The sequence below is a fragment of the Agelaius tricolor genome, unplaced genomic scaffold (genome assembly GCF_023055355.1).
Source record: "Agelaius tricolor isolate 1412-34295 unplaced genomic scaffold, bAgeTri1.0.p SCAF_3, whole genome shotgun sequence".
In the NCBI taxonomy this organism is placed as follows: Eukaryota; Metazoa; Chordata; class Aves; order Passeriformes; family Icteridae; genus Agelaius; species Agelaius tricolor.
The window spans coordinates 68,930,094-69,861,713 of NW_027269263.1; the positions used below are offsets into that span (position 1 = coordinate 68,930,094).

The window sequence follows — 931,620 nt, forward strand, 5'->3', positions numbered from 1 at the left end:
ATGATAAGTGCAATAAAGCCACCCCAAATTACCTCCTTTTATTATCTCTCTGCTCATAAATGTTCAAACCCTTAATGGGATTTATTCCTTCTCCACTGAGCAGCCCCCGGCAGTGGAGAGCTCAGAAAGGACAGAAAGCCCTGCAAGGGAAGGGGAGCCCTGTCTGGGGCTGGGGAGCGATGCCCTGAGTTTCAGCTTTCCTCTTTTCCAGATTCTGCATTAGTGTGTGACTCTGAACTCCATATAAAGTGTCAGCAAGTTCTCCTCACAGCTCAGTCACACAGAACAATCCTTTTCCAGCCCCAGAACCAAGGACAGCTTGGGTTTTGGGCAGCTTCAGGCCCAAAAAAGTGCAAACAGCAGCGAATTGAGGAGAGCAAACCAGGAGGATGGGACTGCATAACCTGGAGCTGGAATTGGACAATTAACCCCAATATGGAAATGGACCAAAACTTATAAAAGTGTGAAAACTCGTGACTCACCATCCATCTTGGGTTCATCCATGGCTGGGCTCTTGCACTGCCCAAGCTGTATCCTGTGAAGATCTTAAATAAATCCCCACTTTATTCCTTTAACTCTCTCTTGGTTTGAACAGACAGGTGTCTGCTAAGGAAGGCAGAAACCTCTTTTGAAATGGAAAATGTAAACCCACTCTCCCTGAATTATTTTAATTTTGAAATTAAGGGGCTCTCAGGCAAAGATATGGGAATGGGAATAACAGTTCTTTACCAGGAAAATTAAAATACAAATGCAATAGTACAAAAAAGAAAACCAACCCAGTGTCAGAGTGAGAGCAGGAGCTGCCCCCTGTGTGTCAGGGGGTGGCACAGCCCCATCCCATGGGGGCTCAGCCCTCCTGCAGTGCCAGCTGTGGCTCTGCTGGAGCAGGGATCCTGCACAAGGGGGGAGTTTTCCTCTGCAGCTCCAGGGCTGCTGCAGATGGGCCTGGGCTCCCTCTGGCAATGCAGGGCAGCAGAAGCTGCTCCTCTGGCAATGCACTGGGCAAAGGCTGCTGGGCTGTCCCAAAGCTCAGATTGGATCCAGGCAGGAATGCTTGGCTCCTCCCCTGGGCAATGCAGCATCTCCCCATGGGATGATGGAATTGGATCAGGGACACTCAATGAACACAAGAGATCTTTTTTGAAAGGAGGATTGGGTGTGGAAGAGATAAAGAAAACTGTCCCACCTGGTTTTAGCAGGTGGCCCCATGAACAGAGAGAACTGCCCCAGCTCTGACAGATGGGGATGGAACACACACACCCCCAGCCACATCCTGCATTTGTAACCTCAGACAAGCTCTGTGTATCCTCTGTTCCAGGCATCAGGAGGCTTTGGGGCTTGCTGTGACCCAGGAGAACAGCTCTGGATCAGCAGAGCGGCAAAGCCCTGCAGGAGCTGCTCGAGGGCAGTGATGTTTTGCTCCCTGTTGTGCTGCTGGGGCTGTTCCAAGCATTTGTGATCTCCAGGATGTTCTCCTTGCCAAACCCCCCTGTTTTGCAGCCCACATCTGTGGGTTTTGCCTTCTGCAAACTGCAGGGTCATCATCCCCTGCTTCCCTCCTGCACACAGGGAATTGGGTCACCCCCACAGGAGATGGGGCTGATGGCAACGCCTTGAGAATCTGAGCTAGAGCAGCGGCTGGGCAGAGTTCCAGAATAAAGCAGGGATTCATTCCAAGGATCTCCTCCATGGATGCACCTTGGGCAGCACCAGAGCCCAGCCAGGGCTGCACCCAAGATGAACCAAAATGGCCCCAAAATGCACCAGCGCTCCCGGGGTCTCTCCCTGGGATCAGTTCTGCTCCATTTGCATCTTGCAGTTCATTGTCCCATTCCAGCTTTAGCCCCTGCAGTCCCACCCTGCTTGTTTTTCTCTCTCCAGCCCACGGGGTTTGTGCTCCTGGGCTGAGATTTGGGTCATTTGTTGTGGTATTTGCTGGGTGCCCAGGATGAAGGAGGAAATGATGAATCTGACTCCATGTTCACAGAAAGCTAATTTATTATTTTATGATACTATATTATATTAAAGAATGCTATAATAAACTATACTAAAGAATACAGAAAGTAATGAAAAACTCGTGACTCCTTCCAGAGTACTGACACAGCCTGACTGTGATTGGTCATTAAGTCAAAACAATTCCCATGAAACCAATGAAACAATCACCTGTTGGATAAACAATCTCCAACCACATTCCAAAGCAGCAAAACACAGGAGAAGCAAATCAGATCATATTGTTTTCCTTTTCCTCTGAGGCTTCTCAGGTACCCAGGAGAAGAAATCCTGGGCAAAGGGATTTTTCAGAAAATATGAATGTGACAATTTGTCCTTGGTGCCCAGCTGGAGCAGGAATTGTTTTGTCTCCCTGCTCTGTGCACAGAGCTCATCATCCCATAATATGAAGCTCAACCCACAGACTAAAGCAGCTCAGAATGTGAAAAATATAAAAGCTGAACTCTGAGGCATCAGTAGGACACAGGTGGGTGAGACGTTTCCCCAAATATTCCATCTTATTTTGAATTCCAAACACTGCTTGGCTCCGGTGTGAAATGTTCCCCAAACTCTCCTGGCTCTGGAACAGCAAACACCAAATGACCATTAAAACAACCCCAAAACCCAGAGCTGGAGCTGTAAATCTGCAGTTGTTGTCCTCATAAAACCTCCCCACTATTGACAGAGGGAGCACTTCCCACTCAGGAGCGCTAACGGCAAACGCTGGCCCTGCTCCCTCGCCCTGACGGTGCCTGGGTGCCGCGGGACGAGCTGAGGCAGCCCCCAAGGGGCTGTGGCTGTGCCAAACCCATTTCATGCTGCAGCTCAGCAGAGGAAATTACAAACACCGAAGGGAAAGGCCCAAACAGGCCAATTTTCTCCCCTGATTGCCGCTGCGCCTCAGCTTAGCAGAGTAAATAATGAACACCGATGCAATGAACTTCCCAGGAAATGGCTCCCGATGAGCTTTGCACAGGTCATCCAAAAGCAAATTTAATGATTAGATGCTGGCTGCAGCCACCTCGGGTTTTTGTTTTGTTCCTGGCTTGGTGGTTAGATCCAATCAGCAAAGGAAGGAATGGAAAATAAAGTAAAACATCTCATTCTGAGCATGCTCCCTGCTCAGTGCAAAAGCCAGAGCTTGATCTGCAGGGCACAGGCAGTTCCAGCTTGGGTTAGGATGGAATCCCAATTTCCCAGCCAGGAATGAAAGAGCAAGGCCAGCCCACCAAGGGTTGTGTCCTGGAGAGTAATGTTTGGGTTCCCTGGATCTCAGCTTCCTTTGGAATTTATCATGTTTGGAGCACAGAGTCCTCAGGGCACCACATTCCCTGTTCTGCACTCAGCCTTGGACATCCAGGCCCGGGTTGCTCCTGGGATACAACTGATGTGGAGCTTTAAAGTGCGGTGGGATGAATCCTTGGGGAATGAATTCCTGGGATTACAGCACAGGCAGCTTTGTGGCCAAGGTCTGCGGGGGTGAGCGGGGTTTGTGTGTCCCGGGGATCCCAGAGCCTCAGGATGGGGGTGCAAGTGGCCATTTGTGGGATTGGCTGTGTCTCAGCTCTGCAAAACGACTCCTTTCCATTCCATTTGTGGGATTGGCTGTGTCTCAGCTCTGTAAAATGACTCCTTTCCATCCCACAGAGCACCAAGCAATAGCAGTGACATTGCTGAAGTGTTAATTTCCTCTTGGGACCTCCTCCCTGTCTGAGGGCCTCCCCTCACTGCCATGTACCACATCCAGAACGAGATCTGCAGTTATGGTTCATGCCAATAAAATAAAACTGCTGCAGCCAGAGACAAAGGAGCCTCAGTGGAAAGGCTCCCCAGCAACCCCCTCCAGGCAGAGCTGTCCGTGAATGGCAGGGGATGAGGCTGGGGGGGATCCACACCTTGGTATCCATGGATGGGCTGTCCATCCATCCATCCATGGATCCATCCATCTGTCCATCCATCCATCCATGGATCCATCCATCCATCATCCATCCATGGATCCATCTGTTCATCCATCATCCATCCATCCATCCATCCATCCATCCATCCGTCCATCCATCCATCCATCCATCATCCATCCATCCATCCATCCATCCATCATCCATCCATCATCCATCCATCCATCCATCCATCCATCCATCCATCAATCCATCATCCATCCATCCATCTATCCATGGATCCATGGATCCATCCATCCATCCATCCATCATCCATCATCCATCCATCCATCATCCATCATCCATCCATCCATCCATCCATCATCCATCCATCCATCCATCCATCATCCATCCATCATCCATCCATCCATCATCCATCCATCCCTCCATCCATCCATCCATCCATCATCCATCCATCCATCCATCCATCCATCCATCATCCATCCATCCATCATCCATCCATCCCTCCATCCATCCATCATCCATCCATCCATCCATCCATCCATCCATCCATCCATCATCCATCCATCCATCATCCATCCATCCATCCATCATCCATCATCCATCCATCCATCCATCCATCCATCCATCCATCCATCCATCATCCATCCCTCTCTCTCCTATCCCTGCCCATGCGTGTACATCCAATAAATGAATTTATATCAGGTTTGTATCATAAGAGGATAAAAAAGGGAAGAAACCCTCAGGAGAGGATGTGCTGGAGGCTGACACTCGAACTATGAAAGGAATCAGAGCAATTTGCTTTTCCATCCACCTTTCCTATTGTGTCTGGCACAGGCTTCAGGACTGTGGCATAATTAAAACCCAGTAAAGATTATGAGGCCGTAAAAAGGAAATTGTGAAACCCTCATGAACGTTTACGGCCCCCATGGAAACATTCCGGGTTTGTGGTCTGGAGAAGTATTTCCTTGTCTCTTTAAGCACCAGGGGAGCACTTCCCTGGAATGGTCCCTGGCAGAGCTGCCAGCATTTCATGGGGCTCTACAAAACAGATTCTCCAGGCTTTGTCTGTGAACTGCTGTGTCCTGCAGGGTCACGTAAGGACAGCAGAATGATTTGTGGGGAAGGACTGGAGCAAGGGAACAGAATCACTGAATGGTTTGGGTGGGAAGGGACCTTACAGCCCACCCAGTGCCACCCCTGCCATGGGCAGGGACACCTCCCACTGTCCCAGGCTGCTCCAGCCCCAGTGTCCAGCCTGGCCTTGGGCACTGCCAGGGATGCAGGGGCAGCCCCAGCTGCTCTGGCAATTCCAGCCCAGGCAGGAATTCCTCATTGCCAAGATCCCATCCATGGCTGCCCTCTGGCACTGGGAGCCATTCCCTGGGTGCTGTCCCTGCAGGCCTTGGCCCCAGTCCCTCTGCAGCTCTCCTGGAGCCCCTTCAGGCCTGCAATGTGCTGGAAGCTCTCCCTGGAGCCTTCTCCCCTCCAGGGGAGGCACCGCCAGCTCTCCCTTTCAATAATAATTATTATTCTGAACAGCGAGGGAATTCTTTGGCACAGCATCCTTAGGAACTGCCTCTAACTGGCGTTTTAGGGTCACTAAATAACCCCAAAAAGTCAACTACGGGCTGCTCCCCGCCACAATCAGCGCCGCAGCCGCGCCTCCTCCTGACGCCACCTCAGCGCCGCCATTACACCCTTCAGACCAGAACTACAACTCCCCTCGTGCCCCGCGGCGGAGCGCCCGCCGGGAGCCGCGCTGAGGCAGCGCAGAGCCTGCCGGGAGTTGTAGTCCCCGAGGCGGCAGGCGGGGAGCGAACTACCGGCGGCCGGAGGAAGCGGGGGCGGCGGGGCCGGGGCCGGGGCCGGGAGCGGGGCAGAGTCCCGGGATCGGGATGCGGCCGCGGCCCGGGACGCCGCCTCGTTGCCCGGAGCGACACCATGCACCCGGCCGTGGCGGTGGGGCTGGTGTTCGGCGGCTGCTGCAGCAACGTGGTGTTCCTGGAGCTGCTGGCCAGGTGCGGGGCCGCGGGGAGGATTTGGGGGACATAAACGCTCAGGGGAGCCCATTCCTGTGGGATTCCTGGGGTGAGGCCTCAGAGTGTGTGAGGGTACGGAGCGGTGCCAGGGTAGGTTTGGGAGACTGGGGGGATTTGGGGTGTGGGGGCACTGAGGGGGTTTCACCCCTCAGGCCTTGGTGCCCCTCATGAAGGAGCCCAGAGCTGGATCATCGCCTCCCGTCCCTGCTGGATGGGGTTTGGGGGGTTTGGGGGTGTTTTGGGGTTGTTCCCTGGCTGTGGGCCGTGTCGGTGACCTGTCCGGGCACCGGGATGTCCCCTCTCCGCTGTCCCCATCCCGGACAGCGCTGAAATCCCCGGGACAAGGCAGGAGCTGGCCCCGGGGACAGCAGGGAATGTTGTACACCTGAGAGTGCGAGCTTGGAATGTTTTCCACCTGGGATCGTCACTCGATTTTCCACCTGCAAAGTCACTGAGTCCCCTTGAGTTCCCAGGCTGGAGGCTTTTGATTTTGGGGATCTCACTTTCCTCACCGTGATGAATTTGGGGATCTCACCGTCCTCATCCTGATGTCTTTGAGGATCTCACCTTCCTCACTCACCCTGGTGTTTTTGGGGATCTCACTTTCCTCACCCTGGTGTTTTTGGGGATCTCACCTTCCTCACTCAGATGATTTTGGGGATCTCACCTTCCTCACCCCAGTGTTTTTGAGGATCTCACCTTCCTCCCCTGATGATTTTGGGATCTCACCTTTCTCACTCACCCTGGTGTTTTTGGGGATCTCACCTTCCTCACTCAGATGATTTTGGGGATCACACCTTCCTCATCCTGATGCTTTTGAGGATGTCACCTTCCTGACCCTGATGATTTTGGGGATCTCACCTTCCTCACCCCAATGTTTTTGGGCATCTCACCTTCCTCATCCTGATGTTTTTGGGGATCTTGCCTTCCTCACTCATCCTGGTGTTTTTGGGCATCTCACCTTCCTCCCCTGATGATTTTGGGATCTCACCTTCCTCCCCTGATGATTTTGGGGATCTCACCTTCCTCACTCACCCTGGTGTTTTTGGGCATCTCACCTTCCTCATCCTGGTGTTTTTGGGGATCTCACCTTCCTCCCCTGAAAAGTTTTTGTGGCTCTCATCTTCCTCACTCACCCTGGTGTTTTTGGGGCTCTCACCTTCCTCACCCTGGTTTTTGTGGCTCTCACCTTCCTCACTCATCCTGGTGTTTTTGGGATCTCACTTTCCACCCCTGATGATTTTGAGGATCTCACCTTCCTCCCCCTGGTGTTTTTGGGGATCTCACCTTCCTCCCCCTGATGTTTTTGGGGATCTCACCTTCCCCCCCGAAAAGTTTTTGTGGCTCTCATCTTCCTCACTCATCCTAGTGTTTTTGGGATCTCACCTTCCTCCCCTGATGATTTTGGGGATCACACCTTCCTCATCCTGATGATTTTGGGGATCTCACCTTCCTCACCCCAATGTTTTTGGGGATCTCACCTTCCTCACTCATCCTGGTGTTTTTGGGGATCTCACTTTCCTCATCCTGGTGTTTTTGGGGATCTCACCTTCCTCCCCTGATGATTTTGGGGATCTCACCTTCCTCCCCTGATGATTTTGGGGATCTCACCTTCCTCACTCCCCCTGGTGTTTTTGGGCATCTCACCTTCCTCACCCCAATGTTTTTGGGGATCTCACCTTCCTCACTCCAATGTTTTTGGGGATCTCACCTTCCTTCCCTGATGATTTTGGGATCTCACCTTCCTCACCCCAATGTTTTTGGGATCTCACCTTCCTTCCCTGATGATTTTGGGATCTCACCTTCCTCACTCATCCTAGTGTTTTTGGGATCTCACTTTCCTTCCCTGATGATTTTGGGGATCTCACCTTCCTTCCCTGATGATTTTGGGGATCTCACCTTCCTCACTCACCCTGGTGTTTTTGGGCATCTCACCTTCCTCATCCTGGTGTTTTTGGGGATCTCACCTTCCTCACCCCAATGTTTTTGGGATCTCACCTTCCTTCCCTGATGATTTTGGGATCTCACCTTCCTCACTCACCCTGGTGTTTTTGTGGCTCTCACCTTCCTCACTCATCCTGGTGTTTTTGGGGATCTCACCTTCCTCATCCTGATGATTTTGGGGATCTCACCTTTCTCACCCCAATGTTTTTGGGGATCTCACCTTCCTCACTCACCCTGGTGTTTTTGGGATCTCACCTTCCTCACCCCAATGTTTTTGGGCATCTCACCTTCTTCCCCCTGAAAAGTTTTTGTGGCTCTCACCTTCCTCACTCATCCTGGTGTTTTTGGGGATCTCACTTTCCTCATCCTGGTGTTTTTGGGGATCTCACCTTCCTCCCCTGATGATTTTGGGATCTCGCCTTCCTCACCCTGGTGTTTTTGGGGATCTCACCTTCCTCACTCACCCTGATGATTTTGGGGATCTCACCTTCCTCACTCACCCTGGTGTTTTTGGAGATCTCACCTTCCTCACCCCAATGTTTTTGGGGATCTCCCCTTCCTCACTCCCCCTGGTGTTTTTGTGGCTCTCCCCTTCCTCACTCCCCCCAATGTTTTTGTGGCTCTCCTTGTCCTCGCCGTGCTGGAGGAAGGCTGGCAGGGTTTGCAGAGGGCTGCTCAGGAGGCTGGGAAAGCCTGACTGGGAGCAGAGCGATGCCTGAGCTGCTTTGGAGTGTGAAATCCCAGTGAGCCAGCGTGGGGCTGCACCCCTGAGCCCTCCTCAGTGCACTCCAGCTTCCAGAAGCAGCCCCTCATCCCTCCCAGCCCATCAGAACCCCAGGGTATAGAGAAAAAGGGGACTGCAAAACCCAGCAGTTGGGATATTTGCTCCAAACTGGGATCCAGGGGCACAATCCCTGGGTAAACCCAGCAGCAGTTCCTGGAAGAAGAGGCCTTGTGGGAGGAGTTGTTTTTCCCCTCAGGGATTGCTCCAATCTCTGCCTTTCCTGCCTGGATGACAGAGGAGAAATGAACCCTTTGGAAGCAAGAAAAAAACCCTTTGGATTTAGCTTTTTTTGCCACTCGTTTCTCCTCCAAGCAAACCTTAAAGCAAAACTTAAACCCTGTTCGAAGACTGAGTTATTCAAAGGTGACTGAGGGCCAGAGGAGCAAATTCCAGAAGTCCCAAGTGCAGGCATCAAGGAAAAGCTGCTTTTCACACAAAACCTTCTTTCAAGCAGCACCTCTCATCCACTTCTAAAATTCCTCCACTCCTAACATCTCAATTCCTGTGCCTTTTACTTGCCCTGCTCACCTTTAGTCCCAAAATTGGGATAACAGCAATTATTTCATTGGGTTTTGGAAGGAAAAGTTCCCCCTGCAGATGAATATTGATATTCCAAATATCCCAGCTCTGATATTCCCATAACAAGCAAAATCCTGGAAAAGGCTGGTGAGGAGTAGCAAAGGTGATTGGGAAGAAATTTGCTCAGGATTTATAAGGAAAGCAAAGGAATGAGAATTGTTTAGTCTGGAAATGCCTGAGGGCACACAAAGAACATTTAAATGTGTGGAGAATGGCTGCAGGGCAGAGGAGAGAAATATTTCTGCTGGGCTGTGGAGGCAGAACAAGGAATCTCCCATTTCTTCATTTGAGGGGCTCAAATTGCTGTGCAAGGGACATAATCAGGCCCCAAAAAATCAGATTTTCTCCCTTTCCATGTGGTGAGGTAGGAGAGAGAGAGAGAGAGCAGGGAAATTTCTTGCTGGGAGGATTCTTTCCAGTTGCCTACAGCTGAAGCAGATACTGAGAGTTGGCAGATCAGGATTTATCTCATTTTTAGGTGCATCTGAGTGAGGGTTATAAGCCAGAAAAGGAGCCCAGAATTCTTATCTGTGTCTTATCAGCCAGCACAAAACCCTGAGTGCCAACAGTGCTGATAAAATGGGGTCATGTCTAGGGCTCTGGGAGGAGGCAAAGCCCAGCCTGGGGTTATCCCAGGTTTCCAGCTCCTTGTGATCCTCTCTGGAGCTGAAAGGCTGCAGATAAGGCTGGAGATAAGATTGGCAATCCTGCTCTGCTTCAAGGTCTCTTCTCTTTCTCCCAGGAGCTTTTGGACCTTCCAGCTTCAGGGCTGAAGTTTTGTGGATGGTGAAGTTTTGTGGATAATGAAGTTTTATGGACAATGAAGTTTTATGGATAATTCTTCCTCTGGGAAGAACATGGGGACTGGCAGGTGGGCAGAGGGAAGTGGCTCAGGGTGGTGCCCATCCCTGGAAAAAGCAGGGAAAAGGGGATTTTTCCAGTAAAAGAAATTCCCCTTTTGCTTCCTCAGCCCAGCATTCCCCAGGTGTTGCTGCTGCTGAGAGCTCTGTGGGGCTGACAGAGGAGGATTTGGAGGAGACAGCTTGGAAATTCCCATTTTCCAGAGCATTTCCCAGCTTGAATCCTGCAAAGCTGCATCCAGGGACAGCGTGTTCCACGAGGAGCAGGACTCTCCCAGGAATGCTTGGCCTCAGTTTCTGCCTTGCAGCAGAAAAGGGAAAAGATTCCCTAAAATCCCTGCATCTCCCACTTCTCATTTTCTGCCCTGTCACAGCCTCCTCTGAGCTTCTGCTTCCCAGGAAATCCTTCCCTGCTCCCTGGAGCTGCTCAGGGAGGCTTTGGTTGAATTCCCTGCTGTGGAATTCCTGTTCCCTCAGGATAAACACTTGGTTTGCTCAGAGGTGGATGAGCAACCATGGATGTCACGTGGGATTTCTGCATCCAGGGCTTTCTGGGCTCCTGTGAGGAGTTTTGGTCCATTCTGGAATTCACAACCAAAAGGGTTTTTTTGCATCCTGAAATCCCAGGGGAGGCTTTGTTTGAATTCCCTGGTGTGGAATTCCTGTTCCCTCAGGATAAACCCTTGGTTTGCTCAGAGGTGGTGGTGGTGGCATTCCTGCACTCCTGGGTCCCTCTAGAGGGGACAAAAAGGGACTGAGAGGGTCCCTGTTGAGCTCTGACAGAATGTGGTGCATTTTGGAGCCTGCTGGAGTTGGTGTCATGTGGGATTTCTGCATCCAGGGCTTTTCTGGGCTCCTGCGAGGAGTTTTGGTCCATTCTGGAATTCACAACCAAAAGGGTTTTTTGCATCCTGGAGTTTTGGTCCATTCTGGAATTCACAACCAAAAGGGTTTTTTGGAAATCCTGGAGTTTTGGTCCGTTCTGGAATTCACAACCAAAAGGGTTTTTTTGCATCCTGAATTCCCAGGGGAGCTGCTCAGGGGAGGCTTTGTTTGAATTCCCTGGTGTGGAATTCCTGTTCCCTCAGGATAAACAAACCCTTGGTTTGCTCAGAGGTGGTGGTGGTGGCATTCCTGCACTCCTGGGTCCCTCTAGAGGGGACAAAAAGGGGACTGAGAGGGTCCCTGTTGAGCTCTGACAGAATGTGGTGCATTTTGAAGCCTGCTGGAGTTGGTGTCATGTGGGATTTCTGCATCCAGGGCTTTTCTGGGCTCCTGCGAGGAGTTTTGGTCCATTCTGGAATTCACAACCAAAAGGGTTTTTCTGCATCCTGGAGTTTTGGTCCGTTCTGGAATTCACAACCAAAAGGGTTTTTCTGCATCCTGAAATCCCAGGGGAGCTGAAGCTTTTTCAGAGGGAACAGAGCAAACCTAAACCAGGCACACTCTGCCAGCACAGAGCTGACCTTGGCACTTCTCTCCTGCAGCAGGAATGAGGAATATTGAATTTCCAGCTGCCTTTTCCCCCTGGAAAAGCAGATTACCTCAGATTACCCAACCTCTGACAAACTCAGCAGCTTTTAGGGAGGGACAGAGTCCTCCTAAAGGCACTTCCCATGGGAAAGAGGGAGATCCAGCGGGTTTTGCTTTCCCTTCCTGACCTGACTGACCTGTTCCTCTTGGGAAATGGTGGAGGGAACACCCTGCAGGAGTTTGCACAAGCTCAGGTGAATAAACCCTGAGTAAAGCTCCTCCAGGGTAGGTCTCCTTCTGGGAAAAGGGATTCTGGCTTCTGGGAATAGGGTCAGGATTGTGGGAAAAGGGTCAGGATTCTGGGAAAAGGAATAGGAGTTTGGAAAAAGGGACAGGAGTTTGGAAAAGGGACAGGAGTTTGGAAAAAGGGTTGGGATTCTGGGGAAAGGGACAGGATTCTGGGAAAAGGGTTGGGATTTTGGAAAAAGGGACAGGATTCTGGAAAAGGGGACAGGATTCTGGGAATAGGAATAGGAGTTTGGAAAAAAGGTTGGGATTTTAGAAAAAGGGACAGGATTCTGGGTATAGGGACAGGATTCTGGGAATAGGGACAGGAGTTTGGAAAAAGGGAAAGGAGTTTGGAAAAAGGGCTGGGATTCTGTGTACAGGGACAGGATTCTGGGAATAGGGTCAGGATTCTGGGAATAGGGACAGGACTCTGTGTACAGGGACAGGATTCTGTGTACAGGGACAGGATTCTGGGAAAAGGGACAGGATTCTGGGTACAGGGACAGGATTCTGGGAATAGGGACAGGATTTGGGGAATAGGGACAGGACTCTGGGAATAAGGATAGGATTCTGTGTACAGGGACAGGATTCTGGGAATAGGGTCAGGATTCTGGGAAAAGGGACAGGATTCTGGGCACAGGGACAGGATTCTGGGAATAGGGTCAGGATTCTGGGAAAAGGGACAGGATTCTGGGAATAGGGACAGGATTCTGGGCAGAGGGATAGGAGTTTGGAAAAAGGGACAGGATTCTGGGAATAGGGACAGGATTCTGGGAAAAGGGACAGGATTCTGGGTACAGGGACAGGACTCTGGGCACAGGGACAGGATTCTGGGTACAGGGACAGCACTCCCAGTCTTTGTGGGTGCCAGTGTTAGTTCCCCATGCCTGGCTCTGATTCCTGTCTCTCCCGGCTGCAGGCGGTTCCCCGGCTGTGGGAACATCGTCACCTTCTCCCAGTTCCTGTTCATCGCTGTGGAAGGTTTCATTTTCGAGGCCAACTTCGGCAGGAAGCGCCCGGCCATCCCCATCAGGTACAGTCCCAGGGTTGGCCCCAGCAGGGGTTGCCTGGATCTTTCTCCTATCTCCAAAAAGCTTTTCATGAAATGGATTTTCCACGTGTCCTCTGGAAATGGCGTCCATCCTCTGCAGAGCCGCCTTGGGAAGCTGTCAGGCCGGGTAAAATCCACACTCTTTTATCAGGAATTTTCAATGGGAAGTTGCCATTCCCTGTCACAGGAACAGGGCAGAGTTTTGCACAGAGTTTGTTGTGCTTCAGGAGCTTTTCACCTCTGGGATTTGGTGTGGTGGGAGTGGGAAGAGAAAGTTTTCCTCAAAAATCACCCAAATTCACTTCACATTTCTCCACTGGGGACAGGCTCGGTGACAGAGCCAAGAGCTCTGCCCTGCTCCAGACCTCTCTGTGCATTCCTGAGGGCTCTCTCAGCATCTCAGGGAGGTTCCTGCACATCTCCCAGGTATTTTTCCCCGTTCCAGGAACTATTTCATCATGGTGGCCATGTTCTTCACCGTCAGCGTGGTCAATAACTACGCCCTGAACCTGAACATCGCCATGCCGCTGCACATGATCTTCCGCTCGGTGAGCCCCCTCCTCATCCTCATCCTCCTCATCCTCCTGGGGCCCCCATTCCATCCTTTCTGCTGGAACTGTTCCTGCTCCATGTGTCCTGAGAGAGCACCAAGCCCCCAGGAGATCCTGAATTCCAGCAGCCTCGCTCCAAAGCTTAGCTCCAAAGCTTTCACTTCATGGTGTTGATCATTAAACTCCAGCTTAATGGACAGGCAGGGAAACAGGCTCAGACAGGCTTTGGAATTCCAGAGCTGAGGGAGAAGTGGCAGCTCCTGGCAGATTCTGACAAAACCAATCCTGAACTCTGGCTGGCCAAAGGGATCCAGCTTTCCCTGCCACCGAGTGGTTCATGTTCTGGTCTTGAACATCATGGTCAGAGAGCATGGATTTGGGATTTGGGATTTGGGATTAATTCCACCTGCACAGGTCTTTGCTTTGGGGAAAAAAAAAAACCATTAAACTGCATCTTAACTTAAGTGTGGATGAGTGCCAGGCTAAAAGATCTTTTAAACCCCAGGGAAATGGAGCCCCAGCTGTTGGGAGTAACAAAATCTCCTGGTGGGAGGTGTGACCGTGTCCACAGGGGTCTGAGGAGGAGGGAAGAGATGAGGATCTGACTCCAGGTTTCAGAAGGCTGAGTTATTATTTTATGAAATATATTATATTAAAACTATACTAAAAGAAGAGAAGAAAGGATTTCATCACAAGGCTGGCTAAGAATAGAAAAGGAAAGAGTCAATACAAAAGTTTGGACAGAGAGTCTGAGCCAGCTGGGCTGTGATTGGCCATTAATTAGAAACAACCACATGAGCCCAATCCCAGACCCACCTGTTGCATTCCACAGCAGCAGATAACCATTGGTTACATTTTGTTCCTGAGGCCTCTCAGCTTCTCAGGAGGAACAATCCTCAGGAAAGGATTTTTCACCAAATATCATGGCTGCAGGGAGGTCTTTTCCCACAGCACGTCCTAGGGGTGGAATATCTGGGATCAGGAGAGGCTCAAAGGGATAAAACCAGCCCACACTGAAGGAGACCAGTCCCACATGGCCTGTGAGGGGTGGTTCTGCTCCTGCAGGCAATCCCTGGAGCCGGGCTCCTGGTCCCAGTTAAACCAGTGGGATTTGCTGCAGGATGGATGGGGTTTCCAGAGGCATTTGGCTTCTGGTCACACACTGAAAAGAAAAGAAAGAGGAGGTCCCCTGGCCAGGAGATCCAGTCCTTGTTCCCAAGGCACCCAGCTCACCTCCTCCTGGGTGAAGGGACTCACACTCATGGAATCATCGAGGCAGGAAAAGAACTTTGAACTCATGGAGTCCAACCATTCCCAGCACTGCCAGGCCACCACTGCCCCCTGTCCCCAAGTGCCACATCCACAGGGCTTGCAAATCCCTCCAGGGCTGGAGTTTTCCCAATATCCAACCTCAAGGGTGCTGTTCCTTCTCCCTGTCAGTTTTCCTGCTCCAAACCTGGAGTTTCTCTTGGTGTTCTTGCAGTGTCCCTTTGGGATGAGCATCCCAAGCTGGGGCATTCTGGCCTGCTGACCTCCTGTTTTGTTTTCTCTTCTTGTTTATTCTCCCAGGGTTCTCTCATAGCAAGCATGGCTCTGGGGATCATCATCCTGAAGAAAAGGTAAATCCCAAACCTCATCTCTTTAGGGAATGCTCCGGATTAAACCCTGCTGGGTGTTTTGTGCCATCACTTCTCCTGTTAAATATTCTGATTTTAATGGTGGGAAACTGGGACAGAGAGCATGGCACAGAGGCTGGAATAGCTCCTTGTGCATTCCCACCTCTCCCTCCTTTCTTGGCTGGAATTTTGGGCTGGGGAGAGATTTTCCACAGCTGTGTTCACTGCTGGCTTTTCTGGATGCTGTGCTTGGGGGGAGCTCAGTGCCTCCCTTCTGCTGGGGATTGTGCCTCCAGCAGTGCTGATAACACATTAATAGCATGCTGATAACACATTAATAACACGCTGATAACATGTTGATAACACATTAATAGCATGCAGATAACACGCTGATAACATGATGACACATTAATAACATGCTGATAACACATTAATAACATGTTGATAACACATTAACAACATGCTGATAACATGTTGATAACACATTAATAACATGCTGATAACATGTTGATAACACATTAATAGCATGCAGATAACACGCTGATAACATGTTGATGACACATTAATAACATGCTGATAACACATTAATAACATGTTGATAACACATTAACAACATGCTGATAACATGTTGATAACACATTAATAACATGCTGATAACACATTAACAACATGCTGATAACATGTTGATAACACATTAACAACATGCTGATAACATGTTGATAACACATTAATAACATGCTGATAACATGCTGATAACACATTAATAACACGCTGATAGCATGTTGATAACACATTAATAACACACTGATAACATGTTGATAACACATTAACAACATGCTGATAGCATGTTGATAACACATTAATAACACGCTGATAACACGTTGATAACACATTAATAACATGCTCATAACATGCTGATAGCATGTTGATAACACATTAATAACACGCTGATAACATGTTGATAACACATTAACAACATGCTGATAGCATGTTGATAACACATTAATAACATGCTGATAACATGTTGATAACACATTAATAGCATGCTGATAACATGCTGATAACATGTTGATAACACACTAATAACATGCTGATAACACATTAATAACACACTGATAACATGTTGATAACACATTAATAACACGCTGATAACATGTTGATAACACATTAATAACATGCTGATAACATGTTGATAATACATTAATAACACACTGATAACATGTTGATAACACATTAATAACATGCTGATAACACGTTGATAACACATTAATAACATGCTGATAACACGCTGATAACACATTAATAACATGTTGATTACACATTAACAACATGCTGATAGCATGTTGATAACACATTAATAACATGCTGATAACACATTAATAACATTGATAACTCTGAGCTGTGCCTGCACAGAGCCAAGGCTGGAGCTGTGGCATAAACTGGGAGAAGTGTTGGGATAAAGTGGGATAAATGTGGGGAGAAAAGCTTCCTGAGGTGCTGAGCTGGAGTCAGCTGGGCCTGCCCGGGTTAGGAGGTGGGAATGTGGGGAATGGGAGTGGGAATGTGGGGAATGGGAATGGTGGAATGGAGGTGGGAATGTGGGGAATGGGAATGGTGGGATGGAGGTGGGAATGTGGGGAATGGGAATGGTGGGATGGAGGTGGGAACGTGGGGAATGGGAATGGTGGGATGGAGGTGGGAATGTGGGGAATGGGAGTGGTGGAATGGAGGTGGGAATGTGGGGAATGGGAGTGGTGGAATGGAGGTGGGAATGTGGGGAATGGGAGTGGTGGGATGGAGGTGGGAACGTGGGGAATGGGAGTGGTGGAATGGAGGTGGGAATGTGGGGAATGGGAGTGGTGGGATGGAGGTGGGAACGTGGGGAATGGGAGTGGTGGAATGGAGGTGGGAATGTGGGGAATGGGAGTGGTGGAATGGAGGTGGGAATGTGGGGAATGGGAGTGGTGGGATGGAGGTGGGAATGTGGGGAATGGGAGTGGTGGAATGGAGGTGGGAATGTGGGGAATGGGAATGGTGGAATGGAGGTGGGAACGTGCCCTCATGCCAGGTTTGGAGCAGAACCCAGGCAGGCAGGGATGGATGTGAGCCAGGTGGGTGGGGCTGGTGACGTGTCCCTTGTCCCCGTGCAGGTACAGCGTGTCCAAGTACAGCTCCATAGCCCTGGTGTCCCTGGGCATCTTCACCTGCACCTTCATGTCTGCAAAGCAAGTGGTAAGGATGGGAGGGGACAAGGAACCTCAGCAATTCCCCTTGCCTGATTTTTCATGGAGGTGTCTCCTACCTCTGCATCTGCTCCCCAAAAGCTTTTCCTCCTGGTTCTATTTTCCTGTGGGATTTCATTTTATTACAGGTGTAATAAAATGAAATCTTCACCTGCTCACGCTGCTTTTTGGGAATAAATTTTTTTTTTTTTTGGCCTCAGAGGTAACAGAAAGAAGCTGCTTTTCCTTGCCTGGTGTGGCAGGCAGGAGCAGGTGAATCCTAAACAAAAATCCATCAGAAATCTTCCCTCCTTCCATCCCACAAAAGATTGTTGCCTTTCAGGCTGGGTTTTTCCTGTTGTCACCCAGCCTGACCTTTAAATAAAGTGCCTGTGCTTGGAGAGCAGGAGGGAGGGAAGCAAATCCACGTGGAGCACACTCAGAGCTTTCTCTGGGTCAGCACCCACGGCCTGACCCCGTCAGCTGATGACAAAAAAATGGCACAAAGTGAAAATTGGCTGCACTTAATCCAGCTCAGAGAGGCTGGAAACCAAAGGGAGCTGTCACAGCTCCAAATTCCCCATCATTTCAGAGCTTTTCACCCTCAGGGTGGCTGGGGGAGGGCTGGGCTCTGCAGCCTTGGCCCTGAGTTAATCCACATCAGCTCCCAGCAGGGCTGGAGCCTGGGGCAGAGCTGACACTGGTGGCAAAGGTGAATAAATCTGATTTTCCCTGGAGCACGGGGAGGGAGCTGAGGCAACTCCAGCTGGAGCTGTGCCCTCAGCCTCATCTCCTCAATTGCTTAACCACAGGCCTGGCTTAGGCCTGGTTTTAGGCCTGGTTTTAGGTCTGGTTTTAGCTCCTGATGGGCTTGGCCAGGGCTCTTATTCCTTCCTAGAGAGTCATCTCTGGGAATAGGGACACAGGAACCTGGGAATGGGGACACAGGAACCTGGGAATGGGATGGGGACACGGGAACCTGGGAATGGGGACACAGGAACCTGGGAATGGGATGGGGACACAGGAATGTGGGAATGGGGACACAGGAGTGTGGGAATGGGGACACAGGAACCTGGGAATGGGATGGGAACACAGGAACGTGGGAATGGGGACACAGGAACCTGGGAATGGGGACACAGGAATGTAGGAATGGGGACACAGGAATGTAGGAATGGGGACACAGGAACCTGGGAATGGGGACACAGGAACCTGGGAATGGGATGGGGACACAGGAATGTGGGAATGGGGACACAGGAACCTGGGAATGGGGACACAGGAATGTGGGGATGGGATGGGGACACAGGAACCTGGGAATGGGATGGGGACACAGGAACATGGGGATGGGGACACAGGAACATGGGAATGGGGACGCAGGAATGTGGGAATGGGGACACAGGAACCTGGGAATGGGGACACAGGAATGTGGGGATGGGATGGGGACACAGGAATGTGGGAATGGAGACACAGGAACATGGGAATGGGATGGGGACACAGGAACCTGGGAATGGGATGGGGACACAGGAACATGGGGATGGGGACACAGGAACATGGGAATGGGGACGCAGGAATGTGGGAATGGGGACACAGGAACCTGGGAATGGGGACACAGGAAACTGGGAATGGGATGGGGACACAGGAACCCGGGAATGGGGACACAGGAACGTGGGAATGGGGACACAGGAACCTGGGGATGGGATGGGGACACAGGAACGTGGAAATGGGGACACAGGAACCTGGAAATAGGGACACAGGAACGTGGGAATGGGATGGAGATACCTCCCCACACAGGGATCTGGGAATGGGCTGACTTTGAGGGCTTGAAAAGCAACACTGATTATTTTTGTAATTAAAAAAGTTTAAAAAGTTAAAAAAGTTAAAAGTTAAAGTTAAAAAAGTTCAGTCTCATCAAACCAGGCCGTTCCTTTCAGGAAAAATCCTGATTTGATCAGACTCTGCCACTTTTTTTGCTGGAATCTGCATTCCCTGGGGCTGCTGCAGGGACCTGGTGGCTCCTGGTGACTCTTGTGTCTCCCTTCAGGCATCTGACTCCAGCTCAAGTCAAGAGGATGGACCCCAGGCTTTCCTCTGGTGGTTGCTGGGTACGTGAGGGCCACATTTCTGGGATACTGCCAGGATTCTTGGAATTCTCTTGGCAAAGGCAGCCCTGCCTGGAGCAGAGAGGGAGAGGGGCTGGGGCTGCTCCAGGTGTTCCTCTGCACAGGATTTCACAGATGAGGCTTTATCTGCGATTCCCTACCTCCACCCTGGGTCTCTTGGTGGCTCTTTGGGAAATCTGGCATTGATTGTTATCAGTAGGGCACAAACTGCATCCCTGGTATTTTTAAGGGATCTCTTGGAGACCTGTAATCAAACCCCAAAACCGTTATCAGTTTTCTTATCAAGCCTGGGCAGTTTGTTTGGGTTTTTTCCCCCTTGAAAGCCAAATTTGGTGAGTTGAAGCTGCAGAGCTGTGCTTCCCTTGCAGGTATTGCTGCCCTCACCTTTGCCCTGCTGATGTCTGCCAGGATGGGGATTTTCCAGGAGACACTGTACAAGAAATTTGGGAAGCACTCCAAGGAAGCCCTGTTCTACAACGTGAGTGCCTGGGGCTCCCCCTGCTCCGAGCTCCCTTCTGTGACCGTGTCCACAGGGGTCCCAGGAGGAGGGAAGAGATGAGGATCTGGCTCCATGGTTCAGAAGGCTGAGTTATTTTATGGTATATATTACATTAAAACCACACTAAAAGAACAGAAGAAAGGATTCCATCAGAAGGCTGGCTAAGAATAGAAAAACAAAGAATGATAACAAAGGTTTGTGTCTGGGACAGAGTCTGAGCCAGCTGGGCTGTGATTGGCCATAAATTAGAAACAACCCCATGAGCCCAATCACAGATGCACCTGTTGCATTCCACAGCAGCAGATAACCATTGGTTACATTTTGTTCCTGAGGCCTCTCAGCTTCTCAGGAGGAACAATCCTCAGGAAAGGATTTTTCAGCAAATGTCATGGCTGCAGGGAGGTCTTTTCCCACTGCACGTCCTAGGGGTGGAATATCTGGGATCAGGAGAGGCTCAAAGGGATAAAACCAGCCCACACTGAAGGAGACCAGTCCCACATGGCCTGTGAGGGGTGGTTCTGCTCCTGCAGGCAATCCCTGGAGCTGGGCTCCTGGTCCCAGTTAAACCAGTGGGATTTGCTGCAGGATGGATGGGGTTTCCAGAGGCATTTGGCTTCTGGTCACACACTGGAAAGAAACCAAGAGGAGGTCCCCTGGCCAGGAGATCCAGTCCTTGTTTTTTCATACAAGATGTCTGTGACACCCTTCCCACTCCTGCACTGGGCACAAAAAGGACCCCACACTGGCAGGAGGGAGCAGTGAGGAGCCTGCTGTGATCCAGCTGCTTTCCAGCAGGGAATTGGGCTGGATTCCCCTCCCCTGATCCCACCCTGGATCTGTTTCTCCCCCCAGCACGCGTTGCCGCTCCCTGGATTCCTGCTCCTGGCTCCCAACATTTACCAGCACGCCGTGCTCTTCAGCCAGTCTGGTGAGTGAGTGCTGGGCTCAGGGATCCCTGCTCCTGGGCCTTCCCATCCTCTGGAAAATCCTCTGGGAAGTTCATTCCTGCACTTGTGCATGCTGGCATCTTGGGGTGTTCCAGGCCTTTTGGATTTTGAGGAATTTCAGGAAGGAACTCCTGCCTGGGCTGGAATTGCCAGAGCAGCTGGGGCTGCCCCTGCATCCCTGCAATGCCCAAGGCCAGGCTGGACACTGGGGCTGGAGCAGCCTGGGACACTGGGAGGTGGCCCTGCCATGGCAGGGGTGGAATTTTAACCATTCCATAATTCCAAGTTTTTTACGAATTCCCACACACCAGCCACATCCAAGAGGGATCCCTGGGAAAAGGAGCGTGGGAGCTCAGAAATGGGAGAACCAGGGCCTGATCCTCAATAAGGGATGTAAACATGGACCCGCTGGGATTTTTTTTTTTTTTTGCTGGTGCTCCCCAGGATTTGCTGTGGGAACAGAGAGGATTCCTCCAGCACCAGACCAAGACAGAGCTTTCCTCCTAATATTTTTCCTCATTTTCCCTTCTTCCCTCTGGAATTGCAGGCTGTGTAAGGCTGCAGGGAATCCTGGGTCATGCTTAGGCCTGGCAAGGAGAGAGGCTCCTCCAGCAGTGACCTCATCCTATTCTTTTTCCCTTTTTCCCATTTTTGTTCCCTTTTTCCCTGCAGAGCTGTTCCAGGTGCCGGTGATCGGCCTGACCCTGCCCATCATGTGGTTCTACCTCCTGATGAACGTCATCACCCAGTATCCTTTATCCCTGATCCCACCTTTTATGGGGCGGCACAGCAGGGCTGGGGCCGCCTTCCTCAATCCTTGGGAGTCTTCCCTGCCCTCGGGAGCTGCTGGTGCTGGAACTCCAAAAACGCAGGGAAAGGGAGCTTCTGGTTTTTAGGCTGGACTCAGTGATCTCCAAGGTCTTTTCCAGCCTGGTTTGTTCTGGGATTTTGGGACTCCTGCTCCATGGAAATGGAGGAGTTTGGAGCTTCCCTTGTCCAACTGAGCCCTGGCTGCTCTACTGGGGACATCTGAGATTTAGGGTTTCCCTGAGTTTGATGTGTCCCATTCCAACCCAGCTGATCCCAGGAGGGAATTTCCCCATCCACAGCGGGCTGCCCATCTCCCTGCTCATTCCCATTCCCAAAGGAAATCCCCAATCTCCATGCCTGCTATCCCTTACCTCCTGCTCCCAGGAGGAGATAAATCCTTGGGAGTCTTCCCTGCCCTCGGGAGCTGCTGGTGGTGGAACTCCAAAAATGCAGGGAAAGGGAATTTTTGTTTTTTAGGCTGGACTCAGTGATCTCAAAGGTCTTTTCCAGCCTGGTTTGTTCTGGGATTCTGGGACTCCTGCTCCATGGAAATGGAGGAGTTTGGAGCTTCTGTGCTCTAGTGGGGACATCTGAGATTTGGGGTTTCCCTGAGTTTGATGTGTCCTGTTCCAACCCAGCTGATCCCAGGAGGGAATTTCCCCCATCCACAGCAGGCTGCCCATTGCCAAAGGGAATCCCAGTTTCCGTGCCTGCCGTCCCTTAGCTCCTGCCCCCAGGTACGTCTGCATCCGCGGCGTTTTCATCCTGACCACGGAGTGCACATCCCTGACGGTCACGCTGGTGGTGACGCTGCGCAAGTTCGTCAGCCTCATCTTCTCCATCCTGTACTTCCAGAACCCCTTCACGGGCTGGCACTGGCTGGGCACTGCCTTTGTCTTTGTGGGCACCCTGATGTACACGGAGCTGTGGAACAGCCTGGGGCCCCTCCTGGCGCGCTGCCGCAGCCGGGGCAGGCCCAAGGAGCAGTGAATCCAGGGAATTCCCGCAGGGAGCTTTTGGGTGTTTTCCAGAACAGCAGAGCAGCAGGGAGCCCCCCCCAATCCAGGGGGTGTTTTTGTACCAGGGGAGGTGTTGGCTGTGCCAAGCTCCTGGGAGAATGGGGAGCTTCCACTGGGAACCTGGGGAAAGGATCATGGAGAAACAATCTGGGCATTTCTGTGAGTTGGCATTTTTTAGGCAACCCCTTTTGCTTCTTTTTTGTTTTTATTTTTTCCTTTCCCATTGGAATAACCCTTTTTAAGGAGAAGCTGATCCAGAGCTTTGTTGGGAACCTGGGAGCCCAACTTCCATGGCTGTTGCCTTGGATCAGCTGGACCCTGAGCCAGTTTGGTGCCGTCCTTTAATCGCCCCGGTGTCTGGAGCTGGTGGCTGAGCCCCATTGCAGTGGGAATCCCTGATCCCTGTGCTGGGAGGATGTGGGATACAGCCCCGGCTGGAGCTCCCAGTCTGCCCAGTGCATCCTGGGCTTCCTCTCCCAGTTCTCCTCCCATCCCTTGGGATCAGCTTCCTAATGGCTTTTGTGCCAGCCTGGCACAGAGGCTCCCTGTCCCTCAGTGCCACCCCTGGCTGCTTTTCCTGGAGCTTCCCTGCAGTTTTCCTGGAGCAGCACCTTGTTCCCGTGGTGATGCTGCTGTCCCTGCTCAGCTGGGACAGTGGAGGGGTGAAGGGGCTTGAACAGCAAAGGAAAAATGATGGAAAAAAAAAATCCCAAAGTGATGGAAAGGCAGCACCTCCCTGCCAGGCATTCCCTGAGCCAAGGCCACCTTTCCAAAACTTCCTCCCTCTGTTTTTATCAGCTGTCTGGGATAATCCCCTTCCCAGCTTTCCATGGCCTCATCCTTGCTGGGAGCAGAGTGGGAAAAGGGAAAGGCTCCATGCCGTGCTGGGAGCACTGGTTTAGCCCCAGCCCCAAATCCCAGTGTGGGAAAAAGGAATTCCATCCCACCCAGAGCCAGCATGGTGCTGCCGGGACCTGCAGCTCCATCCCAACCTCCTGAAGGATTTTTTTTTTCCGTTTCCATTTTTCCTGAGCCTGAAAAAGCTGAATTTCAAGTGCCATGGGATTTTTGCAGGGATTTGTGGATGGGGAGGCTGACCTGGAGTAGGACAGGTGTTGTTCCAGCTGTTTGTGGTGGCTCCAGGAGGGACCCAGAGAGAGGCAGAACCTTTATCCCTGATTTTCCCCTTCACACGGAGCTTCAGCTGGGACTGGGGAGGTGGGGAAGCCGACAGAAATTTGGGATGGAGGATTCTGGGAGCAGGGAGTAACTGGTGAGGTTCTTCAGAGATCAAACACGGCGGGGAAACACCGGATCTGTAACTCCAGGTCCGGGGGTGTTTGATCCAGGGATTGTGGGATCCTGCGGTTGTTTTATCCAGGGATTGTTTTATCCAGAGATTGTTTGATCCAGGGATTGTTGGATCCAGGGATTGTGGGATCCAGGGATTGTTGAATGATCCAGGGATTGTGGGATCCAGGGATTGTAGGATACAGGGATTGCTTTATCCAGGGATTGTAGGATACAGGGGTTGTGGGATCCAGGGATTGCGGGATCCAGGGATTGCAGGATCCAGGGGTTGCTTTATCCAGGGATTGTAGGATACAGGGATTGTGGCATCCAGGGGTTGTTTTATCCAGGGATTGAGGATCCAGGGGCTGAGCAGAGCTGACACGGAGCTGCTCCCAGGTGTCACATCCTGTGCATCCTCTGGGTCCCTCTGCCTCTCCAGGACCTTGCACGTTGTCCCCAGTTCCCGTGGGACACGGGAACATCTGGGGGATTTGGGCACTCCTGTTTTTTGGTTTTTTACCATGTGCTTTTCACTCCCAACACATCAACCTTGGGTTGTTAGTTGCTGTCAGGGGCATTTTTTAACTTCCAGCGTGACGAGTGCGTTTGGGGTATTTATGGAGCCACAGGAGTGGCAGCAATTCCCTCCTGCTGCAGGACAGAGCAGGAAAGGTCCCGGCAGAGGGGCCTTGGTAGCCAAAATGAATTAACCCAGGCTCCCCCTCCAGGCTGGGGCTGCTGATTAGTGTGGGTTTAATGTTTGTGTAGAGACCAGAGCACCTATTTTTTAGCAGAGGCTGGAGAAGGGAAGGAGCCCGGCCGCTTTTGGGGTGGCTGGTTGGGTTTGGGGTGGGGTTTGGGTTGGTTTTTTTAAAGTGAAATAAATCTGTATCCTCTTCAGCGGCTGCTGGGTGTGTGTCTCATTTCCTGCTTTGCTGGTGGCTGGAAAATCCATGGAACCATGGAATCATTTGGGTTGGAAAAGCCCTCTGAGATCACCCAGCAGTGCAAGGGCCACCACTGATGAATGTCCCCAAGTGCCACCTCCACCCCCAGGGATGGGGACTCCACTGCCCTGTCCCAACCCTTCCCATGAAGAAATTTTCCATGAATATCCAAACTAAGTAACAACTCACCATTTTTCTCTAATATAAGAGAAAATAGCAAAGACTCAGCCTGGCTGGGTGAAGTTCTGGAGAAGATCCCACCATCAGATCCAAGCTTCCCTAAATTCTGCACCGATGGGAGCCGGGAGCAGCTGGGAAAGGGGAAATTTGGGATTTGAGGTCTCCCAGCAAGACTCCAATCCTCACTAATGGCCAGATTTGGGGTGCCAGGCAAGATTCAAATTTTCATCAGAATCTGAGGTTCTCCAAAAAGACTCGAAATCTCAAACCATGAGGAACTGAGGTTCTCCAAAAAGACTCAAGTCCTTAAACCGTTAAAATTTGAGGTTCTCCAAAGAGGCACAAATCCTCAAAGCATCAGAATTTGAGGTTCTCCCAAAAAACTCCAATCCTGAAATCAGAATTTGAGGTTCTCCAAAAAGACTCAAGTCCTTAAACCATCAAAATCTGAGATTCTCCAAAAAGACTCAAACCCTCAAAACATCAGACTGTCAGGTTCTCCCAAAAACTCAAAAATCAGAATTTCAGGTTCTCCAAAAAGACCCAAATCCTCAAATTGGAATTTGAGGTTCTCCAGAAAACTTTAAATCCTCAAAACATCAGAATCTGAGGTTCTCCCAAAAAAAATCAAATCCTTAAATCAGAATTTGAGGTTCTCAAAAAAGATTCAAATCCTCAAACCATTAGAATATGAAATTCTCCAAAAAGACTCGAATCCTCAAACCAGAATTTGAGATTCTCCAAAAAAACTCAAGACATCAGACTGTCAGGTTCTCCCAAAAACTCAAATACTTAAATAAGAATTTGAGGTTATCCAAAAAACTTTAAATGCTCAAACCACCGGAATCTGAGGTTCTCCAAAAAGACTCAAATCTTCATCAGAATTTGAGGTTTTCTGAAGAGATTCAAATCAGGGACGGAGGTTCTTCATGAAGACTCAAAATCCCAAATCAGAACTTGATGTTCTCCAAAGACTCAAATCCTCAAACCATCGGAATTTGACGTTCCCCAAAAAGACTCAAATCTTCCTCTGAGGTTCTCCAAAAGGATTCAAATCCCCAAAACATCAGAATCTGAGGTTGTTCCAAAAGCTTTAAATCCTCTGTAAAACTCCAGGCTCAGTTTGACCCTGACCAGTTTAAGGTTGGACTCTGCTGTAATTCACACAAAATTCTGCCTTCAACCTCAGCCAGATGTTCCACACTTCAGGATGCAGGAAAGGGCAGCACAGATGTTTTGGGTTAGGAAATTAAATTTTGGGCTAGGAATTTGAATTTCAGGTTAGAAATTTGATCCGTAGTCTGGGAATGGCAGAAAAGCAGAGGGAGGAAAGGCAATAAATTGATAATTTGTTGAGTCTAGGAACTTCAGCTTCTCCCTGGTGCTTTTAAAATGCCTTTTCCTATTTCCATGCAAGGGCTGCATTCCCTGGCCCCAACACGTGGGATCTCACAGGTGGAAGTTTTGGAAGCTCAGGGCTCAAGAATTGATTCAAAAATAGGAGAATTATGTTCCAATATTATTCTCTGAAACAAATGCAGGCGAGCCCCTGCTCACAGAAAACAAATAATTCCTTTTTCCAGCTGGGAAATAAGATGAATATTTATCATCCACCTGTATCCTCAGCTCTGTAGAATCCAAATGTAGGGGGATACAGCATGGGTAAATGGAGGTGGTACAGAATGTAATCTTATCTCCTAAAGAGCTGCAGCTGAACCAATTACTAAAGATCAGGAGCAGGCCTGATGTTAACAGGCCACAGCTGTAGCCAATAAGAACAGTGGTATAAAAGAGTGGATTGGTGGGAACTGGGATCAGATGGTGACTGCAAGGACCAGGAGCAGTCAGTGCTTGAGGAGATGCCTGCAAGAAACATCGAGGCGGTACAAAACTCTGGCGGTGTGGAATCCTTGCACCATAATGATAAGAGAACAAGTGGTGACCCTGATGTGATTTGGGATTAAACTCTATTTGCCCTGTGGATTCGGGGAACCAGGATTTGACCATATAAGCCCGTGGATTCAGGGAAGCAGGATTTGAGTACTAAACTACTGGCAAAATATATCAGTTACGGCTTTTGGTGTTTGTAAACATGAGTATGAGTGTAAAAGACTCTGAAGATAAGTGCTTTGTAAAGAAAAGCTATAGAACTGAACTAACATGTAGAAATATATATATGTATATATATCTGTGCTGTAATATGCTGTTTGAACATTTGTATAACTCCCAGTTCTAAATGAAATACATGAATGTGTCATAATGTTAATTTATTTGAATATGTAGGTCTGGTAATGCTGCAAGTCTTTAATTAAAAGAAAAAGGAGGTATTTTAGGGGGATACAGTATGGGTAAATGGAGGTGGTACAGAATGCAATCTTATCTCCTAAAGAGTTGCAGCTGCACCAATTACTAAAGATCAGGAGCAGGCCTGATGGTAACAGGCCACAGCTGTAGCCAATAGGAACAGTGGCATAAAAGAGCGGATTGGTGGGAACTGGAGTCAGTTGGCTGCTGTGAGGATGAGGAAGAGTCAGTGCTAGAGGCGCTGCCTGCAAGAAACATTGAGGCGGTACAAAACTCTGGCGGTGTGGAATCCTTGCACCATAATGATAAGAGAACAAGTGGTGATCCCGATGTGATTTGGGACTAAACTCTATTGCCCTGTGGATTCAGGACTAAACCGTATAACCCTGTGGATTCGGGGAAGCAGGATTTGACCATATAACCCCGTGGGTTCAGGGAAGCAGGATTTGAGTACTAAACTACTGGCAAAATATATCAGTTACGGCTCTTGGTGTTTGTTAAATATGAGTGTAAAAGACTCTGAAGATAAGTGCTTTGTGAATTGGGAAAAGCTATAGGACTGAACATTTAGAAATATATATATATGTATATATATCTGTGCTGTAATATGCTGTTTGAACATTTGCATAACTCTCAGTTCTAAATGAAATATATGAATATGTCATAATGGTGATTTATTTGAATATGTACACCTGGTAATGCTGCAAGTCTTTAATTAAAAGAAAAAGGGGGAATTGTAGGGGCATACAGTATGGGTAAATGAAGGTGGTATAGAACGTAATATATAGAATTATTCATTATTACATTCTATAGAATATTGTATAGAATGTAATCTTATCCCCTAAAGATTTGCAGCTGAACCAATTACTAAAGATGAGGAGCAGGCCTGATGTTAACAGGCCACACCTGTAGCCAATAGGAACAGAGGTGTAAAAGAGTGGATTGGTGGGAACTGGAGTTAGATGGTGACTGCAAGGACCAGGAACAGTCAGTGCTGGAGGAGCTGCCTGCAAGAAACATCGAGGAGGTACAAAACTCTGGCGGTGTGGAATCCTTGCACCATAATGATAAGAGAACTCTTGATATATAAGACAACATCCAAATAAAGATACAATTCCTGCACTGGAAAGTTTAAAATTTCCTGGAAGTAGGAGGAGAACGAATCGCTGAGGCCACTCAAGAGGCTCAAGGATTTTGCAGGATTCTGTACCCCAGGATGAGGAAATTCTGGGAAAACTTGGTTGGTTTCATGCAGGAGGGAGCAACTCCCAAGAGTGGGGATGAAGGTGGAAGTGGTCTTGGCTGGGAGAGCTGGGCAGGGATGGAAGCAAAAGGAAAAAGAGACTGACATGGCTGGAATTCTGCATCCAGTGCTGGATCCTACAGCAGCAGCAGCTGGAGAGAATCTGGAGGAACCCATGGAGATGCTCCAGGGCTGGAGCCAGGCTGGGAGAGCTGGGAATGTTCCCCTGGAGAAGGGGAGGCTCCAGGGAGAGCTCAGAGCCCCTGGCAGGGCCTGAAGGGGCTCCAGGAGAGCTGCAGAGGGACTGGGGCCAAGGCCTGCAGGGACAGCACCCAGGGAATGGCTCCCAGTGCCAGAGGGCAGCCAGGGATGGGATCTTGGCAATGAGGAATTCCTGGCTGGGCTGGGATTGCCAGAGCAGCTGGGGCTGCCCCTGCATCCCTGGAGTGTCCAAGGCCAGGCTGGAGCAGCCTGGGATGGTGGGAAGTGTCCAGAGGGTGGAACTGGAGGAGTTTGAGGTCCCTTCCCACCCAAACCATTCCAGGATTCCAGCAGAGCCCAGCTGAGGACACAAACGGAGACTCAGCCCCATCATGAGGGAAAACCAGGGAACAGATCCTGGAATTTGGAATTCTCCCCATTGTTTTTATTGCTGTGGCAGGGGTGAGTATTTATGGGGACAAATGAAATCCTTTTGGGTGCCTGAATCCCAAACTGATCCAACCCTGAGCCCTGCTGGGACAGGCACCTCCTGTCCTAAATCCCTCAGCCCCAAAATGTCCCATCTCAGCTCCTTCACCTTTTTTGGGAATGTGCCCAGCAGGAATTCCAGAGGAATTTCCCACTTCCACCCCTGGAATTATGCAGCTGGAGGAGTTTTTCCTTCCACTCTTGGGAAGATTTTGTGGGTTTTTTTGCTTTAAATTCCCCATTTTTGTGTTCTATCACGTCACTTAAAAATAACCAAAATAAACCCCTGAGATATTTTAGGAGTTTTTGAAGGGCTGAGTCTCCTCTCCTTAAATTGTCCCATTTTTGGGATTATTTATCCCATCAAAAACCTCCAGCTCCCCCAACTCTTCCTGCTGCTCCCTCCTCAGCAGAGAGGGATTTTTCCCAGAGAATTTTTTTCCCAGGAATTCCAATTATTTGCTAAAATGTGTCTCATTTTTGGAGCTTTCCAGAATTATCCCTGTTTCTCTGGATGGAGAGGAGAAATTCCTGCCATCCCGAACATTTCATTTTCCATGAGATACAGGGGATTTTTTTTTTACTCCTGGATTTTTTTCCCTGGTTCAAACTTCCCAGCTCCTTTCTTTTTATCAATTTTTACATTCCCCCAAATTTTTTATTCCTTTTATTTTCCTCTGCCAAGTTGGGTTTTTTGGGTTTTCTTTGGTTTTTTGGGTTTTTTTTTTTTGGAGGGATGAATGCCAATTTTTTTTCTTGCTGCTCCAACTGCCTGTGTGTGTTGGAACTTGTCAAAAATACTAAAACCTAAAAAACTCCAGGCATATTTTGGGGGAAAATTTGAAATAACTCAATTTTTTTTGTTGTTTTAAACCCTCTCCCCCTTCCTTAAGGTTGTTAAATTTGACATCCCTGTAAATGAGCTGGAAAAACTCCAAGCTGAAGTGCTTTTCCCTTTGGAAAACCTCCCTGAATCAGATTTGTCTCTCCATGCTTTAGGCAAGAGACTTTCCAGAGGTGATTGATGGGAATCTTTTCCATTAAAAATGCCTAAAAACGTGCAAAGAGGAGAAAAAGAGATTTTTATAATTTTTAACTGTTTTTTTTTTTTTTTCCTTGTCCAGAAAGCAAATCAGAGCCATCTATATCCAAATATGTTTGGATTTGGAATTTTGGCCTTCAGTGGGATCCAAGGGGACCATCCCTAAAATGTTTTTCTCTGTGCTTTGTGTCTTTTTTTATAAATTTCTCTCCAACTTTTTCTGCTTTTGCCTCCCAAATTTGGGAATTCAAGCTCTTCCCAACCTCATGGAACCAAACTTGAGTTTCAGTTCATTGCAGGATGTGGAGGATTTGGGAAATTTGGGAATTTGAACTCTTTCTGACTTCATGGAAGGTTCAGAAAATTTGGGAGTTTGAGCTCTTCCCGAGCTCATGGAACCAAATTTTTTTTGGAAAATTTGGGAACTCGAGCTCTTCCCAACCTCATGGAAGGTTTGGAAGAGTTGGGAATTCGAGCTCTTCCTGATTTCATGGAACCCAACTTCAGTTTGGAAAATTTGGGAATTTGACTCTTCCTGTCCTCATGGAACCAAACTTTAGTTTCAGTTCACTGCAGGACGTGGTGGGGTTTGGAAAATTTGGGAATTCAAACTTTTCCCGACCTGAGTGCCACACCCAGCAATTCCTTGGACCTTTTCCTTTCCCTTTTCCCTTGGAGCCAGCAGACCCTCACACCTTCATTCTGAAACACTCCTAATTAATAGAATTTTTCCATAAATTACTCAGTTTCTTCATAAATTGTTCCAGTTTTCCATAAATTGTTCCAGTTTTCCATAAATTACTCAATTTTAAATAAATTACACCATTTTCCCATAAATTACTCAATTTTTCCGTAAATTACTCAATTTCTTAATAAATGACTCCGTTTTTCCATTAATTATTCCAGTTGTCCATAAATTACTCCAGTTTTCCATAAATCACTCAATTTCTTCATAAATTACTTCTTTTTCCATAAATTATTCCAGTTGTCCATAAATTGCTCAATTTTTCCATAAATTTCTCAATTTTCCCATAAATTACCTTCTCCCCCTTGGCTCCCAGGGTTTCCCTGCAGCTCAGCCTCCAGGGAATCCCATTTTCCTGTGGGTTTTCCAGGTTTTTCCAGCCCCACAGGCACTGACGGCATTCCCAAGCAATTCTTCCAGATTTTACCAACCCAAACCATGGAATCACGGGGTCGTTTTGGTTGGAAAAGGCCTCCAGGACCATCAAGTCCAACCCTGAATATCCTAAACCACGTTGCCAAGCATCACATCCAATTTTTTTTTTTGGACACTTCCAGGGATGGAGACTCCACAATTTCCCTGGAAAACCTGTCCCAGTTCCTGACCACTCTGTCAGTGAAGGAATTTTTCCCAAAATCCATCCTGAAGGAATTTTTCCTAAAATCCAACCTGAACCTCCTCTGGCACAACTCAAGCCCCTTTCCCCTCATCCCATCCCAAGATTCCTGGGAGAACAGACCTGACCCAAAACCTCCTTCCAGGAATTTTGGGATTTCCCCTCGTGCGAGAATTGAGTGGCAACAAACGAAGCCAAGGATTGCGGCTGGAAACCTCCAGGAGAGGAGATAAAAAGTGGGATAAAAACCTTTGGGAATCATCACCACAGGACCTGGAGAAGGTTAAAAATAAATAAATCAATGGCTAAAAAATTTAAATATTCCCAGAAGTTCCTGCAGGGTGGTGAATGGAAACACACTCCAAGGTGCATCCAGGAAATCCCTGGATTATGGAAGGATGGAGCTTCTCCAGGTGCTTTTCCTGCTCTTCCGCTCCCGTTATCCCTGGAGGAACAAGTCCCGACCTCCTCCCATGGCTTTTCCCAACATCTGCTGCTTTTGCAGGAATATTTCCCTGGAGTGGCAACAATTTAAACCAAGGATTGAGGTTGGAAACCAAGGAGAGGAGATAAAAAGTGGGATAAAAACCTGTGGGAATCATCACCACAGGACCTGGAAAAGGTAAAAAAAAAAATTAATGGCTAAAAAATTTAAATATTCCCAGAAGTTCCTGCAGGGTGGTGAATGGAAACACACTCCAAGGTGCATCCAGGAAATCCCTGGATTATGGGAGGATGGAGCTTCTCCAGGTGCTTTTCCTGCTCTTCCGCTCCCGTTATCCCTGGAGGAACAAGCCCCGACCTCCTCCCATGACTTTTTCTCATCCCTCTCTCCCAACATCTGCTGCTTTTGCAGGAATATTTCCCTGGCACAGCTGCAGCTCCCTGGCAGCACAAGAGGCAGCAGGGCTCGCTCCCAGCTCCTTGATTTTTCCTGGAATCCGCAGGATTTTCGGCGTGTCCCGGGGTGCTCAGCTCCCTTTCCATCTGAGGGTGAAACATCTCAAAAATGCTGAATTCTGGATGCTCCCCTTCTGTCCCCCGCAGAGCAGGTGAGTGAAAAATGGGGAAAATCTCTGGAAAAATGGAGGGGGGGAAACTCTGTTGTAGTCCCTGCCCTCCAAAGCGAGGACAGGAGATGAGGTTGGGATTCTGGGTCTGATTGGAATTGTGCAAAAATAAAAAAAAACACTGCAAAGGGGAAAAAATGAGATTTGTTCTTTTCTTGTCACTGGGTTTTTGCTTCTCGTGAATTTCCAGGCTGGTAAATCCGACTTGGAGCAAAAAATATCTGGAAAGGGACAAAAAAATTAAAAAGAGATCTGTGAGGTTCCTTAAATATTCCTTGGGACACTTGGATTCAGGAGGATGATGGAAATTCAGGGATAATTTGCCTCCCTCCTTGCATTAAATCAAATCCTGCAGTTTAATATTTACAGGGAAGATAAAATCTGAAGGGGAGGATTAAAGCCTCACCCACAGGAGTGGCTCTGGTTATTTTCAGGGACCACTGGCTGGTTTTTCCATTGGATAAATCAGAATTCCAGGCTGGCAGCAGCTGGGGTCCTGTGCCATGGCTGCTGTGTGTCGCTGTCACCATGAGGGGACAGTTTTGTGTGCCCCACTTTTATCCTCCTCCACTTATTTTCATTCCAAATAAAACAGGCTCAGCCTGAGGCTGTTCCATGGCAGAAATTGGGATTTTATCCCTCTGATTGCCACCTCATTCCCTGCGGAACAGCCACAAATTTCATCCCATGGAAAAGCAAAATCCAAACCCCAGGAAGGGCTGGTGAGAGAGGCCACCCTTGGTCTGTTCAGGAAATGCAGGGAAGAATGCCTAAAAAATTATTTATTTTATTTTATTCCCATTATTCTTTTCCCTTTCCAATTCTTTTAATCTCGGCAATATTAACATTATTTAAAATTATGAATATCCTAACAGGAATTCCTGGCTGGGCTGGAATTGCCAGAGCAGCTGGGGCTGCCCCTGCATCCCTGCAATGTCCAAGGAAGGATTGGAGCAGCCTGGGATGGTGGGATTGGAATGGGATTGAACGTCCCTTCCCAACCAAACCATTCCAGGATTCTGGGATCAAGGAGGCTTTTTATGGAAGGACTACTGTGGAAGTTGGGGATGGAAAAGGGAAGGGAGACCCTTCCTGGAGTCCTGAGGTTCCCAGTGAAGCTCCCGGATCCCAAAATCCCTTCCTAGAGAGGAGTCGGGGTGGGGATGGATCCAATCCCAGGCTGGGAGAGCTGGGAATGGAGGGAATTCCCTGGAGAGGGAGCCTGGGCTGGGATTTTGGGAAGGGATTCCCAGAGCAGCTGGGGCTGCCCCTGATCCCTGCAGTGTCCAAGGAAGGATTGGAGCAGCCTGGGATAGGGGAGGTGTCCCTGGAATGAGCTTGGAGGTCCCTTCCCACCCAAACTGCTCTGGGATTCTGGGATTTGGGACACTCAGAGTCCATCCCGAGGGATTTTTATGGGAAATGGGGAGAGAAAAGAGAGGAAAAGGGAAGGGAGACCCTTCATGGTTTGCTGATATTCCAAGTGAAGGCCCTGGGTCCATGAATGTCTTGGAGAGGAGATGGATCCAATGCCAGGCTGGGAGAGCTGGGAATGTTCCCCTGGAGAAGGGAAGGCTCCAGGGAGAGCTTCCAGCACATTGCAGGCCTGCAGGGGCTCCAGGAGAGCTGCAGAGGGACTGGGGCCAAGGCCTGCAGGGACAGCACCCAGGGAATGGCTCCCAGTGCCAGAGGGCAGCCAGGGATGGGATCTTGGCAATGAGGAATTCCTGGCTGGGCTGGGATTCCCAGAGCAGCTGGGGCTGCCCCTGCATCCCTGGCAATGCCCAAGGCCAGGCTGGACACTGGGGCTGGAGCAGCCTGGGACAGGGGAAGATGTCCCTGCCATGGCAGGGGTGGCACTGCAGGGGCTCTGAGGTCCCTTCCCACCCATTCTGGGATTCTAAACCACCTTTGCTGGGGTTTCCATGGAGCACAGTGGGAGAGTCCAGCAAGGAAAACAACTGGGAACACAAATTTGGACCGGAGCAAAAGCCACTCCCTTGTTTTGGGGGCCAAATTTATCAAACAAGAGCCCTCATCTTGAAGTGGGGCTGATAAGAACCATCCCATGAGCTGGGAACCCTCAAAGCTCCACAGGGCTGTGAGACCTCATGGAGCATCTTCACTCCAGCTGTTCTTGGTCCCATCTCTCATCCCAAAAAGTCATTTTTGGATCTCCCCTGCTGTTTTCAGGGCCTCAGGAAGAACAATGGGACAGAAACAGGGCTGGGGGCCCTCCGGGTGTTTTCCCAGAGGTGCTTTGGGATCAGAAAGCGCTGCTGGACCTCTCCCAGCTTTTATCTGATGGGTGAGGAGTGGCTGCCAGGGCTTTTAGCTCAATATGAAACCAGAATTCCCGCAGATGGAAACCCTTCCCTCTCCAGAGGGGCTGGCATTCCCGGAAGTGGTGAGTGCTCCTCATTGTTTGCCTGGCCTTGCTCCCATTGATCGTTCCCAAATATTCCTGATTGCTCCAGGAGCTGAGGAGCCTGGCTTGGAAACCTCCCAGATTTGCTTCAGCACAGTTTATTTTTGTGGTTTGCGTTTGGCCTGAGTTTGGTGTTCCCCCTCCTCTGGGCTTTTTTGGTTTTGACAATTGAAGAACTCGTTTTGTTCTTCGCCCCTGCCCTGGGCATTTGATGGAGCCTGGTTGGCTCCAGGCTTTGGGAATAAGAGCAGGGAATTGTTCAGCTCCAGGTGTTCCCATCACACCTGTCAAGAGCCCAGCATGAAAATTCCACATGGCCTGAGCCCAGATCCATGGGGAAAAGTCACCAATCCCAACATTTATGGGCAGGGACACCTCCCCCGTCCCAGGCTGCTCCAGCCCCAGGGTCCAACCTTGGACATTGCAGGGATCAGGGGCAGCCCCAGCTGCTCTGGGAATCCCTTCCCAAAATCCCAGCCCAGTCTCCCTCTCCAGGGAATTCCCTCCATTCCCAGCTCCCCCAGCCTGGGATTGGATCCATCCCCACCCCGACTCCTCTCTAGGAAGGGATTTTGGGATCCGGGGGCTTCACTGGGAACCTCAGGACTCCAGGAAGGGTCTCCCTTCCCTTTTCCATCCCCAACTTCCATAAAAGTCCTTCCATAAAAACCCTCCTTGATCCCAGAATCCTGGAATGGTTTGGTTGGGAAGGGACCTTCAATCCCATTGCAATCCCACCATCCCAGGCTGCTCCAATCCTTCCTTGGGCATTGCAGGGGTGCAGGGGCAGCCCCAGCTGCTCTGGCAATCCCAGCCCAGCCAGGAATTCCTCATTGCCAAGATCCCATCCCTGGCTGCCCTCTGGCACTGGGAGCCATTCCCTGGGTGCTGTCCCTGCAGGCCTTGGCCCCAGTCCCTCTGCAGCTCTCCTGGAGCCCCTTCAGGCCTGCAATGTGCTGGAAGCTCTCCCTGGATCCTTCCCTTCTCCAGGGGAACATTCCCAGCTCTCCCAGCCTGGCTCCAGCCCTGGAGCAGCTCCATGGGTCCCTCTGGATTCTCTCCAGGTGCTGCTGCTGCTCCTGGGTGTCCCCAGGTCCCACATCTCCACATCCTCCCAACCCCTGCAGGGTTAAACCCCTCTAGACCTGGGTTAAAACCAGAATTCCTCATCCTGCAGCATTTTTGGGAGCCCCAATCCTGTCAGGAACTGCGTTGGAGCTGCACAAAACCTCCTGATTGCCCCACTCCGGGTTTGGGAGTGGAGTCAGCTGCTGAATGCAGCTCCAATTGCAATTAGGCCCATTCAGCTCCCTAACGAGGCATTCAGGGCTCTGGGAGCTCTGCAGGGTTTAATTAGGCTCAGTTGTTAAGCCTGAGTTTATGGAGTGCTCCTCTGAAACCTGGGATCAGCAGCAACCCCTAAAACTGGGGTAATCCTGGAGAGCTTGGAGGCAAAAATGATCTGAAAGGGAGGAAAAATCGTGGGTATTTCTGGGCAGGAATCAGTTAATTCCTGGGATCTTCTGCTGGAGTGGGGGAACGTCGGCTCAAGTGACTTCCCTGCAGGGAAGAGCGAAATTCCACCTCTCCCAAGCTCCAAACCCTGGATGTTTGAACACCTGGGAGCTGATGGGTGATTTAAATCTCTTTTAACAGCTCCTTGAGGCTCTCATTTATTAACGGGGCCCTGCCGGTCCTTCGGCCTCACCTGCAGCCGGGTGGGGCTGGGATTCCCTGGAATTTTTTTCCATCTCAAGCCAACGTTCCCGCTCACCCTGGAGGCTCCCGGTTCTCCCTTTTCCTCTGTCCTTGACCTTTTTGGCCCCTTTAGCTCCTGGCCAGGGGATCTTGAGGGAGGGATGGGACCCACCAGGGTGAGATCTGCTCTTCACCAGCTCTGGAATTCCCAGCACCGCGGGCACGGAAATCCTCCCTGCAGCTCCCCTGCTCTGAGCAGGAAAACTGTGGGATTTCGGGATGGGGGGGGTCTCTAATTCTTCCTGATTTTTATTTATTTTTTAACTAAGCCGAAATCTCCTCTGTTTGTGTGGTGGGAGCTGCAGGGGTGGCTGGAAGCTGCCTTGGGATGCAGCTCTGGATTTGGCTGCAGGAGGTGAGGAGAGAATTCAGATTTATTCCTGAGATCCTGTTTGGAGCTGAGGGGAGAATTCAGATTTATTCCTGAGATCCTGTTTGGAGCTGAGGGGAGAATTCAGATTTATTCCTGAGATCCTGTTTGGAGCTGAGGGAAAAATTCAGATTTATTCCTGGGATCCTGTTTGGAGCTGGGGTTCAGAATTCAGATTTATTCCTGGGATCCTGTTTGATCCCAGGACAGTGAGAATTCCAATTAATTCCTGGGATCCTGTTTGGAGCTGAGGGGAGAATTCAGATTTATTCCTGGGATCCTGTTTGATCCCAGGACAGTGAGAATTCCAATTAATTCCTGGGATCCTGTTTGGAGCTGAGGGGAGAATTCAGATTTATTCCTGAGATCCTGTTTGGAGCTGAGGGAGGAAAATTCAGATTTATTCCTGGGATCCTGTTTGGAGCTGAGGGGTAAAAATTCAGATTTATTCCTGGCATCCTGTTTGGAGCCAGGGGTGAGAACTCAGGTTTATTCCTGGGATCCTGTTTGGAGCTGAGGGGAGAATTCAGATTTATTCCCTTGATCCTGTTTGGAGCTGAGGGGGGAGAATTCAGATTTATTCCTGAGATCCTGTTTGGAGCTGAGGGAAAAATTCAGATTTATTCCTGAGATCCTGTTTGGAGCTGAGGGGAGAATTCAGATTTATTCCTGAGATCCTGTTTGGAGCTGAGGGAAAAATTCAGATTTATTCCTGGGATCCTGTTTGGAGCTGAGGGGTAAAAATTCAGATTTATTCCTGGGATCCTGTTTGGAGCTGGGGTTGAGAATTTAGATTTATTCCTGGGATCCTGTTTGGAGCTGAGGGAAAAATTCAGATTTATTCTCTTGATCCTGTTTGGAGCTGGGGTGAGAATTCAGGTTCATTCCCTTGATCCTGTTTGGGGCTGAGGGAAGAATTCAGATTTATTCCCTTGATCCTGATTGGAGCTGGGGTTCAGAATTCAGATTTATTCCTGGGATCCTGTTTGGAGCTGGGGTTCAGAATTCAGATTTATTCCCGGGATCCTGTTTGGTCCCAGGAGAGTGAGAATTCCAATTAATTCCTGGGATCCTGTTGGGAGCTGCTCTCCCTCCCCCGGAATTTCCATGGAATGTGTCCCACTCCTTCCCTGCCCACCTGGCCCGGAGCTTTGGGGTCGCTGCGCTGTCCCCACCCCACGGAGCCACGTGTGGCGCTCGGGTCCTTTTTGGGGTCATTTCCCAAACGTTTGGACCTGCGCTCCCTTCCCTGCCCAGTTCCTCCAGTTCCCCATCCAGGAGACAATTCCATGGAAATCTCTGCTGTGGGGAGAGGAGATGAATCAGGATTTCATTTGTGCCGCCCCCACTCCAGCCCCCCAGCGACGTCAGGCTCCCACATTTTGCCATAAATCACTTTTTCCCCCCAAGCCCGCTGTTTTCCACCCTCTCCAGGTGCTGATACCTGGAGTTTTTCATCTCCCTGGGAACGAACTCTCCCCCTTTCCCCGCTCCGGCCCCTTCCCTCGCAAACATCCCAGTTATTTTATCATCGTTTTATGCCCACGAGGTAAAAATGTTTTAATTCTTTCCCCCCCCCCCTTTCCCTCCCTTTCTCCCCCCCGTTTCCATTCCCACATTCCTGCCCGGAGCGCGCGGGGTGGCATCCCCTGCCTGCCCCGTTCTCTCCATCCGTCCGTCTGTCCGTCCGTCCGTCTGTCCCAGGTGAGGAAGCGCAGCTGGAAGGGGGAGCCCGCCTGGAGCAGCCCCTCCTCCCGCCTCAGAATTCCTGCTTTCCTGCTTTTCCCCAGCCCCTGGAAGTTTCTGCGCCGCAGGATTCCCGGTGCAGGGAGCTCCGGGACGCTCCTGGGAAGGGGGAGAAACCGGCGCCGGGTGAGCAGCACGGTCCGTCTGTCTGTCTGTCTGCGTCTGTTTGTCCGTCTCCAGGGGTTTGGCTTTGGGTTTGTTTGGGTTTTTTTTTTTGTTTGGTTGGTTTTTTGGGTTTTTCTGCCACTCTTCAGTCTCAGGTTGCAGTTAAAGAACTGCGGAGGGGAAGGAGGGAGAGGGGCCGGGGGAGGAAGAGGAGGAAGAGGAAGCAGCAGCAGCTCCCACAAGGGAGAGGAAGAGGAGGATGAGGAGCGGCGGCTCCGGATGAGAAAACTGAGGAGGATGAGGAGGGAGCAGCTTCCGATGGGGGAGGAAGAGGAGGAGGAGGAGGGAGCAGCTTCCGATGGGAAGGAAGAGGAGGATGAGGAGGGAACAGCTTCCGATGGGGAGGAAGAGGAAGCAGCAGCTCCTGAGGAAGAGGAGGGTGAAGGAGGCAACAGCTTCTGATGGGGAAGATGAAGAGGAGGCAGCAGCTCCTGAGGAAGAGGAGGATGAGGAGGCAAGGTTCTGATGGGGAAGATGAAGAGGATGAGGAGGCAGCAGCTCCCAGTGGGGAGGATGAAGAAGATAAGGAGGCAGGACCTCCCAATGGGGGAGAGGAAGAGGAGGATGAGGAGACAACAGCTTCTGATGGGGAAGATGAAGAGGATGCAGCAGCTCCAGATAAGAACGGTAAGGAGGATGAGGAGGCAGCAGTTTCCAAAGGGATGGGGAAGATGAGGAGGCAGCAATTCCAGATGATGAAGATGAGGAGGCAGCAGCTCCTGTTGGGGGAAGATGAAGATGAGGAGGCAGCAGTTCCGGGTGAGGAGGAAGAGGAGGATGAGGAGCAGCAGCTTCCGAAGGGGAGGAAGAGGAAGATGAGAAGCAACCAGCTCTGGATGAGGAAGCACCACATGGGGAGATGGGGGAGGAAGAAGAGGTTGAGGAGCAGCAGCTCCCAATGGGGAGGATGAGGAGGATGAAGAGAATGAGGAGGCAGAAGCAGCTGCAGATTCCCCCTGCACGGCACAATTTGAGCCCCTTGGTTCAAATTATCAAATCTCAAGGATCTCAATCCCTTGGTGCTGCCCCAGAAGGGCCTGAGGGGCCCCAGACCTGCCTGGGATTGGAGTTTTGGGATGACTTTTCCCCAGCCCGGGTGGGACACGGCTCAGGGAGAGCTGGGAAGGAGATTCCAGAGCATCACGGAGTACCCAGGATTGGAAGGGGGCACCCAAGTGCCACTCAGTCCCAAATCCCAAAATCCCACCAGGTTCCCGAGGGCGTTGCCCCAATGCTCCCTCAGCCTTGTCGGCATTGCCAGAGTTCCATTGTTTTGTTTTGGGGTTTTTTGAGGTGTTTTTGGGCAGAATCCAATTCCTGTTGCTCCTTTGATGCATCCAGGGGGTCTGAGCATGGAGTGGGCAGGATCTGATCCCAGAAAACTTCCACCAGTGGGATGAGGAGATGGATTCTCCCTCTGAGCTCCCTTGTTCTGCGTGAAGCAAGTCCTGCATCAAAGTTGGGACAACAACAATGCAGCGAATCCCCTGGGAATGGCCGTAATTCCAACAAAACGGATATTTTGGTGGGATGTGGGAGAAGCAGCAGGAGGAGTTGGTCTGGGGCCATTCCTGGCTGGGGAACTCCCAAATTCCAGGGTGGAATTCTCCTCTCCTGCTGCAGGTTTGATCATGGAAATGGATTCAGAATCCACACCCAGCCGTGGATTTGCTCCTTTCCCAATCCAGCTTTTCCTGCCCCGGGAGCACCAGTGGTGGTGGGGACTGAGATCCCCTCACAATTCCCTGTGGATTCTGGAATGATGTTCCACAAATTCCATTTTGATTCACAATTTTAATTTTTTTTTTTTTTTTGGCTGCTCTCCATCATGGCCCCAAAATAACGGGAATTCTGCTGCAATCAGGAATTGCCGGGAAATGGTTTTCATTCCTGGGAGAGGAGGAAATCAGCCACCAGGAGAAGATTCCTGGAATGTCTCAGAAGTCTTTGAGGCTCTTTGTGGTTTGGGGTGGAATTTGCAGGAATTGCTTCCTGTGGTCAATGCACCGGGAAGGGGACGGGGGAATGTTGGAGCTTCCCAATTTTCCTGCAGCTCCAAGGATCCTCGGGGAGGGCTGGAGGTTCTGTTTGGAGGGTTGGCACAGGGATATGGGGACATGTCCTGGCCCTTTTGGGTGGCATTTGGTCCTTTTTGGGTGTCACTGGAATTTTGGGATCACTAGGATTTTGGTCCTTAGTGAGTGTTGCTGGAATTTTGGGTTCACTGGACTTTTGGGATCCCTGGATTTTTGGTCGTCATTTGGTCCTTTTGGGGGTGTCACTGGATGTTTGGGATCCCTGGATTTTTGGGTGTCACTTGGTCCTTTTTGGGATCACTGGCATTTTGGGATCATTGGGTTTTTTGGGTATCATTTGGCCCTTTCTGGGGTCACTGGATTTTTGGGTGTCATTTGGTCCTTTCTGTGTGTCATTTGGTCATCTTGGGGATCACTGGAATCTTAGGATCACTGGGGTTTTGGGTGTCATTTGGTCCTTTTTGGGATCACTGGATTTTTGGGTGTCATTTGGTCATTTTTTGGGTGTCATTTGGTCCTTTTGGGTTCACTCAGTTTTCCCAAGCATGGCTTGTCTTGGAGTGGGAAAACCCGGGGAGTAGGGGACAGACGGACGGATGGGTGGATGGAGTGGGACTCTTTGGGATTTGGGATCCGCAGGTGGTGCTGAAGCTGTGGGATGTTCTCACCTCAGGCCTCACCTTCCCGTGGAATTAATAATTAAATTAATGTGAAAAGTCAGAGATTTGGGTTCAGACCCTTGGCTCCAGCTCAGGGCCTGGGGGATCTCCTCCTGACTGGGCAGGGGGTGCCTCTGGATCAGCCTCTCCCATTTCCTGCCCAGAAATCAGGGAATCACTCAGGGGTTTGTGTTGGAAGGGGACTCTAAAGCCCATCCAGTGCCTACCTGGCCATGGGGCGTTGGGTCAGGAGATGGCAATGTGGGAATTCCATGCCCAAACTCTCCCTGCTGCCTCCTTCCATGGCCTTATCCCAGCAAACGCGAATCTGGAGCCAGGGAAACAGCAGCTGGGAGAATTTCCCCTGCCCCAAACCCAGGAGGTTCCCAGGGTGTGGGAACCCAGGAAATTCCTCTGGCTGCCCTGGAGGGATCGAGCCCTGCCCAGACCCCCCTTGTGCCTTTGATTGAGCCCTTGGAAAAAACAATTCCCAACCTTATGTGAAGGATTACAGGCCGTGAAAGTTTGAGTAGAATGATAGTGAATTTATCACAAGGTGAAAAATAGATTTTGGGGTTTTTAGCATGGGGGTTCAGGGGGCAAGATGGAGGCATCTGGGCATGTCCAGCCTTTCTCCTTCTTCTTGGCCTCCATCTTCTGGGTGATGGTTGCACTTCTGGATTGGTTTAAGGCAGAAGCTTGCTGTCTAACATAGGTGATAGGTATTGGGAAGTTATGGTAAATATTGCACACTTGCTGGACAGACCTCAGCAGGCCAGAGAGGGAATTTTATAGATAAGAAACAATGAACAACCTTGAGACTGAAAACAGAAGAGCTCCGACTCCTTCTTCGACTGCCAGAATGGAAAAAGAGACTTTCTAACTGACCTTGGGGTCACTCTGACCAGCTGGAGATCCCGAGAGCAGGGCATGCAGAACCTTCGGGATCTTTGTTCCCTTTGTCCCAGCTCCTGTTCCCCTCAGGAGCACTTGGAAATGTGAATAACCTGGAAAAGTTCCAGCTGGAGGAACCGGAGCGGCGCAGCCCTGGCTGCCAGCCAGGCACTCAATCTCTTCATCCATCACTTTCCCAACCCTTTTTTAACCCCCACCTCCTTCAAATCCAACGATTTTCCCACAAATCCCCCCCCTCCTTGGCCATGGATCCTGCTTCCCTGGAGATATTCCCTTTTTGAGAATATATAATCCCATTCCACCTTTTTTAAGGGAAAACAGACGTACAAACATCCCCCCCGGACGCCCCACGTGACAAAACTGCAGATATCCCATTCTTTATTCCATTAATCTATCTGATGAGCGGTGATTCCCAACAAAATTCCCCTTTGGAGTCACCCACCCCAAACCTTCCCTCCTCTCCTGGGATTTCTTGCAGGAATTTGGAGCTCAGGGCACCAAACCCCTCCCTTGCTGTTTGCAGCAGCTGCATGGGCAAATCCAACATTTTTTTCCCCTCAAATTGTGCTTCTTGGAGAGGGAGGAAGGTTCTGCCTGGAGATGATCTTCCCAAGAAACACCCCGCTGGAATTTTCTGCTTGGAAAAGCCTCTAAATTTAGCTTAAAAAGGTGTTTTCAGTGTGAAAATCTGATTTGTGGGGAGTCACCATGGAGCAGGAAAAAAGAGAGGAGGGTCTGGATGTCATTCCCAGGACTCACCAGGTGTTTCCCTGCTTTTCCCCTGGATGCTTCCAAGCTGAAATCCTCCATCCTAAACTCCTGGGACCTTCATTGTCACAGGAATCTTAGAGGGACTCCTTATTCTCATTAATCCCTGGTGTTAATTGGAATGAAATCCCTGGAAAAGAGTGAAGCTGGATGAAGCTATTGAGATTTTTTTTTTTTTTTTTTTCCTCCCTGAATCCATAATTTCCACCTTGGAAGTTGTCCATGTTTACCTGGGAGCAGGTGAGGCTTGGAGCAGGAGAAGAACATTTGATTGCCCATTAAAAAAGAATAAAATTCCTTTTGGCAGCACCACTTCTGCTCCACAGGGAGAATTCCCTGTTTTCCAGAGGGGGAATTCTGCAGCAGTTCTGGGGAGTCATTAAACCACCAGGAATGACCAAAATTCCAGACTCCTCTGGCATGGTGGGCTGGATCCTCAAGGAAGTTCATCCTGGATTTAGGAGCCTGGAGATCAGGGTTGGATGCTGCTGAAATCTGATTTTCCAGGCTTTTTCTCCCAGATTAATTAAGTGGGAAGTTTCTTCTGCCTTTATCCCACCACCAATATTCCCATTTGGGCTTCATTGCCTCAGGTTGATACTGGGAAAGGAGGGGCAAAGCTGAACTCTCAGCATTAGAGAAGAAATGAAGGAATTCAAGGATTTATGGATTTCAATCCCAATTTTCCAAGCCAGGAGGAGCCTTTTCAGCAGGAGAAAAACTTTTCCCGGCACTGAGGGTGGGTGGGAGCGTCACCCTCAGGTGGCCCCAGCTCCAACCTCTTTCCCTCTGCAGGTGAGGGGCTCTCCAGGCTCTGTGCTGGCTTCCAGGAATTCCCAGGAGCTGCTTCCCAAGGGAAATGTCGTGTGCCCAGATCCAGATCCTTGTCCTGGTGGTGGCCATGGGGCCCTTCCGAGCTGGGGCTGCTCATGAAGGTGAGTGACAAGTGACACCTGGGTCACCATGGGTGCGGCACCTGGGGCGTTTCGGGGAGGAAAATCCCTTTTCCAAGCAGATTTTCCTGGATCCACTCATGGATCTGTCAGGGTGGAGCTGTGGTGCCTTTAATTCCTGCTCAGGATCCTCCTGGGTTGGGATCGTGTGGATAACAGAGCACCTCCAAAGGAATTCAGGGCTTGTAGGGATGAATCCTCTCCCTGTGCTGGCAGGAATTTCCTCCTGGAATTCCTGCCCCAAGCAGACGTGAGACACAAGGGCAGGAGGGCCCTGCAGAGAAGATCCTTGGAGGAATTCAGGGCCTGAATTCCTGCTCGGGGATTGAATTCAGGCCTGAATTCGGGGCCTGAATTCCTGCGCTGGGATTGAATTCGGGGCCTGAATTCCTGCGCTGGCATTGAATTCGGGGCCTGAATTCCTGCGCTGGGATTGAATTCGGGGCCTGAATTCCTGCGCTGGGATTGAATTCGGGGCCTGAATTCCTGCGCTGGGATTGAATTCAGGGCCTGAATTCCTGCGCTGGGATGGAATTCGGGGCCTGAATTCCTGCGCTGGGATTGAATTCAGGGCCTGAATTCCTGCGCTGGCATTGAATTCGGGGCCTGAATTCCTGCGCTGGCATTGAATTCGGGGCCTGAATTCCTGCGCTGGCATTGAATTCGGGGCCTGAATTCCTGCGCTGGCATTGAATTCGGGGCCTGAATTCCTGCCCTGGCATTGAATTCGGGGCCTGAATTCCTGCGCTGGGATTGAATTCAGGGCCTGAATTCCTGCGCTGGCATTGAATTCGGGGCCTGAATTCCTGCGCTGGCATTGAATTCAGGGCCTGAATTCCTGCGCTGGCATTGAATTCAGGGCCTGAATTCAGGGCCTGAATTCCTGCTCCGGGATTCATGGAGAAATCAGGGCTCTGCTCAGCGTCCTGCCTCTGCTCCAGAGGAAAGTGGGGAGAAAGGGAAAACAAATCCCCTCTGAATTCCAAGACTTGGTTCCAGCCACCACATGGGAAATGGGAGAGGGAAAACCTCAAGGAAGCCTTGAATCCTTTTCCTGGTTTTTAGGGAGTTGGGATGGCACAAGGATTCACCTCCCCAGCTCCATGCAGGCCCACAAGGACCTTTTGGGGATGAGGGGCTGGATCCAAAAAGCAGGAGGAAAAGGAATTCCAGGGAAGAGCCTCATGGATGTATTTTTGGTCTCATGGGGGGAGATCCTTGGGAGCATCCCCCAGAGTTCCCAGGATTGTCCCAGGCTGGGTGGGATCTTCCTTTTTCCAACAACCCCCAGGTTTGGAGGTGCAGATCCATCTAGATCCATTAAATTCAACAAGGAGTTAATGGAATCTTCAGCATCAGCTTGGAAATTAGCTTAATTAAGCTGCTGTCCATCAATTAACCAAGGAACTTGACTCTGGCACTGTTTAATTCCGGGCTGGGAGCAGGGTAATAAATCAAAGTTTGGAGATGTCTCTGGCAAAGCCGTGATGGATGGAACGGGATGTTCATGGAAAATTCCCACTCCCACCCTATCCCCCTGTGATTGATAGAGCTGTCCAGGGTGGGATTTCCTCCAGAAGGTACCAATCCAAATATCTTTAACATCCCACATTTCCCATGACAGTTCTGGGTGCCTGATCCAAGCAGGAATTCTGAGGTTTTGGGAAATTTTTGCCCCCCCACAAAAAAAAAAAAAAGGGAAAGCCCCCAGAATGAGCTGGGATTGTCACTCTTATAGGGGAAAGGGCCCCATCCCACCCTTTGGAATCCCTTATTTGTTGTTTTCCTCCTCATTATCCCCGGATGCAAATGAGGGTGGGGTGAGGAAGACTCTCAAAAACCAGGATGGATGGAGGAAGCTCTGCCATGGACAGGGACCTTCCACTGTCCCAGGTCATCCTGGCCTCAGAGACTTCCCAGGATGGGGCATCTCTGGATGAGAAGCTTCTCCTGGGTCCAAACATCCAAATGAAGGATTAGGAGGAAATTAAGGAGAACACAACACTCTGGGAAGCACCTAAGCATGGTCTCTCCATCTCCCTCCCTTGGGTGTCCTGGGAATTCGGGTGGTTCTGGGGGTGTCCCTCACTCCATGGTGTGGGACGAGCCTCCCTGTCTGTCCCTCTTGTCCCCCAGCCTGCAGGACAGCAGAGGTGGCCGAGGTCCTGTTCCTGGTGGGGCACTCGGAGGGAAGCGCAGGGAAGGAGAGCTCCCGGCTGCTCCAGGATTTCATCGGGAGCGTGGCCAGGTCCTTCGAGAGCGCGGGGACGGGGACAGGAGGAGTCCAGCTGGGCCTGGCTCTGTATGGGGAGACACCAAGGTGGGTCTGAGCATCCTCCTCCAGCCACCTCTGGGGTCCAGCTCGTGGGTGAAGAGATTCTGCAGCTCTGGGGAACCTCTGAGCAGGAGCTTGGACCCTCAGCAGAGCCAACCAGAGGTGCTCGGCCACAGGGAATTCTTTCAGGGTAGGAAGGATGGGTTTAACGTTAAAATTCCAAGTTCAGGGCAGCAAGGATGGGTTTAACACCCAAATTCCGAGTTCAGGGCAGGAAGGATGGGTTTAACACCCAAATTCCAAGTTCAGGGCAGGAAGGATGAGTTTAACACCGAAATTCAGAGTTCAGGGCAGGAAGGACGGGTTTAACACCCAGATTCTGAGTTCAGGGCAGGAAGGATGGGTTTAACACCCAAATTCTGAGTTCAGGGCAGGAAGGACGGGTTTAACACCCAAATTCTGAGTTCAGGGCAGGAAGGATGGGTTTAACACCCAAATTCCAAGCTTTAGGTCCTTGGTCGTGGTACCAGGATCTGGGGCTCGTTCCCTGCACTCCCCTGGCCACTGTGAGGAGAACTTTCTGGGATGAGTTAAATCCATGGAATGGTTTCGGTGGGAAGGGACCTTAAAGACCATTTCATTCCAGCTTTCATGGGCAGGGACACCTTCCCCTATCCCAGGCTGCTCCAAGCCCCATCCAGCCTGGCCTGGGACACTTCCAGGGATCCAGAGGCAGCCACAGCTTCTCTCAGCAACTGGAAAAAAAACTAAATTTCAATGTTACTGCTGGTTATGGCCATTTTCCGTGCACCCCCTGCTCTTTATTACCCCGTCTCCCATTCCCAGGATGAGTGTGGAGCTCACGGATTACGCGACCATCAGAGAAAGGCTGGATGCAGCTCAGGATCTCTCCTCCAAAGGCAGCAGCCTCCAAACAGGCTCAGCCCTGGCTTTTGCAGCTCAGGCCTTGGCCCACCAGGACACCCTGAGACAGGAGGCAGCAAAGGTGGGCGAGCTCCTGAGGTGCTGTCCAGGGAGCAGCTGGGTCATCCCAGAATCATGGAATGGGTTGGGTTGGAAGGGAATTCAAAGATCATCCAGTGCCACCCCTGCCATGGGCAGGGACATCTTCCATTATCCCAGGCTGCTCCAAACCCCATCCAGCCTGGCCTTGGGCACTGCCAGGGATCCAGGGACAGCCACAGCTTCTCTGGAAATTCCATCCCAGCCAGGAATTCCTTCCCAAGGTCCCACCCATCCCTGCCCTCTGGCAGTGGGAAGCCATTCCCACTTTGTCCCGCCGCTCCATGATCTTGCAAGGTGTCCCTCTCCACAGGGAGGAATTCTTTCCTAGTGTCCAATCCAAACCTTTTGAGAGCTGCTCACGAGGACTTGTAGGGATGAATCCTCTCCCTGTGCTGGCAGGAATTTCCTCCTGGAGCTCCTGCCCCAAGCAGAGATGAGACACAAGGGCAGGAGGGCCCTGCAGGGAAGGTCCTCAGAGGGGCAGCTCATGGCAACGATTCCATGGGAGCCTCCTCAGAGGTGTGGGGTTTGTGCAGGATTTCATTCCGAGAGAGGGATTTCATGGATGCAAAACCCCACAGCTCCCGTTGTGACCCCCCTGATGTCGCGCCCGTTTTTTCCCTGGCTGTTATCCCAACCCTTGCAGGCGCTGGTTCTGATCACGGATGGGAAATCCAGCGATTCCGTGGAAGAGGGAGCCCGGATCCTGCAGGATGGGGGGGTGACAGTGTTTGCTGTGGGTACGTGTGGCCACCAAGTCCTCTGTGAGACCAGCCCTCCTTCTTCTCCTGTGTGACCGACCCTCGTTCTTCTCCCCAGGAACCATTCTTGATTCACCACACCCTCTTCCTGAAAACTGCTCCCATCCCCAGGCTCAGCCTTTCCCACAAGTCCAGGAAAATGTTGTGTTCTTGGATATTTTTGTTGTTGTTGTTAAAAATTGATTTATTCAGTGAGAATCTGTGGTTTTGTACCTGTCAAAGCCACTTGGGAATTCAGAAGGGGTTTGATAATTGGTTCCATAAAAGTCAAAATGTTTTGATGTCACATTTAGAGAAAAAAAAAAATTGAAAGTGCTTTTGCTTCTGAAGTTTTCTCTTAAAGGGACTCAGAGATTGACTCAAAAATGTGCCTCGGGATAATTCCATGAGTGAGGAAGGATTCCACTGCTCCCCCCATCCCCAAGAGTGAAATTCCACCAGCTAAATCCAAATCCTTCCCTTCCCCAAATATCCCAGGGAATGACAGGAATGGTGGTGGGATTTTGATACAAAGAGCAGCCAGGTTGATTTGAACCAATGTGAGATGGAAATTGGGGAAGGATTGGTTTGTTGGGTGGGTTGTTCCCCCTTTATTTTTTTTTTTCAACCACAGGAAGACCCTGGAATTTTCAAACAGCCCCCCAAAATCCCATTGTCTGCTCAGCACAGGAATGCCTCTGTACCCAATGGGAAGGACAAGGCCAGATCCTGCCCCGTTCCTGTTTTCCCCACCTCTCAGCCCATTACCAGCACTGAGACATCTCTATGGCACCTCTGGAGAAATCCTGACCTCTTTTCCCTGCTGGAAGAGGCTTCCTCTGCTTCCCCCTTCCATCTTGAGGCTCCATTCCTTGTTCCCTCCTCTTCCTTGGCAGCACAACCCAAAATTGGTGTCAAACTCAAGGCCCAGCACGTTTCTCCCCCTTTCCAAAGCCTGGCCTACCCCGTGGATGATGTTTGATGTCCTCTTTCCCTCCCCTAGGGATCAAGGATGCTGACAAGAACGAGCTGGGCAGGATTGCCTCAGATCCCACCGCGGAGCACCTGCTTCACGTGGAGGATTTCCAGCTGCTCCCAGACGTGGCTCCCAAACTCTCTCGGAGGCTCTGCTTCACCGCCTCGGAGCCACCGCGTCCTGTCAAGCACAGGGTGCAAGGTGTGTCCGGCTTCTCCCCTGATCCTGCCTTCCATCTGCCTAAACCAGCCTCTGAGTGTGCTTCCATGGGGATGAACTTCCCACGTCCCTCTGGGGGAGCTGGAGGGGTTGGGTGATCCCAGAGGAGCAACCAGCTCCTGCCTGGGGACAGTGGTCCTGGGTGTTTTCCTTGTGGCTGCCTCTCCATGGTTTGTTTGGGGATATCAGATCCTGGTATCCCTATTTTTTGATTTTTTTTTTTAAGGGATACCAGATCTTGGTATCCCTATTTTTTGATTTCTTTTTAAGGGATACCAGATCCTGGTATCCCTATTTTTTTAGGGGTATCAGATCCTGGTATCCCTATTTTTTTAGGGGTATCAGATCCTGGTATCCCTATTTTTTGGGGTTTTTTTAAGGGATACCAGATCTTGGTATCTCTATTTTTTGATTTTTTTAGGGATACCAGATCCTGGTATCCCTATTTTTTGATTTTTTTTTTTTTTAAGGGATACTAGATCTTGGTATCCCTATTTTTTTTTTTTTATTTTTTAAAGGGATATCAGATTCTTGTATCCCTATTTTTAAATTTTTTTTAAGGGATACCAGATCCTGGTATCCCTATTTTTTTATTTTTTGATTTGGCTGCTGGATCAAACAAAAGGAGCAGCGATGGGATGGAGCAGCATTTCTGCTCCTTGGGGTATTTTGTTGTGGGATTGTCACAGGGAATTCTGGCAGCACAGCTTGGGGTCTGAGGAAGAACTCCATTCCCTGCTGGAGATCCAAAGAGGTCTCCAAAAAGAGGTCTCCAAATATATTTCCAAAGAGATCCTGACAGTGCAGCGAATCCAGAGGTGATGGCACTGAATTCCTGCCCCTTCTTGGCTCAGGAGCTCATGGGAAGCTGAGTTCAAAGCTTGGGGCAGAAATGGGGAGAACTTCACCTGAGGCTTTAAAGGGTCTCTTTTTTTTTTGGGCCTCTTCTGTGGTTCTGCAGCACTTCAGGGCTCCCTGTGACATTCCATGGAAAATCCAGGCTCCCTGTGACATTCCATGGAGAGTCCAAGCTTCCTGGCAGATTTCTCCAGCGTTGGGAAGGAGTAGGGCAGGGAGGAACTGCTGCCCCTTGCATTAACCAGGTGTTCACTGGGGAAGTGTAACCAAAAAAAATTTTGGTTTCTTGCTCTGTGCTGTCAAAAAACTCGCCAAAAAAAAAAAAAATTCCTGCTGGATCATCTCCTGCCTGTAAACAGACCCCAGGTGTCCCTGTGCTCCCAACCTGAGTGACACCCATGGCTTTCTCTTGTGGAATGCGTTGACTCCGTCCATGAACTTCCACACGTGGTGGAATCCAATCCAAACTCTTCCCTTTGTGCCCTTGCAGCTGAGCAGATCCTGGGCCCTCGGGAGCTGCGTGTCAGCGAGCACAGCCACAGCTCCCTGAGGCTCTCGTGGGTGGCAGCCACGGGCAGGGTGACCGGGTACCACATCCACGTCCACCCCTCGCTGCCACCGGGGCAGCCGGAGCACCAGAGACAGGTAGGGTCATGTTCCCGTGTTACAGGGCCCCAGATGGGCTTCAGTTCCCAGTGTTGTGGGGTTATCCCATGCTGAGGGCACAGCCCAGTTAGGAGGTGACACCATGTCCCACAGCCGTCCTGGTGACAGCGGGATTGGTAGGAATTCCTGAGGGTTGAAGTGGAGGTGTGGATCCACCAGTTTCAGTCCCCAATGTTGGGTTTTAGTTCCCCATGTTGTGGGGGTCACCCCATGTTGAGGGCACAGCCCAGTTGGGAGGTGGCACCATGTTCTTCAGACATCCTGAGCACAGGAGGATTGGTGGGAATTCCTGAGGGTTGAAGTGAAGGTGTGGATCCACCATGGGATCCACCAGTTTCAGTTTTCAGTGTTGGGTTTCGGTTCCCAATGTTGGGTTTTGGTTCCCAACGTTGGAGGTTCATCCCATGTTGAGGGCACAGCCCAATTAGGAGGTCACACCACGTCCCTCAGCCATCCTGGACACAACAGGATTGGCAGGAATTCCTGAGGCTTGAAGTGAAGCTGTAGGTCCACCATGGGATCCACCAGTTTCAGTTCCCTATGTTGGGGGTTCATCCCATGTTGAGGGCACAGCCCAGTTGGGCGGTCACTCCACGTCCCACAGCCATTCCGGTGACAGCGGGCTTGGCAGGAATTCCTGAGGGTTGAAGTGAAAGTGTGGATCCACCAATTTCAGTGCCAGTGTTGGGTTTCAGTTCCCAAAGCTGGGTTTCCTTTCCTAATGTTGTGGGGTTTTTCCATGTTGATCCCACAGCCTGGTTAGGAGATGGCACCATGTCCCTCAGCCATCCTGGTCACAATGGAATTGGTGGAAATTCCTGAGGGCTGGAATGAAGGTGGAGATTCACCATGGGTGTAGATCCACCATGGGATCCATAAGTTTCAGTTCCCAGTGTTGTGGGTTCATCCCATGTTGAGGGCACAGCCTGATTAGGAGGTGGCACCACATCCCTCAGCCACCCTGGGCACAGTGGAATTAGCAGGAATTCCTGAGGCTTGACATGAAGCTGTAGATCCACCATGGGATCTGCCAGTTTCAGGTCTCAGTGCTGGGCCTCGGTTCCCAATGTTGGGTTTCCTTTCCCAGTGTTGTGGGGTCATCCCATGCCGAGGGCACAGCCTGGTTAGGAGGTGACACCACATCTCTCAGCCGTCCTGGATCCTTCAGCCTCATCCCTCAGCCATCCTGGGCACAGCGGGATTGGCAGGAATTCCTGAGGATTGATTTGAAGCTGTAGATCCTCCATGGGAGTGGATCCCCCATGGGATTCATCAGTTACAATTCCCAGTGCTGGGTTCCAGCTCCCAATTTTGGGAGGTCATGCTGGGTTAGGGGGTGGCACCCAACCTTCCCGATATCCAATCCTTTCTCTCCTTATCTTATGATGCCACCACTCCATCCCATCCAGCCTCTCTGGCAGCATCTCCTGCTCCTCCTGCTGCCAGGGCTGTTCATTTTGGTGAGATCTCCGTGGATTTTGGGACTTTCCATGTCCTTGTGTGAGGGATGCTGCCGTGTGCTCCAGCTCATCCCACACAGCACAAAGTTTGGGAGTTACACTGAAGGGCAGAAGATACTTGCCCTAAAAGCTTTGATTCCTGATAATAGAACAAAGCTATGAAAGCTTAAATTATTAAGGTGGAGATTATTAATTGTATTAATTATTAAAATTGTATTTAACTGGAAAGATCATCCTTGGCAGCTTCTGTGTTTTCCCTGTTATTATGAGATCCTGAAGTTCTGTTTCCATCTCCTGCCCTCAGGTTACATCAAAAATTCCTTCTCTGAGCTTAAAAAGGAACTTTCTTGGTTGTTTTCCCTTCATTTTCTTCAAAGGAATTTGAGATCACCTTTACCCTTAATGCACTCTCCACGCTCTATTTCCCGGGTTATTCCACAATTTGAGGATCACAACATCGGGGTGAGGGTTTTAAGAGGCTCCCGCCCATGGAAGTCACCTCGAGCAGGTGTGGAGGGCGGCCTGATCTTCTGCTGTGGGCGTGACACCGGTGTCCCTTGTCCCCCCTGTGTGGCAGATGGAGGTGGACGGGGACACCACCACGGTGCTGGTGACAGATCTGAAGCCCAGCACCAAATACGTGCTGACGGTGAGGGCCAGCTACGGAGGGGCCCTCGGGGAGCCAGCAGCCACCAAAGGGAAAACGGGTGAGTGTCCCCTTGGCCAGCCCTGTGGGATGGATGGAGGGATGAGGGATGGATGGAGGGATGAGGGATGGATGGAGGGATGAGGGATGGATGGAGGGATGAGGGATGGATGGATGGATGATGGAGGGATGAGGGATGGATGGAGGGATGAGGGATGGATGGAGGGATGAGGGATGGATGGATGAGGGATGATGGATGGATGAGGGATGGATGGATGGATGATGGATGGATGAGGGAGGGAGGGATGGATGAGGGATGGAGGGATGAGGGATGGAGGGATGAGGGATGGATGGATGGATGAGGGATGGATGGATGTGGATGAGGGATGGATGGATGGATGATGGATGGATGAGGGAGGGATGGATGGATGAGGGAGGGATGGATGGATGAGGGAGGGATGGATGGATGGATGAGGGAGGGATGGATGGATAATGGATGGATGGATGGATAATGGATGGATGGATGAGGGATGGAGGCTTGGAAGGATGGAGGGATGGTGGGAGGAAAGGAGGGTGGGTGGGTGGATGGATGGATTGTGGGATGGATGGATGAGGAAGGGAGAAATGGATGGTGGGATGGATAGCAGGATAGATGGATAGGGGGATGGAGACATGGATGGAAGCATGAGGAATGGATGGATGACAGATGGATGAAGGATGGATGGTGGCATGGGCTTGGAGCTTCAAATTTTATTAGAGAAGCTTCCATTGAGTCCTGAGGTGCAGGAAGCTCCTTGGCTTTCCAAACTCCTCCAAGAGGAGCCTGGATGGGGCTGGATCCAATCCCAGCCCCAGGTTGTCAATGCATTAAATCTAAGGAATTATAGAGGTGTGGTTGAACTTTGTCCAGGGATTAAAGATGGCAAACCAGGTTTATTTAGATTATATAAAATTTATATTAAAAGTAATGATTTCTTATGATAAATGAGTAGATTAAAAGATCTTAATCAAAATTATTTACTGCACAGTAGAGAAACTCAAACTACCAGGATAGGACAGAATCGTGCACTTCATCAAAGTAATTATACTATAGTAATTATATTAAAGTAATTGTAATATAATTAGCAAAAAAAACCCCACCCAATTATTGAGGTAGAGATTGATGTCACTCACCCAGACCAATGTCCAGGGGCAAATCTCTTCTGCTGACCCTCAAGGGGTGACTTTGAGGGGTGTCCCCACCAAAAGCAGGAATCTCCATTCCCAAGAATGGACATGGGGACATGCCAGGAGAAGGTTTGAAAGTGACACTGGACTTTCATCACCTCTGCTTTTAGGGATTTTCACAGTTTAAGGGGTTCACTCCCGGGATGAAGCTCCAATCCTGCTTAGCCCGAGGGGTTTTGTGAAGAATCCCTCCTTCCCCTCCTTCCCCTCCTTCCCCTCCTTCCCCTCCTTCCCCTCCTTCCCCTCCTTCCCCTCCTTCCCCTCCTTCCCCTCCTTCCCCTCCTTCCCCTCCTTCCCCTCCTTCCCCTCCTTCCCCTCCTTCCCCTCCTTCCCCTCCTTCCCCTCCTTCCCCTCCTTCCCCTCCTTCCCCTCCTTCCCCTCCTTCCCCTCCTTCCCCTCCTTCCCCTCCTTCCCCTCCTTCCCCTCCTTCCCCTCCTTCCCCTCCTTCCCCTCCTTCCCCTCCTTCCCCTCCTTCCCCTCCTTCCCCTCCTTCCCCTCCTTCCCCTCCTTCCATGTTTGGAATTGTTTGTCTTCTTGAGGGAAGGTCTCTGACAGGATGAATAAATAAAGGAGTGGCTTTGAGGGGTGTCCCCACCAAAAGCAGGAATCTCCATTCCCAAGAATGGACATGGGGACATGCCAGGAGAACGTTTGAAAGTGGCACTGGACTTTCATCACCTCTGCTTTCAGGGATTTTCAGAGCTCACTAATCCCACTCTGCTCCCGGGATGAAGCTCCAATCCTGCTTAGCCCGAGGGGTTTTGTGAAGAATTCTTCCTTCCTTCCTTCCTTGCCTTTTGTTCCCTCCCCTCACCCCCTGCACCGCCCGGAATTGTTTGTCTTCTCGAGGGAAGGTCTCTGACAGGATGAATAAATAAAGCTCCTCAATGAGGTTTGGCTCATCTGTACTTGCCAGCAAGAAGATGGAATGTCTTTATGGGTGGAAATAAAGCCATTTGATCTCTCCTCTTATTATCCCCAACACGAAGCCAGAGGCAGGAGCCATAAATCCGTCTGCCCTGGCTGGCTGGATCCAAATGGGCTCCTCTCCCTTGGAATTGTGGCCGTGGGAGCAAAGCAGGCTTTGATTCATGGCTTTGATTCCTGCCCAGTCCGCAAGAGCTGCGGAGTGTCCCCTGCCCAGGGGAGATTTCCTCTGCTTGTGAAAGGATAATTCAGATCCCAACAGCATTCCCAGAGAAAACTCCCAAACTTTCTGCCCTGGGATGTTCTGTCCCTATTTTCCAGTGGAAAAAGAGTTGGTAGGGAGGGGGATTGTTGGTTTTAAGGAACCAGAGTTGTTGCTTCTCCTCTTTGTGTCTCTCTGTCCCTGAAGACAAAAGATTTTCCAAGGATCTTTTCCAGCATTCCAGCACTGCCACCTCCATTTCTGCCCTGTTTTTGTGTCCCCAAAGCTCCTGTGCCTCCAGTCACCAATTTCCGTGTGATAGAAGAAGGGCTTTTCAGCCTGAGGGTGGCTTGGACACCTCCCCTGGGCAAGCTGGAGGGCTACAAGATCTACATCCCCAGGGGTGAGTTTTATCATTTTTTTATTAATTTTATTAATTTTAATCCATTTTTAATTGATTCTTCTTATTTTTTCTTGGTGTTTGCTTTATAAGGAGCAATGATCCAAGGGAAGGTGCTGTGAACTCCTGGCATGACTCTGGAAAGAGTTCCAGGATAGACATTTCCAAATATTGTGGTTCTTCCAGCATGGAGGAGAGTCCTTGGAAAGACTTTTCCTTGGAAGAACAAGCTGAAGGATGACACTGTGAATTCCCTGTTTGCCCTGGCACATCCAGATGTTTTTCCCTCCCAAGTGCCTGCTCTGGGGGGGATTTGGGATGAGTTTGGGATGCCTCCCACTCCCCTCCGTGGGATCTGAGGGCTGGCACGGCACAGCCAGAATTCCACCACATGGATTGGGAGGCTCCAACCAGGCCCCTGAGCCGCCTCCATGGTGTGAAGACCTCCCTGGTGGGGTTTATCCTCCTGGGAAGGCTTCACCGTCCCTTTTCTCCTTGATTTTGCAGCCAGCAAGCCCGGGGTGACCTTCGAGCAGATCCTGCGGGGCGATGTCTCTTCCCACCTGCTGGAAAACCTGCAGGAGGACAGGGAATACAGCATCAGCATCTACGCCGTGTATCCAGAGGGCCCGAGCCAGCCCGTGGCTGCTCTGGGCAGGACGTGTAAGAGCTGGGTCATCCCTTTTGTCCCCACCGTGGTTGGTCCCTTTTGTCCCCAGCTGTCCTGTCCCCACCTCGGAGTTGGTGCCCTCACACACCAGGACCTTCCCAATTCCATCCTGACTCTTCCCTCATGGACATGGAAATCCTCAATGCCATCCCAAAGTTTGGGGGAATGTCAGAGATCGTTTTCCCTCCTGTTTTGCACCCACACTTCACAAAAGTTGTTTGGTCCCAAACAGGGGACAGGGACAGATGGGAATGTTCCAGCTCTGGTTTATGAGATGCCTTCAGCCCCTGGGTAGGAGCTCCTGGAAATCCCTCTCAGGGAATCATTAAGGCTGGAAAAACCCTCTAAGATCCCTGAATCCAACCATCCCCACCTCAGAATTGGTGCCCTCACGCACCAGGACCTTCCCAATTCCATCCTGACCCTTCCCTCGTGAACATGGACATCCTCAGTGCCATCCTGAAGTTTGGGAGAATGTGGGAGATTGTTTTCCCTCCTGTTTTGCACCCACACTTCACAAAGTTGGTGCTCAGGGATGTTTTCATCCTGGATAGTCACAGGTTGGGCTGTTCTCCCTCTGGTTTATGAGATGCCCTCAGCCCCTGGGTAGGAGCTCCTGGAAATCCCTCTCAGGGAACCATTAAGGCTGGAAAAACCCTCTAAGATCCCTGAATCCAACTGTCCCCAGCCCCAGGATCTTCCTAATTCCATCCTGACTCTTCCCTCATGGACATGGACATTCTCAGTGCCATCCCAAAATTTGGGGGAATGTGGGAGATCGTTTTCCCTCCTGTTTTGCACCCACACTTCACAAGGTTGGTGCTCAGGGATGTTTTCATCCTGGATAGTCACAGACTGGGCTGTTTTCCCTCTGGTTTATGAGATGCCTTCAGCCCCTGGGCAGGAGCTCCTGGAAATCCCTCTCAGGGAATCATTAAGGCTGGAAAAACCCTCTAAGATCCCTGAATCCAACCATCCCCACCTCAGAGTTGGTGCCCTCACGCACCAGGACCTTCCCAATTCCATCCTGACTCTTCCCTCATGGACATGGACATCCTCAGTGCCATCCTGCAGTTTGGGGGAATGTGGGAGATTGTGAAGTGTGGGTGCAAAACAGGAGGGGAAACAAGGCTGTTTGGTCCCAAACAGGGGACAGGGACAGACTGGGCTGTTCCAACTCTGGTTTATGAGATGCCTTCAGCCCCTGGGCAGGAGCTCCTGGAAATCCCTCTCTTGGCATCGTTAAGGCCGGAAAAGCCCTCTAAGATCCCTGAATCCAACCATCCCCAGCCATGTCCCCAAGTGCCACATCCACGTGGCTTTGAAATCCCTCCAGGACTGTGACTCCACCACTGCCCTGGGCAGCTCTTCCAATGCCTGACCACCCTTTCCATCAAGAGGTTTTCCCCAAAATCCAACCTGAACCTCCCCTGGCAGAGTTTGAGGCCATTCCCGCTTGTCCTGCCCCTCATTCTGCGGGAGCAGAGCCCAGTCCCACCCGGCCACCTCCCTTCAGGTGTTCCCTCCACCCAGGTGAGCCAGGGGAACACTGATGGACAAACAGCGGAGTGGATGCTCTGAAATTTTCTTTCCATCCTCCTTCCAGTGAAGCTCCTGCCTGTGGAGAACCTGGTGCTGCAGAATGAAACCACGGACACGCTCCAGGCCCGGTGGAGCCCTGTCCGGGGAGCAACGGGATACAGGCTCACCTGGACATCAGCAGGTATGGATGGGTGGGATTCAGGCTCACCTGGACATCAGCAGGTATGGATGGGGTGGGATTCAGGCTCACCTGGACATCAGCAGGTATGGATGGGTGGGATTCAGGCTCACCTGGACATCAGCAGGTATGGATGGGTGGGATTCAGGCTCACCTGGACATCAGCAGGTACAGGGTGGGATTCAGGCTCACCTGGACATCAGCAGGTATGGACGGGGTGGGATTCAGGCTCACCTGGACGTCAGCAGGTATGGATGGGTGGGATTCAGGCTCACCTGGACATCAGCAGGTACAGGGTGGGATTCAGGCTCACCTGGACACCAGCAGGAATGGATGGGGTGGGATTCAGGCTCACCTGGACATCAGCAGGAATGGACAGGGTGGGATTCAGGCTCACCTGGACATCAGCAGGTATGGACGGGGTGGGATTCAGGCTCACCTGGACGTCAGCAGGTACAGGGTGGGATTCAGGCTCACCTGGACATCAGCAGGTATGGATGGGGTGGGATTCAGGCTCACCTGGATATCAGCAGGTACAAGGTGGGATTCAGGCTTACCTGGACATCAGCAGGAATGGATGGGTGGGATTCAGGCTCACCTGGACATCAGCAGGTACAGACAGGGCTGGAGGTATGTATCAGTGAGCAGGTCATGGAAAGGTGGGAGCTGTGAAATTCCCAAGGTGTTGGTTGCACTTTGGATTGGATTGGATTCCATCTGTGTCCAGAGGGAACTGGGATTTTTTTGGGGGGGTTTGTAACCGGTGGCGTTTTCTCTGCCATGGAAGCAAAATTTCCTGCTGTGGCCCTGCATGGAGCAGGCTGGTGGATATCCAACCTTGTTGCATGGAATTATTATTCCATGAGGAGCCTTGGAATAGCTGAGAGGAGCTGGGAAAGCCCTCCCTGCAGAGCTGCACAGCCCTGAGTGTATTTGGGGTCACCCCTTTTTTGGGGGGACAACTGAGTATGTGATTTTTGGGGGGACACAGGAAGTGCCTGTGCTCGTGGCTTTTCTCTCTGCAGCATTAAAGCCAGGCTGCATCCCCCAGAATCCTCATTTTTTTGGGCAAATTTGGGAGTTTGGAGACAGATCCACCTTTTCAGCTGGAGCTTTTCCCCTGCCCTGAACCCAAAGACATTTTCTGTGGCGCTGGGAGAGGGAGCAGGAGTGAGAAATTCCAGGTTGATGGCAGATTTTGGCCTTGGGAGATGGATGTTTCTGGGGCTCAGGGGTGTCAGGACACCCAGGCTTTGAACAAAAACCACGTTTTCCTCTCCCTCAGCTCCCCTGGTTATGGTGGAAGGAGACATCTCCACCGGAAAAGGTGGGAGAACAGCTCCAGAGGTCACCAGGAGGGGAAAACCTTCATAGGGAAGACATAAACCAGCTTTTATGGCTTTGTAATGAGCCCAAACCTCAGCAGTTTGCTGTGCCCAATATCCCAGCTAGGAATGCAGCTCTGTCTGGGAATGGGGACACTGCGGGAACAGGGAGACAACCACAACACCTCCACCCCGGATTTCCAGCTGCTTGTGCACCTGGCGCCAGCTCACCCCAATTCCAGGGGTGGAAAATCCCAAGGGCAGCCCCCTCTGGCCGCTGGGTCCGCTTCCCAAACCCCATCCCGGGATTCGGGGCGTGGTGGTGGGATCCGGACCCTGCTGCACGGGAGGGGTTTGGTTTTACTCGTCTGGTTTTTAAAACCGGGATTAGATGAGCACAAACTCTGGGTCCGCTTCCCAAACCTCACCCCATCCCGGGATTAGGGATGTGGTGGTGGGATCCGGACCCTGCTGCCTGTCTCAAGCACGGGATGGGTTTGGTTTTCCTCGTCTGGCTTTTAAAACCGGGATAAAATGAGCCCAAACTCTGGGTCCGCTTCCCAAACCCCACCCCATCCCGGGATTCGGGATGTGGTGACGGGATCCGGACCCTGCTGCACGGGAGGGGTTTGGTTTTACTCGTCCGGCTTTTAAAACCGGGATTAGATGAGTCCAAACTGGAGGTGGGGGATGTGGAGAGCAGGTGGGAAAAGGGGGATGGAGCTCCTGGTGCTGCTGGAACAGAAAATGGGGACGTGGCACCATCCAGTGACCAAAGGGGGAAAGGCGTTTTCCCTCTTTTAGAGGTTTTCCTCCACATCCTGCTGCCTGCCGCTGGAAATCGCGGGTGGATCCGCAGGAATTCGGGTTTAACTCTTCTCCTGCTGGGCCCGTTCAGCTGAGCTGGGTTTAGCCCGCAACAAGGACATTACAACTGGGCTTTGGGGCATCGCTGGCTTCAGCTCCTGCAGGGGAGGCAGGATGGCTCCAGCACGGAGTCACCAGGGCTGGGCAGGCTCTGGAACCTTTATGGGATTGCTCCCAGACCCCAACATGCCCGGTTTGGGGTTTTCCTTGTTTTTGGCAAATCCTGAGTTGCCTCGGTGATCCTTGAGCTCTTCCCAGTGGATGTGGGTTATTTCCACCTGCACCCACCCGGGGTGGTCCCGGTGGGGTGGGCTGGGCCAGGGGACACGAGTGGGGACAGGGGACAGGGGCTGAGCCAGGGGACACAGGCTGGGACAGGGGACACGAGTGGGGACAGGGGCTGAGCCAGGGGAGGACAGGGGCTGAGCCAGGGGACATGAGTAGGGACAGGGGAGGACAGGGACTGAGCCAGGGGAGGACAGGAGCTGGGACAGGGGAGGACAGGGACTGAGCAAGGGATACGAGTGGGGACAGGGGCTGGGACAGGGGAGGTCAGGGGCTGAGCCAGGGGACAGGAGCTGGGGACAGGAGCTGGGACAGGGGACAGGGTCTGAGCCAGGGGACACGGTCTGAGCCAGGGGACACCGTTCCCTTCACAGAGGGCAGCATCCAGGACGTGACCCTGGGCAGCTCCTACAGCTACTACATGATCCAGGGGCTGGAGCCGGGCATGGAGCACACAGTGACCATCAACCCCATCTTTGGGGACATCGAGGGACCGATGGTGACTGGCAAAGCCACCACGGGTGAGTGTCCTGCAGCAGGGGTGGCACTCAGCCCATGCAGACATGGGGGGTGCTGGCGCAGAGTTGGTGTCACTTCGGTCACTTCTCTGCATTGTTGGGTTTGGGGACGTCTTCGGAGCTGTTGGGACCTCGATGGAGCCGGGCATCTCCTCTCTCCTGCAGTGGCATCCAGCACTGTCCAGATGCTGAAAGTGAGCGAGATTTCCATCAACAGCCTCCTGGTGTCCTGGGATTCAGTCATGGGAGCCACCGGGTACCGGCTGGCCTGGGGCCCAACACCAGGTGAGATCCACCTCTGCTTTCCCTGGAACGGGAGAACCTCAGCAGTGCTGGGAGTGGGGCGGGTCCAGCTCATGAACTGCTCCAAGCAGCCTCTCCCACAATTCCAGAGCGTGAGCTGAAGCCAGGGATTATTCCTGGCCCTGAGGTGATGTCGTTATAGAGCACGACACAGCACAAAGTGCCACGGCTCCCTCAGAAGGGTGCAAGAGTGTGACCCTGTTCACAGGGGTTTTCGGATTGGGGAAGAGACGAGGATCTGACTCCATGTTTCAGAAGGCTGAGTTATTATTTTATGATATATATTACATTAAAACTATACTAAAAGAACAGAAGAAAAGATTTCACTAGAAGGCTGGCTAAGAATAGAATAGGAAGGAATGATGACAAAGGTTTGTGGCTTGGCTCTCTCTCCGAGCCAGCTGGGCTGTGATTGGCCATTAATTACAAACATCCAAGATGGGCCAATCCCAGATGCACCTGTTGCATTCCACAGCAGCAGATAACCATTGGTTACATTTTGTTCCTGAGGCCTCTCAGCTTCTCAGGAGGAAAAATCCTAAGGAAAGGATTTTTCATAAAAGATGTCTGTGACACAAGAGAGATTTATTACAGCAACATGTTGCTTTTATACTTTGTCAGGATATTTACATTCACTTAACAGACACATTTACTGCCCATTGGTTATAGGAAGGAAACAAAGTTCTCAGTGGGTGATCAGGGAGTCATTCTGTGAGCCAGCTGGAGTCTGTATCTCTTAACTTTCCCTCCTCCATCACATCTCCATGGTGACAACCCTGGTGTCTTCCCCAGGAGAGATAAGGGGCTTTCCTTATCATCAGGAAGCCTTTGCTGGCTCACAAGAACAGCACAGAATGTCTTTCCTACAAGGAACCAACCTGGCCCCAGCCCCACACAGTGTGAGAGCCCAGGAAGGAGACAGGGAGCATTCCCAGATTCCTGTGCTCTCTGGATGTGAGATGGTTTGGATTCAGTCCCTCTCAACTGGTTTGGATTGTTCAGGTGTTAAAATTCCAAAATAAATAACCACAGGAAAACTCTCCCTTGCCCTGGTGGACGCATGGAATCCCAGCAGCACTGAGGCTGGAAAAGACCTCCAGGTCCAACCTGTGCCCAATCCCAACCTTGTGATGGAAGTGCCACATCCAGGTGTTCCTTGGACACCTTCAGGGATGGGCACTCCAAACCTCCCTGGGCAGCCCCTTCCAATGCCTGACCACCCTTTCCATGAGGAAATTCCTGCTGAATTGTCCTGGAGCAGGTGTCCTCCATGAGGAAATTCCTCCTGAATTGTCCTGGAGCAGGTGTCCTCCATGAGGAAATTCCTCCTGAATTGTCCTCGTGCAGGTGTCCTCCGTGAGGAAATTCCTGCTGAATTGTCCTGGATCTTGTGTCCTCCATGAGGAAATTCCTGCTGAATTGTCCTGGATCTTGTGTCCTCCATGAGGAAATTCCTGCTGAATTGTCCTGGAACTTGTGTCCTCTGTGAGGAAATTCCTGCTGGATTGTCTCGTAACTTGTGTCCTCCGGCCGAGGGAACGCGGTGCATTTCCCAGGATGCCACAGAGCTCCTCCCCAGCCTCTTTCTCCTCTCTTTTCTCTCCCGAAGAGTTCTTTGGCAAGGACCGTCCCCGGCACCTGTCCCTGGGCAGGTCGGTGACGTCCCAGCAGCTCCGCGGCCTGGCCCCCGACACCGAGTACGTCATTTCCCTGTCCGTGCTCTTCGGCCCCGGGGAGGGCCCTGGCGTCACCACCTCGGCCAGGACAGGTGAGTGCAGGGGCAGGATGGAGGAACTGCTACAGGACGTAACCTCTGAGTATCTGGTTTGACCTCGTGTGTCTCTGACTGGGGCTGTCCCTGTGCTCCGGAAGAGCTTCGGGTTTGTAAGGTCCCAGATTGGTTGGGGTTGGAAAGTTTAGAAGGGTCGGAGGAGTGGGAAGGTTTGGAAGAAGTTGGAAGGGCTGGAAGAGTTGGAAGGGTTGGAATGTTTGGAAGAGTTTGGAAAAGTTGGAAGAGTTGAAAGGGTTGGAATGTTTGGAAGAGTTTGGAAAAGTTGGAAGGTTTGAAATGTTTGGAAGGATTGGAAAAGTTTGAAGGGTTGGAAAAGTTGGAAGAGTTTGAAAGGCTAGGAAGGGTTGGAAAGTTTGGGAGGGTTGGAAAGGTTTGGAATGTTTGGAAGGGTTGGAAAAGTTGGAAGGGTTGGAAGGGTTGGAAAAGTTGGAAAGTTTAGAAGGGTTGTAAGAGTGGGAAGGGTTGGAAGTATTGGAAGGGTTGAAAGGTTTGGAAAGTTTGGAAGTGTTGGAAGGGTTTGAAGAGTTGGAAAGTTTGGAAGGGTTGGAAAAGTTGGAAGGTTTGGAAGGGTTAGAAGAGTTGGAAAGTTTGGAAGGGTTGGAAGCCCATCTTGTTCCAACGTTTTCCACTATCCCATGTTGCCCATCCAAACTGGCCTTGGATGCTTGCAGGGATGGAGCAGCCACAGCTTCTCTGGGAAATCTGTGCCAGAGCTTCCCCACCCTCACAGGCAGGAATTCCTTCCCAAAATCCAACCTCCACCTGCTCTGGTTCAGTTTAAAGCCACTCTCCCTCATCCAAAGTCTCTCCCCAGTGGTGAAGTGCCCAATCTGAACTCACTGATCTTCCAAATACCCCAAATTTCACACCAATATTGAGCCCTCAAAATTGTTAGGATCCACCTGAAAAAAAAAAATCTGAAAAATAGGAAATCTGGGTAAAATCTGCTGTAGGAAGCCATAGGAAGATGAAGAGGGTGGGACATCCTAGCGCAGTCCTTTCTGCTTGGTGATAAGGGCTGTCCCCTTCCTAAAGAATTCCATAATTCCAAAGGAATCCTTCCGGGAGATCAGATTCCCTGGGCAAGAGGCAGCAGGTGCAAACCCTTTGTGTCAAATAGGGAAAGGTGATGGACAAACCTTGTCCCTGTCTCTCAAACCTCTGGGCTGCCCTGGGAGCAGGGAAGGGGCAGTGCTGCTGATCCAAAAGCAGAGGGGGAATTCTTGGAAAAGGTTCCGAAGTGGCAGCAGGTGCCTGGAAACCCTGGAATACCACGTGGAGAAAGTGATCTGACCCTTGTGGGGAAGAGAACAGGGAATATTCCACAGCCAGGAGAGCTCTGGGCGGGTGTTTCACCTGGGAAACTGGGATATGGATCTCCTGAACTGACTCCATGGATCCCTGAACCGCCTGGCCTGGCCTCGGTCCCACTGGATCTAAGGCAGAATGTGCTCCTTTATCACCTCAAGGAGCGGTGTTTCTCCAGGTGAGGATGAGGAGACACCAAGGATAAACAAAGAAGCAATTTTTAACCCATCTATACCATTTTTACTAATTAACATGTCAGTGATGAGCCTTTGGGCAGGAATCAGGACACTCCTGATGTTGTCCCCATCACCCCGGCCTGGCCTGGCCTTGGTCCCACTGGATCTAGGGCAGAACGTGCTCCTTGATGACCTCAGGGAGTGGAGTCTCTCCAGGTGAGGATGGGGAGACACCAAGGATAAACAAAGAGGCCATTTTTAACTCTTTTATACAATTTTGACTCATTAACCCTTCAATATAATCTTGACTCATTCATGATGAGCCTTCGGGCAGGAATCAGGACACTCCTGATGTTGTCCCCATCACCCTGGCCAGGCCTGGCCTTGGTCCCACTGGATCTAAGGCAGATCGTGCTCCTTGATGACCTCAGGGAGTGGAGTCTCTCCAGGTGAGGATGAGGAGACACCAAGGATAAACAAAGAACTCGATTATATCGAAAAACTCTTGGATATAATTTTGACTCATTAATGATGAGCCCTTGGGCAGGAGTCAGGGCGCTCCTGATGTTGTCCCCGTCCTGCAGCTCCTCTGGGATCAGTCTCCAACTTCAAGGTGACGTCCCACACCAGCACCAGCCTGTCCTTGGCCTGGAGTGCCACAGCCGCTGCCACCAAATTCAAACTCAGCTGGAGCCCTGTGGGAGCAGGAAAAGGTGAGCAGGGAAAGGACATTCCAGGCACCTTCCCAAATTCCTGACCCCACCTTGGGGGGTAGGAAAGAGATCCCGCAGCTGGGAAACTTGGTCCTGTTGGAGGTCCTTCCTCCTCTTTGTTTTCCTGGTTTTATTTATGGAGATAATCCCCAGAGCTCTGGGCAGTGCAGCAATTTCCTTTGGAGGAAGGAAGAGAGCTCCAGGCTCTGAAATATCCCTGTTTTCTCCAGGAAAACAGGTTGCCAGGACTCGGTACCTGGGCAGCCGAGTGCTGGCCCATCGGATTGAGCAGCTGGTGCCCAACACCCTGTACAGGGTCAGCGTCCGGGCTGTGTTCAGCAGGACCGAGGGGCCCGAGGTGACCCTAACTCACCTCACAGGTGAGTCCTGCTGGGAAAATGGGGAATTTTTCATCACTCGGGGTCACCAAATGTGGTCGTGTTCACATGGGTCCCAGGACGAGGGAAGAGCTGAGAATCTTGAGTCCATGTTTCAGAAGGCTGATTTATTATTTTATTTTATATATTATGTTAAAAGAAAATTATATATTAAAACTACACTAAAAGAATAGAAGAAAGGATTTCATCAGAAGGCTTGAAAGGAAAGGAATGGAATGATAATAAAATCTTGTGACTGACCAGAGAGTCTGAGACAGCTGGGCTGTGATTTGCCATTAATTAAAAACAAGCACATGAGACCAATCCCAGATGCACCTGTTGCATTCCACAGCAGCAGATAATCATTGGTTACATTTCATTTCTGAGGCCTCTCAGCTTCTCAGGAGAATAAGATCCTAGCAAAAGGATTTTTTCATAAAATATCATGGCGACAGCAAAACCCTCCTTCAGTTTGGGAGGCAAAGCTTGGGTCGGTCTTGGGCATGGGATTGGCCCAGTTGGTCAGAGCCTGGTGATAAAAACACCGAAGTTTTGGGTTCAATCCTCGTGTTCATCCATTTAAGAGCTGGACTCCACGGTCCTGGTGGGTCCAGCTCAGGATATCCTGTGGATGGTGGAGGCACGAGCAGCCCTCATTGCTTGGTGGCAACAATCCCTGGCTGTTCCCAGGGGAGGGAGTGGACACATTCTTCTGGCATGTTGGACAATCCTGGATTTATCAACGCAATTCCCAGAGTTTTTTATCCAGAAGCACCTTGGGAATGCAGGAGCATCTCCGCAGGCACCAGCCAGGGTCACTCACCAGCCTGCACTCCTGAGGTTTTGGGAATTCCTTGGATTGTTGTCACTACAGGACATGAAACAACACAAACATGCACACTGCTGCTCTCAAGGTGAAGAAAAGGGAAGTTTATTTCCTGACTCCAACATTTATGGATTTCTAAAAGTGGCAGTGGATTGGAGGGTGACAGTGCCACCTCTCCAATGACACTGGACAAACCAACAGCCCATCAAATTTCTCCTCCTCCATAAAAGAATGCAAAAGAATGAGTTATTTGCAGAAAGTGTGTGAGAAAGTTTGTGACAAGAATGTAAACATCAGAAGGCTTGGAAAATCTTAAAAAATCAGGGCGACAGGTTGTGGCTCAGCCTCTTCCAACACGGAATTCTGGCTCCTTTCCATATCTTCTTCACCTGAGTCCATCTCAATGAGTTTTTCGGGGAATTTGAAGATGTGTCTGGACGATCCACCCTTTCCTGGAATTCTTTTCGTGTCCCTCTGCGTGTCACCAGTTTGGCGTGGGTGGTGAGAGATGTGGATGAGGTTCCTCAGCTTGGATTCCACGGATCCATTAGGAATTTCAGCCTGACATCCTGGATAATGTTCGGAAAGTAGACATTGAATGAATGCCCAAATTTTTCTCCTCCACCACAGCTTGAAGGCATGGTGCTGCTCCGAGACTGAGCTGAAATCTTATCCTGGTTCGTTTTTCCAGCTCCTTCTGGAGATTCCAACCCCATCCCGACCATCCAGGACCTGCGGGTTACCGACACTGGTGTCAGCACTTTGAAGCTGGCTTGGAAAAGGCTTCCTGGGATAAGTCACTACAAGATATCCTGGGAGCCATCCAATGGTAAGAATCCCAATCCTCGGACAGGGAGCACAAGGAACCCACAAAAATGGGGAGTTTGGCTCAGGAAATTCCTTTTTCCATGGGTGGTTGGGGTAGGTTGGGGGCTTCAATGGCTACAGGGACAGGCTGAACTCCTCTAAACCAGCCCTGAGCTAAGCTTTAGGCTCTAACCAAGGATATAAATATAGTTAGGACTTGGGAATTCCAAGAATTAGTTCCTTTCCACATTTGTGACCGTACCTCTCCTCTGCCTGTGCCTCAGTTTCTGTGATGGTGTTCACAGGGGTCCCAGGATGAGGGAAGAAACAAGAATCTGACTCTGTGTTTCAGAAGGCTGATTTATTATTTTATTTTATATATTATATTAAAAGAAAATGATATATTAAAACTACACTAAAAGAATAGAAGAAATGATTTCATCAGAAGGCTTGAAATGAATAGAAAGGAACGGAATGATAACAAAATCTTGTGACTGACCAGAGAGTCCGAGACAGCTGGACTGTGATTGGCCGTTAATTAAAAACAACCACAGATGCACCTGTTGCATTCCATAGCAGCAGATAACCACTGGTTACATTTTGTTCCTGAGGCCTCTCAGCTTCTCAGGAGAAAAGATCCCCCCCAAAGGATTTTTCATAAAATATGTCCGTGCCTCAGTTTCCCCGTGGGCAGAATGAGTCCCTAACTCTCCTCCCTGGCCAGACCCTGTCAGGTGTGTGTGAAGCTGCTGTAACCATGGCTCTCACACTTCCCTTTCCGTGGACACCACGGGTTTTTTGGCACGTCTCCTCTCAGGTGACTCGGAATCCTCCCAGCTGGTCCCAGCAGAGGCCGTTTCCTTCACGATTCCCAGACTGAAGGACAACACCACCTACACCATCTCCGTGTCTGCAGTGGGAAAGGGGCAGGAGGGACACCCCATGGTGCTCACGGCCAAAACCTGTGAGTATGGGACTCATGGGCTGGGATAAGAGCATCTCCATAGGGGAGCGAAAGAAAAAGAAATATCAACCAGTTTTGGTTGACGCACACCTCATTCCTGGAATTCCAGAATGTTTTGGGTTGGAAGAGGCCTTGAAGATCCTCCACTTCCAACACCTTCTGTAGGTTGCTCCAAACCCCATCCAACCCGACCTCGTTTCTTCTCAGATCCCACAAAAAAAACCAGACATTGATCCTTTCTTATTATCAAGGAATATTGGTATTTCCCTGTCTTCCCCTGCCAATAATTTCCATTTTTGTGGCACATTATCTTGGAATTCCCTCTTTATGCAATATCTTGACCTTTTCCAGCAGGTAAAGGCCAACATCCCTCATGAGTTGTGCCAAAACAGGCAGGTTTGAGATCAAACCGAGGAGAAAATCAGGGGTGTGGAGCCAACACTGGGATTTCAGGGAGCATCTGGGAAAAATAAATCACCAGAAAAACTTCATTACCCATCCCAAAACCTCAAGTTTCAGTCAGTTTAAAGTCCAGACTGAAGATCTGGCAAAATTTCCCCCAATTCCCACCAAATGAGGACCTGGTCTGATTCAGCTGCTTGGAAAACCCCTGAAGTGCTGAAGGATCTCCTTCCTCCCACCAGAATCACGGAATCTGGGAGGCAGAAATGCCCCCAAAGCCGTCTCCAGCCCCTAAGCTTTGTCCCTTGCTTTTCCAACAGTGGATTTGCCCAAAGTGATGGAATTCACCGTGCAGGAGGCCACGGATTCCAGCGTTTCGTTGTCCTGGAATTCCGTCCCTGGAGCATCCCTGTATTTGCTGATGTGGGGATTGTCCTCAGGTAACGTTTGGGGCAGGAAGGAAACCCTGATCCATCTCCCGAGCTCCTCTGGATCCTGCTCAGCAGGACAACCCTGGAGGTTTCCATGGCTTCCTTCATCTTGGCTTCTCCATTTGGCTGGAAAAAGAGGGAAAATGGGAGCTGGAGGAGGCTCACAAAATGTCCCATTTGGCCACTCCAAAATCCTCGGGGGGAGGAAAAAAGGGAGAAAAAGGAAAAAGGAATTTTGGCATTTCCTTCCTCAGGAAAAAGGAATTTTGGCATTATCTGTGTCCCTTCCTGTCCATCAAATCCACCAAAAAAAAGGTGGATTTTTGTAATCCATAAAACCTCATGTCCATCAAATCCACCAAAAAAAAGGTGGATTTTTGTCATCCATAAAACCTCATTTTTATCTGTTTCAAATCTCTGCTCTGCTGTGAAGGGCTTTTAACAATTCCTTAATCATTCCTCACCATTCCTTTTCCCAACTGATTTGGCTTTTCAGGATTTGCCCTTTTAAAGCACCGACTCCATGATTTTTTTTCCTGGAATGGACTAAAATCCTCTCTGAATTTGAAGTTGTCCCTGTGGCTTCAACCACAAACTTTTTTCTAAGATGAGTTCATGTCCAAAGTCAATAAAGAAACCAAATCCAGTGGAATTCCCTGTAATCCCTGCAGTGCTTTTGGATCTACCAGGAGCATTAATTTTTTTATATATATATATTTTTTTTTTTTTTTAATTCCAAGGATATTTCAGGATTGGCAGCTCCATAACTTGCAGGTTGTGTCGCTCAGGATGAACCATCCCATGACATCAGCATTTTTTTTTGGGGGGGATAAATATTATGGAAAAGTGATTTGGTAATGGAACCTTTGGGGATCTCTGGAGTGATTTTAGTGATCCAAAGCAACTGTTCCCCTTCCTGTGCTGCGCTGTTCCTGTGCTATTGATCTGTAAGGATGCAGAAATCCCTTAATTCAGAGTTGCCAGGGAATCAGGAGTGGATAATCCCATGTCTGACAGTCCCCCTGTGCCCTCCCTCCATCGATCCAGCTGCAAGGGGTTCATAACCATTGATTTCCCATCACCAGCAGATGAATCCTGACCCCACTCCTCCATAGGATAAAATCTATGCTCCTGAGTGAGGAATTCCAATTTTTCCCAGTTAATTATCCCAACTGCCAACACTGGGATTTAAATTTTGTTTGATTTAAAATTTGGCCCTTTATTTTTTTGTCTTGATTAATTTTCCTTCATACAACTTGATTTTTTTTTTCCCTAAATAAATATTATTTTATTACACATTTTTCTTGCTCCTTTTTAAGCTCATTTAATGCCCTTTTCCCGGCTGATTCCACCCAGCCTGTCCCATAAAAAATTGGATCCCTTTCTATTCCACTTGGGATCATTACACCTGTGGATCAGACTAAATAAACCAATTATGACTATTTTGATTCAGGGAGGGAAGAACAAGAGTTTAAGTCAAATTTCAAGAGGGATTTTACAATTTTATTTAAAGGAGGAAAACCTTCATTCCAAAAATTTTTGTGGGGAATTGAGAACAGCAAACTGGATTTGATCCTTGGAGATCTTTTCCAACCTTAATTCCATGAGCTGATGACAGTGGAACAGATTATTTGCACTGATTTTAATTCTTGACATACAAACTGAGCTTTTTGGGTGATTTTTTTTTCTAAGGAAAATGTTATTTCAGGATAAAAAAGCTACAAATTCCGCTTTGAACAATGTCAAATTCAAAATTTATTATTTCTAAAGTAAAGCACTTATGAAATAGCAATCATTATTATGAGACTTTTTTCCCTATCATTATTTTAAATCAAAACTATGAATTGTGTGCAGCCAAATTTCTCAGTCAAGTTTGATTTTATTTTTCGTCAAACTTTCCATTCATTCCCAGAAAATAATCTTATTTCTATCCATAAGAACCACTGGATAGAAATTGCTCTCTCGGCCTTGAGCACCAAATTCCCTCAATTTTTGCATAAATTGCAAATTTTCAATGCACAAAATCAACCTGATTTCATCTGGTTTAGGACCCGACCACTGCACTTTGTGAATTATTTGCTTTTGCCTCTTCTCCAAATCCTGGGAATCATCCCCAAATTCCTGTTTGCTAACAGTGACACCACCAAAATGGGAATTCCTCTGTTTTCCTGGCTCCCAGTCAGGTTCCTCCTGTTTTCCACAGCTCCTGCTCTTTCCCAGGAATTGTTGCCAGCAGCTTCCCGATCCCATCGAGTTACAGGGCTGAGCTCCAAGGAAATTTATCTGTTTTCCATAAAACCAATGTTTGGAGACTTGGAGGGACCAGAGACAACGCTCCTTGCACAAACAGGTCTGAAGGTTGGGGACCTGGATTTTCCAGGGAAAACTGCTCTTGAGGCTGAATTTTGGGGTTTATACCCTTTTTTTTTCCTTTGCTGGAAAGGCTAAAAGAGGTTTAAAATTCACCTTTTCTGTTCGGGTCCTACAGGAGGAGCTCCCAGGGAGCCACCAACTGCTCCAGCGGCTCCTGCACCGTTGGATGTGAGGAAATCTCCATCAGGATCTCCCAGCAGCATGGGGACCTCTCCTCTCCCAGTGCCCAACAGTACAAAGCTCCCAGAGCCCCCAGTTTGGACCAGCACGGTGTCGGCACCGCTGACAACCCTGCCTGGGCCAAGTGAGTGTGGGGAGGATGATGATGATGATGATGATGATGTAGAAACAGTCAAAGCTCAGAGACCAGGATCTTCTCTGATCCAAAGCTCTCAGAGACCAGGATCTTCTCTGATCCAAAGCTCTCAGAGACCAGGATCTTCTCTGGTGTCCTAAGCTCAGAGACCAGGATCTTCTCTGATCCCAAGCTCTCAGAGACCAGGATCTTCTCTGACCCAAAGCTCTCAGAGACCAGGATCTTGTCTGATCCCAAGCTCCGCGACCATGATCTTCTCTGATTGCAGGAGCTAAAACTTAATTTTTTGAGCTAAAGCTTAACTTAGGTCTTAATTCCCAGAATAACGAGAGTGGACAATGCCAGGGAAGGCCCAAACCCCATAAAGGCAGTGAAGGCCTCAGCACTACCCTGTGGGGTGAAGGTGCTGCTGCTCTCCCAAAAATTGGCATCACAAGAGGTTTGGGGTTTGTTTTGGTGCTCTGAACGTGCAAAACCCCAGGATTTAGGGTGCTTTAGGACCCCTCAGCTTACGGAATTCCTCTCTTCCCTCTGCAGTTTGTGGGAAGCTCAAGGCAGACGTTGGGTTCCTGGTGGATGAATCCTCGAGTATCGGCCAGAGCAACTTCAACAAAGTGAAGGATTTCCTCTTCCGGATCGTCTCCTTTTTCCCCAAAATTGGACCTGGAGGGACGCAGGCAAGATTTTCTTAAGTTTTTTTCCTGGAGAGAGTCTGCTCACCCCCCAGGAGTTGTGGAGCAGAAAGACCAGGGAAAGACCTGTGTGGAAGAAAAACAACAGGAATCAAAGTCTCCTCAATGTCAGCTTTCCCATTTGGAGAGATTTCCATATCTGGGTTATTTTTCCAAGACTGAATCATCAGGAATAAAGCAAATTCCACACCTGAAATGCTGTCTAGGTTAGCCCAGAGGTCTCTTAGGTGCATATTCCCCTCTTGGATCCCATTTCTGGACCAACCCAGAGTGGGGAATGGTTGGGAAACCCAGAGTGGGGAATGGTGGGAAATGGTTGTGAATCTAGGGTGAGGAATGGTTGGAAAACAAGAGTGGGGATGTGGTTGAGAATCCAGTGGGGATATTTGGGAATCCAGAAGGTGGTATTGTTGGGAATCCAGAGTGGGAATGGTTGGGAATCCAGTGGGGAATTGTTGGAAATCCAGAGCAGAGATGGTTGGGACTCCAGAGTGGGGAATTGTTAGGAAACCAGAGTGGGGATGGTTGGGAAACCAGAGTGGGGATGGTTAGAAATCCAGAGGAAGAAAGGTTGGGAATCCAGAGGGGGAATTGTTGGAAATCCAGGGTGGGGATGGTGGGGACCCAGGGTGGGGAATGGTGGGAAATCCAGAGGGGGAATTGTTGGGTATCCAGAGTGACGACAGATGGGAATCCAGAGTGGGAATGGTTGGAAATCCAGGTGTGGATCCAAGTGGGAAATGCAGGATGTCCCAGCAGCTCCTTCCTCCAACAGAGAACCAAAGCCTCAGGTCATGATGGGAATCACCTCCAGGACAAATGAAGCCTGAAGGATTTAATGACAGCAAAGCCAATGGGAAGACTCAGTTCCTCATTTATTTGGGGTCATTTATTTAACTTAAGTTATGAAGGGAGAGTTACGGGGCTCAGTTTAAATTGAGCAGGAAATGGGAATTTCTTGGACTCTGCTTGGAGGTTTTAGGTGAATGATGAAATCACCCTGGGTCAACAAATAACTCTGGGAACATAAAAAAAAATTGATTTAGGTGAGGATCTGAGTCCCTTTTCCCAGAGAATTCAACCTCTTCCCATTCCCGGTGCACCATGCTCTGACTGGAGGCAGTCTGTCCCGATTCCTGGGGATTTGGGGGTTTTAATCCCTGTTTTTGGCAGGTTGCTGTCGCTCAATACAGCGAGGAGCCCAGGGCAGCTTTCCACTTCAACCAACACCGCGACCGCAACGGAGCCCTCGGAGCCATCAGGGGGCTGAGCTACACCGGGGGCAACACCAAAACAGGTCTGGCAGGGGACTGGACACCTGGCGTGGTCCTTCTGGCCCAGGACAGAACCTGGAAGCCAAGGAAAATATTTCCCTGAGTGGTTTGGAGCCGTTTCCTTGGTGGGAGTGTTGTGCTCAAAGTTGTTCTAAATTTAGGAATGGATTAAATTTGATTTTTGGGAGTGGTTTTCCCAACCGCTTGGTGCTTTATCGATGTGCTGGTTTTTCCCCTGGGTTTTCCTCATTATTTTATGATTTTGCCTGCTCCTGAGGGAGGTTTTTACACCGTAAACATGAGGATAGCTGATTTGAAGCATTCCTGCATCCCTGAAACCCAGACATTTTGTCTCGTTTAAAAAACTCAAAGAGAAGGCACTTTCCCTCTGTTCAGTCCCACCTGGACACTGGGAATACCTGGTTCCCTGGAGGAACACAACTAGAAATGGTCAATTAAAGATGGTTAATTTTCATTTAATCGTTTAGCCCACTTGGTTGGAAGCTGGTGCCAGTAACTCCAAGATTTGATGCCCCTATGGACCATTCAGGAATTGGACTCAATGATCCTTGTGGATCCTTTCCAACTTGGAATATTCTGTAGTTTTGTGATTTTTTTTTTCAATGAATTCTTTTCATTTGAGGCACCCAAATCCCTCATCCTGCCTCAGTGGTATTGGACAAGAGCACAAAAAAAACCAAGAAAAGTCAAAATACAGGAATTTTTGTGGGATTGCTCAGGGAAAGAAGGCATGAAATTGGTCAGGCTGGAAATTCCTGACTAGCCGTACTTCTAATCCTTTTTTTATGGAGTTTGTGTCAATAAGGACATTTTACTCCATGCAGGAACCTTTCCATAGTGTTTTGGAGCTTCTTGACCATTTCAATCTGTAGAAGATTTCTTTCTTGGTCATTCCAAAGACATTTGAAATGGGAATTCTGTGGATTTTATTCCAGAAGTGCAAGAAAAGTGCTTCAATTTTCTGAATATTTTGGCTCCCCTTTTCCAAAACTATCTGCTGATTCCACCAGAACCATTCCAGCCAAGCTGATTTCCAGCTGTTATCCTTCAAAAGACGTCCCATACCCAGGGTTTTCCACTTTTGAGGAGTTCCCTTCACCCTCCACCCATGGAAGGAGATCCAGAGTCCAAACCTGTGGAATTAATCCAGACTCCCACCCTGTCTCTCCCTGTCTGCTCAGGCCATGCCATATCCTACGTGCTAAAGGAATTATTCCAGCCCTCCAGAGGGATGAGGCCGGGTTTTCCTCACGTCCTGGTGCTCGTGACCGATGGACAATCCCAGGATGACGTGGTGTCCCCTGCCAGAGCAGCCCATGCCATGGGTAGGAGCTCCCAGTTGGGTTTCCCTCAGTTCTCCATGGATTTCCAGGAGACTGATGTTGCCCTGTTCGATTTCCATGGCTCTCCATGAATTTCCAGGGGGTTGAGGTTACCCTGTTGTGTTTCCCTCAGTTCTCCATGAATTTCCAGGGGGTTGAGATTGCCCCATTTTGTTTCCATGGTTCCCCATGAATTTCCAGAGGGTTGAGATTGCCCCGTTGGGTTTCCCTCAGTTCTCTATGAATTTCCAGGAGTTTGGGGTTGCCCTGTTGGGTTTCCCTCAGTTCTCCATGAATTTCCAGGAGACTGATGTTGCTCTGCTCTATTTCCATGGTTCTCCATGAATTTCCAGGAGTTTGAGGTTACCCTGTTGTGTTTCCCTCAGTTCTCCATGAATTTCCAGGGGGTTGAGGTTGCCCAGTTGTGTTTTCCTCAGTTCTCCATGAATTTCCAGAGGGTTGAGGTTGCCCTATTCTATTTCCATGGTTCTCCATGAATTTCCAGGGGGTTGAGATTACCCTGTTGGGTTTCCCTCAGTTCTCCATGAATTTCCAGGGGTTTGAGGCTGCCCGGTTGGGTTTCGCTTGGCTCTTTGTGAATTTCCAGGAGGTTGATGTTGCCCCATTTTTTTTTCCATGGTTCTCCATGAATTTCCAGGGGGTTGAGATTACCCTGTTGTGTTTCCCTCAGTTCTCCATGAATTTCCAGGGGGTTGATGTTATCCCATTTTTTTCCCTTGGTTCTCCATGAATTTCCAGGGGGTTGAGGTTACCCTGTTGTGTTTTCCTCAGTTCTCTGTGACTTTCCAGGAGTTTGAGGCTGCCCCAAGTGTTTCCCTTGGTTCTCCATGAATTCCCAGGGGTTTGAGGTTGCCCAGTTGGGTTTCCCTCAGTTCTCTATGAAGTTCCAGGGGTTTGAGGCTGCCCCATTTTGTTTCCATGGTTCCCCATGAATTTCCAGAGGGTTGAGGTTGTCCAGTTGGGTTTCCCTTGGTTCTCCATGAATTTCCAGGGGGTTGAGGTCACCCTATTGTGTTTTCCTCAGTTCTCTGTGAATTTCCAGGAGTTTGAGGCTGCCCCAAGTGTTTCCCTTGGTTCTCCATGAATTTCCAGGGGGTTGAGGTCACCCTGTTGTGTTTTCCTCAGTTCTCTGTGAATTTCCAGGAGTTTGAGGCTGCCCAGTTGTGTTTCCCTTGGTTCTCCATGAACTTTCAGGGGGCTGAGGTTGCCCAGTTGGGTTTCCCTTGGTTCTCCATGGATTTCCAGGGGGTTGAGGGAGGTGCCCTGTGTGAGGAGTCACTTTGAGGGCACTCTTGGTTCCTTCCCTCCTTCATCCTTTCTCTTTTCTCTCCCCACCTTGGTTTGCTGTAACTCACACCCAGCTCCAGGTGACTTCTCCGTGGGCTCTACCTGATCCCACCAGAGGTTTTTAGCAGGAAGAGGTTTGGAAACTCTGATCCCAAGGATTGGGAGTGGTGGGATCCATGTCATTCCAGGGCTCCGTGTCATTGCTGTGGGGGTCTCGGGAGCTGACCCCGTGGAGCTCCACAGGATCTTGCTGCAGCAGAACCCCCAGAACGTTTTCTACGTCAGCACCTTCGACGACTTCCCCCAAATCCTCCAAGAGCTGATAGAAGCCATTTGTTCTGATCCTCAGCCTCCAGGAACCCAAATCCCACTGGGAAAGGTGAGTTCCTACTCCTGGGAGTAAATCCAGCTTGGGGTGGGTCAGGCACAAGGAAAATCTTCCCTGTGGGAAGTTTCAAAGCAGAATCAGAGCATGTTTAGGACACTGTGTCCCATCCTGACCTCACTGTCCTGCCCTAAAGAAACCTTTGAAATCCAGGGAGTGGAACTGGGGAAGGCAGGATAGAGCTGGGGATGTTTTGGTGGATAAAGCCACTGCAGAACACTTAGAAATATTAAAAATTCACATTTTAAATTCATAGGAATAGACTTTAAATGCCTGAGAATTCTCCAGGATGGTCACAACTTTGCTTTTCCCTTTTTGGTTTTTTTTTGCCTAAGCCAAGGAATATTTTAGTCTGTGTTTCCTGGTCGCTCTGGTTTATTTGCCATCTTTTGCTGGATATTAATTCCCTGATAATTTGTTTTTTTCTCTTTTCCATTGAAGATCTCCAGGGGCTCAGCTGCTCACAGGGGTTATGACCCCCACACTGCGAAGGGAGAGAAAGGGGAGCGGGTGAGTCACGGGATATTCTCAGTTGGAAGGGACCCACATGGATCATTGAGTACGGCTCTTAAGGGAATGGCCCCACAGCATGGTCCACTTGGATAATTAACATAATGGAATCATGGAATGGTTTGGCTTGGAAGGGACTTGAAAGATCATCCAGTTCCAACCTCCACACCTTCCCCTATCCCAGGTTGCTCTGTCCAGCCTGGTATTGGACGCTTCCAGGGGTGGGACAGCCATAGCTCCTCTAGGAATTCCATTCCAGGGCCTACCCACCCTCCCAGCCAGCATTTCCCTCCCAATATCCCAGCCATCCCTGCCCTCTGGCAGTAAATACAACCAAATTATGACCAAGGAAGAGTTTGAGCAAAGAATCACCCTCAGATCTTTCCAGTTGGTGTTTTGCTCCTCCTGCTCTCTGCTGGCTTTGAAAATCCAGGAAAGGGGACCTGCTCTGGGATTTGGGAATGCTCTCAAGTGTCAGGGTGCTGCCTGAAGCTGTTTGGGTTTGCAGGTCATGCCCCCCACGCTGGTCTTTTCCATGTTTTTAGGGTTTCCCTGGGAAGGACGGCATTCCTGGGCTGCCGGGCAGGCCGGGCCGGCCAGGCCCTCCAGGCCCCCCTGGAATCATGGTATGGATTGGTTCTACCAAACTTTTCCATAACAAGCTTTTCCAAAGGGCCATTCCAGAGAAAAGTGACCGGCATCCCCCTGTCCTGTTTTGCAGGGGCTCCCTGGCAGCCAAGGTGACGTTGTGAGTATTGGAATCCTGGGCTGGTTTGGGTGGGAAGGGACCTTAAAACTCATCCCATTCCATGGGCAGGGACACCTCCCACTACCCCAGGGTGCTCCAAGTCCTGTCCAGCCTGCCCTTGGAAACTGCCAGGGATCAGGACCCATGGTCTTGGGGCTGTTTTTCTCTTTAACGCTGCAGAATTTATTTTTAATTCCAGGGACCTCCGGGCTATCCAGGGCCCACGGGGCCGAAAGGAGACAGGGTGAGTTCCATTCCTGGATTTCACTGGGAAAATTTCATTTCTTTGTGTGTGACATGAAATGAAACGTGTGAAATGAAAATTAATTTCTTTGTTGTGACCTCTCTTTTCCAAGCATTTTCACCGAGATCTTTGGCGAATGTGAATTTTCAAGCTGTGTCTACTTAATCCTACACTGCCAGACTTCATCTTGGGGAGTTTCCCTCAGGAATTTTATGCCTTTATGGAGAAAAGTGCTCAATCATAATCCCAGGTTCTGGGCACAATTAATTAATTAGTTAATTGCAGGAGAAGGTGGGGTCATTCTGCTTTTCTGAGTTTCCATTATCAACAAACCTGGTTTAATCCATTTAGGACATTGAAATATTTCAATATTTACTGGGGGCTTCCTGCTGTTCTCCCAGTCTCCATTCCTCCTCTTTCCTTGCATTCCCCTGAGCTGTCTGTGCAGATGAAGATCAGGAACGGATTCTGCTGAAAGCCAACTTCCATTTTTTCCTTGGGATTCATTTTTTTCCCATGCCAGCAAACAAAACTCAGGTCATGGCCATGCAGTTTTGGGTACCAGGTGCTTTGGGTTGATGGCATTGCCCCTATTACACCCAGTCTGCTCCTGGATCTCCCAAGGTGCCTTTATCCACAGGGAGAGCCAGGCTATGTCCTGGGAGGCGTGGAGGTGATTCCTGGCCGGAATGGGCAGCCTGGCCCCCCTGTGAGTATCAAACCCCAGGTGTGGGGGAGCCTTCAGCTTCCCAAGGGCTGGGAGAGATCCCAAATCCCTCTCTCTCCTGTTTTTCCTTGTTGCAGGGACAGAAGGGGCAGCCGGGGGTTCCTGGGGTTCCAGGACCACCAGGTTCTCCAGGGCCACCAGGAATCTCCATCAAGGTGAGTCTGCAGCACAGTTCTGGGATGTGCCACTGATGGGTTGAGAATCTGACCTAGAGCAGAGGCTGGGCAGAGTCCCAGAATAAAGCAGGGATTCATTCAAGGCATCTCCTCCATGGATGCACCTTGGGCAGCACCAGAGCCCAGCCAGGGCTGCACCCAAGATGAACCAAAATGGCCCCAAAATGCACCAGCGCTCCCGGGGTCTCTCCCTGGGATCAGTTCTGCTCCATTTGCATCTTGCAGTTCATTGTCCCATTCCAGCCTTGGCCCCTGCAGTCCCACCCTGCTTGTTTTTCTCTCTCCAGCCCACGGGGTTTGTGCTCCTGGGCTGAGATTTGGGTCATTTGTCCTTGGTGCCCAGCTGGAGCAGGAATTGTTTTGTCTCCCTGCTCTGTGCAGAGAGTTCTGTGTTGGGAAGGATGAAAGTTTGACAAGAAGGTCTCACAGAGATGTGTGCTTGGCAGAAAGATTTTTAAATGTAGAGTCTGATGAAGGAATAGAGATGAAGGCAAGTTTTGATATAGAAGAAAAGAATTGCTGAGCCAGTCTTACTGGATAACCAAGGAGGCAAAGGCTGTGTTAGTTAGAAGGGGTTTTATGGCTTAGAGCAAAGGACAAACCCACCCCAAACAAGAAGATGTTTTTACCAAGCACAAAGAGAGCACAGGCAAACAAGGCAGCAAATGGTGCAAGTAGAAAAAAAGGTCTCAGAATTTTCCATTGCAAGAAAACTGAAAAACAACTTCTAGCTTAAACTGTAATGTACTAACTTTGAGTGATTGGAGAACAGTGACATGAATATGGTAATTACAGTAGTTATGACAGGCCATAGATAACAGTTCAGGTATAGATGGGTTCTACTGCATGAAGATGCTCAGCAAAGAAAAGTCTATAATGCACTGTAACCAAAACCAAAGGGTCTGCAGGGCTGCCTGCAGCTGGAGCTGACAGCTGTGGGCACAGCTCTGTCACCCACAGCCCTGGGCTGCTGTGACACCTTGGATACAATAAACTGCATTTTGGATACAATAAACTGCATTTTGAAGAGCTGCCTTGAGTCGTGCATATCTCATTCAGGCTCTTACAGCTCACCATCCCATAATATGAAGCTCAGACCTACACACTAAAGCAGCACAGAATGTGAAAAATAGAAAAGCCAAACCCTGAGTTACCAGCACAGGGAAAGGAGACCCAACACCCAATATTGAGGTGGAGGTGTCTGGAGACCTCTCCTAAAGCTCTGCCTTCTGCTGGGAGTGGGAATTTTGCTCTCTTGGATTGTCAGACTGCAGGATTTTTTTTTTCTGGGATGAAGTTTGGTGAGGAGCTCCTAAATGCCCATCCCACGGGAATTCTCCTTGTCCTTTGTGTTTCAGGGTGAACCAGGGGACTCAGGAATCAGGGTGAGTACCTGAGGTCAGCTTTCACTTTGGGACGAAAAGCCTTTTTTCCATCATTATTTCCAAGCTGCCCAGGAAATCCTGGCTTCCAAACTTCCCAAAATTCCGTGGAGATCCATGAAGGGGTCACGGAGTGGGAATTTGCTGTGCTTGATGCAGGGTCCCCGTGGCAGGAGTGGCCTCAAAGGTGACAGAGGAGACACAGGAGAGCCGGTGAGTGGTCCCAGGAAATCAGGGAAACACTGGGGCAGGTCCAGAGGAGGGGAAAATGTGGATCAAGAACAAATGGCCCCAACTGGCAGCAGATCCAAAACCAGGGAGAAGGTGGCTTTTTCCAGAAATCATCCCACAAGGAGGTTTGGGGTGTGGGAAGTTTGAGTTCAAGGGGAGATACGAGAAGAAATCCATGGGGAGGATTACTGGGAATACAAGACGCCAGGATTGGTTTGGGAATTCCCTGTGTTGCAAATGGCTCCATCTGAGGGATAGCACTCATGTGCTGTTCTTCCATCCTTCCTGGATCTGTTTTTGGTTGTTTTTGATATATTGGAGAGCCATATCCGATATCCCAGCCCCTTTCCATGGGTCTGGATTCAGAATTCCAGACCAACGTGGGCTCCCAGCCTCTGTCTCCCATTGTTTCCCCTCCCTGAGTAAAGCCAGGGATTCACAACTCATTTGTGAGGGAAAAGGAAATTTGGGAATGCACAGGCAGCTCTGTAATTCCTCACTTTTAAAGGAACTGCTCAGAGGGACAGATCAGGATAAATATTTCTCCACAGAATTAAAAATAAACCTCACCAGTTTGGAGGGAAAAAAAGAGATTTGATGATGTTCCTTCCTTTCCAGGGAAAGCCTGGTTTGCCAGGCCCTGTGGGGCTCCATGGGGCTCCTGGACTGCCTGGACCTCAGGGAGAAAAGGTTGGATATTTCCTGAATCCCTCAGCCAGGGGGGAAGTGACAGGAAGAGCAGGGCAGACCTGTGGGGAGGCATTTTGGGATGTCCCAACATACCCGGAAATTTCTCTGCTCAGAGCCAAACGTTTCTAGAGGAAATTTCTCCCCTCCTGTTTTGCTAAGAAAGACTCTGGAGCAGAAATCTGGGAAGGAGGGGTGCTCTGGGATCAGCATTCCTGAGGATTCTGTGCTTTCCTTGCAGGGAGTGGCAGGAGTTGGCATTCCTGGCGCTGCTGGCACGAAGGGGGAAGAAGGAGAGCAGGTGGGTTGGGAACCTTGCAGTGAGGTTTGCACTAAAATCCTCTCAGAGCGTTCAGTGTCTCCAAAGTCTCCTCCAGTTTTAAGGTTTTCCTTGGAATCCCATGGTTCCTCATTGGAAAGGGTGAGAAAATTGATGATTTTGGGGTTTAAAATCTGCGTTTTCACTGTTTCCTCTGCTGTTTTCAGGGAATGATGGGACCTCCAGGAGCACCAGGACCAAAGGTGGGTGCTGAAATCCCGAGCCCGAGTTCCCTGGAATTCAGGTTCCAAGGAAATTTTCTGCCCCTAACCAGCATCATAATTAATCATCATAATAATTCCTGTGGGAACCATTGGGATCATGGAATGGTTTGGGTTGGAAGTGACCTTCCAAGGCCACCTGGTCCAAACCCTCTGGACTGAGCAGGGACATCTTTAACCACACCAGCCTGACCTGGAGCCTTCCAGGCTCAAAAGCAAAGAAAGGGAATAATTTTCCACTCCCTGCACTCTGGAATTCCTTGCTGCCAAGGAGAGGCGTGGAATGGCAGCAAGGTGGGATATTTTCAATAATAAATGGCACTTTTGTGGCCAGGGAGACTCCAGAGTCCCAGGCTGGAAGAGCTGTCCCGTAATTAATGGAAAATTGGGTTGAAGAGCTCCATCTTTCCCTCCCTCCCTCTGGATGGCAGCAGGAGCCAAAAATGTTGGATCTGATTTCATTCTGGTGGAAAAATTCCCTTCTGATTTCTTCCAGGGAATTCCAGGACCTCCAGGGCAGAAGGGAGACCAGGTGAGTGGAACAGTAAGAGAACATTTGAGCAGCTCAGGCGCAATTATCCTGTTTTTCCCAGCTTGTTCCCTGTGGGATCCAGCAAGGATATCCTTGATCTCCTCTCTCCCCTCTCCTTGGCCCTTGTGCTTCTGAGATGACTTTTGGGCACTTTCAAGGAATAAATGGTGGGAAAGGGATGAGGAAAAAGTTTTCCCTGCCTCACATTTCTCATTCCATTGGCCACCATTCCTTCCTCTTGCCTTGCAGGGAAATCCAGGATTTCCAGGTGCTCCAGCCTTGGAGGTAACTTGGAGTGGTTGAGAGCCCTTGTTGTCCTTCAGCTGTGCAGCTTCAATCCCAAAATTCCAGGATTCCAAGAGCTGTGTCCCACCGAACCGTGGGAAGAACACCCAGACCTTTTCCCTGACCCTCCTGCCAAATTTGTCCTCTTCTCCCTTTGCTCCACTTCCCGTATTCCCAATATCCCCATTGTCCCCTCAAAGGAGCTCCACTGCTCTCCAGGAAACATAAGGATGAGAATTCCCGGCACTGAATCCGTGTGCTCCAGGCCTGTCCCTGCCCAAGATCCTCATCCACAGGGATGAGCCCTGCTGGACACCCAAAGCCCTCCATGTCCCCCCAAATTCCAGCTTTAAGGATAAAACCTCTGGGGTGGCCACCTCTGTGTCCCATAAAATTTCTTATCACATAATAATTTTTATATATATAATAATTTATGTATAGTGTTATTCTTTTTATCCCATAAAATTCCTTGCTTTGGAAAAGGTATCATGACAAGGAGATTTTAAAATTAAATTAAATTAAATTTTTTAAACAGAAGATTTCTGTGATTTCTTCTTCTCCTCAGATTTTGGGACCTCCAGGCATGAAGGGTGTCAGGGTAAGACTGACATTTAATTAATTAATTAATTAATTAGCACTGCTTGGAAAGACAAGATCTATTCCTGGAAAAGCAGAGGTTGTTCCATGATTCCTGAATTCCATCTCCCTTGTGATGGACAGGAGAGGAGAGCTTGGAAAAGCCTTGTCCTGGGGATATTTCTCTTGCTTTTATTCACATTTGGTACCTGGTATTCCCATTCTAGCCTTAGTCCAGGGGGAAAATTTGGGATTTCAGAAGGGAGACATCACTCAAGTGCAGATCCAGCCCAATCCCAGAAGATACTTCCAGCTGTTCCCTGGCTGAATTATCCATATTTTCCAGCTGCTTTAGAGAATTCCAATCACTTTCTCAGTGACTTTGAGGTGGAACATGACCTGGAATATTTTAAATGGAATTTTTAAACTTTTTTTCTTTTTTTCAGTCTTGCTCTCTCACTGCCATCCTGCCAAGAACCTTCTCTCTGTGAGAAGGATTTAGTGCAGGACTGGTTCCCTGTGGCTTTTCCATGGAAATTCCCTACAGTGCTTCAGACCTCCCTCCTTCCACAGGCACCATGAATTTTGACTTTTTTGCTGGGATTTGACGTTGTCATTACCTCCTTTTATTTGTCTTAATTGCCCAGACCGCCTAACCTCAGCTGGCACAAATCCCTCTTTTCTTTTAGGCTGAGCTTAAGTGGTGTCCTAGGAATTTTGCTGTAGCCTTGTGATGGAATGTGGCCTGGAATATCTGATTTTTTTATTATTATTCGTGATATTTCACTGACAACCTGCAGAGAAATGACAGGCGTTCATTTTATTCACTTTAAACCAGTAAAAATGCATTTATGGCGCTATGTAGCGTGGCAACAACTGTGATGAATTTTGGATGGCAGAAGGCAGGTTGGAAAAAATGGAAAAAATTCCTTATAAATCTAGGATGGATGGATGGATGGATTTGGCAAAGGAATTTTTTCCAGGGTGCATTAAAAGTGCAGAATGCAGCCCTAAGGAGTCATGGGAGCAGGGCTTGGCTTCCTGCAGGATATTCCTGGTTTCAGATGTGCCTTTTATTCCCAGGGAGATCCCGGACCAGCTGGACCACGAGGAGACAAAGGAATGCCAGGAGAAAAAGGGGAGAAGGTGATGACTCGCACTTCCTTCAGGGATAAAAGGATTTATTTTGTTTGTGGCCACCAACGAAACTCTGAGGGAGATGGAATTCCATCCATCCAGGAATCCAGGCGAAGATTTCCATGTGTAGAGAAATCCAAAGCTCCTGGAAAGGAAATCAGGGAGGGAGTAAATGCTCAGCTCCTTGATTATCCATGGGGGTGGAAATATCTTGGATCTGCTCTGCCTTTTTCTGAGCTGGGGAGGTTTCTCCTGAGCTTGGAAGAGCTGCCTTGGCAGGACCCTGAATCCCTTTGTTTTTTCAGGGAAGTCCAGGATTTGGAATTCCTGGCCAGCCTGGGCTGAAGGGAGACGTCGGTGACAGGGTGAGTGGGACAGTGGGGTGGGTGTGGAATGAGAAGAAGGGCCCAGGGCACAAACCAGGAGGTTTGGGGACAAAATCTCTCTGCCACCTCCATGGATTTGTTGGCCCTGAGGAGACGAACACTGGGGAGGTGACAAGGAACCAGGCTGGTGACCCTGTGGAGGCCTGGGGTGATGGGGTCAGGTGCAAAAATGGGATCCCCCAAAATGTGGAGGATTCCTCATGACTGGAGGAAAACACGGATGGTCAACACTCAACCGGTGGCTCTGTGGACAGAATCCAAGGAAGTCCCATTTCCAATTATTTCCCCTCCTGAAAGTCACCTTGATCTTCATCTTCCTGACTTTTGTGTCTAGGAAGGTCTTGGTGGCTCCCGCGATGACTCCAGGGATGTCCAGGAAGGGTTGGGTTGATCCTTGCTGTTCCCTTCTCCAGGGACATCACAGTCCCCTTCATTTTAATCCAGCAAAAACTGGCAAATCCCAATGTGGTGGTGTTCACAGGGGTGCCAGGGCGAGAGAAGAGATGGGAATCTTGACTCCATGTTTCAGAAGGCTGATTTATTGTTTTATGATAGATATTATATTAAAATGATACTAAAAGAACAGAAGAAAGGATTTCATCAGAAGGCTTGAAAGGAATAGAAAGGAATGGAATGATAAAATCTTGTGACTGACCAGAGAGTCCGAGCCAGCTGACTGTGATTGGCCATCAATTAGAAACAACCACATGAGCCCAATCCCAGATGCACCTGTTGCATTCCACAGCAGCAGATAACCATTGGTTACATTTTGTTCCTGAGGCTTCTCAGCTTCTCAGGAGAAAACATCCTAAGGAAAGGATTTTTCAGAAAATATCATGGCTACATCCCAATATTATGGATGAGTATCTTTGGAAGAGGGGTGGGAAGCTCAAAATATTGATAGTTTCAAAGTGGGGGAGACAGGAGACACCTCTGGACAGGGTGCACTGGGCACAGTGTCCCACAGTCTCTCGTGGGACATTCTCTGTTCTCCCCTTCTCTGATTTCACCTGGAATTATCTCACCTGTGTCATTCCTTCTGTGTTTCTGCAGGGAAATGTGGGATTGTCTGGGAAGCCAGGTCAGAAGGTGAGTCCATGGAAAGCTTTGTTCCCTGTGAGGGTGGGGAGGCCCTGGCACAGAATTCCCAGAGCAGCTGGGGCTGCCCCTGGATCCCTGGAATGTCCAAGGCCAGGTTGGACACTGGGGTTTGGAGCACCCAGGGATAATGGAATGTGTCCCTGTCCATGGATGGGGGTGGAACCAAGTGTTCTCAGAGGTCTCCTTCCACCATCTCTGATCAGGCCTTAAAAAACTCCTGCTAATCCTCACCTGCAGGACTTTTCCCAGGAAAAGTTGAAAACCAGTCAAGAATTTTCTGGAAAAGGTCCCACCTGTGGAATTTGTTCAGTGAGTGTCTCACTGTGGGCGTTCCTCAAGCAGGGATCTCCCCAGACTTGGCTGGAGGAGGGTTTGGATTTGGGGATTGTTCCATGGATCAGTGAATGGAATATTTAGACCAGATCAGCTTCCAGGGCATGGAAAAATGGGACTTCACAAAATGGGATGCAGCCAGGCCAGGAGGTGTTAATGAGATGTGTTAATGAGGTGGCAAAGTGGAGGCAAGGAAAGGTGTTTGCATTCGGAGAAGGCCTGGAGAGGTGGTGTCACAAATTCCCCAGATTTCGTGGAATATTCTGAGTTGGGAGGGACCCACAAGGATCATCCAATCCAGCTCTTAAGGAAATGGGATCAAATCCACGACCTTGTGGGACAAACATCAAACAGAGCAGATGAGCACCCATGAGAGCTCTCCCATCCATGTGAGCTCAGCTGATTGAAATGGGAATAAAAATCAAAACATGGCATGGGAACCGATCCTGTGTCCTAAACTGGATCCATCTCGACTCTCTGCTAATCTGAGCTGCTCCTGGAGGTGGAGAACCTCAACAGATTCTGTCCTGAGTGAATTCCAGGATGACTGTGGAGTCTGGATAGATGAGGTTAGAGCTGGATGCTTTCCAGCCTGATAACCCTATAAAAATAATAATGCTACCATTAAATAAACTGAAATGCTATAACCATATATTATTAAATAAATCAAAATAAAATAAATATTAAGAGTAAAAATCCTACAAAAATAATAATACTATAATTCAATGAACTGAAATGCTATAACCATATATTATTAAATAAATCAAAATAAAATAAATATTAACAGTAAAAATCCTATAAAAATAATAGTACTGTAATTAAACTGAAATGCTATAAGCATATATTATTAAATAAATCAAAATAAAATAAATATTAACTGTAAAAATCCTATAAAAATAATAGTACTGTAATTAAATAAACTGAAGTGCTATAAGCATATATTATTAAATAAATCAAAATAAAATAAATATTAACAGTAAAAATCCTACAAAAATAATAATACTGTAATTCAATGAACTGAAATGCTATAAGCATATATTATTAAATAAATCAAAATGAAATAAATATTAACTGTAAAAATCCTATAAAAATAATAGTACTGTAATTAAATAAACTGAAATGCTATAACCATATATTATTAAATAAATCAAAATAAAATAAATATTAATACTAGAAATCCTACAATCCCAGCTCTTCCTAGCACAGGGTAAATGCTCTGAGCTCAAACTCCATCCAGGATTGTGGAAGCAACTCCGTGACCATGGATGTGCTGCTGGAATCTGCCCCTCAGTGTCTGAGGGCTGTGGGATGCAGGACAGCAATGTGACAAGTCTTGTTTCCTTCAGGGGGAGAGAGGTGAACCAGGATTCCCTGGAAAACCAGGAGAGGCCGGGCTGAGAGGAAAAGATGTGAGTAAAAGCAGGATCCAGGGGGATGGTGGAGCTGCTGATCCCTCGGGACCAACCAACAATCCCAGCTCTGAAATGACAAACAAGGGACAACTTTTATTCCCTGTTATTCAACATCGGTGCCCAGAGCAGCTGGGGCTGCCCCTGCATCCCTGGAAGTGTCCAAGGAAAGGTTGGACAGGGCTTGGAGCAGCCTGGGACAGTGGGAGGTGTCCCTGCCATGGCAGGGGTGGCACTGGGTGGAATTTAAGGTCCCTTCCAACCCAAACCATGCTGGGATTCTTTGATGAGGATTTCTGTCACCGAGTCACATCTGCTTGATGTGGATTTAGCTCAAGTGCAGCCACAGCAGCCCTGAGGGGTCACTTCTGGTTCTGAGCCGCAGATGATCGCAACTTGGAAAGGATCCATCAAAATCATGGAGCCCAGCTCCCCACAGAACTGCCCAAATAATTCCCTTTTATGGCCAAACAAGGTGGGCCCTCACAAAAATATCAGAACAAGCTCCTAGAAATTTCTCCTGATCCCAGTGAAGAGCTTCCCTCAGCTCTGAGGGCTGGGTTAGTCTCTGGAAATGGAATAGAAACCCTATTACAAGTTCCCTCTTGGGAGCAAACAAGGTGGGCCCTCACAAAAACGAGGTGGACCCTCACAAAAACGAGGTGGGCCCTCACAAAAGAACATGGACTCAAAATCAAGATGGGCCCCTCACAAAATCAAGATGGGCCCCTCACAAAATCAAGATGGGCCCCTCACAAAATCAAGATGGGCCCCTCACAAAATCAAGATGGGCCCTGACAAAATCAAGATGGCCCCTTACAAAAATCAAGATGGGCCCTCACAAAATCAAGATGGGCCCTTACAAAAACAAGATGGGCCTTCACAAAAACAAAGTGACCCCTCGCAAAAGAAGATGGGCCCTTACAAAAAACAAGGTGGGCCCTCACATAAACAAGATGGCCCCTCAGAAAAACAAGGTCAGCTCTCTCAAAATCAAGATGGGCCCTCACAAAATCAAGATGGGCCCTTACAAAAACAAGGTGACCCCTCACCAAAGAAGATGGCCCCTCACAAAAAACAAGGTGGCCCCTCACAAAAACATCCTGACTGGCTTCTGGAAAAGTGGATTTTTATACATTGAGCTTGATGTCACATGATCTGGAATATTCCCGTGGTCAGTTTGGAATATTTCTGTGGTCAGTTTGGGATATCCCTGTGGTCAGTTTGGGTCACCTGTCCTGCCTCTGTCTCCTCCCAGCCTTTGGAGCCCCTGGAATGTTTGATAGACTCGGTTCTCTCCCTTTAAACCATTTCCTCCAGGTTTAAGTGCAATAAAATCCCTGTCACTTGATGGGAAAACATTTGGAAAGCTGCTCCTCTCTTTTAGGGAGAAGTTGGAGTTCCTGGAGAGCCGGGAGTGAGAGGAATCAGGGTAATAATTCCATTATTATATTATATATTATATATTTTTATATTATATTTTATATTATTTTCCTGCCCTGGAGAGTGGTGGGGCTGCTCTGTTTCCCTTCTCCATCCCAATGGGATCCCTCACTTGGAAATATCCATTTCCAAATATTCCTTTCCTGGGGGGAAAAAAACCTTATATTTTCCTTGCTATTTTCCTTTTTTGAGCTGCTGCTCGGGCTCTGTTTGTGATTTTTTTTTTTCTCTCAATCTCTTCTTGCAGGGTCCTCCTGGACTCCCAGGACGAGCTGGAGAACAAGGACTGAAAGGAGATCCAGGAGAACCTGGAAAGGATGTAAGGAATCCCTGAAGGAGCAGCTGGGAGAGGGTGGATTTTGGGAGAGCTTTTATTTATTTCTTTGGATTGGGGTTGGATGGATCCAATGTGGATAGATCCAGCAGAGATGGATTCGCTCCATCCTTTTTTCATCCCTGTGGAAAAAAAAAAAAAATCAGGGAAAATATTACCAAGTGTCTCATGACTTTACCTAAATCCTATTCAGGAGATTCCCAAAAATATCAAAGCAGCTCCTCCCCTTCTCCCACCATTTTCCCTGTGGCTATTTCAGCAAGAATTGAGAGTTTAAATTTTTTATTTAATTATTTAATTTACTTTATTATTTAATTTACTTTATTCAATTTATTCTATCAAATTATTTAACTTATAATATTTAATTTTTAAATTTATTTTAAATTTTTAAATTATTATTTTATTTATTTTGAATTTTATCTATTCCTGCTGTTTATTTTGTGGGGACAGGGAAGGACGCGAGGTAGAGCAGCCACAGCAGCAAGTCCCAAGAAATTTTGCTGTGCTGGGAGGAAAAACTCATTCCCAGAGGTCCAAAGAGTGTTTTTGGATGGATCCTTTGCAGCCATTCCTGCCAAATTCCTGATTTGCCTGCAAGACTCGTGTCCTGAGTCACAGGAAAAGTGGGACTGGGAGAAAAGCTGCAGGAAATATCCCCATGAATCCAAAACAAATCCAACCCCAGGCTTTCCCAAAGAAATGGTGTTGCTTCCTCAGCTAAGGTGTGGTGGCAGGGAAATAAAAGCAAAATTTGGGTTGCACGAGAGGTAATTCCATTATTCCAGGTGGGATAGCAAAGGAAAAGCCAGGAAAAGCAGGAGAACTGCCAGGAACATGAGCCCTTCTGGAGGTCAAGCTTTGAGTGGAGAGCAGAATTGCTCCTAATTTAACCTAAAAACAGGAATTAGGGAGACACGAGAAAGGGTTGGTTGGTCCCTCTGGAAAAGGTGGTGTTAATTTGGGATCAGCACCCGGGAAATGGGAATTTTAGAGGGGAAATAACACATTCCTGCTGGTTTTCAGGGAGATCCTGGGAAGGACGGCCTGAGAGGTGAAAGAGGCCCCCCAGGCCCAAAGGTAGGTCCTGAGTCCACATTTCTGTGGTGGTGCCACCACCTCGGGCAGGTCAGAGGGGAGGAAAACCCAGCTGAGGTCTCCTCTGACCCCCCAAAAGCATGGGATTTCAAAGCAGAGCTCCTGGGATGGGCTCAGGAACTCGTGGTGGGTCCGGGGCCGTGGTCCCACATCTCCACAGAGCTTCTTTGGGAAGAAGAATGTTCTTCAGGAGCCAAACAGGATAAATTTCTTTGGGAAGAAGAATGTTCTTCAGGAGCCAAACAGGATAAATTTCTGGAATGTTCACAGATTATTCCTTCCTTCCCTCCTCCTGCAAGTTGAAGAAGGGCCCATGGAAAGGGTTGGAAGGAGGAATGGCTTCGGATCCCACACATCCAAGATCTTTAGAGGTGGGAGCAGCTCCTTGCTTAATGGAGAGGAAAATGCTGCAGGAAGCGGCACCAGCGGGGACAGGGAGATTTCCTGGTTGCCACGAGATCCAGACCTTTGGAAAAGCAAAGATTTATCCAGGGAAGAGGCATCCCAAGTTCTCCCTGGCACACCTTGGCTGGAGATGCCCTCAGGGCCTTCCTGGTGCCCTTCATTCCACCGGAATCTGTCAGTGCAGAACTCGGATTTCAGTGAAATGAAGCCCCTCAGAGAGGCAGCTCAGCCCCACCTCAGCCCATGTTCCTCACCCCAGGAGCCTCCAGGCTGGACCTTCCCAAGCCCCTGCAGCTCGTCCATGGTTTTATCCCTGCATGATCCAAGATCTCTGGGCTGGAGATGGAATTCCATCGCCGTGACGTTCTGTGGGAGCCCATCCTGCTGGAGGTGCGGGACCCAGCCACGTGTGGGGCCACCAGCACCATGGCCACCTCCAGAAGGGACCACCAGCTACGGGGACACCTTGGCCATCGTCCTCCTTGGTGTCCTCTGCACTGGTGGCACTGGTGGCACTGAGGGACCTCAACAATCTTTCATTTCCCACACGTTTGTGGCCAAGTGGAGAAGGGGATGGAGCAAAGCTCTGGCCCAAAGCTCACGTGGATGCTGCTCATGGGCCAGGCTGTCCCTACAAAATCCAGCTGTGCCTGTGTCCAGTGGAGGAGGGAGGGAGCAGGGAGGGATTCAAACCCCTAAATGGGATTGATCCAGGATTATGGAGTGGGCTGGTGGCAGGGAGGGACCTCAACAATCTTTCCTTTCCCCCATGGCCAAGAGGTGGAGAAAGGGATGGAGCAAAGCTCTGGCCCAAATCTCACGTGGATGCTCCTCATGCGCCAGGCTTTCCCAAAAATTCCATCTGTGCCTGTGTCCAGTGGAGGAGGGAGGGAGGAGGGTGGGACTCAAACCCCTGAATGGGATTTATCCAGGATTATGGAGTGGGCTGGTGGCAGACGAAGGGTCAGATATGGGATTACCCCCCTTGCTCTTTTGCTCCTCATGGAAATGATGGAATTAATGAGCTGATCTCGTTTGTTCCAAGGGAGAACCTGGCCCACCAGGAAGAGGAGTGGAAATGAAGGTAAATAAATCGAAGTTAAAGACCACATAAATGTTGGAATCACCTCCCCCTCTGGGTTGGGATGGCAGAGGGGACCCAATATGTGTCCCCTTGGCCATCAGCCACCTCCAGGAGAAACCTCCTGGAGAGCAGAGGGGGAGAAGCTGGGACTTTTCTCTCCTCTTGCAGGACCTGGAGAGGCTTTTCGAAGCGTACGGGATCAAGGTAGGAGATCCTTTGTCCTTCCTCCTGACCAGGGACTGTGATTTGGCTTTTCCATCGCTTCCCTCTGGAATCCTGGAGGTGGCATTTGCTCCCCCAGCAATCCCAGGAAGGTTCATTCCGTTTCCTTTTCCAGGTTGTATTTAGGTATTTCTGGGACAGATTTTTTGCTGCCATTTTATGGGGTGGGTGGTGGCTTTGAGGCCCCTGTGACAGCGACACGTGGACCTTAAAGCCCCTCTAGCCCCTCTAATTCCAACCCCAACACCTTCCACTATCCCGGGTTGTTCCAAACCCCATCCAACCTGGCCTTGGAAACTTCCAAGGGCTGGAGAAGTCACAGCTTCTCTGGGAATTCCATTCCAGCTCCTCCCCACCCTCCCAATGAAAAATACCTTCTCAATATCCGACCTAAATCCTCATTGCATTTAAAACCCTGCCCTCTTGCCATATCCCCATATTACCATGGGAAAAGGGGATTTTTCCCACTCTCCCTCTTCTTTAAGTCCTGAAAGGCCACAAATGTGGGGTTTCTATTTAGGATGGGGACAGACCCCACAAAAGCTCCATGGATCATCTCCTTGATCCCAAACCTGTATTTAAACCAGGGCTGTCCCTGTGAGCCCCTGGGAATCCATCACTCCTTGTTTTGGGGTGGCTGCCCTTGGATTGTCACATGCTGGGGACAGGAGGGTGGCACTGGGCTGCCTCACTGGTGTGCACTGGTTCCAGCTTATTGGAATAATACCAATATAGCCAGATGGGACGTGCCTGAGCTCGTCTGGCCTTTGGTGCTGAACCAAAAAGTGGCAGCTGTGGTGTTTCACCCCACAGACACTTTTGGCTGCTGGGTGTGTGGTGTTTCACCCCACAGACACTTTGGGCTGGGTGGGTGTGTGGTGTTTCGCCCCACAGACACTTTTGGCTGCTGGGTGTGTGGTGTTTCACCCCACAGACACTTTTGGCTGCCTGGGTGTGTGGTGTTTCACCCCACAGACACTTTTGGCTGGCTGGGTGTGTGGTGTTTCACCCCACAGACACTTTTGGCTGGCTGGGTGTGTGGTGTTTCACCCCACAGACACTTTTGCCTGGCTGGGTGTGTGGTGTTTCACCCCACAGACACTTTGGGCTGGCTGGGTGCTGCAGTTGGGCACGTGGGGACAAGTCCAGGCCTGCAGGAGCTCTGGTGGTGCTGGGATGGAGCTTCCCCCCATAACAGGGGCTGCTCCTTGGGTTTCCCTCTGCTGGAGAAGCTTTGAGGCGATGGTGAAGGAAAGGAGTCGGTTCTGATGGAGGGTTTGGATCCAGAGCTTTATTCTGGCCCTCAGGCCTCTGAATCCAGCAACAGCTCCAACAGAACTCCCAAACTGTGTGGTTGCTTTCCTTTTAACCCTGGGGAGAGGAGCAGGGAAGGGGTAGGGAGCCACCAGCCAGGCACGAGGGACAAAGGACACCTGGATGGCCCAATGTCCTCCCAGGAGTAGAGGGCATCCTTTGAAACTGCCAATCCCTTCTGGAATGCCAGGATTGACAGACAGGGCTGGGAGGGGAAAGGAGGGATGACTGGCACAGCTGGCAGGGAATTATCAGGGGAGGGGCCTGAGGTTCTGAGGCAAACCCTGAAATCACACCGCAACCCCAGCTGGCGCTGCTGAGGGAGCTCTCGGAGGCGATCCTGCGGGACGGGCTGGACGGGCTCCTGTGGCACCGGGGCGGCTCCAGGACAAGCAGAACTCCCGTGGAAAACCAGGCAGCCGTGCCTGTCACCGTGAGTCACCTCAGCTGCCAGGGGTGGCAGCCCTCCAGGGAGTGAGGGAGGTGGGAACGAGCCACCAAAGCCATCGGGGTCACCTCTGTCGTCATGGTGGCTTGGGAGGGGCTGTGGCTGGCACCAGGATCTGGGATCTTTGGGATGAAGGGATACAAAACATGGGAATGAAGGAATCAGTCGTTGTTGTCCATAGGAACCATTCCCAAAGCCACCAAAGCCATCAGGGTCACCTCTGTCCTCAAGCAGATCATGGTGGCTTGGGAGAGGCTGTGGCTGGCACCGGGATCTTTGGGATAAAGGGATACAAAACACTCATTTTTTTAGTGGGAATGAAGGAATCAGTCATTGTTGTCCATAGGAACCATTCCCAAAGCCATCGGGGTCACCTCTGTCCTCAAGCAGGTCATGGTGGCTTGGGAGAGGCTGTGGCTGGCATCAGGATCTGGGATCTTTGGGATAAAGGGATACAAAACACTCATTTTTTAATGGGAATGAAGGAATCATTCCCAATGTCATGTAGGAAATTCAATCATTCCCATTCAATCATTTGTTGTCCATAGGAGCCATTCCCAAGACCACCAAAGTGTCCTTGTGCCCTCTGGGAGCTTTTGGAGTGGTGGGTGTGGGGCTGGAGGCACCAAAAGGGGTCATGAGTGGGGTCTTGATAGTAAAAAGGATCCCAGGGAGGGAGGAAGATTCCTTGGAAGGGAAGTTTGGATTTGGCCAGCAAGGAATTCCTGCCCACTCGCCCCATCCTGGCTCAGAAATGTCACCAATGGGACAGAGCGTGCTGGAAGGCTGGGAAAGGTTGGGGTGAAGCCACCAGGTCCCAGCTCCTCACGGGTGTGGTTCCTGGGAGCTCGGGCCTGTCACTGTCACACCAATCCCTTGTTGTGGTGTGGCAGGATCCGGGGCTGTCACTGTCACACCAATCCCTTGTTTGTTTTGGTGTGGCAGGATCCAGGCCTGTCACTGTCACACCAATCCCTTGTTGTGGTGTGGCAGGATCTGGGGCTGTCACTGTCACACCAATCCCTTGTTTTGTTTTGGTGTGGCAGGATCCAGGGCTGTCACTGTCACACCAATCCCTTGTTGTTTTGGTGTGGCAGGATCCAGGGCTGTCACTGTCACACCAATCCCTTGTTTTGTTTTGGTGTGGCAGGATCTGGGGCTGTCACTGTCACACCAATCCCTTGTTTTGTTGTGGTGTGGCAGGATCCAGAGCTGTCACTGTCACACCAATCCCTTGTTTTGGTGTGGCAGGATCCAGGGCTGTCACTGTCACACCAATCCCTTGTTGTTTTGGTGTGGCAGGATCCAGGGCTGTCACTGTCACACCAATCCCTTGTTGTTTTGGTGTGGCAGGATCCAGGGCTGTCACTGTCACATCAATCCCTTGTTTTGTTTTGGTGTGGCAGGATCCAGGGCTGTCACTGTCACACCAATCCCTTGTTGTGGTGTGGCAGGATCCAGGCCTGTCACTGTCACACCAATCCCTTGTTTTGTTTTTGTGTGGCAGGATCCAGGGCTGTCACTGTCACACCAATCCCTTGTTGTGGTGTGGCAGGATCCAGGCCTGTCACTGTCACACCAATCCCTTGTTTTGTTTTGGTGTGGCAGGATCCGCTGGTGTCCCACACTTCCCACCGTGTCCCGGCCTGGACTGAGGTGGCAGGAGAAGGACAGAGCCTGGAGCTGGAGACTCCAGAGGTGATGCTGTCTGGAGGAATCCCTGAGGTGAAAATAAACAACAGGAAAGATGAAATTGGGGATTTTACTGTGTCCAGTTTGGGGCTCTTCTAATCAGGAAGGATATGGAGAGCATTCAGGGAAGGGAATGGAGCTGGGGAGGGTCTGGAGAGCCAGGAGGGGCTGAGGGAGCTGGGAAGGGTCTGGAGAACCAGGAGGGGCTGAGGGAGCTGGGAAGGGTCTGGAGAACCAGGAGAGGGGCTGAGGGAGCTGGGAAGGGTCTGGAGAACCAGGAGGGGCTGAGGGAGCTGGGAAGGGTCTGGAGAACCAGGAGGGGCTGAGGGAGCTGGGCAGGGGCTGAGCCTGGAGCAAAGGAGGCTCAGGGGGCCCTTGTGGCTCTGCACAAGTCCCTGCCAGGAGGGCACAGCCGGGGGGGTCGGGCTGTGCTCCAGGGAACAGGGACAGGAGCAGAGGGAACGGCCTCAGGCTGGGCCAGGGCAGCTCAGGGAGGGATCAGCAGGAATTTTTCCATGGAAAGGGGCTCAGGCCTTGGCAGGGGCTGCCCAGGGAGGTTTGGAGTCACCATCCCTGGAAGTGTCCAAGGAATTCCTGGAGGTGGCACTCAGAGCTCTGGGTTGGGGACAGGGAGGGCTCAGTCACAGCTCAGACTCCATGGTCCTGGAATTCTTTTCCATCCTGGAATTCTCTGGAGCGTCTCCTGCCCTGGCAGGGATGGATCCAATCCCGTTGTCAGGATGGATTGGGATTGTCCCTGCTGGGACTGCCAGAGCTCCAGGAGCGTTTGGAGAACACTCCCAGGGACAGGGTGGGATTGTTGGGATGTCCTGGGACTGGGTGATCCCTGTGGGTCACTTCCCACTCAGGACATTCCATGATTCTGTGACTCCAGAGCCCTCATTTGGAGTAACCGGACAAATTCCAGCCATCCCAATTAACAGCTCCTATTTGTGGGAATCAGGAATTTATCCACAATTTTAAGGCTTCTCTCCATGCTGGGCTTCCTGTGGGAGGCATCTCCTGGGGTTTTATCTCCCTCTGTGGCAGGATCAGGATGATCCAATTCCTCAGAGGCCTGGACAAGGTGGGACAGGACATTCCCCCTCAGCCCCAGGCTCCTCCCATGTCCTCAGGTTCTTCCCAGGTTTTTCCAAGCTGGTTCAGGACATTTTAGGAGTTTGAGAGGGGTGGTTTGCTCCAAGAGACACAACCCTGGAGCCAGCAAAAGTTGGGATTTGGGATACAGAGACCCCAAAACTTCCTCTGTTGAGCTTGGGGAGCCCAACCCAAACCAGAAAAAAAGGATTTGGGACCATCAGAGTGTCCCTCAGTCCCTCAGGGAAGGAATTCCCTCAGGGAATCCTGCCTTTTCCATTGGCACTGATTGGATGGGTGCAAAGGAGTTAAAAATTCCCAGAGCCTGACTGGGCAGATCACTGGAATTCTGAGTTTTGCCCCTGTTTTATTGCGATGGAAAATGAAATTAGAGAAAGGATTTCTGCATGGATCAGTGTCAGGGCCTGGGAAAGGGCCCTGCTGTCCATTTTTTCCAGTTTTTCCAGTAATTAATGGAATTTTGTTGGTGTTTATCCATCCCTCTCTGCAGAGCTTGGCTGTGCCCCCACCACATCCAGGAGATCTGGAGGAAAACCATTCCCTGGATCTCCTGCAGCCCTTGGAGGAGAGGCTGCAAGGACAAGCCCAGCAGGACACCAGCCAGGTACGATTTTCCAAGGATTTCAGAGGGACTGGGATGCAAATCTTAATCCTGGGGGAGGCTTCTCCATATCCCTGGAGAACACCAGAACTCCTGGAATGGGCAGGAAAAAAAAAATCCCTTTGGCAGCGACAAAAATCCCTTGGGAAATGTTTTGTTGGTTAATTCCACAATTTTGAGGGGGAAAACCAGGATAATCCCATTTTATCTGATCCCATCCTTGTGTTAGTCCAGCTTGGTTGACTGAAAAGTTGATGGTTCCCAAGACTTTTAAAGCAGGGATAATGCAAATTCCAAAGAGGGAATTTAAAATATGCCTCCTACAGGACCTTCCCTTTTCCTTCCCACTTTCCATGGGTATGGAAATTCCTGGATATGGTCTCAGGATATCCCACAGATATTCCAGGATATTCCTGCGGTGCTCTGGAGCACCTGAATCATTTAAAGAGGAGGATTTTAGGGTCCAGGCAGGAATTTGGGGATTTTCTCTGATCCCTAAAATCCCATTTCCCTCTGTTTTCCTGCCCTCCTGGGCAGAGATTCCTTTCCCAAATCCTGCTCCAAACCCGGCCCTCTCCAGTTTGGACATCCCTATGGAATTCTTGGAAATGCCAAGAGGCAGGACAGCACCAGCTTTAAAAAGCAAAGGGGAAAAATCCCTGGGATATTTCCTTGGAGCTGCAGGAACAGCATCAGCAAGGATATTTTTTATTTTCATATGGCAAGACGGGAGTGACTGCAAGTGGGGAGATGCAGCTCCAGGAAATCCCGCTCTGGTTTATCCACTTCGCCGAGCTCTTCCTTTTGCTCCCTTTATCCCTGCCCTGGCTCGGGAAATGAATTCCAGGGATAATCACGGAGCTGGGGTCGCGATGGCTCCAGCGGCCACGAGAGGGCTCCCGGCTCCAACAGAAAATCCTGGAGCGGGAACCGCGGCTCTGGAGACGCCGCCGGGATGTGCCAAGAGCATCCCGGGCTCTGCTTTTCCTCCTGGGTGCAGCAATTCCCTCTCCTGGGAATGGTCAGGCTGGAGGAACACAGAGGATGGAGCCCAGATCCATCGGGTTTGGAATGAGTTGGGTGGGAAGGGATTTAAGGATCACCCCATTCCATCCCCCTGCCATGGCAGGGAATCTTCCACCATCCCAGCCCCAGGGTCCAGCCTGGCCTTGGACATTGCAGGGATGCAGGGGCAGCCCCAGCTGCTCTGGGAATCCCTTCCCAAAATCCCAGCCCAGTCTCCCTCTCCAGGGAATTCCCTCCATTCCCAGCTCTCCCAGCCTGGGATTGGATCCATCCCCACCCCGACTCCTCTCTAGGAAGGGATTTTGGGATCCGGGGGCTTCACTGGGAACCTCAGGACTCCAGGAAGGGTCTCCCTTCCCTTTTCCATCCCCAACTTCCATAAAAATCCCTCGGGATGGATTCTGAGTGTCCCAAATCCCAGAATCCCAGAGCAGTTTGGGTGGGAAGGGACCTTCAACCCCATCCCATTGCAATCCCACCATCCCAGGCTGCTCCAATCCTTCCTTGGGCACTGCAGGGATGCAGGGGCAGCCCCAGCTGCTCTGGCAATCCCAGCCCAGCCAGGAATTCCTCATTGCCAAGATCCCATCCCTGGCTGCCCTCTGGCACTGGGAGCCATTCCCTGGGTGCTGTCCCTGCAGGCCTTGGCCCCAGTCCCTCTGCAGCTCTCCTGGAGCCCCTGCAGGCCTGCAATGTGCTGGAAGCTCTCCCTGGAGCCTTCCCTTCTCCAGGGGAACATTCCCAGCTCTCCCAGCCTGGCTCCGGCCCTGGAGCAGCTCCATGGATTCCTCTGGATTTCCTCCAGCAGCTCCTGATGATCCCCATTCTATCAGGAGCTTTATCAACACAGAACAACTCCCACAAATACTTTAGGACGCTGCAAACTCCCTCAGCAGGACAGGATCTGCATCCCAAGGATGTTTTCCTTGCTTGCATTTGGAGTAAAATCCCATTTATCCTCATGAGAAGGGAACAGCGGATTCCAAAGGCAGGGAAGGAGCAGCTCCACATCCTGGAGATGCCAAGGAGGGATGGAGCCAGTTTTCCTGCCAGATTTCCCAGTAGCAGCAGCAGGAATCACAAATTTCCACCTGGAAGAGCCCAGGAGCTCCATCCCTGAGGAGCAATTCCTGGCAGGAGTTAACTGGAAGCAAAGGAACCCCTGGGAAGAGCGGGATGAGCCCAAATCCACATGTCCAGAGCAGGGCTGGATACTCACCCATGGATGAGCCTCTGCTTTGGGGTTATCCCAAAACATTCCTGTCCTCCATCCCTGGATTTCAGCTTATTTCTTTCCAGAGTTCATTTGGATAAATCCCCCTCATCTCCATGAGGATAAACTCACAATTGCTTCATTTTCCTCCCTGAAATCCTCTCTTTTTTTTTTCTATTTTTCCCTTTCCTTTTCTGCAGGAATATTTTTTTTTCCTCTCCCTTTTATTTACATTTTCCCTCTTTTTTTTCTTTTTTTCCCTTCCCTCTTTTCCTTCCTTTTTTTTTTTTTTTTCCCTGCCAGCAACAAATCATTCCTCGAGGAAGCAGCAGCCTCCCAGTTTTTCTTGGAAGTGCCTCATTCCTGGAGCAGGAAACTGCCAAAATTACAGAGGAATTATGGAATTAATGGAATCTCATTTACCCAGGGAGATTCCCCAGCAAATGGGATCCATTTCAAACCCCAACCAGGTCTTGGCAACCTCTGGAATCTCTGGAATCGCCTCCACGAGGATCTGTGGAACATTTTAGAGCCATTTCCAGGGAAATGAGCAGTGGTGCCATCCCATGGTGCCACCTCTGGGGGATTTTCCCTCCTTTATCCCAAAAAATCCCACCCTGGATGGGTTCTCCCCGTGCCACCCTATCCTTCATCCCTCTTTTATCCCTTTTCCCCTCATCCTCTTCCAGTAAAGAATTCCAGTTTTAATTGGTTCAAAAATTGGGGTTTTTTTCCCCCTTGTGAGCCAGAAATTTGCTGGGCTCATTATCCATGAGGTGGAATTATCCCTTGGTTTTTTAAAATCCAGGAAAAAAGGATGAACATCCCTGAAAACCTCACCAAGCTGCACTCACCAACATTCCCTGGGAGTTTAGGATTTATTTTCCCTGCTTAAACCATCTAAAAAGCCATTAAATTATTGGGGGGGGGGAAAATAAAAAATAAAATAAAAATAAAAATTTATAAATATAAATATATATATAATATATAGTATATAAAAATAAAATTTAAAAAAAGGAATATCCCTAAATAACTGCACTAAATCCTGATTTTTTCTTCTCCTTCTTGTGCTCCTGGAAGATCTCAGGACATTTATGGCCAATAAATTCAAATTTCTGCTTTCAGATCCAAATATTCCCCAAATATTTGCCTCAGGAAATAATTGCTGGGAATATTCTTGATAGGAATATTCTCATTTTTCCAATGGATCATTGCCTCCTGTTGCCAGGGAAAAGCAGGAACAATTTAGGAACCAGGTCAGGAATTATTTGCTTTACCTTGTGTGCCTTAAGTATTCCAAATTATCACCGAGGGGCTGATTAACATATGGCCCTTAATTGGCATTAATTGATGGTTTATTCCAATTGGATGCCCCAGGTGCAGTAAACATGGAGTTGCCTGGGAATGGCTGGAGCAGGGAGGGATTTTTAGCTCAATTTTGGAATATTTTAGGTTTTATTGCTTCGAAACGGCCGCGGATTTATGGCCTGGCCATAAACTGGAAAACGGAACCATGGAATTCTTAGGGTTGGAAAAGATAATTTTGGTTTTATTGGTGTTAATGTTATTATTTTATAATTAGAAATTCACGGAATCATGGAATGGGGTGGGAGAGATCCTAAAGCCCACCCAGTTCCACGGGCAGGGACACCTTCCACTATCCCAGGTTCTCCCAGGCCCCATCCAACCTCACCTTGGACACTTCCAGGGATGGGGAATCCACAATTTCTCCACGAAACCTTTCCCAGGGCCTCCCCATTCCCTGGGTAAGGAATTTTTTTCCTCCCATCCAATCCAGTTCTCCCCTCTGCTGGTTTTTAAACCATTCCCTGTCCATATATCAGGTGCTGTGTTTCCCTTCCCGCAGGAAAACGGGAATTCCGACAGCGGCTCCGCGATCCCGAGGCACAGATCCAGGAGATCCCGCCCCGTAAGGATCCCATTCCAGAGCCATCCCTGTGATCCAGGAGGAAGCAGTGCCCCTTCCCTGGAGGCTCCACCACCAGCTCATCCCCCTGGTGCTCCAGGAGCTCGGAAATTCCCGTTGGGATCCACGGTGAGCAATGGAAGTGGGCCCTTATTCTCCCACCTGGGTAAAGACGCGATGAATGTGGAAATTTAGGGATAAATATCCATAAATAAAGCAGGAAACAGGTGCTGCAGGAACCATTTTTCATGGACAAACAGATCCTTCTCTGTGAATTTATCCAGGGAAATGAGGGAACAGAATAATCTGGGTTTTGGGGAAAACAGAACAACTGGAATCCCCTTGGAATGTCAAAGGTATTTCCCTGTGAGGGTGGGTGGTGATAAACGTGCCCATTCCTGCCACACCTGAACATTCCAGAGATCTTTAACACAAGATCCCGGAAATGGGGGGGAAAAAAGTTTATTTTTATAAAAAAATATAGGAGCAAAAATTCCTGTTCCCAGGAGGAATGGATGGGAAATTCAGGATGATTTTCCTGTGAATGGATTTCTTTGAAAGCAGGGAGTGACCCTCGCCCTGCATTCCCAGGAGGAATGAGCTGAGCTCATCCACACCTTCTCCAGAAATTCCAGGGCTGAAGTGGGACACCTGTGCCACTGCCAAAAGCCTGGAATTGCTCAGGAATTCCTTGGTCCTGGCAGCTCCCAGATGTCCCATCCAGGCTGGAGCAGATGAGGGGCCTGGAGCCACCCCAAATCCAACCAGGAACTCTCCAAAGGATCCTGGTGATCCCTGGAAACCCCCAGCTTCCCTCTGGGATTTCCCACCTCCTTCCTCACATCCCATTCCTCAGAGGCGTCTTTTCCATGGCTCAAGGAAAAGTTTTTCCAGCTGCTCTCACAATTCCCTCTCCTCTTTTTGAATCCAAGGCATATCCAGGCCCTCATCATCCAAGGAGAATCAAGGTACCGAATTCCTCCTGTCCTGCTCTTATCCCAGGGAGGAGGCAGCTGCTCCTTTCTCCCATCTTATCCCACTCTACCCCACGGATCCCATCCCATCCCATCCCATGGATCCAATGGACCCCATCCCATCCCATCCCATCCCATGGATCCAATGGACCCCATGGATCCCATCCCATCTCATGAATTCCATGGATCCAATCCCATGAATCCTATCCCGTCCCATCCCATCTTGTGGATCCCATGCATCCCATCCCATGGATCCCATCCCACACACCCCATCCCACTGATCCCATTCCATGGATCCCATCCCACAGATCCCATCACATGGATCTCATCCTCTGGATCCCATCCCATTCCATCTCATGGATCCCATCCCATCACATCCCACGGATCCCATCCCATGGATCCCATCCCACAGATCCCATCCCATCCCATGGATCTCATCCTCTGGATCCCATCCCATCCCCTCCCATGGATCCCCTCCCATGGATCCCATCCCATCCCCTCCCATGGATCCCATCTCACAGATCCCATCCCATCCCCTCCCATGGATCCCATCTCACAGATCCCATCCCATCCCATGGATCCCATCACATCCCACGGATCCCATTCCATGGATCCCATCCCACAGATCCCATCCCATCCCATGGATCTCATCCTCTGGATCCCATCCCATCCCCTCCCATGGATCCCATCCCATGGATCCCCTCCCATGGATCCCATCCCATCCCCTCCCATGGATCCCATCCCATCCCATGGATCCCATCCCATCCCATGGATCCCACGGATCCCATCCCATGGATCCCATCCCATCCCAGTGCCTTTTTCCTTGCAGAAGGAGGGAAGTGGCCCAGCAGATCCCTTCTCCCCTGGCCCAAAGGTCAGTGCTTTTATCCCACATTTTAATGTGCATTCCCAGGATAATGATCCCTTTTCCCAGAGCTGCCTCACTTTGGAAACTGAGGAATCACAGGGAAAAAAAAATCAGGAAAATCTGGAGATGAAATCACCGGTTCTGCCATCGGCGATGAGCAGGAATTCCAGGGTGGAATCTTTCACAGCTGATCCAAACATGGTGTTTGTGTTTTGGGAATTCTCAAGCAGTTTGGGATTCCTCCTGTCTCCTTCAAAATCATGGAATTCTTTAACATCCACAGTATCCTCGGATAGGGAAACCCTGGATTTTTCCTTTGCTCCAGGATTTGTGCTTTTCCCTCTGCATTCCCACTGCACAGGAGAATTCCCAATCCGTTGTGGGAATGTGGGTGGTGGAATTCAGGGATTCCTCCATGGATATTTTGCCAAGAACTGCAGCAGGAATAGGGGCAGCACCCACTTGCTGCAAAGAGGGAAGGGAAAATTCCTTGGAATAATGAATTTTTGGGATTGACTATTCTGGGGATTGGTTGTTTTCCAGGGAGACGTGGGAGCTCCTGGATCCCGTGGAGACAAAGGAGAAAAGGTAGGGATGGGGTTTTCCTGATCTTTGAAACCAGAATTCCCTGTGTTGAGAGGGTCTGGAAAGGGAAAGGCGGTTGGGAATACGCTCATGGAGAGGACAATCAATGGAAACTGGGATTGGCACATTCCCACCTTTATCCCCGAATCTTCCTGGTTTGGGTTTTTTTTTCCAAATTCCAGCAGTTTCCCACCTATCTGCCACGCTCAGGAGGAAATCCAAAATTTAAGAGTTGGATTTAGTGATTTTTGAGGAATTTTCCAGCCGAAATGATGGAATTATTCTATCCTACAATTCCAAAAATTCAAGTGGTGCAAAGAGGGAAGGGAAATTCCAAGGAATAATGAATTTTTGGGATTGATTTTTTTTTTTGGGGATTTGTTGTTTTCCAGGGAGAAATGGGAGCTCCTGGAGCCCGTGGAGACAAAGGAGAAAAGGTAGGGGTGGGGTTTTCCAGCCTGATCCTTTGAAATTCCAGCAGTTTCCCACACATATGGCACATCCAGGAGGAAATACAAAAGTTCAAAGTTGGATTTAGTGATTTTTGAGGAATTTTCCAGCCCAAATGATGGAATTATTGTATTTTATGACGCCGAAAATTCAAGGGGGGGTCCCCAACATTCGTTTTCTGCTGGATAAGAGAACTAAAAGATGGGATGGACAAGGAAATTCCAGCCCTGGCATGAGGGCAGGGATGGAAAAAAATGCCACAAAAAAAACCCCCTCATTTCACGGACACTTTGGGCAGTGAAAATTTATAGGGAGCAGGTGGCAGATCCAGGGGGACGGGACACGGAATTCCAGGAGAAAGGGAGGTTTGGAGAAAGGCAGAATCCCATGGGGAATTTTGGATGGAACCCTGGGGGAAAAGGAGGGAAGGGGAGGGGCTGGAAAGGGAATTTTGTCTTGCAGGGACAGCCTGGGGATGGGGGAGAACCTGGAGAGAAGGGGAGTGCTGGAATTGGCTCCAAAGTTTATTTGGGAATCTCCTCCGAGAGCAGCCTGGGTGGGGCTGGATCCAATCCCAGCCCTGGGATATCAATGAATTAAATCCAAGGAATTAAAGAGCTGCTGTCCAGCAGGACTAATGATGGCAAACCAAAAATATTGACATAAAAAAATTATTATTTGTTAATTTTATTTATTTATTTATTTATTTTAATAGTTATTTGTCTGATATTTAATTATTTATTATTTAATTACTAATTATTATTTCTGATGAAGCTCTTTTTGTCTAATTATTTATTACTAATAAATAATTAGATAAAAAGATCTTCATCAGAATTATTTATCATGGAGAAGCTGAAACTCCCAGGACAGGACAGAACAGCGCATGATACCGAAGTAATTAAATTAATTTAAATTAATTATTTTGGTGTTTGAAAAATAATTAATTTATTTTAAAGCAATAATTTTTAAAGCAATTAATTATGCTTTTATAATTATTATTTATATAATTATTTTATATAATATTTATTGTTTTATAATAATTATTTACATAATTTTTTTAAAGCAATTATCTTAAAATTAGCCAAAAACCCAATAATTGAAGTAGAGATTGATGTCACTCATCCAGACACAACCTGAGTGGGCGTTTGATCACCCCTCTCATCCCATCACTGAATTCCTTGGAATTAGGGCATTTTCCCAGCTTTTTCCCACTTTCCAGGCAGAGAATCCCTGGAAATCTCCAGCTCAGGGGTGACAATTCCATGACCTCGGAATCCTCTCTTTATTCCCAGGGCACCAAAGGAGACCAAGGGGAAGAAGGTCAGAAGGTAAAGGACAAAGCTGGTGCCAGCCAGGGGGGACTTTTCCTCCTTTTCCCATATCCCACATTCCCAGCTCAGGATCAGCGTCCAGGTCACCTCCTCAGGTGTGGCTGGGGACCAGGAGGAGATTCCAGGAGGATCACATGGATAGAACACCCTGGGAATGAGTCATGAATGCCAGGGAATGAGTCTGACCCAGAGTCCTGGGATACCATTCCCAGAAATATTCCAGGAGGATCACACAGACAGGGCACCTGGGAGTCGTGAATGCCAGGGAATGTCTCTGACCCAGAGTTCTGGGATACCATTCCTGGGAATATTCCAGGAGGATCACGTGGACAGGACACCTTGGGAATGAGCCATGAATGCCAGGGAATGAGTCTGATCCAGAATCCTGGGATAACGTTCCCAGGAACATTCCAGGAGGATCACATGGACAGAACACCTTGGGAATAATGCCAGGGAATGTGTCTGACCCAGAATCCTGGGATCCCATTCCCAGAAATATTCCAGGAGGATCACACGGACAGGACACCTTGGGAATGAGTCATGAATGCCAGGGAATGTGTCTGACCCAGAATCCTGGGATCCCATTCCCAGGAACATTCCAGCTCCCTCTTTTCCAGAGCTGATTCCCAGCAGCTCTGTCTCATCCAGAGGAGATGAGGGCTCTGCAGGAGCCCTCGGAATGGGATCAGCTCCGTGGGATTTCAGCTGGATCTCCACGGAGCAGCACGAACCACACTCTCCCTGTGCTGGGTTTACACTGGAAGGAGAATTCCTGATTTTTCCTGACTTTCCTTTCACAGGGAGAGCCTGGAATTGGGTTCAGAGGTCCCATTGGCCAGGCTGGAGTACCTGGATTTAAGGTAAGGTTGAATCTCTCTTGGAATTTTTTTTTTTCCTGGGTTTTTCCTCTTTGCCATCCTGGTTTTCCACTGTTGGGTGTGGAGCACGGAAGTGACTGCAAAGAGCAAGCACCAAAATCATCCTGGAAAGGCAGGAGAAGGATTTGGGATAGAGGGAATGCCCTGTGTCCTCCAAAGGGCCATTCCAGAGGGAGATCCTGAGGATAAAAATGGAATTGTGGAAGGGTTTGGGGTGGCCTCTCTGCAATCAGCAGGGACATCTCAGGCTGGGGAAAAAATCCAGGGAATTGTGGGCTCGGCAGGAATGAGCTCCAGGGATCCCTGGGATGTTTGAATTCACCACAGGTCAGGAACCAAAGGCTCTGTCCTTATGTAGGCATGGAAAAGCCCTTTTGTCACCAGAACTTGGGAAGAAAAGACATCCCGAAGTTTGGTGACAATTCCTGCAGCCCTTGGATCTCCTCATGGATCAGGACTGGAATGTCCCAAATTCCACACACTGGTCATGGGAATTCAAGGAGACATCCCAGATTTTCTCCAGGAGCTCCAGCAAATCCCACCCAATATCCCAATTCCAGAGGGAGACCCAGAGGGAGATCCAAAGGATAAATACGGAATCATGGAAGGGTGGGGGCTGACCTCTCTGCAATCAGCAGGGACATCTCAGGCTGGGGAAAAAAATCCAAGGAATTGTGGGCTTGACAGGAATCCCTGGGATGTTTGAATTCACCACAGGTCAGGAGCCAAAGGCTCTGTCCTTATCTAGCCATGGAAAAGCCCTTTTCTTCACCAAAATTTGGGAAGAAAAGACATCCCAAAGTTTGGTGACAATTCCTGCAGCCCTTGCATCCCCTCATGGATCAGGACTGGAATGTCCCAAATTCCATGTGCTGGTCATGGGAATTCAAGGAGACATCCCAGACTTTCTCCAGGAGCTCCAGCAAATCCCACCCAATATCCCAATCCCCTGTGATTCCCTCTCCAGGGCGAGCCAGGGGCCCCGGGACCTCCAGGAGCTCAGGGCATCCAAGGAATCCGCGGCAACGCCGGCACTCCCGGATCCCAGGGGGACAGAGGGGCTCCAGGTCTGCCCGGAATTCCGGGACAGAAGGTGAGGGGACACCATGGGCTGTGTTTGTCACCTCAAGGTGACCGCAGTGAGCAAACTGTCCAGGCCAGGTGGCCCCTGTGGGCCAAAGGCCCACAATTCCAGGTTTTCCTGAGCCTGGAGGCTGTCAGGGAAGTGGGAACAAATCCCAGTTAGGATAGGAAAGGTACTGGGAATGATTAGAACGATGGGATGATCCTCGGGTTCCAAAAGAAAACAGTGGAGCCCCCAGGAAATTGTTCTTCCTGGGAATTCAATGGTGGGACTGGGAAGGAGTGGCCATGGGGATGGCAGCTGGAATTTTGGGGTCATTAATCCCTGGGAACAGAGGGAGGAATCCCAGAATCCCAGGATCACTGAGGTTGGGAAAGCCCTCCAAGATCAAGGAGTCCAAGCTGTGCCAAATCCCCATTGAGTGCCACATCCAGGAATTCCTTGGACACCTCCAGGGATGGGGACTCCAGACCTCCCTGGGCAGCCCCTGCCAAGGCCTGAGCCCCTTTTCCATGAGGAAATTCCTGCCGTGAGGAAATTCCTGCCAGTGCAGGGAACCCTCGCCTCACCAGCTCCCGCTTTTGTCTGGATCAGGGAAACTGGGGCCTTTCCCATCCGTGTGTTCTCCTCTTAAAGGGTTTTGTTTTCCAGGGGGAACGTGGGAGGAGAGGCCGGAGTGGATCTCCTGGGCCCATGGGACCACCAGGATCCCCAGGAAAAGAGGTGGATTTGTACATATTCCCTGTGCCTTTTGGGAGGGAGGGATGGGTGAGGGATCTGGGCTGGATGGGAATTCCATCCAACTTCCATCCTCTGGGAATGTTGGGCTAGGAGAGCACTGAGCACTTCCAAAGCAAATCCTCCCTTTTATTTTGTTCTCCTTCTCCCGCAGGGAATTCCTGGGACACCTGGACCCAAAGGCAACAAGGTCAGTGCCACCCTCCTGGGAAAGCCATGAGCAGAAATCCTGGGATGGGAATGGGACAAATCCCTGCCTTCTCCTGGCTCCTCACCCCTGACCCCATCCTACTTCATCCCATTCCACCCTCACTCCCTTCCTCCCATGGTGGCTGCAGCATCCTCCAGAGAGAACAGCAGAAAATCCATGGATTTGGGTCTCCTGAGTCTTCCTGGGACTTCAATCCTGGCCAAACTAATCAGGAATTGCGTGGTGGGGTTTCCCTGCTCCCGGTGACACCTCTGGAATTCACTGTTTTCCAGGGAGAAGCCGGTGTTGGAGCCGCTGGCCCGAGAGGTCCCCGTGGATTCCCTGGCCCTCGGGTAAATAAATAAATATTCCATAAATATTCCATAAATATTCCAGGCTTGGATTCCTGCAGTCTCCAGCCCCTTTGGAGGCAGCTTCATCCATTACCTCCTTCCCACCCATCCAGAAATTCCTGAAGGGTTTCAGGCAGCAAAATTCACTTTTCATTCCTATCCCTGAATTCCTATCCCAATTCCCTATCCCCGAGGAGTTTTGGTCTTGTTCCAGCAAAGTCGGAATCGGAGCCCATGTTTGAATTTGCTGCTCCTGTGGCTGTCCCACAAAAAAATCGGGATGTTATGGCCCAATCCATTGGGACAAACTCCCCACCTGCTTTGGGATGAGACCCTGAGGCAAAACACTCCCTGAAAATGTCAACAGCTCTGGGTAAACCTCGCTGGAGCTTCATTTTCCAAAGGAAATGATGGAAAAATGTTTCTGCTCTTCCGACTCCGGCATAAATCTAAATCCCAGGATCTCAGGTTGTGTTGGCTTCATATGGGAGACCTGATTTTGGCCTCAGTTATTTGGAATTTGGGCAGTTCCTGAGGCTTAAAGGCAGCTCCTGTAGGGTCAGCTCCTGTAGGTGCACATGGACCCAGTGCAGCTCTTCCATCCCAATCCATAGGAACACCCAGCACCTCATCCTGATGGAGGCATGAGGAGGTTGGACAGGTCCTCTGGAGACAGGGAATTCTGCCTGCCCCATTCCCAGCGGGACGGTTTGTGGGTTTGGGATTCCCCGTGTGCCTCACTCCCCGTTTCTGTCCCTGCCCCTCTGCTGCGTCCCCCAGGGTGACGAGGGCATCGTGGGAATGCGGGGTCCCCCTGGAATGATGGTGAGTGCTCCGATATTCCCGGAAAACCATGGATCCACGGCTGGCAGAGTCCCCAGGAGCCATGAGAGAAATAAAATGGGATTCTTCCAGTGGGAAATAGAGATTTGGGAACCCGAATTCCAGTGGGATGGGGGAGCGGGAATCCTGTGAATTCCTTACTGTCCTTGTCTGTTTGGGTGGCTCATTCCAAGGTTTGGAAGCCCTCCTGGGATATCAATCCCTGCCTGCTGTTGTCAGGTCTGGGGGAATTTCAGGGCAGGAATTTCAGGCTCTTGTTCCACTGGAGGAGGCTGAGTAGGGGGAGACACAAATGGCAGCTGGAATTTGGATAAATTAATTATTATTAATTATTATTTATTAGGCTGTTGTTTTTCATGGAATGAAAAAGGAAGAGGATTTTTTTTATAAGGACACGGAGCAATAGGAAATGAGGGAATGGCTTTAAACTGGAATAGGCCAGGGATAAATGGGATATTGGGAAGAAATTCTTCCCTGTGGGGCTGGGGAGGCCCTGGCAGAGAATTCCCAGAAAAATTGTGGCTGCCCCATCCCTGGAAGTGTCCGAGGCCAAGTTGGACAAGGCTTGGAGCACCCTGGGATAATGGAAGGTGTCCCTGCAGATGGAAATTCCCATCTTCCTGCATGTTCCTGGGAAATTAGCAAACAGGGGTGACCACGATGGCTTTTCCCCTCCCCAAATTTGCCTCCCATCCTGGCTTGGCCTCCACGGGATCTGGAGATCCCCATCAAGGATCCACCTTCACCTTGGAGGAACCTCTTGGAGCAGCCCGGCTTTTCCTTGATGCTGAGGGTCCCAAAAATCCCAGTGGGATTCCCAAAATGAGGGAATTTGGCTGAATTTATCCACCTGCCAGGAGAATCCTGGTGGTGCACAGAGGATTAAAGTAGGAGCTCCTGTGCTGGTTCTTCCAGCAGATTTTCCATGCTGGAGCCCACCCCTGGAAGCAGCTCTGCCTTTGGATGGAGGCTGCTCTCTCCCAGCTTTCCACCTTCCCACTTTCCTCCTGTTTTTGTGGATCCTCACGTGTTTTTTATGTGTTTTTCCAGGGTCCAAAAGGCTTCCCAGGCGTGAAAGGCCAAAGAGTAAGAGCTGATCTTATCTACAACTTTTATCTTATCTGCAGTTCTTATCTACATCTTTTATCTTCTCCACACGGCATCCTGATGTTGTAGGGAGCCGCTGCCCTTTTGAACCAGTGGGAATAATCCTAGGAAATCCTGGGAATGGGCTGGGAGAGCCCCTGCATCTCCTGGGAATGGGCTGGGAGAGCCCCTGCATCTCCTGGGAATGGGCTGGGAGAGCCCCTGGATCAGGCTTTGGGAATTATCCCAGGATCTCCTGGGAACAGGCTGGGAGAGCCCCTGGATCAGGCTTTGGGAATCATCCCAGAATCTCCTGGGAATAGGCTGGGAAAGCCCCTGGATCAAGCTTTGGGAGTCATCCCAGATCTCCTGGGAATAGGCTGGGAGAGCCCCTGGATGTCCTGAGAATGGGCTGGGAAAGCCCCTGGATCAGGCTTTGGGAATCATCCCAGGATCTCCTGGGAACAGACTGGGAGAGCCCCTGGATCTCCTGGGAATAAACTGGGAGAGCCCCTGGATCTCCTGGGAATGGGCTGGGAGAGCCCCTGGATCAGGTTTTGGGAATCATCCCAGATCTCCTGGGAATGGGCTGGGGGAGCCCCTGGATCAGGCTTTGGGAAACATCCCAGGATCTCCTGGGAATAAACTGGGAGAGCCCCTGGATCAGCCTCATGTGCTCTGCACTCCAGCTCCTATTCCATTCAGATTCTATGAAAAGGTTTGAGGGAGAAATTTGGGAAATCCTTCGTTTTCAGGATGCCATCCCACCCCTGCAGGATGGAGGTGCTGAATCCCATTGGGATGGGGAATCCAGCAGCAATCCCACATTGTGCTGAGCATGGAGTCAGGAAAACCCCACCTCAGTCCCTGGGGTTTTATTCATTGTCTAATCCATAAATTTGGGGTTTCCACAACATTTCATGGCGAGCTGAGCGTTTTCCAGAGTGTCCAGAGGATCTGACTTCCAGCTCCAGGGGATTTTAGTGGGCTTGGAGTGGGAATCAATGGCCTGAGCAGCACAGGAGGGAATAAAAAGGGAATAATTCACCTTTTTTTTTTGTTTCTTTTCCTGTTTTTAGGGTGATCGGGGACTTCTGGGACCAAAGGGAGAACGAGTAAGGACATTCCAGATTTTTGGGGGTTTTCCTTTCCCTGTGTGGCTCCCAGAAAAGCCTGGATCCATCCTTTCCTTGCTGTGCCTATGAAATTGAGAGGAGGCAACACCTGGATTCTCCCCTTCCTTTGTGGGGGTCTCCACCACTTTAAATCAAGTTTTTTTTTATTCCATCCTCGCACTGGAAACATCTCTGGGGAGCTGAGTTTGTGGGATGGATTTCATGGGATCCTATAAAGCACAACAACAACCAAAAAAAAAAAAAAATAGAATAAAGAGGAAACTAATTTTGGGAACAATTTGCTGGGGCACAAAAATCCTGAATTAAGAGAGGAAGAAAATTCCCCCTGATTTTTGGAATGAGCAGCTGACCCCAAAGCCAACCTTAATTTCCAGCAGCCCGAGCTGGCTCCTGACAGGTAATGGGAAAATAACTCCTCAAGTGCTCCTGGAAAAATGCTCAGAAACCGCTGAACTCGTGCCCGGTGTTTTGTTAAGTCCCTTCCTGGCCGGAATGGCTGGTTGGAAAATGAGGTTTTGGAAGAGCTCCGTGATGATGCCGCCTTTGAGTCACGCAATATTCCGTGATTAAGGCCCATTTGTCTCTGAGGAAGCTCCTCTGGAAAGGAACTCGCCCCGGAGACCAATCAATTCTTAATTTGCTTCGTGAGGAGGCCTCGGAATTCTTCCCAGGCCGAAGGAATGCGGGATGAGTTTTCCGAAGGATGCCTCTGTAAAAGATGAGGTGGAATCGGAGATAGAACGGGAGCCGGAGGGGAAAATTGGTTTGGGTTTCTTCCACCTGATTCCAGCTTAATTTTCCATCCCATTCTCCCTGGATCAGTGTAGGAATAACCCCATGGATCCCAGGGTTGGATTAAACTGCAGGGTTTTTAGTCTTCCTTCTATTCCCAAAATTTGTTGAGCCCCATCCTGGCTCTGTTAGAGAGCTGGGAAGCAGGAATGTGTATGAAACCAGAATTCAGGCAGGGTCCTGTGGTGAGGGTTGGACAGAGTCCAAAAAATGTCGGATTTTTGGGAATATTGATGGATGTGGAGTTGGTAAAAGCCCAGCAAGGCAGAATCACCCAGATCAGGAATATTTGCACTGAAGGGAGGTGAGTGAAGGGAATTTTTTCCGAAGGAAACCGAGCTGCCCACCTTTGGAGACACAACCATCCCTCCTCGAGAGCAGAGACATTCCTTGGAAAAACAGAATTCCACTCCCTGAGGAGCTCAGCCTGGATGTGTCCATGGGGGCTCCTGTGTCCCTGTGGCTCCCAGGGTGACACTTTGGGGGTGTCACCCCCCAAAACCTCCCTCTGAGGGGTGACCTCAGTGCCATTCCTGAGCTCCGGCTGCATCCATGATCCAGGGCACCATGGACAGCTCCATTCCCTGCTGGCAGATGCTTCTCGCAGCTGGGAAGAGCTGGGAATCCCAACCCTCCGAGTGACAAAGCCATGTGTCACTCATGGAATCTGTCCCAGCACTGGGATCAGGGAATGATCCCAGTGTCCCTTTCCACTGGGGTAACACCAGTGGGCTCCAGTATTTTTAGGGATAGGAGGCCACTGGGAAACCTCAGGATTTGGGTTTTTCCGGGCATCTTCATGACCCAGCTTTTAATGAAAGGTGATTAACCCTAACAATTAACATTTTTGTTAATCACTGCATTCCCAGTGGGATCCTCTGAGTGACAAAGCCATGTGTCACTCACGGAATCTGTCCCAGCACTGGGATCAGGGAATGATCCCATTGTCCCTTTCCATCCAGGAGAAAAATGCTGGGATAACACCCGAAGGCTCCAACGTTTTTAGGGACAGGAGGTCACTGGGAAACCTCAGGATTTGGGGTTTTCCGGGCATCTTCTTGACCCAGCTTTTAATGAAGGGTGATTAACCCTAGCAATTAACATTTTTGTTAATCACTGCATTCCCAGTGGGATCCTTTGAGTGACAAAGCCATGTGTCACTCACGGAATCTGTCCCAGCACTGGGATCAGGGAATGATCCCATTGTCCCTTTCCACTGGGATAACACCAGAGAGCTCCAGCATTTTTAGGGACAGGAGGTCACTGGGAAACCTCAGGATTTGGGGTTTTCTGAGCATGTTCATGACCCAGCTTTTAATTAAAGGTGATTACCCTAACAATTAATGTCATTGTTAATCACTGCATTCCCAGTGGGTTCCTGAGCTCCTGGTGGATCCCTTTCCCTGTCTCTCCTTTCTCCAGGGTGAATCCATGACAATTTTTGGACCCCAGGGCTACAAAGGCACCAAGGGAGATCCCGTAAGTTTGGCTTTCCAAGCTGTCCCTTCCCTGCTCGGGATCAGTGCAGGGAAGCAGCACTTGGATCCAGCTGGATCCTTCCAGGAGAGGCGGAATAATTCAAACCCACCAATTCCTGGTTTTCCTTTCAGGGTGAGCAGGGACTGCCAGGTTTTGATGGAGACAAAGGCGAGAAGGGAGAGGACGGACCCGTAGGAGAAAAGGTGGGAACTTCCCAAAGCCTGTGAGGAAGGGACTGAGGGCGGTGGAAGGAACTCCCAGAAAAATTATGGGTGCCCCTGGATCCCTGGAACAGAATTCCCAGAAAAACTGCTGCTACCCCATCCCTGGAAGTGTCCTAGGCCAGGCTGGATGAGACTTGGAGCAACCTGGATCATGGAGGGAGTTCCGTGGCTGGGATTGGAACTGGGTGATCTTTAAAGTCGCTTCCATCCCAAACCATCCCGGAATTCTCTGGTCTCTGCTGGAAAACACAGCCACACCCAGTTCTGGCACCGACAGGGAGAGGAGAGGGCTGGCCAGGGGCGTGGGGACCCCAAACAGGTCCCATTTCTCAGGCGTCCCATGGGAAGAGCAACCACTCCATTCCCACATCCCCCTCTCCCTCCAGGAGCCGCCCCTGCTCCCGGAGCCTCTGGAATGCCCTTGGGAAGGCTTGGATGGCTCCCGTGTCCCTGTTGTGTCCCCTGGGTGGTGGCATGGCTCCTCCCTCTCCCTCTGCTCCCCAGGAGCTCATCCCAGGTCCCAGCCCAGCCCCGTTTTCCTGGGAGGAATCATGGAATTCTCCCACTCCCAGCTGAGTCACAGCTCCCATCTCCGTGTCCTACTCATCCCAATTTCCATCTCACGGAAATGGCTTTGGCTTCTCTAGCCTGACCCAGGACTGAATAAATTCAAGTTCCCGCAGCAGCAGTGACACATCCAGCTCCTGTCATTTCCCACGGGAAGCTGCATCCAGGTGTAGCCCAGGTGGGAATTGCCTGATCCAAGGTGGGCACGTCCCTTGGGAAGAGGCAGATCCTGCCCTTTTCTGATCCTGCTGCTCAGGTCCCCACAGTGAAGGAAACACTTGGAGACTCTCCCATGTTTTTTAAAGTCGGATAAAATCCCATGTATTTCATTTGTCCGGTTGGACTCTGATGAAAAATCCCCCATAAAAATAAATCCATAAAAAATAACCCATTAAAATACTCCAGAAAAAGTAATCCATGAAAAATAATCCGTGAGATAACCCACAAACCTCTCCCCTTGGATAAATATCTGGATGGCTTTGGAGGGTGGAATCTCCAGCCCCAGTGAGCCCAGCAGGGCCTTCTCCCGGATTTTTGGCAGAGATAGAGCTCATCCCGAGGATCCAAACCCCCTTCCTGCCTGTTTTCCTTCAATCCCCACCACTGGGCAAGGAATCTTCTCCAGAGCAATTCCCAGAGGTTCCTGCTGGGTCCTGGCACTGCTGGCTTTCCTCCCGACCCCTGGGATGGAATTTTGATATGGAAATGGTGCTTTTGGTCATCTTGGTTATCTCCGTGGGTTTTTTCCATGGATAAGTTGCAGAGAGCAGGTGCTCACAATGTGTTTAACAGGGATTTTAACATTCTAGGGAACCAAAGGAGAAGCTGGATCCAAGGGAATGATGGGACTTTTCGGGAGCAGAGGACCCGTGGGACAGAAGGTGAGCGCCAGACTTGAGGCATCTCCTGCCAGGACTGAGGTGGAAAAATCTCATCCCGGTTTTCCCATGGGATATAATCCCTCATTCCCTCCCCAAAATTGCTGATTGGAGTGATTGAAGCTCTGGAAAAGCAGGAGCAGCTGCATTTTCCAGGAAAATCCTGAAGATTTTAAAGGAGCAGAGAGCTCTGGAAGCTTTTCCAGGCTGGAATGGTCAGTAAGGAGCTGCTGGAATGTCAGTATTCCAGCAGGGAGGTGAGAGACGTTCTCCAAGCTCCATTTAGAGCTGGTGGAATCAATTCTTTTCCAGCTGGGATATTTGGGATATCCCACTGCCCTTCCAGCTGCTACTGTAAGGAGCTCCTCAAAGCTCTCCTTGTCCCTTTTCCAGAATTCCTACAGCATTCCCTGTTTCCAGAGGGATCTCAGCTCTTCCCCAGGGTAACTCATCCCTGCTTTCCTTGCAGGGGGAGCCAGGAGAACGGAGCTCGCCGGGATCTTCCGTGAGTCAGAAAAGTTCCCCTGCCTTTCCAAACCCTGGGTGTGGAGAAGGGCCCTGGTCCTCTCCCAGGGCCGGGAATTTGGGAAAGGGTGGGAAGAGGCCATGGGAACTCAGAGCTGCTCCCCAAAGTCCGTGTTCCAGGAGGTTTTGCTGGAAAACCAGCCTGGATATCAGGGATCACAGCCAGAGGTTTGTGGAAGAAATTCCTCTCTGTAAGGTTCAGGATGCCCTGGCACAGAATTCCCATAAAAATTATGGATGGCCCATCCCTGGAAGTGTCCAAGGCTGGGTTGGACAGGGTTTGGAGCAACCTGGGATAGTGGGAGGTGTCCCTGCCCTTGGGATGGGCTTTGAGGTCCTTTCCCACCCAAACCATTCCGTGATTCCATGATTTTGCGTTAAGGAACGCAATGAAAAATACATTTATTTAATGGTTTTAATGTCTTTGGTGTATTCAGCCCAAGTGGAAAAGTCTCCAAGCTCCAAAGACTCTCAGAATCATGGAATCATGGAACATTTGGAGTTGGGAAGGACCCGCCAGGATCACTGAGTCCAGCTCTTAAATTAAGGGCCCAAACTCCAAATTTCCAAGGTTGTTCCCGAGAAATAAATCCCCACTGATTCCTGGTCACAGCCACGGAATTACTGACAGGCCTGGAATCCCGAGTGAGAATTGCTCCCTGAGGAAAAGGCCCTCATCCAATTAGTAATTGTATTAATTATTATTGTTATCAATAATTATTATCAACCTTCTGAGCACTTGGCCAAAGCCTCGAGGCCGGAATGTGCTGCAAGACCTGGGATCAGCGCTGCTAGGTGTGGGATTGAGGACTGAGGATATTTATGGAATTGTTTTGTAGGGAACACCTGACTCCATGGGGTGAATCCATCCAGGAATGGAGCAAAGGCTGCTGAGTGCAAAGGGGTCCCAGCATCCTGGTTTTCCCTGGATTTTGGGGATAATAATTCCCACAGAGTGGTGTCCTGCCATCCACCATCTGAGCAAAGCAAAGGAATTTTCCTTTTGGAAATATCCTGGGATGCTAAGATGGGATTTGATCCCTCACCACATTCCCAAAATTGCAAAAGCCAGATCCGAGCTGGGACGCTGCTGGAGGATCCATGATAAATTCTGGAATTCATCCCACCTGGGGCCACCTCTGCCAGGTTCACTTCCCCCCGGTTTTATTGGAAGATTTAGGGAATTCTCACCCATCATTCCCATCCATTCAGGCGCCTTAGGGAGGATCCTGATGGGAATTAAGCTCCCACTTCACTTCCTAAGTGCTCCCACTTTGATTATTCCTTCCCTGAGTTATTCCTGAGCTGTCCCTCATTCCCAAATCCTCTTTTCCCAAGGACAGAACTCCCATCCTGCCTGGATCCAACACCAAATCTTCCAGGTAGAGCCCTGTGCTCCTCATTTTCCTTCATTTCCCCCTAATCCCATCTTTTATTCCCACAAATTGCCCACAATTGCTGCTCCTGCTGAATTCCCTGGCCGCGATTTCGGCACCCTCATCCATTTACTCTCCCGATTTTTCTGATCCATGGAAGTTCCCAACAGAGCTGACAGCATCTGTGTCTTCTCCCTGCAATTATTCCTCAGAAAATTTCAATGGATCCCCTTGACTTCCCACACAGGTTCAGTTTTAATATTCCAGGCGCCTCCCCCTCCTTCCCCCTCTTTTATAAAAGCTCTGCTCCCTTTTTATTTTGCTGTTCCTGCCTCACTTCCCTCTTTTATGTTCCAATTGCTGCCTTTTATTCCCATTAACTCGTCATTTGGATCATGGACTCAGGCTTCCAGCTCCTCTTCTTTATTCCCTGTGATTGTGCATTAAAATAGCCACGGGTTAACCCGTTATTCTCCCCAAAACTCTGGGTTTTAATGTGCTTTTCCCTCGTTTCTTGCTCCCTGTTTTGGTTTTCCAGGGATTCTGAATCCCTGGAAAAGTTCAGCAGGAGTGGGAATGGTTTATAAGCAGGAATTTGAGTTTATGGTGGATATTAAGTCTCTCAGGAAAACTGGGATCACACAGAATCCTAAAATACTGAAGGTTGGATCATTCCCTTCCAGATCCTCTCATTCCAAACCCCCAGCCAAGGGGAGTTTTCCACCAAACCAGGGAATTTTCCACCAAACCAGGCAATTCCCACCCCAAAACCCAAATTTTTTGGAGGGGGGAAAGTTGCTCAAAACTGCAGCAAATAAACCCAACCAAAACCCAGCAGGGAAGGGCTAAAACCACAACTGGAGCTCCAGGGTGGAGATTCCATTCCCATCATCCCATCAAATACTGAGGAGCGGGAACCCGGGAGGTGGAAACCCTTTTAGGAGAAGTTTGGGAATTCATCCTCCTTTTGATGTGTGCCTTCAAAGGGCTCCATCCTTTCGGGGGGGAGCATCCCGATGGATTCCAGCGCGTCCCTGCTCATTCCCAGCTCCTCCCCGGCTCCTCCCTGCCTCCAGCCCGCAGGAATTCTTGCCCTGGAGCCAGGGAGGATCCAAGGTTCCTCTGCCTGCGTCACAGCGTTGGTGACTCAGCCTCTCTGCGTGGACCCGCAGCGTTGGCAGCGCAGTTCCAGCAAGGTTTGAATCCCAAATCCAAAGAGCCGGGGTCTGTTTCCAGTATTCCCGCAGTAATTGCCTTTAAATTGCCATTTAAATTTTAATTTGCTCCCATTTATTGTCCGGCCTTGACTTCCCTAGCACGACACCGGGATGGAAATCTGAGGGAACGAATTTCCATTTGGCTTCTTTGCATTTTCTTCTTTTTTTTTTTCTTTTCTCCCCCCTTTTATTTTCTCTTTAAATTTCTCCAATCCCATCTTTTCCCTGTCCTAGCAAAGCAACACCTCCATGACCTTCTTCCCTTTCAGGCCACGTTCAATCCCAATTTTACGCTTTCCAATCCGTATTCCAAAATCTCTCCAGCAGGAAACCACTTAGGGAGAGATAAAACCCGGGTCTAAATCTTATTTATGTTGCCTGAACTAAGGAGGCCAGGCTTAGACCCAGCCTTCCAGCACGTCCTTATGATTTTAAATATTCCAATCCACATTCCAAAATCCCTCCAGCCCAGGATGAGCAAGAAACTGCTTATGGAGAGATAAAATCCAGGTCTAAATCTTGTTTGTGTCGCCTGGACTAGGTAGGCCAGGCTTAGCTCCAGCCTTCCAGCACATCCTTATGATTTTAAATATTCCAATCCACATTCCAAAATCTCTCCAGCCCAGGATAAGCAACAAACCAATTATAGAGAGATAAAACCCAGGTCTAAATATTATTTATGTTGCCTGGACTAAGTAGGCCAGACTCAGACCCAGCTTTCCTTCAGCATATCCTTAAGTGAGTTTAACTTTTCCTAAAACCAGCTGGGATTCTCTCAGGACGAGAAGGATCTCATGGAAAGCAGGAAGATGAGTTGGACAGGAAAATGTGGAAAACCTGGCACTGGAGATAATTGGGATAATTAAGAGAAATATTAAAGCTTAAATTAAATTTAAATTGAATTAAATTAGGAGAACTCTAATTAATGTCAGGTTTTTTAGTGCACAAAAAGAAGCTTTTTGAGCCATTCCTGGTCTGATCCCAGCTCCCAGCTCCTTCAAAACTGCAGGCACTTGAAGGTATCCTGGATTTGTGGGATTTAACCACCACACAAATGGTTTATTACCCTCCAATCTGTCCCAGCAAACAGAAATATTCCCATTTTCCCAGGGTTTTATGGTTTATTTACATCCCCAGATGGAATTTTCTATTGATTGTGTCAACAAATTGTTACCAATAAAGAGATATCCGTGCCTGGAATATGGAGGAACATGGATTTCCCCTGATCCAGGGAGTCCCTGGCACACAAATCTGATTTTTGTTTTTTTATCTTAATGAATTTGTTTCCCTCCAACAACCACAGCAAACAAATTCCAAGCAGAGAATTCCACTTGTTCAGCTCCTGATTTGCTCAAGCAGCCAATTCATTCTCCCCTGAGAGGGGCTCAAGTGGGGATAAATCAAATTTTTCCTTCACATCCAGGTGCTGGAAAATGCCATCGAAAATGGCCAGGATGGGATGAGGAGACTGCAGCAAACTTGGGAAAAAATTTAAAATTAAAAAATTTAAAAAAAAAAGAGGATTTTTAGCAGGTTTATTTGCTACCACAACAATGAGAGACTCCATGAAATAAGGTCCCAGTGCCGGATGTGGCTCCAAAAGCCAAAAAATTCCACAACGGGATAAAAATCCTTCAGCCCCCTTAAATCATTCCTCAAATCCTTGTTCCCATTCCCACCCCATCCAAATCTCCCTGCCTGGAATGACCCTTTTGCTGCCACAATTCCCCCAGCTGGAATTACAAATTCATCCCCTCCCGGGTTTCATTTTCCAGGGATTTACAATCCATGGGATTGGGGTGAGGAGTGGGAGTTAAATCCCAGCCTCAGCTCTTGGGGATGGTCCTGGGGGAGCTTCTGCCCTTGGATTGAGGGATCCTACAGTTGGGATTCCATCCTGGACTGTCCTCATCCCTCTTCCCTGAAAAAACACGGCCTCTGGAATGAATTTTTTCCCAACTTTCTGGCAGGGTGCAGCAGGACTGGATGGGAAAAACGGGATTAAGGGAGCCAAAGGGGACAGAGGCCTTCAGGGACAGAAGGGGAAGCCGGTGAGTGGCAGGATTGTTTGGAATGTTTGGATCCCACATTCCTGTCTGTGCTTTCCCAAATCCCACATTCCTGTCTGTGCTTTCCTGGATCCCACATTCCTGTCTGTGCTTTCCTGGATCCCACACTCCTTTAGGGCCTTCCTGGACCCCACATTCCTGTCTGCTCCTTCCCAAATCCCACATTCCTGTCTGTGCTTTCCCACATTCCTGTCTGCACTTTCCCTACATCTCACATTCCTTTTAGTACTTTCCCAGATCCCACATTCCTGTCTGCTCCTTCCCAAATCCCACATTCCTGTCCCCTCCTTCCCAGATCCTACACTCCTTTTGGACCTTCCTGGATCCCACATTCCTGTCTGTGCTTTCCTGGATCCCACATTCCTTTTGGGCCTTCCTGGATCCCACATTCCTGTCTGTGCTTTCCTGGATCCCACATTCCTTTTGGGCCTTCCTGGACCCCACATTCCTGTCTGCTCCTTCCCAAATCCCACATTCCTGTCTGCTCCTTCCCAAATCCTACATTCCTGCCCCCTCCTTCCCAGATCCCACACTCCTTTTGTGCCTTCCTAAATCCCACATTCCTTTTGGACCTTCCCAGATCCCACATTCCTGTCTGTGCTTTCCTGGATCCCACATTCCTTTTGGGCCTTCCCGGATCCCACATTCCTGTCTGCTCCTTCCTTCCCAGATCCCACACTCCTTTTGTGCCTTCCCAAATCCCACATTCCTGTCTATGCTATCCTGGATCCCACATTCCTATCTGCTCCTTCCCAAATCCCACATTCCTGTCTCTGCCATCCTGGATCCCACATTCCTTTCCCTTCCCACCCCCTAAAGGCCTCAGGGCCTTTCCCAAATCCTGGAAAAGTCTCCAATGCACATCCTGGCCTGGTTTTTAGGACTTGTCCTCCTCCAGTTCCCAGCATGTCCATATCCCAAAATTTCTTACTTATCCCATGTTTCCCAGCCTGAGTTTTCCTCTGTTTCTTACCAATGCCCAAATTTCAATTCCCTTCACATCCCAAGTCCCTCCCTGCCTGGTGGAGAGCAGGAAGCCAAGGAATCCTTCACTAAATCCCTCATGGATTTCCTGGGATCAGCTCTCTCACCACAGGGAGGCTTCCAAAAAACTTCCAGCACGTGCTTGGGATTTTGACCCATTATTCCTGAAAATTCACCTCCTTTGTCCTTTTTTCCCATGTAGGGAGGGAAAGGTGACCCTGGGACCACTGGTGACACCGGGCAGAAAGGGACAAAGGTAGGACCTGGATGAGATCCTGGGAAATCCCACTCCTTGGAGAGATGCCCAAAATCCCTGGGAACGTGGTGGAGCAGCTTTGGTTGGCACTGCATGGATCTGGGGCTGGAGAAAGGTTCTCCAGAGCTCCTTCCAACCTCAACCACTCCATGATCCTGGGAAATAAAGGCTGGGATGAGCAGGGATGGGGAAGGAGCTTCCAGCAGCCCCAGAATTCCTCCTCCGCCCTCATTCCCTGTGATCTCCTTAATTCCCAGGGCTTGCGGGGGCTTCCAGGCCGGATCGGCGCTCCCGGAGCCAAAGGTGCCAAGGTGAGCCAAGCCCAGCCAAGCCCAGCTTTCCACCCTGCTCCAGCTGCCCCATTCCCAAAACTGCTTCCCACCCATTCCCAGGAAAGCTTCATGCGTGGAATCCTGAGGAATCCACCCCATTTCTGGGGGAAAACCCCTCCTGGAAGGCCTATGAGGAGCAGGGAATCGTGGATCAGGAAGCTTTAAGGCTTGCAGGGAACTTTGGGATAATCTAGGGTTAAAAACTAAACTAAACCCAGCCCAAATCCCTCCTGATCCGTGGCATGGAATCCTGAGGAATCCACCCCATTTTGGGCAGAAAATCCCTCTTGTAAGGCCTGTGAAGAGCAGGGAATCACGGATCGGGAAGCTTTAAGGATTGCAGGGAACTTTGGGATAATCTAGGGTTAAAAACAAAGCTAAACCCAGCCCAAATCCCTCCTGATCCGTGGCTTAGCAACGGCCTGGGCTCAGGTCTAAATTGGTGCCCGGCTCTTATCATCACCATTAGTTCCTTATCAGTAAACAACATCTAACGAGCCTTAATGGGCTTTTTATGGAGGGATTGGGAAGCTTGATAAGAGAAATGGGAGCTGTTGGTGGCAGAGGCAATGCTGTGGTTATTACTGTGGTTATAATAATTTTTTTAATTAATATTATTTTTATTATTGTTGTTATTAACATTTGGATTCATCAGCCCCGCTCCATTTGGTAACTGAATTTTTATCTGGGGAATTCCCCTCCTACTTCCCTCCAGGAGAGCTTGGAGTTGGGATAATTTCCAGTTTTAAGGATTTCCAGTTTTAAGGATTTCCAGTTTTAAGGATTTCCAGTTTTAAGGATTCCCAATTATCTTGGTTAAGAGTTAAATTAGTGTTAGTTTGTTAATTTGTCTCATTTGTTACTAGTTAAATTTTAGTGATCTGAAATTTCTGGGCTGAGGTGAGACTTCATCTCGGAGTGTCATCCCTGGGTTATCCCTTTCCTTGCTTTTCCAGAGTTTTCCCAATGTTTTTGGGGCTCTTTGTTCTCACAGCCCCTCCACTGCTTTTCCATCCACAGGGAGAAGTTGGTAGTCCTGGAAAAGCAGGAATTCCAGGATTGAACGGACAGCATGGACCAAAGGTGAGGATCTGAACCACTCCAGAATCATGGAATGCTTTGGGAAGGGACATTAAAGGTCATCCCACAAGAGTTTTCCCAGAAGTTTTCCCAAATCCACCTCTGGAAAATGCCCGTTTCTTCCAGAGGGCATAAATTGGGTTTTCCTGGATCTGTTCCCATAAATCAGCCTGGATTGGGTGAGGATTCTTGGATATTGGGATTGGGATCTTTACTCACCTCCTCAGCTGAGTTCATCCATCCCAATCCCAATGCTCCACAGGCTCTTTTCCATTTTAATGGGAAATTTTCCCTCTCCTGGAATACCACCAGCGCCCAGACTGAGGTGACACTCAGCAAATAACTCTAATCCAAGGAAAAACCAGTTAATTCCCAAAATCCCAGCCTTTCCAAGCCCACGTTAGGCCATGATTTTACCTTGGCTCCTTCCAGGGCGAGCCAGGAGCCTCAGGGAGCGACGGCGCCTCGGGAATTCCTGGGGAGAAAGGAGAAAAGGTTGGTGCTGAGCATGCTGCCTTCTCCAAGGAATAAATCCCACATCCATCAGGTGCAGTTAACAAAATTTAACATTTTCCACATCACTGGTGCCCTTTCCAGAGGGGAAATGTCAACTGGCTGGAACGTTAGGGTTCCTGGGAATGCAGTTGGAAAAGGGCAGGAGAGAGAGGTCTCCTTAAATTCCCCTCTGTGCATGGATAAAATCCCAGGAGGAGCCAGTTTGGTGTGAGGAGAAGCCATCCAGAGGGGCTGGGATTCACTGGCAGAGTTATTCCATCACCATTCCCGGGTAAATCCCTGGGATGGAAGTGGATCAGGCTGTGGCCACCTTGGCATGGGAAATGGGAAAGGTCTCCAAGCTGATCCCAAGTTCTGTTCCCATCTCTTTGAGGAATTCCCACCTGGATCACTCCCCACCAATCCTCCTTCTCAGCATTCCTGCTTTATTCTTAAAAAAAAAACCACACCTAAATTTGTGCTTTTCTATAGGGGGGAAAAAACGGGATTTCTGTTAAAACAGTAAATTTTTAAGGAGGGGAAAAAACCAAACGAAATCTCAGCAGCCTCCATCGAATCTCTTGGCATTTTCCAGCCCCTCAGGCCCTTCCCGCATTCCAGTCTCCAATGGATTTGGGATCTTAAGGGATTTTATTGACAACAAATCTGTTTCCCATTCCCTGATGGCCGAGCACCTCTTGAAGTCTCTGGTTGGTGGCCTGGAGATCATTCCCAGGGAATTGTCATTCCCGTCCTCTCCTGGCCTTCTGCTCTCCCACGGATTTGTTTTCCACCACTGCTGGGTGTTGGATTTTTCCTTCTGCTGGGTTTCATGGGAATATTTTCAGTTCCAGCAGCTCTGGGAGAAAGCTCAGTAGTGAAGGTGAAATTTATAGGTTTGGGATCTTCCTCTTTCCTCATTTTTCCCAGGGTTCTGTTTAGGTGAGCTGGGAATTTAGGGATTCCAGGGAGCAGTTGGATGGAAAATCCAAGTCACCAAGCACCTTCTGGACTAGGAAAGGTGGAAAGCAGAGCTCCCACACTAAGGAATGTGGGAGGTGTTTCCATATTCCCAATGCCATGGAAGGGTTTGGCTGAGGTGTGGCTGCCCCATCCCTAAAACCCCTGTGATTCCCAGGGAGCCAAGGGAGTTCCTGGACTGGGAGGATTCAAGGGACAAGCGGGATGGCCTGGGAAGCCTGGAGGGGCCGGAGCAGCTGGACCTCGAGGGCCACAGGGGGAGCCAGGCCCACAGGTGAGCAGCAGATCCCGAATCCCATGGGAATCCCATCAGGTCCCGAATCCCACAGATCCTGAATTCCACAGGTCCTCAATCCCAGCACGTCCTGAATCCCACAGGTCCCGAATCCCAGCAGGTCCCAAATCCCAGCAGGTCCTGAATTCCAGCAGGTCCTGAGTCCCACAGGAATCCCACAGAAATCCCACAGGTCCCGAATTCCAGCAGGTCCTGAATCTCACAGGGCCTCAATCCCAGCAGGTCCTGAATCCCACAGGAGTCCCACAGGTCTTCACAGGAATCCCAGCGGGTCCTGAATCCCAGCAGGTCCCAAATCCCACAAGTCCTGAATCCCACAGATCCTGGATCCCACAGGAATCCCAGCAGGGCCTGAATCCCACAGGATTCACAGATCCTGAACTCCACAGGTCCTGAATCCCACAGGAATCCCAGCAGGTCCCAAATCCCAGTAGGTCCCAAATGCCAGTGATCCTGAATCCCAGCTGGTCCTGAATCCCACAGATCCCAAATCCCATGGGAATCCAAGCAGGTCCTGAATCCCACGGGAATCCCACAGGTCCTGAATCCCACAGGAATCCCAGTGGGTCCTAAATCCCAGCAGATCCTGAATCCCACAGGAATCCCAGCTGGTCCTGAATCCCACAATGCCAGTGATCCTGAATTCCAGCAGGCCCTGAATCCCACAGAAATCCCACAGGTCCTGAATCCCACAGGAATCCCGCAGATCCCAAATCCCACAGGAATCCCGCAGATCCCAAATCCCACAGGGATCCACTCCTGGACACCCTCATGTGCATGAACACCCCTGAAGTGTCCCCGTGTCCCTGCTCTCCCAAGCTCTCCCACATTCCCTTTTCCCACGGGATCCTGATCCATGGATTCCCTCTCCCAGTTCCTTTCCCTCTGGACATTTTCCCTCCCCTCTCCTCCCCTCCTTTCCCTCTCTCCAGGGGAAGATCTGACCTCTCCATGGAGAGATAATTCCAAGTGATCAGGACACCAAGTGGTTCATTATCCCAGGATCAGGATGCCAGGGGTTGGGAAGGAGCCGCTGGCTCTCAGCTCCCGTTTTTAATGAATATTTTTGCATTCCAGCCACGCTGGGCACCTTTAGAAATGCAAGGAAAAAAAATCCTGGGAAATGAGATGTTAATTCCATCGATGAGCAGGATCACCTTGCCCTGGAAGTTTCCTTGAGACAGCTCTGAGAAATAAATAACTTTCCAAAGTGAAAAAAAAGATGGAAATGAAAATTCCCTTTGTGGTTTTGCTGGGAGAGTTTCAGGCTTGGATTAAAGAACACAAAAATTACCTGGATGATCCAAGAATCAAAGAAAAATTGGAATAAAATAACCTGGAAAACCAAATTTTATCCTGCTTGAATCCTGGCAATAATTTGGATTTTAGAGGATGGAAGCTGGGACAATTCCCAATTTTCTGGGAAAATCTAAGTCTGGATCTCATCAGATCCACTCTCCTGGATCTCCAAGTTCTCCTGGTCCTACAGATCTTTGCAGGAATTCTGATGTGGATGGGTCCCTAAAAAATCTCAATTCCATCTCATTCCAGCAGAATTTTCCCACTTTTTTTTCCCAAGCTGATATCCACTGACAACACCACATCAGCTCCATCGGGATCAAATATTAGCAGGATTTTGGCAAATTCCACATGAAAAACAATTTTTAAATTAATTATGTAATTAAAAACTACGATATCAATATCTGGAACAGGAGTTGTTGATCAGAGCATGAGGCTGCTCTTCAGAAAGCCAAAAATATGTGATCCTATGGAATTCCCCCCCAAAAAAGGGGATTTAGGGCAAGGAGAAGGATGCAGGGCAGAAAGGATAAGCAAGGAACTCAACCCACATCCAGAAATTCCCAATAATTATTTTTGTTTGTGGCACCAAATCTCCCTAATAAACTCCTTTATCACAAAATCAACTTTAAAACAACTCCTAAATATTTCTCTTATTTTTCCCCCAAAGACACTTGGATTTTCTCTCTGCTAATTTGCCTTTTTGGAAGCTGAATTTTACCTGGAAAACACCTCTGGAAATTGGCATCTTCCTTAAAGATAAGAGCTTCAAGTCACTGCATAAAGATGCTGGAAGTGTGACAGGGATCTTTAAAAGGAATTTTGAAGGGTGGTTATAGGAAGAAGGTGGGAAAAGGTCCTTCCAGAACAATAAAATATGGATTAAATCCCGCTCCAGCCCATGGAAACAAAATTATTCTTTCTTCTCTTGCTCCCCAGGCTGTGCCTTGCCATGAAAAATAAATCAAAGGAGTCACAGGAGGGAGGAGGGAGCCGAAAGTACAAGATTCCCTCATGGATATTTAAAAAGGCTGGAATTTTTGATGTTATTAGCGAGCCCAGAAAAGCCTGTCTGGGATAATAAATGACTTTTTTTTTTTGGACACTGATTAAAGAGAGGCTGTGAGGTGCCACTCTTTCCACCCACACTGCTCCTTGGCTTCTCCTGGAATTAAAGGAGAAGCTCCAGGAATGGCTTGTGGGGTTGGGAGAGAGGGGAAAAAATTCCAGAGCAGATTCCCCTCCCAGACTGGATTTTAGGGGGAAAATCCCAAAAAAAAAAAAAAAGTGGGATATCTCTGGAAGTGCTGACAGAACCTCTCCTTTTCCTCTCCAGGGTCCACCAGGGAAAAGAGGGAGATCCCAGCTCTGCCTCCAGGGACCCCCGGGCATGGATGGGCCAAAAGGAGAAGCGGTCAGTATGGGAATGATCCAGTGGGGTTCCCAACATTCCAAACTGGGGTTGGATGAACCTTGGACCTTCCAGGTTTCATTTCTCAGCTGTCCAGATTTTCCAACAAGAGCAGAGCCATTGGAATCCCGAATTCCAGGCGCTGGGCATGGGCAGTGCTGCCCAAATTCCTGCCTGGAGGTGTCTCCAGCTGGGGGGAAGATTCCTCTGGGAAAACATCAAACTTTGGATCAGCACATCCCCGAGGCTGAGCAGGAATGAGCCAATAATCACTGCAGGGTAATTAATGCATAATTAACGCTCAGCAGAGAATTCCAATGAGAGCTTTGGATCCCAGCCAGTTTGGGGTCAGTCCCTACACCCTGCAAACCCCAATGTCCCAAGGGATTTTAGGGTCAGGAGTGGCACTGCTGTAACTCCATGTGCTGCTGGTGGATAATGTGATTTTTCCTGGCACTGGAAGTGAGCATGGATTGAGAAAAATGATCCTTCTGGCTTTAATTGGGATCATCCTTCTTGTGCTCCTTGTCCTTTAATATTTTGAAGCACCCTTAATCCACAAATCCAGTTTCCAGCAGTTCTGAGCGGAAAATTTGTCAGGGTGTTTTTATCCCTTGTTGACAAAGCTCAACATCTCCTTCCATCTTTCCAGCACTGGAATTGCAGCTCCAGTTTCAAACCTTCTGCTTGAGCTGATTCCCAAAGATTCTGTGCAGGCCAGACCCTCTCCATGTATCCACCTCTTCCAGATGGAAAACAAACCTGACTTGATCCATGGATTTCATCTCCCAGCTCATTTCCCTCTGGAGATTTTCCATCCCCTTTCCTCCCCTCCTTTCTCATCTCTTCAGGGGAAGATTTGACCTCTCCATGGAGAGATAATTGCAAGTGATCAGGACATCAGGTTGTTAATTATCCCAGGATCAGGATGCCAAGGCTTGGGAAACAGCTGCTGGCTCTCAGCTCCTGTTTTTTAATGAATATTGTTGTGATGGAGCAGAGCTCCCAAAAAATCTGGGATGATCTGACGGGCACGTGGATGAGGCCGTGCCTGTCATCCCACTGAGCCACCCGCAGATATCCCTAAAATTTACAGGAAAACACGCGAGGCTTTTTACCCATCTCCCTTTGGAGCCGTCATCCCTGAGGAGCACTTACCCCCAGAGCATTCCATGGACAATCTCCAGTGATGTGATAATGATCCAAGTGTTTTTAACAGGGGGAAAATGGTCCCGCCGGGCAGAAAGGAGCCAAGGGAGAGCCGGGCCTTTCCGTGAGTGATTTCTCCCGGGATCGTTTCCCATTTCGGGGGGAAAATGGAGAAAATCGGCCAAACAGCCCCAAGAAGAGGCCGAGGGGAGGAGGGAAATGCTGAGAAAGGGATTTGCTCTGGGAATATCTGGGAAATGAGGCTGTGGGTGTTACCCAGGCATGGCAGAGCAGGAGCAGAGCTGGGCTCTACAAAGCCAAGCCCAAAGTGCCAGGCAGATTTTTCCTCCCCCATCTTTGCCAGGACTCCCAGCTCCTGATTGTCCGACAGGGCCGGTGCTCCAGGGCTGATCCAAGCAAAGGAAAAACAGGAAATGTGCCCCATTTTCAAAGCCTTTAGGGAAAAGCTGCTGCCCTGGGCTTCCAAATCCTGAGGAAGAAGGAGGGTTTGAGCCACAGGGATCAGGACGAAATTCCTGTGGCAGCTCCCTCCACCCCGGATTTTGTGCCACTTCATTGACCTGAGACAATATTTCCATTTTCTCAGAGTGTGGATTAATTTTCCAAGCAGGATTAATTTTAGCAGGGAAAGGATCTCCCTAAATTTGGGCTGCTGAAAATTCCAGCTCCCTACATGGGCAAATGCCCCAAAATTTGGAACCCCATGAAGGATGAGAGGTGATGAGCCCAGGAAGTCCAGCAGGACATCGACCATCCCACAGGGAAGATTCCCAAAGGGATCAGTGGCTGTTGGCTGTCCCAGGGATGAAGGATGGGCTCCAAACTCATGAGATTGGATGTCTCGTTCCGTGGGGAACAGTGTTGGCTGGGACAGAAGCAGAGAAAGCAGGAGGAGGTGCAGCTCCAAATGATCAGATGTGGTTCCACTTTCCCAAGGAGCAGTCCTGGAGGATAATTTGGATGCAGGTGGCTCCGTGGCTTTCCAGAGCTTGGGGAAGTTTGGGAGATTGTGGCTTTGGGGACAATGCCAGGAGGGTGGGGACACTCAGCCCAGGCTTGAGGGGTGACCAGGGTTTTTACAGACCCTTCCAGTTTGGGACATGGAATGATCTGGGATGGAAGAGCCCTTAAAAACCTTCCAATTCCAAGGCAGGGATTCCAGCAGAGAGCTGGACTCGATGGTCTTTATTGATCCCTTCCAGTTTGGGACATGCAATGGTTTGGGATGGAAGAGGCCTTAAAAATCACCCACTCCTTGGAAAGCCAGCCTGGGTTTGAGGTGTGACTTGCTTTGGGGTCCCATTCCTCGTGGCCAGAGGAGCTGGCTGCAGGAAAACCAGGAATTCCCAAAGGGAATGAGCCACAAATCTTGGGTGGAGCTTCCCGTGACACCAAATCTCCAATCTCATTGCACCCCAAATGAGGCGGCTCCACATTGATGGGACAGCATCAGGAGGGTGGGGACACTCCTTGGACAGCCAGCCCAGGTTTGAGGGGTGACTTGGGTTGGGATCCCATTCCTCATGGCCAGAGGAGCTGGCTGCAGGAAAACCAGGAATTTCCAGAGGGAATGAGGTGCAAATCTTGAACCAAGCTCCCTTGGTTTGACACCAAACCTCTGCTCTCATTGCACCCCAAACGAGGTGGCTCCAGATCAGTGGGACGATGCCAGAAGGGTGGGGACACTCCTTGGAAAGCCAGCCCAGGTTTGAGGTGTGACTTGGGTCACATTCATGGCCAAAGGAGCTGCAGGAAAACCAGGAATTTCCAGAGAAAATGAGGGGTAAACCTTGAACCATGACACCAAATCTCTGCTCTTGTTGCACCCCAAACGAGGCGGCTCCACCTCGGTGGGACAAGCAGGGAGATGGTGCCAGGGCTGGAATTCATCCCTAAATTCCGTTTTTCCCACTCTGGCACAGGAGGAAGAGGTGAAGGAAGTGCTGAGGAGCGAAATGAGAGGGATTTGTGGTGAGTTGGCCCCGTGGTGACCCTGCCAGCAGCTAAATTGGAGCCATTTCCGCACCAGCACGCGTCCAAATGTCACCCTCAGCAGCAGGTGGAGCTGGGGCCCCTCTCCAGGAGTCTGGAATTCCAGGCCCTGCAGATTCCTGACCTCCTGAAATTCTCCATTTTTATCCCTTAACAACCTCCCCCCTTCCCATTTGGTTTTGTCAGCGAATCTTCGCCCCATTTCCTTGTGGATTGGGAAGGTGCTGGGTCACTTGGAGGTCACTGGACCTTTTAATTCCCAGTTTTTTGTGGCATTCCTTGGCACACAGAATTCTCTGTTCTCACAGGGAATAACTGCCACCAGCACCACCAAAAAAAAAAAAAAAAAACCAAAAAAAAAACCCCTAAAAAATCCCAGAAACACCAAACAACCAAACAAACAAAAAATACCCACCAAAAAAAAAAAAAAAAAAAAAAAGAAAACACCAACCAAAAAAAAAATCCCACCAAATTACCAAATTTGGGTTTTATCCCAGAATCCCAACACTGAAAGGTTTTGGGGATTTGCTTTCCTTGCCCTGAAGAAATCCATTTATTTGAGATCTAGCAGAACCTTCCTGCCCCATTCCCAGGGCTTTCCCCATGGACATGGAAGATTTTTAGGTTCACCACCACTGGAGTTGTTAGGGAGCATTTGGGTCCTTGAAAAAGAGGGGAAAGGGAAGAAAAATAACCCATAAAAATAATTATTTCCTTGGAAAATCTTATTTATGTTGGGGAAAAAAGTAGCAAACAAACTCATCCCTGTCTCTTTGATCTGCAGGTTGTGGAGGTGAGTTGGGAAGGATGTCCATGGAAAAGGGTAAGGCTGGGAATTCATGCAGGAAAGGATCTTCTCCTTGCCCCAGATCACCCCAAAACTGTGAAAAGTTGTTTTTAGGAATAAATGGGGTTTTTTTTCCGGGATTCGGTGCAGAAAATGTTGGATCGCCAACAGCTTTTGGATCCTGGTTCAAGGGAGATGGGTCTTCCTGAGAGGGATCAGAGGGACACCTGGAAGTCTCCTGTTTTCACCCTCTCCTCCAGGACCTGCTCCAATCCCTCCCTGACTCCCAGCTTGCAAAGCTGAGCCCACAGAAATCCCAATCCCTGCCCACAAAATTCCGGGATTGCTCCACCATCCCAAACCATTCCCCAGGATCGACTCCAGGACTCATGGAGTCCTCAGATCCAATGGCCCACGGAGCCTGGAGAGCTGATCTGCCCACCCCAAAGCATCAGATTCATCCTCAGTGACCCTCAACCCACAGGTCTGGAGGTGGCTGAAGTCCACAGGCGACTCCAAGGGTATTCCCAGCCTCAGGAATACGGCGGGAATGGTGGAAATTGGGAAGAAAATCTTGGCACAACTCGCGGCAAGACCACGTGGGAGACTCCAGTGAAGCCCTTCATGGAGCCACCTCCACTCCTTGCAGGTGAGTTCAGCCTCCTCTTTCCCATCTTCCCAACCATGGAATGAATCCCCTGGAGTGTTCCATGATAAATCCTCTTCCCTGGAATTGGGCAGGAATGAGGCAGGGATGGGATTCCCACTGAGGGCTCCCACGCACTTGGAAGTGACATGAGCCCAGGCCCCTGGAAGTGAGGAAAACCTAAATATCCGTGGGATCAGTGGTGATCCCAACCTTCCAAAGGGCTCCTTTTAAAAAGCTGGGAGGAGGCAGCCGTTTCCAGGCTGATTTTGTCCCACTTTTCCCACCACATCCTTGGCAAATTCCATTAAAATTTCCAGCCAGGCAGAAATGGCATCTCTGAGACCAAACATTCATCCCAGACTATTCCTGTCCAGGGCATTGTGAACGTTGTAATAAAGGATAAAACCACAGCTTAAAAACATGGAAAAACGTGTTTTCCATGAGCTTTTCCTCATGGAGAAACAACTGGATCTGTTCCTGTTAGTGTTTTCCAAGAGGGAAGGGCCCTGGGAGAGCCAGATCTGCTCCTAGAGCAGGGCAAGAGCCACCCATGGACCTCCTGGTCTCCTCACCAGGGCTTGGAATTCCATCTGGATTGGTGGGACTGAGGGAAAACAGGACAGGGGGAAACTGAGGGATTGTGGGGGAATTTGTGGCAGGATTCCTCGTACTTGGGGCTCAAAATCCAAACGTCAGGACAGGATTAAAGAGGAGGGAGAGTTTGGGATCATTTCTTGTAATCCAGCAGATAAAGATGCTCAGATTTTGTCGCCAGGAGGAAGAGGAGGAGGAGGAGGGTTGGGTACAATGGATGGCACAGCTGGAGAAATAATTCAAAATAAATTTAAAATTCCATTGCACTGGGCAAGACACCCCAGAGCTGTCACCCTTACACCCCAAAATCAGCTGTGGTGGTGTCCTGCAGTTTACAGGTGTGGGGGTTTGTTATGGGATTCAAGTGTGAAGTTCTTGGGGAATTTCTTCCAAATTAGGGGGATGGAGCAGTGGAATGCTTTTCCAGCCTGGGGGTTTGGGGTTTAATTAAATTTGATCAAGCACTGCCATTAACTCCTCTTGGTCACCCCAAAAATATCCTCTAAGGGATGCTCCAAATTCCAGTCTAAGAGGGAGCTGGACTCCACGATCCTTCCAACACCTTCCAGTTTGGGACATGGAATGGTTTGGGATGGAAGGGACCTTAAAAATCATCCAATTCCAAGGCAGGGAGTCCAAGAGAGATTTGGATTCCAGGGTTTTTACAGGCCCTTCAAATTTAGGACATAGAACGGTTTGGGATAGCCTTAAACATCATCCAGTTCCAGGCCAAGCAGTCCAACAGAGATTTGGATTCCAGGATTTTTACAGCCCCCTTTCCAACTCGAGGCATGGAACAGTTTGGGTTGGAAGGGGCCTTAAAAATCATCCAGTTCCAAGGCAGGCGAGTCCAACAGTGATTTGGGTTCCGGGTTTTTACAGACCCTTCAAATTTAGGACATGGAACAGGTTGGGATGGAAGGGGCCTTAAAAGTCATCCAATTCCAAGGCAGGGATTCCAACAGAAAGTTGGACTCAATGGTCTTTATTGATCCCTTCCAATTTGAGACATGGAATCGTTTGGGATGGAAGAGGCCTTCAAAATCATCCGAGGGGTCCAACAGAGATTTGGATTCCAGGATTTTTACAGCCCCCTTTCCAACTTGAGGCATGGAACAGTTTGGGTTGGAAGGGGCTTTAAGGATCATCCAATTCCAAGCTCGTATTCTACAATTCCACGATTCCCCAGGATAGAGAGCTTTGGGAAGAGCTTTGGGAAGGGTTTTAACTCAAACTCATGGATGGTGGCCCCATGTAAGGGATGAACACATCCCAAAAAATCCAGCCAAGCCTAGAACCAAACCCAACCCCAGCATTCCCCACTCCGGGCTCTCTCCCGACGTCTGTGCCGGACGTCAGAGTCTCCCATCTGGATCTAAACTCGATTTACACCGCGGCAGCGCTGGGATCAGATGGATGGGACGTTCCAGGTGTTATTGAATCACGGCGGCAGCCAACAATCCCATTACAAGCCGGGGCTGGGGCAGGAGGGCTCATAAATCCCTCGGCTAAGTGACGAGGCTCCAGACGCTAACAGGATTCTGCGGCCGGAGCGTTATTGCCGCCAGATTCCAATCGCTCCCGGCTTTTCCCAGCCTCCCCAGCTCCAGCCTGACATTTATCTCCTGCAAACAACCACCAACACCTCCCATCCTCCCTGACGAACGCCCAACCTTTCCCACGGAGCTGTTTAACACCATTAGGGCGGTTTTATTGCCGCCGGTCCCTCGCTGCCCGCGGCCGGTTGCTCCGTGACATTTATTAGGAGGACTCGTTAGCCACGGAAGGCTCCGAGGAGCTTTATTTAAATGAGGGATAATTTGTTTGCGCGCCCTCGTTCCGTGTGATTTCCTTGGTTTTTTTATCCCCCCCGCAGCCCCGGCGCGGCAGACGGCGGGAGCCTCTCGGGGAGAAGCCGACAGCCAATTACCAGGTGAAAAGCTGGGAATTAAGTGGCATTTTGGGAAGTCACTTCCCAGGTGGGAAGGGCTGCTCGGCCTTGGGATCAAGGGATGTGGCACGGAAGGAGTTACACAAAGTTAAAACTCAGTTTGGGCTTGGCTTAAAGCAGCTTGGCTTAAAGCAGGGGTGTTGAGCTGGTGGTGAAGGAACTGGAGGGGGTTTTGATCCAGAAAAACACACTGGGAGGATCCTCCTGGAATCCCCTGAATGCAAACATTCCTGTGAAAATATCCCACCCGGAATCCAGGGTTTAACCATCCCTTTGGAAAGGTCAGGGGCCTCCATGGCGGGAATCACAGGGATGGAGCAACACAGAGTTTATCCCACTCCGGGAATCCAGGGCTGGATGCGCCCTTTGTCCCCTCTGGGAATCCACTCCTGGATATCCCCATTTTTCCATTCTGGGAATCCAGTGCTGGATGTGCCTTTTGTCCCCTTTGGGAATCCAGTGCTGGATTCCCTCCTTTGTTTATTATGGGAATCCACTCCTGGATATTCCCGTTTTTCCATTCCGGGAATCCAGTGCTGGATTCCCTCCTTTGTGCCCTCTGGGATCCAGCCCAGGGGTGGGTGTGGGGTGTTTTCCAGAGCAAATCCAACCCATGGATAGTTATGGGGATATTTTCTGAGGTGTGGCCTTTTCCCACCTGGATCCAGCCTGTGGGGAATGTGGGGCGTTTTCCCAAGTAGATCCAACCCCTGGCAGGGTGTGGGGGTGTTTTCCCATCTGGATCCAGCCCCTGGGTGGGTGTGGGGATGTTTTCCCACATGGATCCAACCCTTGGATGGTTTTGGGGTGTTTCCCAGGGAGAATCCAACCCCTGGCAGGGTGTTGGGGGTGTTTTCCCACCTGGATGCAACCCATGGGGAATGTGGGGTGTTTTCCCACCCAAATCCAACCTGTGGGGTGGGTGTGGTGGTGTTTTCCCACCTGGAGCCAACCCACGGGGAATGTGGGACCAGGCAGGAATGAAGTCCAGATCCAACCCATGGGAATTGTGAGGTGCTTTCCCACCTGGGATCCATCCCATGGGGAATTGTGGGGTGTTTTCCCACTGGGATCCAACCTGTGGGAATTGTGGGGTGCTTTCCCACCGGGATTCAAGCCATAGGGAATGTGAGGTGTTTTCCCACCTGGAGCCAACACACGGGGAATGTGGGACCGGGCAGGAATGAAGCCCAGATCCAACCCATGGGAATTGTGGGGTGTTTTCCCACACAGATACAAACCATGGGGAATTGTGGGGTGTTTCCCAGAGAGAATCCAACCCCTGGCAGGGTACGGGGTATTTTCCAACCTGCATGCAACCCGTGGGGAATTGTGGGGTGTTTTCCCAGTAGGATCCAACCCGTGGGGAATTGTGGGGTGTTTTCCCACTGGGATCCAACTCCTGGGAATTGTGGGGTGTTTTCCCACTGGGATGCAACCCGTGGGGAACTGTGGGGTGTTTTCCCAGTGGGATCCAACTCCTGGAAACTGTGGGGTGTTTTCCCACTGGGATCCAACCTGTGGGAATTGTGGGGTGTTTTCCCAGTGGGATCCAACTCCTGGGAACTGTGGGGTGTTTTCCCATGGGGATCCAACTCCTGGGAACTGTGGGGTGTTTTCCCAGTGGGATCCAACTCCTGGGAACTGTGGGGTGTTTTCCCAGTGGGATCCAACTCCTGGGAACTGTGGGGTGTTTTCCCACTGGGATCCAGCTCCTGGGAACTGTGGGGTGTTTTCCTGCAGCCCGGTGCCTGCAGCCCATGGATGAGGGCTCCTGCCAGCACCATTCCTTGCTCTGGTACTTCCACGTCCCCACCAGCTCCTGCAGGCCCTTCCTGTTCGGGGGCTGCCGAGGGAACAGCAACCGCTTCCCATCCCGGCGGGAATGCCAGCGCCGCTGCCAGGGCCCCCCAGGTGAGCCTGGGCCCTCCAGATTCCCCCCTCCTCCAGCCAGGAGCGAGGCCAGAGCAGGAAAACCCACCCAGGGCCTGCCCACTCCCGCTCCCCGAAGGCGGAAGCGCCAGGAAGCCGCGGGGTTTTCTTCCCTTCCCCATTCCCAGATCATTCCCAGGAACTCCTGGACGTCACCCCTGGGTTAATTCCATGGGTGGGATGGGCATGGATCCACCTGGACACCAGGTCCTGATGTTTTGGACTCCTTTTGTATTTTCCAAGGACTGGAATTTTGCAGGAATTTGGGGATTTGTGCCCTCAGAACCCTTTGGAATGTTCCATCCAAGCTCACTCTGACATCTCCAGCCTCCAGGCAGAACCCAAAGTCTAATCCAGACCAGTTTAGGTCTGGATTAACAGCCAGGGCTGGGGTCTCACCTCATCCAGGAGTTCAATGGGAAAATCCCCTGGAAGCACAGCTTGGCTCCCATTGCCGGATCCAGGGGGTTTGGGGTCCGTTTGTGTGGATTTTCCCTCATTTCCAGGTCATCCCAGGGAAAATGGGGCCTGGCAAGAATGCAAACCCTGCTCCAAGCAGGGCAGGAGCTGGGACTGATCCCAGCTTTCCAAGGAAAATATTCCTCTCTGGGAATTCCTTCTGCCCGGAGACCTTTGGGAAAAAAAATCCATAAATTCTCCACAATCCATTAAAAAAAAAAATCTCTGGTGAGGTTCATCTGCTCTGGGTTTGAGGAAAACTTTAAAAAGAGAGAGGAATTAAAGGCTCAGATCCATAATTTTGGGAATCACTCCAAGGGCTGGAAATCCAGGCCCAGCAGCACCAGGAAATGAATGAAGCTCCTCCTGCCCAATTTTTTTCCAGGGAATTCCCTGGATTTTTTTTTTTTTTCCCATTCCCTGGAAATTTTTTTTCCAGGGAATTTGCTTTAGGAGCCACTGGGAACTTCACGAAGCGGCTGAAAGTATCTCTAGCATGATCTGTGGGAAGAAACAAGCACTGGGAATGGGATTAATCCCAATCCAGGACAGATCCCTGAGTCCTCCACATGCCCGTTTTTCCTGGCTGATCCTAAACAGAGCCAGGATCCAGCCAGGATTGGGACATTTGCTTTTTGTGGATGTGGGATGGGACAATCCCGTGGTGCCAGGGACCTCCCGAGCCGCTGTGAGCCTGGGAATTCCAAGAGGGAGCCCAAACTGCAGCCAGCATTCCCATTGTTTCCCTCCTTTTCCCAAACCAGGCAGAGGGAGATGAGCAGCTCCAAGTGCTTCATTTAAATCCAACGGGATTGGGAGGAGTCACTCCAACACCTCTGGGATGGACAAGGAAAACAAACACCAAAATGTTGGGGAAAAAGAAAAAAACTGGAATTATGGACATTATGGGATGAGGAGAGGGAAACCTCTGGATGCTCAGGAAAAGGAGGATGGGAAGGGCAGAATTCCTGAGCCAAACCAGGTGGAACAAATTCCCAAGTTTTATTTTTGTAAAATAAACGTGTCTCGATGCTGTGGAATTCTGGATCACTCACCTGGAAGAGGGAAACCTTGGGAATGGCAGAGAAAGGTGGGAATATCCATTTTTCCAGCTGGATCAGGTGGAGCCCCATCCCTTTTGGCCTGGCCCTAAATTCCCTGGGGCCTTTAGGAATTTCCACCTCCTCTTCCTCCACTTGGGAATTCCCTGGGCAGGTTAAAAGGAACCATCCAAAATCTCCAAGAAAAAAACCAGGGATCCAAGCCAGGCTTCTCCCTAAAAAATGCCACTTCCAATTCCTTGAGGAGCTTGGAGCTGCAGCGTGTGGAAATCCAGTAAGAGGGATCCCAAATCCCTGGATTTTGGTCCCATGGAGACACGGACACAGCTGAGAGGGGTCCTGCTCTATGGGACAATCCCTGGGAAAGTTTACAGGATTTCCAGTGGGAAAACAGGGATTTATTAAAAGTTTTCCATGTAATTTGGTAAAACTGAGCTCAGATTTCCCAGGTTTCAGCATTCCCAGATTTCAGATTTCCCAGGATTCGGGGCTGGCTCTTTGCTCCTGGTAGCACAGGTAGGAAAAAGATTCTCCTCAATCCCAAAATCCCAGGATTTCCAATGGGAAAACAGGGATTTAGTAAAAGTTTTCCATGTAATTTGGTAAGACTGAGCTCAGATTTCCAAGTTTTCAGCATTCCCAGATTTCAGCATTCCCGGGGTTGGCCCTTTGCTCCTGGAAGCACAGGTAGGAAAAGGATTCTTCTCATTCCCAAAATCCCAGGATTTTCCTCACCCACAATGTCCCAGGCACTGAGGAGGGAGGAGCAGAGATTTGGGGACTTTTCTTCCTTTTCCTCCCCCAAAAAAATGAAAAACGTGGAATTTTGTAAGCCTTAGTAAGGAGCCATTTCCAGAGTGACAATTCCAGCCTCTCCTCCCGGAATCCTGGTCTGTCCTGAGATGTCCTTGGGCAGGAAAAACATTCCAGAAAAATATTTCCTGGGAGAAGAAACAAAACATTCCCAGTGGGAAAAGCGGCGTCGCCCGGAATTGAGGGATTGGGCTTTTCCACAGGGTTTGGGAACAAGTGGAATTCTGGGAAACATTCCCACATTTTCCCATTTTCCTGGTTTCCCTGGGTGAATTTACCCAGGAATGCTGAAGGATGCTGATCTTGGGATGCTGCAGCCTCTGGAATCCAACATCCCAGGGAAAATGGAATGAGTGGAATTCCAGCCCCAAGGGAGCTGAGACCACACAGGGAAATAAAGGATTTGAAATAATCGGGAAATCATCCCATTCCCAAATATTAAATGGGCAAAAATGATCAGGGAAACGGAGGCAGGAGGTTCCCTGGTTGGAAAAGCATGGAATGGTTTGGATTGAAGGGACTTTAAGGATCATCCAATTCCACCCCTGCCATGGCAGGGACACCTCCCACTGTCCCAGGCTGCTCCAGCCCCAGTGTCCAGCCTGGCCTTGGACACTGCAGGGATGCAGGGGCAGCCCCAGCTGCTCTGGCAATCCCAGCCCAGCCAGGAATTCCTCATTGCCAAGATCCCATCCCTGGCTGCCCTCTGGCACTGGGAGCCATTCCCTGGGTGCTGTCCCTGCAGGCCTTGGCCCCAGTCCCTCTGCAGCTCTCCTGGAGCCCCTCCAGGCCTGCAATGTGCTGGAAGCTCTCCCTGGAGCCTTCCCTTCTCCAGGGGAACATTCCCAGCTCTCCCAGCCTGACATTGGATCCATCTCCTCTCCAAGACATTCATGGACCCAGGGCCTTCACTTGGAATCTCAGCAAACCATGAAGGGTCTCCCTTCCCTTCTCCTCTCTTTTCTCTCTCCATTTCCCATAAAAATCCCTCGGGATGGACTCTGAGTGTCCCAAATCCCAGAATCCCAGAGCAGTTTGGGTGGGAAGGGACCTCCAAGCTCATTCCAGGGACACCTCCCCTATCCCAGGCTGCTCCAATCCTTCCTTGGGCACTGCAGGGATGCAGGGGCAGCCCCAGCTGCTCTGGCAATCCCAGCCCAGCCAGGAATTCCCCATTCCCAAGATCCCATCCATCCCTCCCCTATTCCAGTTTAAAGCCATTCCCTGTGTCCTATTGCTCCATATTAAAACCCCTCTTCCCTCCATTCCATTAAGGACAACAGCCTATTCAATCATTAAGTGCTCATTAAGAACTCAAACTGGAATTTTCTCCCAAATCCAAGAGCAAAAATCCCTCATCCCCCCTATGAATCCCTTGGGAGGCTCTTCCCAACTCCTCTGGATGCTCCAGGACCAGGAGGCCAAATCCTTCTCCAGCCTTTAGGATTTGGGATTTGGAGCCAAAAGTTGGGAAGTTCTCACCGAGGCTGAGGAGACCCCAAGCAGTAGAAATTCCATGAAAATCCTTCTTAGGGCTGGGAATCCACAGGGGCGGAGGCAGCAGGAGGGGAGGAATGGACCCGTGGGATTTGGGAGCCTGAGGAAATTCCCTTCCTGTGTTGTTATTCCCAGAATTTTTTGGGACAATCCCTTCATTTTCCCTTTCCAGCCCAGTGCCATCCCTAAAAATCAGACCTCACTTCCCTGGCTTTGGAATTTCTCGGCAGCTTTTGGCTCCAAATCCCAAATCCAAGCAAGATTTGGGCTCCTGGTCCTGGATCATCCAGAGGAGTTGGGAAGAGCCTCCCAAGGGAATGATTTGGCTCAAAACCTTCCACCGAAATCCACATTCCTGAGGGCTCCAAGTGATTTAATCCAGGTTTGGAAGAGCCGGGAAGCGAAAACCGATATTTAGGCAGGCCTAAGGTTGAGTTCAGTGGATTGAACCCAGCTCAAATTCCCATCAGAGCTCGGGGAAGCTGAGAACTGGAATTTTTTTTTTAATCTTCCGTGGATTAATCAAATGTTCCCTATGGATTTGCCATCCAGGTTTTGGCAGGGCCACGGCATTCCGGGAACGGAGCCTGGAGCTTCCCTGGAAATGTCAGGGCAGCCTAATCGAGTTCCTTGAAATTATCCTAGGCCAGGAGAGGGGGGAGAGGCTTCAGGCGTCCTGGTGGCTTTCCAGGCTCCCAAGCAGAAAATTCCTGAACATCCTTTGGAGAAAGGCCTTGGGAAAAGCCAAGCTGAGCAGTGGAAATGTGGGATTCAAAGCGCGCCACGCCAGCTGGGATTCCTCATGGAACCTGGAAATAAGGAGGGATTTTGGACTGGGATTTGTGGCTTGGGGAATGCAGACCCCAATGTGGATTTAGGGGCACTCCAGGAGGGGATTCCTGGGATATTGGGTGTTGGAATACGGACCCCGCATCCAGGCAGGGAATGTCGAAACCCCCCCGGCCGCAGCTCCGGTGTCCGCAGCAGTTCCTAAGCAACCCCGAGGATGGAGAGGGATGGAGAGGGATGGAGAGGGATAATTCCGTAATTGGATAACGAGCCAGGCCTGAGCCTCGCCCAGCACCCTCGGGATGTGCCCAGGGATCGGATCCAGGGAAGGAGCCGACAAAATCCTGCCGGGTGGAAAAGCAGCCCAGGAAATCCCTGCTGGTGTTCCCAGCTGGAATTGGGCTCGTTAATGATGGATTCCTACAGTGGGAGCAATTAAAGATGCTGTTAATGGAGGGCTGGAATTAATCCTGGAATGGCTGGGGTGGAAAGGATCCTAAAGCTCATCTCATGGCCAGGGACACCTCCCACCATCCCAGGGTGTTCCAGGCCTCATCCAACCTGGCCTAAATCTTGGAAAAGCTCCTGTGCCTCCACCATCCTGCCATCCACACCCTTCTGGGGTGAAATCCATGTCCCTGCTCCCAAATCCCAAATCTCCATCCCTGTTCCCACATCCCCAGCCCCACCCCTCTTCCCAAATCCCCATCCCTGTTCCCAAATCTCCATCCCCATCCCTGTTCTCAAATCCTCATCCCTGTTCCCACATCTCCACCCCTGTTCCCAAATCCCACATTCCCATCCCTGTTCCCAAATCCCCATTCCCAAATCCCAGTCCCTGTTCCCAAATCCCCACCCCTGTTCCCACATCTCCATCCCCATTCCCAAATCCCCATCCCCATCCCTGTTCCCAAACTCCCATCCATAATCCATTTTTTTGCCCAGGGAAGGCAAAAAATCCTTGGAAAATCCTGGAAAACCTTCAGTGCCCAGCAGGAAAGGGGGAAAATCAGGATGGGTTTGTCCCAGGAAATCCAAGGAGAAATCCCACCCTGGGCTGTTTGTCCTGCCCTGTTTGGCTCCTGAAACCACCCGGAAAATCCCAAAAAACCTCCTGGAAAGGCACCAAAACCCACCTGGAGGGAATGAAACATTCCCTGAGCTCTTCCAGCCTTTTCCAGCTGTGGGATCAGATCCCAGTTCTGGGTGCAGGAAAAAGCAGGAGCAGCTCCAAGACTCAGATCCTTGGGATAAAAATGGATTTTCCACTGGGACACAGAAAATCAGGGAAAATTCCCAGAACCTGAGTGAGGATCCAGGATCCCTTCACAAATTCCTGGATTTTTTTTTTGTCTGTGCTGCCCACGTGGCCAGGGAGGAGCAAAAATCCCTTTGGAAAAGGGGCAGGAATTGCAAAAGAGGGGAAGAAATGAAAACATTGCAGGAAAATTTGGAGGATTTGGGATTATTTTTCCTCTTCCACCACTTTTTTCCTCCTCTTCCTTTAGAGGGAAAGCAGCAAAAATCCAAGTTTAATTCCACATTTAATTCCAATTTTAATCCCAATTTTAATTCTAATTTTAATCCCAAATTTAATTCCATGCCCAGGAGCTGCTGCTGGAATTGGATTTTTTTCATTTGGCCCAAGTGATTTTTTGGAATTTTCAAATTAGCCTCAAATCCAGTTCATCCCAAGGAGCGTTCCTGACATTCCGTTGGCATCCAAAGCTCCAGGCTTCAATTAATTTAAATAATTAATTCAATTTAATTAATTGAACTAATTTAATTAATTCTCAGGAAGATGAAACACGGAGAGCTCTGTGGAAATCCAGGGATGCAAATCCCCTCGGAAAAGGTGAAAAACAAAAAAGTGCAAAAAGGGCAAAATAATGATTCAAAATTTTGTATTCCCAGCTCTCCTCTTCCCTTTGGATGGAGTCTTCCAATATTTGGGAAAACTTTACGGATTTGAGCTGTTGGAAGGAGCGAAAATCCCCCCCAAAATGGGGCTGGAACAAAGAGAAATCCCACAGAATCCCCTAAATCAGCCTCGTGGCAAAGGAAGGGATTGCTGCAGGATTTTATGGGAATTCCCCTCCTTCCACAGCCCGGAAAATGCAAATTGAGCCCTAAAAATTGGGGGGGAAAAAGGGACAAAGCCAAGCAGAAAGGTCCTTTTTGCCCCTCAATGCATCCATGTCCGACTCCCTCATGGAATTCTGGTGCTGGAAGCACCCAACGGGATCCCCTGGGCCGGGCAAAACTTCTGGGATTTGGGAATTTTTTTTGTGTTTTCGAAGTTCCTGGGGTGGAACGACCCCAAATCCCTGATTGTCCCCGGCCTGTGGGGATGAAACTTTACTGAGCAATGATTCGCTCCGGGAAATTCAGCTCCAGGGAAAGGTGAGGAGAGGTGGGATCCCAGGGATGTGTGTGGGATCGCTCCTCGCTTCCTGCATTTCTCATAAATTCTGGACTTTTTCAGGGAAACTTCTGGGAAGTTTGAGGCCTCCGGGTCCTGTGGGTGCCCTCAGATGTCCCTGGCCCAGCTCTCTCTTTCCCGAGGGATATTTTGATGGAATTTCGGAATTTGATGGAATTTTCCCCTTGGAAACACAATTTTCCTGCAGCAAATTCTCCTCCTCAGGAGTGAGGAATTCCAAACTTTGGCAGCCAAAAAAAGTCAGATTTGCTTTTCAAGGGATGAACCAGGAAATTCCTTCTTTTTTCTGCCTTCTCTTCCCTGCTTTTCCTTAATAAAACCACCCTGAAAAATCCATGTCTGAAACATGGAAAATTCCATGTCTGGAGCGTGGATTTGCCTCCTCCAAGGACATTTTTTCCCTCCCCAACAAAGATTTTGTAGGGAAAATAAATTTGTGGGGGAATAAAACTCAGGAAAACAGCCCAGGATGGGATCCAGAGGTAGGGAAGTCTCTCAGTCCCTTGCCCTGATCCTTTTCCTTGGAAAAATCCCTCATGTGGCTTTTCCCACCCAGCCCCTTGTGCTGGAGTCACCTGGGAGTTTTCATTCCCAGAAACAGCTCCAAAATTCCAAACATTTGGAGGAAAAAAATTCCCTTCCAGGCCTCAGGGAAGGAGGGAAACCAAAACCTCATTCCGGGAGCTGGAATGAGCTGAGGTGGGAAAGGAAGGAATTGCTGGAGAGGGGGATCCCGACTGGGCGGAATTCCCAAGGTTTGGAGGCGCAGGGGAGCTCCCACCATTCCCAGCTCAGATCCCGGATCCTCATCCAGGAATTCCCACAGTTCTGGCTCCTTCTCTCCAGGCCGGGATTGGGAACACCTCCCCAGCCTAAATCAGGGGCCATCCCAGCTCTCTGCTGGCTCCAGGGGTTTCTCCAGGGGTTTTCCCCACTTTCAGCAGGATTTGCCCCATTCTCAGGGATCACTGCTCCCCTCCAGGTCACCAAGGGCTTTTCCAAGGAAGTTCCAGAAGGGAATTTTGGATAGTTTGGTCCTGGTGCCTCCAGGAGAGTCCAGCCCTGCTACAAATCCATGGTGGGACCCTTTGGAGGGACCTGAGACCTTCCTTGGATCGTATGGAAAAATCCCTGTTCCCAGATCTCCATCCCTGTTCCCAAATCCCCATCCCCATTCCCAAATCCCCATCCCCATTCCCAAATCCCCATCCCTAGTCCAAAATCTCCATCCCTGTTCCCAAATCCCCATCCCTGGTCCCAAATATCCATCCCCGGTCCCAAATCTCCATCCCCATTCCCAAATCCCCATCCCCATACCCAAATCTCCATCCCCATACCCAAATCTCCATCCCCATCCCTGTTCCCAAATCTTCATCCTTATTCCCAAATCTCCATCCCTGTTCCCAAATCTCCATCCCTAGTCCAAAATCTCCATCCCTGTTCCCAAATCCCCGTCCCTGGTCCCAAATCTCCATCCCCATTATTGTTCCCAAATCTCCATCCCCATTCCTGTTCCCAAATCTCCATCCTCATTCCCAAATCCCCACCCCTGGTCCCAAACCTCCATCCCCATCCCTGCTCCCAAATCTTCATCCCCATTCCCAAACCCCCATCCCCATCCCTGTTCCCAAATCCCCATCCCCATCTTTGTTCCCAAATCTCCATCCCTGTTCCCAAATCTCCATCCCTGTTCCCAAATCTCCATCCTCATTCCCAAATCTCCATCCTCATTCCCAAATCCCCATCCCAATCCCCTTCTGCTCCCAAACCTTGGGGAATCCCAGGAGTTTCCCGTCTCGGCTCACTGGGACCAGTCTGGTGCTGGGAGCCCAAACTGGGAATTTTCCCCACCTGCTGCTGTTTTGGGATGATCCCAAATCCCAATCCTGCTGCAGTTTCAGGGAATTGCAGCTTTTCCCCCTCATCCCACACCTCGTCCTTCCCATCTGCTCCCAAAGCCTCACCTGGGATTGGTGCAAACAAATCCTGGAAGAACTTTCCCAAAATTCCCATTTCCCAAGGGTTTCCCTGCATGAGTGGGAAGAGAAAATCCCCTGGAAATGGGAAAAACAGGGAAAACCCTTCCAGATCCCCACATGGGGAATAAACGCACATTTTTTGGGATAACCTCAATCCGTGGCATCCTCAGAGCCGGAAAAACCTTCGGAATTACAACATCCCTGCTCCCAAAGCCCCGGGGCCAGGAGTGATCCTACAGATCCCAGCACTGACGCCAGCCCCGTTTTGGGGTGACTCTTCCCAGATTTTGGGATCTGACGTCGTTCCCCCCCCCCCCCCCCCAGCCCAATTCCCGGTTTTTCCTGCGGATGGGGAGCGGCTCCGTGACGTCACCGCCTCCCTCTGACCTCATTGGGATGAAATCATTCCCAAGCAAGGCTGGAATCACGACTCCAACCCCGTGATCCCTGGGATTTTTATAAATACACCAGGGAGGGGGAAAAGGTTTCCAGAGAGAGGGGAAAAAAAATCCCAATCCCTGGGAAATAAAAAAAAAAAACCAAAATAAATCAGGGAGGAGAAGTTTGGGAAAGGCTCCTGATGCCTCTTTCCTGGCAGTGATTCCACGGCAAATCCTTCCCATCCCAAGCATCCAGGAGAAGCAGGTGAGTGCCTGGAATTCATTTATTCCCCCAATTGCAGAAACTTTAAATATTTCAGTGTTTTTCTTGGGATATCAGATTCCAGGGTTTGGGGTTTGGGGCTTTTTTTGGGACTGAGAGACTTTTCCACCTCCAGATCCCATCCTGGGCTGCTTTCCTGAGTTTTATTCCCCCACAAATTTATTTTCCCCACAAAATCTTTGTTGGGAAGGGAAAAAATGTCCTTGGAGGAGGCAAATCCACGCTCCAGACATGGAATTTTCCAGGGGTTCTTTTGGGGGTGGTGTTTTTATAGGGGGAAAAAAATAGGCAAGGTAGGGAAAAGCAATCCAAGATATTTTGATATCAAGGGATTCGTAATTCCCCTCACCCTCCCTCCTAGGAAAAATATTTTTTATTATTAGTAGTAGTAGTAGTAGTATTCCAGCAATTTTGGGAGGCAGATTGGAATAGGCAGCATGGGAAGGATTGGGAAATTTTGGGGGAAAAGCAAAATTAGGGAGATGAATCCCTGCCGTCGGTGCAGGGATGGGGAGGAGAGCGAGGCACGGCCGCGCTCCCGTCCCACCGAGCCCGCCCGGGTTTGGGGAACCCAAATCCGAGCCCCGGGAAAGCAGCGGGGGCAGCCCCGGGCGGAGCTGCGGGAGTCTCCAGGTCCCATTCCCGGGTTTATCCCAGACTCACCGGGGAATCCCGCTCCATCCCGGTGCCCTGCCGCAGGGAGAGGCGGCGATGGTCCCGGTTCTCCCGGCTGGAATGAGGCGATTTTCCGCTTCCCAGCCGAGCTGCGGGAGGCTTCGCAGGGTGGGCAGCATCCCAGTAAAATTCCTGGAAAACGCTCCCGGCTCTCCCAGCAATTCCCAGCGGGAGGAGCGGCCCCGGCAGCGCGGATTAAATTCCCATTTCCTCAGATCCACCGCCGGTGCTTTTCCTCCTTTTCCTGCTCTTTTTTTTTTTTTTTTTTAGCAAAGAGAAAACCCCAATTCCAGCTTTTTTCCTGCTCCATAAAAACTTCCTGGAGCGGCGGGGCACAACCCACCCCCACCCCCGGCGAAAATAAACCCAATCCCAGAAAAAAAAAACCCCAAAAAAATCAGCTTTTCCTAGTTTGTTTTTTCCCTCATTCCTGCTCCTTTTCCAGGATATCCATCCCGGCGAGGAGCAGGAATGGGTGTGGATGGGGATGGCTTCTGCCGCGTTTTCCCCTTGTTCCGCCTTTCCCTCTGCTCAGCTGACATTCCCGGAGTTTTGCTGAGCGGGAAAAGCTGGAAAAATCCCAGGGAAAGGGGCTGGGTTCAGCCCGCGGTGAGGGGGATGAGATTCCAGGCGGGGCAGGAACATCCCAGCTCTGGAAGAGATTTGGGGATATTCCCCTTTCCCTTCCAGGATTTGGGGTGGGAAAATCCCCAATCCCTGAATTCCCTGAATTCCCTGAATCCCCACCCCGAGCATCCCATCCTGCAGGAGCTCAGGGTGGAGGGAGGTGAAACACAGCTGGGAAAAAAGGGGAATTTTGGGGTGGGGGGAATCTTCATCCCATTCAGGATTGCAGCCTTGGATCATATGGAAAAACAAACCCCTGTTCCCAAATCTCCGGAAAACCCTCATTTTATTTTCCAAGAAAAAATGAAATCCCGGGATATGCTCGTGTTTAAATGGCCAAACGTGGGATTTGGGGCTGGAGGAAAGGAGAGTTTGGGGTCCTCAGTGATCCCATGTGGGGGACGAGAGCCTGGGGAGGGTTTTCCTCCCTTGATCCTGCAGGAAAAGCTTTCCCTGGATCATTCCATGGCTGCTCCTCATCCTCTTCCTCTCCCATCCGGATCCAGGGAAAGGTGGAGGGGATTTTGGGGGATTTGGGAATTTTGGATTTGGGGGTTTTGGGAAGGGGTGAAATGGGAGGCAAAGGAGGGGAAAGGGAGCAGCTCCCTGAAATCCTGAGGGGGGATTGGCACGGCCAAATCTCCCTTTGGGAAGGGGGAAAGGGAAGAGTCCAGGGAATGAACCTCCCAAATCTCTCCCCTTTTCCATGGAGAGCAAAGAGCAGAGTCAAGGGAATAAACCTGCCCAAAATTCCAGCTCTGAGGAATTGCAAAGGGCAAATTTAAGGGGAAAGAACGTCCCAAAATTCCCTCTCCAAGGACAGATCTAAGGGCAGATCTAAAGGGAATAAACCTGCCAAAAATTCCCCCTCCAAGTGATCCAAAGAGCAGAGTTAAAGGGAATAAACCTGCCCAAAATTCCCACTCTGAGGAACAGCAGAGGGCAAATTTAAGGGGAAAGAACTTCCCAAAATTCCCTCTCTAAGGGATGGAAAAGGGAAGAGTTAAGGGGATGAAACGTCCCAAATCTCTCCCTCCCTGGACAATAAAGGGCAGAGTTAAAGGGAATAAATCAGCCCAAAATTCCCACTCTGAGGAACAGCAAAGGGCAAATTTAAGGAGGAAAAAAACCTTCCCAAAATTCCTTTTCTAAGGAAGGGCAAAAGGCAGAATTTAGAGGATGAAACTTCCCAAAATTCCCACTCCAAGTGATGGCAAAGGGCAGAACTAAGGGAATGAACCTGCCCAAAATTCCCACTCTGAGGAACAGCAAAGGGCAAATTTAAGGGGAAAGACCTTCCCAAAATTTCCACTCCAAGGGATGGCAAAGGGCAAAATTTAGAGGATAAAAATTCCCAAACTTCCCCCTTCACAGGCAATAAAGGGCAGATTTAAGGGAATAAACCTGCCCAAAATTCCCTCTCCAAGGAAGGGCAAAAGGCAGAATTTGGGGGATGAAACTTCCCAAATCTCTCCCTCTATGAACAATAAAGGACAGAGCTAAAGGGATAAACCTGCCCAAAATTCCCTCTTCAAGGGATGGCAAAGAGCAGAATTAATGGGAATAAAGCTTCCCAAAAATTCCCACACCAAGGGATAGCAAAAGGCAAAATTTAGAGGATGAAACTTCCCAAATCTCTCCCTCCATGGACAATAAAGGGCAGAACTAAGGGAATAAACCTGCCCAAAATTCCCACTCTGAGGAACGGCAAAGGGTAAATTTAAGGGGAAAAGACCTTCCCAAAATTTCCAGAATGGCAAAGGGCAGAACTTAGAGGATGAAACTTCCCAAAATTCCCTCTCCAAGGACAGGCCTAAGGGCGGAGTTAAAGGGAATAAACCTGCCCAAAATTCCCACTCTGAGGAACGGCAAAGGGCAAAATTAAGGGGAAAGAACTTCCCAAAATTCCTTCTCTAAGGAATGGAAAAGGGAAGTATTGAGGGGATAAACCTTCCCAAAATTCAATCTCCAAGGAATGGCAAAAGGCTGAATTTAGAGGATGAAACTTCCCAAAATTCCCACTCCAAGTGATGGCAAAGGGCAGAACTAAGGGAATAAAGCTGCCCAAAATTCCCACTCTGAGGAACAGCAGAGGGCAAATTTAAGGAGGAAAGACCTTCCCAAAATTCCTTCTCTAAGGGATGGAAAAGGGAAGAGTTAAAGGGATGAAACTTCCCAAATCTCTCCCTCCCTGGATAATAAAGGGCAGAGTTAAAGGGAATAAACCTGCCCAAAATTCCTTCTCCAAGGGATCATGAAAGGCAGAATTTAGAGGATAAAAATTCCCAAAATTCCCTCTCCAAGGACAGACCTCAGGGCAGACCTAAAGGGAATAAAGCTGCCCAAAATTCCCTCTCCAAGGGATGGCAAAAGGCAAAATTTAGAGGATGAAACTTCCCAAATCTCCTCCTCCCTGGACAATAAAGGGCAGAATTTTAAAGGGAATGAACCTGCCCAAAATTCCCAGCTGGAGGAACAGCAAAGGGCAAATCTAAGGAAAAAAGACCTTCCCAAAATTCCCTCTCCAAGGGATGGCAAAAGGCAAAATTTAGAGGATGAAACTTCCCAAATCTCCTCCTCCCTAGACAATAAAGTTCCTCCAAGTGGGAATTTTGGGCAGAATTTTAAAGGGAATAAACCTGCCCAAAATTCCCACTCTGAGGAACAGCAAAGGGCAAATCTAAGGAAAAAAGACCTTCCCAAAATTCCCTCTCCAAGGGATGGAAAAGGGAAGAATTAAAGGGATAAAACTTCCCAAATCTCCCCCACCCTGGGCAATAAAGGGCGGATTTAAGGGAATAAACCTGCCCAAAATTCCCACTCTGAGGAACAGCAAAGGGCAAATTTAAGGGGAAAAGACCAAAATTCCCACTCCAAGGGTTGGCAAAGGGCAAAATTTGGGGGATAAAACTTCCCAAAATTCCCCCTCCACGGACAGGGAAGGGCTATTTGGAATGAGCAGGGGACAGATCCCAGACCCTGGGGTGAGTTTGGATGGATCTGAGGAACATCCCCCATTCCCAGGGGCCTTCCCAGCACCTCCCGCTGCTCCACGGGATGGAATCTGCCGCTCCCAACCCCAAAATCGGCGACGGAATTCCAGCCCCAGGCTGAGGTCCCCGCCGCCCCCGGGATGGAATTCCGGCCGGGAATTGCCGTGCGAGCCGCTGGCCACGAGATGGGGCCAGAAGATTGGGAATTCCAGCAGGAGTCCGGGGTTTTGGGAATGCCAGCAGGATTCCAGGAGCTTGGGAATGCCAGAAGGATTTCAGGGTTTTGGGGAATGTCAGAAGGATTCCAGGGGTTTGGGGAATTCCAGCAGGATTCCAGGTTTTTGGGAATTCCAGGTTTTTGGGAATTCCAGTAGGATTCCAGGTTTTTGGGAATTCCAGGTGTTTGGGAATTCCAGTAGGATTCATGGGGTTTGGGAACTCCAGCAGGATTTCAGGAGTTTGGGAACTCCAAAAGGATTCCAGGCTTTTGGGAATGCCAGAAGGATTCCAGGTTTTGGGGGAATGTCAGCAGGATTCCAGGGGTTTGGGGAATTCCAGCAGGAGTCCAGGCTTTTGGGAATGCCAGCAGGATTCCAGGAGCTTGGGAATGCCAGAAGGATTTCAGGGTTTTGGGGAATTCCAGCAGGATTCCAGGCTTTTGGAAATTCCAGTAGGATTCCAGGGGTTTGGGAATTCCATAAGGATTCCAGGGTTTTTGGAATTCCAGCAGGATTCCAGGGGTTTGGGAACTCCATAAGGATTCCAGGTTTTTGGGGAATGCCAGAAGGATTCCAGGGGTTTGGGGAATGTCAGCAGGATTCCAGGTTTTTGGGAATTCCAGGTTTTTGGGAATTCCAGTAGGATTCATGGGGTTTGGGAACTCCATCAGGATTCCAGAAGTTTGGGAACTCCAGAAGGATTCCAGGTTTTTGGGGAATTCCAGAAGGATTCCAGGTTTTTGGGGAATGTCAGAAGGATTCCAGGTTTTTGGGAATTCCAGGGGTTTGGGAATGCCAGCAGGATTCCAGGAGCTCGGAGAGCCTGCGTGGCCTCGGGGCTGCCTGGGGACATTTTTCCATCCTGGAATGGGCAAAAAGCCCCACGGGAGATCCTTGGTGGATTTTTGGGAGAGGTCAGGTGGGGATAAAGGGAGATGGGGAGGGCTTGTGGAGCAGGAGAGTTGTCCAGGGATTTACAGCCCCCAAAAATGGGCCAAAAAGACCCAAAAAGACCCAAAAAGACCCAAAAGTGGCCACGTTTCACGTAGGAGGCTCAGGGGGTGGAGCAAGCCCGGAGCACACGGGGCCATCGCCCGGGATCGGCGTTCCCACATCCCTTTGGGACTGAGGGAGGAGGGACGGGCCCGAGGAACGTCTCCGGTGTCTCCGGGGCGAGCAGGGGACAGGGAACGTCACCCTGGCGGCAGCCGGTGGCACCTAGGGCGCTCCCGGGGGCTGGAGAGGGATCCATGGGATCCCAAACGGGGCCCGCAGCAGCCGTGTGTGCGCCCTGCAAGATTCCCTCCATGGAAAACCCACGGAAGCTCCACGAAGGAAGAGCAAAATGCTCCTCCTTGTCCATGGAAGCTCCGTGGAAATTCCATGGAGGAAAGGCCAAATCCTCTCCTTCATGGAAGTTCCATGGGAAAGGCCAAATCCTCCCTTCCATGGAAGCTCTGAGGAAGCTCCATGGAAGCTCCATGAAGGAAAGGCTAAGTCCTCCTCTCCGTGGAAGTTCCATAGAAATTCCCTGAAGGAAAAGCAAAATCCTCCTCGTCCATGGAAGATCCATGGAAGTTCCACGAAGGAAAGGCCAAATCCTCCTCTCCGTGGAAATTCCATGGCAGTTCCATGGAAGTTCCACGAAGGAAAGGCAAAATCCTCCTCTCCATGCAAGTTTCATGGAAATTCCATGAAGGAAAGGTCAAATCCTCTCATCCATGGAAGCTCTATGGACGTTCCATGAAGGAAAGGCCAAATCCTCCTCTCCATGGAATCTCCATGGAAGTTCCATGAAGGAAGGACCAAATCCTCCTCTCTATGGAATCTCCGTGGAAGTTCCATGGAAATTCTATCAGGGAAAGGTCAAATTCTCCAAACCATGGAAGCTCCATGGAAACTCCACGAAGGAAAGGTCAAACACTCTCATCCATGGAAGCTCCATGAAGGAAAGGCTACATCTTCCTCTCCATGGAAATTCCTTGAAGAAAAGGCAAAATCCTCCAAACCATAGAAATTCCATGAAGGAATGACCAAACCCTCACCTCCATGGAAGCTCTGTGGAAGCTCCATGGAAACTCCACAAAGGAAAGGCTAAGTCCTCCTCTCCACGGAAATTCCGTGAAAGAAACGTCAAATCCTCCCCTCCACGGAAGCTCCATGGAAGCTCCATGAAGGAAAGGCCAAGTCCTCCTCTCCATGGAAGCTCCATGGAAGTTCCATGAAGGAAAGGCCAAATCCTCCTCTCCATGGAAGTTCCATGAAGGAATGGCCAAGTCCTCTCCATGGAAGCTCCATGGAAGCAAAGACCCAACCCTCACCTCCAAGGAAATTCCATGGAAGCTCCTTGGACATCCCGCCTCCCACCAGCACCCCAAAGCCGAGGCCTGGAGCTTGCATCCCCAGGAAGCTCCTTCCCACCTGCCCCAAAATTCGGATGGGACCTGGGAGGTGACTCCAAGAGCGCAGGGAGGAAGGTTCAGGGATGGGGAAGGGATGAGGAGATGAGGATCTCTCTTCCCATGGGAAGCTCACCTCCCTCTCCCGGCCAGGCCAGCGCCATGTCCCACCCCAGGCTGCTGCTGCTCCTCGTCCTGCTGGGAGCCGCTGGCGCCGGCCGCGCCCTGAGCCTCTCCAGCGCCGCCTCCATCCTCAGCTGCCTCCAGGCCGCCCTCGCGGAGCCACGCCGGATCCTTCCCGAGGACAACGCCGTCCTGGAAAAGCGCGGCTCCGCCTCCCCGTCCCTGGAGGAGGCGTCCCAGGAGGACATGGAGGAGGAGGAGGAGCTGGGGAAAAGGACATTCCCGGGGGACGGCCACCACAAATACGTGTCCCAGGCGCAGGGCAAGGGCAAGACCCAGCAGAACCGGGCCAAGAGCGACCGGCGCACCAAGGTGACGCTGTCCCTGGACGTCCCCACCAACATCATGAACATCCTCTTCAACATCGCCAAGGCCAAGAACTTGCGGGCCAAGGCGGCGGCCAACGCACACCTGATGGCCCAGATCGGGCGCAGGAAGTGACTGGGGGCCACCGAGGGGACTGATGGCCGCCTGGGACATCGGCCCTGGCTGGCTGTGACCCATCGAGCCACCCCACATCCGTGTTCCTCCTCCTCCTCCTCCTCCTCCCCGCTCTCCCCCGCCGTTCCTTCCGGACGTTTCCACGCGCAGGGAAGAGGTTCCTGTCCCCAGCAGGGCGCAGGGGACGCGTCACCCGGGAAGGTTCCTGATTAAAGCTGCCATCTCTGGAGTTTCCAAGGCTTTGTTGTCCCATCTCCTGCCCCGGCTGCTCCGTTGGGTCCGTAGGGATTCCCGAACCTCCCCCAGCTGGGCCTGGTGGCCCTGTCCCCACCACAGCCCTCCCAAATCCCGCCATGAGCTGTTCCTGCCACGGCCACCAACACACTGGGAAGGGACAACCTCAGGAGGGATCTCCCTGTTCCTCCTCTGGGACATCTCTGAGTTTGTCACCAGCACCTTCAGCATCAACCTCCCCACCCACACAGCCCCAGTGTCCCCAGAGAGGTCCCAGCCATTGTCACCCACACAGACCCAGTGTCCCCAATGGGTCCCAGCCATTGTCACCCACACAGCCCCGGTGTCCCCAATGGGTCCCAGCCACTGTCACCCACACAGCCCCGGTGTCCCCAGTGGGTCCCAGCCATTGTCACCAACACAGCCCTGGTGTCCCCAAAGAGGCCCTGGCCACTGTCACCCACACAGCCCCGGTGTCCCCAATGGGGCCATTGTCACCCACAAAGCCCCAGTGTCCCCACATGGAGCCATTGTCACCCACACAGCCCCAGTGTCCCAAATGGGTCCCAGCCATTGTCACCCACACAGCCCCAGTGTCCCCACTGGGTCCCAGCCATTGTCACCCACACAGCCCTGGTGTCCCCAGTGGGTCCCAGCCATTGTCACCCACACAGCCCCGGTGTCCCCAACGGGTCCCAGCCATTGTCACCCACAGCCTGAGGTGGGTTTGGATCCCAGGAGCCACCGGTGGCTCCGTGGCTGCTCCAAGCCCACCCTGGGTCCCATCACAAATCCCCCCCCCGTCCCTTCCCACTTTCCCTCTGCTGTTTTCCAGCTGGTCCAGGCTCAGCTCTTCCTCCACCGACCATCCCTGCTCCTTCCCTGCTGCCACCACCCTCCAGCTCGGAATATCCACCCCTTCCTCTGAACCTCCCAGCCCCGCCGAAATCCCACCTCTTCCTGCATCCCTGCACGCAGCAGGTTTGGGAGGTGGGGGAGAAACCTGGGAAAGAAATCTGGGGCAGAAATTTGGGAGAGAAATTTGGCCCTTCTTCCCCAGGAGGTGCTCAGCAAGAGGAGGAAATGAGATCCCACCAGCCCCATCCAGGGCACGGCCACGGGGACATTCCAGGTGGGACACCACGGGACAGCCAGAGGGCTGGAGATGTCCTGGTGGGTGGGAAATGTCCTGGAGAGCCACCAGAGGGACAATGACCCAAATTCCCAGTGTTCTCATCCAGCAGGACACGGACACGGTCCCCATTTCCCATGCAGGGAAACTGAGGCACGGGGAGAACAAGGCCACACCTGCTCTGTGTCCAGTTGGTCACTCACCCCTTTGTGGGCTGCCCAGGTGTCCCAGGTGTCCCAGGCTCAGCCTTCGGGATGCTCAGAGGATCCTTGGAAGGAGGGATTTGCTCAGAGCCCAGGAGAAATCCCAGCTTTGAGCAGGAAGCTGGGAGGGGTTTCCCACCGGGATTCCCAGGAAAGTCCTGCTCCAGGCTGGGAACAGCTTTTCCTCCCACCAGCCCTGCCTGGGAGCCTTTCCCAGCTCCTGGCTGGACAAGAACATCCAGGAGAACATCCCAGCCCTGTGGGACAGACGGGAATTCCAAACGTCACCTGCCTGGAGCTCCCACAGGATCTTCCCCCTTTAGGGAAGGGAATTCCCAGGGAAGTGGAAGGGATGAGCCCAGGGGTCTGTGGGCTCCAGGCAGAGCTGAGGCAGGGACAGCTCTTATCAGCTGATAAGGAGTGGGATCCTCCCTTCCCAGCTGCCTCCCAGGGAGAGGCCATCCACACCTGGCTCCTGGATAAACCCTTCCCAAATGCACCCTCCCCAAATGGATCCTTCCCAAACTCACCCTTCCCAAATTAACCCTCCCCAAACAGACCCTTCCCAAATGGATCCTCCCCAAATGAACCTTTCCCAAATGGACCCTTCCAAAATGGATCCTTCCCAAATAGAACCTTCCCAAATGAATCTTTCCCAAATGGACCCTTCCCAAATTAACCTTTCCCAAAAGGATCCTTCCCACATGGAAGAGCAAACCAGAGGTGCTGCAAGAGCTCCCACATTCCCAAGGACAGCAGGATCCTCAGTTCCATCCTGGGATCGAGGAGGATCCAGCCCCACCTGCTGAGGGACAGATTCCAAAGTACATTCCCAGTGTTTAGGGAACACACCCACGTTCACATCCACGGGGGTTTGGCCGGGAAAACCAAGGCAATTCCCAGCAGGAACGGGACAAGGAATGGGATGGATTTGTAGGGAATTCCGGCAGGAGCTCTGGAGCAGGGGCTGCAGGCCCGCCTGGAGCCATCCCTGGTGGAATGAATCCCCTTCCCAGGATGCCTGCCCTGCTCCTGGAATGTCCTGTCCCACAGCCGGGACATTCCTGGGATTCCAGCCTGGCTCAGGTGGGGCTGGGACCCCTTATCCCGGGATTTGGGGCATTCCCAGCTGCCGGGAGCTCCTCATGGATCCCCCCAGCACACGGACAGGAGATGGAAAATCCAGCGCAGGGTGAGGCCCGGCCCCAGGCCCCAGCTCCATCGGCTGCTGAGTGGGATCTGCTCCCTGCTATTCCCATGTGCTTGTCCTTGGATTCCTCATCCGTTCCCTTCCTGAAGAGTTTTTAAGGATTTTTCCCGGGAACAGCCTCATTTCCTGCTTTCCTCAGATGATCCCAAACTCTCCACTGAAGCCAAGCAAGGTTTGGGACAGACCAGGAATGTCCAAGGGGACCAAACCATGATTCCCATGGAGCTGGATAAAGTTTTAAAATTCCTTTTTCCAGACTCTGGGACACCTCGTGTCCACGAATTCCTTGATTTTGTCTGTTTTGCATGGAAAATAAAACCATTGTCCACCTGCAACGGGATTGGTCTCACTGGTGACTGCATTCCTGGCTTTGTCCCCTCTCCCACAGCTTCTCCAGGACATCCCTAATTCCCCATTTCCTACGGAATTTTTATCCCTGTTTCAGGGAAGGGACACTGAGGGGTGGGAGTGGGATCCAGCTCCGTGGGGAAGCCTTTGGCTTTTCATTATCCGTGGTTTGGGCTCAGGGAGGAAGAGGAGCCAAAATTTGGGTTCAAGGAGGCCAAACTTTCATGGATCCAATGCTGGAAGAACCATCCCAGCCCCACGATCCCAACCCAGGAGCCCCATCCCAGCAATTCCAGCGTTTGAGAATGAGGGTGGAAAGCAGAAATCCCATTCCCAGCCCTGAGGGTTGCAAGGGAAGTTTGGAAAATGAGCTTAATCCTTTAAATATTTTTTTTTTAATTATTCCCTCCTCCAAAAAAATAATTTTCCTAAAAATTAGCTTAATCCTGATAATATTACCTTAATCCTTTAAATAAATCCATTTTTTAAAATTGATTCCCCCACTAAAAAACAATTAAAATACTTTTCCTGAAAATTAGCTTAATTCTTTACAAATGAGCTTAACCCTTTAAATATGAGCTTAATCCTTTAAATAAATTCATTTTTAAAAATTGATTCCCCCACTAAAAAACAATTAAAATAATCTTCCTGAAAATTAGCTTAATCCTGAAAATATTACCTTATTCCTTTAAATAAATTCATTTTTTAATTTATTCTAATTTTCCTGAAAATTAGCTTAATCTTGCAAATATGAGCTTAATCCTTTACATAAATTCATTTTTAAAAATTTATTCCCCCACTAAAAAACAATTAAAATACTTTTCTTGAAAATTAGCTTAATCCTTTACTAATTAGCTTAACCCTTTAAATATGAGCTTAATCCTTTAAATAAATTCATTTTTAAAATTGATTCCCCCACTAAAAAACAATTAACATAAATTTCCTGAAAATTAGCTTAATTCTTTAGAAATTAGCTTAACCCTTTAAATATGAGCTTAATCCTTTAAATAAATACATTTTTTTAAATTGATTCCCCCCTGAAAAAAAAATGAAAACAATTTTCCTGAAAATTAGCTTAATCCTTTACAAATTAGCTTAACCCTTTAAAAACGAGCTTAATCCTTTAAATAAATTAATTTTTTTTAAATTTATTGTCCCACCAAAAAGTAATGAAAATAATTTTCCTGAAAATTAGTTTAATCCTTAAAATATGAGCTTAATCCTTTAAATAAATCCATTTTTTAAATTGATTCCCCCCTGAAAAAATAATGAAATTAATTTTCCGGAAAATTAGCTTAATCCTTTACAAATTAGTTTAATCCTTAAAATATGAGCTCAATCCTTTAAATAAATTCATTTTTTAAATTGATTTTCCCACTAAAAAACAATTAAAATAATTTTCCTGAAAATTACCTTAACCTTGTAAGTATGAGCTTAATCCTTTAAATAAATTCATTTTTTTAATTTATTTCCCCCCCAAAAAACAAAGAAAATAATTTTCCGGAAAATTAGCTTAACCATTTAAATATGAGCTTAATCCTTTAAATAAATTCATTTTTTAAAATTTATTCCCCCACCAAAAAAACAATTAAAATAATTTTCCTGAAAATTAGCTTAACCTTGTAAATATGAGCTCAATCCTTTAAATAAATTCATTTTTTAAAATTGATTTTTTTAATTGATTTTCCCCCCTGAAAAAATAATGAAAATAATTTTCCTGAAAATTAGCTTAATCCTTTACAAATTACCTTAACCCTTTAAATATGAGCTTAATCCTTTAAATAAATTCTTTTTTTAAATTTATTCCCCCCAAAAAAACAAAGAAAATAATTTCCCTGAAAATTAGCTTAATCCTTTACAAATTAGCTTAACCTTGTAAATATGAGCTTAATCCTTTACATAAATTCATTTTTAAAATTGATTCCCCCACTAAAAAACAAAGAAAATAATTTTCCTGAAAATTAGCTTAACCCTTTAAATATGAGCTTAATCCTTTAAATAAATTCATTTTTAAAATTGATTCCCCCACTAAAAAACAATTAACATAAATTTCCTGAAATTAGCTTAATCCTTTAAATACGAGCTCAATCCTTTAAATAAATTCATTTTTTAAATTTGATTTTTTTAATTGATTTTCCCCCCTGAAAAATTAATGAAAATAATTTTCCTGAAAATTAGCTTAACCCTTTAAACATGAGCTTAATCCTTTAAATAAATTCATTTTTAAAATTGATTCCCCTATTAAAAAGCAATGTAAATAATTTTCCTGAATTCATGGGAAGTGCTGATGGACGTTACAGGGAAACCAGCGCTGGGTGAGGCTTTAAAATCCCAGAAAGCTCCGAATTCCATGGATGTGCAGGTGCACATTTCCATTGCCCAGCCTGGCATTCCCAGGACTCCCAGAGCCTTTCCCGCGTTTCCGTGTCCCCCATCTCCGCCCGGGATCACCCAGCGATCCCAGGGGAGCCCCATTCCCACCGGTCCGGGGCGTTTGGGGTCTCCCGGAGCTCCTCAGGCGCGGAGCTCCCAGCCCTGGCCAGGTGAGTCCCGCCTCAGGAGGATGGGGGCAGATCTGGGAGCTCCAGGAACCTCCGGCTCCCAGCCCTGGCCAGGTGAGTCCCGCCTCAGGAGGATGGGGCAGATCTGGGAGCTCCAGGAACCTCCGGTCAGCGCCGCGGTCCTGGCTGGATCCTCCACCCGCGATAGCCACAGCTCCCCGGGCAGGCGGGCGGAGCTGGAATTGTCCCTTCCAAAGCTCCCGGAGCTCTTCTCTGCTCAAAATCCATCACTTTTCACCAATCCGAGCGGCTTTTCCCAGCTCCTCAGCCTGCGGGCCCGGGAGGCTGGAGGGAGGCCTGGAAAACCTCGTTCCTCCTGCTGGGGATGCTCCAAGGGAAAGGGCGGCCAGAGGTGAGGCAGCTCCGGGGCTTTCCCGCCTCGGGGACCGCCCAGCCCCGGAGCTCCGCTCAGGAGAAACTGGGATTCAAATCCAGCTCCATTCCCCCATCTCAGCTCAACACTCCCAAGCCAGCCCTTCTATTCCAGCTTCTGGGGTTTTTTTCCCATGGATTTTTCCTTTTTTCCACCTCGGATTTTTCTTCTTTTTTTTTTTTTTTTTCCCTTGGACTTTTCTTTTTTTTTTTTTTTCCCCTCGGATTTTTCCTTTTTTCCCCTCCCATGGATTTTCCCTTTTTCGCCCCCCCTTGGATTCGCATTTTTCCTTCTTTTTCTTCCCCCTCGTATTTTTCCTTTTTTTTTCCCCTCGGATTTTTCCTTTTTCCCCCCACCTTGGATTTTCCCTTTTTCCCCCCGCCTTGGATTTTCCCTTTTCCCCCCCTCGCATTTTTCCTTTTTCTTCCCCCTCAGATTTTTCCTTCTTTTTCTTCCCCCTCGCATTTCTCCTTTTTTTTTCCCCTCGCATTTTTCCCTTTTTTTTTTCCTTCCCTCGCATTTTTCCCTTTTTTTTCCTTCCCTCGCATTTTTCCCTTTTTTTTCCTTCCCTCGCATTTTTCCCTTTTTTTTTCCTTCCCTCGCATTTTTCCTTCTTTGTTTCCCCCCTCGCATTTTTCCTTCTTTTTTCCCCCCTCGCATTTTTCCTTCTTTTTTCCCCCCTCGCATTTTTCCTTCTTTTTTTCCTCCCTCGCATTTTTCCTTCTTTTTCTCCCCCTCGCATTTCTCCTTTATTTTTCCCCTCGCATTTTTCCTTTTTTTTTTTCCCCCTCGGCTTTTTCCTTTTTTCCCCTCCCTTGGATTTTTCCTTTTTTTTTCCCCCTCCCTCGCATTTTTCCTTCTTTTTCTTCCCCCTCGCATTTTTCCTTCTTTTTCTCCCCCCTCGCATTTTTCCTTCTTTTTCTTCCCCCTCGCATTTTTCCTTCTTTTTCTTCCCCCTCGCATTTTTCCTTTTTTTTTTTCCCTCCCTTGGATTTTTCCTTCTTTTTCTTCCCCCTCGCATTTTTCCTTTTTTTTTCCCCTCGGATTTTCCCTTTTTCCCCCTGCCTTGGATTTTCCCTTTATCCCCCGCCTTGGATTTTTCCTTTTTTTTTTTTCCCCTAGGATTATTCCTTTTTCCCCTGGCCTTGGATTTTTCCTTTTTCCCCTGGCCTTGGATTTTTCCTTTTTTTTCCCCCTTGGCTTTTTCCTTTTTTTTCCCCCTTGGCTTTTTCCTTTTTTTTTCCCCCCTTGGATTTTTCCTTTTTTTTCCCCCTTGCATTTTCCCTTTTTTTTCCCCCTTGGATTTCTCCTTTTTCTTCCTTTCCTTTTTTTCCTGCCCAAGCTGCTTTCCCTGGATCCCTGACAGCAGGGGAGTCCCCAGAGGAGGAGGAATGACCCAGCTGCAATCCCGGGAAAGGCAGAGGTGGGGCTCAATCCCCTTTCCCAGCTCGTTCGCAGCTTCCAGGGATTCTCACATCACGTCTGGGAGCAGCCAGGACAGGGAAGGAATTTTTCCAGGGAGCTTGGACACGGTTTTATAGGAGGCAGACAGAGCCAAAGTGCTGGAATTCCCATCTCAACTCCAATTAAATTTCCAGCCCTGGCAGCAGGACGGGGATTGCTTTAGCAGGAATGAGAGGTTTAAGGATTCCCTAGGGAATCACTGGCAGAAGTGGGGAAAAAAGTGGATTTCATCTAAAAGCGAAAGCGTGACAAAGCTCCTTGGCAAAGCTCAGCCTGCTGCTTTTACTGGATGGGCAAAGCTCAGGGAAAAAACAAAATAAAACCGAAATTTGAGCAATCTGGGAATAAAAAAAATAAACAAAAATGAGCTGTGTGGAGGTTGGGAATGGGAAAGGATAAAAGGAGCAAGGGAGATCTTCCCATGGAATCCTGAGGTTCCTTAATCAAACTGAGCCCCTTCGTCAACAATTAAAAGGTTTTTAACCTTTAAATTAAAAAATGAAATTCAAGTTAAAAGCACTTAATTAATGGCCTAACTAGAACAATTTAACAAAAGGTTCTGTGGAATTTACCATCAGCACAAAGTAATTCACTCAATGGATTAATTGTGAATAAAACAGAGTTAAGAATGGTGGATGGGCTGGAAGAGGGATGGGAACATTCCCACAGGCTGGAATTCTGTAGGAGCAGCTTTGCTATTCCCAGAAGAGAAAACAGAGCTGCAATCACTCTATGGGGATTCACCCCTTGTGGAGAGAATTGGAGGTTCCAGCTCCCCAAAAACTGGGGGATTTTCCCCAAAATCCCCTTCCTCTCCTTTCCAAGGTGACTCCACCCACACAGTTCCCTCCCTTTCCCTCTCTCCATTCCTGGCTGGACCTGGAATCTTCTTGGGGACAATCTGGGATGGGGACTTTGGGGTGACAACCTTGGGGTGACTCAAGGAACCTCAGCCTTCCCAGGGGCCACCTCCAACCCTTTTAGGGCCACCAAAGAGTTTTTGGGATCCTTCCCCTTCCTGTCCCAAATACCAGACAGAGTTCCCCTCTCTTCTCCCCATTCCTGGCTGGATTTCCCTGCTCTGGGAATATTTCCCAAATCCTCAGCACTCCCCCAAACCACCAGGATTTGCTCAGGTAACACCTGAGCTTCACCAAAGGTGGCGAGAACGCCAAAATTTGCTCCCCACCACCCGGAAGTGATTCCCTGATCCCAGACATGGAATTCCCTGAGCGGCAGCCAGCCCCAGACAGAAATTCCCACAGGATATAGGACGCTTCCCCCACAACACTAATTAGGGATGATGACTCTCACAGCACACCCTGATCAGCATTTGCTCTTCTCCTCAGGCCATCTGCGAGCAGGAGCCTCCCCACAAAACCCCCTGGGGGAAATCCAAGGAATTCTGAGCCAAAAAAACCCTCTTTATTCATATACAAAAAGCCATTTGCATAGAAGTTTACAGGTGCATTTCTAATTCCAAAGTGCTTTTACAAGAAAAAGCCAGAGCAAGAGTTTGGCATTCCAGCCAAAGCAGGCAGCCCGCGACATCCCCCGGATTAGGAACCGGGATCTCCTGGCTAGGCGGGATGTCAGGCCTAAGTTAGGCCCGGCTCAGTGTCACTCACCAATAAACAGCAGTGGGATAAAGCTCAAGACACCCAGGCTAGAGAGGAGCTCTATGCAAGCAGGGGAGGTTCAATACATCAAACACGGCCGGTCCGCGGGCACCCCCGGGCCCTCAGGAACTCGGGACACAAGTCTGGATTCCAGCCGAGCTCAAGACCAGGCCGCAGTCTGTCAGTACTCATCCTCCTCACCCTCATCCTCCTCCCCGTCCGCCGAGTCCCTTCCAACCTCCTCATAATCCTTCTCCAGGGCCGCCAGGTCCTCCCTGGCCTCGGAGAACTCGCCCTCCTCCATGCCCTCCCCCACGTACCAGTGCACGAAGGCGCGCTTGGCGTACATCAGGTCGAACTTGTGGTCCAGGCGGGCCCAGGCCTCGGCGATGGCCGTGGTGTTGCTCAGCATGCACACAGCCCTCTGCACCTTGGCCAGGTCGCCCCCGGGCACCACCGTGGGCGGCTGGTAGTTGATGCCCACCTTGAAACCGGTGGGGCACCAGTCCACGAACTGGATGGAGCGGCGCGTCTTGATGGTGGCGATGGCGGCGTTGACGTCCTTGGGCACCACGTCGCCGCGGTACAGCAGGCAGCACGCCATGTACTTGCCGCGGCGAGGGTCGCACTTGACCATCTGGTTGGAGAACTCGAAGCAGGCGTTGGTGATCTCGGGCACGGAGAGCTGCTCGTGGTAGGCCTTCTCTGCCGAGACGATGGGCGCGTAGGTGGTGAGTGGGAAGTGGATGCGCGGGTAGGGCACCAGGTTGGTCTGGAACTCGATGAGGTCCACGTTGAGGGCGCCGTTGAAGCGCAGCGAGGCCGTGACCGAGGAGACGATCTGGCCGATGAGGCGGTTGAGGTTGGTGTAGGTGGGGCGCTCGATGTCCAGGTTGCGGTGGCAGATGTCGTAGATGGCCTCGTTGTCCACCATGAAGGAGCAGTCCGAGTGCTCCAGCGTGGTGTGCGTGGTCAGGATGGAGTTGTAGGGCTCCACCACGGCCGTGGACACCTGCGGGGCCGGGTACACCGAGAACTCCAGCTTGGACTTCTTGCTGTACTCCACGGAGAGCCGCTCCATGAGGAGCGAGGTGAAGCCGGAGCCGGTGCCTCCTCCGAAGCTGTGGAAGACCAGGAAGCCTTGGAGTCCACTGCACTGGTCAGCCTGCAGCAGAACGTCGGATATTTACCCAAGGACCCAAAAAATATCCCAAGAATATCAGATATTTATCCCTTTCAGGACTGGGATCACTATCCCAAGAAAACGGGCATTTTTCCCTGTAAGGACTGAGATAACTATCCCAAGAATACTGGACATTTATCCCTTTCAGGACTGGAATAACTATCCCAAGAATACATATATTTATCCCTGTAAGGACCAGAATAATTATCCCAAGAAAAGGAATCTTTTTCCCTGTTAGGACAGAGATAATTATCCCAAGAAAATGGATATTTATCCCTTTAAGAACTAGAGAAACTATCCCAGGAATACTGGATATTTATCCATGTAAGGACTGGGATAACTATCCCAGAAAAAAAAAAAAAAAAAGAGGATATTTATCCATTTAAAGACTGGGATAACTATCCCAACAAAATGGATATTTAACCATTTAAGGACTGGGATAACTATTCCAATAATAGATATTTATTACTGTAAGAACTGGGATAACTATCCCCAAAAAGTGGATATTTATCCATTTAAGGACCAGGATAACTATCCCAAGTAATACAGCACAAAATTCTGCTTAGAACACTCCCCAAGCATCTTAAATCCAGTTTTAACACAACAATTCTCTGCTTTTAGGACAAACGCACAAACCCAGAGCCTTTCCAAGCCCCAAACCAAATCCCAACAGCTTGGGCCTCAACTGAAGCTATTTTTTAATTCAAGACTTTTTCACTTCAAGACTCCTGCCCCAAACTCCACAATGCTGTCCAGAAGGGCGTTATTTTAGCCCAGGACAAGGGCACTATTTTAGCCCAGGACAAGGGCACTATTTTAGCCCAGGACTCGGCGTTTCCCTCACCATTTTCCGGATGCGGCTGAGCACGGTGTCGATGATCTCCTTGCCGATGGTGTAGTGCCCGCGGGCGTAGTTGTTGGCAGCGTCCTCCTTGCCACTGATGAGCTGCTCCGGGTGGAAGAGCCCGTGGTAGGGCCCTGTCCTGATCTCATCTGCACCAGGAGGAGAAATCAGCCAGAGCAGAGCACAAAGAAAGGTTCTGGGTGAGGCTGACGGAAGCAAAATCCGTGGAATGTCCAGCAGGAGGTCAGGGCACGGCCAGGGAAGGGTTGTGGGAATGATGGAAGGGGGAGGAATGGACTCACACAGGTAAGGTGCTACCAGAACTCCATCTTCACCCTCACCCAGCCTGAAATCCTGAATTAATCTGGCTTAATGAGCTAGGGCACCACAATTCCAGAGCTTTTGTGGGATCAGTTACCACAGGCAGGCTGGAGGAGAAGTCTGGAAGCTCCATCTCCATCCCCTGCTCTCCAGCACGGAAGGGACACAGACAAAACCCCTCCAGTTGACATTCCTGCCTCCTGAGGGGTTTTAAATCCACTCCATCCCAACACTGGGCACATTCCATAATCTCCTGGCTCGCTCATTAAGCTCTCCATTTGATACCTTAATGAGGTGTCTAAAAATTAAGCAGAACCCAAACAAAAGCCTGCAAAGCCTTTAATTAGGACTAATGAGTCACGGCCCAGATGGAAAGATAGGAGGAGAAGCCTGGAAGGCAGGAGCAGGTGGCTGGGTTTGGAGTCATTTCCTAAACAAGTAATTATTATTCTCTAGGGAGACACCTCAAATTGAGGTGCCACACAAACAAACAGCCAGAGATCCCAGAGGGAGCTGGAAGGGGAAGTGGGAATCTTTTGGAAGCCATCAGGCTGGAAAAGATCTCCAAGAAACAGGAGAGCCGGGTCCCACGAAGCCATGGCACGTGTGGCACCCCCCTTTGCGGGTGGCATCCGAGCCAGATGGGCCACACCCGGCCATGGAATGGTGGAATTCCAGCCAGGACCACCAAGGCTGGCAAATCCAGGACACTTCCCACCTGCTGAAGGTCCCAAAATGAGGGAACAAAGACAACTCAGGAACAGCCACGGGTTTGTCCCTCCTGGTCCCTCTAGGAGGGTAAATTCTGTCTGCTGCCAATGGCCAGGGACGTTTAACCAGAGCAGAGGAGGGGGAACATCAGGATCCTATGGAAAAAGGGTTGGGAATTACGGATAAAGATGGGTTTGGGCAAAATCCCAGCTTTACCAATGACAGTGGGCTCCAGGTCTATGAACACTGCCCGGGGCACGTGCTTGCCAGAAGCTGTCTCACAGAAGAAGGTCTCGAAGGAGGAATCCACCTGCTCCGAGTTGGGATCCATGGATTTCACCTGCTTGGAGCTGGGAATGGTCCCATCGGCCTGGATGCCGTGCTCCAGGCAGTAGAGCTCCCAGCAGGCATTGCCCATCTGCACTCCGGCCTGCCCGATGTGGATGGAAATGCACTCCCTCTGGAAAAGGGAAACAACATGGAAACGCATCCCTCTGGAAAAGGGAAACAGGGAAATGTATCCCTCTGGAAAAGGGAAACAACAGGGAAATGCATCCCTCTGGAAAAGGGAAACAACAGGGAAATGCATCCCTCTGGAAAAGGGAAACAACAGGGAAATGCATCCCTCTGGAAAAGGGAAACAACAGGGAAATGCATCCCTCTGGAAAAGGGAAACAACAGGGAAATGCATCCCTCTGGAAAAGGGAAACAACAGGGAAATGCATCCCTCTGGAAAAGGGAAATGTATCCCTCTGGAAAAGGGAAACAACATGGAAATGTATCCCTCTGGAAAAGGGAAATGTATCCCTCTGGAAAAGGGAAACAACATGGAAATGTATCCCTCTGGAAAAGGGAAATGTATCCCTCTGGAAAAGGGAAACAACAGGGAAATGCATCCCTCTGGAAAAGGGAAACAGGGAATTTCACACAGGGATAGGGATGGAAATGCACTCCCTCTGGAAAAGGGAAACATGGAAATGTACCCCTCTGGAAAAGGGAAACAACATGGAAATGCATCCCTCTGGAAAAGGGAAACAACATGGAAACGCATCCCTCTGGAAAAGGGAAACAACATGGAAATGCATCCCTCTGGAAAAAGGGAAACAACAGGGAAATGCATCCCTCTGGAAAAGGGAAACAACAGGGAAATGCATCCCTCTGGAAAAAGGGAAACAACATGGAAATGCATCCCTCTGGAAAAGGGAAACAACATGGAAACGCATCCCTCTGGAAAAGGGAAACAACAGGGAAATGCATCCCTCTGGAAAAAGGGAAACAACAGGGAAATGCATCCCTCTGGAAAAAGGGAAACAACAGGGAAATGCATCCCTCTGGAAATAGGAGAAGGGAAACATGGAAATGCACTCCCTCTGGAAAAGGGAAACAGGGAAATGTATCCCTCTGGAAAAGGGAAACAAAAGGGAAATGTATCCCTCTGGAAAAGGGAAACAAAAGGGAAATGCACTCCCTCTGGAAAAGGGAAACATGGAATTTCACACAGGGATGGGGATGGAAATGCACTCCCTCTGGAAAAGGGAAACAGGGAATTGTATCCTTCTGGAAAAGGGAAACGGGGAATTTCACTCATCCTGTGCAGGGGGATCGGGAGTTCCAGCCCCCAGAGCTCCCCTTGGAGCCATGCCAGGGATGCTGAGGGAAACAGGTGGTGTCCGCCCACCATGGAAGCTGGAGCCAGGATCAAACTGGGATCTGCTGGACACAGCATTCCTGGGAAAGGCTCTCCCAGCCCAGGGAAGGAGGAAGGAAGGAGCTGCTGGCTCCATGCTGGGGCAGGAAGCAGCTGAGCAGCACCAGCTCCCTCCCATCCCGATGGATCAGCACCAGCAGCTCCAGGCTCCTGAGCCAGGGAAAAAGAGCTCAGGGAGAAGCCAAGCTTGGAAAAGCTGAGCCAAGCTGGAGTCACAGAGGCTGGAGAAAGCAGGGAGTGCCCCGGGGCAGAGCAAGGCTCCCAGGAGCAGCTCCAGTCTGGATTTATCCAGGTCACCTCCAGCGGGCTGTGACTCCAGGGAAGCTCCAGGGAGCGGCGTCTCCTGGAGGCTCCCTGGGCGCTGCCCTGGGTAATTGGCACCTGCTGCTGCCACCACGCCACGATCAAAGGCACGGCACAGCCCCAGATCCCAGCCCAGAATCCCAGGTACTGCAGCGCTGCTTCCCAAGGGAGCTGGGGCCCACCTGGGAAGGACAGGCAGGTGTGAGCTCTGGCCTTTGGTCAGCACAGATGCAGATTCCCTCTCTCTCTAGCTCTGGCCTTTGGTCAGCACAGATGCAGATTCCCTCTCTGGCCTTTGGTCAGCACAGATGCAGATTCTCTCTCTGGCCTTTGGTCAGCACAGATGCAGATTCCCTCTCTCTCTCTCTCCTGCAGCACCAAACTGGGACATCATTAACAGGAGGCTGGGGGGAAAAACTCAAACCTTAAAACTTAAAGGGGTCAATCTCATTAATGTCCCTACGCTGCATTTTTATTTTCTCCCCAGTTACACAGGCAGGAGAAATTCCACACCAGAGGGGGCAGAAGTGAGGGATGAAATTCCCAGCTGAACACACACAGGAGTCAGTGACCCTCTCCATACCTCCCCTGCACTTGGAGAAGCTGCCCTGGAACCACAGTAAGTGCTGGCCTCATTAATTATCCAGCCCCACTGTACAACACCGGCAGGGAGCTGATCCCATTATTTGTGGGATCATCCGTGGGCAGCTGGGCTCAGGTCTCACCTCACCAGGCTGGGCCTCCCCAGGTAAGCCTGGCTTAGAGAGGGGTGGTGGGAACAGCAGATCCCAAATCTCCTGGGCACAACCGCCCAAAGTGCCCAGGAGCCTCCAGAAGATCCCAGCTGGACATCCCAGGGCACCATCCACTCACGGCAGGGAGAGGAGGCCATGGAACTTTTCCATCCCGTTCCCCAAGCGTGGATGTGCCAAGGTTTGCCCATCCCTCGAGGAATTCCAGAGGCCACCAGAGCCAGGACAGAGCAAGGCAGGACTGGATCATTCCTGGGACACCGACCCAGAGCTGCCCAAACACCCCCAGATCCCAGGGCGGGACAAGAGCCCCAGTGTGTGCAGGGATTGTTGGGATCCCATTCCTGCTGGGATCAGGGATTGTCAGGATAAGGAGTTGCTGGGATCAGGGACTGTGGTGATCCCATTCCCACTGGGATCCAGGACTGTCAGGAAAAGGAGCTGCTGGGATCCCATCCCTGCTGGGATCAGGGACCGGGGAGATCCCATTCCTGCTGGGATCAGGGATTGGGGTGATCCCATCCCTGCCAGGATCGGGAGGGGCTGGGATCCCATTCCTGCTGGGATCAAGGACTGGGACGATCCCATTCCTGCCAGGATCAGGGCAATCCCATTCCTGCTGGAATCAGGAGCTACTGGGATCCCTTTCACGCTGGGATCAGGGATTGTGGTGATCCCATTCCTGCCAGGATCAGGGACTGGGATGATCCCATCCCTGCTGGGATCAGAGGGATCCCATTCATGCTGGGATCAGGGATCAGGGCGATCCCATTCCTGCCGGGATGAAGGATTGGGATGATCCCATCCCTGCCGGGATCAGGGATCGGGGTGAGCCCATTCCTGCCAGGATCAGGGCAATCCCATTCCTGCTGGAATCAGGAGCTACTGGGATCCCTTTCATGCCGGGATCAGGGATTGTGGTGATCCCACTCCTGCCGGGATCAGGGACCGGGGCGATCCCATTCCTGCTGGGATCAGGAGGGCCTGGGATCCCATTCCTGCCGGGATCAGGGATCATGATGATCCCATTCCTGCTGGAATCAGGAGCTACTGGGATCCCTTTCATGCTGGGATCAGGGATTGTGGTGATCCCATTCCTGTCGGAATCCCATTCCGACTGGGATCAGGGATTGGGGCGATCCCATTCCTGCCGGGATGAAGGATTGGGGATGATCCCATCCCTGCCGAGATCAGAAACTGGGGTGATCCCATTCCTGCTGGGATCAGGGATCGTGATGATCCCATTCTGGCTGGGATCAGGAGCCACTGGTATCAGGGATTGTGGTGATCCCACTCCTGCCGGGATCAGGGACTGGGGCGATCCCGTCCCTGCCGGGATCAGGGATTGTGGTGATCCCACTCCTGCTGGGATCAGGGACTGGGACGATCCCATTCCTGCTGGGACCAGGAGGGCCTGGGATCCCATTCCTGCCGGGATCAGGGATTGTGGCGATCCCACTCCTGCCGGGATCAGGGATCGGGGTGATCTCATTCCTGCCGGGATCAGGGACCGGGGCCATCCCGTCCCCGCTGTCCCAGCTGCCGCCTGCTCTCCGTGGGCAGTGCTGGCTGCCCTGCCCAGCCCTGGCTGCCCTGCCCAGCCCTGGCTGCGGCGTGGTTGGGATTGTTCCCCATCCCAGCTCTTCCCTGGGACAGCTGCTCCGCTCCCAAAGCCCCATTCCCAGCACCTGCTGCACTGGCAGCGCTGGAATTCGCAGCCCAGAGCTCAGGGAACGAGAACAAAGGAAAATAAAAATGAAATATATTAAAAAATGAAATATAAAAAAATAAAGGAAATATATTAAAAAAAAATTTAAAAAAAGAAATATATTTTAAAAAATGAAATATATTTTAAAAAATGAAATATATTTTAAAAAATGAAATATATTTAAAAAATGAAATATATTTAAAAAATGAAATATATTTAAAAAATGAAATATATTTAAAAAATGAAATATATTTAAAAAATGAAATATATTTAAAAAATGAAATATATTTAAAAAATGAAATATATTTAAAAAATGAAATATGTGGGAGCTGCTGGAAGGAAAAAAGTGCAGTGGTTTATTGGAGGTTTTCCCCTCCTCTTAAATATTCCAGAGAAGTTTTTTTTTGGGATCTTCCCAACATTTGCATCCAGCTGAAGTGCCTTTTGCAGACTCTGGCTATAGGCAGCCTATTGTTGTCCAGCTGATTTTCCCTTTGGGAACACCATGTAAATATTTAACACTTTTATAGCCAGGCCAGACCAGAAACCCTCAGACTAAAGGAAAAGTTCAAAGCCAAATCCCTGGGAGCCACTTTGAAGTTTTCTCCCATTTGCAACCAGATTTTTCCCAACAAGTTGCTCCTTTGCATCCACAAAAAAAAAAAAAAAAAAAGAAAAAAAAAGTGCCAGTTGGGATCCTCTTGCCCAAAAAGTTTCAACTGGAGCAGATAGAAATAATCAGAATTCCAGATTTTTTTTTTTATTTTTTAATCCTCAACTCAAGCCACTTCAGTTTCCCAGGCTGCAAAGGTTTTGGAGCAGGGATTCCATGAAAAAACAACATGGAAAAGGGGGATTTTTATCCATTTAATATAATCCCAAGGGTTTAGAGCAGACAAAGGCAACATGGCAGCTCATTCCTAAAGAAAAAAAAAAAAAACCTAAAAGTTGTGCTTGTTGCAGCACATTGGGAGTGTTAAAATTTTAGGAAAAATGGGCAGCAGGATGAAAAATTTTGATTTTAATTCATAACTTAGTAGAGGAAAAATAAGGGGTGGATTTTTTTCCTGCTTCTACACACATACACCAAAAAAAAAATTAAAAAAAAATTTAAAACCTCAACTTTTTAAAAACTTTCCAAGTCTGCAGAGCCCAGCTCAGGAGCTGCAAACTCCGCGGGGAAAAGCACCAAGAGGCCACCGCAACAAATCCCAAGCACATCCCTCATTTTTCCCTTATAAGGAGCAAACCCCGAATCAATAACCCAGAAGGTACCGAGCAATCCCAGCAAAGCTGCTGGAAACGAAAACCCCGGGCAGGAACCAGAAGGGAGAAAAAAAAAAGGGAATTTTCAGCTCAGAAGCCTCAGGGAAAAGTGGGAAAAAATTGGAAATTTAACGCTCTTACCATGGTGAGGCTGGGGAAGATCTGAGCAAAGCAGCTGCAGCCTCTGCCTCTCCCTGCAACTTTATAGCCCAGGAAATCCTGACTCCACCTGAATTTAAAGAAGTTTCCTCCAGCTTAAAGGAGCAGAGCTCCTTTTCCTTCCATCCCAAAAAAAAAACCCCAAAAAAATCGGGATCAAATCCTGCCTAGCTTGCAGGGTTTCTCTGATTAAAGGCAGCTTTTTGTCTTTTTTCTTTTTCTTTTTTTTTATCTTTTTTATTTTTCTTTTTTTTTTTGTCTTTTTTTTTTTTTTAAGGGTTTTGTTTGAAGGGGAATACAAGTTGATTTTTTAAGCCTGGGGTTGGTTAGAAAAAGAAGGAAAAGTTCTGTGTGTTCCCAGATAATTCACTTTATCCAGCAGGAGCAACCTGCCTTTGTCATTGTTCACAGCGCTGCCGACGATATTTTTAATTTTGTCGATTTTTAGACAAAATCCTGCAAATTTTGGGGTGATTTCCCCCCATATCATCCATGATTTCAAGGGGATCTGCTGGGATTTGCACCTCTGGGATGTTCAGGTGGAGGCCCAGCCCCTCTGGATTCCTTTAGGATTCATTCTTCCCTCCTGCCAAGGATTGGGAATCACTTTTGGCCCCATTCCCATGGAATTTCCCAAATCCCATAAATACCTGTGTGGTTCTTCTGCCTTTTCCCTAATTCCTTTATTTACCTCTTCATCTCCCATTAAAAATCCCCAAATTTCCTTTGATCCATCCCAAATCCCAACAGCTCTGGACTGAGGGCAGACAAGAATATCCCAAATGGGATCGGGAGCAGGAATTTCCCCCCTTTTGTTCAGCATTTTTTGGGATTTTCTTTGGGATTCCCAGTATAAAACCCCCACTGGGAAACTGGAGCCAAATCCATGGATTGGGTGGATTTGGGGCAGGGAATGGGATCTGAGCCTTGAGCTTTCAACTCCCAGGAATTTGGGGAGAGTTTGGGGCGGGAATGTGAAGATTTGGGGAATTTTAATCCTTGGATGCGTTCCAAATCTGATTTTAGGGGTTTAACCACTGAATCACCTTTTTGGGAAATGCAAAATTCAGAGTTTTGGGGGTTTTTTTGGAGGGGAAATGGGAAGGGAAAAGGGAATTTCTGGTGGTGGCAGAGAGAACCTGCCTGGGATTTCAACTTTTCTGGAGGAAAAACGAGGAATTTCAGGGGTTTCTTCACTAAATTATGGGGTTTGGGGCAACCCCAAGCCCAAAAGTTCGGATTTTTGGGGAAAAATGTGAAGGAAAAGAAGGAATTTCTGAAATTGGTGGTGTCAGAGAGAACCTGCCTGGGATTTCAGCTTTTCTGGAGAAAAAATGAGAAAAAGAGAAAATTTCAGTGGTTTCTTCACTAAATTATGGGGTTTGGGGCAACCCCAAGCCCAAAACTTGGGATTTTTGGGGAAAAAATGTGAAGGAAAAGAAGAAATTTCCCGAACTGGTGGTGGCAGAGAGACATTTCCTGGGATTTCAGCTTTTCTGGAGAAAAAATGAGGATTTTCTGTGGTTTCTTCACTAAATTATGGCCTTTTTGGGCAGCTCTAATCCCAAAATTTTGGGCCTTTTTGGGGGGGAAATGAGAAGGACAAGAGGGAATTTCTGAAATTGGTGGTGTCAGAGAGAACCTGCCTGGGATTTCAGCTTTTCTGGAGAAAAAACGAGGAATTTCAGTGGTTTCTTCACTAAATTATGGGGTTTGGGGCAACTCCAAGCCCAAAACTTTTGGGTTTTTGGGGAAAAAATGTGAAGGAAAAGAAGGAATTTCCCGAAATTGGTGGTGGCAGAGAGACATTTCCTGGGATTTCAGCTTTTCTGGAGAAAACAGAAAAGAGAAAACAAGGAATTGTCTTTTGGGGCAATACAAAATCCAAAATTTTGGGTTTTTTGGAGGAGACATGGGAAGGAAAAGAGGGAATTTCTGGAGCTGGTGGTGTCAGAGAGAACCTGCCTGGGATTTCAGCTTTTCTGGAGAAAAAACGAGGAATTTCAGTGGTTTCTTCACTAAATTATGGCCTTTTTGGGCAACCCTAATCCCAAAATTTTGGGGTTTTTTTGGGGGAAAATTGTGAAGGACAAGAGGGAATTTCTGAAATTGGTGGTGGCAGAGAGAACCTGCCTGGGATTTCGGCTCCAGGCCGGATTTAGAAGGGAACCAAGCAGAGCCCACCCCCTCCAGAGGATTTTTATAGCCAGGGCTCACAGCTGCTGCTCCTTCCCACATCCCAAATATCCCAAATCCCCCCTGGCTCCCCACTGCTGGCACTGCTTCGATTCCCCGGGGTAAATCCTGACCCCAAACCCTTCTGGAGGTGAATTTTGGCCAGCACTCACCACAAGGCGCTGCTCGGGCTCCTCAATCGGCTTCCAAATCCAAAGATTTCGGCCCTGGGAAGAGAAAATATTGAATTTAATGGTCATTCTTTGGAATTTTTTTGGTTTTGTTTGGTTTGGGGTTTTTGGGTTTTTTTGGTTTTTTGGGGTTTTTTTGGGTTTTTTTGGGTTTTTTTTAGGAATCCTTTTGTTTCAGGGATTTTTCCCTGTGTTGGCCTAATTGGCTGAGCTGAAAAAATGGAAAAATGGGGATTCAGGCACTTCCAAACTCTGCAATTCCAGTAATTTGCTCCCAGATTTCATTGTTCACCTGCTTAAATCTGATCCCATTTTTCCATCCAACCCATCCTTTGGCTATCCACTTATTTTGTTGAATTTTTTTCTGCTGATTTTTTGTGAATTTTTTTTGGGGGGGGGGGCTGATTTTTGCTGATTTTTTTTTTTTTTTGGCTAACATTTTGCCAGGTTTTGCTAATTTTTTCTCCTTTTTTTCTGATTTTTTTCTGATTTTTTTCTGATTTTTTCTGATTTTTTGCCTGATTTTTTTACCTGATTTTTGCTGATATTTGGCTAATTTTTTGCTGGTATTTTGCTGGGTTTTGCTAATTTTTGCTGATTTTTTTTTCTAATTTTTTTTTTTTTGGCTAATTTTTGCTGATTTTTTTTTCTGATTTTTTGCCTGATTTTTGCTGATATTTGGCTAATTTTTTGCTGGTATTTTGCTGGGTTTTGCTAATTTTTTCTGATTTTTTTTCTGATTTTTTTTGCTAATTTTTGCTGATTTTTTTTTCTGATTTTTTGCCTGATTTTTGCTGATATTTGGCTATTTTTTTGCTGATATTTTGCTGGGTTTTGCTAATTTTTGCTGACTTTTTTTGCTGATTTTTTGACGACATTCTGCTGATTTTTTGCCAAATTTTTGCTGATATTTTGCTGAAATTTTTTGCTGATATTTTGCTGGTTTTTGCTAATTTTTGCTGATTTTTTTGCCATTATTTTGCTGATTTTTGCTGATTCTTTGCCAATATTTTTGCTAAGTTTTGCTGACTTTTTTGCTGATTTTTCCACTGATTTTTGCCAATTTTTAAATTATTTTTGCTGATATTTTGCTGATTTTTTCCTCTGATTTCTGCACATTTTCCTTCAGCCAAACTCCACCTGCAAACACATCCAGTAGTGGGGTGATGTGGTCACACTCCCCAAACAAAACCAATTAACCTTGCCACAAAAAAATAATTAATATCATTGTTTTAATCATAATTATTAATTAGTTAAAATATATTTTAAAACAGAGCATTTGGCATCAGCTGGAATTTTGATGTTCTTTATTGTCCTGCAAAAAAAAAAAAAAGCAGCAGCAAAAAATAACGAAAATTATTTTCATTATTTATTTATTTCTCCCCAATAAATGAATAAAAATGGGCACCAGCTCTAGCAACAATGAGGATTTATTTTGGTTTATTCCTAATTTCTGCTCCCCTCCCTTTAATTTAAGAGTAATGAGGGAAATGCTTTAAGGAAAATGTTCCATTTCAAATAATCTGGAGAAAAATGGATTTGAATTCCTTAAGGAGTTTTTCCCGCTGTTTATGGACAGGGTGAGACAAAAATGGGATTGGGAATATTCATGTAAAATTGAATTTGGAAATATCCGAGCAAAAATGGGATTTGGAATATTCATGTGAAAAATGGGATTGAAAATATCCAAAAGATTGAAAAGAGGATTGGGAATATCCAAACAAAAATGGGATTTGGAATATCCAAGCAAAACCAGGATTGGAAAAATCCACATAAAAATGGCATTTGGGATATCCATGTACAAATGGAATTTGGAACATCCAAGCAAAAAATGGGATTTGGAATATTTAAGGAAAAATGGGATTGGGAATATCCAAGCAAAAATGGGATTGGGAATGGCCATGTAAAAATGGGATTGGGAATATCCATGTAAAAATGAGTTTGGGAATATCTAAACAAAAATGGGATTGGGAATATCCATGTAAAAATGGGATTGGGAATGTCCATGTAAAAATGGGATTTGAAAATATCCAAGCAAAAATGGGATTGGAAATATCCACATAAAAATGGGATTGGGAATATCTATGTGAAAACAGGATTTGGAATATTTATGTAAAAATGGGATTGGAAATATCCAAAGAAAAATGGGATTGGGAATATTCATGTAAAAACAGGATTGGAAATATCCATGTAAAAATGAGTTTGGGAATATCCATGTAAAAATGGGATTGGGAATGTCCATGTAAAAATGGGATTTGGAATCTCCATGTAAAAGCAAGATTGGAAATATCCATGTAAAAATGAGTTTGGGAATATCTAAACAAAAATGGGATTGGGAACATCCATGTAAAAATGGGACTGGAAATAGCCATGTGAAAATGGGATTTGGGATATCCAAGCAAAAGTGGGATTTGGGATATCCATGTAGAAATGGGATTGGGAATGTTCATGTGAAAATGGGGTTTGGGATATCCATGTGAAAATGGGGTTTGGGATATCCATGTAGAAATGGGATTTGGGATATCCATGTAGAAATGGGATTGGGATATCCATGTAAAAATGGGGTTTGGGATATCCATGTAGAATCAGGATTGGAAAATCCCGGGGCCGATTGTGAGCAGCTGAGCTTTAGGGGTTGCTGGGAATGCACGGGGCTGTGCGGGGAAGGCTGAGGGGCATTTTAGGGACATTTCCTCCCCCAGAGGATGCAGGCTCCCAGGGAATGGGCACATTCCCAAGGCTGCTCCAGGCCCCGCTCCCAGGGCTGCCAGGCTGGGATTTTGGGCTGTCTGTGCAGGAATTGGGGCGGCTGAGCCCCGTGGGCTCCTTCCAGCTCAGGATTTCCATGGTTCTGTGACCCTTCCCTTGGCCCTGCACGCAAGCCCAGCACCCCACAGCTCGCAGAGGGGAGCAGCAGCCTCACCTTGGCCAGAAGAGGCCAAAAAGCAGCAAAATCCTGGAGGAGAACCAGTTTCTCCTAAAAACCAGCATCCAAGAGAAATGGGATCACCCCTGGAGATCCATGCTGGGATCTGCTCTGAGCTGCCAGAGGAGGAATTCAGCAGGGAAAGGAAAACCTCCCAGTGCCTGTGCTGATGGGAAAGGCATTCCCAAACCCACAATTCCCAAATCCCACAGCTCCAGGGGGGATTCAGGGCTGGGGGTGCAGCTGAAGGCAAAGGACAGGAGGTTTGGAAGGTCTGGAAAACCTGTCCCAGTTTCCAGCAGGACACAGCAATTTGGGAATGGCCATTGCAGAAATCAGGGTGCAGCCAAGGCAGGTCTCAGCTGTGGGGAAGGAATTTGGATGGTGGAAATAAAATGGATTCATGGACATTCATCCCAGCCAACATAAATGAAATGTGGAGTGAGGCAACACAGCTTTGCTGAAGCGTTTGGGTTTGAACCCAAATGGAAACTTCAGTTTGGTCATCTTAAGTCTGCACTGGAATAAAAAAAAAAAAAAGGCAAAATTAATTCCATTTTCTTTGAATAAAAAAAGAGCAAAATTAATTCCCTTTGAATAAAAAAAAAAGAGCAAAATTTATTCCCTTTGAATTAAAAAAAAGAGCAAAATTAATTCCCTTTTCTTTAATAAAAAGAGCAAAATTAATCCCCTTTGAATAAAAAAAAAGAGCAAAATTTATTCCCTTTGAATTAAAAAAAAGAGCAAAATTAATTCCCTTTTCTTTAATAAAAAGAGCAAAATTAATCCCCTTTTCTTTGGCATCATTTCCCTGCCGAGTCTGAGTCCTCTGGCACACCTGGCGCCCCAGGACTGCTCCCTCTCCCATCCCAATGGATGCTTTTTTTCCCCAAAAAAACAGCACAAATTCCTTCCAAAACCTTTAAATCCTCACTCTCACATCTGGTTATGTTTGCAGTTTTTTGGCAGTTTGAAGAGGGGGCATCTCCTTGTCTGAATCAAGGCCCCGCTTGTGGGTTTTGCATCTCTGAAGAATCAATTTGTGATTTTTTTTTGATTTTTTTTTTAATACTTAAATACAGCCAAGAAAGTGAAATGCTTTGTGCACATGTGGGGTTTTTGGTTGTTTTTTTTTAATGGGTTTCAAAAAGAATTTAATAGGTTTCAAAGAATTTCATCCAGGGGCTGCCCAGAAGCTGAGCTCACCCTGGTGAACCTGATGGAGTGTAAAAGGCTGTTCCAGCACTGGGGGGTCAGAGCTGTTAAAAAGAGATTATTTGTTACCAAATCTGTCTGATCCAACAGCAGATTTGCACTCCAGAGGAGATATTCCCAATTCACAAGCAGGGAAAAGCCACCCCTTGTTGCAGGGATGGGTGGGGGTGCCACCCCATGAGGGTCAGACCCCATCCATCCCCTCCTCATCCCTGCCGCTCTGCAGAGGGAAAGGGCTGGAATGGAGCAAAATCCAGGCCCCAGCCAAGTGGGACAGCTTTCCAGATGATCCCCTTCCCTGAGAGTATCCAGAAATCCTCCCAGAGTCTGGCTGGAAGCAGCACTTGCCCGTGCTGTGGGGATGGGAGGAACAGCAGGGGCTCCTGATGGATTTTCAAGGCAGGCTTGGGGGATTTGCTGCAGTGTCTGGCCAAACAGCTGCTCCTTTCCAGCTCCATCTCACTCAAAAACCTCACCACAAAATGGTTCAGGCAGTAGTTTTGTGCCTCAGGATTTAAATCCCCTGGTTTTTGAGAGAGGTGACCGTGAGGCAAATTTTTGGGATTTGAGCTGATTTCTGAGGTGGAATTTTTTCTTTTTTCTTTTTTTTTTTTTCTTTTTTTTTTTTTTTTTTTAGGAAGGAGCTGTTTCTCCTCCAAAATTTTGCTGATTTTTTTGCCTCTTTCAGACTGGGTGAGGCTGTTGCTCCCCTTCCCAGGAAGAACTTTTTTCCTAAAATCCAGGCTGAGCCCACCTGACACAGCTCCAGCTGCTCCCTCCCCGGGATCAGGGATGCAGGTGGGAATGGATGCGTTGGAATTCCAACAAGACCAAGGGCCAAGTTCACCTCATGGAATGCTCCAGAGGGGCTGGAAATGTCCCTGGGGGGGCTGGTGACAGTGGCTGGACATGCCCAGGTGTGCCCAGGTGGGCAGGAGGCCGATGGCACCTGGATTTTAGCAGGAATGGAGTGGCCAGCAGGGTCAGGGAAGGGACTGTCCCTGAGCTGGCACTGCTGAGGGACCCCCTGGAATCTTGGGGTCAGCTCTGAGCTCCTCAGGTCAGGAAGGACCTGCAGGGGCTGGAGAGGGTCCAGGAATGGAGCTGGGAAGGGTCTGGAGAGGCTGAGGGAGCTGGGAAGGGTCTGGAGAGAACCAGGAGAGGCTGAGGGAGCTGGGAAGGGTCTGGAGAACCAGGAGGGGCTGAGGGAGCTGGGAAGGGTCTGGAGAACCAGGAGGGGCTGAGGGAGCTGGGAAGGGTCTGGAGAACCAGGAGGGGCTGAGGGAGCTGGGAAGGGTCTGGAGAACCAGGAGGGGCTGAGGGAGCTGGGCAGGGGCTGAGCCTGGAGCAAAGGAGGCTCAGGGGGCCCTTGTGGCTCTGCACAAGTCCCTGCCAGGAGGGCACAGCCAGGGGGGTCGGGCTGTGCTCCAGGGAACAGGGACAGGAGCAGAGGGAACGGCCTCAGGGTGGGCCAGGGCAGCTCAGGGGGGATTTTGGGGAAATTTCTCCATGGAACTGATGCCTTGAGAATCTGAGCCAGGACAGAGGCTGAGCAGAGTCCCAGAATAAAGCAGGGATTCATTCAAAGCATCTCCTCCATGGATGCACCTTGGGCAGCACCAGAGCCCAGCCAGGGCTGCACCCAAGATGAACCAAAATGGCCCCAAAATGCACCAGCGCTCCCGGGGTCTCTCCCTGGGATCAGTTCTGCTCCATTTGCATCTTGCAGTTCATTGTCCCATTCCAGCTTTAGCCCCTGCAGTCCCACCCTGCTTGTTTTTCTCTCTCCAGCCCACGGGGTTTGTGCTCCTGGGCTGAGATTTGGGGCATTTGTCCTTGGTGCCCAGCTGGAGCAGGAATTGTTTTGTCTCCCTGCTCTGTGCACAGAGCTCACCATCCCATAATATGGAGCTCAAAACTGCACACCAAAGCAGCTCAGAATGTGAAAAATGTAAAAGCTGAACCCTGAGGCATCAGAAAGGGGGATCAAACACTGGAAGGGGCTGCTCAGGGCAGTGCTGGACTCACCATCCCTGGAGATGTTTAAGGAAGAACCAGACGCGGCACTGAGAGCTCAGGTCTGGCAAAGTGGCCAAAGCTCAGCCTCACGTTGGACTCCGTGGTCCCCGAGGTCTCTGCAGCCTCCACAGCGCCGTGATTCCCGGGAATCCTGGGATGCAGAGCATGAAAAATGCGGATTTCATGATTGGCTTTTTGTGAATATTCAAATGAATATTATATGGATGTGTTATGAAGTAATGCTGTGTTAATTCTCTTAAGTAGTGTGTTAAATATAGTTTTAGGTTATAAAAATGTTAAAATAGAAACTATGCTATATAGGATTCTTTTTTTTAAGAAAGGACTTGCAGTGAGATAGCAGCCACAGGACTCCTGAATCTTTCACAGAAAAATATTATTATTATTATTATTATTATTATTATTGCCCTCTTATCAGAAGAAACTAACTTCTTCCCGCCTCAAAGGCACTGTTAGGATTCAGAGGAAGAAGCTGACACTGCCCAGACAGAATCCTGTATTTGAATGGAATTTATGCATCATGTATGAGGTGTATGAATATGCAACAGGCTATTGCTTTTAAGGGTTAATGCTTTGTTAACCTGGGTCCTTTTTCGGGCTTATTTTGCCCAGAAAGAGGTACCCGGACTGTCCATAACACTTTGTTTCTATTGTCTCATATTGTCCTAATCCAAATTGTCCGAATTATCATTACTCTAATTGTATTACTATTTTTATAACCATTTTATTACTATTAAACTTTTAACATTTTAAAAAACCAACAAGTGATTGGAGTTTTCCTCACGGAGGGCGATGCCCCCGCCCCGTGCCTCAGTTTCCCCCATGCGGCCGGGGCGCTCCCTCAGCGCGCTCCGCCAGGGGGCGCTGCGCCCGCCGCCACCCTCTGGCCACGCCCCCCTGGCTCCTGATTGGCCAGCGCCGCCACCGCCGCCATTTTCAAACCGCCGCCGCCGCCGCCGCCATTTCTCCCTAGGCTGAGGTGCCCCTGCCGCTGCCACCGCCGCTGCCGGTCCCTGTCCCCATGGAGGCAGAGCCCCTAGGCCAGAAACCCTCTGCGAGGAGACGGGGCAGGGTCAGCATCTCGCCCCCAGCGGGCGGAACCCCCGGCGTGGCCGCTTCCTGCAGCCGGTAGGAGTCGCGATCCCCCCGCGTCCCCCCGTGAGGGGCTGAGGGTGACCCGCGGGGCGCCCTCAGAGGAGACCCCGCCGGTTCTGCCTTTAACTCTTTACTGCCTTGGGAAGGGACCCCCCCAGCCAGCTGTGAGGGGATTTTCCAGGGAAATTCCCTTCCCATCAAACCCTGTTTTATGTTCAAGGGTCTCCCTTCCCATCTCCTGAGGGGAATTCCTCTCCTGCGGGCTGTGAGGGAATCCTTTGCCTTTCTGCCTCAAGAGATTGGACGCTTCATTCCTCAGGCTATAACAGCTTTGTAACATGTGCCCTGATGAGTCTGTAGCTGCTCCTATCACGGAGTTTTAAAGGGCTGGAATGATCCCTCAGGATCATCCAGTGACACCGTCCCAGGCTGCTTCAGACACTTGCAGGGATGCCGGGAGCAGCCAGAGCTTCTCTGGGCAGGGCTGGCATCATCTCCCTCTCCTGGGCATAAAATCCAGCGCAGCACCAGCTGTGCCTTTATTCTGATGTTTAAACCCCTGTGTGTTACTGTTGCTCTGAGATGTGAAACTTGGGGAGATTTTCCTAACGTCACACCCTGAAAGCAATGTAGGAATTAAATCACCCCGAGGTTCAGTTCATCTTATTTGTGTTGACCCCAAAATGCTACCTGGGTGTGTTTAGAATTTAAGCAGATTTGACAGCCCCAGATAGCAGAGGTTTGGGTTTTCTGTTGCCCTCGAGGTTAGGAAATGACTTCTCCAAGCATGCAGGTGATGTGAAAACGGGATTGGGGAATGTCCGTGTGAAAACGGGATTGGGGAATGTCCGTGTGAAAACGGGATTGGGGAATGTCCGTGTGAAAACGGGATTGGGAATGACCAAGCAAAAATCGGATTTGGGATGGCCACATAAAAATGGGATTGGAAATATCTGTGTGAAAACAGGATTAGGAATATCCATGTGAAAATGGGATTTAGGATATCCATGTGAAAATGGGATCTGGAATAACCATGTGAAAACAGGATTGAGAATATCCATGTACATATGGGATTTGGGAATGTCCACGTGAGAATGGGATTTGGCATATCTATGTAAAAATGGGATCTGGAATAACCACATGAGAATAGGATTTGGGAATACCCATGTGAAAATGAGATTTAGGATATCTGTGAAAATGGCATTTGGAATATCCATGTAAAAATGGCATCTGGAATAACCATGTGAGAACAGGATTTGGGAATATGCGTGTGAAAATGGGATTTGGGAATATCCAAATGTATATGTGTGAAAATGGGATTTGGGGATATCCGTGTGAAAATGGGATTGGGAATACCCATGTGAAAATGGGATTGGGGATATCCGTGTGAAAATGGGATCTGGAATAACCATGTGAGAACAGGATTGAGGATATCCATGTAAAAAATGGGATTTAGGATATCCATGTACATATGGGATTGGGAATATCCAAATGTGTATGTGTGAAAATGGGATTGGGAATATCTGTGTGAAAATGGGATTTGGAATATCCATGTAAAAATGGGATCTGGAATAACCACGTGAGAACAGGATTTGGGAATACCCATGTGAAAATGAGATTTAGGATATCCGTGTGAAAATGGGATTTGGGAATACCCATGTGAAAATGGGATTGGGAATATCCAAATGTGTATGTGTGAAAATGGGATTTGGAAATACCCGTGTGAAAATGGGATTGGGAATATCCAAATGTGTATGTGTGAAAATGGGATTTGGAAATACCCGTGTGAAAATGGGATTAGGAATATCCAAATGTGTATGTGTGAAAATGGGATTTGGGAATACCCATGTGAAAATGGGATTGGGAATACCCATGTGAAAATGGGATTGGGAATATCCAAATGTGTATGTGTGAAAATGGGATTTGGAAATACCCGTGTGAAAATGGGATTAGGAATATCCATGTATGTGACCAAAGTGGCTTTAGTTACCTCAGCACAGAGTTCCCATCTCCAAACGCTGTGTTTGGACAGAAATTTGTTCCTGGCTCTTAGGGCGGGGATCAACCTTTGCATCCCACCTTGGCTGGGAGGGGAGAGAGATGCTCCTGCTTTTCCTCCAGCCTCATTTTTCCACGGAAATGAGCGCGAGGAAGGGGAGTGGAGCAATCCCTTGTTTTGGAAAAGCTTCCCGGGGCCTGGAGTGGACGCTCTGAATCAGGCGATAAAAGCCACATAAACATTGAGGAGCTTGGGCTTTGCAGGCACTGGGCTGGGCGGCAGAAGGGCTCAACAGGCTGTGACAAAGAAACGTTCACATAGAAATGTGCCTTGAGCAACCAACCTGGAGCTGCCTAAGGAGCACTCGGTGAGAAGCAGAGCCTGACTGAAGGCTTTGCTGGTTGGGGACCGTCGGGCATTGCTGGGAGAGGCCAAGGAATTGGGGTAAAACTGGACAGGAGTGAATGCAGGTACAGCTGGGCACCCGAGGTGAGCGAGGGCAGCTCAGCTCCTCCATGGTCTGGCGATGCTCAGCACCTCGAGCTGCTGCTGCTGCTGCTGCTTGAGGCTGGTTTAGAGGAATTAAAAAATCAAACTGGGAGCTCTCCAGCCCAGCTTCAGTTTAGGTCAGCTTGGCACTGCCTGGGTGAGCTCTAAACCCCTCCAAGGACAGGGATTCCCTTACCTCTCCCAGCCTGGTCGCACTCACTGCGGGCCAATCTTCCTTGGGTTACTGGGAATTTTCCATGCTGCAGCTTGTGCATGTGGAAGGGCCTGTTTCTGGTTTGATCTCCTTTGTAGATTGTCTAGGCAGCACTTCAATCCCTCTTTGCCTTCCCTGGGTCCCCTTTTACCTTCCTTAAATCCCTTTTTGCCTTCCCTGGATCCCCTTTTACCTTCCTTAAATCCCTCTTTGCCTTCCCTGGGTCCCCTTTTACCTTCCTTAAATCCCTTTTTGCCTTCCCTGGATCCCCTTTTACCTTCCTTAAATCCCTCTTTGCCTTCCCTGGGTCCCCTTTTACCTTCCTTAAATCCCTTTTTGCCTTCCCTGGATCCCCTTTTACCTTCCTTAAATCCCTTTTTGCCTTCCCTGGATCCCCTTCTACCTTCCTTAAATCCCTTCATTTTCCCCCGCTTGCCTGGATCCCCTTTTTTAATTTTCCCCCTTGCCTGGATCCCCTTCTTTTTAATTTTCCCCCTTGCCCGGATCCCCTTTTTTTAATTTTCCCCCTTGCCTGGATCCCCTTATTTTCCCCCTTTCCCCGAATCCCTTTTCCCCCCCTTTCCCCGAATCCCTTATTTTCCCCCTTTCCCCGAATCCCTTATTTTCCCCCTTTCCCCGAATCCCTTTTCCCCTGCTCCCAGTCCCTTTCTGAATCCCGGCCGTTATTTTGCCCCAGTTGCTGTTCCTTGCCCTGGGAATGCCAGAGCTGCTCCCAGTATCCAGATGGGATCTCCCAAATCCCAACTGGCATCATTTGAGCTCTGAGCTACCCGACAATAGCAGAATTGCAGTCGTTTAATCCTTGCAGCTGTTGGGGACAGAGTGACACGGGGTTTGTTTTCTTAATTTAAAAAAACAAAACCAAAACAGACCAAAATCTGGAAGCAGTCAGATTTTTAACTGTAGCCAAATGTGCCAAATCTGCTCTACGTTCAAGGGTCTGGCTGGGATTTAAGCACGGCCTCCACTGCCTACAAACCATAAATATATTCCATATATTCCATATATTCCATATATGCACGACAAGTGACCTCAGTGCGCGCACACCCATGAAGGCGCTTTTGTCCCCAGCGCCGTAACCTGAGCCCGCCCTTGGGCAGCCGAGTTTGCTCCAATCGCAGTCCAGAGCTCCGGGAGCCTCCGGATTCCCTGAACCCGCCCGGGGGAGTGGCCCCAGCGCTCATTTGGTGGCGCTAATTTGAGGTTTTGCTAATTGCGAGATGTCTTGGTTGGTGTGCTAATGAGCGGGGTGGGTGTCAGTGTTGGTTCATTCGCTGTCTGGGTGCACTTAGGGAACCCCGAGCTCTGGTGCGAGAGGGCTGGGAAGAAATTATCCCTAAAACTGAGTGGAATAAGTCATTAAAAAGAAAAATTATCGTTTTTAAGGGCTAAAACATCACCTGTGTCCTTTGTTCCTTGGGCTTTTCCTCAGCTCTCCTTGGCACAACAATTCCACAATATTCCAGCAACTGGGAGAGGGCTGGGAAGAAATTATCCCTGAGTGCAATCAGTCATTAAAAAGAAAACCAAATAGGAGTTTTTAAGGGCTAAAACATCACCTGTGTCCTTTGTTCCTTGGGCTTTTCCTTGGCACAACAATTCCACAATATTCCAGCAACTGGGCAGAAATTATCCCTAAAACTGATTGCAATCATTCATTTAAAAGAAAAATCCAATAGGAGTTTTTAAGGGACTCGTGAGGTAGGAGTAGAAAGGCAAAGCAGCTTAAAACTTGAAAAGGGTATAGAGAAAAAATTACTAACAGTAAGTAAAAGAAAGTAATAAAAGCAAGAACAAAACTTTTAGAACACTCCTGCCCCCCAACCTTTTTTTCCCACTGACAATGTAAAGGAACAAACCCTAAAACTGCAGTCGCTTTCCCACTTCTGGAATTAGTTTACTGAGGGAGAGCAGTCGCTCTTGTGAATGCTCTGGAGATTTTTCTGTGAGGAAAAAAGCAATTCTCTCGTGGCTTTGTCATGCACAGCACCTGCCTGCTAGAAAAGACAAAATTCCGGCTGTCTTCTCACAGGAGCGTGCACAACCTCCTCGCAGCTAAGAGCTTTCTGTCGCTTCTAGAAATGTGTCAGACTAAGGCAGGGCGAGGTAATTGCCTTTATTAGCCCGGAATTTATTAGCTACAACACTGCCGGGCAGTCTGGAGCTGCTGTTCCTGCGGGGTGTTTTGGAGGATCCGATTTCACTCCTGCCCGAGGGCTCCTGATGCTCCGGGCTGCGTTTGGAGCAGCCTCTCGTTTGTGGTGTCTAAAAAGGGAGGAGAGGGTGCTGGAGACGGTGACTTCACCCAGTTCTGAACGGGCAGTGTTTGAGCTCAGGGTGCTTTTCACATCCTCTCATTTCCCATTTATCTTCCTTCTTTCTTTGTCCCCTCCTGGTTGCCGGGTCCGTCTGTCTGTCTGTCTGTCTGTCTGTGCCCCAACACGGGCAGGGCGGTTCTTGGGTGGCACACGATTCAAAGGACGAGTCTGGACTCTTCACCTTTTCCATCTTCAGATTGTTGATTGTTTCTTATCTACAGAATTTTCTGTCTGCCCAGCAGAGGTCTGACCTGCAAGGCAGCCAAGGGCACTCTGCCCACCCACGGGGCGGTCATGTCTTTTTATATTAAAATCTATGTACATGATATTTACCTTTATTTCCCAATGCTTTTCACCCATGTTGGCAAGTGCACCTTCACCATAAACCAATCCCCAAGTGCCAACAACAGCACAGGAGATGGAGGACAAGAATAAGAAGGAAGAAGGACGAGACACGCCCTGATCCCCCCATCTTGTCTCCATAACCCCCCTGTACCAAAAACCTTAAAGTTTATACTTCACCCTCTAAATGTGTCTCTTTTACACCTTTTACTCTAAAATGATTCTCATGTTTTCAAACTCTTGTCACTTCTGTGGATGGATCAAAATCAAGCCACCAAACACTCTTGGCAACATTCCAGGATTTTCGAGACCCCCAAGGGTTCTCCTGGCATCTCTGGACATCGGGAACGATGTGCTGAGATCCCACACCTGGTAATGCACCTGCAGCTCTTGTGTTGGGTTTCAGGTTCAAAAGTGAGAGGTAATCGCAGAGGAAGCTGCAGAGTGTGCTCAGAAGGACAAATAAAGAATGATTTTACCTCTTCTTCCAGAAGTTTCCCCAGAATTTAGCAGCACAACAAGTGGATGAGTGTTTTTCTCTCAACCTTTCCCCCACCCCAACTCTAGCTGGAAGGAGATAACAAAAAAAACCTGACAAAAACTTTAACCTGGGACAGATAAAACACCATTTATTGTAGGATTTGTTTGTTTACTCTCTAATCTTGCTCCCAGCTTCCCTGTCTCTCTAATCTGGAGGTGAGTCCAGGTGAAGCTTGGAAATAAAGCTGAGGCCTCTCTCCTGCTCCAGACACTTTGTCCTTTCCCTGGAGAATGGCTCTGGAGCAGCTTCTTCAGCTGGAGAAGGAGCCCTCCAAGCCCAGGCAAGCTTGAAAAGTTGGTTTTTATCTCTCTCCAGAGCCAACTGTTCTCTCTGACACCTGGAAACATCAACTCCAATGAGATTAATCCCAATTAATTGGCTGATTGTGGATTAAAAGTGTTGCTCTGAAGGACACCAGAGGGTGGAAGGTGAAAAGATGCTCAGGGCTGAGAGAGCCAGGCCAGGCAGCTCCTCCTGGGATGGACCCTGAGGCTGCCAAAGGAGCAGGAGAAGAGCTCAGTGAGATCCTCAACCTTGAGCTGCTGCCCAAGGCAGGGTCCCAGAGCCTCCAGCCCCGCTGGGGACTTGCTTTGCTTTTGAATCTGTTCAAAACAACTCAGAAATGTGCTGGGTGAGAGTGCTGCCTGCAGCTGGGGCCAGGCCCCAGGGCTGTCCTGTGTGGGGCCAGTTCTGTTCAGTCTTTATTGACCACATGGCTGAGGGGTTCATTCTGTCATTCTCAGGGTCTCTCTGCTCACAGTGACCCCAAGATGTGTCACAGAGTCTCTTTTCCCAGCCTGGCCCTCAAAGGAGGAGTCAGGGCTCTTCAGTTCTTGGTCTCAAGGTTGTTCATTGTTTCTTATCACTAAAATTCTTTCTCCTGTCCAGCTGAGGTTTGCTCAGCAGGTCAGACAGAGGCACTCTGCCTGCCCCTGGGGCTGTGTTATCTTTTATACTAAAAACTACCTGTGCAATGTTTACCATAACTTCCCAGTACCTATCCCCTATGTTAGACACTGAGCTTCTACCCTAAACCAATCCAAAAGTGCCACCATCACAGCAGGAGATGGAGGCCAGGAAGAAGAAGGAGAAAGGCTGGACATGCCCAGATTCCTCCATCTTGCCCCCTGAATCCCCATTCTAAAAACCCCAAAATCTATTTTTTCACCCCATGATAAATTCACTATTATTCTACTTAACTGTCATGGCCTGCAGATCTTCATCTAAGGTTGGTGATTTGCTCTATGGGTCATAATGAAAACCACAGGGGCATCTTGGGCTCTGTGCCAGGGTCTCTGAGCCCCTGGCAGGGTCTGGGCCATCCTGGACAGCCAGGGGCATGTCCTGGGTTCCAACATGTCACCAGTGAACCTGCAGGTGACACTGAGCTGGGAGTGTGTCCATCCACTGGAGGGCTCTGCAGGGATGGGCAGAGTCCCATGGATGGAGTTTAATCAGTCCAAGTGCCCAGTGCTGCACTTTGGCCACAACAACCCCTGCAGTGCCACAGGCTGGGGATGGTGTGGCTGGGGCAGTGCCAGGCACAGAGGGACCTGGTGGGCAGCAGGACAGGAGCCCTGGTGTGCCCTGGTGGCCAAGGAGCCAATGGCACCTGGCAGTGTCAGCAGTGAGGGCAGCACAGCAGGGAGGTCACTGTGCCCTGGCAGTGTCAGCAGTGAGGGGCAGCACAGCAGGGAGGTCACTGTGCCCTGGCAGTGTCAGCAGTGAGGGCAGCACAGCAGGGAGGTCACTGTGCCCTGGCAGTGTCAGCAGTGAGGGCAGCACAGCAGGGAGGTCACTGTGCCCTGGCAGTGTCAGCAGTGAGGGCAGCACAGCAGGGAGGTCACTGTGCCATGGCAGTGTCAGCAGTGAGGGCAGCACAGCAGGGAGGTCACTGTGCCCTGGCAGTGTCAGCAGTGAGGGCAGCACAGCAGGGAGGTCACTGTGCCCTGGCAGTGTCAGCAGTGAGGGCAGCACAGCAGGGAGGTCACTGTGCCCTGGCAGTGTCAGCAGTGAGGGCAGCACAGCAGGGAGGTCACTGTGCCCTGGCAGTGTCAGCAGTGAGGGCAGCACAGCAGGGAGGTCACTGTGCCCTGCCCTGGGCACGGGGAGGGCTCAGCTCCAGGGCTGTGCCCAGCTCTGGCCCCTCAGCCTGGGAAGGGCCTGGGGACACTGAGCGGGGCCAGAGGGGCAGCGAGGCTGGAGAGGGGCTGGGAACACAAAGCCTGAGAGGAGCCCCTGAGGGAGCTGGGGGTGCTCAGCCTGCAGCAAAGGAGACTCAGGGCTGCCCCCATCGCTCTCTGCAGCTCCTGAAAGGTGCCTGGGCTCAGCTGCCCTTGGGCTCTTTCTCCAGCAGCACTGACACAGCCAGAGCACACAGCCTCGAGCTGTGCCAAGGGAAATCCAGGCTGGAGAGCAGGAAAAAGCTTTTCCAGCAAGGGGGATCAAGTTCTGCAATGGCTGCCCGGGGAGGTGGTGCAGTCCCCAGCCCTGGGTGTGTTTGACAGCCTGGATGTGGCACTGGCTGCCAGGGGCTGGGCTGGACTCCATGGCCTTGAAGGTCTCTCCCAAGCCAGGGATTCTGTGAGTTCTGTGAAAGAAGTCAAGTTCTACCCTTCCACCTTTCCCCGTGGCTGTGGCATTGCTGGATTAGGCTTGCAGGGATGAAGAAGGGAGAAAGGTGGAATTTTGTTGGTGGCAGCCTGAGAGGTTTCATGTGAAACAAAACCCTTCCCATCCATGCTGGAATTCTGTCAGGGGGAGCTTTGTCTGCAAGGAATTTGTTGTTCACTCTTCACCAGGATTGGTTTTAACGAGGCATCTCAAGAGAGAGAGTCAGTCCTTCCTGAATTATAGATTTCAAAAATGCTTTTAAAACCCTTCCCTGATCACCTGCACAAGCTGCAATAAATCCAATTGCCTTTGATTTATTCCCTTGCCACGTTTATCCCATTAAAGGCAGTTGTTTGTTGGCCACTGACCTCACTGCCGTGAGGGCCAAGTGCTTTTGATGCCGATGCTTTTCTTGCCTTTCTTCTCCTTAATGATGGCTTTTCTGCCAGCGCTGTTTGTTTGCTCTTGATCTTGGCTGCGATTAAAGCTCTGGTCCAGCAGATTTTCCAGGGCTGCTGAGAGCCTCCCCAAGAGTGCAAACACGCACTTCTCCCTGCCATTATCACATCAAAGTTCACCCCAACTGGAAACCTTTCCTCCCCCGAAGAAGGTGCTGATTAAAATGCAGCATTTGAGCATAATTGGAAGCTCCGAGCTTGCAGAAATTGTCCATAGGCTCCAATTCCCAGTGGGTTGTTGGTTTGTTTTGGTTTTTCTTTCCAAGAGCAGCTTGTGAGTGTCTGCAGTGTGAGGAACCCACAAGCACTGCAGGCAGTTGTCCTTCCAGAGGCCTCAAACAATTCCCAATTATGAATTCTTATTTTGGCCTGAAGTTACTGGAAAAGATTATTGATCCTTTGGGAATCAGTCATTCAAAAAATCTCAGCGTTTTTAAGGGTTAAAACCCAACCTCTGTCCTTTGTTCCTTGGGCTTGGCACAACAATTCCACAATATTCCAGCAACTGGGAGAGGGCTGGGAAGAAATGATCCCTGAGTGCAATCACTCATTGAAAAATCAAATAGGAGTTTGTAAGTGTTTAAACCCCACTCATGTCCTTTGTTCCTTGAACAGCAATTCCACAATATTCCAGCAACTGGGGAAAAATTATCCCTAAAACTGAGTGGAATCATTCATTTTTAAAAATCAAATAGGAGTTTTTAAGTGTTTAAACCCCATTTGTGTCCTTTGTTCCTTGGACAGCAATTCCACAATATTCCAGCAACTGGGGAAAAATTATCCCTAAAACTGAGTGGAATCATTCATTAAAAAAAAATCAAATAGGAGTTTTTAAGTGTTTAAACCCCACTTACTTGTGTCCTTTGTTCCTTGGACAGCAATTCCACAATGTTCCAGCAACTGGGGAAAAATTATCCCTAAAACTGCAATCATTCATTTTAAAAAATCAAATAGGAGTTTTTAAGTGTTTAAACCCCACTTACTTGTGTCCTTTGTTCCTTGGACAGCAATTCCACAATGTTGCAGCAACTGGGGAAAAATTATCCTTAAAACTGAGTGGAATCATTCATTTAAAAAAATCAAATAGGAGTTTTTAAGTGTTTAAACCCCACTCGTGTCCTTTGTTCCTTGGACAGCAATTCCACAATATTCCAGCAACTGGGGAAAAATTATCCCTAAAACTGAGTGGAATCATTCATTTTAAAAAATCAAATAGGAGTTTTTAAGTGTTTAAACCCCACTTGTGTCCTTTGTTCCTTGGACAACAATTCCACAATGTTCCAGCAACTGGGGAAAAATTATCCCTAAAACTGAGTGGAATCATTCATTAAAAAAAAATCAAATAAGATTTTTAAAGTGTTTAAACCCCACTCATCTCCTTTGTTCCTTGGGCTTCTCCTCAGCTGTCTTTAGCACAACAATTCCATAATATTCCAGCAACTGGGGAAAGATTATCCCTAAAACTGAGTGGAATCATTCATTAAAAAAAATCAAATAGGAGTTTTTGAGTGTTTAAACCCCACTCATGTCCTTTGTTCTTTGGGCTTCTCCTCAGCTCTTCTTGGCACAACAATTCCATAATATTCCAGCAACTGGGAAGAAATTATCCCTAAAACTGATTGCAATCATTCATTAAAAAAAAAAAAAAAAAAGAAGAAAAAAACCGAGTTTTTAAGTGTTTAATCCCCACTTGTGTCCTTTGTTCCTTGGACAGCTATTGCACAATCTTCCAGTAACTGGGAGAGGGTTGGGAGGAAATTATCCCTAAAAGGGAGTGGATTTATGATCTTGTGGTTGTGTTTTGGGGTTTTTCTGCTATAGAATGATGGTCAGTGAAATGGTTTAAGGTCACTTTTCTCTTTCCCTACATTTTGAGTGCCAGGGTTTATTAAAATCCTCCTGAAGTGGAATGAAATCCTGATTTCACTGGGCATTTCTCAACTCTTGTGCCTGGTGTGTTCCTCCAAGGGGCAGAGAAGGTGTGAGCAGCTCTGGAAATAATTCCTGAGTTTTCTCTTAGGATGTGTGAGAGGTGTTGGGACACAGGCAGAATAAATAAACCAAGCTGAAGGATAATTCCATCATTCCATGTCCTTTTGGCCTGTGCAATCTCTTCTATTCCCAGTGCAATTTGATGTTTCTCAGTGCTTGGAAATGCTGGAAAAATGAATTTCCTCATAGGAAAGGTGAGGTGAAGAGAGGAGAAAGAAAATACCTGTAAAATCTTATTTTTAAAGCATGCTGCAGTGATGAAAACCCAAGCAAACCCTTCAGCCCTCAGTGTAAATGTTGATTATCTTAACACCAGGCTTTTAATTACCTTGTGCTGATGATAGGCTGCTCATTATTGGATTGCAAAGCCAAGTCAAGCTACACTTAGCAAATAATGATCTTCCTCCCAAATCCTCATCATCATCATCATCATCATCATCATCCTCCAGGGCAGTGCAGTTGTTGGTGCTGCTCTCATGAATGGTGTCAGGGCAGCTCCTGGCAGGTGCTTTGCAGGATGGGAAACCCCAAAAAGGGGGGATTGCAGACCCCAGAAAATGAGAGCAGCTCCTGTAAAAATGTCCTTGGTGACAAGGATGGGCCCCCAGTGCTGCTTGAACCAGTGAACTCAAAACTGCAACACCCAGAGAAGATTCTGCCCCTTCTTCCTTGGGAGGAACTGCAGCAGTTTGGATAAAAATGATTCATTGGTAAAGCAAAAGCACTGCAGCAGAGCAATATCATTGGGATAAAAGGACTGGGTAGGGATGGCCAGGGATGAAAAGGTCACCAAGGAATTATTTCATTAATATTTGGGATATCAGGACTGGGAAGGGATGGTCAGGGATTTTTTGTCACTAAGGAATTATTTCATTAATATTTGGGATAACAGGATTGGGAAGGGATGGTCAGGGATTAAAAGGTCATTATGGAATTCTTTCAGTCACATTTGGGATAAAAACTGGGAAGGGATGGTCAGGGATTAAAAGGTCAATAAGGAATTATTTCCTTAATATTTGGGATAACAGGATTGGGAAGGGATGGTCAGGGATTAAAAGGTCAATAAGGAATTATTTCAGTCACATTTGGGATAACAGGACTGGGTAGGGATGGTCAGGGATTTTTTGGTCATTATGGAATTATTTCAGTCATATTTGGGATAACAGGACTGGGAAGGGATGGTCAGGGATTAAAAGGTCACTAAGGAATTATTTCATTAATATTTGGGATAAAAACTGGGAAGGGATGGTCAGGGATTAAAAGGTCAATAAGGAATTATTTCAGTCATATTTGGGATAAGAGGATGGGAAGGGATGGTCAGGGATTTTTTGGTCATTAAGGAATGATTTCAGTCATACTTGGGATAACAGGACTGGGTAGGGATGGTCAGGTGTTTTTTGGTCATTATGGAATTATTTCAGTCATATTTGGGATAAAAACTGGGAAGGGATGGTCAGGGATTAAAAGGTAAATAAAGAATTATTTCAGTCATATTTGGGATATAGGGATGGTCAGGGATTAAAAGGTCACTAAATTGAACCATTTCCATTCCCATATTTTTATACAAATTTCCTGGAAAGCAGCTGTACTTTAATGGAATATTTACATGTCTAAATCCATTCTTTGTTATTTTAATTTCAATTTTGCAGCTTGCATGGTTCAGCTGAGAGCCAGAAATAATTCCAGGGTTTCTCCTCAGCAGGAAATCTCTCGGGTTGTGGTGGTCCCACACTTCCCACAGCCTGGGGAGGAGGGAACCACCTCATGAAAGGTGCTGCCCTCATTGGAATTAACAAGGAATTATTAATTATTAACGATCTGCCCAGGCCTTCCTCTGCAGCTGGGACTGGACAGGAAGGCAAGGCTTGATCACAGCAATTTTCTTTGGGGTTCCTTGGAAGTGTGCCCAGAAATTCGAGTGAGGTGAGGCTCTCCCAGTCATTTTTAGAGTGAGGAAAAAACTCCACAATTATTCCAGCCCTGACTCTCAGGTGTTTGGATGGAGCCCACATGGACAAGGGGATTTGTTTTTCTCCTTCAGCAGCACCTTGTGCTTGTCAAAAAGTTCTCAAAATAAAAAAAAAAAAAAGAGGATTTATGCTCTGAAAATATATAAAACAGATTTGGTGAAATAAAACACGTTTACAAGTCCCACAAGCTCCCATTTGGGTGCTTCTCTGCTCCCAGGCAAAGAAAACCCAGACTAAACAACAAAAAAAAGGCACGGAGTCAAAAATCTCTGTGGAATTGCAAAGCCAGGTGGGCCCCACCCGGTGTGGAGGCGGAGGAACAGCTGCAGGCCGGGCTTCCTGCAGGTTTGGGCAGGCAGTTCCAAGCATGAACAGTCTCTGATGGCTCTGAGGTGCCACAGTTCCCTCACAGAGGAAAGAAAAGCTTAAAAAACCCCAAAAAGTGGAGATGCAGCGTGGAGGGGAGGTTTGTCAGGAAAGGGTTAAACGGGATTGCTGTGCTGGGCCTGAGTGCAGAGCTCCCGGGGTTTGCAGAGACCTCGGGGAGCCTGGAGAGCCTCGGGATTCTCCCTTTGCCTTTGGTGTTCCCTGGAGTGAACCAAAGGGCTCCAGAGCCACTCCTGCCTCAGGCACAGCTTTACAAAAATTCCCTTGTCATTCCCTTCATTTCCCTCCAGGTGAAATCCTTCCTTTAGGTGAGATCCTTCCTTTAGGTGAAATCCTTCCTTTAGGTGAGATCCTTCCTTTAGGTGAGATCCTTCCTTTAGGTGAGATCCTTCCTTTAGGTGCAATCCTTCCTTTCCCTCCAGGTGAGATCCTTCCTTTAGGTGCAATCCTTCCTTTAGGTGAGATCCTTCCTTTAGGTGCAATCCTTTCTTTCCCTCTAGGTGAGATCCTTCCTCTCCCTCCAGGTGCAATCCTTCCTTTCCCTGAGGTGAAATCCTTCCTGTCCCTGAGGTGAAATCCTTCCTTTAGGTGAAATCCTTCCTTTAGCTGAAATCCTTCCTCTCCCTCGAGGTGCAATCCTTCCTCTCCCTCAAGGTGAAAACCTTCCTTTCCCTGAGGTGAAATCCTTCCTTTAGGTGAAATCCTTCCTTTAGGTGAAATCCTTCCTTTAGGTGCAATCCTTCCTTTCCCAAGGTGAAATCCTTCCTCTCCCTCCAGGTGAAATCCTTCCTGTCCCTGAGGTGCAATCCTTCCCTTCCCTGAGGTGCAATCCTTCCTTTAGGTGAAATCCTTCCTCTCCCTGAGGTGAAATCCTTCCTCTCCCTCCAGGTGCAATCCTTCCTGTCCCTGAGGTGAAATCCTTCCTTTAGGTGCAATCCTTCCTGTCCCTGAGGTGATTTCTTCCTGTCCCTCCAGGTGTCACCACTGGATTGGGAATCCCAGCTTTCCCTTCCAGTTCCAGCCACAGCAGTTGGGATTTCACTCCTGCTTTGGGTGAAATATTAAATATTTCCAATAATTTGGATTGATTTCATTTTACCCAGTCAAATGCAGCAAGGCTTAAAGGAATTCATTCCTTAATACTTCAGTGTTGTTTTGGGTTTTTTTCCCCACTTTCTTGCACTGAATTAATATTTATGGAATTACAGAAATATTTGGGTTGGAAAATCCCAAAGGAGCAATAAATCCCAAAGTACCAATAAAATCCCAAAGGATTTTAAGGACCTTAGAGCTCATCTCATTCCACCCTTGCCATGGGCAGGGACACCTCCACTCCAAGCCCTGTCTAACCTGGTTTTAAATATCCTTAAACACCCACACTGGCCCTTTCCTGAACTTTTACAACTGCAAGCTGACCTGGGGAGGGGAAAAAGAATAAAGAAAAGAATGAGGTGAAGGTGTCCAGGCTGCTGCAGGCCTGGGTGGGTGGGCTGGGAGGCTCCTCTCTCAAAGCTCCTGAGCCAAAGTTGCCTGGGTGCTTTGGGATGTGCTGATCCCCTGCACCAGACAGAGCACAGAGCTGCTTGGTGTAATTTGATTTCATTCAAAAGGTGTTGTTTCATTAAACAGATTTTCCTCCCACACACCCAGAGCTTGGCACTGCCCGTGTCTGGCTGGGGGAGAAGGAGCACTCCCAGAGCTTGGCTCACTTTAGACTCAGCTTTAGGAGGTTTTCCTGTGAATCCAGGTTTAAACCTCTACACATGAACTTTCCCATGAGTCTGAGTGCTTCCATTGCAAAAACAAAGTGACCAAAGCTCCGAGTTTTTCTCCTGTATATTAATTTAGGATGGGGGCATGATAGGAATATGAACACACATTATGGAACATAATCCATGGGCATTTCTGTGGCATTACCTCTGAATGCAATGAAAACACCAAAAACATTTGAGATTGAGAGGCAGAAGAAATTGTTTTCTGAGGTTTGTTAATACAGAAAATCTGCCATGGTGGTGGTTTGGAATTCCAGTTGTGTTCATGAGTCCCTTAAACTCCTCCTGAGGCTGCCCCTGGAATATCCAAAGCCAGCCTTGGAGCAGGCTGGGATAGAAATTCCCTGGCATTGCAGGGTTTCTCCACACCTGGAATTATTTCTGTGTCTCACTGCAAAGGACTGAAGCTCCCCAGCTGCACCAAGCAAGCTGCACAATTGGAATGCAAAGACCAAGGGATGGATATTCCATTAAACAAAACCTCTACACAGGAGCTTTTCCATGAGTCTGAGTGCTTCCATTGCTTGGGGTGGTTTTGGAATTCCAGTTGTGTTCATGAGTCCCTTAAACTCCTCCTGAGGCTGCCCCTGCAATGTCCAAAGCCAGGCTTGGAGCAGGCTGGGATAGAAATTTCCAGGCATTCCAGGTTTCTCCACACCTGGAATTATTTCTGTGTCTCACTGCAAAGGGCTGAGGTTCCCCAGCTGCACAATTGGAATGCAAAGACCAAGGGATGGATTTAGACATGTCAATATTCCATTAAATATCCCATTTTCTGCCCATGGAATTGGAGGGGTTTTTAAAGATCCTTTCCAACCCCAAATCGTTTTATCCTGAACTGCTTGAAAAATATTGCCCAGAGCACTAGAGGCATTAATTAATTAATTCTTTAATTAATGACCTGCACTCAGGTTCCTTCACAGATGACATGTGTGCCATGGGACTTTGTACAGTCCTGGCAGCAGCTGCTTTGGATAGTGCTGAATTCCCTGGATACTGATAGTGCTGAATTCCCTGGATAGTGCTGAATTCCTTGGATATTGCTGATTTCCCTGGCTATTGCTGATTTCCCTGGCTATTGCTGAATTCCCTGGCTATTGCTGATTTCCTTAGATAGTGCTGATTCCCTGGCTATTGCTGATTTCCCTGGCTATTCCTGAATTCCCTGGCTATTGCTGATTTCCCTGGCTATTGCTGATTTCCTTAGATAGTGCTGATTCCCTGGCTATTGCTGAATTCCCTGGCTATTGCTGAATTCCCTGGCTATTGCTGATTTCCCTGGATATTGCAGATTTCCCTGGCTATTGCTGATTTCCCTGGATAGTGCAGATTTCCCTGGCTATTGCTGATTTCCTTAGATATTGCTGAATTCCCTGGATAGTGCTGAATTCCCTGGATAGTGCTGAATTCCCTGGATATTGCTGATTTCCCTGGATAGTGCAGATTTCCTTGGATATTGCTGATTTCCTTGGCTATTGCTGAATTCCCTGGCTATTGCTGATTTCCTTGGATACTGCAGGTTTCCCTGGCTATTGCTGATTTCCCTGGCTATTGCTGATTTCCTGGATATTGCTGAATTCCCTGGCTATTGCTGATTTCCTTGGATATTGCTGATTTCCTTGGCTATTGCTGAATTCCCTGGCTATTGCTGATTTCCTTGGATACTGCAGGTTTCCCTGGCTATTGCTGATTTCCCTGGCTATTGCTGATTTCCTGGATATTGCTGATTTCCCTGGCTATTGCTGATTTCCCTGGCTATTGCTGATTTCCCTGGCTATTGCTGATTTCCCTGGCTATTGCTGATTTCCTTAGATAGTGCTGATTCCCTGGATATTGCTGAATTCCCTGGCTATTGCTGAATTCCCTTGGCTATTGCTGAATTCCCTGGCTATTGCTGATTTCCTTAGATAGTGCTGATTCCCTGGCTATTGCTGAATTCCCTGGCTATTGCTGAATTCCCTGGCTATTGCTGAATTCCCTGGCTATTGCTGATTTCCCTGGCTATTGCTGAATTCCCTGGATATTGCTGATTCCCTGGATATTACTGATTTCCCTGGCTAGTGCTGATTTCCCCCAACCCCTCCGGTTTTCAGCTGATTTTGATTTTTGGCGATCCCTCCTTGCAGCACTGCCGCCCATGCCCATCAGGGGGCAGCTCTGCGCTGGCTCTGCAGCTTGACTGGGATTTCTTGGTGTGTTTGTGACTCATCTCTAGGACAGACAGACTCCTTTTCCTGCTCACTGTCCAGGAATGTTCTCCTGAACGTGAGCTTGAGCCGAGGGAGCTTCAGTCGTGGTTTTCTTGTGGCCATGCCTAGCAGACTTTCTCCTCTCTTTAAAAATCATTTCATAAAAATCTGCTTTCCCCCTGCACTGGGAGATTTCCTTTGTGTGTGGGCAGTTGCTTTGTTTGTTGTAAGAACTGGGAATTACTGTAAGGCTTTAATAAACCTTCTTTATTGCTCTGATTCAAACCTGCAAACACACTTCAGGTGTATTTACATTTCTGCCATGGACAGAGATGAGAGGCTCTGAGCTCTCCTTTTCTGCTTGTGTTTGCTGCCTTGGCCCCTGATCCCTGCCAGGCTCCATAAAACCCTCCCTGGAGGCAGCAGTTCCCTGTCTGCTGCACTGACTGCGTTTTCCTGCAGCTCTGCTTCATCCTTCACTCTTCTTTGGGCTCAGGCTCAAGATCTTTGTTTTTTCTCCTTGCTTGTTGTTCTTCTATTATTTCTAGAGTCCCATATTGTTGTTATTAGATTTCCAAAGTCCATACCTCTTGGGTGTATTCTCATGGCTGCAGCTCTTCACAGGCTCCTTCTGCTGCACGCTGCTCTCTCTCTCAGGTCAGGGCTCCTCCAAGGCTCTCCCTGACTGGCTTACCCGCCCCCTTTTATCCCAGTCATCTTCATCAGTTACAGCTGCAGCCCAATTAAGGACATCGCAGCTGCAGCCCATCAAGGGCAACTGGGACCTCTGGGGCAAAGCCTCTATACAGATATTCCAATACATTTCCTCTACTATACTTGCTGGCCTTTTTTTTTATTTCTTTGTCCTTTATCTGCTCCTGCCTGCAAAACATCCATGGGAAATAACCAAAGGAAATCCAAGACTTTCATCCTCACCAGGAGATTTTGGGGTCAGACCTGATCCCACCCATCCATGTCTAAATTAGGAGTAAAGAAGGGATCTCAGGCTGGAAAATCCACCCAGGACCTGAACCAAATCATTGCAGAGCTGATTTTCCTCTCTTGTTTTCCCATCAGCAAGGAGAGGAGGCTGGTTTTGTTCTCCTTCCAGGCCTATTGTTCTTTGTCCCCTCTCTATTCCTGCCTCCAAAACCTCCATGGGAAATAACCAAAGAAAATCCAAGATTTTCATCCCCTCAAGGGGATTTTGAGTCTGACCTGATCCCACTCATCCATGTGTAGGTTAGAGGAAGAAAAGGGATCTCAGGCTGGAAAATCCATCCAGGACCTGAACCAAAGCATTGCAGAGCTGATTTTCCTCTCTTATTTTCCCATCAGGAAGGAGAGGAGGCTGGTTTTGTTCTCCTTGCAGGCCTGTTGTTCTTTGTCCTTTATCTGCTCCTGGCTCCAAAACCACCATGGACAAATAACCAAAGAAAATCCAAGACTTTCATCCTCACAATTTGACCTTTGGGTCAGACCTGATCCCTGCCACCATCCATGTCTAGGTTATCCAAGATTTTCATCCTCACAAGGAGATTTAATTGCAGAACTGATTTTCCTCTTGTTTTCCCATCAGGAAGGAGAGGAGGCTCTTCTTATCCTTTCTTTTCTTTGTCCTTGATCTGTTCCTGCCTCCAAAACATCCACGGGAAATAACCAAAGAAAATCCAAGATTTTCATCCTCACAAGGAGAATTTGGGGTCAAACCTGATCCCACCCATCCATGTCTAGGTTAGGAGTAAAGAAGGGATCTCAGGCTGGAAAATCCATCCAGGACCTGAACCAAATCATTGCATGTTGGAAATAAAACCCCAACAATTGCAGAGCTGATTTTCCTCTTGTTTTCCCACCAGCAAGGAGAGGAGCCTCTTCTTATCCTTTCTTTGTCCTTTATCTGCTCCTGCCTCCAAAACCACCATGGGCAAATAACCAAAGAAAATCCAAGATTTTCATCCTCACCAGGAGATTTTGGGTCAAACCTGATCCTTGCCACCATCCATGTCCAGGTTATCCAAGATTTTCATTCCCTCAAGGAGATTTGGGGTCAAACCTGATCCCACCCATCCATGTCTAGACTAGCAGAAGAAAGGGGAAGAACTTATCCAGGACCTGAACCAAAGCATTGCAGAGCTGATTTTCCTCTCTTGTTTCCCCACCAGCAAGGAGAGGACGCTCTCATTTTTGCTCCTTGCAGGCCTGTTGTTCTTTGTCCCTTCTCTAAAACCTCCATGGGCAAATTACCAAAGAAAATCCAAGATTTTCATCCTCACAAGGAGATTTTGAGTCTGACCTGATCCCACCCATCCATGTCTAAATTAGGAGTAAAGAAGGGATCTCAGGCTGGAAAATCCACCCAGGACCTGAACCAAATCATTGCAGAGCTGATTTTCCTCTCTTGTTTCCCCATCAGGATGGAGAGGACGCTCTCATTTTTTCTCCTTCCAGGCCTGTTGTTCTTTGTCCCTTCTCCAAAACCTCCATGGGCAAATTACCAAGAAAAATCCATGATTTTCATCCCCTCCAGGGGATTTTGAGTCAGACCTGATCCCTGCCACCATCCATGTCTAGGTTATCCAAGATTTTCATCCTCACAAGGAGATTTGGGGTCAAACCTGATCCCTGCCACCCTCCATGTCTAGACTAGGAGAGGAAAAGGGAAGAACTTATCCAGGACCTGAACCAAAGCATTGCAGAGCTGATTTTCCTCTCTTGTTTTTCCCATCAGGAAGGAGGAGGAGGTCACAGGAAAATCAGGAGGCACCCAAGCACACACAGAGGGCCAGGGAGGGCTGGGAAATGTCATTTTTGGGTTTCCCTTGGGGTTGTGTGAGTGCAGACACAGCTCAGACACAGATCCCAGCACCTCTCCCAGTGTTCCAAATGAAAACACTGCAGGAGAAGGGAATCCAGGATGTCCCAGGCTGCAGAAGGAGGTGGTTCAAGGTTGAACCAGCCTGAGGAAAGGGAATTTATCTTGCCCAAGGGCTTGCAATGGATGAAATGGAGGAGAGCAAACCCTGCTGGGCACAGGAGCTCTCCTGGCTGTGTCCCCTGAGCCCAGGGCATGGCTGCTGCCTCTGCCTGCCCTGCCAGCCCTCACTCAGGGGGTTTGCAAACCCTGCTGGGCACAGGAGCTCTCCTGGCTGTGTCCCCTGAGCCCAGGGCACGCTGCTGCCTCTGCCTGCCCTGCCAGCCCTGACTCAGGGGGTTCACTTTGTGTGCCTTTACTGAGGGGGACTGGGCCTTGAAAAGGGAAAGCACTCAACAAACCCTTTAGGCAGGGCAAAGTATACCTTCAGCCCTTGGAGTGTTTAAATATTTCAAATATGAACTCATTCAGTGCTGCCTTAGCAGCCAGCCAGGCCTGCTTCTCCTCCATGTGCCCTGAAACTGTACAGACATTACAAACCCCAGCTCCACCCTGCAGCCATTTCCTGCCTCCTGCTCTTTCCTGGTTGTTCTTTGCTCCTTTCAGCTCCATTTTCTCCTCCAGGATTTTTCCTGATTGTTCTTTGCTCCTTTCAGCTCCATTTTCTCCTCCAGGATTTTTCCTGATTATTCTTTGCTCCTTTCAGCTCCATTTTCTCCTCCAAGATTTTCCTGCTGATTCTTTGCTCCTTTCAACTCCATCTTCTCCTCCAGGATTTTATCCTGATTATTCTTTTGCTCCTTTCAGCTCCATTTTCTCCTCCAAGAATTTATCCTGATTATTCTTTGCTCCTTTCAGCTCCATTTTCTCCTCCAGGATTTTATCCTGATTATTCTTTTGCTCCTTTCAGCTCCATTTTTTCCTGATTATTCTTTGCTCCTTTCAGCTCCATTTTCTCCTCCAGGATTTTTTCCTGATTATTCTTCAGCTCCATTTTCTCCTCCAGGATTTTCCCCCTGATTATTCTTTGCTCCTTTCAGCTCCATTTTCTCCTCCAGGATTTTTCCTGATTATTCTTTGCTCCTTTCAGCTCCATTTTCTCCTCCAGGATTTTTTCCTGATTATTCTTTGCTCTTTTCAGCTCCATTTTCTCCTCCAGGATTTTTCCTGATTATTCTTTTGCTCCTTTCAGCTCCATTTCTTCCTCCAAGATTTATCCTGATTATTCTTTGCTCCTTTCAGCTCCATTTTATCCTCCAGGATTTTTCCTGATTATTCTTTGCTCTTTTCAGCTCCATTTTCTCCTCCAGGATTTTATCCTGATTATTCTTCTGCTCCTTTCAGCTCCATTTTCTCCTGATTATTCTTTGCTCCTTTCAGCTCCATTTTCTGCTCCAGGATTTTTCCTGATTATTCTTCTGCTCCTTTCAGCTCCATTTTCTCCTCCAGGATTTTTCCTGATTATTCTTTGCTCCTTTCAGCTCCATTTTCTCCTCCAGGATTCCCAGACTGTCCTCCTGCCCAAATCTACTCCTGGCCCCATTTCTTTTTTCTCCTGTGGGATCAATGTTAATCCCCCTCAGCAATGCAGGGCAGCTTTTTATAGCCCTGCTGAGCCAGCAAGGTGAATCTCCCTAAGGACAAGGCTCCCTCTGCTCCAGGGATCCCAGCAATGACTTGGGTGCTAAAGAGGACAAGGCTGATGTTTGTGAGGCTCCTTTTTCTTCACTTTTGGAGTTTTAAGCTTGATCTGACAAATTTATCAGCTGTATTCCCTTTTCCAGTCCTTGTCCAGTCTCATCCACCAGGATAACTTTGGCAGGAGTCCTGCAGCTCAGTTGTTTCTTTGGGGTGTTCCTGATGCCTCAGGGTTCAGCTTTTCTATTTTTCCCATTCTGTGCTGCTTTGGTGTGCAGTTTTGAGCTCCATATTCTGGGATGGTGAGCTCTGTGCACAGAGCAGGGAGACAAAACAATTCCTGCTCCAGCTGGGCACCAAGGACAAATGACCCAAATCTCAGCCCAGGAGCACAAACCCCGTGGGCTGGAGAGAGAAAAACAAGCAGGGTGGGACTGCAGGGGCTAAAGCTGGAATGGGACAATGAACTGCAAGGTGCAAATGGAGCAGAACTGATCCCAGGGAGAGACCCCGGGAGCGCTGGTGCATTTTGGGGCCATTTTGGTTCATCTTGGGTGCAGCCCTGGCTGGGCTCTGGTGCTGCCCAAGGTGCATCCATGGAGGAGATGCTTGGAATAAATCCCTGCTTTATTCTGGGACTCTGCCCAGCCTCTGCTCCAGCTCAGCCTTCTCAAGGCATCATTCCCACCACTGAAACTGGCAGGAAAAAAGGGATTTGACCTCCCCCCGCTCAATCCCACTGAATTTTATGGCTTCTGCAGAACTGGAAAAATGCTGCCTTCACTCATTTGAAATCCCAGCTAAAAAAAGGGAAATTTGTGTCTGTCAGCACTCAGTGTGTGTTTTCCTCTGGGTTCTCTTGTGATAACTCCTGCTATTTATTGGACAAGCTCAGTTCCCACAAGAACTCAAAATAGTTGTGTGCATTTGGAGCAGCGTGGTCCCCCCTGGCTCCCAGGGCTTCTGGGCACTTGGAATTCCTCTGGCCAGACCCCTGTCCCCAGGGAAAGCTCCAAATAGGGATCCCAGGGAGAGGGGCTCACGGGGGTGACACTGAGGGACGTTGAAGTCCCACTGATGCCAGCTGGGCTGGCTGGAAATGTTCACCAGTCTCAGTGTTCTCATGGAGCCCTGGGGAGGCTGACTCTGTGGGAAGGAAGGAAAGGCAGGTAAAGTTAGTTGGGAAGGGTCAGTGTTCATTAAACATCTACAGAGCTCCACTCTGCTCCATACAAACTCCCTGGAAATTCCTGTTCTCCCCATCCAGTCTCTATGGGACACTCATTTCCTGGAGGATTTCTGTGTCCAACATTTGCTTCCTTTCTCTTTCCTTGGATACAGATTCCTCAACCTTCCTTCGTGGCATTTTCTAACATCTCTGCATCGACAAATCCGCTTTTGTTTGGATTTTATATTTATTTCCTTTCTACTGCTGGTGCTTTTTCTAGAGCACAGAACTCCCTGCTGACCTTGGCACTGAAATTGCTGAGGAACTATTTTGAGTAATCTTGAGTCAGGCTTTATTCTGAGCCTTTCCAAGTACCTGCTATCCATGCCCGGCTAGGATGACACGAGCGAGCGAGGCAAAAATGGATTTATGAACGTTATGTCTGGAAATTTCAGGAGCTGGTGCCTCCTCACCGAGATTGATTTCACCTAAAAGCGATTGCTTCAATCTGAGCCTCGCCCGGGGCAGCCTCAGCTGCCTGGCTGGAGGTGTCAGTGCCCTGCAGGAGTGACAGCGGGGCCTGGGCCCGATGAGATCAGCGGGAGCGGGAGCGTGCGCGGGGTTATTGCTGGGCTGGGCTGGAACAGCAGGGATAGCCCAGGCTCCGCCTCCAGCGCCACTGACCGGGGCAATGCAGCCGGGCCGGGCTTGGGGACTTGGGGACGGGGGAGCCGCTGGGGAACGGGGGAGCCACTGGGGAATGGGGGGATCCACTTTGGGAACGGGGGAGCCACTGGGGAATGGGGGGATCCAGCTTGGGGAACAGGGGAGCCACTGGGGAACGGGGGATCCACTTTGGGAATGGGGGATCCACTTTGGGAATGGGGGAGCCACTGGGGAACTGGGGAGCCACTGGGGAATGGGGGGATCCACTTGGGAATGGGGGAGCCACTGGGGAACTGGGGAGCCACTGGGGAATGGGGGGATCCACTTTGGGAACGGGGGAGCCACTGGGGAATGGGGGGATCCAGCTTGGGGAACAGGGGAGCCACTGGGGAACGGGGGAGCCACTGGGGAACGGGGGGATCCAGCTTTGGGAACGGGGGAGCCACTGGGGAACGGGGGATCCACTTTGGGAATGGGGGATCCACTTTGGGAATGGGGGAGCCACTGGGGAACTGGGGAGCCACTGGGGAATGGGGGGATCCACTTGGGAATGGGGGATCCACTTGGGAACGGGGGAGCCACTGGGGAACGGGGGATCCACTTTGGGAATGGGGGAGCCACTGGGGAACGGGGGGGATCCACTTTGGGAGCTTTGGGAGCTGGGGAATCCACTTGGGAGCTTTGGGAACTGGGGGATCCACTTGGGAGCTTTGGGATGCAGCTTTGGGAGCTTTTGGGATCCAGCTTTGGGAGCTTTGGGATCCAGCTTTGGGAGCATTGGGGATCCTGTGCCAGGGCTGCTCCTGCAGCACAAGATTTGTGCTTTGGGAGCTTTGAGGATCCAGCTTTGGGAGCTTTGAGGATCCAGCTTTGGGAACTTTTGGGATCCAGCTTTGGGAGCTTTGAGGATCCAGCTTTGGGAGCTTTTGGGGATCCAGCTTTGGGAGCTTTTGGGGATCCAGCTTTGGGAGCTTTTGGGATCCAGCTTTGGGAGCTTTTGGGATCCTGGGCCAGGGCTGCTCGTACAGCACAAAATTGGTGCTTTGGGAGCTTTTGGGATCCAGCTTTGGGAGCTTTTGGGATCCAGCTTTGGGGATCTCTGCATCTCCTGTGCCAGGGCTGCTCCTGCAGCACCCAGATTTGTGCTTTGGGAGCTTTTGGGATCCAGCTTTGGAGCTTTGGGGATCCACCTTTGAGAGGTTTGGGATCCAGCTTTGAGATCCAGCCTTGGAGCTTTGGGATCCAGGTTTGGGAGCTTTTGGGGATGCAGCTTTGAGAGGTTTGGGATCCAGCTTTGGGAGCTTTTAGGGATCCAGCTTTGGGAGCTTTGGGATCCAGCTTTGGGATCCAGCTTTGAGAGGTTTGGGGATCCAGCTTTGGGAGCTTTTGGGATCCTGTACCAGGGCTGCTCCTGCTTTACCCAAATTTGTGCTTTGGGAATTTGGGGATCACAAGATCTGCACCTCCAGGGCTGCTCCTACAGTACCCAAATTTGTGGTTTGGGAATTGGGGGATCCAGCCGTGGGAGCTTTTGGGATCCAGCTTTGGAGCTTTGGGGATCCAGCTTTGGGAGCTTTGGGATCCACTTTGGAGCTTTTGGGATCCAGCTTTGGGAGCTTTTGGGATCCAGCTTTTGGGATCCAGCTTTGGGAGCTTTTGGGATCCAGCTTTTGGGATCCAGCTTTGGGGATGCAGCTTTGGGGATGCAGCTTTGGGAGCTTTTAGGGATCCAGCTTTGGAGCTTTTGGGATCCAGCTTTGGGAGCTTTTGGGATCCAGCTTTGGAGCTTAGGGGATCCAGCTTTGGGAATTGCGGGATCCAGCTTTGGGAGCTTTTAGGGATCCAGCTTTGAGAGGTTTGGGATCCAGCTTTGAGATCCAGCCTTGGAGCTTTGGGATCCAGCTGTGGGAGCTTTTGGGATCCAGCTTTGAGACATTTTGGGGGATCCAGCTGTGGGAGCTTTTGGGATCCTGGGCTCTCCATCTGCTGTGCCAGGGCTGCTCCTGCAGCAGAGGCAGACATTGTGTGCATGCTGAGGAGCAAAATATTTTGGTAGCAGCTGCATGGCTTCTTGCTCAGCCCTCCCTCCTCCTCCTGCTGCTGCTGGGTTTGCATCCCAGCCTGGAAGGGAGCACGGAGCAGAGGATGCTCCTTCTGTCATCAGCAGCTCTCATTCTCTCCTTCCAGGAAAGCTTTCCTCCTCCCAGTGATGGATTATTGCCAAAATCCTCTCTGGGCCGCTTGGGCAATGGAGCTCTCTGCCTGCCACAGTCCAAAAATCCAAACCATGGGTGCAGGTGGATGTCAGGGGAGGGGAGAGCTGGGGAGGCTCTGAGGCATCGCCAGCAGCAGGAGATTCAGGTGGCTGTGACAGCTGCAGGTTTAGAGGGAATTTAGGATAAATATCAGCAAGGAATTCTTTCCTGTGAGCGTGCTGGCACCTTTTCCCAAGAGGGAAAAAGGACACTCCAGGTTCCTCTTTTCCCCATCCCAGTTGTGGAGAAAAGGACACTTGAAGCTCCTCTTTTCCCACCCTAATAGTGGGGAAAAAAACCCCAAACATTCCAGGCTCCTCTTTTTCCCTATTGGGATGGGAAAAGAGGAGCTTTGAGTGTCCTTTTTCCATTGCTGGGATGGGGAAAAGAGCCTGCAGTTTCTTGGGTTTTTTTCCATTATTGGGTTAGGGAAAAGAGGAGCTTTGAGTGTCCTATTTTCATTATTGAGATGGGAAAAGAGGAGCCTGGAGTTTCTTTTTTTTTCCATTGGGATGGGGAAAGAGGGGCCTGGAGTGTCCTTTTTCCATTATTGGGATAGGAAAAGAGGAGCCTGGAGTTTCTTTTATTTTCCATTGGGATGGGGAAAAGAGCCTGGAGTGTCCTTTTTTCTGCTATTGGGATGGGGAAAAGAGGAGCCTGGAGTTTCTTTTTTTTCCATTATTGGGATGGGAAAAGAGGAACTTTGAGTGTCCTTTTTCCATTATTGGGATGGGGAAAAGAGGAGCCTGGAGTGGGTTTTTTCCATTATTGGGATGGGGAAAGAGGAGCTTTGAGTGTCCTTTTTCCCCCACTGGGATGGGGAAAGAGGAGCCTGGAGTGGTTTTTTTTCCATTATTGGGATAGGATAAGAGGAGCTTTGAGTGTCCTTTTTCCACTATTGGGATAGGAAAAGAGGAACTTTGAGTGTCCTTTTTCCACTATTGGGATGGGAAAAGAGGGGCCTGGAGTGTCCTTTTTCCATCATTGGGATGGGGAAAAGAGGAGCCTGGAGGTTCTTTTATTTTTCCATTATTGGGATGGGAAAAGAGGGGCCTGGAGTGTCCTTTTTCCATTATTGGGATAGGAAAAGAGGAGATTTGAGTGTCCTTTTTCCACTATTGTGATGGGGAAAGAGGAGCTTTGAGTGTCCTATTTTCATTATTGGGATGGGAAAAAAGGAGCCTGGAGTGGGGTTTTTTCCATTGGGATGGTGAAAGAGCAGCCTGGAGTGTCCTTTTTCCATTGCTGGGATGGTGAAAGAGCAGCCTGGAGTGTCCTTTTTCCATTATTGGGATAGGATAAGAGGAGATTTGAGTGTCCTTTTCCCATCACTGGGATAGGAAAAGAGGAGCCTGGAGTGTCCTTTTCCCATCCCTGGGATGGTGAAAGAGCAGCCTGGAGTGTCCTTTTCCCATCCCTGGGATGGTGAAAGAGCAGCCTGGAGTGTCCTTTTCCCATCCCTGGGATAGGAAAAGAGCAGCCTGGAGTGTCTCCTGCAGTACCTTTTCCCTGTGGGAAGCTCAGCCTGTCAGGCCCAGGAGGGAGCCGTGGGTGTGGCTGGAGCAGAGCAGGGAGGGAGGCGTGAGCGAGGGCAGAGTGGGAGGCCAGGCTGGCTCAGAGGGGAGGTGTGTGCTGGGAGGACATCCCTGAGCCCTCACTGGAGCAGCCTGCACTGGGCTGATTATTCTGGGATGGCAGGGCCACTTTAATCTCCCCAGGCCGTGCTGGGACACTGCAGTGCCTGCAAGCCCTGCCTGGAAAATGGCTTTTCCCAGCCAGCCTGTGCTGAACCCCATAAAGCTGACCACAAAGCCAGGGTTCCTCTGCTGGCCCAGCCTGCCCAGGGCCTTGCCAAGAGAACAGAACAGAATAATGGCAATTCCAGAAAAGCACAGGCAGTTCCCAGCTCCACGGCAGCGATGCTCAGTCCCTGCCTGGGCATTCTTCAACTTCTTCTCTCGAGATGATGTTTGGTGTTCAGCCTCAAATGTTTGTTATTTATCTTTATCCTGCAAGTGCTGAGTTCCACAGCATTCTCCTGCAGAATTAGTAATTAGAGTTACTAATTCCAATTTTGTAGTTACAAAAAGGCTCACTGCATTTCTGTACAAAGTCTCTTAAGGATAAACTGTCCAATTAAGAAATGACACCTCAATGATTTTCACCCAATTATAATAAATTATTATATTAATTAATATAAATTATTATTAATATTTTAATAATTAATTAATAATTAATAATAATAAATTTTAATAATGTTTTAATAAAAAATTGTTCCAAATTACCTTTTAATCCAATAACCCCAATAACCAACCACCCGTGCCCAGGGAGTGAGCAGAGTGGACATGTATCTCCAGAATTATTATAAATTATAATAAATAATTATAATAATTATTATAAATTATCTTTTAACCCAATAACCAACCCATGCCTGCAATGGGGACTTTTTAATCCAATGACACAAAACCACCCAAACCCATGGAGGAGAAGGTGAAGAAGAAGGAGCAGCCCTGCCCCAAACCTGCATCTTGCTTTATATCCATTACTGCATTCTAAACCCTCAAACTCTGAGCTTCCCCCCTGTGATCTCACACACTCCTGTCCAAACTGCACCCCCACAATCCCAGTTCCATCATTCCATTCTGGAAGCTTCTCCAGGCCTCAGGTCAGTGCAGGGTTCTCCTGGGGGTCAGTGCCTGGCAGCACAGAAATCTCCAATTCCCAGCAGCCAGGGTTCCAAAGAGTTCATTGCTGATTGCCTTTGGGATAATTAGGAACTGAGGGACAGCAGGTTGGTGAGTTCAGCTTCTTTTTGCCAGGGTTGGGATTCAATGCCTGAGATGATATTTTTTGTTCAGACTCAGATGTTTGTTAGTTCTTATCCGTGTCAGTCTCACAAACCCTGAGTTCTACTGCACCTCACTCTAACAAACTCAAAATGGAGCCCCATCTCTCTCTCTCTCCAAGGCCTTTTAGGGATAAACTGTCCAATTAAGAAATGACACCTGAATTATTTTCACTTTTAACCCAATAACCAACCACCCATGCCTGCAATGGGGACTTTTTAATCCAATGACACAAAACCACCCAAACCCATGGAGAAGAAGGTGAAGAAGAAGGAGCAGCCCTGCCCCAAACCTGCATCTTGCTTTATATCCATTCCTGCATTCTAAACCCTCAAACTCTGAGTTTCCCCCCTGTGATCTCACACACTCCTGTCCAAACTGCACCCCCACAATCCCAGTTCCATCATTCCATTCTGGAAGCTTCTCCAGGCCTCAGGGCAGTGCAGGGTTCTCCTGGGGGTCACAGAAATCTCCAATTCCCAGCACAGGGGTTCCAGCACCCTCCCTGCCTGGGAGTGTTTCCCATCCCTGTTTGGCTCCCCCTGGCAAGCTGAGCCTGCTGGAATTCCCAAATTGGAATTACCCTGCAAATTATTGCAGTTTTCAGACCACATTTCCAGAGAGCCACCCAGCATTGCTGTTTAATCCTCTTTGCTCCCTATTTAATTAGGGCTGCAAGGATCCCACTTGAACTCCAGGCTCAGTTTACCCAATTTTCCTATTCGATGAAATTAAAATCCTGAGTTCCAAAGGTTTGTCAATCGAGTTTCCTTCAAGCAAAGCTTTTCCCCTGGGGCTTTGCAAGATAAGGAACCCTGACAAGCCCAGCCTAAGTGCCTTGAGTCAGGCTTTGTTTGCACACAGCTTGGGAGGCCTCTTCCAGCAGCCAAAGCCTCTGGATATTGTGGAAATATCAACTCTTAACAAGCTGAAAATATTTTCTTTTTTTTTTTTTTCCCTGCAGAAAAGCTTTAAATTAAAATTCAAAACTTTTTTGTGGAGCTTTCTTGTTCTTATCTTTCCAAGCAGGATTCACTGATTGTTTGGGGGGAAAAAAACCGAATTTTAATCTATTCCTGTTCTCTTCACCATCTTAAAACTGGTTTATGTTCAAGAACATCCTGCTCTGAAAACACCAAAAAAAAAAAAAAAGGAGGTTGGAAATCAGAGGGGAAGGAAACACAAAATTGCTGCCCAGCCTGAAGAATTTATTTTGGAACTTCCAAAAAATTCAGAGTCCTGCCAGATCCAAGCATTTCTGCAGTTTCCTGGAGAAGTCCTCAAAAAGAAGGGGGAAAAGGGGGCAGGCTGTCAAATGGTGCTGAGTGAGCAGTGCTGATTTACAGGAACAGGGAGAAAAACGACATTAATGGGAATTTGCTGTGCTGTGCCTCGCCCTCGCACTGATGGAAGCTCTCTGCAGCCCTTTGGGGCTCCTTTGGCATTCTTGTGACCCCAAAATCTCATTTATGGCTTTCCCCCCTCCTTTCTTAAAGCCAACCATCAAAAATCCATGTACAAAACCCCCAGCCTGTATCTGGTGAAGAAAAGCAGTGACAGATTAGGAACAACGTAAGAGTCGATAGAAAAATTTGCTTTTTTTGACAAATAGCTTTAAGATTTGAGGGTGTTTTTGCAGTGCTGCTGGACTCTGGGAGGTAAATCCTTCCCAGGACAAATATGGCCAAGTGCTGAGTGCCTCCATAGGATCCTGGCAGGAGCATCCACTGTTTGTCCAAGGAAGGTGGGGAACAATGAGCGGTTCCTACTCTGCTCCCAAAGCCAAACAATCCAGCTGCCCGCTCTGCTCTATCAATTCCTTATCTATTAATTACCCAAACTTCCTCCATGAAGATTATTGGGGCCACATCTCCTCCTCTGCTATGCTGCCAAACGGGTTTTGCCTCCAGGGCTTCTCTCTCAGCACTGGGGGAGAGTTTTCTAACGTGAAAAGCACTTTTCTGACTTGGGAATCCAACTGGAATTCTCTCCCTGAAGGTTAAAAATATTCCCCGTGCACCATCAGCATGGCAATCTCTGTTTGAACAGAACTCTTTTCTCCTGGCAGTGCCATCATTTGCTGGGGAAAAGCCTGGAACATTTCATTTCTTGAAGCAAACAGAGGGTACCAAAACAGAAATGTTTGTTCTTTTCTCTACGAGGTTGGCCTGGGTTTGGAGGGATTTGTTTTGCCTCGATGTTTTACATCTGCAAACTTTATTTTTGTGCCTTCTCGTGACCCTGAACTCCTCAATCACGCTGAGGTATGAATCAGCCTGCCCTGGTTAACACTTGGTGCTGCTGTTGAGGTGAGGAGAGCGGGGCTGCTCGTGCTGCCCCAAACACACACACACAGAGCAATCCTGCCAGGAACCCGAGTTCCTGACACAGCCTGGGCCTGGCTGGGGCACAGGGACACTGAACAGGGCCACCAGCTCCACCTCACTTTGCTCCCTTCAGATCCTACAATATTCCAGCAACAGGCTCAGTTCAATCCATCACCGAGTGTTTGGAGCAGGGCTCAGCTCTGCTTCTCCTCACGCTGATTTGAGCAGGGAAAACTTCCAGGAGGGTTCCAGGGCAGCATCCGTGACCTTAAACCCACCTGGGCTGGCTTCAAATCCTGCCAGGGATTCAGATCCATCCTGGGCCATCCTGAGTGCAGGAATCCTGGGAAGAATCCAGTGAGGAATCCTGAGAGCAGGAATCCAGTGGGGAATCCTGAGAGCAGGAATCCACAGGGGGAATCCTGAGTGCAGGAATCCTGGGGGGAATCCAGTGGGGAATCCTGAGTGCAGGAATCCTGTGAGGAATCCAGAGTGCAGGAATCCAGGGAGGAATCCAGAGTGCAGGAATCCATGGAGAATCCTGAGTGCAGGAATCCATGGGGGAATCCTGAGTGCAGGAATCCATGGGAGGAATCCTGAGTGCAGGAATCCATGGGGGGAATCCTGAGTGCAGGAATCCTGTGAGGAATCCAGAGTGCAGGAATCCATGGGGGAATCCTGAGTGCAGGAATCCAGGGGGAATCCTGAGTGCAGGAATCCAGGGGGGAATCCTGAGTGCAGGAATCCAGTGAGGAATCCATGGGGGGAATCCTGAGTGCAGGAATCCATGGGAGCAATCCTGAGTGCAGGAATCCTGGGGGGAATCCTGAGTGCAGGAATCCTGAGTGCAGGAATCCAGTGGGGAATCCAGAGTGCAGGAATCCATGGGGGGAATCCTGAGTGCAGGAATCCATGGGGGGAATCCTGAGTGCAGGAATCCATGTGGGAATCCTGAGTGCAGGAATCCATGGGAGGAATCCTGAGTGCAGGAATCCATGGAGGAATCCTGAGTGCAGGAATCCATGGGGGGAATCCTGAGTGCAGGAATCCATGGGGGGAATCCTGAGTGCAAGAATCCTGAGTGCAGGAATCCATGGGGGGAATCCTGAGTGCAGGAATCCATGGGGAATCCTGAGTGCAAGAATCCTGAGTGCAGGAATCCATGGGGGGAATCCTGAGTGCAGGAATCCATGGGAGCAATCCTGAGTGCAGGAATCCATGTGGGAATCCTGAGTGCAGGAATCCATGGGAGCAATCCTGAGTGCAGGAATCCATGGGGAATCCTGAGTGCAGGAATCCATGGGAGCAATCCTGAGTGCAGGAATCCATGGGGGAATCCTGAGTGCAGGAATCCATAGGAGGAATCCTGAGTGCAGGAATCCATGTGGGAATCCTGAGTGCAGGAATCCATGGGGGGAATCCTGAGTGCAGGAATCCATGGGAGGAATCCTGAGTGCAGGAAGTTGTGTGGCCCATTTGGGATCAGACATTCCTTCCCCACAATTTGGGAATGAAGGGATTGAAATCCCTGAAATTCAGAGGATTTGCAGCCCTTGGTTATTCCCAGGTTTTCCACAATCTCACGGGATCTTGGGATGAAGAAGAGGAGGAAAAAAAGACACAAAAGGGGAAATTTCCAAAAAATCAAGTGGGAAAAAAGCTGTGTGGCCCATTTGGGATCTGACACATTCCTTCCCCAGAATCTGGGAATGAAGGGAGTCAAATCCCTGAAATTCAGATTTCCAGCCCTTGGTTATTCCCAGGTTTTCCATAATCCTGTAGGATCTCAGGATGAGGAAGAGGAGGAGTTGCCAGAGAGAAAAGGGGAAATCTCCCCCCAAAAAAGTGGGGAAAAAATGGTGTGGGCCATTTGGGACAAAAATCCCACAAAAAACCCAGCAAGAGACACAAATCCCTCCAACCTCTGGCCAGGAGAAGCTGGGAAAAATCCTGGCTGGAAAAAATTCCTTCAATGCAGCAGAGGGTGAAAGCTGGGAGAGCAGAATTTGTTTGCTCAGGTGGGACTGGTGCAATAAAGGGCTCAGCTTTGTTCAAAATTGGGATTACAAAGGGTCCTTTGTGTGTGCCCCAACTTCCCTGGAGGAAAATTCCCTCCAGGAAATCCCCCAGAGCAATTCCAGCCTGGAATTTCATGGCAAGCTCCAAGGCTGCCTTGGCCAAATGAGAAAATGAGGCTGAAAATTATAATTATTCGTTATTTTCACTGTATATCCTTCCCTTTTTTAAAAATTTGGGATCAAAATGAGCTTTTCCTGCAATCCCCAGTGGGAAGTTTTACACAGAGCCCCTTCTTATTACAGAAAATCAAGATTTTGAATCCAAAATTCCAAATTTGCTGGGGAATGCTGGCAAATCCTTTGGCTTCCTCCTTCCCAAAAAAAAACCTCCACCTTTCCTTGTCTGAGCTACTGGAAAACATGGAATTCATCCATTCTGCAGCAGGAATTCAAGAACAATAGGAAAATAATAACATAAAAATATAATAATAATAATAATAATAATAATAATAATAATAATAATAATAATAATAATAATAATAATAATAATAATAATAATAAACAGTAATAATAATGATAATAACATAGAATATAATAATAATAATAATATAACAGTAGTAATAATAATGATAATAACATAAAGATAATAAAATAATAAAATATAATAATGATGATGATGATAATAATAATATAACAGTAATAATAATAATGATAATAACATAAAATATAATAATAATAATAATAATAATAATAATAATAAACAGTAATAATAATGATAATAACATAAAAATAATAAAATAATAAAATAATAAAATATAATAATAATGATGATGATGATAATAATAATATAACAGTAATAATAATAATGATAATAACATAAAAATAATAAAATAATAAAATAATAAAATATAATAATAATGATGATAATTATAATATAACAGTAGTAATAATAATGATAATAACATAAAATAAAATAATAATAATATAATAATAATAATAATATAACAGTAATAATAATGATAATAACATAAAAATAATAAAATAAAATAATAAAATATAATAATAATGATGATAATATAATAGTGATAATAATAATGATAATAACATAAAAATAATAAAATAATAAAATATAATAATAATGATGATAATAATAATATAACAGTAGTAATAATAATGATAATAACATTAAAATAATAAAATAATAAAATAGAATAATAATAATGATAATAATAATATAACAGTAGTAATAATAATGATAATAACATAAAATATAATAATAATGATAATGATAATGATAATAATAATAATAATAATAATAATAATAATAATAATAATTTCATTTTCTGCTCACAGGTACCCACTGAGACGAGGCAGCTCCTTCACATTCCTGACTCCAGGCCCCCACTGGGATTTCACCCTGGTGAGTGGAACAGCTGGAAAAGCCCAATCCAGAGGTGAAGGAAAAGCAGGAAAACTCCTCTGGAAAAACAGGAAAATCAACATTTTCCTTGGAATAATTCCTGAGTTTTCCAGGTTCCTGAGCTCAGCCAGAATTCAGGGAAATTCTGGATGCTTTTCCTTGCTGAATTCCTGATTTTTGGGATTTGTTTTAGCCCTGGCAAGTGGGGGAATCAAATGCAAGGTTTTTATTCCTTAAATGCAAAAAAATCTGGATTTTATTGGTGTGGAGAAGCTCCTCAGAGGGAACTTTTGGTCTTTTTGTGAACTTTCCTTTTTCCATCCTTTATTTCCCAAGGCCTGGAGCAGGCAGGGAAGGATTTCCCTTGGGAATTTCCCTTTGGGATCATTGGGAGGGTTTGAAGGGATTCCAGCTCCTGCCCCATCCTGGAGCTCATTCCCATATTTGCTGATCCCATCCCCAAACCTAAAAAATTCCCCTTTCCCAACCCAGCCCTGGGATTTTGGGCTGAGCTGATCCAAACCCACAAATTCTCCTAAATTCAAATTTTGCTGAATTTTAGAAACTTTCAGCTCCATTAAACCCAGTTTTTTATTATCACAAAGCCTCGAAAATTCTTCCTTTAAATCTGAAAATTCTGTGCTCTAGCAACACGAATTTAAAGGATTTTTTTTTCCCCCAAATATTCCCATGCCAGTCCCAAAAATCCCCTTTTTCATGGGATAATTGGTGCAGCTGTTTGGCCAAAAGGCTGGAAAATGAACCTGCCTTGGGAAGAAATTTAAAATTCTAAACCAGAATTTTCTAAAAATCCAAAGTGGGAAGGACTTTTAGGGAATGCTCAGTGCTTGTTCTACAGAATTGTAAGAAAAAATGAAATCAGTTTGGGGGCAAAATCCAAATATTTAACACTTCCTCTGAGGGGAAGCAAAATTCCTTATGGGATGTTTCCTTTAATTTAATTTAATTTAATTTCCCTTCATTTAATTTGATTAAATTTCAGTTTTATTTGATTAAATTTCAGTTTCATTTGATTAAATTTCAGTTTAATTTTATTAAATGTCAGTTTAATTTGATTAAATTTCAGTTTCATTTTTGAGGATTTCTTTCTGGGAAATTGGAGCTTTGTGGATTTAATGATCCTGAACCCTCATTGAAGTTCCTGACCTCAGCTGGGCAAAAAGCACCAAAAACTTTTCTGATCCTTCCAAACCAAAACCCCCTGGAAAGAGGCAAAAAAGGAGAATTTTATTGGAATTATTTTCCAGTTCAAACCCCATCATTGCTTCCAAAGAATTCCTGGAGCTTCCCTCACAATCCTGGAAATTCCATTTTCAGCCCTGCTCAGAAATAAAATCCCAAAATATTTTCATTTTCCTTCCTGAGCAAGAATTTTAAATTCTGCTCCATAAAACCCCCTAAACTGGGCCTGAGGGGTTCATAATTTCGGAAAAGGAATTTTTTCCACAGGATTTGAGGGCTGGGAAAAAAGGAATTTTTTACTTTAATCACTTTGGGAAAAGGAATTTTTCCCTCAGGACTTGGGTGCCATGCAAAGGGGAATTTCCTACTTGAATAAATTTTGGAAAAGGAATTTTTCCACTGAATTTGGGGGCCATGAGAAGGGAAATTTAATATTACCCCTTTAATATTTTAATATTAATAAAATTTAATATTACCCCTTTAATATTTTTTTTCTACACAATCTGGGGGCTGGGAAAAGGGGAATTTTCTACCTTAATAATTTTGGGAAAATGAAATTTTCCACAGGATTTGGGTACGGGAGAAGGAAATTTTCCCTCTTAATAATTTTGGAAAAAGGAATTTTTTCCACACAATCTGAGGAGTGGAAGAAGGAGAATTTTCTGCTTTGGTAATTTTGAGAAAAGGAATTTTTGCACAGGACTTGGGGCTGGGAGAAGGGGAATTTCCTACTTCAATAAATTTTGGAAAAGGAATTTTTCCACTGAATTTGGGGACCATGAGAAGGGAAATTTACCCCTTTAATAACTTTATTAAAATAAAGAATTTTTTCTACACAATTTGGGTATGGGAAAAGGGGAATTTTCTACCTTAATAATTTTGGGAAAAGGAATTTTTTTCCACAGGATTTGGGTATGGGAGAAGGGGAATTTTGCCCCTTAACAACTTTGGGAAAAGTAATTTTTTCCACACAATTTGGGGACTGGAAGAAAGAGAATTTTCTACTTTAATCACTTTGGGAAAAGGAATTTTTCCACTGAATCTGGGGGCTATGAGAAATTTGGGAATTTTCTACCTTAATAATTTTGGGAAAAGGAATTTTTTCCACAGGATTTGGGGACTGGAAGAAGGAGAATTTTCTACTTTAATCCCTTTGGGAAAAGGAATTCTTCCCCCAGGACTTGGGTGCCATGCAAAGAGGAATTTCCTACTTTAATAAATTTTGGAAAAGGGATTTTTCCACTGAATCTGGGGACCATAAGAAAGGAAATTTACCGCTTTAATAACTTCATTAAAAAGAATTTTTTCTACACAATTTGTGGGCTGAGAAAAGGGGAATTTCCTACTTTAATAATTTTAGGAAAAGGAATTGTTTTCCACAGGATTTGGGTGTGGGAGAAGGGAAATTTTCCCTCTTAACAATTCTGGAAAAAGGAATTTTTCCACACAATCTGAGGGCTGGAATAAGGAGAATTTTCTGCTTTAGTGATTTTGAGAAAAGGAATTTTTTCCACAGGATTTGGGGACTGGAAGAAGGAGAATTTTCTACTTTAATAACTTTGGGAAAAGGAATTTTTCCACTGAATCTGGGGGCTATGAGAAATTTGGGAATTTTCTACCTTAATAATTTTGGGAAAAGGAATTTTTTCCACAGGATTTGGGGCTGGGAGAAGGGGAATTTTCCACTCTAATAAATTTGTGAAAAATGACATTTTTTCACACAATTTGGGGGCTGGAAGAAGGAGAATTTTCCCCTGTAATAACTTTGGGAAAAGGAATTCTTTCCACTCGATTTGTGGATGGGAGAAGGGGAATTTTCCTCTTTAATAATTTGGGGAAAAGGAATTTTTTCTACTGGATTTGGGGACTGGAAAAAGGAGAATTTTCCACTTTAATAACTTTGGGAAAAAGGGAATTCTTTCCACACAATCTGGGAATGGGAGGAGGAGAATTTTCCACTTTAATAAATGTGTGAAAAATGAAATTTTTTTCACACAATTTGGGGTCTGGAAGAAGGAGAATTTTCTACTTTAATAACTTTGAGAAAAGGAATTCTTTCCACACAATTTGGGGATGGAGAAGGGGAATTTTCCACTCTAATAAATTTGTGAAAAATGAAATTTTTTCACACAATTTGGGGGCTGGAAGAAGGAGAAATTTCCCCTGTAATAACTTTGGGAAAAGGAATTCTTTCCACTCAATTTGGGCATGGGAGAAGGGGAATTTTCCACTTTATTAAATTTGGGGGAAAATGAACTTTTTCCACAGGATTTGGGGACTGTGAGAAGGGGAATTTTCTACTTCAATAATTTTGGGAAAAGGAATTTTTCCACACAATTTGGGGGCTGGGAGAATGGGAATTTTCTAGTTTAATATTCCAGATTTCCTGTGGAAAATAGCAGGGATCTCAGTGCAGATGCCTTTGATCATTATTCCAATGGTTCTGTTCTGGGGAAGGGAGAAGAACTGAGAATTCCCAAGCCAAAATCCTCATTTTTATCCCCCAAAAAATCCTTGGTTTTTTAGTCATTCACATTCCCAGCAGGAATTCTGCACCACAGATCTGTGCTGGCCATGCCCAAAGGAATGGGAGATCCCACAGCTCTCATACACAGGCAGGGACTTCCTAAATGAAATTAAATTAAAATAAAATAATATAATATATAAAATATAATTAAAATTAAATTAAATTAAATTAAAATAAAATAAAATTAAATTAAAATAAAATAAAATTAAAATAAAATAAAATAAAATAAAATATAAATAAAATAAAATAAATAAAATTAAAATAAAATTAAATTAAATAAAAATAAAATAAAAATAAAATAAATAAAATAAATAAAATAAAATAAAAATAAAATAAAATAAAATAAAATTAAAATAAAATTAAAATAAAATTCCTGAACTTCTGGATGCCTGGAGTGTCCAAGGCCAGGTTGGAGCACCCTGGGGTAGTGGAGGTGACAGGTTTGCAACAGGATGATTTTTAGAACTTCTTTCAATCCAAACCATTCCAGGATTTTATGACTTGAAATAAATCCCAAATCATTTCCCAGTGGTTGCTGCTGCTGCCACTTCCTACTTAAAAATTCAATTCCCAACCAGAATTAAGAGATGAGAAGCTTTAAGACAAATAATTTAATTTCCAGGCGACAAACTTCATTAAATAACCAAAAAAAAAGTGTTCAACTTTTAATTTTTGACTTCTTACCCTTAGCTGGAGATGTAAAAAAGGAAACATCTCCAGATTATGTGTTTAAAATTCCATTTCTGACCCCAAACCCACAACTGTGTTTGGTTTCTCACAGAAGAGGAAGCGGCGAGAGAAGGACGACGACGCCGTCAGCCTGAGCAGCCTCGACTTTAAGGTACTGAAAATGAATTTACACCACCTGAAAATCAATTTACAACACCTGAAAATGAATTTACACCACTTCCAATCCCCTCCTTTGGCAATTCCTGTGGAGTTTTCTGTGGTTTGAATTCAGGCTCGTGCCCAGCTGGGTTTGCTCCTCTCCCAACCCTGCCTCAATCCCGAATTCCAGGTTGGATGTGGTGTGAAATAAATGAGTTTTACCCATGAAATTTCATTTTTTGTGCCCTCCCACTGCAGCACTTGGAGCTCCTGGCAGCAGCAAAGGTGCAATTCCTGTTTTCTTGGCATTTCAAAATGCACCCAAATATTTAAAGATGCTTTCCATGATGTCAGAGCTCTGTAAAAGCTGAAATTTGGGACTTATTGAAATAGAAATATTCATTAAAATTCTTTTGAAATGCTGCCCAGCTGAATTTCCAAGTTCCTTTGAAAACCTGAGAGCTCTCAAAAACCCCTTTTTTTGTTTAATGATCCTTTTTTATGGTGTTTTTCTGCCATAAAACACAATTTTTAATATTTTTATTAACATTTTTCAAGGGTCAGGGCCTCTGAGTCCTCCTCTCTCAATGCTGCTGCTCCTGCCCCAATCCCAGCCATTCCAAACCCACCCCAGGTTGGATGCTGGGTGTAATAAATGTGTTTTCCCCACAAAATCAGGAAGGCAAACTCTGCAAAGCCTCTTCAAATGTTGTTTTATTTTCATTTCAGTGCCCTGGGTGGGGGTGAGAACCAGCTGGACTGGCTGGGTGGGAAATTGTCCTTAAAGCTGGGGATTAAAGGGATTTACACAGCTGAGGTGGGGCTGATTTTCTGAGGGAAAAAAATCTTAAATTTTCCTGATTTTCTGAGGGAAAAAAATCTTAAATTTGTCCTGAGGTGAAGCTTTTCTGATTTTCTTGGGGAAAATCTCCTTCATCCCTACTGAGGTGAAACTTTCCTGCTTTTCCCGCCTTTTTTTCCTGAGGTAAAAACTCCATCATCGCTCCTGAGGTGAAGCTTTTCCTGCTTTTCTGAGGGAAAAATTCTTTCCCACCATCCTGAGGTGAAGCTTTTCCTGCTTTTCTGAGGGAAAAAAATCCTTCCCACTGTCCTGAGGTGAGGCTTTTCCTCCTTTTCTGAGGGAAAAAATCCTAAATTTGTCCTGAGGTGAAGCTTTTTCCCATTTTTCTGAGGGAAAAAAATCTTAAAATTTCTGCTGACGTGAAGCTTCTCCTGATTTTCTGAGGGAAAAATTCCTTCCCACTGTCCTGAGGTGAAGCTTTTCCTGATTTTCTTGGGGAAAAATTCCTTCATCCATCCTGAAGTGAGGCTTTTCTGAGGGAAAAATTCCTTCCCACTGTCCTGATGTGAAGCTTTTCCTCATTTTCTGAGGGAAAAAAAACCCTAAATTTGTCCTGAGGTGAAGCTTTTTGTCTTTTCCTGAGGGAAAATCTCCTAAATTTGCCCTGAGGTGAAGCTTTTTCCCGTTTTTCTGAGGCAAAAACTCCATCCCAATCTCCTGAGGTGAAGCTTTTCCTGCTTTTCTGAGGGAAAAATTCGTCCCCACTGTCCTGATGTAAAACTTTGCCTCATTTTCTGAGGGAAAAAATCCTAAATTTGTCCTGAGGTGAAGATTTTTCCCATTTATCTAAAGGTTAAATTCCCTTCCCAATCTCCTGAGATGAAACTTTTCCTGCTTTCTTGTGGAAAAACTCCTTCCCACTGTCCTAAGGTGAAAATTTTCCTGCTTTTCCCACTTTTTATTTGAGGGAAAAATTCCTTCATCCCCCCTGACGTGAAGCTTTTTCTGCTTTTATTGGGGAAAAATTCCTTCATCCATTCTGAGGTGAGATTTTTCTGAGGGAAAAATTCCTCCCCACTGTCCTTGTGAAGCTTTTCCTCCTTTTCTTAAGGAAAAAATCCTAAATGTGTCCTGAGGTGAAGCTTTTTCCTGTTTTTCTGAGGGAAAAACTCCTTCATCCCTCCTAAAGTGAAGCTTTTCCTGATTTTCTGAGGGAAAAATTCCTTCCCAATGTCTTGAGGTGAAACTTTACCTGCTTTCCCACTTTTTATTTGAGGGAAAAATTCCTTCATCCGCCCTGAGGTGAAGCTTTTCCTGCTTTTATTGGGGAAAAATTCCTTCATCCATTCTGAGGTCAGATTTTTCTGAGGGAAAAATTCCTTCCCACTGTCCTGAGGTCAAACATTTCCTCCTTTTCTGAGGGAAAATCTCCTAAATTTGTCCTGAGGTGAAGCTTTTTCCCATTTTTCTGAGGGAAAAACTCCTTCATCCCTCCTGAGGTGAAGCTTTTCCTGCTTTTCTGAGGGGAAAAATTCCTTCCCACTGTCCTGAGGTGAAACATTTCCTTTTTTTCTGAGAGAAAATCTCCTTAACTTGTCCTGAGGTGAAACTTTTTCCCATTTTTCTGAGGGAAAAACGCCATCCCAGTCTCCTGAAGTGAAGCTTTTCCTGATTTTCTGAGGGAAAAATTCCTTCCCACTGTCCTGATGTGAAGCTTTTCCTCATTTTCTGAAGGAAAAAATCCTAAATGTGTCCTGAGGTGAAGCTTTTTCCTGTTTTTCTGAGGGAAAAACTCCTTCATCCCTCCTAAAGTGAAGCTTTTCCTGATTTTCTGAGGGAAAAATTCCTTCCCAATGTCTTGAGGTGAAACTTTACCTGCTTTCCCACTTTTTATTTGAGGGAAAAATTCCTTCATCCGCCCTGAGGTGAAGCTTTTCCTGCTTTTATTGGGGAAAAATTCCTTCATCCATTCTGAGGTCAGATTTTTCTGAGGGAAAAATTCCTTCCCACTGTCCTGAGGTCAAACATTTCCTCCTTTTCTGAGGGAAAATCTCCTAAATTTGTCCTGAGGTGAAGCTTTTTCCCACTTTTCTGAGGCAAAAACTCCATCCCAATCTCCTGAAGTGAAGCTTTTCCTGCTTTTCTTGTGGAAAAATTCCTTCCCACTGTCCTGATGTGAAGCTTTTCCTCATTTTCTGAAGGAAAAATTCCTAAATTTGTCCTGAGGTGAAGCTTTTTCCCATTTATCTAAAGGTTAAATTTCCTTCCCAATCTCCTGAGATGAAACTTTTCCTGCTTTCTTGTGGAAAAACTCCTTCCCACTGTCCTGAGATTAAACTTTACCTGCTTTTCCCACTTTTCTGAGGGAAAAACTCCTTCAACCCTCCTGAGGTTCAACTCTCCTGAAGCTTTTCCTGCTTTTCTGAGGGAAAAATTCCTTCATCCATCTTGAGGTGAGGCTTTTCCGAAGGAAAAACTCCTTCACTCCTCCCGAAGTGAAACTTTTCCCACTTTTCTTGTGGAAAAACTCCTTCATCCATCCTGAGGTGAAGCTTTTCTCCCTTTCTTGTGAAAAAACTGCTTCCCAATGTCCTGAGGTGAGGCTTTTCCTGCTTTTCTGAGAGAAAATCTCCTAAATTTGTCCTGAGGTGCAGCTTTTTCTCGTTTTTCTGAGGCAAAAACTCCATCCCAATCTCCTGAGGTGTAGCTTTTTCTGCTTTTATTGGGGAAAAATTCCTTCATCCATTCTGAGGTCAGATTTTTCTGAGGGAAAAATTCCTCCCCACTGTCCTGATGTGAAGCTTTTCCTCATTTTCTGAAGGAAAAATTCCTAAATTTGTCCTGAGGTGAAGCTTTTTCCCATTTTTCTGAGGGAAAAACTCCTTCATCCCTCCTAAAGTGAAGTTTTTCCTGATTTTCTTGGGGAAAAACTCCTTCCCACTGTCCTGAGGTGAAGCTTTACCTGCTTTTCCCGCTTTTTATTTGAGGGAAAAATTCCTTCAACCCTCCTGAGGTTCAGCCCTTCTGAAGCTTTTTCTGCTTTTCTGAGGGAAAAACTCTCATCTGTCCTGAGGTGAAGCTTTTCCTTTTTTTCTGAGGGAAAAAATCCCACATTTGTCCTGAGGTGAGGCTTTTCTGAGGGAAAAATTCCTTCATCCCTCCTGAGGTTCATCTCTCCTGAAGCTTTTCCTGCTTTTCTGAGGGAAAAATTCCTTCATCCATCTTGAAGTGAGGCTTTTCCTGATTTTCTTGTAGAAAAACTCCTTCATCCATCCTGAAGTGAATCTTTTCCCACTTTTCTTGTGGAAAAACTCCTTCACTCCTCCCAAAGGGAATCTTTTCCCATTTTTCTTGTGGAAAAACTCCTTCATCCATCCTGAGGTGAAGCTTTTCCTGATTTTCCTGAGGAGAAATTCCTCCCCATTTTCTCTCTGTCTGTCCTGATCCCTTTGGAGAGGGGAAGGAAGAGAAAAAGGAATTTTCCTGTGTGACACCTCTTTAGCTGAGGCTTAGCTAAGTGAGGTTTAAGGTTTGTTAGGCTGGGATTAAAGGCAATTTGCTAGTGGGGCATTTCCTGTGTGACCTCATGACCAGGGCATCCTGCTGATGTCATCTCATTTGCATTTCTCAGTTAATTATTTCTTCTGAATTATTGCTTTTGGGTTATTTCTTCTTGATTATTTATCCTGAATTCCTTATTCAGGAGTATTTCTTCTGAATTTTTTATTATGAATATTTTTTTTTCTGGATTATTTATTCTGAATTACTTATTCAGAATTAGTTATTCTGGATTATTTATTCTGATTAGTTATTCTGGATTATTTTTACTGAATTATCTATTCAGAATTAATTATTCTGAATTATTTCTTGTGAATTATTTATTCAGAATTCATTATTCCCCTGACTTTGCTGAATCCTGAATCCAATTATTTCTTGTGAATTATTTATTCAGAATTGATTATTCCCCTGGCATTGCTGAATGCTGCCCAGGCAAATCCTGAGTTTTGACCTCTCCAAATTCCAATTCCAGGATGGGAGGAGAGCAAAAAAAAAGAGGTTTTGACCCTCTGAACCTGATTTTTTAAAATTTGTTTTGTTCCTGAGGGAATTCTGGGCTCCTGATGCAATGGGAGTGTTCAGACAGGGAAATCTGCCCTAAGGGAGGAGAATTTTCTTATTTTCTTTTTTTATTTTATGTTAAAATACATGAATGGTGCTGCTGGAATTAAAATTTCCAGGCTTTTTGATCCCAACTCTCCAGGATTTTTAAAGTTTCAAAATTGTTCTTTCCTCTGTCTCCATTTCACCAAAATGAACCCAAACCATCAAACTTGGCTCCATCCCAGCTGAAATAAAATCTCAAGAGAAAATCACAATAATTCAGTCATGGACTGATCAAACCACATTTATTTTCAGCCCCTGATAAATTGATTTCCCAGGGTTTTTCTGGATTTCAGGGATTTCAGCTCCAGCACATTTAGCTGAAAAATCCCAAATTTGTCACCCTACCCCACATGCTTTTAAAATAAAGCTAAGGGGATATTTAATTTTCAATTAATTGGGATTTTTTATTAATTGAGATTTGATTTTTATTGATTGGAATTTTTTTTCTGAAAAACTTCAGCAATCCTTTAATGCTTTTTAAAGCTCCCATATCCAGATTATTCCACACACTGGGAATGTGGGATGTGGGATGGCCAGGGGGATCATCCAGAGCCATGAAATGCCTTTATTTTTATTTATTTCCTTACTTTTTTACTCAAAACTCAACCAGATCCAGCAAATCTTGGAGAATTCTGTTTTCAAACCTTCCAAATATTCCCAAATCTGAGTCGGATTCCTTCAACCTCTTTGCTTGTGCCTCCTTTGGGGAAAAAAATCAGGAATTTTCTCTTGTGATCATACCTAGAGCTGGTCTAGAATGTCATTTATAATTGACAATAAGAAATGGGAATGGAGGGCAGGAAATGCAGTTTTTCCTGCTTTAAAGCCGAATTATTTCTGCATTTCAGGTGAGTTTGGGGCCTTGGTGATCCCAAATTGCCCCAATAATTGACTGTAACAAATATGGGAATGGAAGGCAGGAAATTCAGTTTTTCCTGCTTTAAATCTGAATTTTTTCTGCATTTCAGGTGAGTTTGGGGCCTTGGTGATCCCCAATCACCCCCATATTTTACTAAAACAAACATTGGACAGAAATGGCAGGAAATTCAGTTTTTCCTGCTTTAAATCCAAATTATTTCTGCATTTCAAGTGAGTTTGGGGCCTAGGTGATCCCCAATCACCCCCATAATTTACTGTAACAAACACTGAACAAAGGGCAGGAAATTCACTTTTTCCTGCTTTAATCCCTGCACTTCAGGTGAGTTTGGGGCTGTTTGTGATTCCAAATTGCCCCCAAAATTATCTACAAAAAAACCGGGCAGGAAATGCAGTTTTTCCTGCTTTAAATCTGAATTATTTCTGCGTTTCAGGTGAGTTTGGGGCCTTGGTGATCCCAAATCACCCCCATAATTTACTATAACAAACACTGGGCACAAGGGGCAGGAAATGCAGTTTTTCCTGCTGTAAATCCGAATTATCTCCGCGTTTCAGGTGAGTTTGGGGCCTTGGTGATCCCAAATTGCCCCAATAATTGACTGTAACAAATATGGGAATGGAAGGCAGGAAATTCAGTTTTTCGTGCTTTAATCCCTGCGTTTCAGGAAAGTTTGGGGCTGTTTGTGATTCCAGATTGCCCCCAAAACTGACCATAAAAAAACCGGGCAGGAAATGCAGTTTTTCTGCTCTAAATCTGAATTATCTCCGCATTTCAGGTGAGTTTGGGGCCTTGGCGATCCCAAATCACCCCCACAATTTACTATAACAAACACTGGACAGAAAGGGCAGGAAATGCAGTTTTTCTGCTCTAAATCCGAATTATCTCCGCATTTCAGGTGAGTTTGGGGCCTTGGCGATCCCAAATCACCCCCACAATTTACTATAACAAACACTGGACAGAAAGGGCAGGAAATGCAGTTTTTCCTGCTCCAAATCCGAATTATTTTGCGTTTCAGGTGAGTTTGGGGCCTTGGTGATCCCAAATTGCCCCAATAATTGACTGTAACAAATATGGGAATGGAAGGCAGGAAATTCAGTTTTTCCTGCTTTAAATCCGAATTATTTCTGCATTTCAGGTGAGTTTGGGGCCACTGGCGATCCCAAATCACCCCCATAATTTACTATAACAAACACTGGACACAAAGGGCAGGAAATGCAGGTTTTCCTGCTCTAAATCCGAATTATCTCCGCGTTTCAGGTGAGTTTGGGGCCTTGGCGATCCCAAATCACCCCCATAATTTACTATAACAAACAGTGGACAGAAAGGGCAGGAAATGCAGTTTTTCCCGCTCTAAATCCGAATTATCTCCGCGTTTCAGGTGAGTTTGGGGCCTTGGCGGTCCCAAATTGCCCCCATAACCGACCATAAAAACTAGGAATGGAGGGCAGGAAATTCAGTTTTTCGTTCTTTAAAGCCGAATTATTTCTGCATTTCAGGTGAGTTTGGGTCCTTGGTGATCCCAAATCACCCCCACAATTTACTATAACAAACACTGGACACAAGGGGCAGGAAATGCAGTTTTTCTGCTCTAAATCCGAATTATCTCCGCGTTTCAGGTGGGTTTGGGGCCTTGCCGATCCCGCAGGCCCGGGCCCTGAGGCGCGGCTGAGTCAGGCAGGAAGCGGCGGGGGCTGTGCCGAGGGCGGGGTGTGGATCGCGGCCGTTGGTAGCAACTAAATAAAATAAACGCTGGCATTGTCTGCCAGGGCACACACTCCATTTACCCCGAGGCTAAACGAGCCAAAAAAGCATTTTTGGGGTGGTGTTTTCTCCTCTTGGGTTGCCCTTGCGAGGATTTAGGGGTTTCTGGAGGGAAATCTCAGTGAGGGGCCTCGTCCTGACCACCCCGAGCTGTGTCCTCTCCAAGTGTCCCTCACGTCTTAGGGGGCGTTTCAGCCCAAATTTCCAGCTTCTCCTGGAGTTGGAGGAGCTTGGGAAGTGGAATTATGGCATGGTTTGGGTTGGAAAGGACCTGAAATCCATCTCATCCCAACGGCCTGGCAGGGAAAAAGGAACAGGCTGGGATGACATCTCCATGAAAGGCACAAAACACTCATTTCATTTTATTTTTGATGTGGAAAAAAAAAAAGGTTTTTCAAAAGAGGAGAGGGAGAGGAAATCCTTGTTTTTCCAGAAAATTCTGTATTCTTGCCAGTGCTGACCCCTTGAAGCCATCCATGAGTGGCATTCCATGGCTGGAGCCCTCCCAAATACCTTGTGTCATTCCTCCCAAAATCCTTCTCAAAATCCTTCTCTTTCCTCCCAAAACGTTATCATTCCTCCCAAAAACCTCCTCATTCTTCTCAAAAACCTTATCTTTTCCTCACAAAAACCTTCATTCCTCCCAAAAACCTTCTCATTCTTCTCAAAAATCTTCTCTTTCCTCACAAAAACTTTCTTTCCTACCAAAACCTTGTCATTCCTCCCCAAAATCTTAATTCCCCCCAAAACCTTGTCATTTCTCCCCAAAATCTTGTAATTCTTCCCAAACATTCTCTTTCCTCCTAAAAACCTTCTCATCCTTCCCAAAAACCTTCTCATTTCTTCTAAGAACCTTCTCATTCTTCCCAAAAGCCTTCTTTCCTCCCCAAGAACCTTCTTTCCTTGTAATTCTCCCCAAAACCTTCTCATTCCTTCCAAAACTTTCGTTCTCCCCAAGAACCTTCTTTCCTCCCAAAAACCTTCTCACTCCTCCCCAAAACCTTCTCATTCTTCTCAAAAACCTTCTCTTTCCTCCCAAAGATCTTGTAATTCCTCCTAAAAACCTTCTCATTCTTCTCAGAAACCTTCTCATTCCTCCCAAAACTTTCATTCTCCCCAGGAACCTTCTTTCCTCCCAAAAACCTTCTCACTCCTCCCCAAAACCTTCTCCTCAAAAACCTCATTCCTCCCAAAGACCTTGTAATTCTCCCCAAAACCTTCTCATTCCTCCCCAAATTTTCTTCCCAAAAATTTCATTCTCCCCAAGAACCTTCTCATTCCTCCTCAAAACCTTCTCATTCCTAAAAACCTTCTCTTTCCTCCCCAAAACCTTCTCATTCCTCCCCAAAACCTTCTCATTCCTCCTCAAAACCTCATTCCTAAAAACCTTCTCTTTCCTCCCCAAAACCTTCTCTTTCTTTCCCAAAACCTTCTCTTTCCTCCCAAAAACCTTCTCTTTCCTCAAAACCTTCTCTTTCCTCAAAACCTTCTCATTCCTCCCCAAGAACCTTCTCATTCCTCCCCAAAACCTTCTCATTCCTCCCCAAAACCTTCTCTTTCCTCCCCAAAACCTTCTCTTTCCTCCCCAAAACCTTCTCTTTCCTAAAAACCTTCTCATTCCTCCTCAGAACCTTCTCCTTCCTCCCCAAAACCTTCTCTTTCCTAAAAACCTTCTCTTTCCTCCTCAAAACCTTCTCTTTCCTCAGAACCTTCTCTTTCCTCCTCAAAACCTTCTCTTTCCTCAAAACCTTCTCATTCCTCCTCAAAACCTTCTCTTTCCTCCTCAGAACCTTCTCATTCCTCCTCAAAACCTTCTCTTTCCTCCCCAAAACCTTCTCATTCCTAAAAACCTTCTCATTCCTAAAAACCTTCTCATTCCTCCCCAAAACCTTCTCTTTCCTCCCCAAAACCTTCTCATTCCTCCCCAAAACCTTCTCATTCCTCCCCAAAACCTTCTCTTTCCTCCCAAAACCCTTGCAATTCTTCCCAAAACCTCATAAATATCCCCAAAACCCTTGCAATTCCTCCCCAACCTCCTTGGCTTCAGGCAGGGATAACCCAGCCTAAAAATCCTCCCCAAACCCCACAAAAACCCCAAACCTCCCTCTCTCCATCCCAACATCCCCCAGCCTCTACAGCAAGAGCCGAGCCTCTCCTTCCCTCCGCGCCGAGGATTTGATGGGAATGTTCTGGACATTTGATGGGAATGTTCTGGCCGTGTCCATCCCTGCAGGAACGTTTGCACCGAGTTACAAATTTGTGTTTGAAAATCGGCTTGGATCCGTCCAGCGGCCCCCAAAAACAACTCCCGGCACGGGAGCCGAAGTGAACCGGAGCTCCCTGCTCCACTCATCCTGGGAAAAAGGGATTTGGGGTTTAATGGGGTCCCCGGATGGGCCCGGCCGCGCTTTCTGCTCTCTCATCCATATTCATGAGATGGAAATTGCCATTCTGCCCCGAGCACAAGGAGCGCTGGGGGAGCTCGTTCCAAAACCTTCAAGGGCGGATTTTACCCTTCCTAAATATTCCCAAATGATCAAGGCTGGATTTTACATTCCCTAAATATTCCCAAAATATTCAAGGGTGGATTTTACCTTCCCTAAATATTCCCAAATGGTCAAGGCTGGATTTTACCTTCCCTAAATATTCCCAAAATATTCAAGGGTGGATTTTACATTCCCTAAATAATCCAAATGGTCAAGGGTGGATTTTACCTTCCCTAAATATTCCCAAATTCTCAAGGCTGGATTTTACCTTCCCTAAATATTCCCAAATGCTCAAGGCTGGATTTTACCTTCCCTAAATATTCCCAAATAGTCAAGGGTTGATTTTACCTTCCCTAAATAATCCAAATGTTCAAGGGTGGATTTTACCTTTCCTAAAGATTTCCAAAATATTCAAGGAGGGATTTTACCTTCCTTAAATATTCCCAAAATATTCAAGGGTGGATTTTACCTTCCCTAAATATTCCAAATGTTCAAGGGTGGATTTTACCTTTCCAAAATGTTCAAGGGTGGATTTAATTTTCCCTAAATAGTCCCAAATATTCAAGGAGGGATTTTATTTTTTCCTAGATATTCCCAAATATTCAAGGGTTGATTTTACCTTCCCTAAATGTCCAAGGATGGATTTTACCTTTCCTAAATATTCCCAAAATATTCAAGAGTGGATTTTACCTTCCCTAAATATTCAAGGGTGGATTTTACTTTTCCTAAATATTCCCCAATGCTCAAGGGTGGATTTTACCTTTCCTAAAGATTTCCAAAATATCAAAGAGAGTTTTACTTTCCCTAAATATTCCCAAATGTTCAAAGGTGGATTTTACTTTCCCTAAATATTCCCAAATGGTCAAGGCTGGATTTTACCTTTCCTAAATAATCCAAACGTTCAAGGGTGGATTTTACCTTCCCTAAATATTCCCAAAATATTCAAGGAGGGATTTTACCTTCCCAAAATATTCCCAAAATGTTCATGGAGGGATTTTATTTTTTCTAAATATTCCCAAATGTTCAAGGGTTGATTTTGTCTTCCCTAAATGTCCAAGGGTGGATTTTACCTTTCCTACATATTCCCAAATGTTCAAGGATAGATTTTATTTTTCCTAAATATTCCCAAAATATTCAAGGAGGGATTTTATTGTTCCTAGATATTCCCAAATCTTCAAAGGTGGATTCTACCTTCCCTAAATATTCCCAAAATATTCAAGGGCTGGTTTTACCTTCCCTAAATATTCCAAATGTTCAAGGGTGGATTTTACCTTTCCAAAATGTTCAAGGGTGGATTTTACCTTCCCTAAATATTCCCAAATGTTCAAGGGTGGATTTTACCTTTCCTAAATATTCCCAAATGTTCAAGGGTGGATTTTACTTTCCCTAAATATTTCCAAATGCTCAAGGGTGGATTTTGCCTTTTCTAAAGATTTCAAAAATATTCAAGGAGGGATTTTACCTTCCTTAAATATTCCCAAAATATTCATGGAGGGATTTTACCTTCCCTAAATATTCCCAAATGTTCAAGGGTGGATTTTACCTTCCCTAAATATTCCCAAATGTTCAAGGCTGGATTTCAGCAAAGTCAGAGTTGATTTTTTTGTGGCTGTTTACAGGGTTTGAGTGGCTGCTAATTATAGTCAGCTCCCAGCATCCCAAAAAAACACTGGATTCCAGAGCAGCTCCTCAAGTTTTTGGATGACCCAATGCTCTCTGGTTGGGTCATCGCCTACTTTTGCTCATTTTCCAGAATCCTGCTCTGAATTTGGCTTGAATATAAATATGCAGGAGTGGAATGTTAAACACAGCTCGTGGCCAGTAAACAGCCTGGGCCTGGGGTCCCGCTGAACAGGGATGGCAAAAGCCAGCCTGGAAAATCCTGTTTATCCCATCCTCCAGTGCTCTGCACCTCCCACTAAAAATATCCCAGCAAAAATAGCTGGGAAGGGATGGTTCAGGGGTTTCAAACTGCCAATGGGCATGGACTGGGTGATTTCCTTTGCCCTGAGACTCGCAACCGCCCGAGGGGTTAAAACATCCCAGCTTCTTGCTTTGAAGGAATGGAATCCTGATGGATTCCACCTTCCAGGATCTGGGAAAACTGGGGGGAACTGCCCACTGAGGAATGCCCACCAGGAAAACTGGGGGGAACTGCCCACTGAGGAATGCCCACCAGGAAAACTGGGGGGAAACTGCCCACTGAGGAATGCCCACCAGGAAAACTGGGGAAAACTGCCCACTGAGGAATGCCCACCAGGAAAACTGGGGGGAACTGCACACCAGGAAAACTGGGGGGAAACTGCCCACTGAGGAATACCCACCAGGAAAACTGGGGGGAACTGCCCACTGAGGAATGCCCACCAGGAAAACTGGGGAAAACTGCCCACTGAGGAATGCCCACCAGGAAAACTGGGGGGAACTGCCCACTGAGGAATGCCCACCAGGCTCTGCAGTGCCACAGCTCCAAACTGCTCCTCTCCAGCTGAGAGTGTTGATTCCTGGCTCTTGGATTGGGATGAAATGGAGCCATCCCAGGGCTGGACACCCTCTGGTCCAGGGGATTCTTGTGTCCCTTCATGGTCACCACAGCTGATGCCTTGAGAATCTGAGCTAGGGCAGAGGCTGGGCAGAGCTCCAGAATAAAGCAGGGATTCATTCCAAGGATCTCCTCCATGGATGCACCTTGGGCAGCACCAGAGCCCAGCCAGGGCTGCACCCAAGATGAACCAAAATGGCCCCAAAATGCACCAGCGCTCCCAGGGTCTCTCCCTGGGATCAGTTCTGCTCCATTTGCATCTTGCAGTTCATTGTCCCATTCCAGCTTTAGCCCCTGCAGTCCCACCCTGCTTGTTTTTCTCTCTCCAGCCCACGGGGTTTGTGCTCCTGGGCTGAGATTTGGGGCATTTGTCCTTGGTGCCCAGCTGGAGCAGGAATTGTTTTGTCTCCCTGCTCTGTGCACAGAGCTCACCATCCCATAATATGGAGCTCAGAACTGCACACCAAAGCAGCACAGAATGGGAAAATAGAAAAGCCAAACCCTGAGGCATCATTTGGGATCGGTGGCATGGCCAGACCTGGGTGCTCTAAGGATTCTCCTGATCATGATGGGCTGAAAATCCCAATCTTGCTGGGATTTTTATGTCTTCCTGCTGCTCCAACACCTCATTTCCTTGAGTTTTTCCAAGAGAAAAGGCAGGATCAGGTTGTGTGTGTCCACCCTGGGGACATTTTCAGCTGCTGGGGACAACATTGCTGCATGTCCACACTTTGGCAACCCCTGGCACGAGCCAGATGCCAGGTGTCACTTCAGCAACCCAGCATTTCTATCCCTAAAAATTTCCATCAGCCTGGAATTGCGTGCTGGAATTTTGGAATTTGAATGTTTGTTTTCTTCAGAGTTCATCCTTTGTTAGTCTCAAATTTACTGGATGATGCTTTGGGGGCTGAAATAACTAACTTGTATGGCAATACCCCAGAGAGGATTTTTATTTGGTGGCAGCTCTTCCAGGAATAAATTCCAGGAATGTCACAGGGATGAGGCTGCCCAGGACTCAAGGAAAACAGCTCTGTGGGAATGAAATCCCAGCCTGAAAATGAGAGGAAAGCTGAGGGCTGGGTGATTCCCTGTCACTCCAGCTCTTCCCAGCTCCCTGATTTGATAACAGGATAGCAATCACGGAGGGATTTTGCTCCTGGAAGTGAAAATCTCCATGACAATCCAGGCCAGGAATGCTGTGGATGCCCCCTGGCAGGAGAGCAGGAAGAACTGGTCTGGTATCCATGGCCCGGCCTGGCTGCGTTCCTGAGGCTCCTGGAAGGGCAGGGAGAGGGGGAAGGGAGCCCTGGGAGATCTCTTGGACTGAAGGATGTGTCCCAAGCTGCAATGGCAGCACAGGGTTTGTAGGGACATCCATCAAGCTGCCTTGTTGCCCCTTCCTTTTCCCATATTTTGCCTTTTATCCGAGCGTTCCCAAGCTGCTCAGCCGTGTTCAGGATGGGTTTGCATCCCAATGGACTCCAGTAAATTTAAGATATTCCCTCTTCCGTGGCAGAGGTGGAGCAGAGGCAGGTGAGGGACCTGGAGGTATCGGAGCACACCTGGAGCCAGGCTGGGCATGCCAGGGACCTGATCCTGGGAAAGGGTTCTTGGACCTGTCCTTGGGCACACCCAGCCTGGCTGTCTGCAGCCTTCTCCAGGTTTGTGGCCTTCCCTGTGAGTTCATCCCATCCATTGGGATGAGTTGATGGATTTGTGGTCATCATCTCCATCCCTTGGATGGGTTTATGGTGCTCATCTCCATCCCTTGGGATGGATTTTTGGTGTTCATCACTTAGGATGGGTTTATGGTCATCATCTCCATCCCTTAGGATGGATTTTTTGTTGGGGTGTGTGTGTTTATCTCCATCCCTTAGGATGGGTTTGTGGTGATCATCACTCAGGATGGGTTTATGGTGCTCATGTCTATCGCCTGGGATGGATTTATGGTTCTTCATACCTTGGGATGGGTTTGTGGTGCTCACGTCTATCCCTTGGGATGGATTTATGGTGCTCATGTCCATCACTTGGATGAGTTTATGGTGATTATCTCCATCCCTCAGGATAGGTTTATGGTGTTCATGTCCGCCCCTTGGGATGGATTTAGGGTGCTCCTCTCCATCCCTCAGGAAGGGTTTATGGTGCTCATGTCCATCTCTTGGGATGGATTTGTGATGATCATCTGTATCCCTCAGGATGGACTTATGATCATGTCATCCCTTGGGATGGATTTAGGGTGCTCATCTCCATCCCTCAGGATGGGTTTATGGTGCTCATGTCCATCACTTGGATGAGTTTATGGTGATAGTCTCCATCCCTCAGGATAGGTTTATGGTGTTCATGTCCGCCCCTTGGGATGGGTTTATGGTGCTCATGTCCACCACTCAGGATGGATTTATGATCATGTCCATCCCTTGGGATGGGTTTGTGGTGTTTATCTCCATCTCTTGGGATGGATTTAGGGTGCTCATCTCCATCCCTCAGGATGGGTTTATGGTGCTCATGTCCACCCCTTGGGATGGGTTTATGATCATGTCCATCCCTTGGATGAATTTAGGGTGCTCATGTCCATCCCTTGGGATGGGTTTATGATCATGTCCATCCCTTGGGATGGGTTAATGGTGCTCATCTCCATCCCTTGGGATGGGTTTATGGTGCTCATGTCCACCCCTTGGGATGGGTTTATGATCATGTCCATCCCTTGGATGAATTTAGGGTGCTCATCTCCACCCCTCAGGATGGGTTTATGGTGCTCATGTCCATCCCTTGGGATGGGTTTCTGATCATGTCCATCCCTTGGATGGCTTTAAGGTTCTCATGTCCACCCCTCAGGGTGGGTTTGCCCCAAAACGCCGTTGATGACCTGTACAGGTCCAGCTGCCACACAGAAACCGTCCCAGCCCAGAGTGGCCAGCTGGGAGCTGCTCCTCTCAGGCCTTTCTGACAGGCAGGGCATGTCCCAGGACACAGATCCTCTGCCTGGCCCAGAGCCAGCCCTGGAGCTCTGTCCCATCAGGCCAGGAGCGTTTCCTCACCGTCACCTCAGCTGGGCCTTGCATCACCGCGAATTCGTCACCTGCCCAGGTGTCACCACAGAGTCAGGGATCACCCGTGGCTGCAGCACGTGGCCCTGCCCCGAGGACAGTGGGACACCCACGTCACCAATGTCCCCAGGAGGAGCTCTGGGACACGGCACACAGCAGGACTGTGTCGGTGTCACCTCGGTGTGACTCTGCCTCACCTCCCCTCGCTCCCGGCTGTTCATCCCCTGCTTGCAGTTGCCCTTTTCCCATCTCCCTGCAAAGAAACGAGCTCCTGAATCTTTAGGTCGGGTTTAACAAGGCTTGGACCTTGGATTTTAGGAGAAGTGGGTTTGATGCTTTCTAAAAAAAGATCGGTTCAAGGGAGGGTTTGTCTGCTCCTCCCCAGAGTCAGCGTCACTTTGGTGTTAAAAATAGCGGATTTCAGTAATTCAGGAAAGCATTTTTGTGTCTGGAAGAGTCACAGTCTGTCCCTCCAGCAAGGGGAGACTGAGTGTGTCCTGAATTTCTGAGAATCCTCAATGTGCTGGCCTTGCATGGCAGAGGTTAAGTGGCTGCAGATTTGCTGAGAGAAGCAAACAAAGCCAAAAATTAAAAATCCAGGGGAGAGCACAGCAGGATTTTCCTTTTTCTCCTCCTCCTGCCTCTGATAAACGCAGTTTGCAAACCTCCTACTGGAACCCACCCCAAATTTCTCCCCTTGAAGCAGCAAGCTTGGCCAGCACAGGTAGGCAGCCCAATCAACTCGAGTTTATTTTTACCAGCACAAGAAAGCTTTTAGTTCAGAGATTTGCAGCAGTGCCAGGAATGAAAGGACTTGAACAAACAAACAGAAAATCCAAACCCTCTGCAGCTCCAGCCGGGCCTGCCGAGACAGGCTCCCCTGGGAGAGCAGGGGGAGAGGCTCAGCCCAGCCCCAGAGCTCTGCCAGCACAACTTTAAAGCTCAGAGCAGACTTAAAAGAACAGGTCTAGACAAGAATCATTATTTTTTTAAAAACATTTTTTATATACTCCAGCGCTGGCAAGGAGAGCGGCTGTTAAAAGGAGGTTGTCCCGCCACGCTGCAAGTGCCAGGAAAAAACACTAAAAATGGGGAAAAAAAGCAAATATACACTTGGCTTTGTGGGATGGGACAGCCTCTTTGCCCTCCTTGCAGCAGAGTCTCTTGGAGGCCCCGTTTTTCTCAGAATCCCAGGATGGGTGAGGTGGGAAAGGACCCCAGTGGGTCACGGGTCCCACTCCCTGCCCCAGCAGGGCCATCTCAGGGCACAGGGCAGTGTCCAGGTGCCCCTGGAATGTCCCCAGGGAGGAGACTCCAGCCCCACTCTGGGCTGGGCCCTGCCCAGGGCAGCAGCTCTGCCCCACATCCAGGGGGAATTCCTGGGCTCAGCCCCTGCCCCTTCCCCTGGTGCCACCACTGGGCCCGGAGCAGAGCCTGCTCCATCCTTTGGGAGCTCCTGTGCCCGTGGATCCCCATGGATGGGCTCCTGTGCCCGTGGATCCCCATGGATGGGTCCCTCAGCCATGGATCCCCATGGATGGGCTCCTGTGCCCATGGATCCCCATGGATGGGTCCCTGTGCCCATGGATCCCCATGGATGGGCTCCTGTGCCCGTGGATCCCCATGGATGGGTCCCTCAGCCATGGATCCCCATGGATGGGCTCCTGTGCCCATGGATCCCCATGGATGGGCTCCTGTGCCCATGGATCCCCATGGATGGGCTCCTGTGCCCGTGGATCCCCATGGATGGGTCCCTCAGCCATGGATCCACATGGATGGGCTCCTGTGCCCATGGATCCCCATGGATGGGTCCCTCAGCCATGGATCCCCATGGATGGGCTCCTGTGCCCGTGGATCCCCATGGATGGGTCCCTCAGCCGTGCCCCCCTGCCCTGAGCAGCCCCAGCTCCCTCAGCCTCCCCTGAGCACGGAAATGCTGCAGGCCCTGAGCCATCCTCACATCCCTCCTGTGGCCCTGCCCCAGCAGCTCCAGGTCGCTCCTGTCCTGAGGAGCCCACGGCTGCACACAGCACTCAGAGGAACGAGCAGGAGCATTTTTTGGGAGAATTTTTTGGGAGAGTTCTGGAAGAATTTGGGGCTCCGGGAGGGTCCGCAGTGCCCTGTGCACGGAAAGGGGCGTGGCTTGTCCTGATGGGGGCGTGGCTTGCGCGCTGCCCACGCCCCCCTGCGGCGAGGTCGGGGGTGCGGCGCGCGCAGGGCGCAGATCGCGATGAGCGCGGGCTGAGGGCGGGTCGGGGGTCCCGCGGCCATGGTGGCGCACGACGAGCTCGGCGGGCTGCTGCCCATCAAAAGGACTATCCGCGTCATCGACGCGCAGAACCAGCACTTCAGGGAGCAGGAGGTGAGCGGAACAGGGGCTGGAGAGGGGAAAAATGGAATTTAGTTGAGGGGAGAGTGGGGAGGGGGATCCACCTCAGCTTCCCGCTCTCCGCGGCTGAGGGGAGGGGGCGAGCTGGGCAGAGCGCAGCGCAGCCAGCGGTTTAAAGTACTCTCTCTATATATATATATATGTATGGTTAAGTTCACCTCTATGTATACGTATATTTTGTGTTTGTGTGTGTGTGTGTGTATATATATATATGCAATATATTTAAGCTCATAGTCCTCAGTGGGACCAGGCAGCCACAACCGATGTCGGTGCCTCACCCAGCGATTTGTAAACTGTATATATGTTTAAGGCCATGTATATGTAGATATCTTTTTTATATGCATTTTATATATATGCATATAGGTTATAGATTCATCTGTATTTAAGATCATAGCCCCAAAGGCTGAGCCAAAACGAATCTCAGTGTCTCACCTGACCCCGCTCCCCCCAGGTGGCTTTTCATTAAAAACTCGCCGGTTCTCATTTAAAAATCGCCTGTTTCCATTATAAAATCGCCCCTCTCTCAGCGCTCCTTCCCCTGACAGGATTTTTCCTAATTAGGTGCTTACTTGCTGCTTAAACCTTAGAGAAGCCCCTCGCGGATTTTGTCGGCTTTTGAGGGCTGGTTTGTTTGCTGGCAGTATTGTTATTTTTATCGCGTGTTGTTATGCAGATGGCAATAATTGCTCTCCTCGGAGGTGTTCCCGAGCCTCCTGCTGCGACAGGAGCAAAAGTTCAGCAGCCAGGTAGGGCCCGGCAGCCTTGGGCTGGGTTTATTGCTCAGATTAGTGACGAGATGAGGTGGAAAAGTTAAAAAAAAAATCAAGGCGTCTCCAGACATGGCTGGGGTTTGAGGGCTCAGCGCCGAGTCACCGACCTCAGCAAATGACGGCTTTGCAACAGCCAAACTTGGGCAATCTCATTGTGCAAAAGGGAAACCAGATGTTGGGGGAGAAATAACAGAAACCAGAGCTCTGGGAGGGGAGTAAATCGCCTCGAATTCTGCATTGTGGAGTGAGCCAGCGCTCCTGTCTGAGCCGGAGTTTGGTGGGGAATATGGGGGCTGTTGGCTTTGGGAAAGCTCTGATTGTTCATCTTGAGGCTCTGCGTGTGAATCTCCCGTGGAGGGGGTCAGGTGGTTGATGATTTCTGGCAGGAATTATTCAGGCTGCTGACTAAAATCCCTTTTTTGCTGAATTGGCTCGGGAGGAAAAGTTTCTGTCACGCGTGGTTTTGCCATTGCTCACCGTGTTTGTGTGGGGCACGTAGGAATCGCACTCGAGCAAGGGATCCTCGTAAAAACCACTAATTATTACCCAGCACAGGGGAAAGGTTGTGGGCGTGCTGCTGAAAAAAAGCCTTGCTCAAAAGTAATGCCTGGTTCTCTTTCCAGCAAGGTGCAATCTTTTCGTGAGTTAACCTGCACTTAGGAGCGCTTGAAGGAATTTCAGGGGTGTGAAATCCCTCCTGGCTCAAAATTACCTTTAGTGGCTGCTCTCGTGATGTGATGTGAGAAATTGCGAAGATTTCTCTGGAAAAACAATATTTCCAAATGGAGCTGTTGACCCCGCTGGGGTTTTAATTATTCCAGAGTGCCGTAACACCCCTGGATTGTTACAGAAACCTCCCAGACTTTATTGTAATCTGGCTCCTGTAAGGAAGACGGCGCGGAGACAGGAGAGTCATTGTTTGCGAGTGCAGAGCTAAAAAAAGCCCGTCCCGAGCCCGAGTTATCCGCAGCATGAAGGGCCCGGAGTCTCGGGGTCTCGGCTTACCCCGCGCCGGGAGCCCGTGACCCCGGCTCTGCCAGCGCTCCTCAGCACAGGGATCTCATTCTCCTGCTCCCTGCCCCGCATCAAACCATCTCCGGCAGGAGAGGAACAGCCAGATGGGGTTTATTTGGCACTCGGAGCGCTCAGACACAAAGTGGGGAATTTCTTTTTTTTTTTTTTTTCCTCTCTCCTGTAAGAGAGGAAAAATGGCTTTTTGCTGAGCTGAGCTCAGGAATCCCTGCTGCCAGCCCTCGGGCACGTGCACGTGTCGCTTCAGGCGGGCACAGATGTGCAGGGACGGCATTCCCACATTCCCCCACGGCCCCGGGCTCCCGGCCCTGTCACTGGATCTGTGCAGCGCTGACCCTCGCCAGTGACCTGCTGGAGCCTCCTCCCCATGGCTCCAGGTTTCTTGCTTTTCGTTTGCAGTGTCACATTTTGCTTTTCCAGGCTATTTTTATCCCTGGCCTTGCCGGAGCCGTGGGTGGCTTTGTGTCTGTATCTTCCCTGATTCATTCCTGCGCTTTCTTAAGCTTCTCCAGGCCCGCGTCCCTTTATTTATCCTCCTGCCCTGATAGATGATTTTGTAGAAGTAAACACCTCCCTCTCCTTCCACTCAGAAACATCTGTGATACATTAAACCTTCCTTGTTGTCTTTGAGCCTGGCCTGACTATCCAACCTTTCCCTGACTGTCCCTGTCTGGAGTCAGTGGAGGAGTTCCTGGTGTCCCACTTGGAGTTCCTGGTGTCCCACTTGAACCCAGCTGAGGATCTCATGATCGAGGACACTTTCACAGCTTTCCTCCATGTTTATGGTACCCTCCTGACTCTGACATTCCCCAACCGCTTATAGCACAGCTTTGTGCCGTGCCAAGAGCTCTTTTCTTCCTGCACGGCTCATAAATTGTTTCTTTTCATGTTCCCCCCCTGCAAGTTTGAAGGCTGAGCTCAGGGTGAGCTCACCTCCTCCTCCTCCTCCTCCTCCTCTATTGCCCAACAGCGCGTGTGGGCAGGGCCGCTGCTGGGGTCGGGTTGCTGAAATCGGATCTTACACACACGTAGCTTTTGTGCTCCTTCATGACTGGAATCCAGCTCTGGGTGTTCCTATTCCCCTTGTTTTTTGTCACTTCTGAGCGAAGGGTTTGGCCGCCGAGCTGGGCTGGGAATGGAAACAGCCCAGAGCTCGTCCTCAGCAGCCTCCACAGCCTTTAGGAAGAGTTCAGATCCAACAATAATTAACCAGTTTTAACCGAGGTGAACCCAAACTGAGGCCGTTCTGCTTCCCTGTCCCGGTGTGAGCTTGGTGCTGAGCAGTCTCCTGAGGATGAGTCACATCCAGAGCCCTGTGCCCGGTGTTTGGCAGCACCAGGACAGTCCTGCAGCCCTTTCCAAGCCTTAACTCAGAGCCCATCTCTTCCCAGCTTCCCCCTGCGCACACCTTTCCTGCCCAGCCCTCACCACACAATATTTTTGATGTCAAACACGTCGAGCTGCCAACAGAATTTTCAAAACTGAAGCAGCAGGAGCTTTCCAGGGGCGTTTCCTCTTTCTTGGCAGCGTTCGGGTCGGGACAGACTTGAGCTCCGGGCAGGGATTAGCGGTGGAGAAAAGCAGAAGCTCCAACTTTCAAATCTAAACAACGTGTGAGAAAAATTGCAGTCATTGCAGGGGTGGGGGAGAGCAGCAGGAGGAGGAAACTGTGCAAAGTGAAGGGTTTCAGCTTTATCTGCCTGCGTGTCCCTCGCAGCAATGTTCAGCTTGTGGTTGTTTGCTGCTTGTTAAAGGAGCTGCCCAGGCTGTGCTGGGCCCCCACTGCTGCCCTGCTCTCCAGAATAAAATGGAAAAACACATTCTTTCTCCAGAGGAAAAGATGAGAAAATGGAGAAGCAGATCCCAGCTCCATCTTTAGCTGCCACATCGTGTCAGAAAACACTTTAATCTATTTCTGTTCAAAGCATAACAGTCCCTGCTGGAGCCCTATTTTGAATTCTCACTGATGTTCTCTCACCTCTTTTAACACTGGGCAAAAACCTCTGCAGTTTAATTGCAGCCTTAAAGTTCAGACAAATATTTATAGCCTTGAAAGATGAATGGCTGCTTCCAAACACTCTCCTTGCTGTGTTTGCCACTCCTTAAGTGGGTTTATGCTTTTGGAAGCTGCCTGAGAAATTTCCGAGGGAGGCACAGCCAGGACAATTTGTTCTCTGCTTGCCTTGCAGGAGCCAAGCACGAAACGGGTCCGGCCTCTAGCACGAGTCACCTCCCTGGCCAACCTGATCTCCCCTGTCAGAAATGGGGCAGTTCGACGCTTCGGGCAGACAATCCAGGTAAAAACAGGGCAAAACCTGCAGGTTTGGGCAAGGGATTGGTGGGATGGGGTTTTGGGGTGTCTCTTGGAGCTCTGTGTGAGCTTTAGCACGAGTCACCTCCCTGGCCAGCCTGATCTCCCCTGTCAGAAATGGGGAAGTTTGACACTTTGGGCCGACAATCCAGGTAAAAACAGGGTAAAACCTGCAGGTTTGGGCAAGGGATTGGTGGGATTGGGTGGAACAGGCACCCCATAGGGTTTTGGGGCGTCTCTTGGAGCTCTGTGTGAGCTTTAGCACGAGTCTCCTCCCTGGCCAGCCTGATCTCCCCTGTCAGAAATGGGGCAGTTCGACGCTTTTAGTGCAGTTAGGAGGATGCTTAGGGTCAGTGATAGGGCCAGTGTGAATAGGATTATGTTTATTACTCTTCTCTGGGCTCAAACCAGATTCTAAGGACTTGAAGTCGATTGTAATTAATATACTAGAAGAGTAGGATCCTCATCACTAGATAGAACTGTAGAGGAATAATCATACAATGTCTACCCAGTGTCAGGAGGCTGCTTCAAATCCAAAGTGGTGATTTGATGTGAGTGGTGCTTAATTAGGTGTACAATCCAGGTAAAAACACAGCAAAACCTGCAGGTTTGGGCAAGGGATTGGTGGGATGGGGTGGAACAGGCACCCCGTGGGGTTTTGGGGCATCTCTTGGAGCTCTGTGTGAGCTCTCTTGGGGCTGGGAAGGGCTCCCTCAGGAGTGCACGGGTATAAAGTGCTGTACAGACAGGTTCAACAGTAAATACAATCAACTGGTGCAGATAAAGAGCTGATAAAGTGCCCTGGGCCCATGTGTGCTGCAGCGTGATGGGAGCTGACCCTGCTGCCCAGCGCTGGCACGGCAGCTGCTGCCAAGGAGCTCTGTGCTCTCACCTGCAGATAACAGCACTTGCAAAACACCAGGGCAAAGTTCAAGTGGCTTCTCATTAACCTCTTCAGAACAAGAGTTATGATCCTTGTTTATTTACTTCCTCATACCTTGGAAATAGAGCCAAGCTTTGCCTTCCCATCTTCCTCGGAGGGAGAGGGGCATGGAGAACCTTGCCAAGCTCTGGGCTTCCTCAGCAGCTTGATTAAAGCTTTCCTTTATCTGAGGAAAAGTGTCTGGGTGTGTTTTCCTGCCCTGGATAACCCAGGGGGATGAAGGATTGGGAATGGGATGGATCATCTAATACTCCTGAAATCTTGGCTCTCCACGTTTGTTTTTAATATTTTTCGTTATTTTTTTAATCCCTGCAGTCGTTCACCCTTCGCAGCGACAGCAAATCCCCTGGCTGTGCCCAGAAGTCATGCAGCAGGTCTGCTGCCCCTACTCCCCCCAAGAGAAGGAACAGTGTCCTTTGGTCTGAAATGCTGGATGTCAACACGAAGGAATCCCTGAGCACCAAGGAAATCAAGCGCCAGGAGGTGACTGCCCACGGAAAACGGGATTGAGAGCAGCAGCCGAGGCCTTCGGTCCCTTCCCTTGCTGGGAAAGGAGTAACAGCCTCTGGGGGGGCTGCATCTTCCTGTGCACCTAAACCTGAGATTTATGTCTGTGTCAGCCATGGGAAAAGGAGGATTCCACTCTGGAATTCACCTCCCCTGTGTGACCCTTGGGAGATGCCAAACTTTCCACAGCATTCCTGAAATCCCAGCCCCGGCCCCGCTGGCTGCTCTGCAGCTGCCCCAGCCTCAGGTTCCTCGCAGAGCCAGCTGCCTTTCTTTCTCCTCCAGCTCCTGACAATTGGTTGGGAGCCAAGCAGCAAGGCCTTGGCTTGCCTTTTTCCTGGAGTTCTTGGACAAATCTTCTGGAGACGGCGCAGGAGCCGCCGGAAGCCGCCTGGGATTTGACCTCTGCGGTTTCGGGGGTTTTGTGTTTGCAGCCTTGCCTGGCTAAAAGCAGTGATTTAAAAGGCTCTGGTATTTAATTTGGCTCGTGCAGGGGCCATCAGGGCTTTCACACACTTGGAAGCAAAGCTGCTCTCTCAGGGCTAGGCAAGCAGATTTACTCAGGGCTGTCATGCCCAGGTGCCAGCGAGGGATCGGGGTGGCCAAAGGCCCATTCAGGGCAGGCTGTACAGCATGGGAGCTGAAAGGCTCTTGCTGAGAGAGACTGGGATTCAGAATAACTCTGGGTGCTTTATCCTTCCTCCAGGCCATCTATGAAATGTCCAGGGGAGAGCAGGACCTGATTGAAGACCTGAAGCTGGCCAGAAAGGTGAGTGGGATTTCTTCCTGCAGTCAGTGATGACATTCCAGGGAATAAAGAGGGATTTTCTGCACCTGCAAACGTGACGTGGGAGCTTTATCAGCCCAGAACCCCCAGTTTGAGAGCTGGCCCAGAAAGCTGACGTGAGCCCTGGGCCAGCACTGCTGTGATTGCAGCAAACCCAGCCATAAAAGGACTGTGCAGAGCTGCCTGGGGACTCCCTCTCCAGTCCAGACAGGAAAATGTTTTTCATTTAAGTCCTCCATACTTCACATTGAGTGAATATTCTAGCATCAAATCAGTGTTACTCTTTCTGTTGCTTTCATTTCTTTCACCTGATAAATCAGTTTAAATCATCAGCTTTGAGGCACATTTAAATCAGTTTAAAGCACCAGCTTTGAGGCACATTTAAATCAGTTTAAAGCATCAGCTTTGAGGCACATTTGAATGTATTTTATTTGACAGGCCTACCACGACCCCATGCTGAAACTCTCCATCATGTCTGAGGAGGAACTCACCCACATTTTTGGGGACTTGGATTCCTACATTCCTCTGCATGAAGGTAAGAGCAGCTGGGTGGTTTGTGCTCGCTAGGATTTAACCTCTCTGCTTTCTCCTGTTACTCATTAGGGCATTGGTGCAATTCCTCTTTCCCTGTTTCCATTCCAGACTTACTGGCAAGCTTGGGAGAAGCAACAAAGCCAGATGGAACAGTGGAGCAGATTGGGCCCATCCTTGTGAAGTGGGTGAGTTCAGAACTTGGAATCAACAGGCTAAAACTGAGCTTAGAGAACGTTTAAAGGCAGAAGCTGCCGAGCTCTGGGGCTTCAGTGGCCCTCAGTGCAAGACTGGAAGGGAAATCCTGGCAATGCTGAAAACAATGGGATTCTGATGGCTGGAATTGGCCCCGATTTCACCCCAGAGACTTGGAATGATTCACTGATTTAGGGTTGAAATGTCTGTGTCTCCTGGACTCTTTGACCCAGTGTGATTCCAGAAGTGTTATCCCTGCTGATCCCAGACATTGAGAGCTTCACAGGCTCCGTGTGCTCACCCAAACATTGGGAGCTTCATGGGCTTTGTGTGCTCACCTAAACATTGGGAGCTTCATGGGTTCCATGTGCTCATCCAGACACTGGGAGCTTCATGGGCTCCATGTGCTCATCCCAAACATTGGGAGCTTCATGGGTTCCATGTGCTCATCCTCCTCACAGGATCCAGACATTGGGAGCTTCATGGGCTTTGTGTGCTCATCCAGACACTGGGAGCTTCATGGGCTTTGTGTGCTCATCCAGACACTGGGAGCTTCATGGGCTCCCTGTGCTCATGCAGACATTGGGAGCTTCATGGGCTCCATGTGCTCATCCAGACACTGGGAGCTTCATGGGCTCCGTGTGCTCATCCAGACACTGGGAGCTTCATGGGCTCCCTGTGCTCATCCAGACATTGGGAGCTTCATGGGCTCCCTGTGCTCATCCAGACATTGGGAGCTTCATGGGCTTTGTGTGCTCATCCAGACATTGGGAGCTTCATGGGCTCCCTGTGCTCATCCAGACATTGGGAGCTTCATGGGCTCCCTGTGCTCATCCAGACATTGGGAGCTTCATGGGCTCCCTGTGCTCATCCAGACATTGGGAGCTTCATGGGCTCCATGTGCTCATCCAGACATTGGGAGCTTCATGGGCTCCATGTGCTCATCCAGACATTGGGAGCTTCATGGGCTCCATGTGCTCATCCAGACATTGGGAGCTTCATGGGCTCCGTGTGTTCATCCAGACACTGGGAGCTTCATGGGCTCCATGTGTTCATCCTCCTCACAGGATCCTCCCTTATCTTTTTATTGGGGAGAACACCCCAGTGAGTGTTGTAGAGCTCCCTGAGTTTGCCACGTGATGACACCTGCTTTTCCCACGGGGAATCTGACTCCTAAATCTCCTGTGTTCCCTGCAGTTACCCCGACTCCACGCCTACAAAGGCTACTGCAGCAACCAGCTGGCAGCCAAAGCGCTCCTGGATCAGAAGAAGCAGGACAGGAGGGTGCAGGATTTCCTGCAGCGCTGCCTGGAGTCTCCCTTCAGCCGTAAGCTGGACCTTTGGAGCTTCCTGGACATCCCTCGGAGCCGCCTGGTCAAATACCCCCTGCTCCTCAAGGAGATCCTGAGGCACACTCCCAAGGACCATCCCGACATCCACATCCTGGAGGAGGCCGTGAGTGATCCTGGTTTGCTTCTTCTGACCCAGGGATGAGATGTGGGAGCTCCAAAAATCTTCCTTAAAACCCTCAGCAGTTGCCAGGGGGGTTTTCCTGAGGGGCACAAATCTGTGACAGAGAAAGTGAGGGATCAGTCCATGTGGATTGCATCCTTGGCAGCTGTGAAGGAGACAAGCAGAGGTCACACAGGGAAGCAGGTAATCCCTCTTAATCGTTTGTTTGGGGTTTTAGATCTCCATAATCCAAGGAGTTCTCTCTGACATCAACCTGAAGAAGGGCGAGTCTGAGTGCCAGTACTACATTGACAAGCTGGAGTACCTGGATGAGAAGCAGAAGGATCCAAGGATTGAAGGCAGCAAAGCTTTACTGTGCCACGGGGAGCTGAAGAATAAAAATGGACACGTAAGTCCCTTGGTTTTTACTAATTAATTCTCAAACCTGGTTTAAACTCAGAGCAGGACTGGGAGCCTTCCATCCTTAGGGGTAGTTTGGATATTGGATAAAAGAGCAGAGGAAAATCTCATCATTGTCAGCCTCATTTCAGGGTGTAAGGGAAAGTTTCCTGCTGACAGCTCCACGATTGCCTTTGGGAAGCTGGAAAATCATTAGCACAGAGTGCCCACAGAAAGTGCTCTCCATCCAGAGGGATTTCCTGCCACTGTTTACTTCCCAGTAATGCTCTGGCATTCCCCATTAGGAGCTCTTCCAAACAAAAGGGTTCCTGCAAAAGCCTGTTTGGTTTGGGCTGGGCTGGGCTGCCTGGAGTTTATCTCCCACCCACTGCACTCTGGGCTTTGCTGCCTTTTGTCCTGATTTCAACCTCAAATCTTCTCATGTTTTCTCTCTTGATTGGAGGAGATTTTTTTGTTGTTGTTTAATTGGCTGTTTACTTATGCACACGAGGCATTCCATGCACACAGCAAAGATATGGCTCCTAATGATCCTATCCCGGGCACCTGGGAATCATCATTCCTTTCCTAGGGATCAATAAAATGATAAAGCCGCTGATGTAATCCTGGCGTGTGCCAGACCTCGGCATTGTCACCGGAGACTCTGAAAGTTATTGTGGGTGAAACTGCAGATAAGGTGGCCTTGAATCCCACAGGATGTGTGAGCTCATGGAGTTCAGAGTGAACACTGGGATGTTTTCCCTTCCAGAAGCTCTACGTCTTCCTCTTCCAAGAAATCCTGGTGCTGACACGGCCGGTGACCCGCAACGAGCGCCAGGCGTTCCAGGTGTACCGCCAGCCCATCCCTGTCCAGGAGCTGCTCCTTGAGGACCTCCAGGATGGAGATGTCAAAATGGGAGGCTCCTTCCGAGGAGCTTTTGGAAATTCTGATAAAGGTACGGATCTCTAGGAGCGTCAAGGGGTAGCACAGTTGGGATGGATGGAGATGAGAGATCTCTGAAACCAGGGGGTGGAATTTGGGGTTTATTGCCCAGGGCCTGGGTGCAGGGGCCTGCTGGGATTTGGGGTTTATTGCACAGGGCCTGGGTGCAGGGGCCTGCTGGGATTTGGGGTTTATTGCACAGGGCCTGGGCGCAGGGGCCTTTTGGGATTTGGGGTTTATTGCAAAGGGCCTGGGCGCAGGGGCCTTTTGGGATTTGGGGTTTATTGCACAGGGCCTGGGTGCAGGGGCCTTTTGGGATTTGGGGTTTATTGCACAGGGCCTGGGTGCAGGGCCCTGCTGGGAGCTGCCAGGCACAGCTCAGAGCAGGCCCGAGAGAAGAGAGGGGCAGAGAGGATGAGAGGGTGAGAGAGTAAGGGAGTAAAAAAGCATCAGAGAGTAAAAGGGTAAGAGAGCGAGGTTCCCGTTCCAATACCATAAATCTTCTTCTGTGTTGAATATTCTGATTCTCACTGACCAATCCAGTACAATACACAAATCCTAGAGCATTTCCATACAGCCTATAACAATCACTACATTACCACACTGTGCTACATTTTAAACCCTAAAAACTCCTCTTTGGGCCCCTTCTGCCAAGCTGTAGGGTCTGCTCTGCCCCTTGGGCCTGTCTGCAAGCAGAGGGTGTTGTTCCATCAAAAGGGGATCACCTTCAGCCGGCCATGCCATTGTTTTCCAGTTGTTCAGTAACTGAGGGATCTCAAAGCTTGCTTTCATTTCAATCTCACTCATAGTTTCTATATTTTCAAAACGTCTTGCCAGATACTCATATTTATAAGGCTTTCCTGTTTCATCTCCCCCAACACGGATCCAATCAGCCCTGAATTCACAGCTGGGGCTTGGATTAGAAAACATCTTTGTCCCCCTGCTGGATTTTTGGGATTTGAGGGGGCTTTGTTGGGATTTCAAACCTACCAATGGAATCTCTACATGTCACCTAGGAGCTGATCAGCTTTTCCCTTTATCCCCAGCCAAAAATATCTTCCGAGTGCGTTTCCAGGACCCCAGCCCGGGCCAGTCGCACACGCTGCAGGCCAACGACGTCTTCCACAAGCAGCAGTGGGTGAACTGCATCCGCACGGCCATCGCCCCGTTCCAGAGGAACATTCCCGCCCCCGAGCTCAAGGGGCTGCCCGAGCTGAGCGAGGAGTGCGAGGAGAACAACCCCTGCGTGCCCAACGTCCCGGCCCAGCAGCGCCTCTCGGCAACATCCCAGATGGAGCTGGACGAGAGCGCGGCCGCGCCGGACTCGGGGGAGGCCAAAGGGCTGAAATCCCACAGAACCTCATCCGGGCACTGGAAATCCAGGGAGAAGCAGCTCAGCGGGAAGCGGAAAGAAACGCTGGTGTAAGGAGGCAAAGGAGCCCCGGTGGCACCCCGGGGGAAAACTGTTAATTTATAAATAATTCCGTGTACATTTTGTGCCGGGAGCGCCTTGGGAGCGCTCTGCGGGTCGGATCCTGGGGTTAAGTTGGAATGGCAGCTACTGGTGTGCAGTTACTGTTGAACTGGGGTCTGTTTTTACTCTCTGAACCCATGAGGGGTTTCCAAAACACTCATGGCACATCTGAAGAGCAAATTTGGGTTCCTGGAGGTTTTCCACAGCCGTGGTAGAGGATGGAAAATAAAGTGGAATTTTGGGCAGCACCGGGGGTTTTGATCAACACTGCAAAAGTCCCTTAAAGGACTCAACACCTGAGGTCACTCTGGTGTGGGGTTATGGTAATTCCTGCAAATTTGTGTGTTCCTAAAGGAAAAATCCTACAAAAACAGACCCCAAGTTCAACAGGTTCTCAATTCACCTACTGGAATCTTTGATCTCTGTGTGTCCTTTGTACATTCCTCTGTCTCACTCTTGTATCCTGCCAACTATTTAATTTTTTTATTAGTTTTGTTTCAAGTTTGGGGGTTGGGATTTTGGGGTGGTTGGGTTGTTTTGGTTTTTTTTGTTTCCTTTGATTGGTTTTTTTTTATTTTTGTATTTTTGTTGCTCAGACTTGGCATTTCCTTTCCAGTACTTGATCCTTCGTGCTCCGAGGGGTGATGTCCCAGCTGTCCCCGACATCGCTCCGGAGCAATCCACAGCTGGGGGGAGACACTACTGAAAGAGAACTGCTTTACTCTAGGGTGTAGGAAGGTTGTAGGCACGTTGTAAAAGGGTTTGGGGAGCAGTGAGTAGAGGGGTAGCAGGGAGTGAAGGTAGATTCCGTGTTTTTGTTGCCTTTGGAAATGAAACACTTCCCTCAGGGAAGCAGGACTTGGAGGCAACCAAGGGGTTCTTGCATGTGGTAGAAAGGTAGAGGAGAGGAAGAGTTGGAGCTGTGAGGAGAGGAGGAGGAGGAGTGGTTGTAAATACTCAGGGTGGCAGCACTGCCATCTTCTAGCACTCCAAAGATCCAGGGAAAATCCAGGGAAAGACCCAGCTTGGGAATGGCGCTGCAGTGTCATGGGAAACAAAGTGTGACAGCTCTGAGCACAGGGAGTGTCCCTGAAATCCAGGAGTGGGATCCTGCAATCCCTGTCACCTGAAATCCAGGAGTGGGATCCTGAAATCCCTGTGACCCCATAATCCAGGAGTGGGATCCTGAAGTCCCTGTGACCCCATAATCCAGGAGTGGGATCCTGCAATCCCTGTGACCCCATAATCCAGGAGTGGGATCCTGCAATCCCTGTGACCCAAAATCCAGGAGTGGGATCCTGCAATCCCTGTGACCCCATAATCCAGGATAGAGGACTGGGATCCTGCAGTCCCTGTCACCTGAAATCCAGGAGTGGGATCCTGCAATCCCTGTGACCCCATAATCCAGGAGTGGGATCCTGCAATCCCTGTGACCCAAAATCCAGGAGTGGGATCCTGAAGTCCCTGTGACCCCATAATCCAGGATTGGGATCCTGCAATCCCTGTCACCTGAAATCCAGGATGGGTGACTGGGATCCTGCAGTCCCTGTCACCCAAAATCCAGGAGTGGGATCCTGCAGTCCCTGTCACCCAAAGTCCAGGACTGGGATCCTGCAATCCCTGTGACCCAAAATCCAGGACTGGGATCCTGCAATCCCTGTCACCTGAAATCCAGGAGTGGAATCCTGCAATCCCTGTCTCCTGAAATCCAGGATGGGGGACTGGGATCCTTCAATCCCTGTGACCCAAAATCCAGGAGTGGGATCCTGCAATCCCTGTCACCTGAAATCCAGGAGTGGGATCCTGTAATCCTGTCACCTGAGATCCAGGACTGGGGCGCCATATCCCAAAATTCAGGCTTGGGGAGCGGTGGCTCCACATCCAGGGATTGTGATTGCCTGTCCCGTGTCCGGCTGGGAGCTCTGGGAATGGGCAGAGGTGTACATAGACACAGTGTGTGGTTCTCTGTAAATGTTGTACAGTTTCCAGTGCCAAGTTCCATTAAATCCTGACAGCCTCTCCTGCCTCATCCGAGTCCTGCCTGGGAGGGAGGGAGGGAGGGATGTGTCCGTGCTCAGGAGCTGGCTCAGGGTAAGGACAGAAGAGGCTCCAGGAGGAGCCCCTGCCCTCCTGCCATGTCCAGGCAGGACAAGCTGGAATTGTACAGCTCCATGTCCTGTTGTTTGCTGTGTCCAGGCAGGACACGAGCAGAGCAGCTGAGTTTATGGACTGTGCTCAGTTTCCCAGGGAAAGGGAGCACTGGGATTCCACCCCATCAGCAGGAGCGTCCTCATTTAGTAAATGTTAAATCCTTGGGAAGGGGATCCTGCTGGCCTGATCCCAAGGAAGCTTCCAGGGAGTTGCTGTACCAGGATAAACCCATCCAGTTTTCCCAGTTTTCCCAAAAACCTCCAGCCTGAACTTGCATGGGGTGTCCAGGCTTGGCTGCAGCTCCAGGAGAGCAATCCTGGCTCCAGGCTGGCCCCACTCTGCTGGGAGTGAAGGAAGGAGCAGCTCGGTTTTAGGGACAGGATTTGCACATTTACGGATGGGATCCATGGGATGGGATCCATGGGATGGGATCCATGGGATGGGAATGATGGACACCAGGATCTCTCCCAGTGGTCCCGGCCCCAGGCTGGCCCCGCTCCCCCAGGAGGAAGGAGCAGCTCGGTTTGCTCGGTTTTAGGGACAGGATTCACAGCCGGGCCCTGACCTCTGAGGCTGATTTGATGCAGAGGGAATTCAGCCCTTGCCGAGCAGGGAGAAGCTGGGATAATGGCTCTTTGCAGAAAGGCAGCAGTGAGCTGCTGGAGCCAGGGAGAGGAAATCCCAGGACTGTCTGCTGGGCTGGGGCTGTGTCTCCTCAGCCCGCAGCCGACAGCAAATCAGCCACAACTCCCTAATTCCCTTTGGAAGCCATTCCCTTTAAACAATTCCCCACAACTCCTGCTGGTTCCTCTCCCTGCTCTGTCCCTCCTGCAGGAATGTGCAGCTGGCTCAGCCCTCCCTTCTCCAGACTAAACAAGCCCTGCTCCCCTGGATTCCTCCCATGCAATTCCACGGGCTCCTGGCTCTCTCCGTGCCTCTGCTGAGCCAGGACCCCCATCCCGTGGCTGTGGAACCCCGGGATACAGCAGGATGAAGTTCGCAAGGGCAGAGGGCAGCCTGCGGTGCCATCCCTGTGCCAGGAAGGGGCCGGGGCCGGGGCCATGCCCGGGGCTGTGGCGCCTCCGCCCTGGGTAAGCAGCTCCCGGATCTGGGCTCACCCTCAGGATCCGCCCAGCTCCGCAGCGTGCCCGGGTGGGACCTTCCCGGAGCCGGGATCACAGCTGGGGTCCCTGGGGGGCAGAGCCCTCTCCAAGAACTCCCACATCCCAGTCCCAGCCTCTTCTCCATGGGGACATCGGGGAGCAGGGTCCCTGCGCTCCAGCTTTGGGAGCTGCCCTTGGATTTGGGAATCTCCATGTGAGCCAAGTCTAACACAACCCGCAAACCACCAAATCCCAAATTTTACTCCAACAGCCCCGAGACCCTCACAGCCATCCTGGGATCAACCCCGAGCCCACCCTCTCCAAAATCCCATTTTCCACGCTAAACCTTGGCATTGTTTCTGCCGGGATTTGTGGAGATCCCTTCCCTCCCCACATCCCGGGATCAGTCTGGGCCCGTGCAGGGACAGGAGGGCCCCACGGAGCTTTCCCTGTCGGAGCCGTTTCCCTCTCCGCCTCCCAACTTTCTCTCTTTCCATGAATTCATCCCCCTCCCGCCCCCCGCCGCGTCTGCAGCTGCAAACCCAGACACATCTGTGCACATCTGGGGAGAATCCAGCTGGAAGCTTTTCACCTCCTGCACTGGGGGAATTTCCCCCCCCATTCCCTGTTTGAGGCCCCTCAAAGCCAGACACCGAGCCTGGAAAGCTCCGTGTGAGGCTTTGCGGGGCCCTCCTTCATCGCAGCTCCAACTGTTCCAGCTCCAGGTGGAGACATCCCGGGAAATTGAGCTGCCACAATCCCGGCAGCGGCGGCTGCGTGCTCCCCACCCCACCATGGTGGTCTCCCCTTCCCTGTGCGACCCCACAGCCCACCCCGGATGCTGTAATTGGGCCATAAATCCCGGGATTTTATGGGCCAGCAGGAACTTTTATTGGGATCGTTATCCTGATAAATGAGGCACACTTAAAGCACAGACAAAATCAAGGGCTGGCTTTGACCTTCTCCTGAAAATTGATGTGAGGATGGGATGGGATCCATGAGATGGGATGGGATGGGATGGGATGGGAGATGGTGAGTGCTGGCAGTGGCTGCTGGTCACAGGGATGTAAAGCAATGGGATGGGATGAGAGGTGATGGGTGCTGGTCATGGGAATGGAATGGGATGAGATGGAATAGGATGGGATGGGAGGTGATGGGTGTTGGTCATGGGGAGATGATGGGTGCTGGTCATGGGGATGGGATGGGATCCATGGGATGGGATGGGAGATGATGGATGCTGGCAGTGGGTGCTGGTCACAGGGATGGGATGAGATAGGATCTGTGGGATGGGAGATGGGAGATGGTGGATGTCAGCACGGGATACCTTTCATGGGAAGGAAGCAGCAGATTCCAGCTTTGATCCACACCAAGGGCCACAGCACAACCCCTCCACCCCAGCCAGGTGACACAGGCACCCCAAACGCCCCCATCTGAGCTCCAGCCCCTCTGCCACGGTTTGAACCAGCACCTGAACCCTCCCAGGGCTCCAAACCCCAGTGATCCGTCGGGATTTGCTTCTCCCAGGTGGATCCGAGCCAGCTCTGCCTGCCCACGGCTCTCCCCGCCAGTTTGGAGTGGATCTCATTAAATCTGGAGCGGAGCAGCGAGTGAGGGCAAGATAATTAGGCAGACAGATAATTAGGGAGCAGCTCTTGCACAGGAGGAGCTGCCAGGGCCTCCCCTCCCCAAAACCTCTCACCAGACAGGTTCCCAGCACGGCTCCCACAATTCCTCCCGGGAACTGCAGCGTTCCACACGCCCAGGGCTTTCTCCATGTGAGGTTTTCCCCAGGAGGGCGATCCCCTCCCAGATTCATCCCACCATTCCTCAGCTGTCCCATGGGCTGGCTATTGGTTTGTGCCCTTCCCTCCAAATCCCACAGCTCAAAATCCTCACTGGGTTAAACTGGGATCAACTGGTGCCCATTTCCCATGGCTGAGAAGGTGAAATTGTCTTCTGCTGTCTGTGGGACTTCCGGCTCCGGCAGCTCCTTGATCCGGCTGGGGAAAGGTCACTGGACTGTTGTGGGCACAGAGGAAAGAGGGATGGATGGAGGGATGGAATCCATGGATGGATGGAATCCATGGATGGATGGAGGGATGGAATCCATGGATGGATGGAGGGATGGAATCCATGGATGGATGGAGGGATAGAATCCATGGATGGATGGATGGATGGAATCCATGGATGGATGGATGGATGGAATCCATGGATGGATGGATGGAATCCATGGATGGATGGAATCCATGGATGAATGATGAATGGATGGGATCCATGGATAGATGGAGAGATGGAATCCATAGATGAAGGATGGGTGGGTGGATGGATGGATGGATGGATGGATGGATGGATGGATGGATGGGATCCATGGATGGATGGATGGATGGGATCCACGGATGGTTGGATGCAGAAACACTTCCTCATTTGTCACTGTCCCCAGCTTTACACCCTGAGTAAGAGATGAGTAAACCCAGCCTGACAATGGGGAGATCCCTCAGCCCAGCCCTGAGTAACAGGGCAGGACCCCACAGCCCTGCCCTGCTCCAGCCCCAGAGGAGGCCCCGGAGGTGACTCAGGGCCCCGGCAGCTCCGGGCGGGAGCGGCAGCTCTGGACAGCCGGGATCTGCCAGGACCTGCACGGGGATCCTCCCTCGGTGCCTTTGATGTGCTGCCAGCACCGCCTGGGGCTGGGGAGACTGGGGGGGACCCCTGCACCTCCTTTGTACAGCCCCAATCCCCTCCAAAATACCCCTGAAACTGGGGAAATTGTGTGTGTCACCCCGAAACCACAGCCCAAACCCCTCATGAGGGCTTTGTTGGGATCTGAAACGCCACCGTGGGAGCAGCGGGACGAGAGCCAGGGTGGCCCAAGGGGGTTGGGTGACTCCTCTTCCCCAGCTCCCAAACCTTCTGGATCCGTTCCCATTCCTGCCTCCTCCGCCTGCTGCGGGGAGAGGCACTGGGAGGGAGGAGGCTCCATCTCCATCTCCTCCTCCTCCTCCTGGCCGCGGCGTGCCGGGGCAGAGCCGCGTGCCGGCGGGGAGCACCATGGCCGAGCGGCTGTCGGAGGAGAAAATCGCGGAATTCAAGGAAGCTTTTTCCCTCTTTGACCGCGACGGCGACGGCTGCATCACCACGCGGGAGCTGGGCACCGTCATGCGCTCGCTGGGCCAGAACCCCACCGAGGCCGAGCTGCAGGACATGGTGGGCGAGGTGGACGCCGACGGCAGCGGCACCATCGACTTCCCCGAGTTCCTGTCGCTGATGGCCAGGAAGATGAGGGACACGGACAGCGAGGAGGAGATCCGGGAGGCGTTCCGGGTGTTCGACAAGGATGGGAACGGCTACATCAGCGCGGCGGAGCTGCGGCACGTCATGACCAACCTGGGCGAGAAGCTGACGGACGAGGAGGTGGACGAGATGATCAAGGAGGCCGACTGCAACAACGACGGGCAGGTCAACTACGAGGAGTTCGTGAGGATGATGACGGAGAAGTGACGGCCCCCGTCGGCCGCCTCCAGCTCCATTCCGCAGGTAACTCCCTGCGTCCATGGAAAATCCCCAAACCTTGGCTCTCCCTCCTCATGTTGGGCATTGGAAAAACCGATTTTTGTGGTGCTTCTTTTTTTAATTTTTCCTTCTTTTTTTTCCCCATAGGGAACAGAGGCTGTGGTGGTTCTCGCCCAGCCCCTCCATCCCCTCCCACCTTCTCCAGGCTGGAAAAATCCTCTTTTATCCCAGTTGGAGCGTCACCAAGCGGCGCCCGCACCGGGTGTGGGGCGCAGATGGATTTGGGGTCCCCATGGGATGTCTCGTGTCTGTAGATATTCCAGAGACCACTGAAAATTCCCTGACATCCCTGAGTCCAATAAAAATGTCCCCCCACATCCTGGTGGCTGCTTCATTCAGCTTCTCCTTGGGATCCCTGCTGAAAATATTCCCTCAAGTCATCCTGGTCAGGCTCAAACCCCTCCTCATCTCCATCCTCTTCCCACTCCATCCCTTTGCCCAAAAAGCTGGCAAGGTGCTGGAGACCAGGATGTGGCCATCCCCATCCCAAATCTCATCTCTTTTGGGATCTGTCTCCACCCCCCAGGATCTCAGGGGTCCTTTTCCCTCTTCCAACCCAGGAAAAACTGGATTTATCCCCAGTCCCCACCCCAAAGCTGAGCAGAGCAGGATTCACCTTTCCCAAACTCGCCATGACTCGGTTTCCCCACAATGAGGGGGAATCCTGGGATGGGATCATTCCCTCCACAGAGGAATCGGGAGAAAAATTCATTTTAATGGCTCTAATTAATGCTCCATTGCTAACGAGCAAACGGGGCCGAGCTGCTCCGTGGGGACCTTTGGCTCCACCAGGGCTCCAGCCCCGCTCCAGCCCATCCCTGGGGCTGGGAACTTTGGCAATCCCAGTTGTTTTCCCGGGAAAACCGGGCGGGTCCTGGCAGAGCCCAGCACGCCCACGCTGGCTCCCAGCTCCTTCTCCCTCACACTCCCAGGATGGGAGCGGGGCAAAGCCCAGCCCCAAAATCCCCAAATCCAGCAAAATCCAGCCGGAAAGAATTCCAGGGTCACGCCGGGCTGTTGCGATGAATGGCTAAAATTAGTCCTCCCCATAAACCTGGATTATTTATTTCATGCCAGGATCCAACTCCAAACCGATCCCGGTATTTTTAGGCCTGACCTTTTCTTTTCTCCTTCTATTTTTGGGTTGTTTAATTCCTGGAGCGTTTTTTTTCCGCTTATCCCAGGATGGTTTGTCCTGATGATGATCCTGGACAGGAGCCTGGATCCCAACCCAGCAGCTCCACCAACAATGGAGGAAGTTCATCCACGTTTTCCCATTTTTCCTGGAATCTGGTGCTTGGGAAAGCAGTGGGAAATTCCCACCAGCATCCCTTGGGATGGACACATGGATGGACAGGATGGTCCTGTTTTATTCAGCAGGAAAAGGAGGGGATTTTGCTTCCCAAATCCAGGTTTTCCTCCCCAAAGTGTCTCCCTAGAGGAGAAGGAGCTGATGGAATTGCAGGATCTGGCCTGGCAGATCCATGACCAGCGGAATTCCATCTGGTGTGGGTTAATAATTAAATTAATCGAGGTCCAGGGGATGCACTTGGAGCCTGGGAAGTTTGGAGGATCCCTGGTTTCTCCCGGATCCCCCCACATCCTGATTTTCCACCCTAAAGCTTGGACAGGTGCAGGGATGGGCATTGAAGGATGGGATGTGGAATAGGGATCACCTGGGATGGGAACTGGGAATCATCTGGGATAGGAATCACCTGGGACTGGACCTGGGGGCTCATCCAGGGTGGGATTTGGGACAGGGATCACCTGGGATGGGTCCTGTGGGATCATCTGAGCCAGGACATGGGGTAGGAATAACCTGGGATGGGTCCTGGGGGATGATCCGGAGTAGGGATAACCTGGAATGGACCCTGAGGATCATCCAGGGTGGGATTTGGGATAGGGGTCACCTGGAATGGGCTCTGTGGGGTCACCCAGTGTGGAATCTGGGATAGGGAATCAGCTGGGATGGATCCTGGAGGGTGATCCAGGGTGGGATTTGGGATAGGGATCATGTGGGATCATCCAGTGCGGGATCCGGAGCAGGGATCACCTGGGATGGGATCTGGGATGGGAGCACATGGAATGGCAGACGAGGGATCCATGGAATGGACCATGAGGAACCCCTGGGATGGGACCTGGGGTGGATTTCGGGTGGGACATGGGATCACCCGGAATGGGATGTGACTGGGGGGATCCCTTGGGATGCGACTGGAGGGGAAATCTCCAGGATCCAGCTGCTCCCACCTCCACCATGGACAATCTCCCACCCCTTTTCCAGGTATTTTCCAACAAAAAAATCCACCAAGGGCTCCAACACCACCCAAAACCACAAATCCAGGTCTGCCCCCATTGCTCCCCTTTCCCTGCTCACCCAGACACTGATTTTGCCCTAAAATTGAACTTTTAAGGTAAAAAAGCAGCTCAGGAACCCCCCCCAGCATCCCCCATCCTAAAGGGCTGGAGATGTTTGCTCCAACCCTGCGGAATCAACCCCAAATCCTCCCCATTCCCTTTAATTTTAGCAACCCGAGATGTTTCCATCCCGTCTCAACAACGAGACTTTAAAACCAGAATTAATTAAACCTGGGAAAACAACACCGAGGCCTCCCAGGGTTTTCCCAAAGGAAAAGCAGGATTTTTTCCCCCTGTTTTTCCCCACTTTTCCCTTTTCCAAGCCCTGTGGATCCGTGGCTCCCTGCCCCCTCCGCAGCAGTGACTCTGCCCCTGAGCAAACAGGACTGGGAATGTGCCTGGGAAATGCCTGCGGGAAGAGGAGGCCCCTCCACCTCCAGCCGCCACAGAAAAGTCTGGAAAAACGGCTCAGGAAATGGGATTGCTCCAGGTTGGTGCGGTGAGGGCAGCTGGGCTGGGAAATCAGGGCAGGTTCTGCACGGGGGGAGGAAAACAAAGCCCAAAAATCCATTTATAAACTCGTTTTTCCAACGTTTGCTTCGGAAAAAAGCAATGGTTCCGTTTCCCTGGGGTGTTTGTGTAACCTGCTTTAAAGGGATTTTTCTCCCTGGTTTTCCACTTTTGGGGTTTTTGTGGAAGGAGAAAATCCTGTCTGCTTCTGGAGAAGTGAAAAAAACACAAAAATCACCCCAAAATCAGGCACGGGGAAATGTGGGAAACATCATCCAGGGATGGCCAAGATGACGGAGAAGGGAAAAAACCTGGTGCCAGGTCCAGCACTGGGGCTGAGGCTGTGCCAGATGGGGAAAGCTTTGGGAGAAAATCCCCGATTTTGGGGCTGGGGGGGTTGGGTTTATCTCCAAATTTGGGTTTTTTGGCATTAATCCCTCATGGAATTCTGGGGATGAGGAGAGGGAATGAGCAGGACAGGGAGATGGGAATGGGGAGAAGGAGAGGGGACAAATGGGATGGGGAGAGGGAAATAAAGGGGAGCAGAGCTGGGGACAAGGGAGGGGACAGGAGGGACCAGGAGAGGGAAAATGTGACCAAAACATGGGAAAAAGAAACGGTTCCCTCTCCCAGGGGTGTTTGCTCAACCTGTTTGTTCAACCAGGATTTTCCTCCCTGAATTTCCACTTTGGGGTAATTTGTGAAAGGAGAAAATCCTGACTGTGGGAGAGATGAAACACCAGGAGATGGGGACAAGAGAGGGGACAAGGATGAGACTTTGGGGTTTGGGATAAAAGGGAACAGGAGGAGAATGGGATGGAAAAAGGGGACCTGAAAAAACAGGAGGTGGGGACCAGTGGCACCAGGAGAGGGGAGCAGGGGAATCAAGGGACAAGGAAAAACAGATGGAGCCAGAGATGGGGAAAAGCTGGATCGGGAGAGGGGACTGGTGGGACCAGGGGATGAGGACAGGTCTTGGGGTTTGGGACAAGTGGGAGCAGGAGAGACCAGGGGACAAGGAAAAGTGTGAGCTGGAGATGGGGACACGCTGGATCGGGAGAAAGGAACAGTGGGACAAGGACAGGAGGGATCAAGAGAAGGAACAAGGGGACAAGGACAGGAGGGATCAGGAGAGGGGACAAGGATGAGAATTTGGGCTGGGGATGAATGGGAACAGGAGGAGAATGGGACAAAAAAGGGGATGTGGAAAACCAGGAGGTGGGGACAAGCGGCACAAGGAGAGGGGAGCAGGGGACAAGGAAAAGTTGGGAGCAAGAGATGGAGAAAAGCTGGATCAGGAGAAGGGAGTAGAGGACGAGGAGATGAGGAGGAGTCTTGGGGCTTGGGAGCAGGAGAGCAGCGGGGCAGGGACAGTGGGACAATGGGACCAGGGGACAATGGGACCAGGGGACAATGGGACCAGGGGACCAGGAAAAGTGGGAGCAGGAGGAACAAACGGGCTCAGGGCCGAGGCTTTGGGATGAGCCAATCCCAGCCCCTCCAGCCCCACTCCCCGGCATTCCCAAGGTAAATCCCGAGGGATTCTGCCAGGCCTTGGGGCTCCCCTTCCCTGCCCAGGGCTTCCCCAAACTCCAGTTCCCAAAATATTCCCCAGGGGATCAATCCCGGGGGAATTGGGAGCCTGAAATGCAGAATTCCAAGCAGGGAATTCATTCCAGCAGCCCGGGATGGGCTCCAGCCCGGCCGGCCGGGAGGGAATGAATTAATCTGGAAAAGGAGTTTGGGGGCGCCTGGAGGGCTTTGGGAACATCGGGAAAGATCCCAAATCCCGCGGGAGCCGCAGATTCCATAGGGCGGCGACCTGCAGGGGGTGAATTCCAACAAAAACCCTCCCCAAATTCCCAAAATTCCTGCGAAAGCCGGGAATCCCTGCAGGGGTTAAGTGCAACCGGAGCCGCTCGGTTTTCCAGCCCCGCTGGAGCTGTCGGGAATTTTCACGAATGGGAATTTATGGGAACAGGAGCTCAGCCAGCCCCGCGTCACCACGGCCCAGCCGGCAGGGATTTGGGGAATCTTTTCCCTCTTTTTTTATTCCTCCGGGATAAGCAGGAGGGATGGGGCTGCTGCTCCAGAAAACATCCCCAGGGACAAACAATTAAAATTCCCACACCCCCCCATTCCCAGCTCCACTTTTTCCTCGATTAAAAACCCACATGGAATTCCCAAACTAATCCCAAATCAGCTCTGGGAAGGAGAATAAAATAAAATAAAGTAAAATAAAATAAAATACAAAATAAAATAAATAAAATAAGATACAATAAGATAAAATAAAATAAAAAATACAATAAAATAAAAGAAAATTTTAAAAAAGATAAAATAAGATTAAAAAGATAAAATATAAAATATATGTATTATATATATCATATATATAAAATATAAAATAAAATATAATATAAAATAAATAAAGTAGCAAAGCTGAAAAGAAGGAATAACAATTTTCCCGTTTTTCCCAATTTTCAGCCCATCCATGGAGGCACAGCCTGCCCCGTGCTCCCCCTTCCCTCCCTATCCAAGTCTTTCCTGAAATTCCTGCTTTTCTCCTTAAAAACGCGCCTGTCCTGAGCCGAGAGCAGAGGGAATTTTATTACAGATCTGGGAATTCCAAGTCTTTTTGGGGCCGGGAGAATTGGAGTCTGGAGGTGGGGACCGAACCCTCTGGAGGTGATCTGCTGTTCCCCAAAAACCAAAAAACAAAACCAAAAAATCCCGAATTCCCAACTCCAGGATTAGCAGGGCCGGTGTTTGGGGATTGGGCGTTGCTGGGATCCGAGGGGGTTTGGGATCTGAGGGGATTTGGGATCTGAGGGGGTTTGGGATCAGAGGGGATTTGGGATCGGAGGGGGTTTGGGATCCGAGGGGGTTTGGGATCCGAGGGGGTTTGGGATCCGAGGGGATTTGGGATCCGAGGGGATTTGGGATCCGCGGTTCCCGTCCAGGGGCGCAGAGCGCGCCGGGGGTGCCGGGTTGGGGCCGAGCGGGGCCGGTGCGGGCGCTGCTGCTCGGGAATTCCCATTCCCGGAGCTTTTCCTGGGGGCAGCAGCTCCGCCAAGCGGCGCCGCGCCGGGAAGCGGCTCCCGCGTCCCAGCCCTGCGGGTCTGAGAGGGGTTTCTGTGGGAATGGTGGGAATTTCACCCAGAATTCCTCCCAGAATTTCCCCCTCCAAAAGCCACGGGCGGCTCTTCCCCATCCCAGCCGGCTCCGGGACAAGGACTGGCTGGAGAGAATTCCTTAGGGGGAAAAATGGGATTATCCTGTTTTTCCCAGCACCGTTTCCCTCCCAGATTCTTTGGGATTTTTCCAGCCTCTGATTCCTTCCAGAGCTCAGGATTTCTCTGGGAAGATTCCCCAGTCCCAGCCTTTCTTCCCAGGTTTTCCATGGAAAACGAGGAATGAAAGGTTTTGGGAAAGGGATGAACATTGTGGGGGTTTTTATGGAATCATGGAATGGGTTGGGTGGGAAGGGACCCTCAGGATCCTCCAATTCCAACCCCATTCCATGGGCAGGGACAATTCCTGATCCCAGGCTGCTCCAGCCTGGCCTTGGACACTGCAGGGATCAGGGGCAGCCCCAGCTGCTCTGGGAATCCCTTCCCAAAATCCCAGCCCAGTCTCCCTCTCCAGGGAATTCCCTCCATTCCCAGCTCTCCCAGCCTGGGATCGGATCCATCCCCACCCCAACTCCTCTCTAGGAAGGGATTTTGGGGTCCGGGGGCTTCACTGGGAATCTCAGGACTCCAGGAAGGGTCTCCCTTCCCTTTTCCATCCCCAACTTCCATAAAAATCCCTCGGGATGGATTCTGAGTGTCCCAAATCCCAGAATCCCAGAATGGTTTGGGTGGGAAGGGACCTCCAACCCCATCCCATTGCAATCCCAGCATCCCAGGCTGCTCCAATCCTTCCTTGGACACTCCAGGGATGCAGGGGCAGCCCCAGCTGCTCTGGCAATCCCAGCCCAGCCAGGAATTCCTCATTGCCAAGATCCCATCCCTGGCTGCCCTCTGGCACTGGGAGCCATTCCCTGGGTGCTGTCCCTGCAGGCCTTGGCCCCAGCCCCTCTGCAGCTCTCCTGGAGCCCCTGCAGGCCCTGCAATGTGCTGGAAGCTCTCCCTGGAGCCTTCCCTTCTCCAGGGGAACATTCCCTGCTCTCCCAGCCCTGGAATTTGGGATGAGGCTGCTGAAGGAAGAGAATTCCAGGGCAGATCCCACAACAGCCGGACATGGGTGAGATTTTCCAAGTGAATTTTAATCAGGAATAACCTCAACCCTCCCCTGGTTCCCTTTGATCAGGAATAAATTCCAGGTGCCCAAATCCCCGGCTCTGAGGAGCTCCTCCCCTTTCCAGCACTGCCCGAGTTCCTGAATCCAGGGAAAATCCAGGATCTCAGTTTCAGGGCACCACCACAAGCTCAGGATCCATCTCAAAGTGAGGGAGTTTGGGGTTTTTCAGGATGCGAGGATTTTGTGACGTGCAGGACAGGTGGGAACAGCCAAAGGGTTCATCCCATTTCCCAGAAATCCCAAGGAATCCGTGGGGTTTGATCCCCCCTGGGCTTTGCTGTGCAATCCCAAAATGTCGATTTTGGGGTTAAAACCACGACCTGGTGCTCCAGGGGTTTTCTCCACATTCCCCAAATCCACCCAAAAAATTGGGATGGGCACCAAAAAGCTCTGCAGGATCACCCTGGATTTTCCTGGGAAAGGGAGGGTATGGAAAACCTCAGGAAAACCCTCCAGATTTGGGTGTTTGGGTGGATTTATTCCCAAAATCCAGAGGTGGGGCAGAATTCCAGCTTTGCTCCTGCCCCATTCCAGAGGATCCGAGGGATGCAAAGCTCTGGAAAACTCCTGGGAATTTTTTTCCCCTCACTCCAAGAGCCCTGAAAGTAAAATCAGGAATCCCAATCCTGGTTTTCCTGGGAGTTGTCCCTTTCTCAGATTTTCCAGGGATTTCCCTCAGCCAGGGCATCCAGGAGTGGAATTTTCCAGCTTCCCAAGGAATTCCACCCTGTTTTCCCAGGATAAACCTCATTTTTGGGAAAAGCTGCCGGGATCCAGCCCCCATTCTCCAGCCCAGATTCCAGCCAGGAGAAATCCCAAAGATTCCCACGGATGGAGGCAAATCCCCGTTCCCAGCTGGAATTGGGAGGGATTCTTCTGGATCGTTCCCTGCCCTGCTGGATGCACAGGAAACCCCCAGGGAAGAGGAATCATCCCAGATTTTCAGCTGGGTTTGGAATTTGGGAAGCCTGGGAAGGGGAGGATCAAGCAGGAATGGCCTGGTGGGATTTGGGAACAAAGGGTGAAGGGATTGTCCCAAAGTGACCCAAAAATCCATGAGGCCCAATCCAGGAGTTTATTCCCATTATTCCAGGGATTCAGCTGCTTCTGGCATTCCCAGAAATCCCAAATCCCACAAATCCCCAGGAAAGACCCCCAGGCCCTGAGATCCAAGAGGGTTTTGGATCCTTGGATTTTCCGAGGTTTTCATCCCAAACCTTGATCCAGAGGAGATCCAGAGGAGATCCAGGTGCTCCTAAAAACCAGGGAAGATCCCCCAAAAATTCCAGCTGGGATCAAAGAAACTGGGATTGGCTTGGAATTGGAATAAATGGGATTAATGGGATAAATGGGATTAATGGGATAAATGGAATAAATTGAATTAATGGGATAAATGGAATAAATGGGATAAATGAGATAAATGGGATAAATGGGATTAATGGGATTAATGGAATAAATGGGATAAATGGAATAAATGGAATAAATGGGATTAATGGGATAAATTGAATAAATGGGATTAATGAGAAAAATTTAATTAATGGGATAAATGAATAAATTGAATATATGGGATAAATGGAATTAATGGGATAAATGGGATAAATTTAATTAATGGGATTAATGGGGAAAATGGGATACATAATGGGATTAATGGGATTATTCCCAGCAATTCATGGATCAGGAGTGGCCACAGCCCAAATGTCATTCCCAGTTTTCCAAGCTGGAATTCCTGAAACTCTCCTAAATCCCAGCAGCAGGAATTCCTCCAATGGGTCTGAAATAAAAAACCCCAAATTTTGGGATTCCCCAGAAAGGCTCCAAAATCAGGGAAAACCAAGATGGAATCTATGGGATTGGGGGAATTTCTTGTTGGTTCTCCAAGGAATCTTTTTGCTTTTCCAAGGGAAACTTGGATTTGGGAATTCCATTGCTGTACCGGTGTGGGCAGGGTTGGAAAATCACCTAAAAAGGGATTCGGGAACCCTAAAATGGGATTTGGATCCTTGAAAAGGGATTTGGGATCCCTCAAAATGGATTTGGGATCCCTAAACTGTCCCACAAAACCTTTTCCTGCCATTCCCAGGGATGAATCCCACAAAAATCCCCTCTGGGGCTTCCCTGAGTTTCCACAGTTTCCCATTTCTGGGAATCCCAGCCCCAAACTCGGGATGGGAGCAGCAGCAGGGTTTGGGATTTCCAGGATGAAAAGGGAGGGGAGGAATAAATAAATAAATGCATAAATAAAATGAGAATTAAACCCAAGCCCCATAAAGTGCATTCGGCATTCCCAGCCTGGATCCCGGTGGATTCCAGGAGTTTGGCAGGGATTTGTTCTTGTAAGGGAAACTCTGGGATTTTCCAGGATTTTGGGGAAAAGCAGGGAAAACTGGAAGGGGAAGGAGATTCCCAGCTCAGACATGCAAGGACAAAGCCCCAGGAATTCCAGGAGTTCCAGCTGGGATTCAGGCCTGGAATCCCAACCCCAATCCCTGGAATCCCAACCCCAACCTGGCACTGGGAAAAGAGCTCCAAAGGGGGGAAATCAATCCCAAAATTCCCAAACTTCCAGGCAGAACCCAGTCCTGATGTACCCCAGGGGATCCCAGGGAGGGGGAAACCAAATCTGGGATCAGGGAACGTCCTGGGATGTGGGAAAGGGGTTGGGAATGGGACTGGGATGGGATTGGGACTGAAGATGGGATTGGGAATGGGATTGGGATGGGATTGGGAATGGGAATGGGATTGGAATGGGATTGGGAATGGGATTGGGAAAGGGATTGGGAATGGGAATGGGATTGGAATGGGATTGGGAATGGGATTGGGAAAGGGATTGGGATGGGATTGGGAAAGGGATTGGGATGGGAATGGGATTGGGATTGGGACTGGAGATGGGATTGGGAATGGGACTGGGAATGGGATTGGGACACAGCCAATCCCAGCCTGGCCTCTCCTCATTCCTGGTGTTGATCCAAAGCCTCTGGATGCTCCTGGAAAACCCTGAACATTCCCTAAATGAACGAGGTGCTGAGCCCCCAGTTAGCCTGGTCTGGTTCCTTTGGGGAATTCCTTTAGGGAATTCCTTTAGGGAATTGTTAATTTGGGGTTAATTTTGGGAATTCCCTAAAGGAACTAACAGGGAATTCATTTGCCCCCAGCAGAGCCCGCAGCTGGCACTGGAGTTATTCCCAAGGGTGGGATCCCGTCCACATCCAAGGATTTGGAAATCCAAGGATTTCCCCTCCCAGCCCCCCTGCAGCCAGCAGGGAAAGGGAGCCTGGGTCATTCCAGGCTGGATCACCCAAAAGGGGATGGATGATCCCTGCGGGGAAAAACGGGATCAAAGTGGGAAAAATGGGATCAAAATGGGAAAAATGGGATGAGAAATGGGAAAATTGGGATCAGAAATGGGATCAGAGGGGTCTGTGCAGGGAAAATTGGGATCAGAAATGGGAAAAATGGGATCAGAAATGGGATCAGAGGGGTCCCTGCAGGGAAAAATGGGATCAGAAATGGGAAAAATGGGATCGGAAATGGGATCAGAGGGGTCTGTGCAGGGAAAATTGGGATCAAAGTGGGATTAGAGCTGCTCCAGAGCACGGCATTCCCGGCTGGAATGGTTCCCACTCCAGTTATCCCATTTCTCTCCCCCCTGACTGGACCCCACGGAGGAAATCCAGGGAAATCAGGGAATGCCGCCTGGGAGAGGCTAAAATTCCACAAATTCCACCCGGGCAGTTCCAAGGAAAGCCCAGGGAAAGGAGGAGCTCCCGACAAATCCCGTTTACAGCAGCGCCTGGAATTCCATCGAAAGGGGGATGTTGGGGTGGGTGGGGAGGTAGAGGAGCAGGAGGAGCCCCCGAGGCCGGGGTTTTTTCCCGGGGTTTTTCCCGGTGTTTTTCCCGGTTTTTCCCGGTTGTTTCCCGGTTGTTTCCCGGTGTTTCCCCGGTCTCTCCCGGCGGTGTCAGTTGTAGCAGAGGTAGCGGATGAGGCGGGGCGGGATCTGGAGGCGGCCGATGCCCTGCAGGCCCCGGCGGCCCGCGGCCCTGCGCACCGAGAGCCGGCACAGCTGCGCCAGGCTCAGCGGCGTCCCTGCGGGGGGAACACAGACACGGGGGGGAAAAAGGGGTCAGGAACGGGCCAGGAACGGGCCAGGAACGGGCCAGGAACGGGACAGGAACGGGACAGGAACGGGACAGGAACGGGACAGGAACGGGAGAGAAACGGGTCAGGAACGGGTCAGGAACGGGAGAGAAACGGGTCAGGAACGGGACAGGAACGGGAGAGAAACGGGTCAGGAACGGGTCAGGAACGGGTCAGGAACGGGACAGGAACGGGACAGGAACGGGCCAGGAACGGGCCAGGAACGGGACAGGAACGGGACAGGAACGGGACAGGAACGGGACAGGAACGGGACAGGAACGGGAGAGAAACGGGTCAGGAACGGGTCAGGAACGGGAGAGAAACGGGTCAGGAACGGGTCAGGAACGGGTCAGGAACGGGACAGGAACGGGTCAGGAACGGGACAGGAACGGGCCAGGAACGGGTCAGGAACGGGTCAGGAACGGGCCAGGAACGGGACAGGAACGGGTCAGGAACAGGACAGGAACGGGTCAGGAACGGGTCAGGAACGGGACAGGAACGGGAGAGAAATGGGGTCAGAAACGGGATAAAAATGGGGGATTGGAAACGGGATAGAAATGGGTCAGAAATGGGAGAGAAATGGGTCAGAAATGGGATAATAGGGAATTGGAAACGGGAATAGGGGATTGGAAATGGGAATGTGGGGTCAGAAAGGGGAAATGGGGTCAGAAACGGGATAGAAATGGGGTCAGAAACAGGAAAATGGGGTCAGAAACAGGATAATGGGGGATTGGAAACGGGAATAGGGGATTGGAAATGGGGTCAGAAATGGGATAAAAATGGGGTCAGAAACGGGATAATGGGGGATTGGAAACAGGAATAGGGGATTGGAAATGGGGTCAGAAATGGATATAGGGGATTGGAAACAGGATAAAAATGGGATCAGAAATGGGAATGTGGGGTCAGAAATGCGAAAGTGGGGTCAGAAACAGGAATAGGGGATTGGAAACGGGAATAGGGGATTGGAAATGGGAATAGGGGATTGAAAATGGGGTTAGAAATGGGAATAGGGGATTGGAAATTGGGTCAAAAATGGGAATGTGGGATCAGAAAAGGGATCAGAAATGGGAATATGGGATCAGAAACAGGAAAAACGGGATCAGAAATGGGATAAAAAATGGGATGAGAAAGGGGATTAGATGTCCCAATTCCCAATAAAAGGAGAGTTTGATGACCCAATTCCCAATAAAAGGGGATTTGATTCCCAATTCCCAATAAAAGGGGGTTTGATTCCCAATTCCCAATAAAGGGGGTTTGATTCCCAATTCCCAGTAAAAGGGGATTTGATTCCCAATACCCAATAAAGGGGGATTGATTCCCAGTTCCCAATGAAAGGGGGATTGATGCCCCAGTTCCCAATAAAAGGGGTTTTGATCACCCAATTCCCAATAAAGGGGATTTGATGTCCCAATTCCCAATAAAGGGGGATTAGATGCCCAATTCCCAATAAAAGGGATTTGATGCCTCAATTCCCAATAAAGGGGGGATTTGATGCCCCAATTCCCAATAAAGGGGATTTCATGACCCAATTCCCAATAAAGGGGGATTGATGGCCCAGTTCCCAGTAAATGGGGGTTTGATTCCCAATTCCCAATTAAAGGGGATTTGATGGCTGAATTCCCAATAAAGGGGGATTTGATCACCCAATTCCCAGGACAAAGAGGATTTCATGACCCAATTCCCAATAAAAGGGGATTTCATGACCCAGTTCCCAATAAAAGGGGATTAGATGTCCCAATTCCCAATAAAAGGGGGTTTGATGGCCCAATTCCCAATAAAGGGGTTTGATTCCCAATTCCCAATAAAGGGGATTTGATTCCCAATTCCCAATAAAGGGGGATTTGATTCCCAATTCCCAATAACAGGGGGTTTGATCACCCAATTCCTAATAAAAGGGGGATTGATGGCTGAATTCCCAATAAAGGGGATTTGATTCCCAATTCCCAATAAAGGGGGTTTGATGTCCCAATTCCCAATAAAAGGGGGATTGATTCCCAGTTCCCAATAAAGGGGGTTTGATGTCCCAATTCCCAATAAAGGGGTTTTGATGTCCCAGTTCCCAATAAAGGGGTTTTCATTCCCAATTCCCAATAAAGGGGGTTTCATTCCCAGTTCCCAATAAAGGGGGATTGATGTCCCAATTCCCAATAAAGGGGTTTCATTCCCAGTTCCCAATAAAGGGGGTTTGATGCCCCAATTCCCAATAAAGGGGGATTGATGTCCCAATTCCCAATAAAGGGGGATTTGATTTCCCAATAAAGGGGGTTTCATTCCCAGTTCCCAATAAAGGGGTTTTGATGTCCCAATTCCCAATAGAAGGGGGTTTGATTCCCAGTTCCCAATAAAGGGGATTTGATGACCCAGTTCCCAATAAAGGGGGTTTGATTCCCAATTCCCAATAAAGGGGGTTTGATCACCCAATTCCCAATAAAGGGGGTTTCATTCCCAGTTCCCAATAAAAGGGGGTTTGATCACCCAATTCCCAGGACAAAGAGGATTTCATGACCCAATTCCCAATAAAGGGGGATTTGATTTCCCAATAAAGGGGGTTTGATTCCCAATTCCCAATACAGGGGGTTTGATTCCCAGTTCCCAATAAAGGGGTTTCATTCCCAATTCCCAATAAAGGGGTTTCATTCCCAGTTCCCAATAAAGGGGTTTCATTCCCAATTCCCAATAAAGGGGTTTCATTCCCAGTTCCCAGTAAAGGGGTTTCATTCCCAGTTCCCAATAAAGGGGGGTTCATTCCCAGTTCCCAATAAAGGGGGGTTCATTCCCAGTTCCCAATAAAGGGGGGTTCATTCCCAGTTCCCAATAAAGGGGTTTCATTCCCAATTCCCAATAAAGGGGTTTCATTCCCAGTTCCCAATGAAGGGGGATTTGATTCCCAGTTCCCAGTTCCCGTGTGTGTCTCCCCGCTCACTCTCGTAGAACTCGAAGCACTTGGCCGTGGGGCTGCTGCTCCAGGTGTAGTCCGAGGGTTTCTTGCCCCGGTTGTCCCGGGCGTAGATGTTGCCCCCAAACTCCACCAGCAGCTGCACCAGGTCCACGTTCCTGACCTTGGCCGCGTGGTGCAGCGCCGTCTCATGCAGCTTGGCCGCGTTCACGTTGGCACCTGGGGAACCCCAGGGAAAATGGGGCATGAATCCAGCAGGGAAGGGAAATCCGGGTGGGAAAATGGGGCATGAATCCAGCAGGGAAGGGAAATCCGGGTGGGAAAATGGGGCATGAATCCAGCAGGGAAGGGAAATCTGGGTGGGAAAATGGGTGAATGCAGCAGGGAAAGGAAATCCGGGTGGGAAAGGGGTGAATGCAGCCAGGGAAAGGAAAGGCAGGCGGGAAAAGGGATGAATCCAGCAGGGAAAGGAAAGGCAGAGAGGAAGAGGGATGAATGCAGCCAGGGAAAGGAAAGCGAGGTGGGAAAAGGGGATTTAGCCTGGGGAAAGGGGATTTATCCAGGGAAAAGGGAATAAATCCAGCCAGGGAAAGGAAAGGCAGGGGGGAAAGGGGTGAATGCAGCAGGGAGAGGAAATCCGGGTAGGAAAAGGAGTAAATGCAGCAGGGAAAGGAAAGGCAGGCGGGAAAAGGGGATTTGGCCAGGGAAAAGGGGATTTATCCAGGGAAAAGGGGATAAATCCAGCAGGGAAAGGAAATCCAGGCAGGGAAAAGGAATAAATCCAGCAGGGAAAGGAAAGGCAGGTGGGAAAAGGGATAAATGCAGCAGGGAAAGGAAAACCAGGTGGGAAAAGGGGTAAATCCAGCAGGGAAAGGAAAGGCAGGGGGGAAAGGGGTGAATGCAGCCAGGGAAAGGAAAACCAGGTGGGAAAAGGAGATTTATCCAGGGAAAAGGGAATCCAGGCAGGGAAAGGGAATAAATCCAGCAGGGAAAGGAAAGGCAGGGGGGAAAAGGAGATTTATCCAGGGAAAAGGGGATCCGGGCAGGGAAAGGGAATTTAACCAGGCAAAAGGGGATTTAGTCAAGGAAAAGTGAATTTATCCAGGGAAAAGGGAATAAATCCAGCCAGGGAAAGGAAGGACAGGTGGGAAAAGGGATGAATCCAGCAGGGAAAGGAAAGGAAAGGCAGGTGGGAAAAGGGTGATTAGAGAGGGAAAAGTGAATTTATCCAGGGAAAAGGGAATAAATCCAGCCAGGGAAAGGAAAGGCAGGTGGGAAAAGGGGATTTACCCAGGGAAAAGGGAATCCAGACAGAGAAAAGGGGATCCAGACAGGGAAAAGGGAATTTATCCAGGCAAAAGGGGATTTGGCCAGGGAAAAGTGAATTTATCCAGGGGAAAGGGAATAAATCCAGCCAGGGAAAGGAAAGGCAGAGGGGAAAAGGGGATTTAGCCTGGGGAAAGGGAATCCAGACAGGAAAAGGGGGATTTAGCCAGGGAAAAGTGAATTAATCCAGGGAAAAGGGAATAAATCCAGCCAGGGAAAGGAAAGGCAGGTGGGAAAAGGGGATTTTGCCTGGGGAAAGGGGATTTGGCCAGGGAAAAGGGGATTTAGCCGGCAGGGAGAGGAAATCCAGGCAGGGAAAAGATTTGGCCAGGGAAAAGGGGATCCAGGCAGGGAAAGGGAATTTATCCAGGCAAAAGGGGATTTAGTCAAGGAAAAGGAAATTTATCCAGGGAAAAGGGAATAAATCCAGCAGGGAAAGGAAATCCAGGCAGGGAAAAGGAATAAATCCAGCCAGGGAAAGGAAAGGCAGGTGGGAAAAGGGGATTTGGCCAGGGAAAAGTGAATTAATCCAGGGAAAAGGGAATAAATCCAGCAGGGAAAGGAAAGACAAGTGGGAAAAGGGAATTTACCCAGGGAAAAGGGAATCTGGGCAGGGAAAAGGGGATCCAGACAGGGAAAAAGGGAATTTATCCAGGGAAAAAGGAATCCAGGCAGGAAAAGGGAATTTTTATCCAGGGAAAAGGGAATATGGCCAGGGAAAAAGAAATTTATCCAAGGAAAAGGGGATTTAGCCAGGGAAATGGAAATTTATCCAGGGAATTGGGAATTTATTCAGGGAACAGGAAATTTAGCTAGGAAAAAGGAAACCCAGGCAGGAAAAGGGAATTTATCTGGGGAAAAGGGAATTTAGCCAGAGACAAGAGGATTCAGGCAGGGAAAAGGGGATCTGGCCAGGGAGAAGGGAATTTGACCAGGGAAAAGGAAATCCAGGCAGGAAAATGGAAATCCAGGCAGGAAAAGGAAATTTATCCAGGGAAAAGGGGATTTATCCAGGGAAGAGGGGATTTATCCAGGGAAGAGGGGATTTATCCAGGGAAAAGGGGATTTAGCCAGGGAAGAGGGGATTTAGCCAGGGAAAAGGGGATCCAGGCTGAGAAAAGGGGATCTGGCCAGGGAAAAGGGAATTTATCTGGGGAAAAGGAAATTTATGCAGAGAAAAGGGATCAGCAATGGGACCAGGAATGGGATCAGAGGGGTCTGTGCAGGGAAAAACAGGATCAGGAATGGGATCAGGACTGGCATCAGGAATGGGATCAGCAATGGGACCAGGAACAGGATCAGGAATGGGACCAGAAATGGGATCAGAGGGTTCTGTGCAGGGAAGAATGGGATCAGGAATGGGACCAGAAATGCGATTAGGAATGGGACCAGGAATGGGATCAGGAATGGGACCAGGAATGGGACCAGAGGGGTGTGTGCAGGGAAGAACGGGATCAGGAACGGGATCAGCAGTGGGATCAGGAATGGGATAAGCAATGGGATCAGGAACGGGATCAGCAGTGGGATCAGCAGTGGGATCAGCAATGGGATCAGGAACAGGATCAGCAGTGGGGTCAGCAATGGGGTCAGGAACGGGATCAGGAATGGGGTCAGCAGTGGGATCAGGAACGGGGATCAGCAGTGGGATCAGCAGTGGGATCAGGAACGGGATCAGCAGTGGGATCAGCAGTGGGATCAGGAACAGGATCAGGAACGGGGTCAGGAACGGGGTCAGGAATGGCACCAGCCCTTGGCCGCGCGCAGCAGCCACTCGGGGCCATTCCCGGATCCATCCCGCTCGGGGCCGTTCCCGGGTCCATCCCGCTCGGGGCCGTTCCCGGGTCCATCCCGCTCGGGGCCGTTCCCGGGTCCATCCCGCTCGGGGCCATTCCCGGGTCCATCCCGCTCGGGGCCGTTCCCGGGTCCATCCCGCTCGGGGCCGTTCCCGGGTCCATCCCGCTCGGGGCCGTTCCCTGGCCCATCCCGCTCGGGGCCATTCCCGGGCCCATCCCGCTCGGGGCCATTCCCGGGTCCATCCCGCTCGGGGCCATTCCCGGGCCCATCCCGCTCGGGGCCATTCCCGGGCCCATCCCGCTCGGGGCCATTTCCGGGCCCATCCCACCGCGGGGCCATTCCCGGATCCATCCCGCTCGGGGCCGTTCCCTGGCCCATCCCGCTCGGGGCCGTTCCCGGGCCCATCCCACTCGGGGCCATTCCCGGATCCATCCCGCCCGGGGCCGTTCCCGGGCCCATCCCGGGTCCATCCCGGGGCCGCACCTGCCTGCAGCAGGAGCTTGGCGCAGTCCAGGTGCTGGCGGGCGCAGGCCACGTGCAGGGGGGTGCCGAAGTGGCAGTCGTGCGCCTCCAGGTTGGCCCCCACCTCGATCAGGAGCTGCACGCACTCCGGGCTGCCTGGGACCGGGACACACGGAACACCCGGTGAAAAACGGGAATTCCCACCGAAAAACGGGAAATCTCAGGGAAAAACGGGAAATCCCAGGGGAAAACGGGAAATCTTAGGGAAAAACGGGAATTCCCAAGGAAAACTGGGAAATCCCACAGAAAACTGGGAAATCCCAAGGAAAACCGGGAATTCCCAAGGAAAACTGGGAAATCCCAGGGGAAACTGGGAAATCCCAGGGAAAACCGGGAATTCCCAGGGAAAAACAGGAATTCCCAAGGAAAAACGGGAAATCCCAAGGAAAACTGGGAATTCCCAATGAACACTGGGAAATCCCAAGGAAAACTGGGAATTCCTGCTGAAAACCAGGAATTCCTAATGAAAACTGGGAAATCCCAAGGAAAACTGGGAAATCCCAAGGAAAACTGGGAAATCCTGATGAAAACCAGGAAAATGCCACTGAAATCTGGGAATTCCCAATGAAAACCAGGGAAATCCTGCTGAAAACCGGGAATTCCTGCTGAAATTTGGGAATTTTGCTGAAAACTGGGAATTCCTGATGAAAACTGGGAATTCCTGATGAAAACCAGGGAAATCTCAGTGAAAATCAGGAATTCCCACTGAAAATCAGGAAATCCCACTGAAAACTGGGAAATCCTGCTGAAAACCAGGAAAATGCCACTGAAATCTGGGAATTCCCAATGAAAACTGGGAATTCCCAACATGTTGGGATGGAATTCCCACTGAAAACCGGGAATTCCTGCTGAAAACTGGGAAATCCCACTGAAATCTGGAAATTCCAAATCAAAACTGGGAATTCCCAATGAAAACTGGGAAATCCCAATGAAAACCAGGAAAACCCCACTGAAATCTGGGAATTCCCAATGAAAACTGGCAATTCCTAATGAAAACTGCGAATTCCCAACATGCTGGGATGGAATTCCCACTGAAAACCAGGAATTCCCAATGAAAACTGGGAATTCCCAATGAAAACCAGAGAAATCCCGGTGAAAATCAGGAATTCCCACTGAAAATCAGGAAATCCCACTGAAAACTGGAAATTCCTGCTGAAAACTGGGAATTCCTGCCTCAATGGAATGGAATTTCCACTGAAAACTGGGAAATCCTGCTGAAAACTGGGAGTTCCTGCTGAAAACCAGGAAAATCCCCCTGAAATCTGAGAATTCCCAATGAAAACTGGGAATCTCTGCTGAAAACCAGGAATTCCCACTACAGCAGGATGGAATTCCCAGTGAAAAACAGGAATTCCCGCTCTGCTGGGAAAAACAGGATCAGCAGTGGGATCAGAGGGGTCTCTGCAGGGAAAAATGGGATCCGAAATGGGAAAATGGGATCAGCAATGGGATCAGACTGGGATCAGACTGGGATCAGCCTGGGATCCCTGCAGGTCCCTCTCCCTTCCCAGCTGCCGACCTCCACAGGGCAGCACAGCCTGGCCAGGGTGTGGCCACACGGTGCCTGCATCCCATTCCAGGCTGCAAACAACCATGGAATGAGCCTGGAATGAGCCTGGAGCTGCCCTGGAATGAGCCTGGAATTGCTCTGGAATGACCCCGAAATTCCCCTGGAATTGCCCTTGAATGACCCTGGGATTTCCCTGTTATGACCCTGGAATTACCCTGGAATGACCTTGGAATGACCCAGGAGTTGCCCTGGAATGATCCAGGAATTGCCCAGGAATTGCCTCGGAATAACCCTGGAATGGCCCTGGAATTTCCCTGGAATGACCCAGGAACTGCCCTGGGATTTCCCTGGAGTGATCCTGGAATTGCCTCAGAATTACCCTGGAATTACCCTGGAATGACCCTGAAACTGCCCTGGAATGACCCAGGAATTCCCTTGGAATGAGCCTGGAATGGTCCTAGAATGACCCTGGAATTAATGACCCTGAGATTGCCCTTGAATTACCCTGAATGACTCCCAGGAATGGCCCTGGAATAACCCTGGAACTGCCCTGGAACAACCCCGGAACTGCTCTGGAATAACCCTGGAAGTGTCCCGGAATGCCCTGGAACTGCTCTGGAATAATCCTGGAACTGCCCTGGAATGACCCTTGAAGTGCCCTGGAAGGGCCGTGGAACTGCCCTGGAATGACCCTGGAACTCCCTTGGAATGAGCCTGGAATGGTCCTAGAATGACCCTGGAATTAACGACCCTGCAATTGCCCTTGAATTACCCTGGAATGACTCCCAGGAATGGCCCTGGAACGACCCTGGAAGTGCCCTGGAAGTGCCCTGGAACTGCCCTGGAATAACCCTGGAAGTGCCTTGGAATAACCCTGGAAGTGCCCTGGAATGACCCTGGAATTGCCCCGGAACGACTCTGGAATTGCCCTGGAAGTACCCTGGAAGTGCCCTGGAATAACTCTGGAACTGCCCTGGAATAACTCTGGAACTGCCCTGGAATGACCCTGGAAGTGCCCTGGAATAACCCTGGAAGTGCCCTGGAATGACCCTGGAACTGCTCTGGAATAACTCTGGAACTGCCCTGGAATAACCCTGGAAGTGCCCTGGAATAACCCTGGAACTGCCCTGGAACGACTCTGGAACTGCTCTGGAATAACCCTGGAATTGCCCTGGAACTGCCCTGGAATAACCCTGGAAGTGCCCTGGGATTCCCCTGGAAGTGCCCTGGAATTCCCCTGGAATTCCCCGGTATTCCCCTGGTATTCCCCTGGAATTCCCCGGTATTCCCTGCCGGATCGCGCGGTGAGTTACCGTTCATGCAGGCCTCGTGCAGGGGCGAGGCCGTGTACAGGGGCGGGTTGACCTTGGCGCCGTGCGACAGCAGCACCCGCACGCACTCGATGCTGCCCGAGGCGCAGGCGTCGCACAGCGGCGTGCTGCCGTCGATGTTCCGCGCGTCCACCTGCCCCACACGCGGGGACACACCGGGAACGGGGAATGCAGGGGAAAAGAGGGAAAAGTGGGGGGAAAGAAGGGAAAAGTAGGGGAAAAGAAGGGAAAAGCAGGTTGAAAGTAGGGAAAAGTACAGGGAAAAGCAGGTTTAAAGTAGGGAAAAGCAGGGGAAAAAGCAGGGAAAAGCAGGTTAAAAGCAGGTTTAAAGTAGGGAAAAGTAGGGGAAAAGCAGGGGGAAAGCAGGGAAAAAGGAGGTCAAAAGTAGGGAAAAGTAGGGGAAAAGCAGGGAAAAGTAGGGAAAATTAGGTTTAAAGTAAGGAAAAGTAGGGGAAAAGCAGGGAAAAGTAGGGAAAAGCAGGTTTAAAGTAGGGAAAAGTGGGGGAAAAGCAGGGAAAAGCAGGTTAAAAGAAGGGAAAAGTAGGGTTAAAAGCAGGTTTAAAGTAGGGAAAAGTAGGGGAAAAGCAGGTTAAAAGTAGGGAAAAGTGGGTTAAAAGCAGGTTACAAGTAGGGAAAAGTGGGGGAAAAGTAGGGAAAAGTGGGGGAAAAGCAGGGAAAAGTAGGGAAAAGTAGGGGGAAAGCAGGTTAAAACAGGTTAAAAGTAGGGAAAAGCAGCAGGAAAGCAGGTTTAAAGTAGGGAAAAGTAGGGGAAAAGTACGGGGAAAAACAGGTTAATACAGGTTGAAAGTAGGGAAAAGTACGGGAAAACAGATAAAAAGTAGGGAAAAGTAGGGGGAAAGCAGGTTGAAAGTAGGGAAAAGTGGGGGAAAAACAGGTTTAAAGTAGGGAAAAACAGGTTTAAAGTAGGGAAAAACAGGTTTAAAGTAGGGAAAAGTGGGGGAAAAGCAGGGAAAAGTAGGGGAAAAGTAGGTTTAAAATAGGGAAAAGCAGATTAAAAGTAGGGAAAAGTAGGGAAAAAGGAGGTCAAAAGTAGGGAAAAGTAGGGGAAAAGCAGGTTTAAAGTAGGGAAAAGTAGGGGAAAAGCAGGGAAAAGTAGGGAAAAGTAGGGGAAAGCAGGTTGAAAGTAGGGAAAAGTGGGGGAAAAGAAGGTTGAAAGTAGGGAAAAACAGGTTTAAAGTAGGGAAAAGCAGGTTTAAAGTAGGGAAAAGTGGGGGAAAAGCAGGGAAAAGTAGGTTTAAAGTAGGGAAAAGTGGGTTAAAAGCAGGTTTAAAGTAGGGAAAATCAGGGAAAAAGCAGGTTTAAAGTAGGGAAAAGTAAAGGAAAAGCAGGTTTAAACAGGTGAAAAGTAGGGAAAAGCAGGTTTAAAATAGGGAAAAGCAGGTTAAAAGTAGGGAAAAGTAGGGAAAAAGGAGGTTAAAAGTAGGGGAAAAGCAGGTGAAAAGTAGGGGAAAGTAGGGGAAAAGTAGGGAAAAGTGGGTTAAAAGCAGGTTAAAAGTAGGGAAAAGTGGGGGAAAAGAAGGTTGAAAGTAGGGAAAAACAGGTTGAAAGTAGGGAAAAGCAGGTTTAAAATAGGGAAAAGCAGGTTAAAAGTAGGGAAAAGTGGGGGAAAATGAGGTTAAAAGTAGGGAAAAGCAGGGGAAAAGCAGGGGAAAAGCAGGGGAAAAGCAGGGGAAAAGGAGGGGAAAAGGAGGGAAAAGTAGGGGAAAAGCAGGGAAAAGTAGGGGAAAGGCAGGTTAAAAGTAGGGAAAAGTGGGTTAAAAGCAGGTTAAAAGTAGGGAAAAGAAGGGGGAAAAGAAGGTTTAAAGTAGGGAAAAGCAGGGGAAAAAGCAGGGAAAAGCAGGTTAAAAGCAGGTTTAAAGTAGGGAAAAGTAGGGGAAAAGCAGGTTAAAAGTAGGGAAAAGTGGGGGAAAAGCAGGTTGAAAGTAGGGAAAAGTAGGGGAAAAGCAGGTTACAAGTAGGGAAAAGTGGGGGAAAAGGAGGTTAAAAGTAGGGAAAAACAGGTTTAAATTAGGGAAAAGCAGGTTTAAAGTAGGGAAAAGTGGGGGAAAAGCAGGGAAAAGTAGGTTTAAAGTAGGGAAAAGTGGGTTAAAAGCAGGTTTAAAGTAGGGAAAATCAGGGAAAAAGCAGGTTTAAAGTAGGGAAAAGTAAGGGAAAAGCAGGTTTAAACAGGTGAAAAGTAGGGAAAAGCAGGTTTAAAATAGGGAAAAGCAGGTTAAAAGTAGGGAAAAGTAGGGAAAAAGGAGGTTAAAAGTAGGGGAAAAGCAGGTGAAAAGTAGGGGAAAGTAGGGGAAAAGTAGGGAAAAGTGGGTTAAAACAGGTTAAAAGTAGGGAAAAGTGGAGGGAAAGCAGGTTAAAAGTAGGGAAAAGTGGGGGAAAAGAAGGTTAAAAGTAGGGAAAAACAGGTTTAAAGTAGGGAAAAGCAGGTTTAAAATAGGGAAAAGCAGGGAAAAAGGAGGTTAAAAGTAGGGAAAAGTAGGGGAAAAGCAGGTTAAAAGTAGGGAAAAGTGGGTTAAAAGCAGGTTGAAAGTAGGGAAAAGTGGGTTAAAAGCAGGTTGAAAGTAGGGAAAAGTAGGGGAAAAGCAGGGAAAAGCAGGTTAAGACAGGTTGAAATTAGGGAAAAGTAGGGGGAAAGCAGGTAAAACAGGTTAAAAGTAGGGAAAAGCAGGTTAAAAGTAGGGAAAAGTAGGGGAAAAGTACGGGGAAAAGCAGGTTAATACAGGTGGAAAGTAGGGAAAAGCAGGGAAAAGTAGGGAGAAACAGATAAAAAGTAGGGAAAAGTAGGGGAAAAGCAGGTTAAAAGTAGGGGAAAGTGGGGGAAAAGCAGAGAAAAGTAGGGAAAAGTGGGGGAAAAGCAGGTTTAAAGTAGGAAAAAGTAGGGAAAATCAGGTTAAAAGTAGGGAAAAGTGGGGGAAAAGCAGGGAAAAGTAGGGAAAAGTAGGGGAAAAGCAGGGAAAAGCAAGTTAAAAGAAGGAAAAGGCAAGTTAAAACCAGGAAAAAACAGGGAAAAGGAGGTTAAAATTAATGAAAGCAGGGAAAAACAGGTTAAAAGTAGGGGGAAAGCAGGTTAAAAGCAGGTTAAAAGGAGGGGAAAAGGAGTGAAAAACAGGTTAAAAACAGGGGAAAAGTGGGGGAAAAGGTTAAAAGTAGGGAAAAGCAGGTTAAAAGCAGGGAAAAGCAGATTAGAAGTAGGGGAAAGCAGGGGAAAAGCAGGGGAAAGCAAGTTAAAAGCAGTTTAAAGGCAGGGAAAAGCAGCAAAGCAGGTTAAAAGTGCATTAAAAGAAGGGGAAAGCAAGTTAAAAGCAGGAAAAACAGGGAAAAACAAGTTAAAAGCAGGGCTGTCCCCTCCTGGCAGGGACTTGTGCAGAGCCACAAGGGCCCCCTGAGCCTCCTTTGCTCCAGGCTCAGCCCCTGCCCAGCTCCCTCAGCCCCTCCTGGTTCTCCAGACCCTTCCCAGCTCCCTCAGCCCTTCCTGGGGCTCCAGACCCTTCCCAGCTCCCTCAGCCTCTCCTGGTTCTCCTGACCCTTCCCAGCTCCCTCAGCCTCTCCTGGTTCTCCAGACCCTTCCCAGCTCCCTCAGCCCCTCCCCAGCTCCCTCAGCCCCTCTAGCCCCTCCCCAGCTCCCTGGGGCCGTTCCCAGCGGGAAGGGCGCGGGTCGCACCTGGGCCCCCGCGTCCAGCAGCAGTTTGACGCACTGGGCCTGGCCCCGCAGGCTGGCCTCGTGCAGCGGCGTGATGGAGTCGTAGGTGACGGCGTTGACGCAGGCCCCGCTCTCGATCAGCTGCTGCAGCCGCCCGATCTCCCCGCGGCGCGCGGCCTCGTGCACCGGCGTGCGGTCCGCCCAGAAACCTGGGGAACGGAGGGAGGGAGGGAGGAACGTCAGGACAGACGGACAGCGAGAGCGTCGCAGACGTTCTTCATTTTCATGAAAAATCCTCTCCTTACGATTTTTTTTTCTCCTGAGAAGCTGAGGGGCCTCGGGAGCAAAATGTAACCAATGGTTATCTGCTGCTGTGGAATGCAACGGGTGCAGCTGGGATTGGGCTCATGGGGTTGTTTCTAATTAATGGCCAATCACGGTCCGGCTGTTTCAGACTCGCTGGTCAGTCACAGGATTTTGTTATCATTCCATTCTTTTTCCTTCTGACGAAATCCTTTCTTCTATTCTTTTAGTATAGTTTTAATATAATATATACCATAAAATAATAAATCAGCCTTCTGAAACATGGAGTCAAGATCCTCATCTCTTCCCTCATCCTTGGACCCCTGTGCACACCAGCACAAGGGAGATCTCTGAAACCAGGGCTTGGAACTTGGGGTTTATTGCACAGGGCCTGGGCGCAGGGGCCTTTTGGGATTTGGGGTTTATTGCACAGGGCCTGGGCGCAGGGGCCTTTTGGGATTTGGGGTTTATTGCACAGGGCCTGGGTGCAGGGGCCTTTTGGGATTTGGGGTTTATTGCACAGGGCCTGGGTGCAGGGCCCTGCTGGGAGCTGCCAGGCACAGCTCAGAGCAGGCCTGAGAGAAGAGAGGGGCAGAGAGGATGAGAGGGTGAGAGAGCAGAAGCATAAGAGAGCGAGGTTCCCGTTCCAATACCATAAATCTTCTTCTGTGCTGAATATTCTGATTCTCACTGACCAATCCAGTACAATATACAAATCCTATAGCATTTCCATACAGCCTATAAGAATCACTACATTACCACACTGTGTTACATTTTAAACCCTACAAACTCCTCTTTGGGCCCCTTCTGCCAAGCTGTAGGGTCTGCTCTGCCCCTTGGGCCTGCCTGCAAGCAGAGGGTGTTGTTCCATCAAAAGGGGATCACCTTCAGCTGGCCATGCCATTGTTTTCCAGTTGTTCAGTAACTGAGGCATCTCAAAGCTTGCTTTCATTTCAGTCTCACTTATAGTTTCTATATTTTCAAAATCTTTTGCCAGACAATCATATTTATAAGGCTTTCCTGTTTCATCTTCCCCAACAAGAGTTTTTAGGGAATTTCTTTTTTTTTTTTGGGGGGGGGGGGGAATCTTTAAAATTCTATTTTTGATCATTTCTGTTCTGCAGCGACTTCAGTTCGTAACATCAAAATCCACCCCGGCCCTGGTCTCTGCGGGGATGGAAAAATCCATGTTTTTCTGCTGGAAATTAACAGTCTGGGAAAAAATACCCATTTGGGAGAAAATACCCATTTGGGAGAAAATACCAGTTCAGAAAAAAATACCAAATTGGGAGAATATACCCATTTGGGAGAATATTATGAATTTGGGACAAAATATCCATTTGGGAGAAAATAGCAATTTTGGAGAAAATACCAATGTGGGAGAAAATAGCAATTTGGGAGAAAATATTCATTTGGGAGAATATATCAATCTGGGAGAAAATACCAGTTTTGGAGAAAATACCAATTTGGGAGAAAATAGCAATTTTGCCCCTGCAGGAGGATGAAATTTCCTAAATCCATTCTGGTGTGAAATGATGGAACTGGAAAATCCATGGCAATAATTCCATTAAAACTGCAATTGTTCCATCCTGCCAAGGGAGAATTGGAGGATTTTTCATATATGGATTTTTCATGTATGTTTTTCTCCTGAGACTACCAATTTGGGAGAAAATATTCATGGAGATGTGGATTCCTGGAGGAGCAGGGAAAAAGATCTGGGATCAAGGAAAAACTCAGCCCAGCTCAGAAAGCCCTTCCCAAACTCTGGATTCCTGTAGGAACATGGAAAAAGAGCTGGGATGAATGAAAAATGCAGCTTAAAAATCCCTTCTCAAGCTCTGGATTCCTGCAGGAAGCTCAAAAATCCCTTCCCAAATTCTGGATTCCTGCAGGAACAAGGAGAGCTGAGATCAAGAAAAAACTCAGCCTAACTCAAAAATCCCCTCCCAAACTCTGGATTCCTGGAGGAGCATGGAAAAAGAGCTGGGATCAAGGAGAAACTCAGCCCAACTCAAAAAATCCCTTCCCAATCTCTGGATTCCTGCAAGAACATGGAAAAAGAGCTGGGATCAAGGGAAAACTCAGCCCAGAAAAACTCAGCCTAACTCAAAAATCCCTTCCCAATCTCTGGATTCCTGCAAGAACATGGAAAAAGAGCTGGGATCAAGGGAAAACTCAGCCCAGAAAAACTCAGCCTAACTCAAAAATCCCTTCCCAATCTCTGGATTCCTGCAAGAACATGGAAAAAGAGCTGGGATCAAGGGAAAACTCAGCCCACCTCAAAAATCCCTCTGGATTCCTGGAGGAACATGGGCTGGCTGGAAGGAGAAAGAGCTGGGATCAAGGAAAAACTCAGCCCAGCTCAAAAATCCCTTCCCAACTCTGGATTCCTGGAGGAACATGGAAAAAGAGCTGGGATCAAGGGAAAACTCAGCCCAGAAAAACTCAGCCCACCTCAGAAATCCCGTCCCAAAGTCTGTGGGGCTTGCAAAAAGCAGTTCCCACCTCCAAGACCTTTTGTCAGCGCCCAGCACGGGGCAATTCTGGTGCCACCCTGAGGGGACAGTGTCACCTCCTCTAGGTGGGCTTTGCTTTGGAGGTGGCCCCGAGTAAAAACAGCTCCAAGTGTTAATGATGCAGCCTCTCCATTAAAAACAAAACAAAACAAAAAAAAAGGAATTCTGAGTCCCAACATTTTCACAGGGATTTTCCTTCCCCCTTGGTTTGGGAGATCCTCATTCCTTTGCCAGTATCCCTGGGTGGTTTTTCCTTGCCTGGAGCTCCTGGTGGTTTTTATGTCAGGAGGAGCAAATCCAGATGAGGATGGAGAGCTGCAGAGGGGCTGGGGCCAAGGCCTGCAGGGACAGCACCCAGGGAATGGCTCCCAGTGCCAGAGGGCAGCCAGGGATGGGATCTTGGCAATGAGGAATTCCTGGCTGGGCTGGAATTGCCAGAGCAGCTGGGGCTGCCCCTGCATCCCTGCAATGTCCAAGGAAGGATTGGAGCAGCCTGGGATGGTGGGATTGCAATGGGATGGGGTTGGAGGTCCCTTCCCACCCAAACTGCTCTGGGATTTGGGACACTCAGAATCCATCCTGAGGGATTTTTATGGAAGTTGGGGATGGAAAAGGGAAGGGAGACCCTTCCTGGAGTCCTGAGGTTCCCAGTGAAGCCCCCGGATCCCAAAATCCCTTCCTAGAGAGGAGTCGGGGTGGGGATGGATCCAATCCCAGGCTGGGAGAGCTGGGAATGGAGGGAATTCCCTGGAGAGGGAGACTGGGCTGGGATTTTGGGCAGGGATTCCCAGAGAGCTGGGGCTGCCCTGATCCCTGCAATGCCCAAGGTTGGACCCTGGGGCTGGAGCAGCCTGGGACAGGGGGAGCTGTCCCTGCCCCGGGAATCGGGACACGAGCCCGGGGGTGACCCGGGAGCAGCCGCTGGGATTTGGGCACCGCGGCTCCAAGGCGGGAACATCCCGATCCCACAGCCCCACAGCACCGCACACGGGGATTTAGCGAGGAACAAGGAGCGTTCCCCGGGAATGAGGGAGGTGTAACAGGGATCGTTCCCCGGGAATGAGGGAGGTGTAACAGGGATCGTTCCCCAGGAATGAGGGAGGTGTAACAGGGATCATACCCCAGGAATTTAGGGAGGTGTAACAGGGATCGGTCCCCGGGAATTTAGGGAGTTGTAACAAGGATCGTTCCCCGGGGATGAGGGAGGAGCAAGGATCGTTGCCGTGTCCTGACGCTGTCCCGAGCATCCTCTTATCCCTTTCCTTGCGAGAGGCCACTCGGTCCCCAAACCGCCCTGCAACCCCCAGAACCCATCCTGTAACCCCCAAACCCCTCTTTAACATCCAAAATCGCACCCTAAACCCCACAACCGTCCTGCAGCCCCCAAACCCGTCCTGCAATCCCCAAACCCCATCCTCAAAGCCGCAGAGCACTCTTTAGCGCCCCAAATCCCACTTTAACCACCAAACCCACCCTGCGAGCCCCAAAGCCCCATCCCGCAACCCCCCGACCCCGCCGCTCCGCGCAGCTCCCGTCTGTTCCCGGCGCGGCCCCGCTCCCAGGCGCTCCCCGAGGTGTGCCCAGCCCGGCCCGGTGCCCACGCACCGATGTCGCCCCGCAAGGAGCCGCTGCCGCCGGGGCTCTCCATGGCCCGGCCCCGCAGAGCCGCCGCTGCGGCCTCGTCCCGAGCCGGGGCCTGCCGGGGCTGGCCGGGCCCGCCGCGGAGCACGCCGGGAGTTGTAGTGCGGGGACGGGCCGCAGTGGGGGCACTGGGATGGGAAACGGGGGGACTGGGATGGGAAACGGGGGGACTGGGATGGGGAACGGGAGGGGACTGGGATAGGGACCGGGGGGACTGGGATGGGGAACGGGAGGACTGGGAGGGGGGGACTGGGGACTGGGATAGGGAACGGGGGGACTGGGATGGGGAAACGGGGGTACTGGGATGGGGAACGAGGGGACTGGGATAGGGAACGGGGGGACTGGGGGTACTGGGATGGGGAACGAGGGGACTGGGATAGGGAACGGGGGGACTGGGGGGACTGGGATGGGGAACGTGAGGACTGGGATGGGAATGGGGGGACTGGGGGGACTGGGATGGGGAAATGGGGTACTGGGATGGGGAAACAGGGGACTGGGGGGACTGGGATGGGGGAACAGCAGAACTGGGATGGGGGGATTGGGTACTAGGGGTACTGGAATGGGGGGACGAGGGGACTGGGATGGGGGAACAGGGGTATTGGGGATACTGGGATTGATGAGTAGGGGGACTGGGATGGGGGGATTGGGTACTGGGGGTACTGGGATGGGGGAACAGGGGTACTGGAGGTACTGGGATGGGGAAAGGAGGGACTGGGATGGGGGACAGGGAGACTGGGGCGACTGGGATGAGGAACAGGGGAACTGGGATGGGGGGACAGGGGTATTGGGGAGACTGGGATGGGGGAACAGGGGGACTGGGATGGGGAACAGGGTACTGGGATGGGGGGACTGGGTACTGGGGGGACTGGGATGGGGGGGACAGGACTATTGGAGGTACTGGAATGTGGGGACTGGGGGCACTGGGATGGGGAACGGGGGGTACTGGACATACTGGGATGGAGAACAGAGTGACTGGTTTGAAATGATAGAGCTGGAAAATCCATGGCAATAATTCCATAGAAACTGCAATTGTTCCATCCTGCCAAGTGAGAATTGGAGGATTTTACATATATGGATTTTTCCTATATGTTTTTATCATGAAAATTCCAATTTTGGAGAAAATATCCATTTTGGAGAATATACCAATTTGGGACAATATACCAATTTGGGAGAATATATACCAATTTTGGCCCTGCAGGAGGATGAAATTCCCTAAATCCATTCTGGTTTGAAATGAGGGAACTGGAAAATCCATGGCAATAATTCCATTAAAACTGCAATTGTTCCATCCTGCCAAGTGAGAAATGGAGGATTTTTCATATATGGATTTTTCATGTATGTTTTTATCCAGAAAATACCAATTTTGGAGGAAATATTCATTTTGGAGAAAACAACAATTTTGCCCCTGCAGGAGGATGAAATTCCCTAAATCCATCCTGGTCAGCACAATGATGGAGCTGGAAAATCTATGGTAATAATTCCATAAAAACTGCAATTGTTCCATCCTGCCAAGTGAGAAATGGAGGATTTTTCATATATGGATTTTTCATATCTGTTTTTCTCATAAAAATTCCAATTTTGGAGAAAATATCCATTTTGGAGACAATACCAGTTTGGGAGAAAATATCCATTTTGGAGACAATACCAATTTTGCCCCTGCAGGAGGATGAAATTCCCTAAATCCATTCTGGTCAGCACAATGATGGAGCTGGAAAATCCATGGCAATAATTCCATAAAAACTGGAATCATTCCATCCTGCCAAGGCAGAATCAGAGGATTTTTCCAGGCTGGCATCTCTCAGTAAAATGAGATTTTTTTTTCCAAGAAATTGTGGCTGCTCCATGCCTGGAATTGTTGGATGGTGCTTGGAGACATTTGGGATGGTGGGAGTGTCCCTGCCCATGGAATTGGAGGAGTTTTAGGTCCCTTCCCACCCAAACCATTCCACGATTCCAAGATTTTTTTCCGGGATCAAACCTTTTGGAAAGAGCTCGTCTCTGCTGGCTCCAGCTGTACCTGGTAAAGAGCAATAATCAATGGCAATAATTCATATTTAAACCCAGTATTTAGAAAGCTTCAGGTTGATATTGCAAAATTATCAGCTAAATAGCAGCAGGAGTTATTTTTTTTAAGAAAGAAGAGATGAAATTGAGAATTTTGGTGAAAAATAGCTGGGGTGGGGGGGGGATGGGGATGACAGAGACTTGAAAAAAATGAGAATTTTTTTTTTTTCTGCCTTCCTTGTCACCTTTGAGTCACTTCCTGAGGATTCTCTGTGGTTTAACAGTTGCACCACTAAATTCAAATAAGCTTGGGTTTAGTTCAAGCCTTTTTTCAGGGCTGGTTTAACTTTAGGTCTGACTTAAAAAGGCACCAGAACGATTTGAAATGTTTGGCATCACCCCTGGAGCAGCACCAGGGGTTCTGAAGGCGCAAGATGCCAAAACTGCTAAGAAAGAAAACCAAAACCAAGAATAAATCAAACCAAAAAGCAAAAAAAATTTAACTGGGTTGTGAGCACTGCATGAAGATCCCATGAAAAAGCACCAAAAATGCTCTTTCATGAGGTATTTTTTCTTATTTTCACAATTTTTTTGGACAGAATTAACAAAATTAAAGGGGAAATAAAATAAAATGCTCTTTCATGGGGTATCTTTGATGGTTTTCACTATTTTTTGACAGATGTGACAAAATTAAAGGGGTAATTAAAAAATGCTCTTTTATGGGATATTTTTGTTGATTTTCACCTTTTTTTTTTGACAGATGTGACAAAATTAAAGGGGAATTTTAAAAAAATGCTCTTTCATGGGGTATTTTTGATGGTTTTCACCACGTTTTGACAGGTGTGACAAAATTAAAGGGGAAATAAAATAAAATTGGGCCTAAAATAAATAAATAAATAAATAAATAAATAAATAAAATAAATAAATAAATAAATAAAATTTTAATATAATGCAATTTTAATAAAATAAAATTTTAATTTAATTTAATTTAATTTAATAAATAAAATAAAATAAAATAAAATAAAATAAAATAAAATAAAATTTGCTGTGAGATCGTAGAGATTAAATGAGTTTTTTTTTTGAGGGAGTAAAGAATGGGGTAAGGGTTGACACCCACCTTGGCACTGGTGTGGAATAAATTAAAAATTTGGGTTAAAAGGTCCAGATTTTGCATTTTATGCCTCTTGTTTTTTGGTTTGACACCCCTTTAGAGAAAGCAAAGCAGAAATGGGAGGAACAAATTTTTCTCCATTTGAGCTGATGAGTAGAAAATCACAAATTATGGAGAAAAGTGGCGAGAAATCAGTGCTTGTTGTCAAAATTGGCTTCAAAAATTGATGGAAGAGACAGAAACGATCAGAAATTTTAGGAAATCAAGGGGAACCAACCCAAATTGTGATGTGACAAATGCCATGGGAGGGTGGTGAGGCCTTGGAACGGAATTCCCAGAGAAGCTGAGGTTGCCTCATCCCTGGAGGAGTCCAAGGATGGGAAAACCTGGGATGGTGGAAGGTGCCCATGGAAGAACTCCTGGAATGTGGAATCAGGAGATGCTTAAGGTCCCTTCCCGCCCAAACCACTCCATGAGCATAAGGAAATAGGAGAAAAAAAATCAGCATTTCCCATGGTAATAAATAAGAGAAAAGCAGAGGAATTCAGCTTTTCCATGAATTTCTGGGATTGAGCCAGGGCAGGAGAAGGATCCTCTCCTGGTTTGCAGGTTGTGTTCTCACCCTGGGCTCCTGGCACTGCCCCACACAGTTAGTTAATTTGTTAATTAGTCAATAATTAACAAATTGATTTGCTTTACCCTGATGTCATCAGGAACCGCTGCTCCCACCTCCCACCTGAGTCATTCCATTGCAACTCTTTTCCTTCATGGAACAACCAACAGAATAACTCAGTTTTTGGTTTTTGTTTTTTGTTTTTTTTTTTTTTTTTTTTCTGAATAAAAGAGGGAAATAAAACTCCAAAGGGCTTCTTTAAGTTCACATTTATTCACATTTAAGCACACCAGAACCTTATGAGTCAGGGTTTCGAAGAAGCCGAAGTGAAGCCGTGCCAGGAACCGGGTCCCCACCACGGTGACATCACGGTCACCACCCAAAAAAGTCATGAGGCACCAAAAAGGGACAGAGAAACTCCAAAACTCCACTTTAAAATGGGCTCTGACCTCCCAAGGCTCCAGTTCCCCTCCTCAGCAAAAGGAACAAAATTCATTAGAATTAAAATAATTGGGAAAGATTTTTAGGATGATCCGGTCCGAACCATCAGAAGTGCTGATGGATAAAATTCCTTGGATTCTTGGTTTTTCTAAGCATTGAAAAAGGAGCTGAAATTCTACATTTCCTCCCCAGAAGTAGCTCCCAACACTAAAACATCTAGATTTCATTGGGACACTGAACTGGATGATCCCACTGGCGGTGGAAACCTGGATGTTGTGACTGCAGATCTGCTCTTGAGATATCCCAAAATCACAGAGACCTCCTCACACCTCTCAGGTCAAGGCTGTGGATTTTTCCCCTTTTAAGGACAACCAGGAACATGTTTTTGTCTCAGCAAGAATTCCAGGTTTTTATCTGCCAGAAGGAGCTAGAAAAACCCATGGATCTGGCAAATTTGCTGTGATAAATGCTATAATATTATTATTATAAATAAATAATAATAAAGAAATAAAAATAAATAAATAAAAATTTTAAAATAAAGAAAAAAGAATAAAATAATTTTATATTTATATTTTTATATATTTATATATTTTATATATTTATAATAATAAAATAAAAGAAAAAAAAATAAATAATGCCATAAAAACTGCTATAAATGGTGTTCTCCCCCCCCCAAAAAAATCCCTTTTGCTTCCTCCTGACTTCATTTTTTTCACTGGGCAGCAGCACTTTGCACTCTACTGCTGCTGTAGCAAATTTTCAGGGTGGGTGAAATACCCACAAGGGCACGTTCCTGACTTATTTGGCGAATAAGTGACTCATAAGTGAGCTGGCCCATTGTTGTTCCTTATGTTTTGTTTGCCAATCTTTGCTGCAGAGATCAGCAGAGCCACAGCAGAGCCTGGGCACTGAGCACAGAGACAGCCCAGCAAGGAGCAGGGCCCAGCCTCTCCATGAATCATTTATTATGGATTCGGCACTGTGGATCCCGCTGCCCAGTGGAATCCCCTCCAAGGCTCCTCGCTCAGCCAAACACAGCCTTTGCCCCAGCGTTCAGGACAGGCTGTTCCTAAATCCCCTTGTGTAAGAGGTTGGGCAATCCAGATCTCCCCGTTCCCTCTCCAAAGTCGATTGCGACATTCGCTGTTGGATGCTGTTTTGGTGTTTCTGCCAAGCCTAAAAATCATCCTCGGCTTCTTCTGCTCCATGCAGGGTTCAATACTGGGGTGAGGCAACTCAGAACCATCAGGAGGGACTTTAATGAGCCCCTTCCTTGATCCCCTCAGAGCCTTTCACCATCACTTTGTATCTGTTCTGGCCCAGCAGTTTTCCTCAGCCCCTCGTTTTGGCTCTTCCCTCAGCCCCTTCCCTCAGGGTCTTTCTCCATCCTTTTTTATCTGTTCTGGCCCAGTGGTTTTCCTCAGTTTCTCATTTTGGATTTCCCTCAGTCCCCTTCCTCTCATTCCTTGTTTCTCATTCCTGTTTCTTGCTCTTTCTTTCCCTCACCCCTCACATGATTCCTTAAACCCCTGCCCTCACCTCAGTCCTTCAGAGCCTTCTCTCAATGCCCTCAAAATCCCTTCCCTGATCTCCTCAGCCCCTCATTTTGGCTCTTCCCTCAGGGCCTTCCCCCATCATTTTTTATCTGTCCTGGCCCAGCATTTTCCTCAGTTTCTCATTTCGGATCTTCCCTCCAGTCCCCTTCCTCTCATTCCTTGTTTCTCATTTGTTGTTTCTTTTCCTTCTTTCCCTCACATGATTCCTTAAACCCCTTCCCTCACCTCAGTCCTTCAGAGCCTTCTCTCAATGCCCTCAAAATCCCTTCCCTGATCCCCTCAGCCCCTCATTTTGGCTCTTCCCTCAGCCCCTTCCCTCAGGGCCTTCCCCCATCTTTCTTCATCCATCCCCTTTCCTCACCTCCTCACCCCATTTCTGTGTTATTCACCCTCATTCTCTGTCTTCTCCTGCTCTGAGCCCATCCCTCACTTCAGTGCCTTCCCCAGAGCTTTGTTTTGGATCTGTCCTCATTCCCTCACCCCTCATATCATTCCTTAAATTCTTTCCTTTACCTCAGTCCTTGCCTCTCAGAGCTTTCCCTCAATCCCCTCAAAACCCCTTCCCTGATCCCCTCAGACACTCATTTTGGCGCTTCCCTCAGGGGCTTCTCCCATGATTTTTTATCTATTCTGGTCCAATGTTTTTCCTCAGTTTCTCATTTTGGATCTTCCCTCAGACCCCTTCCTCTCATTCCTTGTTTTCCTCACCCCTCACACCATTCTCTGAGTCCTTTCTTTCACCTCAGTCCTTGCCCCTCAGAGCCTTCCCTCAATCTCCCCAAAACCCCTTCCCTGATCCCCTCATTTTGGCTCTTCCCTCAGCCCCTCCCCTCAGCACCTTTCCCATCATTTTTTATCTGTTCTGGCCCGGTGTTTTTCCTCAGTTTCTCATTTTGGATCTTCCCTCAGACCCCTTCCTCTTCTTCCCTGTTCTCCTCACCCCTCACATCATTCCCTGAGTCCTTCACCTCATTCCTTCCCCCTCAGCCCCTTCCCTCAATCCCCCCAAAATCCTTTCCTGATCCCCTCAGTCCCTTCCCTCAGGGCCCTTCTCCCATATTTCTTTATCCATTCTGGCCCCTTCCCTCATCTCCTCACCTCATTTCTGTGTTGCTCACCCTCATCCTCTCAGTCTCCTTCCCTCACTTCAGTGCCTTCCCCAGAGCTTTGTTTTGGATCTTTTTCCCCTCATTCCCTCACATCATTCCTTAAACCCCTTCCTTCACCTCACTCCTTGCCCCTCAGTGTTTTTCCTCAGCCCCTCATTTTGGCTCTTCCCTCAGGGCCTTTCCCCGTCATTTTTTATCGGTTCTGGCCCAGGGTTTTTCCTCAGTTTCTCATTTTGGATCTTTTTCACCTCAGTCCTTGCCTCTCAGAGCCTTCCCTCAATCTCCCCAAAATCCCTGCCCTCAATCCCCTTCCTGATCCCCTCAGCCCCTCATTTTGGCTCTTCCCTCAGGGCCTTCCCCCCATATTTCATTATCCCTTCTGTCCCTTTTCCCTCACCCCTCACATCATTCCTTAAACCCCTTCCTTCACCTCAGTCCTTCACCTCAGTCCTTCCCTCAATCCCCCCAAAACCCCTTCCCTGGTCCCCTCAGGACCTTCTCCTCATATTTCTTTATCCCTTCATCCCCTTCCCTCATCTCCTCACCCCTCAGCCCCATCCCTGTTCCCGATGTCCCCTTGTCCCCCATGGATTGGGATACCCCCGAAGTCCCTCATAGGATGGCTCCAGGCCACACAGACACACATGGAAATGGATATCTAAGCAGAAAAAGAAGATAAATAATTCAGTGTTTCTGCACCACCTGGAATCTGCCCAGATCAGCCCAGCAAGGAGAGAGTCTGTCCTTGAGTAGTTGTGGGAAGAGCTGAGGTCAGGTATGGAGGGGCAGAGGGGATCAGGAAGGGGATTGAGATAAAATACTGAGGGAGAAAGACTGAGGGGAGGGAGGGGGCTCCGGCCATCATGCGAATTGTGAGTGATTAAGGAAAGAAATTTTGGGACTGAGGAAAGGCCCGAAACAAGAACACAAAGGGAAAATACTGAGGGGGAAAGACTGAGGTGAGAAAAAGAGCTCTGGCCATGATGTGAGGGGAAAAGGGAAGGAGTTTGGGCACTGAGGGAAGGTCCAAAATATGGCTCTGGGCACTGAGATGAGAGCTCAAAGCAGAAGAATGAGGCAAGGGGCAGTGGGAAGAGCTGAACAAACATTGAATTGGTCAGGAAGGGAATTGAGGGAAACTGAGAGAAGACCCAAAAAAGGGAAAACACTGATGGGGAAGGACTGAGGAGGAGAAAGGGGTGTCTGCCAGTGCTGTGCGGGGATGAGGGAAGGGGCAGCGGGGAGAGCAGAAGTCAGGCATGGAGGGGCTGAGGTGATCGAGGAGGAAGAGAGGGCAAGACTGGGGCAAGATCCCCACCAGCGGCAAACACCGATGGCCGAGCCGGGAGCTGACAACGCGGGAGCAGCAATGAGGGACGGAAGAAGACAGGCCAGCTCCGGCCAGCCAGCGGCCGGTGACCGCGGGAAGAGGAAAACCCGCGGGCGGCCCCTCGCTGTCTTTCCGGTTCAGTTTTCACTTTCTGTTTTTTTCCGCTCCGCTCCCGCCCCACGTCCCCTCCTTCCCTCCCTCCCTCTTTTCCCTCCTCCCCCGCCCGCTCTGTCCTTCCACTTCCTGGGGCCGGCGGATGGCGGCGGCCGCCCCGCGCCGCCTCATGCCGCCGGCCCGGTAGCGGCGCCGCGCCGGGGCCGGGCGGGGCGGCCATGAGGGCGGCCTGAGGGACGGCCCCGAGCGAGCCCCGGCCATGGGCGAGAGGCGGCGCGGGGAGAGCGGCGAGCCGGGCACGGGTAAGCGGGGCCGGGGGGTGAGGGCGGGCGGCTCCATCGCGCCCTTCCCTGCGACTTGGGCGGTGGTTACCGGCTCCATGCCGCTCTTCTTGAGGGAGGGAAAGGCGAGCGGCTCCATCCCGCTCTTCCCTGGGAGAAGGGAAAGCGAGCGGCTTCAATCAGCTCTTCCCTAGGAAGGGGGAAATTACTGACTCCATGCGGCTCTTCCTTTGGAAAAGGGAAGGCGACGGGCTCCATCGTGCCCTTCCTTAAAGAGAGAAGGGTTCCCGGCTCCATCGTGCCCTTCCTTAAAGAGAGAAGGGTTCCCGGCTCCATCGTGCCCTTTCTTAAGGAGAGGAGGGTTCCCGGCTCCATCGTGCCCTTCCTTAAGGAGAAGAGGGTTCCCGGCTCCATCGTGCCCTTCCTTAAGGAGAGGAGGGTTCCCGGCTTCATCCCGCCCTGTCCCTGGCAGAAGTGTGTGTGTGGGAGGGGGGATTACTGCTCCATCCCGCCCTTCTCTGGGAAGCAAAGGGTTACCTCTCCATCGCACTTTTCCCCGGGGCAAAGACGATTTACCGGCTTCATCCCGCCCTTCGGCGGGGAGCGGAGCCTTCGCCGGCTCCATCCTGGGTCAAAGAGGGTTCCCGGCTCCGTCCCGCATTCCCTGGGGGAGCCGAGGAGCGGCCACGCCGCCTTTGCCCCTCTCCCGTGCCCGTTGCTGTCGGTGAGGCCCCGACGCCGAGCTCCTGGAAGCCTGGGACACGTAGGAACCCAGATGGTTTTGAAATTTCTCTGCCTCACCAGCGACACGTTGGCTTTTCCAAGGGCTTGATCCCAAGGCCTGAGCGGCTGGGAAAGCCACGGGGCTTTTTTGGACGTGCTGGGTGATGTGGGCGCCCTTCGGGAGTGCGATTTGGGAATAAAACCAGCGTGGATGGGCGCTCATCCTCTCCTGGAGGGGCTGGGGGTCTCTCGGTCCCCCTTTGGAGCAGCTGCAGGGCTGAAATTTGGCCTTATAAGGGGAGGAAAACACGTTTGTGCTCCGGTCTTGCACAATTCTAATCCCAGATTGTCCTCGAATTATCCCGCGGAGGTTTGGATTGCGGCAGAGTTTGCCCAGCTCTCCTAAAGGGAGGATGATCTGGGATAGATGAAACAAGCAGGAGGCTGGATGGCACGAAAAGAATTGTGAATCATGGCCCTTGCTCCATGGAAACCAAGGTTTTTTCCCTAAAAACCGTGCGTTCTGTGGTGATCCAGAATGATCCAGAATGGTGCAGGAGGTTCTCTGCTTTTTTTGGGTTTCTCAAGTCAGAACATAAAATTAATGGATTTTACCCCGAGTCTTTGATCAAAATGGATATTTCTTAGTGCAACTCCAAGCTCATTTTGGTTTTTATGAAACATTTTATTTTTTATAAACCACGGGGTTTTTGCTGGGGTCGAGTCTGGAAATCGCTGCTCTGCTCTAGAAGGGATTTTTAATAAAAGTTCTGTTGTAACTGAACTGTCAGATTTCACAGAAATTGTTGTTTTCCAGCCAAAAAAAATCGTTATCAGAGCATTTCAGAAACTCTTATCTCCTCTGGTAAGAATTGTGATTAATTACAATTAATTGCCTTGCACCACAGGCTGTTCGGTGGCTCTGATATTGGTTTTCTGCAACATTTGCATAAAATTTATTTCTTTTTACTGTTCCTCTTAAACCTGCAGTTTTTGGCAGCAGCAGAGCCAGCTTGAATATTCCCCATTCCCACATCTTCACCCTTGGTATTCCTTCAAATCCCACCTTGGGATTTTTTTCCCCAAAGTCACCAATTCCTTGTTCTTGCTTAGGATCCCTTTGAGACCAGAAGGTGAAATGTTGATTTTTTGGGGGGGATAAATTCAGTTTTTTGCCCAATCTGGAATATTTTTTTTGATGGTGAGACCCCACTGATTCTGAGGGAATCTTTGGATTTGAGTGCTTGGCACTTTGGTTGTTTCTATTGGGAATTTTCAGGGTGTGATTTCCCCAGCCAGAGGATCCATAGGGAATGTGGTTGGAGGGTTTGGTTTGATTTTTTCCCTTTTCCCAAAGGGAATTTCGATTGTTCCTGACACTGCTGCTCTCTCAGCTCTGTGAAAAATCACTGAACTGGCTGATTTTGCAAACAAAACATTGGATTTTTTGTTGTCCAAGTGCCAAAATTCCTGTGCTGGTGACTTGGGAAGAGTCAGGGGTCACCAGAGTGAAGCCACAGCCCTGGGTGAGGTGACAAAATTGGAGTTTTGGGATGAAAACTCCTGATTTTATCAGTGAATGTGTGAAAGGTGCAAAAAGCACATTTTGAGTTTCCTGAGCAGCTGAAAGGAGCAGGAGGGAGGTTGTAAAATCCAAGGTTTTGCTCTTGGAAGGATTTGAGCCGGAGGATTCCTGCCCTGAGGGGTTTTGTCATCCCAGTGGGGCGGATGTGGCTTTGTCCAGCCGGGAATGGGGACCTGTCCTTTTCCAGGGGGAAAATTCCAACTTCTCATCCAACCCAAGGGAGGTTTGGTTTTTATTTCCCTTGAATTTCTCCATCTGCTGGTGCAGCAGGAGAGGCTCCATCATTTCTCCACCAGGCTGGATTTTTCCAGCTTTTTCCCTCCTGGATGAAACATTTCCTTTGGAATTCTTTTGTTGGAGCCAAACAAAAGAACAGAAGGAGCAAAATTCCGGGTGGGAATTTGGAACCAGCCGGATTTGCTGATGACACAAAGATGACACAAAAAGGGTTTTTTTTTAAAATTTGTTTTGTTTGTTTTGTTTTTAAAGCATAATGCAGGAACATCACTTTCCCTTCCCATGAGGAAACTGCTGAAATTCCCTAAAATTCCCTGCCCACCCAATGGGGTTTGGGTTGTGCTGTGAGATCAAATCTGCAGCTCTCTGGAGGCTGCAGAGTGCCCTGAAAAGATGCCAGGAATTCCCTGCAGCACCAAAAACCCCATCCAAACAAATCCTGTCAGCCCCTTGGAAACATCTGCAGCCTCCACATCCTCCTTCCTTTTCTCCATGGAGAAATGTTCCCTAAAATCCAATCCAGGAATGGGGACCTGTCCTTTTTCAGGGGGAAAATTCCAACTTCTCATCCAACCCAAGGGAGGTTTGGTTTTTATTTCCCTTGAATTTCTCCATCTGCTGGTGCAGCAGGAGAGGCTCCATCATTTCTCCACCAGGCTGGATTTTTCCAGCTTTTTCCCTCCTGGATGAAACATTTCCTTTGGAATTCTTGTGAAGAACAGAGGGAACAAAATTCCGGGTGGGAATTTGGAAACAGCCGGATTTGCTGATGACACAAAGATGACACAAAAAGGGTTTGTTTTTTTTTTAATTTGTTTTGTCGGCCCCTTGGAAACATCTGCAGCCTCCACATCCTCCGTCCTTTTTCCCATGGAGAAATGTTCCCTAAAATCCAATCCAGGAATGGGGACCTGTCCTTTTCCCATGGAGAAACATCTGCAGCCTCCACATCCTCCTTCCTTTTTCCCATGGAGAAATGTTCCCTAAAATCCGACCCAAACCCTCCCTGGCACAGCTGGAGGCCAAAAACGGGATCAGAAATGGGATCAGGGAGTGCTGAGCTGCTCCAGAGCACGGAATTCCCAGCTGGAATCAGCCCTGGGTGATTGGGGAAAAATTGGGAAAAAAAAATAAAAATTGGAAATCCCAATCCAGCCCCTGGGTTTGCTTAGGAACAACCACCCTGGCTCACCGAGTTAGAAACAGGCAAAGAAATGATCCCAGCCCAAACCAGGATCAAATTCCCGAGTTTGGGGCCAAGGAGGATTAATTTAGGAACGTGGAGCTGCATCCTGAAAACTCTGGGAACTCCATTTCCTGAGGAAAAGGGGGGATTCCTGCATTTGTGGGTTGGTTTTTATTCCTGCAGGAATCACATCAGGCCAGCTTGTTCCAGAGGTTTGTTCTGATCCCAAGCCATCCCATTCCCAACGCCCGCCTGGAAAACCATGGAAAATCCCACTGGGATTTGGGTCCTGGGGCGAGGGCGGCTCTGCTCTCCCATGGCAGCTTCAGCCACCAGCACACGCAGGGTTAAAATAATTCCCTGTGTCCTGGGGAGGGCAGAAACTGGGAAAGTGGAATTCCAGGGTTGGAGAAACCCTCGGAGATCCAACCCAGCCACATTCCCAAGGTGGCTGCCAAGGCCACCACTGGTGTCCCCAGGTGTCACTTCCAGCTTTTCAATCCCTCCAGTGCCCTTCCCGTGCTTTTTAGGGGGGGAAATTTTCCCTGATATCCAGTTTTTCCTGGAATTCCTGTTGTTCCCAGTCCTCTCAGCAAACAGCTCCCAGGAATGGCATCAGCTGGAGAAGGAAAATCCCTGGATCTCAGCTGGAGAAGGAAAAAAACCCCTCTGGATCAGCCAGGGAGAGACTCCGGGTTTTCTGGGAGATCCCCCACAGGGAAAGGAGGAAATTGGGATGGGAGGAGTTAAACTCCAAAAGAATTTGGGGAAAGATGATCCCAAGGAACCTCTGGAAGAACACAAACTGGGTTTTTTTTGGGATACTTGTGGCAGGATGAAAAGCTCCTGGATTTATCCCAAATTCTGGTGTAAATCCACAGTGGGATGCGGTGGTGCCAGAGCTGATCCTGCTGGGGATTCCAAATATTCCAGCTCATTCCAGACTTGGGATCAAGGCAGGAAAATTGCTGGATTTTGAGGAAATTTTGAGGAAATTTTGAGGAAATTTTTGAGGATTTGACAGCATCCAAATGGCTGCAGTGAATGCTACTCAAATTTTAAGGTTAAAAATGTAAAAAGAAAAGGAAATTCTGCATTTCCAAGGCCTGGAGCTTTCCTGCTGGGCTGGGAAGCTGCTGAGTGCTGAGGCCACCCAGAGATCCCAGAAAAAAGCAGGAACCAGAGGCAAATCCTGGATTTTGGAAGTCCATGGCCTCAGCTGAGCCAGGGGAGCTCTGGGTTGGATTTTAGGGAACATTTCCCCATGGAAAGGGGGTCAGGCACTGGAGCTGCTCTGGCACAGGGGTGCAGCCCCCATTCCTGCAGGGATTTCAGGCCCTGTGGATGTGGCACTGGGGACATGGGTGACCCTGGCAGTGCTGGGAATGGTTGGATCCCATCCTAGGAATCTTTCCCAGCCCCAAGGATTCCCTGGCTCCAGCAATGCCATCCCAGGGCAGGGCTGGATAAACCATTCCCATCCCAGGGCAGGGCTGGATAAACCATTCCCATCCCAGGGCAGGGCTGGATAAACCATTCCCATCCCAGGGCAGGGCTGGATAAACCATTCCCATCCCAGGGCAGGGCTGGATAAACCATTCCCATCCCAACAATGCATAGCTGGATAAACCATTCCCATCCCAGCAATGCAAGGCTGGATAAACCATTCCCATCCCAAGGCAGGGCTGGATAAACCATTCCCATCCCATCAGGGCTGGATAAACCATTCCCATCCCATCAGGGCTGGATAAACCATTCCCATCCCAGCAGGGCTGGATAAACCATTCCCATCCCAATGCAGGGCTGGATAAACCATTCCCATCCCAGGGCAGGGCTGGATAAACCATTCCCATCCCAATGCAGGGCTGGATAAACCATTCCCATCCCAGGGCAGGGCTGGATAAACCATTCCCATGCCAGCAGGGCTGGATAAACCATTCCCATCCCAATGCAGGGCTGGATAAACCATTCCCATCCCAGCAGGGCTGGATAAACCATTCCCAGCAATGCCATCCCAGCAAGGCAGGGCTGGATAAACCATTCCCATCCCAATGCAGGGCTGGATAAACCATTCCCATCCCAGCAATCCCATCCCAGCAGGGCTGGATAAACCATTCCCATCCCAGCAATGCAGGGCTGGATAAACCATTCCCATCCCAGCAATGCCATCCCAGGGCAGGGCTGGATAAACCATTCCCATGCCAGCAGGGCTGGATAAACCATTCCCATCCCAGCAATCCCATCCCAGCAGGGCTGGATAAACCATTCCTATGGGGCTGAGCCAGGTCAGGGGTGCCCAGGGCTGCTTCCAGCTGGGAATTCCGAGCTCTGGAGCAGCTCAGCATTCCCTGATCCCATTGTTGATCCCATTGTTGATCCCATTGTTGATCCCTCCAGCTGAGCCAGGGGAGCTCTGGGTTGGATTTTAGGGAACGTTTCCCCATGGAAAGGGGGTCAGGCACTGGAGCTGCTCTGGCACAGGGGTGCAGTCCCCGTTCCTGCAGGGATTTCAGGCCCTGTGGATGTGGCACTGGGGACATGGGTGACCCTGGCAGTGCTGGGAATGGTTGGATCCCATCCTAGGAATCTTTCCCAGCCCCAAGGATTCCCCGGCTCTGCTCCTCCTGCCCAGGAGAAGGAGCAGGGAGCAGCAGATCAGCAGAATTCCAAGGATTCCCATGGATTGTGCACAGCAGGGAGGGCAGACCCGGCATTCCCTGGATTGGAGCTGCCTTTGGGAGCTGCAGGAGGGCCTGGCTGGAGTCTGGGCTGGAAGGGTGGGAATTCCCCAGGGCCAGCTGGGAATTCCCAAGGGTTTCAGGGATCATCCATCCCCTCTGGATCTTCCAGCCCGGGGCCATCCCTGCTGTGTGATCCCATTCCTGGACTTTGCCCCATGGATCCAGTGCCATTCCCAAGCTTCTCCTTCCCTCAGTGCCTTCCCAAGTTTCTCATTCCCAAGTTTCTCATTCCCAAGTTTCTCTCCATGGATCCAGCTCCATTCCCAAGTTTCTCATTCCCAAGTTTCTCTCCATGGATCCAGTGCCATTCCCAAGTTTCCCATTCCCAAATTTCTCATTCCCAAGTTTCCCTTTCCCAAGTTCCACTCCATGGATCCAGTGCCATTCCCAAGTTTCCCTTTCCCAGGTTTCCCAGGTGTCCCCAGTGTCCCCGGTGTCATTCCCAAGTTTCCCATTCCCAAGTTTCCCATTCCCAAGTTTCCCAAGTTTCCCATTCCCAAGTTTCCCTTTCCCAAGTTTCCCTTTCCCAAGTTTCCCAAGTGTCCCCAGTGGATCCAGTGCCATTCCCAAGTTTCCCATTCCCAAGTTTCCCAAGTTTCACAGGTGTCCCCGGTGTCCCCGGTGCCATTCCCAAGTTTCCCATTCCCAAGTTTCCCTTTCCCAAGTTTCCCAGGTTTCCCTGGTGCCATTCCCAGGTGTCCCCAGTGTTCCCGGTGCCATTCCCAGGTTTCCCCAGTGTCCCTGGTGCCATTCCCAGGTTTCCCATTCCCAGGTTTCCCCAGTGTTCCCGGTGCCATTCCCAGGTTGGTCACTTTCACTTTCCCTTCTGCCGTGGCCACTTTCACTTTCACCCTCAGCTCCCGCCCTGGTGCCGGGATTTGGGATTTTTATCCTGGGGTTTTTCCCTTTAGGATTGGGACACATCTCCCTAAATCCAGGGGGGAATTCAGGCCTGCGGCCCCCGGGCTCCGTTTCCCCTCGTTAATGAAGGAATTCAGTGATTTCCAAATCGGTTTCCCCCATTTCTGGAATTTCATTGTGAATCTGCCTTTAGGAAAAAATATTGGAGCGATCACCTGCAGAATTCCTGGATTTTTCATCGTATTCCCAACAGGTTTTTGTGGTTTATTTTTTATTTTATCCCTGAAAATATTTGATATTTTTACATAAAATGCTGTGATGATCCAGCAAAAGGAAAAGTAAAAAAAGAGAGGGGTTTAATTGGATCCTTTGAGCCGAGCTGGGATTTAAAATTCCATGAAATTTGACATTGAAAATGTAACATTTTAATTTTTATTTTTATTTAATTTTAAATTTACTGGATTCAGGAAACACATGGGGGGAAAATGCCAGGAAAAGGAGCAGAATGAGCATTTCCTCTCCTCCTTCAGGCCCCACACTCCGGGCTGGCCAGAGCTGGAAAATCCCTTTATTCCCAGGGTGCTGCTCCCTTCCCAATCCCAGAGATTCCAGAGGCAGCGCCTGAAGGCAGGGAGCGGGAAAAGGGAATTCAGAAAGGCACAAAAACCCCAAAAAAAAGGGTTAGAGCAGAAAAATCCCCTGCAAAGGCTCCCTCCACATTTCCATCCCCGCCCGTGGGTCCTGCTAGGATCAGTTTGGGATTCCTGGGTCACTCTGGGATTCCGGGATCACTCTGGGATTCCAGGATCACTCTGGGATTCCGGGATCACTTTGGGATTCCGGGATCACTTTGGGATTCCTGGATCACTTTGGGATTCCGGGATCACTCTGGGATTCTTGGATCACTTTGGGATTCTTGGGTCACTCTGGGATCCCTGGGTCAATTTGGGATTCTTGGATTCTTGGGTCACTTTGGGATTCCGGGATCACTCTGGGATTCCTGGGTCACTTTGGGATTCTTGGGACACTTTGGGATTCTTGGATCACTTTGGGATTCCTGGATCACTTTGGGATTCCTGGATTATTTTGGGATTCTTGGATCACTCTGGGATTCTTGGATCACTTTGGGATTCTTGGATCACTTTGGGATTCCTGGATCACTTTGGGATTCTTGGATTCTTGGATCACTTTGGGATTCCTGGGTCACTCTGGGATTCCTGGATTATTTTGGGATTCTTGGATCACTCTGGGATTCCTGGATCACTCTGGGATTCCGGGATCACTTTGGGATCCCTGGGATCACTTTGGGATTCCTGGGTCACTTTGGGATTCCTGGGTCACTCTGGGATTCCTGGATTATTTTGGGATTCTTGGATCACTCTGGGATTCTTGGATTCCTGGGTCACTTTGGGATTCCGGGATCGCTTTGGGATTCCTGGGTAATTTTGGGATTCTTGGATCACTTTGGGATTCTTGGATCACTTTGGGATTCTTGGATCACTCTGGGATTCCTGGGTCACTTTGCGATTCTGGGATCACTTTGGGATTCCTGGATAATTTTGGGATTCCGGGATCACTTTGGGATTCCTGGATCACTTTGGGATTCCTGGATAATTTTGGGATTCCGGGATCATTTTGGGATTCCGGGATCACTCTGGGATTCCTGGGTCATTTTGGGATTCTTGGATCTCTTTGGGATTCCTGGATCACTTTGGGAATCTTGGATCACTCTGAGATTCCTGGATCATTTCGGGATTCCTGGGTCACTCTGGGATCCTGGGATCACTTTGGGATTCCTGGATCATTTTGGGATTCCGGGATCACTTTGGGATTCCTGGGTCATGCAGCCATTCCCATCAGGAATATTCCCATTTTCCCAGGCTTTCCCGAGGAGCAGGGCTGTTCCCTGCTGCAGCCATGCAGCCATTCCCATCAGGAATATTCCCATTTTTTCCCATCATGAATCCCCACATTGATCTGGCAATTCCCAGCTGGAATATTTCCCCTTTTCCTGAGGGTTTCCCCTGGATCCCGAGGAGCTGATCTGGACATTCCCAACTGGAATTTTCCCATTTTCCCATCCTGAATCCACATTGATCTGGCAATTCCCATCAGGAATATTCCCATTTTTCCAGGTTTTCCCGAGGAGCAGGGCTGTTCCCTGCTGCAGCCATTCCCATCAGGAATATTCCCATTTTTTCCCATCATGAATCCCCACATTGATCTGGCAATTCCCACCTGGAATATTTCCCTTTTCCCTCAGGCTTTCCCCAGGATCTCAAGCAGCCACTCTGGCAATCCCCAGCTGGAATATTCCCTGTTTTCTATCCTGGATCCATCCCCACATTGATCTGGCAATTCCCAGCAGGAATATTCCCATTTTCCCAGGATTTCCCTGGGATCCCGAGGAGCAGGGCTGTTCCCTGCTGCAGCCATGCAGCCATTCCCATCAGGAATATTCCCATTTTTCCCATTTTTCCAGGATTTCCCGAGGAGCAGGGCTGTTCCCTGCTGCAGCCATTCCCATCAGGAATATTCCCATTTTTCCCATTTTTCCAGGCTTTCCCGAGGAGCAGGGCTGTTCCCTGCTGCAGCCATGCAGCCATTCCCATCAGGAACATTCCCATTTTTCCCATTTTTCCCATTTTTCCAGGATTTCCCGAGGAGCAGGGCTGTTCCCTGCTGCAGCCATTCCCATCAGGAATATTCCCATTTTTCCCATTTTTCCAGGCTTTCCCGAGGAGCAGGGCTGTTCCCTGCTGCAGCCATTCCCATCAGGAACATTCCCATTTTTCCCATTTTTCCAGGCTTTCCCGAGGAGCAGGGCTGTTCCCTGCTGCAGCCATGCAGTCATTCCCATCAGGAATATTCCCATTTTTCCAGGCTTTCCCGAGGAGCAGGGCTGTTCCCTGCTGCAGCGCGCCGTGGCCGTGCTCCGGAGCTCATCCCTGCACTCCGGCTCCCAGCAGGGTTTCCAGTACAGCAGAGCCATCCTGGTGGAAAATGAGCTTTTCCTGAGGGAGGTAAGGCTGCAATCCCAGGAAAAACGGGATTTGCTGGGAATGCTGCTGGATTGCCAGCTCTCTTTCCTTTCCCCCTTGAAATTCCCAACTTTTTTGGTTTTTTTCCCCCGTCCTTGCACTTCCATCCCCATCAGGAATAAACAAACCCTGCAGCCAATGGTGCCCAAAATTCCTGGAGCCTTGGGAATTCCAGAATCCCCTGGGAATTGGGGAAACTCCTCTCCCTGGGCTGCGTTCTGTTGAGGGACCTCAGGGTGGATTTTGGGGATGTCTCTGTCTCCACCTTTCTCTTCCTTTCAACTTCATTTTCCCAGCTGGCTGGAGTTTTAAAAATCCTTCATTCCCACTTTTAAAAATCCTTCATTCCCACTTTTAAAAATCCCTTCATTCCCACTTTTGGAATTCCTCCATTCCCACTTTTGGAATCCCTCCATTCCCACTCTTGAAATCCCTCCATTCCCACTTTTGACATCCCTCCATTCCCACTTTTAAAAATCCTTCATTCCCACTTTTGGAATTCTTTCATCCCCACTTTTGGAATCCCTCCATCCCCACTTTTGGAATCCCTCCATCCCATTCCCACTTTTGGAATCCCTCCATTCCCACTTTTAAACTCCTCACATTCCCACTTTTAGAATTCCCATATTCCCACTTTGAGAATCCCTTCATCCCCACATTCCCACTTTCAAAATCCCTACATTCCAAATTTCAAAATTCCCTCATTCCCACTTCTAAAATCCCTTCATCCCCATTTTCAAAATCCCTTTATCCCCACATTTCCACTTTTCAAATCCCCTCATTCCCACTTTCAAATTCCCTTCATCCCCACATTCCAAATCCCCACATTCCAAATCCCCACATTCCCACATTCCAAATCCCCACATTCCCATTATCCCAATCCCCACATTCCCAATTCCAAATCCCCACATTCCAAATCCCCACATTCCCACATTCCAAATCCCCCCATTCCCATTATCCCAATCCCCACATTCCCACATTCCAAATCCCCACATTCTCATTATCCAATCCCCACATTCCCATTTCCAAATCCCCACATTCCCACATTCCAAATCCCCACATTCCCATTATTCAAATTCCCTTCATTCCCATTATCCAAATCCCCACATTCCAAATCCCCACATTCCCATTTCCGAATCCCCACATTCCCATTATCCCAATCCCCCATTCCCATTATTCCAATCCCCACATTCCCATTATCCAAATCCCCACATTCCCATTATCCCAATCCCCCATTCCCATTATCCCAATCCCCACATTCCCATTATCCCAATCCCCCATTCCCATTATTCCAATCCCCACATTCCCATTATCCAAATCCCCACATTCCCATTATCTCAATCCCCACATTCCAAATCCCCACATCCCCACATTCCCATTATCCAAATCTCCACATTCCAAATCCCCATTCCCAATTCCAAATCCCCACATTCCAAATCCCCCATTCCCATTATCCCAATCCCCACATTCCCATTATCCCAATCCCCCCATTCCCATTTCCACATCCCCACATTCCCATTATCCCAATCCCCCATCCCCATTATCCCAATCCCCCATTCCCATTATTCAAATCCCACATTCCAAATCCCCACATTCCCATTCCCACTGCTGATTTTCCCTCCCTGTTGTGTTCCATTTTCCTCTCACCTTTTTGGCATTTTAATGCTCAGGAATTCCACCCCATCCCGGTGCTCCTCCAGCTCCTTTTCCCCCTAATCCTGAAAACCCCAAAAAGTGGGAAAATGCGGATTGGTTTTCCGGGATCGGCATTCCCTGGGATCAACCCTCGGGGTTCCTCTTGCAGCTCCGCGCCTTTGCCCGCGCCAAGGCGGCCGCCGGCTACAGCCCGGAGGAGCTGCGGGAAACCTTCGCCTTCCTGCTCTTCGACAAGGAGGAGGAGGTACCGCCCCATTCCCGGCATTCCCGGAATTCCGGGATCACATCCCTGCTCCTGTGGCCCGTCACGCCCGGCAGATCCGCTGGGGGCGCTTCCCGGAATTCCTGCTGGGAACGGCGCCGGGAGCAGCTCCCGGGGGTTGGGATGGATCTGATGGGAGGAAATGGAATTTCCCTTGGTGCACTGGGATTATTCCTTGGGAATGTTGGGATTGTTTGGGATTCTTTGGGATTATTTGGGATTCTTCTTGGGATTATTTGGAATTCTTCTTGGAATTCTTCTTGGAATTCTTCTTGGAATTATTTGGGATTCTTTGGGGTTCTTTGGGATTCTTAGGCTCCTGGGGGGTTTTAGGGATGGATCTGATGGGAGAGAAGAGAATTTCCCTTGGTGCACTGGGATTATTCCTTGGGAATGTTGGGATTCTTTGGAAATATTTGGGATTATTTGGGATTCTTCTTGGGATTATTTGGAATTCTTCTTGGAATTCTTATTGGAATTCTTCTTGGAATTATTTGGGATTATTTGGGGTTCTCTGGGAGCCTTTGGCTCCTGGGGGGTTTTAGGGATGGCTCTGATGGGAGAAAAAGGAGTTTTCCTTGGTGCCACTGGGATTATTCCTTGGGAATATTTGGGATTCTTTGGGATTTTTTGGAATTCTTTTTGGAATTATTTGGAATTCTTATTGGAATTATTTGGGATTCTTATTGGAATTATTTTGAATTCTTTGGGATTCTTTGACTCCTGGGGGGTTTTAGGGATGGCCCTGATGGGAGAAAAACAAATTTTCCTTGGTGCACTGGGATTACTTGGGATTCTTTAGGATTCTTTGGAAATAGTTGGAATTATTTGGGATTCTTTTTGGAATTATTTGGGATTCTTTGGGATTATTTGGGATTCTTATTGGAATTCTTATTGGAATTATTTGGGATTCTTTGGGAGTCTTTGGCTCCTGGGGGGATTTAGGGATGGCTCTGATTGGAGAAAAAGGAATTTCCCTTGGTGCACTGGGATTCTTTGGGAATATTTGAATTGTTTGGGATTTATTGGAATTCTTATTGGAATTATTTGGGATTATTTGGGGTTCTTTGGGATTCTTAGGCTCCTGGAGGGTTTTAGGGATGGATCTGATGGGAGAAAAAGGAATTTTCTTTGGTTCCACTGAAATGAAATGGAATTTTTTGGGATTCTTTGGAAATATTTGGGATTCTTTGGAAATATTTGGAATTCTTTGACTCCTGTGGGGTTTTAGGGATGGATTAGATTGGAGAAAAAGGAAATTTTCCTTGGTGCCATTGAAATGATTCATAATTATTTGGAATTACTTGGAATTCCTCATTTCCCGGGAACATTTCTGCTTTCCTGGGAATGTTTCTGATTCCCTGGGAACATTCCCACCCTTGATCACCCAGTAACCGATTTCCTGGGAATGTTTCTGATTGCCTGGGAACATTCCCACCCTTTCTCACCCAGTAACCGATTTCCTGGGAATGTTTCTGATTGCCTGGCTGTGATCCTGGAGGCAGGGAGGCAAGGGAGGGTTCCCTGTTTGCTGTTCCCTATTCCCCGTTCCCTGTTCCCTGTTCCCCATTCCCTATTCCCTGTTCCCTGTTCCCTGTTCCCTGTTCCCCGTTCCCCATTCCCTATTCCCTGTTCCCTATTCCCCGTTCCCTGTTCCCCGTTCCCCATTCCCTATTCCCTGTTCCCTGTTCCCTGTTCCCTGTTCCCCGTTCCCCATTCCCTATTCCCTGTTCCCTGTTCCCCGTTCCCCGTTCCCTGTTCCCTGTTCCCTGTTCCCCATTCCCTGTTCCCTGTTCCCCGTTCCCCGTTCCCTGTTCCCCATTCCCCGTTCCCCATTCCCCATTCCCTATTCCCTATTCCCTGTTCCCTATTCCCTGTTCCCTGTTCCCCATTCCCTGTTCCCTATTCCCTATTCCCCATTCCCCATTCCCCATTCCCCATTCCCCATTCCCCATTCCCCATTCCCCATTCCCCGTTCCCCATTCCCCATTCCCTGTTCCCTATTCCCTGTTCCCTATTCCCCGTTCCCTGTTCCCCATTCCCTGTTCCCCATTCCCCATTCCCCGTTCCCCATTCCCCATTCCCCATTCCCCATTCCCCATTCCCCATTCCCTATTCCCCATTCCCCGTTCCCCGTTCCCCGTTCCCCATTCCCCATTCCCCATTCCCCATTCCCCGTTCCCTGTTCCCCATTCCCTGTTCCCCATTCCCCATTCCCCATTCCCCATTCCCCGTTCCCCATTCCCCATTCCCATTCCCTGCAGGCTCAGCGCGTGTGCCAGAGCGGGCTCCGCGTCAACAGCAGCAGCAGCGGCGCCCTGGGGGACCCTGCCAAAGGTAAAACCTGATGGGAGGGGAGCCCCATTCCCTGGGAAGGGAACTCCTGAAATTCCTTCCTAATTCCTTCCTAATTCCCACCCTGGGAAGGGAACTCCTGAAAATTCCTTCCTAATTCCTTCCTAATTCCCACCCTGGGAAGGGAACTCCTGAAAATTCCTTCCTAATTCCTTCCTAATTCCCACCCTGGGAAGGGAACTCCTGCAGGAATTCCTTCCTAATTCCTACCCTGGGAAGGGAACTCCTGCAGGAATTCCTTCCTAATTCCTTCCTAATTCCCACCCTGGGAAGGGAACTCCTGCAGGAATTCCTTCCTAATTCCTACCCTGGGAAGGGAACTCCTGCAGAAATTCCTTCTTAATTCCTTCCTAATTCACACTGTGGGAAGGGAACTACTGCAGATCCTTCCTAATTCACACCCTGGGAAGGGAACTCCTGAAAATCCTTCCTAATTCCTTCCAAATTCCCACCCTGGCAATGGAACTACTGCAGGAATTCCTTCCTAATTCCTTCCTAATTCCTTCCTAATTCCCACCCTGGGAAGGGAACTACTGCAGAAATTCCCACCCTGGGAATGGAACTCCTGAAATTCCTTCCAAATTCCTTCTAAATTCCCATTCTTGGAATGAAACTCCTGCAAATTCCTTCCAAATTCCCACTCTGGGAATGAAACTCCTGCAAATTCCTTCCAAATTCCTTCCAAATTCCCATTCTTGGGAATGAAACTCCTGCAAATTCCCTCCTAATTCCCCCCCTGGGAATGAAACTCCTGCAGAAATTCCTTCCTAATTCCCATTTTGGGAATGAAACTCCTGCAAATTCCTTCCAAATTCCTTCTAAATTCCCACCCTGGCAGTGAAACTCATTCAGAAATTCCTTCTAAATTCCCACTCTGGGAATGAAATTCCTTGCAAATTCCTTCCAAATTCCCACCCTGGCAATGAAACTCCTGAAATTCCTTCCTAATTCCCATCCTGGGAGTGAAACTCCTTCAGAAATTCCTTCTAAATTCCCCCTCTGAGAATGAAACTCCTCCAAATTCCCACTCTGGCAATGAAACTCCTGCAAATTCCTTCCAAATTCCCACTCTGGGTATAAACTCCTTCAGAAATTCCTGCCAAATTCCCATTCTGGGAATAAAACTCCTTCAAATTCTTTCCAAATTCCCACTCTGAGAATGAAATTCCTTCTAATTCCCATTCTGGGAATGAAACTCCTTCAAATTCCTTCCAAATTCCCATTTTGGGAATAAAAACTTCAAATTCCTTCCAAATTCCTTCTAAATCCCCATTCTGGGAATGAAAGTCCCAAATTTCCACTCTGAGGATAAAACTCTCTCAAATTCCTTCCTAATTCCCATTTCAGGAATGAAACTCCTTCAGAAATTCCTTCCTAATTCCCACTCTGGAAATGAAACTCCTTCTAAATTCCCATTTTGGGAATGAAACTCCTTCCAATTCTTTCCAAATTCCCATTCTGGGAATGAAACTCCTTCAGAAATTCCTGCCAAATCCCCATTCTGGGAATGAAACTCCTTCAAATTTCCACTCTGAGGATAAAACTCCCTCAAATTCCTTCCAAATTCCCACTCTTGGAATGAAACTCCTCCAAATTCCTTTCAAATTCCCACTCTGGGAATAAACTCCTTCAAATTCCCTCTAAATTCCCATTTTGGGAATAAAACTCCTTCGAATTCCTTCTCATTTTCTGGGAATATTTCCCATTTTCTTGGAATATTTCCCATTTTCTTGGAATTTTTCCCATTTTCTGGGAATAATTCTAATTTTCTTGGAATAGTTCTCATTTTTCTGGGAATATTTCTCAGATTTCTGGGAATATTTCTCATTTTCTTGGAATTTTTCCCATTTTCTGGGAATAATTCTAATTTTCTTGGAATAGTTCTCATTTTTCTGGGAATATTTCTCAGATTTCTGGGGATATTTCTCATTTTCTGGGAATATTTCCCATTTTCTAGGAATATTTCCCATTTTCTTGGAATTTTTCCCATTTTCTGGGAATAATTCTAATTTTCTTGGAATAGTTCTCATTTTCTGGGAGTATTTCTCATTTTTTCTGGGAACATTTCTCATTTTCTTGTAATATTTCCCATTTTCTGGGAGTATTTCACATTTTCTTGGAATTTTTCCATTTTCTGGGAATAATTCTAATTTTCTTGGAATAATTCTAATTTTCTTGGAATATTTCTCATTTTCTTGGAATATTTCCCATTTTCTGGGAATATTTCCCATTTTCTGGGAATAATTCTAATTTTCTTGGAATAGTTCTCATTTTCTGGGAGTATTTCTAATTTTTCTGGGAATATTTCTCATTTTCTTGGAATATTTCCCATTTTCTGGGAATATTTCCCATTTTTTGGGAATATTTCTATTTTCTGGGAATAACTCTAACTTTCTTGGAATAGTTCTCATTTTCTGGGAGTATTTCTCATTTTTCTGGGAACATTTCTCATTTTCTTGGAATATTTCTCAGATTTCTGGGAATATTTCTCATTTTCTTGGAATATTTTCCCATTTTCTGGGACTATTTCCCATTTTCTTTGAATTTTTCCCATTTTCTGGGAATATTTCTCAGATTTCTGGGAATAATTCTCATTTTCTTGGAATAGGTCTCATTTTCTTGGAATATTTTCCCATTTTCTGGGAATATTTTCTCATTTTCTGGGAATATTTCCAATTTTCTGAGAATATTTTCCATTTTCTTGGAATATTTTCCATTTTCTTGGAATAATTCTCATTTTCTTGGAATATTTTCTCATTTTCTGGGAATATTTCTCATTTTATTGGAACGAAGATCCAAAAAAAAGAAATTGGAAGAGCCAGAATTCCACCTTTTCCTGGCTCTTTACTGGATTTTTTGGGAATATCTTTCCCTGCTGACAAATAATTCCCTTTTTTTGTTGTTTTCCAGGGGTTTATATTTCCAAATATTCCGACTGCCTCCATGCCAGCCCTTGGCACCAGGGAAAATCAGCATTTATTGTCATCTGTAAACTCATCAAGGTAAAGCCCAAATCTTTTATTGCCTGCAAGTCAAACTCCAGAATCCAAATTTTTCCTTGGAAATTTGGGAATTTTAAAGCTTTTTTTTTTTCCCTTCCTTAACTCTGGAGCTGACTCCAACCCCAGACTCTTCCCAAACTGGAAATTTCTCTTTTTATTTCTCTTTTTCTCTTTTTTTTTTTTGGTTTATGCTGCCCATAATTCTGGTGGGATGGAAAATCAAACTCCAATTTTTCCTTGTAATTTCAGGAATTTGGGAAAATTTGAGCATTTTTTCCCCCTTCCTGCTGTCTGGAGCTGATTCCAAACCCAAAGTCTGACATTGAAAATTTCTCTTTGAAATTTTGTGAAATTTTCAAACTTTGAGATTTTGCTGCCCATCATTTTGATGGGATGGAAAATCAAACTCCAGGCTCCAATTTTTCCATGGATTTTTAGGAATTTTGGGAAGTTGGAGGTTTTTTATCTCCCCTTCTGCTCTCTGGAGCTGATTCCAAACCCAAACTCCTGAGACAGGAAATTTCTCTTTGGAGGAGATTTTGCTGCGCACGGTTCTGGTGGGATGGGAACTCAAACTCCAGTTTTTCCTTGGATTCTCAGGAATTTTGGGAGGTTTCATTTGGTTTTTCCCCATTCCCCCTGTCTGGAGCTGATTCCAAACCCCACTCCTGATCCTGACTCCGGCTCTTCCCGCCCCAAACCCACCGGAATTTTTGGAACACCACGACCGCGCCGCCCTCCCCCCGCTCTTCCAGCATGGGGGATAAAAACCACCTTCTTGGGAATATTTCCATCTTTGGATGGATTTTTGGGAAGGATTCCATGGATTCCATGGATTCCATGCTTGGGATGTGTTTTTGGTGCAGGGCAAGGTCAGAGCCATCCCTGAGAGCTCCCCCAGCAGCTCCACCTGCCCCTCGCCCGGCTACGACTGCCACGTGTCCAGCGGGAGCAGCCAGGTATGCCGGGATTGCCCCTTTCCCATGGAGTGCCCTTTTCCCATGGAGTGCCCTTTTCCCATGGATTGCCTTTTTCCCATTCCCACATTCCAGGGATTGCCCCTTTCCCATGGAGTGCCCTTTTCCCATGGAGTGCCCTTTTCCCATGGATTGCCTTTTTCCCATTCCCACATTCCAGGGATTGCCCCTTTCCCATGGAGTGCCCTTTTCCCATGGAGTGCCCTTTTCCCATGGATTGCCTTTTTCCCATTCCCACATTCCAGGGATTGCCCTTTTCCCCATGGAGTGCCCTTTTCCCATTCCCACATTCCATGGAGTGCCCCTTTCCCATGGAGTGCCCTTTTCCCATGGATTGCCCTTTTCCCATGGAGTGCCCTTTTCCCCATGGAGTGCCCTTTTCCCGCTCCCACATTCCAGGGATTGCCCTTTTCCCATGGAGTGCCCTTTTCCCATGGAGTGCCCTTTTCCCATTCCCACATTCCAGGGATTGCCCTTTTCCCCATGGAGTGCCCTTTTCCCATTCCCACATTCCATGGAGTGCCCCTTTCCCATGGAGTGCCCTTTTCCCATGGATTGCCCTTTTCCCATGGAGTGCCCTTTTCCCCATGGAGTGCCCTTTTCCCGCTCCCACATTCCAGGGATTGCCCTTTTCCCATGGAGTGCCCTTTTCCCATGGATTGCCCTTTTCCCACAGAGTGCCCTTTTCCCATGGATTGCCCTTTTCCCATGGAGTGCCCTTTCCCCACTCCCACATTCCAGGGATTGCCCTTTTCCCAGTTTTACATTCCATGGATTTCCCCTTTTCCCATGGAGTGCCCTTTTCCCACTCCCACATTCCATGGATTTCCCCTTTTCCCATGGATTGCCCTTTTCCCGCTCCCACATTCCAGGGATTGCCCCTTTTCCCATGGAGTGCCCTTTTCCCATGGAGTGCCCCTTTTCCCACTCCCACATTCCAGGGATTTCCCTTTTCCCATGGATTGCCCTTTTCCCACTCCCACATTCCAAGGATTTCCCTTTTCCCAGTCTCACATTCCATGGATTTCCCCTTTTCCCACGGATTGCCCTTTCTCCCAGTCCCACATTCCATGGATTTCCCTTTTCCCAGTCTCATATTCCATGGATTTCCCCTTTTCCCATGGATTTCCCTTTTTCCAGTCCCACATTCCATGGATTTCCCTTTTCCGCTCCCACATTCCAGGGATTGCCCCTTTTCCCAGTTTTACATTCCATGGATTTCCCCTTTACCCATGGATTTCCCTTTTCCCACTCCCACATTCCAGGGACTGCCCTTTTCCCCATGGATTGCCCTTTTCCCACTCCCACATTCCATGGATTGCCCTTTCTCCCAGTCCCACATTCCATGGATTTCCCTTTTCCCAGTCTCATATTCCATGGATTTCCCCTTTTCCCATGGATTTCCCTTTTCCCACTCCCACATTCCATGGATTTCCCTTTTCCCAGTTTTACATTCCATGGATTTCCCCTTTACCCATGGATTTCCCTTTTCCCACTCCCACATTCCAGGGATTGCCCTTTCTCCCAGTCCCACATTCCATGGATTTCCCTTTTCCCACTCCCACATTCCATGGGTTGCCCTTTCTCCCAGTCCCACATTCCATAGATTTCCCTTTTCCCAGTCTCACATTCCATGGATTTCCCCTTTTCCCATGGATTTCCCTTTTCCCACTCCCACATTCCATGGGTTGCCCTTTCTCCCAGTCTCACATTCCATGGATTTCCCTTTTTCCAGTCCCACATTCCAGGGATTGCCCTTTCTCCCAGTCCCCCATCCCATGCATTGCCCTTTTCCCCATGGATTTCCCTTTCCCCACTCCCACATTCCATGGATTGCTCTTTCTCTCAGTCCCACATTCCATGATTTCCCTGTTTTTCCCATTCCAGGGATTGTCCTTTTCCCACTCCCACATTCCATGGATTGCCCTTTCTCCCAGTCCCACATTCCATGGATTGCCCTTTTCCCAGTCTCACATTCCATGGATTTCCCCTTTTCCCATGCATTTCCCTTTTCCCACTCCCACATTCCATGGGTTGCCCTTTTCCCAGTCTCACATTCCATGGATTGCCCTTTTCCCCATGGATTTCCCTTTTCTCACTCCTACATTCCATGGGTTGTCCTTTCTCCCAGTCCCAGATTCCATGATTTCCCTGTTTTTCCCATTCCACGAATTTCCATTTTCCCAGTCCCCCATTCCATGGATTTCCCTTTTCCCAGTCCCACATTCCATGGATTTCCCCTTTTCCCATGGATTTCCCTTTTCCCAGTCCCACATTCCAGGGATTGCCCTTTTCCCACTCCCACATTCCACGGGTTGTCCTTTCTCCCAGTCCCAGATTCCATGATTTCCCTGTTTTTCCCATTCCACGAATTTCCATTTTCCCAGTCCCCCATTCCATGGATTTCCCTTTCTCCCATGGATTTCCCAGTCCCCCATTCCATGGATTTCCCCTTTTCCCATTCCCATTCCATGATTCCCTGTTTTTCCCTCATTCCATGATTCCCTGTTCTTTCCCAGTTTCCCATGGATTATTCCCTGTTTTCCCATGGATGAATTCCCTGTGTTTCCCATGAATGAATTCCCAGTATCCCATGGATGACTCCCATTCCCCATGGATGTTTCCCAGTATCCCATGGATTATTCCCAGTATCCCATGGGTTATCCCCATTCCCCATGAATGATTCCCATTCCCCATGGATTATCCCCGTATCCCATGGCCGTTTCCCTGTCTCCCCAGTACTACGTGTACAAGGTGAGCGGGGTGAATCCCCAGTATCCCATGAGTTATCCCATGGGTTATCCCCTATCCCATGGGTTATCCCCATATCCCATAGGTTATCCCAGTATCCCATGGGTTATCCCCAGTATCCCATGGGTTATCCCCATATCCCATAGGTTATCCCAGTATCCCATGGGTTATATCCCCATATCCCATGGCTGTTGCCCAGTATCCCATGGGTTATCCCCAGTATCCCATGGATTATATCCCCATATCCCATGGGTTATCCCCAGTATCCCATGGGTTATCCCCAGTATCCCATGGGTTATATCCCCATATCCCATGGCGGTTTCCCTGTCTCTCCCCAGTACTACGTGTACGAGGTGAGCGGGGTGAATCCCCAGTATCCCATGGGTTATCCCCATATCCCATGGATTATCCCAGTATCCCATGGGTTATCCCCATATCCCATGTGTTATCCCCATATCCCATGGGTTATCCCCAGTATCCCATGGGTTATCCCATATCCCATGGGTTATCCCCAGTATCCCATGGGTTATCCCATATCCCATGGGTTATCCCCAGTATCCCATGGGTTATCCCCATATCCCATGGGTTATATCCCCATATCCCATGGCGGTTTCCCTGTCTCTCCCCAGTACTACGTGTACGAGGTGAGCGGGGTGTATCCCCAGTATCCCATGGGTTATCCCCAGTATCCCATGGGTTATCCTCAGTATCCCATGGATTATCCCCATATCCCATGGATTATCCCCAGTATCCCATGGATCATCCCCAGTATCCCATGGGTTATCCCCAGTATCCCATGGATTATCCCCAGTATCCCATGGGTTATCCCATGGGTTATCCCCAGTATCCCATGGCCGTTTCCCTGTCTCTCCCCAGTACTACGTGTACGAGGTGAGCGGGGTGAATTCCCAGTATCCCATGGCTGTTTCCCAGTATCCCATGGATTATTCCCAGTATCCCATGGGTTATCCCCAGTATCCCATGGGTTATCCCAATATCCCATGGCTGTTTCCCTGTCTCCCCAGTACTACGTGTACGAGGTGAGCGGGGTGAATCCCCAGTATCCCATGGGTTATCCCCATATCCCATGGATTATTCCCAGTATCCCATGGGTTATCCCAGTATCCCATGGCGGTTTCCCTGTCTCCCCAGTACTACGTGTACGAGGTGAGCGGCGCGGGGGCAGCCGAGCGGCCCCGCCAGGTGTGTCCCTACGTGCTGCTGTGCTGCCAGTACCGCCCGCCCCGCGAGATGCCCGCGCCGGCCCCGCCGCGCCCGTAAGGAGCCCCCGCTGCCTCCCCCTTCCCAGCCCCGCAATTCCTTTGGTTCCTTTTGCCCTCTCGGAGCATTTCCCTTTCCTTCCCTTTCCCATCTCTAATGTACCTTTCTTATCCTTTTCCCATCTCTAAATATTCCCTTTTATCCTATTCCCATCTCTGAATATTCATTTTATTCCTTTCCCCATTTAATATTCCCTTTTATCCTTTTCCCATCTCTAAATATTCCTTTTTATTCCTTTCCCCATCTAACATTCCTTTTTATTCCTTTTCCCATTTCTAAATATTCCCTTTTATCCTTTTCCCATCTCTAAATATTCCTTTTTATTCCTTTTCCCATCTCTAAATATTCCTTTTTATTCCTTTTCCCATATCTAATATTCCCTTTTATCCTTTTCCCATCTCTAAATATTCCCTTTTATCCTTTTCCCATATCTTTTATCCTATTCCCATTTCTAAATACTCCTTTTTATTCCTTTTCCCATCTCTAAAATCCCTTTTATTTCTTTTCCCATCTCTAATGTTACTTTTCTTCCCTCTTTTCCCATCTCTAAAATTCATTTTATTTCCTCTTTTCCCACTTCTGAATATTCCTTTTATTCCTTTTCCCATCCCTAATATTCCTTTTTATTCTTTTTCCATCTCTAAAGTTCCTCTTGTTCCTTTTATCTCACATACCTAAATGCTCTTTTTCTTTCCTCTTTTCCCATATCTAAATATTCCTTTTCTTCCCTCTTTTCCCATCTCTAAAATTCATTTTATTCCCTCTTTTCCCACTTCTGAATATTCCTTTTATTCCTTTTCCTATCCCTAATATTCCTTTTTATTCTTTTCCCATCTCTAAAATTCCCTTTTCTGCTTTTCCCATCTCTAATACTCCTTTTATTTCCTCTTTTTCCATCTCTAAAATTCCCTTTTTTCCTTTTCCCATCTCTAAAATTCCCTTTTTTCCTTTTCCCATCTCTGAATATTTTCTTTTTTTATTGATTTCTCTCTCCAGAGTGGAGCAGAACCACCAAGGTAAGAGCTGCTGTGCTTTGGGGTTTTTGGGATTTTGGTTGTGGGTTTTAGGTGTGGGGTTTTGGGTTGTGGCTTTTGGGGTTGTGGTTTTTTGGCTTTGGGGTTTTGGGGGTTATGGTTGTGGTTTTTTGCGGTTGGGTTTGTGGTTTGTGGATTTGGGGGTTTTGGGATTGTGGTTTTTGGATTTGGAGGTTTGGGGTTGGGGTTTGTGGTTTTTGGGTTTGGGGTTTTTTGGGTTTAAGGCTGTGGTTTTTGGGTTTGGGGTGTTTGGGTTTGGGATTGTGGTTTTTGGGGTTGTGGATTTGGGGGTTGTGGGTTGTGGTTTTTGGGGTTGTGTTTTTTGGGGTTTGGGGGTTATGGTTGTGGTTTTTTGGGTTGGGTTTGTGGTTTGTGGATTTGGGGGTTTTGGGGTTGTGGTTTTTGGGTTTGAGGTTGTGGTTTTTGGGGTTGTGGTTGTGGTTTTTGGGGTTGTGGTTTTTGGGGTTGTGGTTGTGGGTTTTGAGTTTGGATTTTGGCTTTGGTTTGTGCCTTTTGGCTTTGGAGTTGTGATTTTTCCGGTGGTGTTGGGGATTTTTGGGGTTTGGCATTTTTGTGTTTGAGCTTGTGGGGTTTGGGTTTTGGGTTTGGGTTTGGGTGTGGGATTTGGGTTTGTGGGTTTTGGGTTTGGGTGTGTGTTTGGGTGTGGGTTTGGGTGTGGGTTTGGGTGTGGGTTTTGGGTTTGGGTGTGGGTTTGGGTGTGGGTTTGGGTTTGGGTGTGGGTGTGGGTTTGGGTGTGGGTGTGGGTTTGGGTGTGGGTTTGGGTGTGGGTGTGGGTTTGGGTGTGGGTTTGGGTGTGGGTGTGGGTGTGTGTTTGGGTGTGGGTTTGGGTGTGGGTTTGGGTGTGGGTTTGGGTGTGGGTGTGGGTTTGGGTGTGGGTTTGGGTGTGGGTGTGGGTTTGGGTGTGTGTTTGGGTGTGGGTTTGGGTTTGGGTGTGGGTTTGGGTATGGGTTTGGGTGTGGGTTTGGGTGTGGGTGTGGGTTTGGGTGTGGGTTTGGGTTTGGGTGTGGGTTTGGGTGTGGGTGTGGGTTTGGGTGTGGGTTTGGGTGTGGGTGTGGGTTTGGGTGTGGGTTTGGGTGTGTGTTTGGGTGTGTGTTTGGGTGTGGGTTTGGGTTTGGGTGTGGGTTTGGGTATGGGTTTGGGTGTGGGTTTGGGTTTGTGTTTTGGGTTTTGGGTTTGTGTTTTGTGTTTGGGTGTGTGTTTGGGTGTGTGTTTGGGTGTGTGTTTGGGTGTGTGTTTGGGTGTGTGTTTGGGTGTGTGTTTGGGTGTGTGTTTGGGTTTGTGTTTTGGGTTTGCCCATGCCCTGTTCTCTCCGTGTCCCGTTCCTGTTCAGAGCCACTCTCGCTGTCGGCGCCGTGCCCGTGGCGGGGCCAGCTCTGCATCGGGGGGCAGCGCCTGTGCACCATCGGCCTGAGGAGCCAGCGCGGCGCGGGCAGCGTGCCTGCACAGCTGTGAGTGCCACATGAGCCGGGCTTAACACCCTGAGCTGGGCTTAGCACAGCACGGGCAGCGTGCCTGCACAGCTGTGAGTGCAGCTTAACACCCTGAGCTGGGCTTAACACCCTGAGCCGGGCTTAACATGGCATGGGCAGCGTGCCCGCCCAGCTGTGAGTGCAGCTCAGCACCCTGAGCCGGGCTTAACACCCTGAGCCGGGCTTAGCACCCTGAATCCGGGGTCACACACTGAGCCTGGCTTAGCACCCTGAGCCTGGCTTCTCAAACCAAACTTGATTCCTTAACCCAAATCTGGTTCCTCAAACTGAACTTGGATTCTCAAACTCTGAACCTGGTTTCTCCAACTCTAAACCTGGTTTCTTAACCCAAACCTGGTTTCTTAAACTAAACCTGGTTTCCTAACCCAAACCTGGTGTCTCAAACTAAACCTGGTTTCTTAAACTAAACCTGGTTTCTTAACCCAAGCCTGGTTTCTCTAACTAAACCTGGTTTCACGCCCCAAGCCTGGTTTCTTAACCCAAACCTGGTGTCTCAAACTAAACTTGGTTTCTTAACCCAAGCCTGGTTTCTTAACCCAAACCTGGTTTCTCTAACTAAACCTGGTTTCTCTAACCCAAGCCTGGTTTCCTAACCCAAGCCTGGTTTCACGACCCAAGCCTGGTTTCCCAAGCCAAGCCTGGTTTCTCAAACTAAACCTGGTTTCCCAAGCCAAGCCTGGTTTCCCGACCCAGGCCTGGTTTCCCAGCCAGGCCCATTTGTGTCCCTCATGCCTGCTCCCAGTGCTGCTGGGCTGGCGCACTCAGCGATGTGGGGTCACAGCTGCCTGAGGAGATGAAAACGCCTCAGAATAATTCAGTTCTGCCACCTCTGACTAAATCAGTGAGATTTAGTGGCTTAAACCTGGCTTGAACCGTCCCAGGATCTGGGCTGGGAGCGTCTCCAGGCTTTGCACACAGATCCTGGGCCAGCTCTCCTCCAGAGCGTTCTTTGGCTCCCCAGAGCTCCCGGCTCTCCCTGATCCCAAATCCCTGTGTTTGTCCCCTCAGGCCCCCCAGCCTGGACATGCAGCACGTCATGGGAGTGGCTGACTTGAAGAGAAAGCTGCCGGCCTTTGGGCCAGGGAACTCCACCAGGAATGCAGGTGGCTGTGGGATCCCCCAGAGCTCCCAGGAATCCCCTCCATCCCCTGCCAAACCCCATCCCAACCCCAACCCCCTGCCCCAGTCTGCTTGCAGGGCGTTCACTGCAGCCTCTACGAGGTGGAAATATCCCACAGGGACCAGGCCAGAATGGAGCTGCTGCTGGAAAAGCTGAGGGACAAGGACCTGGTGAGTGTTGAGGGAGAAAAGTGGCCTTAAATGGCATTTTTGGTGTCATTTTCCACAGCCAGTGCAGAATGGAATGAATTCCCTGCTTTAAATGGCATTGTCCTTCCTTGTTGCTCTCAAATGTTTCTTTTTTTGTGGCTTATCACCTGGGAATGATTTCTGAAGGTTTTTCCTTGGGATATTTTATTTTTATATTCTGTTTTTTCCAGCACACTTAATTCCATTTTATTCCCTTTTATTCCACTTTATTCCCTTATATTCCACTTTATTCCATTTTATTCCACTTTATTCCACTTTATTCCATTTTATTCAATTTTGTTCCATTCTATTCCACTTTATTCCACTTTATTCCACTTTATTCCACTTTATTCCATTTTATTCCACTTTACTCCATTTTATTCCATTTTATTCCATTTTATTCCACTTTATTCCCTTTTATTCCACTTCATTCCCTTTTATTCCCTTTATTCCACTTTATTCCACTTTATTCCCTTTTATTCCACTTTATTCCACGTTATTCCACTTTATTCCATTTTATTCCATTTTATTCCACTTTATTCCCTTTTATTCCATTTTATTCCACTTTATTCCATTTTATTCCATTTAATTCTACTTTATTCCACTTAATTCCATTTTATTCCACTTTATCCCCTTTTATTCCATTTTATTCCACTTTATCCCCTTTTATTCCATTTTATTCCATTTTATTCCATTTTATTCCCATTTATTTCATTTTATTCCATTGTATTCCCTTGTATTCTCTTTTATTCCACTTTATTCCATTTTATTCCCTTTTATTCCCTTTTATTCCCTTTTATTCCACTTTATTCCATTTTATTCCACTTTATTCCCTTTTATTCCCTTTTATTCCATTTTATTCCCTTTTATTCCCTTTTATTCCACTTTATTCCCTTTTATTCCACTTTATTCCACTTTATTCCATTTTATTCCACTTTACTCCATTTTATTCCATTTTATTCCATTTTATTCCACTTTATTCCCTTTTATTCCACTTCATTCCCTTTTATTCCCTTTATTCCACTTTATTCCACTTTATTCCCTTTTATTCCACTTTATTCCACGTTATTCCACTTTATTCCATTTTATTCCATTTTATTCCACTTTATTCCCTTTTATTCCATTTTATTCCACTTTATTCCATTTTATTCCATTTAATTCTACTTTATTCCACTTAATTCCATTTTATTCCACTTTATCCCCTTTTATTCCATTTTATTCCACTTTATCCCCTTTTATTCCATTTTATTCCATTTTATTCCATTTTATTCCCTTTTATTCCCTTTTATTCCACTTTATTCCATTTTATTCCACTTTATTCCCTTTTATTCCCTTTTATTCCCTTTTATTCCCTTTTATTCCACTTTATTCCATTTTATTCCACTTTATTCCCTTTTATTCCCTTTTATTCCATTTTATTCCCTTTTATTCCCTTTTATTCCACTTTATTCCCTTTTATTCCATTTTATTCCACTTTATTCCATATTATTCCACTTTTATTCCCTTTTATTCCATTCTATTCCACTTTATTCCATTTTATTCCACTTTATTCCCTTTTATTCCATTTTATTCCACTTTATTCCACTTTATTCCACTTTATTCCATTGTATTAAATTTTATTCCATTTTAATGCCTTTTATTTCATTTTATTCCATTTTAAAATAGTTGAAGTATGACTTCAACTATTATATAAGTTAAATAATTTAATTTTTTAAAAAAACCTTATAAGAGAAAATATAACCATTAAAAAAATTATTTTTATTTTTATTTTTATAATGGGGTTTATATATATATATTTATAACCATTAAAAAGTAAAATAATAATAATAATAATAACAATAATAATAAAAATAAAAATATTTATTATTATTTTTATTTTTATATATATAATGGGGTTTATATATATTTATAACCGATAATAATAATAATAATAATAATAATAATAATAATAATAATAATAATATTTTTATTTTTATTTTTATTTTTATTTTTATTTTCATATATATTTTATTTATATATAAAGTTTATATATATATAAATTTATATATATTTATAAGCATTAAAAATTATAATAATAATAATATAATAATAATAATAGTAATAATTCTTTATTTTTATCTTTATATATAATGGGGTTTATATATATATATAACCATTAAAAATTAATAATAATAATAATAACAATATTATTTTTAAATTTTTATTTTTATATATATAATCAGGTTTATATATATTTATAACGATTAAAAAATAAAATAATAATAATAAGAATAATTTTTATATTTATCTTTATTTTTATATATATAATGGGGTTTATATATATTTATAACCATTAAAAAATAATAATAATAATAATTATTATTTTTATATATATAATGGGGTTTATATATATTTATACCCATTAAATAATAATAATAATAATAATAATAATAATAATAATAATTTAATTTTATTTTTATTTTTATAATGGCTTTTATATGTATTTAGATGTTGTGTTTTCCCAAGCTGCTGGAATTTGTGTTCCCCAGGATTCAGGGACAAACCTTTCCCTCTGGGCTGCAGTTCCTGGCAGGGATGGGTTATCGATCCTCCTTAATTCCAGCTTGAGCAGGAGATTTCCTTGGTTTAGGGGATTTTAGGCCTGCCCAAGGAAGGTTTGGTCCCAGCGGGCACGGGAGGCAGGGGAGGAGCAGAATTTGATTTTTGTCTCTGTTTCTTGCAGGCAATCATCAAATTCCTGCAGGACCAGGGCGTCCTCATCCTGCTCACGTCCTCAGCCCTGGCACGCGAGGATGGTGAGGCCAGCCTAAACTGGGCTGCATTCCTGAGGGGTTTGGGGCCTAAACTGGGCCTGGGCTGCAATCCTGAGGGGTTTGGGGCCTAAACTGGGCCTGGGCTGCAATCCTGAGGGCTTTGGGAGCCTAAACTGGGCTGCAATCCTGAGGGGTTTGGGAGCCTAAACTGGGCTGCAATCCTGAGGGGTTTGGGGCCTAAACTGGGCCTGGGCTGCAATCCTGAGGGGTTTAGGGCCTAAACTGGGCCTGGGCTGCATTCCTGGGGGGTTTGGGAGCCTAAACTGGGCCTGGGCTGCATTCCTGAGGGGTTCAGGAGCCTAAACTGGGCCTGGGCCGCAATCCTGAGGGGTTTGGGACCTAAACTGGGCCTGGGCTGCATTCCTGAGGGGTTTAGGGCCTAAACTGGGCCTGGGCCGCAATCCTGAGGGTTTAGGGCCTAAACTGGGCCTGGGCTGCAATCCTGAGGGGTTTAGGGGCCTAAACTGGGCCTGGGCTGCAATCCTGAGGGGTTTGGGGCCTACACTGGGCCTGGGCTGCATTCCTGAGGGCTTTGGGAGCCTAAACTGGGCCTGGGCTGCAATCCTGAGGGCTTTAGAGCCTAAACTGGGCCTGGGCTGCATTCCTGAGGGGTTTAGGGGCCTAAAGTGGGCCTGGGCCGCAATCCTGAGGGGTTTGGGGCCTACACTGGGCCTGGGCTGCAATCCTGAGGGCTTTGGGAGCCTAAACTGGGCCTGGGCCGCAATCCTGAGGGGTTTGGGGCCTAAACTGGGCCTGGGCTGCAATCCTGAGGGGTTTGGGGCCTAAACTGGGCCTGGGCTGCAATCCTGAGGGCTTTGGGAGCCTAAACTGGGCCTGGGCTGCAATCCTGAGGGGTTTGGGGCCTAAACTGGGCCTGGGCTGCAATCCTGGGGCTTTGGGAGCCTAAACTGGGCTGCAATCCTGAGGGCTTTAGAGCCTAAACTGGGCCTGGGCTGCATTCCTGAGGGGTTTGGGAGCCTAAACTGGGCCTGGGCTGCAATCCTGAGGGGTTTAGGGCCTAAACTGGGCCTGGGCTGCAATCCTGAGGGGTTTGGGAGCCTAAACTGGGCCTGGGCTGCATTCCTGGGGCTTTGGGGCCTAAACTGGGCCTGGGCTGCATTCCTGAGGGGTTTGGGGCCTAAACTGGGCTGCAATCCTGAGGGGTTTGGGAGCCTAAACTGGGCCTGGGCCGCAATCCTGAGGGGTTTGGGGCCTAAACTGGGCCTGGGCTGCAATCCTGAGGGCTTTGGGAGCCTAAACTGGGCCTGGGCTGCATTCCTGGGGGGTTACGGCCTAAACTGGGCCTGGGCCGCAATCCTGAGGGGTTTGGGGCCTAAACTGGGGCTGGGCCGCAATCCTGAGGGGTTTGGGGCCTAAACTGGGCCTGGGCTGCAATCCTGAGGGGTTTGGGGCCTAAACTGGGCCTGGGCCGCAATCCTGAGGGGTTTGGGGCCTAAACTGGGCCTGGGCTGCAATCCTGAGGGGTTTAGGGCCTAAACTGGGCCTGGGCTGCATTCCTGAGGGGTTTGGAGCCTAAACTGGGCCTGGGCTGCATTCCTGGGGGGTTTGGGGCCTAAACTGGGCCTGGGCTGCAATCCTGAGGGGTTTGGAGCCTAAACTGGGCCTGGGCTGCATTCCTGCTGGGTTTAGGAACCTAAACTGGGCCTGGGCTGCAATCCTGAGGGCTTTGGGAGCCTAAACTGGGGCTGGGCTGCATTCCTGCTGGGTTTAGGAACCTAAACTGAACCTGGTTTCTCAAACTAAACCTGTTCTTTTAAACTAAACCTGGTTTCTTAACCCAAACCTGGATTCTTAACCCAAACCTGATTTTCCAAACTAAACCTAGTTCCTTGACCAAAAATTGGTTTCTCAAACCGAACGTGGTTTCTTAACCAAATCCTGGTTTCTTATTTAAAACCTTCTTCCTTAATCCAAATGTGGTTTCTCACTCTAAGCCTGGTTTCTCAAACTAAACCTGGTTCCTCACGCTGAACCTGTTTTTTTAAACTAAACCTGGTTTCTCAAACTAAACCTGGTTTTCTCAAGCTAAACTTGATTTCTTAACCCAAACCTGGTTTCTTAACCAAATCCTGGTTTCTTATTTAAAACCTGGCTTCTCAATCCAAACCTGGCTTCTCAATCCAAACCTGGATTCTTAAACTAAACCTGGTTTCTCAAACTGAAACTATTTTTTTAAACTAAACCTGGTTTCTGAACCTGAACCTGGTTTCTCAACAAGAATTAGGTTTCTGAAACCAAGGCTGGTTTCTCACGGGGCCTGGTGTGTGCTTTGCAGGCCTGGAGCGCAGGGAGCCCGTGACCCTGCTGGCCCTGTTCCTGTTCCGCTCCCGCCGCGCCCTGGGCCCCCGAGGTAGGAACTGAGCCAGGCCCAGCCTCGGCCTGGACCCCTGGCCTGAGGGGCCCAGGGCTCTGCAGAAGGTGGAGCTGCTGCTCCAAGGGTGGGGAGTGGGGTGGGACACACCGGGAGCAGGTTTGGGATGTTGGGTGGGATTGGGATGTTTGGTGGGATCCATGTGGAGCAGGTTTGGGATGTTTGGTGGGATCCATCCAGAGCAGGTTTGGGATGTTGGGTGGGACCCACCTGGAGCAGGTTTGGGATGTTTGGTGGGATCCACCTGGAACAGGTTTGGGATGTTGGGTGGGATCCATCCAGAGCAGGTTTGGGATGTTGGGTGGGATCCACCTGGAGCAGGTTTGGGATGTTGGGTGGGATCCATCCAGAGCAGGTTTGGGATGTTTGGTGGGATCCATGTGGAGCAGGTTTGGGATGTTTGGTGGGATCCATCCAGAGCAGGTTTGGGGTGTTTGGTGGGATCCACCTGGAGCAGGTTTGGGATGTTGGGTGGGATCCATCCAGAGCAGGTTTGGGATGTTTGGTGGGATCCACCTGGAGCAGGTTTGGGATGTTTGGTGGGATCCATGTGGAGCAGGTTTGGGATGTTGGGTGGGATCCATCCAGAGCAGGTTTGGGATGTTTGGTGGGATCCATGTGGAGCAGGTTTGGGATGTTTGGTGGGATCCATGTGGAGCAGGTTTGGGATGTTTGTGGGATCCACGTGGAGCAGGTTTGGGATGTTGGGTGGGATCCATCCAGAGCAGGTTTGGGGTGTGGGGTGGGATCCATGTGGAGCAGGTTTGGGATGTTTGGTGGATTCCATCCAGAGCAGGTTTGGGATGTTTGGTGGGATCCATCCAGAGCAGGTTTGGGATGTTTGGTGGGATCCACCTGGAGCAGGTTTGGGATGTTTGGTGGGATCCATCCAGAGCAGGTTTGGGATGTTTGTGGGATCCATCCAGAGCAGGTTTGGGATGTTTGTGGGATCCATGTGGAGCAGGTTTGGGATGTTTGGTGGGATCCACCTGGAGCAGGTTTGGGATGTTTGGTGGGATCCACCTGGAGCAGGTTTGGGATGTTTGGTGGGATCCATGTGGAGCAGGTTTGGGATGTTTGGTGGGATCCATGTGGAGCAGGTTTGGGATGTTTAGTGGGATCCATGTGGAGCAGGTTTGGGATGTTTGGTGGGATCCACCTGGAGCAGGTTTGGGATGTTTGGTGGGATCCATGTGGAGCAGGTTTGGGATGTTTGGTGGGATCCATCCAGAGCAGGTTTGGGATGTTTGGTGGGATCCATGTGGAGCAGGTTTGGGATGTTGGGTGGGATCCATCCAGAGCAGGTTTGGGATGTTTGGTGGGATCCACCTGGAGCAGGTTTGGGATGTTTGGTGGGATCCACCTGGAGCAGGTTTGGGATGTTTGGTGGGATCCATGTGGAGCAGGTTTGGGATGTTTGGTGGGATCCATCCAAAGCATTTGGACATTTCTCCAAGGCTGAGCTTTTTGCTTGCTGATATTTGGAGCTTTTGCCTTCAATGTTTCCTTCCCTTCCCTTCCCTTCCCTTCCCTTCCCTTCCCTTCCCTTCCCTTCCCTTCCCTTCCCTTCCCTTCCCTTCCCTTCCCTTCCCTTCCCTTCCCTTCCCTTCCCTTCCTTTCCCTTCCCTTCCTTTTCCCCCTTTCCTCTTTCCTCCTTTCCCCCTTTCCCTTTTTCCCTTTTCCCTTTTTCCCTTTTTCCCTTCTTCCCTTTTTCCCCTTTCCCCTTTCCCCTTTCCCCCTTTCCCCCTTTCCCCTTTCCCCTTTTTCCCCTTTCCCTTTCCCCCTTCCCCTTTCCCCCTTTCCCCTTTCCCCTTTCCCCCTTTCCCTTTCCCCCTTTCCCTTTCCCCCTTTCCCCTTTCCCTTTCTCCCCTTTCCCCTTTCCCTTTTTCCCTTTTCCCCCTTTCCCCTTTCCCCTTTCCCCTTTCCCCCTTTCCCCTTTCCCCTTTTCCCTTTCCCCCTTTCCCCTTTCCCTCCAGCATCTCTCTGCCCCACTGCAATGACTCAGTGAATTCCCCCTTTTCTAAGTGGCCCGATGATCGCTTTTGTTTTGGTTTTCGCAGAGGAGGAGCGGGATGCCCCGGGCAGGAGGGAGGGCAGTCCCCGGAGCTCGCTGTCCCTGCAGATCGCCTCGGTGGTGCCGGGGCTGCGCTACGCCCTGCGCAGAGCGGCCGCCGCCTCCTCCCGCGGGGCCACGGGCAGCCCCCGCATCCAGGAGCACCTCCAGGAGTACGCAGAGCTCCAGGAGAGCTCCCGGGGTGGCATTCCTGGTGTCCCTGTGCCCTCTCCGTGCCGGGACGGGGATGCTGGCATCCAGGAGTACGCAGAGCTCCAGGAGAGCTCCCAGGGTGACATTCCCGGTGTCCCCGTCCCCTCTCTGTGCCGGGACGGGGATGCTGGCCCTTCCCAGAAGCTCTCGGAGCAATCCCTGGCCCGGCTGCGCCGTTACCTCTCCGACCCTGGCAGCTTCACCCTGGGGATCTCAGCGGCCTTGCAGTGTCTCCGTGGGGCTGCCAGGAATGTGGGAGACGATCCTGGCAATTCCTCCTCCTCCTCCTCCTCCTCGGTGCCCCTGGGTGCTGCTCCTTGCACCAGGGCAGCGGGAGCCGCGCGGGATAAGGGAGAGCTGCTGCCCACCTCTGCTCCAGAGACATTCCTCAAAAGCGTCACCTCTCCCACCAAGCCCTGGGGCCGGGAGGCCAGGAGGAAATCCAGCAGGATCCTTGGGAAGAGCATTCCCAAGGCACCGACACCTCCTGGGGAGAGCAGCAGCAGGAGCAGGGAGGCAGCCAAGAAAAAAACCGGCGTCGCTTCCTCTTGTCCCAAAAAATCGGGGTCCGCGGGCAATTCCAACGAGCCCATGCTGAAACTGGCCAATTTGCAGTTGCCACATGGGAGGAAAAGAGGTGAGTGCTGGAAAAATGGGATTGGTTTGCTCCTCCCACCCAGCTGGGATGCTCAGGGTTCACTGGGAACCATCCAGGAACTTTGTGAGTGCCTGGAGCACCCACATAAATCTCAGGAATGATTCCAGGGAAGCTACCTGGAATTGGGTGCTTCCAGGTCAGATTTTACTTATTAAAATAAATTAATTATATTCCCAATTAAATCAGGATAATGAGGAGTAAAATCACCAAAACCCCTTCCCCGCGTCCCTCCCTTTTCCCCATGAATTTTTAACCCAAAGAATTCCCAAATTTAAACCAACCCCTCCTTTTCCCTGTCCCAGGTGCAGAGGTCCTGGCTGCAGAAATTGTCCACAAACCCCAGTGTGAAGGTGCTGAGAAGGAGAAGGAAAGCTCAGCTCCCAATGGTCCTGCTGTGGAGGCAAAGAGGCCAAAAACCCTGGAAAACGTGGACACAAAGAAGGCTCCTGTCACCGAGAGTGGCTCAAAGCCAGGGAAAAGCAAAGTGCAGAAAAACCTGGAAAACAGAGCAGCAAAACCTCCGGAGAAGCAGCAGGAAGGGAGTGGTGAGAAAAAAATTCCCTTGGGGAAAAAATTCCTTTTAAAGCTGAGCCATTCCATGGCAGGGAGGAAATGAATGGGTTTGGATTGAAGCAGGGAAAATGTCAAATACTGGGGAGAAATTCTGGGATGGAATTCCCAAGGAATCCTCCTGGATCCCTGGAAGTGTCCAAGGCCACTGGGATAATGGGATGAGCCATGGGGTTGGAATGGGATGATCCTTGAATTCCCTTCCAGCATTCCATGATCCAACATTCCCTCGTTTCCTTTGGAGCTCCCAGAGTGCATCCAGCACCTCTCCCATGGGGTGGCTCCTGCCAAACCCCAAAAATCCCCAAAAAAAGCCAGTTTGGCTGTAAAAACCCCCAATTTTTGTGTCTCACTCAGTAATGGGATGAGCCAGGGGGTTGGAATGGGATGATCCTTAAATTCCCTTCCAGCATTCCATGATCCAGCATTCCATGATCCAACATTCCCTCCTTTGGAGCTCCCAGAGTGCATCCAGCACCTCTCCCATGGGGTGGCTCCTGCTAAACCCCAAAAAAATCCCAAAAAAAGCCAGTTTGTCTGTACAAAACCCTCAATCCAAAAATGGATTTTTTTCCCCTTTCTAAATGGATTTTTCCCTTTCTAAATGGGTTTTTTCCCCCTTTCTAAATGGGTTTTTCCCCCTTTCTAAATGGATTTTTCCCTAAGTGGATTTTTCCCTTTCTAAATGGATTTTCCCCCCTTTCTAAATGGATTTTCCCCTTTCTAAATGGATTTTTCCCTTTCTAAATGGGTTTTTCCCTTTCTAAATGGGTTTTTCCCCCTTTCTAAATGGATTTTTCCCTTTCTAAATGGATTTTTCCCCTTTCTAAATGGATTTTTCCCTTTCTAAATGGGTTTTTTCCCCCTTTCTAAATGGGTTTTTCCCCCTTTCTAAATGGATTTTTCCCTAAGTGGATTTTTCCCTTTCTAAATGGATTTTCCCCCCTTTCTAAATGGATTTTCCCCTTTCTAAATGGGTTTTCCCCTTTCTAAATGGATTTTCCCCTTTCTAAATGGATTTTTTTCCCCTTTCTAAATGGATTTTCCCCTTTCTAAATGGATTTTCCCCTTTCTAAATGGGTTTTTCCCCCTTTCTAAATGGATTTTCCCCTTTCTAAATGGATTTTTCCCTTTCTAAATGGGTTTTCCCCTTTCTAAATGGATTTTCCCCTTTCTGAGTGGATTTTTCCCTTTCCAAATGGGTTTTTCCCCTTGTTCCCCCAGAGCGGAAGGCGCTGCCCTCGGAGCTCCCCAGCGAGGCCTCATCCCAGCCCCCTGGAGCAGAAATCCCAAGGAATGTTCATCCCATGGCGATTCCCAGCGTTGCCTTTGCCCTGCCCGGGGACAACAGCGACTCCCACGCCCTGAACCTGCTGGCTGACCTGGCCCTGGGCTCCTGCATTCCTGCCTTTATTCCCAAAGACTCTGGGATGGCCCCCGTGGAACCCGGGGATTCCTGGGAGCAGCGGAGCCCCTCCGAGCCCAAATCCCTGCGCGTGGCCTCCGACCACAGATACCACAGGGCAGACAAGCAGGGCAAGAAACCCACCTCCAGCAAGGTGTCCCCGAGCCAGGCGCTGCCTGAGCCAGCGGATCCCAGCCCGCTGGCCTCTCCTCCCAGGGAAAAAACCTCTGGAATTCTCAGCAGGAGCAGCAGCGCCGCGTTCCAGGTGTTCCCTCCCCGCCGAGCTCCGCCGGCCTGCGAGGCCAGCTCCCACTCCATCATCTCAGCTGAGCATTCCTACGCCTCCCCGCTGCCCGAGGATCCCGGGGCAGCCCCGGATCCCAGGGGGAGCCACCCCAGGAGCGCTCCAGCCGCTCCCTTGGTCGGGAAGGTGCTGCCCTTCCGGCACCAGCAGAGCAGCGCGGCCGAGCCTGCCCGGAGCCAGCTCCCTCCCAGGAGGAAGGAGGAGTTCTCCAGGAGCCACACGGTGAATCTCTGCGGGAATTCCATGAAGGTCACCTGCCTCTGGGAAGAGGAGTATCTCTTCCACCTGGACAGCAGGTACACCAACGATTCCCTGGAGAAAACTGTCATCCGTGCCCTGCATGGGTAAGTCAGCCTGGGGGGCTGCAGGAGTCTGGGAATGGGGTTTCTGTGCCTTTAGCCCTTTGTGCTCCACATCTGTGGGGTTTGTGCCCTGGCTCGCTGTGGTTTCCTTGGAAAGGAGGGTCTGGGGGTGGTGGTGGGGTGACAGAGTGGAGGGGACCCAGCCTCGTGTGCTGGACCCAAAATTCCTCCCCGTCCTGGGGTGATCCACAGTGTGGGCAGCAGGAAAAGGGGGAATTGGGGAATTCTGGCCCTCCCAGGTGAGACCCCACCTGCAGAGCTGCCCCAGCCCTGGGGACAACAGCAGCAGCACCTGGAGCTGCTGGAGAGAGCCCAGAGGAACCCATGGAGCTGCTCCAGGGCTGGAGCCAGGCTGGCAGAGCTGGGAATGTTCCCCTGGAGAAGGGAAGGCTCCAGGGAGAGCTTCCAGCACATTGCAGGCCTGAAGGGGCTCCAGGAGAGCTGCAGAGGGGCTGGGGCCAAGGCCTGCAGGGACAGCACCCAGGGAATGGCTCCCAGTGCCAGAGGGCAGCCAGGGATGGGATCTTGGCAATGAGGAATTCCTGGCTGGGCTGGGATTGCCAGAGCAGCTGGGGCTGCCCCTGCATCCCTGGCAGTGCCCCAGGCCAGGCTGGACACTGGGGCTGGAGCAGCCTGGGACACTGGGAGGTGGCCCTGCCATGGCAGGGCTGGCACTGGGTGATCCTTGAGGTCCCTTCCCACCCAAACCATTCCATGATTCTGCAATTCCCATGGCTCTGCAGCTGGAATCGGTCCCTAAAGCCACGACCCCAAGTCCTCCATCCCTCCTTTGGAGCTCAGATTTCCTCTGTTTTTATTTTTTCCTACAAAAAGCTGGAATCTGCATCAAGCAGTGCGTGCCCCTCTGCCTTGGGGCTGAGCCCTGCAGGGAGCCAGGCATGAACTCTCAGGGATGAACTCCAGGATGAATTTTAGGGATGAATTTCGGGGATGATTTTCAGGGATGGATTTTCAGGGATGAACTCCAGGGATGAATTTAAGGGATTAAATCTCAGGGATGGATTCTCAGGGATGAATTCTCAGGGATGAACTCCATGGATGAATTTTAGGGATGAATCTCGGGGATGATTTTCAGGGATGGATTCTCAGGGATGAACTCCAGGATGAATTTTAGGGATGGATTCTCAGGGATGAACTCCAGGGTTGAACTCCAGGGATGAATCTCAGGGATGAATCTCAGGGATGGATTCTCAGGGATGGATTCTCAGGGCTGAACTCCAAGGATGAATTTCAGGGATGGATTCTCAGGGATGAACTCCAGGGATGGATTCTCAGGGATGAGTTCCTGGGGCTGAGCAGGGGAGGATGAGGATGGTTCCAACTCTCTTTGCCTCCCTTGCCAGGCCCTGGGACCCCAATCTTCCCGACGACGTGGAAGGGATGAAGCTGATCCTGCACATGTGGGTGGCTCTGTTCTACCGGAAGCCCAGCAAGCTCCTGAGCAGCTCCAGGAAGGTGGTGGAGCACAGCAACCCCAGCAAATTCGTCTCCATCAGCAGCTCCGGGGGCTTCCTGGAGCTCAGCGATGACAGCCAGGACTGCTTTGGCTTCGAGACGTGTGCTGCGGACTCGGGCTGGGATCCTGACCAGACTCCCAGCAGCTCCCTGGACCCCAGCCGCCCTGCCCAGGGCGCCTGCCAGCCCCAGAGGAGCCGCGCGCATTCGCGGACGGACGCGGACGGAGCCGCGGGAGCCGTGGACAGCACCGTGTCCTCCTCCTCGGGGGAGCTGCCCTGCACGGCAGGGGAGGAGGAGGAGGAGGAGGAGCCTTCCTCCACCAGCTGTCCCGAGAGCCTGTCCCTGCAGGATCCTCCCAGGGAAAGGCTGGAGCTGCCCGAGGGCGTTCCCGAGGAGAGCGCGGTGAGTGCGGCCTTGGGGCTCCGGGAATGCTTTCTGCTAAAGGAGCAGGGGATCCCCTTAGGAGGAGAGCAAGATGCTCCTCCTGAAAGAACAGGGATGGATTCTCAGGGATGAACTCCAGGGGTGAACTTTGGGGATGAATTTCAGGGATGGATTCTCAGAGATGTTCCTCTTAGAGGAGCAGGATTTTCCTCCTGAAAGAACAGGATGTTCCTCTTAGAGGAGCAGGATTTTCCTCTTGGAAGAGCAGGAGTTTCCTCCTAAAGGAGCAGGATCTTCCTCCTAAAATAACAGGATGTTCCTCTTAGAGGAGCAGGATTTTCCTCCTGAAAGAACAGGATGTTCCTCTTAGAGGAGCAGATTTTCCTCTTAGAAGAGCAGGAGTTTCCTCCTAAAAGAACAGGATGCTCCTCTTAGAGGAGCAGGATTTTCCTCTTGGAAGAGCAGGAGTTTCCTCCTAAAGGAGCAGGATCTTCCTCTCAAAAGAACAGGATGTTCCTTTTAGAGGAGCAGGATTTTCCTCTTGGAAGAGCAGGAGTTTCCTCCTAAAGGAGCAGAATTTCCTCTTTAAAAGAGCAGGATTTTCCTCTTAAAAAATCAGGATGTTCCTCTTAGAGGAGCAGGATTTTCCTCTTTAAAAGAGCAGGATTTTCCTCTCAAAAGAACAGAATGTTCCTCTTAGAAGAGCAGGATTTTCCTTTTAAAGGAGCAGAATTTCCTCTTTAAAAGAACAGGATTTTCCTCTTAAAAAATCAGGATGTTTCTTTTCAAGGAGCAGGATTTTGCTCTCAAAAGAACAGGATGTTCCTCTTAGAGGAGCAGGATTTTCCTTTTAAAGGAGCAGAATTTCCTCTTTAAAAGAGCAGGATTTTTCTCCTAAAAGAGCAGGATTTTCCTCCTAGAAGGAGCAGGAGTTTCCTCTTAGGGAAGCAGAATTTTCCTTTGAGGGGAGAAGGATTTTGCTCTTAGGGGAGGAGGATTTTTATCTCTTAAAAGAGCAGAAATTTCCTCCTAGAGGAGCAGAAGTTTCCTCTTAGAGGAGCAGGATTTTCCTCTGAGAGGAGCAGGTTTTTCCAGAAGAATGGAGACGTGCTTGTGGGGTATCCAGGGAAGCAGGGGTGCTCTCCAAGGGGCAGGAATCCCAAATTAAAGTGTCGAGCTCAGCGCCTGTTCCTGATTTAAATTCGGGGTTTGTGTGTCCTCAACTGAGGGATCAGGGCAGCCCCCAGCATCCCAGAGCAGAATTCCAAATCCAGCACAGCCGTTCCCACGTGGGTTTGGAAAGCTGGGATTTGTGGGCTCAGGAGATTTTCCCCCACACGGGTGCCAGTGCAGTGCTTTGCATCATTTCCCTCATCCCTCCAGTGAAATCCATGAAAATTCCATTCTGGATAAAGCTTGACATGAATTCTTACACTTTCTCCCATCTGCACACGTTCAGGAGTGGGGTTTCTTGGGGTAAACACAAAATGTGGGGATCTGCTGAGATATTTCCAAGCCTGGATTCTCAAACTTTGAAACTTGAACAGAGCAGCAGCTTCCATAGGGCTGGAATCGTTTTGCATGAAGGAAAAAATGTTCCAGTGGTTTTTTTTCCTGCATTTTCCTATGAGGAATGCTTTTTTCTTGTTAACCTGTGGATTGTGTTCCAGGAGGAGCCAGCCAAGGAGGCCCTGCTGGGTGCCAGGATCACCCCCAGCCCTCCCGAGGAGCTCGGCTGTCCCAGCAAATCCCCGGAAAACCCCGGGAGCCAGGCCCCAAACTCCAGCACAGCTCCATGGACAGAGCCCCCCCGTGCCCCCCAGGAAACCGGGGAGCAGCAGCAGAAAGAGCAGCAGGAGGAGGGCTCAGGGAGTGGCCCCGGGCCTCCCGAGGATGAGGAGGGAGCGGGAGGCTCTGGGCATTGCCCGGAAGGTGAGGGTGGCGCTGATCCGCAGCCCGCCTGCGATTCCCTGCCCTTGGAAGCAGCTCCTGGAAGTGCAGAGCCTGGGGGAGCCCCTGAGCAAGGGGAGGAATGCCAGGAGCCCTGGGAGCTCTCAGAAAAGGAGGAGAGGGAGATGGAGGAGGAGGAGGAGAAGAAAGAGAGCGAGGAGTTGGAGGATGAAGGCTCCTTCGTGGGCCCCGTGGGTTTGGTGCTGTCCGAGAGCAGCGATGCCGAGATGGAATGTGAGAAGAATCCAGGGAATTCGGCGTCTCCTGAGAAGTTTGGTGTTCCTGAACGGGGCCCCGTGGCCAGCGCCACCTCCCTGGCACCCCCATGCCCTGAGAGATCCTCGCCAGCGCCCTCAGATGGGGCTGGGACTGTCCCTGGAGCCTTCCCTGAGCAGGTGTCACCGAACCTGGAGGAGCTCCCGGATCCCTGGGACGCTCCGGAGGCAGAGACAGACGGGGTTGGAGCGGCCCCTCTGGCCGGGGTGGGCTCAGCCCACAGCGCCAGCAGGGAGCTGCCCGCGGCCCCTGAGCCCAGCCCTGTCCGTGGGGCACAGCCTGACAGCGTCACGGACAGCCCGGGGCCTGCCGGGGCCGCGCTGGGCTCCGGCCACAGCAACCGGCATCGGGCGCCCTCTGGAGAGCGCTGGGAGCCTGCCGGGAGCGCGGGATCCCCCTGCAGGCCGGGAATGAGCCTGGCCCTGTCCCCCGACACCAGCTCCGTGTGCCTGGCCTCTCCCCAGGGCTCCCTGGATCCGTGGGCTGCTCCAGAGGATCAGCCCGTGGAGAGCCTCCAGTCGCCCTCCCAGAGCGACCTGGGACAGGGCAGCTGCTGCTCCCGGCGGGGTGCGGGTGACGCCGATCCCTGCCCCAATTCCCTGGATGCTGAGGAGTCAGACCGAGGTGGGAACGGGGTTTTGGTGGAGGAACAGCTGGGGAGCCCCTCTGCCAACAGCATGGAGGAGCTGGATGATCCCATGGGAGCAGGAGACGGCCGGGACTCCCCCTTGGAGTACACGGACATAGGAGATGAGTGCGGAGCTGAGGAGAGCCAGGACGTGTTCCCTGGCACGGAGGATTCCCCTGGGAACGACACCGCGAACTCGGAGATGGCAGAGATCCCTCTCCACCATCACCTCCCGGAATCAGAGCCCTCCTCCTCCATCAGGGAGGGCATCTCAGCCATACAGGAGCTCCCCAGGCAGCAGCAGAGCCTCCCAAGCATCCACGGGGACTCAGCTCCCACTTCTCCTGGCGCCGGGGACTCCACCCGCGGCGTTCCCGGCGTGCCGGGCCGGCGGGAGTCGGTGCTGTGCCGCCTCTGGAAGCCGTGCCGGGAAGGAGGAGCCGCGCAGGTGAGCGTGGCTGCCTGGAGCCTGGATGGCTCCTTCCATCCCAGCTGCTCCCGAGCGCTGGCGGAGTCCCCGGCTCCCTGCTCACCCGTGGAGGCGTCCGCAGAGCCGGGATCTGCTCCTCCTTCTCCGTGTGAGCCATGGGACAATCTGGAGCCTGCAGAGCCGGGATCACCTCTCCCTGAGGCGCTCCCTGGGATGCTCCCTCCCACTCCAGACAGTGCACGGTGGGCTGGGAGACATGGCAGCCCCAGGAGCAGCCCCAGGAGCTGTGGCAGCCCCAGGAGCAGCCCCAGAAGCCATGGTAGCCCCAGGAGCCATGGTAGCCACAGGAGCTGTGGCAGCGCCAGGAGCCATGGGAGCCCCAGGAGCTGTGGCAGCCTTGGGAGCCATGGCAGCCCCAGGAGCTATGGTACCCCCAGAAGCCATGGTACCCCCAGGAGCTGTGGCAGCCATGGTAGCCCCAGAGGCCATGGTAGCCCCATGTGTGGTGGCAGCCCCAGGAGCTGTGGAAGCCCCAGAAGCTGTGGTAGCCCCAGGAACCATGGTAGCCCCATGAGTGGTGGTAGCCCCAGGAACCATGGTAGCCCCATGTGTGGTGGCAGCCCCAGAAGCTGTGGCAGCCCCAGAAGCTGTGGTAGCCCCAGGAACCATAGCAGCCCCATGAGTGGTGGCAGCCATGGTAGCCCCAGGAGCGGTGGCAGCCCCAGGAGCGGTGGCAGCCCCAGAAGCCCCGGCAGCCCCAGGAGCCCTGGCAGCCCCAGGAGCCCCGGCCGCCCCAGGAGCCCCGGCAGCCCCATGAGCTGTGGCAGCCCCAGGAGCCCTGGCAGCCCCCAGAGCCCGGCAGGGGATGCCGGAGGGAGCCCCAGGGAGGAGCCCTTCCTGCCAGAGGAGCTGGAAGGAGGCAGCATTCCCAGTCCTGCACCGTTCCCAGCCCAGGAGTGTCCCCTGTGCCAGCCCTGGGATGTGTGTGAGCACAACCCTGAGGGGTCCCAGGTGTTCCCTGATCCTGACTGTGCCGGCGCTGAGGTGGGACAGGGAGAAATTCCTGCTTCTCCCATCCCCTGGGATGAGCCCAGGGATCTCTCTGGAGAACACCTGGAGTTCAGTGATGCTGAGGATGTTTTGGATGTGCTCCCAAGGGAAGAGCAGCTCCCAAGCCAAGACACACACGAGGGCTTGGCCTTTGAAGATCCATTGGAGAATTCCTTTGGTGACTCAGACCAGGAATATTTGGAGGGGAATTCTCACTCCCCTCTTCCAAGCAGGAGTTCCTGCATCATGAGATCCATGGATGCTGCAGGAGCAAGGACTACCTGGGACAGCTCCTCCGGGAGCTCCGTGCCCACGGAGGAGCCCGGGGAGGCCTGGGACTGGGATGTGCCCGTGGATCCCGGGAGCCTCGTGGTCACCAGGCAGTGCCAGGAGAGGCTGGAACATTCCCAGCTGCCCCGGGGGCGCGGCCACCGTGCCCGCCAGTCCCACCTGGCCCGGTCCCTGCTGGGGACCTGGAGGGGCCTGGAGGAAATCACCCAGAACACTTTGGACATGGAGTGTCTCCGCTTCCATTATAAGCTAAAAGAAATCCTAAGGAATGGCCAGCCCTCCTTTTCTACCTCCAAAAGCCTCTTCCCGAGGGACTTTGCTCCGCACATGCCGCTGTCCCCGCGCAGCAGGAGCCCCCTGCGGGTGACGATTCCCCCCTCGGACGGGTGGCCCCGCGCCCGCAGGGGCCCTCGGGCCGCCAGGAGGGCCCGGAGCCGGGAGCGCGGGGCCGCGCTGCGCCTGGCCCGGCTGCGGCACCGGCACGGCCCGGGGCCAGAGCCAGAGCCAGAGCCAGAGCCACGCGCGGACGGGAACGGGGCCGGGGCCGTGGCCGGCATCCTGCGCGAGTTCTCCGAGTTCCAGAGGGTGCTGCTGGCCGGGGCCCGGGCCGGGAGCGCCGCCGCGGGGCAGGGGGAGGCCGCGGGCAGCCGGGCGGGGCGGGCCCGGCCCCGCGGGACGGCGGCGTTCCAGGGAATGGTGGCGGAGCTGCGCGGGGCCCTGCGCTGCCACCTGCGCCGCGTGGCCGCCCGCCGGCAGCCGGGAATGTTCTACCTGCTGGAGACCGGGCAGCAGCCCTTCTTCGACAGGGTGAAGGTGCGAGCCGCTCGGGGACCGGGGCGAGTGGGGTGGGTGGGGTGGAGTGGGGTGGGTGGGGATGGATTGGGATGGATTGGGATGGATTGGGATGGTGGGGATGGATTGGGATGGGTGGGGATGGGTGGGGATGGATTGGGGATGGATGGAGATGGATTGGGGTGGATGGGGATGGATGGGGATGGATGGAATGCATTGGGATGGATGGAGATGGATTGGGGTGGATGGGGATGGATGGGGATGGATGGAATGCATTGGGATGGATCGGGATGGGTGGGGATAGATTGCGATGGATGGGGATGGATGGAATCAACTGGAATGGATTAGGGTGGATCAGGATGGACTGGGGTGGATGGAATGGATCAGGATGGATGGGGATGGATTGGGATAGATGGGGATCAATGGAATGGATCAGGATGGATCAAGATGGATGGAATGGATTGGAATGGATTAGGGTGGATCAGGATGGATGGGGATGGATGGAATGGATGGGGATGGATTAGGGTGGATTGGGATGGATGGGGATGGATGGAATGGATCAGGATGGATCAGGATGGATCGAGATGGATGGAATGGATTGGAATGGATTAGGGTGGATCAGGATGGATGGGGATGGATTGGGATAGATCAGGATGGATGGGGATGGATTGGGATAGATCAGGATGGGCAGCTCCAGGGGAGAGCTGAGGGTGGCAGGAGCAGGGAAGCTTGGGCAGCCTGACAGGGATGGTTTGGGAGCCAGGGGCCACCTTGGCTCCCAGTGCCAGGAGTTGGAATCACAGGCACAGGAGCCTTGGGATTGAGTCATTGGAGAATCATGGAATGCTTTGGGTGGGAAGGACCTTAGGGATCATCCAGTTCCAACCCCATGGCAGGGACACCTCCCACTGTCCCAGGCTGCTCCAGCCCCAGTGTCCAGCCTGGCCTTGGGCACTGCCAGGGATGCAGGGGCAGCCCCAGCTGCTCTGGCAATTCCAGCCCAGCCAGGAATTCCTCATTCCCAATATTCCATCTAAATCTGCTCTGGCTGATTTGAAGTCCAAGCCTCTCCCAGCACTGCCAAGGCCCCCATGTCCCCAAGTGCCACATCCATGTTCCTTTTACATCCCCATGTGCCTTTTCCATCCCTGCAGGGCTGGGGGCTCCCCATTGCCCTGGGCAGCTCATTCCCCTTCCCATCCCCGTGCTCCCAGGGAAACATTCCCCACCCAGGCCTGCCCTGTGTGTGTTGCAGGCCCTGCTGACAGCAGAGGGGTTTGTGAGGATGGAGCCCCTGAGCTTCTGCCGAGCCCAGCGCGGGGACAGCGAGCGGCTGCTGGTCATCATCAGGAACGAGGACATCGCCTCCCACATCCACACTGTGAGCCTGAGGGCCCCTGCTCCTTCCCTCAGCACTGGGATTCATTCCCAGGATCCATTAAAAATGTGGGAGCAGCCCAGCTCAAAGCACTGAGGCTGAGCTTCCCTGGCCCAGCCTCCCCTGACTCAGCAGTTCAGGGAATGTTTCATCTCTGCTGGGTTGGGATGTGAGGACAGGAATGTTGGGCTGGGCTGGGCTCCCTGGGCTGAGCTGGGCTGGGCTGGGCTCCCTGGGCTGGGCTGGGCTCCCTGGGCTCCCTGGGCTGGGCTGGGCTGGGCTCCCTGGGCTCCCTGGGCTCCCTGGGCGGGGGCAGTTCCCAACTCGCTGCTCTGGAGCAGGTGCCGTGCCTGCTGGAGCTGAAGCGCTGTCCCAGCGTGGTGTTTGCCGGCGTGGATGAGCCCGAGGAGGTGACGGGTGACACATTCCAGGAGCTCTTCCAGGCCGGAGGGTTCGTGGTGTCTGACGAGGAGCTGCTGGAAAGGGTGACCCTGGGTGAGTCTCACTGACATTCCCAAACCTCCCCCTGCTTCTGTTTCCAGGGGGATTCTGGCCCTCCCTCTGACTCCATCCCTCTCTCGGGGATGGGGTGCCCAGCTCAGGGGTCCCCAGAGCATCCCAGGACAGGGCAGAGCTGTCCCAGGGTGTTTGTTTGGCCTGGAGACTCATGGAGTGCTTTAGGCTGGGAGAGACCTTAAGGATTATCCAATTCCATGGGCAGGGACACCTCCCACCGTCCCAGGCTGCTCCAGCCTGGCCTTGGGCACTGCCAGGGATGCAGGGGCAGCCCCAGCTGCTCTGGCAATCCCAGCCCAGCCAGGAGTTCCTTCCCAGGGAATACTGGGAGTTCCTTCCCAGTATGCAGTGGAACAAGGAGGAGAACTTGCTGCTGCCTTCAGCTCCTTAGTGGGAAGTGGCCCAGCAAACGGAGCCACCTCTTCTGGGAGATGCTCTGTGAGGTGACAGGGAAAGCTGCACTTGTCCCTTCAGATATCAGGGAAAAACTCACGCCAGGAGATGACCCCAGTTCCCCACCCTGTGCAGTTGGAGTCTCCATCCTTGCAGAGGCTCAGAGCTCCCCCAGGTGGCCCCACTTGGAGCAGGGCTGGGCCCAGAGACCCCCAGGTCCCCCCTGCCACCCACGCTGAGCTCTGGTGTCCCCTCAGGCCAGCTGAAGGAGGTGGTGAAGGTGCTGGAGAAGCTGAACGGGAGCGGGAGGTGGAAGTGGCTCCTGCACCACAGGGAGAGCAAGAAGCTCAGAGGAGACCTCAGGTAAGGGCTCTGCCTGGAGGGTGGGGATGGCTGGGATGGAGCAGCCGGGCTCGGGGCCTGGAGAGCAGCAGGTGGCCGGGAACGCTGTCCTGGGTGTGATCCTGGCTGGGGCAGAGCTCTGCCAGCTCTCCTTGCTCCCTGCTGGGCTTCCAAACGGCTCCTCCCTGGCTCCTGGGCAGAGGTGCCCTCAGGGAGTGCTGCAGGCTCCTGCAGAGGCACAGACTTCCCTTGAGGAGCTGCACATTCCCAAAGCTCCCAAAGCAAACCCAAAGAGCTGCACATTCCCAAAGCTCCCAAAGCAAACCCAAAGAGCTGCACATTCCCAAAGCTTCCAAAGCAAACCCAAAGAGCTGCACATTCCCAAAGCTCCCAAAGCAAACCTCCCTCCCTCCCCAGCAGCTCATCCCAGCTCCTGGCACACCCCTGGAGCTCAGGGCACCTTCCTGGGGCTCTGCCCCCTCTGCTCCTTTTCCTGCCCCATCACAGCTGGGATTTGGGGAGGGATGGGGGCCTGAGCTGGGGGTGCAGAGAAGGAATTGCTGCTCCAGTTCCCACCAGGAATGGTTGAAGATGGAACTGCTCTGGCCTGGATTCATCCATGGGTGGGTGAAGTGAGAAAACTCCTGGGTTGGGATAAGGAATTTTAACAGGGAAAGGAAGAGCTGGGAAAACCAAGGGATTCATCCCCATTTCCCATCACAGGCCATCCCCAGGAAGGCCAGGCTCCATCATCAGCCCCTCTTCCTTCTCCTCCTCCCAGCTTTATATCCTGAGCCTGATTCCAGGCTCTGGAGCACCCCTTGGGACAGGGGCACTCACCTGTCCTGGCCTTGTGCCCCCCAGGCCTGTGGGGTGAGTGAGGAGCAGCCTTGGCTTTCCAAACCCTGCTCCAGCAACAACAAAACCTCCCTGACCCACCCACAGCCCCCAGCACAAACCCCAAACCAACCCCTGAGGCAAAAATGAACCGACCCCAGGCAAAACCAGCACAGGCAGCCCTGGAGCGGGGGGAATTTGCCACTTTGGGTCCAGAAATCACCCGTGGGGCTGGAGAATCCACCTGGAAGGGCGGATGGGGCTGGAGAATCCACCTGGAAGGGCGGATCCCACCCTCCCTGCCCATCCCCTGAGCCGTGCCCCTCTCTCAGCAGGGCCGATGGCAGCGCCCAGAGGAAGCAGCTGCTGCTGAGGTGGTGCCAGGGGGCAGAGCTGCTGGAGCTGCTGCCCTTCCACGGCTGCGACTCCGCGGCTGAGCCCCCGCGCGCCCAGTGCCTGCTGGGGCTGCAGGCGCAGCACGTCCGCGCCAGGTTCGCCGTGTACCTCACAGGTGAGGCCATCCCCGGCCCTGCAGCTCTGAAAGTGCCCTGGAAAGGGGTGGGGAGGGATAAAAAATCCCTGTTCTCCTGCGGGAATCGCCTCTTCCCGGTGCGGGTCAGGTGTGGGTGGTGAAAAGGAATTGGGGGTTTTTGGAGGTTGATGAGTTCCGGGGGTTTTTGGAGCCGTGGGTGGCTGAGGCTGTTGGCAGAGCAGCAGAGCAGCCACGGTGGGGTTCAGGGATGTTTCCTCCTTTGTTGGCATTAACGGAGCTGCTGCTCCTCCCCTTGCAGAAAATCCCAGCAGCAGCTGCAGGGAGATGCTGGAAAGCAAAGGAATTCTTGTGGCTGACATCGCCACCTTCCTCGGGACGGTGCAGAAAGTGGCTGCTCCCTTCAGAAGAAGCTACTGGTAAGAGGGGAAAGCTTGGGATTGATCCCAGAAAGCTGGGGACAGCTCAGGGCTGGCTGTGGGGGGGCCAGCAGGGAGCTGGGATCATCCCAAAGTGCTGGATGTGGGATCTGCCAGTCAGCACTCTGATCCCTGCAGCTGGATCCAGGAGAGCCATGCCTGGAAAACGGGAAAAACTCCAGGCCCGGCCCTGGGGCGGCTCTGCAGGAGGCTCAGAGGGTGCCAGGCACTGACCTGGGCCACATCTCTGTGTTGCAGGTGACAAAGTGAAGCCACCAGGACACGGCTCCTCCCCAGGCCCTGTGGCACCAGTTTGGGCACCCCGGTCCTGTGGGGGACATCCCCAGCACCCAACCCAGTGGATCCCCACCGTCCCAATGGATCCCAACCATCCCAGCCAATCCCAGTGCATCCCAGTGATTCCACTGGATCCCCACCACCCAACCCAGTGGATCCCCACCATCCCAATGGATCCCAACCATCCCAGCCAATCCCAGTGCATCCCAATGATTCCACTGGATCCCCACCATCCAACCCATCAATCCCAGTGATCCCAGTGGATCCCCATCATCTATCCCAGTCAATCCCATCAATCCCAGTGGATCCCCACGATCCCAGTGGATCCCCCCCATCCAAATCAGTGGATCCCCACCATCCATCCCAGTCAATCCCATCAACCCCACTGGATCCCAGTGATCCCAGTGGATCCCAGCAGCTGCTGGGTGTGGGGGAAAGTCGGTTTTAGCTCTGTACATAAATCTTATTTAAAGGTGGGAAATGCAAACCCTCAGGGGGTTCATTCCCTGCCATCCAGTCTCACATAGGAAAGGTTCTTTTAAACGGTACAGATAAATTATTGGAGTGGTTTCGAGTCTCTTCCTGCAGCTGCCATTAGAGCAGGCAGATGAATTTCCCAAAGTCTACTTGAAGATGAGGAATGAGAACAAACCCCTTTCCACGTGGTCGTTGCTGTTCAGGCCCACACTACATTTCAGCTCACCCCCGTTGCCTCCTGGTACTGGTTCCCTGCTGGGACTCGTGGATCCCAGCACTGGAACCCCTGTAAATAGCGGGAAGCCGGGCTGCAGAACAGAATAAGCTCTTTTATTTATGGGGGAGAGGAGCAGCCCAGCCCCGTCCCCACCCGGCTCTGCGGGGCAGGGGCCTCCTTCAGCTCGTTTTTAAATGCCAGAGGCCGCTCTGTACAGGATGACTTTGTAAAGAGTTTGATTAATAAAACCTCCGAAATAATGGATGTGCACAGCTCTGCTTTCTGGAGAGGGGACCAGCATCCAGCCTTTCCCAACAGGGAAAGGGAGGGCACGGGATTTTCCAGCTGGGACAGAGGTGGGGAAAGCAGCAAGGAGTGAGCAGGACCGTGGTGGGCTCCTGGATGATGGATCCCATCGTGCTTCCCTGCAGGAAGGATGGAAGAACCAGGGGAATGACCAGGTTACAGCAGGTAGGGATCATGGGATCATTGATTTTCCACCTGGTTTATGGGCATGGCACAGAGGGAGCTGCCCCAGCCCCACTCCCAGCAGCCAAGGGTGGGAATTGCTCCTGCCAGTGGCACCTCAGGAATTCTGCCAGTGGCACAGAGGGAATGGCTCCTGCCAGTGGCACAAAGGGAATGGCTCCTGCCAGTGGCACCTCAGGAATCGCTCCTGCCAGTGGCACCTGGGGAATTGTTCCTGCCAGTGGCACAAAGGGAATGGCTCCTGCCAGTGGCACAAAGGGAATGGCTCCTGCCAGTGGCACAGAGGGAATGGCTCCTGCCAGTGGCACCTGGGGAATCGTTCCTGCCAGTGGCACAAAGGGAATTGCTCCTGCCAGTGGCACCTCAGGAATCGCTCCTGCCAGTGGCACCTGGGGAATCGCTCCTGCCAGTGGCACAAAGGGAATGGCTCCTGCCAGTGGCACAAAGGGAATTGCTCCTGCCAGTGGCACAGAGGGAATGGCTCCTGCCAGTGGCACCTCAGGAATCGCTCCTGCCAGTGGCACAGAGGGAATTGCTCCTGCCAGTGGCACCTCAGGAATCGCTCCTGCCAGTGGCACAAAGGGAATTGTTCCTGCCAGTGGCACAAAGGGAATTGCTCCTGCCAGTGGCACAAAGGGAATTGTTCCTGCCAGTGGCACAAAGGGAATTGCTCCTGCCAGTGGCACCTCAGGAATCGCTCCTGCCAGTGGCACAAAGGGAATTGTTCCTGCCAGTGGCACAGAGGGAATCGCTCCTGCCAGTGGCACCTGGGGAATTGTTCCTGCCAGTGGCACAAAGGGAATTGTTCCTGCCAGTGGCACAGAGGGAATGGCTCCTGCCAGTGGCACAGAGGGAATTGTTCCTGCCAGTGGCACAAAGGGAATGGCTCCTGCCAGTGGCAGCTGGGGAGGAGGAAGTGCCAGGGCCCCGTCTGGGAGGAAGGAGAGGGGAAGCCGCAGGCGGGCTCAGCTCAGCCTCGGGACCGCGATAGGATCAAAGCCCAGTTCCTGTGTGGGAACGGTGCCAGGGGGAGCCCGTGCCACCCTGGAGAGCTGCTCCAAGGCTTTCCCTGGGTTCTCCTGGCACTTGGCACGGCTGTGGCAGCCAGGGAATGGGGAAGGATCACCCGGGATTGAGCAGCTCGTGCTGGGGACGGAGAGCAGCTGAACAGGGATTATTGCTGCTGCTGCTGTTTCCAGCTGTGGCACTGGGTGGCTGCTGCAGGAACAGGGACTGTGCCAGGGCACAGCCTGAGCCACAGCTGCCCCACCAAACGCAGCCAGAGCAGCACAGCCTGGAAAGCAGCACGGAACCAGGAAATGCCTCCTGCAGGAAACGCTCCCGTCTCAGCCTGAGCGGGCAGAGCTGCTGCTGCAGGATCTCAGCCTGGAGCTGCTGCTCCCGGAACTGCAGTGAATCAGACCAGAGGCCAGGAGTGGTTTCCAGAATTTGGCTTTACTTCGCAGTACAGAAATCATTTGGAGCCTTCAGGAGACACGAGAAGCACAGGCTCTGTCATGCCGATACCGCAGCGCCGTTTGGTCCATCCGAGAAGCCACCAGGGGACAGAAAATACTTCCACATCTTGCCTGCTCTGTAATTTGTTCTCTCAATTTTATTAAGATTAAAACACAAAGGAGCCTGAGGCACAGCTGTGTCCCAACCGATGTAAACGGGTTTAGAAGCTTAAGTGGAGGTTAAGTTCTGTGCCCAGAACGAAGCCAACATTTGCTGCTACAATAGGTGTGGGCTTTGTCCATGATACAACTTTGCCACAGAGTTAAGATTGATGGGAGAGACTTTTAGGGATGCTGTCCACAATAATGGAGTGCTCAGTTTCTATTTTCCTTGATATCAGGTTTGAGTGACATCAGCGTCACATCTACGAGCTCACCAGAAGCACAGGATTGTGAAGGATGTTTTACAAATGATTAAAAAGACAAGGTAAGACACAGCTGTCAATGAGTTATTTCAAATCTGCACCCACGTCTACGTCTGCAAAAATAATAATAATAATAATAGTAAGTTCAGTCTGCCTTTTGCTTACGAGGTTAGTCAGGAATATCAGTCAGGAATTTGCCAGATTCTGGACAGCAGCCCTACTAGAATGAAATAATTAACACATGATATCCAAAAAGGGAACATTACCAGTGCAGTACTCTTCAATCTCTCAGAGATGGGATTACAAAAGCAGGCCTTACAATATTGAATTTCGTACAGTGTTCATTAAGTTCCTTATATATTCATATTAGCCGATTTAAACTTCTCCTAATTAGAGACTCTCATTACTGCTGCTCCTCCTCCCCGTAGATGTCGTTCTTCTTGCGTTTCATCTCCTCGAAGTCGAACTCTGATCCCATCATCCTCTTGTAAATATCTTTGATGTCGTCGCACGTCGTCTCGAAGTGGGTGGTGGCGTCGTAGGTGCGCGAGATGAAGATCTGGAAGCAGAAGCAGCGTTGGAGCCCGAGCTGGGGCCCGTCCCCCCCGGCCCGGCTCAGCCCTCACTCACCTGGCTCTCGGTTCCCGGGTCGGTGGGTGCAAACAGGTCACTGATGCTCACAAACCTGCAGAACGGACAAAAGCCCCGGGTTGGTTTGGGCTGCTTTGGAAAAAGGACGGGCTCAGAGTGGGAGCGCTTGGGTGCGAGGGCAGCGCTCGGGTGCTGAGCACGCTCGGCCTCAAGAGCTCTTGGAAGCCTCCAGCTGTCCCAGCAGAGGGGACAGGGGCTGGCTGAGGACTCACTTCTGCTCAATGGGCTCCAGGAGGTCCAAGGCCGGCTTGATCTCCTTCTCCGGGTCTGCGGTCTCCACGGTGGTGCTGGCGATGGCGATGTACTTGCCCTGCGCCGCCACGTTGTGGGCAGAGGAGATCATGCACACGTAGATATCTGGGGGGACAGGGCACAGCTGCAGCCCAAAACCCCCTCCAGCTGCAGCCCAAAACCCCCTCCAGCCTCAGCCCAAAACCCCCTCCAGCCTCAGCCCAAAACCCCCTCCAGCCTCAGCCCAAAACCTCCTCAGCCTCAGCCCAAAACCCCCTCCAGCTGCAGCCCAAAACCCCCTCCAGCCTCAGCCCAAAACCTCCTCAGCCTCAGCCCAAAACCCCCTCCAGCCTCAGCCCAAAAACTCCTCAGCCTCAGCCCAAAAACTCCTCAGCCTCAGCCTAAAACCCCCTCAGCCTCAGCCCAAAACCCCCTCCAGCCTCAGCCCAAAACCCCCTCAGCCTCAGCCCAAAACCCCCTCCAGCCTCAGCCCAAAACCCCCTCAGCCCAAAACCCCCTCCAGCCTCAGCCCAAAACCCCCTCCAGCCTCAGCCTAAAACCCCCTCAGCCCAAAACCCCCTCCAGCCTCAGCCCAAAACCCCCTCAGCCTCAGCCCAAAACCCCCTCAGCCCCATCCCAAAACCCCCTCAGCCCCATCCCAAAACCTTCTCCAGCTGCAGCCCAAAACCTTCTCCAACCTCATCCCAAAACCTCCTCCAGCTGCAGCCCAAAACCTCCTCCAGCCCCATCCCAAAACCCCCTCCAGCTGCAGCCCAAAACCTCCTCCAGCCTCAGCCCAAAACCTTCTCCAACCTCATCCCAAAACCTCCTCAGCCCCATCCCAAAACCTCCTCCAGCCCCATCCCAAAGCCCTGCCCACATCTCTTCCCACTGCCCTGACACCTGGCAGCCCCTGGATGGTTTGGAGAACCTGCAGTGAGTCCCATGCCCTACATGCTCTCATCTCCTGCTTGAGCAGCCTGGACATGGGAGATCCCCAAAATTCAGTTTCCCCAAATCTGGGGGGATTCCCAGTGCTCTGTTCCATGCCGACAGCCCCTCCCCTCAGCCCTCCCCACCTGTCCCAGTCTGGGGCATTTCCTGCCGCAGGTTCCTCACCAGGTTTCCCAACCACAGGCTCGTCCCACCTCCGTCCCCTAAGCGCAGCTCAGCCCTGCTGGGCCCTGGCAGCCCCTGGGGCAGGGCAGGAGCTGTCCCTGGCCCTGTCCCAGGGTGACCCCAGCTGACCCGCCCTGCACACACCTGATTTCCGGTTGACCTGGTTCTGTGGAATGATGATCTGGCACGAGTTGGCATCGTTTGTGTTCTTGATGGGGTGGCTGAGGATGCAGATGACCCGGATCACCTGGCCCACCTTGGTGACACGGTCTGACACGTAGCTGGGGTCGCAGATGAGCTGTTTGCAGCGAGCCACCTGAGCACCAACGTGGAGACATCAGCTCACGTCAGAAACGGTTCCTCCAGTCATAACTCACAGTTTATCAGTCTGAAGCCTCCAGGCTGCACACACTCTGGTCTCTGGCATGCATTGTCACCTCTGTTCCTGGCCAGGACTCGTCATTCCCACCCCAAGGGACGCGTTATCCCAGCAGCAAGTGCTCAGTGTCCCACCGGTGCCCACTCAGCGCTCCCAGCTCTGTCCAGCCAGGTGCTGGGGAGGCTGCAGACAGGCCACGTGCCAGCTGTCAGAGCAGCTGGGAGTGCCAAGGGCAGAGCTGGACACGAGGAGCAGCTCCCTCCCCGAATTACTCCCTGCCAGCCCATGGAGACTTCATCCCAACTCCTGGAGCAGGGATGCCCATCAGACTCTGCCCATCAGGACATTGTGACAAGAGCTCCAGCCCAGCACGTTGGCCCTTGGGCTTAAAAAGAAAGGGTTTTGTGTGTGTTTGTTGTGCTCGAACCCAAAAGATGGGGGTTCTGAGGGGCAGGTGGGGAGGGGAGCAGGGAAGGGGGCAGGGTCCATACCTCCCCCTCAGACTTGACCCCGACCACTTTGCCGTTCTCTATGACGATCTCCTCGATGGGCTTGTTGAGCATGTAGGTGCCTCCATAGATTGCACTGAGCCTGCAACAGGAAAACCCTTCAGCACCTCCAGGGCTGGAGCTCAACAGCCCTTGCAGGGTCTGCTCCCCTTGGATAAAGCCCTCCTCAAAACCCTCTGCTCAAACAAACACAAGGCATAAACACTCTGCCAACAGCATCTCTCAGCAAATCCAGAGGGGAACAAGCCCACAAAGAAAGAACCTCACGTGGAGGAACCACCTCTTAATTAAGTGCAAGAACCATTAAGGACCACAGTATTTTGTGCAGCATCACATTCTGGAAGCTCAGTGACTCCACACACACCCAACTCCAGTGCACACCCCACTGGAGGGAAGCCAGAGTGAAAGCCAGAGTGAAAGCAAGTGAAGCTCACCTTGCAAACCCCTGGGGCAGCTCTCCAAGGCCATAGAGGGGGTACAGGTAGGGGCTCTTCCCGTACCGAGCCAGTGACTCGCTGTACAGCTTGATCCTGTTGATTGTTTCTTGGCAGGGTTGATCTAGATAGCTGCAAGGACAGTTACACCATTTGGGATGCTCCCAAACCAGCACTTCCAGCACAGCACCCCAGGGAGCACAACACTGACTTCCCAGGACGTTTCCTTCCCCACCCTCCAGCTGCTCCTGGCAGTGCTTCCCTGGCTGGTCCCTTTAAGGAGCATTTGGTGGTGGCACAAGTTTTACCCAGGACCCCTCCAAGTTCAAAATAACAATAATCAATCCCATCATAACCCCAAACCCTGGGATTTGGGAGAGCAAATCACTTACTCATCAGTCCTGTAGAGAGCAAGGGCATGGCCTGTGAAGTCAATGACATCCTGGCCCAGGTCAAACTTCTTGTACACATCCCTCATGGTGGTTTTCTTGGGGTCCACGCCCTCGAAGGTCCGCGGGTCGTTCTCGTCAAAGTTGGCCACGTACACCAGGAACTTCCTGAAGCGGCGCTTCTCAAACAGACCCATCAAACCTGAACCAGGGGTTGGGAGAGCTCAGAACAGGGGCTGGGAGAGCTCAGAACCAGGGCCTGGGAGAGCTCAGAACCAGGGCCTGGGAGAGCTCAGAACCAGGGCCTGGGAGAGCTCAGAACCAGGGCTTGGGAGAATTCAGCAGAACCAGGGGTTTGTGAGAGTTCAGCAGAACCAGGGTTTGTGAAAATTCAGAACCAGGGGTTGTGAGAATTCAGAACCAGGGGTTTGTGAGAGTTCAGCAGAACCAGGGTTTGTGAGAATTCAGAACCAGGGGTTTGTGAGAGTTCAGCAGAACCAGGGTTTGTGAGAATTCAGAACCAGGGGTTTGTGAGAATTCAGAACCAGGGGCTGTGAGAGTTCAGCAGAACCAGGGTTTGTGAGAATTCAGAACCAGGGGTTTGTGAGAGTTCAGCAGAACCAGGGTTTGTGAGAATTCAGAAGCAGGGGTTTGTGAGAATTCAGAACCAGGGGCTGTGAGAGTTCAGCAGAACCAGGGTTTGTGAGAATTCAGAACCAGGGGTTTGGCAGAACTCAGACCCTCAGTGACTTTGTGGCTTTCCCATTATCAGCAGTGGGCAAGAACCCCTGAGTGTTGAAACAAGGAATGGTTTGGGTTGGAAGGGACCTTAAAGGGCCTTAGTTCCACCCTATGGCAGGGACACCTCCCCCTGTCCCAGGCTGCTCTAAGCCCCAGTGTCCAGCCTGGCCTTGGATGCTGCAGGGATCCATCCAGGGGCAGCCACAGCCGCTCTGGGAATTCCATCCCAGCTCCTGCCCACCCTCCCAATCAGGAATTCCTTCCCAAGATCGTGTCTAACCCTGCCCTCCTTCAGCCTAAGGCCATTCCCCTTTGTCCTGTCCCTCAAACCCCAAACAGGAGGCTGGACAAGGCACCATTTCTGCGCTTCAATTCTCCACAAATTGCAGAAGCAAGACTGGAAACGTGAGGGCAGAGGCAGCACCTGCACTCATGCCAGGATGAGTGTCCTGGAGAGCACACAGGAGACGTGGCCAGAAGAAGGAATTGCTGATCCCTTCAGCACACAGGAACACCTGCCATGAGGAAGGCTCAGACCACACACTGGGGGCCTTCACTGCAGGAGTCACTTTAGCAGAAGATGTTTCAGAGGTGCTGCTGAACACAGCCCACGTCTGGAGCTCATGGAATGCCCTCTAGATCCTACTGGATTTCACCACACTGTTATTAGCTTTATTTGAGCAGTGAAATCTAAGTAGGCAACAATTAAGGTTTGAGGTGGCACAGGTCAGAATTAGTCATTCCAATTTGCCTGCAATGTTTTTCACACACACAATTCCAACGAGGACATGACATCAAATATTTATGGCAGAGCTGGGAGATGAGCCCCAGATGGAACCTCCTGAGGAAGGAAAACACTGCCAGGTTCTCAGCAGAGTCTCACTGAACAGGCAGCTTGGAAGCTCCAAGAAAACAGGGCTCAGCAAACCCAAGGCTCACAGCAAGGGGTGTTTGCAGAGAAAGAGGTGCAGGAGAACCCTGAGGATGCTCCTTAACGCATGAGGAGCACCAAGAATATCCCAAGGGATGGGTTTGCCTCTGTTTAGGGCATTCAGAGGGAACAGAAAAGGTGCAGCTACTCACTGGAGGCCAAAGCTTCTGCCTCAGTGGAAGGAACTTTGTAGATCTTTCCTCCCTTGTAGACGAAGCTGCCCTCGATCACCTTGAAGTCCAAGTAACGAGTGACTTCTGTGTAGAGCAGCATCTTTACCAACTGACCTGCAAGGGTGGGCACAGTCACACACAGACACAGCAGCTCCCACGCAACAAACCCTTCCCTGTGCTCAGTTCCCACTGCAGGCTGAAGATGGGCTGGGACTAAAGCACCCAAGCCTTGGCCGGCATCGATCAGTTCTTCCATGGCAACAGCCCTGAGCCAGGCACTGCCCCATCCAGGCATCATCCATCCATCCATCCATCCATCCATCCATCATCCATCCATCCATCATCCATCCATCCATCCATCCATCATCATCCATCATCCATCCATCCATCCATCCATCCATCATCCATCCATCATCCATCCATCATCCATCATCCATCCTTCATCCATCATCCATCCATCATCATCCATCCATCATCATCCATCCATCATCATCCATCCATCATCCATCCATCCATCATCCATCCATCCATCATCCATCCATCCATCAATCATCATCCATCCATCATCCATCCATCCATCCATCCATCATCCATCCATCATCCATCCATCCATCAATCATCATCCATCCATCCATCCATCCATCATCCATCCATCCATCCATCATCCATCCATCCATCATCCATCCATCCATCATCCATCCATCCATCATCCATCCATCCATCATCATCCATCCATCCATCCATCATCCATCCATCCATCATCCATCCATCCATCATCATCCATCCATCCATCATCCATCCATCATCCATCCATCCATCATCCATCCTTCATCCATCCATCATCCATCCATCCATCATCCATCCTTCATCCATCCATCATCCATCCATCCATCATCCATCCATCCGTCATCCATCCTTCATCCATCCATCATCCATCCATCCATCATCCATCCATCCGTCATCCATCCATCCGTCATCCATCCATCCGTCATCCATCCATCATCCATCATCCATCCATCATCCATCCATCCATCCATCATCCATCCATCCATCATCCATCCATCATCCATCCATCATCCATCCATCCATCCGTCATCCATCATCCATCCATCCATCATCCATCCTTCATCCATCCATCATCCATCCATCCATCATCCATCCTTCATCCATCCATCATCCATCCATCCGTCATCCATCCATCCGTCATCCATCCATCATCCATCCATCCATCCATCATCCATCATCCATCCATCCATCATCCATCCATCCATCATCCATCCATCCATCATCCATCCATCCTTCATCCATCATCCATCCATCCATCCATCCATCCATCCATCCATCCATCCATCCATCCATCCATCCATCATCCATCATCCATCCATCCATCCATCATCCATCCATCCATCATCCATCCATCCATCCATCCATCCATCATCCATCCATCCATCCATCATCCATCCATCCATCATCCATCCATCCATCATCCATCCATCATCCATCCATCCTTCATCCATCATCCATCCATCCATCCATCCATCCATCCATCCATCCATCATCCATCATCCATCATCCATCCATCATCCATCCATCCATCATCCATCCATCCATCCATCCATCATCCATCATCCATCCATCATCCATCCATCCATCCTCCATCCATCCATCCATCCCTCCCTCCCTCCCTCCCTCCCTCCCTCCCTCCCTCCATCCATCCCTCCATCCCTCCCTCCCTCCATCCATCATCCATCCCTCCCTCCCTGGTGCTCCAGGCTGAGATTCCAGCAGCCAGGGCTCAGTTTTAGGCGAAGGGAGCTGGCCCTGCACTGGGAGCCAGTGCACTGGCAGGGTTTGCTCCAGCCCAGTCCAGCACAGGGATTCCAGGATAAGGATGACTGGGACTGACAGTGCCTGTGCTATTCCAGCACCCAGCAGCAGCCAAGGAATGAATACCTGGGAGCTCAGGGTCACTCACCATTAGCCATAAGGAATTTAGGAATGAGGTCCACGTTCCAGTCTCTTCCCCGCCCCATAGATTCTGGTGGAGTTCCCGGGAGATTAAACCTTTTGTAGAGCTTTGGAGAGAGAACACAGAACTTATTATAGCCCAGGAAATCTGTCTGGGTGTCATTTCTCCCACACATGGACACACTTTCCACACCCACAGCTCCGGGCTGAACACAAGCTCTTCAGAGCCAGCTTCTGGCTGCAGTTTGAGCTCCAAGCTGAGTTGGGAACACACAGACACATCCAGTGAATTGTTACAGGAAGAAGCAGGCAGTGTAGTTCTGCTCCTCCAGGCTTTGGGAATTTATGAACCTGATGGACTGTGTAACATGGCATTTCTCAGTCCAGTTTACAATTTAGCTGAAGAGTTTAACACCCAGCTGTAACGGCTCTGGAACGCTCCGTGCTCAATTTGCTCAGATTCCAACTGGGAATTACAGGAAACAAGCACAACCCACCAACTCCAAACACCCCACAGTGGCATTTCCCCACTGTTACCTGCTGAGGAAGGCCATAAACCTTCCTTACCCATTGAAACCCTCAGAGTGATTCATGTGAAGCCACCCAAGGCTAAGTGGGAACAAATCCCCTTGGTGTGGCAGGAAGGACACAAGGAGGGCTGTCTCTCCACACTTACATCTTCCAGGGGTGTAATGGAAGCACTTTCCCCTCCATAGTACGAGTTCCGATCCATGTGAAGGACTTTCTTTCCGTTCACTGACATAATCCCAGAGAGGATGCATTCCTGCAGGAAGGAAAGGGGGCAAGGTTCAGGTCAGCTGCACTGGAGCCTCCTCCTTGCCATCTTCCCTGAGAGCATGTTCAGACAGCTCCATGGCAGCTGCACAGCGCCCTGCAAACATGCCCAGCAGCTGCCTCATCCCAGAATTCAGGCACCTCCTGGAGGCAGGTTAACCTCTTAATAAATTTAATATCTTCTCTGGGCAAGCCAAGCAAGGGGGCAGAGATTGTGTGCAGGGTGGATCCCTGCACAACCACTGCCTATCAGGGCTTCCCAGAGGAATTTTTTGGGAATTCCATGCACTGGAACCAAAGGATTATGTGTCCTCTAAGGCACCAGTTGTCAGTGTAAGTATGTGCACAGAGAGGCAGCAGGAGAATGAAATCTTACCTGGACTTCAATCAGTCTCCTCAGAACTTCAATTATTAATATTTGCCACACTGGGACACTCAGGATAATCAAGAGCTTCTCTCAGAGAGCAGCATAAAGAATAAATGAAGGCATTTGGGTGTTTTATCAGCTCAGCTTTGCTCTCCTTGCCCTGTGCCCACCGAGGCTCCCTGGAGCAGCAGATGAGCTGCTGTGTGTGACTGCAGAGCACACAGAGCACAGCCAGGCTGCAGGACCAGCTCAGCCCTTGCACAGCTAAATCCCCATTAAAACACGACTTTGCACCGGCGCTGGCATTTCCCAGCCAGAGAGCTCAACAAAAACTTCAATGTCTGTGTGCTTAGCACAGCTTATCTTGGAGGTTTTACTGATCTTGCTCTGCCTCAGCTCCCTGCAGCAGCTGAGCTCCCATTCATCACCAGGATCTCTCTGGTAGGTCCTGCTCACATCTCATGTGATGGGTGGGGCTCCTTGGAGGGGGCTTGGAGCACCTGGCCCAGGAGAAGGTGTCCCAGCCACGGCAGGATGGGTTTTAAGGTCCTCTCCACCCAAAGCTTTCACTCAGTCTGTAACCCTCAGCCAGCTGCTGAGATGCCAGCAGTGCACATCTGCCAGGACTCCTGCAGATCTGTGTCTCCAGGAGATCTTTCCTGTTTACTCCACAAGCACCTCAGGCAGGACTCTCCTGCCGTGGCGCTTCCCCCTCCCGTGGAGCGCGCCGGGTTCATTTCCAACTCCAGACTGAGCAGGGCAGGTGTCAGGCAGGAAAACCACAAACACCAGGAGCTTCCCACTGTGGATTGTTTGTGTAAATTCTGACTCCAGTCAATCCTCGCTGTAGAGGAAGCTGTAAAATCAACCTCCCAGCCACAGCAGCTCTCGGGGGTTGTTTTGTTCTAAGGTCAGACACCTGCAGGTGCAGGGATCGCTGGCTGAGGATTTGCTGTGCTGGTGCTTCCAGGTGGCACTGGAAAAACCTTCTCTGTTGGGACAGCAGGGCACTGCTGGCCAGTCTGTCACCCACCAGGATGTCACCAAAATCCAGCCAAGCACCTGAGGAGCAAAGCTGGAGCTGCCTCACGCACAGCAAGGACGCTCTGAATTCAGTGCCTGAAGTCATGGAAGGTTTCCAGCACAGTGCCCACAAGGCTTCATGATCACCACGTGGACTGTGAGTAGTGAGCCACGGCGCTTCCCACAAAAGCTCCTTCCACTGTACCTCCCTTCCAAGGATCCTGCAAGGTCCCTCCTTTTTCCCCCACAGGCTGGAGCAAGCAGAGATCCTCCCAGAACATCCAGCTGCACCAAACCCCGTGTGAAGTCATTACTCAAAGCCTACACCGCTGAGTAACCACAGGAGTAAGAGTGGCTCCAGCGTTCATGATTAACCACACCCAAGGCAGGAGTGCCACACCAAGGGCCTCATCACCAAGCAGTCACATTCACAGAGCCCTGTGCTTGGACTCCTTGCTCTAGCCTGTGGATTATCCCTGGAACAGCTCCCAGAAGCCTGGCTCACCAGCTCGGCCAGATGGTGGCACAGGACTGCAAGTGTCCACGCTGGAGCTGAGCCACAGGAAGCCAACCAGGGTTTCACCACTAAATAAGCACCAAAAGGAGGGATGGAGATCCAGTAAAAGCTGCACAAGCCACATCCATTGATCTGGATGTCAGCTGATTTCAGTCACCCACTTAACCTCAAAGCATTCCTTGCTCTGTGTTCCCAGAAGAGGGAGTGTGCATCCCTTCTTCACTCCAAGGGATGCTGGTAACCCAAATCAGTGAATTTGGAGTGAGTTTGGGCACCAGCAGAAGACACAAGAGGCCTTAAGCTCCTCTCCACTCACAGCCATTGGACACAGCTGTGGGGACTGGGGTGGAGCTCTTACCCTGCTGTTTAACCCGAGGCTCAGTGAGCACTCTGAAATCCTGCCCAGCCCTTTCAGCCACTTCCCTGTGCAGCCATGATGGCCATGAAGCTGCACAATGGACTGATCCTCCCAGCTCAGCAATTCCTTTGGATGCAGGGCCGGCCATGGGGCCGGGAAGCGCCTGATGTGTGACGCTGTCATCTGGGTCAGGGAGCGAGGAAAACAAACAGCCTGTGCTGATAAGGGGAGGGCTGGGGACAGTTTGGAGTGCAAATAAAAAGGGGAAGTGTCACAGTTCAAATCTGTGCATTTTCTGCTGGTTTATAAACGTCGCCACCACCAAACAGGAACAGGGGGCAGCTGCTGATGGCAGCAGCAGGACAGAGCAGGGAGAGCTCCGGGGATCCAGATCCAACAGAATCCATGCAAATTGCAGTCATGCTGCTACTACAACGCTCTGCCTCGGCCAGTTCAGGTTCCGAGCTCCCAGGAGCTCATTGTGCTGCTGAATGAATGATCTGAGCTGCTGCAGATGGCCAGGGAACCAGGGAGAAACCAGCACTGGCAATGTGGGGACAGCACATCCACTGGGAGTGCGTGGAAATAAAAATAAGGAGGGACTTGGAGGTATCGGTGTTTCCATGCTTGCTTAAGACCATCAGCTCCGCCCTGGAGGGCAGGAGCTGGACACGGCCAGACCCTGTGCATGCAGAGGCCTTGAGGAATGGAGGGGAGCAGGGAGGTTTCTGTGGATCCTCTCCAAGTAGGGCGGCAGCTCAGAAAGGCTCAGACAGCCCGACGGAAACCGGAGCCAGCGCCGCTCCTGTGACGGCGCCCAGGGGAGGATTGGGCACCGAGCAAAATCCTTCAGCTTTGGGAGTGCCGCTGGCACTGCCAGGCTCGTTCTTGGAAAGGCAGGGTGGGCTGGGCCCACAGAGAGGGGCTGGGCTGTGCCCACAGAGAGGGGCTGGGCTGTGCCCACAGAGAGGGGCTGGGCTGGGCTGTGCCCACAGAGAGGGGCTGGGCTGTGCCCACAGAGAGGGGCTGGGCTGGGCCCACAGAGAGGGGCTGGGCTGGGCTGGGCCCTCTGGAGATCCTTGCCCCAACCTAGGCAGGGGCACCTGGAGCAGAGACACAGGCGATTCCAGCTCTCACTGCCTGGCCCATCCTACACCCGCCAAAACAACTCCTGAACCATGCTACACCTGCAAAAACAACTCCTGACCCATCCTACACCTGCAAAAACAACTCCTGCCCATCCTACACCTGCAAAAACAACTCCTGACCCATCCTACACCTGCAAAAACAACTCCTGCCCATCCTACACCTGCAAAAACAACTCCTGCCCATCCTACACCTGCAAAAACAACTCCTGAGCCATCCTACACCTGCCAAAACAACTCCTGACCCATCCTACACCTGCAAAGACAACTCCTGCCCATCCTACACCTGCTAAAACAACTCCTGCTCATCCTACACCTGCAAAATCAACTCCTGCCCATCCTACACCTGCAAAAACAACTCCTGCCCATCCTACACCTGCCAAAACAACTCCTGAACCATCCTACACCTGCAAAAACAACTCCTGAACCATCCTACACCTGCTAAAACAACTCCTGACCCATCCTACACCTGCAAAAACAACTCCTGCTCATCCTACACCTGCAAAATCAACTCCTGACGCATCCTACACCTGCTAAAACAACTCCTGCTCATCCTACACCTGCAAAATCAACTCCTGACGCATCCTACACCTGCCAAAACAACTCCTGCTCCAAAATCAACTCCTGCCCATCCTACACCTGCCAAAACAACTCCTGACCCATCCTACACCCGCCAAAACAACTCCTGCTCATCCTACACCTGCCAAAACAACTCCTGACCCATCCTACACCTGCAAAAACAACTCCTGACCCATCCTACACCCACAAAATCAACTCCTGCTCATGCTACACCTGCAAAACAACTCCTGACCCATCCTACACCTGCTAAAACAACTCCTGCTCATGCTACACCTCCCAAAACAACTCCTGCTCCAAAATCAACTCCTGCTCATCCTACACCCACCAAAACAACTCCTGCCCATCCTACACCTGCAAAGACAACTCCTCACCACACTGCAACAATCCCCTCAGCTACCAGGGGGTGATGCAAAGGACAGACAGACTCCAGCTTTCCCTATTAAAAGGAAGAAGCTTTTCCTCCTAAGCCATTCCTCCTCCTCAAAGGAAGAGCCTTGAAAGGAATGCTGGGTGTCCCCTGCAGCAGACGCTGCCACATGGTCCTCACAGGCACTCTGAGGCTCTTTAGGCCACACAGCCTGGGCCTGTATGAATAAATATATCCTGAAGCAATGAGTGTGGCTCCTGTGCTCCTGCAGAAAGTGAATCTGTATCTTTGTGGTGGATTGGAAGAGCTTTAACATGGGGAGGCAGCTGGCAGGTAAGAAGCTTAGCTCAGCCTGCAAAGAGTGAAACCTCAGCAGGAACAGAGCATTCACCTACTGGGGCTCAACTGGAGGGTTTATCCCCCAAATCCATGGAAAATAACTTTGTAGAAGCAGGGAGGGCAGATAACAGAGCCTGACACCAGGCACAACGTCCCACTCTGAAACACCCAGCGAGGAAGCACCGAGCCACTCCCACAGCAGAGAGGTGGGAATTCTGTGAACTGAAAGAGAGGGGTGAAAATACAGCCATGGGGAGCTCTCCAGTCTGTGCCCACTGCACCAGATCAAAAACGAGTCCGTGCAGTAGGGCTGCAGGGAGATGATCCCTAATCTGCCACACATGATGCACACAGAAAGCCTAAGACAAGGACCTTAAAGCTATTAAAGCTCCAGCACCCTGGAACACCCATTGGCACCAGGAATGAGGCAGCTGGAAGATGTACCAGCTCTCATGCAGCTCTCTCACTTCACACTGCTCCAGGCAGGAGGGAGCAGGAGCAGCCATGGAGCTCACTACAGCTGGTGCAGGTCTGAGGGATTGTAGCAGCAGGAATTCAGGGTTATTTTTCCCCACAGGCTAAGACACATCTCTGTGAGGAGGCACTGCAATGGGGTCTCTGATTAGCACACAGGAGGGAAAAGCTGAAATAGTTTGAGTGCCAGTAATCCCAGTCCTAGAGCTGCCTTCAGTCCTTCATTGCTGCTGAGGAAGAGACTAACACCTGAAATATTCACGCTGCACTCGCAGATCCATCCCGGTGGAATTCACACGTGCACCACTGGCCCCACAGACCCAACCACAATGGCCACTACAATGGCTGCATTTGTGCCCTTTTACAGAGCCTCCAACGGCTCATTCTTCCTCTTTAAACCAACAACTGAACCTTCCCTTTGGAAAAAGAAAGAAAACCCTCCAGAGCAGCAGCAGGGACACAACCTCAGAGCTACAGCAGGGGCCTGATGGGGCTCCACAGCGGAATCCAGGAGCAGCTTGAAGCAAAGGGTGTTGCAAACACCACCAGAGCCTCCGTGACAGCTCCTTTGGAAAAGGAAAGGAACAACTGGATGTGTGTCCAGCTCCTTCTCCTCAGGTACCACAGGTACCACAGTGAGAAAGGATCAACCCTCAATGTGAGAGCAGGAGAGTCCTTCAGGCCAGCCTGATCCAGCTCTGCTCCGACACCACTCTCCAGCCACAATGGGAATGAGCCAACACCAGGAATTCTGGGATGGCTGCACCAGCACCTCTGCTTTCCATTCTTTTCCACATGAGCTGCTCAAGACAAGACGAAGTCCCACCCTAATTGGTATTTCAGAGGCAAAGCCAGCACACCAGAAGCAAAACCCGAGCTCCTGGATATTCCCAGGCTCTGGAGTTTGGTCAGCACACCTTAAAATACGGCCCTAATTTATTCCTTTTAACTGAACCGCTGCTCATTAGCAGGAGCTTGTCTTAAAAGTGATTTCACAAGAGGCCTTTTGTCAAATTTACACTGGCATTTGTCAGTTTGAGATTAAGCCCTGCGTTCACCAACTTGATACCCCGCTCACACTAAAGCATAAATTAACATTTTAATGGAGCTCCGATCTATTGGAGGCCCCTTCACTACAAGCTCATTATATTTCACCTCCCCAAAAGTCCCTTTCCCTGCTCTGCTGAGCCGGGCCAGGCTTTAGGACAGACTCCAGCTTTCCCTACCAAAGGGAAGAAGCTTTTCCTCCTAAGCCATTCCTCCTCCTCAAAGGAACAGCCTTGAAAGGAATGAAAGCAACTGGGACAGTTGGGTGTCCCACAGCTCACACCTTCCTTTGTGCCACATTGCAAGGGTGTCACCCTTCTCCCCGAACCCCAAAGAGGGGCATGATAACCCAGCTGTGCCTTCGGTGGGGCCCTGTGAGCAGCCCCACCAATCACAGCACCCAAAGCACGGGAGGAATCGCCTGGATTTCAGTTTAATCTCCATGCCAGGGGAAGTGGGGGAACCCCACTGGGCCAAGCCCGAAGAGCTCCCATTGTCAGGCCACCTTTCTCCACCAACAGGAGGGAACAAAAGCAGGAAAGGCCAGTTGCACAAGGAGGAAAACCTTTCCACCATATTGGATTTTCTTCCCCCCTTCTCCAAACAATGCCTCCTCGCATTTGGAACCTGCAGTCCGCCCTCCCGTGGCATCCCCCGGCCTCCGGGGATGCAGGAACGGGCAGAAATCCTCCTGCAAACCTCCCGGGCAGCGGCACTGCCATGTTTTGTGTTTTTTGGTTTTTTTTTTTTTTCCCCAGGGCTGCCTGCGGCGCGGGCTGCATCCTCCACAATAGGACAAAGCCCCACCAGGGCTCATCCCCTCCCTCCGCCGCACCCCCATCAGCTGTCAGCTCTCCTCAGGGATCACCGGGATGCAGCGACATCGCAGGAAAGGGGCTTTTTTTTTTTTTTTGGAGGGGGGAATAAGGGAAATTTGACAGGCTCGCCAGCCTCCCATCCCCCTCCTGCTGCAGTCAGGGTTGGATGGAGCCGAAGGCTGCAAAGGCGGAGCGGGAATGGGGATGGAGAGGGGGGGGATAACCACGGCTGCCTCCACCCTGCACGGACCTGCAGCCACGTTAGGGTTGTGGTACGGGGGGGGCGGGGGAAGAGATGCGTGAATGGAAAAAAATAAGGTAATAATTTAAAAAATAAATAAAAGGCAATAAATGCCCGTCGGCGTTTTATTGTCCGAGTCTCCCCACGCCCTCCCTCCGCAAAACAACCGCATTTCCTGGGGCCCTCTGGGAACGGCGGGGATCGGGGACGGGGGTGTATCCAAACACGAGGAGCTGGTATAAAATATATAAATATATAAATATATATATATATATATATATATAAAATATAAAAAGCCCACCCGGGGGTCCAGTTAGAGATGGGGAGAAGGATCCAGGGTGGGGATGGGATTGGGGCTGGGGGGTGCTGTGAGAATTAACGATGGGGAAACGAGCCAGGTGTCCCCCGGGGGGTCACACGCACCAGACCCCCGGGTAATGTTGAGGGGCGGAGGGGGAGGATCCCAGGCTGGGCTGGAGATGAATGGGAAAGAATCCAGGGTGGGGGTGGGACTGAAGCCGAGGGGGTGCTGTGATAATTAATGATAGGGGAAAGCACCCAGGGGGTCCCCCAAGGCTCACATACACCAGACCCCCGGGAATTCTAGAGATGGGGACAGGGGGAAGAATCCAGACAGAGGCGGGGGGGCTACGATGGACAGGTGACAGCTGAAGAAAACGGCCTGAATGGGGCGAGTGGGGTGAGAATCAGGTGAGAGACTGGGGAGGGCACCGCACACCCTGGGGGAGGGGATAAAGCCCCGAGCGCCCCAGGCGGGGGGGGCTCAAACCCAGCCTGGGGGGGATGATCAGGTGATAGACGGGCAAAGGACAGCGGCGCCGGGGGGGGTGAGACATGGGGAAGGGGGTCAGCCGCAGGAGCCGGGGGATGGCGGAGGGGGGGCGGCGGGGCGGGGCAGGGCAGGGCGGCGGCCACCCGCAGCAGGCCCGAGGCGCGAGCGGGCGGCGGCTGCTCCTCACCGTGAGGCCGGTGCCCAGCACGATCACGTCGTACTCCTCATTCATGGCGGCGCGCGGTGTCTCGGGGGTCTCTCGGCCGGGGCTGAGGCGAACCGGGCGCTACGCGGGGGCCGCGGGAGCGCGAGAAAATGGAGCCGCCGCCGTGAGGGGACCGCGCCGGGAGGGGCGGGGCCGGGCCACCTGCGTCCCGCCCACGCGCCTGCCAATCACAGCCCGATACGCCACGCCATTGGCTGGCGGGGCCGTCACTCAAGGGGCGGGAGCGATGCGCGCGCGAGCGGCGCTGCCACCGTGGTGGGGGCGCGGCGCGCATGCGCAGTTCCATGGCCGCCCTGTGGGCTCGGTGTGCGCAGGGGGGGGAGCCTTTATATTGGGGGGGGGGGGGGGGTCCTAAATTTGGGGGTGCTCCTTAATTTATGGGGTTCCCAATTTGGGGGAGACTTCAGTTTAGGGAGCCCTCAATTTGGGAGAGTCCTCAGTTTGGGGAAGTCTCAGTTTAGGGGGGCCCTTCAGTGGGGGGTGGTCCTCAATTTTCATGGATCCTCCATTTGGGGGATTCCTCAGTTTAGGGAATTTCCTCAATTTGGAGAAGGGCCCTTGATTTATGGGGGTTTTCCTTATTTGGGGACAGACCCAGGTTTGGGGGGTCCTCAGTTCTGGTGGGCTCCTTAACCTGGGGGGGTCCTTTATTTAGGGTATTCATCAGTTTGGGGAAGTTCTCAGTCTGAGGGGGGATCCTCCATTTAGGGGGTCCTCAATTTGGGGTTTTTCCCTCAATTTAGGGGGATCCTCTATTGGGGGAGGGGTCTTAATTTTGGGGGACCTCTCATTGGTGGGGGATACAATTGAAAGGGTTTCTCTTTTTGGGGGAGTCCCCTATTTGGGGGATCCTTAATTTCAAGGGGATCCTCAGTTTGGGGATGTTCCTTAGTATTGGAAACGTCCTCAATTTAGGGGGTTCTTTGGGGAGCCTCCTTAATTGAGGGAGGTTCTTAATTAGGGTGGGTTGTCAGTTTAGTGGGGCCTTTAAATGAGGGGTTCCTCATTTTAGGGGGGCTTTAATTGGACCCCCCAATCCCTCCACAGCTGATGCTTTTCCATCCCATCCCAGGCACCCCATGAACCACTTTTGATAGGAAATTTGCCAACTATCCCAACAAACACCCCTAATTAGGCTGCATTCCTATTTCCCAAAATCCTGTTTGAGAAGAAAAACAACAGGAAGGAAAGTTTTTGGAAAAAGCAGAATTCCCTGGAGGAATTTTGCAGGCATAAAGCTGAATCCACATTCCTTTTTTAACCCTCAAAATAATGCACGTTCCACTTTGTGTTTTGAAGGTGCTCCCATGTTTTTAAGGAGTTTCCCCTCTGTGTTTCCATGGATATTTGGGAACATTGCCACTGTTTTTTCTCATCAGCAATATTGGGAGAACACAGCTATTCCATGGCTTATTAAAATGATAAAAAGTGGAAATGAAGCAGCTCCTTACATTTCCTGCTGTAGGGAGGCCAGAGCTGGATTTAGGGTCCATGGATCCTTAAATTTTAAATTTAAGGATTAAATTTAAATTTAATCCTTTAAATTTTTTATTCATTTTGGAGGAATAAAATAATTTCCTCACCCACCCAGGGGCTGATCCAGGGATAGCAAGGTGGGAATTTCCCACTCAAATCCAGCCATGGTTCATGGTGCACACCTTAACTTACTCCCTTCTGGATTTTTAATATTTGCCATCCCCAAAAAAGCAGAATTCCATCTGTTTTTAACTCTTGGCATCACAAACAGACAAGAACACATCAGTTTTTGATGGAATTTATAATTCCAGCTGCACAAACCCAACAGCTGCAGCTGCTCTTACCTTGCTGGGTATTCCAGGCTTCCAAGAGCAGATTGTTGGGATTTAAAGTTCATCAGTGCTGGGAATTCCCAGCATTCCAGTCTGGGATAAAACACCTCCTTACTTTAGTCTGATCCAGAGATCCCTGGTGTCCTCACAAGGCTGAGGTCCCACTACAGATTCCTGCAGGTGTTGGGATCAGCTGTGGGCCACAAAAAGGATTCAAAAGGTTGAAGCAGCTTCAGGAGTCTCTGTCCTACCCAAAGAGGTCAAATTAAAAATCAAATTGCAAATTAAAGCAGTTTAAGGGATTAGTGGAGAGCAGGTCCATGAAGAGCTAGAAAATCCATGATCCAGGTGGATCTTCTGCATGGGGATGTTCAGGGTGGGGAAATTCTCAGGAAAAGCCACGAGGATCCCTGGAAGTGACACTTCCCTTGGATGGTTCTGTTTCAGGGAGCTGCACAGAAGAGGTGAAAGAAGAAAATACAATTTATAACAATGCATCAGAACAGGAAAGTGATAAAAACATGGAAGTGTTTGGGTGGGAAGGGACCTTAAAGATCATCTCATCCCAATGGACAAGGACACCTGCCACTGTCCCAGGTTGCTCCAGCCTGGCCTTGGACACTTCCAGGGCTGGAGCAGCCACAACTTTTTTGGGAAACCTGTGCCAGGGCCTCCCCACCCTCCCAGGGAAGAGCCCAGACCCACCATGTCCATTATCTCTTGAGATAATCCTATTTAAAACATTTCTCCTAAATCTACTCCCAAATGCCAAGCTTGGCTGCTCTGCTCAAATTTGGGTAAAACCCCTCAGTTTATGGGGGGTTCTTTATTTGGGGACACACCTAAACTTGGGGGGATCCTCAGTTTTGGGGGGCTCCTTAACCTGGGGGGTTCCTCTGTTTAGGGTATTTGTCAATTTGAGGGAGTTTTCAGTCTGGGGAGGGGTCTCCAATTTAGGGGGTCTTCAATTTGAGGGGTTTTTTCCTCAATTTAGGGGAGGATCTTCTATTTGAGGGGAGTTCTTAATTTTGGGGGTGCTCTTGTTAGTGGGGGATACAATTGAAGGGAGTTCTCTTTATGGGGCAAGTCCCCTGTGTGGGGGATCCTTCATTTAAAGAGGTTCCTCACTTTGAGGATCAAATTGGGGATTTAAATCAGCTGTTTCCCTAAATCTGGCAAGGAACTGTAGGGGGAGAGAACGTAAGAAAATAAAGATTGTGTGGAAGGTAATCTTACCCCTAAGGAGCTGCAGCTGGGCCAGTTATCAAAGATCAGGAATAGGCCTGACTTTAACAGGCCACAGCTGTACCCAATGAGAAGAGAAGTGCCATAAAAGAGTGGGGTGGTGTTGAGAAGGGAACTGGAGTCAGTTGGGTGTTTTGTGAAGAAGAATCAGAGCTCTGAGGAGCTGCCCGTGAGAAACACCAAGAAGGTGTGGAACTTTTGTGATAGGAGACAACTTTTGTGACATGGAGCCCCTGCAGTAAGATGGCAACAGATCCTCAGTCAGTTCTGGGGTCACCCCAGGCTGGGTGGGATGTGCATCTGCCAGAGGGATCTGGACAGGCTGGATCCATGGGCTGAGGCACAGCAGGACCCTGTGCTGGGCTGTGCCCTTCAGTGACCATCACATCCAGTGCCACAGGCTCCATCCCACAGCTGGACTTGGGATGGGAAAAGCAGTTTATTGTGGGGGGATAGAATGTAAGAAAATAAAGATTGTGTGGAAAGTGATCTTACCCCTAAGGAGCTGCAGCTGGGCCAATTATCAAAGATTAGGAACAGGCCACAGCTGTGTCCAGTGAGGATGAGGGCTATAGAAGAGTGGGTTAGGGAGGTGAGGAGAGAGCTGGAGTTTGTTGGGTGCCTTGTGAAGGAGAAAGAGTCAGAGCTCTGAGGAGCTGCCCACGAGAAACACCAAGGAGGTGTGGAACCCCTGTGATAAGGAATAACCACTGTACCACGTGGAAAAGGAGCAGGCTCCTCCTCTTCAGGTGCTGCCTGGTGTTCCCTGGAGGAGCTGGATGACATCAGGGCTCCTGGCCAGCTGCTGGGCCAGCATTCCCGTGGCGTCAGGAGCATCCTGGAGCCCGGCTCGCAGCAGGATCCCCACAGCCCCCGCGCGCTGCCCGGCGCTGGCCACATGCAGGGCTGGGGACACAACACCAGCCTGGTCACCTCCGGCCCTGCCTCACCCTGCTCTGCAGGCAAACAGCATTCCCATGGGAACAAACAGGGGGAGGGGGAAAAACGAGTTTTGCCACTGTGGGATTGTGGAGGGGGTTGGGTTTTTGGGTTGGGATAGAATGGCAGGATTGAGCTTGGGATCATCCAGTTAAAGATCATCCAGTTCCACCTGGATGGGTTTTGGGTTGGGATAGAATGGCAGGATTGAGTTTGGGATCATCCAGTTCCACCTGGATGGTTTTTGGGTTGGGATAGAATCACAGGATTGAGTTTGGGATGATCCAGTTCCAGCTGGATGGTTTTTGGGTTGGGATACAATCACAGGATTGAGTTTGGGATCATCCATTTCCACCTGGATGGTTTTTGGGTTGGGATACAATCGCAGGATTGAGTTTGGGATCATCCATTTCCACCTGGATGGGTTTTGGGTTGGGATAGAATCACAGGATTGAGTTTGGGATCACCCAGTTCCACCCTCCTGCCATGGCAGGGACGCCTCCCCCTGTCCCAGGCTGCTCCAGCCCCAGTGTCCAGCCTGGCCTTGGGCACTGCAGGGATGCAGGGGCAGCCCCAGCTGCTCTGGCAATTCCAGCCCAGCCCCTCCCCAGCCTCACTGTTAAAAATCTTCCTTCCATCTAATCCAAAGGAGGCATCCTGATCCCTCTGGATAATCCTGATGTGGATGAGAAGCTTCCCAAGGACGCAGTGACCCAAACCCAGCCAAGGAGGAGCCACAGGAAAAAACATCCCAGGGTTGGATGAGCTCAGCAGAGCTGGGATTTAGTCACTGAGGGGGCAGAGGGAGAGATGGCACCACTAAAACATGGCTTTAACCAAACCCCAGGGCTGGGGAATTCGCCAGTTTTGGCAATGGCTGAACCAAATGTGTCTTTTTTAATTGTAATTTTTAATTTTTTTTGGGGAGATGCTGATGTAAGAGCTGCCTGAGCCTTTCCCGCTGGGAATGCCGACTCTCCGGCATCGCTATAGCAACTCCATTTCCGTGCCAGCTCTCTGGGATTATTTGCTCATCAGCCATTTCCAGGCTGTTTGCTGAGGAATTGAGGCTGGAGAGCTCAATCCTTGTGTTTGTCCATCCAACCTGCTTCCAACAGGATCGTTCCAGCCAAATTTGATGGGGAAGAGGCAGCATTGGAGCTCCTCAGGTGAAAAATAGGCAGGAAATCCCCAATTTGGGTCTCTGCTGGGGAAAAGCCCCAGCAGAAATTCCAGCAAATTGAAAGCCAGGGAATGCAAAATGCCCAAAAAACCCCTGGGATGATCCCTCATGCTGCTCCCAGAGCAAATGTATCCATGGATTTGGCATCTCCCTGCATGCTGAGGTTGGGATGTGCCTATGGAAGCTCTTGGTTGTCACATAAAGCTTGGAAAAGCAGCTTGGAATTCTCACCAGAACGGCCCTTCCTGTCCTTGGCCTGGAGATCAGCCCCGAGGGACAGCAGGGTCTGGATGGTGTGGCCGTGTCCTTCCTGCAGAACGTGGGATTTGGGATCAGCTCTGGGCTCGCATCCACCCCTCACCTGGGGCTGCACAGATCTGCCCTGTCCTGGTCACGTCTGGGGGCACCAGGAGGATCTTGGAGCAGGTGGGAATCTGGCTCAGCTGCCTTCAGTCAGATCCATGAGGCAGCAATGGTTGTCCCAAGGGACTCATGTCATCCCATGGGAATTGCCATCCCATGGGAACTGGCCAGAAAGGTGCCACCAGGCAGGTTCCTAAAATCCCAGCATGGTTTGGGTTGGAAAAATCCCTAAAGATCATCAAATTCCAGCCCCAGCAGGGACACCTTCCCTATCCCAGGCTGCTCCAAACCCTGGCCTTGGGCACTGCCAGGGATGCAGGGGCAGCCCCAGCTGCTCTGGCAATTCCAGCCCAGCCAGGAATTCCTCATTGCCAAGATCCCATCCCTGGCTGCCCTCTGGCACTGGGAGCCATTCCCTGGGTGCTGTCCCTCCATCCCTTATCCCAGGTTCTCTCTCCTGGAGCCCCTTTAGGCCCTGGCAGGGGCTCTGAGGTCTCTCCAGTGCTGAGTTCAAATCCCTGCAATTCCCAGGGTTCTGGAGTTGATGTTTCCAAGGTTATTCCAGCTCCAGGAGCAGAACCTGTTGCTGATCTGGGCTGTTGCTCATCTGCCTCCCTCAGGCACTGTCATTTCCCAAAGGATTCCTCCAGGATTTGTGATCCCCTGGGAGGAGACCCAGCCAGCCACAATCCATTGTGTCCTCCCTCCTCTGCCAGGAGCCAATTTCAAACTCCACAGGGAAAAAACCCAGCACAGCCCCCACCTCCTTCTACCCTGCACAGGCCTTTCCAGAAATAAATCCTTTCTCCCTAAATAACATGCCCGATTTTGGAATTACATCCTCAATGCCATGAATTAGTCTTTGTCCTGCAGCCTGGGAATGGAAAGCTCTTCTTTTTATCCCCCCCCTCCCCTCTCTTTTCCCCCTATTCCCACAGGATTCCACAGCATCTTCCCTGATCCCAAGGCTCCCATTTCCCTGCAAACCCAAGTCCAAGGCAAAGCCACTGAGCCAGGAACTGCTGCAGCTTCCACAGGCCTGGAAGCAAATTGAATTGAAAAAATAATTTGATTTTCATGTGTTTATAAATGCAAAAGAGTAAGAAAAGAGGGAGATAAAAACACAACCCACCAGGCAAACAAGTGGTGCTGTAAATACAAAGTGACACCAAGCCTGGGGAGGGAAGGGAGAGAATCCCATCCAGTCATTCCCAAACCAGCCAGGAGCTGGGATTTTCTCCAAGGCACATTATATCCCCCCAGAGCCTTGCTGTTCAACGTACCCTTGGCAACCAGAAGGGCTTGGAACGTGGCTCCTGGGAGCAGGAGGCCAGGAAAATGGGAGAAAGGGCTCCTTTGTGGCAGGGCTGGATGGTGCCAGCATTCCCAGGGAGTGGCACGGATGGTTTTGTAGGAGCAGGGCACTGGGATGGGGTTTAATTCCCACCACAATGCTCAGAGTGATGTTAAAATCCTGGGTTTAACATCCCTGGGTCTGAGCAGGGACATTCCCATGCTCCCAGCTGGATCCCAGGAGGGATCTTGGTCAGCAGGGAAATTTTGGGATCTCTGTATTCCCAGATGTTTCTGTAGGAGCAGGGCACTGGGATGGGGTTTAATTCCCACTAGAAGCCAAAATCCTGGGCTTAACATCCCTGGATGTGAGCAGAGACATTCCCATGCTGCCAGCTGGATCCTAGGAGGGATCCTGCTCAACAGGGAAATTTGGGGATCTGCTCTGCATTCCCAGGGATTATCACAGATGTTTCTGTAGGACCAGGGCACTGGGATGAGGTTTTATTCCCACTAGAAGCCAAAATCCTGGGTTTAACATCCCTGGGTCTGAGCAGGGACATTCCCATGCTGCCAGCTGGATCCCAGGAGGAATCCTGGTCAGCAGGGAAGCTTTGGGAGCTGTTCTGCATTCCCAGATGTTTCTGTAGGAGCAGAGCACTGGGATGAGATTGTATTCCCACTAGAAGCCAAAATCCTGGGTTTAACATCCCTGGGTCAGAGCAGGGACATTCCCATGCTGCCAGCTGGATCCCAGGAGGAATCCTGCTCAACAGGGAAATTTTGGGATCTCTGTATTCCCAGATGTTTTTGTAGGAGCAGAGCACTGGGATGAGGTTTTATTCCCACTAGAATGCAAAATCCTGGGTTTAACATCTCTGGATCTGAGGGAATGTCCCTGCCAGCTGGATCCCAGGAGGGATCCTGGTCAGCAGGGAAGTTTTGGGATCTGCTCTGCATTCCCAGGGAATGCTGCAGGACCCACAGCTCTGCTCCCCACACGGGCTGGGAGGAGGAGAAAGCTCCAATGGTTCTGGAATTCACAACAACTCTGGTGTGAAGGACACTGATAAAATTCTGGGAGCTCCCCCCACCTTCCCAGCTCTCCTTTCCCACTTCTGGACATGTCCTGTCCCTCCTCTGCAGGCAGCTGGAATTCCACAAACATGGAATTCCACGGGTGGGAAGGGACCCCAGAGCCCCTGCAGTGCCACCCCTGCCATCGCAGGGCCACCTCCCACTGTCCCAGGCTGCTCCAGCCCCAGTGTCCAGCCTGGCCTGGGGCACTGCCAGGGATGCAGGGGCAGCCCCAGCTGCTCTGGCAATCCCAGCCCAGCCAGGAATTCCTCATTGCCAAGATCCCATCCCTGGCTGCCCTCTGGCACTGGGAGCCATTCCCTGGGTGCTGTCCCTGCAGGCCTTGGCCCCAGTCCCTCTGCAGCTCTCCTGGAGCCCCTTCAGGCCTGCAATGTGCTGGAAGCTCTCCCTGGATCCCTCCCTTCTCCAGGGGAACATTCCCAGCTCTCCCAGCCTGGCTCCAGCCCTGGAGCAGCTCCATGGATTCCTCTGGACTCTCCCCAGCAGCTCCAGGTCCCCCTGCTATTGGCCCCAGGGCTGGGATCTGGTGCTCCAGGTGGGATCTCACCAGAGCAGAGGAGGAGAATCCCACCCTCACCCTGCTGCCCACATTTCTTCTGATGCTCAGAAAACAGAGAATGGGACTGGTCAGGAATGGGACAGGGAATGGGACAGGGAATGGAACTGGCCAGGAATGGGCCAGGGAATGGGACTGGTCAGGAATGGGACTGGCCAGGAATGGGCCAGGGAATGGGACTGGCCAGGAATGGGCCAGGGAATGGGACTGGCCAGGAATGGGACTGGCCAGGAATGGGACTGGCCAGAAGCAGATGGACAGTAGCAGAGGATGAGCCAGGAAGGCAATTCCTCCATGGTGGCCAACACCTGATCCAGCCTGGTTCAGGTGCCTGCCCAGGCTTTTGCAAGGGGATCTGGGAGCAGGGACAAACCTTGGCTGCGTAGTGCAGGGCTGGCAGCTGCAGGGACGTCGCTGTCCCGTTGACATCCACGCCCAGCTCGGCCACCAGGAACTGGATGGAGCCATCCTGGGCTGTCACAGCTGCCCTGTGCAGGGCCTGGGCACCCAGGGCATCCACAGCTGTGGGACAGGCCTGCAGTGGAGGAATAGCAGGGAAATAACACCAAGTGCACCTATCCCACCCTCTGGAAACCTCCGTGAGGTTTCCCAGCTCTCCCACCCTCAGTGCCTGGAATGTGAGCTTAAAACCACAGCAAACTTCCCCATCCAGAAAACAGGATTTCCTTTTCCTTAGGAAATCCAGGATCTGACCAACACCTCTGGGAGAATCAGCCATGAGAGGGTCCCCAGGCAGCTGGGATCATCCAGCAATCAATCAATCAATCAATCATCAATAAATTATTGATTGCAGTGGTCTGGTTCCTGCTGTGCACAACTGGCTCTAATGGCATTCCCTGGAGGAAATCAGGGATTTTTGGGAGCCAGCACAGGAGAGGAGCTGCCAGGAGAGAGGGAGGGCAGGGAGGAGCTCTGGATAACTCATGGATGGACATTTCCATGTTATCCACAGCCACTGGAGCCTCCATGCCGAGTGCTGGCATTCCAAGAGCTGCTTTTGGCTCTGCCACAGCTGCCCCTGGAGCACTGGCAATGTCCTGTCCCCTCCTGCCACTGCCTGGTGTCACCATCCCACTCCACCAGCTCTGGGGACACATTTACCACCAAAGCTGTGGCTGCCCCTGGATCCTGGAAGTGTCCAAGGCCAGGCTGGACAGGGCTTGGAATCACCTTGGATAAAGGAAGGTGTCCCTGCCTGTGGTAGGGGTGGAATGAGATGATTTTTAAAGTTCTTTAAACTTTGTTAAAGTTCTTCCAACTCAAACCATTCCATGATTCCATTATTCACAATAATTCCATTATTGTGAACAGACCTTTGTGCTCATCCTAATGAATTATTTCCTTACCATTAATAATTTACCTGCATGGCCATGTCTGGGAAGTGTTACCAACCTCAGAGCACAGAGCTGGAGCCCAGGGTCACAAAAGGAGCCTGGGGAAGAGCCAGGAGCTGCTCCTGAATCCCTTGAATTTTTGGCTGGTGCAGTAAAGGCCGATCCCTGACAGCCTCACTCAGCCAAACCCTTCTCATCTCCAGTGGGAATTTGCCTTTTTTACACAATTCCTCTCTTTACAATCTGGCAATTTGCTTCCTGACACTCCAGTCAGGATGAACACGTGGCTCACCTGTCCTGGCAGCCCTGGCTCAGCTCCTGGAGGAGGCAGTGGGGAATCCTGGCACCCACCTGGTGTTTGTCCAGCAGCAGCCGGGCGATGCCGACATGCCCGTTCTGGAGGGCATCCATGAAGGGAGTGACCCCACAGCTGTCCCTGCTGTCAGCTTTGTACTGGCACCTGCAAGGGACAGCAGGAAACACCAGCACTGAGCTGTGGGCAGCTCCAAAATCCTCATGTGAGGAGACTCTCAGCAGCTGGGATTGAAAATGGAATATGCAAAGCTCATCCATACACCATGAAAAACCTGTCCTGGTGTTTTAGGGCCTGGGGAATGATTTGTGGGGCTTTTTTGGGATCAGAGATCTGGTTCAGCTCGTTTGGGCTCTACAGATCATTTATAGTTCCCTTTTTTCTGACCAGAGGGTTTCCAGAAGGGACCAGGAATGCACTGGAAGCAGGGAATAACCAGATCCTCATGGAATGATGTACAAAATCAGAGCCCACCAATGTCATTCAGGTTAAACTCCAGTGAAAAGAGAGAAAACTGAATTAAAGCCTGGCTTAGAGCACAGAGCTGCTCATGCTGGGCCAAGCATGGACAGGTTGGGATGAGCTGTGATGCCCAGGGAAAGCTGCTCCAGCTCTGGGAAGGGAGAACACAGAAAGGGAACAGAGCTGCTTTAAAGCCACTTCCCAGCAATTTCCCAGGAAAACAAGGATAAGCCCAGCCTGGGGAAGCTGCTTTGGTTGTTGTCACACTGGGAATGAATCAGCAGGGAAAACAAAGCCAGGGCTGAGTTACATAACTGGGGTTTGTGTCACAACCAAGAGGGAGCCCATCCCCAGGGAATCCTTGTCCCTTTCCCAGCTGGGAAGAACCTGGAGCACGAGGAGGCAGCCTCGGGAAGGAGGGCAGGGCAGCTGGGCCAGCACAAGCATCCTTTGTGTCCAAACCCTGGCAGGAAATGGCAGCTGGGAGAGGAAAAGCTGGAAGGAGCCTGCTTACCGTTCCAGGAGCAGCTCCACCACCTGGGAACAGCCGTGCATCGCTGGGAAAAGATGGGGAAAGCAGGAAAAACATGGATTGGTTGTGGGTTTGTGGCATTGGGTTCCTACAGTGAGGCATGCTCAGGTTGCTGATCCTTTTGGGGTGAGGGAAGGGGCTCCAAGGGGATTTACTCCCATCAATTTTTTGGTGGATTTAAAATAAAAAGGTTTCCCTTCCTCTGATGCCATTGGGAAATGTGAGGTGAAGCAGGGAAAAGGGATGGATGGAATGGGCACTGCCTGGCTCCATCTGCCACAGAACTCAGCTGGAACAAAGAGGGTTTCTCCCAGTTATTTGTTCGTTCCTGAACTGGGATGTGGGAGAAGCAAAAGGAACACCGAGCAGGGAGCTGGGGAAATGCTGGACAACATTCCCAGCCCTCCTCAGCCACTCCCACCTCATCATCCTCACCCATCTCAGACAGAAAACAACAACAGAGGGGGAGGATGTGAACCCGAGGCAGTGAAATATTCCAGTTTTTTCTTGATTTTTTTTTAAACATTTCACTTCACACAGCTTTGATCCAGCTTTTTTTTGGTTTTGTTTTTGTTTTGTTTTTTTTTTTCCCTGCAGGTCATTTTGCAAAACAAATGAAACACATTCAAGAGAAAAATAATATCAAACCAAGGCTGGAGCTGCTCCATCAGCTGATGGAAAAAGGGCTCCTGGGAAATGTGTGCTCCCAGGAACAGCTTTCAGCTGGAATCCCAGTCAAGGATTCCTGGATTTTGGCTCTTTGCTCCTGCTCCCTGCCTGTTCTTCACCTAAGTTGATGAATCCAAGTCATGGGAAGAAAAACCTCTCACAATTCCATCTTTTATCAGGAACAGAGACTCGGGACAGCTGGTATCCACTGCTGCATTCCACATCCTCTAATTGCCTCTTCCCAGCTTTCTTCCCTCAGGATAGAAGAAACAACAAAGCTGAAGGAATCAACTCTCATTCATATAAAAAATAATTGCAGGAGGGAGAAAATGACCCTTCAGGAAGGCAGCTGGCCTGGTCATGGGTTAATGTGCTCAAATGCACACCCCTGGGATGGAAATCCATGGAAAGCCATGGCAAAGGCACTTGGTCCTGCCATGATTTCCCCCAGCAGCTCCAACACCAGCTCCAGCCCCAGCCCCTGCTCCTGCCTTGGGAACTGGGAATATCCCATGGGAGAAGTGTGGGGATAGCAGGGAGCAGCAGTTTGGGATCAAATTGCACTGGGGGCACTGGGGGGTTAAATCCTAATTCCATCATTCCATCATTCCAGCCCTTCCCCATTCCCTCCCGCTCCAGCTGCTGCTCCAGGGTCTGGCTGGATCAGAAAATTCCAGAAATCCACCCAAATTGTGGATGGGTGGCTTTGCCACAGAACACACAGGTGGAGACACCTCTAGGAAACAGAATCCAGGTGCTGGATCCCAGCTGTATTCCCATACCCCAAGGCAGAGAGAATCCTCAAGGTGAGAATTGCCCCCTTCCCACAGGATAATCCCAAATCCCAGAGCTCACCCTGCTCCTGTCCCAGCCCCTCAGCTCCCAGACCCCAACCCAACACCCACCTCCTGCAGGGAGAGGAGCTGCAAGCTCCATGGAAACAGCACCCAGAACTGGGCAGGGATGGGAGAACATGAAAAACATCGGGATCAGCCACTTCTGGCAACCTGCTGTGATCCCAGCACCAACTCATTCCGTGGCTTTTGCACTCCCAGGTCAAGCACAAGGACTCGGTGGTGCCCAAGGGCTGGAATTGTCACTGCTGATGAGCCAGGAGTGACAGAGCAAGGGCTGGAAAAGGCACGGGAGTGACAGCACAGCAGGGGCTCCTCCCAGCACCTCGGGATTTTCCAGAGAGTCGATCCCAATTAAATTCTTTGGGAAAGGAGTTTGGGCAGGCAGGGCTCATCTCTGCTGCTGAGACCTGGGATACACAGCCTGATTCCCACTCTGGATGTGGCCCTAGCCCTCCTGTGCTTCCCAACAATCCTGAGGATGCCTGGGATTCCTAAACCTGCCCATTCCCTTTAAATCTCCCTTAAAAGCAAGGAGAAGGGAAGGGAAAGGGAACTGGACACGGTGGGCTCCAACAACAGCTCCTGAATATTCCCAGCAGGGATTATCCCTCCCCTTTGCAGAAAGGACCCCTGGAATTCTCACCATGGCATGAGAGCAAGGGCACTTCAAGATTTGGAGTTTATTATTGGAATCATGGAGTCATTTTGGTTGGAAAAGTGCTTGAGCCCAACCATTCCCAGCACTGCCATGGCCACCACTGTCCCATGTCCTCAAGTGCCACATCCACATGGATTTTAAATCCCTCCAGGAATGGGGACTCCACCCTTGCCCTGGGCAGCTCATCCCAATGCTTACAAATTCTTACAATTCCTTTCCAGGAAGGAATTTTCCCAATATCCCACCTGAACCTCTCCAGGCCCAGCTTGAGGCTGTGATAAAGGAATCCATCCCCAGGCAGATCCCAAAAAGTTCCTCTCAGCAGCTCTGCTGCTTCCAGGAATTGCAAATGCCAGGATGTGCTTGGAGCTGGGGAGCTTCTCACACCAGGAAGGAAAATCATATCCCTGTTCCAAGGGAGCAAAAAATCCCTCTGTGCCAGGGAGAGATGGACTTGATCCAGGATCCCAAGAACTCCAAGAGGCCCATTTGGGGATTTCCTGAGGGAAAAATTCCCATTTTTTTGGAAGTAGACACCAGTTTCTGCTTCTCCTGAGGGAAAACCTCATTCTTGCTTATCCCAACACTGCAGACTAACCAGGATATCCCCCAAAATCCCCATTTTTTGGCCCCTTTCCCCTCAGGCCTGGCCCCATGGTAGAACAGGAGAGGCCATGGCAGCTCCTGAGGCTGGTCCAGGAGGGAAACCCGGATGTGCTGCAGGATTTGTGGATTTCCTGAGGGAAAAATTCCCATTTTTCTGAAGTGGGCACCAGGCTCTGCTTCTCCTGAGGGAAAACCTAAGGATTTGTGGATTTTCTGAGGGAAAAATTCCTGGTTTTTTGAAAGTAGACATTAGGCTCTGCTACTCTTGAGGGAAAACCTCATTTCTGCTTAACCCAACGCCCCAAACCACCCACAATATCCCCCCAAATCCTAATTTTTTTGCCTCTTTCCCCTCAGGCCCGGCTCCATGGCAGAGCAGGAGAGGCCACGGCAGCTCCTGAGGCTGGTCCAGGAGGGAAACCCGGATGTGCTGCAGGATTTTCTGAGGTAAAAATTCCCATTTTTCTGGAAGTAGACACTTGGTTCTGCTTCTTCTGAGGGAAAACCTCCTTCCTGCTTATCCCAACCCCCAAACCACCCAGGATATCCCCCAAAATCCTGATTTTTTTTGCCTCTTTCCCCTCAGGCCTGGCCCCATGGCAGAGCAGGAGAGGCCATGGCAGCTCCTGAGGCTGGTCCAGGAGGGAAACCCGGATGTGCTGCAGGATTTGTGGATTTCCTGAGGGAAAAATTCCCATTTTTCTGAAATGGGCACCAGGCTCTGCTTCTCCTGAGGGAAAACCTAAGGATTTGTGGATTTTCTGAGGGAAAAATTCCTGGTTTTTTGAAAGTAGACATTAGGCTCTGCTACTCTTGAGGGAAAACCTCATTTCTGCTTAACCCAACGCCCCAAACCAAGCACAATATCCCCCAAAATCCTGATTTTTTTTGCCTCTTTCCCCTCAGGCCCGGCTCCATGTCAGAGCAGGAGAGGCCACGGCAGCTCCTGAGGCTGGTCCAGGAGGGAAACCCGGATGTCCTGCAGGATTTCCTGAGGTAAAAATTCCCATTTTTCTGGAAGAAGGCACCAGGCTTTTCTTCTTCTGACGGAAAACCTCATTCTTCCTAATCCCAACGCTCCAAACCAGCCACGATATCCCCCAAAATCCTGATTTTTTGGCCCCTTTCCCCTCAGGCCCAGCTTCATGACAGAGCAGGAGAAGCCATGGCAGCTCCTGAGGCTGGTCCAGGGGGAACCCTGGCCCTGCTCCGGGATGAGCTGAGGCTGGATGAGATTCCAGAGGCTTCCCTGGGTCCACCCTGGTGTACCTGCTGTGTGCAGAGGCGTTCTCCCCGTGGTGCTCTCCGTGTCCCAGCAGCTTGGGGACACATGCAGGAGGTAGCGGAGCACCTCGGGATGCCCTTCCCTGCTGGCAATGTGGAAGCAGTTCCAGCCATCCTTGTTCCTCAACAACGGGTTGGCTCCGTGCTCCACCAAGGTTTTGATCACTTCCAAGTTTTTCCTGGTGCAAGCCATCATCAGGGGAGTCCTGGAAGAAGATCCAGGGAAATCAAATAACCTGGCACAACAAATCTCATTCAGGTGCTTTGCCTGAGGATCCAGGAGGTTTTACAGCACTGTTGTTCCAGGTTGGGAATATTCCAAGCTCCTTTTCCACGCAGTCCCTCAGAGCTTTCTGGGTTTTTAAGGCAAATGAGACTTTTCCCAAAGGTTTGGATATGCCTCAGGAAGCACAGAGCTCCCTGGTGTCAATCCATGGGTGGAAGAGCATGGCCACACAAATCCAGGCTCATGGAATCTTGGCCTCAGCTCCAGGCTGGCACAGCCTCAATTCCCAGCTCTGGAATGCTGCCTGTGGACTTGTGGCAGTTCAGCTGTAAAGGACCTTCCCAGGCTTTCATCTGGGAGCAGGGGAAAATCCTTGTTTTCTTTTTCCAGAAATGCCCATCCCTAAGGGAAGAGTGGAGCAGTAATTTACAGCTTTTAGGAGAAACGGGGGGAAAGCAGGGATAAGGCTTGAATTTCTCCCAAAAATCCAACAGGATCCACAGTGTGGGCAGCAGGGGAAGGGAATTCTGCTTTCTCTGCTCCACTCAGGGCATCCCACATGGAGTCCAGCTCTGGGATCCCAATATAAGGACATGGAGCTGCTGGAGCAAATCCAGAGCAATCCATGGAGCTACTCCAGGGCTGGAGCCAGGCTGGGAGAGCTGGGAATGTTCCCCTGGAGAAGGGAGGGATCCAGGGAGAGCTTCCAGCACATTGCAGGGCCTGAAGGGGCTCCAGGAGAGCTGCAGAGGGGCTGGGGCCAAGGCCTGCAGGGACAGCACCCAGGGAATGGCTCCCAGTGCCAGAGGGCAGCCAGGGATGGGATCTTGGCAATGAGGAATTCCTGGCTGGGCTGGAATTGCCAGAGCAGCTGGGGCTGCCCCTGCATCCCTGGCAGTGCCCCAGGCCAGGCTGGACACTGGGGCTGGAGCAGCCTGGGATAGGGGAAGGTGTCCCAGGTGGCCCTGGATGATCCTTAAGCTCCTTCCCATCCATTCCACAATCCCAAACACCACCTCCATTCCCACCTTCCCCACCCAATCCCAAATCCCAGCACCTACCAGTCAGCCTTTTTCAAGCAGTCCACGCTCGCCCCTCTCTCCAGGAGGAAGGACACACATTCCTGATGTCCCATGGAAGCAGCCTCATGTAGGGGTCTCTTGTAGTCTCCATTGGCCACCTCCATGTCCATCCCAACCTCCTGGACCAGGAATTCCAGCACATCCCGGTGTCCCGAGCGAGCTGCGTGGTGCAGGAGGGAATCTCCCAAACGTCCCCAGCGCCAGCTGCGAGCCTCTGGAATCTCATCCAGCCTCAGCTCATCCCGGAGGAGAGACAGCTTCCCCTCCTGGACCAGCCTCAGGAGCCGCCGCAGCCTCTCCTGCTCTGTCATGGAGCCGGGCCTGAGGGGAAAGAGGTCAAAAAATGGGCATTTTGGGAGGATATCCTGGTTGGTTTGGGGGGTTGGGATAAGTAGGAATGAGGCTCTCCCTCAGAAGAAGCAATGCCTGGTGTCTGCTTCCAGAAAAATGGGAATTTTTCCCTCAGGAAATCCACAAATCCACAGGTTTTCCCTCAGGAGAAGAAAAGCCTGGTTTCTACTTTCAGAAAAATGGGAATTTTTCCCTCAGGAAATCCATAAATCCTGCAGCACATCCAGGTTTCCCTACTGGACCAGCCTCAGGAGCCGCTGTGGCCTCTCCTGCTCTGTCATGGAGCCAGGCCTGAGGGAAAAGTGGTAAAAAACCTGGGATTTTGCAGAATATCCTGGTGGGATTGGGGTATTGGGATAAGCAGGAATGAGGTTTTCCCTCAGGAGAAGCAGAGGCAGCTGTCTCCTGCCAGAAAAACAGAAATTTTTCCCTCAGGAAATCCACAAATCCCACAGCACATCCAGGTTTCCCTCCTGGACCAGCCTCAGGAGCTGCCATGGCCTCTCCTGCTCTGCCATGGAGCTGGGCCTGAGGGGAAAAGGGCCAAAAATTGAGGATTTTGGGGGATATCGTGGTTGGTTTGGGGGTTGTGATAAGGAAGATTGAGGTTTCCCCTCAGGAGAAGCAGAAACCTGTGTCTACTGCCAGAAAAACATGAATTTTTCCCTCAGGAAATTCACAAATCCCACAGCACATCCAGGTTTCCCTCCTGGACCAGCCTCAGGAGCTGCCATGGCCTCTCCTGCTCAGCCACGGAGCCAGGCCTGAGGAGAAAGAAGCCAAAAAATTGGGATTTTGGGAGGATATACTGGTTGGTTTGGGGGGGTTGGAATAAGTAGGAATGAGGTTTTCCCTCAGGAGAAGCAGATCCTGGTGTCTACTTCCAGAAAAACAGGAATTTTCCCTCAGAAAATCCACAAATCCTGCAGGACATCCAGGTTTCCCTCCTCAACCAGCCTCAGGAGCTGCCATGGCCTCTCCTGCTCTACCATGGATCCAGGCCTGAGGGAAAAGAGGTAAAAAACCTGGGATTTTGTAGGATACCCTGGTTGGATTGGGGTATTGGGATAAGCAAGAATGAGGTTTTCCCTCAGGAGAAGTAGAAACCAGTGTCTACTTCCAAAAAAATGGGAATTTTTCCCTCAGGAAATCCATGAACTGGCCTCTCCCTCTGGATGGGCAGGAATTTCCTTCTCCCTCAGGATAATTAAAAATTGCCCTTCAGAAAACCAGGATCTGGCCTCTCCTTCAGGAAAAGCAGGAATTTTCCTCTCCCTCTGAAATTCAGGAAGCAGTCACCCCTCAGTAAAAGCAAAAATTCCATTTTTTCCTTGGGAAAATTAGGATCTGGTCTCTCCCTCCAGAAAACAGGATTTTCTTTTCCTTAGGAAATCCAGGATCTGACATTTCCCTTAGGAAAAACAGAAATTCCCTTTTCCCTCAGGAAAACCAAAAGTTTCTTTTTCCACTGAGATGCCCAGGAACCTCTGAAAAAGTAGAAATTCAATTTCCCTCTGGAAAATCAGAAATCAGCCTTTCCCTCAGGAAAACAGGAAAGCAGTCTCTCCTTTAGGCAAAAAGAAATTCCCCTTTTCCCTTAGGAAGAACAGAAACCAGAATCTCCCTCAGCAAATCCTGAAATTCCCTTTTTCCTCAGGAAAAAATGGACAATTTCTTTTTACTTTGGAAAACCAGGACTCCCCAACTCTTCCTCCAGAAAACCCGAAATTCCCTCTTCCCTGAGGAAAACCAGGAACTTCCTTTTTCCTTGAGAAAACAAGGAATTAGCCACTCCATCAGGAAAAACAGAATTTTGCTTTTTCATATGGAAAACTAGGAATGGGTTTCTCCCTCAGGCAAACCAAGAATTTCTGGTTTTCCTCAGGAAAACTAGAAACCAGCCTCTCCCCCTGGTAAAACAGAAATTCCCATTCCCTCTGGGAAAACTCAAGAATTCCTGTCCCTCTTAGGAAAGCCAGAAGCCAGCTGGAAATATATAAATTTTCTCTTTTCACTCAGGAAAACCTGAAATTCCCTTTTTTCTCTGGAAAACGAATAACTTCCTTTTCCCTGCGGACAGCCAGACACCAGCCTCTCCTCCAGGAAAAGCAGCAATTCCCTTTTCCCCCCCAAACGAACGGGAAATTCGCTTTTTCCTCAGGAAAAAACCAAAAAAATTCCTTTTTTCCTCAGGAAAAAAATCAGAAATTCCCGTTCCCTTCAGGGCTCCCGGGAAGGGGCCGCTCCCGCAGTCTGGGATTCCCCCCCTCATTCCCTCCCCATCTTATCCCAGGCCGCGCAATTCCCGCGGGAAAATTCCCGGTTTTTCCAACCCACCCGCGCGCCGCGGAGCGCTCGTGACGTCACACGCGGAGGGACGGACGTCACCGCAATGGGAGAGGTAAATAAACCCCGCCCAACCCGGAAGTGCTGCGCCATTGGACAGTGCTGGGCGCTGATCTGGCTGCTGATTGGGCAGCGGGGAGGGGGCGGGGTCGGTGGAGCGCGCGGGGCTGTGAGCGCCGGGAGCGGGTAAGGCCGCGGGAGGAGGGTGCGACCATTTTTGGGCAACGTGGGGGGGGGAGGGGGGGGCACGGAAGGGGTTTCCTTGGAAATGGGGTTTCTTTGGGAATGCGGAGCCCTTAGGAATGAGGGAATCCTTAGGACTGAGGGATTGGCACTGAGGGGACCCTTGGCAAGACGGGGGATTGGTATTCAAAGGGCTTTTGGCACTGCGGGGGACCTTTGGCTTTGAGGGGAGCCGGGGAATGGAGGCTCCTTTGGCGTTGGGGGCACCATTGGAAATGGGGGAATCCTTGGAATTGAGGGGTTTGGGAATGAGGGTGGACTTGGGATTGAAGGGGGTTTTGGCACTGCGGAGCTGCTTGGACATTGAGAGGACCTTGGGAATGGCGGCTCCTTCGGCGTGAGCAGACCCTTGGGAATGGGGGAATCCTTGGAATCGAGGGATTGGGAATGAGGGGTAACAGGATGGGGGAATGAACAGGGGGCTCTTGGCTGAGAAGGGGTTAAAAAGGGAATTCCTTGGGAACCAGGGAATCCTTGGAATTGGGGGGTTGGCACTGAGGGCACCCTTGGCATTGAGGGTGCCTTGGGAATGGGGGAATCTTTGGGATTTGAGGGGACCCTTGGAAAAGGGGGGATCCTTGGGATCGAGGGATTGGGAATGAGAGGTAACAGGATGGGGGAGTGAACAGGGGGGCTCTTGGCTGAGAAGGGGTTAAAAAGGGAATTCCTTGGGAACCAGGGAATCCTTGGAATCGAGGGATTGGGAATGAGGGCTAACAGGATGGGGGAGTGAACAGGGGGGCTCTTGGCTGAGAAGGGGTTAAAAAGGGAATTCCTTGGGAACCAGGGAATCCTTGGAATTGGGGCGTTGGCTCTGAGGGGGTTTTGGAGTTGCGGGGGCTCGGAAATGAGGGGACCCTCTGGGCGAGGTCGGTGCATCCGTGTGGGAAGAGGGTTTGGAAAGGACATTCTGGGGGAAAACAGGGAGCAGCTCCAACTTCCTCCCAAATATTTCTCATCCCCCTGGAGCTTCTCCCCTCCATCCTCTGACCCTTTGGATTCCCAGCTGGAATGTCGCGTCCTGGCTGGCATTGGAAGCCACATGGGAAATTGGGAAAAAATAGGAGTGCAGGTGAAGCCTGAGAAATTCCATTTTTAAGTAGAATCCTGGGATGATTTAGGTTGGAAAAGATCATCAAATCCAGCCCCAGATTCCCTCACCACATTCCTAAAAGCCTCAGGAGTGTCTTGAATTGGGTTTTTTCCCTTTTATTTCCCTCATTTCCTATATTTTGAGGAAATTGGGATGTTGGGAAACAGCCTTCCCGGGGAGCTGAGTGGTTTTAACTCTGCTGGGCTGCAAAGGAGGGAGCAGCACATCCATAAAATCATTCAGGTCGGGAAAAAACCCTAAAATCATCCCAAGGAATAACCAGGCAGATCCTTGGACCCTGCCCTAAGAGGAAAACGGGGCATTTTTGGGGCTGCTGCAGACGGGTTAAAGAGAAATAAATAAGTTAAAGGAAGCAAAAGTGAAACTGCTGATGCTGGCAGGAGGGAGCTCATCCTGTGGCAGCCACTCCTGCTGGGTTCGGCTTCTTTTGTGGAAAAAATTGCATTTTGTGGGGTTTTTTGGTGGCCAGAAGAGAGGAGTTGGTGCCTGTTCCAAGTAAGGTTTGGTTATTTTATGGGAGTAATTCCCAGGAGGATTTTTTAAACTGCAAATGGGTTAAATTTCCTCTGATGAGGAACGATCCCAGCTTGGAAAGGCTCAGTTTGGGTGGTGGAATGTTGGATCCAGGGTGTGAGGAACAAGGCTGGTTCTTTCCAAGTTTTAAAAGTTTAATAGGGGATAAAAGGATTGCATAAATTCCATGAAAAAGAGTTTTCTTAACCAATGTCCTCTCTGGGAAAGTCAATTTGTGGTTTCACTTCATTTCACTTCATTTTGGTTTTTAAATTTTATTTTGTTTTTTATTATTTTATTTTGGTTTTTTAATTTTGGTTTGTTTTATTTCATCTCTTCTGCTATATATATCTAGTGCAAATTGCCAAAAGCTCACCATTAGATTAAAATAATGTTCTTCTATATTTTTATTACATTGGTTAAATGCATATTCATGAGGATTATATGTATTTCAATATTGTATATATATTATATAATGAATATTTTATATACATATATGAATTCCTACTATATATATATATGAAAAAAAATATATATTTTATATTTATATATATAGTAGGAATTCTTTTCTTGGTGTCTTGGTTCTTGTTTTTGAAATATTATCATTTAGATAAGATACTCCACAGATATATTGAATTAACATAGTTATTTTATGCCATTATCTGAGTTAGTTACATAAATAACAGAATTCAGCATAATTATTTTAATTTAATTTTAATTAAATTTAATTACATAGTTCCTATATTAATATTAGGCAAAGACCTAAGCTATAAAATAATTATTTTATTGCTATTTACGTAAGCTACATGGTGTATATGAAAGCAGACAGATTCTATTACATTTTAAAAGTAGTTAAAAGGGATTATAAATTGTGTTATATTAAAACTGTTGTGATTAAAAATAACTTGTAAAGGCCAATGCATAAATATGAAAGACAATGATTATATTATAATGTTACTGTATTATATATATTTATTATATAATTTATTATATTTGTGATATAATTTATTATATTTGTTATATAAAATGGTATATATACAATTATATTGTTATATATATATATTATAAATTTGATATAATCTGTAATATTATGTTGCATTAATATATTGTTAATATTGTATGATATAATATAATATAATAATAACATAGAAGTATCATACTAATATAAATAATAGAATTACAATACAATAATATTATAAATAAATGATGTAATATTATTATATTATAATATGATTGTATGTATATATATGATGTATTAATAGAGTAATACTATACTTATAATAATTATACAATAATTATACTTAGAATTAAGTATTATAATTATAGAATAATTATATTTATACTAGGGTAACTTATGTTATATTATATATTATATTATATATATATTAATATATAATTAATTTATAATATACATTATGTATTTTATATATATATATTATATATTAATATATTTATAGTTAGAGGCAGCCACAGCTTCTCTAGTAATTCCTGGTTGGGATGGAATTCCTAACTCGATATACCCCAACTAAATCAAACCCTAAATATCCAAACCAAGCCAGCTCTCAGGTCTCACTCTGCTCTTGATGAAACCCTGTGGCCTCTCAGAATTCCAGAGTGAAAGCACAGTTCTGTTTTTTCCCTTTGATTTCTGTTTTTTTTTCCCTTTGTTTTCTGTTTTTTTTTCCCTTTGTTTTCTGTTTTTTTTTCCCTTTGATTTCTGTTTTTTTCCCTTTGATTTCTGGTTTTTTTTCCCTTTGATTTCTGTTTTTTCCCTTTGATTTCTGATTTTTTTTCCCTTTGATTTCTGGTTTTTTTTTCCCTTTGATTTCTGATTTTTTTTCCCCTTTAATTTCTGATTTTTTTTTCCCTTTGATTTCTGATTTTTTTCCCCTTTAATTTCTGATTTTTTTTCCCTTTGATTTCTGATTTTTTTTCCTTTTGATTTCTGGGGTTTTTTTCCCTTTGATTTCTGGTTTTTTTTCCCCTTGATTTCTGTTTTTCCCTTTGATTTCTGGTTTTTTTCCCCTTTGATTTCTGTTTTTTCCCTTTGATTTCTGATTTTTTTTTCCCTTTGATTTCTGATTTTTTTCCCTTTGATTTCTGATTTTTTTTTCCCTTTGATTTCTGATTTTTTTCCCTTTGATTTCTGATTTTTTTTTCCCTTTGATTTCTGGTTTTTTTTTTCCCTTTGATTTCTGATTTTTTTTCCCTTTGATTTCTGGGTTTTTTTCCCTTTGATTTCTGTTTTTTTTTCCCCTTTGATTCCCGTTGTTTCCCTTTGATTGATTCCCGTTGTTCCCTCAGGATGCGGCGCTGCCGGCAGCTCACAGCCCCCGAGTGCGCGGCCCTGGCCCACAGCCCCGAGGGCTCGGCCCCGCTGCGGCAGCCCCTGAGCCTGCCCCGAGGAGGAGGAGGAGGGGGAAACCGGGGCCTTCATCCCATCCACGGCACGCGGAGACATCCCAGAGGTACTGCAGGGAATGCTGTGCTGGGAGAGCTGGGAATGCTCCCCTGGAGAAGGGAAGGATCCAGGGAGAGCTTCCAGCACATTGCAGGCCTGCAGGGGCTCCAGGAGAGCTGCAGAGGGGCTGGGGCCAAGGCCTGCAGGGACAGCACCCAGGGAATGGCTCCCAGTGCCAGAGGGCAGCCAGGGATGGGATCTTGGCAATGAGGAATTCCTGGCTGGGCTGGGATTGCCAGAGCAGCTGGGGCTGCCCCTGCATCCCTGGCAGTGCCCCAGGCCAGGCTGGACACTGGGGCTGGAGCAGCCTGGGACAGTGGGAGGTGTCCCTGCCATGGCAGGGGTGGCACTGGATGGGCTTTGGAATCCCTTCCCACCCAACCCATTCCAGGATTCCATTAAAAAGAGTTTCCTTGACCCATTTCCTCTCTGTGAGATTTTGTGATTTTATTCACTTTATTTTTTAAATTTAATTATTTTCTTTTATTTTATTTATTTGTTGCATTTAATTTAATTTTACTTTTTAAAATTTTACATTTTTTTCATTTAATTATTTTCATTTCAATTCTTTATTTTATGTCGGTTTATATATTTATGTTATTTTAATTTTATTTATTTTTTTATTTTCTTTTTTATTCCCTTTTTTTTTTTTTTGAAATTTCATTTCATTTTATTCCCCAAATCCTGCTGCCTCCACACCTGTGGCTGAGCAGAAACCCCACAAAACCCCCCCTGAATCCCTGGGAGATGTGGGATTCAGCCCCATTTTCCTGGGAATTCTGTCTGTACCTGGCTCCCTTCCCAGTGAACATTCCCTGCCCAGCTGGACGTGCCACCAAAACCCCAAATCCTTCCTCACTCGCTGATTTCCATGGAATTCATTCCCACTTTTCCCCTTCGTGCAGCCGCGGGCCAGCAGAGGAAGATCTCGGATTTCTTTGGGATCCTGAAGTCACCGCAAGTGGGAAGTGCCGGGATGCCGAGCCATGGGATCAAGGAGGAGCCACTGGACCCCTTTGCCCCTGCACCTCCCGCTCCCTTCAGCCACCCCTCCCTTTCCCTGCATCCCCAGGGCCTGGTGCCACCTCCCAGGGCCCATTCCAGGAAGAGAAGAATTCCCAAAGCAGAGCAGGATCTCTGGGAGGAGCCCGAGGAGAAGATTGCAGAGCGCAGCGGGATCAAGCAGGAATGGGAGGAGCTGGAGGTGGAGCCGCTCCCTGATCCGCACTACGGGCTCCTGGGCACTCGCAGCTGGCAGGTTCCTCAGGGATCCATGCATGATCTCCCTCCTGAAATCCTCAGGAACATTTTTGCTTTCCTGCCAGTGCTGGATCTGTACCAGAACCTGAGCCTGGTGTGTCGCTGCTGGAGGGAGATAATCCGGGATCCACGGGTAAGGAATGCTCTGGGACCATCCCATGGGATCTTCCATGTCACTCTTTGGTCCTCTAAATCCCATCATTCATCCCATGGGATCTTCCATGTTACCCTTTGTGCCTCTAAATCCCATCATTCTTCCCATGGGATCATCCATGCCTCCCTTTGTGCCTCTAAATCCCATCATTCTTCCCATGGGATCATCCATGTCACCCTTTGTGCCTCTAAATCCCATCATTCGTCCCATGGCATCATCCATGTCACTCTTTGTGCCTCTAAATCCCATCATTCTTCCCATGGCATCATCCATGCTCTTCCTACCTCTGTCTGTTCCTCTAAATCCCATCATTCTTCCCATGGGATCTTCCATGTCACTCTTTGTGCCTCTAAATCCCATCATTCTTCCCATGGGATCATCCATGCCTCCCTTTGTGCCTCTAAATCCCATCATTCGTCCCATGGGATCATCCATGTCACTCTTTGTGCCTCTAAATCCCATCATTCTTCCCATGAGATCATCCATGTCTCCCTTTGTGCCTCTAAATCCCATCATTCTTCCCATGGGATCTTCCATGTCTCCCTTTGGTCCTCTAAATCCCATCATTCTTCCCATGGCATCATCCATGCCTCCCTTTGTGCCTCTAAATCCCATCATTCTTCCCATGGCATCATCCATGTCACCCTTTGTGCCTCTAAATCCCATCATTCTTCCCATGGGATCATCCATGCTCTGCCTACCTCTCTGTTCCTTCAAATCCCATCATTCTCCCCAAAAATCCGTGAATTTTTAGGTCTCCTGCCATTTTTTTTGACCAAAAGTTGCTGCCCTGTATTCAAAATCTGGGATCCACAGGTAAGGATCACTCTGGGATCATCCCATGGGATCATCCATGCCTCCCTTTGTTCCTCTAAATCCCATCATTCTTCCCATGGCATCATCCATGTCACTCTTTGTTCCTTTAAATCCCATCATTCTTCCCAAAATCCAGGAATTTTTAGATTTCTTGCCTTTTTTTCTTTGCTCTTCTGGACCAAAAGTTGCTGCCCTATATCCGAGATCTGTGGGTAAGGAATGCTCTGGGATCATCCCATGGCATCATCCATGCCTCCCTTTGTTCCTTTAAATCCCATCATTCTTCCCATGGCATCATCCATGCTCTGCCTGCCTCCTTGTTCCTCTAAATCCCATCATTCTTCCCAAAATCCGTGAATTTTTAGGTCTCCTGCCATTTTTTTGGACCAAAAGTTGCTGCCCTATATCCAAAATCCAAGATCCACAGGTAAAGAACGCTCTGGGATCATCCCATGGGATCATCCATGTCTCCCTTTCTTCCTTTAAATCCCATCATTCTTCCCATGGAATCTTCCATGTCACCCTTTGTGCCTCTAAATCCCATCATTCTTCCCAAAATCCAGGAATTTTTAGATTTCTTGCCTTTTTTTTTTGGTCTTCTGGACCAAAAGTTGCTGCCCTATATCCGAGATCTGTGGGTAAGGAACTCTCTGGGATTATTCCATGGGATCATCCATGCCTCCCTCTTTTCCTCCAAATCCCATCATTCTTCCCAAAATCCAGGAATTTTAGATTTCCTGCCCTTTTTCTTTGCTCTTCTGGAATAAAAGATCCGAGATCCATAGGTAGGGAACTCTCTGGGATCATCCCATGGCATCATCCATGTCTCCCTTTGGTCCTGTAAATCCCATCATTCTTCCAAAAACCAGGAATTTTTAGGTCTCCTGCCATTTTTTTTTGGTCTTCTGGACCAAAAGTTGCTGCCCTATATCCGAGACCTGTGGGTAAGGAATGCTCTGGGATCATCCCATGGGATCATCCATGCCTCTCTTTGTTCCTTTAAATCCCATCATTCTTCCCATGGTATCATCCATGCTCTGCCTTTGTTCCTCTAAATCCCATCATTCTTCCCAAAAATCCGTGAATTTTTAGGTCTCCTGCCATTTTTTTTGACCAAAAGTTGCTGCCCTGTATTCAAAATCTGGGATCCACAGGTAAGGAACACTCTGGGATCATCCCATGGGATCATCCATGTCTCCCTTTGTTCCTCTAAATCCCATCATTCTTTCCACAATCCAGGAATTTTTAGATTTCTTGCCTTTCTTTTTGCTCTTCTGGACCAAAAGTTGTTGCCCTATATCTGAGACCTGTGGGTAAGGAACACTCTGGGATCATCCCATGGGATCATCCATGTCTCCCTTTGTTCCTTTAAATCCCATCATTCTTCCCATGGCATCATCCATGCTCTGCCTGCCTCCTTGTTCCTTTAAATCCCATCATTCTTCCCAAAAATCCGTGAATTTTTAGGTTTCCTGCCATTTTTTTGGACCAAAAGTTGCTGCCCTATATTCAAAATCCAAGATCCACAGGTAAAGAACGCTCTGGGATCATCCATGTCTCCCTTTGTTCCTTTAAATCCCATCATTCTTCCCAAAATCCAGGAATTTTAGATTTCCTGCCCTTTTTCTTTGATCTTCTGGACCAAAAAATCCGAGATCCATAGGTAGGAAACACTCTGGGATCATCCCATGGGATCATCCATGTCACCCTTTGTTTCTCTAAATCCCATCATTCTTTCCACAATCCAGGAATTTTTAGATTTCTTGCCTTTCTTTTTGCTCTTCTGGACCAAAAGTTGTTGCCCTATATCCAAGATCTGTGGGTAAGGAATGCTCTGGGATCATCCCATGGGATCATCCATGTCACCCTTTGTTCCTTTAAATCCCATCATTCTTCCCACAATCCATGAATTTTTAGATTTCCTGCCTTTTTTTTTTTTTTGCTCTTCTGGACCAAAAGTTGCCCTGTATCCAAAATCCATGTTGGAGCAACATTCCCTCCCATGCACAGAAAAAAGCCCTGGAGGATTCCATGAAATCCCATGGAATTTCAGTTTTCCCTGCAGCCTTTTCTCCTGGCAGGAAGGATCCAGGGAGTTCCTGCAGTGTCCCCAAGCCCCTGGGTGCTTTTTGTCACCAAATGGATTTGGAGGAGAGCCCTGGAGCTCTGTTTTGGTGGATTTTGGTTCCTCTGGAATCAAGGCAAACAACTGGAAGGAATGATCCCTAAATCCCACAAAAAATGGCTTGGGAACAGCCAGCACCTCTCCAGGCACTCAGCATTCCCAAAAATCCAGCCCTATTTGCAGGCTTGGAGTATTCCCCCCTTTCCTTTTTTTCCCCCTTTCCTTTTTTTCCCCCTTTCCTTTTTTTCCCCCTTTCCTTTTTTTCCCCCTTTCCTTTTTTTCCCCCTTTCCTTTTTTTCCCCCTTTCCTTTTTTTCCCCCTTTCCTTTTTTTCCCCCTTTCCTTTTTTTCCCCCCTTCCTTTTTTTCCCCCCTTCCTTTTTTTCCCCCCTTCCTTTTCCCCCCCTTTCCTTTTCCCCTCTATTTTTTCCACCTTCCTTTTTCCTCCTTCTTTCCCTTTTTTCTCTCTTTTCTCCTCTCTTTTTTCCTCCATCTTCTCCCCCCTTTTTCCTCCTTTTTTCCCCCTTTTTTCTCTATTTTTCCCTCCTTTTCCCCCCCTTCTTTTTTCCCCCTTCTTTTTCCCCCCCTTTCCTTCCCCCTCCCTTTCCTTTCTCTCCTCTATTTTTTCCACCTTCATTTTTCCTCCTTCTTTCCCTTTTTTCTCTGTTTTTCCCTCCTTTTTTTCCTCTCTTTTCCCCTCTTGTTTTCCCCTTCTCTTTTCCCCCTCCTCTTTTTTCCCCTCTTTTTTTCCTCCCTTTCCCCCCTCTTTTTTCCCCCCTCTTTTTTTTCCCCCCCTCTTTTTTTCTCCCCTCTTTTCCCCTCTCTTTTCTTTCCCCCCTTTCCTTTTTTTCCCCCCTTTCCTTTTTTCCCCCTTTCCTTTTTTTCCCCCTTTCCTTTTTTTCCCCCTTTCCTTTTTTCCCCCTTTCCTTTTTTTCCCCCTTTCCTTTTTCCCCCTTTTCCTTTTTTCCCCCTTTCCTTTTTTCCCCCTTTCCTTTTTTTCCCCCTTTCCTTTTTTTCCCCCTTTCCTTTTTTTCCCCCTTTCCTTTTTTTCCCCCTTTCCTTTTTTTCCCCCTTTCCTTTTTTCCCCCTTTCCTTTTTTTCCCCCTTTCCTTTTTTTCCCCCTTTCCTTTTTTTCCCCCTTTCCTTTTTTTCCCCCTTTCCTTTTTTTCCCCCTTTCCTTTTTTTCCCCCTTTCCTTTTTTTCCCCCCTTTCCTTTTTTTCCCCCTTCTTTCCCTTTTTTCTCTCTTTTCCCCTCTCTTTTTTTCCTCCCTCTTCTCCCCCCTTTTTCCTCATTTTTCCCCTTTTTTCTCTATTTTTCCCTCCTTTTTTTCTCCCTTTTTCCCTCCCCTCTTGTTTTCCTTTCCTTTCCCCCCCCTTTCCTTTCCCCCCCTTTCCTTTCCCCCCCCCTATTTTTCCCCCTTCCTTTTTCCTCCTTCTTTCCCTTTTTTCTCCCTTTTTCCCTCTCTTTTTTCTTCCCTCTTCTCTCCCATTTTCCTCCTTTTTTTCCCCTTTTTCTCTATTTTTCCCTCCTTTTTTTTTCCCTCTTTTTCCCTCTTGTTTTCCCCTTCTTTTTTTCCCCCCTTCTTTTTCCCCCCCTTCTTTCCCCCCACCCTTTCCTTCCCCCTCTTTCCTTTTCCCCCTCTATTTTTTCCACCTTCATTTTTCCTCTTTCTTTCCCTTTTTTCTCTATTTTTCCCTCCTTTTTTCCCTCTCTTTTCCCCTCTTGTTTTCCTCTTCTCTTTTCCCCCTCCTCTTTTTTCCCCTCTCTTGTTTTCCTCCCTTCCCCCTCTCTTTTCTTTCCCCCTCTCTTTTCTTTCCCCCTCTCTTTTCTTTCCCCCTCTCTTTTCTTTCCCCCTCTCTTTTCTTTCCCCCTCTCTTTTCTTTCCCCCTCTCTTTTCTTTCCCCCTCTCTTTTCTTTCCCCCTCTCTTTTCTTTCCCCCTCTCTTTTTTCCTCCCTTTCTTTTTCCCCTCTCTTTTCTTTCCCCCTCTCTTTTTTTTTCTCTTTTTTTCCTCTCTTCTTCCCCCCCTTCTTTTCTTCCCCCCCCTTTTTTCCCCCCTCTCTTTTTATTCCCCCCTCTCTTTTTATTCCCCCGTCTCTTTTTTCCCCCCCTTTCCTTTTTTTCCCCCCTTTCCTTTTTTTCCCCCCTTTCCTTTTTTTCCCCCTTTTCCTTTTTTTCCCCCCCTTTCCTTTTTTCCCCCCCTTTCCTTTTTTTCCCCCCTTTCTCTATTTTCCCCTTCTTTCCCTTTTTTCTCTCTTTTCCCCTCTCTTTTTTCCTCCCTCTTCTCCCCCCTTTTTCCTCATTTTTTCCCTTTTTTCTCTATTTTTCCCTCCTTTTTTTCCCTCTTTTTCCCTCTTGTTTTCCCCTTCTTTTTTTCCCCCCTTCTTTTTCCCCCCCTTCTTTCCCCCCACCCTTTCCTTCCCCCTCTTTCCTTTTCCCCCTCTATTTTTTTCCACCTTCATTTTTCCTCTTTCTTTCCCTTTTTTCTCTATTTTCCCCTCCTTTTTTCCCTCTCTTTTCCCCTCTTGTTTTCCTCTTCTCTTTTCCCCCTCCTCTTTTTTCCCTCTCTTGTTTTCCTCCCTTCCCCCTCTCTTTTCTTTTCCCCTCTCTTTTCTTTTCCCCTCTCTTTTTTTCCCCTCTCTTTTTTTCCCCTCTCTTTTTTTTCCCCTCTCTTTTTTTTCCCCTCTCTTTTTTTTCCCCTCTCTTTTTTTTCCCCTCTCTTTTTTTTCCCCTCTCTTTTTTTTCCCCTCTCTTTTTTTTCCCCTCTCTTTTTTTTCCCCTCTCTTTTTTTTCCCCTCTCTTTTTTTTCCCCTCTCTTTTTTTTCCCCTCTCTTTTTTTTCCCCTCTCTTTTTTTTTCCCTCTCTTTTTTTTTCCCTCTCTTTTTTTTTCCCTCTCTTTTTTTTTCCCTCTCTTTTTTTTTCCCTCTCTTTTTTTTTCCCTCTCTTTTTTTTTCCCTCTCTTTTTTTTTCCCTCTCTTTTTTTTTCCCTCTCTTTTTTTTTCCCTCTCTTTTTTTTTCCCTCTCTTTTTTTTTCCCTCTCTTTTTTTTTCCCTCTCTTTTTTTTTCCCTCTCTCTTTTTCCCCCCTTTCCTTTTTTTCCCCCTTTCCTTTTTTTCCCCCTTCATTTTTCCCCCTTTCCCTTTTCCTCTCTTTTTTCCTCCCTCTTCTCCCCCCTTTTTCCTCCTTTTTTCCCCTTTTTCTCTATTTTTCCCTCCTTTTTTTCCTCTTTTCCCCCCCCTTCTTTTCCCCCCCTTTCCTTTTCCCCCTCTATTTTTTTCCTCCTTCTTTCCCTTTTTTCTCTATTTTCCCCTCCTTTTTTTCCTCTCTTTTCCCCTCTCTCTTCTCCCCCCTCTCTTTTTCCCCTTTTCCCCCTTTCCTTCCCCATCTCCCTTTCCCACCCAGCTCCTCTGTGACCCCCATGCCTTTTGGAGCCCCCTGGCTGCTCCCTTTCCCATTTTTGGAGCACCCCGAGGTGCAAGCTGCTGCTCTGTGTTTCCCTCTGCAGTTCATCCCCTGGAAGAAGCTGCACCAGCAGTACCTGAGCAGGGAGCAGTCAGCCCTGCAGAGGGTGGAGCAGCTCCTGCAGCAGTTCAACATAGCCAAGGAGCACCAGGGCTGTGTGCTGGGCTTGGTCAGGTCAGTCCTGCAGATTTTCCTGCCTTTGGGGCTTCTTCCTCTGCATCCTGGCAATTGCCACCTTTGTCTTCTAGATTGGTGGGAGAGGTGCAGGAAAATGGGGAGGGAAAAGTGGTTTTGATAGGGAAAAAAAAACCCACTAAAAAGAGGTACAAAACTTTCCTTTTCTTTTTGTTACCCTGTTTGGACACAAGATGCTGGGACCATGGAATTCCTTAGGTTGGAAAAGGTCTCTAAGACATGGAATCCAACCATTCCCAGCACTGCCACGTGCACAGGTGCTGGAACCTGAAATGCAAAGAACCCTCAGGACTTTGGGGCTGTGAGCCAAAGCTCAGAATTAAACACAAGATTTAATCTCAGACCTTAGAACAAACTTCCAAAGTTAAGAGCTAAAAGTGAGAATGTGGGTTTATCATTTAGAGCAGAGACACATTAAAATAAATAAAGTTTTAGAGGTTAAGATATAGAAAAAATAAAGTAGCAAGGTGGATCCTGGAATCACGGAATCATGGTTTGGATTGGGAAGAGCCTTAAAATTATCCAGTTCCACCCCCTGGGCATGGAATTCCACTGGAGGACACTTGGAGACAGCCAGGAGGAGCTTCCAGGCTGGGAGCTGCATGCAGGAATTTATTCCAGCTCTTGTGGGCCACAAAACTGGGAACTCTTGTCCAAGTGGCTCCTGGCACAGGAATGGGCTGGAAATGCAACTTCCAGCTGCTCAAATTCCATGGAAAACACTGCAGGGATTCCTGGGAGCCTCTGCAGCCACCCTGGGGCTGCTTTGGAGCCAGCAGGGGAAATTCCTGCTGGTAAGGGAGAAATAGTGTGCAGCTCCTGTGATGGCAGGGTGTGCAGGGGGAGAGAGGGTTTGGCAGTAAAATATAACTGTTATTGAGGCATCAGTGTGTGCAGGGGGAGAGAGGGTTCAAAAATAAAGTAAAATTATTATTAATGTGAGTGTGTGCAGGGGGAGAGAGGGTTTAGCAGTAGAATATAACTATTATTGAGGCATCAGTGTGTGCAGGGGGAGAGAGAGTTCAAAAATAAAGTAGAATTATTATTAATGTCAGTGTGTTCAGGTGGAGAGAAGATTTTAGAATAAAGTAGAATTATTATTAATATGAGTGTGTTCAGGTGGAGAGCAGATTTAAGAATGAAGTATAATTATTGTTAATATAAGTGTGTTCAGGTGGAGAGGATTCAAGAATAATTATGATTGGGACATCAGTGTGTTCAAGTGGAGAGCAGATTTAAGAATGAAGTAGAATTATTGTTAATGTAAGTGTGTTCAGGTGGAGAGCAAATTTAAGAGTAATTATGATTGAGATATCAGTGTGTTCAGGTGAAGGGCAGATTTAAGAATGAAGTAGAATTCTTATTAATGAGTGTGTTCAGGTGGAGAGGATTCAAGAATAATTATGATTGAGACATCAGCGTGTTCGGGTGAAGAGAAGATTCAAGAAAAATTGAGGCATCAGTGTGTTCAGGTGAAGAACAGATTTAAGAATAAAGTATAATTATTATTAATATAAGTGTGTTCAGGTGGAGAGAAGATTTAAGAATAAAGTAGAATTATTATTAATGAGTGTGTTCAGGTGGAGAGAAGATTTTAGAATAATTATGATTGAGGCATCAGTGTGTTCAGGTGGAGAGAAGATTTAAAAATAAAGTAGAATTATTATTAATGAGTGTGTTCAGGTGGAGAGCAGATTTAAGAATGAAGTAGAATTATTATTAATGTAAGTGTGTTCAGGTGGAGAGGATTCAAGAATAATTATTGAGGCATCAGTGTGTTCAGGTGAAGGGCAGATTTAAGAATGAAGTAGAATTATTATTAATGTGAGTGTGTTCAGGTGGAGAGCAGATTTTAGAATGAAGTAGAATTATTATTAATGAGTGTGTTCAGGTGGAAAGCAGATTTAAGAATGAAGTAGAATTATTATTAATGTAAGTGTGTTCAGGTGGAGAGCAGATTTAAGAATGAAATAGAATTATTATTAATGAGTGTGTTCAGGTGAAGAGCAGATTTAAGAATGAAGTAGAATTATTATTAATGTAAGTGTGTTCAGGTGGAGAGCAGATTTAAGAATGAAGTAGAATTATTATTAATGTCAGTGTGTTCAGGTGAAGAGCAGATTTAAGAATGAAGTAGAATTCTTATTAATGAGTGTGTTCAGGTGGAGAGCAGATGTAGGCAGTTCATGCACGGTTTGGTTACCAGACCCAAACTCTCTTTTCTTTGCTGCCTTTTCCCCCAAAATTCAGAATGCCAGGAGGGTTTGTACTGCAGGAGGCCTCCAAGTCCCTTCAGTGCCCGCTGCCCTGCAGAGCAGGGACCCTCCCTGCCCAGCCTGCCCAGGCAGCACTGCCGGGTCCCCATGTCCTGGTGTCACCTGGAGCAGGGAGCAGACACCTGAGCCCTGCCCAGCCTGCCCGCGGCAGCGCTCCCAGTCCCCGTGTCCTGGTGACACCTGGAGCAGGGAGCAGACACCCCCGAGCCCTGCCCAGCCTGCCCAGGCAGCACTCCCAGTCCCCCTGTCCTGGTGTCACCTGGAGCAGGGAGCAGACCCCTGAGTCCTGCCCAGCAGCTGAGGCAGCACTCCCAGTCCCCATGTCCTGGTGTCACCTGGAGCAGGGAGCAAACCCCTGAGTCCTGCCCAGCCTGCCCAGGCAGCACTCCCAGTCCCCCTGTCCTGGTGTCACCTGGAGCAGACACCCCCAGCCCTGCCCAGCAGCTGAGGCAGCACTCCCAGTCCCCGTGTCCTGGTGTCACCTGGAGCAGGGAGCAGACACCCCCGAGCCCTGCCCAGCAGCTGAGGCCCAGCTCTCTGCACCAGCACTGCTGGAGCTTCTGAAGCTTCTCCCAGCCCAGGGCTTGTTCATGGCCCTCCCCAGTGTCCCTTTACACTGACAGCAAACAAAGCACAAAGCCAGGGCTGGAGAGGCACCAGGGAGGTGAGGAAATCTCTGTTTGTTGATGGCCTCAGAGCTGTGCATGTGGGCCATGGTTTGGTTTTGCTTCTTGGGCTACATTCAACAAAGAAAAATTTGTAAATAATTCTTATTTGTTAAGATTTTTCGTTTGCTAATTTCAGATTTTTTTTTAATTTTAAGATTTGTTTTGTTAATGTATTAAAGAGTGTGGTGGGTTTTGGTGTTGGTTAATGATTAATGTGTTTATTTTTTGTTCTGAAACAGGTAAAGTAGGTTTATAACTTGAAAAGGGTATAAAGAAAACTTTATTCATAGTTTCCAGGTTTCTTTTCTCTGTGTGTTTCTCACAGAGGCCTGTCCAGTTTTTTAATGGTTGGAAGCTTTGTATCACTTTTTAAAATGTCTCTCATGTAAAACTGTGACAGCAAGTATGATTGGTTGAGTGCAGAAGTCAAAACTGTGCTTGAAGAAGCACCTACAGACACGTGAATGTTTTTAATTTTTCTAAAAGATGGGTGTTTGTTAATTTACCATATACAAAGCTAGGTATACACTGATTAGTGTGCAGTGCTCTTTGTGCAGAGGCAATCCCTTCTGACAATTATTAACATTATTTCTGCTGAGTTCAGTGTCTCTCAAAGGGTCCATGATGCCTAACAATGAGCTGTGGGCATTAGCAGAGGTGCTCTGGAGCAGCCACCAGTTCTGGGACAGTAAATCCTCGTTATTGCTCCTGCACAGGTTGGTGTCATCCACGGGACCCAAGGTGGATCCCAGCAGGCTCCTCCAGGTTTTGGGAAGTCATCCCCTCTTCCCAAAGGCTCAGTTCTGTGTCCTCAGCAAATTCCCAGATCTACACAGCAAGCCTGGGGTGAGTTGCACTCTTGTTTCTGTTTTATTTCTTTTATTTCGCTCTTATTTCTGGGATTTTTTTAACAAATTCCTGCAGTGTCCCCAAACCCTCTGGATGTGCTTGTGGTGCCTCTTGTCACCAAAGGGATTTGGAGGAAAACCCTGGAGCTCTGTTTTGATGGATTTTGGTTCCTCTGGAATCAAGGCAAACAACAGGCAGGAATGATCCCTAAATCCCACAAACAGTGGCTTGGGAGCAGCCAGCACCTCTCCAGGCACTCAGCATCCCCTGGGATCTGACCTCAGCCCACATTTCTGGGGAGATCCAGGCTCTCCTTCCTGCCATTCCCATCAGTTGGATGGATAGGGCTGGACAGGATGCAGATCTGGGATGTGCTCCTCCCTTTTTAACCCATCCTACAACTCTGCTGGATTGGGGCCACTCTGCCTCCTGTACCCCAGACTCCTCCCTCTGTGGGGTTATTTGGGATAATTTGGGCTGACAATGATGCCTCAGGTTTGGCTTTTTTATGTTTCCCATTCTGTGCTGCTTTAGTGTCTGAGCTCCATATTATGGGATGGTGAGCTCTGTGCACAGAGCAGGGAGACAAAACAATTCCTGCTCCAGCTGGGCACCAAGGACAAATGCCCCAAATCTCAGCCCAGGAGCACAAACCCCGTGGGCTGGAGAGAGAAAAACAAGCAGGGTGGGACTGCAGGGGCTAAAGCTGGAATGGGACAATGAACTGCAAGATGCAAATGGAGCAGAACTGATCCCAGGGAGAGACCCCGGGAGCGCTGGTGCATTTTGGGGCCCTTTTGGTTCATCTTGGGTGCAGCCCTGGCTGGGCTCTGGTGCTGCCCAAGGTGCATCCATGGAGGAGATCCTTGGAATGAATCCCTGCTTTATTCTGGAGCTCTGTCCTGCCTCTGCTCTAGCTCAGATTCTCAAGGCATCAATTTAAGATTTAACAGCTCCTCACTGAATTTTTCCACCTCCTAGTGAGATTTTCCTGGAAGCTCCAAGCTTTTTGCTGTGTTTTCCTTGTCCTTCCCCAGGCAGAGAAGGTGTGGGCCACGTTTGCTGTCATGGTGCTGTTCTCTGATGGTGTTGGTGACATCCAGAGGCTCCTGCAGTGTTTCCGGAGCCCCTGCTCGGAGCTGGCCCTGCTGGAGGTCACTGAGGTGCTGCACTGCATGGCCACGCTGCTGCTGGCCATGAGGAACAGGAGCATTCCCATCTCCAACAGGTCAGGAGCTCCCACTCCAGCCCTGGGCACTTCCCACCACCCCAGGGTGCTCCAATCCAGCCTCAGATGTTCCAGGGATGAGGCAGCCCCAGCTGCTCTGGCAATCCCAGCCCAGCCAGGAATTCCTCATTGCCAAGATCCCATCCCTGGCTGCCCTCTGGCACTGGGAGCCATTCCCTGGGTGCTGTCCCTGCAGGCCTTGGCCCCAGCGCCTCTGCAGCTCTCCTGGAGCCCCTGCAGGCCCTGCAAGGAGCTCTGAGTCTCTCCAACTTGGAGTTTCAAATCCCTCTGGTTCCCAGCAGAACAGGAGCATTCCCATCTCCACCAGGTCAGGAGCTTCCCATTCCATCCCTGGGCACTTCCCACCATCCCAGGGTGCTCCAATCCAGCCTTGGATGTTCCAGGGATGAGGCAGCTGCAGCTGCTCTGGGAATTCCAGCCCAGCCCAAGAATTCCTTCCCATGATCCCATCCCAAATCTCCCCTTTTTCCAATCTGAAGCCATTCCCTGTGTGCTGCCCCTCCATCCTTTATCCCAAAGTCTCTTTCTTGGAGCCCCTTTAGGCCCTGCAAGGAGCTCTGAGGTCTCTCCAACTCTGAGTTTCAAATCCCTCTGGTTCCCAGGGGGTTTGGCTCTCCAGCCTGGCCTAGGCAGCTACAGCTCCTCTAGGAGTGTTCATTCCAGTGCTTCTCCCCCTCCCAGCCAGGAATTCCTTCCCAATTTCCCATCTATCCCATCCCTCTGGCATTGCCCCTTATCCTTTCACTCCTTTCAGGATACAATATTCAAAAAACTCCAAATTTTCCCCAAATAAAACCAGGATTTAAAGACTCCTCCTGCTCAGCTATGACAATTTAATGTTTTTAATTCCTCCCCAAAATTGATTTATTTTACTTCATTCCAAGTTGTAGGAGCTCCTTCCCTCATGATCCTTTTGTTTCCCCCCCCCAAAAAAGGGGGATCTGAGCAGAGATTCCTTGAGATTCCTTCAGGATTGCAGTGGGAATAAGGAGGAAGGACACAGGGAAATCCTTCTTGGCAGAAAATCGGGAAGGAACTGGAGTGGAAAATGCAAACAGCCAGGAATTAGATGGCTCTGGAAGCTCTGTGAGCTCTAACCCAGCCTGTGGGACAGGGAAAGGCTCATCCTGAGGGAAACTGGGATGTTTGTTTGGGATGTTAATGATTGATTAACTGCTGGATCAAGTCATTAACCTGCAGGAAATGTGGCAGGTCAAAATCCAGGGATTTTCGAATTTCCATCTCCCTGGACAGGCCAGACCAGAAAAAGTGGGAATTCCTCCTGGGAGTAAGGAGGAAATGTGTCCTGGAGGAATTTCCTGATTGCTCTTTGCAGCAATGAATGAGTCTGAGGGTCCAAATCACGATGGGAGACACAAAACCTGTCCTGGAGGGCTGGAAGAAAGGAACAAAACTGCCCTAAAAGAGGGAAAAGCACAGTGGGAAAGCCCTGCTGGAGAATCCAGGTTAATTTTAAACCAATTGTTGTCAGCAGAGTTAAAACCAAAGAATCCCTTCTCCCTCTGCAGGGAAAAAGCACCAAGAATCAATACCAGAGTTAAAAACCTCCCCTGAAACCATTCTAGACCAAAAACTGCTTCGCCCTAAAGCCCAGATCAGCCCCAGATTCCCTGTGAGGTCCCCAGCCCCAGCCCTGCTGGTAATTGTGGCTCAGGAGTTCAGAATTATCCCCTGCACTCTGATCCCAGGTCAGGCTGGCATGGGAGACCTGGAATACAAACCTGGCAGGGCAGAATTGTTTAAAGATCATTTTCAATTATTCATCACTTCCTGCAGAGCTTGAGGCTTTTGTTTTTAATTATCCAAGGTATTGGTGGTGTTTTAAGTGGCTGCAGAGGTTTAATTTGTTATTAATTATGTATATTATAATATATATATATAAATTATTTTTATGTATATATTATATATATTAACTATATAATATATATTTTATATAATATATATTTCATATAACTATTTTATATTTAATATATATAAATAATATATATCTTTATATATGAATATATGTTATATATTATATATATAAATTATATCTATTTATAAATATAAATATGCATATTAAAATTATTTTTATATTATATATTAACTATAAGATATATTCTATATAATTATTATATATTATATATAAATAATATATATAATATATATATTATAGATTATATATTATATAATACTAATATACTATACTATAATATATACTATATATATTATATATAATTTACATATATGTATATATAAATATATATACATATCTATAAAATTATTTTTATATATATTAACTATATATTATATATATTAATTTATATATATTAACTATATATTATATATTATAATTATTATATATTTTATATATATACAAATAATATATATCTTTATAAATAATAGATATAAATTATATATATGTATATATATGAATATACATATTTTATACATATATATATATAAAATTATTTTTTATATATTAACTATATATATACTATACATATATAGATACATATATATAAAATTATTTTTTATATATTAACTCTATAAGATATATTTTATACAATTATTATATATTTAATATACAAATAATATATATATTTATAAAGAAATAAAATATATACTATATATTATTAATATGAATATTCTAATATATAATTATATTTTATATAATTATTATATATATAATTATTATATATTTCCTATTTCTCAGTAATTCCTGTTTTATCCCTTTTTTTTTCCAGGCTTCACTACAATATTTTCTACTGTCTGTATCTGATGGAAAATGCCTCTGGAATTGTGCAGCCCCTGCAAGAGGGAAGAATGGATTCGAGTCCCAGGTGATCCAAGCAGTGCATGCTGAGCAATTCCATGGAGTGAGGAGCAAATATTCCAAATATTGCACAGCAGGAAAGGGTGGAGCTGGATCAGGGGCACAGCTGATCCTGCTGCTCACCACCTTCCCATGAATTCTCAGAGGAAAATCAGAATTGGGCTTTCCATGTGTAAAATTGGAATTGCTGAGTTTAAATTTGTTCCTGGGTCTATTTTGGAATCATGGCAGGGTTTGGAATCACCCAGTGCCACCCCTGCCATGGCAGGGACAGCTCCCCCTGTCCCAGGCTGCTCCAGCCCCAGGGTCCAACCTTGGGCATTGCAGGGATCAGGGCAGCCCCAGCTGCTCTGGGAATCCCTTCCCAAAATCCCAGCCCAGTCTCCCTCTCCCAGGGAATTCCCTCCATTCCCAGCTCTCCCAGCCTGGGATTGGATCCATCCGCACTCCGACTCCTCTCTAGGAAGGGATTTTGGGATCCGGGGGCTTCACTGGGAATCTCAGGACTCCAGGAAGGGTCTCCCTTCCCTTTTCCATCCCCACCTTCCATAAAAATCCCTCGGGATGGATTCTGAGTGTCCCAAATCCCAGAATCCCAGAGCAGTTTGGGTGGGAAGGGACCTCCAACCCCATCCCATTGCAATCCCACCATCCCAGGCTGCTCCAATCCTTCCTTGGACACTGCAGGGATGCAGGGGCAGCCCCAGCTGCTCTGGCAATCCCAGCCCAGCCAGGAATTCCTCATTGCCAAGATCCCATCCCTGGCTGCCCTCTGGCACTGGGAGCCATTCCCTGGGTGCTGTCCCTGCAGGCCTTGGCCCCAGTCCCTCTGCAGCTCTCCTGGAGCCCCTGCAATGTGCTGGAAGCTCTCCCTGGATCCCTCCCTTCTCCAGGGGAACATTCCTGTTGATTTTTGGGGTTTTCTTTTTTGTTTTTGTTAAGGTTGGGATTTAAGTGTTAGAGATGGTATTTTGTGTTTAGGTTTAGATATTTATTATTTTTACTTATATTATAAGTAAAAATAAGCTTTATTATAAGTAAAAATATAAGCTTTATAGTATTTTACTACTAAGTTATGAGATGGTTAACTCTTTTTTATATAAGGTTTTTTTAAGGTTAAACTATTTAATTAAGAAATGATACTTAAATTATTTTTACTTTTAAAATAATATCTAATTATTTGGCATTTGTAATGTGGTCTTTTGTCTAATTACAAAGTGTTATTTAAACTCATGAAGAAGAAGGTAAAGAAAAAGGATTAGTTACTTCTTAGAACTTTTATTTTAGTTTTATATATATTACTATGTTTTAAAAGTTTAAACTTTTCTATTTAGTGATATTACAGCCTTCTAATTAAACTACACCCTTGTAATCTCAGTGCTATTGATTAATTTTGGAAGTCCTCTCCACACCTGAGGTGAAATGCAGTGTTCTCATGTGAGCCAGAGTCTCTCAGTACAGAAAGTCTCAAATTCTCAGCATCCAGAGCTCCAACACCTTCCCAGCACTCCCAATAAATAAGGAATTTATTAGTGAGGAATTGAGCACTTCCCTGGCCTGTGGAGGTCCAAGCTGTGTTCCTTTTCTGCTGCTGGATTGAGTCATTTCATTCCTTATCCTCCCCTGGAGAAAGGGGATGGGATAAGTTCATCCATCACCAAGGTCTAACAGAGATAAAACTGGTTCTAATGAGCTTAAGGTGCCAAATTCATCCTTAAAGCAGAGCTTGGTCCCTCAAAAATATATTTTCCTTTGTTTATTAGTGATGTTTCCCTTTATTTCCTAAAAATTCTTTCCCAAGACTTCTTATTTTGTCTCCATTATTTTCTTATTCCATGCTTTTCTCCTTTTCCCAGTAACCAAGTTGGGATGGGATCAATCTCTCTGGTTTCCCTGTTGATTTCTTTGAACTGGGATGGTTTATTTTAGGCATTTTTAAAGGATTCATTCCTTCCCCACTTGTTGATTGGAATTTTTTCCCTGTTTTTTAGTGGACGGGCTGATGTCAGACTGACCCATGAACAGCAGAGGATTTTGAGTCACAAAATTGAGCCTGGCCAAACAGTGAAAATAATGGCATTTGCAGGTAAGAGCCCAAAATGTTGGAAAAATGCTTGGGCAATTCCCAATGTGCTTGTTCCTTCCCTGATCCCCCTGTCTGAGGGATTGTGAGATCCCAAGGGGATCAATTTGTGCCTCTGGGATAACAAATTTAAGGGAAAATCTGCCAAAAATGGAGGCAAAATAGAAACAGGGGAAAGAGGAGTGGGAAAATGTTAAAAAGCCCTACAGATCCTGAGTTTGGGACAGGAGGAAGGGGAGATGCTCCAGGTGCTGGAGTAGAGATTTCCCTGGAACCCCTGGAGGAGCAGTTCCTGAAGGATTGACCCCATGGAAAGGGAGCAATTCCTGAAGGATTGACCCCATGGATAAAGGGAGCAGTTCCTGAAGGATTGACCCCATGGATAAAGGGAGCAGTTCCTGAAGGATTGACCCCATGGATAAAGGGAGCAGTTCCTGAAGGATTGACCCCATGGATAAAGGGAGCAGTTCCTGAAGGATTGACCCCATGGATAAAGGGAGCAGTTCCTGAAGGACTGAGCCCATGGGAAAGGGAGCAGTTCCTGAAGGACTGAGCCCATGGGAAAGGGAGCAGTTCCTGAAGGACTGAGCCCATGGATAAAGGGAGCAGTTCCTGAAGGATTGACCCCATGGATAAAGGGAGCAGTTCCTGAAGGACTGAGCCCATGGATAAAGGGAGCAGTTCCTGAAGGACTGAGCCCATGGATAAAGGGAGCAGTTCCTGAAGGATTGACCCCATGGATAAAGGGAGCAGTTCCTGAAGGACTGAGCCCATGGATAAAGGGAGCAGTTCCTGAAGGATTGACCCCATGGATAAAGGGAGCAGTTCCTGAAGGACTGACCCCATGGATAAAGGGAGCAGTTCCTGAAGGATTGACCCCATGGATAAAGGGAGCAGTTCCTGAAGGACTGAGCCCATGGATAAAGGGAGCAGTTCCTGAAGGACTGAGCCCATGGATAAAGGGAGCAGTTCCTGAAGGATTGACCCCATGGATAAAGGGAGCAGTTCCTGAAGGATTGACCCCATGGATAAAGGGAGCAGTTCCTGAAGGATTGACCCCATGGATAAAGGGAGCAGTTCCTGAAGGGCTGGACCCACACTGGAGTGGGCAGTTCCAAAGCTGTGCCGGGAAGGTTTGGGTTGGACTTTGGGACAATCCCTCCATACAAAGGCTTATCCAGCCCTTGCTCAGCTGCCCAGGCAGGGGTGCAGTCCCCATTCCTGCAGGGATTTTAAAACCCTGTGGATGTGGCACCTGGGGTCATGGATGGCCTTGGAAGTGCTGGGAATGGTCGGGCTTGACCCTAAAGAACTTTGCCAACCTAAATAATTCTCTGTTTCTCTGAAATCAGGAGTGAAGTGGAATATTTGAGTTGGGACAGCAGGAGAAGGAGGTGTAAAAAAAAAATTAAAATATATGGAATAATTCATTCCTGACCATGGATATTTTATTCCTTATTTTTATTTTATTCCTTCTTTTCCTCTCCTCCCCAGGCACAGGGAAAACCTCGACCTTGGTGAAGTACGCGGAGAAATTCTCGGAGCTGAAATTCCTTTACCTGACTTTTAACAAAGCTGTGGCAGAGAAGGGGAAAATGGTTTTCCCAAAGAATGTCACCTGCAAGACCTTCCACTCCTTGGCTTTTGGAAGCATTGGGAGGCAGTGAGTGGGGAATTCCAGTTCCTTTGTGGAAGTAGGGAAAGGACGAGGAAGGGGAAGTGACTTTGAGGGGGAAATTTGTCATTTATGGTTTCCAGATGGATGCACTGGGATGCTCCAGGGATTTTAGCATCCATGGGAGCACCCCAAAGGCAAGGAATGGTTTAGGAGATGGAAATCCACTGGGAATGAGGTGTTCCCACTTCCCAGTCCCACTGGAATGCTACAGCTGCTCCAAGTGCTGCTTTTCCTGAGGATCAGTTCCTTTTCCAGAGGATCCATTTCCTTATCCTGAGCTGTTGTCATGATCCAGTTTCTGTCCAGTTCTGGCACATCTAAGCCAGGGGGAGCAAGGAAAATGAGCCATGACCTGGAACCCCAGGAAAATCCCATTCCCTGGCTCTGCAAACACCCTGGAATTCCAGGGATGAGCTCAATTTGCCATTTCTGAAATGTATAAAATCAGCAAATTTGTGCTTCCACCAGGACAAATCTGTGCAGATTTAAAGATATTCCATTATTAGAATGAATTGGGATATAAAGCCAAGCTTTTTCCAGGGATAGTGCACAAAAAAAAAGGGATTTCTGTGGGTTTTAACCTTTTTTTTGTCTTTTTCCTGTCTTTTTTCTTTTTTCTTTTCTGTCTTTTTTCTTTTTCCCCCCCTCTCTTTTTTCCCCCCCTCTCTTTTTTCCCCCCCTCTCTTTTTTCCCCCCCTCTCTTTTTTCCCCCCCTCTCTTTTTTCCCCCCCTCTCTTTTTTCCCCCCTCTCTTTTTTTCCCCCCTCTCTTTTTTTCCCCCCTCTCTTTTTTTCCCCCCTCTCTTTTTTTCCCCCCTCTCTTTTTTTCCCCCCTCTCTTTTTTTCCCCCCTCTCTTTTTTTCCCCCCTCTCTTTTTTTCCCCCCTCTCTTTTTTTCCCCCCTCTCTTTTTTTCCCCTCTCTTTTTTTCCCCTCTTCTTTTTTCCCCTCTTCTTTTTTCTCCTGTGGTTTTTTTTTCCCTTTTTTTTTTTCTGTCTTTTTTTTTCCTTGTATTTTTTTTCCCTCTCTTTTTTCTCTCGGTTTTTTGTCCTTTTTTGTCTTTTTTTTTGTCCCTCTGGCACAGGTACAAAGAGAAAGGCAAGCTGAACTTCTCCAAGATGTCAGTTTATTCCATCAGCTTCCTCCTCCGGAACAGGGAGGGCCAGCCCCTGTTTATAAGAGGGAAAACAGTGTCCCAAACCTTGGGAAACTTCTTCTCCTCCTCAGATGAGGAGATCTGTGAGGAGCACGTGCCCCTGTGGTTCAAAAACACCCATGGAAACATGCAGCAAATGAGCCCACAGGAAAAAAGGGTGAGTTTTTGGGATGGAGCCTCTGGAGTTTTCTGAGGTTGGATGGATGGGGTTTGGAGAAGTCTGGGATAGTGGGAAATGCCCCTGCTCATGGGTGGGGTGGCACTGGATGGGCTTTGAGGTCTCTTCCAACCCAAAGCATTCCATGATTTTATAAAATAATTCATGTTCATCCCCCTTCCCAAAATGTTGAGCGGAAGAGATTTTCCCGTGTTCAACTGAAATTTGGGATTGGGGAATCCTTCAGTCAAGGGCTGGGGTCAGTCCTGAGCTTTGGGAGAAATCAGAGGCAATTCCAAAGGGATTGGGATGAAAATCAAAAGATTGGGAGGAGGAAAGTCAAAAGATTGGGAGAAGGAGGAATCAAAAGGTTGGGAGGAGGAAGAATCAAAGATTGGGAGGAGGAGGAATCAAAGATTGGGAGGAGGAGGAATCAAAAGATTGGGAGGAGGAATCAAAGATTGGGAGGAAGAATCAAAGATGAGATGAAAATCAAAAGATTGGGAAGAAAATCCGAAGGTTGGGAGGAAAATCCAAAGGTTGAGATGAGGAATCAAAAGGTTGGGAGGAGGAATCAAAAGGTTGGGAGGAGGAATCAAAAGGTTGGGAGGAGAATCAAAGATTGGGAGGAGGAATCAAAGATGAGATGAAAATCAAAAGATTGGGAGGAAGAATCCAAAGGTTGGGAAGAAAATCTGAAGCTTGGGAGGAAAATCCAAAGGTTGAGATGAGGAATCAAAGATTGGGAGGAGGAATCAAAAGGTTGGGAGGAGGAGGAATCAAAAGGTTGGGAGGAGGAGGAATCAAAAGGTTGGGAGAAGGAGGAATCAAAAGGTTGGGAGAAGGAGGAATCAAAGGTTGGGAGAAGGAGGAATCAAAAGATTGGGAGAAGGAGGAATCAAAAGATTGGGAGAAGGAGGAATCAAAAGATTGGGAGAAGGAGGAATCAAAGGTTGGGAGGAGGAATCCAAAGGTTGGGAGGAAAATCCAAAGGTTGGGAGGAAAATCCAAAGGTTGAGATGAAGAATCAAAGATTGGGAGGAGGAATCAAAAGGTTGGGAGGAGGAGAAATCAAAGCCTGGGAGAAAGGTGATGCTTGGGGAAAAAAGGCATAATCCCTGTTTTCCCTAAAAAATACTTCCAGCCAATGTCCTCCCCAAATCCTCATGGATCTGAGGAGCTGCTTGGGGTGGGAAAAAAGGGATCTGGGGCTTTTTGGGAATGGCTCCCAGTGCCAGAGGGCAGCCAGGGATGGGATCTTGGCAATGAGGAATTCCTGGCTGGGCTGGGATTGCCAGAGCAGCTGGGGCTGCCCCTGCATCCCTGCAATGTCCAAGGCCAGGCTGGAGCACCCTGGGATAGGGAAAATGTCCCTGTCCATGGATGGGGTGGGACTGGATGGGCTTGGAGGCCCTTTCCAGCCCAAACCATTCCATAATTTTAGTTTTATCCCCTGGTTTTATCCCAATCCTTCTGTTTTCCCATTTTAGATCAACGTGGAAGAGGCCAAAGAGATTTGGCACAACATGAAGAAGCTGGATGGAGATGCAGAGAAGGAATACAAGATGAGTTGTGATGGTAAAAGAGATGGAAAATCCCTTGGGAAAAAGGGATTTGCTGGTGGAAAAAGCAATGGATTTATTATTCCTACTTCTGGCTGAGCATCCAGAAGGAGAAAATCCCTTTTTTCCTGCCAATAGCTCACCAGGGAATATCCCTCTGGCTCAATTTTTCATTTTATATGTATTCATAACATACAGAAAATGAATTTGTGCTCCCACTAGGATAAAAATGTGCAGATTTTAAGGATATTCACGTTTTTTAATGGCTAAAAATAAAGCCCAAAATATGGAAGTTGCTTCCAGCACATCCTTTCCTCTGGATAGTGCTGGCGATAACTGGAAAAAACCTTTTTACTGGAATTTTTTGATGGGTATTAGGAAACTTGAAATCATCAAATTTGGGCTGCCAAGGGAGACAGAGATTTTTTGCAACCCTTCCAAATGTGGAAATTCCAAACAGGAAGCAAAGCCAGAAATGTTACCAAAAAAAAAAAAAAAAACAAAAACCAAAAAAAGGGAAAAAGGGGATTTGTTTTAAAGATCCTGGTGGATCTTCCCTGTCCTTGAAATTCCTGATTTTTCCCCTCAGGATATTTGAAACTTTGGCAGCTCAGCAAGCCCCAGCTCTCAGGATACGATGCCATTTTTGTGGATGAAGCCCAGGACTGCACTCCAGGTGAGTTATTCCAGGAGCTCCAGTCCCACTCCCAGAGGGGATTTCCATGTGCTCAGGAATGGGATGGAAGTATCTCAACCTAAACATTTGGAATTTAAACTCATTTTCCCCTCAGGTTTGACATTTAAACTGAGCTTTCCCTTGGGTTGGGAGCAGGTTCTTCCCTCATGATCCATGCTGAGCTTTCCCTTGGGTTGGGATACTCATGATCCAAGCTGAGCTTTTCCTTGGGTTTGGATTGGAGCAGGTTCTTGCCTCGTGATCCAAACTGAACTTTTCTTTGGATTTGGACCTCATGATCCAAACTGAAATTTTGCTTGGGTTTGGAGCAGGTTCTTCCCTCATGATCCCAACTGATCTTTTCCTTGGATTTGGAGCAGGTTCTTGCCTCATGATCCAATTTTTTTTTCCCTCACAGCCATCATGGATATTGTGTAATCCCAAAAATGTGGGAAAATCCTGGTGGGAGACCCTCAGCAGCAGAGGTTCTTCCCTTGTGATCCACACTGAGCTTTCCCTTAGGTTTGGATTAGGTTCTTCCCTCATGATCCCAACTGAGCTTTTCCTTGGGTTTGGAGCAGGTTCTTCCCTCATGATCCAATTTTTTTTTCCCATCACAGCCATCATGGATATTGTATAATCCCAAAAATGTGGGAAGATCCTGGTGGGAGACCCCCACCAGCAGAGGTTCTTCCCTCATGATCCCAACTGAGCTTTTCCTTGGGTTTGGAGCAGGTTCTTCCTTCATGATCCAATATTTTTTTCCCCTCACAGCCATTGTGGATATTGTTCAATCCCAAAAGTGTGGGAAAATCCTGGTGGGAGATGCTCAGCAACAGAGATTCTTCCCTCATGATCCCAACTGAGCTTTTCTTTGGATTTGGACCCTCATGATCCAAACTGAGCTTTTCCTTGGGTTTGGATTGGAGCAGGTTCTTCCCTCATGGTCCAAACTGAGCTTTTCTTTGGATTTGGACCCTTGTGATCCAAACTGAGCTTTCCCTTGGCTTCGGAGCCGGTTCTTCCTTCATGATCCATTTTTTTTTTCCCGTCACAGCCATCATGGATATTGTATAATCCCAAAAATGTGGAAAGATCCTGGTGGGAGACCCCCACCAGCAGAGGTTCTTCCCTCATGATCCCAACTGAGCTTTTCCTTGGGTTTGGTTTGGATTAGGTTCTTCCCTCATGATCCAAACTGGATTTGGAACAGGTTCTTCTAAATCAAGCTTTTCCTTGGGTTTGGAGCAGGTTCTTGCCTCATGATCCAATTTTTTTTTTCCCTCACGGCCATTGTGGATATTGTGTAATCCCAAAACTGGGGGAAAATCCTGGTGGGAGACCCTCAGCAGCAGAGGTTCTTCCCTTGTGATCCACACTGAGCTTTTCCTTAGGTTTGAAGCAGGTTCTTCCCTCCTGATCCCAACTGAGCTTTCCCTTGAGTTTGGAGCAGGTTCTTCCCTCATGATCCAATTTTTTTTTCCCATCACAGCCATCATGGATATTGTATAATCCCAAAAATGTGGGAAGATCCTGGTGGGAGACCCCCACCAGCAGAGGTTCTTCCCTTGTGATCCACACTGAGCTTTTCCTTGGGTTTGGAGCAGGTTCTTCCCTCATGATCCCAACTGAGCTTTCCCTTGGCTTCGGAGCAGGTTCTTCCTTCATGATCCAATTTTTTTTTCCCTCACAGCCATTGTGGATATTGTTCAATCCCAAAAGTGTGGGAAAATCCGGGTGGGAGATGCTCAGCAACAGAGATTCTTCCCTCATGATCCAAACTGAGCTTTTCTTTGGATTTGGACCCTCATGATCCAAACTGAAATTTTGCTTGGGTTTGGAGCAGGTTCTTCCCTCATGATCCCAACTGATCTTTTCCTTGGATTTGGACCCTCATGATTCCAACTGAGCTTTCCCTTGAGTTTGGAGCAGGTTCTTCCCTCATGATCCCAACTGAGCTTTCCCTTGGCTTTGGAGCAGGTTCTTGCCTCATGATCCAATTTTTTTTTCCCTCACAGCCATCGTGGATATTGTGTAATCCCAAAAATGTGGGAAAATCCTGGTGGGAGACCCTCAGCAGCAGAGGTTCTTCCCTTGTGATCCACACTGAGCTTTCCCTTAGGTTTGGATTAGGTTCTTCCCTCATGATCCCAACTGAGCTTTTCCTTGGGTTTGGATTAGGTTCTTCTCTCATGATCCAAACTGGATTTGGAACAGGTTCTTCCAAATTGAGCTTTCCCTTGAGTTTGGAGCAGGTTCTTCCCTCATGATCCCAACTGAGCTTTTCCTTGGATTTGGACCCTCATGATCCCAACTGAGCTTTCCCTTGGCCTTGGAGCGGGTTCTTCCTTCATGATCCAATTTTTTTTTTCCCCTCACAGCCATTGTGGATATTGTGCAATCCCAAAAGTGTGGGAAGATCCTGGTGGGAGACCCTCACCAGCAGATCTACACCTTCCGGGGGGCTGTCAACACCCTGTACTTACTGCCTCACACCCACGTGTACTACCTGACCCAGGTAAGGGAGCGTTTTCCATGGATAAATCCCATTTCCATGGAAAATTTGGCACCGTGGAGGCTTTGCTTTTCCCTGGATTCATGGGAATCTGGCAGCTGTGGGGCTTTAGTGGAGGGATCCCATCCTGTTGGTGGAGAAGTGGGAGTTGGGATTGAGGCCTTGTTTCAGGGAGATTCCTCTTTTTTGAGGGGATCACATCTGGAATGCTGGATCCAGCTGTGGGATCCACCAGACCTGGGGCTGCTGAGAGCTGGGGGTGCTCCCCTGGAGAAGGGAAGGCTCCAGGGAGAGCTTCCAGCACATTCCAAGGCCTGAAGGGGCTCCAGGAGAGCTGCAGAGGGGCTGGGGCCAAGGCCTGCAGGGACAGCACCCAGGGAATGGCTCCCAGTGCCAGAGGGCAGCCAGGGATGGGATCTTGGCAATGAGAAATTCCTGGCTGGGCTGGGATTGCCAGAGCAGCTGGGGCTGCCCCTGCATCCCTGCAATGTCCAAGGCCAGGCTGGACACTGGGGCTGGAGCAGCCTGGGACACTGGGAGGTGTCCCTGCCCATGGCCAGGATTTCCAGGAATATTCTGAGGATTTTGGTGCCTTTTCCAGGAAAAAAAAAATTATCCAGGAGTTTGGTGGGAATGGCATCATTTGGATTTAAGAATGACCAGGATTTCCAGGAATATTTTGAAGGGATTTTATTGCTTTTTCAAAGAGGAAAGTTCTCCAGAAGGTCTTAAAAATAACCAAGATTCCCAGGAATGTTTTGGAGGGATTTTGATGCTTTTGCCATGTAAAAAACCAGTCCAGAAGATTGCTGGGAATCCCATGATTCCATATAGATAGATAGAATTGTAGAGATTCCAAGAATTACTCTGGTTTTCCTGCTGATCCCGGGATTTTTCCAGAGTTTCAGGTTCGGCCCCGAGATCGCCTACGTGGGAGCCACGATCCTGGATGTGTGCAAAGGGATCCGCAGCAAAACCCTGCTGGGAGGGAACCAAAGGGGTGAGCTGGCAATGGGGATCCCCCAGGAATCATGAATTAATTAATTATAATAAATAACAGTATTAATTAATTTGATCCGAAATAATTAACATATAATTTAATATACTATTATATATAGTATACTATAATATACTATTATTATATATATATATTATATATATATACACTATTATACTATTATATATATATTATACTATATATATATAATATTAATATATTATTATATAATATATATACTATATAGTATATATATTATATATACTATATATGTTTATTTAATATACTATTATAATATACTATTATATATATAATATAATAGTATATATTAAATTATATATATGTATATATTACATTATATATATATATATGTATATATTATATTATATATCTACATATGTATATATTATATATCTATATATTATATATATAATAGCATATATTATATGCTATTATATACTATTATATACTCTTATATTATATACTGTTACAGTATAGTATATTATAGTATATTATAGTATATTTCTATTCTATTATACTATATTATTATATATTATTACATTATATATTACATTCTGTAGTATTATTATAGCATTACTTTTATTAATTTTTATTATAATATTAATATTTTTATTATAGTATTTTATTAATGATATAGTATATTATGCTATACATATTAATATAACGAATATTAATATAACATTCAATATCAATATAATATTGGATACTATTATTATTAAATAATATTACTGAACTATATTAAATAATCTTATATTAATATAATGTATAATAAATATAATTAAATTATAAATTTAATTTATACATTTAATTATGAGTTAGCAATATATTCATTACATTGGGAAGTACTTAATCAATTGTATTAAATAATAATATTAACAATGAGTATTAAATAATGAAATTGATGTAATTTAATTTATTCTAAAATTTGATAATTGTGTGCTTGGAGATGAATATTCAATTCATTTCCCGAAAATAAATATTTAGTTAATTTCCTAAATTCCATTAATAATGGAAAACATTAAATTAATAATAACAGGTAAATATTAACTATTAACAGATTTAAAAATTACCATATTAAGTAGTAGCAGATAATAAATGTAAATATTAAATAAATAATAAAATCTATAATTAACAATGAAATGTAAATATTAACTTAAGAATAAAATATAAAACTAAATTAATATTAAAATAGAAATAATAATTAATTTATTAAATTCAATTAATATTAAAATATAAATGATGCAATAATAATAACAGATGAATATTAAATTAATAGCAACAGATAAAATAATAACAGATAAATATTTAATAAAATATTAAATCAACATAAAATATGTATTAAAAAGTAATAAAGTATTGAATAATATATTACATTTAATAATTACAGACAAAATATTATAAATATTAAATTAAGAATGGGATATTAGATTATATTAATATTTAAATATCAATAATAACTAATTTACCAAAATTAAATTAGTACTAAAATATAAGTAATAATAAATATTAAAAAAAGGTTAAATTAAATTAATAATAAGCTATAAATAATTCATTCCCTAAAATTAAATTTGTAATAAAATGGAAATAATAAATTAATAGCAAAATAGAAAATAATAAAATATAAAATTAAAATAATAATTAAATCTAAATCGTAATTAATTTCCTAAAATAGAATAATAATAAAAGATAACAATACATTTAGTAATAAGATATAATAAATAAAATAACTTAATCATTAAATAATATTAATTATTAATTAACCAGGAATTCCAGCTGGGAATGGCTGTGGGTAACTGGGAATTCCAGCTGGGAATGCTCTGGGTAACTGGGAATGGCTGTGGGTAACTGGGAATTCCAGCTGGGAATGGCTGTGGGTAACTGGGAATGGCTGTGGGTAACTGGGAATGGCTGTGGGTAACTGGGAGTTCCAGCTGGGAATGCTGTGGGTGACTGGGAATTCCAGCTAGGAATTCCAGCAGGTAACTGGGAATGGTGTGGGTAACTGGCAATTCCAGCTGGGAATGGCTGTGGGTAACTGGGAATGCTGTGAGTAACTGGGAATTCCAGCTGGGAATGGCTGTGTTTAACTGGGAATGCTGTGGGTAACTGGAAATTCCTGGCAGGATGGCTGTTGGTAACTGGGAATGGTTGTGGGTGACTGAGAATTCCAACTGGGAATGGCTGTGGGTAACTGGGAATGGCTGTGGTAACTGGGAATGGCTGTGGGTAACTGGGAATTCCAGCTGGGAATGCTCTGGGTAACTGGAAATTCCTGGCAGAATGGCTGTTGGTAACTGGGGATGGCTGTGGGTAACTGGGAGTTCCAGCTGGGAATGCTGTGGGTAACTGGCAATTCCAGCTAGGAATTCCAGCAGGTAACTGGGAATGCTGTGGGTAACTGGGAATTCCAGCTGGGAATGGCTGTGGGTAACTGGGAATTCCAGCTGGGAATGGCTGTGGGTGACTGGGAATTCCTGGCAGGAATGGCTGTGGGTAACCGGGAATTCCAGCTGGGAATGGCTGTGGGTAACTGGGAGTTCCAGCTGGGAATGGCTGTGGGTAACTGGGAATTCCAGCTGGGAATGCTGTGTTTAACTGGAAATTCCAGCTGGGAATGGCTGTGGGTAACTGGGAATGGCTGTGTTTAACTGGGAATTCCAGCTGGGAATGCTCTGGGTAACTGGGAATGCTCTGGGTAACTGGGAATTCCTGGCAGGAATGGCTGTGGGTAACTGGGAGTTCCAGCTGGGAATGCTGTGTTTAACTGGGAATTCCAGCTGGGAGTGCTGTGTTTAACTGGGAATGGCTGTGTTTAACTGGGAATTCCAGCTGGGAATGGCTGTGTTTAACTGGGAATTCCAGCTGGGAGTGCTGTGTTTAACTGGGAATGGCTGTGTTTAACTGGGAATTCCAGCTGGGAGCGCTGTGTTTAACTGGGAGCGCTGTGTTTAACTGGGAATGCTGTGTTTAACTGGGAATTCCAGCTGGGAGTGCTGTGTTTAACTGGGAATGCTGTGTTTAGCTGGGAATTCCAGCTGGGAATGGCTGTGTTTAACTGGGAATTCCAGCTGGGAATGCTGTGTTTCACTGGGAATTCCAGCTGGGAGTGCTCTGGGTAACTGGGAATGGCTGTGGGTAACTGGGAATTCCAGCTGGGAATGGCTGTGGGTAACTGGGAATGGCTGTGGGTAACTGGGAATGGCTGTGGGTAACTGGGAGTTCCAGCTGGGAATGCTGTGGGTGACTGGGAATTCCAGCTAGGAATTCCAGCAGGTAACTGGGAATGGTGTGGGTAACTGGCAATTCCAGCTGGGAATGGCTGTGGGTAACTGGGAATGCTGTGAGTAACTGGGAATTCCAGCTGGGAATGGCTGTGTTTAACTGGGAATGCTGTGGGTAACTGGAAATTCCTGGCAGGATGGCTGTTGGTAACTGGGAATGGTTGTGGGTGACTGAGAATTCCAACTGGGAATGGCTGTGGGTAACTGGGAATGGCTGTGGTAACTGGGAATGGCTGTGGGTAACTGGGAATTCCAGCTGGGAATGCTCTGGGTAACTGGAAATTCCTGGCAGAATGGCTGTTGGTAACTGGGGATGGCTGTGGGTAACTGGGAGTTCCAGCTGGGAATGCTGTGGGTAACTGGCAATTCCAGCTAGGAATTCCAGCAGGTAACTGGGAATGCTGTGGGTAACTGGGAATTCCAGCTGGGAATGGCTGTGGGTAACTGGGAATTCCAGCTGGGAATGGCTGTGGGTGACTGGGAATTCCTGGCAGGAATGGCTGTGGGTAACCGGGAATTCCAGCTGGGAATGGCTGTGGGTAACTGGGAGTTCCAGCTGGGAATGGCTGTGGGTAACTGGGAATTCCAGCTGGGAATGCTGTGTTTAACTGGAAATTCCAGCTGGGAATGGCTGTGGGTAACTGGGAATGGCTGTGTTTAACTGGGAATTCCAGCTGGGAATGCTCTGGGTAACTGGGAATGCTCTGGGTAACTGGGAATTCCTGGCAGGAATGGCTGTGGGTAACTGGGAGTTCCAGCTGGGAATGCTGTGTTTAACTGGGAATTCCAGCTGGGAGTGCTGTGTTTAACTGGGAATGGCTGTGTTTAACTGGGAATTCCAGCTGGGAATGGCTGTGTTTAACTGGGAATTCCAGCTGGGAGTGCTGTGTTTAACTGGGAATGGCTGTGTTTAACTGGGAATTCCAGCTGGGAGCGCTGTGTTTAACTGGGAGCGCTGTGTTTAACTGGGAATGCTGTGTTTAACTGGGAATTCCAGCTGGGAGTGCTGTGTTTAACTGGGAATGCTGTGTTTAACTGGGAATTCCAGCTGGGAATGGCTGTGTTTAACTGGGAATTCCAGCTGGGAATGCTGTGTTTCACTGGGAATTCCAGCTGGGAGTGCTGTGTTTAACTGGGAATTCCAGCTGGGAATGGCTGTGTTTAACTGGGAATTCCAGCTGGGAGTGCTGTGTTTAACTGGGAATTCCAGCTGGGAGTGCTGTGTTTAACTGGGAATGCTGTGTTTAACTGGGAATTCCAGCTGGGAATGCTGTGTTTAACTGGGAATTTCTCCCCCAGGGGACGTGCGGGGGGCCCGGCAGGGGAAGGTGGCGCTGCTGTCCCGCAGCAACAGGAACGTGTTTGAGGACGCTGTGGAATTCTCTGGGAGAGACCCCCCAGCCAAAATCCACGTCATTGGGGTGAGGGGTGTTGCACCCAGTCACATTCCAAGGATTTCAAGGAATATTCCATAAAAAAATAGGAATTTTTTTGTGCCCAGGGGTGCCATTATTCTCCAACCCTCACAGGCCTTGTCCCATTTTGAGGCTTCTTTGTGCAGGCCTAAATCCATTTTTAGGATAATTTGTCTCATTTTTATGAGGGATGGGGCAAGGAAAGAGGGATGGACAGCTGGAATAAAGAATTCCAAGGTTTTCAATGAATATTCCAGGAAAAATTTTTGTGGTCACGGATATTCGGAGCTGTTACTCTCCAACCCTTGCAGGCTCATCCCATTTTGAGGATAATTTGTCTCATTTTTATGAGGGATGGGCAAGGAAAAGAGGGATGGACAGCAGGAATAAAGAATTCCAAGGTTTTCAATTAATATTCTAGGAAAAAGCAGGAATTTTCAGGAAAAAAAAGCAGGAATTTTTTGTGGCCAGGGATGTTATTTGGAGCTGTTCCTCTCCAACCCTTGCGGCCTCATCCCATTTTGAGGCTTCTTTGTGCAGGCCTCAATCCATGTTTAGGATAATTTGTCCCATTTTTATGAGGGATGGGACAGGGAAAGAGGGATAGACACTTGGAACAGGTTATTCCAATGATTTAGGTTAATATTCCAGGAAAAACCAGGAATTTTCAGGAAAAAAAAGCAGGAATTTTTTGTGGCCAGGGATGATATTTAGAGCTGCTATTCCTCAAGCCTTGCAGGCCTCATCCCATTTTGAGGATTATTTTTCCCATTTTTATGAGGGATGGGGCAAGGAAAAGAGGGGTGCATAGCAGGAATAAAGAATTCCAAGGATTTCAATTAATATTCTAGGAAAAAGCAGGAATTTTCAGGAAAAAGCAGGAATTTTTTGTGCCAGGGATGTTATTTGGAGCTGTTCCTCTCCAACCCTTGCAGCCTCGTCCCATTTTGAGGCTTCTTTGTGCAGGCCCAAAAATTTGTCCCATTTTTATGAGGGATGGGGCAGGGAAAGAGGGATAGACAGTTGGAACAAGCCACTCCAAGGATTTCAATGAATATTCCAGGAAAAAGCAAGAATTTCCAGGAAAAAGCAGGAATTTTTTGTGGCCAGGGGTGTTATTCAGAGCTGTTATTCCCCGAGCCTTGCAGGCCTCATCCCATTTTTGGGATAATTTGTCCCGTTTTTATCAGGGATGGGGCAGGAAAAAAGGGATGGACAGTTGGGCCAAGTTATTCTGAGGTTTTCAATGAATATTCCAGGAAAAAGCAGGAATTCTTTTTGGCCAGGGATGTTATTTGGAGCTGTTCCTCTCCAACCCTCGCAGGCCTTGTCCCATTTTGAGGCTTCTTTGTGCAGGCCTCAATCCATGTTTAGGATAATTTGTCCCATTTTTATGAGGGAAGGGGCAGGAAAAAAGGGATGGACACTTGGAACAGGTTATTCCAATGATTTAGATTAATATTCCAGGAAAAAGCAGTAATTTTCAGAAAAAAAAGCAGGAATTTTTTTGTGGCCAGGGATGATATTTAGAGCTGCTATTCCTCAAGCCTTGCAGGCCTCATCCCATTTTTAGGATTATTTTTCCCATTTTTATGAGGGGTGGGGCAAGGAAAGAGGAATGGACAGCTGGAATAAAGAATTCCAAGGTTTTCAATTAATATTCTAGGAAAAAGCAGGAATTTTCAGGAAAAAAAAGCAGGAATTTTTTGTGGCCAGGGATGTTATTTGGAGCTGTTCCTCTCCAACCCTCACAGGCCTCATCCCATTTTGAGGTTTCTTTGTGCAGGCCTCAATCCATGTTTAGGATAATTTGTCCCATTTTTATGAGGGATGGGACAGGGAAAGAGGGATAGACACTTGGAACAGGTTATTCCAATGATTTAGGTTAATATTCCAGGAAAAACCAGGAATTTTCAGGAAAAAAAAGCAGGAATTTTTTGTGGCCAGGGATGATATTTAGAGCTGCTATTCCTCAAGCCTTGCAGGCCTCATCCCATTTTGAGGATTATTTTTCCCATTTTTATGAGGGATGGGGCAAGGAAAAGAGGGGTGCATAGCAGGAATAAAGAATTCCAAGGATTTCAATTAATATTCTAGGAAAAAGCAGGAATTTTCAGGAAAAAGCAGGAATTTTTTGTGCCAGGGATGTTATTTGGAGCTGTTCCTCTCCAACCCTTGCAGCCTCGTCCCATTTTGAGGCTTCTTTGTGCAGGCCCAAAAATTTGTCCCATTTTTATGAGGGATGGGGCAGGGAAAGAGGGATAGACAGTTGGAACAAGCCACTCCAAGGATTTCAATGAATATTCCAGGAAAAAGCAAGAATTTCCAGGAAAAAGCAGGAATTTTTTGTGGCCAGGGGTGTTATTCAGAGCTGTTATTCCCCGAGCCTTGCAGGCCTCATCCCATTTTTGGGATAATTTGTCCCGTTTTTATCAGGGATGGGGCAGGAAAAAAGGGATGGACAGTTGGGCCAAGTTATTCTGAGGTTTTCAATGAATATTCCAGGAAAAAGCAGGAATTCTTTTTGGCCAGGGATGTTATTTGGAGCTGTTCCTCTCCAACCCTCGCAGGCCTTGTCCCATTTTGAGGCTTCTTTGTGCAGGCCTCAATCCATGTTTAGGATAATTTGTCCCATTTTTATGAGGGAAGGGGCAGGAAAAAAGGGATGGACACTTGGAACAGGTTATTCCAATGATTTAGATTAATATTCCAGGAAAAAGCAGTAATTTTCAGAAAAAAAAGCAGGAATTTTTTTGTGGCCAGGGATGATATTTAGAGCTGCTATTCCTCAAGCCTTGCAGGCCTCATCCCATTTTTAGGATTATTTTTCCCATTTTTATGAGGGGTGGGGCAAGGAAAGAGGAATGGACAGCTGGAATAAAGAATTCCAAGGTTTTCAATTAATATTCTAGGAAAAAGCAGGAATTTTCAGGAAAAAAAAGCAGGAATTTTTTGTGGCCAGGGATGTTATTTGGAGCTGTTCCTCTCCAACCCTCACAGGCCTCATCCCATTTTGAGGTTTCTTTGTGCAGGCCTCAATCCATGTTTAGGATAATTTGTCCCATTTTTATGAGGGATGGGACAGGGAAAGAGGGATAGACACTTGGAACAGGTTATTCCAATGATTTAGATTAATATTCCAGGAAAAAACAGTAATTTTCAGGAAAAAAAGCAGGAATTTTTTGTGGCCAGGGATGATATTTAGAGCTGCTATTCCTCAAGCCTTGCAGGCCTCATCCCATTTTGAGGATTATTTTTCCCATTTTTATGAGGGATGGGACAGGGAAGGAGGAATGGACAGCTGGAATAAAGAATTCCAAGGTTTTCAATGAATATTCCAGGAAAAAACAGGAATTTTTTTTTGGCCAGGGATGTTATTCAGAGCTGTTATTTTCCAAGCCTTGCAGGCCTCATCTCTATTTTAGGATTATTTTCCCCATTTTTATCAGGGATGGGGCATGAAAACAAGAAAATTGGTGGAATTTGGAGAGTTTTGCAGCCTGATTTTGGGAATTTTAGCATGTTTGGATCCTGATCCTTGGAAATTTCAGGCTGATATTTCAAAATTTCCATCTTTTTTCCACACAAATTCCAGTTCAAGGAGGGGTTGAAGTGCTCAGGTTTAAAAATCTTCTGCAGTTTGGAATAAATCAAATTTATAAATTCAATTTTTTTCAATTTTATTTTATGTTATTTCATGTTATTTTATTTTAAAATATTTTATATATTTTCTAAATAAATTTTATTTTGTAGATTAAATAAATACATAAATAAAACATACAACACGTATATAAAATAATAAAAATATGAACATAAATACATATAAAAATAATACATAAATAAAATTTGGTTTATAAATCAATTTTATAAATACATTTTTCTTCCTTTTAGGGATTGGGGAAATTTGGCCTGAACAGAATTTATGATATTTGGAAGCTCAGCCTGCCTGCAGATGTCAGGAAAAACTGTGAGTATTCCCTTTTCCTTCTTTTTTCCAGGATTTTTTTAGGTTTTGCTGGAAATCAAAACAACAACAACATCTCTAATAATCACATATAATTTCTATATTATATATAATTTTATATGATCCATTATATATATTATAATTTAGTAATTAACCCTGGTTACTTTTATATTTCCTAATTAATTTTTTAGTTGAAACCTCATTTTTTAATGGTTTTATCACCGGCTGGGCTATTTTGGCTGCTTAATTCCAGAAATCCCAAAATTTGGGAATTTTTGTCAGGCATCTTTTCCCATCTTTCCACGGTGATTCCTTATTTTCAATGTAAGTAAACCCAGAATTTGGGATATTTTCCCCAAAAATTTCCCAAAAAATTCCCAGAAGTTGTTTTTAATTTATTTTCAGTGTTCCCTGGATTGTTTTGGGTGTAAATCTCCATTTTTAAAATTTCCTTTAAAGTATGGAATAAAATTCAGGAAAAATTCAGGCTTTCTTTATAGTATAGAATAAAATTCAGGATAAAATTCAGAATTTCTTTTAAAAATGGAATAAAGTTCAGGATAAAATTCAGGATTTCCTTTATAGTATGGAATCAAATTCAGGATTTCCTTTAAAACATAAAATTCAGGATTTCCTTTACAAAATCAGGATAAAAATTAAGGATTTCCTTTAAAATATGGGATCAATTTCAGGATTTCCTTTAAAATATGGAATAAAAATCAGTAAAAAATTCAGGATAAAATTCAAGATTTCCTTTAAAACGTGGAATAAAATTCAGGATAAAATTCAGGATTTCTTTTCAAATATGGAATAAAGTTCAGGATAAAATTCAGGCTTTCCTTTATAGTATAGAATCAAATTCAGGATTTCCTTTAAAATATGGAATAAAATTCAGGATAAAAATTCGGGATTTCCTTTAAAATACGGAATAAAATTCAGGATTTCCTTTAAAGTATGGAGTAAAAGTCAGGAAAAAATCAGGATAAAATTCAGGATTTCCTTTAAAATATAGAATAAAAATCAGGATAAAATTCAGGATTTCTTTTCAAATATGGAATAAAGTTCAGGGTAAAATTCAGGCTTTCCTTTACAGTATGGAATCAAATTCAGGATTTCCTTTAAAAATTCAGGATAAAAATTAAGGATTTCCTGTAAAATACGCGATAAATATCAGGATTTCCTTTAAAATATGGAATAAAATTCAGGATCAAATTCAGGATTTCCTTTAAAATATGGAATAAAAATCAAGATCAAATTCAGGATTTCCTTTAACATATGGAATAAAAATCAGTAAAAAATTCAGGATCAAATTCAGGATTTCCTTTAAAATATGGAGTAAAATTCAGGATCAAATTCAGGATTTCCTTTAAAATATGGAATAAAAATCAGTAAAAAATTCATGATAAAATTCAGGATTTCCTTTAAAATATGGAATAAAATTCAGGATCAAATTCAGGATTTCCTTTAAAATATGGAATAAAAATCAGTAAAAAATTCAGGATAAAATTCAGGATTTCCTTTAACATATGGAATAAAAATCAGTAAAAATTCAGGATCAAATTCAGGATTTCCTTTAAAATATGGAATAAAAATCAGTAAAAAATTCAAGATCAAATTCAGGATTTCCTTTAAAATATGGAGTAAAATTCAGGATCAAATTCAGGATTTCCTTTAACATATGGAATAAAAATCAGTAAAAAATTCAGGATAAAATTCAGGATTTCCTTTAAAATATGGAGTAAAATTCAGGATCAAATTCAGGATTTCCTTTAAAATATGGAATCAAATTCAGGATTTCCTTTAAAATATGGAATAAAAATCAGTAAAAAATTCAGGATAAAATTCAGGATTTCCTTTAAAATATGGAGTAAAATTCAGGATCAAATTAAGGATTTCCTTTAAAACATGGAATCAAATTCAGGATCAAATTCAGGATTTCCTTTAAAATATGGAATAAAAATCAGTAAAAAATTCAGGATAAAATTCAGGATTTCCTTTCAAATATGGAATAAAATTCAGGATCAAATTCAGGATTTCCTTTAAAATATGGAATAAAAATCAGTAAAAAATTCAGGATTTCCTTTAAAATATGGAGTAAAATTCAGAATCAAATTCAGGATTTCCTTTAAAATATGGAATAAAAATCAGTAAAAATTCAGGATTTCCTTTAAAATATGGAATCAAATTCAGGATCAAATTCAGGATTTCCTTTAAAATATGGACTAAAAATCAGTAAAAAATTCAGGATCAAATTCAGGATTTCCTTTAAAATATGGAGTAAAATTCAGGGGAAAATTCAGGCTAAAAATCATCCCTTTAAAATCTAGGAACAGCAGATGATATCTTTAATGGAGATAACAAAAGATTCCCCAGTTTTCCACAAACATCCGATTCCATGAATATAATTCCCACTTTTTGGCGAGGTGACCTGCCTGGAAAACTTCTCTGAGAGCTGGAGAACGAGGGAGACTGATCCGGGATTGAAAAAAAAATAGAAATAGAAATTAAAATAATAGAAACGGAAATGAAAAAAAAACCCAAAACCAAAACCAAACCATGAAATAAATCATAGAAATGAGAATAGGAATTGCAAGCTGTGAAATAAGTGGCTCGTGCTCCGTGGCAGCAAAGCTGGAGATCGAGGATGCCTTCATCGGGCGGTGGGCGGAGGGCGCGGGGCTGCCGGGGCTGAAGGAATACGCGGCACACGTGGACGACAGGGAGCTGGAGGTGAAGATCGCCCTGGTGGAGAGGTACAGGGACAGGATCCCCGCGCTGGTGAGCAGCATCAGGAGCTGCCACGTGTCCCACGAGGGCCTGGCAGGTCAGTGCAGGGCCCAGGGGAAAACTGGGCTGGGTCTCCATCCTGGGAAAAGGCTCAGCGGGCTGGGTTGGGTTTTTTGGGGAGAACAGGGGTGGGATTGGGAGGGTTTGGGGTTGGAATGGTTCTGCTCTGGAGGCAGCTTGGAGAGCTGGGAATGTTCCCCTGGAGAAGGGAGGGATCCAGGGAGAGCTTCCAGCACATTGCAGGGGCTCCAGGAGAGCTGCAGAGGGACTGGGGCCAAGGCCTGCAGGGACAGCACCCAGGGAATGGCTCCCAGTGCCAGAGGGCAGCCAGGGATGGGATCTTGGCAATGAGGAATTCCTGGCTGGGCTGGGATTGCCAGAGCAGCTGGGGCTGCCCCTGCATCCCTGCAATGTCCAAGGAAGGATTGGAGCAGCCTGGGATGCTGGGATTGCAATGGGATGGGGTTGGAGGTCCCTTCCCACCCAAACCATTCTGGGATTTGGGACACTCAGAATCCATCCCGAGGGATTTTTATGGAAGTTGGGGATGGAAAAGGGAAGGGAGACCCTTCCTGGAGTCCTGAGATTCCCAGTGAAGCCCCCGGATCCCAAAATCCCTTCCTAGAGAGGAGATGGGGTGGGGATGGATCCAATCCCAGGCTGGGAGAGCTGGGAATGGAGGGAATTCCCTGGAGAGGGAGCCTGGGCTGGGATTTTGGGAAGGGATTCCCAGAGCAGCTGGGGCTGCCCCTGATCCCTGCAATGTCCAAGGCCAGGCTGGACATTGGGACAGTGGAATGTGGAGCCCCTGCCCATTTGGGATTCCTGTTGGAATCTGGGGAAAGAAAATTCCTCCAATATTGAGCATTCCTGTTTGGGAATGTGGCTGGAGCTTGGGATGCCAACCAGGAATTTCCCTTGGTACAAATTCCCTTTATCCATCCTGATTCCCCACAGAGAAGCTTGGCTCCTGATTTAGCTCTGGGAGAAGGGGAATGGATGCAGAATGAAATGAAACAAAAATTCCCATTATTGCTGCCAGGATTGGCCATTTTTCCTTGTTTTTCCCAGATGTTCTCATCGGGACCGTGCACCAAGCCAAGGGCCTGGAGTTCGACACCGTTTGTGTCGCCGATGATTTTGTGCAAATCCCTTTTGTCAGTGGGGCCTTCCTGAGGAGAATGAACATTGCTCTTGGTGAGGGACACCAGAAAGGGGGAAAGGAATTGTGGTGAGGGGCTGGAGAGTGGGGCTGGAGCTGGGAAGGGGCTGGAGCCCCAGGAGGGGCTGAGGGAGCTGGGAAGGGTCTGGAGAACCAGGAGGGGCTGAGGGAGCTGGGAAGGGTCTGGAGAACCAGGAGGGGCTGAGGGAGCTGGGCAGGGGCTGAGGCTGGAGCAAAGGAGGCTCAGGGGGCCCTTGTGGCTCTGCACAAGTCCCTGCCAGGAGGGCACAGCCGGGGGGGTCGGGCTGTGCTCCAGGGAACAGGGACAGGAGCAGAGGGAACGGCCTCAGGCTGGGCCAGGGCAGCCTCAGGGGGGATTTTGGGACAATTCCTTCATGGAAAAGGGGGTCAGGCACTGGCACAGCTGCCCAGGGCAGGGGTGCAGTCCCCATTCCTGCAGGGATTTCAGGCCCTGTGGATGGGGCACTGGGGACATGGGTGACCCTGGCAGTGCTGGGAATGGTTGGATCCCATCCTAGGAATCTTTCCCAGCCCCAAGGATTCCCTGGCTCCAGCAATGCCAAGGCAGGGCTGGATAAACCATTCCCATCCCATCAGGGCTGGAATAAACCATTCCCATGGGGCTGAGCCAGGTCAGGGGTGCCCAGGGCTCATTCCAGCTGGGAATTCCGAGCTCTGGAGCAGCTCAGCATTCCCTGATCCCATTGTTGATCCCTCCAGCTGTGCCAGGGGAGCTCTGGGTTGGATTTTAGGGAACATTTCCCCATGGAAAGGGGGCCAGGCACTGGAGCTGCTCTGGCACAGGGGTGCAGTCCCCGTTCCTGCAGGGATTTCAGGCCCTGTGGATGTGGCACTGGGGACATGGGTGACCCTGGCAGTGCTGGGAATGGTTGGACTCCATGTCTTAGAGGCCTTTCCCAACCTGAATAATTCCATGGTTCCCTGATTCCACCATCTTGTCTCCAAACAGAACAAGCAAAGGAAAGGTCAAGGCTTTATTTTTGTTCTGTCCCTATTTTTAGGGCCCTCCCAGTGATTTTTCCCATTAAAACAACTTCTCCCTCCTTATTCTCCTGCACACCTTGTTCCAGCCCTATGGATTCTCCCATTCCATAAATATTCCCACAGCCAAGCTTGGAGCTGTGTAGCAGCAAAGCCCAATCCTGCCTTGGGGAGCCACTGCTGTCCTGAGGCTCCTGTTCTGGAATTTCTCCCTTCCCAGTGAATTCCCAGAGGGAATCCAGGGACTGGGAAGCTCCTCCAGAGCCCAGCCTGGGCTCCAAACAGAAAACAGGAATCTGGGATTGGCTTCTCCAGCCATGCAGAGGGGAGGGAGAAATGTGGGATGAGGCAGGAGCTGCAAACACAAATTCCTGCTTTCCCAGAGAAACCCCCACTGTCCTTCCAGAGCTGGATCCTGGAGTGGTTTTGGCTTGGAAGGGACCTTAGAGCCCATCCAGTTCCATGGGCAGTGACACCTTCCATTGTCCCAGGGTGCTCCAAGCCTCATCCTGGCTGAAGCATTCTTTTCCAGCCTCAGTAATTTGGGAATTCTGTGTTCATACCCCCATGAGAATGCCCAGAGCATCCAGGTTATCCAGGGAATGAGCCCCTGGAGAAGAGGGAACAGCCTCAGCCTGGGCCAGGGCAGGTTTGGATTGGATTTTTGGGAATTTCTCCATGGAAAGGAGCCCCCAGCCATCCCAAATCCCTCCAGGCTTTGTTTTCCTCCTCCTCCAGTCAGGACAAGCAGGAGTGGGAATGTCCCAGGTCTCCTCCCAGCTTTCCATGGAGACAGAGCCTGAAATCCTGAGCAGGAAGAAAATCAGGATCAGATTCCCACCCAAAGCACATCCTGCAGCACAAAATGCCAGAGATCCATCCCAAATGGAATCCTGGAATGGTTGGGCGGGGAAGGAGAAGCATCGGAAGGAGCAGAGAGCTGCTCCCCCCTGTTCCCTACACCCATGGATTCTCTCCTCCCTCCTAGACAGGACCCCTGAGGACGAGTGGAACCTGCTCTACGTGGCCGTGACCAGGGCCAAGAGGTGCCTGCTGCTGTCCAAATCCCTGGAAAACCTTCTCTCTCTGGCTGGAGTGAGTGGAACCTCCCAGGACCAGGGAATCCTGCTGTGGGGTGACTTCAGGCACCAAAGGATTGTCCTGGGATTCATTCCCTGGGCTGCTCCTTGTGCTGGCATGCACCAGAGTAGCAGGAATCACTTTTATTCCTGCATTTTGCTGCTCCATCAGAGGTTCCAGCAGGAAGACACAGGATTGCAGTGGGCTTTTTCCAGAGTTCTTGCATTTGGATGTTGTTTTCCACAGATCCTGGGTTTTTGTCTCTGTGGAAGTGTGGAGGTTCCCTTTTCCCTGCCTGAAGGAACTTCCAGCCCTTTCCTTCATTCCCCCTTTCCTTCATTCCCCCTTTCCTTCATTCCCCCTTTCCTTCATTCCCCCTTTCCTTCATTCCCCCTTTCCTTCATTCCCCCTTTCCTTCATTCCCCCCTTCCTTCATTCCCCCCTTCCTTCATTCCTCCTTCCTTCATTCCCCCCTTCCTTCATTCCCCCTTTCCTTCATTCCCCCTTCCTTCATTCCTCCCTTCCTTCATTCCCCTTTCCTTCATTCCCCCTTTCCTTCATTCCCCCCTTCCTTCATTCCCCCCTTCCTTCATTCCTCCTTCCTTCATTCCCCCCTTCCTTCATTCCCCCTTTCCTTCATTCCCCCCTTCCTTCATTCCTCCTTCCTTCATTCCCCCCTTCCTTCATTCCCCCTTTCCTTCATTCCCCCTTCCTTCATTCCCCCCTTCCTTCATTCCCCTTTCCTTCATTCCCCCTTTCCTTCATTCCCCCCTTCCTTTATTCCTCCCTTCCTTTATTCCCCCCTTCCTTCATTCCCCCCTTCCTTTCCTTCCTGCCATTGCCTTCTGCTGGAGCTCTTTCACCACCAGGAATTTGGGGTTTTGTTCCTTCTTTAAATCCCATCATGTTCCAAGTCTCTTCCTTAGGGGCTAAAGAAATTATGGAGCAACGTTCAGCTTCCCTCAGCTGCCTCTGAGGTTGAAATTCCCTTTTTTCTGTGTTTCCCAGGAGCGTTTCCTCCGGGTGGAGCTGCTGAGTGAGGCTGGCAAGGACAAGGATGGGGCTCCTGTTGCTTGTTGTGTGCCAGGATGTACAAATTCCCTGGAAGTCACCTCTGGGCTGGTGGTGAAGAAGCTCCCGTTGACTCACGTACGTCCCTTCCCTGGGATTTGGGATTTGGGATTTGGGAGCCTTCCCAAGCCATTCCAGTCCCTGTTCTGAGCAGGGATCTCAGCTCCCCATCCACTTCCTTGTGCTCACAACCAGGAGTGAATTCCAAGGGTAATTCCAGGTCGTGTTGCACTTCCCACAAATCCACTCCATCCCAAAGATCCCATCTGAGACCTCAGGAGGGTCCAAGTGTGGGTTTTGCTGGGTCAGATCCCACGTGTGCCCCTTGGAGCCCATGGAATCTCCAGGTGGGGCTGGCCCAGCAGCCCTGGCCCAGGGACAATCCAACCTTTGGGGCCAGGCCTGGCTCTGGGCCCAGCTGGATCCTGCCCAGAGGGGCTGGGAAGGCCGAGCTCCGCAGGGAGCACGAGGTCACTCTGGGGAGCTCCATGGCCAGGACAGGGGCCAGGACAGGAGGGAGCAGCCTCAGGCTGGCCAGGGCAGCTTCAGGGGGGACCCTGGGGACAATTCCCCATGGAAAGGGTTTCCAGGCATGGCACTGGGCTGCCCAAGGCAGGGCTGGAGCTCCCATTCCTGGGGGGGTTCCAGAGCCCTGTGCCTGTGGCACTTGGGGACAGGGGTGTCTGATACCTCAGGTTTGGCTTTTATATTTTCACATTCTGAGCTGCTTTAGTGTCTGGGCTTCATATTATGGGATGGTGAGCTCTGTGCACAGAGCAGGGAGACAAAACAATTCCTGCTCCAGCTGGGCACCAAGGACAAATGACCCAAATCTCAGCCCAGGAGCACAAACCCCGTGGGCTGGAGAGAGAAAAACAAGCAGGGTGGGACTGCTGGGGCTGAAGCTGGAATGGGACAATGAACTGCAAGATGCAAATGGAGCAGAACTGATCCCAGGGAGAGACCCCGGGAGCGCTGGTGCATTTTGGGGCCATTTTGGTTCATCTTGGGTGCAGCCCTGGCTGGGCTCTGGTGCTGCCCAAGGTGCATCCATGGAGGAGATCCTTGGAATGAATCCCTGCTTTATTCTGGGACTCTGCTCAACCTCTCTCCTAGCTCAGATTCTCAGGGCATCAGTTCACCTTGGAATAGCTGGACTCAGTATCCCTAAAGATCTTTTCCAACCATTCCATGATTCTGTGTGGGATTTCCTTGCTTTGGGCACAGCATGGCTCCCTTCCTGGGATCGTGGCAGAGCTGGGAAGCCAAGGTTGTGTTCCTGCAGCTTCCTCTTCCCTGAAATCTCCTCTTTTCCTCCCACAGAGCGACAGCAGCCAGGATCCAGGGGGATTCCTCTGCCAGGCTTGCACCTGGCTCTTCTTCAGCTCCCTGACTCCACTCACCTCTTACCCGATGATCCAGTAGGGGCCCATCCAGCTCTAACAAAGCCCTCCAGCTTCCCAGAGCTATCCTGGATGTGGGACAGATCCTCTTGGCACATTCCAGCTCCAAAATCAAGTGGAAAGTGGAGCAGGATTTCAGCCCAGCTCCAGAATCAAGTGGATTTTGGAGCAGGATTTCAGCCCAGCTCCAAATTCCAGGTGGATTTTTGACAGGATTTCAGCCCAGCTCCAAATTCCAGGTGGATTTTTGACAGGATTTCAGCCCAGCTCCAGATTCCAGGTGGATTTTTGACAGGATTTCAGCCCAGCTCCAGATTCCAGGTGGATGCTGGACAGGATTTCAGCCCAGCTCCAGATTCCAGGTGGATTTTTGACAGGATTTCAGCCCAGCTCCCAGTTCAGGCAGATGTTGGAGCAGGATGGCCCCAGCTCCAGAGGGACTTGCAGGCTCCCTGGGGATGATGTGATGCCTTTCCTCCAGCCCTGCCTCATCCTCCAGGAGCTGGGAATGGGATATCCAGAGGAATCTGCACTTGAGGAGTGGATCAGACAGAGCAGGGTTCGTTCTGGAACATTCCTTCTCTTCCCCCTGTCACCAGTGTCCAAACCTCCTGAATATCCCATCATTCCTGGAAATCCCTCTGACCCACTGGAAAAAGAGGAAACTCAACACTGGAAAGTATCCAAAGTTAATTTCTTTAAAATGAACTATTCCTGCCCAGCCCTGGGAGGAAATCATAAATCTCTCCCAGTTCATTCATTTTCCATCCTTGCAGCCAAGGGGTTTCCCTGCATTCTTTCCCTTCTCCCTGCAGCCAACCAGGAAGGAAGAAATGAGGCAGCAGCAGAAAAATTCCTTTGGATTGGTTCCAGCCAAACTCAGGGACAAACTGGAGAGCGGTTTCCAATCCTAAAATTAAATGTGTAGCCAAGAAAAGCCTCAACACTTCTTTTGTGTCTCTTGCCTGCCCTTAAACAGCCTTTGTTTCCCAGGAATGCTCAGGTGGATCACACTCTGTGCCTTGTGCCACAACTCCAGAGCCTGTGCCACAGGAAATGCAAACTGAAAGTGGTTTCAGGAATGTGTCCTGGAGCCGTGGGCTGTGCCTGCTGCAGGAATCTCAGACATCCTGCTTTGCTCCTTCCATGGAGCTGCTTCCCTCCCTCTCCTTTCACTTTCAAAGCTGCCTCCAGGAGTGCATTCCCAAACCCTTGGATGTGGATGGAAGCACAAAGCCTGGAGCAGGCAGTGGGTCAGGCACCTGCAGTGCTCCCTCCCAGCCTCTCCTTGTGCCCAGTGCCTGGCACCCATCCTGGATCAAAGGCACCAACAGGACAAGAGCAGCCAGGAAAAGCCGTGGAATTTCAGCTGTTGGATCCCTGCAGCTTCCCAAGCTTTTAGAGACCTGGCAGCTCCAGAGGATGGGATTGAACCCTTCATTTCCATGGAATGTCCTTGGTGCTGTGGGCATGGATTCACCCCAACCCAGTCCTTCCCAGCCAGTTAAGAACCCACTGCTGGGTTATTTTTTATATAAAATATATTTATTTATACATAAAAATAAAGAGCTGCTTTTTCCATAGTGTAAGGAAACAAGTGGATAAAACCTGGATAAGGAAACAAGTGGATAAAACTTGCTGATGGATAAAGGGAAAACCCACGAAGGAAAATATTCCTAAATTGTGTTTTTGGTCCTTGATGGTGTCTGTAGAGAGTTTGCTCCAGCTTGGATTCCCCCTGAGCTGCTGGGGTCGGGATCCAGGGCTGGGATCAGGGCTGGGAGTGCTTCCAAAGGATCCCTGAGCTCTCTGTGGGGTGGGATGGTCCCAGCACCTTTGGCTCTGCCTCAGTGGCTGCAAGAGAGCAGGAAAGGGATGAGGATGTGGGGAAATGCTTGGCTGGGTCTCTCCAAGTCTTATTCTGGGATTTGGGGAAAAAGGCAGGAGAAGGATGAGGATGTGGGGAAATGCTTGGCTGGGCCCCTCTCCATCCATTTTCTTGATTTGGGGACAAAGCTGGGAAAGGGATTGGGGAGCTGGAAACAGAGGGCAGGACAAAGCCAGGGCTGCACCCAAGATGAACCAAAATGGTCCCAAAATCTTTCACTTTTCTTGATTTGGGGACAAAGCTGAGGATGTGGGGAAATGCTTGGCTGGGTGCTCTCCATCTGATTTCTGGAATTTGGGGCAATTTGTGGACAAAGCCAGGAGAAGGATGAGGATGTGGGGAAATGCTTGGCTGGGTCCCTCTCCATCCGTTTCTGGGATCTGGGGACAAAGCTGGGCAAGGGATGGGACAGGTGTCCAGGCAATCCAACTCTGTCCATGCTCCTGGACAGGGAATGGGAATTACCTGGGCCAGGGCAACTCAGCCTCATCCCAAACCCCATCCCAACAGCCCAACCCTCTCCCTGCCCACCACCAGCATCCCCAGGGCAAATTCCCCCAAATGCCAGCTCCCAGTGCGGGACAGCCGCCCACCTTTGGGATCATCCATGGGAATCATCCGTGTTCAGGCCGGGAAGAGCAGCCTGGCTGCTCCATGTGCTCTGCCACCCTGGGGGAAGCATCCAGAATTCCAGAATTCCATCCTCCGGCATCCCTCGGCATGCTGGGTGCGCCCAGTGTCCCCGGGGGGGTGCTCAGCCCGTGGGGACAATGACAGGAGGCGCCACCTCCTCATTCCCAGAGGGAATTCCCTCCATGGGAACGTCTGCCTCTGTCACCACGTAGCCCTGCCTGGTGCATCTGTGGGGGGACGAGGAGCATCAGTGGCATTCCAAGGCTTTTCTCTGGAAAGCACAGAAGCCTTGGAACACTCATTGCTGGGGTTTGGCACTTACTTCCTCCTCCTCCTCCTCCTCCAGCAGCAGATGGCCGCAATTCCGATGGCCAGCAGCACCAGGAGTCCTGTGGGGTGGACACTCGGGGTGAGGAGCATCTCCCAACCCAGGGCTGAGGAATTCCACCAAAACAGCTCCAGGAGGAGCCAACACCACTCCAGGCACCATCACAAGATCCCTCCCCACCCCTGGAGGGAGGGAATTGGGAATTCTTCTTTCCAGGAAGAAATTTGGGTGCTGGATCCTTCCCCTGCTCAGTGGCATTCCCATTGGCCATGGAATAAAGCTCCCACAGCCCCCAGAAGGGATTTTAAGCTTAAAAAATTGAAATAAGCCCCTGTTTCCCAAAGAAGTTTGTTGTTTGTTTTTTTCCCAGCTCTTACCAACAGAAGAGGCCACGGACTGGATGGAAACTGGAAAAGAGGAGAGAAAAGGAAATTTTGAGCTGCAAAGGTAGGAAAGGGGTGGATGCTGGGAAGGAGCCTCTCTAGAAAGGAGGTTGGAGAGAAGGAAAATTCCATTGGAAAAGCAAGAGAGCCTTTGTGGATGAAAGAAGGCCCAGGGGAGGTTGGTACTCCCTTGGGAATCAGCCCAACCTGCGGCATACTCCGTGGGTGGGACGGGCAGCGGGGCTGTGCCCTCTCCCAGCGTGGATGTGTCCAGTGTTGGCACCATCTCTGGTGGCCTGGATCCATCAGGTGCTGGTGGCACAGGTGACTGACTGGGAGCTGGAGAAGGGCTGGAATTTGGGCTGGCACTGGTGGTTCCTGCTGGGAGAACAGTGGGAAATGTTTAAATTCCCAAAATCAAAAGGCGGCACCGTTATTCCCGTGCCCTCATCCAGCAGCCAGGAACGCTGGGATTTCACCCCATGGGGAGGATCTGATCCCAGCACGGGAATGTTGTGGTTCCCACACCCTGGGAGCTGTGGCTTTGCCATGGCCATGGCAGCTCCAACCCCAATCCCAATCCTGCTCCTCACCCCTCTGGGTCGTGCTCGCCGCGCCGGGGGATTCCCTGGAAAGAGCCGGATCTCCTTTGGGAAAACACAACAGGGAGACACCATCAGCTGGGAAAGGAACTCTGCAAGTGGTTTGGTAAGTTGGAAAGTCAAAATGATTATATCCAACATTGAGGTCTGGGGGAAATTCCACAAGTTCCAAAAAATGGGTATTCGTTGTCAAATTTTAACAATTTTTATATTTTAGCAAAACAAGGAATTAATGCTCACTGCCTTCAAGTCATTAATTACCATTCTATCTTGTACTGATTAATAATTTGTCCCTTTTTAATTATCCTAATTAGTCCCTATTTTCAGCCTTTTAATTATGTTTTCCCACACTGGGCACCTCTGGTTTATGCAAAGTCTCTTTGCAGTTTATAAATTCCGCGTTCCTCCTGGTGTTCCATCCTCACCAATAAATTCCTCTCCCAGGTTTTACCTTCCTCCCCAGGTCTGCGAGCACTGAAGGATGCAAGGCCCTAAACTTTTCTTTTCCCAAGCCATTATCCATTAGGAATTCCATTAGGAATTCCACTGATTAAATTCCTCTCCATAATTCCCCCATTTCTGATTCTTATGGAAGAAACAGAACTTGGCTGGTGCTCGCGTTTCTTCCCATCCTCCTGTTTGGAGGTGTCCCAGCTCCCCCCGCGGGCTTACGGATGCACTGGAGGGTGGGGTCGGTCCAGCGGGGCTGGGAGCCGTTCCAGAGGATGCACTGGATGAGGCTGGAGGTCCCAGCTTTCCGTTTGTACCCGGGCTTGCAGGAGTAGCGCAGGCGGGAGTTCAGCTCCGTGCGACTCCCGGCGTCGATGTGAGCGTTGGCCACGGCCTTGGGGGGGCTGCAGTGCACTGGGATGGGGACAAAACAGCTGGAATCACAACAGGGACACCAGACAACCTCTGGCTGTGCTGGGGAGCTCCCCACTCCTCATCCCTGCAAGTGCCCGAGGCTGGGCTGGACGGGGCTTGGAGCAGCAGCCTGGGATAGAGGAAGGTGTCCCTGCCTGTGGTACAGCATGGAATGAGGTGAGCCCTAAATTCCCTCCCAACCCAAACCTTTCCATCATGCTATAAAATCCTGCACAGGGGTGAATATAGGGATTTATCCGTCCTGCAAAAGTAAAGGGACCCTGTGCCTGACACAGGGGATGGAGAAAGGGAAAATATTCCCAGCATTTTTGGGATCACTTGTAGCAGCTGCTCCAGAGGCTGGAGAAAGGGAAAACTCCACTTCCGGCATGTTTGTGGTCACTTGGAGCAGCTCCTCCAGCCAGCAAGGAAGTTTTATGGAATTCCATCCCCTTGCAGTGACTGTCCCAGGCCAGCAGCCCCAGCTGCCTCCAGCTGCTGCATTCCAGCTGTGGTCACTGCCCCCGTCCTTCTCCACTCATGTCACAGCTGGACATGAGAAATTCCAGCTGCTGGTGAGTCCTCCAGCCACTGCCCAGGAGCTTTTCCCCTCTGGAAGGTGGCAGCTGAAATCCAAGTATCCCAGACAGAGGGACAACAGTGGCCTTGGAGTTGTGGCTTTGCTTTTCCCCAAACGAGCTCCTGCTTCCCCTTCAGCCTCAGGATGAGCTCGGTTCCATACCAGAGTGATGAAATTTCCCATCTTTTCTGGTGCAAGGGGCAAAATTTCCTGGTTGTTCCAAAGCTGTGCCAGCACCTGGATCCCTGTGGTGGTGTGGGAACAACTTATCCATGATCCTGGCTGCTGGAAGCTCCCTGATCCCAGTGGGAGCCAGCATGGAGAGATGGAGAGATGTACAATGGGAACAACACAAAATGCAGCTGGGATGGAGCCATGGATGGCCTGGGGGGAGCTGTGGATATCTGGGGTGGGATGGATGAGCAGGAGGGAGCAGTGGATATCTGGGATGGGATGGATGAGCAGGATGGAGCAGTGGATATCTGGGATGGGATGGATGAGCAGGAGGGAGCAGTGGATATCTGGGATGGGATGGATGAGCAGGAGGGAGTGATGGATATCTGGGATGGGATGGATGAGCAGGATGGAGCAGTGGATATCTGGGATGGGATGGATGACCTGGGGGGAGTGATGGATGGCTGGGATGGGATGGATGACCTGGGGGGAGCAATGGATATCTGGGATGGGATGGATGACCTGGGGGGAGTAATGGATATCTGGGATGGGATGCACAGATGGGATGGATCCATGCAGGGCTGGGATGTGAAGTATGGAGCAATGGGAAGTATGGATAGGATGGAGCAGTGGATATCTGGGATGGGAAGGAGGGATAGGATGGAATGATGGATATCTGGCATGGGAAGGAGGGATAGGATGGAATGATGGGTATCTGGGATGGGAAGGAGGGATAGGATGGAATGATTGATGGGTATCTGGGATGGGAAGGAGGGATAGGATGGAATGATGGATAGCTGGGATGGGAAGGAGGGATAGGATGGAATGATTGATGGATATCTGGGATGGGAAGGAGGGATAGGATGGAATGATTGATGGGTATCTGGGATGGGAAGGAGGGATAGGATGGAATGATTGATGGGTATCTGGGATGGGAAGGAGGGATAGGATGGAATGATTGATGGGTATCTGGGATGGGAAGGAGGGATAGGAGGGAACGAGGCATGGCCAGGCTGGATGGATGAATTGATGCCTGCCATGGATGGAATGATGCCCAGCTGGGATGGAGCAGTGTCCAGCCAGGAGGAACACACAGCTGGGCTGGGATCATTATGGAATAGAGATGGAAGAACAGTGGGAATGGGAATGCCATGGCAGGGAGGACAGGAGCACGCAGGGATGGGAACGTGCCTGTGACAAGGACAGGAGTGTGATGGCAGCGGGGATGGGAGCACGATGGGAATAGGAGCACAATGGGGATAGAAACAGTGGGCATGGGAACATGATAGAAACAGAGGGGATGGGAGCAGAATGGGGAACTGGAAACAGTGAGAATGGGAACAGAATGGGGAACTGGAAATCGTGGGAGTGGGAACAGGATGGGGAACTGGAAACAGTGAGGATGGGGAACTGGAAATCGTGGGAGTGGGAACAGGATGGGGAACTGGAAATTGTGGGAATGGGAACAGAATGGGGAACTGGAAATCATGGGAATGGGAACAGGATGGGGAACTGGAAACAGTGGGGATGGGAGCAGAATGGGGAACTGGAAATCGTGGGGATGGGAGCAGAATGGGGAACTGGAAACAGTGGGATGGGAGCAGGCTGGGAAGGGAACAGTGGCACAGCAGCAGTGGGGACAGGAACACAAGGTGCACCCGCAGCACCCAAAACATGCAGAGATAAAAATCTCCATCCTGAGAACCTCCTGCCCCAATTTGTGGTGCATCCCCAGAACGTGCCAGGGGGAATCTGCTCCGTGCCCAGGTGGATCTGGTGCAGTCGTGACCAGTGTGGCCAGAGGACACGAGTGACATGGGGACATGCAGGTGCTGAGCGCAGCAGCTCTTGGTCTCCTCTCAGGATGTGGGTGAAATTCCTGGAATCAGCAGTTCTTGGAACTGGGAAATGCCTGCCTGAGGATGTTTCACAACAGTATCACAACTCACCAGACCTGGCACTGTGCCTTGAGCCACTGAAAAACCCTCCCGGTGCCGGCTGCGCCTCCGAAGGGAGCACAGCAGGAAATTCAGCCAGAAACACCAAAAATGTCCAGGAAAATCTGGGATCTGCGAGCTCTGTTTATGCCTTCCAGCTTTTAAACCTCCTCTCCTCATCCCAATCCCTCCAAAGAGGGGTTTTTTAACAGTTGGTTGGAATCTCCTCTTGTAAAAAATGCCCAAGTTGTTCCCACAAGATCCCAGCAGCACCACTCTCCAGGATCACCATGCCATGTTTCACACCATCCGTGGATTTCAGCTTGTTTGATGAGACAAACACATTCCAAGGGGGAAAAGGGGAGGAATCAGCTGGAGATGAAGGATTTAGGCTTTAATCCCTCAGGAATGAGTTGGAATTTCCCATGGATGGATCATCCCAAGTGCTCAAAGACTCATCCCAGGCTTGGCCAACCTCCCGAAGGAGCTGCGGTGCCAGGACTGACCATCCCAGGAAAACACCTCCAGCTGCCTTATTTCCATCTGGATTCCCTGCATCCTGCTGAGATTAAATAGCCAGGTTGGAATGTGCCTGATATCCCTGGGTTTTGCATTTCCATGGATTTTTTCTTCTCTTTTTCTTGTCATTCCCCACCAGTGACCTCCAACGATGGCGGTTGTGGAGGATGAGCCCATTCTGGCACGTTGGGAAGCAGAACAGGGAACACAGCCAGGATGACCCCAGGCATGGAGATGCTGCCATGTGAATCATTCCATGTCCAAATACAGCTTCCCAGGGATGCACAACCACAGCTGGACACTGGAGAATCCACACCAGGAAAAACTTGGCTGTTCTCCTTCAAAAATGATCAGGAAAAGGTCCAGAGAGGTGGAGGTTTTCTGCTCAAAATTTAAAAGCTATGAGCAAAAAAAAAAAAAAAAAAAAGTGGAGAAAAGAGGAATTTCACAAATCTGGATGCAAGAAAAATCCATGAGAAATGCCAAAATCACGGAAATAGATAAAACTTCCACGTTTCAGCTCAAAAATATTTCCAGGATGCCCAGTGGGAACATTGTGGGATGCAACAGCACATCCCAAACTGTCCATCACGTGAACTAGAAGAAATAAATATTGTTCATTTTCTCTAACACCCCCTAAACCCACGGGTTTTGCCCCAGAGAACAATCCTGGTGGCAGCACTGCTGCCTGGAATGCTGTCGGGGTGTCTGGGACCCGTGGTGAGCGAGGAATTTCTTTGGAGAGCTATTTTTAGCTTGTTCCTGAGGCTCAGGGCCCGTGTTTTTCCAGTGCATGGCACTCTTCTGGCTTCTTTTTGTCACCCAAGACTTTGACATTCCTGGCCATTTGTGTCGTTCTGTTATAAATAGGGGTAAATTCATTTTCCAAGGCTTCAGGAGCCCACAGGAACTTGGAGAACAGTGAGCACTGAAGCTGTCCCAAAGCTCTGCATTCCCTTCCAGCCTTATTTCACAGAATCCTTCACAGCTGCCATATGATCAGCAAATTAAGTATTTCCCAATGGTCTTGCTGCTTCCAGGAGCTCCTGGGAAGATGAACCAAGGCGTAGCTCCAAGGCCCAAGCTGTGATGAGAATTTTCCCAAAGCTCCAAGAGCAACAGAGCTGGGGAAGGGTCAGGAGAGCCAGGAGAGGCTGAGGGAGCTGGGAAGGGTCTGGAGAACCAGGAGGGGCTGAGGGAGCTGGGAAGGGTCTGGAGAGCCAGGAGAGGCTGAGGGAGCTGGGAAGGGGCTGAGCCTGGAGCAAAGGAGGCTCAGGGGGCCCTGGTGGCTCTGCACAAGTCCCTGCCAGGAGGGCACAGCCGGGGGGGTCGGGCTGTGCTCCAGGGAACAGGGACAGGAGCAGAGGGAACGGCCTCAGGCTGGGCCAGGGCAGCTCAGGGGGGATTTTGGGACAATTCCTTCCTGGAAAGGGCTGCAAAGCATTGGGATGAGCTGCCCAGGGCAGGGGTGGAGTCCCCATCCCTGGAGGGATTTAAAACCCTGTGGATGTGGCACTGGGGACAGGGTCAGTGGTGGCCCTGGCACAGCTGGGTTAATTGTTACACTCAGTGACCTCGAAGGTGTCTTTAGCTGTCATGACCCAGTAATTCCAGGGTTTGGACTTTTGGAGAGGCAGGACAATGATGTGACATTCCAGGCTCAGCAGCCACTGAGGACAACTCCCAGTGCCATGGGAAAGCCAGGGAGCGCAGCCAGGCTGAGATCCCACCGTGATGCAGCTGCCATGGGCCCAGCACACAGATCCTGGAAAGCAGCCCCAGCCTCCCTGGACACTGCCAGGAGGTGGTGTGGGAATGCCAGGAGCGAGGTGAGCACCCAGGGAACACGGGGCTGCAGCCTGGGGGGCACAGGAGGCACCCAGGGACAGGTTTGGGAATGCAGGGAGCAGTGTGGGCACCCCAGAGATGGCATGGGCACCCCAGGTGTGGCATGGACATCCTGAGGAGCAGCCTGGGCACCTTGAGTGGGGGCTTGGTACCCCAGGGAGCAGCATGGACACCCCAGGGATGGCATGGGCACCCCAGGGATGGCATGGACACCCCAGGTGTGGCATGGATACCCCAAGGAGCAGCAGGGACACCCTCAGGAGCAGCATGGACATCCTGAGGAGCAGCCTGGGCACCTCAAGTGGGGGCTTGGGTACCCCAGGGATGCCATAGGCACCCCAGGGATGTCATGGACACCCTGAGGAGCAGCAGGGACACCCCAGGGAGCAGCATAGATACCCCAGGGAGCAGCCTGGGCACCTGGAGTAGGGGCTTGGGCACTCCAGGGAGCAGAGCAACCACCCAAGGAAGCACAGAAAACATCTTAGGGATGGCACGGCCACCCCAGGGACAGCGTGGCCACCCCAAATGGGAGTTTGGGTACCCCAGGGAATAGCGTGGGTAGCCCGGGCAGGGTAGCGGGCATCCCGGGATTGGCACCGGCATCCCGGGAAAGCGGAGCGAGCACCTTAGGGATGGCACGGGCAGCCCAGGGAGAGTGTGGGCACCTCCGCGGGAGCTTGGCAGCCCCGGGAGTGGCGCGATCCCCTCCGGAAGTCGAGCAGGCTCACCTGGAGCGGAGCGGGGATCCCGGGGAGCGGAGCGGGCACCCCGGGGAGCGGAGCGAGCACCCTCGGGACAGAGCGGGCACCCCGGGGAAGGCGGAGGGTTCCCGGAAACGGAGTGCGCAGCCCGGGGAAGGCGTAGAGCTCCCCGGGAGGGTGTGGACACCCGGGCAGGGCTCGGAGAAGCCGGTGGCGAGCCGGGAGCCCGGGGCAGCCCCGCTTACCGGTGTCGGCGGCGGCGCGGAGCAGCAGGAGCGCGGCGGTGCCGCAGAGCAGCGGCAGCAGCGGCGGTGCCATGGCACCGGCCCGGGGGCAGCTCCGCGGTCCGGGGGCAGCTCCGCGGTCCAGCGGCAGCTCCGCGGCGCTTCCCCGCCGCTGTCGCCGTCCCAGTGCGGCCCGAGCGGTTTCGCTTTCGCTTTCGAGTCGGGCTCACCGGCAGGGACGCGCCGCCCTGAGAGGATGGGCGGCAGGGGCAGGGAGGGGATGGGGATGCGCTCTCCGGGAGGGGCGACGGGAGGCGGCGGTGCCGGGGCCGTTCGGTACCCGGGGACCGACTTACAATACCATACCCGGAAAGGGATGAAACACCGGGATGCAGCATCCAGCGGGTGTGAGATGCCCTGCGAGGAAAAGGACGAATTATTTGTGTTCGGGACCCGCGGGGTGCAGTATCGGCTGGGGGAGAGGGGATGGCATTCCCCTGGAGAAAGCAGCGAGATGCGGGTCACCGCGATAGCCAGGAGGGCCGTGGTTCTCTCGGGATGCAACAGCTCGGGAAGGGAATCTCCTGCAATCCCGGCAGGAGATGAGGCAGCACTCCCTGCCCGGGGAAATGTGGTGTCCAAGGGAATCGAGGTGTCCTGGGGGCATGCAGGGGATTCCATCAATCCCAGTCCCGGAGATGGAACATGCTGGTCCCCACACTAACCTCAGAACTGGGAAACAAGCTGTGATCCACCCTGGGAGTTCTGCAGAGCTCCTGCAGCCAGGCTCTATCCCACAGCATTCCCGGGACTGAGAACCCTCCGGTCCTGCTCACAACAAATCCTCCCCAGCTCAGCTCCTTGCTCGTGGCCTCTTTATTCTCACATGTTTGGGGTTTTTTATTTTATCAGTGAGCATCAGCAAATAGCCCCACATGCCCAGAAAAGGGAAAGCAAAGGGTAACTTGGATAACATTTCATGGCCAAATCTTCATGAGAGGGGAATAAATCCTCCCTCTGCCCCCAAGGAGAGAGAATTAACCTCAATGAACCCTCCCTGAGGCAGAAGAGAGGCTGCACCCGTGAGGAGGCTCTGGACCCTGCCAAGTGTGTTTTAGAGAGAGCATCAGGAGCCTGGAGAACACCAAGGAGGTGCCTGAGGGTGCTGCTCAGGAACATTCCAGATGAAAAGCTGCAGGAACCCTGCTGGAACCCTGGCTGCTGGGAATTGGAGATTTCTGTGCTGCAGGCACTGACCCCCAGGAGAACCCTGCACTGCCCTGAGGCCTGGAGAAGCTTCCAGAATGGAATGATGGAACTGGGATTGTGGGTGGGCAGTTTGGACAGGAGTGTGTGAGATCACAGGGGGGAAACTCAGAGTTTAAGGGTTTAGAATACAGGAATAGATATATAGATATAGATTTTATATATATATACACTATATATCTATATATGTGTATATATATATATATATAGTTAGATAGATAGATAGATAGATAGATAGATAGATAGATAGATAGATAGATAGATATTTAACAAGATAGAGGTTTTAGGGTGGTGACTAGTTCTCCTTCTTCACCTTCTTCTCCATGGGTTTGGGTGGTTTTGTGTAACTGGATAAAAAAGTCCACATTGCAGGCCACAGTCATTAAGTTAAAAGCAAAAATAATTTAAGTATCATTTCTTAATTAAACAGTTTATCCTTAAAAAAACCTTCTAAAGAAAGAGATACAACTCCATTTTTAGTTTGTTCGAGTGAAATACTATAAAACTCACAATTTGTGAGACTGAAATATAAATAAGAACCAGGAAATATCTAAATCCAAACAAGAAATGCCGTCTCACACATTTAATCCTGACCCTAACCCTAAAAAACAAACAAACCCAAAACCACAAAAATCTCAAGAAGAAGATGCTGAGGAAGGAATGAACCGAGGATCCAGTGCAGCTGAGGGTTAGCCCAGGTGCCCAGGCTGTACTCTGGACGGGCTGGGAGCCCACAGGATCCCAGATATGAGGAACAGGCAGCAGGGCAGGGTTCACAGTGCACTCTGAGCACTCTGCCTGCTCCTCTCAGCTTGGGGTAAGGAAAATTCAGTCTGCAGGGGAAGCTTTTGCCTTTCCTCTCAAGGATTCCTCCTTGTAAAGGATGTGAACAATCCAATCCTGTCTGGAATTTCCAGATGAGGGTTTTGGTGCTGCTGATGCCAACGAGCTCTGCAGCTGCTAATCTTGCAGAAGATAAGCACAGCTGGGTGAGAGTTTGCACTGGAGGATTGTGATCCCTCCAGGAGGGAAGGGCACTTCTTTTGCAATACCTTTCCATGAAAATCCTCGAGCTTTCCATGAGAAACCAGAGCTAGGGAACGATTGGCTGTTCAGGAATACACTCAGTGCACGGGGCAGCTCAAGCTCTGCATGGTGACGAGAGAATGTGAGCTGGGGACAAGAGGACACGAGCTGGGGACAAGAGGACACGAGCTGGGACAAGAGGACATGGGCTGGGGATAAGAGGACATGAGCTGGGGACAAGAGGACACAAGCTGGGGACAAGAGGACACGAGCTGGGGACAAGAGGACACGAGCTGGGGACAAGAGGACATGAGCTGGGGATAAGAGGACATGAGCTGGGGACAAGAGGACGTGAACTGGGGACAAGAGAATGTGAGCTGGGTACAAGAGGACACGAGCTGGGACAAGAGGACACGAGCTGGGGACAAGAGGACATGGGCTGGGGACAAGAGGACGTGAGCTGGGGATAAGAGGACATGGGCTGGGGACGAGAGGACACGAGCTGGGGACAAGAGAATGTGAGCTGGGGACAAGAGGACACGGGCTGGGGACAAGAAGACGTGAGCTGGGGACAAGAGGACACGGGCTGGGGACAAGAGAACGTGAGCTGGGGATAAGAGGACACGGGCTGGGGACAAGAGGACACGAGCTGGGGACAAGAGAATGTGAGCTGGGTACAAGAGGACACGAGCTGGGACAAGAGGACACGAGCTGGGGACAAGAGGACACGGGCTGGGACAAGAGGATGTGAGGTGGGGACAAGAGGACACGAGCTGGGGACAAGAGGATGTGAGGTGGGGACAAGAGGACACGAGCTGGGGACAAGAGGACACAAGCTGGGGACAAGAGGACACAGGCTGGGGACAAGAGGACACGGGCTGGGGATAAGAGGACACGGGCTGGGGACAAGAGGACACGGGCTGGGGACAAGGGGACACAAGCTGGGGACAAGAGGACACGGGCTGGGGACAAGAGGACACGGGCTGGGGACAAGAGGACATGAGCTGGCACTGACCAGCAAAGGGACAGGGAACTGTGGTCCAGCCAAGTGACCGCACACTCAGAGCCACGGCAGGAGCTGAGGAATGCAGAATTTTCCATGCTTGGACTGTGAGGGTGTGCAAAGCCAGGGGGTCCTTAGCCTCCTGAGAGGCACCAGCTTGAGCTGTTGTTTTATTATTTATTTATTGCACTGAGATTACAATTATTTAAGGGTTGAGACATCTGCGGCTCTGCCATGGCAAATGTGGAGTGAGTGGTCTGAGCCTGTGAGTGTGGGGTGCAGCTGGGAAGGAATTCCCAGCTCAGGAATTGTGAGTCCCAGAGTGGCTCTGGGGTGCTCAGACAGGGAATTTTCCCTGATTTGTAGGATCATCCCACCAGGCCTTGCCAGGTCCCTGTCTCAGGGAGCCCTTTGTGCACTCCCCGAGCTGCAGCATCAAAGGATCCTTCCCATCCAGCACCAGGACAAGGATGTGATCCCAAAGCATCCCTCCCTTGGGGCAGGGAGAGCAGCAAGGGCTGGACACAGCATCTGCACCTCCAGAGGAATTCATCACCCCACATCCAAGCTCATGCTTTAGGGCTTGTCTGTTTTCAAGGGCTTGGAACATCTGAGGAGCAATTTTTGGGCTGGGTTGTCACCAGTGGCTCACCACCACCACCATCAGTGGAATCGGCAAAATGAGATTTTAATATAAATTTCATAGAATTATGGAAAGGTTTGGGTGGGAAGGGATCTTAAAATCATCTTTTTCCATCCCCTGCCATGGCAGGGACACCTCCCACTGTCCCAGGCTGCTCCAGCCCCAGTGTCCAGCCTGGCCTGGGGCACTGCCAGGGATGCAGGGGCAGCCCCAGCTGCTCTGGCAATCCCAGCCCAGCCAGGAATTCCTCATTGCCAAGATCCCATCCCTGGCTGCCCTCTGGCACTGGGAGCCATTCCCTGGGTGCTGTCCCTGCAGGCCTTGGCCCCAGTCCCTCTGCAGCTCTCCTGGAGCCCCTGCAGGCCTGGAATGTGCTGGAAGCTCTCCCTGGAGCCTTCCCTTCTCCAGGGGAACATTCCCAGCTCTCCCAGCCTTTCCTCCCAGCTGCTCCATCCCTCTGATCATCCTGGTGGCCTCCTCTGGATTCTCTCCAACGTTCCATGTCCTTGGCTCAGTCCATGCTATTATTTATCACATGGATGAAATGAGCACCAGGTCAGAATCAATTCAGAATTATTAATATGGAGACTGGTGGTGGAGAGGGTGCAAAAGGATGAGGGCACAAAAGGTTTTAGCAGCATTGAATCATTGACTGATTGAACATTGACATGGGTAGGGTTTGCTCCAATTCCAACAGCCAGTTAATTACAGATCCCAGATCCCTGGTTAACACCAGGCCCTCTGCACCAGCCCCTTCAGCCTGGAGAAGGGAGGGATCCAGGGAGAGCTTCCAGCACACTGCAGGGGCTCCAGGAGAGCTGCAGAGGGACTGGGGCCAAGGCCTGCAGGGACAGCACCCAGGGAATGGCTCCCAGTGCCAGAGGGCAGCCAGGGATGGGATCTTGGCAATGAGGAATTCCTGGCTGGGCTGGGATTGCCAGAGCAGCTGGGGCTGCCCCTGCATCCCTGGCAGTGCCCCAGGCCAGGCTGGACACTGGGGCTGGAGCAGCCTGGGACACTGGGAGGTGGCTCTGCCAGGGCAGGGGTGGCACTGGGTGATCCTTGGAATCCTTTCCAAGTCATTCTCAGATTCCCTGATTTCCCATAAATCATCAGGAAGTTTCCACCCTGGCACAACCCAAGCTGGGAATTACTGGAAGATTTTTTTTTTTCAGAGCTCTACTAACAATGGTAGCTTTCCACTTGGGATGATTCCAGGCTGTGACACTCCAAGCCTTCAGGGAATAAGGGATTATCCCTTGTTCCTCACCTTGCTCAGGCACCTGGGGCTCTGGATATGGACAATTCTCCCACCTTTTCCATGCACGAGTCCCTGGGGGTCAAGGGGTGCTTCCCTGTCCCCCTGGTTTGGTGAAGGGACACTTCAGCATGCAGGTGGGAATTGCTGAGGCCCCCCAGCACTCCAGGGAAGGGGAAGCTGGGGGATGCAGCAGCACAGGTGGAATGTTGAGGAGTTCCAGGTTCCTCCTTGGATGCAGCTCATGGCAGGGTTGTGTTCTTGGATGTGACTCTTGAACTGCAGATTCCTGGGTAAAAAAAGCTGCATTTTGAGTCAGGACTAGAGATTAGTCCAGAGTCCAAAGGAAGACAAACTCCTTGTTTTAAAGCACCAGGGATGAGGATCCATCTCCTTCCAGGAAAAAAATACTCCTTTGCATTCTTATTCCAGAAACAGAAACCAAAACTCTGCTCCAAGGAGCAGAATGGTCCAAACTGTAGTCATTAATAATTGTTTTTGTTTTTTTTGTTAATGATTAATCATTAATCAGCTTTTGTTTTCCTGGGAGGACTTAAGCAGGATTTACCTAATTTCTTATCAGCTCTCACAGGTTCCTGCACTGAGTACATATAACATGCTCAGGATGTGAGTTCATGCTCCCAGGAATACTTGGGACTGTGATTCATTCCCAATAATTCAATGAGTCAGGGAAAATGGTCCCAAGAAATGGTCTGTGTTGGGCAGCCTGGGATGGTTTCCCATCAGGTTAATTACTCTCATTTTAATTAACCTACTATTAATCCAGCAAGAAGCAGTTGCTGGGCCCAGATTCTGTGCCAAGGCAGCGCTGCCCATTGTACTTGGAGACACCTGGAAAAGTCAAAATATTGCCCTGGAAATGGAGAGGGATGGAGAAAGGAAAAAATTCCAGTGGTAACATTTTGTGTCATGGGAATTATGAATTGGTTTTTTTTTAGTGAGAGAAGGAGGAGGAGGAGAAGGAGAAGGAGAAAAGGATGGAGAAGGAGAAAAGGAAGGAAAAGGAGAAAGAGAAGGTGAAAAGGAAGGAGAACAAGGAGGAGAAGGAGAAAGAGAATGAGAAAAGGAAGGAGAAGAGAAGGAGAAGGAGAAAAGGAAGGAGAATGAGGAGGAGAAGGTGAAAAGGAAGGAGGAGAAGGTGAAGGAGAAGGAGAAGGAGAAAAGGAAGGAGAAGAGAAGGAGAAGGAGAAAAGGAAGGAGAATGAGGAGGAGAAGGAGAAAAGGGAGGAGGAGGAGAAGGAGAAGGAGAAGGAGAAAAGGAAGGAGAAGAGAAGGAGAAGGAGAAAAGGAAGGAGAATGAGGAGGAGAAGGAGAAAAGGGAGGAGGAGGAGAAGGAGAAAGAGAACAAGAAAAGGAAGGAGAAGAAGAAAAGGAAGGAGAAGAAGAAAAGGAAGGAGAAGAGAAGGAGAAGGAGAAGGAGAAAAGGAAGGAGAATGAGGAGGAGAAGGTGAAAAGGAAGGAGGAGAAGGTGAAGGAGAAGGAGAAGGTGAAAAGGAAGGAAAATGGCAAGGAGAAGGTGAAAAGGAAGAAGAAGGAGAAAAGGAAGGAGAATGAGGAGAAGGTGAAAAGGAAGAAGGAGAAGGAGAAGGAGGAGATCCAGTGTTAAGCGTTGCAAGGTCATTTTCTCATAAAAGCTAAAATACAGCACATGTTACACTTGCTACAGTTTTACAAACAAACATTTCCTGTTTTGGCTGGGATTTGGCAGAATTGGTAAAAATAGAGACACCAAGGTGTCTTTGCTGCATGTATGACCTCAGGCTAGGGAGATTCCAGCCTTTCCAGAGCTTCCCAAGGGGAATCTCTCCCTGCTGGAGTGGCAGGGGTGCCCTCAGAGCTGAGGAATGCACCAGGGGGGCTGGCCTGGCCTGGCCTGGGCTGGGCTCAGGGGATCTCCAGGGGATTTTTGGGTTTCGGTTTCCATGTGAGGGAAAAGCACCCGTGAAACCACTGGGCTATTTTGGCCACAGGGTTGCTTCACCTTCTGGTCTGGGAACTTTCAGTTCTCAGATGTGAGGCTGCTTTTGAGACGCAGCCTTTTCCCAAAGAGAATGAGCAGATTTTGGTGCCAAGTTTTATTTAATCCAATCCAATTCAATTATTTGATGCTGCTCTAGGAGGGAAGAGCACTGACAAAACAGGAGGTTGTGAAAATTCCAGCTGCAGGCTTGGAAACATCCTCTCTTCCCTGAAATAACATTCCCAGAGGGTTTCTCCTGCCACAAAATGAATTCATGCATTGTTTTGTTCCCTGAAGGTGAGAAGGAAGAGGGAAGATTTGTATTTTCACCCTCACTTTCTAGGAATGAATAAATGTCCATCACATGGGGTTTGTTTCCTTTTCCCCTTCTATTATTAATTCCAATCAGGTGGGGAAAGCCTTTCCTATTTAAAGTTTATCTTTAAAGTCAATAATTATCAAATTCTACTTGGCTCTGCTGTCAACAGCTGTGAATCCTGATAGCTTGGGAATCTTCAATATAAGCCTGAATATAAATCACTGGAAAAACTTGTACAAAAACCCAAATATTCCCCTTGAGATTAAAGCTGGGATGTTCTCCTTGACCTCTACAAGCACTTGAAGGAGACAATGAGTTAAGAGGAAGAAAAATTACAGGAAAAACTTGCTGGTGACATTTGCTGAAGGATTTGCTTTGGAACAATTCCTCTTCCTGCAGGTGCTGAGATGCCACAGTCTCAGGTTTTAGGTGGAAAGCCCGGAGCTGGGGCGTGGCAGGAACAGCTTTAGCTCCTGGAGGTGGCAGCAGGGCTGGGAGACATCCACAGCTGGCCCTGGGGTTGTTTTCCCTCCTCATCCTGGGAGGATAAATACCCTGGCTGTGGGATAAAGATCCACGGCAAAGCTTTTCCTCAAGGCTCCTGCGGCTGGGGAGGTGCTAAACAGAGGCTGGGGCTCCAAAATTGGGGTTTAGGTGGTTCTGTCCCCATCATGCTTTTGGAGGTGCAGTAGAATGTGAGGAAAGACAGAGTAAGCTCAGTGGGGAGAGTAATTAAAATAGTAAAATAATAGCTTTTAATTAAAGGTTCTTCAGCAGAGGATTAAGGGGATGCTGCTGCTCCTGGAGCTCACCAGGGGTGGCACCACAGCCTCACCCCAGCCACGTTCAGGGTGGGACAACTTCAACCACGAGACAAGAAGGAAATGGGAATTCCAGGAGGGTCCTGAGCAGATCCAGAGAAGCAAACATGAGATTAAAAGTTGCCCTCAGGGTTTATTAAAAGGGTGTAATGTAATATTATATTATATAATGCAATATGGAATACCTATTGTGTGTAATATATAACATATTTAATATGTAACTATGTACATTAAAATAATCTAGAATATACTATACAGTCTATTAAATATTATATTATACTGTAATATATTCTATTATAGCATTATATTATATCATATTATATTCTATATTGTGATGTGTAATACATCTAATGTTATACATATATAACATATAACATATTTAATATATGATACTTTATAATTAAATATAATTTATAATATATGAAAAATATAATAAACATAACATCCTTTAATATATTAAGTACATTAAATAGATTTGTAGATTTATATTTATATATTTATATATTTAATATATATATTAAATCTATTTAATAAAGAATATAATATATATTTTATATATTTAATAATGATACATAAGTGTTATATGTAATATGTAATATAATATATAATACATCTAATATGAACAATAATATATATAATTTAGTATATTATGTAAAATATATGTAATATATATTATATAGTATATAACATATAAAATAAAATTAAAATATAGTATTTTAAAAATAATAGATAATATATTACATAATGTGTATTATATATTAATTATACATTATACATTATATATTATATAATATATAATATATATTATATATATTGCACATAACATATTATATAACATATAAAATATATATTATATATATGCTTAAAAATAATATATTATATATCACAGATGTTCAGTTTGCCCTGCATTTCCCTGTCCCTGGGGTTTGGAATGCAGCACACAATTCCCGTTTGGAAAAACAAGGGAAAAGTGGGGCAGCTTTTAGATGGAAGTTCCTAAATCCCTCAGGTCAGCCCATAAAATCCTGTCTGAGATCTGTCAGCACTGCCAGTCTTCTTTCCCAGAGGGATGGGAAACACTTCTCCAGACTGGAGACCCCAAAAGTGCTGAAGACAGGAAATGGGGAAGGGAAAGCAGAAATGGGAATGGGGAAGGGAAAGCAGAAATTTGAAATAATCCCTGTTGATTTAAAATGAACTCCTATTTCATTCACTGAATGAATTCATTCACCACTCCAGTCTCTTTATCTGGAAGCAATGGAGTTTGTCTGCATTTATTTACTAGGGGGTTATTCAGGAGAAAATAATTCTGCCAGGAGTAGGATGTAGTTCCACTTGAGCAGGATGTGGCAGCAAAGGCCACTCCACTCTTGGTGTCCTGCCCAGAGTTGCTGCCTGGGCTGTTCAGCCTGGCTCAGCAGCACGGGAAAGAACCAGAATTGAACTCATCAATTACCCCAGGTGTTTTCACAACTCCCTGCATCGTGGATTACAAGCAAGACAAGTCAGGAAAATAAGAGGGGATTCAGAAGTTTTTCATTGGCAGGTTCCTAAAATACCATGAAAAATCCAGCTTTGGAAAGAAAATTTAAAAATGGGCTCATGGCTTCGTGCTCCAGCCTCTGCAAGTCGCTGCTGCTGGATTCAACAGGATACAGGCTGGGACTACATTTTAAATAATATATAACATATAATATATAATAAATCTATAGTATGTAATATATAATATGTAGTATGTAATATATAATATATGATAATATATAATATATAATACATAATACATAATATATAATTAATGTATAATATATAGTATAGAATATCGATTGTATTATATTATATTATATATATAAAATATAAAATATAATATATATTATAATATATAATTAATGTATAATATATAGTATAGTATATAAATTGTATTATATTATATATTATATATTATATATTATATATTATATATCATATATCATATATATCTCACATTTTATTTTAGGAAATGAACCCATCCTGCACCCCCCTCATTTCAGAAACCCCTTTGCTGTTGGTGTTTGGAGGAATAAAACAAAATCCTTCCCTTACAGCCTCTGCTCCAAGCCATGAGCACTGGAATTTTTACCCACCCAGGGCAGTTCACTGTCCCATTCCAGCTTTAGCCCCTGCAGTCCCACCCTGCTTGTTTTTCTCTCTCCAGCCCACGGGGTTTGTGCTCCTGGGCTGAGATTTGGGTCATTTGTCCTTGGTGCCCAGCTGGAGCAGGAATTGTTTTGTCTCCCTGCTCTGTGCACAGAGCTCACCATCCCATAATATGGAGCTCAGACCCACACACCAAAGCAGCACAGAATGGGAAACACAGAAAAGCCAAACCCTGAGGCATTACTTCCCCTCTTTATTTATTCTAAATATCTACTAAGAATAGGTAGATATTATACACCTAATAATAGATATTTAATAACAGATAAGTATCAAACAATAGTAAACAACTATCAATAGAAACATCCACTAATAAACATCTAACAACAGATAAATATCTAAGAGGAAATAAGTATCTAACACCAGATAAATATCTAATAACAGTAAATATCCCAATTCCTCACATTTTAGGGAAAATTTATTCATCCCATTCCCAGCACTGCCCATGTCCCCAGGTGCCACATCCACAGGGTGTTTAACCCCTCTGGGAATGGGCACAAACTTTCCCAGGAAAGAATTTTCCCAACATCCAACCTAAACCTGCCCTGGAACAACTTTGAGCAGTTTTTTTGCTTAAGGGGCTCAAATGCTTGGTGTGTTGTGAGAGTTCTGTGTGAGTTACACGTGAGTTACACAGGAATTACATGGGAATTACATGAGGGTTCCTTGCCAGTCACACATGAGTTACATGGGAATTAATTGGGAGTTACCTGTGAGTTAAACATGAATTGCACATGAGTTAAATGGGAGATTAATAGGAATCCTTTTTTTTTTTTGGCAATGGGCTCAAATAGTTGTTTTGTCTGGAGAGTTACATGAGAGTTACTTGTGAGTTCCTTGCAAGATAAGTGGGAATTACTTGGGATTTACATGTGAGTTACTTGCAAGTTACTCATGAGTTACATAGGAGTGACATGGGAGATTCGTGGGAATCCTTTTTTTTTGCCAAAAGCTCAAATGATTGTTTTGTCTGGAGATTACTACTGAGTTCCTTGTGAGTTACATGGGAATTAATTGGGAATTACTTGGGATTTATGTGTGAAATCCTTGTGAGTTACTCATGAGTTACATGGGACATTAATGAGAATACTTTTTTTTGGCAATGGGCTGAAATGGTTGTTTTGTCTGGATAGTAACATGAGAGTTACTTGTGAGTTCCCTGTGAGTTACATGGAAGTTAATTGGGAGATAATGGCAATCCTTTTTTTTGCCAGTGTGCTCAATATTTTTTTGCCTTGAGAGGTAACTGTTAACTTGTTAACATATGAGTTACATGGGAAATTTTTTTTTTTTTTTTTTTTTTTTTTTTTGCTGAGGGCCTCAGTGCGTGATTTGTCATGGGAGCTAAAAGTGAGTTACATAAGAGTTACACAGGAGTTACTTGTGACTTACCCCGGCTGTTGCAAAGGCCCCAGAGGGTTGGATTGTCACGTGTATTCCACGTGAATTCGATGTCACTTCCATGTAAATTCCACGTAAATTCATTGTGAACTCCACAGGAGTTCCCGTTCCTTGGCCAGGAGCGCAGATCGTTGATTTATTTATTTATTTATTTATTTATTTATTTATTTACTTTTCTCTCTGTCCGCCAGCGGAACCTCACTCCCCTCACAAAATAACGACGCGGCTCCTTTAAGAGGCGCCCTCACTCTGGCCCCGCCCCTCAGCGCGTGGTGGGGGCGTGGCTTGGCGAGACGGAAAGAGCCGGGTTGATTGACAGCGCCGCGACCCAATCAGATGTCAGATAGGGGGACGGGGGCGGGCTTTCCGGCAGGGCTGCTGAGGCGGCGGCGCTCGGAGGAAGCGGGAGCGGGGTCGCCATGATCAAGAAGTTCGATAAAAAGGACGAGGAGTCCGGTACGGGGGGGTTGGGAGCGAGGGGAGCGGTGCTGGGGCCGGGAGGGGGCTGAGGAGACAGCGGGGGTTGAGGTGAGAGGGCTGCTGAAGTGAACGCGGGGTGGAGGTGAGGGAGATGCTGAGCTGAGGGAGATGGTGAGGGAGATGCTGAGCGGTGCTGGGGTGAGGGAGGTGCTGAGGTGAGGGAGATGGTGATGAAGGTGCTGAGGTGAGGAAGGTGATGAGCTGAGGGAGATACTGAGCTGAGGGGAGATGCTGAGGGAGATGCTGAGGTGAGGAGGATGCTGAGGTGAGGAGGATGCTGAGCTGAGGGATACTGAGCTGAGGGAGATGCTGAGGGAGGTGCTGAGGTGAGAGAGATGCTGAGGGAGGTGCTGAGGTGAGGGAGATGCTGAGGAAGGTGCTGAGAGGGGTGTGGAGGTGAGGGAGGTGCTGAGCTGAGGGGAGATGCTGAGGAAGATGCTGAGCTGAGGGATACTGAGTTGAGGGAGATGCTGAGGGAGGTGCTGAGGTGAGAGAGATGCTGAGGGAGGTGCTGAGGTGAGGGAGATGCTGAGGGAGGTGCTGAGGTGAGGGAGATGCTGAGGTGAGGGAGATGCTGAGGAAGGTGCTGAGGTGAGGGAGATGCTGAGGAAGGTGCTGAGGTGAGGGAGATGCTGAGCTGAGGAAGGTGCTGAGCTGAGGGAGATGCTGAGCTGAGGGAGGTGCTGAGGTGAGGAAGATGCTGAGCTGAGGGAGGTGCTGAGGTGAGGAAGATGCTGAGCTGAGAGATACTGAGCTGAGGGAGATGCTGAGAGGTGCTGAGGTGAGTGGGATGCTGAGGGGGGTGTGGAGGTGAGGAAGGTGCTGAGGTGAAATAAAATTCCCGGAGCAGCCGTGGCTGCCCCTGGATCCCTGCCAGTGTCCCCGGCCAGGCTGAGCGAGCTGCGGTAGCGGACGGTGTCCCTGCTGCTGCCAGGAGGTGGAAGTGAATGTTCCCTAAACCTCCATCCAGCCCTTCCCGTGGTTCTGTGGTCTCTCACAGCTCATGGGGAATTTCAGTTTTTTAGCTCTAAGGACTGACTGACAAAGTATTTCTCCCCTCTGGTGACAAATCTAAAGGAACTGGGGCCTCGAGCCCTGGAATGGCCGAGGCCAGGCTGGACAGAGCTGGGAGCAGCCTGGGGTTGGTTTTTGGGTTTTTTTCCTATTTTTGTAAAGGTTGGGATCGAAGGGTTAGAGATGGTATTTTGTGTTTAGGCTTAGATGTTCGTTATTTTTTATTTATGTTACAAGTATTTAATTAAAAGTTATAAAATGATCAATTATTTTTAATATAAGGTTTATAAAGGTTAAACTATTTAATTAAGAAATTATATTTAAATTCTTTTACTTTTAATTTAACAACTACTTATTTGGAGTTTGTAATGGGGACTTTTTTAATTACGAAGCCTTATTAAAACTTAGGAGGAAGAAGGTAAAAAAGAAGGATTAGTTACTGTTCTAAAATTTAAAATTTTGTTTTATATATAATTTATATAATTATATGATATCGCTATATGATATCGCTATATGATATCGCTATATGATATCGCTATATGATATCGCTATATGATATCGCTATATGATATCGCTATATGATATCGCTATATGATATCGCTATATGATATCGCTATATGATATCGCTATATGATATCGCTATATGATATCGCTATATGATATCGCTATATGATATCGCTATATGATATCGCTATATGATATCGCTATATGATATCGCTATATGATATCGCTATATGATATCGCTATATGATATCGCTATATGATATCGCTATATGATATCGCTATATGATATCGCTATATGATATCGCTATATGATATCGCTATATGATATCGCTATATGATATCGCTATATGATATCCCTATATGATATCCCTATATGATATCGCTATATGATATCGCTATATGATATCCCTATATGATATCGCTATATGATATCGCTATATGATATCGCTATATGATATCGCTATATTTTATCCCTATATTTTATCCCTATATTTTATCCCTATATTTTATCCCTATATAATATTTATTATATCCCTATATTATAACCCTATATTATATTTATTATATCCCTATATTTATTCTATTATATTTATTATATGTATATTTTTATAACTTATATAATTATATATAATTTTTACTTAGTGGTACTACATACTTCTAATTAAGCTATCCACTTGTACTCTTAGTGTTATTAATGAATTTTGGGAATTTTTGCCATGGTTGTAGGTGAAATGTAGAGCTCTCCTGGGGGACAGAGTTTGTGAGCACAGGAAATATAATTAGTATTTATGTATTTATGACTCCAGCACCCTGGGACAGGGGGAGGTGTCCCTGGGCAGAGCCCTCCAAAGGTCTGCAAGTTAAATCCAGTTTCCTCCAACAACTGGTGCTGCTCTGAATTGGCTGTGCTGCTGCTCTGGGCTCCTGATGAGCCCAGCTGGGCTGGACTTGGTTCCATGTTCAGTTTCCTTCCTTGGGCTGTGAGAACGGGGAGGGAAGGAGCTGGAAATGAGGAGCTCCTGCCTGGGAGGGGAGCAGAAGGGAGCCTGGGGGTTATGGGCTGAGAAATGCCTGCAGTTCTGCCTCATGGCCTGGGCAGCAGCCCTGCTGTTGGGGCCTTCAGGGCTCTTGGTGCCTGCAGGAATAAAAACACCTGGATGGGGAAATGACAGATTTAGAATTATTGTATTTTATTAAATGGTATATAGTATAATGTGGTATAGTAATATATAATATAGTATAATACAGTATAATAAAACCAGCTGGATGGGGAAATGACAGATTTAGAATTATTGTATTTTATTAAATGTTATATAGTATAATATGGTATAGTAATATATAATATGGTATAATACAGTATAATAAAACCAGCTGGATGGGGAAATGGTAGATGCAGAATTATTGTATTTTATTAAATGTTATATAGTATAATATAGTATAATAAAAACAGGTGGATTGGGAAATGACAGATTTAGAATTATAGTATTTTATTAAATATAACATAGTATAGTAAAATATAATATAGTATAATAAAAACAGGTGGATTGGGAAATGACAGATTTAGAATTATAATATTTTATTAAATATAACATAGTAGAGTAAAATATAATATAGTATAATAAAAACAGGTGGATTGGGAAATGACAGATTTAGAATTATAGTATTTTATTAAATATAACATAGTATAGTAAAATATAATATAGTATAATAAAAACAGGTGGATTGGGAAATGACAGATTTAGAATTATAGTATTTTATTAAATATAACATAGTATAATATAGTATAGTAAAATATAATATAGTATAGTAAAAACAGGTGGATTGGGAAATGATAGATTTAGAATTATTGTATTTTATTAAATGTTATATAGTATAATATAGTATAATAAAAACAGGTGGATTGGGAAATGATAGATTTAGAATTATTGTATTTTATTAAATGTTATATAGTATAATATAGTATAGTAAAAACAGGTGGATTGGGAAATGATAGATTTAGAATTATTGTATTTTATTAAATGTTATATAGTATAATATAGTATAGTAAAAACAGGTGGATTGGGAAATGATAGATTTAGAATTATTGTATTTTATTAAATATTATATAGTATAATAGAGTATAATATAGTATTATAAAAACAGGTGGATTGGGAAATGATAGATTTAGAATTATAGTTTTTATTAAATATAATATAGTATAATATAGTATAGTAATATAGAATATAGTATAATACAGTATAATAAAAACAGGTGGATTGGGAAATGATAGATTTAGAATTATAATATTTTATTAAATATTATATAGTATAATATAATGTAGTATAATATAATATAGTATGGTATAGTATAATATAGTACAATACAGGTGGATAATAAAATTATATATTCATAATTATAATATTTTAATAATATAAACAGGTGGATTAGGAAATTATATATTTATAATTATAATAATTTATTAAAAATAACATAGTATAACAGTATAATATAAACAGGTGGATTGGGAAATTATATATTTATAATTATAATATTTTATTATAATAATATATTATAATAAAAACATATATTATAATAAAATAGAATACCTGCATATTATAATTATGAATATATAATTAGGAAATTATATATTCATAATTATAATATTTATTAAAATTTTAGTATATAATATAATAAAAACAGATGGATTAGGCAATTATATATTTATAATTATAATATTTTATTAATATAATATAATACATTATAATAAAACCATATATTACAATAAAAATATAATATTTTCATGTTATAATTATGATTATATAGTTAGGAAACTATATATTCATAATTATAATATTTTATTAAATTAATATATTATAATAAAACATATATTATAATAAAACTATAATATATTAATATTATAATGATGAATATAATATAATAATATAATATTATATAATATATATAATAATTTATAGAATATATATAATATAATATAATATAATATATTATATAATAATATAATATTATATAATTTGGACATTATATATTCATATTATATATATTATAATATAATATATAATATAATATACAATATATAATATAATATATTATAATATATTATATATTATATATTATATAATATATAATATAATTTGGAAATTATATATTCATAATTATGATATTTTATTAAAATATTAGAGTATGATATAGTATATAATATAGTATAATATAATATTAACAGGTGGATTTGGAAATTATTTATTTATAATGCTAATTATAATGCAATTAGGAAAGGGGGAAAAGGAACTAGTTTTATGTCAAGGCCATTTAGGTATTAAAGGTATTAATAATATTAGTTATCTGAAAGGTATTAAATAAAGGAATTAAAGGTGTTTGAAATAGCAAACAATTTTCTTCCTCTGAAGTTTGGGGTTTTTCCCCTCATTCTTTCTGTAGCCCTGAGTTTCTCACTTAGGGAAGCGGCTCCAAGGCTGCTGCTGGCCAGGATCAGTTATTGCCAGGGGATGTGGGTGCCTTTGGTGCAGCTGGGGCTGCTCCTGCCCCTTCAGCCCCTGGGGTGGGAGGAGTGCATCCCCACTCTGAGCTCTCTCTCTCTCCCCAGGCAGCGGCTCCAATCCCTTCCAGCACCTGGAGAAGAGCGCGGTGCTTCAGGAGGTAGGGACAGGCACAGGCTCTGAGCTCCTCCCCTGCCCTCGGGGAGCCCTGCAGGATGAGTGAGTGAATGAATGTGGGGAAAGGGGCAGGGCTGAGTTCACAGAACCCACTGGAAACCACAGCAAGGGCCAGGAAATCAGCTACAGTTAGGGGGGGTTAGGGGAACTGGGGCACACGTGGCTCCTGCCTGCCATGTGGGTGTGTGGCCTCTCAGGGGGCTCTGCCTGAGGAACAAAGTGCTGGATTTTGGGGCATTTCTGCCACTTCCAGATGGCAAATGAGTGTTTGTGCTTTGTTCAGATTGCTGCAAACTAAAGGTGCAAGAGCCCCTTCTCATATTTACACAGACTCATCTTTAGTCCAAATAAAAATTACAAACTGCTGGGCTGGAAACAAATTCATTGAATTTTGAACACATTCTCTGAGACTCATATTTAATCCAAATGAAAATTACAAACTGCTGGGCTGGAAACAAATTCATTGAATTTTGAACACATTCTCTGAATTTTGAACACATTCTCTGAGACTCACATTTAATACAAATAAAAATTACAAACTGCTGGGCTGGAACCAGAATCATTGAATTTTGAACACATTCTCTGAATTTTGAACACATTCTCTGAGATTCATATTTAATACAGATAAAAATTACAAACTGCTTGGCTGGAAACAGATTCATTGAATTTTGAACACATTCTCTGAGACTCACAGTTAATACAAATTAAAACTATGAGCTGCTTGGCTGGAAAAACATTCATTGAATTTTGAACACATTCTCTGAATTTTGAACACATTCATTGAATTTTGAACACATTCTCTGAGACTCATATTTAATCCAAATAAAAATTACAAACTGCTTGGCTGGAACCAGATTCATTGAATTTTGAACATTTTCTCTGAGACTCATATTTAATCCAAATAGAAATTACAAACTGCTGGGATGGAAACAAATTCTCTGAATTTTGAACACATTGTCTGAGACTCACAGTTAATACAAATTAAAACTATGAGCTGCTTGGCTGGAAACACATTCTCTGAATTTTGAACACATTCTCTGAATTTTGAACACATTCTCTGGGATTCATATTTAATACAGATAAAAATTACAAACTGCTGGGCTGGAAACAAATTTATTGAATTTTGAATATATTCTTTGAGAGACATATTGAATACAAATTAAAACTATGAGCTGCTTGGCTGGAAACAAATTCATTGAATTTTGAACACATTCTCTGAATTTTGAACACATTCTCTGAGATTCATATTTAATACAAATAAAAATTACAAACTGCTGGGCTGGAAACAGATTGATTGAATTTTGAACACATTCTCTGAGACTCATATTTAATCCAAATAAAGATTACAAGCTGCTTGCCTGCAAACAGTTTCATTGAGTGTTGCTGTTGACAGAGGCAGAATTCTCTTTGGGATCCATCAAAGCAGAATTTCTGTTCCATTGCAGGCCCGGCTCTTCAATGAGACCCCCATAAACCCACGGCGATGCCTCCACATCCTGACCAAGATCCTGTACCTGCTGAACCAGGTGACTGCTCAGATCTCTCTCCATCCACAATGAATCTGAGTGATATTTTAGTGGGAAATATTTCAGATTTTTAGTGGGAAAGATGCTTTCCACAGGGCAAACTCCTTGGGAAACTTCCATCCCTGTGGAGGGCACTTAGAGAGGAGAGATTGTGGATTTCCTGGCAGGGAAAGGAAAGGGTGGGTTCTGCTTTCCAGGAGAAAGTGTGCAAGGACAGAGTCCTGCTGGGAGGGAGCCCTTTGGAGAAGAGCTGGACAATCCCTGATTCCTGGGACAATTCCTGATTCCTGGGACAATCCCCGTTTCCCTCTGACAATCCCTGTTCCCCTCTGACAATCCCTGTTCCCCTCTGACAATCCCTGTTTCCCTCTGACAATCCCTGTTTCCCTCTGACAATCCCTGTTCCCCTCTGACAATCCCCGTTCCCCTCTGACAATCCCTGTTCCCCTCTGACAATCCCTGTTCCCCTCTGACAATCCCTGTTTCCCTCTGACAATCCCTGTTTCCCTCTGACAATCCCTGTTCCCCTCTGACAATCCCCGTTCCCCTCTGACAATCCCTGTTTCCCTGTGACAATCCCCGTTTCCCCTGACAATCCCTGTTTCCCTGTGACAATTCCCATTTCCCTCTGACAATCCCTGTTCTCCCCTGACAATTCCCATTTCCCTCTGACAATCCCTGTTTCCCCTGACAATTCCCATTTCCCCTGACAATCCCTGTTTTCCCCTGACAATCCCTGTTTTCCCCTGACAATTCCCGTTTCCCTCTGACAATCCCCGTTTCCCTCTGACAATCCCCGTTTCCCTGTGACAATCCCCGTTCTCCTCTGACAATCCCTGTTTCCCTGTGACAATCCCCGTTTCCCTGTGACAATCCCTTTTCTCCTGTGACAATCCCCGTTTCCCTGTGACAATTCCCGTTTCCCTCTGACAATCCCCATTTCCCTGTGACAATTCCCGTTCTCCTGTGACAATCCCCGTTCTCCTGTGACAATTCCCGTTCTCCTGTGACAATCCCCGTTCCCCTCTGACCATCCCCGTTTCCCTGTGACAATCCCCGTTTCCCTGTGACAATCCCCGTTCTCCTCTGACAATCCCCGTTTCCCTGTGACAATCCCCGTTTCCCTCTGACAATCCCCGTTTCCCTGTGACAATCCCTTTTCTCCTGTGACAATCCCCGTTTCCCTGTGACAATCCCCGTTTCCCTGTGACAATTCCCGTTTCCCTCTGACAATCCCCATTTCCCTGTGACAATCCCCGTTCTCCTGTGACAATCCCCGTTCTCCTGTGACAATTCCCGTTCTCCTGTGACAATCCCTGTTCCCCTCTGACCATCCCCGTTTCCCTGTGACAATCCCCATTTCCCTCTGACAATCCCCATTTCCCTCTGACAATCCCCGTTCTCCTCTGACAATCCCCGTTTCCCTGTGACAATCCCCGTTTCCCTGTGACAATTCCTGTTTCCCTGGGACAATCCCCGTTCCCCTGTGACAATCCCTGTTCTCCTCTGACAATCCCCGTTTCCCTGTGACAATCCCCGTTTCCCTGTGACAATCCCCGTTTCCCTCTGACAATCCCCGTTTCCCTCTGACAATCCCCGTTTCCCTCTGACAATTCCCATTTCCCTCTGACAATCCCCGTTTCCCTCTGACAATCCCCGTTTCCCTCTGACAATCCCCGTTTCCCTCTGACAATCCCTGTTTCCCTCTGACAATCCCTGTTTCCCTCTGACAATCCCTGTTCCCCTCTGACAATCCTGTTTTCCCCTGTGCCTGTTTCAGGGTGAACCCTTTGGAACCACGGAGGCCACGGAGGCGTTCTTTGCCATGACCAGACTCTTTCAGTCCCACGATGTAAGCACCTGCTGCATTCTGCTCTCCCTGCTCGTGTCCGGGCTTGCGGGCGCTGCCCAACCCGTGGGATTTGGGATGTGGGAGGAGGCCCTGCACAGGAGGAGCTGCTGCCTTGGAAATCAGGGGCTGGATAATCACACCTGCCTGTCCTGAGGGCTCTGAGCTCCTGATTGCTGCTGTAGGCGTGGGTTTACAGCCTCAGTTCACCAAGCACTGCCCTCGGTGGTTGTTGATTCCCCTGCAAATCCCCACCTGCTCATTGAGAATGGAATTCCCTGGCTGCCTGCAGAGCAAAGGCTGCTGTTCCTCACAGCCTGGATCTCACTGGGGCCAGGCATGAGAGCACCCCAGAGACCAGAGAATGGTTTGGGGATTGAGGCTGGGAATTCAGCTTTGGGCTCAGCAGAGTTCCAGTCCTTCTGTGATCTCCCCTGCAGTGTGGTTCATGGGATGGGGCTCATGAATCCTCATTAAAAAGGGTTTGCTCCTTGGAGAGTTGGCCAAGGGAGCTGTAGCTGTTCAAAGATGTCATAACATGTTTGGAAGTGCAGTGGGTTTGAAGTGTTTCTCATATCCACATGTAAAAAGTAAAGGATTTTTTAAAATATCAAGTTAATTGATATTTTAAAAAATATAAAAAATATTTTTATATTTTTATATTTTTATATTTTTATTTTTAATATTTTTAAAAATATTTAAAATATCAATTTTAAAAAATTGATATTAATAGTTTTCAGATAATTAATGTCAACACTGCACATGTGTTTCCTTTTTTTTTGTTTTTACCATAACAAAGTTATTTTCAAAGCTTTTAACTGATAATTGTGGGGCTTCTGAGTACAGACATGCTGCATCACTTCTTTGGTAATTGTAATGAATTTCTGTGTTAGTTCTTATCATTTTACAGAACACTGATGTCTTCCTCTTCTGATTGGTTTGATATCAGGGAGTTTGGCTCTTATCCAGGGATAAAATGTAGTTCTACACTTTTAACTTTGAATTGAAAACAATGTCTTTTGTTCAAAAGCTTCTTTTTCTTTCAGAGTGAAATATTTAATTTTTCTGTTCATTTATCTTTTAAAACTTCTAATTACCATGGAGTTCAATCTTTTTCTTCCCATTTCCACAGCAAACCCTCAGAAGAATGTGTTACCTGACAATCAAGGAGATGGCCAATATCTCTGAGGATGTCATCATTGTCACCAGCAGGTGGGACACCTCCAGAGCCCAGGAAAAGGAATTTTTGTGTTTTCCCTCTCTGGAGAAGAGGCTGCAGCTCCCTGGCCGTGGTTGAGCTGCTGCAGTGTTGAGGTTTTGTGGGGATACAGCAGCTTTGTGATACACGGTCTGTGCCACCCTCTCAAATGTTACTTTGTTCCCCTCTGTGGGAGATTCAGTTTATCAATCGTTGTTACTTTGTTTTCTTCTGGGTTGGGGTGTTGGGGTTTTGTTTTGTTCTGATTTTGTCAGAGCTTGGGCTGGGATTTGCAGTCAGAACAGTTAAAGAAAAGCAGAGCAAAGCCCAGTTCATTCTGAACTGAACTCTTGAATTTTTAAGGGTGAACTTTTTAATTTTTTGACTGCAAAAATAGACATTGCAGCTGTGGCAAGAGCAAAACATGGATCTGTTGTTGCTGAACAGCTTTAGAAATCTATAAAATAAGCCAAACTGAACTTTGCTCACTGTTTCTAAATCAAAATTCCACGTGGAGCAAGCAGCAGCAGCAAGAACCAGAAGGAGCTCAACAAAGCAGCCATGGCACAGCCATTGAGTGGGATGTGCATTCATGGCTCAGAAATGTCAGATGCAGCTGATCGTGCACAGGCTGCTCCTCAGCAGAGCCAGGGCAGCTGCCGGGCTGGGTGTCCCGCAGCCCTGGGAGTGCTAACAGGACTTTGGTGCTTTCAGTCTCACCAAAGACATGACAGGGAAGGAGGATGTCTATCGAGGCCCGGCCATCCGAGCGCTGTGCAGGATCACTGATGTGAGTACCGGCAGCTGCTGGGGCTCTGGAATCCCAGCGCCGCCCCCTTGGTCCCCAAGCTGCCCCCTCGGTCTCCATGCCGCCCCCTGGGTCCCCGGAGCCGCCCCCTGGGTCCCCGGAGCCGCCCCCTGGGTCCCCGGAGCCGTCCCCTTGGTCTCCCCAGCGCCGCCCCCTCGGTCCCCAGAGCCGCCCCCTCGGTCCCCGGAGCCGCCCCCTTGGTCCCAGAGCCGCCCCCTTGGTCCCCAAGCTGCCCTCTCGGTCCTAGAGCCGCCCCCTTGGTCTCCCCAGAGCCGCCCCCTTGGTCCCCAAGCTGCCCCCTCGGTCCCCAGCGCTGCCCCCTGGGTCCCCGGAGCCGCCCCCTTGGTCTCCAGCGCCGCCCCCTTGGTCTCCCCAGCGCCGCCCCCTTGGTCTCCAGAGCCGCCTCCTTGGTCTCCAAGCTGCCCCCTCGGTCTCCATGCCGCCCCCTGGGTCCCCAGAGCCGCCCCCTGGGTCCTCAGCGCCGCCCCCTGGGTCCCCAGAGCCGCCCCCTTGGTCCCAGCGCCGCCCCCTTGGTCCCCAAGCTGCCCTCTCGGTCCCAGAGCCGCCCCCTCGGTCCCCAGAGCCGCCCCCTCGGTCCCCAAGCTGCCCCCTCGGTCCCCAGCGCCGCCCTCTTGATCCCCAAGCTGCCCTCTCGGTCCCCCAAGCCGCCCCCTTGGTCCCCCGGAGCCGCCCCCTTGTTCTCCCCAGCCCCGCCCCCTCAGTCCCCGGAGCCGCCCCCTTGATCCCCAAGCTGCCCCCTTGGTCCCAGAGCCGCCCCCTTGGTCCCAGAGCCGCCCCCTTGTAGGGTGCATTTTACAGCAGTGCTGGAACTGCTGCTTTATGGGCGGGCTGCTCAGTGCCCTGTGCAATTTCCAGCAGCTCTGGGACTCTGCAGCACTGGGAATGTGCAGCTGGAAGGTTTGGAAGTTTCAGTTTCTGTCTGAGATTGCTGCACTCAATGCCCAGTGCAATTTTGAGGAAAAATGTGGGGTTGGAGCACTGAAAATGTGCAGCTGGAAGCTTTGGGAGCTCCAGTTTTTTTCTGGGATTGGTCTTCTTGATGCCCTGTGCAATTTCCAGCAGCTCTGGGACACTGGAGCACTGGGAATGTGCAGCTGGAATGTTTGGGAGCTCCAGTTTCTCTCTGGGATTGCTCTGTGCAATTTCCAGCAGCTCTGTGATGCTGCAGCACTGGAATATTCAGCTGCAATGTTTAGGAGCTCCAGTTTCTCTCTGAGGTTGCTTTGTTTGATGCCCTGTGCACTGGCAGGAGCTCTGTGGAGCTGGAGCACTGGGAATGTGAGTTGGAAGATTTGGGAGCTCCTTTCTGAGCTGAAATGACTCTGCTTGATTCCCAGTGCAATTTCCAGCAGCTCTGGGACTCTGCAGCACTGGGAATGTGCAGCTGGAAGGTTTGGAAGTTTCAGTTTCTATCTGAGATTGCTGCACTCAATGCCCAGTGCAATTTCCAGGAAAATTGTGGGGCTGGAGCACTGGAATGTGCAGCTGGAAGCTTTGGGAGCTCCAGTTTTTTTCTGGGATTGGTTTTCTTGATGCCCTGTGCAATTTCCAGGAGGTCTGTGGGGCTGGAGCGCTGAAAATGTGCAGCTGCAATGTTTGGGAGCTCCAGTTTCTCTCTGGGGTTGCTCTGTGCAATTTCCAGGAGCTCTGTGGGTCTGGAGCACTGGAATGTGCAGCTGGAAGGTTTGGGGGCTCCAGTTTTTATCTGGGATTGCTCTGCTCCATGCCCTGTGCAATTTCCAGGAGCTTTGTGGGTCTGGAGCACTGGAATGTGCAGCTGGAATCTTTGGGAGCTCCAGTTTCTCTCTGGGATTGCTCTGTGAAATTTCCAGCAGCTCTGTGATACTGCAGCACTGGGATGTGCCCCTGGAAGCTTTGGAAGCTCCAGTTTCTCTCTGGGATTTCTCTGTGCAATTTCCAGCAGCTCTGTGATGCTGGAGCACTGGAATGTGCAGCTGCAATGTTTGGGAGCTCCAGTTTCTCTCTGGGGTTGCTCTGTCTGTGATGCTGCAGCACTGGGATGTGCCCCTGGAAGCTTTGGAAGCTCCAGTTTCTCTCTGGGCTGCTCTGCTGTGACTTTGTCCCTGACCCTTCAGGACCCAGCAGCTCAAACCCACATCTACCTTGCAGGTTTAACTCAGGATTTTTGCTGAGGGTCCTTAGAATGTGAAATTTTGCTTTCTGCTGCTTTTATGCCCTTCCTTCAAAGCACCCCTGTTCTGTTCCCTGTTGGCCAGGGTACAATGCTCCAGGCCATTGAGAGGTACATGAAGCAGGCCATTGTGGACAAAGTCCCTGGGGTGTCCAGCTCTGCACTCGTGTCTTCCTTGGTAAGTAAAACACAAGATTTTTGTCAATCTGGTGTTTTCTCAGGCTGGGAAGGTGACCCTGCTGTGTCTGTTTTGGTTTTTTTTTCTCTGAGATGTTTCTTCTTCTGACTGGAAAATAAGAAAAAAACAGAGTTTGCTTTCTCTCCTCCAGTTCATTTCTTACCTTTGAGTACATCAATCATAGTAATTTCTAGTGCAGCCTAGTGCAAAATGCTCAGATTGCTGCAGTCAGTGTGAAACATGAATTTATCTGGGGAGGGGCCATGAAACCCCTGCTGAAACTGCCATGCAGGATTATTTCTGCTAACAGACACCAGGAGGGCAAGAAGAAGGAATCATCTTTGATTTCCTCTCCCTTTTGGAGGAGAAAAGGCTGGGAAAGATCTCATGAGTGAATGTTTGTATTCATGGGAGTGGAGCATGGTGATTGGAGACTGGGGTGCAGGAAATGCACATTTGACAGGGCTGTGGGATAAGAGTGCCTCTGAAGCTGCTCTGAGCTTGTCTCCAGTCTCAATTCTTTTGCAGCACATGATGAAGATCAGTTATGATGTGGTCAAAAGGTGGATCAACGAGGCTCAGGAAGCAGCTTCCAGTGACAACATCATGGTACAGGTGTGTTTGAGGGTGGCTGGCCCTAAAAATGCTGGGGGGGCTTAGTGGCATTCTGGAGTTCTTAAGAAAACTTCAGGAAAAAAAAAAAATCTTCTTTTACTTTAAAAAGCCAGGATTGGGATTTCTGGGGAAACAACTTGACAGTTGCAAAAAATTAATGAATTTTTCCATGATGCCAGCATGAGATTTTTAATTAAGAGCTGGCTCTGGAGTTCTCTTCCCTTTTTCCTCCTGAATTCCTGGGAGCTGGAATGCCTGTCCCATAGGGGTTCTTGCAGGAGGGATTGGAATCTGAGGACTCAAAAAGTGGGAAATTATCTCAGTGCTTCCCAGTGAGCATCTCCTGGCCTTCAGAAAATTTGCCAGATGCAAAAGATGAACCCAAATATCAGCAAGATCTCCACAAGAGCAAAATTTTTACACAGATGTTCCAGACATCTGTGGAAATGGGATTGTTGTGAGTGTGCTCAGAGTGTGGGATTGTTGTGAGTGTGTGCTCAGAGTGTGGGATTGTTGTGAGTGTGTGCTCAGAGTGTGGGATTGTTGTGAGTGTGCTCAGAGTGTGGGATTGTTGTGAGTGTGCTCAGAGTGTGGGATTGTTCTGAGTGTGCTCAGAGTGTGGGATTGTTCTGAGTGTGCTCAGAGTGTGGGATTGTTCTGAGTGTGCTCAGAGTGTGGGATTGTTCTGAGTGTGTGCTCAGAGTGTGGGATTGTTCTGAGTGTGCTCAGAGTGTGGGATTGTTCTGAGTGTGCTCAGAGTGTGGGATTGTTGTGAGTGTGTGCTCAGAGTGTGGGATTGTTCTGAGTGTGTGCTCAGAGTGTGGGATTGTTGTGAGTGTGTGCTCAGAGTGTGGGATTGTTCTGAGTGTGTGCTCAGAGTGTGAGATTGTTGTGAGTGTGTGCTCAGAGTGTGGGATTGTTGTGAGTGTGTGCTCAGAGTGTGGGATTGTTCTGAGTGTGTGCTCAGAGTGTGGGATTGTTCTGAGTGTGTGCTCAGAGTGTGGGATTGTTCTGAGTGTGCTCAGAGTGTGGGATTGTTCTGAGTGTGCTCAGAGTGTGGGATTGTTGTGAGTGTGTGCTCAGAGTGTGGGATTGTTCTGAGTGTGTGCTCAGAGTGTGAGATTGTTGTGAGTGTGTGCTCAGAGTGTGGGATTGTTGTGAGTGTGTGCTCAGAGTGTGGGATTGTTCTGAGTGTGTGCTCAGAGTGTGGGATTGTTGTGAGTGTGCTCAGAGTGTGGGATTGTTCTGAGTGTGTGCTCAGAGTGTGGGATTGTTGTGAGTGTGTGCTCAGAGTGTGAGATTGTTGTGAGTGTGTGCTCAGAGTGTGGGATTGTTGTGAGTGTGTGCTCAGAGTGTGGGATTGTTGTGAGTGTGTGCTCAGAGTGTGGGATTGTTGTGAGTGTGTGCTCAGAGTGTGGGATTGTTCTGAGTGTGCTCAGAGTGTGGGATTGTTCTGAGTGTGCTCAGAGTGTGGGATTGTTCTGAGTGTGTGCTCAGAGTGTGGGATTGTTGTGAGTGTGTGCTCAGAGTGTGGGATTGTTGTGAGTGTGCTCAGAGTGTGGGATTGTTGTGAGTGTGTGCTCAGAGTGTGGGATTGTTCTGAGTGTGTGCTCAGAGTGTGGGATTGTTGTGAGTGTGCTCAGAGTGTGGGATTGTTGTGAGTGTGCTCAGAGTGTGGGATTGTTCTGAGTGTGTGCTCAGAGTGTGGGATTGTTGTGAGTGTGTGCTCAGAGTGTGGGATTGTTGTGAGTGTGCTCAGAGTGTGGGATTGTTCTGAGTGTGTGCTCAGAGTGTGGGATTGTTGTGAGTGTGTGCTCAGAGTGTGGGATTGTCCTGAGTGTGTGCTCAGAGTGTGGGATTGTTGTGAGTGTGCTCAGAGTGTGGGATTGTTCTGAGTGTGCAGAATTTTGGATTTTTCTGTCTCTTGCACTCATGATCAGAAAAATTCTATAGAAACAGCTTTGTTCTTGCCCACTTAGCAGCCTCATTAAGCCTTGCAGTAAATCAATTTTATGAGAGGAACAAAAGCCCCAAAATAACTTGGCAAGGAACTGGAAGTGTCCCTTTGTGCTTCCATCAAAAAGGCCTCCAGGGTTTTTGTGAGGTCAGCTGTCTTTTCAAGGCCTTGGGATGTCGTGAGTGTGGAGTTCATTAGAAATGCAGGAATTACTGTGCAAATGGGAAACCTTTGAAGTGATGAGATTTAATGGGGGGGAAAAAGGAAATAAATTAACTTTGTGTCTCTTTGGATCTTCAGGAATAGTTGAGAGTGGACAGAAGGGGCAAGGAACCGTTGCAGATCTCTGCAGCTTGTCAGCAATCTGAGCTGGGTTGGGGCTGGAAGGTGTTTCTGCCAGGGAAGGGCAGCAGTGAGCCCTCTTTGGGTGTTTGATGTCCAGCTGTACTCAGGGCCTGCCCCTCTGTTCCCATCCCACAGTACCACGCTTTGGGGCTGCTCTATCACCTGAGGAAAAGCGACCGCCTGGCTGTGTCCAAGATGCTGAACAAATTCACCAAATCTGGCCTCAAATCCCAGTTTGCCTACTGCATGCTGATCAGGATTGCCAGCAAACTCCTCAGGGAGTCTGAGGAGGGGTGAGTAAGGGGCAGGATGGAAATCACAGAAATCAATGAAGGGCTGCAAACAGCTGGGGATTTTTAGTGTTGGTGGAAATCTCCACGGAGACTGGAATGTGGTGCTGGGATAATGCAGGGCCTTAATCTTAAAGGGGTTTTCCAGCCTAAAAGATCCTGGGATTGTTGTGCTTGTAGCCTTGAAAGGCTTGGACTTGATCTTAAAGGGGATTTTCCAACCCAAAAGATCCTGGGATTGTTATATTTGTAGGCATGAAAGTCTTGGACTCAAAGGGGTTTTCCCATCCTAAAATCCTGGGATTGTTGTGTTTGTAGCCACAAATGTCTTGGATTCAAAGGGATTTTTCCAGCCTAAAAGATCCTGGAATTGTTATGTTTGTAGCCATGAAAGTCTTGGATTCAGAGGGGTTTTTCCAACATAAAATGTCCTGGGATTGTTGTATTTGTAGCCATGAAAGGCTGGAAAAACCCTTTGAATCCAAGGCTAAAGTATCCTGGGATTGTTGTGTTTGTGGCCATAAGGGCTTGGACTCAATCTTAAAGGGGTTTTCCCATCCTAAAATCCTGGGATTGCTGTGTTTGTGGCCTTGAAAGTCTTGGATTCAAAGGGTTTTTCCAACATAAAAGATCCTGGGATTGTTGTGTTTGTAACCATAAAGATTTGGACCTCATCTTAAATGGGTTTTTCCAACCTAAAAGATCCTGGAATTGTTGTGTGTGTAGCCATCAAGGCTTGGGCTCAATCTTAAAGGGATTTTACCATCCTGGAAAATCTTGGGATTGTTGTGTTTGTGGCCATGAAAGTCTTGGACTCAATCTTAAATGGGTTTTTCCAACCTAAAAGGTCCTGGGGTTGTTGTGTGCAGCCATCAAGGCTTAGGCTCAGTTTTAAATGGTTTTTTCCATCCTGAAGCCCTGGCATTGTTGTGTTTGCAGCCATCAAGGCTTGGGCTTGGGCTCAGTTTTAAATGGTTTTTCCATCCTGAAGCCCTGGCATTGTTGTGTTTGTAGCCATGAAGGCTTGGGCTCAGTTTTAAGTGGTTTTTCCCATCCTGAAGCCCTGGCATTGTTGTGTGTAGCCATGAAGGCTTGGGCTTGGGCTCAGTTTTAAATGTTTTTCCCATCCTGAAGCCCTGGCATTGTTGTGTTTGCAGCCATCAAGTCTTGGACTCAATCTTAAATGGGTTTTTCCAACCTAAAAGGTCCTGGCATTGTTGTGTGTGTAGCCATCAAGGCTTGGGCTCAGTTTTAAATGTGTTTTCCCATCCTGAAGCCCTGGCATTGCTGTGTTTGCAGCCATGAAGGCTTGGGCTCAGTTTTAAATGGTTTTCCCATCCTGAAGCCCTGGCATTGTTGTGTTTGCAGCCATGAAGGCTTGGGCTCAGTTTTAAATGTGTTTTTTCCCATCCTGAAGCCCTGGCATTGTTGTGTGTGTAGCCATGAAGGCTTGGGCTCAGTTTTAAGTGGTTTTTCCCATCCTGAAGCCCTGGCATTGTTGTGTTTGCAGCCATCAAGGCTTGGGCTCAGTTTTAAATGGTTTTCCCATCCTGAAGCCCTGGCACTGTTGTGTTTGCAGCCATGAGAGTCCCCTGTTTGACTTCATCGAGAGCTGCCTGAGGAACAAGCACGAGATGGTGATTTATGAGGCTGCCTCTGCCATCATCCACCTGCCAAACTGCACTGCCAGGGAGCTGGCACCTGCTGTGTCAGGTTAGTCACAGCCCTTTGTACTCCTGAAACAGCCACTGAGAGAAAATCCAGCAGAATTACAACACCCAAACCCTGATTTTCTGGTAACTTGGGGTTAAAAGTGCTTTATTGCCAAGTTAAAGGGCTTTTGGATGAGATCCCTTTTCCATCCAGAGGTTTAGATCAATGGCATTAGCAGTGATGCTTGTCTTTATCCAGCTGCAGGAATTTGGGATGAGAGGGAATCATGGAATGGTTGGGGTTGGAAAGGACCTTAAAGATCACCCAGTGCCATGGCAGGGACACCTCCCAGTATCCCAGTGTGCTCCAAGCCCTGCCCAGCCTGGCCTTGGACATTTCCAGGGATGGAACAGCCAGAGGTTCTCTGGGAAAACTCCTGCAGCTGGAATATAGAACTGGAATGCAGAGACAGCCAAGCCAGCCCCTGTTACTGGCAGTGGGATAAACCCAGGGATTCATTTTGAACCTGTGTGCTAGATTATGCATGCAGCTGCATGAATATTTGGCAGTGTGTAGTTGGAGGTGTATTGGACATTCTGCTCTATTTCCTTTCTTTGAAAGAGGCCATGTCTTTGGTTTCTGATATTTTTCTTTCCCAGTGTTGCAGCTTTTCTGCAGTTCTCCCAAGCCTGTCCTGCGCTACGCCGCCGTGAGGACCCTCAATAAAGTGAGTGCTTCAAAACCTCCTTCAAAACAGCTCCACTCTGAGCTCAGAGCCAGCCAGCAGTGCCAATCATGGCTGTGTTACCTCAGGCAGAGCAGCTGCCCTTGGGATGACTTTATTGGGAATTATTCCATGCTGGAGAATTGGCTTTCCCATGCCAGCTCTCCTGGTGGGACAGAAATCTTCCCTGCATTCAGGCTGTGTTTGCTCATTTTGGGAGCACGGGGATAGAACAAGCTGTAGTCTGATAATCTGTGAGCTTTCAGTTGGATATTTAATATCACAAAATCCACTGGAAGCAGATATTCTGATCTCAGAGCTGCACAACACAACAGCAAAAATTTGAGACTCAAACCCACGAGCTGTAACTTGAAATCCATTTAAAACACTGCAGGCAACCCCCCTGAGCTGTGCTGGCATCCAACGCTCTGAGCTGCAGGATGTCGGGTCCATCTGTCTGTCTGTCTGTCTGTCTGTGCCCCGACACAGGTAGGGTGGTTCTTGGGTGGCACGCGATTCAAAGGATGAGTCTGGACTCTCCAGCTTTTCCATCTTCAGATTGTTGATTGTTTCTTATCTACAAAATTTTCTGTCTGCCCAGCAGAGGTCTGACCTGCAAGGCAGCCAAGGGCACTCTGCCCACCCACGGGGCGGTCATGTCTTTTTATACTAAAATCTACCTACATGATATTTACCTTTATTTCCCAATGCTTTTCACCCATGTTGGCAAGTGCACCTTCACCATAAACCAATCCCCAAGTGCCAACACCACCACAGGAGATGGAGGACAAGAAGAAGAAAGAAGAAGGACGAGACACGCCTTGATCTCTCTATTTTGTCTCCATAACCCCCCTGTACCAAAAACTTTAAAGTTTGTATTTCACCCTCTAAATGTGTCCCTTTTACACCCTTCACTCTAAAGTGATTCTCATGCCCTCAAACTCTTGTCACTTCTGTGGATGGATCAAAATCAAGCCACCAAACACTCTTGGCAACATTCCAGGATTTTCGAGACCCCCAGGGGTTCTCCTGGCATCTCTGGACATCGGGAACGATGTGCTGAGATCCCACAGCAGGATGCTACACCTCCCACATCAACTTGGAATTGAATTCCTTGCAGGTGGCCATGAAACATCCATCTGCAGTGACTGCCTGCAACCTGGACCTGGAGAACCTGATCACAGACTCCAACAGGAGCATCGCCACGCTGGCCATCACCACGCTGCTCAAAACGGGCAGCGAGAGCAGCGTGGACAGGCTCATGAAGCAGATCTCCTCCTTCGTGTCAGAAATCTCAGATGAGTTTAAGGTGTGCCACTGGAGGCCTCTGCTCTTTCCAGCTGCAGGCTTTTCTCCCATTCTTGTTGTTTTCTTTTTTTTAACGAGGCTTTTCCTGTTTGTCGATGCTTTGGTGGTTTAGTCTGGCAGGGCAAAATTCAGAATTTCCTTTTCAGCTTAATTAGCTTTGTATGTCTTCCTCCCACCACTCCAAGGAAGGAAAAATATCATTTGGTGGATTCCTGGCTCCTGTGCAATATCCTGCAAATCTTGGACTTCCTTCTGGTTGTTTTAGAGAGGAGGAAGGATTTTAAGTGAGTTCATATCACATCAGTCTTGATGCATAGTTAGGAAACCGTGTTCATTATGAATTTCTACCTAATTTGTAAGATTTCTAGTGACTAATCTGGTAAGAAATTGGTGCACAGTTAGGAAACTGTTAATTATGAATTTCTACCTAATTTGTAAGATTTGTAGGGACTAAACTGGCAAGAAATTGGTGCACAGTTTGGAAACTGTGTTCATTATGAATTTCTACCTAATTTGTAAGATTTCTAGTGACTAATCTGGTAAGAAATTGGTGCACAGTTTGGAAATGGTGTTAATTATTTCTACCTAACTGTGTTAATAATTTCTACCTAATTTGTAAGTTTTATAGTGACTAAACTGGTAAGAAATTGGTGCACAGTTTAGAAACTGTGTTCATTATGAATTTCTACCTAATTTGTACGTTTTATAGTGACTAAAGTGGTAAGAAATTGGTGCACAGTTTGGAAACTGTGTTCATTATTTCTACCTAACTGTGTTAATAATTTCTACCTAATTTGTAAGATTTGTAGTGACTAAACTGGCAAGAAATTGGTGCACAGTTTGGAAACTGTTAATTATGAATTTCTACCTAATTTGTAAGATTTCTAGTGACTAATCTGGTAAGAAATTGGTGCACAGTTTGGAAATGGTGTTAATTATTTCTACCTAACTGTGTTAATAATTTCTACCTAATTTGTAAGTTTTATAGTGACTAAAGTGGTAAGAAATTGGTGCACAGTTTGGAAACTGTGTTCATTATTTCTACCTAACTGTGTTAATAATTTCTACCTAATTTGTAAGATTTGTAGGGACTAAACTGGCAAGAAATTGGTGCACAGTTTGGAAACTGTTAATTATGAATTTCTACCTAATTTGTAAGATTTCTAGTGACTAATCTGGTAAGAAATTGGTGCACAGTTTGGAAATGGTGTTAATTATTTCTACCTAACTGTGTTAATAATTTCTACCTAATTTGTAAGTTTTATAGTGACTAAACTGGCAAGAAATTGGTGCACAGTTTAGAAACTGTATTAATTATGAATTTCTACCTACTTTGTAGGATTTCTAGTGACTAAAGTGGTAAGAAATAGGTTCAGGGTGGTTCAGTTGTACCTATTACATCACAGGGAGCAGAGCTCTGCAAAATCAGTCTGCTTCAAGGGGTCTTAAGTCCTTGTTTTTATGAGAAAAATAAGTACTGGACAAGTTTGAAATTGCAAAGAGTTTTAATGACAGAAAGTGACAAATTAAAATTGGAGAAGGAAGGGGAGGGAGGAAGGAAGGACTTTGAGTCCACCCTAAATTCCAGTTTTTTCAGCAGAGCCAGGCTTTGCACAAGCCCTGAGAATCCACCACCTGATTTTTCTCCTTGTGCATGGGTTTCATCCCTCAGGGTGGCAGTCTGAGCTGCCAGGCTGTGTTTGGCCAGGAACTGAGCCCCTGTGTGTCCTTGTGTGTCCCTGCAGGTCGTGGTGGTGCAGGCCATCAGCGCCCTGTGCCAGAAGTACCCTCGCAAGCACGGCGTGATGATGACCTTCCTGTCCAACATGCTCAGGGATGATGTACGTGGGCCTCCTGCTCTGGGGAGGGCTTTGGCCAGGATCTGGGCACCTTTGGAGCTGCTTGGTGATGGGAAGGGTCTCTTGTGTCAGTGGGTGCACAGGGAGATGGGGCTGAGAGATTGCAGCTCCTGCTGGGTCAGGCCTGTGTGAAGTACTCAGGAATTGGTGATGCCTTGGGGAGGCTCCCTAGAGCAGAGGCTGGGCAGAGTTCAAGGAATAAAACTGGGATTTATTAAAGGCCTTCAATAGGTACACCTGGTGCCTTGAGAGGCCACCTAGAACAGAAACTGGACACAGTTAAAGGAATAAAACATTTATTAAAGGCCTTCAACAGGTATTCCTGATGCCTTGCAGTGGCTCCCTAGAGCAGAAACTGGACTGTGTTAAAGGAATAAAACAGGGATTTATTAAAGGCCTTCAATAGCTACTCCTGGTGCCTTGAGAGGCCACCTAGAGCAGGAACTGGACTGTGTTAAAGCAATCAAGTAGGGATTTATTAAAGGCCTCCATGGATACACCTTGGGCAGTGCAAGAGCCTGGCCATGGCTTCACCCAGGATGGACTCCTGGTCATGAGTTTTCACACTTTTATCAGTTCTGGTCCATTTCCATGTTGGGGTTCATTGTCCATTCCAGCTCCAGGTTCTGCAGTCCCAGACTGCTCTCCTCCATTCGCTGCTGTTTGCACTTTTTGGGGCTGAAGCTGCCCAGAAACCAAGGGGCTGGAAAAGGATTGCTTTGTCTGACTGAGCTGTGAGGAGAACTTGCTGACACTTTATAGGAAGTTCAGAGTCACACATTAATGCAGAATACAGAATCTGGAAAACATGAAATATAAAACTTGAGGCATCACTTGGGCAGTCAGAAACCTCCAAGGGCTACACCCAAGATGGATGATGGTCACAAGTTTTTCAGTCAATTATAAGTTTGGTCCATTTACATATCAGGGGTTAATCCTCCAATTACAGCTTCAGGTAATGAAGTTTCCAATGAAAGTCACTTTTATTTATACTTTTCAGGGCTTGAGGCTGCAGGGTGTCCCTTTTGTTTCAGGCCTAGAGGGATTGTTTTGTCTGACCAAAATGTGAGGACAGTAACTAACACTTTATATGGAATTCAGAGTTCTACCCTAAAGCAGTACAGGGTTTGCAAATCACAAAAGCTAAAATCCTAATGCTGAGGATGCTCAGAGGGCTGGGAACGCCCTGTGAGGTCATGCAGTCCATTTTTCCCCCCAGTTTGTACAAATGATTGTTTTCCCCACGGGAAGCAGGCAGTGAAGCATGAAGGAGCTGAGCATGGCTCCAGCCCAAGGCTCAGCGTCCCTGCTTTCCCTGTGCCAGGGCGGCTTTGAGTACAAGAGAGCCATTGTGGATTGCATCATCAGCATCATCGAGGAGAACCCCGAGAGCAAGGAGGCAGGGCTGGCTCACCTGTGCGAGTTCATCGAGGACTGCGAGCACACCGTGCTGGCCACCAAGATCCTGCACCTGCTGGGCAAGGAGGGGCCCAGGACCCTCTGCCCCTCCAAGTACATCCGCTTCATCTTCAACAGGGTGGTGCTGGAGAACGAGGCTGTCAGGGCTGGTGAGTGCAGCTCCAGGCCTGAAATTCTGGCTCCTTGCCTTTTCCTCAACCTGGAGAGGAAATTTGAGATCATTGTAGTAAGGTATCTTGGTTTAGGGTAAATGTGGGAGAAACTCCAAAGGGGTTTGTCAAAAACCCCTTTGAGAGAGGGGAATGAGGCTGTGAGCGCTGTGAGAATTCCAGGCCTACAATTCTGCCTCCTTGCCTTTTCCTCAACCTGGAAAGGAACTTGAAGATAATTGTAGTAAAGTGTCCTGGTTTAGGGTAAATTTGGGAGGAAACCTTCAAAGAGGTTTCTCTAGAAGGCAGATTCAAGCAGCCCACACCATGCTGGGCACCAAGATCCTGCACCTGCTGGGTAAGGAGGTCCTCAGGGCCTGAGGGTGGTGCTCAAGAACAGGGCTGTGAGAATTCCAGGCCTGCAATTCTGCCTCCTTGCCTTTTCCTCAACCTGGAAATGAAATTTGAGATCATTGTAGTAAGGTGTCCTGGTTTAGGGTAAATCTGGGAGAAACTCCAAAGGGGTTTGTCAAAAACCCCTTTGAGAGAGGGGAATGAGGCTGCGAGGGCTGGTGAGTGCAGCTCCAGGCCTGCAGTTCTGGCTCCTTGCCTTTTCCTCAACCTGGAAAGGAAATTTGAGATGATTGTAGTAAGGTGTCCTGGTTTAGGGTAAATTTGGGAGAAACTCCAAAGGGTTTCTCTAGAAAGCAGATTCAAGCAGCCCACACCGTGCTGGGCACCAAGATCCTGCACCTGCTGGGTAAGGAGACCCTCAGGGCCTGAGGGTGGTGCTGGAGAACAGGGCTGTGAGGGCTGTGAGAATTCCAGGCCTGCAATTCTGGCTCCTTGCCTTTTCCTCAACCTGGAAATGAAATTTGAGATCATTGTAGTAAGGTGTCCTGGTTTAGGGTAAATTTGGGAGAAAACTTCAAAGGGATTTCTCAAAAAGCCCTTTGAGAGAGGGGAATGAGGCTGTGAGGGCTGTAAGTGCAGCTCCAGGCCTGCACTCACCAGCTTTTTTGTTGCCTTTTTGTTAGAATCCCAAATGCAAAGAACTCTCAGACCTTTGGGGCTGTAAACCAAAGCTTAGAATTAAACACAAGATTTGATCTGAAACCTTAGAAAAAACTTCCAATCTTAAGTGCCAAAAGCAAGAATGTGGATTTACAGTTTAGAGCAGAGGCTTATTAAACTAACTAAAGTTTAGAGTTTTAAAGGTTAAGATATAGAAAAAATAAAAGTAGTTACAGAGATAGAGTTCAGAATGCAGTACTGTAAGTTTGTGTGTCATAACATAATTAACTAAAAAAGCTTACACTATAACAGAAATCCATAAACCAAAATATTTAAGGATTAAGTCAAAACCATAAATATCCTTATTAACAGTGTTTTATTAGTCAATAGATCCTTAAAAAGAATCTTGTAGCCTTCTAAACCATACTATAACAATAGAAACCAAATTCACCCTTCCTACCTATGTCAAAAATAAACCACATCATCAAGAACAATTCAAAAATCCCATCTCAAATTCCTTCCAGAGTAAATTCTCACACCTTTTCCTCCACCTGGAAACGAAATTTGAGATCATTTTAGTAGGGACTGTCCTGGTTTAGGATGAATTTGGGAGAAAAGCTTTAAAGGGGTTTTCTAGAAAGCAGATGGAAGCAGCCTCTCCCCCAGCTGGTTTGCAGAGCTGTTGAGCTGATCTTGATCACAGAACTATTTCCATGTGGAAATCCAGGAATAGCTGAGTCTTTCCATATCACTGCAAGCTTTATGGTGTGGAAGAGCTGTGAAAATTGGAAATTCAGGGCTGTGAGGATGAGTTTGTGCAGAGCTTGGGCTGCTCTGACCTTCCCTGTTCTCTCTGCAGCTGCTGTCAGTGCTCTGGCCAAGTTTGGGGCCCAGAATGAGAATCTGCTCCCCAGCATCCTGGTGCTGCTGCAGAGGTGAGTGGGGATGGCTGGGCCTGGGGGACACTCTGTGCCTGGAAACAAGGTGACACAGCTGGGCTGGCACTGGGGGACACTCTGGTGGCTGCAAACAAGGTGACAGCAGCTGGGCTGGCACTGGGGGACACTCTGGTGCCTGGAAACAATGTCCCAGCAGCTGAGCTGGCACTGGGGGACACTGATGGCTGCAAACAATATGTCCCAGCTGGGCTGGCACTGGGGGACACTGATGGCTGCAAACAATGTCCCAGCAGCTGGGCTGGCACTGGGGGACACTCTGGTGGCTGCAAACAATGTCCCAGCAGCTGGGCTGGCACTGGGGGACACTGATGGCTGCAAACAATGTCCCAGCAGCTGGGCTGGCACTGGGGGACACTCTGGTGGCTGCAAACAATGTCCCAGCAGCTGGGCTGGCACTGGGGGACACTGATGGCTGCAAACAATATGTCCCAGCAGCTGGGCTGGCACTGGGGGACACTCTGGTGGCTGCAAACAAAGTGACAGCAGCTGGGCTGGCACTGGGGGACACTCTGGTGGCTGCAAACAATGTCCCAGCAGCTGGGCTGGCACTGGGGGACACTGATGGCTGCAAACAAAGTGACAGCAGCTGGGCTGGCACTGGGGGACACTCTGGTGGCTGTAAACAAGGTGACAGCAGCTGGGCTGGCACTGGGGCTGGCAGTCCCAGCTGGAGAGTGGGAAATTCTTCCGTCACCTTTCCTGTGTGGCTGGGGGGAGCAGAGCACTACTGGAGGAAGGGGGATGGAAGGAAGGATCACAAGGAAGTGAAGGATGGGATCATCATGGAATCATGTGATGTCATTTGGTCTGAGGACATTGCTCAGGGCTGATAAATCATAAAGTCATTGGCTGCTTTGGGTTGGAAGAGATTGAAACTCACCCAGTGCCACCCCTCCCTCTGTGCCAGGGCGCTCCAAGCCCCATCCAGCCTGGCCTTGATCTTCCAGGGATCCAGGGGCTGCTGCCAAGGCCTCCCCATCCTCACAGACAGGAATTTCTTGCTCACATCCAACCTAAATCTCTTTTAGTTTGAAGTTGATCCCCCTTGTCCTGTCAATATCTGCCCATATAAACAGTCACCTTCCCTCTGCAGAGCTTTTCTACACCTGAGCATTTTTAACAGCCCCTGAAACGAGAATTCCTATCCAGGTTACTCAGGATCACATTTGTGTTTCCAGAGCTGGGTGTTCCCACGTCCCACCTTCATGTTTCTTTTTAAGCCATGTGCTGTTAATGATTTAATTGAAATTACACCAACTCCTGTGTTGTACAAACACATTTTTTGCACAAGTTGAAAATCCCTGGAGGGAGCTCTGGCTGTCACTGTAGTACCAAAGGCAGTTTTGTCAGTGCCATTTTTGGCTCAGCTCTCTGGTGGCCAGAGCTGGCTGACCTTATCCCCTTGTCCCCAAACAGGTGCATGATGGACAGCGACGACGAGGTCAGGGACAGGGCAACGTTCTACCTGAATGTCCTGCAGCAGAGACAGCTGGCCCTGAATGCTGCCTACATTTTTAATGGTCAGTGAGACAAAGGAAACCACTCAGAGCTGTTCATTCACGGTGTTTTTCTGGCCTTAGCATTTCCCTGCTTGTGCTCATGCTGAGAGTGGAGGATTTAGCAATCTAAACCTGTCCAGCCTGGTCTTGGACACTCCCAGCTGCTCTGGGAATCCTAAATAATCCCAATGTGGGAAGCATGGTCTGGGAAATGGAGCCAGGAGTGTGACCTGGCCTTTCATTTCTTGATTTTTGCTCCATCTTTTCCAATCCAAATGATGAGGGTTGGTTATAAAAACATTTTATGTCTGTGATGGAAAATTCACGTGAGCAGAGGATTTAATTAATCCATGTAAAATTCTTGGGAATGAACTGTTTAGACTTGGCAACTTTGTGTCATCTTCAGAGCAGCTTTTTCTCTGCTTTGCCTGTTTTGTGTTTCCTGTGGATCAGCAGTGCCTGGGGCAATTCCAGCTCTCAAAACTGAACTTTTCTGCCTTTCTCCTCTGCAGGGCTGACAGTGTCTGTTCCTGGGATGGAGAAAGCCCTGCACCAGTACACACTGGAGCCCTCAGAGAAACCGTTTGACATGAAAACAGTTCCCCTGGCTACAGCCCCCACCTTTGAGCAGAAAGCAGGTAAATCCCACACTGATGGAATGGGCTGAGGCAAGGCTCTGAGCCCTGGGGCTGCTCATCTCCTTAGCAGGGACAAATCTGTGCATAATCAGCATTTATGGGTGCTCAGCCTTTGGAAAAGGCCATTCCAGGAGCTCTCAGTCCTTTATCTGGCTTTCTTCCATGTCCTTGCACGATTCTTGAGCATCTTCACTTTGCACAACCAGCTTTGGGATTCTTTCTTTTTTTTTCCTCCCCTTTCCTCCTTTAATTTTTTTGCTGGCTTTCCAGGGCTGAGGTGTGGTTTATTCCGGGGCTGAGGTGTGGTTTATTCCGGGGCTGAGATGTGGTTTATTCCAGGGCTGAGGTGTGGTTTATTCCAGGGCTGAGGTGTGGTTTATTCCAGGGCTGAGGTGTGGTTTATTCCAGGGCTGAGGTGTGGTTTATTCCAGGGCTAAGGTGTGGTTTATTCCGGGGCTGAGGTGTGGTTTATTCCAGGGCTGAGGTGTGGTTTATTCCAGGGCTGAGGTGTGGTTTATTCCGGGGCTGAGGTGTGGTTTATTCCGGGGCTGAGGTGTGGTTTATTCCAGGGCTAAGGTGTGGTTTATTCCAGGGCTGAGGTGTGGTTTATTCCAGGGCTGAGGTGGGGTTTATTCCAGGGCTGAGGTGGGGTTTATTCCGGGGCTGGGGTGTGGTTTATTCCGGGGCTGAGGTGTGGTTTATTCCGGGGCTGAGGTGTGGTTTATTCCGGGGCTGAGGTGTGGTTTATTCCGGGGCTGAGGTGTGGTTTATTCCGGGGCTGGGGTGTGGTTTATTCCAGGGCTAAGGTGTGGTTTATTCCTCATAACTCAGCCTTACTTTCTCTACTTTCAATCCAATATTTCCACACAAAAAGAAAAAAAAAAAAAAAAAAATCCTTCAGTGTGTGAGGAACCGAGCTGGCAGTGGTTTGCAGCAGAATGGAGGAAACATACAGGGAATGTTATAAATATAAGGAAGATAATATAAAGAATATTTAGTGGAGATTTAATGGCATTTAAACCAAACCTCCTGCTTGGTTTAGTTGAGACAGAGCCCAAAGGCTTTGCTCTTTTTCTCCACAGAGATTGCCCTGGTGAGCAAACCTGAGAAAGTGGCTCCTTCACGCCAGGATATATTCCAAGGTAGGAGAGATCTGTGGCTGTCCAGAGCTGCAAGAGGGCTGCAGAGGGACTGGGAACAAGGGATGGAGGGACAGCACACAGGGAATGGCTCCCAGGCCTGGGATGGATGGGATCTTGGGAATGGGGAATTCCTGGCTGGGCTGGGATTGCCAGAGCAGCTGGGGCTGCCCCTGCATCCCTGCAATGTCCAAGGAAGGATTGGAGCAGCCTGGGATGGTGGGATTGCAATGGGATGGGGTTGGAGGTCCCTTCCCACCCAAACCATTCTGGGATTTGGGACACTCAGAATCCATCCCGAGGGATTTTTATGGAAGTTGGGGATGGAAAAGGGGAGGGAGACCCTTCCTGGAGTCCTGAGATTCCCAGTGAAGCCCCCAGATCCCAAAATCCCTTCCTAGAGAGGAGTCGGGGTGGGGATGGATCCAATCCCAGGCTGGGAGAGCTGGGAATGGAGGGAATTCCCTGGAGAGAGAGACTGGGCTGGGATTTTGGGAAGGGATTCCCAGAGCAGCTGGGGCTGCCCTGATCCCTGCAATGCCCAAGGTTGGACCCTGGGGCTGGAGCAGCCTGGGACAAGGGGAGGTGTCCAGGGGTGGCACTGAATTATCCTCAATGTCCCTTCCACCCCAAACCTGGCATTCTCTGAAGTGTTGAGTGAGGGCACGATCAGAGCCTGGCCCTGCTGATCCTCCTTTCCTTCCTGCACAGAACAACTGGCAGCCATCCCAGAGTTTAAGGGCCTGGGTCCCTTGTTCAAATCCTCAGAGCCAGTGCAGCTCACAGAAGCAGAAACAGAATATTTTGTTCGCTGCATCAAACACGTGTTCCCAGCCCACATCGTTTTCCAGGTGAGAGAACCCAGCCCCTTCTCCCAGGCTTTGGCAGAATTGATCCAAACACAGGGAATTTGCTGCATGCCATGGAGGATTTCAGCTGGTTTGGTGTGGAGGGGGTGTGACCATGGTCACAGGGGTCCCAGGAGGAGGGAAGAGATGAGGATCTGACTCCATGTTTCACAAGGCTGATTTATTATTTTATGGTATATATTATATTAAAACTATACTAAAAGAATAGAAGAAAGGATTTCTTTAGAAGGCTGGCTAAGAATAGAAAAAGGAATGAATGATAACAAAGGTTTGTGTCTCAGACACAGAGTCTGAGCCAGCTGGGCTGTGATTGGCCATTAATTAGAAACAACCCCATGAGCCCAATGCCAGCTGCACCTGTTGCATTCCACAGCAGCAGATAACCATTGGTTACATTTTGTTCCTGAGGCCTCTCAGCTTCTCAGGAGGAAAAATCCTCAGGAAAGGATTTTTCATGAAAGGTGTCTGTGACAGGGGGAACCTCTGGATGAGGAAGTGTTTGCAAATCCTTGTCCCTGTGTTTGCTGCTGCAGTTTGACTGCACAAACACCTTGAATGATCAGCTCCTGGAGAGAGTGACAGTGCAGATGGAGCCATCAGAGGGTTATGATGTGATCTGCTGCATCCCAGCTGCCAGCCTGGCCTACAACCAGCCTGGCATGTGCTACACCCTGGTCAGGATCCCCCAGGATGACCCCACTGCAGGTGAGGAATTGTGCCCCACACATCCCTCAGATGAAGGGTTTGGGGAGTGCCAGGAGTGGGGTTTGGCTCATCCTAAGCTCCTTGGATTTTCCTTGCCTGTGCGTGTGGTGGTTTTAGTTTGAACTGGGTGGAAATACTAATTTTGTGTAGTGGTTTTGGTTTGTTAATTTTGAGATTTTTTTGATTAGTGTATTAAAGAGTGTGGTGGGTTTGGTGTTGGTTAATTATTAATGTATTTACTTGTTGTGAGATAGGGTTAGGATGAAGGTAAAGCAGGTTTAAAACTTTAAAAGGGTATAAAGAAAAACTTATTAACAGCAACTAAAAGAAAGAGTAATAGGAATTAGAATAAAATTTTAAAATGTTTTTTTACACATACAACTTCTCAGTAGTTCCACAAACGCTGTTCCACAAAATCTTTTACATCACTCCCATAGATACCTCCCATAAAAACCATCACAGTGTGTCACAAGTGCTGCTTTTTAGCAAAATGATTTTTATAAAGAATCACTTAGCAAAATAATTTTTGTAAATAATCAGTGGTAACTTATTATTATTATTATTATTATTATTATTATTATTATTATGGAATTAAAGAGGATTGTAGAGCATGCAAGTAATGGAAACTTGGATTTACGGCCTGGAATCAGTGAAAGGAACACATTTAAAACCTTGGATGTTTGGTAGTTTTTTAAGAACAGAACCACTAAAAGGAAAATGCAGATAGAATAAAAATATTCCTAATTTGAGGCTTTATTTAATGGGCTAATTAAATTTTTCCTCTCCTTAGAGAATCAGAAATTACTACAAAATATAGGAATGAGATTTTCTTGGACATGAAACTTCCCTTTCTTTTCTTACTCTCACTTAAACCCCACTGGGTTTGCAGTTATTTAATGTGACTTGTCAGTGGATTTTTAAGTTATTTTAATACCAAGGACAACTAGAACTAATCAGAATTTGCTACACGGTGGGTTTGGATGATATTCCATGTGTCAGAAATCCTCATGGAATTTTCCCTGGTGGCTGCTGCTGCTGCTCATGGCAGCATTTGGAGTCAGTGATTTGTTACCCCTGGAACTCTCCTGAGCTCCTCCTTTGGCCTTTATGTTAAAATCAAAGGGAAAAACGATATCCAAGTGCTCTGTGCTGGCCACGTGGGTATTCCTGGGGCAGACCTGATGCATTTGGCAGCCTGGTTTTGGCAAGAGGGGGATGTTCCCCAGTTGCCCAGGGTTGCTCTGTGTCTCTCCCCAGTCGCCTGCACCTTCAGCTGCACCATGAAGTTCACGGTGCGGGACTGCGACCCCAGCACGGGGGTGCCAGAGGAGGATGGCTATGAGGATGAGTATGTGGTGAGTCCACGTTTGTTCCCTGTTCCCCATTCTCACCCATTTGGGAGAAATGGCACCGTTGGGTCAAGTTTCCTCTCAATCCTGAAATCAGTCAATGTGCTTGAAACAGCAAAATATTGTAAAATGTCATTTTTAGATCCTTCCCCAAAGCTCCATTGCTGTCCAAGTTTTAGTGCCCTGTGGAATGGAATTTGTGGGGACAGAGAGGAGGGAAGGAAGAAATAACTTCCATTGTCTGTTTTCAGAATTGTGCTGCAATATTTCCACCATAAACAATTGGATTTTTGTTAATTAATGATAAGGATACAGTCAGATTTCAGGAAGTATTGGAGGAAATAAAGGCTCCTCCTCCTGGAGAGAGCTGGGAATGTTCCCCTGGAGAAGGGAAGGCTCCAGGGAGAGCTTCCAGCACATTGCAGGCCTGCAGGGGCTCCAGGAGAGCTGCAGAGGGACTGGGGCCAAGGCCTGCAGGGACAGCACCCAGGGAATGGCTCCCAGTGCCAGAGGGCAGCCAGGGATGGGATCTTGGCAATGAGGAATTCCTGGCTGGGCTGGGATTGCCAGAGCAGCTGGGGCTGCCCCTGCATCCCTGCAATGCCCAAGGAAGGATTGGAGCAGCCTGGGATAGGGGAGGTGTCCCTGCCATGGATGGGGTGGCACTGGATCATCTTCAAGACCCTTCCAACCCAAACCATCCTGGAATTCCATGGATTCTGAGGAATTCTCTCCATGGAAGAAGCCCAGGAGGGGCTGTAAAGGCTTTGACCCATCAAGTGATGCCCTCATTTTCTGCTCTCCTTCAGTCCCGCAATGTTTTGTGTAAAACTTGTAAGCCTTACAGATGAATAAATAAATACTATTTATTTATTCATCATAAATACTATTTCTCCTCTTAAATCAATACTATTTCCCCATAAATAATCATAAATACTATTTCCTCTCTTTTTAGAAGCTATTATGGTTCTGGAATTAAAACCAGGCATTGTCTTGGCTAAATGCTGTGGGCTCTTTTTCCTTTCCAAGGTGAGGATTATTTCCATAACTAAACTATTTCCCTTTTTTTCCCTCCCAGTTGGAAGACTTGGAGGTGACAGTATCTGATCACCTCCAGAAGGTTCTGAAGCCCAACTTTGCAGCTGCCTGGGAGGAGGTGGGAGATGACTTTGAGAAAGAAGAAACCTTTGCACTGAGCTCCATCAAAACCCTGGATGGTGAGATAATCCCTCCTTTATTGATCACCCACCTGCCAGGCTGGGGTTGATTTAGTGTAATAAATAAATAATTTCCTGGAGTGATTTTCTCCTTCAATCTCTGAATGCAGAAGCTGTCAATAACATCATCAAGTTCCTGGGCATGCAGCCCTGTGAGAGGTCAGATAAAGTGCCAGAAAACAAAAATTCCCACACCCTCTACTTGGCTGGTAAGTGTTCCTGCTGCTGAATTTCATGTTTCCATATCCCCACGGGTTTTTCTAAATGAAGGGGAATGGTTTAGGAGATCCTGCTGTTATCTGGGGAGTTTTTCCTCTGTGGAAAGGTTTTTTTCTCTGAAGTGACCCAGTGTGTTGGATGCAGTTGGTCCTAACCTGGAGCCCTCTGTGTTGGATGTGCTCAGGCCAAGCTTTGGGAATGGGGGAATTGCACCTGTGGGAATGGGGGAGAATCTCTGATTTGGGAGCTTCCAGAGCAGACAGACTTTAACCCCTTAATGCCTGAGCTTGTCTCAGAAGGGTGATTCTGGGAGTGTCTTGTTCTCAGGGTCCTGTGGCTAAAGACACATCCTGAGCTGCTCTGCAGCACCCACAACTTCTCCTAGAACCATGGAATGGTTTAGATGGGAAAAGCCCTCTGAGGTCACTGAGTCCAACCATTCCCAGCACTGCCAGGGCCACCACTGACCCTGTCCCCAGGTGCCACATCCACAGGGCTTTGAAACCCCTCCAGGAATGGGGACTCCACCCCTGTGCCAGGGCTGCCCAGCCCTTCCCAGGAGGAATTGTCCCAAAATCCCCCCTGAGCTGCCCTGGCCCAGCCTGAGGCTGTTCCCTCTGCTCCTGTCCCTGTTCCCTGGAGCACAGCCCGACCCCCCCGGCTGTGCCCTCCTGGCAGGGACTTGTGCAGAGCCACCAGGGCCCCCTGAGCCTCCTTTGCTCCAGGCTCAGCCCCTGCCCAGCTCCCTCAGCTTTTCCTGGTTCTCCAGACCCTTCCCAGCTCCCTCAGCTTTTCCTGGTTCTCCAGACCCTTCCCAGCTCCCTCAGCCCCTCCTGGTTCTCTCCAGACCCTTCCCAGCTCCCTCAGCCCCTCCTGGTTCTCCAGACCCTTCCCAGCTCCCTCAGCCCCTCCTGGTTCTCCAGACCCTTCCCAGCTCCATTCCCTGGACCCTCTCCAGCCCCTCCAGGGCTCTCCTGCCCAGAGCTGTCCCCAGGATTCCAGGGTGTCCCTCAGGGGACAATCCCTGTCCTGAGGCTGTGCCCACACTGGGACTGGCACAGCCCAGGTGCCATTGGCCTCTTGCCCACCTGGGGACATGCAGCCACTGTCAGCAGCACCCCCAGGGCCTGTCCCAGCTCTCCAAGCTGGAGCATTCCATGGGGATGTGACCCACAGAAGATGTGACCCTGGCTGAAGACTAAAGGTGCCCTGGGTCAGGAGTGCAGCCCTGAGCCTCTCCCAAGTGACCTGTCTGTGTTGCTCTGTCCCAGGTGTGTACAGAGGTGGCTGTGACGTGCTGGTCAGGTCCCGGCTGGCCCTTGGGGACGGTGTGACCATGCAGGTGACAGTCAGGAGCAAGGACGAGACGTCCGTCGATGTCATCCTGGCCTCCGTGGGCTGAGGTTCCCCGGAGCCCCTGGGACTGCCCCTTTGTCCTGCTGTCCTTCTGCATGGGGTTTTTATTCCTCCATTTGGGAAATCTTTTCTATGAGGATGTCCATTAGTGGCTGGCTGGTACTGAGCCATTCCCGTGTCCCTTCCCTTGTTGTCACACCATTCCCACCTAACTTATGGCATCTCAACCAGGGAAGAGAAAAGATGGGAGAAAACAGAATCAGATTTTTGTCAAAATTGCTTTTTATTAACAGAAAATAAACACTGGTTCAAGTGGTGGAATTCATATGAATTACTGTTAATAAAATAGATTTTTTTTTTTTTGTTCTAATTCTGTCTGCTCCAGTACAGAAAAAATATCCCATAAGGGCTGTTTATAAAGCAAAAACCCCTTATTCCTAAAGGGATGCTATTAAATTCCCAACATAAACAGTTAAAAACTACCCCAAACCTCCACATTTGCAATATTTTTGTGACTGTCTCTTCTTCCACACAGAAAAATCAATGTACAGAGAGAGACTAAACTCCATCTCTTGAGGCAGATTCAGTTCTCTGAGCTTTATGTCAGGTAATAACCAAACCTCAGGGCAGCCTTTTCCTGGGTTCAAACTGGCAAAAATCCCATATGGAAAACTGGGAAGGGAAGGGGATGGAGGGATTTTGTGAGGGAACTCCTGCCTCTCCCTGCTGATGAAGTGGTTGTTCCTTCCCAAGTCAGGGTGGTGAAGGAAGTAAGAAATTCTGATTTCATGTGGATTTAAACCTCTGCTGAGTTCAGCTGGGCAAGAAGGGAAGTGCAGGGCTGGAGGAGCTGTCAGAATCCTGCTTTTCCCCTCATTTTTCCAGCTCTCCAAGGATTTCACTCAGTTTGGCAGCCCAGGATGAGGGTGTGAGCACAGTGCTGGATTTGGGAGAGAAAATCAATGTTTTTTCCTGTCCCCAAAGCCTGACTGTAAGCAGAGAGTGAGAACTGAGCTGCAGCAGCTCAGAAGGAGTTGATGAAGTTCAGGTAGGCATTCAGAAATCCCAGGGGATCCTCCAGCTGGGGGTAGTGGCTGATGTGGTCATCCAGCACAGACACTGTGGACATGGGGAGCACCTTCCTGGGGGAAAAACAGAGCAAGGTTCAAGCACAGCAACTGCTGCAGACTCAGTCGTGCCCAGTTTGGGGATAAAAAAAGCCTGGAGCAGCTCCATCTGACCCCTTGCAAGTGCTGCATTTCCTTCAGGTCAGTTTGGAGGAGATGACTTCCTCAGGAAACAAATCTTCCCTGTGTGGTTTTCCCATGGATCATGACTGAAAATGCAGAAACAGCTTCCAGAGTGCTCTGACTGAACCAGCTGGTGTGCAGGGGCCAGTGGGAACTAAAAACAGCCTCCATGAGGATGGGACTGAGGGAATAGCCAGGTAAATATCCCTTGGAATGAAGCCCCAGCTGCACACTGCCATTTTTGTCTTACTTGTAAAGCTGGAGGAACTCTGGCTGCGGATTCACAGGGTCCAGGGGCCCGTAGATGAGATGCACTGCAAGGGAAGCACAGACAGAGCCTTTATACCCATAAATTCATGGATTCATTAATTAGAACATCCCCAGGGAGACCTGCAGGGGTGTTTCCTCCTCACACAAAGCTTGGGAAGCACCCAGTGGAGCACTGAACAAGACAACTCTGAATGGGCTTTTGCTGGGCTGCCCTGGGGTCAAGTCCAGCCTCCAACCCCCAAATTTTTCCCTGGTTGCAACTTTTTGGGCTTGAAAAAGCTCCTCAGCTTCCCTGGAGAAGCACTTGGAGAAGCAGCTGTGAACAGGGACTGTTATCTCTGCTGCAAAACTGGGTTTGAGCTCAGGATAATGAGAGGCTGATGAGTGGAAGGAGCCTGGAAGTGAGGGGGACAATTCCCAAAAACGCCAAGCAGTGGAGGAATGGATTCCTACTCACATGGGACTGAGGTAGACATCAAAGCCCCGACCCAGCGCTCTCTGTGCTTCTTCCTCTGGTTTAGGTACTGCAGAATACTGAGGGAAGGGAGGGAGGAAAAGCCCTTGTTAGGCCTGGATGCTGCCCAGCCTGGAATGTGCTCCTGGAGCCGTGGGCACAATGAGAGCCAGGTGGGATCTGCACCTCCTGCACAGCATCATCCCTGGGCTCAGGGACTCTGTTCTCCCACCGGGGAAGGGGAGACAAGGAGCTCTGCTCAACCATCACCAACTCAAGCACAAGAGCCTTCTCAAAGCCACCAACTGGACAAAGCACGTCCTTCCAAAATTGCCAAACTGAAGATTTGGGGTTGGGATTTCTGGGAATGGCCCAGAAGGTTCAAATGCAGAGGCAAATCTCTCTTGGGACAATGCTGCTCAAATACCTACCAAATGGAGACTGAGCTCTAGTCTTTACCAAAACTGCCCCAAATCCAAAGCCTTGGCTTCCAAAGAAGAAGATCCACATCTCCAACCTTCATTTCCCTGCCTTGCACCACCCTAGAGAATCTCTGCTCCAGCATCACCTCCCAGCTCTTTCTTGGGATGTAATGTCCATCTCCAATACTGATCTCCACCAAAACGCTCCAAGGGCTGTTTTCCAGCAGCAGCTGGAAGTTCTGGAGGGCTCTGGGCACCTGAGAGCAGCAGGAGTGACCCCCAGCTCGCGCAGGAGTTGCTGCCAGGTACCTGTCCATGACGAGGTTCCCGTCGTTGTTCCTCACCGCTGCCCACATGTCCCAGAGTTCTGCCTGCGAGGGCTGCGTGTAGGGCCCAAAAACTGCCCCGAGCCTGGAAAACAATGGGATTAGGAGAGACACACCAGCAGCTGGGTCAGGGAACCACTCGAAAACTCCTCCAGGGCAAAAAATTCCAGCGCTTCCAGTTTCCACAGCAAAACTCCCAAGTGCCAAGATGTCCCCCAAATAAGTTGGGATAAGTGTTGGATGGCTTCAAAGGGCTCTTTTGGGGTAAAAAAGGGGTTTTAATACTGCTAAAAATACAAAAATCTGATTGTGCAGGGGCTTTGTTGCCTCTGAAATGTGCAATTCCAGCACTTGTGGAAAGGAGGATTCCAGTGGCCAGGGAAAAGTTGTTTGGTTTATTATTAAAACTGAAGTGCTTGGCTGGTGTGGAGAGGGAATGGGCCAGATGTCAATCCCACCTCTGCAGGGCCAGTGCCAGGCAATCCTGGATTTATGGAACCATGGAATGGTTTGGCTTGGAAGGGATTTAAGGATCATTCACTCCCGCTCCCTGCCAAATTCCTGATTTGTGGAATCATGGAATGGTTTGGCTTGGAAGGGATTTAAGGATCATTCACTGCCACTCCCTGTCAAATCCCTGATTTATGGAACCATGGAATGGTTTGGGTTGGAAGGGATTTAAGGTTCATTCACTGCCGCTCCCTGCCAAATCCCTGATTTGTGGAATCATGGAATGGTTTGGCTTGGAAGGGATTTAAGGATCATTCACTGTCACCCCCTGCCAAATCCCTGATTTATGGAATCATGGACTGGTTTGGCTTGGAAGGGATTTAAGGATCATTCACTGCCACCCTCTGCCATGGGCAGGGACACCTCTCACTATCCTCCATGCTCCAAGCTGGCCTTGGACACTTCCAGGGATGGTGTGGAGAGGGAATGGACCAGATGTCAATCCCACCTGTCCAGAACCAGTGCCAGGCAATCCTGGATTTATGGAACCATGGAATGCTTTGGCTTGGAAGGGATTTAAGGATCATTCACTGCCACTCCCTGTCAAATCCCTGATTTATGGAACCATGGACTGGTTTGGGTTGGAAAGGATTTAAGGATCATTCACTGCCACCCCCTGCCATGGGCAGGGACACCTCTCACTGTCCCAGGGTGCTCCAGCCTGGCCTTGGACACTTCCAGGGATCCTGGGGCAGCCACAACTGCTCTGGGAATTCTATTCCAGGGTCTCCCCACCCTTCCAGCCAGGAATTCCTTCTCATTCCTGCATTTCCCCCTTCCCACTTGGTTCCCATGGTTATGGATTGTGCCCAGCACCCCCGAGACCCCGCTCACCCTCCAGAGAAGAAGAAGAAGTTCATGAGCCGCAGGAGGAGCGGGGACAGCAAACCCCCATCCTTGAGGAGCTGGGGAAGAAGGGAGAAAGGAGGGAGCACAACTCAGCACTGGACACACCAATAAATCCATGGAGAGCTTCTCCCGTGAGGCCCAGACCCTTGGGGTGGCCATGGGGCGTGACAGCAGCACTCCAAGGGGTGTTAATTTGGGATTTTGGGGTTCAGTGGGACTGGAGAGGGGAGCAGCTCACCAAGGGGTGTTTATTTGGGGTTCAGTGTGACTGGAGAGGGGAGCAGCTCTCCAAGGGGTGTTTATTTGGGGTTCAGGATGGTTGGAGAGAGGAGCAGCTCACCAAGGGGTGTTTATTTGGGGTTCAGTATGGTTGGAGAGGGGAGCAGCTCTCCAAGGGGTGTTTATTTGGGATTTTGGGATTCAGTATGGTTGGAGAGGGGAGCAGCTCACCAAGGGGTGTTTATTTGGGATTTTGGGGTTCAGTGGGACTGGAGAGGGGAGCAGCTCTCCAAGGGGTGTTTATTTGGGATTCAGTATGGTTGGAGGGGGAGCAGCTCACCAAGGGGCGTTTATTTGGGATTTTGGGGTTCAGTATGGTTGGAGGGGGAGCAGCTCACCAAGGGGTGTTTATTTGGGATTTTGGGGTTCAGTATGGTTGGAGGGGGAGCAGCTCACCTTCTGGATGAAGCGGGGGTGGTTTGTTTCGGGAAAAATCCCTGGAAGGACAGCAAAGAAGGGAGCTGTAAGGCTGGAAGGGTTTTGCTGCACATCTCCCAGGCTGTCCCCCTTCACGGTGCCATGAAAGTGGCCCAGGGAGCACCAGGATTGATGCTCCTGCTTAATTACAGCACCTTGATTGCAGTCCTTGGCATTTGGGTGGTGGAGATAGGAAAGCCAATCCATCCCATGGGTTCTCATCCCATGGATCCCAGTCCCATGGATCCCAATCCCATGGATTCCTATTCCATGGATCCCAATCCCATGGATTCCTATTCCATGGGTTCCCATCCTATGGATTCCCATCCCAAGGGCTCCTATCCTATGGATACCAATTGCATGGGTTCCTATCCAATGGATCCTCATCCCATGGATCCCCTTCCCATGGATCTCCTATCCCACAGATCCCCATTCCATGGGTTCTCATCCCATGGATCTCCAATCCCATGGATCCCCTTCCCATGGATACCAATCCCATAGATCCCCATCCCATGGATCCCCATCCCATGGTTCCCATCCCACATATCCCCATCCCATGGATTCCCATCCCATGGATCCCCATCCCATGGATCTCCAATCCCATGGATTCCCATCCCATGGATCCCCATCCCATGGATACCAATCCCATGGGTTCCCGTCCTATCTATCCCCATCCCATAGATCCCCATCCCAAGGGTTCCCATCCCATGGTTCCCCATCCCATGGGTTCCCATCCTATCTATCCCCATCCCATGGATCCCCATCCCACAGATCCCCATCCCACCCTGGCCAGACGTTACCTCCGTTGGACAAACAGAGGCTGTTGATCAGGATGCTTCCAGTTCTGTTGTGCTCATACCTGGGGACAGCAGAGAAGAAGGTGAAACACAACCAAACCTCTCCAGGCTCCGAGAAATGACCGAGCAGGAGCCCAAACTGTGTGGGATCATCTCCATTTCCTTGGGGAACTGGACAGGTGGAAGCCTTGGATGTGCCCTGAGACGCCTCAGGCACAAGGAGGAGGGAATCCTGCACCACGTCCTTCCACTGATCTGCTGGGAATCGCCTTGGTGGAGGCAGCAGAGGGCAGGAGGGGCGGCAGGGACCTGTGGAGCAGCTCCTGGGCCACCGTGTCGCCGTAGTCGTGGGACAGGAGGTTGATGCGCTGGTGCCGGAGCCCGAGGTGGCGCAGCAGCCCCTCCACGATGGTGGCCTGCTCGAAGATGGAGTAGCCATGGGGCCTCTGCAACAGCGGGAGAGGGGTCCCAGTGAGAGCCTGAGCCAGCAGGAGCCCGCAGAGGAAATGCCCCAAGGGAGGGATGTGTGGGAATATGGAATGTGGAAAGGAGCAGCTGGTGAACCCAGACCCACGGGATGTTCTGTGATGTCCACAGGGCCATGGGAGCATTGTCCGTGCTCCAGGGGGGTCAAGGTGCATTTTGGAGTCCCATCAAACCCATCCACCACAAACCTTCCCTATCCCTTCCACTGTTGGATAAAAGACTTATCCCTTTTCAGAGGAAATGCGAGGAGAAAAAACAATTTTTCTCCTGGATGGCAAAAACCAATTTTCCAGAGTGCTGGGCCGGAAGCAACCGTGAAAATCCTCATGCCAGGGTACTCACAGGCTTGTCACTGAATCCAAATCCGAGGAAATCCAGGGCAATCACCCGGTGGAAGCGCTGGGTCAGCCCTTCCCAGATCTGGGAGGAGGAGAAATGCATCAAAAAATCATCCAGTGGGAGCAGAGGATGGAAATATCTGCAGGGGTGAGCAGCCATGGGTGGACGTGCTCCTCCCCAGCACCCCAGGGAACATTCCAGCTCCAAGGAAACAGCAGCAGGTCAAAATTCCCCAATAAACAGCCAGACCATCACCCAAAAAAGCCAAGGAATTGTAGTGGCTGTTTTCCTGGACTGTGGGATGTGGCAAGAGCTTGGATTTCACACTGGGAGAGGAGCAAGGTGAAATCCTGGAGCACGGTGGTACCTCCAGCAGAAATCAGGAGCTCTCCTCTGGAGCATGGCCCACCCCTGCTGTGCTGCCTGCTCATCCCCAGGAGCTGAAAATCCTGGGATTTGGGGTCAGATCCCAGCCCCTGACCTTGCTCCAGTCGTAGCTGGACGTTGGGAAGCCGTGCAGGAGCACCACGACGTCCGAGCTGCCGACGGCGCCGCTGGAATCTGTGGGGACAATGGGACACCCTGGAGTCAGCTCTTCCCAAAATCCCTCCCTTCTAGGACAGGAACTGAGTCCATCCCACTGGGAATCCACCTCTCCCTCTGCTCCCCAAAACCAAGGATGGGTTTGAGCCCCACCACGGCTTCCCTTTGGAAACCTCACCAGCCAATCCGGGGATTTTAAACCAATCTACGGATTTTAAACCAATTGATAAAGGGATTTAATTAGCCCAAATTAACTCCAGCAGCCTCTGTGCTGCTGCAGAAAGGGTTCCCAGTGTCCTTTCCATGCTGCAGAAAGGGTTTCCAGTGTCTCCTCTATGTTGTGTCCCAGTGATCTCCATAGGAAGGAAAAAACTGAGCCCCAGAGTTGCAGGGGCAGCCACCGGAGGCCAAGGCCAGCCAGACTTGATGGGAGATTTTGCCTGGGAGCAACCCTTGGATGTTCAGAATTTTGGAGGTGGAATCTCAATGTCAGCCATGGCCAGCCAGAGGAGAAGGACAGATCCATCCTGGGATCCTTCCCACCAAGGTACAAGAACCAACTTTCCCCAGTGAAACGTTCCGACCCATCCCCAGGATCCAGGACGGCAAAAACCGGGAGGGATTTGTCACCACCAGATTTGGAACGTCCCCATGGCCACCGGGGCATGGGTGGCCCTGTCACCTCTGTAGAAGATGTTCAGGTCCTTGTAGGTGAAGAAGCTCCCGGAGGATTTCCAGGAGCGCAGTGCTGGGGACAGCTGGGGGGGCGGGATGTGCAGGTAGACAGCGAGGAGGGGCACGCCCAGCAGCCCCACCTGCAGCCACCACTCCTTCATCCTGGGGACACACGGGGACACCGGGCTCACCGTGGGGCTCGGCACTGCCACCGAGATCCCCAGGTGCAGAGAGACCACCCCCATGGCCCCAAAACTGCCCCATTCCCTTAACCCACCTCCATGGCCCCAAAACTGCCCCATTCCTGTAACCTCCATGGCCCCAAAACTGCCCCATTCCCATAACCCACCTTCATGGCCCCAAAACTGCCCCATTCCTATAACCCACCTCCATGGCCCCAAAACTGCCCCATTCCTATAACCCACCTCCATGGCCCCAAAACTCCCCCATTCCTATAACCCACCTCCATGGCCCCAAAACTGCCCCATTCCTATAACCCACCTCCATGGCCCCAAAACTGCCCCATTCCCTTAACCTCCATGGCCCCAAAACTGCCCCGTTCCTATAACCCACCTCCATGACCCCAAAACTGCCCCATTCCCTTAACCCACCTCCATGACCCCAAACTCCCCCATTCCCATAAACCTCCATGTCCCCAGGGTGGCAGATCCCCCAGACATTTGGGGACTGAGAGGGAAAGTTGATCTCATTTGGGGTTTGAGAAGGAACAAGGGTCCACTTTGGGGTCTGAGGGGGACTGTGGAGCCATTGGGGGTTTGAGGGGGAACATGGGGTCATTGGGAGGCTGTGGATCCATAAGGGGTCTGAAGGGGAGTTGTGGACTCATGGGGTTTAGGGGGAGGGGGCATAACCCCACTAAAAGTCCATGGGGACCATGGGGTCATTGGGGGGACGTGAGGGGCCATGGGGTCATTGGGGGGGTTTCAGTGGGGCCATGGGGTCATTGGGAGGGTTTCAGTGGGGCCATGGGGTCACTGGGGGGGTTTCAGTGGGGCCATGGCGTCATTGGGAGGGTTTCATTGGGGCCATGGGGTCACTGGGGGGGTTTCAGTGGGGCCATGGCGTCATTGGGGGGGTTTAGTGGGGCCATGGGCTGTGGGAGGCCTGAGGGGGCCATGGGGGGAGTCAGGAGCTTATTGGGGTCTGCGGGGTCGTGACCCCAGTGGGATTCAGGGAATCAATGGCGGTCAAAGGGAGGGGACACGCCCACTGAGGGGACACACCCACCCGAGGAGACGCGCCCACTGAGGGGACACACCCACTGAGGGGACAAACCCACCCGAGGAGACACACCCACTGAGGAGACACGCCCACTGAGGGGACACCCCTCGAGGCCACACCCCCGACAGACCCCGCCCACAAACCGAGCCCGGGACCCCATCCCCCTCCCCTCAGGCCACGCCTCTTTCCTGAGGGCGGGGCGGAGTCTCCGCGCGCGCTCCCGGCGGGGGGGGCGTGGCCGCGGCCGCGCGCGCGCCGCTCTCACCTGCGCTCAGGTGCTTCCGCGGCCGCGCGCCGCCATCGCGCTGTCCCGGCGGGGCGGGGCGGAGCCGGGGAGGCGTGGCCACCGCTCCGCGCATGCGCAGACCCCCATTCGCCGCTTCCCGCCCGCCGCGTCCTTCTCGTTGCCGGGCGACGCGCGCGCTCCCCGCCGCGCGGCCTCTGATTGGCTGCGGGCGCGGCGCGCGGCCAATGGCGGCGGGCGTAGTTGAGGGGTGGGCGGGAGGCGGGAGCGCGGCCGCGCGTGAGGGACGGGCGGAGCGGGCCGGCGGCCGTGAGGGGCGATGTCGGCTCGGGGCGGCTTCGGAGACCCCCAGGTGCCGGCAGGGGCCTCTCCTTCTCCACAGGCTCCGGGCGGCGAGGGGAACACGGGGCAGGGCCGCGGGGATGGTTCGGGCAGCCCCCGGAGCCGGGAGAGCTCCGCGCGGAGAGCAAACGGCAGAAATTCTCCCTTCGAGCCTTTAAATCAGCGGGGTTTATACCGTCATGGGGATTCAGGAATCTCTCGCTGGTTTTATTTTTTGTCTCGTAAACCCCTTCAGATCGCGTTTTCTGCTCATTTTTCTCCTTTTTTTAATTTTATTTTTTTAATTTTGGCTTCTCGTCTTTTCCATTTTGAAACAGTTTCTAACCCGGCGCATCCCCCCGAATCCCAAGTATCAACATATAAAAACTCGTCTGGACACCGGTAAGTGAAATTATTGTGGGTAAAACCACCCAAAATTGGTGTAGGATGACAGGAAAATCTAATTAATGTCTTAATTACCTCTGCCCGGAGCTAATTCACCCCAACCCTGCAGAATCCGTATTGTAGTTATGATTAGTCTCACCAAATATTATAAAAATTTCCTATTTACAGTTATAAAAATTATAAAAATTTCCTATTTACAATTATAATTTTTTTAAAATTCCTATTCTCTATTTTCCTTCAAAGGTGAAATTTAAACAAGCACTACTAATACAGATTTATGTATATTTATATATTTTTAATGTATTTATGTATATTTACCTTCACACACCAGCATGCACCCCCCTGAAAACTGAGATTAAATGCTCTGTGTGTAGATGACCACATGTTTAAAGCCATTATTGGCTTAAAACTTTATTTTTTTTTTTTTATTAAAACTTTTTTTTTTCCTCCTTTTTAAAAGAAGATTTTGGGGGTTAAATAGGTTTAAACTGGGTCAGGCTCTGTTGTGGTGGTTCCCATAGAAATTATTGGTCTTGGAATTTCTATCCATGGACTTTTCCTGTATCTTATCAAGGGTGTGAGCCAAGGTCATTATTTGGGGGTGTCTTTGTGGGTTGTTTTTTTTTTGTTGTTGTTGTTAGAGCAGCTGAATTTTATCCAGTAACATTATCTTGTAGCATCCTCACCAAAATGTTGGGAAAGGAACAGCAAATCCGTGGATTTTTCTGTTTAATTCCACTTTCCTTGAGAGAAAAGAGGAAAATTGTGGCATTTTTGTACCTTTTGTTGCCACTGGGAAGAAGGATCTACAATAAACAGCTGCTCCCTTCAAAGCAATTGAAATTTAAGCTTCAATGGGCCTGAAGAAAACCTCTAAAAATAAATAATTGTAATAAATTGATTTTTTGTTTTTTTTTGGTTACAGGAAATAGTTTGTCGAAATACATGGAAAAATTGGAAGAGATCAAAAGAAGTGAGTACCTGGGCAGGAGCAGGATGGGTTAAAAATGGCTTGGTTCAAAACTCAAGGGGCAGGAGATGAATTCCAGGAGGTTTTCCTTGGAAATCTCCACAGATTTAATTTAAAAATCCAAGCAGGAATCGTCCAGATCCTTCTTTGTTATTGGATTTTGTTATTGGAAGCTCTCTGAGCTAAGAAATGCAGGCTAGACTGATTTATGGAAGATTTATGGATCATTTCTAAGACTTTTATTTCACTCTTAGGTCACAACTTGAGCTCTTTTATCTTTACATAATTTAAATCCCTTTCTAAATACTCCAAAAAAGCTAAAAACCAAGCTCATTCCTTGTGTTTCCATTGATTTCACTAAACATGGGCATTTTGAAGACTTTATGTTGCTCAGACTAATGAAGCCCTAAATTATTTTAATTTCTCTATTTTCCCCCCAAACCCAGGCTTTCCAAATAATTTTTCCCCATAAAACCAGTGATTGATGACATTATTCCCACATGAGGAGCCAGAAAAGCTCTTCAACCTGAAAGCTGCATTTATGGAGGTGGAAAAAAGCCTGAATTGAGCTGCAAGCTCCATGAATTGGGGTTGGAACTGTTCAGGTTTAGTTCCCAGCCTCGCTTTCTGAGGGAATCCATTGGTGCTAAACAGGCCTTTGTCTGTGGCCTTTGGGTTGGTTATTTTCCAAACACTGCAGGTCTTTGGGGGGGAAAAATGAAAAGAGGAGTGACCTTGAGCTTTCCAGAACGCTCTGTTGACTGAGATTTCAGTGCTGGACACTGCCTGGCTTTTTGTTGGTGTTGAAAATCTTGGGGGTTTTTGTGCGTTCCCAATCTCGCCGCGGATCTGTTCCCTTCGCTTCTTTTATTCCCTCCTCTCTCTTTGTGTTTTTTGGAGGGACTTTTCTCATTCTGTGCAGGCTGAATGGCCACCTTGTGTTCCCAGGGAGTGGAGGAAGTTCTTTCTCCCCCTTGGTTTCTCAGGGATAGATGACACCCTCTGGATGCAGATTGAAATCCCCAGCACAGGCACCTCTCTGTCCCTTCTGTAACCTGAGAGCTTTCCATCCACGCCATCAAAAATTCAGCAGCTGCACCCACCACCATCCAGCCTTTGGAGCATTCCTTGGCCTGAGGACACTCAGGAGGGCTCTTCCTCCTCTCTGCTCTCCTTTCCCTCCTCTCCAAAGCCCTGAGGAGCCCATCCCTTGGAAAACAGAACCATTCCAAGCAAAACCATGTCAGAAAATCCCAACGGATCCGCCAGGACCGCACCGGGTACGTGGGGCTGCTCTTGGAGCTGCAGGCAGCACTGTGAGCGCTCTGGGAAGGCATTTTGGGTGAAAAAGGCTCTTTTTGGGGGTAAAAAGTCCTTGTTTGAGATGGGAAGGAGCCATGCAGGAGCTGCATCCTTGTTTGAGGTGGGAAGGAGCTGCAAGCAGGACTGGACCAGGTACAAGGGGCTGCTCTTGGAGCTGCAAGCAGCACTGTGAGCTCTTTGGGAAGGCATTTTGGGTGAAAAAGGCAAGATCTAGGGAAGAAAAGGATTTTTTGGGTGAAAATTCCTTGTTTGAGGGGGAAAGGAGCCATGCAGGAGCTGCATCCTTGTTTGAGGTGGGCAGGAGCCATGCAGGACCAGACTGGGTACGTGGGGTTGCTCTTGGAGCTGCAAGCAGCACTGTGAGCTCTTTGGGAAGGCATTTTGGGTGAAAAAGGCAAGATTTAGGGGAAAAAAGGCTTTTTTGGGGTGAAAATTCCTGGTTTGAGATGGGAAGGAGCCATGCAGGACCAGACCAGGTACAAGGGGCTGCTCTTGGAGCTGCAAGCAGCACTGTGAGCGCTCTGGGAAGGCATTTTGGGTGAAAAAGGCAAGATTTAGGGGAAAAAGGCTTTTTTGGGGGTGAAAATTCCTTGTTTGAGGTGGGAAGGAGCCATGCAGGAGCTGCATCCTTGTTTGGGGTGGGCAGGAGCCATGCAGGACCAGACCAGGTACAAGGGGCTGCTCTTGGAGCTGCAAGCAGCACTGTGAGCTCTCTGGGAAGGCATTTTGGGTGAAAAAGGCAAGATCTAGGGGGAAAAAGGATTTTTTTAGGGTAAAAACTCCTTGTTTGGGGTGGGAAGGAACCATGCAGGAGCTGCATCCTTGTTTGAGATGGGCAGGAGCCATGCAGGACTGGACCAGGTACATGGGGCTGCTCTTGGATCTGCAAGCAGCACTCCTGAGCTCTTTGGGAAGGCATTTTGGGTGAAAAAGGCAAGATCTAGGGGAAAAAGGCTTTTTTGGGGTAAAAATTCCTTGTTTGGGGTGGGAAGGAGCCATGGGGGACCAGACTGGGTATGTGGGGCTGCTCTTGGAGCTGCAAGCAACACTGTGAGCGCTCTGGGAAGGCATTTTGGGTGAAAAAGGCAAGATCTAGGGGAAAAAGGATTTTTTGGGGTGAAAATTCCTTGTTTGCAGTGGGAAGGAGCCATGGGGGACCAGACTGGGTACAAGGGGTTGCTCTTGGAGCTGCAAGCAGCACTGTGAGCTCTTTGGGAAGGCATTTTGGGTGAAAAAGGCAAGATCTAGGGGAAAAAAGGATTTTTTGGGGTGAAAAGTCCTTGTTTCAGATAGGAAGGAACCATGCAGGAGCTGCCTCATTTGGCAGCAGTTCTGCTTGGTTTTTATCCATCCAGCACTTCCCAAGCTTTGCTGCTTTTATTTTTTGCTGCTTTTATTTGTCCTTCTAATTGAAGTTTATTTGCCATGACAGAAAGGCTCTTTTTTGGCCTTTGCTGGGCAGGTTTAATCCTTGAGCAGATGAAAGGGGCAATAATTCCAGGAGGTAATTGTTGCTGGGGGTTTTTTGTGTCAAAGGAAGGTTTAAGAGCCTCAGCTGAGGTTGGAAAGCAGGTGGTTTTGCAAGAACCACGAGGGTCATTTCCCATGAATTGACACCCTGAAATTCAGTTTCTGCACCTCTTCATCCTCCAGTCCATTTTCTGCACCTCCTGTGCTTCAGCCCCGTGGGCTGGATGTGCACTGGATATTTTGGAAGGGCTCCTTTTTTCCTAGGACAACTTGTGAGGAGCAGAGAGGTGCTTTTTCTGCAAAAATCAACATGACTTAGGGTAGGGTGTTGAATTTGGGAGCTCTGAATCTAAACACAGCTCATCTGGGGAATTCCCACAAGCCAATCCCACAGGAGTTTTTTACTGTGGTGGCTGCAGGAATGTGCAGGGGAGCCCTTCCCCCTTCTCCCATCTCCCCTAAGCTGGTGGAGCCTTCAGCAGATGGTTTGAGAGGATTTAGAATCCTTGAACCGAGTGGATTTGCCACAGATCCCGAGCTCCACTGTCATCCTCAGGAGCTGAGCAGCTGCAGAGGGAGCAGCTCCTCCCCAGCCCCATTCCCCAGGGACAGGGCTCCCATTGCTCCCAGCACAGGCCATTCCATATCAAGATGTTCCTCCTGATACCCATCCTGCCTTCCCTTTCTCCTCCTCCACCTTTTGTTTCCCTCCAGGAGGATTTTCCCTGCCCCTGCAGGATCTGGATGGGATCAGGCTCCCACCCTGGCTCTGGGAATCTCTGCTCTGGGTCTTTGCCAGCAGCCCTGCTCAGTTTTCTTCCTCCCTCAGCTGTGTCTTCAGGATTAAGACTCAATTAGGCCAGTTTCTTGTATTAATTACCCATTAAGACCCAATTAGTCCAGTTTCTTGTGTCAGTTATCCATTCCTGGAGAGATCTGTGGCAGCAAATGGAAGAAATTGGAATTTCATTGTCAGATAAAGTACAAAATCTTACATTTCTTCATTGTTAAGATGAAACCTGCGTGTTTAGCTTGGTGTTTGCAAAGACACAATGCCCCACACTCTGACACTGCTGTAATTTACACAAATTAAAAATTAAGGTAAATTAATCCTTTGCTTGAAGGAGCTTTGTGACTCCAATGGGCTCCAAAGGAGAGCAGGGAAAGGGGGAAATCCTGAACTGCTTCCTGCCCCAGCAGCATGGAAAACAGAAATTCATATTTGAGTCCAAATGCAACTGAATCTGCCTCTTTATTGTATCTTCACAAGATCTCTCTTTATACCTGGCATTAATTAAAATCTCTCTTTATACCTGGCATTAATCAAAATCTCTCTTTATACCTGGGATTAGTTAAACCTTCTCTTCATAGCAGGTGTTTCACAAAGTCTCCAGGTTTGCTGCTCTCATGCTTCAGCACAAGCCTGCCCTGAGTTCCTGCCTGGCTGCAGAAGAGTCTCAGAGAAAAGCTGGGATTAAGCCATGACCTGGTGTCTAAAAAAAATGGGAAAGGACTGAAAATTTACCTTTGTTTTGTTTTTGTAGATTACAGGTATAAAAAGGATGAGCTGTTCAAGAGGCTGAAGGTGACAACTTTTGCTCAGTTGGTATGTACAGATCCATCTCTCCTCCAAAACCTTTTAGGGACAGCATTTTTCCTTGGAATAAAAATTCCTCTGTAATTATTTAGCTTTAATTGTAATTATTTTGTATTGGCTTCTTCCTGCCTTTAATAGAAGCAAATAATTCATTTCCACTGGGGCCAAATTCCTTTAATTACAAATTAAAGTTTATGGTGACTCCATCTTTGAAATTAATTCTTTATTTTATTTGCCCATTAACTTAAAAAGATCTTCAAGCATCTTGCAAAAGAAAAAGGCTGAGTAAAACAGCACCTAAACCTGAGTGTTGTGTCTGCAGCCCTCCCTGTTTAAAACAGCACCTAAACCTGAGTTTTGTGTCTGCAGCCCTCCTTGTTTGTTTAAAACAGCGCCTAAACCTGAGTTTTGTGTCTGCAGCCCTCCCTGTTTAAAACAGCGCCTAAACCTGAGTTTTGTGTCTGCAGCCCTCCCTGTTTAAAACAGCACCTAAACCTGAGTTTTGTGTCTGCAGCCCTCCTTGTTTGTTTAAAACAGCGCCTAAACCTGAGTTTTGTGTCTGCAGCCCTCCTTGTTTGTTTAAAACAGCGCCTAAACCTGAGTTTTGTGTCTGCAGCCCTCCTTGTTTGTTTAAAACAGCGCCTAAACCTGAGTGTTGTGTCTGCAGCCCTCCCTGTTTAAAACAGCACCTAAACCTGAGTTTTGTGTCTGCAGCCCTCCCTGAGCCCAGGTTTAACTGCAGAAGGTGGGCAGCTGGGACTTCAAGGCTTTCTGTGCATTATTTCATTTCCAAGCAGTGAATCATAATATTTTAAAAAGTGAAAAATTAATCAGGAAATAAAGAGCTGGGGAGTGCTGGTTCAAGAAAACTGCTTCAAACTAGGAAAGAAACCCCAAATTGTCTTCTCAGGAGAGAAGGAAAGGGAAGGTTCAACTCAGGGATGTGAGAGTGGGATCCTGCAGAGCTGGGATTTTTCTTCCCTGGATTGTTTTCCTCGAGCTGCTCCCTGCTGTGGCTGTGGCATCAGTGTCTGCTTGTTTTTGTGCCCTGCAGGTTCTCCAGGTGGCCTCCCTGTCCAACGAAGGCCTGGAAGTGACAAACGAGGAGCTGCACAAGCTGCAAGGTGACAGCACCGATGGCAGGCACAGAGGGGAGAGCTGGGGGTCACTGCCAGGGGGTGAAGTGGCACATGGGATGAGTCAGGAGGAAAAAGGGAAAAACCAGACTTCACCTGTGGCCTGGGAATGGAAACACTCCTAAAAAAGCAAGGTTTGCAAGTAGGGAAGGCCTTGTGCTGGTAGTAACATAATCCACATCAAAAATTCTGCTTTGTTCACCTCTTCAAATGAGAGCTCAAGCCCTAAAAAAAACCTGCTGGCTCTTTATTATTTTCAATAAGGAGGCTCTGGGTAAATTCTCCTGGCTAAGAGGATGAAGATCAAGCTGCCACACTTTTCTTTCCAGGAATAGAAGCTGCCCTTCAAAGCTGCTTGTTTAGCCCGTGCAGCTGCTCAGCCCCTGTGCCCCGTTCTCTCCGCAGGCGCGGGCGCTGCAGGGGACGATGGCGCGGGGACAAACGGCAAAGGGAGCCCTGAGGGGACAGCCAGCCCTGTCCTGTTCCTCAACAGCTCAGGGGCAGGGGAATCCCTTCGCTCCACGCTGCAGAGGTGCCTCGCATCAACACCGTTTCCTTCCTGCCTTAGCTGATGAGTATTTGAGCCCAGCTGCTGATTTTAAACGGCTGCTGAGGGGTTCTGTCCTGTATTTCTCATTAAAGCCTGGGTTTGTAAGGTGGGAGGGAGGGGGTTGGCAGGATTTCCTGTTGGAATGGGTTTGGATTGAACAGCAACCCAAGATTGTTGTCACTGATGGTGGTCTGACAAGGAGATGTGTTTGTGGGGTTCCATGCAGCCCCCACATTCCAGAATTCTGGGGATAACACAGTGCTCTGGTCAGCTCAGTCATGTGCATTCCTGTTGGGGATGGTTGTGTGTGGATATGGAGGGACAGGACACAGGGAATGGCTTCAGAGTGACACAGGGATATTGGGAAGGAATTCCTGGCTGGGAGGGTGGGCAGGGGCTGGAATAGAATTCCCAGAGAAGCTGGAGCTGCCCCTGGATCCCTGGCAGTGTCCAAGGCTGGGCTGGACAGGGCTTGGAGCAGCCTGGGATAGTGGGAGGTGTCCCTGCCCATGGCAGGGCGTGGAATGAGATCCTCAAGGTCCCTTCCCACCCACACCATTCTGGGATTGAGAACAGCCCCAAACCCAGCATGTGAAGGGATCCCAGGATGGCCCTGGAAGAGGAAGCTTTAGCCCAGCTCTTGCCCAGCCTTGGAAGTGCTGGGCAGACACAGGAGCATTCCTCAAGCTGCTGTTCCCTTTGCAGTGTGATCAGTGGGGTCGGGGAGCTGGACGTGGAGAAGGATTCTCCCAAGAAGGAGGACAAGGACAGCCAGGCCAGGGAGAGGCCCTACCCCGACTGCCCCTTCCTGCTGCTGGACGTGCGGGACCGCGACGCCTACGAGCAGTGCCACATCGTGGGGGGTGAGTGGGCACCTGGGCAGGGCCTGCCTGCAGCCCTGGGCGGGCACTGCCTGCAGCCCTGGGCGGGCACTGCCTGCAGCCCTGGGCGGGCACTGCCTGCAGCCCTGGGCACAGCCCTGCTGCAGCCCTGGGCACAGCCCTGCTGCAGCCCTGGGCGGGCACTGCCTGCAGCCCTGGGCACAGCCCTGCTGCAGCCCTGGGCACAGCCCTGCTGCAGCTCTGGGCACTGACTGCAGCCCTGGGCACAGCCCTGCTGCAGCCCTGGGCACAGCCCTGCTGCAGCCCTGGGCACAGCCCTGCTGCAGCCCTGGGCAGGCACTGACTGCAGCCCTGGGCACACCCCTGCTGCAGCCCTGGGCGGGCACTGACTGCAGCCCTGGGCGGGCACTGACTGCAGCCCTGGGCACAGCCCTGCTGCAGCCCTGGGCACTGACTGCAGCCCTGGGCAGGCACTGACTGCAGCTCTGGGCACTGACTGCAGCTCTGGGCACTGACTGCAGCCCTGGGCACACCCCTACTGCAGCTCTGGGCACAGACTGCAGCCCTGGGCACACTCCTGCTGGAGTTTGTCCCCCAGCTGGGACATCACTGGGTGCTCCCAGTGCTTATCCAGCACATCCTCCTTCCTGGGAGGGGATGAGGAGCCTGAGCTGATGTTAATCCCATACTCAGTGGGTTCTCAAGGCTGTTGTATCCCAGGATGTTGGTGTTCAGCCTCTGGATGATTTTCCCTCTTTTTTCTTTTCCCTTCTGCAGCTTATTCCTATCCCATTGCAACGTTGTCTAGAACCATGAATCCCTATACAAATAATATTCTGGAATATGTATCCTTTACATGGGAACACGGGGGGATGTTGGTGGGGGCTCCCAAAATCAATTGGAGCTGATCCAAGCAAACGTAGGGATCTCAAAAAGGGTGGGACAGGAGGTGGAGTTACCTGGTGCAGCTCCACTGCCCCCACCAGATGCTGGATTCTGCTTCCTCAGGGTTCCTCTTGGCTCCAGTGGGAGCTGCCTGGATTTGGCATTTCCCAGGATTTTGGCTGCTGGAAGGCCAAGCCAGACCTGGGCACTGCTCTCCTGCTGCTGCTCCAGGCTTGCACCCATCAAATCCTTTGGCTTCCTGTCAGCACCTTGCTGGGACTGGGGACAGACAGAGGATTATTAAGTGGGATTAGGCTGATCATTGCCAGGCTGGTGATTCTGAGGGGAGGTTGTAAACAAAGGGGCTGTTGCCATTCCCAATCTTGAAGCAATGCTGCAACCAGTGGGAATTAAGCTGTGTCTGCCAAGCCTCAGAGCCACTGAGAATTCCTCAGGGAGAGCATTCTTGCTTGCAAGCCAAGTATGGAGTCTTTCCCTCCCCAATCCCATTTGTCTCTTTTGCTTCCTAAAATGTTTCAATATCCCTTAAGTTCAACAGTGACTCCTTAACAATTCCCACGGCAGAAAAACGCCCATGGCAAAATCATCATCGTGTACGACAACGACGAGCGCTTGGCGAGCCAGGCAGCCACCACCATGTGTGAGAGGGGCTTCGAGAACCTCTTCATGTTATCTGGGGGTAGGTGGGGCTGGGAGAGCTCCCCCACACCCCCTGGGCAAAGGGAACGACTCGTGGGAGCTGGAGATGGGAAAGATCTGGGTCGTGCAACCACGGGATGGTTTGGGTTGGGAGGAAACTCGAGGATCATCCAGTCCTGTCCCTATGGGCAGGGACACCTCCCACCGTCCCAGGCTGCTCCAGCCCCAGTGTCCACCTGGCCTTGGGCACTGCAGGGATGCAGGGGCAGCCCCAGCTGCTCTGGGCAGTGCCTCACATGGTGGGAGGGGAGCAGCCACAGGCACCTGGGCACGGATTGCAGCTCTGGCCACACCCCTGCTGGAGTTTGTCCCCCAGCTGGGACATCACTGCATGTTCTCAGTGCTTGTCCAGCACATCCCTCCTCCAGCCAGGAAGGAATTCCAGCCCAGCCAGGAATTCCTCATTGCCAGGATCCCATCCCTGCCTGCCCTCTGGCACTGGGAGCCATTCCCTGGGTGCTGTCCCTGCAGGCCTTGGCCCCAGTCCCTCTGCAGCTCTCCTGGAGCCCCTTCAGGCCTGCAATGTGCTGGAAGCTCTCCCTGGATCCTTCCCTCCCCCAGGGGAACATTCCCAGCTCTGGGAGCAGCTCCAGGGCCTCCTCTGGACTCTGTCCAGCAGCTCCACATCCCCTTGCCATTGTCCCCAGAGTCCATGTGGGATCTCACCTGAGCAGGGCACAGGGGCAGAATTCCCCCTCTCCTGTTGCCCACATTTCTCCATCCAAACTTTGGACCTCCAGCTCCACAAATCCCTCCTGACCCATCCAGCTGGGGTGACAGCTGCTCTGTGTCCCTGCAGGCCTCAAGGTCCTTGCCCAGAAGATCCCCGAGGGGTTGATCACCGGCACCCTCCCCGTGTCCTGCCAGGTGGCAGCTCCCACAGGAACTGCCCGGAGGAGAGCGACCGCCAGGGTGCCACCCACCCCTGCAGAGAACAAGTGGAGGTTTTCTGCAGATGATCTGCAGAAGTTAAGGCATTACCTGGCTGAGGAGCAGATCCCTTCAGACACTGCCAGTAAGAGACCAGTGCTGCCTTTTTGGGCTTGCCTAGAAGCAGAGGCCAGGCTGATGCCTCAGGGCTTGGCTTTTCTATGTTTCCCATTCTGTGCTGCTTTGGTGTGTGGGTCTGAGCTCCATATTATGGGATGGTGAGCTCTGTGCACAGAGCAGGGAGACAAAACAATTCCTGCTCCAGCTGGGCCCCAAGGACAAATGCCCCAAATCTCAGCCCAGGAGCACAAACCCCGTGGGCTGGAGAGAGAAAAACAAGCAGGGTGGGACTGCAGGGGCTAAAGCTGGAATGGGACAATGAACTGCAAGATGCAAATGGAGCAGAACTGATCCCAGGGAGAGACCCCGGGAGCGCTGGTGCATTTTGGGGCCATTTTGGCGCATCTTGGGTGCAGCCCTGGCTGGGCTCTGGTGCTGCCCAAGGTGCATCCATGGAGGAGATCCTTTCCATAAATCCATGCTTTATTCTGTAGCTCCATCTAGGCCAGCCTTCACAAGGCATTGAGGCAAAGTTAAAAGAATGAAAGGGGATCTGTTTAATGAAGGATCTTCAGGTACATTAAGGGCAGATGAACTTAATTAATCTTTTATGTGGAGTTTAGTCATGCACTAATGCAGTACAGGATTTGAAAAATATAAAAGCTAAAATTCTAAGGCATCACCAGAATGTGCTTCAACCTCATCATGGAATGGTTGGGTGGGAAGCTGTAGGTGCAGAGATAATTGGGAGTGGAGCTGGCCCAGCCTCATCCCTAATTGGCCTCAGCTGTGAGAAGCAGGTGAGCAGCACTGACAGCAATGAGCCATGGAGAGCCCAGGTGTGCTGAGCAGCCCCAGGGGGCACACAGGGGCAATGCATGAGGGGTGTGAGAGGTTGGGCTGAAGAACCAGAAGGGCAGATGCTTGCAGCCTTCTGAAGTGGTGTTACTGTGTGTGGGGTGAAGCTTTCTGATATTGTATGGTGGCACTCTGGGTATAGTGGCTGTCTCAGCTGTGACACGTGCTGTAGCACTAATGCAGTGCAGGATTTGAAAAATATAAAGGCTCAAATTCTGAGGCATCACCAGAACGTGCCTCAACCACATCATGGAATGCTTTGGGTGGGAAGGGACCTTAAACCCCATCCATCCCACCAAGGGCAGGGACACGTTCCCCTCTCCCAGGTTGCTCCAGGCCCATCCAGCCTGGCTGGACACACGCAGGGATGGAGCAGCCACAACTTGTGCACCAGCACTTTGTGACTTGGGGTTGTTTCTCCCACAGGCCGCCTTACGCGGGGTCTCTCGGGCCGCGATTCCAAACTCTCGTCGGTGAGGAGCAACCCCAGCCTGCAGAGCTCTCCTCGCAGCCTGGCATCCCTGAGCAGCCGCTCCCACAGCAGGACCAGCATCCAGAACAGGCCCTGGAAATAAAGCAGTGTCCAGCTGCTGGGAACGCTGAGCACTCGAGCCCCGGTGGGGTTTTAGGAATCGGCAGGGAAAAGCAGCCCTGGTGAGAACTGGCGGCTCGGGTGAGGCTGGGCAGCTGGAATGTTCACAGGAGCAGGAATGGCATCACTTGGGGTGCAGGGCAGGACACAGCTGATAGAACTGGTTTTGTAGGGGAGGGAGAAAACTGCTAGTAAAGGCTGGCACCAGTAGAAACTGTCCCACAAAGTTTTTAGTCCAGCTGAAGGAATTTGTGTCTGTAACATTCCCAGGCCTGGAGCTGTGAGGGTGAACAGGCCCCAAATCATCTGTGAGCACGAACTCTGGTGGTTTTAGCAGAGATAAAGACATTCAGCAACATGCCACAAGTGAGAGAAGATCCTGGAAGGGTTGTTTGTTGGTTTTTTAAATAAATTATGATAATGAACAGAAGTATTTGTAATAAAGATGGTTTTTATTGCCCAGTTGGTGCTGTGACAGTGGTGCTTGCTCGTGGACACTTTGTGAATAGTTGTGTCTTTTTCAAGATGAGCTGGAGGAGAATAACTAGAATGTTTTTTCCCAATGACTCCTTTGCCAGTGTTTTTTTAGGAGTTTCTTTAAGGTTTGGGATGGCTGAAGGAAAATTTGCGCTGCACTCTCACCGGGGTCCCCTAAAACCCAGCAGGGCCCTGGAATCAGGAACTGAACAGGGTGAAGGTTTCCTGGAAAGTGAATAGCACAGTTTTCCTTGAATTGGTGCTTCTGGATAAGCTCTGATTTTCCTGAGCTGCCTATGGGACACTTTGGAAGTGATTTTGGAGGGATTCTGCTCTCCAGTTTTCCACCTGGCATTGCTGAGCCTGGTCCTGCTTGGTTATCGTGATCTTGTGGGGTTTGTGTGTATTTTTGGATTCAGTGGTTTTTCCCCCTTTTTGAAGCAGACAATTTTCAACACATCCCAAAACTCACTGGTGACTTTGGGATAATTCTTATGAAAGGACAAAAAGTAGGAGAAATGGCACATAATTTCCTGTTTGGGAGATTAGGACTCAACATCCCTGGGCACATTTATCTTTTGTTGTGACTGTGAGGGTGAAGTCAGAAAGTGCTGGTTGCAGGACTGGCAGGTTCAGTCTGATAAGGTCCTGCTGCTGTGGGAGTAGATTTTTCCAGCTCCATGAGCTCTTGGCAGTGTCATTGCATTGGCTAAAATCCTGATTTTGCTATCCAGCTGTGGGAGACAGATCCAGAATCCCTGGCTGCTCTGTGCTGCATGAAAACCTCCTGGTGAAACTGTTGGGTAAAACTGGCTTGAGTTGTTTGTGATCCTCCAAATCCAAGGAATCAAAGCAAGGACTGGATGTACTTTCCCACCATCTCGATGGATTTGTGTGGATTTGGACTCTTGGTGTTGTTTGGAGCAGAGTCAAACTCCGTAGAGGCTGAGAGGTTTAATTTAATAAAATGTAAATTACAGCATCTGTTTGGGTGATTTATTTGCAGCTTTGAGAGCTGTGGAGAGCCTGGAAAAGCTGGGAGTGAGCAGGGGCTCAGCTCCCCCTTCCCTAGGGATTGCAGCAGGTGAGATGGGGTCACACAATCATAAAGGGTTGGCTGGGAAGGGACCTTAAAACCAGTCCAGTTCCAACTCCTGGACACCTCCCACTGTCCCAGGGTGTTCCAAGCCCTGTCCAGCCTGGCCTTGGACATTGCAGGGATGCAGGGGCAGCCCCAGCTGCTCTGGCAATTCCAGCCCAGCCAGGAATTCCTCATTGCCAAGATCCCATCCCTGGCTGCCCTCTGGCACTGGGAGCCATTCCCTGGGTGCTGTCCCTGCAGGCCTTGGCCCCAGCCCCTCTGCAGCTCTCCTGGAGCCCCAGTAAATCCTGCTGGCCTCATGTCCTGATTCCCTTCCCATCCTCTGCCACATCAAAGGGAAAACCACCACCTTCCTTCCTTCCTTTTTGTTCCTGCTATTTTCATGCCCTTTCAATCAATTCCTTTTCCGGGCCATGACCCAGCACACCCTGTTTGTGCTGGCACCAACTCCAGGAGGGCTTTTCCACCCAGTTTGGGAAAAAGGGAAAACAACCACAAGCTTTTCTCATCCTTCTTTGCATTTATTTACCGATTGCCTTCTCCCCTCTCTGCAGCTGCTGCAGCCTGATCCCAGCTCAGTAGCTGTTGTCCCTGGCGTGCTCCATGATGACCTTCAGTGCCAGCCAGGTCTCCTGGGCGGTGGGGACGATCTGGTTGGCGGGCAGCAGGAATCCATAACGCCCCGTGTCCCGCAGCTCGAAGGTGAAGGAATATTTGATCCCCTGGTTGTAGGTCCAGTCCACGGTCGATCCGCTGGCTCTGTCTGGGGGAGGAAAAAATGGGGAGGGGGGGATTCAGAGCCTTGATGGCTTTGTACAGTGTCTCTGTCTTCCTGGGAGCCTCTCAGGAGCCCTGGGTTGGCAGACAGCAGGGGACACTCTCTCACTAGCCCTGAGGGTACTGAGGGCAGCCGGGCTGGTCAGCTTTGCAGCAGGAGAGACACCAGAGACATGGGTAGAAGAGAAAGGGCCCACTCTTAGCAGGGGTTAATCCAAGGTTTTATTCTAGGAGTTCCCTACACCTCAGGGGCTCCTGCCAAGAGCCCCGGGAGATGTGCCAAGGTTACATTCAAAGGGAGCTGGAAACCCAAAGTAGATAACATTTTACTGACCAAGAAGTGACCCTGAGGGATGGGTACTGGGGATAGACATTTAGGACAGCATATGGGGTCATACTTGGGGGCTGAGCCCTGGCCTCTGGCTGATCACTCGACATCCTGGACTGAAACTTCTAGGTAAAGGGGATGGGATGCTGAGTGACTGACAGAGAGCCAGGCTGGGGGTTTGGGGATGATCTCAGCAAAGGGATTACACAGGTAAAGGGAGGGGGTTGCAATCTGGGGTAAACCACTTGGGAAAAATACGGGGATACAAAACCAAAATTATTACAAAATATTACAAAGTATAAAACCACACTATAACAGTACAGGAATCCCGTGGGATAAGTGGCCGGTGTGAGGAATGGTTTTGGGATTTGCGGGTTTTGGGGCTGCCCCAGCACTTACAGATGGTGGTGATGATGCTGCCATACTTGAACTTGGTGCCATACAGGGAGGACAGAGCTGCCACGGCCTTGGCAGAAAGCTCGTGCTGGGAATACAGGGAAGGGGGAAAGATGAGCCAAAGAAGGGAAAAAACTGTGGGTACAGCTTTTTTCTGGGTGCAGCAAAGCTCCTCCCAGCTTCCCAAGGGATGCAGGACAGAGGTGGCTCCTCTTGGAGCAGCAGAAGAGCTCCACCCCATCCCAGCCCCTCAAGGCACTTGGGCCTCACCAGTTCCTGCTCATCTGGCGCCGGGGTCTCAGTGTAGCCATAGGGGTAGAGCAGGAGCTGGGAATAGCTGTGGATGGAGACAAAAGCCTTGATGTTGCCATGGCTCTTGACAAAGTCCACGATGGATTTCACCTCGGGCTCCGAGTTGGGGTAGGGTCCGTGGTACGTCTCTGAACAGGAGTTCCCGCTGGCTCCGGCATCTGTGGAGAAGAGGATGGTGAGAACACGGTGGAGATTTGGGGGATTCCAAGCCCAAGAGGTTCTCCCACCCCTCAGCTCCTTGGTGGTGATCAAGGGATGCTCCTGGGGCATCTCCTCCTAGAGATTTGTGTGGTGACTTTCATTTGTCACTGGGGGACATCAAAGCCCTGGTGGAACCCAAACCAGGAGAGCAAATCCCACCTCTTCCCCAGGGGACATCAATGGATCTTTGAGCCAGAAACAGCTTTGGAGCCTCCAGCTGGAGAGTGGCAGCGCTCCACAGGGGCAAGGGGGCAGCTCTGACCTCCAAAACCAGCGTCCCAGTTGCGGTTGGGGTCCACTCCGACACAGATGGCGCCCGCGTGCCTGGACCTGGTCTTGCGCCACATGCGGTTCTGGGAGGGCAGAGCCACCTCAGCAGGTGCCCAGGGCTGGGGCTCCACAGCTTGTGGTGGGCTCCTTCCCATCCCATGGAAATGTGGGTGAGGAGGCTTTGCCCCCCCAGGGATGTGCAACCCCCCCCCAAATGCTCCCCAGCCCCATCCAGAGCAGCTGTGGGATGCAGGGGGAGGGGAGCCGGGGCAGTACCGTGGTGTGGGTGTAGGCAAAGCCATCGGGGTTGGTGACAATCTCCAGGAAGATGTCCATCGTCTCCAGGATGGAGGCCACACCTTCGTTATTGGCGTGATCCTGGACAATCTAGAGAGGATGGAGGGTTAGGGCTCCCTGTCCTCCCTGTGGGATCACCCACCTGGACCCCAGAGCTCCTGGGGACCCTCATGGGATGTGTCAGTACCTTCTTGGCAAACCAGACGCCGCTGGCTTGCGTCACCCACTCGCGGGAGTGGATCCCGGTGTCGATCCAGATGGCCGGGCGGTTCGTGCCCCCTGTGCTGAACTGGGAGAGCAGAGAGGGAGGTTGGCTTTGTCCCTGTCACCACTTTCCCCTCTGGATCACGATCCCCAAATCCTCACCTTGAGCACGTAGAGGGGACGGTTCTCGGTCGAGCGGCCGATCTCCAGCTTGCTCACCAGGTTGGGGTTCTCGGCCACCAGCATGTCCATGAAATTGTAGATCTGGGAATGAGAGATGCGGGGGTCACTCCCCTGCCCAAGAGCAAACTTTTCCCCCCAAAATGCCCCAAATCTTGTGCCTTCCCACCTCATCTATGGTATGGTAGGCCTCGTAGTTGAAGGTGGTGGTGTCGACCGACCGCTGGCGGCTGCTGCGGAGCATCTCCGTCTGCTCTTCATCCAGCAGGGCCTGTAGGACAGGGCTGGGATGAGCCCCATTCCCACTGATGGGATCCCACCTCTCCCCTGCCTCCCCTGCAGCACTGCTGACCTGCACGTCCTCAATCATGATGGAATAGGAGACCCCACTGGCCTCCAGGTGGGCTTTGACCGCCTGCAGGCTGCGGAAGGGCACGCGGATGTCCACGGGCAGTCCCAGCCTGCGGGGAGCCAGCCAGAAATCCAGCTGCAGGGGGAAAAAGGGACATAAGGGGTGAGATCCTGCCTTGGGGTGCACCCCCAGCACCAGCCTGTCTTGCTTTTCACCTCTTGGTTCCCATAATCCCACATCCAGCCACATCCTTGCTTTGCTTATGGGGTGTAAAACGAAGGCCGTGGGCTGGGGGTGTCCCCAGAATGCACCTCCACACCCAGTACCTGCAGGTGCTCCAGGTCCTGCAGCTCCTGCACCTTCTGCAGCTCCTCATTGCTCTGGGGGACGACACGCAGCACCTGGTGCCTGTGGGGTCAGGGGGTGCTGAGGGGTGTGGGACAAGCTCTGGCCCCATTAGTCTGACCTAACCCCACCTATCCACCCCCCCATTCCAGGGATTTCCCCTGAGCGTTTGGCCTGCCCCACCCTCCCCATCCTGTCCCCCCTACCCAAAGAAGGTCTCGGTGCAGGTGGCCACTGCCACCAGGGCAGCCAGGAGCACGGGGAGCCTCATGGTCAGCAGGGACAGCCGGTCTCACATCCCAGCAGTGCCCTGGGGCCTCTTATATCCCATGGGATGCTGGCCCCAGCCCGGCCCCTCCAGCTGTCCCTTTTCCCAGGGCCCTGGGAAGGCTGTGGCTGCCACCAGCCAAGGTCAGGCCCTGCTGTCCCCATGCAGGCACTCCTGGCCAAACCTGTCCCAGGAACCGGCTGGGGCCCTGGTGAGTCAGCTGCCAGCAAGGTGAGACCGGGAGGTGCCAAAATCCCACAGCCTCCAGCACCAGCTAAGGGGCAGGAAAGGATCAATTTGGGTTGAGAATGCACAAAATGCAGATTTTCACTTGGGGCTTGGTGAGCTGCATCCTCCCCACCACAGCGGTGGGGAAACTGGTTTAAAATTTGGCTGAGGAAAGCGGTGTAAAGCTTGGCTCAGGACAGAGGTCAGAGCAGGTGACAGTTGTCCCAGTAGCCAAAAATAAACAGCAAATACCCTGAGGGTACCCCATGTCCCTCCTTGTAGCCCTCTGGGAAGGGATGATGGAGCAAAGCTGCTCAAAACCCCACAAATTTGGGGTAGCTTGCCCAAAAAACCCCCATCTTCTCCCATGCTGGCTGTTGGCTCTGGAGGATGGGGACGTTGAGCCAAAGTCACAAGGGGAAAATCAACACCTGCAGGACTGGGAGTCCTTTTCCAGCCTTTCTTTGGAGATTAGCATGAAAAAAGCGAGGGTGCCTGAAAGCACTGAATGTCCATGAGGATTTATTGAGAGGAGGGAATGCTGGGGGAGGTGCTGGGGTCAGTAGGGATGCTCCAGGACGTGGACCATGATGTCCAGGAGCGCCGGCCACGTCTCGGTGGCAGTGGGGACGATCTGCGAGCTGGGCAGGAGGAATCCGTAGCGCCCCGAGTCCCTCAGCTCCAAGGTGAAGGAATATTTCACCCCGTTGTCATAGGCCCAGTCGATGGTGGTGCCTCCTGCCATGTCTGCAGGGAGAGGAGCCCAGGTGGGAGCCCGTTCCCGAGGGATTTGCTGCAGGATGAGGGAGGGACACTCACAGATGGTGTTGGCGATGCTGCCGTAGGTGTATTTTGTCCCAAACACGGCGGCCAAGTCGCTCACGGCCTTCTTGGCCAGTTCATTCTGCAAAGGAACCACCAAAAGTGGTGGGATCTGGTGGATCCCACAGGGCAGGGGGATCTAAAGCCCATCATTCCCCATCCCTTCTGCTGTAAGTTTTCCCAAAAACCTTTAATTTTTGATGATTGAGGTGCATCTCACAACCACCCTCCTCCAGAACCCAGGTGCTGGGGTTTGATATTCGGGTTGCATCTAATGAGAGGAGCAGGGGAGCTCCTGGGATGCTGTGCCTGACTTTGCCAGGTGGTCCCAGCCCCACGTTTTGGGGCCACCTCACCATTTCCTGGTGGTCGGGCGCGGGCGCCCTCCTGTATCCGTAGGGGAAGAGCAGCATCTGGGAGTAGCTGTGGATGGAGATGACGGATTTGACGTTCCCGTGGGCGCGGATGAAATCCACGATGGCTCTCACTTCCCTCTCGGAGTGGGGATGAGGGCCATGATAGACCTCAGAGCAGGGATTGCTGCTGGAGCCAGCACCTGGAGCAGGGGGAGGAGGAGACCCAGAGAGGATCCCTCAGGAAGGGCTTCCATCCCTGCCTTTCTCCACTCTAGCAGAAAGTTTTGATGTTTTGAGGCACAAACAATGCCTGGCGTGGGGACCCGGTGGCCAAGGTCTCACCTCCAAAGCCAGCATCCCAATTCCTGTTGGGATCCACTCCCACGCAGCGGGATCCAGCGTTGATGGACCTGGTCTTGCGCCACAGGCGGTTCTAGGAGCACAGGGAGAGGACACTGGAACAGGGATGTGAATCCCAGTCCCTGCCCAAGCATCTCCAGGGATCTCCACTCAGAGAACAGGGATGTGAATCCCAGTCCCTGCCCAAGCATCTCCAGGGATCTCCACTCAGAGAACAGGGATGTGAATCCCAGAACCTGCCCAAGCATCTCCAGGGATCTCCACTCAGAGAACAGGGATGTGAATCCCAGTCCCTGCCCAAGCATCTCCAGGGATCTCCACTCAGGGAACAGGGATGTGAATCCCAATCCCTGCCCAAGCATCTCCAGGGATCTCCACTCACCGCCCCGCATGGAGGAACATCCCTCCCCACCCAAAACCCACGGACAGCTGTGGCTGGGGACAGCGCTGGGACAAGATCCCCCCGTGGTGTCCCCGCACTCACGGAGCTGTGGGTGAAGGCAAAGCCGTCGGGGTTGGTGACAATCTCCAGGAAGATGTCCATGCTGTCCAGGATGGCCGTGACAGAGGGGTCCTGCCCGTATTCCTTGGCGATCTGTGCATGGAGAGGAGCGGGAGCTGCCCCAGTGCCCCTCAGAGATGAGGGGTGGGACAGATGTGGGGTGAGAATTGGGGTCCCACGCCCCAGGTGATCCCAAGGTGACCTTGTTGGCTGTCCAGACACCGGTGGCTTGGGTGATCCATTCCCGCGCGTGGATGCCGGTGTCCAGCCAGATGGCCGGGCGGTTCGATCCCCCGGTGCTGAACTGTGCGGGACCGTGGGATCACTGAGGCTGGAAAAACCCTCCAGGATCATGGAATCCACCCTGTGCCCCGTGCCCACCTTGTGCCCAGCCCGGAGCCCTGAGTGCCACCTGCAGGAGTTCCTCAGACACCTCCAGGGCTGGGCACTCCAAAGCTCCCTGGGCAGCCTGAGCCCCTTTCCATGGGGAAATTGCTGCTGATTGCAGCCTGAGGCTGCCCTGGCCCAGCCTCTCACCCTGAGGGGCATTTTCAGGCCAGGCTGCCCCAGGACCCACCTTCAGCACGTACAGAGGCCGCTGCTCGTAGCTCTGCCCCATCTGGACCTTGCTGACCAGGCTGGGATGCTCCTCCACCAGGACATCCATCCACTCATAGATCTGCAAGGAGGAGCTGCTGGCTCAGGAGGCTCAGCCTGGTGCTCACCTTTTGCTTTTGAGGCTGTCCAGCACCAGATGCAACAAGCAGAGCTTCCCTGGGGAAGATCTGCTGCTTCCCTGGAGACCTGGGACTCCCCTGGAGAACATGAGGTGCCTGGGGCTCTGTGTGAGCAGGGAGAGGCACCTCACAACATTTTTGGAAAAGTAGAATGAATGGTGAGGGGAAAAGTTCTAAGACCCCCCCCCAACACCACCACAGCCTCCACCAGTCTCAAACTGGGCTCCAAGCACCCCCAAAGTGAAGCTGAAAATGTTTTCCACAGGGTGGGAGGTTCCAGGAGTGGCCACGCTGGATGTGGAAGGTTCCCCAGTCTCCCATCTCAGCTGAAAGCTCCAGCAAGGAGGAGAAACGTGTCCCAGGGAGGTCTCACCTGTCACCAAGAACTCACCACGACCTTCACCACACGGATGTGACCCCAGCAGGACAAAGCCAATGCTCTGCAGAGAAAGGTACCTCATCTATGGTGTGGTAGGAGGCGAAATCAAACATCCTGGAGCTTCTCTTTACCCTCCTAGACCTCCTCATGCTTTCCTTTTCTTCATCCAATAATTCCTGGTTAGGAGGCAAAAAAAACCCCAAGATCAAAGAGGCTGGAAGGAGGAGGGGGTTGGATTTTTCTGCTTGATTTCCAACTTTTGGGCTTTCTCTCAGGGCTGAGCTGCAGGAGCTCCTGTTCCTGTCATAGCCATTACCTGCACGTCCTCGATCATGATGCTGTAGGAAAAATTATGGGACACCAGGAATTTTTTGACTCCTTGGAGGCTGGGGAAGGGCACCCGCAGGTCCACGGGGTGGCCAAGGCTGTTGGGGTGACGCCAAAAATCCACCTGGGAAGAGGAAGTTGAGCTGAAAGGGAGAACTCAGCCCCATCCTGTGCTGGTGCTCATCCACTGAGCTCCCCAGCACCTCCAGGGGTCTCACAGGAAGTTCCATGAAGGATTTAAAAAGGTTTTTGGGCAAATTTTGGGCCACAGTCTGGATAGGGATTTACAGAAATGTTTCAGCCCAAGTTGTTTGAGTGAATATTTGTGGGATGTTCCCAGTTCATACAAAACAGGAGCTCTGAGCTCAAGGAACCCCAGGTTAAATTCACATTTATATGGCTCTAAATTATACATCTCCAAAATGGGGGGGGAAGAGGATGGGATGGCAAAAGAAGGAGGGAGCCCTGGGTTCACCTGGGTCTGTGACCAGGGGGTGCCCAGGAGCCCTCGGAGCTCACCTGCAGCTCCTCCTGCTCGCCCAGCACCCTGAGCAGGGTGATGTGCTCCTCCTTCCTGGCCGTGACACGCAGGACCTGGTCCCTGCAGGGAGGCAGAGGGGTCACAGGGAGGGGACTCTGGCCTGGGGGGAGGCTGGGGAAGCTCCACACCAGCTCGGAGGGTTGGAAAATGCATCAGTTGGTGGTGGTGAGAGGAAAAAATGCATGTTCAGAGCAGCCATGATGGGAAAAGGGCAAGTGCTGGGGGTCTGAGATGAACTCCAGCCTTGTTTGATCAGCTCCCAAGATGATGGGGAATATCTCCCATGCGTATGTTCTATGTCTATGGATGTATTCCCTAGCAGAGGTCCCAGTCCAGCCTGGCTGGGCTTCCCAAGGACAGGCACAGCCCCTGGAGAAGAGGAAATGTTCCGTGGGACAGAGGTTGTCTCATCTTGGATCAATCCTCTACCTCCAACCTCTCCTGCTGGGCAGTGCTTAAAGCTGCTCCCAAAATGGCACAAAATTCCTTCACCTTTTCCCTTTCGTCCTTCTCATCCTCTTAACTCCCATTTTTCAGTTTAACCAGCTCCCCAGGGTGATCACAATTTCCATTCTGTGCCTGGGGAACTCAGGCAGGCATTAAATCCTTGTGATTTTTCCAAAATCAGGGAGCAGCCCTGACATTCCCTGGACAGTTTTGGCTCACAGCCACCCCTGCCTGGAGGAGAGTGATGGGATCCTGGATGGATCCCTCAACCCCTCATTGTGTCCCAGGAGGAAGGAAAGCAGGGAGGAAGGTGGGTCAGCCACATCACAGAATATCCTGAGCTGGAAGGGGCCCACAAGGATCAAATCCCACTCCAGGCTCTGCCCAGACACCCCAACAATCCCACCCTGTCCTTGAGAGCGTTGTCCAAAGGCTCCTGGAGCTCTGGCAGCCTTGGGAATGTGACCATTCCCTGGGGAGCCTGAGCAGTGCCAGCACCCTCTGGATCAGGAGCCTTTCCTGCTATCCAACCTAAACCCCCCTGGCACAGCACCAGCTCTGGCTCCAGTGTCAGTCCAGCTGGTGGGATGTCCCTGGGGGTACTTTTTAATGGATAAATTTTCCCTACTCCCAACACGGAATTCCCACTTTCTCTACAAATTAGTTCTCATTGCCAGTCCATTCATTCAGACCTTTCTGGAAGCTTTGGGAGTTTTGGGTTGTCCTGACCTCCCCCCTATATTCCATGCCCCCTTCTCACCCTCATTCCTGCACTGGTGCTGTTCTTAACTGCAGGAGCTGCAACCAGGACACTCATCCTGGAAAAGTGCTGCCCTCCCTCCCCAGGGTCCCTTTTCCAGCCACATCTTGTTCTTTCCCATGGTGTTATTCCCAGGAATCCTTGGTTATTCCCAGCAATCCTTGGCTGTTATTCCCAACAATCCTTGGCTGTTATTCCCAGCAATCCTTTGCTGTTATTCCCAGCAATCCTTGGCTGTTATTCCCAATAATCCTTGGCTGTTATTCCCAGCAATCCTTGGCTGTTATTCCCAGAAATCCTTGGCTGTTATTCCCAACAATCCTTGGCTGTTATTCCCAGCAATCCTTGGCTGTTATTCCCAACAATCCTTGCATGGCTCCACAGCCATTGTCTTTGAGCCCTACACATCATCCCTGATCCTCTGGGATTCCACACCCTGGCAAAGCTTGGAGCGATGCCCTCAGGCTTCAGCATTCCCTAATTTCTACCTGCTCCAAACCTCCCTCCAGCCCTGGGGTGAAACCAAACCTTTCCCAGCTGGCAAAAACCCTGTTGGATTTCCATCCTTTGGGATGCCACCCTTCAGGCTGACCCTGAGGGACAGTGGTGGGGACGGGCCATCCCCATCCCAGCCATGGTGTCCCACCGCCCCCTGCCCCAGCAGGACTCACCCCACGAAGAGCTGCTCAGTGCTGCTGACCCCCAGGAGGGCCAGGAAGACCAGGAGGGTCTCCATGGTGGGTGGGAGCAGGGCACAGCCCCCAGCACAGACAGAACCCCCTCGGTGGTCGGGGTCCCTCCCGGAGCTCCTCACCGGGGCCGCATCCGCCGCCCCCGCGGCGTCGGCAGCGACAAACAGAGCAGGCAGGAAGGGCTCCCAGAGCCCAAATGTTTGCTTTATTTGGCAAAGTCAACACAAGAGCAGCCAAATTAGGGAGGATCTGATAACGTCTCCCTCGGTGAGTGGGTCCTGGATGAGTGTCCCTGCTCCCAGCCCCGAGCTGCCGTGGGCACGGGCGGCTCCCAACCCACGGGCGTGGGACAGTGGGGATGGCGTGGCCACAGGAACCCCAAAACCACAAGGAAACACCTCTTTGTTTCCATGGATTTCTTCATTACACATTGCTATGAGTAAGTCAATCATAATTATGATTAGTAATGCATGTGTAATGACAAGCTACTACAAAGTTACTTGCAGGAAAAGCAAGCATTTAAACGTAGATTTATTTATGATTAATTAGTTTATGCATATAGATAGATAGATAGATAGGTAGAATGTAAAATATATTATTGAAATTATTCATCAAACCATTCCCAGGAGTGGGGTCACTTGGTGGCGGATGAAATCTCACTTCAAAGCGGATGGAAGTCGTGGAGCTCAGAGGTGCACAAGGACATTCACCTGGGGTAATGTTCAGACAGAAAGGCTCATTTTTGGGTAGAAAATGAATTATTTTTCTGTTTTCAGTGTAAGCAGTGGCTGTGAGCAGCTGTCACTGAGTGGGGCTATCCCAGGAGGTCACTTTGTCAGAGGTGTCTTTGTTCCCCAGGTAAAGCAGAGTCTTTGTTCTGCAGGTTACAGCAGGGCCTTTGTTGGGCCTTATCTGCGCTGCCCCTGAGCTCCCACCGTGCTTGTCAGGGATGCTCCTGGTTCCTGGGCTGTGTTCCCAGGCTGGCAGGCACCTCCCAGGGCAGGTTTTTACAGCTGACATCCTCTGACCATGGTTTCCTCCATTGAATCCAGGGGGTTCTGGCTGCACCGGAAGCAGGAGGTGCCGTGGGAAGGTGCTGGGGTCTCTTGGGGCTTTGTGATGCAGAACTGGTGCTGTTGCTGAGGGGCTTCCAGGATCATGGGGTGCTTGAGGTGGGAAGGGACCATGGCAGGTCTGTGTCCAATGCCTGGGTGGGGCATGGTCAGCTCTGGGGAGCCACCAGGGCCCTCCTCGTTGGCTCTTGGAGTCCTGCAGAGATGGAGGCTGCATGGCCCCGCTGGCACCAGGTCCTGCTGCTTCTCCTCCTGGTGAAAAGCATTCCCTGATGTCCCTCCTGGCTCTCCCTCATTCCAGCTGGGGCTGCTGTCTCTCCCATCACTCTCTGTGGTGAAGAGCTTGGCTGTTTCCTCAATACCCTCCTTCCTTGGGATGGGAATGTCCCTGTTAGGTCCCCCCACCCCAGACCTGTGTCATCTCCAGCCCATCTCCCTCCTTGCCCCACCATGGCACACACTCTCTGCTCCTCAGGGTGGCATCCACTGCTCTGGCTCCAGATCTCTCTGAGTCAGGGTTCCAGACCTGGATGAGCTCTCCTCACACCAGGCACTTAGGGAGGAGGGACAGGGCCTCGAGCCCGGGATGGTTGGAATGAGCTTCCACACCAGGACAAGGCCACAGTTCCACACTCCCAGCCGAGGCTCCTCGGGCTCTGCAGATCCTGTTCTGAAGACAAGAGCTCATCCAGGCCCAAGAGCCAGCTGTGTGCCCTGGCCCTGGGATTTACCATCAGTGGTTTTTAGTCACGGGGCACAGGATGGGATTTTGGAAAGCTGGGTCAGTTTGGGAAACAGGTGCCACTGGATGAGGCCATGAGCAGAGGGGACGGGGACACAAGGGCAGCACTGGCTGCCCCAAGCATGGGTTTGCTTTCCAAAACAGCTGCTTTTAACCCAAACCCAGCCCCTTGGGCTGCTTCCCTCAGCTGCACCTTCCCCTTTTCCTGCCAACAGCTCTGAGCCCGAGTCCGCAGGGTTTTATCGGACACATCAGCACTGTTTGCTCTCCTGCCAGCCTCCCGAGGGTGAGTAACTCACCAGCTGCTGGGGGGTCACAAGACACCAAGATAAACCTGTTAGACTCGATAATCACCACAGCAGCAGCAGCCAGAGCTAATCTCTGATCCTTCAGGGCCTCCTGAGCTCTTTGCTCTTAATCCCCAAGAAATTTGCAGGATGAAAATGGAGCAAGGGGCTCCTGAGGGACTGGGTGCTGGGTCAGGGGAGGTATCCTCCCATCTCCATCTTCCCTCCAACCATGTCCACTGGGAATACGTGGGAGGGAGAAAAGGGCAGCCAAACATATGGGGGTGTACATTTGAGGACAGTGGTCAGGGGCCTGGCAGGGTCCTGAGGCTCGTTAAGGGAAATTAAATTCCTTTAATTAGTTCCATAGCCTGGATTATGCTGGTTAACACCAGGCCCTCTGCACCAGCTCCTTCAGCCTGGAGAAGGCTCCAGGGAGAGCTCAGAGCCCCTGGCAGGGCCTGCAGGGGCTCCAGGAGAGCTGCAGAGGGACTGGGGCCAAGGCCTGCAGGGACAGCACCCAGGGAATGGCTCCCAGTGCCAGAGGGCAGCCAGGGATGGGATCTTGGCAATGAGGAATTCCTGGCTGGGCTGGGATTGCCAGAGCAGCTGGGGCTGCCCCTGCATCCCTGGCAGTGCCCCAGGCCAGGCTGGACACTGGGGCTGGAGCAGCCTGGGACAGTGGGAGGTGGCCCTGCCATGGCAGGGGTGGCACTGGGTGGTGGGCAGGGAGGGCTGTGTCCCAAAATCTCCTCAGGGATGTGTCACACACAAGGAACACGCGCCAAACACCACGTGGGCAATGCACAGGGGTTTATTCAGCCCTTTCTATCACAACAGCCAGCATGGAGGATTTCTGAGCTGTGCTGCAGAGCTGACTCCCAGCCCAGCTCTCAGGAGGACTTGTTCCTCACGTGCTCCATGATTTTCTTCAGGCCCAGCCAGGTCTCCTTGGCAGCAGGGACGATCTGGTTGGCAGGCAGCAGGAATCCATAACGCCCCGTGTCCCTCAGCTCGAAGGCAAAGGAATATTTGATCCCATTGTCGTAGCTCCAGTCAATGCTGCCTCCACTGGCTTGGTCTGGAAGGGAAAGGGAGATGGTCCAGAGGGGGAGCAGAGCAATGGTGGAATTCTGTTGTTCTGCTGTTGGTATTTTGGGGGTCAAGGATGAGGTTTGGATGGGAACAGTCAGGTCTGAGGTGTGACCGGTGGTGTCACTGCACAGGGGCACTGTGGCTTCCACCAGGGACACATCCTGTGGGGAGGACAGGGATTGGTGTCCTGGGACAGCCCCAAAAGCTCTGAGTGGCCAAATACTCACAGATGGTTTTGCAAATGGTGCCCACTTGAAAGGTGGTGCCATAGAGGGAGCGGATGGAACTGGCAGCAGCTCTTCCCAGGGATTCCTGCAGGGGAGAAGATGGAGGGAAAGTCAGGAAGCAGCCACACTTCCTGAGATTCAACATTGGGATTTCACCAGAAATCTCCAAACTGCTTTGGAGGTGATTCACACCAACAGCAGCCACAGCTGCCACAGCATTTCTGGGAGGTGCCACTGCAGGTGAGTTAACTTCCAGCAGGTTCTGTAAGTGTTCATCCAGTGTTTATCTCACTGGCTTGTCAAGGGAAGGCTCAAGAGGTACCGGAAATTCCCAAGGCATTTGGGATCTTCCAATACTCCAAGGTCAACTTTGTGCACACTTCAACTACGTAATGGGGGTTGGATGGAAAACAGAGCTGGGTTCTTTGTGAAGGGGGAAAAAGGCAACAAATTGCCACAGGGGAACTGCATTTAGGTATTAGGACAAAAAAAAATCCCCATGAGATTAAGGAAACTTTGGGATGAACTTGAAAAAGCTGTGGAATTCTTCTTTAGAAATATCAAAACAATCCAAATTCAGACTGAAATTGGCTCTGGCTCCAAAGCCCTTTCAGCACAGGGTTAGAACAGAGACCTCCAGAGTCTTTCCCATTGGAATTATGGTTGTGAGATCCACACTGCCTCAGAGATATTATTCCAGCTGTGGTGCTGTCATTAGGGAAGAGTAAGGAAAGTACAGAAAGACAGCTGGACAGAAGAGAGGAAGGTAAAACCAAGTCCTGCTGTCTCACCAGCTCGGCATAATCGTCTGGCCTGGTGCATTTGTATCCATAGGGATACATCAGGAGCTGGGAATAACTGTGGAGGGTCAGGAAGGCCTTGAAGTTTCCATGGTTCTTGATGAAGTCAACAACAGATTTCACCTCCACCTCGGAGTTGGCGCTGGGCCCGTGGTAGGAGTCGGAGCAGGGATTGCTACTGGCTCCAGGACCTGGTGGTGCAAGGAGGGAACCGAGCCGTGAGGAGTGGAATTCCTGGGAGCTCAGGGCAGACCCACAAAGCTGGGCTTTCCTAAGGACAGGGCTGCACCTATTTAAGCAAGGCCTTAAATGATGATAAATGCTCAAACAGTGATAGAGTGTGAATGCTCAAGGGATGCACTTTGAGATGATGCAACCTGGAACAGGCTGCCCAGCAACCCAGGAATCCACATTCCTGGGGCTATTCTATGGTTGGATGGGGCTGGGAACAACCTGGGATAATGAAAGGTGGCTTTGCCCGTGGCAGGGAGTGGAACTAAATAATGTTTTGGGTCCTTCCAACCCAAGCCATTCTGTGGTTCCGTGACTCCACAATGCTGCCTCACCCTGTGCTCTAGGGTGATTAATCCCCTTTGTAAAGGCAGCTGCTGGTTCTGTGTAACAGGATCCAGAATCCAGAAGCCTCATCCCTACCTCCAAAACCTGCATCCCAGTTCCTGTTGGGATCGACTCCGACGCAGATGCTGCCGGGAATCTTGGAGCGGGTTTTCCTCCACATGCGATTCTACAACAGAGAAATGCTCAAAAGGGGGCAAATCTGCGTGCTGGCACCAAAACTGCTGCCCATCCATGGGGGATTGATCCTAGCCATGATCCCAAGAGTACTTCTGACTGCCAAGATGGGCCAATGGTCAAAAATCAAATGTATTTACTAAAACTGGGCATTTACAGGGGGTTAGGACGGGTTAGACAAGTGATGAGGATCTTTGTTTGCCCAACCCTTTGGTAACTCCTCTCACAGCATTAAAACTTTCAGAGCCCCCTTCCCTCATGTTTATTATTTCCTCGGAAGAGGCAGGAATCTCACTGAGCTCAGCCAGAGCGCTGACCCACCGAGGTGTGAGTGTACACAAATCCATCAGGGTTGGCGACCGGCAGCAGGAAAAGATCCATCTTGTCCAGCAGGGAGGTGATGGACTCATCTGTTCCATAGTCAGAGGCAATCTAGGCAGAGACAGAGCACACCCTGCTCAGCAGAGTAATTCCTTCCCAGATGTTCATCCCCTCATGGTTTGGGAAACAGGAAAGGCTGGGTTTTGGGGCAGGGAAACAAGGAACATCCGTTATCTGTGGGCCATAACTTTTCCTTGGTATACGTGTGGAGTGAGCAGTGAATCTGTTTTATTATTTTATAATGAAGACAGGAGGTCTTTAGAATAAAATGGAAGAGGATAACAAAATGTCCTCCTCCCTGTCCCAGGGGACAGGCCAAAACTGGCTCTTACACTGAGATGGAAGAGCCAGGTTGGGAATTCTCATCTGTGCTGCACTGACAGAGCCCAAGGAGCTTTTGGACAACACTCTTGGGCACAGGGTGGCTCTTGGGGATGGTTCTGTGCAGGGCCAGGAGTTGGACTCCATGATCCTGGTGGGTCCCTTCCAGCTCAGCTTATTCTGTGATCCTGGGACTTCACTGGTGGCTCAGTCATTTCCAGCAGGATTTAAATCCTCATTTACAGAGAGCTGGAGGTCCGGCCACTTTGTGGAAGGAAACCAACCCCACTGCATTTCTCTGGGTGAGCAGAGCAAAGCAGCAATACAACCTCAAAGCCTTTGGGTATTTGTGCAACAATTTCACCTGAACCACTGCATTCTGTCTGCCTAAACTCAGCTGTTCTAACAGGATAGAGGCTCCCAATTCCAGGTTGAGGCAGCCACCACATCCTCAGGGAGCCAGCTGCTTTTGGGAGGTGAATTAACCGAACACATGGAGGGGTGAAATCCTCTAAAACAGCAGCAAACATTGCCCAGAGAGGCCCGAGATGGGTCCCAGCTGCAGAACCTTGTTGGCGATCCACAGGGCGCTGGCCTGCGTGACCCACTCGCGGGAATGGATGCCGGCGTCGAGCCAGATGGCCGGGCGGTTGGAGCCTCCGGTGCTGAACTGGGAATCAAACACAGATCTCAGACTGACTCTGGCACCTCTCAGTCGAGCACATCCCATAACAGACTGGGCTGCTCTGGCCTGTGCTGTCATTCCTCCCTTTGCATGCACTCCATGGTATTTGCCGTACCTTCAGCACGTACAGAGGCCGCTTTTCGTAGGATTCCCCGATCTGGATCTTTTCCACAAAGCTGTACTCGGATGCAAGATGGTCCAGCTCTGCATTAATCTGAAATGCAGGGCCATGAACATCATCTTTGAGGACATTAGTATCATATTTATGTGCTCTGCCATTCAATGGAAAGCCCATCCCATTCTGCCCCCCTGCCACAGGCAGGAACACCTTCCACTATCCCAGGCTGCTCCAGCCTGGCTTGGACATCCCCAAGGATGGGGAAGCCACAGCTTTATTTCTTTTTAGTTCTTTATTTCCCAGTTTCAAGATCCCTTTATGTCTCTTTCTTTGGAAGGATGGGTTTTGACAGAGTCTGCAGAAGAGTTTATGGAATTTTGATCAATGCTGGCTGATCGTTCTGAGCACAAAATTAATGCTGCAAAAACCAAACTGAAACAAACAAAGAAAAAGCTGCAAGGACATTTTAGATGCTAATATAGGATGTTGAATTGAAGACAGCATGCAAAAAGACCAGAAAAAAATCAGAATGCTCTTCCCCTGAGGTACTCACATCATCCAGAGTGTGGTAAGCACTAAAGTCGAAGCTGCCGGTGCTGCGCTGCCTTTGGGCACTCTCGGCCATGTCTTGCCTTTCTTTATCCAGAACATCCTAAAATAACATTCAAATGGTGAGAAGTGTCTGCTTCACTGCTAAAAGATAAATAAATGAAAAGGCAGTGAGTTAATGCTGGTTTAGGTGCTCTTTGGGGATTACTGCTCATGAGGAAATGTCAGATTAGTGCCCAAGTGGGTGATTTTTATCCATAACCACTCTCAGCAGAATTCACTGACTGATCAGTAACTTCATTGTTGGGATTCCCACATGTCTGGGATCAAAAGTCCACGTGTAATTCCTCAGAAGAGCCCTGTGGAGTTTATTGATGTCACCACTCAGAGAACACCTACAGTGATCCATGGATTGTCTTTGAGGAATAATCCACAACCTACAAAAATGAGAGGAGGATCCCACCGAAAACAGAGTGTGGGAAAGTGGGAGTGAGGCCAAATCGTCAATCAGTGTTTGCAAAAGGTGTAAGAAATAGGTGCCAGTAGCATTGCCCACCTGCAGGTCTTCAATCAGGATGGAATATTCAATGCCCTGGGACTCCAGGAAGGCTTTCACTGACTGGACACTGCCAGCAGGGATTCTCACATCCACAGGGAGGGCAGGGGCAGAGGGGTTGATCCAGAAATCCAGCTGGAGAGGGAAAGGAAAATGGATTTGGTCTGGGGAAGGCATCCTGCAAACAGCTCTTGCAGAGTTTTAGAAATGCTGATTTCCCCCCAGTCCCTGCAGAGAGGAGCCCTGGAATGCTCCGTTCTCTGGGGCCTCGCCACAGCCTTGGATCCGTTCTGATAACTCAATAAAATAACAAACACCAAGGGCTTGAGCCGGTTTTTCACTGACTTCTAGGCTTTGGTCACTCACACAGGAGGAAGCTTTAATTGTCTCTGATGACTATTTTATGATTCTCCCTTGTACAAGAAATAATTTCAAGAAAAACTCCATATTCCAGTCTTAGGTAATATGAAACCCATTGTTTTCATTTCTCCATATTCCAGTCTTAGGTAATATGAAACCCATTGTTTTCCTTTCTCTTTTTATCTCTCCTTTGGTAGGACTTTTCTAAATTTTAATTTCTAAATTATTCATATGATATTTTTTAAGCTAGGGATTTTAAAAAGTGATGTTAAAAATTCTCACCAATGGCAATAAGAGTAATAACCTGGAATTTTACATTGTGTTTTCCTGTTTCAATACAGTGTAGACCAACTAATAAATGCCTTCCATAACTCTGGGAGACAAAATATTGCCATTCCCCTGGAAAAACAAGTTTTTCAACACTGAGATTAAGATCTAACGATTCAAATATTATGTAAACCCAGTAGGAAAAAAAAATATATATATATAAATTCTGGCCCTTCTGAACACTGAGCTGGTACTCGAACTTGCAGGTCAAATTTAAAGTGTTGAGAGAGTGAAATTATTGATGGCAGCTGCCCCGGAGTGATGGGAACCTTCCAGTGAGATGCAGATTCACGCCCTGACCTGTTGTGAACGAGACGCAAATCCCAAACGCCTCTGTGGCCAGGACCCACCTCCAGGTGCTCCAGCGACTCCAAAAGCTGCAGCTGCTTGACCTCCTCCTCATTCTTGGTCTTGACGCGGAGGACCTGGTGCCTGCAATAAATCCGTGCTTTCAGAAGCAGCCTCAGAAGGGGCTGGCTGAGCTGGTTTGTGCCTGGGATCGTTAATTCAGTGTTAATTGTGTGTCAATGGCTCCTTTAATCAGTGTCACCCAAGAGTCCAACCAGCCACCCGCACCTTCCTCTCAAACCAGACAACGCGGATGAGTTTTAAATCACCAGGATCAGTCCTGCATCCATCGGGAACTTTTGTGGGACAATAATATCCCAGCTGAGCTGGGGAAGGATCCAGTGTTTGGGGAGCAGAGCAAACAGCAGGACTCGTTTACACCTCGTTTACACCACATTTACACCACATTTACACCAGGATCCTCTCCCTGGCCAGCAGAGGGATAAGATCTCTTTGTTGAACCCAGTTAAATCAGCTCTAAAGGCATTTTTCCTCATTAATTACATTCTCCAAAAGCTTTATCCCAGGACTGGATTCTGCTGCTGAGGAATGGAATAACCACAATTCAGTTCAGGATTAAATGAAAAATAGCCCCTCCTGGCTTTACAAACCCCCTCGTTTTGGGACATTTTTAATATTAATTTTTATTCTTAATCCTTAAACCTTCATGCACAAATTTACTCAACTGGAATCTAGTGCCCACTTCCTGCACCTCAGGATTTATCCAGTAGGATTTCATAACCTTTAATTATTAAGGCACTTCCAAGGTCAGTGAGGCTGTGAGGAAATACCTTGTGGGATAATTTTTGCAATGCAACATAAAGAGAAACCTTCAGAATTTACTGGTTGGAAATCAGGATTTTAAATGCTTAGAAAGAAGGAAAGAAGAGAAAGAAAGAAAAATAAGAAACTTGGAGAAAAAAGGGAAAGTGGTGAACTTTCTGCTGTGAGGACAGGTTCTGGTCTTTCAGCTCTGCTTGTGCAGTGAGGTTCAATTCAAGCCAAAATGAAGCCTTGGATGAACAAGAATTGAGGATCTCAGCTCCCCAGCTGGACCCTTCTCCTTAGAAAACCCAAACTAAAGCAAAGAAAGGTTCCCTCAACCACCACAACAGCAAAGCAATGAGAACAATCAGTCACAAAAACCAAAAAAATGTGCCCCGAGCAGATTTTGTGAGGGTGAGACAGTGAAAAACAACAAGAGGACACCAGGCCTAAATGAAAGGTTTTCCACAAAAGTGGAACTCACCCCACGAAGGTTTCCAGGCACAGGGAAGCCCCGATGAGGGCACTGAGGATCAAAATCAGCTTCATGTTTGCTGCAAGTTCAGCTGGGCCTGGCGAGGGGCGATTTATACCGAGCTTTATTTTTCAGATCAAACACATCTGATAGCACCTATCGCTCCATGTGATCAAGTTCTCACATTTATCAGAGCCTTCAAGGCAACCAGCAGGCTGATTTCACCTCCAAAAAAATATTTTCCACTGACACATCCAAACCAGGGGGGGAGGAGTCGGTCCCAAAGCTCTGACCACAAAAATGTGAGTGTCCTTTAGGGCAGAGCAAAGCAGGGACACACTGAACTCATCCCAGCTCTCACTGGGGGCAGCAGCTCTGCCAGCCCACGCTTGGCTGGGGTTTTGAGTTGCCCATTCCTGGTTCCAAAGGACGTTTGAGGAGTTGTTATCCACGTGGGAGGCAGAGTCCTGCCTGAGCTTTGGGAATGTTCTCCCGTGGGAAGCCCCAGCTGTGGCTGTCCCACGGCTGCAGGTGAGCACGGGGCTGCTGGATAAACTTTGTGTTTATCCGAATGAAAAGGTTTCTGAGAAGAGCCAGGAGCTGCCCCTGCTGGCACACCTGGGCTTCCCGGGGAGCAGAGAGAGGGGAGGTGTTCAGCTGCTCAATCCACCTCAGGAGAATGGGAAGGAATTCCCAGAGGAAACTTTTAATAAAGATCTCAGTTGTATCACTCGGCATTTGTCAGCACTCCCGAGGAGTCTCCTCTCACCTGCACTCCCACCCCACTCCTCCTCAGGTGCCCTGTTGTGTTCCCAGTCCCAGGCAAGCCCTTTGTTTCGGGTTTTTGGGAACAAAGGGAGCCCCAGGCAGGGATTAGTCCTGTTTTGGCCTGTAGGATTGAGTCACCGTGTAACTGCTGTGTCTTGGGGGCACAGGAGAACTGCTCTGGTCTCTAAGGTTTAACCAAACCCAGTCCCTGGGGAAAAGGATCTCCACTCCCTCAACTTAAACCAAATAATAAAAATTTATTCCCCAGGACAGGAGCCATCACAGGAATTTCCTGCTTCTGGACCTGCAGAGGAACTGTGGTGGGAGTCAAACCCCAGCTGCAGCTTCCAGACTCCAATATTTCCTAAGGAATCAGCTGACTGCCCACACGACCTGCCACTCTTTGAAAACAGGAAGAAGGGATTTAATCTAGGGCAGAATTAGAGCTCGTTTCATTACTCATGCTACAGCCCACATGGATTTAAGGGCTGCCAAGGAACCCTGCCAAACCTGATGGCAGCATCCAAAGTATCCCAACAAGCTCTGAGTGCCCTGGTCAGCATCCTCTGGGGCCTCCACCCACAGCATTTCAGGAGCTGCATCTAAACCCAAACCTGGGACTCACCCCTCATCCCTGGGGGGCTGGAATGACCACGAGGTGCTAAAGGGTCTGGAGATGAGCCCTGAGCCATGGGCATCCATGAAATTGGAGTGAATCCAGAGGGGGCCCCAGAGCTGCTGCAGGGCTGGAGCCCCTCTGCTCTGGAGCCAGCCTGGGAGAGCTGGGAATGCTCCCCTGGAGAAGGGAAGGATCCAGGGAGAGCTTCCAGCACATTGCAGGGGCTCCAGGAGAGCTGCAGAGGGACTGGGGCCAAGGCCTGCAGGGACAGCACCCAGGGAATGGCTCCCAGTGCCAGAGGGCAGCCAGGGATGGGATCTTGGCAATGAGGAATTCCTGGCTGGGCTGGGATTGCCAGAGCAGCTGGGGCTGCCCCTGCATCCCTGGCAGTGCCCCAGGCCAGGCTGTACATTGGGATTATTGAAGGGTTGGAGCCAGGTGGGCTTTAAGGTCCCGTCCCACCCAAACCATTCTGGGGTTTTTAGAGGCTGCAAAGCTGCACAGTGCTGACCCAGGGTCAGGAGGGCAGCAGCAGGGAGGGACACAGCAGGGCAGTGGGGAAGGGAGCTCACCAGAAGCAGCAGAGCCCCACGGGATCCAGCCAGCAGCAGGGTAGGTCTGGTGGCACTGAGCAGGTCCTCAGGGCAGCTCCACAGCCAGGATGTCACCAAGGACAGGCCCAGGTTCCCCCTGAGCCCAGTGCAGCTCAAACAAGCCCCAGACAGCTGGGCTGAGGCTCAGTGCAGCTCAAACAAGCCCCAGACAGCTGGGCTGAGGCTCAGTGCAGTTCCCCAGCCCGTGGGTGGGTGCAGGGTGTGTGGCTGAGGCAGGCAGGGCTCTCCCCACTGCCCTGCAGAGCTGTGCACTCACCCAGTGACTCAGGAGCAGCCTGGGGACACTGGGCGAGACAAACGTTCAATCAGTGTCAGCCTGCCAAACCCCCTCCTTGCCTAAAATCCCTGTATTGGTACAAATTCTCACTGAGAGAGGCCAGAATGGACATGTGCCCCCAACAACAACAACTGGAAAAGCCTTCAAAATCATTACATTTCAGTAGGGTCGGTCCATTTTTGTAAAATCCAGACCCTTTGTTGTTGCTGCCTCAAATGATGCAAACCAAGATCCAGTGTTGTAGCCTCTCCTGTCATTTTTAGGGAAAAAAATCCCAGAAACTTTCCACCTTTGCATAGAAATATTTCACTGGCATGCAAAGGGCTCCACTGGCAGCTCATCTCCTGGATAATCAGTGTTAATTGGCCATAACGCCAATTTATTTTGGATTACCAATGGGGGAATTATTATTTCTGTAAATGATGGATTGCCTCCATGTCCCCAATCCCCCTTGGAAATGCCCTGGATAAGGAATGAGTAGGGATTTCAGTATGTGCTTCACCACTTGTACACTGAGAATTCATTTTAGAAGCACAGCCCATATTTTTGATGTTTCTGGAAAATCTTTAGGCTTCATGTCAGGAAAATCAGAGTTTATGTCAGTGTAATAACCCCGGCTGCAATGGAGTCATGTATTTCCAACTCAGTTTTCCTTAAATTAGGAAATCAAGACCCTCAGATTTGGAGGGTTATCCTCGCACAACCCTTTCCATTTACAGCATTTCAGGGCAGAAAAATGAAGTTACACCTGGACAAAAATTTGAAGTCGTGCATGTGTTGGAAATTATACAACTTTCCTAATTTTTAATTGGTCATTTTAATGATTTATGAGCAGCACCCACTTTTAAAGCACTAATAAAGCTTCTCCACAGACATTTATTATTACTTGGATCATGAAATCATCAAATAAGTTTGTTAAGACAAACCTGACAAACTTCAATGAATAGACCCAAAGAATTTGAAGGCTGGGCATGTGGGAAATTAAATTTTTGGCACTTCAAGGATATTGGAGTAACCAAAAAAATTAGAGGAAATTAAGGCCTGAAAGCTTGGAGACTCCATGTCTGAGGAAAAGATAACAAAGTTACTAAAAATTTGGACCAGATCAGTATAAAAAGTGAGGAAATGAATAGGGAACATTTATTACAATAGTAATTAATGAAGAAGATTATGCAATTTAGGACCAATGAACATTAATTTGTTTGTTAAAATGCATAAACAAGTGGGAAAGTTTTATATTAGGGCTCATGTGGCAGCCTGAACTTTGTCAGCCACACACACAAACCTTGGCCAAGAATAAATACTGTGACATTTTTAAAAAGAGTGTTAGGAGTCTCATTTATCCCCATGGTTTTGGTGACATTGGTACAGAAATATGAAGTTGTGCTTGCACAGAAATACGAAGTTACACCAATGCAGAAATATAAAACTACACTTGCACAGCACGCAAATAGACCCAAAACCCCTTAACATTTTACCTGCTGTGGCAACATATTGGTCTGACAGACATGGCAATGTGTAACTGTGAAAAATGCGTACTTTATGATTGGCTTTTCGCAAATATTAAAATGAATATGTGTTGTGTTATAAAGTAATGCTGCATTAATTCTCTTGAGTAGCATGTTAAATATAGTTTTAGGTTATAAAAAATGTTAAAACAGAAACTATGTAGGATACTTTTTTAAAGAAAGGACTTGCAGCGAGATAGCAGCCACAGGACACCTGAATCTTTCAGAGAAAAAGAATTTATTGCTCCATTATCAGGAGAAATGAACTTCTTCCTGCCTCGAAGGCGCTGTCAGGATTCAGAGGAAGAAGTTGATGATGACCAGACAGAATCCTGTGTTTGAATGGAATTTATGCATCATGGATGAGGTGTATGAATATGCAACAGGTTATTGTTTTTAAGGGTTAATCCTCTGTTAACGTGCGTCCTTTTCCGGGCTTATGTTGTCCATAAAAAGGTACCCGAACTATCTGTAACTCTTTGTTTCTATTGTCTCATATTGTCCTAATCCAAACTGCCCAAAATATTATTACTCTAATTTTACAACTGTTTTTATAACCATTTTATTACTATTAAACTTTTAAAATTTTAAAAAACAAGTGACTGGCGTTTTTCACAGGAACTAAACAATTTAGCGATAAAGACAAGTAAAAAACGCCAGAGCGAAACTGTGAGGGCTCCTTCGCCCCCCCCAACATGGCGGCCCCCTCACGCCCTTCCCGCCAAAACCCGCTCTTTCGCCCCCCCCAACATGGCGGCCCCCTCACGCCCTTCCCGCCAAAACCAGCTCCTTTGCCCCCCCCCAACATGGCGGCCCCCTCGCGCCCTTCCCGCCAAAACCCGCGCGCGAGTGCCCGCCCCCTTCGCCCCTCCCCCGGCGCGGCCGGTGACGCGGCGCGAGCGCCCGCGCAGGCGCACAGAGCGCGAGGCCGCCGCGGCGTGAGGGGACCGGAGAGCCCCGGAGGGAAAAGGGGAAAAAACTGCCCGGGCTGAGGGGAAACGGGACCGAGCTGCCGAGAGGTGAGGTGGAACATGGGAGGGAGGCACGGCCGAGCTTCGGGAGGGGGAGCGGAGAGGTTTGGGGAGGGCGGTTGGGAGGGGAGATGGAAGGTTCGGGGATGGGAGACCGGAGAGGTTCGGGGAGGGGGATCAGAGAGGTTTGAGGAGGGGCATCGGGGAGGTTTGGGGAGGAGGACATTGAGCTCTGCAGAGATGAAATGTGAGGAGGGGGACCACAGAGGTTTGGGGAGTGGGAGGAGCAGAGGTTTGGGGCGGGGAAAGAAGGGAAGTGTGAGAAGCGGGAGAGTTTAAATTTGGAGAGGGGATCAGAGAAGTTTGAGGAGGATCGTCTAAGAGGTTTGTGGTGGCGAGAGGATAGAAGAAGTTCGGGGAAGGGGTTGAGGTCTGGGGGGAGATGTGAGGGCTGCCTGCCTGGGACAGAGTTATTGCCTTCATATAAGGTGTTACTGGGCATAAATGAGGAAATAAAATCTGTGGGTTTCATATCTCAGAAAATACTGTGTTACCTGCTGAAATAAGTGAGAATTTTCGCTAAAAACACTGCTCTTGCCTGGAGGAGGCAGGAGCTTTCCCTCCTCCTTTTGAAGGACGTTATTCAAAAATGAGGGAGAAGATAGACACTGTTCCTCAGTAACCTGGCTGAGAATCTTCCTGTTGATTCAAAATTCACAGACTTTGTCTTTTCCCTGTGTTCCCGCAGACAATGACACCGAATAAGAGTCCAGATACTTCCCTCATCGACCTGGCTGTGAAGATGAGGAAACAGGCTGAGACCAGGAAGGTGGTGCTGGCCTGGGGACTCCTCAATATATCTGTAGCAGGCATGATCTACACTGAAATGTGAGTTAATTGTTCCATCTGATTCAAACCAGCAAAGATTCCACCGTGTGCAGCCTCAGGATGGAATTTCTGCTAAATTCTCCCTTGTTTTGCTTTTCAGGACTGGGAAACTCCTAAGCACCTACTACAACATCACCTGCTTTCCACTCTGGTACATTGGTGAGTCGTTGCAGCATTTAAATCAAATTTCAGGATTGATTTTTACTCATTTTTATTGCTGAGAGGTTGTTTTTAAGGCAGAGTTTTGGGTTTTTTTTTCTGTGGGAGTTTTAAACCAAAATTTTGTTTTCCTTTCTGTGATCTCCCTTGAAACTGCTGGAGTCCCATCCTTTTTAGGGGCAGATAAAGAGTGTGAACAGCGTTTTCTCTCGGGGAAATGGGCAGGGAGGACTTAATTGATGTGTGAAATCTGTCCTAATGTGTGGATGAAGGCTTTAGAGAGCCTCAGATTTATTTTCCTGCTGTGTTGTGTTCTGGGTGTGGGTGAAATTTTACAACAATTCAAGTTGGTTTCAGAGGAGGAGACTCTAAGCTCTGTCAAACAGCATGGGAAGAAGCAAGAATCATGAGATTTCCTTTTTGGAAAATAACAATCCCATTTTAAAAATCAAAATTTTAAATGTAGAAATTAATTTCAACAGTGAGGAAAATTATCTCCAGTGGTTCTTGCCTAAGGAAGTGAAGAAATCTTGGATTCTTCCCCAAACTGGCAGCACTAATAATGACCTGTTTTCAATAGACATAGCCTGGTTTTGCCAACAATGTAATTTTTGCTCAAACCATGACAGAAGCTTGTGTGTTTCTTGCAGAATTTGCCCTGGCAGCCCTGTTCAGCCTCAATGCCCTGTTTGATTTCTGGAGGTACTTCACCTACACAGCAGCACCAGCCAGCTTGGTGACGAGCCCCAGCCAGCAGCTCATGGGCTGGCTGCGCAGGGCAGGTGGGGAATCAACCCTCCCTTGTTCTTTTCTGTGGTTTTATTGCTGTGTCTGCACTTCTGGGGTCTTTGTGCTGAATTCTCTCCTGACAAGCAAGAGCTGTAAGCTGAGCTGGGTGTTTGGGGTTGTGCTGTGCAGGGCCAGGAGCTGGGCTCGATGTTGTGGTTTAGTTTGTGGCTGTTTGAGGTGGAACTAATCGTGTTTTAGGTAACTGAGAGGTGAATTGTGTGGTACAGATGGGAGCAGGTGGAACTAATCGTGTTTTAGGTAACTGAGAGGTGAATTGTGTGGCACAGATGGGAGCAGGTGGAACTAATCGTGTTTTAGGTAACTGAGAGGTGAATTAGTGTGGTACAGATGGGAGCAGGTGGAACTAATCGTGTTTTAGGTAACTGAGAGGTGAATTGTGTGGTACAGATGGGAGCAGTGGGCAGGTGGAGGAGCTGGTGGGACATTAGAGAACCCCCCTGCAGGGTTTATTCCGAGCTGGGCTCATGGGTCTCAGTTTTACGGGAGTTGTGTAGGAACCTGTAGCTTTGACGGTCTCTGAAGTTGCACGAATCATGTATTTGACGTGGAGAAGGGCAGTTTGGTGACGCGCGGTGCTTCCCTTGCAGCTGTGCAGATCACCCCGCCCCGGGAGGCGGCGCCCAAGCGGGTGCTGTCCCTGACGCCGTCCCCGCCCATCCAGGGCCAGTGCGTGCTCAGCTACAGCCCCTCGCGCTCGCCCAGCGCCAGCCCCAAGTTCTCTGCGGGCTGCCTGAGTGGCTACGGCGCCCAGCTCCAGGCTCTGCCGGGCTCCAGCCCCTCGCACAGCCCCGCGGGCACCTGCTCACCCGGCAGCAGCTACACCAAGGTAGGGCCGGCACGCTCCCGGGGCACGGCTCCGCCCTTGGGAGTGAAAAAGAAATGAATTCCTTCTTGTGTTCTCCCAAGGTTTCCAGCTTCAGCCACTCCCCCAATGGGTCTCCCTATTCCATGAGCGTGGGGCCTGTGGACAGCGCTGGGATCAGGTCTCACTACCGGTTCTCTCCCATCCTGTACAACAATTCCACCTACAAGGACGACTGCATCACAGATGTCAAATCCCTGGACACCTTCCTGAGGAACGAGGAGGAGAAACAGCACCGAGTTCAGCTGGGTAAACTGGGGGGTTTGCTGGGAGAAGACTGGCAGGGAAGAGGTGTTGGTTTTATGCAGTGTTGGTTTTTGTGATGGAGAGGTACCAGTGAAAAGGTTCTATTCGGTTCTGGATCACCTGTGAGCTGGGCTGTGAGGTAGAACCCCATTGTTTCCCCTAAGGCAGTTTCCCTCCAATTATTCCTTGGAGCAGGATCCAAGCCTGGGAATGCTGCTGGGTTATCTCTGTAGCACTTGGTGGCTGTAAGGAGCTGAGATAAGATCACCTTGATAAGAGGGGGATTTTGTCCAAGTGCTTTCAGATAAGGGGCTGAATCCAGTGCACTTTTCTCAAGATAAGGATAAAGGGGATGAACTCCAGCCAGGAAGTTTTATCTCATCTCCTGGGCTGGGACAATCAGGCTGAGGGTAACTGCAGTGTTTCTGCAGAGTGACTGCAGTGCATTCACCCACACTGACCTGTTGTCCCCGTGCTGTTTCTCCAGAATCACTTGGCAATAATTGACCTTAACTTCTCAATGAATTATTCTTTCCAGGGAGCTCAGATTCCAGCTCTCCCTCCAGCAGCCCAACGTTTTGGAACTACAGCCGCTCCATGGCAGACCATGCACAGATCCTGAGGAAGTTCCAGTACCAGCTGGCCTGCAGGTCCCAGGCTCCTTCTGCACACAAGGATGAAGCTGATCTCACCTCCAAACAGGCTGCAGAAGAGGTAAATTCCACAAAAAAAAAAAAAAAAGGTCAGGAGGGAGAGATGGGATTTAAAAATGTACCTTTGAGGTGGGTCAGGAATGTGGGGGGAAAAAGTCCTGCAGCATTCAGCCAGCTCCTTCCTTCTGCAGCAGCAGGAATTGTCAGAGACCCTAAAAGCTCTGTGAGGTTCTCATGTGGATTTAATAAACCTTTCCTAGGTGTGGGCACGGGTGACAATGAACCGGCAGCTCCTGGATCACATGGATTCCTGGACAGCAAAGTTCAGGAATGTAAGTGCCTCTCTGAGGAGCTCCAAGGGGGAAATTCCTCCCTGTGCTGTGTGCCCGGGAGGGGAGGGGTGCAGGGCCTGGCTGAGGGCTGGGTGCTCTGTCACACCCAAATGCCACACATTTGTCACCTCCCTGCTGTCCTGAGCCCAACAGGGGAGGGACTGCATCCATCACCTTGTGCTTGCAGGGCTGGGAGTCACAGCCCCCTTCCCTCACTGCCCAGAAAAGCTTCACCTGATACAGATGGGTTTCCCCAACTCCTTTACATTGAATTTTCTGCCTTTTCAGAAGCTGTTAAGGGGCCACTTAAATTGACAATTAAATTAAATTATTTCTCTCTTTGACTGACTTCAGTGTTTCTGTTTGCTTTGTGGTTGTGGTGGGGATGGTGGCAGGGTGTAAGCTGAGGGGTTTATTACACATCCCTTTTGCTTCTTGAATTTTGCCCTTTTCCCTCCCAGTGGATCAATGACACCATCCTGGTGCCACTGGTGGAAGAGATGGAATCGGTGAGCACTCAGCTGAGGAGGATGGGCTGTCCAGAGCTGCAGATTGGAGGTAGGGTCAGCAGCCTGGGGATTCCCTTGGAGGGGGTGGTACAGAAATTAGGTCTGGGAAATATTTTTGTTCCATTTCTGCTCTCTTATGATGCTGTCTCTGTTCCACCTCCTGCATTTCTTTAAGCTGGGAGGGTTTTCCTTAGTACTTCTATAAATATTCATGCTTGGACACTTAGGTACAATTCTTAAATTCCTCTTTTTTTCTCCCATAAATTTAATTTTACAGCTCAAATTATCATTAATAATAATTGATTATTGATCAGGCAGAAAGCATTTCAAAGGCAGATGTGCTGTCAATTCTCAGTGTCTCCCAAAAGTCTCACTGTCTCCACTGCTATGTGCTTTTCCAAGTTCTTCCTTCAATTCACCCACTTCCTGAAAGAACAGGGGTTTTTAAATTCTATCGATTTTTAAAAAATACTGATGAGCTGGGGTCCTGTTTTTCATGTCAGGTTAGGATTCTGTAGCAGCTCTTCTCCTGTTGTTTTAGATTAACTGATTTGATGTGCTGGCTTGGAATGAAGTGATTCTTTTTGGGCTGTTCTTAGAGTGTTTCCTCCAACGCTGCTGTTGTAAAGTGCTTAAAGAACCCGGAGGCGCTGCTTTTGTTTTCACTTTGTTTTCACTTCGTTTCTCTCCTGCTGCTCTTTAAGTTGCAGTTGCCTCCTTGTAGCTGCTGTGAAGGGGGTTTGTGCTGCTCTGTGGAGTCTGGGGTGTTTGGTGTGTGGGTGTGGCCGTTCCCTGGCAGGCCCTGAGCCGTGTGTGTTACAGAAGCCAGCATCAGCAGCCTGAAGCAGGCAGCCCTGGTGAAGGCTCCGCTCATCCCCACCCTCAACGCGCTGGTGCAGTACCTGGACCTCAGCCCAAACCAGGAGTACTTGGTGGAAAGGATCAGAGGTTTGTGCTGTTGCTGTTCTGGTTGCCAGACATTTCCATGCTGCAGGGAACGGAATCAGCTCTGTACCCAGAGAGCTGTCCCTGCATCCCTGCAATGCCCAGGGCCAGTGGGAGGTGTCCCTGCCACGGCAGGGGTGGCACTGGGTGCTCCTCCAGTTTCCCTCCAATCCAAACCATTCCATGATTTCCTCCTGCCTGCTCGGGGTGAAATTATCCACTTCATTCTCCACAAACAAAAATCCTCCTGTCACTTCACCCCCTTGACCAATATCTTCCCTGCCAATTGGGATTGTTCCCATTTCCTACACCAGAACCCCCCTTTGTTTAGATGCACCTCCAGCCCCCAGGAAGGGAACACCTGCTGCCATTGCAGTGCAGGGAACACCTGCTGCCATTGCAGTGCAGGGAACACCTGCTGCCATTGCAGTGCAGGGAAACCTGCTGCCATTGCAGTGCAGGGAACACCTGCTGCCATTGCAGTGAAGGGAACGCCTGCTGCCATTGCAGTGCAGGGAAACCTGCTGCCATTGCAGTGAAGGGAACGCCTGCTGCCATTGCAGTGCAGGGAACAACTGCTGCCATTGCAGTGCAGGGAACAACTGCTGCCATTGCAGTGCAGGGAACACCTGCTGCCATTGCAGTGCAGGGAACACCTGCTGCCATTGCAGTGCAGGGAAACCTGCTGCCATTGCAGTGCAGGGAACACCTGCTGCCATTGCAGTGAAGGGAACGCCTGCTGCCATTGCAGTGCAGGGAAACCTGCTGCCATTGCAGTGCAGGGAAACCTGCTGCCATTGCAGTGCAGGGAAAACCTGCTGCCATTGCAGTGCAGGGAAAACCTGCTGCCATTGCAGTGCAGGGAAAACCTGCTGCCATTGCAGTGCAGGGAAAACCTGCTGCCATTGCAGTGCAGGGAAAACCTGCTGCCATTGCAGTGCAGGGAAACCTGCTGCCATTGCAGTGAAGGGAACAACTGCTGCCATTGCAGTGAAGGGAACAACTGCTGCCATTGCAGTGAGGTGCAAACTGTTATTGCAGTGCAGTGCAAACTGCCATTGCAGTGAAGTGCAAACTGTCATTCCAATGAGGTGCAAACTGCTGTCATTGCAATGAGGTGCAAACTGCTGTTATTGCAGAGCTGTCCCAGGGAGGCTGCATGAGCTCGTTCCGCTGGAACGGAGGAGGGGATTTCAAGGGCCGCAAATGGGACACGGATCTTCCCACCGACTCCTCGGTGAGTTCCAGGCTCACCTGGATCCCAGGGATGCTTGGGCTTCGGGGAAGGGTTTGGAGGGAGCAGCCAGGAAGCCTTGGAGGAGCATGGGGAATCAGAGAACCAGAGCTTTGCTGCTGGATAAGGAGAGGGATTCCATTGCTGAGAGTGGAAAATCAACCTGGAAATAGGATTTGATTTTCTGGTTGGGAACGTGGTTGAATATTTGGAATCGTCCAGCTATGAAGCAGCTGTGAGTGTAAACAGCAAAAGTGCAAATGAAGAAGTTTTGACATTAATTTAAGGCTATTAGAAAAAAAATAAAATTCGACAATTTCATATTTTTATTAATTGTGGGTAATAAAATGCTGTGAGCTCCAAGGTGCATCTCCCAGATTTTTAAAGATTTGTGGCATTTTTTCCCAGCAAATCCTCTGTTCTCTCTGCCAAGCAGCTCCTGTTGGGTACAAGGAACACAGAGAGCACCAGATCACAGATAACTTGCTGATGTTACCCACATAAAATATTGGGAATTCTCCAGAAAGGGCTGAAACAACCCTCAGGCTGTCCCTGCTTATCTGGGTGCTCATCCCAGGACTTTATTTCACAGTTTTGGTATTCCTAAGGCCTGTGGCCAGCCCAGACTTTGCAGTGATTCCCACGAGGGAAAGGGAGAAGGTTCTCTGCTGGGTTTGGGGTGGGCAGAGTTGGTTTCTGAGCTCCTCTGCTGCTCTCAGCCAATCTGAAATCGGTGATTTAGGAATGAAGCTGCTCCTAAGCCCGGGCTAGGCCAGCATTGTAAGCACAGATCAGCAAAGGCTGGGATTAGCTGCTGGGCTCAGGGGGAGGAAGCTGCTGGGTCTGGGGCCTTGCAGTGAGGTTTGGCTGTGTTTGCCCAGATCCTGATGCACGTGTTCTGCACTTACCTGGACTCCAGGCTCCCGCCTCACCCCAAGTACCCCGATGGCAAAACCTTCACCTCCCAGCACTTCATCCAGACTCCAGATAAACCAGGTATGGGCTGTTCTGCAGCTGCTCTTTTCCTCTGGGCCCACAGCAGCTCCTCTGAAACCTGTGGTTTTAATTAATTTTGAATTCAGACACTTCGAACGAAAACGTGTTCTGCATCTACCAGAGCAGCATCAACCCTCCCCACTACGAGCTGATCTACGAGTGCCACGTCTACAGCCTGCCCAAGGTACAGGGCTCTGCTCTCCTCCTGCTCTCAGGGATCTCTTCAGGGCTGCTTTGGGCTCTTTTTAAATCCTAGGCACATTTCTGTCCGTTTACACTGAGGCTGGTCCAGCTTGGTCCTTGCCCAGCACGTGGTGCTTACTCTGCTGCTGAATTCTACCTGTGGTGTCTGTTTAGGAGATAGACTCTTATCAATTCCTGCCAATTTATTGTAAAACCCCAGATCACAATCCCTGGTGGGTGGTGTCACCCCTTGAGGCCAGGGCAAATTCTGACGGGAAGTTCCAAAGTAGGAAAATTCTGCAATTTTGAGGTGTTTTGATTTCTAAATCCTTGTGTCTCTCTGTGGCTCCAGGGCAGGAACAACATGTTCCACACCTTGCTGATGTTCCTGTACATCATAAAGACGAAGGAATCTGGGATGCTGGGGTAGGTATCCCATGGGAACAAGATGGGAATGGTGTCAGACCAACACCACCACGTGGGGTGATAATTCATGGTGCTACAATTGAACAAACAGCAGCTTTTAAATGGCAATGGCTGATTGTGATCCCTTTGGTTTTGCAGGCGTGTGAACCTGGGTTTGTCAGGAGTCAACGTCCTGTGGATCTTTGGGGAATAGTGGGACACAGCTCTGAGGGACCAGCTTGGACTGAAACTGGGGTTTGCTACAGCCAGGACCATTAAAGCTCAGCTTTGAGCACAGAGGGAGGAAGTGCCTGTGATTCCCTGTGGATTTTGTCAAGGCATTGCACAGAATGTTTCACTGGGGGAATCAGCTCTGGGCAGGAGCTCTCCTTCCTGCTCCTCACCCCAACCAGTCCTGTTAAACTGAGCTTCACTGATCTCAGACTAAACTAAACTAAACTAAACTGAACCAGACCTTTGAAGGTGCAGCTGGAACAGCCTCCCCAAGGCTGTGAGCACTTGGAGGGATAAAACAACTTGGACAACTTAAGGATCCAAGAAATTCCAAGTCTGGAAGCTCATACTCAGTTTTGCTTCATTTTATTCTGCATGATAAAAACCCATTATTTTTATCCCTGATTATTGGTATAATTGTGATTTCTGACCCCTCAAGATCTTCCTGCAGCTGAAAAGGAAAGACTAAACCATGTTTGTCTTGCTGAGTTCAGCGAATAAGAATTTTATTTCTAATTTTTATTTTCATTGTTTTGTACAAAACCAGTGTGGCCTCTGCTCTTAGGGGGCCTTGAGAGCTCTGAACTCCCTGGGTACCTTCACTGCCACCAACTCTCACCTGCCTTTGCTTTTGAATTGAATTTTCCTTCAGCTTTTTTCACTAATCACCACCTAATGGGGGAGCTTTATGCACCTTGGTGGGAATCCAGGCCCTACACGCCCACAGGTTTTTGGGAATGTACCTTTTTTGGTAAAAGCACTTGGATTTGCTTCAAAGGAAGGATCAGTCAATATTTGTCATTTCTCTAAGGGGCAGGGGAGACTCTGTTGTAAACTCTGGTAAATGAGTACTTTGGAGGTGTATATAGGACCATAAACACATGGAATCATTGTACTGTACTTTTTACTGAGGGGAGGGAAGGAGGAGGTTTTGGAACTTCGCTGGTTTTTGGTGTGAACTGATTGATTTTGGGGACTCTGTCTCTCTTCCCTGGGGGGCCTGGGTTTTTCCAAGAACTGGTACCAAAATGGCTCATTTGGTTCTTGTATTAAATGAGTTTGGTTTATCAAACACTTGTTGGGTTTTTCTTGTGTTCAGCATGGCCACATCCATCCATGTACCACAGAGGAATGCTCAAGGACCAGTTTAGCTGGGTTTTACCCCAAAACTCTCCCCTCCAAGGACAGCACAGCCCCATGAGCTCTGTTAGGGTCACATTCTAAAAACCTGAAGGGCACAAATTCCTTCTTTCACCAAAAAGTGGGGATCCTCAGGAAGAGCCCATCCCATAGGGCACCCTTGGCTGCCCTGGGCTCTGCAGCCCCAGGACCCTGTAGGGTTTTGGGGTACCCAGAACCCCACATCCCTCTGTGCTCCCAGGATCCTGCACAGCCTCTTCCCACACAGCCCCCACTTGGATTCTTTTGCACCCCAAAGGGTGACGGAGCCCAGTCCCCCTGTACCCCAAAGGGTGACACAGCCCAGTCCCCCTGTACCCCAAAGGGTGATAGAGCCCAGTCCCCCTGTACCCCAAAGGGTCACAGAGCCCAGTCCCCCTGTACCCCAAAGGGTCACAGAGCCCAGTCCCCCTGTACCCCAAAGGGTGACAGAGCCCAGTCCCCCTGCACCCCAAAGGGTGACAGAGCCCAGTCCCCCTGCACCCCAAAGGGTGACACAGCCCAGTCCCTCTGTACCCCAAAGGGTGACAGAGCCCAGTCCCCCTGCACCCCAATACTCTGCTTCATGTCCCTCGGTTCCTGTGCACGCCAATCCATGACACCCCTCAGCCCCTGTGCACCCCACTGTGTCACATACCCCAAAAGATCACATCCCTGAGTCCGTGTGCACCCCACTGCATCATACACCCCAACAGATCACAGCCCTCAGTCCCTGTGCACCCCAATGGATCACACACCCCAGTCTTTGTGCACCCCAATACTTGGTGGACTCTGCTCTCTGTAAACCCCAGTACATCACAAGCCCCACTCTCTGTGCACCCCAATATATCCCACACCCCAACCAGTCCCTGTGCCTCCTAATTCCCATCCACCCTGCTCCCTGTGCACCCCAGCCCATCACACACCCCAGCAGATCACACCCCTCAGTCCCTGTGCACCCCAACACAGTGTGCACCCCAACAGATCACACCCCTCAGTCCCTGTGCACCCCAACACACTGTGCACCCCAACAGATCACACCCCTCAGTCCCTGTGCACCCCAACACAGTGTGCACCCCAACAGATCACACCTCTCAGTCCCTGTGCACCCCAATACACCGTGCACCCCAATAGATCACACACCCCAGTCCCTGTGCACCCCAATACAGTGTGCACCCCAATAGATCACACATACCAGTCTTTGTGCACCCCAATACAGCGTGCATCCCAATAGATCACACACCCCAGTCCCTGTGCACCCCAATACCTGGTGCACTGTGTTCCCTGTACACCCCAATACATCACAAGCCCCACTCTCTGTGCACCCCACACCCCAGTCAGTCCCTGTGCCCCTAATTCCCATCCACCCTGCCCCCTGTGCACCCCAGCCCATCACGCACCCCAAAGCGCTCTGCACTCCAGCACAGCCCCCAGCCTCCTGTGTGCCCCAGCCCTGGTGCCCCCTGACACCCTGTGCACCCCAAATTCATTGTGCATCCCATTCCTGCTCACCTTCTGTACCCCAGCCCCTGCTCCCCGTGCACCCCCTCCTTCTGTACCCCAACACTGCACAGCCCCTGCTCCCCATGCACCCCAACACTGCACAGCCCCTGCTTCCCATGCACCCCAACACTGCACAGTCCCTGCTCTTTCTGCACCCCAACACTGCACAGCCCCTGCTCCCCGTGCACCCCAACACTGCACAGCCCCTGCTCCCCGTGCACCCCAATACATGGCAGACCCCTGTTCCTGCAGGCCCTAACTCTGCACCCCACATTTCCGTGTACCCCAACACTGCACACCCCAGATCTTGTTCATTCTGACCCCTGGGCACACCCCATACACCGTGCACCCCAATTCCCGGGCACCCCGATATACCACGCACCCCATATCCCTGTGGCCCCTGGTCCCCCTGCACCCCAATATCTGCACCCTCTCACCTGTGTATCCCCATATACCGCGCACCCCTCTCTCTCCGCACCCCAAAACACCGCACGCACACCCCGCTATTCCACGGACTCTGCTCTCTCTGCGCCCCGTTACACCGCGCACCCCTCTCTCTCTGCACCCCAAAATACCGCGCACTCCTCTCTCCCTGCACCCCAAAATACCGCACACCCCTCTCTGCACCCCAAACACCGCGCACCCCGCTTTCTCTGCACCCCGTTATTCCACGGATCCCGCTCTCTGCACGCCGCTCTCTCTGCACCCCGTTATTCCACGCACCCCGCCCTCTCTGCACCCCGTTATTCCACGGACCCCGCTCTCTCTGCACCCCGCTCTCTCTGCACCCCGTTATTCCACGGACCCCGCCCTCTCTGCACCCCGTTATTCCACGGACCCCGCTCTCTCTGCACCCCGTTATTCCACGCACCACGCTCTCTCTCTGCACCCCGCTCTCTCTGCACCCCGTTATTCCACGCACCGCGGTCCCTGCGCCTCTCGATCCCTGCGCCCCCCAGCCCACCCGCTCACGCCGCTCCCCGTTCCGGCCCCGTTACCGGGCGCATCCCCCCCCGCGCCGGGGGCGGCCCGGCCCCTCCCGCCGGGGCGGGGGCGGCTCCCGGGGGCGCGCATGTCCGGCCCCGCCCGTTAAATTCCGGCGGGCCGGGCCGGGCCGGGACCACCTGCGCTGCACCTGCGGCTCTCGCCATGGCCGCTGACATCGAGCCCGGCCGCCGCCAGCGCCGCTGCTGCGCGCCGGACACGCCCGGTGAGCTGAGAGCGGGTGGGGACCAGAGGGGCTCCCCCATCCCATGTGGGCCACACCTCTCCCAAGCCACACACCGGGCACCGAGCGGGATTTCCCGCCATGTACCGGGCACTGGTGCGGTCCCCCCTCCTGAGCATCCCTGGGTACCGCTCTGTGTCCCCGCTGCGGGGTTTGGGGACCGGGCACTCGGCCGTGCTGAGCCCGGGCAGGGGGTGGGGATGTGGCCCCAGGGTGACTCCAGCAGCTCCCGCAGATGCTCCCAAGGTCCCGGATTCCCGCGGTGACAGCGACGGTCCCCGCCGGGGCTCCCTCTGCGACCGGCACTGCGCTGCCATCAACAACGTGCAGGGCGACCTGGGGGAGCTGGGCTGCCACCTGCACCGGCCCCGGGTCCCCCCAGGTAGGCCGGCGGTGGGATGGGCTGGGGTGGGGCTCCGGGGGGTCCCACAGCCGCCGTGACACCCCCCGTGTGTCACCCACAGCCACGTCCACCCCGTCCTGCTGCCAGCAGCACTCGGAGGAGGTGTGCGAGAGCTGCGTGGTGAAAACCACCCTGACGGCTGAGAACGCTGTGGAGGCCAACAAGCTCTCCAACAACTACAAGGTGGGTGGGGGCACCCATGGCTGCTCCTGGACAGCTGTGATGGGGTTTAATTTCCTTCCTCTTCACTCATCCCCAAAAAAACCTCCTCTCTCTGCAGTTTGGCTTCAAGAAATGGAAGAGCCACGTGACAGCGCGGCCCTGGGAGGACCGGTCAGAGATTGTCAAGGAGCTCTACTCAGACCTCAACATCGTCCGAGGCTCTGGAGGTGGGTGGCCCTGGGGACACCCCAGTGTGGATTTGGACAGCTGCAGGTGACAATGGTCCCACCTGCAGGTGCCTTCCCTCCTGCAGGGTCCACGCTGACGTGTGGGAATGTCCTTTACCTGCTGCTCTTTGGCTGGTGGCTCTCGCTCCTCTACGTCCTCGTGGCTGCTGTGATGTTCATCACCATCATGGGGGCTCCTTATGGTGAGTTCCAAATTCGGGACCCCCATGTGAGGGCTGGATGAGCTCAGAACTGCACCGATGGCTGGTGGGGTCTCCTGGGTCCCTTCATGGAATGTCCCTGGAGGTGGAAGGGACACTGATGGTTGTGTCCCCGCAGGGAGGCTCTGCTGGGACCTGGCCGGGTATTTCCTCTGGCCCTTTGGCAAAGTGATCCAGAGAGTGGAGGTAAGGGTGCCTTGGGAGCCCCTGGGGGGGTCTTGGGGTGCCCTGTGCACACCCTGACATCCCCCTTTTCCCAGGTGCCCAAATCCCATCAGGCGTGTGAGGCCGGCGTGGGGGAGAGCTCAGCCCTGCTCGGGGGTCCCACGGCGCTCCGCTGGCGCCCACGGTGCTGGGTGAGCACCGGATACTGGGTGAGCCCCTTGCTGCCCCCAGTGCTATCACCCCTGGAGCCCCCAGCGTGGTGGGCGAGGTGCCCGTGGGCCCCTTCCCTCCCCTGGGTCAGTGGTTTGGGGTCAGTGCCTGAAGGTGCCTCCTGTTCACAGCGCCGTGCCAGCACCGCGGTGTGGCTGTGCCTGGGATACCCAGCGCTGGCCCTGGCCCACGGGCTCGTGTGTGTCACCGCCTGGCTCCTCATCGTCCTCATCCCCGTGGCCAAGCTGAGCGCCCGCGCCGCCTCCCGCGTGCTGCTGCTGCCCCCGGAGCGCGTGCTCATCCGGTGCCTGAGGATGGTGAGTGACTCTGGCCAGGGCCCCACACTCTGCTCTGGGGGGATTTGGGGCTGGGGGTGACCCTGCTGTCCCTCTGCAGACAGAGGTGCCTCTGGAGGGAGAGGTGATTCTCTGCTGCTACCGCGCTGCCAACCCCTACTACTACAAGTACGCTGTGGATGGCATCAACGTCTTTGCTGTCAGTATCCTTCCGGGAGCTGCAGTGGGACGGGTGGGGAGCGGCCCCAAATCCACCCCCTCTGCTGTGTCCTTGACTGGCTGTCCCAGACCTGCTGCCCCTGGTGCTGGTGACGCTGGTGCTGGGCTACGTGGACAGCCCCAACCACCTGACGGGCTCCGCCGTCAAGTTCACCTTGGCCCTGCTCTCCATCATGCCCCTCTCCTACTACATCGGCATGGCCATCGCCAGGTGAGAGGTGACACGGGACGCTTGGTGGCCAAGTGGGGACACTCCAGCCCTGCTGTGACACCCTTTTGCTCCTCTGCAGCATCTCAGCCCAGAGCAATTTCGCGGTGGGGGCGGTGGTGAACGCCACGTTCGGCTCCATCACCGAGCTCACCTTCTACATCACCGCCCTCATCAAGGGCTCGCGCGAGGGCAATCGCTGCTACGCCGAGGTGGTGAAGTCAGCGCTGACAGGGACACTGGTGGGCTGCGTCCTCTTTGTGCCGGTGAGACGGGTGGCACTGGGGGCTGGGAGGGTGCTGTAAGCAAAGCACTGATGGGGATTTTTGGGGGGTTTTTTCCGTCCCCAAGGGTCTGTGCATGGTGATCGGGGGCATCCGGCACCAGGAGCAGCGGTTCAACAGCCGCTCTGCGGGCGTCAGCTCGGCCCTGCTCTTCCTCTCCGTGGGAGGTGAGTTGGGGACAGGGCTGTCCCCAGGTCTGGGGGGTCCCACCAGGGTGGGTGCCTGCTCCATGTGCTGTCCCTGCAGGTGTCTTTGCCCCGACGCTCTTCTCCAAGGTCTACGGGAAGCTGGTCTGTGGCGAGTGCCACAACGTCACCCAGAACCCGCTGGGCCACTACCTCTGCCACAACTGTCACTTTGACCTGGTGAGTGGGGACCTGGACCCCCAAGAGGGGGAGTTTGGGGTCAGGGATGCTCTGAGCCCCCCTGGCTCTTGTGCTGGGTGGTGGCAGCGGGGCTGTCCCTTGTCCCCTGCACCCCTGTTGACAGGTGCTCTCTCTGCAGATGGACAACAATGGCACCCTCTACTACAGCCATGTTCAGTGAGTGTCCGTGCAGTGGGGACAGAGCTGTCCCCACACTGGGGTGGCACCTCCTGGGTTTGGTCATGTTCCTGCATCCCTCCCAGGGCCCCTCTCCACCCCAGTGATCCAGCCCCCCATTTCCTCATCCCCAGGGGAAGTCCCCTGGGGTGTCCATGCCAGACCCTGGTGGCACTGACAGTGTCACCTGTGTCCCACAGACCCCTGGTGTACACGGTGTCCATCCTGCTCCCTGCTGCCTACCTCATCGGGCTCTTCTTCACCCTCAAAACCCACACACACATCTACGACATCCACATCAGCGACTGTCACAGTGAGTGTCCCCAAGCGTCTTGGCTGCAGGGCCGGCTCTCGTCACTGCTCTGCAGTGTCCCACACATCTCTGCTCTCTCCCCAGTGCCTGGCCACCACCACAGTGCCGTGGTGCACTGGTCCCGCTGGCGGGCCCTGGTCATCCTCCTGCTCTCCACCCTCTGCATGTCGGCCTGTGCTGACCTGGCCACGGAGCACATCAGCCCCATCCTCACCAACTCCACCATCTCACAGGTGAGCTGCCTCTGGCTGGCCCCGAGGACCAAGATGTGCCCTCCAGGGAGGGGGACCTGCCCTGGATGCAGTTGGAGCCCCAAAAGCAGTGGGGGAAGGTGCTGAGATGCTCTGCACAGTTGGCCAGGATGTGGTCAGGCTGATGTCACCTCTTCCCTGCAGTACTTCATCGGTGTCACCGTGCTGGCAATGGTGCCTGAGCTGCCAGAGATTGTCAATGGCATCCAGTTTGCCCTGCAGAACAATCTGAGCTTGAGGTGAGATGGCTCCAAGGATGAGTTTTGGGGTGGTTCCTGTGCCTTGTCCCAATCCCATTGCTTTGGTGTCCATGATGAGCTGCCCAGCCACTGCTGGGTCAGTCTGTGTCAGCTTGTCCTCAAGGAGATGAGTCACCCAAAAAGTGGTGTCAGAACTGGGATGGGCTCTGTGGTTTGGGATTTTCTCACCCAGACACAGCCCCTAAGTTGTCCTTCCTCCTCAGCATCGAGATTGGGAACTGCATCGCAGTGCAGGTCTGCATGCTCCAGATCCCCATCCTGGTGCTCTTCACCATCTTCTACGTGAGTAACGCCAGGCCAGCCCTGGGGGACTGTCCCACGGTGTCCATGGGACATGGAAAGGACACAGCTGCCCTTGCCAGTGTCTCCTCTCTGCTCAGTGCAAGTGGGGTCAGATGTCTCCTGGTGCTGTCCCCACCCTGGGGACGTGTGGCAGAGGGGGTTTAGGGGGTGACCACACGTCCCCAGACAGAGTCAGTGCGGGGTTGTCCTGGTTGACCATAAACCCCAAATCCTCGTCCTCGCAGCCGACCAACTTCACGCTGGTCTTCAGCGACCTCCATGTCTACGCCAGCATGTTCAGCGTGGTGCTCATGAACTACATCTTCATGGATGGCAAATGTGACTATTTCCAAGGTGAGCACCTCCCACAGGGCTGCTCTGGGGCTTGGAGCACCCCTGTATTCCCTGGGATGTGGCATGGGGGGCTCCTGGCTCCAGCCCTGGGCTCTTCTGCTTTTTGGGGCTCTTGGCGTGTGGTGACCTGAGCGATCCTGGGGTCTTGGTTGACCAGCTTGGAGCTGTTCCCCTGCAGCAGCTCCAAGGGGATCCACTCCCATTTCCCCCTTTAAACTCCTTTAAAGGTTTTAAACTCCCTTTTAATGGACATTTTGTAGAGAACCATGGAAGCCCTCTACAGGGGGCTAATCCAGACCCCTCCAGGTCTAAACCCATGTCCCTCCTTGCTCCAGGGAGTAACTCCCTCCACCCCTGTCTGTCTGCCCAGGCACGGTGCTGGTGATGGTTTACTTCATCCTGCTGGCCGTGTATTTCTTCGCCCCATCGCCCAGCGGCTGCTGAGCTTTGGATTCTGTGTCTCCAAGCCCCTCGTTGGGATCAGCACCCATCAGGACCTTTTCCAGTGTCTCAGGGACCCGGCCGGGCTGGCTCCGGTCTGGAAGCGCCGTTTCCCGAAGCTGCTGCTGCTCAGCTGCCCTGTGGCCCTCAGGGATGGCAAGGGTGGTGGCAATGGGATGGCTCCCAAAATGAGGAGCCTCGAAGGCAGAGCACGTCACACGGGCATCTGCAGGCCCTGCTGGAGTGGCTGAAGGAAAACTGTCCTTAAGAGGAGGGTCTGGAAGGGATTTCTGTGTCTCGAGGACAGACCCCTCCCTGGGGCTGTGCTGCACTGGGAGGAGGTGCCTGAGAAGTCCCTCATCCTCCCAGGCCTGCCAGGGGCCTGGGAATCGCACACGGGATGTTTGATGGCACCAGAAATGCACCCAAAGGTATTTTCAGCTGTTTTGTCATTAAAGCACTTTTGTACAAATCAGAAACAAGTTTGTTTCTCCTTAAATGGGCCTCAGGCACCAGCCTGGGCCCTGTGTGGCCACCATTCCCTGTCCTCTGTCACCTCACCCCAGGGACAGAGCCAGCAGGGGTGGCTGTGGGCTCCAGCTTTCTCCATGACCCTCCCAAAGCTCCAGCTCATCCCCAGCCTGGTCTTCTCTGATTGCCTTTGGTCCTCCTGGCTTTGAGGGCTGTCCCAGACTCCTGAGAAGGTTCAGGGCTGCTCCTGGTGTTGTCCATAGGGTGTGACAGGCTGGGGACATCTCCCTCCACGCAGGGAAATGCTGGTGGAGGAGGTGAGAGGACAAAGTTGGGGCTTGGATATGTTTATTATCTTTAAAACAAAAACAATCCCAAAGCAAAACACTGACAGACCCACGAACACAGGCAAGGGGGCTCTGGTGCCTCTTCCCTCTCCTGTTCGTTCAGCATGAAAGCCAGGGAGTGCTGTCACAGCAGGGCTGGACTGTGCCAGGATGGACAGCCCTGAGTGAGGCAGGAAGCAGCCTGGGCTGCCCTCCTCTGCAGGGCAGGCAGCAGCTCGTTAGTGATTCATGAAGCTGCTTTATTAAGCCTTTTGTCTTCCTAGGGAGGCATCAGCAGGGCCAGTCCTGCTGTCCCTAGCCTGGGACATTTGGGGCATTGCCAGGTGAGTGGCTGGAGCTTCTGATGGCAGGACATGGAGAAGGGATGGGAGAGCAGGAGCTGTAGGAGAACCTGCTCAGGAATTCTGCTCTGAGCTGGCCTTCCCTGCCTCCTCCCGTCCTGTCCCCATCCCAGGCAGCACTGTGGATGCTTCTACCCCTCTCCAGCAGTTGCTGCAGGTGCTGGATCCTCTCCCTCTCCTTAGGGAACTTTAATTAAAGCTTTTAACCACAGGCAGTAGCCCAGCAGCAATTAAAGCCCCCCTCAGCAGGAGCTGTGAGCTCAGTGCTTAAACCAGGTCATTTTTTCAGGAAGAGCAGCCCCCAAAGATCTGCTGTCCCTCCTGCAGCAGCCAGTGGAGGCTATGGAATGGGAAAGATCCCTGGAAAATCCATCCGTGGGTGGTGCTTGTACAGCTTTTATCAGCAAAAGAGAACTCCTTGGACCTTCCTTTGTGGTTTTCTTGGTGATGCTTTCCCAGCTGCTGGGGCTGGAGGGATCCACAGGGATCAAGTCCAGCTCCTGGCCCTGCCCAGGACACCCCAACAATCCCCCCTGGCTCTGAGAGCATTGTCCAAATGCTCCAGGAGTTCTGGCAGCCTCGGGGCTGTGCCCATTCCCTGGGGAGCCTGGGCAGAGCAGGACAATCCTGGCCTGTCCCTCCTGGCTCCAGGGCACTGCTGTCCCACCGGCCAGGGCCCCCAGGTCCCTTTCCCCAGCCTGTCCTGGATGCACTTGGCTGAGTCTGAAGATTCCATCTCCTGGCTTTCCAGGATCATCCAGGTGGGTTGTGCTGTTGGAACAGGAGATCAGGGGGGCCAAGCAGGATTTCCCTCTCCTGAGGCCGTGCTGGCTGTCACCCATGGCCGTGCTGGCTGTCACCCATGGCCGTGCTGGCTGTCACCCATGGCCGTGCTGTCCACCTGAGGTTTTTCAGTATTTCCCAGAATCATCTTTTCCAGGGTTTTACCAGGCACTGAAGTGAGACTGACAGCCCTGTGGTTTCCACAGTCATCCCTTGAAAACTGGGACCAGCTTCCAGCCAGCTGAGACCTCTCCAGAGTCCCAAGACTGCTCCAACAACATCATCGACAGAGGCTTTGTGACAACCTCAGAGAAAGCTCCAGAGGTTTCCAGAGGAAGGACAACCTAAGGAATGTGCTTGCTCAGAGATCTTGGATGGCTCCAGGATCCCCCTGGGGGTGAGGGCAGATGCTCTTGAAAGCAGCTGAGAGAAAAACCAGCACAGGGATGGCCAGGCTGCTCCAGGACAAAGGTCCCACAAGGCAAAGATGAAGTGTGGGTATTCAGCCTCAGTTTGGGATGGAAGAAGGAGCTGGAGAAATGGTCCTGCAGGTCACTGCAAGCCAGGGCAGCAGAGCAGGGAACCCTCCCCAGCCACAGCTGCCAGCAGGGTCTGGATTCAGCAGCCAGGGAGGCTGGGAAGGGGTTGAGATGCACAGTTCCTGTGAGGGTGCAATGCAGGGGATGGAGACAGCAGAGCTCCAAGCAGCTCCCACCAGTTCCTGTGGTCCAAGCACCTGAGAAAGCCTCAGCTGTGAGGTCCAGACTTTTGTTTTCTGAGCCTTGGGGGGAAAAAAAGCAGCAACTGAAGCTGGAGGAAGAGGAAAATCTGTTCTCAAGACCAGGGGAAGCTTAATTTTGGGACAAGGGGCGAGTTCCCTTCGTGGAGGGCAGTGACTCCAGCAGGCAGCACCTTTGGATTAACAACATGAAGACAATGCTATGGTTTATTTAAACATAAATGCCATTTCTTAAAAAGAAACTAAAACCTCAGAGTGTAACCTCTGCCTTTGATGAAGAGGAAAGCATTGGGAAAAGCTGATTTTAAAAACAAAAGGCACTTAAAAATGGGCTCCAACTGAAAAGGATTTTGCACAAACCTCATGCCTGGAGCTGTTCAGAGTTCAGTGGCCACTTAAACAAATGCAGTGTAGAGAGCACAAGAGGACCAGAGGCACCCCTTCCTGTGCAGGGACAATCCCTGTCCCCAGAAGGAGGGACAGTTGTTCCCTCTCCCTTTTTTGGATGCTGTATTTCCTGGGCTGAGCGATCCACAAAGCCACTCCCCAAACCAGCTTTAAATCACATCTCCCACCCTCAGGGCAACGTGAAACAAGAAGAAAAAGGCCAATTTTTGGCATGTGTGGGAGGAAGGAAAACCAAAAGCTGGGAGATGCTGAGAACCATGGCTTGGCTGAGCAGGTTCCAAGAGCTCTGAAATCTACAGGGTAAGTCCTTGCTGGAGCTCGTTGTGGGTGCAAAGCGAGCCAAAAAGGTTCAAAAAGCCTCAGGAAAAGCTTTTCCCTCCCCACCCCCAGTAAACTACACAGTAGTCCCTTAAGTGGCAACCTTTTCCCAGTCTTCCAAGCAAACCTTTCGCTGTGAAAAGGGGAGGACACAGACACTGCACCGGGGGAGCTGCAGGCCCAGCTGGGCTCGCGGCCCGGGTGACGTTCCAGCCGTCTGCGGGGGCTCGGGGTGGGAGCATGCCCAGGGAACATGCAGGGCTGGGGGAACGGGCTGGCTTTGGACAGGGGCTCAGCTGGCTGCCAGGGAGGGGGCAGCCACAGCCAAAGAGCAGCCTGGTGCTCGTTCTGCATCGTGTCCCTCGCTGGATGCCATGGTGGGAGCACCAAGGTGAAGGTGCCACGTTGAGCACGGGCTCGGACATCCAGTAACTCATTAAGCTCCCCAATTAACTGCAAGCGTGCGCTGATGACAGGTTGCTGGTTGGCTGCTTAGTCTCAGAAAATACTTTTGGATTAATGGTGTAACTTAAGAGCTCCATAAATAAAAAGGGGACTTTCTCTTTTTTCCAATGACTAAAAGTAACCATGTCTGGAAAGGCATTGATGTATTTGCTGAGTAAGGCCTTGAGCAGGTTCCTCCATGTTCTTAGCAAGACCATCTGTGGAATCCATAAATAGGGGGTGGGAGGGGGAATTCTTCAACGTGGTGAGTCTTGGACAGGAGTGGGAGATTGCTCATTTTAGTCGCTCAACGAGTCCCTGCGTCAGTCCAAGGTGCAAAAGCTGGGATCTGGAGAGAGTTGCTAGGTGAGGGAAACATTCCAGGAGCTTCTCCCAGCACAGTTCCAGCAGGCTGGGCACCACCAGCCACATTTTGAACAGGGAGCCAGTCCGTTTGTTTTCGTGGATGTTGACCACCCCTCCGTGGATGTACATGCAGCCAGCCTGGGTGGGAAAGGGGGACAGGAGTTACAGAGGCAGGAAAAGCAGGAATGGGCTTCATTCCCACCTCCCAGCCTTCAGCAGGGCTGTCCCTGCCTCTGCCACTCGCTCTGGGATCCTCTGGGTCAAGGGAGGAATCGCTGCTGGAGGGGCCCTGTCTCATCCTAAACCACTTATCCACCACCCTGAGTGCTTTGCTCTGAGGTTGAGGTGACTTTTATCCCAAGAAATCCATTTTAGGAGTGTGGCAAACTGTTCATACAGTAGTACAGAGCCATACTCATGTTCCAGCTCAAAAGAATGTATTTTTAAACTCCACCCACCTCACACAGACATCCTGCATTCCCTTGGCTCAGCACAACCCTGCTCCAGGGATGACAGGAACACAGAGAGATGGGCAAAACTCAGCTGCTGAGTGGTTTGTTTTTTTTTTTTTCCACAGGCTGGCAAAGAAAGGGCATTCCAGCTGTCCAGGCAGTCACTGAGCTGCCTGGGAAACACCTTTATCAGACTTCCCAGGAAAAGCTGCTTTTATAACATTCCCCAAATGCAGTGACACCAAGGAATGTGATCTCTGCCCTGAGGAGCTGAGGGAGGTGAAGGTACAGCCAAAGGCACTTCTTGCTGCCTGGTAATTATGAATTCCAGGTCTCCAGACTTCTACTTAAGGCCAAAAGCTCTGGCAATACCAACATTCCTTAGTGGCTTCCAAAGGGTTGGAAACAGCCTCATCCAATCCTTCACCTCAGGCTGTTCTCAGTAGGATAAAATCACTTTACTCAGGGAGTATTTGTGCTTTTTTTTTTTTCTCCTTTTACAAGCAGGAACTGCTGTTCCCACACTGACTTTAAAAGCTCAAATTCTGCATCATTTCTTTCAGAAAGCAAAATGCACAGTGTGGCTCCACTCTTCAAAGAGCAGCAGGAAGAAGAGCCTCCCAAAAGCTGCTGCATGCAGTGGAGGTCACTTCCTTGGGAATCTCAGCTCTATCTGCAGCCCTCAGCAAGATAAGAGTGCTTGGAGGAACAAAAGGAGTCACTTACTGGGGTGACAGCAGCACAGTGGAAGTACACAGGCTCTGGCATGGCAGCTGGGAGCTTGACCCACTGGAAAGTTTGGAGGTTGAGCTTCCAAACGTCTCCCAGAATCACCTCTCCGTTGTAGCCCCCGCACACGAACACTTCTGCAAGAGAGGGGATGTGGGGGGGAGCTGCCAGACCAGCCCTGCAGGAACCAGGGACACGCTGGGAGAGAGAGCTCAGGGATCCCTCCCCACACAGCTTTGGGATCAGAAACTGTTTCAGCTCAACAAAGACTCCCAGGACCTCCCAGATCAGGCCCACCACAAAGCAGAGGCCACCTAAAGATTCCCAGACTGACTTGGGTGGAAGGGACCTCAAAGCCCATCCAGTTCCAGCCTGATGGGCAGGGCCACCTCCCAGTGTCCCAGGCTGCTCCAGCCCCAGTGTCCAGCCTGGCCTTGGGCACTGCCAGGGATGCAGGGGCAGCCCCAGCTGCTCTGGCAATCCCAGCCCAGCCAGGAATTCCTCATTGCCAAGATCCCATCCCTGGCTGCCCTCTGGCACTGGGAGCCATTCCCTGGGTGCTGTCCCTGCAGGCCTTGGCCCCAGTCCCTCTGCAGCTCTCCTGGAGCCCCTTCAGGCCCTGCCAGGGGCTCTGAGCTCTCCCTGGATCCTCCTCCTCTCCAGGGGAGCACCCCCAGCTCTCCCAGCCTGGATCCCTGGGAACTGAGGGTCTCCAGCCCTGCAGCAGCTCCATGGGTTCCTCTGGGCTCTCTCCAGCAGCTCCAGGTGCTGCTGCTGTGTCCCCAGGGCTGGGGCAGCTCTGCAGGTGGGGTCTCACCTGAGAAGGGCAGAATCCCCCCTGCCCTGCTGCCCACACTGGGGTCAGGATGGATTTCTGCCTCATGTCCCCCTTCCCAGCCTGCCCATGAGCCCCAGCCCCCCATGGCAGCCTCAGGGCTGGATGCCACTGCAGGCAGGGGAGCATTCCCTCTCCTCATAGCCCAGACACCTGGGCTTGATCAGATTCCAGGGATTTTGAACCCCCAGGGAGCAGCCCCAGCTCCCAGCCCTGTTTGCTCCCAGCTTTGCCCAAGTTCTCAGCTCAGGGGTGGCCAAATCCTGGTGGGCTGGAAGCATCTCCCAGCTCCTTACTTTTATTGGCACAATCAACACTCCTAGGAAATACAATCCAGCTTTTCCCTCCACCCTTCAACAGAGAGCATTCAGCCACTGACCTGAAGGGTTTGGAAAAGAGGGACCAAAATTGTAACTGGCTTTTCAGTGCAGAAGAAGGAATGGTGCTAAATGGGCAGCTTCAAGCCTGTTAGTGAGGAAAAAATCCTCTTCCAGAAAAGCCACGTGGTCCCTGCGGTTCTCTCCAAGCCTCCCCTGTTTGGCTGTACAAGATACACCAATTTTCCAGAGGTAAATCTTACCATTTTTAATCTGCACACAGCTGTGGCATCTTCTGGCTGCTGGGAAACCTGGGGAGAATAATTTTGAAAATATGTATCAGCAATAATTGCTTTAAAGTGCTTGTGCAAGTGGTGATTTTGTCTCAACATTTAATAATGGAGTTTCATTGTTAAGAGGTTTTACTTTCCTGCTATCCCAGGTATAAAAGGTGCAATTTTAAGCAGCTGTTTCAGGTTTGAGTCCTAATTCCTCTCTGGGGAAGGAAGAAAAATGCTGGAATTTTGTTCCCCAGAGTCTCAAATCTGGCTTGGTGAAAAGCAGCTGTGAGACTCCAGGGACAGCCCAGGGCCTCAAAGGGAGCAGGGATGATCTGGATCCTCTGGGAGCAGATCCAGGCACTGCCACCTTTCACAGGCAGGGAGAGAGGGGAGCCAGAGTGCCAGACTCCCCTGGATGGGTCCATCCTCAGTGCTGCAGCACAAGCAGGATCTCAAATCCAGCATAAAGCCACAAGCTGAACATATTGAACAAGAAAACTGCACCCTCAAGCACTGTGGCCACTCTGGCTCACAGGGAAATGAAGGAAATCCCAGGCTCACCGACTTTCTCGTGAGGCTTCGTGGTGATCTCCTCCCAGGTGTTGGTTTCCAGGTTGTAGGCGTGGATCTGGGGGCAAGAACAGGAGCCATGAGATCTTCCAGGGTGATGCAGCCACAGGCTCTGACCCACCAGAAATAAATCCCTTTTTTCCATTAAGTGGCAAACCCAAAAATAGCTGATCCCAGCCAGTGACTAAGCAGGTCTAAAATCACCTTTCAAGCTCCATCCCAGCTTTGCTATTTCAGCCCTACAGCTGAAAAAAAGAAAAGAATATTGCTTTTGAAAAGAGCTGGACCAATTAAAATCCACACCCTCGAGCTCTCAGAAGGATTTAGAAATACCTTTCTCCTGCTGCACACAGGGAGAAAAATGGGACAATGGAGAGATGAAATGTCATATGAAGTGCTGCAGACTCCACTTTTTTGGAAGCAGAGCACTATTTAAAGTGACCACAGATTCATCACTAAGACATTCTGTGGCAAATCCAGGTTTTACAGAAATAGGAGAACAATCTGCTCCCAATTATTTTTTTTTTAATTTTTTTTTTTTACCAGGCTCTCCAGGCACAGCCAGATGAAGAGGCTGTGCTGGTATGTATGGAAAACCTCCTGTCCAGGGTTCCAAATGCCTCACCTTATCCAAGGAATAAGCTGTCCAGGAAGTTCCACCTCCCAGGATATAAATCCTTTGACCGTCATGAGCAATTTCATGTCTGTACCTGAAGGTGCAGAGCAGCACAATTAGCAACAACAGAAACCCTCCTGGAAATCACCATCAAACTCCAGGATCTGAGCAGAAATCCCAAGCCTGGCTCTGCTGCATCAGCCCCTCAGGCTGGGAGCATGCAGGAGATGTGGGAGTTTTCCTGAGCCCTCCAAGCAGCAGCCCAGAGGTCTGAAAGGCATTTTCTGATTGCAGAGTAATTATTAAATGATTAAGTGGAAGGATTAGTGAATATCAGGATTCATCAATATTCCAGCCCCTTCTAAGGGAAGTGTCCAAGGCCAGGCTGGACAGGGCTTGGAGCAACCTGGGATAGTGAAAAGTGTCCCTGCCCATGGCAGGGGGGTGGAATTAGATTTATTTTAAGATTCCTATGAACCCAAACCATTCTGGGATTCTTCCATTCCCAATTCCCTGTTCTCAGTTGGACACCAAACCATGGATGAGAGAGACCAAAATCCTTCCTCCCAGTGCCACAACAAGTTCCAGGCAAAGGAGGGTTGGAAATGGCAACCAGAGCAAGGCATCCCAAAGCTCCCCATTCCCTGCCTCCCCAAAAAAGCTCCCTGAGGCTGCCCAGGCGCTCACCTCTCCTCTGGCATGTCACAGGACATATTGTTTGGCTTCAGCTGGATCCATTCCCGGGTGTTGAGGTCCAGCTTGTGGAGGTCAGTGCTGTAAATGTAGCCAGTTGTTCCTCCAAACACGTAGAGACACCCATTGATGATGGCCATGGCCTGGCAGAGAAACCAGAAAGGGCTTGGGACACCTGGGGCTGGAGGAGAGGGAATTCCTGCTCCTCCAAAGCAGATGGGCACCAGCAAAAAGGGCCAGTCCTGTGGTGAGTGTGAATTCATTTCCTTGTCCACCTTGTTCATCCACTCTATGACAAGTCTTAAAAGGTGTCATTGTAATAGAAAGGAACCCTAGGAACTTGCATTTAGAGTTTTGTGTCTGAAGGGTTTTGACTATGAACTACTTCTTACATCACTTTTTCCATCTTCATTTAGAACTTTGGGTTTTGAAGATTTTGACTATGACCCACTCCTTACATCACTTTTTTATTTTCATTTAGAGCTTTGGGTTTTGAAGGTTTTTGACTACCAACCACTCCTTAAATCACTTTTTTCATCTTCATTTAGAACTTTGGGTTTTGAAGGTTTTGACTACCAACCACTCCTTAAATCACTTCCTCATTTTCATTTCGAGTTTTGGCTTTTGAAGGTTTTTGACTACCAAGCCCTCCTTAAATCCAACTTTTCTCATTCAGCTGCACCAGGCATTTAATGAACAAATTCTGCCCTTTCTAACGAGGAGAAAACCTCCTTTCCTTTGAAATCCCCACGAAGCAAGGCCGCTTCATTTCTTCACGAAGGACACCTGCTTTCCCTCACGCTTTTCCCCAGGGGGAGCAGCTCTGGTGAGGCACAGAGGGGACTGAGGAGCTGAGAGCCCTCCCCAGGGCTCCCTGAGGCCCGTACCTGGCCGTAGATGCGGTTGGGTTTCTTGCCGCGGCAGCTGAGCAGAGCCCATCTCTTGTACTTGACGTTGCACACGTGGACGTCGTTCCCGTTGCTCTCTCCGAAGGGGATCCCGGTGCCCCCAAACACCAGGAGGTTGTTGCCATGTAAGACAACTGAAAACAGGGGAAAACAGGGGTGCTCATGGCTGGGAGAGCAGCAGAACAGGGTTCATCCAGGCTGGGCTGGGCTTGGACCAATCTGCTCTAGGGAAGGTTGCCCATGGCATGGGATTGGATGATCTTTAAGCTCCCTTCCAACCCAAACCATTCCCAAATCATTTTTCCAGGCTGGGCTGGGCTTGGACCAATCTGCTCTAGGGAAGGTTGCCCATGGCATGGGATTGGATGATCTTTAAGCTCTCTTCTAACCCAAATCATTTGTCCAGGCTGGGCTGGCCTTGGAGCAAGCTGCTCTATGGAAGGTGTCCCTATCCATGGTATGGGACTGGATGATCTTTAAGCTCCCTTCCAACCCAAATCATTTTTCCAGGACTGGGCTTGGACCAACCTGCTCTAGGGAAGGTGTCCTAGAGGTGTCCTTAAGGATCACTGGATGATCCTTAAGCTCCCTTCCAACCCAAACCATTCCAGGTTTCCCTGCTCTGGAGACAGCTCAGTGCTGTTCAAATTCCCTACAATCCACCCCCTGCACTGATGGCTTTGAGAGGCTCTAAAGGAGAAAGGATCCCAACTAAAACCATGGTAACCAAAGGTCTGCTTTGAAAAGTGAACAAAGACAGCTATTTTTGGATGCTTGGAGATGTCTGCATGAGGCACCTTCCTGCTGAAAGCACATCAAGGTAAACACCTGGAAAACACCTCTTGCTTTCCCATTTTTTTCTTTCCCTCTGCCTCAACCAAGCAAAAATGGAAAGAAAAATCCCAAACCCGACCCAACCTCGGGGCCTACTTGGAAAAACAGCATCCAGATTTCCAATTCTTGCCTGGATTAAAATAGGCAGGATTAAAATAGCTCCAGGAGCAGGCACGGGAGGAGCTGGATTTCCGTACGTACGTGACATGGAGGCCAGCTCCCTGGGCATGTAGCCTTCGGTGCCCATCTGGTGCCAGGTGTCTGTGGCAAAGTTGTACCTCCAGAGCTCCCTGAAGAGGGGGTAGTCCTCGTTCTCTGGGCCCCCAGACTCATCGTAGTCGGGATTGTAGCCCCCGAAGACGTAGAGGTTGGAACTGTCGGCCACGCAGCGATGGCCGCTCCTGGCCGGGGGGCACCTGTGCCCTGGAGCAGGAGGAGGAGGAGAAACAACAGCTCCACAAGGGCTCAGGGTGTGCCCCAGGCCCTGCAGGGCACAAGACACCTTGTTCATCCACTCTGTGAACAGTCTTAAAAAGGTGTCATTGTAATAGAAAGGAACCCTTGCATTTAGAGTTTTGTGTCTTAAGGGCTTTGACTACCAACCATTTCTTAAATCACTTTTTTATTTTCATTCAGAGCTTTGGGTTTTGAAGGTTTTTGACTACCAACCACTCCTTCAATCATTTTTTTCATCTTCATTTAGAACTTTGGGTTTTGAAGGTTTTGACTATGACCCACTCCTTACATCACTTTTTTATTTTTATTTAGAGTTTTGTGTTTTAAGGGCTTTGACTACCAACCACTCCTTCAATCACTTTTTCCATCTCCATTTAGAACTTTGGGTTTTGAAGGTTTTGACTATGACCCACTCCTTACATTACTTTTTTATTTTTATTTAGAGTTTTGTGTTTTATTTTGTGTTTTGTGGTTTTTTGTGTTTGACTACCAACCGCTCCTTCAATCGCTTTTTCCATCTCCATTTAGAACTTTGGGTTCTGAAGGTTTTGACTACCAACCACTCCTTCAATCCCTTTTTCCATCTCCATTTAGAACCTTGGGTTTTGAAGCTTTTTGACTACCCACCACTCCTTCAATCACTTTTTCCATCTCCATTTAGAACTTTGGGTTTTGAAGGTTTTTGACTACCCACCACTCCTTCAATCACTTTTTCCATCTCCATTTAGAACTTTGGGTTTTGAAGGTTTCTGACTACCAACCACTCCTTCAATCACTTCCTCATTTTCATTTCGAGTTTTGGCTTTTGAAGGTTTTTGACTACCAAGCCCTCCTTAAATCCAACTTTTCTCATTCAGCTGCACCAGGCATTTAATGAACAAATTCTGGGCTGGATTCCACAGGGAATCCACTGGGAAGGGCCTGTGCAGCACGAGGAAAGGGCTTTGGAAGGACAAGCTGGCAAAGGGGCACTCTGTGTGTCACCAGCTCATCCCTGGACCACGTGGCAGTTGTGGGCACTAGAGCCCTTCTGAGGTATTGGAGGAAATCCCTCTTCTTTCATTCTGTTTGGCAAATTTCACTTAGAAACAATTGCAAATGTCTGTATTTAAAACTGCCCAATAGAGAAAAGAATGAAGGATTTGCTCTTCCTCCTCCAGGACACCTCCCAGTGACTTCCCTCTTTGCTCCTTGGATCTCAAGACTTTGTCTCAGTCACTAAATTTCCTGTCACTAAACAGAACACTTGAGTTGAGTTTAGTTCTGTTTAGTGACAGAAAATGTAGTGACTTTTGTCACTGAACAGGTCTGACAGAGCAGGGAAATCTGCTCCTGAGTTAAGGCATTTGCACTGGGAGGAGCAGGGAGTCCAGCTGAGATCCTGCAGGCAGATGCAGCCCTGCCCAAAAGGAATCCTCTGCCTGCCCACCCCTAAAAACTCAATGGAAATAAAAGCAGGGAGGGCAATGCCAGCTCAGCTCTCCACTGGAACAGATAAAAAGATGGATTCAGCCAAGGAAAAACAAACCAGGAATATTCAGAAGTAACAGAAATCAAGGTCTTGGCTGACAATTGGCCAAAGCAAACCCAAACAAATCAGTGACCTTCACCTCCCACCTGCTCCTGGATTTTAGGAGAGAAAAGGAGCCAGGATAGCATCTAATGAGGACCCAGAATGTTTTCTTCTGTTATCATTCCCAGCAGTGAATCAAACACTGCAAAAAAAAAAAAAAAAAAAAAAAAAAAAAAAAAAAAAAAAAGGTTATGAAGCATTTTTCCTACAGAAAAAGTGAAAAAAAAAAGATTTGTCCAGACCAAATAATGAACTTGAGGTGAGCAGAAGCAGCTTTGCTTAATCCTGTTCAACTCTGGTCCAAAATTAAGCTGCTCTCCAGGGTTCAGACAAGGTTTTGACAGATTTGGGGTGTTTCCAGGAATAATTGTGTCTCACAGCAATTCCCACTTAGAAAACTAATAAGCACTGGCTGAAAAGAGGGGAAGAAAGTTAAGGAATTAAGGGGAAAATCTGTAGTGGGGACATGAATGTTTGGGCACAGAAGAGGGGGATATTCCACATCTGGTAAGGAATTAGGAGTTCAGATATTATATCAAATAGAGATTTCATTTCCCTCTAGTTCTAACACTTGCCATGAGAATTTTCCAGAGGGAAAAGAGAAGAATAAGGCTGAGTTTTATATAAAGCAAATAAACTAAAGGTAAGAGGAGTAATTCTAAGAAAATAAATTAAACCACACCACCCAGGAGGCCTTCACTGCCATCCACCTCCCAAAATCACCCAGGGAAGGCACCTGACCTTGCCAGAAATCCCAATTTTCAACAGGAAGGGGTCCCACATCCCTGGAAGGGTCCAAGGCCAGGCTTGGAGCACCCTGGGACAGAACTAACCCTGCTCAAGGGTGAAGGTTCCTTCAGCAGCCAAACTCCATGGCTCCCATAAAGAGCTGCATTTCCATGTCATGAGGGCTCACTGGATGATTCACAGCTCCTGCTGACATGCAGGAGAGGTTTGCAGCAGGTTTTGCTGCCCATTCCACAGGTGCAACTTTTAGGTGGGAAAATCCCAGGATTTGCTGAGTTTTGTCATGAGCAAAGCCCCTTTTCCCAGAGCTGAACCCCAGAACACCCAAAGCTCAGGGCAGCAAGGCCCCCTGTATGAAAAGCTGGAATTCTGCAGGTCCTGCTGGGAATTCCTTCATGCTGGACATGGAAAGCAGCAGGATCTGCCAGGTCTGGGGGGAAGAGGTTGTAAAGTGATGGAAAATGGCTTTAACATGGATGGATGGATGGATGGATGGATGGATGGATATGATCTGGGAAGCACACACTTGCCCAGTTTAAGATTCCAGAGGGAAGCAGGAAGGAAGGATGGGAAGGTGCATTTACAAGGAGGTTCTTTTTCCTTAGTGCTGAGGGCAAAAATGGGAACAGCAACATTTTCAGGGAATAAGTTCCAGCATCAGAATGAAATTTTACAACAGGATGAGAGGAAACAGCCTCAAGCTGTGCCAGGGGAGGCTCAGAGTGGATGTCAGGAGGAATTTCCTCATGGAAAGGGTTGTTAAACATTGGAAGGGGCTGCTCAGGGAGGTTTGGAGTCCCCATCCCCGCCTGGAGGTGTCCAAGGATGTGGCACTCAGGGCTCTGGGCTGGGGACAAGGTGGGAATTAGTCACAGCTTGGATTTGAGGTGCCTTTTCCTGCTCACACAGAGCCCCAGGCACCTCATGTTCTCCAGGGGAGTCCCAGGTCTCCAGGGAAGCAGCAGATCTTCCCCAGGGAAGCTCTGCTTGTTGCATCTGGTGCTGGACAGCCTCAAAAGCAAAAGGTGAGCACCAGGCTGAGCCTCCTGAGCCAGCAGCTCCTCCTTGCAGATCTATGAGTGGATGGATGTCCTGGTGGAGGAGCATCCCAGCCTGGTCAGCAAGGTCCAGATGGGGCAGAGCTACGAGCAGCGGCCTCTGTACGTGCTGAAGGTGGGTCCTGGGGCAGCCTGGCCTGAAAATGCCCCTCAGGGTGAGAGGCTGGGCCAGGGCAGCCTCAGGCTGCAATCAGCAGCAATTTCCCCATGGAAAGGGGCTCAGGCTGCCCAGGGAGCTTTGGAGTGCCCAGCCCTGGAGGTGTCTGAGGAACTCCTGCAGGTGGCACTCAGGGCTCTGGGCTGGGCACAAGGTGGGCACGGGGCACAGGGTGGATTCCATGGGCTGGGAGGGCTTTTCCAACCCAATGGATTCAGTGATTCCAGGCTGAAGCATCACCACAGGGACAGAATTAAGGAAAATCCTAATTAAGGGCTGAGCCATCCAACAGAAAGGGGCTGGCTGGGCACTGTCCTGCTCCATTCCCCTGACTCACCCAGGACTTCTGAGGGAGCTGCTGCACTGACAATCCCAAGCTGCTCCTGACTGAACTCCTCTCCTGCAGGAGCTGTCACTAGGACAGGGCTGAGACAAGAAGGTGTTTCCAGATGTGACACTGGAGCAAAGGAGGCTCAGGGGGCCCTTGTGGCTCTGCACAAGTCCCTGCCAGGAGGGCACAGCCGGGGGGGTCGGGCTGTGCTCCAGGGAACAGGGACAGGAGCAGAGGGAACGGCCTCAGGCTGGGCCAGGGCAGCTCAGGGGGGATTTTGGGATAATTCCTTCATGGAAAGGGTGGCCAGGCACTGGCACAGCTGCCCAGGGCAGGGCTGGAGCCCCCGTTCCTGCAGGGGTTTCAAAGCCCTGTGGATGTGGCACCTGGGGACAGGGTCAGTGGTGGCCATGGCAGGGCTGGGAATGGATGGACTCAGTGGTCTGAGAGACCTTTTCCAACTGCAAAGATTCCATCATTGCATGGATATGAGGTTGTTGAGAGCCTCCTGAAACCATCCTTTTCCTTATGACTGTCAGAAACCCTAAACAAATCCATTTCTATCTCAGGGGTGGGTGTGCAGAGAAATGGGGCCAGACTGCTCAGTGACAGGAGAAGGGACAATGGGCACAAACTGAAACACAGGAAATTCCAGCTGGATATGAGGAAAAACTTCTGCTTTGAGAATGATGGGGCACTGAACAAGGTTCCCAGGGAAGCTGGGGCTGCCCCTGCATCCCTGGCAGTGCCCAAGGCCAGGCTGGATGGGGCTGGAGCCACCTGGGACAGTGGGAGGTGTCCCTGCCATGTGACACTGGATGGGCTGAGTTCCCTTCCCACCCAAACCATCCCATAATTGTACACTCCTTTATCAGCTCCCTTTTTTCCCAAGCTGATTTAATCCCAATATCTACTCCAGGGTTATCTGCAGCACTTTGAGAACCTCAAAGTCCTTCCTGTCAGGGTAACAGGAGTAGTGAAAAGCTGTGCTGTCCTCAGGGTGTCTGTCCCAAGCAATCCATGATTTAACCCCACACATCCCAGTGCAAGGCCACCCCCCAGGTGTGTGTTACACCACCTCAGTATGAGCACCACCAGCAGCAGAATTTCTACTTCCAGCCCTATTTTTGGAAATACAAACAGGAAACTACAGGGTGTAAACCCAACAAATCCACCATGGCTTTGGATCCTCCTCTTTTGCACATCCCACATCCATGGTGAATACCCAGGCCTGTGCACACGTCCTTTTCTCTGCTTTTTAAAGCTTTCTAAAGGTGGTTTTGTGATTGTTTTTCCTCCTGCATGGATTTTCAACATCCACAACAGCAGGACTGAATCTCTCCTTTTCCATTTCTGATCCCTGCAGGAATCCTGAAGGCCATTTAGGACAAGGGCTGAACCAGAACAAGACAAGTCAATGTTGACTTTGACTCCCATCTTCAAAGTTCCATCTTTTCCACAGCAGCTGGATAAAGTAAGTTTGGAACTCGTGGAATTGGAGTCCCTCAGGAATGTTTGGATAAGCAGGATTGGGAATGCACTGCTGAGAGTGAGGTTTAAAACCTCTTTGTTCACCCAGCTGTGTTCAGATCCCACCCTGCCCTTCCTGGGCAGGCTGCCCACGCCTGGGCAATTCCCAAGAGGAAACATTCCCATGAGGAAACATTCCCAAGAGGAAATTGGGAATTGGGAAACATTCCCAGCTGTAGCTGGGTCCCTGAACAACGGCTCTGAGGGGCTGAGGGAAAGTGGGAGAAGCCAGAGGATCCAGCCAAGGATGCCAAACACAACCTGCAGGTCAGCCAAGAGATTTCCTGATTGTGCTGAGAGCTCCAAGGTGTGTTTCCAGAATTATCATCCTGGGTTTGGATCAATGTCCAGAGGGGCTGGGAACACAAAGCCTGAGAGGAGCCCCTGAGGGAGCTGGGGGTGCTCAGCCTGCAGCAAAGGAGACTCAGGCCTGCCCCCATCGCTCTCTGCAGCTCCTGAAAGGTGCCTGGGCTCAGCTGCCCTTGGGCTCTTTCTCCAGCAGCACTGACACAGCCAGAGCACACAGCCTCGAGCTGAGCCAAGGGAAATTCAGGCTGGAGAGCAGGAAAAAGCTTTTCCAGCAAGGGGGATCAAGTTCTGCAATGGCTGCCCGGGGAGGTGGTGCAGTCCCCATCCCTGGGTGTGTTTGACAGCCTGGATGTGGCACTGGGGGCCAGGGGCTGCCTGAGGAGTTGGGCTGGGCTGGGCTCTTGAGGGTCTCTCCCAGCCAAGGGATTCTGTGAACAGGTCTGGCTCTCCCAGGCTTTGTTTCCAAAATCTTTGGGCCAATCCCATTTGAAAGGATTTTACACCACTAAAACTGAGTGATCCTTGGGTTGGAGCATAAAGGAAAATAAGAGGAATTCTGGAGAATGAAAACCACAGAGCTGGGAAGATCACCTGGCCCAAAGTCCTGTGGGAAAAGGACCTGGCACGAGGCTGTTGGGCACCTTGAGCAGCCACATCCTGAAACCCTGCAGGGACTCCAGCACATCCCAGACAATGCTGGTCCCAGACAATGCTGGCTGTCACTGGAAAATGTCATTTTTCCATTGGGATGAAGCTTCCCAGCACACCCTGTCCCGCTGCTCCTTGTCCTGTCCATGGCAAGGGAGACCCTCCATCCTCTTCATATCCATCCTTTAGGGCCTGGGGAACCCCAGGGAGGTTCCATGTAAGAAAACAAACCTGGGAACCCTGGAAGAGAACTTGGAGCCCAGGAACAAATCAGGTTGGAGGAAATGGAATGAGGGGGAAAATTCCTCTCTCAGTGGTTATGTAAGGGCTGCTGCTGGAGCTCTATAAATAGGACCTCACAGGTGGCAAACTCCAAAAATCCAGGGTTTTTTTGGGGTGGGTTTAGGCTGCTTTGGGTGGCCAGGTGAGCTGGAGAGCTGCAGGGAGGGACAGGATCCGTGCAGGATCAGGAGGGTGCAATTCCCAACGCTCCCAACCCAGCAAGGGGAGAGCAGCAGGGCCTGTGGTGCCAAAAAAGGCATTTCCAGGCAAGGAGGGAGATGGGGCTGAGCATTTGCCCAAAAATAGAAGGTGTGGAGCCACTCAGCAAATTCCCAGTGCTGCTGGAAGAGCCTGGAAGGCTGAGCCAGAGCATGGAATGAGGGAAATGGATTTGTAGGGAAAAGAGAGGGCAGGTTTCAGGGATGGGAAGGTGGATGGAAAGGCCATTCCCAGCTGCTGCTGCTGCTGCTGCTGCCACCCCTGAGGGGCTTCTTGTTCCACATGTGAGTGGCAGCAAAGGGTTCTTGGCCCTGGGATGTGCAGCTCCAGGTCAGGAGGAGGGATAAGGGAAAATGGGATATTCCATGGCAGCTGGGAGTGTCACAGGGCCAGGAGTGCCCCACAGCCCTCCCAGTGCTGCAGAGCTTCCCAATCCTGTGATCCCGGGGTAACCTCAGCCTCCCCCTGGAATGTTTGGGGGGTTTTGGGGTGACAGAGATCCAGGAATGATGGAATAACCCTTCAGCATCCAGCCTTGCAGGAGAGAGCTGGAATTGTCCCAGGGAAAATTTCCCACTTTTCCCAGGGACCAGGACTAAGCTGATGTCACAGCCCAGGCAGGATGTCCCCTCCCAGGATTGTGGGGATGTCCCAAAAACCCTGATACAGTGGGGTAGATGTCCCAAAAACCCCAACAGACCGGGATTGTAGAGTGGGGGGATCCCAGGGGTCACCCCAGGCTTATCCAAGGTGGCTGAAATGGGGCTGATCCCTGTGGGGTACCCCTATCCCCACACCCATGGGGGCATCCAGGCACCTCCCAGCACCTGGGGGACGCTACATGGGTTGTAGGAGAGGGTGACCCCAAATCCATTTATAAAAGGATAACTGCCCCCCACCCCTGATTCCAGGCTCCATACCCCGGATCATTGGGATGGGAACAGCCCAGCTCCCCCCACGCCATTCCCGGCTTTGGGGGACAGGGTGACCCCATTATTCCCGGTCTGCTGGGGCACCCCAGCTGCCCCCGGGAATGTCCCAGAGGCAGGGACAGTTGTTCCCTCGGTGTCCCTGTCCCCTCATGGCCTTGGGGACACGCGTGTCCCAGCCTGGGACAGCGGGACCGTGTGGCTGGGGTCAGCAGACCTCTCCGGGGTTGAGGGTACCATACTAAGGACCCCCCAGGAATGGGGGTGCCCCGCTCCCGAGCACCGTGGGAAGGGGTAATTCTGATCACAGACTGCTTGAAGAATGGGTCTGTCCCAGCCCTGATGCTCTGGGATGGGGGTGCTCGGTCCAGGACCCCTCAGGACCTTGGGCACGGCGGTGTCCCGGTCCCTGACCCCCAGAGACGGGGATGCCCCGACCCCGACCCCCTCAGGACCTTACAAACGGGGCTGTCCCGGTCGCGGTCCCCTGAGATGGGGATGCTGCGCTCTCAGACCCCTCGGGGTGGGGGCTGCCCCGCTCCCGAACCCCTTCTGGGCCTTGGGCTCGGGGTCATCCCCGGCACCGGCCGCCACTCACCCGCCGCCCGCGGCCTGCCCGGCAGCTGCACGAAGCGGTTCAGGATCCCTCCCCCGCCGCCATCGCCGCCTCCCGCGGCGCCGCCCGCGCCCTCCCCGAGCCCGTCCCGGGCCGCGGCCGCCGCCGACATGGCCCGTCCGCTGCCTGAGGGACGGAGCGCCAACCGCCAATCAGCGCCGAGCTTCTTCGGCCGGAACCTATCAGCTGCGGGCTTGTTGGCAGGTGGGGGGAGGCTGCGGCGAGAGCACCGCTGTTGGGAGAGCTGAGCGATCGATCCAGGCTAGAGCAATAGAGGGCCGAGAGCGGGGGCGCGGGGACATTCCCGCGTACACCCACGGGGACATTTGCGGCGACTTTCGCTGGGTCGCCGATGCCTCCCGAGCCCTCGGCGAGGTTCCGGAGGCCTCGCGGGCCTTGCACGAGGCCATGAGCGACCTCCGCGGCGCGGGCGGAACGATTGTGCGCGAGCGGAACGTTCGTGCGGGGCCCGCGTTTCCCGGGCCGTGACAGGAGGGAGGGACCAAAATGGCGGCGCCCAGCGCCGGGGGAGCGGCGGCGGCGGCGGCCGGGGGGAACCGAGGGCGGCCGCCCCCCGTCACCCCCCGGCAGATCCGCGACCTCATCGACGGCGGCATCGCCAGCGAGGGGCCCGGGCCCGGCGGGTGAGGGCCAGCGGCACCGGGACTCGCCGGCACCGGGCGGGAGTCGGGGGGAGGCCCGGCCGTGTGAGGGGAGGGGAGCGCTGGGGACTCGTGAGGGAATCGGGGACCCCTCGGGGTTATTTGGGGTCCTGAGGGGGAGTTGGAGTCGGAGGGAGCGAGGCTGGAGGGGACTGCGAGGTGCTGGGAATTGTTACTGGGGAGGGAGAGCGGGAAAGGAAAGCGCGGGAATGCACTGGGAATGCTGGAGAGACTCAGGGGCACTGGGAGGGACCACTGGGGAACTGGGAGGCGCTGGGAATACTGGAAGGACAAGAAGGCAGGAGTTGAAACAGGTACTGGGATACTGGGAGGGTACTGGGGGGATACTGGGGGCACTGGGAGGGTACTGAGGGTACTGGGAGGATGCTTGGGGTACTGGGAGGGTATTGGGAGCACTGGGAGGGTAACTGGGGGCACTGGGAGGGTACAGAGGGCACTGAGAGCGTAACTGGGGGCATTGGGAGGGCACTGGGAGGGTACTGAGGGTATTGGGGACACTGGGAGAGTACTGGGAGGATACTGAGGGCACTGGGAAGGTACTGGGGTTACTGGGAGGGTAACTGAGGGCACTGAGAGGGCACTGGGAGGGTACTGGGGACACTGGGGGGGCACTGGGAGGGTAACTGAGGGCACTGGGAGGGTACAGAGGGCACTGAGAGCGTAACTGGGGGCATTGGGAGGGCACTGGGGACACTGGGGGGGCACTGGGAGGGTAACTGAGGGCACTGGGGGGGTACTGAGGGCACTGGGGACACTGGGAGGGTACTGGGGGTACTGGGAGGGCACTGGGGACACTGGGAGGGCAGCCCAGGCCAGTGACCCATGGAGTCCCCATGGCCTGAACTGGCCATGTCCTGGTCCCAGCTCGGTGGGGCACTGGGAGCCCCAGGGGTTACTGGGAAGCACTGGGAGCAGTGGGGGCTGGGCTTTGGGGGTGCCTCAGGGGCTCCCTTGTCCGAGCCCTCTCTCTCTGAATTTTGGCTGAATTCAGGCACTGGGAGGAGGCCAAAGGCAGCCGTGGGGGTGACATTGCAGTTTTGGGGACATCCCAGACATCCCAGTGCTCAGTCTGCCCCTGCTGGGCTCACAGAACAAGGCCCTGTCCCCTCCTTGTCCCAAATCCCACTGGCCCAGCTGTCACTGGGGACACATTTGAGGCACCCTTGGAATTTTATTCACTGTTTTATTAGGAATTAATGAACAGCTGGGAATGGGGAGCTCTGGAGAAAATCCTTGTCAGGACTGAGGGGTGGGGGGTTGCAAAGTGCTCTGTGCTTTGTTTCTAATCCTATTCCTAAAATCCAGCAGCTTCCCAAAATCCTGCCTTTTGCTAAATCCAACCTTTTCCTAAATCCAACCTTCTCCTAAAATCCAGCCTTTTCCTAAATCCAACCTTTTCCTAAAAGTCTAGCTTTTTCCTAAATCCAACCTTCTCCTAAAATCCAGCCTTTTCCAAAATCCAACTTTTTCCTAAAATCCAACCTTTTCCTAAATTCAGCCTTTTCCTAAAATCCGGTCTGTCCCTAAAATCCAACCTTTTCCTAAATCCAACCTGTTCTAAATTCAGCCTTTTCCTAAATCCAAGTTTTACCTGAAATCTAGCATTTTCCCAAATCCAGCCTTTTCCAAAATCCAACTTTTTTTTTAAATCCAGCCTTTTCCTAAAATCCAGTCTGTCCCTAAGATCCAACCTTTTCCTAAATCCAACCTGTTCCTAAATCCAACCTGTTCCTAGATCCAGCCTGTTCCTAAATTCAGCCTTTTCCCAAAATCCAGCCTTTTTCTAAATCCAGTCTCTCCCTAAATCCAGCCTTTTCCTCAAATCCTGCCTTTTCCTGAAATTCAGCCTTTCCCAAAATCCAGCCTTTTCCTAAATTCAGCCTTTTCCTAAATCCAGCCTCCTCCTAAAACCCAACATTTCCCAAAATCCTGCCTTTTTCTAAAATCCAACCTTTTCCTAAATTCAGCCTTTTCCTGAAATCCAGCCTTATCCTAAAACCCAGCCTTTTCCTAAACCAAACCTTTCCTTAAACCCAGCCTTTTCCTAAATCCAACCTCTTCTTGAATCCAACCTGTTCCTGAATCCAGCCTTTTCCTAAAACCCAACCTTTTCCTATATCCAACCTCTTCCTAAATCCAACCTCTTCATAAAACCCAACCTTTTTCTAAATCCAACCTGTTCCTAAATCCAACCAGTTCCTAAACCCAGCCTTTTCCTAAATCAAACCTCGTCCTAATTCCAGCCTTTTCCTAAATCCAGCCTTTTCCTAAATCCAACCTTTTCCTAAAATCTAACATTTTCCCAAAACCCAATCTCTCCCTAAAACCCAACCTGTTCCTAAATCCAACCTGTTCCTAAACCCAACCTCTTCCTAAACCCAACCTCTTCCTAAATCCAACCTTTTCCTAAATCCAGGTTTTCCTAAATCCAACCTTTTCCTAAAATCTAACATTTTCCCAAAACCCAATCTCTCCCTAAAACCCAACCTGTTCCTAAATCCAACCTGTTCCTAAACCCAACCTCTTCCTAAACCCAACCTCTTCCTAAATCCAACCTTTTCCTAAATCCAGGTTTTCCTAAATCCAACCTTTTCCTAAAATCTAACATTTTCCCAAAACCCAATCTCTCCCTAAAACCCAACCTGTTCCTAAACCCAACCTGTTCCTAAATCCAGCCTTTTCCTAAACCCAGCCTTTTCCTAAACCCAGCCTTTTCCTAAACCCAACCTTTTCCTAAAACCCAACCTTTTCCGAAATCCAACCTGTTCCTAAATCCAACCTTTTCCTAAAACCCAACCTTTTCCTAAATCCGACCTCTTCCTAAAACGCAACCTTTTTCTAAATCCAACCTGTTCCCAACTCCAGCCTGTTCCCAACTCCAGCCTTTCCCAAACCCAGCCTGTTCCCAACTGCAGCCTGTTCCCAACCCCAGCCTTTCCCAAACCCAGCCTGTTCCCAGCTCCAGCCTGTTCCCAACCCCAGCCTGTTCCCAGCTCCAGCCTGTTCCCAACTCCAGCCTTTCCCAAACCCAGCCTGTTCCCAGCTCCAGCCTGTTCCCAGCTCCAGCCTGTTCCCAGCTCCAGCCTGTTCCCAGCTCCAGCCTGTTCCCAGCTCCAGCCTGTTCCCAACCCCAGCCTGTTCCCAACTCCAGCCTTTCCCAGCTCCAGCCTGTTCCCAGCTCCAGCCTGTTCCCAGCTCCAGCCTGTTCCCAGCTCCAGCCTGTTCCCAAACCCAGCCTGTTCCCAACTCCAGCCTTTCCCAAACCCAGCCTGTTCCCAACTGCAGCCTGTTCCCAGCTCCAGCCTGTTCCCAGCTCCAGCCTGGTTCCAGCTCCCCGCTCTCCCCAGCCCCAGGCTGTTGCCATGTCCACCCTTCCCCAGAGTTTCCCTGCTGCTTTTCCTTTCAGGAAGGACACGTCGGGCTGCTCGGAGCGAGCCAACGGACCCTCCCAGCTGGAGGCTCTTTCCCTGGAATCTGCCAGCAGGGAGGCCTATTTCAGCAGGGTGGAAACATTCACCATATCCTTTGGGATGCTGGAATTCCAGCTGGAATTGTGGGGGAAGAGCCAGAGGAATCACTGAGCCAATTCCTGCCCTTGCAGGGATATCCCAAAATTCCTCCCTGGCCCTGAGAGCTGTCCCAGCGCTCCTGGAGCTTGGGAGCTGTGGCCATTCCCTGGGGAATGCTCAGTGCCCCAGCACCCTCTGGGGAAGAGCCTTTTCCTGAAATCCAGGCTCATCCTAAATCCAGCCTTTTCCTAAAATCCAACTTTTTCCTCAAATCCCAACCTTTCCTATAATCCAACCTCCTTCTAAAATCCAGCCTTTTCCTAAAATCCCAACTTTTCCTATATTCCAAGCTTCTCCTAAATGCAACTTCTTCCTAAAATCCAGCCTCTTCCTAAAATCCAATCTTTTCCTCGAATCCAGCATTTTCCTAAAACCCAACCTTTTCCTAAATCCCACCTCTTAGAATCCAACCTTTCCCTAAAATCCAACCTTTTCCTAAAATCCCAACCTTTCCTATAATCCAACCTCGTCCTAAAATCCAGCCTTTTCCTAAATCCAGCCTTTTCCTATAATCCAAGCTTTTCCTAAATCCAGCCTTTTCCTATAATCCAAGCTTTTCTTAAATCCAGCCTTTTCCTAAAATCCAGCCTTTGCCTAAATCAAACCTTTTCCTGAAATCCAGCCTTTTCCTAAATCCCACCTTTTCCTATAATCCAAGCTTTTCCCAAAATCTAACATTTTCCTAAAATCCAGCCTTTTCCTAAATCCCAGCTTTTCTTAAATCCAACCTTTTCCTAAATTCAGCTTCTTCCTAAAATCCAAGCTTTCCCCAAAATCCAGCCTTTTCCTAAATCCGACCTATAATCTTTTCCTATAACCCAAGCTTTTCCTAAAATCTAACGTTTTCCTAAAATCCTGCCTTTTCCTAAACCCAACCTTTTCCTCAATCCAACCTTCTCCTAAACTCCACCTGGCACAGCTCCCTGCGTTCCTGCCCTGCTCCTTGTCCCTGTGCTTCCCCTCCTGAGGCAGCTGCAGCCCGCCCCGAGCTCTGCCTCTCTGGGAATGTGGGAATGTTTCCCCACAAACCCCGAGCTCTCCCTCTCTGGGAATGTTCCCTCTCAAACCCTGAGCTCTCCCTCCCTGGGAATGTTCCCCCACAAACCCCGAGCTCTCCCTCTCTGGGAATGTTCCCCCACAAACCCCGAGCTCTCCCTCTCTGGGAATGTTCCCCCACCTCTCAAACCCCGAGCTCTCCCTCTCTGGGAATGTTCCCCCACCTCTCAAACCCCGAGCTCTCCCTCTCTGGGAATGTTCCCCCACCTCTCAAACCCTGAGCTCTCCCTCTCTGGGAACGTTCCCCCATCCCACAAACCCCGAGCTCTCCCTCTCTGGGAATGTTCCCTCACAAACCCTGAGCTCTCCCTCTCTGGGAATGTTCCCTCTCAAACCCTGAGCTCTCCCTCTCTGGGAATGTTCCCTCTCAAACCCTGAGCTCTCCCTCTCTGGGAATGTTCCCCCACCTCACAAACCCCGAGCTCTCCCTCTCTGGGAATGTTTCTCCACAAACCCCAAGCTCTGCCTCCTGGGAATGTTCCCCCACCCCACAAACCCCAGGCTCTCCCTGCCTGGGAACGTTTCCCATCCCACAAATCCCAGGAATGCTGCTGCTGTCTCTCCTTGACGGGCAGACCCCCTGCGGTGGGCGGGGAAGCCGCCGGCGCTGTCCCCGCTGGTGTGCGCGCGTTTCGGCTGGGTCAGCGTGGAGTGTGACATGCTGAGGTGCTCCAGCTGCCAGGCCTACCTGTGCATGAGCCTGCAGCTCACCCTGGACCTCAGCAACTGTGAGTGGGGACGGCCCAGAGCTTGGGATTTTGGGATTGTGGGATTGTGGGATGGCGGGGCGCAGCGGCTTCCAGGGGCAGGGAGGTTGGGAAAGCGGCTCAAGGCCGATGGGTGGTGTTTAGTTGGGGGGATGGAATAATCAAACCCTGGTTTGTGTTGGGAATTCCAGCTGGGAGAGGTCGTGGGATTGTAGGGAGTTTGGGTTGGGAGGGGTCTTAAAGCTCCTCCTGTTCTGTGCTGCTGTCCAGGGAATGGTGGTTCCTGGGAATGGTGGTCCCAGGGAATGCTGGTTCCAAAGAATGATGAGAATTATGGTTCCAGGGAATGATTGTCCTAAGGAATGATGGTTTCAGGGAATGGTGGTTCCAAGGAGTGGTGGTCTCTGGGAATGATGGTTCTAAGGAATGGTGGTGTCCCAGGGAATGATGGTCCCAGGGAATGGTGGTTCCAAAGAATGATGAGAATTATGGCTTCAGGGAATGATTGTCCTAAGGAATGATGGTTTCAGGGAATGGTGGTTCCAAGGAATGATGGTCTCTGGGAATGATGGTCCCAGGGGAATGGTGGTTCCAAGGAATGGTGGTGTCCCAGGAAATGATGGCTCCAGGGAATGATGGTTTCAGGGAATGATGGTTCTAAGGAATGGTGGTGTCCCAGGGAATGATGGTCCCAGGGAATGATGGTCTCAGGGAATGGTGGTTCTAAGGAGGGATGGTTCCAAGGAATGGTGGTCCCAGGGAATGGTGGTTCCAAGGAATTATGGTCTCTGGGAATGATTGTCCTAAGGAGTGATGGTCTCAGGGAATGGTGGTTCCAAGGAATGGTGGTCTCAGAATGATGATTCTAAGGAATTATGGTTTCAGGGAATGATGGTCCCAGGGAATGATGGTCTCAGGGAATTATGAACCCCAGGAAATGATGATTCCAAGGAATTATAGGTTCAGGGAATGATTGTTCTAAGGAATGATGGTCCCAGGAAATGATGATACCAAGGAATTATGGGTTCAGGGAATGATGGTGCCAGGAATGAGGACCTAAGGAATGATGCCCCCAGGGAATGATATTCCTTAGGGATGGAGGTTTCAGGGAGTGATGGTTCCAAAGAATGATGGTCTCAGGGAATGCTGGTTCCAAGGAATGGTGGTCCCAGGGAATGATGATTCCAGGGAATGATGGTTTCAGGCAATGATAGTGGCAGGAACGATGATCTCAGGGAGTGATGGTTCCATGGCACAGTGGTTCCAGGGAATGATGAAATTCTCACTGTAAAAAATGTCTTTTTTATGCTGGGATAGACCCTCTCCCACACACCCTGTCCCCACTGCTCCTTGTCCTGTGCATGGAAAGGAGACCCTCCATCCTCTTTGCACCCATCCTTTAAGGACTGGAAAACCCCAGTGAGGTTCCAGAGCTCAAATCAGACCCAGGGGAATGATCCAAAACCATCTGGAACACTTCCAGGCTTGGGGCACTGATCACCTCTTGGACTGTTCCAGAGCTGGATCACCCTGGTACAGAAATGGTTCCTCCTGTTGAGCCTGAGCCTGCCCTGGTGCAGCTCTGAGCCATTCCCATGCTGGAATTCCATGCCAGTCCTGCCACAGGATTCCAGGGAGAAGAGCTCAGCATTCCCTCCCCCAGAAGGTGCAGAGTTCACCCCTCATCCTCCTTTTCTCCAAACAATCCCAAGGCTCTCAGCCTCTTTCCAGGTTTTCCAGCCATTTCTCCAGCCTCATTGCCCTCTGGATGCATTTAAGGCTCTGAAAATCCTTTTAAAATTTCTCTTTTCTTTCCCAGTTCCTGGATCTGCTTCCCTGATCCTCCACTGAATTTTTCCGGCATGGAAAAATTGATTGGTGGTTGCTGCTCACCAAAGCCATTCAGGCAGAAATTCCATTGTGAGATTTAATTAATGAACTCCTTATTATCCCACAAGGCAGTGCCATCCCCACTTCTCAATTCTCCTGGCTGCAATTGCCCTGGAAGTGGACAGGGAGCACATTCCTGCTGCCTGCCAGGTGCTGCCATGTGGGAATACTGAGCCTTTCCTTTTGGGTCACTCAAGATCAACATTCCCTATTTATTCAGATTATCTCTGTTAAATAAACCTTGGCCTAATTATTCCATTGGAAATCACACCAGGTTAGGGAAATCCAAAATAATCAAAGATTGGGAAGGAGGCATTGAAAAACAAATTGAAAAAAGAATTTTTTTTTTTTTTAATTCTGAAAGTGTAAGTGAAATTAAATGTCAGAATTTTTGGGGGGGTTTTTGGGGAAGTTTGATTTCCAGACATGGCTGGGATTTGGCTCCTACAGTTGGGGTGGAGGGATCAGCTCAGCCAGGGGTTGGCAGCATCCCAGGAGGAGAAACTGGCAGGATCCAGCAGGTTTTGTGTCCAGGGCTGGCTTGGGCTGCTTTTCCACAGGCTCTCCTGTGCCTGGGAATGGGAATGGGAGGGATTTTGGCTTTGGGCAGGTGGAACTGCTGAGGTGACATTTGCTGTTCTGGGGCTGCCTGAGGGAGCCTGGAATTCCTCTTGCTGGGAACAGGGGCGAGTCTGAGGTTGGAATCCTGGATGCTGAGAATTTTGAACTTAGTGTGCTGAGAGAGTTTAGAATTCTCAGAGTTCTGAACACAGAGTTTAGAATTCTCAGCATCCAGTAGTGGTTATATTAGGTGCTAATATTTAAATTTGAGTACTTATTGCTTTGACTACAGTATTTAAAAAAACTTATTTTTTTTAATTAGGACACTTTTTTGTTTTTGAGAATACATAATTTTAAAATAATTATTAAAATGATATGAACAGTCTGAGGTGAAGCTTCAGGCCGTGCAGCCTCCAGCCTCGGGCAGCATCCTGGGAAATCCTGGGAAAGCATCCCAGGGAACTCTGCCACCAGCTGGCCTGGTTTTCCTGGCCATTCCCTGAGCAGGTGGCAGTGCAGGGGAATATCCCTGAGTTTCTCCCTGCAGACAAGGAGCGCTGTGAGGAGCTCAGGAAGGCCCTGAGCACTGCCCACGAGAAGTTCTGCTTCTGGCCAGACAGCCCCTGCCCAGGTGGGTGCCTCAGATTCCTGCATTATTCCCATTTTTTCCCTTCCTTTCCTTTGTTGTTCCTGCCATCACACTCTGCTCTTCCCTGTGGGAATGATGGAATACAACAGGAAAGCAGCATCCCCGAGCAGCCTCAGCAGATGGAAGCCCCAGGGCTGGATCCAGCTTTTCCTGACCTTTGGGTGCCTCTGGAGCACTTAAATTGCTTTGGGGTTGTACCTGGGAGGGGACAGGGGAAGTTTGGTGTCGTGGAATGCTCAGAGAGGGATAGATCCTGTCTTGGGAGCTGTGCTGCTTGGGAATGCTGAGAAGGGAAAACTGTGCTGAGCTTTTCCTTTAAAAGCCAGGAAAATAATCATGGAATTGTTGGGATTGGAAGGGACATGAAAGCCCTTCCAGTGCCACTCCAGGGACACCTCCCCCTGTCCCAGGTTGTTCCAGACCCCATCCAGCCTGGCCTTGGACATTGCAGGGATCAGGGGCAGCCCCAGCTGCTCTGGGAATCCCTTCCCAAAATCCCAGCCCAGTCCCCCTCTCCAGGGAATTCCCTCCATTCCCAGCTCTCCCAGCCTGGGATTGGATCCATCCCCACCCCGACTCCTCTCTAGGAAGGGATTTTGGGATCCGGGGGCTTCACTGGGAATCTCAGGACTCCAGGAAGGGTCTCCCTTCCCTTTTCCATCCCCAACTTCCATAAAAATCCCTCGGGATGGATTCTGAGTGTCCCAAATCCCAGAATGGTTTGGGTGGGAAGGGACCTCCAACCCCATCCCATTCCAATCCCACCATCCCAGGCTGCTCCAATCCTTCCTTGGGCACTGCAGGGATGCAGGGGCAGCCCCAGCTGCTCTGGCAATTCCAGCCCAGCCAGGAATTCCTCATTGCCAAGATCCCACCTAAACTTTTCCTCCTTCAGCTTAAGGTCACTCCCTCTTACCCCATCACTGCAATTACCTGGAGAGCCTGGCTGGGCTCCTGCCATTCCCTGTGGGATGAGGAGGGCTGGGGATGCTGAGCACAGCTTTGCCCTCCCCAGATCGCTTTGCCAGGCTCCTGGTGGATGAGCCCAGAGTTCTTCTCCAGGATTTCCTGGATCGCTTCCAGAGCCTGTGTCAGCTGGAGCTGCAGCTGCCCTCCCTCAGACCAGAAGACCTGAAGAACATGGTGAGTTCCCTCCTGCTCCCAAAATCTGCAGCATTCCAGGCTCCAGGGACGAGCCTGGGCCCACCCAAAATCAGGAATTTCAGCCTCTCTGTGTGTGTGTGTGTGTGAGGGATCTGCTCCCACTTTGTTTTTCCCCTTGGACATGCCCCATGTGGTGGTTCCACCATGGAAACGTGTAAAGAGGAGTTTGGAATGGCTCATCAGCTGGGAAGTGTGTCTGGTTCCCAGCCTGGACCTTTCCCAGTGTCCAGGCTGCTCTGTGGTGCCTGGGAGAGGGGATTTGGGATCCCACAGAGTCCTTTGGGAGCTCCAGCACTCCATGAGGAGGGGCAGCCCACAGATCACTCCTTTAGCTGGGATGTCTGGAGACAGGAATTTGGGATGCCAGGGGCTGCCACCCTGAACCTCAGGTATGGGCAGAGACCTGGGAAGGTGAAGGAGCCCGAGGAGGCTCCACAGGCAGGAGGGAAAAGCAGGAAGAGCCAGGAACAAGTGTGGAATTGTCACCCTGCAGGGACCTGTGGTGGCCCTGCTCTGCTGCAGCCAAGTCTGGCCGGTTGGACACTCCTTTGCCAGGGAACAGATGGCTCTGGGCAGCCAGGAGCTGTGTGGGATCCGGGGAATCTTCATCCATTCAGCACAGCCCAGGGGTGGTTCAGGGCTGGCTGAGCTGGGAAAGCACCAAAGGCACGGCAGGAGCGGGACCTGCTCCTCCTCAGGGAGCAGCTGGGGCCTGGGCACATTGCATGGAGTGGGGAGCCAGGGGCAGGGAGCAGTGCTCTGAGTGCCTTAATTAATGAATTTATTATCCCACAAGGCAGTGCCATCCCCACTTCTCAATTCTCCTGGCTGCGATCACCCTGGGAGTGAACAGGGGGCACATTCCTGCTGCCATGTGGGAATACTGAGCCTTTCCTTTTGGGTCACTCAAGATCAGCATTCCCAAGGATCCCACGAGGATCCCACAAGGATTCCACAACCCAGGGGTGCCTTAGGGCTGGCTGAGCTCAGCAAGGCACAGCAGGAGTGGGACCTGCTCCTCCTCAGGGACATTGCATGGAATGGGGAGCCAGGGGCAGGGAGCAGTGCTCTGAGTGCCTTTTCCCTGTCCCCAGAGCTGGGGGTACAAAAGGGGTCGTTCTCCATGTGGGACAGGATTTGGGAGTGAAACCAGTGCCTTTTATGCCTGTGCTCTGCAGTCCCTGACAGAGGAAAGGATCACTCGGCTCCTCCAGCTCATTGGGGAGGAGCTGGAGCACAAAGGCACAGAGGGAGAGAAGCCTCCCGGGAAGTTTTCCACGGAAATCCTGCAGGTGCACGTTCCTGCCTGCATCCTGGCGCTGTGTGGCTGGACCTGCAGGTGGGCAGGGCTGGGCCTGGAGTGTCCCTCACACTCTGGGCTGGCCATGAAAGCTCTTGGGGGCTGGAGGGATGGGGAATGTTCCTCCTGTGGAATGCTCACTATCCCTTTTTTCACTGTTTTCCCTCTTTTTCACCGTGCTTCTGCCTACCTAATTGTATTTTCCCATTTTCCCTTTTTTTTTTTGCTTCCTTTGTGTCACTATTTTCCTTATTTTCCCTCTTTTTTCACTAGGATCCTGCTTCCCTTATTTAACCATTTCCCCACTTTTCCACTACATTCCTGCTTCCCTTATTTTACCCCTTTTTTCCCCTCTTTTCCCCTTCTGTTCCTGCTTCCTGGCAAGGCAAAACACAATGGGGCCAGTTTCAATCAACGTCATAAATGGGATTTAATGGACTCTTTTCCCTGACTTTTCCAAGCCCAGGCTTATCCCTGAGCACCTCTCCTGCCTTTCCCCAACCCTGGAAGTGCCCAAGGCCGGGTTGGATGGGGCTTGGAGCAGCCTGGGGTAGTGGGAGGTGTCCCTGCCCATGAGGGGTTGGAATGAGATGAGCTTTAAGATCCCTTTCAACCCATCCTGTGATCCCATGAGGATCCCATGAGAATTCCATGAGGATCCCACAAGGATCTCATGAAGATTTCATGAGGATCCCATGTGGGTCCCATGAGGATTCCATGTGGGTCCCATGAGGATCCCATGAGGATCCTATGAGGGTTCCATGAAAATGCCATGAGGATTCCACAAGGATCCCATGAGGTTCCTATGAGGATCCCATGAGGATCCCATGAGAGTCCTGTGAGGATCCCGTGAGGATCCCATGAGGATCCCACAAAGATTCCTTGATGATCCCATGAGGACCCTATGAGGATCCCATGAGGATTCCCATGAGGATTCTGTGAGGATCCCATGAGGATCCCATGCGGTTCCTATGAGGATCCCATGAGGATTCCCATGAGGATCCCATGAGGATTCCCATAAGGACCCTATGAGGATCCCATGAGGATTCCCATAAGGACCCTATGAGGATCCCATGAGAGTCCTGTGAGGATCCCATAAGGATCCCAGGAGGATCCCATGAGGATTCCTTGATGGTCCCATGAGGATCCTAAGAGGGTTCCATGAGGACCCTCTGAGGATCCCATGAGGATTCCATGAAGATCCTATGAGGGTTCCATGAGGATCCTTTGAGGATGCCATGAGGATCCCATAAGGGTTCCATGAGGATCCCGTGAGGATCCCGTGAGGATTCCACAAAGATTCCATGAGGGTTCCATGAGGATCTCGTGAGGATCCCGTGAGGATCCCATGAGGATTCCACAAGGATCCCATGAGGATTCCACAAGGATCCCATGAGGATTCCACGAGGATCCCGTGAGGATCCCCTGACTTGGCTCTGTCCCTGCAGCGCTGCCTCGGGCTCCATGAACCTCTCGGTGATCACCTGCTCCCGCTGCATGAGGAAGGTGGGGCTGTGGGGCTTCCACCAGCTGGAATCTGCTGCAGCTCCAGAGCTGGATTCCTGTGGCTCCAGCAGCACCACCCCGGCTGCTCCCGAGCGCTTCCCGCCCGTGCCCACCTCCCCTCGCAGGATGCTGACACGGAGCCAGGACCCAGCATCCGAGCAGGTACATCCTGGGGGCTCTGGGCAGGGACACCTGGCAGCTCCAGGAGCTCCAGATCCCTCATCCACGTGTCCAAGGGACATCCCTCATCCCTCTCTGGGCAGGGCAGGGACACTTGGCCAGCTCCAGGAGCTCCAAATCCCTCACCCACATCCAATGGACATCCCTCATCCCTCTCTGGGCAGGGACACTTGGCCAGCTCCAGGTGCTCCAGATCCCTCACCCACATCCAAGGGACACATCCATGTGGTAGGAAGGGCTCCTGTGGGATCCCTGAGGAGGATTGGAGCTGGACAAGGCCCCCTTGGTGAGCAGAGGAGCTCCAAATCCCTCACCCACATCCAATGGGCATCCCTCATCCCTCTCTGGGTGGGGCAGGGACACTTGGCCAGCTCCAGGTGCTCCAGATCCCTCATCCATGTCCTATGGACATCCCTCATCCCTCTCTGGGCAGGGACACCTGGCAGCTCCAGGAGCTCCAGATCCCTCACCCACATCCAAGGGATACATCCGTGGTGGGAAGGGCTCCTGTGGGGTTCCTGAGGAGGGCTGGAGCTGGACAAGGCCCCCTTGGTGAGCAGAGGAGCTCCAGATCCCTCACCCACATCCAGTGGACACATCCGTGGTGGGAAGGGCTCCTGTGGGGTTCCTGAGGAGGGCTGGAGCTGGACAAGGCCCCCTTGGTGAGCAGAGGAGCTCCAGATCCCTCACCCACATCCAGTGGACACATCCGTGGTGGGAAGGGCTCCTGTGGGGTGCCTGAGGAGGGCTGGAGCTGGACAAGGTGAGCAGAGGAGCTCCATGATGCCGTTTTCCCCCAGCAGCACGAGAAGAGCCCATCCCCAGCCCTGGCCCGGCCCCGGGGCTGGGACTCCCCCAGCTCCATGGACAGGGGGGAGCTGGATGTGAGCAGCCCTGCCCTGAGGAGCCGCCCCGTGACCCGGAGCATGGGGCAGGGGGACACCATGGAGGTGCCGTCCAGCCCCGTGCGCAGGGCCAAGCGCGCGCGGCTCTGCTCCTCCAGCAGCTCGGTGAGTGACCCTGCCAGGGAGCTGCCCCCATCCAGGGATTTGGGGTGCCAGCCCCTGCTCAGGGCTTTGGGCACAGAGAGGGTTTCTTGGTGTCTCTAAGCACGCCGGTGTTGTGTCCCTTCTCTGCCACCACCTCGCTTCCCAGGACGCTTCCTTGAGGAGCTTCTTTCACCCCGGCTCTCAGCACCGTGATTGGTGTCCCTGGGTCAGCACTGGGGAGGGACAGGAATCCCTGGAGGATGCTGCATCCCAGACAGACAGGGAGCCTGGGAAGGCCGAGCCAGGCTGGGAGGTGGTGCTGAAGAGGCTCCTTGGCATCCAGAAATGTGACACAGTGCCCGAAACGGAGCCAGTGGTGAGTCTGGGGTATCCCAACTTGTCCAGGCAGCAAAAATTTGGGATGGGTGGGCTTTGGGTGGGATCAATCCCAGCCAGGTGACAAGGACCAAGCTGCAGAGCGTGAGCCCTGGCATTCCCACAGGCAGGCTCCATCCAAGGCTGGGCTGTGCTGGAGCTGCCCCAGGGCTGCTATAAATAACAGTGCTGCCCAAGATCTGGTTTCATTCCCCAGAGTGTCCCCAGAGCTCCTCTCTGCAGCCATCCCAGCTCCTGGCTCCAGGCTCCTGGGGTGCCAGCTTTGCTGAGGCCACAACTCCCTCCCCATGTGGCTGTGGAGCAGCTGCTGCCTCCCTGGATCTCTTGATCCACTTGGATTCCTCCTGCCAGCTCCTTCCTGCCTCTCTTGGAGCTCAGGTGGATCATTCCCCCTTCAGCATTTGTCCTGGCACTTTCATGGGATTTGTGTCCCCAACAGGTCCTTTCTAGGGGTGGCCCTGCCCACAGCAGGGGGTTAAAACTGGTTCATCTTTAGGGTCCCTTCCAACCCCAACCATTCCATGATTCTGTGGTTCTGCCATGTGCCAGGAAAGCTCCAGATAGTCCAGCAGGGCCAGTCACAGTCAGAGGCACCAGACCCAGCTGGAACAGGGGATGGTTGGAGTCTCTTCCTGCTTTTTGGGCTCCTTTCCTGCTTTTTGGGGTCCTTTCCTGCTTTTTGGGGTCCCTTCCTGCTTCTTGGGGTCCCTTCCTCCATTTTGGCATCCTTTCCTGCTTTTTGGAATAATTTCCTGCTTTTTGGAGTCCTTTCCTGCTTTTTTGGGTTCCCTTTCTGCCTTTTGGGCTCCTTTCATGCCTTTTGGGGTCCTTTCCTGTTTTATGGAAAACTTTCTGCTTTTTGGGCTCCTTTCCTGCTTTTTGGGGTCCCTTCCTGCTTTTCGGGGTCCCTTCCTGCTTTTTGGGGTCCTTTTCTGCTTTTGGGCTCCTTTCATGCCTTTTGGGGTCCTTTCCTGTTTTATGGAGTCCATTCCTGCTTTTTGGAATCCTTTCCTGCTTTTTGGAGCCCCTTCCCACTTTTTGGGTTCCTTTCTTGCTTTTTGGATTCCCTTTCTGCTTTTTGGGGTCCCTTCCTGCTTTTTTGGAGCCCCTTCTTGCTTTTTAGGTTCCCTTCCTGTCTTTTGGGGTTCCATTCCTTCTTTTTGGGGTTCCTTCCTGCTTTTTGGAGTCCTTTCCTGCTTTTTGGAGTCCTTTCCTGGTTTTTGGGGTCCTTTTCTGTTTTATGGAGTCCCTTCCTGTTTTATGGAGTCCCTTCCTGCTTTTTGGAGTCCCTTCATATTTTTTGGGTTCCATTCCTGCCTTTTGGGGTCCTTTCCTACTTTATGGAGCCCCTTCCTGCTTTCTTGGGGTCCCTCTCTGCTTTTTGGGGTCCCTTTCTGCTTTTTGGGTTCCATTCCTGCTTCTTGCTCGTAGTCTCCTTGTTCTCCTCTCTGCTGGCAAATTGGGATCATGAAGATGAGGAGCCAAGTGCTGTCCTGGCAGCCAGCTGGGATAGTTTGGGTGGTTTTTGCTGCAGTTTCCCCTCGTGCCCTTTGCCAATGGCAGCTCCTGCTCCAGTGCCTTGACCCGTGGCTGTTGTTGCTCTGTTCCCATCTTTTCCAGAGCCTCTCGGAGAAGTCCTGCAAGGTGTTCCGCATTTTCCGCCAGTGGGAGAGCATGAATTCCTCCTGAGCCCTGGGGACACGCCCACAGGGGACACACCCACAGGGGGACACACCCACAGGAGACACACCCACAGGGGGACACACCCACAGGGGACACACCCACAGGGGACACAGCCACAGCTCTGGGGGCTCCTGGGCAGCTCCGTGTCCCCAGGCAGCTCCAGCCACGCTGGGATCCCTCCCTGCCTGCCCTGCTGGAGCCTTCACAAACCTCTGCTGTGTCTGTCCCTCCCTCCCTCGCTCCCTGCGAGGGCTGCCTGGAGCTGGGATGTGCTGTGGGCCCGTGGGGTGACAAGGGGACATTGTCACCTCCCCAGGAAGTGATGCCAGGTGGGAATAAACATTTCATTTTTGTTGGTTTTTTTTCTTTTTCCTTCCTGCTGGCGTGGTGCTTTTTCCCAGGGCAGGAGGAGGTCAGGACCTGGTGTGGCTCCCGTATCCCTCAGGATTCTTGTCCTTCTGGGATCAACATCCCGCTGCCTCCCTGTGCATCCCACTCCACATTTTGTTTTTCCATTGCCTCAATCCCTGTCCCTGTGCTGATGGCCAGTTTGGGGTGATGAATCCCTCTGGTTGGAGGGTGGGATTCCCAAAACCTGGGAAGAAATGAGTTTGGGCTGCTGGGAGGGGAATGGTGTCATCTCCATCCTTGAGGTTATTGGGGAAAGGGCTTTGGGAAGGGCTGGGATTCCACAGACAACCTGGCACAGTTGGCTCTCTCCTCCCTCCAGGTCTGTGCTGTGGGTGGAGGCACAGGGATCTGTCATTCCTTTTGGGGGTTTTTTTGAGGAAAGAATCTCCTGCCTCCATTTTCCCAGCCCCATCTCTGAGGTTTCACAGCCTTGGATGGATTTTGGGATTTGGCTGCCCTGTGCTTGGGAATGCAGTGGCTGCCTTGGTCAGGGCTGATCCCTGAACCCCAAAGCTTGGGGGTGCACCTGTGCCCCCACCTGGGGGCTTCTCCTAGGATCCACCGTTTTGGGATCCCATGGGAAGCAGCAGGGTCTGAATTTGGGTGGGTTCCCTTCCTTTCCCTAATTAGGGGCCCTAATGAGGGGCTGCTGCACCCATGGCCCTGCTGGGCTGGAGTTGGGGTGGAAATGGGGATACCCCAAATCCAGAGGGATGGGCAGGGAAGAGCCCCTTTTCCAGCTGCCTGGACCTACAGATCCCCCAACTGCTCCCCAAGCTTTCCCCATTCCTTAGATCTCCCTGGAACTCTGCTTCCCCCGTTTCCAGTGGTTTCCAGCAGTTCCCTTTGGCTCCCTGTATTCCCTACATTCCCTATCCATGGATTCTCCTGGCTCCCCCTCATCTCTGATCAGGGAACCACCCCACAAATCATGGGATGCACCCGGTCCAGGGAGGATGATATTCCCATCCCAGGTGGGAAAGCCCAGCCACAACCCCTCCATCCTCATTTCCAGACTGAGGAGTGCTCAGAGGATCCCCAAAATTCCCTCAGGAATTTTCCCAAACCATTCCAAGGTTTGGGTGCTGTAAGAGTGGCCTTGAGGTGTTCCAAAAAGGAGCAGGGTGCTGCTGTAGTCCCTGACATCCTGGAATAATCCCTGGTGTTTCAAAGCTGCTGTTTCACAGATGGAATAGAAACATTCCAAGAAATGATGGTAAAATCCATGTTTTTTTCCTTGTGGTCTGGGAAATACAGGATCCTTTATCCCAAGTTTTCCAGCTGCTCTGCTCAAACAGAACCCTGTTCCCCTGCCAAATTCCCCCCTGGAATGTGGGGTGTGGATTTGAGTCCCCCCCAGGTGGTGTCACCTCCTGCCCCTGCCAAACTCGGGGCATGTTGGGGCATTAAATGGAGGAGCTTTATTTGGGATTCTTTGGCTGTGTCTCCTCCCCACAGGGGGAGGAAGCACCGGGGCAGATTTATGGGATGATGCCGGGGTCAGGAATGTGGGGTGGGGAGGTTCCACACCATCAGGAATCCCAGCAGTTCAGGAGACACCCATTGGTGCTGTCATCATCCGGCTGGGGAAACTGAGGCACAGGGAAATGCTCTGGTGATGTCCCAGCGGAAATCCGGAGTGATGACTCCTGCTGTGGGGCCTGGCCAGCTGCCACATTCCTGCCTGGATTGAATGGGATTGCCATGGGTAAACCCATATTCTGGGTGGGCAAACCCCAGATTCTGGATGGGCAAACTCCATATTCTGTACAGGCAAACCCCATATTCTGTACAGGCAAACCCCATATGCTATATGGGCAAACCCCATATTCTGTACAGGCAAACCCCATATTCTGGATGGGCAAACCCCATATTCTGGATGGGCAAACCTCATATTCTGGACGGGCAAACCCCATATGCTGTGTGGGCAAACCCCATATACTGGATGGCCAAACCAAACCCCATATTCTGTATGGGCAAACCCCATATTCTGTGGGGTGGTTCCCTGACCCCCTTGGGGAAAGGACAGGACAGGAAATAGAGGAATAAGGGGATGTCAGAATCCATTGGGGAACAAGGGAGATGCTGGGAACAGGGGGAGCCATGGGGAATTGTGGAAAAACATTGGAAGTGGGGGAGCCATGGGGAATTGCAAGGCCCTGACATAGGTCCACCCTGTATTTTATCAGGTGGCTCCCTGGCCATGGTGGGAACGGGCAAAATGGAAACGGGGGAATGAGAGGAGTGTCAGAATCCATGGGGAATACGGGGAGGACACGGGAAATACTGGGAGCCGTGGGGAATTCGGGAGACCTTGGAAAGGGAGGAACTGGAGCTTGCGGCCCCAGCGGGGCCTCGAACCCGCGGCCCATCCATCGTTCCACCCTCCCCGCTCAGAACTACAACTCCCGGCGTGCCTCGGGGCCGGCGGAGCGTTGAGGGCGCGGCCAATGGTAGCGCCGCGGGGCGGTGACGTCACCGCGGGTGACGTCAGGGGTCCAGAGAGAGGCTGGGGCAGAGGCGGCCGGAGCGGCTGAGGGAGCGCGAGCGGCGCGGGGGGGCCCTGTTGGCGACAGCGACGACAGCGGCGACAGCGGCGGCGACAGCGACAGCGGCGGGTCCCAGCGCCTCGCGGCCCGGCGTTACCCCGCTCCGCTCGGCGCCGGGCGGCCCCGGCCCGCGGCGGCGGCGGCGCTGACAGCCCGCCCGGAGCCCCGGGGGCGGCCGCGGCCACCATGTCGTCCCCCAGCCCGGGCAAGAGGCGGATGGACACCGACGTGGTCAAGCTGTATCCTTGTCGTGCCCCCCCCGGGCCCACGGGGGACGAGGATTGCCCTCCCCCCCAGGGCCGGGCCTGCAGAGGGGTGGGAGGGCGGGGGGCACCGGGGACCCCGCCGGGGTCGCCCCCCAAACCCCCCCCATTCGCACCCCCGCGGCCTCTGCCCGGAGCTGGGGGTCGGATCTGCCCTCCCCCCCCACCAGTGGAGGCCTAACCCCCCCTTCTGCCGTATTTTGGGGGGTTTCCCCCCCTGTGGCTTGAGAGGCGGCCCTGGGGGTGTCTCTGCAGACGCCCCTCGTGGTGCCCCCCCAATCTGGGCGCCCCGCACCCCCCCTTGCCTGCCCTGGGGCGGGCCAGGAGGGGGAGAGCAGTTCCAGCAGCCACAGCCCAAAGAAAGGCTTTTGTGGGGTTTATTATTATTATTTATTCCCCCATCTCACCCCGCAGTTCATGAAGCTTCTGGTGCCGGCTTAGGGATTTGATTTTTTTGGGGAGGACGGGGGGGGGTCCCCCGGGGTCTGGCTCAGCAGACCCAGGGGTGGGTGAAGGGCATCAGGGCCCGAGCCCGTCTCCCAAGAGGTTTATGTAACCCTCCAGGTTTGGTTAGGCTTTATTACTTTTTATTTTTCCCCTTCTTCCTACATAGATCTGTTTATATTTTTCCTCCTTGTTTTTATTCCTGGCCCTTTACGGGGCGGTGAATCCCTTTTTTCTCTCTGTCTGGAGAGTGGGTGGCGTTGAAAAATACCATTGGGAATTCGGTTCTGGGATTGTTTTATTAATAGTTTTTGTTTACAAGGTGGCGGTGCGAGCCGGGAAAGGGTAGCAATGACAAGAGTGGATGAAATGTTTCTCGGATCTGTCTCCTGAACGTGCCCGACCTCCCTCAGCAGGACTCAGGGCTGGTGACTCTGCCCTGCTGCTCTCAGGGGTCGAGAAACGGGTCTGATTTAGTTCCCAGAGAGAGATAAACAAACTTATCTGGATTTGGTGGTGTTTTTTTGGAAAGGGGGGGGGGGGGGGAGGGAGGAGCAGCAGCAGCGCTCCTGTTTGTGGCTTATCGAAGGAAACTTGTCTGACGTTCTCGCAGCGCCTTTCTCCCCACAAAGCTGCTCTCGGTGTATTTTTCGCCCTGTTTTGAAGCAAATAGGAAATGAGTCCTGATGGTGCTCGAATCGGAGCTATTTTTATCCGGGGGTTTAAAGTTACACACATGTCAGACTCCGCCAATTGCGATCGATGCTTAATCGCACCGGGAGGAGGGTCGGGAATTCCAGCTGTTCAGCGAGGGGGGAAAACCTTTCTTAGGGATACCCTGGAAAGAGGGGCCGAGGCCCGACCCGATCGGCTGCTGCTCTGTTTCCTTTTCCCCTCCCCCCCTCTTTTCCTTTTTTTCTTTTTTCTTTTTTTTTTCCCCTTTTTGTTCGGTTCCTTGCCGGCCTCTCCAGCGATCGCAGCATTTTGGAGGACAAAGAGCAGGTTTTTCCCTGCGAAGTGGCTTTGCTGTGTGTTTCTGGGAGCTGGGTAGGTAGAAAGCCCCGAATATCCGGGATTCCTCTCGGTGCCGGGCAGTTTCTGCCCTGCTCTTTCTGCCCCCTGACAAAAGGAACCCCAGTGGCTTTTCCAAAAGCAAAGCTCTCGTTGTCGGCTCTGCTTTTCCTTGTTTTCCGAGGGGTGAGGGTTAGAGCAGTCGGTCTCCTGCGGACAACAAACTTAGGAAGTTGGATGTGTCAGATGACTCCTCAGCACTCCTCCCTCCCTCCCTCGCTCGCTCCCTCCCTCCCTCCCCGGCCTTTTTTGTTTGTCTGCCTGGCTCGCCCGGGGTGAGCCGCTCGCTAGGCCCCGAGAGCTTCCCTGGGGAATCTCCCCCTCTGGAAGCTGCTCTGGAATCAGGCTCTGCTTTGGGACACGGCAGCCGGGAGGGTCTCGGTGCTGCCCAGGGGAGGGACTGAAGGAATGTGCTTGAGGGCATCTCCTCCTCCTGGGCCTTTCAGGGTTTTGTCGCTGTGGAGGGTTTTTGTTTGGGGTTTTTTTTACCCCCCTTTTTTGCTGCCATTTTCATTACAGTTTCCCTTTTCATCCCCTTCATCCAACGGAGAATAATAGTATGGATTTATGGCCTGCCAAGGGCTACCTTTCCCAGGAGGGAGGGGGCACGAGCAGGGTGAATAACACTCCTGCCTTCTCCTGCTCTGACAGGTTTAGGAGCCGAGCGAGGTCTTTTTATGGCTCCTATTTTCAATCCTACCACGTCCGTGTCCTTTTGTGGATGCCTCTTTGTGAGGAGGGGAGGGGAGAGGTGCCTGCTCTCTCTCGGAGGGGCTGCAGGAAGGGCAGAGCTCTGCGGGGATGTGTGCAGCCGATGTTTAATCATCTCCCGGGCCAGGATGTGCTCCAACTCCCCGGCACTCATTGTCTCCCTCCAGGCCGGGTTTGTGCTGCTGGGGCTGGGAAAAGAGAGCCACGATCCCTCCTCCCCTTTTTGGGGGGCTCCCGGCAGAGTTTCCTGGGTGACCTGTGACCCTTCAGAGCAGGCTTTTGTAGGAAGGCTCTGTGCTCCCCAAACACCTCAGCAGCAGCCTGGAAGTGTAGATTCTCCCACTGGGACGCCCTGGGCCTTCAGGCCAGGCCTCTCTGGGCAGCTCCCACCCTGGGGATGGCAGAACAGGGGCTCCCCTTTGTGGTTCCCCCCGGCTTTGGGGCGAGTGCCAGCCCCGGAGCTCTGTTTGCAGGGAAAAGGCCTCGAGCTCTCGCAACTCCGCGGATTGGCTGCTCTGTTACTACCCGGAAACCGGGCCCGGGGCGGAGCGAGGCTGCAGCTGATCCAGGGGTGCCCCTGCCGGGCTGTTTACACCCATGGGGGACCCAGCCCGGCACCCCCGTACCCCCGGAGCCCGGGGCCGTTTCCCGTTCCAGCCCCGGGGTTCATTGTTGCGCTGCGCCCGCAGCTTCCCCTTGGCCGCGAGTTTATTTAGTGCTGATTTATTTTCCTCCTTTTGTGGAGAAACGCTGCTGGCTGCCTCGTAGTCCCCAAGCTCTATTTTTAAGCGTCAGAGCTGGAAAAGGGAAGTGTCACCCTGTTTTGTGCCTGAAAGGAATTATAAATAGTGGGCAGCTTTGTTTGAGCCTCCCTGCGCTGCCCGCTTTGCAGAGCCGGGGCTCTGGGAGCGTGGCTCACGGAGCCTCGCGCTCCCTGCTAATTTTAGGCTCGTCCTGAGTCAAGGAGAATAAAGGTACAAAGCTCCTTAGTTTACCTGCAGAGCGTTTTGTAATCTCCACACTCCCCCGGCCGTGTTTGCTCCGTGGAGGCAAAGGGTAGGACGGAGTTTACATTTGGGATAAATTCCTTTTTCTGCTCATTATAGGCTTACATGGCACTTCTCATCCCACTTGAACACCTTCCAAGAGCGGCGTTGAGCAATCGCGGGGTCACGTGGCTCTGCTCTCTTTGGCCTGTCCCCAGGGAAGAGCCTGTGCACTGGAATGTCTTGTTTTGGTAGGGTTTGGTGGGGCTTTGTTGCTTTTTTTTTTGGGGGTTTTGTTTGGGGTTTTTTGTTTTGTTTTGTTTTAAAGGACTGATATTTCTGGAAACTTTGAATGTAAATTTTCGAATGTCACGCTACGCTTCTTTCTGCCCCACTTCTGGGGCTCTGTTTTAATGAGGTCTCCAGGGATGAGGGGAATCGTGTGGTGATGCTTCAAAATGCACAAAGACCTGGCAGCAGCCCCTTGCCAGAACTGGGAGAGCCCCCCCTTTTCCCAGAAATGCTGTCACAGGTGGTGCTTTATAAATCAAATCAGGTAAACGTGGCTTGGGAGGTGGTGCCTGTCTTTAGGAGAACTCATCATCCATAAATCTCTGCCTAAACCAAACCAACTGGAGGAAAATAAATAATCTTTGTTGCCTAAATGACAACTTCCAAGGGTATCATCTTGCTGCTTTTAGAGCAGAATTCAGAGCCTTTGCTGGTGGCTGGATGTTGTTTTTTTTCCCAAAAAATTGGCTGGAGCTGGAAGTTCCCTCTCCCTTTGTTGCTTTGTCAGTTGGACTGACAAAGGGCAGGATTTGGGAGCCGGGGCTCCTCGAGCAGGCCTGAAAGCCAAGTGCACCTGTTTAATCATGGAGTTCAAACTGGGAAATGTGGATTTGCTTAGGGCTGCTTGGAGCAGAGTGCCTGGTGGAGCCTGACATCCCAGCCCTGCTTAAAATAATGAAAAATAGGGGTAATTTTAATTATTTCCCCATCTCATTCCCCAGACTCAGAGCAGAGTTTTTGGAATACTGAGGAGGAGTCTGGCAGGATGATGCTTCCCAGATTCCCAGTTCTGAAGTGGCATTTGGGCACTAAATGCTGATTAAACAAATTCTAGAGGCCTTTTCTTTGCTGTAACAGTTTAAAAACCCCAAAAGTGAGCCCGGGATTCCAGGAAAACAAACATTGCCTGTCAGATGATCTCCTTGCTCTCCCCTGCACTGGGTCCAGGAGGCTGTGCCAGCTGCTTTTCCTGCCTTTCCTGGGGAAGCTGGGCTGGGATTTGCAGTAGGGGATTGGTTTTAGGTGTCACCAGGACTATTGGACCATCCTGGTGAGCTTTTGGAAACACTTCCCAGAGTGACTCCCACATACTCAGCATTTCTGGGCAGCAGGAGCTGATAATGGGAGCTGGGAGCTGAGCCCCCAGCCCTGCACACCCTGGCAGGTCCCAGGTTTTGGATGAAGCAGGAGATGCCCCTCAGTGAGGCCCTGCATTGTTTCATTTCCAGGGGAAAATTACATTTAATCTTCACAGGAGTGTTCTGTCCTGCTTCTGCTCATCGTCACGCACTGGCATTCAATGATGATTGGGTTTTTTTAATGTTTTGGGGGTTTTAAATCAATTTCTCCTTCAAACTCACCCTGAATTCCTGTCCTGCCCTGTTCCTGGAGGAGCAGACAGTCTGGGAGCTGAGGGGGTAAAATGAAAGTTTGGATGGACTTTTTCCTCTTTGCTTCCTTGGATTTTTTTCTTCCTCAACTAAAAGTCATGATAGACTTTTTCCCTCTTTGTTCCTTTGAGTTTTATTCCTAAACTGCAAATCTTGATTGACTTTTCCCTTCTTTGTTTTCTTCTTTTTCCCCCTAAATTTCAAGTCCTGATAGACTTTTCCCCTTTTTGTTTCCTTGGGTTTTTTTCCTAGATTGAAAGCCTTGATAGACTTTTTCCCTCTTAGTTTTCTTCTTTTTCACCCTAAATTTCAAGTTTTGATAAACTTTTCCCCCCCTCTTTGTTTTCCCCTAAATTTCAAGTCCTGATAGACTTTTCCCCTCTTTGTTTCCTTGGATTTTTTTTCTAGATTGAAAGCCTTGATAGACTTTGTCACTCTTTGTTTTCTTCTTTTTTTCCCCTGAATTTCAGCTCTTGATAGACTTTTCCCCTCTTTGTTTCCTTGGGTTTTATTCCTAAACTGCAAGTTCTGATGGACTTTTTTCCTTTTTGTTTTCCTCTTTTTCACCCTAAATTTCAAGTCTTGATAGAATTTCCCCCTCTTTGTTTTCTCCTAAATTTCAAGTCTTGATTGACTTTTCCCCCCTCTTTGTTTTCCCCTTAATTTCAAGTCTTGATAGACTTTTCCCCTCTTTGTTTCCTTGGATTTTTTTCCTAGATTGAAAGCCTTGATAGACTTTGTCACTCTTTGTTTTCTTCTTTTTTTCCCCTAAATTTCAACTCTTAATAGACTTTTCCCCTCTTTATTTCCTTGGGTTTTATTCCTAAATTGCAAGTCCTGATAGACTTTTTTCCTTTTTGTTTTCTTCTTTTTTCCCCCTAAATTTCAACTCTTGATAGACTTTTTCCCCTCTTTATTTTCCCCTAAATTTCAAGTCTTGATAGACTTTTCCCCTCTTTGTTTCCTTGGGTTTTATTCCTAAACTGAAAGTCTCAACAGACTTTCCCCCTCTTTATTTTCTTCTTTTTTTTCCCCTAAATTTCAAGTCTTGATAGACTTTTCCCCTCTTTGTTTCCTTGGATTTTTTTTTCTAGATTGAAAGCCTTGATAGACTTTGTCACTCTTTGTTTTCTTCTTTTTTTCCCCTAAATTTCAACTCTTGATAGACTTTTCCCCCTCTTTGTCTTCTTTTTTTTTTTCCTCTAAATTTCAAGGCTTCATAGAATTCCCCCCCTTGTTTTCCCCTGAATTTCAGCTCTTGATAGACTTTTCCCCTCTTTGTTTCCTTGGGTTTTATTCCTAAACTGCAAGTTCTGATGGACTTTTTTCCTTTTTGTTTTCTTCTTTTTCACCCTAAATTTCAAGTCTTGATAGAATTCCCCCTCTTTGTTTTCCCCTAAATTTCAAGTCTTGATAGACTTTTCCCCTCTTTGTTTCCTTGGGTTTTATTCCTAAACTGAAAGTCTCAACAGACTTTCCCCCTCTTTATTTTCTACTTTTTTCCCCCTAAATTTCAAGTCCTGATAGACTTTCCCTCCCTCTTTGTTTTCCCCTAAATGTCAAGTCTTGATAGACTTTCCCCCTCTTTGTCTCTTTATCCTAGGAAACATTTATTTATTATTTATTCTAGGTTTCATTGCTAGATTGAAAGCCTTGACAGGCTTTTCCCCTGTTGGTTTCCTGGTTTTTCCCCCTTCCATGAAGGCAGAGCAGCAGGAATGGGGCTGTTGGGGAGGGCAGGTGCCTCTGGAAGCCCCCAGAGCTGGGTGCAGCGTCACCAAATGTTCTCAGCACCTGTTGGTGCTCAGTACCCTCCTCTAACCGTGCTTGGATTGGGATAAGCACATCCCAGGCTGTTGGGAAGGGAGGGAGGAGAGAGCCCACAGTTCAAGTGACAGGCTCCCATATGGAGCAGATTCCCAGCCAAACTCCTCCTGCCTTCACTGTCTGCTTGACTCAGAGGTGATCCCACTCTGAGGCAGCAGTGCCTGAATTTTCCTGCTGTCCTGGGCTTTATTCTGGCAGCAAAAATGCTGAATAACATTTTTATTTTTCCAAATATGAGAGGTGAATTATAGATGTGGGTGTGAGTATCAGAGCTCAGCTCTTCTTTGTGTCTTCCTGTGTGCATTCAGTGCCTCCATGTCCCTGGGGGTTTTGTCCATGCATGTGTGGAGCCATGAGCACAGGGCCCTGCTCTTTGTGTCTCCTCAGCAGAACAGAGCCCTGGTGACTGAAGGATCACCCAACCTTGGCATCTCTGCTGTGCAGCCCCTGTGGGTCCCTCCCAGCAGGAGCCTCTGGTGAGGGTTGGGGTTTGGCTGCTCACAGTGACCCCAAGATGTGTCACACAGTCTCTTTTCCCAGCCTGGTGCTTGGAGAAGGAGTCAGGGCTCTTCATTTCTCGGTCTCAAGGTTGTTCATTGTTTCTTATCACTAAAATTCTTTCTCCTGTCCAGCCGAGGTTTGCTCAGCAGGTCAGACAGAGGCACTCTGCCTGCCCCTGGGGCTGTGTTATCTTTTATACTAAAAACTACCTGTGCAATATTCACCATAACTTCCCAGTACCTATCCCCTATGTTAGACAGTGAGTTTCTACCCTAAACCAATCCAAAAGTGCCACCATCACAGCAGGAGATGGAGGCCAGGAAGAAGAAGGAGAAAGGCTGGACACACCCAGATCCCTCCATCTTGCCTCCTGAACCCCCATACCAGAAACCCTAAAATCTACTTTTCCACCCCATGATATTATCACTATTTTCACTGTTATTCCACTGCACTGTCATGGCCTGCAGATCTCCATCTGAGGTTGGTGATTTGCTCCATGATCAGAACCACAGGGGCATCTTGGGCTCTGTGCCAGGGTCTCTGAGCCCCCTGGCAGGGTCTGGGCTGGTGCTCCAGGGATGTGCTGGGCTCCCACAGGTGAGCTCTGGGATGGGATGGATCCCCCAGCCCATCCCAGGGACATGGGCTCACTTGCTTTTGGTGCTGGGTCTCACTTCACTTTTCCCTGCTGCTTTTATTCCTTTTTTTCACCTCCCTGGGGTGCTCAGAGCTGGTTGTGCCTGGGTGAGGGTGCCCCTGGAGTGCTGTTAGTGCAGAGGAGGGCAGGATTCCCTGTCCCATCACCAAGGCTGTCTCTTCCCAGGATTTCCATCTGCTGTGCCCCCTCATCTGTGCTGGTGGTCACAGGGGTCTGAGGATGAGGGAAGAGACGAGGATCTGACTCCATGGTTCAGAAGGCTGAGTTATTATTTTATGGTATATATTATATTAAAACTATAGTAAAAGAATAGAAGAAAGGATTTCATCAGAAGGCTGGCTAAGAATAGAATAGGAAGGAATGATAACAAAGGCTTGTGGCTCAGACAGAGTCTGAACCAGGTGGGCTGTGATTGGCCATTAATTAGAAACAACCCCATGAGCCCAATCCCAGCTGCACCTGTTGCATCCCACAGCAGCAGATAACCATTGGTTACATTTTGTTCCTGTTGCATTCCACAGCAGCAGATAACCATTGGTTACATTTTGTTCTTGAGGCCTCTCAGCTTCTCAGGAGGAGAAATCCTCAGGAAGGGATTTTTCATGAAATGTGTCTGTGACACTCATCCCATCGCCTTTACAACCCCTCACCTCCAGCTGCTGCCTCCTCATCTTCACTCCCCATCTCTTCCCAGCTCCTCAGCCTCCCTAGAGATCTGCCTGAGGTTGAGGGTGGATTTAATCTCTTGGAAAACAGTGATTTGCTGCTTCTTGTGTATGCAGTAATGATAGGGTTGGTTCTGGATTCAGGACTTGGCCACTGTTTTATTTTGCAGTTTCCAAGAGCCATCCTCTAATCTTAAATCACTTCAGTGATTCCCTGGAGCAGATTGGTGCAGCCTTCCAGGAGAAGCCAAACCACTCCCAGATCACTTGGCACGAGGTGCTGCAGAGCAGTGGAGGGGGGATCACCTGTAAACGGAGCTGGTGCTCTGTGCAATGAATCCCTTTAAACTGGGACTTACAGAGCAGGGCTGGCATCCTGCATGATCCATGATCCATGTCCAGGAGGTGATGGAGACTCCCAGATATTCGTGACTCAGCCTCAGGAAGGGCTAGAGCCATTTTGGAGTGGTTTTGCTGAAGGTCAGATGCTGCTTTCCAGAAATTGCTGCATTTCCCTGTGCTTGCTTTCCTTGGAATCACTACAAGAAAACAGCAGAAAATGGTTTTTTGTTAAGGATTGTACAAATAGAGTGTCTGGGTGGACAATTCTGAGAGGTTTTGCAATCTCTGGCTTTAATTGTTTGGGGGTTCTTGGTGTTATTTCCTTAAAAATGTTTTGAATTTGTTGATGTTTTCTTGGGGAAAAGTCTACATTGATGACATTTGCTGCCTTTTAGAGGAGCTCACCCCGGAGGCTTTGTGTCATTCCCTGTGAGCGGTTAAAAGCTGACAGTTGATTATTAAATAAATTTTGCATTATTTGCCAAATTCCAGGGGGCTTTTACCTGGCTTTGAGCAGTGACAGGGGTGGAAATGAGAGCTGTGCAGGCCCTTGCTGCCTTCTCAGTGTCACAGCTGTGTCACAGCACAGTTTGTGGGCACTGCTGGGGCTGTGGGATGGCAGGGAAGGGCAGGGGTGAGGTGCTGCCCTGCATGATGAAGGAATGGCATTGGGAGAGGAGGAGCCAGGAATGGCCTGGGAAGGTGAGCTTGGGATGTTAGCACCAGGGACAGACACTGGCTGGCTGTAAAATACAGGAGTTTGGATAAAACAGATTTTAGGGTAGGATCAGCTCCAAGCATAACCCCCTGAAGAAGTAAAATCCAGTGTGTGATACTGAGCCTGAGTGTCCTGGATTAACCTCCACCGTGGTAGATTAATGGATGCAAAGTTGAAAAGATTGATAAATTATTAACTTAACCACGCTGGCAATTTTTTTTTCCCTTTTGTGGGCTGTGGTGCTTTGTTTTGCCTTGGTGCTGGCAGGTCCAGGCCTGCTCTGAGGCTGTGTCCGAGGAGACTCCCGAGTTCTGCAGCAGGAGAGCTGCACCAGAACACATCCCTGGCTTGCCTGAGCAGGGACTGAAAGTGATTTTGCTCTTAAAGGAGTTTCTGAATCAAAATGCAGTTTTAAAGCTGGGCTCTGAAGCTCTGGGATCATTGGCATGGCCACGGTTTAGGAGCCAAGGCTCCTCTTGGTTTTGGAAATGAAGCTGCTCCTTTAAGCCTTGCTCAGTGGAGTGTGAGTGCTGTGAAGCCAGGTCTCTTTTTAGCTTGCAAAGGGCCAGGTTTAGCTTGCAGATGCATTTGGGGAAGGGAATTTTTGCCTTTTTAAAACATAAAACTGGGAGGTCTGCACTGAGAGGAGCCTGGAGGAGCAGGACATGGAATCATGGGGTGTTTGTGTGGGAAGGAGCTCAAAGCTGATCAGTTCCCAGCCAAGCCATGGGCAGGGACCCTTCCCCAGCCCAGGGTGTCCCACACAGCCCATCCAGCCTGGCCTTGGGCACTCCCAGGGCTGGGAACCCCCATGTGCCTGGGCAGAGAGAACAGGGCATGGAATTGGTGAGAGATGCAGCCCAAACGTTGCCTTTGGTTCCTGGCTGCTCCCAAACTGATTTGTTCAGGCAAAACCCTTTTCTAATCCACCCTTTGTTTAAATTCTCCTTTTATTTCCCTGCTTTTTCTTCCTTTTTGGGAATGCTGGGAGGTTTTTCCCTGCTGCTAAATCAGGTGAAAGCTGCTCCATCAGGGGAAGCCACGGCTCCCTCACCCTCTCCTTTCTACTGAAACTGGGTTTGTTTTTCTTCTGTCTGATGCCATTAATTCAGACTCAGTGACCTTCCCCCTGAGATCCCCAAAGCCAGGAGGGCTGGCCCTGCTCTCACATGGCAGCCAGGCAGGTTTTAAAGCTCACAAAGCCCCGGCTGCTTTGGTGCTGAGCTCATCTTCTGTGGCAGGACGTGCCCATGGCTCAGCAGCACTGGGATCCCTTCCCAAGGCACCCACATCCATCCCCCTTGGCTGTGCTGCTGAGCTTTAGGAGCTCTCTAAACACAGAGCCAGGTTTGGGAACCAGCAGGGGCTTTGTTTGGGTAAGAACACAGTCAGGGGCTGATTTCTGCTGGTTTTGGGAATGGCCTTGCCTGGGAATCCTCAATTCCAGAGTCAAGGGGGCTGAAATAAAGGGACAATCCTTCCAGGAGTGCAGAGTTACCCTGGGAATGTCACATCTCTGCAGGGGCTTTGTTTGGATAAGAACACAGTCAGGGGCTGATTTTTGCTGGTTTTGGGAATGGCCTTGCCTGGGAATCCTCAATTCCAAATCTACAGGGCTGAAATAAAGGGCCAATCCTTCCAGGAGTGCAGAGTTATCTGGGAATGTCACACCTCTGCAGGGGCTTTGTTTGGATAAGGAGACAGTCAGGGACTGATTTTTGCTGGTTTTGGGAATCCTCAATTCCAAATCTACAGGGCTGAAATAAAGGGCCAATCCTTCCAGGAGTGCAGAGTTACCCTGGGAATGTCACATCTCTGAGGTGACTCAGCGTGGTTGCACTGATTTATTCCTTGCTGCTCCTGAAGCCACCTCCTACTTTTTGTTTCCCACTGTTTATATTTAATTTTTTTTTTTTTCTTTTGAGGCTGTGTCAGTGTTGAATTGAGGGAAGCAGTGGAAATAAGGAAGCTGAATGATCAGTGCTTTGTTTAACATCGTTGGTAATTTAATCCTCCTGGCCCAGGGCAGGAATCCTTGCCTGGATATTGGAGAAAGCTCAGATCCCAGCAGCAGAATGTGCATTGAGAAGGGGGCACTCGGGGCTGGTTGAAAAGCTGGGATGTCAGAAATCAGATGCCGGTAAGTGAGAGCCAGAGCCTGTGTTCCTTGAAAGGGAAGGTATGTGAGGAGGTGTGAACTCACCCTGTCCCACTGGAGCTGCTCCACGCTTTTTTCAGCTCCTGTGCCTCCTGGGAAGCCCCAGGGTCTGGGGCTTAAACACTTTTTGTCATGCTCACAGCTGCTGAGAAGGCTGCAGGTTACTCGGAATCCACTGGTTTTTTACTCCGTGGTTTCTGCCGTGGTTTGTTTGGTGTTGCCATGAAAAGGTAATTTTAATTCTCTTTTAAATGCTTGCCCAATTTGGAGCAAAAATTGCCCAGAAAATCACCACGTTCTGCAAACTGGGCAGGAGGCAGAACCAGTGTGGAGAAAACCCAAAACCAGCAGTGACAGGGTTGGGAAGTGCTTCAGACCCCCAGTTTGGCAGGACTGAAGAAATATTCCCACATAATTTTAGCAAATTCACTGTTCAACTGTGAGCCCTGCTTGAGTCACTGGTCACTGCTTGGAGTAAAATCGAGACTTGAGCCTTGCCAGATGAAACAAAAGATCCCCTAAAATGAGCTGGTGAGCAAGAATGTGCCCCTGATGGGTCCCTTTGGTCCCTGCCAGGGTCCCATTTTGCATTTCAAGGTTTGCCACAACTTTGCTCTTGCTCTGAGATCGGGAAATTTGCTGACCTGTATTTAAAGCATCTGCACATCCTGGTGCTAAACTCAAATTTACACATTTAGGGAATAGATTGTGGAGGACAGGGCTGTGTTTGGCTCTTCTGGTGTGTCCCAGAGGGTCAAATCCCCCTCAGCTGCATCCCAACAATCCCTGCAGCTCCCCAGGTGTGTTCCCAAACTGCCAGAGCTTTTTAAATGTCATTTCTCTGGAAAAAATCAGAAATTTTCCTCACTTCAGTGGCATTTATTGGAAAAGAGTGAGGGGTAAGCCAAGATTGACCTGTTCCACCTGTTTAAATGTAGCAAGAAATGGGGTTGTGGGCTTTGTGCAGGGATTCTGTGGTGGCAGAGTGCTGAGAGAGAGCCCTGGTGCCTCTTCTCAATGTGGCTTTGGGGCTTTTTTCCCATTAATTTTTATCTGGAGTTGGTTGGATAAGTGGGAATTGTGTGTGAGAAGAGTTTGTGTTATAGCACAGCAAACCTGCTCTAGGGAAGCTGTGGGAATCAGGTCATCTTTCAGGTCCTTTCCACCCCAAAATTCCATATGAACTGGCTGCTTTAGCCTGAACCAGCCTCTCTGTCTCGGGAGAGGCAAATTTTAGTCCTGTGCTGCTCAAAGTTGAGTTTGCTGAGGTTTGTTTCTTTTTGGGCTTCAAAGTTTTGCAGGGGCTTCCTGCTGAGTGTGGCTGTGCAGGATTCTGCAGGCTCAGGAGATGCATTAATGGGGCTTTTAAAGAGTTTTGAGATGCATTAATGGGGCTTTTAAAGAGTTTTGAGATGCATTAATGGGGTTTTTTTAAAGAGTTTTGAGATGCATTAATGGGGTTTTTAAAGAGTTTTGAGATGCATTAATGGGGTTTTTTTAAAGAGTTTTGAGATGCATTAATGGGGTTTTTTTAAAGAGTTTTGAGATGCATTAATGGGGTTTTTTAAAGAGTTTTGGAGGTTTTTTTCAGCTCAATAACCACCAAGTCCTTTAAATTGCCCTCTGTGGCTCTTGGTGGCTTCCAGAGTCACAGGTTTCTCTGGTGCCACCCCAAGTTCAGTGCCATTAAGGCATTTCAGGGTATTCTGTGTGTGAGTTTCTCTTGCCAGTTTGCTCCAGACTTGGAAAGCTCCAGAGGTGAAACCTGGGATGGGTGAACTCCATAATCCTCTGCAGATTTTGTTTTATTTCCAGGGGCAGCTGGGAATGTGCTGCTGGGCATCCCAGGAAAAGCTGGATGGGGCTGTGATGCTGAAAGCTTTGATATTCTTTTACAAGGTGCTTCAAACAGCAAAAAAAACCCTGAAAGGGGAATTTCCCCTAATCCTGTCAGGATATGGAATGGATCAGGAGCAGGAACCACTTGGCTCAAGCAGATCCTTGGGGTGCAGGTGTGAAGCATTGCCCACATTTGGCATGTTGGGTCTCCTGGAGCACCCAGCAGATCCTTGGGGTGCAGGTGTGAAGCATTGCCCACATTTGGCATGTTGGGTCTCCTGGAGCACCCAGCAGATCCTTGGGGTGCAGGTGTGAAGCATTGCCCACATTTCCCATTTGGGTCTCCTGGAGCACCCAGGAGGCAGCAGATCCTTGGGGTGCAGGGGTGAAGCATTGCCCACATTTGGTATTTTGGGTCTCCTGGAGCACCCAGCAGATCCTTGGGGTGCAGGTGTGAAGCATTGCCCACATTTCCATGTTGGGTCTCCTGGAGCACCCAGCAGATCCTTGGGGTGCAGCTGTGAAGCATTGCCCACATTTCCCATTTGGGTCTCCTGGAGCACCCAGGAGGCAGCAGATCCTTGGGCTGCAGGGGTGAAGCATTGCCCACATTTGGCATTTTGGGTCTCCAGGAGCCAGCAGATCCTTGGGGTGCAGGTGTGTAGCATTGCCCACATTTGGTATTTTGGGTCTCCTGGAGCACCCAGCAGATCCTTGGGGTGCAGGGGTGAAGCATTGCCCACATTTGGTATTTTGGGTCTCCTGGAGCACCCAGCAGATCCTTGGGGTGCAGGGGTGAAGCATTGCCCACATTTGGTATTTTGGGTCTCCTGGAGCACCCAGCAGATCCTTGGGGTGCAGGTGTGAAGCATTGCCCACATTTGGCATTTTGGGTCTCCTGAAGGCAGCAGATCCTTGGGGTGCAGGTGTGAAGCATTGCCCACATTTCCATGTTGGGTCTCCTGGAGGAGGCAGCAGATCCTTGGGGTGCAGGTGTGAAGCATTGCCCACATTTGGTATTTTGGGTCTCCTGGAGCACCCAGCAGATCCTTGGGGTGCAGGGGTGAAGCATTGCCCACATTTCCCATTTGGGTCCCCTGGAGCACCCAGGAGGCAGCAGGGCTTTGCCACGTGCCCATCCCTCTCTCAGGAAGTGGCTGGAGGAGCCACAGGCGTCACACAAACCCACATCAGCTGCTTTTTAGGTCATTACCAGACTGGGCTAAATTTAGCCCATGAGCCAGAAGAAGGAGGTTTTGGATCCCAGTTCCTGCCCCATCCCTGGTTCTGGGCTGTGCCTCTGCTGAAATCCCTGGGGTTTTAATCCCACTGGGCAGGGACAATCTGAGCTTGGCTTGGGAAGCTCCTGGAGGAGGAAGTGGAGGTGGAATTGCAGGGAGGAGTAACAGGACATGGAGATTCTGCATGGACCAGGGGTTGGGTCCCATCCAGGGCTGCCAGCGTGGCCAAGAGGAGAATCCTGGCCCATTTCTGTGTATGGAGCAGCTCCATATCCCAAAAAACTGTGCCTTGCTGAGCTCTGCTTGCTGCTGGAGATTTGTGTAGGTTTAGGGTGGGAAAGGGAGAAAACCACTTCTCTCATTACCCTGTACATTTATCTCAAGGAAGGAATGTTCCCACTTCTTTTTTTTTGTTTTGTTTTGTTTTTTTTCTTTCCTCCAAGCCCCACATCTCTGCTAACATTGTCACATGGCAGAGATGAGTAAAGGGGAGGAAAATCAGTCACTGTGGCAGCACAAGGGAAAATTGCTGGGAGCACTGTGCTGCTTCTGGAATTCCAAGCTGTCTTTATTTGAACTTCCTTGGTTGTTGCAGCATCCTGGTTCTGTGCAGCAGCAGCACGCTGCTTAATTGGGATTTTGTTATTTGTGCATTAGTAATATTGTCCTCCAAATGGCTTCAAGTGTGTCAAGGCTGCTTCATTCTGATTTCTTGGAGCAGGCTGTGGTAAATGTGTGCCTTTGAAAGGCTGCCTGCCTCTGCCGGGGGTCACCTGGAATTCAGAGCATCTGGCAGAGGTCGGCTCCAGGCTTTTTGTTCTGTGCTGGGGAAAGCTCGGGGGGTTTTTATCAGCTCCTCTCTGAAGGAGGAGACACTTCAAACTTGTGACAAAATCCCACTTTTCAGGCAGCTGCACCTGCTAACGACTGAACTGTTAATTAGTTTTTAGTGCAGTTGCAGTGGCGCCGCTTTGTCTCTCCTATAATGGTGCTTCAAAGAGAGGATGTCAAGGAATCTTCAGTTTCAGCTGAATTTAACTAATTATGAGAAAGCTCTGCCTTCAGAGACCCAAACACAGCCTAAAAGCTGGGAATGGCAGTGTGCTGAGAGTGTGGGGTGTATTCCAGGCCTGAACCCAAAGCTCAGCTTCCATTTTAAACTGCCTGCTGGTATTTTTATTTTTTCTTCCTGATCCACACGACAAACCCCAGGTGCTGTTATTCCTGTGGGGAAAGCTCCAGGTGAGTTTTCCTTCCTGCAGCTCTGTGAAATAGAAGGACATAGAAGCAGGGATGGCTGAGTGGTGACCCTCCCCTGGGCTCTGACTTGGGAGGGCTGGGATAATGGAGCCTGAGCAGCTGTGCTGGAGCAGGGTCTGGATCAGCAGTGAGGATGAGCTGCTCCTGATCCCAGCAGATGCAAACTCTCCCCTGTGTCCTGCTTTCCCTCTCCAGGTGGGTTTGTGCTTCTGGGGGGGGAATTCACTTCCCAGAGCTTCCAGCAGTGACAGCACCTTCCAGACTCTCCCAGGGGAACATCCCAGTCCTTCTCAGCCCTCCCCTCCCCATCCTGGAGGTTGTTTTGGAGGAATCTTGGCCACAGTGACCAGGACTTTGTGTTCTGTGCTCCACCAACACCCTCTGCTGCTGCTGCTGTTACAAAAAAATTCCCTTTGTCCTTTCCTCTGGTTGTGCTGGTGTCACCTGTGCCAAAGTGGCTTTAATGAACCCTTCCAGTGCTTTAAGGGAGGTTATAAAAGGAGGGAGAGGGATTTGGAATGGCCTGGAGGGACAGGATGAGGGGGAATGCCATAAACTGAGAGAGGGGAGTTGCAGGTCAGGTATTGAGAGGGAATTCCCAGAGCAGCTGCATCCCAGGCCAGGCTGGATGGGGTTTGAAGCAGCCTGGGATGGTGGAAGGTGTCCCTGCCATGGCAGGGGGTGGATGTTGGGTGATTTTTAAAATCCCTTCCCACCCAAACCATTCCATGATTTTAATCCCTGCCTTGCTATCATCAGAGGCTTCCCATAATCAGAGGAATCCCCAGTGCTTGAACACAGCCTGGGCCTCTTCCTTCTCCTTCTGGTGCAGCTGCTGAGGCAGGAGGATCTCCAAAGCCTGCAAACCATAAAAATTAATTACAAATAGGTGTTTGCCATGGCAGCTGTGCTGGGGCCTGGGCAGCCTCCAGCCCTGGCTGTGGGTTTGTGGTCCTGGCCAGCTCAGCTCAGCCATGAGCACCCAGAGCTGCCAGGCTGTGCTGCTCCCTCCTTGGCCGCTGCCTTTGGCTGCTCCTGCGGGGTCATTGTTCACCCAGCCTGGCTCTCAAGCACAATGTGTCTTTAGACCTTCAGCTTGCAGGAAAATCCTGTGTCCTTTCCCAAGGAATCCCTTGGGAAAGGCCAAAAACCCCTCGGGAGCTCCAGCCTGAAAATGGCTTTTTGTGAGCAGAGCTGGATCAGGAGGAATTGCTGGGATTAAAGGAAGCACCAGCCTGATTTCCTGAACTTCCTGGGCTCATGAATGAACTTTTTGCAGGTGGTTTGGTGATTAAATGAACTTTTTGCAGGTGGTTTAGTGATTAAATGAACTTTTTGCAGGTGGTTTGGTGATTAAGTGCCCCAGTGCCCGTCTTTAATTTACATTCTAAGCAGAGCTGGCCAGGCTGGGTTGAACTTGGAGCAGCCTGGAGTAGTGGAAGGTGTCCCTGCAGGTGGAGCTGGCTGGTTTGAAGGTCCATTCCAAGCCAAAGCAGCCTGTGGTTCCAGAGTTAATGGCTTGATGGGAACTCCTTGTACTGGCCCAACCTTGGAAATTGTGTATTTGTATTTTCTCAGGGCTGATCCAGCAGTGGAATCCACCTGACTTGGCAGAAAGCTCTGAGTGATGAACTCAGATTTATTAATGAACTCTTTAAATAGAAGTGGCCACATGCCCTGGACAGAAAGGAGGGACAAAGCCACTTGTGCAGCCTGGCTGTCCCCAGGCAGCCCTGGGGCGTTGGATGTGTTTATGGGATGCACTGGGGAAGCCACAGTGCCCCATTGCCCTCATTCCACGGCGAGGATGAAGAGGATAATTGGGTTAATAGCTGTGACAGTGGCACCTTGGATTGCTGCAGGGATTTCTGGATAAACCCCTGGCACGCAGGAAGCTCCTGCACGTTTTCCTGTGGCAGCACTGGGCTGCAGTTTCCTGCTGGGTGGCTTTGTGGTGGTTTTATGTGGCAGGTGACCTGGAAAGAAGGAAAACTTGATAAACTTCAGCTGGGTGTAACCAGGGTGCTTGCTCCTAAATCACTTGGGCTTTTTCTGCTTTCGTGTGAGAGAGAAAAAGGGAAGTTGTGGTTGTTGTAACTTCACCAGGTCTGTGAGTCAGGTTTGGAATTCGTGCTAAAAACCCAAGGAAATTGTGTGTAAATCCTGCCTGAGCTGCTCCTTTGAAACACTTTGAACAAAGCCAAGGAGGGGGGAAGCAAATGTGATCCCTCTGGAAGTTCAGGGAGAGAAGGGAACAAATCCCATCCTCTGGGGTTTGGGAGGGATCTGTAAAAGGCACAGCACCCTCAGGCCCCCAGCTCCAGAATATTTCCATGTGGGATTGGGAGGAGCTCTGCAAAACAACCCTTGGTGGAGATTCACCAAGGAAAATGGAGTTTGGGGGTGCTTGGGGAGCAGGGAAGGAAAAATCCCCCAGGATTGTGTTCCTGGCAGCCCATGGAGAGCTGTTGGAAACATAACCCTAAACCAAAGGAGCAGGATCCTGACCAGGGCTGCAGATGGGTTTCACATGAGCCTTTCCAAGGCATGGGTGCTGCCTGAGCACTTAAGGAAGAATTTGGGGTGCAAGCCACTTCCACAGGCTTGATGTTCATCCTGATGTCCTACTGTTTGTGAGCTGCTCTGTGCCTCCTCTGCTGCTGCATCTGGGAATCACAAGAGCAGAATTTCACTTGTTCTTGCAAAAAAAGTGTATTTTTAACAGTGTTTTGAATGGAACAAAACCCCCCAGGTGCCTCAGGAATGATCCCCCCTGAAAAATCCACCTGGTGGATTCCTTCAGCTTGGGTGCTGGCAAATCTGCACTGAAGGCAAAGCAAGGTTTTCCTCTGTGTTGCTTTAGGTTAGAGGAATTGCTCTAATCTCAAGCTTAATTTCCACATTCAGTTGGCTTTTATTCCCTCCACCTGTGCTGGAGAAATCCCAGTGGGTTTGGAGATTTGTTTTAAAGCTCTTTTCTTTGAGGATTGGCAGACAAGAACCAGGAAGGCTCAGAACTGCTGGAGCTTCTGGCTCAAGTAGCAAAGAATTCTGGAACAAACAACTGGGGAATGGCCTAAAACTGCAGAGGATAAGTTGAGATTAAATCTTAGGAAGAGATTCTTGCCTGTGAGGGTGCTGAAACCTTGGCACAGGTTGGCTGGGGCTGGCCCTGGATCCCTGGAATTATTTAAGGCCAGGTTGGACATTGGGGCTGGAGCAGCCTGGGACAGTGGGAGGTGTCCCTGCCATGGCAGGGGTGGCACTGGAGGGGTTTGAGATCCCTTCCCACCCAAATTTTCTGGTTCTGTGAGAGCAGGGGACAAATCACCCCCAGAATATCTTTGGGAGACCTTATTGCTGTGGTGGTTGGAGCAGGAAACACCTGGGTGGGAGTCAGTTCCTGCTGGGAGTTTGGATTTGAAGCACAAAAGCCAATTCTTGAGGAATTAAGGTTGAAGCAGCTTTGTGAGCACAGAGCTGCCTCATTTTCAGTGGCACTGTCCATTTCTGTGGGCTCTGAGCCTGGTTTAGAGTGCAAGCCCAGCTTGGCCAGGCTGGATTCCAAGCAGTTGGTGCTGTCTCAGCTCTGAAAACCATGGGTTAAAAACTGGGTGTGAGTGGGATCAGGAAATGCACATGGAGAGAACTCAGTTCTCCCTGGTGCTGGAGAGCCTTGGGGAGCAGGACAGCAAAACTCCCACTGGATTCTGCTCCAGGCCCTGCAGGGATCCTGTCAGGGTCCTGAGCAGGACTTTGGAGGGGTTTCCTCTCTTTGTGATGTTTCAGAGCTCGGGGTTCAGTTTGGTCCTGGGAAGCCTCTCCAGGCCTGGTTTTTCCTGGAGCACCCCAGCATGGAGGGTTTGTTAAAGCAGTTCTCAGTTCTCTGCCCTCAGTCAGTGTCAGGCTGCAGGTGGAGCTGAGGATCAGCATCCTCTCCCTCAGTCCTTGGTCCATTCAGCATCTTTGGCAGGCAAGGAGAGGTCCTGGCAGTGGGCAGCAGAGAGGATGTGCAGTCTGCCTCCAGAACTGGACCTGCTCCATGCCAAAGCTAAATTTAAGCTTCATTTATTTTAAGCTTAAAATATTTCCTTTGACACTTTCTCCTTCCTGCCACGAAACTCTTTTATCTTGTTTAAAATCAAGACCTTGACATAATTCTAGATTGGTTTTTTTTCCCCTGAATAAGCCCTTGCCAAAGCTCAGCTCTTGGCCTCCTCTGCATCTGCTCTGAGTGCAAACATCTCCTCCCAAGGGTTTTCCAGCAGGAGGAGATGGATGTTTGTCCCTTGGGGGCTTCATGTCACCGTTGCTGAGGTGCTTTGAGGCACTTTCTGAATGACTGGGGAGGTTTCTGCAAGTGAAAAAGCATTTCACTAAAATCTGCAAAAACCTAACCCAAACTCCCCTGGAGGGAAAAGGCCACATCTTAAAATTTTTTTTTTTTTCCTGTGAAGACTAAATTAGAGAAATATTTGACTATGTCAAAGCAATCTGCTTTTGACAGACCTGCTGCATTCTTGTAAATCACATGATGAGGCCCAGCCCCAAAATAAACTCAGCTCTTGGGCTTGGTGTCAGGTCTAGCACAGGTTTGGGGTCACACTCAGTCCTGTGGTTTCACAACCAGGGCTTCTCTTTCACAAGAGGTTCAGCACTTCCTGAGTCACCCCACAGAGGAAACGAACCCTTGCCAGCACACCTGGAAAAAAGCAAAGGTTGTATTTTCCCCCTCTGATATTTCTCTGAAAGCACACTTGAAATTTCTGGCTGTTTGAGAAGTTGATGATTTGTACCCAAACCACTGCGTTCCACCGGTGTGTCCCATCTCCATGGAAACCACTCCTCTGGGTGGGAGCCTGCAGTGATGCAAGCGTCAGATCTGGTGCCTCAGCTCAGGGACACGAGTGTGGCCACCAGCAGGGCTCCAGTTCCATCCTCGGTGCTCCTGGAGCCAGCTCTGGCTCCCCTGAGCTGACACTGGGACTGGGGGCTTCTTCTGGTTCCTGATTATTCCCAGCTCTCAGGGACTTCCCTGGGAAAGTCTCAGGTCACGGTGGAATCCTGGGGATGGTTTTGCCTCCCCACTTATCCCAGAGGAATCCTCCCTGTAGGGTCCCTGTAAGGAGTTTGCTCATTGACAGTTGCCTCTAATTAGGTGTTAATTGTCCCTCTCGGACCCCTGTTGGAAGGAAATCTCCTGCTTGTGGCGGTGGCTCTGTCACTGTGGTCACACCCAGGGACATCCCTTCAGCTTTATTGATCCCAGCAGCTCCAGTGCAGCTCCCTTCCCTCAAATCCAACCCCCTTGAAATTCCTGTGCCAGCTTCTCCTCTCCTTGGCTGAGGCTTCTCCCTGCCAGGAGGGTGGAGGTCAGGGTCTAAAGGGTTTGTGATCCGTTTATGGGATGGAGGGAGGGGGTTCCTGGTGCCCCCACTGCGGTTCAGCATTGGCCCATCCCAAGCTGATTTCTTTAATGCCAAAACATAAAATTACAGGGTCATGGAATCAATTTAGTTGGGAACCCATCCAGTCCCACCATTGCCAGCACTGCCAAGGCCACCACATCCCCAGGTGCCACATCCCCAGGGAAATCTCTCCAAACCTCCCTTTCCAGTGCCCGACCACTGTTCCAGGAGGAATTTTCCCTAAAATCCCCATCCTGCCCCTGCCCTGGCCCAGCCTGAGGCCGTTCCCTCTGCTCCTGTCCCTGTTCCCTGGAGCACAGCCCGACCCCCTTGCCTGTCTCCTTGTGGGGAATGGATTTGTAAAGGATTTGTAAAATTTGTTAGAAATTGTATATAGTTTGGTGTATTTGTATATAAATATTGAGATAAGGTGTGTTGATTTAGGAAGGTTATAGAATAGAGATGATGTTGTTGAGAGAAGTTTTAAAATAGGGTTGTGTAAAAATATTAGATATTTTAGAGAATTAGAATATTACTATTTATTTAGTTTTACTATTTATTATAGTAATTATTATTATTATATTATTACTATAATAAATAGTAAAACTAAATAAATAGTAATATTCTATATATAATAGAATATAAATACTATTTATTATACATATTATATATTATTTTATACATACATTATATATTTATTTATACATACATTATATACATATATATTCATACATTATATACATATTAATTTATACATACAATATATATAATATGTATTTATCCATATTAGATATATTACATGTAAATACTATTTATTATAGTAATAATAGTAATAATTCTATTATCAATCTCAAGAAATAGTTTTACTATTTATTGAGATTTGATGATAGAATGAAATCTTGTAAAACACCTCTCAATTACCCCATCCCTACAAAAACTAAGAAGATCAACATCCCCTCCTGGCAGGGACTTGTGCAGAGCCACCAGGGCCCCCTGAGCCTCCTTTGCTCCAGGCTCAGCCCCTTCCCAGCTCCTTTCCCCTCATGGATAAAAGATCCAATCTGTACCTGCTTTCCTTTTTTTTCCAGTTGTAGCTTTAAGGGAGCAGCAGAGGGCTGAGGAGGGCAGTAAATGAATTTATTTCTGTAGGGGAAGGGCAGTGCAGCTCCATCCAGGGTGGCATGGGATGCACCTCGTGTTCTGTGGTGTTTCTGGGGAAGGAAAAGCAGCTTTGGAGGAAAATGCTGACTTGGTTTGTGCTGCCTCAGAGCAGCCAGCTCGGCTGCAGGGTGTCTCCAGGGAAAAGCTGACTTTTCCTTCTACCTTCTCTTTATTACTCCGGCTTCTTGGCACAAAGCTGGTGGAAATGAGCCAGATGTAAATCACCAGGAGCTCCAAAGCAAGCAGGGCAGGCTGGAGGCTTTGCTGGAACAGTATTTTCTGCTCCCCAAATCCCTGCTTTCATCCAGAAGGTGCCTTTTGCTTCCCAGGAAAGTTGATGGGGTCACTGGTGACCAAGGGCTTTGTCTGGGGGAAATCTGCCATCCTTATGTGAAATTGGGAGGGATGCCTGTGGAATAATTGAAGAATTCTTTTTTTGTGTGTGTGATTTCTTCCCTCAGGCAGGTAAAACCTGGTGGAGAGGTGGCCAGGAAGGGCTTTCTTCACAGCAAAGCTGCATTTCCAACAAGGAAACTCTTGTGTGCAGTAAAATGAAATCTGCCATCCTTATGTGAAATTGGGAGGGATGCCTGTGGAATAATTGAAGGATTCTTTTTTTCTGTGTGTGTGATTTCTTCCTTCAGGCAGGTAAAACCTGGTGGAGAGGTGGCCAGTGCATTTCCAACAAGGAAACTCTTGTGTGCAGTAAAATGAAAGCTCAGCAGCCAGGCACAGGTTGCTGCTCAGTTATTAATTCCCAATTCCTGCCCTTCCAGGGCGTTTTTGGCAGCAGGCAGAGCTGGTGTTGTCTTACAGGGAGTGAACCCCTCTGTGCTGGGGTGTCCCTGCTTCACTTGGCACAGGGAGCAGGAGAGCCAAGGGAAAGCTCTTTGTCCTCTGAGCTTTCCAGGAGTGCTTTGCTGTCCTTTTTGTGTATTCTGTAGGATTAAAATCAGTTTTGTGGCTTTCAGAGCTGGGCAGGGGTTCCTGCAAAAGTCCAGTTCAGGCCCATGGAATCCCAGAATGGTGTGGATTGGAAGGGACCTTCAAAGATCCTGGGCAGGGACAGCTCCCCCTGTCCCAGGCTGCTCCAGCCCCAGGGTCCAACCTTGGACATTGCAGGGATCAGGGGCAGCCCCAGCTGCTCTGGGAATCCCTTCCCAAAATCCCAGCCCAGTCTCCCTCTCCAGGGAATTCCCTCCATTCCCAGCTCTCCCAGCCTGGGATCGGATCCATCCCCACCCCATCTCCTCTCTAGGAAGGGATTTTGGGATCTGGGGGCTTCACTGGGAACCTCAGGACTCCAGGAAGGGTCTCCCTTCCCTTTTCCATCCCCAACTTCCATAAAAATCCCTCGGGATGGATTCTGAGCCTCCTTGATCCCAAAATCCCAGAATGGTTTGGGTGAGAAGGGACCTCCAACCCCATCCCATTGCAATCCCACCATCCCAGGCTGCTCCAATCCTTCCTTGGACACTGCCAGGGATGCAGGGGCAGCCCCAGCTGCTCTGGCAATCCCAGCCCAGCCAGGAATTCCTCATTGCCAAGATCCCATCCCTGGCTGCCCTCTGGCACTGGGAGCCATTCCCTGGGTGCTGTCCCTGCAGGCCTTGGCCCCAGTCCCTCTGCAGCTCTCCTGGAGCCCCTGCAGGCCTGCAATGTGCTGGAAGCTCTCCCTGGATCCCTCCCTTCTCCAGGGGAGCATTCCCAGCTCTGCCAGGGCAGAGGGAGCCCTTGGAGCAGCTCCCTGCTCTCCTCTGCTCCAGCTCCAGGTCCTGCTGGTGACTCCAGAGCTGGATCCAGCTGGGATCTCATCAGGGCAGAGTCGAGGGAGAATCCAGAGGAAGGAAAGTTGGGATTTGCCCCAGGAATGTGAGGATAAAACCCCAGGAACTGCTCAGTAGAACATCCTTGGCAAATAACAGAGCTGGGCTCGGTGCTGGGAAACCTCTTTGCTTAAAGGCAGAAACTCTGAGGGTGCCCTTGGCACTGAGAGTTCCTGGCTTGAGGGAAACCCATGGATTTTAATAAGGGAATCATTTTAGCCTGGAGTTCTCATGAAGCTTGCAACAAATCAGGTGCTGAAATCCACCTCTTGCTGCTCCAAGAAACCACAGCTTTTTTGTGGCCTCTCTAACCTTTTTGACTTCTAAAGTCCTTTTTTTGGTGCCCTGCAGGGCTGGAGGAGGGAAATGAAATGTGAGTAATGGCAGGGAGTTGGGGCAAACAGGGATAAAGGGAAAATAGGGATAAATATATATATAAATATAAATATATAAAATAAAATGTACAAATAATATATATTTCATATAAATATAAATAGTAAATAAAGATAAAGATATATTATGTAAAATATATAACTATAAATATATAAAGAAATATAAATATACAAATAATATATAAAAATGATATAAAATAAATACATAAAGTATATAAATATATAAAATAAAATATCTAAATAATATATAGTATATATAAATGTAATAAAATATATTAAATATAAATATATAGTATAAAAAGATATAATAAATATAGATATATAGATAATATATGATATAAAATATAAAATAAATATTTAAAATATAATAATATATAAAAATATATAAAATAGGGATAAATATTTTGGGAATAATTTTAGCCTGGAGTTCTCATGAAGTTTGCAACAAATCAGGGGCTAAAATCCACCTCTTGCTGCTCCAAGAAACCACAGCTTTTTTGTGGCCTTTCTAACCTTTTTGACTTCTAAAAGTCCATTTTTTGGTGCCCTGCAGGGCTGGAGGAGGGAAATGAAATGTGAGTAATGGCAGGGAGTTGGGGAAAACATGGATAAAAGTATAAAATATATAAATATATAAAATAAATTATAGAAATAATATCTAGTGTGTATATAAATAGAAATATAAAATCTTTGTCATCACAGAGATCCTTAAAAATTCCTAATTCCTCATCATGACCCTCAACCCATTTCTCACTTCAGTTGTAACCCCCAGATAAACCCACAACTTTATTTTTCTACAGAATATTCCAACTTTCTGCTCCTCTTTGCCATTTGTGTTGCTTGCTGAATATTTTTAGCTGGGAAACTCATTTTCCCAAGCTTGTAACTAATGTTAATTTTAAAGAAACTTAATGAGAGTTGTTTTTTTTTTTTCTTTTTGAGTGAAATGTTTGCCAGGAAAAAGCCACTCCACCCTGTGAGCAGCCAGACCATCTGTGGGCCATGATGTTCAGCTGGGATTTGGGCAGGTCTGGCTGTGAAGTCAAATCCTAACCAATTTTTATTTTATTTTATTGCTGCAGGGGAGATGCAGCCCTGCAGTGCTGGGTGGCCCTGCATGAGGATGAGGAAATGGGAATTTGACCCTGGAACAGGCAAATCCACAGTGGCCACTTTTTCCCGACTGCTGGACAGGTCCTGCCAGTCCAGATTTGAAAGGTTTTTGGGGGGATTTAGTCCTGATGTAGAAAACCCAAAATGTTTTAAATTGCTCTTTATTCTGACTGAGGAAACTGTTTCAGTTTGCTCAATGAGTTCAGCCCTGAAAGCAGAGCCTTGATTCCTGCAGGGACTTTGGGCTGTTCCTGTCACATTGTCACAGGGACAGGGCTGTTCTGTCCCAGGGAGTTTGAGCTGTTCCTGTCACAGGGAGCTGGACTGTTCCTGTCACATTGTCACAGGGACAGGGCTGTTCCTGTCACATTGTCACAGGGACAAGGCTGTTCTGTCCCAGGGAGTTTGAGCTGTTCCTGTCACAGGGAGCTGGACTGTTCCTGTCACATTGTCACAGGGGCAGGGCTGTTCCTGTCACATTGTCACAGGGACAGGGCTGTTCCTGTCACATTGTCACAGGGAGTTTGGGCTGTTCCTGTCACATTGTCACAGGGGCAGGGCTGTTCCTGTCACAGTGTCCCAGGGAGTTTGGGCTGTTCTGTCCCAGGGAGTTTGGGCTGTTGCTGTCCCAGGGAGTTTGGGCTGTTCCTGTCCCAGGGAGTTTGGGCTGTTCTGTCCCAGGGAGTCTGGGCTGTTCCTGTCACATTGTCCCAGGGAGTTTGGGCTGTTCCTGTCCCAGGGAGTTTGGGCTGTTCTGTCCCAGGGAGTTTGGGCTGTTCCTGTCACATTGTCACAGGGACAGGGCTGTTCCTGTCACATTGTCCCAGGGAGTTTGGGCTGTTCTGTCCCAGGGAGTTTGGGCTGTTGCTGTCCCAGGGAGTTTGGGCTGTTCCTGTCACAGTGTCCCAGGGAGTTTGGGCTGTTCCTGTCCCAGGGAGTTTGGGCTGTTCCTGTCCCAGGGAGTTTGGGCTGTTCCTGTCCCAGGGAGTTTGGGTTGTTCCTGTCCCAGGGAGTTTGGGCTGTTCTGTCCCAGGGAGTTTGGGCTGTTCCTGTCCCAGGGAGTCTGGGCTGTTCCTGTCACATTGTCACAGGGAGTTTGGGCTGTTCCTGTCCCAGGGAGTTTGGGCTGTTCTGTCCCAGGGAGTTTGGGCTGTTCCTGTCCCAGGGAGTTTGGGCTGTTCCTGTCCCAGGGAGTTTGGGCTGTTCCTGTCCCAGGGAGTTTGGGCTGTTCTGTCCCAGGGAGTTTGGGCTGTTCTGTCCCAGGTAATTTGGGCTGTTGCTGTCCCAGGGAGTTTGGGCTGTTCCTGTCCCAGGGAGTTTGGGCTGTTCCTGTCCCAGGGAGTTTGGGCTGTTCTGTCCCAGGGAGTTTGGGCTGTTCCTGTTATACAAATCCACATCTCTGTCCTCCTTGGAGCTCCTGGCATGTTTCAGGCCCTGCATGGGGAGTCTGTAAAATTCCCTTGGCTCCTTCCTAGCAGCCCTTCCCAGCTGATATTTGAAAACAAGCTTCCATAGCATCATCTCAATATTCCAGTGTTTGCTGGTGTAAAATTCTCTTCATCATCCTGGGACTAAGATGATTTATCTTCAGGTCCTCAGGACTCATTTCTCATTTCTGTGGCTTTTGAACTCAGAGATCTGACTCGTGTCCAGATTTTTCTCTTTTCCCTTGACTTTTCCTCTGGCTTTTTTTTGGCACCAGGTCCAGTTGGCATCCTGAGGTGATGAGGAGATAAAAGCAGCAAGGCCAAGAGCCTTGGGAGGGATTTGGGTGATGGTTTTTAAAGATTTTAGGGCGTGGGATGTGTTACAGGCTGGGTTTGTAGCTGTGAGCTTGGCTCTGTGTCCTGCTGTGGGAACAAGGGCTCCTTCCAGGGTGAACCCCTGGAATCAGGAATGTTTCAAGTCTTTATTCATTAATTGCTTGGGCTTTTGTAAATTTGAGTGGCAAAAAGTGTGCTGAGAGAGAATGTGGGTGCAGAGAGATTGGCCTGGACAGGGTAGACTAAAAGGTCCAGAAAATGTTCTTCCAGAATGGTCTTCCCAAAAAATGCTGGATGTGTGGTTGAGTAGCTGGGGGCTTTCTGCAGGGATGCTCAGCAGTATCCAGTGAGAGGGGTGGCTGGCAATTCTGGACACAAATGCAGCAATCCCAGCAGAAACTTCTGGAGATCACCTTAATTGTGTGGGAATCTTTCTCCAAGTTCTTGGTGCTCCTTTCCTGTTGTTTCCTGGAGCTGTGCTCACTTTGCTGAAGACCTGGAGCATTTCTCATTCCCGGAGTTCCTTGGAATCACTGCAGGATCCATCAGCAGAGCGTGGATGCAGGAGAGGACATCCCCCAGCTGGGTTCCTTCAGGACTGTGGGTCTCCAGCAGGCCTGGATGGGAGCCTGCTGATTAATAATTCCTGCTGATTAATTCCTGCTGATTAATTCCTGGCATGTTTGGGACAGAATCCATCTGGGATTGGGCTGTGAGGTTTTCGCCTTTCGGAAAAAATTCAGCATGAGCTGAGAGAACAGAGCCTGGATTCGCTGCCAGATCCATCCCCAGGAGTGATGGTGGAGCTTTCTGTGGGAATGTGGCCTGGACACTGCTCCAGAGGTGTCCAGTCCCTTCTGCTGCTCCCCTGTGCTGCTGGGACAGAGCAGTTGTGGGATGGTCTGCCTCACATTCCTGGATGTCCCAGCTCCTGCAGTAACTGCTCCCTTTCCTGAGGACTTTCTGGAGATGGAGAAGGCTTGCAGGGTGGGAGTGTTCTCTGCACCAGCTCCATGCAGCTCTCCCAGGAGTGCTCTCAGCTCTTCTGTTGGTGGCATTCCAAGATTTCACTTTCCTGGGCATCTTTTCCTTGGTGGAGGAGGGCGAGGGCAGGTGGTTCACCCCAGCTGTGTTAGTGACTGGAATTCGCCTCATTTCAAGGAAGGAGGCCTTTCCCAGCTTCATTTCTGCTGATGCACTGCCAGAGGTTTCCCCTGTGTTGATCCAAGGGCTTTGTGGCTGAAATCCACTTCATTTTCAGTCTGTCCTCACTTACAGACTCAGGGAATGGTTTGGGTGGGAAGGGACCTTAGAGATTCCAACCCAAACCATGGGCAGGGACACCTCCCCCTGTCCCAGGCTGCTCCAGTCCCAGGCTGGCCTTGGGCACTGCAGGGATGCAGGGGCAGCCCCAGCTGCTCTGGGGATTTGTGCCAGGGTCTCGCTGCCCTCACAGGGAAGAATTTCTGGTCTCCTGTTGATAAACAACGTGGTTGTTCCCAAACCTTTCACCCCAATATTTCTCCCTTTCATGACCTTAATTCACTCACTGATTTTTCGATAGGAATTTTAGGACTTTGTCACAACAAGGACAATATTCAGCTATGGCCCTCTGTGGCTCATGAATATTTTTTGAATTTGGCAACACCAGGATTGAGTCCGAGTGTGGGAAACTCAGTTTGAATTTACAGTTGGCATTAACTCAGGGAGCTGAGGAGCATCCAGGCTGGAGCTGCTCAGGATCAGCCTGGGAGAGCTGCTTTTTATTAAGCAGGACTTGATTTAGTCCAAAGTAAAACCATTTGTGCTTAATCTGATCCATGAAGCTTCTGTGAGCGTGAAAATCCAGCCAATTAAACATTTCCTGGGCCATCATTGCACACAGTGGAGCTGTGTAGGACTTTGGGAACCTGGAATGGTCATCCAGGGATACATTTCCTAAGGAATCAGTACCACAACAGGAAGTTTTAAAGTTTGAGTGCCATGAAGCAATCTGGTGACAAATGTCCCTCAGCCACGACCCTTCCTTGGGAGGCTCCTCACCCCAAACCTGGAGTGGTGATGCTGCTTTTCCAGAGATTCCATTGGATTTCAGCAGGAAAATCACAGCACTGAGGGCATTTCTCTGTTCCCAGCTGCCCTTTGGGAGCTGCTCCTGGGTGGGTGCAGCAAGTAAAATTCCTTGCTGTGGAGTTTTAGGGCAGAGCAGCTCCTGCTGGACCAGAAACTTCCAGAGCCAAACAAACAGCTGTAAACTTTTCCCTCTCCCTGTGAGAATGAGGGGAAGGAGGTTCTTGTGTCCAAGCCCTTTTGGAGCTGACTCTGTGGATAAAGTCTGTCCAATCTGGGAGTTCTTGTACTTGAGGGATTGCAATAAATAAATCCTGAGGAACCCCAGGGATGGGACTGGGATCTCCTCCCAAAAACTGCAGAGCCTCACCCAGCCCGTGGTGACATCCAGCACATTTCATAGGTTGTCACTTAAACTCAGGCCTCTGAGCTGGGAATTCTTTGTTCCTGGTGGGTTTTGGGAATTCCTGGTGGGTTGGGAACATTCCAGTGTGTGCCCAGGTGTCATCAGGGTCTGTGGAATTCCTACAATCCTGGGCAAACTTGGTGCCATGAAAGCAGAACATCTTTTCCATCCAAGGAGGGGAAAAAGGGGGAATCTGCATTTCCCTACAGCTGGAACATTCCTGCCAAGCCCTGCTGTGCTGTGAAGGATCTATATATGAAATATTCCCTGTCCCTTCCCTCAGATGGGAGCAGCCTCGGTGCTGCAGAGCCAGAGTTAGGCTGGGAACAAACCTTTGATTTGCTCCTGCTTCCCTTGTAATTCTCAGCCACGCCACTGATGAAAGGGAATTGCTGGAGGACATTATTCCCCATCCATTAACCCTGATTTACAGCAGAATTCCTTATCAAGCTTCAGTGCTGAAACACCACCACTCATTGTCTTAACTGGGCCTGGCTTGGGATGAAGATTTCCTGCTTTTCCCTTTGTGTTCCCTTCTTTCCCACTTGCTTTTCCTTTGTATTCCCTCTTTCCCACTTGCCTTTCCCTTTTCTATTCCCTTTTCCCCACTTGCCTTTTCCTTTGTATTCCCTCTTTCCCACTTGCCTTTTCCTTTGTATTCCTTTTTCCCCACTTGCTTTTCCCTTTCTATTCCCTTTTCCCCACTTGCCTTTTCCCTTTGTGTTCCCCTCTTTCCCACTTGCCTTTCCCTTTTCTGTTCCCCTCTTTCCCACTTGCCTTTCCCTTTGTATTCCTTTTTCCCCACTTGCCTTTCCCTTTGTATTCTCCTCTTTCCCACTTGCCTTTCCCTTTCCATTCCCTTTTTCCCCACTTGTCTTTCCCTTTCTATTCCCTTTTTTCCCACCTGCCTTTCCCTTTCTATTCCCTTCCTCCCAGAGCACTTTGATTCTCCCTGTTGTTCTTTCACCCCATTTCTCCCCAGACTCAGGAGTTTTTTGGTCTTGCAAGTCAGAGATTGCCAGGATTTGCATGGGAGCTGTGGGAGGGGAAATGGAATTCATTGGAGCAGTGGGTTTGTTTCAAACGTGTCCCAGTGCTCTCCCAAATCCGAGCTTGCTCTGTGCATGAGGGGATGGAAAATGGAAAAGCCTGAGGGTTCATCCCAGGGTTCCTCAGGGCAGGGGAGGGTGGGGAATTGGCTTTGCCAGCATCACTGTGGGGCAGGGGTCACTCAGATGGGTCAGGACGCTCAAATTCCGTGTGGGGCTTGGGATAATTTGAATCTTTGGGTCAGTGGGCTTTGGGTGCATTCCTTGGGTGTGAGTAAATGGGTTTTTTGTTTCCTGGATTGGATGTTTTTCCTTGACTTGCTGCACCAGGATCGAGAGCAAACACGAAGTCACAATCTTAGGAGGACTCAACGAATTTGTTGTGAAGTTTTATGGACCACAAGGAAGTAAGTTCCTGACCCTGCCCTTCCAGAAAAGCAATCCACTGGCCTGGGGAATAGGGAAATGCCATTCCAGAGGGGAACAGATTAGCAGATCTGAGTGGGATGGAGAGAAATCCACATTCTGAGGGTGGGCAGGATCCAGCTGGGAGCACGGCCATGGATAGGCCCCATCCCTGGCAGCTCCTGCAGCATCCCTGAGCTTTCCCAGAGCTGGCCAAGCTTGGGTCACTGGTGGGAATTTCCATGGAGTTTGCAATTCAAATGGCTTTCCCCCCTTCATTTAGCCCATCTCCAAAGGTGAGGAGATCGTCCCTCAGTGCCTGGTTTGAGTCAGGCTCTGGTGCCTTTGTGCTGAGATCTTCTCCAGGATCTCCTCAAACCCTGGGAGGCAGAGCAGGGGAAGGCTTTGGAAGCTCCCTCCCAGGGGAGCTGTGGATCATTCCAGGGATGTTTTCCCTGGTGCTGTGGTTCTGTTTGGCCTCTCTCAGCTGAGCAGTCTCTAACTCCTGCTTCTCCTCCCTTGCAGCACCCTATGAAGGTGGAGTGTGGAAAGTTAGAGTCGACCTTCCTGACAAATACCCCTTCAAATCCCCGTCTATAGGTAACAAAGACTCATTTCCCATCCAAATCCTGGGCTTTGGGCCCAAAGTTTGCAGGTGTAATGCAAGGACTTCTATGGGATTTCAGATCCCAAGAAAAGAGGAATTTTGGGCTTTGGAAGGAGGAGGAGCTGGGAGTGGGATTTGGCTGCATATTTGTGTGTTGATCAATTCAATCTCTGTTCCATGTGGGTTTTTTTAATCATTAACTCAACTTATTGTGGAATTAATTATTTTAAAAATTAAATTTTAAAATTTTAAATTTAAGTTTATTCAATTTAAATTTAATAAATTTATTAAATTTTAAAATTTATTAAATTATTACATTTTAAAATTTATTAAATTTAAATTTATAAAATTTATTTTTATGTAAATTTTATGTAAATTTATAAATGAATTTATTTATATATTAAATTTAAAAATTTAATCATTAACTCCACTTACTGTGGAATTAATTATTTCAAAAATTAAATTTAAAAAATTAAATTAAAAAAATTAAATTTATTAAATTTAAATTTAATAAATTTATTAAATTTAAAAATTATTAAATTATTACATTTTAAAATTTATTAAATTTAAAATTATTAAATTTATTTTTATTTAAATGTTATATAAATTTATAAATGAATTTATTTATTTATTTATTAAATTCAATTTTATTAAATTTAAAAATTTAATCATTGACTCCACTTATTGTGGAATTAATTATTACAAAAATTAAGTTTAAATTTAATAAATTTTAAATTTAAGTTTATTAAATTTAAATTTAATAAATTTATTAGATTCTAAAATGTATTAAATTATTACAATTTTAAATTTATTAAATTTAAATTTATTGAATTTATTTTTATTTAAATTTTATATAAATTTATAAATGAATTTATTTATTACATTTAATTTTATTAAATTTAAAAATTTAGTAATTAACTGCACTTATTGTGGAGTGGGGGAGCAAAGACCACAGTTCTTGGTGTTGGGGTGAGCCCAACTTTTGGGGTTTTCTGTCCAAAAGTGGGTGGAAGTTGTTGCTCTGCAGCCTCCATCCTCTTGGAGCAGGGAATGCACATGTGGGAGAACTGAAAAGCAGGGATTGATCACCAAAAATCTTCTTGTTTCACCTTGGGGAGCAATGGGGAATTCCACTGGGAGATGGTTTGAGCTTGGATCCGTGCCTGGGGAGCAGGAAACCACCTCAGGTGTCTCCAGGGGCTGAAGGCCTTTCCAGCCTCATCATCCTCCTTTGGCTGCCTCCTTCAAATGCCCCCTCAGGCTCAGGGTTTTTGGGAGCGCTGTGGGATGGGGATTCCTCTGTTCCAGTGGGAATTGTGCCTTTGGGAGAGGCTGCTGCTGTCCATGCACCGTCCTTCACCTTTTTTTAATTTTATTTTTTGTTGTTTGAGACCCTCTGTGAACCCCAGGAATGTGCAGACATTTCTGAGGGAGAGAACGCAGGAATCTGCAGCTCTGAGGAGCCTTTTCCTCCCCCTGAGCCAGCTCTGGAAATCCCTCTTGGAGAGGCACATTCCCATGGGAATTCCCACTGTTTGCTGCCCGCCCTTGGCCCTTGCTCCTTCCCCCCTTCCCAAACCAGTGCAGCCCAGGGCAGTCTGAAATCATGGAAGGGGATCTGAAACCTCATGGAAAGGGATCTGAAACCTCATGGAATGGGATCTTAAACCTCATAGAATCATGGAATGGGATCTTAAACTTCATAGAATAATGGCTTGGGGTCTTAAACCTCATGGAATGGGATCTGAAACCTCATGGAATGGGATCTTAAACCTCATGGAATGGGATCTTAAACTTTATGGAATGGGATTTTAAACCTTATGGAATCATGGAATGGGATTTTAAACCTCATAAAATAATGGATTGGGATCTTAAACCTCATAGAATCATGGATTGGGATCTTAAACCTCATGGAATGGGATCTTAAACCTTGTGGAATCATGGAATGGGATTTTAAACCTTATAGAATAATGGATTAGGATCTTAAACCTCATGGAATGGGATCTCAAACCTCATGGAATGGGATCTCAAACCTCATGGAATGGGATTTTAAACCTCATGGAATGGGATCTGAAACCTCATGGAATCATGGAATAGGATTTAAAACCTCATAGAATCATAGATTGGGATCTTAAACCTCATGAAATGGGATCTTAAACCTTATGGAATCATAGAATGGGATATGGGATCTTAAACCTCATGGAATGGGATCTCAGACCTCCTGGAATGGGATCTTAAACCTCATGGAATCATGGAATGGGATATGGGATCTGTAACTTCATGGAATGGGATCTCAAACCTCATGGAATCATGGAATGGGATATGGGATCTGTAACCCCATGGAATGGGATATGGGATCTGTAACCCCATGGAATGGGATTTTAAACCTCCTGGAATCATGGCTTGGGATCTGTAGCCTCAGCCCCAGCCCCTCCAGTGTCCCAGGCTGCTCCAGCCCCAGTCCAGCCTGCTTGGACACTGCAGGGATCCAGGCCAGCCCCATGTGCAGGGAGCAGTTTCTGCTCACATCTTTGGGCCCTTTTTGGGCTGATTTTGCTGCTTTTCTCTCCGTTTTCCATCCCTCTCCTGTTTCAATCTGTTGTGTTCATCCCAGACCTCATGAGGAGCTTCCCTCACCCTACGAGTCTCTGTTCAAGTGGCAGAAAACCCTTCTTCCTAAAAAATGCCTCTTGCTAAAACCTCCTTTTTTTCCTTCCTAAAATCTTCCTCTTGCTGAAAAACCCCTTTTTTCTCCTCAAGATCTTGCTGAAACCTCATATTTTTCTTCCCAAAAACCTGCCTCTTGCTGGAAAATCTGCTTTTTTTGTTCCCAAAATCTTCCTCTTCCTGAAAAACTCCTTTCTTATCTTCAAGCTCTTGCTGAAACCTAAATTTTTTCTTACCAAGAAACTGCTTCTTGCTGAAAAAAACCTTTTTTCTTCCTAAAATCTTCCTGTTGCTGAAAAACCACTTTTTCCTGCTCAAGATCTTGCTGAAACCTCATTTTTTTCTTCCCAAAAACTGCTTCTTGGTGGAAAACCCCTTTTTTCCTTCCCAAAATCTTCCTCTTGCTGAAAAATCCCTTTCTTCCTTCCCAAAATCTTCCTCTTGTAGAAAAACCCCTTTTTTCTCCTCAAGATCTTGCTGAAACCTCATATTTTCCTTCCCAAAGTCTTCTTCTTGCTGGAAAATCCTTTTTTCCTTCCCAAAAAATCTTCCTCTTGCAGAAAATCCCTTTTTTCCCCTCAAGCTCTTGCTGAAACCTCATTTTTTTTCTTACCAAGAAACTGCTTCTTGCTGAAAAAACCCTTTTTTCTTCCTAAAATCTTCCTCTTGCTGAAAAACCACTTTTTTCTCCTCAAGATCTTGCTGAAACCTCATTTTTTTCTTCCCCAAAAAATGCTTCTTGCTGGAAAATCCAATTTTCCCTTCCCAAAATCTTCCTCTTGTAGAAAAACCCCTTTTTTCTCCTCAAAATCTTGCTGAAACCTCCTTTTTTCCTTCCCAAAAATCTTCCTCTTGCAGAAAATCCCTTTTTTTTCCCCCTCAAGCTCTTGCTGAAACCTCCTTTTTTCCTTCCCAAAAACTGCCTCTTGCTGCAAAATCTGCTTTTTTCCTTCCCAAAATCTTCCTCTTGCTGAAAATCCCCATTTTTCCCCTCGAGATCTTACTGAAACCTCCTTTCTTTCTTCCCAAAATCTCCCTGTTGCTGGAATATCCTTTTTTTTCCTTCCCAAAACCTGCCTCTTGCTGCAAAACCTCTTTTTTCCTCCCCAAAATCTTCCCCTTGTAGAAAACACCCTTTTAGATCTTTGAGCTCTTGCTGAAACCTCATTTATTTCCTTCCCAGAGTCTTCATCCTTTTCTTCCTTCCCAAAAGTTTCCTCTTCCTGAAAAACCCCATTTTTCTCCTCAGGCTTGTCTGAAAACCCCCATTTTTCTGAAAACCCCCATTTTTCTGAAAACCCCCATTTTCCTGAAAACCCCCATTTTTTTCTGAAAACCCCCATTTTTTTCTGAAAACCCCCGTTTTTCTGAAAACCCCCATTTTCCTGAAAACCCCCATTTTCCTGAAAATCCCATTTTCCTGAAAATCCCATTTTCCTGAAAACCCCCATTTTCCTGAAAACCCCCATTTTTCTGAAACCCCCATTTTCCTGAAAATCCCATTTTCCTGAAAACCCCCATTTTTTTCTGAAAACCCCCATTTTTTTCTGAAAACCCCCATTTTCCTGAAAACCCCCATTTTTCTGAAACCCCCGTTTTTCTGAAAACCCCCATTTTCCTGAAAACCCCCATTTTTCTGAAAACCCCCATTTTTTTCTGAAAACCCCCATTTTCCTGAAAACCCCCATTTTTTTCTGAAAACCCCCATTTTCCTGAAAACCCCCATTTTTTTCTGAAAACCCTCATTTTTCTGAAAACCCCCATTTTTTCCTGAAAACCCCCATTTTTCTGAAAACCCCCATTTATCTAAAACCCCCATTTTTTTCTGAAACCCCCCATTTTTCTGAAACCCCCCATTTTTCCGAAAACCCCCGTTTTTCTGAAACCCCCATTTTTTTCTGAAAACCCCCATTTTCCTGAAAACCCCCATTTTCCTGAAACCCCCCATTTTCCTGAAACCCCCCATTTTCCTGAAACCCCCCATTTTTCTGAAAACCCCCATTTTTCTGAAACCCCCCATTTTTCTGAAAACCCCCATTTTTCTAAAACCCCCATTTTTTCTGAAAACCCCCATTTTCCTGAAAACCCCCGTTTTTCTCCCTAAAAGGATCTGAGCTCTTGCTGGCCACAAGAGTTGGGCTGGATCAAATCCCTGCTAGAGCCGAGCTCAGGAAAAGCTGGGCAGCTCCAGGGAAAGTTCTGGAGCTCAGGAGAGCTCCCAGGAGGCTGCAGGGGAGGGGTTTCTGCCTTTATTTCCCATTTTTGCTGCCCCAGCCCAGCTTATCTGGGAGAGCCAGGCCTGGGGAAGGCTCCTGGGGGATCCTGATTATCTCTGCTGTGGGCAAGGCTGATAAAAGCTGGACTGGGAGCTCTGGGAGCGATGGAAATGAGAATTCTGCCATTCCCAACCCTGCCTGAGCTCTGGAAAAAAATTATAGTTAATAGGGAAGGAGTTTCCTGTGGAAATCTCTGATTTTTAGAGACTGGGAGTGATGGAAATGAGAATTTTCCCATTCCTAACCCTGCTTGAGCTCTGGGTAATAATTATAATTAACAGGGAAGAAGTTTCCTATGGAAATCTCTGATTTTTAGAGATGGAAGTGATGGAAATGAGAATTTTCCCATTGCCAACATAGTCTGAGCTCTGGAAAATAATTATAATTAATAGGGAAGGAGTTTCCTATGGAAATCTCTGATTTTTAGAGACTGGGAGTGATGGAAATGAGAATTCTCCCATTCCTAACCCTGCCTGAGCTCTGGGTAATAATTGTAATTAATAGGGAAGGAGTTTCCTATGGAAATCTCTGATTTTTAGAGACTGGGAATGAGGGAAATGAGAATTCTCCCATTCCTAACTAACCCTGCCTGGAAAATAATTATAGTTAACAGGGAAGAAGTTTCATATGGAAATCTGTCATTTTTAGAGACTGGGAGCACTGGGAGTGATGGAAATGAGAATTCTCCCATTCCCAACATAGTCTGAGCTCTGGAAAATAATTGTAATTAATAGGGAAGGAATTTCCTGTGGAAATCTCTGATTTTTAGGACTGGGAGCGATGGAAATGAAAATTCTCCCATTCCTAACCCTGCATGAGCTCTAGAAAATAATTATAATTAATAGGGAAGGAGTTATCTGTGGAAATCTCTGATTTTTAGGAATGGGAGTGATGGAATTCCCATTCCTAACCCTGTCTGAGCTCTGGAAAATAATTGTAATTAATAGGGAAGAAGTTTCCTGTGGAAATCTCTGATTTTTAGGACTGGGAGCGATGGAAATGAGAATTCTGCCATTCCTAACCCTGCTTGAGCTCTGGAAAAAAATTATAATTAACAGGGAAGGAGTTTCCTGTGGAAATCTCTGATTTTTAGAGACTGGGAATGAAGGAAATGAGAATTCTCCCATTCCTAACCCAGCCTGAGCTCTGGAGAATAATTGTAATTAATAGGGAAGGAATTTCCTATGGAAATCTGTAATTTTTAGAGACTGGGAGCACTGGGAGTGATGGAAATGAGAATTTTCCCATTCCTAACCCTGCCTGAGCTCTGGGTAATAATTACAATTATTAATAGGGAAGGAGTTTCCTGTGGAAATCTGTCATTTTTAGGACTGGGAGTGATGGAATTCCCATTCCTAACCCTGTCTGAGCTCTGGAAAAAAAATATAATCAATAGGGAAGGAGTTTCCTGTGGAAATCTCTGATTTTTAGAGACTGGGAGTGATGGAAATGAGAATTTTCCCATTGCCAACATAGTCTGAGCTCTGGAAAATAATTATAATTAATAAGGATGGAGTTTCCTCTGGAAATCTCTGATTTTTAGAGACTGGGAATGATGGAAATGAGAATTCTCCCATTCCTAACCCTGCCTGAGCTCTGGGTAATAATTGTAATTAATAGGGAAGGAGTTTCCTGTGGAAATCTCTGATTTTTAGAGGTGGAAGTGATGGAAATGAGAATTCTCCCATTCCTAACCCTGCCTGAGCTCTGGGTAATAATTGTAATTAATAGGGAAGGAGTTTCCTGTGGAAATCTCTGATTTTTAGAGGTGGAAGTGATGGAAATGAGAATTCTCCCATTCCTAACCCTGCCTGGAAAATAATTATAATTAACAGGGAAGAAGTTTCCTGTGGAAATCTGTCATTTTTAGAGACTGGGAGCACTGGGAGCGATGGAAATTAGAATTTTCCCATTCCTAACCCTGCCTGAGCTCTGGAAAATAATTATAATTAATAGGGAAGGAGTTTCCTGTGGAAATCTCTGATTTTTAGAGACTGGGAATGATGGAAATGAGAATTTTCCCATTCCTAACCCTGCCTGAGTTCTGGGTAATAATTGTGGGATTCTGCTTTTTCCTGTTTGGGATTTTCCCTTCCCTGTTTGGGATTCTCCTTTCCCTCTTTAGGATTCTCATTTCCCTTTTTAGGATTCTCCTTTTCCCTGTTTGGGATTCTCCTTTCCCTGTTGAGGATTTTCCTTTCCCTGTTTGGGATTTTCTTTTCCCTGTTAGGGATTCTCCTTTCCCCGTTTAGGATTCTCCTTTTCCCTGTTTGGGATTCTCCTTTTCCCTGTTTAGGATTCTCCTTTTCCCTGTTTAGGATTTTTCTTCTCTCCTTTCCCTGTTTGGGATTTTCCTTTTCCCTGTTTAGGATTCTCCTTTTCCCTGTTTAGGATTTTTCTTCTCTCCTTTTCCCTGTTTGGGATTCTCTTTTCCTTCTTTGGGATTCTCCTTTTCCCTGTTTAGGATTTTTCTTTTCTCCTTTCCCTGTTTGGGATTCTCCTTTTCCCTGTTGAGGATTTTTCTTCTCTCCTTTCCCTGTTTGGGATTCTCCTTTTCCCTGTTTGGGATTCTCCTTTCCCTGTTTGGGATTCTGCTTCTCTCCTTTTCCCTGTTTGGGATTCTCCTTTTCCCTGTTTGGGATTTTCCTTTCCCTGTTTGGGATTTTCCTTTCCCTGTCTGGGATTCTCTTTTCCCTGTTTGGATTCTCCTTTTCCCTGTTTGGGATTTTCCTTTCCCTGTTTGGGATTTTCCTTTCCCTGTTTAGGATTCTCCTTTTCCCTGTTTGGGATTCTCTTTTCCTTCTTTGGGATTCTCCTTTCCCTGTTTGGGATTCTCCTTTCCCGGTTTGGGATTCTGTTCTCTCCTTTTCCTGGGATTTAAAATCTTCAGGGAAATTCCTTCCTTTCCTGCTTTCCCAAACAGGAATTGGGGAGGACTGGGAGGGCTCCTTGGAGCTCCCAGGTCACAGGAATTTGTGGGAATTTGGTGTTTTTGATCACTCCCTGCTCCTGCAGAGAGCTGGAGGTGAATTCTCCTTAATGCCACAAACAGGAGGAAATCCAGACTGGGAATGTCCTGCCTTGCTTGGATACAGCAGAAACAACCTGGAATTTATTTACTATTTATTTACTATCTAGTTTAAAATCTGCAGGATTTGTTAATAATCAAATACCACAACTGGAAAATTTACACTCAAAATGCCCAGAGCCTCAATTTCTCAAATAAATTCTATATATGCTACATATTTTTATAAAAAATATCTCAATATTTATAAACTCTCTCTATATTTATAAATTATATCTAGATTTATAAACTATATATATTTATAAATTTATCTATATTTATAGATTTATCTAAATTTATAAATTTATCTAAATTTATAAATGTATCTATATTTATAAATTTTATATCATTATTTCTATATTATATTATCTGTATTATTATATTTTCTGTGTCCTCACACCCAGCTCTCATTTTCCTCCATCTCTGTCCCAGTTACCTGCAGGTGCAGATATTTCTATTTTCCCTTGCATTTCTGTTTTCCCTTTTTTTCCAAGTGTTTTCCCAACAGAACACCTGGTGTGTGCACAGAACATATGGAATATATGTATAAATATATATATATATATATTTGTGTGTAGAATGAGGCATTGTGGCAGCTGGTACAGGAATGCAGCTGGATTTAATTTTTTTTTTTTTTTTTTTAATTTCATTGAATTCCAGCCAGGATTTCACAGATTTCTCCTGGCTTGTGCTCCATTTATTGTTTTGGGAAGCTCCTGGGATCTGAGGGATACAAACTCCTTGTGTTAGTGAGTGCTCCTAGAGGGCTCCTCCCTTCAAATTCCCTCAAAAATCAATTTGAGCCTTTGCCAAGGAGGGACCTGACAGGGAGTGAAGCTCCAGGCTGGGAGGAGCATCCCTGGAAAAGGGGAGCATCCCCAGGCCATCCCCAGAGGATTGGTCCTGGTGCCCTCTCCCCAGCTCCTGCCACGGGTCCTCAGCCTTCTTGGGGTGGCTCCCCAGGCAGGGAATCCCTGAAATTGGTCTGAAGTGGGGTTTAAAACCCAACATTTCAATTTAAAAACCACTTCCCTTGCAGGCTCTTGGGTGCCTGGGGAGGGAGAAGTGTCCAGCTGGCCTCAATCCATGAGCAAATCCACGTGTGGGGACTTTAGGATGGGTGGGAAATCCTCTGGAACTGATCCCAAAGTGCACCTGGATTTTCATTTTTATGGATCTTTGTGCTCTTTTGTGCTTGCTGTGTTCTTTGCCCAGATAAGCACAGAGCACATTGGTGTCATCCTGGCAAGGCTGGCAGATTGGGATGTGCCTTTGGGAATGTCCCCCTTTCCTCTTCCCCCTTAGCTCCCAGACTCTGAGCTCTGCCTGGAGGGTGGAAAAACAACCAGGAAAATGTGGGAAATGTCCCCATGGCAGGGGGGATTGATGAGCTTGATGAGCCCTTCAACCCAAACCATCCTGGGATTCTGTGGGAGTCTTCCCCATTGCCAAGTTATCCTGGTATTGGGGTGGGAATCTCCCACATTCCCAAGGTGTTAGGGTGGGAATCTTCCACATTTCCCAATTATCCAGGTATTAGGGTGAGAATCATCCATGTTGTCCAGGGATTAGGGTGGGAATTTCCCACATTTCCCAATTATCCAGGTATTGAGGTGGGAATCTTCCCCATTCCCAAGTTATCCTGGTATTAGGGTGGGAATCTTCCAGGATTCCCAGGTTATCCTGGTATTAGGGTGGGAATCTTCTATATTCCCAAGGTATTAGGAGGGAATCTTCCATGTTTCCCAGGTATTATGGTGGGAATCTTCCCCATTTCCAGGTTTCCCAGGTATTAGGGTGGGGATCTCCTACATTTCCCAATTATCCAGGTGTTAGGGTGGGAATCTTCCCCATTCCCAAGTTATCCTGGTATTAGGGTGGAAATCTTCACATTCCCCAATTATCCAGGTATTAGGGTGGGAATCTTCCATGTTTCCCAGGTATTATGGTGGGAATCTTCCCCATTTCCAGGTTTCCCAGGTATTAGGGTGGGAATCTCCTACATTTCCCAATTATCCCGGTGTTAGGGTGGGAATCTTCCACATTTCCAGGTTATCCTGGTATTGGGGTGGGAATCTTCCAGGTTTCCCAAGTCATTCTGGTATTAGGGTGGGAATCTTCCACATTTCCCAATTATCCAGGAGTTGGGGTGGGAATCTTCCACATTCCCAGGGTATTAGGGTGGGAATCTTCCAGGTTTCCCGAATTTTCCAGGTTTTGGGGTGGGAATCTTCTCCATTTCCAGGTTATCCAGGTATTGAGGTGGGACTCTTCCATGTTTTCCAGGTATTATGGTGGGAATCTTCCACATTCCCAAGTTATTCAGGAGTTGGGGTGGGAATCTTCCACATTCCCAAGCTGTTATGGTGAAAATCTTCCACATTCCCCAATTATCCAGGTATTAGGGTGGGAATTTTCCCCATTCCTAAGTTATCCAGGCATTGGGGTGGGAATCTTCTCCATTCCCAAGGTATTAGGGTGGGAATCTTCCCATTCCCAGTTTCCAGCCCCGAGGAATTGCCAGCCTTTGGTGAGCTGGGGTTTGAATTTAACACCCCTGCTCCTCCAGGGTTTTTGGCAATCCAGGGAATTCTCACTCCAGCTGTGGGTGCAGCACCAGTGGTTTCCCAGGTTTGGTTTTCCAGGGTGGGAACATGTGCATCCCTTCCTGGTGTGGAATTCCTTAGGGGTGTCCAGGGCTTTTCTGTTATCACCCAAAGCCTTTTTATCCACGTGGATTTTATGCTTTTATTCCAGAGGCAGTCCTGGAGTCCATACAGAAAGGGTGTGGATTGTGCTGCTCCCAGCCTTCCCAAGCACTGCCTTTTCCAGGAGTTCTGTGGGAATTTTGCTGTAAAATATTAAATTAGAGATTTGTAACCAGTGCAGCAGCTGGAATCCCTGCTGTGACCTCAGCTCCATGTCATGGAGGGAACCCCAAAATCCCAGAGCTGTCTGATGGAATGCTCACCTGGAATCCTACACAGGGCATTCATTGGGATGTGCTGTGTGACAATCATCCTGCCCCAGTGCTGGGAATTATTTTTCCCCTCCCTCCTGCTTCCCGTAGAACTTGGGATTTCATTTCTAGCTGGATGTTTATGGGCACTGTGTCCTTTTTATCCATAAAAATAAACACAGAGCCAGTCAGGTTTTTAGTGCTGGTTGCTGCTAACCAGATCATGGAAAGCTCTGGAACAGCTTTGTGCTTTCCATGGAATGGTTGGGCTTGGGAGGGCCACAGAGGCTCCAGCTCTGCTCCATGGGCAGAGAGCTTCCATTGAAATAGGGATTGGAAGAGGTAAAGAATTCAGGCAAGGCCAAAGCACAGCACTGTTGGTCGGGAGTTTTTCCCAATTTTTCCAGCCAGGATTAAAAATCAGGAAAATTCCTTGCTTAACCCATGGATATCAGCATGAGGAGTTTGTGAGGAGTTTTATTTTTGTTGGCACAGGAGAATTTGCAGTTCAGAGAAAGGAGCAGAGAATTGTGCTCGTTCCTGGATCAGGACAAAAGGAGGATTTCCATGGAGCTGCTCCTGGCCTGGGCAGTTTGTGTGCATGGAATGGGGCTGGGGGGAATCCTTGGGAAGGAGAGCAGGGAGAGGATGCTCCTGTCCTTGCCTGCAGAGCAGCTCTTCCATTTGGGAGGCTTGAGCCCCAGGACAGTGTGAAGGAAGGGATTGTTTCATTCCCAGTGTGCTCCCCACCCTCTCCACCCTTTCCTTGGTTTTCCCCAAAGATCCAGGCAGGATTTAGGGTCGGGATCAGCGCTCGCTGCAGCTCAGCTCCAGCAAAATGGATCCATGACCTGAATTCAACTTGTGGGAGCTGCAGAATGTAAATATTTGATGGAACTCCAGCTTCCCTTGGTAAATCTGCTCCAGCTCTTGCAGCTGAATCCTGCCAGGCTGTTCCTGAAATTCCCTTGGTAGCGTGGAGATGTTTGGAGCTCTCCTTCCTCCTGGAGGTGGTTCTGGCTTCAGCCTTGGGTTTGTGGAGGTTCCCCAGTCCAAGCAAGGCTGGGGTTGTGATTGTGTCCCAATTCCTGGGAATCAAGGGAGGGATTTCAGTCCCAGCTGGGCTCCGTGCTGCACTCACCTGGGGCTGCTCCTGCTTTGGGCAGGGAGGATCCCCAGTGCCTCTCCTGAGGTTCACATGAAGGTGGGGGAGGTTGGCAGCATTTAAATGGTTAAATGCGGATTTTTTCAGGCTTTTTTGGCTGCTCTGAAAAGAAAACTTCCCTGTTTTTTGAGTCCTGGAAGGAGCTTTTTCCATGGATGGAGTCAATATCCCAGACATGAATTTCTTCCCTGTTTTTATCCCTGTCAGAAGCAAGAGTTGCTGTTGGTTTAAAAGGATTCCTGCAGAATTCAGGGAAATTCCCACCTGGGCTGTGTTTGCTGGGATCTCTGGGATGGTGGCACGACAGGGAAAAGGAGGATTTATGGCAAATTCTCAATCCAGAAAGGTGGCACAGCAGGGAAAAGGAGAATTTATGGCAAATTCTCAATAAAAAGGTGGCACAACAGGGAAAAGGAGAATTTATGGCAAATTCTCAATTCAGAAAGGTGGCACAACAGGGAAAAGGAGAATTTATGGTAAATTCTCAATCCAGAAAGGTGGCACAACAGGGAAAATGAGGATTTATGGTCAATTCTCAATAAAAAGGTGGCACAACAGGGAAAAGGAGAATTTATGGCAAATTCTCAATAAAAAGGTGGCACAACAGGGAAAAGGAGAATTTATGGCAAATTCTCAATCCAGAAAGGTGGCACAACAGAGAAAAGGAGAATTTATGGTAAATTCTCAATCCAGAAAGGTGGCACAACAGGGAAAAGGAGGATTTATGGTCAATTCTCAGTCCAAAAAGATGACAGAACAGAGAAAAGGAGGATTTATAGTAAATTCTCAATTCAGAAAAGTGGTACAACAGGGGAAAGGAAAATTTATGGCAAATTCTCAGTCCAAAATGGTGGCACAACAGGGAAAATGAGGATTTATGGTGAATTCTCAATTCCATAAGTTTAGAAGGATTCCTGCCGAATTCAGGGAAATTCCCACCTGGGCTGTGCTTGTCAGGATTTCTGGGATGGTGGCACAACAGGGAAAAGGAGGATTTATGGCAAATTCTCAATCCAAAAAGATGACAGAACAGGGAAAAGGAGGATTTATGGCAAATTCTCAATCCAAAAAGATGACAGAACAGGGAAAAGGAGGATTTATGGCAAATTCTCAATAAAAAAGGTGGCACAACAGGGAAAAGGAGGATTTATTGCAAATTCTCAATAAAAAGGTGGCACAACAGGGAAAATGAGGATTTATGGTGAATTCTCAATCCAAAAAGCAACTCCAGGTTTTGAAGCAGCTTTTCCTGGTTGGAGCCGCCCCTCTGGGCAGATCCCAGGTGATTTATCCAAGCCAGGATTGCAGGAATTCATTCCCCCTGATCCATGTTCAGTTTGTCCCACATCCGGATATTTGGGTTCCCCCATTGAGGAGTTTGGGATCCTGGGTTCTGCAGTCGCTCTCAGCCATCATTGGAAACTTTTATTTTTTTGGATGGATGTGCTTTGCTTCCCCACAGGTTGGGGATGGTGCATAATCCCATTAATGTGTTTTATTTTATCATTATTTATGGGATAAAAAAGAGTGTTTGGGGCTTCCAAATGTCCTGAACTTGGGGTTGAAGTTGGCAGCTGGAAAACAAAATTTATCTTTTGATTCAAGTGTTGGGGACATTGTAAGGCTTGAAACCATTTTCAAATTTTTATTCTGAATATACTTTTTTATTTAAAAAAATTCAAAATAAATTTATTTAGTTTTTATTTCAAAATTTATTTTATTTGTCTCACAATTTAATTTGCAACTCAAAATCCCTCTCAAATCCAGAAATCTGAAATGTGGACAAAGCCACATCGAGCTCCCTCCTCCTAAACTTGTTCTTTAGGAGACCAGAGGCGCCAACAGGAGAATTAATTGCTGTATTGATGGAAAATTTCAATTATTGCCTCCCTGGCTCATAACTGTAGAGTAATGTTGTGATACCAAGCTCATAGAAAATCTCTGTTGGGAAAAATATATTGATATATATATTAAAATATTATATATATATATATATATATATATATATATATATATATAAAAATTACATATATTATATATAGAAAATAGATATATATTTTATATATATATTATATATAGAAAATAGATATATATTTATATATATATATAATATATATAGAAAATAGATAGAAAATATATTTTAAAATTTGTGTTCAGATTTGCCCTTCTAAGCCCACTTCATCAAATGGGGGAGCTCCCCTGGGCTCCTGGACAGGAATTTTCAGGATCCAGCAAAATCTTTGTGGTTGCACTGCAGACTTTTCCTGAATTTCCTGACTTCAGGATTCCCTGGAATGTGAGGGAATGGACCCAGGGTGGGAATGGTGCCTGCTTATTTTAAAGGTTATTTATGGCTGGGATGGCTTTGGCTCCTTGGTCTGTAAATTCCAGACTTCTCATGTAAAAAAAAATTCCATTTTTGGGGGTTTTTCTGCTCATTTCCCTCTGTTTCTCCTTGCAGGATTCATGAATAAAATCTTCCATCCCAACATTGACGAGGCGTGAGTAAATCCTTCCTTCATCTTTGTGGAAAATCCTGCAAAATCTCAAATATTTCCCCACCATTTCCTGCCTGTGTGGAGCTTCCCTGGCAGTACAATTCCAGTTTATTTTCTGCTGGGCAGAGTGGGAAGATGGAGGTGGTTAAAGGCCATAAATAGGAATCAATCAGGGCTTATCCCAGGCCCCGGGGAAGGGGCTGGTGAGGAGTTTTTCAATGCCCAGAGTGTTTTGCAGTGTTAATTCCATTTTCTCCGTGTGTTCCAGGTCAGGAACTGTATGTCTAGATGTAATCAATCAAACCTGGACAGCTCTCTACGGTGAGTTGGGCATTTCCCTCTGCCACTGATGATTTCTGACCACTTCTTGGAGGTTTTTTTGCCTTTGATTTTGGGTTTTTTTACTGAATTTGAAACTCCTCCCCGAGCCAAGATCTCGAGAAAAATAAGATTTTTTTACAGGTTAGGAGGAGGTGTTGCCTCTGATGCTGCAGAGTGGTTTCCATGGGCTCATTTCTGGTTAAAAATCTGCTTTTTAGGGATAAACAGGTCAATTTAAAAACCAAATCAATTTAAAATACAACTTAGAGAAAGCTGGAGCTGTTAGGAGGAGCACAGCTGAGTCTCTGTTTAAAAATGGGAATTTCAGATATTCCAGGTACACTCTGTGGAAGAAATCCAGGGGAATGTGGGCATCAAATCCTTCAGGTTCTTCCCTGGAAAACTGATTTTAGCTGGAATTCCTCGTTGGAACTCTGGAATTGCCATGTGGTGGAGGATGAGGATCACAGCATGGATTTGTTGTGGGAGATCAGCTCCCCCACAAAAAGGATAACAAGGAATAATTCCAGTGGTTTTGTGCTCCAGCATTCCAGGGCCTGCCTTGGAGCTGCAGGGGGACACTGGGCTTAATTCCCTCTAAAATCAATCCAAGATTCCAGCAGCACCTCACAAAGAAATGGAAAAGGAGGAATAATTCCTCTCCTTTTGGCATTTAAAAAAGGAATTTTTCAATTCCTTTAAGGCAGAGCTGGCAGAGGATCTGGGTGAGAGAATTCCAGCAGCAACCAAGGTGGGAGAAACCTGGAATATGCACCAAAAAATTCCTGAGCACCTCTTGGTTCAATTCCTGCTCCTTCCTCAGTGCTGGGGCTGAAATTCCTGCACCACCAGCTGGAAAACAAAATTTATCTTTTGGTTCAGGTGTGGGGCACCTCCTTCAGGAAAAACTCATTTTCCTGGGTGTCCTGTGAGCCCCAAGGGATTCCAGGGCTCCCTCATCCTCAGGAGCCCTCAGTGGCTCCTGAGCCAAGGGGAGGCACCTGGCACCAATTTCACCAACTCAAATCAGCTTTTTGCTGCCAGGGCCCAAATTCAGTCCCTGGGAATTGCAGCTGCCAAGGGCCAGGCAGTGCCAGGGCAGGGAATGCCCACCCAGGGCACTCCTGCTGCTTCCTGGGGTCCTTTTGGGGTTCAGATCCAGGGAATACCCACCCAGGGCACTCCTGCTGCTTCCTGGGGTCCTTTTGGGGTTCAGATCCAGGGAATACCCACCCAGGGCACTCCTGCTGCTTCCTGGGGTCCTTTTGGGGTTCACATCCAGGGAATACCCACCCAGAGCATTCCTGCTGCTTCCTGGGGTCCCTTTTGGGGTTCAGATCCAGGGAATAGGGAATACCCACCCAGGGCACTCCTGCTGCTTCCTGGGGTCCCTTTGGGGTTCAGATCCAGGGAATGCCCACCCAGGGCACTCCTGCTGCTTCCTGGGGTCCCTTTTGGGGTTCAGATCCAGGGAATACCCACCCAGGGCACTCCTGCTGCTTCCTGGGGTCCCTTTTGGGGTTCAGATCCTTTCTCCAGGTGCTGCTGTGCTCCATCCCAGGAGCTCCTCTCAAACCTGGGCACCTCATCCAGAGCTGGAGCCTGGAATTCTGTGGCTGCATCCCAGAGCTGGAGGAGCTCTTGCACAGGGAGAGCACCTGGAGATCTCCTTCCCCTTTTGTGGGGAACTTTTTGGGACGTTGAGGGCTCTGGGCATTGAATTCAGCAGCTCTGTGGTGGCTCAGGGATGGGCTCCAGCTTTTTTCCAGGAGCAGGGACAGGTGGAGATGCTCACCCACAGGATTTTCCTGGCACAAGGAACCAGAGACAGATCAAAGATTCTGGAATGTTCCCACAGGAATCCCCCAGAGCAGGAGCATTTCCAAGGAGGGATGATGGCCCAGGGCTGGCTCCTGCCCTCCCCAGCTCTGCAATGGGAGTTGGTGCTTCCCAAGAGGGGTTTGTGCATCCCCGGGCACCTGGGCAGTTTCCTGCTCTGCATTGTTTGGTGACAGATTCCTGGGGGCTCTGCACATTCCCTCAATTGATGGATTTTTAGTGCTGGTTGCTGCTAACCAGATCATGGAAAGCTCTGGAAGAACTTTGTGTTTTCCACACAATCATGGAATGGTTTGGGTTGGAAGGGCCTCAGAGGCTCCAGCCCTGCTCCATGGGCAGAGAGCTTCCATTGAAACAGGGATTGGAAGAGGTAAAGAATTCAGGCAAGGCCAAAGCACAGCACTGTTGGTTGGGAGTTTTTCCCAATTTTTCCAGCCAGGATTAAAAATCAGGAAAATTCCATCCCCTTCCTTGCTTAACCCATGGATATCAGCATGAGGAGTTTGTGAGGAGTTTTATTTTTGTTGGCACAGGAGAATTTGCAGTTCAGAGAAAGGAGCAGAGAATTGTGCTCATTCCTGGATCAGGACAAAAGGAGGATTTCCATGGAGCTGCTCCTGGCCTGGGCAGTTTGTGTGCATGGAATGGGGCTGGGGGGAATCCTTGGGAAGGAGAGCAGGGAGAGGATGCTCCTGTCCTTGCCTGCAGAGCAGCTCTTCCATTTGGGAGGCTTCAGCCCCAGGACAGTGTGAAGGAAGGGATTGTTTCATTCCCAGTGTGCTCCCCACCCTCTCCACCCTTTCCTTGGTTTTCCCCAAAGATCCAGGCAGGATTTAGGGTCGGGATCAGCACCATCCCCTCCTTGCTGAACCCATGGCTATCAGCATGTGTGTGTGGGGATGAGGACTTTGTGAGGAGCTGGAGCTGCAGCATCGGCTTTATTTTCATTTTTGATTCCATCAGCCTTTATTTTCATTTTTGATTCCATCAACCTTTATTTTCACTTTTGATTCCATCAACCTTTATTTTCAGTTTTGATTTTCCTCCCTTTATTCCCCCTCATTCCCAGAGTGTTTCCCTTGGAGTTTGTGCTGCTGTCTGGGTGTTCAGGGTGGTTTTTTGGGCTGGCCCTGCCTTGGGGACACTGACACCAAGGTTGTGTTTGCCTTGCAGATCTCACCAATATTTTTGAGTCGTTCCTGCCCCAGCTGCTGGCCTATCCCAACCCCATAGATCCTCTCAATGGGGACGCTGCAGCCATGTACCTCCACCGACCAGAAGAGTACAAACAGAAAATTAAAGGTGAGGCCTAATTAGCAGAGTTAATTGGGATTCCATCCCGAGGCAATGATGGCTCTTGGCTGCAGGTTCTGCCTGGCTTTTCCCCTTCCATGGGATGATGTGAAGGAGGGAGGGGTCAGGAATTGGGAAAGCTCAGGTATCCCAAAAGCTGGGATCAGCTCTGCCACATCACCCAGGAGTGGTTAAACCTGGAGTCACTGTTCTGGTGTGAAATGCCCTGATTTTTGAGGGTAGAACGCTCAAAATTTGATTGAAATTGTGAATTATTCAGCCTCCCTTGGCTGATTCCTCTGACAGGATTGTGGAGACTTCCCTGCAGATCTGCCCTGCTCAGTATCCCAAAGTCCATTCCCTGCTTTTTTATTACCAGGGAAGGGCAAAACAATTGCAACCAAAAAAATAATCTGTCAGATAAAATCTCCAGTGTCAGCACTGAGAGTCCTCCAGGCTTTCATGAAAACAGAACCCAAAAATACCCTTGGAAAAAAGCCAGAAAAACCAGATTTCACCAGAGGAAGCTCTGAGGACATCCCTGGGGATGAAGGGAGAACCTGCTCCCTCATTCCCACCCCTGCAGCCAGGTACAGATGTGATCTGGAAGGAGTTGGGAGTGCTTGGAACGCGTTCCATAAATCCCAGAGCCCTGAGTGCAGCAGCTCCTGCCAGGATTGCGTGACAAGGGTGGGATGGAGCTAAAACTCTGCCATCCCCTGTTCTAAAAAAGAACCTTGGGCACGTTCAAAGTGCTGCAGAGGATCCTGGCAGCCCCTGTGCTCTGGGAGTGCAAATCCAATGTTTTATTTATTGCTGCTGCTCCTGCTGTTTTCATCTCTGGGAGCACAGGGATTGTTCCTGGTGCTCTGGGGAGGGGGGCACAGGCACAGAGGTGTGCCCCAAAATGTGTCATTCCTTTTCTTCTCTGCCTCCTCTCTGGAAGATTTCTTAGGGGATCTCCTTTGGGAGGGTGAGGAACAGCTGGAGGACGTCCAGGCTGGGTTTTTGTGGGAGCTCAGGACATGTCTGGGTCACTTGTGCCAGCCCAGGTGTCAGTGGGGTCCCTTGGAACACCAGGGCTGTGAGCACAGCTCCTTCCTGCTGCTCCAGGCTCTGGGACACAGGAACCCAGTGGGCTTTTCCTGGGAGGAATTGGTGCCATGAGGCTTCCCCTTCCTGAGCACCCTTCTGTGGGAGATGCTCTGGCACTATTTAGATATTTTGGGGTTTTTTTTCCTTGATGGACTGAAAATCCCCACACAAATCCCAATCAGTGATACTCATCATGGAAACTCCCTGGAAATTTCGCTTTTCCTGGGTTAAACCTCCCAAAAAACCCAGCCCAGGAGCTTTCCTGGATATAAAAAAGTGGCATGTGAAGCTTGAAGGGCTCTGAGTTTTAGCTTGGGCTGGAGGAGGCACAGCCTGCAGGTGGGAATGTCCCCTGGAGCAGCCAGGGAGGAGGTGCTGGTGGCCTCCAGTCCTGCCTGGGGCCTGCAGCTCCCAGAGCTGCTCCAGCCAGAGCCTGGGTGGGTTTGGAATAACCCCAGAGGGAATTCCAGAGGTTCCCACAGAGGGGGAGTGTGCCAGGAATAACAGCAGCTCCCTTGGGATTCCCCCTTTTCCAGAGGGAGATGAGTTCTGGGAAAGCTCTGGGGAGGGAGCAGCCAGCTCCAGGATGTGCCACAGAGCCCGGGAATGGTTTGGCTCTGAAGGGACCTCAAAGAGCACCCAAATCCCAGGGAATCCCCACCAGCCCAGGCTGCCCCAAGCCCTGGGACATTGCTGAGGGTGGGGCAGCCACAGCTGCTGCTCTGGGCAATGGGATAATTTGGAATTTATGTACTTGGAGGATTTATCAGAATTAATTTTTGTGATAATTTATCCTATTCCATGAGAATTTTCATCGTTTTTATTCAGTTGTGTTTTACATTATCAATTTTACAAGAAGTCATTTATCTGATTTATCAAATACGCCATTTATAATTTATGTACTTGTATGATTTAACAGTATTAATTTTTGTGATAATTTATCCTATTTCATGATCATTTTAATAGTTTTTATTTATTTATATGTATTTTATATATTTTTTCAATTTTATTTTTATTTATTTTTATTATGTAAAACAGTTGTATTTTACAAGAAGTCATTTATCTGATTTATCAAACACGCCATTTATAATTTATATATTACATGATTTATCAGTATTAATTTTTGTGATAATTTATCCTATTTCATGATAATTTTAATAATTTTTATTTATATATATATATTTATATGTTTTTTATTTTATTTAATTTATTTTTATTATGTAAAATAGTTGTATTTTACATTATCAATTCTACAAGAAGTCATTTATCTGATTTATCAAACATGCCATTTATAATTTATATACTTACATGATTTATCAGTGTTAATTTTTGTGATAATTTATGGTCATTTATCCTATTTCATGATAATTTTATTCACAATTATATTTTACAACATAAATATATACATATATTATATAAAAATATATATATTTATATATATTTAAATATTTTTCTTTTATATATATATTTTACAACAATTCTATAAGAAATCTTTAATCTGATTTATCAAACATGCCATTTATAATTTATATATTACATGATTTATCAGTATTAATTTTTGTGATCATTTTTGGTCATTTATCCTATTTCATGATAATTTTTATTCACAATTATACTTTACAACATAAATATATACATATATTATAAAAATATATATATTTATATATATTTAAATATATATAAATATATTTATATATATTTTTCTTTTATATATTTATTTTACAACAATTCTATAAGAGATCTTTTCTCTGATTTATCAAACATGCCATTTATAATTTATATACTTACATGATTTATCAGTGTTAATTTTTGTGATAAGTTATGGTCATTTATCCTATTTCATGATAATTTTTATTCACAATTATATTCTACAACATAAATATATACATATATTATATAAAAATATATATATTTATATATATTTAAATATATATATTTATACATATATTTTCTTTTATATATATATTTTACAACAATTCTATAAGAAATCTTTTATCTGATTTATCAAACATGCCATTTATATATTACATGATTTATCAGTATTAAATTTGTGATAATTTTTGGTCATTTATCCTATTTCATGATAATTTTTATTCACAATTATATTTTACAACATAAATATATACATATATTATATAAAATATATTTTTAATATTTATATATATTTTTATACATATATTTTCTTATATATATACATTTTACAACAATTCTATAAGAAATCTTTTCTCTGATTTATCAAACGTGCCATTTATAATTCATATACTTAAATGACCACAAAAATTAATACTGATAAATCATGTATGGTCATTTATCCTATTTCATGATAATTTTTATTCACAATTATATTCTACAACATAAATATATATATATTTTATACATAAATATATATATTTCTATTTAAATGTCTATTATATATTTTTATACATATATTTTCTTTTATATATATATATATATATATATATATATTTTACACCAATTCCATAAGGAATCATTTCTCTGATTTCTCAAATATCCCGCAGCTGTTGATTACCTATCCCTGAACATCCCATTTTTTGCTTTTTTTCCTCTGCCATCCAGAATACATCCAGAAATATGCAACAGAAGAAGCACTAAAAGAACAGGAAGAAGGCACCGGGGACAGCTCATCCGAGAGCTCCATGTCTGACTTCTCTGAAGATGAGGCTCAGGACATGGAGTTGTAGTAGAGGAGGCCACCTGCTTTTCAGAGAGACTCTAATTTCCTAACCATGAGAAGCAGACTATAATATTCATATTTAAACAAAGCAATTTTTTTTATTACTAAACAAGGTTTTTATGAATTCTAGCATTGAGCTATATATATATATTTATATATATGTGTGTGTTTATATATAAATATATATATATCATCCTTTAGGTCTTGGTTTTCTCGGTCATGTCCCGGTTCCCGAGGTGCATTAGAGCATTCCCAACATTCCATTCTGGTAGCAATATGCAGGATGCATGCCTTGAGATTTTCCATTTGGCCAAGCCAGCTTTGGTGTGCTACCAAACAGCTGCCCTGGGAGGGGGGAATTAGCAAAAAAACCCCAAAAATCCAACCAGAAGGTAGAGAAAAGAGACGGATTTGCTGTGGGATTTGCTGTTTCCGCCTGAGATGCCGGTGGTGTTCCCTCCAGGTCCAAACCCTCGGGGCTGTAGGGATGGAAGGGGCTGGAAGGGGCTCCTCCAGGCCGTGTTTGGCCGTGAGCAGGAGGGGCTGAGCCCCGGAGCGGCGCCGTGCAGAGGCCTGGAGGGGCCCGGAGCACACGGGACTCGCTGGGACGGAATTCAGCCGCGGCTCCTCCCTGCCCTCCCGAACCGCGGGACGGAGCTGCCTGCGGGGCCTCTGGAGGAGCTGGGGCTGTTCCTGCTCCGCCCGGGAGGGAAGAACCACCCAGAACCACCCAGAACCAGCCACGGACGAGGAGGAGGAAGCTCCTGGAGCTGGGATGCACCTGGAGCCCGGCTCCTGCTCTGCCCCGCTCTGGAACCGCTGCCCTTCCATGGCTCCCACTTGGCTTTGGCATTTTGGGGTTTTTTTCTTCCTTTCTTTTCCCCCCCTCCTCTTTTGCTGGAAGTGTGGTTCAGACACCTGACAGACGCTGGCTGTGTCCTGGGAATTCTCCTCTGACCAGATGGATTGGCCTTGCCAGAGCTTCAGCTCCTCCACGGAATTGTCCCGTTGGCCCAAGTCCACGAATCCATCGGCACCGATTTTGATTTTCCTTTTTTGGTCTTTTTTTTTCCTCTTTTTAAATCTTTCTTTCCTCCCCCTTCTGCACCAGCTTGGTTCCCATCTGCTTGTGTGTGTACAACAGGATAAAAATTCCTTAAGAGTTAACAAAGAAAATTATCTAGAAAAAAAAAAAAAAACCCACACAAAATTTGAGCTGAATAAAAAAAAAAGCCTAAAAAGCACCAATTGAGGAAGCAAATGAATTCACTCTTTGGTTTTTTTTTTTTTGTTGGTTGGTTTGGTTTTCCTTTTTGGTTTTTTGGGTTTTTTTGGTTTTTTGGGGTTTTTTTCCAGGATGTTTGGGAATTGGAATGTTGGATTTCTCCTGGTGTCTTGCAGCAAACTGAGAGATTTTTTTTTTATTTTTGCTGTTGTTCCTAGAAATCTGATAAGTAAATATCTCCTTGGGATACTTGAATTGGGATAATTGTGCATTGGAGCTTCAAGCTGAGATGAATTTTTAAAGCTGAATGTTACCTGCTGTTTTCTTTTGGGGATTTTTGGAGGGGTTTGGACAAGATCTTTTCATTTGTGATGCGACCTGCAGGAAGAAATCAACCCACCCTGAGCGGCTCTGGAGCAGAGTGTTGAATGTCAGACTGGTACATTTGCATTTCCCCAGAATTCTTGGGCTTCGTTTCCTTTTCCTTTCGAGACTCCACCGAGCTGGGGCTGGGACACCCCAACCCCACCTCAGATTCATAAAGCACAATCAGTTCCTTTTATTTCTGTTGCTTTTGGGGGAGAAAACAAAAACTCCATCAAGTCCCACTTGGCTTTGGCATGAATTTCCTTAATAAAAAACCTACCATGAATTTCCTTTCTGTTAATTCCGGGCACGAAGCGAAGGTTTTCCCTCTCCTCCTCCTCCTCCTCCTCCTCCTCCCCATCCTCTCCCAGCAGTGGTGTAGGGCTGTGGCTAGTACTGTGCTGAAGTTCTCTATCTAGCATTTGTGGCTTGTTGGAGGGTAATATTAATTATTTAACATGTAATGATGTAATTAACTCTTATCTAGCACGTTGTTTGCTCATTAATTTGGGGAGGGAGGGGCCACGTTTAACTCGCTTTCCTGCTGCCCTGGCAGTTTTGCTTGTGCTATAAACCTTTACTTGTAGGTGCTACTTAGGAGTAGAGTCAAGTGCTGGGTGGTGATTTCAGTTTAAAAAGCTTCAAAAAATGAGAAAAAACCACAAAAAACAGAACAAAAAAGAAAAAAAAAAGGCAACCAAAAAAAAAAAAAAAAAAGAAATCACAATAAAAATTTGTATTTTTTCAATATTGTATAAAAATAGTGTTCTAATTCCCTCACCCCCTTCCCTTGCAGGGTTTTTCATCTCCATCATTCCCCTGACGTGGATTTAGGGCATCCAACTGCTGGATGGGAAACACTAAGCTGGGATTCCCAAAAAAAACCCCAAAAATTGGGAAAGCACAGCTGGCTGTGAGACACCACGGGATGGGTTCACTGAGCTCCTCCACGCTGGTGGCTCAGCCCCAAAAATGCCCATTCCCAGCCCTTCCCAGGCTGAGACCAAGCCCAGCTTTTGTCCTGGGAGGAGAAAGCAGCTGCCAAAGTGCTTGGGGAAGGGTGCAGGGGAAGGTGCTCAGGGTGGGCTGGGGGCTCCCCTGTGTCCCCCCTCAGACCCTGCTGCTGCTTCCCCTCCTGCATCTCCCACCTCTTCTCTTTTCACCCCAAATCTCCCTCTTCCCCCCAAAATAATCTCCCCTTCACTAAACGATGTCTGTAAAACTTCACCCACCCAATCTGGATGGAAATGTGGAACCATGGTGGAGCAAGAGCTTTATTTGATGATCTCCAGTCCTTCCTTTTCCCATCTTCAGGGTGGTTTTCTTCTTCACCCACGGTGGTGGCGTCACCCTGCTCTGAGCTCCTCACTGCCAAGCTTTGCCACAGCCCTTGGAGCTGCTTTGGGAGCAGCCTTTGCCCCCTGCCCCCGCTGTTTCTCCTCTTGCCCCGAGGTTTTCCATGGAAGGAGAGGCCGGGTGGGCACTGCCAGGCCCCTCTGCCCCAGCTGTCCCCACCCAGGGGTGGCTTTGTCCCCACCCAGGGATGCTGGCCCAGGGAGCAGAGCTGTGCCACCAGCCTGACCCCGTCCCTCACTGTGTGTGCTCCCTTCCCTCCTCCCTGCACCTGGGATATCTTTCACTATTTCTTTTTTTTATTTTTCTTATTTTTTCCCTTTTTTTCCCATTTCCCCCCCTCCTCCACATCCTGCTGCCCCTTTCAACAGCCACAATTCCCCCCCCCCCCCCCGTGCTGGGTTCCTGTCAGGTGAGAGCAGAGATCTGGGGCTGGTTTTGCCCTTGGGTTGAGTTTTTGTTCTTTTTCCTTTTTTTCTCCTCTTTTTTTTCCTGGTGTTGGTAGAGTGGCACAGCTGCCTCTCCTCTGGGTATAACCTCTCCAATAGCTGTGTATAATTCAACTGTAAACTTCCTCTTTTTTTTTTTTTAATAAAATCTGTACATACCTTGAGATCTGCCTGGTGTTTGGGCTGCAGGGACGGCCCCGGGCTCTGCATCCCCGGAGGCACCACCGGGCCCTTCCCCACCTGCAGTGACCGCCTGGAGGCGATGGTGGCGAGGCTCATGCTCCTGGGGCTTCTCCAACCTCACCCATTCCTTTCGCAGCTCTTCAGGTGATGCCCTTCCGTCCCTGTGGCACAGCCACGGCCCCAAGATGATTTTTAGGATTTTTGGGATTTTGGGGCTGGATGAGGCACCACGAGGCATCCACTGCTCCCATTCCTTGGATGCCGGGGTCTCCTGGAGCTGTCCCAGGTGAGGCTGCCCGGGATTCCCGGGAGCTGTGTCATTAATTAACGCTGCTAATTAGGCGGAGGGGCTGTTTGCTGGGTGCTCACTCCTCATTTGGGATGAGGTGTGCGGGGAACGGGGGGAGCAGCTCAGGGACCCCAGGGGCTGTGCAGGGCCGGGGAAGGTGACAGGGCTGGCACGTCCCTTGTCCCCCCTCACCCGCCCTGACCCCCGCAGCTGCCACCGCGCAGCTGGAGCTGAGCCCGACCTTCCTCTCCATCCTCCTCCTCCTCCTCCTCCCCGGCTCGGGGCTGTTTGTCACCAGCCTGGGGACACGCCGGCGGCTCTGTGCCACGCCAGTGCCACCTGCTGCCAGCGGGGCTGTGACACTGTCCCCGGGCCACCTCCACTGTCCCCGGGCCACCTCCACTGTCCCCGGCCACCTCCACTGTCCCCGGCCACCTCCTGCGGCCGCTGTGCCCGGGCTGTGTCCCTGCGGAGGGGCGGGCAGGGGGGACAGTGCCGCGCCCCTCGCTGTGTCCCCTCCCTCGGGGGCTCCAGGGCCAGCGGGGGTGGCACTGCCGCTGTCCCCTCTGCCCGGCAGGTGGCCCCCGTGCCCCACCAGTGGCTCCCAGTCCGGGGCAGAGCCGGGCGCGGTCCTGGGTGTCCCCCGGCAGTGCCCCCATGGCTGCTCTGTCCCCGCTGTCCCCCTCGGGGCGTGGCTGTGGTTTGGGGGGTCACTGTTAGGGTGACGGGGGGACAGAGCTGGTGGCAGGCGCTGCTCCTGCTCCCGGAGGTGCCACCCGGGCCGGTCTGTGACGGGGTCAAAGGGCAAGGCCTGGGGCTCCCGGGGATGTGGGTGACACCTCGGGGGCTCTGGGAGCATCCGTGTGGGGTGACATTGCCATGGGACCCGGGTGACATTGCCATGGGACTGTGGGTGACATTGCCATGGTTCTCTGGGTGACATTCCCATGGGACCCAGGTGACATTCCCATAGGGCTCTGGGTGACATTCCTATGGGACTCTGGGTGACATTCCCATGGGACTCCAGGTGACATTCCCATGGGACCCAGGTGACATTCCCATTGAGCTCTGGGTGACATTCCCATAGGGGTCCAGGTGACATTCCCATGGGGCTCCAGGTGACATTCCCATGGAACCCAGGTGACATTCCCCTTGAGCTCTGGGTGACATTCCCATGGGACCCCGGTGACATTCCCATGGAGCTCCGGGTGACATTCCCATGGGACTCCAGGTGACATTCCCATGGGACCCAGGTGACATTCCCATGGAGCTCTGGCTTTTACCACTGCAGGGCTTTGGGTGTTGTCCCCAAGGAGCTTTGGGTGCCATTCCCATGGGACTTTTGGTGTCCCATGGGCTCTGGGTGCCACCCCAGAGGGGCTTTGGGGCCATTTTCAATGGGTGCCACCCCTCAGGGATTTTGGGTGCCAGCCCCACAGGGTTCTGGCTGCCAGCCCGTGGAGTTCTGGGTGCCATCCCCGTGGGTCTCTGGGTTTCCACAGGGCTTTGGGTGATGTCCCCATGGAACGTTGGACTGAGGACTCTGGAGTTCTGGGTGCTCTCCCTGTGGGGTTTTGGGTGCCATCCTGAAGGGGTTTGGGTGCCATTTCCATTGGGTTCTGGCTGCTGCTTGGTGCCATCCCTGTGGGGACCTGGGTGCCACCCCTGTGAAGATTTGGGTGCCATCACCATCAGCCTGTGGATGGTGACATCCCCAGGGGTCTCTGGGTGCCATCCCAAGGGTCTGTGGGTGCCACCCCAGTCAGGCTCTGGCTGGTGCCACCCACAGCCCCTGTGACACACGGGGACAGCCCAGCGTGGCCGCTGCTCGGGGCTCTGCTCCTGGGGCTGCTCCTGGTGGCTCCGGGGCACTCCCAGCCCTCCTGGCTCCGTCCCTGTGCCACACTCCAGGACACTCCACCCTGGGAGCCCCAGGGATCTCCGGGATCCTGCCCAGCCTGACGGTGCCCTGTGTCCATCCGTGTGTCCATCCGCGTGTCCATCCGCGTGTCCGTCCGTGTGTCCGTCCGCGTGTCCATCCGTGTGTCCGTCCGTGTGTCCGTCCGTGTGTCCATCCGTGTGTCCATCCGCGTGTCCATCCGTGTGTCCATCCCCGTGTCCATCCGTGTGTCCATCCGCGTGTCCATCCACGTGTCCATCCGTGTGTCCGTCCGCGTGTCCATCCGTGTGTCCATCCGTGTGTCCATCCGTGTGTCCATCCGCGTGTCCATCCGTGTGTCCATCCCCGTGTCCATCCGCGTGTCCATCCGCGTGTCCATCCCCGTGTCCATCCGCGTGTCCATCCGCGTGTCCATCCATGTGTCCATCCGTGTGTCCATCCGGATGCCCCCGAGCCCAGGCGGGCACCCAGACGAGCCGGGCCCCGTGTGGTGACCCCGCTGTCCCCGGGGGACACCTGAGCCTCCCGGCCGGCCCCGGGCCGGCTCCGGTTACGGCCCAATTGTTCCTGCCGCTGGAAGAAATGCCGTCAGCGCCGGCGGATGGGATCGGTGGCCATTACTAATGCATGACATTGCCGTGGGACACGGCCCCTCCGCACCCCCGGGAAGGGCAGGAGGGGCAGGGGGGTGTGGGGAAGGCTTTGGCTCCTCCTTCCTCCATTCAGACCCGAATTCCAGCTCAGGATGTGCCAAGGGAGCGAGCCGTGGCCTGCGGGACACGTGTGTGTGTGTGTGCCCGGCTGGAATGGTGGGGCTGGAGCCGGGATGGACCTGCCCAGATGGATCCCACCACTGCCCCTGTCACACCCCAGGAGTGCCCCTGCAGAGAACACTCCCAGCTCAGGGCACGTTTGGTGACAAATGTCTCCGTTTTCCCCAAATCCAGTGATTCTGAGCCTCTTGGAGCCGGGGTTCCTCCCTCTCTGCTTTGCTCCTTCCCAATTTTCAGCTCTTTTCCCCAACTCCTCCCTCCATCCCATTTTCCTCTCCCCACCTGAGCATGGTGATGCTGAATCCAACAGCTCCAGACCAAAAAACCCCAAAACCCCCAACCCCAAGGAACGGGATGCTCATCCCTGCTCATCCCTGCTCATCCCAGCCCGGGGTGATGCCCACCAGGGTGAACCAGGCTCCCCCTGCCTGTCCCTGAACTTCCATCCCATTTTGGAGCCAGGATCTCATGGAACAGGGAGGGTTTGGCTAGAGAAGGTGCTGAGAGGGTTCCCTGGCTGATGCAGCTCCCTGCACATCAATATCTCATCATCCTCATCATCCTCATCATCCTTATCATCCTTATCATCCTTCCATCCATCCATGCCCTGAGCCCAGCCCTGCTGAGCCCCCACTGAGCACTGCCCTGCCTGGCCCCCTGCACCATCCCAGAGCCTCCTCCAGCCCCATCCATCCCAGCCTGGGCACAGGAACCCAAGAAGGAGATGTAAATTTTTAAACAGGGCCCTTGGCTCCGCTCGGCTTACGCGGGACGAGGCCAGCGGGAAATTGCGGCCGCTCCTTGGTGGAGCTGAAATATCGGAGATGCCAGGAGAGGGACGGGCCCCGAGTGAGGGCCCCATCCCCTGCTCGGGCTGGCACCGTGCAGGGCATGGGGGTGTCCCAGCTTTGGGATCATCCCCTGGCACAGGAACCACCCCAGGAGCCTCCTTGCTTGGGGACCGTCCTCAGCTGGGGCATCCCAGGAACTCGGGGATCATCCTGGGCTCTTGGGGACCATCCCAGGAACTCAGGGACCTTCCCAGGAACTCAGGGACCTTCCCAGGCTCTTGGGGATCATCCCAGGAACTCAGGGACCTTCCCAGGAACTCAGGGACCTTCCCAGGCTCTTGGGGATCATCCCAGGAACTCAGGGACCTTCCCAGGAACTCAGGGACCTTCCTGGGCTCTTGGGGATCATCCCAGGGACCTTCCCAGGCTCTTGGGGATCATCCCAGGAACTTGGGGACCTTCCTGGGCTCTTGGGGATCATCCCAGGTTCTTTCCTGCTTGGAGACCTTGGATCCCTCCCTTGGGAAGGGATCACCCTGGTTTTTGGGGATCATCTGGGATGGTTCCCATCTCAGGGACGGTTTTGGGGTGTCAGGAACCGTCCTGGGGTCTCAGGGACCATCCCAGGCTCTTGGGCACCATCCTGGGGTCTTGAGGACCATCCTGACTTCTGGGACCATCTGGGGTTCTTCTATTCTTGGGAATAATCCTGGAGGCTCCAGAAGTGTCTTGAGGTCTCCAGGACCCTCCTGGGGACCATCCTTGCACCTGGGGCCCATCCTGGCTGCCTCCCTGCTTGGGGCCCCTCCTGGAATCCTGGGATGCATCCGATGGGATGCAGGGACCATCCCAGGTGCTTCTCTGCATGGCGGCCACCCCTGGGGACCACCCCTGGCTCGTGGGGACCACGCCAGGCCATGGGCACCACCAGAGGTGCCCCAGGCTCCAGGACCACCCTGGGTTTGGGGACCGTGCCAGGAGCCTCCTTTCTCCAGCACCACCCCGGGGTCCCACAGAGCAGCATCCCCAGCACCTCCCAGTCCCGGGATCCAGCACCGCGCCCATCCCAGCCCCTCCTCCTCCCCTCGCCCTCTGCCCCATCGCTCTGGGGGGGTTACCCCACCCCAGCCCCCTGCCCCCCCATGCCCAGGGGGTTTAAGCCCCACCAGAAGTCCGGGAAGCCCCGATGGCTTCTCCCGCCCTCCATCCCGGCCCCGGCAACCCGATCCCGCTCCCGGCGGGCGGCCGGCCCCAAACTGGTCGGGCTGGTTTGCGGCGCTGGAGCCCCGCGCTGCACACGCGCCTGGGCCGGGGGGGGCACTGACCCCCGAGAGAGTTTTATTCTTATAAATTTGTACTTTTATTTATTTATATTTTTACGTATGGTTTGAACCTGCGTTATTGCACTGGGGGGCTTTGGGCAGGATTTGGGGGCGATTCGGGGGTTTAATGTGGTGACAAGAAACGGAATTTGGGGGCTGGGATATAATTTTAGCAGGATGGGGGCCGGGCTGCTCCGTGCGCCCCATCCCTGCAGCGCTGGGACACGGAGGGGACCGGGACCACCGGGAGCGCTTCCCACCCCCGGGACCCATCACAGAGCCCCCCCCTCCCCGCACCCACAGCGGGGATCGCGCCCCCCGAGCCCCCATCCCATCCCATGGATCCCATCCCATGGATCCCATCCCATCCCATCCCATCCCATGGATCCCATCCCATCCCATCCCATCCCATCCCATCCCATCCCATCCCATGGATCCCATCCCATCCCATGGATCCCATCCCATCCCATCCCATCCCATCCCAGCCCCTCGGGGCGGGCGGCGGCAGCTGCGCCTCTCGAGTTGCGGTGCGAGGGGGTGCGGGGGGGCTCGGGATCGGTTTCCTTCGCCCCCCCGGCCCCGGGGGGGGATGTGGGGGGAGTCTCGGCAGCGGGAAACCGGATCGGCGCTGGCGGGGCGGCTCAGGTGCGCGGCTCCGGTGTCCGACAGCCGGTGAGCGGCCCCGACGGCGGCCCCGGGGCGGGACGGCACCGGCTATAAAAATGCCCCCCCAAGGGGAAGGAAGCGCCGGTCGGGGCTCAGCCTTGCCCGGGCCCTGCCCGCCGCCGCCGCCGCCGGACGGAGCCGCCCCGAGGCCGCGGGGATGGGCGGGCACCGCCTCCGCCCCACGGAGCGCAGGCAGCGATGGAGCGGGGGGGGCGCTCCGCCTGTCCAGGAGCCCCCGCTCCGTGCCCGGCCCTGGGGGGGCCCCGCCATCACCCCCGGGGCTGCCCGGAGGGGGAACGGGGGGCACGGACGGCACGACCGACCCCGGCGGGGCGGCCCCGGGGGTGGGGTGCGTGGGAGGGGGGGCGGCCCAAGGTGAGCCCGTCCCCCCCCTCCCCGCCCCGGGCCCGGCTCCACCTTCCGGGGCACCTGGGCCAATTGGGAGCCGCAGGGGGGGTCCCCCGGCCGGGCTAAGGCCGCCGCCGCCGCCGCTCCCCGCCACTTGTGCGAGCGCCGGGGCTGCGGCCGGCGGCGGGGACCCCCCCGGGGGCTGCGGGGTGCCGGGGGGGGGGGGGTCCCGTGTCCGTCCGTCCCCCCCAGCCCCACGGTGACCCCCCCCCCGTCGGGCCCGGTGCGGAGCGGAGGCAGCGCTCGGAGCAGCGCAGGTAAGTGCGGCCCTCGGGCCCGGGGGGGTCGGGTCCTGCCGGGACCCCCCCGGGGCTCGGGGACCCCCCTTGAACCGCTCCCTTCCCCCGCACCCACTCCCGGCGGGACCCGAGCCCGGCGCGCTGCGCTCCCCCCTCCCCGCGCTTCTCCTCGACGGGGGGGTCCCCAAACCCCTTCGGGCTGAGCCCCCCGTGCCTCACCCCCCGCTCCCGGCGCCCCCCATCCCGCCCGGGCTCCCCAAACCTCTCCCGTCGGGGCGGTGGCGCCGCGGGCGCATCCCGGGGGCGATGCGGTGACAACGAGATCGGGGCGCAGCCCCAGCGCCCGCGGCCCCCGGCCCTGGGGGGGCTCTCCGGGGCTCCGGGGGTGCCCCCCCCCGCCCCTCGGGTGCGCTCCGTGGCCGCCGTGCAGCCCCGGTGGCGGCTCCGCTGCCCCGAATTGTGCCGCAAACGAAAGCCCGGCTCAGGGGGACCCCGGAACACGGCGGGGCTGCTCTGGGGGCTGCCCAAGCCCCCCAACCCCCGGGGCGCGCACCCCCTGCCCCGCCCGGTGCTGCGGAGCCTGGGGGGACCCTGGGGAGCTCAGGCGTGTCCCCAGTCCTGTCCGGGGACCCCAAACCTCGGTCGGGGTGGCACGGTGGGGTCCTGCCCCGGGCCGGGGGCTGCTCTGGGGGGAGGAGGCGTCCCCGGGCGCCGGGCGGGGGCCATGGCCGGTGTCTCTGCGGGCACTGCGGCACAAATCTGCCCGGTTTAGCCTGAAATGGAGCTCCCGGCAGCTCCGTCCCTGTCCCTGTCCCTGTCCTCCTCTGTCTCGGTCCCTGTCCCCATCTCAAGCCATATCCCCATCCTCATCTCTACCCCTGAACAAATTTCTGTCTCTGTCCCGTTTCCATGCCCATCTTTATCTGTCCCTGTCCCCATCCCCATGCCCATCCCTGTCTCCTTCTCCTTCTCTTCTCCACCTCTCCTTTCCTCTTTCTCCTTGTCTCACACTTCATCCCCATCCCCATCATCTCCATCCGAGTCCCTGTTCCCATCTCTGCCACTGTCCCCATCCCCATCTTGTCCCTGTCCTTGTCCCCATCCCCATCTCATCCCTGCCCCTGTCCCAATCTTGTCTTGTCCCTGTTCCTGTCCTTGTCCCCATCCTATCCCCATCCCCACCTTGTCCCTGTCCCTGTCCCCATGCCCACCTGGCCGTTCCCATGGATGCAGCCCTGCTGTCAGGGTGTTGAGGCCGGCCGGGTGCCCACCCCCACTGCCCCCATGGCAGGGCAGCCACATCCAGGAGCCACCACCACGTCCCCATCCCTTGCTGTGCCAGGGGCCGTGCCCGGGCACCATCTTGGTGCTGCCGGTGCCGTGAGCATCGCCTGTGACTCTGGCGGTGGCTCCGGTGGCTCTGGGGATGCTGTTTTGCCCCATTGGCCCCCAGAGCGTGGCCAGGGGACCCCGATGTCCCCAGCTGGAGGTGTGGGAGCCCTGGGAGGGGGCAGCGGGCGCGGGGCCGGGGGGGCCCGGGGGGGCCCCATCCGCAATGCGGCAGCTCCAACCTCCAACGTCACGGGCGGCTCCGCAGAGGGGCTGGGCTGGCTCAGCCGGGCCCGGCTGCCGCAGCGGCCCTGGGCGGGGGCTGGGGACAGGGACAAAGGGGGACAGGGACAAAGGGGGCACCCCAAGGCCGGGGGCAGTGGCCGGGTCCTGCCTGGCGCGGTGCCGGGGCCATGCGGGCAGCCAGGGCCGGATCGGGGCCAAGGCGTCGCCCAAAGTCACGCCAAGGATGGCCAAGGATGGCCAAGGATGGCCACGGGCTCGGCCTGGCCGCGTCCCCTGGCAGCGCTGTCCCCGCTGTCCCCAGGCCACCGCGGCGCCAGGGCGGTGTCCCCCAGGTGAGGACCGAGATGTGGTCACGGGGGGTTCTCTTCTTCTCTTCCCTTTGGGTTGCTTGGCTGAGCCCCACGGGGATTTGGGGCTTCTCCAGGAGTTTTTTGGGTGATTCCTGGGGGCGTTGCTGTTGGAGCCCCAGAGGTGGGTGCAGGGTGGGGACAGGTCTGTCCCTGCTGGCGCTGACCTCTCCGTGTGTGTCACTCCCAAGCCACGGGGGTGGCCGAGCCCAGCGAGCGCTGCTGCTCCTCTTTGTCCCCAAACTGGAGGCCAGATGGGGTGTGAGGGGCTGGGGGCTGTGTCCTCGAGGGGAGTCAGCTCCCAGCACCGGATCCGGGGGACCCCGAGCTCATCCCGGCCCTCTGGGCTCGTTGGGGCCTCGGCTTTGCCACACAAAGGAGACTTTGTGCCTTCCTCCTCCTCCTCCTCCTCCTCCTCTGGCGCGGCCGCCGCGGCCCTGGGGACGGTGTCACTGCCAGCCGGGGGTCTGCACCATCCGGGGGGGCTTTGCCACCCTCCGAGGGGGTTGGAAATTTTAGGGGGACCTGCGGCCATCCGGGGGTCTCAACCACTGGAGGGGATCTGCATCCTCTTGGGTGGGCTCATGCTTTTGGAGGATCTTCAGCAGCAAAGGAGGCCTGCAAGCTTTGGGGGGCTTGCAGCCATCTGGGGGTGGTTCAGCATTTTGGGGGGCTTGCAGCCATCTGGGGGTTTGCAGCCATCCAGGAAGTCTGCATCCCTTTCAGGGTGTTGCAATTCTGGAGGGTCCAAAGCCATCAAAAGTCTTCTCAAATGTTTTTGGGGGTTCTGCCATTCAGGGGGTTTGTAACCTTTCAGGGGGGTTGCAATAATTTTTTTTGGAGGGGAATTCAAATTATCTGGATACTTCAAAAGCATCCAGGGGAGGTTACAACCTTTTGGGGGTGTCTGTGACCATCCAGGGGGGGTTTAACCTTCTGGGGGCTTGCAACCATCCAGAGGAGTTGCAAATTTTGGGGGGCTTTCAGTCATCCAGGGAGGTTGCAACCTTTTGAGGGGTTGAAGGATTTTATGGGGGCTGCAGCTGTCTGGACAGTTTGGGATTAATTGGAGGGATTGTGGCGTTCTGGGGGTTGGGGAACCACCCAGAGGCTTTGCAACATTTTGAGATCTGGGGCCGTTTCGGGGGGCTTGTGGCCATCGGGGGGGAAGGTTGCCACATTTTGGGGGTCTGGGACCATTTTGGGGGGTCTGCAGCCCTCCTGAGGATAGCAAACCTGGGGCTGGGATTCATGGATAACCTTGGACGTGCAGGGTGGGAAACGGCTTCCAGCATCCCCATCCCAAAAAATCCCCCAGCTGAGCTGGGGACCGGATCCTCCCCACCAGGGTGAGCATCTCCCCTCGCCCGGCCACTCCTGAATCATTTTGCCAATCAATAATAATCAATTCCCATTTTCCTGTCGCCATTCCGGGGGCGTCGGGCTCCTGCTGGTGGAGGATTTGGGTGGAAATCCAGGGGAAAAAGGGCAGGTGCCAGCTCGCTACTCCTGTTCTGTGTATGGCACTGGTAGAATTCACTGTGCAACCCCGCGGTCAGTGAATTACCATAGGGCCATAAACAGAGCAGAGAAAGACCCGCGAGCGCCACGGGGCCGTCGCCGACGCCGCCTGGCCCGTTTTGGCACTAGCACATTTTTGCTTTGATTTGTAGCTTTTGAGCAATTATGTGTAGTGCCAATATGGGAGAGGGCGGGGAGAGCAGCGCCGGGCGGGGGACGGAGCAGCGCCGGGGTTCGGGGTGGGGGTGCTGGGATGGGGTGCTGGGAACGCCTCTGGAATTGCTGGGATCAGGGGGGTGTCCATCTGTCCATCACAGCCATGCCGTGGTGACACTGAGGGGGTGTCCATCCCTATGTGGTGACACTGAGGGGGTGTCATTCCCTATGTGGTGACACTGAGGGGGTGTCCATCCCAGCGTGGTGACATTGAGGGCGTGTCCATCCCACCCATGCCATGGTGACATTGAGGGCGTGTCCATCCCAGCGTGGTGACATTGAGGGGGTGTCCATCACACCCATGCCATGGTGACACTGAGGATGTGTCCATCCCAACGTGGTGTCCCAGCCCATGGCCAGGCCGTGTCCTCGTGGTGGCCGCCCTGAGCAGGATGGACCCCGCACCTCCCGTCCCTCTCCCTGAGGGGATCTGGAGCCACGTGTGGGGTTTTCTGGCCGGATGGGTGAAATGATGCATTTTTCCTATTTTTTGCAGCTCTCCAGGCCCGGCACGGTGGCCGCTGTCCCTGGCTGTCCCCAGGCTGGGCCTGGCTGCCCCGGGGCTGCCTTTGGCAATGGTAGAACTCACACTGGTGCGGTAGCAGGATCCGGTGGTTCTAGACTTGCCAACTACGGCCCCGGGGCACCACCGCGGACATGAGAGTCCCCCTGGTGTCCCCTGGTGTCCCCTGGTGTCCCCTGGCACCCCCAGGGCTCTGCTGCCAGGCTGGGAGGGCCCTGTGGGGTGCGGGGAGGGCCCCGCTCCATCAGTGTGGGTCTGGGGGATGCTGTGGGTGCCCTGCACACGTGGTTGAAGGGGGATGGCAATGCTGGGCTGCCCCCAGCCCCAGAGGGGGGTCTGGCATCCCAGCCCATCTCCATGGCGGGGGAAACTGGGATCTGCGGGATACTGGAGACTGGAGCAGCGTGGCCACTTGCCCCGGTGTGACTCGGGCCTCAAAGGCTCATCCTGCCCCGGTCTGGGCAGGGCCCTGTGGGGATGGGGTCAGGCCACCGGCCCCTGCCCCAGCCCTGGGTCCCACCCCTGCTCCCGGATCCACCCCTGCTCCCGGATCCAGCCCCTGCTCCCGGATCCAGCCCCTGCTCCCGGATCCAGCCCCTGTTCCCGGATCCTGCCCCTGTTCCCGGATCCAGCCCCTGCTCCCGGATCCAGCCCCTGTTCCCGGATCCTGCCCCTGTTCCCGGATCCCGCCCCTGCTCCTGGATCTGACCCTTGTTCCTGGATCCCACCCCACGCCAGCCCCATGCAGGGAGGAAACTGAGGCAGGGATGGAGCAGCGGGCGGCCCGTGTCCCCTGCCTGTCCCCAGGTGCAGGAGCAGGGGTGGTGGCAGCTCTCAGGGGACAGGGGCATGAGGGGAGGGGGCTTGGGGCTGTGCTGGGCTGTGCTGGGATGTGCAGGGAATGTAGGGCAGCGCTGGTGATTACGGAGCTTTCGGCATTAGCCCACGGAGATTGGATCACGCTGGATTAGGCTGCAGGCTCCAATCATCCCCCCGTGCTGGGGGCAGGGAGGGACGGACAGACGGACGGGCGGGGGTCCCCATCGCCCTGCTGGGGCCGGTGGGGGCTGTGGGGGCACGGGTGTCCGTGTGTCTGTCTGGTCGTTCATCCGTCTGCTCGTCCAGGTAACCAACACCCAACGTCTGTGCATTCCTGCAGCCACGTCCATTGGCTGTACGGACACCCAGCCCCTGTCTGTCTGTCTGTCTGTCTGTCCAGGTGTGGAATCATCCATCCTCCTGCATTTCCATCCGTCCGTCCGTCCGTCCGTCCGTCCGTCCGTCAGTCCATCCCCTGACCCATCTCCCAGTCTGTCTGTCCATCCCTCCCTCCCCCAGTGCTGGCTTTAACCCCCGCCTCACTCAGAGCAGGCCCTGCCCCGCCGGGGGAGGATTTGGGGGGGGTTGGGGGTGGAGCATCCCCAGCCCCACCCCTGACCACACCCCCAGGAGCTCCGCCCCTCCCCAGAGGCTCCGCCCCACGGTGCAGCCGGTCCCACCAGGATCGGCATTCCCAGGATGGGCATTCCCAGGATCAGCATTCCCAGGATCGGCATTCCCAGGATCTGCTCCCTCTGGGGGAGCCCCCCAGGGCCCCCCCTCATCCTGGCCCTTCCCAGCTGCAGCAGCCAGGCTCATCCTGAGTGTCCACCTGCATTTCTGGGGTCAAATCCTCCAATTTGGGGGCACATTTTGCAATTCAGGGCCCTCCCTGGGGGTGCTTAGAAGCAGAAAATCCACACGAAGACACCCCCCCCCCCCCCCACCCCCAATGCCAGGGGGCAGAGAATGGGTGCAGCCCCACCAGTTTGGGGTTGGGGTTACTGGTGCAGGGCCCATCCCCACCAGTCTCCCCCAGTTTGGGGTTGGGGTTACTGGTGCAGGGCCCATCCCCACCAGTCTCCCCCAGTTTGGGGTGCAGGTTACTGGTGCAGGGCCCATCCCCACCAGTCTCCCCCAGTTTGGGGTGCAGGTTACTGGTGCAGGGCCCATCCCCACCAGTCTCTTCCAGTTTGGGGTTGGGGTTACTGGTGCAGGCTCCATCCCCACCAGTCTCTCCCAGTTTGGGGTGCAGGTTACTGGTGCAGGGCCCATCCCCACCAGTCTCTCCCAGTTTGGACGGGAGGCTGTTGGTGCTGGGGGCTGCAGGAGCTGCCCCAGCAGGAGGCCCTGCCCTGCTGATTAAGGCCGATTAATGAAGATTAAAACCTCCCAGCAGCGTCTGCCAGGCCCCGCCGCCTGCCCCGGCCCTGCTGCTGCACCCAGGGCCCCTTTGGGGCACCCCTTTGGGGCCATGGGATGTCCTGGGGTCCCCAAACCCCCAGCTCACCCTCCCAGCACCTTCGATGTCCCAGGGATCCGCTCCAGCTCCTGGGAATTCCTGGGAGCATCCCCAGGGAAGCAGCCCCATTGCTCCTTCCCTCCCTCTCTTTGTCCTTCCAGCTTCTGCTCTTCCTCCCATCCCAGGCCACCAGGAGCCCTGCAGGATTCCCTGGATCCAGAACCATCCTTCAATAAAGCTGCTGAAGCCATCCCTGCGTTTCCTGGCTCCTCCTTGGGTTTGCATCCCAGAAAAACATCGGCCCAGGGGGTGAGATGGGGCTGAAAATGGAGGAATTCACCCCAAAATTCCCTCAGCCCCTGGCTGGGAGCATGGGGGGATGCTCCAGCACTCCCAAGGTGGATGCTGGAAGATGAAAATGAGATAAATGGCACCAAAAAGAAAGGATTAAACCCCAAAACCATCCCCATGAGGGGATGCTCAGCTTCTCCTCTCCAGCCCCAACACGGGAGGGGGAGGGACCAAAGCCCAAAACAGCCACCAGGAAGGGAGGGATGACAAATATCCCCAAAAGTCCCCCCAAAACAGGAGCCTTGGACAGCCGGGTAGACACATTTGTAACAATTTATTGAATGAGGCAATAATAGACACTGGGAAAACAAGGGGGGGGTCCATGCTCTGCTATTTGCCTGGTTTTTGTCTCTTTTTTTTGGGGGGGGGGGACTAAAAGAACCTCATTTCATTGCCAAAGAAACACTGACTTGGAAAGCCACCGACATCTTCACAACGACGATAAAAAAATAATCATTAGAAAAAAAACCAAACCCAAAAAACGTCATGAATTGGAGAACCAGGACTGTTTCTATGGAAAGATCTCCCTCCCCTCGGAAAAAGGACCCAAGAACTGTATACAAAGAACATTGGATAGGTTTGTTTTTGTGGGTTTTTGTTTTTTTTCCCCCATATAAAACAAGTAAATACAAGAATCTGAAAACTCCCTCGAAGGCAGAGCGAGATGTGGAGAACTTGAACGGCCACTTGGAAATGATAATAAAAAACCCCCCAAAATAACCCCAAAAATTAAATCCCATGGGAAGTGCTTGCAAGGGGGGAAGGGGTTTGGTTGGGCACGAGGGTTTGGCCCATGGGGATGCTGAGTAAAATCTGCCCCCCAAAAACACCCCCACCCCACCCCAAAGGCTTTTTGAACCCTCCTGGGAAGGATTTTGGGGTTAAAACCGTGCTGGAAGAGGCACAGGGCAGGACCAGGATGGGGCAGGGGCTGGGGTGAAGAGGGGCCCCCAAAGGGAAGGGTCTCACTCGCATCCCCCCTCAGGCAAAGCTTTTCCTGTAGGAATTGCAGGAGCAGAGGTTGGGGCTGGCAGGAGGGACTGGGATGAGCCTGAGGTGGCTCCTTTTTGAGGGAAATCCCGGGAATGTGGTGGGAAAAAAGGGGGGGGACACAGCCAGAGCCCCTTTAGAGGCACTTCCGCTCCAGTCTAGAGCCACGAAATAATAATAACAATAACAACAACATCAACAATAATAATAATAATAAAGGAAAAAAAACAAAAACAACCCCGAGGATGTAAAATGGCAGGTAGGAGAGCAGAGAAGTAGGAACAGGTCTCCAGTGTGCACCAAGGGAGCCCAGCGGGCGCGGATCCTCCGGCAGGCTCCTGGAAGAGCATCATCCCTTCGGGAGGTCTCCATCCACCCCCCTGCAGTCACACATGCATTTCTTTTTTTTTTAATTTTTTTTTTTTTTTCCTTCCCAGGAGAGGAGTCTTTTTTTTTTTTTTTTCCCCAAAATTTTTTTTTTTTTTTCCTTTTGTGGTTTGTTGGTTTTTTTGTTGTTTTTATTTTTTTTCTTTTTGTTTTGTTTTGGTTTGTTTGTTTATCCAGGGTGGGTTTTTCGGAATATAAAAGTCCATATTAAAATCTTTGATACCTAATTTGCTGTCGAGGTCGGTGCTGGCTGAGGGTGTCCGTGCTGCCCCCCAGCCTCCTCCTGCTCGATCCCACGTGGGGGAAAAGGGGGCATAAAGGGTCGCTGTATTTTTCTTTTTCTTTTCTTTCCAACCTCCTCAGAATCAAAGTCCCGTCACAATTTGGCTTCTCGTTCCTCCGAGAGCAGAGTGGCGCTAGAAAAATGCACTTTACACACATCCTCTGCCAGGATTTGGTTGGTTTTTTGGTGTTTTTTTTTGGTTTTTTTTTCTGTTTTTCTCGATTAAAAAAAAAAAAAAAAAAAAAAAAAAAAAAAAAAGAAAAAGAAAAAAAAAAAAGTTTTTTTTCCAAAGCCGGGAGAGATTCAAATGCCACCTGATTGCATCTCTGGAGAGGCGTAAAAAATCTGCAGTGGAGGAGGAGGCTGGGCAGGGTGGGGCTGCTCCGGGGTCACTGGTCCAGGGTCACCACCTCCACCGCCTGCCCGTCCATGGTGACGGCCGTGTCCGCGATCCGCGTGGTCACCGGCGCCATCGCCACCTGCACCGGGCCGTTCCCCTGCGCCAGGCTGGTCACCACCGTCTGGTACATGCTCACCGGGATCTGCACCAGCCCTGCGGGGACAAAGGGACACCCGCGGCGTCAGGAGAGGGGACAGAGCCGCCACGGGAGCTGCCCAGGGCTCTGGGGCTGCCTCTGGGGGTGGCTCTTTGGAGCTCTCCCACCTGGAGGGGATTCTCTACTCTGTGAGGACCTGGAGCTGCTGGGGTGAACCCAGAGAGGCCCCGGAGCTGCTGCAGGGCTGGAGCCCCTCTGCTCTGGAGCCAGGCTGGGAGAGCTGGGAATGTTCCCCTGGAGAAGGGAAGGCTCCAGGGAGAGCTTCCAGCACATTGCAGGCCTGCAGGGGCTCCAGGAGAGCTGCAGAGGGACTGGGGCCAAGGCCTGCAGGGACAGCACCCAGGGAATGGCTCCCAGTGCCAGAGGGCAGCCAGGGATGGGATCTTGGCAATGAGGAATTCCTGGCTGGGCTGGAATTGCCAGAGCAGCTGGGGCTGCCCCTGCATCCCTGCAATGTCCAAGGTTGGACAGGGTTTGGAGCACCCTGGGATATTTGAAGGTGTCCCTGCCCATGGTTTGGGTTGGAACTGGATGATCTTCAAAGTTCCTTCCCACCCAAACCATGCCATGACTCTATCCATGAAAAGCAGCAATCAGGAAGGAATTTTAGGACTTTAGAACTTCAGGAAGTGGCGCCCCAGCTGTGTCCAGGCTGGGTGGGTGATCTGTGCCTTGGTGGCCTCGCTGAGCTGGACCTGCCCTCCCTGGAGCCAACGGGATGGGAACAGGGATGGGATGGGGTTGAGATGGGTGGCAGCTCCAGGGAAGGAATAAGGATGAGGAGGAAAGAAATAACATCATTTCTGGAGGAGGAACCCAGCCCAGCCATGTTTTGGGGTGGTACAGCAGGGAGCTGCTCAGCCAAACCCATCAGGCCGAGTTTTCCTGGAGCAGGGATTGCTCCCACCCACCCCACAGCCCACCAGGGATCCCCCACTGACAAGGAACACACTCCCCCTATGTTTTCCACTTGATATACCCAGAACTGGGAACTGTGGGGCTGAAGAAGGAATAAATTTGGCTTCTCCCATCCCCTGTAACTCTGCAGGTCACCCCACCAGTGGCAGGTGAGAGGATCCCATTGCTGTGCATCCATGAACCCCATTACAACCCTCTCCAACACAATTCCCTTCCTCCTGCTCCCTCTCCATCCCAGCCAGGTCCTTCTGCCCTCACAGGGAAAGGGCAACAAGCCCTGGCCAAGCCAACCCTGCTCCTGGCACCGGCCCCAGGCTCTCACAGTGTGCATGTGACACACAGCACAGAGAAAGGAAAGCAATCCCCCTTTCTCAGCCCTTCCCCAGCCATGGATGGGTCCAGCAAAGTAGAAACAGCTTTTGCCAAGGCTGCAGGAATGGATCAGATGCCTCCAGGCTGAGGATGGAGCTGGCAAAGCTTCGGGCTGGGAGGAAAACGCTGCAGTGCCAAAGGCGAGTCCTGGTGAGCCAGGAAACACCAACCAAGGTGACAACAAAACAACGGCGCCCCTGAGGGCCACTGTGATGTGAATGGTGGAAAGAGGAGGAAAAAATAGCAGGGAGCTCTCAACAGAGTTGGACAGGGCAGGGGAATGGCAAATCCTGCAGGCTGGGAGGAGAAACTCCATCGTTCTACCCCGGTGTTATCCCTGTGCCCACCTCCACCTTTGGCTTGACCAAGGGGATTTGGACAAGAGAGCTCATTTAGACATTTCAGAAACTACCCACACCTCTGCTGGGGGAAAAAACCAGCTTTTTGAGGTCAGCAAATGCTTCCAGCAGCAGCAGCAGCAGCAGCACGGGATGGATGGGCAGCCCTGCCAGGACGCCAGGCTCCCGAGCGAGGCTTTCCCGAAAAAGCAGTGCAATCCCCTTGGGCTGAGGAGCAGGGAGCAGAGCTCTGCCCCACCAAGGGCACTGGTTTGGTAACAGAGGCAGCTCTGTGTCCTTGGATAACTCTGTGTGCAGACAGGAAAGCTTAGGAGTTAATCATGCTGACCAGGTGGGTGACCCCGGCGCTGCCTCAGCCCTCCCCTCGGGCTGCGGGGCTGGGAATGCTCCTGATGCCCTGAGGGCTCCTGGCCACACGCCCCAGCCCAGCCAAGGAACTGGTTCCCTGCTTGGTTGTTCAGCACCAGCTCCCACAGAGGCACAGAGTCAGGAGGAGGCTCCCAGCTCCCTCTGGTCAGTGGGAACTTCAGGAACAGAAGAAATGAGCAAACAGAGCTCGGGCTCAGCCCTGCTGAAGGGAATCTCCAAGCAGACCCCTCGGGGGAACACAGCACAGCCCAGTTTAGGCAAGAGCTGGAGCTCTGGCCTGGGATGCACCTCAAATCCGTGCTCCAGACCAACAAGCCAACTAAGCCCTTTGGGTTACTTGGGTTGTTAACCCAGAGGAGATCAAACATGGACAGCCCAGGGAGCAGAGCCACCACCACCCCCCGTGGGCCACAGACTGCGCCACGCTCGAGCCACTGCTCTGTCCAAACGTGCCAAAAGCAGGCACTGGCGAGCCCTGGGCACCCGTGGGGGTGTTTGGGAAGGGTGAGTTTGTTCAGCCAGGGCTTGGCCGAGCCTGGGCAGCTCTGGGAGCTCCTGGGAAGTCTCGGTGAGAGGCGGCGCGGATCCCGCTCTGCTCTGCGTGGGATTAACACAAATCGCCTCAGCAGATGACGTGGTGGCCCTTCCTGCCAGGGGTGGTGACAAACCAGAGCAGGAGAGGGCTGCAAAGTCTGCTGTGCATTAGGGCAGAGCCGATCGCCCTTGGGAGAGAGACGATTAAAGCACTGAGATGCTGTAATCAGGTCTGGGATTGGCCCCGCGCTGCATCTGCTCAGACCTGCGCCCTGATTAGCCCTAATCTAGCTGGCATATGTTAATCTAAAGCATGGATTTCAGACCCTTTCAATTGTATTAAAAACAGGAAATCCATTAGACAAAAAAAAAAAAACCCTAAAACCCAGCCAGCCCCAAACCAACTTCTTGAGTCTTTGGGAAATACATTTGTGCACAGAAAGTGGAGTGGGGCTGTGAGGAACGGGGCAGGCAGGGAATGGGATCCCACTGGAACCTGAGGCTGCTCAGAGCAGCTCCTGCCTGGCAGGGACAGCAGCAGAGGGGAGGGATCACACACAGAGCAGCACAAACCGTGCCCATGGGCTCCCAGGAAGGGGCAGCCAGGCTGTGCCTTTGCTTCCCCGCCGTGGAGCCCCCCAAAAGCCCCTCCTGTCCTCAGCAGGCGTGAGGAGCCAGCTCCAGGCAGGTGAGCAGATGGTGGGAACTTCTCAGCACCCTCGTGCTTGAGGGAAGAACCCAAGAGTGGAGATGGCCCCTGAGGGGAGTTTATGGCTCTGCAGGTTGAGATGTCACGAGGAACACTGCTGGGCATGGAGGAGGAGTGGGGACACAAGTGTGGGGTCATGAAACAGCACAGAACTATTGCTCTTGGGAGTTCTTTTATGGCACAAAATGGAAAATGCACAAGGACTTGAGCCATCACCTTGGAGCCCCTCAGAGAGCACAGGACACTGTCTGGTTTGGAGCAAGGCAAAATGATGAAAACCCAGATGAAAACCCAGATGAAAGCCCAGATGAAAGCCCAGAACCTCAACTGCTGCTGCTATTGGGGATGCAGTGGCTCCAGAGGTGAAGGTTGACTCTTCTTGCTCTGGTTTCTTGGGCACCAAAGGCCAGGGTCAGGAGTGAGTGACCTCACCAGTCCCTCAGCCCCCTGTTTCAGCACCAAATGGAAAAGGCTCAAAAAAGTGGAATTTTCCACTGGACTTTCTTGGCTGTGGATGTCCAGCTCCTCCAGAGGAGTTTGTTTCCATCAGCACTGGGGGAAACCAGAGCAAGCTGTGCTGAGCACCATCCTGCTGAAGCCTTTTGTGGCAGATACTCCTGCACCTTCTCCTTCCCCTCCTCTGGAGGCAGGGCTGGGGAATCCAGCTGAAATTCCTGTGCTCAGGAATGCACTGCAGGGCCCTGGCTCACAGGGCAGCAGACACCATCTCATCACCACACTCCCTGCAGAGCCAAGGGTGACTTCGGAAGATGTGATGGAAGAATTCTTGTCAATGATTCAGAATGAGTAGATTTTAATACACAAAAAAAGAAAATCAAGCCAGAAGACCTCCAAAAAATGAAATGTTTGCCCTTGGTGGGCAGCACAATAAAGGGGCACTGGGCATGCTTTGATCTGTCTTTCCAGGGGTAAAACATCAAGGCTGATGCAGGTAAGTAGGGAATAATCATCTTTTCTGATTGTCTTGCCCCCAGTAAGACACGAGCTTGAAGTGCAGCATGGAAACCTGCACTTAGGAGGTGGAAAAATCCCAGATGACAGCTGAACATAAGGCTGGTGAAGCTCTGGAGCAAAGTCTCCATCACTGGAGGTGTTTTAGAGGAAGTAAGATTGAGGCTGGCTCAGGAGAGGGGTTGGTCCTACAGAATCCTGGAGCAAAACCCATTTCTGTCCTCACCAACTGCACCTTTGGACAGCACCCGGAGCGTTACTGCCAACACTGCTCAACACAAATGGTAAAATGTCCCACAATTGATATTTTTATTAGATGTTTCCTTTGACTGGGAACTGGGTTTGTGAAGATTTAAAAAAAATATCCTCTTGACCACCTCCTTTCTGGGGAACTGACTGCAGAGGCCTTCAAAGGGTGGAGGGAGGGGACAATCAGTGGGCACCAGGGTGTATTTTCAGGGAGATAAACCAGTTTCTAACAAGGTCCAGGCACAGCAGCTGAAATGGGAGCTCTCAGAGTCAGGTGTTACCCTGACAAATGCTGGAGTGCCAAACCAAACGTGTCCCTTGAGGCACGAGGTGCTGACATGACACCCCAGAAGGGATTTCACCCAAAGCCAGCCTCAGAAACAAAGCATTTCAGGAATCCCACCACACTCAGCAGTGCCAGAGGAGCAGAAGACATCTCTCAACACAGACACTGGGTTTAAGATAAGATGAACTGAAAGCTCACCCTCCATCTTTTACCACCTCAGCTGCAAGATTGACTCTGACATCTTTCAGGATGATAACTGGAAGGATTGTTCCCATCAGAAATGGCTCAGTGCCCCATCTCTGGAAGCGTCCAAGGCCAGCTGGGACAGGGCTTGGGGCAGCCTGGGATAGTGGGAGGTGTGGCTGGAACAGGATGATCTTTGGTCCCTTCCAACCCAAGCTGGTCTGGATTCTGTGATGCTGACAAACCACAAAACCCCCATGCAGTCATGCAAGCTCTGAGAACTTTCCAGGCTCACAAGTCACAGCTCCTCCCTACAGAACCCCTGTGCCAGCCAGGTCAAAATGTGAAGGCTTCTCCACCAAATTATCTGCAGGAAGCTGCAGTCCTCATTCAAGATCCTCCATCATCTGTCTTTACAGGAGCTACTCTGGTCAAAACCCCAATAAAGAACAATTTAATGAGGCACCTGAGGCTTTGATATCAAAGATCAATTAAGTTACGTCATAGCCCTGACTTTTCCTTAGAAGGGAAGATAAATGCAGGAGATGAGATCCAACATTCCCATCCACAGCTGCACAGGATGCAGCCCTGGAGTCACTGCCTCCTTCCCTGCACCCACCACACCTCCATGGTCACAGCTCACCTCTCAGACTGTCCCTGGGGGGGTCTCCTGCCTGCTTAACATGGTCAGTGACTCCTTCTTTCCTGGGCTTTCCAAGGAATGCCTGGATGTGCCACCAAGGGCTCTGGGCTGGGGGACACAGTGGGAATTGGGCACAGCTGGGACTTGGTGACCTTGGAGATCTCCTCCAACCTAACTGATGCAGTGTGGGATTCTGGTTCCTCTGGATCTGCTGCAGGGAGTTTTCCCTCTCTGCTCACTCAGGGCAGCGGGAGTTGCTGTCTCAGTGACCCCCAAAGCCACTGGTTGATCTGGGACACCATGGGAACGGGACAGGTCAGGAGGCAACACCACATTTACACAGCTCAATCTTCCTCCCACCCACTCAGCTTCAGCACTATGTTGGTATTTTGCAACAAGGTGTTGTTTTAAATAAAATCCAAACATCCAAAGTCGAGGTTTACCTCCAAATCTTGGTCGGGGACCAACCTTCCTTCCCTGGCTGGGAGCACCAGCATCTTTGGGACACTCCTGGTTTCTTCCTCCCTATGAAGAGGGAAGGGCCACGGCCTAGCCAAGACCTGAAACATCTTTGGCTTGATCTCCCTTATTTCTTCTTAGATCTTTTGTGGGGGCTTTGAGTTTTTGGGGTTTGTTTTGGATGTTTAGGGAGTTTTTGGACTTCTTTTAAGGTTGCGGCACTTGGAGACAAAATCCACAGAGCTGGAACTCCTGACTGACAGGAATTATCTCCCCTGGAGCCTCAGCACTTCCATGGAAAGAAGGGAATTAAATCCCATTGAGCCAACATGATGCCCAGACTCTTCCCTGGCACAGCAAAGACCCACAGTCTGCAGCACTGGGGACAAACATGTCCTTCACTGGTGACACCAGTGCCACGGACCTGTCTTTGCAGCAAGGACAGTCCCAGGAGGAAAAAAACTTGCAGTGATGTTTAACATGGGAAACAATCTGAAATCCCAGCTTTTCTCTTTTTTTTTGGATGGAAAAACTCCCAAGAAAAGGGTGCTTGGGAAAAGCAGAACAGCAGTTTGGTGTCCTGGGGGTAGATTAGCTCCACACTTTTTGCTTTGCCTTACCTGAGGCCGTCTGTCCCCTCCTCTCCCCTTCATGGGGTGAGTTTAGAGCTGGAGAACAGCCCCTGGGCATCACCTGAGGCAGAACTGAGCTGTCCCTGCTTAAACTCAGTCCTGACCTAGACCTGCCCCTCTAGTGCTGGGTCTCCAGGGCATGGCACCTTAAACTGGAGTTGATCTGTCACTAAGGAGGGGTGACAAACCCAGGAAATGTGTCTGCCTGTGGGAAGGAAGGTTTTTCCTGGGCTCCAGGGCTGGAAGCTTAGAGAATAACCTGTCTAAGCCTCCCTGATGAGCTGGCTTTGGCGTGGACACACCTGAGAAGATTAGAAGTCTATCGTGGTCAATCATCTCTACACGAAACGCAGATAAAAATAGAGAAAGTCCAAACCTCAAAGGTCTGCTCCAGCTGGGCTCTGCTTCCCCCACGATCTGCTGGGTGCTGGTACAAAACAGGGGTTATCTGTGCCCAGCTTCTCAGGAAATGGGGAGAGGAAACACCTCAGGATAAATCAGCCTGTTCCTCTCCTCAGGAATCAGGTGTTAAACCAGTGAACGAGATTCTGAACAATCACCTCAAAGGGATCCCTGGTAGATTTTGCCAAAAATACTTTGCTTTTAACATCCCCAGGAGCTCCCCCAGAGGGAGAGATGGATTCTTATCCTGCTTTTATAAACAGCTTTTAGTGTCCTGTATTTTCCATAATTTTTTATTAATGGCTACTGTGTGAAGCATGGCAGGGCACCACCTAAAATTACAAAACCATTTTATTACCTGAGTGAAATCACCACATCCCAAAGGCATTTCAACCCCAAACGGTGTTCAGGCACAAAAACCAGACAGACAGAGCCCCTTTAACCCCAAGAAACACCAAGAGGGACCTAAAGGTCCAAGTGCAAAACCAGCTAAATCCCAACATTCCAAACTACCACCACAAAAATCCACTCACCTGATGAACCCTCTGCCATGTTCCACTTGCAGCACGAATAGTCTGCTGCTAGGATGCCTGACAATGAAATGCAAGTGTAAAAGGGGAGATACTACAGCTGGGGAGGGGGATTTAGTGGGGTGATTAATGTATTCATAGGAAATGCATCCTTTGGTTTACTGGGTGAGTGCAAAAATTCAGTGCCCCCACAGAATTAGCACCCCAATATCAGGCAGAGCAACTAAAATATTTCTAATTCCATACAGAACATGGAGTGTGTAAGTGGAAGGTAAAGTGGGAGGTAAGAATAAGGCACTGCCAGATATTTTACCAACATTTAGATGTTGAATTGGCCCAGAGAGGCCACTGAGGAAAGTCTACAGTGAAATCCATCACGGAGAAGCTCAGGCTGCCTCCAACAAAGCTCTCCACAATTCCCACCGTGAGAGACTAATGAGGAGCAGAAATGGCTGCCAAAGTGGAATTTCCACATATGCCAGGAGCACGAGGCTGGGAAGTTCATGGAATCCAGGCACTCCTTGGGGCCTGGGAGGAGCTCCATGTGATTTTAAGGTTCGGGGTGCCTGGCGGGTTTCAGCGGAGCCGCTGCCGACGGATCGCGAGCGAGCACGGACGCGGGCACATCCTACAGAGCGCTGAGCACATGGAGACATAAAGCAGCCATTGTGCTGGCAGAAAGGCAATCTGTAACCAGATAGGCCCTGGCTCCATCTAAAAGCCATTTTCCCAGCATTTTTGCAGATTTGCTCCCCAGGAGCCTTCCCTGCCACAACAGGGTGCACATTCATGGCCAACCGGCGGGTCTGACGCCTCGGGTTCTCCCTCCCTGCCCCATCAGTGCCTCTGTGCTAGGGAATTCTGTGCTCCTAACCCAACAGAGGTGGCTTCAGCCCCCCAGCAGAGCCTTTGGAGGAGGATAACTCCTTGGGAAAGCATTTAAAGCTTTACCTTGGTATGGAAAGCTGCAGCTGTGGTGATCTGCTGGAGCCTCACCTCGCACCAGGTCCTGCCCAGCTACCAGGAGGTAAGTTTGGCTTTTTTCCTCAGGGGAAAAGGGTCTGGAAATGCACCTGAAGGCTCCTTTTTTTCCCTTCACCTCAAAGCACAGCCTCCAAATCCAGTTAGAAAAGCATCCCTGCTGCAAACCAGCACATCCCCTCCTGCAGCAGCCTCCTGGGCTTTGGTGTCCACAGCCTGTCCTTTATAGGACAAGGGACACATTTGGCCCAGTTTCCCCCCAGGTAGGACCTGGCCCATCCTCAGCGAGGTAAGCAATAAATCACAGTGAAAACACAGCTCAGATGTGGAACTTTTCATGTAAAGAGCAAGTTTTTACAGTCCACATTCCTCCTGTTTTGTACACCACCGTCCCCCGCTGCCCGGCAGCTGAGATGGGCTCCCACCTCGCTCCCCTGAGAGTATTTATCCTTGGAATGCTGCTGCCTCTGGCAGATTCCTCCCTTTTAAACTCTGCACATCTGGTGCTAAAAACACAAAGTTTGGGCTCTGGCCTGGTGACTGAAGGCACAGAACTTTTGTGCTCCAACCATCCAGGCCTGGGGGTTGGAAGGATCCTTTGCACACCAAGAGGAAGCAATGATGGGTGCAGGGAGAGGGATCAATTTGTTTTCTCAAAAAGGAGATTTCCAGCTGTTTTGTCCCTGTGGGTCTCACCCTGGATGTGCAAAGTGGACATTTGTGGCACATGGACCTGCACAGACAAAATCTGTGAGGAGAATCAAGCAGTGCAAGAGCCTGTCCTGTCCTTCCCAGGCAGACAGAACAGATTGGAGAATAAGAGAGCTGGGGTGGTGGTGACTGGAGAATTCTGGTTTTTATTTGCTGGGATGATTCAGGCCCAAATCCCCACTGCTCTGGCTCAGATGGGAGGCCCACAGGTGAGGAAGCACATCTCCAACAGCAGCAAATACACAGAAACCCTAAAACCCAGCTGAGTCCAAGCTGGACTTCAAACCTCTTATTATGTAATTCCTATTTGGAAGTGCAACTCAAACTGGTTTTTTTTTTTTGAGAGAACACACCAGGAACCTCTGAGAAAGACATCATAACTCATCCTTGGGTCAGAGCAATGGGAAATAACAGAGACCAAACTCACTGCTGGCTCTGACTGAGCAGAAACCCCCTGGCTGCTGATCCCTGCCACTTCAAAGGAGCTGAACATCCCCCATTGATGCCAGCAATAAAATTCCACTTCCATTAGCTCCATGTCCACCACTTAAAGGCAGCAGTCCCACTTTACACACCAATTAGAGCTCCCCTAATGCTTGGCAGTACAAAGCTTTGGGGTTTTTGGTTGTTTCCCCCATGGGAAGAGGTGGAAGGGAAGAGATCAGGCGGCTCAGGGGAACAGCAGAGAGCCTTTCACTGCGAGGGCTCTGCTCAATCTGCCCTAGGCCAGAGGAACAGATGGTCCCTCCCGAGGGCTGGGCTGTGGCTTACATGGAATAAGGGATTGTCTCAGGCCACTGGTGGACAATTTACTGCAGCCACAAACACCCTGCTGGTGGTTTCTGCTCGAGAAACCCAGGGATTCCACGGCTACGAAGCAACTGCTGCCTACCTGATCCCAGGCACCTCATTCCTGCAGGGAACTGAGGGGAATTGCTGCCTGTGAGGTGCAGGAACCTGGCTCTCGGGCTAAAACCACCTGCTTTAGCTGTCATCAGCTCCCTGGACTTGTCAGCACCAGCACACACTCACTGACCTTCCCTTGGGAGGCTTGCAAGGTTAAAACCATGGGGAAAAGGGAGATGGGGAAGTTCAGGGATCTGAACAACAAGGGGGCAAACCCACAGGGAAAGGAAGTTTGCTACAGTCTGTAAGCTGGGGGTGGGAATAATAAACCCATGATTAATTTCAAACCAATGCCAAGCTAGTGTTCCCTCAGTCTGTATCTTCTCCAGGGCAGAACTGAACTTCCCATGGGCAGATGGCAAAAAGTCCATTGAGTATCCCAGGAGCAGAACAGGGTCCACATGAGCCACCAGAAAGTGTTACCCAAAGAGAGGAATTTCTGTAACTGTGAGGGAATAAATTATGCCAAAAAAATATGGAGGGTGGGAGGCAGAAGTCAAATGCAGGCTCAAAAATGCCACTCATGGTTTTGGAAAATATTCAGAGGAAACCACTTGAGGAGAAATGGCTTTCTTAAAATTCTTGGAACCTGTTCTGCAGCTCCACAAGGGCTCCCAGGAGGCATCCTGGAAGTGAGGGCTCCTGCCCTGGCTTTTCAGGGATGGCTCCAGAGACATCCAGTGGGGCTGGGCTCGTGCAGCCTCTCCCAGTGTGTGTGGAGCAGGGAAAATAGGGCGATTCCCTGGAATCTTCCTGCACAGCTGTTTACCCTCTGAGGATTACTGCTGTCACATGAGCTGCTTTACAGCAAAGCCAAGCTGTCTCCACGAGCTGAGAAGGTCACTGGGAGACAGGGCCCTGCAGGGACAGACACATCACCCTCCTCTGCCTTCCCAAAGGGACACCAGGCTGTGGGAAGGGCGTTCCTGATGCTCAGAGGGCAAGGGAAGGTGGTTCTGCCTCCTCCCCTCTGCTCAGCTGGACTCCACATCACAGGAGGGAAATCCCAGTGCTGAGCCACTGCTGTCCAGGGACCAGGCTCCAAGCAAAGTGCTGGAAACTGGAAGAGTCCTTATGGTGACAGATTTGCCTTCTCTTCCCTGGGTGCCCACCAATGTTTGGGACAAAGCCACCCAATGGTCACCAGCCAAGGGACACCAAGGTGCAGCTGCATCTCCTCAGGCTCTTGTGCAACCTGCTGATGCCTCAAACAACACCCCAGACAATCCCAGAGCAGGAAATGTCCTCCTCAATCCCAAATCTAATGGCTGAACATCAAGGAAGAGGAAAGAATTTCACTTGGGAAAGCAGAAATCTGAAAGTTCAGTGCAGCCCCTTGGGAAAATTCACTAAAACCTCCCATGTTCCTCACTCTGCCAGGGCAGGGCTGGTGCACAAGGAAAACCTTTCTGCTCACAGGCTCAGGAGCTGCAGGACAGGGCTCTTTACTATGCCCCAGAGGCACAAGACAGATGGGGCTGTGCTTTTAGCCTTTAAAATCAGAGCCTGCTCCGGAGATCCAACGAGGAGGATAAATCCAGGCACTGAGTGAGCCTCTGGGTGTGCTCAGGAAAAAAGCAATGGAGGAACTTGGGAGGTCAGAGCCTGCTGAGGAAGCAGCTGAGGCTCTCAGAAAAGAGGGGCTGAGCACTTTTCAAGGCAAAGAAAGCCAAGAGCCAGCTGGAGTTTGGAGAAGTCCATCCAGGAAGTGGGGAACGCACATTCCAGAGAGGAGCGGGGAGAGAGGGAGCACAGAAACCACAAGTGGCCCGCAGGGAGGAAACTTTGGTGTAAAACAAAAGGCCACGAGCTCGGTAAATGAAGAGCCAGCAAACCTCAGCGCAGGGAGCAGCTCCAGGGTGCGGGCAGGGCATTTCTCCTTCCCCAGGGCGGGGGGAGCGCTCCCAGAGCCCAGCTCATTTCCTAAGATGCCTCCCGCAGCAGCGACAGCTTGCTGGGATTTCAGCCAGCTTCCCATTTGGATCAGATTGCACCCTGCACCCGGGGACAGCCATTAAGGGCCCGCAGCTCACAAAGTGCCCTCGGGTCACAGCAGCCTCCTTCCATTCCCGTTTCAGCTCTGCCCTGGGCCAGCCCAGCTCGCAGCCAGCAGGGCACCCCGACGGTGGCAGGAGCTGTGTCCCGCTGTCACCCACCTGCAGGCTGCAGCAGGCTGTGCCATGGGGGTGCAGGGGGGTCAGGGAGCCCCTCTCCATCTGCCCAGGGGAATGCCAGGGAATGAACTCCCAGGGGCACAGCACAGGTGGAAGCGGCAGTGACATCCCCAGCCCTGCCCGTGGTGCAGCACTGTCCCTCCCCAGCATGGATGGGGGTGAGGCAGGAGGCCTTGCAAGCCAAAAGCTGCCAAAATCTGCACTGGGAGATGCTGCAGCTGCTCCCCAGCTGTGGGGAGCACTGCCCAGCCTCAGCCCTGGGCTCAGCTGGAGGAACTGCCCTGAACTCCAGGCACAAATTTAGCTCTGCTCTGGGCAGCAGCTCACAGGGAGGGAGAGCTGGAACCTCTCTTTGGGGTTTCTGGAGGAGCAGGATGAGCAGGGATGGTGCCAGCAGCACAAAACTGCCCTGGATCTCTGCTGTGAAGCTGGAAGATCTGCCAGAGATGGGCTCAAAAAGCTGAGGTGGGGCTGCCACACGCTGCAGATGGTTTGGAATGAGTTGTTACTACAGGGAGAATCCACCACAGGGGAATTTTATCCTGGAGAAAGGAGCAGCGAAGCAGAGCTGGTCTCAATTTTGGCTTCATCTATGTCCACCCAACTGTTTTCTCCAGGCTGGTGGTGCCTGTGGCCCTTCCAGGAGCACCACAATCCTGTCTGGACCCCCTGAAGAAGCTCTGCTGGTCAAGCCTCTGACTAAGGTTAGGTTAAGCATGGAGGAGGAGGAGAAGACCAGGAAAAAGGACTCAGCAGCACCTCTGATGGGTCAGGAGAGATTTCTGCCCCTACCTGTGCCCTTCTCCCTAAGCCAAGGGCTGTAAATAAAACAGCACCAGGCTGGAGAGGTGCAGATTGTCAGGAGAGCAATTCCCTATCCTGGAGCCAAAACTCTGATCCCAGAGGGTGGCACTGCTGAGATCTGCTTGCAGACACCCTTCAAAAACACCTCCATCCTTCCCATCCTTTCCATCCCCATTCCTGGGCTGGAAACAGTGGCAAACAAGGAAATGTTTCCTTGTGCTTCCAGATGTATTTAGAAGAAGATGCCAACTCTACTGGCTGCCATTCCTGTCCTGCCTGGCTTCAACCACATCTCTTTTAGACAGGGGCTTGTCCAAGGATTAAAATTCCCATCTACTACAGACACCCCAAAAATTTTGCTGTGACCACAGAGCCACGGGCCCTGCCAGCCCCAGCCACCCAGAGGGGACCAGGAAAGCTCAGGGCATGGCTCTCAAAGCCAAGTTGTTGGGGAATTTCACACAATAAATGGAAAAAAACCCCTGGAATTTAACGTGAATGCTGCTGGTGGTAAAGTCAACTGAAAGGCCACTAAGGGATCACAGAACCATGGAATGGTTTGGGTGGGAAGGGACCTTTCAAGGGCATCCAGTGCCACCCCTGCCATGGCAGGGCCACCTCCCCCTGTCCCAGGCTGCTCCAGCCCCAGTGCCCAGCCTGGCCTTGGGCATTGCAGGGATGCAGGGGCAGCCCCAGCTGCTCTGGCAATCCCAGCTCAGCCAGGAATTCCTCATTGCCAAGATCCCATCCCTGGCTGCCCTCTGGCACTGGGAGCCATTCCCTGGGTGCTGTCCCTGCAGGCCTTGTCCCCAGTCCCTCTGCAGCTCTCCTGGAGCCCCTTCAGGCCCTGCCAGGGGCTCTGAGCTCTCCCTGGAGCTTTGGTTTCTTGAACACAGAGAAAAGCAGGATCCAGGGAACACAAACACATCCCTTCACCTGCCACAAGGCTTCTTTTCAGCACCCATCCTGCTCTGAGCAGCTCCTGCTGAAGCCACCTGAATTCCTGAGGGGCTGTGAGATGAAGGTGCAGAAGCCTGGAAAAGCATCCTACAAACCCACCAAACAAACAGGCTTCAAATCCAACCCAAACCCACAGGGAGTCCCAGTCAAGCATCATATTCAGAGAGTTCCCAGCCAGACTGACTAATTCCTGGTTTTGGGATGAAGAGTCACCATGTAAATTGGGGGATTTAACAGAAAACAACTGGGATCCATCAAATATGAAACTTCCCAACACGACACTCAGAAGACAGTGTCAGACCATCTGAATTTTCCAAGGGAAATTCAGGATCAGCCAAAAGAACTTCAGCTTCCTGATAGCACAGCAAAGATGGGAACTGCTTTAGGTAGTCAGACCTGCTTTAAATTCTTGCACCAGCCAACAGGCAGCTCCTCTTTCAAAATTTATGGCTAAAGAAGAAATCCTGCCCAGCCTGGAGTGGCTGGCAGTGCTGCTCCCTTCCCTCTTGCAGCCCAGAACAAAAGGGAACATATTGCAACTATGCTGGGAGAGAGGAGGGCTGCTGTCTATTGCTTTAAATGTAATGTTAATGCCCTGTAATCAGCTTTAATTTTTAAACAGACCCAGCCCTCCTGTCCATTTCCCCTAATTCAGGACACGTGGAAGGTAAATGGCCTGTGCTCAAAGCAGGCCAGCCTGGGCTGTGACAGCTGGGGAGCCTGGCAGGCTCAACTGCCTGATCACAGCAATGCATGTCAGAGCTCACCAGGGGAGGGCTGGAGATGCTGTGAGGTCAGGGAGGAGCCAGGAGACAAGGCCAGACAGGGCACGGCTCCTTTAGGGGCTGGGAGCTCCCTGAGACCAGCAGGAGTGGCAGAAATGATGGAAGGGATGGAAGTGTCCAGGGAAAGGCCTGGGAGAAACCCTTCCCTGCCCCAGAGAAGGGGCTCCATAAACCCTTCCCTGCCCCAGGAAAGGGGCTCCATAAACCCCTGGGATAAACCCCTCCCTGCCCCAGGAAAGGGGCTCCATAAACCCCTGGGATAAACCCCTCCCTGCCCCAGGGAACGGGCTCCATAAACCCCTGGGATAAACCCCTCCCTGCCCCAGGAAAGGGGCTCCATAAACCCCTGGGATAAACCCCTCCCTGCCCCAGAGACGGGGCTCCATAAACCCCTCCCTGCCCCAGGGAAGAGGCTCCCTTTGGGATATTGGGAACTCTGGCACGGACACGCTGAGCAGGGACATCAGGAGCTGAGTCACTCCTGGGGCCTCCCCAGGGTGCTGCCTCCTCCCTCTGTGCTCTCAAAGAGGAGACTTCATGTGAGACTTGGATACAGAACAGGGGCACGGAACCACCTGGGAGGCTCCTTGTGCTCCTCAGGCACTTTGTGAAGAGGAGGGAGGCCTTGGGACATCCTCAGTGCTCATCATATCAAAATATCCACAAGAATCATGGAATGGTTTGGGCTGGAAGGGATCCTGAAGATCCAGCTCCAACCCCCTGTCCCCATGGCAGGGACACCTCCCACTGTCCCAAGGTGCTCCAAGCCCTGTCCAACCTGGCCCTGGACATTCCAGGGATCCAGGGGTAACCACAGCTGCTCTGGACAACCTGTGCTAGGGCTTCCCCCTGCTCCCAGCCTGGAATTCCTTCCCAAAATCCCATCCCATCCAGAGGACCCTGCCCTGTGACAGTGGGAAGCCATTCCTGTAAGCCTCACTCCTGCAAATCCACATTCTACACTGTAAGCTCTCCCTGCAGCCTTCTCTTCTCCAGGCCAAATAAAGACAATAAAATGAAGTTTTTCTCCTCCAAAAGACCAAACTGTCCCCAGAAATAACCATTGTATGTTCCCACCACGGAAGCCCAAAGGAACCGGGCAGTGCGGGGCTGGTTCCGCCCCACACCGGGAACGGGACCCGGAGCGGGGGAAGCTCCGGCCACGGATGTGGGACAGGGGGGGCTATTTTTAACCCCGGTTGGTGGGCAGACAAATCCTAATCGCCAGCGGCAGGGCCAGGATGTCATCAGCAGGGCCAGGATGTCAGAGCAAAGCCGGGCGGTGGCAGCGAGTGCCAGCCCCGCGTCACGGCGGGATTAGCGGCGGCAATCGGCCAGCACCGCAAACACCGCCCCCAGAGGGGGCTCCGGAGGGCATGGCAAGGTGTGCCAGGGTGGGCACGGCAAGGTGTGCCAGGGTGGGCACAGCAAGGTGTGCCAGGGTGGGCTCCAAAGGGCACGGCAAGGTGTGCCAGGTGGGCACGGCAAGGTGTGCCAGGGTGGGCACGGCAAGGTGTGCCAGGGTGGGCTCCAAAGGGTATAGCAAGGTGTGCCAGGGCGGGCACGGCAAGGTGTGCCAGGGTGGGCAGGGCAAGGTGTGCCAGGGCGGGCTCCAAAGGGCACAGCAAGGTGTGCCAGGGTGGGCTCCAAAGGGCATGGCAAGGTGTGCCAGGGTGGGCACGGCAAGGTGTGCCAGGGTAGGCTCCAAAGGGCATGGCAAGGTGTGCCAGGGTGGGCACGGCAAGGTGTGCCAGGGTGGGCTCCAAAGGGCACGGCAAGGTGTGCCAGGGTGGGCTCCAAAGGGCACGGCAAGGTGTGCCAGGGCGGGCACGGCAAGGTGTGCCAGGGCGGGCACGGCAAGGTGTGCCAGGGTGGGCACGGCAAGGTGTGCCAGGTGGGCACGGCAAGGTGTGCCAGGGTGGGCACACTGCAGCCCACTCGGTGGGCACGGCAAGGTGTGCCAGGGTGGGTTCCAAAGGGCACAGAAAAGTGTGCCAGGGTGGGCATGGCAAGGTGTGCCGGGGGGACTCCAAAGGGCACAGCAAGGTGTGCCAGGGCGGGAACACTGCAGCCCTTGGGTGGTTCCAAAGGGCACGGCAAGGTGTGCCAGAGGGGGCACACTGCAGCCCTCCTGGGGGCTCCAAAGGGCATGGCAAGGCGTGCCAGGGCGGGCACAGCAAGGTGTGCCAGGATGGGCTCCAAAGGACACAGCAAGGTGTGCCAGGGCAGGCACACTGCAGCCCTTGGGGGACTCCAAAGGGCATGGCAAGGTGTGCCAGGGTGGGCATGGCAAGGTGTGCCGGGGGGACTCCAAAGGGCACAGCAAGGTGTGCCAAGATGGGCACACTACAGCCCTTGGGTGGCTCCAAAGGGCACGGCAAGCTGTGCCAGGGCAGGAACAGCAAGCTGTGCCAGGGCAGGAACAGCAAGGTGTGCCAGGGTGGGCACACAAGGTGTGCCAGGGCGGGTACTCTGCAGCCCTCCTGGGGGCTCCAAAGGGCATGACAAGGTGTGCCAGGGTGGGCACGTCAAGGTGTGCCAGGGCGGGCACACCGCAACCCTTGGGGCCTAAGGGGTGTTCTGGCTCTCCTCCTGCTGGCAAGGAGCTGGGGTTGGTGCCCCAAACTGCCAGCAGGGAATTCCTGGTCACAGCCAGCAGTGACACTGACAGAGTGTTGGTTTTCCCAGCTTTTATGGAGATGGGGCAGCTGAGAGGTGTCTGAAGAGATTTTGTTCTATTATCAGCTTTGATGAATAGTGAGGCACAAGAGATGTAAAGCTCAAAGCTATTCCATCAGAAGTGAACCTGGTGTTTGGTTACAATACTTTGTAAATGCTTTTCAGCCTGTTAGCTTTTGCCACACAGTGCTGCTGTTACTTCTAACACCAATCACTCAGTATTACCCTATCTCAATAAAAACTAAAAAAATCCAGCAACAGGGAATGGGGGTGGGCACAGGATGCAGTCAGGAATCCCCTCTCTGCAGGGGAGTGAGTGTCCTTGGAATCATGGAATCATTAAGGTTGGAAAACACTTCCCAGATTGAGTCCCACCATCCCCCAGCACTGCCAAGGCCACCACTGTCCCATGTCCCCAAGTGCCACATCCACGGGGCTTTGAAATCCCCCCAGGGATGGGGACTCCAAACCTCCCTGGGCAGCTCTGCACAGCCCTTTCCAGGAAGGAATTTTCCCTAGAATCCACCCTGAGGTTGCCCTGGCCCAGCCTGAGGCCGTTCCCTCTCCTCCTGTCCCTGTTCCCTGGAGCACAGCCCGACCCCATGTCCCCAAGTGCCACATCCACGGGGTTTGAAATCCCTCCAGGGACGGGGACCCCAAACCTCCCTGGGCAGCTGTGCCAGGGCTGCACAGCCCTTTCCAGGAAGGAATTTTCCCTAAAATCCACCCTGAGGCTCTGTCCTCTGTTCCCTCTCCTCCTGTCCCTGTTCCCTGGGAGCACAGCCCGACCCCATGTCCCCAAGTGTCACATCCCCATGGCTTTGAAATCCCTCCAGGGATGGGGACTCCAGCCCTGCCCTGTTCCAATGCCTGACAGGAGAGGAATTTCAGTGCCTTTCAGTGAGAAATTTTTTTCCTAACATCCTAAACCTCCCTGATGCAATTTGAGGCCGTTTCCTCTGGTCCCGTTGCTTGTTCCCTGGGGGAAGAGACCCCAACCCCACACAGATGAAGCTCCTTTTAACTGAGCTTTATGCCAAGGGATTTCACTCAGAGCCCAACAGCTCTGTTGCTGATAATTATTCATTGATACACAGCAATTTGTCCTCTAGGAAACGCCTCTCCCTGTTCCTGGAGCTGCTCAGCAAACCCAGGAATGAATTCACTCTTCTGCTCCCCTTGCTGGCTTCTCTTCTACCCTTTCTCATCTGAAACACACCTGCAAAAATGATTTTCCTCACCTTTCCTTCAGATTGGGATTAAATCCTACCTGTTTCAGGGAAAACCTTCATAAAAAAATTCTGTTCCCACCAGGGAGGCCCTACAAAAAGCTTGACTCTTTCCTTCCTGTCCTCCTGGATGCAAACATGCTGATCTGCACTTTGCCAAGCTGCTAGCGACTCATTTGGCTCCATCTTCCCTAAAAAGGAGATCCAACAGGAAAAACATGAAATACTCCTTTATAAAAAGTGACATTTGCAGCCCCTCAGCCTCCCCCCATGAAATGCATAAATGTTTTTCTCAGGTGAAAAAGCCACCAGCTTCCAGTGGCTCCGTGCTGCTCCTCCCTATCCCGAGGAATCCCAAAGCAAGGACAGGGATCCCAAACCTGTGCTGGGCTTTCCCACCTGTGTTCCTGCCCTCTGGGGGACACACACAGCACAGGGAACAGGATCCCAGTCCTGCCTCTCCCTCCTGGGTGTGTTCTCATCTGCAGGCAGCCAGGTGGGACTGGCAGGCAGAGCTCCAGGAGCGGAGCTGCCAGAGGAGAGTAAATTCCCATTTCCCATCTGCACGGCCCAGCCTGGGCACAGCTCCCCACCTGCTCACTCTGGGTGGGAAGCTCAGCAGCCTTGCCCAGAACTGAAACTTTTCCAGCATTTAAACCTCTTCCCACATGGAAATCACCACCTGGAGCAGCAATTCTGTGTGGCACTGTCACCCCAAACCCCACTGAGGCTCCTTTATCCTGTGCATGTTGGAGTCCTGCATGCAGAGAATTTGAAACTTTCTGTGCTGAAGGGCAGAGAGCCACAAGAAAATACTATATTTGACCTGAGGCTGTGGAGAAAGCTTCCAAAGTTGATTGACAGCACTATGGGTTTGTAGTTTGATTAGAAGTCTGTAATATCACAGTGTGGAAAACTTAGTGTTTAAGGTTTTAAAATAAAACAATATATATGGGGCAAGATAGAAGTTTTAGGGCAGTGGCTAGTTGTTCTTCCTCACCTTCTTCTTAATAAGTTTAAGTAGTATTTTGTAATTAGACAAAAAAGCTCACATTTCAGACTTTGAGTGATGAGTTATTAAGTTAAAAGTAAAAATAATTTAGGTGTCATTTCTTAATTGGATAGTTTAGCCTCAAAAGACATTGTATAAAAAGATAGTTGGTAATTTTGTAGCTTGTTAGCAGAATGCTGTAGAACTCACCACTTGTAAAAGAAGTAAGAAATAATAAACACCTAAATCTGAACACAAAATATCATCTCAAGAGCTTCAATCCCAGCCTTGAGAGAAGCAGGAAAAAGAAGCCAAAAGCCAACAGCACTGATGCCTCCTTGCTGGGCTTGTGAAAGCAGGGAGCTCTCTAATCCCCCCTGCCCACGTCAGACCCTAATGCTCCTCACAGATCCTGGCTCAGCTCAGCCCTGAACACAGCCCCCTCTGCTTGTGTGGAGTGCAGGATTGGATTTTTGGGATGGAGAAGGGCAGGACTCTGGGTGGGCTCCTCTCAGCGCCTCCTTTGTGCCCCCAGGAGCATCTCCAGCAGCACAAGGAGGAAATCCAGCAGGGAAATCTGCTCTGGCGACAGGAAAAGAGCAGCCAAGGGGGACAAGCAGGATCCACTGGATCTCTGGTCTGAAATTAATTCCCTGGTTATGGCTGGATCCCACACATCCTCCACAGCTTCTTCTTCTATCCCAACTCTTCCCACTGCTCCTCTTTCCGGGCCCTGGTTTGAATCCCAGCTGGAGCTGGAGCGTTCCACTCCTCTCGCCTGCCACAGCAGCCCCGGGCTGGTGCTGTTGAACCCAGGCTGGGCAGGGAGCTGCCCTGCCCCTCCCGGGGCACAGCCCTGCCCCTCCCGGGCAGCCCTGCAGGCACGGCCCCGCCAGGAGCCTCATCAATATTTCAGCATCAGCCGGGAAGCCCTGGCAGCTCTCAGGGCCCCACGATCAATGGCAAACAAAGGGCGGCTGCGGGAGGAGGCTGCTCCAGCACGGCACCTCCCCGGCTCCTCTCGCTCCAAAAGCAGCTCCAGGGCACAGGGTTGTTCTCAGCAGAGCATTTCCCAGCATTTTCAGGGCCTGGTGCTGCCACACTCCCCTCCTCTTGCTCTCCATATCCCTCTGTTCAATACCAACCACTTAGGAACAAAACCATCTGAGGCTCTGAGTGTGGGGTCACCAGTTCCTGCATCCCCACTCGAAGCAGATGCTCCTGAGGAGCAGGAAAACCTTAATGCACTTAGCTGGCTTGACACTGCCTGGGAGCAGGAGATCTTGTTTCCTTCAGCTGGGAATGGAACAGATCACAAGATTATCCACAGCCCTTTCGCAGTGCAGCCACGTTCCTGGGCTCCCTGCAAGATATCCAGCCCTAGATTCCAACGTTTCCATGAATATTCAGAGGTCTCCTCTTTTTAGCCATCCTGGTCATCTTGTATGGTTATTATTATTCAGATAATTCCAGAGAAGGGATGGAAAAATTGCCATAGTGAGAGAGAAATGAAAAAAAAATAAAAAAAAAGAGAGTAATTACACTAAATGGCTAAAATCAGGACTGAAACACCTTGCCTGACCTCCAGACATTTTCAGAGAAATCAGGGAATGGTTTGGGTTGGAAGTGAGTTAAAGATCATCTCATTCCTGCCATGGGGACACCTTCCACCATCTCAGGTTGTTCCAAACCTGTCCAACCTGACCTTGGACACTCCCAGGGATGGGGAGGTGTCAAACTATCTCCTTTGCCTTATCAATAAGATGGAGATAAATTTCTATCCTACCCTTCCAGATAGGTTTTTTTCCTCAGAAAAGTCCTGCAGAAGGGTCAGAGCATTCCCAGAGAGAAGCATTTATTGGGAATATCAGCAAATTAAGACCTTGCAAGCAACAACGAGAAGGGGAAATTTGCTGGTTAGGACCACTCTGGCTGTGGCAGTTTTCCCCAAATCACTCCCAATTCCACCTCCTCTGGATAGAAGGGCACAGAGTGGATTTTTCCCGCTGCATCCATCAAATGGTGTCCAGGAGGATGCTCCCACTCTGGCTATGGAGATAAATCCTGCCAGCAGTGAATCCATCTGCTCTGCCTCCCCAGACAGAGACAGCAGCAATGGATACCAGCATCTCCTCCATCCCTGAGGGAGATCTATTAGCTGGTTACGTAAGGAAGCAGCAGCATGGAGCTTCCAAGGACTCCAAAGCCCTTCCCCTTAATACCACCGGAGATTAGAGCAAATCGAAGGAGAGTGGAAAGCAGGCGAGGGGCTGTGGGCGAGGTTGTGCTCACAGGAAAATGCTGCAGCCTCTCCTCTTAATGCACTCTAAATCCCATCAGATTTCCAACTCGGCTGCTAGGAAAAAAAAAAAGGAGAAAAAAAAGGAAAAAAAAAAAAAGCCCAGCCTGTATTGAAATGATGTCAGCGCTGGGAGAGTGAGGTGGAGTGACTCAGGGAGGGTGTGGAGAAGGGGAGTTTGAGGGGAAGCATCCAGAGGAATCCAGACTGTGAAAGCATTTTGGAAGCAGAGCAGAAGGAGCCAGGGGTGCAGATCTGCTTTTCCAAATCTGATTAGTTGCTGCTTTTGAGCATCCAGGGTCAGATCCTGCCTCTGATAAACACACAGCACTTATCGCCCTCACGCCAGGCTGCCGGCACAATAAACACAACCCTGCTCTTCCCTCGGTGCCAGATGCATTCCCAGCTCCGGGGACAGGGATTTCCCTTCATTTCTGCTCCCTCTTCAGGCTGGCTGACTCCACAGCAAGGGAACAAAACCAGCTCCGAGTCAAGTTCTCTTCCCTCCTCTGCTGCAAACTGAACATCGACGTTTCACACGGAGCGCGCTCCTGGCTGGATGAGGATCCCGATGGAAGGCAGCTCTCACCTGAGCAGGTTTCTGCTTTCGTGCAAAGTGACAGCTCTGCCACCCAGCCACACGTGCTTGGCCCCTCTTTGACAATTCCTGTCCAAACAGCCTCACCCTCTAGGTGAGGTTTCTTAACAACTTCACCCTTTGCGCTCTCTTTCCTGGCGGATTTTGACACACCTCCTTCCACCTAACCCAAACAACCAGTGGCTCTTTTCTTGGGGAATTCCATAACAACCAGTCTGAGCTTGGAAATTATCCCAGAGTCAGGCTGGAAAAGACCTCTGGGATTACTGAATCCAACCTATGACCCAACACCAAGGCATTCAGTGCCACGTCCAGGTGTTCCTTAAACACCTCCAGGCTCAGGCAGAAGCGCAGGACAACTAAAGGCAGTGGATGAGCCCCAACGAGGCACATTTTCATATTCCATTCATCTCTTGACTGGATTTTATAGATTTACAGTTTTATTTCTAATTTGAAGAGCTGCAAAAGTCACCAGACTTGGCAGAAGGCATAGAACAGGTGAGAAATGCTACAGAGAATCCCTGGAATCAAGAGATCAAGAGACTGTGGTAGAAGGATGGAAAATGAAGCGGGAGGAAAACGACCTGAGGCTGACTTAGGAATAGCCACCAAGTACAGAAAAAAAGCCTTGAGAAGGGCAGGAAATAAGTAATAAAATGTTGGTTTAAGAGTTCTGGAGATGAGTTTATAATGGCACCAACTAAATGTGTTAATTGATCAAGGCTGGTCCTTCCTGTGCTGGGCACAGACACACATCACAGCTGAGTTCTCCCAAAAAAACTAAGGATGTAGAGCGAGCTGGCAAAGGAGGGAAAGATCAGCACCATGGGAGCAAAGGAGTTAATGCTCCCATTCCACCCTGAGATTAAAACTCACAACTGGTCAGTGACCCCCTGAGCGAGGGAGGAGCATTTTACCACCCAAACTGTGCCATATCAGTAAAAAGAGAGGAAAATGCTGTTTTTAAGAGTCTAAACAAAAAAAGCCTCAACAAACCCTTTGCAGAGGCCTTACCATTGGCATCCTGGACTCCTGTGAGCGCTCCCACTGCTGCTGCAGTTTCCCCAGACAGGACAATCTGTCCCCCTCCCTGAAGGGTGGCCTCGGCCAGCGTGGCTACGGCGTGGGCAGCGGCTTCACTGCAGAGGGAGACAGGGGTTAGGAACAGCAGAGAAACAAATAAAATAAAATAAAACTCCATTTAACCAGCAAACACAAACCAGGAGAGCAGCCCAGAGCAGAGGGATTCCTATCTGGCCCGGGGGAAGTGATGCACAGCAGGAAATCAGCACTGCAGGAGGAAGGGATGGGAAGAAGCTGCCTCTGGTGGATTTTTTCAGGTCTCTTAGAACAGCTCTGTGCTCTCCCTTTCCCCTGGGGCTTGGATACAACTTTGGGACAATTCCATGTGGCTCCTTCCTGCCCCTGCATTCAGGTATCAGACTTTGGCACTGGCACATCCTGGGGCTCTGCAGATTTCAGAGCTCTCCCTGGTTCTGCCCCTTCACCTCGCCCTGCTGCCATGACCAGCATCACCAGCTCTGGCTTCAGCTCCTCCCCAGCCAAGTGGCTCAATAATGCTTTTTAATAATTCTTTTTAATGTGGCATGGATCATTCCTGGGGCTTGATCACTCTTTTCTGTTTGAGTGGTGAGTGCTTCCCACACTGTCCAAGGTGTGAATGCACCATCAGTTATTCCTAAGCCTGGCTTGCCCTTAATGCCTTTCCTGATATTTCCTAATATTCAACTTATTTTGACAATATCTGCTCAGCAGTAGTAAAACATTCCTAAAGTCAAATTTCCTACCAATTCCCGCCTGAATTAAGAAAAAAAAAAAGTAAGGATTGCCTTTAGCTTCCCCATGGATGCTCTCCCTCTGCTCATCCTCTGCTCGACCAATTGACTCAAATATTTTCCAACTCTTTTCCCATATTTTTCCTTTTCTTCCCTCATTTCCTGCTTAGATGCCAAACACTTTCCTACTGCATCCACTCAGGGTGGATTTTCAGTTCTCAACAGCCCCTCTGTGTCTCAGAGCAGCTCTTAAACACTCATAGAGAACCAGAATATTTTCTAGCCTGGCTTCCCTCCTCCCCTTGGCACATCCCTCTCCTTCAGGAGCTCTGGGAAGGCATTTTCCCTGCAGGAAGGCCCAGGGCAGCTCAGCAAACCTGGCATCAGGTGTAAGCCCATGCCCAGCCTTCCCACTTCTTAAAAATATATCCATGTAGGTAAATCTGGAATCCTGGAAATGTGCAGGATAAAATCCTGCAAGTTTGATTTGGGGAGATGGGGCTTTTTCCTGTAACTCCAGTGTCCTGGAAAGATAATTTGGTTTTAAAAGGGAATTTTACAGGGAAATATTAGTAAAAAAAAGCCAATTTGACCAAACTCATGTAGCAGACAAGAAATATCTGAAGGACCCAAATCTGCATCATAAAGAGCAGAAACAGTTCAAGGTGGGTTTGGGATTCAATCCCAACAGAGATTTGGGACCAAACCGGGATCCAAGTGATTCCTTCAGCAATTTCTGGATGGAACAAGGTCTTGGAGCTTTATTCCAGGTACCAGCAGTGTGGTCTGGTGCCCTGTTCCACCCCCTGACTGCTCAGCCAACAGCCTCTAACCAGGATCCTGGTATGGATGAGGGAAATTCTTGTCCACACCTCAGCAGGGGGAAAGCTCCTTCACTGCTGTGCTGTGATTTCTTATCCCTCAGGAATGGGATATGGGAAATGGGATAAATGGGAAATGGCCACGGCCATTTCCAGGTTTTAGGAAGAGCAGGATGAGTTTAAGCAGCTCAGCAGAGCTGAGCCAAGATATTTCATCCTGCTGGATGGACCTGTGGGGCTACACCTCAGATCTTGCTAACCTGACTGCAGCCAAAAACCCTAATAACCACTGCAGCTCCTTCAGCTTCTACTCCAGAAAGATTGGGGGGGAAAAAACCCCAAAATCAGCGGGCAGTGGAGGAAATTCTGATTCTGACCAGAGCAGGAATCAGGAGCTGCCCTGCACACACCACCCGCCGCATGAATCCACCGAGGAAAAGCCTCTTTCAGGACTGAGCAGGGTGAACTGTGCCCCAAGAGAAGGAAAAACCCAGGCAGGAGATGCCAGGCTGAGGTTGAGGCAGCTGTGCCCTCTCCAGGTACCTGTTGAGTGCCATGGTGACAGTGGCTCCCTGCTGCATCTCCTGCGACGCCGCCACCGCCGCCTCGGCTAACGATGCCACCGCCTGCGTGGCCTCCGAGGCCTGCGTCGTCTGGATGGTCATCTCCCCTCCCTGCAGCGTGGCCCAGTTCTGCTCCACCTGCAGGGAACACAGCACAGGCTGTGGGATCAGGAGAACCCCCTCCAGGGGTGGCTGATTGCCAAAAGAAAAATGGGTTGGTTTTCACAGAGTCCTGCAGTGTCCAGCTCTGAGAGCGGGAAAAGGGAGGGAGGCCGGGACCCGGCTGAGGATGGGCTGGGCACTGCAGCCCTGCATCAGCCATGAGGCTCACAGTGCATAAAGATCCAGAAAGGTCCTCAAAAACCCAGAAATCACAGAACTCACACAATCACCAGGTTGGGAGAGACCTTCAAGGCCATGGAGTCCAGCCCAGCCCCTGGCAGCCAGTGCCACATCCAGGCTCTCAAACACACCCAGGGATGGGGACTGCACCACCTCCCCGGGCAGCCATTGCAGAACTTGATCCCCCTTGCTGGAAAAGCTTTTTCCTGCTCTCCAGCCTGAATTTCCCTTGGCTCAGCTCGAGGCTGTGTGCTCTGGCTGTGTCAGTGCTGCTGGAGAAAGAGCCCAAGGGCAGCTGAGCCCAGGCACCTTTCAGGAGCTGCAGAGAGCGATGGGGGCAGCCCTGAGTCTCCTTTGCTGCAGGCTGAGCACCCCCAGCTCCCTCAGGGGCTCCTCTCAGGCTTTGTGTTCCAAGCCCTTCCAAATCTCTCTTGTCCTGCCAAATCCTCAACAAAACAGGGCAGTGGTGTTGTTGTTGTACCTGGATCACTGCCTGCCAGCCTGGGCTGTTTGTTAATTAGCTGTGATTAATGGCCATCAATTAAAACACAAGTTCCACCTCACCATGAGGAAGAACTTCCTTCCTTCCTTCCATGGAGAGTGGCAGAGCTCTGGAACAGCTGCCCAGGGAAGCTGTGGAGTCTCCCTGTCTGGAGATATCCCAAAGCCACCTGGACGTGTCCCTGTGTCACCTGCTCTGGGTGACCCTGCCTTGGACTGGATGATTCCCAAAGGTCCCTTCCAACCCCAGCTGCTCTGGAATTCTGTGTTTCTGCAGTGCTGGAGCCCCAGCACAGATCACATCCCTCAGGGAAATGAGCTGTGTTTTCCTCCCTGTTTCTATTTGCACTTTTGGGGACTGGTCCATGTTCCCATGCAGGATTTATCTGGACAGCACCTGTGACCTCAGCTGGGATTGAGCCATGTTGCTTAATAAAAGATTATGGTGTCTGGAAATGTTAATTTATCCCAGGTATTTAAAATTCCCTAACTCCAGACATTCCATAGATAATTTTCATATTACCTGAAGTTCACCCAGCTGTTCATTTTTCCCCGTATTTTCATGTGGAGCTTCACAGCTGGTGAGATAATGATTATATGGCCACAAAATGCACCAGGATGAGAACTCAAAACATTCTTTGGACCAAAAAAGCAGAGGATCTGCTGACAAATCCTACTGGCTGCTTTGCAAGGTGGAGAGCTCCCTCCACCTCCCATCCCCATAAACATTTTAGGACACTCCCCAACTTCTAAGACACAAATAAAGATGCTGCAGGGGGTGATGAAAAAAACACCTCCATTTTTTGGGATGGAGATGGTTAAAAAAGCCATAAAAGCAGAAGTGATCTGAGGCTCAAGGTAAAATTTTGCACGAGGAGACTTTGCTGCCTTTGGGCAAAGGGTAATCCCAGCAAAGGATGGAGAGGGAGGGAGGGAAGGAGAACCTGAAATTGTGGGTGGGGAGATCCCAGAAATGACCTGCAAAGGTGCCCAAAGAATTTCAGGACAGGGATGGGGTAAGGAAGGAAGGAAAAGAAGCTGGGACTGTCTCAATCAAGGCTGAGCTGCTGAGATTCTACAGCTGAGAGGGTGTAAAAGAACGTAAAAACCATCCAGATCCAGGACAGGGAGCCCCACTCAGCCTTACTGGTGCCTTTGAAAGATTCCCTGCAGCTCTCAGGAGATAAAACTGGACTGGAAAACCCCAGAGCAGCTGCAAAGTGCTTCAAGGTCACTCCAGGCTGTTCCAGTCGGGTCTGAGATGGGAACAGGGTTTGTGTCCAGCAAAGCTGTTCTGTGCTGCCACCTCTCGCCGTGACAGCCCAGCTGGGCACAGCAGGGACAGAAAGGGACACAAAGGGACACACAGCCTCTTTAAAGGTGGGGTTTGAAGCCAGAAGGGCAAAAAAAAATCTCTATGATTTTAAGGGAATGGTTCTTCAACCCAGAGAAAGAAATCCATTTTTTAATGTATGATTTGATTTAAAAAAAAAGGAAAATAAATGTTTGCAGGTTTGAGCGCTCAGATTTAGGCACGGAAATGTCAAAAAACCCTAAATAAATAATCTATGGGAGGTATATATTAAAATACCCCAAAATTCAGACCTAAGGCTTCCACGATGATTGTGGAATTATATACATATATACATGTATAAAATATAATTTCTATTATATTTATAATGTAATTTTGTATTTAAAATTTCTATTTATAATGTCTTTTATATTTTTTGTACAGAAAGTGCTGAATTGTTATTTTGGCTCAGGAGTCTGCAAACACAATTTTTTATATATATATAAAATATTATATATGTAATTATACACATAATATCATCTTTTATATAATTATATAAATATTATATTATATTATATATAACTGTGTATAAGTATATATATAATTGTGTATATGTACAATTTTGGCTCAGGAGTCTGCAAACACATAAAAAATATAATATAATATAATATAATATAATATAATATAATATAATATAATATAATATAATATAATATAATATAATATAATATAATATATACAGTTATGTATAAAATATACTATAGAATTTTTATATATAATATTTTATAATTTATACATTATATTATATATTATATCTATAATTGGGTTTTCAGAGTCCTGAGCTGAAATTATACATATAGACATTTATACATAATATTATATAATGTATATTATATGTTATATATAATTATATATAAAATTTTAATATTTTATATCTATATTATATATTTCATATATTATATATATAAAATTGCATTTGCAGAGTCCTGAGCAGAAATTATACATATACACAATTATATAGATAATATTATATAATATATATTATATATAATTGTATATAATAGATATACAATTTTATTAAATATAAATATAAATATAAATATAAATATAAATATAAATATAAATATAAATATAAATATAAATATAAATATAAATAATTGTGTTTGCAGAGTCCTGAGCCACAATAGCAACTCATCCCTTTCTGTATCCAACCCCAGCCTCCTGTTGTGTTGTGTGCCAACCCTTATCTGTCAGGCTGGTGTTTGCTGGTGTTTGCTGTGATCCCAGAGATGTTTCTGGAAGCTCAGGCAGGTGCCCCAGGAGGAGCAGGCTCTCACCTCTCCGTCAGCCACCGCAGAATAGTTCACCTGTGCCACGGTGACCGTGGTGGGCAGCTCGGAGGCGTCGGCCAGCGTGGCCACCGTGGCCCCTGTGCCAACCTGTGGAGGAGAAAACAATGCAGCTGTTAGTGCAGGAAGTGCCCACAGCTCTAGGGCAAAAGGGTCTCGTGTGCTGTCAGATTAAAAAGAATAAAGGAATTTACTGTCAGGGGGGTGCAGGGAGGCTGTGGATGTCCCACGCCTGGAAGTGTCCAAGGCCAGGCTGGACAGGGCTTGGAGCAGCCTGGTGTCACAGACACATTTTATGAAAAATCCTTTAAGATTTTTTTTCTCTTGAGAAGCCTCAAGAACAAAATGTAACCAATGGTTATCTGCTGCTGTGGAATGCAACAGGTGCATCTGGGATTGGTCTCATGTGGTTGTTTCTAATTAATGGCCAATCACAGTCAGCTGGTTCAGACTCTGTCTGAGACACAAGCTTTTGTATTAATTCTTTCCTTTTCTATTCTCAGCCAGCCTTCTGATGAAATCCTTTCTTCTATTCTTATAGTATAGTTTTAATATAATATATACCATAAAATAATAAATCAGCCTTCTGAAACATGGAGTCAGATCCTCATCTCCTCCCTCATCCTGGGACCCCTGTGACCATGGTCACAGCCTGGGATGGTGGAAGGTGTCCCTGCCCTTTGCAGTGACAGGATCTTTAAGGTCCATTCCAAGCCCCTCAAATTCCATGATCCTGTGACTAATTCTAACTGCAGAGCTCACAGAAAACACAGAGCTGTCCCCAGGGGGGAGGAAATCCCAAACTGGAGCCACACTAACCCATGGCACCAAGTCATTAATCCAGACTGGAACCAAGTTTTGCACATTCCTTGTGCTGTCCCTGTGTCCATGAAGGCCCCAGCAGTCTCCCAGCCTCAGGAAGAGCAGCTGTGGGAGCATGGTGGAGTGAACTCCCTTCTCCCACCCACCCTGCACTGGCTCAGAATTCCCTGCACACCCTCCTTGCTGCCCAGTCCCTGGGTCTCATCTCCAGGCACCCTGGCAAACATGAGCTCCTCCTCAGTACCCCTTTGGAAATGATCTTTTCCCCATTTAACAGCTGGGAAAGGACAAAGGCAGGGAGATGGGCAGCTTTGTCTCTGAGGAGAATTAAATATAAATGCCAGGAAGTCAATGGGATCTCAGGTATCCAGCACCTGAAAGAACACCAGTCAAAGGGAGATTGTATGGACAGGTGAGCAAAGAGAACCAGCCTGGCAAGTCTGCTGGGCCTTGGTGGGGAACAGAAAACTCTGACAGCCACTGAAAAGCTTCATTTGGGAAAAAAACCCTACACCAGTTTTTACACCCAGTTTTTATCTGCATGATGTCTGAGACTTCACTAAAAATGTCATGCTCAAGGACAAAGTGCTGGGCCTGGTTAGGAACCACCACCAGTGGTGGTGTGGAGGCACAGGGAAACTGAGATTCAAATCTCACTCCCACAAGGAGTTTGTGGGAAGTTTCAAGAGAAAACCTATTTTTTTTTACTTCCTGAGCAGCCAGAATCTGCCTTCCCACACAGGGAACACAGGGAAAACAGGAACAGCACTGAGCTAAGAACAGTGAGAGGAATCCTTATTCCATGAGGACAAATATGCATTTGGTGTTTGTAATAAATGTAATACATTTCAGGTGTCAGATGAAGACCTGGGGCACAGAAATAACTGATCTAGATATATATATATATATATATATATATATGTATATATATATATATATATATATATATATAACAGATAGATAGATAGATAGATAGATGATATATAGATATGCATTTGGTGTTTGTAATAAATATAATACACTTCAAGTGTCAGATGAAGACCTGGGGCACAGAAATACCTGATATATATATATGTATAAAATATGTATATTATATATAGAGATATATATAATAAGTATGTTTTATACATAGATATATATTTTATACATATAATATGCATATTATAGATAGATACATAGTTATATATATATGAAAATACCTGAAATGTAGCTGATTAAACTACATTTCATACCATTAAAGGAAGGCAGTTCCACCACCTCTCCTCCCATTGTCACCACAGGTGCTGTGTGGTGGCACCAGGGACTGGGTTTGTTCTAAGTAGGTTCACTAAACTCAGGTCAAACCCCTGAATTTTTTTGACCACATCACAGAAATCCTTGCACCGGACACCAAGGGGTGGGAGTTGGGAAGAGAGAGGATGAGGATGGATCTTTGTTGTAGGGTAAGATGTGATAAAGACAAAATTCCTGAAGGACAAGTTTGGCTCCTGAGTTTCCTTAAACCACCTTTGGTGTTGAAACCCAGGAAATTCCTCTGGCTGCCCTGGAGGGCCTGAGCCCCTGCCCAGGGGGCTCAGAGACCTTGACACAAAGCCCAAGACCCCTGTGCCTTTGATCTTGACCCATGGAAAAAAATTACCAACCTTATATGAGGATTTACAAGCCACAAAAGTTTAAGTAGAATGATAGTGAATTTATCATAGGGTGAAAAATAGATTTTTGATGTTTTTAGAATGGGGGCTCAGGGTCCCAAGATGGAGGGATTTGGGCATGCCTTGTCCTTTCTCCTTCTTCTTGGCCTCCATCTTCTGGGTGATGTTGGCACTTTTGGACTGGTTTAGAGTAGAAGCTCAGTGTCTAACATAGGTGATAGGTATTGGGAAGTTATGGTAAATATTGTATGTGTAGTTTTTAGTATAAAAAGATAACACTGCCTCTGAGGGCAGTCAGAGTGCCTCTGTCTGACCTGCTGGACAGACCTCAGCAGGCCAGAGAAAGAATGTTATAGATAAGAAATAACAAACAACCTTGAGATCGAGAACTGCTGAGTTCTGACTCCTTTGAGCGCCAGGCTGGGAAAAGAGACTTTCTAACACATCTCGGGGTCACTGTGAGCAGTTAAAGCCCCAAGAGTGGTGGTTTAAATGTACTGGAGATGGAGAAGGCAGGGGGCTGCTCTCACCTGGATGAGGGACACGGTGCCGTCGGGGTTGCTGAAGGTTTGCACCACGGTCTGGGAGGGCACCAGGTGGGCGATGCTGTGCGTGGTCGTGGTCTGCGGCGTCTGCTGGTCCTCGAAGGCGTAGAGCAGGTCCTCGCGCCCGTGCTGCTTGTAGCAGTTCTTGACGATGGTGCGCAGGGCCTGGGTCCAGGACACCTTCCAGCAGCAGGGACAGGGGACAGTCAGCCCAGGGAAGGGTTCTGAGCCAGCTCAGCGCTGGGGTTTGCACTGTGCCCTCACTGGGCTTTGTCGGGTGGTGTGCAAGGATTCACGAACAACCCCAATGTTTAATCTGCCTCTGCTCATCCCCTCCTTCCCCCAAGGAATCACCCTGAAGAGCCTCCTGATCCAGTGAAGATGCAGGGGCTGGATGAGAACACCTTTAAAAGGGCCCTTGCAACCCAAACCATTCTGTGACTCCAAGCAGAAAACCACAGTGATTTGGGAAAGCACCAAAATGCTGCCACAGCACCATTTCCAACCTCCCCACCCAGCCAGCCCTGAACCAGCCTGCACAGGTCCTGCTGCCTCCCCACCACAACGGCTTCCTTTGATTATCTCTGTGACAGGCTGGTACAAACTTTACTTTTTCACCCAGTTGTCTCATTTGCCCTGGCTCCACCGCACATCCACGACTCCTTCCTTTAAGCACAAATCTCCCTGCTGCTCTGAACAGGCCAGCATCCCTTCCCTCCTGCAGGAAGCCATGACACAGACCCTTTCTTCTGTCCCTCAAGGCAAAAACCACCCCCAAAAACCCAGCCTGCAGCCCCTGTGCTCCATTTGGAGGCAGACAGGGAGACACTCACCCGCTGCTTCTGCTCCTCCGTGCGGACATCGCTGCGGACGTTGGCCCACGGGATGTCCTCGGGCCACCAGATGGGCTTGCAGCTCTCCTTGCCCCAGCCTGGCTTCCCACGACCCGTGGAATACTTCAGCATCTCGGGGATGAAGGCTCTCAGCTGTGCCTGGAACAAACAAAAGGTTGAGAGGTGTTCAGGAATTCCCATCTCGGGTGGTTTTGAGGGCCGTTGTACAGAATTACTGGGTTCAACTTCCATCCTGTTGGAGCCATCAAATGGAGAGAGGCCTGAAAGCCCAAGGAAGGTGGACAATGTTTTGCCACCTTCTCCCAGAACTCAGCTTGGCAGCAGGTGGAAGGGAAGAGACAAAATTCAATCAGCAAATACAAAATTACAACACCAAGGCACAGCCATTGTATTGACACTTCACAACTCAAACACTACCAGGAAGAGAATGAGCCAACCTCAAATGGGGAAAAAAAATCACAATAACCTATTAAAAACCCCATAATCAATGTCCCTACAGAGGCAGGAACTCAGGCATGAGCTGATGCATCATTTACAGAGATGCTGTGAGGGGATGGAGCTTTGGTGACAGCTGAAATGTGGAAACCACAGTCTCACACTTCTCCAGCCCTGTCCTGCCAAAATAAATGAAAAACTCACACAGGGTTTCGTGACAAGATTGGTTTTGCACCAGGGACTCCTTGAAGCACCAGGAAAAGGCTGGTTCAGCTGCAGAGCAGAGCAGGAAGGGGAGAGCTCTCCTTATATCACAGGAAACCACATTTAGTTTAAAACCTGCAATGAGGAGCACCTCCCTGCATCACTTCAGAGCTTTTAGAGTAAAATATTTCATAGAACCATGGAGTCATTTCGGTTGGAAAAGATCTTTAAGTTCCCCAGCACTGCCAAGGCCACCACTGACCGTGTCCCCAAGTGCCACATCCACAGGCACTTGGGCTTTGAAAGGGCCACATCCAAATGGCTTTGAAACCCCTCCAGGAATGGGGACTCCACCCCTGCCCTGGGCAGCTGTGCCAGTACCTGATCACCCTTTCCATGAAGGAATTTTCCCTAAAATCCCCATCCTGCCCCTGCCCTGGCCCAGCCTGAGGCCGTTCCCTCTGCTCCTGTCCCTGTTCCCTGGAGCACAGCCCGACCCCCCCGGCTGTGCCCTCCTGGCAGGGACTTGTGCAGAGCCACAAGGGCCCCCTGAGCCTCCTTTGCTCCAGGCTCAGCCCCTGCCCAGCTCCCTCAGAAGTTCTCCAGACCCTTCTCCCTGTGCTCCAGCTCTGGTCCCCTCTCTGGACACAGTCTGGATGTTGCATCCATGGGCTCCAAGCTGTCCATGAACTCATTTCCAGCTGCCTTTTCCACCTTCCTCATGGAATATGCCCTAAAGCACCTTTTTCCCAGCCTGTCCATGATCCACCTTCCACTGCAGGGCCAACACCCACCCTGACATGCTCCAGGTTCCCAGGATGGGGCCTGGTGAAGGGAGAAGAAATAATTCCTCCAGAGAGCAGTTTCTTTAAAATTACATTGTTCATAGCCCAGGAGAGAAAAGAATTTGTTCTTCAGAAACTCTGCAATAAACAGGGCTGAGTGAGCAGGGCTGGGGGAAGGAGGGAAAGCCAGAATGGAGCTGGAAAAGGCAGGGACTTCACTCCCAAGGATTAATATTTAGCAGCAACTCTGCCCAATAATTTATTCAAATAAACCTGATAGCAGCAGGGTTTTTTGGAGGTGCTGTTGATTTTTGGGTTGGTTTTATTTTTTTTTGCTTGTTTTTGGTAAGGTTGGAATTGAAGTGTTAGAGATGGTGTTTCGTGTTTAGGTTTAGATGTTTGTTATTTTTAAATTTATAATATATATAAAAATAAATTTTATTTATATAAATAATATATAAAATTATATATCTATTTATATATAATCTATATAAATGTATATTATATATAAATAAATTATATATATAAATATATAAAATTATATAAATAATTCTATAAATTAAATCATAAAGGAATAATTTATAAATATTAAGATAAATTAATTAAATAAATAGTTTATAAATATTAACTATTTATAAATTTATATAATATAAAAATTATATATTTATAATATATATTTTTATATTTATAGTATTCTATTAATAAGTTACAAAATTGTTAACTTTTTCTGCATAAGGTTTTTTAAGGTTAAACTATTTAATTAAGAAATTGTACTTAAATTATTTTTATTTTTAACTTAATTAATTATTTGAACTCTGTAACGCGGATTTTTTTTGTTTAGTTATAAAATACTATTTAAACTTATGAAGAACAAGGAAGAAGGATTAGTTTTTGTTTTAAAATTTCTATTTTGTTTTATATATATTATATATATATAATATATATATAATATATAATATATATATTATATATATATTATATATAATATATATATTTATATATATTTTGTTTTATATATTATATTAAATATATATTATATTATAATATATATTTATATATAATATATTATATAATATATTTATATTATATATAAATATATATTAAAAAATATATATGTATTGTATTTTAAATAATATATATATTATATTTTAAAACTCTAAACTTTAAGTTCTTTACTTTCTGATATTACACACTTTTAATTAACTACACACTTGTAGTTTTAGTGTTATTAGCAATTCTGGTTTTAGGTTAAATGCAGGATTCTTTTGGGGGTTGGAGTTTTTTAGTACAGAAAGTTTAGAATTTTCAGCATTTAGGACTGCTGCAAAACCAGTTAAAAGCTGCTTTCCTGCCCTGCCATCAGCAGAGCTCCTTGTTTCCAGCTGCATCAATTACTGCTCCACGGCAGTGCAGGGCTCAAGGTGCTTGTTAAGGAGGGTTTGTCTTTAATCCACGGGGAGACAATCAGCAGCTCTGTCAGGAGAGAGGACTTGGTTAATTAGTGCCCTAACGAGGCCAGGCTCTGCCACAGGTAATGTCCCCCACACCCCTGGGGCACAGGGGAACATCCACCTGCAGGAGCCACGGTTCTGCTGGCACCATCCAGGAAACACCCAAAAATCAAACCTCTGCTGAAAAACCCCAGTTTGTGCTCTTGGAAAGGGCTCAGGTAACCCCCAGGATGGAGGATTTGGGAGAAACTGTGGGAAATGTTTCTTTGCCACCCTTCACACAGGCTCAGTGTTTTCACCTTTAACGTTAAGTTCAAGAATTAATGGTACTGAGCTATCCCATTCCCAAATGCAACAGCCGAAAGCACAGCCAGCTGTATTCCAATGGCTCTCCAGAGCTGGAAACACCAAGGAAAATGGTTTTTAGAACAGAGCAAAACCTGTGGCTGGAATTTTCTACACATCCCCACAGCTCAGCCTCGGGATCTCTGGGAAAACCAAAGTTGAGGCCATGCAGGACCTCGGCTGCACCTGGAAGTGGGAGAGGGAAAAACAGGAACTGCACCAAAGCTGGCAGGGAACGCTCAGCCCTGAATCCATCCCTGTGCAATGCCCAGAGCTGGAAGGGAACACTCAGCCCTGAATCCATCCCTGTGCACTGCCCAGAGCTGGAAGGGAACACTCAGCCCTGAATCCATCCCTGCTGCACCTCCCAGGGCTGGCAGGGAACACTCAGCCCTGAATCCATCCCTGCTGCACCTCCCAGGGCTGGCAGGGAACACTCAGCCCTGAATCCATCCCTGCTGCACCTCCCAGGGCTGGAAGGGAACACTCAGCCCTGAATCCATCCCTGCTGCAATGCCCAGGGCTGGAAGGGAACACTCAGCCCTGAATCCATCCCTGTGCACTGCCCAGAGCTGGAAGGGAACACTCAGCCCTGGATCCATCCCTGCTGCACTGCCCAGAGCTTGCAGGGAACACTCAGCCCTGAATCCATCCCTGTGCACTGCCCAGGGCTGGCAGGGAACACTCAGCCCTGAATCCATCCCTGTGCACTGCCCAGGGCTGGCAGGGAACACTCAGCCCTGAATCCATCCCTGCTGCACCTCCCAGGGCTGGCAGGGAACACTCAGCCCTGAATCCATCCCTGCTGCAATGCCCAGGGCTGGCAGGGAACACTCAGCCCTGAATCCATCCCTGCTGCAATGCCCAGGGCTGGCAGGGAACACTCAGCCCTGAATCCATCCCTGCTGCAATGCCCAGAGCTGGAAGGGAACACTCAGCCCTGAATCCATCCCTGCTGCACTGCCCAGAGCTGGCAGGGAACACTCAGCCCTGAATCCATCCCTGTGCAATGCCCAGAGCTGGAAGGGAACACTCAGCCCTGAATCCATCCCTGTGCAATGCCCAGAGCTGGCAGGGAACACTCAGCCCTGAATCCATCCCTGTGCAATGCCCAGAGCTGGAAGGGAACACTCAGCCCTGAATCCATCCCTGCTGCACCTCCCAGGGCTGGAAGGGAACACTCAGCCCTGAATCCATCCCTGCTGCACCTCCCAGAGTTGGGAGACCATAAAACCACCCAGGCTATGGCTCAGCTGCATGGGAGCTGATTCCAGCAAGGATTCTCCCCCTGCCATGTGCCCTGGATGCTCCAGCTGGGAGAGCAGGAATGCAGCTCTCAGGATGTGAACAGGCACCATGATGATCCTTGAAAAACTTTATCAAGATTTTTTTATGGCTTGTAGGTGCCAGAAAAGCTTTTACTGGCTCCTACAAGCAGGTTATAAATCACAGGGGCTTAAAAAAATCAGCTTAAAGGACAAATCATGTGTTCATAAAACAGTGAGAGCTGACTGGAGCACTGAGCTCAGCTTGGTTAAGCTCAGATTACCCAATTTTACTCCTCAATCACATCAATGAGCAGCTGAGAACAAGTTGAGGGGCAAACTCAGCTGTCACCAAAGTCCAGAAAGCACCAAGATGCCCCTCTGTGAAGGCTGAAAATCCCCCTAAAACACAGGTTTTCCTGCCCAGCCCAGGTGGGTGATACTCTCCATTCCCAAGGCTGGAGAAACATCTTTGCCCAGGGAAATAAAGGCTTTATTTCCCTCCAGACCACTGGGGAAGCAGAGCAATTAAAAGGAGAATTATTTTCACCTCCTCACTGATGACACCTCTACACCTGCCTGCTGGCACCTGCTGAAAGCAGAGGCCTCATTTTTCCAGTCCCTGCCATCCTAATTACATTTATATTTATTTTAGTTCCAGTTTTCCATAGGGTTTTGTGCAACTTAGCTGCAAAAAAAAAAAAAAAAAAACCAAAAAAAAAACAAAACAAAACAAAAAAAAAAAACAAAAGCAGCTGATTTTTTACTAGAAAATACAAATAATTATACTGGAAGCTCTGGGAATCAAGATTCCCACAATAAATGATGGCACCTCTGTGCCCAGCTCAGGAGAAACCTTTCTACAAAGCTCTTCTGAGCTACCTCACAGTGCTGGAACAATGAGGGCCATTCCTAAAAAAAATCCTTGTTTTTTTACCATAGAGCAGCAGGAGGGGATTTGAAAGAAGAGGTTCTACATCAGCACTTTGGGCTGGCTGAGCAAAGGCCCTGCAGGACCAGGAGGAGAAAAACATTTCCATGGGGAACTGCTCCTGGTACACAGCAAAAGCTGCCAGGGGCAGCTCCTGCAGTGCCACCTTTCACAGGAGTTTAAAAATCCAAGAAATCATTTTTGTCTTCTTTGTCAGGGATTGGGGAAATTATCTGTACTAGACAAAGCACAGTAAGCTCAATATAATTTTATTATGAGTGTGAGCTTCTCTGATTGCACTAAGAAATGGAAATGGTGCTTTGAGCAGGGTGTGACCTCTGCAGAGCACAGAAAAATCTGCACATCTTTGCCCTGCTCTGACCTCTTTGTGTGCTGCCCTTTCCATCTTGCTACTCCCTCAGAAAAAAAATTGCTTTTCAGCAAAATTTTAATTAATTTTAATTTAAATTTTAATTTAATTTTTCATTTAAAACTCATTGTGGTGCCTCAGACTGGGTGTACCCAGAGCCTCCTGCAGGCCACACCTGCCTGAATTCAGGTCCTGCATCCCTGGGAAGGAGATTTCCTTCCAGATGAAGCTTCCCTGGGGAGTCCCCTGCACTTTCTTCCAGCAGGGAGGTCAGGCTGGACCTGGAGAGAAAGGGAATCTCCCACATGCCCAGAGCACACAATTCCCTGTCTCCAACAAAAATATCCCATCAGGGTCTGATCTGGGGTTAAACTCCCCTCTGCTCCAAGCTACAGCAAGAAATGGAGGAGGGAATGAACTACAGGACACAGAAAGGTGTCCATGAGAGACCTTCCCAACCTCAGAGCCTAAAGATTGTGGCAAAGAATGGAACAAACAGGGAACAGGGAAATTTTCCCTGGGAGGTGCCAAAACCAGCTCCAAAGGGAATGCTCCCAGCAGCCTGAGCTCTCCCCACCATTTTTTTTCCCAGAGAAAATCAGCACCACTAACAAAGCTTCAACAAAAAAATCTCACCAGGGTCTGAGCTGGGGTTGAACCTTTGGCAAATTCCCCTCTGCTCCAATCCACAGCAAGAAATGGAAGAGAGAATGAACTACAGGACACAGACTGAGTGACCTACAGGACACAGACTGAGTGACCTTCCCAACTTTGACACCTAAGATTGTGGCAAAGAATGGAACAAACATTTTCTCTGTTCCCACTTTCTGAGGTACCAAAACCAGCTCCAAAGGGAATGCTCCCAGCAGCCTGAGCTCTCCCCACCATTTTTTTTTCCCAGAGAAAATCAGCACCACTAACAAAGCTCCAAGAAAAAAATCTCACTCAGGGTCTGAGCTGGGGTTGAGCAGCAAATTTCCCCTCTGCTCCAATCCACAGCAAGAAATGGAAGAGAGAATGAACTACAGGATACAGAAAGGTGTCCATGAGCGACCATCCCAGTCTTGGTGCCTAAAGACTGTGGCAAAGAATGGAACAAACAGGGAAATTTTCTCTGTTCCCACTTTCTGAGGTACCAAAACCAGCTCCAAAGGGAATGCTCCCAGCAGCCTGAGCTCTCCTCACCAGCAGTTTTTTTTCCCAGAGCAAATCAGCACCACTAACAAAGCTCCACCTCCAAGCACAACCGGAGCTGTTACAGCCCCAGGGGAATGAGGAGATCAGAGCCATCCCCTGGAGAGGCAGCCACACAAAACAACAGGATGTGACTGCAGGATGCCCAGCATGCCTCTGTTCCCCTGCCTGTGCCAGGGTTGGTTGCTCACCGGGGTCACCTGTGCACTCACCTGGGTCATTTTGTCCACGGAGACGGGGATGCCGTCGATGGTGAGGGGTGGCAGCTCCGAGTTGACCTCCTGGGGGGCCGGGGCGTGCTCGGCCAGCGCCGACTCCAGGTCCTCCAGGATGGTGCTCTTGTACTTGCGGACCTGTGGGGAGTTGTTAGGCTCAGGTAAACACGGTGAGCAGCACCAGGAGAGGAGCAGGGTGCAGGCCCAGCCACCTTCCCCAAGGTGCTGCAGAGCAGGAGGAGCAAACAGTGGCACAGCTGGCAGGAAGCAGCCAGCAGCCCCCCGAGACTCAGCCCTGCTGATGAAACTTTGCAGTAACACCGGCAAGGGAAGAATTTGTGGGGTGAAAGGAAAAGTTCTCAAAGTAGAACTTGTCCTGGGCAGGGTCTGCAATAAGGTGCAGACAGCAGAGCTGAGTTTAAACATGTCATTTTTTAGGGTTTAGTCTGGACAAGAGGAGGCTCAGAGGGGAGCTTGTGGCTCTGCACAAGTCCCTGCCAGGAGGGGACAAGTTGGGCTGTGCTCCAGGGAACAGGGACAGGAGCAGAGGGAACGGCCTCAGGCTGGGCCAGGGCAGCCTCAGGGGGGAATCAGCAGGAATTTCCCCATGGAAAGGGCTCAGGCCTTGGCAGGGGCTGCCCAGGGAGCTTTGGAGCTCCCATTCCTGGAGGTGTCCAAGGAATTCCTGGATGTGGCACTCAGAGCTCTGGGCTGGGGACAAAGTGGGGTTCTGACACCTTGGACTCAATGATCCTGGAGGTCTTTTCCAACCTCAGGGGTTCTGGGATTCTGTGATCATGACCTGTTCCCTCTGATTTTTAATCCAGGCTATTCCCCCCTGGTGAGATGTGCCAGGCAGCCGCTCTTGCAGAGAAGAGAGGACCTCAGTGCTGCCCTCATGTCAGGGAGTCAGAGGAAAATTAAGGCTGGAAAAGATCTCTGAAATCACTGACTCAACAGGTCCAGCACTGTATTCCATAAAACCTAATCTCTGTTTTCCAGGGTTTTTAACATGACCTTCAGATCCCTACCAGGCTTCCAAGGCTGCCCTGAACAGAACAAAACCTGCAGAGAAGGTGAGGAATTTCCTTCCTCACTTTCCTAGGGACACCTACCACGTTCTCCAGGGGTGCAGCACCGAACACTTTGAAGACAGGGTTGGGTTTGGAGGGTGAGATGCACAGCACGATGGCCTGCTGCCCCACTCTGGTGGTGTACTCATCCAGCGTGGCCCGCAGCTTCCTGAAACACAGCAGAAACTGGCAATGGGCACCAGCTGAAAGCACAAACACCACCCCTCTGACTGCCAGCTCCCCTGCACAAAGCAGGTGAGAAACAGAGCCCCAGCTGCTCAGCCTGGCCACATATGGAGTTTATTCCTCTGTCCCACAGGCCTGCTGTGCTCCCTGCAGTCACCCAGCAGCTCAAATGTCAATTATTCTCCCCTCTCTCCTTTTCTCATTGATGTAAAAAGAGAAATCACCAGAGCAGCAAAGCTGGGGCAGCGAGAGTCTGCACTTCCACTCTGTCTCAGCAACACAAAACTTGTGTTTTGTTGAAGCACCTGAATGATTCATCAAGAGGCCTGCAGACAGAGGTTGTTTTACATCCAGATCATAGCAGTGCAATTCTCCAGCACCTAAGTCCTGCTCAAACCAGATCTGGAGGAATTCAAGCTACAGGATAAGCAAGAACTGGAAATATTGCAACAGCTCAGCACAGGAAACCCAGATGTCCCAACACCTGCCCCATCAGCAACTCCCTTCGGAATTAAAACGTTCCACTGGATATTTTCTGCCTCTTATTCCCTTTTAAGCAGTGCAAGAGCCAGAAATGGTGGCAGAAACTCCAAAAGCAATAGAGAAGTAGTGTTTTCCCCAGTAAAGCTGAGCACTCTGTGAGGTGACAGCTCAGCCCTGTCCTGGTCATTTCAGAACCTGAGGCTGCCCAAAAGCACCAGCAGCCACACACAGATCCCACAGTCAGGGGTTTGGAATTACCACTTGATTCCCAGTGGGTGAAAATCAAGCACAAACATGTGTTCAACTGGTCAGAGTGGAAAAAAAAAAAGATGTTTTGTCATTATCTTAATGTAGCAAAATGAAGTAGTTGCGTGAAAGGAGAAGAAATAATTCCTTCACTGAGCAGTTTCTTTAAAAATATATTGTTCATATTTAAGGGAGAAAAAGATTTGTTCTTCAGAAACACTGCAATAAACACAGAAACTGCAATAAACAGGGCTGAGCTGGGGGAAGGAGGGAAAACCAGAATGGAGCTGTAAAAGGCAGGGACTTCACTCCCAAGGATTATTATTTAGCAGCAACTCTGCCCAACAATTAAACCTGAACTGTCCAATGAGATCCCAAACAGCATAAAAAGCAGGAACTGCTTTGTTGCAAAAGGCAGGGAACAGTAGCAGCCGATGTTCACAAATGTTTCCAGAGCACGGAACCTGGGTGGAGTCTCCAGGGCTGTGCAGTGCCCTCAGCTCTGCTGTGGCTCGGGGGCCATCAGGTGGCAAAGAGCCTCAGAGCACCTGGAATGCAGCACCTGCAGGGCTGTGGGGCTCTGCTGTCTCCACTGGAAGTTTCTAAAGCCAAAAAAAAGTGTTTCAAACTCGGGTAGGAATCTCCCCTGGGTTATTCTTCCTAAAATTGTGCTCTAAACCCTGCAGTCTTCCTGTGGGGTTTAGAGCACAATTTTAGGAAGAATAATCTGGGGGAGATACCTGCCTGAGATTCCTTTGCCAGTCTTCACAATGGCAAAGGAAATTTGGATATACACACGCTGAATTCATCCCCAGAATGGTTTAATCAAGCAGAAAAGACTTTTTTTGTGAGGCAGATAAATCCTTTGCAGAGCTGGGATATGGAAGGAGCTTCAATTTCTGCTAAAGCCACTATGGGTATCTTGGAATATCACTGTGACAGATAACTGGGGTTAAAACACAACAATGGATCCACCAGAGTGTCAGTCCTGGTGAGCACAGAATCAGAGATGAGCAGAGCTGCAATTTAACCCTTTAACGCCAACTAAAACCCTGATTTACCCCTGACATGTAAATGGACCAAACTTAAATATAACTTATAACTTCCTGGCTTCCAGAAAGACACTCCCAAAAAAAACCCCGAGCTGGGTGACTCCTGGACAGCACTTGGTGTGACCACAGAGGCCAGCAGAGTGGCTGGAGGACACGGAGGTGGCAGGGCCAGGTGGGTGCTCACCTGAGCAATCGTGTCTGCTGCCTCTTGCGGATGGAGGGGTTGGACTCGAACACGTGCGGCCGCTTCCGCTTCTTGCCCGTTGCCACAGCAGCGGCTGCTGCCATCCCCACAGGGCCTGCAAAGCACAGCACAGAGGGTCAGTCAGCTCCAGCAGCTCGGGAGGGACATTGCACTGTGCCCCACAGCCAGGGAGGGGTGCCCAGGGTGTCCCCAGCAGGGCCAAGGGACACCCATCCCTCCCTGAGCTCTGCTCTGCAGCGCTGAAAGCTCCATCCCCCAGGCTGCCAAATCCCAGCTCAGTCCTGGGGGAAAATCACATATTTCAGCCTAAAGTTCTCCTCACACTCACAGAACTCTGTGTTTTTATCTTGAAAAACTCCCAAGATTTGAATGACTGAGGAGATCCTGGTGGCTGGGGAGAGGAAACCAGGTACAGCTCCACAAATCCTGCTTGGACACCTCAACTACAGCATCAGGAGTCTGAGCCTTTCCTGAGGGATTAAGGACCTGTTCTAGTGGGAAAGAAATGTAAATTCCAGAGTTCCCAGCAGTGTTCTACCAGGAAAAGAAATGTAAAATCCAGAGTTTTCAGCAGTGCCCTATCAGGGAAAGAAATGTAAAATCCAGAGTTCTCAGCAGTGTTCTACCAGGAAAAGAAATGTAAAATCCAGAGTTCTCAGCAGTGCCCTGTCAGGGAAAGAAATGTGAAATCCAGAGTTCCCAGGAGTGTTCTACCAGGGAAAGAAATGTAAAATGCAGAGTTCCCAGCAGTGTTCTACAGGAAAAGAAATGTAAACTCCAGAGCTCCTAGCAGGGTTCTACCAGGAAAAGAAATGTAAAATCCAGAGTTCCTAGCAGGGTTCTACCAGGGAAAGAAATGTAAAATCCAGAGTTCTCAGCAGTGCCCTGTCAGGGAAAGAAATTAAAAACCAGAGTTCCCAACAGTGTTCTACTAGGAAAAGAAATGTAAATTCCAGAGTTCCCGGCAGTGCCCTATCAGGGAAAGAAATGTAAAATCCAGAGTTCCCAGCAGTGTCCTACCAGGGAAAGAAATGTGAAATCCAGAGTTCCCAGCAGGGTTCTACAGGAAAAGAAATGTAAAATCCAGAGCTCCTAGCAGTGTTCTACCAGGGAAAGAAATGTAAAATCCAGAGCTCCTAGCAGTGCCCTACCAGAGCCTTCTGAGGACCACCCAGGCCTGAAAATCCTGTGTGCTAGAAGGGAAGGGGAAAGAAAAATTCCTGCAGGATGGGAGGGTGGAAAGTTCATAAGCAAGAGGCATGGGATGCTCAGGGGGTGGTGGAACCTCACAGGTTTGGTCTCAAGTCTGATACAGAGTCAGGCCAGACTCAGTGCTTCATTATCACCCCATTTTTCTGCCAATGCAGACCCACTACAGGGCCAGTCTGGAGGACATTTGGCTCACTGGGAGGAATCTGTGATTCTGAAGTACCTTCCCAGTCTGGATATGTCAGGATTTTCTGTGGATCTCCCAGGGAGAGAGGCCTGGCATGTGAGCTCCCTGACTCAGCAAGGCTGCACTCCTGGGTTAGTTTTTGCTGTTGTTTATGTGGGGCCTGAAATAATCTTTGCTCTTTGACATATTTGGTATTTTAATTTTGTTACTTGAGGTAGCATTTTAGCAGGGACCTTTGTGCAAAGCAGCAATTCCCAGCACCTCTGTGATGCACACAGAAATGATGTGGGATTCAAGTGGTCAGCAGGGAGAATTTCCTGTGGAATATTCCTGTGGGTGAGATGGAATAATGATGTCTTAGGATTTAGCTTTTCTATTTTTCAGATCCTGTACTGCTTTAGTGTATAACTCTAAAACTCCTTAGCCTGTCAGCTGCTGTTCTCCCATTTTATTCAGATAAAACAATTCCTCTCTAGGCCTGAAACTCAAGGACACCTGACTGTTTTAGGCCCTGTGTCTGGGTTTGAAAAGCCAGGTGTCTGCTAAGAAAGGCAGGAGCCTCCCCTGAAATGGAAAATGCAAACCCCCTCCCTCTGAATTGTTATAAATTTAAAATTAAGGGGGGCTCTCAGGTAAAGATATGGGAATAGGAATAACAGTTCTTTATAAGGAAAGAAAATAAAATATAAAATAAACAATGCAGTAATACAAACCAAACCACAGCCAGAGTGAGAGCAGGAGCTGCCCCCTGTGTGTCAGGGTGGTGGCATATTCTCACTGACCAATCTAGTACAATACACAAATCCCAGAGCATTTCCATACAGCCTACAAGAATCACTACATTACCATACTGTGCTACACTTTAAACCCTAAAAACTCCTCTTTGGGCCCCTTCTGCCAAGCTGTAGGGTCTGCTCTGCCCCTTGGGCCTGTCTGCAAGCAGAGCGTGTTGTTCATCAAAAGGGGATCACCTTCAGCTGGCCACACCATTGTTTTCCTGTTGTTCAGTAACTGAGGGATCTCAAAGCTTGCTTTCACTTCAACCTCACTTACAGTTTCCATATTCTCCAAACTCTTGCCAGACAATCACATTTGACAAGGCTTTCCCGTTTCACCTTCCCCAAGAGGCGACGGAGCAGCCCCGGGCGTTACCTGCGGCCGCCAGGTGCGCGGTGACCTCGTCGGCCGCCGTGGAGTTGAGGATGTCGGAGTCGTCGTAGGAGGTGTCCTCGGGCGAGGAGGGCGAGTCCTCGTCGGCGCTCAGCATGCTGTGCTCCGTGTAGGTGGCCACGTGCACCTGCTGCACCTGCTGGGCCACGGCGTGCGCCTCGATGGTAGCCATGTGCTCTGCCTGGCTCACCCCGTGCTCTTCCATCAAGAGTCACTGCCAGGACAAAAAACCGTGACAAAAAGGTGTGACAAAAAAAGGTGACAAAAAACCGTGACAAAAAGCCATTACAAGAAGCCAGGCTGTGAGCAGCAGGGACAGAGATCGCCTCCTCCCTCAGGGTGTCTACAAGAGGGAAATAACTCTGCCAAGAGCCAGGGGAGTTTTAACCTGAAACTCTTTAGGTTAAAGAGTTTGGAAAAATCCACGCTTCCAAAAAGAACACGGCACCCAGACATCATTATCTGTGCTGGAGGGAAGGTCCCCAAGGACCCTGCAGCCCCAAGATTCTCCACTGAACGGTCAAAGGTGGGACTTGGTTTTGCCACATCAAGTTCCAGCTCTCAGGGAAGAGGCCTGAGGGTGACACGAAGTCTCCCCTGACCTCAATAGCTCAGGACACAAACAAAGATGCCAGCACAGAATCCCAGGAGCACTGAGGGTGGAAAAGACCTCTGAGATCATCGAGTCCAACCTATGTCCCCTCCCCAGAGCAGAGCACCAGGTGGCACATCCAGGAATTCCTTGGACACCCTCAGGGACAGTGAGTCCACCATCTCCTTGGGCAGCCCCTGCCAAGGCCTGAGCCCTTTCCATGGGGAAATTCCTGCTGATTCCCCCTTGAGGCTGCCCTGGCCCAGCCTGAGGCCGTTCCCTCTGCTCCTGTCCCTGTTCCCTGGAGCACAGCCCGACCCCCCCGGCTGTGCCCTCCTGGCAGGGACTTGTGCAGAGCCACAAGGGCCCCCTGAGCCTCCTTTGCTCCAGGCTCAGCCCCTGCCCAGCTCCCTCAGCCCCTTCTGGTTCTCCAGACCCTTCCCAGCTCCCTCAGCCCCTCCTGGTTCTCCAGACCCTTCCCAGCTCCCTCAGCCCCTCCTGGTTCTCCAGACCCTTCCCAGCTCCCTCAGCCCCTCCTGGTTCTCCAGACCCTTCCCAGCTCCCTCAGCCCCTCCTGGTTCTCCAGACCCTTCCCAGCTCCCTCAGCCCCTCCTGGTTCTCCAGACCCTTCCCAGCTCCCTCAGCCCCTCCTGGTTCTCCAGACCCTTCCCAGCTCCCTCAGCCCCTCCTGGTTCTCCAGACCCTTCCCAGCTCCATTCCCTGGACCCTTCTCCAGCCCCTCCAGATCTTTCTGCTCGGGACGGGCCCAGACCTGGACTCAGAGTCCAGAAAGAGGCAAAGCCATCACAGCCCAAGCACAAATATCACAGAAAGCTGAATTATTACAGCATCCAGTGGCAAAGCACCGAGCAAAGCAGCAGCTTACAGAGCCAGCAGGGCCCTGGACCACACACTGGGAGCACAGATCTGGGCAGAAGGACCAGGATGGGAGGTGCAGGGATATTTTCAGTCTGTCCCTGCCATACGTTTGTGGCAAAGAAAAGGCACATCCCTAAGAGATTTTCCAACAGGAGAATTAGAACTTCAACCCTCAAAAAGAGATTCCCCAAAGGGAATCTGTTCCTGCTCAGGGCAAAGAGCAGAAAGAGGTGACCAGCAGCAGGGAATAAGAAAATAAATTAAAAAAAAAGGTTCTGACCTGGTAAGAACAGTCATGGAATTAGAGCTCCTGACTTACACAGATCACAGAATGCCATGAGGGGTCACTGAGACACAGGAACCCAAACCATTTTGTCAAGAGGGGTATTTTGACCAAACAAAAAGGAGGTTGCAGCCAGGTGGGAGTTGGTCTCTTCTCCCAAGCCACAGGATAAGAGGAAATGGGTTCAAGTTGTGCTGGGGAGGTTTAGATGGGATTTTAGGGAACATTTCTTCTCCAAAGGGGTTGCCAGTGGAACAGGGAAGTGCTGGACCCCCATCCCTGAAGGGATTTAACAGACCCTGGGGACATGGTTAGGGATGGGATCGGCAGTGCTGGGGAAGGGTTGGAATATTCCAGCCTGAGGGACAGTAGAATGAATTGCTGTTGTGAGACTGTCACAAACCTACTGAGGCTACAGCTACAGCCAAACCAGCTTCAGACTCCCAATCCTCCCAAAAAAAGCTGCTGGAGTCTGATGTTGCTGTTGTCCAACCCTGTTTACAACTTGGGTTGTAATATTAGAACCATCCAAAAATAGCAGGAGTTCAAACAGTGCCAGCGAGGAAGGGACTGAGACTTTGAGGTGCAAATTGAGACAAACTGAAAACTTCTGGTGGAGAAACAACCAGCCTTAAACTCCTGCCATGAAAATCACACTGCCATCACCACAGAAAAATGGGTGGGAAAAAAAATATCTGTACATTGAGACAAACTGAAAACTCCTGGTGGAGCAACAATCAGCCCTAAACTCCTGCCATGAAACTCACACTGCCATCACTGCAGAAAAATGGGTGGGAAAATAATATCTGTACATTGAGACAAACTGAAAACTCCTGGTGGAGGAACAACCAGCCCTAAACTCCTGCCATGAAACTCACACTGCCATCACTGCAGAAAAATGGGTGGGAAAAAATATCTCAAGTAAACCCTTATAGACCAGCTTAACAGATTTCCCAAGACACTGAGCTTTTCCTGAAAGGGGACATTGCTGCTTTTCTGACTATTAAAATTTTAAAAACCCATGGGAAGATGTGATCAGAACATGACTGATAGAGCACAGTGACTTTAAAGTCAGGAGACAAGACCCCAAGACAACAAATGAAACCATTGGAACCAAACCTTGCACTCAAGGCAGCCTACACCTAACGCCACCAACACTGAAACCTTGGGAAGCCGTTCCCATATTCCAATTATTCCCAAAGGATTCCTGACCCCAGCCAGGCTTTGTGGGCCACCACCTTGGCTGGCAGGTGAAGGTGTCACCAAGCTGGGCCAGCCAAGCACCCCTGTGACACATGCAAAGGATGGGGCCTGGATTGGGGCAGGGATCTGGGCACAGGGATGAAAGGAAAGCTGTTCCCTTCATCCTTCAGAGAGGAGCATTCCCCACCCCAGGAAAGGAAGGGTGATCCCTGGTGTTCTCCCAAAACCAGAGCAGTTTCAGGAGGAGGGACAGCCTAATGACACAGCGGTGACTGCAAGGACATTTCTGGACACTTCCTTAGTCCAGAAGGCTTGGATGACAGCCAGTAGTTGTTTTAAAGTCATTTAAAGTGTTCATAGAAAAATATGAGGATAAAGTCCCTCTCATCACACAGTGCAGCTGCTTCAGGAGTGTGTAAGGGGTTCCCTTGGTGTCCTGTCAGCCCTGACCAGTGGCCGCTCACACCATCACTGGAGGAAACAGCAGAGCTGCCCCACTCAAACCACCAGAAAACAACAGGAACTGGTTGCAAACCCCATAAATTCCACACCAAATTTAAACCCACGTGGATTGAAATGAAGGTCTCTGTGGTGTGATTCTAACAAGTCACAACTCAGCCCATAAAACCCCCACAGACACCATCCTCTACCATCACCATCCAGCTTAAAGGGTGCTTAAAACTGAGTCCAAAATAAAAACCCCACACCAGAAAAAATCATGAGAAACAGCAGCACGATGGAAAAACCCCCTTACAGAGGCAGGGCCTGGAATGATTTTAAACCTTTATCCCACTGAAGAGGTTTTGCTTCAGATGCTGCAGGAGACACGACTGAGACAGACTGAAGCTGGAGATGAGCATTTATCCTCTGCAATGTTAAATCATGGTGCCATTTTTACCAGCTCAGCCCACACCTCATTAATTTGAAACCCTGCTCAGATCAGCAATAAATAAAAAGAATCGCTGGGTCTCGCTTCTTTGGTGGTTTCAATAACTTTGAAAGGAAGCAAAATAGGAATTCTGTGGAGCTTTTGAGAGACCTGCTCGCTCTGTCCTCTCATGAGAGGATCCCTCCTAGGGTACAACCATGAAAGGGACATTGGGGAAGGTCACCCTTTCCTTCTCTGTAGGAAATCACCCCCTAAATCAGGTTCTGGCCACTGTTTGCTGTTCCCCTTCCCCTTGCTGGGAGGGAGATTCCCCACTAACTGCTGCTTGAGCCACAGAACAAGGCTGGAGCAGTTTCCCAAGATGCTGCTGGTGGCACCCAGGACGTCCCTGCTCCTGCTGAGCTGCTTCCTCACTCCCAGGAGGGTAAGGAAGACCCCACTTCCATTTTATTTCAAGATCTACCAACAGTTTGTGGCTGCCACTCCTCTTCCTCCTCCCTGCCACAGCACCAGGGGCACCGCTGGCAGCTCGTGATGGGGAGGGATCAAAAGCACCTTTGATGATCTGGGCTGACGTGATGTGAGGGAGATTTTTCAACTGGGTCACACTTGGTGGATTCAATCAGGGTGGAAAGCACTTCCCCTGCACTGAGTGCTCAGGAATGTGTTCTTTAAAAAGCTCTTCCACACTTCTGGCTGTGCATCTCGATAAACTCCGATTTCCCTGCAGAGGCAGCCTGGGATAATTACTAAGTGAAAACTGATCTTAGCAGGAAATCAATCACTGGCCATTTCCTAATAAAATCAAACCCTGTTTGAGTGGAATTAGACCTTTGAAATTGTCCAGTCCTGCTTTTCCTGTTCTGGCACAAGACCCTCTATGCAGTTTTTCAGGAGAGCAGGCACATCCTGGTTTAGCACCTGCAGATTTCTGCTACATCACATTTTGAGGGTCACAACCACAGAGAGCCAACCTCCTCTGGGAACAAACACAAACCCAGGGATGTATTCCATGATTTTTACCAGGAGATGAGATTGAAATCAGTGGTCAGAGAGATTTGTGTCTTCCCTCCATGAGAATGGCCAGACACGAGCTGGGTTTGGTGGTTCCTGGCATGGTCTGGCTTAGAGGGGCTGCTCCAGCTGAGGGGAGGATTGGAGGGCAACCTTTAAAAAGGAGGAATGGCCGCTCCTGGTGTTGTCCTGGCTCGGTTTCTCCTCCATCTGGGCCAACCTGGCATCTCATCCACCTCCGAGCCGGGGCGTGGAGCTCCCTCCCGGCATCTCCTGAGAGTGCTGGTGAAGAAAGCACTTCCAGGAGAAACCAGGAGCTCTGTGCCAGCCAATTCCAACAGCACCAGCTTTGGGGGAGCCCAGGGACAGCCCCCACTCCCACCAAGCAACCACCACCATGCCAGTCCCAGAGCTTCTCCTGCTCTTTTCTCCACGGGGTCAGGAGAGAGAGGGCGTCCAGGTGTCCCCAGCAGGTGATTCCAGACTCCCAGTCACACAGATGCAGCTCTTCCCTTGATTTCCACATTGCATTGGCATCTCTCACTGGGTAAGTATCGTTCATTAATTCCTATTTAGGGTGAACTTGACACCTCTCCTGTATAAAACTGCGCCTAGAGGGAATCACCCCTGCGGGTCTGATAAGCAAACACCACCATTCACCGGGATAAGCTCGATTAATATCTCACTTATTACCACAACTCATTGAAAACGCACATTTAAATAGCAAAATCCCATTTTCCATGGAAAAAAAAAAAAAAAGCTCTCTTGTTCATGAGGAAAACTCTGAAGCCAACACCACAACCTGATAAAAAACTGGGGTTTCTTTTTTCCTCCAGTGGAGCACCTGCCCCTCCAGAAGCTGCTCAAGGTTTTGGATGGGAAAGACTCTCCAGGACTCGGGACACTGACTCCTGTCAGCAGCACGGCTGATACCAGGCACAAAGCAAGATAAGACACTCCAGTTTATTCCCTTCCTATCAAGATTGAAGTGAACATCTCATTTACGTGCTGGGCACAGATACGGTGACTCGAGCAACACCAGGAACCAGCTCTCGTTCCACAGCGTCCTCCTGTGGCATAACATTAGTAAAATGATCCTTTTAATTAGCACCGGGTACAAAAAAAAACCAAAAACCCAATGCTCCTGGTCTCGGCGTGAAAAGCCCTGAAATCAAATGAATTCTAGCAAACAAAGCCAAAATTCCTTCTATTAACGCGCTCTCTTTGTCACAATCTCACATCAAAGAGCAAAGAAATCCCCCTGCAGGGGAAAAACTTTCACTGTGGCAGCTCTGGAAAAGAAACCAACAGGATTTCACAGGTATTTATTAGGATAATGGCTCCTACGTGCTGCTGAGAGCTGCCATCAGGGACAATGTGACCTGCAATGGGCCCTTTTTGCAGCTAAATTTCATATATTTAGCACCAAACACCAGCAGGAAGCCACGGGGTAAACACAAGGACGAGGTGGATTCCCCTTGAAGACTCTTCTCAAGCTTTGGCACCAAGAAATGACATCCCAGTGGAATCAGCCCTCCCCAGGAAGAGTCCAAGAAAGAAAAGGGCACAATTCCCATTTGGAAAGCCACGGGAAGGGCACCACCGCATCCCAGGCTGTGGCAGCCGAGTGAAACCCAAACCTGGCAGTGAAACTGCACCCAGAACCGTGAAGCTCTGGATGGAATTCTCATTTGGCATTCCCGTGCCTGCCCCAGGCTCTGCAGGTTTCACAGGCCGCATTTGGGCTGACCCCCCCTCACCAGTACCCACCAGCAGCACCTTTTTCCCCTCAAATCTTTTTGCAGGATGTGTGGTCTGCCACAGGTTGAGGAACCAGGACATGATAAATGCCACTCTCTGAGGTAATACTTTATAACTCTTGCATTTTATTCAAAGAGCCACACAGAAATCCCAATTTTAACCTATTTTCCTCAGACCTGCAGAACCCAGGAGTCGTTCTAACAGCGTGAAGCGAGTTACTCATCTTTAGTCAATTCAGCTCTTTTAATTAACAGCCAGAAGATGTCTTTTAAGGATTCTTCCTCACCCAAGGAGCTCAGGCTGCTGCTGGTGCTGGCTGGGCACAGAGGTGCAGCCCTTGGGATTACTGCTGGAAAAGACAGAGCATGGCCCTCCCTGGCCGCTGTAAGGTGCAAATGTGCCCATTTTAATCCTCTTCCGTGGAGAGAGAGGATTAGTGGTTATGCTGGACTACCACAGGAAGAGAGAATGGGTGACACAGAAAGGTTTGAGCAACAGGGAGGGGACAGAGATGCTGTGGAGGCTCCGGGGTGGGAAGGATCACCCCGTGCCCGGCATGGACGAGCTCTGTCCAGCCTTGGCTCCATCTGGGAATATCCTCAGTTGGACAGGATCCACGGGAACATCCATCCAACTCCTGATCCTGCACAGAGACCCCAGTCCCACTCTGTGCCTGGCAGCACTGTCCAAATTCTCCTGGAGCTCTGGCAGCCTCAAGGCTGTGCCAGAGCTGATATATATATGATCTATCTATCTATCTATCTATCTATCTATCTATCTATATATATATATATATATATATATATGATACCCAGCCTGATATCCAACCTGACCCTCCCCTGACACACCTTAAAACCATTTCCTCAGATCCTGTCCCTGGTCACACAGAGCAGAGACCAGAGCTGCCCCTCCTGAGGAAGCTGCAGCTCCCAGTGAGTCTCCCCTGAGCCTCCTCTCCTCCAGGCTGGACAAACCAAGTCCCCTCAGCTGCCCCTCAGCCCCTTCCTCATCCCTGTGTCCCTCCTTTGGACACTCTCTAATACCTTTGTACCTTTTTTCTATGGTGGTGCCCAAAATGACGATGGGTCACCTTAAGGACTCAGTCCTCACAGGGCATTAACTCAAGATCAGCACGTGGTGAGAACAGACAGTACAGTCCCAACCACATTTAATTATCAAACTTCCACCAAAATGGCAGCCTGGCCACCCCTTCTTTAAGTTCAAGTGGTTCAAGAACACGTCTGCTTGGCTGCCCTGCAAAATATGCACTTGAGGAGGAAAAACTCCCCAGAAAATCCACTGGGAACTCATGAACATAAGGACATGGAGCTGCTGGAGCAAATCTACAGGAGGCCCTGGAGCTGCTGCAGGGCTGGAGCCCCTCAGTTCCCAGGGATCCAGGCTGGGAGAGCTGGGGGTGCTCAGCCTAGAGAAGGCTCCAGGGAGAGCTTCCAGCACATTCCAGGGCCTGAAGGGGCTCCAGGAGAGCTGCAGAGGGACTGGGGCCAAGGCCTGCAGGGACAGCACCCAGGGAATGGCTCCCAGTGCCAGAGGGCAGCCAGGGATGGGATCTTGGCAATGAGGAATTCCTGGCTGGGCTGGGATTGCCAGAGCAGCTGGGGCTGCCCCTGCATCCCTGCAATGCCCCAGGCCAGGCTGGACACTGGGGCTGGAGCAGCCTGGGACACTGGGAGGTGGCCCTGCCATGGCACAGGATGAGCTGTAAGGTCCTTCCAGCCCAACCCATTCCACAATTCCATGATGGCTCCACGACCCCAGAAAGGGAAACTGACCCTGTGCAAACACAGCAGGTACGTGAGAAAATCCCACCAGAAAATCCCACCTCAGTCACACTCGCAGCCTCACATTCTACACCTCCAACATTTGTGTTTTCTGGAGGGGAAAAAACAAACCTGCATTTCCAGCCCAACCACACCACAGATTTTTGCCTGCCAGCCTTTCAGGTCTGAAGCACCTCCAAGGTGGGTTTAAATGCTGGTCCCAGGTTTGCCTCTCCACGCTGACAGAGCCTGTTAGACGGGCTGGGCGCTGCGCTCTCCGTGTCCCCTCGGTGCCACACGGGCAGAGGGGACTCTGCAGACCCACAGAGAGCACCCAGAACTGAGCCATCCTGCAATTCCAGCCCTGAGCCACCCTAACCCTGTGCTTTTCCTGCCTTGAGCTCAGTATGCAAATCCTGAGGGAATTCCACACACAGGAATTCCTGTCACAACCCCACGTTCCACCTGCTGAAAATGGACTGTGGATTTTTATTTGCTGCCACATTTTGTTCTTCAGATCTTCTTCCACCACTACCTCCATCTACACACACTTCAGATTATCAGGGCTGAAGTATTCCAACCATTCCCAGGGAAATTCACTGTTTCCTTCTGGAGCAAGGCACCAAATTCACCGATTTACCCCTAAATCCATGGGAATGCTCATGATGCAGAATTCATAAGCCTGAAAATAACCCAACTTTCAACTCAAAGCAGCCACAAGAAGAGCTCTGAATCCACCAGCTCCTTCTAGGGAGGGAAGGGAGCAGCACTGTTGGAGTCCCTTCTCCTCCCAAAGGGAAATCAGGAGTTAAAGGATTTTCCTGGTGCCCAAGGAAGCGGCTGCAGAAGCAGCAGGAGACTCTAAAGGCTGACACCAAGAATAAACTTCTTCATTTACACAGCACTCCTCAGCATAAATAAAACATGGGCACTCTGGGCTGTGGCTTTGCAAGTATTTTTGACCCAGAGTATGGAGTTTTCCAAGTCATCCCTGTCTGATTCCTTTAATTAGATGGTTATGTAATGAACAGTGGGAGGGACTCAGTTACTTCTGGATTGGCTTCCTTGGTCACACTGATCACAAGCAAACGTGGTCTGTGAGTGAAAATACACTTTCATGGGTTTTTCCTTCTGTATTTGAGGTCAGGTGAATTTTGTAGGGCTGAAAAAGTTGAGTTTCCCTCCGAGTCACTGCAGGATCTGAGCAACCCATTTATTATTTATAGGCACCACAGGCAGCACACAAACAATTCACACATCTGCCAAACAAAAATAACAACAAAAATAATGCCCTAAACTAAGGAGACTCCTGCTGCCATCCTCCAGCACAAAACCAGGCTACACTGCCTGGCAAAAGCAGCACAATCCCTGAGAAAGGGTGGAAAACAGGAAGGAGACACTGGAATTCCCAGTCCTACTGAGATGGAATCCACCTGCCATCCCCAGTGTCCAAAGGGGTTTTGTACAGCTACATCTTTTTCTCCAGGAGGGAAAATCCAAGGTGGAATTTCATTGACATGAAAATGTCAGCGTGGATCAGGACGAGCTGTGAGCTGCACCAAACACAGCCTGCAGCTCCCTGGGCTCCACCTGGCAGAGCAAGGGATTCCCTCCTGGACTTCTTCTTGGATTCCTTCTCCGAGTCTGGCAAGCAACTCACCCACAGCAAACCCAGAGCAGCCTCAGAGTCCTTCCCAAAAAACTGGAACGCAGCCTGAGCTCCAAAATCCTGGGAAAAACCTCTCAGACTCTGGTGAAACGCAGGGACAGCTCCTGGCTGTAGCTGTGACATTCCCAAAGGATAACAGGCTCTGAGGTTTCCCAGAAACTGGACACATCCCAGCCAGCCCCACTGTCCAGCTGGCAACTGGAGCAGCCCCACCAGTTCTGGGGGAAAAAAAAAAAAGCAGAAGGACCAGAATTGGGGAATCCACAAATATTGAACCCTACTGCAACTGCTGCAGTGGGCACAGAACAAAGCTGAATTCCCCAAAGCTGGAAGCTCCTGGATGGTGCAGGTTTACCTGGACAGGTGAGAGGCTCCTCATGCCTGGCACAAAGCCCTGCACAATTCTGGACCTTAAAGCTTTTCTCACAGCCTTCAGGCTGGGACGTGGTGAGGGCTTCTGGGGGGAGCTTTAGTTTGAAGAGATAAAAGACACCAATGATGTTCTGAGTTCTGTAATTTGCAATATTTGTAAACTACAGGGATTTTGCCAGGATTTATTCACCTGGTCTGGATTCACAGGCAAAATGAGCTGATGAAGAGATCCATGAGAGCAGACACACAAATTTAATCACTAAAATAAGCGAGAAATGGATCAGGGCAGGGGTGTGGGAAAGCATTAAAACGACCTAACAAAAAGCTGAACTCCAAACCCTAAGAGGATGGATCCCCTTTAAACACACACAGGGTTCCACTTCATCCAAGGGAATGGCTGGAGCTGTGTCAGGGGGTTTAAGCCACATTTTGGAAAAGGTTCTTTCCCCAGAGGGTAGTGGGGCACTCAACAGTACCAGTAAAATCCCCACTGTGCATCAGAAGTTATTTTAAAACCTCCCAAGAAAGTGGTTTAAAATGATTTTATTAAACATCTTGGGCACTGGGTAATGGGTAACACAAAATATCTGAACTGTGTGGTTTTTTTCCCACAGATCAACTTCAGAAGCAGCCTAAGGAAGATAAAGTCCAAGGCTGAATTTCACAGAACTCCCTGCACTGAAAATCATCAACACAACCCCACCACTCCTACTGACAGCACAAAATGTTCTTATGTAGAAAAGGGTGAACTAAATTTTCTTGGTAAAAGGGATTCAGGAGCACAGCAGAGTTCACTGTGCCCTGCTGCCTTCCTGGAGGACAACTTCCCACATCAGAGAAAGGTAATGCATAAAAAAATAATAATTCCCAAACCCTTCAAGAGAGAGAATCTGCATGGAAACCTCCCTCCTTTGGAAAAGCAATGGAAATGTTCCCAGAGCTTGTGCATGCACATGGCAGAAGTTGGACATGACCACCCTAGAAGGGAGATGGACACCAAGAGTGGCCCCAGTGCTCCCAGTCTGGGCTCCTTCTCTCTCTCTTGGGGTTCCTTGGTTTCCCCTACAGGACTGAAATATTCCAGGCCTGAGCTTGCCAGAAGTTAAATCTCCTGGTTTAAGGCTGAAAAAAAGGTGATCCAGGCTCCTGAGAGACAGAAAAGTGATGAAACCCCAGCATGGAGAGAATCCCTCACACCAAGACACCTGTGGGCTGCAGGTGGACATCAGAGCAGCTGACCAGGCTTCTGTCCAGGGAATTCCAGCCAATTAATGGCAGGGAAAACCCCAATTAACGGCAGGAATTTAATGGCAGGACAAACCCCACAGTGGCCAAGCTCCCTTGGGAGCAAAGAGGCCTTTCCATGGAATCATGGACTGAAGCTGGGAAAGCCCTCTGAGAGCTTTGAGTTCAACCTTCAACTCAACCCTGCCGTGTTCCCCACCAAACCTCAGCTTCAGGGGCCAAACTGAACAATTCCAGGGATGGGGATTCCACCACCTCCCTGAGCTTAATCCCCCAAATTTCCCATTTTCCTGACGGAGCAGCACAGAGGTGCAACCTCCCACCCACACCAAGGACTCTCACTGGCAGGGCTGGGTTTTCCAGGATGGTTTCATTGAACCTCTGGAATGGGGTGGCCAAGGCTCCTCTGTCAGACCCCACATTTCCTAAATCCTAAAATATTCCAGGACCTGCACTAAACCCGCAGGGAGGAGGCTGAGGGCTCCCAGCTCGCTGTGTTTATGGCCTGTGCACAAGAGCTCATCAGAAAACCTCACAAAAATGATGTGAGGCTCATGGAAAACAACCAGGATGCAACAAAACTCCACAAAAGCCAGCTGAGATGCTCTGCAAAACACCAAAAACACTCCAAGAAACTACAGAGGAGCAAGAGAGGATTTAAATGAAGCCTGCACTGTGACACTTGGTGGAATCATGGAATGGTTTGGGTTGGAGGGGACCATCAATCCCATCCCATCTTCCCACCAGCCCAGGTTGCTCCAAGCCCCATCCAACCCGGCCTTGGACATTTCCAGGGATGGATGGGCAAGGTTAAAACCCAGAAAAATTCAGTTGTTACAATCCTCAGCTTCCCACAAGTACCATCATCATCATCATCATCGTGCACTTCCTCTTTCACCCTCAAGAGAAAAAAAATAAATCATTGATCCCAGTTTTACCACCAGCACAAAAATTTCAATTAAAAAGATGAACAATTCTCTCACCCATTTCCTCAATATTTGGGAAATGAAAGATCACTGTGAGAGGATTTGGAAAGGAGCAATTGTGATGTGGATGAAGGAGAAGAAAAGATGAGTTCACACTGGGAATTCTCTCAGGATGTGGGAAGAGGGTCTAAAACCGTGCTCAGAGACCAACAAGGCTTAGAAACAAAACCTCAACAGCCAGGCCCTGCCTAAGGGATTAAAAATCCCAAATTCAGGAAATAACAGTCCAGTGAAGGAGAGAAAAATAATAAAAACATAAAGCAGAGTACCCAAACTTGAACAGAGAAAACATCTCCCCACACAACAAAAATCATCTGCAGCTGAAAGAAAGCTTAGACTTGGTAACCTCAAATGTAGGAAGTCTTAAGCTGAATTATTTCTGTCCCTTAATTATTATTTACACTAAAAAGGGCCTGAGCACCTCAGTCACAGCCAGGTCTGTGCTGAGCCAGATGTTTTAGAGCCCTTTTTTGAGTATTTTTATACACAGCCAGTTACACCCCTTTTTTTATAGGCAATTTACAGCCCTTTTTTGGGTATATTAATGGAGGGGAGGTGAGTGATTAACACGGTTCAACTCGCTCCCAACCTCCTGTACAGAGGGAGGAAAATTATACGTGTGCAAAATGTAAAGAAAAATAAAGGGGAGGGAGAAAGGGGGGGGGTAAAAGGGGAAAAAAGAGGGATGAGAGGAAAAAAAAGGGGGGGGGGAAGGGAGAATGAAGGGGAACTTCATCAGTGAGCTCAGAGGTCTTTTCCAACTTAACTGGTTCTGTGATTCTGGGGCAAGGAATAGGAGGTGAAGGGGAAAAAACACCAAAGATGAAGGGAGGAAAAAAAGGGGCATGAAGAGGAACTTTATCAAGGTTGCACTCATTTATCTCTAAGCCTTTTACAAACTAATTGATTATGGGGGAGAAAGGGGAGATGAAGGGAAAAAATGGGGGTGAGGGGAAAAAAATGGGGGTGTGAAGGGAAAAAAAAGAGTGGGCAACAGGCAAAAAAAGGGGGGTTTAAAAGAAAACAAAAGGGGGGGTGAAGAGTAAAAAAAATGGGGGTGAAAGCCAAAAAGTGGGGGTGAATACAAAAAAAGTGGGTGAAGGCAAAAAAGGGGGGGGGTGAAGAAAAAAAAGGGGGGTGAAGAAAAAAAAGGGGGAGGGTGAAGGAGGAAAAAAATAGGAGGGATAATGGGTTAAAAAAAAAAAGGTGGTGAGGGCCAAAAGCAGGCAAGAAGGGGCTCCGAGAACAGCAGGGAAAAGGGCGAAGCAAAAGCCCCGCCAATGTCTGCGGCCGCGGCCCAACTTCCCCGGCCGGCCGGGCCCGGCTCAGCCCGGGCGGGAGCTCCGAGGCCTCCCCGCACCCGCCGCCCCCCGGCCCTCGCTCCCGTGGCCGCTGCCCGCGCCGCCCGTCCCGGCCCCCCCCGCGCTGCCCCGGCCCCGGGGCGGCCCCGCGGGCCCGGCGCGGCCGGGCGGTCGCGGCCGCCGGGGGAGCGGGTGCGGGCGGCGGGGGCCCCGCGTTGGTGCGGCTGCGCCGGGGCTGGAGGAGATTGCGCGGTAGGACGCTCACCTCAGAGCGGCTGCGCTGCGGCGGGCCCGCGCCGCGGGGCCGCGGCGGGCGGAGGGCGGGCGGCGGGCGAGCGGGGCGGCGGCGCGAGTCGCCCTCGGCCGCCGCGGTGGCGAGCGCGGGAGGCGGGGACCGGCGGCGGCGGCGGCGGCGGAGGAGGCCGGGGACAGCGAGAGGGGGGGAGCGGGACGTATGGCGTCATAGCGCCGCGCCGCCGCCATCTTGGGGAGGGCGAGGGCGGCGGGGGCGGCCATGGGCGGGAGGTCGGCGCCATGTTGGGGAGGGCGCGGGGGCCGCGCGGGGGGCGCGAGGGGCCGGCGCCATGTTGGGGAGGTCGCGGCCGTTCCCGCCTCAGGGGCGCTGAGGGACGCGGGGCCGCGGCCGGGCTAAAAGCGGGGTTGGCGTGGAAATCCAGGGGAAAGCGGTCGGAAATAGATTTATTTTGGACATATATAGGGTGGGAAAAGCCAGTTTAAATGGAAGGTACAGAAAAATCATTTTAAAATAGGGTCTTTTTCATATTTTTGGTGAGAACATCCAGTTTAAAGATGAGAGTTGCTAAAAAATCAGTTTAAAATACAATTTTTTTGGTCGACAAATCCAGTTTAAAATGGAAGTTGCGGAAAAACCATTTTAAAATAAATATTTGTTTTGCATGTTTTTAGTGGACAAATCCCGTTTAAAATGGAAGTTGTGGAAAAACCATTTTAAAATAAATATATTTTTTTGCATGTTTTTAGTGGACAAAGTGGAAAAATCAGTTTAAAATTTATTATTTTCCCCATATTTTTGGTGGGGAAACCGAGTTTAAAATGAGAGTTGCAAAAAAATCAGTTTAAAATAGATTTTTTTTTTTTTGGCCATAATTTTGGTGGAAAAATCCAGTTTAAAATGTAAATTCTTGGAAAATACCTTTTAAAATAGACATTTTGAAAAAAAATCTGTCCAAAATAATTTGGTGCAGGGTTTTTTGCTTTTTTTTTGGTGAAAAAAAATTTTTAGAATGGATTTTTCTTTCATTGTTTTGGCGGAAAAATCCATTTTAAAGTGGAAATTGTGGAAAAAAGGTAGTTCAAAATGGAAATGTTTCCCTTATTTTTTTTTTGGTGGAAAAAAATACAGTTTAAAACTATTTATTTATATTTGTATTTTTATTTAAGATACCGTACGAAAGGGAAATTTCCCCTTTTTTGTGGGAGAACCAGTGTTAAAATCTACATTTTTCCCATTTTTGTGGGAAAATCCATTTTTAAATTTATTACCCCCGTTTTCTGTGAAAAAAAACAGTTAAAAATACAAATTGTTTCCGTTTTCTGTGGAACTCAAGATTCACCTCAGTGGACTGTCAGTGGGAATTAATAATATTAAAGGCCAATGTAAACAATTCCATGCTTTAGGGAGCTAAAAAATAAAGGATTTGAAACAACAGAGGGGAAAGGAGCTGAGGGAAATAATAAAAATGGGTGTAAATCTGTGGGATTTTTGATTCTTGAGGTAGAACTTGATACCTAATTCCCTGAAGCTGATGGATTTCTTTTTTCCTTAGGAATGACATGGAAAACACGACAGGGACAGGCACAAGAAGAGTTCCCAGGAGTTGTTTAAGAGCAGCATGAGAAGCAAAATATTTTCAGGGATGTCCCTTCATTTAGAGACAATTTGTGTTTATTCCATGCTCCGTGCTCTGGTGGGTCAAAAAATTCCTTGGGATTTAAATTAATCACCCCATATATATATATATATATATATATATATATATATATATATATATATATACATATATATATATATATATATATATATATACACACACACATATATATACACACGTATATATACATACATATATATATACACACACGTATATATACATATATATGTATATATATATAGTTTTATATATATATACATATATATGTGTATGGTTATATAGATATATATGTTATATATAATCTAATATTATAATTAATATAATATTTATTATATACTCTACTTATTTATATATCCATATATATCTACCTATATATTTCTATATCTATATCTCTAGGTGGATAAATAGAGATTCTATGGGATCTGGGATCCCTGTAGGAGGAAGGTCCTGGAGAAATGCAGGTTTAGGTGAGGCAGCAGGAGAATCCCCAGGGGCAGGATGTGACAACTGAGCCGTGTTTGAGGTTTTGGGAGCAGGCTGGACACAGCAGGCTGGGAATGCTGCAGGTGCAGCTGCTCCTGCCTCGGGCAGCAGGCTGGGTGGGGATCTCCCATCCAGGGCATCTTCCCAAGGTGCTGCTGATGGCTTTGGAATGAGCTCATGCAGACATGGGATTGTGAAAGTGCCCAAACTCCCCGAGTCTGTGCCTGCTGAGTGCTGGCACGTGTGGTCTCTTAAAAAATCATATTTAAAATTGATTTTTCTCCTTGTTTTGGCAGAAAAATATCCATTTTAAAGTGGAAATTGTGGGGGAATAAAGCCAGTTAAAAATAGAAATGTTTCGCTTATTTTTTTGGTGGAAAAAATACAGTTTAAACCAGAATTAAAAAATAAAAATTATATTTTTTCTCTAAGATACAGTACAAAAGGGAAATTTCCTTTTTTTTTTTTTTTTTTTCCCCCACCTCTGGGAAGAGCAGAGGGCACTCAGGAGCAAGGGAACAGCATGGATGTCCATTTGGGATGACTGGAAATGATCTGGACAGGCATCATTTCCCAGTGGGAACAAACCAACCCTTTCTCTTTGGAAAACTGAGCACCAGCACACACCTGTCTGAGTTCTGGAAATCCAAGATGTGGTGGGCCACAATCCCACGTATAGAAGGTGGGAAAAGAACTTAACTGGGAATGTAAATGTGGCAGCAGAAGGAAGGGAGCCATGGGAATGCTGGAGCCTGGTCAGGAAATGCCAAATTCAGTGTTCAGGGAAAGCCTGAGGAGGAATAACTGTGGGGAAAGGTTTAAATGTCCCCATTCCTGGGTTTGGGAAGGGAAAATCACAGGAAAATCACAGAATCTTGGAAGGGAATTAAGGATCATCCAGCTCCAACCCCTGCCATGGGCAGAGACATTTCCCATTATTCCAGAGTCCTGTGATGATGTGAAAGGTTTAAATGTCCCCATTCCTGGGTCTGGGAAGGGAAAAGCACAGGAAAATCACAGAATCTTGGAAGGGAATTAAGGATCATCCAGCTCCGCCCCCTGCCATGGGCAGAGACACTTCCCATTATCCCACATTCCTGTGATGATGTGAAAGGTTTAAATGTGCCCATTCCTGGGTCTGGGAAGGGAAAAGCACAGGAAAATCACAGAATTGTGGAAGGGGCTTGCTTGGAAGGGAATTAAGGATCATCCAGCTCCAACCCCTGCCATGGGCAGAGACATTTCCCATTATTCCAGAGTCCTGTGATGATGGGAAGGGTTTAAATGTCCCCATTCCTGGGTCTGGGAAGGGAAAAGCACAGAACTGTGGAAGGGAATTTAGGGATCATCCAGCTCCGCCCCCTGCCATGGGCAGAGACACTTCCCATGATCCCAGATTCCTCCAGCCTGGCTTTGGACACTTCCAGGGATGTGGAGTCCACAACCTCTTGGACAACCTGAAAAAAGTGAAAAAACCACTGACTCTGAGAGACCACGAACAGCATTTTTCCAACATTCACAATACATTTCTCACAGATGGGAGGGGACAGAACACAGCTGCAGCTCCTTGGCCTTCTTCTTCTTCTCTCCCTCTTTGCCAGATTGAAAAGAAAACAGCATCCACTGCTTTCCTTAAAGTGTTGGACATAACCTTTCTCTTGACCCACAGATGGGGCAATTGAGAGGTGTTTTAAAAGCTACAAATCCATTCCCCACTCTAAAGTGCGTCCTTGCAGCAGGACTTGCTCGGGAATGTGCTCTGAGCTCTCTTTGCACAGCTCATCAAGAGCCAGGATGGTTTTCCCCACATCCAGGGAGAATTTTGGTGGTGCAGTGGGTTCAAGTTTAAGCCCAGCCTTGGCCAGGCTCTGCCTTCCACGGCTTCTCTGGAGCCAGCCAAAACCAAGGCTGAACGTGGGGATGGTTCCTGTAGTGGAACCACCCCTCTGTTAGGGATTGTAACCCCCAAAATCTGGAATTGTTCTGGGGAGCTGCTGCTGGGGGGATTTGGGATTCCTGCAGCATCTCCCAGCGCCTGGCAGGGCTCTGCAAATGCACATTTCTCTTGGAGAGAGAGGAATATTCCCTCTCTCCAATTTAGATCCTTAAAGTTCTCCCCTTTTGCAGGCACTCCTCCGATATTTTCAGCTTCTTTTCACTTCTTATTTTCAAATATATATATATATTTATTTATATATATGTAAATTTATTTATATATATATAAATAAATAAATGTGGATATACTTTGATCAAGTTCACCACAGAATGGTTTGGGTGGGAAGGAACTCAAAGCATCTCATCATTCAAAGCATTAATGAGGAGACAAAGATCAGACTGAAGAAAGCAGAAATGAGGCAGGGACCTGTTGGGAGGAAGGCAGTGCCTTCCCATCCCCACACACCGGCCAGGATTTTTTTTTTCAATTGTTTTTTCTGCAGTGGTTGCTGGAGCACCTGATAACTTTCCTTTTGTACTGTATCTTAGAAAAAATACAAAAAACCAAAACCAAATAAAACAAAACAAAACAAAAAAACCAAACCAAACAAAAAAAATGTTTTAAACTGTATTTTTTCCAAAAAAAAAAGGAAAAAATGGGAAAAAAAGGAAAAAATAAAGAAAGGAAAAAAAAAGGAAAAAAGGGGAAAAAAGGGAAAAAGGGAAAAAAGGGGAAAAAAAGGGAAAAAAGGGGAAAAAAGGGGAAAAGGGAAAAAAATAAAAAAGGAAAAAGAAAAAAAAGGGAAAAAAAAGGAAAAAAGGGGAAAAAGGAAAAAAAAAAGGAAAAAAAAAAAAGGAAAAAAAGGGAAAAAAAAGGAAAAAAAAGAAAAAAAAAAAAAAAGAAACAACATTTCCATTTTGAGATGGTTTTCCCCCACAATTTCCACTTTAAAATGGATTTTCCCACCAAAACAAGGAAAGAAAAATCCGTTTTAAATATTTTTTTTCTTCCACAAAAATAGCAAAAAAACTGCCACCAAAACTATTTTAAACAGATTTTCCCAAAACGTCTATTTTAAAAGGCATTTTCCAGGAATTTGCATTTTAAAGTGGATTCTGTCAACAAAAATATGGCAAAAAAAAAAAAAAGCAAACTAAGCAAACTGATTTTAAAAAAATAATGTTTTTTTTGGGGGGGGGTGGGGTGGTTTTCCTATTTTAAACTGATTTTGCTGGGTTTTGGGGAGATCATTTCCTGAGCGGGATGTTTGGGATGCACTGTTTTGTTCTCCTGGGTTTTGGGGAGATCATGCCCTGAGCGGGATGTTCGGGATGCGCTGTTTTGTTCTGCTGGGTTTTGGGGAGATCATGCCCTGAGCGGGATGTTTGGGGTGCACTGATTTGTTCTGCTGGGTTTTGGGGAGATCATTCCCTGAGCAGGATGTTCAGGATGCACTGTTTTGTTCTCCTGGGTTTTAGGGAGATCATGCCCTGAGCGGGATGTTTGGGGTGCACTGATTTGTTCTGCTGGGTTTTGGGGAGATGATTCCCTGAGTGGGATGTTGGTGATGTGCTGTTTTGTTCTGCTGGGTTTTGTGGAGATCATTCCCAGAGCGGGATGTTCGGGATGCACTGTTTTGTTCTCCTGGGTTTTGTGGTGTCCCCGTGGCCGGGCAGGTCCTCGCCCAGCCCTGCCCTGGTTTTTGTCAGCGGGAGCAGTGGGGTGAGCTGCCCCTGGGCAGGAGAGATAAACTCCAAGAATTCCCCAGCTCTGCTGCGCTGCCCCTCGCAGGTTTGGCCTCTGAGGTGCCCCAAAGGCACAGGCAGCCTGGTTTCCCTTCAGACACTGAATATCCCACAGTTTTACCCCTGTCACAGAGTTTTTCCAGTTCTCACACCCCTTTCTGTGGCCTTTAGCCCAAATTCCTGAGGGCTAAGCCGTGGCTGTGGTGATTTCCCCTGTGAGGAACTCACATTTCTGCAGCCACGCTAAATTTTAGTTTGCTTTCTCAGCAAAATCTTATAAATGGGAGATTTATACCTAAATTTGTACCTAAACAAAGACACCCACGGCTGCTTTAAGGCCCTGCACCCATTTAATCAGAGGAATCCCATGCTGAGCTGCTGTCCCTGTGTTAATCAAGATAACGAGTCCCAGCATTGATGCAGACATGGAGGTTTGGGAAGATCAGTCCCAGGAGTCCCAGTTTAGCAGCATGTGGAAGGAAGAGTGTGGGTTGGAGGTGTTAATTGTCACCTTGTGCTGATGCAAGGGCAGCCTTGTGGGGAAGGGAGGAAAGCAACAAGAATTATAGGTTTGGAATATGTAACAATATTAAAGGGTGGAAGCAGGATGCTTTAAGAGATGAAAGGAAGGATGCTAAGAGAAAAGGGATTTAACAACACTCACTTCATGGAAGATCAGTGGGTTCAGGTGAGCTCAGCATTAGCAGAGTTCTGCCACAGGAATTCCACAGGAATTGGGACAGTCCTGGAGCCACCTGAGAGCTGGAAGAGCCTGGGACATGCCAGGGGACACCGGGGAGATCACCAGAGGTGCTCCCAGGACATCAGCAGTGTGAAGCCCACACACACCTCCTTCCATCTCCTCTCCTGAAGAAGCTTCTAGAAGAGAACTTCCAAGACCTGCTGAAGCATTCTGAGAGACCCCAGCTGTGGCTCTAGGGGAGAAAAGCAAAATATCAGCTGCCGGTGTAAGAGCTGGAAGTGTTTCCTACTCTGCTGTTGGCTTTTCTGGTGGTGGGAACAGAAATTCTGCAAAGCATGTGAGGAAGGCAGTGGAAAAGGACGAGGAGTTGATAAAAGTGTGCAGATTTCTAAGAAGAAAACTGTCATATATATACAGAAACTGTCAAAATATAGAGAAAGTTTGCAAAACAGAGCCATGTAAAAAAACTGAAAACTCTCTCCTGGGACAGTTCCCAGAGGGCAAGCTATAATTATGAGGTGCTCCCTCAAATATTGTACCTAATTTCAGGAAGTTCTTCCTGAGGAACCATCTCAGGAGCCAAAACAACAGGTGACAGAAGCTTCCAAGGACCCATCTCAGGCCGTGGTGGGGTTCGAGAGGGGCTGGACCCCATGCCAAACTCAATGGTTACAACTGGAGTAAGACCAAGAGCTTGGAAAGCTCCAGTACAACCCAGAAGAAGAGTGGGGTGTTCCCTGCCTCAGTGGCTTGAGGAAATCAGCTGACAACCCAATCAAACCCCACAGACAGGAAATCATCATCCTCAGCAGGCCCCTGCCCTTCTCTGCTGAGAATAATTCCATTTTATACAAGCAAAATGCTCCCAGTTGCTCCTCCCTGAGCACCTCTCGTGAGGGATACTCAAACCCAGGGTGGGAAACTCAACGAGCCACCACAAGCAAACCTCACAGAGCAGGAATTCCCTCCAGACAGAAATGGTACAGATACCTCAAACCCAGGGTGGGAAACTCAAAGGGCCATCACAAGCAAACCTCACAGAGCAGGAATTCCCTCCAGACAGAAATGGTACAGATACCTCAAACCCAGTCTGGGAAACACACAGAGCCCCCACAAGCAAACCTCACAGAGCAGGAATTCCCTCCAGACAGAAATGCTACAGCTACCTCAAACCCAGTCTGGGAAACTCAAAGAGCCCCCACAAGCAAACCTCACAGAGCAGGAATTCCCTCCAGACAGAAATGGTACAGATACCTCAAACCCAGTCTGGGAAACACACAGAGCCCCCACAAGCAAACCTCACAGAGAGGGAATTCCCTCCAGACAGAAATGGTACAGATACCTCAAACCCAGTCTGGGAAACACACAGATCCCCACAAACAAACCTCACAGAGCAGGAATTCCCTCCAGACAGAAATGGTACAGCTCCAGCAAGGTTGGTCTGGCTCTGTAACATTTTGAACTGCCCTAAGAAACCCATAGGAAGTGTCCCAGAGCAGGTTTTGTGTAAATACCAAAGGAGCCAGATCATTCCTGGGGTCCCCTGGGCAATCTGAGCCATTGTCACTGTTGTCACCAAGCCCTCAGCACACAGAGTGCGATGTCCTGCACTGTGGGAGCAATCCAGCTGAGCACATGAGGGCAAATTTATTCCACAAACCTCCTTTTTCAGACTGAAAGAAATTAAAAAAAAAAAAAAAAAAAAAAAAAAAAAAAAGTCTTAAAAAGCAAATTAATTTTTTTCAGGAATTACTTAATTTAAGGAATGAGCATTTTACCACAATTGTGACAAAGAGACAGCAGAGTTTTTTGGAAGTGGCCATAATTCACCTGCCTGTTTCCCATCTCCTTTTTGCCCCTAGGAGATCCCAGCATGACCAGCTCAGCACCCACAGCTGTGCAAAGCAGGGTGAGCTAATCCACATTTAAAGCCCCTTTCAGGTGTGTTGGCCATGTCAGCACTGAGAAAACTGCAGGAAACCCCAACTGCAATAATTATTGTGATTTAATTGCTTCACTGATACAACTTTAACTCAAACATTGGTGTTGTAACTTCTGATTTCACATCTCAGTCTGCACAGAAAACTCTTATTCCAGGCTGATTATCTCCATCCTTCACAGAACAGACACTTCCTATTAAATGATGTGGGAAAAGTGCCCCCAAGATTTGCATGACCTACTTGAATCATCCTGAGAGAGAGAAAACAAAAATTCTGAACTTCAATGTAATTTTTGGCTTGTACTAAACAGCTTTAAGCCTTTTTGTTTTCTTCAATTATCTGTGTGCTGTCTCCCTGCTGACATTTCCTGTAGGATTGTGGGGGCACTTGGCCTATCCTTGTATTTTCAGCTATTAAAAACACTCCAACATTCAGCAGTAGATGCAGGTGAACTTTTGGACATTTATGTCAAAAATTTCCACCAAAGAGAAAACTGTTCCTTTCATGGCACAGGATTCTGCTGCAGCCATGACTTCCATTAAATATTTCCCTCATTTTTCTCTCTTTTAGTGCCAGTTACAGCTCGAGGACAAATGCTGACACTTTTCTTTTGCATAAAGAAGATTTCACACTTGGTTTACTTTAGCTTAGTTGTGAATGTATCAGACTTTAAATTAAAAAATTCCTTTTGATTTTTTTCTCCTGAAATCTTGTGGCAATAACCTAAAAGGAACACAGCAATTTTAAAGGCTTTATTTTAAAGTAATTAAATATTTTTAAATGAAATTATGTGGAACCCGAACAAACAAACCAAAAAAAGAGAGGGGAAAAAAAAAAAAGGAAAAAGGAAGGTTTTTTCCCAGGATCCTTTTATGGTCTGAGGCTGTTGAGATGGGAAGGGTCTACAAGGTTCCTCTGAGGGGACACCCAAAGAAGCAGCACTCCTGAATTCCCTGAACATCCCCAGAAAAGCCCTGGGTGATTACAGAGTGGATAACACACCAGGGTGTAACAAACCCATCCCAATGCTGCACCTGGGACACTTCAGTCCCTGCAGGTGTCCCGGTACCTGCCCACAACCATTCCTGTGAGCTCTCAAATTCCATTCCTTTTGCTCCTTTGTGGGACAGTTACAGAAGCAAAAGAGAGAAAAAACAGCTTATTTCATTTTAAAAATATATACAGAGAGTTTGCAAAACAGAGCTTTACAAAAAGACTGTAAAATTAAGGTGTTTGTTCTTGAAATGGCACCAGGCGAGGACAGTGAAAGATTAAAGAAGGAGAGAGGAGTTAACCCACTGAAAACTTTATTTTATTTCCCTCTGCTGACGCTATTTAGTGCCAACATTTAAAAAGCCTCTTGCAAGGAAGTTTTTCTTTAAAAATTCTCCATGGGAGCCTCTTTGTTATGGAGATACCTTTTATGAGGAAAAGGGTCCTCAGCTCCCCACCCTCCCCTGGAGCTGGGAAATAACAGCCAGGGCAGCTCTTCAAATGAGAACGGGGACAAAAAGATCCCTGCCCCTTCTCAAGCCTTTCTCACACATCCAAAAATCCACTGTGCTCTTCCTCAGGTGAAATAATGTGGAAGGAGAAACCTGGCAACCCAGAAATGCTGGCTGGAGGGAAGGGAAAGGACAGGAAGCTGCTCACCCGCAGCTTGAAACACCCTCATGCCAAATGTGGTGAATAACAGATTTTGTTAAACTATATTTATGGTTATAATTTATACTTATAGTTATAATTTATGTTCATAATTTATAAATATAAGTTATAGTATCTATATAATATTATTTATATTATATATTTATATAACATAATATAAATATATAATATTTATATCTATATCTATATATAATATAGATATTATATAATATATTATATATAATATAATATATTATTTATATAATATAAATAATATAAATATATATAAATTATATATAATAACTATTATATATTATATCATTATAAACTATGTAATTATAAAATATATATTATATTATATTATACATTTTTATATATTGTATTATTTATATTATAATATAATATTTATAGTTTATTTATATTTTGTTATAGTTATAATTTATAATTGTATTTATGTTTAAATTTACATTAATGTTTCGTTTTATATTTATTTATGTCCACCACCCCCATCCCAGAGCAGCCCTGTGACTCTCCCCACCCACAAACACACACACACACACCCCAACATCTCCTGTGTTGTTAACAGCAGGCTCTGGTACACAACTTCCTGCAGGAAACAGTGGCAGCAGAGCACAGGAAACCCCAGCACTACAAGAACTTAACTCCCTGCAAGGCCAGAACACCACAAAGTTCCCCCTGCCATAAAAAAAGGGCACCTCCAGCTTGCAGATTCCCCTCACAAACCTCCTCGTGGATTTGGGCAGAGCAGGATTTATTCATCCTAAACTCAGCTTAAATCCTGCACCCCAGAAAAGCCCCAGACTCTTCCAGGCTGGGATGAAGCAGGATTGGCTGCCACTGTCACCCTGTCACATCCACAGAAGTTGTGGCACAGCCTGCAGCACTTTGAGGCAAATCCAGCCATCTGAGGTCCAAACCTTTCTTTAGAGATGTCTTTTGGCCTTTCTTAACCACCAGGGAGATGGAATTACATGCAAAATTCAACTGAGAGATAAAAGGAAAAAGGAGGGGGAAAAAAAAAAGTGTTTCATTACTCAGTTTGGGATTTTTGGGAGGGTTTTTACATCTGCTGTCAAAGAAGTGAATGGCAACTTTTCAGATGCACTGGAAAGCAGAGCCTTTATCCTCTGCACTTCACTGCTCACCATCTCCTGAGTTCAGTGGCATCACGCTGAAATCAGAATTTTTTGTCAAAGAGAGAACAAAATTATTATTTAATAAATATTCCAGTAAATTTTGGATACTGGAATGTGGAGTTTTGAAACCATTGTAGCTCTAGTTTACCAGAGATGTAAAAATGGCCTTGCTCACTTTTAACCATCCTTAACCACATCAAGCAGTGGTTAGACTTGAGTGCTCAGAAGCATCTGTCCCTAAAAGCCCTCTGTGGTAAAAATATCATACAAAAATCCAATATTTTTGGGTTTTACTTAATTTCTTAGCTGGAGATGCTGAATACAGAGGTTGCAAGAGATGTCTGGCTTTAGCAGGCTGATGAGTGGAGCTGCTGTGACCAGAGACTTCCTGGTGGGTGGTGGGGAAGTGAGAACACAGAGAAGGCTGAGGAGGAGATGTAGGTGCACAGCTCAGAGCGGAGTGGAAACCACATCCCTGCGTCATCAGAGCAGGGAGCTGAGGCTCCTGAGCAGGGAAACAGGAAATCCAGCAGCCTGCTGTCCCTCCTGAGGACCTGCCCTGGTGCTTGGACTTGGTGATCCATTCCAGCTCGGAGCTCTTCCATCCCGTGGTTATTTTCTTGGTGTGTTGTGAGAGATTGACATGTTTTGTGGTTTAGAGATTGCTAAAATCATCAATCAATCAATCAATCATCAGCCATTTTGGCCACAAACAAACTTTGGTATCAAACTGCAAAGGAGCTGCTGTCCATCTGTGGCCACCAGAGCCACCCCTCCCCAAACACCCCTACTAACTGGAATGTTGGATTTTGAACCTGTCAGTTCAAATGCTTAATTTTGTCCAGTTCTGCCAGGTCTGGGAGGAAGGATGGATCCACGAGGGTGTTGGGAGAGAGCTGTGATGCTGCCAGCTCACACATTCAGGGAGCAAGTCACCATGTGCAAAGGAGCACAGCCCAGAGCAGGCTACAAACTGATAAGGGAGCCTTTATCAGCTCTGAACAGAGCCTCTTTGTCCCTGCCCGAGGGAACTTACGGGGCAACTCCCCTGCCCTGGAATATGGGGACATTCACAGGTGGCCCCAAGGTGTTCACCTTGGCCATAATGGACTGAACTGTGCTGGTATCAAAGGCAGCTGCACCATCTTTGAAGGTGTCAGAGAGTCCCCAAGTGTCCCATGACCCACAGCATTCCATCATCCAGGGTGAAACTCCCCCCTCTAGGGGAGGCACCTGGGACTCCCCACTGAGCCTGAGCGAACACAAACCCACATTTTGTGTTCTGTGCTTTTCTCCCACCACTTCTTGGAGATTTCCCCTCATCCCCTGGTGGATCTGCTCTGTGACCACCAACAGACACCGAGATTGCAAGCACCAAGTCTCATCACAAGACCTGTGGGTGGTGAGATCCTCCTCCTCCTCTTATCCCTTCCCTCTCTTTTTCCTTATATCACATTTTCTTAAGTGTTACTTTTATGTTTTCATATTGTCATATTACTATAGATAGTAACAGCCAAAATGGTTACGTGGCTGTTTTCTTCTGCAACCAAATTGCTCTAAATTAAACCCTTCATATATTACCTACATATATAATTTTTAAACCCTTCATATATATATTTTTTGTCCCCTAACACCAATTTTACCCTTGGCTTTCTAGGGTGGCTTGTACCACACATAGAGGACACAAACCCAGAGGAGTTTGCAGCAAGCTGCAAATGACAGCAGCTTGCTGACCAGCAATGCCACCAATTATGATTTTCCCTGGTCAGAACCTCCTCAGAGAGGGAATGCTTCAGGCTGGAGGAACAGCACCAGGATTTCCAGGCCTTTATTGGCTTGGGTTGATGATAATTGACTGTTACCTGGAAGTCAGAGGGGTGGAAAGGTCTGGGGGAGATGCACAGCTCCTCTCAGTGTGGTGCTTCATGGCTTCCCCAGGGCCATGTTGAACACCCCTGGAGGAGATGCAGCAAGAGGGCTCTGAATGTGACACGGAGCTCGTGGTGTCCAGCCAGGATGTTTGGGCTGAGGATGTCACAGTGAGTGACAGCCTGGGGCTGGGGGACCATCACCACCTCTGCTGGGTGTAACAGAATCCCTGACAAGGCCTAAGTCACATTCCCAGAATCACTGGGGATGGAAAAGACCTCCAGGATCATCCAGTCCAACCTGGGACTGAGCCCACCTTGTCCCCAGCCCAGAGCTCTGAGTGTCACATCCAGGAGTTCCTCAGACACCTTCAGGGATGGGCACTCCAAAGCTCCCTGGGCAGCCCCTGCCAAGGCCTGAGCCCCTTTCCATGGGGAAATTCCTGCTGATTCCCCCCTGAGCTGCCCTGGCCCAGCCTGAGGCCGTTCCCTCTGCTCCTGTCCCTGTTCCCTGGAGCACAGCCCGACCCCCCCGGCTGTGCCCTCCTGGCAGGGACTTGTGCAGAGCCACAAGGGCCCCCTGAGCCTCCTTTGCTCCAGGCTCAGCCCCTGCCCAGCTCCCTCAGCCCCTCCTGGGGCTCCAGACCCTTCCCAGCTCCCTCAGCCTCTCCAGCCCCTTCCCAGCTCCCTCAGCCTCTCCTGGTTCTCTCCAGTCCCTTCCCAGCTCCCTCAGCCCCTCCTGGTTCTCCAGACCCTTCCCAGCTCCCTCAGCCCCTCCTGGTTCTCCAGACCCTTCCCAGCTCCCTCAGCCCCTCCTGGTTCTCCAGACCCTTCCCAGCTCCCTCAGCCCCTCCTGGTTCTCCAGACCCTCCCCAGCTCCCTCAGCCCCTCCTGGTTCTCCAGCCCCTTCCCAGCTCCCTCAGCCCCTCCCCACACCACTGCCTCTGTCAGTTCATCCTGACTCCAGCAGGTCTCAGGGACTCCCCATCCCTAAGGAGTGGCACAGGGTGGGTGAATCCATCCCCAGCACATCCCTGCCCCTGGAGGCACAGCACTCCATCCCACACAGACCCACAGGGTGAAGGGCCACGGCTGAAGTGACAATGGCACTCGTCCCCTGCCACTTGTCACTGTGCTCGAGCTGCAATCAAAGTGTTTTTGTAGGACACAGCAGGGACCAAGAAAAAGAGCAGGGGACACTGGGATTTGAGCTGGGCACTGCCGAGGCCAGGGCGGGTTTAATGGCAGCAGAGTCTTCACCAGAGAGTTTGGTTCTCACTTCCTTTTCTTCCCCTTCTTTTTGAGAGAGCCAGGCCAGGGGTGGCCCCGGAACTGCAGGAAGGCGGCGGCGTTGTGACAGATGTAGTAAGCGTTGAGCATGGCAGCTGAGCTGAACAGATCCACTGCTTGCACTTCCTTCTTTACACCCTTTTTGGAGCTTTTGCCTTTGCCACCCTTTTTGCCTTTGCCACCACCTTTTTTGTCTTTGCCACCCTTTTTAGCTTTGCGTGCCTGCAGAGAGAAAATGACCACAAACCCACTCAGTTCTGGGTCTTTGTCTCTCTCGGACTCCAGGCTGAGAGACCGAGAGAGCTGGGGGTGCTCAGCCTAGAGAAGGCTCCAGGGAGAGCTCAGAGCCCTTTCCAGGGCCTGAAGGGGCTCCAGGAGAGCTGCAGAGGGACTGGGGCCAAGGCCTGCAGGGACAGCACCCAGGGAATGGCTCCCAGTGCCAGAGGGCAGCCAGGGATGGGATCTCATTCCTTGTTTGCCCAGGTCTCTGGTGGACTTTGTGAGCACTTGTAGGCTCCTGGTAGGAATTCAGCCTGTAGCTGATCTTTCCAAATATAAAAGATGCTCACAGGCTTTATATGCTATGTACAGAATTTTACAGCCTGCAGCCAAGAAGAAAAAAAAGCTAAAAATCAGAATTAGGTTTACACTTGCACACAAAGTGAATTTGGGCAGGTCAGTTCTGTCCTGCAGCTGTGGGAAGGAACCTTTTGGATATAAACCCTTTTCCTTAAAAAAGTGTTATCAACACTTCTGAAGGATCAAAGGTATTTTACCATGGCTGAGTCTTTTTATGGAGCAGCCTGGAGTTCACATCAAGCTCTGCAGATGAACCCTGCAACACAAAATTACACAGTTAATTACACAGTGCAAAGCACCTGCGTCTGTGTCGGTCCCCACCAAACTTTGAAGAGAAAACGGGAGAAAATCGCTCCTTGCAAAAAAAATAGTCCCTTTTAGGGTCATCCCTAAAAGCTGATAGTCACCTGTGAAATCAGCTGCTGATTGTCAAACTCCAGGACTCTGAGCTTTTCAGCAAAACCCTCGAGGTTTACAATCACAGAATCCTGGACAAGACCTCTGAGACCGAGTCCAGCCATCCCCAGCACTGCCAGGCCCTCCGCTGACCCCAAGTGTCCCCAAGTGTCCCCAAGTGCCACATCCACGGGGCTTTGAAACCCCTCCAGAGATGAGCACTCCATCCAGCTCTGCAGCTGTGCGAGGGCTGGACAACTCCTTTAGGGAAGGAATTTTCAGGATACCCAGTCTAAACCCCTGGCACAACTTGAGGCTGTTTCCTCTTGTTTTGTCCCTGTTCCCTGGGACAGAGCCCGACCCCCACTTGGCTGCACCCTCCTGTCAGGGAGTTGTAGGGAGCGAGCAGCTCCCTCCGGAACCTTCTTTTCTGCCCCAGCCCCAGCCCCAGCTCCTTCCGTCCCCGCCCCGTGTAGAAAATGCAGACTCTCACCGTCCTGTCCCCGCAGCTCTGAAGAGACCCCGTCCCCCCTCCCCTCGCACGGCCGCCATGGCCGCCCCACCCTCCCCTCAGCGTCCAGTTGCCATAGTGACCCCGGGGCGGGGTCTGGTGCTGATTGACAGCCCCGTGTCCAATCAGCTGCTGACGCACCAGCCCGTCGCCCAATCAGCTGCCAGGGGGCGCTTCCCGCCACTGCGGTGGTCAGGGGGAAAAGGGCGGGAAAAGCTGTGAGGGGCGTGAGGGGAGCGGCCGCCGCCATCCCCGCCCCTGTCCCGCCCTCAGCCAAAAACCTCAGAAATGTCGCGAGGAGGCCAGAAAACCCCCACCACAACAACTTGGAGCTGAGAGGAGGAGGGGAGCAAGTCGTGCTTTCCAAAGGTCTTGGAAAGATTGGCGTTTGGTGGACAGTTAGTGGAATATTCACGTTATTGCTGCGTGACATGGGGGAGTCTCTTTAAATACCTGACTCAGCCTCCTTCGCCATAAAAATATTTAAAAAACAAACTCTGCTTTGCATCCTCGCAGAGCCACAGTTCTGGACAGCAGGTCCTGAAAATGATGGGTAATTGAGGTTGGATATTTCCAAGAAATCCCCATAAATTGAGGCCTGAAACACAGGGAATCGATGGAGGTGAAGGAGGCTGAGGGAGGGATGGGACATGAAGGGTTCATTTTGTTCTCTGCACCTTTTTTAGACACAGCAATTTTATCCAAGGGTAGTAATGCTTCTAAATGTGGGGTGATTTTTAAATTTGGGAAAAAATATGGGAGAGAGGAGTCTCTCCGCATCCATCAGCACCAGATTTTCATTTGCAAAGCACTAAAAAACAGGTACAAGTGAAAAATATCAGTAGGGGCTGAATTGCCTCATAGAAAAAAAAACAAAAAACCAAACAGCTCATAGTTGCATTATTGCCAAACTCCAACAAACACATCAGTGAGTCTGCCTGGATCATGGGTTTATTTTTACCTTTAACATTAACCTCTCTAATGGTGCATAAGTAAATTTCCTTCCTTCTTGCCTAATAAAAAGTCTTGATAGTGTAGCTCAGTGAAAAAGTCTGCATATTTGGGAGTAAATTCTCTTGAATGAGCCTTGGATAATTAAAGAAAAAATGAAAAAAATTAATTTCCACCGTGTTTAGGGAAATTCTGTGTATTAACAAAGCACATAGCATAAAAGAAACAATCATAATTACACTAATTATCTAATTTCAGCACAGACAACTGTCAGGAGGCCACATGATAATTATTGAGGCAAAAAGGAAGGCACAGAGCACTGAAATGTTCAATCAAGGAGACAGAAATCATCCTGTGCAGTCAAATGCTGTGTTTTGTGCAGAGCTTGGGCCTGGCTGCAGAACAAGCTGCTGTTTACACATGCAAGGCTTTGATAAATAATTGAGGGAAGCTTCTCAAACTCCAGAGTATAATAAGCCTGACCTCATACAGTCACTTCTGTGGTTACAAGTGGATAAATACAGAGTCAGCCAGGACATCTCTGTGTTGTTATTTTTAGGGAAATATTCACAGGAAAAAAAGGAGGGATTTTTTTAACGCTGCCAGACTGAATGGATAAAGGCTAAATGACCCCCTTTTTTTAATCACTCTTTTCTCAGCTCTGAAAGGAACTTTGTAGCTTTCTAGCCTTTTATTCTTCACTGAAATTTGCATTGAAGTCACCAAACAGCTCCAGAGTTGCTTAGAGAAATTAATAACTCAATTCTGTATGCTTTATATCCCTAGGAAACAGCAAGAATCTACAATAAACCAGAAGAACCTGTGCTGAGGTGCTGAAGAAAAGGTCTTACCCACAGCAGAACTTAAAGCAACACCTGTGGGGTGAAAACAAAACAACAAAAAAGTTCTTTATTGCAATTACAACGGGAACTAGGATCACTGGAGGGTTCCTGGAACCAACAGTCCTGCTGGGGTGAGATAACAGATGTTCATCCAGCTGTGCAGAAACCACCCAAAACTTCTTCCTGAAAGTGCCTTGCTGAACATATAAAATGAGAATTCCTTAATTGCTGGCCCCCAGCTCTTCTGAGAACTTTCAAGCAGGAGAAGATCCTCATTGTGAAGCAAAAAAAAAAAAATTTGAAACTGCTGCTTGCTTGCCAGGATGGGACATAGATATTTCAAATAAAGGTGTAGCCTCTCCCTAAGTCACTTTTTAGGCAGAGGTTCAGGTTTTCTGTGGAGATCTCTCTCTGGGAAGCAGAAAATTTGGTGGTGATGGTGTGAATAAATTGTTATCCAGGATAAGTTTGTACCATCCTCCACCACCCAGACATTCAGGTAAGAATCTGTGCTTCTAATCTCTCTCAGTAAAAATAACAGGCACTGAAAAGCACAATTAAAATATAAAATATAAAATATAAAATTTCACACTGGGTATGCACTGGGGTTTTTTTCCAATATATTGTGGAGAAAAAAGACTTTGGGGAAAAAAAAGGTTTGAGCCAAATACTAAGGGCTTTTCTAAGTATTTTAGTAATTAATTCAATTTCTCCTTGAGTGGAGATGGGCAGGGGTGAGGGCTGAGTTTGGGGGATGTTTTTATCCTTAAAAATAATAAAAAAAAGAAGCATTTAAATTAAGACACAGGAAGAAAATGCTTAAATAAAGAGGTGTCCTTTAAAAGTTGGTTTATTTTGAACAAAAGCGTATTTTAAAAGGCTTTAAAAGGCTTAATGCCATTTCCATGAACAAGGCCTTGGACAAACCCCATGAAGGAAACATTCCCAGGCTCATTAATTATTTAAGCAATTAGCACAAATCCTGCCATAACAAACACTTGTTTATTTAGGGCTTCCCTGCCCTATATGGACACACAATGCTTTGACAAATGCCACCCTCATGCAATGCAGCTTTACCCAAGTGTATTGTTCATTATTTAATTTAAGTATTAAGTTATTAAATTGACAGAAAGTTTACAGCTCCATATCCTATTCATCCTGAAAGTTATGGACCACAGAATAATGCACTCTTTTCCTCATAAATTGTTCACCCAAGCACCTCCCCTCCCCACCCCAAGACCTGGCACAGACATTGCCCCAAACAAGCAAAAATCTGTGCAAAGCTTGGGGTGTTTAACGTGGTATTTGCTGTGCCCTCAGGGCTGCAGAGGATGTGGAATCCCAATGACCCTCAGGGAGGAGAGAAAAGGGATCTCCAAGCGCCCCAGCTGGGAACTGCACAGCACGGGGGTGCTGCAATGAAGGTGAGTGGAGCTGGAGGAGAGCAGAGGTGCAAAGGTGATGGGTGGGTGGCCGGGGGACATGCAGGACCTGGCCCTGGTGGCACAGGGCTCTGAGCTGGGCTGTGCCATCCCAGCAGCAGCAGTGCCAGCCCAGGGACAGCACAGAGTGCTGCCTCCATCCCAAGCCAGCCTGTGTTCCTGTGTTGGGAGCACATCAGCAGCCAGAACAGGCCCAAACAAGGGAGCGTGGGGCGTGCGGGAGGGGTGGAATTCCCAATGGGAATCCTCACCTTACCCTACACGGAGACACAGCTGGGCTCCCAGCTCACTCTGCAACCCGTGCTTTATGCTCTCCAAGGAGTCACAGGATGACCTCCAGAAAGAGGTGGCTGCTGGGCACACAGAGACCTGGTCTCTTTGGAAAGGTTTAATTTTGTCCCCAGCTGTGCTAAAACCCGCAGATCCACCCCAGCCCTGAGGGCGGCGGGAGCGGGGCTGTCACTGGCAGCGCAGCAGCTCTTCCCAGCGGATGGGCTGCGAAAACACCTCCCGCTCCAGCCACAGCTCGTAGGAGTAGTGGAAGTCCTCGGGCAGCTCCAGGCGCTGGCCCAGCACGCTCTGCAGGCAGTTGTCCACCGGCGCGAACTCCGAGTCCTGCGGCTTGTCGTACCTGCGGCTGTTGAAGGCTTCGATGTTGGCCCTCAGCGTGCACTCCTCAGCCTGGAAATCCCACGGCCTGGCGTCAATGTCTGCAGGGGAGGAGGGACAGCATCCAAATAGTGGGGGAAACACCGCTCTGACAAGGTCTGAGCAAAAGAAAGGCTGAAGGTTTCACGTGAATTAACCAGTCACTCCTAATTATTATTATTCCTAACCAAATCCCATTATGTGGGCATTTTCGTTTAAGATGTCCCATAAAAATATAATTACTCCTGCATTAAGGACTATTTAAGATAGTCCATAAAAATGTAATTATTCCTGCTTTAAGGGCTCTCTATAATTATATTATAATTATAATATTTTTTCACAAAGACCCCACCGCTTTTACTGAAAACCTCCACTGGCCACTGAAGCAGGGATGAAGATTTAAAACATTTAAAACCTGGTGAGCTTATTATGAGCTCCTAACCACAAATATTTTAAAATTTGGGCAAATGTAGCTATGAATGGTATTGAAAAGCTGCAATAACCATGACATTATGTCATATGATATAAACCTATAATATGAAAAGAATCCCAGTATTTCCATGAGCTCTAAATCTGATGGTGCAGAGCGGTGCCATGAAACTTCTGGAAGAAATGCCCAGCAGTGACAAGAATTTTAGAGGTTTTGGGCCAAAGGAAGTGGAGCAAAGTGAAGCTGGCAAAGGCACAGGCAGAGGGACGGGGCAGCACTCACCGTTGCCGTAGGCCCAGTCGTCGTTCATGCGGTGCCGCACCTTCTGGTAGATGGCAGACATGGTCTTCATGTTGCTCTTCCTCCACTGGCGCCCCAGGTACTTGGTCTGGATCTTCAGCAGCTTGAGCACGTAGAGCTGCATCATGGCCTGCTTCACCTTCAGAGCCCGCTTCAGGATGGGGGCTGATTTAAACACCACCAGCATCTGCCAGGAAAGCAGCAGCCATCAGGGCAGGGTGCTCAGGGAGCCACGGAAACAAACACTGAAACAAACACTGGCTGGGCTGATGTGGGCACCAACACCCAGAGAGCCACACAAACTAACCCTGAAACAAACACTGGCTGGGCTGATGTGGGCACCAGCACCTGGGGAGCCACACAAACTAACACTGAAACAAACCCTGAAACAAACACTGGCTGGGCTGATGTGGGCACCAGCACCCAGAGAGCCACACAAACTAACACTGAAACAAACCCTGAAACAAACACTGGCTGGGCTGATGTGGGCACCAACACCCAGAGAGCCACGGAAACAAACCCTGAAACAAACACTGGCTGGGCTGATGTGGGCACCAACACCCAGAGAGCCACACAAACAAACACTGAAACAAACACTGAAACAAACACTGGCTGGGCTGATGTGGGCACCAACACCTGGGAGCCACACAAACTAACCCTGAAACAAACACTGAAACAAACCCTGAAACAAACACTGGCTGGGCTGATGTGGGCACCAACACCCAGAGAGCCACACAAACAAACACTGAAACAAACACTGGAACAAACACTGAAACAAACACTGGCTGGGCTGATGTGGGCACCAACACCTGGGAGCCACACCAACAAACACTGAAACAAACACTGGCTGGGCTGATGTGGGCACCAACACCCAGAGAGCCACACAAACAAACACTGAAACAAACACTGAAACAAACACTGGCTGGGCTGATGTGGGCACCAGCACCTCAGCCTTGTACACCACAAACCCCCAGGAGGGAGAACAGGAGCATTCAGCACAACCAACACACTCTGCACAAGGCTTAAGGGTCACAGAAATAATGTTATTTGCAGGAGAAAAAGTATTTGTGCACTCAAGGCTCAATCTGTGAAAGCAAAAAGAGAGGATGAAGAAGAGCAGAGGTTCCAGCAGTTTCACAAGGAACCCTGAGCACAAGGCCAGGCTGAACCTGCTGTGTAGAGCCAGGGAGATGCTCCAGGTGAAACGCTGGAGGGTCTCAGGGGAGGGGACACCCCCTTACCATTGTCCTGGAGTGTTTCCACTTGGTCAGCTTGTTGAGGATCCTCAGCAAGTTAATGCAGGAGAACAAATTCCTCCAGCAAAACTGGTTGTTGTCTCCAGCTTCCTGCAAGGGGAGAAGTGCAACCCTGACCCAGCGTTCATCAGCACCGCCACAGAGATGTCCTTAGGCAGAAATCTTTGTTTTTATTGTCTGCACAAGTCTTATTTGTGAGGGAGGACAAGCAGCAGAGCTTCCTCCTCACTTTGGTTTTCCCCAGAATCTGCTGATGATAACACTTCTGAAACATTCCAATTTTAATCTGCTTTTAATTTAGAGTAGGAGCTAATAATGGGATAAATCCCATTATTCCATCACGGGAAATATATTTTGTGGTAGATTTGTATTCTTTGTTTACAGCCAGAGAGCAAATTTCAGCCTGGTGATCACCACTGCTTTTGGTAACTATATAAATTAATTCATGCTTAGGGCACACATTTCCAGTAAAAGGAAATCACAGATCAGCACAGGATGACAAATAGCAACGTTTGTATCAGGAGGATGAGACCTTTCTGTAACAAAAACCCCTCCAGTTAAGTGCTGCTGAGACATTGTTTTAAATATTAGGTAACTGTAAACACCCCCAGCTCCAGCTTGTGGAAATACTGCCCCTGGCACTTGGAGATTTAATTCCACCACTGCAGTAACTTGCTCCATGTTTGAACAGCTCCAAGCACAGGAGAAATGTCCCTCAAAAATCCTGTTTTGGGGATTAGTGCACAGCAAGGGCTGCTGAATTTATAAACCACTCACAGCCAGCTACAGCCTTCTTAACTCAGGGCAAAAACTCAACCCATTCCAGGATCTGGGCACTCTGGGGAGGGCTTTGAAAAGAGATTTAGCCAAGAAAATCCTACCAGCACAACCCCTTGGCTTTTAAAGGCAAGTGCCAGCCAGAATCAAGGAATCACTGAGGTTGGAAAAGACCTCCAAGGCCACCAAGTCCAAGCTGTGTCTGATTCCCACCTTGTCCCCAGCCCAGAGCCCTGAGTGCCACCTCCAGGGATTCCCTCCAAGGATGGGCACTCCAAACCTCCCTGGGCAGCTCCTGCCAATGAGAGGCAGCCAGAGGTGGGATGTCACTGGAATGTCACCGGGATGTCACCAGAATGTCACCGGGATGTCACTGAGGTTCTTGTGGATGCTGTCTGGTGCTTTGGGGGTCCCAAACTGCATTGCCCCTGCAGTGTCACATCGTGCCCAGGACTAACTTGCACTCTCTACACCAAGTAATTATCCCAAAGATCCCCGTGGAATAAGCCAGTATCCATTTCTTAGGCTGATGGATTTGTTTGTCACCAGTCTGATGCTGTCTCTACAGATTCAAGGAGGGAGGGTCTTTCCATCAGATTTATGGGAGGAGGGAACAGGCCAAACAGGCTTTAATCCCCCTTCTAAGGGGTGGGTTAGGCCCTCTGCAGACCCCTCTGGAGGGACAGGAGAGGGGAGATGGGGCCTGGCCAGGATTTGAATCCCCTACCACCTCAGCCACTCCTGATTTACACCGGGTGGGGACAGCAGTTACCTCACAGGCCCCCCCTTGGGACACAGCAGTGCTGGACTCATCCTGTTCTCCTTGGGATAACCAAACACACATCACTGTGCTCAACCCACTGAGAGCAGAATCATCTGTGACATCCTCTGAGAAATGTGTTACGCTGGGGTGTTGAAATCACTCATCAGAGTGGCAAAAATGGCTAAAACAACGTGTGAAGTGCTGGCTGAAAAAACATAAATACGTGCACAAACGTATGCTTCGAGTAGCAGGGTGTGTCTGATCCCTATTAAATCCTTACTTCCATGGGTATCCTCCCAAAGATGAACCCCTATGGTAAAATTCAAGGTGGTTTCTGCATATTTTCTAATTAAATTGCTTTCCCTTGAGGATAACATCCATGTCTGCTGGAGGAAAGTGAAAGGTGCTGTCCTTGAAGGTGACAGCTCTCAAACTGTCCAGACCCCACTGGGAGTATTTTCCCTAAAAACATTCAGTATTCCCCTACAGCCTTAAGGCTGACTGTGAGGATTCCACAAGCCATGAAACCCTCCCTGAAGTGTCACTAGATGTCCCCATCGGTCCAGGATACGGTGGATTCTGGCAGGGCTGGATGGGGACACCCAGCCTTCAGCAGCCTGTGGACCCGGGGAAAATCTCTCTCTCTGATGTTTTTGACCTTTACACACTTAAGGAAAGCAACACAAGCCTCAGATTGCAGCAGCACCATGAGATCATCCCTGCCTGGAGTGGGTTTGCTCAGGATCCTTCTCAATGAATTAGGGTGTCCATTCCCTGGCCATTATTTCCCATTAACCCCAAAGCTTTCCCCTGTGCTGTCCAAGTCCAACCTCCTCTGCACTTGAATTATTGTAATTATAACAATGATTACACTGCCAGTGTTATTATCCCATCTGCAGTCTGTGTGTTTGCCCAGCCCATCCTCTGGCCAGTCTCTGGAATACTTAAGGCTCCTCTCTGTGGGGAATTTGGTTCATTCCTTAAACTGGTATCCCATAGCACAGGAGTGCTCAGAGCAATTGAAACCTGGCAGGCAACAGCCTCTGGGTAAACTCTCTTTCAAAGCACAAGAGTCTTGTCTTGTCAGAACAAGAGGAAACAGCCTCAATCTGTGCCAGGGGAGGCTCGGGTTGGACATCAGGAAGAATTCCTCATGGAAAGGGGCTCAGGCCTTGGCAGGGGCTGCCCAGGGAGGTTTGGGGCTCCCATCCCTGGAGGTGTCCAAGGAATTCCTGGATGTGACACTCAGGGCTCTGGGCTGGGGACAAGGTGGTGTTTGATCAAAGATTGGACTTGATGATCTTGGGAGGTCTTTTCCAATCACAATGATCTTGGGATTCTGTGATTCTGTTCTGTCAAAGGGAAACCCCCTAAACCCAGCTATTTTTATGGGGTGCCCAACACCAGCAGTGCCTCTTCCCCACTTCCCCACAGCCGACAGTGACTCAGAATAGTGATGGGAGTGATGTTCAAGCCTGGAGGGGAGAAAAAGTCCAATTTTGGCAAGGTTGGGGGCTACAGAAAAAGAAGACAGAGAACAGAAAACCCAAATCCTTCCTCATGCTGTCACAAAGAGCAATCCTGGCCACTAAAACCCCTTCTGTGCTGCTTACCAGACTTTCTGCTGTGAGCTCAGGCAAGTCACAGACTGTGCAATGTGGATAATCCAGGACAGAGATGCTGCAGAAAACAGGAAAGAAGGGCCTTGTTAGCCAAATGTCACCAAATGTCACCGTTAGGCTGGATGTGACATACACATGTGATCAGGGTCTAAGAAGAAAAAGGTTTTTTTATTCTGTGTGTTCTCTAGCTTATATACTCTTTAACAAAGCATGATCTTAAGTCATTAACTATATCACAGTAACTTATTATATTCATTGGTGCAAAGCAATTCACATCAATATAATTAGCAAAAGTTTTACAGAAATTTAATAAGGCACGTATACGTATCTACTTATGCACATAGTCTAGCTTACAAAAATTTTCATGGATCTTTTCTAATTTGTTTCCATGCTGACAGCCTTGTCTTCTTCTTTGCTATGGATACACTTGAAAATCAGCAATTGTTACTTCTTCTATTAACTTAGCTTTGCTTGCAGGCCAGCTGTCAAGCCCTTCTATACTACCAATTAACATGAGAGAAATTTTTAAGGTGATCTGTATGATCATGCCCAGGAATCTGTAACATTCTTCCTGCTCTGTGCCTGGAAATGCAACAAGTGGTTTGGGTGGGGAACAATCCCATCTCCAGCACGTGAAGCAGCCATGCTGATGGCACAGACAGCATCCAAAGGGGATCCCAGCCTCAGCACTGCCTCAGCCCCCAGCTTAATGGAGCACATCGATGCCTCCTGGCTCCAAAGCTCCATCCTGAGTCCATTAATAAGGACACAAAGGATTTGGATCCATTAAGACATGACAGATGAGTTATTCATATGCATATTTAAAAAGGGGAAAAAAGTAAACAAAATAGATCTGAGGTTCACAGGGAGGCATCTGGCTGGCAGCAAGAAAATTCATGGTGAGTATTTAGAGTATCATGTTTTTCAAAGGCTTCCAGGCCTGTGGAATTTGTAAAAGCAGTCAATGAAATAACCCAGAACCAGAATTTACACCTCCCTGGCTCAGAGCGTCCAGCTGCACATCCCACCTGACTCCCAGGTGCACATTCTGCCTGTGAATCCTCCATCCCAGAGCAGAGGAGGGAGCTGAGTGATCCTGGGATATGTTTCCTCCTCACTTAAAAAACACAGGACCAAAAGTGGAAATATTTACAGCAGGAGAATCAACACATTACTTCCTATTTTTCTATGCGTGCCTCCTCGCACAGACACAACCATACCATGCAGGAGACAGACCAGCCTACACACGCAGCTGAAGAGCCACAAAAAGAGCATCAAAAAGGAAGAAAAAGGATCTTTTTATCATCCCAACACCCCTGTGGAGCTCCTCTCCAAACAGAGAAATCCTGCCCTGGTGAGCTGTGAAAGATCTGTGCTGTCTCAGGTCTCTGATCCATGGTGGTCCAGCCAGTGCCCAAACCAGGGCTGGTGCCTCGCTCAGATCAGCAGTAAAGGGCAGTGACAGCTATGGAAAACCTGAAGGAGTCAGGAAAGCTGAATTACAGCTACAAAAAGTGGGAAAGACCTGGAAGATCCTATCCCATCTGGCCTTGATGAAGTGTGGCCCAGAGATGCTCCACACCAGGTGGCCACACCAGGTGGCACTGGATGGCTCCCCAGGAGTCCATGTGAAGATGAAAACTACTTCATTTTAAAGAAGAAACCTATTTTATTTTAGTACTATTTCAGCAGCCCAATCAGAGACTGGAAACCCAGCATCCACTCATCCTCATCATGCCAAAGGGATCTGCTCCCTCCCCATATTTCTGTAGTGTACAGGACACCCCAAAGCCTTGTCAGGCCACCTGGGTCCCCCAGGACATCAGGGGGGGACAAAGCATGAAGCCTTCCTGCCCCATCACCTGTCTGTCCCCCACCAGGGGCTGTACCTGTTTTTGGCAGTGATGTAAGACATGATGTTCTGGTTGAAGAATTTCAGGATCAGCGGGATGCAGTTGGCAAACACCAGGTGCTGGGACACGTACTCAAACTGGGGGAGAGAAGGGAAACAGGTCAGCTTTAGGGGAGAGCTGGGAGCACCATCTGGGAATGGAAACCTCTTCCCAGCCAAAAGCAGAGCACTTGGTTTGCCCCAGACACCTCACAGAGCATTCTGTCCCTGAAGTTTGCTGTGTAAGGTTTGTGTCACGCACAGCAGCTGGAAAATTCCATTTGCCATAGAGAGGACACGCACACTTCACAGCAGTGCTCTGGGAATAGCTGCACCTCATGGCTTTTCAAAATTAAATCTGGCAAAACAGTGTGTGGGGAAGAGGGAAGGGGCTGTAGCTATTACATGAGAAAATACAATAAATCCTATTGCTCTCACACACTAATCCCAGTTCCCTCAGTAATCTTGACTGAAACAATATCCCTATTTTCCTACTTGCTTTTAATTCCTCTCTCCCTCAAAGCATTAAATGGTCTTCAAGGTCCCTTCCAACCCAAACCACTCTACAGTTCATTAATACAACAAATCTCTCCTGTCCTCTAAAGATACAAACTGCAGCAAACCCCAGTCCTATCCCATCCTGCCCTTCCCATGCCTCTCCATCCAGATCTCCAGTCTGAGAGGGAAGGAACAGTTTGTTCCCATCTCAGCCTGGTGCCAGCTGTCAGCATTGGCACACCACAGATGACACAACACCACAGATGACACAGCACCGGGAAGTGCTGGTGACTAATGGACCCTTCCAACCCAAACCATTCTGTGGTTCAGTGGTTCCTTCATTTCAGACCTCCTGGAGTTCTCACGGTGCTCCCTGAGACCACCTTTGTCACAGAAAGAACAAAATCAGCCTGATCAGACACAAAGAAAAGCAGAATCAGGGGGATTCAGGAAACCCTGCAGCTTTCTCCAGGCTCAGCAGCAGGCTGCAATGCCCTCCTGCCTGGGGGGAAGAAAGGAGAGGAGCTGCTTTGAAGTGAGAAAAATTAATGAAGGGATGTGGGGAGGGGGAGCAGAACAAATGTAGGATTGTAAAAATGTGGGAGTTGGTTTCATTTTACCCAATCCAGGACGTGGATTTATATTTATCCTCAGTTAAATATCAGTGGGTTTTATAACGCAGAGGGATTTGTAGCGTGCTGAAAGCTTTAACAGAAAAAATTAGAAAACATTAATTGTTTGACTTGCAGAACGAGTGGAGAACTGGGCCACAGCTCATATTAGTCCTTGGGTTTTTTTAACCAAGGAAAGCCCTGGAGTGGGTGCAGTTTGATTGGTGCCATGCAGATGGAACAAAAATCACATTGGGAACAAAAATCAGATTGCAACTATGACCCAGATCTCCTCCTCTGTTGAAACTGGAGCCCCAAGAACCCAATCCTGCCAAAAGCAGATTAGGTGACCTCGTGAGGTCCTTCCCAGCACTATTTCTGGGCACTGGAGATGACAGAGCAAAAGAGAGTCTTGCCTAATCCCCTTCCTCTTCCCCCTTCTGCCAGGGAGGCTGGTGCTATTTCCTAAACTTAACCTGAATGGATATTCCCAGAAGCCTAAAAGCTCCTGCCACACAAGTAGGAAAGGTGTTGCCAAAGCACAGCGGGGTTATCCCAACGTGAGCAACCCTGAACAAATCCTGGAGCTATGGAAATGTGAGTACAGCTCCTCATGGAAACTCTTCCAGGAGAGGGTTTATCAGGACCTTGGAGCCCAGCTGGGCAATGGCCATCCCTTCCTCCAGGCCCACCTGGTAGATGTGGTTCAGCTTGAAGTGCTTGAGGAGCAGCAGCAGCAGCGCCGAGATGCTCTTCACGATGATCTCCTTGTGTCTGTTCACGTCGATGCCCAGCTTCATGCTCTGCAGGACGGTGATCCTGGGCGGAGGGAACACAGCTCTGGGCTGGGGCAGCAGGGAGCCCAAGGGACCCTGGAGCTCTCCTTCACCTGGATCAGCTCTACAAAACCAAGCACCTTTCGCTCCCCCCGGGACTCCCATTTCCACCCATCGCACCGGGTGATGCCAAAATGTGTTCAAAAAGGAGGTAAAAAAGGTGGATTGCAGTAGGAAGGACACCTCTTGTATGCTGACAAATCTTTATGATTTGGGTCAATTAGCAGGATGTTATCATTTGTGCCACTTAGCTTGGAGTGGCTGCACTCAAATCATGGCAGCATCACTGCCTTGGCTTTCACAGCTCTGCCCTGGTGCCAACTGTAATTCACACCTACCCAAACAGATACCCCAAATCTGGAGTGCCCCAAATCTATTGGCTCTCCTGCTTGGTCCAAGGCTTGGTGGCAAGGCTGGGATGGCCAGTGGCCACCTGGTGAGGGACTTACGGCATCTCTTCAGGCAACACGTCTGCCAGGATGTTGATGGAGTCAGTCTTGGCCTTGGAGGTGGGTGCAGCAGCCAGGAGGATCTTCAGCAAAGCGATCTGCAGGAGAGGGGTTGGTCCAGGAAAGGGAATTCCTTCCTTCTCCACTTGCTGAAACTGGATAACTCCAAGCCAACTCTACAGGGTTTCACCAGACCACACTCAACCTCTGACAGACAGGACAAGTGTGGGGAGCCAACAGCTCTGTTTGATCCTTAACCTAAGGCATCAAATGTGCCTGAGCTCTGGCAGGGAGAGTGAAACACCACAAGGAACACCTGGAGTTTAAATGCACTTAAATTCTGTCTCTCCCTACAGAGCCCACGTTACCCAACCAGCATCTCAGAACCCTCTGAATCCCTCCTCTTGGACTGCACTTTCCTCCTAACTCTGCTCAGGATTCCCACCAAAATCTGACAATCCAGGTCCTGAACACCCTCCTGTGCTGAGCTCTGCAGCTCCTGGACTGGCACCATTCCCTACTCCAGAGCTCTTCCTTCCTTTTAAGGAACGGGGGCTTACCATGTACTGGGGGAGATTGTACAACATTGCTCGATACAACACCTCACAAGGGGTTTCTTGCACTTCCTCTTCCCCCTAGGGCAGAGAAACATTAAAAACAAGGAAAAACGAACTAAAAATAAGCATGGATTTATGTGACACCTTGGAAGCCTCCCATCTTCTCTCTGGTGATGGGGTGAAACAACTTCCTCCTCACCAGAGACATGGGGCACTTCTCCAGCTCCTCCTCGTTCTTGATCTGGACATCCGAGATGGAAACGTACTTGTGCTGGCAAAACACACAGACAGAGGCAGAGCAGTGTCACAGGAAACACACAGCAATCCCCCAGTGAGGTGTGCAGGTCACAGCACAGCCACGGGCAGCTCATCCCTGGCTGGGACATCCCTGAAGCCCCTCACACCTCCTGCCTTGGGTTACTTCCACCTGCTCCTTCTAGGAGCTCTCTGTAAGGAATTAGAGGGACAATCACCTCCGAAAGACATCCCAGACCCTGGATAGGGTCAGGTGGCCTCTGGAGGGGTCTCATTCCCCACAGAGCACTGCAGGAGCTGAGTCTGGCCGTGCTTCCCTCTGGGAAAAGCACATTTGGGAATGTATGTCCAAACCCAGCTCTGAAAGTCTGTCACCTTCAAAACACATGACAGACATTCACCAGGAACCAGGAATGCTACACCTTGGAGAAAGGGAAAGTTAAAATGCTGGAGAGGCTACTTGAGGACTCAGTTTTTAATTTTTTGCCCCAATTCCTTCAAGAAGCTCCAAAAGCTTTTCCTGTGGCACCCAACTTTTTACTCCCTGCAGTAAGAGTGTTTCAGGGAGGGTGGCCAGGAGGATCCACATGGTGGATATCCCATGCCATGCATGGAGCCACCACCTCACCTGCTTCAGGGTCTTCACACTTTCATGGATCGGCCGTGGGAGCCCTATCAGGGTTTCGGTGTCCCTGGGGAAGAGGAAGGAAGGTCAGTACTGGGAAGAACATCCATGCTCAAACATTCCCATGTCCCAACAGGTAAAAGAGGGAGCCTGGAGTCTGCTGAATGCATCCCAGATGGGTCAGCAACTGGGAGAGGTGTTGGCCTGAGCAGCTGCCCTCCCACCTCCTCCCCATCATGCCTGCACGAGGCAGGAGAGACATTGGGGTGAAGAACCGGGGTGAAATCAGACTGAATCAGAATTTGGGTGAAATCAGATGACATCAGAAATAGGGGTGGAGCCAGTCTGAGCCCAGCACTGCACCTAAAAATGAATGTACCCTGCTGGGCCTGTCCCAGGATGACTCTGCACCCACAGCTTGATTTATTCACAAACTGGGTAATTTGCTGTGGATACCAAACTGTCTCAGCTGCCTTTCACATCATACCAGTTCCTGGCTTGGGCCAGCGGTCACTTATTCTGGGCTAGGTCTGATTTTTAATAGAAAGAGGTCCCTGGGGACCAGTGTCTCCAGGAACATGCTTTTCTAGCACTGCTTCCATTGCTGCAGCTCTGGCAAAGCCAGCACTGCCTCATCCTGAGCAAGCCTCGAGCTGGGAAAACCTGAGCTTTGTGCTGAACCCCTACTGATGGAAGCTGCAGGGCAGATTTTGTGGATGAAACACTCACTGTCCCAGTGTGAATCCGATGAATTTGTTCCTGCTTGCTTCCAGGAAATGCTCGATGTCTTTCTGTCTGATGGAGCAGCGGAGAGACAAAAAGAAGGAGGAGGTTGGAAAACAGCCACGTACAAGATCACAGCCTCAGATGGATTCCTAGAGATCTCAACAGCAGTGGGCAAAAGCCACCTTTGCCCTCTCTGTCTGGGGACACCATGAACCTAAACCATTTGTATTTGCTGGGCAACTCCATGGGAACATGGGAGTAAACAGAGAGGAGTTTTCTGCAACCAGCACCTTTGTATCCACCTCCTGTGCTCCTCACACGCATCTCCAAGGAGCATCTGCTGGCTCTGAGAGAACAAATGTTGTCTCCACGGTCTGTCAGAGCACACGCTGCTCCCACAGCAAGCTGACATCTTGTCCACCTTGGGCATCTTTCATGGGAACTGCTGGGCAGCTCTGCACTACAAGCAGGACATGAGCTGTGAGCCAAGGCTCTCCTGGACAGAAAGGAATCCAGCTGGATCTCCAGCCAGCAGCCAAGGAAAGCAGCAGCCGTTGGATTTCAAAGCTGAGAGTGTTAAAGTGACGTGGAGCACCACAGCACCACCATGGAGATCCATATGGGAAACCAATTCCTGCTGTTTCTGCTAGGAATGCTCTGGACAGACTGACTTAACCCTGTCACTGCTCCTATCTCAAAAATATCTATTTGCTCCTGTGTTTTAAAGATACTGGATTAAATCCAGGCTTGGGATAAACAGCAAAAAAACCCTCACATGGATCAGAGGGAAAGGGGCAGAGGTTTTCACCCTCTTTTCCTAACATTCCCTCATTTCATGTGTGAATAGCTGCCCTGGGAGGGAAAGACACCCCAACTCCTTTATCCTTGGGTGTTTTTCTCTGCCACTAAAAAAGGCTTCACCTGGCAACACAGGGGTCCTACTCACCCAACAAGGTGTCATTGACCAGCTCCCAGGATGATTAGTCAAGGACTTGGTGCTACCAAGATCCACTGGGACCTGGCTGGGAAAGCTGACCCTGCTCCCACAGCACCCCAGCACAGCCTCCTTCCCAGTACAGCCTGGGATATCCAAACTGGATCACCACCTATTGGGCAATAAGTTGGTTTGCCCATTTATTGGCTTGGGCTGGGTTTAGCTGAGCTCTTCCCCAGAATTTACACACCAAAGGTGGCAAGTGGCCAATCCAGAAAGGACCAACAAAAAAGAGAAGCTGATTCACTTCAGCTCAACCTGCCAGAGGCCAAAAAACTTCTCAAAAATCTGCAGTGAACTCTAGGACAGGTAGGTGTGGGGAGGAGGGCGGTGACACTGGGTGGCTTTACCTGACTTTGGGGGCCCAGGGCAGCCCCTTGGGGAAGGACACCCTCTCAAGGGGCAGGCGCTGAGCCGGCATGGCGGGGATGAGCGCGTCACGCTCCACCAGCTCCAGCTCGCCCTCCATCCCGCCGTCCACGTCGTCGTTCTCCTCTTCATCAACCCCTCCCTCGTCGTTCTTGAAGGGATCTCTCTCGTTGTAGATATCCAAACTGTCCTGCTTCATCAGGGGCTGCAGCAGAAGGGGAAGGAAACACTTGAGTCACTTCAAGGATTTTATCTCCCTCTCAGGTGCTGGCACCAGATCTCTCCATCCTGAAAGGATCATGCTCTCAGATGTTCCTCAGGTAAGGATTTCCCTCCTAGATCGTGCCACCAAAGCCTGCACAAGAATAATTCCTTCTGTACCTCTAACCTTGCTGCTCTAGGAGGTGCAACCCCGTTTTCCACCTTAACTTTTGGGGTTTCCATCTGACATCTCTTCCTTAGCAAAAGGCATTTCCATCCTCAGAACACAACACAGCAACTCCAAGAGCAGAGCTAAAAAAAGAACTTGCTGTGAGCAGTTTGCTCCCCGGTGCTTATCAGCCCTTTGCCATAAGGTCAGGATGTCCTCTGGCTTCCTCTGGATCAAACACACCCCATGGGGCTGATCTGTTGCAGTTGAAATTGGTGGATGAAAAACTGGACATGCTCTGACCACGTGTACCAAGAGCCCAAAATCCCCCCAGCATGGGCAGCAGGGGAGGGGGGGATCCTGCCCCTGTGCCCTTGTGCTCAGGTGAGACCCCACCTGCAGAGCTGCCCCAGCCCTGGGGACACAGCAGCAGCACCTGGAGCTGCTGGAGAGAGCCCAGAGGAGGCCCCGGAGCTGCTGCAGGGCTGGAGACCCTCAGTTCCCAGGGAGCCAGGCTGGGAGAGCTGGGGGTGCTCACCTTGAGAAGGGAAGGATCCAGGGAGAGCTCAGAGCCCCTGGCAGGGCCTGAAGGGGCTCCAGGAGAGCTGCAGAGGGAGGACTGGGGCCAAGGCCTGCAGGGACAGCACCCAGGGAATGGCTCCCAGTGCCAGAGGGCAGCCAGGGATGGGATCTTGGGAAGGAATTCTGGGCTGGGAGGGTGGGGAGGGGCTGGGCTGGAATTCCCAGAGCAGCTGTGGCTGTCCCTGGATCCCTGACAGTGTCCAAGGCCAGCTTGGCTGGAGCTGTGAGAAACCTGATCTAATGGAAGGTGTCATTTGGAACTGGATAGTCCTTAAGGTCCCTTCCAACCCAAACAATTCCGTGAGCCTAAAACTGGCAAACAACGGAGCACCTGGGGGGAAAGGGAATTTACAACCAGAGCACTCCGGGCTCCTCCTGCCGGTGCCTGCTGGAAACCCCTCCCGGCCCGGCAGGACGCTCCCGCTCTCACCCTGCGGCTGCGGTGGCTCCGCTTCTGCTGCTGCGGCTGCTGCTGCTGCTGCTCCACGAGCTCGATGGCGCAGGTGGGCGGGGAGGCCGCACGCATCCCCCGCACCACCTGGATGCTGTCCTCGGGCAGCGGCGGCAGCCCCAGCTCCTCCCGCCGCCGCACCTTCATGGCCTGCAGCGCCTCGAACCCGCCCAGCGTGAACTGCGGACAGACACAGAGGGAACACGGAGCGCACACACACACGGAGCGCACACCCCTCCCGGGCAGCTCCCAGCTGGGGGCCATCAACCGCGAGAGCCGAGGGGAAGGCATCACTGCACTCCTTCCCTCTCCAGATTCCTCCCCCAGCCCACATCCTCAGCCCACCCCCATCCCAGAAGGAAGTTTCCTTGTGTCATCTCCCGGTGCCGTCCTAAATAACCCCATCATGGCTGGGTTGAATGGTGGGGAACATGCAGGCTGCAGCAGCGCTGTTCCAGAATCACAGGAAGGGTTTGCACTCACCAGGAGCACCTTCCAGAGCAGGAGCAGGACCTTCTTCATGGGGAAGTGTGGAGCGTGGCCGCTGCAGAACTTGGTGACCATCGTGAAGAGCAGCAGAGCAAACGGCTCCTCAGTGTGCACAGGGAAACCTGTGCAGAAGGGACCAGGAGTGGGTCAGAGCTGATCCCCCATCCCTGAGCTCTCCCCGCTGGTCCAGCACCACAGAGGGACCTCCAGAGGGCACAGTGAACTTTGGGGCTCACTCAGCTCCATCCTGAAGGTCTCCCGGCAGGTTTTCCACTCGGGGGGATCTGTCTCCTGCTCCACACGGATGTTCTCCACCATCAGGTACATGACGCTGAGCAGGACCCTGCCAGGACAGCACAGCAGGCTGGTGTGAGGCCACTGTGTCCCCAGAGGATGTCCCCCACCCCTGCCAGCACCCAGGGTACCTGAGCTCTGTGCTGTCAGCCAGGGAGATGGCTGGCTTCCGCAGGGCACTGCTGCAGGCCTGGCTGTTCCTGCAGGACAGGGGTGAGCTCAGGGCCAGCCCCCTCATCCCACCCAGCCAGCCCCTGGGAATGCCACACTGGGACATGTGGCACGGCTGTGGCACCTCCCTGGGAGGAGGAGGATGGGGAGAAAGAGGATGAAGAGGAGGAGGATGAGGAGAAATGGGTGAGGAAGATAGGGAGAAGGAAGATGAAAAGGAGGGAGGTGGGAAGCATGAGGAGAAAGATGAAAAGGAGGAGGAGGAGGATGAAAAGAAAGAAGATGAAGAGGAAAAGGCTGAGGAGGATGAGAAAGAAGATGAAAAGGAGGAAGATGATAGGATGAAGAGAAAGAGGAGGATGGAAGGAGAAGGTGAGGAAAGTGGGGAGGAAGAAGTTGAAGAGGAAAGTAAATTGGATGGAAGAAGAGATGAAGGAGAGAAAGCAGATCAGAGAATCACAGAATCATTTTGGTTGGGAAAGACTTCCAAGGTCATCGAGTCCAAGAGGTGGAAGGGTGAGAAGAAAGAATGAAGTAAAGAAGAGGACAAGGAGGGAGAGGTGGGCGAGGGCAGCGCAGTCCCCTCACTCAATCTCCATGTTGAGGAGCTCCAGGAAGGCAGAGAAGGTTCCCAGCTGGTACAGGAGGAAGCTGTTGTGCCGAGACCAGTGCAGGACATCACCTTCATTATCACAGTCCCCAAAGACACCTGGAGAGGCCCCAGAGAGAAACACTGGTGAGGGAGCATCTGCCTTTGAACCCCTGGAGTCTACAGGACCACCCCAGGCAGGAGCTTCACTGCACCAGCCTGGCACAACCTGAGAAAGGCTTCTCCAAAGCCCCTTGGCAGCAGATCTGAGGCCACATCCAGCCAGGGGGGACGTGTCCTTACCCTGTGCCAGGTACAGGATGGCCCGTGCCACTCTGAGCCTCTTGTCCCTGTTGACCACCTCCAGCCCATCCAGCAGGTGCATGACATAGGCCTTCTGCTGAGCCCTGTCCAGCTCCAGCCACCTCCTGTCCGGCACTGCAAAAGGGACACCAGTCCAGCCAGGTGCTGCCCTGGGGGGCTGCTCTTGCCCCAGGCCAGGGGTGCTGAGCTCAGGGCTGGTACCTTGAGTGTGAAAATCCTCCTCGAAGCATCTCCTGTTGTGGCTCAGCTCAGGCTCCTCGGTGTAGCTGTACAGCTCTGATGGAGACAGGGATCAGCAGGGACAGGGAGGGACTTCACCCTCCTCCTCATTCCCGAATTCCTTGGGAAGCATCCCTGTGCACCCAGGCAGACGTGGGACAGAGATCTAAACTGGTCCCTGAGCCCTCCTGCAGCTCCAAGGGCACCTTGTGGCCGCCCAATGCCACCAAACTCATCCCCTTCATCCCCATGTCCTGGCTGGGCTGTTTCCTGCTCCAGCTGCACTTCCAATTTCATTGGGGTTTTTGAGGGGACATTTTGAGTCTCACTTAAGCAGTTTGGGAATGAAGGGAATGCAGGAACACCCAGGCAGGACCTGCACTGATCCCACATCCAGAAGCTCACACATTCTGGGTCCTGCAAATAGGGGCTGGACTTGGAGGGACACGACATTGCACCTGCTCTTTGTAATTCCTGCCTGTTCCTGTAGGATTCCTACCTGTTCCTATAGGACTCCTACCTGTTCCTATAGGATTCCTACCTGTCCCCACAGAATCCCTACAGTCCCAAGGCGCTGAGCAGCACCACAGAGGACTGAGGTGATCCTGCAGGGAAGGAGGAAGGATCCCTTGCAGAGGAAATGTGTTTTTGCCAGGCCAGCTGAGATACACCGAGCTAAAAATAACCCCATTTTCTCTGGACACGCTCGGGAGCGGGGTTAGGGAGCAGAGGCAGCTGGAGGAACATGGGGACAAGGACAGACCCGCCCGATAAAGGGTGGGTGGCACCTCCCGCCTGGGCTCTGTCACCGGACACGCCGCCCTGCTGCCACCCCGGCGGGTCGCAGGGCAATCCCCGTGTCCCCAGGGTCCCTCCGCGTCCCCAGGGAGCGAGCGGCTCTCTAATAATAACCCTGCTTGCTCTGATACTGCAGGGACGGCACCGCTCCGTATCCATCCCCCATCCCGGCGGGATTTTCCTTTTCCCTGCCTGCCGGGCACCTGGAATTAACAATGCAGCACCCAAAACCTGCTTCACCTGCCAGCTCAGCGCCGTGGCCGTCGGCATCCCCGTACTCGAATTCCAGGTTGGGACAATCCACGGAGCCCTGCGGAGAACGGGATGGGGTTAGGAGGGGGCTGGCACATCCCCGGGGATATTTTGGGATGCGGGATGGCTGCCAGCACTCGCAGCCTTTGCGCCAAAGCTGCTCCAGCCGCGACTCGCAGGGATGGAGCTCCCGGGCTGGAGCGGGGAGTCCGTGCGGGGCCGCTTAAAACACGGCGGAAATGTGGAAGCCGTGTGTAAAACCAGCATTTCTCAAATCCCAGGGAAAGCAAAGGCACGACACAAAATGCCGGTGAATGTTTGATGCATTTCTGAGCCCTTCACGCCCTAAAAACAAACCCCGCGGCCGGTTCAAAGCAAAAGCCCGCGGGAGGATGCTGCGGATCCCTGAGCTCCGTGCCCAGCACCGCAGATCTGACAGCTCTCGGGGCCGCGCTTTGCCTTTCTGGGCTCCCCCTCCTCCCCTGCGGATGAGGAACTGGAGCATGAAACTTGGCCGGAGGATTCCGGCGGGGCAGCGAGCAGGCAGCCGAGCCAGACGACCCAAGGCCGGCACCGCGCCGCCCTGCCCCGGGGAAGGGAACACATGAATGGGTAATCAACGAAATTAACATAATTCCCCATTCCGAGGCTCCGCATCCCTGCTCGGCAGCCGGGCTGGAGCTGATGCGCATCGTGGCGATTAATATTGATGAGGCATGAGCCCGGGATGAGCCCTGGGCTCAGGAGCGCTGGGGTCTCGCCCCGTTCCTGCAGCCCCGCCGTGGCGCGGCTCGGGCGCTCAAAGCCGGGCAGGAATTCGGCGGAGCGCGTGCAGCCCTAATCTGCTTTGGGAGACCGAGCCGGAGAGCAAAGCAAACCCCAAATTCACCAGTCGGGCACCACTTGGACACCGTTCCCAGGGACCCTTTTGCGGTTAGGGAGCCCCAAAGATGCCTTTAGGGTGGCCGGGGATATCAGATCCCGCTGGGATCCTGGTGACCCGATCCCGATCCTGCTCTCCCAGCCGGGCACTCACGAAGCCGCACGGGCGCAGCTGGGGCAGGGCAGCCCAGCGGGGTTTGGTGGTTCCCCCGTGCCCCGGGGTTATCGGGGTAGGAGGGGTGAAGGGAACAGCGGCACCCGGCCCTTGGTGAGGGGCAAAGGGGAGCCCAGAGCCCAGGTGGGTCCCCAAAACCCTGCTGCCGGCTCTGGGCGTGGGGCTGGGAGGTGCCAGTGCTGGGGCTGAGCCAGCACCCCAAAACTCTGCAGGTGGGTCTGGGAGTGCCGCGGAGCGCCCCTGGGGCTCCCCGCTCCGGGCTGGGCATCGCAGGACCCCTAAAGCGTCCAGTTTGGGGTAGGGAGCGCCCCAAGACCGGAGCTCCCCCAGTCCTGGATAAGGCTCCTTCCGCAGGGACCCCAGCCCCGGAGCAGGGACCCCCTACGCCACCGCAGGTCCCGGCGGAGCCCGGGGGGAGCCAGCACCGAGCTCCGCGCTCTTACCTCGGACTCCTTGCGCTGGCTCCTGAAGAGCTCCCGGCCCTTGGGCTGTGGCTGTGGTTGTGGCTGGGGTTGTGGCTGGGGCTGTCCCGGGCGGGCCCTGCCCGGGCCCGGGGCTCCGCCGCCTCCCGCCGCCTCCATCCCGCGGCCCCGCGGCCGCCGCCAGCACGTGGGGGCCGGGCCCCGCCACGCCCCACCACGCCCATTGGCCCGCCGGGATCGGGGGAGTGGCCTCAGGACACACCCCCGAGTCGCCATTGGTCCGGAGCGGGGTGGGGCGGGGCCGGGGTAACGGCGGAGGGAGTTGGGGGGCGCGGGGGTCCCTCGGGATGGGGGGGCCTGGGGACACGGTGGGGGAGACGGGCTTGAGGGGACAGGGGGCGTTGGGAGCTGGGAATGCTGGGGAGTTATGGGAGATCCCTGGGGTGCTGGGAACAGGGAATGCTGGGGAGTTATGGGGGATCCCTAAGGCAGTGGGAGCAGGGAATGCTGGGGAGTTATGGGGGTCCCTGAGGCAGTGGGAGCAGGGAATGCTGGGGAGTTATGGGGGTCCCTGAGGCAGTGGGAGCAGGGAATGCTGGGGAAGGAGAATTTATGGGGTGTCCCTGGGGTGCTGAGGGTACAGAATGCTGCCATGGGGTTACGGGGTGTCCCTGGAGCGCTGAACTGGGGCAGCAGGGCAGGAGCCGGTGGTGTCAGAGGTGGGGTGGCCATGGAGGGGCCGGGGGCACCTGTGGGGCTGCAGCCGCCCCAGCACAGGCAGGGCCGAAGGTTCCCGTCCCCGAGGCACCCCCGGAGCACCCGGCCCGTCGGGCTGTCCAAACCCCGCCGTCCCCATTTCGGTCCCAGGCAGCTGCCGGGGCCCTGGAGCAGGGTTTGTTTCCATTCCCACACCCAGTAAGGGCGGGCCGGTTGTTTTTGGGGTGACTACGGGTCAGGTTTGTGCCCGACCTCCGTGCCCCTCACGTCCCACATCCCTTCAGAGCCTCTGGAAGGCTGAAAACACCCAGGGTTTGGGTTCAGAATTCCCTCGGCTGCCGCGGCAGCGTGCGCGGCTCTGCTGGCAGGGCGGGAGCAGAGCAGATAACGGGATTGCTCCGGAAGAGATAACGGGACCGGGATCGTTCCCGCAGCACCTCCCAAGGACACACCGGCCCAGCCGCCCAAACAGCTCCGGCTGCCCCAAGGACGCGGCCCCGGAGCCGCTTCCCCAGCTGGAATGGTCTGGAAGCAGCAGCAGGAGCTCAAGGCTCCGGCTCTGGGGACAACCCCCCCATCCCACCACCATCCCCGATCCCCCCTTGTCCCCCCCACCCCAAAATCCCACCTGACCCCGCCTGACCCCAAGGACACTCAGGAGAGCTTGAGTTTTCCAATGTTTTATTTGTGTTTTGAGATTACAGAGTCTTTATTGCTGATCTAATACAATCACTCAGACATTAATATTTAAAACATCCTTCTGAAATGTTACGGTTGCGACGTTTTCGTTTCCTCACTGCTGATGACGAGTTTTGTCTTATTATTATCTCTAAAGTTCAGAACAGAATTAATTTCCTTTATGCAATTTTGCTGGTGTTACCTAAAATCTCATTTTTCCTAAGTCTTGAAAAATGTGTTACATTAAAAAAAAAAAAAAAAAAAAGATGAAAGAAACCAAACCCCATTACACGTTTAATTTAGAGATGATCATAAGATATGATTCCAGGTTGATTAGGAAAAAAGCCAAGCGAGCCAAAAAGCTTTTACAGGAGAAGCAGAACATGGAGAAGAGCTTTAAAAATCGAGGTGGGAAAAGCCAGTTGGGATTTCAGTATTAATATATATATATTTTTTTTTCCCTTCCTATCTACCTCGAAGATAAAGGGGGGTTAAAACTGGGCACGGAGGGATCTGGGGCTGTGCAGAGCAGGCACGGGGTGGGACGCGGCTCTGGGGATGAGAGGGGTCGGGATGAAAGGGGCTTTTCCAAAGGGGCTTTTCCAGGGGGAAGTGGCTGTGCTTGGGTTGGGATGGGATTCCTGTTCTTCCCAAAGCTGCTCTGCCCCAGGGACCCCACAGCTGCATCTCACCTGGGCCAGGAGCAGCTCCCACGCTCCCAGAAAACAGCAGGGGCTGACACAGACCAGGATCCAGCCTGGGGAGAAAGACCTGGGTGGGATGTTTCAAATTGCTCAGGGGATTCTTCCCAAAAAATCTCAGGATCTGGGTAAAACGAACGAGCAGAGGTCATTTCAAGTCTGTGCTTAGCAATCAGTCTACTGGAAGCTTCTCAAGGCCTGAAGGTCTCCTCAAGGCCTTCACAAAGCCCTGACGCCTTCCCAAGGGCTCTTCAAGGTTTCCTCAAGCTCTTCTCAAGGTTTTCCTTCCTGATTTTGAGAGATTTCAAAGAGAAACTTGGAATAAGCCGGCACATGGGAACGTTTGCTCTGGAGATGAGCGACTTGTGGCCAACCTGCCTCCAAATCTCCTGAGAGCCGTGGGAAGGACTTGAGGCCGTAATTCCTCCGTTTTCCCTTCCTTGTGCGTGAACGAGCTGCCACAAAAAAGTTCTCCATGATGGCCAAGAAGCCCAGGAGGACAAAACACGGATCTGCAGCTGATGAGAGACTCGGGAACCAACAGGGAGGACAGAGGCTTCTGTGCTCACGGGGCTGGGCAGTTTCATTTCAGAAGGATCACGTTCTCCACGTGAGGGACAGAAGTGACTCCGCTCAAACACTTGGGAAGTCACCTTGCTAAGGGTCACGCTGTCCTGTGCTCAGGTGAGACATCCTGGGATAAAACAGGGAACTCTGGCAAATTTATTCTCCATCAGCTCTGACACGTCGAGGTGACCAAAGGGTTTTAGTGATGCTGAACTCTCCCTTCACACAGAATCCGTGGGGGCCGCTCCGGCGGACGTCTCATACATTCCAAAGGGGAATTCCAGATTCGTACAAATACGACCAGAAAATAAAACTCCGAAGGTTTCCAATGAGGACTGAAATTCAGCTGGAGAAGGACCTGGGTCCTCCCAGCCGGGCGGCCGGCGCGCTCTGCCTGGCGCGGCAGGAGCCGCCGGGCGCGGCAGCAGCATCGGTGGGCGAGGCCCTTCCAGCAGCGCTGGGAACACGACTTTGGTTGATCCAGAGAGGTTGGCACTCGGAACGACAGCAGCAGGAAAACGCCGCGGGGCTGTGCCCAGGGGAGCGGCGCCGGCTCCTCCGCGCGCTCGGGGCTCTCCCCGGGCCAGCGCCAACCCTTGGGCACAGCTCCGGGCAGTGCTAAGGCGAGGTTCCCCGGCTGGGCACGGCCCCGGGCACCTCCAGGGCACACGGAGAGGCTTCTCCAGCCAGATTCCCGAGGTGGCTCCCGGCCGGGCGGCAGCGCCTGGAGCCGAGGAGGATCTCGGCTCTGTTGTCAAAGCGCCGGGGATCCCCCGGCTGCCAGGATCCGGCGCCGCCGGAGAAGCGCTGGAGGAAACCAAAAGCGACTCCCAGGCGGGTCCCGCCGAGCGGGGGGTGAGCAGGGATAAGGGAATGTTCCACAGCTCGATTCCAGCAGCTTCCTCCTCGCCTTCCCCGTCCTCCCAGCCCCGGAAAAGAACGAACCCAAAGAGAAAAATGAAAGGAACGGAAAGAAAATCCAGCGTCTCCCAGTCCCGCGGCAGGACGAACACCAGTGGCAGAGGCCACATGAACAGTATTCTAATTTAATAAATAAATAACCTAAAACACACTGTCGACTATGGCAGCAAGCCCGGCTCTAGCGTGGGAAGCTTGCGCGGTTTCATCCTGTACAGTAGTTGAGAAAGACTCGGGTGCTTGTTGCGGTTCCTCGCGATTCTCCGGGACGCGGCGGCAGGAACTCAATATCTGGGAAAAGGAGGAAGAAAGAGGCTTTGGTGAGTGAGGAAGGGATGAGAAGCTGTCCCGGCACCACCACGGTGGATTTTGGGAGGGGGAGACGCCAAGGACAGAAGTGGCTGAGGAAGGGACTGAGGAAGGTCCTCGCTGCCCCCGAGGTGCCCATGGGAAGTTGGAGGGGTCGTGGCTCCCCCTCAGGGCAGGGAATTCCCTGAGACCCTCAATGGATCCCAACCTCTCCAGGACAAACTCGCTCCCAACAAGGCTGGGCCATGCCAGGCACCAAAACCAGGGACAAACCTTGTTCCCAACAAGGCTGGGCCATGCCAGAAACCAAAACCAGGGACAAACCTCACTCCCAACAAGGCTGGGCCATGCCAGACACCAAAACCAGGCACAGAGAACTGAACCAGAGGGAATTCCTCCACAGCCACAGGGAAGCACCAGGATTTTGCAAGGAAAAAAGCTCAGGATCTGGGAAAACCCAGTGATCCCCAAACTGGGAGTCTTCTGGTGCTCTCTGCCTGCCAAGAAAATCCCTTTTCCTGCAGGAAAAGGATCTGGGCTTCACCCTCCCCAGCAGATCCACTTTTGTGCAAAGCCATTTCATTTTCACAGTGGAAATTCATGGCAGTGCTGGCTAAAAAAATGTGGAAAGGGAAGCGATCCAGGGCTCCTACTGAAAATTATTATTATTTTGGGGATCTGCCCAGCCCATGCTCAGGAAGGAGCCTTGGAGCTGAGCCTGTGGGAGCAGCCCTGGGGCCAAGGCCGCTCTGTGCCACCTCATCCTCCGTCAAACTTTAAAAATAAAGCTGCCACCGAGCCGGTGGCATCGCGCTGGCATCTGCCACGTCTGGGTGACAGCTGCTGCCACGCACAAAGGGCTCCTGTCCTGCCAAGAGCTCCTGTCAGGGCTCCAAGTGCACCATCCCCTTCCTGCTGCCTGCGCCGGGACTGAGCAGAGAGACCTTGGAATCATCTCAGGGTTTGTGTGGGGTTAAACCCCAGGTGTCCCCCACAGCAGGGCAGGAGCAGAGGCCTGGGAGGGGACAAGGCTGGAGGGCACTGGGAGGGGACAGGGCTGGGAGGGCACCTGTAGTAGTTGGGTTTGAAGGGTCCGTTCTTGTTGAGCCCCAGGTACTTGGCCTGCTCGTCCGTCAGCTCCGTCAGGTGCGCGTCGAACGTGGGCAGGTGCAGGCTGGCCACGTACTCGTCTGGGGGAGGGCAAAGAGGCCAGGCCTCGTCACAGCAGCCAAGGGAGGCCACAGCGAGGGCCCCGGGCTGAGGCACAACCCACCTGGCACCTCTGGTTGGTGACACCCCGCCCCAAGATCAGGATAAGCCAGCCCTGCCTCAAAACCTCCCAGTTCCCACCAAAAAGCCCGGGGAAGTGCCCAAAGTGTGCTCAGGAGGGGGCTCTGCTGGGGGAGCTGCTGGCAGGGGTGAGGCCCCATCCCTGGCACAGACCCCACAGGACACCCCCTGCACTGGGAGGCACCCCCTGCTCCCCACAGGTGCCACAGGAGAGCAGCAAGAGCCCAGGGCCAGAGGGAAGGAGCTGCTGGAAGCCCCTGAGCTGGGCCCAGGGCCACCTCCCAGCTGTGACAGTGCCCAGCCTGGCCCAGGGCCACCTCCCAGCTGTGACAGTGCCCAGCCTGGCCCGGGCCATCTCCCAGCTGTGACAGTGCCCAGCCTGGCCCAGGGGCACCCCCCAGCTGTGACAGTGCCCAGCCTGGCCCGGGCCATCTCCCAGCTGTGACAGTGCCCAGCCTGGCCAGGGCCACATCCCAGCTGTGACAGTGCCCAGCCTGGCCAGGGCCACATCCCAGCTGTGACATTGCCCCAGCCTGGCCCAGGGGCACCTCCCAGCTGTGACATTGCCCCAGCCTGGCCCAGGGGCACCTCCCAGCTGTGACATTGCCCCAGCCTGGCCCGGGCCACCTCCCAGCTGTGACAGTGCCCAGCCTGGCCAGGGCCACATCCCAGCTGTGACATTGCCCCAGCCTGGCCCAGGGGCACCTCCCAGCTGTGACATTGCCCCAGCCTGGCCCAGTGACACCTCCCAGCTGTGACAGTGCCCAGCCTGGCCCAGGGGCACCTCCCAGCTGTGACAGTGCCCAGCCTGGCCCAGGGGCACCTCCCAGCTGTGACAGTGCCCAGCCTGGCCCAGTGACACCTCCCAGCTGTGACAGTGCCCAGCCTGGCCCAGTGGCACCTCCCAGCCCAACGCCCACAAGCAGAAGGCAGTGGGAACATTGTTACCCATTTTTTTAGGCAGCAAGTACACGTCCTGCTTGTAGCGGCCCTCGGGAGCGTTGTAGAGCTCTATCAGAGCCAGGGCCTGCAGAGAGGACACCGGGGTCAGGGCTGCTGTCCCTCAGAGCAGGGCCTGCCCCCAGCCCAGCCCAAGCCCCCTCACCTGGGTGGTGGCCGTGATGGACAGGACGAAGGTGGGCACGGTGGAGCAGCTCAGGTTCAGCAGGCGGCCCTGGAAGCAGAATCTGGCTGTTAACAGGGCCCCAAACCCAGTCTGTAACCCCACAGGAGGGACAGGAGCCACTGGAGCCATGTGTCCCTGCTGTGTCACCTGCACTGAGCCCCGAGGTGTGGCTGCCCTTAGGAAGTGGGAGATACCCTGGAGTGGGGTGAATTAAAGCAGGGGAGCTTTTCTTCACCCCAGGAACTCAGGGGGGCCCTTGTGGCTCTGCACAAGTCCCTGCCAGGAGGGCACAGCCGGGGGGGTCGGGCTGTGCTCCAGGGAACAGGGACAGGAGCAGAGGGAACGGCCTCAGGCTGGGCCAGGGGAGGTTTGGATTGGATTTTAGGGGGAATTTCTCCATGGAAAGGGTGGTCAGGCACCAGCACAGCTGCCCAGGGCAGGGGTGGAGCCCCCATCCCTGCAGGGATTTAAAGCCCTGTGGATGTGGCAGCTTTGGCAGTGCTGGGAATGGTTGGCCCTGGTGGATTCAGAGGTGTTTTCCAACCTAAAGCATTCTGTGATTCCAGGACTCCCTGGGCCAAGCCCCAGGAAGCACAGGGAGCCTGAGCTGCAGCTGCTCCCTCACCTCTGCCAGCAGCACGATCCTCTTGCCATCGGGCCAGATGACGTGATCCACCTGGGACCTCACCCGCTCCCAGGTGAGCTCAGGTGTGCGCAGGCTGGCCTGGAAAACGGGAAGCACTGTCAGCCCAAAGCACTCTGACCCTAAAAGAGTGGCCCCAAGCACCACCACCCCAAACACCACTGCCCCAAAACACCATCACCCTAAAGCACTGTCAGCCCAAAACTCCATCACCCCAAAGAGTGTCACCCAAAGCACCATTATCCCAAACACCATTGCCCCAAAGCACCATCATCCTAAAGCACTGTCAGCCCAAAACTCCATCACCCCAAAGAGTGTCACCCAAAGCACCATTATCCCAAACACCACTGCCCCAAAGCACCATCACCTCAAAACACATCACCCTAAAGCACTGCCAGCCCAAAGCACTCTGACCCTAAAAGAGTTGCCAAAGCACCATCATCCCAAACACCACTGCCCCTAAGAACAATCATTCTAAAATATTGTAACCCCAAAGCATCATCACCCTAAAACACCATCTCCCCAAAATACCACCAGCCCAAACACTGTTAGCCCAAAACTCCATCACCCCAAACAGTGTCACTCTAAGTACAACCACCCCAAATCCCATTGCCCCAAAGTAGCATCATCCTAAAGCACTGTCAACCCAAACCACCATTACCCCAAAGCACTCTGACCCTAAAAGAGTTGCCCCAAAGCACCATCATCCCAAACACCACTGCCCCAAAGAACCATCATCCTAAAGCACTGTAACCCCAAAGCACCATCACCTTAAAACACCATGATCCCAAAGCACCATCACCCAAAACAGTGACAGCTGAAAATGCCACCAGTCTGAAACACCATCACCCCAAACATCATCTTCCCAAAACAGTCACCCCAAACACTGTCAGCCCAAAACTCCATCACCCCAAAACACCATTACCCCAAAGAGTGTCACTCAAAGCACAACCACCCCAAACACCATTGTCCCAAAGCACCATTATCCTAAAGCACTGTTAGCCCAAAACTGGGCACTCTGACCCTAAAAGAACCATCATCCTAAATCACTGTAACCCCAAACACCATCACCCCAAAAGAGTCACCCCAAACACGGTTCAGCCCAAAACATCATTATCCTAAAATATCATTTGAACACTGTCACCCCCAGCCACCGCCCTAAACCACCATCACCCCAAAACATCACTCAGAGCACCACCACCCCAAACACAGCCACCCCAAAGCACTGTAACCCCAAAGCAAACACCATTACCTCAAAGCACCATCACCCCAAAGCACTGTAACCCCAAAGCAAACACCATTACCTCAAAGCACCACCACTGTCAAAGTCCCCTCAAAGCACCATGACTGCAAACCCCACGCCCCTAAAAGCCCAGCAGCCCCAAGCTGTGCCCCCACGCCCCGCAGGCCGTGCTCACCACGTCGATCTCGGTGTTGGAGTGTCCCATGTTGCAGACAATGCAGCTGTTCTTCATCCTGTCCAGATGTTCCCTGGTCACCACGTTCTTGTTCCCTGCCAGCACCACAGCCCCGCATAAATCCCTGTCCTGCTCCACCTTTGGGGCTTTCCCTCAGGCCCAGGCTGGGCTGGGGCCCTTCTGGGGCGTGGATCCCCATGGGGCCCCTTTGGGGTGTGCACCCCCTCTCCCGCCCTGCTGGCCCCGTACCTGTGCAGGTGATGACGATGTCCACCTGTCTGATGACTTCATTGAGCTTCACCAGCCGGAATCCGTCCATGCTGGGAGGGAAAACAGGGACAAAGTGAGCCCAGATCCTGATTTTGACCCCCTGATGAGCCACTGGGAGTCTCTGGGGCCATCCTGGAGGGTCTGGGACATTTGTGAGGAGAAGTGAGAAGGGATTTTGGGGCTTTCCCATGTCCTGTCAAGGCCTTCTCATCTGCAAACCTCAATTCTCGACCCTGATGGGATTTTTAGAGCTGTTCCTCCTGCAGGGAACATCCAGGAGCTGTGGATCCGCTCAGAATCCAGGCTGGGATGGATTTAGAGCATCCTAAAAACCACCCCAAAGCTGTGGGTGCCTCTCACCACCCCAAAATCCTTATTTAGGCACCTGCAGAACCCTCAGAGTGCTGAGCCCTGCCCTCCCCAGCAAGGTGAGCTCAGGGATAACAAGGGCAGCCTGGGTTTTTTTGGGATTTGTTGACAATCCTCCCCAGAGCTCCTTCCTGTGCCTCTCACAAGCTGCAAAACTGTAGTTACTAAAAAAATAAAAGTCATTTTTTTTCTGCTGCATGTCCCCATTTCCTGAGCTTTTCCCCACTGCAAGCTCCTCCTGAGAGGGGCCCTGTGCTGCTGCTGCCTCGGGCAGGGAAGGGATTGCTGGAAATTCCCAGCTGAGGATGGATGAAGGTCACAGAGCAGCCCAAAAGTTCATCAGCTCTGCTAATTAGAACTCATTAGTCCCCTCAGCACAACAACCTGGGGAGGAGCAGGCTGAGGGTTTTGGGGGGCTCTGGGTGTTTTTGGGATCCCAGAGCTGGGGATGCACGAGGAGGATCCAAACCCAGAGGGGCTGGGGGGCTCACAGGACCCCAAACACCCCCAGGGTGAGGTGGGGGCACAGCCCTGGGAGAGCCAGGGAGCAGCAGCTCATCCCCAAAACCCTGCAAGCCACACCCCAAACTCCTGGCACCTGTGGGATGGGACAAACTGGAGATGCTTTAGGGCAGATGGGATAAACCAGGAGATGCTTTAGGGCAGATGGGATAAACTGGAGATGCTTTAGGGCAGATGGGATAAACCAGGAGAAGCTTTAGGGCAGGGCCCTTTCCTGGGATGGGATAAACCGAGGGATGTTTTAGGGCAGGGTCCCTTCTCTGGGATGGGACAGAGTGGGAGATGCTTTAGGGAAGGGCTCCTTTCTGGGATGAGATAAACTGGAAACTGCTTTAGGGCAGGGCCTGTTTCATGGGATGGGATAAACTAGGAAGTGCTTTAGGGCAGATGGGATAAACCAGGAAATGTTTTAGAGCAGGGTGCTTTCCTGGGATGGGATAAACCAGGAGATGTTTTAGGGCAGATGGGCTAAACCAGGAGAAGCTTTAGGGCATTTCTGGGATGGGATAAAGCAGGAGAAGCTCCAGGGCAGGCCCCAAGGCAGAGCTGGGGCTGCAGGGATCCTTTGGGAAGGGATTTCCAGGGCAGGGAGGGTTCCAGCCCTACCAGGCCTGCAGGGCGCAGATGGGGTCGATCTCGGTGACGTAGACGATGGAGCCCATGGCCTTCAGGGCAGCACAGCAGCCCTTCCCCACCTGCAACAGGGACAGGCTCAGGGAACAAACCCCACTGCTGGGGCAGCAACCCCCATCCCTGGGGCACCAAACCCCATCCCTGGGGCACCAACCCCGCTGCTGGGGCACCAAACCCCGCTGCTGGGGCACCAAACCCCGCTGCTGGGGCACCAACCCTGCTGCTGGGGCACCAACCCCATCCCTGGGGCACCAAACCCCATCCCTGGGGCACCAACCCAACCCCATCCCTGGGGCACCAACCCAACCCCACTGCTGGGGCACCAACCCAACCCCACTGCTGGGGCACCAACCCCATTCCCGGGGCACCAACCCCACTGCTGGGGCACCAACCCCGCTGCTGGGGCACCAAACCCCACTGCTGGGGCAGCAACCCCTGGAGCTGGAGCAAGCTGAGACACAGGCCTGCCTTAGGGAAGATGGGCACTAAAAGCCCCACTGGTTCTAGTCCCAGGGATTCTTTTCCCCCAAAACATCCCAAGTGATCCCAAGGGAAGTTCCAGAGCCTCCTGCAGCCTTTGCTCCACTCAGGAAGCTCTAGGGGTAATTAATCTCAAAGGGTTAATGAGTTTTAACCTTTGCCCAGCATAGGCAGTGCAGGGAATCCAGGTTAAAATGTTCCCAAAAATGGGATTACAGCAGGAAAAACGGACCCATTCCAGCTGCTTGGACATTAAAAATATTCCAGTAGAGCACCCACTGCAACTGGTGTGAACTGGTCCTGAGAAAAACTGGGAAAAGAGGAATATTCCCATGGGGAGAGAGGGTGGGTGAAGGGATAAATCAAGATTAATTCTCCCTTGACCACACTGGAATGCCCAGAACATCTGCAGAACCTCTGATTTTAGTAAATTCAGATTAAATATAATATTAAAATGACAGAAATATGTGTTGTATCAGTATGTGGGCATGCCAATATCCAGATATTAAAGATACACAGAATATTTAATGTATTTTTTTTTTAACATTCAGCTTTGGCACCTCTTTAATAATAAAGAAATGAAGAAAACTTTCAGGTTTTGGCAAACTCCTGAGGTTTGGAGGGTCCTGCAGGTGCAGAGCAAAGACCTGAGGGTGGAGGAAGCTGTGCTGAGGGTTTACACATGGAATTCCCAGTGGGAAAAGGAGGAAAATTGGGAAAATGGAGCCCCTTACCTCCCCATAGCCACAAACCACCACCTGCTTCCCTCCAAACATCATGTCTGTTGTCCTCTTCAGGCTGAGGAAAAAGGGGAAAAAAACCCAATTAAAGGTCAGAATTCCAGCCCAGCACTAAGAGCTGCTCCAAGGATGGAGCCACAGCTGGACCCTGCATCCCTGAAATTCCAGGGGAAGAGAAAACCCCAAAAGCACCTAAAAATTCCCTTTTCCTTTTGGAAGGGTTGGGGTTCTTTTGTTCTTCCAACAAAAAGGACGGAATTTGGGTTTGGAGCCCTTTTTTTGTTGATTTTTATTCATTTGCCCTTTGTTTTGACACTCCCAAAATATTGAAAATCCTCTCCAAAAATCCTTCAATCTGAATTTTTATGGCCAACCCCAAGTGCCCCCCAAGGAAGAGCCCCAGGAGCAGCAGGGCAGTGGGAGCTCTTTGCCAGAATCCCAGAGCTTTTCCCAAATGAAGCTGCCCCTTCCTCTGCTCTCCTCCTGCTCCCTCCCTGAGCGTGTCCTACATTCCAGGCTATTTTTAGCTCTGGAGTAAATAGGTTAGCAGTGCAGGGAAGGTGAAATTCCCTCCCTTTTCCAGGGGAATTCAGCTAAAACCCACAGCAGCTCTGAGGCACCTCTGCTCTCATCTGCCCTGACCCCGTCTGAAACTCCTGCACCAGGCTGAGCCCCAATCCCAATTTACCCCCAAGGTGTTTGCATGGAATCCCAGGAGTTTTTGGGTTGGAAGGGACCTTAAATCCCATCCCATCCCATCCCATCCCATCCCATCCCATCCCAGGGACACCTCCCACCATCCCAGGCTGCTCCAGCCCCCGTGTCCAGCCTGGCCTTGGGCACTGCCAGGGATGCAGGGGCAGCCCCAGCTGCTCTGGGAATTCTGTTCCCATATTTCACCCCCTCGTTATTCCCATTCCCTGTTCCTTGCACATCCCAAATTCACGGATTGCTCATGGACTGTGCCACAAACGATGTCACAACAAGGACAAAACCTGTCCCAGCCTCACTTGGCCGTGATGGAATTTGGGGCTGCAGGGACACAGACACCCAATTCCATGGAAAGAAAGGGAATAAAGAACTGGAGAGAAAAAAGGGATAGAGGGACACACATGGGACACAGGCAGATTTTACCCAAAGGGGAGAGGGACAGGACAGGAATTCTGATGTGCACCAGAGGTAAGGAAGGATTTTATTCTCTGACACACGAATTGAGCCGAGATGATCCAAATGGCAGCAGAGCAGGGCCCTGTGGGAATTCCTCCCTATTCCTTGAGGGAATTCCTCCCCGTTCCCCATGGGAATTCCTCCCTGTTTCCTACAGGATTTCCTTCCCATTCCTTGTGGTAATTCCTCCCCATTCCCTGTGGGAATCCCTCCCCACTCCCCATGGGAATTCCTCCCTGTTTCCTGCTGGGAATCCCTCTCCATTCCTGCTGGGAATCCCTCCCCATTCCCCGTGGGGATTCCTCCCCATTCCCCATGGGAATCCCTCTCCATTCCTGCTGGGAATCCCTCCCCATTCCTATGGGAATCCCTCCCCATTCCCCGTGGGAATCCCTCCCCATTCCCCTGGGATCCCTCCCCATTCCCCTGGGACCCCTCTCACCCATCCAGGATGGACTCCCTGCAGCAGTAGAGGTTGTCAAACTTCTGCTTGGTGACCGAGTCATTGACGTTCATGGCTGGCACGCAGAGCTTCCCTGCCTTGGAGAGCTGGTACAGCCTGGCACAGGCACAGAGCCAGGGGTTATCCAGGGAATTCACCCCTGCTCTTGGGGGGTTTGGGATGGAAAGGACCCTAAAGATCAGCCTGGCCATGGCAGGGGCCCTGGACACTGTCCCAGTGTCCAGCCTGGCCTTGGGCACTGCAGGGATGCAGGGGCAGCCCCAGCTGCTCTGGCAATCCCAGCCCAGCCAGGAATTCCTCATTGCCAAGATCCCATCCCTGGCTGCCCTCTGGCACTGGGAGCCATTCCCTGGGTGCTGTCCCTGCAGGCCTTGGCCCCAGTCCCTCTGCAGCTCTCCTGGAGCCCCTGCAGGCCTGCAATGTGCTGGAAGCTCTCCCTGGATCCTTCCCTTCTCCATCATCTCCCTGCTCTCAGCTCTGGGCACAGACTCAACTCCTCATAGCAGGAAAATCACTAAAAATGAATTTAAACACCTCACTGTGGCTCTTCTTCCAAGAGAGTCTGAAAATCCTGTTCCTGCTCCAGCCCTTGGGAACGAGAACCTGCCTTTGGAAATCTCTTCTTCCCACACTGGGATTTCAGATCCTAAAAATATCACCAGTCCTCCTCCTGACCCCACTGGTGCAGAGCTGGAGCCACTTCCCTGTTTCACACATTTCATTCCCTGCTCCGGGAGCTGCCTGAACCTCTGGCCAAGCTCTGATCCAGCTCAGAGCTGCAGCCAAGCCTTTCCCCCTGCAGGAACTCAGCAAACAGTGCTGCTCTCCTCAGCTCCCCATTCCCTGGCACCTGCGATGGGATGAATTCCATGGAAAACCTCCTGTGACACCTCCCAGCCCCCAGAGCTGCTCCCACCCCAGCTCTGCTCCTGCCAGGGACTCAGGGGTTTCACTCACTCATCCCTCATGTTCCCCCTTCCCCAAAAACAGCTCAGTTCCTCTTCCCAAATCTCACTTCTTCCCACGGATTTAGGGCAGGGCTGTGCTCCCCATCCCTCCTGCTCCATCTCCACACCAGGTGAGAGCCTCTCCTCCCACCCCAGGGGGGGCTCCTGCTCCTCGTGGGAGCCCAGAGCAGCTCCAGGTGTCCTGCTCAGATTGAAGCAGTTTCCATGCAGAGCCCAGCTGCTGGAGGGGGCTCAGGGCTGAGCTCTGTGCCAAACCTGTGCACCCCGGTGACGCTCTCCTCCACGATGCCCTTGATCTTCTTGAACATGTTGGGGTATTTCTTGTAGATCCAGTGGGTGAGATCTCCCCCATCGTCCAGGATCTGGAATGAAAGCAGCCACAGAGTCACCTGGGGCTGGCCAGGGAGCCACTGCTGCAAGGAACACACTGGAGAGGAGTGAGGAGAGGGAAACTCTGGCAGGAAAACAACTCAGTCCCAGAAACCTCAGAATTCCAGGGAAAAGAGAGGTCCAAGCTCTTGGCCAGTCTTATGTGTGTGGAAACACCTGGAATGGCACCCAGGGGAGGTGCTGGGCTCAGAGGGGTCCCCTGGAGAAGAAAAGGTCCAAGAAAAGGAAAAAACCCAAGCGTGGATTTTGCCACATCCTCCTGCCCCCAGGAGGCCCTGGGGGCCTGGGCAAGGTGGGAAGTCTGAGAACCCTGCTGGATTCCAGGGAAAACGGGGAGCAGAGGTCACCCAGGGCAGGAGAAGGGTCCAGGGGCCGCACAGGGTGACAGCAACACGGCCACCATCAGCCTCAGAGTCACCATCATCATCATCACCATCACCATCATCATCATCATCCTTGCATATTCCTCACACTGATGTCAAAGACTTTTCACTGCATCATCATCATCATCATCATCATCATCATCATCATCATCACCATCATCCCACTCTTTGCACATTCCCTACACCAAAGTCAAAGACTTCTCACTGCACCCTCCTCCTCCTCCTCCTCCTCCTCCTCCTGTTTCCATATTCCACACACTGAGATCAAAGACTTCTCACTTCATCATCATCACCATCATCATCATCATCTTCATCCTCTTCTTTGCATGTTCCCTACTCCAACACATGAAATTCTGTCGGCATCATCATCCTCATCCTCATCATCACCCTTCCATATTCCATGCACTGACGTCAAAGACTTTTCCCTGCATCGCTGTCCTCCTCCACCTCCTCCTCTTCCAGGATTTCTCACTTCATCATCATCATCATCATCATCATCATCATCATCATCATCATCATCATCATCATCAATCATCATCCCCTGGCTGCTCGATCCCTTCCCAAGGGACGCTGAGGAGGGTTCAGGGACACCCAATTCCATGAAAAGAATATGGGAATTCTGTGAGAATTGGGAAATCCTCACAGAATATGGGAAAGCTGTCCTGAGGCCAGGAAAGGGGCCCTGCCCTGAGGCATCCCCCCGAATTTCCCCATCCCACAGCAGCCAGGAGTTGAAGGAGGTGGCCTGCAGGGATTTGGGGAATTCGGGGTGTCCCAGATCCCCATTCCCCATTTGCCGCAGCTGGAGCTCGGCAGGGACCCTCCGGAGCCTTCCCAGGGAAAAGGAGCTCTCCCTCTCCTGGCACAGAGGCGACACTGCCCAGCTCTGCTGGTGGCTTGGTGGGGCCACCACGCTGCCCCCCGGGGACACAGAGCTCCTTGGGAACGCCGTGCTCCGTTCCCGCCTTTTCTGGAATTGCCGGAATTGCCGGAATTTCCACTGGCCAGGGAGCAGCTGCTCCTCCAGAGCTCCTGGGAGCACAGGGTGTCCTCCAGGGAATCCATCCCCGGCTCCGTGTCCCATCCGCAGCCTGGGAAGGGTTCAGAGGAACTGGGAGCTCTCCTGGGCCAGCCAGGGAGGAATTTGGAATCCAGAATCTGGAATTCCCTGGCTCCCAGGACTCTCCCTGTTCAATGTTCAATTCTCTTCCAAGGGAGCATCCAGCCCCTGGCAGGTTCCCCTTTCCTGGGAGAGCAGGGATGCAAACCCCGCAGAGGGGATCCCTGGAGGGGCTGGGAGGCCACCTTGGTGTGGCACCCCAACACCCAACAGCCCATCCCACATCCCTGCAGTATTCCCAGCTTTTTGCTGCTTTGGCCTCGTTCCTGTTCTTCCAAGCAGGTTCGGGTTGGAGTTTTGGGGGGAAACCAATTTATTTGAGATGGAAATTGTTTTTCCTAGAGAAAAGCAGGCGTGGCAGCCCTGGAGCTTTTCTCCAGGTCACCAACTCCCTCCCTCAGCCCTTCCATCCAATATTTTCTTCCAGCAGAAAATCCCTGGAGAGGCTCTTCCATGAGGGAAACCTCACAGCTTCCATATTTTTCAGGAAAAAAAAAAAAAAATCCCTTTTCTGAACTATTCCTGTCCAGAAGGGGCCTTCCCCTGAAGGTCAGAATCCCCAGAGCCTCCCAGGAAGGATTCCCAGAATGGAATGGTCATAAACTGGCCCCATGTCCAAGGACCAGGGAGCAGTGATGGGAAAACTGAGAGAGGCACAGAATTCCCAGAGCAGCTGGAGCTGCCCCTGGATCCATGGAATGCGAGGGCCAGGCTGGATGGGGCTTGGAGCAGCCTGGGACAGTGGGAGGTGTCCCTGTGGAACCCAAACCATTCCATAATTCCATGACTTTAGGATCCTTCTCACATCCTGTTCCTCGCCCAGTGTCCCATTTCTTATCTCTTAAACCATTTGTAAAAATTTCTTATCTCTAAAACCACAGATCTCCAAAATCCAGCAAAAATCTCTGGGAACAGCTCCAAGATCCTGGTGCTCCCTCCATCATTTCCATGCTCCAGGAGCAGGTCTGAAATCAGTCCCAGAATGAAGAGATCCTGGGAAAGCAAATTCTGCATTTTCTGGGACTCTGACTTGCTCCAAAAGTGACATTTTGGATGGGAAATGATTCCTCAAAGAGCAGAACAAAGCTGCTCTCAGGTCTAGACTCAGTCTGATACCTCGGGGGTGGATTTTTTTGATGTTCCTGGCTCTTTTTAAAGGTGACAGCGACTGGAAGGGACAAAAATCCCACCTCAAACGAGCCAACATTGGTAAAAACCCAACTCAGATCCACGTTTCCACCTTTGATCACTTCCCATATTTAGATCAGGAGCTCCAGGGCTCAAAATCCTTGGGGAACTGTGATGAAAACAGCACATCTGACAGCTGAAAATTATTCTGCTCACCCAATTCCAGGTTCCTGTTTTCCCTGGAAACAAGGGCAGGATAAAAAGGGAGTTGGGTACCTGAGGTTTGTGTGGTTTAAAGTGTGGAAATCACAGAAAAATCTGGGCTTTGTTCCTAAAAATCACCTCAGCCAAAGGTGAGAATTTAAGGGTGAAAAGGGTGAAAAACTCTTCTCAAAAATACTGATTTGGAGCCATTTTTAGCAGCTTAAACTGCAGCAAGATGCTCTGAAATCAAACAAAACGCCCCAAAAAACGGCATTAACGCAGCTTCTTTTGGAAGCACTGAAACCAAGCCTCGCTTGGTGAGATCCAGGAGATTTTAGCTGCCTTTCCCTTCCCTCTCCAGGTGGGATTTTTCCAGGTGGGAGTTCCCCAGGTGTTTCCCAACTCACCATGTTGGGCTGCCAGCCCTCGACGTTGACGCAGCGGTCGATGCACCACCAGAAATCGTCCTCGGATTCGCCCTTCCAGGCAAACACTGGGAACCCTGGCCAGGGAGGAACAGGGGCTTAAGGGCAGGAAAATCCCGTGGGAATCAGCTCCTGGACACTGATTTATTAATTCATGTGTTAATTTAATAGATTCAATTGTTACTCAGCTCCAGCCAGCAAGACCCACGGCGGGTTTGGCTTCTTCTGGGTGTCCCAGAGCTCGGGGTCAAACCTGTGGCTTCAGCCAGGTGAATTCCCTGACTTTATCCAGTAAAATCCTTGGGCTTACTCAGGTAAAACCCCTGGAATTATCCAGGTAAAATCCCTGGATTTATCCAGGTAAAATCCCTGGACTTGCCCAGGTAAAATCCTTGACCTCACTCAGGTAAAATCCCTGGTCTTATCCACATAAATTCTTTGGTCTTATCCAGATAAAATCCTTGGCCTCATCCAGGTATAATCCTTGGCTTTACCCAAGTAAAATGTTTGGTCTCACTCAGGTAAAATCCTTGGTCTTATCCAGGTAAAATCCCTGGAATTATCCAGGTAAAACTCCTGGACTTATCCAGGTAAAATCCCTGGACCTGCCCAGGCAAAATCTCTGGCTTTATCCAGGTAAAATCCTTGGATTTATCCAGGTAAAATCCCTGGCCTTACCCAGGTAAAATCCCTGGATTTATCCAGATAAAATCCTTGGCATGACCCAGGTAAAAGCCTTGGACTTACTCAGGTAAATCTCCTGACTTTGCCAAGTTAAATCCCTGACTGTATGCAGGTAAAATCCCTGGCCTTACCCAGGCAAAACCCCTGGATTTATCTAAGTAAAATCCTTGGCATTACCCAGGTAAAATCCTTGGAATTGCCCAGGTAAAACCCTAGGATTTATCCAGGTAAAATCCTTGGCATTACCCAGGTAAAACTCTTGGTCTTACCCAGGTAAAACCCCTGGTCTTATCCAGGTGAAACTCTTGGTGTTTTCCATGTAAAATCCCTGGTTTTGCCCAGGTAAAATCCCTGTCATTACCCAGGTAAAATTTCTGGATTTATCCAGGTAAAACCCTTGTATTTAGCTGAGTAAAATCTCTGGTCTTATCCAGGTAAAATCCCTTTTTTTATCCAGGCAAAATCCCTTGGCCTTTCCCAGGTAAAACCCTTGGTCTTTTTCCATGTAAAATCCCTGGCCTTACCCAGGTAAAATCCCTGGATTTATCCAGGTAAAACCCTTGGTCTTTTTCCATGTAAAATCCCCGGCCATATCCAGGTTAAAACCTGTGGCCTCACCCAGGTAAAATCCTGGTTTTAGGGAAAAGCCCTGGATTTAGCCAGGTAACCCCCACATGCTCAGTTTCTGCTCCATGAATCACATTCCCCCCAAATTCTCTCTTTCACCTGAGTTATGCCCCAAATTACAGAATTTAAACCAAATTTAGCTTTGTTTCTCCGAGCAAAGCCACTTCCAGCTTCAGCTCATAAATGACATTTTTACCAACGATTTTACCTGGGCAAGATCAAAGATTTTACCTGGACAAGTCCAGGGGTTTTACCTGGATAAGTCTAGAGAAAAATCCAAAACATTCCAAGAGTTCCAGAGCTTTGGAAAGGAGGGATTTTGTGCTGTAGGTTTATTCTAAACTGAAGAGAATGCAGGGGAAAAACCCTCCAAAGGGTGATAAATGAGTTAAAAACAACAGGGCAGCAAAAATTCCCCAGAAAATACAGCAGGAATTCCCTATAAAATGCAGGAGGGATTCCTTATAAAATGCAGGAATTCTCTATAAAATCCAGGAGAAATTCCCTATAAAATCCAGGAATTCTTTATAGAATGTAGAAGGAATTGCTTATAAAATCCAGGATGAATTCCTTATAAAATGAAGCAGGAATTCCCCATAGAATGCAGGATTTCCCTATAAAATACAGAAGAAATTCCCTATAAAATGCATGAGGAATTCTCTATAAAATTCAGGAGGAATTTCCTGTAAAATTCAGGAGGAATTCCCTATAAATCCCCATAGAAATTCCCTATAAAGTCCAGGAGAAATTCCCCATAAAATGCAGGAGGAATTCCCTATAAACTCCAGAAGAAATTCCCTATAAAGTCCAGGAGGAAATCCCTATAAGTCCCAGGAAAAATTCCCTATAAATCCCAGGAGGAATTCCCTATAAATCCCAGTAGAAATTCCCTACAAAACCCAGGAGGTATTCCCTATAAAACCCAGGAATTCCCTATAAAATCCAGGAGGAATTCCCTATAAGATGAAGAAGGAATTCCCTATAAAATGCAGGAATTTTCCACAAAATGAAGGAGGAATTCCCTACAAAACCCAGGAGGAATTCCCTATAAATCCCAGGAGGAACTCCCTATAAAATGCAATAAGAATTCCCTATAGAATCCAGGAGAAATTCCCTATAAAATCAATGAGGAATTCCATATAAGATGAAGAAGGAATTCCTTACAAAATCCAGGAGGAATTTCCTATAAAATGCTGGAGGAATTCCTTATAAAATGCAGGAGAAATTCTCTATAACACCCAGGAGAAATTCCCAATAACACCCAGGAGAAATTCCCTATAAAATCCAGAAGAAATTCCCTATAAAATCCAGAAGAAATTCCCCATAAATCCCAGTAGAAATTCCCTATAAAACCCAGGAGGAATTCTCTATAAAACCCAGGAGGAATTCGCTATAAAACCCAGTAGAAATTCCCGATAAATCCCAGGAGGTATTCCCTATAAATCTCAGTAAGAATTCCCTATAAATCCCAGGAGGAATTCCCTATAAAACCCAGGAGTAATTCCCCATAAAATGTAGGAGGAATTTCCTATAAATTCAGGAGGAATTCCCTATAATATACAAATCCCTGAAGAAATTCCCTGAAGAAGTTCCCCAGGAGGAACTCCCTATAAAATGCAGGAGTAATTCCCTATAAAATCCAGGAGGAATTATTTATAAAATCCTGGAGATATTCCTTATAAAATGCAGGATGAATTTCTTATAAAACCCAGGAGGAATTCTCTATAAAACCCAGTAGAAATTCCCCATAAATCCCAGGAGGAATTCCCTATAAAACCCAGGAGTAATTCCCCATAAAATGTAGGAGGAATTTCCTATAAAACCCAGGAGTAATTCCCCATAAAATGTAGGAGGAATTTCCTATAAATGCAGGAGGAATTCCCTATAAAACCCAGTAGAAATTCCCTATAAAATCCAGGAGAAATTCCTTATAAAACCCAGGAGGGATTCCTTATAAAACCCAGTAGAAATTCCCTATAAATGCAGGAGGAATTCCCTGTCAATGCAGTAGAAATTCCCTATAAATGCAGGAGGAATTCCCTGTCAATGCAGTAGAAATTCCCTTTAAGTTCCAGGAGGAATTCCCTATAAATCCCAGGAGTAATTCCCTACAAATCCCTGAAGAAATTCCCTATAAAACCCAGGAGGAACTCCCTATAAAATGCAGGAGTAATTCCCTATAAAATCCAGGAGGAATTATTTATAAAATCCTGGAGAGATTCCTTATAAAATGGAGGATGAATTTCTTATAAAACCCAGGAGGAATTCTCTATAAAACCCAGTAGAAATTCCCAATAAATCCCAGGAGGAATTCTCTATAAATCCCAGTAAGAATTCCCTATAAATCCCAGGAGGAATTCCCTATAAAACCCAGGAGGAATTCCCCATAAAATGTAGGAGGAATTTCCTATAAATGCAGGAGGAATTCCCTATCAAACCCAATAGAAATTCCCTATAAAATCCAGGAGAAATTCCGTATAAAACCCAGGAGGGATTCTCTATAAAATGCAGTAGAAATTCCCGATAAATCCCAGGAGGAATTCCCTATAAATCCCAGGAATTATTCCCTACAAATCCCTGAAGAAATTCCCTATAAAACCCAGGAGGAACTCCCTGTAAAATGCAGGAGGAATTCCCTATAAAACCCAGGAGGAATTCCCCATAAAATGTAGGAGGAATTTCCTATAAATGCAGGAGAAATTCCCTATAAAACCCAGGAGGGATTCCTTATAAAACCCAGTAGAAATTCCCTATAAATGCAGTAGAAATTCCCTTTAAGTCCAGGAGGAATTCCCTATAAATCCCAGGAGTAATTCCCCATAAAACCCAGGAGAAATTCCCCATAAAATGTAGGAGGAATTTCCTATAAATTCAGGAGGAATTCCCTATACATCCCAGGAGGAATTCCCCATAAAATGCAGGAAAAATTCCCTATAAATGCAGGAAAAATTCCCTATAAAACCCAGCAGAAGTTCCCGATAAATCCCAGGGGGAGTTCCCCGTAAATCCCGGAAGAAATTCCCATAAATGCCGTCGGAATTCCCCCAAGGGCGGGAGCAGGGAATGCAGAGCAGGGAATGCCGGGTCCGTACCGCTCTCGGCCAGCGCAGCCGCCACCTCGTTCAGGGTGGAGTAGATGTTGCAGGCGGCCCAGCGGCACTGAGCCCCCAGCGCTCCCAGCGTCTCCATCAGCACCTGCACACAAACACCGGGAAATCGGCAAAATAGGGGGGTTAGCTGCAAAAATACCGCGGAAATCGGCAAAAAATGGGGGTTAGCTGCAAAAATAATATGGAAATCGGCAAAAACTAGGGGTTAGCTGCAAAAATAATATGGAAATAGGCAAAAAATGGGGGTTAGCTGCAAAAATAATATGGAAATCGGCAACATTGGGGGTTATCTGCAAAAACACCATAGAAATCAGCAACATTGGGGGTTATCTGCAAAACCACCATGGAAATCAGCAAAAACTGGGGGTTATCTGCAATAACACCATGGAAATCAGCAACATTGGGGGTTATCTGCAAAAACACCACGGAAATCAGCAAAAAATGGGGGTTAGCTGCAAAAACACCGTGGAAATCGGCAAAAAATGGGGGTTATCTGCAAAAATAATATGGAAATCAGCAAAAACTGGGGGTTATCTGCAAAAACACCACGGAAATCAGCAAAAATGGGGGTTTTATTTATAGAAACACCATGGAAATCAGCAGCATTGGGGGTTATCTGCAAAAACACCAGTGGGAATGGCCTGTTTGGGGTCAGTTTAGGGGATGAGCAGTGGGAATGCCCCGTGTGGGGCCAGTTTAGGGGATGAGCAGTGGGAATGCCCTGTTTGGGGTCAGTTTAGGGGATGAGCAGTGGGAATGCTCAGTTTGGGGTCAGTTTAGGGGATGAGCAGTGGGAATGCCCAGTTTGGGTTTGGGTTTGGGGCTCTCACCGCTGTCTGTGCTGTGATGTGAGTGCAGCCCACGATCTTGGCCCCGGCCAGGGGCTTCTCCCCCTGAGCTCTCTTCCTCAGAGCCATCAGCGCCGGCATCTCTGCGGGGTAAATGGGAAAAGGAAAATGGGGATGGGGTGGGAACAGCTCAGGAGGAACACCTGGCATCCCCATAAACTCACACAGCTTCGAAACAGCCAAAGCCTCCAGAGCAAACACATCAAAATCCCCAAATCCCAAACACATCAAAATCCCCAAATCACAAACACATCAAAATCCCCAAATCACAAACACATCAAAATCCCCAAATCCCAAACACATCAAAATCCCCAAATCCCTCTGGAGTTTTCCCTGTTTTGTTCAAATTTTTGCCTCCAGGTGAGGCTGCAGGAAAATCTGCTTTGGGCTGAGGATTTGGGATTTGCTGCTCCACCTCTCCAGCATCCAACACCTAAATCCTGCCTGGCCTTTGCTTTTTTTATTTTTTGGAGGTAAACAAGCTAAACCAAAATTGTGACATTTATGGGATGGATTTCATCTTTCCTACTGATTTAACAAAATGAGTTTGATTGCAGAGTACTCCTAACCCTGTACCTCCTTTTCCATACCCAAAATCCCATGGAAGCTTTCTCATCCCAATAGGAATGGGGTCAAGAACACCTGTCTGGTGTTCCCATGAATTTGCATGGCTGTGGCAGCTTCAAAACAGCCAAAGCCTTGAGAGAAAACCCCAAATCCATCAAAATGACCCCAAATCCCGCTGGATTTTCCCCTGTTTTGTTCAAATTTTTGCCTCCCAGCTGAGGCGGCAGGAAAATCAGCTTTGGGCTGAAGATTTGAGATTTGCTGATTTGCTCCACCTCTCCAATATCCAAACCCTGTCTGGCACTTGCTTTTTTATTTTTTGGAGGTAATCAAGATAAACCAAAATTGTGATGTTTACGGGATGGATTTCACCTGATTTAACAAAATAACTTCAACCATAGAATAGTCCCTTAATGGTTGTAGTTGGAACCACACAGCACAGCCCTGTAACTCCTTTCCCATCCCCCAAAACCCCACAGAAGCTTTCACACCCCCCAAAATCCCATAGAGGCTTTCCCATCCCCTAAAACACCACAGAAGCTTTCCCAACCCCCAAAATCCCATAGAATCTTTCCCATCTTCCAAAACCCCACAGAAGCTTTCCCATCCCCCAAAACTCCATAGGAGCTTTCCCAACTCCCAAAACCCCATAGAAGCTTTCCCATCTCCCAAAATCCCACAGAAGCTTTCCCATCCCCCAAAACCCAATAAGGACTTTCCCAACCCCCAAAACTCCACAGAAGCTTTCCCATCCCTCCAAACCCCACAGAAGCTTTCCCATCCCCCAGAATCCCACAGAAGCTTTCCCAACCCCCAAAATCCCACAGAAGCTTTCCCATCCCCCAAAACCCAATAAAAGCTTTCCCATCCCTCCAAACCCCATAGAGGCTTTCCCATCTCCCAAAATCCCACAGAAGCTTTCCCATCTCCCAAAACCCCACAGATGCTTTCCCATCCCCTAAATCCCCACAGAAGCTTTACCATCCCCCAGAATCCCACAAAAGCTTTCCCATCCCCTAAAACCCCACAGAAGCTTTCCCATCCCTCAAAACCCCATAGAAGCTTTCCCAACCCCCAAAACCCCGCAGAAGCTTTCCCAACTCCCAAAATCCCACAGAAGCTTTCCCAATGCTCAAAATCCCATAGAGGCTTTCCCATCTCCCAAAATCCCACAGAAGCTTTCCCATTCCCCAAAACCCAATAAGGACTTTCCCAACCCCCAAAACCCCATAGAAGCTTTCCCATGCCCCAAAATCCCACAGAAGCTTTCCCATCCCCCAGAATCCCACAAAAGCTTTCCCATCCCCTAAAACCTCACTGAAGCTTTCCCATCCCTCAAAACCCCACAGAAGCTTTCCTATCTCCCAAAATCCCACAGAAGCTTTCCCATCCCCCAGAATCCCACAAAAGCTTTCCCATCCCAACAATCCGGGGGCAGGAGGAGCCCCGAGGAGCAGAGGCGGGAGCCCCTACCCTGCTCGGCGATCTCGATCTCGCGGCGCCCGAACTCGGCCTGTTTGATGTTCTTGACGCAGAAGTCGCTGCTGCCCTTGGAGTTCTTCTGCTGCTTGTCCCTGGGCGAGGTCTCATCGTCGGAGCTGTCCGTGTAGGAGGCAGCTGCAGGGAGCAGGGCGGGTCAGGAACGGGGTAAAACATTCCCAAAACCCCCGGCACCCACAGGGAAGGGCTGGGTGGCCCACAGGGGGTGTCCATCCATGCCAGCTCCTTCCGTCCCCAGCTGGGATCTCTCCCTCTCCTCACAAGGGGAATTTTCCCAGCTGGATTCACCTGGGATGAATTCTTAATGCTCATCAACCTCTACTTCAACGCCATGGCAGAGGTGATGGGATTGAGCACTGCCTGGTTCCCACCGGGGCTCATCTCCACGGCCTTCTCCCACCTCTCTTCCCCAAGGTTCTCCCACCTCTCTTCTTAAAGGTTCTCCCACCTCTCTTCCTAAAGCTCTCCCACCTCTCTTCCCAAAGTTCTACCACCTCTCTTCCCAAAGTTCTACCACCTCTCTTCCCAAAGCTCTCCCAACTCTCTCCCCAAAGCTCTCCCACCTTTCTCTCCAAAGTTCTCCCACCTCATCCCCCAAAAGTTCTCCCACCTCTCTTCCCAAACCTTCTCCCTCTCCTCCCGAAATTCAGGCCTCCACAGCTCCAAGACATCCCACAAAATGCCTGCTGAGGTTTAGAGCACTTCCAAACCAGCAGGAATTGTAATTTCAGACCCTATTTCATCCCAAACAGTTGGGTGAGTTGATGATGATCCCATTTCTGTGGGGTTCCCAATCCTTGGAAGGCTCCGTTTTGGTGTTCCCTCACAGTGAGGATGAGCTGCTGCTGCTGCTTGGGAGGCTCATGTGGGATGGTTGGAAGGAACTTCTCCACTGGGAGGATGATCCATAAACCTGCTGTGGACTGTCCAGGGAGCTGCTGGCTCCCCACCTCAGGGGATTTTGGGAATTGTTTGGAAAGCTGGGGATCACCGGATCCTGTCCTGAGCCCCATGGGATGGGATTGAGGCTCTGCCTGAAGAGAGGGTGTGGATGTGCTGAATTCACTCCAGGAGCTGTCAATAATTGTCTTCCTTCCTTATCAGAGTGCTCCAAACCTCTGATTATGGAATTAGGCCAATGGAAGAGCCCTTCATGGAGTTAGAAATCCCCTTTCCTGTTGGATTCCTAAAATCCCATGTACTTGAATAAAATCACATCCATTTTTGACTGGAGTAATGATGGATCAACCACCACTTTGGATCAGCTGAAGGAATCCTTTGTGCCACATCTTCTGGAATTTGGATTTTGGATTGTGCCACATTTTTGGATTCTCTGGAATCCCTCCCCACTGTGGGAAACCAAACCTCTCCTTCCATCCACCAGGACTGGCACCAGCAGCCAGAGAAATGCAATGAGCTCCAAATCCCAGCTCCTCTTTCCTCTCCAGGTGATCCTTCCAGGACCCAGCTGGCCGTTCCCTCATTCCTCATGGAATTGTTCTGCTCCAAGTCCTTCCTCTCCAGGTGATCCTTCCAGGACCCAACTGGTCATTCCCGCATTCCTTAAGGAATTATTCTGCTCCAAGTCCTTCCTCTCCAGCTCCAGTGGTGCTTGTAAACTGAACCTGGGGCCCAGCATCCAATCCAATGATTTTGTGTCCACCTCAGAGGAATTCTGTGGTGGAACAGCTCCATCCACGATGGCCCTGATGGAGCTGGCCGATACTTTGGATCACTGGGAATGATGGACACGGTGATGGATACTCCTCCTTCCACATCCCCACAGGCCTCTGGAACCCATGGGAGCTGCTCCAGCCAATGTCAAGATTCCCAGTTTCTTTCCACCCCAAACCTGCACCAGGGGAATGGGGCAGCAGGAAGTGGGGGAGGTTCTCGCAGCGCTGATCCCAGCAGCATTCCCAGAGAGCCACAGCATTCCAGTGGCATCCAGGCCTTGAGTGGGGATGGGTTCCAACAGCCCCTTCATTCATTCAGAGCAAATCCAACAATCTTCTACCCTGATCAGCTCCAGTGACATTTCCACAACAAAAACCCCAAAAAAGTTGTTAAACTTTTGGGGCCATGGGGTTGTGCTTCCTGCAGGACCCAACAAGCTCAAGCTTTCCCTCCCGGCTCGTGGGAAGGGTTCCAGGATTCCAAGGAAAAAGCTCAGCCTGGGTGCTGTGGGTGTGCCAGGCTCCCCCAGAGCTGCCCAGCTCCCGATCCCAGGGAATTAGGAGGGAATTAGGCATTGCTGGAATTTCTCCCCATCCTTGCCGAGTGTTGAGCCCCACCTTGCCAACAACCCCTGGGGGCAGCGGGGCTCCAGCTCTGATCCCAATCCCACAGCAGATCCCCAGGGACCAGGAGCCAGGATTAACCACAAAGGGCACCTTGTATAAAACCAAACTCTATGTCAAGGGCTCCAGGAGAAAGGATTAATTAGTTGGAAGAGGATTAGTTCCTTGAAGAGAGTTAATCTGTGTAGAGGTTGCTTAAAAAACAGGGAGTTTTGGTTCTGGGGGTTAAAAGTAATTTTTTTGAATGAAAAATCCTGCCTGGAGTCGCCAGATTTTCATAGGCAGGAGGTTTTATACTATTAAATAAATCTAAAATATAGAAGTGTACATATAATTGCAGTAATTAAATGAATGCTGATAGTTAATATAACAGTAAACCAAATCTCTAAAAGTCAATTTTGCCTTTGCTTTTCTGTAAAATGAAAAACAAGGACTGAAAGGAAAGGATTCCTGTCATTAATTGATGGGACAGTTTAATAAAAATATTCTCCAAAACTGAGTAATGAAAAAAAAACCTCCTCCCTGGGCTTGGCATTCTGTGAGCTACGGAAAACTGAAACATCAACTGGATTATTTGTGTTACATGTTTGAATCTCTGTCCAGAGAGGATGAGGATTCCAAATCCCTGGATGTGTCCCAAGGTTGGAGAAGGCCTGGAGCCACCTGGGACAGTGGGAGGTGCTCCTGCCATGGCAGGGGTGGCACTGGGTGCACTCTGAGGTCCCTTCCCACCAAAACCATTCCAGGATTCCATGATTTCCATTATCCAAAAGCAGCAGGTCTCAGGCGACCTCCATCCATGTCCTGCCCCAGCAAAGCCCAGATCAGAGCCTAAACTCAGCCAAGTCTGGCTTTGCTGATATTTGAGGTGAGGGTCCACTCATGGCTGCCTAAATTGGCATCACAAAGGGCAAAAAAGGGGCAGCCTGAGCCTCTTACAGGCCCCAAATACGGAAAAAACTGGTTTATTCTCTGTAAAACCTTCCAAAAATATGAAACATCACCAGGATGAAGTCAGAGGCCTGGAATTCCAAATATTCCTGTCCTAATCCCACCCTCAGAATGTGCCTGTGGTGGGTAACACACAATGTTGAGCACTTGGGTCATCCAGGCTGGGCTGACCTAAAAAAATCCATCCATCATCCATCCATCATCCATCCATCATCCATCCATCCATCCATCCATCCATCCATCCATCCATCCATCATCCATCCATCCATCCATCAATCCATCCATCCATCATCCATCCATCCCTCCATCCATCCATCATCCATCCATCATCCATCCATCATCCATCCATCCATCCATCATCCATCTGCCATCATGGAACTGAAGTCCTCCATCAGGAATGCCAGTCTCGCTCCTTTCATTAGCAGGAAATTGAACATTTGCACAAGATAATTAATTGCAATTCTGATGTTAATTGCAACGAGAGGAGCAGAATTCCCCAAAGTTGCTCCAAGTCCTTCCAGCTGTGACTTGGGAGCGACCACGGTGACGTCGGCCAGGATAAGCAGACTCAGAGTCTGCAGAAATAGTCCCAAACATTCCCAGGTGCTCCAGGATCAGATGGAGTTGTGGATTCCCAACAGAGCCTGGGCTAATGTGCCTCCGGAGAGAATGTGGCATGAGCATTCCTGAATTTCTCCCTTTTCCATGGGAACGCTGTCAGTGCCCGCAGGATGGGTCACCCAGGCGTGCCCAGCCTCTGGGGGGCTCATCCCAACCTCTGGAAGAGACTTTGGAGGTTGCTCCAAGCCTGCAAAGCAGCACGGAGGAAGCAGCAAGCGGGAGCTGGGAAAGGAGACGAGGAACAGTTGGCATTCCCACAAAAACCGGGATGCAGCCTGGGACTGTGGTGTCCAGGATCAGATCAGAACCTCCATCTTCTGGAGAGAACAGCTCTGCCAGGAGCTGAGTGACCTGATAACCATGGCCTTTCCAGCTCTGCTCTTCCAAACCTCCTGAGGAATGCCAAGGGCTCCTCACAGCCCAGTCCTGTCCCAGCTCGTCTCCAACATCCTCGGCATTGCGGGAATGTGTGGAGAAACACCAAGGAGAGTTCCCAGTTAGGAGGACTTCTGGCCACCAGCCATGAGCCATCAGGAGCAGCTGGAGCTGGAGTTTCCTGAGGTTTTCCAAACTTGCCAGAGCTGAATCAGAGCTTTGAACCTCCCAGGCTGGGCTGGATGAGGCCTGGAGCAACCTGGACTAGTGGAAGGTGTCCTTGACAGCAAGGGGGCGGAATGAGGTGAGCTCTAAGGTCCCTGAAACCACTCAGATTCTCCCCAAACACACCGTGAGCTGCCAAGTATCCCAAAAATCCATTCCAGCAGGAGAAACCCCTTCCAAGAGCCCTTCAAAGTCCTCAGAGACTCCAACCTCATGTGCAACAATCCTGCAGAGGGATCCCCATGGATTTGTTCAGGAACAGGAGGGAAGATGATGCTTAAGCAGGAACAAAGTGTGGGAACACTCTTTTCCTGGGGGGATCAGGACAGGGAGGAGAGGAGGGAGTGGAAGGGAGGGCAGAAGCAGCTGCACACCGGGGTTATAAGGAGAGAGCAGGAGAGCACCAGAATAATGTAATTTTCCATCCAGCTGTTCAGGACAATGAGGAAAAAGGCAAACCCCTATTTCCATGCCTTCCCTGTGAGCCCAGAGCAGACTGGGAGATGCCTGGACGCACCTGAGCTGTAGCTGTCGGTCGAGGACTGCGAGATGGAGCGGGACAGCGACCGGCGGCCGATCTTGGTCGGGCGCTTGTTGAACTCCTGCTTTTGGTCAGCAAACTGGATCTGTGGAAAGAAATCAGGGATTTTCTGTAAAAAACACAACGGATCAATCCCAAGAACCCAAAGCCTTGAGCAGACACCAGCACCATCTCTGTCGTGGCACAATTCCTGTTATTTAATGGGGACTGGATATGGTAAATTGCCCATTTTGTTTAATTTCAGTCCTTCCAGCCAAGATTAGAGATGTCACTCCAGGCTGTTGAATTTTGGGAGCACAGATGGCTGGAGAACACAAGTTTTTAGGAGTACACAACAGAATGACACCGGATCAGGAGCAGCCACAGGAAGGGAAAATCCTCACCAAACTCAAGTTACAGCCAGGGCTGTGCCAGGATTAACGCCCTGATCCCGCGGGACGGGGGCTTTGCACACACACCGGGGTTTATGTTCCTCCTCTAAGAAGCTGCTGGCCTGAAATAACTTCCCTTTTTTGTCCTTTTTCTTCCCTTAATTTAGAACAAATCCCTCCACGGCTGAGCAGCTCCATCACAGGAGGAGGTTATTGGTGTGAAGCGGAGCTGGAGACACGCAGGCATTCTAACAAAGGGGGAATAATTTGGGTTAAATTCACATTTTCCTTTCCCACATCACCTCTTCAAGGACATCAAGCACACTTCTCACACAATGCAGTGATCCTGGTAATCCAGAGCTCCCTGAGCCCTCACACATCCAAAACCAAGTAAACGACAAAGCAAAAGAAGTCCTGAACCGACTCCAGCAGAATTAGAACCGGACTTAAATAAACCCTGTAAGGTTTAAACCCCTCAAACACTGCCACAGGCTGGGTTCAGCTTTAGCTGAGACGGTCAGGAAGTGGAAGGAAGCAGCAGGAAAGGGAAATTCTGGAAGGGGCCAGGTCAAGGCTTGGATCTGCTTTTCTGCGTTGGCCGACGTCCTTTGGGTTGAATCCTTTAGGGAATAGAGAGAGTGGGGCAAAAAGGGAATTTCACACGGTCCCAGAATGATTTGGGTTGGAAGGGACCTTAAGGATCATCCAGTTCCACAGGACACCTTCTCCTGTGCCAGACTGCTCCAAACCTGCCAAACCCACAAGAGCCATGTTCCAGACGGGCTGGGAATGCTCCAAATGGGATGAAAAGAGAGATTTGGCTCGATCAGCTCCCACCAAAACACCTCTGAGGGCAACAGCTTCAAGGAAAAACTGTGGAGCCTTGAAGAGCTGCAGTTCCTTGAATTTAGGAGCCCAAGCTGCTCTGAAGTGACACAGGAGCTGCTGCTTTCGACTTCCAGCAGGAACAAATGATTCCTGCTGGAAAACCTCACCTGCAGGGGCACAAGGGGTTAATGCAGGTGAGGTTTCACCTTTACATTCCAAATGAGCCCCTGCTCATCTGACCTGGGGTTTCCATCACAAGGAGCCACCTTGAGCTACTTCTCTGTGCAAAAAAGGTCTCCTTATCCAAGGTTTTCCTGGAAAACTTCCCCATGCCGACCCCACCAACTCCTCCAGACAGAAGAACAACCCCGGAGCAACGTGTTGGCCTCGACTCTTCATCGCTCCCAAGAGAAAATTAAGGGAAGCTCTCCAGAGATCGGGATTTTCTCCAACCAAGGAGCTCCAGGAATAAGTGACTGGGTGGAAACAGCGAGGAGAGGAGGAAGAAGAGAGAGGCAGCAGAGAAACAATCGCGCTTTTGAGTAGAAAAACCATTATTCTGGTCCCCAGGAGTGCCCTCACCTGGGCTTTCATCCCCGTTGGCTCCCCGTTGATGTTGTATTTCTTCTTGTTGGGCATGGCGGCCTCGCCGGCTGCCCCGGGCGCGGCTCCCTCCAAACGGAGCAGGGAATGCCCCGGTCCCGTTTATATCCTCAGCCCATCCCGATCCCGCCCGCTCCGGTTTCACCGCAGCCACAGGGGGGAGGCAAAGGGAACCGGTTGGATTTTCAGACTTTTTGTTGTTGTTTTTTGGTTTTTTTGGCAGACCCCGGGACTTAATGAGGCGTCCCGACAAACAATTCCTGCCTGTGTTTTGTGTGGAATTACAGCGTTGCCTGACCTGGGAGCTCCGCGGCAGTTCTGAGCGTGGCCTGGCTGCTGTGCGCATAACAATGCCTTATTTATGTAACCAGAACATTTCCCTGCTCGCTATAATTAACTCGCTAATTAAGCTCCTTTAACTCGGGCCCTCCCGCTCTCTCTCTTTCCCCCCAATGTCAGATGATTGCGTTAACGGAGCCTCGTTACAGGGAAATTAACTAATGAGCAACTAAAACAACGGGGGCGTTTGTCGGATGGCAAAGTGGTTTTTAATTATTATTATTTTAATTATCCCGCTCCTCGCTGTGTCCCCCACAGCAACCAGGGCAGAGTTTGTCCTTGGAAGGGTCCAGACTCCAACACCCATCCCTGTGTTGTTCCAGTCCTTTGGGAATTATGGAATCGTGGAATGGTTTGGGTTGGAAGGGACCTTAAATCCCATCCAGTTCCACCCCACACCTCCCACCATCCCAGGTTGCTCCAACCTCGGACGCTTCCAGGGATGGAGCACCACAGATTCTCTGGGCAGGACGTTGAGGGGTTTTTATGGGAGTTATCTCAGGTAATAAATTATCAGGGATAAAACTCCTTGGATGACAAAGCCAGACGCTGAATGAGGATTAAAATGATTGTCCTGCATGGCATCTGCTCGTTCCACAGCCTTTTAGGTGGGAAGAGATGATCCAAGGAAGAAAAAATGGGAAAAATGGGGGTGGTGAGGCACTGGCAGAGGTTGGCGGGGTTTTGAGGTCCCCTCCAACCCAACCAGTCCCATGATTCCATTCTGCAATTCCAAGGAAAAGGGATCTGGGAAGCAGCAGGGCATCACTGGTTGTCCTCAGCACCAATTCTGACTGAACATGGAATAAAAAGCTCCCCCGGCCCTGATTCTTTCTGTACACCTGATTTACACCTGATTTACACCAGGTCAGATCTGATCCTGCTCCTCAACAGTTGTCCCAAAGATGGAAAACACTGCCAGGGAAAATTCCTTCCCCAAAATGTTCCTTCCATGGCATTTCCATCTCCAGGGGAAACTTCAAGGAATCCACTAAAAGAGCAAAAATTCCTGGGCTACATGAAAGCAACTCCTAGAGGAATGGATGGGGGGGAAAAAAGGAAGGAAATCCCCCCAGAATTCCTGAGCTGTACAATGACTGAAAAATGTGAAAAATGGAAATATGAATTATTTCCAGTGTGGATTTATCTCAGGGAATAAGAATCTGGGATCAGCATTGTTTTTCTCACTTGATATTGCAGCCCTAGTTGTGTATTCCAGGTAAATTTTTCATTTTCCACATTATCCACGAACCTTCTCCTGCAAAATCCTAAGGGACACATGACTTCAGCTCAGTGTAAGTCAACTCAAAGCCTTTAAAGGGGGTAAAAAACTCATTTCATGGTACCATCAAAGCACAAACTCCTTTTCCAGCAGGTTTTCACACCAAGTTACTTAAATCCAAAGGCTTTTCCTAGGAAAAAAACCCTCCTTTTTTTCCTCAATGAAGGTCGAGTCCAACACATTAAAATTAAGAACCAATATTCAATAAAAATGCTAAAAATAAAAACTTTTGCTTCATCTCCACCCCAGAGCTCAGGAATCTTCTGCAATTTCTGTGTCAATCTGGGTCAGTCAAATAAAACCAGAGAGAACTACGCTCAATCCCAGTAAATTGTTTTGTTCTGAGTGTCTTTAATTGATTCTTGGCCACGGATGTATTTTTTCCTTGGGAACAAAAGGAGAAAACAAGAGGGATTAAGCAGCGCAAGCTCTCCAGCATTGCTGGATCTTCCAAATCCAACTGCAAAGAAGCTGGGAATTTAAATTTCTGCATGGAATGAGTTAAAATCCATCGTTTTATGGATGGAACAGTGAGACAAGGTGGTGGCCTTGAATAACTGCCACTGCTCAGTGTCAAACTTCCTGGGAAGTCTTTTCCCAGTGGAAAAACATCTCATCCATCGATGATGCAGAGAGATAAAATCAATTTACTTTTTTTTTTTTTTTTAATAAAGGAGGGTGAAAATGGGTGAGAAATTATTTTTTGTGCTGTGACACGAGGGGACTGAGGTGATGTTCCTGACGTCCCATGCCAAACCTCATCCCTGTTCCCGAAGGAAAAGTTGTTTCCCTGCAGCGCCGGAGCTGCCAAGGCGGATCCTTCACCTCCTGCTCCTGGGGACACCTGAGAGGTGCTGGGGACACTGGTGCCAGCAGGAGCCTGGCTCCCAACCCTCTCCATGTTGGGAATGAGCTCCAACCCTCAGCCTCACCTCTCCTCAGCCACCTCCCGGGCCTGGATCACACCATTCCAGGAGAGAGATTGTCCCAACCTGCTCATCCTGGAGCTCCACATCCCCTAAGTCCATGTGGGATCCCCTAAGTCCATGTGGGATTCCCCCCTGAGCCAAACATTTCGCTGCAGGTCAGAGTGTTCAGATTCATCACACAGAGCTCAGCTCCAGGATTAACAAACAGGTTTAACCCTTGTGGAAAGCAGCCAGGGAATGTGCAGGTTAAAGCTGGTTTTAGCCAGAGGATTTGAGAAAGGCTGGGAATGAGGAGTCGCCCAGGTGGGCCAAAGCGCTTTTCCAAGGGGGTTGGGAATTCTAACTATTGATCCTTGGAGGGATCACCCTGATCCCTAGGTTTGGCTTTTCTATGTTTCACATTCTGTGCTGCTTTGGTGTGCAGTTCTGAGCTCCATATTATGGGATGGTGAGCTCTGTGCACAGAGCAGGGAGACAAAACAATTCCTGCTCCAGCTGGGCACCAAGGACAAATGCCCCAAATCTCAGCCCAGGAGCACAAACCCCGTGGGCTGGAGAGAGAAAAACAAGCAGGGTGGGACTGCAGGGGCTAAAGCTGGAATGGGACAATGAACTGCAAGATGCAAATGGAGCAGAACTGATCCCAGGGAGAGACCCCGGGAGCGCTGGTGCATTTTGGGGCCATTTTGGTTCATCTTGGGTGCAGCCCTGGCTGGGCTCTGGTGCTGCCCAAGGTGCATCCATGGAGGAGATCCTTGGAATGAATCCCTGCTTTATTCTGGAACTCTGCCCAGCCTCTGTCCTAGGGCAGCCTGCACAGGGCATCAAGCCCAGTGCTGGATCATGGAATAGCGGAATTCTGGTTGGGAGGGACCTCAAAGCCCCTCAGTGCCACCTCTGCCATGCAGGGACACCTCCCACTGTCCCTCAGGGGACTCCAATGTCCTGCCTGGCCTTGGGCCCTGCCAGGGATCCAGGGACATCTGACAGAGAATCCCTTGGAACTGGTGGGAGCAGGGAGGAGAAATCCTTCAAAGAAGAAAACAGCAAATCCCTAACCCAGGTGCTTCCAGTGGGGACAACAGGAAGGACAAGGAAGAGAAAAATCTCCTCCCTCAGCAGCGGAATGGGTGCCCTGGGCCATCCCAGCTCTGTTGGGCACAGTCCCACAAAAAGCAGGAAAACCTGGAAATTGGTATTTCCACACTGCCTCAACTTGCACTCAACAGGCCACGGGTGTTTTACAATTTGAAGATGTGGGATCTCAGTAGCTGGAGCTGGAAAATCCCTGTGGAGTCACCGCCTGCCAGGACACCCCATCCTGAGGGATCCCGCAGTTCCTCCCACAGCTGCACACGGAATCCTTCCCTGACTGCTGAGGGTGTTCAGGGGGCCCAGCTGGGATTCTGGGGAAAACTCCTTCATGGAAAAGGCTGTCCAGCCCTGGAAAAGGCTGCCCAGGGAGCTTTGAGTCCCCATCCCCGGAGGGATTTCAAAGCCCTGTGGATGTGGCACTTGGGGACGTGGGGCAGTGGTGGCCTGGGCAGGGCTGGGAATGCTTGGACTCCATGGGCTCAGAGGGATTTTCCAGCCTCAGGGATTCTGTGATTCCATCAGAGTCCCAAAATATGGGAGAACCCACATTTTAAGGTGCTTTCCCAAGAACCAATCCAAAGGAATAATAATAGTAATAAAATAGTAATAATATTAATAATAATGATAATAATAATGATAATAATAATAATAATAATAATAGTAGTATTAATTTAAAAATATTTATTATATATTATCTATATATTATACTGTTCTATACTATATTATTATATTACATATATTATATTATTATACTATTATTATAATATATTCTATATTATATTATTATCGTTGTTGTTGTCGTTGTTGTTCACTACTAATACAATTTTCCAATATTTGGTTAATAATAAGAGGTGAACATAAAAACAGGGACTCAGCAAGAACATTAAGACCTAAAAGACTCTTTGAAATAATGGCCTTAAAGATAATGAACAATTTAGAGCTTGGGCTAATTATTTCTCGAAATGTGGCTGCTCCCTCCCACGCTGACCCGAGGAACCCCATAAAATGCAAATGAGCCGAGTTAAAATCCTGATTAAAAACGGCGCTGCAGGACATGACCCTTTGGAGCCCTTTGGAGATGGATTTGATGCCACGGCAGCTTTAAACCATCCATGAAATCATAAAACTGCGCTGGAAAAGGAAATTATTAAAGCAACAAGAATGAAAAAAGTCTATTTAAATAAAGTTTTTGTCATCTGACCCTGATCCCAGAAGCACCGAATCCATAATGGAAAAAATAGAGAACCCACAGGGAGAGGTTTTGTTTTTAAGGAAAACTGCAGTTTTTACAAAGAAAAATCCACATTTGAGACTATAAATGAAGTTGTGAATGATGCAAAGTTTGTCACTGACACCCCTAAAATGCAACATTCATTCCTGATTGTTGATAAAAATATGTTAAATTTGGGGGAAGGCTGAAAGAACCGCGTCGCAAAAAAGTGAGTGAGAGGCAGAACAACCTGGAATTTTACAATAAAATCCGTAACATTAAGAAAAGGAATAGCAGGGAACATAAAGCTGGATATAAGGGGGAGTAATGACATCTGAATCCAATGCACGGACAATATTTGTAAATAAAATCAAATTCCTTTGCAGGAGCACCAGAATTCCAACTTTTTATTGCATTGGCCCAAGTGTTTTTAGAAGAACTACCAGGAAGGACAACTTCAAATCCAGAAATTGGAGATGTGAGCAGAAATATAGGAAGAAATAACAAATATTGGTCCATTTTTGGGCCACAGGACACTGACAAACCCCGGGGGACACAGTCCCAGAGAGGGAATTCTGCCTTCCAAGCCCTGCCTGGTTTTTGGAGCTATGTCATTTTATTTTCAGCTGCTTCGGGAATTCTCTCCACCAGAGAAGGAGGGAAAAGTGGATTTAATATTTGGGATCTATTCTAAACTCTTTAACCACTCAAATAGGGAGTGCTTGTTGCCCTGGCGGGTGTCTGGAAGCTTTAGAGGTTTTATTCCGACAGCAGAATGTAAGTTGCTGGTAAAAATTAAGCTGAAAAGGTGGACTTGGGATGAAATTCCAAATCTCTGGAACACGCTGTGGGTTCTCCCACTCCTCCTCCCCACCAGTCCCAAATTCCTATAAGAACTGGTTGTGAATACAACGGATTTGGGGTGACCTGACTGGGGGGAGATAATCTTGGCCCTTATTAACGGGGCAATTCATTCATGCACGATGCTCGTTAATCTCCCACCTTAACGAGCCTCACTCCAGCGGAATGCTGGAAATAAATCTCCTGAAGTTCTCACCAGGAATCCAGCTGGCCAGTGCTGGTTAAAGGCAGCAGGTCAGTAACTCACCATCCACTCGGGCAGCTGGAAGGCGCCGGCGCCGCCGTCCCACATCTCCCACGGCGAATCCCTCCACGCTCACATCTGGGAGTGCACTGGGAATGCACTGGGATGCACAGGGAATGCACTGGGATGCACTGGGAATGCACTGGAATGCACTGGGAATGCACTGGGATGCACTGGGATGCACCAGCCCAGCCCCACAGCTCACAGAGCCCTCAGGGACAGATGTCCCACAGAGAGGCCCCTTCAGGATCTAGGCTCGTGCTCAGGGCAGCGATGGGTTCCTCATTCCTGCTCCAAATCCCAAACCTGGGAAGGGCTCAGATCCAGCCTGTTTCCACAGCCCTGATTTCCCACTGAGCCCAGCTCTGCTCGGTGTTTGAGTCAGGAACAGCCTGGCTGTGGTGTGGAGGATGTGTCCATCCATCACCCGCTGAGGATCCCAGCCCGGCGTCCCCAAAATTCCAACATTCCCATGACTCTGGCAGTGATGTCCTGCAGGCACGCCGGGATTTAGACCTGGAGGCTTCCAGCACTGAGGATTTCACTCGGCACCACCAAAATTCCTGCAGCCTCAACCCAAAGAGAGCAGGGATGCCTTGAATCCTGACCAAAGCTCAGCTCCAGCTCCAGCTCAGCTCCAGCTCCACCTGGTTCAGAGTGAGCTCCACATTCCAGGAGGAATTCTTCTAAAGGATGGATCCGGTTCACAATGAACTCCACATTCCATGGGGAATTCTTAAGGATGGATCCGGTTCAGAATGAGCTCCGCATTCCAAGGGGGAGTCTTCTAAAGGATGGATCCAGTTCGAAATGAGCTCCACATTCCAGGGGAGATTCTTCTAAAGGATCGACCCAGTTCGGAATGAATTCCACATTCCAAGAGGAATTATTCTAAAGGATGGATCCAGTTCAGAATGAGCTCCACATTCCAAGAGGAATTCTTCTAAAGGATGGATCTGGTTCGGAATGAGCTCCACATTCCAAGGGGAATGCTTCTAAAGGATCCATCGGGTTCGGAATGAGCTCCACATTCCAAGGGGGATTCTTCTAAAGGATCCATCGGGTTCGGAATGAGCTCCACATTCCTCGGTGAATGCTTTTAAAGGATAAGCGCAGGAACACACACGGAGCTGTTGGAAGGGCTGCAGCTCCCTCTGCTGAGCAGACAGGACAGGAAGGAACATTAGGAAAGGGATCTCCTGCACAATTCCACATCCAGACCGGGATACAAACACAATCCTGCCCCTCTGCAGGATGAAGGCTTGAGTTGAGGTATCATCTTAACTGAAATTCACTCAAAATTCCACATTTCCAATGTGGAAAAGCTTTCTGAGCCCTCTTTGGACTGTCATAAATGCCAGGGTGAAGGTGGAGCTGGGAGCATTTCCCCTTCTTTGTGTCCTTTGGAATTCCCATTCTCTGCTGGGAACGTCTGGGAGCTTGTTAGATTTGGGGTGGGAACACCTGGGAGTTTGTTAGATTTGGGGTGGGAACACCTGGGAGTTTGTTAGATTTGGGGTGGGAACACCTGGGAGTTTGTTAGATTTGGGGTGGGAACACCTGGGAGTTTGTTAGATTTGGGGTGGGAACATCTGGGAGTTTGTTAGATTTGGGGTGGGAACATCTGGGAGTTTGTTAGATTTGGGGTGGGAATGTCTGGGAGTTTGTTAGATTTGGGGTGGGAACACCTGGGAGTTTGTTAGATTTGGGGTGGTATTTTCCCACTGCTGGCAGCTCCCCCTTGCAGATGGGAAGAAGCTTCCGGTCACCGCTGCCTTGGGACTGCCCCATTCCCATCTCCAAGAACACCAAGTTTAATTTGTGCCAGGAAAAAGGAAATGTGGGATTTGCTCAGCATGGATATTCCCAGGGAGCCAAAGGATTCCCAGAGCTCTCGCTGTCCTTGCACGCTGGGCATTCTTTCCTCCATGGAAAACATGGAATCATTGAGGTGACTGGAAAAGCCTTTGGAGACCACGGAGTCCAGTCCAGCACTTCCAAGGCCACCACTGACCCTGTCCCCATGTGCCACATCCAGGTGGCTTTGAAATTCCTGCAGGGATGGGGACTCCAGCCCTGCCCTGGGCAGCTGTGCCAGGGATAGACAGCCCTTTCCAGGAAGGAATTTTCCCAATATCCAACCTAAACCTTCCCTGGAACTTCTCCAGTGTCCTTCCCATGTGCTCAGACCTTCAGGAACTGCTCCAGTGTTGATCCCTTTTTTCCATGGGGTCAATCCTTCAGGAACTGCTCCCTTTATCCATGGGCTCAGTCCTTCAGGAACTGCTCCCTTTATCCATGGGCTCAGTCCTTCAGGAACTGCTCCCTTTATCCATGGGCTCAGTCCTTCAGGAACTGCTCCCTTTATCCATGGGGTCAATCCTTCAGGAACTGCTCCCTTTATCCATGGGGTCAATCCTTCAGGAACTGCTCCCTTTATCCATGGGGTCAATCCTTCAGGAACTGCTCCCTTTATCCATGGGCTCAGTCCTTCAGGAACTGCTCCCTTTCCATGGGGTCAATCCTTCAGGAACTGCTCCCTTTATCCATGGGGTCAATCCTTCAGGAACTGCTCCCTTTATCCATGGGCTCAGTCCTTCAGGAACTGCTCCCTTTATCCATGGGCTCAGTCCTTCAGGAACTGCTCCCTTTATCCATGGGCTCAGTCCTTCAGGAACTGCTCCCTTTATCCATGGGCTCAGTCCTTCAGGAACTGCTCCCACCACCCCTGATGGGTCCAGCCCCAGACAGGGGTGGGTCTAACGTGGAGTTTCTGGAAGCTTCTCACAGAAGCCACCCCTGTACCATTCCCTGTTCCCATCTCTGTGTCCAGTGCTGGGCATCCCAGGACAGGAGAGGAACCTGGAGCAAGCCCAGGGCAGGGCCATGGTGGTGGCCAAGGGAGAGAAGCATCCCTGGAGAAGCTGGGAATGCTCAGCCTGGAGCGAGGACACCTCGGCACAAGAGGACCTGGATGGTGCCAGCACCTGAGGAAAGGGGAGGACAAAGCCAGGATCTCCTCAGTGTGGCCCAGAGTGGGCAAGAGCCAGCAGGGACAAACGGGGACACAAGAAATTCCCAGTTTTCCTGGGAGGATGACACTGCTCAGGCACAGAGATACCCTGGGGAGGCTCCATCCTTGGAGAAATCCAACACCTGATGGGATCTGGGCCTGGCCAACCTGCCCCAAGTGGCCCTGCTGGACCTGATCCCCTGAGACCTTCCTGGGAAGTTTGATCCAACAAACATTCCAATGGATTAAACCCCAAGTTGTTCCATTTTCCACTGCAAACCTTTCCAGCCTGGGATAATCTCTCAAATCAGGAATTTCAGCACAAGTGGTATGTTCCCATCTCTTCCCATCTGGGCTCTACAACCTTATTTCAGGAAAAACAAAACTAAAAAATGTGGATGATGAGTATTTAGGCTCCTTTGAAGTTTTAGATGAGATGCAGCTTTAGGTCAGAATGAGGAAATCAGGATTTTCCTCCTTCCCTACCATGATCCCTGAACACACTGGATCCTGATGCTCCCCAACATTTAACTCCCTGTGGATGATGATTTCCAATTCCCTGACTCAAACCAAGGTTTATTATCAAAATATTGATGAAATACCAGCAGTGATCTGCTCAGAAAAGCTGTTCCACATCCCAGCTCTGGGAAAAGGAAAACAATTAGGAAAACCTTTCAAACTCTACTTTGACGGATGAATCAATTAGGGTTGAGTTTCAGAGCAAAGAACAATCCAAAACCTCAGCAAATATAAAATTCACAGTATCCAGAGGCTGAACAGGATTAAAGCCCTGACAGGAGAACAAGAATTAGGAATTATTGCCCAAATCCTCAAAAATACAGGGATTGCCATCCCTGCTGAAAGCCGGGCCCGCCTCCGTGACAGAAGGGTGGGATCAAAGCCGGGCTGCTGGAAGAAGGAGGGAATGGGAGGAATTCCAGCCCAGAGGCTGCAGGAGCCCCACGCAGGCACGAGGGGGAGCGAGAGCCTGCGGGAAAATCCCAACCTTTTCATGGATGGAGGAAAACGGCAGAAACCAGAGAGGCTTTGAGGAGTATCCATGATCGGGCATTTGCAGGGATTTCTTCCACCGGCAAATGCCATGGGCTGCTGGGGAATGGAAGATTGGGAAGGGATTCAGAGCCTGTCCCTGGATGGAAGGTGGGGGGTTGTCCCCATTTGGTGTCCTGGTGTTCCCAAGCTGCACGTCCCCACCAAGGGTTCCAGCCACAGCTCACCTGGGAGCTCTCCAGCTCTCCCCTTCCCTTGGAATTCCAGAAAATCAGCGCTGGGGAGGCCCCATCTCAAATCCTGGGGCTCCCAAACGACCTGGAGGGGCTGGAGCATGCCCAGGGCAGGGAATGGAGCTGGGCTGGAGCACCAGAAGAACGCTCTGGAGAACTGTGGAGAGAGCCATGGAATTGGACCACTGGGACAAGAATCAGAGATGGAAGTTTAGGAGAGAGCTGGGAGCTTTCTTCGGGCTCTGATGTGTGATGGGAGGAGGAAGAGAACAACTAAAAAATGAAATTCAGTTATAAATCAAGACTTTTGGGTTAAGGGTCCCTGGCTAAGGAGGAGTAGGTTGTGGCCAGAAATGGTGAATTCCATGTTTGGAAAAAAACAATGGACGCACAGAGCTCAGCGAGTGAGGTTTAGCAGCCTGGTCTGGTGGGAGGTGGAATTTCTGCTGGAAGCCCATGGAATCTTGGAATGGTTTGGGTGGGAAGGGACCTCAAAGCCCACCCAGTGCCACCCCTGTCACGGCAAGGACGGGGTTTGGAAGCTGGAAGGAGTCACCAGGAGCTGGAACGGGACGGGCTTGAAGGTCCCTTCCCACCCAGACCATTCCATGGCTCCACAGGTCTCATCCCAGGGAACCTCTCCAAAACCCAAAAGCTGGTGAGAAAACCCTGCCCTGCTCCACCACCAACCCAGACTTGGGTGTTTGGGATGGAAAAGCCAAACCTCTCCCTGAGCAGCTCGGTGACACCGGGGACTGTCCCCACAGCCCGAGGGAAGGGGGTGGCTCCAGCTCCCACTCAAAGGGAAATGGAGTTAATGAGTGGAGCTTTAATCAGTGGAGCTTGGTGTAATGAGGAATGGAGCCCCTGGATCAGGGAATGACAGCCCAGCACTCCCTGAGCTGCCTCTTTCCCATGGGAGTGAAGTTATGGGGTCTCAGAGGGGAGGGCAAAACCCTCCAAATCCCAGATTAAGGACTGAGGACACAAATCCAGCTTTTCCCCCGGGTTTGTTGCCATTCAGGAACGCCGGAGCAGAGGAGATCTGAGGGAAGGATCAGAACAGGTGGAACACGGAGAAGAAACCCATTCTCTCATTAATACTGCTCATAAATCTGCACAAAGCCAGGCCTTGTTAAGCCAGGTTTAATTCCAGTGCGTGGTAGATAAAAACAAACCCACCCAAAATTCCAAGGGTTCACCTCCAGTTTATTCCAAGGGTTCATCTCCAGTTTATTCCAAGGGTTCACCTCCAGTTTATTCCAAGGGTTCAGCCCCTGTGCATCCAGGAGTTCTCAGAGCACTTTTCCCAGGCAAATCCTGGGAAAATTCCTCACAGATTTTACTCCAACCCCCACCCCAGCTCCTTCCCCAATCCTTCAAGGAGTTCCTGCATCCCTCAGAGATTTCCATGGATGTTCCCAGCTGAGGGATGGATGTGAGGTTTTTCTTTCCCAAGGTCAAAGCTCCAAACTGGAACAACCTCAGCCCCTTTTATCCTCTGTGAGTCCCCGTTCTGGCATCCCCTGCCTTATTTTGGGTTTTAAACCCCAAATTCCAAAAGTTTCACCCCCCTGACATGGAGTCCAGGGTGCTCCAACCTTTCCTTGGACATTGCAGGGATGCAGGGACAGCCCCAGCTGCTCTGGCAATTCCAGCCCAACCAGGAATTCCCAATTCCCAAGATCCCATCCATCCCTGCCCCTGGCAGTGGGAATCCATTCCCTGGGTGCTGTCCCTGCAGGCCTTGTAATCAGGACTGCTCTGAAATTTATCCACTGTTTTAAAATTTATTTTTGTATTTTAAACCAATTTAAATCAGGACTGGATCCTTCCCATTCCTTGTGACTTACACAAATCTCTGTTTTTAAGATCCAAATCAGTTGGTGCTTGCAGAAATTACAAATAATTCAATTTATCTCCCCTTTCCTGTGCTGAAGCAAAGCTCAAACCCGACCTGGGCTGGGTTTTTTTACACTGGGAATGTATTTCTGCCATTAAGGACAAAATATTCCAGCATGGGAATCAGCCCTGGGAATGAATAATGGAATTTTACAGATCCTCATGACTTTCCCCTGCACCAAGAGGAAAAGGACGGAGCAGGGATAAAATATCAAATACAAACTCAGTTATTAATTTGGAATTATTGAGGGGGAATAAAACAAAGCACAGAGAGGGAGGGGGGGAATGGCTGGAAATCCTGAGTTTTCCCCAGGTTAATTCCTGAGCGGAATGGAGTCTGACAAGCGCAATTAAGAGCTGTTAATTTGGGGGGCTTTAATCACTCAGCACCCAGAGGCTGTGCCAGACCCCGGAGCTGGGAGAGCCCAGAATGCTCCTGGGAGCACAGAGAGCCATGGAAAAGCTGTGAAGGTTCATTTTCCTGAGCTCCAAGGGATTCCCAAAGTCAGGGATGTTCCAGCTGGTTTCCTCCTCTCCTTATCCCCAGTGCTGGCACTGAGCTCTGGTGATGCCCAAATCCACCCAAAACTGAGTTTCCTTGACTGTCTCAAAACAGGGCTTTGGGAAAAGTGAATTGTATGAATATTCAGATTTATTTTCAAACAGCTAGATTGCTCTGGAAGACAAATCTGCCCCTGCTTTCACCCACATTTGGAGTGATTTTCCACTTTAATCCAAAAATGGTTTGGGTGGGAAGGGACCAAAGCTCATCCCACTGCCCCCTGCCATGGGGTGGGGAAATTCCCCTATCCCAGGGTGCTCCAAACCCATTCCAGCCTGGCCTTGGGCACTTCCAGGGATGGAAAATCCACAACCCCTCTCTTTTCTGAGACAGCTGCATTGCTCTGGGAAAGGAAGCCTGCAGCACATTCCCATACATTTACAGGGATTTATAGGGATTTTCCATCCCGTTTCCTTGCTCCCTTTCCCACCTGTGGCAGCAAAGTCTGGGATTTATTCCCATTCTGACCTCCTCTCCTGCTGAGTTGGGAAAACATGGAGCAACCCACGCTTATTTTAACCCAACCCAAGCAGGGACACACCGAAACTCGAGGATAAAGGATAAATTCCTTGGAATTTATCCTTGGAATTATGCAGGAGCCATCCTGGAGGGCTCCAATGGGATTAATAAACGCCGCCTGATAAACCCAAAAGGAATGAGAGAGGCAGGTGAATCAATTAAGGCTTTTTCATGTGTATTAAAAGATCAAGGAGGACGTTAAAATCCGTGAGAGAGCCTTAAAATGAGACTAATGAGGGATTACTAACGAGCCTCCCTCTGGAAGGCCTGACAGCTCCCAAGGAAAAGCTGAGTTATTCCCTCCCACGCCTGGGAATGGGATCCACGGGGGTGACGGGAGCGTGGAACACGTGAAACTGGCTCTTTATGGACGGAGGATTCCAAAAGAGGCACTGAATTATGTGAATTATGTGAATTATATTGGGATTATTTCAGGCAGAACCTGCTCCCAGCCTTGCTGGAACACTGGAGCAGGAATTTCAGGGATCAATGAGTGTGCACCCAGGGTTTCCAGCAGTACTTGGTGTCCTTTTCCAGCTTTCCTGGATCCCGTGGTCCCACTCCAATCTGGTTTCCTCCCATCTGCTCTGCTCACCCACCCCCCTCTTTGTGTACTAATAGACAATAATTAGGGGAAAAGAAAAAATCACTCTGAAAACCAAGCAGGTGCTCCACCTTCAGTTCTCCACCACAAAATCACTGCTCAAAGCTAAATTCAGCATTTTTCTCGCTGTAACACACTGAACTTATCATCGTTCCCTTGGATTTATGGAAAAGATGCTAAAATCTACATTTTTTGGGATGCAAACAGCCAAAAGTGCTGATGCCACCATCTCAAACGACTCCAGGGGAAGTTCCCAGCTCCTCCAGTCTGCCCAGTGAAGAATTTTTGGGTGTTCCCAACCTGGTTTAGCCCAAAATTAACTAAAATCATTATTTGCTGACCAGGCTGGGCTTGCAGGGGCAGAAGGAATCTGGAGATCCCTGAGGAGTTTTGGGAGACAACCCCAGCCCCCGGTGGAATGTGCAGGGTTTATAAAAAGCAGGGGTTGGGAACAGCACGTATGAACAGGGATAATTAACACGCATTAATTAACACAGCATTAGTCACATTCTGCTGGAGAAGGGGCTGATAGAGGGAATATCTTGGAAAAATCCATCCCAGCTGCTGGTTTACCTGGGAATCCTCTGGGGCCTTGTCTTTAAAAAGAAAAGGGTTTTACGGACTGGGTTCTTGTCTTTAAAAATAAAAGGATTTTTCTGGACTTGCACGTTGCCCAAACCTGCTTCATTTGCAGGATTTTGGAAGTCAGGGATTTGTCATCCACCAAATGGGTGACTCAGGAGCAGCAGAAAAATTTAAAGGATCTGCTTGGGATAAATGGAGATGGGAGGGATCATGGAATGGTTTTGGGTGGGAAGGGACCCCAGAGCCCCTGCAGTGCCAGCCCTGCCATGGCAGGGCCACCTCCCACTGTCCCAGGCTGCTCCAGCCCCAGTGTCCAGCCTGGCCTGGGCACTGCCAGGGATGCAGGGGCAGCCCCAGCTGCTCTGGCAATCCCAGCCCAGCCAGGAATTCCTCATTGCCAAGATCCCATCCCTGGCTGCCCTCTGGCACTGGGAGCCATTCCCTGGGTGCTGTCCCTGCAGGCCTTGGCCCCAGTCCCTCTGCAGCTCTCCTGGAGCCCCTTCAGGCCTGCAATGTGCTGGAAGCTCTCCCTGGATCCCTCCCTTCTCCAGGGGAACATTCCCAGCTCTCCCAGCCTGGCTCCAGCCCTGGAGCAGCTCCAGGTCCCTCTCCCAGGGCTGCTCCCCATCCCTCCATCCCCAGCCTGGATCTGGAATTGCCCAGCCCAGGTGCAGGATTTGCCCCGGCCTTGCTGATCCTCGCAGGTTTGCACAGACCCCCCTCCCCAGCTGAGAGTTGGTTTATTATTATTATTATTATTATTATTATTATTATTATTACATTTTTATTCAGTTTATGGCACTTTTAGAGCTTTCCTCTTAACAATTCGAATGGATTTTCTCCTCAGAAATCCAAACGGATTCTCCCCAAGGCTCAACAGGCAGCATCACCTCCTCCATGTCCCCTCTCCTCTTCATTTCAGCTTCCCCATGCAGAGGCAATAAAATAATAATTCCCAAGGAAGTGAAAAGCCTTTGGAATTTGCAGGAGCATCTGAGCCCTTCACAAAAGGTGCTGCAGCTCCTTTTCACTGCAGCTGAACCCCAGAGCTGGGCCTGTCCTCAGCAGCATTCCCAAGAGCTCAGAAAATGGGATTTAATGAGTGTGGCAGGAGGGAAAACTGAAAGGAGCAATTTGAGAGCCACGGATTTCTAAGGAGCAGCAGATTTAACGAAGAATGTCCTGGCGTTTCAGGGAAACCCACGGAGATAATGGCAGCAAAAGGCTGAGAAATCCAAAGCGTGGGGGCTTTAAAAAGCAGGGTGGAAAGGCCAGGCTGATGGAGGAGTGGGAAGAGAAGCACAGGAAGGGAAAAGCTGCACCAGGTGGGATCACAGCTCAGTTTTCCAGCTGGAAGAGAAAAGCTCTGGTGTTTGCTCACCTGAGTGATGCTCACGTGTGGCACAAAGCCCTGCAGGCTGGATCAGGGTGCAAAAAGAGGGTGAAGGATTTTTCAGACACACAGATAATAGCAGTAAATAATGGTTTTTATGGAATCACAGCCAGGAATTTGGGTGGGAAGGGAGCCTAAAGGGATCCAGTTCCAGCCCTGTGCCACACCCAGGGACAATCTCCACCACCCCAGGGTGCTCCAAGCCCTGTCCAGGGACACTTTGAGATTTTATATCAAATGAAATCTCATTTAAACAGCACTCCTGGCTCTCTGCACGCTGTTCCAGCTCCAGCAGGAATGGTTTTGGCACAGGGATCCTCATCCCACCCCAGCACGAGGCTCCCAGGGGCTCAGCTGTGCCCTGGGAGCAGCATCAGGAGCTGGGAGATCCCTGCCAAGAAGGGTAAAATGAGAATTTTGAGCTTGGTCAAAATTCCCCAGCAGTTTTGGTTCTGGGGACTAAAAGCAATTTTTTGGAACAACAACAACAACAACAAAATCTCTTTTTTAGGCAGATTTTTTGCTGTTAAATGCATCTAAAATATAGAAGTGTATATAGAATTATGGTTATTTCCCTGGGCACTCACTTCAAGGCATCCTTACACAATGCACAACAAACAAATAAAATTCCAACAAACCCTCTGACAAAGGAGTGGGAGCCAAGGGAAAAGGAGATTCCTCAGGTTCTCCTGGCAAAAAGTGGGAACCTGTTTTAAAGGCAGGATGTTGGCTTTGCATCCAAGCTCCCAATTTAATTTGGGGGAGAAGAGAAAGGTCAAGGCAACAAAATCACATTAATGGCAATTTTTCCATTCTCAGCCATCCAAGCCTTTGATTTTTGCTTTCCTGGTGCCCAGAGAGTCACTCAGGCAGGTCAGAAAACATGTCAGTTAATGAGATTAGAGCAGCCCCAACTCATTCCTGTTCCTCCCCTTTGCCAACATCCTCGGTCCGAGTGGGATCTGGAAAGGGCCCCACGTGTTTGGGGCAGCTGAAATAATCCAATCACTGCTGTGAATTTCATTAAGTTAATAGCAAAGTTAAAATCAAGCGGGTTTTAGAGAGAGAAATTGCCTGTACTGGTGAAACACGGGCTGGGCAGGTGTTGAATTGAAGAGAATTGAACAAAATATTCTTAATAGGACACAGAAAACAGGGAATGCCATGAGGGAAAGCATCCCAAAGCTCTCTGTTCATCACAAACTCTCCCTGTATCCCAAAGCTCTCTGTCCATCCCAAAGCTCTCTGTCCATCCCAAACTCTCCCTCCATCCCAAAGCTCTCTGTCCATCCCAAAGCTCTCTGTCCATCCCAAAGCTCTCTGTCCATCCCAAACTCTCCCTGTATCCCAAAGCTCTCTGTCCATCCCAAAGCTCTCTGTCCATCCCAAAGCTCTCCCTGCATCCCAAAGCTCTCTGTCCATCCCAAAGCTCTCTGTTCATCACAAAGCTCTCTGTCCATCACAAAGCTCTCTGTCCATCCCAAAGCTCTCTGTCCATCCCCAAACACTCCCTGTATCCCAAAGCTCTCTGTCCATCCCAAAGCTCTCTGTCCATCCCAAACTCTCCCTGTATCCCAAAGCTCTCTGTCCATCCCAAAGCTCTCTGTCCATCCCAAAGCTCTCCCTGCATCCCAAAGCTCTCCCTGCATCCCAAAGCTCTCTGTCCATCCCAAAGCTCTCTGTCCATCCCAAACTCTCCCTCCATCCCAAAGCTCTCTGTCCATCCCAAACTCTCCCTGCATCCCAAAGCTCTCTGTCCATCCCAAAGCTCTCCCTCCATCCCAAAGCTCTCTGTCCATCCCAAACTCTCCCTGCATCCCAAAGCTCTCTGTCCATCCCAAAGCTCTCTGTCCATCCCAAAGCTCTCCCTACATCCCAAAGCTCTCTGTCCATCCCAAAGCTCTCTGTCCATCCCAAAGCTCTCTGTTCATCCCAAAGCTCTCTGTTCATCCCAAACTCTCCCTCCATCCCAAAGCTCTCTGTCCATCCCAAAGCTCTCTGTTCATCACAAAGCTCTCTGTCCATCCCCAAACACTCCCTGTATCCCAAAGCTCTCTGTCCATCCCAAAGCTCTCCCTGCATCCCAAAGCTCTCCCTGCATCCCAAAGTTCTCCCTCCATCCCAAACTCTCCCTGCATCCCAAAGCTCTCCCTGCATCCCAAACTCTCCCTGCATCCCAAATCTCTCCCGACCTCAATAATCTGGGAATTCTGTGCTCACACCCCATGAGAATTCCAGCACATCCCGGTTATCCAGGGAATGAGCCCTGGGAAAAGAGGGAGCAGCCTCAGCTCCCAGGTTTGGGACCATTTTCCATGGAAAGGGCTGGCACAGCGGCAGGGCTGGAGCCCCCAGCCCTGGAGGGGTTTCAAAGCCACCTGGATGTGGCACCTGGGGACAGGGCAGTGGTGGCCTTGGCCTTGGGGCTGGTGGCACTGGGAGCTCCAAGGGCTTTCCCAAGCCCAGCAATTCCATGATTCCCAGATGATCCTGCTGTTAGCATCTCCCAGTCTGCATCCTTGGCTCTTTCCCAGCCTCCCTGAGGGCATTTCCTTCCCCATGAAATTTTGGGGACCCCAAACCACTCCCAAACCTTCTCCCCACTCTCCTGAAGCAGCCTCACCCCTCACCCCTGCCCACAGCAGCTCTGCCTTTAAATTAGTGAAATTACAGCCTTTAAACCACACCAAAAATCCCAAAATACCCCAGATTCACCAAAATCAAAGCTCTTCCTGAAGGTTTTTCCCTCCCCTGCTGCAGCCACAGCCCCGGGGCACAGTTCAGGGTGACCCTGAATCCCTGTGGGATTTCCTGCCTGGCTGAGCCCTGCCCACGGTGCCAGTGTTTGTTTAGGGATTATTCTGTTTATTTAAAGGATTCCAAACACCAGCTTTTCTCACACAGCTTAAGCCTTTCCTCCCCTGGTTTCTCCAACTGAAATTTGGGTGCTGTGGAAGGCAAATCACCCCATTCCTAAGCTTGTCCAGCAAAACTTTGGCATTTTTAGCCCTTCCAGCAGGACCCTCACACCACAACTTCCCTTGCAGAGCCCAGAGTCCTCACAGGGTTCAGTAATTCCTCTGTAGATAAATAACTCTGTAAAGAAAAACAAATTTCTGTCCTTTTCTGTGTTTTCCCCATCCCAGGACAAAATTTTTGTTGCATCAGAGAATCATGGAATGGTTTGGGTGGGAAGGAACCTTAAAACTGGGGTTTTGTTCCACTCCTGCCATGGGCAGGGACACCCTCCTCTATCCCAGGGACACTTCCAGGGATGCAGAACCCACAACTTCCCTGGGCAAAAATGTTCCTGGGAATGCAGGGGAGAGAAAAGAACACCTGAAAAGCACCCAGAGCTCCACATGAGATGGATCTAGGGAGAACCAGTCCCTAAAAGGATGGAAAAAAACAAAAAATAAACCCAAAGTCCTCGCTGACCTTTCTGTCTCACCCCACAGGGACTCCTCACTCCCCTGCACGACCAAAGATTTTGGCTTTCGGTGCTTTTGGAGAAAAAAGAAAAAGAAAAGGGCAAAATCCCATTAAAAATATGGATTCCTGCCTAATTAACCTGAGGACTGGGCTGCACCTTTGAGGAATTTCAGAGCTGAACTTTGCTTGTGCTGCCCAGCACAAACTGCACCTTCCACATGAGACTTTCTGATGCCCACAAAACCTTGCCCAGCATTTTTTTTAGAGGGAGAAATTTGGTTTAAAAGCTTTGTTGTGGGAAAGGAAAGGGGAAAAGGGGAAAGGGGAAAAGGGGAAAAGGGGGAAAGGGGGAAAGGGGGAAAGGGGGAAAAGGGGAAAAGGGGAAAAGGGGAAAAGGGGAAAAGGGGAAAAGGGGAAAAGGGGAAAGGGGAAAAGGGGAAAAGGGGAAAAGGGAAAAGGGGAAAAGGGGAAAAGGGGAAAAGGGGAAAGGGGAAAAGGGGAAAAGGGGAAAAGGGGAAAAGGGGAAAAGGGGAAAAGGGGAAAAGGGGAAAGGGGAAAAGGGGGAAAGGGGGAAAAGGGGAAAAGGGGAAAAGGGGAAAAGGGGAAAAGGGGAAAAGGGGAAAAGGGGAAAAGGGGAAAAGGGGAAAGGGGAAAAGGGGAAAAGGGAAAAGGGGAAAAGGGGAAAAGGGGAAAAGGGGAAAAGGGGAAAAGGGGAAAGGGGAAAAGGGGAAAAGGGGAAAAGGGGAAAAGGGGAAAAGGGGAAAAGGGGAAAAGGGGAAAGGGGAAAAGGGGAAAAGGGGAAAAGGGGAAAAGGGGAAAAGGGGAAAAGGGGAAAAGGGGAAAGGGGAAAAGGGGAAAAGGGGAAAAGAGGAAAAGAGGAAAAGGAGAATCTCCAGGCTCAAAGATCTGAAATCCAGGGCATGGCTTTGTTCTGCTTGGATTTTATCACCTAAAATGCAACAATTCCAAAATAAAGATACAGAAATTCTGCTTTTCTCCTGAATCCAGCCTGCTGGGAGGGAATTCCCCATGGATTTCATGGTTCCCTCACTGCCAGCTTGGGATGGGCTCTTTTGGGGTGACAACAGCTGTTAGAGGGGACTGCTCCCAACCTCTGTGTGAAGGCTCAGGGAAGAGGGAAAATTTGGGAATAGTTTGGGTGGGAATGACCTCAAAGCACAGGCAGGGACACCTTCCACTGTCCCAGCCTGCCCCAAGTCTTTCCCAGCTCATCATGGGACACTCCCGGGGCTCCAGCTGCTCTGGGAATTCCATCCCAGCCAGGAATTCCTTCCCAAATCCCATCTTCTCCGTGTCCACCTCCAACACCATCATTCCCTCCATTCCCTCAATGATTTTATCCCAAATTTACCTCTGGAAAACCCATTTCCCTTCCCTGAGGAGCACAAACCAGGCCTGAGGTGGTTTGGGTTTTTTTTTGGGAAATATGGACATTTCCAGACACTGGAATTTCCAGGATTTACCCCTCCAAACTGGAATAAACACACAATAAATAAAGGAGGAAGCAGAGTTTGTGTGATCTTCCAAATAAAACATTCCCTTTGCTCCTCCTCGTTGCTTTAATAAAATCTTAATTACCCCGGAGGTTTGGATGGCTTCAATTACCACAACACCACATTTTCTATATATATATATATTTTTTTTTAAGCCTAAAAAATCCAATTGGGCAAAAAATCCTGCTGCCACCGCATTTTTTATGGCTTATTATCTGAAAGTGCTGCAAGTGCAGAGTGGCAGGAGCGTTTCTCAGCCCGGAAAATCCCGTGGGATGCACGGGCAGGCTCCTTTCCTAATTGGAAAATGATTTAGGGCCCCTCGGAGGGGAAGCAGAGCCATTCCTGCCTCTCCTGCAGCCAAAACCCGGCAGTGACTGATGAGCAGGACCCGGAATTGCAAATGAAGCCAAGCAGGAGCTGTGGAAATCCAGGGGATGCATGCATGGAGCAGGAAAGATGAGTGCTGGAATGGCAGGAAATGGGGCATTTCCAGTGTTTTCAGGGCTTAAATCACGGTCTGGGCTCAGAGCAAGGCTTGGTGGCAAACTCCATTCGGAGCCTTTGGATGAGGGAGCTGTGCACTATTCCATTTCCCATGGGAGAATTCCATTTCCTATGGCAGAATTCCATTTCCTATGGCAGAATTCCATTTTCCACTGCACCATTCCGTTTCCCATGGCACAATTCCATCTTCCACTGCACAATTCCATTTCCCACTGCACCATTCCATTTCCCACTGCACCATTCCATTTCCCACTGCACCATTCCATTTCCCACGGCACCATTCCATTTCCCACTGCACCATTCCATTTCCCACTGCACAATTCCATTTCCCACTGCACAATTCCATCTTCCACTGCACCATTCCATTTCCCACTGCACCATTCCATTTCCCACTGCACAATTCCATTTCCCATGGCACAATTCCATCTTCCACTGCACAATTCCATTTCCCATGGGAGAATTCCCTTTCCCACTCCACAATTCCATTTCCCACTGCAGAATTCCATTTCCCATGGCAGAATTCCATTTCCCACTGCACCATTCCATTTCCCATGGGAGAATTCCATTTTCCACTGCACCATTCCATTTCCCATGGGAGAATTCCATTTCCCACTGCACCATTCCATTTTCCACTGCACCATTCAATTTCCCATGGGAGAATTCCATTTCTCACTGCACAATTCCATTTCCCACCGCACAATTCCATCTTCCAAGACAAAACTCCGTTTTTCGCGACAAAATTCCGCTTTCTATGACAAAATTCCATCTCTTATGATAAAACTCCATTTCCCGCGACGAAATTCCATCTTCCATGCCAAAATTCAATTTCCCACCACAAAATTCCATCTTCCACAGGGAAATTCCATCTTCCACAGGGAAATTCCATTTCCAACCGGGAATTTCCATCTTCCACCACAAAATTCCATATCCCACAACAAAGGTTCACCTTCCACGACAAAGTTCCACCTTCCACGGCAAAATTCCATTTCTCATGACAAATTTCCATGTTCCACAATGAAATTCCATCTTCCATCGCGGATTTCCATCTATCAACCACAAAATTCCATTTGTCGCGAAAGATTTCCATTCTCCATGATGAAATTCCATCTTCCGCGGCAAAATTCAATTATCCACGAACAAAACTCCATCCCTCATGATAAAACTCCATTTTCCACTACAAATTTCCATATCCCACAACAAAGTCCCACCTTCCGTGACAAAGTTCCATTTCTCACGACAGATTTCCATTTTCCACAACGAAATTCCATCTTCCATCACAAATTTCCATCTATCAACCACAAAATTCCATTTGTCGTGAAAAATTTATATTTTCCATGATGAGATTCCATCTTCCACAGCAAAATTAAATTATTCACGAACAAAACTCCATCTCCCACGATAAAACTCCATTTTCCACAATGAAATTCCACCTTCCACCACAAAATTCCATATTCCACGACAAAGTTCCACCTTCCATGACAAAGTTCCATTTCTCATGACAGATTTCCATTTTCCACAATGAAATTCCATCTTTCACCACAAAATTTCATTTCCCATGACAAAATTGCACCTTCCATGACAAAGTTCCACCTTCCATGGCAAAATTCTGTCTTCCACCACAAAATTCCATTTCTCACGACAGATTTCCACTTTCCACTATGAAATTCCATCTTCCACCACAAAATTCCGTCTTCCACCACAGAACTACATCTTCCACCACAAAAATCCCGTCTTCCACAGCAACATTTCTTTTCCCGCCACAAAATTCCATTTTCCACCACAAAATCCCATCCTCCATGACAAAATTCCATTTCCTACCGCAAATTTCCACTTTCCACTTCTGCGGCCCTCCCTGACAAGGCCAAACCAAGAGAGGCCAAGCAGAGAAAAAAAAGTAATTAAAAAGCAAAACCGACTCTTGTGTTGCTCTGTGCTCACAAGAGGGAAAACGAGGACACGCTTGACGAGGGTGATTAATTTGCTGGAGAATGATTTGGTTGATATTTGCCATAAATTGGCCAGGAATCAAAAAAAAACAAGGAAAAAAACCCCAGCCACACACGAATTACTGAGTGAGGAATGAGATTTCTCACAGAATTTGGATGTGGAGAGATTATTATTATTATTATTATTATTATTATTATTATTATTATTATTATTATTATTATTAACAACAAGGATGGGAAATGGAGGCTGGGGCAATCCAGAGTCCAGGATCCCAAAATTCCATCCACATTTTCCTTAGTGTTTCACTATAAAATAATGGGAATTATGGCTGGAACAAGCAGGGACAAGACAAAAATACCAGCACAAAGTCAATTATTGAGGAATTCTTCATCCAACTGATGAAGTGCCACAGACTCCAAATAAACCCAAAACTTGAGCAGACTTTTTAATTAAGGTGAAATTAATGCCAAGCCAAATTGAGGAGAGCTGCACTGGGTCAGAAAAATTCCAGGAGAGGGAGCTGGGATAAGGGATGGAAGGGCAGGACACAGGGAATGGCTGCAGATTGGAGGAAAGGGGAGGTTTGGGTGGGATTTTGGGAAGGAATTCCTGGCTGGGAAGGTGGGGCTGGAATTGCCAGAGCAGCTGGGGCTGCCCCTGCATCCCTGGAATGCCCCAGGCCAGGCTGGAGCAGCCTGGGACAGTGGGAGGTGTCCCTGCCATGGCAGGGCTGGCACTGGGGGGGCTCTGGGGTCCCTTCCCACCCAACCCATTGCAGGATCTGTGGTGGGTGCTCCCCCTAACACCTTCCACCTGCTGGATAAAGGCCGGAATTCCCGGTGTTTCCAAGGGCTGTGGATTTTCCACCTTGCTGCAGATCCTGGGGGCTGGGGCAGAGCTGCAGGGTCCCTTTAACCGCAGCCCCGGCGCTGCCTCCCCGCTGCTGCACAGACACAACAGAGGGCAGGACACGGAGAACAAACAAACAGCAGAAAAAGCAGCTCGGAGGCCCCAGGAACAAGGAGAGCTTTGTCTGGGCTGGGTCTTGGCCAGGAAGCTCCGCAGGTCTTTGCACACACCTACTCAGCTCTCCTCAAGCAACCCAAGCTAGGGAAATGTAAAAAATCCCACCCAAAATCACTCAGTGAATCAGGCAGAGCATCACAATCCCAGCTCCAGCTCCACAGCAGGTTTTGGTTGGACTTTTCACAGGGCCTGACCCAAGCAGCAGCTTCCTCATGCTCTGGAATCACTGTCTCAGCAGATCAGAGTGGGGTGAGACACCCAAAAATGTATCACAAGGAGCACTGAAAGTGCTTTACATGTTCAGGCAGCCCCGTGACTCATCTGTGGTCATTCTGCTGCAGAGAAACCAGAAAATGTTTCAGCTTATTTATATTAAAAATTAAAAAAAAAAAAGAATGAAAAGCAAAGCACAGAAAGTTCTTGGCACTCAGAGTTACCCAACAGCTTCTCTGCTGTGGTGAGCAGATAACCCAAGCCCTGTGCAGGATCCTTTCCTGAAATCAGCCAAAATAATTCTTCAGTCAGTGCTGCAAAGTGGATCTGAGAGGCTGTGCCCTGCCTCAAAGAACCGGCCCCACTTGAAGAGGCTCCCACAAAAATGACATTTACAAGCAATGCACTGCGGAACTTCAGAGCCCGAGAATTCTGCCAGACACTTTTATGGGTGCTTGAGTCATCGCCGATTTTATTTGAGACAAAAAAATAACTGGTTTAGAACGAACTAAAAACCCTTTTTTCATCTGGGGGCTGCTCCCTTTGAAAAGCTCAAAAGATATCCTGGAACAGCATTGAGCACAGCTGGGAGCAAACTCCCTCCACACCCAAGTGCTCCTTCCCATCCTCTCAGGATCCATTCCCCCTTCAGATGTCCGGAAATGAATCGCTGGGATTGCACTGGAGCAGGGTTTACAGGGGATGCTGGAAGAGTTTGGGTGTGGGAATGGCTGGCTGGGGTCCAGGCAGAGAAACCAGGCAGGAAACAAATCTGGAGCAGGGACCGATCCGGCAGGGAGCGTTTCAGGAGTTAAGGGGGAGATGGCAGACAAAAAGCTCTCCTGGAGCATGGAGTGGATGGTGATTTCATGTCTCCTGGAGTGGCAATGATCTTCAAACAGCACAGCACAAGCACTGCCTGGGCTTGGCAATGAGGAAGGCACAGGCAGAGCTGGGGGGATTTGCCCCGGATCACCCTAAAACCACACCCAGCCCCAGCCAGGCACAGGAGGATTTTCTGTTCCTCATTTCCCTGCTTCTAACGCCCCTTCCACCCCACAGAGGAGTGGATCCTTGTGCTGGAAGGGACCTCAGAGCCCCTGCAGTGCCACCCCTGCCATGGCAGGGACACCTCCCACTGTCCCAGGTGCTCCAGCCCCAGTGTCCAGCCTGGCCTTGAGCACTGCCAGGGATGCAGAGCCCAGAACCCTCTGGGAACCCACCCAGCCCATGGGAGGTTTCCATGCTGAGGAGTGGATCCAAGACCCTTCCTGAACAATCAGAGTTGGTGTCTCCTGGGTTTTCCCTCCAGTGTTTGGGTGAGATTTGGGCTGGCACATCCATGGTGAAGCCCAGACCACACCAGCTCCAGCTTGCCACGAGCCCACCAAACCCACAGCAACAAAAACCCTCCAGTGCTGTGTTTGAGGCCAGGAACGAGCCAGGAAAGCAGGAACTGAAGTGTTTTTCTCCTTCTGTCAGGAACTGCCAAGCAGCCCTTCTGTGCCTGCTGCTGATGAAGAATGAACCATCCCAGACACCTCCCTTCACACAGGCACCAACCAGCTCTGCTTTGCTGCTTCTCCTGGGATCAGCTCCCAGCTCCAGCTCCCAGCTCTTCCCTATCTGCCCATCTGGAGGCCCCTGGCGCTCTCCAAACCCGTGTGCCCGTGCAAGCCCCGATCTGCAGCTGGGCCTTCTCCCCAAAGCGCCTCGGGGCTCCCTTCAGTGAGTGTCCTGCCTTTGTCTGCTCCTGGTCTGTACCCACAGGAGCAGCTCCCCAAAGCCAGGGGCAGACACAGCTCCCCAAAACCCAGAACAGACACAGCTCCCCAAAACCCAGAGCAGACACAGCTCCCCAAAGCCAGGGGCAGACACAGCTCCCCAAAACCCAGAACCAGACACAGCTCCCCAAAACCCAGAACCAGACACAGCTCCCCAAACTCCAGGGGCAGATATGGCTCCCCAAAGCAGACATGGCTCCCCAAACCCCACAGCACACACGGTTCCCCAAACCCAGAACCAGACACAGCTCCCCAAAACCCAGAACCAGACACAGCTCCCCAAACCACACACAGCTCCCCAAACCCTGCAGCAGACATGCTCCCCATGATGCCTTAAGTTTTATATTTCACGTTTTCCAGATTCTGTACTCTGCATTAATGTGTGACTCTGAACTTCCTATAAAGTGTCAGCAAGTTCTCCTCACAGCTCAGTCAGACAAAGCAATCCTTTTCCAGCCCCTTGGTTTCTGGGCAGTTTCAGGCCCAAAAAGTGCAAACAGCAGCGAATGGAGGAGAACAGTCTGGGACTGCAGAACCTGGAGCTGGAATTGGACAATGAACATGGAAACATGTTCCCAACATGGAAATGGACCAAAACTGATAAAAGTGTGAAAACTCATGACCAGGAGTCCATCCTGGGTCCAGCTTGGGTGGGCTCCTGCACTGCCCAAGGTGTATCCTCTGAGGCTTTTAATAAATCCCCGTTTTATTGCTTTGACACTGCCCAGCCTCTGTTCTAGGTGGCCTCTGTACCTATTGAAGGCCTTTAATAAATCCCTATTTAATTCCTTTAACCCTGTCCAGCCTCTATTCCAGGCAGCAGTGGACACCCAGCCCTGGGAGCTCCGGGCTCTGTTTGCATTTCCAAGGAGCCTTTGGGCTCCTCGTGGTGGCTGCTGCAGTGAGGGCTGTGCTCCCCTCTCCAGCCCCTTCCTCCTGCTCCAAGGGCAGAGCTGCCCAGCCCCTGTCTGGTGCCACTCGGGCACAGCTCACCCTGGGTGTCAGGAGGTGCCTGTGCCACACTCCCATGGGGAACGCTGGCAATGGCTGCATGGAGAACTCTGCTCTGATTTAACCCTGAGACTGAGCTCTGCTGGCACCACTGACACTGACAGCGGGGACAAAGCCTGGCACCACGGGGACAAAGCCTGGCACCACGGGTGGCACCCCTGCCCACAGCAGGGGCTGGAATCCGAGATCTTTAAGGTCCCTTCCAGCCCAAACCACCCCTGGTTGTATTAAACAAACACACCCATCTACACAACCCCCTGTGCTCTGCTCCACATCCTCGCTGCTGAGCCCCACCCCAAACCCTTTCCTCATCTCACAACCCCAAAACCGCTCTGGGAACAGCCTTCCCTTCCCAGATGCCTTCCCTGAACCCTCCTCTACCTCCTGTGGACACTCAACATCAGAATTTTAAACCAGACGTTAAACTTGTTCTGATTTTTTAAATTTTTCTCTCCTTTTCTTTTTCCTCCTACACTGTATCAGTTTGGACCAGGTTCAGCTTAAACATTCTGGGCTCCAGTCTGTAGGAAAGGTATTTACAAAATAAAGGGTGTGAAGCCTTTCCCAGGGGTGGAGGTTTTGTTACCCTGTCCTTATGGATTCTTTGTGTCCCCCAGGAACAGAAATTCCAAGAGAAACACACAAACCTATTTGACAATTAGAAACAAACAAAAAAACCCCAATTATTTTTCCCTCCTCTCTTTTCTCTCTCTTTTTTCTTTTCCTCCAGATGTTGACCAAAACAATTGATCTGTTTGAAAAATCATCTGCAAAGCAGCTGTTCCACACATGGAAGGACATTTCAAAATTCACCTGCCAGGAATATCAGTCAAAAAAAAAAAGAAAAGGAAGAATGAGCAGTTAAAACAGAGCTGCTGAATTCATGAAATCCGGTATTTTTTCACTCAAAAACAACACAAGATGCACATACACAACAGGTTAAATTAAAACTAAAACAGGAAAAAAGCTTTGGGTTTTAAAAGTGCCCCACAGCACGACAAGAGCTTTGATACTCCCAAGGTTTTCCTCAAAATTTGCATGACAAATTTTTCCACCCAGCTGTGACATTTAAGGATTTCTCCCCCATTATTCCTCTGTGAATCACAGAATCATTATAAAATCAGGGAATGGGCTTGGGTTGAGAGGGATGTTAAAGCTCTCTCAGTCTGTTTTTACAGGAATTCAGAGCAACAGCAGGAGAGGAAGCAGCTCAGGCTGGGCCAGGGGAGGCTCAGGGTGGACAGCAGCAGGAATTGGGGTGGCTGGGGCAGTGCCAGGCACAGAGGGACCTGGTGGGCAGCAGGACAGGAGCCCTGGTGTGCCCTGGTGGCCAAGGAGCCAATGGCACCTGGCAGTGTCAGGAGTGAGGGCAGCACAGCAGGGAGGTCACTGTGCCCTGGCAGTGTCAGGGATGAGGGGCAGCACAGCAGGGAGGTCACTGTGCCCTGGCAGTGTCAGCAGTGAGGGCAGCACAGCAGGGAGGTCACTGTGCCCTGGCAGTGTCAGCAGTGAGGGCAGCACAGCAGGGAGGTCACTGTGCCCTGGCAGTGTCAGCAGTGAGGGCAGCACAGCAGGGAGGTCACTGTGCCCTGGCAGTGTCAGCAGTGAGGGCAGCACAGCAGGGAGGTCACTGTGCCCTGGCAGTGTCAGCAGTGAGGGCAGCACAGCAGGGAGGTCACTGTGCCCTGGCAGTGTCAGCAGTGAGGGCAGCACAGCAGGGAGGTCACTGTGCCCTGGCAGTGTCAGCAGTGAGGGCAGCACAGCAGGGAGGTCACTGTGCCCTGGCAGTGTCAGCAGTGAGGGCAGCACAGCAGGGAGGTCACTGTGCCCTGGCAGTGTCAGCAGTGAGGGCAGCACAGCAGGGAGGTCACTGTGCCCTGGCAGTGTCAGCAGTGAGGGCAGCACAGCAGGGAGGTCACTGTGCCCTGGCAGTGTCAGCAGTGAGGGCAGCACAGCAGGGAGGTCACTGTGCCCTGGCAGTGTCAGCAGTGAGGGCAGCACAGCAGGGAGGTCACTGTGCCCTGGCAGTGTCAGCAGTGAGGGCAGCACAGCAGGGAGGTCACTGTGCCCTGCCCTGGGCACGGGGAGGGCTCAGCTCCAGGGCTGTGCCCAGCTCTGGCCCCTCAGCCTGGGAAGGGCCTGGGGACACTGAGCGGGGCCAGAGGGGCAGCGAGGCTGGAGAGGGGCTGGGAACACAAAGCCTGAGAGGAGCCCCTGAGGGAGCTGGGGGTGCTCAGCCTGCAGCAAAGGAGACTCAGGGCTGCCCCCATCGCTCTCTGCAGCTCCTGAAAGGTGCCTGTGCTCAGCTGCCCTTGGGCTCTTTCTCCAGCAGCACTGACACAGCCAGAGCACACAGCCTCGAGCTGTGCCAAGGGAAATTCAGGTTGGAGAGCAGGAAAAAGCTTTTCCAGCAAGGGGGATCAAGTTCTGCAATGGCTGCCCGGGGAGGTGGTGCAGTCCCCAGCCCTGGGTGTGTTTGACAGCCTGGATGTGGCACTGGGGGCCAGGGGCTGGGCTGGACTCCATGGCCTTGAAGGTCCCTCCCAAGCCAGGGATTCTGTGAGTTCTGTGCAGGTCAGACAAAAGCCATTATTGGTGCTTACCCTGTCAGCTTGTACAACCTCCTGATTCTGCAGGAGCTGTCAGCCCTTGAGGGTTGCAAAGTTTACAACTATGGCAAACAGGTATTACCAAATACCCATCTTTTAGAAAATTTTAAAATATTCATGTGTCTGTAGATGCTCCTTCAAGCACAGTTTTGACTTCTGCACTCACAGGGGAAACAATCAATCGTACTTGCTGTCACAGTTTTTCATGAGAGATGTTTAAAAAAGGGATACAAAGCTTCCAACCATTAAAAAACTGGACAGGCCTCTGTGAAAAACACACAGAGAAAAGAAACCTGGAAACTATTAATAAAATTTTCTTCATACCCTTTTGGAGTTTTAAACCTACTCTACCTTTCTCCTAATCCTATCTCACAACAAAAATTAAATACATTAATAATTAACCAACACCGAAATCTACCCCATTCTTTAATACATTAACCAAAAAAATCTTAAAATTAAAAAAAAACCTTAAATTAACAAACCAAAAACACTACACTTGCCAACATTTTTACAAGCTTTTGTTTTGTTGAGTGTACCCCAAGAAGTAATAAGATACAATAAGGAAAGCTCCAGCACGGGGATTTTGGTGTGATTCTGGAATTCTGACCCAGCACAGGAACAGATCCCGGTGCCACAGCCCCTGGCAAAGGGCAGCTTGGCCATTCCCAGTTCCAAGGTTCCCTCCTGATCCTGATTTTATTTCCCTCTCCTTTCTCATCTCCCCGCTCCTCAGCCCCATGGATTGATCCTTGCACTGGGTTCCACGCAGGCACCTGCTCCAACGAACCCGGTTTCCTCCAGGTTATCACACCAAATTCAAGAATTTGATACAAAAACCTCTCTCCGGGAAGCTTTTCCCAAAGAGCATTCCAGGCGCCTCATTCCCTGCATTTCCTGGGAATTCAGCCCCGGGGGAAGAAGCATTTATCACCAGGGAGAAGCGACTGGCTGGGGGTTAGAAGGGAAAAATAGCAGAGGAAAAAAACCAAAAAAATCCTTAATGGAGCTGAAAAACCCTCATGGCTCTGCCTGAGAACAAAGTGGGAATTTCCACGGGAACGGGCAGGCTTTGATGCCAGTGAAATGTGCTGGGAAGCAAGGTCAGGGGCATCGCTGAGAGAGCGGAGCCACCTGAGAGTCATTTCCAGCGGCCGTCAGGTGATGTGCCAGCCCAGTGAGCAGCGGCCATTCCTGGCCGTTCCTGGCTCCCTTCCCGCCGGGGTCGGCACGGCCGGGGCTCTCCGGAGGGCCAGCCCCGGGCAGGGACGCGAGGCGAGGCCGTGGCACCTCGTTAGCGGCGCACGGTGACACGGTGACAAAAGGCAGCGCTCCCCGCAGCCCCCGGCGCTGCGGAGGCGGCGGCACGGAGAGAACGGAGCCCACGGAATGAATCAACAGCCCCGGAGAATCAATCCCTCCCCTGGCAGCACAAAAACGCGGCTTTAATCATCACTCCGAGCTCCAGAGCACAGCTGGAAACGCGAGCGGGCAGCCGGGCTTGCTGCACAGTGCCTGGGACAGGGAAATAATAATAATCATCATCATCATCACCTTCTGCTTTGGAGCTTGGTGTTGGCTTCGTGTAAAACTCGCCTCTTGCTGAGGGGTTTAACCTTCCCAGTGCGGGGTGCAGGAACTCCCAGAGCCCCGAGCACCTCACGACCACTGAATGAAGAAATTAATCTGTTTAAATCCAAGTTTTTCTTGTGGCTGAGGGTCAGATCTGGATGGGCTTTAAGGTCCCTTCCAACCCAACCCATCCCGTGATTCCACCATTCTTCACAGAGGCGTCACTTCACAATCATTCAAGACCTGAATCTGATTAAATTTAAGTTTTTCTTGCGGTAGGAGTCAGATCTGGACGGGCTTTAAGGTCCCCTCCAACCCAACCCAACCCACTCTGTGATTCTTCTCCCAGCTGAAGAAAGGGGCACAGAGTCATCACTTCACAATCATTAAATCAAGACCTGAATCTGATTAAATTTAACTTTTCTTGTGGCTGAGGGTCAGAACTGGATGGGCTTTAAGGTCCTTTGCAACCCACTCTGTGATTCTTCTCTCAGGTGAAGAAAATGGCAGAGTTGTCACCTCAAAACAATTACATCAAGACCTGAATCTGATAAAATTTAACTTTTCTTGTTGCAGGGGTCTGGACGGGCTTTAAGGCTCCTTCCAACGCAACCCATCCTGTGATTCCAGCATTCTTCATAGAGCTGTCACTTCAGAATCATTAAATTAAGACCTGAATCTGATTAAATTTAACTTTTCTTGTGGCTGGGGTCAGACCTGGATGGGCTTTAAGGTTCCTTCCAACCCAACCCATCCCACCTCGTGATTCTTCTCCCAGCTGAAGAAAGGGACACGGAGTTGTCACTTCATAACCATTAAACCCAGGACTGAATCTGTTAAATTTAAGTTTTCTTGTGGCTGGGGTCAGAACTGGATGGGCTTTAAGGTCCCTTCCAAGCCAACCCAATCCATCCCATGATTCCACCATTCTTCTCCCAGCTGAAGAAAGGGCACAGAGGTGTCACTTCACCATCATTAAACCAAGACCTGAACCTGATTAAATGTAAGATTTTCTCATGACTGAGGGTCAGAACTGGATGGGCTTTAAGTCCCTTCCAACCCAACCCATCCCACCTTGTGATTCTTCTCCCAGCTGAAGAGAGGTACACGGAGTTGTCACCTCACAACCATTAAATCAAGGACTGAAACTGCTTAAATTTCAGTTTTTCTTGTGGCTGAGGCCCAGAATTGGATGGGCTTTAAGGTCCCTCCAACCCAGCCCATCCCATGATTCCACCATTCTTCTCCCAGCTGAAGAAAGGGAGTTGTCACTTCACCATCATTAAATCAAGACATGAATCTGATTAAATTTAAGTGTTTCTGGTGGCTGAGGGTCAGACCTGCAAAATTTCACCTCAGGAATGAGGAATTCCAGCATTTCCAGCAAGAACTCAAAGGGAACAAGAAACTCCTGGGATTTTCCCCAAGACTTGATCTCTAAAGCTGGCAGAGAAAAGCCCAGCACCATCTATAATGTCTGCATACAAATATATATAAAAATATCATCTACTCCATCTATTCCTTCCTGTTTTACACCCTATCAAGGTAAAATACAAATCAGAACATCTAAAAGCAGACAGATCAATAAAATGCTGAACTGACAAAAAAAAAGACTTAAAATGAGAATTAAAAGAGGAAAACAGTCACTGAAATTTTCTGGGAACTCTCTTTGTCTCAGAATTGCAAAATCCCAATTTTGTGGATTGGTATCTCAAGGACAGGTGTTACAAAAAGGAAAGGAAAAAAAAAAAAACCAAGAAAAATATATTTCTATAAACCAGCCAAGAAAAAAATACTGAGATTTTGTTTCTATCAAACACTCATAAGAATCACAGTTCCACTACAAATTTCATCTATTTTAATCAGACTTTTACCTCTATTACAGCAAGGTTCTGTTGGATCTGAGTAAAGAAATTTGTATCTTATTTTTGTTCTAAAGCTCCTTTCAGCAGATGCTTCAGCTCCACGTGCCCAATTTCACAGCCACGGGCCTGGGGACGATTTGATGGCTCTCAAATCTGGTTTTATTCCAGTAACACCAGGATATTGAATGCCATTTACTCCTCCTGAGGAGGAGAGGACCTGGATGAATGAAGAGCCTGGTTTGAGAGGCTGGAACCTGCTGAGGTGGCTGAGAAAAGGAGGAGAAGGAGCAGTTTGTACTCCCAGATCCTCTCCAGCAGCACATCCCAAGCAGAGGATGCAGGAGCCAGCTGGGAATTCCAGGTTCCTCCTGGATCTGTGGCTCTGCTCCCGGGATTAGGAGCAGCCAGGGAGTGAGGCAGGTTTGAAGCTGCTCCAGGTTCCCAGCCACCCTCTGAAAAAAGGGTGAGATCCCTTTTTGTGGTTGAACCCAGGAAAGAATGGAGAGGGGTGGGATGAAGAGTTTAAACACATTTGAGGAGAAATGCAGGTGCCCTGAGGGTCTCTAAAAATAGAGATGGGATTAAGATATCAAACTCCAAACACTGGGGTGGGAGTCAGGATCTCAGAGGAAAAATGTCCTTGACTGAGCAGCTGAACCCCCTCCCAACCCTAGAGAAGGGATTTCAGGGGGAGGAAGAAACCAAGACCCAGACCTTGCCCTGCAGGGATGTGCTCCCTCCAAGGAGAAACTGGAATTTCAGGGAAGTCACCCAGGAGGAAATCACAGTTATGGAGACAAACCCCCTCAGCCTGGGCCCTCCAAAGGGAGAGGAAATTCCAGAGCAGCCCCAAAAGAGGCTGCAAGTCCATCAGCAGGGGAGGTGAGGTCTTCACCCCAAAGTTCTACGAGGTGAGAGGCTCCCTTAGGACAGGGACACTTCCTTCCCTACACCCCCAAAAGGTTCACAGGGGACAACTCCTTCTCCTGGGATTCCCAACGGCAATGATGCCAAAACCCAAGGAAAATGTGGATTTCCCTGAAGGCACAGCAGGGTACACAAAACCCCCTACTCCAGGGAGCACCTGTGTCCACCTGAGGAGCTGGAGACACGTGGATGGACTCACCAGGATCCCCAGCTCCACACACTCCTGGGGTGCAGCTGCCAGGTCACAGCACCCCTGAGAGAGGGGCACCCCCAAACCCCCCCTGACAAACCCCACACCCAGCTATGGGCACACCTGGGCCTGCCCCAGGTGCCAACATCACCGGCGACGCCCGGGACATTTTTATCTTATCCACATTCCCCAGATAACCCTGGGAACGTGAACCTGATGTGAACCCACACACCCTGCACCTGGGGGGCAGGTGAGGGGGGGAAAGGCACCCAGGGACACCTGGGGGTGCAGAAATAGGGGGGAAAGGCACCCAGGGACACCTGGGGGGTGCAGAAATAGGGGGGAAAGGCACCCAGGGACACCTGGGGGGTGCAGAATTGGGGTGCAAAGGCACCCAGGGACACCTGGGGGGTGCAGAATTGGGGTGCAAAGGCACCCAGGGACACCTGGGAGGTGCGGGAACCCAGGGGTGTAAAGGCACCTGGTGTCACCTGGGGGTGTAGAGACACCCAGGGACACCTGGGGACACAGGGAACGGGGTGTAAAGGCACCCGGTGTCCCCCTCACACGTCCCCACTGCACAGACACGGCGGGGCACAAGGCGCAGACAGACCCCCAGGCACGGCAGAACGCGTCCCCAGAATGCAGCCCCAGCCCTGGAGCGCCCCCGCGGCCACGGCAGCCGCTCGGGGTCACCGACACCCGCCGCGCACCGGGGACCGCACACCGGGCCGGCCCTGTCTGGCCGAGGCAGCGCCGCGTCCCCGAGCCCCGGGCCGGCTCCCGGTGCCCGCTGTGGGGCTCTGCCCGCGGGGATGTCCCCTGGCACGGCCCCGCCGGGAGGGCTCCCTGCCGCTGTCGCCCCCGTTACCTTCTTGACGGTGCGCGGCGCCTCGGTGACGGTGCCGTCGGGGCTCACGAGCGCCTCGGCCGCGCCGCCGCTGCTGTCGCTGCCGTCGCGGTGCCGGTGCTGCTGGGGGTGGTGCGGGTCGCTCCTCTTCATGGCCGAAGCCTGCGGCACCTTGCCGGCGGCCGAGGACATCCCGGAGGCCGAGGACATCGCGGCGGCCGAGGACAGCCCGGGGCAGCAGCCCCCCGGAGGCCGCTCGGCGGAGGGGGCCGGGGCCGCCTCACGCTCGGCGCCCGGCACGGGGCAGGCGGGCGCCGCCGCCGCCACGCCGTGCCCCGCTGCGTGAGCGCCCACAGGCTCGCACGGCGGCCCCGCCGCCTTGTCCATGGGGCCGCCGAGCTCCTTCAGCTCCACGGCGGGCGCGGCCACCGCCACCTGCACCGACATCGCCGCCGACTGCTTCGGCTCCGCTCCGGGTCCGCTCCGGCTCCTTCAGGGCCGCCGGCCCCGCCTCGCCCCGCCCCGCCGCCCTTGCTGCCGCACGGCGTGCCGGGACATGGAGTCCTCCCGCCCCGGCTTCGCCCCGCCACGACTACAGCTCCCGGCACCCCCTGCGGGGCCGCGCGGGGGTTGGTGGGAGTTGTAGTCCGCGGGGGGCCACCAGCCACCGTCAATGCGTTTGGTTCTTTTTTCACGTTTTGGTGAATTTTCAGTGTTTCCGCCGCCGGGCACGGAATCACAGAAGCACTGAGGTTGTACAAGACCTTCGAGACAATCGAGACCAAGCTGTGCCCGATCGCCACCTCATGTTACCAGCCCAGAGCCCTGAGTGCCACATCCAGGGATTCCTGGACACCTCCAGGGATGGGCACTCCAAACCTCCCTGGGCAGTTCCAAGGCCTGAGCCCCTTTCCAGGGGGAAATTCCTGCTGATTCCCCCTTGAGGCTGCCCTGGCCCAGCCTGAGGCCGTTCCCTCTGCTCCTGTCCCTGTTCCCTGGAGCACAGCCCGACCCCCCCGGCTGTGCCCTCCTGGCAGGGACTTGTGCAGAGCCACAAGGGCCCCCTGAGCCTCCTTTGCTCCAGGCTCAGCCCCTGCCCAGCTCCCTCAGCCTCTCCTGGCTCTCCAGACCCTGCCCAGCTCCCTCAGCCCCTCCTGGTTCTCCAGACCCTTCCCAGCTCCCTTGTCCCTTCTCTGGACTCAATCTGTCACAGGCCATGGTGTCCTTGCAGTGCCATGGCCTGGCCCGGCAGCCCCCCAGGCCTGGACCAAAATTATGGAATTTCAGAGCCAAAGGGGCTGGAAAAACCCTCCCAAATAATGAAATCCAACCATTGCAAGGTCACCACAGATCCATGTCCCCAAGTGCTACCAGCAAGGATGGACATCCCACCAAGGCCATCCCAATGGCCAAAATTATGGAATTTCAGAGCCAAAGGGGTTGGAAAAGCCCTCTCAGACGATCAATCTCAACCAACACCAGAAAAACCCATGGGAATGAGGAGCCACAACATCCTGGCATGGGGAATGTGCCATTCAAAAGCCTGGGACTTGCTGTCCTGCCAGGCACTGAGCTCAGCCTGCAGGCACAAATCAGTAATAAACCACCACATGATTAACATTTAATGATTTAAGTTTTACCACCTTTTCTAAATCCGGTTCTCTGGGAATGTGCCTCTTCTGGAGTGCAAACCCATCCTCTTATTATTGTTATTTATTTAGAGATCAGCCCTGAGAGAAGAACTTGGAGCTGTTGGTGGGCGAGAGCTTAATTAATTCTCAATTCTCAAGTGCCAATTCCAATCCTCAAGTGTCCAACTCTCAAAGCCCGGGCGACCTCGGTGTTTGGGATGAGCTGGAGGAGAGGAGGGAAGGAATCCACAGAGACCTCCCCAAAAACCAGGAGGGAGGGGAGAGATGGAAGCAGCGGAGAAGCTGAAGGAGGATTTCAGGGAGGAAAGAGGCATGGGAGAGGGGAGGAATTCCAGAGGGTTTCGGAGATAAAGGAGAAGCGGCGCATCCCTGTGAGCCCTGAGTGCGACGAGCACAATTCTCCAGATAAAGCTGGTTCCTGCTGAACCGGACCCGAGCCCGCAGCTCGTCCCTGCCTCTCTCCGGGATCACAAAACTCCGGCTCGGGGCTGATCCCGGCTCAGAACCGCCCTTTGGAACGGGAACTCTTCGGGAGCCGCCGTGGGAGGGATTTGAAGCTGGAGCAAAATCCCTCCCCTTCCATGGAGAGCAGGAAAGGTCGCGGCTGCTGCAGCGCCGCGGTTCTGCTGAGCAGGGGAGGTGGTGCTGACCTGAGGTGGGCAAATCCTCCGGGATTTATCGTCTCAGATCGCACCCAAAAACCCACCAGGGTGTTCTGCAAACCCTGACATAATGTAAAATCCCGACCCTGATCCTCCTCTGCTGAGGAGAGGAGCTTGTACCGACCTGGAAATAGAGAAACCCTCCAGAATTCATCATTTCCTGATGCCACAGATCCCACAAAAAACCCACCAGGTTGTTGTGGCCAAGGCAAAATCCCGACCCTGATCCTCCTCCACTGAGGAGAGGAGCTTGTGCCGACCTGGAAATAGAGAAATCCTCCAGATTTTATCATTTCCTGGTGCCACAGGTCCCACAAAAAACCCACCAGGTTGTTTTGCATGCCCTTGACCAAGGCAAAATCCTGACCCTGATCCTCTTCTCCTGAGGAGAGGAGCTTGTGCTGCCTGAAATGGAGAAATCCTCCAGAATTTATCATCACAGATCCCACAATAAACCCACCAGGTTGTTTGAGCCAAGGCAAAATCCTGACCCTGAGTTCTCCTGTGCTGAGGAGAGGAGCTTGTGCTGCCCTGGAAATAGAGAAACCCTCCAGAATTCATCATTTCCAGGTGCCACAGATCCCACAATAAACCCACCAGGTTGTTTTGGCCAAGGCAAAATCCTGACCCTGATCCTCTTCTGCTAAGAGGAGCTTGTGCTGCCCTGGAAATAGAGAAAACCTCCAGAATTTATCATTTCCTGGTGCCACAGATCCCACAAAAAACCCACCAGGTTGTTTTGCATGCCCTTGACCAAGGTAAAATCCTGACCCTGATCCTCTTCTCCTGAGGAGAGGAGCTTGTGCTGCCCTGAAATGGAGAAATCCTCCAGAATTTATCATTTCCTGGTGCCACAGGTCCCAGAAAAAAACCCACCAGGTTGTTTTGGCCAAGGCAAAATCCCGACCCTGATCCTCTTCTGCTAAGAGGAGCTTGTGCTGCCCTGGAAATAGAGAAAAACCTCCAGAATTTATCATTTCCTGGTGCCACAGATCCTACAAAAAAACCCACCAGATTGTTTTGCAAACCCCTCACAAAAACAAAATCCCAACCCTGATCCTCCTCTGTTGAGGAGAGGAGCTTGAGCCAACCTGGAAATAAAGAAATCCTCTGGAATTTATCATCTCAGATCCCACCAAAAAGATCCCAGGTTGTTTTGCAAGTCCTTGACCAGGGCAAAATCCTGACCCTGAACCCACCTGGCTCAGTGTGGGACCTTCCTCACCTTTTAAAGGATATTCCCAAAATCAGGGGACTGGCAGGGATTTTCCTGGGAAAAAACGCCCTGTGCTGCTGCCAGCACCCCCAAAACTCCTGGTGTTGAATGTCCATCAATCCCAGGGCTGATGCTCTGAGAATCTGCCCTAGAGCAGAGGCTGGGCAGAGCTCCAGAATAAAGCAGGGATTTATTCCAAGCATCTCCTCCATGGATGCACCTTGGGCAGCACCAGAGCCCAGCCAGGGCTGCACCCAAGATGAACCAAAATGGCCCCAAAATGCACCAGCGCTCCCGGGGTCTCTCCCTGGGATCAGTTCTGCTCCATTTGCATCTTGCAGTTCATTGTCCCATTCCAGCTTCAGCCCCTGCAGTCCCACCCTGCTTGTTTTTCTCTCTCCAGCCCACGGGGTTTGTGCTCCTGGGCTGAGATTTGGGTCATTTGTCCTTGGTGCCCAGCTGGAGCAGGAATTGTTTTGTCTCCCTGCTCTGTGCACAGAGCTCACCATCCCATAATATGGAGCCCAGACACTAAAGCAGCACAGAATGTGAAAATATAAAAGCCAAACCTGAGGCATCAGACACCCCTGTCCCCAAGTGCCACAGGCACAGGCTCTGGAACCCCCCCAGGAATGGGAGCTCCAGCCCTGCCTTGGGCAGCCCAGTGCCATGCCTGGAAACCCTTTCCATGGGGAATTGTCCCCAGGGTCCCCCCTGAAGCTGCCCTGGCCAGCCTGAGGCTGCTCCCTCCTGTCCTGGCCCCTGTCCTGGCCATGGAGCTCCCCAGAGTGACCTCGTGCTCCCTGCGGAGCTCGGCCTTCCCAGCCCCTCTGGGCAGGATCCAGCTGGGCCCAGAGCCAGGCCTGGCCCCAAAGGTTGGATTGTCCCTGGGCCAGGGCTGCTGGGCCAGCCCCACCTGGAGATTCCATGGGCTCCAAGGGGCACATGTGGGATCTGACACAGCAAAACCCACACTTGGACCCACCTGGAGCAGGAATTGTTTTGTCTCCCTGCCCTGTGCACAGAGCTCACCATCCCATAATATGAAGCTCAGACCCACACACTAAAGCAGCACAGAATGGGAAAAATAGAAAAGCCAAGCCCTGAGGCAGCAGGGAGAGCACAGGGAGGTTATCCCAGGGATCCAGGCCGTGCCTGGTGATTTATCTGGGAAAACAACGGGTATCAGGAGAGGAGGGAGAGGCCCTTTGGGAGGGAGGCTCCAACAATTGGGGCTCTGTGAGAAGCAGAAAGCTCAGGGCTGGCTCCTTCCCTCGCTCCTGACAGAGCCTGGGATGGCTTTGCCCGGAAGTCTGGGAGAAAACAGCCTTGGAAAAGCAAAATTCCTCTCCTTGAGAGCTGTGGCTGGTGCAGATCCACAGCAGAGTTTGGTTTCTCTCACAAACAGAATTGAGGTAGAACAGGAGGAAAAACCTGCATTTTCCAGGTTGTTTTCTGTTCCAACTGAGATTCCATCCTTTTAATTCCACCAGATGGGTGGAAAATGCCAATTTCTCCCTGGGGATCAGTGGTTCAGTGAATCCACAGGGAATATTACCCAAATTTCCTGAAATTTCCCCCCGTTTTTCCCCAGTGAAACATCTGGGGGTGCTGGGAGATGTGTGACCCTCTGTGCTTCGCTCTCCTGCACCTCCCATGGGAATGTTGGGAGCTTTTCCCTAAGGATATTTCAGGGGAATTTGCTGGATTTTGGCAAACTGGGGGTGTTTTCTTCCTTCAAAATTTTCTCCCTCTGCACCAAATCAAGGTGGGGTTTTTGGGAGGGGATGTGATGTTGTCAGCACATCTCCTGCTGCTTCCAAAATTATAATAATGTGAGCTTTTCTGTTTCAAAATGGCAAATAGTTTTGTTAGAACTGGGGTTTTAACTAAGTAAGCCACAAAATAAAATATATAAAAAGAAAAAGGCCAAAAAAAGGGAGATAAAGAGAAATATTTTGTTTCATCCAGGACAATCCAGCTTTGACTCTGGAGCACGGTCAGCCCAAAGAAAAATAACAAACCCTGGAAAAATGCAATTTTCACTGACCAATTCCAGCTAAATTTCAGGGTCTGGTTTGCAGGATAACCAAACCCTGCAGCTGCATGGCCCTCAAGCAAAATAAAAAAAGGATCTTTTCCAAAAGCAGCATTTTCTCCCCAAAAAAAGCACCAGCACCGTGGGAAACTTCAGATGCCTCAGTGGGACCCCACCCAGGAGCACCCCAAAATTTGGGGCTGCCCAAATTTTGGGGGTTTGGGGGATATTTTAGCCCGTGGTGCCACCTGCTGGCAAAGGCCCCATTTGTCCCCAAAACTGCCCAGCTGTCACCAAAACCGCCCAGTTGTCCCCAGAAATGTCCCCACAGCCTCTGAGGGCATTTCCAGCCCCTCAGAGCTCCCTCCTGCAGGTGGAACAGGGGGCTCAAAGGACTTTAAAGCAGTTTTTAATGTGCTTTAAAGCAGTTTGAAACACTTTTAAAGGTACTTTAAAGCGGTTTTTGAAGCAAGAGGGTTTTTAGGAGAAAGGACAACCCCTCCCATAATGTTTTCCCTCCCCAAAAGAGCCCAGAGCAGCCACTGGGATTGAAAATCTGTAAATTTAATACTGATACAGGAGGGTTTTTCCTTTACACAGCAAAAATGAACCCGTGGAGGTCACTGGGATAGCAAAAAAAAAAAAAAAAAAAAAAAAAAAAGCCAAGAGCCTACCAGGACTTAATAAAAATAGGGAAAATCCAAACACCAGCAAGGAATGGAGCCCTCCTGCCTCAGGGCTCTGCTGGGTTTGCTGTGACTCGATTTTTATTTTTTTTTATCCTAAAAAAATAATAAAGAAAGCTTTGCTCTGGGGGTTGCTGACCCTGATTCACTTTGAGCACCCCGAGGTTTTTGGGGTTATTTTTTTTGCTCAGGAGCACCCAGGCAGCCCAAGGTGTTTCCTGTCCCATCTCCCTGGTGCTGCCACCCCAGTAATCCTGATTTGGGTCTGGCTCAGCTCTCTGGGGAGCTGGAAGGCACTTTGGGGTCTCGGAAGGGACTGGGGTGAACCCAAAAGAGGGGTGCACACCAGGGATGCTGCTACTGCTGCTGCTGCTGCTGCTGCTGCTGCCCCTGACTGGGCTCACCCCGAGCAGAGGCACCACGATACAAACATTAAAAAAATATCAGAAATTTTAAAAAATTTGCTATTGGCACAAGTGGGGGTGAGCTCTACGTACCTCTAGCCATGGGTGGGGCAGAGCTGCCCCAAATCTACCCTGATCTAGGCTGTCCCCAGGTGTCCCCCTGGTCCCTAAATCCCTGTGGGAGCTGGGGCTTGTCCCACTGACAGCTCCTTTCTCCCGGTGACGCTGGAGGGAATCCCAAAACCTCTCCAGGCTGGGAAGTGCACGGAGACAAATCCTCCAAGGGGAGCAACGGGACGTGGTCAGGTGGGTGGAACATTTGGGATGGATCCCTGTGGGATCAGGTGGGTTCTGGTGCCCCCACGCCCTCCCCACATCCCTCTGGGGTCAGAAGTCCGAGTCGGGCTCCAGCAGCTCCGCGTCCACCAGGTTGGTCCGGGAGTGGATGGGGGCCAGCCCTGCCCGGCAGCCCTGAGTCCTGGGTGCCCCGGGGCGGGGCAGGGGCCCGGGCTGGGGGGGCCACAGGGCGCCCCCGTGGTGGTGCCAGCCCTGGGGCTCGGCGGGGCCGCTCTCGGGGCAGAAGGGGTTGCTGATCACGTGCAGGACGTTGGCCCTGCGGCCGCACCCGTCCCACGCGGCCCCGGGGAAGGTGGCATCGGGCTGCACAGCTGGAAGGACATCGGGGGCAAAGGCCACCAGGCAGGGCTGGGGGGGCAGGCGGGGCAGGCGAGGGACGGTGCTGGCCATGGTGGAGTGCCCCGGGCAGCGCTCAGGGTCTGGGGTCACCTCCTTCTTCTTCTTCCTCCGCTTCTTCTTGCGGCCGCTGCGCTTCTGCAGCTCCGGGGACACGTCGGCCTCCACCACCCACAGGTTGGCCCTCTCCTCTGGTGGCACTGGGGGACGTGGGGTGAGGTGGCTGTGAGTGGCCACGTCCTGCCTGTGCCTCCTGCCACCTCCCAACACCCCCCGCCACCCACCTGATCCCACGGGGATCCATCCCGAATATTCCATCAACCTGAGTACACTCTCCCTGCACACCCCCAGCCCGGCTCATCCCCCAGACATTCCCCACGAGGTCCCCAAGGACTTGCCAGGTGTCGCCACGGGTGTCACGGAGATGTCCTGGGGCAGGATGGCCCCTCTCCTGGCCACCATCTTGGTGACGTGCTGGGCCCACGCCGAGGACACGTCAGCTGATGGCTCATTGATGTTGAACGCCAAGCCGGCTGTGGGGACAGGGGGATCTGGTCAAGGGGGGCTTTGGGGACCCCGGGGGGCTGTTGGGGACATCCCTGCCCTGGGCACGTACCCACGGGGCCGTCGTGGGACACGGTGTGCATGCTGAAGGACAGCTCCTGGCCCGGGTCACGCAGCAGCTCCTTGCGCTTGGAGAAGGCCTTGGCAATCATCTTGCTCTTCTTGATCCTCTTGGGCTGGTCATCGCTCTGCCCCGTCAGCCTGGGGACACGGGGGACACACGGGGGCACGGCTGTCACAGCTGGACAACAGGGACCCTCCCCAGCTCCCCCTCCTGCACATGGGGACACCAGACCGGGGAATGGGCTTGGGGCTGGAGGTGTCCCACAAACGCCACATGGGAGAGGCCACCCTGTTCCTGAGCTGCTGTGAGCCCACAACCCATTGAGCTGAGGGACAAACATTCTGGGAATGTCCTCCAACATCCCACTGCATGGGGCAGGAAGGGCTCCAGGGAGCTGGGGCGACGCCCTCGGGGTCCCACCTGCACCAGGTGCGCTTCCAGATGAGCAGGGTGGCCTTGGTCCAGACCCAGGTGCTCATGGAGACGCCGGTGCCGAACATGGCGAAGAGGTTGATCTTCTCCACCAGCAGGCTCGGCCGGTTCTTGATCTCGCAGTCGGGGATGGGCTTGTTGGTCTGCGTGGCGATGGTCACGTTGGCCTCACACCTGCGGGGACACACGGGGACGGTGGCCCTAAGGAGCAGGGACAGCCCAGGGCCCCCCACAGCCCTGCAGGGTGGAGATGTGGTGGCACCGCTGGTGGGACGTGGGGCTGTCCACTGCAGTGCCAGCGTGTCCCCGTCACCCTGTGCCTGTCCCACTCACAGGACGTATTCCCGGAAGCTGCGCTCCCACTCGGCCTGGTTGAAGAAGTCGTAGAAGTGGCAGCCAAAGGTGATGAAGACAAAGCCAAAGGCCAAGAAGCCAAAAATGCCTGGAAGAGAAGAGGGACAAACTCCAGCCAAGCTCCAGTGGCATCGAGACAAGGACACCACACTGGGGCTGTGCCACCACCACCACCACAGCTTGTCCCTGTCTGTTGCCACCGCGGGAAGGGGCTGTGTGACTTCAGGGGACAAAATGTCCCCGTTCCCACCCCGATTCCCTGGGGAACAGTGCCATTGAAGCCCTCACCCAGGCGCAGCATGGTCTCGTTGATCTTGCTGGCCGCCTTCTCGCTCAGCAGCCCGGGGTGGTTGCTCTTGATGGAGAAGAGCGTCATGACCCCTGTGGGGAGGACGAGGGGGTCAGGCTGTGGGGACACCCACGGTGACCCCGTCCCTTCCCAGAGCAGAGCCACACCTACCCCGGATGAGGAAATAGCCCCCCACGATGAGCACGAGCCCGATGGGGGCCAGCACGAAGCCGGCTCGGTAGCGGTAGTTCTTGTAGCCCACGAAGCAGATGCCACTGACAGAGTCACCGTCCACCTGGAAGGGACAGGGACAGGGACAGCAGGGTCAGCTGGCTGCGGTGTCACCCTGAGACACCATCCCCTGATGGTGGTGGCCCCGTTACCTGCGCCACGGCCAGGATGGCCACGGTGAGCACGAAGGGGATGGACCAGGTGATGAGGTGGAAGTAGGAGGTCTTGCCCAGCAGCGGCTGGTAGGTGGTACCCAGGGCCTTGAAGGACGTGTGCCAGGCGTAGGTGAGCATGACAAACCAGATGACACCCGACATCAGCGAGTAGTACACGATGACGAAGATGATGACGCAGGACAGCGTCTCATTGGAGCTGCGGAGAGGTGAGGCGAGAGCGTCACCCACCCCCGTGGGGGGACACGCGGGAGCACGGGGGTCTCACCCTCCATGCTCCCAGGAGGCCAGCAAAGCCTGAGAGCCCTCCTTGGTGTTGGGGACAGCCCTGGGGATGGAGGTGGCACCTACGTGGGCTCGCCCAGCCGCATGGTGCCGTCAGCCCGGCACACGATCTCGTCGCGGGCGCCGTCCATGAACTGTGCCAGCCAACCAATGCTGCCCACAAAGAAGCAGGCGTTGACGTAGAACAGGATGACGGCGGGGTAGCGGTTGGAGTTCCTCCAGTCAGCAACAAACGTGGCCTGGAGGGGTGGAGAAAGCGACAGCTCGGTGCCCATCCCCTTTTGGGGACAGCGCCCCAGAAGGAGCTCGTGCCTCACCAGGGTGAAGAAGGTGCAGAAGATGGTGACGGAGCTGAAGGCGGCGATGTAGACGTGCATCTCGCGGTGCTCCTTCTCGGTGAACAGCGGGTTCTGGCACTGGATGCCACAGCCCTCCACGTCCTCGTACCAGCTCTTGGGGTTGTCCGTCCTCACCAGCGGCGCCTCGCACTGCCCTGAGCTGTTGAACTTGATGTTCTGCACCTCGTTCTGCCAGAGGGGAAACCAGGCTGTGAGGAGGAGGAGGAGGAGGAGGAGGAGGGGGAGAAGGAGGAGGAGGAGGAGGAGGAGGAGGAGGAGAGGAGACACCCCCGTGGCCAAGATGGACATCAGTCCCCTGTGGAAGGCAGGGGACAGCTGGGTTCCATAGAATTACCAGGGAATCATGGAATGGATTGGGTGGGAAGGGACCTCAGAGCCCCTGCAGTGCCACCCCTGCCATGGCAGGGACATCTCCCACTGTCCCAGGCTGCTCCAGCCCCAGTGTCCAGCCTGGCCTTGGGCACTGCCAGGGATGCAGGGGCAGCCCCAGCTGCTCTGGCAATTCCAGCCCAGCCAGGAATTCCTCATTGCCAAGATCCCATCCCTGGCTGCCCTCTGGCACTGGGAGCCATTCCCTGGGTGCTGTCCCTGCAGGCCTTGGCCCCAGTCCCTCTGCAGCTCTCCTGGAGCCCCTGGAACGTGCTGGAAGCTCTCCCTGGATCCTTCCCTTCTCCAGGCTGACCAACACCAGCCCTTCTCTCCTCCAGAGAGTGGCTTTCCCCCCACTCCCCCGTGCCCGTGCCGTACCGGGCAGCCCTCGGGGAAGCGATCCGTGGTGCACTTGAGGAAGTCGGGCCAGCCACGCTCGCGCTCCACAATGGTGCAGGGTGCCCGCGTGGCCTGGCACAGGGTCTGGCTGGGCAGCTCCACCTGCCCATCCTCACACTTGGGCATGTAGACAGCGCAGAGCAGGGGCTGGATGACATCCCAGCAGCGCGGGGCATTGCGCAGGCCTGCGGGGAAGGGACAGCACCGTCACCACCCCCGGCACGGCCACCTCCTGCTGTCCCCACAGCACCCACACAGCGCTGGGACCCCTCTGTGGGACCCTCCTGCCGTTCCCACAGCACCCACACAGCACAGGGACCCCTCTGTGGGACCCTCCTGCTGTCCCCACAGCACCCACACAGCACAGGGACCCCTCTGTGGGACCCTCCTGCTGTCCCCACAGCACCCACACAGCACAGGGACCCCTCTGTGGGACCCTCCTGCTGTCCCCACAGCACCCACGCAGCACAGGGACCCCTCTGTGGGACTCTCCTGCCAGCCCCACAGAACCCACACAGCGCTGGGACCCCTCTGTGGGACCCTCCTGCTGTCCCCACAGCACCCACACAGCACTGGGGACCCCTCCTGTAGGGCCACTGTGCCCATCACCAGGGCTGCCCCTCCATACTGTGCCCACCCTCAGCCCCTGATAAACCATTCTCTACACTGCACCCATCCCCAGCCTCCTGCTGTACCCATCTCTGAGGCCATTCTATCCTGTTCCCCCTCTACACCACACCCTCCCTGTACCCCAATCTCCTGCTCCTCTCCACATTACACAATCTCCACTCCTGTGCTGTACAGTTTGCTGTACTGTGCCCACCCCAGACACCCACTGTACTGCTCCCCTCCATGCTGCTCCTATCTCCAGTCCCTTTTTTGTCAGTTTGCTACACTGTACCCATCTCCAGGCCCATTTTAATCAGTTTTCTATACTGTACCCATCCCCAGCCCCCTGCTAGGCACTTTTCTACAGTGCACCCATCCCCAGCCCCCCTCTATGCAGTTTTCTATACTGTACTCATTCTCAGGCCAGTGCTATATAAGTTTTCTATGCTTTACCTATCCTCACTCACCCTCTATAAAGTTTTCTATACTGTCCCCATCCCCAGACTCCCTCTATACAGTTTTCTATACTCTACCCATCTCCAGCCCCCTGCTAGGCACTTTTCTATACTTTACCCATTCCCAGCCCCTCTCTATGAAGTTTTCTATACTGTACCCATCCCCAGCCCTGTGCTATATTGTTTTCTACACTGTATCCATCCCCAGCCCTTTGCTATACAGTTTTTTGTACTTTACCCATCCTCAGCCCCCCTCTATAAAGTTTTCTATACTCTACCCATCTCCAGACCTCTGCTAGGCACTTTTGTATACTGTACCCATCCCCAAATCCCCTCTACAAAGTTTTCTATACTTTATCCATCCCCAGCCCCCCTCTATGAAGTTTTCTATACTGTACCCCTCCCCAGCCCTTTGCTATACAGTTTTGTATACTGTACCCATCCCCAAACCCCCTCTACAAAGTTTTCTATACTTTACCCATCCCCAGACCCCCTTTATGAAGTTTTCTACACTGCACCCATCCCCAGCCCCCCTCTATAAAGTTTTGTATACTGTACCCATCCCCAGCCCTGTGCTATAGAATTTTCTATACTGTACCCATCCTCATCCCCTCCTCGACACAGTTTTCTAGACTGTACTCACTCCCAGGCCCCCTGGATGCAGTTTTCTATACTTTACCCATCCCCAGCCTCCTGCTAGGCACTTTTCTATACTTTACCCATCCCCAGCCCGCCCTCTATGAAGTTTTCTACACTGTACCCATCCCCAGCTCCCCCACACTACACCCAAACCCCCGTCCAAGCTCTCCCCGCCTTCCCCGCTCCCCATCCCCCTCCAGCCCCATCCCGGGCCTCTCCCGCACTCTCCCCGCTCCCGGTGCCGTCCCGTCCGTACCGGACCAGAGCAGCAGCTTCCCGTGCGCCTCCTCCTGCGAGGCGGAGTCGGTGGCCAGCAGCGTGGAGGTGGCTGCGTAGGGCAGCGCGGAGCCCAGGCAGGCGCCGAAGCGGAGCCGCTCGCAGGGCGCGGGGCGGCGGCAGCGCGGGGGCCCGGCCGAGGCGTTGGGGGCGGCGGGGCAGCGCCCGCCCAGGGCCAGCGCCAGGGCCAGCGCCAGCGCCCAGCGCCGCCCGCCGCGGCCCGGCCACATCGCGGCGGTGCTCGGCGGGCTTAGGGCGGCTCGCAGCGGGGCGAGGGGCCCGCCATGGCCCCGCCGCCTTTGTTGGGCTCGCCGGGAGCGAGCGGAGCGGCCCCGCTGCTGCTGCTCCTCCTCCTCCGCCGCCGCCGCCGCCGCCCGCGGCCCGGCCCGGCCCGCGCCCCCCGCCGGGGCGGGCTGAGGGAGGGACCGCGGGGGAAGCGCTGCGGAGGGTAAGAGACGCGATTTGTGAGGGGAAAAGTCGCTGAAAAGTGAGGGAAAAGTCTTTTTTCTGGGGAGGAAAGAGTCCCCTTCTGTGAAGGAAAAAGTTCCTCTCGTGAGGGAAGAGTCACTTTTGGTCAGGGAAAGTTTCATTTTTCTGAGGAGAAGTTCCCTTTTTCTGAGGGAAAGCTCCTTTTTGTGAGGAAAAGTTCCTTTTCATGAGGAAAAGTTCCTTTTTATGAGGAAAAAGTCGCTAAAAAGTGAGGGACAATGATTTTTTTTGGGGGAGGAAAGAGTTTCTTGTGAGGGAAAAAGTTCCTCTCTTGACGCAAGTCACTTTTGGTCAGGAAAAGTTCCTTTTCATGAGGAAAAAGTCGCTAAAAAGTGAGGGAAAATGCTTTTTTTGGGAGGAAAGAGTCTCCTTTTGTGAGGACAAAGTTCCTCTCGTGACGAAAGAGTCACTTTTGGTCAGGGAAAGTTCCTTTTTATGAGGAAAAGTTCCTTTCTATAAGGAAAAAGTCACTTTCTGTGAGGGAAAAAGTTGCTAAAAAGTGAGGGGAAAGTCTTATTTTGGGAGGAAAAAGTCCCTGTCACATAAGGTCTTTGTGAGGAAAAAGTGTTTTTTTGTGAGAAAAAGTCACATTTTGTAGGGAAAATATTCCTTTTTCTGAGGGGAAAAGTTCCCTTTTATGCAGAAAAACTCCAGCATGAGGAAAAAATCTCTTGTTGTGAGGAAAAAGTCACTATTTGTGAGGGGAAAGTTCATTTTTATCACGAAAAGGTCCAATTTTCAAAGGAAACAGTCACTTTAGTGACAAAACCATCACTTTATATGAGGAAAATATAAATTTTGTGTGGGAAAAGTTCCTTCTTGTGAGGAAAAGATCCCTTTTTCCCTGTGAAATAAAATGTCTCTCTGATGAAAAGGCCTTTGTGAGTAAAAAGTTACTTTTTGGAGGTGAAAAGTTGCCTTTGCGGGGAAAGAAGCCGCTTTTGGGAGAAGAAAAGCTACTTTTTAAAGAGAAAAGTTACTTTTTGGGGAGCAAAAGTTACTTTTCTGGGAAAAAATACACTTTTTCTGGGGGAAAAAAGTTACTTTTTTGGGGGGAGTACTCTTTTTGGGGAAAAATCAGTTTTGGGGGAGAAAGCTTGATTTTTGTGAAGGAAACTCCCTTTTTTAGGGGTAAGTTACTTTTTTGGGGGGGAAATCAGTTTGGGGCGACAAAAGACACTTTTGGGTAAAGAAAAGTTGGTTTTTGGGGACAAGTCCCTTTTGGGAGAAGAAAAGTTGTTTTTCGGGGAGAAAAGACGGGGTTTTTGAGGGGAAAAAGCCTTTTTTTTTTGAGAGCAGCTACATCTTAGAGTAAACTTGCTTTTTCGGGGTGAGAAGTAGCTCTTCGGAGGGGAAGTTTTGGGAAGAAAAGTGAGTTTTGGAGGGAGAAAAATCACTTTTTTATTTTGCGGGGAGGTGCCACTGCTCGGAGAAGCAATCACTTTTGGGGGAAGAAATCCCATTTCGGTGGGGGGATGAGGCGGGTTTTGAGGGGGAAAAAAAGCCAAAAAAAGGGTTTTTTATGGGAGAGAAGCGTCCCGGCCGCACACAAAGAGCCGGGCCCTGGGCCGCATCCCGGCTCCCTCCGCGGGAGGGACCACCCAGCCCGAGCCGAAGGGAACATTAAAAGAAAAAAACTCTAAAAACCCAACCCCAAAAACTCCACCCACGGGTTTGCGACAGCTCCGAGGGGCCGGGCCAGGCCGCTCGGCCGCTTTTCCCCGCTCGTTTTGGGGTCTCACAACAGCACAGGGCCGCGGCGCGGCCTGCCGTGGCCTCGCGTGTCCCCAGGGCCGGCGGTGTCCCCGGCCGGCGGTGTCCCCAGGGCCGGCGGTGTCCCCGGCCCCTGCAGCCCGGCACAGCCCGGAGCCTCCGGCCTCGTGTGTTTATTGTCCGGGAGAGGCAAGGAATGGGCACAGCCCGGCACCCCCTCGGCCCCCTCGGCCGGCCGTGCTGTGCCCTCGGCTGTCCCCGCGGCCAGCGACACCGAGACGGACACCCGGACACGGGGCGGGGGGGACATCCCCGGCCCCGCAGCCCGGCCTGGGCGAAGGCAGCTCGGTGCACGGACGGACAGACAGACAGACAGACAGACAGACAAACGTCCTTCTCCAGCGCACGCGGGGAGGGGAAGCACATTCCCAGTGCGAAGCTTTGTGCGCCAGCAGGATGGACGGACAGACGGACAGACAGACGGCGATTCCCCAGCGCTGCTTCAGCTCAGCACCTCCAGGCCGAGCCCAGCATCGGCTGCCGAAGGCACGGAGTCTCCTGTGCGGCCACCGCGGATCCGCATTCCCTCTCGTCCAGCGGAGCCCCTCGGGCTGTCCCCGCGGATCCGGGGCTCGGAGTGGCCCCGGGAGCGCCGCCGTGCTGCCCGGAGGGTGTGGGCTCAGGACCAGGGGTCTGCCCGGTGCTGCTGGTTGTAGAGCTGCAGCTTGATCTGGTCACGGATCTGGTTGATGAGGAGCCGCGCCAGGATGATGCCCACCACCTGGAGGGGAGAGGGACGGGGAGGGAAATGAGAGAGGAAGGGAGTGGGAAAGGGAGAGGGATGGGGAGAGGAAAGGGGGATAGATAAGGAGAGGGAGGGCAGAGGAGGAAGGGGAGAGGAGGAAGGGGGAGATGGAGGAGAGGGAGAGGAAAGGGCAAGTGAGATAAAGGGAAGGCAAAGGGGAAGGAGAAGGGAGGAGGAAGAGGAAGGGGAGAGGAATGGGGGGAGAAGGGAAGAGAAAGAGGAAGGGGAACAGGGAAAGAAATGAGAGGGGAAGGGGAAAGGGAAGAGGAAGCAGGGAGAGAAAGGGAGAGGAAGGGAAAGGGAAGAGGGAAGTGGAAGAGGAAGAGGAAGGAGAGAAAAGCAAGAGAAAGGGCAAGAGGGATGGGGGATAAGGAGGTACTAAGCAACACTAGGCAATGTCACCCCATGCCCCCCATGCCGGACATTTGCATCACTCCCCCACCCCAAATCCCATCCCAGCTCCCCCATCTCACAACCAGCCACCATTAAGGCAACTCCCCAAAAAACCCCCCAAAGCAGAGCTCTGGGGCAGCCCCTGGTCCCCCAGCCCCGTACCTGGGGCAGGGCCAGCCCCAGGGCGATGCCCCCCAGCAGGAAGAGGTTGCTGTGGGTCCAGTTGACCAGCTTGTCGATGCAGCCGTTGGTGTGGATGAAGGCACTGGCCTCCAGGTAGCCCCTGGCCTGCATCCCGTGGCCACACATGGTGTTGATGACAGCCTGGGAGAGGGGACAGAACACAGAGGGGCTGGGGACAGAACACACTGGGCTCCCTGCTCTTGGGGGGCAGCTGGAGAGACCAGGCCCCTGCCTTGGTGGGGTGTCCCTTCCTCAGTGTCTCCACGCTGTCCCTCCAGAGCCACCTGGCCCCAAAGAGCCAATCCCAGCTCTGGAGAGGGAGAATTCTCCCCCACCTCACCACAGCATTTCCACACAGGAGTCCCCAAACCCAATGGCTGGGATGGGGGAACCCAAACCCAGAGGGTGGGATGGGGGAACCCAGACCCAGAGGGTGGGATGGGGGAACCCAAGCCCAGAGGGTGGGATGGGGGAACCCAAGCCCAGAGGGTGGGATGGGGGAACCCAAGCCCAGAGGGTGGGATGGGGTCCATAAGTGTTCCCTTCCCTTGGGCAGGGCTCCAGGCCCAGCCCAGCCCGCGGGGCAGGGAGGACAGGCATGGGGCAGGGTCCCCTCCCCGGGGCAGGGAGGACAGGCACGGGCAGGGTCCCCTCCCCGGGGCAGGGAGGACAGGCACGGGCAGGGTCCCCTGAGGCCACCCCAGCACAGACCTGGTCAGCGTCGTGCAGGCAGCAGGAGAAGGGCACGGAGCAGCGCTCGCGGCTGGGGTTGGTGGCCGTGCAGTTGAAGTACATGTTCTGGGACCAGTCCTTGTAGGAGACACCCCCGCAGCAGCTGAACTGCGGGCAGGACACGGGGCTCAGTGGGGAGGGGACCCCAGCCCACGGCAGGGGGACAGGACACTCAGGGCTCTTTGTGCCCCCAGCCCTACCTAGCCTCCCCCTGCCAGGCAGGACATCACTGTGAACGTCTTGGAAGAGCCATCCAACATCCCCAGCCTGTGCTACCCCACAGATGTAAGCCTGACATGGAAATGGGGACATGTCCCCATCCGCTGGAGGGACACCCCGCCCTTGCAGGCCCCCCTGTCACCTCCTTCTGCCCGAAATCAATGAGGTTCTGCAGGTCCAGGTCGTCCCGGTAATGCACGATGGCCCCGTTGATGATCTCGCTGACCTTCCCACGGGCCTGGGGGACAAATGGGGGGACAGCAGCGAGGCTGCCACCCGGCAGGACAGGACTGGGGTCACCCAGCACCCCCGCTGCCCTCCCTTATCAGTACCTCATCAGAGAACACAAAGCCCAGCACGCCGGCCGCCAGCTGCAGGAGGAAGATGATGGTCAGGCAGACGGAGAACTGAGGGAAGAGGAAGGTGAAGGTGAGGGGAAGAGGAAGGTGATGGTGAGGGGGGCACCGAGATGCCACCATGGTCCCCAGCAGGGTCCCCACCCCTGGCAGGACTCACCACCTGCAGCAGGCAGATGTTCTCCCGCAGGGAGCCCACGCAGCCGCAGAAGGTGATGAGGAAGGTGAGGACGCCCACCACGATGAGGAGGATGGCAGGGTCCACTGCCAGGCACGCCATGGCCGCCTCTGTCACCATGGACGAGCTGTCACTACACTGCCAGCACCCCCAGGACCCCACGTGCCACCCCAACCGTGCTGGTGGCTTGGAACCAGCAGGGCAGGGGAGCCCCCGAGCTCACCTGCGTGCTTCAGCAGCCGGGCGTACACCCCCACGGCCACCATCACCATGGAGATCATCTGCAGAGGGACACAGGTGACCCCCGTGCCACACCCACGGCCCCACCTGCAGCTCCCCAAAGCCAGGCATGCACCCGAGCTGCAGCTGCTGCCTCAGCTTCCCCTTGTCGCATGGTGTGCACCGTGTCCCCTCCTACTGGGAGGTGACATCTGTCCCCACCTCCTTGGAGGTGACTTGCCAGCCAGCGCTGTTCCTCTACGGGTGGCTGGACACAGCGATGTGGTTTATGGGAAGTACGGAACTTCCTCAAAAATAGAATTGCAAACACGGAAATAACCCACAAAAAGTCCCTGCAAAAAAACCCTCCCAAAAGCATTAAAAACCCCCAAACATAAAAAAAACCCCACCAAACCGCCCAAGAAGTACAAAAGTCTCTAAAACGTTTTTAAAAAATCCTGGAAGCATTAAAAATTATTCAAAACATAAAACTTCCCAAAAACATAAAAATTCCTCAAAATATTAAAAAAAAAAACATCAAAAAGGCCCCCAAACGTGGAAAACTGTGGCTTCCCTGCAGGAGATGTCCCTGGGGAGGGCTGGGGACAAGAGGGGCCTCTGTCCCCCTCTCTGGGGGTTGTCACCTGTGAGGGGCCAGGAAGGGTCCCAGTGAAGTGGTGGGGACCCAAAGGACCCCAAAAACCCTCGGGGAATGGGGCAACCCCTTCTGTAGGTTCTGGAATGGGGGATCCCAATGGGGTCCAGGGATGGGGACACTCCCAGGCGCCAGGAGTCCATCAGGAATGGGGGAACACTGGGGTTGGGGGGCTCCAGGGATCCCGAGGAGAGCGGATTGCAGTGGGGACCAGGGGTGGGGACAGCTCCAAAGCCAGGGGGTTCCCGGTGGGATCCTGGGGATGGAGGTGAGCTGAGGGAATGCAGGATCCCAAGTAGGTCCTGGGCTGGAGAGAGGGCCAGGGGTCCCTGGGGATGCGGGATCCCAAAAGGGTTCAGGGATGGAGACATTCCAAGGGCTGGGGGGTCCTGGAAATGGGGATCCCAAAAGGGTTCAGGGATGGAGACATTCCCAAGGGCTGGGGGTCTCAGTGGGATCTCAGGGATGGAGGATCTTAATAGGGTTCAGGGATGGAGACATTCCCAGGGGCTGGGCGTCCCGGAGATGGGGGGGTCCCAAAAGGGTTCAGGGATGGAGGCATTTCCAAGGACTGGGGGGTCCCGGTGGGATCTCAGGGATGGGGGGTCCCGGGGATGGCGGTGTCCCAGGGATGGGGCCAGCCCCCGGGTCCGGACGTCCTTCGGGAGCGCGGTGTCCCGGTGTCCCCGCACTCACCCAGAAGAGCAGGTTGAAGAAGAAGAGCATGTACTTGGCCACCGGGCTCACGAAGGAAAAATCGTCCCCGAGGGGCCCGGCGGGGACCGCCGCCCGCTTCGCCATGGCCGAGCGGGGCCGAGCGGAGCCGAGCGGAGCCGAACCGCACCGGTCCCCGCTTCGCCCCGCGGCGAGCGCCACCGAGCCCCGCCCCCGGGTCCCGTTCCCCTTCCCGCCCACTCATTGGCTGGATCTTCATCACTCTTCCTTCCCATTGGATAACCGTCCCGTCACTCACACCCCGCGGGTCCCGCCCCCGTGCGTTGCCGCACCTGTCCGTGGTGGGCGTGTCCATAGGCGGGGCCAGCCCTGCCCCTCCGCCAACAGCGCCCCCCAGCGGCCGTGAGAGAACGAGCGCGCTTGGGGACACCGGGGCCCCACAGCCACCCCTAAATGGGGACACCGTGTGACCCCCACAGCCTGTCCCTAAATGGGGACACCGTGTGACCCCCACAGCCTGTCCCTAAATGGGGACATCCCGGGACCCCACAGCCACCCCTAAAAGGGGACACCCCATGACCCCCACAGCCTGTCCTTAATCGAGGACACCCCATGAACCCACAGCCACCCCTAAATGGGTACATCATCATGACCCCCTCTGCCTGTCCCCAGCCAAGGACACCCTGTGACCCCCCAGCCTGTCCCTAAATGGGGACATCATGTGACCCCAGACTCCAGCCCTAAAAGGGTCCCCCCATACCCCACATCCCCCCTCCCAAGCCCCCTGACCCCTGGTGGGTGGGAAGGAGGGGTCACCCCCACTCTGGAGCAATGCTCTTTATTTGGGGTCTCCGGGTTTGTCCCCCCCCAGCCATGGGACCCCGGGATTTGGGTGTCCCCTGGAGGGCAGGGGGACCCTGCGCTGTCTCCTGCCCATCCCCGGGGGTCCGAGCAGAGCCCCCCACCCCAAACCATCGTGCACCCCCCCAAACCCATCCTGCACCCCCACCCCAGAGCATCGCCCCAGCCCTGTGCCCCCCACTGGGGCAGTTGGGGCCCTGTCCTGCCCCAGTGTCACACGAGGACCGGTCCCGTTGGGGGTGGCCTCAGGCATTGGCACTCTTGATGTCACCCAAGGCCACCTCTCCTTCTTCCCCTGCAGCCACGGCTGCGGGCTCCTGGGCTGGGCCCCGTGCTGAGGGGACAGAGAGTGGGGACATGGGACAAGCCTGGCCCCACACAGCGCTGTCCCCATCCCCATCCCTGTCCCCATCCTTGTCCCATCACCATCTGCACCCTCGTCCTCATCCCTGCCCTGTCTCCATCCCCGTCCTCATCCCCACCCCATTCGCTCCTCATCCTCATCCCCATCCCCATCCCATGGATCCTATCCCATGGATCCCATCCCATTGATCCTGTCCTAAGGAACTCATCTCATCCCATCCCATGGATCCCATCCCATCCCATCCCATGGATCCCATCTCATTCCATCCCATGGATCCCATCCCATCCCATCCCATGGATCCTGTCTCATTCCATCCCATGGATCCCGTCTCATTCCATCCCATCCCATCCCACCCCATCCCACGGATCCCATCCCATGGATCCCATCTCATTCCATCCCATGGATCCCATCCCATCCCATCCCATCCCATGGATCCCATCCCATCCTATCCCATGGATCCCGTCTCATTCCATCCCATCCTATTCCATCCCACCCCATCCCATGGATCCCATCCCATCCCATGGATCCTGTCTCATTCCATCCCATGGATCCCATCCCACCCTATCCCCACAAGGGAGCTGCAAATTCCCTCCCCACACAGAATCCCATCCCCAGTGGACCAAAGGGTCTCCAACTGCCCCCATCCTATAACATCCCCTGTTTGTGCCCCCAGCATCCCCCAACACCCCCCTGTGCCCCCCAGCACCCCCCTCTATATCCCCCAGCATCCCCCAACACCTCCCTGTGCCCCCACACTCCCCTTTGTGCTCCCCAGCACCCCCATTGTGCCCCCCACCCACCTGGGCGCCCCCAGCAGTGGCCCTGGCAGTGGGCACACACCAGCACCCCGATGGCCACCGCGGTGAAGGCGGCCGTGAGGACACAAATCACCATGAGCATGTCCGGCTCTGCAGCCTTGGGGACCTCTGCGGGGTGACAGTGGCATGTGGGGACACCAGCCGGGCCACCCCCCACTCCCTGTGCTGTGCCAGGCTGGGGGAACCCCAAACTGTCCCCGGGGAGCAGAGTCAGGGACAGACAGACACATCAGGGACAGACACGCCAGGGACAAGGGACACGTCAGGGCATGCGGGGACCCCAAACGTGGCAGGGGGACAGAGCAGGGACACCTGGCACTGCCAAGATGGGACAAGGGACAGACACTTTGTGGGGACCCCAAATAGAGCAGGGGAACAGAACACGGACACCTGGCACTGCTCAGGTGGGACAAGGGACAGACACCTTGTGGGGACCCCAAACAGGACAGGAGAACAGGGCAGGGACATCTGGCACTGCTCAGGGGGACAAGGGACAGACACCTTGTGGGGACCCCAAACAGGATAGGGGGACAGGGGAACATGGCAGGGACATATGGCACTGCCAAGGTGGGACAAGGAACAGACACCTTGTGGGGACCCCAAACAGGACAGGAGAACAGGGCAGGGACATCTGGCACTGCCAAGATGGGACAAGGGACAGACACCTTGTGGGGACCCCAAACGGGACAGGGGAACAGAGGAGGGACACCTGGCATCACCCAGATGGGGATAGAGCTGGAGGAGGTGACAGATGGGTCAGGGAATTGGGGACACCCCCAAATTCTGGCACCACCCAGGGCTGGACACACCAGGGAGCAGAGGGACCCCAAAAGGGACAGTGCCACCCCTGCCCCGCTCACCTGCCACCGCAGGCTGCAGCACCAGGGAGCAGAGGAGCTGCGGGGCGGCGGCGCGGGTGGCGTAGCAGGAATAATTCCCGAAATCGGGGTCGCTGAGGTTCCTCAGCAGCAGGGACACGCCGCTGTCCCCTGTCCCCGCGGCGCAGAAGGCCACCCTGCCCCTGAAGCGGCTGTCGGGCTGCACGGGCAGCTGCCAGCCCGGCTCGGGGGGCGGTGGCTGCCAGCCCAGACGGTGGCTGAGGACGGGGACAGCGTGGTGGTCGCCGGCCTGGTGGGTGCAGCTGAGGGTGACCCCGCGCAGGTCACCCCAGGGCTGCGAGCCGCAGGGCAGGCAGGCGTCCTCGCCGATGGCCGCTGTCACCGTGACGGTGACAGGAGGCTGGTCTGGGAGGGGACACAGCGGGGTCAGCGCGCGGGGACACCAGGAATGGGGTACAGGGGCCACCCGCGGGACAAGGGGACAGGGGACATCTGTGGGGACACGGCCGGTGGAGCCAGGACCGGGGGCTTGGAGGTGCCAGGACCGGGTGTTTGGTGGTGCCAGAATCGACGGCTCGGTGGTGCCAGGACCGGGGCCTCGGTGGGGCCAGGACCGGGTGTTTGGTGGTGCCAGAATCGACGGCTCGGTGGTGCCAGGACCGGGGGCTCAGTGGTGCCAGGACCAGGGGTTCCATGGTGCCAGAACCGAGGGCTCGGTGGAGCCAGGACCGGGGACTCCATGGTGCCAGGTCCTGGTGCCAGCACCGAGGGCTCGGTGGTGCCAGGACTGGGGGCTTGGTGGAGCCAGGACCAGGGGTTCCATGGTGCCAGGACCGGGGACTCCGTGGTGCCAGGTCCTGGTGCCAGCACCGAGGGCTCGGAGGAGCCAGGACCGGGTGTTCGGTGGTGCCAGGGCCTGGTGCCAGCACCGAGGGCTCGGAGGAGCCAAGCAGCCGCCCCGTGAGTCACCGCCCTGCCGGGAACGGCGCCCCCGCCCTCCCCTCGGGGTCCCCAGAGCGGTCTCCGCGCAGGGGAGGAAAGGAGGGTTGGGGAGGGGGTCCCGGGGAGCGGGGGCTCTGCCCGGACCCCCCACCCCCCTGCCCGTGGGTACCTGCCCGGGCGAGGAGGGGGCACAGAGCCAAGAGCGCCACGACGGGGAGCAGCGCCATCCTGCCGGCATCCGGAGCGGGCAGCGCCTGGGGGCACGGCAGCCTCAACAGCGGGCACCCCAAAACCCTGGGGGCACCCCATGGCGAGGGAGGGACCCCCGGGGTATCCAACCCCCCACACCCGCCGTGAGCAGGGGCGGGTATGGGGCTGGGGGCTGGGCAGGTATAGGGCATGGGGCGGGGCTTTTTGGGGCAGGGGTCTGGGCAGGGGGCGGGGAGATAATGAGGCTGGGGGATGGGCAGTTATAGAGCATGGGCGAGGGGATTGTGGGGCTGGGGGCGGGGGTTTCATGGGGCTGGGGCAGCTGTAGGGCGGGGGGCGAGGGCATTATGGGGCTGGGGGCTGGGCAGTTATAGAGCATGGGCGAGGGGACTATGGGGCTGGGGGCTGGGCAGTTATAGAGCATGGGCGAGGGGACTATGGGGCTGGGGGCTGGGCAGTTATAGGGCAGGGGGTAGGGGTCTATGGGGCTGGGGTCGGCAGTTATAGGGCATCGCGTAGGAGTTTTTGGGGCTGGGGTCTGGGCAGTTATAGGGCAGGGGGCGGGGGTTTTTGGGGCTGCGGTCTGGGCAGTTATAGGGCATGGGCGAGGGGACTATGGGGCTGGGGGCTGGGCAGGGGGCGGGGGGGGCGTAGGGCAGCGCGGCGGGCAGCAGCCCCCGGTCCCCGGGATGGTCGGAGCCCCGGCCCCGCCCGGGGAGAGGGGACACCCCCGGCCCCGGCCCCGGCCCCGGTCCCTCACCGTGGCTCCGCTGCCGCCCGCCCGAGCCGCGCTCAGCCCCGGCCCCGCCCCGGCGTCGCCGCCCGGCCCCGCCCCGGCCCCTCCCCGCCAGATGTGCCTTGGTCATCCAGATGTGCCCCTCTCATCCAGATGTGCCCCTGCCAGCTGTGCCACTGCCAAGCCCAGATGTGTCCTGCCCGGCTGTGCCCCATCCAGATGTTCCCCCTGCCCACCCAGCTGTGCCCGTCCCCGCCCAGAAGAGAAACAAAGCAAAAGATCCGATCCCATTTTTAATAATATATTCCATTCAGGATATCCATACAATTTACTAAGTTTTTAAAGTTCATATTAAGTTTTTTTATATTTAGGTTTTTTCAAGTTTCTATTTTCATGGATTAAAAGTGTGTGTAGGATTTTATCATACACGCAAATAAATTTATATTGTATAAAGGATGTAGGGAAATTACACATTTTATATTATAGGCTATTGATGTCATGCAGAAAATAGATCTTAACATGATATGGTATAATAATAAAGAATTAAATAATATAAATAGGAATATAATACAAAATAATATAAATAGGAATATATAATATAATATAATATAATATAATATAATATAATATAATATAATATAATGTTATGTTATGTTTGTTATGTATGTTATGTATGTTATATATATTATATTATATTATATTATATTATATTATATTATATTATATTAATAATATGGTGTTAAAATAGAACAAAACACTATTAAGTCTCTTTCCACATACTACAAGGATTGGTGCCTTTGTTTCCATAAATACACTCTATTAACATAATAATATATTAATAGAGTAATATAGTAATGTATTAATATATAATTAATGTATATGTGTATAATAACATATTAATGTATTGGTATGTAATAATGTATTTATATATAATTAATGTAACAATATATAAAATATGTTTACATTATATAATTAACAAAGTATTAAAAATTGTATATATTAATATCATTACAAATAAGCATTATTTTATGTATTAATAAAAATTTGTAGTAATATTAGTGGCAATTAACACTGTGATGCTACAGCGAGGTTACCACTGAGGTAAATAAATTTGTACTACCATTAGTCATTATAAATTACATCTAAGGAAGCACCAATAGCCCTAATGATTAAGTATTTATGGGAGCATTGATCTCTGAGTTCCATATTGAGGCGCCACCAGCCCAGGGCCTGCTGGGCTCCCTGGGCCCAGCACAGGAGGTGGCCCTGCCCTGGCACGGGTGGCACCGTGCTGTCGTTATGGTCCCTGCCACCCACACCATTCCAAGGCTCCAGCGCTCTGTGACATCACTCCAGCCTGCTGGCAGCAGAGGTGACAGCTCAGCTCTGGCTCTGCCACCTGCAGTGCTGGCACCTGCGATGGCTTTGCTGTGGCTGCTGATCCTGCTGGCCCTGGCCAGGCCCGTGGAGGGCAACTGGGACACCTGCAGGTCAGTGGCCCTGGGGGGCTTGGGGACACTCAGGGGTTCCCTGGCACAGCCTGGGCACAGAGGGGCCCCTGGGGGTCCCTGTCCCTGCTGTCCCCGAGCAGGGCAGTGATGGCTTTGTGCTTCCAGAGGCACCTGCGGGCTCCGGCCTTTGGATTTTGACCACAGCTCTGTGTCTGCCAACTATGACCACTCTGACGGTGACTACGCTACCTTGGGTTCTTCTGATGTCACCTCCCTCAACATGGACAGCCCCGGCGTCCCCTCAGGGGCCTGGCCTGGCATTGTCAGTGTCCAAGCCACCCTGGAGAATGGCACGTGGCACATGTGCTCGGGGGCCCTCATCAGCCCCCAGTGGGTGCTCACAGTGGCCCAGTGCTTCTTCAGGTCTGGGTAAGGAGGAGCAGGGACAGGAGTGTCCCCACAGCAGGGACAGGGGTGTCCCCACAGCAGGGTCAGCTGTTGGGCTGCCACATCCCATGGCCCTGCTCCCTGTCACCCCTCTGTCCATCTCCTGCCCCCCAGGGACATCTCCATTTACAAAGTGGTGATGGGGACCACGGATGTGGCCCAGCCGGGCCCTGAGGCTGCAGTGAGACGCATCCAGAGGCTCCTGAAGCACCAAAACTACGTGGCTGCCACAGCCATGAACAACATTGCCCTGCTGGAGCTGGACCAGCCCGTGGAGTGCAGTGACTACATCCAGCTGGGCTGCGTGCCCGACAGCTCCCTGGCAGTGTCCGAGCTGAAAACCTGCTACATCGCGGGCTGGAGGAACACCCCGGACAGCGGTCAGTGCCCACCCGGGGCAGGGCCGGGCCGAGCCGCGGGCACACGGCCCCGGGCAGGGACACGGCCCCGGGCCGGGGGCTCTGCGGGGGCACGGCCCGGGCCAGGCCCGGGGGCTGGGCCCTGAGCGTGGGGCTCTGCCCGGGGGCCGCCACTCAGTGCCCTCTGTGCCCACAGCCCCCAGCCCACGCCTGGTGCTGCAGGAGGCCAAGGTGCGGCTCATCGACGTCCAGCTGTGCAACAGCAGCCGCTGGTACGGGGGGGCCGTGCACCCCCAGGACCTGTGCGTGGGGTACCCACGGGGCGGCATCGACACCTGCCAGGTGGGGCTGGGCCCGGGCTGGGCACAGGGACCCTGAGCCACCCTGGGCCCCATGGAACCCCCAGAACCAGCACAGGGACCCTGAGCCACCCTGGGCCCCATGGAACCCCCCAGAGCCAGCACAGGGACCCTGAGCCACCCTGGGCCCCTTGGAACCCCCCAGAGCCAGCACAGGGACCCTGAGCCCCAACATGGCCCCATGGAACCCCCCAGAGTCAGCACAGGGACCCTGAGCCAACCTGGGCCCCATGGAACCCCCAGAGCCAGCACAGGGACCCTGAGTCCCAACATGGCCCCATGGAACCCCCAGAGCCAGCACAGGGACCCTGAGTCCCAACATGGCCCCATGGAAACCCTCAGAGCCAGCACAGGGACCCTGAGCCCCAGCATGGCCCCATGGAAACCCTCAGAGCCAGCACAGGGACCCTGAGCCCCAGCATGGCCCCATGGAACCCCCCAGAGCCAGCACAGGGACCCTGAGCCCCAACCTGGGCCCCATGGAACCCCCCAGAACCAGCACAGGGATCCTGAGCCAACCTGGGCCCCATGGAACCCCCCAGAGCCAGCACAGGGACCCTGAGCCCCAACCTGGGCCCCATGGAACCCCCTAGAGCCAGCACAGGGACCCTGAGCCCCAACCTGGCCCCATGGAACCCCCTAGAGCCAGCACAGGGACCCTGAGCCCCAACCTGGCCCCATGGAACCCCCTAGAGCCAGCACAGGGACCCTGAGCCCCAACATGGCCCCATGGATCCCCCCAGAGCCAGCACAGGGCCCATGGATCCCCTCAGAGCCAGCACAGGGCCCATGGATCCCCTCAGAGCCAGCACAGGGCTCCATGGATCCCCTCAGAGCCAGCAAGGCCCCAAATATGGCCTGGCCCCATCTGGGCCTGGCCCGGTGCCCTCCCAGCCCTGCTTGCCCTGCCATTGATGGGTGTCCCTTGCCCATCCCCATGTCCCTGTCCTGTCCCATGTCCCATGTCCCAGAGCTGTCCTGCCCTTCCCCAGTCCCCAGATCCCTCTCCTTTGCCTGCCCTGCTGCCCTTCCCTACCCCTTCCACCATTGCATCCCCTCAGGCCCAGCCCAGGCCAGGTCAGCCCCTGTCCCACCCCTGTCTCTGTTCCCTGTCTGTCCTCATCCCTGTGTCCCTGTCCCTGTCCAGGGGCTCCTGTTCCCTTTCCCATCCCTGTCCCCATCCCCATGTCCCCATCCCCTGTCCCTGTCCAGGAGTTCCTGTTCCCTTTCCCATCCATAGATCCCTGTCCCGTGTCCCAGGGCTGCCACTCCCCATCCGTGCGTCCCTGTCCCAGTGTCCCCCTGTCCCCAAATCCCATCCAGTGTCCCCATAACCCCGAGGTGTGGCTGTGACCCTGGAGCAGCCCCTGACCCCTCTCTCCTGTGGCAGGGGGACATCGGGGGTCCCCTGGTGTGCAAGGACCACGTTGGTGACTACTTCTGGCTGGTGGGCCTGGCCAGCTGGGGCAAGGGCTGTGTCGGAGAGAAACGCCCCGGAGTGTTCGCCTCCACCCAGCACTTCCGAGGATGGATCCAAGTCCAGATGGGAATGGTCCCTGCAGACCCCAGCCCCACACCTACAGAGCCACCCCTGACCCCAGCCCCCGCCCTCATGCTGTCCCCAACCATGACCCTGACTGTCATCGAGACGACACCGAAGCCGGAATCGGAGAACTTCATAACAGTTTCATTCCCAAAATCCATCCTGCTGAAATTCTTCGGGAGTCTGCAGAAGTTCCTGGAGTTCCTAAGGGACAAATTGCGTTGATCAGGAGGGACAGCAGATCCAGTTCTGGCTGCAGAGGATCTCCAGCAGCCCCAGCTGGGGCCGTGGCTGTGGGGCCAACCCAGCCCCGGTGCCCAGGGCTGCTGTGCCCTGCCCACGCTGACCCCTGCGCCCACCCTGATGGTGAATCCAGTTTGTTCTTCAATTAGAGTTGTTCCAGTTCCCAGTTAGCCACTGTGTCCAGTTCGGTCTCCTGGGAAAAATGGGGATGGGACAATCTGGGGGAAAAGGGTGGGGTTGGGGTTGGGGTTGGGCCTGGTTTGGGGGAGACAAATGGGAGCCAGGGAGGGGAGGAGGGAGGGGAGGGGAGGATGGGCCTGGAGGTGGAGAGAGGAAGAAGCTGCTCCAGCCCAGGTTCCCCAGCAGAGCCTCAGGTGTGCCAGTGCTGGGAAAAGTCCTGGAGAGGGACAGCAATGGGGACAGCTGGAGCTGCCATGCCAGGGTCCTGTGGAGGTGCTGGAAGTGCCACCCTGAGCTGCTGCTGCTGCCACCCAGGGCTGTCCCCTCTCTCCCCAGCTCGTGTCTCTGAGGCTGCTGGGACCCATCCCACTGCTCCTGCTGTGCCCTTGGTCCCCATTGGGATCCCTGGATCTGGGGCATTCCCTGTGCTCCAGAGGGACCCCAAAGGTCCCTCCAGCCCAAACCATGCCCGGGTTCACAGCTCTGTGCTGCCCTCCCCCCACCCGAGGCCACCGAGCCCCGCACATGGAACCGGCCCCTCTGTGACATCACCCCAGCCTGGAGACACCGTGGGCACCACCAGGGCCCTGGGTGTCACCAGAGGTGACAGCTCAGCTCTGGCTCTGCCACCTGCAGTGCTGGCACCTGCGATGGCTTTGCTGTGGCTGCTGATCCTGCTGGCCCTGGCCAGGCCCGTGGGGGGCACCTGGGACACCTGCAGGTCAGTGGCCCCGGGGGGCTTGGGGACACTCGGGGCTTCCCTGGCACAGCCTGGGCACAGAGGAGCCCCTGGGGGTCCCTGTCCCTGCTGTCCCCGAGCAGGGCAGTGACGGCTTTGTGCTTCCAGAGGCACCTGCGGGCTCCGGCCCTTGGCATATGACCACAGCTCGCTGGTTCGGGACTACGACCCCACGGCCGATGACTACACACCTTTGTCATCTTCTGATGGCACTGCCGTTGATGTGGCCAGCCCTGGTGTCCCCTCAGGGACCTGGCCTGGCATCGTCAGCATCCAGGCCACCTGGGACAACGGCACGTGGCACATGTGCTCGGGGGCCCTCATCCACCCCCAGTGGGTGCTCACGGTGGCGCGCTGCTTCATGGACACCCAGTAAGGAGGAGCAGGGACAGAGATGTCCCCGCAGGAGGGACGGGAATGTCCCCACAGCAGGGTCAGGGATGTCCCCCCAGCACATGGAGGTGCCCCGAGCAGGAAGGGAATTGAGCTGCCACAGTCTGTGGCTCTCTTCCATCAGTTCCTCCTCTATCTCCTGCTCCCCAGGGACACCTCTGCTTGGAAGGTGCTGATTGGGGCCACGGATCTGGCCCAGCCGGGCCCCGAGGCCCAGTGTCGCCACATTGGGAGGGTCCTGAAGCACCAGGACTACAGCGATGCCTCGCCAGGCAACAACATCGCCCTGGTGGAGCTGGACCAGCCCGTGGAGTGCAGCGACTACATCCAGCTGGCCTGTGTGCCTGACAGCTACCTGCCAGTGTCCGAGCTGAAAACCTGCTATGTGGCAGGCTGGAGAGCCACCCCAGAGAGTGGTCAGTGCCCACCCGGGGCTGGGGACAAGTTGGGGACCACAGGGACGTGGCCGGGTGGGCCCAGGGCAGAGGCCAAAGCTGCGGGAGCCGGGCCCTCTGTGCCTGGAGCCCTGGGCAGGGACACAGAGGGACAGGGGCACAGGCCGGGCCCAGGCCAGGGGCTCTGCCCAGGGAGGTGCCAGGTGCTCAGTGCCCTCTGTGCCCACAGCCCCGACCCCAGCACCGGGCCTGGTGCTGCAGGAGGCCAAGGTGCGGCTCATCGACGTCCAGCTGTGCAACAGCAGCCGCTGGTACGGGGGGGCCGTGCACCCCCAGGACCTGTGCGCGGGGTACCCGCGGGGCGGCATCGACACCTGCCAGGTGGGGCTGGGCCCGGGCTGGGCACAGGGACCCTGAGCCACCCTGGGCCCCATGGAACCCTCAGAGCCAGCACAGGGACCCTGAGCCAACCTGGGCCCCATGGAACCCTCAGAGCCAGCACAGGGACCCTGAGCCAACCTGGGCCCCATGGAATCCCCCAGAGCCAGCACAGGGACCCTGAGCCAACCTGGGCCCCATGGAAACCCCAGAGCCAGAACAGGGACCCTGAGCCCCAACATGGCCCCATGGAACCCCCCAGAGCCAGAACAGGGACCCTGAGGCAACCTGGGCCCCACGGAACCCCTAGAGCCAGCACAGGCCCCATGGAACCCCCAGAGCCAGCACAGGCCCCATGGAATCCCCAGAGCCAGCACAGGGACCCTGAGCCCAGCATGTCCCACCCTGTTCTTTATCCCGTGGGGGCCCTTCCCTTTCCCACCCATAGATCCCTGTCCCGTGTCCCAGGGCTGCCACTCCCCATCCCTAGGCCCCTGTCCCAGTGTCCCCGTGTCCCCAAGGCCTGGCGCTCTGCTCCCAAATCCCATCCAGTGTCCCCATAACCCCGAGGTGTGGCTGTGACCCTGGAGCAGCCCCTGACCCCTCTCTCCTGTGGCAGGGAGACACAGGGGGTCCCCTGGTCTGCAAGGACAACACCGGTGACTACTTCTGGCTGGTGGGCCTGGCCAGCTGGGGCAAGGGCTGTGCTGGTGACAAGCGGCCCGGCGTGTTCACGTCCACCCAGCACTTCCACAACTGGATCCAGAAGCAGATGGGAATGGTCCCGTTCAAAACGCAGCCTCCTCCGCCCGAGCCACCCACCCCCACCATTGAGATAGAGCCACCAGAACTGGAACCAGAACCAGAACCTGAACCAGAGCCAGAACCACAACCACAACCGGTACCAATACCGGTACCGATACCAGAACCGGAGCCCATACCAGAACCAGAAGAAGAGGAAGAAGAAGAACCAGAGCCAACACCACCACCACCTAAGTTTATAACGATTTCATTCCCTAAAGCCATCCTGCTGAGGTTCTTCACGAATCTGCAGGAGTTCCTGGAGTTCCTGCGGGACAAACTGGATTGAGCAGGAGGAGGAGCGGATCCAGTTCTGGCTGTGGGAGATCACAGCCATTCCCTGCTGGAGCCACAGCTGTGCCAAAGCCACCCCCAGTGCCCAGATCTGCTCTGCCCTGCTCTTTATCCCCCCTCCACCCACCCACCCTGGTGATGAACTTCAGTTTGTTCTTGAAATAGAGTTGTTCCAAATTATCCTCATTTCCAGTCCAGTTCAGGCTTCTGCTCACAACAAGGATGGGACAATCTGGGGAAAATAGGGTGGGGTTGGCTCCTGGTTTGGGGGGGATGAGGGGCAGCCAGGGAGGGAGGGAGGGGAGGATGGGTCTGGTCCTCCACCACCTCCAGCACCTTCTGAGGAGCTCTTAGGATGGCTGGGACAGGGTCAAACTCCCACCCTGAGGGGTCATCCCTGCTCATGGGCCACCAGGAACTCGAGGGTGCAGCAGAACAACCTTCAGGGATCCCAGAAATACCCTAAAACTCATGGGGTTCCATCACCCTGTTTGCAACTCCTCACCCTGGGGGAGGTACTGGACACTCCTGCCTGGATTTTAGGGGATGTCATCCCAAGGTTTGGGGATCTGGGACACAACCACCACCAGTGGACATTCCTGCCTGCATTTTAGGGGATGTCATCCCAAGGTTTGGGCATTTGGGACACAACCACCACCAGTGGACATTCCTGCCTGCACTTTAGGGGATGTCATCCCAAGGTTTGGGCATTTGGGACACAACCACCCTCACTGGATGTCTGAAGGAGGACCAGACCAGCAGGGCCACTTCAACAGCGCTGCCACCACTGCTAGTCTGGTCTGTGCCACCCACAGGGTGTCAGTTGTGCTCTGACTTTATGGTTTGAAGCCAATTTTTCTGTATTCTGTGCATTTATTGGATCCTTCCCTTCAAATTTCAACCCTGGCTTCCAAACCCCCTGCATGCTGAATGGGGTTTGTGTGGGGTGAATTCCTCCTTGGGGTTTTGCTCCAAACCAGCACAGCCTGGAGGTGGACAGAGGGAGAAACTTCTCCAGCAGAGCCTCAGGTGTGCCATTCCTGGGAAAAGTCCTGGAGAGGGACAGCAATGGGGACAGCTGGATCTGCCATCCCAGGGTCCTGTGGAGGTGCTGGAAGTGCCACCCTGAGCTGCTGCTGCTGCCACCCAGGGCTGTCCCCTCTGTCCCCAGCTCGTATCTCTGAGGCTGCCAGGACCCATCCCATGCTCCTGCTGTTCCCTCAGTCCCCATTGGGATCCCTGGATCTGGGACATTCCCTGTGCTCCAGAGGGACCCCAAAGGTCCCTCCAGCCCAAACCATGCCCGGGTTCACAGCTCTGTGCTGCCCTCCCCCCACCCGAGGCCACTGAGCCCCGCACATGGAACCGGCCCCTCTGTGACATCACCCCAGCCTGGAGACACCGTGGGCACCACCAGGGTCCTGGGTGTCACCAGAGGTGACAGCTCAGCTCTGGCTCTGCCACCTGCTGTACTGGCACCTGCGATGGCTTTGCTGTGGCTGCTCGTTCTGCTGGCCCTGGCCAGGCCCGTGGGGGGCACCTGGGACACCTGCAGGTCAGTGGCCCCAGGGGGCTTGGGGACGCTCGGGGCTTCCCTGGCACAGCCTGGGCACAGAGGAGCCCCTGGGGGTCCCTGTCCCTGCTGTCCCCGAGCAGGGCAGTGATGGCTTTGTGCTTCCAGAGGCACCTGCGGGCTCTGGCCCATGGTTTTGAACGAGACCTTGGTGATTCCCGAGTATGGAACCTCGCACTCTGCCAAGGGCACAACCCTCGATGTCAACCAGGGGGCCTGGCCTGGCATCGCCAGCATCCAGGTCACCCTGGAGAATGGCACGTGGCACATGTGCTCGGGGGCACTCATCGGCCACCGCTGGGTCCTCACAGCCGCCAGCTGCTTCGTCGGGGCCGGGTAAGGGGGAGCAGGGACAGGGATGTGACCCAGCAGGGACAGGGATGTGGCCTCAGCAGGGACAGGGATGTGCCCTCAGCAGCATTAGGGATGTCCCCACAGTGGGATCAGGGGTGTCCCCACAGCAGGGTTACAGGTGTCCCTACAGCAGGGACAAGGATGTTCCCCCAGCAGTGTCAGGGATGTCCCCACAGCAGGGCCAGGTGCCCAGGCTGCACCACCACGTGTTGCTCCATTGTTGTATCCATTCCCTGCTGTGGGAAGCAGAGGGCTGGGAGCTGCTGGGCTGTGCCAGCCTTGTCACTGCTCCTGTCACTGCTCTCTGTCACTGCTCTCTGTCACTGCTCCCTGTCATTGCTGTCACTGCTCTCTGTCACTGCTCCCTGCCACTGCTCTCTGTCACTGCTCCTGTCACTGCTCCCTGTCACTGCTCCTGTCACTGCTCCCTGTCACTGCTCTCTGTCACTGCTCCCTGTCATTGCTCTCTGTCACTGCTCCCTGTCATTGCTGTCACTGCTCTCTGTCACTGCTCCCTGCCACTGCTCCCTGTCACTGCTCCCTGTCACTGCTCCTGTCACTGCTCCCTGTCACTGCTCCCTGTCACTCCATGGCCTCCAGGAATGTCCTCAACTGGAAGGTGGTGGTTGGGGCCACGGATCTGGCTCAGCCAGGCCCCGCGGCTGAGGTGTTCCAGATCAAGCAGCTCCTGAAGCACCAGAACTACGACCCGGTCACGGCCCGGAACAACATTGCCCTGCTGGAGCTGGACCAGCCCGTGGAGTGCAGTGACTACATCCAGCTGGGCTGTGTGCCCGACAGCTCCCTGGCAGTGTCCGAGCTGAAAACCTGCTACATCGCGGGCTGGAGGAACACCCCGGACAGCGGTCAGTGCCCACCCGGGGCAGGGCCGGGCCGAGCCGCGGGCACACGGCCCCGGGCAGGGACACGGCCCCGGGCCGGGGGCTCTGCGGGGGCACGGCCCGGGCCAGGCCCGGGGGCTGGGCCCCGAGTGTGGGGCTCTGCCCGGGGGCTGCCGCTCAGTGCCCTCTGTGCCCACAGCCCCCAGCCCACGCCTGGTGCTGCAGGAGGCCAAGGTGCGGCTCATCGACGTCCAGCTGTGCAACAGCAGCCGCTGGTACGGGGGGGCCGTGCACCCCCAGGACCTGTGCGTGGGGTACCCACGGGGCGGCATCGACACCTGCCAGGTGGGGCTGGGCCCGGGCTGGGCACAGGGACCCTGAGCCAACCTGGGCCCCATGGAACCCCCCAGAGCCAGCACAGGGACCCTGAGCCACCCTGGGCCCCATGGAACCCCCAGAGCCAGCACAGGGACCCTGAGCCACCCTGGGCCCCATGGAACCCCCAGAGCCAGCACAGGGACCCTGAGCCAACCTGGGCCCCATGGAACCCCCCAGAGCCAGCACAGGGACCCTGAGCCAACCTGGGCCCCATGGAACCCCCCAGAGCCAGCACAGGGACCCTGAGCCAACCTGGGCCCCATGGAACCCCCAGAGCCAGCACAGGGACCCTGAGCCAACCTGGGCCCCATGGAACCCCTCAGAGCCGGCACAGGGACCCTGAGCCAACCTGGGCCCCATGGAACCCCTCAGAGCCAGCACAGGGACCCTGAGCCAACCTGGGCCCCATGGAACCCCCAGAGCCAGCCAGGCCCCAAATATGGCAGGGCCCCATCTGGGCCTGGCCCGGTGCCCTCCCAGCCCCGTGTCCCCACCACTGACAGGTGTCCTTTCCCCATCCCTGTGTCCCTGCCCCGTGTCCCCTTGTCCCCAAGGCTGGCACTGTGCCCACCTGCCCACTGTCAGCCCCAGGTGTGGATATCCCGGAGCTGCCATTCCCTGCCTGTCCCTGCTCCCTGTGCGGGGCTGGGGCAGAGCCCACCCCGAACCAGCCCCATCCTGTTCCCAGTGAGGGTCTGGGGGCTCCAGCCGAGGTGGGAATGTGGGTCAGGCAGGGGCTGGGAGAGAGGATCCAACCCTGGCACAGCCCCTGACCCCTCTCTCCTGGCACAGGGGGACATCGGGGGTCCCCTGGTCTGCAAGGACAACGTTCAGGAGAACTTCTGGCTGGTGGGCCTGGCCAGCTGGGGCAGGGGCTGTACCAGGGCCAGGAGGCCTGGCATCTTCACCTCCACCCAGCACTTCCACTCCTGGATCCATGCCCACGCCGGCCCCAGCCCGACAGGGCCGGCACCGGCACCAAAGGCCACCCTGAACTCGCCGGAGCCACCAGGACTGCAGCCACCAGAACCCAGGCCACCAGAACCGAGGCCAACACAACCGAGGCCACTGGTACCGGAGCCAGAACCGGAACCGGAGCCAGAACCTGAACCAGAACCTGAGCCAGAACCGGAGCCAGAACCGGAGCCAGAACCGGAGCCAGAACCGGAGCCAGAACCGGAGCCAGAACCGGACATGGACATTTCCTTCCCAAAACACACCCTGAAACGATTCCTCAGGAAGCTGCAGGAGGTGCTGGAGCTCCTGAAGCACAGGACAGGGTGAGGGGAGGGGCAGCAGGTCCAGTTCTGGCTGCAGAGGATCTCCAGCAGCCCCAGCCGGGGCCGTGGCTGCGGGGCCAAGCCAGCCCCGGCGCCCAGGGCTGCTGTGCCCTGCCCATGTCCCTGCCCTGAGCCCACCTCACAGATCCTCCATTTGATTTAATCCTTGGATTAAAGTTTTAAAGTTGTGTTGCCCCTGGTGGGGGTTTAGGAGGGAATTCTCTGGTGTAGTGATCCTAAAACCAAACCCGTGCTCCTTCCCCTTCCACAAAAGGCAAAGATGAGGGGTTAAAAACAATTTAGTGTAAACAGCCATGAGATAAGGAATCAAACAATTATTTGCAGCAATATTAATTAGAAAAGGTGTAAGACAAAGCAGTGATTTACATGGAAATCCTGTGATTGGCAACACCCTACCACGTTGTATCCTGGAAGTAATGCCCTTGTCCATGGAAGTGAGAGGGGACACAGTGCCAGTGTCACTGTCCTGGGGTCCTGGCCATGCCCCACTCCCAGCTACTGCAAAAAATTATTCCCCTGGCCAAAATCACACACCCATTATCCACATCTTTAGCCCAGTTTGGCGTTCTGGGAAAAACAAGGATGGGACAATTTGGGGGAAAAGGGTGGGGTTGGGTCAGGTTTGGGGGAAACAGGGAGGGGAGCCAGGGAGGGGAGGGGAGGATAGAGAGAGGGAGAAGCTGCTCCAGCCCAGGTTCCCCAGCAGAGCCTCAGGTCTGCCATTCCTGGGAAAAGTCCTGGAGAGGGACAGCAATGGGGACAGCTGGAGCTGCCATGCCAGGGTCCTGTGGAGGTGCTGGAAGTGCCACCCTGAGCTGCTGCTGCTGCTGCCACCCAGGGCTGTCCCCTCTCTCCCCAGCTCGTGTCTCTGAGGCTGCCGGGACCCATCCCATGCTCCTGCTGTGCCCTTGGTCCCCATTGGGATCCCTGGATCTGGGGCATTCCCTCTGCTCCAGCAGCTCCCAGGAGCTGTCCTGGCTCTGGGGAAGGTGCTGGAGTGTCTGGAGAAGGATCCTGGAACGGTTCAGGATCCTGGAACAGGTCAGGATCCTGCCCAAGTCCTCCCTTGGAACATCCCACACGGACCATGGGGCCCTGCTCGTTTGGGGTCGCCCTGACCCCTTTCCACCCCAGCTCCCCACAAGTCCAAGGGGTCCCCTAGCCGTGGGCAGCCCCAAGGCCGAGCTGAGTTACTGGAGACGGGGCCAGGCACCTTTGGGGTGTCCCAGCTGTGGGGAGCAGCGGCAGCAGGAGGGTTTGGGGCTGCAGCCGGGGTTGCAGCAGGGCTGCAGCGAGGGGTCCCGGCCCTTCCCGATCTGGCTCTCCCCGAAGTGCAGGCGCTGCTCCAGCAGCACCTTCTGCATGGCGATGTCCTTGAGTGCCTGCAGCGCCTCGGGGCCCGGCTGGCCCTGCAGCAGGTCGTAGTTCTCGGCCGGATCCGCCTCCAGGTCGAAGAGCAGCGGGGGCAGGTGCGGGGTGAGCGGGGTCAGCCCGTGGCACGCCTGGTCCGGGGTGGTGCCGCTGTGGAAGGAACCTGAGCAACCCCCTGAGGCTGAGCTCACACCCTGCTGCTCCCGGAGCTCCGAGCGGGCGGAGCCCATCCCCAAATCCCCAGAAACCGCCCCAAACGCAAGCGCTGACCTTGGGTGAAGTAGTGCGCCTTGTACTTGCCCAGGCGGATGGCGAAGGGGCCGTGCAGGGGGTCGGGGGCCGGCGGGAAGAAGAACACGGCCCGGCGGGGGCTCTGCGGACAGCGGCGTCAGCGCGGCCCCGGAGCCCCCGGAGCCCCCGGTACCCCCGGAGCCCCCGGCCCCACCGCGGGGATGGGGCCGGCAGCGGGCACGGAGCCCACCGGGCAGCCTGGGCACGGCTGGCAGCAGCGAGGAGCTGCCAGCCATGGGTCAGCCCCGGGCCCGGCTGCTCCGGCTCCTCCACGTTATGTTATATTGCATTATATTGCATTATATTGCATTATATTGCATTATATTATATTATAATATTGCATTACATTATATTATATTATATTATTGCATTATATTACATTATATTATATTATAAAATTATAAAACATATAAGAAAGACATTACAAAATATATTATAAGAATAGAAAGTATATGATAAAAATACTGGAAAAGATATTCTAAAAATACTACAAAACCTACTATAAAATATTCAAACAAAAAATATTTAAAATAATGTAGAATATTAGAAAATATTATAATTGATACTTGAGAATCAATTATAGTTATAATGTATTAATAAATTAGTAATAATCAATAATAATTTAATCAACATAATAATAAGGTATAATCAATAATATTATAGCCTTAATCAATTATCATTATTATAATTGTTTTAAAGTAAATTAATAAAAATCAGCTTTTCTGCATGAAAAATCTGGGTTATTACCCAGATTTTATATTATATATATATTATATATCTATTATATATATATAATATATATTATATTATATAATATAAAATTTATATTAATTTATATTATATTAATTTATATTATATTATATTATATTTTATATTTAAGATAAATTAATAAAAATCAGCTTTTCTGCATTAAAAATTTTTTATTATTATTATTATTATTATTATTATTATTATTATTATTATTATACAGTTGTTCTACCATTATTATTATTTATTATTTACAATTCCAATAATGTAAGGTAAGTTATTCTAAAGAACTTTACACAAACCGCCAACCCCATCTCCTCCTCAGCAGGACTCACCTTCCCTGACCCGAAGAGCAGGGGGCTCAGGTCGAAGCCGTCCAGGGTCACCTTGGGCAGGGCAGCGCCAGCCAGGGCGGCCAGCGTGGGCAGGATGTCCAGCGTGCTGGCCAGCTCATGGGTCACCCCTGCGCGGGCACAGCGTCACCCCGCTGGCCTGGGTTTGTCCTGGTTTGTCCTGGTTTGTCCCGGTTTGTCCCGGTCTGTCCTGGTTTGTCCCGGTTTGTCCCGGTTTGTCCCGGTCTGTCCTGGTTTGTCCTGGTCTGTCCCGGTTTGTCCCGGTTTGTCCCGGTCTGTCCTGGTCTGTCCCGGTCTGTCCCAGTCTGTCCCGGTCTGTCCCAGTCTGTCCCGGTCTGTCCTGGTTTGTCCCGGGTTTGTCCCGGTTTGTCCCGGTCTGTCCCGGTCTGTCCCGGTTTGTCCCGGTCTGTCCCGGTTTGTCCCGGTTTGTCCCGGTTTGTCCCGGCTTGTCCCGGTCTGTCCCAGCTCACCTGGTGCGATCCTGCCCGGCCAATACGCCAGGGCCGGCTCCCTCATGCCGCCCTCGTAGGTCGTGCCCTTGCCACACTTGAGGTGCCCGGCGCTGCCCCCGCGTGCCATGCGCAGGGTGGAGGGGCTGGGGACAAGGACACGCTGTCACCAGGGGCCCTGCCACCCTCGGGGGTGGCCAAGGGCTGTGACACACCTGGGAGGGGCACCCCACGGTGGTGTCACCACACAGAGGGAGCTGGGGGACTCTGGGGGTGTCACACTGGTGTCCCAAACCTCTGGGGACATTTGGGGGTGTCACATTGGTGACCCAAACCTCTGGGGACATTTGGGGGTGTCACATGCCTGGTTCAAACCCTTGGGGACATTTGGGGGTGTCACACACCTGACCCAACCCCTGGGGGACATTTGGGGATGACACATGCCTGGCACAAAGCCTGGGGAACATTTGGGGGGTGTCACATTGGTGACCCAAACTTCTGGGGACATTTGGAGGTGTCACACACCTGGTTCAAACCCCGGGTGACATTTGGGGGTGGCACACGCCTGTCCCAAAGCCTGGGGAACATTTGGGGGTGTCACACTGCTGGCACAAACCTTTAGGGGACATTAGGAGGTGTCACATTGGTGACCCAAACCTCTGAGGACATATGGGGGTGTCACACACCCAACCCAACCCCTGGGGGCCATTTGGGGCTGTCACACACCTGGCTCAACCCCTGGGATGTTTCTGTCACAGAACACCAAGCTCACACCCCACGTCCCCTCCAGAGCAGGACCCGGGGGTGACACCTGGCACTGCCCACTGGGTGCCAGCTGTGCCAGCCATGCCGGCCGTGGCCGTGCCCGCCCCTCACCCGTTGTCAGAGGTGACGAACACCAGGGTGTTGTTCTCCAGGCCGTTGTCCTGCAGGGCCTGCAGCAGCTGTCCCACCGAGCCATCGAACTCGGCCAGGGCGTCCCCGAAGGGTCCCCGGCGCGTGGTCCCTGCGAACTCCCGGCTGGCAAACTGCGGGTAGTGCGTGTGCTGGGGAGGGGAGAGGGCACCGGGATCAACGCCGGGGCTGCAGCCCTGCGGGGACAGCCAGGGACAGCCAGCCCCCCGCGGGGAGGTGACAAAAGCCACCAGCCCAGAGGAGGTTTGTCCCCGAGGCTCAGTGGTGGCACAACGGGGAGCTCCGGGGTGGGAAGTTTTCCCTGGGGATGGTGCAGGGAAGGGGGAAAGCTGCAGGAAGCAGCAGCCTAAAAGCACCGTCCCAATAGGATCAGGAATAGCAAGCCCAGGTTATCCAGGAGCAGATTTTGGGGTGGCATGAGGGGAGATGCTGTCCTGTTCTCCCCATGGGACTTGGGCTCCCTTCCCTTTTCCCTTTTCTGTTCCCTTCCCTTCCCTTCCCTTCCCTTCCCTTCCCTTCCCTTCCCTTCCCTTCCCTTCCCCATTTCCCCATTTCCCCATTTCCCGATTTCCCTTCCCCTCTCCCCCCATCCCCACCCGGCTCCCGGCCATGCCCGCTCCCCACGTGGGACGCGTAGTAGAGCAGGAAGGGCCGGCTCTGCTGGGCGCAGCGGGCGATGAACTCGCGGCAGAAGCGGCCGTAGAGCGGCACCAGCTCGGGGAAGGACAGGGGCTGCTGCACGATGCTCTGGTTCCAGAGCAGCGGCACCGCCACCACGCCCTGGTCGCACGTCCCAAAGCACTTGGTGTCAGGGGGAAAGCACGTCAGGTTCTGGCAGGGACCCTGCGAAACAAAACACGGCGGGGCTGCCAGTCCGCCTCTGGCCACGGTTCTCCTCCCTCTGGTTTGGGTCCACTGATTAAAGATTTTTTAATTTTGAGATTTTAAATGTTTTTCTATTTTATTAAAGTATCTACAAATTCATTTCCCACACTGAGCTTCACATGAGGGGATGGTGAGCTCTGTGCACAGAGCAGGGAGACAAAACAATTCCTGCTCCAGCTGGGCACCAAGGACAAATGACCCAAATCTCAGCCCAGGAGCACAAACCCCGTGGGCTGGAGAGAGAAAAACAAGCAGGGTGGGACTGCAGGGGCTAAAGCTGGAATGGGACAATGAACTGCAAGATGCAAATGGAGCAGAACTGATCCCAGGGAGAGACCCCGGGAGCGCTGGTGCATTTTGGGGCCATTTTGGTTCATCTTGGGTGCAGCCCTGGCTGGGCTCTTGTGCTGCCCAAGGTGCATCCATTGAGGAGATGCTTTGAATAAATCCCTACTTTATTTAATAAATATTAAATATTATTTAATATTAAATATTACATTTCCTTAATATTATATATTATACATATATATAAGTATATAACAGTATATTTATATATAAGTATATATATTATAATATATATTAATAATACAATATATAATATACCTATCTATATAAGCATATTATATATTATATTATTAAATTTACTTATTTAATATTTTATGGGTAAATTTAAATACTAAATGCATTTATTTATTTTATCTATAATACAATATTCAGTATTATTTAATAATATATAAAATATATAATATCTGTATTATATATAATATGTAATATGTATTATTTATAATGTATAATATATAATATATATTATAATATATTAAATAATATAATATATTAAACAATATTATATATTTCAATAATATTAATAATATTTTATTTATGTATATTTTATCTATATTATTTATTTAATTATGAAATATTTAATATTTATCTAAATTAAATGGATAATAAATAATTTTTAAAAAATTAAAATTTATCCATATTAAATATTAAAATTTTATTTACCTGCCTCTGTTCTATCTCAGCCTCTGAAGGCACCATCCCCACTTGTCCCAGCAGCCCAGGGGGCTTTGCCCACCCCAAACCCGCGCCGGTGCCGCTGCTCCCGGCCGAGCCCCGCCAGTCCCGGCTCACCTGGTCGTGGGAGTAGGGCACCCCCAGGAAGTGGTCGAAGCCCTGGTGCACGGGCAGGAAGGAGCCGTTCTGCCCGAAGCCCAGGTGCCACTTGCCCACCATGGCCGTGGCGTAGCCGCGGTCCTTGAGCAGCTCGGCCACGGTGAGCTCGGCCAGCGGGAGCCCGCCCCGGGAACCGGGATCGAACACGCCCGGGTAGATCCCGGAGCGCACCGGCAGCCGGCCCGTCAGCAGCGCCGCCCTGCAGCGGGACACGGACACGGGCAGCGGGACAGCGGGACAGCGGGACAGCGGGACAGCGGGACAGCGGGACAGCGGGGGCACGGACACGGGCAGCGGCACAGCCCGGGACACGGACACGGGCAGCGGGACTGCGGGGGACAGCGGGGGCACGGACACGGGCAGCGGCACAGCGGGGACAGCCCAGGACACGGACACGGACACGGGCAGCGGGACAGCGGAGATACCGCTGGGACAGCACTGCCCGTCTGCCCCGGGACACCGCGGGGACAGAGGGGACACCGCGGGGACAGCACTGCCCGTCCGTCCCGGGACACCGCCGGGACAGCACCGCCCGTTTATCGCGGGACACGGAGGGTTCATCCCCGCCCGTTTATCCCAGGACACGGTGGGTTTGTTCCTCCATCTATCCCGGGACACCGCAGGTTCATCACTGCCGGTTTATCCCGGGATGCAGCAGGTTCATCACCGCCCGTCTGTCCTGGGACGCCGCAGATTCACGACCGCCCGTTTGTCCCGGGACACGGTGGGTTTATCCCTCTGCCTCTCCCGGGACACGGTGGGTTTATCCCTCTGCCTCTCCCGGGACACGGCAAGTTTCTTCCCCTGTCCCTCCCGGGTCCCGCAGTTCCATCCCCGCCCGTTTATCCCGGGACACCCAGCTCCATCCCCGCCCGTTTATCCCGGGACACCCCAGCTCCATCCCCGCCCGTTTATCCCGGGACACCCAGCTCCATCCCCGCCCGGGCTACGGTTCCCGCCGCGGGGGCCGTACCGGGACGGGCTGCAGACGGCGGCGCTGCTGTAGAAGTCGGTGAAGCGCAGCCCGCGGGCCGCCAGCCGGTCCAGGTGCGGCGTGGCGGACGAGGGGTGCCCGTAGCTGCCCAGGTCGCCGAAGCCCAGATCGTCCGCCAGCACCAGCACGAAGTTGGGCCGGGCGGCGGCGGCGGCGCCCACCGGCGGCAGCAGCAGAGGCAGGATCAGCAGCCAGGGGTGGTGCCGGCCCTGCGGCCCCATGGCGCGGTGTCCCCCCGTGTCCCCCCGCGTCCCGGTGCTGTCTCGGGATGTCCCCGTGCGGTCCCGGGGCGGTGCCGGCAGTGCCCGAGCCAATCACGTGATGCACATGGCGGCCCCGGGGCCGCGGGGCGCGCTGGGAGTTGTAGTTCGGAGCGGCCGTGCCAGTCACGGGATGGGGCAGCGGGGAATGTCCCCAGGGAGGGACATCGCAGAGCACGGGATGGCCTCTGGGCAGCTCGGGAATGTCCCCAGGGAAGGACATGGCAGAGCCACGGGATGGCCTCTGGACAGCTCGGGAATGTCCCCAGGGAGGAGGCTCCACCCCGCTGTGGTCTGTGTTCAGGGCTGGGCACTGCCCAGGGCAGCCCTGCCACCTGTGCAGGAAAATTCCTGGGATTTGTCCCTGCCCGCTCCTCTGGTGCCGCTGCCGGGACCCCCGGAGCAGACCCTGAGCCCTGCTCCTACAACAGGAGCATGGGATGGTTCCCAGCAGCCTCAGAGATACGAGCTGGGAACAGAGGGGACAGCCCTGGGTGGCAGCAGCAGCAGCAGCTCAGGGTGGCACTTCCAGCACCTCCACAGGACCCTGGCATGGCAGCTCCAGCTGTCCTCATTGCTGTCCCTCTCCAGGACTTTTCCCAGGAATGGCACAGCTGAGGCTCTGCTGCGGAACCTGGGCTGGAGAAGTTTCTCTCTCCCCACCTCCAGGCCCATCCTCTCCTCCCTTCCCTCCTCCCTTCCCTGGCTCCCTCTCATCCTCCCCCAAACCAACCCCACCCTTTTCCCCTAAATTGTCCCATCCCTGTTTTTCCCAGGAGACCAAACTGGACACAGTGGCTAACTGGGAACTGGAACAACTCTAATTGAAGCACAAACTGGATTCACCATCAGGGTGGGCGCAGGGGTCAGCGTGGGCAGGGCACAGCAGCCCTGGGCACCGGGGCTGGGTTGGCCCCACAGCCACGGCCCCAGGAGGGAATGCTTGCCAGAACTGGATCAGCTCATCCCGCTGCTCAGGCTTTCTCTCCCTTCAGGAACTGCAGGAGCTCCAGCAGCAGGTTCAGGAATTTCCCCAGGATCTGTTGTTGGAAGGAAACCTTCGAGTAATCCTCCGAGTCATCCGGGTTGGGATTCATCTCATCCTCCAAGTCAGCGTCGGGCTCTTCCTCCGGGCTCGGGAAGGGCTCGGGCGGAGGAGCGTCAGCTTCAGGCGGGAGCAGCCCCATCTGCACCTGGATCCAGGTGTGGAACTGCTGGGTGGACGTGAACACCCCGGGCCGCTTGGCCCCGGCGCAGCCCTTACCCCAGCTGGTCAGGCCCACCAGCCAGAAGTAGTCACCAACGTTGTCCTTGCAGACCAGGGGACCCCCGCTGTCCCCCTGCCACAGGAGAGAGGGGTCAGGATGGGCTGGGCCAGGCTGGGCCGGCCCTGCCCAACCCGACCCCTCCAGGAGCTGCATTCCTGGCCTGGTTCCCATGGCAAGGCCCTGTGGGCACAGTGCCAGCCTTGGGGACAAGGGGACACTGGGCAAGGACATGGGGATGGGCAAGGGACACCCGTCAGTGGTGGGGACACGGGGCTGGGAGAGCACCAGGGCAGGCCCAGATGGGACCACGCCATGTTTGAGGCCTGGCTGGCTCTGAGGGGATCCATGGGCCCCTGTGCTGGCTCTGGGGGGTTCCATGGGGCCATGTTGGGGCTCAGGGTCCCTGTGCTGGCTCTGGGGGTTCCGTGGGGCCCAGGTTGGCTCAGGGTCCCTGTGCTGGCTCTGAGGGTTCCACGGGGCCATGTTGGGGCTCAGGGTCCCTGTGCTGGCTCTGGGGGGTTCCATGGGGCCCAGGGTAGCTCAGGGTCCCTGTGCTGGCTCTGGGGGTTCCATGGGGCCCAGGTTGGCTCAGGGTCCCTGTGCTGGCTCTGGGGGTTCCATGGGGCCCAGGTTGGCTCAGGGTCCCTGTGCTGGCTCTGGGGGTTCCATGGGGCCAGGTTGGGGCTCAGGGTCCCTGTGCTGGCTCTGGGGGGTTCCATGGGGCCCAGGGTGGCTCAGGGTCCCTGTGCCCAGCCCGGGCCCAGCCCCACCTGGCAGGTGTCGATGCCGCCCCGCGGGTACCCCGCGCACAGGTCCTGGGGGTGCACGGCCCCCCCGTACCAGCGGCTGCTGTTGCACAGCTGGACGTCGATGAGCCGCACCTTGGCCTCCTGCAGCACCAGGCGTGGGCTGGGGGCTGTGGGCACAGAGGGCACTGAGCGGTGGCCCCCGGGCACAGCCCCGCACTCGGGGCCCAGCCCCCGGGCCTGGCCCAGGCCGTGCCCCCGCAGAGCCCCCGGCCCGGGGCCGTGTCCCTGCCCGGGGCTGTGTGCCCGCGGCTCGGCCCGGCCCTGCCCCGGGTGGGCACTGACCGCTGTCCGGGGTGTTCCTCCAGCCCGCGATGTAGCAGGTTTTCAGCTCGGACACTGCCAGGGAGCTGTCGGGCACGCAGCCCAGCTGGATGTAGTCGCTGCACTCCACGGGCTGGTCCAGCTCCAGCAGGGCAATGTTGTTCCGGGCCGTGCGGGGTTCGTAGTACTGGTGCACCAGCAGGGTCTTGATGTGGCGCAGCTGGGCCTCGGGGCCCGGCTGGCTCAGATCAGTGGCCCCAATCACCACTTCCCACCTGGAGATGTCTCTGAGGAGCAGGAGATGGAAGGAGGGGGTGACCGGGAGCAGAGCCAGGGACTGCAGCAGCTCAACTCCCCTTCTGCTCTGGGCACTTCCCTGTGCTGTGGGGACCTCCCTGACCCTATTCTGGGGACACCCCTGTCCCTGCTTTGGGTATATCCCTGATTCTCCTGTGGGGACATGCCTGTCCCTGCTGTGGGGACACTCCTGTCCCTGCTCGTCCTTACCCAGCATGGGCAAAGCAGTGAGCCACGGTGAGCACCCACTGGGGGTGGATGAGTGCTCCTGAGCACATGTGCCATGTGCCATTCTCCCAGGTGGCCTGGACACTGATGACCCCAGGCCAGGCCCCTGGGTGGACTCCAGCAGATTCACCCGTGTCCTGGGCGGTGTCATCGGAAGAATCCAGGGAGTCGTAGTCGTTGTCCTGAGAATACTCAGCAACCACAGAGCTGTGGTCGAAGGCCATGGGCCGGAGCCCGCAGGTGCCTCTGGAAGCACAAAGCCATCACTGCCCTGCTCGGGGACAGCAGGGACAGGGACCCCCAGGGGCTCCTCTGTGCCAGGGAAGCCCCGAGGGTCCCCGAGCCCCCCGGCGCCACTGACCTGCAGGTGTCCCAGGTGCCCCCCACGGGCCCGGCCAGGGCCAGCAGGATCAGCAGCCACAGCAAAGCCATCGCAGTTGGCAGAGCCAGCGCAGCAGGTGGCAGAGCCGGAGCAGAACTGTCACCTCTGCTGCCAGCAGGCCGGAGTGACATCACAGAGAACCATCGCTGGAACCTTGGAACGGTGCGGGTGGCAGGGACCGTAACGACGGCGCGGTGCCCCCCGTGCCAGGGCAGGGCCACCTCCCGCTGTGCCCGCGGAGCCCGGCTGGCCCCGGGAACCTCCGGGGACGGGGCGGCCGCGGCTCCCGGGAACCGGGGCGGCTCCTGCAGGAGGGAGGGGTCGGATCGGGGAGGAGCGGCCATGGAGGGGCTGGGCCACGGCGATTTGTGTCCCTGTGGGGCGGCTCCGGTGTCACCGCCGCTCCCCTATCCCGGCTCTGATCCCAAAGATTTGTGTTCCCGCAGGGACAGCTCCATTGTCACTGCTGTTCCCCGATCCCAAAGATTTGTGTCCCCTCAGGGACAGCTCCATTATCACCACTGCTCCCCGATCCCAAATATTTGTGTCCAGTGAGGGGCAGCTCCACTGTCACCACTCCTCTCCAATCCCAGTTCTGATCCCAAAGATTTGTGTCCCCTCAAGGGCAGCTCCATTGTCACCACTGCTCCCCAATCCCAGCTCTGATCCCAAAGATTTGTGTCCCCTCAGGGACAGCTCCATTGTCACCACTGCTCCCCAATCCCAAACATTTGTGTCCCTTAGGGGCCACTCCATTGTCACCGTCGGTCCCCGATCCCAAAGATTTGTGTCCTTTTGGGGCAGCTCCATTGTCTCCCCAGTCTCAAAGATTTGCATCCCCTAAGGGGCGGCTCTATTGTCACCGCTGCTCCCCAGTCCCAGCTCTAATCCCAAAGATTTGTGTCCTTTCGGGGCAGCTCCATTGTCACCACTCCTCTCTGATCCCATCTCTGATCCCAAAGATTTGCGTCCCTTTGGGGCCGCTCCCCGATCCCAGCTCTGATCCCAAATCCATCCCTGCCCGCCCTGGCACCGGGATCGCTCCCCACGGAGCGCTCCGGGGCCGGGGGCGGTTCTGGGCGGGCTGCAGGTGACAGATGGCTCCGGGATGTCCCCGCGCAGCCGCTGCCACCCCGCAGGCGCCAGCTGGAGCTGTCCCCGGGCGTGTTCCCGACGCCACTTCCCACAGACGGCGTCTGCTCCGCTCCATCTGCGCCTCCCGCGGCGCCAGCAGCAGCGGCAGCAGCGAGGGGAGGATGCGGGGACGCTCCGGGAGCGGCAGGAATTGGCCCGGGATCACCGGGGATTCGGGCTGGAGCCCACCCGGGCTAATCCCGGGGGCTGCTCAGACCCTAAATCCCGGGATAAACACATCCAGCCGGGATAACACCGTCCAGCTGCACCCCTAAATCCCGGGATAGCCCCATCCAGCCAGGATAAACCCCATCCAGCTGTCCTCTAAATCCCAGGATAACCCCATCCACCTGCACCCCTAAATCCCGGGACAACTCCATCCAGCCGGGATAAACCCATCCAGATGCACCCGCGCCCCTAAATCCCGGGATAACCCCATTCAGTTGTCCCCTAAATCCCGGGATAACTCCATCCATCTGCGCCCCTAAATCCCGGGATAACCCCATCCAGCTGCTCCCCTAAATCCCGGGATAACCCCATCCATTTGCTCCCCTAAATCCCGGGATAACCCCATCCAGCTGCACCCCTAAATCCCGGGATAACCCCATTCAGTTGTCCCCTAAATCCCGGGATAACCCCATCCAGCTGCACCCCTAAATCCCGGGACAAACCCGTCGGGCCAGGATAAACCCATCCAGATGCACCTGCACCCCTAAATCCCAGGATAGCCCCATCCAGCTGCTCCCCTAAATCCCGGGATAACCCCATCCAGCTGCACCCATAAATCCTGCACGTGCAGGGTTTTGGATATTCACAAGGATTTTGAACATCCCACAACTTCTCTGTGTGCCTGTGCTCATTTCTTGTGTTCCTGGCGGTGGTTTGGGGTGGATTTTTTTTAAGATTTGAGGTGTTTTATTTTAATTTCTGACATCACTGGGCGGTACTGAGAAGAATTTTTCCCACTTTTCCCATCTTGCTATCCATGGCTAAAATCCCCTGAGCCTCCTCTCCCCTGGGCCGACCATTCCCACCTCGTCCCAGGAGGGATTTTTGGAGATTCTCTCCCACATTTCCAGGTTTTCCTTGCCCAGGGAAGCCTGGAACGGGAGTTTGGTGGCGGCCAGAATTCCCAGATCCTTTTGGGAAGAGCCGCTTTCCCTCCCGACAGTTCCCGGCGCTGGGCGGTTGTTCCTGCCCGGGTGCGGGGCTTGGAATTCCCCGAACTTCCCGAGGTTCCAGCGCCGGTGCCCGCTCTAGGTGGCAGCAAATCCATGGCTGGGCGGGTCCCTCCTGCCCGTTTTGGGGCAGAATCCCGGCATTACGGAAACCCTGAGAGGATCAGAATCCAACTCCTGGCCCTGCACAGACACCTTGAAACCCTCCCTGGAGCTCTGGGAATGTCACCATTCCCTGGGGAGCCCGGGCAGCGCCCCCGGGGGAAAATCCACTCCCTAAAATCCAACCCGGGATCCAGGGGAGCGGCTGGGTGGGGACATCCCGGGATTCAGGAGTGCAGGTGGATGGGTTTATCCCGGGATTTAGGGGTGCAGCTGGAGGGGGTTGTCTCGGGATTTAGGGGAGCAGGTGGATGGGTTTATCCTGGGATTTAGGGGTGCAGGTGGACGGGGTTGTCCTGGGATTGGGAGTGGTGCAGGTAGATGGGGCTATCCTGGGGTTTAGGGGTGCAGGTGGATGAGGTTATCCTGGGATTTATGGGTGCAGATGGACAGGGTTGTCCTGGGATTTATGGGTGCAGGAGGATGGGGCTATCCGAGCTGGATGGGGTTATCCTGGGATTTATGGGTGCAGGTGGATGGGTTTATCTTGGGATTCAGGGGTGCAGGTGGATGGGTTTATCCCGGGATTTAGGGGTGCAGGTGGATGGGGTTGTTCTGGGATTTATGGGTGCAGATGGATGGGGTTGTTCTGGGATTTATGGGTGCAGGTAGATGGGGTTATCCCAGCTGGATGGGATTATCCTGGGATTCAGGGGTGCAGCTGGATGGGTTTATCCCAGGATTTAAGGGGGTGGCTGGATGGGGTTTTCCTGGCATTCCCGTCATTCCCGGCATTCAGGGCAGTGTGGAGCTGGCAGTGAAGGGACACGAGCTCTGTCCCTGTGTGCTGTGTCACCTGCTGAGGCCACCTGCTCAGGTGTGGGGACAGCCTGAGCCAGCCCTGCAGGGCTTGGTGGGGACCTGAGCCGAGCCTGCCTGGGCCTTCTCTTGATCCTGACCAAATTCTGTCCCAAACCCTGCCCAGGTCCTGCCTGGATCCTTCCTGAATCCTGGCCAAATCCTGTCCTAGCCTCTGCCCAGGTCCTGCCTGGATCTTTCCTGCATCCTGCTCAGACCCTGCCCAGACATTTCCCAGAACTTGTCCAGAGCCTGCCCAGATCCTGCCTGGGTTTTCCCCAAATCCTGCCTGGACCTTTCCTGGGCCCTGTCTGGATTTTTCCCAAATCCTTCCTGGCCCTTCCCCAGCCGGGTGCCCAGGGAGCACCTGGAATTTGCCAGAGCAGGAGCTGGGAACTCAGGATACAGGAAGGGGGATTTTCCTGGGAGCTGCCAGCCCTGTCTGTGTGCCAGGCAAGATGCAGGAGGGATCACAGTGGGATCAGAGGGATCCCATTCCCAATCCTGTTCCTGGTCCTGTTCCCAATCCCACTCCCAATCCCATTCCCCATCCCAGTCCTCATTTTCTGATCCCAATCCCAATCCCGTTCCTGATCCCACTCCCATGTGAGGGTCTGGCCCCATTCCCGCTATCCCAGTAGGATTTGTTCCCAGTAGGATTTGTTCCCAGTGCCCTGGGGCCGCTGGAATTGTCCTGGCCCCTCGGGGAACTCCTGGAATCTGGGGGACAGGGCAGCCTGCAGGGAATGGCGCCTCCCTGGCTCTCCTGGAGGAAATCCGGGACGTTTCCCCTCCCCAAGGTAAAAAACCCCAAAAAATCCCAATGAAACCTCTGGATCTGAACCAGGCCAAAGGACAAACCCGGGCGCTGCTCCTGAGCCGGGGGTGACAACGGTGACACGGACAGGGCAGGAAGGGACACAGATCCCTGGGAATGCTGGAGCTGTCCAGGGGTGGATGTGTCCCCTCTGTCCCCAAACTCTGGGACAGCTCTGGGGACAAAAGTGGGGACAATGTTGGGCAGGGCTGTGGCAGGAGGGAGGGTGGCACTTGGGGACACTGCCCTGTGTGGCTTTGTCACATGGGGGGACAGGGGAAGGGGACACAGAGAGGAGACAGGGACACTCATGGGGGCATGGTGCAGGGGATGGGGACACATGTGGGGACAAGGAAGAGGCATGGGGACACACATGGGGACAGGATAGGGGGAGAGGGACATGCATGGGGACATGGGGGGGGTGACAGGGACACATGACATGGAGGAAGCAGGAAAAGGAGGTGAGGGGACACATGAGAGGGCAGGGGACAGCTGGAGGGGCACACCAGGGCAGGGGGGGCTTGGGGACACTGGAGAGGGCAGGAAAAGGGAATGGGGACAGGAAAAGGGGGGACAGGAAAAGGGGGATGGGGACATCCAGGGGGGACAGGAAAAGGGGGAGTGGGGACATCCAGGGGAGACAGGAAAAGGGGGAGTGGGGACAGCAGCTGGAGGGGTTTGGGGACACGCAGGGGACAGGGGGAAGGGACATGGGGACGGGCAGAGGGAGGGGGTGAGTCCCTCCTTCCGTGCCAAGGCTGACAGCGCTGTGAGCTGGCCCCGTGCCCGGCAGGAGCTGTGACCTTGTCCCCTTGTCCCCGCCCCGCTCCGGCACTGCCCCATTGTGTCCCCACCCACGCCTGGCCGGGGCAGTGCCACCGCGAGCGCCGCAGCCAGGGCACCGCCTGTCCCCGTGTCCCTCTGTCCCCGTGTCCCTCTGTCCCCGTGCCGTGCTGCCGGCTCTGTCCCCGCCCGGGTCCCACAGGAAGGGACAATCCCGGTCCCGCCAAGGTGTTTCCTGCGCTCCCGATAGGGCCGGGCAGCGCGTCCGGAGCTGGCGCTGACCCCACAGCCAGGCACTGACCCTACAGCTGGCACTGACCCCAAACTGGCACTGACCCCAGAGACCCCACAGCCGGGCACTGACCCTATAGCTGGCACTGACCCCAAACTGGCACTGACCCCAGAGACCCCACAGCCAGGCACTGACCCCAGAGACCCCGGAACCAGGCACTGACCCTACAGCTGTCACTGACCCCAGAGACGCCACAGCCAGGCACTGACCCCGGAGCCGGGCACTAATGCCAGGGCTGGCATGGACCCCAGAGTCGGGCACTGACCCCACAGCCAGGCACTGACCCCGGGGCTGGCACGGACCCCGGAGACGCCAGAGTCGGGCACTGGCCCCGGAGCCGGACATGCCACATCCCCCCTGTCACCCGCAGCTGTCTGTGCCCACCCTGTGCCCCCTGTGCCCCGTCCCCACTGGCGGTGCCCCTGGGTCCCGGTGGGAGGCCCAGGATGTCCCCGGGGTCCTGTACTGTCCCCTGTGCTGTCCCCTGTGCTGTCCCCGCGGGTGCCCTGTGCTGTACCCCTGTGAGCCCTGTGCTGTCCCCTGTGCTGTCCCCGCGGGTGCCCTGTGCTGTCCCCTGTGCTGTGCCCTGTGCTGTCCCCTGGGCGGGCAGGACGCTGCCGGGGGCGGTGGCCGGCGGGGCCGGGTGTCCCTTCCTGGCAGGAAAGGGGCCGAGCGGAGCCGCCGGGGCCGGGAGTTTCCTGCGGGATCCGGCCCCGCGGGCGCCAGCAGCGGAGCGGCCGCCGGCCGAGAGGGGTCCCGGGCCAGGTAACGGCACCGGGGGGTCCGGCGGGTCCGGCCGCCCCCCGAGCGCGGGGCTGGGGCTGCCCCGCTCCCCAGCGGGGCTGTGGGGCCGGGACCGGCGGGGCGGGAGCGCCCGGTGCCCCCGGAGGTGCCGGGGCGGTGCCGGTGCCTCGCCCCGGGGTCACCGGGCGGGTCGGCCCCGGGGTCCGGGGGGGTTCGGGGGGTACCGAGGAGGGAGCGGCGCTGCTCTCGCTGCCCGGCGCGGGGGTCGGCGCTGCCCCCCGCCCCCGCGGCTCATCCCGGGCGGGGGGGCAGAACTCCGGGGGGTGCCGGGGGACAGCGAGAAACGGGGGGGTCCGGGACGGGGGATGCGCAAGACCCGGGGGATCAGCGGGAGCTCGGGGGGGGTACCGGGACCCCCGCGGAGCCGCCGAAGTTTTTCCGTGCGCCCGCCCCTTCCGTGCGCACCGGGCTGGCCGTTGCCATGACAACTCCTAAAACTGAGCCCCGCTGCCGGCGGCGGGGGCCGAGCCCGCGGGGGATCCGCCGTGCGCGCCGCTCCCCGCCCGGCCCCGCCGCCGCCCCCGCCCCGCAACGCTCCCGCAACGCTCCCGCCCCGCTCCGCTCCGCCGCCGGCGGCCGCCGCGGCGATGGTGGCTCGGGCCGCGCCGCCCGCAGCCCCGCAGGTACCGGGAGCCACCGGGAGGCGCGGGGGATGCGCGGGGCGGGGGCGGGAGCGCGGGGGATGCTGCGGGGGCCGGCGGCGCCCCCGGAGCGCTCGGGGGCGGCGGGGATGGGCGGGAGTGGCGGCGGGGGAAGGCCGAGGCTCGGCTCTCCGCGGAACGGGGGCTGCGATGTGCCCGGGGCGCGTGGGCAGCCGAGCGCGGCGGGTCTGGGGGAGAAGAGCGGGGAACGGCGCTGGCAGCCATGGGCTCGTGCCGGGATTTTGGGGGCGGATTTTGCCGGGAACGGGAGCCGGCGGCAGGCAGAGTTCGGGGGTGGCGGAGTGGGGGGGTTCTGGCCGGGGCCTGGTGTTGGTTTTGTGGCTCTCCCGGTTGTGGTTCGGGCAGGATTGTGCGCATCTCCCCTCAAAAATCCGATTTTGTGGGTGCGGGAGCTGAAGTTGCGCAGGGAGTTCTGCCCGGCCGGGCTGGCCCGGGTCGGGAGCTGTTCCCGGCACTCGGGATTGATTTTTGGGCAGCCCTGAGCAGGGAATTCATGGGATTTATGGCATTTGTGGGGTTGGGATCCTTTCTGGGCCTCAGCTGGTGAAATCGCCCCCCGATGCCTTGGGAAAAGTGAATTTACCCCTCTCTGCTCCTCCCAGCCCGGGTTTGAGGAAGGAGATTCCAGAGCTGAGCAGGTGCAGGTCCCCTCTGGATTTCCCCTGGATAAACTTCCCTGGAAACTTCTGTCCTCCTGTCCTGTGGGTGATGGAGGCAGCAGATTCCCAAAATTCCTCCTCAGAGCTGCTCTTACATAACCCGGGGGGCTCTTTGTTCTTCCTGCACCTGCACGGGAGCCCTGGGCGAGGCCAAAGGGGCAAAAAAGGCACCGAGGAGGGGCCTTTTATTCCCGAAAAATTATCCTGGAATGCTTTGGGTGGAAGGCGGTTTAAAGCTCATCCCCATCCCCGGGCACTTTTCACCCTCCCAGGTTGCTGCAGCCTGGCCTGGGGCACCGCTGTTCTTTTGGGGTTTTTTTGGTGTCGCTGAGCAGCCTGAAAACCCTAAACATCCCAAGCTGTGGATAATTCCCGAATATTCTCAATATTATGGGAATTCTGGCGTGAACCCCCCCGGCCCGACCCTCCCGTGTTTGGGGCTGTGCTGCTCGCTCGTGCTCTGGGGGGGGACGGGGAACACAAAACCACCCAAAACCGCCCGAATCCCCCCCAAACGGCTGTGGAGCACTCCCAGCAGAGCCGAGCAGCCCGCCCTACACTACGGAACGTTCTGCCGAGATTTCCAGCCCCTAAAAATTCCCAGCGCTGCCTCCCCCGCGCGGCACCACGTGCGGGCGGCCAGGCACGTGTGGAGCGCGAGTGCGGGGAGGGGACACGGCCGGGGGGGCTGCGAGGGCCCCCCTTCCCGGCTCCCGCCTTCCTGGGATGCAGCCCGGGCCCCCCTTCCCGGCTCCCGCCTTCCTGGGATGCAGCCCGGGCCCCCCTTCCCGGCTCCCGCCTTCCTGGGATGCAGCCCGGGCTCCTTTTCCTCTCTCCTGTATTCCAGGGATGCAGCCCAGGCTCCTTTTCCCATCCCTCCGTGTTCCAGGAATTTGGCCCGGGTTCCTTCTCCAATCTCTTGGTGTTCCAGGGAAGCAGCCCAGGCTCCTTCTCCCATTTTTCATTATTCCAGGGGAGAATTTTGGACTCCCCCTCTCCCCTCCTGCATTCCAGGGAAGCAGCCCAGGCTCCTTTTCCCTCCCTCAGTGTTCCAGGGAGCAGCCTGAGCTCCCTTTCCCACCTCTTGGCATTCCAAGGAAGCAGCCCAGGCTCATTTTCCTCCCTCCTGTGTTCCAGGGAAGCATCCTGGATTCCCTTTCCCCTGTCCCAGTGTTCCAGGGATGCATCCTGGGCTCTCCCAGTGTTCCAAGGGAGCAGCTGGGACTCCCCCTCTCCTCTCCTCTATTCCAGGGATGCATCCTGGGCTCCTTTTCCCATCTCTCGGTGTTCCAGGGATGCAGTCTGGGCTCTTTCCATGTTCCAGGGGGGCTGCCTGAGCTCCCCTTCCCCTCTTCTGTATTCCAAGGATGCAGCCTGGGCTCCCCTTCCTGCCTCTCCGTGTTCCAGGCTCCTCTTCCCTCCTGTCCTGCATCCCAAGGGAACAGCCTGAACTCTCCTTTCCCCTCTCATATTCCAGGGAAGCAGCCTGGGCTCCCTCTCTCCTCTCACAGTTTCCAGGGATGCATCCTGTGTTTCCCTTTCCCATCTCTTGCTGTTCCAAGCTCCTCTTCCCCTCTTTCCTGTATTCCAAGAGAACAGCCTGAACTCCCCTTCTCCTCTCCTGCATTCCAGGGAGCAGCCCAGGCTCCTTTTCTCTCTCCCAGTGTTCCAGGAGCCATCCTGGGTTCCCCTTTCCTCTCCCAGTGTTCCAGGAGCCATCCTGTGCTTCCCTTTCCTCTCCCAGTGTTTCAGGAGCCATCCTGGGTTCCCTTTTTCCCTCTCTCAGTGTTCCAGGAGCCATCCTGGGTTCCCCTTTTCCCTCTCTCAGTGTTCCAGGAACCATTCTGTGCTTCCCTTTCCCTCTCTCAGTGTTCCAGGAGCCATCCTGTGCTTCCCTTTCCTCTCCCAGTGTTCCAGGAGCCATCCTGGGTTCCCCTTTCCTCTCCCAGTGTTCCAGGACCCATCCTGGGTTCCCCTTTCCTCTCCCAGTGTTCCAGGACCCATCCTGGGTTCCCCTTTCCTCTCCCAGTGTTCCAGGAGCCATCCTGGGTTCCCCTTTCCTCTCTCAGTGTTCCAGGAGCCATCCTGGGTTCCCTTTTTCCCTCTCCCAGTGTTCCAGGAGCCATCCTGTGCTTCCCTTTCCTCTCTCAGTGTTCCAGGAGCCATCCTGGGTTCCCCTTTCCTCTCCCAGTGTTCCAGGAGCCATCCTGTGCTTCCCTTTCCTCTCCCAGTGTTCCAGGCTCCTCTCCCGCCCTCTCCTGCATCCCAAGGCAACAGCTTGGACTCCCCTTTTTTCCTCTCCCATGTTCCAGGGGCGCACCCTGGGCTCCCTTTCCCTCTCCTGCATCCCAAGGGAGCAGCGTGGGCTCCCCCTCTCCTCTCGCAGTGTTCCAGGGATGCAGCCTGGGCTTCCCTTTCCCACCTCCCTCCCAGTGTTCCAGGGAAGCATCCTGGGCTCTCCCAGTGTTCCAGGGAGCAGCTGGGACTCCCCCTCTCCTCTCCATGTTCCAGGCAAGCAGCCCAGGCTCCTTTGTCATCTCCTGGTGTTCCAGGAGCCATCCTGTGCTTCCCTTTCCTCTCTCCGTGTTCCAGGCTCCTCTTCCCGCCCTCTCCTGCATCCCAAGGGAACAGCCTGAACTCTCCCTCCCCTCTCATATTCCAGGGAGCAGCCTGGGCTTTCCCTTCTCCTCCCTCAGTGTTCCAGGGACGCATCCTGGGTTCTTTCCTTCTTCCAGGGAGGCTTCTCTTCCCTCTCCCAGTGTTCCAGGGAAGCGGTCTGGGCTTCCTGTCCCCTCTCTCGGTGTTCCAGGGGAAAACCTGGGCTCCTTTTCCCATCTTTTGGTGTTCCAGGGGAAAACCTGGGCTCCTTTTCCCATCTTTTAGTATTCCAGGGGAAAACCTGGGCTCCCTTTCCCATCTTTTGGTATTCCAGGGCAAAACCTGGGCTCCCTTTCCCACTTCTCATGTTCCAGGCTCCCCTTCCCTTCTCTCCTGCCTTCCTGGGAAGCAGCCTGGGCTCCCCTTCCCCTCTCCATTATTCCAGAGGGGAATTCTGTTCTCCCCTTCCCTTCTCCATTATTCCAGAGGGGAATTCTGTTCTCCCCTTCCCCTCTCCATTATTCCAGAGGGGAATTCTGTTCTCCCCTTCCCTTCTCCATTATTCCAGAGGGGAATTCTGTTCTCCCCTTCCCTTCTCCATTATTCCAGAGGGGAATTCTCTTCTCCCCTTCCCCTCTCCATTATTCCAGAGGGGAATTCTTTTCTCCCCTTCCCCTCTGTGGCCGTGATGGATTTGGGGTGCAGCTCAGGGATTCGTGTTCAGTGGGGCAGCTCCCGGATTTTCCATGGAAAAGCTGTGGCTGGAGGGTCCTTGGAGCACTCCAGGCCCTCTGTGCACGGGAGGAAAATTGGGAATTGGGATGGGCAGAGCCAGGGAACAGGGACAGGGTCCTGTCCTCTTCCTGCTCCGTGCCTGCTGGGATCTGCTGCTCCAGCTCTTCCTGGCTGGAGCTGTGGCGTTCAGTGGGAACTGTGAGGTAGAATTCCCTGAATTCCCTGAATTCCCCAAATTCCCTGACTCCCCTGAATCCCCAGATCCCCTGGCTTCACTCAATGCCCCAAATCCCCTGAATCCCTGAATTCACTTGGAGCTGGAGCACAGGGAGAGGGTCCCATCCTCTTCCTGCTCCGTGCCCAATGGGATGCACTGCTCCAGGACACGAGGAGCCGTGGGATGGAGTGAGGACCCGAGGCGTGGAATTCCCTGAACCCCCAAAATCCCTGAGTCCTCTGAATTCCCTGACTCCCCCGAATTCCCTGAATTCCCTGAATCCCTGACTCCCCATAATCTCTGAATTCCTTGCATCCCCCGAATTCCCTGAATCCTCTGAATCCCTCAATTCCTGACTCCCCTGAATCCCCTGAATTACCTGAATCCCCCAAATTCCCTGACTCCCTAAATCCGTCTCCTCCGAATCTCTGAATTCCCTGAACCCCTAAATTCTCTGCATTCCTGAATCTTCTGAATCCCCTGACTCCCCTGAATTCCCCGAACCCTGGACTCCCCATAATCTCTGAATTCCTTGCATCCCCCGAATTCCCTGAATCCTCTGATTCCCCCAAATCCCCGACTCCCTTGAATCCCCCAAATTCCCTGACTCCCTGAATCCCCCAAATTCCCTGCATCCTTGAATCCTCTGAATTCCCTGACTCCCCCGAATTCCCTGAATCCCTGAAACCCCGAATCCCCCAAATCCCTGAATCCCCTGACTCCCCTGAAACCCCTGAATCCCCCAAATCCCTGAATCCCCTGACTTCTCTGAATCCCTCAATCCCTGACTCCCCTGAACCCCCCAATTCCCTGACTCCCTTGAATCCCCTGACTTCCCTGAATCCTGTGAATCCCTCAATCCCCATCTCCCCTGAATTTCCTGAACCCCCAAATTTCCTGAATCCCCTGAAATCCCTGAATCCCCCGATCTCCCCGAATCCCTCAGTTCCCGAATTCCCGACTCCCCGAGCTCCCTCCCCCCGGCACGGCGGAGCAGGAGCGGGAGGCCGCAGCTAAAAGGAGCACAAAGAGTAAATTGCCACCATCCCACTCCCGGAGGCAGCGCAGCTCTGTCACCGCTGTCACCGCTGTCACTGTGACAACGGGCACGGCTCGGGGGCAGGCGGAGCCCGCGTGGGCCGCGCCCGCGGTGACACCGCCGTGACAGCGCCAGAGCTGGGACAGTGCCACAGCAGGGACAGTGCCACCGCGGGGACAGTGCCACACTGGGGACAGTGCCACAGCGGGGACAGTGCCACAGCAGGGACAGTGCCACAGCAGGGACAGTGCCAGAGCGGGGACAGTGCCACCGCGGGGACAGTGCCACCGCGGGGACAGTGCCACAGCAGGGACAGCGCCAGAGCGGGGACAGTGCCACACTGGGGACAGTGCCACTGCGGGGACAGTGCCACACTGGGGACAGTGCCACAGCGGCTTGGGCAGGGACAGCCCTGGTGGCAGTGGGTGACAGTGGGTGCCAGGCCAGGTGGCAGCTGTGGCAGAGGGTGGCAGTGGGTGACAGCAGGTGGCAGCAGTGACAGTGGGTGCCAGGCCAGGTGGCAGTGGTTGCAGAGGGTGACAGCAAGTGACAGAGGGTGGCACTGGCCAGACCTGGTGGCAGTGGGTGGTAGCAGGTGACAGAGAGAGGCAGTGGCCAGGTCAAGGGACAGCAGGGGGCAATGGTGGCAGCATGTGGGAGAGTGGCAGTGGGTGCCAAGCTGGGTGGCAGCATGTGGCAGAGGACGGCGGAGGATGGCACAGGCCAGGCCTGGGGACAGAGGGTGGCAGTGTCCAGGCCAGGTGGCAGTGGGTGTCAGCAGGTGACAGAGGATGGTATTGGCCAGGGAGCAGGTGGCAGAGGGTGACACTGGCTGACAAAGGGTCACAGAGGGTAGCAGTGGCCAGGCCTGGTGGCAGCAGGTGACAGAGGCTTTCAGAGGATGGCAGAGGGTGGCACTGGCCAGGCCTGGTGGCAGTGGGTGACAGAGGGTGGCAGCGGGTGGCACTGGCCAGTCCTGGGGGCAGCATGTGGCCATGTCAGGCCTGGTGGCAGTGGGGGCAGCGGGTGGCCGTGTCAGGCCTGGTGGCAGCGTGTGGCCGTGTCAGGCCTGGTGGCAGCAGGTGACAGAGGCTTTCAGAGGATGGCAGAGGGTGGCACTGCCAGGTCTGGTGGCAGTGGGTGACAGAGGGGGGCAGCGGGTGGCACTGGCCAGGCCTGGTGGCAGCGTGTGGCTGTGTCAGGCCTGGTGGCAGCAGGTGGCACTGGCCCGGCCGCCCGGCTGGCGCTGGGGACAGCAGGGACGCGCTCCGGGGTAACCCGAGCAGGGAGCGGCCGATTCCTCCCTCATGAAATATTGAGGGCCCTGGCGGCTCGGTGGCACCGGGGTGGCCCTGGCGCGGGACTCGGGGACAATCGGGGCCGGGCAGGGCCTGGGGGTGGCAGCGCGGCTCTGGCAGGGCTGGGCCCCAGGGGGCACCCCACAGACACCCCCTGTACCCCACAGACGCCCCCTGTACCCCACAGACACCCCCTGTACCCCACAGACACCCTCTGCACCCCACAGACAGCTCCTGCACCCCACAGATGCCTCCTGTAGCCCACAGACACCCCCAGCACCCCACAGATACCCCCGGCACCCCACAGACGCCTCCTGTACCCCACAGACACCCCCTGCACCCCACAGACACCCTCTGCACCCCACAGACACCCCCTGTACCCCACAGACAGCTCCTGCACCCCACAGATGCCCCCTGCACCCCACAGTGAGGCTGGGGGTCACGGTCCTGCACAGCCCCGGCTGGGAGGGGATGGTGCTGTGGGGGGCACTTTCTGGGAATCCCAGGATCCTCAGTCCCAGAATCCCCAAATCCCCAAATCCCAGAATCCCCAAATCCCAGAATCTGGGATTTCAGAATCCCAGAACCCCCGAACCCAAGAATCCCAGAACCCAGAATCCCCAAATCCCAAAATTCCAGAATCCAGGATTCTGGAACCCCAGAAGCCCATAATCCAAAATCCCATATTCCCACAATCACAGAATCCCAGAACCCCAGGTTCCAGAGCCCCAGAATCCCACAATCCAAAACCCCAGAATCCCAGATCCCAGAACTCCAGAAACCTGCAATCCCATAATCCAGAACCGTAGACCTGAGAATCCCAGAATCCAAAACCCCCAAATCCCTGAACCTCACAATCCCAGAATCCCAAATCCCATCTTCCCACAATCCCAGAATTCCAGAACCCAGATCCCAGAATTGTTTATGTTGGAAAATCCCTCCAAGGTCACTGACCCCGACCCGTGCCCGGTCCCCACCTTGTCCCCAACCCAGATCCCTGAGTGCCACATCCAGGAATTCCTGGGACACCTCCAGGGATGGGGACCCCAACACTTCCCTGGGAATCCCATCCCAAATTCCGGTGGAATTTTCATGCTGGGATGAGAAGCACCTAGAGACCCCCATGAGTTTGGGTTCGGTGCCCGGCACCAAAAACCCCAAAAGTGGAATTTGGGGTCGGGGCTGGCTCCCGCCCCATCCCTTGGGAAGGGCTGGCATTCCTGCCCTTTTTTTCGGGAATGATTTCAGCTTCCAGGCCTGGATCTCTCTGCTTTTTCTGGAAACCCTCCGGGGAGCGGCAAGAATGGCCGGAAGCGCCGTGGGGCGGCCGTTCCTTTCCCTTCCCTCCCGCAGGAAACGCCCGCGGCCCTTCCCGGCCCCGCAGCCGCGTCCCCGGGATGCTCCCGGCTGGAGCGGGGGCTGCAGCTCCCGGAGAGCCCGGGAGCCCGGGATGAGCCCTTCCCGCGGCGATTCCCGAGCCTTTGGAGGGTCCCTGGGGGATCCCATTGGGATGGGAGATCCCGGAGCTCTCCCTGGTGTCACCGCCAGCCCCAGGGAGCTTGGGGACAGTGGGATGGCAGCGGGAGGTGACGATTTTTCCAAATCCGTGGATGAGTTTGGTTTTCCCAGAAAAACTGGGGCTGGTTTGGGTTTTTTTTCCACGGGAATTTTCTGGAAAAATGTGAGGGTTGGGATGGGAGCAAGAATCCCAGGATCCTTGGGAGTGTCAGGGTTGGGATGGGATCAAGAATCCCAGGATCCTTTAGGAATGTGTGGGTTGGGATGCGAAGAAGAATCCCAGAACTCAGAATCCTCTGGAATGTCAGGGTTGGGATGGGAACAAGAATTCTAAAACCCAGGATCCTTTGGGATTTGAGGGTTGGGATGGGAGTAAGAATCCCAGGATCCAGGATTCCTGGGAATGTGAGGATTGGTATGAGAACAAGGATTTCAGGATCCTCGGGAATGCGAGGGTTGGGATAGGAACAAGAATTCCAAAACCCAGAATCCTTTGGGATTTGAGGGTTGGGATGGGAACAAGAATCCCAGGATCCAGGATCTTTGGGAATGCCAGGGTTGGGATCCTGACGGCTGCAAACCTCCTGGATCTCTGCCACAATTCATTCCCTGTGCTGAGTTGAATTTCTTGGGGCCAGTGAAAAACTCTGGAATCTTTTCCCTCCCATTCCCAGGAGAATCTCCTCCTGCCAGCATCCCATTTCTCTTCCCGGCGCCTCTGGAATCTCTGGATACGCGTTCCCAGGGCTGGAATTCCAGCTGGGCCTCACCTGAGCCCTGAAGGGGGCTGGAGAGCAGGAAAATCCCTCCCGGTGCTGCCGTGATCCCCGGAGCCCCCCCGGCAGCGCCTCCCCCTCCGGAACCTCTGGATCCGGCTGGGAATTCTCTCCTTGGCGCTTCCTGCCAGGCAGGGAAGCGTTTCCTCCTCCCCTTCAGCGCCGGATCCCACGGGATTTTCCGCTCCTGCTCAGGATGTCACGGCTCTTATCTCACTCCCCTCTCCTCTCCCAAGTCCCGAGGCGCCAATTCCGCCTTTTCCTCCCCCTTCCTGCGAGTTCTCCTCGCCCTTTGGCCGCTCTTCCCGCCCGTTTCGGGTTTTCCTGGGATTTGTGTTTTATGGGGAGCTCAGGCTGGGAAGGCCTGGGCTGCTCCCAGCCCTTGCCTGGCTCTGGAGCAGCCAAAATCCAGGATTTTGGGGGGTTGCCTGTGGGGGTGTTTTCCCTCATCCCAAAACCAGGATTCGCTCGGGGACTTTGGATGTCCCTGCAGGCAGAGCATTCCCTGGATATTCCCAGGAACCTTTCCGTAGGTCCTGCACAAATCCCAGTGCCCCCTCCCTGTCCCCAGGAGCGTCCCCTGCCCCGGTCCAGCCGGTGACAGCTCCGGCCCCTCGGGAATTCTGCCAGCGTCATTTTCCACACCAGCCGCGACTTTTCCAGGTGCAGGAAGGAGGAGACCTTGGGAAACATTCCCAGAATTCCGGCCAGGCACCTGCGTGGTGCTCCAGGGGTTTTGGGGCACAAAGGGCGCCCCGGGCACGGCCCTTTCCCCCTTTTTTCCCCCTTTTTTCCCCCTTTTTTCCCCCTTTTCCCCCCCTTTTCCCCCCTTTCCCCCCCTTCCCGGCTGGCAGCAGCTGCGGCGCTCGGAGAATTCCCAAGCCATGCATTTTTAATTCCCTAAGAACCAGCAGCCATTTCAGCGCCCGCCCTGAGCGCAGCTTTGGCGGCGGCGAGCGGCCCCAGAGGCTCCCTGGATGCTCCCATTCCCTGGATGCCCTTCCCGAATCTCCGGGCTGGAGGTGGGCGCTGGCCCCGAGGAGCAAGGAAAAGGGGCGACCCCTGAGGGAGGATGGGAGTGAGCCGGGAGAGGATCCCGCTGATCCAGGGTGGGAAAAGTGCAGGATCCCACTGGTCTGGGGTGGGAAAAGTGTGGGAAGAACCCCATTGATCTATGGTGGGATCGGTGCTGGAGGATTCCCACTGATCTGGGGTGGGAAAAGTGGAGGAGAATCCCACTGATCCAGGCTGGGAAAAGTGGAGGATCCCACTGATCCCGAGTGGGATCAATGCTGGAATATCCCACTGATCTGGGGTGGGAAAAGTGGAGGATCCCACTGATCCTGAGTGGGATCAATGCTGGAATATCCCACTGATCCAGGCTGGGGAAAGTGGAGGATCCCACTGATTTGGTGTGGGAAAATTGTGGGAAAAACCCCATTGATCTATGGTGGGATCAGTGCTGGAGGATTCCCACTGGGAAAAGTGAAGGATTCCACTGATCCAGAGTGGGAAAAGTGGAGGATCCCACTGATTTGGGGTGGGAAAAGTGCTGGAGGATTCCCACTGATCCAGGATGGGAAAAGTGCAGGAAGAACCCCAGGGTGGGATTGATGCTGGAGAATCCTTGTTTACTAAGGGTGGGAAAAGTACTGGAAGAGCTTGATCCAGAGTGGGAATGGTGCTGGAGGATCCCACTGATGTGGAGTGGGAAAAGTGGAGCATCCCACTGATCCAGGGTGGGAAAAGTGCAGGATCCCCCTGATTTGGGGTGGGAAAAGTGTGGGAAGAACCCCATTGATCCATGGTGGGATTGGTGCTGGAGGATCCCACTGATCCAGGGTGGGAGAAGCATCCATGAGCCAGGTTCCTGCATCCCTCTCCCTGATCCCTGGGATGTTCCCTGGAGCTCCCGCTGGGACAGCCCAGGATAAGGATGGGATCCTGTGTTGGGCATTCTCGGGATAAGGATGGGCTCCTGTGTCAGGAATTCTCAGGATAAGGATGGGCTCCTGTGTCAGGAATTCTCAGGATAAGGATGGGCTCCTGTGTCAGGAATTCTCAGGATAAGGATGAGCTCCTGTGTCAGGAATTCTCGGGATAAGGATGAGCTCCTGTGTCAGGAATTCTCAGGATAAGGATGGGTTTGTGTGTCAGGAATTCTCAGAGCTCGGAATTTTGACTTCCTTGTGACACCAGCGGTGCCCTTGCCTGTCCCTGCTGTCCCTTTCCTGGGAATTCTCCCATTCCCACCCTCCTGCCACCCGCGGTGCCCACGGATGCATTCCCGGCGCTGCCATTCCCGGGAATGCTCTGACGTGTCCCCTCTGTCCCCGCAGGTGGATGAGGAGGGAGCGCTGTGAGCCCGGCCCGTGACTCTCCTGCCAGGTGAGCCTGGCCCTGCGATCCAGCCGGGAATGTGGGCTGGGAATGGCCCTGGGGCAGGGGATCCAGCCGGGAATGTGGGCTGGGAATGGCCCTGGGGCAGGGGATCCAGCCGGGAATGGCCCTGGGATGGGCGATCCAGTCAGAAATATGGGCTGGGAATGGCCCTGGGGCATCCAGCCGGGAATGGTCCTGGAGTAGGGGATGGCCCTGGGATGGGGGATCCAGCTGGGAATGTGGCCCTAAGGCCGGGGATCCAGTCGGGAATGCCAACCAGGAATGGCCCTGCAGCCCCTGGGGCGGGGGATCCAGCCGGAAAACTCTTCTGGGGATCAGGGGTGGGAGATGGGGATGGGAATGGGAAAAACTGGGAAAGGGTGGCGGGGCTTGGAGCAGTCCCATTCCAGGAATGGGAATGGGGAAAGGCTGGGAAAAACTGGGAAAAGCTGGGAAAGACTGGGAAAGGCTGGGAAAGGCTGGCAGGGCTCAGAGCAATCCTGGCTCAGGTGTGGAGAGTTGAGGGCAGGAATGGGAATGGGAAAAGTTGGGAAAACTGGGAAAGGCTGGAAAGACTCCGAGCGGTGCTGGCTGTGAGCAAGGCAGGAGCAGCCGTGGCTCTGGGATGTGCCCTCAGCAGGAAAATCCCATGGGAATGTGGCTGGGCAGGCCCCCCCAGGAAAATCCCATGGGAATGTGGCTGGGCAGGCCCCCCCAGGAAAATCCCATGGGAATGTGGCTGGGCAGGGCCCCCCAGAGCCGTGGGGCTTCTCCTGGACCCTTTGGAAGCTCCGGCTGCCCCTGGCACCGGTGGCACTGGGATGGGGACACTGGGATGTCCCATGGAGGTGACCAAGGAGAAGTGTCCGGATCCTCCTGATCCAAACCCTCCCTCCAGAGGGGGTTTTTCCTTAGGGATTTTCCCAATCTCTGTCCCGACCTCTTCCTGTGGCCCTTGGAGCTCCTCTGTTCCTGGAAAAGATCCTGATCCTGATCCCCATCGCGATCAACCCAGATCCCAATCCCGATCCCGATCCTGATCCCAACCTCAACCCCAATCCTGATCTCAATCCTGATCCCAATCCCAATCCCAGTCCCAAACCAGCCCCAGGACCTGCTGCTTTTCCCATCTGGAGCCATTCCTGGTGCTGGCAATCATCAGGATTTGGGATTCCAGCTCCTGTCCCTGGGCTGACCCCATCCCATCCCATCCCATCCCATCCCATCCCATCCCATCCCATCCCATCCCATCCCATCCCATCCCATCCCATCCCATCCCAGGGATGAGCTGGGAATTCCCACAGGGACACCTCAGGAGCTCTCCCGGCCCCTTCCCTGCCCGTGCCAGGCTTTGGGATGAAATCCTGGGAACCGGGGATCAAACCAAGGAACAGGAATTCCAGAGGAGCCCAGGGGGCTTCTCCCGGCTCCAGCCTCATCCCGGAACCTCAGGAATGCACTTCCAGCGCTTTATTCCTGACCATTTCCAACCATTCCAAGCCACTCCAAACCATTCAAATCCCCGTTTTCCCACTCTGGGCGCTGCAGGCGCTTCCCTGCCGGCTGTGGGAGGGAACGCGGGAACGTGAGAATGCGGGAATGTGGGAGCTTTCCCAAGCTGTTCTCCCTCTGGAATGTGCGTCTGGAGTCTCCCGCTGGTGCCAGACTCGAGGGATGCCGTGGTGGGGTGACAGCGCCGTTCCCTGATTCCCTGGATTTCTCTGTAATTCCTGGGATTTCTTCCTGCTTCCCAGAATTTCTCCTTGATTCCTGAGATTTTGCCCCAGTTCCCAGAATTTCTCAGCGATTCCCTGGATTTCTCCCCGCTTCCCAGAACTTCTCCCCCACTTCCTGGGATTTCCCCCCGATTCCCAGGATTTCTCTGTGATTTCCAGAATTCCTCCCCAGTTCCTGGGTTTTCTCCCCAACTCCTGCCATTTCTCCTTGATTCCTGGGGTTTTATCCCGATTCCTGGAGTATCTCTGTGATTCCCAGAATTTCTCCCTCATTTCCAGAATTTCTCTGTAATTCCTGGGATTTCTCTGTAATTCCCACATTTCCCCCTGATTCCTGGGATTCCTCCCTGATTCCCATGATTTCTCCTCGATTTCTGGGATTTTGCCCCAATTCCCAGAATTTCTCCACGATTCATGGAATTTCTCCTCAATTCCCACCATTTCTCCGTGACTCCCAGAATTTCTCCCTGAATCCCGTAATTTCTCCCTGATTCCTGGGGTATCTCCCCAATTTCCAGAATGCCTCCCCGATTCCCATAATTTCTCCTAAATTCCCAGAATTTCTCTCTGATTCCTGGAATTTCTCCCCAGTTCCCAGAACTTCTCTCCGATTCCCGAATTTTCTCCAGATTCCTGTAATTTCTCCCCAATTCCTGTAATTTCTCTCTGATTCCTAGAATTTCTCTCTGATTCTCGGAATTTCTCCCCAATTCCCAGAATTTCTCCCTGAATCCTGTAATTCCTCCCCGATTCCCAGAATACCGCCCCGATTCCCATAATTATTTCCCCCCCCGTAATTCCAGTAATTCCTCCCCGATTCCCGTAATTAATTTCCCCCTAATTCCCGCAATTTCTCCCCAATTCTCGCCATTTCTCCAATCTCCAGAATTTCCCCGCCATTCCCAGAATCCATTTCCCCCCATTCCCGGGATCCCGCTCCGTTTCCCGGCCTCTCCCGGCTCTGGCTCGGGATTAGCGGCGGCCCCGCCGAGCAGATGGAGCGGGGCTGATCCCATTAGCGGCGCTGCCGGGGGGGCCCGGGATGTTTGTCCCGCCTGGATCCAGCTCCGGGTGGCTCCGAGGCCTCGGGCAGCGCGGAATTCCCGGGAACAGGTGAGCTCCAGCTCCCGGGATGGGCTCTGCTGGTTCCACCGACGCTTCCGCGGAATTCCCGGAGGCTCCCGGTGCTTTTGGGGTCAGCGTGGGGGTGGCAGAGGGGACAGGACGTGGCAGTGCCACCACCGAGCCGTCCCGGGTGGCACCAGCGGGATTTCCCGGGATGAGGGCGGGAATTGTGGGATCTGTTGGTCCCCTGGTGGCACTGGGGGCTCTGGGGTTTTCCCTGCGCAGCTCCGGGCCTGCGCCTGCCCCGATCCATGGGAATGCTGGCGCTCCAGGCGGGAGCTGCTGCGGGACAGGGGGGGCTGTCCCCATCCGGGGATCCCTGGGGTCTCTGGGACCCTGGAATGCTCCAGCCCTGGCAGGGATTTCCTGTGTCCCGTACAAGCACTGCTCTGTCCCCTCTGTCCCCCCTGTCCCCTCTGTCTCTGTCCCTGCTGTCCCTCTGTCCCCTCTCTGTCCCTCTGTCCCCCCTGTCCCCTCTGTCTCTGTCCCTCTGTCCCCTCTCTGTCCCTCTGTCCCCTCTGTCCCCTCTGTCCCTGTCCCCCATGTCTGTCCATCTGTCCCTGTCCCCATTCCTGTCCCCTCTGTCCCTGTCTCTCTGTCACCTCTGTCCATGTCTGCCCTGTCGCTGTCCCCTCTGTCCCCTCTTCTGATGTCTTGTCTGTCCCCATTCCTGTCCCCCCTCCCTCTGTCCCTGTCCCCATTCCTGTCCCCCCGTCCCCCTGTCCCTCTGTCCCTGTCCTCATTCCTGTCCCCTCTGTCCCCTCTGTCCATGTCCCCTCGTCCCTGTCCCCTCTTTTGCTGTCCCATCTGTCTCCTTCCTGCCCCCCTGTCCCTCTGTCCCTGTCCCTCTGTCCCTGTTCCCATTCCTGTCCCTCTGTCCCTGTCCCTGTGTCTCCTTTGTCCATGTCCCCCCTGTTGCTGTGCCCTCTGTCTCCTCTGGTGCTGTCCCATCTGTCCCCATTCCTGTCCCCTCTGTCCCCCTGTTCCCCTGTCCCTCTGTCCCTCTGTCCCTGTCCCCCTGTCCCTCTGTCTCTGTCCGTGTCCCCCTGTCCCCTCTGTCTTTGTCCCTCTGTCCCTGTCCCCATTCCTGTCTCCCCATCCCCCCTGTCCCCTCTGTCCGTGTCCCATTCCTGTCCCTCTGTCCCTGTCCCTCTGTCCGTGTCCGTGTCTCCCTGTCCCATTCCTGTCCCTCTGTCCGTGTCCGTGTCCCCCTGTCCCTCTGTCTCTGTCCGTGTCCGTCTGTCCCTCTGGCTGCGCAGGTCCCGCAGTGCCGCGCGTGGCGCTGCGGTTTCCATGGTGACGGTGCCGGGAACGTTCCCATGGATACGGAGCGGGATGGGGGAGCCCCGAAACTGGGGGGACATTCCCGAAACTGGGGGGACATTGCCGAAACCGGGGGGACATTCCTGAAACTGGGGGGACATTCCCGATCCATTCCCGATCCAGGGGGGACATTCCCGATCCATTCCCAATCCAGAGGGGCCCAGGATGGGGAGGCTCCAAAACTGTGGCCTGTCCCCAACGCCTGCCCTGTCCCCAAATCCTTGTCCTGTCCCCAAATCTCTGTCCTGTCCCCAAACCTGTGACCTGTCCCCAGTCCCCTCTCCTGTCCCCAAACTTCTGTCCTATCCCACAATCTCCCTCCTGTTCCCAAAATCTGTGTTGTGTCCCAAAATCCCTGTCCTGTCCCTAAATCTGTGTCCTGTCCCCAATCCTCTGTCCGGTCCCCAAACCTCCCTCCTGTCCCCACACCTGTGGCCTGTCCCCACACCCCTGCCCTGTCCCCAAACCCCTCTCCAGGGCCTGGGACCGCTGGGAATTTTGGGATTTTGTGGCACCAAACTCTGGGATGATCCTGGAAGGACCAGGCAGGGATGGAGCAGCTCCAGCAGTAAAATCAGGAATGTCCATCCTGGAAATCAGGAGCTCCAGGAGAATTGGGAATGTTCATCCCAGAACAAAGGAGCTCCGGGCTGACCCAATTCTGGCTTCTAGAGCCTGAAGGATCTGTGGGAAACAGGGAGAAGGAAAAACCCCAAAGGATGGAGGGACAGCACCCAGGGAATGGCTCCCAGTGCCAGAGGGCAGCCAGGGATGGGATCTTGGCAATGAGGAATTCCTGGCTGGGCTGGGATTGCCAGAGCAGCTGGGGCTGCCCCTGCATCCCTGGCAGTGCCCCAGGCCAGGCTGGACACTGGGGCTGGAGCAGCCTGGGACAGTGGGAGGTGTCCCCAGGTGGTGGCACTGGGTGATCGGTAATGTCCCATCCCACTCTGTCATTCTCTGATCCTATTCCAGAAATCTGGGGAATCCCAAAAAGCTCTGCCCGGGATCCCTGAATCCCCCCATCCCGATATTTGGGGACACTGATGTCCCCCCTTGTCCCGCTGGTGTCCCCATGTCCCCAGGGGGGTGGCGCTCGCCCTTTAATGCCCGGTCCGGCCCCTCCGCGGTGTCCCAGTGCCCCTGGAAGAGCGGGAGAGGAAAAATCCATGGAATTACCCGGCAGGCGCTGGGGACACTGCGGGGACACTGCGGGGACACTGCGGCCACCCGCGGGCGATCGATGCTCCCCGCGCTGTCCCCGTGTCCTGGCACGGGCGGGGACTCCAGGGGGACAATCCTGATCCTGTCCCTTCCCTTCCCCTGCTCCTTCCCCTGCTCCTGTCCCTGTCCCTTCTTGTCCTTTCTCCTGTCCCTGTCCCCTGTCCCTGTCCCCTGTCCCCGGGTTTGTCCCCGTCCCCCCCGCGGTGACAAAGGACACGCGGGGCCGGCCCGGGCCGCTCCGTGTCCCCGTCACGTGGCTTGGGGACAGCAGCGGTGACCTGGCCGTGGCCGGATGAGCGCGGGGACAGCGCGGCGGGGCTGGCACCGCCCCAGCACCGGCCCAGTGGCACTGCCAGCCCCGCGGGGGCGGCACGGCGGGGACGGAGCGGGACAGCCCCCGTGCCCCCCCCATTCCCGAGGGTTCCGGGGTCACTCAGGAGCGGCCCCGCAGGTGACGAACGGCACCGATTGTCCCCGGGCCCAAGCGACATTCCTGAACCTTCCCGGGAGCGATTGGATCCCTGATCCTTCCAGCATCCCTGATCCTTCTGGGAGGGTCTGGATCCCTGATCCTTCCAGGGGAGGGATTGGATCCCTGATCCTTCCTGGGCAGGGATTGGATCCCTGATCCTTCCACATCCCCTGATCCAGGTGAGGCTTTGGCTCCCTGATCTTTCCAGATTCCCAGATATTTCTAGGAAAGGGATTGTCTCCAGATCCTTCCAGGGCTGGGTTTGGCTCGCTTGATCCTTCCAGGAGAGGGTCTGGATCCCTGATCCTTCCAGGTGAGGGACTGGATCCCTGATCCAGGTGAGGGATTGGCTCCAGATCCCTCCCCGATCCTTCCCAGACAGGGATTGGAGCCCTGATCCTTCCAGGGCAGGGTTTGGCTCCCCTGAGAATTCCCGGTGTGGGTCTGGATTCCCAGATCTTCCAGGCCCCCTGATCCAGGTGAGGCTTTGGATCCATGATCTTTCCAAGTTTGGCTCCCTTGATCCTTCCAGGGCAGGGATTGGATCCCAGATCCTTCCAGGGCAGGGATTGGATCCCTGATCTTTCCAGGTTTTATTCCCCTGATCCTTCCACATTCCCTGATCCAGGTGAGGCTTTGGCTCCCTGATCTTTCCAGACTCCCAGATATTTCCAGGACAGGGATTGTCTCCAGATCCTTCCAGGGCAGGGATTGGATCCCAGATCTCTTCAGGAGAGGGATTGGATCCCTGATCCTTCCAGGTTTCCTTCCCCTGATCCTTCCAGGATCCCTGATCCAGGCCAGGTGGAGCTACAGGGTTGGATCCAGCTCTGCAGGCCAGGAATTATTTGGAATTCATGGAAAGAAGGGCAGGAATTGTTTGGAATTCATGGGAAGAAGGGCAGGAATGGTTTGAAGTCTCTGAAAGCACGGGAATTGTTCAGGATCTCTGGAAGGGCAGGAATAGTTTGGGATCCATGGAAAAAAGGGCAGGAATTGTTCAGGATCTCTGGAAGGGCAGGAATAGTTTGGGATCCATGGCCCCTCTCCCATGTGTCCGGGCAGTGACAATTCCAGGGCTGGAAAATCCCAGCTCTTCCTGGGCCCATTCCCAGTGATCCCAGCAGGATGCCAGGTCTCCCTTGGCCCTGTCATTCCCGGCTGTTTTTCCCAGGAAAAGCTCGGGAACGGCCTCACCTGGGCACACACCGAGCCAGGTGCTTCCCAAAAACCCTTTTCCCAAAGGATCCCGGATTTTCTGGATCGGGATGTGGGTGTGGAGAGGAGGCAGCAGCTTCCCAGCCATCCCTGAGCTTGGGAAAACCGGGAAAGTTGGGAAAGAGAAGGAATTTGACCCTGATTCCAATCCTAGGGAAAAATTCCATTTCCCAGGTAAAAATTCCAGTTCCAGGGAAAGGCTCCAATCCCAGGGAAAAAAAATCCATTTCCCTGGGAAAGCTCCAATCCCAAAATTCCAATCCCAGGGAAAAAATTAAATCCCAGGGAATAACTTCAATCCCAGTGAAAAGCTCCAATCCAATCTGAAAATCCCCCCCCAAAATCCCCCCAAAAATTCCCAAAAAATCCTTTCCAGGTCTCCCCATCCCACTGCCCTTACCCCAGGATTCTCCCGGCTGGATTCCCTCTGGAATTTCCCTCTGAATTTCTGTTCTCTCTGGAATTGCTGATCCCTCTGGAATTGCCTCTCCCAGCATTGGAATTCGGGCAAGGCTCCAGATTTATAATCCTGAAATGATGGGAAGAAGGCAGGAAATCTGGGAATTCTGTTCCCGCAGGAAAAGGTGGGAAGGAGGCTCTGCTCCGACCCTCTTGGGAATGCTTGGAAATCCGGGGAATGTTCAGAAATCCAAGGAAAGCTCAGAAATCCAAGGAATTTTCAGAAGCCCGAGGAAAATGCCACCGCAGGGAAAAAGAAATCTTGGAATACTTTTCTAGCTCCCTTGGAAGCTTTTCCAACCTTGTGTTTTTTCCCCCTGCTGTCGGAATGAGAATGAGGCTCTTTGGGCTGTGATTGCTAAAAGATTCCATGGATTCCTTGGGAAAAAAAAAAAAAAAAAAAAAAAAAGTGGAATTGTTTGGATTTCGTGAGCAGAGAAATGGATTTAAGGAGGGAAAACGACTCTGCAAAACGGAATTCGGGGCATTATTCCATTGTGGAATTTTTTCCAACCTTTCCCAGATGGGGCCTTAAAATTATTGGGAATTAATGAGGTATGGGAGGAAAAAAAAAAAAAAAAAAAGGGGAAAAAATCCCAGGGATCGCCATCTGGAGCTCTCCATTTGTGGGATAACGAGGCAGAGAGAGGGGGAAAAATGGGAATAAATCAAACCCGGGATTTGGGAAAGGGGAGAGGAGAATTTGGGATTGGATTGGGGCATGGATCCCAAGGGATCCACAGGGATCCAAAGGGTTTTCCCGTCTGCCACAGATCAGGAGGATCCCGTGGTTTTCCCTGTTTATCCCAGTTTTTCTCCTTCCCAAGTGCATTTTCCCGGCTGGAATTTTGGGGTTTTCCTGCTCTTTTTCCTCCTCCCTCAGTCAGGGATCCCGAAATTCTTTTGTGGGGTCCCTTTAGGGGATAGATCCTGCTGGGAGAATTCCATGGAATTCCCGAGGAGATTCCATGTGAAAAGTGGGGCTGATCCCAGAAAACTCGGAAATGGGCCCTGCTCAGGGAATTCCATGGAATTCCTGGAGAGATTCCGTGCAGGAGCAGTGTTGGAGTCCCGGAATCCCTTTGTGGGGTCCCTTTAGGGGATGGGTCCTACAGGGAGAATTCCCTGGATTTCCTGAGGAGATTCCATGTGAAAAGTGGGGCTGATCCCAGAAAACTCCTGGGAATGGGCCCAGCTGGGGGAATTCCATGGAATTCCTGAGGAGATTCCGTATGAAAAGCAGGGCTGATCCCGGATCTCTCCTGGGAATGGGCCCTGCTGGGGGAATTTTTGGGATCCCTTCCCATATTTCTTTTTTCTGGGAGTGTTTCCAGAGGGTCCCTATGGGAATGTCCATGTCCATCCTGGGGGATCCTTTCCTAAGGGACGATCCCTGCTGGGAATGGGGGTTCCAGGGTCCCTTCCCAGATTTCTCTGTCCTTGGGAATGGCTCTTCCTGGGGACACTCCCAGCTGGGGACGGGGATTCCAGGAGTCCCTTCCCACATTCCTCCATCCTTGGGAATGCCCTTCCTGGTGGGATATTCCCGGGAATCCCTGTGGGAATGTCCATGGGGAGAGTGGGAGTTCACTCCTGGACATTTCCTGAGGAACGGCCCTTCCTGGGGGATTCCAGAGGGTCCCTGAGGGAATGTCCGTGTCCATCCCGGGACTCCCATCCCAGGTTTCTCCTTGGGAATGGTCACTTTTTCAGGACAATCCCTGCCGGAGGGGGGGAGGTTTGTGAGATCCTGTGGGAATGTCCCTGGGGAGAGTGGGAATTCACTCCTGGACTTTTCCTGAGGAACGGCTCTTCCTGGGGAGCCATTCCAGAGGGGGAGTCCGTGTCCATCCCGGGGGTCCCTTCCCAGATTTCCCCATCCCTTGGCAACGCCGCTTTCTCCCCGCTGGCTCTGCCGGTTCCGGGGCTCCCTCGGGGGCTCGGGGATGCCGCTCCCGGGGCTGTCCCGCCGCTCCTCTCACCCCTCGCTTCCCCCCGCAGGGCCCCGGGCGGGCGCTGAGCGCGGCCCCGGCGCGGTGCGGAGCCGGTGCCGGTGCCGGTGCGGGAGCGGAGCGGGCGCGGGCCGCCCGCCGCGGCGCACGGAGCATGCCTCTGAGCCCCGCGGGCAGCAAGCATGAGAGCCCCGAGTCGCCGCCGCCGGAGCCGCCGCCGGAGCGCCAGCCCCGAGTCGCCGCCGTCAGCAGCAGCAGCGGGGAGCCGAGCCCCGGCCTGCGGGAGGAGCCGCGCCTGGAGCCGGCCCGGGGCCACGGCGGGCCCCGCTCGCCCAAGCTGGCGGCCCCGGCGCGCATGGAGGAGCCCGCGCCCGGCGCCATCGTGGTGCGCATCGGCATCCCCGACCTGCAGCAGACGGTGAGTGCGGAGGGAGGCACCGGGCACGGAGGGAGCAGGGAGGGAGCCCCGAGCGGCCACCGCCGCGCCGGGACCGCCCGAGCCGGGAGGGATGGGCAGCGGGAGGGATGTGCACCGGGAGGGATGCGCACCGGGACCGCCCGAGCCGGGATGCGCACCGGGAGGGATGGGAATCGGGACCGCCCGAGCCGGGAGGGATGCGCACCGGGAGGGATGCGCACCGGGAGGGATGCGCACCGGGACCGCGCCGATCCGGGATGCGCAGCGGGAGCCGCACCGGGAGCGCCCGAGCCGGGATGCGCAGCGGGAGCCGCACCGGGAGCGCCACCGCGAGCGGCCCGCGCTGGGATGCGCAGCCCAGAGCGGCCCCGATCCGCATCCAGAGCCGCCCTCACCCGCACTCACAGCGGGCCCGGTCCGCGCCGCGATCCGCACCCGGACCGGCCCCAAACCTCGCTCAGACCGGCCCCGTTCCGCACCCACATCGGTCCCGAGCCTCACTCAGACGGGTCCCGATCTGCGCCCCGGTCCGCAGCCGGTTCAGCGCCGCACCGGCACTGGCCGCGACCCACATCCCACCCGCTCCCAGCCCCACTCCCGCCCCGGCGGCACCGGCAAACTTCTCCCCGCCGCGGGCCCGGCAGAACGGGTCCCATCGCCCGGGTCCCCGGTGTCCCCAGCCCGGTGTCCCCAGCCCGGTGTCCCCTCCCCGGTGTCCCCAGCCCGGTGTCCCCCCGCTCCCGCGGTGCCCAGTGGCAGCGCTGCCATCCCGGGGTGCGGCCGCGGCGCGGGGCCGCTCCCCGCCCCAGGGCTCCGCACCCACCGGGACCGGGCTGGGAACGGGACCGGGACTGGGACTGGGATTGGGACCAGCTCCAGGAGTGGGACTGGGACCGGGCTGGGAATGGGCAGCAGGGGCAGCTCCAGCACTGCTCTGGAACCAGGAGCAGCTCTGGGACTGGGATTGGGACCAGGACTGGGATTGGGATCGGCTCCAGGACTGGGACTGGGACCGGGGCCAGGCTGTGGGGCCACAGTACCGGTGGGTGACGGTCACTCGTGTCCAGGGGGCTCCGCTGGGCTGGACAGTGGTGGCGTGGTGGACACTGGAATGGTGTGGGGTGATGGACACTGGAATGGCATGGGGTGGTGGACACTGGAATGGTTTGGGGGTGATAGACACTGGTTTGGGGTGATGGACACTGGAATGGCGTGGGGGTGATGGACACTGGAATGGTGTGGGGTGATGGACACTGGAATGGTTTGGGGTAATGGACACTGGTTTGGGGTGATGGACACTGGAATGGTGTGGGGTGATGGACACTGGAATGGTGTGGGGTGATGGACACTGGAATGGCGTGGGGTGATGGACACTGGAATGGCGTGGGGTGATGGACACTGGTTTGGGGTGATGGACACTGGACTGGGGGTCATGTGCCAGTGCCATTGGTGGGATGTGCCAGAGTGACCCCGGGAATGACCCCAGAGGGACCCCGAAGCCCAGGAGTGACCCTGGGGTGACCCAGGAGGGCACAGCCCTGGTGAGGGCGCAGGGATCCAGGAAACCAGAATTCCCTGGACTTGGGGGATTTGTAGGGAATGAGGAGCAGGAAAAGCTGAAGGGCCGCAAGGATGGGGTAATTAACAGCCCTCATTAGGGGAGTGGGCAGCTGGAGGTGACAAGGGTGAGGTGACAAGGGTGAGGTGACAGAGCTGGGGTGAGCAGAGGGCACCGAGGGCAGTCAGAGCCTCTTGGACAAGGAAAGTTCTCTTGTGGAGCCTGGCATGGGGTCCCCACGGGGACTGCGGGGTGGTGGCACTGGGGACACCGAGCCTGTGGCCAGTGGCAATGGGGACTCATGGGCTGTGTCTGGTGGCACTGGGGACACTGAGCTGGCAGTGGCTGGTGACACTGGGGACATTGAGTCTGTGGTCAGTGGCAGTGGGCACACAGAGCTGGCAGTGGCTGGTGGCACTGGGGACATCGAGCCTGTGGTCAGTGGTAGTGGGGACACCAAGCTTGCGCCTGGTGGCACTGGGGACACAGAGCTGGCAGAAGCCAGTGACACTGGGGACATCGAGTCTGTGGTCAATGGCACTGGGCACACAGGGTCTGTCACTGGTGGCACTGGGGACACTGAGCTGTCGGAGGCTGGTGGCACTGGGGACACTGGGGACACTGAGCTGTCGGAGGCTGGTGGCACTGGGGACACTGGGGACACTGAGCTGTCGGAGGCTGGTGGCACTGGGGACTCACGGGCCGTGTCTGGGGACACTGGGGACACGGGGCCTACACTGTCCCCTGTGGTTGGTGGCACTGGGGACACCTGGCCTGTGTCTGGTGGCACTGGGGACACTGAGGTGGCCGAGGGCCATCCCAGAGGTGCCTCTGGAGCTCTGGATCCACGGCCAATGTCCCACTGGCTCTTCCATAAAAACTCTGCTGGAGATGGGAACTCTTTGGGATCAGCAGTTTGGGAACTCTTTGGGATCACCGGGATGGGAATTCTCTCGATCACCAGTTTGGGAATTCTTTGGGATCACTGGGATGGGAGTTCTTTGGCATCATCAGTTTTCCAGCCCCAAGTCTGGCTCCATCCCGGCATTCCCAAGGTCAGGAATGCCGTAAAGCTCGGGTTATGGAATTCCCTTTTTTTTTTTTTTTTCTGGGAACCTCCAGGTGGGATTTGAAAGTCCCAGGAAGTTTTCCTGCCCTCCTGGAATTTGCTCATCCCAAATCCTTGGAATTCCCTGGAAGTGCTGGAATTCACGGGTGCAAATCTCCCCCCAGTTTTCCCGGGAATAAAGGGCCTTTTCCATTGGCCCATCCCAGTTTTTATCACCTGCACCTGAGCCAGGGAAGAGGGCTTAAATTCCCCACACCTGGAAAATCCTGGGAAAGCTCCCGGTGGGTGGTGGGGCTGCTCCAGGGAGCTGCAATTCCCAAAACCTCTGGAATTGCTCCCAACCCTCAGCATTCCAGAGCTCTGGAAGAGCTTGGACAATGCTGGAAGGTCCCAGAGGTCTGAAAAATTTGGGACAATGCCTTCAGGTCAGTGCTGGGAATGTTGGGATTATTTTGTGCAGGGCCAAGAGTTGGACTTTGAGATCCTTGGGGGGAGAGGGGGGGTGGTTCCAGCTTGGAATGTTCTGGAATTTCGTGGGAAAGGGGAAAGTTTGGCAGGGAGCGGGGCTGTGGGAAACGAGGAATTTTTGGGGTCTTTCCTCCTCTTTTCTCCTTCTCTTCCCTTCCCAAGCGTCCCGGGGGGTGATGGGATCCCAATTCCCGCTTCTCCCACCTCGGACTGTGGATGCAGGAGCTTGGGTTTTCCTGAGGTGTCCAGGGGGCCTGGAATGTCCTGGAATGTCCAGGGGGCCTGGAATGTCCTGGAATGTCCTGGGGGTCTGGAATGTCCTGGGGTGCCCAGGTGGGAGGTCGGGAATGTCCTGGGATGTCTGAGCAGGTCTGGAATGTCCTGAGGCGTCTGGAAGGTTGGGGAGCCAGGGGTGTCCCACTGATCCCAGGGCAGCATTCCAGGGAAACCACGGGGTGTCCCACTGATCCCATCACAGGATTCCAGGGAATCTGTAGCATGTCCCACTGATCCCTATGCAGCATTCCAGGGAAACCAGCCGTGATCCAGGATCTGGGCTCGGCCTGGAGCTCCCGGTGTTTCCCATCCTGGAGCTTTTCCATTGGGCAGGGAACTGATTCCCTTGGATGCCCTGAGCTCCGGAGATTTCCAGTTTTGGAATTTGAGGACCTGGATCACTCCCTGAGCTGGGAATGTGATCCTGGCAAAAGGAGGGTGCAGGAATCCCCGAGGATCCTTTGGAGCTTCCCTGTCCCATCCCGGAGCCGCAGATCCTTCGGGAAGAGCCATTCCCGCCTCCGGCTGCTCCGTGGGAAGGGTGGTGGAGACCCGGGATAAAATTATCCCAACCTCCCACGGGGTCCGGGAGCTCGGAGCCGGATTTTAAGGAGACAGGAACACGCCCGAGCCGGGGTTGGTTCCTCTGGAATAATTTATGGATTCTGCACTGTTAAATCCCACGGGAAAACCCATTCCTGAAATTTGGCGGGAGCGCTTTGGGAGCAGCCTCCCTCTTTGGTGGGAAAAAGTGGCAAACCCAGGGAAAATCCCGGGAATGTGCCGAGTTTTCCTCTCTGTTGGCAGTGTTGGAATCCTGGAGGTGCCGGAGCAAACCTTGGGATTCTCCCATGGGAATGGGCTCCGTGGGGGCCGGCACTGGCTGTGATTCCAAAGGTTTTCCATTTGTTTTTCCTCTGGAAGCAGGGGAAAGCTCATCCCAAGGAACCACAGGTTCATCACATCCCAGGAAATCCGGGATGTGGAGAGAGGGGAGGCTCCTGCAGCCTCGGGAAGCTGCCAGCATTCCCAGAGCTGGAATTTATGGGAACAGCTGGGAAAGATCAGGGATGTGCGGCCAGGGAGGAATTTTCTGGAATTTTCCAAAGGTTTTCCTCCCCCGTTTTGTGCTGGAAACTCTTCCTCTTCCCTTTGAAATCATGGAAAAGACGGAATTCAAATAAAATCCCAGCTGGATTCATCTGGGAGCAGCTCCCGGCACTGGATGGCCCGGGAGTGTCCATCTGGAATTCCAGAGGTTTTTCCTCACGGTTTCCGGGATGTGTTGGGAGCTCCCGGCCCTGATCCCTCAATCCTTGGAATGCCGGAGTGAGAATTCCCACGTTTTGTCCCTTCCGAGGCGGTTTTTAACTGGGAGCATCCCAGTTTTCCTCCAGCTTTGCCAAGGAGATCCCTCAGTGTTCCAAGGCTGGGTGGGAATGGGAATTCTGGTTGGGAATTCCTTTGGGATGAGGAAGAGGAGGCTCCTGCCCATCCCACGTGGCCGATTCCCGGGAAGGGAAGGGAGAACATGGAAAAGGGAGGGATGAGAGTGGAGATCCCACAGGAATGTGGATTCCAAGGGATGAGAACTCCTGGAAAAGTGAAGGATGAGGGTGGAGATCCTTCCGTGGGAATGTGGATTCCAAGGGATGGGAGCACCTGGAAAAGTGTGGGATGAGGGCGGAGATGCTTCTGTGGGAATGTGGATTTCAAAGGATGGGAGCACCTGGAAAAATTATGGATGAGGGTGGAGGTCCTTCTGTGGGAATGTGGATTCCAAGGGATGGGAACACCTGGAAAAGGGAGGGATGAGAGTGGGCATGTGGATTCCAAGGGAAGAGAGAGCATGGAAAAGTGTGGGATGAGGGATCGCTCCTCTTCCCACCAATTCCCTGCCTCCATCCCGAGGCTTTTCCATTCTCTGTTTTCCCAGTCCTTAGATCCCAAAATTCCTGAAATTCCCCTCTCCATTCTCCACTCTCCAGCCATGGGAACACTGTAAAAAAAAAAAGGGGGGGGAAATCAGGAGAATTCGATTCCTGCAAGGGGAAAATCGGGATATTGGGAATGGCCCTTGGGAATGGCCCCAAACCTTTGATCCTTCCCTGCTTTCGCACTGCGGCAAAAACCCCGGGATATCAGGAGAATTCCAATGGAATTTTCCCCCGTTTTAGGGCAGAATCAAAGCGCTTCCAAACAGGCCGGGAGCTGCTTTTTGCCTGGAGCTTCCCATTGTTTTTCCATGGAAATGCCGCTCCTTTCAGAGCCGCCGCATCGCGCTCCATGAATGGAGCAGCTGCTCCGCTTTTCTCCCCTCTTCCCCATTTCCATTTTTCCTGTCCCCATTCCTGCAGGTGCTGCCTGCGGATTTTTCCAGGCTTTTTGTGGCTTTTTTTTTTTTTTTTTTTTTTTTGGGAGCTGTTTTTTTTCCCGTGGCGGCCGTTGGAGCATCCGGAGGGAGGATCCGGATGGAGCAGAGTGAGAGTGTCCCGAAAACCAGTGGGAATCAAATGAGTGATTCCCAAAAATCCCCTGGAAGGATTCAGGTGCTTTAACCATAAATCCTGGAATCACTGAGCTTGGAAAAGAATTCCAAGATCAAATCCAAGCTGGGCCTGATCCCAATCCCACAGCTCTGAGAGCCACATCCAGGAATTCCTTGGATTCCTTCATGGATGGCCATCCCGGCTTTTCCAGCCCCATCCCGGCTTTTCCAGCCCCATCCCGGCTTTTCCAACCCCTGATCCAGAGGAAACGTGGGAAAGCTGCAGTTCCACCACATTTAAGTGGCTTTTTCCACCCCAAATCCGAACAATTCCATGGAAATAAATCCCATTTATCCCAAACAATTCCCCTGGCACATTCCAGCGGATGCCGAGCAGCAGAACCTCCCGAAATATTCCAGCACAACCCCAAATCCCGGGAATTGCCCTGGGGGCAAAGTCACCCTCTGTGAGCTCAATCAAACAAAGTGGATCGATGGGAATCTGAGCAATTCCCGATTTTATCCGGGAGAAATCCGCCAGCAGCAAAATCCGCCCGCAAACAGCCGGAGCTGCCGTGCATTCCCAATCCACGGCTTTTTCCAAGGAAAATCCGACTCAGATCAAGCCGTGACTGGCGCATTTGCAATTTAATAAATTTAAAAGATTTTACGACCAAAATTCCCTATTTTTCACCTCCCAAGCGGATTTGCTGGAACAGGAACAGGATGCATCCATTGAGGCAATTTTCATGGAAAGCATCAATCCCATCTTTTCATTTTTCCAGCCATTTTTTTTCGGGAAGAGCACATTCCGTGCTTAATAAAGAGGAATTCTGAGTCATTTGAGGCGAGGAAAAATTGGCGTGAAAAGAAAATTAGCTGAGCGCTTGGAAATATTCCTAAAAAAAAAAATAAATCAGGAATAACGGCTCTGAATTCCATCTGCTGGATTCCTTGGGAATGTGGGAGCGACCAAAGAGCTCCCGCAGGAGGAAAGGAGAAAAAGGAACAGGAGGAAAAAAAAAGGGATTTTTTTTTCCCAAGAATTCCTTAAAAATGAGGGTTTCTTGTGGCCAGCAAAATCTTGGAGCTGGGGGTTCTCAAATTCTGGGAATTGCCTGAAACGATGGGAATGGGGAAGGAAAAGGAACTCTTGGAAGGGAAGGAAATTCCTGCCCTTGTTCCCTCTGAGGGTCTGCAGATTCCGGGCCCTTCCCACCGGGAATGCCCTGGAGGGGCTGGAAAATCTCATAAATCCTGCTGGGAATCCCAAGAATTCCAGGATTCTCTCATTCCCTTGGGATGCAGATGGGATCCCCAGGGGAGAGTGGGAATTGTAAAATGTAAGGAATGCCGTGGGATTGGGTATGGAAACCCCATGGATACCAAAGGGAGAAGAAAAGGCTGGAATTCCGTGTCCATGGCCAGTTTGTCCCGGCAGGAAATGATGGAAAAGGGGCTGGAATTAATGAGGGAATTAAGGAATGCCCGGGATCCAGAGCGGGAAAGAAGCAGCGGGAGAAAGGTTTGCACATTCCATGGGAAAGTTCTGGATCCTGGGGATAAGGAGGGGATGGAGCGGGGCCGGGGAAGGGAATGGAGCTGGGAAAGGGCTGGAAAACTCCAGAGGGGTCTGGGATTTGGGCTGGAAAACACCGGAGGGATTTGGGAAAGATCTGGAAAACTCCGGCTGGATTTGGGATTTGGGCTGGAAAACTCCAGAGGGATTTGGGATTTGGGCTGGAAAACAGGAAAACACCGGAGGGATTTGGGAAAGATCTGGAAAACTCCAGCTGGATTTGGGATTTGTGCTGGAAAACTCCAGAGGGGTTTGGGATTTGGGAAAGATCTGGAAAACTCCGGAGGGATTTGGGAAAGATCTGGAAAACTCCAGAGGGATTTGGGATCTGGGCTGGAAAACTCCAGAGGGATTTGGGATTTGGGCTGGAAAACTCCAGCTGGATTTGGGATCTGGGCTCAGCCTGGAGCAGAGGCGGCTCTGGGGCTCCTTTGGGACGGGCTCTGGCTCATCCCGGGATTCTCAGGGGAGCTTCTGGAAGCCCTGGGCCGGCCCTGGGGCTCCCTCATTCCCGAGGGATTTCCCTTTGCTTCCCAGATTTCCATCGGGCCTGGGCGGGGCTCGGGGCTGGGCCGGGTGCTCCCGGATCCGGGATTTCCCGGCTTTGGCTTTTCCAAAGGGAAATTCCTTTTTTCTGATTTCTTTTCTCAATCCTGGATCCCATCCCACCTCATTCCCACATTTTATATTATTCCGGCTTTCCCAGCTTTTTCCATGCCGATATCCGTGAAAATTTTAACGAATCAATTCAAACCACCCCAAAACACAGATTAATTAACCCTCATCCATTCCCACATTCCAGGAATTTGGGCTTTTCCATGGAAAAACTCCTTCGGCCGGGCTGTTAAAACTCATTTTTCCGGACGATCCCGTTTGGAATCAAACATTCCGCAGCCGCCTTTGTCCCGGATCTTCAATTATCCCGACATTCACGGGTCACTGATTAATTAATTAATTATGGTTGATTAATTAACCAATCAAATCCTCCCCCCTGCTCCCGTCGGGGATCGATAGAAATTCCGGCTTTTTGTTTTTATCCTGGTTTTTTACGGAATGAGGGAAGCCTGCAGTGAGGAGTGGGAGAAGGAACGAGCTCGTCCTTGGGAATGATGGGATTTTTTTTTTTCCCCTGGAAAATTATTTCCTTTATTGGGAATTTGAGAAAATTGGGGATTTCTGGGAGGTTTTATTGGGAATCTGAGAGAATTGGGGTGGGAGAAATCCTTAAGGAACTTCAGATTCCAATGGGGATCCGGGATGATCCAAGGTCATCCAACCCTGCCCAAAATTGGATAAAAATTCCCTAAAAAAAATCAGAAAATGAGGAATTATTATCCAAGCCCACTTCTATTAATTAGCAATAAACAAATATTTGCTGATTAATAATTCATTTATTAATCCTTTATTAATTAAAATTTCCTGCCCAATTCCTCCTTTTCCCTCCCTTCCCATTAAATCCCCTTTGGAATTTCGTCGGATTCAAATCCCAATTTGATTTTGCATTAAACAAAATCCTGTCATTTATTATTCAGCTTTCCCGTGGTAAATTCCCATTTTTCCAGCAAAAAGTTGGAAATTTTATCCACATCATTTTCAACCCGTGTTTTCCCAGATTTTTTTTTGCATGGATGCATCAAATCCTTGTTTTCTCTTGACCGGTTTGTAGTTTCCCAACTTTTTTTTTTTTGGTGCTGTTGCATCCTAAATAATCAGATCCTTGTTTTTTGTGGGAAGCAGGAGAGAAAATTCCATAGGAATGTGCAGGATTCCAATTCAAGCTGGGAATTAGTGGAAGGAAAATCCCAATTTTAAGCGGGTAAAGTACAGATAGGAGGCAAAATTCCCCCTTTATTCCCTTTATTTCCCAGCTCGGAATTCCAGATTTTTTCCTGGGAATCTGAGTGTGGAGCTGGAGGCTGGAATTTCCTGGGAACGGCCCCTGGAAGCGTTGGACCAATCCTGGCAGGATTGATCCGGAGGGGAGTGGTTGGATGAATTTATCAACATTCCCAGGATTTCTTTGGCTTGGGATTCAAAGCTCCGGAGCGGCCGCTCCCAGAGGATCCATGGAAAACAGGGATACCCCTTCCATGGGATTTTGTCCCCTCGGAGCATCCGGGGGGACACGGAGGGAGGACAAGGAAAAGACGGAACCGCCAGTGAGAAAAGTTGGGAATTTTCGCTCCGGGATGGAGCAGCCGGTGAGTGCTGGACTTTCCAAGGAATCCCTGACGGAATTCCTGATGGGAATTCCCACCGGGATTGCAGGGATGGAGAGGATGAGGAGGGAGGAATGACGGCATTCCAAGTGGTGATTCCATAGGGAAAAGAGATTTTTGGGAAGGAGCCGCCTTCGAGACCTAAAGAGCAATGAACGGATACGGGATTTTCCATGGAAAACCGGGAAATCCCGGAGAGAATTCCCGGGGAAGTTTAACTGTTGGGTTTTCCTGGTGATGCGGTGGCCAAACGAGTTTGGAATCTTGGATAGGATTGGATGTAAAGGAAGGGAATTCTGAGAAATTCCCAGTCTGAAAATTTCAGTTTGGATTGAATTAAAAGTTCTGGAATGGCCACTTCCAGAGGCTCCTGCTGAAACGGAATTCCAAGAATTTCTGGAAGGGCTGGAGAAGCTCCAGGGGGAAGGGAAGGAGCTTGGAATGGGAAAAATTCCCAAGGATGAGTTGTGGATTTTTTTGGGAAAGTGCTGAGGAAAGGAGGGAGAATATTCCAAGGTGTTCAGAATTTGGAAGGGAATTTTGGGAAGAAGGAGACGTGAGGGCAAAGATCCAGTGGGTCCTGGAATTCCAGAGGGATTGGGAAAAATGCTGGAAAAGTGAGGCAAGGGTGCTGCTTCCCAAGGGAAAATTCCAGCCTCGATCTGTTGGATCAGGAGCTGCCAGGGATGGACTGGGAAGGCTTTTCCAGGGAATTGTGGTGTTTCCTTGGAATTCCTGACGGTTTTCCTTGTGGGGAACCTTTATCCCAGAAAACTGATGGAGCAAATCCCATGGGAAGCCCTGGGTGGGACGGGGGGGAGTGAATTCCCTGGAAACATTCCAAGGTTTTGGGGACTTTGGGAATATTGGGAGGATCGGGGCTGTCAGTGCTGCGGAAAGTTCGGAATTCCGGGATTTTTGGATGGAGTTTTGAACCGTGAGTCACCGGATGGGATTTTGGGGCTGGGTTTTGTGGGATGACACAACATCCGACGCCCTTCCCGATGGATCGCCCCCTGATTCACTGGAAAATCCCAAATCCTTTGTTCTTCTGGCTCCAGGAACTCCAGGTGCTTCCTGGATCCTCCCTCTCACCCTTATCCCTTTTTTTTTTTTGCTGGAAGCAGTTTCTCCCAGCATGGAATTAAACTCCGGGAATGGTGGGGCTGGAATTTTCCTCAGGAGATGATCTAAGCCCCCAAAATTCCGGCTCTTTTTTCCCCAGCTGGCTCCACAAACTGGTCCCAGTTTGACTTTGGAGGGTGGAAAAAAAATTCCTGTGGATTCCTCCTCTCCTCCAGGATTTCTTTCCCCTGGATATCCAAAAATCCCAACTCCTTCCCAGGACTGTGGTTGGGAATGATGGGAATGATGACATCCAGCCCGGCCCAAGGTGGGATTTGGGAGCTCCAGGTGGGAATTCCCATGGATATTCCCAATCCTGTGTCTCTGATCCCTTCTCCCACCAACCCGCGGGAATCCAGGAGAATCCCATGGGATTGGGAATGGGATTGGGAATGGGAATGCTGCTGGAATGGCATGGGAGGAGGAATCGGGAAGAAAACCAGGATCCTGGGAGAAATCCAAAGAGAATCCTTGGAGGAAAGCCAGGAATGTTCCCTGGGCCTGGATTGGGGCTGGAACCTTGTCCTGGTTTTAGGAGGATCCACATTGGGATCCATTCCCAAATCCCTGTCCAGATCTGTACCCAGATCCATTCCCGGATCCACGTTGGGATCCAATTTGGGATCCATGTCCACATCCATTCCCAAATCCATGTCAGGATCCATTCCTGAATCTGTGTCAGGATCCACTTTGGGATCCACGCCTGGATCCATTCCCAAATCCATGTCAGGATCCATTCCTGAATCCGTGTTGGGATCCACTTTGGGATCCATGCCCAGATCCATCCCTAAATCCACGTTTGGATCCATGTCCGGATCCGTGCCCGGAGCGTGGCAATTCCTCAGGGACGGACACGGATCCATCTTGGATCCGTAAACTTGGGAATTCCTCATTCCCCAGCGGCCTCCTCCCCCCAGAACCCCCCAAACCCCAACTCCCTCCTTTCCCCCTCCTTTCCCTCATTCCCTGAAGAACAGCCTGGTGAATTCCCATTTTCTCCCTGTTTTCCTTTGGGATTCACCGTGGGAACATCCAAGTTTTTGGGGTTTTTTTAAAAAAAGAAAAATATCAGGAAAACTTGGGAATTCTTCGTTTCCCACAGCTCTGCCTCCCCCAGAATCCCCAAACCCCAACTCTCCCTTTTCCCTCCTTTATTCCCCCATTCCCTGGAGAACCCGGTGAATTCCCGTTTTCTCCCTCTGTTTCCCTTTGGAATTCACAGTGGGAACACCCTTTTTTTTTCATTTTGTTTTTAATTTAAAAAAATAATCACGAACACTTGGAAATTCCTGATTTTCCATAGGATTCCTCCCAGGATTGCACAAACCCCAACTCTCCCCTTTCCCTCCCTCTTTTCCCCCATTCCCATGGAGAACTCTGTGAATTCCCATTTTCTCCCTCTCTTTCCCTACGAATTTCCCTTTGGAGTCCACAGTGGGAACACCCAATTTTTTTTCATTTTTTTAAATCAAAATACCTGGAAAACTTGGGAATTCCTGGTTTTCCACAGGTCTGAACCCCAAAAACCCCAACTCCCCCCCTTTCCCTCCTTTATTCCCCCATTCCCTGGAGAACCTGGTGAATTCCTGTTTTCTCCCTCTGTTTCCCTTTGGAATTCACAGTGGGAACACCCTTCTTTTTTTTTTTTTTTTTTTCATTCTTTAAATCAGGAAATCAGGGAAACCTGGGAATTCCTCATTTTCTAGGGGTCTGACTCTCCCAGAACCACCCAAACCCCAGCTCCCCCCTTTCCCTCCTTTCTCTGGAGAACCGGTGAATTCCCTTTTCCTCCCTCTCTTTCCCTTTGGAATTCACAGTGGGAACACCCAATTTTTTGAGTCTTTTTAAAACAATTTATCCATAAAACCTCAGGAATTCCTCATTTCCCATAGCTCTGACCCCCCCAAACCCAAACTCCCCCTGTTTCGCTCCCTCTTTTCTCCCATTCCCCTGGAGAACTCATTGGATTCCTGCTTCATCCTTCTCTTTCCCTATGGATTTCCCTTTGGAATCAACAACGCAAACACAAAATTTTGGGGGTTTTTAAAATACTTTACCCACGAAACCCCAGGAACTCCTCGTTTCCCGCCGCCCTCCCCTCTCCAGACCCCACTCCCCCTTTCCCTCCCTCATTCCCCGTTCCCCTTTCCCTCCCCATCCCATTCCCGGTATTTCCCCTGCGCTAACGCGGCGTCCGTTCCCTTCCCAGAAGTGTCTGCGGCTGAACCCCGACGTGCCCGTGTGGGTGTCCAAGCAGAGGATCCTGTGCACGCTCAACCACAGCCTCAAGGATGTGCTCAACTACGGCCTCTTCCAGCCCGCCTTCAACGGCCGCGCCGGCAAATTCCTGGACGAGGAGCGGCTGCTGCGGGAATACCCCCTGAACCCCGACACGCCCGTGCCATACCTGGAGGTGACCGCGCGCGGGGCCACGGGGATGGCTTGCTTCAGCTTAAATTTCATTTTATTTTATTTTATTTTATTTTATTTTATTTTATTTTATTTTATTTTATTTTATTTTGTTTTATTTTATTTTATTTTATTTTATTTTATTTTATTTTATTTTACTTTATTTTGTTTTACTTTATTTTGTTTTATTTTATTTTGTTTTATTTTATTTTATTCTATTGTATTTTATTTTATTTTATTTTACGCTATGTTATTTTATTTTATTTTTAATTTATTTTATGTTATTTTATTTTACTCTATGTTATTTTATTTTATTTTATTTTATTTTAAATTTATTTTGTTATTTTACGCTATGTTATTTTATGCTATGTTATTTTATGCTATGTTATTTTATTTTATTTTGTTTTATTTTATTCTATTTTATTTTATTTTATTTTTAATTTATTTTATGTTATTTTATTTTACGCTATGTTATTTTATTTTATTTTATTTTACTTTATTTTGTTTTACTTTATTTTGTTTTACTTTATTTTGTTTTATTTTATTTTATTTTATTTTTAATTTATTTTATGTTATTTTATTTTACGCTATGTTATTTTATTTTATTTTATTTTATTTTTAATTTATTTTGTTATTTTACGCTATGTTATTTTATTTTATTTTACTTTTAATTTATTTTATGTTATTTTATTTTATGCTATGTTATTTTATTTTATTTTTAATTTATTTTGTTATTTTACTTTATGTTATTTTATTTTATTTTATTTTATTTTATTTTATTTTTAATTTATTTTGTTATTTTATTTTACGCTATGTTATTTTATTTTATTTTATTTTATTTTTAATTTATTTTATGTTATTTTATTTTACGCTATGTTATTTTATTTTATTTTATTTTATTTTTAATTTATTTTGTTATTTTACTTTATGTTATCTTATGCTATGTTATTTTATTTTATTTTGTTTTATTTTATTTTATTTTATTTTTAATTTATTTTATGTTATTTTATTTTACGCTATGTTATTTTATTTTTAATTTATTTTATGTTATTTTATTTTACGCTATGTTATTTTATTTTATTTTATTTTTAATTTATTTTGTTATTTTACTTTATGTTATCTTATGCTATGTTATTTTATTTTATTTTGTTTTATTTTATTTTATTCTATTTTATTTTATTTTATTTTTAATTTATTTTATGTTATTTTATTTTACGCTATGTTATTTTATTTTATTTTATTTTTAATTTATTTTATGTTATTTTACGCTATGTTATTTTATTTTATTTTATGTTATTTTACGCTATGCTATGTTATTTTATTTTACTATGTTTTATTTTATGTTATTTTATTCTATTTTGTTTTATTTTGTGTTATTTTATGCTATGTTATTTCATGTTATGCTATGTTATTTTGTTTTGGTTTATGTTATTTTCTTTTATTTTATTTTATGCTATGTTATTTTATGTTATGCTGTGTTATTTTATTTTACTATGTTTTGGTTTATGTTATTTCATTTTATTTTTTTTATTTTATGTTATTTTATGCTATGTTATTTTGGGTTATTTTATGCTATATTATTTCATCTTATGCTATGTTATTTTATTTTGGTTTTTTTTATTTTATTTTACACTATGTTATTTCATTTTATTTTATGCTATGTTATTTTACGTTATTTTATGCTATGTTATTTCATGTTATGCTATTTTATTCTGGTTTGTTTTACGTTATTTTGTTTTATTTTGTTTTATTTTATTTAGTTTTTTTAGTTTTATTTTATTTTGTTTTATATTATTTTATCCATTTATTTTGTTCTGTTTATCTTAATTTAATTTCGTGTTATTTTATTTATTTTATTTTATTCATTTATTTTGTTTTGTTTATCTTAATTTAATTTCATGTTATTTATTTTATTTAATTTTAGTCATTTAATTTATTTGGTTTTAATTTAATTTAATGTTATTTTATTTATTTTATTGTAATTCAATTTATTTTTACTTTTATTTAATTTTGTTTCATTTTATTTTAAATTTCAAAATATTTTATTTTGTTTTGTTTTATTGTATTTGACGTGGTTTTATATTGATTTGATTTATTTTGTCTTATTTTATTTTTGTTTTATTTAATGTCATTTTCTTTTGTTTTATTTTATTCTTTTATTTTGTTTTAATTTAATTTTATGTTATTTTATGTATTTAATTTTTTTTATTTTGTTTTATTTTACTTTTAAAAATGTTTTTTGTTTGTTTTGTTTTATTTTATTTGCATTTAGTTTTGTTTAATTTTCATTTATTTTTTTTTTACATTTTGTTATCTATATATTGTCTCTTATCTTTGTGTGTCTCTTATCTCTTCTCTCTTATCTTTCTCATTTATATTAATTTCTCTCTTATCCTTTATCTCATATTCATTTGTCTCCTTATATCTGTTGATATGGTATCCCTTATCTCTTATCTCCATTTATCGATATATTATATTATTATATATTATTTATCTATAATATATTATTATATATTATTATTATATTATATTTTGATGTCTCTTATCTCTTATCTTTATATCATATTAATTTATCTCTTATCTCACCTTTCTTATCTGTTTGTCTCTTATCTCTGATTATCACTTATCTCCGTTTATCTCTTATCTTTCTATGTCTCTTACCCCGTCTCTCTTATCTTTCTCATTTATATTAATTTATCTCTTATTCCTTATCTCATATGCATTTATCTGTTATCTCTTATCTCTCCTCTCTTATCTCTCTTTATTTCATATCTTATCTCCATTTATTTCTTATCTCTCATTTCAAGCTGCATATAATCTTTATATCTTATTTTTATCTCCATTTACTTCTTACATCTTATCTTTGTGCCTCCCTTATCTCTTACATTTATCTCATATTATCTTTTCTATATTATCTCGTATCAAGTTAAATAAATTTACATCTTATCTCTTATTTCTGTTTGTCTCTTATCTCCTAGATCTGTTTATCTCGTCTCTTTTCTTGGTATGTCTCTTATCTCTTCTGTCTTTTCCCTATCTCAAATTCACTTATCTCCAGTATCTCCTCTCTTATCTCTCTTTATCTCTTATCTTTCCCGCTTATCTCTTAGCTTTGTATGTCTCTCATCTCTTCTCCCCGGTCTTTATCTCATATTCCTTTATCTCTTATCTCTGTTTATCTCTCCTCCCTTATCTAATATTATTTTATCTCTCCTCTTTTATCTATTCTTACAGCTTATCTCTTATCTCTCCCTCTTGCATTTGTGTCTTTTTCCTCACTTGTCTGTACTTTTATCTTTTGTTCATTCATCTCTTATCTCTTATCTTTTTTATCTCTTAACCCTTATATTAATTTGTTATCTCTTATCTTTGTCTCTTATCACTTCTCTTGTCTCTATCTTTACCTTATCTTTATCATCTTTATCTCATATTCATTTATCTCTTATCTCTGTTTATCTCTTTTCCCTTATCTCTTATCTCTGTTGAGCTCTTCTCTCATATCTAGTTTATCTCATATTCATTTATCTCTTATCTCTGTTTATCTCTTTTCCCTTATCTCTTATCTCTGTTGACCTCTTCTCTCTTATCTAGTTTATCTCATATTCATTTATCGCTCATATCTTATCTCCATACATCTCTTATATCTTATGAAATATTCTCTTATCTCTTATCCCTTATCTCATATCCACTTATCTCTTGTCTCTGTTTATCTCCTCTCTCTTATCTCACGTTTATCTCTTATCTATTAGATGATCTCAATCCCTTATCTCTTATCAATCCTTTATTTATTATCAGTCCCTTATCTCTTATCTGTCCCTTGTCTCTTATCTATCCCTTATCTCTTATCTATCCCTTATCTCCTATCAATCCCTTATCTCTTATCAGTCCCTTATCTCCTATCAGTCCCTTATCTCTTATCAATCCCTTATCTATCCCTTATCTCTTATTAATCCCTTATCTCTTATCTATCCCTTATCTCCTATCAGTCCCTTATCTCTTATCAATCCCTTATCTATCCCTTATCTCCTATCAGTCCCTTATCTCTTATCAATGCCTTATCTCTTATCAGTCCCTTATCTCTTATCTATCTCTTATCTCTTATCAGTCCCTTATCTCTTATCAATCCCTTATCTATCCCTTATCTCCTATCAGTCCCTTATCTCCTATCAGTCCCTTATCTCTTATCAGTCCCTTATCTCTTATCAATCCCTTATCTATCCCTTATCTCCTATCAGTCCCTTATCTCCTATCAGTCCCTTATCTCTTATCAGTCCCTTATCTCTTATCAATGCCTTATCTCTTATCAGTCCCTTATCTCTTATCTATCTCTTATCTCTTATCAGTCCCTTATCTCTTATCTATCCCTTATCTATCCCTTATCAGTCCCTTATCTCCTATCAGTCCCTTATCTCCTATCAGTCCCTTATCAGTCCCTTATCTCTTATCAGCCCTTATCTCTTCTCCCGGCAGTTCCGCTACAAGCGCCGCGTGTATTCCCAGCCGCTGCTGGACGACAAGCAGTTCGCCAAGCTGCACACCAAGGTGAGCCCCCATCCCTTGGGATTCCCAAGGAATTCCCATGGAAAACCCCAGGAGACCCCCTGGGAAACCCCCTCGGGCCCCGGAATTCCGGGATTTCCCAAGGAATCCCAGCAGCCAACCAAGGCAGCACCAAAACCGGAATGGGAGCGGCAGTGAGCCTGGAATCCCCATGGAATTCCCGTGGAAGTCACCTGGAGAACGCTGGGAAACCCCTCCAGCCCGGAATTCCAGGATTTCCCAAGGAACGCCAGCATTCCCAGTGCCGAAGCCAGAACAGGAGCGGTTTTGGCTCCGTGATTTTATTGGGTTCTATTGGCTTTTATCCAGAATTCCTTGGATTATTTTATTCCATGGGGTGGGATGGAGCTGGAGGAGCATTCCTGGGGTGCTGAAATCTGGGATCACGGATTTCTCTTCCTTCTCCCTTCTCCCTTTTCCTTTGGCTACTTCTCCAAAGCCCGTGGAATTTTGGGAAGGAGCTTTCCTTTTTTTATCTTTTTTTATCTCCATTTTTTTACTCTTTTTTTTTCTCTTTTTTTTCCTCCTTTTTTTCCTCTTTTTTTTTCTTGTCCTCTCTTTTTTTCTCTTTTTTCTCTTTTTTTCTTTATTTCTCTTTTTTCTTCCCCTTGTTTTTTTCTCCTTTGTTTCTCTTTTTTCCTCTTTTTTTCTCTTTCTCTTTTTTCTCTTTCTTTCTCTTTCTTTCTTTCTTTCTCTTTTTTTCCTCTTTTTTCTCTTTTTTTCTCTTTTTTTCTCTTTTTTTCTCTTTTTTTCTCTTTTTTCCTCTTTTTTCCTCTTTTTTCCTCTTTTTTCCTCTTTTTTCCTCTTTTTTTCTCTTTTTTTCCTCTTTTTTTCCTCTTTTTTTCCTCTTTTTTTCCTCTTTTTTCCTCTTTTTTCCTCTTTTTTCCTCTTTTTTTCTCTTTTTTCCTCTTTTTTCCTCTTCTTTGCCCTTCTTTGCCCTTCTTTGCTCTTTCCCCCCTCTTCCCCCCCCTTTTTTTCCTCCTTTTTTCCCCCTTTTTTTCTCTTTTTCCCCCTTTTTTTCCCCTTTTTTTCCCTTTTCCTCCCCTTTCCTCCCCTTCCCCTTTTCCCTTCTTTTCCCCCCTTTTGCTTTTCCCCTTTCCCTCTTCCTTGGGCTGCTGCTTTTCCAGAAAAACTGTGGGGTTCTGTGGGAATCCTTGGCCTTTTCCAGTCCCTTGGTAATTTGGGAATGCCAGACAGGAGCCAAAGGGACAATTCCGGCCAATCCATCCTCATTCCGTGCCCGTTGGAGCGATGCCGGCGCAGCGGGCGCGGATCGACCTTTCCCGGGAAAAAAAGGCTGGGATTGGAGTAGCTCCCGGGAAAAAAGGCTGGGATTGGAGCTGGATCCAGAGGGAGCGGGAGCAGGGATGGGATCCTGGCTGGCGCGGGGACACCGGGACACCCGGAGAGCCTCGGGAACGGTACCGGATCCGGGGGAACGTCAGGATAACGGGCAGGGAGCGTTCCCGGAATGGGGTCATCCAGGGAAGGGCTGGGAATCAGCTCAGAGATTCCATGGGAACATCGGGATAATGGGCAGGGATCATCCAGGGAACAGCTGGGATTCAGCACGGGGATTCCATGGGAACATCGGGATAATGGGCCGGGATCATCCAGGGAACAGCTGGGATTCAGCTCAGAGATTCCATGGGAACATCGGGATAATGGGCCGGGATCATCCAGGGAACAGCTGGGATTCAGCTCAGAGATTCCATGGGAACATCGGGATAATGGGCCGGGATCATCCAGGGAACAGCTGGGATTCAGCACGGGGATTCCATGGGAACATCGGGATAATGGGCCGGGATCATCCAGGGAACAGCTGGGATTCAGCACGGGGATTCCATGGGAACATCGGGATAATGGGCCGGGATCATCCAGGGAACAGCTGGGATTCAGCACGGGGATTCCATGGGAACATCGGGATAGCGGGCAGGGATCATTCCTGGAGCTGGGGATCGTTCCCTGAGCCGGGAATGGGGCTGGAATTCAGCACGGAGGTTCCCTGGGAATATTGGGATAACAGGCAGGGATCATTCCCAGAATGGGGTGATCCAGGGAACGGCTGGAATTCCGCATGGGGATTTCTTGGGAATATTGGGATAACGGGTAGGGATCATTCTCTGAGCTGGGAATGGGGCTGGAATGCAGCACGGGGATTGCATGGGAACATTGGGATAACGGGCAGGGATCATTCCTGGAGCTGGGGATCATTCCCTGAGCCAGGAATGGGGCTGGAATTCAGCACGGAGATTCCCTGGGAACATCAGGATAATGGGCAGGGATCGTTCCCTGAGCCAGGAATGGGGCTGGAATTCAGCACGGAGATTCCCTGGGAATATTGGGATAATGGGCAGGGATCATTCCCGGAATGGGGTCATCCACAGAATGGCTGGAATTCAGCACGGAGATTCCGTGAGGTTCGGGAGCTGGGGAATTCTGGTTTCAGTTTCTGGGAATTTCTGCTTCAAATCTGGGGAATTCTTCCTTCAATTCCTGGGGAATTCCTGCTTTGATTTCTGGGAATTCTTGCTTTGGTTTTGGGGGAATTTCTCCTTCAGTTTCTGGGAATTTTTCCTTCACTTTCTGAGAATTCCTGCTTCGGGTTTTTTTTTTTTTTTTAATTCCTGGTTCAGTTCCTGGGGAATTCCTGCTGCAGTTTTATGGGGTCTCTGCTTCAAATCCAGGGAATTTCTGCTGCAGTTTCTGGAAATTCCTGCCTCAGCTCCTGTTGGTGGGGAATTTATCCTTCTGTCCTTCAAATCCAGGGAATTTCTGCTTCAGTTCCTGGGAATTTCTGCTTCAGTTCCTGGGAATTCCTGCTCTTTCATGTGTTTAATATTGAGGTTTTCCTTGGAAAAGCCGAGGTGCTGCCTCCGTGTCCCGGGGTGGGACTTTCCCGGGATTTGTGGCTCTGTCTGGTTCCTCGGGCAGGGAAAGGTTGGATTTTCTGGGATTCAAAGGGATGGATGGGATTCCCTAGGAAAGGGAGCTTGTGGTAGGATTTTGGGAAGGAATTCCTGGCTGGGCTGGAATTCCCAGAGCAGCTGGGGCTGCCCCTGCATCCCTGGAATGTCCAAGGCCCGGCTGGAGCAGCCTGGGATGGTGGGATTGGAATGGGATGGGGTTGGAGGTCCCTTCCCACCCAAACCATTCTGGGATTCTGGGATCAAGGAGGCTCAGAATCCATCCCGAGGGATTTTTATGGAAGTTGGGGATGGAAAAGGGAAGGGAGACCCTTCCTGGAGTCCCTGCCCTTGGAATGGAACGGGATTGGGATGGGATCTGAGGTCCCTTCCCACCCAAACCATTCCAGGATTCCCGGTGCCGTGGCTCTGGAGATTCCCACTGGGAGGAGCTGTGCAATTCCAGAGGCTCCGTGTTGTCCCGGCACGGCAGCAAATCTATAATTCCCTGTTTCTGTGGGATCAATGAATCCATTTGCTGCTGCCTGGCAGTGGGAGGCGGATCCATGGATTTGCTCCGGCCTCTCCCGGCTCTAAGGGCACGGCCGGCCTCAATTCCAGCTCTTGGGATTTTCCAGGACTTTTCCCGGGTTGGAATAAGCTCCCAAAAAAATCCTCCAATGAAAAGTCTAGAAATCTGGGAATGTGGGAGCTGGATTTCCCTCATGGAGCTATTCCTGCCTCTGCAATTCCCGGAATCTGGGAATTTAATAACGGCTTCATCCAGCCAGAAAGAACGGGAAAAATCCCAAAATTTGGGAATTCAAGGTGAAACTTTGGGAATTCAGCCCGGGGGAACCAAATTCCAATCCTGAAATTTGGGATAGAGGGGAGGCACCAGCAGCCTGAATTCCCATGGGATGATCCGGTAATTCCAAGGAGTCTTCAGCTGCCTCATCCCTGGAATTGTTGGAATAACTTGGGATTGTGGGAGGACTCCATGTCCTTGGAATGGGATGAGATTTAAGCTCCCATCCCACCCAAACCATTCCAGAATTCCCAAATTCCCTTCCAAACCTTTTCCTCATCCCACTTGGCATTTCCAAGGCTTTTTCCCAATTTTCCAACTGGAAATCATCCAAATAAACATGGAAATGCGGCATTTTTGGGATTCATCCCTCCTAAAAAGAATCATTTTCCATATGGAATTAAGGTGGCAAATGTTGGAATTGGAATTTTTTCCTTGGATGTGAAATCCGGCTTCAACTTCTCCATTTCCTTGGGTTTTCCCAAATTTTCCCCTCGGTTCCTGACATTTCCATGTGGATTTGTGTCCCATCCTGATGGAATTCAGTCCTGCCATCCCGATTTTCCTTGGATTTTTGGGATGGGGATGCTCCCCCGTTGACTTTTCCCAGAATTTCGGGATGTTAACGCGGTGGTTTTTCCGAATCCAGGCGAACCTGAAGAAATTCATGGAATACGTGCAGATGCTGAACTCGGAGAAGGTTTGCCGGCTGCTGGAAAAGGGGCTGGATCCCAACTTCCATGATCCCGACACCGGAGGTCAGTTCCACATCCTCCTCAGGATTTGGGAGCGCTTCCCACAGGGAATCAGCTCAACATTCCCAATTCCTTCCTGGAATTCCTCCAGGCTTTCCTCTGGAATTTTTTCCCGCTCTAACCCAGTTGTTTTTTGGGGTTTTATGGTGCAATTCCCGCTTTTCAGGGGATTTTGGGAGTATGGCATTCCCTAGGGAAAACTCTTCCCTTCTGGGGTTCACTGGGATGCGATCCCACATTTCTCCTCTTGGAATATTTTCCTTTCCCATTCCCGTTTCCAATCCAAGCTGCTGTTGGATGGAGGGATTGGAATCTTTCAGAAATTCCTGGATTGGGAGCTTTGGGTTTTTTTGGGAATGTTGGTTGGCTTCCCATGCATTTCCCAGGAAGTCTGGGCTGGATGCTGGAAGAGCAGGGTGGGAATGAGCCGGGAATAAGCCAGCACTTTTCCTGTTGGAATTTTTGGGGGTGGATCCTTGGGGATCCCATGAGAATCTCCCCATGGAAAACTGGAAAATCCTGCTTGGAAAAATGGTTCCCTGCAGAATTTAATCCCATAAATGGACTGGGAATAACTGGGATGAAAAATACTGGGAAAACATTCCTCTGCAGGGATGAGTTCCGTTCATGGGCTGGAAATAACTGGGATGAGCCATAAAATCCCCTGAGCTGATCCCATGGATTCAAAACTTTGGGAATCTTCATTTCAATGGATTCTGGGAAAGGTTTTAAGCTGTGCCGAGGATTTATTCCCATTTTCCAAGCTCTTCTTGGATGGAAAAATACAGAAAAATCCACCTTGGAAGCAATTCCAGCCCTGTTTGAGGCTGTTCCCATTTTGCAGTTGCTGGGAAGATATTCCAGGAAAGATTCCCGGGATTTGAAAGGGATGAAAAAGCCCAAAAATTCACAGTTGCTGCCTGTGGGGACATTGAAAAAGTGGGAATGAAAAAAAACCCCAGATCTGGGATAAGTTTCCATTGTTCTGGAATGAAAGCCAAACCCCAGGGATGATTTTGCCGGAGAAAAGAGGGAAGATAAAATCCTTGGATGTTTAACGAGGGATATTTAACGAGGGACAGTGGAGAGGGAGAGGAGCCCAGGGAAACGTTGGAATTACAAAGGAGGATTCAAAATCCCTGAAATGGTGTAGGGGAAAAATTGCTGCGGGAATTGGGAATGGGGGAGGGAAAGGGGCCTGGAGCCAGGCTTGGAAAACTGGGAATGTTCCCTGGAGGGGAGAAGGATCCAGGGAGAGCTTCCAGCACGTTCCAGGGGCTCCAGGAGAGCTGCAGAGGGACTGGGGCCAAGGCCTGCAGGGACAGCACCCAGGGAATGGCTCCCAGTGCCAGAGGGCAGCAGGGATGGGATCTTGGCAATGAGGAATTCCTGGCTGGGCTGGGATTGCCAGAGCAGCTGGGGCTGCCCCTGCATCCCTGGCAGTGCCCAAGAAGGATTGGAGCAGCCTGGGATGCTGGGATTGTCCCTGCCCTTGGAATGGGGTGGGAATGATCCCAGGGATAGGGATGAGATGACTTGGAATGTCCCTTCTCCAAATCATGGAATTATTGAGTCTGGGAAAGAATTCCAAGGTCACTGAGTCCAAGCTGGGCCCGATCGCCACCAGAGCCCCGAGTGCCACCTCCAG

At 50.6% G+C, this 931,620-nt stretch overlaps 34 protein-coding genes and 8 long non-coding RNA genes across 73 annotated transcripts; 21 read left to right on the top strand and 21 right to left on the bottom strand.

Annotated features, from left to right (window-relative positions):
• The first annotated feature begins 5,689 nt into the window (after positions 1-5,689).
• SLC35B4 (solute carrier family 35 member B4) lies at positions 5,690-24,879 on the top strand. The gene is made up of 10 exons (XM_071424198.1): positions 5,690-5,905; positions 12,774-12,887; positions 13,351-13,453; positions 15,026-15,075; positions 17,223-17,304; positions 19,333-19,393; positions 19,780-19,889; positions 20,763-20,838; positions 21,530-21,605; positions 22,405-24,879. The coding sequence occupies exons 1-10, from the start codon at positions 5,829-5,831 to the stop codon at positions 22,655-22,657; spliced, it is 1,002 nt and encodes a 333-aa protein (XP_071280299.1). The 5' UTR covers positions 5,690-5,828; the 3' UTR covers positions 22,658-24,879.
• LOC139588598 (uncharacterized) lies at positions 7,798-12,668 on the top strand. Its single transcript, XR_011678747.1, has 2 exons — positions 7,798-11,905; positions 11,965-12,668. It is a non-coding gene; the product is annotated as an uncharacterized lncRNA (long non-coding RNA).
• Positions 24,880-32,455: 7,576 nt separating the features above from the next.
• LOC139588599 (collagen alpha-1(VII) chain-like) lies at positions 32,456-155,659 on the top strand. 2 transcript variants are annotated; one of them, XM_071424199.1, is made up of 85 exons: positions 32,456-32,496; positions 32,603-32,798; positions 39,004-39,256; positions 44,457-44,596; positions 46,751-46,934; positions 47,736-47,895; positions 48,562-48,655; positions 49,659-49,832; positions 51,199-51,353; positions 53,412-53,541; positions 56,123-56,239; positions 56,744-56,899; positions 58,513-58,629; positions 61,478-61,624; positions 61,787-61,906; positions 63,534-63,692; positions 65,785-65,913; positions 66,144-66,293; positions 67,808-67,945; positions 68,741-68,887; positions 69,610-69,729; positions 71,924-72,070; positions 72,209-72,397; positions 72,947-73,086; positions 74,275-74,398; positions 75,578-75,721; positions 77,215-77,405; positions 77,853-77,921; positions 78,467-78,547; positions 78,643-78,669; positions 78,869-78,913; positions 79,554-79,622; positions 79,718-79,795; positions 81,175-81,201; positions 81,358-81,411; positions 82,048-82,119; positions 82,358-82,417; positions 82,603-82,638; positions 83,153-83,188; positions 83,438-83,473; positions 84,039-84,071; positions 85,133-85,195; positions 85,492-85,551; positions 86,626-86,661; positions 88,353-88,415; positions 89,803-89,847; positions 90,106-90,177; positions 91,216-91,269; positions 92,738-92,776; positions 92,945-92,980; positions 94,620-94,745; positions 96,369-96,485; positions 98,062-98,175; positions 102,279-102,467; positions 103,271-103,306; positions 104,142-104,186; positions 104,724-104,768; positions 105,158-105,202; positions 106,508-106,543; positions 107,347-107,406; positions 108,392-108,517; positions 109,160-109,231; positions 109,401-109,436; positions 109,730-109,789; positions 110,570-110,614; positions 111,683-111,718; positions 112,798-112,833; positions 115,069-115,125; positions 115,257-115,328; positions 116,726-116,797; positions 117,264-117,299; positions 121,883-121,963; positions 123,168-123,221; positions 123,479-123,532; positions 124,574-124,636; positions 125,066-125,128; positions 126,267-126,383; positions 129,040-129,117; positions 130,334-130,387; positions 132,207-132,255; positions 133,061-133,099; positions 133,548-133,712; positions 136,183-136,239; positions 138,001-138,171; positions 154,959-155,659. In XM_071424199.1, exons 4-85 carry the CDS (start codon positions 44,521-44,523, stop codon positions 155,450-155,452), a joined length of 7,599 nt encoding a protein of 2,532 aa, XP_071280300.1. In that variant the 5' UTR covers positions 32,456-32,496; positions 32,603-32,798; positions 39,004-39,256; positions 44,457-44,520; the 3' UTR covers positions 155,453-155,659. The 2 variants fall into 2 exon arrangements, with proteins under 2 accessions (XP_071280300.1, XP_071280302.1); XM_071424201.1 differs by lacking the exons at positions 32,456-32,496; positions 32,603-32,798; positions 39,004-39,256 and adding exons at positions 39,650-39,787; positions 39,902-39,910.
• A 9,080-nt stretch (positions 155,660-164,739) lies between these two features.
• On the bottom strand, positions 164,740-168,086 carry TUBAL3 (tubulin alpha like 3). The gene is made up of 3 exons (XM_071422014.1): positions 167,849-168,086; positions 166,601-166,749; positions 164,740-165,738 (listed from the first exon to the last, which is right to left on the bottom strand). The coding sequence occupies exons 1-3, from the start codon at positions 168,048-168,050 to the stop codon at positions 164,755-164,757; spliced, it is 1,335 nt and encodes a 444-aa protein (XP_071278115.1). The 5' UTR covers positions 168,051-168,086; the 3' UTR covers positions 164,740-164,754.
• A 72,020-nt stretch (positions 168,087-240,106) lies between these two features.
• NET1 (neuroepithelial cell transforming 1) lies at positions 240,107-253,662 on the top strand. The gene is made up of 11 exons (XM_071424202.1): positions 240,107-240,275; positions 244,294-244,401; positions 245,674-245,841; positions 246,572-246,634; positions 247,091-247,187; positions 247,295-247,371; positions 248,576-248,833; positions 249,069-249,239; positions 249,996-250,182; positions 251,216-251,591; positions 252,260-253,662. The coding sequence occupies exons 1-11, from the start codon at positions 240,183-240,185 to the stop codon at positions 252,264-252,266; spliced, it is 1,605 nt and encodes a 534-aa protein (XP_071280303.1). The 5' UTR covers positions 240,107-240,182; the 3' UTR covers positions 252,267-253,662.
• Positions 253,663-257,930: 4,268 nt separating this feature from the next.
• LOC139588601 (calmodulin, striated muscle) lies at positions 257,931-258,937 on the top strand. Its single transcript, XM_071424203.1, has one exon. It carries the CDS (start codon positions 257,946-257,948, stop codon positions 258,393-258,395), a length of 450 nt encoding a protein of 149 aa, XP_071280304.1. The 5' UTR covers positions 257,931-257,945; the 3' UTR covers positions 258,396-258,937.
• Positions 258,938-265,580: 6,643 nt separating this feature from the next.
• On the bottom strand, positions 265,581-287,377 carry ASB13 (ankyrin repeat and SOCS box containing 13). 2 transcript variants are annotated; one of them, XM_071424204.1, is made up of 6 exons: positions 287,230-287,377; positions 282,827-283,014; positions 279,130-279,280; positions 276,268-276,402; positions 272,692-272,883; positions 265,581-269,717 (listed from the first exon to the last, which is right to left on the bottom strand). In XM_071424204.1, the coding sequence occupies exons 1-6, from the start codon at positions 287,270-287,272 to the stop codon at positions 269,590-269,592; spliced, it is 837 nt and encodes a 278-aa protein (XP_071280305.1). In that variant the 5' UTR covers positions 287,273-287,377; the 3' UTR covers positions 265,581-269,589. The 2 variants fall into 2 exon arrangements, with proteins under 2 accessions (XP_071280305.1, XP_071280306.1); XM_071424205.1 differs by lacking the exon at positions 276,268-276,402.
• An 8,186-nt stretch (positions 287,378-295,563) lies between these two features.
• On the top strand, positions 295,564-346,015 carry TASOR2 (transcription activation suppressor family member 2). 6 transcript variants are annotated; one of them, XM_071424208.1, is made up of 25 exons: positions 295,564-295,845; positions 306,041-306,180; positions 308,003-308,098; positions 310,381-310,453; positions 313,382-313,473; positions 314,340-314,432; positions 318,354-318,478; positions 319,479-319,498; positions 320,868-320,985; positions 322,036-322,130; positions 322,214-322,317; positions 325,058-325,130; positions 327,445-327,519; positions 329,601-330,443; positions 330,767-331,009; positions 332,259-333,087; positions 334,470-334,986; positions 336,639-338,752; positions 338,807-340,406; positions 341,641-341,766; positions 342,105-342,258; positions 342,930-343,035; positions 344,184-344,362; positions 344,643-344,760; positions 345,019-346,015. In XM_071424208.1, the coding sequence occupies exons 1-25, from the start codon at positions 295,803-295,805 to the stop codon at positions 345,020-345,022; spliced, it is 7,980 nt and encodes a 2,659-aa protein (XP_071280309.1). In that variant the 5' UTR covers positions 295,564-295,802; the 3' UTR covers positions 345,023-346,015. The 6 variants fall into 6 exon arrangements, with proteins under 6 accessions (XP_071280309.1, XP_071280311.1, XP_071280307.1 ...); XM_071424210.1 differs by having other exon boundaries at positions 338,843-340,406; XM_071424206.1 differs by having other exon boundaries at positions 336,639-340,406.
• A 1,661-nt stretch (positions 346,016-347,676) lies between these two features.
• Positions 347,677-364,876, bottom strand: GDI2 (GDP dissociation inhibitor 2). Its single transcript, XM_071424213.1, has 11 exons — positions 364,698-364,876; positions 356,324-356,431; positions 355,655-355,754; positions 353,659-353,793; positions 351,838-352,036; positions 351,446-351,577; positions 350,994-351,093; positions 350,268-350,439; positions 348,986-349,130; positions 348,753-348,807; positions 347,677-348,681 (listed from the first exon to the last, which is right to left on the bottom strand). The coding sequence occupies exons 1-11, from the start codon at positions 364,740-364,742 to the stop codon at positions 348,526-348,528; spliced, it is 1,347 nt and encodes a 448-aa protein (XP_071280314.1). The 5' UTR covers positions 364,743-364,876; the 3' UTR covers positions 347,677-348,525.
• A 1,618-nt stretch (positions 364,877-366,494) lies between these two features.
• On the bottom strand, positions 366,495-384,029 carry ANKRD16 (ankyrin repeat domain 16). Of its 5 annotated transcripts, XM_071424224.1 has the most exons (9): positions 383,954-384,029; positions 381,245-381,586; positions 379,943-380,163; positions 375,866-375,908; positions 374,928-375,036; positions 373,595-373,756; positions 370,143-370,221; positions 368,506-368,695; positions 366,495-366,995 (listed from the first exon to the last, which is right to left on the bottom strand). In XM_071424224.1, exons 2-8 carry the CDS (start codon positions 381,574-381,576, stop codon positions 368,535-368,537), a joined length of 1,107 nt encoding a protein of 368 aa, XP_071280325.1. In that variant the 5' UTR covers positions 381,577-381,586; positions 383,954-384,029; the 3' UTR covers positions 366,495-366,995; positions 368,506-368,534. The 5 variants fall into 5 exon arrangements, with proteins under 5 accessions (XP_071280325.1, XP_071280328.1, XP_071280326.1 ...); XM_071424227.1 differs by lacking the exon at positions 373,595-373,756; XM_071424225.1 differs by lacking the exon at positions 370,143-370,221.
• A 43-nt stretch (positions 384,030-384,072) lies between these two features.
• On the top strand, positions 384,073-455,175 carry FBH1 (F-box DNA helicase 1). Of its 10 annotated transcripts, none has more exons than XM_071424214.1 (22): positions 384,073-384,148; positions 388,137-388,300; positions 389,199-389,686; positions 396,150-396,280; positions 399,962-400,091; positions 401,132-401,322; positions 404,091-404,186; positions 406,171-406,265; positions 407,757-407,925; positions 409,021-409,249; positions 410,740-410,827; positions 411,401-411,487; positions 413,869-414,005; positions 414,903-415,002; positions 419,601-419,722; positions 423,608-423,683; positions 426,307-426,504; positions 427,539-427,664; positions 429,641-429,747; positions 430,741-430,881; positions 435,426-435,502; positions 454,990-455,175. In XM_071424214.1, exons 2-22 carry the CDS (start codon positions 388,138-388,140, stop codon positions 455,108-455,110), a joined length of 3,072 nt encoding a protein of 1,023 aa, XP_071280315.1. In that variant the 5' UTR covers positions 384,073-384,148; position 388,137; the 3' UTR covers positions 455,111-455,175. The 10 variants fall into 10 exon arrangements, 4 of the variants coding, with proteins under 4 accessions (XP_071280315.1, XP_071280317.1, XP_071280318.1 ...); XM_071424216.1 differs by lacking the exon at positions 454,990-455,175 and adding an exon at positions 440,254-440,958; XM_071424215.1 differs by lacking the exon at positions 384,073-384,148 and adding an exon at positions 384,194-385,277.
• Positions 396,877-398,253, top strand: LOC139588615 (uncharacterized). Its single transcript, XR_011678755.1, has 3 exons — positions 396,877-397,729; positions 397,829-397,955; positions 398,218-398,253. It is a non-coding gene; the product is annotated as an uncharacterized lncRNA (long non-coding RNA).
• Positions 433,730-443,370, bottom strand: IL15RA (interleukin 15 receptor subunit alpha). Of its 2 annotated transcripts, XM_071424231.1 has the most exons (8): positions 442,912-443,370; positions 436,713-436,904; positions 436,032-436,085; positions 435,646-435,819; positions 435,433-435,462; positions 435,050-435,116; positions 434,688-434,954; positions 433,730-434,060 (listed from the first exon to the last, which is right to left on the bottom strand). In XM_071424231.1, exons 1-7 carry the CDS (start codon positions 442,982-442,984, stop codon positions 434,849-434,851), a joined length of 696 nt encoding a protein of 231 aa, XP_071280332.1. In that variant the 5' UTR covers positions 442,985-443,370; the 3' UTR covers positions 433,730-434,060; positions 434,688-434,848. The 2 variants fall into 2 exon arrangements, with proteins under 2 accessions (XP_071280332.1, XP_071280331.1); XM_071424230.1 differs by having other exon boundaries at positions 435,050-435,462.
• On the bottom strand, positions 444,640-446,738 carry LOC139588637 (uncharacterized). Its single transcript, XM_071424256.1, is given in 3 exon segments — positions 444,640-445,878; positions 445,880-446,241; positions 446,723-446,738. Coding segments are annotated over 3 exon segments (1,140 nt in total). The 3' UTR covers positions 444,640-445,116.
• Positions 450,168-455,076, bottom strand: LOC139588614 (uncharacterized). The gene is made up of 2 exons (XR_011678754.1): positions 454,790-455,076; positions 450,168-451,290 (listed from the first exon to the last, which is right to left on the bottom strand). It is a non-coding gene; the product is annotated as an uncharacterized lncRNA (long non-coding RNA).
• On the top strand, positions 455,130-490,145 carry COPG2 (COPI coat complex subunit gamma 2). 2 transcript variants are annotated; one of them, XM_071424219.1, is made up of 24 exons: positions 455,130-455,254; positions 460,398-460,450; positions 461,913-461,993; positions 463,774-463,845; positions 464,975-465,054; positions 465,755-465,830; positions 468,107-468,199; positions 468,728-468,814; positions 471,252-471,409; positions 472,986-473,119; positions 473,719-473,786; positions 474,904-475,092; positions 476,837-476,932; positions 478,275-478,518; positions 480,392-480,467; positions 481,908-482,011; positions 482,503-482,628; positions 483,711-483,770; positions 484,479-484,618; positions 485,170-485,341; positions 486,599-486,696; positions 487,769-487,907; positions 488,018-488,116; positions 490,018-490,145. In XM_071424219.1, exons 1-24 carry the CDS (start codon positions 455,218-455,220, stop codon positions 490,056-490,058), a joined length of 2,523 nt encoding a protein of 840 aa, XP_071280320.1. In that variant the 5' UTR covers positions 455,130-455,217; the 3' UTR covers positions 490,059-490,145. The 2 variants fall into 2 exon arrangements, with proteins under 2 accessions (XP_071280320.1, XP_071280319.1); XM_071424218.1 differs by lacking the exon at positions 490,018-490,145 and adding an exon at positions 489,398-489,807.
• On the bottom strand, positions 489,747-498,743 carry MEST (mesoderm specific transcript). The gene is made up of 12 exons (XM_071424229.1): positions 498,607-498,743; positions 497,107-497,261; positions 496,363-496,442; positions 495,885-495,962; positions 495,366-495,502; positions 495,060-495,118; positions 494,239-494,279; positions 493,549-493,619; positions 492,188-492,289; positions 491,460-491,536; positions 490,983-491,046; positions 489,747-490,624 (listed from the first exon to the last, which is right to left on the bottom strand). The coding sequence occupies exons 2-12, from the start codon at positions 497,258-497,260 to the stop codon at positions 490,507-490,509; spliced, it is 981 nt and encodes a 326-aa protein (XP_071280330.1). The 5' UTR covers position 497,261; positions 498,607-498,743; the 3' UTR covers positions 489,747-490,506.
• CEP41 (centrosomal protein 41) lies at positions 495,958-512,700 on the top strand. 3 transcript variants are annotated; one of them, XM_071424221.1, is made up of 11 exons: positions 495,958-496,971; positions 499,245-499,308; positions 500,237-500,284; positions 504,619-504,680; positions 505,726-505,795; positions 506,213-506,339; positions 507,063-507,220; positions 507,977-508,044; positions 508,670-508,784; positions 509,604-509,819; positions 511,079-512,700. In XM_071424221.1, exons 1-11 carry the CDS (start codon positions 496,882-496,884, stop codon positions 511,225-511,227), a joined length of 1,167 nt encoding a protein of 388 aa, XP_071280322.1. In that variant the 5' UTR covers positions 495,958-496,881; the 3' UTR covers positions 511,228-512,700. The 3 variants fall into 3 exon arrangements, with proteins under 3 accessions (XP_071280322.1, XP_071280323.1, XP_071280324.1); XM_071424222.1 differs by lacking the exon at positions 495,958-496,971 and adding an exon at positions 498,816-498,937; XM_071424223.1 differs by lacking the exons at positions 495,958-496,971; positions 499,245-499,308; positions 500,237-500,284 and adding an exon at positions 501,219-501,561.
• Positions 512,701-513,398: 698 nt separating this feature from the next.
• Positions 513,399-516,816, bottom strand: LOC139587619 (carboxypeptidase A1-like). Its single transcript, XM_071422016.1, is given in 11 exon segments — positions 513,399-513,586; positions 514,328-514,412; positions 514,595-514,794; positions 515,100-515,190; positions 515,384-515,494; positions 515,592-515,693; positions 515,771-515,872; positions 515,958-516,059; positions 516,141-516,275; positions 516,467-516,548; positions 516,692-516,816. Coding segments are annotated over 11 exon segments (1,323 nt in total).
• A 96-nt stretch (positions 516,817-516,912) lies between these two features.
• On the bottom strand, positions 516,913-523,272 carry LOC139587620 (carboxypeptidase A1-like). Its single transcript, XM_071422017.1, has 11 exons — positions 522,884-523,272; positions 520,984-521,065; positions 520,454-520,588; positions 520,215-520,313; positions 519,599-519,700; positions 519,224-519,325; positions 519,004-519,114; positions 518,502-518,592; positions 518,160-518,359; positions 517,801-517,885; positions 516,913-517,728 (listed from the first exon to the last, which is right to left on the bottom strand). The coding sequence occupies exons 1-11, from the start codon at positions 522,946-522,948 to the stop codon at positions 517,541-517,543; spliced, it is 1,260 nt and encodes a 419-aa protein (XP_071278118.1). The 5' UTR covers positions 522,949-523,272; the 3' UTR covers positions 516,913-517,540.
• Positions 523,273-525,802: 2,530 nt separating this feature from the next.
• Positions 525,803-532,992, bottom strand: LOC139587621 (carboxypeptidase A2-like). Its single transcript, XM_071422018.1, has 11 exons — positions 532,776-532,992; positions 531,529-531,610; positions 530,492-530,626; positions 529,940-530,038; positions 529,384-529,482; positions 529,152-529,253; positions 528,203-528,313; positions 527,783-527,873; positions 527,120-527,319; positions 526,329-526,413; positions 525,803-526,087 (listed from the first exon to the last, which is right to left on the bottom strand). The coding sequence occupies exons 1-11, from the start codon at positions 532,838-532,840 to the stop codon at positions 525,900-525,902; spliced, it is 1,257 nt and encodes a 418-aa protein (XP_071278119.1). The 5' UTR covers positions 532,841-532,992; the 3' UTR covers positions 525,803-525,899.
• A 4,446-nt stretch (positions 532,993-537,438) lies between these two features.
• On the top strand, positions 537,439-547,051 carry TMEM209 (transmembrane protein 209). Its single transcript, XM_071424235.1, has 15 exons — positions 537,439-537,571; positions 538,272-538,411; positions 538,512-538,570; positions 539,221-539,352; positions 539,968-540,206; positions 540,287-540,491; positions 541,027-541,202; positions 541,402-541,473; positions 541,935-542,031; positions 542,805-542,930; positions 544,067-544,164; positions 545,043-545,157; positions 545,244-545,341; positions 545,693-545,766; positions 545,905-547,051. Exons 2-15 carry the CDS (start codon positions 538,275-538,277, stop codon positions 545,957-545,959), a joined length of 1,683 nt encoding a protein of 560 aa, XP_071280336.1. The 5' UTR covers positions 537,439-537,571; positions 538,272-538,274; the 3' UTR covers positions 545,960-547,051.
• LOC139588619 (uncharacterized) lies at positions 544,470-549,735 on the bottom strand. Its single transcript, XR_011678756.1, has 2 exons — positions 549,639-549,735; positions 544,470-545,215 (listed from the first exon to the last, which is right to left on the bottom strand). It is a non-coding gene; the product is annotated as an uncharacterized lncRNA (long non-coding RNA).
• Positions 549,709-555,179, top strand: LOC139588616 (uncharacterized). 2 transcript variants are annotated; one of them, XM_071424234.1, is made up of 20 exons: positions 549,709-549,850; positions 550,104-550,250; positions 550,333-550,454; positions 550,552-550,660; positions 550,747-550,863; positions 551,000-551,067; positions 551,142-551,255; positions 551,388-551,573; positions 551,653-551,755; positions 551,841-551,982; positions 552,062-552,245; positions 552,331-552,430; positions 552,510-552,628; positions 552,768-552,805; positions 553,006-553,118; positions 553,203-553,351; positions 553,514-553,608; positions 553,833-553,911; positions 554,157-554,265; positions 554,636-555,179. In XM_071424234.1, the coding sequence occupies exons 1-20, from the start codon at positions 549,790-549,792 to the stop codon at positions 554,707-554,709; spliced, it is 2,229 nt and encodes a 742-aa protein (XP_071280335.1). In that variant the 5' UTR covers positions 549,709-549,789; the 3' UTR covers positions 554,710-555,179. The 2 variants fall into 2 exon arrangements, with proteins under 2 accessions (XP_071280335.1, XP_071280334.1); XM_071424233.1 differs by having other exon boundaries at positions 549,728-549,850; positions 550,095-550,250.
• Positions 555,180-557,561: 2,382 nt separating this feature from the next.
• KLHDC10 (kelch domain containing 10) lies at positions 557,562-574,148 on the bottom strand. The gene is made up of 9 exons (XM_071424236.1): positions 573,996-574,148; positions 565,360-565,581; positions 564,304-564,458; positions 563,411-563,559; positions 562,733-562,817; positions 562,099-562,165; positions 561,520-561,567; positions 560,102-560,241; positions 557,562-559,061 (listed from the first exon to the last, which is right to left on the bottom strand). The coding sequence occupies exons 1-9, from the start codon at positions 574,123-574,125 to the stop codon at positions 558,852-558,854; spliced, it is 1,206 nt and encodes a 401-aa protein (XP_071280337.1). The 5' UTR covers positions 574,126-574,148; the 3' UTR covers positions 557,562-558,851.
• Positions 574,149-574,234: 86 nt separating this feature from the next.
• On the top strand, positions 574,235-590,705 carry ZC3HC1 (zinc finger C3HC-type containing 1). Of its 2 annotated transcripts, none has more exons than XM_071424237.1 (10): positions 574,235-574,657; positions 578,103-578,213; positions 579,898-580,049; positions 583,027-583,110; positions 584,144-584,271; positions 585,471-585,631; positions 587,041-587,260; positions 588,079-588,288; positions 588,434-588,643; positions 590,284-590,705. In XM_071424237.1, exons 1-10 carry the CDS (start codon positions 574,521-574,523, stop codon positions 590,350-590,352), a joined length of 1,482 nt encoding a protein of 493 aa, XP_071280338.1. In that variant the 5' UTR covers positions 574,235-574,520; the 3' UTR covers positions 590,353-590,705. The 2 variants fall into 2 exon arrangements, with proteins under 2 accessions (XP_071280338.1, XP_071280339.1); XM_071424238.1 differs by having other exon boundaries at positions 574,236-574,657; positions 588,082-588,288.
• On the top strand, positions 575,476-576,900 carry LOC139588621 (uncharacterized). The gene is made up of 2 exons (XR_011678757.1): positions 575,476-576,367; positions 576,455-576,900. It is a non-coding gene; the product is annotated as an uncharacterized lncRNA (long non-coding RNA).
• Positions 590,706-593,250: 2,545 nt separating the features above from the next.
• UBE2H (ubiquitin conjugating enzyme E2 H) lies at positions 593,251-649,621 on the top strand. Of its 4 annotated transcripts, none has more exons than XM_071424240.1 (7): positions 593,252-593,545; positions 625,191-625,267; positions 625,791-625,865; positions 640,465-640,504; positions 640,770-640,822; positions 643,835-643,963; positions 647,627-649,621. In XM_071424240.1, exons 1-7 carry the CDS (start codon positions 593,493-593,495, stop codon positions 647,749-647,751), a joined length of 552 nt encoding a protein of 183 aa, XP_071280341.1. In that variant the 5' UTR covers positions 593,252-593,492; the 3' UTR covers positions 647,752-649,621. The 4 variants fall into 4 exon arrangements, with proteins under 4 accessions (XP_071280343.1, XP_071280341.1, XP_071280340.1 ...); XM_071424239.1 differs by lacking the exon at positions 593,252-593,545 and adding an exon at positions 596,893-597,032; XM_071424242.1 differs by lacking the exons at positions 640,465-640,504; positions 640,770-640,822 and having other exon boundaries at positions 593,251-593,545.
• LOC139588625 (uncharacterized) lies at positions 594,154-598,003 on the bottom strand. The gene is made up of 2 exons (XR_011678759.1): positions 596,791-598,003; positions 594,154-595,234 (listed from the first exon to the last, which is right to left on the bottom strand). It is a non-coding gene; the product is annotated as an uncharacterized lncRNA (long non-coding RNA).
• LOC139588623 (uncharacterized) lies at positions 629,920-639,957 on the top strand. Its single transcript, XR_011678758.1, has 2 exons — positions 629,920-635,939; positions 636,094-639,957. It is a non-coding gene; the product is annotated as an uncharacterized lncRNA (long non-coding RNA).
• A 15,156-nt stretch (positions 649,622-664,777) lies between the features above and the next one.
• Positions 664,778-727,407, bottom strand: NRF1 (nuclear respiratory factor 1). The gene is made up of 11 exons (XM_071424245.1): positions 727,256-727,407; positions 712,998-713,229; positions 710,429-710,543; positions 708,320-708,446; positions 707,202-707,342; positions 699,989-700,147; positions 699,141-699,335; positions 696,125-696,226; positions 692,634-692,791; positions 690,488-690,612; positions 664,778-666,735 (listed from the first exon to the last, which is right to left on the bottom strand). The coding sequence occupies exons 2-11, from the start codon at positions 713,218-713,220 to the stop codon at positions 666,572-666,574; spliced, it is 1,509 nt and encodes a 502-aa protein (XP_071280346.1). The 5' UTR covers positions 713,221-713,229; positions 727,256-727,407; the 3' UTR covers positions 664,778-666,571.
• Positions 727,408-727,467: 60 nt separating this feature from the next.
• Positions 727,468-747,585, top strand: LOC139588628 (uncharacterized). 2 transcript variants are annotated; one of them, XR_011678760.1, is made up of 5 exons: positions 727,468-728,939; positions 733,799-735,679; positions 737,285-737,395; positions 744,893-745,079; positions 746,269-747,585. It is a non-coding gene; the product is annotated as an uncharacterized lncRNA (long non-coding RNA). The 2 variants fall into 2 exon arrangements; XR_011678761.1 differs by lacking the exon at positions 733,799-735,679 and having other exon boundaries at positions 727,487-728,939.
• Positions 745,768-766,294, bottom strand: STRIP2 (striatin interacting protein 2). The gene is made up of 21 exons (XM_071424244.1): positions 766,037-766,294; positions 764,525-764,594; positions 763,469-763,543; positions 763,247-763,381; positions 762,943-763,063; positions 762,315-762,383; positions 762,126-762,232; positions 761,884-762,011; positions 761,380-761,580; positions 759,979-760,202; positions 758,638-758,703; positions 757,912-757,975; positions 757,228-757,299; positions 757,032-757,106; positions 756,472-756,569; positions 755,879-756,005; positions 754,076-754,176; positions 752,178-752,244; positions 749,010-749,114; positions 747,751-747,955; positions 745,768-747,100 (listed from the first exon to the last, which is right to left on the bottom strand). The coding sequence occupies exons 1-21, from the start codon at positions 766,289-766,291 to the stop codon at positions 746,850-746,852; spliced, it is 2,616 nt and encodes an 871-aa protein (XP_071280345.1). The 5' UTR covers positions 766,292-766,294; the 3' UTR covers positions 745,768-746,849.
• A 1,102-nt stretch (positions 766,295-767,396) lies between these two features.
• Positions 767,397-833,552, bottom strand: AHCYL2 (adenosylhomocysteinase like 2). The gene is made up of 17 exons (XM_071424246.1): positions 833,043-833,552; positions 795,970-796,078; positions 790,954-791,097; positions 788,896-788,996; positions 788,048-788,150; positions 783,627-783,721; positions 780,250-780,356; positions 779,006-779,122; positions 777,391-777,454; positions 776,150-776,238; positions 774,632-774,702; positions 774,383-774,477; positions 772,947-773,045; positions 772,301-772,369; positions 772,144-772,222; positions 770,975-771,095; positions 767,397-769,887 (listed from the first exon to the last, which is right to left on the bottom strand). Exons 1-17 carry the CDS (start codon positions 833,466-833,468, stop codon positions 769,881-769,883), a joined length of 1,896 nt encoding a protein of 631 aa, XP_071280347.1. The 5' UTR covers positions 833,469-833,552; the 3' UTR covers positions 767,397-769,880.
• Positions 833,553-838,310: 4,758 nt separating this feature from the next.
• Positions 838,311-846,230, bottom strand: SMO (smoothened, frizzled class receptor). The gene is made up of 12 exons (XM_071424247.1): positions 845,851-846,230; positions 843,871-844,076; positions 843,082-843,291; positions 842,831-843,003; positions 842,459-842,678; positions 842,247-842,370; positions 842,075-842,167; positions 841,766-841,874; positions 841,421-841,606; positions 840,989-841,137; positions 840,771-840,905; positions 838,311-840,572 (listed from the first exon to the last, which is right to left on the bottom strand). The coding sequence occupies exons 1-12, from the start codon at positions 846,098-846,100 to the stop codon at positions 840,067-840,069; spliced, it is 2,361 nt and encodes a 786-aa protein (XP_071280348.1). The 5' UTR covers positions 846,101-846,230; the 3' UTR covers positions 838,311-840,066.
• Positions 846,231-848,230: 2,000 nt separating this feature from the next.
• TSPAN33 (tetraspanin 33) lies at positions 848,231-852,709 on the bottom strand. The gene is made up of 8 exons (XM_071424248.1): positions 852,509-852,709; positions 851,162-851,219; positions 850,921-851,048; positions 850,737-850,811; positions 850,547-850,642; positions 850,165-850,293; positions 849,433-849,594; positions 848,231-848,853 (listed from the first exon to the last, which is right to left on the bottom strand). The coding sequence occupies exons 1-8, from the start codon at positions 852,611-852,613 to the stop codon at positions 848,752-848,754; spliced, it is 855 nt and encodes a 284-aa protein (XP_071280349.1). The 5' UTR covers positions 852,614-852,709; the 3' UTR covers positions 848,231-848,751.
• A 5,620-nt stretch (positions 852,710-858,329) lies between these two features.
• On the top strand, positions 858,330-861,641 carry LOC139587663 (acrosin-like). The gene is made up of 5 exons (XM_071422055.1): positions 858,330-858,747; positions 858,874-859,137; positions 859,270-859,535; positions 859,711-859,856; positions 861,264-861,641. Exons 1-5 carry the CDS (start codon positions 858,437-858,439, stop codon positions 861,639-861,641), a joined length of 1,365 nt encoding a protein of 454 aa, XP_071278156.1. The 5' UTR covers positions 858,330-858,436.
• Positions 861,642-862,468: 827 nt separating this feature from the next.
• On the top strand, positions 862,469-864,834 carry LOC139587622 (acrosin-like). Its single transcript, XM_071422019.1, has 5 exons — positions 862,469-862,560; positions 862,687-862,950; positions 863,122-863,387; positions 863,608-863,747; positions 864,364-864,834. The coding sequence occupies exons 1-5, from the start codon at positions 862,490-862,492 to the stop codon at positions 864,832-864,834; spliced, it is 1,212 nt and encodes a 403-aa protein (XP_071278120.1). The 5' UTR covers positions 862,469-862,489.
• A 1,489-nt stretch (positions 864,835-866,323) lies between these two features.
• LOC139587664 (acrosin-like) lies at positions 866,324-869,270 on the top strand. Its single transcript, XM_071422056.1, has 6 exons — positions 866,324-866,394; positions 866,521-866,748; positions 867,367-867,632; positions 867,808-867,953; positions 868,779-868,935; positions 868,999-869,270. Exons 1-6 carry the CDS (start codon positions 866,324-866,326, stop codon positions 869,268-869,270), a joined length of 1,140 nt encoding a protein of 379 aa, XP_071278157.1.
• A 277-nt stretch (positions 869,271-869,547) lies between these two features.
• ARSA (arylsulfatase A) lies at positions 869,548-876,801 on the bottom strand. The gene is made up of 8 exons (XM_071424250.1): positions 876,448-876,801; positions 875,433-875,673; positions 874,038-874,256; positions 873,375-873,544; positions 872,520-872,644; positions 872,032-872,159; positions 870,929-871,031; positions 869,548-870,821 (listed from the first exon to the last, which is right to left on the bottom strand). Exons 1-8 carry the CDS (start codon positions 876,687-876,689, stop codon positions 870,478-870,480), a joined length of 1,572 nt encoding a protein of 523 aa, XP_071280351.1. The 5' UTR covers positions 876,690-876,801; the 3' UTR covers positions 869,548-870,477.
• Positions 876,802-877,527: 726 nt separating this feature from the next.
• Positions 877,528-895,540, bottom strand: LOC139588633 (acrosin-like). Of its 2 annotated transcripts, XM_071424252.1 has the most exons (6): positions 895,438-895,540; positions 879,953-880,278; positions 879,574-879,837; positions 879,088-879,353; positions 878,767-878,912; positions 877,528-878,068 (listed from the first exon to the last, which is right to left on the bottom strand). In XM_071424252.1, the coding sequence occupies exons 2-6, from the start codon at positions 880,102-880,104 to the stop codon at positions 877,703-877,705; spliced, it is 1,194 nt and encodes a 397-aa protein (XP_071280353.1). In that variant the 5' UTR covers positions 880,105-880,278; positions 895,438-895,540; the 3' UTR covers positions 877,528-877,702. The 2 variants fall into 2 exon arrangements, with proteins under 2 accessions (XP_071280353.1, XP_071280352.1); XM_071424251.1 differs by lacking the exon at positions 895,438-895,540 and having other exon boundaries at positions 879,953-881,357.
• LOC139587665 (SH3 and multiple ankyrin repeat domains protein 3-like) lies at positions 885,805-929,975 on the top strand (the record flags this gene model as incomplete). The annotated part of the gene is made up of 6 exons (XM_071422057.1): positions 885,805-885,902; positions 897,783-897,831; positions 907,384-907,752; positions 920,744-920,947; positions 925,414-925,485; positions 929,867-929,975. Coding segments are annotated over exons 3-6 (649 nt in total), but the record flags the coding sequence as incomplete, so codon positions are not given.
• Positions 929,976-931,620: the final 1,645 nt, after the last annotated feature.

Excerpts from the sequence above, each read along its gene's own strand:
- SLC35B4 (XM_071424198.1), top strand. The coding sequence starts at position 5,829 with ATGCACCCGGCCGTGGCGGTGGGGCTGGTGTTCGGCGGCTGCTGCAGC. Across the intron at positions 13,454-15,025 it reads TGCACATGATCTTCCGCTCG|GGTTCTCTCATAGCAAGCAT; the intron begins GTGAGCCCCCTC and ends TTATTCTCCCAG. Across the intron at positions 15,076-17,222 it reads ATCATCATCCTGAAGAAAAG|GTACAGCGTGTCCAAGTACA; the intron begins GTAAATCCCAAA and ends GTCCCCGTGCAG.
- LOC139588599 (XM_071424199.1), top strand. The coding sequence starts at position 44,521 with ATGTCGTGTGCCCAGATCCAGATCCTTGTCCTGGTGGTGGCCATGGGG. Across the intron at positions 94,746-96,368 it reads AGGCAGCCGTGCCTGTCACC|GATCCGCTGGTGTCCCACAC; the intron begins GTGAGTCACCTC and ends TTGGTGTGGCAG. Across the intron at positions 115,329-116,725 it reads ACGGACCCGTAGGAGAAAAG|GGAACCAAAGGAGAAGCTGG; the intron begins GTGGGAACTTCC and ends TTAACATTCTAG.
- TUBAL3 (XM_071422014.1), bottom strand. The coding sequence starts at position 168,050 with ATGGGCAATGCCTGCTGGGAGCTCTACTGCCTGGAGCACGGCATCCAG. Across the intron at positions 166,750-167,848 it reads CCTGGAGCCCACTGTCATTG|ATGAGATCAGGACAGGGCCC; the intron begins GTAAAGCTGGGA and ends CTCCTGGTGCAG. Across the intron at positions 165,739-166,600 it reads TCAGCCGCATCCGGAAAATG|GCTGACCAGTGCAGTGGACT; the intron begins GTGAGGGAAACG and ends GTTCTGCTGCAG.
- NET1 (XM_071424202.1), top strand. The coding sequence starts at position 240,183 with ATGGTGGCGCACGACGAGCTCGGCGGGCTGCTGCCCATCAAAAGGACT. Across the intron at positions 247,372-248,575 it reads GGCCCATCCTTGTGAAGTGG|TTACCCCGACTCCACGCCTA; the intron begins GTGAGTTCAGAA and ends TGTTCCCTGCAG. Across the intron at positions 248,834-249,068 it reads TCCACATCCTGGAGGAGGCC|ATCTCCATAATCCAAGGAGT; the intron begins GTGAGTGATCCT and ends TTGGGGTTTTAG.
- LOC139588601 (XM_071424203.1), top strand. The coding sequence starts at position 257,946 with ATGGCCGAGCGGCTGTCGGAGGAGAAAATCGCGGAATTCAAGGAAGCT.
- ASB13 (XM_071424204.1), bottom strand. The coding sequence starts at position 287,272 with ATGGAGAGCCCCGGCGGCAGCGGCTCCTTGCGGGGCGACATCG. Across the intron at positions 279,281-282,826 it reads TGCTGGACGCGGGGGCCCAG|GTGGACGCGCGGAACATCGA; the intron begins GTGCGACCCGCG and ends CGTGTGGGGCAG. Across the intron at positions 269,718-272,691 it reads GTGCTTCGAGTTCTACGAGA|GGACGCCGCTGAGCCTGGCG; the intron begins GTGAGCGGGGAG and ends TTCCCCCCGCAG.
- TASOR2 (XM_071424206.1), top strand. The coding sequence starts at position 295,803 with ATGGGCGAGAGGCGGCGCGGGGAGAGCGGCGAGCCGGGCACGG. Across the intron at positions 341,767-342,104 it reads TCGCCTCCCACATCCACACT|GTGCCGTGCCTGCTGGAGCT; the intron begins GTGAGCCTGAGG and ends GCTCTGGAGCAG. Across the intron at positions 342,259-342,929 it reads GCTGGAAAGGGTGACCCTGG|GCCAGCTGAAGGAGGTGGTG; the intron begins GTGAGTCTCACT and ends GTGTCCCCTCAG.
- GDI2 (XM_071424213.1), bottom strand. The coding sequence starts at position 364,742 with ATGAATGAGGAGTACGACGTGATCGTGCTGGGCACCGGCCTCACG. Across the intron at positions 350,440-350,993 it reads GGGTCAAGTCTGAGGGGGAG|GTGGCTCGCTGCAAACAGCT; the intron begins GTATGGACCCTG and ends GTTGGTGCTCAG. Across the intron at positions 348,682-348,752 it reads ACCCGGGAACCGAGAGCCAG|ATCTTCATCTCGCGCACCTA; the intron begins GTGAGTGAGGGC and ends TTCTGCTTCCAG.
- ANKRD16 (XM_071424224.1), bottom strand. The coding sequence starts at position 381,576 with ATGACAGAGCAGGAGAGGCTGCGGCGGCTCCTGAGGCTGGTCCAGGAG. Across the intron at positions 375,037-375,865 it reads GTGGAGCTGCTCCTGGAACG|GTGCCAGTACAAAGCTGACA; the intron begins GTAAGCAGGCTC and ends TGTCCCTTGCAG. Across the intron at positions 368,696-370,142 it reads GGACAGGAAGGGCCGTTCTG|CCCTGCATGTGGCCAGCGCC; the intron begins GTGAGAATTCCA and ends TTGTGTCCCCAG.
- FBH1 (XM_071424214.1), top strand. The coding sequence starts at position 388,138 with ATGCGGCGCTGCCGGCAGCTCACAGCCCCCGAGTGCGCGGCCCTGGCC. Across the intron at positions 401,323-404,090 it reads AGCATTCCCATCTCCAACAG|GCTTCACTACAATATTTTCT; the intron begins GTCAGGAGCTCC and ends TTTTTTTTCCAG. Across the intron at positions 423,684-426,306 it reads TGCAGATGTCAGGAAAAACT|CAAAGCTGGAGATCGAGGAT; the intron begins GTGAGTATTCCC and ends GCTCCGTGGCAG.
- IL15RA (XM_071424230.1), bottom strand. The coding sequence starts at position 442,984 with ATGGCACCGCCGCTGCTGCCGCTGCTCTGCGGCACCGCCGCGCTCCTG. Across the intron at positions 436,086-436,712 it reads CCCCACCCTCCAGTGCATCC|GAGATCCGGCTCTTTCCAGG; the intron begins GTAAGCCCGCGG and ends GTTTTCCCAAAG. Across the intron at positions 435,820-436,031 it reads GGCGAGCACGACCCAGAGGG|CAGGAACCACCAGTGCCAGC; the intron begins GTGAGGAGCAGG and ends CTGTTCTCCCAG.
- COPG2 (XM_071424218.1), top strand. The coding sequence starts at position 455,218 with ATGATCAAGAAGTTCGATAAAAAGGACGAGGAGTCCG. Across the intron at positions 473,787-474,903 it reads CCGTGAGGACCCTCAATAAA|GTGGCCATGAAACATCCATC; the intron begins GTGAGTGCTTCA and ends AATTCCTTGCAG. Across the intron at positions 485,342-486,598 it reads CCAGGATGACCCCACTGCAG|TCGCCTGCACCTTCAGCTGC; the intron begins GTGAGGAATTGT and ends GTCTCTCCCCAG.
- CEP41 (XM_071424221.1), top strand. The coding sequence starts at position 496,882 with ATGTTCAGAATTTTGGAGGTGGAATCTCAATGTCAGCCATGGCCAGCC. Across the intron at positions 499,309-500,236 it reads AAAAACTCGTCTGGACACCG|GAAATAGTTTGTCGAAATAC; the intron begins GTAAGTGAAATT and ends TTTTGGTTACAG. Across the intron at positions 509,820-511,078 it reads GATCCCTTCAGACACTGCCA|GCCGCCTTACGCGGGGTCTC; the intron begins GTAAGAGACCAG and ends TTTCTCCCACAG.
- MEST (XM_071424229.1), bottom strand. The coding sequence starts at position 497,260 with ATGAAGGAGTGGTGGCTGCAGGTGGGGCTGCTGGGCGTGCCCCTCCTC. Across the intron at positions 495,963-496,362 it reads CCAGCTACGACTGGAGCAAG|ATCTGGGAAGGGCTGACCCA; the intron begins GTCAGGGGCTGG and ends TCCTCCTCCCAG. Across the intron at positions 495,503-495,884 it reads TTGGATTCAGTGACAAGCCT|AGGCCCCATGGCTACTCCAT; the intron begins GTGAGTACCCTG and ends CCGCTGTTGCAG.
- LOC139587620 (XM_071422017.1), bottom strand. The coding sequence starts at position 522,948 with ATGGAGACCCTCCTGGTCTTCCTGGCCCTCCTGGGGGTCAGCAGCACT. Across the intron at positions 521,066-522,883 it reads ACTGAGCAGCTCTTCGTGGG|GGACCAGGTCCTGCGTGTCA; the intron begins GTGAGTCCTGCT and ends GCCTCCCTGCAG. Across the intron at positions 519,701-520,214 it reads CCTACCACACCATAGATGAG|ATCTATGAGTGGATGGATGT; the intron begins GTACCTTTCTCT and ends TCCTCCTTGCAG.
- LOC139587621 (XM_071422018.1), bottom strand. The coding sequence starts at position 532,840 with ATGAAGCTGATTTTGATCCTCAGTGCCCTCATCGGGGCTTCCCTGTGC. Across the intron at positions 531,611-532,775 it reads TGCCTGGAAACCTTCGTGGG|GCACCAGGTCCTCCGCGTCA; the intron begins GTGAGTTCCACT and ends GATTTATTGCAG. Across the intron at positions 526,088-526,328 it reads CACCATTTGCAAAACCATCT|ACCAAGCCAGTGGAGGCAGC; the intron begins GTGAGTATTTGG and ends TTTCCCTTCCAG.
- TMEM209 (XM_071424235.1), top strand. The coding sequence starts at position 538,275 with ATGACACCGAATAAGAGTCCAGATACTTCCCTCATCGACCTGGCTGTG. Across the intron at positions 539,353-539,967 it reads GGGCTGGCTGCGCAGGGCAG|CTGTGCAGATCACCCCGCCC; the intron begins GTGGGGAATCAA and ends CTTCCCTTGCAG. Across the intron at positions 541,474-541,934 it reads GGACAGCAAAGTTCAGGAAT|TGGATCAATGACACCATCCT; the intron begins GTAAGTGCCTCT and ends TTTCCCTCCCAG.
- LOC139588616 (XM_071424233.1), top strand. The coding sequence starts at position 549,790 with ATGGCCGCTGACATCGAGCCCGGCCGCCGCCAGCGCCGCTGCTGCGCG. Across the intron at positions 550,864-550,999 it reads CATCATGGGGGCTCCTTATG|GGAGGCTCTGCTGGGACCTG; the intron begins GTGAGTTCCAAA and ends GTGTCCCCGCAG. Across the intron at positions 554,266-554,635 it reads CAAATGTGACTATTTCCAAG|GCACGGTGCTGGTGATGGTT; the intron begins GTGAGCACCTCC and ends CTGTCTGCCCAG.
- KLHDC10 (XM_071424236.1), bottom strand. The coding sequence starts at position 574,125 with ATGTCGGCGGCGGCCGCGGCCCGGGACGGGCTCGGGGAGGGCGCGGGC. Across the intron at positions 562,166-562,732 it reads CAGCTTATTCCTTGGATAAG|ATCCACGCCTACAACCTGGA; the intron begins GTGAGGCATTTG and ends TCTTGCCCCCAG. Across the intron at positions 560,242-561,519 it reads CTGTGTGCAGATTAAAAATG|AAGTGTTCGTGTGCGGGGGC; the intron begins GTAAGATTTACC and ends CCTCTCTTGCAG.
- ZC3HC1 (XM_071424237.1), top strand. The coding sequence starts at position 574,521 with ATGGCGGCGCCCAGCGCCGGGGGAGCGGCGGCGGCGGCGGCCGGGGGG. Across the intron at positions 578,214-579,897 it reads AGCAGGGTGGAAACATTCAC|CCCCCTGCGGTGGGCGGGGA; the intron begins CATATCCTTTGG and ends TTGACGGGCAGA. Across the intron at positions 580,050-583,026 it reads CACCCTGGACCTCAGCAACT|ACAAGGAGCGCTGTGAGGAG; the intron begins GTGAGTGGGGAC and ends TTCTCCCTGCAG.
- UBE2H (XM_071424239.1), top strand. The coding sequence starts at position 596,908 with ATGGCACTTCTCATCCCACTTGAACACCTTCCAAGAGCGGCGTTGAGC. Across the intron at positions 625,866-640,464 it reads CTTCAAATCCCCGTCTATAG|GATTCATGAATAAAATCTTC; the intron begins GTAACAAAGACT and ends TTCTCCTTGCAG. Across the intron at positions 640,823-643,834 it reads AACCTGGACAGCTCTCTACG|ATCTCACCAATATTTTTGAG; the intron begins GTGAGTTGGGCA and ends TTTGCCTTGCAG.
- NRF1 (XM_071424245.1), bottom strand. The coding sequence starts at position 713,220 with ATGGAAGAGCACGGGGTGAGCCAGGCAGAGCACATGGCTACCATCGAG. Across the intron at positions 700,148-707,201 it reads CCGTGGACAAAATGACCCAG|GCACAGCTGAGAGCCTTCAT; the intron begins GTGAGTGCACAG and ends TGTTTGTTCCAG. Across the intron at positions 692,792-696,124 it reads CTGCGGTGGCTGACGGAGAG|GTGGAGCAGAACTGGGCCAC; the intron begins GTGAGAGCCTGC and ends TGTTCCCTGCAG.
- STRIP2 (XM_071424244.1), bottom strand. The coding sequence starts at position 766,291 with ATGGCGACTCGGGGGTGTGTCCTGAGGCCACTCCCCCGATCCCGGCGG. Across the intron at positions 756,570-757,031 it reads ACAATCTCCCCCAGTACATG|ATCGCTTTGCTGAAGATCCT; the intron begins GTAAGCCCCCGT and ends CCTCTCCTGCAG. Across the intron at positions 754,177-755,878 it reads AGCTGAACCACATCTACCAG|TTTGAGTACGTGTCCCAGCA; the intron begins GTGGGCCTGGAG and ends TCTCTCCCCCAG.
- AHCYL2 (XM_071424246.1), bottom strand. The coding sequence starts at position 833,468 with ATGTCGGTGCAGGTGGCGGTGGCCGCGCCCGCCGTGGAGCTGAAGGAG. Across the intron at positions 774,478-774,631 it reads CATCGTCATCACCTGCACAG|GGAACAAGAACGTGGTGACC; the intron begins GTACGGGGCCAG and ends TGGTGCTGGCAG. Across the intron at positions 771,096-772,143 it reads CTTGCTGCCTAAAAAAATGG|ACGAGTACGTGGCCAGCCTG; the intron begins GTAACAATGTTC and ends GCCCTCCCCCAG.
- SMO (XM_071424247.1), bottom strand. The coding sequence starts at position 846,100 with ATGTGGCCGGGCCGCGGCGGGCGGCGCTGGGCGCTGGCGCTGGCCCTG. Across the intron at positions 843,292-843,870 it reads GCTTCCCCGAGGGCTGCCCG|AACGAGGTGCAGAACATCAA; the intron begins GTACGGCACGGG and ends CCCCTCTGGCAG. Across the intron at positions 841,607-841,765 it reads AGCTTCCGGGAATACGTCCT|GTGTGAGGCCAACGTGACCA; the intron begins GTGAGTGGGACA and ends GTGTCCCCGCAG.
- TSPAN33 (XM_071424248.1), bottom strand. The coding sequence starts at position 852,613 with ATGGCGAAGCGGGCGGCGGTCCCCGCCGGGCCCCTCGGGGACGATTTT. Across the intron at positions 850,812-850,920 it reads ACATCTGCCTGCTGCAGGTG|TTCTCCGTCTGCCTGACCAT; the intron begins GTGAGTCCTGCC and ends CTCTTCCCTCAG. Across the intron at positions 850,294-850,546 it reads TTGATTTCGGGCAGAAGGAG|TTCAGCTGCTGCGGGGGTGT; the intron begins GTGACAGGGGGG and ends TCCTGCCCGCAG.
- LOC139587663 (XM_071422055.1), top strand. The coding sequence starts at position 858,437 with ATGGGAGCATTGATCTCTGAGTTCCATATTGAGGCGCCACCAGCCCAG. Across the intron at positions 859,536-859,710 it reads GAGGAACACCCCGGACAGCG|CCCCCAGCCCACGCCTGGTG; the intron begins GTCAGTGCCCAC and ends CTGTGCCCACAG. Across the intron at positions 859,857-861,263 it reads GCGGCATCGACACCTGCCAG|GGGGACATCGGGGGTCCCCT; the intron begins GTGGGGCTGGGC and ends CTCCTGTGGCAG.
- LOC139587622 (XM_071422019.1), top strand. The coding sequence starts at position 862,490 with ATGGCTTTGCTGTGGCTGCTGATCCTGCTGGCCCTGGCCAGGCCCGTG. Across the intron at positions 862,951-863,121 it reads CGCTGCTTCATGGACACCCA|GGACACCTCTGCTTGGAAGG; the intron begins GTAAGGAGGAGC and ends CCTGCTCCCCAG. Across the intron at positions 863,748-864,363 it reads GCGGCATCGACACCTGCCAG|GGAGACACAGGGGGTCCCCT; the intron begins GTGGGGCTGGGC and ends CTCCTGTGGCAG.
- LOC139587664 (XM_071422056.1), top strand. The coding sequence starts at position 866,324 with ATGGCTTTGCTGTGGCTGCTCGTTCTGCTGGCCCTGGCCAGGCCCGTG. Across the intron at positions 866,749-867,366 it reads AGCTGCTTCGTCGGGGCCGG|GAATGTCCTCAACTGGAAGG; the intron begins GTAAGGGGGAGC and ends CATGGCCTCCAG. Across the intron at positions 867,633-867,807 it reads GAGGAACACCCCGGACAGCG|CCCCCAGCCCACGCCTGGTG; the intron begins GTCAGTGCCCAC and ends CTGTGCCCACAG.
- ARSA (XM_071424250.1), bottom strand. The coding sequence starts at position 876,689 with ATGGGGCCGCAGGGCCGGCACCACCCCTGGCTGCTGATCCTGCCTCTG. Across the intron at positions 875,674-876,447 it reads GCCGTCTGCAGCCCGTCCCG|GGCGGCGCTGCTGACGGGCC; the intron begins GTACGGCCCCCG and ends GTCCCGCTGCAG. Across the intron at positions 874,257-875,432 it reads TGCCCTACTCCCACGACCAG|GGTCCCTGCCAGAACCTGAC; the intron begins GTGAGCCGGGAC and ends TTTGTTTCGCAG.
- LOC139588633 (XM_071424251.1), bottom strand. The coding sequence starts at position 880,317 with ATGGCCGCTCCTCCCCGATCCGACCCCTCCCTCCTGCAGGAGCCGCCC. Across the intron at positions 879,838-879,952 it reads GGCACCTGGGACACCTGCAG|AGGCACCTGCGGGCTCCGGC; the intron begins GTCAGTGGCGCC and ends TTGTGCTTCCAG. Across the intron at positions 878,913-879,087 it reads GAGGAACACCCCGGACAGCG|CCCCCAGCCCACGCCTGGTG; the intron begins GTCAGTGCCCAC and ends CTGTGCCCACAG.